The sequence below is a fragment of the Delphinus delphis genome, chromosome X, assembly GCF_949987515.2.
Source record: "Delphinus delphis chromosome X, mDelDel1.2, whole genome shotgun sequence".
Taxonomy (NCBI): domain Eukaryota; kingdom Metazoa; phylum Chordata; class Mammalia; order Artiodactyla; family Delphinidae; genus Delphinus; species Delphinus delphis.
In genome coordinates, this window is record NC_082704.1 from 12,203,874 (window position 1) to 13,357,306 (window position 1,153,433).

A 1,153,433-nucleotide genomic window follows, 5' to 3' on the forward strand; every position below is an offset into this window, starting at 1 on the left:
CTGTGCCCTGGCTGCAAGGGATGCTGGGAAAGCAACTTTGTGGCTTCTGCATTAGAAGGCTCAGACTCTTCAGGTGAGATGATTTCCCACATAGGAAGAATGTTCAAAGGTAGTAGATATCCGAAAAGAATGATGAATGTCCACTATACTTGCACTGATTGATTTTTCTTTATTCCATTTTTTTCCCTCTAGTGGTTTTGAAAATAAGCTTCTTATTTCTATTTTTCTAGTAATTACCTTAAAATTTTCAACACTCAAGTTTATACTATTCTATAAACTTTGAGAATTAATAAACCTCTATATCCTTTCTCTAAACAAGGTAAGATTTTTAGCATGCTACCACTAACCTCTCTGGCCTCAGTGCCCCCTCACTTTCTGTCTCAAGGTGTGATCATTTGAGGTTTTTTATTAACATCTTTACTGGAGTATAATTGCTTTACAATGTTGTGTTAGTTTCTGCTGTATAACAAAGTGAATCAGCTATATGTAAGCCTCTTCAATAACTGGTGCTGGGAAAACTGGACAGCTACATGTAAAAGAATGAAATTAGAACACTTCCTAACACCACAGACAAAAATAAACTCAAAATGGATGAAAGACCTAAATGTAAGGCCAGACACTATCAAACTCTTAGAGGAAAACATAGGAAGAACACTCTTTGACATAAATCACAGCAAGATCCTTTTTGACCCACCTCCTAGAGAAATGGAAATGAAAACAAAAATAAACAAATGGGACCTAATGAAGCTTAAAAGCATTTTCACAGCAAAGGAAACCATAAACAAGACAAAAAGACAACCGTCAGAATGGGAGAAAATATTTACAAATGAAGCAACTGACAAGGGATTAATCTCCAAAATATACATGCAGCTCATGCAGCTCAATATCAGAAAAACAAACAACCCAATCCAAAAATGGGCAGAAGATCTAAATAGACATTTCTCCAAAGAAGATATACAGACTGCCAACAAACACATGAAAGGATGCTCAACATCACTAATCATTAGAGAAATGCAAATCAAAACTACAATGAGCATATAGTATTTGTTTTTCTGTTTCTGACTTACTTCACTCTGTATGACAGACCCTAGGTCCATCCACCTCACTACAAATAACTCAATTTCGTTTCTTTTTATGGCTGAGTAATATTTCATTGTATATAGGTGCCACATCTTCTTTATCCATTCATCTGTTGATGGACACTTAGGTTGATTCCATGTCCTAGCTATTGTAAATAGAGCTGCGGTGAACATTGTGGTATATGTCTCTTTTAGAATTATGGTTTTCTCAGGGTATATGCCCAGTAGTGGGATTGCTGGGTCATATGGTAGTTCTATTTTTAGTTTAAGGAACCTCCATGCTGTTCTCCATAGTGGCTGTATCGATTTACATTCCCACCAACAGTGCAAGAGGGTTCCCTTTTCTCCACACCCTCTCCAGCATTTATTGTTTGTAGATTTTTTGATGATGGCCATTCTGACTGGTGTGAGGTGATACCTTATTGTAGTTTTGATTTGCATTTCTCTAATGATTAGTGATGTTGAGGATCCTTTCATGTTTTCGTTGGCAATCTGTATATCTTCTTTGCAAAAATGTCTATTTAGGTCTTCTACCCATTAACATATATATATGGAATCTAAAAAGAAAAATGGTTTTGGAGAACCTAGGGGCAGTACAGAAATAAAGACGCCGATGTAGAGAATGGACTTGAGGACACAGGGAGGGGGATGGGTAAGCTGGGACGAAGTGAGAGAGTGACACTGACATATATACACTATGAAACGTAAAATAGATAGCTAGTGGGAAGCAGCCACATAGCACAGGGAGATTAGCTTGGTGCTTTGTGACCACCTAGAGGGGTGGGATAGGGAGGGTGGGAGGGAGACGCAGAGGGAGGAGATATGGGGGATATATGTATATGTATAGCTGATTCACTTTGTTATAAAGCAGGAACTAAACTAACATACTAGCAGAAACTTCACCATTGTGAAGCAGTTATACTCCAATAAAGATGTTAAAAAATAAATAAATAAAATAAATGGAGGGGGGAACTACAATGAGCTATCCTCTCACACCAGTCAGATTGGCCATCATCAAAAAATCTACAAACAATAAATGCTGGAGAGGGTGTGGAGAAAAGGGAACCCTCTTGCACTGTGGGTGGGAATGTAAATTGATACAGCCACTATGGAGAACAGTATGGAGGTTCCTTAAAAAACTAAAAAACTAAACATAGAACTACCATTTGAGATTTTAATTCCAGATTCTTATGAGTTGCTATTGCCTTAGGCATTAGCAATTATTTAGAATTACCTGAAGTTTTTACCTTTTTGTTTTTGTTGTTCGTCATTGTTTCCTGCAGTGGTGTGATGAAGCCAGCTTGCACTGACTCACAAGAGCCAATTTGTTACCAATTCTTTCAATTCTGTGTTCAGTGACGTCATGTTGGTAGCTTGATGTCAGCCATCATGGGACTATGTATACCACAGAAATCAGCGAACAGTACAAATTGGGGCTCTTCCCCCAGGGAGTCAATTGTTAAACATTTATCAGCACACCACTGGTTTCTTGTATGTCATGTCTTTCCCTTTATTGTGTTACTTTTCAGTTTTAGTACCCCCTTGAGTATTTCAGAGATGGTCTATGAATGGTAAATCTGTGAGTATATATTTGCCCTCATACTTGAATGTCAGTTTGCCTAAGAACAGGACTTACCAAAGAGACTGCTAATTGCCTAACCAAAGTCCAGTTTACCCTTTTTCCTCAGGAACTAAACCTCAATTTTCAGCACAGTACACTGCTTCTTGGAGTAAATACTATATTTTTCAATCTTTTTTCAGCCAAGTGTGGCCACAAGATCAAGTGCTGGCCAATGAAATTATAGTAAATACTGTGTGGGACTCCTAGGAAGCCTCCTTAAAGAGTACTGTCAAAACTGGGAGGAGTGTCCATTTTACTCTTCCTCCCCTTCCTTCATCTGGCTGTTTAGAATATGGGTAAGATGGCTGGAGCCCCAGCAGCTACATTAGACTGTGACATAAACTGTGGATAGAAGCCATACTTCGAGAATGGTGACAACAGAAAGACAGAAGGAGCCTGAGCACTGATAATTTCATGAAGCTGGGTTGATCTTACATGCCTCAACTTTTCTCTGACAGTTTCCATCTCTTTGCTTTATATTTGGGGAGATTTCTTCCACCTGAGTTTCCAAAAACGAATTCCTTCTTTAGCCACACCCATTCTATTATTCATCCATTTTGCTGAATTTTTTATTTTAGCAGTGAGGTTTTTAATATCTGAAGACACTCTCCTACTCTCTGATTGTAGACTAAATATTGTAATAAGCTCTTATTCTTCCTCTTGTTCAGCTCTGCTCCAAATGGATATTTAATATTCATAGATTGAGTAGAATCAAAAGCTTTTGAATTCTGGATCTCAACTTCCAAATTACTCTCTGGTGCTCTATCTCTGTGAGCTCGTTGGGAATAGAGAAAATAGGAGTTGCTGAGTTAGTACTTATGTTAAATTCACTGGTAAAGATTTTCATTGAAGAATCAATTAGCAGAAAAGATACTTAAATATCCATGTCATCCTCCTCTAAATAACTTCAGGTTTGGGGTTTGAGGATGTGAACTGATAAATAGTTATCACCTAATAAAAAACAAATAACCATTCATCATTCTGGCAGAGGAATTGATAAGCTTTTTTTGTAAAGGGCCAGATACTAAATATTTATGGTTTTGCAGGCCATACAGCCTCTGCTGCAATTACTCTGCCACTGTAGTGTGAAAGCAGCCATACACAATACATAAATAAACGGATGTGTTCCGATAAAACTTTCCTTAAGAACAGTAACATTTGATTTCATATAATTTTCAATTGTCATGAAATATTATTCTTCCTTTTATTTGTTTCAATTATTTAAAAAATGTAAAAACCATTTTAGCTAGCTGGCCGTACAAAATCAGGTAGCAGGCTGGATTTGGTCTGCAAGCCATAGTCTGCTGACCTCTGTTCTAGCTATTATTTTCAATGCCTGTTTTGGCCAGATAAATCCTGCAGTGTTTATAGCTCTCTTCTTCTTTCACCTCAATTTCCCCATCAACTAATGGATGTTTGGGAAGGGATCATAGGTGTTTCCTTTCTGTTATTTCCTTTCTACTCAGCCTCATTTGGGCCAATTTACATGCATATTGAAAGCCTATGGACTGGCCCCAGCATTATTGCTTTACTTTGACTCTGTTTTTCCTACTATTTCATTTTTAACCCAGCAGTGATGTAAGCTACATACATACATGCACATACACACACACACACACACACACACACACACACACAGAGGGAGGTTAAGAGAGATATTGAGATAACTATTTTTCCTTATTACTATGAGAAATTGGGGTGGCTGGGTCCATCAACATTTTGAATTTTGGTACTCCAGACAATGAATAAAGTCTGTCCCTTTACAAGAAAGGCAGACAGTATGTCCTAATCCCAGAACTGTGAATTTTAGAGTCAAAAAGGATTAGAATATTCATTCATGCAGATCATTCCGTCTGATGGACCTTAACTACTTCTCATGTTGTGCTTCAAACCAGAAACATTTCTCTTCAGAACATGGGTTCTGGTATTTGAGGACTGAGAATTCTAATCCTTCATTGCACTAATTCCCTTAGCCAGCTGGGCTTTACTTTTCTAGTTTTACTTTTCTGAAATAAGGCCAGCCAATTTAATGATAAATAATAATGATGATGATAATAATAAGGGAGCCAACTTCCCTAGCCAGTGTTGTTAAGGAAATGAGGAGAAAGAATGTGAATTTCATGAAAATGTTTGCCAAAGCACATTGTTCCTTTGCACCTCATATCATATTTGCTTAAGAATAAATGATCTGATGTCAATAGTTTTTATTGTCCAAACAACAAGGCATTTGTAAAGGGTTCAGCCTTATTCTCTTTTTGACACATCCTTAGTAGAATAGAATTAAGGTAAATCTGTGAAGAAAGCAGACGCAGTTGCTTCAGGCTGGGCCACATTACTGAGGTCACCATGAGTGCCAGCGTCTGGTCCTCAGTGTAACAAATTCAGTAACTTGATTTTTATGGCATTCACACTGCGGTGATCAGGCTGCAGGGGACTGACTCATGCTAACCAAATTTACAGGGGACTAACTGATTAAACAGGAAGCCAATTGATTAATTTATACTGAAAAATAGAACTGCCAGCTAGCCAGTGCATTCTCTGCCAGAAGAAAAGACAATTTGAAAAACCAAATTAAAGTCCAAAGGTTGTTTGAAGAGCATAGAAATCCGGACAAGAGTTATTAGATGGATTTAAAGTACAGTCACCACGCTATGGCAGCCTGATGAGTTCTGCTTCTCTAATGGAGTGAAAAACCTTTCCAGCAGATCCCAGGATTTATGTTAACTGATTAGGGACCCCTCTCTTACGGCCACTGCTGGAGACACACTGACTATAAGTTACGCTACAGAACTCCTTTTTCAAGTCTCTAAGAAAACTGTGTGATATGAACCATAGCCCAGGACACACAAACAATATTCTGTTGCCACCACCCAATGGACCAAATATTTCTACATCAAAGTCCACTCCTTTCCCTAAACTGTTTTTCCTATAATCTTAGTCTATTCTTTGAAAATTTCCTGCCCCTTCTAGCTCTAATTGAAATTCAGCTCTCCCCTGAGAATGTCCTTTCTCCCGTTGCCTTCTTAGGTGATGGTTTTCTTTTTCTACCAAACTCCCCCATATTACTGAATCTGGAGGTGGCTTAGGTGTCCGTCTTGTTTTCTATTGCCATTTCCAGACAATTCTTCCCTCCAGCAAAACACCTTCATTTTGAATCCTGTGTCATCAGGTCAAACCACTTACAATGCCCACCTTGTTGCAGTCACCCACAGAGCACCGATTCCTCGAATATTTTAGCTCTTGGCACACTGTCACTCTCTCCAATGCTGCATCTGCCTTAATTCCTGGCGATTTCAATAATGCACACAGATAATCCTACCTGAAGCCTGAACTCTTGGTTTCTGGACCTCTTCTTCTCCAGTGACCTTGTCCTCTCCTACCATTTCAGCCACTCACTCTCATGACCAAACCCTAGAGTTAGTCATTACCAGTAACTACACTGCCTCCATGATCTGAATTTTATGCATCCCACTACCCCACCACCACTTCTTATTTTTTCCACTCCTTCCCTCTAGTACCCCATCTCCGGCAATCCTTCAATCCAATTAGGACCTATAATTCATTAATCCTCTCACCTTTTCACTATTTCTTATCCCTCGTAGCCTTCACTTCCTTCAGTACACAGCTTAGATTCCATGGCCAATCACTGTAATTTCTCTCTTGTATATATCTATACCCATGACTCCCTTGCCCTTGTCTTGCTTCATCATACCTATCTGGCAAAGTCTCCACTCTTTTTTTTTTTTTTTGGCTGTGTTGTGTCTTTGCTGCTGTGCAGGCTTTCTCTAGTTGCAGCGAGCGGGGGCTACTCTCTGTTGCAGTGCGCCGGCTTCTCATTTTGGTGGCTGCTCTTGTTGCGGAGCACAGGCTCTAGGCACGTGGGCTTCAGTAGTTGTGGCACACGGGCTCAGTAGTTGTGGTGCACGGGCTTAGTTGCTCCGCAGCATGTGGGATCTTCCAGGACCAGGGCTCGAACCTGTGTCCCCTGCATTGGCAGGCGGATTCTTAACCACTGCACCACCAGGGAAGCCCCCTCCGCTCTCTTTTAATCAGATTTTCTGCCTCCTCTAAACCTGCATCTGTGCAGCTAAACATGCCTGGGGAAAATATACCGAATGCCTACTGGTCTCACTGTAATTTCACGACCACTATCCTCAAGTGGACCTTTAATGCTGCTCAGTAATTTTATTACATTTACTCATTCATTCATTCTTCCACTCTTCTATACAAGTAATACCTTACTTTCTTCCCCAACCTCCAGCACCTCCCTCATCCTTCTTCTCAGCTGATGACCTTCTTTAATTCACTAGAAATTAGAAGCAATCAGATGAGATGTTGTTTCCCATACTCTCACCACCAGCTGACCTCCATCTGTGTACACACACTGCCCCCCATTACTATAAATGAACTCTCTGTGCTCCTAGTTAAGACCAACTCCCCAACTTGTGCACTCAACCCCAACCCATTTCACCTACTTAAAGACAGGCTTCCACCAATTCACTTTCCTCTCCTACATCATCAATTTTTCCATCTTTACTGGATCAACTCATCAGCATACAAAGATGCAGTTATGTCTCCCATCTTAAAAAATGCTTTTAATTTTATATTGCCCTCCAATTACTACCCATTTTTTCAATTCCTCTCCTCCAATTCTCTCTTAAACCCACTGTGATCAGACTTTCATCTCCACCACTTCATTAAAGCTACCCTTGTTAAGGTTACCAATGACCTCCACCTTGATGACTCCAGTGGTCACCTCTCAGTCCCTACTGTATCTGATTTACCAGAAGCATTTGACTCTCTGTACTACTTCTTCCTCCTGGAAATATTTGCTGTGGTTGGCCTCCAGGACTCCATATTCTCCTGGTCCTCTTCCACCTCACTGGCCTCTCCTTCTCAGTCTCCACTGCTGCATCATCCTCACCTCCCTCATTTTTCAGTACTGGAATTCCGTGGCAATCATTCCTTGGGCCTGTTATTCTCTCTCTACACTCACTCCTTTAGTGATCTCATCCAGCCTCATGGCTTTAAATGCCATCTACACGGTGACAACTCCCAAAGTTATATCTTCAGCCTAGATCCCTTTCCTGAATTTCAGACTCATGTATCCAATTTCCTACACTCCAGAGCTCCACTCAGATATATATATTTGACATCTCAAGATCAACATACACAAAATCAAACTCTTGACATACCTTCTCCACACATGTCTATTGCTGAAACCTGCTCCTCCTGTGGTCTTACTATATCGGTAAACGGCATCTCCACCCTTCCAGTTTTTTCAGGCCCCAAACCTTGGCATCACCTTTGATTCCTCCCTTTCTCAGATACTCACATGCAATTATCAGTAAACTCTCTTGACTCTCCTCCAAAATATAACTAGAATCTAACCTCTTCTCACCACGTCCCTTACTACCACCATGGTCTGAACCACCATCATCTCTTGCCTGGATTATTGCAATACCTTCCTAACTGGTTTTCCTGCAACACTTACCTCATTACAGTTTATTTTCAACACAGCATACAGAGTCGATTTGGTCAAAATGAAAAATTAGATCATGTCCCTCTGCCCAAAACTTCCCCAAAGCTTCCTATCTCCCTCAAAGTCAAAGCCAATGTCCTTGCAATGGCTTATAAGACTCTACATAACCTCATTCACTCTGTTCCAGCAGCCCTGGCTTCTCCGTTCTTTATGCAACATATCAGGCAGCTCCTGCCTTAGGGACTTTGTCCTAACTGTTTTCTCTGCCTAAAGCGGTCTTCTCCCAGGTACCACTGTGGCTCACTCACTCCTCTCTTTCAGGCTTTACATACATGATACATTATTTTATTTTTTTAAATTAATTTATTTATTTTTGGCTGCATTGGGTCTTCATTGCTGCACGCAGGCTTTCTCTAGTTGCAGCGAGCAGGGGCTACTCCTCGTTGCAGTGCACGGGCTTCTCATTGTGGTGGCTTCTCTTGTTGCAGAGCACGGGCTCTAGGCGCGGGCTTCAGTAGGTGTGGCACGTGGGCTCTAGAGTGCAGGCTCAGTAGTTGTGGCGCATGGGCTTAGTTGCTCTGTGGCATGTGGGATGTTCCCAGACCAGGGCTCGAAACTGTGTCCGCTGCATTGGCAGGCGGATTCTTAACCACTGCACCACCAACACACCACTGGAAGCCCTGATACACTATTTTAAATTGCTCCACACAAACCCAGAATTCTCTATCTTCTTCCCTGCTTTTTAAAAAAAATTTATTAACTGCTTTATTTTTTCTTCATTGCATTTATTTCCATCATACAAACCATATATTCTACTTATTTGTCTTGTTTATTGTCTGTTCCCCACTACCACCACCATCTCCACTAGAATATAAGCTACATGAGGGCAGGGGGTTTTGTCTGTTTCATTCACTTCTGTATCCCCAGAGCCTAGAAGGACACCTAGATCACAGAAAGAACTTAAGAAATATGTTTAAGGCAGGGAGGGAGAATAGACATTTAAAGGGCAAAGGATTTTGGTCTATTTTGTCTCTACGGGAAATTTTCACATGAATTAAATCAGTTTCTTGGGAATACATATATATTTTGTCATAGAAATAATGGTACACAACATTGTTATTAAAAGTAATAGCTCTCTAGGGGCTTCCCTGGTGGCGCAGTGGTTGAGAGTCCACCTGCCGATGCAGGGACACGGGTTCGTGCCCCAGTCCGGGAAGACCCCACATCCCGCGGAGTGGCTGGGCCCATGAGCCATGGCCACTGAGCCTGTGCGTCCGGAGCCTGTGCTCCGCAACGGGAGAGGCCACAACAGTGAGAGGCCCACGTACTGCAAAAAAAAAAAACACAAAGAAACAAAAAATAATAAAAGTAATAGCTCTCTAAATGCAATACTGTGTCCTATATTGGATCCTGAAACAACAAACGGACATTAGTGGAAATCCTAATAAGGTCTGCAGTTTAGTTAATAGTAATATACCAGTATTGGTTTCTTAATTATGACAAATGTACCTAATAAGGTCTGCAGTTTAGTTAATAGTAATATACCAGTATTGGTTTCTTAATTATGACAAATGTACTATGGTAACGTAAGATGCTAACATTTGGAGAAAAATGGGTAAGGGGATCTGAGAACCCTCTCTGTATTGCCTTTACATTTTTCCTGCAAATTTAAAACTATTCAAAAATGTTTTAAGTTTATTATGTGCATGTGGGCTAGGTAGGATAACGAGCCCCCCAAATTTCTACATCCTCACCCTTGGAACCTGTGAATACGTTAGGTAATGTGGAAAAGGGGAATTAGGTCACGGATGAAATTAAGATTGCTAATAAACTGACCTTTATTTGTGGGGAGAGTATCCTGGATTAGCCAGGTGAGTCCAGTGTAATCACAAGAGTCCTCAAAAGTGGAAGAGAAGAGCAGAAGGGAGAGAAAGGAAGATTTACTATCAAAGAATGCTCCAAGAGACACAACATTGCTAGCTATGAAGATGGAGGAAGGAACTAAGAATGCAGGAAGGCTTTAGAAGCTGAAAAAGGCAAGTGAACAGGTTATCTGCTAAAGAGAGAATCAGAAGGGAATACAGCCCTGCTGACACCTTGATTTTAGCCCATTGAGACCCAGTTCAGATTTCTAACCTACAGAAATCGTGAGATTAAAAATTTGTGTTGTTTTAAGACACTGAGTTTGAAGTCATTCGTTATGGCAGGAACAGGAAAGTGAATATACATAATCTGTAGTTATTACTACAACCCAGAAAGGTAGGTATCATCTCCATTTTATAGAATAGAAAACTGAGCTTCACAAAAACTAAGGTCACAGAGCAAGTAAGTCACAGAGCTGGGACTCAAACCATGTTCTGACCCTTAATTTATGCTCTATTATCAACATGCTGCCTCTCTAGTTAGGGTCTAAGGCTTGGCCCACAAATCCCTATTTAACCCATAGGATGGCCCAAATACTGTATGTCCAAAAGTTTAAAAAAAAAAAAATTTGAAAAACAAAAAGTATATTTTAGGGCTTCCCTGGTGGCGCACTGGTTGAGGGTCCGCCTGCCGATGCAGGGGACGCGGGTTCGTGCCCCTGTCCGGGAAGATCCCACTTGCCACGGAGCGGCTGGGCCCGTGAGCCATGGCTGCTGAGCCTGCGCGTCCGGAGCCTGTGCTCTGCAACGGGAGAGGCCACAGCAATGAGAGCCCCGCGTACCGAAAAAAAAAAAGTATATTCTAAAAGGGCATATGTAGATACTTTAAAAAATACATATGCACCAGTTCTCTATCATGTTCTAATACCAGCAAATGAAATGTCATATACTTGCGTAAGTAGTGTTTGTTTTTCTTGAAGACTGCTTAAAGTAAGTCAGATTAATTAAGAAAAATAAGGAGGTAGACGAGACTTCTGTGGCGAAGCTGAAGGTGAGTTTGGGCCATTTTCCAGGGCTTTAGAGATTGAGGGCACTGGGGGTTTTTTTGTTTGTTTTGTTAATGTCTAATTTTACTTCAAAGCTTATGGATACGGATGCATCACTAGCGCTGCTCTTACCTAGCCTTGATCACGATTGTTTTCAGCTCACAAAAGAACATTGCTTTCACTCAGAAACAACGAAAAAATTGCCCCAAGCCTCAAAGCAAAATTTCGTAATCCATTTTGTTTACTCTCTCCTAGGTCCTGGGTTTCTCAGTTTGTTTTTGTCTTGGGCTCTGTGGTTTTCTATCTCCGCTTAAGATATGGGTATTTGTGTTTGGAGTTGGCAAAGTACTTTCTTCTCCATTAACTCAGTTTGATTTTGCTATTCTCGAAAACCCTTTGAGGCAGGCAAAATAGGTATTACTATTCACATTTTATAGATAAGTAAATCAAACTCAGAGAGATGGAGCTGGGACGCAAATCCAAGAGAGTCTAAAGTGAGTTCTCTTTCCACCACAACCTGCTACTTCATCCCCAAGTATGGAGCCATGCTCCACTGGAGCCTAGGTTGAGGAAGAGCTGAAAATGAGGAGATGCTGTCCCCATGGAGGAAAATTTTGAGGAAGGAAAAACCAGGAGAACAATGATGCTGTTGTTCCTATAGGGAGTGAGAGAGGGAGAAGAAAAAGACGGTGCTTATGGGATCAGGGGATGAGCGCGTGGGTCAATCATCTATGCCACTGATGGACGGTAGATGGGGAAGGTGGGGGCCCAAGGCATGGGAAGGAAAGGAGATTCACAGTTGGCAGCATCAGAGGGGAAAGCAGAAGGTAGGGAAGCCATTCATAAGTAATGGATGTTCATAATTTGGGATTCATCTGTAAGGGATGTTTATAATTATAAGCTGGGGATAGACTCCCTGAGGAACTACTGAAGCAAACTACACGCAAGCTCTGTAAACTGTAGATCGGATTCTAACAGATCTCCCTAGTTTCACTTTCTAGCCCATCCTTGCTTCCAAATGCAGACCAAAGGCAGTTCCCCTGGGCACTGGGAAGCAAGGGCCTTTAGGTCTGGAGCCCATATTTACCCTTCAGTCTCAGCCACCCGAAGGCTGACTCAGAGCTGTCTCTGGATTATGTTTGCTGGGATTCCTGAACCAAACATTATTCACCTCTTGGGGCCCCATGCTGGGGTCAGTTAATCAGAGCTGCTCCCAATGGGAATGGTTCTCAACCTTTCGGAGATGTTTAGAGACATCTGCCTCAAGTTTACTAAATTCTCTTCACCTCTGTACTGTCGCCCCACCAACACCCACCCCCTCAGTGACAACAAGGTCCCCCAGTACAATTTAGTCCTCAGCTTTCCTGGTAGCAAGAAGCTCATATTTTTGTAGACCTCATTGTATTTTCCAAACAAACATCAGCACATCTTCAACTTTCTATTTTAGTTACTTCCGGCTACTCAACTGAGATTTCCTTTTCGTCTACAATGTTACTGGAGGAGCACTTACAGCATCAGGATCGTGATATGATCTGTTTACTCCTACCTTTATAAAATCTTGTCTGAGAAATAACAGTGATAATCCTTATGCAAAACACTTAGCACAGTGTTTGGTGATTATCGTTACTTCTCAATAACATTTCTTCAATTTCAGGTCACCATACCCAAATCCATAGATTAATTTAGGGTGTTTTCTTCCTGATTATATGTATAAATACGTGAACCTCAAATCATGGGTTACTTCTTATAGAGTTTCCTATAGAACAATTAGCCCGGTCATGGCATGAAGGTTCTCATTACTTCAGTCCCAGAGCTCTCTCCTGTCTCCTGGCTGTCCTGTTCTCTTCCCTTTTGTCTTCATCATCCTTTGTTGTACACTGTAGGCCCCATCTGCTTTGGAGGAACCCCTCTGCATATCACCTATACATTTATGATTCTATCTGTCAAATAATTATTTTGGTTTCAAAATTAAATTTAATATGTGAATTCCAAGAACCGTACAGAACGGCTTCAGTTATCTGAAGGTGGGACTTCCAGCAGCTTTAACCATCTGGAACATGGCCTTAAGCCCAGAAAGAAATGCAAAATGTCTAGGAGCATGGAGGGCAGTAGCCATGCAAAAGCCTCCCTGCAGCCTATGGATTAGAATGGGTGTCAAGTATGAATATTTGTTTCACAAGTGTGACGGTCAGTTTTATGTGTCCACTTGACTAGGCCACAGTCCCCAGTTATTCCATCAACTACTAATCACAGTGTTGCTGTGACAGTATTTTGTAGATGTGGTTAACATCTACAATCAGTTGATTTTACGTAAAGGGAACTACTCTTGATAATCTGGGTGGGCCTCATCTAATCAGCTGGAAGAGCAAAACTGAAGGTTCCCTGAGAAACAAGAAATCCTGCTTGTGGACTGTAGTGTCAGCTCCTGCCCAAGAGTTTCCAGCCTGCCCTTCCTGATGGCCTGCCCTACAGATTTCAGACTTGCCTAGCCAGCCTCCATAATCATGTAAGCCAATTCATATATATATATATACATATTCACATATATAAAATATATGTTATATATAATATATAAACACACACATACATTCATTTGAAAATACATTAAAAGGGAGACAAGGAGGGGGATGTTTGAAGCTGACACACTAACAAGTGAAGTTAATAGGAAGAAAGAAGACGCCAGAATCATCAAATCATCATGAAAAAGGTTAACTTATGTTCAGCGTAGCAAAAACATAAATATGGGATACAATGCTTAAAGGAGCTTTCAAAATTCTGTCTGGGTTGACTATGAAAAATATGTCTTCTACGTTAAATGAAAGCCCAAGTTTAAAAACTTGAATCATTCTGATTTTGTAGGCTAAGTAAATGATTTTGTTCTTTATTCTAAGAGAAATCCATTGAAGGATTTTGTGCAAGGGATAGCATGATCGTATTTGTGTATCAATGTAGTCACTCTGCCTTCTGGGTGGATATCAAACTAGAGGGAGATAAAATGGAAGTGGAGAGACCAATTAAGAAACTTGCAAGCACAGAGAACTATATTCAATATCCTATGATAAACCAAAATGGAAAAGAATATTTAAAAAATGAATGTGTATATATATTTATGCATATATATATATATATGTATAACTGAATCACTTTGCTGTACAGCAGAAATTGACACATTGTAAATCAAGTCTACTTCAATAAAAAATATTGATAAAATAGAAAAACTAAATAAATTAGATTCAAACCCCCAAAATAAAAAAATAAAACCTTAAAAAATTTTTTTTAAATAAAAATCACTCAAAAGAAAAAGAACTTGCAATGGTCCAGATCAGGTGAGAAAAGATGGTGGCTGGAACTAGAACTGTGGCAATGGCAATAAAGAGAAGTGGGCAGATATGGCTATATTTTGCAGGTTGAATTGATGGTTGGGACTTCCTGAGGGACTGGCTATGAGGCTGAAAGGGTGGGATGTGTCACTGATGACTGCTAGGTTTCTGGCTAATAGAACAAGATAGATGAAGGTGTCATGAGCTGACAAAGAGAACACTGGAAGGCGGCCAGGTTTGGTTGAAGGGGATGATAGAGAAGGAGAGAGAGAGAAAGAAAAGCATAAATTCTTTTGAAGACCTGTTTCATTGAAAGTTCTGGGAACCATCTAAGAGGAGATGTCAAGCTGGCAGCTAGATGTATAGGTCTGGATCTCAGAGCAAAGGTCTGGTCTGAAGATACAAACATGTGAGTCATCTGCCTATGGGTGGTAATTGAAACAGAGGCTGTAAATGAAATTACCTAAGGAGAGAGTATAGGGTAAGAAGAGATGAATAGCCTAGGACTGGGCACTGAGGAGCTTCAATGTTTAACAGCTGGATACATATGCCTGCTCATGATATAGGCTCAATAAATGTTTATTGAACTACCCTTATGAAAAAGGTAGTGATGCACCTGTTGTTGATGACTGCGCCTATAGAGAGCCCAAACACACATCTTTAAATGTCATAGTAGATTCCGGCCTGAAATAGCCTCCACCCACTTGGCACCAATCCAGCCTTTCCCACAGAGATCTGGGAGATTGCTGCTAGATCTGTTTCTCACTTGCTTTCTTCTGTAGCCCAAGATACAGTCCACGCAGGCTAGTTTACTCGTGTACTTTCTTTACACCCTTCCAAACTCTACCTTGTACCAAATGGAATTAGATAGCTAGAGTCCTAGTCCTGGTATTATGATTTAAAATAACTTTAGTTTTTTTAAAAGAAAAACACACAATATACATTTTATAAAACACCCATTGGCATTTTATGAAATTACTTTGACCACATCTCCATGACTTAATCAAATATTTACTGAATGCCTACTCTTTGCACAGCCCCGTGTGGAATAGGAGAAAAGCAAAAGATATAATCTCTACCTTTGAAGAACTTTCAGTCTATTTAGAGAAACAAGAGTAACACTTGTGACACGTGCAGAAAGAAATAAAAAAGACCACATGAATCAAGTGTATATGGCAAAGCACAGGGCACTAAGGTCTATCAGAGTTCAAAGCAAAGAGCTCTAATTTACACTCGCAGAATAAGGCCTCAGAGAGACTTGATGGAGTTGTGCTGCTCTCACAGCACCACTATTCTTGCTCGTAGGAGGAACTGGACAGAAAACATATTTGACAAGCATATCTCTAGGGGAGAAGGTTGCACAACCACCTGCAGAAACCAATTCAATCTCACATAATAGAATTTGAACTTCTTTTAAATGATTTAGGCCACTTGAGAGTTTTACAAGTCAGTTCCCAAATTAATTTAGCATTTATCTTCCAGACAGGCTATTACAGCTAACAATAAACTCCCGTTAAAGGAATTCAGATGAATGTGGCTGAGGAAAGGAGTTCCTCATTTCTCACCCCCCTTAACTTTCCTGCAGCAGTTGACACTGTTGACCCGCCACGCACGCTCCCCACTCTACCCAGCAACACACTCTTCTGGTTCCCTTCCGACCTCTCTGACGGCTAAGCCTGCAGCCCAGGATCGGGCACACAGTAGGCACTCAATATTTCTGAATGATTGAATGCTTCTTAGTCTCTTCTCCACTGACTCTTCTGCTTTCATCTAAGTTTCCATTTCTGGCTGTCTTCTCTTCTACTATACCTGCTCCTCATGAGTGATCCCACCCACTCCCACGGCTTCAGCTGCCACCTGTACTCTGACGACATCCCAATTGCATATCTCTATCTGTCCTCTAAGCCCCATCTTTCAACTGCCTATAGGAACTCTCCCAGGTGCGTTGCAGGCAATTCAAGGTCAATGTGTCCAAAGCTGAACTCATTATCTTTCTCCTTAAAGTTACATTCATTCCTGTTATGAGCGTAGGTTTACAGACCCACTATCCCTTCTGTCACTAGGGCTAAAACCTTCAAAAGCATCTTCAACCCCACACACACGCCCACCCCCAATGTCTAATCCTTGCCAGCTCCTATCAGTTTTCCCCCCATGTTATCTCTGGTAACTGTCTCTTCCTCATCATCCTCACTACCATGGCACCTTCACTGTTTAGTGCCTGGATTCTTGTCACTACTACCTCACTAGTATTCCCTACAACAATTCAACTCTCTAATTTATTTTTCACACTGTTATCAAAATATAACCGAAATCATGTCCCTCTCTCCAAAAATCGTTCTTTATTCTTATAAATCACTTTTTGGCTTCTATAGTTCTTTCATAAACTCTGTATCATTAAGAATGATTTTGGATGCAGGTAACAGAAACGCCAACTAACTTGTACAAATAGAGGGCTATTTTTCTCACATAAGACTAAGTCCAGAGGTAGGTGGTTGTTGGCATACGCTTATTGGTACCATCAAGGGCTCAGACTCTCTTCTGGTAGCTCTGCACTGCCATCCATCCTTAACATGTCGGCTTTTCATCTTCATTGCCGCCAGTAAATCAGCTACAAGATGGCTGTTAGAGCCCCAGGTATCAGGTCTGCATTCAAGGCAGAAACTAGGGTGAAGCAGACAGCATTGGCAATGTCTATATATTTTCTTCAGGAAAGAAAAACTCTGCTAGATGCCCCTCAGCGGCCTTTTGTTTATGTATCATTAGCCATAAGAATATTACTGTCACGTGGCCACCTTGAGCTCCAAGGGAGACTAACCATGTATTCGCTTTTGCAAGCCTCTGTTGCAGGTGCAGGCAAGGGGGACTGGGACTGGGAATAGATGTTGGGTTATTCGACCCACAGTGTCTGCCAAGTTCCCCTTTCATGTGATCAATACTAAAGCCTTATAAGTAGGATAATTATCTTCGTTTGCAGGTTAAGGAAATGTAGGTCCTGAGAGGTTAGGTGATTTGCCTAAGGTCACAGCTAGTTGGTGGCAGAGCCATCGATACTACTTGATGATTCCTACTGAGAGTTTTACCATGCACGGCTGTGTGAAATGAACTCTTATCTCAGAGAATAGTCTAAGCTCCACAGTACTGAAAGTCCTCAGGAATCTGACCCCAGGCTGCCTTTCCAGATTCATCTCTCATAACACCCCTCCACACTCCTTATGCACTATCCGAATTCTTGGTTGCTCCTTGATCGCGGCAGATAACTGCAGGCTGCCGTTCCTTTGCATGTGCTGATCCCTCAACTTGGAATGACCGTCCTTTTCTATCCTTGCCCCTAACGACACTCTGAGGCTTTGTTTATTGAATTGAATTCTTATGCATACCTCAAGATCCAGGTTAAATTCTGCTTCCCCGCTTAAGCATTCTTTAACTACATCAGTCATTATTCCTTCTTTCTGCCAGTAGCCCTAAGCTCTAGTATAGCACTTTCTTTTACTCCATCATGATAGTTGCTTCCTTTCCTACCTGCCTCTATCATTATCCCCTTGCAGGCTCCCGAGTTTTAGTTATCTCTGTATCCATGCCTCAAGCACCTAGTAAAGCATCAGGCAAAGAGAACTGGACCAGTAAGCATTTTCTTTGTAACAGCTTTATTGAGATATAATTCACATACCATGCAATTCACCCATATAACTCAATGGTTAGTTGTACAACAATCATCACAGTTTAAAAATGTTTCCATTACCTCAAAAAGAAATCTAATACCCTTTTAATATCACCCTACAATTCCCCACTGCCCCCTAGCCCCAGCCCTAAGCATCCACTAACCTACTTTCTGTCTCTAGAGAGTTGCCTATTCTAGACATTTCATATAAATAGAATCATATATGTGGTGTTTTGTGTCTGGCTTTTGCACTTAACATGTTTTCGAGGTTCATCCATGTTGTAACATGAATCAGTACTCTATTCCTTTTTTTTAAGTTAATTAATTTATTTACTTTTATTTTTGGGGGGGCTGCGTTGGGTCTTCGTTGCTGGGCACGGGCTTTCTCTAGTTGCGGCGAGCGGGGGCTACTCTTTGTTTCGGTGAGCAGGCTTCTCCTGTTGCAGAGCACAGGCTCTAGGCGCACAGGCTTCAGTAGTTGTGGCACGCAGGCTTCAGTAGTTGTGGCTTGCGGGCTCTAGAGCGCAGGCTCAGTAGCTGTGGCGCACGGGCTTGGTTGCTCCGCGGCATGTGGGATCTTCCTGGACCAGGGCTCGAACCTGTGTCCCCTACATTGGCAGGCAGATTCTTAACCACTATGCCACCAGGGAAGTCCCTCTATTCCTTTTTATGGTCAAATAATATTCTATTATATGGATATACCATATTATTTATCCATTCACCTGTTGATGGACATTTGGGTTGTTTCCACTTTGGACTATCGTGAATAATGCTGCTGTTAACAATGGTATAAAAATATCTGTTTGAGACCCTGCTTTCAATCATTCTGGGTATATTCCCAGAAGTGGAATTACTGGGTCATATGGTAACTCTATGTTTAACTATTTGAGGAACTGCCAGCCTGTTTTCCACAATAGCTGTATCATTTTACTTTCTCACCAGAAATATATGAGGGCTTCAGTTTCTCCACATACTTGCTAAGGCTTGTTATTGTCCGACTTTTTGGTTATAGCCATCCTAATGTGTGTAAAGTAGTATCCCATTGTGGTTTTTATTTTCTTTTCCCTAATGACTAATGATGTTGAGCATCATTTAATATGCTCATTAGCCATTTGTGTAATACCTTTGGGGAAATGTCTATTCAAATCCTTTGTGCATTTTTTAAGTGAGTTGTTTATATTTTTATTATTGAGTTGTAAGAGTACTTTACATATTCTAGGTACAATTCCCTTATCAGATACAAGATCTGCAAATATAGGCCAGAAAACATTTTTAAATAAAGGAATTCCAAAATTGCTATTTAAATTTTTAGATGTTCCTTGTGAAAGCTAACATTCCAGCAAAGTTTGCTTTAAACTTCTCATAAAATTGGAGCTGGATCTCCAGGGAGAAGACTTGACCACTGAATGTAAGCAAAGCACAGTCAAGAATGCCACAAATCTTCTAAACAGTCTTATTTATGTTCTGATAGAAGGTAGCAGAATATCAACAACCCCAAATATTATCAGTTCCCCTAAATTAGTTGCAAAATGAAAATAGTAAAATAGAAATAGAAGGAAACCTCTAGCCATGGACTTCCCAGCCCCTTCTGACCACACAGAGTGTTCCCACTCTAGGAAGAGCCAATCTTATAGCCTAGCAGCTTGCAAAGTTTTTCATCAGCCTCAAGGTACCATAAGACTTCCAAAGACTCTCATCTATGTCCTAACACTTTCTCCTGCTTTCTATATCACTGATTGGCCTTTTCCCAGACATAGCTGGCCAATAGCACATGATTATTTCAACAATGCTGTTGAAGGGAAGAAGGTAGCAGCACATAAAACCGAACACTGGAATCTCCAGGCCACGTTCAGCATTGAGTGAGTGACCACATAGCTGCTGACACAGGCAGCCAGTAAGGGTCTCATGATCATAAGGAAGCCAGGAGATTGTACCTGTACTAATTGTATTCCCAGTTTTTCATTCAATTAATAATTGATACATTTTCGCAGTAAGTGTATTTTACTACAAAATATGTTGTCCTGATGTTTCTAGGACTACAGTGGCTGCTCCAAAGAGCAGGGGGATTCCAGCGTTCCAGGTCACAACAACAGTAAGGATCAGACAGCCAGCTTAACTCAGTGCACTTGGAGGACTTCCTGTCTTAGGGGAAATGTGTGAATGTTTAGTGTGTTCCTTTCAGCTTTGTAATCCTCTTCCGGGAGAGTGGAAAGAAGCCAGAATCAATAGTCATAAAACCTCAGTTCCAGTCCTGGCTCAGTGTGAGCTCATTCCTACCTATGTTTTTACTGGCAAGTCTGTGTGCCGCAATTTTCGTATCTTTAAAATGAAAATGATGACTACACGTGCATCAGATTGAATTGTGTAGTGGAGGAAATACAGGCACAACTCATTGTATTGCACTTCACTTTACTGCACTTTGCAGATATTGCATTATTTACAAATTGAAGGCTTGTGACGACCCTGCATTGTCAGATAACGGTTAGTATTTTTTTAGCAATAAAGTATTTTGAATTAAGTTATGTAGACTTTTTTAGACATAATACTATTGCACATTTACTAGACTACAGGATAATGTAAACAGAACTTCTATATGTACTGGGAAACCAAAAAAAATTCATGTGACTTACTTTATCGTGATATTCGCTTTATTGCAGTCTTCTGAAACGGAACCTGCAATATCTCCAAGGTCTGCCTGTAGACAAATAGGTTATGCAATGTGATAAGCTCTCTCTTTATAAGTCACAAAATCTAAGAGATTCACCCACTCTTTCCCTCTTTCCCCTGACCTGGTTTTCCCTTGTTTTCCATCTCCACTGAGATTACAAAGTATAAAACCTAACCAAAAGGGTATGTTGTATTTAAGAAAAAGTGAATAGTTTACTTGCAGGAGAAGGGGGTGAAAAGCACGAGTGGAGGGCATGAGAAACAAGGCTCCAATAGAGAAGCCAAATTATAAGCTTGGAGGGCCATGCTAAGAAGTTTAAATATTATCTTGTCAAAAATGAGAAGCCATTGAGAAGTTTTGAGCAGAACGGTACTGAACTCCTATCCGTGTGTTTAGAAAGATCACTCTTACAGCAGTGTTGCGGGGTGCGGTGAGCTGGGGGAAAGAGACAGAGAACAGTTAGGAACAGCTGGGAAGCTATTCGCTGATCTCATATAAACTTAAGATAGTGGTAGTTATTGTGGAGAAAAGACAAATTTGGGTGGTATTTAGGAAGAATGGAGAGCACTTGATGTCTGATTCAATGTGGGGGGACGTGAAGGGGGAGGAGTGAAGGATTCTAACTTAGACAACTGGGTGAATTATAGAATCATTAACAAGAGAGGGGATACAAAATGTTTGAGAGAACATAATTTTGTTTGGGATACGTTGAGCTCAAAGTGCTCACAGCCCATCCATCTAGAGAAGCCTAGAAAAGTCTTCAAATAGGTATTTACAGGTTGAAGAGAAGGGGCAAGAGATCTGGGTTGGATTTAATTATGGGTACCTAGAGATGGTAACTGAAGCCATAATAGCAGCTGAGACAGCTTAAAGAGAGAACACAGAGTGAGAAAATGGTGTCAGTGTAAGCCCTGAGCAACAAGAGTTTCCAAGGAGCAGAGGAGGAAGAACACACAGAGAAGACTGACACAGAGGGACCAGGAAGGATGTTCAGTAGATAAGATTTTAAGAAGCAGGGAACGTTCAAAAGCATCAAATACCTATCCAGCCAAGAGTGTGGGTAGGATAAGAATGGAGAAAAGACTATTGGGGTTAGCAATTAAATAGTTAGCAATTAAATAGTGTCTGGTCATGGCCAGGTCTAAGACAATTTCAGGTGATGGGGAGAGAGCTGAAAAGTGACTGGAAGGCAATTATGAAGATATAGCAATGACGAAATACTCTTAGAAAGCTTGGTGAAAGCACTGAGCAGGGAGGTAGTTGTAAGAATAAAATGAGTCCAAGTGAGATAGTGTATAAGAAAGTTCTGTAAAACAAATTCACAGGACAGTTATTATTCCGTTAAGCAAGGGCTATTCTCCAGAAAAGGAAACACGCACTCCCACCAGCAAGTGAATGAGTCATTAGGTAAAGAAACCGGGGTTCCTATTATTATTCCCGTTTTCATGGAAATGGCAGCACTGTCCATTCATATATGTTTTCAGGGATCTCATTAAGAAATTACTCCCTCAGGTGGATCTGGCAGCTTCCTTTGATACCCAGAGCGGCAGAAGGCAACAAGGTATTGCATTAAGCAAAAGGCCACGAGCTTGCCACTGTCTTTTAAGGTAGGAGACAGGTTCTACCTATGTAAAGACCAATCAAGGGGCTTTGATGACTTATGCACTGAATTGATCCTGATTTGGTACTGTGTTGACCCAGCCTGGGTCTTCCAATCAACCGCCAAGTCCTTGTATCAAACCTCACATCACACACACTTTAGTAGTGAGAGGGAGAAAAGAGAACTGGCCTCACCCAGCCTGAGTATTCTCAGGGACAAAGCTTGGAGGGAGAGAGGGAGGGAGGGAGGGAAAAAGAGAGAGAGAGAGAGAGAGAAAGAGAAATTGACTTGTTATTGCATAAAAATATCAGGCTATGGGGAACTATATTCAGTATCTTATAATAAACCATAATGGAAAATAATATAAAAAAGAATATATATACTTCAATTTAAAAATTAAAATACAAAATATCAGGCTATGGGCAAGTAGGAATGTTAACAGAGTGGAAATTATGACCCGTGACACTGGTTTTCTGCTATTCCAGTATCATCTGAAATAAGGAAGAAGAATTACTTTGGCAACAACAATAATTTTTTTTTTTTTTTTTACAATTGACAGAATTGTAAAAAATTCACATCCATTCTGTCATTTGATCCTAACAATCTGACAAGGTAGGTTACGCAGTGACTATAGTCCCCTTTTGCAGCTGCAGTAACTAAAGGTCAGAGGGCTATAAGTGATTTCTCCACATGGCACAAACAGTAAGTAGCAGAGCCAGGGTTCTGCCCCAGGTCTCCTGACTCTGAGTCCAGCACTCATTCTGCTAACTACACAGCCAGTCTAAACAAACAGCAGTCAAAGGACTCCGTGGCCCCAGCGGCACCGCGGGCACAACACTAAGAAGGTAGAAACAGGTGCTCAAGGATATTTGGGGGCCTGTCTATGAGGTCAGGCTTTCGTTCCTTAGAGTTAACTTTTTCTTCCTGAACTGCAGCTCACTCACTTAAATTCTTGGTGCGTTATGTAAAGATTCTTGTTTGAGTGAGACAGACAGTCTTGCCCGTGCTGTGCCCATGTCTGATTTTCTGAACAACGCTCCTCACTTTGTTAAATCCTCCTAGATTTCTTACTCATCTACCCCCCACATTCATCTGAGAAAAGCCACCACACCTGTGAATCCTACATTCTGAAATTGGAATCACAATTTGGATTTATTTCCATGTCTATTATTACTGTCAGAATATAAGATGAGGGAAAATGGACACATTAGAGAAATGAATTCAGCATAATGAAGGTCATTTTCAATTGTGACTGCCCATTATACAAGTCTTTGGCTAGCATTACAGACAGATGCCATGCCATAGAATTTGTTTCCTGATATCAACTTAGCTTCTTGGCAGACCAAGGCAGCTCATTAGTAATCTTGGATCTCGTTCTATATTTGTGAGTCAACGCTAGATATTGGACAGTAGGTGAACTAGGCTTTGTGCCATTAAAATCCACAATGACATTTCCATGCAAATCCTGATTACTGAGAGGGCAGTGCCCCTTCTTAAGACCCAAGTCTGTTTTACCCTGAATTAGTAACCCTAGTGTAGGGTTAGCTAGGGAAAAAAGAAGGAAACGGAGCAGAATATGGAAGAGGCAGAGGAATAGGAGAAGGAGCCAGATCTCAGTTTTAGTTTAAGAGTAACAGTTGTGGGGCTTCCCTGGTGGTGCAGTGGTTAAGAATCCGCCTGCCAATGCAGGGGACACGGGTTCGAGTCCTGGTCCGGGATGATCCCACATGCCACGGAGCAACTAAGCCCGTGCGCCACAACTACTGAGCCTGCACTCTAGAGCCCATGAGCCACAACTACTGAGCCCATGTGCCACAACTACTGAAGCCCACGTGCCTGGAGCCTGTGCTCCGCAACAAGAGAAGCCACCGTAATGAGAAGCCTGCGCACCGCAACGAAGAGTAGCCCCTGCTCACTGCAACTGGAGAGAGGCCGCGCACAGCAGCGAAGACCCAATGCAGCCAAAAATAAATAAATTAAAAAAAAAGAGTAACAGTTGCAAAGAACATTTTTTAAATGACCTAAAACAAGCTACAGAATAATTTTCAGGTTATTCCTATAAAGGTCTGGTGTGGCATTGTTTTGTATGTGTGTACAGGAATGGTGATCAATTTCATTTTGCTTAGTTTATGTCCTAGGGTTCTTTTTCTAATAACCTAAGTTTTTATTCTCTGGGAGTTGACTCCTACAAAGTGAAGCAAAATTAGAAATTCCAAGAGGTTCTTCCTCTGACAACCAGTCTCCCCATTTCTAGTCTTTTCCCCCATCAAGTCTATCATGCACATTTCTGCCAGTGATCTGCCCAAGAACAAATTGCACCATGGTACTCTTCTGCTTAAACGCTTCAGTGGCTCCACTCACTCCTACCCACCCTATCCTTTAGCCACACCAAATTATAAGCCATTCTGAACATACACTCTTATTCAGTGACTAGTACATCTATGAGTCTGTACTCTTTGAGTTTTCAATAACAGAAACTCAACTTGGACAAGTTTAGACAAAAAAGGAAAATTACTGAAAGTGTACTGGGATAAAGCTGAGGGAAGGGCAGGGATGCAGCTGGATCTCAGGAAAAAAATGAACCTAGGAAAACACCGTCTCTCTCTCTCGCTCTCTCTCTCTCTCTCTCTCACTTCCACTCCTGTGCTATCTCTCACCCCAGCTTCTGCCTTAACTTCAGCTTCATTCTCTTTCGTTGCATACTGGCATCCTTTATATGATGAAAACTATAACCAGGAACATGTCCTGAGTTTTACCTGTTACTACATCCACCAACAGATACTGAATCTATCGATTCTACTTTAAAATACCTTAGGGAAGAATTCAATCTACCCGGTTGAGAGACTTGGTATAATCATGTGGTTGGGGAGAGAGCAGACAGCTCCCAGGGAAAGGGAAGGCTGTTGTACAGATATGCCATAAATGCCCGCTACGTTATATCTGCTCCCGGCCTTACCCTCATCTCTGCTTGTTGTGGTTGTTCTACTTTGGCCTACATTCTCCTCTCATTTCTCTAAACTTCTATAGAGCATGTTAATATCAACCATCTGATCCTTGGTTAGAACACTGTCTTCCTTTTTTGCTTGACTATTTCACAGGGTTATTACTTTGTATGCCAATGACATTGTAAGTGACTCGGGGGACAGGGACATAACTTGTAATTCTTTAGAGTCCTGCCACTGTTTCTACAACTGTTCTAATACATAGAAATTGCTCACATGCTTCCTGAGTTTAACTGAACATTTATTAGATTTCCATGGCAGAGAAGCTTAGATCCTAAACAGAAATAATTCATCTACCTACTCCTAGCTCTAGCCACTCAATGGAGAGAATGACATTTTATTTCATTCCTTCCATCCATTCATCCATCCATCCATTCACTGGAAAACATTTAATGAATTATTACTCTATTTCAGTTTCTGTGTTAAGTGCTGAGGATACAGAGATTAATTAGATAAGGTATCTGCCCTGGAGGGCACAGTCTGGCCAGAAAACAGACATGGAGACAAATAAATCATCAGCACACCAGCTAATGAGTGTATAACGAGAGTAGAGTACAGAGTGCTGAAGGAGCCCAGAGGAGGTGATTACAGGAGGGTCTCTGGTATTGGGATTAGAACTCCTAAGAAACAACTTCATATCTCATTGATCACAGTCTACATAAGATCATTCACCTTTGACAGTTTCCTTACAAGCCTGTGAGACTCCAAAACAAGTGAAAGAAACCAAGAGAAGCAATTTTCTCTTTTCCAAATTCTTTCCTCAGGAGTAGGATTCAGTGTCCTGACTTCTTTCTTATTAGCTCCTTGTGGGTATGTCCCACTCTCCCCTTCCAACATGGCCTTGTCTGATGGAGCAAGATAACCAGGAAATCAGGCACTCAGGTGAAAGGATCTAACAACTGGGACATTCTGCTAAATTATTCCTCTTTGGATGAGCTCCTGTTTTAAATTTTACTGGCTATTGTTTCGGATGATGTGTAAACACCCAGAATATTTCCTCTGTGAAACTACTTTGCAGAGGTAAAACTGTACTCTGATATGCAGGTCTGACTTCACTGAGATGTCAAATAGATTTTACTTCACAGCTGTTATAAGGAACCTGATGGTGGAAGAAGACATTTGGAAGGTCAGGCAGTTTGGAGTGCCGCTGCCCTTTCCACGTTCCTGATTTGGGACCAGCAGTTTTGTAAATGTCAGTTCACCATAGACTCTGGCTATGCAAAACCTCTTTGTTTACCAACTACTAAACATGCAGAAAACTACCCTTTGAAGGTTCCAAATGTGATGGGAGAGCAACCAGGTCAGCAATGCGGCGAGAACAGAAGAGAACCAAGCAGCCTTCAGCACAGGTCCAGAGAAACAAGGAGGGTTTCTACTAACCATCTGGCAGTTTTAGAAATTTATGTTCTCATCACAGATGTTGCTTCAGAATCCAGCCACACCTTCACCATGCCAACACCGCCACACAGCTGTTCTTGGGAACTGGACAGACAAATCGCACTAATGATGTGACCAGCTGCGATCTTAACTCTCAATGGGCATGAAACCACTTTCAAGGAATTTCTTGATACTAAGCTTGGGGTCTTCCCACTCTACCTAAGATACCGGGAGAGGTACCACCACCTGTGCTGGAGCAAGCAAGGCAAGGTTTGACCCCGAGCATGGCAGCTAACTGCAACATTCAAAGGAGGCTGCACTGGGTACTTCACCTGCTCACCAGCATTTAGTGGAGAGAACGAAATATGTGAATCCAACAGAGCCTTCAGATCTACCCTGTGTGGCTTGTCAGTACACACACAAAATAAAATTGCAATTACCCATCATGCTGTATCTGCTATAACAGTGGTTTGGCACCCAAGCATTTAAAATTGCACTAGATCAACGAACTTTTCCTTGCCACTGACATCAGTTGTTAGGGAAGCTCACTCCTGAGTACTTTCTCAATAGACTCTTGGGGGTGGTTTTTTTCCTCTTATTTAAGGCAGATCTTGGAGACTTAGTTTGCTAAGTTCTTATTCCAGAATCCTTCTGGTCTTCCCATCTTCTGATACATGTAACTTATTCCTCACTTTTTTAAGGGTTGCTGTTTGCCTTACTTTGGTGTAACTCTTGTATTAAATAAATTCTGCAACAGAGTCCAGGCTACTGTTGGACACAGGAAATTAGAAATCCTGATTCACTTGGTCCAACAAGCTATATAGGAATATATGTTATTCTGATCAATGCACATGACATTTCTCCTCTCTTTTTTATTACAAAGAATTTCATATATACACATACACACACATACACACATACATATATACAGACAGAGACAAAGAGACAGAGAGAGACAGAGACGGAGAGACAGAATAGCACAATGAACCTCTATGTACCTATAACTGGCTTTAACCATTATCAACTGGCCAATCTTATTTTATCTATACCCACATACACCTCACTCTCCTACATTATTTCAAAGTAAATCCTATACATCATATAACCTCATCCATAAATATTTCAGGATATTCTTTTTTTTTCATTTTTTATTCTTTGGGCTGTGTTGGGTCTTCGTTGCCGCGCGTGGGCTTTCTCTAGTTGTGGTGGGCGGGGGCTACTCTTCGTTGTGGTGCGTGGGCTTCTCATTGCGGTGGCTTCTCTTGTTGTGGAGCGCGGGCTTCAGTAGTTGTGGCACGCAGGCTCAGTAGATGTGGCACTCAGGCTCAGTCGTCGTGGCTCACGGGCTCTAGAGTGCAGGCTCAGTAGTTGTGGCGCACGGGCTTAGGTGGTCCGTGGCATGTGGGATCTTCCCGGACCAGGGCTCGAACCTGTGTCCCCTGCACTGGCAGGCGGATTCTTTTTCTTTCTTTTTTTTTTTTTTTTTTTTTTTTGTGGTATTCGGGCCTCTCACTGCTGCGGCCTCTCCCGTTGCGGAGCACAGGCTCCGGACGCGCAGGCTCAGCGGCCATGGCTCACGGGCCCAGCCGCTCCGCGGCATGTGGGATCTTCCCGGACCGGGGCACGAACCCGTGTCCCCTGCATCGGCAGGCAGACTCTCCACCACTGCGCCACCAGGGAAGCCCTGGCAGGCGGATTCTTAACCACTGCTCCACCAGGGAAGTCCCTGGATACAGATTCATTTTTAAACAAAATTACAGTACGATTATCACACACAACATCAAATAAAGATATCCTCTCCTCTCTTCTTAAGAACACTCTTAAAACAAGTTCGGCAGAAGACCACCTTGGAGCCTGAAGTGGAACACCATGAGAAGACTGTGTGTGAGTACATGTTAGTCTACTTGGGAACCCCTGGATCTGGACTTGATGGGGCCAGGGACTTGGGGTGTAGCACTAGGTAGATGGAGGCAGCAGCCAGAGACATTGAAATTATCTCTGTTAATACAATCCCATTAATACCCACCCACTTGACAGGGCAGGAGAAATTAGTTATACCACGATATTAAATGGGGTTACTTTAAACCACCAGCTGATCATTTGAAAAAAGTTTTTAAAAAATGTTTCCCTTTCACAGTAAAGGGTTGAGTTTGTTTTGTATCATTTTAAACTGTCCACCTTCACAAAGTATAAAGCACTTTTTTTTTTACATAGAAACTGGATTATGCATTGTTGAGAAAGGACTAGAATTGGACTCACAATACAGAGTTCTACTCTTAACCTCTGTCACTTGCTATGTGTGACATTAAAGAGGTAACTTAGTGCACTGGATTTTACTTTTTCTCATTTATAAGTGAACCTAATAAAATTAATACACACAGTTGTTTCAAGGATGAAATGAAAAAAAATCATTGCTAGAATGCTATGAAATGTAAGATATTGTATTATTATAATATAGGTAGTTTGCAATAAAATTTGATTAAGCAATTTTTTAAATGGGGTTACTTTAACAAAAATTAGATTACATGTGGAAACTGAAACCCCTCTCATCATCCTGATCTCTTACATGTTCTCTGGTCCCTAGAGAAGCAGGAGTCTTCTTGTGCTGAGCTCCCTGTGGTCCCTGTTACATGTACTGCTGCCAGTGTCATGCTGCCAGGTCTCCCATCCCACCAACGTCTCCAGCCATGTGTCCCTAGCCTAACTGCACTGGGACCCATACTGGTGAGAACCCTCACCTCAGGAACATCCTCAGCATTTCCCCTGAATTACCAAGTATCTGTCAACTTGCCCGTAAAATAACCATTAGTTCTAATGGAGAGATGAGGCAGAAGAACTCTCCTTTTATCTCTGGTTTCCTATTTAAGGGGAACAATCTCCCCTCTGCTACCACAAGTCACCAAGATCCCCTTTCCTCAATTCTCAGTTACAGACCCTGACTCACACTCCCCCTAGTGGCTGGCCCAGTTAACGTCCACCCCCAACCCTCCACTGGGGTTAAAAGCTTTTAATTCACCCCCACCATCCCAGAGAATTCTTCTCTTGCTCCATCATCCCCAGAGTGGATTAACCACGCCCCCCCATAGCACCTGAGCTAACCTCTATCAGTACTTATAACACTGTACTGCCATTCTCTCACCCACTGACTGTGCATCCCTTCAGGGCCAAAAAGTAGGTCTTATTCATCTATGTGAACGCGGGGCCCAAGACAGTGCCTGGTGTACAGTAGATATTCAATGAATGTTACTTGAATCAACGTTGCTGGGAAAGATTTCTGCCTTCTCTTTCTCCACTGTAGCCTCAGCTTTGGGTTAATGGGCTCCTCTAACATATACCTCTAACCCTTGAGAAGCAAAACACACACACACACACACACACACACACACACACACACACACACACCCTACCTTTGACTGTCTTTGACTACCACATAACACCCAGAGTAAGATTTTTATGAATATTCTACTTTACTGTGTGTTATACCCGGGCATATCTATGTACTATGTCTTGTTGAACATTCTTGGCACAGAGTTATACTGAGAAGTTTAATTCACAGCAAGCAATATTTAACAACATTTGTTCAGTAGTTGGTATAGGAATCTGGCAAGCTCCCCTTCCCCCCATACTGCCAAATTCCTGTTCTTATAAGCCAAGAGTCTTTCCACTCAGGCTTTATTGCCTCTGCTGCATGCTGTCCTGACTTTCTCACTTCAACCCTTCAATTCATCACCTCTCTGTGGGATCTGGGGGCCACATAGAGGTCGCCTGTAATTCCAGCTGTGAGCCAGACTGCTTCACTCACTCCCAAACCCCCTATTACTAAGCTCGTTTTGCTAGGAGGCAGAGGCTCTTTCCTCCACTGACCTCTACCCCCAACTTTCAAGTATTCCTTTTCCTCTTAACTCCTTCGTTTCTCTTTTTTGCTTTTCTGCTTTCCAGCCTCAAAGGGAAGCCTTTCCTCTCCAATCAACAGAAAGACACCCACATGCACACACTACATCTCCATCAATGCCATGGAAAAGCCCTAGGCTTGCCAGATGTTCTCCATTTATGATCAAATCATATACAAATATATCCACAGGCTCATAAAACCTTGAGACTGGAAGAGAACTTAATGGTGCCCTAGTCCCACTGCCCTTGCAAAGCTTGAATTCCCTTGGTTTGTAATGGACTGAGGACTTCAGCTAGAAGAAAATCTAGCCACAGCAGGATCTGACTCAGTCACAGTCCTACAGGTTTAGCAGTTTACTGTGCAGGTTATCCTGCTGTTGAAAAGCAAAGCAAATGTGCTCTTTCTCATGAGCTCTTGGGGCTTGCACCAAATTACCAACAAAGAATACTGACTTTTACAAACTGAGTAGAGGTTTCAACCATGTGCACATCCACACTCCAGCATGAGCCCTCTCAGACCTTGTGCTAACACGCAGAGTTCAGAGTTGCCATATGTGGTGAGACTGGCAGTGGCCAAGAGCCCAAGCTCCCTTGAAGATGGAGGGACGAGAAGTCGACTTCACACCTTCTCAGGCTCCTCTTTTATCTCACTTTGGGGCTGTGGCCTTAACTGCTACTTTCACCTCCGTCTTCTCTTGAATCACAGATTCTCCCAGGGCACATTGGCCTTAGTTTTAGTTGATAGTCTCCTCACAAGGCACATGTGATTTCAGTCTGAACATGATTTCAATTTGATATGCACCTTGGCCACTCTGCCTAAGAGCACGTTTTCGCTGCATATAATCTCTCTTTTAGCCCAGACTTTATATCACCCTGCTCTCAGGGTCACCATGCAAGTGCTCAGCCATGCATCCACATTAAATCTGAGAGGTGCAATATAGACTCTGCTGATTTGATACAGGAGTTTTGGATTCAATAAAGAATTTCATCCATTCCTGTCAACACATACTTCATTTTCACACTTATCAAAACGGTCCTAGTTTCAATCTTTTCCTTCACTTGGTTGCACATTCCAACAGGAGACCTGTACACTTCATACAAAACAGGGACCTAGACAACTTGGCAGTTTGGATCAAAAGCCTTAAAATGTGTACGTTCCTTGACTCGGTGATCACCTTCTTTGAATACTATTAAAGAAAACAAATGTGGACAAAGATTTGGCTACAAGTGGATATTCACTGAGGCATCATTTATAAGAATGAAAAAGGAAGGAAATCATATGTCCAACAGCAAGCATCATTAAATTTTTTATTTCCATGAGATGGAATACTATAGTCATTAATAACAAGATTATAGATTTATATTTATTGGTAGTTGAAGATGTGGATAAATTGTTCATTGAAAATTTCAGGTTTCAAAGCAGCAGGTATGTTATGCTCCTTTTTTAAAAATATATGTGTGTGAATACATGTACAGCAAGATACCTGGAATTCCATGCACCAAGATATTAATGGTGGTTATCTGTAGGTGGCAGCAAGATGGGTGACGTTTTATCTTTTTCCTTATCTATATTCCTAATTTTACTAAAGGAAACTTACAATGCATTCATAATTTATAAAACAGTACTAGAGACTTACAGTCCATATCAGAAAGGGTTATGGTAGAAGTAGTACAGTCAGCAACAGAGTGGTATACTAGCAGCAGCCACTGGAGCAGAATTGCTTACACACAGAACTAACAAACTACACAAATCCTCAGTGGCTTAAATAATGCAATCATTTCTTTTATTATGATTGTGCAATTTGGGCAGAGCTCAGTAGGGATGGCTTGTCCCTGCTCCACGTGGCACTAGCTGAGACAGCCCAACTGGGGCTGAAGGAGCCACTTTCAAGATAACACATTCATAAGGCCGGCAAAATGGTGGTAGCTGCCATGTGGGAGCTCAGCTAGGGTTGTTGCCCAGGAGACTTGGTTTTCTTCTCATAGGCATTTCCACAATCCTTCTTGGTCTTCTTCACAACAGAGTGCTGGGTTCCAAGAAACCCAGGTCGGAGCTGCAAGGCTTCTTATAACTTAGCTGCAGAAGTCTCAGAACATTACTAGGGCCAGCGCAGATTCAAGTGGAATAGAATTAGACTCTGCCTTTTGATAGGAGAAATAGCAAAGAATTTTTGGCCACCTTTAATCCACCACACATGGGAACACAAGTAGCTTTTCCACTTGGGCAAGGACCCAGGTCCTGGTGAAGACTGGATATACTTTGATTTCCCATGACTCTCCCCTGAGGTATTATGTTATTATCAATATAACCATTATCCAAATAAAGAAGCATCTGTTTATGTGATAATTCTTGGAGAATGAAGAGATCATGCTCAGTAAAAAGTTGTTAGACTTTCTTCATTTCTGAATTCTTCATTTTTAAAAGTTGTAATTCCAGGGCAGCAACCCCTACTATGGTCTCCCATGATCCTTCTTTTTAAAATCGGGTATGAAAAGCACAAGTTGACACTGCTGATTACATACCATAAAACTCTGAATATGTCCCAATCTTTCCAGCCTCTTGGCCTTTGTTCTTTCTGTCCTCTCTGTCTAGAATGCCTTTCTCATATCAATGTCCTTCCTACTTATTCTTCAAAGCCCTGCTTGAGTCCTGCCTTCCTCAGATAAAATTCCCCTCTCCAACTCCCTGTCTATATATGTTTTTGCAATTATCACAGTCTGCCTTTCTAGCACAGACCTTTTCCCATAATAGATGTGCAGTAAATATTCTTTTAATGGATAAATAAATGAATGCTAGAGTTGCTGGTATGGCTGTCTTCTTTACTGAGCTAGTAGTCCCTGGCAGACAGGCTCCACGTTATAGTAATCTCTATAGTCTTACTCCATCCTAAAACCAATAAAGAACCCGCAGTGAGTCTTTCCTTCTTCCTTCCTCCCTTCCTTCCTTCCTTCTTTCCTTCCAACAAGTGTGTACTGAAGCCCTGCTATGTGCCAACCATTATGGTAGTCCCTGTCTTTGTGGAGCTTATATTCTGATGGACGTGACACACGAGTAAACAAAATAATTCTAAACTGTGATAAATGCTACAAAGGAAAATAACAGTGTGCTATGAACGAGAATAAGAGTGTGTAACATTTACCTAGACCTAAAGAATGAGCAGGAGCCGGCCAGCTGAAGAGTATTGATTGCTATGGGTGGATGATAACCCAAGCTTATCCTTGATGACCATATCTCCTGATCTTTTAACTTTCTCCATTGCAGTTCATAGGTCTGCTGCTTTTAAAGAAAAAGAAGATTGAAGATTACTGTATTTGCATGAAATGATGTGATACATGGTATTTGCTGGAATGTGATACATGGTATAATCTCAAAGTGAATAAGTTATAGGTGAAACAAGGTTGGACACGAGTTGATAATTGTTGAAGCTGGATGATGGGTATACAGGGGTTCACTATACTATTTAATATACTTCTGCATATTTTAGAGAGTTTATATAACAAAGGTTTTTAAATAAGCATATTTGCTGACATAGTCCCCCCGTATTTTCCCTAAGATTCTCAGTTATCAATAATGCAAAAGAGAAGGGAGGCACTACAATAGAGAGCTGATGAAGCAAGAAGGCGGGAGAGGATCATGGTGAGGAATATTTCTCTCTTAGATTTCTAGATGCTGAGGGATTCTAAAGTAGTGCTTGGTGAATGTGCAGAAATTGCTGGCTCTGCCCTGCTTCCGTGGCAATAGAATCCTCCATTTTTACCTGGGTACACAGCCAGTCAGCATAAAAACTACATTTCCCGGCCCACTTTGTAGCTAAGTGAGGCTACGTGATAAGGTTCTGACCCACTGGACATGAACAGAAGTGATTTTTGCAACTTACAGTTTGTGCCCTTAAAGAGAAGGAGCACCTCTTCCCTTCTTTTGTTCCTTCTCCCTGGCAGGAATGCAGAATTGGTCATGAGCATGATGACAGCATCTCCGGGAAAACTAAGCCAAAAAAAAATAAGGAGCCTGGGCACTGGACAGAACCACCAGAGCAAGGTCACCAAGACAGCTCGGACCTTTATGTATAAGAGAATTAAACTCTCTTGCTTAAACCCCTTTTATTTTGTGTGTCTCAAATGTTTAGCCAAACTTATACTCAGCTAATGCAGTGAATTAGATCGCAAAGGAAGAAGGACTTGGAAATCTTGGTGCAAAATGTATGCTTTTAGAGAAAGTGGTTTCTGGATCAGAAAATCCTAATGCAAATGAATCAGAATGTCTCCTTAAAGCAAAACAGCCTGCAAGCATGCCAACAAACACAAAGAGTACAAATACCAAATGTCGACACATAGGCTTAACCCAACACAGAACAAGGTACATACTGTAAACAAGTCAGAGATTTAGAAAATACCTGCAACAAGGATGACAAGTGAATTCATGACATCATGAATTCATGACATCATGTTTGAAAACTGAAAAGAACAAGGCAAAGAATTCCATAAACACCGGCAAAAGATATGAAGAGTCAATTCAGATAACAGCTAATCCAAAAGGCCAACAAGCATATGGAAAGATGTTCAAACCCACTCTTAGAGAAGTGAGAAATAATATAACACTGACATAGCACATTATGTTCATCAGACTGGCAACAATTTAAAGTGTAGCGACATCTATCTCTTATATGTGTTAGTTGAAATATAAATCATTATGGCCTTTTGATAAAACAATCTGGCAATGGCTACAAAATGTAAAATATGTGTGCCCTTCTACTGAGCAATCCCACTGCTCAGAAAAGATAATGTGGATTAAAAGCACCAATACATAATGATATACATGCAAGGATGTTTACTGCAACGCTGTTCTCAGTGGCAAATTTTTTAAACAAATTGATGCCCATCAATCGGGAAATGATGGAATTTAGGTACATATACATCTATACCATGAAATATTATGGACATCAGAGAGAGAGAGAGAGGATAAGAGCTATAACAGTGGACTTGGAGAGATTTCCACAGGATACTGAAAAGTGAGAAAAACAAGATACAGAACTCTGTATATGACTCCATTTTTCAAAAGTAACAACCAAGAAAATTTTGCATGTGTGTGTGTTTGTATATGAGTATATGGGCATGGAGATGTATATTTTTATATATGGAAATATATTTCTATATATAATATATTAAATATAAATTTAAATCTACATATGCATATAGATTTATAGTATTTATATACATGAAGAGAGATTCATGAAAGAATGATTATTAAACTGTTAATGGTGGTATTGCACTGTGTTTGCTTTCTTCTTCCTCATAGTATTTGAATTTTATTTGACAGTGGGCATGTATGGTCAAAATGATTAGAAAAAATAATCTGGTGCTGGATATTTTGTTTGCATCTCCAGATTCATTCTCCACTCTCCACCCTTCTCCATCCTGCTCTGAACTCTTCCAACTTTCTCTAGAAGACAACAGGTTGATAACAATTTTTTTTATAACTATAAAACTGTCAAAAGTAACCTCACAACTCTATTCAGGATATGTGTGACCATAAGAAGTTCCCCAGATGTGAAGTAAAACCATAGAGCCCGGATTTCCGTCTCAGGGAAACCTGAGTGCTGTTAGAGACCTTGACCTCTGTATGTGTACGCTGCACTCCAGTGAGCGACCTTTGCTCCCAGAATGAGAGCCCTTGAGTTTATATTTATATAGTCCATTTGATACAGCCTCAGTCTTACTGGTTTTTTAAATCAGAACTAGAATAAAAACACAGCTCATCAGATTTTGATAGGTTTTTGTTCCTTTGCCCAGTTGCACCGCAATTGTCTGGTTTCCCATCTCCCAGGTGTGTATAAGTGTTGGGAGACCCTTCCATATAATACCAAGAGGGAAGAGTGTACTTTTGTCTTTGGAAATGAAAAACACAATCTCTTATGATCCATATAATACCAAGAGGGAAAAGTGTACTTTTGTCTTTGGAAATGAAAAACACAATCTCTTATGATCCTAGCTCCAATGAGGCCTCAGCCACGTCAGCACAGGCCACATTTAAATGGCCCCCTGAGGTCCCTGCTATTGTGATTACTGAATCAATTACTCCCATTATTAGATCACATGGCACAATATAGACCAAAATGTTTCTTGGCCAAAAGAAATATCTTACAGATGATAGCAATAGTCCTCAGAGCTTGGATGAGCCTGAAGAAGAATACTGGGTCATTACCTGGAAGAGAAATAAAAAGATTGCTAACCAGATCGTCTCTTTAATTTACATGGAAATGCAGCCTTGAGAGAAAGAAAAAGAAAGAGAGAGAGAAGCACTTATGTGTGATTAAAAAATACAAGCTGCTCCAACATTATAAATGAGCTGTGTTTCAATTGGTCGTTTATAAATCAGTGCTTTGGATCTAGAATGTGTTTTCCACAAAGACAATAAGCTCTATAGTTGAGGGGGTCCTAGGCTGGCCCTGCACAGCCCACCATCCTGAATTCAGAGAGCATCTCCATGAACCCAAGGCCTGTCAGGGAAATGGCTCATATTCTGCAGTTGTTCATAACTGGGCTTTGGAGCCAGACAGATCTGGGTTGCATCCAGACCCTTCCATTTATTATCTATGAGACCTTGGGCAAGTCACCTAAACTCTTTGCTCTTATCTCTTTCTCTGTGAAATGAGGATTATAATTTCTATCCCACAGAGTTATTGTGAAGCTTAATAAGATAACACACCAAAAGTGCCTGGCATGTGGTAGAAAATATTATATAATTACTGTTGTTAGGGGCAGAAATAAACTGTCAAAAATCAGTGGTGGGGCTTCCCCGGTGGCGCAGTGGTTGAGAATCTGCCTGCCAGTGCAGGGGACACAGGTTCGAGCCCTGGTCTGGGAGGATCCCACATGCCGCAGAGCAACTAGGCCCGTGAGCCACAACTACTGAGCCTGCGCATCTGGAGCCTGTGCTCCGCAACAAGGGAGGCCGCGATAGTGAGAGGCCCGCGCACCGCGATGAAGAGTGGCCCCCGCTGGCCACAACTAGAGAAAGCCCTCGCACAGAAACGAAGACCCAACACAGCAAAAATAAATTAATTAATTAATAAAGTCCTACACCCAACATCTTCTTTAACAACAACAAAAAAATCAGTGGTGATTATCTTTAACATCCTTCACCCAGCATTTTCTTCATATCCATAGCTTTTATTTCTGCTCTAAGTTACCCACTAGGACACTTTACCAAAGTGCCCTCCCTGCATTAGTGTTCCATGCTACAAAATTACATGAAGTTTTTCTTCTCTGCCCTATCCCCCATCAAAACTCGTATTTAATGTGGTTTGGAAAAATCAGTGGCCTGTTAATCAGAAATAAATTGAATTTTTCAGAAGAACCCTGGTTAACTTAAATGATACTCCAATTGGTGAAACTTCAGGCAATAAAACAAAAAATTCTAGACAGCACCAGGGGAGATATTTCAGAAGCCCAGATGCCAGGAAAGTGAGAACATCTATTCATGAGAAACTTTTTAAAAGTACAACTTTGGGCTTCTGCTTCCAGGAAGATAGGGTAGATGTACATTCCCCTATTCTTCTCACTAAGTGAAACTACCCCCTTGGACACCTGCATACCATATATGAGACAACCATAAAAAGACTCTGAAACATGCAGAGAGAAAGCAGACTCTTTAGGAACCTTGGAACCCAAGAAATGACACAGTAATAAGTTCCTTAGATTTTCTTTTTGCCTCATATATTCCAGACATGGAGCTGAAGAAGCTGATAACTTGGAAACACCAACAGAAGCAGACAGAAAAAATCCCCACTGCAAGCTTTCTCTCTCTTTCCAATACATCAGGAAAGGTGAAGCCTAGGAATGAAGAAAAATTTTAGACAACAACCACTCTACTCCAGCTAAATGTAACAGAAGAAACTCTGGTCCCATTACCACCCACACAAGCAAAGACCAGATAGGGAATGTGGACTTCCATTCTTGGAAGGCTTTAATAAGGCACCACAATACCCCAAGCAGTGTGCTGTCAGAGAAGGCCAACTAGGGAGTCAGAACTTTCATCCCTGCTGGTAAGTAATGACCCCAACCCACACAGTGTCATTAAAGACCACATGAGGAGGCTGTACTTCTGCCTCCATTTGAAAGTTATGAGGTGGCCCTCCTCTTCTCTGCTGGGTTAGTGTCAGACGAGGCCTAGTGGAGAGTCAAGACTTTCACCACTGTCCAGTGGTTACAAAACCATTCCCACCACAGTGTCAGTGAAGGCCATGTGTGAAGCAAGAACTCCCACCTCCACCCAACAGCAGCAAGGAGCATGCCCCCTGGGTGTCAATGTAGGCTAAGTGGGGAACCTGGATTTCTACCTCTAACTCGCAATAACAAGGCAGTGGACTCACCTTTCCCTGCCAGAATAATGTCAGAAAAAAGACAACTAAAACATAAGATTTAAATAAGATCCACAGTCTCATAATACAAAACTGACCAGGTTACAATAAAAAAATCACTGGTCATACCAACAATCAGGAAGATTTCAAAATGGATGTAGAAAGGAAATACTTGTCAACAGGAACATGACAGAAATGTTAGAACTATCTGACAAAGACTTTAAAGCAACCATGATCTAAAATGCTTTAAGTGGCAATTACGAACACTCTTGCAACAAATGAGAAAATAGAAAGCCTCAGAAAAGAAACAGAAAGTCTCATCAAAGAAATAGAATATGTTAAGAAAAACAAAGTGGAAATTTTGGAACTAAAAAATATAATAACTAAAGTTAAAAGCTTAGTGAGGGCTTCCCTGGTGGCGCAGTGGTTGAGGGTCCGCCTGCCGATGCAGGGGACATGGGTTTGTGCCCCGGTCTGGGAAGATCCCACATGCTGCAGAGCGGCTAGGCCTGTGAGCCATGGCCACCGAGCCTGCGCGTCCGGAGCCTGTGCTCCGCAACGGGAGAGGCCACAACAGTGAGAGGCCCGCGTACCGCAAAAAAAAAAAAAAAAAAAAAAAGCTGAGTGAACAGGCTTGACAGCAAAATGGAGGTGACAGGAAAAGAATCAGCAAACTTGAAGATAGAACAATAGAAATTACTCAACTGAACAAAAGAGGAAAAATAGATTAAAAAATGAACAGAGCCCACAGGGACCTATGGGAACATAATGCAACATCTAACATTCAACGTCATCAGAGTACTACAAGGAGAGGAGAAAGAGGACAAGGCTGAAAAAGTACTCAAGGAAATAATGGCTGAAAACCTCCCAAATTTTGAAGGAGACATAAACCTACAGATTAAACTTGAGCAAATCCCAAACAGAATAAACTTAAAGATGGTCCCAGAAGGAAAAGAGAGAGAGAAAGGTGCAGAGAACTTATGTGAAGAATTAATTGCTGAAAACTCTTCTAACCTGGGAAAGGAACACATCTAGGTTCAGGAAGCAGAGAAATTCCCAAACAAGATGAACCCAAAGAGGACCACAGCAAGACACATTACAATTTAAATGGTAAAAGTTAACGATAAAGAGAGAATCTTAAAAGCAGAAAAGCAACTAATTACATAAAAAGGAACTCCCGAGTGTCCTTGTCCCCTCGGTGAGGCACAGCCACCCCCTGCCTCTGCAGGAGACCCTCCAACACTAGCAGCCGTGTGGCTGACAGCATCCTGGTGCCCCAGCCCGCTGTCAGGCCTGAGCCTCTGATGTGGGAGAGCTGAGTTCAGGACACTGGACCACCAAAGACCTCCTGGCCCCATGTAACATCAACTGGCGAGGGCTCTCCCGGAGATCTCCGTCTCAACACTAAGACACAGCTCCACTCAATGACCAGCAAGCACCAGTGCTGGACACCCCATGTCAAAAACCTAGCAAGACAGGAGCACAACCCCACACATTAGCAGAGAGGCTGCCTAAAATCATAATAAGTTCACAGACACCCCAAACTCACCACCAGACTCAGTCCTGCCCACCAGAAAGACAAGATCCAGCCTCATCCAGCAGAACACAGGCACCAGTCCCCTCCACCAGAAAGCCTACACAACCCATGAAACCAAGCTTACCCACTGTGGGCAGACACCAAACACAACGGGAACTATGAAGCTGCAGCCTGCAAAAAGGAGACCACAAGCACAGTAAGTTAAGCAAACTGAGAAGAGAGAGAAATAAGCAGCAGATGAAGGAGCAAGGTAAAAACCCACCAAACTAAACAAATGAAGAGGAAATAGGCAGTCTACCTGAAAAAGAATTCAGAATAATGATAATAAAGATGATCCAAAATCTTGGAAATAGAATGGAGAAAATACAAGAAACGTTTAATAAGGACCTAAAAGAACTAAAGAGCAAACAAACAATGATGAACAACATAGTATATGAAATTAAAAATTCCCTAGAAGGAATCAATAGCAGAATAACTGAGGCAGAAGAACGGATAAGTGACCTGGAAGATAAAATAGTGGAAATAATTACCGCAGAGCATGATAAAGAAAAAAGAATGAAAAGAATTGAGGACAGTCTCAGCAACCTCTGAGACAACATTAAACGCACCAACATTCAAATTATAGGGGTCCCAGAAGAACAGAAAAAGAAAGGGACTGAGAAAATATTTGAAAAGGTTATGGTTGAAAACTTCCATAATATGGGAAAGGATATAGTCAAGTCCAGGAAGCACAGAGAGTCCCATACAGGATAAATCCAAGGAAAAACATGCCAAGACACACATTAATCAAACTATCAAAAATTAAATACAAAGAAAAAAAATTAAAAGCAGCAAGGCAAAAACAATAAATAACATACAAGGAAATCCCCATAAACTTAACAGCTGATATTTCAGAAGAAACTCTGCAAGCCAGAAGGGAGTGGCAGGACATATTTAAAGGGATGGAAGGGGAAAACTTACAACCAAGATTACTCTACCCAGCAAGGATCTCATTCAGACTGGATGGAGAAATCAAAAGTTTTACAGACAAACAAAAGCTAAAAGAATGCAGCACCAAACCAGCTCTACAACAAATGCTAAAAAACTTCTCTAGGCAGGAAACACAGGAGAAGGAAAAGACCTACAATAACAAACCCAAAACAATTAAGAAAATGGTAACAGGAACACACATATCAATAATTACCTTAAATGTAAATGGATTAAATGCTCCAATCAAAAGACACTGACTGGCTGAATGGATACAAAAACAAGACCGTATATATGCTGTCTACAAGAAACCCACTTCAGACCTAGGGACACATACAGACTGAAAGAGAGGGGATGGAAAAAGATATTCCATGCAAATGGAAATCAAGAGAAAGCTGGAGTAGCAATTCTCATATCAGACAAAATAGACTTTAAAATAAGACTATTACAAGAGACAAAGAAGGATAGGATACTACATAATGATCAAGGGATCAATCCAAGAAGAAGGTAAAACAATTGTAAATATTTACGCACCCAACACAGGAGCACCTCAAAACATAAGGCAAATACTAACAGCCATAAAAGGGGAAATCGACAGTAACACAATCATAGTAGGGGACTTTAACATGCCACTTTAACCAATGGACAGATCAACCAAAATGAAAACAAATAAGGAAAAACAAGCATTAAATGATGCATTAAACAAGATGGATATGATTGATATTTATAGGACATTCCATCCAAAAACAACAGAATACACTTTCTTCTCAAGCGCTCATGGAACATTCTCCAGGATAGATCAAACCTTGGGTCACTAATCAAGACTTGGTAAATTAAAGAAAACTGAAATCGTATCAAGTATCTTTTCTGACCACAATGCTATGAGACTAGACATCAATTACAGGGAAAAAAACTGTAAAAATTACAAACACATGGAGGCTAAACAATATGTTACTAAATAATCAACAGATCACTGAAGAAATCAAAGAGGAAATCAAAAAATACCTAGAAACAAATGACAAGGAAAACACGATGACCCAAAACCTGTGGGATGCAGCAAAAGCAGTTATAAGAGGGAAGTATATAGCAATACAATCCTACCTCAAGAGACAAGAAAAATCTCAAACAAACAACCTAAACTTATACCTAAAGCAATTAGAGAAAGAAGAACCAAAAAACCCCTAAGTTAGCAGAAGGAAAGAAATCATAAAGATCAGATCAGAAATAAATGAAAAAGAAATGAAGGAAACAATAGCAAAGCTCAAAAAAACTAATAGCTGGTTCTTTAAGAAAATAAACAAAATTGATAAACCATTAGCCAGACTCATCAAGAAAAAAAGGTAGAGGACTCAAATCAATAGAATTAGAAATTAAAAAGGAGAAGTAATAACTGACATTGCAGAAATACAAAGGATCATGAGATTACTACACGCAATTATATGCCAATAAAATGAACAACCTGGAAGAAATGGAAAAATTCTTAGAAAAGAACAACCTTCTGAGACTGAAACAGGAAAAATAGAAAATATAAACAGACCAATCACAAGCACTGATATTGAGACTGTGGGTAAAAATCTTCCAACAAACAAAAGCCGATGACCAGATGGCTTCACAGGAGAATTCTATCAAACATTTAGGGAAGAGTTAACACCTATCCTTCTCAAATGCTTGCAAAATATAGCAGTGGGAGGAACACTCCCAAACTCATTCTACGAGGCCACCAACACCCTGATACCAATACGAGACAGAGATGTCACAAAAAAACAAAACCACAGGCCAATATCACTGATAAACACAGATGCAAAAATCCTCAACAAAATATTAGCAAACAGAATCCAACAGCACATTAAAAGGATCATATACCATGTTCAAGTGGGGTTTATCCCAGGAATGCAAGAATTCTTCAATATACGCAAATCAATCAATGTGATACACCATATTAACAAACTGGAGGATAAAAGCCATATGATAATCTCAGTAGATGCAGCAAAAAGCTTTTGAAAAAATTCAACATATTTAAAGGGATGAAAGGGAAAAACCTATTTATGATAAAAACTCTCCAGAGTAAGCATAGAGGGAACTTACCTCAACATAATAAAGGTCACATATGACAAACCCACAGCCAACATCGTTCTCAATGGTGAAAAACTGAAAACATTTCCTCTAAAATCAGGAACAAGACAAGGTTGCCCACTCTCACCACTATTATTCAACATAGTTTTGGAAGTTTTAGCCAGAGAAATCAGAGAAGAAAAAGAAGTAAAAGAATCCAAATTAGAAAAGAAGAAGTAAAACTGTCACTGTTTGCAGATGACATGATACTATACATAGAGAATCCTAAAGATGCTACCAGAAAACTACTAGAGCTAATCAATGAATTTGATAAAGTAGCAGGATACAACATTAATGCACAGAAATCTCTTGCATTCCTATACACTAATGATGAAAAATCTGAAAGAGAAATTAAGGAAACACTCCCATTTAGCACTGCAACAAAAAGAATAAAATACCTAGGAATAAACCTACCTAAGGAGACAAAAGACCTGTATGCAGAAAACTATAAGACACTGATGAAAGAAATTAAAGATGATACAAACAGATGGAGAGATATATCACGTTCTTTGATTGGAAGAATCAACATTGGGAAAATGACTATACTACCCAAAGCAATCTACAGATTCAGTGCAATCCCTATCAAAATACCAATGGCATTTTTCACAGAACTAGAACAAAAAATGTCACAATTTGTATGGAATCACAAAAGATCCGAATAGCCAAAGCAGTCTTGAGAATGAGAAATGGAGCTGGAGGAATCAGGCTCCCTGACTTCAGACTATAGTACAAAGCTAGTCATCAAGACAATATGGTACTGGCACAAAAACAGAAATATAGATCAATGGAACAGGATAGAAAGCCCAGAGATAAACCCATGCACATATGGTCACCTTTGTTTTTTTTTTTGGCGGTACGCGGGCCTCTCGCTGTTGTGGCCTCTCCTGTTGCGGAGCACAGGCTCCATACGCGCAGGCTCAGCGGCCATGGCTCACAGGCCTAGCCGCTCTGCAGCATGTGGGATCTTCCCAGACCAGGGCACGAACCCGTGTCCCCTGCATCGGCAGGTGGACTCTCAACCACTGCACCACCAGGGAAGCCAGGTCACCTTATCTTTGATAAAGGAGGCAAGAATATACAATGGAGATAAGACAGCCCCTTCGATAAGTGGTGCAGGGAAAACTGGACAGCTACATGTAAAAGAATGAAATTAGAACATTCCTTAACACCATACACAAAAATAAACTCAAAATGGATTAAAGACCTAAATGTAAGGCCAGACACTATAAAACTCTTAGAGGAAAACATAGGCAAAACACTCTGACGTAAATCACTGCAAGATTCTTTTTGACCCACCTCCTAGAGAAATGGAAATAAAAACAAAAATAAACAAATGGGACCTAATGAAACTTTTGCACAGCAAAGGAAACCAGAAACAAGATGAAAATACAACCCTTAGAATGGGAGAAAGTATTTGCAAACAAAGCAACTGACAAAGGATTTAATCTCCAAAATTTACAAGCAACTCATGCAGCTCAATATCAAGAAAACAAACAACCCAATCCAAAAATGGGCAGAAGACCTAAATAGGCATTTCTTCAAAGAAGATATACCAATTGCCAACAAATACATGAAAGGATGCTCAACATCACTAATCATTAGAGAAATGCAATGCAAAACTACAATGAGTTATCACCTCACACTGGTTAGAATGGCCATCATCAAAAAAAATCTACGAACAGTAAATGCTGGAGAGGGTGTAGAGAAAAGGGAACCCTCCTACACTGTTGGTGGGAATGTAAACTGATACAGCTTCTATGGTGAACAGTATGGAGGTTCCAATAAAAAACTAAAAATAGAACTACCATATGACCCAGCAATCTGACTACTGGGCATATACCCTGAGAAAACCATAACTCAAAAAGAGTCATGTACCACAATGTTCACTGCAGCACTATTTACAGTAGCAAGGACATGGAAGTGACCTAAGTGTCCATTGACAGATAATGGATAAGGAAGATGTGGCACATATATACAATGGAATATTACGAAACTGAGTTATTTGTAGTGAGGTGGATGGACCTAGAATCTGTCATACAGAGTGAAGCAAGTCAAAAAGAGATAAACAAATACCGTTTGCTAACATATATATATGGAATCTAAAGAACAAAATGGTTCTGAAGAACCTAGGGGCAGGACAGGAAAAAAGATGCAGACATAGAGAATGGACTTAAGGACATGGGGAGGGGGAAGGGTAAGCTGGGATGAAGTGAGAGAGTGGCACTGACATATATACACTACCAAAAGTAAAATAGACAGCTAGTGGGAAGCAGCCACATAGCACAGGGGGATCAGCTCAGTGTTTTGTGACCACCAAGGGGTGGGATAGGGAGCGTGGGAGGGAGATGCAAGAGGGAGGAGATATGAGGATGTAAGTGTACATATAGCTGATTCACTTTGTTATACAGCAGAAACTAACACAACAATGTAATGCAATTATACTCCAATAAACATGTTAAAAAAAAAAGGAACTCCCACAAGACCATAAGATGTTTTTAAGCAGAAATGCTGCAGACCAGAAGGGAATGGCACTATATATTCAAAGTGATGAAAAGAAAAACCTACTGCCAACAATACTCTACCTGACAAGTATATCATTCTGATTTGAAGGAAAGATAAAGAATTTTACAGACAAGCAAAAGCTAACAGAGTTCAGTACCACTAAAATGGCTTTATAAGAAATGTTAAAGGAACTTCTCTAAGCAGAAAATAAAACACCACAACTAGAAATATGAAGATTATGAAAGTAAAGGTACAGGTAATACCTCAACCATTTATAAAGCTAGCAGGAAAGTTAAAAGATAAGAGTAGTAAAATCATCTACAGCCACAATAAGTAGTTAATGGATACAAAACAAAAAGATGTAAAATATGGCACAAAAAACATTAAACGTTGAGAGGGAGTAGAAATGCAGAGTTGTCAGAATGCATTTAAATTTAAGAGATCATCAAATTAAATATAGGTATATATATATATATATATATATACACACCTCTTGGTATCCACAAACCAAAAACCTATAATAGATACACACAAAAGAGAAAGGAATCCAAATATAATACTAAAGATAGTCATCAAATCACAGGGAAAAGAAAAAGAAGGGAACAAAAAAGAAGTACAAAAACAATTAGCAAAATGGCAATAAGTACATGCCTATCAATAATTACTTTAAATGTAAATGGACTAAACTCTCCAATTGAAAAACAAAGAGTGGTAGAATGGATTAAAAAAAAAAAGGCCCATATATATGCTGCCTACTAGAGACTCAATTCAGATCTAAAGGGACAGAGAGACTGAATGTAAGGGAATGGAAAATGGTATTCCATGAAAATAGAAATGAGAGGAAAGCTGGGACAGCAATATTTACATCAGATAAAAGAGACTTTAAAACGAAGATTGTAACAAGAAACAATGAAGGACATTACATAATGATAAAGGGATCAATGCAACAAGAAGATATAACAAATTGTAAATATATATGCACCCAACATGGGAGCACCTAAATACATAAAACAAATATTAACAAATATAAAGGGAGAAATTTACAGTAATACAATAATAGTAGGGGACTTTAACACCCCCACTTACATCAATGGACAGATCATTCAGACAGAAAATCAGTAAAGAAACACTGGCCTTAAATGATACATTAGACCAGATTGAATTAATAGATATATGTAAAATATTTCATCCCAAAACAGCAGAATATACATTCTTTTCAAGTACACATGGAACATTCTCCAGGATAGATCACACGCTAGGCCACAAAACAAGCCTCAGAAACTTTAAAAAGACTGAAATCATATCAAGCATCTTTTTGACGGCAACAGTATAACACTAGATTAACTAAAAGAAAAAAAAACTGCAAAAAACCCCAAACAAATGGAGTATAAACAACATGATACTAAACAACCACTAGGTCACTGGAGAGATCAAAGAAGAAATAAAAAAATACCTAGAGACAAATGAAAATAAACACAGAACAATTCAAAATCTATGAGATGTCATTGCTGCACTATTTACAATAGCTAGGTAACGGAAGCAACCTAAATGTCCATCAACAGACAAATGGATAAAGAAGATGTGGTACATATATACAATGGAATATTACTCAGCCATAAAATGGAACGAAATTTGGTCATTTGTAGAGATGTGGATGCACCTAGAGACTTTCATACAGAGTGAAGTCAGAAAGAGAAAAACAAATATCGTATATTAACGCATATATGTGGAATGTAGAAAAATGGTACAGATGAACCGGTTTGCAAGGCAGCAACAGAGACACAGATGTAGGGAACAAATGTATGGACACCAAGGGGGAATGCCGGTTGGGCGGGTGGTGGGATGAATTGGGAGATTGGGATTGACATATATAAAGTAATATGTATAAAATAAATAACTAACAAGAACTTGCTGTATAAAAAAAAAGTAAAATGAAATTCAAAAAAAACAAAAAACAAAATCTATGGGATGCAGTAAACACAGTTCTAAAAGGAAAGTGTATAGTGATTGCAAGCCTACCTCAGGAAACAAGAAAATTTTCAAATAAACAATCTAATCTTATACTTAAAAGAACTAGAAAAAGAAGAATAAACAAAACCCAAAATTAGTAAAGGAAAGATATAATAAAGATCAGAGTAGAAATAAATGTAATAGAGACTAAAAAACAATATAAAAGATCAATGAAACTAAGAGCTAATTCTTTGGAAAGATAAACAAAATTGATAAACCTTTAGCCAGACTAATCACCAAAAAAAGAGAGAGGGTCCAAATAAATAAAATCAGAAATGATATCAGAGGAGTTATAACCAACACCACAAAAATACAAAGGATCATGAGAGATCACTCCAAATAATTGTGCACCAATAAAACTGACAACCTAGAAGAAATGGATAAATTCCTAGAAATGCGTAATCTCCCAAGACCAAATCAGGAAGAAAAAAAATATGAACAGACGGATTACCAGTAATAAAGGTGAATCAGTAATTTAAAAATTCCCAGCAAACAAAAGTCCAGGACCAGATTGCATCACAGGTGAATTCTACAAAATATTAAAGAACAGTTAACACCTAACTTCTCAAACTACTCCAAAAAATGGAAGAGGAAGGAACACTTCCAAATTCATTCTATCAGGCCAGCATCACCCTGATACCAAAATCAGGCAAAGACCCCCTCCACACACACACAAAAGAAAATTATAGGCTAATAGCAATGATGAACATAGATGCAAAAATCCTCAACAAAATATTAGTAAAACAGTAAATTCAACAAAACATTAAAAGGATCATACACCATAATCAACGGTGATTTATCCCAGGATGCAAGGATAGTTCAAAATCTGCACATCAATCAATGTGATACACTACATTAACACAATGAAGAATGAAAATCATATGATCATCTTAATAGATGCAGAAAAAGCTTTTGACAAAATTCAATATCAATTTATGATAAAAACTCCAAACAATGTGGGTATAGAGGGAACAGACCTCAACATAATAAAGACCAAATATGACAAACCTACAGTCAACATCATACTGAAGGGTGAAAAGCTGAAAGCATTTCCTCTAAGATCAGGAACAAGACAAGGATGCCCACTCTTGTCATCTTTATTCAACATAGTACTGGAAGTCCTAGCCACGGTAATAACACAAGAAAAAGAAACAACGTGAATCCAAATTGGAAAGGAAGAAGTAAAACTGTTACTGTTTGCAGATGACATGATACTATACATAGAAATCCTAAATACGCCACCAGAAAACTAGTTGAGCTCATTAATGAATTCAGTAAGGTTGCAGGATACAAAACTAATATACAGAAATATGTTGCCTTTCTATATACTAATAACAAACTATCAGAAAGAGAAATTAAGAAAACAATCCCATTTACAAGCACAAACAATTGCATCAAAAAAAAACAAAGTACATAGTAATAAATATAACTAAAGAGGTAGAAGATCTGTACTCACAAAAATATAAGGCACAGGCCTAGAGTCTGTCATACAGAGTGAAGTAAGTCAGAAAGAGAAAAACAAACACTGTATGGTAACATATACATATATGGAATCTAAAAAAAAAATAATAAGGTCATGAAGAACCTAGGGGCAAGACGGGAATAAAGACCCAGACCTACTAGAGAATGGACTTGAGGATACGGGGAGGGGGACGGGATGGGTAAGCTGGGACAAAGTGAGAGAGTGGCATGGACATATATACACTACCAAACGTAAAATAGATAGCTAGTGGGAAACAGCCGCATAGCACAGGGAGATCAGCTCAGTGCTTTGTGACCAGCTAGAAGGGTGGGATAGGGAGGGTGAGAGGGAGGGAGACGAAAGGGGGAAGAGATATGGGGATATATGTATGTTATAACTGATTCACTTCGTTATAAAGCAGAAACTAACACACCATTGTAAAGCAATTATACTCCAATGAAAACGTTAAAAAAATAAAATATATGTTAAAAAAATAAATAAATACAAGGCACAGGGACTTTCCTGGTGGTCCACTGGTAAAGAATCTGCCTTCTAATGAAGGGGACGCAGGTTTGATTCCTGGTCAGGGAACTAAGATCCCACATGCTGCAGGGCAACTAAGCCCGTGCACCACATCTACTGAGCCCGCGCACCTCAACTAGAGAGCTCATGCACCCTGGAGCCCGCATGTCACAACTACAGAGCCCACGTGCCCTGGAGCCCGCACGTCACAACTAAAGAGAGAAAACCCACACACCACAACTAGAGAGAAGCCTTGCACTCCACAACTAGAGAGAAACCCGTGCCGCAACTAGAGAGAAGCCCATGCGCTGCAATGAATAATCCCGCATACTGCAACGAAGACCAGATATAGCCATAAATAAATAAATAAGGCACTGGTAAAAGAAACTGACGATAACACAAAGAAATGGAAAGACATACCATGCTCATGGATTGGAAGAATTAATATTCTTAAAAAGATCATATACACATATCCAGATTCAGTGCAATCTGTATCAAAATACCAATGGCATTTTTCACAGAACTAGAAAAATTCTAAAATTTGCATGGAAACACAGAAGACCCCACGTAGGCCAAGCAATCTTGAGAAAGAAGAACAGAGCTGGAGGTATCATGTTCCCTGATTTCAAGCTATACTACAAAGCTACAGTAATGAAAATAGAATGGTACAGGCACAAAAACAGACACATAGATCAGTGGGACAGAATAGAGAGCCCAGAAATAAACACACATTTATATAGTTAACCTATGACAAAGGAGACAAGAAAATACAATGGGGGAAAAATAAGACTTCTTTTATAAATGGTGTTGACAAAACTGGACAAGCAAAAACTACATGCAAAAGAATCAAACTGAACTACTTTTCCACACATATATAAAAATAAACTCAAAATGGATTAAAGACTTAAATGTAAGACCTGAAGCCATAAAACTCCGAGAAGAAAACATAGACAGTACACTCTTTCACACTGGTCTTAGTAATATCTTTCTAGCTATGTCTCCTCAGGCAAGGGAAATAAAGCAAAAATAAGAAAATGGGACTATATTAAACTAAAAAAATTTTCACAGCAAAGCAAACTATCAACAAAATGAAAAGGCAACTTACTGAATGGGAGAAGATATTTGCAAATGATATATCTGATAAGGGGTTACTATCCAAAGTATACAAAGAACTCATATAACTAAACTTCAAAAAATAAAATAAAATAAACAACCTGATTAAAAAGTGGGCAGAGGACCTGAAAAGACATTTTTCCAAAGAAGACACATAGACAGCCAACAGACACATGAAAAAATTCTCAACATCACTAACCATCAGAGAAGTGCAAATTAAAACCACAAGATACCACCACACACCTGTCAGAATGGCTGTCATCATAAAGACAAGAAATAACAAGTGTTGGCAAGGATGTGGAGAAAAAGGAACCCCTTGCACTGCTGGTAGGATTGTAAATTGATATAGCCACTATGGTAAACAGTATGGAGGTTCCACAAAAAATTAAAAATAGAACTGCCATATGATCTAGCAATTTCACTTCTGGGTATTTACTGGATGAAAACAAAAACAATAATTCAAAAAGATATGTGTGCCCCTATGTTCACTGAGGCATTATTTACAATAGCCAAGATAGGGAAGCAACTTAGGTGTCCACGGATAGATGAATGGATAAAGAAGATGTGATGTATTTTATATATATGACAGAAAATTACTCAGCCATATAAAAATGAAATCTTGCCAATTGTACAATATGGACGGGTCTAACGTATATTATGCTGAGTGAAATAAGTCAGCCAGAGAAAGACAAATACCACATGATCTCACTTATATGTGGAATCTATCAAAACAAACAAAACAAAATGAAAACAGACTCATAGATACAGAAAACAAATGGCTGATTGTCAGAGGGGAGGAGGGAGGGAGGGTAAAGTAGGTGAAGGAGATTAAGAGGTACAAGCCTCCAGTTATAAAATAAATAAGCCATAGTGATGTAATATACAGCATAAGGAATATGATCAATAATATTGTAATAATTTTGTATGGGGACAGATGGTTACTAGACTTGTGGTGATCATTGCATAATGTACACAAATATCAAATCACTATGTAGAACACCTGAAACTAACATAATATTGTGCTTCAACTATATTTTAATTTTTAAAAAGAATAAACCCAAAGAAATCCATGCCACCACATATCATAATTAAACTTCTGCAAAACTAAAGACGAAGAAAAAATCTTGAAAGCAGCCAGAGAAAAATGACACCTATCCTATAGAAGAAAAACAATTCAAATGACACAAGATTTCTCATCACAAACCATGAAGGCCAGAAATAAGTGGCACAGTATTTTTCAAGTCCAGAAAATACTGCAAAACCATAATCCTATTCCCAGCAAAAACATTCCTCACAAATAAAGAAGAAATCAAGACATTTTCAGATAAGGGAAAACTAAGAGAATTTTTCACCAGCAAATCTTAATAGAATAGCTAAAGGAAGTTCCCATAACAAGAATGGAAAGATAAATAAGGAACCTTGGGATATCAGGAAGGAGGAAGAACACAGGAAAAAAAAATATGGGTAAAAAGAAGCTTTTCCATCTCATTCTGATTTTCTAAATTATATTAATGTTTGAAAGAAAATTATAGCACTGTCTGATGTGATTCTAAATAGGTAAATTAAATAATTAAGAAAATTATATTATAAAGAGGTCAGGGTAAAGAGATATAAAGGGAGATATTCTCTCTATACAGGCACACTTCATTTTATTGCGCACTGCTTTATTGTGCTTCACAGATTTTGCATTTTTTACAAATTGAAGGTTTGTGAGCAACCCTTCATTGATCAAGTCTATTGACTCCATTTTTCCAAACAGCATTTGTTCATGTAGTGTCCCTTTGTCACGTTTTGGTAAATTCTTTGAATATTTCAAGCTTTTTCATTATTATTGTATCTGCTATGGGGATCTGTGATCAGTGATCTTTGATGGTACTACGGTCATTGTTGTGGGGCACCAAAAACCATGCCCATAAAAGACAGTGAACTTAACTGATAAATGTGTGTGTTCTGACTGCTCCACTGACCAGCCATACCCCTATCTCTCTCCCTCTCCTCAGGCCTCCCTATTCCCTGAGACACAACAATATTCAAGTTAGGCCAATTAATAACTCTACAATGGCCTCTAAGTGTTCAAGTGAAAGGAAGAGTCAATCAATGTGACAAATTTATGGTTGTCTTATTTTAAGAAATTGCCACAGCCACCCAACATTCAGTAATCACCACCCTGATCAGTGAGCAGCTGTCAACATCAAGGCAAGACCCTTCACCAGCAAAAATATCATGACTCACTGAAGGCTCAGATGGTGGTTAGCAGTTTTCAGCTATAAAGTATTTTTAACGCATGTACATTGTTTTTTTACACATAATGCCATTGCACACTTAATAGGATACAGTATAGTATAAACATAACGTTTGTGTGCACTAGGAAACCAAAAAAACTAAACTCTGTGTGTCTCACTTTATTGCAACATTCACTTTATTGCAGTGGTCTGGAACTGAATCCACAATATCTACAAGGTATGCCTGTACTTCACTCTGACAGGTGAAATAACACCACCAACAGAATATAATGTTATATGTATATATAATATAACATCTACAGCAACCACTAAGAAAAAGCTATAAAAAGAGATACACTCAAAAACACTAATGATAAAATAAAATGGAGTTCAAAAATATGTTTGAGTAATAAACAGGAAAGCAGGAAAAAGAAAATAGAGATGAAAAGCAAGGAGGGGGTCTGGGGCCTGCAGTGGTGGAGGCAGCGGTGGTGGTGGCAGCAGGTCGGTGTAGAAAATGGTGCTGGTGCAGTGGACTGGGCCTCTCCCCATGGCGCTACGGAGGGCTTGAGGCTTGCAAGCCTCATCTTGCTCAAGCACTTTACAGACATGAGAAAACTGGAAGCTAAAGCTACCAAAGACATGGAAAGAAATCTTAGCAGGAAGCTTGCACAAGCCTCTTAGATAGCCTCGTCCACCAGAGGGCAGACAGCAGAAGCAAGAAAACTAAAATCCTACGGCCTGTGGAACGAAAACCACATTCACAGGAAGACAGACAAAAGGAAAACGCAGAGGGCTATGTACCAGAGGAAGGAACAAGATAAAACCCCAGAAAAACAACTAAATGAAGTGGAGATAGGGAACCTTCTAGAAAAACAATTCACAATAATGATACTGAAGATGATACAGGACGTCGGAAAAAGAATGGAGGCAAAGAGTGAGAACATGCAAGAAATGTTTAACAAAGACTTAGAAGAATTAAAGAACAAATACCAGAATAATTAAAGAACAAACAAATAGAGATGAACAATACAATAACTGAAATGAAAAATACACTAGAAGGAATCAATAGGAGAATAACTATAGGCAGAATAATGGATAAGTGACCTGGAAGATAGAATGGTGGAATTCACTGCTGCAGAACAGAATAAGGAAAAAAGCATGAAAAGAAATGAACACAGCCTAAGAGACCTCTGGGACAACATTAAACACAACAACATTTGCATTATAGGGGTCCCAGAAGGAGAAGAGAGAGAGAAAGGACCAGAGGAAATATTTGAGGAGATTATAGTCAAAAACTTCTCTAACATGGGAAAGGACATAGCCACCCAAGTCCAGGAAGAACAGAGAGTCCCAGGCAGGATAAACCCAAAGAGAAACACACTGAGACACATAGTAATCAAATTGAAAAATTATTGAAAGTAACAAGGGAAAAACGACAAATAACATTCAAGGGAACTCCCATAACGTTAACAGCTAATTTCTCATTAGAAACTCTACAAGCCAGAAGAGAGTGGCATAATATATTTAAAGTGATGAAAGGGAAAAACCTACAACCAAGATCAGTCTACCCAGCAAGGATCTCATTCAGATTCGATGGAGAAATCAAAAGCTTTACAGACACGCAAAAGCTAAGAGAATTGAGTTCCAGCTCTACAGCAAATGCTAAAAGAACTTCTCTGAGTGGGAAACACAAGAGAAGAAAAGGACCCACAAAAGCAAACGCAAAACAATTGATTCACTTTGTTATAAAGCAGAAACTAACACACCATTGTAAAGCAATTATACTCCAATAAAGATGTTAAAAAATATGGGCAAAGGACTTAAAAAAAACAATTAAGAAAGTGATAATAACAACATACATATTGATAATTACCTTAAACATGAATGGATTAAATGCTCCAACCAAAAGACACAGGCTTGCAGAATGGATACAAAAACAAGACCCATATATATGCTGTCTACAAGAGACCCACTTCAGACCTAGGGACACATAAAGACTTAAAGTGAGGGGATGGAAAAAGATATTCCATGCAAATGGGAATAAAAAGAAAGCTGGATGGGCTTCCCTGGTGGCGCAGTGGTTGGGAATCCGCCTGCCAATGCAGGGGACCCGCATTCGAGCTCTGGTCCGGGAGGATCCCCCATGCCGTGGAGAATCAGGTCCATGCGCCACAATTCCTGAAGCCCGCATGCCTGGAGCCCATGCTCCACAAAGGGAGAAGCCACTGCAGTGAGAGGCCCATGCACCGCAATGAAGAGTGGCCCCTGCTCGCCACAGCTAGAGAGGGCCCACATGGAGCAACGAAGACCCAATGCAGCCAAGGATGGATGGATAAATAAATAAATAAATAAAAAAGCTGGAGTAGCAATACTCATATCAGATAAAATAGACTGTAAAATAAAGAATGTTACAAGAGACAAGGAAGGACACTACATAATGATCAAGGGATCAATCCAAGAAGAAGATATAACAATTATAAATATAAGTACCCAACATAGGAGCACCTCAGTACATAAGGCAACTGCTAACAGCTATAAATAAAAGAGGAATTCGACAGTAACATAATAATAGTGGGGTACTTTACCACCTCACCTACACCAATTTTCAGATCATCCAGACAGAAAATTAATAAGGAAACACAAGCTTTAAATGACACAATAGACTAGATAGATCTAATTGATATTTATAGGACATTCCATCCAAATCAGCAGATTACACTTTCTTATCAACTGCACATGTAACATTCTGCAGGATAGATCACATTTGGGTCACAAATCAAGCCTTGGTAAATTTAAGAAAACTGAAATCATATCAAGCATTTTTTCCAACCACAACACTATGAGACTAGAAATCAATTTCAAGGAAAAAAAAGTAAAAAACACAAAAACATAGAGGCTAAACAATATGTTACTAAATAACCAAGTGAACACTGAAGAAATCAGAGAGGAAATAAAATAATACCTAGAGACAAATGACGACAAAAACACAAAGATCCAAAACCTAAAGGATGCAGCAAAAGCAGTTCTAAGAGGGAAGTTTATAGCAATAAAATCCTACTTCAAGAAACAAGAAAAATCTCAAATAAACAATCTAACTTTACACCTAAAGGAACTAGAGAAAGAAGAACAAACAAAACACAAGGTTAGTATAAGGAAAGAAATCATAAAGATTAGAAATAAATAAATAAAATAGAAACAAAGAAAACTATAGGAAAGATCAATAAAACTAAAAGCTGGTTCTTTGAGAAGATAAACAAAACTTATAAACCTTTAGCCAGACTCATCAAGAAAAAGAGGGAGAGGACTCAAATCAATAAAATTAGAAATGAAAAAGGAGAAGTTACAATGAACACTGCAGAAACACAAAGCATCATACGAGACAACTACAAGCAACTTTATGCCAATAAAATGGACAACCTGGAAGAAATGGACAAATTCTTAGAAAAGCACAGCCTTCCGGGGATGAACCAGGAAGAAACAGAAAATATAAACAGACCAATCACAAGCACTGAAGTTGAGACTGTGATTAAAATTCTTCAACAAACAAAAGCCCAGGACCCAACAGCTTCACAGACGAATTCTATCAAACATTTAGAGAAGAGCTAACACCCATCCTTCTCAAACTCTTCCAAAAAATTGCAGAGGAAGGAACACTGCCAAACTCATTCTATGAGGTCACCATCACCCTGAAACCAAAACCAGACCGATACTACAAAAAAAGAAAATTACAGACCAATATCACTGATAAATATAGATGCAAAAATCTTCAAGAAAACACTAACAAACAGAAACCAACAACACATTAAAAGGATCATACACCATGATCAAGTGGGATTTAACTGAGGGATGCAAGGATTCTTCAATATACGCAAATCAAACAATGTGATACACCATATTAACAAATTGAAGAATAAAAACCATATGATCATCTGAATAGATGCAGAAAAAGGTTTTGACAAAATGCAACACCCATTTATGATAAAACCTCTCCAGAAAGTGGGCACAGAGGAAACCTACCTCAACATAATAAAGGCCATATATGACAAACCCACAGCCAACATCGTTCTCAATGGTGAAAAACTGAAACCATTTCCTCTAAGATCAGGAACAAGACAAGGTTGTCCATTCTCACCACTATTATTCAACATAGCTCTGGAAGCTTCAGCCACAGCAATCAGAGAAGAAAAAGAAATAAAAGGAACCCAAATCAGAAAAGTAGTAAAACTGTCACTGTTTGCAGATGACAGGATATTACACATAGAGAATCCTAAAGATGCTACCAGAAAAGTACTAGAGCAAATCAATGAATTTGGTAAGGTAGCAGGATACAACGTTAATGCACAGAAATCTCTTGCATTCCTATATGCTAATGATGAAAAATCTGAAAGAGAATTTAAGGAAACACTCCCATTTACCACTGCAACAAAAATAATAAAATACCTAGGAATAAAGCTACCTAAGGAGACCAAAGACCTGTATGCAGAAAACTACAAGACACTGATGAAAGAAATTAAAGATGATACAAACAGATGGAGAAATACCACATCCTTGGACTGGAAGAATCAACACTGTGAAAATGACTATACAACACAAAACAATCTACAGATTCAATGCAATCCCTACCAAACTACCAATGTCATTTTTCATAAACCTAGAACAAAAAATTTCACAATTTGTATGGAAACACAAAAGATTCCGAATAGCCAAAGCAATCTTGAGAAAGAAAAATGGAGCTGGAGGAATCAGGCTCCCTGACTTCAACTATACTACAAAGCTACAGTCATCAAGACAGTATGGTACTGGCACAGAGACAGAAATACAGGTCAATGGAACAGGACAGAAAGTCCAGAGATAAACCCACGCACATATAAAAAGAGGTCACCTTATTTTTGGAGGAGGAGCAGGAGGAGGAGGAGGAGATGGAGGAGGAGGAACAGCAGGAGGAGGAGGAGGAGGAGAAGGAGGAGGAGAAGAAGGAGGAGGAGGAGAAGGAGGAGGAGGAGGAGGCGGTGGAGGAGATGGAGGAAGAGGTGGAGAAGGAGGAGGAGGAGCAGGAGAAGGAGGAGGAGGAGGAGAAGGAGGAGGAGGAGGAGGAGATGGAGGAGGAGCAGAAGGAGGAGGAGGAGCAGGAGGAGGAGGAGGAGGTGGATTAGGAGGAGGAGCAGGAGGAGGAGGAGGAAGAGAAGAAGGAGGAGGAGGAGGTGGAGGAGGAGCAGGAGGGGGAGGAGGAGGAGCAGGAGGAGAAGCAGGAGGAGAAACAGGAGGAGGAGCCCGAGAAGGAGGAGGAGGAAGAGGAGAAGGAGGAGGAGGAGCAGGAGGGAGAGGGGGAGGAGGAGGAGAAAGGTGAGCAGGGGGAGGAGGAGCAGGAGGAGGAGGAAGAAGAGAAGAAGGAGAAGGAGGAGGTGGAGGAGAAGCAGGAGGGGGAGGAGGAGGGGGTGAAGGAGGAGGAGGAGAAGGAGGAGGAGGAAGAGAAGGAGGAGCAGGAGGAAGAGCAGGAGGAGGAGGAGGAGCAGGAGGGGGAGGAGGAGGGGGAGGAGGAGTAGGAGGAGGAGAGGTCACCTTATTTTTGATAAAGGAGGCAAGAATATACAATGGAGAAGACAGCCTCTTCAAAAAGTGGTGCTTGGATAACTGGACAGCTACACGTAAAAGACTGAAATTAGAACACTCCCTAACACCATACACAAAAATAAACTCAAAATGGATTAAAGACATAAATGTAAGGCCATAAAACTCTTACAGAAAACTATAAAACTCTACAGAAAAACAGGTAGAACAGTCTATGACATAAATCACAGCAACATCCTTTTTGACCCACCTGCTAGAGAAATGGAAATAAAAACAAAAATTAACAAGTGGGACCTAATGAAACCTGAAAGGTTTTGCACAGCAAAGGAAAACATAAACAATACAAAAAGACAACCCCAGAAGGGGAGAAAATATTTGCAAATGAAGCAACTGACAAACTTAATCTCCAAAGTATACAAGCAGTTCATGCAGCTCAATATCAAGAAAACAAACAACCCAATCCAAAAATGGGCAGAAGACCTAAATAGGCATTTCTCCAAAGAACATATACAGACTACCAACAAACACATGAAAGGATGGTCAACATCACTAATCATTAGAGAAATGCAAATCAAAACTACAATGAGGTATCACCTCACACCAGTCAGAATGGCCATCATCAAAAAATGTACAAACAATAAATGCTGGGGAGGGTGTGGAGAAAAGGGAACCTTCTTGCACACTTGGTGGGAATATAAATTGATACAGCCACTATGGAGAACAGTATGGAGGTTCCTTTAAAAACTAAAAATAGAACTACCATATGACACAGCAATCCCACTACAGGGCATATACCCTGAGAAAACCATAATTCAAAGAGTCATGTACCAAAATGTTCACTGCAGCTCTACTTACAATACCCAGACATGGAAGCAACCTAAGTGTCCATCAACAGATGAGTGGATAAAGAAGATGTGGCACATATATACAATGGAATATTACTCAGCCATAAAGAGAAACGAAATTGAGTTATTTGTAGTGAGGTGGATGGACCTAGAGTCTGTCACACAGAGTGAAGTAAGTCAGAAAGAGAAAAAAAAATACCACATGCTAATACATATATAGGGAATCTAAAAAATGGTCATGAAGAACCTAGGGACAAGATGGGAATAAAGACGCAGACCTACCAGAGAATGGACTTGAGGACATGGGGAGGGGGAAGGGTAAGCTGGGACAAAGTGAGAGAGTGGCATTTACATATATACACTACCATATGTAAAACCGATAGCTAGTGGGAAGCAGCCACATAGCACAAGGAGATCAGCTCAGTGCTTTGTGACCACCTAGAGGGGTGGGATACGGAGGGTGGGAGGGAGGGAGATGCAAGAGGGAAGAGATATGGGTATATATGTATAGCTGATTCACTTTGTTATAGGGCAGAAAGTGATGCACCATTGTAAAGCAATTATACTCCAATGAAGATGTTAAAAAATGGTAATGAAGAACCCAGGGACAGGACAGGAATCAAGATGCAGATGTAGAGAATGGACTTGAGGACACGGGGAGGAGGAAGGGTAAGCTGCGATGAAGAGAGAGAGTGGCATGGACTAATATATAATACCAAATGTAAAATAGATAGCTAGTGGGAAGCAGCCACAAAACACAGGGAGATCAGCTCCGTGCTTTGTGACCACCTAGAGGGGTGGGATAGGGAGGGTGGGAGGGAGATTCAAGAAGGAGAAGATATGGGGATACATGTATAGGTGATTCACTTTTTATAAAGCAGAATCTAACACACCACTGAAAGCAATTATACTCCAATACTGCTGTTAAAAAAAACAACTACAATGAGGTATCACCTCACACCAGTCAGAATGGCCACCATCAAAAAATCTACAAACAATAAATGCTGGAGAGGGTGTGGAGAAAAGGGAACCCTCTTGCACTATTGTGGGAATGTAAATTGATACAGCCACTATGGAGAACTGTAGGGAGGTTCCTTAAAAAACTAAAAATAAAACTACCATACGACCCAGCAATCCCACTAGTGGGCACATACCCTGAGAAAACTATAATTCAAAAAGAGTCATGTACCAAAATGCTCACTGCAGCTGTGTTTACAATAGCCAGGACATGGAAGCAACCTAAGTGTCCATCGGCAGATGAATGGATAAAGAAAATGTGGCACATATATACAATGGAATATTACTCAGCCATAAAAAGAAACAAAATTGAGTTACTTCTAGTGAGGTGGATGGACCTAGAGTCTGCCATACAGAGTGAAGTAAGTCAGAAAGAGAAAAACAAATATCATATATTAACACATATATGTGGAATGTAGAAAAACAGTACAGATGAACTGGTTTGCAAGGCAGAAATAGAGAGACAGATGTAGAGAACAAATGTATGGACACCAAGGGGGGAAAGTGGCTGGGGTGGTGGTGGTGGGATGAATTGGGAGATTGGGATTGACATATACACACTAATATGTATAAAATAGATAACTAATAAGAACCTGCTGTATAAAAAATAAAGAAATAAAATTCAAAACTTCAAAAAAAAAAAAACCGAAGAGGGAAAACATAAAACATAAAATAAAATGGCAGACTTAAGCCCTTCATATTGATAATTACATTAAATGTGAAATGGTCTAAACACACCCACTAAAAGCAGAGATTGGCAGAATGTATTTTAAAACATGACCCAACTATATGCTATCCAAAGAAACTCACCTCAAATATAATGATATAGACAGGTTGAAAGAGAATGCATAAAAAAGACATCATGCAAAGGAAAGCAGAAGTTACTATACTAATATCAGATAAACTATACTTGAGAGCAAAGAAAATTACCAGAGACAGAAGAGATATTATATAATGAAAAAAGAGTCAATCTAAAATGAATACTTAGAGGTTATAAATATGTATGCACCAAATAACAGAGCTACAAAGTACATAAGGCTAAAACTAATAGAACTGACAAAATAGCCAAATCTATAATTATAGTAAGGAAATAAACATGCCCTCTCAAAAACTGATAGAACATCTAGACAAACAAAATATCAGCAAAGATATAGAAGACACTGACCAACAGGATCTAGTCAATATTTGTAGAACAACAACACCATAATAATACATTATTTTCAAGTGCCCATGGAACAAATACCAAGACAGACCACATCCTGGGCCATAAAACAAACCTCAACAAATTTAAAAGTATTGAAATCCTGTATAGTGTGTTGTGCAATCAAAATGAAATCAGACTAGAAATCAGTAACAGAAAGATAACAGTAAAATCTCTAAACACTTGGAATCTAAAGAACTAAATAAGGTATGGGCCAAACGATCTTTGAGAATTTGATTAAATATGTAGAGTCCTCAGAAAAGTCCTCTTGCACACAAAGCTCTCTCACCACTTTTACTCAACACAGTTTTGGAAGTCCTAGCGACAGCAATCAGAGAAGAAAAAGCAATAAACTGAATCCAAATTGTAAAAGAAGAAGTAAAACTGTCACTGTTTGCAGATGACGTAATACTGTACAGAGAAAATCCTAAAAATGTTACTAGAAAACTACTGGAGCTCATCAATGAATTCGGTAAAATTGCAGGATACAAAATAAATACACAGAAATTTGTTGCATTTTTATACACTAGAAACAAAAGGTCAGCAAGAGGGCTTCCCTGGTGGTGCAGTGGTTGAGAGTCCACCTGCCGATGCAGGGGACACGGGTTTGTGCCCCGGTCCGGGAAGATCCCACATGCTGCGGAGCGGCTGGGCCCACGAGCAATGGCCGCTGAGCCTGCGCGTCCAGAGCCTGTGCTCCGCAATGGGAGAGGCCACACAGTGAGAGGCCCGCATACCGGAAAAAAAAAAAAAAAAGTCAGAAAGGGAAATTAAAGAAACAACCCCATTTACCACAGCATGAAAAAGAATAAAATACCTAGGAATAAACCTACCTAAGGAGGCAAAAGACCTGTACTCAGAAAACTATGAGACACTGATGAAAGAAATTTAAGATGACACAAACAGATGGAAAGTATACCATGTTCTTGGATTGCAAGAATAAATACTGTCAAAATGACTATACTACCCAAGACAATTGACAGATTCAGTGCAATCCCTATCAAATTACCAATGGCATTTTTCAAAGAACTAGAACAAAAAAGTCTTAAAATTTGTATGGAGACACAGAAGACCCTGAATAGTCAAAGCAATCTTAAGAAAGAAAAACAGAGCTGGAGAATCAGGTTCCCTGACTTCAGACTATACTACAAAGCTACAGTCATCAAGACAATATGGTACTGGCACAAAAACAGAAATATAGATCAATGGAACAGGATAGAAAGCCCAGGGATAAACCCACGCACCTAAGGTCACCTAATCTATGACAAAGGAGGCAAGAATATAAAATGGAGAAAAGACAGTCTCTTCAATAAGTGGTGCTGGGAAAACTGAACAGGTACATGTAAGAGAATGAAATTAGAACACTCCCTAACACCATACACAAAAATAAACTCAAATGGATTAAAGACTTAAATGTAACACCTCTGACTCTTAGAGGAAAACATAGGCAGAACACTCTTTGATATAAATTGCAGCAACAGCTTTTTTGACCCACCTCCTAGAGAAATGAAAATAAAAACAAAAATAAACAAATGGGACCTAATGAAACTTCAAAGCTTTTGCACAGCAAAGGAAACCAGAAAGAAGACGAAAAGACAACCCTCAAAATGGGAGAAAATATTTGCAGATGAAGCAACTGACAAGGGATTAATCTCCAAAATATACAAACAGCTCATACAGCTCAATATCAAAAAAACAAACAACCCAATCAAAAAATGGGCGGAAGACCTAAATAGACATTTCTCCAAAGAAGACATACAGATGGCCAAGAGGCACATGAAAAGCTGCTTGACATCACTAATTATTAGAGAGATGCAAATCAAAACTACAATGAGGTACCACCTCACATCAGTCAGAATGGCCATCATCAAAAAATCTACAAACAGTAAATGCTGGAGAGGATGTGGAGAACAGGGAACCCTCCTACACTGTTGGTGGGAATGTAAATCGGTACAGCCACTATGGAGAACAGTATGGAGGTTCCTCATAAATAGAACTACCATATGACACAGCAATCCCACTCCTGGGCATATACTCAGAAAAAGCCATGTTTTCAAAAGACACATGCACCCAGTGTTCATTGCAGCACTATTTACAATAGCCAGGACATGGAAGCAACCTAAATGTCCATCAGCAGAGGAATGGATAAAGAAGATGTGGTATGAGACTTCCCTGGTGGTGCAGTGGGTAAGACTCCATGCTCCCAATGCAGGGGACCTGGATTAGATCCCTGGTTGGGGAACTAGATCCTGCATGCATGCCGCAACTAAGGGTTTGTATGCCTCAACTAAGATTCCACATGCCACAACTAAGAAACCCACAAGCTGCAACTAAACGATCCCACATGCCACAACTAAGAAGCCCATATGCCCCAACTAAAGATCCTGCATGCCGCAACAAAGATCCCGTGTGCCACAACCTAGATCCAGAGCAGTGTAAATAAATAGATAAAAAGAATAGCTTTGGGCTTCCCTGGTGGCGCAGTGGTTGAGAGTCCGCCTGCTGACGCAGGGGACACAGGTTCGTGCCCCAGTCTGGGAAGATCCCACATGCCATGGAGCGGCTGGGCCCGTGAGCCATGGCCGTTGAGCCTGTGCATCTAGAGCCTGTGCTCCGCAATGGGAGAGGCCACAACAGTGAGAGTCCCACATACCACAAAAAAAGAAAGAAAGAAAAAAAAAGAATAGCTTAAAAAAGGTTGTGGTACATATATACAATGGAATATTCCTCAGCCATAAAAAGGAACGAAATAGTTACATTTGCAGAGACGTGGGTAGACCTAGAGACTGTCATACAGATTGAAGTAAATCAGAAGGGGAAAAACAAATATCATATAATATCACTTATATGTGGAATCTAGAGAAATGGTACAGATGAACTTATTTGCAAAGTAGAAATAGAGACACAGATGTAGAGAAAACTTATGGATATCAAGAGGGGAAGGGTGCTGGGATGGATTGGAAGATTCACTTTGCTGTACAGCAGAAACTAACACAACGTTGTAAAGCATCTATACTCCAATAAAAATTAATAAAAAAGAATATTCTTTAACACCATACACAAAAATAAAATAAAAAGGGATTAAAGACCTATATGTAAGGCCAGATACTATAAAACTCTTAGAGAAAAATATAGGCAGAACACGCTGACATAAATCACAGCAATATCTTTTTCAATCCATCTCCTAGAATAGTGGAAATAAAAACAAAAATAAACAAATGGGACCCAATTAAACTCAAAAGGTTTTGCACAGCAAAGGAAACCATAAACAAAACAAAAAGACAACCCACAGAATGGGAGAAAATATTTGCAAATGATGTGACCACCAAGGGATTAATCTCCAAAATTTACAAACAGCTCATGCACCTCAATATCAAAAAAAATTAAAAACCAATCAGAAATGGGCAGAAGACCTAAATAGACATTTCTCTGAAGAAGACATACAGATGGCCAAGAGACACATAAAAAGTTGCTCAACATTGCTAATTATTAGAGAAATGCATATCAAAAGTACAATGAGATATCACCTCACACCAATCAGAATGGCCATTATCAAAAAGTCTACAAACAATAAATGCTGGAGAGGGTGGGGAGAAAAGGGAACCCTCCTACACTGTTGGTGGGAATGTAAATTGGTACAGCCACTATGGAGAACAGTATGGAGGTTCCTTAAGAAACTGAAAACAGAGCTACCGTATGATCCAGCAATCCCACTACTGGGCACATATTCAGAGAAAAACATGGTTCAAAAGGATACATGTACCTCAGTGTTCATTGCAGCACTGTTTACAATAGCCAAGACATGGAAGCAACCTAAATGTCCATTGACAGAGGAATGGATAAAGAGGATGTGGTACATATATACAATGGAATATTATTCAGCCATTAAAAAGAATGAAATAATGCCATTTGCAGCAACACGAATGGACCTGGAGATTATCATAGTGAGTGCAGTAAGTCAGACAGAGAAAGACAAGTATCATATGATATCGCTTATATGCAGAATCTTTAAAAATTGATAAAAATGAACTTATTTACAAAACAGAAACAGACTCATAGACTTAGAGAATGAACTTATGGTTTCCAGGGGGAAAGGTGGGAGGGAGGGATATTTAGGGAGTTTGGGATTGACATGTACACACTGCTATAGTTAAAATAGATAACCAACAAGGACCTGCTGCATAGCACAGGGAACTCTGCTCAGTACTCTGTAATAACCTACATGGGAAAATAATTTGAAAAATAATAGATACATGTGTATGTATAACTGAATCACTCTGCTGTACACCTGAAACTAACACAACACTGTTAATCAGCTATACTCCAATATAAAATTAAAAGTTAAAAAAAACAGAGTAAAGCCCCATTTTAAGAAGACACAAATTATTGTGGATACTATCATATTCATTATTTTCCTGTAAATAAAGATCTATTGAACACATAGCGATAAGCAGTATTGTATGGTATTTGGGCATGCAGTCTCCAGAATCTGACAGATCTAAGATCCTGTCACTTTCCATCAGAAAAAAAGCTGAGCCAGCTGCTTAAATTCTCACTCTGTTTCCATGTCCATAAAATGGGCATGAAAATAATATCTATTTCCTGGGGCTGTTTTGAGCATAAGTGATAAATCATGGGGAGTGTAGTATATTTGCTGATGAACATATACCTCCCATTAAGTCTGAGAAAAATAAACTTGTGCCTGATTACACACAGTGATTCAGGGAAAACAGGCGCTCTAAAGATTAAAACAGTACAAACTGCTCATGTAATAAACCCATTCATATAAGGCAGACTTGACATTTTCATAATTAAGGAAAAGTCCTTTACAAACTTATCTATTTTTAGCAAGCTGGATCGCCTTCTACTTAAATGGTAAAAGACGGCTACTTGACACATATAAGCATTTCCATATGTCTGAGGTTTCAAATCTTGTTTTAAATGAAGCAAATAATTTCAGTTACTCTTGAGGGTTTTAATTTACATACTTAATGAGTAATCCTCTTAAAATCTTAGTGAAGGACTCTACATTCAATACGGCTGACTATAGTAGAATTTTCCCCGTAGAAAATTATCACTTGCCAACCCTGCTCTGAATTCTAATACACCCACGTAGCTTTAAGGCCACTGGGAATATCCTTTTACAAGTACGTCATTCAAAACATCAAATCCTGAGATTTGTGCCGCGGGCAGCCTTGCAGGCCCACTGTTTGTAATCTAGATGTAGCCCGCCGGCAGCCACAGAGGTGAGCTGCTGGGATGTCCATCCGGGAAGCAGTGGCTGATCCTACAAGGGCTGCAGTGATCTGAGCACCTCCAGCCCCAGTACCTTTGGGATCTGGGGCAGCATTGGAGCCCAGGCTGTGCTCTTCCCCAGGCTGCCCCCAGCCAGTGATGGAGGATGATGGGAGATGTTAGGGCCTGGCCAGTTCTGCCCAACGTGGACCTCCTCTATGGGAAATCGTGGCGCCAGGCTTCCCTGTTGGGCTGGCCAAGACTTTCAAGAAGCCACACCTATGTCTGAGGCGCTTCATACCCAATTCTCCTTCCTCTCCCCATTCCCCTCATAGGTATCAATCATATCAGCATTATGACCTGAAGGCTCTCTTTGCCTACTCTGGCCCCTTCTCCCCTTTATCTTTCATGGGCAGTTCTCTGAATAACTATCTTGCCCTTCAACTTCATCTTGTCTTCCCAGAGGATCCAAACTGACAAACTTAAACTGTGTTTCTAAACAAGAGAAACACTTGGGTGTTCACAGGGCTTCATTTTAAACCCCTGGAGACGCCTAGAAATAATTAGGTATGGAACTTTGCAAACCGTGGGGATCCTAAAATAGCCAGTGGGGTTGAGATAACAACTATGGGTTACAGAAAGTCAAGGCAACTGGGAAGGGGGAATTTGTAACCCTGAAAAATGGTCATGCACAAGAATCATTCAGTGCCTAGGTCTTTCCCTTCTAGTCCCTCCCCCTTTAGATGCAGATGCTAAAGGAGCTGAATTTCAAATTACCAGCGTTCATCAGAACATTCAAGTTAATTGATCAATCAAGTTGGAGGGGTCCTACTTCTGTTTAATAGCCGATCAGTTTAACTGTTTAATAGCCGTTTAAAAGTCAGCAGTAGCCCCCCATACATTTTGCTTGTCAAACTGAACGAGGAGGGTGTTGTGAATGAGGAGATAAATATAGCATGCTGTAATTAGTGCATAAGTTAAAGATTTGTTTAATTGTGTTTTATTCCAAGAAGATGTCTAAGTGATATTCTGAATTAAATTCAAAAGCTGTTTCCACTACTTACTAACTTAGCCTTTCTTCCTGGCAGAAACCCCTGAGTTCATGTGTATTCATTAAAATCCAGTCCTAATTGCTCCCTAGTCAGCTATGAATCTTAAGAAGCTTAGCTGCTAAGTGCTTAAATTGTGTTTGCTGACAGAAAATGGAATTTCTCTAATGATTTGCTATGAAAGTCTCCATATTGTTATTATAGTGATTTCATTCATAGTAAGTTTCAGAGACTGTGCTAAGAGCATTCACATTAGGACTTACTTATTTAAAAATAAAGCAGGTGGAGCCATCTTTGGATCCTTCCTCACAGACCAGTTAACAGTATCAGCCAATGAAGGAATTCTTAAATCCATGGATGTGATAGGGTCCCACTCTAATGGACACGTGTTGATCCAATATTACTTCCTGGATCCAGAGCTTCTCTTCTAAAGATGGTGGTGGGGTTGGGTGGGGAGCAGTGGGGAGGGCAAATGAGAATCTTAGCTCCTTCACTAAGCTCCTGGATCAAGTTAGGTCCACAGAGCCCTCTGCTTCCTCTGTCCTAACCCTCACCACAGCCTCCTTGGCTACTCCCCCAACTAGTTCATAAGATCCATGAGGGTAGGGATACTGTCTGTCTTGCTCCTTTTACTGTATACCCAGCAGCACAGAATTTGGCATGATTCTGACTACCAGACTCCTACATCCCCACCCTTGAGCCCCTTGCAACTTGAGCCATTTCTAACTGACCTGCCCTTCTACATAATAATGTTAATTAAAACATAATAATATATAATAATAGTAATAATGCTCTAAAACATAATAATACAATGATAGCAGCTAACTTTTATTGAGTCACTTTGTTCTATAGACCAAGCATTTTACATGCATTATCTCCTTCAATATTCTAAAACCTATGAAATAAACAATAATTTTTTGTCTTTTTTGGATGAGAAAACAGTGACTCTGAAGGAGAAATGAGGAGATGAGATCTGGAAATGGCACTGGGAAACAAGAAGCAAGTCACCATCCCCAGTGCCTGGTCATCATAACACCAAGAAGCCACCACTCTCCCAGGTCCTGCCTTTCATGACTAGAGGAGAGAGGAATCTCACTGTGCTGTTTCCCCACCATCCACTCCCTCCTCAAGCCCATGTAATCTGGTTCTTCTCAGCACTCCATGGAAACTGCACTGAGGTCCTCAATTGTCTGCTTCTGGCAAAATCTAAATGCCTCTCCTGCATTTTCCTGTTGAATGTGGAGCTATTTGCCACTTTCCTTTCTAAGTTCCCCACCCCCTTGCCTTTCATCACCTGCCACTTCTCCTGTCATCTTCCTACCCTTTTGGATCATTTGTTTTTACCTTCACTGGTTGCAAAACTTAATATCTGTTTCACTCTATGGCTACCCCCTTTTCATTCCCCCAAAATAAAAAGAACTGGCATTTTTACAGATAAGGAAACTAAAATTCAGAGAGGCTAAGTACCTGGCCAAATGCCAGGGAGAGGAAGAATGGGTGTTCAAATTTTGGTCTCATTCTTAATTACTGTAACTTCACGGTAAATAACAACCTTCTTCTCACCTCAGTTCTGCTCCCTCACTCCCACCACTGACTTTCAACGAAGGAGAAATAACACGTGGTAGATGACGATAGCACCTAGATGCTCAATAGGTTGTCTGTCTATTTAATATGACCCCAGAATTAGTAATTGTCAAGAGGGGGAAAAAGGCTGTATTTCTTCATATCTTTCTGTTTCCACTCCTCCAATTCTGGGAACATCATGGTTTGGGGAGACTGGAGCCCCATTTTCAGTCTCCCATAAACCCAAAGGCCAGATTTATATAAAACACCTCGAATCTGAGGGAATGAACCTGCACTGTAATCTTTGTTAAAATAACAAGGTGGAGGTGCCAAGAGCTGACTGCCAGAATGTGCACTGTCTCCTTGGAGACCCCCAAGTGAATGACAGCCCTAAAGAAGTAGCGTGGGCAATTGAGATGCACAATGAACGTACTGAGCATTACAGATGCTCTGACAATCTGTAACTGATGTGAAAGAGTAGGGTACTCCTGGCTCCTATCATTTTCATGCTCTCCCCCTGCCAGGGTCTTATTTCCTCACCAGACTGGAAGCCCCCAAAAAGACATGAAAGGGCTCTAGAAAGGTCATATGGTGTGTGGGAAGAGCATGAAACAACAGGGCAGAAGGACTGACTTCTGGTCCTATTTCCACTTCTCACTAGCTATGGAAGATGAGATCATGGGCAACATTTTAACCTCTTCTAGCCTTAATTTCATCATCTTTCAGTGGGGAATCATACTTCCAGCCCTACACGGTCATTACTGTTATTAATACTTGCAACCCCCAACAGCACCAAGCTTAATGATGGACATGTATATAATAAATCCATGTTGGATTTGCTCCCAATTCAAATGAAAAATTCTCGTCCATCAGTAAAATTAACAGTTGGGTTAAATATTTGAAAAATATAAGTCATCAGAAATAGAGTGCTGAATTTAATCAGGTCAGTTAGGCAAGCAAGAAATTAACATTTATTGAGTACATATTTGTGCAAAACAGTATAAAGCCATGCTGAACAAAGACTGTGTCCTTGTCTTTAAAAGGATAATTAACACTCTGGAAAGCTAAAACATACACATTTGAAACAATTTGAGAACAACAATCAATAGTGACAATAGGTGGAACAAAAACCACATTCACAGAAAGACAGACAAGATGAAAAGGCAGAGGGCTGTGTACCAGATGAAGGAACAAGATAAAACCTGAGAAAAACAAATAAATGAAGTGGAGCTAGGCAACTTTCCAGAAAAAGAATTCAGAATAATGATAGTGAAGATGATCCAGGACCCCGGAAAAAGAATGGAGGCAAAGATCGAGAAGATGCAAGAAATGTTTAAAAAAGACCTAGAAGAATTAAAGAACAAACAAACAGAGATGAACACTACAATAACTGAAAGGAAAAAATACACTAAAAGGAATCAATAGCAGAATAACTGAGGCAGAAGAACAGATAAGTGACCTGGAAGACAGAATGCTGGAATTCACTGCCATGGAACAGAATAAAGAAAAAAGAATGAAAAGAAATGAAGACAGCTTAAGAAACCTCTGGGACAACATTAAACGCAACAACATTTGCATTATGGGAAAAGAGACAGAGAAAGGACCTGAGAAAATATTTGAAGAGACTATAGTCGAAAACTTCCCTAACATGGGAAAGGAAATAGCCACCCAAGTCCAGGAAGTGCAGAGAGTCCCATACAGGATAAACCCAAGGAGAAACACGCCAAGACACACAGTAATCAAACTGGCAAAAATTAAAGAAAAAGAAAAATTATTGAAAGCAGCAAGGGAAAAATGACAAATAACATACAAGGGAACTCCCACAAGGTTAACAGCTGATTTCTCAAGAGAAACATTACAAGCCAGAAGAGAGTGGCATGACATATTTAAAGTGATGAAAGGGAAGAACCTACAACCAAGATTACTCTACCCGGCAAGGATCTAATTCAGATTTGACGGAGAAATCAAAAGCTTTACAGACAAGCAAAAGCTAAAAGAATTCAGCACCACCAAACCAGCTCTACAACAAATGCTAAAGGAACTTCTCTAAGTGGGAAACACAAGAGAAGAAAAGGACCTACAAAAACAAACCCAAAAACAATTAAGAAAATGGTAATAGGGACATACATATTGATAATTACCTTAAACATGATGGATTAAATCCTGCAACCAAAAGACACAGGCTTGCTGAATAGATACAAAAACAAGACCCATATATATGCTGTCTACAAGAGACCCACTTCAGACCTAGGGACACATACAGACTGAAAGTGAGGGGATGGAAAAAGATATTCCAGGCAAATGGAAATCAAAAGAAAGCTGGAGTAGCAATCCTCATAAAAGATAAAATAGACCTTAGAATAAAGAATATTACAAGAGAAAACGAAGGACACTACATAATGATCAAGGGATCAATCCAAGAAGAAGATATAACAATTATAAATATATATACACCCAACATAGGAGCACCTCAATACATAAGACAACTGCTAACAGCTATAAAGAGGAAACTGACAGTAACACAATAATAGTGGGGGACTTTAACACCTCACTTACACTAAAGAACAGATCATCCAAACAGAAAATTAATAAGGAAACATAAGCTTTAAATGACACAACAGACCAGATAGATTTAATTGATATTTATAGGACATTCCATCCATGAACAGCAGATTATGCTTTCTTCTCAAGTGCACAAAGAACATTCTCCGAGATAGATCACATCTTGGGTCAAAAATCAAGCCTCAGTAAATTTAAGAAAATTGAAATCATATCAAGCATCTTTTCTGACCACAATGCTATGAGATTAGAAATCAATTACAGGGAAAACAACGTAGAAAACAACAAACACATAGAGGCTAAACAATATGATACTAAATAACCAAGAGATCACTGAAGAAATCAAAGAGGAAATCAAAAAATACCTAGAGACAAATGACAATGAAAACACGATGACGCCAAATCTATGGGATGCAGCAGTAGCAGTTCTAAGAGGGAAGTTTATAGCAATACAAGCCTACCACAAGAAACAAGAAAAATCTAAAATAAACAATCTAAGCTTACACCTCAAGGAACTAGAGAAAGAAGAACAAACAAAACCCAAAGTTAGTAGAAGGAAAGAAATCATAAAGATCAGAGCAGAAATAAATGAAATAGAAACAAAGAAAACAATAGCAAAGATGAATAAAACTAAAAGCTGGTTCTTTGAGAAGATAAACAAAATTGATATACCATTAGCCAGACTCATCAAGAAAAAGAGGGAGAGGACTCAAATCAATAAAATTAGAAATGAAAAAGCAGAAGTTACAACAGACACTGCAGAAATACAAAGCATCCTAAGAGACTACTACAAGCAACTCTATGCCAATAAAATGGACAGCCTGGAAGAAATGGACAAATTCTTAGAAAGGTATAACCTTCCAAGACTAAACCAGGAAGAAATAGAAAATATGAACAGACCAATCACAAGTAATGAAACTGAAACTGTAATTAAAAGTCTTCCAAAACACAAAAGTCCAGGACCAGATGGCTTCACAGGTGAATTCTATCAAACATTTAGAGAAGAGCTAACACCCATCCTTCTCAAATTCTTCCAAAACACTGAAGAGGAAGGAAGACTCCCAAACTCATTCTATGAAGCTACCATCAGCCTGATACCAAAACCAGACAAAGATACTACAAAAAAGAAAATTACAGACCAATATCACTGATGAATATAGATGCAAAAATCCTCAAAAAATACTAGCAAACAGAATCCAACAACACATTAAAAGGATCATACACCATGATCAAGTGGGATTTATCCCAGGGATGCAAGGATTCTTCAATATACGCAAATCAATCAATGTGATACACCATATTAACAAATTGAAGAATAAAAACCATATGATCATCTCAATAGATGCAGAAAAAGCTTTTGACAGAACTCAACACCCATTTATGATAAAAACCCTCCAGAAAGTGGGCAGAGAGGGAACCTACCTCAACATAATAAAGGCCATATACGACAAGCCCACAGCAAACATCATTCTCAATGGTGAAACACTGAAAGCATTTCCTCTAAGATCAGGAAGAAGACAAGGATGTCCACTCTCACCACTGTTATTCAACATAGTTTTGGAAGTCCTAGCCATGACAATCAGAGAATAAAAAGAAATAAATGGAACCTAAATTGGAAAAGAAGAAGTAAAACTGTCACTGTCTGCAGATGACATGATACTCTACATAGATAATCATAAAGATGCCACCAGAAATCTACCAGAGCTAATCAATGAATTTGGTAAAGTAGCAGGATACAAAATTAATGCACAGAAATCTCTTGCATTCCTATACACTAATGATGAAAAATCTGAAAGAGAAATTAAAGAAACACTCCCATTTACCACTGCAACAGAAAGAATAAAATACCTAGGAATAAACCTACCTAAGGAGACAAAAACCTGTATGCAGAAAACTACAAGACACTGATGAAAGAAATTAAAGGTGATACAAACAGATGGAGAGATATACCGTGTTCTTGGATTGGAAGAATCAATATTGTGAAAATGACTATACAACGCAAAGCAATCTACAGATTCAATGCAATCCCTATCAAATTACCAATGGCATTTTTAAGGAACTAGAACAAAAACTCTTAAAATCTGTATGGAGACACAAAAGACCCCGAATAGCCAAAGCAGTCTTGAGGGAAAAAACAAAGCTGGAGGAATCAGGCTCCCGGGCTTCAGACTATACTACAAACTACAGTCATCAAGACAATATGGTACTGGCACAAAAAAAATATATAGATCAATGGAACAAAATAGAAAACCCAGAGATAAACCCACTTACCTATGGTCAACTAATCTATGACAAAGGAGGCAAGGATATACAATGGAGAAAGGACAGTCTCTTCAATAAGTGGTGCTGGGAAAACTGGACAGCTACATGTAAAAGAATGAAATTAGAACACTCCCTAACACCATACACAAAAATAAACTCAAAATGGATTAGAGACCTAAATGCAAGACCAGACACTATAAAACTCTTAGAAGAAAACATAGGAAGAACACACTTTGACATAAATCACAGCAGGATCTTTTTTGATCTACCTCCTAGAGTAATGGAAATAAAACAAAAATAAACAAATGGGACCTAATGAAACTAAATGCTTTCACACAGCAAAGGAAATCATAAACAAGATGAAAAGACAACCCTCAGAATGGGAGAAAATATTTGCAAATGAATCAATGGACCAAGGATTAATCTCCAAAATATATAAACAGCTCACACAGGTCAATATTAAAAAAGCAAACAATCCAATCCAAAAATGGGCGGAAGACCTAAATAGACATTTCTCCAGAGAAGACATACACATGGCCAACAGGCACATGAAAAGCTGCTCAACATCACTAATTATTAGAGAAAGGCAAATCAAAACTACAGTGAGGTATCACCTCACACCAGTTAGAATGGGCATCATCAGAAAATCTACAAACAACAAATGCTGGAGAGGGTGTGGAGAAAAGGGAACCGTCTTGCCCTGTTGGTGGGAATGTAAATTGATACAGCCACCATGGAGAACAGTATGGAAGTCCCTTAAAAAACTAAAAACAGAATTACCATATGACCCAGCAATCCCACTACTGGGCATATACCCAGAAAAAAACATAATTCAAAAAGGCACATGCACCCCAATGTTCATTGCTGTTACAATATGTACATTGCTGTTACAATAGCCAGGACATGGAAGCAACCTAAGTGCCCACTGACAGACGAATGGATAAAGAAGATGTGGTACGTATATACAATGGAATATTATTCAGCCATAAAAAGGAATGAAATTGGGTCATTTGTAGAGACGTTAGTGGATCTAGAGACTGTCATACAGAGTGAAGTCAGTAAGAGAAAAACAAATATCGCACGTTAACGCATATATGTGGAACCTAGAAAAATGGTACAGATGAACCGGTTTGCAGGGCAGAAATTGAGACACAGATGTAGAGAATAAACTTGTGGACACCAAGGAGGAAAAGTGGCAGGGGGCGGGGGTGGTGGTGGTGGGATGAATTGGGAGATTGGGATTGATATATATACTAATATGTATAAAATATATAACTAATAAGAACCTGCTGTATAAAATAATTTTAAAAAATAGTGACAACAATCATAAATGCTATTTATTTGGGATTTACTCTGTGCCAGGCACTGTGCTAAGCACCTCACATCTTTGACCTCTTTAGATCCTCACAACCACTCTCTGAGAGGCATGCCTCCATTAAGTTAGTAATTAGGATATTGAAGAAGCTTCTTAAGGGCCATAAATCTGAAAAGGTCACAGCTAGAATGGGGACTCAATTTCATCCACTGCACCCATGTCAAAAAGTGCTAAAATGGGGCTTCCCTGGTGGCGCAGTGGTTGAGAGTCCGCCTGCCGATGCAGGGGACACGGGTTCGTGCCCCGGTCCGGGAAGATCCCACATGCCGTGGAGCGGCTGGGCCCGTGAGCCATGGCCGCTGGGCCTGCGCGTCCGGAGCCTGTGCTCTGCAACGGGAGAGGCCACAACAGTGAGAGGCCCGCGTACCGCAAAAAAAAAGAAAAAAAAAAAGTGCTAAAATGAAACTGGGCAAGGGACAGTGAGAGTTGATTGGAGTTAATCAGGGAAGATTTCCTAGATGAAGAAATCTTGAGCCAATGTTACAAAGAAGGTGAAAGACAAGAAATGGTGTAGAGGGGTAAAAAAAATGATAAGATGTTCTGATTAGAGGGAATGCCTAGGTCAAGAGACAGAAGAGGGAAATAACTTTTCCTATATATGGACGGGAAAGTAATGGGTTTGCTAGAGCAGAGGTGGAATGAAATGTTGGTGAAGGAGAAAACAGCTCGCTGAGGATATTTGGGTTGGCTTATAGAAAGCTTTAAAGGCCCTATAGTTTGACACAACAGGATTTGGGCACCTCCAGGCCTTTATCCATGCCATCACCTCTTCCTGGAATGTCCTTCCTTAACCCTCTCACCTAGTAAACCATCAAGTGTCATCTCAGCATCACCTCCTTTCAGAAAGCCCTCCCTAACCTGTTCCTCCATAAAGGCCACTTGGGGGCATTTCCTCTGGGTTCCCATGGTCCCCTGTGCATACCTCTAACCACATCTCCCAGGCTAGAAGTTTTATACTTCTGTATTTTACATTTAGGCTTGTGATACATTTTAATGTTTTATGAAAAGTATAAGATCTATATCTAGCTTCATTTTATTTTGGCATGTGGATGTCCTGTTGTTCCAGCTCTATTTGTTGAAAAGATTATCCTTACTCCTGCCTTTGCTCCTTTGTTAAAAAAAATCAGTTGAATATATTTCATGTGGGTCTAGTTCTGAGCTCTCTCTTCTGTTCCATTTATCTATTTGTCTATCCTTTCACCAATACACCACTGTCTTGATTATAATAATATATAATGTTATTTATAAGTCTTGAAGTTGTATAGTGTCAATCCTCTGACTTTGTTCTTCTCCTTCAGGATTGAGTTGGCCATTCTGGATCTTTTGCCTCTCCATATAAATTTTAAAATCAGTTTGTCAATATCCACAAAATAACTTGCTGGGATTTTGACTGGAATTTCTACAGATAGTAATTTACAGATAGATTGAATCTTGAATCTACAGATCAAGTTGGGAAAAACTGACATCATGACAATATTGAGTCTTCCTATCCATGACATGGAATATCTCTCCATTAATTTAGTTCTTCTTTAATATCTGCCATCAGAGTTTTGTATATTTCTTTATATAGATCTTGCACATATAGATCATACGGATCTTGTACATTGGTGTGGCTTATAGAAAGTCTTAGCCAGCCCAACAGGGACCTCTGGCACCATATTTAGATTTATACCTAAAGTATTTCATTTTGGAGGGTGCTTATGTAAATGATAATGTGGGTTTTTTTATTTCAAATTCCACTTGTTCTCTTCTAGCATATAGGAAAGCAATTGACTTTGTATATTAACCTTGTATCCTTCAACCTTAGTATATTTGTTGATTAGTTCCAGGAGGGGTTTTTTGGTTTTGGTTTTTTTTTCTTTGGTCAATTCTTTTGGATTTTCTGTATAGACAATCATGTCTTCTGCAAAGACAGTTTGATTTCTTCCTTCCCAATTTATATACCTCTTATTACCTTTTCTTGTTTTTTTTTTTTGGTTTTTTTTTTTTTTTGGTTTTTTTGCGGTACGCAGGCCTCTCACTGTTGCGGCCTCTCCCGTTGCAGAGCACAGGCTCCGGACGCGCAGGCTCAGCGGCCATGGCTCACGGGCCCAGCCGCTCCGCGGCATGTGGGATCCTCCCGGACCGGGGCACGAATCCGTGTCCCCTGCATTGGCAGGCGGACTCTCAACCACTGTGCCACCGGGTAAGCCCCTTTTCTTGTTTTATTGAATTAGCTAGGACTTCCAGTATGATGTTGAAAAGCAGTGGTAAGAGGGGACATCCTTGTCTTTGTTCCTTATTATAGCAGAAAAGATTTGAGTTTCTCACCACCAAGTGTGATGTTAGCTGCAGGTTTTTTGTAGTTCTTTATCGAGTTGAGGAAATTCCCCTCTATTCCTAGTTTACTGAGAGTCATGAATGGTTTGTCAAATACTTTTTATGCATCTATTGATATGATCACGTGATTCTTCTTCTTTAGCCTGTTGATTGGTGAATTACATTAACTGATTACTGAATGCTGAACCAACCTTAGATACCTGGGATAAATTCCACCTGGTTATGGTATGTAATTCTTTTTATACATTTTTTATTTAATTTGCTAATATCTTGCTGTGGATTTCTAAAAGTATGTTCTTAAGAATTATTGGGGGCTTCCCTGGTGGCGCAGTGGTTGAGAGTCCGCCTGCCGATGCAGGGGACGCGGGTTCGTGCCCCAGTCCGGGAAGATCCCACATGCCGTGGAGCGGCTGGGCCCGTGAGCCATGGCTGCTGAGCCTGCGCGTCCGGAGCCTGTGCTCCGCAACGGGAGAGGCCACAACAGTGAGAGGCCCGCGTACCAAAAAAAAAAAAAAAAAAAAAAAAAAAAAAAAAGAATTATTGGCCTGTAGTTTTCTTTTCTTGTAATGTCTTTTCTGATTTTAGTATTAAGGGTAATACTGGCCTCATAGAATGAGTTAGAAAGTACTTCCTCTGCTTCTATCTTCTGAAAGAGATTGTAGAGAATTGGTATAATTTCTTCTTAAATGTTAAGTAGAATTCACCAGTGAACCCATCTGGGTTTAGTGCTTTCTGTTTGAAAGTTTATTAATTATTCATTCAATTTCTTTAATAGAAGTGGGCCTATTCATATTGCCTATTTCTTCTTCTGTGAGTACTGGCACTTGTTGAATTCCTTTCAAGGAATTGATCGATTTCATCTAGGTTACCAAATTTGTGGGCATCCAGTTGTTCATAATATTCTTTTTTTTTCCTGTGGTGACTACATTTTTAATTTTTTAAACATCCTATTGAAGTATAATTGCTTTACAACAGTGTGTTAGTTTCTGCTGTATAACAAAGTGAATCAGATATACATATACATACATCCCCATATCTCCTCTCTCTTGTGTCTCCCTCCCACCCTCCCTATCCTACCCCTCTAGGTGGACACAAAGCACTGAGCTGATCTCCCTATGCTATGCGGCTGCTTCCCACTAGCTATCTGTTTTACTTTTGGTAGTGTATATATGTCCATGCCACTCTCTCACTTCGTCCCAGCTTACCCTTCCCCCTCTCCGTGTCCTCAAGTCCATTCTCTATGTCTGCATCTTTACATAATATTCTTTTATTATGCATTTAATGTCCATAGGATCTGTGGTGATGTCCCCTCTTTCATTTCTTATATTAGTGTCTTATAATTTCACTTCTTATATTTGTGTCTTCTCTCTGTTTTACCTAGTTAGCCTGGCTAGATGTTTATCGATTTTATTGCTCTTTTCAAAGAACTAACTTTTGCTTCCATTGATGTTCTCTATTGACTTCCTGTTTAATGTCCTCTAGATTTATATATGTTGTCACAAATGGCAGGATTTCCTTTTTAAGGCTAAATAATATGCCTTTGTATGTATATAACACATTTTCTCTATCCATTCATCATTTGATGGACATTTAGGTTGCTTCCATGCCTTAACTATTGTGAATAATGCTGCAATGATCACGGTAGTGTAGATATCTATTCAAAATCATGATTTCAATTCCTTTGGATATATACCCAAAAGTGAAATTGCTGGACCTTTTGTAGTTTTAACTGAGCATTTTATGATTTATTTTCCCTCCTTTCTTAGTATATCAATTATACTTCTTTTTTTACTTTTTTTTAGTGGTTGCCCTAGAGTTTGCAGTATACATTTACAACTAATCCATAGTGCAAGTACCATATAATAACAAAATATTCCTAATTCCTTCTCCCCATCAAATTTATCATTGCTGTCATTCATTTCGCTTATACACAAGCATACATAATCAAATATATTGTTGCTATTATTTTTGAGCATACTGTTTTCTGTTAGATCAATTGATAAGAAAGATAAAAGGTTTTATTTTACCTTCTCATATTCTTTCCCCAATGCTCTTCCTTTAGATAGAGTTTCTGACCTATGCAATTTTCCTGCTCTCTGAAGAACTTCTTTTAACATTTATTACAAGGCAGGACTACTGATGACAAATTCCCTCAATTTTTGTTTGTATGAGGAAGTCTTTATTTCTCCTTCACTTTTGAAGGATAATTTTGCAGGGTACAGAATTCTAGATTGGTGTTTTTCTTTTCTCAACACTTTAAATATTGCACTCCAATCTCTTCTTGCTTGCATGGCTTCTGAGGAGAAATCAGTTATAAGTCTTACGTTTGCTTCTCTATAGGTAAGGTATTTTAAAACTCTGGCTTCTTTCAAGATTTTTTTCTTTATTTTATATTCTGTCCAGTTTGAATATGATACGCCTAAGTGTGATTGCTACTTGGCATTTATCCCACTTGGTGTTCTTTGAGCTTCCTGTATCTGTGATTTAGTGTCTGACATTAATTTGGGGGAAAATCTCAGTCATTATTGCTGCTTCTTTTCTCTCTTTCTTTTCTTTCTGGTATTCTCAGTACATGTATATTACACCTCTTGTAGTTGTCCTACAGTTCTTAGATATTCTGTTCTGGGTTTTTTTCAGTCTTTTTTCTCTTTTTCAGTTTTGGAAGTTTCTATTGTCATATCATCAAGCTCAGAAATTCTTTCCTCAGCTGTATTAATGAGCCCATCAAAAGCATTCTTTCTATTACAATGTTTTTTATCTCTATCATATCTTTTTCATTTTTTCTTAGAATTTCCATCTCTCTGCTTACATTATCCATCTGTTCTTCCCTATTATCTACTTTTTCCATTAAAGCCCTTACATATTAACCACAGTTTTTTAAAATAATAATTCCAACATTCCTGCCATATCTGACTCTGGTCCTGATGCTTGTTCAATCTCTTCAAACTGTGTTTTTTGCCTTTTAGTATGCCTTGTGATTTTTTTTGTTGAAAGGTGGACATAATGTACTGGTGTTATGGACTGAAGGTTTGTGTCCTCCCCAAAAGTTATGTTGAAGCCCTAACCCCCTATGTGATGGTACTTAGAGGTGGAGCCTTCAGGAGGTAATTAGGTTTAGAGGAGGTCATGAGGGTGGGACCTCCACAATGAGATGAGTGTCCTTATAAGAAGAAGAATAGACAAGAGCTTGCTCTCTGCCATGTGAGGACCCAAAAAGACGGCAGCCATTTGCAAGCCAGGAAGAGGGTCCTCGCCAGGAGCCGAATCTGCTGGTATCTTGATTGTTTACTTCCCAGCCTCCATAGCTGTGATAAATAAATGTCTACTGTTTAAGTCACCCAATATATCATATTTTGTTATAGCAGCCTGAACTAAGATAACTGGGTAAAAGCAACTGTGGTCAACAGGTGTTTAGTAATATCATGATAAGGTATAGGGAGAAAGGATGCATTCTATAGCCCTATGATTAGGTCAGAGTCTTTGGTGATCCTGTACCCCTGGATGACAAACTTCACCGTGCTTCTCAGTATTCCCCCCCACTTAGGTGGGACAGGATGGGTAGAGGGGGTTACAGTTGGGTGTTTCCCTTCTCCCAAGTAGGTTAGGCTCTGATAAACCCTAGCATGTGAGGTTCTAGTAAAACAGTTTCTCCTGAGGGCAGACCTTGTTAAGAAGAACAGAATGGTCTGGAGTATTTCAAAATCATTTTCTTTTCCCCTCTGCCTGCTAGAAACACGAAGGTTATCCTCTCTGATATTTACTGTGAGGACCTGGTCAAGCACCTAGAAGCAAAACTCACAAAAGTGTGGGGGCCCTCATATGACTGGGTCCCTCTGGAGTTTTTAACTCCTAGAGTTGTCCACACTGACCCTCCAGCTCAGTTTACCATAACTGTAATTCATCAATTACAATTCAGGCTTTCCTACCCCAGCACTGGTTCCCATGGAGGTTTCTCCTCATGGATTTCTGCTTCATCAAGTTGTGATTCTCTGTATAGTCTGTCTGTCTCTCCAATTTGAGGGGCAGCAGTCTGCCCTGTGACCTCACTTCTCTGACAGAGCTAGGAAGAGTCGTTCGTTTTTCAGTTTGTTCAGCTTTTCATTTGTTGTTAGGACAGAGTGGCAACTTCTAAGCCATAGTTATTTGTTTTTCCTACCTAAGCATACCTTCTGTAGCAACTCAGTTCCTATTTCCTACGGTAAAGTGATAAATAGATTTGTTCATTTTTTAAAGGAAAGTGACGTACAACAATAAAGATGAAAATCATGCTCAATTCTTTAGATGATGTTCTGTTTTCATAAACATATTTTCCTGTTATTGTAAATTTATACTAAGTAAATAATGATGGCATTAACTGGCATTCTTGGTGTGCTTTTGATCATCTTTTTCCAAAAGTGACTGCCAAGAGAACTTCCTAACAAACACCACTTAACCACTAAATGACTCTATTTCTGATATAATGATGGCTTATTTAGATATTGCTCTTCATTCCATTTTCTTCTCTATTCTATTGCTATTAACAATAATGAGATTTCCACACTTTTTCTTAAACTATAATAGATTTGTTGAGCAATTGTTTCCCTGCTGAATCTTATTGTAGAAAATGGAACATGTCTTCAGAATGATGTTTAATAGCTCTAGCCTTACACAAAGCCCTCAAGCTTAGGATCCATATCAAATTTGAGCTTTATTTATGGCCTTTATCATACTTTACTGTAATTGATTGTTCACTAGTCTGTCTCCAGACTAGACTTGGAGATCCTCAAGGGCAAAGGCCATATCGGATTCATTTCTGTATCTTCCATGTCCAGCACCAAGCCTTGGCACATAGTTGGCACTCAGGGAATATTTGTTGAACTGGGATGTACTTCCTCTTACCCTTTTTTCACTTTTTGCCAAATATTCATTCACTTACTCATTAATTGAACACATATTCATTATAAAATCGCTCCCCTCTGTGAACATGAAAGGGAACTTTTCAAGTACAACCTTTTCTGTACAACCTTTTCAAGGAAAGGTTTTAACTGTACCTCATTCATGCAATAACAAAAATTTTTATTGAGTACCTCATATGTGCCTGGAATGATGCTAGGCACTGAGGTAACAGTAATAAGAAGACGAGGTCTTCACTCTTATAGTGAAAGAGACAGACATTAAATAGTTATTTAATCACAGCAGCACGTGTCTCATCACAGCACAATTACACTGTTTCTAAATTGCCTTTCCTCATCTGTCTACCCCATTGGACTCATGTCCTTAAGGACGAGAACTCTGTCTATCTGCTTTACTGAGTCTCACCCCCCCAGCACCTACCACAGTGCCTGACACATGGGACGAGACCAACAAATGTTAGAGAAATGAATTAAAACATTAAAGAGTGAATGGCCGAATGAATAAAGATTATCAATATTACTATGTGGTAAAATTAACTAGGCAATCTTCATACCTCCTACTGAGCAGGTCTTCTTGGATTTACAAACAACACATACAACTTACAGAATCATAGCCTGGTGTGGTCATGGCCTATAGAATTTAAGTACTCCCTATTCCCATCAAATTGTTCTCCTTCCCAGAGGAAGGAGAAGCATAGATAAAAGGTTAAAGGGGGGACTTCCCTGGTGGTACAGTGGTTAAGACACTGCCCTCCCAATGCAGGGGGCCCAGGTTTGATCCCCAGTCAGGGAACTAGATCCCACATGCATGCTGCAACTAAGAGTTTGCATGCCACAACTAAGGAGCCCGCATGCTGCAACTAAGGAGCCCATGTGCTGCAACTAAGGAGCCACCAAGCCTTAACTAAGGAGCCCGCCTGCTGCAACTAAGACCCGGCGCAACCAAATAAATAAATTTTTAAAAAAGTTATAGAGGACTTAAACGTATGGACACCAAGGGGGGATGAAGGGAGATGGAATGAATTGGGAGATTGGGATTGACATTACATTATTGTAATACATACAGTTGGTGACCTAAATGGGAAGGAAATCCCAAAAAAGAGGGTATATATGTATACGTATAGCTGATTCATTTTGCTGTACAGTAGAAACTAACACAACATTGTAAAGCAACTATACTCCAATAAAAATTAATTTTAAAAAAGTTAAAGAGGACTTGCAAGGAGAGACTCAATAATAATATATAACAGTTATTGATAATGGACCAAAGTCTGTGCTAAAAGGTTTACATAGATTATCTCATTAAGTATTTATAACATCTCTTTGACATGGTATAATAATTATCACCATTGGTGGAGAAAAGGGAACCCTCCTACACTGTTGGTGGGAATATAAATTGGTACAACCATTATGGAAAATAGTACGGAGGTTCTTAAAAAACTAAAAATAGAACTACCATATGATCCAGCAATCCCACTCCGGGGCATATATCTGAGAAAACCACAATTCGAAAACATGCATGTACCCCAATGTTCATTGCAGCACTATTTACAATAGCCAAGACATGGAAGCGACCTAAATGTCCATTGACAGAGGAATGGTTAAAGAAGATGTGGTACATATATACAGCGGAACATTACTCAGCCATAAAAAAGAATGAAATAATGCCATTTGCAGCAACATGGATGGACCTAGAGATTATCATACTAAGTGAAGTAAGTCAGAGAAAGACAAATATTACATATTATCACTTATATGTGGAATCTAAAAAAATGATACAAATGAACTTATTTACAAAACAGAAACAGACTCACAGACTTTGAAAACAAACTTATGGTTACCAAAGTGGAAAGGTCGGAGGAAGGATAAATTAGGAGTTTGGGATTAACATATACACACTATTATATATAAAATAGATAATCAACAAGTACCTACTAGCACAGGGAACTCTACTCAATATTCTGTAATAACATATATTCTGAAAAAGAATGGATATATATATATATAACTGAATCACTTTGCTGTACTCCTGAAACTAACACAACATTGCACATCAAGTATACTCTAATATAAAATAAAAATTAAATTAAAAAAATAATAATTATCACCATTGTTTTAAACATGAAGAAACTGAGGCTCAGGGAGCTTAAGTGATTTTTCCATGGTCACAGCTAGTAAATAGTATAAGTGGAAATTTAACTCAGGTCTGTCTGTCTCTAAAATAGAGCACTAAAACCCCTTGATAAATGCCTAATATAATAGACCAATGGTCCTCAATGTGGGAAAAGGAAATCAAAATCTGCAGAGGGTCATGTAGAATGTGAAAAAAGTATATTCACCTGGTTAAAGATGCTAGATTGACAGCACATATTTATCTCCTTTCCCTCCTAAGAAGTCCCAAAATGACAGCAAAGGAATTTTTTTAAAAGGCATAAACCTATAAAGACCAAAAACATTAAGAGAGAAGCCATCAATGGGTGAGATTTCAACAATTCTTGGAAGTAGAACAGAAGAGGAAGCTACAACTTTAGTGCCTACATCGGAGGATACTGGATAAGCCAGCTGATCTGCTCTGTAAAATCCCTGAGAGACTCCAATAAGATAGGGGTGTAATTCAGAACTGAATACCGGAGATTGGTTGAATATCTGTGTGTAGACTGAATATCCTCTGATGTCCCCACCCTCACCCCAAGCAGTCAGGCAAGAAACTAGAGGTTTTATCTCTGGAAACTTAAATGAATAAGGTCATGGCTTAAAAAACACCAGGTATTCTAGAGAGCAGTGGTAAGTCTTAAAATAAGATGTCTTCAAATTCTGCTCCTGAAACTGTGAGACCCTTCTCACCCCCACCCCCAGGTTCATCCCTGCTAGGCTCCAAAAATGACAACAGCCAGGCTTCTATCAACTCCTGACCCCAAGATATGGAAGAATTATTTTTGGAGAAACTGGTCTATCTGAGCAAACAATATCTCCACATACTTACAGCTGAGATTTGAGGAGCCCAGTAAAGTCTGGCTCCTTGCCAAACCACTCTTCATTGTGGACTACCAGTCAACAATCTTCACCTACACACAGACTTCTATTAAGTGTTCTTGTGCCTCATTCTTAAATATATACAACGCACGTCAATCATCATCTGACACATAATCACCATCCCACTAGAATATAAACTCCATGAAAGCAGGGGATTTGTTTTTATTTCATTCTTTTAAAACAGTGTACTCAATACGGTTGAATGAATGAATAAATTATAGGAAGGTCTCCAACATTAAATGAACAAACAAATAAAGCATAAATAAGGGAATCCAGAACTATAACAGAGAAAATGAAAAAACCAGGAAAACATTGTGTTTTAAAAATCTCCATATTGACATCAGTAGAAATGATGGAGTAAGGACATCCAAAAATTCTCTCCTCCATAAAAGCAATGAGAACATGGGAAAAATTGTTAGAATCAACATTTTAAGAACTCTGGATATTAACCAAAAGATTGCAGCAATTGCATTTTTCAAGAAAAATGGCTGATTTTATGTGAAAGAGTGAGCTCTGAGGCATTTTAACTCACTCTATTCCCACATTGCTCTCCCCAGCTCAAGAGTAGCCTTGAAACCTAACATCCTGCAATTACAGTGAACACAAGCAGGCTGGCAGCCACTGGAGGAAGAATGGGGTTGGATATACTATAAAACCCAGAGAAGAGAACTGTTATTATTTGGCCTATCTGGTGATTTCCTGGACGATCCCACTCACAAGGTTTGCCATTATTTAACCAGACTAGGAGCTTGTCAAATACCTAAAATCTTTTCCCCAGGGAAAATTATAGAAAATAATAAGAGGTAGTTGACTAACTTCAAGACTGCCTTCAGGAGTAGTTAACAGTTCAAATAATAGGCTAACAAGCAAGTTTAAAAGGAAAATCTGGAGAATGAGATATCCAGGGGCTCTGAAAAGCTCTGACATAGTCCAGGGAATCTAGAAAGCCATGTGCATGCGTAATGAGAAATCAGCTCTTATTGAGAATCCCTTGTATGTCTCACGCTCTTTTCAAGATTCTCCTTTTGTCTTTCTCTTTCAACAGTTTGCTTATGATGTGTCTAGGTGTGGCTCTCTTTGAGTTCTTCCTGGTTAGAATTTGTTGAACTTCTTGAATATGTAGATTATGTAGATGACCTGGGCAAAATTTATAAATTCCTAGAAAGACATAAACTAGCAAAGATGACTCAAGAAGAAATAGGAAATCTAAATAAACCTCTAAGAAGTAAAGCAATTAAGTCAGTAATCACAAAATTTCCCACAAAGGAAAGCCCAGGTCCATATGGCTTCACCAGCAAATCTTAAAGAAGAATTAACACCAATAACTTGCAAATTCATCTAAAAATAGAAGAGGAGATACTACCCAACTCATTCTACGAGGCCAGTATTACTCTGATACTAAAACAAGACAAAGACTTGAAAAGAAAACTATAAACCGATATCTCTTATGAATAGAGATATAAAATTTCACCACAAAATACTAGCAGACTTATACAAATAACCATAAATAAATCCAGCAACATATACAAAGGATTGTACACCATGACTGAGATTTAACCCAATAATGCAAGGTTGGTTCAACATCAGAAAATCAATTGATGTAATATACCATATTAATAGAATAAAAGATAAAAACCACAAGATCACCTCAGTAGTGCATAACAGTCATTTGACACAACCAAAACCCTCTCGTGATAAAAATAAAATAAAGTAAACAAACTAAGAATAGAAGTGAACTTCCTCAGTCGGGTAAAGGGCACCCTACGAAAAATCCACAGCTAACATCATACATAATGGTGAAAGACCGAAAACTTTCCTCCCCTGAGATCAAGGACAAAACAAGAATGTTCACTCTTGTCACATCTATTCAATACTGTACTGGAAGTTCTAGTCAGGGCAATTAAGAAACAAAAAGAAATAAAAGGCTTCCACTTTAGAAAAGAAGTAAATCTATCTCTAACTGCAAATGATATAATTTTATGTACATGCAATCCAAAGGAATACACACCAAAAAAAACCTCTTAGTGCTAATAAATGTGTTCAGCAAGATTGCAGCATAAAATAACAATATACAGTAACTGATTGTACTTCTGTACACCAGCAATAAGCAATTCAAAATGAAATTAGGAAAATCATTCCAACTACAATAGCATCAAAAAGAATACAGTACATAGGAATAAATTTAACAGATGAAATACCCACACTGCCTTGAAGAGACTGTTGGTAGGAATATGATCATTAAAACCCGCCACTATATATAAAATAAATTACTAATAAGAACCTGCTGTATAGCACAGGGAACTCTACTCAATACTCTGTAATGGCCTATATGGGAAAAGAACCTAAAAAACAAAAAAAAAGAGTGGATATATGTATATGTATAACTGACTCCCTTTGCTGGACACCTGAAACTAACACAACATTGTAAATCAACTACACTCCAATAAAACTTTTTTAAAAAAAGAAAAAAAATTTTAAACGTGATTCTGAGGAGATCTCAGATGAACACGAGGAATATGTTATTGGAAACTGGAGGAAAAGTGATCCACATTATAAAGTGGCAAAGAAGTTGTGTTCTATGTTTTATGGAAAGTAGAAGTTAAAAGTGATAAACATGAATATTTAACCAAGGAGATTTCTAAGCAAAGTGTTGAAGGTGCAGCCTCATTTCTCCTTACTGTTTTCAGTAACATAAGAGGGGAGGGATAAATTGAAGTAATTGTTAAGCAAAAAGGAACTAGAACTTGAAGATTTGGAAATTTCTCAGCCTATTCTTATTATGAAAAATGAGAAAGCATGTTCTGGAGAGAATACCAAGAGTATGGCTGGAAAATCATTTGATAAAAAGATTATAGGTGCTATTCATAGATTTAGTCAGCCATCTCAGCAGAAGCTAGGAATAGCAATGAGATTATATTAACAGAAATATTGCCGCCTTGGTCTAAAGAGGACAGAGGTTGAAATGAAGGAAGGCTCTCAGAAACACTGGGATTCTACAGGACAAAACAATAGAGCTGTCCAGCAGCAAACATGTGTTGTCCTTTAAGAAAAGGGAAGAATGACCCTGAAAGTGTTTCAGAAATCACTAAAGCTGCCACTGCCATCATAGACGGAAGGGACAAGGCTGTCTCCTCATTTTCAGCAGTGCCACAGGGACAGGGTCACCATTCACAGCTACAGGCATGACACTGCTGTCCCAGTGGGCCCACAGGGCAGAGCACTGAGCCAAAGAGGATTATACTCGAGCTTTAAGTTCTAATGGAATTCGCCTGTATTTGTGACTGTATTTGGACATAGGGCCTTTAAAGAGGTAAAGTTAAGTCAAGTCATAAGGGTGAGGCCCCAATCCAATATTACTGGTATCCTTATAAGAAGAGAGAGACCAGAGATACACACTTGCAGAGGAAAGGCCATGTGAGGACACAGTGGGAAGACGGCCATCTGCAAGCCAAGGAAAGAGGCATCAGGAGAAATCAACCCTGCTGGCACCTTGACTTGGACTTCCAGCTTCCAGAACTGTGAGAAAATTAATTTCTGTTGTTTAAACCACCAGTCTATGGTATTTTGTTATGGCAGCCCCAGAAAACTAATAAGCCACTATAATCAGGTTTCTACAATTTGTCACCAAAAATATTCCTAAATGCTACAACATATAATAGGCAAGGGAATATATATTTATATCTATATGTGTGTGTGTAAAATCAAATAAAGAAGAATAACCCTATGGATAAAAAGGAAAGTAATACGAAGAAATGGCCCTTAAACACATGAAAAAATACTCAATCTCACTCATAATAAAAGAAACACACGTTTAAGCCACAATGAGATATAACTTTTTTCCTATTAGATTAACAAAAACAAAAGAAATGCATGATGCATGGTGAAAAAGGACACTAATACATTACTGATGGAAGAATAAATCTCTAGGAACAATATTTAAGGGGGAAATTTAGCAAAATCTATAAAAATATAAAATTCACATATTCTTTGACCCAGGAATTCTATTTCTAGGAATTGATCCTACAGACATAGTCATATGTGTGCAGACTGAAATAAGTTTAAGGCTATGCATTGAAGAATTGTTCGCAATAGCAAACGTCTGGAAGCAACCTACATATATAGAATATTATCAATATATAGTATATTATGCAGCCACTAAAATAAATGAGATAGTTCTAATTGGACTGAAATTGATATGGACTCATCTCCATGATATAAGGTTAAATGATAAAAAGCAAGGTGCAGAACTATGTGTAAATTATGTGACTATTTTAGTCACTAGAAAAAGAAAAGCAAATACACTTACATATATAGTTATATATACATAGAATATCTCTGGAAGGATACACAGAGATAATAGTGGTTACCTCAAAAAAAAAAAAAGAAAGAAAAGAAAGAAAAAGAAAGGGACACATATAGACCAACAGAACAGAATGCAGAGTTCAGAAACAGACTCACACATTGGGCTTCCCTGGTGGCGCAGTGGTTGAGAGTCCACCTGCCGATGCAGGGGACACGGGTTCGTGCCCCGGTCCGGGAGGATCCCACATGCCGCAGAGCGGCTAGGCCCGTGAGTCATGGCCGCTGAGCCTGCGCGTCCAGAGCCTGTGCTCTGCAACGGGAGAGGCCGCAACAGTGAGAGGCCCGCGTACCGCAAAAAAAAAAAAAAAAGAAATAGACTCACACAAATATGCACGCTTTGGGGCAAAGAAAATTCAATGGGAGTAAGGGACAGTCTTTTCAACAAATGCTGCTAGAACAATTGGACAACCACTTGTAAAAAAAAGAAATTAACCTAAACCTCACACCTTATACAAAAATTAACTCAAAATAGATCATAAACCTAAACATGAATCATAAAGCTATAAAACTTTTTAGAAAAGAAACACAGGAAAAATCTTTGTGACCTTGGGTTTAGCAATTAGTTTTTAGATACAACACCAGCTCATGATTCATACAAGAAAAAAATTAATAAATAGGATTTTTGTCAAATTATAAACTTTTCCTCTGCAAAAGGTACTGTTAAGAGAATTAAAACACAAGCCACAGACTTAGACAAAATATTTGCAAACCACATATGCAACAAAGTATTCGTTTCTAGACTACATAAAAAACTCTTAAAACTTAAGAACAAGAAAATTAATAAGAATTAAATCTTTTAAATGGGAAAAATATTTGAATAGACATTTCACACCAAAGATTATTTATAAATGGCTATAAGCACATGAAACCCCACTCAAAGTCATTAGTCATTAGGGAACTGAAAATTAAAACCACAATGAGATACCACCACGCACCTATTAGAATGGCTAATAACAATAAAACTGACAATACTAAGTACTGGTGAGGATGTGGAGCAACTGGAACTCTCATACATTGCTGTTGGGAATGCAAAATGGTACAGACACCTTGAAAATCAGTTTGTCAGTTTGTTACAAAATTGAACACATGCCAACTATATGGCCTAGCAATCCCACTCCTAGGTGGGGATTTACTCAGGTGAGATGAAAACTACGTTCACTCAAAAAAAAAAATTGTTGAATGAACGAATGAATCTACCATTATGTAAAATGACTAGATAATGTCTAAAATTGCCGAAATAAGAAATAACAATATAAGCCTATTTTAGGAATAAGGAATTAACTACCACAAGGAATAGTTAAAAAGAGTTAAAAGGGATTGACTCTCAGGGGCAAGACTGATGGATGAGAATAGTTAGAAGTGGCTGCTGTTTTTCATTCAAAGCCTTCCAGTATTAATCACTGTTTATATTTTTAAATTTTCATAAAAATTTAGAAAGCAAAAGTATGCTCTGTTATTCCATTTCTATGTTAAGTTCTGGAACTGGCAAAACGAATCTATGGTTGCCTGTTACTTAATCACAAATATTTCAGAAAAAATATCTATATACATATAAAGACAGCAGATGAGGTAAAATGTTAATGATAGGTGTATTTGGGTAAAGGGTATGAGAACATTCTTTGTAGTATTCTTTTCCTTGCAACTTTTCTGTAAGCTTGAAATTACTTCCAAATAAAAAGTTTTTTAAAGTAACTAATTTATGGTATAAAAATCAGAAAAATGGTTGCTCTAGAGAATGAAAGAAGGGATTGACTGGGAATGAGCATAAAGGAACTTTCTTGAATGCTGATAATGTATTATATCTTGATAGGAGTGTAGGTTATAGAGTGTGTGCATATATCAAACCTCATAAAAGAGTACTCTTAAGATTGCTACATTTTGCTTTAGGCTTTGACAGCAAGAATTTTGGCTACATCAAAACAAAAGGCAGGTTGAGCTCAAGAGCAGAAGAGTGATGAAGTCATACAGATGGCTGGCAGGTATGTTTCTGAACAGACGTAAATCAGTTCTCAGCCATCTAGGAACAACTGGGCAAATGGGTTCCACTTACCACCAGCCTTCTCAGCTTATAAATCCCAGGAACACAAGTATTACGTGTGATTTATTCTAGAATACTTAACCAATGCTATTACTAGGCTTCATGCTTACAAAAGATAACTATCAGCAGGAAGTACTTGAATTGCCATTCTAATATATAAGAATAAAAAATCATTTTGGTTAACAAGAATGTAGGCTGTATTAGAAAGAGCCCTCGTGTAAGAGTTAATACATCATATTTCGATCTAATGTAGCACTCAACTGAATCACTGAGCAAGTCACTTAACCAATGTACATACTTTTCTGCCTCTGCAAAATGATGGACCTTGACTAGATAATTGCTATGGTCTCTGCAGTTCTTACATCCAATAATTCTAAAACATGTCTCTAATTCCTAAGTATTAAACCTACCTCTCTGTCTTTACTGGATTAAAAATGGACTGCCCTGCTTCCCTGGTGGCGCAGTGGTTGAGAGTCCGCCTGCCCATGCAGGGGACGCGGGTTCATGCCCCGGTCTGGGAAGATCCCACATGCCGCGGAGCGGCTGGGCCCGTGAGCCATGGCCACTGAGCCTGCGTGTCTGGAGCCTGTGCTCCGCAGCGGGAGAGGCCACAACAGTGAGAGGCCCCCAAACCTCAAAAAAAAAAAAAATGGACTGCCCTGTATTTTAATCTAATCACTCCTAAATGTTAGTCACATGTCCCTGGCTAGAATATACACTTTTTAGTATGGGGACTATATCTCACATACCCTTTGTATTCACTATAGCACTTACAGAATAAGAATAGTTATTTAATATTCATTAAAGTGAAATTAACGAATTCCAAGATTTTTAAGAGATTGTTACATATTTCTATATGTACATTAATTTCAATTTAAAACAAATATTGAACTTAATAATATTCACACTGAAGTGTTTAGAAGTGATGTGTGCTGATGTCTGCAACTTACTTTCCAATAACCAAAACAAAACTCACAAAATGGATTGATGGATGGAAAGACCCATAGATGGATAGATATGTAACAAAGCAAAAATAGCAAAATGTTCATTATTAAATCCAATGATGGATGAATGTGTAAATATTTACTATAAATGTCTCTCAACTTTTCTGTATGTTTGACATTTTTCATAAGAAAATGTTGGGAGAAAAGCAAAGCATGAGAAAGTACTATGAAAGTACTATGAAAGGAGGCATAGGATTTTAAAGTTTATCAGAAAGGAACAAATCTTTTAAAAGACTGCAAAACACCGATATGGGTAAGGAAATCAAAGTTAAAGAGACTTACACACGATGGCCCAGCTTGAAAGTGGCAGAGAAAGGTCTGGAACCCACATATGTCCACTCCTGTAGCACGCAAAGTCTTCTCAACAGCAAGCCCCCAGAGGCACAGCACCACAGCCACGTGACCAGCTCTGTTTTCTGTCTAGCCTAGTACCATGCACAGTGGACACTTGGAAACCCTTAGATAAGATGGGGGGTCATTTCTTCATCAATTTTGATCAAATTTTTATTCAGAGAGTTTTTCTTCATTTGTCAACTGAGAATTTTAAACTTCCCTTGGGATATTTGTGGGCATGAAACTCTCATCTCAGCCTTTCTTACACCTAAGATGCACTGCTTTCTCACCTTTGTTGAGTCAGATAGAAGTAGTTTGGTTAAGTAAACAGCCTGGAGAGATGACCACTGCCTACATCAATCTTTTTGGACCAGACTGCACATTTTAAAACACAAATAACCCCAATGTTCATCAACAGGAGAATGAGAAAATTGTGATGCCGTTATATAGTGGAATAGTATGCAGCAATTAAAATTAAATTAATGCACTAGCACTGATGTAACAAAATGGATAAATCTCAAAAACATCATGTAGAAAAGAAAGGGAACGTTAACAGAAGAATTCGTTTAGCATAATATCATGTTTTAAAATTTTAAAAACATTGTAAAGCAACTATATGACAATAAAAATGAATTTAAAAAATAAGTAATTTTCACAAAAAAACACTTTAGGATCTAGTGGGATTTGAAATGAAAATAAAAACAAAAATAAACAAATGGGACCTAATTAAACTTAAAAGCTTTTGCACAGCAAAGGAAACCATAAACAAGATGAAAAGACAACCCTCAGAATGGGAGGAAATATTTGCAAACAAAGCAACTGACAAGGGATTAACCTCCAAAATATACAAGCAGCTCGTGCAGCTCAATATCAAAAAAACAAAAACCCCAATCCAAAAATGGGCAGAAGACCTAAATAGACATTTCTCCAAGGAAGACATACAGATGGCCAAGAGGCATATGAAAAGCTGCTCAACATCACTAATCATTAGAGAAATGCAAATCAAAACTACAGTGAGGCATCACCTCACACCAGTCAGAATGGCCATCATTGGAAAAACTACAAACAACAAATGCTGGAGAGGGTGTGGAGAAAAGGGAACCCTCTTGTGCTGTTGGTGGGAATGTAACTTGATACAGCCACTGTGGAGAACAGCATGGAGGTTCCTTAAAGAACTAAAAATAGAATTACCATATGACCCAGCAATCCCACTGCTGGGCATATACCCAGAGAAAACGAGAATTCAAAAAGACACATGCACCCCAATGTTCCTAGCAGCACTATTTACAATAGCCAGGTCACAGAAGCAACATAAATGTCCATCAACAGATGAATGGATAAAGAAGATGTGCTACATTTATACAATGGAATATTACTCAGCCACAAAAAAGAACAAAATAATGTCATCTGCAGCCATATGGATGGACCTAGAGATTATCACACTAAGTGAAGTAAGCCAGACAGAGAAAGTAAACCTTGAACCTCAGTACACACTCACTGTAACACATCAGCAAGCTAGATGACACACCCACGGGCACCATGACAGTTCCAAGGCTGACCATGAAAGGCCAAAAAGTGGGCGGTGGCCCAATTCATGGAAATCCCCACCCCCTCCCCAAAATAGTTGGAATAATCCTCCCACTTATTAGCCTATGAAATTATCCAGCCCATAAAAACTGAACAGGTCCACACCCACACTAGCCACAGGGCCACTCTCACTTTCTGAGACTGACCGCACTCTGCCTATGGAATACATATCTCTCTAAATAAACCTGCTTTCACTTTACTATGGCTCACTCCTGCATTCTTTCCTGCATGAAGCCAAGGACCCTCACTTGGCGGCCCATCCCAGAGACTCACCAGAGACCTAGGACATGACCATCCTCTTGTACTCCATTTTCCTGCAACAATCTCATCAATTCAGATTGGGAAGATAAGGAAAAAGCATTTTAGAGGAAGGGGAAGATCAGGAACTCCATTTAGGACATAAACTTGAGATGCTATTAAATAAATAGGTGGGATCTAAAGCCATGAAACTAAATGAGATCATCAAGAGAATGAGTCTAGACCAAAAAGAGATCCAAAGACCAAGCCCTGGGGTACTCCAGAGTAAGGTCAGGAAGATAAGGCCGCAAAAGAGAATGAGAAAGAACAGCAGTTAATTTCTCTGAGCCTTGGCTTCCTCATCCGTATAACAGGGATACAAATAGTACCTACCCATAGAGTCACTGAATTAAGTAATGGGTTTTTAAGTACTCAGAACAGTGCCTGGTGCGCTGGATGCACTCACCACGTTAACGACTATTCAACAGGGCGTAGGCCACCTTTCATTCATCCCTCTATCCTTGTCACCTCCACCTCTCTGCCTCCATCCCCACCGCCTCACCAGCGCCAGTGCATTGCCTCGATCGATATCTACTGAAGTGAATTTGATTCTCCATCTTAGTGTTCTAAAGCTGGGACTACTTTTTCAAGCAAACCCACATGGCCATTTGCAACTCATGATTTGGGGAGTCAAGAAACGAATTCCTTCATTTTGGCAAGCAGCTTCTGTTGTTAAGCCACGGCCATGTTGAAGACTCTACGCACGTGCTTTTTCTCCCTAGATTTCCATTCTGGAGCAGTCATAAGTGGAAACAACACAGGAACAGAGAGAAATCCAATTTTGTTGACAAGGCCACAGATATTTAGTTTTCAAATGAAGTATTCCCCTAGGGCTTACTAATTTTCTATTTGGAATCATTTCTTCAGACCCTCAAGATATTTATAAACTCTTAACTCTGAAAAATACTGCCCATGGCAGGTCATAACTCTTTGACATGTGCCTTGTGGTTTCAGTGATCTGAACAGTGGCTACTGGGAATACTTGTGCTTTTCCCTCCTAACTTCTCCTCTGAGACTTATTTACTGAAATACTTTATTGCCTCTGCATTGAGAATAATTTAAAACTGCAGTTAAGCCTGTAGTGGTTAAGTAAAAGCATGCATCATTTGGATTGAATTTGTTGAGAATGAATCAACTGTTCACTATCTGCCGTGAAATTTTGAAACTTCTGGGCAATTAGCTCCTTGAAAAGAAAAACTGTTCTAATTTACCCGGCTACGCAGACATGCGCTCAGAAGTACCATTCAGAGCTTTAACTTTTGCCTTCTGTGTTTTAAGGTAACCATTCAATCTCAGGAAAATGTGTGAATTTAATTAATGGTATCAAAACAAAAGAAGCATTTCCAAAGTGCTCCAATCCATATGAGACCAATATGTTGGCTTGTTGATGTGAATTTAATTAGTGTCTTCAAGCATTAACTGCAAAAGCCCCTTGTATCTAATCATCACATTTATATAAACCATTAGCACGGTAGTACTTGGTTTGAAATGCGTTGCTACGTAATCCAAACTGTTGTCCTACCCTGGGAGAGTCTCTAAGAAACTCAATATGTTTCCACAGAGAAACTTTTGTATCCACATCAAGTAAATTTAGGTTCAACGGCTACACAGAAAGTAACTTAAAACTGGCCTTTAAGCATGTGAAACAGAAGTGATTTAGTGCTTGTTCTGCCTCTCCATCACTTTCTGACATGAACAAAAGGAAGGAAATCAGATTGTGCTGGCCTAACCAGTCTCAGGAAGTAGCCTAAGCGAATGACTAAACCGAGTCCCAGGGCTCCGCGCTGCACAGAGCGACAATGACTGAAGCAGTCGGTTCGTTGGGCAATATTGACTTGACAGCTTTAGGCGAAGAAATATTGCTCTGGGTGCCCCAGGAACAATTTCTCAGTAATAAGTCCATCTGTCTCCCAGCGACTCCTTTTCCCTATCTCCCAAAAAAGAGCTCTCAAAAGCAAAAAAGATTTTAATATGGTTTTCAATGACTGTTGTATTCCTCTGCGTTCCTAAAATTCGAGGGGGTACATGGTAGTGGTGATTTAAGTCTTTAGGATCAACACAATAAGAAGCTGGCCTTTTGGAGGCTAGGCTGAGACCCAAGGCAGGAGGTAATGGGACAGTAGAGAGCAGGCTCTGAGATCAGGCTGAACTGGGTTCAAATCCCAGCTCTGCCCGTACTCTGTGACCTTGCACGTGGCATTACATTTCTGCACCTCAGCTTACTCAACTGTAGAGTGGGGATAATAATAGTGCTCCATTGTATTAGTTTGCTAGGGCTACTGTAACACAGTACCGCAAACTGAGTGGCTTAAACAACAGAAATGTATTGTCTCGCAGTTCAGGAGGCCAGAAGTCTTAAGACCTTAAGTGTTAGCAGGGTTGGTTCCTTATGAGGGCTGTGAGGGAAGGATCTGTTCCAGACCTCCCTTCTTGGCTTGTACATGGCCATCTTATTCCTGTGTCTCTTCACATCAGCCCCCCTTTATGCATGTCTGTCTCTGTCTCCAAATGTCCTCTTTTCATAAGGACACCAGTCATATTGAATTACGGCCCACCCTCATGACCTCATTTTAACTTGGTTACCTCTATAAACGCCCTATGAGGTACTGCAGGTTAGGTCTGCAACATGTGAGTTTTGAGGAGACAATTCAAACAAGAACACCCTCAAGTTGGTGCTGTGAGGATGTGATGAGATAATGTATGTAGCTAGCATAGTTTCTGGCTCATATGAGCACTCAACAAAAAGTAGTTAACGTCAGGCACTGTGCATATCCATACTTATTGATTTCATGGGCTCAAATAATTTTTGGTAAAGATGAAATCAATAAGTCTGTCGACACTATCCCTAGAGTCTACTTCCCTCAACTAGTACAGATGGTCAAGGTGAGAAACTATAAGCCATTGCAAAAAGTAACAAGGGGGGCAAACTAGGGCACTGAGGTACCATGAAGGTAGAACTGCATTTAGGTAGCAGGAAATGATAAAAATTCCTCATCTGACAGTGAGATTGCAAAATCAGTTGTCAGCTAATCAGGCAACCTTGGGATGGGGTAAGATACTTTGAAGGCAACTTCAGTTTAGAAAAAAGACAAGTGCTTTAATATGACTAATCAAAACCCCAGAATGACAAGGCTAGAGACCTCAGTCCTATGGACTATCTTTGGGAAGACTGGAGTTCAAGTGCAATCTGAAACACTCGCTTACAGCCAGGGGAACGACAGGCTCTGCAACGGCAAATTTATCAGGTTAGTCTTTTGATAATGTGTATTCATAAACAAAGGACATATGGTCTGATCATAAAGAAATTAGATGGAATTTCTCATACATTTCTTTATACACACATGCTTAGGCAGAGAAGATGGGTCCACGGAGACTGGAAGAAAACGGCCGCGAACACAGTCAATACCGATTCTACAGTTGAGAAAGGAACTGTGTGGCAGAAGAAATATAAAGCTAGCAGTAAAGAGACGTGGCTTCTACACCTAGACCTACTACTAACTAGCTGTGTAACTTTGTGTAAATCACTTCTCTCTGGGCCTTAGTGAAACAAAGGGATTGCCCTGGATAACTGCTACATTTCCATGTTTTGGTTGATAATTAACTCTTTAATACCATAAAGTAATAAATAACACACTCTAAACTATTAGTAGTGGTTCTGGGAACTGCAGACCTCACAGTGTAATTACATTTTTCCATAACGTCTATGCACTACCAAATAGATTTAAAGTTTCAGAAGGTATTCCCTCTTGAGAACCCTTGCCAACTGCCATTTTCTTTTACACGGCAGATGCCCCATTTTCTTCCTATGCATCGTATCTTAGTAAATGATACCATCCTCCACTCCATTGTTCCTGCCAGAAATCTGAGAGATACCCTTTATTCCTCCCTCTCTTTCAACTCCCACTACCAGTCAACTACCAATTCTCGTTCATTTTATTTCCTAAATATTTCTCAGATCTATTTACTTCTACCAGCTCTACTGCCACTATCCTAGTCCAAGCTACAATCATCTGGACCGTGACAGTAGTCTTCATTGATCTACCCACTTCTACCCATGCCCACCCTCCCAGTCCATCTTCCACGTAACAACCCAAAGGCTCTTTTTTTGAAGTTCTCATAGCACTTATTTTACTCTTCAGAAATGGTATTTCAAATACCATCACACACTTTGTTGTATACATACCTATCTCTTCCACTAGACTGCAAAATCTTGGAGATGAGGAGCGGGGTCTTACACATTTTTCTACTCTTAGTACTTAGCACATTTGGTACTTAAAAATACTAAGTTAAAACTAATTGAATTGAACTAAATTTTAATAAATAATATTAACAAATTGCATAATATTACTGCAATTTTTATAAATATTTGGCTGGCATATCTGAAGGTGTGCTCATATTATATACACATACTAAAATGTTAAGGATAATTTATTCAGTGAGGTGAGGTTATGGATTATATCAAGTTTATTCTGTAACTGTTTTGTAAATTTTCTTTTACAGCTTTATTGAGATATAATTGATATACCAAAAAACTGCACATATTTAATGTAAACAATCTGATGAGTTGGACATACGCATATACCCCTGAGACCATCATCAAAAGGAAGGTAATAACCATATTCATCACCTCCAAAAGTTTCCTTGCGTCCCTTTGCTTTCGTGGGGAGTAGGGGTAAGAATACAACATGCAAATCAGATCATATTACATCCCTTCCGAAACCCACCCCCAAAGGCCTCCCACGGCACTTAGAATAAAATCCAAAGTCAGTAAACCAGACCTCCGTTTCCTCAACTGTCCAGGCCCCCATCATCTCTCACCTGGACCTGCTTCTCCCACTTCCCCACCTCCTGCCTCACAATCCTTTTTTTCTCTATACAAAGTCGATGATCTTTTTACAATACATCATGGATTTGTCAATCTCATGATTAAAACCCTATAATGGCTCCCTATTACCGAATGGATTAAGTCCCAATTCCTTAGCTTGGCACTTAAGGGCTTTTCATAGTCTGCCCAACCTTCTCCCCCCTGATCCTACCTATTTCATCAGCCTCACCTTTAGACGCTCACCTCCATCTTTACTTTGTCCCAACTACACCAAATCTCTTATTTTTTTCTTTGCTTTAAAATTTTATTACGGAAAATTTCAGATGTACACAAAAGTAGAAAGAATAGTACAATTAACCTCCCTATGCCTATCATCCTACTTCAAAATTATCCACTCTCTGCCATTCTTGCTTCATCTATTCCCTCCCCTCCCCACCCCACAGACTTTTATTTTTCTGGAGTGTTTCAGAGCAAACCCCATGTAGCACATACATTCACCTCTAAATACTCAAGTGGGTTGTTCTCACAGAGGAGAACTCACCGACCTGCTTGATGTTCTCCAAACACGTCCCACTCCTCCCTGTGCCTTTGCACAGCCTATTCCTTCTGCCTAGAGTGGGCCTGGTTCCCTCACGTCTCCACCTGACAAACTCCTAGGTACCCTTCAAAGCCCACCTCAAGTGTTACCTTCTCTGTGAAAACTTCCCTGCTTCTCCTCTGCTGTGCTCCCACAGTACTTTGTAATACCCCACACATTTACTGATAAAATAGAAATAGAAAATAATACATAAGTAGAGTTCATATTAAATTATATAATACATCATATAATGCTACTGTGTATTTCATAGTTCAAAAAATATTATAAGAATAGAATATGGTATCTAGTCTACTGAATCCCTATTGTATTCAAATTATGTGTTTGTGTGCCTGTCTCTCCTACTAAAGGGGAAGCCCTTTGAGGCAGAGAATGTTTCTGGTTCTGTCTTTTCTCACAGCTTGAGCCCACCACCCAATGCAGGTTTGTACTCCTAGCACCTAGCACAGTGTTTGGTACATAGGACTGATCTGCAAATACTTGTTAAATTAATACATTAATCAGGTGTAGTATCACAAAAAGCATATAGAATCTGGAGTTGAATAATTTACAATAGCCAAGACATGGAAGCAACCTAAATGTCCATCGACAGATGAATGGATAAAGAAGATGTGGTATATATGCACAATGGAATACTACTCAGCCATAAAAAAGAATGAAATAATGCCATCTGCAGCAACATGGATGGACCTAGAGATTATCATACTAAGTGAAGTAAGCCAGACAGAGAAAGTCAATATCTTACAAAAAAGATACAAATGAACTTATTTACAAAACAGAAATAGACTCACAGTCTTAGAAAACAAATTTATGGTTACCAAAGGGGAAAGGGGGGAGAGACAAATTAGGAGTTTGGGATTAACAGATACACACTACTATATATAACAGATAAACAACAAGGACCTACTGTATAGCACAGGGAACTATGCTCAATATTTTGTAATAACCTATAAGGAAAAAGCATCTGAAAAAGAATAGATGTATATAACTGAATCACTGTGCTATACACCTGAAACTAACACAACACTGTGAATCAACTATACTTCAATGTTTTTTAATTTAGAAAAAAAATTTTTTAAAAGAATTTGGAGTTGAACAGACTTGGATTTAAGTTCCAGTTCCAGCAGTTATTTACAAGCTATTTTACCTCTCTGAGCCTTGGTTTCTCATTTGACAGCTGGCATAGTAATGCCTACGTCCCTGTATTGTGAGGATCAAATATGACAGTAAATACAAAAGCAATCACTAAATACAAACACCTTCCACATGTACGGCAGCAACATAACAAATGTGCAGTGTGACCTAAGGCATGAGAAGTGCTTTGCACAACGCCTAGCACATAGCACGTGCTGAATGGCTGCAAGCCACCATCATTACACTTGACGACGAGGCTGCTGCCGGCCACCTACTTGTGCATACACCTGTGTGTGTGTGAGAAGTGATTGACGGATGACCAGATAGCCCTGCCCACAGAGCAAATGCTCTTCATCTGTTGGTTCCAGGGCTGTGTGCTGCTTGCACTTTCTTAGGCCTGCAGTTGATCGGCCGTCAGAAACGTTCCACGTTGCTGGATGCCAGGGTTCAAGAGAGCTTTAAGTTTATCCAAGCTGACGGTCAAGGCTGGAGGGACCAGACAGATCCCAGATTGCCTGCGATAGTCCCGGGTTATGTTTGTGGTCCAGACACTGTTAGTGTCTTCTTTCACTTTCAAAAGGGTTATAGTTTGGACAATGAATGATATTATGGTTAGCCTCATCAAGGATATATTTACTACTCAAGTTACTTGTTTTCAATAGGGAGAAGAAAAAATCTTAAGTGAAAGTCTTACTAGCGTCTTTTCAACAGCAATATATTTTTTATTTTTGGCGCAAGGTGGGTTTTTTGGGGGGTTTTGTTTGTTTGTTTTTGCCTCTACATGGCACATGGAAGCAGACCATTAGGGAAATTAAGAGTGGTACAAGCAGCCTTGTCTCATAGCCCCTGGGTTCATTTACATTAGGAATTATTCTGCGTCTGCATCTGCTCCTGTAATAGAGTAAGCAGGATGTCTTCCTGGACCCAGAGGGCATTCTATTCGGAGCTCTACCACCTGCACACTCTTTGGCCACTGGCCACATGGCAGGGCAGTGCCTATAGGCACAATCTGGGTAGATGATCTTCAGTCCCCAGGTCTCTCCTGGACTGCAGTTTTAAGAGGGCAACTTTATTTCACATCCTCTGCCCCCAGCTACCTGGAAACTTACAGACAAGTCTCCAACCACTCCTGGCTATCGCTGGAGTTGTCAGAGGCAGGGGTGAGAACCAAGGGCCACGAACCATGTTGGCTGACTTAAATCCCTCTACTTAACCTCCTCTTAAGTTGACTGAGCCAGGCTTTGGCAACAGTTTGATACGATTCATTAAAAAGCATTCTCAGTCAGACTAGGCCACAGATATTTACATCTGCTGGTTTAGTCCCTATTAAAGCTGTTTGGCCATCGTGTATTGCAGGCAAAACCTCAATGTCAGCTGTTCCCAGTGAGAAGGAACATCGTTGTGCATGACGAGCCCAGCCATCATGAACTGTACTTGACTGAGGCCCATTCTGTGCCCAGTACAGTGAGGGAGACAAAGTCTAATTCCCACTGGGAAAAGCAGAGTGCAAACACATAGCGGGATAACTTACTCAGAGCAGGGAAGGGCTGTGCTCCTTCACTGAATCTATAGATCCCATCTATTGGACACTAGGGGAAACAGTGGTAGCTGAGACAAGCACCACTCCTGCCCTCATGGGACTTATAAGCAAGCGAGGAAGACAGACATTAAAACCGTCATTTTAAAATGCACTGAAGGTTAGAACAACAACAACAGAAGGATATAAAAGAAGGGCTTCACAGGGTCTGGGGTGGAAAAGGAGACTCTCAGGGACTGATTCCTGGAGATCTGAAAGAAGTTAGCTACACAGGAATCAACAAATTGTATTTATTCAGTCACACACTCATATAGTTAGCGGGTGTTTGTTGAGTGCCAGGCTCTGTGCTGAATGCCAAGGAAACTGTGTTGAACAAGGCACACTGAGTCCATCATAAAGCTTACAGTCTAGCAGAATTTCCAGAAAGTTCATGATCAAGGAGAGTTTTCAGAGACCCTGAGCATTTTTGTTCCCTCCTATCTTTCCTGGCTAGAGAAACGCAGGCAAGTTACCCTAAAATTTAAGGCAACTGGCCTCCTAGCTTCTAAAACAATCCCATCTGAGGCTGTGAAGGCTCATCTCCTTTTGAGCCTGGTGTCTGGGTAGAGGGGAAGCCTCGGTTTTAGACAGTTTGGACTCTGAGTCCAAACTATTAGGGAATCACTAACCAATTCCCTTCTGTACCTGCACGCCTTACTTATTTACAAAATATCTCCGTGGCTCCCAGCATCCCCAGGCTGGTATAAGAACTCTTCTATAATAAGGACCTACTGTAGAGCACATGGAACTCTACTCAATACTCTGTAATGGCCTATATGGGAAAAGAATCTAAAACAGAGTGGATATATGTATATGTATAACTGATCCACTTTGCTGTACACCTGAAACTAACACAACACTGTACAGCAACTATACTCCAATAAAAATTTAAAACTAAAAAAAAGAATTCTTCTAAGACCGTGTTTCTTGGTCTATAGACCCATTAGAGGTAGGCCTTACTCTTTCAAAATAACCCCCATATTCCAAAACAGACAAATTAGGTGGAAATCATTTCTAATACCCAATCATTTCCAGTGTATTTACTTTACAAAACATTTCATAGTGCAGAGAGATTTTCAGTCTAGAACATTTTCCCCAATATTTTTATTAGAAAAACATCAAAACTACAGAACGTTTTGAAAGAACTGTACAATGAACACACACATCACCTATATTATGCAATGAACGTCTTGTTATATTTACTTTACCACATATCTAGCCATTGATCAATCTATCTTATTTTTGGATGCACTTCAAAGTAAATTGCAAACATCAGTACACTTCACCCCTAAACACTACAGTATGCTTTTTAAACTAGACTTTAACATTTGTTTATGGTTCTTTCCTTTAGGTTAAAATTTGTAAAAGGTACAACGCATGTGTCTTAAGCGTACCATTCAATGAGCTTTGACAAATGCATAAACCTGTGTAACGCAAACTTCTAACAAGGTGTAGAATATTTTTATCACCCTAGTAAATTTCCTTATGCCTCCTCTCCTAGCCAATCCCTATTCATCCACCAGTGGCAACAATTATTACCATTTTTTCACCAGAGATGGGTTTTGCTTATTCTAGAACTTCTTATAAATGGAATCATAGAGTCTGTAATCTTTTGTGTCTTTCTCCTTTCACTCAACATACTTTGGAGATTCGACCATGCTATCGCATATATCAGTATTTCATTCATTTTTATTGCTGAGCAATTTACCATTGTATGAATATTCAACTCCCATTCCATAAATTTTGGAAACCTCATTGCCTTTCAAGATTTCTGTGAATTCCCAGGAAAGAAGAGCTAAGTGCCAACGGACCAAGTAGAGAACAAAATTTAGATGACAGAAGCCAAACAAAAGTACATAACTCTGGGTTCATGTCAGGAAATGGGCTGGAGTAACCTGGAGACCAGTAAGATACAGCGGGAAGACCAGTGAGGGTTCAGAGGAGTCAGGACATGAAGACAGAACAGGATATAGGAACAAGTCAGGACTTTGAGAGTACATTCGGGGGTTGCTCAATTCCAACTGTGTTCTCCCTTTGTTCCCAGTTTGAAAAACTCCTACCAGACCAACACAGGTAGGGCAGGTCCTAATCAAACTCAGGACCTCTCTGAGGAAGCAGCATAAAAGAGTGTTTTTAGAAATAGCTAGGGCAAAGGCTCTGAGACGGAAAATCAGCTGAGGAAATGATGGGAAGTCCAGAGTGGCTAACGTAGGGAATGACAGGGAGACTGTCATGAGATAAGGCTGAATGAAGGAAGTGGACAGATCAGGAGATCCTTGTAGCCCGGTGAAGTTTAGTCTTTATCCTAACAACAACAGGAATATTTAAGGGGGGCTTTAAGGAGGAGAGGGGGGATGATTTTGTTTGTGTTTCAAAAAGGCCACAGTTGCCATGGGAGGGAAAACGATTTGGAGAACAGCAAGGGTGAAGGCAGAGATCCCAGTTAGGAAGCTATTGCAGTTGTCCAAGCGAGAGAAGGAGATCTTTGGATCATGGTAGTAACAGTAGAAGTAGCAATAAGATATAAAGACAAATTTAAGAAGTAAAACCGACAAAACTTGCTGATGGATGGATATGTGTGAGTTTGTGTCATGTCTGGAAAACGTCTGACGTCTATACACTACCATGTGTAAAACAGATAGCTAGTGGGAACCTGCTCGGTGCTCTGTGATGACCTAGAGGGGTGGGATGGGGGCGGGGCGGTGGGAGGGAGGTCCAAGAGGGAGAGGATGTATGTTTACATATAACTGATTCACTTCATTGTACAGCAGAAACTAACACAACATTGTAAAGCAATCATACTCCAATTAAAAAAAAAGAAAGAAAATGTCTGGGAACATAACCACCAAGTGTTAGTAGGGACTATCTTGGGACGGGAGGTATTATTAATAGATTTTATTTTCTTCTTTGTTATTGTTTTTTTAATTACCGCAATGAATATGGACTACTTTTATAACAGGGAAAAAGGCAATAAAGTCATAACATTTTTAAATCCTAAAGAAAGGTGACGTCAGACCTTAACCATAGACATGAGTGTGCTCTGTGTTACGCTGACCCTCTTGGAGGTCCTCTCGTCTCCAGAGAATATCTAAGGTGTGTGACTACCTCCTGGGAAACTGCCTTCGGGACCTGCAGCCCAACCTTCCAATGCCCTCAGTGGCCACACATCTTCATCCTTTGGGTGTGGGCTTAGAGGGCCAGGGGTGGAAAGCTAAAAGATGTTATTTTAGTTAAAACAACCACCACCTGTGACTCCAATGTAATAAGACCTGGTTCTCCTGTTTGGTTCGTAAACTGCCTCTGAAGACAGATCCCAAAGAAAGCTTGCTTCTAGCCAGCTTCTGAGGAATGGAAGCATTCTTACATGCAGCCTACACAGCCTCCCAAGCTTAAAGGCCAAAATCTATCTCATGACCATATTTCGTATATAGTACAAGCAAACTCTCATTGTTGGACACTAATAGGAAATTCCCCCATCCTATCCCCTTCCTCCAACCAAAGGTACAAAACAGGAGCTGGGGCTCTTTTTTCCAGTTTCCTCACGTCAAACCCTAATGCTGATACCAGCCAATCAGATGTGATTTTCAGTTACAAGTGACAGCTGTTTGGGCTCTAAGAGAATAATAATAAGAAGTCATCTAACTTTTTCAGCAATTTATTTTAAATTCTCTAAAACTTACCTCTTGTCAATGATATATTAGATGACTCTTGGTATTTTATGGTGATGCGTAAAAATAATGTAATTATGAATGTGCCATTTGCAGAACAAAGTCAGTATCTTGGGGGAAATTGCTATTATAATTGGCTGCAATAACTATCCTGGGTTTAAGGACCTGAAATATGTAACCGCAATGCAGAAAAACTAAAGAAAGTTAAAATAAGGACTTCAGAGCTCAAATACATAACCTTCCCCAGGATCTTACTGTCTGGGCGCTCTCCACCAGATGCAGGCCTAAAAGGGAAGACACTTGTCTGCCCGACCCTCTCAACGGCTACTTGAAAATGATTAAGAGCCAGGAAAGCTGCTTAGCACTCACCTAAGACTATGGCTAGACTGAAGCTCTGCAGGACAGTGAAAGGGAAGACCCCACCTGTTTTGCCAAGTATTTGAGCAGATTTTTCAACGCAACTCTTTATTACCTGTCCAAATGGAAGAGGATTTTTACTGCCTTTCCCTCTTCAGAGGAAAAGATAAGCTCTCACGGTCTGCCTTCTGATACATCTTCCAAAACTGCAAGTCTGATCACGTCACTCCCCTGCTCACATGCCTCTAGGTGCCCTCACCCTGAACCACACTGCCTACAAAATAAAAGACCTCAGCCTGACAGCCATCACCTCCTACTCTCTGGTTCCCAATTAACATTCTCAACCTATTTACCAATACACAGCATCCCCTTCACATGCTCTACGTCTTTGTAAGGACTTTGTTGTGGTGGTGGTGGTGGTGGTTGTTTGTTTGTGTTTTTTGTGGCATTTGGGGGAGTTGTTTGTTTGTGCTAGATGACATCATTTGCTAGGAGAAAATGTAGAAAAGAGGAAGAGTGCCCAGGACTCAGTCCTGGGTCACTCCAACATTTATAAGTTGGGAAGAGGAGGAAACTGAGTCTGATAAAGAAAAAAGGGGAGGCCAGAGAGGGAGGAGAAAATTCTGGGGAGTGAGGTGTCCCAGAAGCCAAGGGAGAAAAGAATTTCAAGAAAGAGGGAGCAGTCACTGGGTCAAATGCTGCTGAGACATTAAGACACAGAGGACTGAAAACTGACCACTGGATTTAACAAAACAGAGCAGGGCTGGAGAGAAGAGCATGGATATAGAGAATAAGGCAGGAGAGCCAGGGCCTCAAGAACAACAGGAACTACCTGTTACTTGAAAGGAGCTGTGCCAGTGGTATTTGGTGGCCCCAGGTCGTAGGAGTGGCTGAGGGAATTTGGGTGGCTTTGTGAACACCAAGGACTGGCAGGGGCTGGGGGAGGGGGGATTTACTGCTCATCGTTAGGAGCTTCGAGAAGACTCGGGCTCCACAAGATTCTTCCCCCTCCGCGGCAGCTACCTCCCTGGCTTTCCCAGAGGTCTTGTCCCCCATCAGCTGCTCCACCTGCTACTCAACTCATTGAAATGTCAAACCAGCTGTACCAATCAGCAGTGGCCCATCCATCCAGAGCCTGAAAAGAAATGAGGTGTAAATGCAAAAGTCAGGATGGAGAAGCCCTTACAAAATGCTCCCCATCTCCCCAGACCTGCTGTTATATTTCTTCAAGGTAGGGAGGCTTTTTCCTAAGATGCTGTGAGAGCAGGGACGGGGAAACACATGTGCAACGGAAAGCAAATGTGGCCGGGAAAGACCTGATCTTTCCCCATTCTGTTTGCAGAGCTGTACTGAACCTCGTCTGGAAACCCTACATGACATTTGACGGGGAGACTCAAAGTACCTCTGTGAAGGGTTCGCGTGGGGATTGTTAATAAGGAGTACGCTCCACTGTATGTATGGATTAATCAGACTCATTAGAAGGAAAGTGTTGATAATTGTGTCCAAATGCACTTAGGTTCTGTGACAAAGACAAGAGTCACTTGGGATTTGCCTGAGATGGCCATGTGCACCCCTATTTGTACTGCAAACTATATTTAAATATCAGGTACCAGCATCAAATGGCCACTTTCTAGCAGACAACATTCTACACTGTTTTTCAACGGAATCAAATTGCTAATGCCATATCGACACAGCACAATGATTGTAATGAACACTACTGCTCCTCCAAGGTGGCTCAGAGAAACAGCCCTCACTTCTCTTTTGCTCTCCATCTTAACGAAGCGCAGAAGCACCCTCTCCCAGCTCCCAGGCCTGCTGCCACCAGTGCTTGTCACTAGTCATGATGCTAAAGAAAGAAGAAATGTCCCAAGTGCAAAGTCAGGCAGCATTCTCAAGCAAAGTTCTGGTCTGGAAAACCCAGAGACAAGTCCAAGATCTGCCACTAACTCACGTGGTAACCGCACTGGCACTCTCTCAGCCTCAGTTTTCCCATCAGGAAAGTGGGGGGAGTAAATGAGGTCAGTCCAGAACGACCTGCTAGGGTTTCTCTAGAACCTGTTTTCTTTCTCTTAACTGTCATTGCGCAGCCACAGAAGCACCTATACCTGATATACCTGCGCTCGGACTTCCGCTTTCCACTTAAAGGGCCAAGTCTCCCAGCTCGAGGAAGGAGGCTAGCCATAAGCTGTGGAGTGGGTTCAGCCTTTTCAAACCAACCCCCCAAGGTCTCCAGAATTTCTGTTCTAAGCATGCTTACGAGGCAGAACTTACAGGTATTCTAATACGCAGCTTTTAGTACTTAACATGAAAATTAGGAATTGGGGTCAGAAAGAAATCCCAAAGTGGCAAGTCCAACAGAGCGGACAGACCTGGGTTTGAGTCCAGACCCCTCCTCTATCCTAACTGCGTGACCTTGAGCACGTTACCTAACTTCTTGGAGTCCCAATTTTCTTATGCATAAAATGGAAATACTAACAATAGTACCTACCCCACTGGGTTCTTCTGAGGATTAAAGGAGACGAGACAGGGGCTTCCCTGGTGGCGCAGTGGTTGAGAGTCCGCGGGCCGACGCAGGGGACACGGGTTCGTGCCCCAGTCCGGGAGGATCCCACATGCCGCGGAGCAGCTAGGCCCGTGAGTCATGGCCGCTGAGCCTGTGCTCCGCAACGGGAGAGGCCACAACAGTGAGAGGCCCGCGTACCGCAAAAAAAAAAAAGCGACGAGACACATGCCCTTCCCTGGGCATGGTGAACATTCAAAAAAGGGTAGTTCTGACAGTCAGGGCTTTCGCTGCCCTCCTGTTTGTGCAACAGTGGAAGAGCAGATGTCTCCCTGTCTGCCTGGAGTTCTTTGCACACCCATATATCCATCATAGTCCTCTGACAGAGGTGGTGGTGATGTTGCTAGATACAGAGGAAAAATGAGTGGGACAGGCCCATATGTAGAAAAAAAAAGAGAAAAAAAGAAAGCAATGGCACATTTCATAGGATTCCAGATGATACATTGACTCCCTACAGTTTTGAATCCCTTGTTTTCAGCTTGGGGCTGAGACTATGGCTGTGGTTGTTTCCAAGATGAAATTGCTTTCCTTCCTCCACCCCCAGAAACAATCTGAGAAATGCCCTACAGGTGGGGCAGAAGAACAATGGCGTCACTCCTCTTCAGCACCTGTTAGTGTTCGCACTACTTAATCCAAGGAAAATGGAGGGCGGAAACTTTCTGAGGACGGCCCCCCTGGCTCCCTCCTAGACCTTAGGGCCCTAATCTGAACTTAGAAGAGTGCATTACTTTGAAATATGCTATTTTGACTTCTCGTGCATCAAATTCAAAATCAAGATCATCTAAGCCTTGCTTAGATACCTGAAATGAGAGACATCCCCTCTCTTCTTTCACTGACCCGACAAGGCTCTTTCCAATCTCTTGTTGGGATTTCTGAAAAATGACAATACAGACTATTGCTGCTGAGAAGCATTTGGTCTACGATTGTTTTCATTTTCCCCTTCAAAAGCAACAGCAATTGAAGAAAAATAAAGTTGGATTATCTTAAATACAGGGAGAAATGCATGAGCAAACAAAAATATCACAAAATGCTCCTCTTTTTGCTGAGAAAAACAAATCTATTACTTCTTCTCTGTTGAGATCCCAAAAGCCTCATTCAGCATATGGTGTCAGGGCACTTAATAAATATTGCTTAAGGGGATGATGATGAAGATGATGATTTAAATGAGAATAAATACCTCTCTACCAGGCACACGTCTTAGCCTTCTCTTCTGTAACAGAACCAATGTCCCTTCTTTCCCATCTGTCGCTATAGATCATGTTTTCTAAAGAATATTGCTACTTACCAAATATGGCTCTTCAGACAAGTTATTTAACCTCTCTGTACTTCACCATAAGGACCACGATGACAGTTTGACCGCAAGTACACACCCCATCGATCCTGAGTTGTTCCAGGAAATGGCCAGCCACAGACAATCTTCCACTCTTAACACTGAATAAACTTTGCTCTACTGAAATGTCCCTAAAATGCTTGTTTACCCTCATGCAGCCAACCAAGGACTGCCAACCATACCTGAAGATCAATTAGAAAGTTTCCCCTGCTTCTAAAATCCCCACATTAATTGAATGCTTACCAATCAAAGACGGTCTTCGTACTTTCTCTAACACTTTTGTACCCCCGCTGAAATAAAAGTTACTGCAGCAAGTTTATGAGTCAGCAGGCTTTGTTAATTCTGCCTCTGACTTAGTTTTCTCTTTGACACACTCAACAAATAGCAGCTACGTCAATTCATAGTTCTATACCCCACTCCACTTGCTCAGTCGGGCCTTGCACGCAGAAGGCACGCGACCCATATTAATGAAATAGTTAATAGTAAGTTAACTATAAAATTATGGTTACCAAAGGGGAAAGGGGGGAAAGGATAAATCAGGAGTGTGGGATTCAAATATACACACAACTATAGATAAAATAGATAAGCAACAAGGACCTACTATATAGCGCAGGGAACTATACTCAGTATCTTGTAAGAACCTAAAATGGAAAAGAATCTTAAAAAGTATATATATATATATATACACATCTTAATAAGTTTTATATTTATATATGTATATATAACTGAATCACTTTGCTGTACACCTGAAACTAACACATTGTAAATCAACTATATTTCAATAAAAATTTTAAAAATAGTAAGTTAACTATTACTTTAATCAACATTTATTGAGCCTCCTACATCACTAGTCCCTGTACTAGGTGTTTTCACTCACATTCTCTCTTTTTACCACATTATTCATCAACTCAACCTGACACAGGTTGAAAATCTTTTCATTATTTTATAGAAGCTGTGTTAATGATAAACAAGTGCTCTGTTGTCTATGAAAATTGAGATTTGGAAATCCTGGTCCCAAGACACTTATGACTTACACTTTTTTTTACTTATACTTCAAAATAGTATAGCTAGTGGGATTCCCTCAGCATGCAGGAACCATGATGAATTAAATAATGTTCTTCTCTCTTCCCTCATTTTGCCAACTCTTGTAATGCACTTTCCCTAATTGCCAAGATCTTCTTGTCTTTTGACATTTTACACTGTGTGAGATTGTAAGGTAGGGGCAGTGGACAAAAGGTCCCCTTAAAATTAGAAGATGCACTTAAAGGTTCATTCACGATGAATGAATAAGCAAAATGTGGCATATGCATACAATGCAATACTATTCAGCCTTGAAAAGGACAGAAATCCTGACACATTTTACAATGTGGATGAACCTTGAGGACATTTTGCTTAGCGAAATAAACCAGTCACAAAAAGACAAATACTCTATGATTCCATTTATAGGAGGTATCTGAAGTAGTCAGACTCATAAAAACAGAAAGTAGAATGGTTGCCATAAAAACAGAAAGTAGAATGGTTGCCAGGGGCTTGGGGGAGGGAGAAATGGGAAGTTGTTTAACGGGAACAGAGTTTCCGTTTCACAAGATGAAAAGAGTTCTAGAGATCTGTTGCACAACAAGGTGAATATACTTAACACTACTGAGCTGTACACTTAAAATAGTTATGATGGTAAATTTTATTTTATATGGTTTTTAGCACAATAAAAAAATTAGAAGATGCAGATTCCACAGTGATCCAAGAGCCTTGATGAGGCAGCATTAATCCAAAAGCCCCAGGCATCTCCCACAATGCCTTTCATTTCGAATGAGGGCCTATCACTCAACACACGTGTGTCTCTTCCACTAGCAGGAATTCTGCAGCTTCTTATTTATGATCCTACAAGTGAGCTTTACTTCAGGGCAGGAGACTAAGGAAGCAGAAGTGCATGAGACAAGCATTTTCCCACCAACTGCTCTCCAACTGATATTGAGAAATATTCAGCTTCCTCTAAGGAACAGTGCCTGGGAATTTGCAGCTGCTCTTCTCAACGATATCCCCTTATTACCAGGAGCTCTGTCAAAGTCACTCCACCGGAGCTTTTGACTAAGCTTGTGGATCAGCTGAGTCACTGTATGCATACAAAACACGTTCATAATACATATTGAAAGCCCCAGAGCCTACCTTTAAATATCTTCATTACTGTGAAACTCATCAGCAAAAAAGAGGGAGTCCAAGGCAAAAGCGACCAAACAGCACGCAACTGATGAGCACAGAGTGGCTAGGAGAGAAAACTCAGCTCCGGTTGAAATTTTACTTTGTCGATCCCGTTTGTGTGGGGGTGGGGGTGGGGTGGGGGCGGGGGGGGAGGGGTGATTCCTGGCCAATCTTGGATGTTTTAATTTATCATAGTGTTCATGTAAACAAGGCAGTTAATTGTCTAAATGTCTTAAATATTTCCAGCTTAATTGAGGAGAACATCAATGTGGTTTTTTGACCTCTAACATTTGCATGATAAACTCTAAACAAATCTCCATTACCAACTTCCCTGAAAAACCAACATATTCTGCTAAAAATGGAAGGCTCAGAAACAGATGGGGATCACCTCCATTCTGTCCTCAAAATGTCCCTAGATTCACCGTCTACCCATGACCTTGATTCTCCTTCCTCCATACCTCCTCCATTCCCATATCCCCTGCCTACAGCAGTGCCATCCTATCCGTGAATACTTACAAAACAGTCTCCTAATCATTTCTCTGCCATTGGATACCTGCTTCATTGTAGTAACAGCAATAACAGTAGTAGTAATAGTAATAATAATGATGACAATGACAATAGCAACAATTTATTGAGCCCCTAATACGTGCCAGGCACAGTACTAAATGTACATTTATGTACATGGATTCCTTTAATACTCATAAAAAGTGTTGTGAAATAGATACTTAACAGATGTAGAAAGGCAAGTCAAAAACCTAACACACCATCAAAACCTAGCGTGGCTAGTAAGTAGAACTAGGTCTGTCTGACTCCAAAGTCCATTATCTGGGTGTCCCCCATGCCACCACTAAGACTTGTATTTTCAGAACTGGGCAAAAATTATAAAGAACTCCAGGTGTTATAATCCACATTCATACAGTGCATGACAACAAAGTAAAATGTGGTTTCTCTTTTTCAACCAACCACCAGAACTTTCGTATCCAAGTGAATGATGACCTTCTGAGTGGCACCCATGGGAGGACATACACTGATTCCAAGGACATGAGCACTGATCCAATGTTCCAACACTTCTGCAGGCCTCTTTATCAGAACTGCCTCCAAAGCTCACTTTGAAGCCACACAGGAGAATCTGTCTCCTTACCAGAGAGACACAGCTCATTTCAGAATCCTAAACATTCACTGCTGAGAGTGGTCACCACCTTGTTCACCAGTGTGGGCTCTAATGACTTTTAGCTGTTTGTTCAAATATAGCCTGTTCTCAGAGGACAAAGATTTGTCACCACTGAGAAGATTCAGAGGACTATGTGACAGGCTCTGAATGCAATTTGACAGTATAGTTGTTTCTTCCTCCCCAACATCTAGCATCTGGTTTGCCTTTTCAGAATGTCATGGCAAACAGGCAACAAGGAATCAAGAAGTTCTTTTCTGAATTAGAAAACAAAACTTGGGCTTCAGTTTGGGTGGCACAGTGGTTAAGAATCCGCCTGACAATGCAGGGGACAAAAGGTTCGAGCCCTGCTCCGGGAAGATCCCACAAGCTGCGGAGCAACTAAGCCCGTGAGCCACAACTACTGAGACTGCGCTCTAGAGCTCACGAGCCACAGCTACTGAGCCCACGAGCTACAACTACAGAGCCTGCATGCCACAACTACTGAGCCCGTGCACGTAGAGCCCATGCTCTGCAACAAGAGAAGCCACCACAACGAGAAGCCCACGCACCACAACGAAGAGTAGCCCCCGCTCACTGCAACTAGAGGAAGCCCACACGCGGTAACGAAGACCCAACACAGCCAAAAATAAATAAATAAATGAAATTTAATAATAAATAAATAAAATTTAATAATAAATAAATAAAAGAAAACAAAACTTTTTCCCCTAAATGTAATGACCAGTCCCAGAAAGTTTGCGTTCTCCAGCAGACATTCATAGATCCTGGAAGGGCTATTGGTGAAAACCAACTGCTAGTTGGCCTTTGCTTTGGAGTGGCCAGAAACCAACTGGCTTCCTAGGGGTTATTCACAGTGAAACAGGAAATGAACCACTTTCACCACAATGCTCCTTCAGTTGGAACTGTTTACTCCAGGAATAAATTCACTGTGGGTATAAAACTCTACTCCTACTTTATCCGATGTATGTCTGTGAGAGGAGAGAGCAAGGCCCTTTGCCAGGTGGCCACTTGGAGACAAATGGGCAATGGCAAACCAGCTGTCAGTTGGTCATCCTTGCCAACACCTTTAAATATATATTTCAAGCTGTATCTACTGCTCCTAAACTATTCTAGCATATTTATTGTGCAGCAAGTAATCATCTCAACGTAAGCTTGACGTACCAAACCACACTGTTAAGTAAGATATACGCTTCGTGGATCAATTACCTTCATGCAAATAGCACATCACTTTAATTTAACACTCTTATGAAGTGTCAACCTTTTTGAATTTGAGTGCCAAAAACGATACAAAGAGGAATTATTATTTTGGTGCTAGCAACATTATGCCAACCTAACATCCCTGGGCCAAGCAACGGGACTTTGTGGATGTGGGAGGTGCGAAGAAAGGGGCACTTCAAAATAGCCTGAACAAGGGATGGCCAACCTGTGGCTCACCCTTGAGCGAACGTAAAAAAAAAACCCAAAGCCATTCTGAATGGAACTGATGCTGTAACTAAATGTCATTTTATAGCCCTTAGATTATATGTTGCCTTCGAAATGCCTGGGAGCATTAGAATCAACAAGCAATGGGGGGAAAGGGAGGTTTCGTGATCTTCTTTTCAAGTAAAGCAGACAGTGGACTGAGCCATTTATCAGAGGCACTAGTGAAATCTAGCATTTGCCCTCAGATTCCACTGAACATTTCACGCTAAACCATCCAGGGAGCAATCGTTTGGGGCAATTTATTGGAAGCTCACTGGGCTCTTGAAGCTCTCTACCACCTTCCTCTTCTCACCTTTCGTTCCCAGGCTCCCACATCCTTCTTCATCCTCTGATGGCCATCTGAGGTCACTCTCACAGACCTCCAGAAGCTGGTCTAAGATGCTGCTCCAGGTTAACATAGAGGCTTTGGGACTGCCGTAGACCTGTGTTTAACTTTGTAAGGTAACAAATTCAAGCGAAACCCAGCTGAGATACCCAACTGAGGAGCTGGTGTGAAAAGCACATTCTAAACGAAATGTATCTATAATATTCTCATTAGTAAGTAAAATTCACATTCCCACATGAACTGGAAATGCTCGATTGCTTCCCCAGGGTTTTGCCTCTTACTAGGCTGCCTTTATCAGAGTTAAGGCTCAGTCAAATATTCTTTATTTGTGCTTGCGAGTATGCAAGCCTCTAAGAGCTCTTTAGGCATTCTCCTCCTCAGCCTGGTTTTTAATATTCCTCAGGGGAGAAAAATTTGTTTTACATGTAACCTGAGCACACGACAATGTCCAAATCATTTTATAAGCCAGTGAAAGTTGTAATGAGCACTGCTAGAAAGTTAGTAACGTCCGTAAACATTACCCACGCTCGCTGCACATTTGCCACGTTGACAGAATCCATGTGCATCAAGCTATGTCTTAGCAATACTAATGTACTCTTATGACCCTAAACACATTCAGGTTTTCTTGCCTATAAACAGAAACAGGAAGCCCTAGGTTAGAAGGGTGAAGGGCTGGCTGTGGAAGCAGATCCTTTTTCCTCTGCCGTATTATTTCCTTCCATAGAGACTCTTGATTTTTGGTGAATTTGCCTGTTGGTGGGTCCCATGAGAACTCAATTGATCGTGAGGATTCTGCATTTTCCCCAGCTCTCCTGGGGCTGCCAGACAGACAGAACATTCCCGATTTGCCATCTTTTTCAGCAGGGCGTGTTGCCTGACACTAATGAATCCCTCTCAAAGGCTGCATTTGCGGCCACTGAAGTCTGTGGACACATCGAGTTTGACAAAAAGTAATTTCACACGAGCTTGCCTGGTACTACCTGAGACCAGATCTTTTTATTTTCTCCCTGCATCTCTCTTCAAAATGCCACATATTTATTCAGAAGTCCAAGTGGTGAAACAGTCTCTAATGCCATCCCCCAATCAGTGGCTCCAAAGTTAGGTCACGAGAGCTGGGGCACTTGCAGACTTGGTTAAAGAATTCGTCTCGGGGCTTCCCTGGTGGCGCAGTGGTTGAGAGTCCGCCTGCCGATGCAGGGGACGCGGGTTCGTGCCCCGGTCCGGGTGGATCCCGCATGCCCCAGAGCAGCTGGGCCCGTGAGCCATGGCCACTGAGCCTGCGCGTCCGGAGCCTGTGCTCCGGAACGGGAGAGGCCACAGCAGTGAGAGGCCCACGTACCGCAAAAAAAAAAAAAAAAAAAAAATTCCTCTCCTTGGTAGTACAGCAGACCCCAAATCCCCCTTTAGGTCAAATGGTTCATCAGTATTGATGAACATCAGTATTGATGAACACGGATATTGCTGCAAATTCCCTGTGTGCCCGTCCTACTGGGGAGTAAAAATATTCTAAATATCAATTGGTAATCCCTTGAAGCATGCATTGATGAGAGACTTTGTAACAGCTATGGGTACAGCCCTGGGAGGGCTGCCAAATACATGTTATGATTTAACGAACTTTTTATGACTGTGAGACAAACCAGAAATCCATTCCTAAGCCTGCAACATACTTAGAACCATTGAGCAAGTGTGTGTACATCTTCAGTAAAGTCAATATGAACCAAATACAGTCCTGCTCTTCTGTCATTGCTAAGAGATTTCTCAGTTAGCCTGATGACATCGCCAATACTATCTTTCGCTGTTGATTCAGAAACGTACTCTGTAAGCATTTCTCCCTTTATTTGCACAGAAAGCATTCAACTACTCATTGATGATGAAACTCTGGTTAAAGGAAGCACTCAATTGTTTTTTAGTTAATTATTTATTTATTTGGCTGCGTTGGGTCTTCGTTGCTGCATGCAGGCTTTCTCTAGTTGTGGTGAGTGGGGGCTACTCTTTGTCGCGGTGTGCAGACTTCTCATGGCGATGGCTTCTCCTGTTGTGGAGCACAGGCCCTAGGCACACAGGCTTCAGTAGTTGTGGCACGCGGGCTCTAGAGCGCAGCCTCAGTAGTTGTGTCGCACAGGCTTAGTTGCTCTGCGGCATGTGGGATCTTCCTGGACCAGGGCTCGAACCCGTGTCCCCTGCATTGGCAGGCGGATTCTTAACCACTGCACCACGAGGGAAGTCCCAGAGAGCATTCAGTTTGACTTCTTTACTTCTCCCATTTGTGGGACAGTCCCAAATGCCTCAATGGAGCAGCATAAGCAGCCGGTCAGTTTGTCTGTAATGACACCTGCATTCTCTCTTAGAGAAGACAGAGCTGAGCAGGGAGGCAGACAGGGAGAAGGGGAGAAGGAATGAAGACACTAAGGCTTTGTTAAGTCCCTTGGAATAATGGTAATAGTGCTTATTTAACCCATAATATTGGTCAAAAGTCAAAACCAGGAGGAATCATTTTCCCTATTCTTTAGGAAAATACGTGTTCTTTTAAAGTACCAATATATCTTTTCCATGGCTGGTAACATAGCTGAAATTGGGCTTGCACTGCACACGAAGCCCGGATTCACTGCCATGTCACCTGGGTTCAAGTCCAGCCTTTTCTCTTTTCTAGCCGTCTGAGCCTGAGACAAGTCACTTCACCTCTCTGAACTGTTTCCCATCAGTAGCAAGTGGAAAATCACAGTACCTCCTGCACAACGTTGCTGTGACACTCAAAATCAAGATGAGAGGATGGGACACTATAAAGTACTCTGCAATGCACGCAGGCTCTCAAGCAGTTTATAAACATAAGGTAATGTTACCTACAGTTTAGTGATCAGCCGAGTTCATGTGGTTGCTGAGAGAAGCTGTGAGATTCCAAACTGCTTCTTGATCAACAAAACTACTTCGGATTGTATGGAGTATAATTTAGCAGTGAGTATGTTTGGTATGTCCTCATTCCCTTCAGCCTGCATCTTCCATGCATGTGGTACATGTCTATTAGGCAGAGCAGTCGGTTAAGCAGCCACTCCACCTCCCAGTCAGACTGAGTAGAAGAGTATGCCCACTCCTTCGACACAGAGCTGGGTACACCCTCTCATCTCAGTGCCTGTCTTATTGCCCCCAGGCAACAGACCACTCCAGTGCACAATGCAGACATCTGCGTATAGCTCCTGCTTCCCCGGAGGCAATCACATTTTTACCAACACGCACGAGAGAGAGAGAGAGAGAGAGAGAGAGAGAGAGAGAGAGAGAGAGAGAGAGAGAGTGAGAAATATGTAGGTAGCATGACTCCTTACTACATGCAACAAACCAGCAGCTACTTGGCTGCCGGCCATTCAAATCCTAGAGCCCATCTGGCAATAGGATTGCATTTACCCCTCCTGGGGCTCACAGATGTATACTGGATGGCAATTAGCTCAAGCCATGGCTAAACAATTTCATTCCAGCTATTTTCCACAAAAATATTCACTGCCAAATCCAGCGTGAATAACCAACTAATAACCCATTGTCACTGGTGGTTCACGTACACGCTGTGTATGAGACAAGCATGTCACAGGGATGACACCAGCTTATATGAGTGTTATATTCTCATGAAGTACTTTACCACGTTATTCTGCATTTCTCCTCGCAGTAACCTGGGAGGGGGTAGGTAAGATAGGTGCTACCCTCTGCACCTTCTAAACGATGAGGCTAAGATATAGAATGTTATGCTTCAAGCAATACAGCTGTAGCACAGGGAACTATATTCAGTATCCTACGACAAACCATGGGAAAGAATAGGAAGAAGAATATATATGTGTGTGTGTATAAGTGAGTCACTTTGTTGTACAGAGGAAATTAACACAACATTGTAAATCAACTGTACTTCAATAAAATTTTTTTAAAAAGTAATACAGCTTGTTAGTGAGAGGCCCAAGCCTAGAACCCGGGCTTCCTGACTCCCAGTGCTGTCTCTAGATGCTGAGATGTCAACAGAAGGGGAGTTGTGGTCAATGTAGGCGAAGAGAGACAGAGGAGCTATCAGAAGGGCCGCATCAGCACCCCCATCTCATTGGCCCATCCATACGCAGCACTTCCAAGGCAAGATCTTTGATCTTTTCAATGCAAGGTTGACTGTCCTGCTGCACGGAAAGAGAAGCACTCCAGGTTAACAGGCACATTCCCTTGCAGCCACCAGCAAACACTGGGGTTAACCCAGCATCTCCTTCTCCACGGAAACTCAGCTTCGGAATTTCACCAGCCTGACGTCCGGAATCACAATGTGTAATCCCTACAACATGACTGTGAACTCACCCAATTCCTCGGCCTCTTGGCTTCCCTCCAGGAAGAAGCAGGAGAAAAACTGCCGTGCTGCAAAGAGAACATCGTGGATCATTCATCAACACTCATGGCAAAAAAAAAAAATCTCAAAGATAGATAGGGCTGCCCTTAAACGGGTTGCATTTTCCCGAATTTTCCCCTGGGCTGCATCTCTCAGGAGCCCACCTATTTCTCGGAAAGCTATTTTTGTTGTTTTTGTATAATGAGTATGCCTACAGGACCATGAACTTATGCACTGGAGAAGAGCTGCAAGTAAAGCAGGTCATGCTATTCAGTCACAGACGCAGCCAGTCATTTCATACTCCCCGGCCCTACTAATTACTGAAAATAATTATGCAACAGTGAGAGCTTTCCCCCTCGTGGTGTTTGGACTGATCATAATAGAAAGTCCTCCGGCAAACTAGAAGTCTAACAAGTGCTTTGCTCAGAGCGGGAGGGAGCAGTGAACTGGCAGCAGGAGCACATAGGAGCGGAGCCAAGGGGAACTGGAGCGATTTGGGTTCACACAGGAAATTTCTCACCTCAGACTCAATTTCCTAGTGTCTCTTCCCATATTTTAAGTGCAAAGCAAGAATAAGAGCTCGGGTGCATCCCAGTTGAACCTGAACTAGGCTCTCCCTGAACTGGAATAGGCAGCTCTTCGGTCAGGTCAGTGAAGTGACTTTCCTGGCAGAGAGAGATCACTGGCTTCAGTGACGATTCCCAGTAAGGGCTCCCAGAGGTCGTCAGTGGCAACCAGTGAATCCAAGCTGCTGCTGTAACGGAACAGGCTCATCCAGCCTCTACAGCACCCAACTCGCTGCAAACGCTCATGGTCGGTCTCATCCCTGGCACCTATATTCCATCCCTTGTTTGCTTGTTTATGATTTTTATAAGTAAAATTTATACAGACAAATGCACAAATCTTAAGTGTACCATTCGATGAGTTTTGACAAATGCCAGGATAACCCACATCCTTATCAAGATATAGAACATATCACTCACCCCAGAAAGTTCCCTCATGCCCCTTTGTAGTCAGCATGCACCCGCGCGCGCGCGCGCGCGCACGCACACACACACACACACACACACACACACCACCCTCAGAGCCCCACTGGTCTGACTGTTCTCACCATGGCCTATTCTAGTACTTCGTGTAACAGAAACGTATAGCCTTGTACTCTTTTGGCCAAGACTTCTTTCACTTTCATAGAGATTCATCTATGCACTTGTTCATTCCTTTTTATTGCTAAGCAGAACTCCAATACAGGACTATACTACAGTTTATCCCTTCACCAGATGATGGACATTTGGGTTGTTTCCACTTGTAGGTAATAAAGCTGGTATAAGCCTTCTTTCACAAGTGCTTTTGTGGAAACACGCTTCCATTTCATTTCTCTTGGGAAAATGCCTAGGCGTGGGATGGCTGGTTCACAGGGTATGTGTATGCTTAGTTAAATATGAAACTACCAGATTTTTTTCAAAGTCGTTGTGCCATTTTATGTTCCCACCAAGAGTGTATGAATATTCCAATTGCTCCACATCTTTCCCCACATGTGGCAGTCAGTCTTTTTCAATTTTAGATATCCCAGTGAATGTATAATGGGATCCCATGATTTTGGTATGTATTCCCCTAATGACTAATAATGTTTAGCACTTTTTCATGTGCTTATCAGCCATTTGTATTATCTCTCTTTGGGAAGTATCTGTTCAAATCACTTGCCCATTTTAGTTGGATTTTCTCATTATTGAGTTATAAGAGTTCTTTATATATTGTGGCTATAAGTCCTTTGTCTTAGCATTGTGAATATTTTCTCCCAGTCTATGACTCACCTATTCATTTTCTGAATGATGTCACTTGGTGAGAAATTGTTACAAATTTTGATGATATTTTTATCATATTTTTCTTCTATGATTTTTGTTTTTTGTGTACTAAAAATGTAATCGATTTTAAGTCCTGTTGATGCTCCGTCTTTAACTGGTCTTGAATCTGGCCCTTTTCCCCTTTCTTTCCCTTTTGCAAACAACCAACTCGAAGCCACCATCATCTTTTTTTTTTTTTTTAACATCTTTATTGGGGTATAATTGCTTTACAATGGTGTGTTAGTTTCTGCTTTATAACAAAGTGAATCAGTTATACATATACATATGTTCCCATATGTCTTCCCTCTTGCGTCTCCCTCCCTCCCACCCTCCCTATCCCACCCCTCCAGGCTGTCACAAAGCACCGAGCCAATATCCCTGTGCCATGCGGCTGCTTCCCACTAGCTATCTACCTTACGTTTGTTAGTGTGTATATGTCCATGCCTCTCTCTCGCCCTGTCACAGCTCACCCTTCCCCCTCCCCATATCCTCAAGTCCATTCTCCAGTAGGTCTGCGTCTTTATTCCTGTCTTACCCCTAGGTTCTTCATGACATTTTTTTTCCTTAAATTCCATATATATGGGTTAGCATACGGTATTTGTCTTCCTCTTTCTGACTTACTTCACTCTGTATGACAGACTCTAGGTCTATCCACCTCATTACAAATAGCTCAGTTTCGTTTCTTTTTATGGCTGAGTAGTATTCCATTGTATATATGTGCCACATCTTCTTTATCCATTCATCCGATGACACCATCATCTTTTGTCAAGACCATTGCAAGAGCTCTTTGGAAGCCCAAATAGAACTCACAATTCCCAACTCTCCACCCTCACCCCTACCTGTCCCTCCCTTGGTCTCTCCCACCTCTTTAAAGATACTGCCATACAATTAGTCACTCAAGGTAAAACACAGAAGTCACCCAGGACTTGTCTCTTTCCCTTACCTCCAACCCATCACTAGGCACTTTTGATGTTCCCTCTTACCTGTCGCTCAAATGCATACACATATTTCCACCTCCTCTTCCACCACCTTAGCTCAGGCCACCCTGACTATAGCAGCAGCTCTTAACTGGTCTCTCCAATTCCATCCTGCTCCCTCTATTCCATTCTCCACAGAAGTTAGAGTGACTTTTACAGCTACCTCTTGCTGCATAACAAAGCACCCCAAAACAAAACACTTCGTGATGGAAAACAATGACTATTTTGTTGTGCCCCTAGATTCCAGAGGTCAGGATTTGGGAAAAAGCAGAGCAGGGAAGGCTCTTCTATGCTCCTTAATATCTAGGGCCTCAGCTGAGAGGAGACTTGAATATATGTGGACTGGAATCATCTGAAGGCTACTTCACTTGTATATCTGGGCCCTGGCCTGGGATGATTTAAAGGCTGGGTTTAGCTGGGACTGTCAACCAGACAGTCTGCCTTTATGTGGCCTCTTCACGTGGCTTGGGCTTCCTCACAACTTGGTAGCCAACGGGAAGTCATATTTCTTACATGTCAATACAGTTTCCAAGAACGAATGTTCAAATTAACCTAGTGGAAGTGGAATGGCCTTGATGTCTAGACTTGAAGTCACATAGTATCAGTTCCCTTGTAATTTACTTGTCAAAGTAGTCACTACACCCAGATTCAGCAGGAGAGGGTTATAGACCCTGCCTCTCAATGTGAGCTGTGTCAAAGAATTTGCAGCGGAGAGAGGGGGAAGATGGCAGAAGAGTAAGACGCAGAGATCACCTTCCTCCCCACAGATACATCAGAAATACATCTACACGTGGAACAACTCCTACAGAACACCTACTGAATGCTGGCAGAAGACCTCAGACCTCCAAAAAGGCAAGAAACTCCCCACGTACCTGGGTAGGGCAAAAGAAAAAAGAATAAACAGAGACAAAAGGATAGGGACGGGACCTGCACCAGTGGGAGGGAGCTGTGAAGGAGGAAAGGTTTCCACACACTAGAAGTCCCTTCGCGGGTGGAGACTGCGGGTGGCGGAGGGGGAAGCTTCGGAGCCCTGGAGGACAGCGCAGCCACAGGAATGCAGAGGGCAAAGCGGGGAGATTCCCACACAGAGGATCGGTGCCGACCGGCACTCACCAACCGGAGAGGCTTGTCTGCTCACCTGCCGGGGCGGGCAGGGCTGGGAGCTGAGGCTGGGGCTTTGGTCGGATCCCAGGGAGAGGACTGGGGTTGGCGGCGTGAACACAGCCTGCAGGGGGTTAGTGCGCCACGGCTAGCTGGGAGGGAGTCCGGGGAAAAGTCTGGACCTGCCTAAGAGACAAGAGACTTTTTCTTCCCTCTTTGTTTCCTGGTGCGCGAGGAGAAGGGATTAAGATCGCCGCTTAAAGGAGCTCCAGAGACGGTCGTGAGCCGCGGCTAACAGCGCGGACCCCAGAGACGGGCATGAGACGCTAAGGCTGCTGCTGCCGCCACCAAGAAGCCTGTGTGCAAGCACAGGTCACTATCCACACCCCCCTTCCGGGGAGCCTGTGCAGCCCGCCACTGCCAGGGTCCCGGGATCCAGGGACAACTTACCCGGGAGAACGCATGGCGCGCCTCACGCTGGTGCAACGTCACGCCGCCTCTGACGCCACAGGCTCACCCCGCACTCCGTGCCCCTCCCTCCTCCCGGCCTGAGTGAGCCAAGCCCCCGAATCAGCGGCTCCTTTAACCCCGTCCTGTCTGAGCGAAGAACAGACGCCCTCCAGCGACCTACACGCAGAGGTGGGGCCAAATCCAAAGCTGAACCCCGGGAGCTGTGAGAACAAAGAAGAGAAAGGGAAATCTCTCCCAGCAGCCTCAGGAGCAGTGGATTAAAGCTCCACAATCAACTTGATGTACCTGCATCTGTGGAATACATGAATAGACAACCAATCATCCCAAAATGAGGAGGTGGACGTTGAGAGCAAGATTTATTATTTTTTCCCCTTTTCCTCTTTTTGTGAGTGTGTATGTGTATGCTTCTGTGTGAGATTTTGTCTGTAGAGCGTTGCTTTCACCATTTGTCCTAGGGTTCTATCCGTCCTTTTTTTTTTTTTTTTTACTTAAAAAATTTTTTTTTCTTAATAATTATTTTTTATTTTAATGACTTTATTTTATTTTACCTTACTTTATTTTATTTTCTTTTATCCTCTTTCTTTCCTTCTACTTTTTCTACCTTTTCTTCTGAGCCGTGTGGATGAAAGGCTCTTGGTGCTGCAGCCAGCAGTCAGTGCTGTGCCTCTGAGGTCGGAGAGCCAACTTCAGGACACTGATCCACAAGAGACCTCCCAGCTCCACATAATATCAAACGCCGAAAGTCTCCAAGAGATCTCCATCTCAACACCAGCACCCAGCTTCACTCAACGACCAGCAAGCTACAGTGCCGGACACCCTATGCCAAACAACTAGCAAGACAGGAACAGAACCCCACCCATTAGCAGAGAGGCTTCCTAAAATCATAATAAGGCCATGGACACCCCAAAACACACCACCAGACGTGGACCTGCCCACCAGAAAGACAAGATCCAGCCTCATCCACCAGAACACAAGTCCAGGAAGCACAGAGAGTCCCATACAGGATAAATCCAAGGAGAAACATGCCAAGACACATATTAATCAAACTGTCAAAAATTAAATACAAAGAAAACATATTAAAAGCAGCAAGGGAAAAACAACAAATAACACACAAGGGAATCCCCATAAGGTTAACAGCTGATCTTTCAGCAGAAACTCTGCAAGCCAGAAGGGACCTGCAGGACATATTTAAAGTGATGAAGGAGAAAAACCTGCAACCAAGATTACTCTACCCAGCAAGGATCTCATTCAGATTTGATGGAGAAATTAAAACCTTTACAGACAAGCAAAAGCTGAGAGAGTTCAGCACCACCAAACCAGCTTTACAACAACTGCTAAAGGAACTTCTCTAGGCAAGCAGCACAAGAGAAGGAAAAGACCTACAATAACGAACCCAAAACAATTAAGAAAATGGGAATAGGAACATACATATCGACAATTACCTTAACTGTAAATGGATTAAATGCTCCCACCAAAAGACACAGACTGGCTGAATGGATACAAAAACAAGACCCATATATATGCTGTCTACAAGAGACCCACTTCAGACCTGGAGACACATACAGACTGAAAGTGAGGGGATGGAAAAAGATATTCCATGCAAATGGAAACCAAAAGAAAGCTGGAGTAGCAATTCTCATATCAGACAAAATAGACTTTAAAATAAAGACTATTAGAAGAGACAAAGAAGAACACTACATAATAATCAAGGGATCAATCCAAGGAGAAGATATAACAATTGTAAGTATTTATGCACCCAACATAGGAGCACCTAAGTGCATAAGGCAAATAGTAACAGCCATAAAAGGGGAAATCGACAGTAACACATTCATAGTAGGGGACTTTATCACCCCACTTTCACCGATGGACAGATCATCCAAAATGAAAATAAATAAGGAAACACAAGCTTTAAATGATACATTAAACAAGATGGACTTAATTTATATTTATAGGACATTCCATCCAAAAACAACAGAATACACATTTTTCTCCAGTGCTCCTGGATCATTCTCCAGGATAGATCATATCTTGGGTCACAAATCAAGCCTTGGTAAATTTAAGAAAATTGAAATTGTATCAAGTATCTTTTCCGACCACAACGCTATGAGACTAGATATCAATTACAGGAAAAGATCTGTAAAAATCACAAACACATGGAGGCTAAACCATACACTACTTAATAACGAAGTGATCACTGAAGAAATCAAAGAGGAAATAAAAAAATACCTAGAAACATATGACAATGGAGACACAATGAACCAAAACCTATGGGATGCAGCAAAAGCAGTTCTAAGAGGGAAGTTTATAGCAATACAATCCTACCTTAAGAAACATGAAACATCTCGAATAAACAACCTAACCTTGCACCTAAAGCAACTAGAGAAAGAAGAACAAAAAAACCCCAAAGTTAGCAGAAGGAAAGAAATCATAAAGATCAGAGCAGAAATAAATGAAAAATAAATAAAGGAAACAATAGCAAAGATCAATAAAACTAAAAGCTGGTTCTTTGAGAAGATAAACAAAATTGATAACCATTAGCCAGACTCATCAAGAAAAAAAGGGAGAAGACTCAAATCAATAGAATTAGAAATGAAAAAGAAGTAACAACTGACACTGCAGAAATACAAAAGATCATGAGAGATTACTACAAGCAACTCTATGCCAATAAAATGGACAACCTGGAATAAATGGACAAATTCTTAGAAATGCACAACCTGCCAAGACTGAATCAGTAAGAAATAGAAAATATGAACAGACCAATCACAAGCACTGAAATTGAATCTGTGATTAAAAAGCCCAGGACCAGATGGCTTCACAGGCGAATTCTATCAAACATTTAGAGAAGAGCTAACACCTATCCTTCTCAAACTCTTCCAAAATATAGCAGAGGGAGGAACACTCCCAAACTCATTCTACGAGGCCACCATCACCCTGATACCAAAACAAGACAAGGATGTCACAAAGAAAGAAAACTACAGGCCAATATCACGGATGAACATAGATGCAAAAATCCTCAACAAAATACTCTCAAACAGAATCCAACAGCACATTAAAAGGATCATACACCATGATCAAGTGGGGTTTATTCCAGGAATGCAAGGATTCTTCAATATACGCAAATCAATCAATGTGATACACCATATTAACAAAGTGAAGGAGAAAAACCATATGATCATCTCAATAGATGCAGAGAAAGCTTTCGACAAAATTCAACACCCATTTATGATAAAAACCCTCCAGAAAGTAGGCACAGAGGGAACTTTCCTCAACATAATAAAGGCCATATATGACAAACCCACAGTCAACATCATCCTCAATGGTGAAAAACTGAAAGCATTTACACTAAGATCAGGAAGAACACAAGGTTGCCCACTCTCACCACTATTATTCAACATAGTTTTGGAAGTTTTAGCCACAGCAATCAGAGAAGAAAAGGAAATAAAAGGAATCGAAATCGGAAAAGAAGAAGTTAAGCTGTCACTGTTTGCAGATGACATGATACTACACATAGAGAATCCTAAAGATGCTACCAGAAAACTACTAGAGCTAATCAATGAATTTGGTAAAGTAGCAGGATACAAAATTAATGCACAGAAGTCTCTGGCATTCCTATACACTAATGATGAAAAATCTGAAAGTGAAAGCAAGAAAACACTCCCATTTACCATTGCAACAAAAAGAATAAAATATCTAGGAATAAACCTACCTAAGGAGACAAAAGACCTGTATGCAGAAAATTATAAGACACTGATGAAAGGTATTAAAGATGATACAAATAGATGGAGAGATATACCATGTTCTTGGATTGGAAGAATCAACATTGTAAAAATGACTCTACTACCCAAAGCAATCTACAGATTCAATGCAATGCCTATCAGACTACCACTGGCATTTTTCACAGAACTAGAACAAAAATTTTCGCAATTTGTATGGAAACCCAAAAGACCCCAAATAGCCAATGCAATCTTGAGAATGAAAAACGGAGCTGGAGGAATCAGGCTCCCTGACTTCAGACTATACTACAAAGCCACAGTAATCAAGACAGTATGGTACTGGCAGAAAATCAGAAATAGAGATCAATGGAACAGGATAGAAAGCCCAGAGATAAACCCATGCACATATGGTCACCTTATCTTTGATAAAGGAGGCAGGATTGTACAGTGGAGAAAGGACAACCTCTTCAATAAATGGTGCTGGGAAAACTGGACAGGTACATGTAAAAGTATGAGATTAGATCACTCCCTAACACCATACACAGAAATAAGCTCAAAATGGATTAAAGACCTAAATGTAAGGCCAGAAACTATCAAACTCTGAGAGGAAAGCATAGGCAGAACACTCTATGACATAAATCACAGCAAGATCCTTTTTGACCCACCTCCTAGAGAAATGGGAATAAATACAAAAATAAACAAATGGGACCTAATGAAACTTCAAAGGTTTTGCACAGCAAAGGAAACCATAAACAAGACGAAAAGACAACCCTCAGAATGGGAGAAAATATTTGCAAATGAAGCAACTGACAAAGGATTAATCTCCAAAATTTACAAGCAGCTCATGCAGCTCAATAACAAGAAAACAAACAACCCAATCCAAAAATGGGCAGAATACCTAAACAGACATTTCTCCAAAGAAGATATACAGACTGCCAACAAACACATGAAAGAATGCTCAACTTCATTAATCACTAGAGAAATGCAAATCAAAACTACAATTGATATCATCTCACACCGGTCAGAATGGCCATCATCAAAAAATCTACAAACAATGAATGGTGGTGAGGGTGTGGAGAAAAGGGAACCCTCTTGCACTGCTGGTGGGAATATGAATTGGTACAGCCACTATGGAGAACAGTATGGAGGTTCCTTAAAAAACTACAAATAGAACTACCATATGACCCAGCAATCCCACTACTGGGCATATACCCTGAGAAAACCATAATTCAAGAAGAGTCATGTACCAAAATGTTCATTGCAGCTCTATTTACAATAGCCCAGAGATGGAAACAACCTAAGTGTCCATCATCGGACGAATGGATAAAGAAGATGTGGCACATATATACAATGGCATATTACTCAGCCATAAAAAGAAACGAAATTGAGCTATTATTAATGAGGTAGATGCACCTAGAGTCTGTCATACAGAGTGAAGTAAGTCAGAAAGAGAAAGACAAATACCATAGGCTAACATATATATATGGAATCTAAGAAAAAAATGTCATGAAGAACCTAGGGGTAAGACGGGAATAAAGACACAGACCTACTAGAGAATGGACTTGAGGATATGGGGAGGGGGAAGGGTAAACTGGGACAAAGCGAGAGAGTGGCATGGACATATATACACTACCAAACGTAAAATAGATAGCTAGTGGGAAGCAGCCTCATAGCACAGGGAGATCAGCTCGGTGCTTTGTGACCACCTAGAGGGATGGGATAGGGAGGGTGGGAGGGAGGGAGACGCAAGAGGGAAGAGATATGGGAACATATGTATATGTATAACTGATTCACTTTGTTATAAAGCAGGAACTAACACACCATTGTAAAGCAATTTTACTCCAATAAAGATGTAAAAATAATAATAATAATCACCACATGAATAAACATCATATGTATAATATATTATGTCGCATATATAATAGTCATTGAATGACTGATATGTTTGAATGCTCACCATGTATCAAGCTCTGTGTGAAAGCTTTACATGGTGTACATACCCTGTTTAATTCTTACCACAATCCTTGTGAGACAGTTACTGGCACTGTGCCGATTTTTACAGATGAGGAAGTTGAAAGTCTGGAAGGGTAAGTAACTGTATTCAAGGACACACAGTTAATAAATGGCAGAGCTAGAATTCAAACCCAGGCAGTGTGACTCCATAGCCTGAGCTCTTTGACAATGTAGTACTACTTCATGCATACTTCAGCACACATAGGGAAAAAAAAGACTAGGAGAAAAAACACCAGTATGTTACCAGTACCTCATCTCTGGCTGATAGGACAAAAAGGGATTGGTACTTTCTTCTTTTGCTTTGCTTTATGTTCCAAATTCCCTACAATAATTATGCATTGCTTAATTAATTAATTGCTTAGTCTAACCCCTTGCTCTGCCTTTGCCCCTACACTCTCTGCCTCCCAGCAAACCATCCCCCCACCATGCCTCACCCCTATCTTTCACTCACAGAGCCTATAGGCTCAGTACGGCATCACTGCAACACCCACTGCGACAGCTGGGGGGCGGGTGGGGGGAGTCCGTGTGCAGAGTCCTTGCAGCATGCAGGATTCAGGGACAAACCACAACAGCACTCTCCTCTGTGACATCTTCACTTCCCTCTTCGGTTACAGACCCCAAGCTGATCACACCACTTTAATAAGGCCCTGATCAATGCTAAGGAGTTATTTTATGATTCCTGCAGGTTGTATGCCTGTTATTATTACACATCACAGCATCACATTAGCTTTCAAAAAACAAACCAGCATTGATTTGCTGACTCACTCTATGGTCTCCTATGACGCCTAGATCTTTCCATTATGTTTGCATCTCCAGGCAAGGAGAGAATTGATTTCCTGTCCAGCCCTCCATAAGAGGTTCCTGTTCACTCGCTCTTCCCAATCTCCCCCCCACCCTCCTATCCTCTGTAATGAAATTGGAGAAATGTGGAAAGCAACAAAACCCTGAGGTCTAGTTGTTACATCCTTGAAAAACAACAATCAAAATAACAAAAGCATCACAAGAAGTAAACTAAAGGCTTTTGCCTACTTTCCACCAGACCTCTCCAATTTTTGATTTAAAAACTTTACAGCCAAAATTACAGTTATTTTATAAGCTGTAAGTCAATACAGTGGGGTAGTTAAGAGCTTAAGTTATGGAATCAGAGAGATCTGGACCTAAAAGTCAGTTCCCAAATCTCTTAGCTGTGTTATCTTGAACAAATCACTTTGCCTCTTGAGACCTCAGTCTTACCACCTGCAAAATGGGAGTAATTATAGTACAGTCAGTTCTGCAGCAATGTGGTGTATCACCGTTTTACACGTTAGATGGTTAAGAAATACATAAATACTACAATAAAGGTGGCACTTTAAAAAGACCTGATATCTACCTATGGAAGCAGCTGTTGGGAGAGCTGCAGCTTGTGAGTTCTTTTGCCGTGGTGGAGGGTGATCTGGAAGCAAACAGAAATTTATAAAGCAGATGTGGGCGGGCGTGGCTCATATCACACACAGTGAACTAAGAGAGCTGGTGGACATTTGAATTGTGTGTGTGTGTGTGTGTGTGTGTGTGTGCACGAGCGCACACACATGCCTGCATGCGCACGCTTTGCGTACCACCATGTGGCTCAGTTCAGCTGCGTGCAGTTTCCCGTGTTCACCAAGAATTTCTCGTGGAAGAGATCACGCACAAGCAAGCACGAAGTCCATGCTATGCTCAAATTGCTCCCTAATACATCAATCGCATTAGAACAAATGCACATTTTTCAAAACTAGAGTTTATAGCAGAACTGACTGTACCAAACTCTCGGCTTGGGAAGATTACATGAAATAATGCCTTTAGCAAAAAGCCTGGCACCTGGTAAGCTCCCAGTAAATGACAGCTGCAGTTATCAAAAGCAGCACTAGTAGCTCAAACCAATGGGGCCCTACAGTGCCTGCAGGTAGAACCTGGAACCACTTGGATGTGGGTTTTCCTTCACACATCTGATGAGAGGCGACAAAAGTCTAGTAAAGCTCATGTCTGTTCAGATTCACTTTTCCCCACACCCTACCTGCTAACCAAGGGCCTGTAACATTTGCAGTTAATTCTAGAACATCTTCTATGGCCCTAGAGCGCCAAGCAGTGGCTAAGCAGTGCAGGGTTTACAAGAAGAGCCATGGCCCCAGCCCTTTGGTCTAAAAGAGTCTCCTCTGATGGTCAGTGGGAAGGGTGAGGCATATGGGGAGCCAGGGGGGTCTGGCTGAAGGGTTTCCAATAAGCAACAGAGACACATTGTTGCTTCTGGAGCAGGGCAGTGACAGGATCGGAGCCATTGTTTAGAGCAGGCGTCAGCAAACTTTGTCTATAAGAGGCCAGATCGTAAGTTTTTAGGCTTTGCAGGCCGTATGATCTCTGTCACAACTGATCAAATCTGCTATTGTAGCAAGGAAGAAGCCATAGACAATACATACATGAATAAACATGGCTGGGTTCCAGTAAAACTTTATTTACAAATCAGACAGTGAGCAAGATCTGGTGTTTAGGCCATAGTTTGCCTATCTCTGCTATAGAGAAGTCCTATCTAATAGCATTTGGGCCACAAATGCAAGTCACAGAGATCATTTAAAATTTTTCTAGCAGCCACATTTTAAAAAGCCAAAAGAAAGAGGTGTAATTAATTTTAATAGTATATTTTATCTAGCCCAATATATCAAAATTACTGTCATTTCAACATGTAATTAACAAACCAATTATTAAGGAGATATTTTACATTCTTTTTATCATACCAAGTCTTTGAAATCGGTTATGGGTTGAACTGAATTTCTCAAAAAGATGTTAAAGTCCTAACCCCCAGTACCTGTGACTATGACCTCATCTGAAAGAGGGTCTTTGCAGATGATCACGTTAAGGTGAGGTCATTAGGGTGGGCTCTAATCCCGTAGGACTGTTATCCTCATTAAAGGGGGAAACTTGGACACAGAGACAGACACACACAAAGAGAAAAGGCCAAGTAAAGACAAAGGCGGAGGTTGGGGTGACGTAGCAGAAGCCAAGGAATGCCCAACATTGACAGCAAACCACCGGAAGCTAGGGGAGAGGCAGGGAACAGATTCTCCCTTAGAGCCCTCAGAAATAACCAGCCCTGCTGACACCTTGATCTCAGACTTTTAGCCTCCAGACTAGGAGGAAATAGATTTCTGTTGTTTAAGCCACCCAATTTGTGGCACTTTGTTACGGCAGCCCTAGGTAACGAATACGAAATCTAAGTCTTTGTATTTTACATTTACAGCCCAACTCAATTCGTACTAACCACATTCCAAGTGCTTGACAGCCACCCATGGCTACTGGCTACCATACTGGAGAGTGCAGCTTGAGAGAGAGCAATGTGGCTACCCAAAAATCGGTTGACTAGCTTAGGGAAAGAAAGGAGTCAGGGAAACAGGGAGCTTGAGGATTAGGTATAAACAAAGAACTTTTTTAAAACCTTGACCTTCCTTGAAAACGTATTAAATGGGATAATGCTAGGTATTTACTTTCTCTTAATAGTTTGGGGGCCCTCAGGAACTGACCACGGCACAGCCAAGGAGTGCTCCGTTTTCTTTAGCTTTGGCCAAAGTCGTTTCATTCCAGAGTTCTGTTTTTGCTTCTATGGTGTGTGATCATTTTTATCTCCCAACTGATTTCCTTTGAACTCAATATGTGATATTTTCCCTTGAAGTTCATCATTTTATTGATCTTACTCTCCCATTAACTGTATTCGTGCATGCAATATATCATCTGAAGTGACAGGAAGATGGTAACAAAAAGTCAAGTTCCATTTTTGATATTTGACTTCTGACAGCTTTCAAGCTCCTTTCCCCTTTTTGCCTTTTGCCCCCCATCTAGCAAGCCAATAAGAAAGGCTGGGCACTCTCTCCCCCAGTGCTGGTGAGAAAGTTCAAACCCAAAACACCCCAACCCAACCCACGTGCGGGAATCTTCACCACGGCTCCATCTTCTACCCACACTAAAAACCAGAGCCACTCACCCGCTCCTTCGCTCAAGCCAAGTGGATGGGCTTGAATGCCTGCCCTACTCTCCCCGGAAAGCCTCGCGATATGAATAATAAACCTTTTCACAGCCTCTTGGTGCATGTGTGACATCATCACCTCAATATCCGAACCAATTTGGGGTGGGGGGTGGGGGGTATGATACTGCCCTTCCGTGGAGGAACTCCAAGACAGTTGGTGCCGAGAGCAGTATCGTCTAAAAGATGCCCGACGCCTCCTGGAGCTCTTTCTTCTGTTGTTTTCAGTGAACTACCTGGATCCACAGCCTGCTGGCAGATCTACTCTGAGCTGCTATCTACTGCCTGCTGCCTAGCGTGCTCTTTGAACTGTGCTGCTGCCTGCTGGTGAGCTTGCATTGGAGTTGCTGCTGCATTTAATAAGCCCTAGCAAGCCTCGGTCACTGATTTAACCTACCCAAGTCAGAAGTTTTGCATTTAGGGCCAAGGCTATGGGACTGGGACCCTTCTTACAGTGGCCCTGAGTTGGGTATCTCAGCGTGGACCTACCTGTCTCAGATTGAGTCACGTGTCTCAGTTCCTGCACAAGCTATGACTGATGCTAGACTCAGGGGAACGACTCTCACCCTGTGATTGTTGGGTGTATATTTCAACCAGGCACTGGTCCTATTCTATACAGCGTCCAGGGAAAAGACTGATGATGTGCGATGTGATGGTCACGGGTGGTCACTGGTGTAAAGGAGAACAGTTGCCACGTGGAGTGCTGAGGTCACGTTCCTAAAACCAGATGGCGTATTAGGACCCTACATGCCTCTGGTGCGACAAGCGTCTTGATCGCCAATAGGGGAAAACCCCCCTGGTCCCCCTGTGGCATAGACCGTTATGAAAAGCATCCTGAATGCTTTGTTCCCAACCCTCTTAAAGAACCAGAGGACACCATCGCCTTATTAGACGATTGTAGAATGGATCAATGAAGACTCTGGGTCCTACTGAGTGCCACATCTAATCAACACACCAAGAGGTTAATTCAGACTCAACTTAAGCCCAGAGCGTCTAGACCCAGTAAAACAATAATTGCCTTAAGGAAGGTCGCTAACCCTGACCAGGGTAGAGAGGGGTCCTCCAATACAAGGTATATCCAGTAAGGACCAAAACAAACAAACAAAAAGAAACCAAAAAAAAAAAATTGATGTGGGGCGGGGGGAGGAGAGAAACTGAAACAGAGGCCTGCAGTTTGACCCAATCGTATATCCAGATTGTATGAAAACGATTTATGCAACAGAAAGGTAAAAGTTTGCTGGTTGGCTTTGCACTTCTCAAACAGGTTCTAAATTAACTTTAACGTCTGCTGAAATGCACCAATTGGCAAACTTTCATGGCCTTAATTGATACTGGGGCCCAAATTACAGTTGTACCTGTAAGTCTCACTAAATTTAAACAAGGTATCCTCTATACTCTTAGGGAATTACCAAACATCAAGTATAGGGAGAAATGGTGTGCCTCATCTTAACCATCGGAACCGCTGCCTTGACTAAATTCCCCACGGTCACAGGGCCCATTGCCCTAACGTATCCCACAGTGGGCACGGATGCTCCAATCCAATGAGTAATAAATTGAAATAAAATTAAATATTTGGTATTTACAACTGGTGTGACAGAAACAGAACCACATGGACCTCCTCCCTGATTAAAATCAGCCAAGGGAAGACATACATGGGGCCAAGTCCAGGAAAGTTCCAAATGTGGAGCTTCCAGCTGTCCTCTCTCCACAGAGTCATGGACAGCATTCCTTTCCTGGCACCAGTATGTGACGATACACATGGAGTATAGCCCATCAGGGAAGCTCACCTGAGCCTTGAGTCCAGAGTCTTTACTGGGGCTTGACTGCATAAGCCTGGCTGGCCATCCATGTGGCTGACCTCAATCTCCAGCCCCTCCAGAAGTCAAGTGATACCCCATGACCCAAAGCTCCCACACTAAATCAGACTGTTAGTGTGGCCCAAGGCCCTGAGACAAACAAAGATATTCCTATCAGGCATGGCATTTCAAGGGCTTAGATATTAACTCCAAGAAGCTGAGGGCAAAGGTTGGACCTGTCTTTGGGCAAGATTAAATTCTTTACTACACAGCTCTCATAACTAATATTATTGAAATTACTGGATCCAATCCACCAATCAACGACTGGAAAATGTTTTGCTATGAAATATTTGGTGAATGTGTTCTATTCAGCGGCTATTTCCACAGTCTCTCAGCTGAAGTTTGCCCTCATCTTCAAAGAGACATAATACACCTGACCCAGCTACACACGGAGTATCTCAGCAACCCTGCCATTGCACACAATCTGTGCAGGGAAGATCTCAACAGCATCCAACTTTCCTTAGGAGCACAGGTATAATATCCCACTGATGACATCTTCCCCTGAAGGGATTCATCTGACACACTCATTCAGGACACAAAAATATTCACAAAGGAGCTCACAAAACGGGATGAGCCACTGCCCCACACCGAGTACTAAGCAGGCCCTGCCATTTGGTTAAACTCCTGGGAATCATTTGGCCAGCCAAGGGCCACTCCACCCTGACACTGTCAAGAAACCACTACTGACCCTTTCAGCACCCACATCACTCAAACAAGCTGAACAACTTTGAGGCACTTTGGGGTTCCCAAGGCGACGTATTCTTTGTCTACAAATTTTACTTAAGCCCACTTATGCTGTTACTTACAAATCAGCCCACCTTGAATGAGGTTCCCACCAACAAAAGGCTCTAGAATGTGTCCAAACTGCAAGACAACAGGCAATCCCATTAGTGTCTTCCAGAGAGTCCTTCACTGTAGAGGCTTCAGCAACCTCCTCTCATGCCTTCTGCAGTCTCTTGACCACCTAGGATGGCTACAAGTTGTCTATGGAAAAAACCTTTCTTTTTTCTGGTGCAAACACTGTTCGCCTCAGCCCCACGCTACATGCATTAGAGCAACAACTGCTGGCTATCCGAGCACACAGGGCCCTTCTGAAGATGGAGACTCTCCCAGGAGACTCTCTGCACCCAGGTGCCCGGGATGCTTTTGATCATGGCAGCGGCACCCCTCCTTATTGAAATGAAAATGATATTTACATGATGGGGCCAAACCTGGGCCCTCTGGCGTATCCCACCTATAGGAATGTGTGGCCGCCTCCGTCCTCAGGCCCCTGACAGATCCAACGGTGCTGAAGGAGACTACCCCTGTCCCAGATTCAACGATCACCTGGGGAGCCCCTTGGGATCAACTACAGATCCGAAAAGGGAGTTTGTACACTTTACAGATAGCAGCGCTGCTGTTCATCATCTAAACTAGATGTCCCTAATCAGGGACAGGACCCAAGTGTCATCAAAACTGACCCAACTGCAGGCCATCATCTTAGCACTAGAGGATACCCTGGCCAACAATCGGTCCCATCTGCAATTTTTTTTTTACAGACTCTTGGGCCACTGCCAATGGTCTGGCCGCCTGGTCTGACCAATGGCTACAACAATTCCTTATCCAAGGTTGCCTATTTGGGGTAAAGAACTCTGGGAATTTATTGCCTCACAGATACCGGAAATATAAATCAAGGTCACACATGTCTTTGCATGCATTTAACGCTACAATACAAGGTCTCAGCAAGGCATTCCTTATCCTCTTCAGAGTTCCACACAGCACTGATAGTGAACGAGGCATTCATCTCACTTCTCAGCACACACAATGCTGGGCTCTCGAACAAGGTATCCAAAGGAACGTTCATGACCCTCACCGGTCTCAGGCTGCAGGCCGCACAGAGCACCTTAATGGCTTTACTTAAACAAGTTCAAGTTCAATGAAATGAAATATGGCACAATTCAGTCATCAGTGAAACATCAGAGATCAACTGTAATAAAGATTATGACGTGACGTTATCCACGTTTTATGTTTGATCGCTGATGGCTTTCCGGCCCCACCTCCCCTTTCTCTTTTGCCCCACGTTTGCACAAGTCCAGAAGAAAGTCCAGGTGATCCCTCCTTTCGTGCCAGCAGGGAAGTTCAAGCCATCAAAACCTCAGGGAACCCTCACCCCTACCCCATGCCCTAATCACAATGAAACCAAATAAAACCACGAGCCTCTTCCTTCATTCAAGTTAAATGGACGTGCTTGGGAGCCTGCCCTGCTTGCCCCAGAAAGCCTCACGATGGAATGGCTGTTTCATTCCATCCTGGCACATGTATGATATCATCAGCCTTGACTTCAAAACCAATCTGAGGCAAAGAGTTGATTCCATCCTCCTCAGGGCAACCACAAAACAGAGATTCTATCAATTAATAACTAATATAAAATGTACCATCCCATTTCTGATGAAAGCCAACCGCACCTCCAGAAGTAATTGACTTCTAGTCACAAAGGGGGATTTTTGCCACTGTATCCATGAGGAAAGAAGACATTTTAGAAGCTTATATAACATGTCACATACCTCCCCCACTCCCACTTAGGTACAGATTAATTTCCCCTTAAATATATTTGCAAAAGCTTACTTTTCTAGCCAGGCAGGAAAGAATGCAACATTCAAAGTCATCATCTGTACAGAAATCCTGATAAAGAGTTTTAAAAAACTGCAAAGTCACAGCTAGCCTGGTATTGTTAATCCTTGAAAAGGAGAGTCAGCGTTGCCCAAGAAAGCTTTGTTAATACGATAACCATGACACACTTGGCCAACAACAACAACAAAAAGTAACCGTAGTAGGATTGAAATCCTGAGTAGGTTTTATAGAAATGAAGGGTCTGTAAGAGGTTATACAGTGAAAATGATATTGACAAATGCCATGGCAACCAAAACTGCTTGTCACCTTGTGAAAATTAAAATCTTCCTGATGGGGCTTCCCTGGTGGCGCAGTGGTTGAGAGTCAACCTGCCGATGCAGGGGACACGGGTTCGTGCCCTGGTCTGGGAAGATCCCACATGCCGCGGAGTGGCTGGGCCCGTGAGCCATGGCCGCTGAGCCTGCGCGTCCGGAGCCTGTGCTCCGCAATGGGAGAGGCCACAGCAGTGAGAGGCCCGCGTACCGCAAAAAATAAATAAAATAAAATAAAATAAAATCTTCCCGATGGTCAGGCATTTGGTGTGTGTCTGTAAATGAGTGTATGAATAAAAAGCTTCCCTCGAAATAAAAGCCATTCCAGGGCTGCTAGCACTGTTCAGGAAAGGGGGAACTTCGATTCTGGAAATGGCTGTTTTGCAGTCTAATCCTCCACAGAAGATATCAATTTCAGCTTCCGATGAAAACAGAAAGGAGAAATCTGTATTCATGTGAGCATGTTGTGTGGAAAGGCGCCTCCAGAGCCAGCCACTGCACCGTGCGCTCGTCAGCCACGCCGTGCTCCCAGGCAGGGCTCTGCAGAGATACTGTATTTCCGCACAACGAGATTTCGCTTTCTCCCTTTGCCAAACACTGACCACAGCCCTCACTCACAGAGTTCTTTCTGGGTCTAACTTCCATGCTTCTTGCCCTGGTTTCAGTGCTTCTCATTTTTCTGGAGATTGTTTTCCTTCTACCTTATTGGTAGATTTGATGATGGTTCAGCATCCTGTCAGCTTTGAGATAAGTCCTCAGCTCTTTAATCCAGCCTTGTCCGTGGCTTTATAAACTCAGAAATATTTCCATTCCATCACTACGTTCACCCTGACATTAGTCCCTCTGGAACATAAGTACTCCTCTCTCTCTCCTAGAGTCACTGCGCTTTGCTATTCCCATGTGGAAGGAATTCTAATGGAAGGCTTCTTTCTCCCTCTGCTTCTCCCCTCCCCGCCTCCACACACACGTGAGACTTCTCAGGACCCACATTCTCCACAAAGCAGAAAGCACTACAATAACTTGAACGCTTCCAATGAGTTGTCCACTGGATGACCCCCTCTGATCCCCATTCAGCCCTACAGGTTGTCATCCCTCTTCTCCGTATGAGGAAACTGAGGCTGAGAATCAGAGGGGAACCCTTGCAGTACTAGTGCTCTTCGCAACTGAGATCCCCAGCTTAACTCTTAGCTGCCCCCAGCACTCCTGCAGCCTCAGGCTGCCACAGCTCCCCACCATCAGGCCTGGAGATCAAAGGCAGGGTCACAGGGGGCCAGGCCACTCCCTCCATGCCTCCCACCTTGAAAAGCGCTACTAACGACATGAAAATAGCCAATGGCCCTTTCTGGGGGTCCAGCCTGAGGCCCACCAACCAACCCCATCTTCCAAGAAGACCAAGTACACGAAACAAACGAACCAGTGCCCCTTTGGCTCTCTGTCTCCTTCTCTCAGGGGTCCAGCTCACGTCCCGCTAAAGCAGAGGTATATAGGCCTGTGCTAAGTCCTGAGCAGTGGGAATCTTCTTCAATATTTTCCTGGTATTCCCTCCCAAGTCTTCCCCTTGCAAGGAGGTTGCACAGTTACACAGAGGAGCAAGCGTTTGAACACCGGCAGAAGAAATCAAGTTTGAGCTTTGAACTTTGCACATGTGCAACAATAAAATTAAAAATATAGAGGACAGGTGATGAAAAAAGAAAAAGAAGATAAATGCACATTTAAGAAGACCCACACAATGGGAGTGCTCCTGTAAGCCTTGGGTTTTCTTAAAAGTGACATGCAATTGTTTCTTGCAATTGTATTTCTCTTATCATTTTCTCTCTCCAACCTCTTACAGATCTGCCTTTCACAGAAAACACATTTGGTGATGGGTACTGAATTGGAACACTCTACTTGTGATAAACCTGTCCTGCCGAGTTTATATAAAAGGAGAGGAGAGGGGAGAAAAAAACTCAAGTAAGAGAAGATAATACCATAATTGAGACAATAATAATTCTTCTTCTTACTTTTGCCGTTAAAAACATTTTAACACTTTAAGGGATGAATACATAGCCTCCCAGCCTCTGCTATTCAATAATACAATTCATTACGAGGGAGCAGAGAGAAATCTCCGTGGCATTAAGAACACCGAGCAAGGGGGAAATGAAGGCCGGTGTTACAAGCCCTATGGCCAAATTCAGAAATGAATGATAATTAGATTGCAGTTCAAAATGCGCAGGCGATCCAGACACACTTTTTAATCCCATCCACATCTGCAGAAGGAAGAGGCAGACGACGCCTGGAATGCTGTCTTTCAAAAGTATTAATGATGCACTATAAATTTCGTCCACGTATTAATAATTCAGTCCTGATTAAACGCCGGTGCTGATAGCAACCCACATTTCGACACAGCGGGCCCTCGCAAATTTATTTTCCCTTTGTTAAATCCCGTTTACTTAATAGTTTGTTGAGACATCGACTGAAGCTGCGCGGGGGTGAAAATCCATTTCTACGTCTGATCAGATACAGGGTTTTCTAAACGGCAGCGCCGCGTTCCACTGACACGCGGGCATCTCGCCGGCTTCCCGGGGCTGCAGATTACGTTTAGTTTCCAGTTGGTGACCAGAGGGAGAACCCCCCTTTCTCCTCCGAGTGCTTCCCCAAACGCAAATGGTGGCGAGGGCAGCAGATGGCAGCGACCTGGGCGCTGCAGGATGGGGGCTGGCAGTGGCACCGTCTGAACAGGACGGGCACCGTGGTCCCGAGGGGGCGCGGTGGGAACCCGGGCTGTGTTCTCCTGCAGGAGCCGCCATCGGGAGGAGACGGCGCCCTCGGGGCAAAGGCCTAGCGCCCAGAGAGCGCCCCGTTTTAGGCACAGTTTTGCTAAAGAAATAAAAGCCACGGAGCGCCCCTGGGTCTGCGCCCTGTGGTCCAGGGGGAACTCAGGACACCCGGGAAGGGAGGTGGAGGCGCGCGGCGGTGCCAGGGATCTTCGCAATCATCTTCTCTGGGTCGGGGCGGGCTGGGGGCGCGGGCACCCGCGCAGTGACCGCTCCGGGGCACCAGAGGGCGCCATGCGCACAGCTTGCTTGCGCCGCGAGCCGGGCACCGGCGGGGAGTTGGGGGCCTCCGGGAGGGCAGGGACAGGAGCGAGTCTTAACCTGCCTGCCCGCCCGCCTGAACAACCGGCCCTCCCCCGCCCCGGTAGCGCGCGGCCCCGGGCCTCCCTCTGCAGCCCACAGGGAGGGGCCTGCCCTTCTCGGAAACATCCGATCAGATAACATCTGATGACAACCCAGCAAAACGCAAATGAAGGAGGGGGAAGCATCCATATCACCTACGGGAGCTCAAGCAAATGTCATTTTTAAACTGCTGAGGATGAGCAATTGCCGTCAGACCCTATCCTGCCGCACCTCACAAATCCCTTAGAGCTGGCTGCGTCCTGAGGTAGACCCCAACTCCGAGACGCAAGGTGCCAAACACCACGGGGGCGTCCTGGAGGGATGCACAGAACTGCATCACAATTATCCAAATAGCGCCTACTATTTGCCATTGCTGCTCTGAGTACTTTCACATCAATCATTTTATTTAATCCTCAAAACAATCCCACAAGGCATCCTTCGCCTCACTTTACAGATGCAGAAACTGCAGCTCAGAAGGGGTATAGAATCTGTCCGAGGTCATACGAAAACCACGTTCTTTTCACCGTCCACACCACCTCCCTGATAGGGAACACAGCTGGCCAAATGACTACTTACACACCCCTTCAAGCCAGCAAGAAATACTGGAGCTAAAAGTATGTATATGAGTTCATAAAGCTAACCCTGGCTCTAATCCTTTTTCACTTTGGAAATAACCCCCAAACCTTCCTCCAGTGTCCTTTGAATGCTGTACCTCAGCCTCGCTGAAGAAAGCCTTCCCCACTTGAGTTAGGAAGTGATTGCACACACCAGGAGCCACAGTGGCCCCAGACACCCAGTGTCTTTTAGACTCTCAGGCATGGGCTCTTGCCAGCATTTGCAAGATCTGCTTTCTGTGCACAGAGGAATGGAAAAGCATCCAGCAAGTGGTCCAGAGGTATCACCAAGCACACTGGTATGAGCTGCTGATGCCAGGGTCCCACCTCCTTCCAGAAGCCTGTGTCAGCTCCTTCAGCCCACATTAGCTTCTTCTGCCTGGGAGCTCCCCCCAGCACTTAATGTAGGAGCCATCCTGTAGTGACTTGCTTGTTTCCATCTCCTGTTCTCTGATTCTCTCACGTGTGTCCATCTCCCCAGAGAGCTGGCGAGAACCATGGGAGCAGAGGCCATGTCAGCACTGAGCATGTAGCCGCTCTCGGGGACTTGTGAAATTGAATTATTGTTGCATCTCTGCTTACAACATCTATCACTTTCCACCAATTAAACAAGGTGCCCCTGTTTGCTTTTTCTTCTAGCTTTGGGGTTTGTTTATTTGAAACAGTGAGGCCTGCTGACAGGTAGAGTTTATAACAAGACAACAGTAATTGTGAAAATGTGAATTATTTCCTTTGCAAAATGCAATGTTCATTGTGTCCTCTCTTCTTGTTTGGATCCCTGTTTCACATTTCTTTTACACCTGTATTTTGATAACAGGTACTCATCTATACTATAGAAAGCCAAATACAAATGAATATTAATAGGAAACACCACTGTCTGGAAAATTCCCATCTTCTCCACCATTTGCCAGAACGTGCTTAGAGTGTTGTGTAGCAATCAGATGCGCTGGGAGGGCTATCTCTCCCTCTCACTCATAATGCAGTACCCAAACTGGCTGTTACTGATAAGGAATGGAAAAATGGGCAGTGAAGAGGAGGAAGCAAGGATTGATAAGGAAACATGAAGAAAAAGGTGGAATGGGGGGAGGTGCTGGAAACTGGGAAAGCAACGAGGCAGTATGTATATTACAGAACCCAATAACTGGAGAGATGAAGTGTTATGCACTGAATATTTGTGTCCCTCCCCCCAAATTCATATGTCAAAATCCTAACCCCTAATGTGATGGTATTTGGAGGTGGGGCCTTTAGGAGGTGCCCAGGTCACAAAGGTGGAGCCCTCATGAATTGGGTTAGTGCCCTTATAAAAGAAACCTCAGAGAGCTCTCTCATCCCTTCTACCATGTGAGGACACAGTGAGAAGACAGCAGTCTATGAACCAGGAAGCAGGCTGTCACCAGACACTGAATCTATTGCTGCCTTGATCTTGGACTTTCCAGCCTCCAGAACCATGAGAAATAAGTTTCTACTGTTTAATTTCTGTTTTGTTATAGCAGCCCAAAATAAGACACAGAGGAAGGCCTAAAGAGTTGGGACTTCTTGCTAGACCAGGTATGCCACCCAAGCAGTTCCTTCCCAAATGAACACAGAAGCTTCAGAGTTTCCAAATCCACCCCACCATGCTGCCTCAGCTTGAACATGAGTTCCTCAGGCTAGCTAGGTGCTTTGGGTAGAAAAGGACAAAGAGAGTCTCATTCAGGCTTCGTTCTAGTTAATGATCCCCAGTGGCTGCTAACATCACAAAGAGCGAGATGACTGGACATCGTGCATCTCCTGACAGAAGCACATGGCACCATCTCTGAGGAAGTCTTGCCAAAAGGCAAACGAGAGCCTGATCAGACATTGATCCAACTACCAATTTACAGGAAATACAAAGGACAGAGGAACATGTTAAAAGACATCATGGGGATGCAATGAGCAAGATCCAGACTCTGGGAAACTCCACAGAACAAATGATCTCATTTCTTCAACAAATAAATTGGAGAGAGAGAAGGAGAGAGGATATAGGGGAACCTGTAGATTAAAAAGCTTCAATACATATCAAGCAATTGCAATGTGTAGATCTTATTTAGATCCTGACTCTAACAAAACATATAACTAAAAAAATCCTACAGCATCTAAGAGATAACTGGAAATTTTAATCTCATGGGATAGCTTATGGTATTAAAGAATTCTTATTAATTATTTTACATGTGGCAATGGCGTTGTGTCTATGATTGGATTTTTTTTTAAGGCTCCTGTGCTTGATCTAGAGATACATACCCAAGCATTTACAGATGAAATGATAATATCAGAGGCCTGCTTCCAAATGTTCTAGGGGTGAATATTTACAACAGCATTATTCATAATAGACAAAAAGTGGAAACAACCCAAATGCCCATCAGGTAGTGAACGGATAAACAGAATGTGGTATATCCATACAACGGAATACTACTCAGCAATAAAAAATGTACGAACTGCTGACATATGCTACAGCTTCGAAAACATTATGCCAAGTGTACGAAGTTAGAAGCAAAAGCTGCATATTGTATGATTCCATTTATATAAAGTGTCCTGAAAAGGCAAATCTATAGAGAGAGAAAGCAGATTGGTCATTGCAGGGGGCTCAGGGCGAGAAAGAGAGTTCAGGAAAATGAGCACAAGGAATATCTGTGGGGCTGATAAAAAATGTTCTAAAACTGGATGTTGCGATTGGTATTCGTACAACTCTGTACATTTACTAAAAGCCATTGAGTTTTACACTTAAAGTGGGTAAATTTTATAGTTTGTAAATTATGCCTCAATAAAAGCTGTTTTGCTTTTAGTGCTCCAGAGGATGGGAGGAAGGAGTGGGTGGGAATTAAATGAAACAAGATTGGCCATGATAATTGCTTAAGCTGGGTGATTGGTATATGGGGTTTATTAAGCTATCATCTTTAATTTTGCATATGTTTGAGAACTTCCACAGTAAAAAATAATTAAAAAGTGAGAGGAGGAATTTGGAAGTTGAAAGTCATCGGGAGCTAAGGCTTCTCTGGGGACCTGCTACTCTCGCCATTTCTCTTTCTCATGTGTCACATTATCTCTCATGGTGTCTCTGCTCTCTTGCCTGTGCCCCTCAAATGACCAACTGACCAAGGCTCTCAACATTCTCTAGTCCAAATCCCAGAGGGCACTGTCTGCATGGTCTGGCTGATTGCCAAGGCCACTCTTAGGCCAAGCCCTTGGTGCCAGCCTCGGTAGGGACCACTCTTGGGTCAGGCGTCCATTTTTGGTCCAAATAGCCAAGGAAGAAAGGAAAAGAAGGGAAGGAAGGAAGGAAAGATGGGAGGGAGAGAGGGAGGGAGAGAGGAAGGGAGAGAGAAAGAAGAAAGAAAGAAGGAAAGAAGGCAGGTGGAAGGAAGGGGGAAAGAAAGAGAGAAAGGAGGGAGGGAGGAAAGGGAAGGGAAGGGAGGAAGGAAGGAAGAAAAGTGCACACACACACACTGATATGTATATATCTGAGGAGAGGGCTGTGGAATAGGTTCTGCGCTAGAAGTGAAAGTTGAGTCAGACGCTAGCATGTCCCGTCTGGCCCCCACTCCTGTTGCCCACAGAACATAACAGAATGTGTTACCTTTCTGGAACTGCCCCTCCTGGATGTGGCTCTAGCAGTTGAGTCTGAGACCCAGAGCATGGCCTGTCAAACAAGAATGAACAAAAGTGATGGGATGGACCCCAGCCTAGCATTGGATGGCAAAGGTTAAAGAACAAGTCAAACTCTTCTCAAGGGCCCACAAACGTAAGAGTGAACCTAAAGAAAGCCAAGGAATCCCCAGCAACCTACAGTGGTCATTAATTCAGCTTGTCCGGCACCCCTCCTCAGCACCTTTTCCCTGGTAACCTACTCTCAAAGTTTTCTCCCAAAAGTCCTTGACCATAAAGATGATACGAGAGGTCTAAGAAGAAAGAAAGAGAGAGAGAGAGAAAGAAAGAAAGAAAGAAAGGCAGAAAAAAGAGAGAAAGAGAGAGGGAGGGAGGGAGGGAGGGAGGAAGGAAGGAAGGAAGGAAGGAAGGAAGGGAGGGAGGGAGGGAGGGAGGGAAAGAGAGAAAGAAAGAAGGAGGGAGGGAGGAAAAAAAAACTTCTCTGCCTTCTTGTGGTGGGGCAAGTAAGTGATGGTGAGTGGTCTGTTAGCAGCAGGTCACTCCTGGCGCCTCTGGAGTGGTTGAGTATAAACATTTCCTTGGCTATTACCCCATGAGCGTACCTACAACCACCCACAGAAACGGCATGTTGCCTTCGGCAGGGAAAGTGCTACATTTGAGCAAAGAAAGCTATTCAGCCCCCAAGCCCCATTGGCTTGTCCCACTTGAATACACCACAGGCAAAGTAGGACTCTCCTCCTGCCACAGTTACACTTCAGCTGCCACTCCAGCTCTTTGGCTGGGTCAATGCCAGCGGTAAATTCATGATGCCAAACAGATGCCCAAGACTGACACGATGAATTCCAACTAACTGACCCCTTTTTCCTCTGCCTGTGAGCCCCAAAGGAGCATTTCTCTGATGGTACCCCAGTCTAGCCAAAGCCGTTTCACAAGCTCCACCTCTTAGACAGTTACTGCTCACCATGGTGGGTGTGTAGAGCCAGCACTCAACCCAGCTCAGTCTTCAGAAAGGACATTCTGCTTCAAAATGGACCAAACCCAGGTACATTAAGGACGAATCTGCACGCACTGAAGTGCTCTTTGCCCAACTCCTAATCTCCACTCTCTGGATCCCAGCTTCCCCCTCACATGTCCCCTCAGCTCCATTGGCACAGATGAGCAAGCTCTCGCAAAGGAAATCATGTCTCCATCAAGAAAAAAATATCAGGGTGAGAGAGGTTTTCCCTAAGAATGTTCCCCCTCCTATACCATTTACTTTTCCTTAGGCTGCTGCTTTTTTAGGTCACTGGCTCTCTGAGTCTACTCATTTCATCCATTAGTTCTTCACCCTCATTCAAACCACTGCCTTGCATTGGAACATAACTTCGCTCTCAATTGAGCTTTTAGCTTACTCTCCACTCGTCTGCTTTTTCATGGATTCTGGCTGGTATAATAGGAAGCAATGGATTCTCTTCCCCATTTGCCAGCCACAGAAGCACTTCCCAGTGATTCCACATCCACCAGCAAGCCCCCCATCACAGAAAGCTCCTTGACCTGAGATGCCATGAGAATCTGCCCATTGGCCTTCATTCCTTCTCCTTTTACTGCTAGCAGGGCTTAGCACAACCTCTCAGCTATAGAATTACTATCCAAGGGAAAATGACTCCTTCCAGACACAGTCAAGGCTCTGGATCAATTCTGGTGGTTTGTTGATCACCCACACTGGTCCTAGTCCATGAACTCAGAGCATAACCAAGCCGCAAGGGAGGGCGCTGAGCTCAGTGCTGGCCGGGAGCCACCTTCTAGGGCAGGAGCTAGTAACCAAGGATCCCTAGACTCCAGACTGCATGGACTGCCTTCATAGGTCATGAACCCCCTACAACTGGGTTCCAATTGGGGTGTGTGTGTGTGTGTGTGTCCGTGTACATGCATTTTTTGGTGGACAGGGTCCCTAGCTTTCATTAGTTTCTTTCATTAGTTTCAGGGGTCCCTTATTCAGAAACGAAAAAGTTCAGCATCACTGTACTCAAAGAAACACTACGCTTGGTCAACAGTAATCCCCACCCCACCCCTTTAATCGAAAAGATTAAAGAGCCAGAGTACAGGGCTAGGTGTGATGAAACAGAGAATGGAAGTTTGGGACCCTTTTCTCCAGAGCCACATAGCCCAGTCCCAGCCACCAATTCTGATCTAAATCCTGATTCCAGGGTTCAGATACCGGAAGGATCCAGCCATCTTGCCCAAGGCTCACTCGATCTGAATCTAACTCTTTACTCATGGACAGGGGTGCGTGTTGAAAACATAGTAATGGAAATTGAATCATTGGGACCACATTTATACACCCCTGTCCTTCCTATGGGCCAGTCCTCTCATTAAAAGGATGAAACAGCCCAGAGAAGGGAAATGGCCTTCCTACTATCATACAGGAAAACTGTGACTGACACAGGCTAGAAGCCAGGTTCTCTGACACCCCATATTGCCACATAGCACCTATCAGTTTCATCCGTCCTCTCCCTTCACCCTAGGCCACTATGGAAGATGGAGGCCTATCATTAGTAAGAGATACTGATCAGGTCATTTTGAGTAAGGCTTCTAAAATGTTGATCCCGGAATAATCAGGGCCAGCATCCCAGTGGAAGAGGGAAAGCCAAAGAAATCCACCACAGGCTGACTTACTTCATTCTGACCAAATGTGAGCATTCCTTAGGAAAGAATGTGAAAGAGTTAAGTACGGCAATAACCACAGGAGGCATGTAGATAGTTTAGAAAACATCTTATTGAAAATCTAGGGCAATGTGCACCAAGAATCCAAAATATCAGAGACGTTGAAAGAACTATCTTTGGGCAACTAAGGAGCAAAGTAAGAGAGAGCTGAGCAGCATGATAAAATCTCCTTCTTCAAATGGAAAGGTGGCTCAAGCAAAGGGAACCAAGACGCTCCCCAAAAGTCGTGGAGCAGAGGCACCAGAGGAACTGAAGAGGAACCACGCAAGATACCTGAAAGCCAAAGTTAAGAGCCTCTTGAGGTCTAATCTAAGAAGAATGCCAGCAAGAAAATCAGTGGGGACAACTGACAGTTGGGATAACAGCCATGCTTGGGAGGCCAAGAAGTGAACAAACACCAAGCAGGGTACCACTGGGATGTCTGCTCCCCAGCTCCCACTGGAAGTGTCCAAGTCATGAGACCACATAGTAGCAAATGCTGTGGATGTCCAAGGCCTGCAGAATGGCCTAAACGTGCACCCTTCACTAGGACTCAGGGGCAGAGTGTCTCCATGAAACTAGGCCAGAAGGTGCAGTCTGTCCTCACCAACGGCCCCCACAACAAGGCTGCCACGTTGCCAGTACGAGTTCCATTGATAATGGTCCTAAAGACATCCCGGGTCATGGGCTGGCAACACATAATTTTTTAACAAAGGATGAGCTCAATGACCATTTGGAAAACCGTTTACGCAAGATGAATGCATGCCTGGCCGATCTATCAGAAACGTTTAAGCACTAAAATCATGCATGGATAAAAAAAGAGAATGTGAAAACAGAAGATTTTGACATAGTTCCAAACCACCACGGGAGTCAGGGTACCGTCATATCATGGATAAGCGATGGGCACAGGGACAGGAAACAGAGATAAACCTGATTTTCTCTGAGAAGAGAAGTCTAGACACCATGGCCTCCCCCAAAAAACTGATGGAGAGATCTATCTTAACTGACATAGGCGAAAGTTATGTGGAAGAAAGTCAGGCAAAGGGGAGAGGCTTTGCTTCCCACAGCGCAGCCACAGTGCCAGCCTCCGAGCGCCTGTAGCTCCACGTTCACGCGGGGGCTGGTAGGATCGGAACCCCATGCTACACAGAAAACACGAGCCTCTAATGCTGAGAGGAGTTTATGCGGCTGTGCAGAGTGCCGGCGCGGGCGACTCTTCCTGCGGCAGTGTGGGTTTGAGGAGGCGCCTCGCGGGGGTGAGGCGTTTAGGTGCGTGGCCTCCCCACTCTTGTTGGGTAACCCAGACCTTGGAGCCAGATTTGCTGGGTTTGTACCCCAGCCCCAATATTTATGTGCTCTATGGCTTTGGGCAACGCAAGTAGCATGAATCTCCTCAGCACAGAGACAAAGCTTCGGTGAACTCACTGCAGAGCGGTGGGGGAAGCCGGATTCCATGACGACAGAAGCAGGGTTTGTGGCAAGAATCACGGCTTGCAGGCCGCCCCAGGCGGTCTCGTCTTCCTGCAGCTTGTAGACCCTCAGGCTTAGGCGCTGTTTCAAGCACACAGCCTTGAGAGACTAAGGTGTTCTTGAGACCATCTGTACCGAATCTGGGACTGAACCCAGTGAAGACCTCTATATAAACGCTTAAGATTCTGGCAGCACATGTGGAGACCTACTCTTTTAGCCACCGGCTGCTGGAGACAGTCTCATAGACAAAATGCTCCCAAGTCATCCTGTTCTAGCTGAACAGCTACTGCAGACCCTCATAATCTGACTTCAGAATGGAGACCGCCACATTCACTGCCATGCGGCTGACAGAGTCTTGGTGCTCCGGCCGGGTGTCAGGGCTGTGCCTCTGAGGTGGGAGAGCCAACTTCAGGACACTGGACCACCAGACACCTCCCGGCTCCACGTAATATCAATCAGCAAGAGCTCTCCCAGAGATCTCCGCCTCAATGCTAAGACCCAGCTTCACTCAACGACCAGCAAGCTCCAGTGCTGGACGCCCCATGCCAAACAACTAGCAAGACAGGAACACAACCCCACCCATTAGCAGAGAGGCTGCCTAAAATCATACTAAGTTCACAGACACCCCAAAACACACCACTGGACTCAGTTCTGCACACCAGAAAGACAAGATCCAGCCTCAGCCACCAGAACACAGGCACCAGTCCCCTCCACCAGGAAGCTTCCACAACCCACTGAAACCAACCTTACCCATTGATGGCAGACACCAAAAACAATGGGAACTACGAACCTGCAGCCTGAAAAAAAGGAGACCCCAAACACAGTAAGATAAGCAAAATGAGAAGACAGAAAAACACACAGGAGATGAAGGAGCAAGATAAAAACCCACCAGACCTAACAAATGAAGAAGAAATAGGCAGCCTACCTGAAAAAGAATTCAGAATAATGATAGTAAAGATGATCCCAAATCTTGGAAATAGAATGGAGAAAATACAAGAAACGTTTAACAGGGAGCTAGAAGAACTAAACAGCAAACAACCAATGATGAACAACACAATAAGTGAAATTAAAAATTCTCTAAAAGGTATCAGTAGCAGAATAACTGAGGCAGAAGAACGGATAAGCGACCTGGAAGATAAACTGGTGGAAATAACTACTGCAGAGCCTAATAAAAAGAAAGAATGAAAAATATGAGGACAGCCTGAGAGACCTCCAGGACAATATTAAACGCACCAACATTCGAATTATAGGGGTCCCAGAAGAGGAAGACAGAAAGAAAGGGCCTAACAGAATATTTGAGGAGATTATAGTTGAAAACCTCCCTAATATGGGAAAGGAAAGAGTTAATCAAGTGCAAGAAGTGCAGAGAGTCCCATACAGGATAAATCCAAGGAGAAACACGCCAAGACACATATTAATCAAACTATCAAAAATTAAATACAAAGAAAACATATTAAAAGCAGCAAGGGAAAAGCAACAGATAACATAAAACGGAATCCCCATAAGGTTAACAGCTGATCTTTCAGCAGAAACTCTGCAAGCCAGAAGGGAGTGGCAGAACATATTTAAAGTGATGAAAGGGAAAAACCTACAACCACTATTGTTCTACACAGCAAGGATCTCATTCAGATTCGACAGAGAAACTAAAACCTTTACAGACAAGCAAAAGCTAACAGAATTCAGCACCACCAATCCAGCTGTACAACAAATGCTAAAGGAACTTCTCTAGGCAGGAAACACAAGAGAAGGAAAAGACCTACAACAACAAACCCAAAACAATTAAGAAAATGGTAATAGGAATGTACATATCGATAACTACCTTAAATGTAAATGGATTAAATGCTCCCACCAAAAGACATAGGCTGGTTGAATGGATACAAAACAAAACCCATATATATGCTGTCTACAAGAGACCCACTTCAGACCTAGGGACACATACAGACTGAAAGTGAGGGGATGGAAAAAGATATTCCATGCAAATGGAAATCAAAAGAAAGCTGGAGTAGCAATTCTCATATCAGACAAAATAGACTTTAAAATAAAGAATATTACAAGAGACAAAGAAGGGCACTACATAATGATCAAGGGATCGATCCAAGAAGAAGATATAACAATTGTAAATATTTATGCACCGAACATAGGAACACCACAGTAAATAAGGAAAATGCTAACAGCCATAAAAAGGGAAATCGACAGTAACGCATAGTAGGGGACTTTAACACCCCACTTACACCAATGGACAGATCATCCAAAATGAAAATAAATAAGGAAACACAAACTTTAAATGATACATTAAACAAAATGGACTTAATTGATATTTACAAGACATTCCATCCAAAAACAACAGACTACACTTTCTTCTCAAATGCACATGGAACATTCTCCAGGATAAATCATATCTTGGGTCACAAATCAAGCCTCAGCAAATTTAGGAAAAATGAAATCGTATCAAGTATCTTTTCCGACTCCAACGCTATGAGACTACATATCAATTACAGGAAAAAAACTGTAAAAAATACAAACACATGGAGGCTAAACAATACGCTACTAAATAACCAAGACATCACTGAAGAAATCAAAGAGGAAATCAAAAACTACCTAGAAGCAAATGACAATGAAAACACGACGACCCAAATCCTATGGGATGCAGCAAAAGCAGTTCTGAGAGGGAAGTTTATAGCAATACAATCCTACCTCAAGAAACAAGAAACATCTCAAATAGACAACCTAATCTTACATCTAAAGCAATTAGAGAAAGAAGAACAAAAAAATCCCCAAAGTTAGCAGAAGGAAAGAAATAATAAAGATCAGATCAAATAAATGAAAAAAGAAATGAAGGAAACGATAGCAAAGATCAATAAAACTAAAAGCTGTCTCTTTAAGAAGATAAACAAAATTGATAAACCATTAGCCAGACTCATCAAGAAAAGAAGGGAGAAGACTCAGATCAGTAGAATTAGAAATGAAAAAGGAGAACAACTGACACTGCAGAAATACAAAGGATCGTGAGAGATTACTACAAGCAACTATATGCCAATACAATGAACAACCTGGAAGAAATGGACGAATTCTTAGAAAAGCACAACCTTCTGAGACTAAACCAGGAAGAAATAGAAAATATAAACAGACCATCACAAGCACTGAAATTGAAACTGTGATTAAAAGTCTTCCAACAAACAAAAGCCCAGGACCAGATGGATTCACAGGCGAATTCCATCAAATATTTAGAGAAGAGCTAATACCTATCTTTCTCAAACTCTTCCAAAATACAGCAGAGGAAGGAACACTCCCAATCTCTTTCCACAAGGCCACCATCACCCTGATAGCAAAACCAAAGATGTATAGCTTTGCTTTTACCATTTCTCCTAGGGTTCTGACTGTCCGTGTTTTTGTAGGATTCTTTTTTTGGTTTTATGTTTTAGTACAGTTTTCAGTGCTTGTTATCATTGATGGATTTGTTTTTGGGTTTGGTTGTTCTCTTCTTTCTTTCTTTCTTTTTTTAAATTACTTTAAAAATTTTTAATAATTATTTTCTTTTTATTTTAATAACTATTTTATTTTATTATTTTATCTTATTTTATTTTATCTTTCTTTCTTTTTTTCTCCCTTTTTATTCTGGTCCGTGTGAATGACAGGATATTCATGCTCCAGCCAGGCATCAGGGCTGTGCCTCTGAGGTGGGAGAGCCAACTTCAGGACTCTGCTCCACAAGAGACCTCCCAGCTCCACGACATATCAAATGGCGAAAATCTTCCAGAGATCTCCAACTCAATGCCAAGACCCAGCTCCACTCAATGACCAGCAAGCTACAGTGCTAGACACCCTATGCCAAACAACTAGCAAGACAGGAACAGAACCCCACCCATTAGCTGAAAGGCTGCCTAAAATCATAATAAGTCCATAGACACCCCAAAACACACCACCAGACGTGGACCTGCCCACCAGAAAGACAAGATCCAGCCTCATCCACCAGAACACAGGCACCAGTCCCCTCCACCAGGAGTCCTACACAACCCACTGAACCAACCTTAGTCACTGGGGGAAGACACCAAAACAACAGGAACTACGAACCTGCAGCCTGCGGAAAGGAGACCACAAACACAAGAAGTTAAGCAAAATGAGAAGACAAAGAAACACACGGCAGATGAAGGAGCAAGGTAAAAACCCACCAGACCTAACAAGTGAAGAGGAAATGGGCAGTCTACCTAAAAAATAATTCAGAATAATGATAGTAAAGATGATCCAAAATCTTGGAAATAGAATGGAGAAAATACAAGAAACGTTTAACAAGGACCTAGAAGAACCAAAGAGCAAACAAACAATCATGAACAACACAATAAATGAAATTAAAAGTTTTCTAGAAGGGATCAATAGCAGAATAACTGAGGCAGAAGAACGGATATGTGACCTGGAAGATAAAATAGTGGAAATAACTACTGCAGGGCAGAATAAAGGAAAAAGAATGAAAAGAATTGAGGACAGTCTCAGAGACCTCTGGGACAATATTAAACGCACCAACATTCGAATTAAAGGGGTCCCAGAAGAAGAAGAGAAAAAGAAAGAGACTGAGAAAATATTTGAAGAGATTATAGTTGAAAACTTCCCTAATATGGGTAAGGAAATAGTTAACTAAGTCGAGGAAGCACAGAGGGAGGAACACTCCAAACTCATTCTACGAGACCACCATCACCTTGATAACAATACCAGACAAAGATGACACAAAAAAAGAAAACTACAGACCAATATCACTGATGAACATGGATGCAAAAATCCTCAACAAAATACTAGCAAACAGAATCCAGCAGCACATTAAAAGGATCATACACCATGATCAAGAGGGGTTTGTCCCAGGAATGCAAGCATTCTTCAATATACGCAAATCAATCAATGTGATACACCATATTAACAAACTGAAGGAGGAAAACCATATGATCATCTCAATAGATGCAGAGAAAGCTTTCGAGAAAATTCAACACCCATTTATGATAAAAACCCTCCAAAAAGTAGGCATAGAGGGAACTTACCTCAACATAATAAAGGCCATATATGACAAACCCACAGCCAACATCGTCTTCAATGGTGAAAAACTGAAACCATTTCCACTAAGATCAGGAACAAGACAAAGCTGCCCACTCTCACCACTGTTATTCAACATAGTTTTAGAAGTTTTAGCCACAGCAATCAGAGAAGAAAAAGAAATAAAAGGAATCCAAATTGGAAAAGAAGAATTAAAGTTGTCACTGTTTGCACATGACATCATACTATACATAGAGAATCCTAAATATGCTACGAGAAAAGTACTAGAGCTTTTTTTTTTCTTAAATTCCATATATATGTGTTAATCAGTGAATCTGGTAAAGTAGCAGGATACAAAATTAATGCACAGAAATCTATTCCATTCCTATACACTAATGATGAAAAATCTGAAGGAGAAATTAAGGAAACACTCCCATTTACCACTGCAACAAAAAGAATAAAATACCTAGGAATAAACCTACCTAGGAAGACAAAAGACCTGTATATAGAAAATTATAACACACTGATGAAAGAAATTAAAGATGATACAAATAGATGGAGAGATATACCATGTACTTGGATTGGAAGAATCAATATTGCGAAAATGACTCTACTACACAAAGCAATCTACAGATTCAGTGCAATCCTTATCAAACTACCACTGGCATTTTTCACAGAACTAGAACAAAAATTTCCACAATTTGTATGGAAACACAAAAGACCCCGAATAGCCATAGCATCCTTGAGAAGGAAAAACGGAGCTGGAGGAATCAGGCTCCCTGACTTCAGACTATGCTACAAAGCTACAGTAATCAAGACAGTATGGTACTGGCACAAAATCAGAAATAGAGATCAATGGAACAGGATAGAAAGCCCAGATATAAACCCACGCACATATGGTCACCTTATCTTTGATAAAGGAGGCAAGAATATATAATGGAGAAAAGACAGCCTCTTCAATAAGTGGTGCTGTGAAACTGGACAGCTACATGTAAAAGAATGAAATTGGAACACTCCCTAACACCATACACAAAAATAAACTCAAAATGGATTAAACACCTAAATGTAAGGCCAGACACTCTCAAACTCTTAGAGGAAAACATAGGCAGAACACTCTATGACATGAATCACAGCAAGATCCTTTTTGACCCACCTCCTAGAGAAATGGAAATCAAAACAAAAATAAACAAATGGTACCTAATGAAACTTCAAAGCTTTTGCACAGCAAAGGAAACCAGAAAGAAGACGAAAAGACAACCCTCAGAATGGGAGAAAATATTTGCAAATGAAGCAACTGACAAAGGATTAATCTCCAAAATACACTAGGAGCTCATGCAGGTCAATATACAGTGGAGAAAAGACAGCCTCTTCAATAAGTGGTGCTGGGAAAACTGGACAGCTACATGTAAAAGAATGACATTAGAACATTCCCTAACGCCATACACAAAAATAAACTCAAAATGGATTAAAGACCTAAATGTAAGGCCAGACACCATCAAACTCTTAGAGGAAAACATAGGCAGAACACCCTGTGACATAAATCACAGCAAGATCCTTTTTGACCCACCTCCTAGAGAAATGGAAATGAAAACAAAAATAAACAAATGGGACCTAATGAAACTTCAAAGCTTTTGCACAGCAAAGGAAACCATAAACAAGACGAAAAAATAACCCTCAGAATGGGAGAAAATATTTCCCAATAAAGCCACTGACAAAGGATTAATCTCCAAAATTTACAAGCAACTCATGCAGCTCAATATCAAAAAAACAAACAACCCAATCCAAAAACGGGCAGAAGGCCTAAACAGACATTTCTCCAAAGAAGATATACAGATTGCCAAAAAACATATGAAAGAATGCTCAACATCATTAATCATTAAAGAAATGCAAATCAAAACTACAATACGATCATCTCACACTGGTCACAATGGCCATCATCAAAAAATCTATAAACAGTAAATGCTGGAGAGGGTGTGGAGAAAAGGGAAACCTCATACACTGTTGGTGGGAATGTAAATTGATACAGCCACTATGGAGAACAGTATGGAGGTTCCTTAAAAAACTAAAAATAGAACTACCATATGACCCAGAAATCCCACTACTGGGCATATACCCTGAGAAAACCATAATTCAAGAAGAGTCAGGTACCACAATGTTCACTGCAGCTCTTTTTACAATACCCAGGACATGGAAGCAACCTAAGTGTCCATCGACAGATGAATGGATAAAGAAGATGTGGCACATATATACAATGGAATATTACTCAGCCATAAAAAGAAACGAAATTGAGTTATTTGTAGTGAGGTGGATGGACCTAGAGTCTGTCATATAGAGTGAAGTAAGTCAGAAAGAGAAAAACAAATACTGTATGCTAACACATATATATGGAATCTAAAAAAAAAAAAAAAGGTCATGAGGAATCTAGGGGCAAGACGGGAATAAAGATGCAGACCTACTGGAGAATGAACTTGAGGACATGGGGAGGGGGAAGGGTAAGCTGGGACAAAGTGAGAGAGTGGTAGTGTACATAAGGACATATAAACACTACTAAATGTAAAATAGATAGCTAGTGGGAAGCAGTTGCATAGCACAGGGAGATGAGCTCGGTGCTTCGTGACAAGCTAGAAGGGTGGGATAGGCAGGCTGGGAGGTGAGATGCAAGGGAGAAGGGAGATGCAAGGGGGAAGAGATAGGGGGATATGTGTACATGTAAAACTGATTCACTTTGTTATAAAACAGAAACTAGCACACCATTGTAAAGCAATTTTACTCCAAAAAAAACGTTAAAAAAAAAAAAAAGGATCATGCACCATGATCAGGTGGGGTTTATCCCAGGAATGCAAGGATTCCTCAATATATGCAAATCAATCAATGTGATAAACCTTATTAACAAACTGAAGGATAAAAACCATATGATCATCTCAATAGACGCAGAAAAAGCTTTCGACAAAATTCAACACCCATTTATGATAAAAACCCTCCAGACAGTAGGCATAGAGGGAACTTACCTCAATATAATAAAGGCCATATATGACAAACCCACAGCCAACATCGTTCTCAATGGTGAAAAACTGAAATCATTTCCTCTAAGATCAGGAACAAGACAAGGTTTCCCACTCTCACCACTATTATACAACATAGTTTTGGAAGTTTTAGCCACAGCAATCAGAGAAGAAAAAGAAATGAAAGGAATCCAAGTCGGAAAAGAAGAAGTAAAAATGTCACTGTTTGCAGATGACATGATACTATACATAGAGCATCCTAAAGATGCTACCGGAAAACTACTGAAGCTCATCAATGAATCTGGTAAAGTAGCAGGATACAAAATTAATGCACAGAAATCTATTCCATTCCTATACACTAATGATGAAAAATCTGAAGGAGAAATTAAGGAAACACTCCCATTTACCACTGCAACAAAAAGAATAAAATACCTAGGAATAAACCTACCTAAGGAGGCAAAAGACCTGTACTCAGAAAACTATAAGACACTGATGAAAGAAATCAAAGATGACACAAACAGATGGAGAGATACACCATATTCTTGGATTGGAAGAATCAACATTGTGAAAATGACTCTACTACCCAAAGCAATCTACAGGTTCAATACAATCCCTATCTAACTACCAACGGCATTTTTCACAGAACTAGAACAAAAAATTTCACAATTTGTATGGAAACACAAAAGACCCCGAATAGCCAAAGCAGTCTTGAGAAAGAAGAACGGAGCTGGAGGAATCAGGATCCCTGACTCCAGACTATACTACAAAGCTACAGTAATCAAAACAGTATGGTACTGGCAGAAAATTACAAATAGAGATCAATGGAACAGGATAGAAAGCCCAGAGATAAACCCACGCACATATGGTCACCTTATCTTTGATAAAGGAGGCAAGAATATACAATGGAGAAAAGACAGCCTCTTCAATAAGTGGTGCTGTGAAACTGGACAGCTACATGTAAAAGAATGAAATTAGAACACTCCCTAACACCATACACAAAAATAAACTCAAAATGGATTAAAGACCGAAACGTAAGGCCAGACACTCTCAAACTCTTAGAGGAAAACATAGGCAGAACACTCTATGACATGAATCACAGCAAGATCCTTTCTGACCCACCTCCTAGAGAAATGGAAATCAAAACAAAAATAAACAAATGGTACCTAATGAAACTTCAAAGCTTTTGCACAGCAAAGGAAACCAGAAAGAAGACGAAAAGACAACCCTCAGAATGGGAGAAAATATTTGCAAATGAAGCAACTGACAAAGGATTAATCTCCAAAATACACTAGGAGCTCATGCAGGTCAATATTGAAAAAACAAACAACCCAATCCAAAAATGGGCAGAAGACCTAAATAGACATTTCTCCAAAGAAGATATACACGTTGCCAATAAACACATGGAAGGATGCTCAACATCATTAATCATTAGAGAAATGCAAATCAAAGCTACAATGAGCTATCACCTCACACCAGTCAGCACGGCCATCATCAAGAACTCTACAAACAATAAATGCTGGAAAGGGTGTGCAGAAAAGGGAACCCTCTTTCCCTGTTGGTAGGAATGTACACTGAAACAGCAACTATGGAGAACAGTATGGATGTTCCTTAAAGAACTAAATATAGAACTGCCAGCGATCCCACTACTGGGCATATACCCTAAGAAAACCATAATTCAAAAAGAGTCATGTACCACAATGTTCCTTACAGCTCTATTTACAATAGCCATGACATGGAAGCAACCTAAGTGTCCATCGACAGATGAACGGATAAAGAAGATGTGGCACATATATACAATGGAATATTACTCAGCCATAAAAAGAAATGAAATGGAGTTATTTGTAGTGAGGTGGATGGACCTAGAGTCTGTCATACAGAGTAACCTAAGTGTTCATTGACACTTTAATGGATAAAGAAGATGTGGCACATATATACAATGGAATATTACTGAGCCATATAAAGAAATGAAATTGAAGTATTTGTAGTGAGGTGGATGGACCTAGAGACTGTCATACAGAGTGAAGTAAGTCAGAAAGAGAAAAACAATTACCGTATGCTAACACGTATATATGGAATCTAAAAAAAAAAAAGTTCTGAAGAACCTAGGGGCAGGACAGGAATAAAGACATAGACTAGAGAATGGACTTGAGGACACCGGGAGGGGGAAGGGTAAGCTGGGACGAAGTGAGAGAGTGGCATGGACATATATATACTACCAAGTGTAAAATAGATAGCTAGTGGGAAGCAGCCGCATAGCACAGGGAGATCAGCTCGGTGCTTTGTGACCACCTAGAGCGGTGGGATAGGGAAGGTGGGAGGGAGACGCAAGAAGGAGGGCATATGGGGATACATGTATACACATAGCTGATTCACTTTGTTATACAGCAGCAAATAACACAACAATGTAAAGCAATTATACTCCAGTAAAGATGTTAAAAAAATAGAAAGTCAGGCTAGTAAAAACTTCACGTTTCCAGGCAACACCCAGCCCTTCTGGGTAGTAATATGTTAAGCTCTTTAGATTAAACTGCAGAAGATGCTGAGAGGCTGGGTGAGTGGGCTGAAAAGAAGCAGGTGAGCGTTGGTGTAGGCAAGTGCAACATAATGCTCCGAGAAAAAGAATCCCATTAACCACTCAAAACAACACAGCGAGCAATCAAGCCTCCTTTGTACAAATCCTTGGGACATCTGCATCCAACATGAAAGGGCTAACTCTACTATTAGACAAATGGAGTGACATAGAGGTCATCCAGCTAGAGAGGAGGATATGGAGGCCAAGGTACAGAGCTGGGACTAGAACCCAGGCCAGAGGACTTCACCAGGAGCACGGCCACTGATGAAGAGTATTAGCACTGACGTATCAGTGGACAGATCAAGGGTCTTGGAAACAGTGTGGTGTAATGGAGGGAGTACAGGTTTTCGAGCCAGACACATTCACACTTCCCTCCATTTCTAGCTGTGTACAAATTAAGCAAGTTGCTTAATCTTTTTGAGTCTCGGTTACCTCAACTGTAAGATAGGAATCATGACACATACTTTCCAAGGTTGTTATGAGTAGTAGAGATATTTTAAAAGTGCTCTACAAAAGAATATGAATAGACATTTCCCCAAGGAAGATATACAAATGGCAATACACACATGAAAAGATGCTTGACATCACTAGTCTTTATGGAAATGCAAATCAAGACCACAATGAGATTCCACTTCACATCCACCAGGATGGCTATAATTTAAAAAAAGCGGGGGGTGGGGGGGAATAACAAGTGTTGGTGAGGATGTGCAGAAACTGGAATCCCAATACACTACAGGTGGGCGTGTAAAATGGTGCAGCTGTTGTGGAAAACAATTTGGCAGATCCTCAATAAATTAAACAGAATCACCATATGACCTAGCAATTACACTCCTAGGCGTATGCCCAAAAGAATTGGAAACAGATGTTCAAACAGAAACTTGGACATGAATGTTCATAGCAGCGCTATTCACAAAAGCCAAAAGGTAGAAACAGCTCAACTGTCCATCAGCTGATGAAGATATAAGCAAAAGGTGGTATATCCATACAATGAAATATTATTCAGTCATAAAAAGTGATGAAGTACTGACACACATCACAACGTGGATCAGCCTTGAAAACACTATGCTAAGTGAAAGAAGCCAGTCACAAAAGCCAACATATTATATGATTCCATTTATATGAAATGTCCAGAACAGGTAAATCTAATAAATTAGAGACAAAAAATAGATTAGTGATTGCTTAAGGCTAAGGGGTGGGGAATGCGGGATAAGGGGCTGTTAGCTAAAGGGCTTCTTTTTGAGGTGATGAAAATATTCCAAAATTGAGTGTGGTGATGCCTGCACATATGTGTGAATATACTCCAATCAGTTGAGTTGTACACTAGGTGGGTGTGTGGCATGTGGATTATACCTCAATAAAGCTATATAGATAAAAATAATGTGTTCTACAGACAGTGATGTGTCAGTAAAGGTTTAACATCTGGCTCTCAGAGAAAAATGTCCTAATTTGCAGTGTTTGATGATTTCCGTGGTAAAAGTACTCCCTTGGGCAATTTCAGGTGACCAATATGATGTCAGTCAACGTGGAGTTGTGCAGAGATGTGTGGCATTACAGTATAATAAAGTATTTGCGATATACACATACAATGGACTTAAATAATCTCAAGATAACAGATAATAGCCAAGGTGATGAAACAATTAGGAAGTGATGTGTTTTGAGTATTTATTACCTTTTTTTGAATGTAATTCATTTAACTGTATGTTTATGTAATTTAATTTTTAACCATCACTTGCAAAATTCCTGAAAACGGAACAAACCAGTACACAAACCAGTACAGACTGTCTCTAGACTGTCTCTACTACACTGTACCACAGAACACTCTTTTTAAAGAATTTCACATGAGCAACTTCTAGAAAAATGCCACCCTTTGCATTCCTCTGAGCAACAGCTCTAAAATTTATATGGTCATTACTGTTTGGCTTGAAGAAGTTGATTTCTCCCCCTCTAATGCTGATATCTGAGCATGGCAGAAATATTTTCCTAAACGTAGAAACATAATCCTATTTTCTGTCAACTCCATTTTAAGGCATTTTGGCCCCATGTCTACAGCCAAAAAGCAACACTAACAGTTCGAGGAAGGCACCTGAGCACACTAGAGGAACTGTCTTTCTCTGGTCAACCCACAGGCTCCGCAGCTCCCTTCTGATTCTTAACTTCCATCAAGCTCATTGCTTTGAATCAAACTTCCAAGTCTTAATTCAATGAAAAACAAAATACAAATTCGCTGTTGAAAACTCCACAGCCCCTAATATTTAATGCAGAGCCATGGGAGGTTTGAAGTGTTTGGTACTTTGAATATTCAATACTAATCGGTGATACATTGGTTCTAGCCACCCAAGCCCTCCACTCAAGGAATACGCGTTGTAGAACGCGGTAGGCCGTTCCAATGCTCCTGGCACCTGACACTGCACCAAAGTTATGCTGTGAAACTCTAGAGCCTTTGGGCAAGTTGACTCAAGAAGAGTTAAGTGTGGTTCCAAAGATGAGAGGGTTTAAGTCTTTCCTGCCCTGAGGGTGACAGTAGGCAAAGCAGCTACAGAGAGTGGGCTCTGAAGTTATCCAGATGCTATTGGGGTGACTTGGAGCAAATTATTTAGCTTCTCTAAGCCTCAGTGTTCTCATCTATAAAATAAGGAATATTAACGATAGCCACCTCACAGGATTGCTGGAGAATTAGATGAGATAAGGCATATAAAGTTCCTCACATATCAGTGTTACATTTTAAAGAATTGCTTAGGATAGGGAAGCAAAACAGTGTAGCAGCTAAGCACCCAGGCTGTAAATTCAGAGTCAGTCCTAAATTCAAATTCTAGCCCTGCCTGTTCCAGAGTGACTCTGAGTAAGCCACAGCTCCTTTCCAAACCTTTGGTTCCCCATCTATAAAGTGAGGCAAATGATCGCAGTGCTCATTAAATGATCTGGGAGAGTTCAAGTGCAAGGTACACTGTTAAATCCTCAGTAAATGAGAGCTGCTAGCCTGCCATGAAGGGATGGACACAACTCTGTAAGCATTTGGGAAGAGTTCACATTGTGTTCCCATCACAGAGTGAAGGTGGGGCAAGAACACCGATTACTAAAACACAACGGTACACTGATGAGAGCCAAGATGGGGTGCTGGGAGGCCTGATGGTTCCCTTAGAGAAAGGTGAGTGTTCTAATGCTGGCGGTGGGATCCTGGACACACAAACCATTCGCTTTGGGGTTTTTTTCCCTCAGGGACTTATTTTTACATACAGCTTTATTTAGGTATAATACATGTAGATTAAACTGCACGTATCTGAAGAGTACAAGTTGATGAGTTTTGACATAGGCATACACCACAAACCATCACCACCATCAACATAATGAACATTTGTGTCATCTCCAAAAGATTCTTCATACCCCGTCCCTCTCTTCCCCTGCTCCAAGGCAACCACTGATCTGCTTTATGTCACTTTAGTTTGCATTTCTGGTATTTTCTGTAACAGAAATCACACAGTATGTACTCTTTTTTGTGTGGTTTCTTTCACAGCATAATTATTGTGAGATTCATCACGTTGTCATCTATATCAACAATTTGTTCTCTTTTGGGCTAAGTATTGGGTTGGCCAAAAGGTTTGTTCGGGTTTTTCCGTAAGATGTGGAAAAATCCAAATGAACTTTTTTGCCAACCCAATAGTATTCCGAGGTGTGAATATACCATTCACCTGTTGATAGACACTGGAGTTGTTTCCAGTTTTTATCTATTACAAATAAGGGTGCTGTAAACATTCATGTACATCTTTGCATGGACAAAGGCTTTCATTTCTTTTAGGAGTAGAAAAGCTAGGTTATATGGTCAGTGTATATTTAATATTTTCTTAACCAGCCAAACTCTTTTTCAATGTGGCTGTCCTATTTTACATTCCAAAAGCAGTGTATGAAAGTTATAGTTTTTCCAAATATCCTCATCAACTATATGGCAAGGATTTATGGAGAAACAGGGAGTATTATGATGTGCCTTCGTATGGTTTTCATGTTTCTTGTGCTTGAGTTTTGTTGAGGTTCTTGGATCTGTGGGCTTATAGTTTTTATTACATTTGGAAAAGTTTCAGCCTTTATCTCTTCAAATCATATTTCTGTCTCCCTAACTTCTTCTGGGACTCCACTTACACATATATTAGGCCACTTGAAATTGTCCCACAGCTCACTATTTCTCTGCTTACTTTGTTTTCTATCTTTTTTTCTCTGTGTTTCATTTTGGACAGTTTCTATTTCTATGTCTTCAAGTTCACTAAACTTTTCTACTGCAGTGTCTAACATGCTAATAATGTTATCCATTGTATTTCTATCTCAGAAATTATATTGTTTATCTCTAGAAGTAAGATTTAAATCTATTTTCTATCTTCTATGTCTCCCCTTGACATGCCTATTGCTTTCCTCTACCTTCTTAAATATATGAAATATATTTTTAAGCCATTTTACTGTCTGTCGTCCAATTCCGCCATCCATGTCTATTTCTTTTGATTTCCATTTGCGTGGAATACCTTCTTCCATCCCCATCCATGTCTATTTCTTTAATTTCCATTTGTGTGGAATACCTTCTTCCATCCCCATCCATGTCTATTTCTATTAAAGGACTTTTCTTCTCAGTATGGGTCATATTTTCCTATTTTGCACACATTGTAATGTTTTATTGGAATTCAGACTTTGGAAATTTTACCTTGTTGTGTGCTAGAGATTTTTGTACTCCGTTAAATATTTCTGAGCCTTGGTTTGAGTTACAGTAAAGATACTTGGAAACAGCTCAACCCTTTCAAAGCTTGCTTTTAAGCTTTGCTATGTGGGACCAGAACAAACTTTACACTAAGGTTAACTTGGCTCCACTGCTGAGGCAATCCTCTCTGAGTACTCAGTCTGATGCCCTGTACATTATGAAGTTTCTTCTCTCTGGCTATTGAGAAACTGAACTATTCCCAGCCCTGTATGAGCTCTAGAAATCACTCCACCTACCCCTTTTGAGTCATTTTTTCCCCAGCCTTGGGTAGTTTCCTCACATGTAGTCAAAGATTTGAGGGGTACCTTTTACAGTTCTCAAGAGCTCTCTCTCTCTGGGAGGCTCCTCTCTGGTACATTACCTTGCAAATTCTTGCCACTCTTACTTACCTCCCTGAATTCTGACCTCTGTCTCCTCAGTTTAGGCAGATGCCTAGGTTCAGCCTGGGTTCCCAGCTGGTAAACTTTCTCTAGGTAGTAAACTGGGGCAATTGTAGGGCTCACCTCATTTGTTTCCCTTTTCTTGAAGACCACTGTCCTGCATTCCTGTTTTCCAGTGTGTGACAACCATCATTCCATATATTCTGCCCACTTTTTTAGTTGTTTAAGGTGGAAGGATAAATCCAGTCCCTGATACTCTTTCACAGCCAGAAGCAGAGGTCCAGCTTTCAGTTTTTAAATAGTTGAGTTGGATTAGTTTGGGGATTTTTAATAACACCCAGATATAAAATAGATGGAATCAGTCAAAAACTGACAGGATCCTTCGAAATTACCTAACACCTACCCCACCAGATTTGGTGGATTAACAGAACTGAGATCAGACAGAGGAGCAGATCTTCCCAAAGTCACACACCTAATTCTAGCCACAGAATTAGGACTAGAAATCAGGTCTCCTGCTCTTTATTTTTATTCCATTCAGTTATTTTCTGCTGATTTTCTCTTCCAAACCATTTTATTTGGATAGTTATAGCTTTGAAATCTAGACCTTCTGTCCTGCCCAAGCCCACAAAGTGGGCAATATTAGCTCACACCCAAATGGTACTTAATTTCAAGTGAATTTTGCAAACACAACCCCTAGGGTTAGATTAAAGTGAATACCAGAGCAGCTCATAACACTGAAAAACTTAAAATACCCCCGTGGGTAGGCACTCCAGAACAAAACCATATATTTTTCCCCACTGACTTATTATGAACTCACTATGCAGGAAGGAGTGTGACTTAGAATTTAGATTGGCTACTTTAGTCATTTCACCACCTATGGGAACCATGTATCTTACAAAAAGAAGCCATTATCACTGCAACTGCATTTGTCTTCCCACAATTTTTGCAATTCATCTGGATTCAAAATTTTTGTCTGGGCTGGGTCTCTGGGAGCCTTTCTTTCTGCCTTGCCTCTTGACCCTTCCAAGAAGCAGCCTAGGAAATGCCCCTGCGTTGGAGTCAGAACAAGTTTTACCTCTCAGCTCCAATACTTACTTGCTGTGTGACCTTGGGTAAAGTTACTTAACCTCTCTGTAAGGACAGGGAGGGTACTGGCATACATTGATTCTAAAGCACATTTCTTTTCGCATTTTAGCATCTTTAAAATCAAGATGCATATTGCCAGCAGCGGTGTGAAGGTTAAATTTGCAGCTTTTTATTCTTAATGGTATATGATGTCTTGGATTCTAAAAATACTGTATTAATCTCTAACTTGTAGAGTCTCCTCAAGGATTAAATAGGATAAAGCAAGTAGAGGGCTTGGCATGCGGCAGGTGCTCAAGGACTCTTGCACTCCCATTGTTACTGGAACCGATACCTGGCTGGGTCCTGGGCCTCTGACTTCCCTCACCTGGCAGTTGGTACATGCATCGGGGCAGTCTGATGAGGTGAAGAAGTCTGGGAAAACCAGGCTGGCACGTTGCTGGCTGGTGTTGCAGCTTGTGATTGTCATCAGGCCCTAGAGCCTTTCTAGTAGCTTCCTGCCCTCCAGCCCTGCCCCATTAATACCATCTGCCTGATCTTACCTCTGCTGCTACAGAACTATGAAGGTAGGGAAATGGACTAGGTGGCTTCTTGAGCCATCATCCCAAACTCTCCCTGTCTCATCCCAAAGAACCTCCCCAGAATCTAACAAAGCTTGTCAGTTGAAGGGCTCTCCCAAGGCCATCAGAATCAGAGCCTGCGGGGCCTGAAGCCAAATCCACATTCCCCAAGGGCCCCCACATACCTCCACTTGGGATGCTGATACTTGCATGCCTTTGAAATTCAAGGACACCCACTCTACTCCTGCCTGGAGGGAAAAAAAGAGGAAACAGACACCTGAGGATTAACAACCCTCAAACAACTCCCTGTACAGAAAAGTGGCTTATATTTCTTCCCCAGGGCTCCCTAGCCTTTCGTACTGTCTCCGGCAGGCAGGCTGGCTTTGGTTGCGGAGGCCTCATCGCATTCAGACTCCTCTGCTCCCCATCATGTCCCGTGGCACTCAGGGGTGCAGCTGCAGATTCCATGAGGCCACCTCTCTGAGGCACCCACCTTTAACTGTACCTAGAGGTTTTCTTCCTGTGCCCTGCTGGATCCCAGCAGTCCAGGGAACTCTTGGGACCACAGTGAAAAAGGAGGAAAGAGCAGGATGGACTGGACTGGCCTTTGTCTCTGGCCGTTTCTCGCACCTTGACAGCCTCCCAAGTGATTCTAAAATATGGAGTCTGAGTGAACTGTCACTTGACAGTGCGTGCCACCCAGGATTCTGAGCCATGGCCAGTGTGAAGCTAGGAATTAATAACTGTGAGCGATTATCATGGAAACTGAATTAATAACTGTGAGCGATTATCATGGAAACTGTCTCCAAGAAAAACGACTAGGTTTATACCATTCAAACTTGGGAAGATAAAATCAGGCTTAGCCAAAAAGACAAAAAAAAAAAAAAAAAAGACAAGTGATCTACAGCAAATGGTAGGACTTGAAATCCTAAGAGCATCCTGGGGCCTGATTCTACACCTGCCTTGTTCCCTGTCCAAAGGCATGGGGTGCAGGGGGGAGGGGGCGGATCTCCATCAGGCCCATCAACCAACTCAGAATCTTGTGTCATCCTAGACCCTCCCCAACACCTCCTTGCCCTTATCGCTCCCCATTGTCAATTTGGCCTCTCTATGGGTCTCTGCTCGGCCCCCTCCTTGTGACCCGTCCAGACTGTCTTTCTCTCCTGCCACAGCCTCCTTCCTGCTCTTTCTACATTCAACAGCTCGCCCCCCAACCCAGCCCTGCTTCTAGACCCTGGAAGAACAGAAATCTTACCACATCGCCCTGCACAAAAACCACCAATGAAAAATGAAAATCGTTTTTAAAATCATATCTAATCTTATCATACACTAGATGATAACTTTAACATATTGGTTTAAGCGCCTTCATATTCTGAATTCATGTATAAAAAATATATAGGCCTCTTTAAACAAAAGTATTTAGGGGACTTCCCTGGCGGTCAAGTGGTTAAGACTCCACGCTTCTACTGCAGGGGACACGGGTTCGATCCCTGGTCAGGGAACTAAGATCCCACAAGCCAGGCAGCACGGCCAAAAAAAGAAAAAGTATATAATTTTATACCCTGATTTTTTTCACTTATTAAACCTCCTTCAAAAAAAATTTAAAAAATCAATGAACAATAATTGCAAAATATTTATCGTTGTTAAGATTGGATGGTGAGAACAATGGGGGGGATATTTTATTATTCTCATCATATTTGTGCATGTTGGAAACTGTGCATAATAAAACAAACCCTCAAAGGCCCTCCAGGGATCTCAGGATGAAGTCCAAAGTCCCCAGACCGACATTCAAGGCCCATGAGGAGCTGCCCCTACCCCATTTTTCCATCTCACCTGCTGGCACTCACCATGCTGCAGCCTCTCTTGGCACCCAGCTCTCCCCTGCAGCCCTCTTTGCCCGTGCATCTCCTTCTAGAAGAACAGTTCTCCCCTTCTGTCATGCCTAGAAAAGGTTTCATTATCCCTTGGAAACCAGATGCAAATGACTCCTCATCTGGGCCACCTTCCTGGACACGACCCTCCCTTCTGGGGGCCAGGTGAGCTTACATTGTGGTGTTTGTCCGCCTGGTAAAGAGCAAACACTCGATGTGTACGTGTTTGGGAGAGTCCAGAAAGTCTTGGTTAATAGAGCAGGTGCAACATTTACTTGAACTTAGGCAAGTAGGGTAATCTCTCTTGGCTTCTGCTTCTGTCTCTGTAAAATGAGGATAATAGCAGTACTTATCTCACAAGGCTGGAGGAAGGATTCGGCGGTATTCTCTGTGGAAACAGTTTACCACAGTACCTGGCAGAGAGAGAGAGAGAGAGAGACTGACTTACAGACAGACTTCAATCAAATAATAAAGTAGATAATTAAGCAGCTTGTCTTAGAGGAAATGCTCCCAAGGCCTAGAGGAAAGGAACTGCCGTTTAGCTCTCGCTGGGAGCTAGAGAAAATTGTGGCAAATCGGTGATATCAAAGTCACTTCCTCTCTCGGGCCCAGGGGCGGTTCATACTTGAGGGGGGTGGGTGTGTGTGGGGGTCTTCCAAGGTCAAGGCCCCAGGGCCCGGCCCAGTTTTCTGCTTCTCTTCAGAAGAACTGTGCAGGTCTGGGGCCCGGCCCTGGCCCGAAATCCGGGGGCTACAAAGGCATGGCATTTGCAGGAAAATCAGCCCCGTTGACGATCCCCAGTCTCTGAGGTCTCCAGTGAGCTCGGACCGCCCGGGGCGTTGATGCGGGGTGAGAATAGCTAAGCGGGCCCTGCGCAGTGCCGCCCGCCCCTCCGGGCGCCCGCGGCCTCATGCGTCAGCTGCGCGGGCGGGGGCCGGGGGGAGGGGGGCGCCGCAAGGTGAGGGCCCCGCGCTGCCTTAAGACGCCGCGCGCCCCCGCCGCCGCTCAGAGCTCGCAGCGCGCCGCGCCGGCCGGACGGGCGGGCACGGGCGCCCCGCTCTCGCTGCTCCAGCCGCCCGGTGCCAGCTCGCGGCCGCCGGCGCCTCGAGAGGCCGCCCGGTCGAGCGCGCCGAGTCCCGAGGGACAGGCACGCAGCTCCCGCGGCGCGACGCCTTCGGCAGCAACAGGTAAGCGGCCCGGCTCCGCTCCCCGCGCCGCGGGCCCTGCGCCCCGCCCGGCCCCGCGCTCCGGCGCCCGGGACGCCCTGTCCGCCGCCACCCGACGGCGCCTGCGCTGCCCCGCACGGAGGCCCCCGGCGCAGCTCCTTCTCGCCTCCCCTCGGCCGGCCCCTCGCCCTCGCGTTTTCCCTCGCACTTTCCCTCGCGCCCACTCCCCCCCCATCTTCTCGATGTTTCCTCGTTCTTTCTCACATTTTCTGCTTCCCATCCTCTCTTTTCTTATCCTCTCTTTGATGATTTTTCTGTCTCCGTCTCTCCCAGTCTCTCATTCTCTTTCTGTCTCTCTGTCTCATTGGCTCATTCATTGACTCTAGGTCTCTTTTCTCTGGCATTTTCTCTGTTTCTCTGTGTGGCTGTCATTCTGTCTCTTATCTCTTTCTGTCTCTCTGTGTCTCTCGTTTTTTTCTCTCATTCTCTTTCTCTCTCTGCCTCTCAGTCTCTTGCGCTCTCTCTCCCCACAACCCCTGCCTCCTCCCCCGCTCTCCCCGAGCTCACCCGTCCCTACACCCGCCGCCGCCGATGCCGGTGGGCTTGGGAATGCAGGGAGGATCCCGAATGGCGCGGGGGGGTGGGCGGTCGCAGTAGGCATCCTCCCTGCCTCCAGCCGCGGCTGCGCTGCTGAGAAACTGGGAGGTTTATCCGCCACAGCCCGCGGTGGCCAAGGTGGCAGCTGGTTTCCATGGTAAAATAAAGTCGACAGAGAGATAGAGATCAGAGACAGTGATCCAGCCAGAGAAAAACCGAGGTGAGGGATCGTCGGAGAAAAATGGAGAGAGACAGAGATGCACACACACTCAAACACGCAAGGGAAGTGTTTAGCGAGAGCCCCCGGGAGAGAGTGAGAGACAGAGAAACCGACTCCCTTTAAGTGCACGCGCTGGAGAGAGTCTGAGCAACGCAGAGACAGAGATAATCAGGAGAGACAAGGAGTAGATTTTCAGAGACCCACTTAGAGACACAGACCGCGATAAAGAGAGAACTTAACGCATGGGGAGACAGAAGCCGCAGGGGGGAGACAGGGAGAAACACAGAGGGGAGAGGATCTGAGAAAGACAGAGCAAGAGCAACCAGAGACGGGAGACACGGAGAGAGAGAATCCGAGGGAGACATGGTAACAGGAGAGTTGGAGAGACATGGAGACGGTCAGAGACACATTCAGCGAGTGATATTGAACAGGTGCACTGGGAACCCACAGAGATTGTCAGGGAAATAGACTGTGAGAGAGAAATGGAGAGACGAGACAGCAACAGGGGAAGACGCAGAAGCGCACGCACTAGCGAGCGACAGAGACAGTGAGAGGCAGGGATACAGAGACGAGAGCGCATCAGAAAGAGACGGAGGGAGAGACAGGGACAAGACTGGGAGAAAGACGACGAGAGACAGAGACACGCACACACAGCTAAAGAGAAAGTGCGCTGGCGAAAGAGACTCAGAGAGAAACTGAGACGGAGAAGCCGACCGAGAGTGGAAGGGCGAGACGGGATCAACAGAAAGGAAGGTGAGAGGAGAACGACAGACTGGCAGAGACAGACAGACAGTGCGCACGTGCTAGCGAGGAACTGAGAAATAGGGACAGGCCACAGAGTGAGAGACAGGGGTGAGAGAGTCAGAGAAAACCGGTAAGATACACACACACACACACACACACACACACACACAACACACGAGGTACAGGAAAAGTGCGCTAGTGAGAGACACTGGAGAGAAAGAGACAAATCGACACATTAAACAGGCAGGGACGGAGCGCGCGCGCATGTGCTAGCAGGAGAGCTAGCGGAGAGACCTCCAGAGAGACCCAAACTTCGAGACCCCCAGATAGTGTGGGAGACGCGCAGAGAACGCGCGCGCGCGCGCCAGCGGAACACAGGGGTGGGGGTCGGGGGGACTCGGAGACCCCCAGAGGGAGAGGCAGAGAGACCCAGAGTAAGAGAAGGATTCATAGAAACTGCCCGAACGCGGACTGGAGCCGCGCGAGGGCCCCGGGGCCGGGGTCCTGCAGCGCCGCTGCCCGGCGCGGAAGCGCCCCTCTTCCTCCCCGGCAGGGGGACTAACCCAGCCCCGCGTGTTTCTTTCGTCCCCAGCCTAGGCGGTGAGTGTGGTCCGTGCGCCCCTTCGCCGCCCGCCGGTGCCCGCTCCGCGCCTGCACCTGCCTCCCGCCCGCCCCCGCCGCCGCCATGGCGTCCACCTGCACCAACAGCACGCGCGAAAACAACAGCAGCCACACGTGCGTGCCCCTCTCCAAAATGCCCATCAGCCTGGCGCACGGCATCATCCGCTCGAGCGTCCTGCTCATCTTCCTCACCGCCTCCTTCGTGGGCAACATAGTGCTGGCGCTCGTGCTGCAGCGCAAGCCGCAGCTGCTGCAGGTGACCAACCGCTTCATCTTTAACCTCCTCGTCACTGACCTGCTGCAGATTTCACTCGTGGCCCCCTGGGTGGTGGCCACCTCCGTGCCCTTTTTCTGGCCCCTCAACAGCCACTTCTGTACCGCCCTGGTTAGCCTCACTCACCTGTTCGCCTTTGCCAGTGTCAACACCATCGTCGTGGTGTCGGTGGATCGCTACCTGTCCATCATCCACCCTCTCTCCTACCCGGCCAAGATGACCCCACGCCGGGGTTACATGCTCCTCTACGGCACCTGGATCGTGGCCATCCTGCAGAGCACACCCCCACTCTATGGCTGGGGCCAGGCTGCCTTTGATGAGCGCAATGCCCTCTGCTCCATGATCTGGGGGGCCAGCCCCAGCTACACCATTCTCAGCGTCGTGTCCTTCGTCATCATCCCGCTGATCGTCATGATTGCCTGCTACTCTGTGGTGTTCGGTGCAGCCCGCCGGCAGCACGCTCTGCTCTACAACGTCAAGAGCCACAGCTTGGAGGTGCGAGCCAAGGACCACGTGGAGAATGAGGACGAAGAGGGAGACAAAAAGGTTGAGTTCCAGGGTGAGAGCGAGTTCCACTGCCAGGATGAAGGTGAGGTCAAGGCCAAGGAGGGCAGTGTGGAAGCCAAGGATGGCAGCAGGAAGGCCAAAGAAGGGAGCGTGGAGACCGGTGAGGGGAGCGTGGAGGCCAAGGGCAGTGAGGAGGTCAGAGAAAGCAGCTTGGTGGCCGGCGAAGGCAGCACCAAAATTCAGAGCAGCAAGAAGGCAGACAAGGGCCGCCTAGAGGTCACCCAGTGCAACATTGACCTGGGTGAAGATGACATGGAGTTTGGTGAGGATGACATCCATTTCAGCGAGGATGACATTGAGGCGGTGAACATCACAGAGAGTCTCCCAGTCAGTCATCGAAACAGCACCAGCGACCCCCCTCTGCCCAGGTGCTACCAGTGCAAAGCTGCTAAAGTGATCTTCCTCATCATCTTCTCCTACGTGCTGTCCCTGGGGCCCTACTGCTTTCTAGCGGTTCTGGCCGTGTGGGTGGATGTCCAAACCAAGGTACCCCAGTGGGTGATCACCATAATTATCTGGCTTTTCTTCCTGCAGTGCTGCATTCACCCCTACATCTATGGCTACATGCACAAGACCATCAAGAAGGAGATCCAGGATATGCTGAAGAAGTTCTTCTGCAAGGAGAAGCCCCCCAAAGAAGACAGCCACCCAGACCTGCCCGGAACCGAAGCCGGCACCGAGGGTGGAACTGAAGGCAAGATCATCCCTTCTCATGATTCTGCCACTTCGCCTTGAAGTTGGTTCTAAGGTAAACCTTGAACTGTCCACAGAACACACGAGCAGCTTTCTCTTAAATGGACCGTCCACAATCGCATTAATGCCAACCCATACCATTCCAGGCAAAGGTTCTGCACACACCCTCTCGCAACAAGGTAGATCAATATATGGAAGAGGTAGGAACTGGGGTCTTCCCTTAAAAATGTGCCCCTGAGAGAATGGACTTGAGGATTCTGACTGAAACTTCCCCCCCCAAAAAAGTTATTAGGCTCTAAATTTCTTAAAGCAACAAGGGCTATCCATTTTGGACCCGTGCCTGGTCTTCTGTCTGTCTCCCCAGAGCTACCATGTGTCAACTTTTGCTCTGGGGGAAAAGGAAGATGATACTGGTGAACTTAAGGACTTCTGAGTTCATGGGCAAGGGCTACAGCCCATGTTCAAGGGAAAGAAAAGCAATGGAGCAAGTCATTCATGGAGCCCAGGAAGCATGACCTGACTGACTGATCAACATATGAGACAAATTCTAGACTGAAGGGCCCCCAGAATCTGGTGCAAAGGCTATTACGGAATCTAAGGGCACTGTGTAGTTAAAAACCAAGAAGGTTTCTAGATCCTCTAAAGGGATCCAGAAAAGTGGAAGAGGATAATAGGGCATGTTTGAAATGGAAAGCTAAGTCCAAGGGAGAAGATGGAGAAATCACACACATCCGTGGGGTTAAACAGTTGACTTTTTTCTATAAAATCCTGGGTTTGTACATGGGCTGAGACCAAAGTTGTCTCATGCAAGTGGAAAATTGTCATGTGACACTATTTTCTGTCTCCTATTTGAATAATAGTGGGACAGAAATCATGCCACCAGTTTCCAATTTTCCCTTTTGTGATCAAATTGAGATGCTCATAAGAATCCTCCAGATCTCCTCTGCCAGTCACTTGTGTGTTTGCTTTTCCAAATAGACCAAAAAGGCCTATTTGGAAACAGTATTTCCGGGGAAAGCAGTATTTCCAGGAAAAAAAAAAAAAGAAATTCAACTAGGCGTGGCCAGAGTCCTACAAAACTCACACTGCCAATCAAGAGTGATGTGCCCACTAGAAATCTCTTTTTTGTGTCCATGAGATCATAGACAAGACATATGATCTCCTCATGGGGTGAAAGTAAGGCAGGATAAACGTTTTCCTTCCTCCGGGCACACCCATGCATCTTTTCCACCTGTGGCTCTCTCTAAAGCCTTTAAGCTCTCCGCAGATGTGGGAGAGAAGTACAGTCAGAAATGACAGAATGGTTTCTCAATACCTGGCAAGCATCTGACCTATTCCAGACAATCGTAAATCAAAGCGTTCAGGTCAGACTTATCCTAATTATTGCTGTTGAAATATATCACTTTGGGAAAATCTTTACAATATCTAAATTATCCCTAGGGTCAATACAGAGGAAGAGTTTTCAAACCCCGAAATCACTTTGGGTGGGAATATACTTGTTTATTTCTGAGGGCACAGACCATATCGACATCACCAAATGACACGGAACCAAAAAATGGTCAAAACGGTATTTTTGATCCACCTGAAGATCAAATTAAAGCAACTCTATGGCCAGTCATGTGTTCGAGCAGAAATCCAATGTTAATATGGGTGGAGGGAGAGGAAGGAGTATTTGATTGAAAAAAATGGTTAATCCGGTGGTTGTATACAAAGATGGCCATATTCAGAGTTTAGTCTCATTCTTCTGGGATGACCATGTCTGTATTAGAACTCAAATTTCATTCATTTAAAAGCCAAGCTCACTTATATTTTATCTCTTCCTCCTGACAGATTCCAACATGAGCATCTCAAGGGGGAGAGGTAAACAGCAGTGTATTGGGGCTGTGAATAAGGCTGCATGGGAATTTGGCATTGCCATGTTCAGAATTTAGGAAAGGAGCAGGGTAGACCCAAATAGCATTGAGCTGACCCATCAGTTCGCTATATCCACGAAAATCCTATTGATTTCAACCCCATTAATTTGGAACTTGTGGTTCAGACAAGACATGGGGGCTGAAGGTTACCTTTGCAAATCATTTATTTTTCTACCAAAGCATATAAAGTGAATTAATAGTCATAAATTTATGATACCAGTTTATTGCCAAACTCTTGTATCGACCTGTCCTCAAAGGATATCTGGGTGAAGAAATGGCCCGTGTGACCAGTCCTTCTATGCGGGGAGGGGTATTGCCTTGAAGATCTTTCATGGTCAAAGGAGTTCGAGGTTGCTGTAGCGTGTCCTCTGAGTAGAAATGCTTACCTGGGTAGGAAACAGGATTTCAGACATAAGTGTCTCCAAATATTTTGTTGAAACTGAACTTCTTGTTTTATTTTTAAAGCTCAGCCCCTTCAAAGTGTATCAGAAAATTGTTTGCCAAAATCCCAAATCAAAGTGGAAGCAGAACCTGTCCGAGTGTGGTAAGTTCGTGTAATGGCACACACGACGTCCTCCAGGGCACCAAGGCTCACCGATTTCCTTTTGCAAGTTCTTCTTTGCCCTATTTTAGTCATCGTTCATTCTCATAGCAAATTGGCTTTTTCAAAGGTGAAAACCTTTCGAAAATAGGGAACTGGAAAAGAGGACCTTTGAATTCAGAGCATTCCGCTTTGCTGACATGTCCTTCTTAATGAACAATAGGGCCTCTAGTTAGCTTGGAGATAGCAACTGCCTCAAGTTTTATGCTGTTTTGAATACAACACTATCAACTTAATGAGGTTTTACTGCACATACTGTTTTGTCATTTGGAAATCTGAAAGCACACACGAAAGTCATCATTAGCCTCACAGATCCTCATGTGCAATAGCTTTCCCTAAATGTTTTTTGTTTTTTTTTTTTCCCTAAATGTTTTTAAAGGAGGTATTCTTTTGCCAAGGCCACTTCATATGCGCAGTAAAAATCCCATTAAAGTCCAGGAGCCAGACGAACCAGACTTTGAAATGATGTGGTTTCCAATTTAATGATTTCCTTAGTTAAGAATAATAGAGCCTCCAGTTTGCCAGGGAGTCGCAGGTGCTTTGACTCACACACCAATTTCAGCGAGCTTGGGGAGGCAGTAATAAGGAGCAAGCCCCTGGCTTCTGTGACTGTGAGGGCCCATCTTCTTACGGCACCACAAATACCAGCTGCCCGGAAGTCCTCTACACTTCCGCCCCCACCCCCACCCCCCGCCTACCTCCCGCCATCATGCCCACTGCCTTCACCTGCCTCACTCCCCCTGCCCCCGCTGTGCTGGCCCTTCAAGAACATCACATGCTTGAAGCTCTGTGTGCTCACTCACCCCTGTTCATCCCTGCCCACCCAGAGCTGACAGGTTCACAGGGACCCAGGGGCCCGTGGCAGCAGGGAAGGACCGAAGTGAGCAATAGGACTAAAGGTATTTTTCTGTCTCCTCCCCAACTCCAATCCAATTTAGAGATGAGGGGATACCTACTTCAAATTCAACAGGTAAGGAAAAGTGCCATTTTATAATAGGAGGAGGTAGGCACCTCATACCAAAAAACACACACTACAACACATCTTTGGGAGCACATTCAACCCTGTAGATACTGTCCAATTATTTCAGCGAAAAAAAGAAAAACACTAAAAAAAATGTACCTATAAAACTGTAAGGTGCCTGATATTGCCTTATTTTCTATGTAATTAACCAATTAAGCTAGGTAAAGTTACTTCAAAAGATTTTTTTCATACTACCTGAAGAGTAATATACAAGATTAAACTGGCTTTCTTTCTTAGACTTTGCCAAAATGCTCTTTAAAATGTCTGAAATACACCATTTGGAAGAGAAAAATTATGCCATCATCTGGTAATTTGAATGCTCCAAGATAAAACCCACAGAGGTTGTTGGGATAAAACAGAGAGTACCAATTTCAACTAGTGGACTGTATTTTTTTCTCATAACTGCTTTCCCCCATATTTTGAGGAAAAAAATCAAAAGAAGTGTTTTCCCCTCATAATGTCTTTTTTATTGTATTCCTCTTTAAGACAAACCCTCGGGCTGTCAGGAGAGGCTTCTCTAAGCAAAATGTCTTTTCCCCCTAGAGCAGACAAAAGATTAAAGGAACAGTTGGCCGTGAGCCAGTTACCAAGATGATAAGAGAAAATCTGGTCCGTCATGGCTTTTAACCCTCTCAGTCCTTATCTGTGTCTCTCTCATTTTCTGTGGGCCAGACAGGTGCTCCTGGCCCCCTCAAAGCCCCTCCAAGCTTAGGCATGAGGAGACAGAAGCAGTGAACCACAAAGAACAGATCATAGCCTAAAAGTCAAAAAGAAGAGAGGCTCTTGTCATAAATTCTTTCCAGTTACTTACAATCTCTTCCTCTACGCCAAAGGCCCAGCTTGCTTACGGCAGTCTTCTGCTAAAGGCAGCAAGACTGGCTGAAGGAAGAACTAGGAGGCTAAAACCCATAGCTAAAGTTCACTGCCCTTTGGTAAGTAGAATAAGAATCCTCAAGGTAAATGAAGGTCACCAATGGGTGTCAAATGTTCCCATCACTGCCTCTCAAAGCTTGCATATCTCAAAGTATACACACCAAGGGGAAAACACAGTAACTTGTACACTCACAAGAGGTTTGCTATGGCCAAGGATTCGTTACTGGATCTCTCTTGTTCTAAAATACAGGCAAAAACAAGATTGGTTTTAGTTTGGTGCTTCAAAGTTGAGTGGATTCCCCCCTCCCTTCATCTGTGCTACAACTTTAATGTTAAAAATTCGGTATTTTTGTCTGTTTCAGTGGTGTATTCCTTTCTGTAGTAATTCTTCTAAATGTAAGCTATTACTGTATATAAAATATGTGTTCTTGGAGATAAGGTGCTAGATATTAGATTTATGTGTCCGTAGATAGTGTCACCCTCAAAATTGGGTAGTACGTACATGTAAAGTTAGTTAATAAAATGCATGCAGAATTCTATTTGTGACCCACACCTTGGTCAGTTTCTGAAGTAGAACATAGTATATTTGTGTGTAAAGTTTTCTTTTTAAAGTGTATACTGCAGGATGTATAAGAGGCTCCAAGGTGGGGTGGCAGGAAGTGGTGCCTTTCATTCCTTAAATCCCTGGTATAATATACGACAGGTGAGAACTTATTCTGGTACAGTTGGTCATTACTGTGACTTAATCGTCTTGGCCAAAGTCCTCGCTGGCAGTTCTCCACAACATGCTTGGCACTGGTACGCCTGTTTTCCATTCATTGTATAGAATGCAGAATCAAAAAAGACAATCCTTTCATCCTTAAAGAGCAAAGGCCCCAGGACAGGCTATTGGAGTCCTGTTAGCAGGATGGAAAGAATGATGTAGTCTCAAGATCCAACCAGTGCCTGACTGTGAACTGGCAGGGTTTGCATCGAGCAGATCTATATTGCCACCATCCCTGCCCTCCCAGAGCAGAACCAAAAACCAGAAAAAGGCTGCCCTGTTTAGTTTTTTTTTTTTCTTTGATCGGTTGCCTGAGAGATAAGAGAGCATAGATGGGTAAATTCATAAAGAAGTAGTGGGACTCCTCCAGGGGTCACAGCTAAGATGTTTGAGAATTACAATCGTATAGCAATGGCATTTGCATCAGACAAGAAAAGAGAACTATGAGATGAGTTTATTATATTTTAAGAATAAAAATATTAAAGCTGAAAGCTATATATATTGAATAATTTCTAAAACTGCCTTTAATACCAAATTTTATGTGCTGTTTTTGAGACTGAAAGCAGGAGGAAAATGCATTCAGTCAATAAACAGTTTTCTTTAGTATTTTAAATTTTGAATTTGAATTTTTCCTTTTCCTTATCAAAAAGTATTTGTAATTTAAAAGTGCCTTTTCAAAGGATTGCCAAACGACAATCCTGGGGCCAAGTTCCCACTGGCACAACTTACCTTCAGGTGCACAAAAGGGGTGGACTTAATCCTCCTCCCCCCAGCAAGAAGAGAAACCCCTTCACACCCCAGTCAAATTCACACATCATTACTGTTACACGGGTCAGTAGTCTCGGAGACTCTGCCCAAGGACAAGGTTTCATATATTGGTTGGCTTTAATTGGATCCTTTCTAAAATGGTTACAGTACATGTTCTTGCTGGACAGGAATAACGGACTCCTGCTTGGGGAATACAGAGAGATTGATGTTTGTGGTTTAACTAAATATTATTAAGTAATGTTTGTGTTTCTTAAATAGGTGCTGTTAATCTGTCCTTGGTATATTCTTCTTAAATATGCTGAATAAAGTCTAATTTTAATGCGTGTATCTGGTTATTATGCCAAGCTCCATGGAAAACACATAAGAGAGGGAGACACATAACTAGTTCTCTATCCCTTCTCTTTTGCTGGAACAGAGGAAACGGGGGAAACTAATTGTAGTACGCAGCAGAATGAAACAGACGGGCTCCAATGCTTCACATCGCACTATTCCAATACAAGGAATATGTAGTGGGAGGGGGGAGTCATCTTGAGGGGCTTGCTGGAAGAGGGGAATCTGCTGCGTCCTCTGTGAATAAAAAGGATTCCAAAGTGAGGGTGGTCAGGCTTGGAAAACAAACTTATGGTTACCAAAGGGGAAAGGTGGGAGGAGGGATAAATTAGGAGTTTGGGATTAATACACACTACTATGTATAAAATAGATAACTAATGGGAACCTACGGTAGAGCACAGGGGACTCTACTCAATATTCTGTAATAACCTATACGGGAAAAGAATCTGAAAAAGAATGGATACATGTATATGTATAACTGATTCACTTTGCTGTACTCCTGAAACTAACACAACATTGTTAATCAACTATGCTCTCATACAAAATAACATTTAAAAAAAAACAACAAAGTGGGGATGGGTGGGCAGAGTGGAAAAATGGGGCCAGGCGGTTTGCGGGGCTCCCAAATGCCAGCCTTAGTCTCAAGGCCACGAGGTTTGGGGGGTTGGGCTGAACAGACTTTGTTTTAGGAAGCAGTACTGCCCAGCACCTGGCTCACCCCCACCGGGCTCCTGGCCCTTCCGTCTTGCTACTCATGACCAGGACACCTCCCTCGGCACAATTCAGCCACACCAACACCGTTGTCACCCACCCCCCACACACACACATACACCCTGAGTCCCGACTCACCAGGGTTTACACAACAAGAGGCAGGAGCATGTTCTCTCAAGCCCCAGTTTAAGAAACTGGCACAGCCTCTAACACCAACCATGACATATGAAAACACCGGGCACAGATGAGATAAGCAAATATGCCTAAAGCTTAAGAGCCCACTAGTTTCTCTCAAGTCGATGTGCTTGACCTACTAGTAGCCCTTCTTCCCATAATCTCATCAGCAGTGGTACAAGGAGCTGCGCCCTCCTGCTTCCACGCTCGCTCGCAGGCTCAGGGAGCTATTCATCCCTGTTTCAATCAAAGGAAAGTGCTCTTCTCCAATTTTCACTCCAAAATCTAAATACTGACTTACGCGCTGTTATTTCGAGATGTTCAAAGATGGCTGCCGTGAGACCCGCCCGTGGTCGCCTTTAACCTTTGTTTATGAACAACGTCCAGGCGATGACCTTCTCGTGCTGCAGAAATACATTTACCATCTAGAAAACTACTACCACCAGTGCAAGCAAGTGAGCTCGTGAGCTCCGATCAAACTATCGGGCAGCAAACCTGGTGGGAGCAGAGTCCCCCGAAGCTGGAACACTGCTTAGTGCACAGTATTTAGAGAAGGGGCCAGGTTCCAAGGTATCTGTCGCCTCAGAGAAGTTCCTCCTCTCAGGCAGGGTTTAGGGCTCGGCCTTCGATTCCGAGACTGAATGCAAGAGGGTTGAGAGGGGGCTTCCCTGGTGGCACAGTGGTTGAGAATCCGCCTGCCGATGCAGGGGACACAGGTTCGAGCCCCGGTCTGGGAAGATCCCACGTGCCGCGGAGCGGCTGGGCCTGCGCGTCCGGAGCCTGTGCTCCGCAACGGGAGAGGCCACAACAGTGAGAGGTCCGCATACCGCAAAAAAAAAAAAAAAAAAAAAAAAAACCGCAAAGCATGTCCATTTTGAAGTGGGGCACTCATTCTCTAAATCTCAAGACTAGAACTTTATCAAATAAAAATCATCAGGCTCTCTTGCTGAGCAAAGAGGATGAGCAGTGGGGCTGGCGGCAGTCACCTGGAAAAGGGTGAGAAGCCATTTGACTGAACACTGCAGGTCTCTAACCAAAGCAAAGTAATAAAAATGAGTAACTTAAGTTCTCTATTTCAAAAAGGATCAAAAAAGTGCAAGGCTACTTTCTTTCTTTTTTCCTTTTTTTTAAAATAAATTTATTTACTAATTTTGGCTGCGTTGGGTCTTTGCTGCGCACAGGCTTCCTCTAGTTGCAGCGAGCGGGGGCTACTCTTCGTTGCGGTGCGCGGGCTTCTCATTGCGGTGGCTTCTCTTGTTGTGGAGCACGGGCTCTAGGCGCGCAGGATTCAGCACTTGTGGTTCACTGGCTTCAGCAGTTGTGGCTCGCAATCTCTAGAGCACAGGCTCAGTAGTTGTGGCGCACGGGCTTAGTTGGTCCGCGGCATGTGTGATCTTCCCGGACCACGGATTGAACCCGTGTCTCCAGCATTGGCAGGCGGATTCTTAACCACTGCGCCACCAGGGAAGCCCCCAAGGCTACTTTCTAACACAATAAACTTTGTATAACTTGCTTCAATTTTAGAAAATGTAAATAACCATTATCTACGTAGCAAAAGCAGGAATAATCTATTTACTTACATACTCAGAGAATATATTAGTTTTCTAAATCAAAGTTTTGCATAATTAAGCTTGAGAAATGGCCCATCTCTGGGGACTTACCTTAAAGAAATGATCCCATAGAAGAAAAAAAATTACATGCAAAAGGTGTTCATAATACTGATTTATAACATTGAAAAGTCAAAATGCCCCCAAACAGATGACTACCTAAACGATGAACCAAGAAGAAATAAGATAGGCATCAAAAATGACAAATATAAAGACACATAAAGCAGCATGGGGCAATATTTATAATATGGTGTCAGGTGAAAAAAGCCAGACCTCAAAGAACTCCCAGGCATCACACCTATGAGAACACTGCATAAGCCTAAACCTGTCGACTACAGCAGAGCATGAACAAAAGAAGATACCTTTATATCTTAGGGTGACATGATTATGGACAAATTTTTCTTTAACATAGAATTCCATTGATGTTCATACTATAAAAATAAATCTTCAGATGACATTAAGGTCTAATGACTTAATTGAAGAAAACTCTAATAAGATTTCCAAATCCCATAGTCTAAATGGGGCACCCTAAGACAATTCAGTCATCCAAGAAAACATCTTAATAACAAGATCACAGAAAGCTTTAGGCAGGGTTTGTTACCTTTTTCTATGCCGATTGCTAAATTTATCAATAGAATAACTTTCCATCCTATATACCATCATGCCACTTCCCTCCCATCCTACAAAGCTCCTTGTCAGGAGTCAGTATGGTACAGTGATAAGACCACGGGCTCTGGAGGGACACAAATCTCCTCTGTTGGTTACTTGTTGATCTTGGGCAAGTGACAGTCTTGCCAAGCCTCAGTTTTCTCAGCTGAAAAATGGGGACAATAATACCTATTCCTACTTTTGGCTTCCTTTTTTGAATCCAACAACTTCAAAGGTTCAGGTGCATAGCTAACATATGTCTCTGAATCTAAAACACTCCTGATTTCAATTTGCTGCATATTATTCCCATAAATCATTAAAATGTCTATGAATTCTCAACTTTTTGATGCTCTATTTAAAGTACCAAACTGTCTCCTACCCGAAAAACAAAAATCCATCAACCCTCACATTGTTCTGATAGTTGGCTGAGCTAAAGAATCTGGAGTTAGGCAGACACTTAGCTGTATGATGTAGAGCAAGATACCTATCTCCTCTGTGCCTCATAAATGAAAAGGAATCATATCCCTGCCCAGCTAACAGGCTTGACCTGACAAAAGAAGGGTAAAATACATTAGAGGCACCCAAGAAATGATAGCTGTCACTGATGTTCTGATCTGGGGCTTGAAAAATATGTTCACATGGGATTTATTTGACTAGTGTGGAAGTCCTCAACATCACCTGTAGCTTGGAATCACCGGGGGAGATTTAACAAATACTATTGCCTGGGTCAACCCCCCCCCCCAGCTATGCTGATTTAATTGATCTGGGATGCAGCCTGAGTGTCAAGAGTTTTTAAATCTCCCCAGGTCCTAACATGCAACCATGGTTCAGAACCTCTGGGCTAGCCTGTCTTCCTCCCTTAAGTATGAAGAGAGGTGTGGAAATTTCTCTCCTAAGGGCCACTGTACCACACAAGTTAAAAGCAACGTAAAGGATTTAGAGAAATTAAAATATTTTTTTCTACAGCTCAATTGCTTGTACTACAACTTGAGGGTAGAAAAAAGGAGATGGGACAAAATGGGAGAAAATTATCACTTTGGTGTCTTTGCCTACTTTTCCCTCAGGACAGAGAAAGTACTAAACCAATACTAGAAGTGTCCTCGTTTCTTTCTAAACCTCATAACCTTTTTTCATTAGGTGGGGTGATACATAACAAAAAGACAATCCAACCACATGATCTTGAATGAGGCAGTCCAAGACAAGCAGAGAAACCCATTTTCCCCCTGTCCTTTCTCTAATTGCAATTCTATAATGAAAAAAATTCACAGTCTGATCTAGAACTGGCATCCAATACACATTTCCTCCAGGGCTTTCCCAAAGTAGTCATGTGCACTTGAAAAAGAAGAAACTAGCTAAATAAAACATTTTGAAAGTCTATCACATTCTATGCAATGTGATACAAACAAACCTTTAAAGAGCTTTCCACAGTCCCTTTGGGGACTAAATTCCAATATACATTAATTTGAGAACTGGCAGCTGTGAATAAGACACACGCAGAAAAGATTTTCCTAAAGCTGGAATTAAAGCCATTGCACAGAGGAATAAAGAGAAAGTGTGTTTGGAGGAAAGGGTCTTGGGGGCCTTGATTCTCCTCAGCCACATTTGATCCAGTATTCAGTAAGCACTTTCTCTGGGCCCAGCACTTGCCAGGTAATGTAAAGGATAGAAAAGGGGGCTCTGGTGGGGAACAATGTCAGTGGCCGCACAACATATCACTATTTATACAGAGGTCGCAGTCCGAGACTTGGAAAGGACCCCTAACCCCTTGTCTTTTTCGCTTCCACATCTTATCAGTCACCAAGACCTGCCAATTTGAACGTGGAATTTTTTTTGAAGTGAAAATATTTTATTTACATGCTTATTTAAATACTTCTTTTCCTCAACTAAATACTTACTGTGATAACAGAATACAATTGCTTTCCCCCTCTCAGTTGGTAACCTGTGAAATTTTTTGTTTTGGTGTTTACATACATAGGAAAACATCTTTATAACAAGTTTTAGAACTAAAGAGGAGACTGCGATTCAGTAACACTGCCACACCCATTAAAAGTGCCAGCGAATGGATGAAAATATTACCAGAATTCATATTACATATTAAATCACATTTTTTCACGTGCACGTTATTGTTAGGATTGGAAGAAAGTGGTGTTATTTACTGCAGAAACTCTTAATAGATACAATTTAATATAATGTATAAACATATGTTATACTCATTCTTGCATAATTGTATAATTTGTTATGAAAATAAAAATCAGAGATGGTAAATGTAGTTTTCACTGATTCCTTGATTGTTTGTGTTTACTTTCCGAGCTCGATGCTCTATCATTTATAAATTAATGTTTTCTGTGATCTTTTCTCTAAAAACTTTATTATCACCTCCAGAACATAATTGGCATTGATTTTTTTTTATGGGAATCTTCTGAATCCATCCCCTCCATCCATCTGTCCATCTCCGTAGCCATTGGGTCTTAAGTCACAGTCTCTTCATCTCTCATCTAGAAAACTGTCTCCTAGCTTGTCTTCACTTCCAGTATCCCTCTCAAATCCATTCTCTGTCAGAGTGATTGTGATATTTCCAAAACACAAGTTTGATTGCCAGGCCCCTACTTACAAACCTTTAATAGCTTCCCATAGCAAAAGTACTTAAACCCCGGAGGGTATCAGAAATCTTTTAAGCTGCTAAAAATACAGATCAGCAAGAATTCTGATTCAGGGGCTTTGGGATAGGCCCTGGGCATGAGATTTATTGGTTTTAGGTAGTTTAAAATAATTTCCACAAGTGAATGTAAGGCACACCCAAGTCTGAAAATGACGACTATATATGATAAAAATTCCAACTCCTTAGTCTCAGCCCACAAGGCCCTCCAGGATCAGACCCTGGCCCGCCACTTTAGGCCTTCTTCCTGCCACTTGATGCCTTAAATTTTAAACTCCCCAACCCCAAATTACCTGAAGATCTCCGTGCTTTCACAAAACTCCAGGTTAACTCTATTAGGCTCCTTACCACGATGCATGGAAATGATCTGTTTAGAGGTCTTCTCTCTCCAGATGATAGCCTTGAGGCTAGGGTGAAGTCTTACTCAAGTTTGTACCCCCAGTGCATAGCATAGTGTTGGGCACATTGTAGGTGGACAACAAATGTCTCTTAAACTGAACTGTTTAAATTAACTGCTTAGCAATGTAAGCTCCATGAGGATAGGGATTTTGATCACTGCTAAAGCCCCAGCCTCTAGGGCAGTGCATGACACACAGTAGGTGTTCACTATATTCTTCTTGAATGAATGAATGAATGATGAATAAATGGCAGGAACTTGGAGAGGGCATCATAGAGAATGTGCTATAAAGCTGGATTCAGAGGCATTTGAGGATGGGAGACAGCTATTCCAGATAGAGGGGAAAGTACCCATAAAGGCCTGAAATAACTAAAACCCCGGCAGTTTTAAGGAACAGTGAGAACCATGGCAGAGGGGTTGGAACATTAAGGGTGAGTGACCAGAAAATTAAGAGAATATTAAAAAGAGCATATAGGAGAAAAGACCACAAAAGTAGGTGGGGGCCAGATAATGAATGATAAGTTAAGAACTTTGGATTTGATACCATAGGCAACTGGGAGCCAGCAAAGATTCATAAACCAGAGAGTGAGATGAACAAATTTGTTCATGACCAAGACAGTGACAATGACGATGATGACAATAATAATGATAATAGCTGATATTTACTAAATATTTATTATATGCCTGGCTCCAAGTTAAGTGTTTCACCTGTGCGATCACTCTGAGATACGTGCTATTATTTTCTATAAAGAAATGGAGGCTCAGAGAAGTAAAGCGACTTGCCTTACAACACACAGCCAATAAGCAGTACAGCTGAGACTTAAAGTCAATTCTGCCTTGACTGTTCTAGGGTGGAGATAATCAACATGGGCTGAGATGACCAAGAACTGCTTTGTACAGAAAAATACCTCAAAGAATAAGCAGCAGTTGGACAGGAAATGCTTGAGGATGGGAGTAAGAAATCAACTCAGGTATGAGATGCCAGAGAACATAAAATACACAAAACAAGAATGCAGCTTTTGCTTACCTCTGGGGAAAAGGAATACTTCCCTTCCTTTGAAATTTTTTAGTATGATGCTCAAAACTAGAAGAATACTGGCTACCACAGGGCCCAGGTTTAGAATAGGTCTGTAACTACTTGTACTGGGAAAAATGATAAGACCCTGAGGTTTTCAATATCCTTGAGAATAGAGAACACTCTGTCCTGTTAATTCCTATAGCACCTGGCACTTTGGTCCATAAATATAAGCTGAAATCAAAATCAGCTGGAATTAAAGAAGTAATGGAATTATCCCAGAGATTACACTGGCCTTGACTCCCTCTATCCTAGAATAATGTGGAAAAATTGGAAGGATGTGCCTCTATTTTTTTTAAAGAAGGGCTGGAAGGGTTGAAGGGGCATGGAAAAGACTTGAGATAGTCTCTTTTCATCATCTATTCCTGAGGGCAATACTTCATTGCTTTACATGCACCTGTCTTCATTCTCCCAATTACAGGAAGTCCACCTGATCAAACAGAGGCCCACAGAGCAGATTCCGCAGGCATCCTTTGGTGGCTGGTTTAGCCCCACCTCAAAGAAAGTACCTCTTTCTTAAGGAGGACATAGAGAGTTGTGTTTAAGAGAATGAACTTTAGAGTCAGACCAACCTGGGTTTGAATGAATCACAGCTCCCACACTTACTAGCTGAGTGACCTTGAACAAGTCACTTAATCTCTCTGAGCCTCAGTTTCCTCATACATGCAATGGGAATAACATGACCTACACCTCATAATAATCAGACAATTAGGTGAAAATTAAGTGAGATAAATGTATGTTTCCATATTCCCTATTAGCACATTGCCAAGCCCATAAAAGAAGTAGTTTAGTAAATATTTGTTGGTTGGTTAACAATTAGCACTAATACATCTTTATCCCTTGTTGATCTTTTGGCCTTTAGAATTGAAATTTTTAATAAGACAGAGACAACTTGGTATATAATAAAGCACAAAAGACCCACTACAGCTAACATTTGTGTGTTAAGATAATTGGACTTTTCCTTCAATACAGTGTATTTCATCTTGCACTGTGTGAGAACATTCTTCACTTTAGTGATACAATATTATACGGTAGACACTCTCAAAATACATTGAACTTCACTCGCTTCTTTTAGTGAATAAAAATATATTCAAAGCATAGACAGTGAGAAAGCCAACAGAAAAGCACTCTGCACCCGGCTGATACTTCTTCTGGGTCCTAGAAACTCTTTGCATCACACTGGCTTCAATTACTGCACAGTGATTGGTGGCTCAGAGTCTCAGACTCTAAACATGTTCTCTTGAGATGAACAAAACTATATTTTGAAAATAGCATTAACTCCCAAGTAAAAGTGAGGTCCAAAAACAGTTCACTCTAGACCAGGTTTCTTAACAGCAGTACTATTAACATTTTGGGCCAGATAATTCTTTGTTGTTCAGGGCTGGTCTGTGCATCATAAGATGTTTAACAGCATCCCTAGCCTCTACCCACTAGATGTCATTAGCATCCTCCCAGTCATGACAATCAAAACGTCTCCAGGGCTTCCCTGGTGGCGCAGTGGTTGAGAGTCTGCCTGCCGATGCAGGGGACATGGGTTCGTGCCCTGGTCTGGGAGGATCCCACGTGCCACGGAGCAGCTGGGCCCGTGAGCCATGGCCACTGAGCCTGTGCGTCCGGAGCCTGTGCTCCGCAACGGGAGAGGCCACAACAGTGATAGGCCCACATACCGCAAAAAATGAAAGAAAAAAAAGTCTCCAGATATTGCTAAATGTCCTATATGGGACAAATTTGTCCCTGGTTAAGAACCACTGCTCAGGAATAAAAGACTGTGGCTGAATGCAAACATTTATATAAAATATTTAATTTACTACCCAATGGCAATGCAGCCAGGATTTATATTAAACCATAAACTCCATTATCATAATAGAACATAGCATTTAAACACAAGGAGAAGGAATCTTAAGTGTTAGATTATTGTGATCTTATGTCTGTTACATCAAACTAGAGATACATTATTTCGATTAATTTTCTTAAGACTTTAATGCATTTGTTGATATCGAAAACAAAACTTGATGCAAATAAAAAATCACTAACTATCCTCCAATCAAGATCAAATATCCATACGTGTGCCAACCACGAACATCCATTAGAGACCTGAGTAAAGTGATCAAATTAGAAGAGATCACAGCCTACTTGGTCATGCACAGACTTAGTTTCTTTAATAGCCAGTTTCTTAACAGCTGGTTAAACTAGTTATACTAAAACCAGTTAGGATTTTGGGCAAGTCACCGAACTTTAACTGAGATTTATCTTTGTCTCTACAATACAAGGTTTCCATCCTGGTACCCTCTGGTGACATTATTGGCATATTGTGGCTTATCCTTCTTCTTCCTGTTCTTTGAATCCTATTTCAAAATGTTATTTACACATCTGTTAGTGTGCTATGAACTGAAAATTGGGTAGAGGAACACCAGCCACAATGTACATCACTTCCTTTGCCTCAAAAAATGAGAGGAAGAAAACAATGGGGTGTCATTTTAGACATACTGAGTTAACAAAAAAGAAAACCACTTTTTCAGGGTTTTTTGGTTATTGTTTCTTTAAAAATAATATTCAATGCCAGCCAAGGCTGTAGAGAAACCGATACAATACTGCTGATGGCAAAAAAACATAAGGAGCCATAAAGATATTTACGCTTTTTGACCCTGTCATCCCATTACACAGACTATCCTAAGGAAATAATCCAAAATGGCGGGGATTCAACAGTGAGGAAACAGTTAAGTAATCTGCTCAATAGATTAAACAGCCATAAAAATGGTAAATATAAAGGATATGTAGAAACATACTCAATATTGAAAAGTGACAGCTATGAAGTCTTCTACTTCCATTGTGATGCCATGGATGAATTCAAATACCAAAGAGAAATGTGGTGACCACAAGGAACGGCTTGGGATGAATGCGTGATTATCCTAAATGAGTGTGAAACTCTTCAGCATTTTTTACATGAGTGGATATTGCTAATTTTAAAGTTCTCATTTAAAAAAAATCACTCTCAGAAAGATTTGTCTACAGCAAGAAAGAGTAATCAGCAATTAAGAACCATACTTTTGTGTACATCTATATTCTTTATTTTTTTCATCTATATTCTTAAGACTAATTATTTAATTAAGGATGTCTTCCTCAAAAGTGAAACACCATGAACAGAGGCAATAAGCCTTGCTTCCTGCTGTGAACCTCAAAATGTAATGATGAAATGTAAAGAGATGCCATTTAAGAGTCTTATGCAGAGAGGGCTTCTTAAACAACAGTTCTAGAAAACTGATGTCAAAAGCACACTTCATGATTTTACTAATTTTTTTCCTGATATGAACAATAACCAGGATTTACTTTGGAGGTTTCTCCTACCCATGATTTAATTTAAAAATAGATATGGAGATCTTTTTTTCTCTCTCTCTCCCTCCATATGAAAAATAATTTGCTCTGATTCATGATGATGACATAGGAAGATCCTGAACTCACTTCCTCTCATAGACACACTAAATCTACAGCAATATATGGAACAAATTCCACTGAAAAAACCTGTCAGAGAGACCTCTTCACATGGGGCAAATGAGAGGGAAACCACATCGAAGAGGATAGGAAAGGCTGAGACACAATCTCACCATAAACCCCAAACCCGGCATGGTGACGCACATTCGGAAGGGAACTCAAGACCTGGAGCTTCTTTCTGAGGAGCAAAGCGTTCATACCCTATATGGAGCGCTCCACCCTTTAAGATTGGCACCTGTAAATAAACCCCCCAAACATTTGGTTTTGAAAAACAACAGGGCTCGCACCCATGAGACCCAAGGGGCTGATACAAACTGAGGTTTGGCTCTTAAGGGCCCACACACAGTCTCCAAAATATACAAACAGCTCATGCAGCTAAATATCAAAAAAAAACAACCCAGTCAAAAAATGGGCAGAAGATCTAAATAGACATTTCTCCAAAGAAGACATACAGATGGTTAAAAAGCACATGAAAAGATGCTCAACATCACTAATTATCAGAGAAATGCAAATCAAAACTACAAAGAAGAATCACATCACACCAGTCAGAATGACGATCATCAAAAAGTTTAGGGCTTCCCTGGTGGCGCAGTGGTTGAGAGTTCGCCTGCCGATGCGGGGGACGTGGGTTCATGCCCCGGTCCAGGAGGGTCCCACATGCTGCGGAGAGGCTGGGCCCGTGAGCCATGGCCACTGAGCCTGCACGTCTGGAGCCTGTGCTCCACGGCGGGGGAGGCCACAGCAGTGAGAGGCCCGCGTACCGCAAAAAAAAAAGTTTACAAACAAGAAATGCTGGAGAGGGTGTGGAGAAAAGGGAACCCACTTATGCTGCTCATGGGAATGTAAACTGGTGCAACCACTATGGAGAACAATATGGAGGTTCCTTAAAAAACTAAAAATAGAGCTACCGTATGATCCAGCAATCCCACTCCTGGGCATATATCCAGAGAAAACCATAATTTGAAAAGATACATATACCCCAATGTTCACTGCAGCACTATTTACGATAGTCAGGACATGGAAACAACCCAAGTGCCCATCAACAGATGAATGGATAAAGAAGATGTGGCACATATATACAATGGAATATTACTCAGCCATAAAAAAGAATGAAATAATACCATTTGCAGCAACATGGAGGGACCTAGAGATTGTCATACTGAGGGAAGTAAGTCAGACACAGAAAGACAAATATGTGATATTGCTTATATGTGAAATCTAAAAAAAAAGTGTACAAATAAACTTATCTACAAAACAGAAATGGAGTCACAGATGCAGAAAATAAACTTATGGTTACCAGGGGTAAGGGTGGGGAGGGATAAATTGGAAGATTGGGATTGACATATATACACTACTATATAAAATAGGTAACTAATAAGGACCTATTTTTTAGCACAGGGAACTCTACTCAATACTCTGTAATGGCCTATATGGGGAATAGAATCTAAAAAAAAAACAGGATATATGTATATGTATAACTGATTCACTTTACTGTACAGCAGAAACTAACACAACATTGTATATCAACTATACTCCACTAAAAAAATTTTTTTTAAAAAAGGGCCCACACGCAGACTCACCGGCTCCAGGGCACAGAACAGAAGCAGCCTTTTGAAAGGCACCCAGACTTGATGTGAAAGACTCCTTTGCTAATTTTAAAGCATTGTTCTGAAGGGATGGGGCCTGCTGGGATATTCTCAGGGACAGAGGCTGGTGGGTACCATCTTCTGCTCTCCCTATGCCTACGTAAGCTAGCTGGTACCATCTTTTCTTCTTTTATTTTTTCCTTTCTTTGCAGCAGGTGTCATCTTTATGCTTCAGCCAGTGGGCACCACCTTCCTCCAAATCCCTCTGCCTTGCGAAAGCCAGCAGGTGCCATCTCCCTCACCTCTTATTTTATTTCCCATTCTCCTTTCTCTTCTTGGTTTCTTTTTCTTTTACTTTCATTTTTTTCCCTTTTTTTTTCTGTGCGCGCCATCTGTGCATTTCCCCTTTGCCTTGCTCCAGTCAGTGGGTGCCCTCTGCGTGCTCTCCCCGGCCATACTCCAGAGTGCTGTATCTCCCAGAGCGGAGCTTCTACACACATCCGGCACCCCAGTTTTTACATATGGTGCCCTGATTTTTGCAGCTGCTGCCAGAGGACACCTCTGCATTGCCCGGCTCTGGCGGGCAGTGGGGCTTATGCTCACACGTCCAACAGGACTGTAACCAATGGAGAAAGAGTTCTTAAACAGCTACCACTCCCTGGGCCCAGCAAGAGGCAACAGACCCAGGGGCTCCTATTACCTTATCATCACAGCTTCAGCCTGAGGGGCTGGCTTCTAATTAAGCCCACATCTTAGGGCTGACTGTAAACCTTCCCTGAGACTTTGGAGGATGGGAACTCTTATATGAGTCTGGTGCCCCGGTTTTTACATTTAGTGCCCTGGTTTTTGCAGCTGCCTCCCAGGGATACCCCTTGATCGCCTGCCTCTGGTGGCCAGGAGGGCTGGTGTTCCTCGGTCCCATGGGACAGAAACAACTGGAAAGACAGTCCTTGGCAACTACCACCCCCAGGGCACTACACAGACAGCAGACTGAAAGATCTCCACAGGCTTTTTGTGAAGGAGGCCTACTTGCTACTCCTAAATCTTCGGCCTTAGGGACAGGCGTTAGGTTTGGCACACACCTGGAAGCTATGGAGCTGCTCTCAGGGAATGTACGCTGAGGAACATCACCTTTGCACTCTCCCTCTACCTTGCTACAGCTCACCAGTGCCTCCCAGAAAGGAGCTTATACACTCATCTGGAGCCCTGATTTTTGAGACTGCTGCCCGGCAGACATCTCCAGATCACCTGGTTCAGGGAGCCAGTGGGGTTTACACTTGCAGTTCCACAGAAGATATATGTCTATTCTTTTTTTTTTTTTTTTTTTTTTTGCGGTACGCGGGCCTCTCACTCTTGTGGCCCCTCCCGTTGTGGAGCACAGGCTCCGGATGCGCAGGCTCCGGAAGCGCAGGCTCAGCGGCCATGGCTCACGGGCGCAGCCGCTTCGCGGCACGTGGTATCTTCCCGGACCGGGGCACGAACCCGTGTCCCCTGCATCGGCAGGCGGATTCTCAACCACTGCGCCACCAGGGAAGCCCTATGTCTATTCTTTAAAAGCTGCTGCCTGAGGGTCTGGCTTTCAATCAGTCTGAATCTCGGTGCTGACTGAGATCCTCCCCTTTGAGACACCGAAAGGTTTTGGCACACCCTCAACTACTAGGAGCTACTAAAAATGAAATAGGCTGATGGACCTAGAGACTGTCATACAGAGTGAAGTAAGTCAGAAAGGGAAAAACAAATATCGTATATTAACGCATATATGTGCAATCTGAAAAAACTGGTAGAGACCAGCAGTTCCCAACCTTTTTGGCACCAGGGACCGGTTTCGTGAAAGACAATTTTTCCACAGACCATGGTGGGGGGGACTGGGATACAGTGGTTCAGGAGGTGATGCGAGCGACGGGGAGCAGCAGAAGCTTTGCTCACTCACCCACCGCTCACCTCCTGCTGTGCAGCCTGGTTTCTAACAGGCCGCAGACCCCTGGTATAGACGATCTTATTTACAAAGCAGAAATAAAAGACACAGACTTAGAGAACAAACGTATGGATATGGTGGGGGGGATGAACTGGGAGATTGGGATTGACATATATACACTATTCATACTATGTATAAAGTAGATAACTAATGAGAAACTACTGTATAGCACAGGGAACTCTACTCAGTGCTCTGTGGTGACCTAAATGAGAAGGAAATCCAAAAAAGAGGGGATACATGTATATGTATAACTGATTCACTTTGCTGTACAGTATAAACTAACACAATATTGTAAAGCAACTATACTCCAATAAAAATAAATAAATAAAATAGGCCACTTGGATAATCACAAAGGTTTGAGAGACAATCAAGAGCTAGGGCAGATTTCAACAGTGAGCTTCATCTCCTACACAAGGCCAACCCTTCAAGGCTGGGAGAGGTGGCTATTTCATCTAACGCACAGGAACCAACATAGTCAAGCAAAACAAAGAAACAGAGGAATATGTTCCAAACAAAAGAATAAGAGAAAACCTCAGGAAAAAAAAACATAAGGAAACAAAGTTAAGTAATTTACCTGATAAAGAATTCAAAGTAATGGTCATAAAGATGCTTACAGAACTCGGGAGAAAAATGGATGAATACAGTGAGAATTCCAACAAAGATGTATCAATAGAAAATATAAGAAAGTTTCAAACATAAACCACAGAGCTGAAAAATACAATAACTCAACTGAAAAATACACTATAGGGGTTCAATAGCAGACTAGATGAAACAGAAAAAAGGATCAGTAAACTCAAAGATAGGGCAGAGGAACTCACCTAATCAGAGCAAAAAAGAAAAAGAATGAAAAAAGTGAAGATAGCTTAAGGGACTTATGGGACACCATCAAGTGGACTAACATTTGCATTATAGGAGTTCCAAAAGGAGAAGAGAGAGAGAAAGGGGCAGAAAAATTATTTGAAGAAATAATGGCTGGAAACTTCCCTAACCTGGGGAAAGAAACAGATGTCCAGATCCAGGAAGCCCAGAGTTGCAAATAAAATGAACCCAAAGAGACCCACTGAGACACATTACAATTAAAATGTCAAAAGTTAAAGACAAGGGGAGAATCTTAAAAGCAGCAGAGAAAAACAACTTGTTATGAACCCCCATAATACTATCTGTAGATTTTTCAGCAGAAACTTTGCAGGCCAGAAGGGAGTGACAATATATTCAAAATGATGAAAGAAAAAAAATCCAACCAAGAATACTTTACTTGGCAAAGTTATCATTCAGAATTGAATGAGAGATAAAATGTTTTCCGGGGTGGGGGTGGATAAACTGGGAGAATAGGATTGACATATATACAGTACTATATAAAATAGATAACTAATGGGGACCTACTGTGTAGCACAGGGAACTCTGCTCAGTACTCTGTAACGGCCTATATGGGAAAAGAATCTAAAAAAGAGTGGATATATGTATATGTATAACCGATTCACTTTGCTATACAGCAGAAACTAACACAACATTGTAACTCAATTATCATCCAATAAAAATTAATTCAAAAACAAAAGGTTTCCAGACAATCAAAAGCTAAAGTAGTTCATCACCACTAAACTGGCCTTACAAGAAATGTTAAAGGGACTCCTTTATGCTGAAAAGAAAGGGCACAAATTAGTAACAAGACAACTTATGAAAGTATAAATCTCACTGGTAAAGGTAAATATATATTAGTAAAGGTAGTGGATTCATCACTTATAAAGCTTGTAGGAAGGTGAAGGGGCAGGAAAATTTTTTAATTATTAAAAAAATTTAAAAACCTAATATAAAGGTTAAAGACAAAAGTAGTAAAAATAAGTTAGGTGATACACATAATAAAAAGATGTAAAATGTGACATCAAAGACATAAAACATAGAAGGAGAGTAAAAATGCAGAGCTTTAGAATGCTTTCAAACTTAGGGTCTTATCAACTTAAAATAGACTGTCATAAGTTGTTATTGGGTTGGCCAAAAAGTTCCTTTGGTTTTTAAGTAAAAATAAAAACCACATTTTTCATTTTCACCAAGAACTTTATTGAACAATGTATTCACTGTTTCGTTCCACTACATTCTGCCATTTTTCAGGCAACTTCATAATTCCATCTTCCCAAAACTTTTTATCTTTTTGAGCAAAGAACTGTTCCAGGTGCCTTTTACAGTCTTCCAGGGAATTGAAATTTTTTCATTAAGAGAATTTTGTAAAGACCGAAATAAATGGAAATCCAAAGGTGCAATATCTGGTGAATTCTGTGGATGAATCAGAACTTCCCAGCCAAGATGTAACAGTTTTTGCCTGGTCATCAAAGAAACATGTGGTCTTGATATCCTGATGGAAGATTATGTGTTTTCTGTTGACTAATTCCGGACGCTTTTCGTCGAGTGCTGCTTTCAGTTCGTCTAATTGGGAGCAGTACTTGTTGGAATTAATCGTTTGGTTTTCCAGAAGGAGCTCATAATAGAGAACTCCCTTCCAATCCCACCATATACACACCATCACCTTCTTTGGATGAAGACTGGCCTTTGGTGTGGTTGGTGGTGGTTCATTTCACTTGCCCCATGATCTCTTCCGTTCCACATTATTGTACAGTACCCACTTTTCATCACCTGTCACAATTTGTTTTAAAAAATGGAACATTTTCATTACTTTTAAGTAGAGAATCGCATGCAGAAATACGGTCAAGAAAGTTTGTTTCACTTAACATGTGTGGAACCCAAACATCAAAGCGATTCACATAACCAAGCTGGTGCAAATGATTTTCAACGCTTGATTTGGATATTTTGAGTATGTCAGCTATCTCCCGCATGGTGTAACGCTTATTTTTCTTAATTAATGTCTCGATTTGATCACTATCAACTTCAACTGGTCTACCTGACCATGGAGCATCATCCAGCGAGAAATCTCCAGCAAGAAACTTCACAAACCACTTTTTTTTTTCCACAAACCACTTTTGACACGTCCAATCATTCACAGCACCTTCGCCATACACTGCACAAATCTTTGTGTTTCAGTTGCGTTTTTAGCTTTCTTGAAATAATAAAGCATAATATGCTGAAAATGTTGCTTTTTTTCTTCCATCTTCCATATTAAAATGGCTACAAAAAAATCAGGTTTTTTTTTTTACTATTTATTTATTTATTTTTGGCGGGGTCAGGTCTTAGTTGCAGCATGCAGGATCTTCGTTGCGGCTCATGGGCTTCTCTCTAGTTGTGTTGCATGGGCTCCAGAGCACGTGGGCTCTGTAGTTGCAGCATGCAGGCTCTCTAGTTGTGGCTCACGTGCTCAGTAGTTGCAGCATGCGGGCTTAGTTGTCCTGCAGCATGTGGGATCTTAGTTCCCCAACCAGGGATTGAACCTGCGTCCCCTGCATTGGAAGGCGGATTCTAAACCACTGGACCACTAGGGAAGTCCCCCAAAATGCAATTTTGATAAGTTTTTTTTTTTAAATGCACGCTGATATGACAGCTGTCCCAATACAATCTAACAAAACTGTTTCGAATGAAGTTAAAGACAACTAAGCGCTACTAGAGCCATCTTATGGAGAAAACCGAACGAACTTTTTGGCCAATCCAATATATATAGGCCTCATGGTAGCCGCAAAGCAAAAACCTACAGAGATGTACAAAAGATAATGAGAAAGGAATCTAAGCATACCACTAACGAAAGTCATCAAACCACAGAGGAAGAGACAAGAGAAGAAGAAAGGGACAGAGGAACTAAAAAACAGCCAGGAAACAAACAACAAAATGGCAATAAGGACATACCTATCAATAATTAAATGTAAATAGACTAAATTCTCCAATCAAAACACATACAGTGGCTGGAATGGATAAAAAACAAGACCCATCTATATGCTGCCTATAAGAAACTCACTTCAGACATAAGGACACACAGACTGAAAGTGAAGGGAATAAAAAAAAAAGATATTCCATGCAAATGGAAACCAAAAGAAAGCTGGGGTAGCTATATTTACACAAAATAGATTTTAAAAAGAAGACTGTAATAAGCTAATAAGGGCATTACATAATGATAACGGGTACAGAGGATACGTATCTCAACATAATAAAGTCCACGTATGACAAACCCATAGCTAACATCATACTCAAAGGTGAAAAGTGAAAAGCTTTTCCTCTAAGATCAGGAACAAGCCAAGGATGCCCACACTCACCACTTTTATTTAATAGAGTATTGAAAGTCCTAGGCAGAACAATTAGGCAAGAAAAAGAATAAAAGGTATCCAATTTAGAAAGGAAGAAGTAAAACTGTCACTATCTACAGATGACATGATATTATGTATAGAAAACTCTAAAGACTCCACCAAAGAACTATTAGAACTAATAAATGAACTCAGTAAAGTTTCAGGATACAAAATCAACGTATAGAAATTCATTGCATTTCTATACACTAATAATGAACTATCAGAAAGAGAAATTAAGAAAACAATCCCATTTACAATTGATCAAAAAGAATGAAATACCTAAGAATAAATTTAACCAAGAAACTGAAAGACCTCTACACTTAAAACTGTAAGATGTTAATGAAAGATTGAAGAAAACACAAATAAATGGAAAGATATTCCATGCTCATGGATTGTAAGAATTAATATTGTAAAAATGTCTACACTACCCAAAGGAATCTACAGATTCAATGCAATCCCTATCAAAAGTCCAGTGGTGGATTTCCCTGGTGGTCCAGTGGTTAACACTCTGTGCTTCCAATGCAGGGGGCGCAGGTTTGAACCCTGGTCAGGGAACTAAGATCCCACATGCTGCACAGCATGGTCAAAAAATAATAATAATAATAATAAAATAAAAGTCCAGTGGTAATTTCACAGAAATAGAACAAACAATCCTAAAATTTGTATGGAACCACAAAAGATCCCAAATAGCCAAAGCAATCTTGAGAAACAAGAACAAAGCTGGAGGTATCAATCCCTTCATTTCAAACTATATCACAAAGCTATAGTAATCAAAACCGTATGGTATTGGCATAAAAACAAAGACATAGGGCTTCCCTGGTGGCGCAGTGGTTGAGAGTCCACCTGCTGATGCAGGGGACACAGGTTCGTGCCCCAGTCCAGGAGGATCCCACATGCTGTGGAGCAGCTAGGCCCGTGAGCCATGGCCGCTGAGCCTGCACATCTGGAGCCTGTGCTCCGCAACAGGAGAGGCCACAGCAGTGAGAGGCCTGTGTACCGAAAAAAAAAAAAAAAAAAAAAAAACGTAACTCAATGGAACAAAACAGAAAGCCCAGAAATAAGCCCACACATACATGGTCAACTAATTTATGACAAAGGAGCCAATAATATACAATGGAGAAAGGATAGTCTTTTCATAAATGGTGTTGGGAAAACAGGACAGTCACATGCAAATGAATGAAACTGGACACAAAAATTAACTTAAAGTAGATTAAAGACCTGAATGTAAGACCCGAAACCATAAAGCTCCTAAAAGTAAATATAGGAGGTAAGCTCCTTGACATCAGTCTTGGTGATTATTTTTTTGGACTTCACACCAAAAGCAAAGGCAACAAAAGCAAAAATCAACAAGTGGGACTACATCAAACTAAAAAGTTTCTGTACAGAAAAGGAAACCATCCACAAAAATGAAAAGACAGCCTACTGAACGGGAGAAAATACTTGCATATCATATATCTGATAAGGGGTAATATCCAAAATATATTTTTAAAAAAACTCATCCAACTCAATAGCAATAAACCCCCCCAAAAAATCCAATTAAAAATGTGTAGAGTGGGACTTCCCTGCCGGTCCAGTGGTTAAGACTTTGCCTACCAATGCAGGGGGTGAGGGTTCAATTCCTGGTCGGGGAGCTAGGATCCCACATGCCTTGCAGCCAACAAACCAAAACATAAAACAAAAGCAATATTGTAACAAATTCAACAAAGACTTTTTAAAAAAATGGTCTACATCACAAAAAAATTATTAAAAAAATTTTTTTAAATGGGCAGAGGATCTGAACAGACATTTTTCCAGAGAAGACAAAACATACAGAAGGCCAACAGGCACATGAAAAGATGTTCAATGTCATTAATCATCAGGGAAATGCAAATCAAAACCACAATGAGATATCACCTCACACATGTCAGAATGGCTATCATCAAAAAGATAACAAATAACAAGTGTTGGTGAGGGTGTGGAGAAAAGGGAACCTTTATACACTGTTGGTGGGAATGTAAATTGGTGCAGCCACTGTAGAAATCAGTATGGAGATTCCTGAAAAAAATGAAAATAGATCCACCACATGATCCAACAATTCCACTCCTGGGTATTTATCCGAAGAAAACAAAAACACTAATTCAAGATATATGAACCCCTATGTTCACTGAAGCATCATTTACAGTAGCCAAGATATGGAAGCAACCTAAGTGCTCATCAATAGATGAATGGATAAATAAGATGTGGTATATGTTTGTGTGTGTGTGTATATATATATATATATAATATATATATATATATGTATATTATATATATAATTCAGCCATAAAAAAAGCATTAAATCTTGTCATTTGGCCATTTGGGACAACATGGATGGACCTAGAGGGTATTATGCTAAGTGAAATAAGTCAGACAGAGAAAAACAAACACTGTATGATTTCACTTGTATGTGGAATCTAAAAAATGGAACAATTGAACAAATGTAACAAAATAGAAACGCACATAGATACAGAGAACAAGAACAAACAGGTGGTTGCCAGGGGTGGAGGGGTAGGTGGAGGAGTGAAATAGGTGAGGGAGATTAAGAGATACAAAATTCCAGTTACAAAATAAATAAGTCATGGGATTAAATGTACAGTGTGGGGAATATAGTCAATGATTATGCAAATCTTTGTATGGTGACAGATGGTAACTAGACTTATCATGGTGATCATTTTGAAATGGATAGAAATATCAAATCACTATGCTGTGTACCAGGAACTAACACCGTGCTGTAGGTCAATTATACTTCAACAAACAAACAAACAAACTCATAGAAAAAGAGATCAGATTTGTAGTTACCAGATGTGAGGGGTGGGTGAAGAGGAATTGGATGAAGGCAGTCAAAAGGTACAAACTTTCAGTTATCAGATAAATAAGTATTAGTGTTGTAATGTACAATGATAAATATAATTAACACTGCTGTACGTTATATACGAAAGTTGCTGAAAGTAAATTTCAGCAGAAGAAAAAAAATTCTTTCTATTTCTTCAATTTTGTAACTATATGAGATGATGGATAGTCACTAAATTTACTGTGATCATCATTTCATGACTATGTAAGTCAAATCATTATGCTGTACACTTTAAACTTATACAGTGCTGTATGTCAACTATATCTCAATAAAAATCTCAAAAAAACTGGAAAGGAAAAAAAATGTACACCCTCCAGAAAGATTTTAGGGCTGTTACGATAGATGTAAGCATTTTATTACAAAAAAATGGGCAGAGGATCTGAATAGACATTTCTCCAAAGAAGACATACAGAAGGCCAAGAGGTACATGAAAAGATGCTCAACATCACTAGTTATTAGAGAAATACAAATCAAAACTACAATGAGGTGTCACCTCTCACTGGTCAGAATGGCTATTATCAAAAACACAAGAAATAAAAAGTGTTGGCGAGGATGTGAAGAAAAGGGGACCCTGTGCACTGTTGGTGGGAATGTAAATTGGTGCAGCCACTATAGAAAATGGTATGGAGGTTCCTCAAAAAATTAAAAATAGAACTACTGTAAGATCCAGCAATTCCAGTCTTGGGTATTTATCCAAAGAAAATGAAAACACTAACTCAAAAAGATACATGTACCCCATGTTCACTGCAGCATTATTTACAATAGCCAAGATATGAAAACAACCTAAGTGTCCACTGATGGATAAATAGATAAAGAAAATGTGGTATATGTGTACAATGGAATATTATTCAGCCATAAAAAGAATGTAATCCTGCTTTTTGTGACAACATGGATGGGCTTTGAGGGCATTATGCTAAGTGAAATAAGTCAGACAGAGAAAAACAAATACTGCATGCTCTCACTTACATGTGGGATCTTAGTAAAAAATAACAAAACCAACCAAGCTCATAGATACAAAGAACAAATTGATGGTTTCCAGAGGCTGGAGGGTGGGGAGAGGATGTGGGCAAAATGGGTGAAGGGGGTCAAAAGGTACAAACTTCCAGTTATAAATAAGTCATGGGGATGTAATGTACAGCATAGTGACTATAATTAATAATACTGTACTGCATGTTTGAAAGTTGCTAAGAGAATAAACCTTAAAAGTTCTCATCTACTCCAAATATTCTGTAACTGTGTATGATGACAGATGTTAACTAGACTTACTGTGGTGATCATTTTGCAATATATACAAATATCAAATCATTATGTTGTACACCAAAAACGAATACAATGTTGTATGTCAGTTATACTTCAATCTAAACATTTTTTTAATTTAAAATAAAATAAAATAGATAGGGAAACATTATACCATAATGGTATCTCCTCTATTTCATGCTCTATGTAATTCAAGAAGAACCATGTGCTTAGTACTATGAAAGATATAAAATAGGCATACGATGTGGTCTCTGTTCTCAAGGAGATTCCAAGTTAGGTGGGGAGACATGCTAAAAAAGTCAGGAGGAGGGCTTCCTTGGTGGCACAGTGGTTAAGAATCTGCCTGCCAATGCAGGGGACACGGGTTCAAGCCCTGGTCCGGGAAGATCCCACATGCCGTGGAGCAAATAAGCCCATGTGCCACAACTACTGAGCCTACGCTCTAGAGTCCGCGAGCCACAACTACTGAAGCCCGTGCACCTAGAGCCTGTGCTCTGCAACAAGAGAAGCCACTGCAAGGAGAAGCCCGCGTGCCACAACGAAGAGTAGCCCCCGCTCGCTGCAACTAGGGAAAGCCCGTGCGCAGCAACGAAGACCCAATGCAGCCAAAAATAAATAAATAAATTTTTAAAATATATATTAAAAAAAAAAGTCAGGAGGAGACACGCCTAAACTCAGTAAATGGTTCAGTTTAAGAGGTTTAGAAAATACGCTGAGTAGGCAGAACAGGAGCCCAAACACCAAGGTAAGTTTAGACCTTGATAGAGAAGTATGCCAGTATTAGGGCCTTCAAATAAGAAGAGTGATATTATTACATTAGTTCCCTATTTAAACCCCCTCAACTTCCCATCATTCCTACAATAAAATCTAAATTCCCTAGTACAGTAGAGTTTTTAAGACCCTGGTAAGATCTGCTAGCTCCTTATGTCTCTAATCACTATTGCCACCTAGTGCCACCTTCCTTCTCTTGCCATCTTGAACTTCTCTGTGTTCTTTGAAGATGTCATACTCCTTCTCACTTTAGGACTTTTGAACATGCTGTCACCTCTGTTTGAAACACTTGATTATCCACCTCTTCTTCAATATCATTTCTTTCACAAAGCTCATCAAACCCATAATTCCTTCTTTGTCCCCCATCCATTAAAATATAAGATCCACAAAAGCAGGGGACCTTACCTGTCTTCTTCACCACTACGTCCCCAGCACCTAGCGCAGGGTCTAGTGCAGTGTAAAACAGAATAAGAAGCTTCTGAAGAAGAATAAATAGGGGAGTTGTAATTAATTATAAAGCATGGAAGGGCTATGTTAAGAATTCCTGCAAAATAAGCCAAGGAGATGAGAGATTAGACATGATGGTCAAAGGAAGAGAGAAATTAAGATGAGTCAGTTGGGGGGAAAGGAAGTGCTACATTCACTTGCTGGGGCATGTCGAGTTGGCAGTACCAATGCGACATGCAAATGTTCAGAATATAATTGGAGAGAGGTTATGACTAGAGATACAGATTTGGGAGCTGTCAGCACTGAGGAGATAAGTGAAGCCCTGGGACTAAATAAGCTCTAAAAGAGAGAGTGTAGAAAGAAAGGACTGAAATGCTGAAAGCTGAACCCTTGATAAAGGCTAGAGTTAGGTGACAGGAAGAGGGAGGAAAACAAAAGAATTCACAGCGTGGTACAAGAAGAAGAATGCCAATCATGCTGGGAGAATTTCACAGAATAGGTGTTGAGTAGTGTTTAGCTAAGAAGCCAAGGAGGATGAAGACCAGGGAAAGGCCTTAGATTTGGCAAGAGACCACTGAGAGCCTTGGAGAGTCACATATTAGTGACAGAAGCAATTCAAGTGGTGGAGCCAACCAAAGGGCACAGATTTTTGTCAGCAATGTGACCATTTAGGATGACATCTAACTTCTGAAAGAAGCTGTTGTAATATAAGACTCCCAGAAAAAGGCAGCCTGAGTCAAAGTGTTAGGTAATGAAGAAAAGAAAACATAATCCATCTAACTGCACATTACACAAATAGAAAAGCCAGTAACTCACAAGGGGAGAAACCCAAAACAGAACACGCGAGGGGCAGAGACAACACGTACGCACAGCGATACGGATGAAATTCACAAACAATCTTGAGAAAAAGAAACCAGACCCCAGTGAAGCCAGACTTAAAATAGTAGATCTCGTATGATTCCATTTACCTACAGATCAAAAACAGGCCAAATTAACCGATGCTGTTAAAAGTCAGGATAGTGGTTGCTTTTGGGGAAAGGTGAATGGAAAGAGGCCCGACAGTGGCTTTGGGCGTGCAGATCACGTACTGTTTATTAACGTGGGTGTCAGTTACAGATTGTGCTCACTGCTCTACACTTATGATGTGTGCACTTTTCTGCAGGCATATTTCAGTAAAAAGCTTAAAAACCTCAAAAACAAACATGAGGAGGCTGGTAGACTAGAATGGTGAGACACTCTCAAGCCTTCGGTTTTAAATAGAACTTTTTTAGTTCCCCAACCAGGGATCAAACCCGGGCCCCTTGCAATGGAAGTGGAAGAGCAGAGTCCCAACAACTGGACCGCCACGGAGGTCCCTAAATAGAACTTCTGGTGGCTGAGAGATGAGAGAAGGTCTGTCCAGTCTTCTCTTTACTGAGGAGTTGAGAGCAGCAGTATACGAAAAGCACAGAAAGAAGCCACCAACCAAGATGCCCAGTTTCTCAGATAATGTCTACATGTGTCTTAAGGCTTTGATTTCTGAAAAACTTCCATTGTTAATTTTTCCATATTTGTTGAGGCTGAGAGTTAAAACCGGAGAAAAATATTTGAAATGTTCCAAACTTATCTACACAAGTGATATGACTTGAGCTAAAACCAGAACTTAAAAGTGAGGCAGGTAGAGGTGGACCGCTGCTTCCCTTGGGTTAGAAAGGGAGTAAAGCTCTCCATCTTCATTACTTCTCCAACTGGATCATCTTAGAAACCATGCCATTTTTTCACCTGCTTCAAGTATTAATTTAAACAAAAGTTTCCATCACAGCAGAACCCAAATAACAATCCCAAATGAGTAATCCTGAGAAGTATACATCTTGTTCCTCACCTATAATTGCTTATATTGACTTAATCTAATTTTACTCATTTAAAAGTTATTCAAGTCGGTTAATTTTCTATGCTTGGGAGCTAGTCAAAGGTGATTACACATAACCCTTACTGTGCTTTGGAACACATCCCTACTGTTTAAAAACATTCACAAGAGACAGTCTTACAGCTAAGTACATAAGGTCCCTCCAGCTCCCCGGGCTTTGCAATCTTTTATCTCCAAAGCATAAAAATGAACATGATGACTTTGATCCCTCTTCCTTCCATTAATTGTTAATTGATGCTTATTATATCATGGCTATCGCCAAGTCTTTTTAGAGAATCTGAAATACACAAAGTAATTCTGTGCTTACCTGTGAAAAGGAAGAAAATCAAGACCATGATCATCATGTACCCAAAGTACAAAATGGTGTTTGCAATGCCCGTGATTTGAAGTTTGGTAAAGAAGTAATAAACTGCATACAAAAGAAGGTAAACAGCTGTAAAACTGCTGGTAAAAAAGGCTCTCCACCACCAATGATAATCCTGCAAAAAGAGGTAGAAAAAACAAATTTTTAGATGAAATTCTAACTATCCATGGGTTAGCAATTATTGTAATAACAAGAAACGTAAAATAGGCTCTGTAGGATTATGGATTAAAAGAAATAAAGGGGGAAGTTTTATAAGAAATTTAATATAATATGTACTGTCTGACTAATGTACATCCTGCTTGGGGAGCCCTAACAATGATAAACTCTTGGTTTCCAGGGGGACAGTGTGTGCCCTCGGGGATTGTACTTATAATGTGTGCATCCTTTCTCTGCAGATGCTGCCTCGGCCCTGGAAGGCTTTCAGGTCAGCTTCAATTTACTGGCCAGAGTTGTGCTGGGCCTGAATTGATGCCTCAGGCCAGGTAAAAAAAGGTGAATATAGAAATTTAAGATAGACCTTTTTTTACCATTTCAGTTTTATTGGGATTTTTATTGAGATATAACTAACATACAACACTATCTAAGTTTAAGTTATACAGCATAATGATTTGACTTACATACATCATGAAATGATTTTCACAGTAAATTTAGTGAGTACCCATCATCTCATACAGATACAAAATTAAAGAAACAGAAAAAAATGTTTTCCTTGTGATGAGAATTTAGGATTTACTGTCTCAACAACTTTCATATATAACATACAACAGTGTTAACTGTATTTATCATGTTGTACATTACATCCCTAGTACTTATTTATCTGATAACTGCAAGTTTGTACCTTTTGACCACCTTCATCCAATTCTCCCTCCCCCCAACCCCTGCCTCTGGTCAACACAAACCTGATCTCTTTTTCTATAAGTCTGTTTGTTTCTCTAAGACAGACCTTTATGGTTAATAGGATTTGTTTTAACTGGCTAAATTCAGGACCCATGGAGGCATGACTGAGGTCAATAATCAGGTTAGTCTCATCCTGTCCCATGGGCCCTTCCTGATAGTAATTTTACCATAAAGGCACTGTGGTCAAAGGCCAAGGGGATAAACTGTGCAGAAAAGAGTTAACATAGCAGGTCTGAGGTTGCTATCTTTGGAAGGGTCTGCTTACAAGGTTGACTCTTGGCTTATATCTGGGAATTTGGCATTTAATCATTCCCTGACTGATGAGACTGGTTTGCTCTACCTAGGCTGTACAAACAATGTGATTTATGGTGAACACTTGCTTTCCTTTTCAGAGTCTGGAATTTGGGGAGTTGCTAGGCAGAGGGTGCCTATGTGACTAGCTCCCAATAAAAACCTTGGATACTGAGTCTCTAATGGGCTTCCCTGGGCAGACATGTTGCACATATATTCCTGCATTTTTTTACTGCTGGAGAAAGGAGCATGCTTGGTGTGTCCCCTCATGAGAGAGAGAAAGCATAGGAAGACTGCACATGGATTTTTTTCCAGGTTCCACCTGTGTCTTTTTCCCTTGCTGATCCTGTTGTGTATGCTTTTGCTGTAACAAACCCTAGCCAAGAAGACATCTATACCCTGAGTCCCATGAGTCCTTCTAGTGAGTCACCAAACATGTGGGTGGTCTTGGGGGCCCCCAAAACATTTTCTAAGGAAAAAAAATATACACATTATATGCCTATCAATGTATGTTTCATTAATGACTGTTGCAGATTTTCTATGACAAAATGTACCACAGAATGAATGAGTAGCTAAGTATAATATATACATAATTATATATTTTTTACCTTTATTCTTATAGCTCAAGAAAAAAATGCTCTAAGACATCATGTATATGATAATCATTCCCTAAACTCTCTTGTCACCTTTAGAGAGTCACATTAAACTACCAAAATAAGAGGATTTAGGGGATTTAAGAAAACATGTTCAGGGACTTCCCTGGTGGCACAGGGGTTAAGAATCCACCTGCCAATGCAGGGGACATGGGTTCGAGTCCTGGTCCAGGAAGATCCCACATGCCACGGAGCAACTAAGCCTGTGCGCCACAACTACTGCGCCTGTGCTCTAGAGCCAGCAAGCCACAACTACTGAGCCTGTGCTCTAGAAACCGTGAACCACAACTACTGAGCCCACGTGCCACAACTACTGAAGCCCGCGTACCTAGGGCCCGTGCTCTGCAACGAGAAGCCACCGCCATGAGAAGCCCGCACATCACAACAAAGAGTAGCCCCCACTCACCGCAACTAGAGAAAGGCCGTGCACAGCAACGAAGACCCAACACAGCCAAAAATAAATAAATTAATTAATTAACTTAAAAAAAAAAGAAAACATGTTCACCACCAGCTTAGTTATCCAAAATGACATCAGGAAAAAATTGGGGATGGCATGGGGTAAAAAGAATTATTTATGCCCATGGTAACCAAAAGGCAATGAAATGAAAGAGAAAGGGCCTTTAGCAGAAATCTCAAACCCATAAAATGCAATCCTGGCCTAAGCTGCAAGAAAATTTTAATTGTTAAAAAGAAAACATCATTGAACCAGATCTTTTATATGTCTAAACTATCAAATCAGTTCCCTATATTTTTCTATGTTAACTGAATATTACGCAGCAATTATAGTAACTAGCCAGAGAGAAATTGCTTTCTGTTGAAAATTTTCCATCAAACTTGATAGATGCATTAAAATTAAAATGTGTCATTAGAAAAACACAATATAAAAGTGATTCCAAGTTATAGAAACCATGCAGTTAACATTTATTTCAATTCCTTTCTCAACACAGACCTCTAATTCCAGTAATGCAAGTTTAGAAAGCTTCAGATACATTTGTTTCCTATGTCTTTACCTCAGTACACAAATGAAAATAACACAGCAAAACAGTAGCTTCTGAACAAATAATCAGGAGAATTATAAAGACTAAGAAAAGGAAGCCAAACATGAAGTACATCTGAGGAGACCTGAAAAGAAAAATGACAGCTTTAAAATAACCTTTAACTTAACAATACACACAAAAAGATCCGTCCAACTCTATACAGTAAACTGTCACACACTTTTCTCACCTTGGGCTTTTCATTCCAAACCTTCATCTATCCATGCAGTATCATCAAATCCATGTAGTATCCATGTAGTATCAATTATATATATATATATATGTATATACACAGCTTCAGTTTGGTCATATCCTCTCTCGTCAGAATCAGTGTTGCTACTTACCCATATTTCTCTGATCCTATAATTTAGTTTTCACTTGAGACCCGTCAATTTTCTCTATACACATTTAAAAACATGCTTTCTCTTTAGAAATGGAAGGTTGTAAATGCCATAAATACCAGTGACTACATTATACAACAGAAAACCACAGAAACACACGCCATTTTGCTTTTGGAGGTCTGTTGACAGGTAGCTTCCCCAAATAGGTCTTTATAGCATGACACACATAATTCTATTAAATATACTTTCAAACATGCATCTTTAAAAACATCTATGTGTGGATTACATTTAGGTCAAACTTCGAAGGAATGAAGTAATTTCTTTCATTTTTATAGAGCGAGCTGACTAAATTGGGATAAGAAATACACATTTTTAAAAGCCTTCTGAAGAGAAGAAGAAACTGGTGAACTGATCAATATCCCATTTTAAAACCTCATGTAAGATATACACCTGGGAGTGAGGATGAAGGATGGAGGTAGGAGAGAATCACCTCTAGAGTTAATAAATACATACAAAGTTGTACACAACAAGCGTGCTGTTTCTCATTGAAACAAAAATTAATTCATCTATTAGAGAACGAACTTATGGTTACCAGGGGGAAAGGGTGGGGGGAAAGGGATAGTTAGGGAATATGGTATTGACATGTACACATTGCTGTATTTAAGGTGGATAACCAACAAGGGCCTACTGCATAGCACAGGAAACTCTGTTCAATATTCTGTAACAACCTAAATGGGAGAAGAACTTGAAAAAGAATAGATACATGTATACATATAACTGAATCACTTTGTTGTACACCTGAAACTATCACAACATGGTTAATCAACTATACTCCAATATAAAGTAAAATGTTAAAAAAAATTTTTTTAATTAATTCATCTAAAGAATCTTTCAGTTTTGCTTTAAAGTTACTTTTCCTTCAAAAACATCTGGAAAATTTGGTTACTGTAATCTATTTTGCAGCATGTTAAATATTTAGTTGCTGACAAGGTAACAGATTTTATTGCTTATCTTTTAAACAATTTTGACACAATGCTGTTTAAAAGGTGAGCAATTAATGTACGTGATTAAGCCTAATTTCCAAGGACTTCAAAGTTTTGTCCAGAAGATTCCTTTGGGACAAAAGTGTTATAAACACACACAGTTGGCGATTGCATTTTATTTATTTTATTTTATCTTATCTTATTTCATTTTATGGTGCTTTTGCCCCCTCTCCAAAAATCCTTCCACAGTAACACCCCACTTGGCCAACTCCCGAAACCAAAATGCTGTCAAGAATCAGGAAGTAAGAAAAAAAGGGACTTGGAGCAACTGAAATAGCTGTCACAAAGCAGGGGCACTAAAGCTGTGGCACTTTAATCAGAGAGTACCTGTTCCTACTTCACATGCATCTCTAACTATCTTGGCTATTAGACTTCTTAAACTACAACAAATTAAAAGTAGCAGATAAAAAGAGGAAAGTTATAAGGAAAAGGCATCTGACATCAGAACTAACAGTTGACAGAAAGGAAGATAGAAAACCATTACTTATAGCTCAGTACAGATGAAGACCCAAAATCAGTGGTCTCCAAATTATTTTTAGCAGAGAAACTCTAAATGAAATCTTGCATGGAAGGCCAGTATGGAAAACAGATACAAATCAGAGCTGCCCCTTCCCATCTTTACGCACCTCCCTCCAAGGGACACCCCCATCCCACCCCTTGCAAAATCTCAAAGAAGTACAGTTTGAGACCAACTTTTCTAAGTCACCTGGAAAGGCGTAAAAAGAAGTTATTAAGGGCTTCCCTGGTGGCGCAGTGATTGAGATTCCGCCTGCCGATGCAGGGGACACGGGTTCGTGCCCCGATCCGGGAAGATCGCACGTGCCGCGGAGCAGCTGGGCCCGTGAGCAATGGCCGTTGAGCCTGCGCGTCCGGAGCCTGTGCGCCGCAACGGGAGAGGCCACAACAGTGAGAGGCCCGCGTACCACAAAACAAAAAAAAGAGGTTATTCATTTCCAAAAAGGAAATCTTTATAGACATTTCCATCCAAAAGTAGCTTTATAATTTTGTGAATTGTCTTAGTTTCCTAGGAAATTCCCTCAGGTCAGATTGCTATTTCCTGGATAAAACAGGGTAGCAAATAAAGTTTTACCACACCAGAATTTAACCTCTTTGACATATAAAAAATTAATTTATTAACATTTAATATTTTTGAGATTATGAAGATACAATACTCACCAAATACTGTTTAGAATGCAAAAGAGTTGAATAAAAATGCAGCCAAAAGGTAAAATGCCACTGATGATGAGGCCAAAAAGTGGTTTTCTAATGAAAGTCTGTTGAGGAAACTGACGGGGAATCTGGTTTGTGCGAACTGGATACCTAAACTGCTCGAAAATAAATGAAATGAAAATCAGAATGAAACAAAACTGAAGTAAATTTATGCAGATACCATCAAAATACACAATCTTGAATCTGAATATTTCCAAGAGCAGTTATGTGGGCAGAGGCTAGACCAATGCTGTGCAACAGAAATACTATGATGCAAGCCACAAATGCAGTATCAAATTTTTTAGTAGCTGCATTTTAAAAAGTAAAAAAAAAAAACAACAGGTAAAATTAATTTATTAATATATTTTATCTGATCTAATGATCTAACATGTCCAAATACTATCATTTAAATTTATGATCAATATAAAACTTATTAATCAGATATTTTGCATTCCTCTTGTTGTTGTTCTAAATGGTTGAAAACCAGTGTGTATTTTACACTTACAGCACATAATTCAGACTAGCCACATTCCAAGTACTCAAAAGCCACAGGTGTCTAGTGGCCAGCATACTAGATAGGACACAGCTAAACAATAAGGATGTTTATCTTTTCCTACAAATTTCAAGGGAGAGATTGGACAAAACTTACTAGTGACTATTGCAATATGAAATAATATATGATGTCCGAAAGTTCTCTCTTAGAATTTGTCTAATAATTTGCCTCTGAAAATTTGTCAATAGCTTTCAGAAAATTTTCTTTTTCTGCTCTCTGTGGAACTCCACCTCCCGTTTGTTTTGTCTTATTTCTCCCCTGCTATATCTTTATAATACAACCCTTTTGCAGTGTGGCCTCATTTAGTCTTTTTGGTATACTGTTCCTTTTCCCTATACGTGGAATAGGCTAACTTCAGATCTGTAAACTGGATTAGATGAAAACTATTACGTATAGAATGGATAAACAGCAAGGGCCTACTGTCTAGCACAGGGAACTATATTCAATATCCTGGGATAAACCATAATGGAAAAGAAAAAAATCTGTAAACTGAACACCCTCATTTCTTGGATTGTATCTTAGCTTTCTTCCCCCAACTATATAGTCTTATTATTTTTCTGACTTTCTTAAAGTCAGCCTTCCTACAATATATCCTTTTAATTTTGCCCATCAGAGAGAGAGGGAAATACATTAAAGAATGCCTTTTAAAGTGTTACTGTCTTTCATTTACAATTTGTAGAAGTCTTTTATCCCTAAATGATTATTCTTTGTCATTTTCTCCAATGGTACATCTTCCATTCCATGTATAGTCTACACACATGGAGGTATTATTTCAGACATCACTCAATGGTCAAAAGAAGTATTTTTAAAGTTTACCTTTTTCTTGCTTCCAATGTATGCACCCAAAAATGATAGTGGGGGCTTCCCTGGTGGCGCAGTGGTTGAGAATCTGCCTGCCAATGCAGGGGACACGGGTTCGAGCCCTGGTCTGGGAAGGTCCCACATGCCACGGAGCAACTAGGCCCGTGAGCCACAACTACGGAGCCTGCGCCTCTGGAGCCTGTGCTCCGCAACAAGAGAGGCCGCGACAGTGAGAGGCCCGCGCACCGTGATGAAGAGTGGCCCCCACTCGCCGCAACTAGAGAAAGCCCTCGCACAGAAACGAAGACCCAACACAGCCAAAAATAAATAAATAAATAAATAAAATTTTTAAAAAAAGAAAATAAACTTGTTTAAAAAAAAATGTTAGCGGTAATGAAATTCCAAACCACGTTGTGAGGATACCTATCAGGGTACCAAAGGAGATGGCAGCTGATGACCCTTCCACCCAAAGAATTAGATTCATGATGAAGAGGTCAGCAAAGATGATACTAGAGGAGAAAAGTCATCAGAAAACGTTATGATTTCAGGAAAATGTTATAAACATACTTGATGTGAATGTCAGAACACTCTTTTGGTGGGAAGGATATCACAAATTACTACGTTAAACCCTAGAAGAATATTAAATGACACTGTATAAACCCAGTCATTGAGCTGGAGCGTAAACTCAATACCATATAATAAGATAGCAGTTTATTACAGGACATAATTTCTACATTCCACTCATCTTTTCAGCTCAAGAGTCTAGCAGAAAATAAATAAGGTGTGGAATAATATACCACTGAAAAACTCAATATGCAATATAGTGAACACAATTAAGAAAATACATATATTAAAAACAGATTTTAGGGGACTTCCCTGGTGGCGCAGTGGTTAAGAACCCGCCTGCCAATGCAGGGGACACGGGTTCAAGCCCTGGTCCAGGAAGATCCCACATGCCGCAGAGCAACTAAGCCCGTGTGCCACAACTACTGAGCTTGCGCTCTAGAGACTGCGTGCCACAACTACTGAAGCCCGCATGCCTAGAGCCCGTGCTCTGCAACAAGAAAAGCCATCGCAGTGAGAGAAGCCTGCGCACCACAACGAAGAGTAGCCCCCGCTCGCCGCAACTAGAGAAAGCCCGCGCGCAACAACGAAGACTCAACACAGCCAAAAAATAAATAAAAGTAATTAATTAGTTTCAAAAAAAGATTTTAGAATCCTAGACTGAATGAAATGGACTATTAAAAGCCTCAAGTCAGGGGCTTCCCTGGTGGTGCAGTGGTTGAGAATCTGCCTGCTAATGCAGGGGACGTGGGTTCAAGCCCTGGTCTGGGAGGATCCCACATGCTGCGGAGCAACTAAGCCCGTGAGCCACAACTACTGAAGCCTGCGCGTCTGGAGCTTGTGCTCTGCAACAAGAGAGGCCACGACAGTGAGAGGCCCGCGCACCGCGATGAAGAGTGGCCCCCGCTTGCCACAACTAGAGAAAGCCCTTGCACAGAAACGAAGACCCAACACAGCAAAAATAAATTAATTAATTAAAAACAAAAGTACCAATGCCACCGTGGATCTGAGGATTAAATTAGTCAGTGCTTTAAAAAAAAAAAAAGCCTCAAGTCAGACAAGTATTCATTTAAAACAAAGAGTTTTACAAATATTTCCTGTAAGAAATTTCATTAAAATTATCTTACACACATTTTTATTTTTTTCACAGCCTTCCTAATAAAGATTCTGCCGTACAATTTCTATTAATAGCTCTAAGTAATGGGGGAAAATTTTTTACTATCATGCAGATATTTTCAATTTCTTTTTCTTTGCCTTCAGTACAGGAGGTAAAGAAATTTTAAAGGCTGCCTCACATGTAGTGCAGATAGGGCTTGAAGTTATTAAAAGTCCTTTTAAATTCCAGCATAGTGTAGGAGGCATTTTCAGGAATGGTGGCCAGTTTGATTTGCTTTTAAAAAATATATTTGCCGGGCTTCCCTGGTGGTGCAGTGGTTGAGAATCTGCCTGCCGATGCAGGAGACACAGGTTCGTGCCCCGGTCTGGGAAGACCCCACATGCCGCAGAGCAGCTAGGCCCGTGAGCCATGGCCACTGAGCCTGCGCGTCCGGAGCCTGTGCTCCGCAATGGGAGAGGCCACAACAGTGAGAGGCCGCGTACCACCAAAATATATATATATATACTTGTCAAGGGGGAGGGGTGTGGGAGAGAGTAGGAGTGGGAGTTGGAATTAACAGATGCAAACTGGTATCTATAGGATGGATAAACAACAAGGTCCTACTGTACAGCACAGGGAACTATATTCAATATCCTGTGATAAACCATAATGGAAAAGAACAACAAAAAGAGTGTATGTATGTATAACTGAGTCATTTTGCTGTACCGCAGTAATTAACGCAACACTGTAATTCAACTATACTTAATAAAAGATAAATAAAAAGTATATTGAGGGCTTCCCTGGTGGCGCAGTGGTTGAGAGTCCGCCTGCCAATGCAGAGAACACGGGTTCGCGCCCCGGTCCGGGAAGATCCCACGTGCCGCGGAGCGGCTGGGCCCGTGAGCCATGGCTGCTGAGCCTGCGCGTCCGGAGCCTGTGCTCCGCAACGGGAGAGGCCACAGCAGTTAGAGGCCCACGTACCGCAAAATAAATAAATAAAAATACTATGTAATATTTCACAGCCTAACTAAGTGTAATGAGATCACTATTTTAAGTCTAGGAAATAAAGCATCATATATCTAAAGATGAATAATTTCAAATGAGCTGATAAGGTTTTTGTTATTACTTTTTCATTTGAAATGTTTTATGGACTGGCTTAACTCTGTTTAAATTTTATTTTTCACTGTTGTGTTTATGGTTTATTTTGTATAACTTTTTATAATAAAATAATTTAAATTTTCCAAAAAAAATAAAACAGAGTTTTAAATTAGTCATTCAAAATCAGCAGGTCAACCCCTAAGTCTACTGGATAAACCCCCAGGCAAGCCCAGCTACTGTGCCTGTATGTGTGCCAGACAAGTTTGATCACAGCTACAAGCTGAGTATGGCTGTGGGTGGGTATGGATGTGAGTGTTTCTGAAAGCCTAAAAGATGAGGTTGAAAAGGTGGGCAGAGGCTAGATTGTGGAAGGCTTTGAAAGTCAGGTTAAGGAATGTAGGCTTTATCCTGTCAGCATCAGGAAGCAACTGAAGGGTTTTTACACTCAAAGCTGTGAGGTACACAGCACAGTTTTCCAGGAAGGTGAACCTACAGCATTTCGAAGGACAAATCTAAGGGAGGAGACACTAGAGGCAAGGAGACTAAAACGTTAAGAATCTGTACAATGTGGTGATGGTTAAAATGTAAAGGATGGATATAAAAGACCTGAAGGATACAAAAGACGTGAAGAATTAAAAGACTTTGGGTTAAAGATGGCAGATTGAACTCACACATTTAGCTCTGCTCCCTCCTCAAAACCCTGATAAAATTATAGCAAAGGAATTTTTAAAAGGCATAAATACAAAAGGATGGGGGATACAGGGGAGAAGACATTAACAGCAAATTTTGGAAACCAGAGAGCGGACAAATAGTAACCAAGTTAGTAGAAAGTGGGAACCTGTATCCGAAGTCATCAGTAGGGAAAGCTGAGAGGCAACTCAGTTTATACCACAAGGGACTTCCCTCGTGGACCAGTGGTTAAGAATCTACCTCCCAATGCTGAGGATGCGGGTTCGATCCCTGGTCAGGGAACTAAGATCCCACATGCTGCGGGGCAACTAAGCCCGTGTGCCTCAACAAAAAATCCCGCGTGCCGCAACGAAGACCCGACGCAGCCAAAAATAAATAAATAAAAATTTTTTTTAAGAAATTTTATACCACAGAGCTCCAAAAAGGTTCAGGAATTTGCAGTGCCAGGTACCTCTACAAGTAGGGGTGAACGACTGGCTAACACCAGGAGGACTGGTTGAAAGTCAGCCTTAGATGCTGAAGACCTGCAGAGCCAAACAACTCCCCTTGAAGACCTCCACATTAGACGGGAGGGCTAGTCCCTTAGAGAAGATCCCTGAAGCTCAGAAGAAAACTTTACCAAGAAAATATATGACCTTCAGAGAAATTAAAGAAGACTTTGCAGCCATGAGACAAGAAGAGGAAATTTTAAAGGACTTTTGAGAAAATAGAAGAGGTCTTAGGAATTAAAAATATGACAATAGGTGCTTATATGTGGAATCTAAAAAAAATACAAAGAACTTATTTACAAAACAGAAAGAGACTCACAGACATAGAAAACAAACTTATGGTTACCAAAGGGGAAAGGGGGTGGGGATAAATCAGGAGTTTGGGATTAACATATACACACTGCTATATATAAAATAGATAACCAACAAGCACCTACTGTATAACACAGGGAACTATACTCAGTATTTTGTAATAACCTATATGGAAAAGAATCTGAAAAAGGATATATATATATATGTATATGTATAACTGAATCACTGTACTGTACACCTGAAATTAACACAACATTGTAAATCAACTATACTTCAATTTTTAAAAAATGACAAGAGGAATTTAAACCTTAATAAAAGGGTTGGAAGATAAAGCTGATGAAATGTCTTAGAAAGCAGTGTTTAAAAAAAAGAAAGAAATGAAGAACAGGGGAAAAAAAGGAAAATTAATGATCAACCCAGGTATATGAAAAATAGAAGTTATGTGGATAGACAGGGTTCTTTCTGAATGTATTTTAGGGATATTAAGTAATCTGCTGAAGATTGAACAGCTGATAAGAGGTAGAGCTGGGATTCTTAATCAGATGTGTATGACTTTTTTAAGAGCAAGCTTTCTCCATTCCACTGTGCTATAATAAAGTCTCTATGGTAGGAACCAACTTGACCAATCACGTCTATCTTCTCCTACCCCGAACATCTTGTCAAAGATCAGAGCCAGGGAATGTGGTGACAGCCACTTCATGCTGAACCAGGTTAGGCTTTGAGGTCTACTGTTTAGAGAATCTCTGGTTTTGTTCTTCAGTTGTAAATTCTCTCAAGGTCCATTCTAATTTTAGGATTTTAAGGCTGCCTTCATATTTATGATGTATTTTCAATTTCTTACTTAGGATCACTGCTTTGGATGCTTCCCCCTCTCTCATTATAAGTGAGTTGGTCTTTTCTAAACCTTCAGTCATTTGTTCTTTCATTTTACTACTTCTACTCCACCTTTTCCCCTTGTGTTCACGCTCTCTTCTGTCTATCAACACTTTTTTCAGTAAACATATCTATTCATACTTTGCTCCTGTTGGAGATGTAGTTTCCAGTCCTTTCAAACAACAACATATACAACAACAAAAGCTCCACCTTATGTCTCATCAGTTTTTGGCATCTTAATAAGGGAGTCTAGTTTCCCATGACTTAACCATACTTCTTAAAATGTTTTTTAATACCTTTCTGCTGTAATGAATTTGTTTAGCCACGATATTCCTCTGCCACATTTCCTAGCTTTGGAGAGACTCATTTCAGCTGTTATCTTTCTATGGCCAGAAAAATTACTTCTCACTTGACAAATCATAACCTCCCTTCTTATACATAAACTCAATTAACCCGTCTCAACAATTTCCCTTTTGAAAGTACACTCTAGAATGTTGATATGTGTTTAATGATTCTGTAACTGCCCTTCAATTTCAGGTTTTTATATTCTAAGTGTGAATTCCTTTGTCAATCTCTAATTATTTCTAGACCTTTTCATGGAATCTTAAACAGCAAAACTAAAAGGAAACTTAAAAGGTAACCTGGGTCCACCTCCTACTCGAAACATTTATTCACACATTCATTAAACATTTATTGAGTACCTATGTGTTCGGCCCTGGTGTTCCAAGATAAATAAAACAAAAATCCTTGCTCTGATAAAGCTCAGTCTAGTGGGAGACAGAGATAAACAAATAAATTACAACATAGGAAATGCTATAGCAGATGATAGGCATAGAACAGTAAGAACAGAAAAGAAAAGAGTGACTAAAAATGCTTTGTAACTCACAAAACAATTTCACAATCCATTAGTTCATTTACTTCTCTAAATGACTCTGTGACACAAGCATTACAAGTAAGCAAATGGACAATCAGAAAGGTTATAGGACTTATCCAAAGTCACTCACCTAATACTGAGTACTGGAATTCAAACTTTCTACTCTTCTAATTTTAAAATTTGAGTACATGCCAATCAACCTCTGCTGACTCTTTGCCTTTTCTACCTACTGCTTTAGGGGTTACAAGAAGGAATAGGACATCATTTAATAATTTTAGGGACTTCCCTGGTGGCGCAGTGGTTAAGAATCCACCTGCCAGTGCAGAGGACATGGGTTCAAACCCTGCTCCAGGAAGATCCCACATGCCACAGAGCAACTGAGCCCATACGCCACAACTACTGAGCCTGTGCTCTAGAGCACACGAGCCACAACTACTGAGTCTACATGCCACAGCTACTGAAGACTGCATGCCTAGAGCCAGTGCTCTGCAACAAGAGAAGCCACCGCAATGAGAAGCCCGTGCACCGCAACAAAGAGTCATCCCCACTCGCCACAACTACAGAGAAAGCCCACGTAGAGCAACAAAGACCAAATGCAGCCAAAAATAAATACATAAATTTATTTTAAAAAACAATCAAATAGGGCTTCCCTGGTGGCACAGTGCTTGAGTCCGCCTGCCGAGGCAGGGGACACGAGTTTGTGCCCGGTCCGGGAAGATCCCACATGCCGCGGAGCGGCTGGGCCCGTGAGCCATGGCCGCTGAGCCTGCGCGTCTGGAGCCTGTGCTCTGCAACGGGAGAGGCCACATCAGTGAGAGGCCCGCGTACCGCAAAAATAAATAAATAAATAAATAATTTTACTTTCTTCAATTTCTCTTAGGAAGCGTATGTTCATTAGTTTAACTGCTTCTCCATTTAAATTCAAATCCATTTTTTAACATCTTTATTGGAATATAATTGCTTTACAATGGTGTGTTAGTTTCTGCTTTATAACAAAGTGAATCAGTTATACATATACATATGTCCCCATATCTCTTCCTTCTTGCATCTCCCTCCCTCCCACCCTCCCTATCCCACCCCTCTGGCTATCTATTTTACGTTTGGTAGTGTGTATATGTCCATGCCACTCTCTCACTTTGTCCCAGCTTACTCTTCCCCCTCTCCATGTCCTCAAGTCCATTCTCTAATAGGTCTGCATCTTTATTCCTGTCTTGCCCCTAGGCTCTTCTGACCATTTTTTTTCTTTTTTTTAGATTCCATATATGCGTGTTAGCATACGGTATTTCTTTTTCTCTTTCTGACTCACTTCACTCTGTATGACAGTCTCTAGGTCCATCCACCTCACTATAAATAACTCAGTTTCGTTCCTTTTTATGGCTGAGTAATATTCCATTGTATATATGTGCCACATCTTCTTTATCCATTCATCAGTTGATGGACACTTAGGTTGCTTCCATGTCGTGGCTATTGTAAGTAGAGCTGCAATGAACATTTTGGTACATGACTCTTTTTGAATTATGGTTTTCTCAGGGTATATGCCCAGTAGTGGGATTGCTGGGTCACATGGTAGTTTTATTTTTAGTTTTTTAAGGACCCTCCATACTGTTCTCCATAGTGGCTGTATCAGTTTACATTCCCACCAACAGTGCAAGAGGGTTCCCTTTTCTCCACACCCTCTCCAGCATGTATTGTTTGTAGATTTTTTGATGATGGCCATTCTGACCGGTGTGAGATGATATCTCATTGTAGTTTTGATTTGCATTTCTCTGATGACTAATGATGTTGAGCATTCTTCCATGTGTTTGTTGGCAATCTGTATATCTTCTTTGGAGAAATGTCTATTTAGGTCTTCTACCCATTTTTGGATTGGGTTCAGGAACAAGACAAGGTTGCCCACTCTCACCACTATTATTCAACATAGTTTTGGAAGTTTTAGTCACAGCAATCAGAGAAGAAAAAGAAATAAAAGGAATCCAAATTGGAAAAGAATAAGTAAAGCTGTCACTGTTTGCAGATGACATGATACTATACATAGAAAATCCTAAAGATGCTACCAGAAAACTACTAGAGCTAATCAGTGAATTTGGTAAAGTAGTAGGATACGAAACTAATGCACAGAAATCTCTGGCATTCCTATACACTAATGATGAAAAATCTGAAAGTGAAATTAAGAAAACACTCCCATTTACCAATGCAACAAAAGGAATAAAATATCTAGGAATAAACCTACCTAAGGAGACAAAACACCTGTATGCAGAAAACTATAAGACACTGATGAAAGAAATTAAAGATGATACAAATAGATGGAGAGATATACCATGTTCTTGGATCGGAAGAATCAACATTGTGAAAATGACTCTACTACCCAAAGCAATCTACAGATTCAGTGCAATCCCTATCAAATTACCACTGGCATTTTTCACAGAACTAGAACAAAGAATTTCACAATTTGTATGGAAACACAAAAGATCCCGAATAGCCAAAGCAATCTTGAGAAAGAAAAACGGAGTTGGAGGAATCAGGCTCCCTGACTTCAGACTATACTACAAAGCTACAGTAATCAAGACAGTATGGTACTGGCTGAAAATCAGAAATAGAGATCAATGGAACAGGATAGAAAGCCCAGAGATAAACCCACACGCATATGGTCACCTTATCTTTGATAAAGGAGGCAAGAATATACAGTGGAGAAAAGATAGCCTCTTCAATAAGTGGTGCTGGGAAAACTGGACAGCTATGTGTAAAAGAATGAAATTAGAACACTTCCTAACACCATACACAAAAATAAACTCAAAATGGATTAAAGACCTAAATGTAAGGGCAGACACCATCAAACTCTTAGAGGAAAATTAGGCAGAACACTCTATGACATAAATCACAGCAAGATCCTTTTTGACCCACCTCCTAGACAAATGGAAATAAAAACAAAAATAAACAAATGGGACCTAATGAAACTTCAAAGCTTTTGCACAGCGAAGGAAACCATAAACAAGATGAAAAGACAACCCTCAGAATGGGAGAAAATATTTGCAAATGAAAGAAATGACAAAGGATTAATCTTCAAAACATACAAGCAACTCATGCAGCTCAATATCAAATCCATTTTTTTTACTGTCCATGTATATGCCACGAGGCACTGAAATTCTCTGGTAACCTATCACATTCTAAGAAATAAGAATCCCAGTACCTTATGATTCTCTCTCTCATGTACCTAAGAGAGCCCCTAAACCTCTTGAGGGAAACATGTTCTTTGTATCATGCCTGGTTTTATTGCTTTTAAACTGCATTCAGTTCTACTAACAGAACTAGGAAACTGAATATGTCTTGCATTTTAAATTATTTATGATTCAGTCATTTACTGAGCACTTACTCTCTATAAGCACTCATACTTCATACAAGGCACTGGGCTACACACTGTGAAAGATACAGAAATGAGTAAGACATAGTACTGACCCTCATGAGTCTTTGAATGTAAAATGAGAGATAAGACATATCACAAATAACTCCAATCTAAGAAATACTGTTGTAAGTGTTGTAATAATGGTAATAGACATTGTACAATTTCAAAACATGAAAGTGGTAGTATTTGAGCTAGAAATTAAAGAATGAACAGAAATTTGTCATTGGAAAATTGGAACGAAGGGATTACAAATAGATGGAATAGCTTGAGCAAAGGCATGATAATAGAAGAAAACAGTAGCTAATAACCACAGCTACCATTCATTAAGCACTTATTATGTGCTAGGCACTGTTCCAAATGCTTTAATACATTATCCCATTTAATCTTCATAACAACCATATGAGGTAGATAATACTATTATTTCCATACTGCAGATGAAGAAGCCTAAGATTAGAAAGGTAATAATATTAGTAAATGATATTAGTAAATATTATTTAAAACTCCTTTTTTGGCTATCAAATTTAAAAGACAGCTGCATAATGCAGTAATTATAAATCTGTGTTGATGAGCATACAAAGCATTAAGATGGAATTTGTATGACAATAACAGCACAAAGGAGGGAGGAGGGAAAGGAGCTATATACGAGCATATAATATTTTTAATAATATTGAAATTAAGTTGGTACTAATCTGAACTAGATTGTTATAAATTGAGACATTAATTGTAATCTATAACATAACCACTAAAAAGAAGCTCAAAATAATAGTAAAAGAAAGGACAAGGGAATAAAAATAGTACACTAAAAATATCTATTTAACACAGTAGAGGGCAGTAATGAAGGGACAAAAAAGACCTAAAATTTATAGAAAGAAAATAGCAATATATCAGATGTAAATCCTACCTTATCAATAATTTCATTAAATGTACATGGATGAAATATTCCAATTAAAAGGCACAGGTTGGCAAAAGGAACCCCCCCAAAAATGATCCAAATAAATATATGATGTCTACAAGAGACACAATTTTGATTCAGAGACACAAACAGATTGAAAGTAAAAGGATTTTACATACGGTTGACACTTGAACAAAATGGGTTTGAACCGCACGGGTCCACTCATACATGGATTTTTTTCCAATAAATACATACTACAGTGCTATACAATCTGCTATTGGTTGAATCGGTGGATGCAGAATCGTGGATAGAGAGGGCTGACTCTAAAGTTATACACAGATTTTTGACTGTGCAGGTGGTCAGGGCCCCTAGTCCCCATGTTGTTCTAGGGTCAACTGTATACAGATATATCATGCAAACAGTAACCAAAAGAGAGCTAGAGTGGCTATACTTCTAACAGACAAAATATATTTGACTTTAAGACAAAAAGCATTATGAGAGGTAAAGAAGGACTTTTATAACAATAAAAGTATCAATCTATCAAGAATATATAACAATTGTAAACATATATGTACCTAACAGCAGAGCCCCAAAAATATATGAAGCAAAAACTGACAGAACTGAAGGAAGAAACAGACAATCCAACAATGATAGCTGGAGACTTGAATAAACACTTTCAATAATGGATAGAACAACTAGACAGAAGATCAACAAGAAAATGAAAGACTTTAACAACACTGTAAACCTCCTAGACATAACAGACATCTATAGAACACTCCACCCATTGACAGCAGAATACACATTCTTCTCAAGTGTACATGGAACATTCTCCAGGATAGACCATATGTTAGTCCATAACACAAGTCTCAATAAATTTAACAGTTCTGAAATCACCCAAAGTCTAATGTAATTGAAAGGAATTAAAGAAGACCAAATAAATGAAAAGACATCCTGTATTCATGAATTGGAAGACTTAATATTGTTAAGATGGCAATATCCCCCAAATTGATCTACAGATTCCATGTAGTCTTATCAAAATCCCAGTCAGCTTTTTGAAGAAATTGAAAAGCCCTTCCTAAAACTCACATGGAAATGCAAAGTTCCAGAACAGCCAAAATAATCTTGAAAAAGAACAAAGCTGGAGGACTCCCACTTCCTAATTTCAAAATGTATTAAAAGCTACAGACTAAAATCAAGACTATGGGTGGGATTCCCTGGTGGTCCAGTGGTTAAGAATCCACCTTCCAATGCAGGGGACGCGGGTTCGATCGCTGGTTGGGGGACTAAGATCCCACATGCCGTAGGATCTATGCCCATGCGCCGCAACAACTGAGCCTGTGTGTCACAACTAGAGAGCCCACATGCCACAACTACAGAGCCCACGCGCTCTGGAGCCCATGTGCCACAACTAGAGAGAAGCCCATGTGCCACAATGAAGAGCCTGCACACCACAACAAAAGACCCCACGTGCCACAACTAAGACCCAACACAGCCAAAAATAAATAAATAAATAAATAGATTAGAGATAATCTCAGAGATTACAAATACACAAAAAGGAGCAACAAATTTATAAAAAAAGGAAAAAAGGGGCTTCCCTGGTGGCGCAGTGGTTGGGAGTCTGCCTGCCAATGCAGGGGACGTGGGTTCATGCACCAGTCCGGGAGGATCCCACGTGCCGCGGAGCGGCTGGGCCCATGAGCCATGGCCGCTGAGCCTGCACGTCCAGAGCCTGTGCTTCGCAGCGGGAGAGGCCATGGCGGTGAGAGGCCCGCGCACTGCAAAAAAAAAAAAAAAAAGGAAAAAAGACTACGGGTACTGGTCTAAGGATAGACATATAGACTAATGGAATAGGAGTGAAAGTTCAGAAATAAACCCACAGATTTATGGACACTGCATTTTCAATAAGGGAATCAAGACAAATCAATTGGAGCAGAAGAGTCTTCAACAAATAATGTCAGGACAACTGGATATCCATGTACAAAAGAATGAAGTTAGATCCCTACCTCACACATATACAAAAATTAACTCAAAATGGATCAAAGACCTATATTTAAGATGTAAAACTAGAAGACTTTTATATGAAAACATAAGCATAAATTTTATTCTTCTTTTTTTGCGGTACACGGGCCTCTCACTGTTGTGGCCTCTCCCGTTGCGGAGCACAGGCTCCGGACGCACAGGCTCAGCAGCCATGGCTCACGGGCCCAGCTGCTCCACGGCATGTGGGATCTTCCCAGACCGGGGCACGAACCCGTGTCCCCTGCATCAGCAGGTGGACTCTCAACCACTGCACCACCATGTAAGCCCAAGCATAAATTTTAATGGCCTTGGATTAGGCTTCTTAAATATGACACCTAAAGCACAAGCAACCAAAGAAAAAGTAAATAAAGTGAATGTCATCAAAATTTTAAAGTTTTGCACTTCAAAGAACACTATCAAGAAATTGAGATGACAATTCACAGAATGGAAGAAAATATTTACAAATCATATACCTGATAAGCAACTAGTAACCAAAATATATACGGAACTCTTACAATTCAACAATAAAAAGAAAAATAATCCAATTTAAAAACGGACAAAGGATTTGAATAGACATATTTCTAAAGAAGATATGCAAATGACCAATAAGCACATGAAAAGATGCTCAATATCATTAGTCATCCAGAAGTGTAAATTAAAACTACAATGAAAGATCACTTCATAATAATTAGGATGGCTATAAGCAAAAACAGTAACAAGTGTTGACGAGAGTGTAGAGAAATTGGAACCCTCATACATTGCTGGTGGGAATGTAAAATGGTACAACAACTTTTGAAAATAGTCTGGTGGTCTCTCAAAATAGTAAGCATAGTGACATATGACCCAGTATTTCTACTCCCAGGTATATACCCAGTATCTACCCAGTAGAATTGGAAGCATATTTTCACTCAAAACATCACATACAAATGTTCATAGCAACACTATTCATATTATCCAAAAGGTGAAAACAGCCCAAATGACCATCAACTTATGAATGGGTAAACAAAAAGTGGTATATTGATACAATGGAATACTGTTCAATCATAAAAGGAATGAAGTAGTGATGCATGCTATAACATGGATGAACTCTGAAAACATTATGCTAAGTGAAAGAAGTCAGACACAAGAGGCCACACTTTTTATGATTCCATTTATATGAAATGTCCAGAAGAGGCAAGTCCACAGAGACAGAAATTAGATTAGTAGATTGCCAGCTGAAAAATTCCAATGGCGTTTTTCACAGAGATAGAAAGAGCAACCGTAAAATTTGTATGGAACTGCAAAAGACCCCGAATAGCCAAAGCAATCTTGAGAGAGAAGAATAAAACTGGAGGCATCACATTTCCTGATTTCAAACTATACTACAAAGCTATGGTAATCAAAATAGTATGGTACTGATATAAAAATAGACACATAGACTAATAGAACAGGATTAAGAGCCCAGAAATAAATCCCTGCATATACTGTCAACTAGTATTTGACAAGGGAGCCAAGAAATTGATAAGTGCTGTTGAGAAACTGAATAACCACATTCAGAAGAATAAAATTGGATCCCTATTTTATACCACTCACAAAAATTAACTCAAAATGGATTAAAGACTTAAACATAAGACCTGAAACCATAAACTCCTAGAAGAAAACATAGGGTCAAAACTCCTCGACATTGGTCTTCACACAATTTTTTGGATATGACACCAAAAGCACAAGCAACAAAAGCAAAACTTAAGAAGCAGAACTACATCTAACTAAAAACCTTCTGTACAGCAAAGGAAACAATCAATAAAATGGAAAGACAACTTACAGAATGTGAGAAAATATTTGCAAATCATATATGTGATAAGGAGTTAACATCCAAATTATATAAAGAACTCACACAACTCAATAGCAAAAAAACAATCTGGTTGACAAATAGGCAGAGGACCTGAATGCACACTTTTCCAAAGAAGACATACAGATGGCCAGCAGACACATGAAAAGACGCTCAACATCACTAATCATCAGGGAAATGCAAATCAAAACCACAGTGAGATATCACCTCACACCTGTCAGAATGGCTATCACCAAAAACAAGAGATAAGAAGTGTTGGCGAGGATGTGGAAAAAAAGGAACCCTCGTGCACTCTTGATGGGAATCTAAATTGGTACAGGCACTAAGGAAAACAGTATGGAGGTTCACCAAAATTTTTTAAATAGAATTACCATATGATCCAGCCATGCCACTTCTGGGTATATATATAAAGGAAATGAAAACAGGATCTCAAAGGGATAGCTGCACTCTCATGTTCATTGCAGCATTTTTCACAACCTACTCAAGGCCTCATTAATTAGAAAGGGGCAGAATTGGGAAATGGACCCCTATGTGTACAGAGCATAGGGTGTGTGTGTGTGTGTGTGTGTGTGTGTGTGTGTGTGTGTGTGTGTGTGACGCTAAAGCCTATGCCGGTAGCCTCTAATGCTACCTCTCCACTTCAAAATATGGTTATGAGTTGTTGTTATTGTTGTTTATCATTAAATTATTTAAAAATAGGTAATGCATGCATATGGCACACAATGTGAAAAGTAAAAAGAAACAGAGAAACAGTGAAAAATAAGTATAAAATAGTCTCCTTCTCACTCTTGTCCCCCAGCCACCCAGGAGACAACCACTGTTAACAGTTGCTTTTCAAATTAAAAAAAAATTTTATTTTCACAAAAGTGGTTTGCCCCTGCATCATTTCATAGCCCATGTAACCCTGAGCCATGTTATTATGGCTACTCTAATTTTTAGATTTTTCTGTGTAAAACATTCTTCAAAATTGATCCCATAGAAAACATGATAAAAACAGCTCATAGTGCATTGCAAATGCTAATGCTTTTCAGACATTAATTGTTCAGTTTAGCTAATCAAGCTTAGTGACACAGCATATTCTAATTCTCTTACATTTTCTAGTTCAATGACGTAACTTCTTTTTACAATAAGATGGAACATCTGTCTGATGAAAAATGGGCCATTATTATTCATCTGAAGCCACGAAGGCAGTTTCAGGGGAGATTTACATTTATTTCCTCTACAGTGCCTAGCATAATGCATTAAATATAGTCAAAAACAAAAACAAGACAAAATTTTTTAAAAACACAATAAATATGTTGAATGAGTAACTAAATAATGAAGAGAATAGTACATGGTTTGTTGACTAGTTCTTGCCTGCAATATCCCTTTCATGACAATCCAGTATAATGACTTTAGCACAATGGCACTTTGTTGCCAAAGTTATTCAATTTCAGATTCATCTGAGTCTTGAACTTGAAGCAACAAATATCTGAAATATTGTCAAGGACATTGCTTTCTTACATAAATATATTAAAGCATTCACCTCAGGAAAGACCACCCATTCTAGTTCCCTTGAAAAGAGTTATAGAAAAAGCAGATGGCTGTATTCAAGGTGGTAAGGGGGAGGGGAGTGCATTGTCCTTATTTTAAATAAGTCAAAAACTGCGGTACATGTATTTGATGTGTAAACTTATGATGTTCAGTCTTTTCCATGATACTACCTTTTCCCTGGAGTTTAGGAAAAAACAAGCCACATGTAGATAAAAGATTATGAGCCTACTGAATATATCATCTATCACTGCATTGAATTGTTTATGGCATTATACTCAGTCACAGAGCATTTGTTCTCATTTTGTCACTAATTAGTATATAATATAACTGAATTTACTATGTATAAGTTTCATTATAGGACTTCCGCTATTGTGACACACTCTAGCATCAAGGACATGGGAATTTTACAACAAAAGAAAATTAAAGTACCACATAACAGTTAAGATATAATCCACTACTTTTTCCTTAAAAAAAAAAACTTGTCCTTCAGAACATATCAAGGAAAGAATTTTTTTTAATGGAACTTGCTATGGACTGAATTGTGTCCCCCAAAATTCATATGTTGAAACCCTAATCCCTAATGTGACAGTATTTGGAAATGGGGCCTTTAGGGAGTGATAAGGTCTACATGAGGTCATGAGGGTGCGGTCTTCATGATGGCATCAGTGCCCTTATAAGGAGAGACACCAAAGAGTTCTCTCTCTCTCTCTCTCTCTCTTTTCCCTTGCCATGTGAGGACACAGCAAGAAGGCAGCTAGCAGCAACCAGGAAGAGAGTGCTCACCAGGACCCGACCCTGTTGATGCCCTGATCTTGGGCTTCCCAGTCTCCAGAACCGTGAGAAAATAAATGTCTGTTGTTTAAGCCACTCAGTCTATGGTATTTTGTTATGGCAGCCCAAGCTGACTAAGAAAAAACATATTAAAGAATTTGGAGATAAAACCTTAAGCAAGTCAGCACCTTATCAGTGAGGTATTATGGGAAGAGCACTGGACGGGATGTAAGGGGTGCGTTCGGTTATATACAGCCTGGGCTTCATGACTGACTTCTTGTGTGACCTTGAACATGCTGGTTCCACATCTCTATAATTAGGGGACTGGATGAGCTCCCATTATGGCCACTGTGCAGCACCACCCCGACTCCCACTCTGACCATGACTGTGCCTGGGGACTATAGTCACTAATGACACTGCAGTAACTAGGTGAGACATGAAGAAATAATCACTGAAGGCAAGGACGAAGAGAATAACACAATGTAGTGTATAAATTGCCACTCTAACATGATATATAAGGCAAGATGCATAACTGAGATGAGCATTTATGAAACCTGCTTCAAAAACAAAGATCAAAATGGAATACCGCAGCACCATCGCCATCTCTTTGTACTAGGGTTTAAGATGTACAGAAAGATGAAAAGAATGCAAATACACCAGAAAAAGAATGCTGAAGCCACAGAAAAAACAGTGGTCATTCAACTCCTTTCCACTCTTCATTATCGTGTAAAATGATTTTTCCAAGATAAAGTATAAGAAAGGGGCTTCCCTGGTGGCACAGTGGTTAAGAATCTACCTGCCAATGCAGGGGACACGGATTCGAGCCCTGGTCCAGGAAGATCCCACATGCTGTGGAGCAACTAAGTCCGTGCGCCACAAGTATGGAGCCTGTGCTCTAGAGCTCACGAGCCACAACTGCTGAAGTCCACGTGCCACAACTACTGAAGCTCACATGCATAGAGCCCACGCTCTGCAACAAGAGAAGCCACCGCACTGAGAAGCCCATGCACCGCAACGAAGAGTAGCTCCCACTCACCACAACTAGAGAAAGCCTATGTGCAGCAACGAAGACTCAACTCAGCCAAAAATAAATAAATAAATAAATAAAGTTATTTTAAAAAAAAGTATAAGAAAGAGTATAATTGCGTAGAGAAAAGAGAATGTGAGATACCAACCCAGGACACAGTAGTGCCGTCAGCAAAAAATTTGTCTTCCACTTAATACCTCTAAATGCTGAGGAAGTAAAGGACAGAAGAGTTACTGGAGCAACTGGATTTAGTCCACTTTACAAATACTGTATAGTAACTAACACACAACTACATTTTGCTAGGTCAGCTAAAATTCCCCATGCAATTTCTGAATTTTTAATTTTACAGCTTTTTAATTTCTACATTTAACACACCAACTTACTGGAATAATAATAGTTGCAATGCTTACTCATATACATCTTAGTAGATACGTATCCAGCAGAGGTTCCCAGAAGGACCCATAACAGAATAGCACTGGTCATTAAAGCACCTCGATTGGCAGGGGAAAGGAAACCAAGACAGGCCAGAACTAAAGGCACAAAAGAGAAATATCAAACCAGTGACAATAATGGCCTCAAAAGCACATAGGACTTTATAATAAAGACAACCTTATGAAGGTATTTTTATGAAACAGCATACAAGGAAATTCTCTGATGTTATTCTCTTAGCTAATTTTTTTGACAATTTTTTCTTAATGAAAAAGTCTGATTTTCCATACAAGGCAAATGATATGTTTTCAATTTAGCCTTTAATCTCACTGTTTAAATCAAAATTAAACAAAAGATCTTCCCCTTCCCTACTCCAGTAGTCACTGCATAAACAGCAAATCATTTTTCCCACAAAAATTTCCTTCTGTTTCCTTTTATTCAAGGTAAGGGGGAAAAAATCAAAGGGAGACTTGGTCTCAGGAAAATATAACCTTAAGAGCTAAATCTTGAAATTATCACTGACATCTGAAACAGCTAATAAGCCATTTATTTACAGCAGCTTTGTTTGTGAAAATCAGCACTCTGGTTATCAAAAACTGACAAACTCCATTTTTAGTTGCTAAATGAAGGCAGCCAGAGTTCCTCAGCCACTGTAAGCCTACTAACGATGCCATTGCGCTTATACATTTAAAGACCAGCACTCAGGCTTGCCACAGCATTTCAAAATGCTAGTCTTTGAATTATAACTCCCTGAGTTCATTTAAAATATGATTCTACCCACATGCTGATTTTCAAGAACGCATCTACCTTGCAAAGCAAGGAACAAGTGTATTGGACATTACAATAAATTACTCAAAACTGAAGAAGCTATGAAAGTTCCTTGATATAGGAACATATTCAGACTCATATCCTTAATTTGAGAAGAAAGAAATATAAGTACTATAAAACACACATTTCCTTAAACTTTAGGGTAGAATTTTCAAGGTTCTTTTGTACACATGAATCAAAGTTTAACATGTTAGCAGCTCACTAAGAATGTTGAAGAAGACACATATTGATCTGAGATTACTCACATAAAGTAATAAATGTCATAATCAAAACTTGTGTTCTTGACCCAGGAAAACTGACAGCAACATTCCACTCCATGGAGGTCTGAATACATCCCCATGAACCAGCTTCCAACCAAATTCCTTCTGGGCGTCTTCCTGCATATGAGAAAGTCTTTAATAAACACGGGAGTTACTAGGACAGAAAGTTACAAGAGCTCTGAAAGTTAGAGAAAAATGAATTTTCCTCTAGAGACAGACTAGCTGGAAACCAATGGCTCATTTTGGATGCAGTAGGTCTCTGGCAGGTATGTGACTCTGCCATACAAATGAGCTATTCCCTTCCCTTAAGTTTTGCATTGGAGGGAGTGTGTTAATTATATAAAGGACACAACTGGCTTGATTTTCATGAAGAAAGCAACACGATTTAACATACATAAAAGATTCAACCAAGGGACTTCCTGGTGGCACAGTCGTTAAGAATCCGCCTGTCAATGCAGGGGACAAGGGTTCAATCCCTGGTCCGGGAAGATCCCACATGCTGCGGAGCAACTAAGCCCGTGTGCCACAACTACTGAAGCCTGCGTGCCTAGAGCCCGTGCTTCACAACAAGAGAAGCCACCACAGTGAGAAGCCCGCGCACTGCAACAAAGACCAACGCAGCCAAAAATAAATAAATAAATTTTAAAAAAAAGATTCAACCAATTCTATAGAAATTAAACGTTCATCAATACACAAATGATTACAAGAGTCAAAACAGTATAAATCGATAAAACTAAATTTACCCTAAATTGTAGTATTTTGCAGTGTTTCATATACTTATCTCATGCTGCAAATTAATGAAAATCTTAAATAATGATATTTTGAAAGGTCAGAAACATGAAAAGGAATATAACCAAAGAGTTGATAGCAAATAACTCTCTAATAAACTTACCTGTACTTTTTAAGAATCAACACAACACTCTGTACTTTGATTCAGCATAATATGCAAAATTACTAAACATCAAAATGCATTGTATTCAAGGTGTTATACTCTAAGTAGAAATATAACATTGAGAACTGGGCAAAGCAGGCACTCAAATATTTGCTGAATCAAATATGTACATTTTTACTTACGGGAAAACTCATCTAATTATATCTGATAATATCTTTATGGAGAGTCCTTAATATGATCATAGCCACCATTCCAGATAAGAAGACAGCAATAACAATGGAATTCATAATACTAGAAAACATAAAGAAGGAAAAAGAGAAGTTAAATCTCAAGTTTCTTATTTGAATACTAAAAAGAAAATGTGTGCACACGTAAAAGAAAGACATTCAAATTATCATTATGTCGATCAGTTTTCTAAGGTTAAATGTGGATCAAAGGCTGAATACATCAATATATTAAATGAACTTAAAGCTCTATCACAAGGGGCTTCCCTGATGGCGCAGTGGTTAAGAATCCGCCTGCCAGTGCAGGAGACACGGGTTCGAGCCCTGGTTCGGGAAGATTCCCACATGCCACGGAGCAACTAAGCCCATGCACCACAACTACTGAGCCTGTGCTCTAGAGCCCGTGAGTCGCAACTACTGACGCCCGTGTGCCTAGAGCCCGTGCTCCGCAACAAGAGAAGCCACCGCAATGAGAAGCCTGCGCACCGCAACAAAGAGTAGCCCCTGCTCGCCGCAACCAGAGAAAGCCCGCGAACAGCAACGAAGACTCAACGCAGCCAAAAACAAATAAATAATTTTTTTTAAAACAAAACTCTATCAGGGCTTCCCTGGTGGCGCAGTGGTTGAGAGTCCGCCTGCCGATGCAGGGGACGCAGGTTCGTGCCCTGGTCCGGGAAGATCCCAAGTGCCACGGAGCGGCTGGGCCCGTGAGCCATGGCCGCTGAGCCTGCGCGTCCGGAGCCTGTGCTCCGCAGCGGGAGAGGCCACAACAGTGAGAGGCCTGCGTACCGCAAAAAAAAAAAAAAAAAAAAAATCAGTAGAAGCAACACTATTCTTAAGGTTATTTTAGAACTTTGTAAGAGTACATTCCCAAAAAAAAACAAGGGGAAATGAATAAGATCAGGAACACAGACGTAGTTCCAGAACATGAAACTGAGAATGGAAGTTCAGGAATCAATGTTGAATTGATGACTGACTGACTGACTTCTTAGCTGATGGACTAAGGCTTTTAACTCTATCAAGTCTTTATCAAGCTTCAGGGTAAAGACCCCATGGACCACTTACCTACCATCTCTTACATACTGTTTCCAAAACTGAATCTTAAAATCTATGCCCAAATCAAAATCAAGACCTTCTGCCATCCCACTGCCCAGACAAATCCAGACACATCAAAAAAGTTTCACCAGAATCTATGAAAAGGCCAGCACTGTTTTAGAAAAATGCCATTAAGATAATGTCTAAAATATCTGTTAAATGTCATAAGTAAATTAGCTTGAGACAGAAACTAAAGTACATTTATTGTTACATTATAAATATTAATACTACTAGAGATTAGCCCCACAATCTATCTGGATGCCCTTCGCTTTCACAACCCCTTTAAAGAAAGCATTTAAATAAATTTTATCCAGGGACTTCCCTGGTGGTCCAGCAGTAAAGAATCCGCCTTACAATGCAGGGGATGTGGGTTCCATCCCTGGTCAGGGAACTAAGATCCCACATGTCGTGGAGCAACTAAGCCCACGTACCACAACTACTGAGCTCGTGCGCCTCAACTAGAGAGCCTGTGTGCCGCAAACTACAGAGCCTACGCACTCTGGAGTCCATGCACCACAACTAAAGAAGAGAAAACCCGCACACCGCAACTAGACAGAAGACCACAACAAAAGATCCCGCATGCCTCAATGAAGATCCCATGTGCCACAACCAAGACACAATGCAGCCAATAATAAATAAAATAAATGATAAGTAAATCTTTAAAGAAATAATAAGTAAATAAAGTTTATCTGAAGAGAGTTCTGGGTGGTGTGACAAAATGGGACCTGGACTATTGCCCAAAGAGAAGATTTTCTAGAAAAGCTACAGTATGATAATAATAATGAGGAGGAGAAGGAGGTAGAGGAGAAGGAAGAATAAGGATAGAAACAGGAGGAGAAGGGGGTGCTATTCTCACTTTAAAGGCAATAGCACTGTAAATCAACTATACTTCAATAAAATAAAATTTTTTTAAAATAAAGGCAATGGCATATAAGGAAAATCATCACCTCAGAAGACCATACTCATAGAATCACACCTTTCCTTACTTTCATCTTTATCTTTATAGTCTTCTTCCATCCAAAACTGGTTTATTATAGGATATGAGGATAACGGGGAAAAAATACTACATACACAGGTTCACCTATTTCTCGTCGGCTTCTCTGATCAGTCTCCTAAGTTACTAACTGAAGATCCTACTCTTGTCAGCGCTTTATGACAGCCCCAATCATCACGTTCTCAGTTGGTCCATCCTTCGATTTCATGTTGAAACTACTCCTTCCACAGTCATGAAGGACTCCTAACTCTGTGGTCTGTCCTGTTGATTCCTGAGGAATCAAGTCCCTTCACTCTGAATCCACTAGAATATAAGCTTCCTGCGAGCAGAAGCCTGTTGGCCTTATGCACCGCCATGTCTGAGAGCCTCTCCTAGTGCTTGGCACCCTAATAGGGATGAAAAAGAATATGTGGAGAATGAATCCACCTTCACTCACAGACATTATCTCAACACAGTCCTCTCGTCTATATGACCTGCCTTGACCACTTGCAATGTTTTGGTTTCTCAATCTGTTCATCTTTCTCTGCTCTCTTCCCAGTCTTTCATGACATCCTGACTTTCCTCCACCCCAGCTGGTTACTCCTTTCTCTTACACTCTAGTTTGCTCAGACTTTGACCCCACAAATGAAAGCGTCTCTCCTGTTTTCATTCTATCTTTTGCACAGTGTCCACTGCCACAGCCCCATCCTGCCTACTTCCCAGCATGGACTACTCTTTACGTGAAGACATCTTATCTCTAGGACATCTCAGCCTTCTCCTTCCCCTCAGCATAAACATTAGTATATTTAAAACAGATTTTCCTTTTTTCTTTCTCTTTGCATATGTGGAGATGTGGGGGAGAGGAAGGAGAAGGGAAATTAGCCACAGAGAAGAAAAAATGTCACTCAAGATCATCTTGGATGGGGGTGGGGGGAGGGGGAACTGGATGAAGGTGGTCAAAAGGTACAAACTTGCAGTTATAAGATGAAGTACTAGGGATATAATGTACAACATGGTTAATATAATTAACACTGCTGTACGTTATGTATGAAAGTTGTTAAACAGTAAATCCTAAGAGTTTTCATCACGAGGAAAAAATCTTTTTCTATTTCTTTAATTTTGTATCTATAGGAGATGATAGATGTTCACTAAACTTACTGTGGTCATCAATGTAAGTCAAATCATACAGTACTTTAAACTCATACAGTACCGTATGTCAATTATATCTCAATAAAACTAAAAGGAAAAAAAGATCATCTCTGGTGACAAAATAATTTTTAAAATACATATATGTATGTATGTGTGTGTGTGTTTGTATACATTTCCTACCGGGAAGCTACTTATTCTTTATTTCATAAAGTGCTTACCTAAACCACTGAATGCTGGTATGAGACATGGACTCCAAAATATAATCCCATCTAGAACCCCACTCGATATGTTTGTTTTCCTAAAAACAAAAATACAAAATCACATGACCAAACTTTAACTGACTTTTTACTGGTTATAATCCTAAAACAGGCAGAAAGTTATTGTGCCTGTACTTTCTCTATTTCTTTACTGCTAACTTCATGGAATCATGCAATCTAGCCTGATATTTTTATCATTTTTTAATTTACTGATACTCTACCTCATTTCAGAAAGGGACTAGGAAAAAAATAATTTTAGCTTACTGCTGTTCACCAGAAATAGCACCTTTTCGCTACTATTTTTCTGTAACCCTAAATCCACCCCATACTTCATTTCCTTTTGTCCAGACCACATTTTCATCTTAATTGCAACTTCATACCATGCTTACAAAGGTATACGTAATGTCACTGTACTTTTGTGTGTAAATTTAAAAACGTAGAAACAACCAAAAATTCCCATCAGAATGGGAATAAATAAACTGTGGTAATCCATGCTAAGGAATACTACGTAACCATTAAAAGGTATGATGTGCATCTATAGGTGACAATATGTCTATGAAATAGCATTAAGCGAAAAAAGAAAGGTGAAAAGTATATGGTAAGACAAGTTATGTACAGCAAGATTCCATTCCCCCCACAAAATTATATTCATATTTTGTAGATGCAGACATTTTTCTGGAAGAAAAAATAATGGTTATACTTTTGGAGCGAGAGACTAGAAATTGGGGGGAGGGTACTAAAGGAAGGGAGAATTTTACTTATACATTTTCTATATGGTTTGCAGTCTTCACCACATACAAGTATTACCAATATTATTATTTAAATTGAACTCAACATTTGAACTAAAAGACAACTTGCATCACTGCAACACACAAAATCCACCTCCTGCAAATAGGTTTATTATTAGGGTATTTTGTTTAATTAGAAAACAGTATTCAATTTCAGTCATTATTTCTTATAGAATATTTTAATATTTTACATTTTTGTATGTTAAGCATTTTGAAATATTTTAGCAATGAATTTATAAAAGTTGTTTTAATACTGTAGTGCTCAGTACAGAACAAAACACAAGAAAATATAATCACCAGCTGTTTCTGCTGGTGTGCAGTCAAACTCAACCTTTCAATAGCTTTCTTATAAAATATCCCCAATAAATGATCTTAAATGATAATCCCCAGTAAACATTTAAACCATTAATGCAGTATTATTACCCCTTAAATTAATGGCATGCTCTTAGAAAAAGGAAAACACTGGTACAAGTTTACCAAGTTATGTTTGAAATGACTTATTATTTAAAATTAGGTATCTTTAAGTGTTTTTTCTGAAGTTTGGGGGTGGGTATGAAGCAAGCCAATATACACTGCTTTAAAAAAAACTGAAATGATGGGTTTTAATTGAACAATGGATTTTAGTTGACACCTGATGACCTGGTGATCATGGTTAACATTATCCATGAAAGGTCAGGTTGACATTATGTGTCTACTGATGTGAGCTATCACTTTTGTGGTCTTCCTGTCGAGAATCCATGGCCTGAGCCTGGTCATGAAGAACCATCAGACAGACCCAGGTTGATGGTCATCCTACAGACTGTAAGGTCTGTACTCTTCAAAAATTTTAAGAGGGACTTCCCTGGTGGCGCAGTGGTTAAGAATCTGCCTGCCAATGCAGGGGACACGAGTTCGAGCCCTGGTCCGGGAAGATTCCACATGCCGTGGAGCAACTAAGCCCGTGGACCACACTACTGAGCCTACGCTCTAGAGCCCGTGAGCCACAACTACTGAGTCCACGTGCCACAGCTACTGAAGCCTGTGCTCTAGAGCCCTTGAGCCACAACTACTGAGCCTTCGTGCCACAACTACTGAAGCCTGTGCGCCTAGAGCCTGTGCTCCGCAACAAGAGAAGCCACCACAATGAGAAGTCCGCACACCGCAACGATGAGTAGCCTCCTTTCGCCACAACTAGAGAAAGCCCACACACAGCAATGAAGATCCAACACAGCCAAAAATAAATAAATAAAAAATAAATAATTTTTTAAAAAAATTTCAAGAATATGAAACACAAGAAAAGACTAAAGAACTGGCCCAGTTTGGAGGAGATCAAAAACTAAACATAACATGTAATCCTGGATAGGATAGTGAACCAGAAAGGAGAAAAGTGACATTGTTGGCCAGCTGGTGAAATCTGAATGGATGAATGTGAATCAGATGGTAATGTAATGCCAATATTGATTCCTGGTTTGCATGGTTGTATGCTAGTTATATAGGAGGGTGACCTTGTTTTAGGGAAAGATACTCTGGAGGGTATAGGGGTAATGAGACAACATCTAGCTCTCAAAAGATTCACAGAAAGACTAATGATAATGGACACACACAAAGAAGAGTGAACAATGGAGCCAATGAAGTAAAATGTTAACAATTGGGATGTCTGGTTAACAGAACTACGGGAGTTCTTTGTGTTATTCTAGCAATTTTTCTGTAGTATGAAATTGTTTTGAAATAAACTATTTTTTTAAAACCTATAAGAAACTCTGAATTTATAGAACTGACAAATCCAGGGATAAATACTCATTGTATGAAAGGATTCATCTTAGCCATTTATTGTTCCTATACTAAAATGTGACTTAATTTTTCAAAATTTGAATTGCATGCATCTCTTCACCAGACTGTCCATCACCGTAAGCAAGTAAACTCATATTAAGCCTTTTAAAAAGGAGTGAAGGGGCTTCCCTGGTGGCACAGTAGTTAACAATCCGCCTGCCAATTCAGGGGACACGGTTCGAGCCCTGGTCCGGGAAGATCCCACATGCTGTGAAGCAACTAAGCCCGTGCACCACAACTACTGAGCCTGCATTCTAGAGCCCAGAAGCCACAACTACTGAGCCCATGCACCACAACTAATGAAGCTCGCGCGCCTAGAGCCTGTGCTCCACAACAAGAGAAGCCACCGCAATGAGAAGCCTGCACACCACAACGAAGAGTAGTCCCCACTCACCGCCAACCAGAGAAAGCCCACACGGAGCAACGAAGACCCAACACAGCCAAATAAATAAATAAAATAAAATTTAAAAATATATATGTGTTTAATAAAATTTAAAAATTAAAAGAAAAAGAATCCACCTGCCAATGCAGGGGACATGGGTTCGAGCCCTGGTCCGGGAAGATCCCACAGGCCGTGGAGAAGCTGAGCCCACGTGCCACAACTACTGAAGCCCACGCACCTAGAGCCCATGCTCCGCAACAAGAGAAGCCACCGCAATGAGAAGCCCGAGCACCACAATAAAGAGTAGCCCCCGCTCGCCGCAACTAGAGAAAGCCCGCACACAGCAACGAAGACCCAACGCAGCCAAAAAATAAAATAAATAAAAAGGAGTGAAATAAGTGAGGGAAATTAAGAGGCACAAACTTCCAGTTGCAAAATAAATGAATCACGAGTATGAAATGTACAGGGTGAGTAACATAGTCAATGATTATGTAATACCTTTGTATGGTGACAGATGGTAACTAGACTTATCATGGTGATCATTTTAAAATGGATAGAAATATTGGATCACTATGTTGTGTAACAGGAACTAACATAGCGTTGTAGATCAATTTTACTTCAAAAACAAACAAATAAACCCATAGAAAAAGAGATCAGATTTGTGGTTACCAGAGGCGGAGAATGGGGAGAGGGAGAATTACGTGAAGGCAGTCAAAAGGTACAAACTTGCAGTTATAAGATAAATAAGAACCAGGGATGTAATGTCCAACATGATCAATAGAATCGACACTGCTGTATGTTATGTATGAAAGCTTTTAAAGAGAGTAAATCCCAAGAGTTCTCATCACAAGGAAAAAGCATTGTTTTTTTATTTCTTTAATTTTGCGTCTATATGAGATGATGGATGTTCACTAAACTTACTGTGGTCATCATTTCATGACATAAGTCAAATCATTACGCTGTACACCTTAAACTCATACAGTGCTGTGTATCTATTATATCTCAGTAAAACTGGAAGAAAAATAAAATGTAAAAAAAAGGAGAGAAACTTTCAAATATGCACTATGAAGTTTGGCTTTTAAATACAAAGAGAGCCTAGAAAATCCGCAGTTGTTAAATCAAGTAGTTTTTGCACCAAACATTGCCACCTGCTGGAAATAACAGTCCACAACACATACTGCTCCTCCATAAGAAAATCAATCGTTTCAAAATCCTAAGGTACATTTGAGACAAATGCAAAAAGATAACTAAATGGTGGAACCCATTTTTTTAATACATTTAAAATTAATGAATTATTCTACATCCCAGAGTTTCAAAATCTTTTATAAGACATAGCAATTGTCATAAATGCATACAAGGTAAGCAGGTCTTTAATGCTATTTATAATGAAGTCACAAGAAGCAAATATAGAAATATAGACGAGAATTCTTGATTCAGGACACAGCACATGATGGGTTTCACTCGGTAAAAATACGGGCAGGGAATCAAAGAATCAAGCTGGCGGGTAACTACAGCTTCTTTTAGTCTAGCTGTTTTCAACAGGGGAAGCAGCACCCTCTAGGGGGCATAATGAAAAGGTGTGGGGATGCTACTGGTATTTAGCAGCATAGTATTGAATAGAAGGCCAGACGTCCTGCTTGGCACCAGGAGACCCACACAAAGAATTGAGAAGAACTTCTAAAAGCCCCATCCAACATTCATGTGAGTGAAAAACTGCTTATGATTATCTGCGCCTAGATTCTAACTTCATTTTACAGATAAAGTATTTTTACATAGTTTTAATATACATTGATTTTTCCCCCAGCAATGCAACTACCATGTAAATTGAGGGAAAATGGTACTATGTTTGGCTTGAAACTTCACCAAAATTGATCAACATTTGAGAAAATCATGGCATCCTTTAGAAAGATGTGATATTTGAGACATCAATGCACAATTCTCATAGCCATATGCATTCGTAGATGTCATGTTTACAATGATTATACACATAGGTGCATGCATCTGACAATGATTGAAATATATACTGAAACATACATTATTTTATTAAAAACTAATTTATCTTTATTTCTCCTTTATATTATAGTTAGGGTGCTATATTGATGCCTATTGAAACTATGTGTAAGTCAGGTTTAATTATCTAGTATCTATTAATATAATTTTACAATAGTAAAGGGAGAATGATAAAACATTTGTTATTAAAAGAGGACATCGGTTTGATAGGGTTGAGAACTACTGATCCAGCTCCATTCCCTCACTTCACTAGGCAGAAACTGAAGTCCAGAAAGGAAAATGAACTTGCTCAAGGTCACAGTATGAGTTTGAAGCAAACCAGCACCAAAATTCTCTGATTCTCAATTCAGTTATTGGTCTATGGTGCCTGAAAATCAGGAATGCATTTTGCAAAAAAAAAAACCACAACTATATATGTGGCTAGGGTCCCAAGCTAGTCCACAACTAGAGCTTATATAACTCACATACGTAGATACATAGCTAAAATTAATGTGATTAGAGTGAAACCAAAAAATCTTTGGTTGGTGGTATAAAAACAGTTAAGTTTCTAAAGTAAAATATGGTGAATAGAAATACTTTAGCCATTCAAAATCTGGCCCAAACCTATCTTTCTAACCTTTCTACCAATACTATATAAACAATTAAAGTCTGGGGTACTAGACTGAATCTTTTTGGCCTTTATATACCCCAGGGCTTAACACCTGGCACGTGGAGTGCATTTACTGCCTGTTGCTGAATGAACAAACAAATGAAAAAAGTTTTGTTTCAATCAGACAGGTCTATTCACTGTTCCCCACATACAGCATGTACATTCTTACCTGAGAAGCCCTTCCTCAGGCTCCTCTCCAGATTCCTAAATGCCAGGTCTTTTAACTCAGTTTATAGGCCTTCCCAGAATGCCTTGCACACTTCTACCCCTTCTATCCAAATTATCCTCAGCATCCTTCAAGGACTAGCTAAAGGCCTCTCTCTTATAAAGTCTTCTTGGTCCATTCACCCACCATAACTCCTTCCCATTCTAAACTCACACGATGTATTAAAGAGACTGTGTTAGAAGCCTGGATTCTGTAGTCAAGCTAATCTAGACTTACAATCCTTTACATTTGTGACCTTGGGCAAGTAACTTTATCTCTATGAGTCTCAGTTCTATAGTCTATAAAATGGAGATTTAAAATAGTACCTGCCTTCAGAGGACTATTGTGAATAATAGTTAAACTAGGTACTTTATAAAAATTCCCATGCTAGGCACATAATAGGCCCTCAATAAATATTTGTTATATAAATGGATGAATAAAAGGTCTTCACTCAAATGTTAATCTTTATGGTCCCATCCTTCAATAACTTCTGAACAAAATTGTTATATAAACACCAAACTTTGTACCCACTTGGGAACATGTATTATTTTCTGAAAACATAAAGTACATAAGATGTTCAATTAAAAAGCAAAAAGACAAAACTTTTATAACTAAAAATTGCTATATTTGCCTCTGAACCTTTCTGTGGCCAGTAGCTGCCTGACCAGGGGCTCAGGCCAACAACTCGGCCGATGACCACAAGCTCTGCATCCTAACAGCAGTTTGCAGGTGGCTGCACTAAGGTGGGAGAGGCGGCGCAGGAGGATGGAGATCGCAACCCAGGTGGCTCAGGCGCCATTGCTGCTGTATGGCACTGACATCTGTAAGTCGTTTGACGTGTTCAGCTTCTCCAGCCAGGCCCCCCAGCCCCGCCCCATTCCTGTGTCAGGATCACACCTACCCCTCCCCTAGCCCGAGACTGTCTTTGTGGAAGGCTTCTGCAGTCTGCAGGAGGGTAAGAGACTGTAGTTCACCCAGCCAGGCGCCTGGGATCAATCCATGTCACAGGACCTGGTGGGATTTTCTGTATTGAGAGTGAGAAGCAACAGAAGGTGAAAAACAAGTAGAAGCACAGACCAAAGGGGACAGTCCCTGAAAATGTGGAGGTCTAGATCTTTGCCAAGATGGCAGCAGCTAGTCACACATGGCTATTCAGCACTTGAAACGTGGTCGGTCCTAAGTGAGATCAGCTCTAAGTGTAAAACACACACCAGATTTCAAAGACTTAGTTCAAGAAAGAAGAATGTAAGATATTTCTTTATCAAAAAAGTGCTATACAGACACTATATATGGGCTTCCCTGGTGGCACAGTGGTTAAGAATCCGCTTGCCAGTGCAGGGGATATGGGTTCAAACTCTGCTCGGGGAAGATCCCACATGCAGTGGAGCAACTAAGCCCGTGTGCCACAACTACTGAGCCTGCGCTCTAGAGCCCGTGAGCCACAACGACTGAGCCCACGTGCCACAACTACTGAAGCCCGTGCACCTAGAGCCTGTGCTCCGCAACAAGAGAAGCCACCGCAGTGAGAAGCCCGCACACTGCAAAGAAGAGTAGCCCCCGCTTGCCGCCAACTAGAGGAAAAAAACCTGCACCCAGCTGTCTGATTTCGAATTATCACTCTTAATTACATACACAAAAATTTTCATGGTAGTTCTCAGCACGTGGTAGTAGTCTAAATGACTTTTATTCACATTTTGTGATTTTTCTATATTTTCTACAATGAACATGAATAACTACTATAATTTTTTTTTTTACTTAAAACAACAGAAGTTTATTCTCTCACAGTTCTAGAAGCTAGAAGTCCAAAATCCAGGAGTTGGCAAGGGATGGTTCCTTCTGAAGGTTCTTTTTTTTTTTTTCTTTTTAATAGATAACTGACAAGGACCTACTGTATAGCACAGGGAACTATACTCACCATCATGCAGTAAGGGAAAAGAATCTATAAGGGAAAAGAATCTAAAAAAGAATATATATATATATATATGTATAACTGAATCACTGTGCTGTACACCTGAAACTTACACGATATTGTAAATCAACTATACTTCAATAAAAATTTTTCTAATTTAAAAAAATTAAAAATAAAAATTTCTAGTTCAATAGGATTTTGTAAGCTACTATAAGACACAACAACCATGTACCCCTAGGGTACACAATGTGGAATCTGCAGCGGGATATAAATGTTACTCCAGAATGGTACTCCATAGTCAAAGACGATTATAAAATGCTGAGTTAGACTCAGTCAAAGGTTTCTTTATTAGGAGACTTTTAAACATTAATGTGCTTTGTGAAGCTAAGAAAGGAGACAGTAGAAAGTAGCATTTTCCAAACTTATTTGACTAGTATTCTTGGGAATGCACTTTGAGAAATGTTGACGTGTACGATTATCACTGGGTAAAAAAAAAAAAAAAAAATTCAACCTAAACTCAAGACAGAAAATAAAGAAACAGCACCATCAGAGATATCCATCACCACTCTTCCTGGAGCCCTCCCCACAACTATAACAGCAACTTTCTGGTGTTCAGGTAAAGAATATTGTGGTTAAAAGAAATTAAAGAGAAAAAAAAAAGAATATTGTGGCTTGGTGCGTTCTCACTGTGTAAGTGCACTCTGCATACATGAGCTACTCTCGTATAAAACATTAGTAAATCAGGTGCTCCTGTATCTGAGAGAAGGGATAGGAAACATTGTGTGTCTACTACGGGCTAGCTAAATATTTTATATGTTAGCTCACTTATCTCTGACAGCAGTCACGTGAGGTAACTATCTTAGCCCCATTTTACAGATCAGGAAATATAGGCTCAGTGTAACCTACCGAAGATCACACAGCTAGGAAATGTCAAAACCAGGATTCAAACCTTGGGTGTGTCTGGTTCTTTCCACTGTACCACGTCTGGAAGCCAAGAGCCTTCTAAGCACCCTAAACGAGTTTCAATGGGAAAGGAAAAGCTCCTCTTCTGGAATACCTCCCAGGATTAAGGAAACTTAAAGAACAAGGAGTTGAGACCTAACCTCAAATAAGGCAATTCCCCAAAACCCCCATTTGGTATAGCTGCATCTGAACTTGTACTTCAGCTCTTCTGACTGCCACAGTTACTTCCTGACAGGCAGGTAGACCACTAACACCATACCATGCAGGCTCCTGGCATGAATCTAAACTTCAATTTAGATGTGCCTTCCCTTGGCTTTTACTGTAAACATAAGCGTTCCTACACTTAAATTTTTTTATTTTGTTATTTTTTTCTTCCAGTTTAATTGAGATATAATTGACATACATCACTGTATAAGTTTAAGGTGTACAGCATAATGATTTGACTCACATACATCATGAAATGACGACCACAATAGGTTTAGTGAACATCCATCATCACGTATACTATAGATACAAAATTAAAGAAAAAAAATATATGTTTTCCTTGTGATCAGAACTCTTAGGATCTACTCCCAACAACTTTCATATATAACGTACAGTGTTAATTATATTTATCATGGTGTACATTACATCCCTAGTACCTTTTGACCATCGTCATGTGATTCCCCCCTCCCCCCATCCTCTGCCTCTGGTCACCACAAATCTGATCTCTTTTTCTATGAGTTTGTTTGTTTGTTTGTTTTTGAAGTATAATTGACCTACAACTCTATGTTAGTTCTTGTTACACAACATAGTGATTCAATATTTCTATACATTTCAAAATGATCACCACCATAAGTCTAGTTACCATCCTATACTTAAAATTTTAATAGCCAACTGATAAGTGATAAAAATGTATAAGGGTTTCAGCTCTTCAATCAACTTCTGATAACAGGTTAGACTTAGAATACTATTCTCAATCACTGGGGAAAGGTTATTTTAATTTCTTCAGGGTGTATTTCATTCCTTTCCCCAGATTACACTTCTGTGTTTCATCCAGAGATTAGAAGGCTGGACTATACTTATTGGACTAGTAAATTGCCTGTTTTCACCAATTGTACTTTGGGTAAACTGCAGGATATAGGATCAAGTAAGCCTGACCTCTAGCTGGATGATTCAAAGTACGCACACACACATTTCTAACATAAACGTTTCTCATTTTCTTTACAGTAACTCTGTAGGCAGAAAATATAATAGACCTTTAATATAGAAAGCCAGAATGGAATAGTGGAAAAACTATGAGTTTGGGGCCAAACAGACCTGAGTTTGAATATCACTTCCACCTCCTGCTAGCTACGATCCAGAGAAAATTACTTCAGCTCACTGGGCTTCAGGATCCTCATTTATAAAATGGAGATAACATTTTATAGGTGATACATAGGGACAAAAGCAAGGCATCCCCAAACTGGAATTGCTTTCAGAATGAGATTAGGAAGAATCGTGTTATAATGGCTGTCAGGCCATCTATAGAAATGACACAAACCAAGCACAATTTGTAAGTGTTCAAAGAGATTTGAGACCTAATCCCAAATAAGGTGATTAGGGTTTTGTCTCAGGAAATCAAATCTAAAGCCATAAGAAATAAGCCTTATATAAAATCAAGTATAATGAAAGCTGAATCAAAAATATGATGCACAACCTTTAAAAACTATAAAGAGAAATACATATATCTACATAGTCATAAAAAGGTTTCCCTATGAAAGGAAAGCTCCAAAGTTCATCTTCTGGAGAAGCACCTCTAATACTGTCCAAGGCTAAGAGTACCTGACCCATGAATATGAACCAGGTACCTGGTCCATGGGCAAGCATAGCACTAGTACACCTGAATATCATCTTCTAATACTCTCTTACTTTTGCTCTGGGGTCCTATACTCACCAAGAAACTTTCTATTTATTCTATTCTATTTATATTTGCTTTCTCATATATCTTTATTATAAGCAGATGGGCTAACCAGCTGACATGAATGGTGTGGTCCACTAGACATTTATATTCTTTCGCATAAATTACAAAATTGGTGTTCTGGTTTATATATTGGATCCTTAGGAGTGTGCCTAGTATGAATCTACCTCCCTTTGTTATACTCACAGAATTAAAATTCTGAAGCACGATTTTTAAAACTGACAAAAACCTAGTATTGCTGAGTGTGTGAGGAAACAGCAGATCTTCAGGCCTAGCAACTTTTCTGCAAAAGAATTTGGTAAGGTATTATCAAAATGTGCACACCCTGTTACCTAAATAATCCTACTTCTAGGAATTTTAGTCTAGGAGATAGTCAGACAAATAAAAAAGTAAGGATGGGCTTCCCTGGTGGCGCAGTGGTTGCGAGTCCGCCTGCCGATGCAGGCGACACGGGTTCGTGCCCCGGTCCGGGAGGATCCCATGGGCCGCGGAGTGGCTGGGCCCGTGAGCCATGGCCGCTGGGCCTGCGCGTCCGGAGCCTGTGCTCCACAGCGGGAGAGGCCGCAGCGGTGAGAGGCCCGCGTACCGCAAAACAAAAACAAAAACAAAACAAAACAAAAAAAAGTAAGGATGCTCATTAAAGCATTGTTTATAATAATTAAAAATTAGACATTTGGGTTGTTTTTATCAATATGGCACTAAATAAGTCAATTACAGCCTGTATGTTAAATATACTATGTAGTCAATAAAAAGAAGGCTGTGACTCTGCATTTATTGACCTGGAAAGATGTCCATGACATACACATTAAGTGGAAATAGCACATGTAATATCCCATTTGTACAAAGATGTACACATTTTAGCACCACATGCAGTGTTTTCCTTATATATTCTACAGAAAATTATATCCCCATGAGTTCTTGCCATGGTCTATGAAATGCTGCATATTACAATCATCTTTTGAAACTTCACAATGCTTTTTAACATACTGGATACTCATAAAGCCATTGTTTTAACATTGTTTAACCTAGCATTATCCAAAGTAACCTCATCATAGATCCCTTTTGCACATAACACCTTTTAAAATACCAAGCTAAAATAAATAAAATATGAAAGAACTAGTTTACGGAAAACTCTTTGGAAAACGCTTCGAAGAGCTGATACATTGTTCACCAGAATGTTAACAGTCAATCTGTCTATCTACCTATCTATCTATTTACCAAAAATACATACCATCTTTATAAAAATAGCTATTTAAAAAAGGAAAAATTCCAGATGTACAAATAATAATGAATGTTATATGTTGAGGACCTACTCTGTGTCATGCTAAGGGCTTTATATATTCTGAAAATGAGGATGAAATGACATGAGAAGAACTCAAGCCTCAGAGATCACATGACTTGCCTATGCTCATGCAGCTTAGTAAGTGGCCAAGCCCCAATTTGAACTGTAGGTCAGTCCAAATGTCCAATATGTCATCCCTTTTCACTACAATAGGTTGTGTCTCTTCCACAAGATATTCTTCCTTGAAGGTCTCACTGCACCCCTCTGGTTACCCATGTACCTCATTCAAACCTCAGTATGAAGTATGAGAAAGTAAAGTACTGGGCAAGGTACCTGAAATGTAGTAGATTGAATACAGCCATTCCTGTAATTATTGTCTTTTGAATAGTTTTAACATAAAGAACTTACCTACTTTCTTGGGCTCCTAAGCTGTGTTACACAACTTTAAATTGATGCAAATTAAGGTTTTAATACTAATGAAATATATGATATTTATATACTTGATTTGGGAAAAAAATAAGATGATGGCATGGAATACTTACTTCAAATTTCACAGAGTAAGTGTAGGTTACATTCAACTTATCTGTATATTCTCCAGGAATTTCCATAGGGGGGTCCATCACAAGTTAGGTGGTTTTCATCTGAATGTTTATAGCTAATAAAAGAGAGGGGGAAAAGGAAGGGAAAGGAATTTTTATACCAAACTGACATCGTAAATTTCTGATTCATGGCTCTTCAGGCACGTTAACAATAGAAGGCTGAAAAAAGAATAGGCCTTTCATTATATTCTGCATTTAAAACTCTTTACGATTTAAAATATTTTTGTTTCTAAATGTCCCTAACACACAAATAAGACTCAGTATACTGCCCAAAACACAATACTTAAGAACCTTCTCTTTGCCTGTGGATAGATTTTTTTTAAATCCTTCTATTAGCAAATGGCTTTATTTTTCATCTTTTATTGCATCCCCCTTTCTATATACTAAAACAGAAAACTATCTTGTAACCTTAGCTATAGTTAGAAAATCAAATAGATGATGCAGAAATCATGTTTATAAGCACCCAGAGATTTGAGGGCCTACTGTGTGTAAAATGCCATGCTTAATGATGAAAGGTACTGAGTATATAATCTGTGTGAAGCTTTTGTGTTTGAAAAAGAGAATGATTACTAAAACCAGAAGACGGAAAACAAAAACTAGAGAAGTTTGAAACTAGACAGGACTGGCAAATGCCTGGTCAGAAATAGAGACTCTTCTGTCACTTGAAAAGTAAAAGAGGAATAAAGCGTGATAGAAAATCACAAGGAGAAACCATGATGCTTCCATTTTGAATTATTTACTCAACATACAGTTTACCCCTTGGCTTCTGTCTAAAGAATAATATGTAACCCTTATGGGATTGTTATCTGTACGTGTATATGCACAATAAAACCACTCGCTCACGATTGCAAAGCTTATTGGTGTGTGCCTCTTTATTCATTCCTGTAACCCTACTGTCTGGTACATAATGTGCCCTTATATTATATGTGTTTGTAGGATGAATGCATTCTACTTAAAGCAAAAATACAATTTAAAACAGCTATGAATTAGAGAAATAATCATTGTTAATGCTACAGATCAAAACTTAACATTAAAGAGAAAAATTAAATTACTGCATGATAATGCGTATCCAGGTTCACTGTTTAAGTATGGGTCCTGAACCCAGTACAGGAAAGCTCTGCATTTCATATGAGAGATTATGCAGCAAAAATTGTGCTAAGATCTCTAATCAAGGTAGAAGCCCTATTTTTAACCACTGGCCTTATATATCGGTTGTATAAGGCCTTACAAGCCATTTTCAGAACTTTGACTTTTACTCTAAGATGGGAAGTCACTGGAAGGCTCTGAGCAGAGGATTCACACGAGTTGAAATTTAAAAAGGAATGCTCTGAATGCTGTACTGGGAACAGACTGTGAGAAGACAAGTCTGGCAGCAAGGAGACCAACTAGGTTTTTGCAACAATCCATGTGAGATATAACCATGTCTTGGACCAGCTGATAGTGGTGAAGGTGATGAGAAGTGGTGGATTCTGAAAATATTTTAAAAATAGAGCCACATGGGGAATTCACTGGCTGTCCAGTGGTTAAGACACAGGGCTTTCACTGCTGTGGACTCGGGTTCGATCCCTGGTCAGGGAACTAGGATCCTGCAAGCCGCGTGATGCAGCCAAAAAAAAAATTCAAGCCCATGATCTGCCAAAGGGTTGGACTAGACATAGGGTATAAGTGAAGAATGATAAAGAGGAATCAAGGGCGATGCCTGAGCAACTAGAAGGATGTAGTTGCCATTTACTAAGATGCAGAAGACAACAGGAGAAGCAGATTTGAAGGGAAGATTAGAAGTTCTTTTGGAAACATGTTAAGTTGGAAATGCCTACTAGACATCCAAGTGGACGGGTCAAGTAAACAGCCAGATATACAAGTCTAGAGACCTAAGCGTCATTGAGGTATCTGATGTGATGAGACAGGGTAAGATCGCCAAGGTGTGAGTATAAATAAGAAGAGGCAAAAAAAAAAAAAAAAAAAAAAGAAGAGGCAAAGCTCAAAGACTGAGTCCTGGGGCCCTCCGACATTAAGAGGTTGGAGAAATGAGGGAATTCCCTGGCTGTCCAGCGGTTAGGACTCCATGCCCTCACTGCCAAGGGCCCAGGTTCAGTCGGGGAACTAAAATCCCAAAAGCTGTGTGGTGAGGCCAAAAATGAAAAAAAAATAGGTTGGAGAAATGAAAAGACTGATGAGCAACCAGTAAAACAGGAGAAAACCATGAAAGTGGTTACCCAAGAGCCAAATGCGGCGGGTGTTTTAAGGAAAAAGAGATGATCAGTTATAGCAACCATCAGGGAAATTAACAAAGTACAGAACCTGAAAGAAAACACAAGACTCTAGACCCAGAAAACCATTAGGCCTAACTCACGTCTATGACCACGTCTATTGCCTAATTCTGAAAAAGATGAATTTTAACACAGTCATTCTCAGGGGGCTCAAATAAATGAGCTTTACTGTGATTAAACTTTTATTGCATGCATACATAAGCTATTACTATGGGCAGTATAGAATAAATGCAGCTCTGGAAAGTGATTTTCTTGGCTTTTTTACTCTATCCGAGCCTGAGAATATGAGATGTGATTATAAGCATTAAATGTGATTTTCATATAGCTGATGAGATTAGCTTCCTGTATCATACTTTGTATGTTTACTACCTTTCTACCCAAATGACTTTCAACATGAGTAGCCATCCTGAGTCAGACCTCACAGCCCATCAACCTAAAATTCTGTTTCCAGATATCAGAAGTGACAGACACAAAGAAACATGGGCGGTTGCTCTTGGTTAGTATTCCCTGGCCTCTCTTAGTAGCTCTATTTACCCCGTTATTCATAAATATGTCCTGATCCTTTTAATCCTTCTTTTATTTCCTGTCTGCAACACCTTATGAAATAAATCTTCAAAATTTTTTAACATAGCCACTAATTTAAAAAGAATATCTTTTTACTAAGATAAATCAGAGTTGGAAAGTACCAGTGTTCTTCATCTTTTGGGGTCTGTTTATCTAATGAAATGTAAGGACGCCTTTGCCCAAAAACATACACATCAATAAAAACTGGGAACAGATACAGATAGTTTATAAACATGTAAAACAATGCTAAATATCACTCATAATAAACAAATAAAAATTAAAAATATTAAAAAAATAAAATAAAATAAAAATTGGGTTTGATGCATCCGTATCTATATTAAAAACTCCTAATTCAGCCTCTCCTATTGCAGATGAGGAAATTTAAACCTATGAGAGATCAAGTTAACCTACCCATGGTCAAAAGCTTGGCACAGTACATTCTCTAACTATTCTTTCCCTTTGGCCATCAGCTGTGACAGATGGAACAACCTTGGCTAAAGTAAAATAGGCCAGTAGGCTTAAAAACAATGAAGTCTGATTCATCTCGATGAACTTAGGGTTGACTTCCAAAATGGAACCAGCAGAGATGAGACAAAAAACCAAATTTCCAAATTCCTTGCTCTGTGTTCAGAAAACCATACCACACTTACCTCCTTTAATATACTTCACATAAGTTTCAAAGGATCACTTTTCCCATCCTAATATTTCAGGTTTTATAATATTTTGCCCATATGGATCATGATTTGATACACTGTATGATATATTCCCCCTCTATCTCTTTTAATTGAAGAGTACTACTCTTATCCTACAGTTTCAAAGAATCTTAAAGTTGGAACATTAAAGGTCACCTGTCCAGTCTCTTACCCAATACAGAATTGCCCTTTACAATTCATTAAGCACTCACTTACTAGGGACCAGACACTCACTTACTAGGGACCAGACACTATGCTGGGTGCCTAATTATGAAATCTCAAAGAGCTGGGTCATCTAGGCGCTTCCTACAAACGTGTAGGGATTAACTACTCACTAATTCTTGAGGTTGCTTATTCAAATGTTAGAGAGCTCTAATTGCTAGCAGATTCTTCCTTATACCCAGCTGATACCTGCCTAATAGACTACACTGGTACTAGAATTGTCCTCTGAAGAAACACAAATCTTAATCTAATCTCTTTGTCATATGGCAGCAACTAAAGAAGAGAGTTAAGATACCCTCAATAAGTCAATTCTCTTCCAGATCTGTCAGTTCTTCTTCACATTACATGTTATTCAGATGCTTACTATAGGTTAAATGGAATAAAATTGCCTATTTGATTTTTCTTTTTTTAATTTTTGGCTGCGTTGGGTCTCCATTGCTGCGTGCAGGCTTTCTTTAGTTGTGGCGAGCGGGGGCTACTCTTGTTGCAGAGCATGGGCTTCTCACTGCAGTGGTTTCTCTCGTTGTGGAGCACAGGCTCTAGGTGCACGGGCTTTAGTAGTTGCAGCATACGGGCTCAGTAGTTGTGGCACGTGGGCCCTAGAGTGCGCAGGCTTCAGTAGTTGTGGCACGTGGGCTCAGTAGTTGTGGCTCGTGGGCTCTAGAGCACAGGCTCAGTAGTTGTGGCGCACGGGCTTAATTGCTCCGCAGCATGTGGGATCTTCCCGGAGCAGGGATGGAACCTGTGTCCCCTGCATTGGTAGGTGGATTCTTAACCACTGCACCACTAGGGAAGTCCCTGTCTATTTGATTTTTCAAACTTTACGTCTAAGGTTATATCACACATGTATCCTAAAAATAAAAATTCTGGTGAGATCTTCTACATTTTGAATTAATTTTTAAATTAATGGAACTAATTAGAAAGAGATTCTATAATTACCTTTTGGGATCAAGTCTAGCAATAACCAATCTTACAATACCCCAATTTGTTTCACTTTCCCCGTGATATGTAATGGTAATATTGACATGGCTGAAGAGGTAGAAAGTATTACTTTTGTTGAATTCAGACTGCAGAAAGATAAAGAAATTTGAAAGAAGTTTGAACTTTTCCTACAAACTAAAAAATATAAAATCTAATCACGGAATGAAAATGGGATATGTTACTTCTAAAAAATCAAGCTATAAATTAAGCATACTGAAGTGTAAATGTGTTTTTATAAGATAAAAACTGCAGCCCTGAGCAACTGGCCTAAAATTAAGATGTTAGTTAATTCTACAGTTTTAAATAGTTGTTACAAAGGAATAATAGTGCAAATGTAAAATTCACAAATGCATGCATCGCTGGATTTTTAACCACACAAAACTATGAAGTAATACAAATAAACTAATAAAGTGTTATCAGTACTTAAAGTTTAAGCCTATCAAGAGTTTGGGCTTGGGCTTCCCTGGTGGCGCAGTGGTTGAGGGTCTGCCTGCCGATGCAGGGGACACGGGTTCGTGCCCTGGTCCGGGAGGATCCCACATGCCGCGGAGCGGCTGGGCCTGTGAGCCATGGCCGCTGGGCCTGCGCGTCCAGAGCCTGTGCTCCGCAACGGGAGAGGCCACAACAGTGAGAGGCCCGCGTACCGCAAAATGAGTTTGGGCTTTATTTATGGTAAAAGTAACGAAGCAAGAAAAAAGAGAAGGAAGATGTGTTTCAGAATATTAACTGTGGAGCCTCTGAGTAGTGAGATTATAGGCAATAATTTTTCCTCTACTTCTTTAGATTTTTCTGTACTTACGAAATTTTGTATAATGAGGATATATCTACATTTATGATCAGAAGCATCAAACAGATAAAAACGGAGTGAAACTCTCTCTACCAGCCAAGTATTCATTAGTTCACTCCCTAGTAGCCACAACTATATCTGAAGATAATTATCTTAGTCAATTCTTCTTAAACTTGAAAGTTCATACAAATTGCCCAGGGATCTTGTTAAAATGCAGATTCTGACTTGCTGGGCCTAGGGTGAAGCCTGAGATTCTCTATGTCTAACAAGCTGATGCTCCTGGTCCTGGAACACACTTTGAGAACCAGTGGTTAAGGGAGAGTGAGGGACTATTTTTCCATAAGGATTTGGGGGGCAGTTTTTGTATAAGAGTTGTGATGGGTTGGACTGTGTCCCCCCCCCCAAAAGACAGGCTTACATCCTAACCCACTGTACCTGTGAATGTGACCTTATTTGGAAATAGGGTCTCTGTAAGACAAAAACCAATTTAAAATGAATGAGGCCATTCGGGTGGGCTCTAATCCAATATAACCAGAGTCTTCATAAAAAGAGGAAAAGGCCATGTAGAGAGAGAAACACACAGGCAGAAGGCCATGTAAAGACAGAGGAGGAGAATGGAAGGATGCAGCCACAAGCCAAGGACTGCTGGCCATCACTAGAATCTAGGAGAGAGGCATGGAACAGATTCTCCCTCAGAGCCCTCAGAAGGAACAAGCACTTCTGCTGCCACCTTCATCTCGGACTTCTAGTCTCCAAAACTCTGAGACAATAAATTTTTGTTGTTTTAAGACACCCATTTTGTGGTACTTTGTTACAGCAGCCCTAGCAAACTAAGATAAGGGTTAACAATATGAACTTTGCAATCAGACAGCCATTTACTAGCTATATGATCACAGACAAGTCATTTAACCTCTTTGAGTCTCAGTTTCCCCTTTTTAAAATTGGGGACAATAATAGGATTGTCCATAAGATTTTTGAGAGGATTAAACAGAATAATGTATGTAAAGTACTTGGTGCAGTGCTTGGCATAGAAAGCCTAGATACTAGCTATTATGTCACCCAGGCCTTCAATCTTCAGAGAATGAGTACAAATGAGCCTTGTCAATTACTATGTTGAGTAATCTACAACATGCAGGACTCCTAGATTACCACGAATCTCAGAATTGAGAGTGATAGACCTGAAGGAAATTTAGAGATCATTTAGTACAGTGATGATAAAGAAGACGGTACGAGTGATCCTGAGGCGGTGTATCAGAATCAGCTTGGGATGGAAAGTAAGTACTGCTCACCACAATACTGTCCGTAATTGCAAAAACATAGAAACAACCAAAAATGTCTATCAGTACAGTTAAATGAAAGATGGTATAAACATACAGAGAAATAAAATGCAGCTAGTAGAGCATGTACTGGTACAGAGGTATGTGCGTGATACATACTAATAGAAGCAGTACAGCATAGGGGTTAAAGACTCCACAGTCAAACTGGCTAGGTTGAAAGCTCAGGAATGACATGTGCTGGCCTGTGTGACCTTGGCCGAGTTGCTTAATCTCTCAGTGTCTTGGTTTCCGAACCTATACTGTAGAAATCATAACAGAGTGCTGTGAGGGTTAAATCTGCCCATGGAAAGCATTTCAACCACCGTCACGCATACTCAATCTGACAGATAAAGTGGTAACAAGGCCCTTCAGGATCTGAATCCCGCTTGTCTCTCCAGACTCATCTGCTGCCATAGCCTCTACTTATAATCTGAAAAGTTACTAAAGAGAATTCTTTATTCTGTGCTCTCATAGCACTCAGCTCATATCTCTGCCACTTACCACATCAAATTGCACCCAGTGTATTTACATGTTTGCATCCCCTAGTAAATTGTGTTCCCCAGTAGATCACAAGCCTATGAACTTTGTCTGGATCATTCATTCATTCAACAAATATTTTTGAACATCCACTATGTGTCAGGCACTTCTCAAATATATCCTCAGAGCTAATATCCAGTAGATGCTCAAAAAATATGAGGCAGTTTGGTATGGTACAAAGAGATCAAAATTTGGATCAAGAAACATTGGGATAGAATTCAGATTTTGCCACATACTATCTTTTGTACGTGAGTCTTTCTGGGCCTTAGTTTTCTTAGCTGTAAAATGGGGCTATCATCACTTAATTCATAAAATTGTTGAGGATTAAGTGAGAAATTATACAGAAAGACCTAGCACAGCACCTGGCACAGAGTAAGGAAGTCATTAAATGTTAGTTTCCTTCCTACTAGATATTAAAATTATGCTTTAAAACTTTAACTAGATTTCCAATTCCCATCTTATTTGGGCCAAATCTCCTGCTAAAAACTACAAATGATAAATATAACAAATATCTCCTGAAAAGAAACATGAGCATGGAATGTACAACACCAATAGTTAACCCTAATGTAAAGTATGGACTTTGGATGATTATGATGTGATGGACCAATGTAGGTTCATCAGTTTTAACAAATGTCCAATTTTGGTGGAGGATGCTGAGAATGGGGGAGACTATGCATGGGTGGGGCAGGGGGTAGATGGGAAATCTCTGTACCTTCCTCTCAATTTTGCTGTGAACCTAAACCTGCTCTAAAAAGGTAAAGTCTTTAAAATTTAAAAAAGAAAAAAAGCAACATGAGGTGACAAGAAAGTAAGGAACTACCATGCCAAATTCTAAGGGAAAGTAGGAAGCCAGAGAGGTCAGCTGGGTAAGGGAGCACTGATGCTACTATTGCCCTGAGGTCACCTGCTGAGCTGGGCAAACTTGAACTTGGGTTTGGGTAGCTTCATGGGATGAGGAGGCGGGAACTCAGGGAAGGCCCTCCCAGGTGAAAAGGCTAATATGAGACCCTCTGCACATTAAGCTGAGACCACCCACCCCCTCCAAAAGTAACATCCTCAGGGTAAAGGTGAGCCAGAAGTGAACCTGCTCCTATAGTCCCAATGGACTATTGGGAAGGTGGCCTTGAAGCTAAACAGAACAAGGCAGAGGTGGGGGGAGAGAAATAAAACTGTCCTTAAAAAGTTGTGGCCACAGACCAGCCCTGATATAGAGTTGCAGGCTGGATTCACATCATCATGGTGGCCCCAGAAAGTTCAAGTTATGAATTTGCTTTAAGGTGGTCCCAGACTGGTATTTCCCAAAGACTCCTTGTGGAAGTAAAGGAAAATCCTCTCTGGAGGAAAGTACTTCGACCCTAGGACTCAAAGAAACTCCACAAACAATCTTCGAGAACAATGAATATGTAGTCCAAAAAATGGAGGAAAAAAGGAGCAAGAATCAGCAGAGACCAACTTGTAAAGAGTTCAGCTCCAGAAATGATCGCAAGCAGATTTAAAATTAACCAAATTTAATATATTTTAAAGACATCACATACAAGTGTGAAAGCATGTGCATGAAACAGAAAAGTACAAAATAATGACCTAGCAGATCTGAAGAACAAAACTTGTAGAAATGAGAAGATGATTACTGAAATTCTCTTCTCTTAAGAAAAGGAACAAGTGAAAAGAGAATTTATAGACTAGAAGATAGACCAGAAGAACACAGCACAGGAAAAAAGTGGAAAATACAGAAGGGAAGTTAACAGACATGGAGGAGGGGCTTTCCTGGTGGCGCAGTGGTTAGGAATCTGCCTGCCAATGCAGGGGACATGGGTTCGAGCCTCGGTCCAGGAAGACCCCACATGCCACGTAGCAACTAAGCCCGTGTGCCACAATTACTGAGGCTGCGCTCTAGAGCCCACAAGCCACAACCACTGAAGCCTGCAGGCCTAGAGCCTGTGCTCCGCAACAAGAGAAGCCACTGCAGTGAGAAACCCACACACCGCAAGGAAGAGCAGCCCCCTCTCAACGCAACTAGAGAAAGCCCGCGCACAGCAACGAAGACCCAACACAGCCAAAAATAATAAATAAAATAAATTTATTTTTAAAAAAAGCAAAAGAGAGACATGGAGGAGAAAATAACATTTAACATAGCTTTAATTGGAGTCTGAAAAGGAAAGAAAATATCTCACCATGGCTGAGAATTACAGAACTGATAAAAGGCACCAATCCAGGAAACTTAAGGAATTACAAACAGGATTAAAAACAAAGCAAAACAGGGACTTCCCTGGTGGCGCAGTGGTTAAGAATCCACCTGCCAATGCAGGGGACGCAGGTTTGAGCCCTGGTCCAGGAAGATCCCACATGCCACAGAGCAACTAAGCCCGTGTGCCACAACTACTGAGACTGCGCTCTAGAGCCCACAAGCCACAACTACTGAGCCCACGTGCCACAACTACTGAAGCCCATGCACCTAGAGTCCGTGCTCCACAACAAGAGAAGCCACTACAATGAGAAGCCCGCGCACCGCAACGAAGAGTAGCCCCTGCTCACCACAACTAGAGAAAAGCCCGCACGCAGCAATGAAGACCCAATGCAGCCAAAAAATAATTAAATAATTAATTTTGTTTAAAAAAAAAGCGAAACAAAAATCCATGACCAGACACAGAATCATGAAACTGCATAACACCTTCTAAAGAAAGAAGTGACTGGGAGTTCCCTGGTGGCCTACTGGTTAGGATTCTGGGCTTTCACTGCCTCGGCCAGAGTTCAACCCCTGGTCGGGGAACTGAGATCCCACAAGCTGTGTGGCACAGCCAAAAAAAAAAAAAAAAAAAAACTGTGACTAATAAGTAGGTATAAATGAAAGGACTATAACAGAAATACAAACTTTAAATATTAGAAGAATTACAACAATAAAAATGTAGACCACATAAAGACTTTTCAAATAAATATTATATTTCATGGAATCTAAAATGCCATCACTTATAAAACATCGTTACAGACTTCCCTGGTGGCACAGTGGTTAGGAATCTGCCTGCCAGTGCAGGGGACACGGGTTCCAGCCCTGGTCCAGGAAAATCCCACATGCCGCGGAGCAACTAAGCCCGTGTGCCACAACTACTGAGCCTGCGCTCTAGAGCCCGCGAGCCACAACTACTGAGCCCACATGCCACAACTACCAAAGCCCGCACGCCTAGAGCCCGTGCTCCGCAACAAGAGAAGCCACTGCAATGAGAAGCCCATGCACTGCAATGAAGAGTAGCCCCCGCTCACCACAACTAGAGAAAGCCTGCACACAGCAAGGAAGACCCAATGTAGCCAAAAATAAATTAATTAAGTAAATAATTTTTAAAAATTTTTTTTAAAAATCATTATTTTATGTACTGCTAAAAAGAAACACTGTCAATTAACCTTTAACATGCCATCAACTGGAAGACACATCTTGATTTCATAAATGTTAAAATATGGGGAAACATGAGTCTTAGAATCAATAAAGTGTGAAATATCAAAATAGTAAAGAAAATGTAATAAAACAGAACTGAAAGCAAATGTCATATCAATACATGTAAATGGGCTTAACTCACCTATTAAGAGGAAAAGATTTTTCAGAAGATACCACAAAGCAAAACTCAACATGTTGTATAAAAGAGACACATCTAAAAGAGATTCTGAAAAGTTAAAAATGAAAGGATAGGCAAAGTTACACGAAGCAAACGTATGCAAAAAGAAAGCAAGAGAGCTGGACTTCCTCCTCCAGGCATGATTGAATAACACGAGACTAGATTTACTCTTTCACCTTAAACAACTTTTTCAAATGGGTAAAATATACGAAACAACAGTTTTCAGACCTTGGACAACAAAGAACATTAAAAGAGTGATCACCCAGAGAAGGGGAAGCCTCACGCTTCCTTCCCAGAGAGGATTTCCAGGTTGTGGTGCAGGGAAAGGGTACTCAAGCAGAGCCCTGCAATCTCTCCCAGTTGAGAAGACAAAGTTCAAAGTCCAGAGAGGCCAAGGGGGCTAGATTTTGTGGGGCAGATTACCAGAGAGAAGAGAGCCGCACAGAGATTTCTGGAGATAGGCAAGGGGTCTCTTTCATCAGAGTATTGTAGTACAGGCATGTAAGGCGTGCCAGTTATTGATTTATTGCCTCTCATCCCCAAATTCATGCTCTTTGACCTCTGTGAAAATTATCTGGGCCCTTTCAATATTTTAAATAATTCTCCTTCGCAACCTGACACTGAATGAAGCTTTATCAGTAGAGGGCGCTGGATAGACACTGCAAGAGAAAAGGGTTTTGTTTCCTGGTTGATGAATGCTCACTCCGCAGCTCCTGTTTCTTCAGCCTCAGCAACCTCTAAGGAATTAATGGATCCACTTATCATAGTAAAAGAGAGAAACAAAAGACATCAGGTGGAGGGGGGTGAATAGGCAGAGTACAGAAGATTTTTAGGGCAGTGAAACTACTCTGTATGATATTATAACAATGAATACATGTCATTATACATTTGTCCAAACCCATAAAACGTACAATAGCAAGAGTGAACTCTAATGTAAACTATGGACTTTGGGTGATAATGGTATATCAATGAAGATTCATCAATTGTAACAAATGTGCCACATTCTGGTGATATCACGTGCCTCCTGATGAAAGAACACATCACTACTTTATCTTGCCAAAGAGATCAAACCTGAATCTAAACAAGCCGCTGGATCCATCTACCAATTTGAAGGAATCAGGGACAGAGGAAAATGCACCATTGTTTGGATGAATAATAAAGGAATGGACAAATGGATAGAAAGGTGACAAATCAAACACAGAAAATGCTAATTATAGAATCTAGGTGCTGGGTTTATAAGTATCCACTATATAATTCATTCAACTGTTTGTGCATTTGAAAATGCTCACAAAAAACACTGAAAAAAGATACATAAGATGATCAAGTCTAAACTATAGCATCTAGGGATGTAGACTTGGGTGACAAAACCATAAAAGAAACTCAAGGAAGTGATTAGGGTAAAACTTAGGATAGTGGTTATTTTAGGGGAAGGAAGAGTGTTGTAACTGGGTAGGGACACATGGATACCTTCTGGGGTGGCTGGCCAAATTCTATTTCTTTTTTTTTTTGGCGGTACGTGGGCCTCTCACTCTTGTGACCTCTCCCGTTGCGGAGCACAGGCTCCGGACGCGCAGGCTCAGTGGCCATGGCTCACGGGCCCAGCCGCTCCGCAGCATGTGGGATCTTCCCGGACTGGGGCACGAACCCGTGTCCCCTGCATCAGCAGGCGGACTCTCAACCACTGCGCCACCAGGGAAGCCCCAAATTCTATTTCTTGATCTGGCTGGGGTTTACAAAGGTGTTCCCCTTATAACAATTCATTACACTTTATATTTGTTCTGTATGGTTTTCTGTATCTGTATTTTACAACGAAAAGTTTTTTTTTAAAGTCCATATCCTTTGACCCAGCAATTACACTTATATGAATTTATCCTAAGGTCATAATTAGAAAAGAGTACACAGAGGTTCGCACAATAATAACTATCATTTACTGAGTGCCTACTATGTGTCAGACACTGCTCCAAGAACTTTTCAAGTCTTATCCTATTTATCCTCACAACAATCCTATGTGATATATACTATCCTTATTCCCATTTTACAGATGAGACTCAGAGAGGTAAAAGAATGTTCACTGCAGCATCATTAATAACAAAAATTGAAAACAGCTAATCATGATGGAATGGATAAAAAATTACGATCCATCCATACAATGGAATATTATGAAACTATTAAAAAGTATAATCATTTTCTCATTCTTGTATTGCCTCTCTCCATATATATGTGTGTGTATATATACATAATATACAAAATGAACATGGAAAGAAGTCCATTATAAACTTCTAAGTAAAGACAAAGAAGCAGATTACAAAAATATATATATTACAATCTCACTTAGATTAAGAAATTACATATACATAAAAAGAATCTATTAAAATTGAGGAGGATTATATGAAGACTGCACTTCATACTCTTTATACCTCTGTGTTGTATGAGGGTTTTACAAACATGTATTACTTTTTTTCCCCTTTTTTTTGGCCACAATGCACGGCATGCAGGGATCCTAGTTCCCCAACCAGGGATGGAACCTGGGCCCCCTGCAGTGGAAGCTCAGAGCCCCAACCAGTGGACCACCAGGGAAGTCCCCAAACAGGTATTACTTTTGTAATCATCGTGGTGGTGTTCGTACAATGCTAGTGTACTTAATGAATTTAAAACTTTTTATTGATAAGACAACCATATTTGCCACTTTGATTCTAAATACCTAATTCAGCAGTTCTCAAACTTTTTTAGTCTCAGGACTCCTACTCTTAAAAATTATGAAAAACCCTAAAGAGTTTTTGTTTATGAGGGTTATATCTACCCATAGTGATCAAATTAGAAATTAAAATGCAAAAACTTTAAAACACAAGTGTACAGAAGCACACATTCCATTAGCCTTTAGAGTGATGACATCATCACACTTCACATAGCTTCTGGAAAATTCCACTATACACTCATGAATGAGTGAGAGTAAAGAAGGCAAAAAACATCTTAATATTATTATGGAAATAGTTTTCACCTGGCAGACTCCCTGAAAAGTTCTCAGAGAGTCCCAGACCTCACTTTGAGAATCGCTGATATAATTAGTCCTGCAAAAAAGATTACACTATAACACTATAAACAACTTTTCTGAAACTTCCCTACAGCTTTAAGTTTGCAATGGAAGGAAGTCTGCCTGTAAAGGGGGAAAGGAGAAGGACATCAACATCTATCCAAAATAAATATCCTTAGGGACTTCCCTGGCGGTCCAGTGGTTAGGACTCCATGCTTCCACCGCAGTGGGCATGGGTTCAATCCCTGGTTGGGGAACTGACATCCCACATGTGGTGCAGTGTGGCCAAAAAAAAAAAAATCCTTAAAATAAAAATGAATGAGAAAATTCTCAAGAAAGCATTCCTCTATATATAAAAGGGATGACAAAAGACAACTGCTGGTTTCACTTAACCCTGGTAATCTTAGGGTGGCAACCCACAAATGTTGATAAAAGTTACTGCTACTCTGGCCAACTGGGGCTCTTTCATCCTATTGGTCCATTTATTCTTCCCAGACCTTCAAAGATGTGGTCTTTAAATAGTTCCAAAGAACCATTCCAGGGAATTCCTTGGCAGTCCAGTGGTTAGGACTCTGTTCTTTCACTGCCGAGGGCCCGGGTTCAATCCCTGGTCAGGGAACTAAGATCCCGCAAGCAGGGAAGTGCAGCCAAAAAAAAAAACATTTCCATATAGACTTCCATATAGAGTATCAAACACAGACTATATTAATGCAAATTTCTCCTACTCATTAACTCCTGTCTTCTGCCACTTTTCCCTTACTTTAAAAGAATTATCAATTAAGCAGTTGTTTGCTGCTTTTCCTCCCACATTCCCTATGTGAATGTTTCCCATTGTGAGAAATACATATCACTGGGGATATAAGAGATAATTTTAGGTAGTAGGTGAAATAACAATCTGTACTCTACTTTTTAATCTAGTTACTTGAAAATAGATGAATAAAATATATAAGTAGTACCCTAAGCCTGTCATTTCTGTAATTTCCTGCTAAATAAATTTAAGTTAAATTATGAATAAATAGGGAGTTCCCTGGTGGCCTAGTGGTTACGATTCTGGGCTTTCCCTGCCAGGGCCCAGTTTCAATCCCTGGTCAGGGAACTGAGATCCCACAAGCCGTGCGGCGCAGCCAAAAAAAAAACGACGGATAAATAATAATACAGGTGCCTCAGATGTGGCAAAAATCAACAAGGTGGTGCATGAATGACTGAAATTCAAGAAGCACTGCCCTTTTCTCTGGAAAGAAACAATTAAGGGCACCACCAATTAGACACCAAAACAGAAACCTGGCAGGCATCCTCTGCTCCTCTCTCTCCCTTCCCCTTCATCCCCACTGCTGATCCACATCGAGTCTCCCCCTTCATCCCCATTGCTGAACCACGTCAAGTCTCCACATGTAACACAGATTATAAGCAATGCTGCCCTGGTTGAGCCCTTCCATGCCGATTCAGCCTCCATGGCAGCCCCAAGACACTTCTATTACCCTAGGGCCCAGTAGAAAACAGTTTGAAAACCACAAGACAGATTTCAAAAACAGTATGATTGAGACTTCCAAGATAAAAAGATCTGAGTTACCATTGCAAGAAAAAAGAATAAAATACCTAGGAACAAACCTACCTAAGGAGACAAAAGACCTGTATGCAGAAAACTATGAGATACTAATGAAAGAAATCAAAGACAACACAAACAGATGGGGAGATATACCTTTCCTGGATTGGAAGAATCAATATTGTGAAAATGACTATAATACCCAAAGCAATCTACAGATTCAATGCAATCCCTATCAAACTACCAATGGCAATTTTCAGAGAATTAGAACAAAAACTATAAGATACTAATGAAAGAAATCAAAGAGAACACAAACAGATGGGGAGATATACCATTCTTGGATTGGAAGAATCAATATTGTGAAAATGACTATACTACCCAAAGCAATCTACAGATTCAATGCAATCCCTATCAAACTACCAATGGCAATTTTCACAGAATTAGAACAAAAAATTTTATAATTTGTATGGAAACACAAAAGACCCCAAACAGCCAAAGTAATCTTGAGAAAGAAAAACGGAGCTGGAGGAATCAGGCTCCCGGACTTCAGACTATACTACAAAGCTACAGTAATCAAGACAGTATAGTACTGGCACAAAAACAGAAATATAGATCAATGGAACAGGATAGAAAGCCCAGAGATAAACCCACACACCTAAGGTCACCTAATCTATGACAAAGAAGGCAAGAATATACAATGGAGAAAAGATAGTCTCTTCAATAAGTAGCACTGGGAAAACTGGACAGCTACATGTAAACGAATAACATTAGAACACTCCCTAACACCATACACAAAAACAAACTCAAAATGGATTAAAGGCCTAAATGTAGGGACTCCCCTGGTGGTCCAGTGGTAAAGAATCTGCCTCACAATGCAGGGGACATGGGTTCGATCCCTGGTCAGGGAACTAAGATCCCACATGCCGCAGGGAAACTAAGCCCTCGGGCCATAACTACTGAGCTCAGGCACCTCAACTAGAGAGCCCGCGTGCCACAAACTACAGAGCCCATGTGCCCTGGAGCCTGTGCACCACAGCTAGAGAAGAGAAAACCCACACGCCACAACTAGAGAGAAGCCTGCACACCACAATGAAAGATCCCACATGCCCACAATGAAGATCCCGCATGCCACAACTAACACACGGCACAGCCAAAAAATAAAATTAATTAATTAATTAAATGTTTTAAAAAAAAAAAAAAGACCTAAATGTAAGACCAGACACTATAAAACTCTTAGAGGAAAACATAGGAAGAACACTCTGACATAAATCACAGCAAGATCTTTTCTGACCCACCTCCTATAGTAATGAGAATAAAAACAAAAATAAACAAATGGGACCTTAAAAGCTTTTGCATAGCAAAGGAAACCATAAACAACACGAAAAGACAACCCTCAGAATGGGAGAAAATATTTGCAAATGAAGCAACTGACAAAGGCTTAATCTCCAAAATATATAAACAGCTCATGCAGCTCAATATCAAAAAAACAAACAACTCAATCCACAAATGGGCAGAAGACCTAAATAGACATTTCTCCAAAGAAGACATACAGATGGCCAAGATGCACATTAAAAGATGCTCAGCATCACTAATTATCAGAGAAATGCAAATCAAAACTACAATGAGGTTATCACCTCACACTGGTGAGAATGGCCACCATCAAAAAAATCTACAAACAATAAATGCTGGAGAGGGTGTGGAGAAAAGGGAACCCTCTTGCACAGTTGGTAGGAATGTAAATTGATACAGCCACTATACTATGGAAAACAGTATAGAGGTTCCTTAAAGAACTAAAAATAGAACTACCATATGACCCAGCAATCCCACTACTGGGTGTATTCAAAAAGACACATGCACCCCAATGTTCACTGCAGCACTATTTACAATAGACAGGACATGGAAGCAACCTAAATGTCCACTGACAGATGAATGGATAAAGAAAATGTGGTACATACATACAATGGAATATTACTCGGCCATAAAAAAGAAATGAAATTGAGTTATTTCTAGCAAGGTGGATGGACCTAGAGAGTGTCATACAGAGTGAAGTAAGTCAGAAAGAGAAAAACAAATATCGTATATTAACGCATATATGTGGAATCGAGAAAAATGGTACAGATGAACCTATTTGTAAAGCAGAAATAAAGACACAGACATAGAGAACAAACAAACGTATGGATACCAAGGGGGAAAGGGGGCAGTGGAATGAATTGGGAGACGGGGATTGACATATATACACTATTGATACTGTGTATAAAATAGATATCTAATGAGAACCTACTGTATAGCATAAGGAACTCTACTCAGTGCTCTGTGGTAACCTAAATGGGAAGGAAATCCAAAAAAAGAGATACATGTATACATATAGCTGATTCACTTCGCTGTACAGCAGAAACTAACACAACATTGTAAAGCAACTATACCCCAATAAAAATAAATAAATAAAATAAAAAAGGTCTGAGTTGGAGTCCTATGTCTGCCACTTACTAGCGGTATGCCCCTAGTCATGTCCCTTACCGTCTCTGAGATTGAATTTCATCATCTGTAAAACAGCAGTAGTAGATTCTAGCAACAGGGCTATTCTAAGGGTTAAATTAGTCACTGTATATAGAGTGATATAACATTGCTCCTGGCTCATAACAGGCATTCAATGCTATTTTCCTTACCATTGCATACAGGACCTCCTGCCATGATCTGGCTTCTGCCTACCCGCCCCCCACTTTTTTTCTGGCCCTGCGGCTCAACATGCAGGATCGTAGTTCCCCAACCAGGAATTGAACCTGGGCCCCCTGCAGTGGAACCATGGAGTACTAATCACTGGAACGCCAGGGAATTCCCCCAACCCCCTTCTGCGCTTCATCTCTACCTGCACCCCCCCAAACCACAAATCTTATGTCACAAACACACTCGATTATTCACAGTCCCCCAATCACAGTATGCTATTTCAGACTTCCAAGCTTTGGACCACACTGATTTCCCTACTAGAAATGCTCACCCACCCATTCATCTGACAAATACTTTTTCATTCCCTCCATTATATCCTCACTGCCCCTTAGTCTCCTAGCACATAACATTTTATCACAGCAATTTGCTTACAAGTCTATCTCCCTACATAGGACTGTGAACTTCTAGAGGGCAGGGACCACTTGTCTTTGTATCCCCAACACCTAGCCCAAAACCGAGAAGATGGTAGGTGTCCCATTCATGTTTGTTAAGTGACTATAATAGAAAGCAAATTGTAAATGAAGCAACATTCTTATATTTCTGTAGTAAGTTCTCAATACTTACATGGATAATGCAAGCATCTTTCGATATGCCATGTTGGGTAATAAAACATCCTATTGGAAATCCTGGTGTGCAGTACTTTTTTCCATCTTCCATATCACGACACCATATCACTGGCATATTATCAATAATCCTAAATATAAATATTTTTTAAGGAAAAGATTTAAAAAGCATTTCAAATCAAGCAATACTAACATCATCTTACATACATTTAAGTTCAGATTTTTAATCAAACTCAAGTCACAAAAAATAGTATACAATTTCAGTAGATATTAAATAGTTATTAAAACTACTTCTGAAAGGAAGTGAAAAATTAAGTCATGTGATTTCAGATGCCAAACACAACACTGATGTTGATAATTCAGTTATATTCCTCTCTTCAAGAAATCCAGTTTTTGGGCTTCCCTGGCGGTGCAGTGGTTAACAACCCACCTGCCAATGCACGGGACACAGGTTCAAGCCCTGGTCTGGGAAGATCCCACATGCTGCGGAGCAACTAAGTCCTTGAGCCACACCTACTAAGCCTGCGCTCTACAGCCCTCGAGCCACAACTACTTTAGCCCGCACGCCTAGAGGCTATGCTCCACAACAAGAGAAGCCACAGCAATGAAAAGCCTGCACACTGCAACGAACAGTAGCCCCTCGCCGCAACTAGAGAAAGCCCGCGCACAGCAACAAAGACCCAACGCAGTCAAAAATAAATAAATAAATTTATTTTAAAAAAAAGAAATCCACCTTTTTCTTTTGTTTTTTTTTAAACACGTTTATTGGAGTATAATTGCTTTAAAATGGTGAGTTAGTTTCTGCTTTATAACAAAATGAATCAGCTATACATATATATATATCCCCGTATCTCTTCCCTCTTGCGTCTCCCTCCCTCCCACCCTCCCTATCCCACCCCTCTTGGTGGTCACTAAGCACCGGCCTTATCTCCCTGTGCTATGCGGCTGCTTCCCACTAGCTATCGGTTATACATTTGGTAGGGTATATATGTCCATGCCACTCTCTCTTTGTCAAGCTTACCCTTCCCCCTCCCCATGACCTCAAGTCCATTCTCTAGTAGGTCTGCATCTTTATTCCCGTCCTGCCACTAGGTTTCTCATGATCATTTTTTTTTTAGATTTCATATATACATGTTAACATATGGTATTTGTGTTTCTCTTTCTAAATTACTTCACTCTGTATGACAGACTCTGGGTCCATCCACCTCACTATAAATGACTCAGTTTCATGTCTTTTTATGGCTGAGTAATATTCCATTATATATATGGGCCACATCTTCTTTATCCATTCATCTGTCAATGGATACTTAGGTTACTTCCATGTCCTGGCTATTGTAAATAGAGCTGCAATGAACATGAGTCCATGACTCTTTTCTTTTCTTTTTTTTTTTTTGTGGTACGCGGGCCTCTCACTGTTGTGGCCTCTCCCATTGCAGGGCACAGGCTCCGGATGCACAGGTTCAGCAGCCATGGCTCACGGCCCCAGCCACTCCATGGCATGTGGGATCTTCCCGGGGCACGAACCCACGTCCCCTGCATCAGCAGGCGGACTCTCAACCACTGCACCACCAGGGAAGCCCCATGACTCTTTTTGAATTATGGTTTTCTCAGGGTATATGTGCAGGAGTGAGACTGCTGGGTCGTATGGTAGTTCTATTTTTAGTTTTTTAAGGAACCTCCATACTGTTCTCCATAGTGGCTGTATAAATTTACATTCCCACCAACAGTGCAGGAGGGTTCCCTTTTCTCCACACCCTCTCCAGCATTTATTGTTTATAGATTTTTAGATGATGGACATTCTGACTGGTGTGAGGTGATACCTCATTGTACTTTTGATTTGCATTTCTCTAATGATTAGTGATGTTGAGCATTCTTTCATGTATTTGTTGGCTATCTGTATATCTTCTTTGGAGAAATGTCTATTTAGGTCTTCTGCCCATTTTTGGATTGGGTTGTTTGGATTTTTGATATTGAGCTGCATGAGCTGCTTGTATATTTTGGAGATTAATCCCTTGTCAGTTGCTTCATTTGCAAATATTTTCTCCCATTCTGAGGGTTATCTTTTTGTCTTGTTTATGGTTTCCTTTGCTGTGCAAAAGCTTTTAAGTTTCATTAGGGCCCATTTGTTTATTTTTGTTTTTATTTCCGTTTCTCTAAGAAGTGGGTTAAAAAGGATCTTGCTGTGATGTATGTCATAGAGTGTTCTGCCTATGTTTTCCTCTAAGAGTTTGAGAGTGTCTGGCCTTACATTTAGGTCTTTAATCCATCTGGAGTTTATTTTTGTGCATGGTGTTAGGGAGTGTTCTAATTTCATTCTTTTACATGTAGCTGTCCAATTTTCCCAGCACCACTTATTGAAGAGGCTGTCTTTTCTCCATTGTACATTCTTGCCTCCTTTATCAAAGATAAAGTGACCATATGTGCATGTGTTTATCTCTGGGCTTTCTATCCTGTTCCATTGATCTATATTTCTGGTCCTGTGCCAGTACCATACTGTCTTGATTACTGTAGCTTTGTAGTATAGTCTGAAGCCAGGGAGCCTGAATCCTCCAGCTCCGTTTTTCTTTCTCAAGATTGCTTTGGCTATTCAGGGTCTTTTGTTTCCATACAAATTGTGCAATTTTTTGTTCTAGTTCTGTGAAAAATGCCAGTGGTAGTTTGATAAGGATTTCATTGAATCTGTAGACTGCTTTGGGTAATAGAGTCATTTTCACAATGTTGATTCTTCCAATCCAAGAACGGTATATCTCTCCATCTATTTGTATCATCTGTGTCTGTATGTCAGGCATTCACTTTTCGATGATTAAAGTGAATCATCCTCCCAGCTCCACTCAAAAACCAGCTACAGTGCTGGACACCCTATGCCAAACAACTAGCAAGACAGGAACACAACCCCACCCATTAGCAGAGAGGCTGCCTAAAATCATAATTAGGTCACAGACACCCCAAAACACACCACCGGACGCGGTCCTGCCCACCAGAAAGACAATATCCAGCCTCATCATCCAGAACACAGGCACTAGTCCCCTCCACCAGGAAGCCTACACTACCCACCTAACCAACCTTAGCCACTGGGAACAGACACCAAAAACAACAGGAACTACGAATCTGCAGCCTGCGAAAAGGAGACCCCAATCACAGTAAGTTAAGAAAAATGAGAAGACAGAGAAACACACAGCAGATGAACAAGTAAGGTAAAAACCCACGAGACCAAACAAATGAAGAGGAAATAGGCAGACGACCTGAAAAAGAATTCAGAGTAATGATAGTAAAGATGATCCAAAATCTTGGAAATAGAATGGAGAAAATGCAGGAAACGTTTAACAAGGACCTAGAAGAACTAAAGAGCAAACAAACAATGATGAACAACACAATAAATGAAATTAAAAATTCTCTAGAAGGAATCAATAGCAGAAGAACTGAGGCAGAAGAATGGATAAGTGACCTGGAAGATAAAATAGTGTAAATAACTACTGCAGAGCAGAATAAAGAAAAAAGAATGAAAAAAATTGAGGACAGTCTCAGAGACCTCTGGGACAACATTAAATGTACCAACATTCGAATTATAAAGGTTCCAGAAGAAGAAGAGAAAAAGAAAGGGACTGAGAAGATATTTGAAGAGATTGTAGTTGAAAATTTCCCTAATATGGGAAAGGAAATAGTTAATCAAGTCCAGGAAGTACAGAGAGTCCCATACAGGATAAATCCAAGGAGAAACATGCCAAGACACATATTAATCAAACTGTCAAAAATTAAATACAAAGAAAACATATTAAAAGCAGCAAGGGAAAAACAACAAATAATATACGAGGGAATCCCCATAAGGTTAACAGCTGATATTTCAGCAGAAACTCTGTAAGCCAGAAGGGAGTGGCAGGACATATTTAAAGTGATGAAGGGGAAGAACCTACAACCAAGATTACTCTACCTAGCAAAGATCTCATTCAGATTCGACAGAGAAATTAAAACCTTTATAGACAAGCAAAAGCTAGGAGAATTCAGCACCACCAAACCAGCTTTACAACAAATGCTAAAGGAACTTCTCTAGGCAGGAAACACAAGAGAAGGAAAAGACTTACAATAACAAACCCAAAACAATTAAGAAGATGGTAATAGGAACATACACATCGATAATTACCTTAAATGTAAATGGATTAAATGCTCCAACCAAAAGACATAGATTGGCTGAATGGATACAAAAACAAGACCCGTATATATGCTGTCTACAAGAGACCCACTTCAGACCTAGGAACACATACAGACTGAAAGTGAGGGGATGGAAAAAGTCATTCCATGCAAATGGAAATCAAAAGAAAGCTGGAGTAGCGATTCTCATATCAGACAAAATAGACTTTAGGGCTTCCCTGGTGGCACAATTGTTGAGAGTCCACCTGCCGATGCAGGGGACACGGGTTCGTGCCCCGGTCCAGGAAGATCCCACATGCCGCGGAGTGGCTAGGCCCATGAGCCATGGCCACTGAGCCTGCGCATCCGGAGCCTGTGCTCCACAACGGGAGAGGCCATGACAGTGAGAGGCCCACGTACCGCAGAAAAAAAGAGAAAGAAAGACTTTAAAATAAAGACTATTACAAGAGACAAAGATGGACAGCTTTTTCTTTTGATTTTCATTTGCTGTATCATAAGATTTTACACAAACTTTTACACGTTTCTGTCTTGTTAAAACTATTAAGAAAGAAAATTAAAAATATTAAGAGATTTGACTAAATTGTATAAATCAACTGTCACAAAACAAGCACTTTATCTTACAAATAAAACTTTTCTTCAGAGACTTCAGTATGCCATCATTCTCAGCACTATCTCCTCTACATTTCAGTTCATACCTAAAATGATTACAGTAGACACACACACACACACTGCTTTCACCACTAAACAGAAGAATTTGCCTTCTTCAGTGTTATAAAAGGTGGGGTATAAAGTCCATTGTAGCAGGAATTCCCTGGCAGTCCAGTGGTTAGTACTTCATGCTTCCACTGCAGGGGATGCAGGTTCCATCCCTGGTTGGGGAACTAAGATCCCGCAAGCCTCACAGTGCAGCCAATAAATAAATAAATAAAATCCACTGTAGCTTTCTAAAAACTACCCTGATCTACAACCCTTCACTTAAAACTGATAATAAAATTGGTTATAGTGCTGGTTACACAACTCCATGAGTATACTAAAAAGCATTGAATTGGACACTTAAGAGTGGGTGAATTATTTGGTATGTGAATGATCTCCAATAAAGCTGTTACCAAAAAAAGTGATAATAAAATATCTGATACTTTTAATATGAAACCTCTTGTTTACATAGTCTAGCTACAGGAGATTATCAAGATGAAGTGCCAATGTGGTTCATCAGAAAACAATAAGCAAGAATAAACAATGAAAATTTAACACTTCATATCCTGAAATCATACAAATATTAACCCTAAAATTCCTTATTGGCAACTGAACTAAACTGTCATGTTTCTTCCGTCCAAAGGATAGCATTTCTTGAAAAGGCGCACTTTTCTGTTAGGATAATGGTACTCCACAGGGGAATTGTGTGCAACTTTAATCATCGAAAAGCGAATGCCTAGCACACAGACCAATGGAACACATCAATAGAGAACCCAGAAATAGACCTACACAACTAGGCCCAAGTGATTTTTTCACAAAGATTTAAAAGCAAGTAAGTGGAGGAAGAACTGAAATTGCTGAAAAGGTCTTTCCAGCAAATGGTACTGAAGCAATTGCACATCTACAGGCAAAAAAAAAGAGAATTTCAACCCAGACCTCACACCTTATACAAAAAATAACTTGAAATGGATCAGACTTAAATATATAAAGTCAAATTATAAAACTTTTAGAAGAAAGTCTTCAGGACCTAAGGCTATGCAAAGTCTTCTCAGACTTGACACCAGAAGCATGATGCATAAAAGGAAAACTTGATTACTGGACCACATAAAATTTAAAACATTTGCTTTGTGAAAGACCCTATAGAGAAGAAGACGAAAACACAAGCCACAGACTGGGAGAAACTATTTGCAAACTACTGTTGCAATACAGGAATCATAACTATTGATAGAATATACAAAGAATTTTGAAAACTAAATAGAAAAAGAACAGAAAATGGGCAGCATGAGGGAGCCTTGTGCTGATGGAACTATGCTGTGTATTGACTCTGCTGGTGTGTACACAAATCTGCATCTCACACACACATACACACACACACACACACACACACACGAGTGCATGTAAAACTAGTGAAATCTGAGAAAGGTCTATGCATTGTCCAACGTCAGTTCCCTGGTTTTGCTATTGTACTATAGTCATGCAAGATGTTACCATTGGGCAAACCTGGGTAAAGGGTACACAAGACCTACCTGTTCATTTTTTTGTAGCTTCCTGTGCATCTGTAATTATTTCAAAATAAAAAGTTGTAAAACAAGTTAACGTCTGATGGTTTCACATATATTAAAATTGATCAAATTATACACTTTCAATACGTGTAGTTTATTGTACTTCAGTTATACTTCAATGAAGTTGAGAAAAAAGAAGAAAAAAGTTAGTGCCTTCATAACCATGACTGCTCTTGAAAACATCCTTACTCTATCCCCATATCTATTAAGATATCAAGGGCAATATCAATAGACACTGAGAGTCCAATTACATCTACTCATATCACCCTACCCAAAATATGCAAGAACAAAAAATTAAACTTTTTTTATGAAGCAAAAATAAAACTTGAAAGGTAAAACCTTTGTGTGGAACCACCAACTACTGCAGATAGCTTAAAGAGCATATAGTGTCATCCCTCAGTATCAGTGGAGGATTGGTTCTAGAACTCCCAAGGATATCAAAATCCACAGATACCAAAATCCACCATTGCTCAAGTCCCTCATATAAAATGGTGGAGTATATTATGCATATAACCTACACACATCCTCCCCTATACAGTTGACCCTTGAACAATGCAGAGGTTAGGGGGCCAACCCTCCCTGATGTTGAAAATCTACCTGTAACTTATAGTTGGCCCTCTACATAGATGGTTCCTCTGAATCAGGTTCCACATGCAGGGATTCAGCCAACCACAGGTCATATACTGAAAAAAATCGGGGTATAAGTAGACCCACGCAGTTCAAACCTGTGTTGTTCAAGGGTCAGCTGTACTTCATTCCATCTCTACATTACTTATAATACTTAATACACAATGTAAATGCTATGTAAATTCTAGTTTTGCTTTTGGGAACTTTCTGGAATTTATTTCCCCGAATATTTTCGATTCCAGGTTGGTTGAATCTTCAGATGCGAAACCCTTGGATTTGGAGGGCCAACTGTATTAATGTATTCTTCTGGCAATGCCGGATTCTACCTCCTTTCCTCTTTCTTTACCTCCTTTTAAAGCAAAGACTCTGGTGCAATTATGGTTGACCCTTGGACAACACAAGTTTGAACTACCCGGGTTCAGATACATGCACATTTTTTCAATAAATATACAGTGGGCACTCTGATTCCATGGGTTCCACACCCACAGATTCAACCAACCGTGGATGGCAAATGTAAAATTTAATACACGATCCGTGGTTGGTTGAATCTGCAGATGTGGAACCTGCCTATGTGGAGGGCTGACTATGGGCTTGAGCATATGTGGATTTTGGTATCTGCAGTGAGTCCTGGAACCAATCCCCCATGGATACCGAGGGATGGCTGTATATGTAGTCGGTTTTGAGAAGATTCATTTTAAAATAAGATTTAAAATAAGATCAACTGAATAACCTCATAAGGAGATGATGTTATTCGTTCTCCAAATAGTACTTGTCCAAGATTTTCAGAAGGGTTTTTCTTTCCGGAGTCTTGACAGAAGTCAAAAAAAAAAAAAAAGAGGTTCAAGTAAGGTAAAAAAAAAATCAGCAAAGAAATCAGTCCTTATAATTTATCTAGCCTCTCCACTTTTTTTTTTTTTTTTTTTTTTTTTTTTTTTTTTTTTGCGGTACGCAAGCATGTGGGATCTTCCTGGACCGGGGCACGAACCCGTGTCCCTGCATCGGCAGGCGGACTCTCAATCACTGCGCCACCAGGGAAGCCCTAGCCTCTCCACTTTTAATGGTAGATTCTTCTAAAAATATGACCCAGAATCTTTCTATTTATGATTTATAGACCTCATTATATGTTCCTCTTTAAACTGTTTAACCTCTGATAATTATGAATTCATTATTTTAAATGCTCATGGTACTGCTCTTGACTTTCGTAATGCAGGTAATCACAATCAAAAAGAAAACAACACTTTTTAGGATTAAACTTCAAATTACATATAAGCACAAATAAGGAAACAATGGCTTAAAGTCTGTACTGATTCTAACCTGGGACATTTAGAAACTGTAATTATCAATTCTGATCAAAGGGGAATTAAAAAACAAACACCCCCAAACACATTCCCACATACTCACAAATCAAATAGTTACTAGGTGAAAAGAACTACAATTACCTTTAAGTAAATTTGAATGTAAAATGGCTTAGGTCGAAGATAAAATAAATGGTAGGCCTCTGTAATGTTTTAAATTCTCATACTAACACCCTACATTTACACCTGGTATTTTAATAAAAATCAGACCTGATTTTATTTCTGCTTAATTAGTAGAAATAAAGTAATACCAAAGGGAACTACAATCATTTTTTCTAAGAAGTACATCATTTGTTGTTATTCTCAAATGAATGATCATACTGAATCTTATAATGACTACTCACTACTAAACTAAGCACCTTCATCCATTAAAAACCTTAGTATAAACCTACCTTAGTATTTGATATTTTAGAAATAAGATACAACTCTGCAAAGATATTTTTTCAAGTTCAAAGTGTAGTAAATTTATAATTTTCCTTTCTTAGAAAGAAAAATCAAGTATGGCAACTTCCTAGTTTTTTAAGCACTTGTCTCACCTTGAAAGCTCTCTATTCTAATCATTTTTTCTGTTACGTTTATTATAAAATTACCACTACATTTCTTAATATATTCAGGTTTTTCGTTCACTAACTTTAAAAACTTAAGGCGGGCTTCCCTGGTGGCGCAGTGGTTGAGAGTCCGCCTGCCGATGCAGGGGACACGGGTTCGTGCCCCGGTCCGGGAAGATCCCACATGCCGCAGAGCGGCTGCACCCGTGAGCCATGGCCGCTGAGCCTGCGCGTCCAGAACCTGTGCTCCGCAATGGGAGAGGCCACAACAGTGAGAGGCCCGCGTACCACAGAAAAAACAAAAAAACTTAAGGCACATTTTAACACAATTATATCATAATTATGATATAAATTAATCACAATTATATCAATTATATTGGATATAATTATAATACTTACAACTTACGTATTATACTCATAAGGTAGCACAGATTCCACTGAGTCCAATCTATTTACAAATAGTGCTACTGATGACTACAAGAAGGGAAAAAAAAATCATTACTAATACAAAGTAATATAAGGTAGCACTTGCAAAATACATAATGAAGTAAGTGAAAGGTAATTGGGTCTATTGCTCCCATCAATTTATAACTGTACAGTTGTAAATTTATAACTTAGCACGATGTTATAAATTTATAACACAGTACAGTTATAAATTTTTAAAACAGTATAGCTATAAATTCATAACATTTCATTTATCTGGCATCATCGGGGTCTTTGAATACATAAATTTTTCAGATACCTCAGCCAGGTTAAGGTTACCTCTTAACCTTTTCTAATTATAGAATCCTTTGAGAATAGGATGAAAGCTATGGCTCCTCACCCCAGAAAAGCACACATATTCACCAAATTCCCTGTTCAGCTTTAAGAGGCTTCATAGGGCCCCTAGAGTCCATGGAACTCAAGTTAAGAACTTGAAATAATTAAAGCTACCTGCATAAGTGCTTTTTTTTGCATTATTGTAACCATTTTTATAAGATTATTCTAAAATACACTTCACTCTTTCCTATCTTAAACAAAACATTACGATCACAATTTAACCTTCCTTGATGATTCAGGGTCATTTTGAGCATCAATCATTGCACCTGCTTTGACTCTGTGACATCTCCAGTATCAAATGAGATGAGAACAGCTATTTGCCCCAAAACTGAATGGCAAGAGATAACTATTTACACCCCTGCTACCCACACCCCTCCACCCCTACCAAAGAACATAAACTTGTTTGTAAAGAGTTTCCTTTCTTTTTGTAAAGAGTTTCTCTTTCATTTTGGCTGTCAGCTGTCATTATGCCTTTTCTCCCTTCTTTTTTTCCCCCTAATCTGCTATAGGGTAAGCCCTCAATGTGTGCAATAAATGATCAGATTTGTTAAAACTATGTGAAAAAGGACATTAAGAAGAATGAAATTTTGCCATTTGCAACACCATGGATGGACCTGAAGGGTATTACGCTTCGTAAAATAAGTTAGACAGAAAAAGACAAATACTGTATGATATCACTTATATGTAGAATCTAAAAAATAAGATGGTGCTTCCCTGGTGGCGCAGTGGTTGAGAGTCTGCCTGCCGATACAGGGGACACGGGTTCGTGCCCCGTGCCGGGAAGATCCCACATGCCGCGGAGCGGCTGCACCCGTGAGCCATGGCCGCTGAGCCTGCGCGTCCGGAGCCTGTGCTCTGCAACGGGAGAGGCCACAACAGTGAGAGGCCCGCGTACCACTAAGAAAAAAAATAAATTAATTAAAAAATAAAAAATAAGATGAATGAATATAACAAAACAGAAACAGACTCACAGATATAGAGAACAAACTAGTGGTTACCACTGGGGAGAGGAATGTGGGGAAGGGCAAGATAGGGGTAGGGAATTAACAGATACAAACTACTGTGTATAAAAGAAATAAGCTGCAAGGATATGTCATACAGCACAGGGAATATAACCAATATTTTATAACTTTAAAAAATTTATTTATTTATTTATGTTTTATTTTTGGCTGCGTTGGGTCTTCGTTGCTGCGCGTGGGCTTTCTCTAGTTGCAGCGAGCGGGGGCTGCTCTTCATTGCGGTGCGCAGGCTTCTCATTGCAGTGACTTCTCTTGCTGCAAAGCACGGGCTCTAGGCGTGCGGGCTTCAGTAGTTGTGGCACGTTGGCTCAGAAGTTGTGGCTCGTGGGCTCTAGAGCACAGGCTCAGTAGGTGTGGCGCACGGGCTTAGTTGCTCCACGGCCTGTGGGATCTTCCCGGACCAGGGGTCGAACCCATATCCCCTGCATTGGCAGGAGGATTCTTAACCACTGCGACACCAGGGAAGTCCTATAATAACTTTAAATGGAGGGAATTCCCTGGCGGTCCAGTGGTTAGGACTCAGTGCTCTCACTGCTGGAGCCCTCGGTTTCATCCCTGGTCAGAGAACTAAGGTCCCATATGCCGCACAGCAAGGCCAAAAAAAAAAGCCTATGTCAAAAAGACTGTCTGAGAGCATGAAGTTAGTTCGTGAACATTATAACATCTCTTCTGGCTCTTCACAGGACGCTTTTGCTTACTTCCCTGGATCTCAGCTGTGCTCTTGATAATTTACCAGACAGGAATTTTTAAATCACTAAAACAGCAGAACTTCGGTAATTCTTTTTCAAAATTTCATATGCTGCTTTTTAAAAGATTGAACATCTGCTATCATCTATACCATGTGGTTAGATTTTTCTTTTTTAAAGACAAGGACATGGAAAGTTATCACACTTGGGAACACATGTAAATAACCTTACTATAACTCTGTAAACAAGAGAATTGTATCTACACTTAGCGAAATCTAATCAGAAATTTAGCAATAGCAACATATATGAGTTATAGTTTTATAAAGGTGAATAGGCAAAGGTTTCTAAAGGACAGCAGATAATTAAAGATAATAGTTCTCATCTAGAGTCCCCAAACTGACAAAGTACATAAGATTTCAATTATATTTTAAAATGCAGGACTTCCCTGGTGGTACAGTGGTTAAGAATCTGCCTGCCACTGCAGGAGACATGGGTTCACGCCTTGGTCCGGGAAGATCCCACGTGCCACGGAGCAACTAAGCCCGTGCGCCACAACTACTGAAGCCCGCGTGCCTAGAGCCCATGCTCTGCAACAAGAGAAGCCACTGCAATGAGAAGTCCGTGCACCACAACAAAGAGTAGCCCCTGCTTGCCACAACTAGAGAAAGCCCACGCACAGCAACAAAGACCCAATGCAGCCAAAAATAAATATAAATAAATAAATAAAAATTTAAAAATAAATAAATAAAATACATATTTGGAGCTTACTATATTTATAAGAACCTTCATAGTTTCTCAACTCAAGTGGAAAAAAGATAGATTAATCAATAAATGGTGTTAAGACAACTGGTCACCAATCTGAAAAAAAAATTAAGAGGGCTCCTCTCATATATTACAGCAGAAAATGTTAATCTTATTTAAATGTTAAAACTAAAACCATAGAAGTAATATAAGAAACCATAGGAGGGCTTCCCTGGTGCTGCAGTGGTTGAGAGTCCGCCTGCCGATGCAGGGGACATGGGTTCGTGCCCCGGTCTGGGAAGATCCCACATGCTGCGGAGCGGCTGGGCCCGTGAGCCATGGCCGCTGAGCCTGCGCGTCTGGAGCCTGTGCTCCGCAACCGGAGAGGCTGCAACAGTGAGAGGCCCACGTACCGCAAAAAAAAAAAAAAAAAAAAAAAAAAAAAACCATAGGAGAATTATTTTATAACCTTGGCTGGTATGGTAAAGATCTCTCAAATAGGGCACAAAACTCAGAAGTCATAAAAATTTGACAAATAGAATAAAAGCCAATTTTTCTAAACGACAAAAGAAAAAAAAAAACAATAAGCAAAACCAAAGACAACTGACAAACTTGGAAAAGGATGCCACAAACAAGGAACTAGTTTCCTTATTTAAGAGTTTCCACAAATCAATTTTTTAAATGTTCAACTTGGGACTTCCCTGGTGGCACAGTGGTTAAGAATCCGCCTGCCAATGCAGGGGACACAGGTTCGAGCCCTGGCCGGGGGAAGATCCCACATGCTGTGGAGGAACTAAGCCCGTGTGCCACAACTACTGAGCCTGTGCTCTAGAGCCCACGAGCCACAACTACTGAGCCCATGTGCCACAACTACTGAGCCCACGCACCTAGAGCCCATGCTCCGCAACAAAGAGAAGCCACCACAATGAGAAGCTCGCACACTGCAAGGAAGAGTAGACCCCGCTCACTGCAACTAGAGAAAGTTAGCGTGCAGCAACAAAGACCCAACGAAGGAAGGAAGAAAGAAAGAAAAGAAAGAAATTCGTTAAAGATTATATTTCTTTGCTAGGAAGCCTGCTGAAATAAAGAGCCAGCACTAGGTATTACCAGTCAGAGAAAAGGCAGGTGTAAAGTAATTTTTAAATGCTATTTCTTAGTTACACGTGTTTCACAAGATCATGGCTCAAAACACCACCATCAATACTTCTCACAGGAAAAGGCAAGCTCCAGGATTAAGAGCAAGTTTGCTGCACCTAGAACTGGCCTCTAAAAACCCCAACTTTCAACTTGGCTAAGTCTACAGTCAAACCACACCTCGCACTGTTCTCAACTCTGTAATGCCTGTGTGGTTCCTTCTAAGAGAACATTACCCCACACACTCGACTGGGCAAACTGAGGTCAGAAAATAAGTCTTACTATACATTAATACTTTTTGAATTGATTACTTGCCAAAAAAAATTTTTAAAGTGAGTTTACAGTTACAAAAACAAGACTGCCAAGGAAGGGAGTCAAAAAATTATTGGGGTTTGGTGGACACGCAGAAGAGGAATTGTGCCAGAAATCTCTGGCTAGAGAAAACTCATAATGATAATGGTTACCATTTATTTAAGGCTTACCAGGTGCCAGGTGTTTTTGTCAGTGCTTTTCATACGTTGTCTCATTTTATTCTCACAAGTCTGAGAGGTAAACAATATTATCTTGCTGTTTGCGGAGAGGGCCCAGGAGAAACCAACGTGAATTAACAAGAATTAAGGAGGTAAAAGTGTGTGACCACAGGAGTGAGGGGTGACAGAAACATGGTGGGACTATATCTAAGGAAGACCTAGTGAGTGTGTGAATCTTGAAAGGCAGATTATATTCAGTATAAGGGGGACAGTAGGGAGAGGAAGTGGGAGAGAGGGAGAAGACACAGAGTAGGAGAGGAAAGAACCGTCGAGCGGGAGGGGGAGGGGAGGAGTTATGATGGAGGAGGAGTTGAGAGGTGGAGGAGCAGCCAATTGGAAGGGGTAGAGGTAGGAACCAAGGGGAGGGGGAGTGGCTGAGAGGGAGTAGGCGGGACAGAGCAGGAGCAGGAACTAACTAAAGGAACCAAGATAAGGGAAGAGGCCGAGGCCGAGAGGGAGGGCGGAGCCTAGAGGGAAGAGGGGAAGGGAGGGGGTGGAGTCGAGAGGGAGTGGAAAGGAAGAAGCCCGAGACTGCGGACTAGGAGCGGAGAGAACAGCGTAAAAGGAGGAGCTGTGAGGTGGGCGGAGGAGAAGCTGAGAGGGAGTTAGAGGAAAAGAGACGAAGGGGGAGGAGCCAAGAGGGAGGGAAAGAGGATCAGGGAAAAAGAGAGGTCCGGATCCGCCAAGTGCGAGGCTCAGCGATTAAGACCCTGAAACACACCCACAGAGGGGGCTTTGGCATTCTGGGTCAGAGTCTGAGAGCTCCCAGCACTGGTCGACCCCGGTGTGCCCCATACTGCAACCCGAAGCCTCCCCTCACATCTCACTTCCCCCCTCTAGTCCTCACCTTGCAGGTAGCAGTCTCTCAGTCTGCCTCGAAGAAGTTGACCTGAGCCAACGCGGGAAGATAAAAAGCCGCGCAGCGGGCGGCCTTAAGCCCCGGGAGCAGCCCCAGCCCCAGCAGCCACCTGAGCCCGGGGAGGGTGGGCCACAGGCGACAGAGGTTGGTTCCCAGGCAGAAACCACGAGTACACATTCTAGGAGCCGGTTCAGCGCTTGAGGACACACACCATGCACGAGATCGGAACCAGTGGAGGGGAGAAGCGGGAATGATAAGGAAGAACCGTGGACGGACAGGGAGGAGCCGAGACCGGCTGGTGGGACTAGAACTCCAGGGAAGGCCACTTGTTCGGGCGAGACATTGGCTCGGAGCCCGGTTGTTAGACGGCCTGGCTGGCTTTGTGAGCGCGCGGAGCACGCATGCGTGCGGGTCCCCGCCGCGCCTTCCACCGCCCCTCACCCCTCCTCCCTTCCCCCCACCTCCCTCTCCGTCCTCCCAGCATCCCCAGCCCAGCACTTTCCCGCGGTTCTGGCGGTTCCGCGCGCGCGCAGCCTTCAGAGCTGCCTCGCGGTGTCCGGGGGGCGGGGGAGGAGGGAAGCAGCCTGAGAGGTTTCAACTTCCCAGCATCAGAGTCTCGCGTTCTCCTGATTTTGCCTCTCTTAGTACCAATAGCAGGGTTACCGCCCCGCCATCTTCAGTTCTTGCTGCCAGGGTGGGCGGAGGGGAATTCCTGGGCCTTGCTGCCCAGTGTGGTGGTTATTCGGCGCTTGAAATGCAGCAAGTACGAAACTGATGTCTGTAAGTGTACATTGTACACTAGGTTTCAAAGAATTTGCACGGTAAAAAGAATGCAAAACCTCTCCAACTTCATATTGATTACATGTTGAAATGATAATATTTGGAGTCTCTTGCATTAAATAAAACATTAAAATTAATTCCACCTGTTTCTTTTTTGTGGCTTAAGTTTTTTAATTTAAGTATAGTTGATTTACAATGTTGTGTTAGTTTCAAGTGTACAAGACAGTGATTCAGTGATACATATGTGTATATAGCTATTCTTTGTCAGATTCTTTTCCATTATAGGTTATTATAAGATATTGGATATAGTTCCCTGTGCTATACAGTAGGTCCTTGTTATCTATTTTATAATAAGTGTGCATCTTTTAATCCCAAATTCCTAATTTATCCCTCCCTCTATTTTCTGTGTGTGGCTACTAGAACATTTAAAATTACGTATGTGGCTCTAGTTATATTTCTGTTGGACGGAGCAGGTCTGGGGAAGGGGGAAGAAAGGGAAAAAAAACTGGAGAGGGGAAGAAAGGGGGTTGCTCTTAAGATTCTTAAAGTTTTCTTTCTCTAAGCGGCAGGGATCTTATTTTGCGACCTCTGTAAGAATCCTTGTCGCCCTTACCTTCTGCTCCTTGTGCTGTCTTATAATGCAAAGTGCCTGTACTTGGACCTAGAAAGTATTGTAGGTATCATAGGACAAAGATAGTAGAAGAGCGTATTATTTTTCCTCCTTGTGTCTCAAGAGCTTTGGAGAACAAGAGGTCATTTGTTTATGCTGAGACGTGTGCGCCTCCCCAAGGGCCTTTCTGTGCAAGTTCCCTGGCTCCAAAAGGTCTGCGTCTTCTGCTGACTGGCAGGGGGCAATTCAAGACAGAACAAAGGCAGCTAACTGGCCAATAGCAGAGGCAGGTCGAAATTTAGAGAGTTAACTCCTGGATTAGAGGGGTGGAAAAAGTTGTAGGACAAAGGAATGGAGAAAATGTACCAACGATCAGAATTAGGGGAGTTGTTAGTAAAAACATTGAATGTGGAGGCTTCCCTGGTGGCGCAGTGGTTAAGAATCCGCCTGCTGATGCAAGGGACACGGGTTCAAGCCCTGGTCCTGGAAGATCCCACATGCTGCGGAGCAACGAAGCCCGTGAGCCACAACTACTGAGCCTGCATGCCACAGCTACTGAAGCCCGCGCACCTAGGGCCAGTGTTCACAACAAGAGAAGCCACTGGAATAAGAAGCCTGCGCACGGCAAGGAAGAGTAGCCCCGCTTGTGGCAACTAGAGAAAGCCCGCGTGCAGCAACGGAGACCCAACGCAGCCAAAAATAAATAAATAAATTTATTTTAAAAAAAGATTGAACTTGACCAAAAGAGCTGGAGACATCCCTGTAAAGATTTGGAAAACAGGATAACACGATCAGAAGGGGCACCATTTTTGAGAAGAGGACCAGAAGAAGGGAGGTAGTAAGAGAGAGAATGGTCATGGTTGGAAGTAACCAGAGCTTGAGTAAAAGTTTTGTGTTTCACCACTGCGTGACCACCTCTCTCCGGCCTGCCTTTGGATGAAAAAGAGTATAAATGAAAATAAACTGGATGCTCCTCCAGTCTCTCAGGCCTGGGCCCGAACATCTAAAAGACGTGCTAGGACCCAGCAGGTGTAAACTGCTTCGGGACTGGGCAGACTGCCAAGCGCCTGCAGGATCCTGCTAAGCGAGGGGGCAGGTTCTGGGCACTCCCTGGAGGAGGAGTGCCACCCACATCACCAGCAGGACGCCTGGCCCCGCCCCTCCCCACACTCTCCAGAGATTTTGAGAAGCAGGAAAGAGCAGTGGTCAGCGTATCACCATCCTCATCCTCTACAACTCCAGTAGTGCCATTGAAGTCTTCCATTAAAACTCCCTGCAGGGCTGTTTTCTGTTAACCTCAAGAAGTAAAGCATCACCGAAGGCTACGTCCCCATTGTCAGCAACAAGATACAGCCCTCCTGATGTCATCAGTGTGTGATTATCACCCGCTCTGGCCCACTGCTGGTCCCAGAGATACAGCATATTCTCTGTGCTACAGGGGCTCTAAGAGTTTGTTTCTGCTTCCCCACAACCCTAGAAGATGCAGAAGCCCCAGAGCAGCCTTGTGGGAGTAATCCTCTAGGCAGGCCTGGTTTTCCCCAACGCCAAAGCCCCCCTCCCACCATAAGCCAATTTGACCACGTCTTACAGAAGAGTAAGGCCTGCCTGCCATCTCCAGCCAGCCCTGTACACCTTCTCATCTTGTATGCAAACAGGGACCTTTCAATTTCTATTGGCCAGGATTTCCAATACAATGTTGAATAGAAGTGATGAGAATGGACATCCTTGCCTTGCTCTCCATCTTAGGGGGAAAGCATTCAGTCTTTCACCATTAAGCATGATATTAACTATAGGCTTTTTGTAGCTGCCCTTTATCAGGTTAACAAAGTTCCCTTCTCTCCCAGTGTGCTGAAAATTTTTATCATGACTGGTTATTGAATTTTATCCAATTTTTTGGCATCAATTGATGCAATTTTGTGTTTCTTCTTAAGATTATTGACATGATGCATTTATATTGATTTTAAAATATTGAGTCAGGCTTGTATTTACCGAATAAACCCCACTTGGCTGGTTGCTGTGTAAAAAAAGCAATAACAAAATAAACAGGACTACACTGTGGTGTAGAATGCAAATTTGTAAGACTTTTAAAATAGAAAATTCAAAGAAATTAATTTTTTATAATTTTTTTATTGAAATATAGTTGATTTACAATGTTGTATTAGTTTTTGGTGTTCAGCAAAGTGATTCAGATATATATATATCTATAGATAGGTCGACAGATATATAGATAGATATTCTTTTTCATATTTTTTTCAAGTGTGGTTTACTACAGGATATTGAATATAGCTCCCCGTGCTACACAGTAGGACCTTGTTGTTTATAGTCATTCTATATGTAATAGTTTGCATCTGCTAATCCCAAACTTCCAATACATCCCTCTCCCACCTCCCCTCCCCCTTCACAACCACAACTCTGTTCTGTATGTCTGTTAGTCTGTTTCCGTTTCATAAATAATTTCATTTGTGTCATATTTTAGATTCCACATATAAATGATATCATACGGTATTTGTCTTTCTCTTTCTGACTCACTTCACTTAGTATGATAATCTCTAGGCCCATCCATGTTGTTGCAAATGGAATTATTTTGTTCTTTTTTATTGCTGAGTAGTATTCCATTGTGTGTGTGTATATATATGTATATATATACATATATATATGTGTGTGTGTGTATATATATATATATGCCACATCTTCTTTATCCATTCATCTGTTGATGGACATTTAGGTTGCTTCCATGTCTTGGCTATTATAAATAGTGCATTGGGGTGCATGTATCTTTTCAAATTAGAGTTGCTATATGATCCAGCAACCCCACTCCTGGGCATATATCTGGACAGAACTCTAATTCTAATTTTAGTTTTTTGAGGAACCTCCGTATTGTCCTCCATAGTGGCTGTACCAACTTACATTCCCACCAACAGTGTAGGAGGGTTCCCTTTTCTCCACACCCTCTCCAGCACTTGTTATTTGTCAACTTTTTAATGATGGTCATTCTGACCAGTGTGAGGTGTACTCTCATTGTAGTTTTGATTTGAATTGCTCTAATAATTAGTGATGTGGAGCATCTTTTCATATGCCTGTTGGCCATCTGTATGTCTTCTTTGGAGAAATGTCTAATTAGGTCTTCTGCCCATTTTTTGTTTGGATTGTTTGGTTTTTTTGTTATTGAGTTCTATGAGCTGTTTATATATTTTGGAAATTAAGCCCTTGTTGGTTGCGTCATTTGCAAATATCTCCTCCCAGTCCGTAGGTTGCCTTTTGGTTTTGTTTATGGTTTTCTTTGCTGTGCAAAAGCTTAAAGTTTGATTAGGTCCTATTTGTTTATTTTTGCTTTTATGTCTATTGCCTTTGGAAACTGACCTAAGAAAGCATTGGTACAATGTATATCAGAGAATGTTTGCCATGGGAGACGGACCTAAGAAAACATTAGTACAACCTATGTCAAAGAATGTTTTACCTATGTTCTCTTCTAGGAGTTTTATGGTGTCATGTCTTATATTTAAGTCTTTAAGCCATTTTGAGTTTTTTATGTGTGGTGTGAGGGTGTATTCTAACTCCATTGATTTACATGTGGCTGTCCAGCTTTCCCAACATTGCTGAAGAGACTGTCTTTTCTCCATTGTATATTCTTGCCTCCTTTGTCAAAGACTAATTGACCATAGGTGTGTGGATTTATTTCTGCACTCTCTATTCTGTTCCATTGATCCATATGTCTGTTTTTGTGCTAATACCACACTGTTTTGATTACTGTAGCTTTGTAGTATTGTCTGAAGTCTGGGAGGGTTATGCCTCCTGCTTTGTTCTTTTTCCTCAGGATTGCTTTGGCAATTCTGGGCCTTTTATGGTTCCATATGATTTTTAGGATTATTTGTTCTAGTCCTGTGAAAAATGCCATGGGTAATTTGATAATTAAATCTGTAGATTGCTTTGGGTAGTATAGCCATTTTAACAGTATTAATTCTTCCAATACAAGAGCATGGGTTATCTTTCCATTTCAAAGAAATTAATTTCTTAATGTAGGCTATGCCCCAAACTCCAGGGAGACACGGGTTCTCTCTCCTGTGCCATTACGAGTATTAGGTGGAAAAGTAAAGAACGAACACTTTATTAATTTTATTTGCCTACTTGTATCTCTCTCTCTACTGAAAGTAAGCTTTAGAGCACAGGATCCATTTCCTGCTGATCTTCAAATCCATAGTGCAGATCTGGGCACTTAGAACATAATACATAAATTCAGAATAAATGAAAAAATGAATTAATGAATGAATTCACTTACACTGTCATAGACATTTTATATGTTTTACCTCATTTGGAAATCAAAAGAGGATGCAATCAAGAGATGTGAGTAAATGTAGATAACGAGGATAATACCCCCTTTATTTATGTAGCAGTAGAGTTTGCAAAGTTTGTGTCCATCCATTATTTTACCTGACTATATGAGGTTGGCAGGGTAGTTATTTAATGTGAAGTAACTGAGAACAGGAGAAGTTAATTTGCTCGTCCAAGGTCACACAGCTAATAGATGACCAAGTCAAGGCTAGAAAGCAGGTCTCCTGATATCTAATATAGTTCTTAAAAATAATGGTATTAAAAGAAAGTGAAAGACTTCCCTGGTGGTGCAATGGTTAAGAATCCGCCTGCCAATGCAAGGGACACAGGTTCGAGCCCTGGTCCGGGAAGATCCCACATGCCGCGGAGCAACTAAGCCTGTACACCACAACTACTGAGCCTGCGCGCCACTACTGAGCCCACGTGCCACAACGACTGAGGCCTGCGTGCCTAGAGCCCATGCTCCGCAACGAGAGAAGCCACTGCAGTGAGAAGCCCACGCACAGCAACAAAGAGTAGCCCCCCACTCACCACAACTAGAGGAAGCCCATGCACAGCAATGAAGACCCAACCCAGCCAAAAGTAAATAAATAAATATTTTTTTAAAAAAAAGAAAGAAAGAGAGGGACTTTCCTGGCGGTCTAGTGGTTAGGACTCTGTGCTTCCACTGCAGGGGGCCCAGGTTCGATCCCTGGTTAGGGAATTAAGATTCCACAAGCCACATGGTGTGGGCCAAAAAAAAAAATTTAAAAAAAAGGAAGTGAAAAATGTCTGGTAATAAAAAAGAAATAAACTCATTTTATAACGTAGCTGTTACGCTTCCAGCTACATCAACTAAGAATGTTCCAGAAACAAGCAAGTAAAGGATTGAGCAAAGCATATAAATCTCAAGTTCGGAGCTATCTTTGACAATGGCACATAGAGAGATTTAACCATGCAATTCGTGACATGCAGTGTCACTCAGACAATTTTGTAAAGGGAAACACAAGGAATGGCACTTCACAAAAGCAGATGCTTCAGGCCACATTAAAGAAAATGCAACTACTAAGTGTTTAATAGTTATTTTTTTCCCCATGTTTCTAACCATTTGGAGTTAAAAATATCCAAGCTGCAGTTCCCATCCTCTTTCCAGTTCACTTCAATGTGTCCATACCAAAATTGAGTAGTAGAACAAAGGAATACTGTGATCTAGTGGAATCATGCTCTAGTTAAACCATGTTTCTAAATCAGCATATCGGAACATCAGAAAGGAAACTAAATGTGCCATGGTAGGCCAGTGTGTCAGCTCCAGAGGCTACATCATAACTTTCATAGGGTGCCAACAGGGCCAGACTAGCTTATTCCCTGGGCTTCCTAACTTGACTCACTTTTTCCTTCCCCATTGCCCAAAATCTAAATATGTTTCTCTCAAACTGACATTGCAAATGTGATCACATCACACTCCTCTTTAAAATCCTTTGCTGGACAGCTCAATGCAATGTGGGTCCTGGATTGGACAAAAAAAGGACCTTAGTGGAAAAACTGGTGGAATCCCAATGAAGTCTGTAGTGTAGCTAGTAGTATTGTACCAACCTTGATTTCTTAGTTTGATCATTCTACCGTGGTTATGTAAGATGTTTATGTTAAGGGAAGTTCAGTGAATGAGACCTTGCTGTACTACTTTTGCAACACTTCAGTAAACCTAAAATTATCTTGAAATAAAAAGTGGAAAACATCTTGTCCTGGTTCTTCATTGCCCTAAGGATTAAGTACAAACTCTGCCTTTGCTCGGGAAGACCTGCATGACCTAACCCTTCGCCCTCACATACATACACCGCTCCAGCATCAAAATTTTGTGCAGGGGAGGAGGGTGGAGGATGGAGATGCCACTCCCATAGTCAATCTACTCTCTGATCCTGCTCCAAAGAACTACTTTCAGTTACACGAAGAGGCCGTTCTCTCTAGTCTCTGAACAAATTGATCCTTGCTGTTCCTTGGTATAGTAGCCTCTGCAGACCCTGCCACCCTCCTCTCCCACCTTTTGCTTGGCTGAAATCTTGCTTGTATATTTCAGTTAATGTGGAAAGTTACCTTTCCTAGCATATCTTCCCTGACAGCCCCCCACTCCGCATATATACCACACCACACACACATACCACAGAGTTGGATTAAGTGCCCCTTGTATGTACTCCCACTACACCCTGTGTATACTTGTGATTTGTCACTTTCACACTGTATTAAAGTTCTGTCTGCCTCCCCCATTTAGTCAATTGTTAACTCTGGATCTTCTCCTTTTATCCACACCTACCACTTTCGTACAACAAGGCAGCCACTGAAATAGCTTGATTTCACAGGCTTAACACTTTGAAGATTAAGTTTTCCATCTGAGTAATTATTCTTGTAATTTATATGCTCTGTGATATGGTGAGAATGGAGAGTTTTAGTTTTTTCCCTGATACTATAGAGTTTCTGACTGAATTGTATTTCTGCACCAATATCAACTTGTTATCAAAAGGGTACCTATATTCCTTTATTACAGGGATCATTGAGAAATGATCACCACAGACTTCCCTGGTGGTCCAGTGGGTAAGACTCTGCGCTGACAATGCAGCGGGCTCGGTGTTCGATCCCTGGTCTGGGAACTAAGATCCCACATGCCACCCGGTGTGGCCAAAAAAAAGAGAGAGAGAGAGAGAAAAGGGAAGTGTCATGGCAGATTCATCGGTCTCTGGCTTGCACAACTGGATGGATGGTGGAACCATTCACTAAGGCATGGCATATTGAAAGAGGACTAGATTTAAGGGGATAGAGAGAGATTAAGAGGGGTTTTGGGGGGACCTATTGTACTTGAGGAGACTTGAGAGTTACAAATTGAGATATCAAACATGCAGCTGAACATATAGCCATGGAATGGGAGATGCAAATTTGGAAGTTGATGGCTTATGGATGATAAAAGAAATCACTTATTGGGAGAGTACAGAATGAGAAGAGAAGAGGATCCAGGGCAAGCCTTTGAAAAAAATTCAACAAATTTGTAGTCTAGTAGAGAAGGATAGGCAAGCTGCAGAGTTGTTAGAGAGAGATCAGGCAGAGATGTAGGTGGAAAGCCAGAAGAATGTGTTGTTAAATACAAAAGAGCTTGGAAGCCCAAGGGAAGAGAGTGTTTCAAGGAGAAAGTGGCCAAGAACAAAAAAAGGCCAAGTAAAATAGCAGAAAACATCTTATCTTTTAGATGTGGTGACACAGATGTCATTTCCGACATGAAAGAGCTATTCTGGGGAAATGATCTGGATAAAAGCCAGATTGGAGTGGGTTAAGAATTGAGTGACAGGTGATAAAATGGAGTAGCTGGTATAGATAACTCTTTCCTTTTTGACAACTCTTTCTTTTATTTGATTTTTAATTATATAAGTAATACATAAATATATTTTCCTTTAAAAAATGAAAACGTTACAGACAGGACTAAAATCCTCTTTGACCGCTGCTACCAATCCTGGTCGTCTTCCTCACCTTTCAGAGGTAACCATAGTTATTCGTTTGGTATGTCCTTCCTGGCCTTTTTCTGGGTATTAACATATTAATGTTATAGATAATAACATAATTTAATGTACACACATATATATAAATGTGCATATGTTTTACATAAACATATATTAAATAGTATAACATGATGTATAGAATGAGCCACTTCATTATTTTAATAAACGCACTACCGATATTACATACTGTATCATAATTTATTTGGCATTCCTATACTGATAGTCATTTAAGTTGTTTCTATTTTTTCCCCAGTCGCTCACAATTCTGCAGAAAACTGCCTTATATACACTGACCCTGTCAAAGAAGGCAACAAGAAGGGAATGCTCATTTAAATTTTAATAGACACTGCTTGCACTTTTTATATTTTAATAGTTACTGTACTACCAAACTGCCCTCCCAAATGGCTGTAACAATTTTCCCTCCCACCAGCAGTGGGAGTCTCATAAGACTATTGACTACCCATTATCCCACACCAGCAACAACTCTTTCAAGATGTTCGGCTGTGGAGGGGAGGAAAACTATCCTGTGGTAGCCAGAAGGGGATGAAAGATTGAAAGAGACAGTTTTGTATGTGAGAAAGGCTTGAGCATGTTTTATTTTTTTGTTTTGTTTTGTTTTTTTAAATTAATTTTTATTGGAGTATAGTTGATTTACAATGTTGTGTTAAAGCATGTTTTAGTGTGCATGAGAAAGCTCCAGTTGAGAAGGAGAGGTTGAATATACGGGAGGAAAAAGAGATAATGACATAAAATTCCCAGGAAAGCAGGGGAGGACATCATCCAAGCACAAGTAAAGGAATGGCCTTCAATGAGAAGAGGCATCATTCTTCTCTTGCATTGGTTTGTGCATCAGAATTCCCTGGAGAGCTTGTTAAAACAGGCTGCTGCCCCTTCCTCCACCAGAGTTTGTGATTCTATAGATTTGGAAGTGGGGTCTGCAAATCTGCATTTCCAGCAAGTTCCCAGGCACTGCTGACTCTCCTGTTCTGTTCTGGGGAATTAATTACACTTTGGGAACCACTATCCTATGTAGCAGGGGAAAAGGAAGGTAGGGTGGGTGTAGAGATGGGTAAGATACGTGTGTTTGGTCGCCAGAAGATGACGGGAGTTCCTATCTAACGGCTTCTATTTTCTCTATGAAATAAGAGTTGTGGTCAAATATTGAACGTGTGGGAGCAGGTGGGAGGTGGTGCTGGGGTAGGAGGTTAGAGGAGAGTGGAGAAAGTTGTAAAAAATGGTTACAGAAGGAAGGTGAGTGAATTGACCAAAAATATGTAGTAAAATTCCTGGGCCATATTGAAGTCTCATTTGAGGTCTATGATCATGGATTTTACAATAGGCTCAATCTGCCCAATTGTGTGACTTTTTCCAGTAGACATGGAGAAAGTAAAACATCAGTTTTACCCAAGACTGAAGTTTTGCTACTCTAGTGTCTCAAGAAGACATCCAGCAGCTCATGCTAGAAATCTGGCATCACCATTGATTCCTCCCTCACCCTGCATAACCAATGCATCATTAATATTAATGGCTAACACTTAATATCAATCATGCTTATTATGCTCTAAGAAATGTTATGTATATTAACTCATTTCATCCTGATACTTCCTATGACTCCTATTATTATAGTCATTTTATAAATGAGGACACTGAAATTATGGATTTGCCCGAATCCATGCAGCTAGGAAGTGGCAGAGCCAGGCTTCAAACCAGACATTCTATAGCACCAGGGTCTAGTTCTTAGGTAGACTCTTCTGCACTGTTTCAACTTCCCAACTACCTTTTTTTTTTTGGCCATGCCATGGGGCATGGGGAAATCTTAGCTCCCTGACCAGGGAAGTGCTGAGTCCTAACCACTGGACCACCAGGGAACTCCCCCAACTATCTTTCTGATCTATCCACTTTTCACCCTGTCCACAACCCCTATCCTAGTCCAAGCCACGCCATAGCTCACACAGCCTTAAAGTCCTTTTTCCAGCTTCCATGCTTGCCCCTTTATGACTCATTCTCCACGGAGCTGCCAGAGTCAGCTTTCAAAAATACCAATCAGCTCAAGTGCTTCTCCTGGATTAAAGCTTTTCGGTGGCTCCCACTGTTCTTAGCATAAACCCCGCAAATCCTCCCTATGACTTAAAGCATCCTGGATAATCTGACACTTTCCTAACCTTCTGGCTAGATTAACTGTCACTGTTTTCCCTAAATCACCATATTCCAGCCTTAGTGGCTTCCTTTAAGTTCTTCACATACTTCTCATTCTTTTCCTCAGCAGGGCCTTTGCACATGCTGTTGCTACTATCTAGAATGTTCTTCCCATGAGCGATTGCTTTTTATCCTTGAACTCTCAGCTTCCATGACAGTACCTCCAGGGAGATCTTCCCTGGCTATTGTAAGTAGGCCTCCTACACTTGCACACACATTTTTAAAAGCATTCTCTATTACTGCAGCTTACTTTATTCAAAAAATAGTGGTTTTCAGACAAATATCTTATATTAATGCATATGTGGAACCTGGAAAATGGTACAGATGAACCAGTTTGCAGGGCAGAAATAGAGACACAGATGTAGAGAACAAACGAATGGACACCAAGAGGGGAAAGTGGTGGTGGGGAGTGGTGGTAGGATGAACTGGGAGATTGGGATTGACATATATACACTAAGATGTACAAAATAGGTAACTAATAGGAACCTGCTGTTTAAAAAATAAAATAAAATAAAATTCAAAAAAAGTAGTGGATTTCACTATTTTTTGTTTGTTTTCTTGCTTATTTTCTCACACCCCCACCACTAAATGTAAACTTCATGAGGGCAGGGACCAAGTGCATTTTATTCAGCATTGTACACCAGTCCCTACCATAGTGACCGACACAGAGTAGGTACCCAGTGGATATTTGGCAAGGGAATGAATTAATGAATTGGGGGCAGCCGAGTAGTGACGTCAGACAGGAAGCTGGATATGCAGGTTGAGGAGCCCAAGGGAGGGATCTGGCACAGATATATAAACGCTGGGGCTGGGAATTCCCTGGCGATCCAGTGGATAGGACTCCACGCTTCCACTTCAGGGGGTCCAGATTCAATCCCCTGTTAGGAAGCTAAGATTCTGCAAGCCGCAGGTGCAGCAAAAAACAAAACAAAACAAAACAAAAAATCCCCAGCCTGAGGCTATAGAGATAGTATTGTAGAGGACCCCCTGGGAATGGGTGAGATTACCTAAAGGATGAGGAAAGAATGAATAAACAAGAGGTTCTAGCAATGAGACTGAAAAAACTCTAATATTTAAAGATGGACTAGACAAGTCCCTCCCATCAGGAAATTTGCACAAGCCTCTTAGATAGCCTAATCCACCAGAGGGCAAACAGCAGAAGCAAGAAGAACTACAATCCTGCAGCCTGTGGAACAAAAACCACATTCACAGAAAGGTAGACAAGATGAAAAGGCACAGGGCTATGTACCAGATGAAGGAACAAGATAAAACCGCAGAAAAACAACTAAATGAAGTGGAGATAGGCAACTTTCCAGAAAAAGAATTCAGAATAATGATGATCAAGATGATCCAGGACCTCGGAAAAACAATGGAGGCAAAGATTGAGAAGATGCAAGAAATGTTTAACAAAGACTTAGAAGAATTAAAGAACAAACACCTAGAAGAATTAAAGAACAAACAGAGATGAACAATACAATAACTGAAATGAAAAATACACTAAAAGGAATCAATAGCAGAATAACTGAGGCAGAAGAATGGATAAGTGACCTGGAAGACAGAATGGTGGAATTCACTGCTGCAGAACACAATAAAGAAAAAGAAATTAAAAGAAATGAAGACAGCCTAAGAGACCTCTGGGACAACATTAAATGCAACAACATTCACATTATAGGGGTCCCAGAAGGAGAAGAGAGAGAGAAAGGACCCGAGAAAATATTTGAAGAGACTATAGTCGAAAACTTCCCTAACATGGGAAAGGAAATAGCCACCCAAGTCCAGGAAGCACAGAGAGTCCCATACAGGATAAACCCAAGGAGAAACACGCCAAGACACATAGCAATCAAATTGGCAAAAATTGAAGACAAAGAAAAATTATTGAAAGCAGCAAGGGAAAAATGACAAATAACATACACGGGAACCCCCATAAGGTTAACAGCTGATTTCTCAGCAGAAACACTACAAGCCAGAAGTGAATGGCATGACATATTTAAAGTGATGAAAGGGAAGAACCTAAAACCAAGATTACTCTACCCAGCAAGGATCTCATTCAGATTCGATGGAGAAATCAAAAGCTTTACAGACAAGCAAAAGCTAAGAGAATTCAGCACCACCAAATCAGCTCTACAACAAATGCTAAAGGAACTTCTTTAAGTAGGAAACATAAGAAAAGGACCTACAAAAACAAAACCATAACAATTAAGAAAATGGTAAAAGGAACATACATATCGATAATTACCTTACAAGTGAATGGATTAAATGCTCCAACCAAAAGACACAGGCTTGCTGAATGGATATAAAAACAAGACCCATATATATGCTGTCCACAAGAGACCCACTTCAGACCTAAGGACACATACAGACTGAAAGTGAGGGGATGAAAAAAGATATTCCATGCAAATAGAAATCAAAAGAAAGCTGGAGTAGCAATTCTCATATCAGATAAAATAGACTTTAAAATAGAGAATGTTACAAGAGACAAGGAAGGACACTACATAATGATCAAGGGATTGATCCAAGAAGAAGAAATAACATAACAATTATAAATATATATGCCCCCAACATAGGAGCACCTCAATACATAAGGCAACTGCTAACAGCTATAAAAGAGGAAATCGACAGTAACACAATAATAGTGGGAGACTTTAACACCTCACTTACACCACTGGACAGATCATCGAAACAGAAAATTAATAAGGAAACACAAGCTTTAAATGACACAATAGACCAGATAGATTTAATTGATATATATAGGACATTCCATCCAAAAACAGCAGATTACACTTTCTTCTCAAGTGCGCACATAACATTCCCCAGGATACATCACATACTGGGTCACAGATCTAGCCTCAGTAAATTTAAGAAAATTGAAATCATATCGCGCATCTTTTCTGACCACAGCGCTATGAGATTAGAAATCAATTACAGGGAAAAAAATGTAAAAAACACAAACACATGGAAGCTAAACAATACGTTACTAAATAACCAAGAGATCACTGAATAAATCAAAGAGGAAATCAAAAAATACCTAGAGACAAATGACAATGAAAACACGACGATCCAAAACCTATCAGATGCAGCAAAAGCAGTTCTAAGAGGGAAGTTTTTATTTATACAAGCCTACCGCAAGAAACAAGAAAAATCTCAAATCAACAATCTAATGTTACACCTAAAGGAACTAGAGAAAGAAGAACAAACAAAACCCAAAATTAGCAGAAGGAAAGAAATCATAAAGATCAGAGCAGAAATAAATGAAATAGAAACAAAGAAAACAATAGCAAAGATCAATAAAACTAAAAGCTGGTTCTTTGAGAAGATAAACAAAATTGATAAACCATTAACCGAACTCATCAAGAAAAAGAGGAAGAGGACTCAAATCAATAAAATTAGAAATGAAAAAGGAGGATACAACAGACACTGCAGAAATACAAAGCCTCCTAAGAGACTACTACAAGCAACTCTATGCCAATAAAATGGACAACCTGGAAGAAATGGACAAATTCTTAGAAAGGTATAACCTTCCAAGACTGAACCAGGAAGAAACAGAAAATATGAACAGACCAATCACAAGAAATGAAATTGAAGCTGTGGTTAAAAATCTTCCAACAAACAAAAGCCCAGGACCAGATGACTTCACAGATGAATCCTATCAAACATTTAGAGAAGAGCTAACACCATCCTTCTCAAACTCTTCCAAAAAATTGCAGAGGAGGGAACACTCCCAAATCATTCTATGAGGCCACCATCACCCTGATACCAAGACCAGACAAAGATACTACAATAAAAGAAAATTACAGACCAATATCACTCATGAATATAGATGTAAAAATCCTCAACAAAATACTAGCAAACAGAATCCAACAGCACATTAAAAGGATCATACAGCATGATCAAGTGGGATTTATCCCACAGATGCAAGGATTCTTCAATATACGCAAATCGATCAATGTGATACACCATATTAACAAATTGAAGAACAAAAACCATATGATCATCTCAATAGATGCAGAAAAAGCTTTTGACAAAATTCAACACCCATTTATGATAAAAACTCTCCAGAAAGTGGGCATAGAGGGAACCTACCTCAACATAATAAAGGTCATATATGACAAACCCACAGCAAACATCATTCTCAATGGTGAAAAACTGAAAGCATTTCCTCTAAGATTAGGAACAAGACAAGGATGTCCACTCTCACCACTATTATTCAAAATAGTTTTGGAAGTCCTAGCCATGGCAATCAGAGAAGAAAAAGAAATAAAAGCAATACAACTGGAAAAGAACAAGTAAAACTGTCACTGTTTGCAGATGACATGCTACTATATATAGAGTACCCTAAACATGCCACCAGAAAACTACTAGAGCTAATCAATGAATTTGGTAAAGTTGCAGGATACAGAATTAATGCACAGAAATCTCTTGCATTCCTATACACTAATGATGAAAAATCTGAAAGAGAAATTAAGGAAACACTCCCATTTACCACTGCAACAAAAAGAATAAAATACCTAGGAATAAACCTACCTATGGAGACAAAAGACCTGTATGCAGAAAACTATAAGACACTGATGAAAGAAATTAAAGATGATACCAACAGATGGAGAGATATACCATGTTCTTGGATTGGAAGAATCAACATTGTGAAAATGACTATATTACCCAAAGCAATCTACAGATTCAATGTAATCCCTATCAAATTACCAATGGCATTTTTCACAGAACTAGAACAAAAAATCTTAAAATTTGTATGGAGACACAAAAGACCCCAAATAGCCAAAGCAGTCTTGAGGGAAAAAAACGGAGCTGGAGGAATCAGATTCCCTGACTTCAGACTATACTACAAAGCTACAGTCATCAAGACAATATGGACTGGCACAAAAACAGAAATATAGATCAATGGAACACGATAGAAAGCCCAGAGGTAAACCCATGCACCTATGGTCAACTAATCTATGACAAAGGAGGCAAGGATATACAATGGGGAAAAGACAGCCTCTTCAATAAGTGGTGCTGGGAAAACTGGACAGCTACATGTAAAAGAATGAAATTAGAACACTCCCTAACACCATACACAAAAATAAACTCAAAATGGATTAAAGACCTAAATGTAAGACCGTACACTATAAAACTCTTAGAGGAAAACATAGGAAAAACACTCCTTGACATAAATCACAGCAAGATCGTTTTTGATCCACCTTCTAGAGTAATGCAAATAAAAACAAAAATAAACAAATGGGAAATAAAAACAAAAATAAACAAATGGGACATACATACACAAATATGTATTCAAAGCTTTTGCACAGCAAAGGAAACCATAAACAAGACGAAAAGGCAACCCTCAGAATGGGAGAAAATATTTGCAAATGAAGCAACTGACAAAGGATTCATCTCCAAAATTTACAAGCAGCTCATGCAGCTCAACAACAAAAAAACAAACAACCCAATCCAAAAATGGACAGAAGACCTAAACAGGCCTCTGGGCCTGTTTCCTCTCCTGTAAAGTGGAGGTGATCATGGCTCCCTCACGAGGCTGCCGTGGAGCCCTCTGAACGGCCCTAGCCCCCGAGGAGCCTTGGGCAGAACCCTGACTTCTCTTCAGCCCGGTTCTGTCTGACCCCGAGCCTTGGAGGCCAGCCACGTCTAGGGGCCTCCTCCCTCTCCTCTCACAGCAGCCTCTGGGCAGGACGGGCTTCTTCCTCGGAGAATGGAATCTTGGGCCGATGGCCTTCGTTAAGGTCCTGCCAAGGTCTGGCTCCCCGCCTGCCAGCTACAGAAGCTAAGGTGAGGAGGGCCAGGACTCCTGGCGACGCAGCCTCCAACTGTCCCAGGCCACCCCTGCTCGCCTTGCCTGGGGACCGCAGCCCTGGCCCCACAGGACTCTTACCTGCAGGACTCTTACCTCATCGGCCATCTGGGTGAGGTCCCGCTTCATCGTGTATGCGTCTTCTCCATCTGTATAGTATTTGGGCTCCACTTTGCTGATCCTGGGGGCAGCAGGTGGAGAGAAGGAGGGCAACCCAAATCGGGGGCAATTCTCCTCAGCCTTCTGGCATCATCTGCTAGTGGGGCAGGGTGTCACTGCCCCCCCCAAGGACCCTTTGGGAGACATTTCCAACATGGTCTTCCCTCTGCTTTCTCCAACAGTAAGTAGCACCCAGCTCCTTTATTGCCCCCCAGCCCTGGCATCCTGCCACTGCCCCTCATCCCTAACCTGGCCACCAAGGATCTGTCTGTGGTTTCCTGTGAACTGAAGCCCTGAATTTGGCAGTCCCCTCCCCTCCCCTCCCCGCCCTGCTCCCTGTCACTTCCTGGGCATGCATGGCTGGCTCGTATACCTAACAACTGGAACCGGGGAGGGGTGCTGCTGCCTGGGCCTCTGTTCTTGGTGGTCGTTACCAGGCAGCATGGCCCCTAGCCCGAGCAGCTCAGGGGCCAAGCCTGCGCTGGGAGGTGTGTATGCAGACCTGGGCACCCTGCCACTGAAAAGGGAGCCAGTCTGGATGGCCCAGAATGGCCCTGCCAGCCTTAAGACCCTAGAACTGTCAACCACCAGAGGCATTTGCATCCAGGCCAAAGATCCTGCCTCAAATACCCAGCCCGGAGGCCACTTCCCTTCCCAACAGTCCCTCCTCGTCCCCCACCAAGCTGAAGCTGACGCTGTCTCAGTGGGCCCTCCATGGACAGCCCACCTCAGCCTCACTTTCCAGCAGCTTTCACCACAATGTACTGGGCAGAGCAGTTCCCTGCTAGGCTCTCTCTGTCCTGCGCTGGGCACACAGAGACTGCCACATCCCTGAGTGGACCCAGCCTCATCCACTAGGACACCCAGGGCTCTAGATCCCTCCACTGCTCTTGCCACTGGCCCTTCCTGTGCGGACGTGCTCAGATCTATCCTTTCTTCTGGTCCCACTTAGATGCTTCTGGGTGCCTGGTGACTCAGTTCTGCTCCTTGGCTTCTGTTCCTGTCCTGGGCCCTTGTCTCTGCTTCCGAACCTCTTCACCGTGCTGCCCTTCCAGCATAGCCGCCACCAGCATCAAGCAAGAAACACCAAGCGTCCTCCAGAAGTGCGACATGCCTCAAGCAGCCTGCAGCAGGCAGGTGCTCTGCCCCCAAGAGTGCTGTCCACAGCCCGCTCCCCCATCTCAGCTAGCCCTAGCCGCCCTCACGCCCCTGCCTGGAAGGTAGTTCAGCCCATCTCAGCCACCTGGATAAGCCAGACCTGGGGACCATCCCACTCCATGAGAAAAATGTAGATCTACTTACTGAAAGTTGAGGGTGTTGGAATAGAGGCGCAGAGCGGCCCGGTTACTGCAGGGGAATAAGGCACTGCTGAGCTGTACAGACGAGGCCAGGCAGGGACAGCACATCCAGGTCTTGCCCCTCCTCCCGGTCCCCCTCCCCACTAAGCCCACTTCCCGATCTTCTCCAAAAGCCAAGGCAGCCCAAGATCCACATCGAGGCAGTATCCCCGCTGGTGGTGGTGGGATGAATTGGGAGATTGGGATTGACATATATACACAAATATGTATAAAATAGATAACTGATAAGAACCTGCTGTATAAAAATAAAAGAAAATTCAAAAAAAACCCAACAAAACAGACAGTATCCCCCTACCCACCCCCCTTCCCTCGGCCCTGGCTTCCACCTCTTCCTGACATGCAGGGAGACGTATTTGGCATTGAAGTTCTCGATCATGGCTCCGCAGGCCTGGTCCACCAGCTTCTGAGCCAGGCCAAGGCGCCGGTGGGAACGCTTCACAGCCTGGTGGGAGAAAAGTGGGACCTCGGGGCGGCTCCAACTAACTTCCGCCCCCGCCCCCACCAGAGCCTGGGTGGGCCCTACGCACCAGCGAGGTGATGTGTCCATGGCGCACATTGTGCGGGCCCTCTTCCCTAGAGCAAGAAGAAAGGAGACGGGCTAGGCGTGAACCCCAAAGTGCATCCAGTCCCGGGACGGGGGAGAGCCAGGACTCTCCAAACCCCAGGCAGCAGCCAAAAGACATGTGCAGTGTCAATGGAATACTGTTCAGTGCTAAAAAGAAAGGAGCTCTCAAGCCATGAAAAGACGTGGGGGGAGACTTCAATGCATATGACTAAGTGAAAGGTGGTCTGAAATGTTTACACACTGTATGATTCTAATCATATGACCTTCTGGAGAAGGCGAAACTATGGAGACAGTAAAGAGATCAGTGGTTCCCGGGGAGAGGGGAGGGAGGGAGGGCAGGCAGTGAAACTACTCTGTTTGATACTATAGTATCGGATACATTGTTATACCTTTGTCCATGGAACGTAGAACTCAAAGAGTAAAACAATGTAACTATGGGTTTCTGCAGTAATGTAACAGTATCGGTTCACCCATTTTAACAGATGTGCCACAAGATGTTAATGTGAGAGGAAACTGAACTAAAGGAACAGTCTATTAATTAACAAAACGAAACAAAAAAACCAAACCCAACCCAACCCAGGCAGCATCCATCAGACGCGTGCGGTGTCGGTGTCCCTCCTCCCCCCACCCCCAGGTCAGGCACCAGGCTTGTCCCTCCGTCCTTGGTGACTCACATTTTGGCCAGGACATACCCCACAATCTTCCCATTCTCATCCTCAGCGACGTAAGAGAGCTGGGTGACAGGGAGGAAAGAGAAGGCAGAAAACAAGTTCCTGTCAGAGCTGGAGGCGCCCTTATCGGACACCTGGCCCCAGCACCTGCCTGTCGCTGTGTGCATGACAGACAGAAGCCCATCGGGCAGCGAGTTCAGTGACAGCTCCTGACCTCCAGGCCAAGTGGCTTGGTTTTCCCACATCACACCGTGCCCCCTTTCCTTAACCCAGAAGAAGTGGACAGACACAGGTGGGAATACTGCCCCTACCTTGGCCCTGTTCTTCGCCCCTCTTCAAGGCGCCTCCTATCCATCTCCCGCCACCCCAGCCGGAAACACTCAGGGCCTCATTGACCCATGCGCCCCCCGGACTCTTCACGACCTCGCCGGCTCGTCCCAAGCCGACCCAGGGTGGAATTTCCTTGGCCTGGTTTCCCTCATCCCCAAATTCAACAGCTGCCCACCTGGGGCCAGGAAAGGCCATGGGAGAAATAATATTTCATCTGGTAGTTCTCGGGCAGGCACAGGAGGTTGCAGTGCTGCATGTTCATCAGGTCCTCTGGCTGCGGGAGAGGAGGGCAGTGGAATGCAGTCAGGCCGGGGGCTGCGGTGACTAAGTAGGCCTCGGTCGTGTTAGAACCCTGCTCTGTCTACTCAGCGACCCCCGCCCCCCCACAGGGCTGGGCGGGCGCTGGGACTGTCTCCGCACAGGCCTGGCCCACAGCCGCTGTGCAAAAACTGACTGTTCCAGGAATGAACGTTGAGCTCCAGGAAGCTCCCCGACACCATCCAACGGAAACCCGACATCGGAAAGAAAGAGTTCGCAGCCCCGGCCCTGCCCCCCTGGCTCCCCCGGCCTCCTCTTTGGGTAGATCCAGCCCCACGGGGACGTGGCCTTCACTTTTCCGCGCCGGGCGGCCGAGGGCGCCCAGGGCGGCTGGCCCGGTGATCGGCCGGGCCCCTCAGGAGCACGCGCACGCGGCCACCGAGCCCCGCTCCCACGCGGCGCGGACAGCCTCCGGCCCCAGCCCCTCACCCTCGCATTGCGGATGTTCATAACGGCGGCGGGACTCGCGGCTCCCAGCGGGTCGTGAACACGCAGTCAGCTGCCACCGCGCTCCGAAGAGACGCCGGGGCTGCCAGGCCAGGGCTGTGGCTGGGGCTGTGGCTGAGTCCGGGATCGCGGGGACGGCGCCGGAAGATGACGCGTCCGCTGGAACCGACCACCGGCCGGAAGTGCGCGCCGCCGAGCCCGCACGCCGGGCCCACCCTCCCGGCCGCTCGGCCATGCGCAGGGAGGGCCAAGGGCGGGGTGGGGCCTCTCCGCGGGGCGGGCCGGGCCAATGGCCGGGCGGACCCCGGCGCGGGGCGGGCCTGTTGGCAGGGTGGGAGGGTCCAGCGCGCGGGGCGGGTCACTGGCAGGGCGAGCAGGTGCTCTCCAGCCAAAGGCGGTGGTTGGTCCCCCACCCGACACCCCACAGACGCTCACACACAAGGGCAGTGGAGCAGGCTTGGCTTTATTCTGCGCCTCGGCGGGCGGGGTCGGCGGGCAGAGACCGGGCGCTGAGGGCCGGGGCCGGGGCCGAGACCGGGGCGAGGCGGCTCGGCAGGTCACTCAGCATCTCCTCGCACATGGCGAGGCACCGCGGCACGTGGAAGCAGCCTGCGGGGAGAGGCGGGAAGGCGGGTTTGGAGGGCCGTGGGCAGCCGAGTGCCCCGAGCCCCTAGGCCCCGCCCTTTCCCCCACTCACCTTTGAAAGGACCCCCCCCCCCCGATGGTGAGGGCGATCTTCCCTTCTCGGTTCAGGTAGGCAAACCATTCCCCGTACTCGGGATCGCGAAACTGCAATAACAGTGAGGCAGTGACAGGCAGCGCCTGCAGGAACCGCCCAGATGCCACAGGCCTGGGAAAGGGGCGTTCACCGTTCCCACTAAACCGCTACCTCGGGGTCAGAGCCCGGGCTGACCCCCGGCTCCAGAATCAGTGCTTTTAAATGAGGTCCCGCCTCCTGGACAAATATGAAAGCAAGGGTCTTTTCCTTTTTCTTCGGGGGGGGTGGAGTTTTGAGTCTGCAGCTAGTTAACCCCACTTGGGGAAGGGGCCGCAGGCTGTGAGATGAAACCTTGCAAGATGGAATTTAAAACAAAAACAAAAACAAAAACCCTGCTTGGGACTACTGAGCTTGCGCTCTAGAGCCCGTGCGCCACAAATACCGAAGCCCGCGCGCCTAGAGCCGGTGCTCCGCAACAAAAGTAGCTACCGACCGCAGTGAGAAGTCCGCGCGCAGCAACAAAGACCCAGCGCAGCCAAAAGTAAATAAATATAATTTTTAAAAAACTATGTAAAAAGAAACGGAACCCTGAGGAAGTGCTGACCTACCATGTAACTTTGTAACAAGTTATTCCTTTGGAGCTCCTGTTCCCTGCTTCAGAGGACTGTCTTGCAGTGGATGAGATTGTAGATAGCGCTACATTGTAGACGCTACATTGTAGATATCCCGTACAGAGGTCCGACTTCTCCCTTACTCACCACAGGTCCCAAACACATCTCCCCCTCCCTCGGAGCCACCTGAAGCCTGCCCCTGCCCAGCAGCTCTGTTGACCCTTTCCAAATTCCTCGCTTCTCTCCTGCCCAGTTCCTTCCAGATGCTCCAGGATAGACCTCAGAGCCCTGGCCTAGGCCCTTCCTCCCCAGATAGAGACCTGAGTGGAACCCCTTCTCAGAAGGACCATAGAATAAATCAGTGACATTGAAGTCCACTACCAAAAATGTCTTTTTAAATGGGGACCTATGAGTAGGTGTATTCTTCATAGGGGGGAAAACTAGTTCTGTATCTGTTCATTCTATGTTTCCAGTGACATTACCCATGTCCTTACTTATTATTCGACTACTGGATATGACACGGGAAGATAACAAAGGATTTGACTGTTTTCCTGTCCAGGCTTTCCATGGATGTCTGAATTTTTGCTTTCTGTATTGTTATGATGATTAGTGCATAGTGAATTACCTGTTGTTTATAACCTTTGTGATTGTTCGATACAATCTCTCTTTCTTGAAAATATATTCCTTAAATTTCACTTTATGCAGTTAAGAGCGATCACCTCGAACACATGTTCTCTGTGAATGCATTCAATATTAACATATATCGCCTCTGGTCTTGTGGCTCCCGTGTTTGGAAGCAGTGACGAGCGTGTGCAGTACTTGGAGATGCCTCTCTAACCACAGCATAACACGAACACATTTGGAATTTCTACTGGTGACAAAGTCGGACACTGCTAATACTGTGGTTCACTGCTTTCATTCATGATGGACGTGAATGCTGGATTTCAGTTAGAGGTTAGTGCAAATAAAGGTGGAATTTTCTCTCAGGTTTCAAAGCCCACAGACCTCAGAATAAGACCCCCCTGTTGTAATGCCTCCCGTACTGGGGTTTACTAATGGAGTGAGTCGTGGCTTTAGAAACACATCGGGAATCTTCCTTCATTCCCCGTCGGGCTCAGCACCCGAGGTGCCCGTCGGCAGCAGCTGGCACAGCTCATCACTCTGCTCACGGCACTCGGGCCTCTGCGGGGGGGGCGGGGGGGCTGGCTTCCTTCCTACCTCGCAGATGATTCTCTCTCCTTTGATGGGCCTGCCTATTCCCTCTTCTCCTTTCCTTCTGTACTCCAAGGTTACCTTGCCTCACGTGGCCAGCCCACACCTCTCCCGCTCGACCACACTCTGACCCCTGAGCCGCTGGAGCTCCCACCCCGGGCCAGGCCCCCACTCACTAGCCAGGATGACAGCCACAGCCCGGTCTCCCTGCCTTCGCCTAGTGCCCTCTGGCCTCCCCTCCTGAAGCCCCAGCTTTTTTCCTTCCCACTAGCCCCCCAGTCCCCTGACCTTGCTTTATTTCCCAGAGCTCTCATCACCATCTATGTTTGCTGGTTTACTTGTTTATGGTCGGTCCCATCAGCACCAAATGTGAGCTCCAGTGGGGCAGGGGCCACTCTCTTGACTGAACGGAGGGCACCAGGGCCGGGACTTCCAGGAACTCTCAGACCTACTGAGGGAACACGTCCGGCGAGGGGGGGAAGGAGGGGGTGTGCCGTGCCTGCGGTCTCCTCCACACCGCTGAGGCCAGGAAGTAGCACTTACCGAGTGTACTCGGCCACCTGGTAGAAGATGTTCAGCAAGGCGGAGTCCCCGCTCTCACTGTAGCCCATGAGGAAGGCGATCATGGCTTCGCTGTGCGGCCACCAGAGCTTCATGGCCCACTCCAGCTGAGAGCAGAGCGGAGGCAGGCATCTGAGAGCCCTGGACCCCACTCCACCACCCCTGTCAGCAGGAGAGTCACCCCCATCTTTCGGGCCCTGGCTCAGACTCCATCTGGCCCAAGCTCTTGGAGCTTAACCACGGGATGAACGTCTCTGTGGGCCTTAACCGCCCATCAGATCGTGACTAGCTTCCTGGGCCAGATGTAGCCCAAGTAGCCCCTCCCAAAGGGCAGGGCTGGGGTGGGTGCCCCTTGAGCCCTGGAATCGAAACCCCGGCTGCTCCCACTGCTGATGCCTTAGGGTCACTCAGAGAGCCTTTCCAAGATGAAGGGCCATGTGTCTCCGCGTGGGCATGGCCTGCGCTCCCTCACGGCCTCCCTGTGCATGTGAGCTTGAGGGCCACCGGCACAGGAGTCGAGCTTCCCACTGGGGTCACACCAGGCAGGTTCACTCCTCTGAGCCCCGGGTCCCCCTCTCTGAAATGGGTGATGACAACACGCACCTCCCTGGGCAGAAAGCCTTCGACAGGCTAGTACCATGTAGCCCTGAGTACATTCCCACCTGGGTGGGGCATAGGCCATCAGCACCCTGGAAGTAGATGAGACTTCCATCGTCGGGATCCCACCCAGAGCGGAAAGGCAACAATAGGAACTTGTCGATAACGTGGGCTTGAAGTTTGGGGTCACCTCTCTGGATGGCGTGACGGAACAGGAACCAGCCAGCTTCCAGCGCGTGGCCTGGTGAGCGCTCGGGTAAGGCAGGCCGCGTGTCCTCCCCCAGGCGGGGGGCTCAAGCGCTGTGCTGACCGCTGACTCCCTTCCTCTCTGCCCCACTGTGGGGCCTGCTTTGAGCCCCCCAGCCCTGCCAGTCTGCCCCAGGGTCACCCTCCTGCTGCTGACACGCCAGCGTGGGAGGCCCGTCCCCCCTCCCCTGCCTGGTCCTCGGTGTGCTGAGGGCGGAGGGAGGAGGGCACTCCCCGCATCTGGAGTCCAGAACCAAGGCTGAGCGCCTCCCTCCTCCCGGGCCGCCCCCCAGCCCACCTCGCCCCTCACCTGGGTTCTGGTGTCTCCCCAAGCAGCCAGAAAGCCCCTCGCCATCCTCTGACACATTCTCCAGCACAGCCTGCCCACCCCTCTGCCGAGGGAGGAGTAGAAGGCAGCTTGGCCTTCAGCACCCCCTGACCCCCGCCCCATCATCCAACAAGAAAGACGCGCCCTCCCACGCCCCCTCCCTCCTGATCTGCAGGCTTGGGTGGCCTCGCTCAGAGGGGCTTTGGAGGAGGAGCCGATTCACTCCCAAGGGTCTGGACCTGTCCTAACCCTTGCTTTGGGCCTGGGACCCTGACGTGGGGAGCGTAAGGCACTGAGCGGAGGCTGAGACCAGGGGGACTGGGCTGTGCAGAGGCCTGGGACGAAGTTGAGTCTGGCCAGGCTTCCTGCTCCCTGACCTGCCTGGGGCTCTGGCACCCACCCCGGCTCCCCCGGGGCCCTCCTTCCCTCCCCGAGGGTTCTGGGCCGCACCTCGCCCCATCTCCCCGTCTGTAAAGGGAGCCATCGGCGCCCGGCTCCGGGGGTGGGTGCGGGCGGAGGAGGCGCCCCGGGGGTGGGGCGTAGGGGGTCGCCCTGCCCCCCAGCTCCCCAGGCCCTGTCTGGCGGCCGCCGTCCGCCCGCTGCCCTGCCCCACCTGCACGTGCCGCAGAATCCTCCGAGCGCACCAGTCCCCCAGCTCCGCGTAGCTGCCTGCCAGCTCGTCGTCAGCTTCCCCGAGCTGCTCCACCAGGCTGAGCAGCAGCATGGGCACCGCCATGGACTCCGCGGCCGGGGCCCCAGGGAGCTGGGGCCGGCCCAGCCCAGAGGGGTCCTCCTGCACCCAGTGCACGATCTGATCCATTATCTCCACCGCTTCGCTCTGGGGAGGGATGAGGGGAGGCCCAGGCTGAGGCTGCATCCCATCCAGTCTGGTCCCCCAGGTGCCGACCTGCTGGGTCCCCAGCCCAGGGGTGGGAGAACCATGTGCTCCCAGCCACTCATAGGACACCTTCACCAAGGCCTACTCTGGGCCTGGCCCCAGGCTGGGGGCTAGGGCTCCCACTCTGGGGGCGTAGACCATTCCCAGAGTGTGAGGTCACGTTTGAAAGCAAGAGGGGGCCCAGGGAGGAGGGAGCGGCCCTCTCCCGGCCAGGGCAGGGCACGGATTGATCCCTGTGAAACAGAGCAGGACCCTGCAGAGACTTCTGGGGGGTAGACCCCCTGTGTCCCCCGCCTCTTGTCTGTAGAAAAGCTTTAGCCTCCTAGGCCTTCCCCGAGTTCCAAAGAGCAAATATAATCATAGAAGTGAGAAAATGCAGAAGCAGAGGAAAACATATAAGCAACACAAAATAATAATAGTTTAGCCATAAGAGAAAGTCATGGACCTTTAATTGCTCCTCAAGGGCTATAGATCATACCTGAGTCATATCCCTGAGTTGTTTTGCAGATACTAAGACCCCCACTGGGTGGAAGAAGGTAAGGGCATGCTGACCACCGGCGTGTAGATCCCAGACCACTGGAACCAGAAGGTTGATGACGTTGACTCCTTCCCGAAATACCACCTGGTTACCTCACCACCAACCAGTCAGAAGAACGTCCATACGCTGATCAGGTATCCCGCCACCCCCTCCCTCACCTTGCCTTTAAAAGCCCTTCCCTGGGGCTTCCCTGGTGGTGCAGTTGTTGAGAGTCCGCCTGCCGATGCAGGGGACGTGGGTTCGTGCCCCGGTCTGGGAAGATCCCACGTGCCGCGGAGCAGCTGGGCCCGTGAGCCATGGCCGCTGGGCCTGCGCATCCGGAGCCTGTGCTTCACAACGGGAGAAGCTGCAACAGTGAGAGGCCCGCGTACTGCAAAAAAAAAAAAAACAAAAAACAAAACAAAAAAAACCCCACAATGAGATATCATCTCACACCGGTCAGAATGGCCATCATCAAAAAATCTAGAAACAACAAATGCTGGAGAGGGTGTGCAGAAAAGGGAACACTCTTGCACTCCTGGTGGGAATGTAAATTGATACAGCCAGTATGAAGAACAGTATGGAGGTTCCTTAAAAAACTACAAATAGAATTACCTAATGACCCAGCAATCCCACCACTGAGCATAGACCCAGAGAAAACCATAATTGAAAAAGACACGTGCACCCCAATGTTCACTGCAACATGATTTACAATAGCCAGGTCATGGAAGCAACCTAAATGCCCATCGACAGACGAATGGATAAAGAAGATGTGGTACATATATACAATGGAATACTACTCAGCCATAAAAAGGAACGAAATTGGGTCATTTGTAGAGACGTGGATGAATCTATAGAGTGTCATACAGAGTGAAGTAAGTCAGAAAGAGAAAAACAAATATCATATATTAATGCATATATGTGGAACCTAGAAAAATGGTACAGACGAACCGGTTTGCAGGGCAGAAATTGAGACACAGATAGAGAATAAACGTATGGACACCAAGGGGGGAAAGCAGCGTGGGGTTGTGGTGGTGTGATGAACTGGGAGATTGGGATTGACATGTATACACTGATGTGTATAAAATGGATAACTAATAAGAACCTGCTGTATAAAAAAAAATAATAAAATTCCAATATTCAAAAAAAGAATTAACGCTACATAGATAATTATTAGGTCAACTAAAAAATTGGCATATCGTTTGCTTGGATAAAAATATTGTATCAATATTAAATTTCCTGAAGTTGAAAACTCTACTGTGTAAATGTAAGAGAATATTATTATTTAGAGGAAATGCTTACTGAAATATTTTGGGGTGAAGGGCTTTATGCAAGTAACTTACTCTTGAATCGTTCAGAAAAATGTTATGTATCTGTATTATTTGTGTGTGTATGTGTGAATACATGTCAATTTAAAAAAATGCTGGACAGAAAGTTCTTGAATAAAACTTTTTTCAAAACTAAAGTTTTTGTTATAATTATGTGTTACATGTAATTTCTAATTTATAATATATAATTACAAATAATGCCTATTATCACAGCTAGTAAAGCTGATAGAGGTCCTAGTTTTCTGTTATTTTATATATATATATATATATATAGTCTTTTTAATTTTAATAAAGTTACAGAAATAACAAAGGCTTTTGAGAACCACTGTTGAACATATTTAGTTTGCAGTTTATTTAATTAATTAATTTATTTATTTTTGGCCACACCACGTGGCTTGTGGGATCTTAGTTCCCTGACCAGGAATCGAACCTGCACCCTCAGCAGTGGAAACGTGGAGTCCTAACCACTGATCCACCAGGGAATTCCCTAGTTTGCAGTTTGAAAAAAAAAAGATGAATGAGCCACCAAAGCAGTTGGAGAATGAATGAATGTTTTTATAGGTAAATGAATCAGTCTTTTCATTCATGCCATCTGGGTTTTGTGTCAGGAAGTCCTTTTGGTTCTACCCTTAAAATACATGCAGGATCAGACAACTTCTCACCACCGCAGGCACTGCTGTCCCCACCATCCAGGCATTATTACAATAGCTTTTTAAAAAATATTTATTTATTTATTTGGCTGCACCGGGTCTTAGTTGTGTGTGCAGGATCTTTAGCCAACCCCAAAAGTGCACCCTGAATGGGAAAGAACAGGATATTGGCCCTGGATAGTTAAGGTACATATCGAAGGGATTTCAATGAGCCCAGACTCTTGCATCTTCCCATACACAGAAAAAACGCTAAATTCATTAACTTGGGATGTCTGGTTTTCTTTAATTAAAAGTAATCTTTTGATGTTCCAACTACCTGGGTTTTGTTGAAAAAACTCCTATATATCCTGGCTCCTTCTTTACCTCTTTGGAGCTGTCTCTCAGAGAGATCTGAGAAGCTGTCCTCCGGGCTTAAGTCCTCGAAATTCTGCCAAATAAAACAGAATTCTCAACTTTTAGGTTATGCACTTTTTTTCAGTTGACACTCTCTATGGTGTATCCTGCACAGAGCAACAATGGGATCCTGTCCTGGGGTAAGACAGATGTGTCCCTCCTCTGCTCAAGACCCTACAATGGCTCCTGATTTCAATCACAGTAAAAGGTGAGAGGGAGGGCTTCCCTGGTTGCTCAGTAGTTGAGAGTCCGCCTGCCGATGCAGAGGACGCGGGTTCATGCCCCGGTCCGGGAAGATCCCACATGCCGCGGAGTGGCTGGGCCCCGTGAGCCATGGCCGCTGAGCCTGCGCTTCCGGGTCCTGTGCTCCGCAACGGGAGAGGCCACAGCAGTGAGAGGCCCGCATACCGCAAAAAAAAAAAAAAAAAAAAAAAAAAAGGTGAAGGGGAGCAGAACTGGCCACCTCAAAGTCACAATATGCCTCTTTGGCATGAGGAGTATTTCGAGCTGACTATTTTTAAGAAACAGCAGACACAGGAGAAGCTTTGAAAATCGAAAAGTTACCCTTTCGTAAGAGATATTTACATTTATAAGGGAAATCTCCATTTGTGTGTCTTCCTCTCTATACCAGGAAGAGGAGGATGGTTTTATCTCTAGAAACTCTTATCAATGGAGACCGTAATAATTTCGATCTGCATCACAACCCTATTCTTGTTTATTGTGCTTTGCTTGATAGCCTCCCATAACCGGCTCCTACAACGTCTCTTTTAGCTGAAGATGGTATTTAAAATAATGGCTTGAGGAGATGGGGCAAGATAGGGGTAGGAGATAAGAGGTACAACCTGTTATATATAAAATAAGGTACAAGGATATATTGTACAACATAGGGAATATAGCCAATATTTTACAATAACTAAATGGATTATAACCTTTAAAACTTGTGAATCACTATATTGTACACCTGTAACATATAATATTGTCCATCAACTATACTTCAATTTAAAAATAAAATGATGGCTTGAGTCACTTCCTGAATTACTCAGTTTTCACGGCTATCTCCCATGTATACAGGAGGTATGCATGTTATTAAACTTCTGTTTGTTTTTCTTCTATTAATGTCTTTTTTTTTTTCTTGCGGTACGTGGGCCTCTCACTGTTGTGGCCTCTCCCGTTGCGGAGCACAGGCTCCGGACGCGCAGGCTCAGCGGCATGTGGGATCTTCCCGGACCGGGGCACGAACCCGCGTCCCCTGCATCGGCAGGCGGACTCTCAGCCACTGCGCCACCAGGGAAGCCCCTATTAATGTCTTATTTTTGGGGGGTGGTCTTAGTCAAGAACCTAGAAGAGTAGAGGGAAAATTATTTTTTCTCCTCAACAAAGGCAAAGTCTTTACCAATGGCCTACAAAACCCTCCATGATCTGGCCCCTCTGCTACTTATCAGCCTTAGGTTCTACTACTCTTGTGTTTTGCTCATTCAATTTCAGCCACGCTGGCCTCTTTGCTGTTCTTAGAATGGGGCAGGTATGCTTCAGTCTTCCTGGCATGCTCTTTCCCAAGATGGCTCTTCCCCCCCGCTGGCTTTCTCCCTCCTTTATCTTTACTTCAATGTCACATTCTTGGTTGAGGCCAACTCTGATCCACCCTTTTAATTTTGCACCCTCCCATTCCCCTACTCCTGACACCCTCCCCCTCTTACTCTGCTCTATTGCTTTCCTAGCGTCTTTCATCTTCAAACACACTTTATAATTTATTTGGTTTATTGTTTATTGTCTAGCCCTCCTCACTAAAATGTTAGCTTCAGGTAGGCAGGGACTTTTGTCTTTTGGTTCACTGATGTATTCCCAACACCCCAAACAGTGCTGACACATAATAAGCACTGAATAAATATTTGTTAAATGAATGAAAGGATGGATGTTCCTCATGACAAGATTATAAAAGCATCTACCCATTTTTCCTCTAGTACTTCAGTGGTTTTACATTTAAACCTTTAAGCTGGAATTTATTTTGAAGTAAAAAGTGTGGTATGAATCTGGATTTTTTCCCCTTCAAACAGCTTTCTAATTGTCTTGACACAATTTATTGAAAAATCAATCATCCCCCACCCCCACCCCTGTCCCGCTAAGGTCGGATCTTAACAAACGGCACCACGAAACAGAGGAAAGCTTCAAGTGAGCTTTATTAGGGAGCGCTCCCAGGCGAGGCTCACTGGTTCGAGAGAAAGGGGCCAGAGAAGTCGCCCCCGGGCAAGGGTTGGGCAAGATTTTATAGGGGAAGAAGGGAAAGGGGTGTGGTGAATCTGGGAGGGCGCAGGGTATTCCTTATTTGGTGGTCTTTTCGGGTATCCTGGGGGACCGTTAGTCCCGCCCCTCGAAAGGCGGGAAGGCTGGGCCGGGTGCAAAGTCCCCAGGTCAGTTCCTGGAACTGGGTGGTCCGGAGAGTTTCGGTCTGATGCAACCAGTGAATCTGATTGTGTTCCCCTGCCTCGGGCCAGTTGGCCTTACATCCTGACATCTTTGGTGTAATGGGGCAGCGTTCTGATCTCTGGCTACTTCATGCTGAATGGGGGCGTCGAAAGGGGAGTCGGGCGACCAGAGGTCCGAGGCTTAGGGGAGACCAGTGGGGGGTTCTGTAGGAAGCAAGGTGTAAGGACCGAGGAGCATTTGGTTTGTGGCCACCCGAGAGACTTCCTCCATGCGTCTGCGAAGGAACCTAAGAAAACAGGGAGCAAACGTGAGCAAGATACAGATGAGAATTAAGGGGCCTAAGACTGGTGTTAGCCAGGTATAGAGGGTGGACCACCACCAATCGGGAATTGGGGAGGCGGACTGTTGGGTGTTTGCGTTGGAGTTCTTCTCTTAAGCGATGGAGGGCTTTTACGTTGTCTTCGACGAGTCCTGTTTCATTGATGTAATAGCAGCATTCCTCCTGTAGGAAGAGGCAGGTACCTCCTTTGTCGGCCGTCAGGAGATCCAGGGCTCGTCGATTTTGGAGGGCAACTTGGGCTACTGAGGTGATCCAGCGCTGGAGGGAGGTGATGGAGGCGGCAGAAGCCTCGATGGCTAGCTGGAGTTTCTGTTCTAGGTCAGGGGATGTTGAGACACTGTGTGTTAGGGCTCCTCCCCCGATGCCTGCAGCGACCAGGGAGGAGGCGAAAGAGATGCCTGCGACCAGAGGAAGAAAGATAGCTCTTTTTCGTCGGGTAAAGGGCGGCGTGATTAGCGAGGAAAATTCGGCTTGGCTATATAGTGTGAGTTGTGGGACGAGAGTAACGGGGATACATGGGAAGGGGGAGGAAGAATTGATCTCTTTTGTGAGGGAACCATTGCACCACAAAAACGTGCCTGGTGGTGCTTCAACTGATGTGTTTACCATGAGGGATGAGTTGCAAAGAAACCCAGTATCAGCTAGATTTGGGCGGCTGCCGTAACAGATGGTGAGATTTTTTGAATCAAGGAATATGGGGACTTTTAACGGGGAAAAAGGTGGGTTTGGGGAGGTGTGGGAAGTAGAATTGAAGGGCTGATCGAGTGGGACAGCAGCCAAGGGTGGCCGGCCAAGCGAGGCACATAGAAAGCAGTCGGAGATGTTACCTATTCCTGTGTGGTTGAGTATCTGTACTGCTTGACAGACGAGGGTCAACCAAGAGAAAGGATCCTCTTTGTGTTCGGGGTGGGGTAGTTGATGTCTTAGGGCTTGTTCTGTTTCCTGGATGGCAGTGGCTTGTTCGTTCAACTGTTGGATAACTTTGGGAATCAAACTGATATATGAGCGAAAGACCCTGATAGAGCCCACGGGGTAGGCATCAGTTGCCCATCGGTAGATTTTTCCTTGTACCCCTTTTACCCATCTTGTGTCCCAGGGATCTTTGATGTTGATGAATAATTGACCCTTGCCATTTGTGGTGAGCAGGTGGGATTGTCGGAGCGAGCTCCTGGTATCTAGTTTTGCCACATGGATGTTACATGAGTGATAGGGGCATCCCCCATAGGTCTCATTCCACCATTGACAGTAGTCTCGGGTCTGATCGTAAGTGAAGCAGACAGCAGGGGTGGACCATCCCAGGGGAACACCTTCTGTGTTAGAGATGGGGATCTGGACTGTTACTAAGGCCTGGCACCCATCTGGTTGGCAGTCTCCCGTGCCCAGGACTCGGGTGTGGGTCCTACCTTTAGCTTGCCATGTCCCATGGACATGGAAGCGCCATAGGGACATCTGGTGAGTCCTCAGTGGCAGAAGGAGCAGCAGGAGGAGAGACAGGGTGACAGACAAGCCGTAGTCTCGTGGGACCCTGCAGAAGGGCCGTCCGAGTCTCTGGAGTTGGGGCCATTTTAAGGCGGGAGACATGGTACCAGGAGGGGTGTCCCAAGAGTTTAGCTGCCATGGGAGTGGTGAGGATCACCGTATGGGGGCCTGTCCACCGTGGCCTGAGAGATTGAGGGTGTAATTCTTTGAGGAGGACGCTATCGCCGGGTTGTAGACGGAGAGAGGAAGTTTCAGAGACAGTCACTGTCGGTAGATGACGGTCAGCGTGTTCGCGGAGAAGGCGGCGAAGCAGGGAGAGATAGGGAAGGTAGGAGGCTAGGGGTGGACTCTGGGTTGGTAGGTCGTGAAGGAGGAAAGGGCGGCCGTAAAGTAGTTCAAATGGACTGAGGCCAGTAGGAGTCCGAGGTGAGGCTCGGATTCGGGTAAGGGCTAGAGGAAGCAGGTCGGGCCATGAGACACGGACCTCAAGGGACAGTTTGGTGAAGTGGTCTTTTAAGATCCCATTGGCGCGTTCAACCTTACCGGATGATTGGGGGTGGTAGGGGATGTGGAGTTCCCAGGTGATCTGGAGAGCCTCTGATACCTGTTGAACCACCTGAGAGACAAAGGCGGGTCCGTTATCCGACTGAATGGAGACCAGCAGACCAAATCGGGGGATGATGTGTTGAAGCAGGATGGTGGCGACTGTGTCTGCCGTTTCTTGAGTTATTGGATAGGCCTCGATCCAACCTGAAAAGGGGGTCAATGAGAGTGAGCAGATATCAGAAGCGTTTGCAGTGGGGCATATGGGTAAAGTCGATCTGCCAGTCTTCACCAGGCTGATGTCCACGCATCTGGTGTGTAGGAATTCAGGGCCGTAGGCCTCCTTGTGGGGAGACGGATGCGCAGGTTTGACAGGCCATGTGAGTCTTTGAGATGGCCTCTCTAAGTCCTGGCAGATGAAAGAGGGGGTCCAAAAAACGGAACATTGCTTTTGGACCAATGTGTAAGGATTTATGGATGTCTGATAGGAGGCCGGCTGCTTGGGCCAGAGGTAGGGCAATTTTGTTGTCTATAAAAATCCATCCTTTGTTGTCTTTGCGTCCCCCTTTTGATAGTAAGGCAGCTTCCTCGTGCGGGTATATGTGGGTTGGGTAGGACTGGTAGAAAATAGGAGTGGACCTGGAGGATCCCCTTTTGCAAGCTCTCGGGCCACAGAATCGGCCTTCGAGTTACCTTGTGCTATTGGGTTGGATGGGAGTTGATGACCCCTGCAATGGATAATTGCTACTTCCTTAGGAAGCTGGAGGGCCTGCAGGAGTTTTGCAATGAGGGAAGCGTTGACCACTGGGGATCCCTTAGTGATCAGAAATCCGCATTCCCTCCATAGTGCTGAGTGGCTGTGTGCAATGAGAAAGGCATATTTAGAGTCTGTGTAGATGTTAACCCTTTGGTCTTTGGAAAGGTTAAGGGCTCGTGTAAGTACGATTAGTTCAGCCTTTTGGGAGGTCGTTCCTTCTGGAAGTCTGTTAGCCTCAATAATAGTTGAGATAGTTACCACCGCGTAGGCTGCCCGTCGGCGTCTGTCAGGACCGAGTATCGAATTACCGTCCACAAAGAGAGTGCAGTCCGGATTTGAAAGAGGGATGTCAAAGAGTCCCTCTCTTGGTGGTTTGAAGGCTTCTATGACATGAGGGCAGGAATGGCATGGAAAACCCCCGGTGCCAGAGATAGGCAGGAGGGAAGCCGGGTTCAGGCGAGGGGAGAGATCAAGAGAAACAGCTGGGTTTTCAATGAATATTAGGTGGAACTCCTGGATGCGGGAGGGGCCCAGGAGGGAGAGAGACTTGTGGCCTAGGAGGTCAACCAGCCGGTGGGAGGAAAACACGGTTAGTGGGTGGGCCAGAGTCAGTTTGAGTGTTTGTTTGGTCAGTTCGGCTGCCGCTGCTAGGGCCCGAACGCATGGTTGCCATCCCCGAATGGCTGGGTCTAGCTGTTTGGAGAGGTAAGCCACGGGGTGGTAGAAAGGCCCTACAGGCTGGGCAAGGAGTCCAGTGGCTATTCCGGCCCGTTCATCCACAAAAAGGTGAAAAGGTCGGTTTGGGTTGGGCAGAGAAAGGGGAGAAGATATCAGAGCGTTACGGAGGGTGAGAAAGGCCTGTCGAACGGCGGAAGGAGAGGTGAGGGGCCCTTGAGGGGTTTCTTTAGCGGCTAGATATAAGGGTTTAGCGAGGAGAGCAAAGTTAGGGATCCAGTGTCGGAAAAATCCTATAAGGCCCAAAAAGGAGAGAATTTGCTCCGCTGTTTCCGGAGGCTGGAGTTCATGGATAATTCGGGTGCGGTCGGCTGTTAGACCTTTTGTGGTAGGGGTAAGGTGGAGCCCCAGGTAGGTTACAGAAGATACAGATAACAGCCTTGGTTGGGGAGACCCGATAACCGCGAGAGCCAAGGTAATTGAGGAGATCTGCAGTATGTTGTCTTGAGAGGCTGAGAGATGGGCTACAAAGGAGGAGGTCATCTACATATTGAAGGAGTGTGCTGGGGGTAAGGGAGCAGGAAGTGAGGTCCCGTGCCAGCGCCTGACCGAAGAGGTGAGGACTGTCGCGGAAGCCCTCGGGAAGAACTGTCCAGGTGAGCTGACTGGAAGTATGAGTATCCGGATCTGTCCAGGTAAAGGCGAAGAGGAAATAGGAGTCGGGATGTAGGGGGATAGTGAAAAAGGCATCTTTGAGATCCAGAACCGTAAAGTGGGTTGTGGTTGGGGGGATATGGGAGAGCAAGGTGTATGGGTTTGGTACTACTGGGTGGAGAGGAATTATGGCCTCATTCATTAGTCGGAGGTCCTGGACCAGGCGATAATCCCCAGAGGCCTTGCGGACAGGCAGGATGGGGGTGTTGCAGGGAGAGTCAGTGGGGATAAGGAGTCCCTGGTTTAGGAGTCTGGTGCTAATAGGTTGTAGGCCCCTAAGGTGAGTCTCAGAGATGGGAAATTGGGGACTTGATGGAAATTTGGAGGGGTCCTTTAGGCGGATGAGAATGGGGGAATGGTGTGTTGCTATTATGGGCTTAGAAGTATCCCAGACTTGGGGATTGATTGGGTTTGGTGTGATTGGAAGAGGGGAATAGGAGGGGGAGGGTTCTAGAGACAGGCTGAGAAGAGGAAGCAGGAGTTGGGAGGAGGGGACTTAGGGTCAAGTCTAACCAGCTGGAGGGAGGCCCCTAAGTGGAAAAGGACATCTCGGCCTAGCAAGGGAACTGGGCAGGATGGTATGACTAAGAAGGAATGAGTAAAAGGGAGTCCTTCGATATGACATGGGAGTGGACCGGTCTGGAGTGGGAAGGATGATTTGCCATCAATACCCATGACCGAGATCTGGGAAGGAGAAACTGGCCCGGAATAGGTAGGCAGGACCGAATAGATAGCCCCCGTGTCCACCAGAAATGAGATGGACTTACCCGCTACCTGTAGCGTTACCCTGGGCTCGGCGAGGGTGATGGGGGTCTTCGAGTCCGGCGCCGTCAGTCGTCAGCCAATCCCAGCAGTTCGAGTGGTAATGCCGTTGGGTCGGCCTGCCCCCCGCGTGGAGACGCTGAGGGAGGGCCAGTCGTAGGGCAGTCGCTCTTCCAGTGGCCCGTTAGCCCGCAGCTGGGCCAGGGCTTAGAAGGAGGTCGGGGATTGGGACACTGGCGAGCCCAGTGGCCTTCTTTTCCGCATTTGAAGCAGGCCCCCGGCGGGGTTGCCTTTTGCGGACCTCGTGGATGCTGTGATCCATGGGAGATGGCCGGCCTTAGGGCGGCTACAAGAGCTTGGGTTTGGAGGGCCCCCTTCTGGTGCATCCGAGCCTGTCGGCTGGATTCTGCCAAATCCTCACGGCCATTATACACTTTAAAGGCCATCTTTACCAGACCTCGAATAGGGGTTTGAGGGCCGTCCTCTGCCCGTTTTAATTTCTTTCGGATGTCCAGGGCTGATTGGGTGATAAAATGGGTGGCTAGGACCGCTGCCCCCGCCGGGGTTGTCGGGATCCAGCCGGGTGTAGAGAGTTAAGGCCTCTGTAAGGCGATTGAGAAAGATAGCTGGATTTTCGTTAGGTTCTTGGGTTATCTCTTTTCGTTTTTCAAAATTGACCAGCTTATGAGCGGTAGCCTGCATGCCAGTCAGGAGGCATTGGATCATGAGGTCGCGTTTACGGCGGCCATCTTGGCCATCCTGATAAGTCCAGCCTGGGTCGGTGCCAGGTACGGCAGTCGCTCCGACAGGCATGGAATTGCCGGTAAGGTGAACCTGATCTGCATGGTTTCGGGCAGCAGTTTGAATTCTTTCCCTTTCGTCAGGGGTTAAGGTAGAGGACAGAACCACAAAGATATTGTGCCAGGTTAGATCGTAAGCTTGAGATAGGTAGCGAAATTCTTTGATGTAGTGGGAGGAGTCGGCAGAGAAGGAGCCTAATCGTTTTTCAATTTGAGAGAGGTCCTGGAGAGAGAAAGGGACAGGGACTCTGACCAGTCCTTCCGCTCCTGCTACCTCCCTCAGAGGGCACAGGAGATTTCAATCTTGGGAGTCGTGAGAGCGTGTATGTGCACTAATTGGCGAAGCAAGGGGCGTGGGAGGAGAAACCGTTGAGGGAGGCGGGGAGCGGTTGGAGGGGCCGGAGCGGGTTCGGGAGGAGGAGGGACCGCTTCAGGGTAGGGTGGAGGTTGGAGAGGAGTTCTGGAGGGGGGAGAGGCGAGAGATTCGGGAGGGTCGGTTAGTGGGGAGGAATCCAAGGGGATCGAGGTTTTGGATGGAGGAGATGTTTGTTTGGCAAGGAGGATTTGAGGTAGAACAATTGACGCAAAGGGAGGGGCGGGAGCGCAAATACCAGAAGGCCTGAACATTGGGGACCTCGGACCATTTGCCGTCCTGCGGCAGTAATTATCTAGATCACGGAGGATATTAAAATCGAAAGTCCCTTCAGGATTGATTGTCTAGAGGATATTGTGGCCAGGCCACAGTGGAATAGAAAATAAGCCGTCGGCAACGGAGATCTTGGGAGAAGCAGAGGGCTGTAAAATTGGCTAGGAGACACCCCAGGGGCGTCTTAGGATCTGGATTCGATTGTGAGGTTCCCATGACTCCCAGTCTGTCCCTGAGTGAATGGAGAGGGAGAAAGGCGTCCCTGGTCTCAGTCTCCAATTCACGGTAGGTCGGAGGGCGGTCAGGCGATTGGGACGTCTCCACAGTTGCCCGAGGCCCAGAGAGAGGACGGAGGAATCCCTGACGCGTCCGCGATTAAGGACAGGGAGTCCGGTGGGCAGGGACTGTGAGGGTCGGAGGGAACAAGGGAGGGGGACTTACCCCGTTTTCTGCCGGATCGGGTGGATGAGTAGAGGTTCCCTGGTTGTCTCCTGGGGGAGGGGAGGAGCGGCCCGCGCGGTAACCCGCGGGGCTTGGTACCCCTCCCGGGTTTCGGCACCAAATGTAAGATCGGATCTTAACAAACGGCACCGCAAAACAGAGGAAAGCTTCAAGTGAGCGCTCCCGGGCGAGGTTCACTGGCCCGAGAGAAAGAGGCCAGAGAAGTCGCCCCCGGGCGAGGGTTGGGCAAGATTTTATAGGGGAAGAAGGGAAAGGGGTGTGGTGAATCTGGGAGGGCGCAGGGTATTCCTTATTTGGTGGTCTTTTCGGGTATCCTGGGGGACCGTTAGTCCCGCCCCTCAAAAGGCGGGAAGGCTGGGCCGGGTGCAAAGTCCCCAGGTCAGATTCTGGAACTGGGTGGTCCGGAGAGTTTCGGTCTGATGCAACCTGTGAATCTGATTGTGTTCCCCTGCCTCGGGCCAGTTGGCCTTACACTTACTATGCACCCATCTCATACTAAGTAACATGGAGGATAAAAAGAGCTTGTAATTCATTCAGCCGACATTTATTTAGCACTGATTATATTCCAAGGATACCTAGTGGAGAAGTAAGATCACTGGACTCAGACCATTGGTCAATCATTGAGATGGCATCTGGAGAGCAACAATGAGGCAAAGGAAAAATTAGAGTAAAAAGAAAATTATAACTATACTTAATGATAATCCAAAGGAGTAAACAGAAAGAAAGAAGTAAAGGGAAAAATCTAGAAGATCCATGAAGGGGAAGGATGGGATTCAGAGATTAGTTTTGGGCAGTCTGCTTACCCGATTGCCTGTTGGCCAGAGCTGCTCACACTTAGCTTGCCCACATCCCCTCTCTCTTGGGACTACATCAGCAACACCCTGCTTCCTGCCCCTCCCTTCCCCTGTACAGTCTCTGGATTGCAGCCACCGTGATCTCTTTAAGATGAAATCTGATTATCTTGCTTTACCTCTTAAAAAGGCTCCCCTCTCCAGTGCCCTCTGATCCGGTCAGTAGGCCCTCTGCCTCCCTCTCCAGGTACTTGCTTTGTCCTCTGTGTCTCACCTCTAGATTCTAAGCTACAGCCATAATGATGCTCTCCTACAGATTCCTCAACTAGCCATTCCCCACCCCCTCCCTTTCTCTTCTGGTCATTGGAAGTGCTGGCCCCCTAGTCTAGAGCACTCCACTCCCCACCTCCCACATTCCTGAGCACGAACTGCAAAGACCAGAGTAATCTGTTCCACTGGGAGGCACATTTCCTTCTCGAGACCCAGGGGGACAGGGACATCTATGGTAGAAATCAGCCCCGTTCTCCCCTAGTCCGGCAGAGGCCCTCTAGTCCTTTTGCCTGGATCTGAGACAGAGAAAGAGCACCTGCTGGCCCAGGGGGAGGGATTTCTCCTAGTTCTGCCTGGGGGTGCAGACTCCCTTTGCTGAGGCGAGCATTTAAGTGCTTTTTGCCAACCTGGCCAATCCCCAACTATCGCTACTCAATAATTTACATAACTCATTCTGAAGGCAAGTGGACGTGACTTTTGCCTTACTTGTTATTATTTGGCTGGGAAAAGAAAAAAGGACAAATATTCTTATTGAACTGAGTACTATTCCCTCCATTAATGTTCATAATTCAAAGCTGGTTCCAAAGCTCCTTGGAGCTTTTACCCACGACCTGAGCATCATTTCCTACCGCCTGCCTGGCACATACCGTAATTCACCACGGCAGAGTTAACTGTAACTGTGAAGAAGAAGTGACAATTGTCCATAAATTCTACCCCTCCCCCAAGATAAACTGGTAACATTTTAGCATATTTCCTTCTAGTGTTTTCCTCTCCACATGTATTTTTTAGTAATTAATACAGACTTCTTTTCTTTTCCCCATTGTATTCTCTTCTTTGGTGGTCCCATTAACTCTGATGAGTTTCATTACTATTTCTAAAGCGACAGATTTAGCCCTGATCTCTGGTCTGAGCATCAGATTTCTTCACCCTCGCCCACATTCCCAAACTTGCTCCTTTGCAGCCATTTTGATAAATGGCCACCACCTATTAATACCAGATAGTCATCCATAATGACTTACTCTGTTGTTTGAATTCAACCCCAGTGCTCTCCCATCTGATTCATTAGCAAATCCTGTCCATGCTACCTGCCATATACACCTAGCAATTGCTCCTTCCTCCCCAGATCCACTGCTGAACCCTAATTCAAGGCACTGTCTTCTCTCTCCTGGTCTGTTCACACAGCCCCACTGGTGTCCCTGCTTCCACACTTACCCCTACAATCTTTTTTTTTTTTTTTTTTTTGCGGTACGCGGGCCTCTCACTCTTGTGCCCTCTCCCGTTGCGGAGCACAGGCTCCGGACACGCAGGCTCAGCGGCCATGGCTCAGCAGCCTAAGCCGCTCCGCAGCATGTGGGATCTTCCCGGACCGGGGCACAAACCCGTGTCTCCTGCATCGGCAGGCGGACTCTCAAGCACTGCGCCACCAGGGAAGGCCCCTGCAATCTTTTAATGGGTTCGAATGTTCTGCCTACCTTGGCTCCCTCATTTTATGCCCCTTAAATTCCGGTCGCCCTGGATCCCTTTCTGTCCCTTGATACATGCAACCTCTTTCCCTCCACTTTGCGCTTGTTTCTCTGAAAAGCTTCGGATCTCCCACCCCCACCCCAGCTTTCCCGAGGCGGATTTCTTTTCTTCCTTCAGAGCTGATCTCCAAAGCCACCTCTTCAGATAGACCTTCCCTGAGGGCTAAATCGAATTTGGTCTCCCAAATGTTGTCCATCAAAGCCCTGAGTTTACTTCTTCCCTGGCACTAATCACAAGATGCAATTGTTTTATTTGTTAATTGTATTTAAATGTTCTCCTTAGTTTGTAAAGAAATTAGAAAATAAAAAATTTTTGTAATCCCCTCCACGAGTAGGATTGGCAGATAAAAAACACAGTTACGGGCTCCCCTGGTGGCGCAGTGGTTGAGAGTCCGCCTGCCGATGCAGGAAACACGGGCTCGTGCCCCGGTCCGGGAAGATCCCACATGCCGCGGAGCGGCTGGGCCCTTGAGCCATGGCCGCTGAGCATGTGCTCCGCAACGGGAGAGGCCACAACAGTGAGAGGCCCGCGTACCGGAAAACAAACAAACAAACACAGTTACATTTGAATTTCAGATAAACAGTGAATAAGTTTACTTTATATGATATTGAGATCTACTTATATTGAAAAAAAAGTATTTGTTATCTGGAATTCAAACTTGACTGGGCATCCTGTATTTCATTTGCTAAATCTGGCAGCCTTACCAATGAGGCGCGTTGCCCTTGTCTCGCTTTGCTGGGTTGTACCCTCACGGCCAAGCCCAGAGCCTGCCCGCCATTTAGTAGATGCTCAGTAATTGTTCTATGTAAACGGATAATCTGTCTCTTTAGTACAGTTCTTTTCCCCCACCTCACACTTATTTATCAGAATTTTCCCCATTCACTAAAAATTCTTGTTAAAGATATTTGGGGAAAATGTATTTTTAATACAATAATTCTAAGCTTCTTTGTTTTTCATTTCTGCAAAACTGGCATAATTCTATCCTCATCAACGTTGTTTTGAGAATTAGAGTTAATGGGTGTAAAGTTTAGCACCATGCCTGGCCCACCAGAACACGCAAAAAATTTCAGTTCTTTTTTACATGAAGCCCGTTGAACCATTTTAGCGGAAAGCAAAAACGCGGGTTTGGGGAGCACCGGTGGGGGTTGGGAAAACGGTTAGAAATCGGGGCCAGCTGGAGAGCTGAGGGCCCAGGAAAAGGGGAGGAGCGAAGAGTGAATAACAGCGGAGGCAGCTAATGGGGAAGCTGGGAACCGCTCCCCACCCGTTCGCATTTTAAATTCTAAGCTCCGCCTGCATCCGGGTCCTTGAGCCTCGTTCCCGGGCAGTATAAAGTTTGCTGTCTCCTTTGTTCGCCCTCGTTGCGCAGTAGTGCGAGTGGCTTCTCGCTTCCTTTCTCGGGATCGACCACCCTCCCGCGTGCTGAGCTGCTAGGAAGCCGCGATCGGCGAGCTCGTAGGAGCTTGAAACAGTTGCCACCCCTCCGGTACGTGAGTCCTCTCCTTTACAGTCTGTTTTTCGTTCACTCTTGCCACGTTAGAACTTGGGATTACCTCCTTGGAGATGGGGGTGGCGGGCGCCATTTTAAGAACCCAGAGGTGCCGACCTATTTAGGGAAACCTGGGAGTGTCGAAGGAGAGCAGACGCTGGGGTGCCACTTCGTAGTGTACCTCTGCAGAAAGTTTGGCTGTCGCCTCTGGGGGCGGGAGGTGGCGGAGGTCGGGGCCTGAGCGGGACGAGGAGGGACCGCGCCTCCGTGGTCGCTACCTGCATTGGGATGGCGGTGGCGCTCCGGGCGGGCACTTGCACTTTTGCGCGGGGTCCTTGTTCATTGGCAGCCTTGGAGCGGAAGCCATTTGAGTTTTCTCAGCCTCCGCTGGTGGGAAAAGTTACTCCCCTGACCGGCGGCGGTTGTTCTGGGCTGAATCCAAGTGTCGCCATTTTGTGTTTTCCACGCGGTTTTTAATGACGGGTTTTAATTGGGTTCCGCTGCAGTCATGGAGTGCTTAGTGTTACAGTGCGCGCTTCCACGTTCCGTTACTTTGTATCCGATGATATTGACACTTTTTAAAAAAGTAAACAACGTAGCGAGCAGGGCAGGGGCTGGTGAAGAAGGGGTCATAACTTGATTAAAACTTTAAATTGGTCCTTAGGTTTACTAGGGAATCCCAATGAAAGGCAAAGTTCTTGGGAGAGGGCTTGGTCTTACGGACCTACGTTTGGCCTGTGACCTTGACTGAGTCAGTTTAAAAAAATCATTAGGGTAATTGGGATGTGATCATTGAATTTTTAAAAGGCAACAAATCTAGTGTTAAAGCTAAAATTCACTTTTTGAAATGTTGTAGTTACTTGGTTAAGACTGCCAAAGTGGATTAAGGATAAAGGCATTAGTTAAGTAGGCTTTTGTTTTTTGGCCGTGCCGTGCAACTTGTGGGATTTTAGTTCCCTGACGAGGGATCGAACCTGGGCCCTCGGCAGTGAGAGCGTAGAGTCCTAACCACTGGACGTCAGGAAATTCCCTTAAGTTGGCTTTTTTAACCATTTTAATGTAAACAGTTATCACTGAACTAGTTAAATTGGTTTCCTGGTAAGGCTTAGAAAAAATTGTTTTCTGTGTATTATGCTATTAAGGAATGATTTTAGTAAACAAGAAAAATGAGCCCCGGTACGCATGTTGGGTAAACTTTTCCAGGGAGGGTTAACACTTTTTTTCCAACAGACTTTCACCAGAGGGAAAAAATGGTTGAAGCAGATCGCCCAGGAAAGCTCTTCATCGGTGGCCTCAATACAGAAACAAATGAGAAAGCTCTTGAAGCAGTATTTGGCAAATATGGACGAATAGTGGAAGGTGAGTTATCTGAAAGTATATGCAGGGTTATTGTAATTTTTAAAAAAGGTAAGCTGTGATGAATTTGATTGCATTGATCATATGAAATGATAATGTGCTTTGTCCTCTAAGAAGTTCTGAGCTTTCTTTTTACAGATTTACTTTTGTTTTTCCGTTTGAAATAGAGTAACACTCCTTTTCCCCCTGAAAACTACTTTAGTTCTCTTGATGAAAGATCGTGAAACCAACAAATCTAGAGGATTTGCTTTTGTCACCTTCGAAAGCCCAGCAGATGCTAAGGATGCAGCGAGAGACATGAATGGAAAGGTGAGACTGCACAATACCGTGTTTCCTAGTACGTAAAATAGCACAATGTTACTCAAGTCTGGTCTAGGGCAGCTCTTGAATTTTACTGAGTGTATACTTTTCCAGGACCCTCTTATCCTAGCCCTTTGTAATTTTAGAACGAAATTTTGTAAAGTGTATTCTTGACAAGAATCCTTCAGTTTTAGAATATTCGGTATTATACTTCGTCTGGGATCCTTGACTTTTGTTTTTGGTTATTTGTCTTAATAAGTTGGTCATTGTCTGGCATTGTTTTTAAACTTTACCGACCTAGCAGTACAGTGGATCCACCTTAGGTTTTAGTTCAAATAAGCAGTTATCTTAAAAGACTAGGTATTTAAGTGCTAAACAGAAAGGTACAGCATTTTGAAGGACATACTAGTGTCGCAGTGCATAGTGGATCTGCAAGTTCTTTTTTTAAGTTTCCATAATTAACCACTGATATTATTTAGTCCTTAGATGGAAAAGCCATCAAGGTAGAACAAGCCACTAAACCATCATTTGAAAGTGGTAGACGTGGACCACCTCCACCTCCAAGAAGCAGAGGCCCTCCAAGAGGCCTTAGAGGCGGAAGAGGAGGAAGTGGAGGAACCAGGGGACCTCCCTCACGTGGAGGGCACATGGGTAATGACTTAGGTTTACTTTAGGCTTGGTGTATAAGTTAGGAACTGTAAACACACCAGTGTGTGCTTTGGTTAATAAGTATTTTAAAGGCCCTAGCTTTTGAAATTGAGAACACTTGTTCATCTACCAAAGTGATTGACTTAAGGAAAACATAGAAGCTATCCTAAGTTAAATTACAGTGTCTTGAAATAATTAACAATTAGCTATTCCTTATCCAGGTGAATTCATTCTGTAGGAAAAAACACTTGCAGAAAAATTTTGATAGGTATTAGGTGTTGGTCATATGAAACTGAAACAGTGTATATATTTTTTTGAAGTAACTTGAAAAGAACCCTCAGGAGAACCCTTCGTGTCTACTTTGCTAATCTATGCAGACTTAAATAGATGACTACCGTATAGGGAACTATATACACTTTGTATAGTTCCTTGTATGTAGTTTTCTGTGTATACTCTATATACACTGTACAGTTCTCATGCTCAGTCACATATGAGTGAGAACTCAAGATTCCCCGACTAAACAGAAATGGTCATACTCTTGATTAAGCAAAGAAAACTATAGATTTTTCTTAGTACTTATATTAACATGATTTTCTTTTTTTTGTTGTTGTTCTAATGTAGACGACGGTGGTTATTCCATGAATTTTAACATGAGTTCTTCCAGGGGACCACTTCCAGTAAAAAGAGGACCACCACCACGAAGTGGGGGTCCTCCTCCTAAAAGATCTGCCCCTTCAGGACCAGTTCGCAGCAGCAGTGGAATGGGAGGAAGAGGTAAATGGTCCATTTATGACAGTCTGTCCTACCACCATAACACAAGGAAGGATTGAGAGGCGAATCCTAAAAATGATGCTTAAAACTGTACCTAGATCATTGAAAAGATTGGCGTACATAAGAAATTTTAAAGAGGATTTCCTCATTTGCATCCATATTGTCATATTTGGTTGAATCGCTACTTTTCATTGCCTGAATATAAATTCACGTTTTGACTTTTCACTGGGTATGTTTTTAAAATGGACATTTTTCCTTAAGCTCCTGTATCACGTGGAAGAGATAGTTATGGAGGTCCACCTCGAAGGGAACCCCTGCCCTCTCGTAGAGATGTTTATTTGTCCCCAAGAGATGATGGATATTCTACTAAAGACAGGTAACAGAAAAGCATAGTAGTTTTTGTCTCTAATATTAATACTTAAGGTTGAAGGGGAGAGCTCATCAAAAATATGAACCAAGTTGCTTTTGTTTCTTTAGCTATTCAAGCAGAGATTACCCAAGTTCTCGTGATACAAGAGATTATGCACCACCACCAAGAGATTATACTTACCGTGATTATGGTCATTCCAGTTCACGTGATGACTATCCATCCAGAGGCTATAGGTAAGTGACTTTGCTGTTGCTGTCATGGCTTGATGTAAAAGAAATTTTTTTGCTGTAAAAATTGATGTTCCGGGGCTTGTAATACGTTTTTTTTCTTTAATTTAGTGATAGAGATGGCTATGGTCGTGATCGTGACTATTCAGATCATCCAAGTGGAGGTTCCTACAGAGATTCATATGAGAGTTATGGTAAGATTTTGGTTGAGGGTCTTTGAATATCACCAGCCTGAGTTTTTAGGTTCATGAGCCAGTTTATTAGGCTGTTGTGGTGCTTGCTTTTAAAGGGATGTTTGCTTGCTTTTAAGGGGGTAACTTAATCAGCTGGGCTTTTCCTAGTCTTGTGAGGGGCTTTTGTTTTTTCTAAGTTTTTTTTTTGAGGCTGTTGGCTTGCTTTGGAGGGGATTTTGCTTGCTTAAATTGGCAGCCTTATGTGTTTTCCCCCAACAGTGAAAATACAATTAAAAATTTTATTAACAAGATCAAATGTTTACCATTGCAATATGAAGGAAAGTCTACAGTTCAAAATTGCAACTTATCACTGGAAAGTGGCTGAGTGTCTACTATAAAATAACAAGCTGTCTGGAATATCCTCTTGAAATACACCGTCTTCAGTCTTTTCAAACAAACATTAAAACCCATCCATTTCCGTATCTCAGCAGATGAGCAAATCCCTGTTAATGGCCAGCAATGGCAGAGTTTAAAACCTCCCAGTTGAGAAAGTAAACGTTTAATACAAGAATTCTGTAAATTCAGATTTAAATGTTGTATATATACAATTTATAGTGTTGCCATATTACCTGACCATTGACCCTGCAGGTAACTCACGTAGTGCTCCACCTACACGAGGGCCCCCGCCATCTTATGGTGGAAGCAGTCGCTATGATGATTACAGCAGCTCACGTGACGGATATGGTGGAAGTCGAGACAGTTACTCAAGCAGCCGAAGTGATCTCTACTCAAGTGGTCGTGATCGGGTTGGCAGACAAGAAAGAGGGCTTCCCCCTTCTATGGAAAGGGGGTACCCTCCTCCACGAGATTCCTACAGCAGTTCAAGCCGCGGAGCACCAAGAGGTGGTGGCCGTGGAGGAAGCCGATCTGATAGAGGGGGAGGCAGAAGCAGATATTAAAAACAAACAAAACTTTGGACCAAAATCCCTGTTCAAAGAAACAAACAAAAGTGGAACCTATTCTATCATAACTACCCAAGGACTACTAAAAGGAAAGATTGTGTTACCTTTTTTAAATTTCCTGTTAAGTTCCCCTTCCATAATTTTTATGTTCTTGTGAGGAAAAAGAGTAAAACATGTTTAATCTTTGATTTTATGAAATTGCTTTCAACGAGCAAATGTTAAGTGTGTTAAGACTTGACATGTGTACTAGTATTGTAATTTTCCAAGTAAAAGTGTCCCTAAAGGCCACTTTCTATGAATTTTTCCCCAGTAAATGATGAGGCAAGCAATTCTAAGATCTTTCACAAAATATCTATTCATCTAAAATGGAGAGATGACTCCTCCTGCCTATACAAACAAGCTAGCTATTAGAGGGTGGTTCGGGGTATGCTACTCTTAGGATTTCAGAGTGTCTTCAAACTGAAATCTCAATGTTCTCAGTATGAAAAACCTGAGATCAGATGCTTATATTGTAAGGAAAATGCTATTCGCCCAGTAAACCCAAAAAAGCAAATGGATAGTGCTGGCCATATTTTGCTTTTCTGACATTTCCTTGGGAATCTACAAGAACCTCCCCTTTCCCCCTCCCCAATAAGACCATTTAAGTGTGTGTTAAGCAACTACAGAATACTAAATAAAAAGTTTGGCCAAAACCAACCATGAAGCTGCAAACGATGCTTGCTCTTACTGTTTCAAATTTTTGCAACTCTGTAGTGTCTCACTTTTAAGGAACAGCTTGATTGCAAAGGAGAAAATAGATAAGCAATGAAGTTATCTCCAACTTCTCAAAGGCTTATGACTTCTAAAAAGTGAATCTATCAGCATTCCACATCAGATTTAAAGCATCAAATGCCTGTGAAACAGCAAAGATGGTAAGCAAAGCAAACTAGTTTTTCCGTCTAAGTCGAAATTGAACACTTACCTTCCTCATAGTACAGTGAAACATACTGTACCTCATGGCAATGGAAATGCTTTCTAGATTAAAAAAAAAACTTTTGGAAAACAAAGTGTTCGATAGCATATTAGAAGTCCTCCAAATTCAACACTTGGATTTTTTTTAAAAGCATGTATGACACTTAAAGGCCTTAATACAGCTGTTGTTTACCAATAGCGATCTGGGGCTTGGGAGGGGGTATTTTTTTAAATCTGTTTTTGATGAAGACCTTTAAACATGCTTCATGTTTTAACATTTTTCAAATTATTCTTTTAGTCAATGTAGGAAATGGCTTAAGTTTGGGGTCCCCCTCTCTTTACCCCTGTAAGCCATTGCAAACCTGACATTTAGTTGGATGCCTGACTTGTTTTTAGTTCTGTGAAACTACACTGTATGGAGAAAATCTATTGCAAGTGGTCTTTAAAAAGCAAAACCTGAGGCAGCATGACCCAGGTCCAGCCATGAAGTTGAAAAAGATGCTCTTGAATATAGTAAACTTGAAGACCTCCAACTAAAAATCCTTACACTGCACTTATTCCTTCAAATAAGTTTTGTCCGTTCAACTTATGGATTTAACATGGCAGTGCACCATTGGAACAGAATGGGGATCCATAAGCCATGCAACTTAACCATTTAAGCCATTCCAGTCCATCCCAAGCCAGTGAAGCTTCCACCACTTAAGAGAAATAGTAGAACATGAAATACGTTAAGCTGCAAGTCTGAACTTGCCTTTTCTTTCTGGAAAAGGGGGCAGTTATAGGCAAGTTTTGAAGAATTTCCTTAAGAGGGATAACTAGTTACCTATTTAATTTTTACAGGTTGAGAATTTTGGTCATGGTCATGATGGTCATGGAGTGCTGATTGATTCACAATAGATAAAGCTGGCAGCAAGAGAAATGCAATGCTAAGGTAAGTTCCGAAAGCAGTGACCTTTGTAGGTTTAAATACTACAGCTTTGCCGTGTTGCATATGTTGATATTGGCAAGTTACTTGTAATGGGATAATCTAATGCTTGGATTACAAGGATAAAAAGTGCTCTAATGTGTAACACCTGGCACATTATTCGTTCAAATGTGGGGTGACGTTATCTTAAACAGGCATATTTCCATGAGTGGCTCAGTCATGCAATGCTTTTAGTAGCTCTATTGAATGCACACATTTTGCTAATACTGTTTTCAGAAGCAGTTGTTGGCTGGAGCTTTACAGTTAGTGTTTTGTCGTGTAAGCAGACTTAACTTGTATGAGGTTCAAATTTTATCCTGTGCGTTTTTTAAATGACACCCTTTTCATCAGTTCCTGATTGTTTGATTGGCCACAGTACAGACTGGCTGAAGGGTGAACAGATGCAGCTGCCACCGAGTCCCTAGTTTGAGTAACGATTTTATTAGTAAAATGATGACATAGTTATTGTCTTCATTACCAAAGTGATGCTTACAGGAATTATAGGTTTTTATGGTTGCTTTTTTGAGCTTGTAATTTAAAGCAAATGTTATACATGTTGCCAGTTAAAGCAACAAAGTAATGTATTTAAAGAATAGGTAAGGGGGGCCAGTAATTTCCAGTATAAAACAGTAAATACTTTGTGATGTGATAACATGCTTTTCATTTTACAGAGTTGTTGAAGCAGAAGAATGCTGATTGTCCTTAAGGCACAACAGTTGCATAAGCAGTACTCATCAGAATTGGTTTGGTGCAGACAAGATTTTTGCCTTCCAGGGTTCCTGTGGATCTAAGGAAGGCATCAACGTTGGTTAGCACTTGTAACTAGGGAGTGGCAGTTACTTAAAATAAGTAATTGACCAGATGGAGAAAGGGGAGCAATTAAAGAAATTGGTAAGTGGAGGTAGTCAGGAAGTTTTCATGGTTCTTTATGTAGATCTTACAGCTTTGACTTTCATTTCCTTTAGCCAAAGTCATAGGGACAACTGCAATTTAGAACTTCCTAATTACCACTGATTGTCAGAAAGTCGGATTAGAAAAATGAAAGGCATAAGAGGTGACTTTATCCAGTAAAGTGTCTGATTTTCAGCAGGTAAAATATTTCTTGGTGTTAGTTTATCCAGGAGTGAGATTTAGTCTTAAAACTAAAGGGAAGACTAATATCTGGAAACTAAAGTAACTGGAAACATAAAATGCTCAAAAGCACACTTCTTAAAAACTGGAAACAAAATTGGGCCATTTGGCTTTTGCTATTTTTTTTAAGTTATTTTGTAAGCCTACTTTACCCCTCACCCCACTTCATATCTTAGAAACAAATCAAGATACAGTACAGCTTTGTCATTTATTGCATTGGAGACTAGAGCCAATAGTGTAAAAGCTAACGTTCTCAAAGGAAACAGATTTGAGTTGTTGGATTAGGAGAAACCAACTCACCTTCTGAATTTTTGCCTAGTAAATATCAGTACTATCATGTTTAACATTTGCAATCATGGAAAATAATCAAGAAATTTAACCCTCATTTTGATGGGCTCTTCTAATCACAGACCATCAGGGTATTGATCAAATTTAAAAAACCACTGCACTTACATAGCTGTCTTCCTCAGTCATTCTGTAATCTAAATACTTGGGTTTATGCTTCCGTGGACCTTTTGGCTCTTGAGATTTTATTTAGGTTATCTTGAAGATAAGTGTAGAACATAGAGATTAATCATAGTAAACATGAATACTAAATTGAAGAACGCTTAATGACCAGACAGCTGTTTGGCAAATAGTTTGTTGACCCGGCAGATTTAATTCTGCTCCTGTTGGAAAAAGAATCTGTCTTGATTCTTCTGGCTTTATACTGGTTGTAAAAGAAACAGAATAACATGTTTTTCTTGTTTAACTGGTAGTTGAATATAGAACTTAGGTATAATGGTTTTTCTCTTTTTGGAATGTTTTGTATTTGAACCTTAATAAAACTTAACATGCATTTTTCTTGTGGCCCTGGGTTCTTTTTTATAATAAGGGATTCATTTGGCTTTTAAATAATGATCTCCACATGTTCCCCTCCCCCAAACCCTAGTTCTCAGGCACTGTTAGCCCTTGCAGTTAGTTGCCAGGGAACATAGTCACTGAGGGTATCCTGTGGCTAGGCTTCCTTCATTAGGAGAGGGAGTTTCAGGTAGGTATCACGGTAATTCGGATGATTTCATTTAATCCTTACCCTGAAATTGGAGCAATAACACCAAAGAACTAGAAGCTAAAGTACAAAAGATGTACTGTAGTGCTTTTGATATTTCCTGCTGGCTCCTGGGAAGAAGGCAGGTTGGTTAATTTGATTTGGCAGAGTCCCACTTCAGACCAACTCTTTAATGGGGATGCCATTAAACCAGCACATGATTAGTGTACTTCTTTATTGGTAAGTTTCTTTACTGTTCTATGTACATCTGACTCATGTTCATTTGCACTTGATAAAACTAATTTAGTGACAGTTGTCCTTTATTTAAGGGAGAACAGTCAATGGGTCGGGAGTGCAGTGGCTCACAAGCAGCAAAGCACTGTTCCCGGGGCATTTGGGGCAAGAGTTTTACAGAGTAGGCATCATTGGCTGTGGGGTCCTGTTTTCTAGGGGAAGGTGAGCTAGCTAAAGTTGGAGGATTGTGATGGGTGTATGTTAAAGGTCACCTTGATGGGGTGTTTTCCTGTAAATGTGTGCTGACTTAGGTTTACCTTTGTGAGGTGGGCCAGACCACTGCTGGCAGCCTTCATTTTGTGGGTCCTGATACATGTATTAACTTTTATAAGCATGTAAAACAGGATATTGTGGTTGGGCTATATAGCCAGTTGAAGGAAGTCATCACATGGAAAAGCAGTGTTAGCTGAGCATTAGGGTTGCAGAAAAAGCTTCAGTACTGTCATTCTGTAAATAACCTCAGCTCTATACCAGTTGTTCCAGAAAAACTTAAAATCCATCACATCAATTTTTGTTCAGTTGCACATGTCAATAACCTGAAAACAGGCATTCACAACAATAACAAGCTCAATGTTCATAAATTCTGAAATTTCAACCAGAAGCGTACCATGAGATTTGGTAAAACCTTACAAACTATCAAAGTGGAGAACGTTGCTGTCACCCCAGCAAGTTACCTTGTGGCCCTTCCTCGACGATTCTTGGCCTCTATCCCCTAAAGACGAACTGCCTGTTATTGAATATAAATGTAATAAAAATATGGGTCCTATAAGGCTTTCATTAAGCAAAGTGCTTTTGAGATTCAGCCATGTTGTGTACGCATATGAGTATGAGCAAAGTACGGTTTACCTATTGCTGGAAACCTGGGCTTTTTCAGCTCTTGGCTATTACAAATAAAGTCCAGTCCCTGTGAATGAATGTTCTCATGCAAGTCTGTACATGATTAGAGATGAAAACAGGTATGAAATTGCTGGATTGTAAGATAGAAAGTTTTATAAGAAATTGCCAGACGATTTTCCCAAAGTTCTATTAGCACTAACAATGTGAGTTCTGGTTACTCGACCCCACCGATGTCTGGTGTTTTAAAATTTAGCCATTCTACTGGGTACATTGTATCATTGTGGTTTAAATTTGTATATCCAATGAATAATGAGTAGCACTTAAATTTTTTGAATTGAAATATTTACAGTGAAATGCATAGATGTCAAGTGTTCAGTTTGATTAGTCTTGAAAAATACTTAGTTTTATACGGTAACCTGCACATCAGGACAGAACATTGCCCTCCAGGAAGTTCCCACCCCCTAGAGAAACAACATTGACCTGGTTTCTATTGGTGTAGGATATTTTTGCATATTTTAATACTTTGTATAAGTTAAATCCTACAGCAATGTATCTTCTGTGTTTAGCTTTCAGCATGTTTGAGACTTATCCATATAGTTGTACTGGTAGTTTGTTCCTTTTTGTTGCAGGGTAGAATTCCAGTGTAGTTTATCCATTTTATTGATGGACATCTGAGCTGTTTGCAGTTTTGGGCTATGAGGAATAATGTTGCTCTGAATATTCTTATGTAGGTCTTAGACATATTTTCATTTCTCCTGGAGAAATGCCTTGCAGTGGAATTGATGGGGTAATAGGGTAGGTGATATATGCTTAAATTTAAGAAACTGCCAGATATTTTACTCAAAGTGACTGCCATCTTATGCTCTCATAGCAATTTATGAAAGTCCTGGTTGCTTTCCAACATTTGCTGCTGTTGATCTGGTCCATTTCAGCTATTTTAGTGGATGGGTGGGGTGGTATCACATGATTTTCATTTGTGTTTTCCTGATGACTAATGATGCTGAGCACTTTTTAAAAAACTTTATTTTGGGATGATTTTTACATTTACAGAAAAGTTGCATAGATAACAGAGTTCATGTATATCCTTCACCCAGTTTGCCCTAACTTTATTATCTTACGTAAGCATGGTGTATTTGTCAAAACTAAGATTAGCATTGGTACCAATGAACTAAACTAGAATTTATTGAAGTTTCACAAATCTTCTAGTGTCTTCTTTCTGTTCCAGGATCTAATCTAATATCTCACATTCTATTTCATATTCGGTAGTTTCTCATGTTCTTATAGCCAATTTTATACGTTCTTTGAAAAACTGTACAAGTCTTTCGTCCATTTCAACAGTTCTTTTAAATATAAAATTCTCAGTATATTCTGGATGCAAGGTCTTTGTCATGAGTTATGAATATTTTCTCCTAGTCTGTCTTGCCTTTTTTTCTTATTTTTCTTGATGAGCAAATTAAATCTAATCAAACATGGTTATTGCTTCCTGTGATAGGTCAGTTGAATTCGAGGTCATGAAGATTTTTTTCCTTTTTTCTACAAAGTCTGGTAGTTTTAAATTGTTAGGTCTATGATTCATTTTGAATTGATTTTTTTTTATGGTGACGTAGGGGTTTAAGTTTACTTCTTAATATATGGACTTAAATTTATTCTAGCATCTTTTGTTGCTAAGACTACTCTTGCATTGAATTACCTCAGTATCTCTGTAGGAACCATATATACCTAGGTCCATTACTGTACTTAAAATTAATGTGTATCCTTTTTTATATAAATTTGTTTATTTATTTTTGGCTGCGTTGGGTCTTCCTTGCTGCGCACGGGCTTTCTCTAGTTGCGGTGAGCAGGGGCTACTCTTCATTGCAGTGCGCAGGCTTCTCACTGCGGTGGCTTCTCTTGTGGAGCATGGGCTGTACGCACGCAGGCTTCAGGAGTTGCAGCACACGGGCTCAGTACTTGAGGCACTCAGGCTCTAGAGTGCAGGCTCAGTAGTTGCGGCACACGGGCTTAGTTGATCCGCGGCATGTGGGATCTTCCTGGACCAGGGCTCAAACCTGTGTCCCCTGCGCTGGCAGGCGTATTCTTAACCACTGCGCCACCAGGGAAGTCCCCTCTGGGCTCTCTTGTCCGTGGTGCTTGCCCCTCTTTCATTTTAGGCCACTAGCCCCTGATCTCCAGCAGCATCCCAGACTTGCTCTCTCCAGTGTCTGGGTATTCCTCAGTTTTATCTGGACTATCTGTGTTAGAATTCCAACTCCAGCATTACCAGCTGTGTGACCTTAGGCAAGTTACTTAATCTCTTTGTACTTGTTTTCTTATCTGTAAAATAGGGTTAATAATATAGCATTGGCTGGGGAGATTAAATGACTGCCTGGTACATGGTAAATGCTGCGTAAGTAGGAGATTTCATCATTATCTGTCAGTTTTCCTTATGTGTGCCATCTTCAGGGCTGGAATTGGAGGGAGCCAGCACCTTATGTTAGATCAGCATCTTGTCAAGGACTGAAAGTCTCTACTACAAGCCAATGTTCCTTCTTTCTCTCCTGAATCATCTCAATTTTTGTTAATTGTGATTAGTCCACACAAGACCCTTCTCATTTTATTTTCACTTTTTTATTCCCACTCCCTGCCCACCAGTGGCAACCATTATAATGCATTTAATGTATATCCTTTTTGTTTGTATGTGTTCTTATTGAATGTATATCAATGTTTTATATGCATATATTTAAAATTAAATGGTATGGTATTGTATATCTAACTGTTTCTTACAACGTCTCATCACCATGTTTTGAAGATTTGAAGATGTTGCAAATACATATCTAGTCCATTGCTTCTAACTAGTATAGCATTTGAAGGTGTGCATCCCCAGTTTTGCCTATCCACTCTCCCAGTTTGGTGTGTAAGCTCTTCTTCCTGGGTTGTAGTGTGTATCTGGCCGCCTGGAGCATCTTGAGGTTTGACCCTAGTTATGGGTTTAATGGCAGTTGGAAGTGGTTGTGGTGGATCTTAAGGAGAATACCATTCCCTTTCAAGGAATCTGCCGCAGGTGAAGTTATCACAGGATTTTTAAGCAGGGAGAGACTTACTTCTACAGATACTGCAGGACCAGCACTCAGATGAACTCAGAAAAATCCACCCAACGCCAGAGTCTGATGGTCATCATTACTGGTGTACCGGCTGGGTGCAGCAGCTACCTGAGCTTCCAGAGCACTGCTTCAGTTGGCACTTGATACATTGTGATTGTCCCTGCAGGCCACGGATCACTAGCATCCTTTTTTTTTCTCATTTGCAAGGAGCACTGCCCTCAAGCCCAAAGCCATGAACAAACCAATCCCCAAATCCTGTTTTTGTGGGTTTGCAGTTGTCACTCTGCAGGGTCCATCTCTAGGCCAATTCAGTATTTATTTCGGTCCAATCGGGAGAGGGAAACTTCACAGTACTTTGAACAGGGAAGGTTTGATATAAAGAATTATTTAATATGGATAGGATAATGAGGGATTACTTAAAGAGAACTCTTCAGAATATAGGAATACCAGATACAATAGGAGAATAACATAATAATCACCCCGGGGCTGAAATCTAGACCTTGTGGGAGAGGCATAGCTTTGGCTTGTTGAATCGTAGGGAAGTCGCTGTGGTGGCACACCCACAGAACTTGCTAGAAGTCTATCCCTTAGGGCTTTCAACAGGGAGGTGTCTCACCAGTGGTACTCTGGCTATAAAACTGACCAGGGAGGGGAGTTTCTGGGGAAGCTGCCGCCCATGGCGCACTGTAGAAGCTGTGAGCACAGTAAGGGCCTGAAGCGGGAGATGCCCACCTCCACCAGGAGAAGCTGCCCAGGCTGGAGAAGCACATGCTACCGGAGCCTGCCAAGCAAGCCTACCTCAACCAGGAGGCAAAGCCCTTTTTCCTCTTGCAATCTCTCCAGTGTCCTTTACTGACAAAACCTAATGTGATGTTGTGATATGGTAAACACATACTTGGGTCTTCATTCCCAGCTCCTGAAATAGCTCCAGAGTGATAAAGGTGAAAAGGGCATCTTTTGTTGTAATCCTTGGGTTTTGTTCCCAGTTCCTAAAATAGTTCTAGAGTAGTAAAAGTAAAAAGATTGTCTCTTGGTATTCATAACAATCCCCTTTCAACCACACCCAAGTTTATGTTAATAAAATGACTTGGAAAGTCCCTAAGGGTTTGGGGCTGGTTGCCAGGGAACCAACTGGGTGTTGAGAGGGCTGGAACTTTCAGCCCCACCCCCTCACCTCAGGGAGGGGAGAGGAGTGGCCAATGATTTAATCAGCCTACGGTAACAAACCCTTCATAAAAACCCTAACCACAGGCTTAACGGGAGAGCTTTCCAGTTGGTGAACACGTGGAGTTGCTGAGAGGCTGGTGTGCCCCGACAGGGCATGGAGGCTCCATGCCCCTTCCCTGTACCTTGCCCTATGCATCTCTTCCATCTGGCTGTCCCTGAGTTATATCCTTTTATAATAAATGGGTAATAGTGAGTAAAGCACTTTCCTGAGTTCTGTGAGCTGTTCTAGCAAATTATTGAACTGGAGGAAGGGGTGGTGAGAACCCCTGGTTTACAGCTGATCAGTCAGAAGTACAGGAGGCCCAGACTTGTGATTGGTATCTTAAGTGGAGACAGTCTTGTGGGACTGAGGTCTTAACTTGTGGAATTTTACGTTAACTCCAGGTAGATAGAATTGAATTGAATTGCAGGCCACCCAGCTGTTGTCAGAGAATAGGTCAATGTGGGAAAATACCCACGCATTTGGTGGCCAGAGGTATTGAGAGTAGTAGTATAGAGGAAGAAAGTTTTCCTTTTACATAATGTTATGCCAGTTGGCAAAGGAAGAATATCTAAAGGCTCAGATTCATTTTCATAGAAGGAGCAGCAACAAGAGTGAATTTGGAGCTGAGAGGCAATAAATTTATAACTGGTGTGAAGGGTAAATCTAGTCTCATAAATCAGGAAATGTTTTCTACTCTTTTTTTTTTTTTTTTTTTTTGGCCTCGCTGAGAGGCTTGTGGGATTGAACCCGGGCCCTCAGCAGTGAAAGCGAGGAGTCCTAACCACTGGACCACCAGGGAATTCCCCCCTCCTCTGTTTTCTGAAAGAGTGTGTTCAGGATAGGTACTGTCTTTTCCTTAAATGATAGAATTCACTAATGAAATCAGCTGGGCCTGGAATTTTCTTTGTGGGAAGATTTTTTTATTGAAAATTTAATTTCTTGAGTAGATATAAGTCTATTCAGGTTTTCTATTTGTTTTTGTGTCTGTGGTAAGCAGGATTCCAAAATGGCCCCCCAAATTTCCCTGCCTAATCCCCAGGACTCTGAATATGATATGTCACAGTCACGGTTGTTACGTTGCATGGTAAAAGGGATTTTGCAGATATAATTAAGTTTATTAATCAGCTGACTTCGGAGCTTTCTTCGTGGTCCAGTGGGTGAGAATCCGCACTCCCAATGCAGGGGGCCAGGGTTCGATCCCCAGTTGGGGAACTAGGTCCCACATGCATGCCGCAATGAAGATCCCATGTGCCACAGCTAAGACCCGGCACACGCTAAATAAATAAATAAACATTTTTAAAAAATTAGTTGACTTTGAGTTAACCAAAAGGGAGATTATCTGAGTAGGCCCAATATAATCTCATGAGCTCTTTAAAAACAGAGATTTTGAGCTTCCCTGGTGGCGCAGTGGTTGAGAGTCCGCCTGCCGATGCATGGGACACAGGTTCGTGCCCCAGTTCGGGAAGATCCCACATGCCACGGAGCGGCTGCGCCTGTGAGCCATGGCCGCTGAGCCTGTGCATCGGGAGCCTGTGCTCCGCAATGGGAGAAGCCACAACATTGAGAGGCCCGCGTACCGCAAAAACAAAACACAACATTTTTCTCTAGCTGGTAGCAAAAGAGGCAGTCAGATTCAAACACGAGAAGGATTTCATGTACCAGTACTTGCTTGAAGATGGAGGGGACTCATGTCAAGCAATAATGGTAGCCTCTAGAAGCTGAGAACAGCCCCAGGCTGACAGCCAGCAAGGACACGGAACTAAATAATACCATCAACCCAAATGAGCTTGGAAGCTGATTCTTCCCCAGAACCTTAATAGCCCCACCCAGCCAATGCCTTGATATTAGCCTTAAGTGACCCTAAGCAGAGAACCTAATAGGGCTGACTTGGACTTCTGATCCACTCCACCCAACCCCACCCCACCCCGAAACATCCATTTGATTAACTCTCATCTTCCTCAAGCCTTTGCTCATCTCACCCGTCAATGAGGCCTCTCCTGACTGTCCTATTTAATACTGCAATCTGCCCATCCCATCTCCCAATGCCCAGCAGGCCTGAACTCCATTACCCTGCTCTAGTTTTTCCCCCATAACTTTTATTACCTTCTTACATACTATATTATATACCTATTATATCCATTACTTATTTTCGGTCTTCCCTTGTTAGAATATAACCTCCGTGAGATCAGGGAACTTCACCTGTTTGTTTATTGATGTGTCTCAAAAGCCTGGCAGAGTAGGAGTTCAACGAATGTGTTGACTGATTGAAAACACTTTTCTCCCCTTATGTACTCTTCTAAAAATGTCTCTCTGCCTAACACACTTCGACTATTTCACACATGTCCTCAAATATACTGCTCCGTGGCCAACCCCAAAGAAAGACAACCCAAAGTTTTCTGAATAATTGCATTCAACTCCAAATGCAGAATTTCTGGGATCTTCTATATTCTCCTAGATATGAACTAAAAATGTTAAATTTATCCCCAAACATTCTATATAAAGTATTGGGAGGAAACAAGAGTTCATACAGCATGGGACAAAATTCAAGTGGAATCTACAACCCTTGCTTAGGTAACTAGTCACAGGGCCATAATTGGTATTTATATTCTCCCTAAGAGATCCATTTTATATACCCTTTTACCTCAGTTAATGGTATTTTACTTGGTGGTATAACCTAAACCTTCATTCCTGAGGAGTCCAACTACCTGTGTGTTGTAGTAATCTTCCTTTAACTTTTAAAAAACATTAAAAAAATTAAAGTGTAACAGAAAAGTAAACAAAACAACTTCCACCTCTGACCATAATGAGGTAATTGGTACTGAACCTACTTTCTCACCATAAACAACTGTAAAACTGGACAAAGTATAAAGAGACAGCTATTTTCAGGCATTGCTCAGTAAGTATCACAAAAGTACAATCCCGGAGAAAAGGGAAATGCACGAGGTGAGCTGCATATTCACTCCAGTTTTCTGGCCTGGGACACTTTCCTGACTGCAGCACAGGGAGGTGGAGTCCACGTCTCGTCAGGTTAAAATGAAGGTGTTAGGATGGCTGCATTCCTCTCTGTAGGCTCGAGAAGGTCCATTTTCTTGCTCATTTGCTTTGTTGGTAGATTTCATTTCCTTGTGGTTACAGGACTGAGGTCCATGTTTACTTGTAGGCTGTAAACTGAGGGATGTTCCCAGCTTCTAGAGGCTACCTAATTCCTTGGCTTGTATCCCCCTTCCTCCGCCATCAGAGTCAACAATGGCAGCTGGAGTCCTTGTCATGTTGCATCTCTCTGACTTTTTCTGCTTCCTTCTTCCAGTTTTTAGGATTCTTGTGATTAGTTTGGGCCCACATAGATAATCCAGAATAATCTCCCTATTTTATGTAAACTGATTAGTAACTTTAATTCCATCTGCAACTCTAACTCCTTTTCTCCATGAAATATAACATATTTATAGGTTCTGGGGATCAAACATGGACATCTTTGGGGGGCCATCATTCTGCCTACCACACAGGGTATGTTCTCTAACTGTAATGGAACCAAACTAGAAATCAATAACAGAAATACAACAGGAGGGACTTCCCTGGCACTCCATTGGGTAAGACTCCGCGCTTCCACTGCAGGGGGCACGGACTCGATCCTTGGTCTGGTTGGGGAACTAAGATCTCACATGCCTCAGGGCATGGCCAAAGAAAAAGCAACAGGAAAATCAATGAACACTTAGAAATAAAACTTTAGCACTGCTAAATAACGCACGGATCAAAAAGAAATTCTCAAAGGAAAATTTTTTTAAAAACACATAGAATTGAATGAAAATGAAAATACAACGTATCAAAATATGTGGGACTCACCTAAAGCAGTGCTGGAAGGGAAATTATATATATATATATATATATATATATATATATATATATATATATATATATATATATATATATATAGCAGCTTCATTGAGATAGAATTTACCCCTTTCAAGTGTACAGTTCAGTGGCTTTTAGTGTATTCACAGAGTTGTGCAACCATTACCACTATCTAAGAATACTTTTATTGCCCCAAAAAGAAACCCCATACCTATTTGCAGTTACTTCCCATTCCTCCCTGCTCCCAGGCCCTAGAAATAACTAATCTACTTTCTATTTCTATGGATTTGCCTGTTTTTCTACTTGCATGTAAATGGAATCATACGATATGTAGCCCTATGTGACTGGCTTCTTTGAGTTAACATATTTTCAAGGTTCATCCACGTTGTAGCATATATCAGAACTTTCTTTTTTGTCAAATAATATTCCATTGTATGGACATAACACATTTTGTTTATCCATTCAACGACTGATGGACATTTGAGTAGTTTACACTTTTTGGTTGCCATAAATAATGCTGTGTGGGTTTCTGTGTGTGTGTGAACATGTTTTCAATTCTCCTGGGTATATACCTCAGAGTGAAACTGCTGGGTAGTAACTGCTGGGTCATATGGTAACTCATTGCTTACCATGTTAACACAACAGTGTTTTCCAGAGTGGCTACACCATTTTACAATCCCACCAAAGAGAAATTTATAACACTAAATGCTGTTTACATTAGAAAAGAGGAGAGGTCTCAAATCAATAATCTAAGTTCCCTTCTTCAAGCAACTAGAAAACAAAAAGCAAAATGAAACCAAAGAAAACAGATGGAAGGAAATAATAAGAAATCACTGAAATTAAAAACAGGAAAACAATAGAGAAATCAATGAAACAAAAAGTGATTCTCCAAAAAAAAAATCAATAAAATTGATAAACCTCTAGCAAGATTGACAAAGATAAAAAAAGAAAAGACATAAATACCAATATCAAGAGTCAAACAAGGGCTAGAACTACAGATCCTACAGACACTGAAAAGATGAAAAAGGGAATATTAGGAACAACTTGACACTCATAAATTTGAAAACAGAAGAAATGTACCAACTCTTTCAAAACCCCAAGGTACCTGTGATGGTTAATTTTATGTGTCAATTTGAGTGGGCTAAGGGATGCCCAGATAACTGGTAAAACATTATTTCTGGGTGTGTCTGTTTCTGGAATAGATCAGCATTTGAATTGGTAGACTAAGTAAAGAAGACTGCCCTCACCAATGTGGATGGGCATCATAGATTCAGAGCCTGAAAAGAACAGAAAGTCAGAGGAAGGATGAATTTGCTCTCTACTTGAGCTGGGAAATCCATCTTTTGCCCTTGGACATCTGTGCTCCTGGTTCTCAGGCCTTTGGACTTGAACTGGGACTTACACCATTGGCTGCCCTAATTCTTGGGCCTTCAGGTTTGGACTGGAACTATACCACAAGCTTTCCTGGGCTTGCAGATGGAGATGGGACTTCCCAGCCCCCATAATTACATGAGACATTTCCTCATAATAAATCTCTTTCTGTATATCTATATATATCTGGTTGGTTCTGTTTCTTTGGAGAACCCTAGTAACAGTACAGTCTTACCTTAGAGATATTGCAGGTTTGGTTCCAGACACCACAATAAAGCAAATATCGTAATAGAGTCATACGAATTTTTTGGTTTTCCAGTGCATAGAAAAGTTATGTTTACACTATACTGTGTTTATTAAATGTGTGTTGGGCTGCACCTCGCCAGCCTACAAGCCCTGTGCTTGCCCAGCTTCAAGACCAAAGAAAGGGGCCGGAGGCAGTGACAGAGACATCACTCATTTGATGGATGGGGGAGCTTACATGTCTGAAGCAAGGTTCTGGAGCAACACCCCACTGTGTGCAGCGGATGGAGGGGAGATTGCCAATTACAGGGAGAATTGACGTCCGATTGGATCATGGGTTACCAGGGGAACTAGCAGAGGGGCACGCCCCTCACCGCCCCTTTGATAAGAACAGTCACTAGCTGGGGCCTGGGGCAAGTATGTAAGAAGGTCAGTCATGTGCTTAGGGTGTAGATGAAGCAGGCACTGGTCGGGCAGGGGATGTACAGAAAGCAAGAGAACAGCCATCTTGAGTGGCCTGACCATACACTGTGCAATAGCGTTATGTCTAAGACAACAATGTACATACCTTAATTAAAAATACTTTATCGCTAGGGGAATTCCCTGGTGGTCCAGAGATTAGAACTCTGCTCTCTCACTGCCAGAGCCCCATGTTTGATCCCTGGTCAGGGAACTAAGATCCTGCAAGCCGTGTGGTGCAGCCAAAAAAAAAAAAAAAAAAGAATATATATATATATATATATATATATATATATACACACACACACACACACATATATATATATATAGTTAAAACATGCTAACCATTATCTCAGCTTTCAGTGAGTCAATCTTTTTGTAATGATAACATAAAATATCACTGATCACAGATCACCATAGCAAATATAATAGTGAAAAAGTTTGAACTATTGTGATAATTACTAATATGTGACACAAAGTCACGAAGTGAGCAAATGCTGTTGGAAAAATTGTGCCGATAGACTTGCTTGATGCTCATAAGCCTTCAATTTGTGAAAAACACAGTATCTGCAAAGTGCAATAAAGTGAAGAACAGTAACATTTGGTGTGCCTGTACTAAAACTCAACCAAGATAAAATAGATCATCTGAATAGTCCTTTCACCAGGAAAGAAGTTTGAATTCACAAACTAAAAAAACTCCTTAAAAAGAAATCTCCAGGACTTCCCTGGTGGCGCAGTGGTTAAGAATCCGCCTGCCAATGCAGGGGACACGGGTTTGAGCCCTGGTCTGGGAAGATCCCACATGCCGCAGAGCAAGCAAGCCCGTGCGCCGCAACTACTGAGCCTGTGCTCTAGAGCCAGTGAGCCACAACTACTGAAGCCTGCGTGCCACAACTACTGGAGCCCGCGCGACTAGAGCCCATGCTCCGCGACAAGAGAAGCCACCACAATGAGAAGCCCGTGCACCGCAACAAAGAGTAGCCCATGCTCGCTGCAACTAGAGAAAGCCTGCACACAACAACGAAGATCCAACACAGCCAAAATTAAATAAATAAATAATTTATTATTTTAAAAAAAGGAAAAGAAATCTCCATGCTTGTATTGTTTTACCAGAGAATTCTCCCGAAGATTTAAAAAATTAACATCAATATTATACAATCTCCCCAAGAAAATAGAAGACAAGGGAACACTTCCTAGCTCATTTTATGAGACCAGTGTTACCGTGATAACCAAAATCAGGCAAAGAGAGCATAAAAGAGAAAATTATAAACTAATATCTCTCACGAAGTTAGACACAAAAATACTCAAATATTAGCAAATCAAGTCTAGAAACGTACAAAATGAATCATACACCACAACCAAGTGGGATTATTCCAGTAATACAAGATTGGTTCAATATTCAAGAATCAATTAACATAATCTACTGTATTAACAGACTAAGGAATAACATCATATGATCATATAAATTGACACAGACACATATATAAGCTTATTCTAAAGTTTGTATGGAAAGGCATAGGTCCTAAAATACCTAAAACAAATTTGAAAAAGTGAGAGTAATCTCTCTATTTGATGTTAAGGTTTAATACATAGCTACTGTAATCAAGACAATGTAGTATTGATGGAGGGATAGCCAAATAGATCAATGGAAGAGAACAGAGAACTCAGAAATAGACCCACACAGATATGCCCAAAGGATTTTTGACAATGGCATAAAAATAATTCAGTGGAGAAAGAATAATAGCCTTTTAAAAAAATTTATTTATTTATATTTGGCTGTGTTGGGTCTTCGTTGCTGCGTGCGGGTTTTCTCTAGTTGCAGAGAACGGGGGCTACTCTTCTTTGTGGTGTGCGGGCTTCTTATTGCTGTGGCTTCTCTTGTTGAGCACGGGCTCTAGGTGCGTGGGCTTCAGTAGTTGTGGCACACGGGCTCAGTAGTTGTGGCTCGCAGGCTCTAGAGTGCAGGCTCAGTTGCTCCACGGCATGTGGGATCTTCCTGGACCAGGGATCGAACCTGTGTTCCCTGCATTGGTAGGTGGACTCTTTTTTTTTTTTTTTTTTTTTTTTTTTTGCGGTACGCGGGCCTCTCACTGTTGTGGCCTCTCCCGCTGCAGAGCACAGGCTCCAGACGCGCAGGCTCAGCGGCCATGGCTCACGGGCCCAGCCGCTCCGCGGCATGCAGGATCCTCCCAGACCGGGGCACGAACCCGTGTCCCCTGCATCGGCAGGCGGACTCTCAACCACTGCGCCACCAGGGAAGCCCGGTAAGTGAACTCTTAACCACTGCACCACCAGGGAAGTCCCAATAGCCTTTTGAACAAATGATGTTGAAGCAATTAGACATCTCTATGGCAAAAAAATTAACCTTGATCTACCTAAACCTCACACCTTTTCAAAAGTTAATTCCAAATGAATCTCAGACATAAATATAAAATGTAAAATTATAAAACGTTTAGGAAAAAAAAATATGACAAAGTCTTTGGGCCCTAAGGCTAAGTGGAGAGGTTTTTTTGACGACACAGAAGCACAGTCCTTAAAGGAAACAATGGACAAATTGAACCTCATCAAAATAAAATGGTTTTGCTCTGCAAAAGACTCTGTTAAGTGGAGGAAAAGACCAGCTAAAGACTGGAAGAAAATATTTTCAAACCACATATCTGACAAAGGCCTTGTATCTAGAATATATAAAGAACTTTCAAAATTCAAAAGTAGGAAAACAACCTAATTAGAAATTAGGCAAAAGATATGCACAGACATTTCACTGAAAATAACAGATGGTACATAAGCACTGATAAGATGGCCAACATCATTAACCATTAGAGAAACACAAATTAAGACTGCAATGAGATATCTCTATACACCTGTCAGCTTGGCTAAAATGAAAAATTGTGATAACACCAAATACTGGTGAAGATGTGCCAAAACTGGATCACTCACACATTGGTGGTGGTGATGTAAAATGGTGTAGCCACTCTGGAAAACGGTTTAAAAGTTTCTTTTAAAATTATGCTTACGCTTACCATATGATGCAGCAAGCGTTCTCTTGACTACTTATTCCAGAGAAATGAAAACTTATGTTCACAGAGAAACCTGTATCGGAATGTGTAAAGCAGCTTTATGCATCAGAGCCCCAAACTGTCAGTAACCCAAATGCACCTCAATGGGTGAATGATTAAACAAAATGTGCTACCTCCATACCATGGAATAATATGCAGCAATAAAGAAGAATGAACTTGATTCATGCCACAAACTACATAATCTCCAGAGCATTATGCTAAGTGAAAAAAGTCAATCCCAAACGTTACATAATATATGATTTCATTTATAGAACGTTCTTAAAACCACAAAATTATAGAGATGAGAAAAAGATTAGTAGTCGTTAAGGATTGGGGAATGGGGCATGGAAGGTTTTGAGGAACGCTGTGATGATGGAACAGTTCTACATTTTGTGGTGATGGTTTTGTGAATCTGCACATGTGATAAACATGTGCCTTTATATCTGACTTCTCATCAGAAACAATGACCACCAGAAGGCAGTGGGATGAGACTCAAAGTACTGAAAGAAAAATCTGTCAAACAAAAGTCCTATATCCAGAAAAAATTATTCTTCAAAACTGAAGACAATTGCTAACAGAGTAGATCTTAGAAGCTCTCATCACAAGAAAAAAAAATGTTAATTATGTGCGGTGATGGATGTTAACTAGATTTATTGTGATCATTTTGCAATTAAACAAACAAAAACTGAAGGCAAAACGAATTCCCAGATAAACAACCAGTGAGAGGATGTACTGCTAGCACAATTACCTTACGAGAAATACCAAAAATAAATAAATTAAATTAAAAAGAAATTTTTAGGTTGAAAGGAACTGATACCAGAGATTAAATCAAATCTGCACAAAGGAGAAAAGAGCATAGTAAAGGTAATTATGTAGGCAATTATAAAAAGGCAGAAATTATATGTGTTATATTCTCTCCTCTCATCTGAATAGATTTTTAAAACAACTTATAAAATTGTATTCTTGGGCTTTTTTTTTTATTCTAGAGCTCTTAACATATAAAGATGTGATGTATATAATAGTATCATGATGGAGGGGAGAAGGAAGGAAACTATATTACAGCAAATAAATGACACCAAACAGTAATTTGAAACCACAGGAAAAAATAAAGAGAACCACAAAAAGTAATATGTAGGTTACTACAAAAGACTTGAGCAACCACTAAGAAAAATAACTCAAAAAATAGAGAAATTATTTAACAAATGAATGAAAAAGAGACAGTAGAAAATATGTGTTTAATAAAAAATAAGGGGACTTCCTTGGTGGCGCAGTGGTTAAGAATCTGCCTGCCAATGCAGGGGACACGGGTTTGAGCCCTGGTCTGGGAAGATCCCACATGCCACGGAGCAACTAAGCCCATGCGCCACAACTACAGAGCCTGCACTCTAGAGCCCGTGAGCCACAACTACTGAGCCCACGTGCCACAACTACTGAAGCCCACACACCTAGAGCCTGTGCACCGCAACAAGAGAAGCCACCACAACGAGAAGCCTTCACACCACAACAAAGAGTAGCCCCTGCTCGCCACAACTAGAGAAAGCCTGCACGCAGCAAAGAAGACCCAAATGCAGCCAAAAAAAAAAACACCACAAAACCAAAAACCACAATGCAAGGGAATTCCCTGGTGGTCGAGTGGTTAGGACCCGGTGCTTCCACTGACCAGGGCACATGTTCAATCTCTGATCAGGGGAGCTAACATCCAGCAAGCCATGCAGCATGGCCAAAAAACAAAAACAGAAACAGAAAAAACCCAAAAACAAAAAAAACACAACGTGATAACATCACATATCCACTAGAATGGCTACAATAAAAAAGGTGGACGATAACAATTATTGGCAAAGATACAGAGAAATGAGAAACCTGATAAATTGCTGGTGGGAATGTACATGGGGCAGAATGTACACTGGAAAACAGTGTGGCAGTTTCTTAAAATGTTTAGTTATAAGTTTACCATATGACCCAGAAATTATTTCCCAGGGTGAATGAATACCCAAGAGAAGACTAGTACAAGAATGTTCCAAGCAGGATGATTCATTATAGCCAAAAAGTAGAAGCAAACCAAATGTCCACTAACTGATGAATTGATAAGCAAAATGTGATATACCCATACCGTAGAGTATCATTCATGCATAAAAATTAATGAAGTACTGATACATGCTACTATGCCAATGAACCTTGAAAACATTATGCTAAGTGAAAGAAACCAGACACAAAAGTTTTCAGATTGTATCTACATATATTGATACACATATTGTATCACACATGTTGTAAGATTCCATTTATTTGCACTGTCCAGAACAAGCAAATTCATAGAGACAGAAAGTGGTTGCATGGGCCTCATGATGGGAACAAACACTAACAGTAAACAGGGTTTTATTGGGGTGATGAAAATGTTCTAAAATGGATTTATGGTGATAGTCACACAACTTGGTAAATTTACCAAAAATCATTGAACTGTGCACTTGCAATAGGTGAATTGTATGATATGTAAAATATGCATCAATAAAGAAAAAATATATATATATTTTGGCCACGCCGCTCGTCTTGTGAGATCTTAGTTCCCTGACCAGGGATTGAACCGGCAGTGAGAGCTCAGAGTCCTAACCATGGACCACCAGGGAATTCCCAATGAACGTATATTTTTAAAAAGCTGAGGAATGTTAGGGATTTGTATTGGTTACTGTTGTTCTGCCTAGATCCCCTCCAGAGATATTGTGATTTACAATAAGAAATATATACTTGTCACTTCCGGGAAGATGGCGGAAGAGTAAGACGCGGAGATCACCTTCCTCCCCACAGATACACCAGAAATACATCTACACGTGGAACAACTCCTACAGAACACCTACTGAACGCTGGCAGAAGACCTCAGACCCCCCAAAAGGCAAGAAACTCCCCACGTACCTCGGTAGGGAAAAAGAAAAAAGAATAAACAGAGACAAAAGAATAGGGACGGGACCTGCACCAGTGGGAGGGAGCTGTGAAGGAGGAAAAGTTTCCACACACTAGGAAGCCCCTTCGCAGGCGGAGACTGCGGGTGGCGGAGGGGGAAAGCTTCGGAGCCGCGGAGGAGAGCACAGCAACAGGGGTGCGGAGGGCAAAGCGGGGAGATTCCCGCACAGAGGATCAGGGCTGACCGGCACTCACCAGCCCGAGAGGCTTGTCTGCTCACCCGCCGGAGCGGGCGTGGCTGGGAGCTGAGGCTCGGGCTTCGGTCGGAGCGCAGGGAGAGGACTGGGGTTGGCGGCGTGAACACAGCCTGAAGGGGTTAGTGCGCCTCGGCTGGCCGGGAGGGAATCCGGGGAAAAGGCTGGACCTGCCGAAGAGGCAAGAGACTTTTTCTTGCCTCTTTGTTCCCTGGTGCGCGAGGAGAGGGGATTAAGAGCCCTGCTTAAAGGAGCTCCAGAGATGGGCGCGAGCCGCGACTATCGGCTCAGACCCCAGAGACGGGCATGAGACGCTAAGGCTGCTGCTGCCGCCACCAAGAAGCCTGTGTGCGAGCACAGGTCACTATCCACACCCCCTTCCAGGGAGCCTGTGCAGCCCGCCACTGCCAGGGTCCCAAGATCCAGGGACAACTTACCCGGGAGGACGCACGGCGCGCCTCAGGCTGGTGCAACGTCACGCTGGCCTTTGCCGCCGCAGGCCCGCCCCGCACTCCGTGCCCCTCCCTCCCCCCGGCCTGAGTGAGCCAGAGCCCCCGAATCAGCGGCTCCTTTAACCCCGTCCTGTCTGAGCAAAGAACAGACGCCCTCCGGCGACCTACACGCAGAGGCGGGGCCAAATCCAAAGCTGAGCCCCGGGAGCTGTGAGAACAAAGAAGAGGAAGGGAAATCTCTCCCAGCAGCCGCAGAAGCAGCGGATTAAAGCTCCACAATCAACCTGATGTACCCTGCATCTGTGGAATACAGGAATAGACAACGAGTCATCCCAAATTAAGGAGGTGGACTTTGAGAGCAAGATTTATGATTTTTTCCCCTTTTCCTCTTTTTGTGAGTGTGTATGTGTATGCTTCTGTGGGAGATTTTGTCTGTATAGCTTTGCTTCCACCATTTGTCCCAGGGTTCTATCCGTCCATTTTTTTGCTTTTTTTCTCTTAATAATTATTTTTTTATTTTAATAACTTTATTATATTGTATCTTACTTTATTTTATTTTACTTTATCGTCTTTCTTTTTTCCTTCCTTCCCTCCTTCCTTCCTTCCTTCCTCCCTCCCTCCCTCCTTTCTTTCTTTCTTTCTTTCTTTCTTTCTACTTCTACTAATTCTTTCTTTCTACTTTTTCTCCCTTTTATTCTGAGCCGTGTGGATGAAACGCTCTTGGTGCTGCAGCCAGGAGTTAGTGCTGTCCCTCTGAGGTGGGAGAGCCATCTTCAGGACACTGGTCCATAAGACACCTCCCAGCTCCACATAATATCAAACGGCGAAAATCTCCCAGAGATCTCCATCTCAACACCAGCACCCAGCTTCACTCAACGAACAGCAAGCTACAGTGCTGGACATCCTATGCCAAACAACTAGCAAGACAGGAACAGAACCCCATCCATTAGCAGAGAGGCTGCCCAAAATCATAATAAGTCCACAGACACCCCAAAACACACCACCAGACGTGGACCTGTGCACCAGAAAGACAAGATCCAGCCTAATCCACCAGAACACAGGCACTAGTCCCCTCCACCAGGAAGCTTACACAACCCACTGAACAAACCTTAGCCACTGGAAACAGACACCAAAAACAACGGGAACTACGAAGCTGCAGCCTGCAAAAACGAGACCCCAAACACAGAAAGATCATCAAAATGAGAAGACAGAAAAACACACAGCAGATGAAGGAGCAAGATAAAAACCCACCAGACCTAACAAATGAAGAGAAAATAGGCAGTCTACCTGAAAAAGAATTCAGAATAATGATAGTAAGGATGATCCGAAATCTTGGAAATAGAATGGACAAAATGCAAGAAACAGTCAACAAGGACCTAGAAGAAATAAAGATGAAACAAGCAACGATGAACAACACAATAAATGAAATGAAAAATACTCTAGATGGGATCAATAGTAGAATAACTGAGGCAGAAGAACAGATAAGTGACCTGGAAGATAAAATACTGGAAATAACTACTGCAGAACAGAATAAAGAAAAAAGAATGAAAAGAACTGAGGACAGTCTCAGAGACCTCTGGGACAACATTAAACGCACCAACATTCGAATTATAGGGGTTCCAGAAGAAGAAGAGAAAAAGAAAGGGACTGAGAAGATATTTGAAGAGATTGTAGTTGAAAACTTCCCTAATATGGGAAAGGAAATAGTTAATCAAGTCCAGGAAGCCCAGAGAGTCCCATACAGCATAAACCCAAGGAGAAATATGCCAAGACACATATTAATCAAACTGTCAAAAATTAAATACAAAGAAAACATATTAAAAGCAGCAACAGAAAAATAACACACAAGGGAATCCCCATAAGGTTAACAGCTGATCTTTCAGCAGAAACTCTGCAAGCCAGAAGGGAGTGGCAGGACATATTTAAAGTGATGAAGGAGAAAAACCTACAACCAAGATTACTCTACCCAGCAAGGACCTCATTCAGATTTGATGGAGAAATTAAAACCTTTACAGACAAGCAAAAGCTGAGAGAGTTCAGCACCACCAAACCAGCTCTACAACAACTGCTAAAGGAACTTCTCTAGGCAAGAAACACAGAGAAGGAAAAGACCTACAATAACGAACCCAAAACAATTAAGAAAATGGGAATAAGAACATACATATCAATAATTACCTTAAATGTAAATGGATTAAATGATCCCACCAAAAGACACAGATTGGCTGAATGGATACAAAAACAAGACCCATATATTTGCTGTCTACCAGAGACCCACTTCAGACCTAGAGACACATACAGACTGAAAGTAAGGGGATGGAAAAAGATATTTCATGCAAACGGAAACCAAAAGAAAGATGGAGTAGCAATTCTCATATCAGACAAAATAGACTTTAAAATAAAGACTATTAGAAGAGACAAAGAAGGACACTACATAATGATCAAGGGATCGATCCAAGAAGATATAACAATTGCAAATATTTATGCACCCAACGTGGGAGCACCTCAATACAGAAGGCAAATACTAACAGCCATAAAAGGGGAAATCGACAGTAACACATTCATAGTAGGGGACTTTAACACCCCACTTTCACCAATGGACAGATCATCCAAAATAAAAATAAATAAGGAAACCCAAGCTTTAAATGATACATTAAACAAGATGGACTTAATTTATATTTATAGGACATTCCATCCAAAAACAACAGAGTACACATTTTTCTCAAGTGCTCATGGAACATTCTCCAGGATAGATCATATCTTGGGTCACAAATCAAGCTGTGGTAAATTTAAGAAAATTGAAATTGTTTCAAGTATCTTTTCTGACCACAATGCTATGAGACTAGATATCAATTACAGGAAAAGATCTGTAAAAAATACAAACACATGGAGGCTAAACCCTACACTACTTAATAACGAAGTGATCACTGAAGAAATCAAAGAGGAAATAAAAAAATACCTAGAAAGAAATGACAATGGAGACACGACGACCCAAAATCTGTGGGATGCAGCAAAAGCAGTTCTAAGAGGGAAGTTTATAGCAATACAATCCTACCTTAAGAAACAGGAAACATCTCGAATAAACAACCTAACCTTGCACCTAAAGCAATTAGAAAAAGAAGAACAAAAAAACCCCAAAGTTAGCAGAAGGAAAGAAATCATAAAAATCAGATCAGAAATAAATGAAAAAGAAATGAAGGAAACGATAGCAAAGATCAATAAAACTAAAAGCTGGTTCTGTGAGAAGATAAACAAAATTGATAAACCATTAGCCAGACTCATCAAGAAAAAAAGGGAGGAGACTCAAATCAATAGAATTAGAAATGAAAAAGGAGAAGTAACAACGGACACTGCAGAAATACAAAAGATCTTGAGAGATTACTACAAGCAACTCTATGCCAATAAAATGGACAGCCTGGAAGAAATGGACAAATTCTTAGAAAGGCACAACCTGCCAAGACTGAATCAGGAAGAAATAGAAAATATGAACAGACCAATCACAAGCGCTGAAATTGAAACTATGATTAAAAATCTTCCAACAAACAAAAGCCCAGGACCAGATGGCTTCACAGGTGAATTCTATCAAACATTTAGAGAAGAGCTAAAACCTATCCTTCTCAAACTCTTCCAAAATATAGCAGAAGGAGGAACACTCCCAAACTCATTCTACGAGGCCACTATCACCCTGATACCAAAACCAGACAAAGATGTCACAAAAAAAGAAAACCACAGGCAAATATCACTGATGAACATAGATGCAAAAATCCTCAACAAAATACTAGCAAGCAGAATCCAACAGCACATTAAAAGGATCATACAACATGATCAACTGGGGTTTATTCCAGTAATGCAAGGATTCTTCAATATATGCAAATCAATCAACGTGATACACCATATTAACAAATTGAAGGAGAAAAACCATATGAGCATCTCAATAGATGCAGAGAAAGCTTTCGAGAAAATCCAACACCCATTTATGATAAAAACCCTGCAGAAAGTAGGCATAGAGGGAACTTTCCTCAACATAATAAAGGCCATATATGACAAGCCCACAGCACACATCATCCTCAATTGTGAAAAACTGAAAGCATTTCCACTAAGATCAGGAACAAGACAAGGTTGCCCACTCTCACCACTATTACTCAACATAGTTTTGGAAATTTTAGCTACAGCAATCAGAGAAGAAAAGGAAATAAAAGGAATCCAAATCGTTAAAGAAGTAAAACTGTCACTATTTGCAGATGACGTGATACTATACGTAGAGAATCCTAAAGATGCTACCAGAAAATTACTAGAGCTAGTCAATGAATTTTGTAAAGTAGCAGGATACAAAATTAGTGCACAGAAATCTCTGGCATTCCTATACACTAACGATGAAAAATCTGAAAGTGAAATCAAGAAAACACTCCCATTTACCATTGCAACAAAAAGAATAAAATATCTAGGAATAAACCTACCTAAGGAGACAAAAGACCTGTATGCAGAAAATTATAAGACACTGATGAAAGAAATGAAAGATGATACAAATAGATGGAGAGATATACCATGTTCTTGGATTGGAAGAATCAACATTGTGAAAATGACTCTACTACCCAAAGCAATCTACAGATTCAATGCAATCCCTGTCAAACTACCACTGGCATTTTTCACAGAACTAGAACAAAAAAATTCACAATTTGTATGGAAACACAAAAGACCCCGAACAGCCAAAGCAATCTTGAGAACGAAAAACGGAGCTGGAGGAATCAAGCTCCCTGACTTCAGACTATACTACAAAGCTACAGTAATCAAGACAGTATGGTACTGGCACGAAAACAGAAAGATAGATCAATGGAACAGGATAGAAAGCCCAGAGATAAACCCACGCACATATGGTCACCTTATCTTTGATAAAGGAGGCAGGAATGTACAGTTGAGAAAGGAGAGCCTCTTCAATAAGTGGTGCTGGGAAAACTGGACAGGTTCATGTACAAGTCTGAGATTAGATCACTCCCTAACACCATACACAAAAATAAGCTCAAAATGGATTAAAGACCTAAATGTAAGGCCAGAAACTATCAAACTCTTAGAGGAAAACATAGGCAGGACACTCTATGACATAAATCACAGCAAGATCCTTTTTGACCCACCTCCTAGAGAAATGGAAATAAAAACAAAAATAAATAAATGGGACCTAATGAAACTGAAAACCTTTTGCACAGCAAAGGAAACCATAAACAAGACCAGAAGACAACCCTCAGAATGGGAGAAAATATTTGCAAATGAACAACTGACAAAGGATTAATCTCCAGAATTTACAAGCAGCTCATGCAGCTCAGTAACAAGAAACCAAACAACCCAATCCAAAAATGGGCAGAAGACCTAAATAGACATTTCTCCAAAGAAGATATACAGATTGCCAACAAACACATGAAAGAATGCTCAACATCATTAATCATTAGAGAAATGCAAATCAAAACTACAATGAGATATCATCTCACACCAGTCAGAATGGCCATCATCAAAAAATCTAGAAACAGTGAATGCCGGAGAGGGTGTGGAGAAAAGGGAACCCTCTTGCACTGCTGGTGGGAATGTGAATTGGTACAGCCACTATGGAGAACAGTATGAGGTTCCTTAAAAAACTACAAATAGAAGTACCAATAGACCCAGCAATCCCACTACAGGGCATATACCCTGAGAAAACCATAATTCAAGAAGAGTCATGTACCAAAATATTCATTGCAGCTCTATTTACAATAGCCCGGAGATGCAAACAACCTAAGTGTCCATCATCGGATGAATGGATAAAGAAGACGTGGCACATATATACAATGGAATATTACTCAGCCATAAAAAGAAACAAAATTGAGCTATTTGTAATGAGGTGGATAGACCTAGAGTCTGTCATACAGAGTGAAGTAAGTCAGAAAGAGAGAGACAAAGACCGTATGCTAACACATATATATGGAATTTAAGAAAAAAAAATGTCATGAAGAGCCTAGGAGTAAGACAGGAATAAAGACACAGACCTACTAGAGAATGGACTTGAGGATATGGGGAGGGGGAAGGGTAAGCTGTGACAAAGCGAGAGAGAGGCATGGACGTATATACACTAACAAACTTAAGGTAGATAGCTAGTGGGAAGCAGCCGCATAGCACAGGGAGATCAGCTCGGTGCTTTGTGACCACCTGGAGGGGTGGGATTGGGAGGGTGGGAGGGAGGGAGACGCAAGAGGGAAGAGATATGGGAACATATGTATAGTATATAACTGATTCATTTTGTTGTAAAGCAGAAACTAACACACCATTGTAAAGCAATTATACTCCAATAAAGATTTTTAAAAAAAAGAAAGAAATATATACTTGGTCTTCCTCACCATTACTGGCACAGAGCTTCTAAAACCCTCGGAATTTCCTAAGTGATAAGAGAGATTAAGTGTCTTTTCTTATTCACAACAAGCCCGTTTGAAGCACATCTGAGTTTATGTTAATGAGGTGCCTTCTGGAAAGCCCCTAAGGATGGGGCTGGTTGCCGGGGGAACCAACCTTGTGATTAGAGGGTAGAACTTGAATCTATCACCAGTGACCAATGATTTAATCATTCATGGCTAAGGAATGAAACTTCCACAGTGACCCAAAAGGATTGGTTTAGAGCGCTGCCCAGGTGAACACGTGGAGGTACTGGGAAAATGGTATGTATGCCTGGAGAGGGCATGAGCTCTCCATTTCTTCCCACAGACCTTGCCCAGTGCATCTTGTCCATCTAGATATTCCTGAGTTGTAAGTTGTAAAACTGATAATAGTAAGTACAGTTGACCCTTGCACCATTTGAGGGTTAGGGGCACCGACCCCCTAAGCAATTGAAAATCTGCTCCGTGCAGGCAGTTCCTCCGTATCCAAGGTTTCATATCTCGGATACAACCAATGGCGGATGGTGTAGTATGGTCGTATTTATTATTGAAAAAATCTGCGTATAAGTGTACACTCGCAGTTCAAGCCTGTGTTGTTCAAGGGTCAACTGTAAACTCTTTTCCTGAGTTCTGTAAGCCACTCTAGCAAATTAATAAACCCGAGTAGGGGGTCGTGGGAACTTCCGATTTATAGCCTGTCGGTCAGAAGCACAAGTAACAACCTGGATTTTTGTTTAGCCCCTGACATGGCGACAATCTTGTGGGACTGAGCCCGTAACCTGTTGGATCTGACACTGTCTACCTGAAGATAGTGATAGAATTGAGTTAAATTGTAGGACACCCAGGTGGGGTCGCAGAATTGCTTGGTGTGGGAAAACCCCACACATATTTGGTGGCTAGTACCGAGAGTAGTGAGTGTGTAAAGGAAAACAAGTGTTTTTCCATATACCTCCAATCCCTTTAACAATTTGTGAGTACCATTCTGCTGGCTGTCGTGTCTCTCTGCTTCTACAGGCCTGCATCTGTGTCTCTAATGCTCTTGGAAGCCTGTTTTGGGGTTAGTGCTTTGCTTGCACACGCAGAGAGCTGGCATTGCCTGTGAGTTTACAGTCATCCTTACACAATCCCTTTCCTCCCCACCTGCAAGCCGCTGACGGTCTTTGCCCAGTGACTGGCTGCTGTGGGAGTAGGAAAATGTAGTTTCTTTGCCTCAAGTTGGGACAAGCTCTGAGGCAGAATTTACATTCAGTGTTCCCCTGTTGCATCACGCTGAAGCACCCCTCCACAAGATGTTGCCAGAAAGTACACATCCGTTTAGCTTCTTCCCCTTTCCCGTCCCACTTTCTCCATTCTCTTATTAGTTCGTCCTGGGAGCACTTCCTTAACTTAATTGAATGTACATTTCAGCAACTGCTCCAGGGGAACCCAACCCAAGACAAAGAGGTTACTTATTCCTTATTCCCCTAGTTTGCAGGTGGAGGGACATATCTATTGAAGTAACACTCCAGGCTTCTCTGTGCCCCTCACTTACTTCTCCCCATGGGACTAGGAATTTGGCATATGTTGGTAGATCAGATGCTCTGTGAACCCTCAGACAGTGGTGCTGACTGAGGCCTGTGGGCCGATAAAGGCAAATCCATACTTGGCATGTGTGTCAAAATGAACAGTTGACCTTTTCAAAGGGAAGGGGTCAAATGTAATCATTTTGACAGCAAGAGACTGATTGATATCCTCAAGAGATGGTGCCACACTGGGGACTTGGTGTTGGTCTCTGTTGCTGGAAGGTTAGACATTTGGCCATGTCAATGTGTACATCGGCAAAGCCCTTGCTGATGGGCCCATGCATAGCCACCATCACTGCCACTGTGCCTACCCCATTGTTCAAGGACTGGGTGGCAGAGGACAGACTGGCTGATATCAACTGGCCAAGTCATCCTGTCTCCTTGGTCATTTAGTGCTGCTTCTGCAGTGGATGCTCTCTGGTGGGTGTTAACGTGAAAAGACAAAGACCTTCACTTTGTGCCCATTCCCATAAGTCCACCCACATGCCTCTTCCTCAGACCTCCTTGACCCCAATCTTTCCATCTTTCCCATCCAAGTCCCTGACCAACAAATCAAGCCATTCACTATTGCCCGTGAACCAATATGTATTATAATTTCAGGCCACTTCTTCCACACAAAGTGGATGCCCAAGTGTACAACCAAAAGCTCTCCCCACTGTCTTTCAGGGACATCCTTGAGTGGGGCGGTAGGGAAGCAGCTGCATATTTTCAGCTTGTACCCAAACACTGAGCCTACCCATCCGGAACCAAGTTTGAGCTCTTTCCTTGTACGTCAGCTGGTCGTAAGTGATGCTCCCTTTCATGTGCCTGTAGGTGGGATTTGAGGGAGAGGCCCCAGTGCAATAGTGGTGGGTGACGTAAGTGTCTAGACCACCTGTTCCTACAGCTTCCTGTGTCCTCTGACTGAGCCTAGTCCTGCTGGATGTACCATGTTGTCTTAGAATGGATTGCTGCTGGGTCTGCCCAACCTTGTGACTGGGTAGATCTGACAGAATCCAGCTCATGATGGGCATTTCTGGGAACATGGTCACTTGATGTCCCAAATTCAGGTGTTCAATCTCTTCTAGGGCCCAGTAGCATGCCAGGAGCTCCTTTTCAAATCATGGAACTTTCTGGATCATATGACCCAAGTGGTAGGATTGTGTTTACTACAGCTTGGACTTGCTACAGAGCTCTTTCTTGCTCTGGGGTCCATTCAAAACTTCTAAGTCATTCAATAAATGGACCAGTGCAGTATTCCCAAGTGCAGAATGTTGCTTCCGAACCCAAAGGGGCCCAACTTTGTAGCCTTTCTTAGAGGTAGGAGGTTCAAAGTGCAACAATTTGTCCATCAGTTTGGAGCAAATGTCCCAGCATTCCCCAGACGTTACATCTCTAAAAACTTCACTCATATGGCTGGCCCCTGAATCTTTGTAGGGTTTATCTCTGATTCTCTAGAGTGTGTGTCTTATCAGGGCATCCACGGTACTTTTGCTTCTTGCTCATCAGATCCAATTAACATGACACCATCAGTATAGTGGACCAATATGATGTTCTATGAAGTATCCAGATGGTTAAGTTTCCTTTGTGCTATATTATGAAAGAGGGCAGGAGAAATAACAAGCCCTGGGATAAGACTGTGAATATATATTGGTATCTGTCCTACATGAATGGAACCTGTTTTTGATTTCCCTTCCTGATGTGTGTGAAAGAATATATTTGCCCAAATCTGTGACCACCTACTACCTACCAGAGGCTGTGTTAATCTGCTCTAGTAAAGATACCACATCCAGCTCAGTAAATGTAATTGGGACTATTACTGGGCAGGTGCCAGACTGATGAAATGGGCATATGATGGGGATCATGACTCTTGCATCATTTAATGTTTTGATAGTGACACTAATCTTTGCACCCTGACTAGGATGTGATTTTTTAAAAAAAAAATTACCATTTTGGCCACTGGAGGGTTTTTTGGGGGGAGGAGTTTCAGGGTCTTCCGTAGGGCCTTTCCTATTACAATACCTCTTACTTTATAGATCAAGGAACTGATGTAAGATTTCTACTAACTGCTAATATATTCATTGCAATTATTCATCTGGGAGCCATGGAGATGACTGCTGGTTTTACAGAGACAGATCTGAGCCAGTACTCTTTATCTCCTTATTATTACCTGACCCTCATAAACCCCCATCTAACAGGGCAACCACAGTAGCACTTTGGGTTCCTGGGTATTAGTGTCTACTTATTTCCTGGTTCCAGTTGACCTCAAAAGTATATTCCACTTTCTCCAGCTGAGTAAATGGTCGTAGATCCTTTTGGAGACAGACTGGGGAAATCACTACCGGGTACACTTGCCATGTTGTTGTAGGGTCCTTCTTCATGGGAACATGGCCTCACCTTCGTTTTATGGGTTTTGGGGTCTGAGAACTGTCTTAGTTCTGGAAATTGGGAATGGAGTTGTGACTTTCCACTGGGGCAGTTGACCTCTGTCCTAGCCTGTTTGACCTGCTGTAAAAACACCAGAGACTGGGTGACTTATAAAGCATAAACATTTTATTTCTCACAGTTCTGGAGGCTGGGAACTCCAAGATCAAGGAGATGGCAGATTTGTTGCCTGGTGAAAACCCACTTCCTGGTTCACAGCCGACTTTTTGTTGTAACTTCAAATGGCAGAAGGGGTGAGGGATCTCTATGGGGTCTCTTTTGTAAGGACACTAATCCCATTCATGAGGGCTCCACCCTCAGGACCTAATCATCTCCCTAAGGCCCCACCTCCTAATACCCTCACATTGGGGATTAGGGTTCAACATATGAATTTTTAAAAATTAATTAATTTATTTATTTTTGGCTGTGTTGGGTCTTTGTCGCTGTGCGGGCTTTCTCTAGTTGCGGCAAGCGGGGGCTACTCTTTGTTGTGGTGCATAGGCTTCTCATTGCGGTGGCTTCTCTTGTTGCGGAGCACGGGCTCTAGGCATGCGGGCTTCAGTAGTTGTGGCATGTGGGCTCAGTAGTTGTGGCTCGTGGGCTCTAGAGTGCAGGCTCAGTAGTTGTGGCACATGGGCTTAGTTGCTCCACCACATGTGGGATCTTCCCAGACCAGGGCTTGAACCCGTGTCCCCTGTATTGGCAGGCGGATTCTTAACCACTGTGCCACCAGGGAAGTCCCTCAAAATATGAATTTTGACAGGGACACAAACATTCAGTCTATAGCAACCTCAGACTTCTGCTTACTTTTAATCTTTTTAAATATACATATATATGTGTATATATATATCTTTTAAAATATATATATATCTTTATATATATATATATATATATACACACACACAGAGAGAGAGAGAGTGAGAGAGGTAGAAGCACATAATACCCTTTTCTTTTATCTTGCCCCTAAGAACACAGTGTTCTGTGAATCATCTCATTTGAGATGTGTGGGTCAGGCATACTTTGATGAGATTCTAACCTTGCTGCCCATTACAGTAATTATACCCGCCTTGCTTCTGATGCTTAAGTGCTACCACCTGACCTCACATATTCCAGAATCTTAACACCTCTATTGCTACTAGGGAGTCCAGTTCTGTAATAGCATCTTCTACCATAAGCCCTGGCTCACATCCCTCCCCTCCCCCTCCCCTGTTTCCCTCTTTCTTCCCTTCCTTCCTTCCTTCCTTCCTTTCTCTTTCTGTTCCTCTAGTGAATGAATCTAAGTTTTTACTTGCTTTTGCTTATGAAGGAGTCCAGTATTTATGGCAGAGTTCCTCAAGGGTTTTGAGACTCCCCTTCTGTTTTTCCTAGTCATTTACAGGAAACCAGAGAAACTTGTTCCACTAGAGGGATTTATAATTTTCAAAATGTAGATGGTTTGCTGCTAGTCTCAGAAACCAAGGAGCAATGTAAAACTAATTGATACTTTGGCTTTGGTACAATTCTTTGCTTCACAAGGACATAAGGCTTCACTAGACAAATTGCAGTATTGCTGATCTGAGGTAAAACAGGACATCTGTTGTCAGCTGTAGGCCACAGAGTGTGACAGTCTAGGAGGCAGCCCATTTTGCAGATCTAATAGTCACTAAAAAAACTTAGATAATTTTGAGACTGGTACAAAAAAGTTGTAGACAGTGGATTCCAGTTTTTGCAGAGGGGATTAAACCTCTGATGAAGCAATTGCCTGATACTCCTGCTTTGTTCTTTTCCCTCAGGATTGCTTTGGCAATTCTGGGTCTTTATGGTTCCATATAAATTTTAGGATTATTTGTTCTAGTTCTGTGAAAAATGCCATGGGTAAATTGATAGGGATTGCATTAAACCTGTAGATTGCTTTGGGTAGTATGCCCATTTTAACAGTATTAATTCTTCCAACCCAAGAACATGGAAGATCTTTCCATTTCTTTACATCATCTTCAGTTTCTAAAAGGAAAACTCTTAATTAAAATTTTTTTAAAATTAATTTATTTGGTTGTGCCAGGTCCTAGTTGTGGCACACGGGCTCCTTACTTGTGGCACATGATCTCTTAGTTGTGGCATGCATGTGGGATCTAGTTCCCTGACCAGGGATTGAACCCAGGCCCTCTGCATTGGGAGCATCTAGTCTTAACCACTGGACCACCAGGGAAGTCCCTTAATGAAAAATTTAAATGATCAGGTTCCTGAGTTAAGCTGCTCCCTAGGCTTAGAATGGGAAAGAACTCATAAAGAACTACAAAGTAATAGTCAATAGTCAATCATTTGAAAGCATAAGCAATAAAGTCTTCATAACAATTTGTGAAATTAATGTATGAGTAAAAAGTGTGTTTTTTTGTGTAAATCAAGAATCTGATTTAGGGACTTCCCTGGTGGCACAGTGGTTAAGAATCTGCCTGCCGATGCAGGGGACACAGGTTCCAGCTCTGGTCCGGGAAGATCCCACATGCTATGGAGCAACTAAGTCCACGAGCTGCAGCTACTGAGCCCACATGCCACAACTACTGAAGCCCATGTGCCTAGAGCCCATGCTCTGCAACAAGAGTAGCCACCGCAATGAAAGCCCGCACACCGCAATGAAGAGTAGCCCCCTGCTCACCACAACTAGAGAAAGTCTGCGTGCAGCAAACAAAGACCCAATGCAGCAAAAAAAAAAAAAATCTGATTTAACTCTTCACTATAGGTATGATGTATTCAAAGATTATTTCCTGGGAATTCCCTGGTTGTCCAGTGGTTAGGACTCCTTGCTTTCACTCCTGAGGGCCTGGGTTCAATCCCTGGTTGGGGAGCTAAGATCCTGCAAGCCTTGTGGTGCAGCCAAAAAAAAAAACATGTATGTAATAGGTTGTATCTGCCTGGCCATACAAAATGGTGAGATTGCTTTCAGTCTTTGCGATCTCTTAATAGATTACCTGTGATCCACACCACATTCTCGTTTAATGCTTATTCAGTAACGAAAATGGTTTTCTTTCTCTACTACCATTGTGGAAGGGATTTCTGAGTTTGGAGAGATTTTGTTTTTAATCCTATTTCTCCAACTTAGGCAAAATTATGCCCTTCTCACCAAGATGCCCATGTGCTAATCCCTGAAATTTGTGAATGTTACCTTACATGGCAAAAGGTACTTTGCAGATGGGATTAAGGGTATGAACATTGAGATGGGGAGAGTAGCCTGGATTATCCAGGTGAGCCCAATCTAATCACATGGTTCTTAAACAATGGAAGAGGGAGGCATACAAGTGGGTCAGAGAGGTGATATAAAGACAGTTGTTGCTAGCTTTCAAGACAGAGAAGGGGGACAAAAGCCAGGGAATGGTGTTCAGGCTCTTATAACAAAATGCCATGGATTGGGTAGTTTAAGAACAACAGAAATTTATTTCTCACAGTTCTGGAGGCTGGAAAGTCCAAGATCAAGTTGCCAGCATGGTTGGGTGAAGACCCTCTTCCTGGTTCATAGCTGCCGCCTTCACACTGTCTTCACATGGTGGAAGGGACTAGGAGCCTCCTTTATAATCCTGGGAATTCCCTGGCGGTCCAGTGCTTAGGACTCGGCGCTTTCACTGCCATGGCCTGGGTTCAAACCCTGGTTGGGGAGCTAAGATCCCACAAGCCTTGCAGTGCAACCAACCAACCAACCAAACAAACAAACAAAAAATGACACACTAATCCCATTTATGAGGGGTGAAGTCTCATGAACTAAGTACCTCCCAAAAGCCTGATCTCCTAATACCATCATCCTTGGAGGGTTAGGATTTCAACAGATGAATTTTGGGGGTTGGACACAGACATTCAGACAATAGCAGCTGGTGACCTCTAAAAGCTGGAAAAGGCAAGGAAATGGATTTTCCCCTAGCACGTAGAAAGGAGCACAGCCTTACTGACACCTTGATTTTAGTCCAGTGAGACTCATGTTGAACTTCTGACGTACAGAACTGTAAGACAGCAAATTTGTGTTGTTTGAAGCCATTAAATTGTAACAATAAAAAACTAAGGCTTCCAGTCTGAGGCAGTTGCTGTTGCGAAGCCGACTACGGCAACTCAGGAAGCCATACTGGGAAGCCAGTCGGAGGAGAGCAATGCTTTGGACCGGCCATCAGCTTATGATGTAAGGGATTACATGTTGCAGAGACCGAGCCAGGAGGCCAACAGTGAGGCTTTTAGTCCTGAGGAACCCCTTCCTATTCCTTCCTCTTCTGATGTGGATCCAGCTGTGTGGCTGACAGGGTCTTGGTGCTCGGCCGGGTGTCAGGCCAGCGCCTCTGAGGTGGGAGAGCCGAGTTCAGGACATTGGACCACCAGAAACCTCCTGGCTCCATGTAATATCAGTCAGGGAAAGCTCTCCCAGAGATCTCCATCTCAACAGCAAGACCTAGCTCCTCTCAACAACAAGCAAGCTACAGTGCAGGACACCCTATGCCAAACAACTAGCAAGACAGGAGCACAACCCCACCCATTAGCACAGAGGCTCCCTAAAATCATAGTAAGTTCACAGACACCCCAAAACACAACACTGGATGCGGTCCTGCCCACCAGAAAGACAAGATCCAGCCTCATCCACCAGAACACAGGCACCAGTCCCATCCACCAGGGAGCCTGCACAACCCACTGAACCACCCTTACCCACTGACGGCAGACGCCAAAAGCAACAGGAACTACGAACCTGCAGCCTGCTAAAAGGAGACCCCAAACACAGTAAGTTAAGCAAAACGAGAATACAGAGAAATACACAGCAGATGAAGGAGCAAGGTAAAAACCCACCAGACCTAACAAACGAAGAGGAAATAGGCAGTCTACCTGAAAACGAATTCAGAGTAATGATAGTAAAGATGATCCCAAATCTTGGAAATAGAATGGAGAAAATACAAGAAACGTTTAACAAGGACCTAGAAGAACTAAAGAGCAAACAAGCAATGATGAACAACACAATAAATGAAATCAAAAATTCTCTAGAAGGAATCAATAGCAGAATAACTGAGGCAGAAGAATGAATAAGTGACCTGGAAGATAAAATAGTAGAAATAACTACTGCTGAGTTATATGGCAAGTGCATGTTTAGTTTTTTTAGAAACTAAAAACTACAAACTACTTTTCCAGAGTGGCTGTAACACTTTACATTCCCACCAGCGATGTAGGAGTGATCCAGTTTCTCTGCATCCTTAGCAGCATTTGGCGTTGTCACTGTTTTTTATTTTAGGTCTTCTGATATGTGTGTAGTGAGATCTCACTGTGGTTTTAATTTGCGTTTCCCTAGTAGCTAGTGATATTGAACATCTTTTCATGTGCTTATTTGCCATCCACATATCCTGTTTCATGAACTATCTGTGCATGTCTTTTGCCCATTTTCTGTTGGATTGTTTATTTTTTACTGTTGAATTTTGAGAGTTTAAAAATGTGTTCTAGATGGTAGATCTTTATAAGATCTGTGGTTTGCAATAGTGTCTCCCAGTCTGTAGCTTGTCTTTTCATCCTCTTCAAATGGGCTTTCAAAGAGCAAATGTCCTTAATTTTATTTATTTATTTATTATTTACTTTTGGCTGTGTTGGGTCTTTGTTGCTGCACGCTGGCTTTCTCTAGTTGCGGTGAGCGGGGTTACTCTTTGCTGTGGTGCGTGGGCCTCTCATTGCAGTGGCTACTCTTGTTGTGGAGCACGGGCTCTAGGCGCATGGGCTTCAGTAGTTGTGGCATGTGGGCTCAGTAGCTGTGGTTCGCGGGCTCCAGAGCGCAGGCTCAGTAGTTGTGTTGCACAAGCTTAGGTGCTCCGTGGCATGTGGGATCTTCCTGGACCAGGGCTTGAACCTGTGTCCCCTGCATTGGCAGGTCGATTCTTAACCACTGCGCCACCTGGGAGTCCCCAAAGTTCTTAATTTTGATGAGGCCTAATTTCTTAATTTTTTTTTTTGTTGTTCTGTAGATTGTGATTTTATTGCCTTCCGAACTTGTCATTATTTCTCTAGGATAAATTTCTAAAGTGACCTTGAGGAAGAACTTTAAGCATGATATAAAAGGTGTACATCATAAAAGGAAAGATTGGTATATTTAATTATATACAAATTTAAAAACTTCTGTATAGTAATTGCTAAGAAATTAATAAAATTTAAAAGGCAAATACTAACTAGGAAACAATTTAAAACATATATACTAAAAGGTTAATATCTTTAATATCTAAAAAGCCCTTATAAATTAACAAGAACAAACTATATTAGGTCTCATTTGTTGTATGATGTAGAAGACGTAATTAAAAGTAGACTAAGCCAACTTCTGCTTCTACCCATGAAGGATTATGTGGTATGGACTTGTCCTCCCAGTATAAACAACTAGAAAACTAGTCAGAATATATGAAACAACTCTTTCCAGAAATTGAGACAACAGGCAGCACAGGACTTTGATCCCAAGAGAAGGGAAACAAATGGGGACGAACCCTATGGTCACTCAGATTTTTGCCTAGAAGCAAATTCAGTTCTATGACATGAGTAGGGGCAACTTGATTGCATGCTGCTTTGAAAAAAAAAAGCTCTGAAAGACATTTTTAGGGATAAATGGGAAAGTCTTTTTTTTAAAGTTTTTATTGAATTTATTACAATATTGCTTCTGTTTTTATGTTTTGGTTTTTTGGCCGTGAGGCATGTGGGATCTTAGCTCCCCGACCATGGATCAAACCTGCACCCCCTGCATTGGGAGGTGATGTCTTAACCACTGGACCACCAAGGGAGTCCCGGGGAAGTCTTAATATGAACTGAAAATTGGATGGCGTTAGTGAATTATTGTTAATTTTCTTAATTGTGATAATAGAGCTTTGGTTATGTTGAAATGTCCTTAATTTGAGGAGAGGCATGCTGAAGTATTTAGGGTGAAGTGATAGGATGTCTGCAACTTATTTAATAGTTTATTTAAAAAATATATAGTTACTGCACCTATATAGGCAAGTGAAATATGGCAGAATGTTACCAGTGATTAAATCTAGATGGTGGGGACAAAGGAGATCATCATATTCCTTCAATCTTTCAGTATGTTATAAATTTTGCCTAATAAACTGTGTGTGGGGAGGGGGGAGTTTCATTTTTCGTCCCCCATCCTGACTTCCTGGCTGGAATGCAGACATGACGGCTAGAGCCCAAACAGTCGTTTTTATTTTATTTTTTTGTTGCTCATCACAATTGCCTTTTTATTTTACTTATTTATTTAGTTATTTATTTTTGGCCACAGCTCGAGGCTTGTGGGATGTTACTTCCCCGACCAGGGACTGACCCGTGCCCTCAGCAGTGAGAGTGCGGAGTCCTAACCACTGGACCGCCAGGAAAGTCCCACAATGGCCTTTTTAAAAATAACAGTTTTGTTGAGACATAATTAAGATAGTGTATAACTTACCTATTTAAAGCGTACAATTCAATTGCTTTTAGTATATTTACAGAGTTGTGCAACCATCACCAAATCAATTGTAGAATATTTTCTTCACTCCCCCCCCCCCCACCAAATCCCCCTCATATCCATTGGCAGTCAATCCCTATTTCCCCTCAACTCTCACCCGGGTCCTAGGCAACTGCAGTTCTACTTTCTATCTCTGTGGATTTGCCTATTCTGAACATTTCATATAAGTGAGATCATACAATATATGATATTTTGTGACTGGCTTCTTTAACTTAGCATATGTTTTCTGTAAGGTCGGATCTTAACAAACGGCACCGCGAAACGGTGGAAAGCTTCAAGTGAGCTTTATTAGGGAGCGCTCCCGGGCGAGGTTCACTGGTCCGAGAGAAAGGGGCCAGAGAAGTCGCCCCCGGGCAAGGGTTGGGCAAGATTTTATAGGGGAAGAAGGGAAAGGGGTGTGGTGAATCTGGGAGGGCGCAGGGTATTCCTTATTTGGTGGTCTTTTCGGGTATCCTGGGGGACCGTTAGTCTCGCCCCTCGAAAGGCGGGAAGGCTGGGCCGGGTGCAAAGTCCCCAGGTCAGTTCCTGGAACTGGGTGGTCTGGAATGTCTCCAGGTCAGTTCCTGGAACTGGGTGGTCCGGAGAGTTTCGGTCTGATGCAACCTGTGAATCTGATTGTGTTCCCCTGCCTCGGGCCAGTTGGCCTTACATCCTGACATTGGTTTAGTGTCCATAGGGTATGACAAACTTTTTTTTTGGGCTGCACCATGTGGCTTGTGGGATCTTAGGTCCCCTACTGGGGAACAAACATGGACCCCTCACACACACCCACCTCCGCAGTGAAAGCATGGAGTCCCAACCACTGGGTGGCCAGGGGATTCCTGGTATTACAAATTTTATGTAATTTTATAATAACAAAAAGACAAACAACCTAGTAAAAAGTGGGCAATAGAAATGAGCAAGATTTCACAGAAGAGGAAATATGTGTGGCCAATCAACATATGAAAAAATGCTCGGGAATTCCCTGCCGGTCCAGTGGTTAGGGCTCTGTGCTGCTTCTGGTCAGGGCACTGAGATCCCCCAAGCTGTGCGGAGTGGCCAAAAAAAAAGAAAAGAAAAAAGAAAAAATGCTCAACCTTATTAGCAATCATACAAAAGTAAATTTCACACCCACGAAAAGAAAAGAAAATGTAAAAGTCTATAATATGGAGTGTTAGCTATGATATGGAGCCATGGGAAATCATACCCTGCTTTGTGGGAATGCAAATTTGTATAATCATCTTGGAAAACCATGCTTTGAGGATCCCTATGACGCTAAGGATTAATCGTAGTGGGAGTAACTGAATAAACAAGCTGGAAAGACAGTAGCTTGTGGTTAGAAAATGTAGTGTTTGAATTCATGATTCAGGAGGCAGAGAAGTTTATGCGATGACAAAGTACAGGGTGTGACCTTGCAAGTGGTTGGCTAAAGTGGAGGTGTGTTCACCGAAGATGATGACACATGTTCATCTGGGTCCAATCAGGACAGAGAAACCACAGGGGAATTTTAAGAGGAAAAGTTTAACATCAAGAATTATTAACGATAATAGGGGATTGGATAATAAGAGATTGGCTAGTGAGAAGTAAAGGGAATTCTAGGAATACCAGATATAATATACAATAGCAGACAATATAAAAACGATATATAATAGTCACTACCCATAGAGCGGTGATAACCCCTCTTTCCGTGTACAGCTGATATCCAGGCCTTGTTAGAGGAGTCGCCTGTGGTGCTGAGTCAGTGGAACTTGCTGGACATCCACCCTCTGGAACTTGCTGAAAATGTGCCTCTCTAGGATGTTTCCCGTTCACAGGGGAGGTGTCTCACTAGAGACACTTTGCTACAGAACCACCCAAGGGTGGTGCCAGGGGAAGCTGCTCCCCGCTGTGCATTGAGGAAGCCAGTGCACAGACGGCAAGCACTAGCAAAGGGGGTGGTCTCGGCAGGAGCCCGTGGGGGGAGCACACAGGACACAGCAATTAAAACCCCTTCTTAAAAAAAAAAAAAAAAAAAAAAACCCTTCTTCCTGCCAGGTCTTTCCACCACCATCTACTGATAAAAGTTCATATCGCACCAGCTGGCAAGGGAAAATATATTGAAAGGCCCCAGATCCATTTTCACAGCATAGAGAGGGGCTGAGAGGTACTATATCAATTACAGGTACAGGAGGTCAAGAAACTGAGTGGTCCCGATGTTGTATTGTTGTTCTTGTGAATATTGAAATGACCCAGGTGTTGGCAGAAATTTTGGTGGAGTGTAAGGTTATAAACCAACTTGTTCCTCCAAGTGTGACCTTGGTCCACCTGCCTCAGAATCAAGGGGATACTTTAATAATATAGATTCCTTTCTCCCATTGTGTATCTTCTGAACTAGAGTATTAGAGAACTGAGCCCCCAAATCTTTTTAACAAGTGCCCCAGGAGATTTAAATTTTAAAAAAATCAATTATGAATATTCCAAATTCAGAAAAGTAAAGAAAGTAATATAATAGGTTCCAGTGTACCCAAGAATCACTTTTAACAAATGTTAACATTTGCCTTATTTCCTGTAGGTCTTTTTTTTTTTTGCATTACGCGGGCCTCTCACTGTTGTGGCCTCTCCCGTTGCGGAGCACAGGCTCCGGACGCGCAGGCTCAGCGGCCATGGCTCACGGGCCCAGCCGCTCCGCGGCATGTGGGATCCTCCTGGACCAGGGCACGAATCCGTGTCCCCTGCATCGGCAGGCGGACTCTCAACCACTGCGCCACCAGGGAAGCCCGGTCTTTTTATTTTTAATATAATATTAGCGATTTGGGCTCAGGTTCCACTGTCATGCCTTTCTCCTCCCTCCCTCGCAAGAGGTGATTATTTTTGTACATTGTCGTTTGTAAATCATGGTTTTAGGTGGTGGAGAGGCTTAGAGAGTTTTTGAGCAGGAATATTACACTATTAAACAGGCGCTTTGGAAAATCAACCAAAGTGTGCTCTGCCAGAGAGTTCATTAGGATGAGAGGATGGAGGTGGGAAAACCAATGAGGAGGCAGGTTCAGTGGCCCACGGTGTGTGGTACTAAGGATCTGAAGTAGAACCACAGACCTTTGTTCTTTTTAAAAAATATGCTCATAATTTATGTTCTACTTTATTTTGGGTGATAGCTATGTATAATTTTAACCTGAAAAAATCTGCAAAAAATACAGTTTGCAAAATAGAGCATATACTGGTCACTTTTTTTTTTTTAAATTTTGGCTGCGTTGGGTCTTCGTTGCTGCACGTGGGCTTTCTCTAGTTGCGGCGAGCGGGGGCTACTCTTCGTTGCGATGGGCGGGCTTCTCATTGCGGTGGCTTCTCTTGTTGCGGAGCACGGGCTCTAGGCATGTGGGCTTCAGTAGTTGTGGTGTGTGGGCTCAGTAGTTGTGGCTCACGGGCTGAGTTGCTCCGTGGCGTGTGGGATCTTCCCGGACCAGGGATCGAACCCGTGCCCCCTGCATTGGCAGGCGGATTCTTAACCACTGCGCCACCAGGGAAATCCCCATACTGGTCACCGTTTTTGTTTGTTTTTTTTTTTTTTTTTGTGGTACGCGGGCCTCTCACTGTTGTGGCCTCTCCCGTTGCGGAGCACAGGCTCCGGACGCGCAGGCTCAGTGGCCATGGCTCACGGGCCCAGCCGCTCCGTGGCATGTGGGATCTTCCTGGACTGGGGCACGAACCCGTGTCCCCTGCATCGACAAGTGGACTCTCAACCACTGCGCCACCAGGGAAGCCCATACTGGTCACCTTTTAACCAATCTGGGCAATATTACTGGAATACAATACCAAGATTATAGAAATTCAAAATTACAGTCCAGTTCATAGAACTTGGACTTAAAGCATCTTTTCAGAAAGTTCAATGTCTACATTTTAAGGTTACTATGAAATCGATTTCATATTTGGTATTATGTTGTGTGCTTAGGTAAAACGTTTGATAGATTTCTGTATAGCAGGAGGAGAGCAGGTAATGCTGCTCATCAAAATGGATAGACTCTAATATTCATACAATGGAAGAGAAAACTTAGGCTTCTTATTGAATTAAATGAGCCACGGATGCAATTTCATGCAAGTCCAGGATACATTTATTCCACCTTTACTTCTGCCATTCTCTTCTTCCAATCTTGACAAGATAACTTTTGTATAGTATTTTATTTTATTTTGTTTTGTTTTATTTTACTTTATTTTTTCACACTCTTGTGTAAAGCCTGTGCTTTGTGCCACTGTGATCTCCAGTCTTTCAACCCCCCACTCTGTTCCCCCAGTTCATCAACTCCTTTCCATTTCCCTGTGTTCCATGGTTAGTCATTTCACCCGTATGCTTGCTACTGTCCTGGAATGCCTTGCTTTCTTGACATTTGACCATACCAACCCTAACTTCCAATCTTTATGCTGGTAGAACTGTTTCTTCTGCCTTGAGGAGGTGGAGTTGCCTTTCTGATTATTATTTACAGTAATTTACTATAGCCAGTGTCTAAAATGAGGTGGATTTTCACCCTGATGACCCCAGTGGGCTCAAGCCTATTTTGGACTGGACTGGGTTCCTGAAATTACTCAGGTTTTGTTCTTCACCAAAAAATGTAAGTGATACCTCAATAATACTGCCAGATTTGTTCGTCTATAGAGTACAATTTTGATGAGCAGTCATGAAAACTGGCCAAATGACATATCAAAATATGTTTAAGCAGGTCAGATTTAAGAATTTTATTGATCAACACATGGATTTTGGTTTTATTTCCATTACATAGATGGGGTCATTGGTCAAAAGTCAATTATAACTTCTGATTGACTATACCTATTTTGTTCATAAATATAATTATATCAAACCAAATATTTGGAGGTCAAATCTTTCTTGTAGAACTATTGATAGACACAGCAACATGAATGAATCTCAAAGTGATGATGTTAAGTGCAAGAAGCCAGACAAAAGAAAGTTCTATATAAGGTTCTAGAAAATGCAAACTAATCTATAGGGATTGAAAGGGGATTGTTCGTTGTCTGGGATTTTGGGGGAAGGGAGGGAAGATGGGGTTGAAAGGGCACAAGAACACTTTTTGGGGATGATGGAAAGGTTTATCTGAATTGTGTGTGTGTGTGTGATTGTATCACGGGATGTATACATATGTCAAAATTCATTAAATCATACAACTTAAATATGTGCAATTCATTATGTCAATTATATCTCAGTAAAAGTATAAAAATCATTAGCAAGGAAAACATGTTTGTTTTAAGCCATTAAAACATCTACTGTGTACCAGGCACTCTGCTGGGGACAGTGTTCATTAAGGCAGACAAGACCCCTCCTCTAGGGGAGGGTACATTCTGGTGGAGGAGATAGATCGACAAGTGATAATAGTAAAGTCTGGTAAGTGTTACTACAGGGTAAGAAGGGGAAGCCTTGAAAACAGGCAGCAGGATTATCTAAACTGGTTATTTGGTAGTAGATGCCTAAAACTGCGTTGAAAAGATTCTGAAGCTTAGCAGGATCCCATGCACTAGGAGAGGGTGGTAATGCCGAGTACCACGCATTTGCCCAGATGAGGCTATACTGTTGGCCTTATCATACATTTCCCAATAATATGACTATTTTAACTGGTTATGAAGATGTTTAAGAATAGTTCAGATCTCTTGTTATAGACCAGTTTTTTCCCAGAGCAGGATTTTTAAGGCAGTGTTTCTTGTTGGGGAAACATCAACTTTCTAGACTGTAGTGTAGACAGAGGACAAGTGTTCTTTTGTTCTCAAAAGCTCTGTTTTCAAGTGCTTTTTACCCGTTGATGTCACTGTGTCTGAGCCTTTGCTAAGGGTACTGCAGCTGGATTGTGTAGTGGAACCAGGTCCAGAAAAAGAATCACTCAAGAATGCAAGTAAACAGGATGTCAGATGTTATCCTTAGTCTATTTCCCTCAACATAGCTTTTTGGCTGCAAAGTAAAATGCCATTCTTCTAGCTTGTGCTTATACACAGTGATGGCTGACGGCAGGCACAATCTTCCTCTGCTTGGCATGTTGTCACTGTGCCACTCAACATGTTTTGCAAGGCATGATTGTGACATATCATCTCGGTGAGACAGTGTGAGGACATGTGGCCATTTCTTGGAAGAATTTCCCAGCCTACCTTCTTTGAGCCCTGTTGTGCCAGCACAGCTCCCCACGAGGCTCAGATCTGTCTGACCTAAGAGCCAGTTGGCATCTTCCTCTTGACAGAAACCAGATTTTCACTGGGGCTAGACTATATATTGACAGCTTCTTCCCAGACTGGCCCATGAGTATCTCATTTCTAAGGTCCCCTGAAGTGCTGGCTCACCTCTGTTTTCCCAGAGCACTCGCTTCCTTCTCTCTCCTCCCTCCCCGGCAGCCTCCTCACTTCCTTCCTTTACAGCTCCTTGCACCCGTTGGTTTGTGTGTGTGTGTGTGTGTGTGTGTGTGTGTGTGTATGTATTTCTTCTTCTTCTTTTTTAATCCCAATGAATTTGTTTTGCAGATTTTGAAAAAGAAACCCAGTGTTATCCAGGACTCTTTTTCCCCCCATTCATTCTATTTCCACATCTCTGAGTGTGAGCTCTGTGGTTTTCAAATCCCATAATTGGAGTGGCTTCCACCGTTGTCTAAGAAAAGTTCTTTTAGAGCTTTGCGCTGCAAGCACGAGAAGAGAACTCATAAAAAGGAAGACAACAGCAGATGCAATCGCGGATGTGGCTTAGTCCTTGCAGCTGCCCCAGAGAGCTGTTCGGAGTGTACAGTCCTCAGTAATGAATCCAGAAGAACGCATCGTGACATGGCTTATATCTTTGGGAGTATTAGATTCCCCCAAAAAGACCATCTGTGATCCGGAGGAGTTCTTGAAGTCCTCGCTGAAAAATGGGGTAGTGCTATGCAAACTGATCAACAGACTTAGGCCTGGCTCTATAGAAAAGGTAAGGGAAATTTGCAGTATCTTTGGGGTTGCTTACCACAAGAGAGCAGCAATAATGTCACTCTGGAGATTTTCGATTGCCTGGGTCACAGGACGCTCCTACTTTAATCTCTTTCTAAGACTTTGACTTGCTTTCTGTTTTTGTAGTTGGAAAAAGTCGGAAAATGAAATGTTATCCTTTAGTAATTGGCCACCGAAGATTAGTACAGTAAAAACCTGTTACACCACTGGTGCGAGGGACAAGGAGAACACCCATGTCACGAGCTTGCTCTGTCATAGAGATGCATGTTACACCTCCCTGTGTACTGAGGACATGTTTTGAACTTGGGGTGCATGTGAATCTGAGGAAAAATGGAATGATTTATAAGAGATACAGATGGTGTTTATTGACGGTATGACTAAATTCAGTGTAGATTTTCTTCACAAAGAAATAAAATATCCATTGAAAGAAAGAAAGGCTATTTAGCAACCAGGAGAAATAATCCAAAATGTTACAACACATTCTGTTAAAACAATAGAAACCAAATATATGTTTCAAATGCAACGTGTGTTCAAAGTGAAACTAACCTTACTCTCTTTTAAAAATCCAAAATTGTGAATGTTGGAAACCCATGGTCACGAGGATGTGATTTAAAAAGTGGGCACTGGGACTTCCCTGGTGGTCCAGCGGTTAAGACTCCACGCTCCCAATGCAGGGGGCCTGGGTTCAATCCCTGGTCGGGGAACTAGATCCCACATGCCGTAACTAAAGATTCCTCATGCCGCAGCTAAGACCTGACGCGGCCAAAAAAAAAACAAAAAAAAAGTGGGCACTTTAAGTAAGTTTAAAGGTGGAGCCCTACTATTATTTTCTTAAGGTCAGCAGGGAATGTGAGGCTGAGTACAGTTCTTTTGCTTATAATTTCTCAAACTTGAAAAACAGTGATAAAATGGTGGGAAAATGTTGAGAAATGTGATCAAATGTGGAGAACAGTGAAGGGGAAAATATACTTTTTAATAAATTATCATGAGGAGGAGGGAGGGTGGTAATAGGTTGGAAGCAGGAACCAGGATCAGAAAACTTTCAGGGTCTCTCTAATTTGCTATTACTACACTTTGGCAGAAAGCTTGAGAAAAAGTTTGTAAGTAGAGACGGCTTGGGACTAAGGGTTTCGTGACATTTGAAACAAGACCGACCGTTTAGATTTTTGCATCACTTCCTTCAGTGGTTAATTTCTCTTCCTGGATTGACAGCAATGTTGGCCCCGCCTTAAAAAGCCTACCTTATCTACTTATCAGTGAGCGATGCAATGATGTGACCCACATGTGATGACAGTCTCCAAGTGACATTTGACTCTGTTTCCCTAGTACTGTCTGGAGCCCCAAACTGAAGCTGACTGCACCAACAACATCAATGACTTCCTGAAAGGATGTGCAGCCCTTCAAGTGGAGGTAAGCCCACCCAGGTTGCCTTCCTCGTGGTGATCGTTTTTCACTCTGCTAACGAAGATGGTGTTGTAGTAAAAGTACTTGGTTTATTTTCACTGTGAAACAGAGGAAGCATTTTATGGAAACCATGGTTAAGATTGGTGGTCCCCAGTCGTGGCTTGCTAGTTTGTCTTTTCCAGAAAACAATTCCAAAACAAAACAAAATAAAAATTCAAAATATGTACCTTCTGGACTTCCCTGGTGGTTCAGTTGTTGAGACTCTGCGCTTCCCCTGCAGGGTGAAAGGGTTCGATCCTTGGTCAGGGAACTAATATCCTGCATGCCACCAAAAAAAAAAAAAAAAAAGAAAAGAAAAGAAAAAGAGAGCAAAATATGTTACCTTTTATCCTACTGTATAGCACAGAGGACTATATTCCATATCCTGTGATAAAACATAATGGAAAAGAATATAAAAAAGAATGTATGGATATGTATAACTGAATCACTTTGCTGTACAGCAGAAATTAACACAACATTGTAAAGCAACTATACTTCAATTAAAAACAAAACAAAAAACAAAACCAAAATATGGTACCTTTAAAAAATAGCACCCAAGCCCTGAAAGCAGGCTTCCGGTGCCAGAGCTTGTATGGTGTGAGTCCCTACTTAAGTGGAGCCCAAAGCAGGCCACTGGCTGCTGCAGAGGGTTACTGTAATCCCCCTGAGTTGGGAAGAGTGGAAAACTTATTGTCACTTTTTCCCACTAACACTTTAGAACAGAGGCCTTGAAAGAACCTGGCCCTGAGGTAGAAATTGTAAATTAAGTTACGTTGCATTCTTTTACGTTATGTGGATCCTTACAGTAAGTATAGGGGGTGTTGCTGAAAAGGAGGTGATACTTTCGCCTGTGTGTCAAATTATTTAATGTCTCTGTGCCTCAGTGTTTCTATCTGTAAAATGGACACAATAATAGCTACCTTATGGGGTTGTGGTAAGGATCAAATGAGATACTGCATAATAATTTAGAGCTAAGACCTCCAACCTCCAAAGATCTATGAAGTAATGTATGTAGAATGCTCAGCACAGGATCAAGGACATAAGAAGTGTAGATGTGCATTAGTAGTATTACTTGTGGAGAAGCATTAGTAGTGGTTTGAGCCTGGATTCGGGCATTAGACTGCTCAGGTTCAAATCTCAGTTTTCTCCCACTAGTAGGTTTATGACGTTGGGCATATTACTTTACTATGCCTCTCTGCCTCAGTCTCCCCACCTGTAAAATGGGAAGAATAGCAGCTCCTGTCTCATAGGATTGGTGTGAGATTTCAATGAATCTGTGTCCCGGAAGAGTGCGTGTTACATAGTAAGTCTTCTCCAAGTGTTAGCTATTAGTAGTAGTAGTACAAGTACCTTTGCCCCAGATAAATTTTGCTTCCTTCAGAATTTTTCCTAAAGTTAGCCATAGCATCAAGCTATGCTTGTCTCTGAATATTTTATTCCGGATTTCCCTATTGCCAAATTTTAGCACTCTGTGTGTGTGTGTTTGTGCATGGGCACATGAGTGTGTATGGCTTTTGAGGTAGGTGTAACCTACTCTATATCCCTTATGGAATCATGTCTGCTATGAGCAGATCATGGTATTTTCTTTTTTATTTGATAAATAAAAACATGGTGAGGTTGCCAGTGATTTATGCACTCTGAAGCTGTCAGAAGGTATACCGAGCTTATTTGTGGTTCTAAGAATACTAGATGATACAGAAACACCTCCTGGGGGACTTCCCAGGTGGCGCAGTGGTTAAGAATCCACCTGCAAATGCAGGGGACACGGGTTCGAGCCCTGGTCCAGGAAGACCCCACATGCCGTGGAGAAACTAAGCCCGTGCTCCACAACTACTGAGCCTGCGCTCTGGAGCCCGCGAGCGACAACTACTGAGCCCGTGAGCCGCAACTACTGAAGCCCGTGCGCCTAGAGCCCATGCTCCGCAACAAGAGAAGCCACTGCAATGAGAAGCCCGCGCACTGCAATGAAGAGTAGCCCCCGCTCTCTGCAACTAGAGAAAGCCCGTGCGTAGCAACGAAGACCCAACACAGTCAAAAATAAATAAATAAATAAATTTAAAAAAAAGAAAAAAAGGAACACCTCCTGGGTCTGGCATTGTTGGAGAATGAGTCATTTCACCTAAGTGGATTTTTCTGATAACTAATGCTTACTCCATTAATTTTTAGCCACTTTGGATACAAATCTTTCTAAAAAAGTATAACATAATTTTCATTTCTTACATGAAAGGCACCAGGCATATTTTGATTTCTTTTTGATAATTCAGGCTGGCCTGAGCATCAGATGAATATTGTAAGGAGGCAATATCTGGCATCATGGTTAAGCACATACCTTCTCTAGTTTGACAGACTTGGGTCAGAGTCTTGACTCTGACTGTGTGACTCTGGGAAAAGTTACTTGGCCTCTCTCTGCTCCAGTTTCCTCATCTGTGTAATGGAGACATTAGTAATATCTACTGCATAGGATTGTTTTAAAGATCAAATGGAATAATGCACTTAGAACACACTTCATATGTCACTGCACATAAGACACGCATAATAGCTGCTCACACTCTTATGACTAGGTAGTTTTGTACACAAAATCAGCACATAAGGAATGAGACTGAAAGCAAAGCTGGGGTGTACTCAAGCAGCCAAGAATACTGACCATCCAGTCTCAAGCTCCCAAGTAGCTAGGGAGACAGACATCAACATAAATATTTGCAAACTTAAAAAAATTAATTATTTAAAAATTGAATATATTTGACATACAACATGGTGTAAATTTAAGGTGTACAATGTGTTACTTTGATAGATTTATATATTGTAATATACCTAAGTATAGTACAATATTGTTCTCTGTGTTCACTACAGCGCGCATTAGAGCACTACGGCATATTTGCTACTCCTTGCAAGTTGGTACCCTTAAACAACGTCACTTTTCATACCCTACCCCCACCCCTTGGTAACCACCATTTGACTCTCTGTTTTTTTATGTTTGACTTTTTTAGATTCCACATATAAGTGAGACCATACAGTATTTTTCTTTCTCTGTCTGACTTATCTCACTTAGCATAATGTGCTCCAGTTCCATCCCTATTGTCGCAAATGGCAGAATGTCCTCCTTTCTTATGGCTGAATAACAGTCCATTGTGTGTATATGCCACATCTTTTTTTATCCATTCACCCACTGATGGGTATTTAGATTGTTTCCGTATCTTGTCACTTTAGAGTATCTCTCAGACAGTGCCTAGTATAGGGCATGCTGAATACTTTTTTGTTGACGCTATAAAACTGTTAATGTATGAAAAGCAAGAAGAGCAGGGCTTGATTATTGCCAAGAACACACTATTATTTATATAAAAAAGAGTGGCAGCTTGAAATGGTCAATTTGGAAATGTAGAAAAATGAAGCTGGAGATGCAGCAGAACACTGACAATTGAGTGTTGGTTGTGGGGCACAGTGACCACATGAAAGAGCTGTTGCCTTCTGACCCTCTGGGTGGCCAGTTGGCCTCTGCAAGTGACCTCCATCTTTGTGTTCTCATATGGCTACAGTGTCCTAGGGTCTCTAGGGGATCACACAGCTAGCAACTAGTCAGGGAAGTCTGCTGAGACACCTAGGAGACAAAGGTATCTCTGAAGCACCTCCCAGACTTTGATAGTTTCTCTTTTTTTCTAATATTTCCCCTTTTTCTTTTTTTTAATTTAATTTAATTTTTAAAAATTATTTTTTATTGAATGAAAAATCCTTTAAATTCTATAGTGCTTTACAAATTTCAAAAGTTTCACACACATGATTTCATATAATCCCATAATAACCTCTTTTTTTCCCCTCTACCCCTATATTGCCCCTCCCACCTTCCCTCTCCCCACAGGTAACCACTAGCTTGTTCTCTATATCTGTGAGTCTGCTTTTTTTTGGTTTTATTCACTAGTTTGTTGTATTTTTTAGATTCCACATCTAAGTGATATAATACAGTATTTGTCTTTCTCTGTCTGACTTATTTCACTTAGCATAATGCCAAGTCCATCCATGTTGCTGCATATGGTAAAATTTTCTTCTTTTTATGGCTGAGTGGTATTCCATTGTGTGTGTGTGTGTGTGTGTGTGTGTGTGTGTGTGTGTGTGTGTGTATCACATATTCTTTATCCATTCATCTGTTGATGGACACTTAGGTTGCTTCCATACCTTGGCAATTGTAAACAATGCTGCTATGAACATTGGGGTGCATATATCTTTTCGAATTCGTGTTTTTGCTTTTTTTGGTTATATACCCAGGAGTGGAATTGCTGGGTCACATGGTAGTTCTATTTTTAGAGAAACCTCCATACTGTTTTCTACATTTCTACAAACCTACAAACTTAATATACAAACCTACAAACCTAACATACACCTAATATACAAACCTACAAACCTAATCTACAAACCTAATATATAATGTTTTCTACATTTTCTACATTTCTACAAAACTCTGTTTTTGAGAAACCTCCATACTGTTTTCCACAGTGACTGCACCAATTTATTTATTTGTTTGTTTGTTTATTTATTTATTTTAAATGTATTAATTGGCTGCATTGGGTCTTTGTTGCTGCGCATGGGCTTTACTTGCGGTGAGCGGGGGCTACTCTTTGTTGCGGTGCGCGGGTTTCTCATTGCGGTGGCTACTGTTGTTGTGGAGCATGGGCTCTAGGGCACGTGGACTTCATTAGTTGTGGCACACAGGCTCAGTAGTTGTGGTGCACGGGCTTAGTTACTCCGCGGCATGTGGGATCTTCCCAGACCAGGGCTCGAACCCATGTCCCCTGCATTGGCAGGCGGATTCTTAACCACTGCACCATCAGGGAAGCCCTGCACCAATTTATATTCCCACCAACAGTGTAGGAAGGTTCCCTTTTCTCCACAACCTCCCCAACATTTGTTATCTGTGTTCTTTTTCGTGATAGCCATTCTGACAGGTGTGAGGTGATATCTCATTGTGGTTTTTTTTTTTTTTTTTTTTGCGGTACGCGGGCCTCTCACTGTTGTGGCCTCTCCCGCTGCGGAGCACAGGCCCCGGATGCGCAGGCTCAGCGGCCATGGCTCACAGGCCCAGCCGCTCCGCAGCATGTGGGATCTTCCCGGACCGGGGCATGAACCCGTGTCCCCTGCATCGGCAGGTGGACTCTCAACCACTGCGCCACCAGGGAAGCCCCTCATTGTGGTTTTGATTTGCATTTCCCTGATGATTAGCACGATGTTGAGCATCTTTTCATGTGCCTGTTGGCCATCTGCATTTCCTCTTTGGAAAAATGTCTATTCAGGTCTTCTGCCTAGTTTTTAATTTGGTTGTCTGTTTTTTCGATGTTGAGTTGTATGAGCTGTTTATATATGTTGGATATTAACTCCTTATTGGTCATATCATTTGCAAATATTTTCTCCCATTCAGTAGGTTGTCTTTTCATTTTGTCAATGGTTTCCTTTGCTGTACAAAAGCTTTTAAGTTTGATTAGGTCCCATTTGTTTATTTTTGTTTTTATTTCCTTTGCTTTAGCAGAAGGATCCAGAAAAATATTGCTGTAATTTATGTCCAAGAGTGTTATGCCTATGTTTTCCTCTAGGAGTGTTATAGTATCCAACCTTTAATCCATTTTGAGTTTATTTTTGTGTATGGTGTTAGAGAATGTGCTAATTTCATTCTTTTACAAGTAGCTGTCCAGTTTTCCCAGCACCACTTATTGAAGAGACTGTCTTTTCTCCATTGTATATTCTTGCCGCCTTTGTCATTGGTTAATTGACCATAAGTGTGTGGGTTTTTTTCTGGGCTCTCTATTCTGTTACATTGATCAATGTGTCTGTTTTGTGCTAGTACCATACTCTTTTGATTACTGTAGCTTTGTAGTATAGTCTGAAGTCAGGGAGCATAATTCTTCCAGCTCTGGTCTTCTTTCTCAAGATTTTTTTGGCTATTTGGGGTCTTTTGTGTTTCCACACAAATTTTAAAATTATTTGTTCTAGTCCTGTAAAAAATGCCATTGGTATTTTGATGACAGTATCTTTTGAAACACGAAGTTTTAAAATTTTGATGAAGTCAAATTCATCTTTTTTTCTTTGTTGCTTGTGTTTTGGATGTCATAGCTAAGAAAACCATTGCCTGGTGCAAGGTCATGAAGATTTACCCCTAAATTTTCGTCTAAGAGTGTTCAAGTTTTGCTCTTACATTTAGTTATTTGATCCATTTTGAGTTAGTTTTTGCATATGGTGTGAAATAGGTGTCCAAATTCATTCTTTTGCATGTGGATATCCAGTTGTCTTAACACCATTTGTTGAAAAGACTATTCTTTCCCCCACTGAATTGCTTAATGTAGCTGTGTAGTAAGTTTTCAAATCAGAAAGCATGAGCCCTCCAACGTTGTTCTTCATTTTCAAAATAATTTTGGCTATTCTGGATCCCTTGTGTGCCCGTATAGATTTTAGGATAAGTCTGTCCATTTCTGCAAAAAAGCCAGCTGGAATTTTAATAAGGATTGTGTTCAGTCTGTATATTACTTTGGGGAATATTGCCATCTGAACAATATTAAGTCTTCTGATCCATAAACACAGGATGTCTTTCCATTGATTTAGGTCTTTAAAATTTCATTCAACAATGTTTTGTAATTTTCAGTGTACACACCTTATATCTCCTTGGTCCAATTTATTCCAAAGTATTTTATTCCTTTTGATACTACTACAAATATAATTTTTTTCTTAATTTCATATTTGGGTTGTTCATTGCAAGTGCATAGAAATACAGTTGATTTTTGTGTATTGATCTTGTGTCCTTCAACTTTAACTTGTTCATTAGTTCTAATAGTTTATTGGATTCCGTGTGATTTTCTTGTACAAAATCATGTCATCTGTGCACAGAGATACTTTTGCTTCTTCCTTTCCAATCTGGATGCCTTTTATTTCATTTTCTTGACTAATATGCCTGGCTGAAACCTTCTATACAGTGTTGAATGGAAGTGATGAGAGTGGACAGCCTAGTCTTGTTTTTGATCTTAGGGGGAAGCTTTCAATTTTTCACCATTAAGCATCATGATAGTTGTGGGTTTTCAATGCTCTTTATCAGGTTGAAGGTGTTCCCTTCTATTCCTAGGTTTTGAGTGTTTTCATCACGAAAGGGTGCCAGATTTTGTCAAATGCTTTTTCTGCATCTGTTAAGATGACCACTGATTTTGTCCTCTATTGTACTGCTATGTTGTGTTACACTGATTGATTTTCATCTGTTAAATCAATCTTGCATTCCTGGGATAAATACCAGTGGATCATGTTGCATGTGCACATAGAGGTTTGTGCACATCTGTCATTATTCTTGTTGCATCTTTCTTCATAGAAGTGGAATTACTGTGTGAAAATTTGATACTCTCAAATTCCTCTACAAAAATGCTGAAGTTATACTCTTACCAACAGTGTAGAAAGTGCCTTCTTCATGTCCCTGGTGGCCCTGGATATTATTTATCTTCAATGTTTGCTAAAACGTTGGGTGAAAATGGTATTTCATTTATTGCTATAATTTGACTTCCATGATTCCTAGTGAGTTTGGATATCTCTCATGCCTTTAGAGTTCATTTGTATTTCCTTTTCTGCAAAGCAAATACATCTTTCTTATTTATTTATTTACAGAATGGAGGGGGCAGGGAGGACACTCAGGCCTCAAGAGAAAATCTTCCAGAACATATGGAAGAATCCTCATGTCTAGGTAGTGTGTCGCTAATGTGACCAGGAAGCCCCTTGACAACACTGTCCTAGCAATGCTAGTTTTGTCTTTGTTCTGCGTTTGAACTTGGTGGGAATCAGGGACAGATACAGTTCTTGCGATCATTTGAGAGTGGCCAGGGTGCTACCTCTCTGATTGCATGGTCCTGGCTACAGCCCCAGGAAGGACTGGTGTGTCTCAGCTCTAGTCCTCTGGTTTTCCTTTCAGCCAGCCTTTCTCCCTGCCTCATCCCTAACAGGTACTTCTGCTTTGTCACCTGCCACCCTTATGACCCGCATATTGCCAGGGATACCCTACCCTCTCCTATTCTGCTCCTGGGCCAACCCTACTTTGTAAAAAAGATGTTTTGCTCATGAAGGATATCATTGAATGTACATGAGGCTCAGTTAGTGCTTCTGTCTCTCTTTCTCCCTCCTTCTCTCTGTCTCTCTCATCAGCTGGTATCAGTATGGCTTTTTCTTTGCCCCCTCCTGTCTCCGTCTCACTGCCTCCTGTCTGCCTTGTCACTGGAACAGCAGGGGCGCCCTCCCCAAAGTGGGGCCTGTGGGATGGACGATCTGCCGTTTCCCAGAGGCTGCTCTCCTCATGAGTCAAGGCGAAATCTCCGGTAAGAGAGCTCCGGCTCTAGGAGAGCAAAGCCTTCCTGGAGCCAAGTGCCTGGAGTGAGGCAGAAGGCCAGGCAACAAAGCAGTAGCTGCAGTGGGTAGCAGCAGACCTTCCTTCAGACCCTGAACCTGCCACCTTCTTTCGGAGAAGTCACAGTCCCCTTCCCTCGGCCTCGGTTGACTCATCTGTAAAATGAAGAGACTGGAGTAGTGATTGGTAATGTCTCACTGTTGGACACTGTTTTTAACTGGCCCGTTTCCATCAGTTTCCGCTGGGGAAAGCCTTGTATATTTAGTCGCTCAGTTTGAGCTAGTGGGAAGACTAAAGAGGATTTTGTAAGTTGTTGGTCTTTTTTTTTTTCTTTCTGTTGAGCCAATCTGACACTCCTACTGGAATTGCCGTGAGTTACATCAAATGACACCCATGACTCTGGCCATCCTAATCTACCGACTGCATTGTATTTCTGTAAAAACTGGACTTCAAGTAAGGTCGGAAATATTTCCCATCTATCACGAACCTTTTCATTCTCCATCAAAGAGACGATCTGATGTGGGGCCTGTTATCCGAGAGTCCGGGAAGGGCAGCCAGGACAGCTGGGGGAAAGGAGGGATGTGGAGGGCCGCTGGAGAGCGCTTCCTTGCTGGGGTGTCTCAGCGGCTCACCAAAGAGCTTGGGGGGTCCGAACTGCGTCGGGGGCTGGAGGAGGAAGCGGGCCACCAGGCAGGGCTGCTCTGTGAGGCCGGGATTCCCACCCGAGGCTCTGGCAGAGGCCCGCTACAGGCCAGGCGGCGGCAGCCCGGGGCTCGGGGCCGAACTGGGCGGCAGCAGCATGCGCAGTGTGGCCGCCGCTGCTCCGCGGTTTCTGCTGCTGCCACAGCTACCCGGGCGGCGGCGGCGGCAGCGGCGGCGGCGGCTCTACCCTGCGCCGCTGTCACTTCCAGTTCCTACTTCGGCGATCCAGGTCCGGGTCACTGCTTCCACGCCGCTGGCCCGGTCCCTCCAGGCCGCTTTCCCTCCCGAGCTCTGGGCGCCGGGCTGGAGGGGGCCAGCGAGGTACTGAGAGCAGGGTCCGGAGCGGCCGCGAAGGCGGCTTCCCAGGGCAGCCGCTGCCCGTCCGCCGCTGCCCCTCGCGCCCTCGACCGGCTCGCCGCCAGCGCACCCAGCGGGGCGCGTCTCCCGCACCCAGCTTTCCGCCCTCCCAGCGGCCCCGCCGCTCTGGAAACAAGAACTTGAGGGCAAGAATCTGGCTTCCCTTTATATTAAAAAAAAGGGTGGCATTAAAAAAAATCCCCGGACTGGAGAGGTTGCGGGCGCTGCACGGAGTTTGGAGACGGGCGCCCCCTCCTCGCCCGCGTCCAGGAGCAAAGTTGCAGCCGCCCCTCCCCGCCCCGGAGAGCCGAGCCCAGCTCTCCAGTTTCGCCCTGGTGGCGGCCGCGCTCGGGGCAGGGTCCCAGCTCCGGCCGGGTGGAACTGTTCCCGCAGCCTTGGCACGGGCTCGGCCGCCCGCTCGCCGGCCCCGTGACTCGGGAGGGCGAGCGGCTTCCCGGAGGCGGCGGCGGCGCGGCTGGACCGAGCGAGCAACCGGAGGAGCAGCGGGCAGCGGCCGAGCCAGGTGACCTGCCCCGGGGCGAGGGCGTCAGGGGAAGGGAAGCGCGCGAGGGCCTGGGGTGGGGGCGAAGGACCCCGGTTGGAGAGGAGCCGCCTTTCCTCCCCGGGCCGTGGCCGCGGGGTCCGTCCTCCGCCAGGGCCTCGCGGGGCTCTGAGCTCCGGGGTGCGGGGAGCGGGGGCGGGGGCCGCGGGCGGAGAGCTGGGAAGCGCCAAACTTAGGGGCGAGTTGTCCGCCTCTGGCCGCGAGCTTTGCATCAGACCGGATTCCTTCTTTCCCCCGGAACCAGGGCGGTGGTCAACAGTACTATTTTTTTGATACTAACTTGACCTCCCCCCACCCCTCAACCCCCGGCATCTGTACATTTGGGGGTATTTTCGGTGTTGAGTACACAGGTCTGTCGCAGGAATGGTCTGTGGATGGGGAAAGTCCTGTATCTCCAAGGTGTTCAACGTGCCTGTGGTTAATTTCGAGTTTTCATTTTCCAGTCATTTAGGAACCCAACAGGTATGTGAGCGATTTCGTTTCTTAGCTCTAGAGTGGAGAGCCCTTAAGTTTATCTCTGTCTCTTCGAGAATCTTATATATTTACATTTGGTTTGATATTGTTTTTGAATCTAGGGGTGACTCACATGATTTTTTTTTTCTTTTCTTAATGCGTAGTGGGAGTAAAAATATAGAGTCCTAAGGGAATATATTTTTCTATGCAACTATGTATATTTTTGTCAAGAAAAGCTTCACATAAACCAAAAACCATTACAGAATAGGAGACAACTTTTAAGGCAAGATTCTAAGGTCCAAACTGCTTTTCTAACTTATATTTGCCTGGGAACCCCACAATTTGTCCTTAAACTTCCTGTCTTAATTTTTGACATTGACCATGGTAAGAGGAGCTCGGATGACATCATTTGCTCGAGCCACAGTTCTGGTGTTCCGTGACTGAGAGCGCCTGTCTCCAAAACTTAAGGCCTGGGCTTGCCCTTGTACTTCAGCTGAGGCATTTCCAAGGATTTCTCTTAAGCAAAGTATTATGCTACATGCCAGGCAGTGCTGCAGTCTCTTCTTACATAAGCGAGCTTCAGGCTGGTGGAGTCTCTGCGTACACTTGGAGCAGTTAATATCAGGGAGTTCTCAGTCTTGGGGAGGGAGGGTGGTGGTTGGTGATTGGAGTTTGGAAAAAAGTAAATTTCCAGTCTTGCCTTTCTTTGCTGCTTCAGTTTTTGGAAAGCTTTCTACTTATCTTATCTGAAACTCACTGTGCCCTTGTAAAGGCTGTAGGAGAGATGGCATTACTTTCATTGGCCAGAGAAACAGAAAAGTTTAGTGAAGCAAAGTCATACAGCTGACGGGTGGTATCATCAAAACTCTCACCTGAATCTCCTGCTCTCAGCCCAGGATTCTGTTTTGTTTGTTTGTTTTTACGAAAACATGACATTTTATACAAAAGTGTTTCATTTGGCACATTTCATGGATGGTATGCCTTCCAAGCTATTAATTTTTTCTATTCTTTTTGCCAACTCACATGGCTAGTGCTGTTCTTAGGAGTGAGGACAGGGACAAAGCTTTCCAAAGGAGAGTCTGTGGTTTGTATTTACCTACAGTCTGCCGCCCCTCCGTTCACCTTCCGGGGTAGCAGGTGCTGAACAGAGTGAGCGACCAGGGCCCAGAAATGTCCGACATTCGTTTGACATCACTAGCCCAAGTATAATATTACTTCAGTCTTTACAAAGAAACTCATTCAGGAGGGGAAATTGGAGAGCGTGAGTTTTGTTCGTTAACAGCAATCTGCTCATCACTGGAACTTAGACACGAAGGAGGAAAAGGAGTTGAGTACCTACCATTTCTCAAGCACCTACTATGTTCTAGGTACTGTGCTAGGTGCTTTAAGTATATTATTTTATTTAATCCTCACAACAATCCTGGGAGGGAGGGGATATTGTTCCCATTATACTGAGGTTTGGGGATGATGCAGACAAATGCCACACACTGCCAGTGCAAAATGGAGCCAGAATGTAATTGTTGACGTACCTTACTTCAGAACTTGTTCCCTTTGCTACGTGCCAGGCTATCCCCCCAGAGGAGCTGTTGATACATACAGGAACGCCTAACCTTGGTTTGCACACGTGGCTGCACATTAGAGCCACCTGGGGTGTTTTTTAAAAATACAAATGTTGGGATCTCCCCACACTGAGCTTTTGGGTTAATTGGTCTGCAGTGAGACCCAGGCCTTGGTATTTCTTGTTCTTTTTTTTAATGTTTAAATGAATTTTCTATTGCCATATAGCATGAATTCAGGAAACTGCACAAATCCTAAGTAGAGTTTGATGAATCCTTACAAACTGAACACATCTGTACAGTCAGCACACCGATTAAGAAACACACCATCATCAGCATTCAAAAGCCACCTGCCTTGTGCGCCTTCTCAGTCACTACCCCTCACCAGTGGGCACCACTGCCCTGACTTCTAAGACAATAGATTCCTTTTTTTCTGTCTTGTACTTTATATGGGTGGAATCATATAGTATGTATCTGTTTGTATAAGATTTCTCTCACTCAGGGTAATATTTGTACGAGTTCCCCATGTCATTCTTTCTTTTTTATTGCTAGTAGTATTCCACCATGTGGATGTCCGCTATTTTGTTTATCCATTCACCTGTTGATGGACATCTGGGTTGTTTCCAGTTTGGAGTTGCTATGAACAATGCTACTATGAATATTCCTGCGCATGTCTTCTGGTGCACATTTCTGCTGAGTTTATGCATAGGAATGGAACTGCTGGGCCATAGGGTGTGTATATGTTTGGCTTGAGTAAGTGCTGCCCCAAAGTTTTCTGAAGTTATTATTTGGTTTTGAAAGCTCCCCAGGTGATTCTAATGCACAGCCAGAGTCAACAACTATTTCCCTGGTTTATCTAGAGTTCAGCCATCTAGCAACCTCTAGTGTCTGCCCCCAAGTTGAGAACCTCCTCAGCATCGGATTGTCTAGGAAATCTCTGCTGGATTGGGCAGTTAGCATCCATTTTCCCATAATCCCTTGTGCCCAGCTACCTTTTCGCTACCTGCCCACTCTCACCATGGTAGTCTGTGGACACATTTCCGTCTCTACTAGCCTTGGAGCTTCTCAAAGGCAGGAACCAGAACTTGATCATATAACGCCAGCAATCAGTACAGAACGTGGCACATAGCAGGTGCTCAGTTAATGTTCATTAAATGAATGATTGCTAGAATGACTGAATGGTCGGGGAAGCTCCGGGCTGCAAAAGAGATGCCCCATCTTTGTCCTTAGACTTGTGCACTTTTATTCCTAGGAGACTGCCTCAGACCCTCACTCAGAGCCTAATTACTTTTATTTATTGAAGCCTGTTGGAATTATGGGTAATCTGGTTGCTCATCCCCATACTGGTTAGAAATAGCAAATTAGATTAAATGAGATAAGGTATGTGGAAGCACTTTGTAAACTGGAAAACAGCGTTTAAATAGAAAGTTGTGATAAAGGGAGAAGAGAAGTTGCTCTAGATTAGACTTGCTGGCGATGGCAGAAAGAGTCTATATCTATGTGTAACATGGAAGCAATGAAATCAGCAGGAGACAAAAACTATAAAAAGCAGACTGCCAAACATAACCATCAGGGCCTTTTTGGTGTGGGATCAGGCAACCCAACACATGCTGTGTGGTCTAGTGGCCAGAATTTGTAACTTTCTCTGCCTTGGTCTGGGTCTGATTCCCGGTCAGGGAAGCTTTGTTCTTGAGAAGTAGTATAGTAGTACAGTGGCTAAGAGCTTGAGTCTTGGACTTGAACTAACCTGAGGTAGTCACTTATTAGGTATATGTAATATATATATAAAATATATATATTTTAAACTTTTGGCCATGCCATGCGGCTTGCGGGATCTTAGCTCCCCGACCAGGGATAGAACCAGGGCCCTTGGCAGTGAAAGCACGGAGTCCTAACCACTGGACCGCCAGGGAATTCCCACACTGAGAATTTAGACAGGGATGAAACTTAAACCAGGAACAAAATATCCACCCATTTTGTTTCTCAGGTCTGTGCTTTATTTGGCAAAGATCGCTTGTTTTTGGAAAAACGTTTCTGGAAAATAAAGTCAAAGGTTAAAATCCCTACATATTTTCTAATTCTTAACATCCCTCTTCTGAAGACAAAATAAAGTTGACAGTTTCTGGGAATTTTAGATGAAGAGTGGTGGCGGGCTTGACCTCTCTTGTCATGGCGAACAGCAGAAATGTTCATCCTGTCAACATTATTAACCTCTTTCACTCACTAATTGAAGTGTTTTTTTTCTTTTTCCAGACTTGAAATTCTCAGTGCCTCACTTCATAGAAAATAATTTGAATTTAGATTAGAGGGTGTTGAAATGTATTTAAAATTATTTGTAGGTCATATTTACTGTGTTTACATATTTTATTTGGAAGACTGCATAAAGGCGGTTTAAATTTCAGTGATGTTATAGCCCAGTGATATCCATGGGACACAGACTGGAACCTGTGACTCTAATTTCTGACAATATATGTGTAATCTTAAGAGTTTCACGAACTGGTTATAAGAGATCCTATTAAGTCTCCAGCTTAATGTCTTGCTGTAGTTCTCAGTGCTTAGTGTGGCCAATTTTTAAGTGCTGAGAAGAATTTGTATATGGTTGCCTTTATGACAACTCAGGATTAGAAATATGTTTGGGGATCCAGTTCTAAAGAGGAAGTGGAGAAGACAAAGCAACAGAATTCTTCCGAGACTATGAATTATTCAGTTGTTAACCACAGTAACTTCTTTAGCTACCATTTTGTGTGCTAATAATAGAAACGGTTTGGACGGATTCCTCTTGGACTTGAAAAATCAGGAAAGCCTTTCACTCTTTTCTAGTCTATGCATAAACTAGGAGAATGTGTAAAAAGGATATTTTCAGTTTCTGTTGTTTACCTGGATGAAATAGTTGGTGTGTCTTGTAAAACAAATGCATTTGTTTTGTAATTACGATAGCTTGAAATTTAAAAATCCACCCCAGAGCAAGATGCTTCCTGATTTAGTTGAATTAAACAATTCAACAAATGGTTTTTTGCTTTTGGTTATGACTGACAAAAACTTTCCCCCTTGCTCCCAGGAAATAAGTAATAAACCTGTTGATTTGGGCATAGTCGAGGGGAGAAAATAAAAATCATCGCCTCAGGCTTCCCTGGTGGCGCAGTGGTTGAGAGTCCGCCTGCCGATGCAGGGGACATGGGTTCGTGCCCCGGTCCGGGAAGATCCCACATGCCGCGGAGCGGCTGGGCCCGTGAGCCATGGCCGCTGAGCCTGCGCATCCGGAGGCTGTGCTCTGCAACGGGAGAGGCCACAACAGTGAGAGGCCTGCGTACCGCAAAAAAAAAAAAAAAAAAAAAAAAAAAAAAATCAGTTGCCTCTACAAAAACAAAACAAAAAGAAACAACCCCCCCCCACGGTATGTAATACTTAAAAGGGAAAAATATAGTTTCTGAATTGGATTGAATGTATGCTGATAATACCAAAAGGAAGGCATTTTATTGCAAAATTTGATCAATTGAATCTTCCTGATGGGAGGTGTCAAAGTTATCTTGTTTTAAATCTAACTCAACTCTAATTTGTTTTTTTAAATTAAATTTATTTATTAATTAATTTATTTTTGGCTGCGTTGGTTCTTCGTTGCTGTGCGCGGGCTTTCTCTAGTTGCGGCGAGCAGGGGCTACTCTTCATTGCGGTGCGCGGACTTCTCATTGCGGTGGCTTCTCTCACTGCAGAGCACGGGCTCTAGGCACACGGGCTTCAGTATTGCAGCACGTGGGCTCAGTAGTTGTGGCTCACAGGCTCCAGATCACAGGCTCAGTAGTCGTGGCACACGCACGGGCTTAGTTGGTCCGCGGCATGTGGGATCTTCCCGGACTAGGGATCAAACCTGTGTCCCCTGCACTGGCAGACAGATTCTTAGCCATTGCACCACCAGGGAAACCCCTTTAATTTGGTTTTAATGTTGATTCTAATCCAGGCTGTTTCTGGGGCAACAGAGCACAATACAGCCCTTTTTTCAAACCACACAATCTTGGCCACTCTCCCCTACTCCAGCCCCATTCTAATTTGGTCATACGTTATCACTGAGGTGACCCCCCCAGGATCAATCTGAGAGGTGAAGACATTGCCAGCACAACATGATGACCTTGGGGTTAGTACCAAAAGGAAGTACAAGGTCTGGCCTTTGAATTGCAAATGAAGAAGAGTGAGCGCACTTGCCTATTGCTTAGGGTCTTTGCTTACCTACGTTTTTAGAGGAAGTGTATGTCCACTCAGTCCAGAAGCTGCTCCATATCTGCATTGCCACTTCCTCTGTTGTCATCTGGAAGATGGACTTACAACACCAGACATCTGTCTAATTAGCTCCCCGCTTTGTCATACCCTGGCAAACTGGACCCTTCCACACAGAGGGGTGTGTGGGTTCAGAGATGTGGATCACCCCAGATGACATAATAGCCACGTGTCATTTTTATTGACTTCTTGGCAGAAGATTTACCTTCCTAACTTAGTTCTGCTTACAGAAAGAGAGTAAAATCCCAGCTTTATACTTTCTTGGGGACTTGAATATTATTACAGAGATCAGACATGTCAATTGAGGGATTGAATAGGGCAATAGGGAAGAGAAGGAATTAAATTAAGGTGGGAGGAAATGCAGCAGTTTGCAAAGCAGTGAGTGAAAGTGTTATAAGGACTTGTCTCACCCTAGACAATAACATACAGGTTTCCTCATGCTTTGGAAACACATGGATATTACTTTAAGAGGCATCTCGAAGGGGTCAAGCTCTTAACAGCTTTTATGAAGAGCCCGGCCTGTGAAGCAGGTCTCAACACTGAGGAACATTCTGTCTTGTAATTTGTCTGTTCTTCATGGCTAGGTTTCCAGCAAACTGGGGCTACTTACCAATAATTTCTGAGAAATGTATGCAAACCAAGAGAATGCGGTATTTTACTAACAAAAGAAATTTAGCCACTTCTTTGGAGAAATGTGTGTTGTGATAGTGTAAATCAGCATTTTTACTGTAAAATGACCAGTTTGCATTATTTGATGATATGCTGGTATTTGGGGATGGATTGGGGAAAATCCTGATTGGGGATTAAAAAAATCATCTTCAAGCAAAGAGAACAGAATGAAAAACAACGTTTGACAGCTGGTATACTTGTGGGTGATTTTATTTGCTAGATTTTATATAGCATCCTTTTTATTTCTTATCTTAAAACAAATTTATGTATTAGTGCCTGGCATATACCAGGTGTTCAGTAAATATTTGTTGAATGGGTAATGAATTTTTAAAAATTTATTTTAGATAGATTGCATATCTAACAGTCTATATGTACATTATCAACAGCTGACTTTATTCATAGAAATGACTCTTTAGTGGATGAAAATAAGGCTAAAAAGAAAGCTGGGTCCTTCCTAATACAGTATTACTCACTTTCTTTATGTCAAGCTGGAGCACCTGTTTCATGTTTTTAAAAGTTAAAAAAAAAAAGAAAAGTATGAGAGATTAGGTGCCACAGTGTCATTTGGAAGACCTTCTCTGCCTTTGCAGTGCTCAGGTCTCTTCTTATTCCTTATGTTACCCAAACTCTCTCGATTTCACTGGGCTGTCCACATGTGAGATTTGCACATCCAGGACTCCGTAACTTTGATTCTTCCAAATGATCCCAGGTAGTAACTTCACTTCCTTTGGGTGAGGTAAATGCTTTGCCAGCTTTCTTTGCTTCTCTCAATCATATTCTTCAAAAAGAAGCATCTATCTTCCCAAGTGATGGAAAATATATGAGGCCTGATTTATCAAGTTCTACCAGGAAAAAATTACCTTCTCCTGTCTTTCCTTCTGGGGAAGGTATGACCAAAGGGCAGGTGTTTCTGGTGGAAGAAATAGCTGCTTAAGTTTTTGGTTGAAAGGAAAGAGGAATAGTCAGCAAGTGCTTGTGCACTGTCTACATGGTGAGTACTGAGAATTGTGGAAAAAGGCAGCATGTGTATGGGAAATAGTGGAGTTTCGCAGCATGTAGAAGTGGATGGCTAGGTAGCCAAGCTTCCAGAATCTAGAGCATAATACAGAGTTGCGAGAAAGAGAAGCCCTTTGTGTACTGAGGTGTAGTGTTGGGGGAAGACCCCATGGAAGAGAGTGATGGAGGATGGGCTCCTAAGGACTGCTAGGATTCAGACAGTTGAGGGAACTTTTTCATAAGGAGAAGTGTGCATAGCAGAGAGAGGCACGGTGAAGGAAGCAAAGGATTCTGGGGCATACAAAGAGGTGATGATGAGAAACGATGGGCTTGCTAGTTGTGGGACCAGCTTGAGAAGGACTTTGAATGCTGGCTCGAAGAGCGTGGACTTGACCTTGTAGGCAGTTATAGGCTGGGTTACCTTAGGCTGAGAGACGTGAATTTTAACTGAAAGCACCATTCCTGATGGCTTGGCTATCTGAGCTCCCGAGCACCCACCTTCCTGTGTTTGGATGGTTTCCTAGGCACAGATCCTGTTTGGGGTCAGGTGGAGGAAAATTAATTAGTTAATTAATTAATTAGTTAATTAATTGGTTGATTGATGTCTGTTAGGCATTGATGGACATCTCTGAAAAGGGCAGGCTTGAAAAAGTGACTCACATAGAGACGTAAGCAAAGTGCGCCAAAAGTCTTTGCCGAATGAATGGTTGAAGGTGATCTTGAAAGAAAGAAAGTGGGAGAAACTTTGGTACAACATCCTTCCCACCCGGATTAGCTGGTGGAAGAGGGACTTCAGGTGTGTGATTCGTAGTCTTGCCAATTGCCTATCACCTCTTCTTACTTCTCGTGGGTTACTTTGCCGTGTTTTGCCACATCCCATGTGCCCTGCTGGGACTCAGAGCCTCTTTTAGAGCAAGGGATGAACAGGTGAATGTGGCTCTTAGTGGCTGTCATTTAAGCTATTTTACAATAAACAGTGAAAAAAAAAAAGATAGCCCAGCCCAGCCAAACAGTAACATCTCCCAGTTCTTTCCGGTGTCCCTTCTCTATAGTGCTCACATCATGGTGCTTTGGGAGGAGATTTAAAGGAACCTGTACTACCTGGGACACGCCAGTAATCGCATTGGCAGACGAGTTAATGAAATCCACCACCATGGAGTTTGAAGCATCTTTGGTCATGTCATGGTCACAGGGCTTCAGTTTGCAGATGAGCACAGGTGTATATTATTTTAGATAACAGATGTTTCCTGAAAAGTCACATGGAAATGGATTTTTTTCTTCCTTAATGATATTTCTTTTTGCCTTTACTGTAATTTCGGCAATGCCTTTTCCTCAATTATAATTAATCACCAATTGGGGAGAGCTTCTAAACTTTCATTAACTCATCAAACATTTATCGAGCACCAACTATGTGACAGGCACTCTTCTAGACGTTGAGGATCCAGCCGTGAAAAAGGTTGGAAAGAACTGGCTTCGTGGGGCTTACATTCTAGGTGCAATTTATATTTAAGTTTCTCTGACAGTCCATTCCGTCAAGCCACCAATGAATGACTATTTATCGAGTGTCTCATGTGTTGAATGCTGGACCAGGGCTGGGGGACCCTTTGCACTGCAAACAGTTGGCTTTCCAATGGGAAAGCCAGGGCTAATCTTAACCCTCACAGAATAAATACAGAATATTACAGCATCTACCCAGACTGCTAGGCTGTAGCTGTTCAGAAGAAAGAGAGGTGAGGGTGAGTCAGTGGAGGACTTTAAGGAAGGCAGCGGATGAGACCGCTGGAGGAGGGGCTCCTGTGCTCATTGCCCTCCTCCCTCCCTCAGCTTTGGGTAGGGCTCATTTAACACCAGTCTCTCCTGTGCATGAAGTTGTCCCGAAGCAGCTGCTTCTGCTAGGTTCTCGGGCTCCAACCCTAAATCGCAGGAGGCTCCTAGGAAAACAGGGGCTGCAGGAACCCTATCTTCACAGGAGAGTCTCCTCCTTAACCGCCTGGACGGTTAAACAGTCAGGAACTGTCGGCTGTTACACTTTCTGAGCTTATTTTCATGGTCTTCACACGTGTCACTGGATTCATCACGGGGAGTTCCAAAATAAATAGTACTCGGAGTGTCTAGGGCATTTTTTTTCTTTTTAATTCCTCCTTTTCTAATTCCTCCTTTACGTGAAAGGACAAGGAAGAAATATAAGGATGAGGACGTTGATCTGGGACCCCATGTTCAGGCATTCTTCAGTATAAAAATGGATTATTTTCCAAATATTTGTTTTTAAGTTATTGTTAGGAACACAGAACACATTTTCCCATAGAAACAAGGTGCTACGTGGTGATTCTGTTTTCTGGCTGGCCCACAGCGGCTAGTTTAATAACTAATGTGGCTGAACTGTGGATGTCATAGAGACTAAGTGGCGCAGGTGACACTATGTCCCTGGGAAAATGTGTTCCTCATTCCAATTTTCACAACTAAGAAGTAAGTCCCCTTCTCCGACGTGGTGGTGGCTTGAGGCTTGGGAAGGACACCCCCAGCTCTGGTGCACAGATGCTCCAGCAGCTGGGGCATCACCCATCCGCCCGCATCCCTCAAAACTGGCAGCCAGTGTGGCTCTAGTGACAGAGGCACAGGAGGAGGGTCAGGGGGAGGGCCACAGCGGCCAGCGGGCTGAGAGGCAGCTGGTTCTAAGCCTCTGGCTTCCCACCCTTGGCTTGGCAAACGCTATTGACAAGAGAGATTTCATCTTTCACTTTCCTTCGTGCCTACTCTCTTTTCGGTGAGATTATCCAAAGCCAGTTGTTCTTTCTCTTTTTAATCCTGGGACCATCCCCACCAAGATGCCTGTATCATTCCTCATTCATTCGCCACTTTCCTCAACACTTGCTACTCAACTGAGGATAAATCTCTGTTGTGGAGAAAGCGGTTTTTGCCCTAGGTGAGTGCTAACAGGGAAGAATGGCGATCATAAGGTGGGATACGTTGATGTCAGTGATGCTGAGGAAGCCATCCCGGAGTGGATTTGGGGACTTCTCGATGAGGTGTGAGCAGTGACAATTACGCTCAGGTCTTTGCTCCTATTACAGGAGGTCTGGGGAGCTTGACTTCCTAGCTGTGGATGAGATGAGGTCCAAGTCATCTAGAAGCCCGTATTAATTATCTAAAGTGACTCTATATAAATCCACAGAGACAAAAGGACATAGATGGTCAAAGCTGTCCACAATTGCAGTTCGAGTCCCACGAGGCAGTGGTGGCAAGTTAAAGCCCGAATTTATATATAGGCCATTTAAAAAATGACATTTTGAGAGACATACCATGTTCTTGGATTGGAAGAATCAACATTGTGAAAATGACTCTACTACCCAAAGCAATCTACAGAGTCAATGCAATCCCTATCAAACTACCACTGGCATTTTTCACAGAACTAGAAAAAAAAATTTCACAATTTGTATGGAAACACAAAAGACCCCGAATAGCCAAAGCAATCTTGAGAACGAAAAACGGAGCTGGAGGAATCAGGCTCCCTGACTTCAGACTATACTACAAAGCTACAGTAATCAAGACAGTATGGTACTGGCACAAAAACAGAAATATAGATCAATGGAACAGGATAGAAAGCCCAGAGATAAACCCACGCACATATGGTCACTTTATCTTTGATAAAGGAGGCAGGAATGTACAGTGGAGAAAGGACAGGCTCTTCAATAAGTGGTGCTGGACAAACTGGACAGGTACATGTAAAAGTATGAGATTCGATCACTCCCTAACACCATACACAAAAATAAGCTCAAAATGGATTAAAGACCTAAATGTAAGGCCAGAAACTATCAAACTCTTAGAGGAAAACATAGGCAGAACACTCTATGACATAAATCACAGTAAGATCCTTTTTGACCCACCTCCTAGAGAAATGGAAATAAAAACAAAAATAAACAAATGGGACCTAATGAAACTTCAAAGCTTTTGCACAGCAAAGGAAACCATAAACAAGATCAAAAGACAACCCTCAGAATGGGAGAAAATATTTGCAAATGAAGCAACTGACAAAGGATTAATCTCCAAAATTTACAAGCAGCTCATGCAGCTCAAAAACAAAAAACCAAACAACCCAATCCCAAAATGGGCAGAAGACCTAAATAGACATTTCTCCAAAGAAGATATACAGATTGCCAACAAACACATGAAAGAATGCTCAACATCATTAATCATTAGAGAAATGCAAATCAAAACTACAATGAGATATCATCTCACACCAGTCAGAATGGCCATCATCAAAAAATCTAGAAATAATAAATGCTGGAGAGGGTGTGGAGAAAAGGGAACCCTCTTGCACTGCTGGTGGGAATGTGAATTGGTACAGCCACTATGGAGAACAGTATGGAGGTTCCTTAAAAAACTACAAATAGAACTACCATATGACCCAGCAATCCCACTACTGGGCATATACCCTGAGAAAACCATAATTCAAAAAGAGTCATGTACCAAAATATTCATTGCAGCTCTATCTACAATAGCCCGGAGATGCAAACAACCTAAGTGTCCATCATTGGATGAATGGATAAAGATGTGGCACATATATACAATGGAATATTACTCAGCCATAAAAAGAAATGAAATTGAGCTATTTGTAATGAGGTGGATGGACCTAGTGTCTGTCCTGCAGAGTGAAGTAAGTCAGAAAGAGAAAGACACATACCGTATGCTAACACATATATATAGAATCTAAGGGAAAAAAATGTCATGAAGAACCTAGGGGTAAGACAGGAATAAAGACACAGACCTACTAGAGAATGGACTTGAGGATATGGGGAGGGGGAAGGGTAAGCTGTGACAAAGCGAGCGAGAGGCATGGACATATATACACTACCAAACGTAAAATAGATCGCTAGTGGGAAGCAGCCGCATAGCACAGGGAGATCAGCTCGGTGCTTTGTGACTACCTAGAGGGGTGGGATAGGGAGGGTGGGAGGGAGGGAGATGCAAGAGGGAAGAGATATGGGAACATATGTATATGTATAACTGATTCACTTTGTTATAAAGCAGAAACTAACACACCATTGTAAAGCAATTATATTCCAATAAAGATGTAAAAAAAATGACATTTTGAAAAAATCAACTCTAAACAGGTAATAATTATGTTAGGCCGTGATACCCCAGACTCCCTTTGCTTTGATTCTGTTTTATCCAGCAAATTTCTAATTGTAATTTGGCTTACTGTGTAGATTTCTCTATTGGGAGAGAGTGATCTGGCCCATAAAATGGGAGTATCCAATCCTCTTCATGGTTCTTTTTTTTTTTAATTAGTAAATTGGCATTTTGGCTTCTGCATTGGCCTTTTGTGAATGTGGTTAATATAAGTCCATTTTCAAGAGCCTTGAGAACTGAAGGCCAGATTCTGGACCCTGGAGACCCGCCGAGATGCTGCCTTTGGGAGCCCCTATTCAGATGATGGACCAGCAGTCCTTTTCCTGTGCTCCTTTGGTCAAAGACATCTCTCACTGTCCTGATGCGAAACAGAGCCACAAAGAAAGTAGTGTTGCTTTCCTTAGGTCCTCACGACTGCTCGGCAGTGACAAATCTGGGATGGAGTCAAGGTCTCCTGACCCTCACATCAGGGCTCTTTTCAGTATACTGATGTTATTGCAACTACATGCATAAGTCACATCTTGTTCCCTAAATTGCTGAAATGGAGAGAAAGGAAGGAAATAAGAGAGAAGTAGAGAGCAGGGTTTACTCCATATCAAATTGAAACAGTTATTATTTAAAACCAGGCAGGGCACACATGCCATCCACCGTATTCTAGTAAGTGGAATACCAGTGACGAATTGAGTCCAGCTTCTGAGCTGAGAGCATTATTTGTTGCTGACTTGGTGGCTGCTTTTAGTAGGAGCTGAGTGGAAGCATCCCAGGTCATGTCCACAGAGCCAGGAGCACTGCCGCCCGGTGAAATACGACTAAGCAGCTCAGGTTTGCTTCTCCGTCGCACAACGTAATGACATTTCCTCCCAAGTTCAGGGGTTAACAGAGGCGGCGTGCTCAGCTGTGAGGATAAGAGAATGTGATTCAAGACGGGCTAAGTTAAGTTAAGATCTTATTCAGTAAGAACAAGGAAGAGATGGAATGTTCCTGAAATATTTGGAATTTTTTTTAAAAAATGGGCCTGAAACATAAGCTATGTCCATGTGGTCCCACTGAATCACTTGCTTTGCAGTTGATTAGACTTTAATAGTTGAGTGATGGAGCCTATTGTGATCACTTCAAACCCTATATTAACTTTAAGTGAAGTTCACTGAATGGTACTGAAGCCACATGACATTAGAGGCATCACAGGCGTCACCCATCACTAGGTATCTGAACTAGCATACGGTATGGCTTCTTCTCTTAACAAGGATGTGGCTGGGGCCGTGACTGGTTACCTCAGGTGCTGAGAGCATGATGCCGAGAAATGGTTTCACTTGGTCCTATAACCATGGGCTGGATGCCGCCCTCCCCCTGCACCCCCCACCCCCAGCTAACACCTCACTTATGTGGACGATGGAACCAGATGAACAAATAGAAGTAACTCAGAGCAGCCCTAACCCCCTTCTGGCAAACATGACCAGGTGCCTGCTGGGTCAGGGCTGCCCCTTGAAATGAGAAGGACAGCACATGAGTTAGGCAAAGCCCCTGGGGAGACGGTCTTCTCATATAGGCCATTTTCTCTTTGTCACAATTAGTTGAATTAAGTCATCTTAGAGGTTGTAACAAACTTACTGCGTATGGTACAGATGCTGCAAGGGATTTCATAGCGACAGCAGCAAGGGATTTCTTTTTGTGTACAAACATATCGACAGCAGCAAGGGATTTCTTTTTGTGTACAAACTCACAGATTTCTTTCTCATCTTTTTCATGTCTTATGAAAACATAAAATGGGCATACAGGGCTAAGATGCCTCTTGGAGCACTTTCTTGTGTATTTTTATTGGTTCCATCACTTTCTTGCTTTGTGACTTAACTGCTTACTCTAAGTCACTGTTTACTTATCTATAAAATGGGGGAAATAATTGTAGACACATTACAGGCTTGTTCGGAGAATCAAGGGCAATGAAGACTCCAAGCATGGTGTCAGCATATAGCGCATAGCAAGGGCTTGTAAGTCAAGAAATCGTAGCTGTAGGACTACCAAGTGGCTGGGGGGAGTGTCTTCTCCTGTGCTTCCTTGCTTTTCTCAGTTTAGGGAAAATGTCATAAAACAGCATACATGTTGAAACTGAAAACTCCTCCAGAAAGGATCTATTTGTAAAGCCATATAAATATTAACTTCTGTGCAGTTTATACTGGCAGATCCCCAATGGTTCAGAATTAACACCTGGTGTTTAGTGGATGGAAAATAGGTTTTGCTGTCATTGTGGATCTCCAAAATGGAAAAATGTGGGGATATGTTTAAAAATGAAATGCCTTGTCTGATTTCAGCTGCCGATGTAGGATTAGACCTTAGGCTGGCTCTATGTAAATACTTAAGAAAAAATCTTGAATGAACTTTAATCCTTGTCTCTCCTATTGCTTACCCAGCGTAAAGTAAATGTTTTTTTGTCGTTGTTATGCTTGAACCTTGCCTCATCCCATTGCAGGCGTGGGACCTTGAAACCATCGAGCTGTAGTCTAAGAAGCAATCCTTTCTTACCTGTCTGCCTCACAGTAGTGGTAAATGGAGGGAGGGAATCCTGCTGTTCATCTGACCTTCACAGATCCAACTGGAACCGAGCAGCTAATTTCTGCACCAAAATAGGAATCAAGAAAGTTCAGCTAATCTGGGACTCAGTTTCATACCGGAGACACTAAACGGGCGAGTGAGGCTTGCACAGAGTATAGGGAGATGAGTGGCATCGGGACTTTGTATTGTGAAATCGCATAACGGCGTCAAAGTACAAATTTGCATCACCTTTTAACCATCCCACTGCTTTGCAGATAGAAAAGGGGAATTGGTTCTCCATTTTGCACATATAAATGGCTGGGATTAGGCCTAGGCAAGTGGCTTGTATTGGAATCTACTTCTCTTTGCTCTGCCCGCACCCTCTCCATGCTGGGGGAATCTCCCTTGCTTTTTCCCAGTTGGGCGCCAGTGCCCTTAGTTTTTCTCCACATCATCATCTCTAAACTTGGTCTCACACCTCTCGTTTCCACTAAGATGTGAAAGACTGATAACAGCTGAAAGTATTGCACTCCCTCCAAATAATATTTCTATTTTAGTAGGTGACCAATCTCAAGTGCATGGAAGAAAGGTCTGGGGTGGAATGTTCGGTACTGTTCCATGTGAGGCTCGTGAGGGTGCAGTGCCGTCGAGGGCATTCATGGTTCTATCTAACCTTCCATCTGCTTGGAAATCATAACCCTCAGGCATTGCCTTCTCTGCTGGTCCCGAGAGGCCTCTTCCAACTTCTTCCTATGGAGTTCCGAGTGCTTCACTACAGCATCTGTGGGTAAATTCTAGTGTATTGAGGTTTTCTATAAAGGGAACTGTGTATAGTGCAGGCAACTTCCCTCAAGCAGACACAGTGCCTCTTGTTGATGCACGTTTCATTTTCTGATCAGTTTATTTGTTCTCAAATTCAGCCAAGTACCAATACAACTGAACACCAGGGAAGTCCAACGTTTGCATTTTAGACTGTAGCATTCAGGAACATATTTGGATCGTAGTGTCATTTAACTCTTTAGTAATATCGACATTCCCCCTTTGCTAGAAGTGTATTAGTGTTTCATTTTTAGATGTGATTGGGCTCTTCAGTCATTTTAAGTTTGAATGCAAAACATTCATTGATTAAATGAATAAAGAGTGTGGGGACTTCCCTGGTGGCGCAGTGGTTAAGAATCCGCCTGCCAATGCAGGGCACACGGGTTCGAGCCCTGGTCCGGGAAGATCCCACATGCTGCGGAACAGCTAAGCCCGTGCGCCACAACTACTGAGCCTGCACTCTAGAGCCTGCGAGCCACAACTACTGAAGCCCATGTGCCACAACTACTGAAGCCCATGTGCCACAACTACTGAAGCCTGTGCGTGCCTAGAGCCTGTGCACCGTAACCAAGAGCAGCCCCCGCTCGCCGCAAATAGAGAAAGCCCTCGTGCGGCAACAAAGACCCAACACGGCCAAAAATTAAAAAAAATTAAAAAAAAAGAGTTCTAAGTCTCAGAAGGGGCACACATTTGCATATATTGTTTATACTGATGCCCCCTCAAATTTGAAAAAAAATAGATACTGTATATTTTCTTTCTTTTTTTTTTGTGGTACGCGGGCCTCTCACTGTTGTGGCCTCTCCCGTTGTGGCGCACAGGCTCCGGACGCGCAGGCTCAGTGGCCATGGCTCACAGGCCCAGCTGCTCCGTGGCATGTGGGATCTTCCTGGACCGGGGCACGAACCCGTGTCCCCTGCATCGGCAGGCGGACTCTCAACCACTGCGCCACCAGGGAAGCCCCGACACTCTATATTTTCATTCGAGAGACCGATTTTAGGTCTTCTAGAATATGTACACAAAAAAGATAAAATTGGGTCTTGACGCGGCTCCCAGAAAACATGAGGATTAGATGTGGAACAAATGTCTCTACCTGACGGGAAGACAGATCCTTCAAAATCCTAGGCTCATTACCAACCATGTCCAACGTGCAAAGGTACATTTTATTCCCATCACCACGTTGGGGAAAAAAAAGGGTGCAAACTTCTAGACATCCTGGAATGAAATGTCTTTTGAAGGTGTGTTTCCATCCAGAAGGTGGGCGTCGGGCTACCTATAGATATATATAGATTGGCATCATTGGCTGGCAGATTAATAGATTGTGCCTGTACTTGAGCATACTTCTCGATTCAAATACACGTTTATGAGACTAGAAGACGCCTCCATACATTTTAAAACAATGAATACATTTTAATTTTTATATTTTTAAAAATTTTAATTTTTTTTACTGAAATAGAGTTGATTCACAGTGTTTCAGGTGTACAGCAAAGTGATTCAGTTTTATATCTATATATCTATTCTTTTTCAGATTCTTTTCCGTTACAGGTTATTACAAGATATTGAATACATTTTATTTTATTTTTTTAATTTATTTATTTTTATTTTATTTATTTTATTTTTGGCTGCGTTGGGTCTTCATTGCTGCACGTGGGCTTTTCTCTGGTTTGGTGAGCAGGGGCTACTCTCATTGCGGTGCGCAGGCTTCTCATTGCAGTGGCTTCTCTTGTTGGGAGCACAGGCTCTAGGTGTGCGGGCTTCAGTAGTTGTGGCATGTGGGCTCAGTCGTTGTGGCTCGCGGGCTCTAGAGTGCAGGCTCAGTAGTTGTGGCACATGGGCTTAGTCGTTCCGCGGCATGTGGGATCTTCCCGGACCAGGGCTCGAACCTGTGTCCCCTGCATTGGCAGGTGGATTTTTAACCACTGCGCCACCAGGGAAGCCCTGAATACATTTTTAAATTAACAATTGTCTTTCAAATAACAACTGCTTGGTATCTTCCCTAGGGACAGTGGGATATCAGAATGGTGGTTGCGACAGGCCAAGTGAAATATTGTATTTCTTTAATGTTTTGCTGCTGGCAGTTGAGCAATACCAGGAAGGTCAGAGGTCATATCTGGAATAGTCACCTAAGGCCAGGAAGAACCTATAGGCTTAGGCCGCCCAAGGGTCAAATCCATGAAGATGAGCTGAGAGGGGCAAGGTCAAGGGGCAGAAACCGGGCATTGAGGCTGGGAGCAAGAGGCAGGCCTGGGCAGAAAGTTGGGCGACATGGAGTTGGGACCCAGTGGGTGGCCTTGGGGAGGATGGGCTGCAGAGAGGAAAGCCCTGCAGACAGTGCCCTGGCTGACAACAGTGAATAAACTGTACAGAGGAAAGTGTGTTACAAAGGCTTCCCCTCCTTCTGTAGGTGATGGGCATTGACTGTAACCCAGCACAGTTTCCAGTAACTGGGCTGAGAGTATTGATGGGCTCAGGTCAGAAGAGCAGGTCTGTGCATTTCCTAGTGGGCCCTGGCCTCGGCGTGGCTCTCATTTCCCATTACTGCTTCTCTCTGACTCACTGATGGCCTGCCACATGTCATTAGGCAGCTCAGCTGCTGCTTTCATTTCTCCCCCAAAGGTATACAGAGGTTTGGGTCTTGGCTTTTACATTTTTTTTTTCTCCTGAGAGCTAGAGGAAGTGGCCTTCTGATAGTTTGGTTTGTTGAGTTGAATACTTACAGTGTCTTAACAGTTTCAATTTCCTTTCTCACAGGTATTTGATCCTGATGACCTTCATGCAGGGGTCAATTTCTCCAAGGTTCTGAGCACTCTTTTAGCTGTCAGCAAAGCAACAGAAGGTAAGCAGGGCTTGGGATAGATGGGTTCTGGGTGACACATTTGGGTTCACATGTCTCTGATTACCCTAGGAGCCAACTATCTATGGCCAGGATTGTGCGATTGGGGCGACTTCTCTCCTCCCCCTAAAGAAACCCTGATGGGTGCCAGATACTTTAATCTGTCATAGTTTAGGATTTAAACATAACTGTCACAGAGGTTATTCTAATGCCCTTAATATAATAAGAACCAAGAAACAATTTCATTCAAAGCTATTGAATAGGCAGTGGAGTATAACAAGACAGAAAATAAAAAGGAAAAAATATCAGTTCCCCTTTTCATAAAGTTTACAAAATGCAGCCGTTACTTCCCTTTCTCCGCCAGAGACATATTTTTTCTCATAGTTTTCTGTATGCCTTTGTCCATGTTAAGGAACCCTTCAGTAACCTTGCGCTGGAAATGAAACCTCAGGTTCATAGTGAGTGAAAAGAACATCATTTATTTAAATGTTTAGTATGCATCACGTTGGCGGAATGAAATATAAATCCTAGTAAATGCGAAGCAGATGATGACAACCTTAAAGTATAACTTCATTCCTTCCGTGATATAGTATCTTACCTACAGCTGGGCAGTAATAACCATAGTTAAAATGTGTTGAGCCCTTACCATGGGTCTCTGCTGTCCTAAAAGCCATCGGTGGTCTCATTCAATCTTTGAAACAAGCCTGGGACCTGTTAGTATTAGGTCCGTATTACAGATAAGGAAAGTCAGGCCCATAGTGGCCCAAGTAGAAAGTAAGCAGCAGACCTGGGATTCAGACCCACATCTGACTGACTCCAGAGCCCTGATGCTCCATCATGGGTCCTGATGCTCAAACCGTTAGAGAGTCAACAGGCTGTGTGCCCAGCACCGCCAGGTGCCACAAAGGAAGTGTAAGACTTGGTCCCTGCCCTGGAGAAAATTACCGTCTATTTAGGGAGACTCAACTTACCCACGTGAAACAACGAGAGAACAAGAACAGACAACATAATCAAGTGCCAAATAGGCTGGAGCATCTAGGAAGCTATCAAGTAATTATAGTTTTAGTCAAAAGAGCTGTATATAATAGCAATAAATGTAAAAATACTTCTCTGAAGTTGTTCTTTTGCTCTCTGGAAGAAAATGCTTTGGAGCTATTGCAAGGCGTATAGCAGAAAGTACAGCTAATTCAAGTAACTATATTTAACACACATGACAACTCTCCAGTTCTGGGCAGGGAGGATCGGATAATTCGAACATTATGCCATACAAATTATATGTTCCTTTGCCAAACTCTCCTAGCAAGTTTTCCAGTCTCTTCCCTTGCCACAGATATTTATAAAATACAAGGAGGTGAAAGTTAAAACCCACAGCATCAAGGAAATTACTTGGATACTGAGCTTGTCGCCTCGGGAATGTTTGGGCTTTAGACTTTTGCAGTTTATATCTTTTAAAAATAAATGGAGAGGAAAAGAACCCTCATTTGAATTTGTCAGGAAGCCAGCTCCTCCCTTTAGTACGGCTCTCGCCATACTGAAAACACCCAGCTCAGCGCCGGGCTGATTGAATTTCACAAGGTTTCAAGGAAGAGAAGACTCTTGAGTTTGATTTTTTTTAAAAAATAATTCCAGTATCAAGATTGCATCTTTCTCAAACACACATTCTCTCTCATTCTCATTCTCCTCACCCCTTCCCCCAGGCATAAGAGGGATTTTACATTATATGTGCCACACAGACTGTTCCATGTGAGGAAGAAAAGAACCACTCAGTTATAGGCCAAAAAACAAAGCGAGAAATTTGAAATATTTCAAAGTAATAAGAGCCACAAACAGCTGTTTGGTACCCAATATAGTTCTGCCTGGGCTAACAGGCATACTCTTGCAACGGGTTCAGGAGGGAAGAGTTGTAGGGAAATGGGTTAAGAGAAAATGTGGTTCTGTCGCTGTTTTTCATTCTACTGGAGAGCAATGGCCAGTAAGGTTAAGAAAAGAAGTTGGTCACCAAAAAGGGAGGCGGGGGGGGGGGGGGAATGAAATAAGCTCGGCATGTTCATCAGAGAGCAGTTAGAATTATGATTAGGTTGCCTTTGATAATGTCCCGTGAAAGATAATATTAAGCTGTAGATGTTTTTCTGACACAAGGGGTTCTCTTTACGGTGCCTTTTCCTCTTTTCACAGATCAGCTCTCAGAAAGGCCATGTGGACATTCCTCTTCTCTTAGCGCTGCTAATAGCTCTCAGACAAACCCACAGGGAGCAGTTTCTAGCCCAGCTCCAGGGCTGCAAAGGCAGTCAAAGCCAGTGGTAAGTCTGGTCCCCAATTCCCCCTGCCTGTTTTAAAATTTGTAAACTTCGATTGCTATCTCGGTTACATCTCCATAGGTGGTGACATAGCCATCCTGTTGTTTGGGGCGTTGTGAGAAAACGAATTTGGAACCTCGCCCCAGTTCAGGCTGGCCCATGGGAACAAATCAAAGGCATGTGGGGCAGAGTCTGAAAATCGGGGTTGAAGCCCCAAAGTCCTGTCCCTTTCTAGAACTGAGCAACTGAGAATGCTATGCAAATGTCAGTCATTAGGGCGACTTCCGGAGGGAAGTTTGCTGTTATTTCCCCTCTCCCCCCGGGCTTATTAGGAGAACTAAATAGTGCCTGGCGCGTAGAAGGCAATCAATGTATATTACTTGCTCTCATCATTGCCGCTGTCATTTTCTTTTTCTCTTTGCATTCCTTTTGAGCCCAGGACGAGCTCCTATATTGGGATAGCTCGGTTATCTTTGCATTTGGTCTTTTTTTTTGCATTTTTTACATCTTTATTGGAGTATAATTGCTTTACAACGGTGTGCCATTTTCTGCTTCACAACAAAGTGAATCAGTTATACATATACATATGTTCCCATATCTCTTCCCTCTTGCATCTCCCTCCCCCCCACCCCCCCATGGGAGCTTTCATTTGGGAGGGAGCGCCCTAGCTTCTGCTCTTTTGAGACCTTTATTCCTTGTCAAAATCCACCCACTTGCTTTAAGCCCTCATGAGCTATTACTTCCAAAGTACTTTAATTACTTCCAAAGCACTTAATCTTTGGAGACTGCAGATCTCTTTCAGAAGCTGATGAGCACTCTATGGTTCCATACCCTTGGGCCCTCTCAAATTGTCTGTAAAATCTGTGTGTGTGAACTTACTGGTCTGTGTTTTGGGTCAAGGCTTATTGTGCGATCAGCTTCTCAAAGGGACATGTGACAGGTTAAGAACTCCAGACTTAGGTAACTGTGGGATATTTGATCTTCGCATATGAATAAGTCTTAGCCAATTTAAGATATTCTTAGTAATTGGAAGGGGGAGGCAGATTTTATGAGAGGAGGTTGGTACCTAATCTTGGTCACGGAATTATGTAAGACTTCGGGTGTTGGGTAGAGGCAGAGTGTGATAGTTTATTACTTTACTTTGTTTCCTGGCTCATTTAAATAAGTATCTTTTGGGACTTCCCTGGCAATCCAGTGGTTAGGACTCCGAGCTTCCACTGCAGGGGGCCTGGGTTCGATCCCTGGTCGGGGAACTAAGATCCCCGCAAGCTGAGCGGCGTGGCCAAAAAAAAAAAAATATATATATATATATATCTTTAGATAATTGGTGGGGGAGAAGGAAATAAAAGCTATGACCCCCTCCAAAATACACATTCTCACAAATGCAAAAGTTTGCCTACAATTTTGAGGGCTTTATTAATCCCCTTCCCCTCATTCCCCCAAGACCTACCCATGTTAGGCCCGTTCCTAAATTAAAAACTCAAGACTGAGATGGACCTGAGGTTTTATCCTTGGTCACCCTACTTTATTTGCCTAAATTCATAGAATGTCTGCCCCTGCCTCACTGAGATGAGCGCCTAATCTGGTGTGACTTTTGTTTCTCCAGGAGATGACGGAAAATGGAAGTCACCAGTTGATAGTAAAGGCGAGATTCAACTTTAAGCAGACTAATGAAGATGAACTGTCTGTCTGTAAAGGGGACATCATTTATGTCACTAGAGTTGAAGAAGGAGGCTGGTGGGAAGGCACATTAAATGGGAGAACAGGCTGGTTCCCTAGTAATTATGTCCGAGAAATTAAATCCAGTGGTAAGTCAATCTTTTCAAAGCTTTTTTGACTGTGACCTTTGTACTTTCTCGGTCTTCGGACCAAAAATCTTGTAGTTTTCATTGGTTAACAGAATTGTTTGTACTTGTATGTGTATGTCAAAAATAAGACGAGAACAGAACTGGGAAAAAAATCTATGATTAGATATCTTGAAACCAAGTTGTACTTAGACTACATCAAGGCAGCAAAACCTAAAAAAGCAAAAGAATTCAAAGCTCAGACAACTGTTCCACCTTAACTATGTCCCCTTCTGTCTACTAATTCTAGCCTGTGTAATATAGTACAAAGCCCTTCCTGCTACTCTAAGGATCACCATGGCAGAATACAACAATAAGAGAGGTCATGTGCTAACTTCCTTTTTTAGCCCTAAGCTCTTTGAGCAGACCTAAGTCTAAATGCCTCAGAGATGTGTAGGAGAAATAATAATCATAGGACTGCAGGAAGCTGTCTGGCCACTTTGATTCTGAAAAAGATTGCCCTTAACTCATTAATGATACCCAGAGAATGCAATCTTATCACTCATCAGTAATCTTTCTAGAACTTGCTTGGGTAATGTACTTCTCTTTTATTATTTAAGAAACTAGGTCCTGGGCTTCCCTGGTGGTGCAGTGGTTAAGAATCTGCCTGCCAATGCAGGGCACATGGGTTCAAGCCCTGGTCCGGGAAGGTCCCACATGCCGCGGAGCAACTAAGCCCGTGCGCCACAACTACTGAGACTGCGCTCTAGAGCCCACGAGCCACAACTATGGAAGCCCGCGTGCCTAGAGCCCATGCTCCGCAACAAGAGAAGCCACCGCAATGAGAAGCCCGCGCACCGCAATGAAGAGTAGCCCCTGCTCGCCAAAACTAGAGAAAGCCTGCGCGCAGCAACGAAGAGCCAACACAGCCAAAAATAAATAGATAAAATTAATTAATTAATTAAAAAAAAAGAAACTAGGTCCTGCCTATATTTACAAATAAATCCCTAGCATTATAAAAATGTCACGATACAGATAAAATAAGGTTCAGTTATTCACATCATTATATCTCTTCACTCTTCAAAGCTATTTACCCAAGGGCTCCTTTTTTTTTTTTTTTTTTTTTTTTTTTTGCGGTACGCGGGCCTCTCACTGTTGTGGCCTCTCCCGTTGTGGAGCACAGGCTCCGGACGCGCAGGCTCAGCGGCCATGGCTCACGGGCCCAGCCGCTCCGCGGCATGTGGGATCTTCCCGGTCCGGGGCACGAACCTGTGTCCCCTGCATCGGCAGGCGGACGCTCAACCACTGCGCCACCAGGGAAGCCCCAAGGGCTCCTTTTAAGTAGTTAGCGCCTCAGTATACTTTTCCCTTTGGTTAATGTCTTTATTGCTTTTTAAAAAAATAAATAAATTTATTTATTTATTTATTTTTATTCATTTATTTTTGGCTGCATTGGGTCTTCGTTGCTGTGTGCGGGCTTTCTCTACTTGCGACGAGCGGGGGCTACTCTTCGTTGAGGTGGCTTCTCTTGTTGCAGAGCACGGGCTCTAGGTGTGTGGGCTTCAGTAGTTGTGGCATGTGGGCTCAGTAGTTGTGGCTTGCGGGCTCTAGAGCGCAGGCTCGGTAGTTGTGGCACACGGGCTTAGTTGCTCCGCGGCATGTGGGATCTTCCTGGACCAGGGATCGAGCCCATGTCTCCTGCATTGGCAGGTGGATTCTTAACCACTGCACCACCAGGGAAGTCCCTTTATTGCTTTTTTTAATGCCTCAAAATTAATACTATTATTTAATAAAATTATAGGCTCACTGTAAATAAGTTAAAACTTATAGAAATAGATAATGTAGATAATAAAAATTCCCCTCTCCTTCACCTCCTCCCCCAGATAACCACTGTGAGGAGCTTTTCCCTAAAGCATTTGAGATAAAATTTAGTTTCATGCATTTCTGTGTTGTGCGTTGGGTGAAGGTGGGGCATTTCCTTTAATGGAATAAGTGTTTAGTAACAGATTTATAATTATATATGTATGTGTAGATGTCTTAACAGTTTTTAATTCGCTTGGCCAAAAAGTTCATTCGGGTTTTTCATTACACTGTTACGAAAAACCTGAACGAACTTTTTGGCCAATGCAATATTACTGGGAATTGAGACGTTTCTGTTGAGCCCTGAAGTATTTTCACAGGCTGTGCTTGAAATTTCCTTGGTTTTGATGATTTTCACAGCCGATTTTTACCCCTTGCTGCATCTTTCAATTTGTGTAATCTCATTAAGATCTCTAAATAAGTTTACAGATTCACTCTAACTTGGCTTCATCTGTAAAACTAAAAGGAACAGCTCTTGCTTCCTGGCCTGGAAGTCCCAAGCATTGTTTGAGGGGTTGTGGGGGGCAGACAGACAGCACGCACTCCTTATAGTGTCCCTTATTGAGATGCCTTGTAGCCTTATAGCGTATAGCCTGGCCCCTGCCTTGTGGACCGACTGCCCTGAGCTGTTTCTCCTGGTCTTTGGCCCCTTCCCTTAGAGCTTTTCCTATACTCTCTTTGGCTTACAACTCAGTTAAGGACTCACCTGGCAGCTTTCTGGCTCTGGTTTGAGCACCTAGGGAACCTAACCTTTAGAAGCATCCTATGCAACTGTCAAGGATAGGTCTGGCTAGCTGGGGCCAGGAAGCCTGCTCGTCAGGGAAGGCCTCAGACTGGAAGAATATGGACCATCTCTCACCTAGTTTATTGCATTAGCTTCCTAACTGGCATCCCTGCTCCTGTCCTTGTCACCCCTGTAATCTAATTTAAACTCAGTAGATCCAGAGTGATCCTTTCAAAGTGTAACTTGAGTAGTATAATGGCTCCCCATCTCAAAAAGAGTAAAGGTCAAGGTCATTCCCAATAGCCTACAAGGCCCTCCAGGATTTGGCCTCTGGTGGCCCCTCTGGCCTTCTCTTTGACCTCTCTCCCCCTCACTCATCACACTTCAGCCACACTGCCCTCCTGGTTGCCTGTTCCAGACAGGCTCCTGCCTCACCTGCTGTCCCTCCACCTGGAATGCTCTCCCCAGATATCAGCACGGCTGGTTCCCTTACCTACTTCAGGTCTTTGCTCACTCATTGGCTTCAGGGTAGCACCTTCCCCGGTCACCCAGGAGAAAATTGAACCCTATTCCCACTGCCCCTATCCCCCTTCCCTTTTGTAGGTTTTTGTTTACCATTTCTTTCTATCTAACATAGTGTACATTTACTTATTTATTTCATTTACCATCTGTATCCAACCATTAGAATGTAAGTACCACAAGGGCAGAGATGTTTTTTCTGTGTTGTTGGGCTCAGTAAATATTTGTAAAATCAATGAATATTGTGGGGCACTTCATTCAATTCTCTTTTTAAAAAATAAATTTATTTATTTTCTGCTGCATTGGGTCTTCGTTGCTATGTGCGGGCTTTCTCTCGTTGCGGCGAGTGGGGGCTACTCTTCATTGCAGAGCGTGGGCTCTAGGCATGTGGGCTTCAGTAGTTGTGACACGCAGGTCAGTAGTTGTGGCTTGCAGGCTCTAGAGCACAGGCTCAGTAGTTGTGGCGCACAGGCTTAGCTGCTCTGAGGCATGTGGGATCTTCTCGGACCAGGGATCAAAAGGTCATTCAATTCTGTCTAGCTTGTTCATTGAGCATCTCCTGGGTACTTGGTGGGGAGGGGGCTATAAAAATCTGTCCTCATGGACCCTGCCCCCAAGGAGCTTACAGTCTAGTAGTCAAGATAGGTGTGTACACAACCAACCGTGACAGGATAGGACAGAGTCACACAGACAAAGCTCTACGTACAAAGCTGTTGGAGGAGTAAAGAAACGATGTGATTAACAATAACCTCAGAGGAAAAAAGCACTTGATTTGGTTCTTGAATGATGAAAAGAGGCTTATGATGGGCAGAAGGTTAGAAGGAGTCACTAAGTTAAAGCCGGGAAGTAGGGAAGCATGGAGTGGGTGGTAGGAGGATTTGGGCTGAGGGTCTGGTGAGTGAAGTGAAGGGGTGGGGCCTTGAGCTGGACCTATATTAAGAAGGGTGTCAATGACAAGCTGTAAGCAGGGGGTTGCATGTGGTTTAGGGACATCTTTCTAGTGGTGGTGTTGGGGCTGGATGGCAGGGAAGTGGTGGGGATAACCAATGAGGATGTGGGGAAACCAGTGAAGACTACTGCTGAGGTCCCAGCAATCCAGATAGTGGCATGGGTGACTTTGGCGACAGTGGAGAGGAAGAGAAAGTGGATGGATGCAGTAGATATTGTGAAAATAGAATCAAGAAAACTGGCTGATAATCAGCTATGAGGAAAAGGGAAGAGGTGAGCATGACGCCAAGTCTAGGGGTCCAGCTTGGTGGTGAGCTCCTTAAGGGCATGTGATGTCATCCACCTAGCCAGCCAGCAGAGGACTAGGCTATCAGTCTCTGGCCTGGGCACCGGTCAGGCACAGAAACCTAAGGCATGCCCCTTGCCCTCATGGTGTTCATAGTCTAGTGAGGGGAAGATCTCATTAGCATATTGAATGATAACTTCCAAATACAGGGTACTCTGGAGACTGGTGAGCAGAAGAGGGGTGCCTAACTCATCCTGACATGTAGGTCAAAGGGAAATTATTCATCTTTGTATACCTTCCTATCTCCATAGTGCCTAATGCAGTGCTTTAGACATACATGCTGAACTCCATTAATAGAGAAGATGGGAGAAGGGTGTGTGTGTGCGCGTGCGTGTGCGTGCGTGCTGGGGGGGTAATTGGTACTGAAGATGATGAGTTGTTTTGGACATGTTGAGTGGAGGCGCCAGCGAGTCATCATTCTGAAGATTTCTAGCAGGTTGGCAGTATGGATTCGGAGCACGGGAGAGAGAGAAGAGCTGCAGATGAAACTGACAATGGAAACTGACAATGGACAGTATGAAGTGGTGGATGATGAAGGGTCAGATACATAGCAGATCATCAGTGGACAGAGAGAACACGGTGGCTGGAGAGGTCGGGAGAGGCTTCCTGGAGGAGATAGGGCTTGAGCTGAACCCTCAAAGACACGGAGACTGTATGGATAGGCCCAGAAGGACAATCTAAGTTGTAGTGATTGGTTGGGGAGATCAAAAACCTTGAAAGAGCTGTGGTAGGTGAGCAGAGCGAGTTTAGGGGACCGTGGAAGAGATGAGCTAGGTGTAACGCAAAGGTCTTGCTGGGAAAGTAGGTGTCAGGTCTTTGCTGACTTGAATTCTTTCCCACCCAAGTCTTGCCTCCACAAAACAGTAAGCAGGCCAAAACCCACCTAGGATGCTGCTGAAGGACAATATAAATTCAATGTTGTGCTGTTTTATGCTTGGTCTAGAAAATACTTGTCAACTTTGGAATTTCTTTCCACGAAGTCCATACTGCTATGTAAGCTCAGGAAAGAAAATTTATTTTTAAAGAGTTAAAAAAATGATTTCTAAGTTAAATGCCTAGCTCAAAGAAACGAAACCTTCAAATTGGAGTTTTAAACTCCTCCGCCATACAACTTCTGGGTCCTTTATGAAGTTGAATCAGGCGTGGAACCATCTGCTTACTATTGGGGCAGATGTGTAATACTGAGGTCACTCAAGTAGTCAGGACTTCTGACATACTTGTTCATGGTAGCCTGGGGTACCATTCAGGCTGATACTACAGGTTCTTTAGGATTGTCTTAGAAACCAAATGAAGCAACCCTAGCCCCAGACAGCCCTTAACCCTGCAGATGGCTATGCCGTGGAGAGCTGTGCAGTGTTTTCTTCCCTTGACAAGAGCACTTCATGCTCTGGAAGTTTGCCCTTGGGGAGTGGCCTTTTACGTTTTAGATTCTACTATAACTTTTGTCTAGAGATAATTATGGCCGAAGCCCTGGGGACATCTTCTTCCTCTCTTCAGGAGGAGGTTGATTTCTGAGGACCTACAGAACCACCAGTGTAATAGTGTAGAAAGTTAAGAAATAGAATATTTGAGTATAATGTTTTACACACACACACACACACACACACACACACACACACACACACACACACACCTTTCAACATGAGCTTAAGACTGAAGATAGAGTAGGTTTTTGTGACCATGATGATAAAAGCCTCTCACCAAGGATGATGGAACCCGGACACTGGTAACATTAGGAAGCCCTTGTTACCAGTCAATTTCTTGTTACATGAGAAAAGTAAACCCGATTTTGACTAAAAATATTTTTTCAAGAATCTTCATGAAAAATACTTGTATGAATAACTTAGTCATTATATAAACTACAGAAGATATATTAAGGGCCCTTGCTCCTTTATTTCATTTGAGTCAGATACATTATAAATAAGAAAACTAGCCATTTATCCAATTTTCAGTCCTTTTCTTCAAAATCAGTGGTAACTTGTAAATAAACTTGTTTATACATCAAAGTCATGTCTGCCACTACATCAGTAAGGTAGTAAATTATATCTCTCTCTTTTTAAAAATTTAATTAATTATTTATTTTTGGCTGTGTTGGGTCTTCGTTGCTGCATGTGGGCTTTCTCTAGTTGCGGTGAGCGGGGGCTACTCTTTGTTGCGGTGTGCGGTCTTCTCATTGCGGTGGCTTCTCTTGTTGTGGAGCACAGGCTTTAGGCACATGGGCTTCAGTAGTTGTGGCACGCAGGCTCAGTAGTTGTGGCGTATGGGCTTAGTGACTCCGCGGCATGTGGGATCTTCCCAAACCAGGGCTCAAACCTGTGTCCCCTGCATTGGCAGGCAGATTCTTAACCACTGTGCCACCGGGGAAGTCCCTATATCTCTTTTTTTATTTGTGTCTTTGTTACCGAGAGAGGCTACATGTTTTGTCAGGACTTTGCATTAAAATTTTCCTGGCAAAATGTCCATGCCAAGAAAATATTGAGGAAGTATGATTGGAGCAGATATTTTAAGCAAGTTCTGTTTTCTGCAACTGATTCAGTTAAGGGATCATTAAATCCTTCTAAAACTTCTTCTTTTCAGGTAAATATAGATGTCAAGTGAGGGGATTAGGTAGATGGCTAATTAAATTTGTATTAAGGCAGATTAAGAAATGACTCTTCCTACTTATTAAAATCCAAAACTAGGATTGGGCTTTATATTTAGACTTCCTGTTTTAATCTTCTGGGTGTATCACATAGATGCTTCATGTCCAGAGAAAGCTAGTTATCACTAGATTTCTTTTTGACCTGTCACCACCAACAGGCATAGGAATCTGTACCTCAGCAAGGGAGGGGAATGAATCGAGAGTTAATGGGAAAGGGATCTTTACATCAGAAGTAGGAGGGTTGGGCTTCCCTGGTGGCACAGTAGTTGAGAATCCGCCTGCCAATGCAGGGGACACGGGTTTGAGCCCTGGTCTGGGAAGATCCCACATGCTGCGGAGCAACTAAGCCCGTGCGCCACAACTACTGAGCCCACGTGCCACAGCTGCTGAGGCCTGCGCACCTAGAGCCTGTGCTCCGCAACGGGAGAGGCCACCACAATAAGCCCTTTGAATTCTTCACTACGTTGACTGATTTTTTTTTCCACTGATTGAATTGAATTGACCAGTTTTTTAATGGCCTTAGAAACACCATGTAAAAGGTTTATGTTTTCATGTTAGGTCATATCAGGGAGGAAGAAATTTTCCTCTAACCCTTCTTGGTTCTTCTGTCTGGTCTGAGAACTAAGCCAATATGAGATATTAACAGGAGGAAATCCAAGTTTAATAACAAGTATACATGGGAGAGACCCAGGAGAACTGAATAAGTCGCCAAAATGGTGAAACCCTCACCTTAAATACCAACTTCAGCTAAAGACAAAAGAGGATGTTGGGGGTAGGGGTTTGGGACTTCAAAGGGGCGGGAGGGCAATTGACATAGAGATGGAAAAGCAAATGTTTGGTAAATAAACGTTTGCTGGGCCAGACAGAGACAGTGGGACACAGAGTGGACTCTGATCTCTGAGAGTTGCCCCCCTCATACCCAGCACACGTTCTTTGCATATGTCTCTGCTGATAGCTCTGTTCCAGGAACAGGCCCTCTACCTAAATTCTCTAGCCAGCTAAGGGGGTGGTGAAAAGAAAGACTTCCTGAGTCTTTAGAGCCTTGATTGTTTTCAGCTCAAAATAATCCACATGCCAAAGAGACATTTTGGGGTGACAAATTTTTCTCCCCTCCTGTCACTTTGAACCACCCCCAGGGACTGGACTTGTCTCCTCTGAACGTCCACATTCTTATTCCTTCTCTGCGTGTTGCCGAGGGTGCGTTTCAGCTAGGACTGCACGTGGCGGGAGTAGGCAGTGGTGGAGGGCAAAGGAGGTACAAGAGGCAAGAAACTGTCACTGAAACCTAGTGCTGGTGTTTTTCTTTGCATCCACCCCTTGAATTTTTTTCATGGGGCCAGTTGTTTGCAAGGACTACATTTTTTTTTTTTTTCGGTACGCGGGCCTCTCACTGTTGTGGCCTCTCCCGTTGCGGAGCACAGGCTCCGGACGCGCAGGCTCAGTGGCCATGGCTCACGGGCCCAGCTGCTCCACGGCATGTTGGATCTTCCAGGACCGGGGCACGAACCCGTGTCCCCTGCATTGGCAGGCAGACTCTCAACCACTGCGCCACCAGGGAAGCCCAGGACTACATTTTTAAAGACTTTCTAAGGTTGTCCTTCCAAATCTGTCTTCCTTCTTCTCTTTGTATTGATTCCCCATCCTACACCAAGGCTGCAGGGACAGCCAGAGCTTCTAGCGCTACGCTGAGTGAGAGTGGTGAGAGCAGGCATCCTTGTCTTGTTCCTGATCTTAGGGGGAAGGTATTCAGCCTTAGGTCTTTCACTGCTAGTTAAGATGCTAGCTGTAGGGTTTTCATAGATGCTCTTTATTGAGTTGGAGAAGTTCCTCTTTATTCCTTTTTTTTTCTGGAAGTTTTTTTTTCTTGAATGGGTGTTGAATTTTGTCCTGTGCTTTTGCTGCATCGATTGCTATTATCATGTGATTTTTCTTTTTAGACTATTAATACCATGGGTTTCATTGATTGATTTTTGAATATTTAACCAACATCCATGAGATGAATTCTATGGTATACAATTCTTTTAAAATATCACTGAATTCTGTTTGCTAATTCTTTGTTATCGTTTTTTGCATCGAAATTCATGAGGGGTATGGGTCAGCGGTTTTCTTTTTTGTACTGTCTTTGTCTGGTTTTGGTGTCAGTGTAATTAATAGTGACTTTATAAAATGAATTGGAAAGTGATCCCTTCTCTTTATTTTCTGTAAGAGATTGGGAATAATTGCTATGGCTTCTTCCTTAAACATTTGGTAGAACTCTCCACTGAAACCATATGGGCCTGGAGATTTCTTTTTTCCACAGTTTTAAATTTATAACTTCAATTTCCAGAATAATTATAAGGCTATTCAAATGGTGTATTTAATATTGGGTGAACTGTGGTAGTTTTGGTTTTCTGAGGAATTGCTCCATTTCATACCTAATTATCAAATTTATGTGTTTTAAGTTGTTCATGGTATTTCTTTATTATCTTTTGGGCATCTCCAGAGTCTGTAATGATATCCCCTACTTCATTCCTCCTATTGGTAATTTGTGTGTTCTCTCTTTTTTCCTCTGTCAGTCTTGCTAGAGGTTTGACAATTTTATTTTATTAAAAATTTTTTTCGCTGTAATATTTTTTTTATTGAAGTGTAGTTGATTTACAATATTGTGTTAGTTTCAGGTGTACAGCAAAGTGATTTGGTTATATGTATATATATCTATATTCTTTTTTTCGATTCTTTTCTGTTATAGGTTATTACAATATATTGAATATAGTTCCCTGTACTATACAGTAAATCCTTTTTTAAATATATATTTTATTCATTTATTTATTTATGGCTGTGTTGGGTCTTTGTTGCTGTGTGCGGGCTTTCTCTAGTTGCGGCGAGCGGGGGCCACTCTTCCTTGCGGTGTGCGGGCTTCTCGTTGCAGTGGCTTCTCTTGTTGCAGAGCACGGGCTCTAGGCGCAGTCTTCAGTAGTTGCAGCACGCAGGCTCAGTAGTTGTGGCGCACTGGCTTAGTTGCTCTGTGGCATGTGGGATCTTCTCGGACCAGGGCTCAAACCCTTTTCCCCTGCATTGGCAGGCGAATTCTTAACCACTGCGCCACCAGGGAAGTCCTACAGTAAATCCTTGTTAACAATTTTATTGATCTTATCAAAGCACCAGCTCTTTTTGCATCTTGTTCAGCCACCCAGGAATCTCTATGGCAGCCACTGTTTTCTTTCAATTCATGTTTCTCTGTTCTACTTCACATAGTTAACATTTTTTTTCAGTTACAGTGACCAGTTTCTGTGGCCCTTCCTTTCCTCTTCTGTCTTGGCAGGCTCTCCATTACTGTTTACCCTTCCTTTTGGCCTTGCTTTCAAAAGGTGGTCACATCTTGCTGGTTTCTCTAGAACGTTTCATTTTTATCAAGACTGGTTTACATCATAATTGCACAAAACAACCGAATTCTGAGTAGCATTAAGGGTACATTGTAGAAAACTTGCCTAATAAAAACCAGAAAGAATTTGGTAACTGTCGATTTTGAATATGCCTACGAGTGCAAAACCATGGTGTGCTGGGGGGAACACCATGCTGGGCAGTACAATACTTGGGTTCAATTCCTGACTCTGTCATTTGCAATCTCAAGTAATAGGCTGGGTGGCTCTGCATTGCTCAAATTTACCCAGTAAAGCCTTGTGAAGCCACCATGTGGATCCAGGCAGACCTTGAAGTTGCATGAAGCTTTCCAAACCTGGTTATGCCCCAGTTTTGGGGCATTGAGGAGTGCCAGATTTGGCCCTCATTGTTGCCTTTTTGTTTTATTTACACTTTACCCAGCCCGGCCCAGCTGGACAGTTCACTGTCACAGGAACAGTACTGCCTTGAGCATTGCCATTTCTACAGCTGTGCTTCTGGCATCTTCCCTGCCTAGGAAACTCTCTACTCTCTTCTCTGCCTATTTGAATTCTAGCCCCCCTCCAGGGACAGATCAAGTACCCCCTGCCCAGCAAGGTCTTCTCTGACCATCCCAGATCAAATTGATAATCCCTCTGAACTCCGGGGGGAACTACTGCTCATGCCATTGACCGGGCCCTTCAGTAGCTTCATCTCTGGACGTCCTGTTGGTTAGGAGCACAGGCTTTTGTCAAGACACACCAGGGCTTCAGTCTTGGCTCTGCCATTTCCCAAATTCATGCCCTTAAGCAGCTGACGTCACTTTCCTGCACCCTAGTGACCTCCTCTACAAAACGAGATCATCTCTGCCTTACAGGGTAGTTGTAAAGATCAAATAAAATGTCTTAAAAGCAGTTAAGTGCCAAATAAACATAAGGGATATTTAAAATATAATAAAAATTAGAAATTAAGGTTAAATGGGAAAATGTTCATGAAATAATGTTGTCATAGGAGGATTACAAAGCTGTAGGTGAAGTAAGAAAGATCTATGTGTGTTTGTGTGTGTGTGTTCACAAACACATGTATAAAAAGAATGGGAACACTAATATGTATAAAATAGGTAACTAACGAGAACCTGCTGTATAGCACGGGGAACTCTACTTCACTTCGCTGTACAGTAGAAACTAACACAACATTGTAAAACAACTATACCCCAATAAAAAAAAATCTATTTTAATAGCAAAAAAAAAAAGAATGGGAAGACGTACTTCAAAATGTTACTCTGGATGATGGTTAGCTCTGGGTGATGGGTTAATTGTTGGTTTTTCTTTTCTATAGTTTGCATTTTTTAGGGTAGGAATGTAATAGATATAAAACTAGAAAATATTGTTTTTAAAAAGAAAAAAAATCAAGTCCTGATGATAATATTTGGTTATTTATACTCCACCATACATCAGAAAGAGTTGGTTTAAAATTAATTAATTTTATTTATTTATTTGGCTGCATTCGTTCTTCGTTGCTGTGTGTGGGCTCTCTCTAGTTGCAGTGAGCGGGGGCTTCTCTTTGTTGTGGAGCATGGCTTCTCATTGCAGTGGCTTCTCTTGTTGCAGAGCACAGGCTCTATGCACATGGACTTCAGTAGTTGTGGCACACGGGCTTGGTAGTTGTGGCTTGCGACCTCTAGAGTGCAGGCTCAGGAGTTGTGGCGCACGGGCTTAGTTGCTCTGCAGCATGTGGGATCTTCCCGGACCACGGCTCGAACCCATGTCCCCTGCATTGGCAGGTGGATTCTTAACCACTGCGCCACCAGGGAAGTCCCCAGAAAGAGTTTAAAGCAGCATACAATATAGCAAGATAAAAATGGAACATAAAACAAAATGAAGCAAAGGAGAAAATGAGGGTAGGGAAGACAGTCTGTAGTGACACTGTTAAGCATTTATGATCGCTGTCTTGTATTTTTATTAAGTGGTTTCTTTTTTTTAAATAGATTTTATTTATTTATTTATTTTTGGCTGTGTTGGGTTTTCGTTGCTGCATGCGGGCTTTCTCTAGTTGCAGCTCGTGGGGGCTACATTTCTTTTTTCTTTTTTTTTTACATCTTTATTGGAATATAATTGCTTTACAATGGTGTGTTAGTTTCTGCTTTATAACAAAGTGAATCAGTTATACATATACATATGTTCCCATATCTCTTCCCTCTTGCATCTCCCTCCCTCCCACCCTCCCTATCCCACCCCTCCAGGCGGTCACAAAGCACCGAGCTGATCTCCCTGTGCTATGCAGCTGCTACCCACTAGCTATCTACCTTACGTTTCGTAGTGTATATATGTCCATGCCACTCTCTCATTTTGTCACAGCTTACCCTTCCCCCTCCCCATATCCTCAAGTCCATTCTCTAGTAGGTCTGTGTCTTTATTGCTGTCTTACCCCTAGGTTCTTCATGACATATTTTTTCTTAAACTCCATATATATGTGTTAGCATATGGTATTTGTCTTTCTATTTCTGACTTACTTCACTCTGCAGGACAGACTCTAGGTCTATCCACCTCATTAGAAATAGCTCAATTTCTTTTCTTTTTATGGCTGAGTAATATTCCATTGTATATATGTGCCACATCTTCTTTATCCATTCATCCGATGATGGACACTTAGGTTGTTTGCATCTCCGGGCTATTGTAACTAGAGCTGCAATGAACATTTTGGTACATGACTCTTTTTGAATTACGGTTTTCTCAGGGTATATGCCCAGTAGTGGGATTGCTGGGTCATATGGTAGTTCTATTTGTAGTTTTTTAAGGAACCTCCATACTGTTCTCCATAGTGGCTGTATCAATTTACATTCCCACCAACAGTGCAAGAGGGTTCCCTTTTCTCCACACCCTCTCCAGCATTTATTATTTCTAGATTTTTTGATGATGGCCATTCTGACTGGTGTGAGATGATATCTCATTGTAGTTTTGATTTGCATTTCTCTAATGATTAATGAAGTTGAGCATTCTTTCATGTGTTTGTTGGCAGTCTGTATATCTTCTTTGGAGAAATGTCTATTTAGGTCTTCTGCCCATTTTTGGATTGGGTTGTTTGTTTTTTTGTTTTTGAGCTGCATGAGCTGCTTATAAATTTTGGAGATTAATCCTTTGTCAGTTGCTTCATTTGCAAATATTTTCTCCCATTCTGAGGGTTGACTTTTGGTCTTGTTTATGGTTTCCTTTGCTGGGCAAAAGCTTTGAAGTTTCATTAGGTCCCATTTGTTTATTTTTGTTTTTATTTCCATTTCTCTAGGAGGTGGGTCAAAAAGGATCTTGCTGTGATTCATGTCATAGAGTGTCCTGCCTATGTTTTCCTCTAAGAGTTTGATAGTTTCTGGCCTTACATTTAGGTCTTTAATCCATTTTGAGCTTATTTTTGTGTATGGTGTTAGGAAGTGATCTAATCTCATACTTTTACATGTACCTGTCCAGTTTTCCCAGCACCATTTATTGAAGAGGCTGTCTTTTCTCCACTGTACATTCCTGCCTCCTTTATCAAAGATAAGGTGACCATATGTGCATGGGTTTATCTCAGGGCTTTCTATCCTGTTCCATTGATCTATCTTTCTGTTTTTGTGCCAGTATCATACTGTCTTGATTACTGTAGCTTTGTAGTATAGTCTGAAGTCAGGGAGCCTGATTCCTCCAGCTCCGTTTTTCGTTCTCAAGATTGCTTTGGCTGTTCGGGGTCTTTTGTGTTTCCATACAAATTGTGAAATTTTTTTGTTCTAGTTCTGTGAAAAATACCAGTGGTAGTTTGATAGGGATTGCATTGAATCTGTAGATTGCTTTGGGTAGTAGAGTCATTTTCACAATGTTGATTCTTCCAATCCAAGAACATGGTATATCTCTCCATCTATTTGTATCATCTTAATTTCTTTCATCAGCGTCTTATAATTTTCTGCATACAGGTCTTTTGTCTCCTTAGGTAGGTTTATTCCTAGATATTCTTTTTGTTGCAATGGTAAATGGGAGTGTTTTCTTGATTTCACTTTCAGATTTTTCATCACTAGTGTATAGGAATGCCAGAGATTTCTGTGCATTAATTTTGTATCCTGCTACTTTACCAAATTCATTGATTAGCTCTAGTGGTTTTCTGGTAGCATCTTTAGGATTCTCTGTGTATAGTATCATGTCATCTGCAAACAGTGACAGCTTTACTTATTCTTTTCCGATTTGGATTCCTTTTATTTCCTTTTCTTCTCTGATTGCTGTGGCTAAAACTTCCAAAACTATGTTGAATAATAGTGGTGAGAGTGGGCAACCTTGTGTTCTTCCTGATCTTAGTGGAAATGCTTTCAGTTTTTCACCATTGAGGACGATGTTGGCTGTGGGTTTGTCATATATGGCCTTTATTATGTTGAGGTAAGTTCCCTCTATGCCTACTTTCTGCAGGTTTTTATCATAAATGGGTGTTGAATTTTGTCAAAAGCTTTCTCTGCATCTATTGAGATGATCATATGTTTTTTCTCCTTCAATTTGTTAATATGGTTTATCACATTGATTGTTTTGCGTATATTGAAGAATCCTTGCATTCCTGGAATAAAGCCCACTTGATCATGGTGTATGATCCTTTTAATGTGCTGTTGGATTCTGCTTGCTAATATTTTGTTGAGGATTTTTGCTTCTATGTTCATCAGTGATATTGGCCTGTAGTTTTCTTTCTTTGTGACATCCTTGTCTGGTTTTGGTATCAAGGTGATGGTGGCCTCGTAGAATGAGTTTGGGAGTGTTCCTCCCTCTGCTATATTTTGAAGAGTTTGAGAAGGATAGGTGTTAGCTCTTCTCTAAATGTTTGATAGAATTCGCCTGTGAAGCCATCTGGTTCTGGGCTTTTGTTTGTTGGAAGAGTTTTAATCACAGTTTCAATTTCAGTGCTTGTGATTGGTCTGTTCATATTTTCTATTTCTTCCTGATTCAGTCTTGGCACGTTGTATATTTCTAATCATTTGTCCATTTCTTCCAGCTTGTCCATTTTATTGGCATAGAGTTGCTTGTAGTAATCTCTCATGATCTTTTGTATTTCTGCAGTGTCCGTTGTTACTTCTTTTTCATTTCTAATTCTATTGATTGGAGTCTTCTACCTTTTTTTCTTGATGAGTCTGGCTAATGGTTTATCAATTTTGTTTATCTTCTCAAAGAACCAGCTTTTAGTTTTATTGATCTTTGCTATCATTTCCTTCAGTTCTTTTTCATTTATTTCTGATCTGATTTTTATGATTTCTTTCCTTCTGCTAACTTTGGGGTTTTTTTGTTCTTCTTCCTCTAATTGCTTTAGATGCAAGGTTAGGTTGTTTATTCGAGATGTTTCCTGTTTCTTAAGGTAGGATTGTATTGCTATAAACTTCCCTCTTAGAACTGCTTTTGCTGCATCCCATAGATTTTGGGTCGTCTTGTCTCCATTGTCATTTGTTTCTAGGTATTTTTTTATTTCCTCTTTGATTTCTTCAGTGATCACTTCGTTATGAAGTAGTGTATTGTTCAGCCTCCATGTGTTTGTATTTTTTACAGATCTTTTCCTGTAATTGATATCTAGTCTCATAGCGTTGTGGTCGGAAAAGATACTTGAAACAATTTCAATTTTCTTAAATTTACCAAGGCTTGATTTGTGACCCACGATATGCTCTATCCTGGAGAATGTTCCATGAGCACTAGAGAAAAATGTGTATTCTGTTGTTTTTGGATGGAATGTCCTATAAATATCAATTAAGTCCATCTTGTTTAATGTATCATTTAAAGCCTGGGTTTCCTTATTTATTTTCATTTTGGATGATCTGTCCATTGGTGAAAGTGGGGTGTTGAAGTCCCCTACTATGAATGTGTTACTGTCGATTTCCCCTTTTATGGCTGTTAGTATTTGCCTTATGTATTGAGGTGCTCCTATGTTGGGTGCATAAATATTTACTATATCTTCTTCTTGGATCGATCCCTTGATCATTATGTAGTGTCCTTCTTTGTCTCTTCAAATAGTCTTTATTTTAAAGTCTATTTTGTCTGATATGAGAATTGCTACTCCATCTTTCTTTTGGTTTCCGTTTGCATGAAATATCTTTTTCCATCCCCTTACTTTCAGTCTGTATGTGTCTCTAGGTCTGAAGTGGGTCTCTTGTAGACAGCAAATATATGGGTCTTGTTTTTGTATCCATTCAGCCAATCTGTGCATTTTGGTGGGAGCAATTAGTCCATTTACATTTAAGGTAATTATCGATATGTAAGTTCCTATTCTCATTTTCTTAATTGTTTTGGGTTCGTTATTGTAGGTCTTTTCCTTCTCTTGTGCTGCTTGCCCAGAGAAGTTCCTTTAGCAGTTGTTGTAAAGCTGGTTTGGTGGTGCTGAACTCTCTCAGCTTTTGCTTGTCTGTAAAGGTTTTAATTTCTCCATCAAATCTGAATGAGATCCTTGCTGGGTAGAGTAATCTTGGTTGTAGGTTTTTCTCCTTCATCACTTTAAATATGTCCTGCCACTCCCTTCTGGCTTGCAGAGTTTCTGCTGAAAGCTCAGCTGTTAAGCTTATGGGGATTCCCTTGTGTGTTATTTGTTGTTTTTCCGTTGCTGCTTTTAATATGTTTTCTTTGTATTTAATTTTTGACAGTTTGATTAATATGTGTCTTGGCATATTTCTCCTTGGGTTTATGCTGTATGGGACTCTCTGTGCTTCCTGGACTTGATTAACTATTTCCTTTCCCATATTAGGGAAGTTTTCAACTATAATCTCTTCAAATATCTTCTCAGTCCCTTTCTTTTACTCTTCTTCTTCTGGAACCCCTATAATTCGAATGTTGGTGCGTTTAATGTTGTCCCAGAGGTCTCTGAGACTGTCTTCAGTTCTTTTCATTCTTTTTTCTTTATTCTGCTCTGCAGTAGTTATTTCCACTATTTTATCTTCCAGGTCACTTATCCATTCTTCTGCCTCAGTTATTCTGCTATTGATCCCTTCTAGAGTATTTTTTATTTCATTTATTGTGTTGTTCATCGTTGTTTGTTTCATCTTTAGTTCTTCTAGGTCCTTGTTAAATGTTTCTTTTATTTCCTCCATTCTATTTCCAAGATTTGGATCATCTTTACTATCATTATTCTGAATTCTTTTTCATGTAGACTGTCTATTTCCTCTTCATTTGTTAGGTCTGGTGGGTTTTTATCTTGCTCCTTCATCTGCTGTGTGTTTTTCTGTCTTCTTATTTTGCTTATCTTACTGTGTTTGGGGTCTCCTTTTTGCAGGCTGCAGGCTTGCAGTTTCTGTTGTTTTTGGTGTCTCTCCCCAGTGGCTAAGGTTGGTTCAGTGGGTTGTGTAGGCTTCCTGGTGGAGGGGACTAGTGCCTGTGTTCTGGTGCATGAGGCTGGATCTTGTCTTTCTGGTGCACAGGTCCACGTCTGGTGGTGTGTTTTGGGGTGTCTGTGGACTTATTATGATTTTAGGCAGCCTCTCTGCTAATGGGTGCAGTTGTGTTCCTGTCTTGCTAGTTGTTTGGCAAAGGGTGTCCAGCACTGTAGCTTGCTGGTCGTTGAGTGAAGCTGGGTGCTGGTGTTGAGATGGAGATCTCTGGGAGATTTTCGCTGTTTGATATTATGTGGAGCTGGGAGGTCTCTTGTGGACCAGTGTCCTGAAGTTGGCTCTCCCACCTCAGAGGCACAGCACTGACTTCTGGTTGCAGCACCAAGAGCCTTTCATCCACACGGCTCAGAATAAAAGGGAGAAAAAGTAGAAAGAAAGAATTAGTAGAAGTAGAAAGAAAGAAAGAACGAAAGAAAGAAAGAAAGAAAGGAGGGAGGGAGGGAGGAAGGAAGGAAGGAGGGAAGGAAGGAAAAAAGAAAGAAAGAAGATAAAGTAAAATAAAATAAAGTAAGATAAAATATAATAAAGTTATTAAAATAAAAACATAATTATTAAGAAATAAGAACTAAAACAAAGAAACAAAAAAAAAACGGACGGATAGAACGCTAGGACAAATGGTGGAAACAAAGCTATACAGCATAAATCTTGCTCTCAAAGCCCACCTCCTCAATTTGGGATGATTCGTTTTGTATTGATGTTTCCACAGACATCAAGTTGATTGTGGAGCTTTAATCCGCTGCTTCTGCGGCTGCTGGGAGAGATTTCCCTTTCTTTTCCTTGTTCCCACACCTTCCGGGGCTCAGCTTTGGATTTGGCCCTGCCTGTGCGTGTAGGTCGCTGGAGGGCGTCTGTTCTTCGCTCTGACAGAACGGGGTTAAAGGAGCCGCTGATTCGGGGGCTCTGACTCACTCAGGCCGGGGGGAGGGAGGGGCACGGAGCGCGGGGCGGGCCTGCGGCGGCAGAGGCCAGCGTGACGTTGCACCGGCCTGAGGCGCGCCGTGCGTTCTCCCGGGTAAGTTGTCCCTGGATCCCGGGACCCTGGCAGTGGCGGGCTGCACAGGCTCCCCGGAAGGGGGTGTGGATAGTGTCCTGTGCTTGCACACAGGCTTCTTGGTGGCGGCGGCAGCAGCCTTAGCGTCTCATGCCCGTCTCTGGGGTCCGCGCTTTTAGCCGCGGCTCGCGATCGTCTCTGGAGCTCCTTTAAGCAGCGCTCTTAATCCCCTCTCCTCGCGCACCAGGGAACAAAGAGGCAAGAAAAAGTCTCTTGCCTCTTCGGCAGCTCCAGACTTTTCCCCGGTCTCCCTCCCGGCTAGCCGTGGTGCACTAACCCCTGCAGGCTGTGTTCACGCCGCCAACCCCAGTCCTCTTCCTGCGCTCCGACCGAAGCCCGAGCCTCAGCTCCCAGCCCCGCCCGCCCCCGCGGGGGAGCAGACAAGCCTCTCGGGCTGGTGAGTGCTGGTCAGCACCGATCCTCTGTGCGGGAATCTCTCCGCTTTGCCCTCCGCACCCCTGTTGCTGTGCTCTCCTCCGTGGTTCCGAAGCTTACCCCCTCCGCCACCCGCAGTCTCCGCCCGCGAAAGGCCTTCCCAGTGTGTGGAAACTTTTCCTCCTTCACAGCTCCCTCCCATTGGTGCAGGTCCCGTCCCTATTCTTTTGTCTCTGTTTATTCTTTTTTCTTTTGTCTACCCAGGTATGTGGGGGGCTTCTTGCCTTTTGGGAGGTCTGAGGTCTTCTGCCAGCGTTCAGTAGGTGTTCTGTAGGAGTTGTTCCACGCGTAGATGTATTTTTGGTGTATCTGTGGGGAGGAAAGTGATCTCCGCATCTTACTCTTCCGCCATCTTCCCGGAAGCCGGGCCTACTTTTCGTTGCAGTGCATGGGCTTCTTTTTGCGGTGGCTTCTCTTGTTGTGTAGCAGGGCCCTAGGCGCACGGGCTTCATTAGTTGTGGCACGTGGGCTCAGTAGTTGTGACTCACGAGCTCTAGAGCACAGGCTCAGTAGTTGTGGCGCACGGGCTTAGTTGCTCTGCGGCATGTGGGATTTTCCCAGACCAGGGCTCGAACCCATGTACCCTGCTTTGGCAGGAGGATTCTTAACCAGTGCGCCACCAGGGAAGCCGCTAAATTTATTTCATTTAGAGTGTAAATATATGCCACAGAGTACTGTGGTGTTTGAGAGGGGCTAGTATAGGATATTCTGAAAACTAGTCAGGTCTGTTTAGGATTTTCAGTTCTAATAAAATTGTGGGTTATTGTACTAGATATAGTATTTATTATATAAACTATATTTCTTTAAATACTGTATGACAGAAGTGTGTGTTTACGTACTCATAGAACTTATCAGAAACCACATATAGAGATGTGGCACTAAAATTATTTGAATTATGTAATAAAATCTTAGGGGGTGTTAAAGCAGCTTAGTGTTTGGCTGTGAAACCAAGAAGTCTTGTATAGAGGCAGGGACATGCTGCATATTCTCCCAAATCTTCTTTCTTCTCTAGGCCCTTGGTACCTGAGTAATACCACTTTGCAAAATTCAGAGAGGGTATTAGGTGTAGTGAGAACCTATAACCTAAATGGCTTCTTTTTTTTGAATTTTATTTTATTTATTTTTTATACAGCAGGTTCTTATTAGTTATCTATTTTATACATATTAGTGTATATATGGGTAAGATGAACTTTGTAAAAGAAAGGCATCTTTTTATAGCACAGCATAATGATATTAAAATGATACATAAAAGAAGAATTTTCTGCTAGTTTTCAGTGTATTCAAGATTCTGATTATTTTGGTTTTGGCACAATAGACAGCCCTAAGAAAGGATGGCTGCTATTATTCTTGTATAGTAAGTTGCAAGATACAAATATACATATTTGTTATACATATACAAGATACAAATATACATATTTGGTTAGCATTGGCTTTGCTTATCTGTTTTGAATAAGTTGAATGGAGAGGCAGACTGGAGTGAAGAAACAGCCCAAACTGGAACTGAAATTCTTGCCTTGACCCTGTCATTAAGAAAGTCTAGGGCTTCCCTGGTGACGCAGTGGTTGAGAGTCCGCCTGCCGATGCAGGGGACACGGGTTCGTGCCCCGGTCCGGGAAGATCCGACATGCCGCAGAGCAGCTGGGCCCGTGAGCCATGGCCGCGGAGCCTGCGCGTCTGGAGCCTGTGCTCCGCAACGGAAGAGGCCACAACAGTGAGAGGCCCGCGTACCGCAAAAAAAAAACAAAAAACAAAAAACAAACCTCTAGCTTGACCAGCTGTAGTTTAGTAAGATTATACTTTCACTTATTTGGGAATGTACATTTCCACTGAGCCTTCCACTTGACAATATTTATAGTATGTTAGTTGCCCTATGTTATAAACTGTTCATCTTACACCTGTATAATATTAACATAATTTAAATGTCTTTTTCACAGAGAGACCTCTCTCCCCCAAGGCTGTCAAAGGATTTGAAACTACTCCACTTACCAAGAATTATTATACTGTGGTGAGTGTTCAGATGATGAACAAAAATTTTCTTGACTCTCTACATGGAGAACCACTGATGTGTTGAGGCGACACCAGTGGAAGACTGGAGAAAGTTGCATTGCAAGGGTCTCCACTAATGACAGTGGAGCTCTTTTATTTGTAGGCTTGTTACAGATGTCTAGAAGTTTTACAACCACTGTACTGAGAAATTCAAGGGTAGCACAAAGGTTCAGAGCAAGGTCTACTAAACTGCAGCAAAAGAGAAATCAGCTAATATGTAGACATTATGGGGAAATTTAGCAGTTAGATCTAGCCTTACCAGATAGTTAGGAGGTGAATTCCCAAGTTCCTCTAATGCAATACGTTTTAAGTGATTGCATACTGTGATTTTATTTTAGAATCAAATCAACCAGTTACGATAGCCTCTGAAATATTATCAACCTTGTTCTTGAGGAGAGCCCAAAGGGAAGACTGCCCTTTGGCACAGAGGGAGGAATGAGATGGCTCTGGCTTGAGCACAGATATGTCAAAATATATTAGCTATAAATAGGGCATGTGCAATACTCAAAATAAGTTCCCATTTGAAAAAGAAATCGTATCCTTTTCCTTAATCTACTCTCTGCTTTCCTCCATGCCTCCTTTCCAGACTTGGCCCAGTCAGCAATGAAAGGTCAAGTCATCATGACCGCTAAGTCTCCCTGTCTAGTATCGCTGTCATCTTCCCCATCACAGCTGAAATACAGTTTCAATTTTCACCCAATGCTCTATGTGCATTTGTACTATGTGCTCCTTTCATGTGTCCATGGATAAACAGTTTTTATTTTTCAATTTTATTTTATTTTTGGCCGCACCACACGGCTTGTGGGATCTTAGTTCCCCGACCAGGGATCGAACCCGTGCCCCCTGCAGTAGAAGTGTGGAGTCCTAATCACTGGAGTGACAGGGAAGTCCCTAAACAGTTTTTAAATCTCTCTATACATTTGGTTTCAAAAAATGGAATTTCATTCTTCAGTGCATTTGCTCTGTAATGATGACATGAATAGTAGTTGGCATGAAGAATCAAGTAGGAGCTTCATAGGTAACCTGGACAATAATCATAGGGGATAATTTTGTCACTGTTCGTCCTCTTACATTTCCGAGGTTAAAACGTTACCCAACAGAGCTAGGCTCCCTTCTCTCTTCATCCCTGATCACTTTTTCTTTTTAAACTGGCAGTATTTTGATGCCTTTTTTTCCTACACCTATATAGCTATATATCATTACATAGTTGCAATCATACTATATACACAATTTGTGTCCTGAGTTGTCACTTAACATTATATCATTTTCAATTATTTATTTACCTTCTATTTCCTTTTTTTCTTCCAGTTTTATTGACATATAATTGACATGCAGCACTGTGTAAGTTTAAGGTGTACAGCATACTGATGTGACTTACATACATCATGAAATGATGACTCCAATCAGTCATTGAATATCCATCATCTCATAGAGTTACAAAATTTAAAAAATAAAAAAAAAATGTTTTCCTTGTGATGAGAACTCCTCAGGATTTACTCTCAACAACTGTCATGAAGAGCATACAACAGAGTCAATTGTATTTATCATGTTGTACATTACATCCCTGGTACTTATTTATCTTAAAACTGCAAGTTTGTACCTTTTGACCACCTTCACATAATTCCCCCCTGCCTCTGGTTCTGACCACTTTTAGCTTCCAGGCGACCCCCAAGGATTTAATTTTTAACAGAAAGGCACAGTCAAATGGTAGGTGAAAGTGTTACCGTAGCTGCTTCTCCCTGCGGACCTGGAGCACACCATCGCTCTGCTTTCAGTCTCTCTCTGCCTCTGCTGAGTCTACCAATTTAAAATGCTGGGATTATCCAAGGCAGACTAACCTCTGTGATTCTTATGGGCGTTATGTAAACCCCATATATACTATATACCAACTCTGGACGTACTGTAGTTTCTCTTTTATTTTTTAATTAATTTTATTTTTGGCTGTGTTGAGTCTTTTTGCTGCCCGCGGGCTTTCTGTAGTCATGGCGAGCGGGGGCTACTCTTTGTTGCGGTGCATGGGCTTCTCACTGTGGTGGCTTCTCTTGTTGTGGAGCACGGGCTCTAGGGTGTGCGGGCTTCAGTAGTTGCAGCATGCGGGCTCAGTAGTTGTGCCTTGTGGGCTCTAGAGTGCAGGCTCAGTAGTTGTGGCACATGGGCTTAGTTGCTCCGTGGCATGTGGGATCTTCCTGGACCAGGGCTCGAACCCATGTGCCCTGCATTGGCAGGCGGATTCTCAACCACTGTGCCACCAGGGAAGCCCCTGTACTGTAGTTTCTATCACCCATCTCCTGTTGGAGTTCATGTACATTATTTCTGGTTCCTCGCAATTATAAACAATTCTGCAGTGAACATCCTGTGTGTGTAACTTTGGCAAAGTATATAAAGATCTGTGAGGTGAAAAAAAAAAAGATCTGTGAGGTGGATTCCTAGAAGTTAAATTGTTGAGCCAAAATATATATATATGTATTTAAATTTTGATAGATTTTGTCTCAAACCAAACTTAATAAAACAGAAGGTCTTGGAGAGCCCATGATGGCCTGGGAAGGAACTGTAGAGCTGTGGTGTAAATATTGCTGAATTATTGAGACCAGTTAGACATGTTGTTGTAACTAGATATGCATGTGAAGGGATTTGGGTTGATTGTTGGTGTTTTTTTCTAATTCACATTTTTGAGTATTTAGGCAAATTTTTAGCAGCAACTAATTCAAAATATGTTCTGAGTGTTCTGATTGCCCTCCCAATCTGTGTTGAATACCTTAGACAAACCAAAATAATTCTAGCTCACCCACAGTATTTGGAGACCTGGAAAATCAAGTTCACCCACATGTAAGACGTCCGCATCTGATCTTTTTTTCTTTGGTAAAAATGTAACAAATTTTATTTCCCATCTGATCTTATATTAACTCTTATCCTCTCTAAGAGTCAGTAATTGTAGACATTTTCTGTTGCTAGTACTATAAGGGCAGTAGTGACTAATTTTTACTTCATTTTTTTTAAAACAGGAAGTATTTCTTTTCTGACTACATAACATTATGTAAACAATGATTTTAAAAAAGTCAGACAGTTCAGGAAAAGTATAAAGAAGAAAATAAATATCACCTGTAATCCCACCACTCAGAGATGATCACTATTAACATCTTGGTGAACCTCATGACAATCTTTCTTTGAGGTAGATGTCTATGTGTGTGTGTGCGTGTGTGCGTGTGTGCACACGTGTGCACATATATACATATATATTGCCTATGACGTGTGTGTGTGTGTGTGTGTGTATTTTAAACAGAAATTATGTATTCTTCATTATTTCTCCTTCATGGAGATTTTTCTATTCTCAGACCCTGACAATACTGTCGCTGACCAGACCTGTTCTTATGCTCTTGCATTCAGCGAGTCCTTGCTAGTCCAAATGCTTCCTTTATTTTGGTCATGTGTATTAGTCAGGGTTCTCCAGAGAGACAGAACCAACAGGATCCATATAAAGAGATTTACTGTAAGTAATTGGCTCCCGTGATTATGGAGGCTGAGAAGTCCCACGATCTGCCATGTGTAAGCTGAAGACCCAGGACAGATGGTGGTATAGTTCGGTACAAGTCCACAGGCCTGAGAACCAGGAGAGCTAATGGTGTAAATTCCAGTCCTTGGGTAGAGGACTGATGTCCCAGCTCAAGAAGTCAGGCAGAGTGAGCAAATTCTCCCTTCCTCCACCTTTTTGTTCTATATGGGCCCTCAACAGATTGGATGATGCCTACACATATTGGGGAGGGCAATCTGCTTTACTCAGGCTACTGATTCAAAGGCTCATCTCATCTGGAAACACCCTGACAGACATGCCCAGAAATATTATTTAATCTGGGCACCTCGTGACCCAGACAAGTTGACACATAAAATTAACTGTCGTATCCTGTAAACTTGGGCAGGATAGAGACCTCTTGGAATTTGCAAGTCTGCAGACGTTCTCTCCCCTTTTTCAGGTTTCCAAGGGATTGTCTGCTGATTTCAGCCCCATTTAGGCCTCGATATGCTTCTGGTGGCACATCAGTTTTGAAATGTTTAGAAGTTCTCCGGTGTCATCACGAGTGGCATGGGGTACCCAACTCAGACCTGCATCTGCCATGAGGCTTTTTTTTTTTTAAAGCTCAAAAAACCTTGGATTAAAAGGAAGTCATCAATGAAATACAAAATATTTAGCACTGAATGATGATGTAAACAGTACATGTCAAAAAGTAGTTTCCTTCCTTCCTGCCTTCTTCAGAGGGGCATGTTTAATGCATCTAACTGAGGCTTGGCCTCTCCTGGCCCGTTGTTTTGAATGAGAGTTTAGCTCATCCTTTAGGGACATGGCAGCCTAGAGGCTTTTGCTGCTCCTGACCTTGCTTCCTTCATTGTCCTCAGAATTCACTGCCATTTGTTAAACTTCTCTTACTACTGAGGAAAAGCATATCATTTTCTCTGAATTATTTTTCTAATAATCTTCTCATTGGCTCTCTTTGCCTATTGTAAGTTGATGTTACATGCCAGGAGGGATTAAAAAATTAATAATAAGCACAACAATAGAAAATGGTAACTATGAGAGGTGATGGATGTGTTAATTAGCTTGATTGTAGTGATCATTTCACAATGTATACATATATCAAAATATCAAGTTGTATACCTTGAATATATACAATTTTTATTTGTCAATTAGACCTCAATAAAACTAAAAAAAAGAAAAGAAAAGAAAGAGGAATCTATGTAGCTTAGTTGTCAGGCTTAATTTGCATGCAGTGCTTAGGTCTTGGCACCCATGGTCTCACTGGGAAGACAGGACAGACATGATGGTATAAGCCACGTGGCAGACAGTGATGTCAAGTTATAAACTGTCCTAAAATGAGTTGCTCCAAATGTGGTTGGGGGATCTTTTGCATTTGAAAGCCCCCAGGGAGACTGTTAAAACTGCAGATATCTGGTCTCCACATCTGGCTTGTTACATCAGAATCTCTGGCAATAGGTCCCAGGAAACAGCATTTTTAACACCCCCTCAGCCCCCTTCTCTCCATCCCCCCCGAGGTGAGCTGATACTCACTAAACTAAAATTTGAGAACCAATAAAGGGAAAGTTTGAATGGGAGAGAGGATTGATGCCATGTCAGGACTTAGATAAGCAGAGAAGAGCTGGAAGGGAAATCAGGCAGGGGGAACCCTGTGAGCACATTCATCCAGGCAAGAATGTGCGTGCCTGCAGTCCGTCCCTGCAGGTCACAGAATGGACTGCGTTCTCTTCTATCCCCATCAAAATGCCTCTCGGAGGGTGAAATTCTTATTTATTGCAACTGGTGCAGCCCAATGTAAGAATGCAGTCCCTCGTGCTGCCACAAATAGGCCAGACTCACAATAATCCTAATATAGGCACACCTCAAAGGTATTGCCAGTTCAGTTCCAGACCATCACAATAAAGCGAGTTACATGAGTTGTTTGTTTTCCCAGTGCATATAAAAGTTATGTTTACACTTTACTGTAGTCTGTTAAGTGTGCAATGGCATTGTCTTAAAAAACAATGGACACACCTTATTTAAAAAAATTTTATTGCTAAAAAATGCTCGCCAACATCTGAGCCTTCAGCGAGTTGTAATCTTTTTGCAATAGTCACATCAAAGATCACTGGTCACATAACAAATATAATAATAATGAAAAGGTTTGGGGTATTGCGAGAATTACCAAAAGTGACACAGAGACATGAAGTGAGCAAATGCTGTTGGAAAAACGGCGCCAATAGACTTGCTTGATGCAGGGTTGCCACAAACCTTCCATTTGTGGAAAACCCACAGTATCCGTGAAGCGCAATAAAGCAAAACGCAATAAAACGAGGTCTGCCTGTACTGAACTCTGGGGATGAGCATCTAGCTGCAGAGTGAGAGGTGACATTTCCCTACATCCAAATAGGAAAATATAATCAGTAAGGGCCAGTATTATTTATTTTTTCTAACTTTCTTCTCCTTTACTGTAACGTGTGGCTGATGTCTTACCAGAACCTCCGTGCGGTCGGAAAGGTGGGAAGAAATCTGAAACCCGTTCAATCACATCAGAATCCCAGGAAGCCTCCTGTAGTTCTTGCTTCTGCCACCCATCTTCTGTTTACCCCCCTTTTCTCTCTCACTCATCTATTTACCCACTTGCTCCCACCCTGAATTTTCTCTGCGTTTCTAGTGCTTATCTACCCTTCTAAAAGAAACTTTATTTTTTAGAGCAGTTCTAGGTTCACAGCAAAATTGATCCAAAGGTTGGAGATGTCCTGTATACCACCTACCCACACACATGCACAGGCTCCCCCAGGATCAGCATCTCCCACCAGCGTGGGACATTTGTGACAATTGATGAACCTACATTGACCCATCATTAGCACCAAAGTCCAGAGTTTACATTACCATTCACTCTTGGTGTTGGACATTCTGTGGGTTTGGATAAATGTATAATGACACGTATCCACCATTACAGTGTTGTTCAGAGTAATTTCACTGCCCTAAAAAACCTCTGTGCACCCTCCCTTTTTTAAAACCACCAGCCTAAACTACCTTACACATCTATCCAGTTATTCCTTCTCTATATCCCCTATTCTTTTTTACCTACCCATTTCCTGCCTAACTCATCCATATCTTCCATCTGAGGTCAGGGAGGTGACAAGAGTTTTCAGAGTCCATCTCTGTTTTGCAGAATCTGTCCATAACAGGGCAAGAGTGCTGCTTGTTTTGTGAAAACCAAGGACCTGGAGGGGTGAAATTGATCACTGCACTTGAATGTAAACAGGCGAGCTCTTCTGCCATATACATCAAGTATGACATAAATACCGTAGTGTATTACCTTTACCCATCTCCTAGGAGTTTACCAACATGAACCCGTTTTTGCAGGCATATACTTATCTCAGAATTCCTATAATATGATGGTTTTGCTTAGATTAAGGTTTCCTGGGGCCATTATAATCTTCCTTTATCATGGGGTGTATCTCTGTTTCCAGCTTTTGTTTATGCATTTTAGCCTCTTAAAATAATTTCTTCAGACTTATATGACTTGTTCCCTTATGGAAAACAGAGTTATAAAAATGAACTCACTCTAAAGCCTTTCCAGGAAATGGAGGAAATATATTTTACTGGAAAATCAATAGCCCAGGACGGAGGTACAAAAGGCCTCCACCTCTTTTTTCTATGGCTTCTCACCATCTGTTTTATTCTGAATTTAGTCAGAGGTTAATTGAGCAAAAGGATACTCTGTTGTCCTTGTGAAGATGGAGTCAGAGAGGCAAAGGCAATGTCTGGACACAGTCCATTTTAGTATTTGAGTGGATTTCATCTCGATCAGATTGTACTGCTCTGAAGTTGGTTGGCCTGCCAAACTGTTTGCGTTCTGACTCACCACTGAGGCCTTCTGTTTGGGAACACATAGCCTTCTCTGTCTGCTTCCCTTTTTATCCTTTTACAGTAGATGCCCTGTGGCCTGAAAAATAAAGAACCAGTCTCCGCAGTTCATCAGTTGGTCTTCTGAGATTGAGGAAAGCAATAAAAAGCCAAGTGAATTTGGGAGAGAATCCCAGGCATCCACCCTGATGAGCATTTCTACTAATCAAACCACAGCAAGGGCAATGCTATTTAGTACATCATCATTCAAACAAATTTTGCATTATTTAATGAAGGACTCATTAATCACCTGTGTCAATTTAGCTTGTAAAGTCAGCATTTAGCCACCCTCAAGACTTGCAACAATATGAGTTTAGTGTATGTTTCCATTCAGCTCTCCAGAACTTACTCAAAGGCAGCAGGGAGTGTCTGCCTTCCTACCTCCGTTTGTCCCATATGAGTGGTTCCAGCACAGATGGAACCCTTAGAAAGTGTGCTGCTTCGCCTAGCAATTAAATCCACTGGAGCAGGACAGTTGGCACCTTTCTTGCAACATCTTAGTGCTTTCTCTTAAAGGAACTACCTGTGATAGCATTTTAAAGGAAGTTAAAATAATAAAACTGTTTCAATGGGGGGAGGAATGTTGAATTATAGCAACCATGGAATTAAAGCAGTGATGTTTAATTGTCTTAAAAATCACATTTTGTGATATAAATAATGTCCGTGAATTTTCTAATTTAAAAATTCCCTCAGGCAATGACTGTTTTGTTTTGTTTTTCTTTTTTTTCAATGGACATTATACTTTGGGTAGTGTGACAGTTACAGACAACAGTGCTTGAAAGCAAGGTTGAGGATGTGAGATGGCTCATTACCAGACACGGTCTCTTTAGAAAAATGTGAACAAAGGAGATGATGAGATGACTTCATTCTCTCCTGAATATAAGTGGGAAGCCAGGCCACCATCCTCTTTTTCCTCCAATACAAATACTGTAGACAAATGTTGCTAAAACGGTAGTCTGCCTATGAGTTTTACCTCTTAATAAAATGTGGTACTGTTGAATTCTAGTGCAGCTCTCTCCATTTTTAAGAATAAAAAAATGAATCCTAGTGCTGAGCATGAGTATAAATGATTATTTAACACATTGCAATGAACAGCAGCCCAGCTGGGCAGAGACCGCTAACAATGGACACATTTGAGTTTGGAAGGACACTACTGGATGAGGACTTGGAGTCAGAGAAAAAACAGAAAAGTTTCTATTAACAGATGAGAAATTTGTGCTTTGACTTTAAAATAACAACTATAATGACACATAATTCACACAGCACAAAAATCGCCACTTTAAAGTGTACAATTCACTGATTTTTAGTAAATTAACAGAGTTGTGTGATGATCACCACCATCTTACTTTCCAGCATTTTCATCACCTCAGTAAGAAACCCTGTACCCGTTTGTAGTCACTCCCTCCAGCCCTTGACAACCACTAATCGACTTTCCATCTCTATGGGTCTTCCCTATCCTGGATGTTTCATATAAATTGAATCATACAATATCTGTTCTTTTGTGTTTGACTTCTTTTTTAGCATAGTATTGTCAAGGTTCATCCATGTTGTAGAATGTATCAGTACTTCATTTTTTTTTCTTAAAGAAGGAAAGTATTTTTTTAATTAATTAATTTATTTGCCTGTGTCGGGTTTTAGTTGCGGCATACGGGATCTTCGTTGTGGTATGCAGGCTCGTAGTTGCAGTGCGCGGGCTCTTTAGTTGTGGTGTGCAGGCTCTAGAGTGCACAGGCTTAGCTGCCCGGCAGCATGTGGGATCTTAGTTTCCCGACCAGGGATCGAGCCTGTGTCCCCTGCATTGGAAGGCGGATTCTTAACCACTGGACCACCAGGGAAGTCCCTTCATTGCTTTTAATGACGGATTAAATCTTCCATATTATGGATATATACCAGGTTTTGTTTATGGACCTTTGGATTATTTACACTTTTTGGTTATTATTTATAATGCTGCTGTGAAAATTGATGTGCAAATTTTTGCACAGACATATGTTTTCATTTCTCTAGGAGTGGAATTACTGGGTCATATAATAACTCTATGTCTAACTTTTTGAGGAACTGCCAAACTTTTCCACAGCAGTTACAATTTTTGACTTTCCCACCAGCAATGTATGAGGGTCCCAGTTTCTCCACACCCTCACCAACACTTGTTCTTTCTATTTTTTTCTTTTTATTATAGCCACCCTAATGAGTGTGAAGTAGTATTGTGGTTTTGATTAGCATTTCCCTAATGGTTAACTATGTTGAGTATCTTTTTATGTGCTTATTGGCCATTTGTATATCTTCTTTGGAGAAATGTCTATTTAAATCCTTGGCCAACTTTTAACTGATTATTGTTGAGTTGTAAGAGTCCTTTATATATTCTGAATAGTAGAACCTTTTCAAATATATGATTTGTAGATATTTTCCCCATTCTGTGGGTTGTCTTTTTACTTTCTTGATAATGTCCTGTGATACATAAAAGTTTTCAATTTTCATGAATTTCAGTTTATCTATTTTTTCTCTTGTTGCTTGTGCTTTTGGTGTCATCCAAGAATCCATTGCTGAATTCAAGATCAGGAAGATTTCCTCCTCTGTTTTCTTCTAAGAGTTTTGTAGTTTTAACTCTTGAATCCATTTTGAGTTAATTTTTGTGTATGGTGTGAAGTAGGAGTAATTCTTTCTTTGTATGTAGTTATTCAGTGGTCCCAGCACCACTTTTTTTTTCTTTAAAGAGGGATTGCACAATCAAAGGGTACATGTGTTTTTTGTTTTTTGGTTGTTTTTATTTATTTAATTTATTTTTGGCTACGTTGGGTCTTTGTTGCTGTGCACGGGCCTTCTTTAGTTGCGGAGAGTGCAGGCTACTCTTCTTTGCGGTGCCTGGGCTTCTCGTTGCGGTGGCTTCTCTTGTTGCGGAGCACGGGCTCTAGGCGCGTGGGCTTCAGTAGTTGTGGCACAGGGCTCAGTAGTTGTGGCTCACAAGCTCTAGAGCACAGGCTCAGTAGTTGTGGCGCATGGGCTTAGTTGCTCTGCAGCATGTGAGATCTTCCTGGACCAGGGATTGAACCCGTGTCCCCTGCATTGGCAGGTGGATTCCCAACCACTGCACCACCAGGGAAGTCCCAGCACCACTTTTTATATACCTTTTTTTAAACTTTTTATTTTGTATTGGAGTATAGTTGATTAACAATGTTGTGTTAGTTTCAAGTGTACAGCAAAGTGATTCAATTATACATATACATGTATCTATTCTTTATCAAATTCTTTTCCCATTTAGCCAGAACCATTTTTTGAAAAGACTACTCTTTCCTTATTGGAAGTTCACAGCACTCTTGTCAAAAATAAGTTCACCATGAGTTCATTTCTGGACTCTCAATTCTATTCCATTGGTCTATATATCTATTTTATACCAGTACTAAACTGTCTTGTTACTGAAGCTTTTTAGTAAGTTTTGAAATTGAGAAGTATACACTCTAACTTTGTACACTCTTCTTTGCCAGGATTTTAAGTGTTTGTGAAGGATTGATGTGAATTCTTTAAATTTTTGGTAGAATTAATCAATAAAGCAATCTCATCCTGGGCTTTAACTTATGGGAAGTTGTTTTGAATATTAATTCAATCTCTTTACTTGTTATAGAGATATTCAGATTTTCTACCTCTTTGTGAGTCAGTTTTGGTAGCTTGTGTAGTTTTAGAATTTTTTTTTTACTTTTTTAGTGATTGCCCTAGAGTTTGCAATATACATTTAGAACTAGTCCAAGTCCACTTTCAAATAACACTGTATTGCTTCACAGGTACAAGTGCAAGTACTTTACAATAACAAAGTGTTCCTAATCCCTCCTTCCTATCCCTTGTATCATTGCTGTCATTCATTTCACTTATACATAAGCACACATAAGCATTTTTTATATATATATATATATATAATCTAATACATTGTTTCTATTATTATTTTGAACAAACTGTTATCTGTTTGATCAATTAAGAAGAAAAATAAAAGTTTTTTATTGAGGTATAGTTGATTTACAGAAAAATAAGTTTTTATTTGATCTTCACTTATTCCTTCTTTCATGCTTTCTTTCTTTATGTAGATCTGTTTCTAACCTATAACATCTTCTTTCTCTCTGATCTTTATTTTTTATTTTATTTTTTTAACATCTTTATTGGAGTGTAATTGCTTTACATTGTTCTGTTAGTTTCTGCTGTATAACAAAGTGAATCAGCTATACGTATACTTATATCCCCATATCCCCTCCCTCTTGCATCTGCCTCCCACCCTCCCTATCCCACCCGAACTTAATTTTTTTTATTTTTAAAAATTTTAAATATTTATTTATTTGGCTGCGCTGCGTCTTAGTTGCAGCAGGCGGGATCTTCGTTGTGGCATGCGAACTCTTAGTTGCAGCATGTGGGATCTAGTTCCCTGACCAGGGATTGAACCTGGGCCCCCTGCATTGGGAGCACAGAGTCTTAGCCACTGGACCACCAGGGAAGTCCCTCTCTGAACTTTAAAAAAAAAAAACCCACTTTTTGCAAAGCAGGTCTGCTGGCCAGAAAATTCCCTCAATTTTTGTTTGTCCTAGAAAGTCTATTTTTGCTTGACTTTTGAAGGAAAATTTCACAAGGTACAGAATTCCAGGTTGGTGGGGTTTTTTTTCCCCAACACTTTAAATATTTTACACCACTCTACTCTTGCTTGTATGCTTTCTGACAAGTCACGTATAGTTCTTATCTTAACTTCTCTATAGGTAAAGTATTTTTATCCTCTGGCTTTTTTTCAAGATTTTTTTTCTTTATCTTTGATTTTTCTGGAGTTTGAATATGGTGTGCTTAGGGGACATTTTGCAGGGGGGGCATTTATCCTGCTGGGTTTTCTCTGAGCTTCCTGGATCTGTGGCTTGGTGTCTGACATTAATTTGAGGAAATTCTTAGTCATTGTCGTTTCAAATATTTCTTCTGTACCTTTCTCTCTTTATTCTCCTTCTGGTATTCTCATCACACATAGGTTACACCTTTAGATGTTGTCCCACAGTTCTTAGATATTTTGTTCCATTTTTCAGGGTTTTTTTCTGTTTGCTTTTCAGTTTTGAAAGTTTCTATTGGCACATCCTCAAGCCCAGAGCTTCTATCTTCAGTGGTCCAGTTTACTAACAAGCCCATCAAAGGCATTCTTCATTTCTATTAGAGTGTTTTTGATCTCTAGCATTTCATTTTTATTCCTTCTCAGTATTTATTCCTGCTTACAATACCCATCTGTTCTTGCATGTTGTCTACTTTTTCCATTCGAGCCCATAGCATATTAATCATTGTTATATTAAAATCCTGGTCTGATAATTCCAATATTCCTACCATATCTGATTGTGGTTCTAATGTTTGCTCTGTCTCTTCAAACTGTGTTTTTTTACCTTTTCATATGCCTTGTAATTTTTTGTTGGAAGCCAGATGTGATGTACTAGGTAAGAGGAACTGCAGTAAATAGGCCTTTAGTAATATGGTGGTAAGGTATGGGGTCAGGGGAAGTGTTCTCAAGTCCTATGATTAGGTCTCAGGCTTTTGGTGAGCTTGTGTCCCTAGATTGTGAACTGCAGCAGTGTTTCTCAGTCTTTTTTCCCCTCCCTTAGATAGGACAGGAAGGCTGGAGGGAGCTGGAGTAGGGTATTTCTCTTCCCCTGGGTATATTAGGCTCTGATAAAACCCCAATAGGTTAGGGTTTGGTAAAATACTTTCTTGAGGGCAGACCTTGTTATGAAGAACAGAATGCTCTGGTAAATTTCAAAATGGCTACTACTTTTCCCTTCCCTCTCCTGAAGCACAAGGGAGATTTTCCTCCTATCTTCATTGTGATGACCTGGTACAGCTTCTGGAGGTAAACGTCACAGAAGTGTGGGTGTGCTCCTCTGTGACTGGACCCCCTAGAGTTTTTTTTTTTTTTTTTTTTGGTGGTATGCGGGCCTCTCACTGCTGTGGCCTCTCCCGTTGCGGAGCACACGCTCAGCGGCCATGGCTCACGGACCCAGCCGCTCCGCGGCATGTGGGATCTTCCCGGACCGGGGCACGAACCCGCGTCCCCTGCGTCAGCAGGCGGATTCTCAACCACTGCGCCACCAGGGAAGCCCCCCCCCTAGAGTTTTTAACTCTCAGGTGTTTCTGCACTGAGCCCCCAGCAATTCATCAATTACAGTTCAGGTTTTCCTACCCTGATACCACTTCCCACGGAGGCTTCTGCTCATGGTCTTCTGGTCCAGCAAGTTATGATTCTCTATCTGCCTGTCTGTCTCTCCAATTTTAAGTGTACCATTTTTGCCTGTGACCTCAATTCCCTGACAGATGTAAGCAAAGTTTTTTTCTAGTTGTTCAACTGTTTACTTGCTTTTAGGATGGAGTGATGACTTCCAAATGCCTTAAATGCTGGACTGGAAACCAGAAGTCCTCTTTCTTCTTTTTGATGTAGGCATTTACAGCTATTTACAGTCTCTAAGAACTGCTTGAACTTCATCCCATAAGTTTTGATGTTGTGTTTTCTTTTTTATTCATCTCAAGATAGTTTCTAATTTCCTTTGTTGTGCTTCGACTTTCTATAGGGGTAACATTTCTGTTCCATTCCTGGATTAATTTCACAGAGCACTGGTACCTCCAGGCCCTTAAATTTACACTTACACCTTTAGAGAGTAGGCATTCCTCCCTGAGGAATAGAGAAACTGAAAGTAGACATGAGTGGCTGGGAGGAGGGGCTACAACTTAAGCCCTAGCTTTTGAAACCACCCTGTGGCCTATGTCCTTGTCAACTAGGAGTGATATTGCCCTTCAGGTGACATCTGGCAATGTCTGGACACATTTTTGGTTGTCATAATGGGGTAGGGGGTGGCATGCAACTGACATCTGGTGGGTAGATGCCAGGGATGTTGTTAAACATTCTACAGTGCACAGGGCATCTGCTCACAACAAAGAGCTATCTGCTCTGAAATATCAATAGTGCTGCCATTGAGAAACCTTTTTTAACCCCTTAAATTGGAGGGACTGTTTCCCAGCTCACCCAGCACCTACCTGTACAGTGTCTCACACTTACCTCTTCACAATGGTCCCTGAGGTAGGTGAGATGTCATAATCTGAGATGAGCCTTAAAACTGAAGCAACCTGTCCGTTGGTAGCAGAGCCTGGATGACCACCTTCCAGTCCAGTTGTTTCCTAAAAAACCCACAGCTACCTGGACCTCCAGTTGCTTTGTCCACTCCACCTGTCAATAGCAGATCATCATGCACTGTCTTGTGAGTATATGTCTGGCATATTGGTAGGCTAAGGGGCTTCTCCTGGCTAAGAATGCTTCACATTGTCTTGTGAGCCCGTGTTTAATGGCTCCCTCTGAAGACAGAGTAGAAACTCCCTAAGGACAGGCATGGCCTTTGGCACTAAGGAGGCACTCAGTAAATTTGTGTTGAATGGATTAGGAGATATGAGAGAAAATACACCAAAATATTAACCTGGTGATCTCTAGGAGCCTAGAATGAAGGTTATAGCTGCCTCCAGAAGAGGCTGGGAAATGAGGTGTGACCCCAGGGTTGGTGGGGGCAGAGAAGTTATGGACCTGTACATTGGTTGTTTTGCCGATAGGATTTTCATTTGGCTACATTAATAATACTGGTAAGCATCATTTTCCTTGTTAAATTCCTCACATTTCAGCTTCTTTTTCTCTTTGAAATGTTCATACTAGCACTTTTTACCTTTATTAAAAAGCCAGCTTTAACTGCTTAAAAATTCAGTGTCCTCAGATTTTGTCACCTGAAGATTTTCTCAAGAACATAATATAAAAAAATCTTTTTTGATGTTTGACATCAGTTATCATGAAATTATCCTGACACTGAATCTCTATGTCTTGAGGTAGCTGATCTCAATTTCCTCATCCATAAAATGGGAATGATGATCCTTTGTTAGCTGAGACCTTTGCTGAGGATAAAATGATTTAAAGCACATGAAAGCATTCTGAGTAGTACTGTGTAAATGGCAAGGCCCCTCCAATTATGGGTAATTCTGAAAAAATGTGTTCGTATGAGTTATGCAGTATAACCAGTTGTCATGCAATTATTAGAGTAGTTTACTAGATTAGTAGTTTACTCTAGTAAACTAGAGTAGTTTACAGATTTTGTGCTCCTTACTTACAGTGTAGCTGAATAAATAGGACTTTTTTTTCCTGATAATTTGGTTAAAAGATCTAAAACTCCATTTTACCTTGGACTTTTCTGACAGTTACAATACCTTGACCTTTGTTTCTCCATAGGTGTTACAGAATATCTTGGACACTGAAAAAGAGTATGCTAAAGAACTTCAGTCTCTTCTTGTTACTTACTTAAGACCCCTGCAGTCCAATAACAAGTAAGATTTATATTTTAAACCTCTCGCTAAGCAAAGCAAGATAATGTCAGTAGATGGAGTCATTACTCTTATGTCACTGAATAATTGATTTTGCCCTTTAGAAGAATTTCCACAGATCACAGGTTGCCAAGAACATGGTCAGGACAACAGAAATTATGCAAGATGTAGCTTTTGGAGAGCTTGGCTTTCTTTCTCTTCTGGCTGTGGAGGGAATGAGCCGATCTGCCTTTCTGTCTGTCACCATTTTTATCTTGTACGTTTTAGAAGTGATACATCTAGTTTTACCTTCCAGAAAAAGGACTTGCTGGTGTTTTTATGCAGAAAGCACAGACAGTGGAAATTCTTGCGCTCGCTCTGACCTTGGCTTGCCACGGCAGAAACTCTTTCCCATGCTCCCAGAATGGAAAAAGCGTGGCATTTTGTGAATCTTCCTAAGAGCAATTCAAGCCAGTATTTCACCCAGGCAAAAGTGAATGAGAAAGAGGTGTTAAAAATATTCAAACCTTATCCTGGTCTTAGAAATCTGAAGGCCTGAATTGAAAACTTACTTTTCACAAAAGAAAAATATTGACCGTTCATTTTTTAGTGCTTGTAGGCCTGGCATATGTAACAAATAATAGCTAACTGCATTTATGTGTGTTTTTTATTTTAATGGATTAAACTTTACTGGAGATTATGATCTATAAGTCAAATGGTAAATTTAGCAGTTGATACATAGAATGGAGGACAGAAACCTCTTCTTGTACCTCAGTTTAAGAGTTTATTTTTGCCAAACAATTGCCTAAACTGTTGGCTTCAGGCTTAAATAAGTTTAATGTATTTCACTATTTTCTCCCTTTTCCTAAATAATGCTTGCTTAGGCATAATGTCCTGTTAAATTTCCTACTCGGTTATTTTCATGGCACTATGGGAATCTTACTTCAGTATGAAAGGATTTTGTATTCCTGTGTTTTGTCAGAGTTTAAATGATCAACAACAAAGTGGCTTTTGTTATTATTATGTGAAACATGAAGTGCTCTGTGAATCATAGCCCTTAGAGCTGAATGGAACCTCAGTGAATCATTGGGTCTAGTGCCCTGGAAGAAATGACTATCCTCATTGAATAAATAAAAAAAAAAACAAAGTCCAGAGAGGCTCACTGTCCTGCCCATCACACAGTCAGTCAGTGGCCAGACTCAACCCACTGCATCTCCTGCCACCGAGTAAAATGTGGTTCCGTGTTCTAGAGGTGACAGGCAGAGGAGGAGAGGGGAACTGAAGTGGTAACCCTGGCAGCAAAGATGGTAAGATTTCAAATGGAGGAGTGACTGATTAGCAATCAAGAAGTAGTCAAAGGAAAAGAAAAGAGCCACGGCAGAGGAGATGAGAGACCCGAGTCAGAACCGCACTGTTCCCAAGGAAATTCAAAATGCAGTTCTAGTCACTTCCCATTGGTTCTGCCTTGTAGACCCCAAAGTGATTTGAGCAAAGGGGACTGTTTATTGTTTGATCCTGGAAGGTCCAGATAAGCTCCCAGTCAGGTTCTTGCTTCTATGGGGGAACAGCAGCCAGGGAAGCTGGCTAAAGGGTTTCACTTTTGATACCCATGAGAGGGGTTTTCCAGCTTGTGGTTCAGGAGGGCATCAGAGCAGAGGAACTGGGTGCTTTTTATACTCTAGGGGTTACTGGTAACGTCTTTTTGGGTCTTCCTTTTCTTTGTCAGCAAAAATTACTCCCCTGGAAACCCTCCCCTTGTATTATTAAGGAGAAAGAACATGTGGCAGACACTGGCCTTTTAAGTAAATCTTCAGAAAAGTTTTCTCTCAACAAGTGGTTAGGGGCTTCCCTGGTGGCGCAGTGGTTGAGAGTCCGCCTGCCGATGCAGGGGACACGGGTTCGTGCCCCGGTCCGGGAAGATCCCACATGCCGCGGAGCGGCTGGGCCTGTGAGCCATGGCCGCTGAGCCTGCATGTCCGGAGCCTGTGCTCCACAGCGGGAGAGGTCGCAAGAGTGAGAGGTCCGCGTACCGCAAAAAAAAAAAAGTGGTTAGGAGCATGGACTCTGGAGCTAGAATGTTTGGGTTCAAATTCTGGCTTCACCATTCACTGGATTTGGGACTTTGGCTGATTTGCTTTAACCTCTCTGTGCCTGGATTTCCCTATGTGTAAAACAGAGACAGCAATAGTACCTACCTCATAAAGTTGTTGTAAGGTTAAGACGAGTTGTTATTTGTAAAATGCTTACCTCAGTGTTAAGCGCTGTATTAGTGCTGGCTCTTGTTTTTATCACCTATTATTTGGTAGGGGAAGAAAGGATGAGAAAATTCTTAGTACAGAGGCACTGGATTAAAATGGTTCAGTTTGTGTTTGACTCCATTCCATTCCAAAGGCAAACAAACACATCAGTACTATTTTCTTCCCTCCTATTTCCGCTCAAGATTTCCTTTAGTTGATTTATGAATAGCACATGTAATGTCTTTCAATTAACTTTCCCAGCTCCTCTAGAGGAGAGTATTCAAAAGTTTTTACACTTATTCCCAGCCATGATGTATTCTACCCATTTAGATACTTAGATATTTTTTTGAGATGTATTTGACATATAACATTATATTAATTTCAGGTGTACAGTGTAATGATTCTATATTTGTATATATTGTGAAATGATCACCACAATAAATCTAGTTAACATTCATCATCACACACAGTTACAAAAATTTTTTTCTTGTGATGAGAACTTTTAAGATCTCCTCTCTCAGCGACTCTTTCCACTATGCAGTACAGTATTATTAACTATGGTCACTACGCTGTACATTACATCCCTATGACTTACTTATTTTATAACTAGAAGCTTGAACCTTTTGACCCCCATTCCACCCCCCTCCCCCCCCTTTGGCGACCACCAATCTGTTCTCTGTAGATGCTTAGATGTTAAGCACTTGTTATTCATTTACTCCTTGCTTTGTAAAATACCTAAATGTCCCTTACAAACACTCATTTTCTTTAGGATCATTATTCTTGTTATGGAAAAGGGAAATCAAGGAAAGAAGCTTTAGAAAGTTGCTTGAGATCACAGAGTTGGTGTCAATTAAAAACCTAAAGTTAAAATATAGGGATTGCTTCCCTTCTCCCATTTGCCAGTTACTGGCAAACTATCAGCTAACTAGACTAGAGATAGATAACTAGAGTCATCCCCAAGTTCTCTTCACTGAAACTACATATATATTTTTTTCAGTCTGAGTACTGTGGAATTTACATCTTTATTGGGAAACTTCGAGGAAGTATGCACGTTTCAACAGACGCTCTGCCAAGCCTTGGAAGAATGTTCAAAGTAAGTGTCGCACGTCACCACCAGGATAGCTGGCAACATTGAGTTTTTTGGTGTGTTTTGTTTTCTTTTAACTGTTGTCTTAGATAGGGGCACTTGATATTTATGCAGTTATTATGCATTTATACATTTATTCCAACTTTGATAAATTGCCCCAGTACAGAGAAAATCTACTAGGTGGTGGTACTCACAGAGTCAACCCACTAGTTGCTTATCAGGACTCTACATCTGGTCCGTTATTTTTCACTTTATTTAAAAATCATATTGACAAATAAGGTCTAAATCGACCATGGATGATGCCTTTGTCATCGATTAGATATTTTTCTTTTGTACATTGCAGATTACTTTTCTAAGTAATTTTTTTTTTTTTTTTTTTTTTTTTTTTTTTTTGTGGTACGCTGGCCTCTCACTGTTGCGGCCTCTCCCGTTGCGGAGCACAGGCTCCGGACGCGCAGGCTCAGCAGCCATGGCTCACGGGCTCAGCCGCTCCGTGGCATTTGGGCTCTTCCCAGACCGGGGAGCGAACCCACGTCCCCTGCATCGACAGGCAGACTCTCAATCACTGCGCCACCAAGGAAGCCCCAAGTAATATCTTTATGTGAACCACAACGCATCATTGATGGCTAGCTAGCTCGTTGAAGTGCAGAATGAACTGTGATGATCATCAGGCAATATGTTTCTGGAGCAAGATTCGTTTTCCAAGTAGTGGATCTCGGAGAATTGGTGACTTTCGTCGTCTATAGGGAATTTGGGGCAATTGCCTGTTTCTTGAGCTTAATGAGACACGGGTGGTTGTCCAGGGACGAAGCTGGTGAGAACCCCCTGTAAAGAGACCTGAGGAACCACTGCAAATGCAGTGGGAGCCATATTATTGGTATGGAAAGATGGTGACTAAGTGAGAAGAGCATATTACTATTTAGATTTGTAATCTTTGCTTTTCATTTTATATGGAAACATGTAGAAGAGAGTCCAAGGAATATGCCAACATTGTTATAATAGATATCTCTGAATGGTGGAATTCCGAGTAATTTTTTTTCTTTCTTGTGTTTTTCTGATTTTTCTGCAAACTAAAATGGATGCCATGTAATTCTAAACATCTGGATGTCACCTCGCCTAGCAACACCAGGCCACCAAGACTACATAATACTCCTTTGTGATGTGCCATTTTTGGATTCAGTTAGTTTTGTCTGTACTTGAACTTCATGCAAATTAGTCAAGAGTATATTTCGTGTGCCCGGCTAAATTTGAATATTATAATTTGAATAAGTATCTTAAAAAACCCTAGTAATTCCAAATAAGTATCTGACCCTATATATTGGAGCTATGTTTGGTGGCTAGAGTTTAAAACAGTGGCCAAGAACTCGCATTTCATAGATAAAATGGTTATAATATAGAAGTTTCTTTTTAACTTTGGCAAAAGAATTTATAAGGTTTGCGTGTTGCCAGGTTTAATTGGAATCATCTTCCTTTATCCCGTTTCCTATTTTACATTCTGTGTTTCACCTGTTTTGCTTACAGGTTTCCAGAAAACCAACACAAAGTAGGTGGCTGTCTACTGAACCTCATGCCTCATTTTAAATCTATGTATCTGGCTTACTGTGCAAATCATCCTTCAGCTGTAAATGTACTCACCCAGCACAGGTAAATCATTAACATTTCCCCCAAAAAGCTGCTTTGCAATGATATCCTTTCCTAGGACTACCTCATTTGGAAATCCAAGATCTCCCACGGAACTCTTGATTATCCCCATTCATCATACCAGAAATTGATTCATTGTTATATGGATTTATTGTCCATTCATGCAACAAATAATTTATTGAGCACCTACTATGTGCAAGGTCCTATAGTAGTTGATGGGGATACAGTAGTGAACAAGGAAGAGAAGGTCCCTTCCCTCATGGAGCATAGACTCTTGAGAGAAATAGACATGAAATTAAATGTTGTAAACATGTTGTATTAGAAAAGGGTAATTAAAAGGAAGCTGTGAGACTTTGAACATGGTATCAAAGTGTGGAGTGAACGAAGGGTCAGGGAAGGCTTTCTTGAAGTAAAATTCTATTCAGAGCCAATGGTTTAGCCTTCCCCATCCCAGTGAATGTTTTATCCAAGTTGCTGCAGAGCTAAGCTGCCTAGGTTCATCTCTTTTTCACTCTCCCTTTGTCTGGTAGAGGAAGTCTCAAGTAGTAATATGGCTAAAAGGCAGGTATCAGCAGGGAAAGGTGGAAGGAAACTAACCCTGTGAACTGGGTGTCAGGTACTCTAAGCAAAGGTCTCTGATGACAATTATACATGAATATAAATTATTTCAGATTCATGGAGAACAGCAGCACAGTATCTCCTTTAAGAGTCCTTACAAGGGACCCAGATAAGCTCACATCTCTCCTACCCTTCCTTACACTCTGACGACTCACCCTTGACACATTCACTGATACATTCATCTGGGCCAGAATTCTGTAGGATAGGCTTGAAGACACAGTTTGGACTTTGAAGCTATGTGCTAGGAATCCAGGTGGGACAATAGGAAGACCAACACACAGAGTCTCTTATGACTGAACTCGGAGACTAGATTCAGAACTGACATGATTCTGGAGGCTGCTTAAGACTGAAAAGATTATTCTTCTCTTAATTTGACTTGTACTCCCAGACCCAGGCTGGAACAGTGGGTGACAACAACCTCAGAAGTGATGGAAACTTTGGCTTTGTCCTGGTTCATTAGGAGCTTGATTGACTTTATAGAGCTGTTATGTAAGGGCATTTTGAAGGTAGAATTCAGTAGGTCCTACTTGAAGGTGAATTTTACTTCCCGGATGAAAGTTGTGAACTCTTGTGGCATAGCAAATATGGAAGTTGGAGTTTAAAGAAAGAGAAGCCATGACTCTGGATTATTTAGGCAAGTGGCTCAACTGCTTAGAGCTAAAAATAACACTGACAATGTGCCAGGCACATGATGTAAAAGCCTACGAGGGAGTTACTATTATTACCATCATCTCTGCTTTACAGATGAGACATTAGAAGCTTAAGTAATCTGCCCAAGTACTCATAGCTGTTAAGTGGTTGAGCCAGAATTAGAATCCAGGTCTGTCAGACTTCTAAAAAAAATGTTTTTATTAACACATGTATTTCACCTACAAAGTGAATAATCTAAATGCAAACTTAAAGAATTATCATAAAATGAGCACCCATGTACCCACCACCCAGCTTAAGAAATAAAATTTTACCGTTTCTTTTTTAATATAGTAACTTTATTGAGATATAATTCACATACCATACAATTCACCCATTTAAAGTGTACAGTTAAATGATTTTTAGTATATTCAGAGTTGTGCAACCATCACCACAATCAATTTTAGAAGATTTTCATCATTCTCCAAACAAACCTATACTCATTAGCTGTCACTCCCCATTGCCAGCCCAAGGCAACCACTAAAATACTTTATGTCACTATGGATTTGCTTATTCTGAACATTTCATTTAAGTGGAATCACACAACATATGGCCTTTTGTGTCTGGCTTCTTTCACTCAGCATAATGTTTTCAAGGTTCATCCATGTTGTTGCACTTAACAGTACATTGTTTTTTTAAATTGCCGTACATACAATGAAAAATATTTCATTGTATGGATACCGCATATTGTTCTTCCATTCGCCAGTTTGTGGACATATGGACTGTGAATGGTGCTACTATGAAGATTCATGTACAAGTCGTTGCATAGACCTATGTTTTCATTTCTCTTGGGTAGATACGTAGGAGTGAAATTGCTGGGTCATACGGTAACTCTATGTTTCACTTTTAGAGGAACTGTGAGAATGTTTTCCAAAGTGGCTACACCAATTTATATTCCTACTAGGAATTTATGGCGGTTTCATTTCTCCACATCCTCACCAACATTTGTTATCATGAGTCTTTTTGATTATAGCCGTTCTAGAGGGTATGAAGTGACGATATCTCATTTTGATATTGATTTGCATTTCCCTAATGACTAATGATGTTGAGCATCTTTCATGTGCTTTATTGGTAATTGGTGTACCTTCATTTGGGGAAATGTCTATTCAGATCCTTCGCCTATTGTTAAATTGGGTTACTTGATTCATTACTGAGATATGATTCACATACCATATATCCACCATTTTAAAGTGTAGAACTCAGTGGTTGTTAATATATTAGGTTGTCCCTACATGTGAAGTGGGTCTCTTGTACACAGCATGTGTACGGGTCTTGCTTTTGTATCTATTCAGCCAGTCTATGTCTTTTGATTGGAGCATTTAATCCATTTACATTTTAGGTAGTTATCGATATGTATGTTCCTATTACCATTTTCTTAATTGTTTTGGGTTTGTTGTTGTAGGTCTTTTCCTCTTCTTGTGTTTCCTGCCTAGAGAAGTTCCTTTAGCATTTGTTGTAAAGCTGGTTTGGTGGTTCTGAATTCTCTTAGCTTTTGCCTGTCTGTAAAGATTTTAATTTCTCCATCAAATCTGAATGAGATCCTTGCTGGGTAGAGTCATCTTGGTTGTAGATTTTTCCCTTTCATCACTTTAAATATGTCCTGCTACTGCCTTCTGGCTTGTAGAGTTTCTGCTGAAAGATCAGCTGTTAACCTTATGGGGATTCCCTTGTATGTTATTGGTTGCTTTTCTCTTGCTGCTTTTAATATTTTTTCTTTGTATTTATTTTTTGATAGCTTGATTAACATGTGTCTTGGCGTGTTTCTCCTTGGATTTATCCTGTATGGGACTCTCTGTGCTTCCTGGACTTAATTGATTATTTCCTTTCCCATGTTAGGGAAGTTTTCTACTGTAATCTCTTCAAATATTTTCTCAGACCCTTTCTTTTTCTCTTCATCTTCTGTGACCCCTATCATTCGAATGTTGGTACGTTTAATGTTGTTCCAGAGGTCTCTGAGACTGTCCTCAATTCTTTTCATTCTCTTTTCTTTGTTCTGCTCTGTGGTAGTTATTTCCACTATTTTATCTTCCAGGTCCCTTATCTGCTCTTCTGCCTTATTTATTCTGCTATTGATTTCTTCTAGATAATTTTTAATTTCATTTATTGTGTTGTTCATCAGTGTTTGTTTGCTGTTTAGTTCTTCTAGGTCCTTGTTAAATGTTTCTTTTATTTCCTCCATTCTATTTCCAAGATTTTGGATCATCTTTACTGTCATTACTCTGAATTCTTTTTCAGGTAGACTGCCTATTTCCTCTTCATTTGTTCGGTCTGGTGGGTTTATACCTTGCTCCTTCATCTGCTGTGTATTTCTCTGTCTTCTCATTTTGCTTAATTTACTGTGTTTGGGGTCTCCTTTTCGCAGGCTACAGGTTCATAGTTCCCATTGTTCTTGGTGTCTGCCCCCAGTGGATAAGGTTGGTTCAGGGGCTTGTGTAGGCTTCCTGGTGGAGGGGACTGGTGGGCAGGTGGATTCTTAACCACTGCACCACCAGGGAAGTCCTATCACTTTTTTTTTTTGCCTCATGTATTTTGATGTTCTGTTGTTAGGTGCATTCATGTTAAGGATTGCTTTGTCTTGTTGGAGAAATGGCCCTTGTATCTTTCTGTAATTCTCTCTCTTTATCCCTGATAGTTTTCCATGTTCTAATGTCAGCTTTTTCTGAAATTAATATAGCTAATCCAGCTATCTTTTGATTGCTGTTAATATTTCATTTTCCATACCTTTGCTTATAATCTGTCTGTGTCTTGTAGACAATATATAATTGAGTCTTGCTTTTTTAATCCACTTTGAGAATCTCTGTCCTTTAACTGACATATTTGGACCATTCATATTTAAAGTGACTATAGTTATAGTTGGATTAATATCTAAAATGTTTGTAACCATTTTCTATTAATTTCCCTTGTTCTTTCTTTACTGCCCCCCTTTTACTGCCTTCTGTGGTTTTATTATTATTATTATTTTTAATTTTGACTGTGACACCCGGCATGTGGGATCTTAGTTCCTCAACCAGGGATTGAACCTCTGCCCCCTGCAGTGGAAGCACGGAGTCTTAACCACTGGACTGCTAGGGAAGTCCTGCATTCTCTGGTTTTAGTTAAACATTTTATATGATTTCATTTTCTCTTCTTCTCTTTGTCTTTTTCTGAAAAAATTTTAGTGATTTCCCTAGAGTTTGTAATATCCATTTACAACTAACCTAACAGCACTTTCACATAACACTTACCATTTCACAGGTAATGCAGGTACCTTATAACAGAGTATTCTAAATTTTTTCCCCTCATCTCTTATTGTTCTCATTCATTTCATGTATCCATAACATAAAATCACTCAATATACTGTTGCTTTTATTACTTTGAACAGGTATCTATTAGATCTATTAAGAATAAGAAAAAAGGTTTTATTTTAACTGCATTTATTATTCTCTGACACTCTTCCTTTTCATGTGGGTCCAAGTTTCCTTCTCTCTGAAATACTTATTTTAACAATATTTGATAGGAGGTCTACTGGTGACAGTTTCCCTCAGTTTTTATTTGCCTAAGGAAGTTTCATTTTGCCTCCACTTTTTTTCCTTCTATTTTTATTGTGGTAAATAGCATGATGTCCTCAGAGTTCATCCATGTTTTCACATATGACACGATTTCCTTCTCTTTAAAGAGGTATGCATGTGCATACCACATTTCTTTATCCATTCATTCAGCAATGGCCATTTATGTTGTTTCACGACTTGGCTGTGGGAATGCAAATGTCTCTTTGAGACCTTGATTTCAGTTTATTTAGATAAATAACCAAAAGTTGGATTGCTGGATTAAATGGTAGTTCTATTTTCAGTGTTTTGAGGAACTTCCATACTGTTTCCACTGTGGCTGCACCAATTTACATTCCCACCAACAATGCACAGAGGTTCCAACTTCTTCACATCTTTGCCAACATTTGTCTTTATTTATTTATTTATTTTTGGATAATGGCCATCCTAATCAGATGTGAGGGGATGTCTCATTGTGTGTGTGTGTGTGTGTGTGTGTGTGTGTGTGTGTGTGTTTACAGTAACTATTACACTTCTCTACTTAAATGTATACAGTCTCATGTAGTAGGGGTCATGTATCTCTTTTCCTCAAACAAATACTAATGTAATATTTAATTGAAATATAGTTTCTGTACAATATTATATAAGTTACAGGTGTACAATATAGTGATTCACAATTTTTAAAGGTTATACTTCTTTTATAGTTATTATAAAATATCATTGTGGTTTTGATTTGCACTTCCCTGATGATTAGTGTTGTTGAGCATCTTTTCATGTACCATTTGTATGTCTTCTTAGGAAAAATGTCTATTCAAGTCCTTTGCCCACTTTTTTTGTGTGTGTGTGTGTGTGTGTGTGGTACGTGGGCCTCTCACTGCTGTGGCCTCTCCTGCTGCAGAGGACAGGCTCTGGACGCGCAGGCTCAGCAGCCATGGCTCACGGGCCCAGCTGCTCTGCGGCATGTGGGATCCTCCCGGAGCAGGGCACGAACCCGTGTCCCCTGCATCGGCAGGCGGACTCCCAACCACTGCGCCACCAGGGAAGCCCTCTTCTTTTTTTTTAACATCTTTATTGAAGTATAATTGCTTATCAATGGTGTGTTAGTTTCTGCTTTATAACAAAGTGAATCAGCTATACATATACATATATCCCCGTATCTCTTCCCTCTTATGTCTCCCTCCCTCCCACCCTCCCTATCCCACCCCTCTAGGTGGTCACAAAGCACCAAGGTGATCTCCCTGTGCTATGCAGCTGCTTCCCACTAGCTATCTGTTTTACATTTGGTAGTGTATATATGTACATGCCACTGTCTCACTTTGTCCCAGCTTACCCTTCCCCCTCCCCATGTCCTCAAGCCCATTCTCTAGTAGGTCTGCATCTTTATTCCTGCCCTGCCCCTAGGTTCTTCATGACCATTTTTTTTTCTTTTTTTAGATTCCGTATGTGTGTGTTAGCATATGGTATTTGTTTTTCTCTTTCTGACTTACTTCACTCTGTATGACAGGCTCTAGGTCCATCCACCTCACTACAAATAACTCAATTTTGTTTCTCTTTATGGCTGAGTAATATTCCATTGTATATATGTGCCACATCTTCTTTATCCATTCATCTGTCGATGGACACTTAGGTTGCTTCCATGTCCTGGCTATTGTAAATAGAGCTGCAATGAACATTTTGGTACATGACTCTTTATGAATTATGGTTTTCTCGGGGTATATGCCCAGTAGTGGGATTGCTGGGTCGTATGGTAGTTCTATTTGTAGTTTTTTAAGGAACCTCCATACTGTTCTCCATAGTGGCTGTACCAATTTACATTCCCACCAACAGTGCAAGAGTGTTCCCTTTTCTCCACACCCTCTCCAGCATTTATTGTTTGTAGATTTTTTGATGATGGCCATTCTGACTGGTGTGAGGTGATACCTCATTGTGCTTTTGATTTGCATTTCTCTTATGATTAGTGATGTTGAGCATCCTTTCATGTGTTTGTTACTTTGCCCACATCTAAGTTAGGTTATTAGTATCTTTACTATTGAGTTGTAGGAGTTCCTTATTTTTTTTGGAGATTAGACCCTTATCAAATATATGATTTGTAAACATTTTTTCCTTTTCATAGGTTGCCTTTTCACTTTGCTGATTGTTTCCTTTGCTGTGAAAAATCCTTTTAGTTTGATGTAGTTCCACCTGCCTATTTTTCATTTTGTTAACCGTGCTCTTGGTATCATATTCAAGAAATCATTGCCAAGACCAATGTTTGGAAGCATTTCTCCTGTTTACTTCCAGGAATTTTAGAGCTTCAGGTTTTATGTTTAAGTCTTGAATCCATTTTGAGTTGATTTTTGTGTGTGGTGTGAGGTAAGGTTCCAGTTTCTTCTTTTTTTTTTTTTTTGCATGTGCATATTCAGTTTTCCCAGTACCATTTGTTGAAGACTGTTTTTTTCTCATTATATATTCTTGGCACCGTTGTCAAAGATCAATTAAACATATATACATAGATTTATTTCTAGGCTTTCTAATTTGTTCCGTTGATCTAGTGTCTTTCTTTGTGCCAACCATACTGTTTTAATTACTGTAGATTTGTAATATGTTTTGGAATAAGGAAGTGTGAAACCTCCAACTTTGTTATTTGGGGTTCATTTTGGTTCCATATGAATTCTGGGATTGTTTTTTTCTGTTTCTGTAAAAAAAAAAAATGCCATTGAGGATTTATAGGGATTGCATTGAATCTGTAGATCACTTTTGACGTCTGGACATTTTTAACAGTATAAACTCTTCTGATCTGTGAACATGGGATGTCTTTACACTTGTTTGTTCCTTCTTTAATTTTTTTCATCAATGTTTTGTAATTTTCAGTGTACAAGTCTTTGGTCTCCTTGGTTAAGTTTAGTACTAAGTATTTTATTCTTTGGATGCTATTGTATCAATAAATGAGATTTCTTTCCTTCTTTCTTTCTTTCTGTATTTTTTTGGATAGTTCATTGTTAATGTATAGAAATGCAACTGATTTCTGTATGTTAATTTTGGATCCTGCAAATTTACTGAATTCGTTTATTAGTTTTACCAGTTTTTTTGTGGAGTCTTTAGGGTTTTCTACATATAAAATCATGTCATCTGTGAACAGAGATCATTTTACTTCTTCCTTTCCCGTTTGGATGCCTTTTATTTTTCTTTCTTGCCTATCTGGCTAGGACATCCAGTACTGTGTTGAATAGAAGTGACCGAAGTGGGCATCTGTGCCTTGTTCCTGATCTTAGAGGAAAAAGCTCTGTTTTTCACCATTGAGTATGATGTGCTTTTCATATATTGCCTTCTTATGTTGAGGCAATTTCCTTCTATTCTTAATTAGTTGAGCATTTTTGTTTTTATCATGAAAGGATGTTGGATTTTTGTCAGATGCTTTTTCTGCATCTATTGAGATGATCATATGATTTTTATCTTTTTCCCTTTGAGTGTGATATATCACATTGATTGATTTTTGTATGTCAAATCATCCTTGCATCCTAGGTATATTTCCCACTGGTCATGGTGTATGATGCCTTCAGTGTGCTATTACATTTGGTTTGCTAGTATTTTGTTGAGGACTTTGGCATCTATATTCATCAGGATATTGGCCTATAGTTTTCTTTTCTTGTGGTGTCTTTCTCTGGCTCTTGTATCAGGGTAATGCTGGTCTCATAAAATGAGTTTGAAAGTGTTTCTATCTCTTTAATTATTTTGGAAGAGTTTGAGGAGGATTGGTGTTAATTCATTTTTTTTTAAAAATTTATTTATTTATTTTTTGGCCGTGCCATGGGGCACGTGGGATCTTAGTTCCCTGACCAGGGATCAAACCCACACCCCCTGTGGTGTAAGCGTGGAGTTTTAACCACTGGACCACCAGGGAAGTCCCTAGTGTTAATTCATTTTTAAATGTTTTATAGAATTCACCAGTGAAGCCATCTGGTCCTGGGCTTTTCTTTGTTGGGAGGTTTTTTTGTTTTTTTGTTTTTAAATTAATTAATTTTTGGCTGCGTTGGGTCTTCATTGCTTTCTCTAGTTGTGGCAAGCGGAGGCTACTCTTCATTGTGGTGCGTGGGCTTCTCATTGTGGTGGCTTCTCTTGTTGCAGAGCACGGGCTCTAGGCACGCAGGCATCAGTAGTTGTGGCATGTGGGCTCAGTAGTTGCGGCACACAGGCTTAGTTGCTCTGCGGCATGTGGGATCTTCCGGGACCGGGGATTGAACCCATGTCCCCTGCATTGGCAGGCAGATGCTTTTTTTTTTTTTTTTTTTTCCGGTATGCGGACCTCTCACTGTTGTGGCCCCTCCCGTTGCGGAGCACAGGCTCTGGACGCACAGGCTCAGCGGCCATGGTTCACGGACCCAGCCACTCCGTGGCATGTGGGATCTTCCCGGATGGGGGCACGAACCCGTGTCCCCTGCATCAGCAGGCAGACTCTCAACCGCTGCGCCACCAGGGAAGCCCCCTGGGAGTTTTTAATTGTCAAGCTAGTCCGCGCTCAGACTCTTGCAGTTCATCACAGTTTCCATTTGAGTGGTCCTACCAGTTACTGGCTCCAGTGGCTTCTCCTCAGGGAAGTTGATCTCAGTTCTAATTCTTTGTGTTTGCCTGTCTTTCTAGATTTGGGGGTGGTGGTTTTCCCTGTGATCTCAATTCTCAGTGGATCTAAGAAAAGTAATTGATTTTCAGTTTGTTCAGTGTTTTTCTTGTTGCGAGGATGGTAATAATAATTTCTAAGCTCTTTGGATGTCAGAGCTGAAACCCAATGTCCTTTTATGGGTTTTTGAATTATTTTATTTTATTTTACTTTTTAAGCAATTTGTTTAACTTACATTTAATAAATGTATAGGGTTGTGCAACCATCACCACAATCCAACTTAAGAACATTTCTGTCACAGAAGATCCCTTATGCCCATTCCAGTCAATCCCTGCTCCCACCCCCATGAATTATGTTTTTAGTGTTTGCTTTGAGGCTTTCCATATATATATCTTGTCTGAATCTGCTTCATGTTTACAGTAACTTAATTCTAGTGAGATATAAAAATGTTACTCCTAGTATACCTCTATTTCCACTTTCCTTTTTGTGCTACTGTTGTTATACACGTTATGTCTATATGTTATGAACCCAATAATACATTGCCATCATTATTATTATTATTATTTTAAATTTATTTATTTATTCATTTATTTAAGTTTTGGCTGCATTGGGTCTTTGCTGCTGCACGTGGGTTTTCTCTAGTTGCTGAGAGCAGGGGCTACTCTGTTGTGGTGCGCAGGCTTCTCATTGAGGTGGTTTCTCTTGCTGCGGAGCACAGGCTCTAGGCGCGCGGGCTTCAGTAGTTGTGGCTCGCGGGTTCAGTAGTTGTGGCTCACGGGCTCTAGAGTGCGGACTCAGTAGTTGTGGCGCACGGGCTTAGTTGCTCCGTGGCACGTGGGATCCTCCTGGACCAGGGCTCAAACCCATGTCCCCTGCATTGGCAGGCTGATTCACAACCACTGCACCACCAGGGAAGCCCGCCATCGTTATTATTAATGTAATTTTCTATTAATGAAACTGAGAGAAGAAAGGAGAGTGAGGATATATTTATAGCATTTGTTATATTAACATTCTTATTTACTGTTTGTGTGAAGTGATACCTCATTGTAGTTTTGATTTGCATTTCTCTAATAATTAGTGATGTTGAGCATCTTTCCATGTGCCTGTTGGCCATCTGTATGTCTTCTTCGGAGAAGTGTCTACTTAGGTCTTCTGGCCATTTTTGGATTGGGTTGTTTGTTTTTTTGATATTGAGTTGTATGAGCTGTTTGTATATTTTGGAAATTAAGCCCTTGTCAGTCACATTGTTTGCAAATATTTTCTCCCAGTCTGTAGGTTGTCTTTTCATTTTGTTGATGGTTTCCTTTGCTGTGCAAAAGGTTAAAGTTTGATTAGGTCCCATTTGTTTATTTTTGCTTTTATTTCTATTGCCTTGGGAGACTGACCTCAGGAAACATTAGTACAATTTATGTCAGAGAATGTTTTGCCTATGTTCTCTTCTAGGAGTTTTATGATGTCCTGTCTTACATTTAAGTCTTTAAGCCATTTTGAGTTTATTTTTCTGTAGGGTGTGAGGGAGTGTTCTGACTTCATTGATTTACGTGCGGCTGTCCAGCTTAACCAACACCACTTATAGAAGAGACTGTCTTTTCTCCATTGTATATTCTTGCCTCCTTTGTCAATGATTAATTGACCGTAGGCCTGTGGGTTTATTTCTGGGCTCTTTATTCTAGGGGTAGTTTTTTGAGACCAGTCTTTGAAATTTGCTGGTTCTCTCTACTGACCTAGCTGGCCTCTTGTGTAGCTTGTTGTTCTTAATTAAGAGGACCAGCCTTCTCTCATTTGCTTACCACCAAAATCTTCATTGCTTTTGCAAGAGACCTTAGGCTTGAATTTCCCCACACTGTTTTTCAACTAGAACCAATTCCTTTGAGGAAAGCTCACTGTTCCTATAGTCTGTCTGCCTTTCCCCTGGGCAAAATCTTTGAGCCACTGCTCTGGGTGCTGGGCAGGGCAGTAGCCTCTGTTCTTCTCTGTTTACCTTTCCCAGCACAGAACCTCTACCCTGCAAGCGAGCTGGGGTGAGGGTAATTTGGTGCCAGTATTTTCAGCCTGCGTCCTCCCTCTCCGTCCAACCTCTCAGCCACACTCACTAGGCATTCAGCATCTTCAACTCAGAGCTGAAGCAGTTGAGATACGCTAGTGAGATATTGTGTCCTTGGGTTGGGAGTTGAGGGCAGAGGGAGCCCTCTCTTGTCCACACTTGCCTGGAGTGGCTTCTGGCAAACTGAGCCAGGAGGAGGGAGGAGGGAGAGAGGGAGAGAGCAGGTCATGGCTCAAATACCAAGCTCTCCCTGTTCTTACTGAGTTTTAGAATATTTTCTTGAATAAATGTTTTCTTCATTTACCAGATGTCATTGGAACACTTGCTAGAGACTTTAAATGGTTGTTTTTATAGGTTCCAGTAGCTCTACTTGTTTCCCCGGGGGATGGGTCCACATAGCATCTCATGCCACCGTCCCCTTCATGCCTCTCCTTGATGTCAGCCTAAAAACTTTTTCCCACTTTTGTATTGTCTCAGTTTACAGTTCTGCCACTTAGAAGCTGTGTTACCCAGGGGGATTCACTTAATCTTTAAGCCTTAGTTTCCTCACTTGTAAAATGAGGATAAAATCACCTACCTTGCAGGGCTGGTGTGAGGATTCAATGCAATAATGTACACCAAGTACCCGGCATATAGCACAAGGTACTTGCTGCCACCTCCCATGTCTGCTTTATTCGTCTTCTACCAGCTTCTCGTTGTTTTTTAGAAAAAAAATTATGCAATATTTCAAGCATACAAAGAACAGAGATAAAATAAAGTACACCCACATACCCACCATTCAGCTTAAGAATCAAATTGTAGCTGCAATTGGAGTCCTGTGTATACTTTCCAATATTTCCTGCTCCTCCCTCCCTCCCCCGAGGGAACCTCAGTCCTGAATTGGTTTTTATTATTTCCAGGAATGTTTTCATACTTCACTACTTATCTTCAATAAAGAAAAATATGGTTCAGAGGCATTTTTCCTGTGATGGCTACGTAAACATCCTGTGTGGATAAGGGTAAATTTCTTAATGCCAATGAAAAGAGATCCCATCATGTTAGCTTGCCATTTATATGAGCACGTATTCTTTTTCTTCTGATCTGAGAACAGCAATTCTGGATAAATACCAGAAAGAAAGGGTGTACCTCAGATGGCAGACTTGTAGTGTTTAGAGAATTTTCTGTTGTAATTCTATGTACTAAAATACTACTGACTCTGCATTCACCCATGTTAGGAGTTTAAAGTATAAATAACAGTAGAGATTCCTTCAAACATTACGATTTAAAGTTTGTTGCACAGTTAATTGAAAGATTCTCAACTTTGGGGGGAAATTATTATACCCTGTTTGCTTGATTTTGGTTAGTGATTTTTTTAAATTGAAGTATAGTTATTTACAATGTTTCAGGTGTACAGCAAAGTGATTCAGTGTACATATATCTATGTATATATATATATATATATATTCTTTTTCAGATTCTTTTCCATTATAAGTTATTACAAGATACTGAATATAGTTCCCTGTGCTATACAGTAGGTCCTTGTTGTTTATCTATTTTATATATGATTAGTGATTTTTTTGGAGAATTTTATAATATCCCTTGAAATGATGGAAGACTCACTGGAGTCCCATAGAACTGAATTTTTACCTTAGTGGTTTATTTACATGTAAGGAATGAAAATTAAATTAAAATACTTGGGGTTATCCTCAGAGGTGCTTCTAATATAATCTCAGCTATTTTCTAGGCATCTTGTCATAATTTATGCTGACATACTAGAGGCAAAGCATACTTGAGTGAAATTCTCAGAAAATTCAGATTAAAATCCTGTTTTATATGAAGGTTTCAGCTGAAATAGGGACATTGGTGGATTTCTGCTAAAGCTGTAGACGCTTAGAGGCGGGAAAATCTGAGTCAGAGCAAGCCAGTTAGGTGAACTTCTTCATTTCGGCCGGCAGGTAGCAGTATCATACTAGAAATGCTTGTGACGATTGACAGTGAGACCAGACGCAGCCTGAAAATTGTATGACTGTGTGTTGGTGCCTTGTGAAAAGTGCAGTGATGCATTATCTGAATTTGGAGATATAAGCAGACCCCAATCTTGATATGTTTGTTCCCCATATTTACATATATTTGAATGACTGCCCCAGTCTTTTGCTCGGCCCTGGGTGAGGTCTTTTGGGATTTCCCCTCTCTCTCCCCTTCTGGCTTGCTATTGTGGCTCTTATTTCTTCCTGGGAGAAACTTCACCCTTACAAAAATACCCACTTCTCTCCCGTGCTTCGTTGTGGCATCCATCCTTTTCACAAGGGAGAGGAACCCGGCGGCGTGAAAAGACAGAGCGGGCAGAGGAGGAGAGAGTTAGCACCGAGGCAGATCTGGACCTCACTTCCGGCTCTATTGCGGCGACTACCACAAACACCACGTGTTCTTTTCCTCTTGTTAGTTTTATTCACTCTCTGTTTACCACTGTTGTCAGCAATGAAGACTTTGAGAAAAACTCAGAGCTGTGTACTTGCTTCCGGGACGAAGCACATAGGAAAAATTCTGAGGCTAGATTCTGGTCTGTCTTTGAGGAACCAGGGAAGGGAGCAAGTGAGACTGACCACAAACAAAAAGTGGTGGGGAGGAAGCAGGTAGCCTAGTCTCTGGGACTGGATCAGTGAAAAAAGGGCTAAGTGAGATCCACCCAACCCAGTGTGAGCGGCATCCCGGGGATTTTCCACTGGCCACGCCCAGCCTCCCAGTTCCTCGTGCCTCACCTCCCCATTCCAGACCACGGTGAGTCCCATGAAAGGCTGGTGGCGAGAGAGTGAGGCGAAAAGAGGGGAAAATCTGGTCCTTTTCTAGCTGCTCTAGTTAGAGTTACCATCGTTCAAAGTGGAAATCTATGCAAAGATTCTACAGAAACACTGTTATATGAGATGGTTAAACCCTGTAGTGTTATTATAATGTATGACACTTTTCTTCAGTTTTCCAGCCCAACCTAGAATATACCAGAGCCCCATCCACCATGCATTCTCTAAGGGTATGTTGAGTTTCAAACAACATTCATACATTGAAAACTGCTTCTGTGGTATCACATCACATATACAGAACCTGTTAAACTTGAAAAGCACTTCAAGCAGGCTGTATAAAACATAAAAGCTGCATTTGAAAGACAGATTGTGTTTTGGTATACTGACATATATTTGCATGTTATATTTGTGTATGATATTAATTTGTGCATTAAATTTATTTGGCTAAGTAAAATGTGTCTTTGAGGATCTATTTATCATAATGGGCAGTGGCTTTATAAGGCAGTTTTGTTCTTTTGTTGCACTAGTCTAATGTTACTTTTTCCCTAATAGCCAGTGTTTTATTCTGAGATAGTGATCTCACGTTATATTGAAAAAAATTTTTAAATTCTTTTGTAATATTTAACAAGCCTAGAAGTTAGAATGCTGCATGGAAAGTAGAAGTTAGAATGCTGCATGGAAAGTAATAAAGTACACGTTAGCATTTGCTTTTAATTGTTGTAACCCTTGTATCAATTAGAGTAGAACGTTGAGGATGCAGGTAGTTATTTACTCATGGAAAGGAAAAAATAAGACTTGTTTACCAAATTGAAAAGAAATTAGGAAAGTGATTTTCTCAAAATTACATACTCAAATGCTCTCTCCAACTTCGAGTTATTTTCCTAATTATATTTTATATGTGATGATCATTTTTTAGTCTAAGCCAAATCTGACCCACAGGCAGGTTAACCTGTGTTTCCCTAGTCGCTTGCTTTAAGCACTATTTCTTTTTTAAAAATTTTTATTGAAATCTACTTGATTTACAATGTGTTAGTTTCAGGTATACAGCAAAGTAATTCAGTTATACATATATATATTCTTTTTCATATTCTTTTCCATTATGATTTATTACAGGATATTGAATATAGTTCCCTGTGCTATATAGTAGGACCTTGTTGTTTATCTATTTTATATATAGTAGTGTGTATCTGTTAATCCCAAACTCTTAATTTATCCCTTCCCCACCCCCTTTCCCCTTTGGTAACCATAAGTTTGTTTTCTATGTCTGTGAGTCTGTTTCTGTTTTGTAAATAAGTTCATTTCTATCATATTTCAGATTCCACATATAAGTGATATCATATGATATTTGTCTTTCTCTGTCTGACTTACTTCACTTAGTATGATAATCTCTAGGTCCAAAACACTATTTCTTCTAGAAGTTCTCCCTGCATTATTCAAGTCAGCTCAGCTCCCACCCTCCTTTTTTTCATGGTTTAGACCTCAGAGATGGTCCATGCCACTGCTGTGTTCCACATCGAGCATCAGACAGTAGTGATTTCCAGCAGACCTGGGTATGAACCTTAATGTAGCTATTTACTTGCTTTCACTCACCCTTTCTGAGTCTCATGTTTCTCGTCTGTAAAATGAAGATAACACCTGTGTTGGAATGTTGTTGTGAATATTAAACAAGAACAAATGTATGCAGAGATCTTAGCATGAAAGATTTTAGTCTTATAAACCCCAATATTTAAGGTTCACAATTTTAGTAGGAAGTAGGTTTTATCTCTGCTTTACAAATGAGTCAGCTGAGGTTGGTAACTGATCAGGGTCACTGAATCTGTTTTATGATTTCAAGTCCAGGGCACTTCCCTCCCCTTGGCTGCTTCTGGAGCAAGACTGCAAAAACTGATAAAACAGGTAGGCTTGATGGTTAGATGTGACCACTCAGATGAGATCTATCTTCCGTGACATCCTGTGATTCTGCGTGACTCAAGGTTGCTGTGTAACAGCTGAAACGATGTCTTTTTCTCTCCTGCTTGCAAAAGCCAAGAAGAGGGAGAGTATCTATAATAGGGGTAACCTGCAACCCACCACACCCCCAAACCCCCTAGTAGGTTTTCACTGATAGCAAGTTTCTTTGAACACAACACAACTTTTTGCAACATGCCACAGTTGGGAACCGCTGTCGAAGATGTGTTCTAGGAGAATAAGTAGATCATTTGGTAGTAGAGGGTTCCTCTTGGAGAGGGATGAGAAGATTGGTGGGGCCAGTGGGAATCCAAAAAGTTAAGACTTGATCCTGCAGGCAGTTGGAGGTTCCTGAGTAGGAAAGCAACAGGAGTTAAGTGGTGGTTTGCAGGGTGCTTCACAAGCCGGAAATCCTGGAAGCTGGGGGGTCCATTGGACTATTGCAGTGAACTAGACCGGAGAGATGAAGGCCTGAGCTGAGTCAGTGGCAGTGGGAATGGAAAGGAATAAACAGGCACAAGAAGGTTTGTGACGGATTAGATATGCGTGGGTGAGCAGGGAGGGAGAGGGGTCAAGAGATAAGGCAGGTTTCCTTCTTTAATTCTATGTTGCAGAGATATAAACTAAAATGATCTTGCAGCCCCAGGACTCAGTATCCTATTGGTGGAAAGGAGACAGTCCAGAGGGTGCTGAAGGGCAGAGAAAACCCAGGCTTAGACTTAGACATTTGCACAACATGGTTCCTAAGATATTAATACAGTCTTTTTTTTTTTTTTTTTTTTTTTTGGCCACACCTCGCGGCTTGTGAGATCTTAGTTCCCCTACCAGGGATTGAACCGGGGCCCACGGCAGTGAGAGTGCAGAGTCCCAACCACTGGCCCACCAGGGAATTCCCTACAGTCTTGTCTTTTTTTTTAAAGCCGAGTTATTTGGGTAGGCTGCTGCACTGTTTTCAGATCCTAGGCTAAGTGATTAGACATGCAAACATGCTGCTATCTGGATTTAGGACTTGATTCTCGCTCATTACAAGTGGGTGTCCCAGTGATAGGGAGCTCTTGGTGAGTTACTCCCCTTGGCATCTCATCAGCCAATAACTAGAATGTTTGCAGTGACTAAGAAAAGATTTTTTCAAACCTGACGTTGAGGTCGTATGATAGATTGTATGCCCCATGCCTCTGGGTGCAGGCTTCTTAAGGGCAGGGGTTTTGGTTTTCTTCACGGCTGTATTCCCAACAGAGAACAGAGCCTGTCACTTAGTAGGTGCTCAATAAATAATTGTTGGATGAGAAAATAAAGCCAGGGATCATAAGTGCCTGGTTCACCGCTGTAGCCCAGTGCTGTGCGCCATGCTGATTGAATTGAGTTGAAGTGCGTTGGACAGCATTTGTGCTGGTGATCCAAAATTTATTTGGTTTTCTATGCTGTGAAATACAGGAAAATCATGTTCAGTTGGTAACTCTTTACATGGAATATTAAGCAGTAACAAAACTATATTCGTTCTTTTGCCAGTGATGATCTGGAACGATTTATGGAAAATCAAGGTGCATCTAGCCCAGGTATCCTCATTTTAACAACAAGTCTCAGCAAACCTTTCATGCGACTGGAAAAGTATGTTACTCTCTTGCAAGAGTTGGAACGGCATATGGAGGTAAGGGAAGGCGAGCTATTTTAAGCTCCTGTACAAAGGATGAGCCTCTGCTCTGGAGGAAGCAGCCAGTACCGCCTCCAAACTAGCCTTACTGAGGAGTTCAGAAAAAACCTGGGTTTCAAAATTTACTTGATCCAGTCTTCCCTCTTCCTGGGCTTTTAGTTTTCCTCTTTATGCAGCAAAATAAGAATGGGACATTCTTTTTTTTTTTCCCCTCTGAAGATTTTTTTTTACTTATTTTTTCCAGCTTTATTGAGGTATGATTGGCCAATAAAAATTGTATATATTTAGGTTGTACAACGTGATTTTTTAAAGGTGTACAATGTGATGATTTAATATACATACATTGTAAAACCATGACCACAATCACGTTAATTAACACATCCATCACCTCACATACCTACCTTTTTCTTTTAGTGAGAACTTTCAAGATCTTTTCTTTTCTTTTCTTTTTTTTAAGCAACTTTGAAGTATACAATACAGTATTATCGACTATAGTCACCATGCTGTACATTAGATCCCCAGGACTTATTCATCTAATAACTGAAAGATACCCATACTTTACTATTAAATATTCGTGATCATTCTCCCTCCCCTCTCTTCTCCCAGCCCCGGTCCTGTTGCTTCCTCAAGTCTCTGCTCACTGGTTGACTTAGGTTTACTTCTGCCCTCTCATCTGTAGATGGTGGTTCTACAGAGAAATCTTCCACCAAGAAACCTTCTGTTGCTCTGATATATGAACCAGCTTTCTTGTGGGAGCTAAACAAAGCAGAACAGCATCAGAAAACGTACAGAACATTTTTCATTATAGACAGGAATGTTTATCCCTAGAGCACTGTGGTCATTCAGCTTCATGACTCTGGATTACAATGGAAGATTCTGGTGTTTCTTTAAAGATGAATAAATGGGTCCAGTCTCAGTTTCTCTGTTTACGCAGCCATACATCTCCATCAAAGCCCCCTCACATTTTTTGTTTAAAAATGCACAGTTTACTTGCAACAGCTGTAGCATAGCTATCACCTTTTCTAAATATTCAGATTTGCACTGAGGCCTGAGGATTGAATATTGTTGCCTCAAGAGCCCAAATCCTCTTTATTAGAAGCCCGTCAGCAGGGGTAGCTTCTCGAGCCGCTCTTGTGTGATGGAGCATGGGGGATGGGGATGGGTGAGGAGGGCCCGAGGGGGGAAGCTGCGTTTACCCTACTTGTTCTCCCTGTGTCTGGGGAAAGGTTTTGAGGTTTGAAAGGGTTTGATTATCTTTAAAGAGAAAGGTTGCAGGAAGGTGTTGACCTCTGGATGGCTTTCCAAAAGCTAAACCTGTTCTCCGAACCGTTTGTGGTTTGCCCCTCCTTGTTTATCACAAAAATCCAGAAACGCGTGGCCCCAGTTTCTGGAACTGCTCAGTGCTGAAGTGCAAACAGACACTTCATTTGAGGAAATAAAATCCCAGGTGCTCCCACTGCTTGCATCCTCTGTCCTGGCCCTTTTTGTCTCAGAGCCCGTTTCCTCTCCTCCTCCGCTGGTGCTGGTGGTCACCTGCCTTTGGCTGCCTTTCATTTCCCACCATCAGATAATACGTATCCTGAGAACAGGTTCACCATCTGGTGAGACACTTTATCCAGCTTTCTGGTCACTGAGTATGGCTGCTGGCTCCTGGCAGAGTAGAACTTGAACTTCTCAACGATCAGCCGATTTGCAGAAGGATACATTTATAAAGGAGTACAACCTTTCTTTTCATAAGCAGTGCTGCTCTTGGCTTGGGTCAGAGCCTTAGTCCACTCAGCTCTGTATTTTATCACCCAAAGCTGATCAAACAGCAGATTTTGTCTTCCTTTTACTGCTGCTGAATTCCAGAGGTTAGCTGGACATCTCCCGCAAGGAGCCCTACTTTCCCTTCATAAACAGTTATGCAGATGTGGATCCCTCAAAGCCATTTTGAACCTGTCCACTTTTCAGGGTTGTGAGTACCGTGGAATTGCAGACCAAATATAATCAGCTTGCTTAAGAAGGAGCACATGGTATGAGACCTGGAATTTTTTCCCGTCTGCCATGTTGAGTCTGCTGAAAGAAGATGGAGGCGGTGTAGGAAATGAGATTGGATTGAGTTCTCTCTAACCACCACTCTGTTTCTACAATTCCCTACCTCTTGTCATTTACTAACAACATGACCTAATGATGCCCCCCCACATAATTATTATTAATTATCCACGGTATAACAGCAAAAAGGCAAATGGGAACTCTTGCCTCGATAACTGTACCTAGTATGTTGTTACCAAATATATAATGTGTTCCCAGCCATCTTAATTTCTTCATCACCTAATCATTAGAGGTGCTGAGATTCCAAATGCTCAAATGCTGTTTTATTTTTTAATCTTCAAGTTAGCATACGGTAAAACTGACTTTTTTCTTTTGGGGTACAGGTCTATGACTTTTAACATGTGTATAGATTCGAGTTACCACCACTACTATCTCGATACAGAACAATTCCATCATCCCTCAAAATGTCTCCTTTGGATCCCTTTGCAGCCACACCCTCCTCCCACCCCTAAGCCCTGCAATCACTGCTCTGTTCTCCTTTAATATTGTTTTAAAATGTATTCCTTTAATAGGATACGCATCCAGATCACCAGGATATTCTGAAAGCAATCATAGCATTCAAAACTCTCATGGTAGGTGACGCTCTAAAATTATAACTCTCCATTTTGTATGCTTTGTTCCTAAAAGCGTGACTTGTGTGTAATGTTTCTTTCCTTCTGCAAAGGTCTCTAGAGTGGAAACAATAAGCTCTAGTGACCGTATCGCAGTGATTGTTTCATTTACTGTTGTCTTCCAAACATCATGCTTACCTGTGAAAGGTTGCCAGGCTGAGGGTGTAAAGCACTCATTTGAAGTCTCTGCCACATTAAGCATGGCTGTGTAGGTGGGGGGTTTCCTTTTGTCTCTTTGTCTTTACCCCCGTGTTACTCACCTTATGTCTGTGCAACTCGTCCTTCACTGATCGGCATCAATACCGGATTCATCTACTTATGCCGAAGGGTGTGAGTCTATTCTTTGCATATGAAAAAGAAATCCTTCATCAAATCTAGAAGGAAAAAGAAACCCGACTAAAATACAATTGCTGTATATAGAGTGCTATCAAAGTTACCTTTTATCTTGAATCTCGAGCACAGTGGCTTAGTGTCCTCTTGAACCCACTGAGGTAAAACTGCTTGGTGGCATTTTAGGAGGAAAGAAAAGGTTATTTGGGGTGATTAAGTTGAGCTTAATTTTAGACATTTCTGTAGTACTCCAAGTGATGGGGATCAACGTTTAGTTATTGATTCTTGCTGTAAGAATCAATTGATTGATTCTTGCAACATTCACCATCACCTCGTTTTTATTGCTGTCGAAAGATCTGTACCTGACGTGCCCACAGTTAAACAGCAAGTTGAAGACCAGAGTGTAAGGTATCAGGTTAAAACTGCTGTTGTAGGTAAAAAATGGTGGAATATTGGCAGTTTGACATGGTTCAACCTAATGGAACAGCCCACTGAAACCCATGACATTTATAATTATTTGTATCCCTTCTCTTTTTTCCTATGTAAATTGAGTATAAAATGTCTCATTTGAAAAATGATATTTCATTCTAATCATTTTACATGTTGTAAAACTTGCTTTGACGGTTATAGTATACTTATTCCCATTCTAGGCCTCAAAAATATGTGTACAATGAATTTATTTCCTCAAGTTTCCATTTACCTGAAAGGGGCAGCAGAGCTTTTATAGAAAACATGCCCCAAAACACTATGATAGTCATTTGGAAACAGGAACATAACTAACCATATGCTTATTTTCATACTCAGTTTGGAGTGAATACTGTTAAATTATTTTAAGATAACTTCACATTTTCTGAAGCAGTGAGATATATATGTATATAGTATATACTGTGTACAAATATATAGTAGTCATACCCCACGTGTTATTTCTTGGCTTGTATTTTCAGTTTGTATTTGTGAAATTCAGTTGTATCCCTTTTTCCAATCCTTTTAGGGATAAAAATTAGCTTAGTACTTTTTCATAGCAATCTACTACTGGTCCCCAAACAAAGTATAGGGCAGTGCCTGTGTTTCATTATAAGATCAGTTTGATTCACTGCGGCAGAAGGAGTTTAATTTTCTCTTTTTCGATAACTCTTGGAGTCATTTTGTAAAGTAAGATGTCACTTGGTTGGAAACTGAGTTAGAAAAATAAAATTGCTTTGTAACAAAGCACGATTTATGCAGAGGTAGGCAAGATGGAGAGGAGCTGGAGCGAGCAGGGACGCCGAGCAGCAGATCTGAACCTACTGGTCCTGTTTGATGTGATTCTGCTACTTGTCTTCCCTTACTCCTTGTGGGGAGGGAGAGGCAACCCCCTTCCTTCTACCACTTTATCTTGATGTTTTGCAAAATGAGAAATGGCTCCTCCTTACAAAATGTTTAGGGGCTGAAGGCTAGAGATTTAAGGTAGTGAATCTTTCCGTCTGTCCGGAACGGACCAGGTGATGGGACTCGTGGTGAGAATAGGGACTCAGCGGAAATCTGGTAGTCAAGAGCCGCTTCTTACTTTAGCCTTGTTTTAGGTCTGTTTCAGAAGAATTCCTATTTCAGTGTGTTCTGCTTTGGCTCTGTAGGCGCAGTGCCAAGACCTCAGAAAGAGAAAACAGCTGGAATTGCAGATACTTTCGGAACCTATTCAGGCATGGGAAGGGGAGGATATTAAAACCTTGGGAAATGTGATCTTTATGTCGCAAGTAATGGTGCAGTATGGAACATGTGAGGTAAGAGGTTTCAAATCTCAACACCCTTTCTTCCGTCTTTTGTATATTTCTTCCTTTATTTCTTCTTCCATCAAGGTCAAATGCTCAGACTTTTCGCATCAGAAACTGAGCACCTGTTCTTTGCCCAGCCCTCTGCTTGGTGCTGTGGGAGCAGTTAAGAGAAAAGAACAGCCATGATCTCTGCCTTCAAAGAACTCATTAGAGACAGATTAAAACCCAAGCTGCAGCTAGAAAACAAACCAAAATAGTCAATGCCATATCATGCCATCCCTACAATAGATTCCACAGAAGTTCAGAGAAGGGAGAGACCAAGAAAAGACTGTATGCAGATAGGACTTGAGGAGGGGGCCGTGAAGAGAGAGGGGGAAGATTTTGTAAGGGAGAGGTCATTCTTATCTCAGGAGAGAGCAGGGATGTGGCCTTTTTTCTTCAGCGCACTGAGCCAGCCAGTTTATTAGGAGCAGAGGAAGCATCCTGGGCAGAGTGAAAGAGCAAATTCATTGGGTTCAAGAGAGGCAGGTTGTGAAGAACCTCGGATGTCAGCCAAGGATATTTCAGCTGGACTCAGCAGGAAACCATGCGAGGCCTGAGTAGTAGAGAAACAGGGGTGAAACGAAAGGGGCGTTTCGTTGTGACAGTGACAACCTGACAGCTGTGTATGTCAGCTAAACTGGAGGGGATGGGGCTAGAGACAGGCCATCTGGGTTGGAAAGTGGTAAGTACCCCCCAGGAAGGTGGTGGCAGAGAGAACGAAACTTAAGGGGCAAATATGAGACCTGTTTAGAAGGGAAAGCCTGTAGGAAGTGGTGAGCCAGAGGCTAGAGGAAATGACGGATGTCATTTCAGACCTGGTAACTTTCAAGTGATGGTGGGTATCCAGGAGGAGATGACTTGTAGGCAGCTGTTGAAACGGTATAGAAATGTGGGTAGGAGGTCAGAGTTAGAGGCAGAGGTTTACATGCCCCTGACAGATGTGCCTTCTTGGGAAGTAAATATCCAGAGAGAAGCACAGAAGCCTGAAGATGGATTATGTCTTTTAGGAAGGGAGCGGGGTGGGGGAAGAAGGTTGATTACATCACCTGGTGTGATTTATGGGGTATTACCATCGTCTTCTCCCTCCCCAAACATCTTCCTCTACTCCCTGACAGGTCTCTGTCAGAGATTCCTTACTGTGGTTACCAAAGGGGAAAGCGGGGAGGGATAAATTAGGAGTTTGGGATTAACAGATTCAAACCACTATACATAAAACAGATAAACAACAAGAACCTACTATATAGCACAGGGAACCATATTCAATATCTTGTAATAACCTAAAATGAAAAGAATCTGAAAAAGAATATGTATCTGAATTACTTTGCTGTACACTTGCAGCATTGTAAATCAACTATACTTCAATTTAAAAATTGGAAAAAAAAAGCAATCTCATTTAAAATGCAGATACCCTGTGGAAGGTTAATGCAGCGACTCTAACAGTCTTTCATACCTTTGGGATAAACCTCTTGGGTAAAGCAAGGATGAATCAGTGCCGGAAAAAGACGAAGCAGGGACTCCCTGGCTGTGCAGTGGTTAAGACTACACGCTTTCAGTGCAGGAGGCTGGGGTTCGATCCCTGGTCGGGGAACCAAGATCTCGCATGCTGCACGGCGAGGCCAAAAGATTAAAAAAAGAAAAAAAGACAAAGCAGAAGATAGAGGAGAATCAGGGGAGTGTGGTGTGTCGTGGAAATTCTAGGAGGAGCATTTGAAAATGGTCAGCCTGCTGAGTGCTGCAGAAGGGTCAGAGGTCAAAGAGTATGGAGACTGGGAAGAAGCCATTGGATTTCTCTAGAAGGCAGTGATTGAAGACTTTGAGAGAGCAGCAGGGGTGCAGTTAGAGAGGGATCAATGGGGAGAAAACAAAGGCAGCAAGTAATTTGGCAATAAAATGTCAAGAAATAGGGTGTTATGGCTAAGGCGCCACAGGGGGCAAGTGAAAGCTTATGAAATGGACAGGAGATGTACATATGCTAAAGGCAGCAGAAAAAGCCAGTTAGACAGGAGAGGCAGCTGGAAGCAAGAGCAGGAGATGAGACCAAGCAAGAGAAATATGTGAGAGAACGCAGAACACTTGTTAGAAAAATTAGCCTTGAAAGTTGCTCTTCTCAAGCGGGAGAAAGGAGACGGAGCCAGGCATGAGGATAATTGTAGCTAAGATGGCCGGATGCACGAGCCCAGTGCAATCTTTGGCATCTACTCACTGCATGTCTAAGGGGTTCAGAGAAGCCTTCGTGTGTAAAATTTCCTTTAGTGCCATTTTAAAAAGTGTTTCCTTCTTTGTTTTATATGGGTATAATAATTATTGTGTAGTTATTGATTAACGGTAATTTTAGGAAGAGTTTACCATACATGTTAGGGCATAATAAATTTCCTATCACCTGAAAACCCCTTTATTTGGCCACTTTTCAAAGTAAAATCATTTTCACTTTGAGAACATTGAGACTTACATTGTGCTCTGGTTGCACCTTGGGCAGGAAGGCATTAACTGTGTGACTTTTCAGGCTTACGTGCTTGGGAAACAGGCGTGGCTGTTTGTATTTAACTCTTATGTATAGGAAGGACACAGATAAACTGGGGGCCTATATCCATTTTCAAAGTAAAATTAAATGCGTTTTATACTTTTAAGTTGGATATCCTTTTTTTTAAAAAAAAAATCACTGTGGGGGCTTCCCTGGTGGCGCAGTGGTTGGGAGTCCGCCTGCCGATGCAGGGGACGCGGGTTCGTGCCCCGGTCTGGGAGGATCCCGCATGCCGCGGAGCGGCTGGGCCCGTGAGCCATGGCCGTTAAGCCTGCGTGTCCGGAGCCTGTGCACCGCAGCGGGAGAGGCCGCAGCGGTGAGAGGCCCATGTACTGAAAAAAAAAAATCACTGTGTTTCATTGCCTTATATAAGATCTATGTTACAAAAATGATTCCAGAAATTCTTAATAAGCAAAATGTGCAATTTATATTTTTCATTTAATCTTTTTCCTTCCACTTCAGGAAAAAGAGGAGCGGTACCTCATGTTATTTTCAAGTGTCTTGATAATGTTATCTGCAAGTCCTCGGATGAGTGGCTTTATCTATCAGGTTAGTAGATTTCATATAAAGCAAATAGCAAGACCCGTAATGAAAACAGGTTTCCATCCAGATGCAATATTTCCACTCCGGCATTAAAAGCTCCAGCCAGAAAAGACAGAATGTTCTGTCTGACCCTTCATGTAATTAAACAGTTTATAAGAGCAGATGTTCCTTCTCTCAGAGGTGTATGTGTTAGCATAATGAGTTTATCCTGAATGTCCACTGCTCTGGTTATAAGCTAGATTATGAATGTGTAAATAGAAATTGAAGTCTGCAACTAGATGAATTAGCAACAGAATTTTCCAGGCCCATATCATATCATTATTGCTGAGAAAATATAAAGTTGAGACTTGCCCCTATGGTTGTCTTATTACAGTCACATCACGTGACTCAAGTTTCTGAGATGGAAGTCATTCAGCTCCTTAGGAAATTCAACTTCCTTTAGTCTGCTCCCAAAACACGGAGTACTGTAAGTTACTGTTGCCTATATCCTATCTTGGCCTAGCGATTACTAATTTTCATGAAATTCGAGTTTCTACTTTGTTTTCTGATGATCAGGAAAATGTGTTAGAAAAGTAAACTGTGATTAAATCCTGACCTTATGGTTTAGGGTGTGTTAGCAAAACACAACCCCCATTTTCCCCTTGCTTTCTTGTCTGATTAAAATTTAAAGTGGGGAAACATATTATCTATTGACAGACCAAAGAAATATGTCTCTCCATAATTCACCAGTGATTCCTAAGAGGGTCAGAAAATCTAACAAATAAGCCGAGACATGTATAACCACAGAATTAATGGGGATATTCTTTTTCTGGTAGGGAAAAATACCAATAGCAGGAATGGTGGTGACTAGATTAGATGAAATTGAAGGGAATGACTACACATTTGAAATCACTGGTAGGTAATTTTCTCTTCTTCATGTAGCTACTTCAAATTCTTTTTGAAATGCAGTGGGGTTGAAATAAAGAAGTGCTATTATTTTCTGTTATAAAATCCGTGAGCAAGTTTTACATGGGCATGGCAAAGCATATTACATTTCCTGGGTTAATTAGTCTACAGCAATAGCAGGGAAACCTCCTGGTCATTCAAAAGCCTCGGCTTTGCCATTAGTTTCAATCTTCTCTTGTATAAGAGCTATTTGTTAGAGCTAAGAAATAACAAAATGGACCGATGTAAATGTAATTTTCTCTCCCTTCTGTCGTCTGTTCCCTGGTGGCAGAGGAGCCATTTTATCACCAGCCTATGAATTAGCAAGATTTGGGTGTGTTTTTAAAAAGTGCTGAAAAGCCGTGAAACTTTCTTCACAAATTGAGCAAAATGCCACACCTCCATAATGCTCTGTGACATTTTGGCCTCTTGTCCCTTTTTCCAAACCTGTTTGATATCCACCTGATGGTTGCACTTTTTGCACTGACACGACACGATGGCTAACACTGGGATGCTGGCCGCAGGCTTTACCCCCTTCTTTCCCAATAGGGAGCCCGAGATTTGGTGTTGGCCCAGAGATTGGAACCAGTCTTAGTTGGATCTTGCTTCTTCTTTTTTTTTTTTTTTTGCGGTACGCGGGCCTCTCACCGTTGTGGCCTCTCCCATTGCGGAGCACAGGCTCCGGCCCGTGCAGGCTCAGCGGCCATGGCTCCCGGGCCCAGCCGCTCCGCGGCATGTGGGATCTTCCCGGACCGGGGCACGAACCCGTGTCCCCTGCATCGGCAGGCAGACTCTCAACCACTGCGCCACCAGGGAAGCCCTTGCTTCATCTTTGATATTGGGTAAAGCAATACAATATTCTCATTTTAGACTATGAACTAGATGGACCCTGTGCTTACATTTTTGGATTGGGAGTTTGTTTAGCGTGAAGTTTTCTACTACTTCCAAGATTCTGTAAGTGGTAGAAATCCAGGATGGTTTTATAAACCAGATATGAGCATTTATGTCTTTACTTTATTATCAGAGCTTATCTGTTCCTGATAGAGAAGTTTCAACAGGGTTAGCTCATAGGTATGAAAACGCCTGAAAATAGACACCCAAGTCCTAGCTGCAATGAAGTGTGTTTATGAATGAGGCAAGCTCAAGCTCCTCCTTGCCTTTTGTTTCCAAATGCTCCTGATCGGGTGATGCAGGTAACATAGTAGAGAGAATTGTGGTCCACTGCGGCAACAACCAAGGCTTCCAGGATTGGCTGGAGCATCTGTACAGGCTGATCAGAGGACCCGCCTCTTGCAGTTCCTTATCCAAAACATCATCATCATCTTGTAGTGCTCATTCCGTAAGTACTCCATCTGTCCTGTCCAGGGATTATTGAGTCTCTTGTCAAATCTTGCCTGCTGAGGACTTACAAGAAGTGGTGAGCATGCCCTTAGCCTTTGCATAGTCTGTATTTGTAGGGTTTGAAGTACAGTCAAACCTCACTAATTCTGGTTTCTTGTTATGGAGGGAGACCCATCCCAATGAACAGAGTTTGACTTAGAGGTGTGCAGCTTTGTCTGACAGTATTAAGGTACTCCAACTAACTGCTAGCAAAGTTTTTCTGGCCAGAAGTCCTGCTAAGATGTTTTAATGATAAACAGCATTTATTTTAATCAGCAACCACTACGTTCTTTTTAATAATGTGCTAAGTCAAAGGAAATAGTTTACCTTCGTGAGTACTTGAACATCTCCATGCAATCTCATTTATGCATCACATTCCCTCAGTAACCTTTAAGGGTGAACTTTGAGCGTTGTCTCCTTCCATTTTATCATAAATTTAGAGTTCACGGAATTTGAATTGATGAGATTTTACTGTACTTGCCGAGTGAGATTGAAGATGTGCTGTGTTGTCTGTTAACACTCAAACCTGTGATGCCCAAATTCCAGTTTTGAGCACAGTGTGTGGTGGAAAGAACAAGGGCTTTTGGCATCAGATCTGGGTTCAAATCTTGGCTTTGCCAATTGCTGGCTGGTTACTTCACTTTGCTAAAGTTTGTCTTAAGTTCTTCTCAGGAAATAACCTATTTAAGTGCCTAACTGAGTGCCACACACATGACCAAACTCATTAAATGTTGACTGTTACTCCACTTTCCTCCCTTAGAGGGGAGAAAACACCTAACTTGAATGAAATTCCAGGACAGAGGGAGGGCAGGATCATGGGATGTGGAGTGAGTTTTGTGCCGTTCCTTAGAGACCCCAGAGTCTTGACTGGAAAGCGCCAGTTCTCCAACTGGAGACTTGTTTTCCCGCCTTTTCCTTTCCGGGGCTGCCTTTGCGGATGCAACAAAGCTATTGCTGTTCTCTCAGTGTGTGGCCCAGGGGTCGGGTTCAGATGGCAGATTGCCAACATCTCATCAGACATTCTCCCAGTCTTTTAGCTCTACTGGACAGCCCCGAGGACCCTTGGAGCCTCCTCAAATTATAAAACCGTGGAGCTTAAGTTGTCTGCGACCTGCGCCTCCACTTAGACCATCAGCAGCGCTAGGTTATAAAGAGGTAATTTTGCTACATATGGTATAAAATGCTTCAGACAAGCTGATTTCGTAGCTTATTACAAAGAGTTCTGTGGGCATGTGCTAGAATTGATGATAGGTGATACATGTCAGTCAATCTCGAATTGCTAGACTCGGTGATTTTTTAAAATTAATTTTCCATTTCCGCATTGTCCATCTACACATATTTCTTGAATATCCACAAGGTTTCTGTGCACTGCCTGAGTTTCCCTGGTCTCCCCCTGGAGTGCCTCTGGCTTGCCTTTATGATTATATGATAATTCTATAAATAGGTCATGATGTACACACATCTCAAACAAATGCCACTTCGTTAGCATTGAATTGCTAACCAAGCAGTCCCAACTCTGCATTTGGAATCATTTTGATCCCTTAAACCAAATCAGTAAAAGTCTTATGGGACCAAGCCATGGGTCTGAACTATGAAAGTCTGAATTATTTGCTGCAGTGGAAAGAGAAAAAGAATTTAGTGAAAGGAGTGTCTTTTAAAAAGAGGCTTTTAAGCGACAACCCTAGAGAACATCTGATATTTGGGTAGAATGCGGATTTCAAGGTGTTTTTTTTTTTTTTTTTTTTTTGTCTAGAAGTGGCAGTCAGGAAATGTCAGTCACTATCTTCCATAACTGTGCAGAGCATTACCTTTTCCATCCAAACGGTGGTTTGTTTTTTTTTTTTTTTTCCCCTAACAAGTTTCTCATCATTTCAGCTTTCGGAAAAGATCCTCATATATTAGTAACTATTCTTTAAATAGGTCTTACCGAGTGAAGATTTAAGTCTGTGACAATTATGAGACGTGTGTTAGAATTATGGTGCAAAGGCAGCATATATTTTTGTGTCAAATGTGTGTTTTGATGAGTGGCGCAGACTTAGCTCAATTTTGAGTTTTTGATTTAAAACACCATGCTTCACTTAATTGTTTCACTTAATTGTTGCCTCCAGTTCTTAGTGCAGTAAAAGTAGGACAATATTTGGATATGGGAGGATTTTTTGATCCTTTTAACCTGACATGATAGGAGAAATAATCCTTGAGCCAAATCTTTATTATGTACCTCTATTCAGAATTTGGCCAGGAAACAGCCCCACAGGTTGGCTTTGGAAATTGACCAGTGATTCCTGCAGTTATCCAATTCTCTCCTCTGATTACCTAAATCAGGAGTGCCACTTCATAGTTACCTAAGTCCCCTTTTTAATGATGGATATTTTGTAATTGTCAGTTACTAAGTTCAAATTAAGGTGAGCTTTGAAGGGTAAAGTTGACTTAATCCTTCACAGAACTAATCCATTAAAACTAAGGCATGATCACTTTGTTTCTGCTGGGAGATGTGTAGTTCAGTTATTTTCAGCATTTGTTTTTCTGCACAGAACTGTATTCCTTGGGCTTTTGCATGATGATATTGCATCTGAAACTAATGTGGGAAACATGATGATATTCTCTCTGTGTAATTTATGATAACACTAACATTTCAAATGTTGTTTTAGAATTATTGATAAATGGATTTGGTCATTATAACCATCGACCTCTCACGCTCATCTTCTCTTTCTTTACATATTCACTTTAGAGGATGTCTTATATCTTAAAGGTAAGGGTAGAACGATATCTTTGGCGTACAGTGACATCATATAATGCTGTGCTGTAACCTTTGATGAATGAAGCTTTCCTTTATGCTTGTTTTGTCCCTTGTTACAATTGGTGGCTAAAATATGAAGATACAATTCTGACATGTAAGTACTTTCTTCAGAAAAGTAGGCTCTTGTGAAATATGTGCGAAAATGTCATCTTCTAATGCCTCTAAAATGTCTGTTTTCCGTGGGGTTTTTTATATGCTCTTTCTATTTTTCCTGTTATTTTTGTCACATGTGAATTTTTCATGTCTGTCTGTTTTCAAGTCTAAGTGGATCACTGAGGCTAAGTGGAAGAAATTAAATTCTTTGTTGCAGTTATTTTTAAGGTAGTGATTGTTAACCATGCATCCTGTATATACATTGCATGGGAGATTGGAATAAGATGATCACTGTTTACTTGGGTACTTAATGAGCACCTTTTTAGACCTGCTGGTTATTCATATGGCAAAGGCAAATCCAATAATTCATCTCTCTTTTTTCTACTAATTAAAAATATAACTTTATAGATGTATGTTTAAGCTTGCTGTAGGTACGCTATGCCTAACCCCAAATTATTTATCAGGAAATCCTTCATTTGGCTCTTCTCTCTGACTACAGGGAATTTACTTAGTCTCTCTGCCTTAATTTTCCTGTCTCACAAATGGAAATTGATATTCTTCTTTGTGGAACTGTCGCTAAGGAGAATTTATTTAAATAGTTTTGAAGCTCTTCAAAAAGTGGTCCATACCCCATTAATAGTTACAATTGTTATTTCATTCCCTTAAAGCTGTATCAGTGGGGAATATAAACCAAGTTAGGAAATACTGTTATTTCTCTAGGATTGACATCCATTACTTTCTCTGCAGATGGTACCCTAAAGGCATTTGGCCTCCTGGAGAAGCAGCCGTATCTGCAGTAGGCCCACACCATTCTTATTCCCATCTCTATGGCAATTGAGAGGACAATAGCATTGCCTCGGTTTCATTTAACCTTTTAGAGTTTATTGGAACCATTTTTATTGTGTATAGTATTAAATCCTGATACCCTCCTAAATGAGACTGTCAAAAATAAGAGAGAGCCGTTCTATTTAATTTCATTTGCTTTTTTAATTTGTGTTTTGGGGAAATTTTTAATTCATAAAGAAACCTCTATCCTTACAGGAATCTGGTAAAAGCCCCAAAACGATGAAGAAGTTTCTTCACAAAAGAAAGACCGAAAGAAAGCCATCGGAGGAGGAATATGTCATCCGCAAAAGTATGTGTTTCGTACTTTTAGAAAGTTGGTTATGGATGAGGAATTTTTTGAAAGAAGAGGATTCGAGCAGTATGTTCTCAGCATCACCTTTGACATAAAGAAAAATGCATGGGAAGGCTTGGCCGCCACCTCTCAGCTTTTGCAATAAGCTGTCTCCTGCTGCTTTTCATGTTGTCTTAGGCAGACAAACCATCTATATAGTTTTCATGTTGAACATTTGGCTCTACCTGGTTTAGAACCACTAAAGGGACCCATTTGCTATGGAGACATTTTCTTCTTCCCTCTTAGTTTCTAACACCTGAGATACTTGCCTTTACTGAGATCGACTAAATAGGCCCAAAGCCTGAGATCCTCTGGAATTTTAATGTTCAGTGATGTTCTCAGTTAGTCAAGGAGGCAGCCTGCTGGCATATAGAAACAGGGCTGGGTTTAGAGGCAGGCTGCAAAGTCGGTCAGCCAATCGATACGCACACATTTGCCTCTCTGGGAACAAGGTACTCTGGGACACACATGAAGGAGTAAGTGATGTATCACCAAGGGGTGACAGAGCTGTGTGTATCAGTCTGAAATACAGTCTGGATAAATCTTTGCTGGACTCTAGCTTCTGCTTCCCCTACCCCTCACCTCACCCCTGGATGTGCACAGCAGCGTGTTAACAGTCATTTCTAGAATGAGTTGGAGGGGGTTGGGGGAATGAGAGGGAGAATCAGTGACTAGGCTGGCTGGTTGGGAAAAAATGGGTGGGATTAATGGTGGAAAGCTTCCTAGAGAAAGTGAGCCTTGAAATTTGATGGAGAGGAAGGGTGTGGTGTATGGGATGAGAACTGGGGCCAGCGGCAAGCCCAGGGCTGGCCTTGTAGCCTCTGAGACACTGGCAGGACCCTCCAATTTCGAACTCCAAGTGGCTTCTGGAGCAGGCCACTCTCGGTGCTGAACTCACTGGTGCCCCATCCCTTTCCCAAGGTGGATGTGTCTCTGCTCCACCATGCCAGCCGGTCAGCTTTTTCTCCTGCCTTTCATTAAGGCCACTGGTCAGAGAAGCCAGTGCCTGGCACCCGAGTGCACTGCATCATTTCGAGGGTCCGGAGGCATGTATCTCCTGAGGAGTCACGATTCGTTACACTTGACAGGTACGGCTGCTCTGGAAGAGGACGCTCAGATTCTGAAAGTGATCGAAGCCTACTGTACCAGTGCCAACCTTCAACAAGGCCACGGCTCAAGTAGGTTCCCCCAAACCACTTTCTCTAATGAGTGATGTTTCTCTGCTACTGCTCACTGCCTCTTAGAAAAAGAGAACAGCAACCCAGATGGGCTGCAGGGTGTGTAAAGCAGGTGACTTGCAGCAGAGGGGCGGGCACAGGGCTGCATCTTTCAGATAAGCTGCTTTTAGCTACCAAGCGGTTTGTTTACCCACTGTTTCTTTTCACCCAGAGACAAAGAGAGATGCAAGAGTAAAAAAGTTGGAGGTGATAGAAATGAAAATAAATTTTTTTTTAAAGTCACTCTCCTTTGAAGTACGCAGATACCTTCACCAACACTAGTTAAAGAGCCCAGAGAGTTCCTGTGTCTGTGAACTGATGCTAATCTCTTCTTATAGGCAGATTTGGAAAGGAAGTCAAAATACTATCTTTGATCAGCTGCATATTTAAGCAAACAGAGCTTCACCAAACTCAAGTTTCAGAGTTGCTCTGAAAATCTGGAAATGTAGCTGCTTAGCAGGGCCTTTTGAGAATGTCTACAATTTATCAGGGAGCCATTAGGTGAGGGTATTTCCCCCAACAACTTTCAGGCTACAAACTGAAAGCGAGATAATACTTTCTGATTCATCCTTGTGCTTTTAGAAAAGCCAGGTCACATCGCTTATGTCCTTGGTCTTTCATTATTATGGGCATTCAGGACAGCTGGTGTGAGGGTCTTGCATCTGTGTAGGAGATAAGCTCTCCATAATGTTCCATCTGGACAGCCACTGAGGCCTGGCTTGAGTGTGGGCAGGGCTTCCTCAGTGGACTGCCCTGACCGATGCTTCCAAAGTAACATGTCTCTCAGGTCGTCATGGGGAAAGCATTCTATGTGGAAGTTGACACATTTGACTCTGAAGGGGGGACTGTCACACCTTCTGCTTCTCAGACCAAACCTGCCTCTGGCTTTGGGCATGCCCAGCCCTGATAACAAGGTTCGAGGAGTCAGGAAAAGAAAGCGAGAGCAGTTTTTATTGCAAAAACGAGGAAAAAGAGAGGGGGGCAAGGAGACGCCAGAAGCAGCAGCCGTCATACGAAATCCGACCTCACCTCCCGCCACCTCCTGTCCTCACACTGACAGAGACGGGAGATTTGCTCAGAGGTGCGGGCAGGCATTCTGGCCTCAAGAACCTCATTTTCCCCCACCCCCGTCCTCCCTGGCCTCCCTCTTTTGTGTGGAAAGTGTCTAGCATAGTGCTTGGCACGTGGTAAGCGTTTTCGCATCCTGGTGACCGACACCCTCCATCCCTCTCCAGCCAGAAGTCCTGCACCCATAGAAGCGGCCGCTATTGTTTCTCGCTGCATCCAGTCGGTTGGTTAGTCGGCCAGCCTGCTATGCACTTATTAAGCACCTACGAAGTACTGGGCCCCGAGGAAGGCAGGGACACATCCACCTCGGGAAAGGGATGGAGGTTGAGTGAAGGCACTGAGTGTTCACAACTGGAAGGAACTTGGCTTAGAAGAGAGGAAGCCAGTGGCTCTGAGAGGAAGGATCCAGAAGGGACGGGGAGGTTGCAGGTGCAGGAGAGCTGTCTGGTCAGGTCCCATGGCTGCTCTGTCACCTCTTCCATCCCAGAGCCTGGAGATGGTGAGCGGAGAGCAGTAAGGACGCCTGCATCTTTGCTGCTGTTGTGATCATCTCCCCAACGCCCCCTCTACCCTCCATCAAAATGGTCTTCACCGACCCTGCTTCACCGTGTAGGATGGTAAAGAGAACAAATGGGAGTGAGTGATGCTTCTGAGGCCCTTTAAGCATGCTGCGTCCCAGTGCAGTGCTACGTTCTGCATGATTTTTACTCAAATACAAAACCCACGGGGTGTGGCGTGCCGTTCCCCAGAGACGCGCAGGGAGGAATGGTCACTGGCTGGCTCTTTGCTCTGGAAGAGGCAAAACAGGACAAGATGGGGTCTTGGTTGAGGACAATTCTCACAGCAGCCTTTTCACATTGTGTTTCTGAATACAAAATGTGCCCCCGGCCCCCAGGATGGAATCAGTGTATTTGGCCATTTCGAATTTCTCCCGTCAGGAGGATTTCGTCAGCAGATGTTGGATGACTGCTCTCGGGGCGCCAGGCAGCCGGATGCCGTCAATGAAGACCCCTCAAAAACCACGGTAGAAAGGAGCTAACCCCCAACAAATAGTTTCCCCTAGTAAACTCCCTCCCTCGCCTCTTGCCGCCCTTGTCTGTAGGTGCTCGCAAGGATTCCGTTCCCCAAGTCTTACTCCCCGAGGAAGAGAAACTCATCATTGAAGAAACCAGAAGCAACGGCCAGACCATCATTGAAGAAAAGTGCGTAGAGCGGGCTAAACCTTTTCTGATTTTTCTGGGGGCTGGGAAGAAGGTTCTGGCAGGGCAACGTGGCTGTGGCCAAGCCTGCACGGAAGGACAGTCCCTCCTCATCTGAGAATGTGGCCCTCTTGGCTGACTGTACAGTTGGGAGCCTGGGGAGGGCTGCCCGCCACAAAGGGAAGGGGAAAGGAGAGGCAGAGGAGGTCAGGAAGGGACTTCAGGGCACGCAAGAATACCACTCCACATGCGGTTTGGAGGCATTGGGAAGGCCGTGGCACCAATTCCCTTGCCCAGAGGGATGCCTCTCACATTTATTGACTCAGGCACTGGATTTTCACATACTTGACCTCATTTAAACTCCTACCGCAATCCTGGGAGATAAACGTTACTTTCACCACTGTTACAGATGAGGAAACTGAGATTCGGGGAAATTATGTCCCTGACTTAGCTTTGCACAATAGTGAGGGTGACCTAACGGGGGAAAATCAGGTTAAGTACTTGTATATACTTGAGTCATTTCTGAAGTCAGGCCTAAATTTGCATAGGACAGCGTGTTTCACAGTGCTTGGCATCGTCAATGTATTTTTCCATCTGGTGTATGAAGTGATACGACCAAATGGTACAGCACTTGGGCTCAAGAGAATAACAGCCCTGATTCAACTCCAGATTCTGGTACTTGTTAGCCGTGTGACCTGGAGCAAGTTCCATCACCTCTCTGTGCCTCAGTTTCCTCATCTGTAAAATGGGTATGATAGTAATACTTTCAGAGTTTTTGTGAGGTTAAATGGAATAAGAAGTACAAAGGCTAGCACATGATAATTACTCAATAAATGATGATCGTTATAATTACTATTATTATAGCTATATTAACCCCTACAATGACTTTATGAGGTTTTCAGGGAATGTGATACTATCCCCATTTTGTATGTGAAGAAAATAAGACCAAGAGAGGATGAGAAGAAAACTGGTTACCTAAGGTTAGAGGACTGGCAAGTCGTAGGGTCAGAACTGGAGCCCAGATCTCCAATGTCCTTGTCCAGGGAGAGAGCCAGAGAGGAAATGACTCTTCCACAGTTCTGCCAAGGCGCTTTATCCTTTTTTGGAATATATGGAATCTTTTAGAAATAATGCCCCTGACTTTGTGTTTGTGTCATGTACGATGGTGTAGGGTCAGATAGGTGAGAAGGGCAATGCCATAGCACAGATAGCGTAGGATAGGCAGGGCCTGGTGACACCTCTCATTACAATATGTCAGGTGATGGTCCTTCCTGCCCCCAAGAGAGAAATCAAACCTTATGAGGAGCCCTAGTCTCTTTTTTTTCTTGACTTTTCTTTCTTTCTTTTTTTTTACATCTTTATTGGAGTATAATTACTTTACAATGGTGTGTTAGTTTCTGCTTTATAACAAAGTGAATCAGCTATACATACATATGTGTATATATATATATATATATATATATATATATATATATATATATATCCCCATATCTCCTCCCTCTTGCATCTCCCTTCCTCCACCCTCCCTACCCCACCCCTCTAGGTGGTCACAAAGCACCGAGCTGATCTCCCTGTGCTATGCGGCTGCTTCCCACTAGCTATCTATTTTACATTTAGTAGTATATATATGTCCATGCCACTCTCTCACTTTGTCCCAGCTTACCCTTCCCCCCCATTTTCTTTTTATTTATTTTTAAAAGTTGAAGTAGAGTCGATGTACTGTATTATATAAGTTACAGGTGTACAATACACTAGTCTGTTTTATTTTTTTAGTACTTGCCTAAGCTGGGAAGCAAGCAGCAGAGGAGGAGGGAAGTGTAGAAAACGTGCGGTGACACAGTGTTAGAAAGAGCTTGTGTGATGCTGGTTGTTAGCCCATAAAAATGAGAAACACAAGGACCATTCATAGCAGTATCTCTTCCGATTCACCAGCAAGACCACCGCTTTTCAGGATCTGTATTTCTATAAAGCTGCTTTTCTTCTTAAGTATCACTTAACAATATCTCAGTGCCATCTATTAATCTATGAACTTTATCTTTGTGTTCTAGGAGCCTTGTCGATACTGTTTATGCCTTGAAGGATGAGGTCAAAGAGCTGAAACAGGTAATGAAATTCGAAAGTCGTTTTCTCAGATCCTAACGGGCCTGCTCCCTCTTCCCTGCTGCGCACTGGTAGATGCCCTCAGGAGAAGGCCAGGAGCAAGGTGGTGAGGTGGGGGTTCTTAGTTCCCTTGTGTCAGCCAGGTGGGTTTTGTTGATTTTACCACGTGGCCTTGGGTTTCAATTTCTGCAGCTTGCCTATATACCTATTCAGGGATTTACAATAGGATCACAAACTTAGTTACAACTTCATGTTCCCTGACTTTTGCAAACAGAATTTAAGAAAAGATAAGTCAGTCATGAGCATGTAAGTGTAAACAGAACCATAAATCATGATTCGTGGGCTCCTCTGCAGATCTGATCCAGTGCTCCATGAGGGACACTCTCCCTTGGGTTTGAGGACTGACTGTACCTGGTGACAGGGTAAAGGATGGATTGAAGGGAGAGAGACCAGAGGCTGGAAGACCACTTAGGAGGTTATTATAAAACTCAGGGTGAGACGTGATAAAGTCCTGAGCTGAGGAGGGAGAGCCGCTCAGGCTACGGAGGAGGGACACAGATGTAAAGGAAGGCACATCGCAGAGTTAGAGCCTTTGGAAAATGGCACCATGATGTGGGGATTAAGAAAGAACCAGAGATGGAAGATGAGTCTTTTTACCTGGGTATCTACTTTGTTTTTTGTTTTTTTGTTTTTTAATTGAGGTATAGTTAGTTTACAATGTGGTGCCAATCTCTGCTGTACAGCAAAGTGACTCAGTTATACACATAGAGACCTTCTTGTTTCCTATTCTTTTCCATTATGATTTATTACAGGATATTGAATATAGTTCCCTGTGCTATACAGTAGGACCTTGTTGTTTATCCATCCTATATATAATAGTTTACATCTGCTAATCCCAAACTCCCTGTCCTTCCCTCCCTCAATCCCCCTCCCCTTGGCAACCACAAGTTTGTTCTCTATGTCTGTGACTCTGTTTCATAGGTAGGTTCATTTGTGTCATATTTTAGATTCCACATATAAGTGATGTCATATGATATTTGTCTTTCTCTTTCTGACTTACTTCACTTAGTATGATAATCTCTACTTGCATCCATGTTGCTGCAGATGGCATTATTTCATTCTTTTTTATGGCTGAGTAATATTCCATTGTATATATGCGCCACATCTTCTTTATCCATTCATCTGTTGATGGACACTTAGGTTGTTTCCATGTTTTGGCTCTTGTGAATATTGCTGCTATGAACATAGGGGTACACGTATCTTTTTGAATTATAGTTTTGTCTGGGTATATGTCCAGGAGTGGGATCCCTGGATCATATGGTGGTTCTATTTTCAGTTTTTTGAGGAACATCCACGCTGTTTTCCATAGTGGCTGCACCAACTGACATTCCCACCAACAGTGTAGGGGTGTTGGGTATCTACTTTGATATGGTGGTGCCCTTCACGGAAATCAAGAGCCACAGGAGGAAGAGAAGTTTGGGGGGTGGGGGAGAGATTGAGTTCACTTTAGGGCGTAATGAGTCCGAGGTGCTTGTGACACATCTAAGCTGGCATTGGGGACTGTGGACCTGGTGCTCATGAGCTGAGATGAGGTCAGTACCAGAGAGACAGGGGAGGCACCCATGTAGTTATTTGAGTTGAAAGAGAAGAGACACTAAGTGAAAAGTGTGTTGAATTAGAAGAGGGCCAGGGCCAGAGCCCTAGAGAATGCTTGTATTATATCTCAAGGGATGGTCAGCGAGAAGTAGAACAATCAAGAGGCTGCCTTGTCTTAGAAGCTGAGGGAGAGGAACTTGAGGCAGGAAAGTGTTGTCACTGCCAAGAGACCGAGCAGGAGGGGCCCTGAGGCGGGGTCCCTTTGTTTGGTAACCAACCAACCTTTTCCCACCATAGGAGAATAAAAGAATGAAGCAGTGCCTGGAAGAAGAGTTGAAATCAAGAAGGGACCTAGAAAAGCTGGTCCGGAGGCTGTTGAAGCAAACTGATGAGTGTATGCGGGCCGAGTCCAGTAGCAAGCCCTCCATTCTCCCATAACCATCACAGTGCGGCTGGAGGGTGCCCGCAGGGCATCGGGAAGTGTCCAGCTGAGTGATCTGACTCAGCTTGCTCACTTCTCTGGTTTTTATTTCGTATCTTAGTGTCTCTCTCTCTCTCTCTCTCTCTCTCTCTCTCTCTCTCTCTCTCTCTCTCTCTCTCTCTGTTTGGTTCAGTGTTTGTTATTGTTTGGTTATTGGTTGGTTGGTTATTTTTTTTAACAGAGGTCAAAGCAAGAGGGGGTGAACATCTCCCCAGTCTTTTCCATTCAGTAAGCAAAGGGAAGCTAATGTAGGCAAATGACTTACATGGCCTTCAGATGGCTTTCAATTCATAGTGCCTCTTTACCAGCCATTATCTCGGGTCACTCTTTTTGGGCTGGCTGCTGTCCCAAAGTGGCCGGCCATGGCTTATTAAATGTGAACTTGACTTTCTCCCCCAATGCTTTCCTGTTCCTGGCAGCCCCTCAGTACCTGATTTACTGAAGGCAACACTTCTGGAACTCCGACTGGCGTAGGGTGAAAGGCTAACACAGTTTGCCCAGTGATCCAGCTGCCCTTCCCTGGGCCGTCCTCAATGCACACTTTTTTTTAATGACTACCCTATTTTGTCTATAAGACCAAGAAAACCGTAGTGCCCTCCCTCCTTTCGTGTTGGTTTACATTTTAACTCTGGGACAGAAGCTCTGGTCACCCATGCCAACACCAAATCCATTAGCAAATTGCACTGGACAGTCCTCCCCTTCAGTAGCAGAGTTGCCCATCTCTTGCCAGTGCATGGTAGGTTTTGTCCCTAACCTTCTGCCTTGCGTGTAAGTTTTCTATTTCCGCAGTGCTTTTAGCCAAGCATACCAAGCGGTGTGTCAACTGGTGTGTCTGTGCTTTGCTTTTTAAAAATACAGACTGTGAGCACTTACTTTTTTCTACATCACATATTCAAATTGCGACTTCTCATCCTTCAGTCCACACTTGAGGAGATGTTGTGCCCTAGCAGACAGCTTTAATTCCCTTGATTGCTCTACCATATATGCTGTGAGAAGCTGTGATAGTCACCAGCCTCTTCGAGTAGGACTCTAAGCATTCTTTGCAGAAACGTGCTGTTGGCCCAGTTTGGATAGCCGGAAAGAAAGGGCCGCTCTAGTAGCTGTGTGCTGGCTACTAGTGAAGCTGATTATTTGGAACTGGTTGACTCAAGTTGCTTGTTGAATCAAACCCTCGCCTTTGTAAGCATCTGGGAAATTAGAACTGTGATAAGCCAGGTTTAGAAGAGGGTCACAGGAGGGCAACACACATCCAAATTCAGCACAGTTGAAAGTTGGCCTGGGGCTGTAGGACAGAGCAGTGCAACCTGCCCCTGTCTGTCCCAAAGACGGGAAGTTTGGCCAGGTGGAGGAGATCGCTGGAAAGAGAGGCCAAGGACCAGTGGACTGAGCAAAGTCGTCTCCCACATACATTTGATGGGTGCCTATAAATGTGGGTTTTGTGAGTGTTGTTTAGGAACCAAACTTGAAGCTTGAACTCCCCAGCTTGTTAAGCCCTTTTCCTTTCTAGTACAGGGTGGGTCTCAGTTCCCATAACTACATGGTACGGGGCTGTTGACTGCTTGCTGCACAGCAGAAATGACACCGTCCACGGGAAATGGACTGTTCCTGCAGACCAATCTCAGCCAGCCACACCCAGCTGTCTTTGGAAGCCGAAGACCGAACAAGATTGCTAGGAATGGCTGTTGTTCTGTTTATAGCCCAACAGTTTAGAGATGCCGTCCTTCATCTCCAAATGGAAAACAACAGTAACAGCAACACAGATCATAGCATCTGCCCTGTCTGTGGTTAGTCAATGGCTTGCAATAAATGTGCAAACTATATCCATAGGAAACATTTTTGTGATTACAAAGTACTTTAGTTGATAAGGTATATAGGATTGCTTAAAATATTGAAAGGTCTTTATTTTAAAGAGACGTGTCCATATGCATGTTTTGGGGACGTGGCCCTTCTGATGAGAGGCCCTGTGTACTCTGGGTAATGTAGCTCGTGCAGAGTGGTGTCCGCGCTCCCACTCGATAATCCAATATGGGAAATGAAGCCATGTTAACCTGACGGCAGTGTCTCCATAGTTGTGTTGTTTACAGTACTCTATAAATGGGTCCCTGTTACTCTGTAGTCAAACTGCTGCCCTTCGAGGCCTTTCAGTTCCTCTTCTGTCATGTCCCTTCTTACACAGCTCAAATTTTCTAACTTGTTTTTATTTTGAAGACTTTTAAACTGGACATTTTCAATAAATAAGAATAACAGTGCTTTATAAAATAAGTCCTGTGTTTCTTCTTCATTTTCTTTTTCTTTCTTTTTTTTTTTTTTTTTTTTTGCTAGCTGGTGTGCAGAAAGATTTCTCATGTTGTGTCAGCTTCCTCTTCTGTTTCCCTCATTAGCTATCCATGCTCATCAGGCCCCTGAACCAGCTTCTACCTTTTTCACTCAGGCCAGATGATATTTGTTCCCCACTTTAAAGAGATAATACATCTCTTGAGAGAGAACCTTCTGTAACTTCTCCACCCCTCTCCTCCTGCCCCCAACCTATAAACTGTCTGTACCTCTTCTCACCATTTTCCTTCCAATATAAGAGAAAGAGATATTCGCTCTCTTGTTCGAGCGTATCCCTTGTTTGGTTTCCATCCCTCTTTGTATTTTGCAGGATTTTGTCAATTTTGCTCTATTTTGACCACAGGTGGAATGCTGGGGTCAGCGGTCAGGATGAAAATATTTGCTCCACCCTCAAGATAGATACACTGGATATTATCTGTTACTACTCAGCATCCATTCCTCCCCCCACCCGCAACCCCAAGGCTAAAAAAGCACCTAGCCCAGACTCCCTTGCAGCTAGGGTTCCGATACAGTGTGGGTTCTGATACATTTTCACTTCTGCCAATGAGATGTCTTTGTGCAATGTTTGAAAAGATTCAGTTAGCAGAGGCTATCTTCCTGGGGCTTGTTGGCTGGCAGGAGGTTCCAAGGATATGTTCGTGGCTTCTGTACTACCTATGGGTGACAGACTGTAGTGGCAGCAGCATCTTCTGAAACTGGATTTGGATTACAGCTGCCGTGTTATGACCTTGAAGCCATAGTCAGTGGAAGCCCCCTGACTTCCACTTCTGTAGCTGTCTGTTTTTTTTTTTGGCTGCATTGGGTCTTTGTTGCTGCGTTCAGGCTTTCTCTAGTTGTGGCGAGTGGGGGGCTACTCTTCGTTGCGGTGCGCGGGCTTCTCATTGCAGTGACTTCTCTTGTTGCGGAGTGCGGGCTCTAGGCACACGGGCTTCAGTAGTTGTGGCACGCGGGCTCAGTAGTTGTGGCTCACGGGCTCTAGAGTGCAGGCTCAGTAGTTGTGGCACACGGGCTTAGCTGCTCTGCGGCATGTGGGATCTTCCCGGACCAGGGCTCAAACCTGTGTCCCCTGCATTGGCAGGTGGATTCTTAACCACTGCACCACCAGGGAAGCCCCTGTAGCCATCAATTTTATAGGCACCTGATACTACCTTTCTGCCTCAGCGTAGGAAGCCGAAGCAATAGCTGTAACATGGCACCTCCCATGTGCTAGGCTCTGCACTGTTTTACATAGTTAAGCTCCTGTAACCCTTGCAACAACCCTATGAGGTATTCACTATTGTTATCCCCATCTCACAGGTGAACCAAGGTACAGTGGTTGAACAATATGCTAGTATGTGTGTAGCAGGGATTTGAAACCCTGGTCCGTCTGCCTCTCGAAACCATGCTCTTGCTACTGCATCTCCTCCTCTGCACTTGGTACTTGCCAAGTCAGCTTCTACCTCGGCCATCTACTCTCCTGAAGTCACTGATGAGCTCTTACTGACAAATCCAGGGAGCGCTTTTCAATACCCATCTTGACCTCTCTGCAGTTTCTGACCCTTGCCTCCTTGATAAATCTCTCCTTCCTGGGCTCTCATGATCCCAGCTTTCCTGGCGTTCATTCAACCTTTCTGACCATCCCAAAGTCTCCTTTGCTGGATCTACCTCCTGCCTGTCCCCTGAATGTTGCTGATCCTTGACACTCTTTGCCTCTTCTCTTCCTTTCTATAGCCTCTTCCTAGACAACCTTGTCTATTCCTATAACTTTATTCATCAAAGTGTAGATGACTCCCTGGTCCATATTTTTCCATCCTGACCTTTTCTCCTGAGCTCCAGACCCATGGATGCAGCTACCTTGTGGACATCTCAGCTTGGACGTCCTACAGCACCTCAAACTCAGCATGTCCCAAACTGCACTCCTCATTCGTAGTCCTAGATCTGCTCTTCCAATGTTTCCTATCCCAGTACATAGCACCCCTGGCCACTTAGTTGCCCGAACCGGAAAAACAAGTATTGTCCTTTATTCCTTCCTCTCCCTCAACCCTGTATAAATTTATACATTAACCCTTTATACATTTAGTCATCAAGTCTTAAAATTTTTAACTCTGTTGTAACCCCTGAACTTCTCCCCATCCTCCGTTGCCTATTTTTGATGCTTATCATCTCTCCCTCAGACTAATGCATCTCTTTGCCTCTTGTAGTCTAGCCTCTTGGGTGCCAATAGTCTGGCCTCTTTGGTGCCAGTAGAATGATTATCTAAAAGATCTATGTCATTCACCTGTTTAAAAATTTAATCTCTTGCTACTCCCCGCCACACTCAGTAAAGTTGGATCTCCTTGAATTTCTTTTAAGTCCCATAATATGCCATTTGCCCTGCCTAGAATCCCTTTCCCATCCCTGTCCATCAAGCAAATTCATTCCTTTCCATTTAGAGTCGGCTCAAGTATCTATGTGAACTCCTGATTTCTAAAATGCATGTACATATGTATCTCTGCATGTATATGTGTACATTTATATGTATGTAGTGTGTATGTATGAATTAGGGTTGCCAGATAAAACACAAGACGCTCAGTTGCATTGGAGTTTCAGCTGTACATCAAATAATGTTTTGGTATAGATCATGTCCCACATACTGCATGGGATATATTTATACTAAGTTTTTCAATGTTTACCTGAAATCCAAATATAACTGGGTATCCTGAATTTTAAAAAAAAATTTTTTTTTTGGCTGTGTTGGGTCTTCGTTGCTGTGCACAGGCTTTCTCTAGTTGCGGCGAGAAGGGGCTACTCTTCTTTGAGGTGTGTGGGCTTCTCATCGCAGTGGCTTCTCTTGTTGCGGAGCATGGGCCCTAGAGTGCATGGGCTTCAGTAGTTATGGCACGTGGGCTCAGTAGTTGCAGCATGCGGGCTCAGTAGTTGTGGCTCGTGGGCTCTAGAGCGCAGGCTCAGTAGTTGTGGCACGTGGGCTTAGTTGCTCTGTGGCATGTGGGATCTTCCCGGACCAGGGATTGAACCTGTGTCCCCTGCATTGGCAGGCTGATTCTTAACCACTGTGCCACCAGGGAAGTCCCTACCCTGAAATTTTATTTGCTAAGGCTGACAGCTTTAGTACCTACATGTATATACATAGGCATCTAAACACATACATTTCCTAGGGGAAGTGACATCCTAATAGCAATGAACACAGCTGTGCCCAGAACTTGGTTTCTAAACCCTATACTCTGCACTGGAATGAGGGCTCCTTGGAGAAATGGCCGATTCTACGGCTGAGGCAGGAAAGGTACAAGATGAGCCTGGCACATCTTGTTCTGCCAGAAAGTAATGCTCAGAAATATGATAGGGGCATGTTACAAAGACACAGGTGCAAACTTGAAGAGGCTCTTACTGGCCAAATAAGGGAAAATTTGAGCACGAAAATACAGTAATGAATTTGAAAACATTGGAAAAAGTAGAAATCTATGTGTCCATATTGATAAATAAGTAAGTGGGGAGAAAGGGAAGGCTCTTGTTTACAGTACCATGCTGAGGGTTGACTGGTAAACGTGGAAGGAACTCTGGAGTTGGAAAATCCCCGTTTTGCAGCCATCATAGTAAAGACCGATTCAGGCAAAAATTATCACTGGGTGTTAAAATATAGAGGGAAACGTTGATGACGAGCAAGTTACTTGTATGGTCTTAAAGTGTTTTCCCAAAGAGTGCTTACTAGTTGCAAGGTGGAAAATAGTAACTCTAGATAGAGTGGGGAAATTGGACAGCACTTTAACTGAGTGATCAAAATTCACATCAACAATGAGAGGCAGGGACTTCCCCGGTGGCGCAGTGGTTAAGAATCTGCCTGCCAATGCAGGGGACATGGGTTCAAGCTCTAGTCCGGGAAGATCCCACATGCTGTGGAGCAACTAAGCCCGTGCGCCACAACTACTGAGCCTGTGCTCTAGAGCCTGCGAGCCACAACTACTGAGCCCACATGCCACAACTAGTGAAGTTTGTGCACCTAGAGCCTATGCTCCACAACAAGAGAAGCCACTGCAATGAGGAGCCTGTGCACTGCAACAAAGAGTAGCCCCCGCTCACTGCAACTAGAGAAAGCCCGTGAGCAGCAACAAAAAACCAATACAGCCAAAAATAAATTAATAAATTAAATAATTAAAAAAAAAACAGTGGGAGGCAAACAGCTGTCATGTGCCTCCAGATGTGATATGCTGTGAAGGACACAACATCGTTTATGTAGTTTTCCATCCAGGAAAGCATAACCTGAATTTAATCATGAGGAAACATCAGACAAACTCAAAATAAGGAACACTTTTTTTTTTAAAGGGGACAGATTGTTACTATATTAGTCTAAAAAGTCAATGTCATTAAAGACAAAGATTGTGGACTTCCCTGCTCAGTGGTTAAGAATCCGCCTGCCAATGCAGGGGACCTGGGTTCGAGCCCTGGTCCGGGAAGATCCCATATGCCGCGGAGCAACTAAGCCTGTGCGCCACAACTACTGAGCCTGTGCTCTAGAGCCCCCGAGCCACAACTACTGAAGCCTGCATGCCACAACTACTGAAGCCCACGCGCCTAGAGCCTGTGCTCCGCAGCAAGAGAAGCCACCGCAATGAGAAGCCTGCGCACTGCAAGGAAGAGTAGCCCCCGCTTGCTGCAACTAGAGAAAGCCCACACACAGCAATGAAGATCCAACGCAGCCAGAAGTAAATGAATAAATAAATTTATATTAAAAAAAAGGACAAAGATTGTGGAAATGTTCCAGATTAAAGGTGACTAAAGAGACATGACAACCGAATGCAATACCGACCCTAGACTGGATCCCGTGCTGGAGGGGAAAATGCTATAAAAGATATTATTGGATGACTTACCTGAATTGGAATACAAATGGAAGATCAATATCAATGTTAAATCGACTGAAGTTGATAACTGTACCTGTGGTTATAAATAAGAATATCTTTATTCTTAGGAAATACACGCTGAAGTATTTAGGGGTGAAGGCCGTGAGGTACACAACTTACTCTCAAATGATTCAGAAACCACTTTTTATTTGTACTGTTCTTATTTTTGCAACTTTTCTGTACGTTTGAAATAATTTTCAAATAAATTAAAAAAAAAAAAAGCTCGAGCGTTGCCTCCTCAGGGAATCCAGACTCCATCACGCTGCACTTTATTTGCTTGTGTCTTTTTCCACACTAAATGTTAATTACCTTAAAAGGGGGGAATAGGCTCCTTTCATCCATGTAAATTCGGGGCCTCATACAGGGTCAAGCCCGTAGAACCTACTCAAGAAATATTTATTGAATGAGCCAACTTTCCCCATAATTTGGGGTCTCTGCTCTCTGTCTGGAAGAATTGTGAAGACTTGCCTTGGTGCCAATAGCGGAAGGCCAGTGGGCTTCTAAGCTTTCAGCAGCCTCCAGGCCTGCAGGGTCCAGTCTGACCCAGCTCTTGGCAAGCAGGCAACCTCGGCCAAGCTGTAGAGCCAGCCCCTCTGGGCAAGCAGCTCAGAGGGAAGCTTCTGTCTGCCAAATAAGCACAAAGGCTCTTCCTAGATTGGGCTTCAGCATGTGCTGTTTGACCTGTACACCAAGATTCCTTCTCACACAAGGCCCTCTGCGAGCTGACTCCTGCTGCTGCTCCCCTGGACCTTTTATCCAGCTTCACAATCTCTGCTTTCGTATGCTCTGTGCTCTCCCTCTGGTCCTCCTTTCCTCCCTGTGGCCCCTCCTCCCCTCAACGTCCCTCAAGACTCAGTCTGTGCCGCCTGTCCTGGAAAGCCTTTCCTGACACCTACCTTGCCCCGCTTGTCCGAGTTACACGTCCTTCCTGTGTATTCCCTGTTACACTGGTCCTGACCCCCGCTGCGGCATTCACGCTGGGCTTTCAACATTTGCACACCTGTGATGCAACATTCCGTAAGCTACTTGAGGGCAGGGACTGGATCATATCCATCAAGTGCATAGCACAGAATGTATCATCCCAATCAGTGTTGGATGGGTGGGTGAATGGATGAAAAACCAAGTCTTTAACTCCTAGTAATAAGAAATGTGAATCAGGGACTTCCCTGGTGGTCCAGTGGGTAAGACTCCGTGCTCCAAGCACAGGGGGCCGGGGTTCGATCCCTGGTGAGGGAACTAGATCCTGTATGCATGCTGCAAGTAAGAGTCCGCATGCCGCAACTAACAGTCCACGTGCCATAACTAAGACCCAGCGCAACCAAAATAAAAAAATAAATAATAAATAAATAAATAATGTGAATCAGATCGAAGATGTGTTAAAGGTTTCATGTTGGATTTCAAAGAGGTTTACCATCAGAGAGGTACAGAGGATAAGAGTGAGTGATCAAAAATTATTGGATTTTAAGTGGGGTTACATTAGCAGGAAAAATATGACAGATAACTGAGTGGAGCTCCAGGAATGGGGAATGGAAAGCAACTATATATTTAACTGGTTTTCTTGAAAGTTGCTGAATTGCCTCTTGGGGTTACTCAGAGAAGTGCGGTATGGAAGGGGGAAGTTTTTTTTTTAATTTATTTTATTGAAGTATAGTTGATTTACAATGTTGTATTAGTGTCTGGTGTACAGCAGAGTGATTCAGTTATACATACATATACATATTCTTTTTCATATTCTTTTCCATTATGGTGTATCAGGGGAATATAGTTCCCTGTGCTATACGATAGGACCTTGTTGTTTATCTTGGAAGGGGGAAGTTTATAAGCTGATGTCCTCTAGATTGAGAATTAGTGATCATAGTTTTGTTTTTAAACCTTCCTAAATATCGTAAAGATGGAACTACTCAAGCCTACTGAAAAATTTGGCAATCCCCAGCCTCCGATGGTTAATCGTTTTTGACAAGGAAACTATAAGAAAGAGTCTTTGCTACACACAGGCCTGCTCTAGTGTTCGGTATGTACTCTAATCTTGCCTTTTTTCTTTTCCTTTTTTTTTTATTTTTTTTGCTTTCGCTTTGCTTCAAATTGGGTGTGGTCTTTGGTCTACGACATGGGCAAGGCCTTTCATGTGTACCTGGGCCGCCAGGCATTCATTCGCCTTGGTCTCAGAGGTTTCAGTCATTTTAAGATGCCATCCTGTTTACCTATGCCCCTGGGTGCAGGCTGGTGTGCTGGGGACCACGTGGAGACCCACCTTCGTGCTCTTTATAGGATAATCTGTTCCTGGGGGCTTTCTGGGAATGGTCTCATCAAATCCTCATAAACTTTGCAAAGGATGTATTCTTAGCATCCCCACTTTACAGATGAGGACACTGAGGCTCAGAAGAGATGAAATGACTTGTCTGTGGAGCCTAGATGTGCTTCACAGAAAAAAAGGACATAATAAAAATCATGTCCCCTTTTTGTGTCTCCCAGACTGCTTTAAAGGCCTAAGGCAGTGCAAATTCTTGCTTTAACCAACACACAGAATTATTTCATGGACTCCTGGGTTAGAAGCAGCTCCCGGCATCAGAGGAAACACCTCCACCCTGTAAGTGCTGTGAGCCTAAGTGCGGGGGGCAGCGGGGAGGGGAGGGGAGCCACAAGCAGAGAAAACAGCATTCCCATCTCTCCTAAGGCAGGAAAGCATTTGTAGCCTTGCTTAGAGGAACTGAGGTTTGGAACTTAACGCACTGAGAGAGGTATCGGCAGGAGAAGAAATAAGTTAATTATTTGGGTCTTTATTCTGAGGTCGTTAAGAAGTAGGAGAGTGGTGACATCAGAATTGTATTTAAGAATTGCTTCCACTGCAGGGGGCGCGGGTTCGATCCCTGGTTGGGGAACTATGGTTCCATATGCCACGTGGTGCAGCCGAAAAGAAAAAGAATTCGCTCTCGCCTCCGGCCGCACATGGAGAATGGATGAGAGGGAACGGGGTGGAGGCAGAGAGTCTAGGAGGCCGTTGTAATCTTCCAGAAGAGAGATGACAGGAGTTTGGACTAGGATCGTGACAGTGGAGACAGAAAGAAGTAGATTAAGAGGTATTTAAGAAATAAGGTTGATGTGTTGGGCTGGTAGGACTGGACGTGGGAGGGAGGGCAGTGAAGAGTCAAGCCTGGTTTCTGGCTCAGGAAGCAGGGGTGGGGGGTGAGGCTGCCCTTCACCGGAATGGGCAACACAGAAAGTGGGTCCCATCGTGGGCTGTGGGGAGATCAAGGGTTCCATTTGGATGCCTTGGATTTGACTCCTGGGCCCACCATTCGGAAATGCGGGCAGAAGGGGACACACTCCAGGGGGCAGGTCAGGACTAAAGGCATAACGTCAGTAGCACAAAGGGGGTCGTTGAACCCATGCGCTGGGAGAGACAGCCCCCTTTGAGCAGGTAGGACAGGGAGGGATGGGCCCTGGAGTTCTTGGGAAGGGCAAGGGTGACGTCAGGAGGAAGCCGTCTGAGGGGTTGAAGGCACTTGGCTATGTGAACCTGAAGCTTAGGAGAAAGTTCTGGGCTGGGGCTGCGGGAACTGGCATGTAGAGGGCAGCAGAAAGCATGGGAGCAGAGGAGCTCACCTAGAAAATTTGTTTCTGCGTCTATAGCATTCCTTCTGATAACAGATATTGTTAGCCATAGCCACATGGTTACTAGAGGTAGAGATGGTCTGGGAGATAATGATTTCCAAAGAAGAAGAAGGGGGCGTGAAGTGCAGGGGCAAGGTTTAAACAGAGGATGTGAGTGTGTAAAGACTATAAAAGGTTTGTCCAGGCTGGACATGAGTTCCCTTCTTATGACCCTCTTGCCTACCCATGGCTGTGCTCCAAAGTGGGCGCTTAGCTACCCTGAGGGAGGGACATTCATGGCCTGTGTACTGTCTTCTTCCCTCGGGACTGGGCCAAGCCCTCCCATCAGCTAGACCGGGTCCTGGCCTACCTGTGAGAACGTCATGAGCAGTGTCTGCTCGCTGCCCGCCTTCCTTCAAGTCTCCCGTGCCGAGGGCAACGCTGAAGAAGGATCTTTGCTCCAGAGGACAAGATCGCACTGTGGACACATCCCTGACTGAGTCCTCGAATCCACAAATGTCACGAGGGCTCAGACCAAAGTTCTCTTGTTGGAGAAAGTATCCATACACAGCCCAGCAAGTCTGTCTAGCACGACTTCAGCCTTGTGTTAGAAATTCATGCTCTAAGGCCTTCGAAGTCACTCAGCCAGGAAGGGACTGTGCCATCCCGAGGACCAAAGAGCAGGGCCAGCGGCCGTAGAGCTGCCCCCAACTCTCCTCATGCCCCTGTCTTATTGCTACAGTCATATTTTTCTGCCTGGACACGTGGTATTTGCCTTAAGAAGGGCCCCCTACCGGTAAGGATGACGAAGCCACTCTGGGCTTCTTACATGAAAAACCCCTCGACTGGAAGTGACAAGACTGAGAGGCCAATGCTTCCCTTCAGTTTGTCCCAGTTCCCTGTCCTCTCACCTAAGGCGGAACCGCCTTGACAGCTATTAAAAAGATGAGCAACTGCTTCTCTTTAAGCTTCGCTTAGCTGTGATTAATCAAGAAAAAGCCCAGCCTTTTTTCAATCCTCTGCAACCTTTCCTGAGCAGGTTTTTCACTGGCTCTGCTTTCCTGTCATCCATCAAAGGTTATCACAGCCTTCCAGGGAGTGTGCTGTCACCAAGATATTTTGTGGTGCTACAAGCTTCAGAACCAAGTTTCTGAAAGTATCACAAGGGTTGGGAACATTCCCTCCAAGTGATCCCCCTCCCCCCTGGCCTGGGGCTTCAGATGCTAAGTAACCACAATAATGTTAAGAGATCTTTATTATTCAAAAAATAAATAACAAGATAATCACCAGTTCACTCTGGAAACAATGGGGACTGCAGGTAGATACAATAGATTTCCTTTAAATCCAGTCATTTCTCTGGAAGGAGTGGGAAGCCTCAGAGCTGCCCCTCTGCCCGCCTACCCCATCGACAGTGGTGGAGATAGGAACAGGGTTGAAATAAGATACTTGATTAGCAACAGCCTGACTCTGTGTGTGTGTGTGTGTGTGTGTGTGTGTGTGTGTGTGTGTGTGTGTGTGTGTGTGTGTGTAGGAGAGAAAGAAAGGATGCGAATGAGTGTCAGGGTGACTGGCGGGGAGCAGGGTTTTCGGTTCTCCATTGCATTATACTTTCTAAAGTCTGCCCCACCTCCATCGTGGCCGCAGGGACCCAGAATCCACCGTAATTGAATGTGAGCTGAGGCTCCGCGTTTCCCTCCGGCATCTTCACTGAGAAATCAAATACATTCTCCACTGAAGGACACTGCACGCAAAGAAACAAAACTAAACTTGGCTAATTTTCTGCTGTTTACTCAGAATTCGAGCTGTGTGTAATGGCTTTGTCTTTTCATAGGACTCTCTGGATGTCTGCATCAGTGGGGTTGCTGCTTCAGAATATAAGCTCTTATGGAACAGGGGTTTCCTCCGCCCGGTAATTCACTCATTGCAGCCCTGCATGCCTTGGGATGTATAATAAATAGTTCTCCATGAGGAGGATCCTAGGGTTATAAATAGGCAGTCCAACGGGCTGCGGTGGGGCGGTCTTAAGTGCTTTGCTGGATTGTGAAGACAGCCAGCGTCAGCCCAGCCGCAACCTGCCAGCTTACACCGTTCAGAGCTTGAGTAAGCCAAACGACGTGAAGCCAGTCCCGTGGCTCACTTGGCTTGGGTCAGTCACGTTGACAAACACCGAAGCACCCGGTTGCAATTCAAAGACTCCTCCCAAGTGAATGGATTGCTGCCCGCACGGTTTGGAGGAACTGTGGGTATTTGCAGCTCTCAGTAAGATTCTCTCCGATCCACCTGGGGACTTTAGGCAGAGGCTGGCTATAAATGGAGCTTGACTCGAAGTTTCCCGATTGGAACAGAAGGTGACTTGGGCGTAGATGTAATAGAGTCCTTGTCTTTTCACGGCCAGCTGTTTCCCGTTTTCGAGGGTTACCAAGTTGGTGCTTAGGGTGTAGTATCCTTTGGGGGCCCACTGGAGAACTGTAATGGAGAGGGGAAAAAACCGTGGTCAGGTGGAGCGCACATGATTCAGATTCTAACAGACGATATGGTTTCGTGTTGGAGACTGGCTTCACATAGGAGTGGAAGTTTGGGTCGTCAGGGATTCTGAAAGACCCATCCAGCCCTCAGTCTATGGAGGAGCCACGGCTGACCGATCAGCATGGGTTGCACAGTCAGACGGAGCTGGGTTCCCATCCAGGCCTTATTTAAGCTTGGGCAAGTCAATCTCCCTGAGCCTCTCAGTTCCTTACCTGTAACACGGGGCTCATATTACAGCCTATTTCAGAGACATGTGAAGATTAACTCAAGTAACAGAGCCCAGTGAGTTTCCTTCTCCCCTTGAGAGCTCTTAAAGCCAGTTTGCCCTTGAACTTAAAAGAATGTGAATGACTTAGAAATCCCAGGTCATAAATCACGCCTTCCAAAATACTCAAAGTCCTTGCTAATAGTAACTCGTATCTCGCTTTCCTTGAATTTTCCCAAGTCGAAGACTTGCCGATCTCTCTTGCTCAGCTCAGCACAGAGAAAAGACCCCATTTCTTCCTACCTGATCATGCTCTAGCAAACCCGATCCGCCTCCCACAGCAGGGACTAAAATTAGGCAAGGAAGTATGAAAATAAACCTGTCATTTCACTGTGTGTTTTGATCTCCCATTGTAGTGGGCGCCACCAACTTGAAAGTGCCTGTATTCTTGTGGCTAAGCCGAAGTACCCACCAACAATGTGCCATTTTTCTCGCCTGAGATGTTGACTGGGTTCAAAGTAGTGTGTGCAGCCGATTTCAAATCTCAGCCCCCACAGACAGCTAGACTGCCGGGGGTGGAGGGTGGGGAGAAGTGAAAGTATCGATGCATTTGCTTCCTTGGGCTTTTATTTGAGCTCCTATTTGGTGCTCTTAGGCCTATCAGGGTGCAAGACCCCACCTGCTAAGACTCATCCTTTAGTAATTAGGAAAGGCATCCTGCAATGCCTGACATTTCTTGGGCCTCCAGATCACTCTAGAAATGCTTCATTATGATGTTTTCGCTTTTGGACCATCTGATTGAGAAAACACGGGCAGGTTCCCTATCTTTGAGTCCACAAAGTTTATCTTTGTAAGTCCTTACCTAATTTTCATCCTTGCTGTGAGATGTAGGGCAAGTTTGGAGCAGCGTGACCAAGTAGATCTGAGAGGCTTGTGAGGTAAGAAATGTGACTTTCTTCTCACCTGATCCCCTGCAGACATACTGTGATGCGAACTGTCAACCATGCTAGGACCAACAGTCATCATGGGCCTTTCGGCAGAATATGTGAGCATTGTGAAATGTATGCAAGGCGAGCTATTCTTCTAGGAGGTGTCTCTGTTGCTGGCATCCATCCACTCTGGATGAGACTGTATCATGTGGATGACCACCCTGGACATACCAGATATGGTTGTGATATTCTCCCATAAGTGTATTTTATGAGAAAGGGGTACTTGGCAGAATTATTAAATATTGTGGGGTAAATGTTATCAAAAAGGGCTTTATGTTGCTCTTCTGACAGCTAAACTGCAGTGAAGTAGCTAAGGAATGACACCTTACGTTTCTATAGCGCTTGACAGAATAACTTTCTTCTATATTAGCTGATTTGATGCTCAGAGTCACCCTGTGAAGTGAGACAGGAAACTGCTGCGAAGGTAAAGGGACTTGCCCAAGGTCACCCAGCAAGTGGTAGTCATGCTTCTTAAATCTCAGTGTTCAACAACTTTCTATCCAGTGCTCGTTACTCCTGTACCATGATCCAGGATAACTACGTATGCATTATGCCCACTGAGAAGCCCAAGCCACCTCCAGGATGAGGTCCTATCTCCTTTCCTCTCTCTCTCTGTGTCTCTCTCTATATCTCTGTCTCTCTCTGACACACATGCACGCACACACACGCGCACACACACACACACACACACACACACTGCTTAGAACTCCGCTCCAGAGCGCTGTGTTAAAGTTTTCAAAGACTGCTCTGATGCTCTTGGCCTGCATTTATGTAGACAGGGGATTTTATGCTAGTGTGCATGTTTCCATCCATTTATCAGATGTGCCATATTGTCCAACACCAGCTATCGTGAGGTACAGATTTGGGGGAAAAAAATCTAAGGGCTAGAATCATGGCAGAATGTATACGGAAAGAAAATCATTGAGAGTTGAAAAGATTACAGTATGTCGTCTGTTGTTACTTCATTGGAAAATCTAACATCCTGGCATCTATTGATCTTTGCAGAATGATTTTACCCTTAATTTCCCTGAGGTTGGCCCCAGTGAAGCTGGGGCTAATCATACAGGGATTGGCAGATGGCAGGAAATACCCCTTGAGGCCCATTTGCATATAGTGAAGAGGGGTTAGGACGAGGGATGCTCCCAGTTAGCAGGTCACTACGTGCCATCTCTTCCGTGTTATCAGAATAATGGTCCCTCCACCCAGTAATTCATCATTTAGAATCAGCCACAGAGCAAGAACCTAATGAGAACATCGGGATTGCTTCCCACCTCCTTTTGTCCCTTCAAGTCCCATCTGTGCATTTGAGCCTACTTTGAAGACAAGGGCAAGTGCACGAGGCATGTCTGGGTAGCTTTGTAAATTGGCCCCCGGAGGAAGACGGGAGCCTAATTGTTAGGCTGCCTTGCTTTAGCCTCCTGGCCTTCCCCCTCGGGTGGCTGATGCTCAGATGCTTCGGACTTACCAGATGCTGTTTTACTACTGGCCTCACTGATGACATGTGCCGCGATCTGAGGATCCTGATCACCTGAGATGAAACCAAAGACCAACTGTCAGGCCAAAGAAACACAAAACTGGCCACAGAACGATTTGGTCTAGTTCTGCAGCTGGGTCACAGAGACTGTACTTAAATAGGTTATGTGAAAGGAAGGATAAGATGGCCTTGAAATCGCTCGAAACCAGAGGGGAATGTTGGTTTCTAAAATCTGAACAACTGAGTCGGCTCTTTACACCGAGCCCATTCTTCCAATCGTCATTCAGTACTTGACTCCGCTTTACATAGACTGACACAGGCTAAAGAAAATGATCTTCATTAAACACATTTTGAATCTTGATTTTAAGAACAACTCCCATCCATTGGTCATCTTAGTGGGCCCAGAGGTCGTGTCTGCACACTTAGCTAGTAAAATGCTTATGGTGTCTGATTTGGTCAAGCACTGGCCACAGTGTTATATCTACCTCTAATTGTTGCTCATGTAAAAGGTTTGCTCCTTAATTACACATACTGAATCTCCTAAGTGCAGACATGGTGTGGAAGTTGGTTTGGTTTTTTTTTTCCAGTAATGAGCCTGGAGCTGGACACTTTGTAGGTGTCCTATGAATAACGAGTCAAGCTGCATGACCTAAATGACCAGCTTTGTTAAGTGTATCATTTTCCCAAAGACTGCTAGGCAGCACCCACATGAACTGTTTCCTCAAATTTCACAGCAATTAACAGACAACATGGTACCACTCAACATATTTACAGTCATTCTGAAAGCAACGCCTTCATGGAAATCAGGTGACCCTTTGCATCCAAACCAATGGTTAAAGCAAGCTCTTTGCCTCAGAAAACAGTATCTGTATCTCTGTATGTATGTATGTATTTCTTTGTGTGTATTAAATTTACTCAAGCCATACCATCTTTTACGCTGACTTTGTGCTATAGCAGTTTATCTAACAACACCCATCTACCAACACTCCATTTTCCCCATACTCAGCTGCTTGGGTCACTCCAGGCATTATTGTATTTGGTTTGGGGTGCTACATTCTAAAAAGAACAGAGAAAGTTAGTGTGTCCAGAAAAGGACCTAAACGAGGACAAGAAAAAGCCTGGAAAGGGTCATAGGAGAAACAGTGGGAGACACTGAGAAGGTTTACCCTGGAGAAGAAAAGGCTCAGGGGCCATGACTGTTGTTTTCAACATATGGACAGCTGCTGTGTAGAAGAGGAATTATATACTTTCTTTAGTATGGCTCCAAAGAGCAGAACTCGATTCAGTTAGTGGAGATTATAAGAACAAATGTCAACTCCAGAGGAGAAAAGCCTTCTCTCGGGTATAGAGTAATCTTATTATTATAATTATTAGGGCTTTTCAGAGATGGCCCAGGCTGCTTTATGAGCTAGAAGGTGTCTAGGCATGTTTGATCAGACAGTCAATGGTCAGTGCTGTTGTGAAGGAGATTCGTGATCCGGGGATGGTGCAGGATTTGAGAACCGTCAAGGTCCCTTCCAACCCTGGGATGTTTGAGATGCTCTGACCTCAAGAACAGGGCAAAGAACAGCGCTGTCACACTGAATCACTCCTGGGTCTCCGAGGCTCCCCTGGCCGTGTTTCCCCATGAAAAAACTGTTCTCGTTGAGTGATGAATGACACCGCTACCAAATGCTGACCGTCTTGTCATCTTATCCTCTGTAGGTGGTACTAGGCTGTTTGGTTGCTTTGATTAAGGTGTTGAAAATAATGTGATTTCTTCATACTTGGTATCGTCAGCACTAAAGGAACACAGGCTTCACTATAAATATGTCCATACAACTCCTTTCTAAATCACAGGCACCAGAGAAGGTATTGATGTGGCAATTGTGTTCCTGTTTTATTTCCAGGGCTACAGGTTCCCTGATCCAACACTGGGTTGTTCAGTATGATCGGCCTAAAGCTTCCTTTTAGTTTTTAAGTATTTATAGAAATGGTAAAGAGCAACCTACCTTTGTGCATTTCAAAGTTTTTTTCTTTCTTCTTCACTTCTTTGCTTTGCATTATACCCTAAAATAAGAATCATGGCAAAAGGTCATTTTGACAGGAACCCTGGCGGGGGCTTTGGAGGGAGGTTTCATTCATTTGGCACCTGCCATTACTCTGTTGCCTGTTTCTGGTGAAGATTATCATATAGACTCAGGTCCTGTCATTAATTCCATCCTACCGATTAGGAGCCCATGGCTTTGACAGATGAGCTGACAGCCCAGAAAGCCCAGGGGTGAACCTGGAAACAGAATCTGGGCTTTATTATCTTCCAGTGCTCTCTCCAGACCAATGACTGCCATCCTGACCCCTCCTATGACCCCAACCTCCCTGGCTTTGACGAGTAAAATAATGCTGAATGGGGAGCAGATTCTACCCTGGGAACTGGTATATAGAATATTATTAACATAAACCATGGTATGTATCTATTAGAATAAAACTGGTCTGAAATCTCTTAGGAAATGGAAATAGTAAGTTTGACCTTGGGAAGAAATCCCAGACTATGAAAAGATCCTCAGACTTTAAAAAAAATTTTTGTTGTCCCTGTCAATGGGCTGAAGAGATTCTCTTGTTGCTGGTTGCCTTGTGTGGCCCGTTCTTACTTAGAATCATCAGCGCGTATAGGAAACTCAGGTAATCTCCCAATGCGGCTGATGTTCCATTCCAAGCCAAACGCAGCACTTCTTAAGGGGTTTCTTCTCATTAGCAACTGCAGGAAGGCTAGAGGCACTTAAAGAAGCTATAGCAGAGAGTACCATCTACACAGACTGGAAGGTAATAAAGGCTGCTGTTGCCGTTTTAAAGATTTAAAGATACTGAATAAAAGGCACGGTGGGCTTAACGGGCAGGCATGAGGTCACCCAAGGAATCTGAGGTTGAAGCCGACAGTAGAAACTGAGATCACGTTCCGAGGCTGGGCTTAACGCTGTACTCTGAGCACAGATAAGGAAGGCAATAGTATTTTCACGTCTTCTGATAATCAAAGTCCTGTGTGCCTTCCAGTTCCTGGAATCAATTTTCTACAGCGCCCTTCCTTTTCGTTCCTCCCCAATAAGGTATTAGTGTTGTTACTGCTGAGGGGTTCCTTGTACGCTCGGCTTGAGTGCCAGATGTGAGGGTGTAAGTCATGGAGCCTAACCGGGGGCCCGCGCCTCAAAACTCTCACGGGGCCCAGAGCTTCAACTTTCCACTTGAGCTGAAGTGTGGCAGTGTGAAAGTGCTGCAACAGGAAAATGTTTGTGAGATAACAAGCAAACAAATGAATATTTCGTGTCTTTTCAAAAGATGGAGTGTGGTGATCGAAGGTGAGATACTTTTAGGCTAGGTGGTTGCATTGGTGTCAGGGCTTGGCCAACATGAAAATGTGAAGTCAGCAAAGTTTGCCCTTTATGCACCCGGCCTTGCCTTTCTGTGAACTCTGCCCCAGCCACACTCCCCAGAGCCTTTTTACCCCTCTTGCTTCACTCCCCACCTCAACTGAAAGACTTTTGAAAGTTGACTTTCAGAAAATCTGGAATTAGTTATTTCTCTCTTAGTGGGAACTCCATGTGGCAGGGTTGGATAGCTTGACCTTTAACTCGAAAAGGAGATGCTTTGACCTTATCAAAGACACCTCGGGCATTGGCGAGCAGACAATCATGGGACTGATCATTCTAGCAGGGAGCTGGGGGGAGGGAGAAAGTTTTAATGTGTAATTATACTATTTAAAATGCCGCCTTCATCTACTCTAACATCAGCCCCGAATCCCATCTTCCACCCAGAGTGACAGCTTGGTGCGACCTGCCTCAAGAAATAATGAGTTCCCCGTCACTAGAGGTGTTCAAACAGAGATTGAGTGACCTCTGGGTAGCGGCTGTGGGGAGAAGAAGCAGCTCTGGGTTGATAATTGGATCTGATGATTTCGAAGACCCCTTCCTGTGATTCAGGCCTTGGGTTGTTCTGGACCAGTCAGACTGTGACCCAGAAAGAAAGGCTGCTAACATTAGCTAAGAATATAAATAATCCAGTTTGGGGGTTATTTTGTAGTTGGCCTGTTGGGTTAAAAAAAAAAGTCCAAAATATTGTTTTAGAATGAGAAGTTTCGGGGAATAGATATTGGAACGGGGGTCAATCGTTGGAACAGGACTGGGGAGCTGGAGTACTTTGTGTCTGATTGTCGTGCGCATCGTTGGCGCAGATGACGTTGACTCGGACTCCACCCCGCAGCACTGGAGGCAAGGGGCTTCCTCTGTTGCACGGAAGGAGCCCTGGCGGACATGCCTGAGAAGGTCTGCCTTTCCAGAGTATGAAACTTGGGAGCTGTCACTTTTTTCATGCAAGCATAAGCAAAGAGGCCAAACTGACTTTCTTCCTTACTTTTGTCCTGGGTAGCTGATTTGGGAAGCTTTACATATCCAACCTGAAATACAGCCATGAGGAACTGGCAGTACAAATGTAAAACTCTCAGTAAGAAAGAGGGAGGGAGGGAAGACACCAACAGCCACTCTCACTGCCTTTGCGGGTAACTGAAGTCTGATCACATAATTACAGGATGTCAGAGCTGGTAGTGCCCTGGCAGATCATCTCAGCCCTCTCATTGGATAGATGAGAAAAATGAGGCCCAGAGAGGTGAAGTCATTTGCTCAAGGTCACACAGCCTGGCACATTAAATATGCTACTTGGATTATTAAGCGTTGTTCTCAAAGTGGCTTTATTCCCATTTAAATTTGCAACACCTTCCAATACCCTGTAATACTGGCCAGAAGCCTTGAAGAACTAGAGAAACTCAAATCGTTTTCAGGCCTTGCAAATAAAGAGTTAGGAGTCTTTCTCTAAAACATAGATTAGTGTAAAGAACCTAAAAGCCAGCAAGAGATTTGAGCTTCATTCAGATCCCCGTAGGTGACCCAGGAATAAGCTTTCGGAGTCCTCACTACTGGATTAAAAATGACACACCGGGGACAGTACAGGAGGACAGGAATAAGCTCAGAACTAAGCTCTCAGGTCCTTCACTCCCAGGTTAATTACATATTATCCACATGTGAGAGCTAACTCCTGTTGGTTTCTCCAGATACCCACCCATCTGGCACAGCGCCGCCCTCAGCCTGGATGCGGCCTCCTAGTCACGACCCCCAAGTCCCCGGAGGGCCCAAGGTATCTGACTCAGTGTTCTGAGGGGGAAACAGGCAGAAAGGCTTCTTGCTGTTCTTCTTCTGGAGAAAGAGCTCCTAGACCCCTTGTCTACAGCGATGGAATTAATGTTGTGGGCATGTCCTCAGTAAACGGTCTAGAAACTCTTGCTTTAGGTACCTATCATAGGCCACTGCAGTTACTTCATGCTGGGCACCAGTCTGTTGGGCTAGAAGGCTTCAGACTTTCTGCCTCAGGTCTTGATTGGCCCTAGAGGGGACTGACTCCATGAGCAGGTGGTATGATACAGGGTCTGGTTCGAGCGGTACTGAGACAGTCCATCGCCAATTGCCCACACCTCTCCTCACAGTAAAAGGAAAAGATTTCACTTACATGGCACCTGAAATCCCATCATGAGAGAAGCGTTCCTTCATATGTTAGAGTCTATCAGTGTTCAGAAGTCCCCACCGCCCCCAGTAAAGGCAAACCCTTAACCTGTGGCCTGACAACGCTGCAGTGGCCAATGGTTATCGCTTCTCTGGGAAATGGGGACCAGACCCTGGGTCCACAGTGGGAAGGCATCAAGGTTTGGATGGAAAGATAAGAAAATGCAAAAAACAAACTTGGTAGACTTCATCCTTTCCCCTGAGGCATCTGCATGTCTGAGCTCATGTGCATGTGTGAATGTGCCCATGAGAGTGTGTATCTTCCCCAGAGAGAGTCACTTTTGTTCTTCTTAAGGGCATTCCTTTCGACGAGCACACTTCCAACTTTCCTTTCCCTTTTAACCGTAGGATTTTGGCTTCATTTCTGTTTTTTTGATGCACATACCCATATATACATGTATGTACATATGATGGCGATATGCATCTATAGTATATATATAACACATGTTTAAATTTTACATGGTCACGTTTTAGTGTCCCAACCTAGCAGGTTTTCTCAACCAAAACTTTTCAGTGACACTTTTCCCAACAACTGAGGTCCTTACCGTGACCAGGTCTTCAAACCGGCTTCGAATTTCCTCACAGTTCAGTAATGATAAGGACCCCTCTCCTTTGCTGCAACGCTGTATCGTTTTCATGAACACAAAATCTTCATGAAGATTCCTTTCATCTTCTATCTATTTATGAAATAACAGGGACATGAGACATTGTACTTCTGTCTGCCTCTACAATCACTTCATGGCCTCAACGACATGAGGAGGACTTTGCAGATATAAACGGGGCATAATAACAAGTTAGTATACTGGATTACTGATATCTGGTATTAGCAGTTTAAAAACTCTACAAAAGCCAGCAAAGAAAATGTCATGTGGTCTGCAATGCTAGGTAGAAATCACAGCTATTCTAATGAAATTTCATCACAAAGGGTACTTTTTCCCGTGTATTGTAGCAGCAACATTCTCTAATGGTCATATTTCCCATTGCTTCAGTAATGATTGGTCATTATAAACACAGTCTATAAAATAGTTTTCTGCTGAGCTAATTTGCCCACTTAGTTTTAGTGTTTGTGTTGCAGTGCTCTGGTGAAGGTAATTTGCAATGTGTATCAATAACTTGAGTTCTAATTACATCTCTCTCTTTTTAAGTTTAGTATTTGCAGAAAACATTTTCATTTTTAAAGAAATCATCTTTCATTCCCAAAGGTAATGAGATATTTTATTTTCCAATGTCTTAGAATAAGTAAATAGATGGAATTCACTTGTTTAATCAACTAATTCTGTGCTATTTTCTTATATTCAGATTACATTTTTAGATTCAAAACAAGATCCAGCTAGCCGGTGGCTTTCACTGTCATTAAGAGAACACCCAAGTGCCAGGGTAAACTTGAATCTACCCAGGTCAGTATTTCCCCTAGAGGCTAGGCTTATGTCCAGGCATTTGATTGGCAGAGCCCAGCAGACCAAACACAAACAAACAAACAAGCAGACCCAGACCCCTGCTCTTTTCTCAGCAGTGAAACCTGAAATCTGGGTAACCCAAGAATTGCCTCAATTGTTCCAGCTCCACCTTCTCCCAATAGATAACCTCCTGGTCTTAATTCAAGATTGGCATCCCGATAATGGCCACTCGCACATCCCTGAGAAAACGCAGTCTTCAGATGCTGTGCATCCACAATTCCCACATCTAGACTTTTAGGAACAGCCAAGTAATGGACCAAATTTCTCCTTTTCATCTATGATTGGGATTTTTTCAACACAGCCAATAATGCTTATGAGTGGAGGTGGGTAAACGCATGGAAACAGGATAAATCCTAATGGTTATTTTTCTTAAGAATGCAGAACGACCTGCTAACTTCCTCCACTCTTTTGTTCTGTATGTCCAACCGTTTGAGAACGTAAAACATCTCAGCGGGAAACTGAGCAGCTTGCAACTACAATCAGCATTTGAAGAATTATACAGAGAACGCCACTTTCAGGGACTTACCCATGTCTATGCTAACCTGAAACTATGCATTTTCAGCTCAGATTGATGCTTTCCTTGTCTAGTTGGAGATTTAGAAGAAAAACAGTTGTCTCCATCAGAAAAAAAAATAGTTTACTTTTTAAGCAAAACCTTAGCAAATCATTATAGCTCATGCCTACATAGTGCTTATTTTGTGCCTGGCTCTGGTCTTAGCTTGAATTTAATCTATGAGGTGGGTACCATTAACATCCCCATTTCTCAAATGTGGAAACTGAGGCATAGAAATGGCAAATAACTTGCCTGGGATCACAGAACTAGTAGGGGACCGAGTCAATATTTGAACCCAGCAGTCTGACTCCAGAGCCAAGGTTCTTGACCAGAGAAAAGAGTAGAACATCTCACTAACTAGCCCACAACCACTGCGCCACAAGACCACTTATCTATTTGGGTTCTTACCATTGTCCATCATTTGGGTAGAACTAAAACCAACCAACCCACACATCTATAAGAACCCCAAATTTAGTTAATAAAGGCCTACGGTTCATCTTACCTTGTCCAATCTTCTGTGAAGATACACAGCAAAAAGCGCTGACCCAATCATCTGGGTGATAAGAAAAACAGTCAGTAAATACATAAAAATTTTCATACTGACGGGTGGTCCAGTGGCCACAGAGCGGGGAGAAGGTTGGCTGTACGTTTCGATCATGCTGCGTTCGAGTTGAAATGATGTCTTCTGACCGAGAAGGTGGCAGAGGCAGCATGAGAAGACTGTCAAAGTGGCCACCTTACTCAGGATTAGTTAAGAGCGCACAATCGTCGCAGCCCACACTTCCTGGAAAATGTGCTTCGCAGTCTTCTCTCCCGGCAAAAAAAGTTACGTAAAGGTTTTTTTTTTCTATTTTTTTTTTTACCTACCCATATCATTCACTTCCAGGCTTTCCCTTTCGTTAGTAAAGAAGAAACAAGTTTCTTCTTCCATACATTCATTCTTGCCTTGAAATGTCATAGACTTCTTAACAGACAATGGCAGTACTTTCCTATCGCTGTCTAACGTTTGGGGTTCACCAGTTTCAAGGAAAGAGCCAAATGAATCCACCAGCAATAGAATTATTTCAATTTCAATCTTACTAATATAAATCGGGAACCTGGTAGATGGGGAAAGGAAGAAACATCAACAAAAGCTTGGATCGATTTTGCGACTGGCTTCCCACTGGCTAACTGCTTGTTAACATTTCTTTCATCTTTAAACCCAACGAAGTCCCGGCGGCTTTTCGAGGCAAGTCTACATGGCATAAAGCAAAGAGGAGTGCTGACAATTAGTAAAGAAAATTTAGCTGGAAAGATAATTCAAGAAAAATACCCTTTTCCAAGGCCAAGAGAAGTAGCGTCTTGGGGTAATTCAGGCCAAAACTCTGGGATTGAAGTTAAAGTAGGAATATTAGCTTGATTTAGCCAAGTTGTCTGTCTACACTGTTCCAGTCCATCAGATAACTGTTGATGCCAATGTATCCGTTTGGACTAGGGAAAATAGGCTGCAGTTAAGAGACCTGAATTCTAGCCCTTGGTGTACCAATAAATTGCTGTGGACCTCGAGCCTATCACTCTCCCTCTGCAGATCTCAGTTTCCTCATATCCAAATGGGCAGTTGTACCCACCTTGCTTATCCTCTAGGTTGTTATGAAATCCTATGTGCATGAAAGATGCTTGAAAGCTGTTAAGATATAGAGAAACACTCTCACCTTGGGTTTTATGCTATTTGTTTAGCCTATGATAACGAGTTTTCCAAATAATTGCCAAGTCCTTACATACTAGCAAAAAACAAATGAACAACATCAAAAACACCCAGCGTCTTGACAACGAATTGAATCATTGAAGTGTGTAGAATTACGCGTTTCTGAATGGCTTTTGATGGTCTTATCAGATGGCCTTCGAAATAAAAGTAGCTGTGGAAATCCCTACCCCACATCCCAACCTGGTCTAGAAACCATGATAAGATTGCTTTGGTGATTCCTATAAGATTGTTTTGAGACACAAATAGGAAATGTAACAAACTCCTCTGATAGGCATGCTATCTGCATAGTTACCACCTGCTGTCTTCCCCTCCCACGCCCCAGCATCCTGTCCTGGGCGCAGATCTCACTACATCTGCCAAGTAGGTGGCTTCAATGCATGTGATAAACTTTGATCAGTCAAGTCAGAGGCTTCAGTTCTTAGACAAGGAACCTTAGTTCCACTAAAGGAAAATTATCACAAGAACTAAAAGGGGCTCGAGGACTTCTCCAGGAGCAGCTTCATACCATGGCAGCATGCCAGAGCTGCAAGGACCCTGTGACCATCAGATCAGTCTAGCCCCGAGAGAGAGGTCGCTGAAGGGACCAGAGTTGCCGACAATGCCACGTTTGTTCACGTGACCAACTTCAAGAGAGAATTGTCCAATCTCCCTGCCTCCACTTCCTGACTTCTGCTTACAATATCCCCCTGAAACTGCTTCCACCATTATTAGCACAATAGTTTGGGCTGAATACTTTTTATTTTTTTTAACATCTTTATTGGAGTATAATTGCTTTACAATGGTGTGTTAGTTTCTGCTTTATAACAAAGTGAATCAGTTATACATATACATATGTCCCCATATCTCTTCCCTCTTGCGTCTCCCTCCCTCCCATCCTCCCTATCCCACCCCTCTAGGTGGTCACAAAGCACTGAGCTGATCTCCCTGTGCTATGCGGCTGCTTCCCACTAGCTATCAATTTTACGTTTGGTAGTGTATATAGGGCCATGCCACTCTCTCACTTGGGCTGAATACTTTTTAGAGTTAATTTTCAGTGACCTTTCCAGTAGTCTGTTGACCTATTATTTTGTTGTCATCCTTCTGAAAACTCTCCCATCTTGCCTCTCAGAATCCTTCTTCATGTGATTCCTTTGTCCCTTGTACCTCTTAAAACTTTGGTATCTCCCAACCTCATGCTCATCCCCTCCCCTCTTCTCATTCTACATGTTTGCCTTGGATGGTTCCCATCCATTTTCATGGTTTTCACTATCACTTTATAGTGATAAACCTCAAATGTATAACTGCAGCCCTGAACTGTGGATTTGTAAGTGCAGCTACCTCTGAATGTGTCCACTTGGATACCCCCAAACCACCCCATATTTGGCATGCCCCAAACTTAACTCATCTCCCCACTCCACTTCCAACCCAGACTTGTTCTCCCTCCAGGCTCTCCCCATCTCAGTGAATGGTACTACTACACCCACATAATTGTCCAAGACTTGGGAGTCATCAAGGATTCCTTCCTCTCTCTTGCCCAGATTACTCCCCAATCCCAGTGGCTTCCTCATCCCCAAAGCTTCTCGACTGCCACCACTCCTTTCTATCCCCCTGGGCAACATTCTAGTCTAGGCCCTCATCCCCTCTCTCCTGCATGACTGAATTGTACGTTCCTAATTGATTGCCTCGCTTCCCTTCCCGCCCCACCCCATCCGTCCTCCACATCACCAGAAGAATGTTAACTCTAAATCCTGTAACTGACCGTATTATCTAACCTGATTTTACCCCCCTAAGACGATGCATTAGACCCAGGGAAGCAGGTTGACAGTTTCCTGGCATGTTCAATGTGAATGGGATTAGCTCCGGAATAGCCTGATGGTCCTGTAATCCCTGAAGCCTCCTCTTTCTCCCATCCTTCTTCTGCCTGGTCCTCTAGATTGCTGCAACATTGGCTACCTATCCAGCTTCCACATTTTAGCTCTACTTTCTGATTCTGTACCAGATGTCCTTTGTGTGTCTCTCCCCCAACAAGGAGTGGCCTGGCCCTGGTGTTGGGTCCCCTTTAAAGATCTTCAGTTGCCTAATGCATTCAGAAGTGATTTTTAAACTAGGTTACCGAGAAATCTGTAGACCTGGGGAGTCCAGGGGAATGCCTGCAGATAAAGTCAAATACTGACTATATTTTTCTTAGTTCAGAGAAAGAATTAAGTGAAGGGATTGAATTGTTTCATTTTTCAGTTTTTCTTGCATAAAGTTTTCTCAAATCTCTGTCACCCTTTTCTACTACTGATTTTCTTCTAGCTGACGATTGATCTGCAACAAATAAGCATCAGGGAAAAAACGAAAAAAACAATGGATCGCACACATTCTGATGTGACTAGGCTTGTGGTTGTGATTTTATATTGATAACCTAGAACACAGTCAGAGTTTCTGCTAGGAAAGTTATTTCCAGTACATAAGAAAGAGTTAAATATATCAGCATTTTGTTTGTTCTACAAAGGGCCTCTCAAGGACTCTTTTCCCTGAACATGTCTGGAAAACCCTAGCCTAGAGGATAGTGTTTCCACTGTAAGCATAGCACAGGTTCCCAGCCCTGCCCACCTTTCTGTCTTCATCCCCCACCACTCACTCATGCTCAGACTTGAACATCACCCATGTCCAGCTAAGCTTATTTCCCCAAATGTGCTGTGTTTGTTCAAGCTGTTCCCCTATGAACATCATGACTCCCTCCTTTTTTATCCACTAATGTTGAAGAGATACCTGCTCTGTGAAACGTGCCCTTCCAGCTGACAAGGTGCCCTCTTCTGTGCTCAATCTATCATAGAATTTGACACATTACATCATAACTGACTTGTCAGATTTCCCTACCATTAGCTTCTAGAGGAAAGATAATTACAAATCTCAGAATCCCTGCTTCCTGACACATTGTAAGGAATTAGTAAATCTTTGCCCAATTACTTAGTTTTCTTTTCAGGGGATAGAAGGGGAAGTTGTAAAATATTCTAATCTCGTAGAACAGCACTGGCCAGGCTCTCTGGCGATACAAATCACAATATATTTGTTTTACGTTTTCTTCTATTCCTTTAATTATCTCTCTTTCCTCTGGGGTCAGTTCCATTTGTTTATTTTGGTCCTTCTCCTTCATGTTGATAGTTTTCCTCAAATGTCTGGTGACCCTTAGTTGTCTGGTCATATTTATGAATGAAGATCTATGTTAGCTTTTATGGGTGGATGGCATGGGTTTCCTCTACAATTGCATTGATCTGTTTCCCCCACAAACCTCTCCCCGGAATGGGAGGGCCGACTGTGGGTTCTGTTTAAGTGGGTAGAGCTTGTCAACAGGCAGGTTTCCCTTTAGGTTATGTGGGTTGAGAGGCAGGAAGGCCGGGACCCCCACAACTGATAAAGTAAGGAGGGCTTTTCTCTGGGGGTGGAGACCTTTAGAGGGTTTCGCTCTTGACTGAGGCTGGTTTTCCTTTTGTTTTCTTTTGCCTATTCGTTGTGGAGGTCTCAGCACACTCCCTAGAGTCCTCCTCGGGCAACTTTAGCCTGAGGACAAAGGCCCAATGTTGCTGCTGACAAAGGGTCCATGGGGGAAGGGAGAGAGGGAGAAAAGGGGTCCACCTGTCCTAGCTGTTCCACTGCAGCTCTTTATTGAGTTGCCATAATGATTCCTTCCCTGCCCACCCCTGCTCTGCATTTACCAACTCTGAGATTGCTGCCTCCTTGAGAGAACCCACTCTTGCTTCTGATTTCTTGAATTGCAATGTTTTCTGCTCCGATTTCTCTGTTAGCCCAAATTCATTGGGTTTCTTGCTTCCTGGTATCCCTCAAAATTTATTTCACATTGATGTCACCTTTTCTTGTTTCCCATTGTTGCTGTGATTTCATTCGGTTTACATTTATTTGTGACTGAGTAACACATTCACATGGTTAAATATGTGATAGAAAAGAGTGTGCAGTGTAGAGTCTTCCTTCTGCATTTTCCTCCTAGTTCTTCATTGGCAACCAGTGTTGTCAGTTTCTTATGTACCTCCCAGACATGCTTTTATGCACCTTCAAGCAAATACATAGATATTCTCTGACACTCTTTTTTACACACAGTAGTATACAATATACTGTCTACATCTTTGTTTTTTCATTTAACACTATACATTGGAGATTACTCTACATCAGCAAAGTGCTCCCTTTTTTTTTGGCGGTACGCGGGCCTCTCACTGTTGTGGCCTCTCCTGTTGCGGAGCACAGGCTCCGGACGCGCAGGCTCAGCGGCCGTGGCTCACGGGCCCAGCCACTCCGCGGCATGTGGGATCTTCCCGGACCGGGGCACGAACCCGTGTCCCCTGCATCGGCAGGCGGACTCTCAACCACTGCGCCACCAGGGAAGCCCAGTGCTCCCCTTTTTTTTTTTACAACTGCATAGTATTCCATGTATGAATGACACACCATCGTTTAACTAGCCTCCTCTTGATGAACATTTAGGTTGTTTCCAGTCATATGATATTAAACAATGTTGCAACAAATAACCCTATACTTATTCACTTTTCTTTTTATGAGTCTGGAGTTTGGGGGGTAGGGGTCTGGGCTGGACCCATGAATTTGGGGGTTTTATTTGTTTATTTATTTATTTATTTATATAAATTTATTTATTTATTTTTGGCTGCGTTGGGTTTTCGTTGCTACGCGCGGGCTTTCTCTAGTTGCGGCAAGCGGGGGCTACTCTTTGTTGCGGTGCGCAGGCTTCTCATTGCAGTGGCTTCTCTTATTGTGGAGCATGGGCTCTAGGTGTGCAGGTTTCAGTAGTTGTGGCATGCGGGCTCAGTAGATGTGGCTCGCAGGCTTTAGAGCAGAGGCTCAGTAGTTGTGGTGCACGGGCTTTGCTGGTCTGCAGCACGTGAGATCTTCCCAGACCAGGGCTCGAACCTGTGTCCCCTGCATTGGCAGGTGGATTCTTAACTACTGCACCACCAAGGAAGTCCTTATTCACTTTTTTTTGTTTTTATTTTTTTAATTTTATATTAGAGTATATTTGATTTACAATGTTGTGTTAGTTTCAGTTGCACAGCAAAGTGATTTATACTTATTCACTTTTTAAAGTTTCTTTCCAGGCATATCTGTGGGCTCTGGAAGGCTAAAAATCACATATATATATATATGCTTTTAAACCTTGGCCAATCAACATGTTAACCTGAACACATCACAGTCAAAGGAAGGTAAGTTAAAAGCTATTGCTGTGGCACATATATACACTGGAATATTACTCAGCCATAAAAAGGAGCAAAATTGAGTTATTTGTAATGAGGTGGACAGACCAAGAGTCTGTCATACAGAGTGAAGTAAGTAAGAAAGAGAAAAACAAACGCATATATATGGAATCTAAAAAAATGGTACTGATGGACCTAGTGGCAGAGCAGGAATAAAGACGCAGATGTAGAGAATGGACATGAGGACTTCGGGGGGACGGGGAAGCTGGGACGAAGTGAGAGAGTAGTATTGACATATGTACCCTACCAAATGTAAAATGGATGGCTTGTGGGAAGCTGCTGCATAGCACAGGGAGATCAGCTCGGTGCTTTGTGACCACCTAGAGGGGTGGCATAGGGAGGGTGGGATGGAGGGGAAATGGGGATATATGTATACATATAGCTGATTCACTTTGTTGTACAGCAGAAAGTAACACAACATTGTAAAGCAATTATACTCCAAAAGACGTTAAAAAAATAATAAAATAAATAAAAGCTATTGTTTATTTTCCATTAGTCAGATCAATGCATAGAAAATTGTCTGTATTATGCACCCTCTTCAAAGCCAGGCCTTACATTGTAAAGCTTCCAATGCAAAGTCCCGTGTGGCCTTGCCGATTTTGGTTGCACTGTGTGGGATTCTCCATGCAGGTCTGAAGCAGAAAGCCAGAGATGATGTGATCTCTGCTGCTTCCATCCAGACGCTACACTTGCAGACGAGATTGGTAAGAAGCATTTTCAGGAGACATTTCCTTCAATCAGTTTATTTGCTCAAATTAACATTCACCGAGTGCCTACTGTGGCCCAGGTGCTGAGCTGGATGCTGGGGATACAAAGATAAAAATGATAGTCCCTACCCTGTCAGGAGCTCCCAGTCTACAGAAGCCAATCAATACATGAGCAGACAACCATGAAACAACGTGAGAAGTACCACGGTAGAGGTGAAGACAGAATGCTGTGGGAGTGTTAAGGAAGAGGATCTACCCAGCAGGGAAGTAGGATAGAGAGAATGTCCAGGAAGGCTTCCTAGATGAAAATACACCTGTCATAACTTTGTATCCTGACTTCTAGCACCCCACTGACAAATCCCCATGTTCATTGTCTATCTACTGTCCTTGGCTTTTCTAGTCTGAATCTTCCACCCCTTTTCCTTCTGCAGCTATCTTTCTAGTCGGCTGTACTCACTCTGACATGCCAAAGGCTTAGGAGGAGTAAGATAGGAGAGGGTTGGTGATAATCATCTCCAGCATGGATGAATTGGTTGGGGATGGGGATAATTGGAATGTTGGCCTCGTTTCAGATATTAGTTTTGAGAGTATGATCAGAATCCTCAATCTCTAGCTGCCTACCTCCATCCCATGTCTCCAAGGTGAATTATCTGGGCAAATGTCTACTCTTTGTTTCTAAATTTTAGGCACCATGACTCCACTCTCCATTAGTGTAAGAAAAAAGCTGTATTTGTTTATGTGTTTAAGGAGACAAGAAACACAGGTAACAGTGGTTACCACTGGCAATACAATGGAGTTTATGGGGAGCAAGTTTTACTTTTTAATCTATACCTCTGTGCCCTTTGCATTATTTTTATTTATTAAAAAATTTAAAAAATATTTTTGGCCACACCATGTGGCATGTGGGATCCTAGTTCCCCAGCCAGGGATCGAACCCCCCTCCCCTGCATTGGAAGCATGGAGTCTTAACCACTGGACCACCAGGGAAGTCCCTGCATTATTTTTATAATGAGCATATTTTACTTTTGTAATTTTTAAAACAAACTTAAAAATATTTATTTGGTTGCGCTGGGTCTTAGTTGTGGCAGGCGGGCTCCTTAGTTGCAGCTTGTGGGCTCCTTAGTTGTGGCACGCAAACTTTAAGTTGTGGCATGCATGTGGGACCTAGTTCCCTGACCAGGGATCGAATCTGCATCCCCTGCATTGGGAGCGTGGAGTCTTAACCACTGCGCCACCAGGGAAGTCCCTAAAGTAAACTTCTTATGGAAGTAAACTTTTACATACAGAAAAAGTGCACAAATCATAAGCTTACTGAATTTTCATAAAGTAAATACACCCATTGTAATCATCACCCAAATTGTAGACTTGTAGATTTTTAATAGTATCTTGGAAGCCCACCTCTTGTCTCCTTCCAATCACCTCCACTTCTCACAAAGGTAACCACTATTCTGCCTTCTATCACCAAAGAATCGCTTTGACTAAGAGTTCCAGTTGCTCCTTATCCTCACTAACACTTGGTATCATCAGTATTATTTATCTTAGCCATTCTAATAGGTCTGTAGTATTGTCTCATTCTGGTTTTGATTTGCATTTCGCTAGTGGCTAAAGATGTTGATCATCTCTGCATGTGCTCACTTGCTATCCACGTCCTCTTGGATGCTAAAATCTTCCATAAATATAGAACATAATCATTTAAGAAAATTGTTTGAAGATAATAACACCATTAACCAGACTAGGGGATATTCTTTGAGTGCAACAATTCTTCTGAGAGGCAGATTAGGGTGGTGGAAATAGCCAGATTTTGGTACTTGTTGTGGGATCTTAGGCAAATTATTGAACCTCTTTGTGCCTCGGTTGCTCTGTCTATAAAGCAAGGATAATAATAGTTCTTGCTTCATAGGGTTGGCCTGAGGATTAGATGAGAAAATTACGTAAGGCTCTCTGCTCCATGCCTGACACTGGTTCATCAGTGTCTCTCTGCCCTTCTGGCAAAGCCTGGAAAGAAGGCATGAAAGAGAAGGTTGTCCTTGAGGCAGTCAACGGCTTAGTATCTGAGGGAGAATGGATGAGTGATTCCTCTTTCTCTAGGTCTAAGGAAAAATACTCTAGAGTTGTGTCCTAGAGTTTCTGTGCCCTCACTTCCTGCTGCTCCCTCCACCCCACCCCCACCAAACAGCAGGAGAAGCCTGCTTTGAAGGAAATTCTAGAAGAAATTCTAGTCATAACTGGGCTCTCAGATGCTACTGCATCCCTTGTATGATTTAAACACCTACTGCTGTGTGTCTAGCAGAAAGACACAAGCCCCACAGTGCACTGGGGAAGCATCTCAGTAGAGTGAGTGCAGGGGGTTGCGGGTGTACGCAGGAGAAGGAAGGTGACGGCACCAGCGGGTCCAGGAAGGTTCCTGGAAGAGGTGACATCCGAGCCCTGAAGGAATTTTCTGAGTGAGGGAAGAATGCATCCCAGGTACAGGGAATAGCATGTACAAGGCCCCAGAGGCTGGAGACCAGGGGCTCTTTCTCTTCTTGAGGCTGCGTTCTTGGGACCACAGCCTTGTTCTGGGCTCTGCACAGCACCTCAGGTTTTTCCATTGTGCCCTTAAGGTGGAGCATCTCCTTATGAAGCCTTTATAGTTAAAACATCCCCTTTGTTCCAGGTTGAAGGGTCTCAGGGATCAAGTGCTGTACAGGCGTGTACATTTTGGGCACCCATCTTTCTTCAGAGATCAGCCTGATACGCTTGAATATATGATACTTGTCTGTGTGGTTCTAGCTCATTTCTCACCTCCCTCACTGCAATCTCAGATTGCCTTCTGCATTCCCTCCAGAGTCCAGGACTTCAATAGACTGGCTCCTAGCTCCTATGCCCCAAACCCTTCCGCACAGCCTCTCCCTGGGGCCCCTAATCTACCCCTACCCTAAACCTTCTTGACTTAACTTGTTCAGCGTTCTCTCTTCTCTCTCCCCCTCCCCCAGCTTCTAACTGCTCTCCTCCAAGCTGCCTTCTTCAGCTCTGACCCCAGGCTAGGGCGGTCCCTCCCTCATCCCTCCTGTGGTCCGTTCCGACAACCCACTGGGGCTATTTCTGAAATGAGCGCTTCTGCTCCTGACTCATGTCCTAGGTCTCCTCACAGGAGACTGTCTTCTTCATGGGGACTGACTCAGGAGCCCTCTAGTTCTCCCACCGTGTCTCCTGGGGCCAGCCTCAAGGTTTCCGAAACGGGGAAACTGAGGCTCAAAGAAAGGGGATGACTTACGAGGGTTAGCAGGCGGCAAGTTAGTGACAGAGCAGAGACCACCCCAGGCCTCCAGACTTCCAGCCAATGCTCTTTCCCAGGAATCAGGTTGCCTCTCAGAAGGCTCAGGTCTTCTCACTGCCATCAGCTCCCATCCACCGACGGCACCGGGCACCCATCTCTCTCAGTACTTCCTTCCTGAGCCACTTCACTAAGACTGGAGCTGACCCATCCAGGCTTCTGACTCAGCAGTCCAGCAAAGAACATCCAGCCATGTCTGCATCTGATTAAGGAGACGCCAGGGGCAGGAAGCCTATTTTTTCCTCTGGCAGGGTGGAGGGTGCAAAAGAAGGCGGGGAGAGTCAGTGAGATGGTAAGATGTCAGGGACCACGGGGGTGGGGCGGGAGGTGGAAGGGTTGGATCAAAAGATTTAGGATTCCTAGTGAAATACATTTGGGTACAGAAATACATTTACTGACTTAGAAGGACCGCTGTGATGCAATGTTAGTGCAAATATCGTGGCAAAAATAGAATGTTCCCATAGTTCTGCTTGTGTAAAAGTGAGTTGAGAGTGTCTCCAAAGTGCCTATGAGTGGTAGTTAGCAATTAGCTGTGTGTTGCCCTCCACTCTCTGCATGTTAATTTTTGCCCAGAAGTTAATAGTTGACGATGACCACAACCTTGGAGAGCTGCTGCAACACAGGCGTTCACCTGTAAATAAACGGAGCTGAAAACTTTCCTCCTTCACAATATCCCACAGCGAACAGTGCCATCTTGTCCAGTGCGGATTTAGACCGGCTCCCACAAGAGCACGTCTACATCTATTGCAACGTCTAATCCAGTCAGGGATTTTGACATCAAGTGTTTTCTGACTGGGAGGAGCAGGAAGCCCTGGGGCCTCCTATTGTCACAGGGTCACTGATGCCTGGAGACCTCTCTCTTGACATGGGGGATCCAACCGTATCTGAAGCGTGTTTAAATAAGCAACAGGGTTGACACTTGTACTGAGTTGAATAGCGTCCCCCTCACATTCTTGTCCACCTGGAATCTGTGAATGTGATCTTAGTTGGAAATAGAATCTCTGCAGATATTAGTTAAATTAAGATGAGGCCATACTGAATTAGGATGGGCCCTAATCCAACGACTGATGTCTTTACATGAAAAGGAAAATTTGGACTCAAATTGAGGAAAGATGGCCATCTGAAGATGGAGGTGGAGGTTGGAGTGATGTGGCCACAAGCCAAGGAACATCAGTGATTGCTGGCTGTCACCAGAAGCTGGAAGAGGCCAAAAAGGAGCCTTTGGAGGGAGCATGTCCCTGCCAACACCTTGATCTCAGACTTCTGGCCTCCAGAACTGTGAGCGAATACATTTCGGTTGTTGTAAGTCACCCAGTTTGTGGCACTGTGTTACAGAGGCCATTGGAAACTAACATGACACTTCCATAAATGGAAGAAATAAATGGCCCCACCTTCTGAAATGCTGCTCCAGTTGAGACATGAGGAGAAAGATGCTCATCAACAGAGGACACACTCTTAAGCCTGGGGACTATGTGGTCCCTCTGGTTATGCTCTACAGTGGTCTATATGTGCGTAGAAAAATGAGTCTGGAAGGCACCCCAAGATTTGTCTTTGGGTGGTAAATTTTGGGAGAATTTTATCCTTTTGCTTTAACTTGTCTGTATTTTCTAAGTTTCCCACATGGCTATGTATTACTTGTGTAAAAAATATATATCTCTATATACCTATCAACTATTTATCCATCTACCTATCTTTAATCACCAGTACGCTCATACACTCACAGAATCTTTCCAAGTTAAACAGCCCCAGAGTACCTTCATTTCTTGTAGATCCAAGGCTAGGAAATACTCCTGAAAAGCCCTGGCAGTGGGGAGGGTAGACAATAATAAAAGCCTGTATTTGTGTGGTATTTGATACTCTTCAAAGAGCACACCTCCATCTCCATCAACACATTCAACCCATTCAACCGCATAGCCCTCTGGTTGATAAAGAATCTGAGACTCAGAGAATTGTCCAAGGTTTCATAGCTAATAACTCATGGGGCTGTGACTAGCACTCACGGTCCTAACAACTGGTCCAGGAGCAGTTTCTAGAATGTAAGATCTATAAAGACAATGCTTTCTGTCTGTCTTGTTCTCCTAGCCCTTGTATCTCCAGCACTCAGAATGGTGCTGGGTATACGGTAGGTGATCAGTACCTTTCTAGTGAATGGATGTAACAAAAGCAAACTCCTCCCTAGAAGCATTTTCTGCTACTAGGAACATTTTTGTTCAGACCAAGCTGTTGTGCTCTGCAGACGGCAGCAGGGCTGCTGGAGAGGCCCCACTCTCTCCTCAATCCCTGTCCTTCCATATAACCTGCTCCTCTGACCCCTACCCCCGGTAAAGGGTACCTGATTTCCGGGGCTGGCCTCTCACATCACCTACAGAGTGGCCCCCAAGGGATATCGTTCAAGGTCAGTCTGTAAAGGGCTCCTTGTCCAACAAAAATGCCGCTCAACATAAAGATCCAGGGTCGGGGGAGGGCAGGCTCTGCCGACGGGTGGGTTTGTCAGCCTCAGAATGATTGGTTCTGGGACAAGGAATAAATAGGACTGGGACAAGGAATAAGACATATCAAGAAATACTCGGGGCTTCCCTGGTGGCGCAGTGGTTGAGAGTCCGCCTGCCGATGCAGGGGACACGGGTCCGTGCCCCGGTCCGGGAGGATCCCACATGCCACGGAGCGGCTGGGCCCGTGAGCCATGGCCGCTGAGCCTGTGCGTCCGGAGCCTGTGCTCCGCAACGGGAGAGGCCACAACAGTGAGAGGCCCGCGTACCGCAAAAAAAAAAAAAGAAAGAAAGAAAAGAAATACTGACACACAAGGGATTTCCCTGGTGGTCCAGTGGTTAAGACTGTGCTTCCACTGAAGGGGGTGTGGGTTTGATCCCTGGATGGGGGACTAAGATACCGCACGCTGTGCAGCCAAAAAAAAAAGAAATTAGAAAAGAAATACTGACACACAACACGGGGACTATAGCCAATATTTTGTAATAACTGTAAATGGAAAGTAACCTTTAAAAATTGTAGACAAATAAAAATTAAACTGCAGAAAAAAAGAAATCTTGACACAGAGACATGCTCACATAGAGGAGATGGCAGCAAGGTGGATGGAAAAGGGTCACAGCTCAGAAAGAGAACACGAGAAGTACAGAAAATGCCCAAAAGTGAGTCAAGAAGGAAGACTTCTTGAAACAAATGGGAAAAAGGAAGTGGGGTGAGGCAGGCAGAAAACACTCCCACCACTGCCTGTCATTGAAGCCCAACCCCCAGTTCTCACATCCCCTCCTAAGGATAGCCTCCCACCGCCCTCCACACGGGTGACACCTTCCCACAAGGCCTTGTGTGTGTGTGTTGGGGGGCTCCCAGAGGGCAGGCTGCTCCTTGCCCTGCCTGAGAGGGTGTGGGTGTGGCTACTCTCAGGGCTGAGAAGGGCTGGGTTTCCGGAAACCCAGAAGCCAGCAAAGAAATTGGAGAAGGGAGGGCGTGGGGTCTTCTGAGCACTGGGGTCAGGGAGCAGAGCTCTGGGGACCCCAAAGACTTTCACAATTCTCCCCTTCCCTGACCTTTTCCCACACAGCCAGGACAAGAAAAGGAAGCTTAAAAAGAATTATGGGGACTTCCCTGGTGGCGCAGAGGTTAAGAATCCACCTACCAATGCAGGGGACACGGGTTTGAGCCCTGGTCTGAGAGGATCCCACATGCCATGGAGCAACTAAGCCCATACGCCACAACTATTGAGCCTGCTCTCTAGAGCCCACGAGCCACAACTACTGAGCCCGTGGGCCACAGCTACTGAGCCCGTGGGCCACAACTACTGAAGCCCGCGTGCCTAGAGCCCGTGCTCTGCAACAAGAGAAGCCACCGCAATGAGAAGCCCGCGCACCGCAACGAAGAGTAGCCCCTGCTCACTAAAACTAGAGAAAGCCCATGCACAGCAACGAAGACCCAACACAGCCAAAAATAAAAATTAATTAATTAATTAATTATTTTAAAAAAGAGCAAGGTTTAAAAAAAAAAGAATTATGGGCCAATTATCTGAAGTTAAGGAAGTTGCCTTAAAAAGGAACTCTCACACCCCTGCACCACTGTCTTAATTAAAGACCATTCCTGGCTAATTTGCTAGACAAGAGAGTTCACACATTTGTGATCTCTCTTGTCCAGCAAAAGTGTTTCGAGAGCACACATTTCTGTGTCCAGGTCAAACCACGTGTATTCTGGGAAAGGATGTCTTCCAGGCTTTGGAACTCTATGGGAGGACAGTCGAGAGAATATTTGTCTTCTTCTCCAACACTGGATGCTTCTGCCCCCAGCATTCCAAGGTTTACATCATTAGTAGCCACCAGGTACAAAATGTCAATTACCAATGCTCCTATTTTCATACTTCTGAACAAAAGACCTTTCTCAAAATCTACTCCCAACTGGGAGCAAAATTATCATTTGCAGCTTAGGACGCATAAGACTTTTCCAGCCGCGGGGTGCGTATCCACAAAGTTGGTGAACAAGGAAAATTACTGCATTTTCAGAGTTAGCTCCTCTGAAACCGGAAATGTGAACAGAGCTGACTTAGTGCTAAGACTTTCTCTTACTCCTGTAAGAAAGAGGAAAGGCTGTGTGCAAGGTAGCAGTGATGTGCAAAAACCACAGTAGAGGTTTTGTGAAGAAGAGCAATTGCGGCTTTTGCACAAGTTATTCCTAAACCGAGGCTGGGGACAGCATATGACACCTTTCAAAGCAGCTTCTGGACTGGTATTTCACTGAAATGTAGAAGATCTCTGAGCAAGACCGGAAAGCCAAAAGTCTACGTTTCATGACCTCTGCAGGAAAGTAATCGTTGCATTATGGAACATTCTAGAATGGCAGGCTCAAACCATGGCCCGGAAGAACTGTAGGCCTTTTTGGGTGGGAGGGGGGGAGGCAGGGAAAATATAATTCCCAATTAGGTTTCTGATAGTTTTCCACTCTCTCCCCACCCCCTCACCTAGTTCTGTGCCTCTTCTTATAGCAGTCTCCTCTAGCACAGGGGATCTGATTCAATAGCTGGGAAAAGGATGTAGAGGAAACAGAGAAGAAAAATTAATGTCAATCTCAGGAAGTCCAGAACTTTTTTTTTTTTTTTTTTTTTTTTTTGCGGTACGCGGGCCTCTCACTGTTGTGGCCTCTCCCGTTGCGGAGCACAGGCTCCGGACGCGCAGGCTCAGCGGCCATGGCTCACGGGCCCAGCCGCTCCGCGGCATGTGGGATCTTCCCGGACCAGGGCACGAACCCGTGTCCCCTGCATCGGCAGGCGGACTCTCAACCACTGCGCCACCAGGGAAGCCCAGTCCAGAACATTTTTAACTCAAAAGTTGCCTGCATATATAAAGAATCTGCATCACATACCCATTGTACTGGGAGTGCCCCTAAGTATATCATGTCCCTAGATGTAGCCCTGGAAAAACGCTTCACAGTAAATATTATTTTAGAACTAATCTATATTTGGATAAGAAGAAGAGAGAAGTTTTACCAGGTGAACAGAAGGATATCACTAATGAGTAAATAAGTGAACAGGAAGAGCAAAGAATTGGCCTGATAGAGTAGAATAAATTTCTTCTGTCCCTCATGGGGTTCCCTGGGCTGACTTAAGCCCCTATAGGATAAACTAGGAACGTTTTGGGGGGTTTTGGCCATTGCTCCTTGCAGTGGAAGGACAGAGTCTTAACCACTGGACCTCCAGGGAAGAACAAGGAATGTTTTAAATAGCTAACTCTTCTAAACAGCATTAGAGGGCTTCCCTGGTGGCATAGTGGTTAAGAATCCACCTGCCAATGCAGGGGACATGGGTTCGAACCCTGGTCCGGGAAGATCCCACATGCCGCAGAGCAACTAAGCCCGTGCACCACAACTGCTGAGCCTGCGCTCTATAGCCTGCAAGCCACAACTACTGAGCCCATGTGCTACAACTACAGAAGCCCTCACGCCTAGAGCCTGTGCTTTGCCACAAGAAAAGCCACCACAATGACAGAAGCCTGCACACCACAGCGAAGAGTAACCCCCACTCGCCACAACTAGAGAAAGCCCACGTGCAGCAATGAAGACCCAATGCAGCCATAAATAAATAAATAAATTCAAAAAAAAAAAAAAACAGCATTAGGCCCAGACAGCTTCATAAATGAATTCTTTCAAACTTTCAAGGAGCAGGTAATCTTTTCTCTTTTTTAAATACATTTATTTTATTTATTTATTTTTGGCTGCATTGGGTCTTCGTTGCTGTGTGCGGGCTTTCTCTAGTTGCAGTGAGCGGAGGCTACTCTTTGTTGCAGTGTCCGGGCTTCTCATTGTGGTGGCTTCTCTTGTTGTGGAGCACGGGCTCTAGGCACACAGGCTTCAGTAGTTGTGGCGCACGGGCTCAATAGTTGTGGCTCTAGAGCACAGGCTCAGTAGTTGTGGCACATGGGCTTAGCTGCTCCATGGCATGTGGGATCTTCCCAGACCAGGGCTCAAACCCGTGTCCCCTGCATTAGCAGGCAGATTCTTAACCACTTTGCCACCAGGGAAGCCCAGAACAGGCAATCTTGTTACTTTAAAAAAAATGTTCTAGAACAGTGAAAAATAAGATCTCCATTTTTAAACCAAAGCCAGCATAATATTAATATTGAGTTCTGACAAAAGAAAAGCCTAATTTCACACTTCAAGGAATTAGAAAAAGAAGAAAAACTAAGTCCAAAGTTAGCAGAATGAAGGAAATAACAAAGGTTAGAGATGATATAAATGAAATTTAAAATAAATAGAAAAATATCAACAAAACTAAGTTGGTTTTTTGAAACAAGAAACAAAATTGACTGACTCTTAGCTAGACGAAGGAAAAGAAAAGGTAAGACTCAAATAAATAAAGTCAGAAAAGAAAGAAAGGACATTACAACTGATGCTACAGAAATAAAAAGGATCATAAGAGACTAGTATGAAGAATTATACATCAACAAACTGGATAACCTAGAAAAATGGGTACATTCTTAGACGCATACAACCTACTAAGACTGAATCATTAAGAAACAGAAAATCTGAATAGACCAATATGAATAAGGAGATTGAATTGATAATCAAAAACCTCTCAATAAAGAAAAAAAAGGAACAATCTGATTAAAAAAATGGGCAGAGGATCTGAATAGATATTTTCCCAAAGATGTCCAACAAGCACATGAAAGATGGTCAACATCACTAACCATCAGGGAAATGTAAATCAAAACCACGATAAGCCATCATCTCACAATTGTTAGAATGGCTGTTATCAAAAAACAAGAAATAATAAGGGTTGGTGAGGATGTAGAGAAAAGGGGACCCTTGTGCACTGTTGGTTAGAATGTAAATGGTGCAGCCACCATGGAAAACAGTATGGAGGTTCCTCAGAAAGTTAAAAATAGAACTATCATATGATCCAGCAATTCCACTTCTGGGTGTTTATCCAAAGAAAACAAAAACAATAATTCTAAAAGATATATGCACCCTCATGTTCATTGCAACATTATTTACAATAGCCAAGATATGGAAACAACTTAAGGGTCTGTTGATCGATGAATGGGTAAAGAAGATGTGATAAATCTCCCCAAAAAGAAAAGCCCAGAACCAGATGGCTTCACTGGTAAATACCATTCATTCTCAAACTCTTTCAAAAAATTGAAGATAAAGAAATACTTCCAAACTCATTTTATGAGGCCAGGATAATGATACCTGATACTAAAGCCAAAGACACCACAAGAAAAGGGAACTACAGGCCAATGTCCCTAATGAACATAGATGCAAAAATCCTCAAAAAACATATTAGTGGGGGAAGGATGGGGGAGGGAGGGATAGATTAGGAGTTTGGGGTTGACATGTACACACTGCTATATTTAAAATAGATAACCAAAATGTACACACTGCTATATTTAAAATAGATAACCAAAATGGACCAAAATGGACCTACCATGTAAAACAGGGAACTCTGCGCAATGTTCTGTAACCTAAATGGGAAAAGAATTTGAAAAAGAAGAGATATATGTGTATATATAACTGAATCACTCTGCTGTACACCTGAAACTAACACAACATTGTTAAAATAAAAATTTAAAAAAAGAACAAAAAAATTAGCAAACCAAATCCAACAGCACATTAAAAGGATCAAACACCATGACCAAGTGAGCTTTATACCCAGGATGCAAAAATGGTTGAACAAAGACAAATCAATCAGTGATGGTCCACATTAACAGAAGAAAGGAAAAAAATCACATGATCATCTCAATAGATGCAGAAAAAAATATTTGACAACATTCAACACCTGTTCATGATTAAAAACTCTCAACAAACTAGGAATAGAAGAAAAGTACCTCACCATGATAAAGGCCATACAAGATAAGCCCAAAGCTAACACCATACTCAATGCTGGAAAGCTGAAAGCATTTCCTCTAAGATCAGGAACAAAACAAGGGAACCCACTATTGCCACTTCTATTCGACATAGAACTGGAAGTAGCCAGATTAGGAAAACAAATAAAGGAAAACAAATAAAAAGCATCCAAATCAGAAAAGAAGTAAAATTATCCCTGTTTGCAGATGACATAATCTCATATATAGAAAACCCTAAAAATTCCATTAAAAATAACTGTTAGGGGCTTCCCTGGTGGTGCACTGGTTGAGAGTCCACCTGCCGATGCAGGGGACGCGGGTTCATGCCCCAGTCTGGGAAGATCCCACATGCCGTGGAGAGGCTGGGCCCGTGAGCCATGGCCACCGGGCCTGCGCGTCCAGAGCCTGTGCTCCGCAACGGGAGAGGCCACAACAGTGAGAGGTCCACATACCGCAAAAAAAAAAACAAAAAAAACAAGAAAAAACAAACTGTTAGAAGCAACCCAATCCAAACATGGGCAGAAGACCTAAATAGACATTTCTCCAAAGAAGATACACAGACTGCCAACAAACACATGAAAGGATGCTCAACATCTCTAATCATTAGAGAAATGCAAATCAAAACTACAATGAGAGGCTTCCCTGGTGGCGCAGTGGCTGAGAGTCTGCCTGCCGATGCAAGGGACACAGGCTCGTGCCCCGGTCCAGGAAGATCTCACATGCTGCGGAGTGGCTGGGCCCGTGAGCCATGGCCGCTGGGCCTGCGTGTCTGGAGCCTGTGCTCCGCAACGGGAGAGGCCACAGCAGTGAGAGGCCCGCGTACAACAACAACAACAACAACAAAAAACTACAATGAGGTATCACCTCACACCAGTCAGAATGGCCATCATCAAAAAATCTACAAACAATAAATGCTGGAGAGGGTGTGGAGAAAAGGGAACCCTCTTGCACTGTTGGTGGGAATGTAAATTGATACAGCTACTATGGAGAACAGTATGGAGGTTCCTTAAAAAACTAAAAATAGAACTACCATACAACACAGCAATCCCACTACTAGGCATATACCCTGAGAAAACCATACTTCAAAGAGTCATGTACCACAATGTACATTGCAGCTCTATTTACAATAGCCAGGACATGGAAGCAACCTAAGTGTCCATTGACAGATGAATGGATAAAGAAGATGTGGCACATATATACAATGGAATATTACTCAGCCATAAAAAAGAAATGAAATTCACTTATTTGTAGTGAGGTGGATGGAGCTAGAGTCTGTCATACGAGTGAAGTAAGTCAGAAAGAGAAAAACAAATACCGTATGCTAACATATATATATGGAATCTAAAAAAAAGAAAAGGTTATGTAGAACCTGGGGCAGGACAGGAATAAAGATGCAGACATAGAAAATGGACTTGAGGACACAGGGAGGGGGAAGGGTAAGCTGGGATGAAGTGAGAGAGTGGCATGGACATATATACACTACTAAATGTAAAATAGATAGCTAGTGGGAAGCAGCCACATAGCACAGGCAGATCAGCTCGGTGCTTTTCTTTTCTTTTCTTTTCTTTTTTGCGGTACGCGGGCCTCCCACTGCTGTGGCCTTTCCCGTTGCGGAGCACAGGCTCCGGACGCGCAGGCTCAGCGACCATGGCTCACGGGCCCAGCCGCTCCGCGGCATGTGGTATCCTCCCAGACTGGGGCATGAACCCGTGTCCCCTGCATCGGCAGGCAGACTCTCAACCATTGTGCCACCAGGGAAGCCCCAGCTCAGCGCTTTGTGACCACCTAGAGGGGTGGGATAGGGAGGGTGGGGGGGAGGGAGATGTAAAAGGGAAGAGATATGGGGATATATGTATATGTATAGCTGATGATTCACTTTGTTATAAAGCAGAAACTAACACACCATTGTAAAGCAATTATCCTCCAATAAAGATGTTTTTAAAAAATAACTGTTAGAACTAATAAACAAATTCAGTAAAGTTTCACAACCCATAACACAAAAAAATCAGTTGTATTTCTAAACACTAACAAGAAACTATTGGAAAAGGAAATTAGGAAAACAATCCCATTTATAATAGCACTGAAAAGAGTAAAATACCCTTAACTAAGGAGGTAAAAGACCTGTCTATTGAAACTAGAAAACATTAATAAAAAATTAAACAAGACACAAACAAATGGAAAGACATTGCATGTTCATGGATTGAAAGACTTAATATTAAAATGTCCATGTACCGAAAGTGATCAACAGATCTAATGCAACCTTATCAAAATCCTGATGGATTTATTTACAGAAGTAGAAAAAAAAACCCTAAATATCATAAGGAACTGCAAAGGACCCTGAATAGACAAAATAATCTTGAGAAAGAAGAACAAAGCTGGAGGCCTCATACTTCCTGATTTCAAAATATATTACAGAGCTACAATAATCAAAACAGTATGGCACCGGCCTAAAAACAGACATATAGATAAATGGAACTGACCAGAGAGCCCAGACGTAAATCCACATATATACTGTCTACTATCTTTGACAAGGGTGCCAAGAATACACAACAGTGAAAGGATAGTCTTTTCAACAAATGATGTTGGGAAAACTGGATAGCCACAAGCAAAAGAATGAAATTGGACCCTTATCTTACACCATACACAAAAATCAACTCAAGATGAATTCAGAACTTAAACAGAAGACCTGAAACTATAAAACTCCTAGAAGAACACATAGGGGAAAATCTTCACAACATTGGTCTTGGTAATGATTTCATGGATATGACATCAAAAGCACAGGCAACAAATACAAAAATAGACAAGTGGGACTATGTCAAACTAAAAATCTTCTGTACAGTAAAGAAAACATTCAAAAGAGTGAAAAGGCATAAAATATTTTCAAACCATATATCTGATAAGGGGTTATTCGCCAAAATATATAAGGAATTATTACCAAAAAAGAAAACAAAAAGTAACAACTCAATCTTAAAAAGGGCTAAAGACTTAAATAGACATTTCTCCAAAGAGGACATACAAAAGCCAACAGATACATAAAAAATGCTCAATGTCACTAATCATCAGGGAAATGCAAATCAAAACCACAATGAGCCATCACTTCACACCTGTCACAATTGCTATTCTCAAAAAAAATAAAAGGCAACAAGTGTTGATGAGGATGTGGAGAAAATGGAACCCTTGCACATGTTGATGGGAATACAAAATGGTGCATCCATTATGGAAAACAGTATGAAACTTCCTCAAAAAACTAAAAATAGAACTACCATATGATCCAGCAATTCCACTTCTGGGTATATAACCAAAAGAATTGAAATAAGGATCTCAGGGAGATATTAGCACTCCTATGTTCATTGCAGCAATAGCCAAGATGTGGAGACAACTTAAATGTCCATTGACAGACAACTGGATAAAGAAAATGTGGTATAGACATATAACGGAATACTATGCAGCCTTAAAAAAGAAGGAACTTCTGCAGTATGGGACAACATAGATGAACCTTGAGGAAATTATGCTAAGTGGAAGTAAGTCAGTCACAGAAAGACAGACAAATACTGCATGACTCCACTTATATAAGGTATCTAAAATAGTTAAAATCATAGAATCAAAGAGTGGAATGGTGTTTGCCAGCGGTTGGGATGGGGGAAATGGGGAGTTACTAATCAATGGGCAAAAGTTTCAGTTAAGCAAGATGAATAAGCTCTAGAGATCTGCTGTACAATATTGTACCTATACTCACAATAGGTACGCTTTAAAAATTGTGTACACTTAAAAAATTGTTAAGAGGGTAAATCTCATGTTAGGTGTTCTTACCACAATAAAATAAAAAATTTTTAATTAATTTAAAAAATTTTTATTTTATATTGGAGCACAGTTGATTAACAGTGTTGTGTTAAAATAAAATTTTAAAAACCTCACAAAGAACATGGAAAATTGAACTGCCTATCAGTTTCACACATAAATATTTTCTGAAACTATGCTAAGTAAAATACTAGTAAATGGAATCTAGCAGTATGCTAATATACTCATACCTTCACCAAGAGGGACTCATTCAAGATGCAAAAATAGCTTAATATTAGAAAATCTATTATTTGAATTCCCTTTAGTAACAGAACACTATTGTGATAAATGGTGAAGAAGCAAAACAATTCAACATCAATTTCTGATAATGCTTTTATTTTATTTATTTATTTTTATGCCTCACCATGCGGCATGCCAGATCTTATTTCCCCAACCAGGGACTGAACCCACGCCCCCTGCATTGGGAGCGTGGAGTCCTAACCACTGGACCTCCAGGGAAGTCCCCCTGATAATGCTTTTAGAAGAGAAAGAATAGCGACAGTCTTCATTCATAAGTTAATTTATAGTTCAGCCTTACTATCTCTAACTTCGGGCATGTCATACATTTATGTGCTTCAGTTTCCTAATATTTTAAATAGTGATAATAATATATACTTCTCAGTGTCTGACGATTCAGTTTTATATATATATATATATATATATATATATATATATATATATATATATATATGAAGTGCTATCACAGTACACTCAGCTCCCCCTCCACCTCTTACTGCCTTTTTTCTCACCTGTGTAACACTCATTAACACTGTGTGCAGCACACTAAGGTAAGTGATATACTGTCAATTTTCAGTTTTCCTGGTTTCTTCATTTGCACCAGTGGATGTAGAATGTTTTTACTGCCGCTCTAGCTTGTTTGTTCATGCATGGTCTTGTAAACAAAGTAACACTTCCTGACTACCCCTCTATGCTAACTCCTAGACCCTCTTTTAAGAAGGTCTTTAGGAAGATTGTACTGATTGGCTTCACTGGTTGTATTAACCATTGGTTCCCAGCCCCATTTGCACATTAGAATCACCTGGGCAGCTTCCCCACGTGATGCTACTGAGTAGCTAGAATTGCAAACTGGTGTAGTAGTCACTTCACTCAAGTTACTTTTACTACCTCTACACAAATTGACATATACAGTCACTCCTCAGTATCCACAGGGTATTTGTTCCAGAACTCCCCTCGGATACCAAAACCCACAGATGCTCAAGTCCTTTACAGTGATCCCCCTCTGTATCCGTGGATGCTCTGTGGCTCTGCATCTGTGGATAGAGAGGGTCAATATTCGGTCAGTGGTTAGTTGAATCCGCAGGTGTAAGAACCCTGCGGATTCCACAGATGAGGATACAGAGGGTCGACTGTACATCATTTGATTCTGAAATCAGCTTTGATTCATGACTAAAAATTAACTGAGTGACTCACAGTACCTAAAAGGTCATTCATTAGAGTGAATGCACTTTCAGAAAGAAAGACAACTTAAAAAAAGAGAGGGCGGAGAGCAAGTAACCATAACTTGGAGGAATCTCACAATTAGGTACAAGAAAGAAGAGAAGCAAGGCAGGGTCAAAGAATAGAGACTCAGGATTGGGCAGTACCATAGAAACCAAAGAGGGGGAAAGAGGCAAGAAAGATTAAGCTCAAACTTCTTGTTTGCCCTCAAGCACTGCCCACCTGCCCACCCAAGGAATGTTTTTCTGGGCTAAGCAGCTTGGTTGGACCCTCAGAACAAGAGCCACACTTCCTGGCTTCAAATCCCAACTCCATCATTCTCTAAGCACACAACATTGGACAAGTTACTAAACTCTCTATGCCGTCATCTCATCACCTGTGAAATGGGCCAACAATGGGTCTCTGCTCCTAGGGCTATTGTGAGCCCTAAACAGGGCACCAAGAACAGCACCTGGAAAACAGAACATAATGTGCTGAGTATTAGATTGTTGTTTCAAAGATCCCCATTGCAGACCCTCATAGCACCATGCGTTCCCCTCCTGTAGCATTTGTCCAAATTGTCATCTTACAATTTCTTTTGGTGATGCATTGTCAGGTCCACCAGGATAAACTCTCTTTTGAATAACTCAAAGCCAACTGATTTGGGACTTTAATTACATTTGCAAAATCCCTTCACCTCTGCAGTATAATGTAACCTAATCACAGGAGTGATGTCCCATCGTAGTCACAGGTCCTGCTGACGTGCAAGGGCAGGGGATTTACAGAAGGCATGTACACCAGGGCATGGGAATCTTGGGGGCCATCTTAGAATTCTGCCTACCACCGTGATGATTTGATTGATCTTTCTTCCACTAGATCCTAAAGTCCACAAGGGCAAGGGCCATTTCTGTTTGGGGGGATGAGTGAGTGAATGAAAAATGAAAGAGAACTAAGGAAAAATAGTTGTGGGGATATGTGATTTAATTCACCAAAAACTTTACCACTATAGTCAAGAGGGAGCCCTTATAACTTCACAAAAAGTTGTGGAAAGTTGCAAAGCTGTATAACCCAGGTGAACATCAAGGCTGAACCCCTCTTTGGGGTTTGTTGTGTTGCCAGAGGCCATGGGGGAGCTGCCTGGGGCTTCTGTTGGCCCAAGTAGTTCCCAAACCCCAGGGTCTCCACAGCCCCAGCTAGCGCCCTGCCAGCACCCGGAACCTAACACCTGGTGCCCCTACGATCAGGGCACCCTCTGATCTCAAGTGTTTATGAAGAGATCAAGGGCATCCTGAGCAAGGGAAGGAGGGGGAGAAATGGCATCTAAGGCCAGACCTGAGAACTTCAGAGAATGAATTCAATACCTCACCTAGGAGGCACCCAGGCTTTTCTGCTTGGTGTGAGTGGTTTCGCAGTGGCGAAATGGTCTGAACGGTACCGCACTCTGCTGTCCTGCCGTTCACCTGCCCCATTCCTCTCCCAGCCGCTGAACCCCCGTCCTGGGCCACGACCCAGGATGGGCCCTGGGGTTTCAGTATTTTTATAACACCTTGATTCAGATATAATTCCCATAGCATATAATTGGGTGCATTTAACGTGTGTAGTTCAGGGCTTTCTGGTATATTCACAAATTGTGCAACCATCACCACCCTCAAATTCTAGAACATTCCCTTTAGCAGTCATGCCCCATTTTCCCTCTATTCCCCCCCACTCAATTTTGACTAAGGCGGGAGCCCTGCCCCCAAGGCTGTCCCAGTCCAAGCTTCTCGTCCTGGCTGTGCTCCTGACCAGTTGTGTCGCCGCGTGGCCTTCCCTTTCTGGGTCTCAGTTTTTCTTGATGTAAAATGAGAAGTTTGGACCACAGAATGTTCCCCGAGGGTCTCTGCTGTTCCTATATTCTACCCACCAACTGCTGCTGTAAGTAAGCTGTTTATTTAGGCCGACAGCCCAGCATCCCTCTTGCCCCATTGTGCCTTCACTCTCATTCACCTTACCTGCCATATCCCCCTCTCCTTTCACACCTCCTTCATACCCCTCCCTCCAAGAGCCAGCCCCAGCATTAGCTCCTCCAGAAGCTCTCTTTTCTCTAAACTCCATGGCAACGGAATCATCTACCACACAACATGGCCCTTCCTTACACACAGAAAATCTGTGCTTCTTGTGGATGGCCAGGAAACGGTATCAAATATTTTCACTGCATCCCACATTGCCATCCTCTTTCTTCACCCGGTGCCTTGTATGGCTATGTTTTTGAGATTCTTTCCTCTTTGACCCTTGACAAGATACCGCAATACTTCAGAACCTGGGGTGAGAGTGGGAAGGAAATAGGATGGGACGAACATGGGCTGACTACTTACTACATGCCCAGTCCATGCTGAGGAGTTGATGTGCTTTACCTCATTCGAAGCTCCCAGCAGCCACTTGTGAAAAGAATCCAAGCCGGGAAGGGTCCAGTTAACTGGCCAAGCTAGTAAGCAGCCCAAAGCAGACGAAAATCCAAATCTGTCTGATTCCTGGGTTTGTGCTTTTAACCTCTGTGCTACGGTGGCTCTCACTACAGTAGAGGATGCTGAAAGGGATGTAGTCAGATAAAATGCAAATTCCTCCTCTAAGTAGTGGGCGTTGGGTTCACTGACAATGGAGAGCAGAAAGGGCAGCCCCAGCCCTCCCCATGCACTGCTGGGCACACAGTAGGCCCTCAGCTCCTGTTTGCTTAGGCCCTGGGCCCTCTGTCAAGATGCTCAGATACTAGAGCAGCTTTATGGGAGGGTGTGGCTGCCGCCCTGGATCTCAGTGGAAAAAAGTTTACCCCAAGAGGCTTAATTGCTGTTAAGAATTCATTTTCAGTTAGCCAGGGATTTCTTTAAAATTGTTCTTAAACCCATTTTATTATTTTTCACAGACACCTCTACATTTTAGAATGCTTCACCCACCGATGCCTGATGGAGCTCTGGTTTTCTGATGAGAAAAGTGATAAGTGCTCATTGTGGGAAACTTTAAAATGCAGAAAAATATAAAGGAGGAAACAAGAAGCACCCACAACCCAAAGATAACCACTGATAACAGTTTGGAGTGTTTCCTTCCAGGCTCGCCAGCTTGCATGCTCTCTCTCTCAATAAAGAAATAAATATGCATACATAAGGCATCACTGGACTCCAACTGAATATGTAAGTTTATGACCCCTTTTCTCCCTGAACACTGTGTGGGCGTGAGCATCTTTCTACTTAAGCTGTTTCCCAATTTGTCCCTATGAGGAACTGATTCTGTAAATCATATGTAGAGGGCCCTGGCTCTCAGAGGCAAATTCCATAACTATCAAATACCAAAGCCTAATAATCAAATGAAATCAGCTCCAGTGCCCTGCGGGTGGCAGAGAAATTTGGAGGTTGTCATGGTAGCCTTGGAGTTCTCTTCCATTCATGTGGCACTTCACTCTGTAGCACCAGGCACTGGTACTTACCTGTCTCTTTTGTCCTCAGCAAGTACTAGGTATTAAGCTTCTTGGGTGCCCTGTTCCTCCACCCCTCCTTTTTTGCAATAAACAATTGCTGGATTGATTCAAATGTATTTTCGAGATTTTTTTTTTTTGTCAATGTAGTAAGCAGCCCTCACAAAATATTTTGGTCAACCTAGATTCACTGGATGACCTGTGGGGACCGGGGAAAGCTCTAAGCGGCAAGTCCTAGCCACGAAGGTCATATTCCTTCCCGAGAAATGGAGGTACCAGCTCGCACCCAGCAGCCTCCACGTCCCTTTTCCCTACCTCAGGCCCATGCCCTTGGCGCTGAAATCAGGGGCCTCCGTCTGGACCTTATCCTCCTCCTTTGGCTCAGCTGAGACTGCACTGGCAGGCACACGGAAGAATGGGCTGCACCGTGACCTCAATTTAGAGCAACTGACGGGACTGAGGCTGATCGTCTCATTCTGGGGTGATTCAGAGTTTCTCTGAGCCTACTCATCGCCAGCCAAGAGCCCAGCGGAGCCCCTCTCCTAGGCAACCTTTTTAGGATGAAGCATTGCTCACCTCGCTGAGATTCTCCGTTTCTGGAAGACTGAGTTAGGCAAGAGAAAAAATCAACTCATGCTGCCAGCCTGGGAACTTAGCTTTACAATAACTGGACAGAAACCCTTCTCTTAAATAAAATGCTGAAAACACATTCTTTAATGATATTGCCAAAGAAAAGAAAGAGAAAAGGAATAAATGAATCACAAACCTGCCTTTCTAGCATAGCCATTGTTGTCATAGTTCCTTCATCTTTTCTTCACACAAAAATGTTCCTTGTAATTATAGAACCCACATGTTTGTATCCTGCTTTTTTAAACTTACCTTTGTTTTTTAAGCTTTATTGAGGTATCATTGACAATGTTGTACGATATTTAGAGTATATGTTGTGATGATTTGATATACATATACCTTGTGAAAGGATTCCCCCAGCTAGTTAATTAACACCTCCATCACCTCATGTGTTTATCTTTACTTACTCTTTCCTAATAAGCATCTTTCTATGTTACCCCACATTTTAATAACCACCGTTTTAAAAGGCAACATAATAGAATGCTTCCTTTAGTAACATCACACCACTGTGAGACTGTGATTTTTCTCCTATTGCTCTGCAGTAAGTGCAGAGTTAAGAGGTTGAAGACATGGCTGCTGCTCTCAAAGCGTTTCTATTCTCCCTGGTGGAGATAGTTATTTCTTCAAAGACCCTTAAGTTGGAGCTCCAAGGCCTGAGTAGCGTCAGGTTCAGGATTGTCTACACAGGTACCCCTCCATGAGCAATGGAGTACATGTGAGTGCCAAGGGACGAGTCATTTTCAGTGACCCACATCTGCCATCCTCTGTATTGGCACCTATATGACCTACTCCCAGCTAAAGAGCTGTTTCGATGGCCTTGATGCGGGGCTTGTATATGTGGACGCTTCTCCCACACCTTTTAATCTGGTTGGTGGGTTTGATGGAGAAGGTGACCTGATGGGTTTATACCCTACCTCCTCTGCGGTAACCAAGTGAGAAGATGCTAGCCTCTTGAAGGGTATCACATTACACCTTAAGGTGAGAAGCGGAAACTCTCTGACTCTAAGTGGCTCAGCTGATGGAGGTGTCATCCAGACTCTGTAGTTCTGATAAGGGTTACTGCATTTTGTCACGTCGCTGAAAACTTCCAACCCTACCTTTTACTTCGAGACCAGTAAACGTTTAGACGTTCTTGCAGTCTATAATTTGTGTTTGTTGATTTCCACAAGCATTATCAATCCAAGTCATTTGCATTGTGGTCCTCTTGGAAAAAGTATGGACCCTCTAAAGTATCCTGAATTTCATGAATAAAGCATGACCTTCATCCAAAGAATTCTTCATCGCTGGCTGCCCGGATTCAGGAAGTAACAAAGCTTCCAGCGACAGTATTCTCAAGTGAAAAGGGCCATTTAAACATTTGGTGGCTTTAGCTATTCTGTCCTCTAAACAGCGTACCACGCCTTTAGTTAAAGCTCAGCTTGGCTAAAAATGAGTGTTCTGCACTCTTCTAGCTAGCTCTACAGTATGTTTTTATACTGAGGCCAAGATCATGTGTATTTGTGATCTTGGGACTCTGATCAATAGTATGCTGGACCAGTTGAAATAAACATCTTTCCCTGAGGCACCAACCCAGGCACTGGAATACAGGCAGTGCTAAATCAACTGGAAATCAAGGTTTCAACTTTGAATTATAGAAACAGATGTTACAGAAGGACCCAGGGAAGCAGCCTTCAATGCCATTCCCTATAACCTGTGGAGAGGGAGTCTTGAATACTCATATTTTCTCCTCTTCTTTAAGAACATCTTCTGGGCCTCTCGCTGCTAAAAGGTGGCAGCTTGTACCCCATTATTGTAAAAAAGACCTTTTCCCATTCGAATTACCTATTTGGCTTCCTCGATAAAATATTTCAGTCGTTTTGTCCACAGCCATTGTCTTCCTCTAATTGCTCTGACTCAAATGAAAATTGACTTTGTGGTTGGAAATTATGTGACATTACCAAGAAAGCTCAGTCAGTACCAGGACTCTTCTCAAACTCCTGTTTGCAAACCCAAGGAAAGACCTTTAGCAGGAAAGGCCAAAATACTGATATGCAAAACAATTATGCGAGGTAGAACTCAAATGATTAGCGAACCTACCCTTCTCTCCGTTGTTTTTTCAGTCAAAGGAACCAGTTCAAGGAAATTTTTAGTGAGGCTACCTACTGATTATTTGTGTTCATGAAGGACAAACAAGTTCTGGAAAATTAAAAGCCAGACAATATCAAAAGTTTATGTTAACTTAGAAGTTTCGAAATTATTTCCCACCAAACTTTTATTTTTGCTTTTCTCCTTGCTCTGGGCCATCCTTTGCTGGAAGGAGAAATATGGCTTTTAGAGCCAGAAAGCACAATACTAGCTGCACTAAGGATCAAACCGGAAGCTAAGAACAGCGAAGGGTCCAGGGAGAAAGTCATCCTGTTTCTAAAGGGATGATGGGGATGGTGGAGTAGGTAACAGGTCATAGACTCATGAGATACTGGGTTGAAAGAGACCTTGGAGCAATGGGCTAAAATGCAGATTCCAACACAGGAGATTCTGATTTGGTTTGTCCGTGTTAGGGCCCAGGATGCTATTGGGAACAGGTATCCCAGATGATTGGGCTGCAGCTGGTTCATGCTGATCCCACCTTGAGAAATCCTGCCTTAGCAGGAAGGGGGTACAACCCATTCATTTTTACAGATAAGGAAAAAGAGGCCCTGAGAGGTTGGGTAATTTGCTCAAGGTCCTTGAGAACAAGATTAAGAAGCCAGGTTTCTCAGTCCAGGGCCTTTGTCTCTCTGCTGTGGTCCTAGAGAGAGTTCTTTTCCTTTATTCTGGGCTCTTCACCTGAGTCTGTGTCAATGGCCAAGGCAATCAGGCCTATTGTTTCCAGTTGCAGCTGGTACCTCTTTTCACTACATGCCTCAGACTAGGTGGGCTGTGCTGGGAAGGGAGGGGCATCCACAAAATGGATGTGCCCCCCTGAGCTTCACTGTTCCCCATAAACTGAGTGGATCACAACATAGACTTTCCTGGGGCCAGAGTCCCAGGCTGTGAGGACAAAGTGCTGAGCTCTGTAGTCACCATTGGTTGAACCACAGCTATTTCACATCAGTGACCCTGAGCCCTGGAATATATCTGTCCTCTTGAGGACTTGCCCCAGGATACCTGGCCCCTTGGCATATACAGGTCATTAAAGACTTGGATATTTGATCACCTTACCTATCCAAAAAGAATAATATTAATTGACTGTAGACTGCCGTAACAAAGTACCACAGACTGGGTGATTAAACAACATAAATTTATTATCTAACAGTTCTGGAGGCTAGACATACAAAATCAAGGTGTCTGCAGGGTTGGTTTCTTCTGAGGATTATCCTCGTGGCTTGTAGATGACCATCTCCTCTCATGTCTCCACATAGTCTTCCCTCTGTGTGCCTCTGTGTCCTAATCTCTTCTCATAGGGAACACCAGTCATATTGGATCAGGGCCACACCCATGACCTTTTTTAACTTAACTACTTCTTTAAAGACTCCCATCTCCAAATACAGTCATAAGTACTGGGGGTTAGGACTTCAACATATGAATTTTGAGGGACATAATTTACCCCATAGCATGTTGTCGTTATTTCTTTTTTAAAAAAATAGTTATTTATTTATTCTGGCTGCTCCAGACCTTAGTTGTGGCATGCATGCAGGATCTAGTTCCCCGACCAGGGATCGAACCCCGGAGCCCCTGCATTGGGAGCGTGGTGTCTTACCCACTGGACCACCAGGGAAGTCCCGTCTTTCTTTGTTTCTACAATAAACAGGAATGAGCAACTGATAGTGGAGTGGGATGGGAGCAGTGTAGAGGAGCGGAAGAGTGCAAACAAATCCAAGTATAGGGCTGCCGAGAGAAGGGAAAAGTGTTTGTTAAGTAAGAGAACTCAGATCTCAGGGAGGAGATCCATCAATTCAATACTAAAATCATGCACCATGTAGTTCTATTTGCACAAAACCCAACATTTCATAAGAATAGATGAATGTTTCATGAAAACTCTCCACATGCATGAATTGATATTATATTTTACTGAAAATATGTGCTCTTCTGAATCCATGAAAAGATAACCATGCCTTTTTTTTTTCAATCTTTTGGAGCTTTCCAATATAAAATTCCCCAAAGCTCTTAACTTTCAGGGAAAAAATGGTAACAGATTATCTCAGAAATTAAAAAAAAGATAATAACGGCATCAAATATTTCACCACTGAGAACATAATAGAGATGTTATAGACCTCCTATTCAGATGCTCCTAAGATGTGGTTTGCTATGGCTGACCTTGAAAAAATAGAGGTCTTACCTATCAAGGGTGGACTGGCAAGAGGAAGGAGTCCATCATGAGGGGGGGATGGAGAAAAACAACTTGGTGATGACAAAATTGTCTTGGATCAGTCCTGCAGTTCACAAAGATTAGGAAGCTATTTTTTAAAATATTTATTTATTTAGGATGTGCCGGGTCTTAGTTGTGGCCTGCAGGATCCTTAGTTGCAGCTTTCGGACTCCTTAGTTACGGCATGCATGTGGGACCTACTTCCCCAACCAGGGATCGAACCCTGGCCCCCTGCATTGGGAGCGTGGAGCTTTACCCACTGGACCACCAGGGAAGTCCCTAGGAAGCAATTTTAGGTGGAGCCCATTTGTTTCGTGAATGCGGGGTTAGGCTATTTGAATCCAACTAGCTACTGGGGATGTAGGCTTTGCTCAACCAGAATCCCATTTGGGGAAGGTCTGGAGCCCTAGACCAATAGCCTGATGGGTGTCTCTTTGCAAGGAGCCCTGCCCAGGCAGGGTCATTACAAGGGCACAGAGTAGCAGGGAGACTCGGAGGAGGGAGATGCTGAAGGAAGGAGTGAGAGGGGCCACCCAAAATACACTGCCAATGTCACCCACTGTTGTGGTTCAGACCAGCCTCGGGTTTAGAGTTCTATGGGGGAATTAGAAAGTGAGTGCTGAGTCACCTAGGCAGAGTTGCTAGAAGACGGAGGTGGGCAATTCTGAGTTTTGGTGTCAGAGAGTATGGCTTCTGGTGGGGCACAATCTAACTACTACTCTGGAATTCAACAACAAACACTGGAAAGGCGAAAGAGAAATACTTGGTGCACGGAAGTTTTAACTCGTAGGCTTAACCTTCAACTTGGTGCATCTGCTTTTTTTATGCGGTGGTCTGTCGGCAGGCCAGTTCTTCATCACAGGATCATTCCTTACTTGAAGCAGCATGGTAACTTATGGAGTGTTGCTACAGGCCAGGTTCTAAGTGCTTTACAAACAATAACTCAGTTAATCCACGAGACAGAGGAGGAGATGGAGGTACCCAAAGATGAAGTAACTTGCCTAAGATTATAGTGCTAACGAGAATCAGAGCCAAGAACAGAATCCAGGCAGCCTGACTGCAGAGCCTTTGCTCATGATCACTGCAACTTACTCCTGCTTAGTCACTGCATACAAAAGAAGACAGTGGAGGCAAGCAATCCCAACTTTCCAGAACCATTGGGGGAAAACTTTCCTAGAGAGGCTCATTTATCGCACAGCTGAAGGCCAGCCCTTTATGTGTGGGAACTTACAAATTATACCTGCTGTTGGCTAGAAATCGTCATAAAATGTTACTTTCCAGCAGAAGCCTCTAAACACGTGGTTCCGTCTTCTCAAAGATTAAATTCAAGACCGACATGATTCATGCGTTCGCTCCTCATTCGAGCGCTTGTGCTGTTCATGCGGCCATTGAAGCCAACAGTGATGGTGGAGCTCCAGCTGAATGAGCCTTCTGGTCTGTGTAGGATGACAGATTCCCAGTGCCCTGCCCGAATGCTGTAGCAAACCGGTTGGCATGTCTTCAGCTGGAAACACAGATGCCTTAAGGATGACTCCAGAATCAGGGAGACACGGTGATTCCTGTTCAAGTGGCTCTGCCACTTACTAGCTCTGTGATCTCGGGCAAGTCAGTAAACTTCAGTTTCCTCATCTGTAAAAGGGGGATAAAGATACTTTATATCTTCAGGGTTATGAGAACCCAGTGAGATAATGCAGGGGAAGCACAGTGCCTGGCTCCAGAGTGAGCCTTGTGTTCATGAACCAATCAGAAGCTTCCTTTCATTCTACACAGGAAACCCACCACTCTTAAGCACTGTGTGTCATCTCAGGGGCTCTGGTCTTCCCGGCTCTGTTCGTTTCTGGCCGTATGCTCAGCTCGTAGGTTGTCAGAAAAGCCTCTTCCGGTCCTGAGCCAAGCAAGCCCGGGTCTGTCTGAAAGGGAGCAATAACATGGGTTATTGGTTAACATGGCTGGAGAATCATGCCTTGTACAAGGCAGGCACTCAATGAGCGGTGACTTGAACGGAGTCCGCAAGAAGCCAGCTTGTTGATTCACCTCACCCTGCCTTGGCCGTGCCTCACTTTCTCCACCTGCACATGTGCCTAATAATACTCGCCACCTACACACTTTATTGCTGTTGTGAGGGTTATTGTAGGCAAAGGCCATAGAGAGCGGGGGATCATTAGAAGATGTACATCTAACAAAGTGGAAACCTTTGAACTTTCAGCTCTGTGGGGTTGTCGTGTGGAGACCTGTTATCTTCATCTTTCAAACTCCTCTTCAGCCTTTCAATTACGTTAGAAGTGAAGTGTTACCTTCCAGCCCCAAGCTGGTGTGTACAGATCCAGGAGAGCGTTCTGGCCTCTGGCGGCCGGTACTCCAGCTTACCTCTCGCCAAAAGTACCTTGAGTGACGATGGTGACAATATAACGGGTGCTCCTTATCATAGCCACAGCCATATGCAATTTAATGTACAGGTGGGACAGAGGGTAGTCTTGTTTGCCCCGTAAAAAAATGTACAGAGTCTGAATTATCAAAGGCTATGGGGAGGTGAACAATTTATTTTCAGGAGAACTTTTAAAAAAATCATTTCAGTTCATTATTCTTTCACTCGCTTTCCAAATATTTACTGAGCACCTATTATGTGACAGACACTGTTTTGGGCCCTAAAGGATACAGGAATGAACAAACCATACTTGACAGGATAGGCAAACGGTAATCAAATAAATAGATAAATTATTAAGACGATTTTAGATAGTAATGAGACTTATGAAGAAAATGAAGAGGGGTCATTGGTTAGAGAACGACCAGGGTGGGGGAAATGGTTTAGTTGGGATCATTGAGAAAGGTCTCATCTAGACTAGCTCATGTCATTCTGGGGTTTGGGAACTAGAGGTCACAGAGGTTTGGGTGTCCACCACTAGAGATTCCTTAGCCTAGCTGGGATTCCCTTCAAATTGTAAACACAGCAAATTCCCTGGCGGTCCAGTGGTTAAGACTCCATGCTTCCACTGCTGGGGGCCGGGTTCAATCCCTGGTTGGGGAACTAAGATCCCACAAGCTACGTGGTGAGGTCAAAAATAATTTGTAAATCCTACCTAAGGGAGTCACACTTAGGACCACCAATACCTTCACGCGAATTTGGTGTTGAATCCTTTCTTCCTGTCCAGAGGGACGAAGCACACATGGGCCAGGGGAGTGAGTGGGACATAGGATGAGGTGGGGTAGAGAGGGAGCCCTTCGTAGTCTCTGCATCATCGTTTCCGCCTTCACATCAAGGTGCTTTACCCCTCAGGAACAATCTTTAGATGACGAGCAACTAGAAATTGGTTTGAGAGGTTTCCAAAGCCGTCGACATTGTGATCACTGTTGCCATATCTGCATTCTTCCCTTCCTATCAACAAACACTGGAAAAGCTCTGATTCATGGCGTCGGGCTTGCCATGCGGGCTTCTTGTTCTGAGTCAGAGTGGAAGAGCTCAGAGGCCTTCGGGTGGTAGGGCTTAGTAATGAGGAAGGAAACGGTTACTAGGAAATGAAGAGTTGCACTCATCAAAGTGATCGGCAACCGAAGAATGGTGACTTGGTTCTTTGTTACATGGTGGAATAGAAAAGAGTAGGTGTGTGACAGAACCAGACCCAGATGACCCCGCATTGCTCAAAGGGCCAATGCCAGCTTCCTATGAAGCTGCCTAGGAAGTAGGTGGGGGACGGCCCCAGTTGTATCTCCATGTTGTTTAATTTTGCTTTTCCTGAAATAAGCAATTTCAATCTTTAATTTCCATGCGGAAACACTCCCCACTCTCCCCTGCCCCCAAAATGTGGGTGTGTAGAATAAGACTTTGCGGGCGGTAATCGGTGACCTGAATTTGGAAGTTTTACTCACAGCAGCTCTCCTCTCATCCGCCTTTGAATTGCTCTGTTTGTAATGGCTGCTCACTAAACTGGCATAGCAGCCAAAGTCAGTTGAACATTCTAGAAACATTTGGAACTCAGAAACAATGATATAGAGCACTTATCATATGCTTAGCTGTGTTGGCATCATTTTCTATATAATAACACATTTAATCTTCCAATAATTCCTTAAGGTAGCTCTCCTCTTACTATACCCATTTTACAGATTGGGAAACTGAGGCCCAAGTAGGTTAATTAACTTACTGACCTATGGATAGCAAGGCAGGATCTAAACCTAGGCAGCCCCCTTCCACTGCCTATCCCTTAATCATTATGCTATTCTTGTTTCTCCCACTGTCTGTGACGAGTGTTACCCAGCTCTCAGTGTCTCTAGCTGCTCTTGTGTGTTTTTGTTAAACTCTACCTGTGACGCTCATTTCATGTATTATTTATCTTCTCCCCAGCTACTTCCAGAAAAGATTGGAGGTGGTGACTTATCCTCTAAGGATTCAACACACCTAGAACAATAGTTCACCAAATGTCTGGCTTATAATTATTTGTTACCCACCCACACATTTCCCCCAAGTGTTTTTCATACCTGCCTCTTCCTCAGAGAATCAAGGCTGTCAACGTCTAAAGGCCAAATGAGCACCAGAGTACTATCTGGAAACTATGAGTTGGGTGGGCACCATGCCCAGAGGTGGCCCTAGCAGACACTTTACCTTTCAGAGATGACTGATTTCATTTTCAGAAAAGCTGAGCCAAAGCAAAATTTTGCTGAATACTGGGATGAGATCCAGAGTTCGGCTATTATATAGAGGAAGAAATCCTACCTGGGGCTCTTAGGCAGGACTTGACGCCTTAGCTGGCTTAGTTGTACCTGGTTAGCTGGTTGAAGCAGCGTGCTTATAATGACAGGGTCATGAGTTTGCTACTAGGGGCAAAGATATGGTGGCTGGGTGTGGTTTGGGTCTTGCTCCTAGAGACACTTGCTGAGGGGGAGAATCTGAAATCTTCAAACCAAAGATCCATGTACATTCCCAGAGGAGTAGGTCAAAGTGAAAATAGAAACCAGAGAGGCACATCCTAACTGACCTTTGTAGCAAAATGGGATGAGATGGTCTCTGGGAGCTAGGTGCCAAACTTGTAGTTATTTACAATAATCCGCAGGTCAATTTCAAGATGTCTCCTATAGGGGCTTCCCTGGTGGCGCAGTGGTTGAGAGTCCACCTGCCGATGCAGGGGACACGGGTTCGTGCCCCGGTCCGGGAAGATCCCACATGCCACGGAGCGGCTGGGCCCGTGAGCCATGGCCACTGGGCCTGCACGTCCGGAGCCTGTGCTCCGCAACGGGAGAGGCCACAACAGTTAGAGGCCCGCGTACAACAACAACAACAACAAAAAAAGATGTCTCCTATAAAAGAAAACGCAACAACAGTGCAACCTCGAATTCTATTTCCCCTTCCTCCACAGAGATGTCCTACCACTAGGGTCGTCCGGCACCTTTTTCTCTCCCTTCTTGACCACACTTTTTTTCTCCAACCCCTTCTTAAAATTCACTGATTCCATGATAGTAACCCATAACAGAGGGTTTTTACCTTGGGGAGGATTAAAACCTTGTCTTCTATTCCACGGAGAGAACAGGAGGAAATAAGCTTGGGAGAAGCGGGTTTGTCTGCTTACCATGGGCTCACTCCCAACATCCCCTCTGGTCCACTTCAGCACGTGGATCATTAATTTCGAATGTATTTCTTGGCATGGTCACCCATTGCTTCAAGATGGCAGTGTCTGTTTTCCATTGACCTGAGTATTTGTGTTTCCTAACAAAGCCCTCTGGGGCATCTCACAGACCTAAGTCAGGTTTGAAACATTCGAAAAAGGTGAACGACGTGAAACAAAAATCTAGAGGAGTTGTTTTCGAGTTTAAGTAAGCAAATGTCATACATTCCCATCTGGAACGAAGTTGTGCCTGGCATGGGGTAGCGGTGGTTCCCTGGGTGCCTCATGGCCTTCGCAGGGAGCCCTTTCCACTGCTGCACCCTCTAAACTACTGGAAAAGTCTATAGAGCCTGGGCTGACTGAAGGGTGGCACTAGTTAAAGATGCTAGTCTTCACTGAGTAAGAACCACTCCCTTCACTGAACACTGAGGGGAAGGCCCATCATCTGAGCACACCAGGAGGTCAAATGAAAGATGAAAATGGTCTCCATTTAAGGAGCACTTGCTGTGTTCCGGGAACTTCACATGGAGTAGCTCTTTTTATCATCACAGCAGCTCTGTGAGGTAGAAAATGTTATGAATGTCCTCATTTTATAAGAAGCCGAGGATCAGAGGGCATAGGGGGCTCAAATGCACGGAGAGGCCCCTGGCTGTGTCTTCTGGCACTGTCCTACACTGTCCCTCAGCGGTCCCCAGTGCATGAAGGTGGGGCTGGAATCGGACTGTAGGCACCATTTAACCACCACTTGGATTTCCTCGATTCTAAGGTACTATTGGGTAGCTTAAGAGGCACCACTGGTTTAGAAAGAGCTCTGGGGAAAGAACATAAATCCCATGGTTTTGGTAAATTGCATGACAGTGTCGAGGTTAGGGTCGTGACTCTACCACTTAGTAGGTGTGCCCGTGAGACATCTTGGAGAACTGACTTCACCTTTTTGTGCCTCAGATTCCCCAGCTGTCAAAGAGGGGATAATCTAATCCCTAGGGTTATAAATGAGTTAATATAGATAAAGCGCTCAGAATGACACCTGGCACACATTAAGTTGTATATAAGTGTTAGCCATCGTTATTATCATCATCGTCGTCATCACATCTCACCATCATCATAATCACACATTCTGATTTCAGAAATGATGAAACGTGGAAACGTACTTTTTAAAAGTGACAAAATAGAGAAGATATTGATCTGATTCAATGACTGCTGCCATGGATTGTGTAAGATGTCTTCTAATTTCATCAGCTCTGTGTCCTAAGCATTAGTCACTTCTGCCACCCCCAGGATCACTTTTTTCCTAAAGTCCGAGGAAGAAGCTTTGCCCCCTCACGTTTGCTCTTCAGTCGGATGTCCGTTGATCAGCCACTTCTCTGGGTGTGGGTCAGCCATTCTCCCACATAGGCCACTGCTCACTGCCGAGCCTGTCACCACGTGGGGCTCTTGGACAATGGTCCTTCCCAGTGTGCTGCCACTCTTCTGCCTGGGCCCGAGCTCAGAGCTGAAAGTGGAGCAGACCCTGTTCCCCTTCTAGTCCTCACGAGCTCCACCACGCAGAGTTCTGTAGGAGTATTGGAGGGTTGGGGATGAGGGTGACTAGACAGATTACAATGACGGAGACAGGATGCAAAACTATACACTAAAAGTGGCTTTGGCCTTTGTGGTGTTCAACAGAAAAGCATGAAAGAATTAACCCCTCCCTAAGGGTCCTTTGTGGACATGTCCCGGTTCCTAGTCTCACTCTGCCCTATTGAAGGCTGTGGGCTTCCTTTCTAAATAAGGCCCCCATTTTCAAGACGGGAATGACTATCTTCCTGGAGATTCCACCCCGTGATAGCAAACTTTGAGCACCTCCTATAGGCCGAGCACTGCTGTAAGCACCTTATCAGTATTAACTGTGACACACTGTGACATTTCTGCCACCAGGATGTCTCAAAATCAGTGACGTATGGAGTTTAAGGGGTAGTTTGGTTTTTTCTCTTTTAGTAGCACATAAAATAATGGTCTATCCTACAGATGATGATGTCTTCGTCTCAGTGAGATGGAAATTTAATCCTTACAATGACTGCATCATGTAAGGACTATTTTTATCAACATTATACAGGTGACATATTTGAGGCTCCAAGTCACACAGCTAGTGAACGGTAATTGTGAACCTAGGCAGGCGGGTTCAAAAGCCTCTACCTTTAGGACGTGATCTGCCCCTCTTGGGATCAACATAGGTCCCCATTAATTATCAAGGACGGTCCAGTCTAATTCAAACTGAGGAAGAGGAACATCTTCCAAAGGTTCTCGAAACCTGTCCAGCTGGCCCCGCCAACTTCCACTGTCACCCAAAGCGAGTGCCTGTGTTTTGTTTCCCCTTCTGCTTTCAGACTGTGCAAACCTATCACAGAGCCACCTACTCCAAGAGCTGGTAGAAGCTTTGAAATGGAAAGCTTTTTTCTTTATTTTCGAGGCTGGGTCAAATTCCAGGGCAGGACTACCTCCTACAGTCTCTGAAAAGGGAAGCTGGGTGAGGATTTACTAATTCTTCTGGGGTGTAGAGGTGACAGAACGGGCAGTGTCTGTCCTTCCGGTGGCATGTATTTGTGATATTATTATTTATTATATCTTATCTATTCGATGTGTCTATTTCATCCGCTCATTTCCTGTGAGCTTGTGACAGAAAGAAGGAAGTTTGACACCAGAAGCAGAGATTTATGTCTTCAAACTGTACCTGCATCAAGCAAATAAGAAGCCAGAATACTTCAAAGTGAGGATGGCCCATCCCAACCCAATTTCTAAAAATCGGAGGGAAACAACTATAGCATACCAAACAATTCATGAATGTCAGAGCAGTCTATTCTAAGCGTTTCCAAATGCTGCCAATTTGTGTACTTTCTTTTGCCAGGCAGACCTTTGTAAAACAGGATTTTCACATCACCAGGCAAGAAAGCAAGTTCAAGAAGAAACTTAATATTTTATTATTAACATTAATATACTTAACACAGGGATCATGGGACTTCATTCCTAATATAAAGTGAGTGTTGTGGGGAATGCTTTAAAAGAATACCTCACTGTTCTCATGTTTAAGTATCTTGTGATATGTATCATATTTTGTACAAAAATGTAAATAAGTATTGCTTTTTCTTGTTATATGTTGTACTTTTTAGTGGCAAGTAGAGTGATTTAGTTTCTCCATTTTCAAATTTTGTAATAATGGCTAAATCAGCATATAAACCATATAAATCATATTTTTCATATAAATCAGTTTTTTTAGCACCAACTAATTGTGAAAACCACGTAATGTTTTCTACTATTTGCATGAGTGATCCGTAAGCCCATGTTGGAGTGCTAGCTATAGGTTATCATTTTCAAAATATTTAATGGTTAAATACGTTTGAAAACTTCTAAAGGAGACACTGAACTTTCAAAAGGAGAGCTGAATAATATAAATTAGCTTCTATGAAGGTCAGCCTTGAGAAAGCTTGCCCTACCGTTGGTTCTTTCCTATACGGCTGCACTGGTCTTTTCCCTATGTTTCTTTACGCTATTAGTTTTGGAAACATTTTACTGCTCTGTTTATCCTTAAAAATACTTTGAGATAATACCCTACAAGTTCTACAAATGCAGTTGTGATACAGAACATCACTTGTGGGCCCGTCAAACAAGCTGGGCCACTTTCGAGTTTCCAAAACTAGTTCTGACTTACTGGCCGCAGCCTGTCCCACATCTAAATGTGCCACTTCCCACAAACGACAGAAATTGCTCTATTAAACTCTAACGACTCCTTGGCAGAATCTAACGCCATCATCCACGCATGTATCCCCTTATGCTTTCATTCTTCACACTCGTGTGGGAAGACCAAGCGCTCTGGGATGGAATTTCACTACCACGCTTGACTATCTTTTGCTGGGATTTGTATCTTTGTGTATTTCATGACTCATCTCGTGATGAGGCAAAGTTAACTGGAAGTTAGGGTGTCTAATATTTTTCCCTCGTTTGAACAATTTCTCACTAGTCCAAGAAAAAGTCTTTCTGCAGTTCTGCCACTTTGAGTTTTGGGGAAATGTGAATTTTAGTAGATTCACAGATATGGGCCACTATCACCACAGTAAATTCTAGAATTTTAGAAGTTTCAAGACCTCAAAAAGAAACTCTGTACCGTTTAGCTGTCACTCCCCTACCCCACCCCCGCTCCCAGTCCTGGGCTACCACTAATCTTTCTGTCTCTATAGATGTCTCTATTCTGGACTTCCATATGAATGGAATCATATAGTATGTGGTCATTTGTGATGGGTGTCTTTTCCTTAGCATAATGTTTTCAAGGTTCCTCCCTGTTTTTGCACAGGTCATTACTTCATTCCTTTGTATGGCTGAATTATATTCCATTGTATGAATATACCACATTTTGTTTCAACAAAGATGCTTAAATAGAGTCAGTGTGGGACTGGTGACAGGGGCTGGGACAGGTATTAGTAGGCCTGATGGATCTTAGGACAATTGTAAGAGTCTCTGAAAATAGACTGGGCACAAGAATATCATGCAGGATTTGCAAGTCCCTGCAGATAGACAGAGCCCTTTGGTCTAGGTTATCATCAGAGCACAGTTTCCAGGCTTGCTGTACTAGAGATGCTAATAATTTGCCTGCCCACCCACAGGGAATCTGCCCAGCCCATCGCTCCTGTGACCCTAAATGTCCATGAGACCACACCCTTTCCAGTCTTGTCTGATTGCAGCTGGATTGGTGGGCATTTGAGCAATGATGGCCTCTTCATAGGCAGGTTAGTGCCCTATTCAGGACTCCTGTGGCCTGGCTGAAGAAGATGAACTTGAGCAATCAGATTCCCCTCTTGGGAATATGGTATTGGGGAGCCGAGAGTCTGAGCCATCATCTAAGATGGTACCTAAAGGCTGTAAGGCAGACTTGGAGCTGGACCACATGTGAGGGACCATCCCTGAGCAAAAGTTAGGAGGAGACAAGTCAAGAGAAAGAGAAGAATGGAACAGATATGCGGAGAGGAGCAGAGACACCAAGAGAGACAACGTAGGCCTCTGGAAGGAAAGTCAAAAATTGCGGCTGCCTCATTTCCTATCCCAGGTCCCACTGTGGCAGCTCTCTTGGGAGTGCCATGAGATCTGTGTCTCCTCACAATAACTTGTGCCCACCTTTCTGCTCCCTCACACACTTTGTTGTTAAACCAGCTTGAGTGGGTCTCTGTTCCTTGCATCCAAAGGAGCTCTGACTGAAATATTAATACGTGAAGAATGGTATGGATAGAGTGAGGGGCTGGGAGTGGGAATGGAGGAGGGTTGGGGCCGTGGAAGTTCAATAGGACGATGGACATTAGCCAGGCAGCCCTGGGGGGATCCGGCAGCATGAGTTGGGGATGGAAGAGGTGCCTGGTAACAGGTGAAAATACAGAGGGGCAGAGGTGCCTCATGTGCTTCCTGTCCAGAGCTACGTGTTTGTGCACTTGCACGTGTGTACACATGTGTGTATGTCTGTGTGTGGTAGGTGTACAGGGGTAGGGCACTAACAGCAAAATCTTTTTTTTAATTTAATTTTTATTTTATGTTGGAGTATAGCTGATTTACAATGCTGTGTTAGTTTCAGGTGTACAGCAAAGTGAATCAGTTATACGTATACATATATCCACTCTTCTTTAGATTCTTTTCCCATATTGGTCATTACAGAGTATTGAGTAAAGTTCCCTGTGCTATACAGTAGGTCCTTATTAGTTATCTATTTTATATATAGTAGTGTGTATGTGTCAATCCCATCTTCCAATTTGTCCCTCCCCGCCCCATCATTCCCCGGTAACCATAAATTTACTTGCTACATCTTTAACAATATTTCTGTTTTGTAAATAAGTTCACTTGTATCATTTTTTTAGATTACACATATAAGTGATATCATATGATATTTGTCTTTCTCTGTCTGACTTACTTCACTTAGCATGATAATCTCTAAGTCCATCCATGTTGCTGCAAATGGCATTAGTTCGTTCTTTTTTATGGCTGAGTAATATTCCATTGTGTATATATATACCATATCTTCTTTATCCATTGGTCTTTGAATTTGAATCAACTTTGTGTTCTTGGATTAAATTCTACTTAGTCTGTTCTCTATATCTATGAGTCTGTTTCTGTTTCATAGACAGATTCATTTGTGTCATGTTTTAGATTCCACATATAAGTGATATCATATGGTACTTGTCTTTCTCTGTCTGACTTACTTCACTCAGTATGACAGTCTCTAGGTCCATCCACGTTGCTGTAAATGGCATTATTTCATTCTTTTTTATGGCTGAGTAGTATTCCATTGTATATATGCACCACATCTTCTTTATCCATTCCTCTGTTGGTGAACATTAATGTGTACAGGGCTGGGGTGGGGCACTAACAACAAAATCTTAAACCGAAGGTGAAATAAGCATGTAGACCCTGGAGGTCCAGTGATACAAGTGACGGTCACACTTAGCTGGCAGCATGAGCACTGCCTGGCCCTCCTGCCTCTCGTCTCAGCCACGTAGAGCTGCACACTTCATTTAATCATTGGTTGATGTTAGCAGGGACAAAACCATGCTGCTTAGAACTGCCTCTGGTGAGAACAGCTGTTCTAAAGCAGAGAAAAGCTTGGGGAGAAGGGTAAGGGAAAAGTGTCTGATGAAAACATTTTCCTAGATTTTCTTCTTTAGATATGTATCTATGGAAATGTACACAGGCTGTAGTTGTGAACCTATTAAGGCTTCAAAACAATAACTCCAAACTCCTCAGCTAAGTCATGGGAAATTTTTAGTAACTGGAAGCAGAGGTGATTCCTCAGTCTACTGACATTGATAAGTTTGAACGCCCAGCTTATTGTTCTGAAGTTAGCTGAAGACACATCCTTGGTGCTCTCATGGGCAGGGCAATGCAGTAGAAGAGTCGAAAATCTGGGCCTGGGGAAGCCTCCTGCTTGTGGAGGCAGGACTTGACATCCTTTAAATTTTTTCTTTTAAAAAACGAAGTGCTAGGGCTTCCCTGGTGGCGCAGTTGTTAAGAATCCACCTGCCAACACAGGGGACATGGGTTTGAGCCCTGGTCCGGGAAGATCCCACATGCCACAGAGCAACTAAGCTCGTGCGCCATATGAGCCTGAGCTCTAGAGCCCACAAGCCACAACTACTGAGTCCACATGCCACAACTACTGAAGCCTGCACGCTTAGAGTCCATGCTCCACAACAAGAGAAGCCACCGCAATGAGAAGCCCGTACACTGCAACGAAGAGTAGCCCCCACTCGCTACAACTAGAGAAAGCCCACGCGCAGCAACAAAGACCCAATGCAGCCAAAAATAAATAATTAAACAAACAAAAAAACGAAGTGCTTTTCTTTTTCATATTCCACAAGTACTACATGTCCTTATGGAAAAAAATCAAAACATACACAAAAACGTAAAGAAGATTTAAAAAAATATCTGTGGTAACCCCACACACAGATATAACCACTGGTCACATTATGCTGTATGGTAATTGCAGCCTTTTTTCCCTATATTCACACCACTCTTACTGGCATTCTGCCAGGAGCAGCCCGGCACGTCTGTGGGGTCTGATGCACAAAAGCCTGGCAGAGGGAAGAAAAAGTTGAAACAACTCTGCCACCTGCTGCCCGACCCGTTCTCCTAAGCAGCTTTTTGGCTTTTTAAAGCTCTTGTTCTTTTTAAAATGCCTATTGTTTGTATTTTTCTAATTACAAAGATAATATGTCCTGGCTATAAAAATTCAAACAATAGAGAAGCGTATGAAGTCAGACGTGAAAGTCCCCCTTCCATAATCCCACTCCCCAGAGGTACCGCTATGATCAGTTCAGTGTGTATTCACACAGATTTTCTTCTATGCCTTTATATACATACATGATTCATTCATTCCAACATTCAGAAAAATGTTTCTTTAGGGCCTCCTATATGCCGGGTTAGACACTGGGCTTGGAGCTGTGAAAAAAACAAAACCTCTTCCTTTTTGGAGCTTGCATTTTAGTGCAGGCAGACAGGCAGTAAACAAATTAACAAAAAATTCATAATATGCAAGGTGATGATATGGAGAAAGTAAGACAGGATAAGAGAGCTGGGGAGTGCCCAGCAGGGTGGAGGCGGGTCGCTAGTTTACAGACGGTGGAGAAGCAAGGTTCTCAGAGAAGGTGACACTTGGGAAGGGCCCTTAATTAAGTGGAGGCAACCGATGTGGTTATCTGGGGCAAGAGTGAAGACCTGAAGCAGAAACAGACTTGAGAAACATCAAGGGGACTTACTGGCTGGAATGGAGTGACCCGAGGGGAAGGGTAATAGGAGACAAGGCCACAGAGATCACAGGGATGGGGTAGGGGCAGGTGACCCTGGGCCTGAAGAGGCAAAGAGAGGAAACAGCATTACAGGAGCCCCAAGAGAGCTGGAACTATGGAGGAAGGACCCTGTGATAACAGCCACTGGAGGGTTTTGAGGAGAAAAGAGGAGGAACATGGTCTAACTTAAGCATTTTAAAGGCTCACTCCAGCTACTGTTTCGAGAATAGACTGTATGAGGTTAGAGTAGAAGCAGACAAGTGAGTAAAGGTAGAAACAGAGGTCTGAGGCTGGGGGCACTCCAGTGTTTAAAGGTGGAAGGTGAGGAGGAGCCAGCTAAGGAGACTAAGGCATGGCCAGTGAGGTAGGGAAAAAAAGCCAAGGGGAGGGGGGCGGAATGTTGATTTGGAAGCTAAGGGAAGAAAGTCTATCAAGGAAGTGAAGTAATTCACTGTGTCAAATGCCACTGATGGGTCAAGGAAGATAAGACTTGAAAACTGACGATTGGATTTGGAAACATGGAGGTCACTGGGGAATGTGGAGGCCGTGGGAGAGCATGGAGGTCATTGATGACCTTGATACGAATATGGAATGTGGGAGCAAAAGCCTGATCTTGGTGGATTCAATAGAGAATCATGGCAGAAATTGGAGACTTATTTTTGTAAACACTAGAAAAAGAGTAGAATGAGAGGGAAAAATGTAACAAGAACTCCACCTGTAGAGCAGGTAGTTCTTCCCCAAATATGGAACTCAAAAGGTAGGGAATGAAAGGGGGTGGAGGACTGTTTTACAGGAGACAAAAGAGACAACTAAATGCAATACATGATTCTCAACTGGAGATCAGAATGAAAAGATAAGAAAAAGTATTATGAGACAGTTTAGGAAATCTTAGTTTGGACTGTTTGTTATTAATATTTCATCAATGTTAAATGTTTCAGGTGTAATTATAGCACTGTGCTTATGTAGGAGAATATCTTTGTTCTTAGAAGATACATGCTGATGTATATAAGAGTGAAGTGCTGGTAAAATGTCTGCAATTTACTTTCAAGTGTCCCACAATTTACACCCACACGCACCCACATACATAAAGAGATAGACCAAATGTGTCAAAATGTCTTGGGTCATCTGCATCAGAATTCTCTGGGATATTTCTTGAAAATACAGATTTCTGGGATCCTTCAACTCTCTTTCCCTTTTTTCCACTTGCGTATTATTGCAAATATTTGTATATATTTAACTCTTTAAAAGGCTTATGAAGATTACAAAAGTAATACCTAGTAGCTGTAAGGAATAAAAACCCCTCAAACATTAAAGAAGTACAAAATGAGAACATCTCTATCCCCTCAACCTCCCCAGAGGTCATACCCACTGTCAATGGCTTCTTGTGTTTTCTTACAGACTTTACTTGTTCACATATACATATCTTTGACTTTCTTTCCTTTTTTTTCTTTTTACACAAATGGGATTATAGTATGCATATTGTTCTGTGTCCCCCTTTTTTCTTCACTTAATATTATATCTCAAAGATCTCTACATGTGTTAAGATAGGCTCAAGGACGTATTGTACCATGCAGGGAATATAGCCAATATTTTGTAATAACTGTAAATGGGAAGTAACCTTTAAAAATTGTATTAAAAGAGACTTCCCTGCTGGTCTAGTGGTTAAGACTCCGCACTCCCAATGCAGAGCGCCTGGGTTCAATCCCTGGCCAGGGAACTAAATCCCACATGCTGCAACTAAAGATCCCACATGCCATAACTAAAGATCCTGCATGCCGCAATGAAGACTCCACACACGGCAATGAAGATCCTGCATACCACAACTACGATCCAGCACAGACAAATAAATAAATATATAAATATTTTTTTAAAATTGTATTAAAAAAGATTTTTCCATGTGGATACATAGAGGTCTTCCTGTTTTTTATTGGCTTTTTAGCCAAAAGAAATCTTCCTTTGAAAGATCCACCATAATTTATTTATCCAAATATCTATTGATAAATTATCAGGAGCATATAACAATTGTAATTATTTATGCACCCAGCATTGGAGCACCTAAATAAATATATAAGGCAATATTAACAGATCTGAAGGCAGAAATAGACAGTAATATGATAATAGTAGAGGATTTCAATACCCACTTTCAACAATGGATAGAGTATCCAGACAGAAAAATCAATAAGGAGACCTTGGACTTAAACTACACTTTAGACCAGTTGAACCTAACACACATACAGAGCATTCCATCCAAGAGCAGCAGAATACACATTTTTATCAACTGTACATGGAGCATTCTCCAAAAGTAGATCATGTTAAGTCATAAAATGTCTTAATACAGGGGCTTCCCTGGCAGCGCAGTGGTTGAGAGTCTGCCTGCCGATGCAGGGGACATGGGTTCATGCCTCGGTCCAGGAAGATCCCACATGCCATGGAGCAGCTGGGCCCGTGAGCCGTGGCCGCTGAGCCTGCGTGTCCAGAGCCTGTGCTCCGCAAAGGGAGAGGCCACAACAGTGAGAGGCCTGCAAACCACACACACACACACAAAAAAAGTCTTAACACATTTAAGAATACTGAAAGCATATCCAGCATCTTTATGGACCACAATGGTATGAAGTTAGAAATCAATTATAAGAAGAAACCTGGAAGATTCACAAATATGTGGACATTAAACAACTTGCCCTTGAATAACCAATGGGTCAGAGAAGAAATCAAAAGGGAAATAAAAAATATCTTGAGACAAATGAAAATGGAAACACAACTTTCCAAAACTTATGGGATACAGCAAAAACAGCTCTAAAAGGCAATTATAGTGAAAAACACCTACATTAAGAAAAAAAGAAAGATCTCATAAACAATCTAACTTTACACCTTGAGGAACTAAAAAATGAAGAAAAAACTAAGCCCAAAGTTATTAGAAGGAAGGAAATAAAAAAGATTAGAGAGGAATTAAATAGAGCCTAAAAAGATAATAGAAAAGATCAATGAAATTAAGAGCTGGCTTTTTGAAAAGAAACAAAATTGACAAACCTTTAGATAGACTAATTAAGGAAAAAAAAGACTCAAATAAATAAAATCAGAAATGAAAGAGGAGACAGTACAACTGATAACACAGAAGTACTAAGGATCATAGGAAACTACTATGAACAATTATATACCACAAATTAGATAACCTATAAGAAATGGTTAGACTCCTAGAAATATGCAACCTACCAAGACTAAATCATAAGAAAATAGAAAATCTAAACAGGCTAATTACTAGTGAGGACATTGAATCAGAAAAAAAAAAACTCCCCCAAACAAAAAAGTACAGGACCAGATGGCTTCACTGGTAAATTCTATCAAACATTTAAAAAAGAATTAATACCAATCCTTCTCAAACTCTTCCCAAAAAATTGAAGAGGAGAGAACACTTCCAAACTCATTTTGCAAGGCCAGCATTACCCTGGTACCAAAGCTAGAAAAGGACACTACGAGGTAAAAGATCTGTGCACTCAAAACTATAAGACATTGATGGAAGAAAGATGCTTAATATGCTTTCAGTCTTCTTAAATGAATTAAGACATTTTATGACTTAACATGATCTACTTTTGGAGAATGCTCCATGTACAGTTGATAAGAATGTGTATTCTGCTGCGCTTGGATGGAATGTTCTGTATATGTGTGTCAGGTTCAACTGATCTAAAGTGTAGTTTAAGTCCAAGGAGACACACAAATAAATGGAAAGATATTCCATGTTCTTGCATTGGAAAAATTAATATTGTTAAAATGCCCATACTATCCAAAGCAATCCACAGATTCAATGTAATCCCTATCAAAATTCCAATGACGTTTTTCACAGGAATAGATAAAGCAATCCTAAAATTTATTTGGAACCACAAAAGACCCCGAATATCTAAAGTGTTTTGAGAAAAAAGAAGAGAAGCTGGAGGCATCATACTTCCTGATTTCAAACTGTGTTACAAAGCTGTAGTAATCAAAACCATATGATATTGGCATAAAAACAGACACATAGATTAATGGAACAAAGCCCAGAAGTAAACCCATGCATGTATGGTCAATTAATTTTTGACAAAGGAGTTAAGAATATACAATGGGGATGGGTTATCTTAAAGAGTCCTTAATAAAGTCCATAAGGCTTGCTGAGGCTTTTTAAAAAACTATATTCCCAATGAGATAATTAGAGGGTGGCCCTTAAGTCTATGTCTAGGTTGACAGGTTTTGCAGGGAAGACGAACTTGAGAAGAGTGGAGGTCCTGAGAGTGTAAGTACATCGAAATTAGAAAAAAAAATAATAAAGAGAATTAGGAAAACTTTGGACTTCAAAGGTCATAGATTACTGAGTCAGACCTGAGATTTCTAAGGATTTATATATGCAGTTGATATTTGGATTACTTGTTGATAAAGGTAAGTGGAGAAACTAGAGTTGTTTCCAAGTGTAGGTAAAATATAATGAGAGGATGGAGGTCGAAAGTAGGGAGACCCAGAGAAAAGTGGGAAGGTCATATTGGGCCAAGATGGTGGTAATATCCAGCACAACAGATGGTAGGGCAGACTAAAAAAAAAAAAAAAACAATGGGGAAAGGATAATCTCTTCAATAAATGGTGTTGAAAAAACTGGATAGCCACAGGCAAAAGAATGAAATTGGACCCTTATCTTAAACCATACATAAAAATCAACTCAAAATGGATTAAGGACTTGAATGTAAGACCTGAAACCATAAAACTCCTAGAAGAAAACCTAGGGGGGGTATGCTTCTTGACACTGATCTTGGCAATGATATTTTGGATTTGACACCAAAAGCAAAAATAAATAAGGGGGACTACATCAAACCAAAAAGCTTCTCACAGAAAAGGAAACCATCAAAAAAATGAAAGTGCAACCCACAGAATGAGAGAAAATATTTGCAAACTACATATGTATTAAAGGGTTAAATATGCAAGTAACTCATACAACTCAGTAGCAACCCCTCTCCCCCAATCCACCAATAACCCAATTTTAAAATGGGCAAAGGACCTGAATAGACATTTTCCCAAAGAAGACATACAAATGGCTAACAGGTATGTGAAAAGGTGCTCAACATCACTAATTATCAGGGAAATACAAATCAAAACCACAGTGAGATATCACTTCACATCTGTTAGGATGACTATTGCCAAAGAGACAAGAGATAACAAATGTTGGTGAGGTGATGGAGGAAAGGGAACCCTTGTACACTGTTGGTGGGAATGCAAATTGGTATAGCTACTATGGAAAACAGTATGGAGGTATATGAAGGAAACAAAACCATTATCTAGAAGAGATATCTGTACTCCCATGTTCATTGTGGTATTACGTACAATGGCCAAGGTATTGAAATGACTTAAGTGTCCATCAACAGATGAATGAATACAGAAAAGTGATATCTATATACAACAGAATATTACTCAGCCTTAAAAAAAGAAGGAAATCTGCCATTTGCAGCAACATGGATAAAACTGGAGGGCATTCTGCTGAGTGAAATAAGCCAGAAAGACAAATACTGCATGGTATCACTCATACGTGCAATCTTAAAAATAAAAAAGTTGAACTCATAGAAATAGATAGTAGAATAGTGGTTGCCAGGAACAGGGAAGTGGGGAAATGGGGAGGGATTGGTAAAAGGGTACAAGATTTCAGTTATAAGATGAATAAGTTCTGAGGATCTAATGTATAACATGGTGACTCTAGTTGATAATACTGTATTGCATAATTGAAATTTGCTAAGAGAGTAGGACTTAAGTTTTCTTGCTGCCCCAAAAAATAAATAAGTGAAATAAAAGTTCACTATACGAGGTGATGGATGTCTTAATTAACTTGATTGTCAGACTCCTTTCACAATTTATGTATGTCAAATCACCACACCGTACACCTTAAATATATTACAATTTTATATGTCAATTTAGCTTCAATAGAGCTGGAAAAGGAGAAGCAAACACATACACACACAAATGTCTATTGATATTTGCAAGCTCATGCTTTGTAAGAAAAAGCTTAATGAAGCTACATTTTTCCCATACAGCAAATGACAGGGAGAAAAAATTGCCCAAAGTGAGAAAGGTAGTAAAAACACATCTGTTTATTTAAAGATCAATGGAAAGGGAGAGAATGAGCTACACCCCCTCCCCTGACCTCCATCATTATGTTCATTATGTATGACTGCACTTCAAGGACATTGCAGGCCAATCGGAGTGGAGCCTGGGACTCATTTTGGAGCTCTATTCGTTGTTTGAGGAGGACCGGCTGGGTAAGGAGTGCAGAGTGGAGAAAGGATATTCAGATTTGTGCCACAGTGGGGGAAAAGTTTCTCCTCTTTCAATGAAAGAAATAATTACAAACCACCAGCAACAAACAGATCTTCTGAAGACCTTTTAGACTCTGGCTTATTTTTGCACAAATCCTGATCCAACGACTTGTCTGCTGATAAGGACGAAATCAATCTGCAATATCTGTCAGTGCAACTCTTTACCTAGGAATTACTAGGAAGCTTTATTTCTTATTTGGTGCCGTGATCTATCTGGTTGGCATATTTGGGAAGAACAAACTGGACATGCTTGGTTTAAAAAAAAATACTGAGAGGCAATAGAATTTTTCCTCTATACCAGAACCTGAGCAAACCTAAGGATTTCAACGGTTGGTTTCGTGTCATTCAGCTTTCTCCCTGGCATATGGTGAGAGGGTTTTTGTTGTCATGAAGCAAACAAAATAGGTAATCCTGAGCAGAAAGAAGAAAATTCTCCAGATCATCTAAGGGGCTCAAACGTTCATCATGATCTGATTTTGAATTCCCATTACCCCTACTTTACCTAAGACAAGGGCCTTTGCTGTACTTCTCACCAGAAGCAGCAGTCTCTTTTTTGAGATTTCTATTTCAAAGATGAAATCAATGGTAAGACGGCTTTGCTCTTTTGGTAGCAGAGTTGTGCAATCTTCCTCAACTCTGCAGCTGGAAAGCTGCGCTGTGAATGAGGTCCTGCCATCTCCCCAGCAGGTCCCTTCAACTGGCCTCAGGGAATTCAGAGGAGCCACAGGATGGGGAAGCCCTGGAATTTGCTCCCTAGTCAGAGAATCCCACGTGAGCTGGTTTTGATCTGCAGGATTGGAAACAGTGACCATGAGAATAGATGGACATAAATTCTACTTGAATTGTGTCAATAACTGGTAAAGAGACCATTCATGGTATTTGCTTGCAAGAATCTTTGCCCAAGTTGATGAGATCAGCTATCTTTTCTGTGAAATTGTGATGATCACCTGCTAATGTTGCTGGAAGCTAATTGGTATGTTAATATGTGACTTGGCAGAAAGGCAAAGGGGGTGCTTCCCTGGTGGCACAGTGGTTAAGAATCTGCCTGCCAATACAGGGGACACAGGTTTGGGCCCTGGTCCGGGAAGATCCCACACACTGTGGAGCAACTAAGCCCGCGAGCCACAACTACTGAGCCCACGTGCCACAACTACTGAAGCCCGTGTGCTTAGAGCTTGTGCTCCGCAACAAGAGAAGCCACCACAACGAGAAGCCCGAGCACCACAATGAAGAGTAGCTCCCGCTCGCCGCAACTAAAGAAAGCCTGCGTGCAGCAACAAAGACCCAACGCAGCCAATAAATAAATAAATAAAATTTAAAAAAGAAAAAAGAAAGGCAAGGGGGGCAATACCAAGATGTCTCAAGAATGGACTAGTTGATTCCAGGAAGAATCAGAGGCCAATCATTAAAATGATCTTCTAATAGGAAGCTATCAACAAGTTCCCCACTTAGGTACTTTCCAAGAAAAGAGGAGTTACAAATAACAACAAGAAGCATTCCATTCAGATTCTGCTATTGCATACATTCCTTCCAAACCTGGAGTTTTGTTTTTGTTTGTTTTGCCCTAGGAAGAAAAATTTAAAGGAGAGTCTAGACATCATTCAAACACCCACCCTAATTCTGCTGGTACTAAATCCTAATATAAGGTGTACTGAGTTAAATAGTGCCCACCCCCAATTCATGTCCTCTCAGAACTTGACCTTATTTGGAAATAGAGTCTTTGCAGATACAATTAGTTAAGATGAGGTCATACTGGATTAGGGTGGGCCCTAAGTCTGAAGTCCGGTGTCCTTATAAGAAGGTTGTGTGATGACACAGGCACACACAGGGAAGAGAGCCATGTGAAGTTGGAGGCAGAGACTGGAGTGATGCAGCCACAAGCCAAGGACTGCTGGCCACCACCAGGGGCTAGGAAGCAGCCAGGACTGCCAAGGGTTAGCAGCAACTACTAGAAGCTAGGAGACAAGCGTGGACCTGATTCTCCTTCAGCACCTCCAAAAAGGGGCCTACCCTGCTTACACTTTGACTTCAGACTTCCGGCCTCTGGAACTGCAAGAGAATCCATTTCCATCGTTTCAAGCCCCCCACTTTGTGGAAATTTAATACGGCAACCCTAGGAAATTAATGCATAAGCTGAGATGTTTGGGGAGAATACTACTGTCTGATGAATAAGCCACTTCAACATTCCCCTCCCCACTTCCTGCACTCATCTGACAACACCTTTTTTTAAAAAATAAATTTACTTATTTATTTTTGGCTGTGCTGGGTCTTTGTTGCTGCACGCGGGCTTTCTCTAGATGTGGCGAGCGGGGGCTACTCTTTGTTGAGGTGCACAGGCTTCTCATTGCGGTGGCTTCTCTTGTTCCAGAGCACGGGCTCTAGGCACATGGGCTTCAGTAGTTGTGGCACACGGGCTCAGTAGTTGTGGCTCGCAGGCTCTAGAGCACAGGCTCAGTAGTTGTGGCGCACGGGCTTAGTTGCTCTGTGGCATATGGGATCTTCCTGGACCAGGGATCGAACCCATGTCCCCTGCATTGGCAGGCGGATTCTTAACCACTGCACCACCAGGGAAGTCCCTGATGATACCTTTGATGACACATCTACAGACCACCAAGCATTCTTTCTCCATTGAGGAGCCACCCATGTAGGCAACTTAGGCAATGATTACTCAAGAGATATGGGTTCAAATTCCAGCTCCACGGACCAGCTGTGTATCTTCAGGTACAATAAATAACATACCTCCTCTGGGTCCAAGATTTCATCAATCCATTGAGGAGGGTGAACCAACCTGGAGGCTCTTTAAAATTCCTTCATGCTCTCATCCTCTGTGCTTTCACTGGAGGATGTTCATTTCCCCCAACAGAGAGTGTGTATAAACTTCTTGAGGTCAAAGATCTTTGTCTTGTTCATTGCTGTTTCCTCTAAGAAACTAAGCCACAACTAATGAACCCACGTGCCACAGCTACTGAAGCCTGTGCGCCTAGAGCCTGTGCTCTGCAACAAGAGAAGCCACTGCAATGAGAAGCCTGTGCACCTCAACGAAGAGTAGCCCCCGCTCGCCGCAACTAGAGAAAGCCTGCGCACAGCAACGAAGACCCAACACAGCCAAAAATAAATAAATTAATTAAATTAAAAAAATTTTCTGACTGAGATAGACTTGAGGTCAAGTATAATTCACTTAGAAATCTAACAGAAAACCAATCTGTTCTGGATCTCTTACGCTACTGCAGTGGACTATTTCCACTGTATCTTATTACATTCTATGAGCAGCATAGGAACAGGACAACTTCCCAAACCCAGATTGGTTGAGATCAGATGTTCAGATGGGGGGAGGGGGGAGGGGAGAGAGGAAAGGCCAGGGAAGGACAAGGCCCTTCATATCCCCTCTCACCCCTAGGACCACCATCCATAACATTTAGTTTAGAAGGAATATCAAGGTCAGCTTTGATGGAGGAAAGAACTTTAAAAGGCCAGTGTAGTTTGAAGGATGGGGAAGGAGCTTGAGTTGACCACACATACGCTGATTAAGTGTATTTGGTGATTAAGTGTGGTTTTCTTTTGTTTTGTCTTTTAATGCAGCTAGAGCCTCCTCTTCCATCTCACTGAGAGTTGGCCCAGAGCAACTTACTCATTTGCTGTTAAGGAAACGGAGGCCCAAGTCAGGCGCTGTTGGGTACCTGCTCAACGGCCTTCTCAGCTCCATGTCTTCCTGATAGTGTCTGGCTTTCAAGCCAAGAGCCCTTGATCTCAGGGAAGATGTCCCCAGCCACTGTCATTACTTGTTCAAGCCAAGCATGGTAAACCCGTCTCTCATATTATGTTATGGGTGGCCATGTGGCCTAGTTTGGGTCCATGAGACAAAGCGGAAGTCCACTGGGGGGGTTTCTGGAAAAGGTTTTCCTCTCTGATCAAAGAGAGAGGCATAGAAATAGAAAGTCTCTCCCCTACACCCACTTGCTGCTTTTGGAAGTTGGCAGGTGATTGATTGTGTGATGCTTGGAGCAGCTGAGTGCACTGCTGAGTGGGAGACCACGCTTACCCACTGAAGGTAGCAGCGTGCAAAGACAGAGAGAAGGGGGTGGGGCTTGAGCTGCGGTCTCCTCACTGGAACTATTTCCAAACTTTTTATTATGTGAGAAAATTAAATGTATTTGTCGTTTAAACTGGTGTTAGTTACTCTACTCCTTGAAGCCCAAAGCTACCTAATTGATTCAAGACACAAATAAACTGAATGACATGTCCAAGAGCACTCAGGTCATTGGCGTCAGTGCAAGGGCTAGATCTGGAATGAGTGTGGAGTTTGGAATTAAATAGACCCATGTTTTTTTTAAAATTCATTTTATTGAAGTATAGTTGATTTACAATGTTGTGTTGATTTCTGCTGTACAGCAAAATGATTCAGTTATACGTATATATATATTCTTTTTCCTATTCTTTTCCATTATGGTTTATCACAGGATATGGAATATAGTACCCTGTGTTATCCATTGTTTATACATTCTGTATATCAGAGTTTGCATCTGCTAATCCCAAACTCCCACTTCATCCCTCCCCCACCCCACCTCCCCCTTGGCAACCACACGTCTGTTCTCTATTAGACCCGTGTTTGAATCACTAATTCACTGTGTGCTCTTGGACAAGTTATTTGATCTCTCTGGGCCTGTTTTTTCCCTCTGTAATATGGGACTAACATGAGCATCCACCTCATGGGGGTGTCATGAGGTTTAAATGAGATCATGTAATGTGGCCAACAGTCAACGAATGTCAGCTTGTTCTGCTTCCTCCTTGACACCACGTCCAGTGCAATCTTTTTTTTTAATTAAAAAAACATATTTATTGTAAGAAACTTAACTTTAGAACTTTAATGCAGTAAAAAATTTTAAATTAATCTTATTTTTATTTTTTACAAAATGTATTTGAAACAGTGCAATCTTTCAACCTTGTCTTTTCTTTCCTTTAGAACTATACTAGCAATTGTATTTTCATGATAAAATATTAGCTGCACACGATCTCACAGTACCTAGAGGATTAATTTTATTTCATTGTAAACATCTTAATATATTTACAATGTGTCTCCTCTTGGAAAGTCCCCCAAACAGTAGACTGCTTAGTACATTAGTATCCAGAAAAGTTACTGCTGAATGCCTATATCTCTTGCTCTGAAAAATAATAGAGACCTCTTGAAATCTGATGCATCATCCTGAAAATCTTTAAGTGCTTCTTAAAAGTAATCCTGGGGCTTCCCTGGTGGCGCAGTGGTTGAGAGTCCGCCTGCCAATGCAGGGGACACGGGTTCGTGCCCCGGTCCAGGAAGATCCCACATGCCGCGGAGCAGCTGGGCCCGTGAGCCATGGCCGCTGAGCCTGCGCATCCGGAGCCTGTGCTCCGCAATGGGAGAGGCCACAACAGTGAGAGGGCCGCATACCGCAAAAAAAAAAAAAAAAAAGTAATCCTTAAATCTCTGTTTTTTAATGCTATTTTCAGACACCTATGACAAAAGCAGATGAATATAAAGAGTGGCTCAGTTGTTTCTACCTGTGAATACTGGAGAGAAAAATGATGTCTAAATAAGAGTAATTTGGGCTTCCCTGTGGTGCACTGTTTAAGAATCCACCTGCCAATGCAGGGGACACGGGTTTGAGCCCTGGTCCAGGAAGATCCCACATGCCGTGGAGCAACTAAGCCCGTGGGCCACAACTACTGGGCCTGTGCTCTAAAACTCACAAGCCACAACTACTGAGCCTGCGAGCCACAACTACTGAAACCCACGCGCCTAGAGCCCGTGCTCTGCAGCAAGAGAAGCCACCGCAATGAGAAGCCTGCACACCGCAATGAACAGTAGCCCTGGCTCGCCAAAACTAGAGAAAGCCTGCACGCAGCAATGAAGACCCAACACAGCCAAAAATAAAAGTAAATAAAATGAATAAATTTTAAAAAATAACAGGAATTTATGAAGTGGCCATAGTGTTTCTACAAAGCAGGTCCTAACAACATCACACGTGAGCAAATGCACTGTGATCAATTCTTTCCAGTTGTTATCTCATTAAATAGTGCCAACAACTCTATGTGGTGGATTATGTTATCCCCATTTGAGGGATGAGAAGACTGAGGCTTGAGAAGTTCAGTGATCTGTCCAAGGTCACACAGCTAAAGTGCTACAGCTGGGATTGGACCCAAGTTCTGTTAGATTTGAGAGCCCAGGCTCTTAATTCCTATACTTTACAGATGCCTAAAATGCCTGCTAAACTTCCCTGAGTTACCACATTTTCTTGAACAACTGGACTTAAATATATGTCGGTTATCCATCATAATACTAGTTAGCGTTTATTGAGCACCTACTATATGCCAGGTAAAAGATTTCATTACCAGAACAACCCTGAAAGATATGTATTATTGCTATAATAACAATAATAATAACTTTATTTATTATAAGTATAAATATCAATAGCATCAACATTAATTAATATCAACATTAACGGTAATAGTTATTAATGTTAACATTCATTAACAATGCTGATTAATAATATTAGCATTAATTAATAACATTAACACTGATTATGAATTGATGGTATACATTGTAAGTTATTAAGAAGAGTTATATTATTTATTAATTAATAGTATTATGAATAGATATATTGCTTATTTGTTTTGTTTTGGGTTTTTTTGCGGTACGCGGACCTCTCACTGTTGTGACCCCTCCCGTTGCGGAGCACAGGCTCCGGACGCGCAGGCTCAGCGGCCATGGCTCACGGGCCCAGCCGCTCCGCGGCATGTGGGATCCTCCCGGACCGGGGCACGAACCCACGTCCCCTGCATCGGCAGGCGGACTCTCAACCACTGCGCCACCAGGGAAGCCCTAGATATATTGCTTATTATAATAACTTTACAGATGAGGAGAGTGAGGGGCGGTGGTGGGCTGTAACTTCTCCAGGTTTGCACAATTAGTAATGGGCATTCAGTTCCAACACAGCCCAATTCCAAAGCCTGTGTTCTTTCCACTGTAGCACGTAGCTTCCTATTGTAAACAAGAGTAACTGCCATAAGGAAGCTGCTGCAAGTTTAAAATGGAAAGTATATCTATAGTGTCTCAGGGCCTTTACATTTCTTTTGTTACCCAAACAACTAGAAGAGTACTAGATACCTAATGGGCACTCAGGGATTGATTGCTTGGTTGATCAACTGAGAGGTTGGTAACCAGCAATGATCTGTTACTTGCATACATTTCCTTCTGAAGAAATATTTAAGGGCCTGACAGCGATGTGAATCTCATCATGAATTCCAAGATATGTGCTATATTTTCACAATGGCTGCAGGACAATTTCACAACAATGACAATGTCATCAGTTTGTGAAAGTCTTAAGGATACAATTGTCAAAAGGAAAGCTGGTCACATCATTTTTTTTTAAGGCTACATACAGCAGTGGCTTTACAAGAGGAAAAATGAAAAGACTAGAGACGATTCTTCATTAGCCCTTCATGCTTAAGTCAAGAAATGGATTTGAATCAAAATAGTTTGTAGAACTAAAATCTTAAGTGTCATGGCCATAACTTTCCAGAAGATATATAACTTGAAATTCTTGACATTTTACATATTCATAAACTTGAAGGGATAGAATGAATGGGGGGTGGGAGTTGATGTGTATTTCATGAAGAAAATAAACTTTGGTGTTTTAAGAAAAATGCACTGCAATTTCATTTATATAATTTCAGACTGGGGGCCTGTGGAAAACTAGAGAGAAGGAAAATGGAATCCAGTTCTGGCCCAGTTGCTAACTTACTGTGTGACTTTGGGAGCATTGTCCCTTCCCCTCTCTGGAGTTCCATTTCCCCTTCTGTACAATGAAGGTTTGACCTTGTGACCTGTAAAGTCCCTTTCATGTCCAAGTCAGTCCATTCTCTTTCCTTTTACTCTCCAGGTCATTACTGCAGGAGGGAGAGTGGACGATCTTGAGAAAAGCCCCTTTGATAGCAAATATCCTGTCTCATGAACCTGGAGGACATTATGCTAAGTGAACTAAGGCAGTGACAGAAGGACAAATACCACCCGATATCACGTCTATGGGGAATTGAAAATAGTCAAACTCATAGAAGCAGAGAATGGAAGGGTGGTTGTCAGGGGCTGGGGGAATGGAGAAAGAAGGAAATATTAGTCAAAATGTACTAAGTTTCAGTTATAAGATGAATAAGTCTTAACAGGGAACTATATTCAAAATCCTGAGATAAACCATAATGGAAAGGAATATAAAAAAGAATATATATATATATATATATATATATATATATATATATAACTGAATCCCTTTGCTGTACAGCAGAAATTAACACAACACTGTAAATCAACTATACTTCCAAAAAAAAAAAAAGATAAGTCCTAGAGATCTATTGTACAGCATGGTACCTGTAGTTACCAATACTCTATTCTATACTGGAAAACTTGCTAAGAGAGTAAATCTTATGTTTAAGTGTTCTTACCACAAAATAATAATAATAGTGAAGGAGGTGGGAAGAAATTTTGGAGGTGTTGGATATGCTTATGGCAAAGGTTGTGATGAGAGTTTCACAGGTGTGTACTTATCTCTAAACTCATCAAGTTGTATATGTTGATATTTAATGTACAGCTTTTAGTATGTCAATCATACCTTAATAAAGTGGTTTAAAAAAAAAGAAAATACTCTGTCTTGAGTTGAAAGTACTTGGAGACTATAAGGCTCTTCATTCATTTTTGGAGCGAATAGCATGTTCCATATGTATATTAGTCATGACTCTTGTGGCTGCCAGACACTTAAACCCAGCTGGATTTTGCTTATGCAAAAAAGTGAGACTTATTGGTTAATGTAACCAAGCCATGGGCAAGTCAAGGACAACTGGAACAAAAACCTCTGTTAACTGACAGGATTCTCTTTCTCCCTTCCCCCTCCCTTTCTTTTTCTGACTCCCATCTCTGCCTTTCTGAGTGTCAGCCTCATACTCTCAGACTAATTCCTTTCACACAGCTGGATACATGGTAGCTGGCCAGATCTGTACTCACGCCTCCCAGAGTTGATGTCAGAGAGGAATTTCTACTGGCTCTAATGTATTAGAAGTACCAGGAGAGATTTTGATTGGCCTAGCTTGGATCAGGCGCCTGCATCTTTACCAATCACTGTCCAGGCAACAGAGTTTTGAAAGAACATAGCAGTGGTCCTTCAACCGCATGGTGGGAGTGGAGAAAGGAGCACTTTCCAGAAGGGGAGTGCTGCTCTAGGTAGACAAAACACTAGACAGCGGCTGCAGTGAGGCTTCATTGTCTTTGATGAAAGACTGCTGAGCACAACCCACAATAACACCAAAAGGTTCTATGGCATTTTTATAATCAGGAAATGCTTTGGACTGAATGTGTCCCCATCAAAATTTGTATGTTGAAATCCTAACCCTTAATGTGATTAGGTCAAGAGGGTGAAGCCCTCATGAATGGGATTAGTGCCCTTATAAAGAGACCCCATAGAGATCCCTCATTTCCTTCAGCCATGTGGGGACACACCTAGAAGACACCATCTGTAAACCAGGAAGTGGACTCTCACCAGTCATCAAATTTGCTGCTGCCTTGATCTTGGACTTCCCAGCCTCCAGAAGTGTAAGAAATAAATTTCTGTTGTTTATAAGCCGCCTATTCCATGGTAATTTGTTATAGCAGCCAGAACGGACTAAGGAGAGTCTTGGAAAAGCAAATACATTGCTACCTTGAATGTAAAGGACTGAGGGGTTTATTGTGTTTTATCAGTCTCCTTTCTGCAATGCAGATATGACTTGTGATTTGGCAAGAAACAACCATTTTCTATAATGTCTCTCAAGGAGTAAGCAACAGAAACTTCATCCATTTTTATTATTCATAACAGTACTTGATACTTACATACTATGGCATTTTCATCAAAGGATCTCAGAACATACAATTAGCAAGTATTAGTCAGTTTTCAGATGGGAAGTCAGAGGTGCTGAGAAGGCAAAGCCAGGCACTGTAAGTCTGCCTGGGATGGTGAACTTCTGGAAAGTACCTTTTCTAACCCTGGCCTACTCAGCCAGTTCAAAAGTGATATGCCCTCCAGTCCAGAAGCACTATTCCACTCAAAAGTAAAGAAAAGAGGAAGGTAGTGTTTTTATGGAATCAGAGACTCTCAGATATGGTAGAGGACTAGGAGATCAGATGCAGCCTAACCTCCAATCTGTGCATATCCTCTTCCTAGATCATCATCCATCATGAGTGGCCATGCAATGTCTAGAAGATGAACACTATTTAGCTCACTAAGCAACACATTTTATTATTGAAATGGGAAGGTTATTCTTTACATTGGAATTCATCTTCCCCAGGGCAGTGATTCTTTTTTTTTTAATTCACTCTTGAAGGTATGTTCTGTGACTGACACCTACCTAAGTGTAGGGATTCAGAGGTGAGTAAGCATTTGTCCCTGTCCTCCAGGATCTCGGAGGAAACGGTGGAGGAAACAGACATATCTGTCAGCGGCAGGTGCTTTAGTGAAGGTGTGAACATGGGATCGCAGAAGCGGATATGCTTCCCAGAGAGGCCAGGGAAGCTCTCCTGGAGGGGCTAACCCCATAGCTGATTTTTGAAAAGATGAGTAGGAATCTGCCAGATGAACAAGGGTGGATCCTGGATGAGGCAGAGATGAGAATGGCATATGCAAAGGCTCAGAGGTGAACAAGAGAATGACCCATGGAGGGCACCACAGGTAGTTCAGTGTGACTGGAGACATGAGGTTTGAGGTTTAAGAGGCCAGGCTGCAGAGCAAGGTGGGGCCATATGATGAAGGACCCCCATACCATAGCAAATGTGCCATGTCTTCCCTATTAGCTAGTGGGCCTCAGCCTTTCTACGGTCATAGCTTACTGAGAATTGGACCAGAGGCTAGGGGGCCTCTCCCCAGGAAAACGCATGGACACACGCACATGTGTGTGCATGCACACATACACACACACCACATTTCTTATCATTTCACAGATGCCCTAAGGCTCGTCCATGGATGCAGGCATGCATGCGTTCATTCATTCAGTATTCATTGTGGGAATTAGAGGCCAGGAGCCAAGCCCTGGGTTAGGTACTGGAGATAGAACAGTATTATGTGTTGAATTGTGTGCTTCTCCCCACCCCACCCCTGACCAAAAAAAGATACACTGAAGTCCTATCCTCCACTAACTCAGAATGTGACCTTAGTTGGAAACAGGATCTTTAAAAAGGTAATAGTTAAAATTAAGTTATTAGAGTGGGTCCTGAGCCAACATGACAGGTGTCCTTATAAAAGAGGAAAATCTGGACACAGGGAGAATGCCATGTGAACATGAAGGCAGAGATCAAAGTGATGGCTCTACAGGCCGAGGAGCACCAAAGATTGCCCACAAAACACCAAAAGCCTGGAACAGATTCACCCTCACAGCCCGCAGAAGAAACTAACCCTGCTCATAACCCTGGAGCTTATACTTTACTGGGGAAGAGAGATCATTGAACAGATACAAAAATGTATGCAGTGCACAGTGAGAGCAAGAGCTCAGGGGGTTATGGGAATACATAGAAGGGGACATAATTTAATATTGGTGGTCAAAGAAGACAACCTAGAAAAAATGTCTTAAAAGATGAGGAGAAGTAAGGCATGCTACAGGGTGATGAGGTGGGAAGTGGGTTGTGAGAGGAGAGGATATCCATGAATTCCAGGATCAGAAAGAAGGTCACAATGATTGAACCTAATGTGTAAAGGGGAGAAAGGTCAGAGATGAGGACATAGACTTGGGGTCAGATCTTGGAGATTCTTGTAGGCCAACTTAAGGAGCTTGGACTATAGTGTAAGGGAAATGGTGAGTCATTGAAGGGTTTTAATCAGGGGAATCAAGATTTAGAAAGATCACTTTGGCTGCACGGTAGAGAATGGATTTGAGAGCACCTAGAGTGGCAGCCAAGAGACCAAGTTAGGAGGCTGTTACAGTAGTCCACTGAGAAATGACGATGACTTGGACCAAGGTAGTAGTGGTGGAGGTGAAAAGAGCTAGATGGATTTGGGATATAATTTTGAGTTAAAGCCAATAGAACCTCCAGGTGGATCTACCCTGCAGGTAGTTGGAAATACCTTCAGAGATCACCTCTCTTTCATGCATCACTCATTTCTCCCTTCCTATTGCATCAATTCCATAAACATACAAACACATTCTAATAATTCCTATCTTAAAACAAATTCTCTTTTGATGCTATATACTCCTCCAGCTATTACCTGTTAAAGTAAAATTTGTTTTTCAAAGCAAAATTTTTGCAAAAAAATGTTTGCACAGGATTGTCTATACTCTCTCCACTTTCTCATTTCCCATTCACTCTTTTTTCTGAAAAATATAGCTTTATTGAAGCTATAATTCACATATCATACAGTTCATCCAGTTTAAGTGTACAATTTAATGGTTTTTAGTATAATCATAGAATTGGAACATTTTCATCCTCAAAAACAAACTCTGTACCCTTTTTCTATCACCCCCATATCCCTCATCCTACCACACCTTAAGAAACCACTGATCTACTTTTTGTCTCTGTAGAATTGCCAATTCTGGACTTTAAATTTAAATGTAATCATATAATATGTGGTCTTTTGTGACTGGCTTCTTTCATTTAGTGTAATGTTTCAAGGTTCATCCATGTTGTAGCATGTATCAGTACTTCATTCCTTTTTATGGCTGAATAATATTCCATTGTGCAGACATGCCTTTTTTTTTTTTTTTTTTTTTTTTTTTTTGCGGTACGCGGGCCTCTCACCGTTGTGACCTCTCCCGCCGCAGAGCACAGGCTCCGGACGCGCAGGCTCAGCGGCCATGGCTCACGGGCCCAGCCGCTCCACGGCATATGGGATCTTCACGGACCGGGGCACGAACCCATGTCCCCTGCATCGGCAGGCGGACTCTCAACCACTGCGCCACCAGGGAAGCCCATGCCATATTTTTTTATCCATTCATCTGTTAACCCACTCAGTCTTCAATCTTCCCCAGTTGGACTTTTATTCCCCACCACGCCACTGAAAATACATTTGTCAAGGTCACTAATAAATTCTACATTACTGAACTCCATAGTCATTTTGCTATTTTCATATTATTCAACCTCGTAAGCATTCAACATGATTGAACACTTCTTTCTTTTTAATTAATTAATTAATTAATTTTAATTTTTGGCTGCGTGTGGTCTTTCTCTAGTTGCGGCAAGCAGGGGCTACTCTTCATTGAAGTGCATGGGTTTCTCATTGCGGTGGCTTCTCTTGTTGCAGAGCATGCGGGCTTCAGTAGTTGTGGCACGCGGGCTGGGTAGTTGTGGCTTGTGGGCTCTAGGGCGCAGGCTCAGTTGTTGTGGTGCACGGGCTTAGTTGCTCCGCGGCATGTGGGATCTTCCTGAACCAGGGCTTGAACCCATGTCCCCCGCATTGGCAGGTAGATCCTTAACCACTGCACCATCAGGGAAGTCCCAGAACACTTCTTCTTTTTTGAAATAATTTCCTCTCCTAACTTCAGTGAACCATATTTTCCTACCCAACTGGTTACTTTTTTCCATTTTGTTGCTACTTTTCCCCCTTTTATCCCACCTCTAAATGTTGGAGTGTTCTAGAGTTTGAAGGTTGGGCTCTTTCATCTATCTGCGCTCTCTAAATGATTTCATTCAGTCCCATGGCTTTATATATTATCTACGCATGCTGATGACTCCCACATTTTCATCTTTAGTCCAGACCTCTTCTCTGAGCTCCACATTCATGTATCTTACCTCTTGTTTAACCACTTCCTTTATATGTCTAAAAGACATTTCAAATTTAACATGGCCAGAGTGGAACACTTGATTCCCTGTCATCACAAACATGTTTTTCTTACAATTTTCCCCATCTCAGTAAATGACTTCACCATTCAACAGTGGCTCAAGCAAAAACCTAAGAGTCATTCTTAACCCTTCACATTTTCTTCATCACTTACATCCAAACCAATGGGCTATATGTTTAAGCATGGTCCAGAGAAAATAGTCATCCTTACTTGGACCACTGTAATAGCATCCTCATTGCTCTCCCTGATTATACTCTTGACCCCACTTCAATTTATTCTCTACATCACAGCCGGAGTGATCATTCTAAAATGAAAATCTGATCACGTCATTCAAAATCCTTTCAAAGCCCTCCAAAGCCTTATTACCTATCTAAGTGGAATCCCTTGGAATAAAATCCAATGTCCTCACTATAGCCTATAGGGTCCTACAGGAATGACTCCTGTCATTCTCTTTGATCTCTTCCACTATTACTTGCCTCCTTACTCATGCTGCTACACTTCTTTCCTTGTTGTTTCTCAAATACACTTATCATGTTCCCATCTCAGAGCTTTTGCACTTCTGTTTCCTTTGTCTTGGAGGCTATTCCCCCAGATGTTTGTATAGCTAGATCCTCATTGTATCATCTCAGTTCAAATATTACCTTCTTTTGAGAAGGCATTCCTTGACTACCCTATCTAAAACTGCACCCACCATTTTGTTTATGACAGGGAGGAAAGTACTTTTTAAAAATGAAAATGGTATGGGAAAGTTATACAGTACTACTTCTCTTAGTCTATCAATGAAACTATCCTATAAAATTCTTAGAGATAATAAAAAAGATTATCCTCTAAAATTCTTAGTTAAAGTTAAAATGTATTTGCTATAATAAATATTTCAGATGAACTAGCATCATTTCATGAAGTTGACAAACTGTTTCAAAGCAAACTCTGTAAGAAAATATATTAGTAAGGAAAAGGTATATGCATGCTGTTTAGGAAGGTATAATTTGCAGCATAGATCCATTTTAGGCAGAAAGGATAAAAATGTCAACATCAACCATTGTGAAGACATTCTCTTTAGTCAATATAATTTGCCAAAATAGTAGTAACTATAGTAGTAGAACAGTGGGTTTTGAGCTATGTCTCTGGTCTTGGAAAATTGTAGTTGAATAGAAACCCCTGGGACTTCATAGAAGCTTACAACACTGCAATCAGGTTCCTTTAGGGGTTTCTAAAATCTTGAGAGATGGCCTAAACCCAGAGCAGATGACCACAGGATTATGGCTTCTAAGGGCTCAGAAAACTAACTTTCATTGGAACTAAAGCTCATACATGTAGGTCAAAACCTACACACTAAACTAAGCAGGGCAACTACATGCTAAAATAGAAGATTTAAATAAAATCAAGAGTCTCCTAACATAATAATCAAAACATACAGGGTACAATTTAAAAAATCACCTGTCGTACCAAAACCCAGGAAAACTACAATCTGAATTAAAAAAACAATCAATAGACATTAATACTGAAATGAATCTCATGTTGGAATTATCTGACAAGAATTGTAAACCAGATGTCATAAAAATGCTTCAACAATCTATAACAAATTCTCTTGAATTTACAAATTCTCTTGAAACAAATAAAAAAATTATGAGTTCCAAAAAGTGAGGAAGGAGAGAGTGGGACTGAAAAAACATTCAAAGTAGTAATGAATGAAAATGCCCCCCAGTTGATAAAAGATATAAACCTACAGATTCAAGAAGCTGAGCCAATATCAGTTAGGATAAAATCCAAAAAAGTCCACACCAAGACACAGCATCATGAAACTCCTAAAAACTTAAGATGAAGTCTTGAAAGCAACCAAAGAAGATCACAGGATTATAGGTAATCTTATAGGGGACCACCAATTTAAATCACAGTGGGCTTCTTATATGATAGCCTGGAGGCCAAAAGGAAATAAAACAATATTTTTCAAGTGCAGAAAATACATGTCAATCAAAAATTCTGTATCCAGAGAAATTATCCTTCAGGAACAAAGGAGAAATCAAGACATTCTCAGATTAAGGAAAACTAAGAGAATTTGCCACTAGCAAACCTTCCTTGAAAGAGTAGCTAAATAAAAGTCTCTAAAGAGAAAGGAAATACCAGAAGAAGGCAGGAATCTTCAGGAAGGAAAACAGATCATGTAATGGGTAAAACTAGAAGTAAACATTATAGACTATCCTTCACCACATGATTCTTTAATTATATTTTATGACTGAAGCAAATTATATAACACTACCTGATATGGAGCTCAATGCATGCAGAGGAAATATTTAAGACAATTATATTTGAAAAGTGAGGAGGGTAAAGAGACCTAAATGGAATTAAAATTTCTGTACTTCACTCAAAGTAGTAAAATGTCAACATTAGTAGTAAAATGTCAACAAAGTAGTAAAATATCACCAATATTGGTAGGTGATAATTTATGTATGTGTGTGGTAATACCTATAGCAACTACTAAAAAAAACTGTACAAAGCAATATGCTCAAAAGCATTATAAATAAATAAAGTAGAATTCACAAAATTGTTCAAGTAACCCACAGGAAGAAAAGAAGAAAGAAAAAGAAGAACAAGAACTTGGGCTTCCCTGGTGGCACAGTGGTTGAGAGTCTGCCTGCCGATGCAGGGGATGCAGGTTTGTGCCCTGGTCCGGGAGGATCCCACATGCCGCGGAGTAGCTGGGCCCGTGAGCCATGGCCACTGAGCCTGCGCATCTGGAGCCTGTGCTCCGCAGCTGGAGAGGCCACAGCAGTGAGAGGCCCGCATACCGCAAAAAAAAAAAAAAAAGAACAAGAAACAGGGAACAAACATAAAACAAATATTGAAAAAACAGACTTAAGTCTTAACAATTCAATTATTACTTTAAATGTAAATAGCCTAAATTCAGCAATTAAAAGACAAAGATTAGAAGAATAGATTTTTTAAATGACCTAACTATATGTTGTCTCTAAGCAATAATCTACAAATATAACAATATAGTCAATTTGAAAGTAAAAGGATGGAAAAAGATATACCTTGCAAATATTAATCAAGAGAAAGCAGAAGTAGCAATATTAATACCAGATAAAGTAAACTTCAGAGCAAGGAAAATTACCAGAGACAAAGAAGGATATTACATTATGATAAAAGTGTCATTCCATGAAGAAAACCAGCAAAAAACACAGCTGTGAGCAAAATCTATAGATATGAAGGAGGACTAGACAAATCCATAATAATAGTTGGAGACTTCAATACCCCACTCTTAACAATTGATAGAACTGCTAGACAGATAATCAGCAAGGATATAGACAATGTTAACTCAATTAACCAACAGGATCTAATTGACATATATAGAACATTACAACTAATAACAGCAGAATACAATTTTTCTTTTTCAAGCACTCATGGGATATTCAAAAATATAACTATATCCTGGGTCATAAAAAACAAAACAAAAAACCCTTAACAAACTTAAAAGAATTAAAATCATACAGCATATGTTCTTTGGCCAAAATCAAACTAGAAATAAATAACAAAGATAAAAGTGAAATCTCCAAACACTTGGAAACTAAGCAACACACTTAATAATCCATGAGTCAAAGAGACAGTCTCAAAGGAAATTTTAAAAACACATAAAACTGAATGAAAATGAAAATACAACGTAGCAACATATATGGGATGGATCTAAAGCAGTGGTGAGAGGGAAATTTACATCACTAAATGCTTACATTGGAAAAGGAAAAAAGTCTCAAATCAATAAGTTAATCTTTTTAAGAACCTAGAAAAAGAAGAGCAAGATAAATCCAAAGAAAGTAGAAGGAAGCACATAATAATAAGAGCAGAAATCAATGACATTGAAAATGGAATCAATAGGGAAAATTAATGAAACAAAAAGCTGGTTCTTTGAAAAAACTCAATAAAATTGATAAACCTCTAGCAAATTTGAAAAGGTACAAAGAGAGAAGACACAGGGCTTCCCTGGTGGCGCAGTGGTTGAGAGTCCGCCTGCCGATGCAGGGGACACGGGTTTGTGCCCCGGTCCGGGAAGATCCCACATGCCACAGAGCGGCTGGGCTCGTGAGCCATGGCTGCTGAGCCTGCGTGTCCAGAGCCTGTGCTCCGCAACGGGAGAGGCCACAACAGTGAGAGGCCTGCGTACAGCAAAAAAAAAAAAAAAAAAAAAAAAAGAGAGAGAGAGAGAGAGAGAAGAAACAAATAGCCAGCATCAGGAGTAAAATAAAAATATCACAGCAGATCCTGTAATCATGAAAAGGATAATAAAGGAATACTACAAACCACTTTATGGTCCTAAATTCACATGCAGGAACTTGTACACAAATGTTCATAGCACCTTTATTTCTAATAGTCCCAAACTGGAAACTATCCATATGTCCTTCAGTGGGTGAATGGTTAAACAAACTGTGGTACAACCATACTGTGGAATACAACTCAGCAATACAAAGGAATGCACCACTGATATATGCAACAACTTGGATGAGTCTCGAGGGAATTATGCTGAGGGAGCAAAAGCCAATCTAAAAAGAATAAATACTGTATAGGTCCATTTATATAACATTCTCAGAATGACAAAACTATAATGATAGTTATAGAGAACAGACTTGTGGTTGCCAGGGATGGAGAGAGAGGATGGGTGTGGCTATAACAGTGTAACACAAGAGAGTTTTGTGGTAATTGCATAGTTGAGCGTCTCGATTGTGGTGATGATTATACAAACCTTCACATGTGATAAAATTGCATGGAGTCTTACCCCCACACTCATACACACACACACACACACACACACACACACACACACACACACAGAAACACGAGAGTGTATGTATGTAACAAGTAGAACTTGAATACGATCTCTGGATTTTACCAGTAGCAATTTTCTTGACTTTGATATTGTACTATAGTTGTGTAAGATGTTAACTTTGGGGGAAGCTAGGGGAAGGCTGCTCAGGACTTCCTTGTGTATTTCTTTGCAACCTCCTGTGAATTTATAATTATTTCAACATAAACCATTATGAAAAACATTTGTACCAAGTGAGAGATTCCATATATGAAGTCCTTCGTCAACTGAGAAGGGCTGCATACATGCCTATTATTAGTGCTATCATTACTCATCTACCTTCCTGGTCCCAGCTTTTCTCCATGTACAACAGCCCCAAAGTGTATTGTCAAAATAAGCAGTTTTGCGCGTTGTAGTCACTCCACAGAAAACCAAAATACTTTTGTTAACCTAGCTGAAGCTTACAGTCCTCTATCAGGCTGCCTCCCCCTAGTCCTTCTTTGCTCCAAGACAGAGCATTTCTGGTCAGGCCATAAAACATGTTTTTATTAACACAGTAAGAAGCACTTCAATAAGGGTGAGCCTCACATGTAGTCAGAATAAGAGTTAACCAGAGCACCAGCATCCTCAACTTCAGAGAGTATATATGTATACAATTGTATATGTATAACGGGTGTGATGTTTGTCATTAATTTATAGGAATCCAGACATAATAAGGACACTCTGCTCCCCTGATTTGGAAATCAGCTTATTATGACTTCAAATATATCCCACTTTACCTGGCCTCAGTTAAGAACACGGGCACTGACATAAGGTCAATGTAGGTCTCAATCCCAGCTCTGACACTTACAGCCTGTGAGAATATGGGCCATTTGTGTTGAATTCGCTAAGCCTCATTTCCTCATCTGTAAAGTGAGGTCTTAATCACAATTACCCAGACGGTTGCTGGCATGAGCCAATGAGATTTTGAAAAATTGCTCGCATAACACCTTCTGGCATACAGTAAAAACTTAATACACAGGAGTAGTTGTAGTAGTGATAATTATTATTATTATCATTATTATGATTCTTATTTCACCACCCACCTCTCGTGGTGGCCAAGACCTAGAACCTGTGGTTTTAGATGTCACTCCTTATTGTAATTCTGAGTGAGGCTGGTTCTTTCTATCTGCACCCTCTCAAAAACTTTTGAGAAAATCTTCAGGTTTCAAGTAAACCTTTACTTCTTTGGGGTCTACACTGTGGTTTTCACTGAGTTTCATTCTGATATTTAGATTCAGCCAAAGGTACAGTTCAAAGTGAAATTTAAAGAGGAAATATTCTTTTATGCAACTATAACTGAAAAAAGTTTCTGCAAAATGGAAAGTGCTGAGTTTTGGGCAAATTTGAGGTAAGTTTGCTTTCTTAGTCCAGACAACTCTGCCTGTACTGGTGGCGCCATAAGCGTGCAAGAGAGAAACGGCTGTGGGAAGAGAAGAGGCCCCTCCTCTATCCAGTAGTTATCCTGCATATAACGGAGAGATGGTTGTAGGAAGGGTAAAATGGGACCCTGTCCAGAGGCTCAGTGTCTGCTGATGCTTTGTCACCTTTAGGCAGTTGCTCTTAGTCAGAGGCAATGTTTGACTGAGGCTGCAGTGGGCAGGGGTCAATGCAAGGGCCTCCTCTCCAACTTCCCAGATGGAAAGTGTCGGGGAGGGGGAAATTTCCTCCTCTCCCCCACTTGAGTTCTTGTGGCTGGACTAATAATAAAATTGACACAAGACGAATTCACAGGAGAAAGACAAACAAATTTCAGTTCATGCGCACAGAGGTCTCATAGAAATGGAACGTGAGAAGTGGCCAAAGTAGGCAACTTTTATACTTTTTAGACAATGAAACAATAAATTTGTAAGGAATTGACAGGACAAAGAAATGTAGTTTTTGGGTGCTCAATTAGAGAAGAATTTAAACAGAGTATGAGCTTGAGGTAGTCAATGAAAGAAGTAACAAGGTTTGTTTCTACAGTCTTCTTGGCCTGAATTCCCCATCTCTGGTGATAAGCGTGCACCTTTCACATGAGATTTATTTCCTGCTTTCAAGGAGACAGAAAGGAGGTCAGAGTGTCCCTCTTACGTTGACCATTTCTTAACTAACTTTAATTCAAAATAATCAATATGCCACTGTGACATTTGGGGGGTTGGCCTGCCTTGAGTCCCAACAGAAGTAACTGGGCAAACACAATAGAACTGTCAAAAGCACATGATACCTTCTACGTAAAGTGTGAAACATAGGCCAACAGTGTAACTAGTTCTACAGTACTATAGAAATAGATAATTGCTGCAATAGACTGAATGTATCTCCCCCAAATTCATACGTTGAAATCCTAACCCCCCAATGTGAGGGTATTTGGAGGTGAGGCATTTGGAAGGTGACTAGGTCCATGAAGGTGGAGCCCTCACGAGTGGGATTAGTGCCCTTTAAAAGAGACCCAGAGAGCTCCCTTGCCCCTTCTACCATGTGAGGACACAGCAAGAAGACGCTGTGAACCAAGAATGTCTATGAACCAAGAATCAGGCTCTCACCAGACACTGAATCTGCTGGTGTCTTGATTTTGAACTTCCCAGCCTCCATAAATCTGAGAAATAAATTTCTGTTGTTTAAGCCACCCAGTCTATGGTAATTTGTTATAGCAGCCTGAACAGACTAAGACAGTTGTTTGTGAAGATAGAAAATTAAAACTTGAAAATTCAATAATGTCATACTTAAGTAATCAGCACTCACACAACCTGTTAGTCATACCATTCCCATGACTAAGGCAGTGCATTTACCAATGAAAGTTCCTTTCTGGGGTGCCTTCTGGGTATAGTGCTATAGACGCACACATTTTAAATGTCAGGCTAAACAGCATTTTGTCTGGAGCAGCCAAGAAATAAACCCCTGGGTGAATGGAAGATCCAGGAACATCTGTTCAGGGAAAATACCTGAGCACTCTGGTTGAAGGATCTTGGGAATATAAAATACATTTGTAGAATTATTCTTTGACATTGTCTCTGAGTTTTAATTTTTCAATTTCCATGCAGATTTTGGAATGCATTGCCTGATAAGGGAATTAGGAAGAAAAACAAAGGTACCAGATAAGCCCCCCTCATCCCAGCTAAAGGCATACTCTTGAGTGGTTTTTTAAAAACTTTATTTATTTATTTACTTGGCTATGCCAGGTCTCAGTTGCGGCATGCGGGATCTAGTTCCCTGACGAGGGATGGAAGCCGGGCCCCCTGCATTGGGAGCGCAGAGTCTTAACCACTGGACCACCAGGGAAGTCCCCTCCTGAGTCTTTTCAATATCACTTCTTTCTCTGACCTTTCCTCCGGTCTCATTAGGTTGAGGCCTTATGGGATCTGTAGGAGAGAAATATTTACCACCTCAAGATGTCTCTTTGGCATGTGGATTATTTCGAGCTGAAAACAATCAAGGTCCAAAAAAGACTCAGGAAGAAGCTTTGGCCTTCCCCCTGGCTGCCTAAAGAGTGTAGATAGAGGACCAGTTCCAGGCAGGAGGCTACCATCATTGGTAACTATAGTGAGAACTAGGTGTGTAGACAGGGAGGAACCCAGCAAAGTCTGTTATAATTACTCTCTGTGTCCCATTGTCTCTGCACGAAGCAGCAAACTTTTTTTTTTTACAAAATATGTTCTTTTCCACCTCCATGTGAATTGTCTTTCTCCCCTTTGAAGCCCCAAACCACTACCGTGAGTATCCTCTTTTGTCTTTAGCTGAAGTTTGGTATTAAAGGTGAGGGTTTAGTCCATTTTGGGAGTTAGTTTTCCTGGGTCTCTCCCATGTATACGTGTTCTTAAACTTTGTTTGATTTTCTCCTGTTAATCTGTCTCATGTCAATTGAATTCTTAGACCAGCCAGAAGAACCTAGAAGAATCTAAAAGGGTAGAGGAAAATTTCTTCCACCCCAGTAAATCTCACAGTCTCTCATACCTTTCCCTCACAGTGCATATCACACTAAGAATTAGATAACAAATCGTGTAATTGTGAGTGTAGTGCTTTTCTTCTGCTAGACTATACGCTCTATAAGGACAGGCCCTGTGTCCAGTGTGGTCACTGCTTCTGGGACTACTAGCTCACGACCTGGCACATAGTGGAGCAATGTCTGCTTATATCACAGACATGCTCAATCCACATTGAGCATAGTGGATACTCAGTAAATATTTCTGAGTTAATCCAATGTCCCCACCATCCTTGATCTGAACTAGCTTGAAGAACTTCTATGCCTTGCAAACAAGAAACTTGAATAGAATGCAAAGGAATCAATGAAAACTCAAAGTCTCTGAGAAGGCTTAGCCCAGGTTTCTTTCCAAGAGTTTATTTGCAAAGGGATTCCTTCTGTTTTTAATGAAGGGCCCACATTTCACTCCCAGAGGCTTGGCTAACTAGATCTGTTTCCTCTTCTCAGCCGTGGAGTAAAGTGTTACACTACTCCTCCTTTCCTCACCTCCGTTCTAGTTTCATTTCTAGGTTGCTAATCTGACCTTTAGTTTTTTGGTTGGTTTTTTTTTTTTTAAGTCACCAAATGCAAAGAGAAAGTAGGTATTTTCCCCAGGTATTATTACCAAAGTGAGACCACATCATTTCTTAGAGTCTCTGTAGTTAGAGACCCATTTGCTGTTCAGAGTTCCTGCTCCCCATAAAAGTGCCAGAAGGGGATCCATCCTTATCCCAAAGCCAGTTTTCCTCAGAAAAGCTAGGCTGAGATGTTTATATGAATGTAGATTATTGAGAAGAGAATGGTGTGGTTTAAAATTTGCTCAGGAGGGACTCCCCTGGTGGTGCAGTGGTTAAGAATCTGCCTGCCAATGCTGGGGACATGGGTTCGGGCCCTGGTCCTTGAAGATCTCACATGCTGCAGAGCAACTAAGCCCATGTGCCACAACTACTGAGCCCGTGTGCCACAACTACTGAAGCCCACGTGCGTAGAGCCCATGCTCCGCAACAAGAGAAGCCCACGCACTGCAGTGAAGAGTAGCCCCTGATCGCCGCAACTAGAGAAAGCCCGCGCGCAGCAACGAAGACCCAACGCAGCCAATAATTAATTAATTAATTTTAAAAAATTTGCTCAGGAAACCCAAGGACTTAGCAAATGCCAGGCTTTTGAATATAGGACTTAGGAATTACTCCCCCAAATGAGAGATTTGCTCCCATTTAGTTCAGAATTTAACAAATGCACCCAGTTTCCTTCTCTACCTGCCCCAACCCCTATAGTATTTAGGCAAAACTTGGAAGCCTGCCATCAGGCCTGTTGTCAAGCAAAGCCCTGTAATGGATGGGAGGCTGTCCTAGAAACTGAGGCCCCCTCATACCCACAAGGCAACATATCAAGAATTACATAAGCTCTAAAGAGACTGAGGCACTTCTTGAGAACTCCTTTTAAAAAGAATTATTACTCTACTCTTATGTGGAATATGTGGGCAACATATTTTAATATATAAGCAGACATTGCTTTTCTACCTCAGTTTCCAAGAGACATGGCCGCTCCTAATGATCTTTTGATCTCAGCTTAAGATGCCACATCACCTCCTCCAGGAAGCCTTCCTTCACCCCCACCAAGAGAGTATCTTCCTCTGTGCTTCCAAAGCAGCCCCAGCAGAGCACTTGACTGCTCACCTCCTTCTGCCTGTTTCCTCTTTTGTCTCTCCCACTGGACCTAGATCCCCTGAAGGCAAGAACACATCTTTTCCGGTCAATCATTCTGCCCTCTCTTGCTTCTGGGTCTTCACTCCTAATTATCTTTCAGGGCTTTTGCTTAAGCCCTGCCTCCTGTGTGAAGCCTCCTCCACACTCTTCCACCCTAGACGGAATTCCTACAGCCCATGTGGCCTCCTGGATTTACTGAAACCACATATTTGCTAGTCTATCTCCAGTGGTGTGCTGGTAAATGGTTAATAACTGGTTTTCTGAAAAAATATTCCTGGTTGATAGTGATTGCTGATTTCCATAGTATAAATACTCCTACCGTGGTCAATTTCAAGCTACCAGTGTGAGGTCACTCAACACCTACTTGGGAAGAAGTGACTGGCTGTGCAACATTATACAGTATTTCCACCATGCAGACACAGTGGATGTGGAGAACCTCAAGAACACAGGTAATCATAAAAGGCACAAAAAAATGATTAGGAACTGATAAGCTTTGAGTATTTATTTATTTATATTTTATTTATTTATTTTTGCTGCATTGGGTCTTTTTTTGCTGCGTGCGGGCTTTCTGTAGTTGTGGCGAGCGGGGGCTACTCTTCATTGTGGTGCACAGGCTTCTCATTGTGGCGTCTACTCTTGTTGTGGAGCACGGGCTCTAGAGCGCAGGCTAAGTAGTTGTGGCGCACGGGCTTAGTTGCTCCGTGGCATGTGGGATCTTCCCAGACCAGGGCTCGAACCCACGTCCCCTGCATTGGCAGGCGGATTCTTAACCACTGCGCCACCAGGGAAGCCCGCTTTGAGTATTTATTAGCTTTGTTTTAACTATATTTGCTTTAATTGTAAGTTTACATAATTTAATTTTTAATAGCAGTGTGTTTAACAATCGGTTTGCAAAATTTCTGTTTATCCACGCTCTCGAGCCAGCAGGAGCTCACGCCAGCACATCATTCTCTGTCTCCCAGACTAGGCTGTCAGCTCCTTGAGGACTGAGACCAGGACCATCTTGTCCTCACCGTACCTCCTGCCCCGCAGCTCGGAGGAGACACTCACCCATGTTCACTGGAGGTAGCCGGGCGAATCCAACCTTTGGTTCCCCCATCGAAGAAGTTCAGAGAGAGCTCGCTGTGCTCTTTAACCACAAAGGTGTTGGGAAGGAAGAGATTTCCCTCTCCCCTTGTAGGTTCTTCTGGCCTAAAAATTAAACTGACACGACACAGGTTAACAGGAGAAAATCACACAAAGTTTAGGAACATGTATACATGGGAGAGCCCCAGGAAAACTGAGTAACTCCGAAAATGGACGAAACCCTCACCTTAAATACCAACTTCAACTAAAGACAAAAGAGGATGTTGGGGGTAGGGGTTTGGGACTTCAGAAGGGTGGGAAGGCAATTGACATAGAGATGGACAAGCAAATGTTTGGTAAATACATGTTTGCCAGGCCAGGCAGAGACAGTGGGACACAGAGTGGACTCTGATCTCTAGGTCCTCTTCCCCCAATCCCCTGCCCCCAGCCCATATTCTCTGCAGATGTCTCCGCTGATAGCTTTATTCTGGGAACAGGCCCTCTGTGTACATTCTTTTAGGCACTTAGGGGGAAGGTGAAAATTTCTTCCTGAGTCTTTCAGGCCTTGATTGTTTTCAGTTCGAAATAATCCGCATGCCAAAGAGACATCTTGGGGTGGCAAGTTTTGCTCCCCTACAAAGGTCACTCGGCAAATGCTCTAGAGGAAGCCTTCCGACCTCAGCTAAGAACAAGGTCAGATCTCTGACATATAACACCTCACGACCAGCTTCCTACCCGCTGAGCTACCAGGAGGCTGAGGGGCAAACACCAGCTTTCTTCCTAAGGAAGCAAGCAAGATAGTGCAGTTCTGATCTTAAGGCCAAATTCACGCCAAATCCCGTTCAGCAAAAGAGAATTCTTGCCTCTCCAAGCCTCAGACACCGATCCAATTATTTCAAGACCCATTAGAATTCACAGAATTCCAACCCAATGGGAGAATTTAGACATTTCCCTGAGGTTTCTTGGAATGGTTTTGACTACCCCAGAGCACCAGGCCAGCCACCAGCAGGATAGAACCACGGAAATAGTTACAGTATGTTTCAGGCCAAATCCAAGTCATAGTAAGTGTGAAATAATATTCATATGTACGGTGAAATGAGAAAAATTTAAACATAAAAATTCTTTTCTGCCCTTTGGCCTCCTCTCTCCCCCGACTGTGCATTGTGTATCTGCATTATGGATCGAACAAACCTCCCCCATCGAGAGGAAGACCTGCTCAACCATAAAGAGCAACATTCTCTCAGCATCAACAAGACAACTCCTTAAAGAACATTCCTGGGCTTCCCCGGCGGTGCAGTGGTTAAGAATCCGCCTGCCAGTGCAGGGGACACGGGTTCGAGCCCTGGTCCCGGAAGATCCCACATGCTGCAGAGCAACTAAGTCTGTGCGCCACAACTACTAAGCCCGTGCACCACAACTACTGAAGCCCGCGCGCCTAGAGCCCGTGCCCTGCAACAAGAGCAGCCACCACGATGAGAAGCCCGCGCACCGCAACAAAGACCCAACGCAGCCCAAAATAAATAAATTAATAAATTAATTTTTTTAAGATAACATTCCTTCTTGATCTTGTAAAGGGTCACATGACCCACCACAAAAGTGCTTAAATCTGTATTACGTAAACTGTCAATAATACGTCATTTGATATACAGCCCTCTGTCTCAAAAAACTTATATAAATTGTGGCTTGACTTCTAACGGGTAGAACAGTCCTCAGAGCTTTCTGAGATGCTCTTCCTGGGTTATAATCCTCAAATTTGGCTCAAATAAAATTTTCCAATTCTTTCTTAGATTGATTAATTTTTCGTCGACATAAGCCTACCTTTCAGGCACTGGTGAAACCTTCTGGAAAAGAACTTTTAATAATCATAGCAATACGTAACACACAATGGGTGCTTCGTACCTCTGTGCCAAGCGCCATGTAAGGCCATCCTCACAGACTAATTAACGAGGCCTCACACAAAGACCTCAACTGGTGGCATCCTCATCTAAATTGTCTGGGGCTGTTCCCAATCCAGTGAGATCAGACTGTGGTTGGGATCAAAAGGTTCTGCTTCATTAAGTGTCAGAATGTTGTCGTGGCTCTCTAAGAAATCACAGTTGGGGGGAAAAGTCTCTCAGGGACTATTTTCCTTTTTGCCAAGATGGTGTCATTCAAACTGGCGGGAGAGGGACTTCTCTGGTGGCCCAGTGGTTGAGACTCCACACTCCAAATGCAGGGGGCCCCGGTTCGATCCCTGGTCGGGGAACTAGATCCCTCATGCCGCAACGAAGATCCCACGTGCAGCAACTAAGACCCAGCACAGCCAAAATAAACAAGCAAATAAATAAATAAATGTTTTTTGAAAACTGGCAGGAGATGTGGCTTCCTCATTAATGTGCCCAAGTCACCTCGACTCACTCCAGTGAGAAGCACAGCAGGAAGACATCCCGCGGGCTCAGCTTTGCCCCTGTCTGACATCCGTTCAGAGAGTTGAAATCCGTTGGCTTTTCAGGGCAGTGGGTGACACTACCCACGGTCCTTACAGATCTTCAATAGGTTGACATTTCACATCATTTGAATAAATCAAAGTGACAGAGGTGCATTAAGTTGCTGAGTTGGGGAGAAGATCATAGAGAAGTGAAAAAGACATTTTCATTTTCTTGCTGATGAGCAAAATAAGTAAATTTTGAAAAGGAAGTGAGAAGCTTTGTGGGAGGACCCTTCTCAGGGAGAGAGCTGCAGTGGTACCTCTGTCTTGGCCAGTAATAAACTGCTGAGGAAATGTCTCAAAACCACCCACCATGTGCACCCTAAAACCCAACGTGTAGAATTCACATTCTCCCTGGAAAAAACAGAGCCCTGATTAGGTAAATCCTGACCTTGGAATACAAACTCTCAGTGTCACATGGAAAATTGAATCTGGTTTCCTCTAAGTGAAACTTGAGCCTTGGGCCTCCATGGCTGTTAATCTTTATTTTTCCTGCAAAAAGAAAAAAGTAGTTTCTCTACCGTTGGTGAAAACACAGGGTATAGGCGCTCTTCTATTTGTATGCAGAAACAACCTAACTCGGCTTCCAAGCTGCTTTTTTTCAAAAGGAGTTTCAATGGAAGCAACCTAGATGTCCATTGACAGAGGAGTGGATGAAGAAGATGTGGCACATATATACAATGGAATATCACTCAGCCATAAAAAAGAACAAAATAATGTCATCTGCAGCGACATGGATGGACATAGAGATTATCATACTAAGTAAGTTAGAGAAAGACAAATATCCTATGATATCACTCATGTGGAATCTAAAAATATGGTACAAATGGACTTATTTACAAAACAGAAATAGTCACAGATGTAGGAAACAAACTTATGGTTACCAGGGGGGAAAGGGGGGAGAGATGACTTGGGAGATTGGGATTAACATATACACACTACTATATATAAAAAAGAGAACTAATAAGAACCTACTGTATAGCACAGGGAGCTTTACTCAATATGCTGTAATGGTTTATATGGGAAAAGAGTGGATATATGTATATGTATAACTGACTCACTTTGCTGAACAGCAGAAAGTAACACAACATTGTCAATCAACTATACTCCAATAAAAATGAAATACAAAAAACAGCAACAACAACAACAAAAAAGGATTTTTAAGAATTCAGTGAGTGTAAAGAAAAAGCAAAGCAAACAAACAAAAACCCCAAGTGGTCCTGCAATTCGAGTCAGAAGTTGAAAAATACGACTGCGAGGCCTCATTCAGGAAGGAAGATCTTTTCATGCGAATCAACTACTAATTATAAAATAGGCGAGAGCAGGCGCTGTGAGGGACTAAAAAGGAGGGGGTGGGGCGGTACTACTTCAGCATTTAGTCACCCTGGGCTGGAAAGTGGGCGTTGTAAGACCTGGCACTAAACCCCAGCGAGTCACTCTGTAGCGTGGGTTTCTCGCACTTCGGGCTTTCAGTTTGGACACCACTGGGTGGGGGAACTAACGTCATTGTAAGACCAAGTTATCACATTGCCAATGTCCACTGCCCAGAACCAAGTCAAGGGGAGGGGATTTGTGGTCTAGAAAGCAAACGGAAGGAAAGTGGTCTCAGTGCTGTCTGCGTATTAGAATCGCCTGGGGAGCTTTGAAAACTGTGTCCAGGCTGCACTCCACGTGAATTAAATCAGAATCTCTGGGAGGAAGACTCAGGAATCAGTTGTTTTAAGCGAGTTAATTAATCAATTAATTAATTAATAAGTTACTGTTGATTGATTGATTTACTTATAGGTATCGGTATTTAAAAAAAAAAACTCCTTAGGTGATTTCAAGGTGCGGCCAAGATTGAGAATCATGAATTAAACAGCAATAAAGCACAGCTAAAGTAATAAAGTATTCTAATGTGTGCACAGTCTGTGTTTTTTCAAATGATGCTTTCTCTTATAGTTGGCATGCAAATGGGCAATTAACGTTAGCGTTGGTATCTCGTTTCAGTATTGAAATACATGTAAAGTGAATACCTAATCGAGGGGCCAGGTCTGATGTTGAGGTAGGCTGGCAAGGCTGATGCCCTCCTCAGAGAGATGGGCTCCTTTGAGCTCATGGGCTTGGCACTTGGTGTGCTTGGCCGATCAGTTGCTACCAAGTGATAAAGGCGGCACCAAGGTCTGAGAGCCAGGCAGGCAGGTGGATCTGGGATTCGAGTGGAGACAGTGTGGAGAGGCATTGAACATGGAAGTCCCCGAGATGGGACGGCGCAGGCAGTGGCCACCCTTCTCTTTGGCGGGGGTTTTGGAGTTTGAGGGGAAGGATCTGCTACGGCATGTGCTTCCGGTAGGTCTGAGTTAGTTTCATGTTCATTGCGTTCTAGTCAACAGCCACCTATCTGACTGAGGACAAAGTTTCGAGGTGCCTAAGATTCTCCTGGCTAGGAGAGCTGTGTGCTGATGTGGTGGGACTGGGTACACAGGGCCATTCCTCCAGGTTGAAGTCCTCGTTGCCCTCAGGGTCTGACTGTTAAGACAGCACCCAGTAAATATTGTATTGCAACTCATTTGAGGACATTCATTCACCTGACAACTCTTCATAGCGTGCCTGATAAATTTCGGGTGCTTGTGAGAGAGGACTGAATCAGCTAAGTGGGGCTTGGGGATGGGGGTGAGGGTGTCCCAGTCTTCTGGGGAAGATAGCTCCAACAGGGCTCAATGAGTCCACAGAACAAGAGGGACATGATATAGTAAGAGTTCCCAGAGGTACTGAATCTTAGAGAATGAGTAGGCACTCCCTAGGTGAAGAGAGTTGGGAAGGACATTCTAGGCAGAGGAGACGGAGAAGGAAAAGCATGTTTCTATTGGAGATCACATGCAGATCACTGTAGCTGGAGTGTTAAGTGCTTATTTGTGTGAACTAAAGGAGAAGGAGGGATCAGGCATGACTCCCCAAGAGATTTGACCGTCATACTTTGCTGATGGGGTTGTAAAATGGCAGGGGGGGAATGGGGAGTGACTAGTAATGGATAAGAGTGTTGTTAAATGATGCAGAGAAAACAGGTGACAGAATACAGTTTTTTTTTTTTGGCTGCACCTCCCGGCTTGCGGGATCTTAGTTCCCCAACCAGGGATCGAACCCACGCCCTCAGAGCTAAAGCATGGAGTCCTAACCACTAGACCACCAAGGGAATCCTGGCAGAACACATTTCAGAGAGACTGGTGCCTGTGGGGCCTCCGGGTACTGATGTTCAGTAGCCAGGTAGATGGTGAATCCCAAGCTCCTGGGAGAGGTCTTGGTAGGAGATGGTGATTTTGGAGTTATCAACTTGGTCATCAATGGTCATTGATGTTATGGGAAAGGATTCCATCACTGAGGAAGAGGTTGTGGTGTGTGAGGGCTGTAGGCCAAGGAAAGATCCCTGGAAAACACTAACATTTAGGAGATGGTAGAGAAAGACGAGCTCATGCAGGAGCCAAAAGAGGAGGCTCAGGAAGATTTGAGGAGAAGCAGCCAAGTGAGAGGACGGATTGTCATGGGATCCCAGAGCACTGAGATACAAAATCCAACGTAAATACTATTATATAATTAAGTCGTTGCCCACATTCCTAGTACCAGCCCATACTGACCCTGTTTTGCCTGTATGGGTAAGATGAATTTTGTGCAATGATAAATTCTCTGTAATTAAAAAGTTCTCTTTAAGAAGAGAATGTTTTCAACAAGAACACCTTTTAATTCTTTTTTCCCCCCTTTTGCTACAAAATGCATTTACAGGAAGATATAATTGTGGGTTTGACTCCAGACCATGGTAATAAAGCGAATATCGCAATAAAGTGGGTCACATGAATTTTTTTTGTTTCCCAATGCATATAAAATTTATGTTTACACTATATCGTAGTCTATTAAGTGTGCAGTAACATTATGTCTGAAAAAACAATGTACATGCCTTAATTTAAAAATACCTTATTGCTAAAAATGCTAACCATCATCTGAGCCTTCACGAGTCATAGCATTGATACTAACATCAAAGACCAATGATCACGTCCACCATAACAAATAGAATCATAATGAAAAAGTTTGAAATATTGAGAGAATTACCAAAATGGGACAGAGACATGAAGTGAACATATGCTGTTGGAAAAATGGCGCCGGTAGACTTGCTCGATTCAGGGTTGAGCACACAAACGTTCAATTTGTAAAAAACCCAGTATCTGCAAAGCACGGTAAAGTGAAGCACAATAAAATGAGGTCTGCCTGTATTTACAGCCAGATAAAATTCTCCGACTGCATATATGGTACATATTATAAGGTCTTTCTTTGATACATGTCCTGATAATAAGGACATTTAATAAGGACATTTAATAAGGACATTTAATACATTATTTAAATGTCTACCAATAAATAAGCCACAAGGATATATTGTACAGCACAGGAAATATAGCCAATATTCTATAATAACTTTAAATGGAGTATAATCTATAAAAATTTTGAATCACTATGTGTACACCTGAAGCTAACATAATATTGTAAATCAACTATACCTTAATAAAAATTTAAAAAAATACATAGCAAACAAATATCTTTGTCTCTTAAAATATAATTTAATTAAACTGTTAATGTATAAGCCATGCGACTGGTCACTGACATGGGTGGCTTGCAACCCTTCACTGATGAGTCCAGAGCTATATCAACACATCACCCGACGATGAGAATGTTTTTAACAAGAACATTATAAAAGTCTCTTTTACAAGTCCTGGTCCCTGGTCCCGTTTCCCCCCTGCCCCTGCCCCTAGAAAGACAGAGGTCATCTCTCCAGGGCAGAATTAGTTCCTCCACCCTCTGCAGCCCCGTTATTCCTGCAGGTCCTCTTGGAGACAACAGGAAGAGGTGTGGTCCCCGGAAGACTGAAAAATGAGCTGTCGGCGTGGGCTCGTCACACGTGCCCCAAGTTGTCTGCCTCACATGTTGACAGTGATATTGAGTTGACGTTTATTAAGTGCTAACTATATGTCTGGCATAAGCCTTTACTCATTTAGTCCTCAAAATAACCTTACAAGTACAATTATTCTTCCCATTTCAAAGATGAGGGAAACAAGGCAAAGAGAAGTAAAGTGACTTGCCTGCCGCTGTCTAGCTAGAGCATGGTAGGGCTCTAAGAGCACTTGGCCTTAACCAAGATCTACCGACCTCTCAGGAAGGAGCTGCAGGTAGCAGCGTGGTGCAGGAGTAAAGGGAGTGGATTTGAAGTCAGCCAGTCAAGTCCAAGCTCTGTAATCTAACAGCAGGCTGTGCTACATTTGGCTACTTACACACCCTCTCTGAGCCTGGGTTTCGTAATCTATATCATGGGGATATTAATACCGGCTCTGCGAACCTCACCGGTTTGTTGTGACGAGCAATTGAGATGTGTACTAAGCGAATGCTTAAAACGATAAAGCTCTGTGCAGACACAAGTAGGTGGTACTCTTATTTTCCCAGAACCTCATTTGGCAGTGGACACAAAGTAGGAGCCTAGCACCGCTGATGGGGGGAACTCAGGGATCCTGATCCACGCTCTCTGGCGACACCAACTGTACTTTTTTTTTCCGCACCACTCGGCACGTAGGATCTAATTCCCCCACCAGGGATGGAACCCGCGCCCCCTGCATTGGAAGCCCGGAGTCAACCACTGGACCGCCAGGGAAGTCCCTAACTGCACCTTATTGTAACTCTCTGTTTGGATATCTGTCTGGGACTTGTCATCTCTGTCTCCACAGCACCTGGCTCAGTACCTGGCCCTGAGAGGCGCCTGGTATCTGGTACTAGTTTCTGGGGCTAACAGTGAGAGCGGCAATAGGAGGAGAGGCCCCAGCAGCAGCACTTTGAAGGAATGACTTCAAAGTCATTCCTTCAAAGGAATGACTACAGTCCTACCGCACCAGCCTGTGGCCAGCAGAGGGCAGCAGAGACCCTAGGCCCAGACCGTGCCGGCGCAAGCCCGGATACCCGGCCAGTCTCCGTGCATCTCTGACATTGCATGGCATTTGGCCTCTCTCCCAAGGGGTATAAATTGTGCTCCGTTTGACTAAAATGTTTCCCCAAACCTTAGCAGTTTTCAAATTTCGGCCTGAAACTAGGGCAACAGGAGTCGTTTTAGTCACCAAGGCCATTCCCAAAGTTTGCTAAGCCACCACATTCATGAGGCCTGAAACTCTCCAGGGAGGGACGGTGGCGCTTCCCAACTCCTTCCCACAGAGCTCAATGCGTTTGACAAATGGTATTATCGAGTTTGGAAAGAGTTCCTGGCTTTAGAAGATCGAGAATTGGAAACTTCTGTTTCTTTCTTTCCCTTTTTTTTAAATAGTGTATTCAAAGGTCGCTTAGAGAGAGCTGCTGTCTACATATTATTTTGATGTTCTGTCGTTAATAGAAGGCCCCACAAGTCCGTGTTGGGAGTCATTTAAAGTGGTTGAATGGATGGTAATTATTTTAGCTAGCCGTGGAAAGTAGGGCCCAGCATACTGGTGAAGTGGCCTGCTTCTACTAATTGATGGGCCAACCTTATTATTTTTTCCATTTGACACCAAAAGCCTGCTGGAACTAATGGCCTTTCAAGAGAAGGCAAAAGCTTTCTATTTATTTACTTTATTCTCTGGCTTTTACAGGGTTCCATTTTAATACCCCTTAATTACTCTACAGCAGTTGAGTGAAGGGGTTAAGAGTAATGGGCTTTGGAGTCAGACAAAACAGGGCTTGAATCCCAGCTCTCTAACAGCTCTAACAGCTGCCTGGGCTGGGCCACTTATGGTACCGCTCCAAGCTTCAATTTCCTTATCTGTAAAACAGCAACACTAATTCCTGCCTCAAAGGGTAATTGTAACGATTCAATGAGATGATGCGTGTAGAGCACTTAGCCCAGAGCAGGGTACACCACGAGTGCTCGGTAAATCACAGCCCTTGATATACTCAAATACTATAAGAATGCTAAAACACACGGGCACGCGATCATGAATTCACACTGAGGACAGTCAATGGTCATGATAAAATGCCCGAAACAAGCCCTCATCAAGTAATGAGGTTCAGAGAGATGACGTAATTGCCCAAAGTTGGTAGGAAAGTGCTAGAGATGGACCTTAAGCCCTGTCTGTCTGAGGCTAGAACTAAGCCTCCCATGTCACCTTTGTTCTGGAAGGGCAATCGACTCTTCCCTCCAGCCTGAGATCTCTCAGAACCAGGTTGTAAAAGTCTGTCCTGCGTCCCCTTCAGGGTCCATCCTCAAGTCCACTGCTCTAACTGAGGCTGGCTCCCAGGAAGCCAAGTTATTTGCCTAAGGTCACACAGTTGGCTGAGCAAGGAGACCTGGAGAAAGAGTGGTAAATCCATTATTCCTTAGCCTTGATGTTGTACTTCTGGAACATAGAGTATAATTAATAGTCCAGGCATCCAGTCATTCATAAACATGGCACTAGGGGTACAGTGATGATCAGGGAAGACCCAGCTCACAGTCTAATGAGGAAGACAGACAAGGGGATAAACACGGGGTGACCAACGCTGTAATGGGATGCCTGGGGAGCCGAGGGAGCTCAGAGGAGGGCAGCTAACCCAGACTTGGGTGGGAGTGAGGGTGTGGGTCCAGGAAGGATCTATAAAGTTCATCTGTTCTTTCTGTTGGCCAAGAGTAGTATCAATTGGTCAGTGGCACAGTGCTATTTTCATTCATTTTTTGAACAAACATTTACAGAATGAGGTCCCTGTGCTAGGCACAATAAAATACAGAGATGACTCAGCCCTGGGTATTGCGCCTCTGAAAGCTGGCTCTTTCCTTTAGGAAATGGGTAGCCGTGGTGCTTTTCAATGTATTCAGAATTATCAACTCCATCAGCTTCAGGTAACAGGTAACGATAACTAAGTCTGAAAAATTCATTGGTTGGATTTCTGCCTGGTTAAAACATCTGTTGATTATTTGTTCTTTTTGCATCACAAAATGTGTTAGTTTGGGGCTTCCCTGGTGGCACAGTGGTTAAGGATCTGCCTTCCAATGCAGGGGAGATGGGTTGGATCCCTGGTGCCGGAAGATCCCACATGCCGCGGAGCAACTAAGCCCGTGCGCCACAACTACTGAGCCTGTGCTCTAGAGCCTGCGAGCCACAACTACCGAGCCCACGCACCTAGAGCCCGTGCTCCACAACAAGAGAAGCCACAGCAACGAGAAGCCTGTGCACCACAACTAAAGAAAGCCCGTGCGCAGCAACGAAGACCGAACGCAGCCCCCCCACACACAAAATGTGTTAGTTTGTGAGCAGGAAAGTGCACCTGAATTTCTGGAGCTTCCTGCATGGTAATAGGTTATGATATTAACTAATGAAGTCTTGAAGACTGACCTTCACCTTTTGAGGATGAAATCAAACTCAATGTCAGTGATATGAGCAGACATGTTAACGTTGAGGTTTGTCTTTTTGGTTTTTGGCTTCCATTTTTAAATTCTAGTTTTATTCCATTTAGAGGCGTGGCATTTTGCACCATACATTTGTTCTGCTTGTGTTTTTTTTTTTTAACCATATATAAATGGAATCCTGCTACCTTTTCTTTTGGAACTCCAAAGCATTTCTCTTTTCAGTAAAAAAGACAATATTATCTCAAGGTACCAAGCTCTTCTGACCCGGAGATGGAGTTGCTTCTATCATAATTTCAATAATTCTAGAAGTTACTGGGGTTAAGTCAGTTAGAGTGGACAGATCGCCATTGCGATTAGGTTTGGGGACACAAAATCCTCGTGAAAGGGTTGGGAAATTTTGAAAATGTGTCCCAATTGTCTTCCCCAAAGTCCCTTTTCTGTCATTAGCAAGCTGGATGCAAACTAACAGAAAATGAGAATGTCACGCTATCTTGGCCAGATACTATTTCAATGTATTTCACTTTCCAACTTCACAAAGAATATATTCAGAGTATTTCCAATGAAATCCGCTGCTGTTGCCTTCACAATATGAGGAAATCGTTACCAGAAAACTAGGTTTCTGTACCATCTAGTGGTATAGCTGACACATAGATATTTTTTAAGTGAATTGTTCTTTAAAAGAATCTCTGTGGGCTCGGGTCATTGTGGATTGTTTCATAGAGAGATTCTAGGTGCAAGGAAATGGTCAGCTCCTTCATTCTGGTATTATTATTACGAGCTCTGTTGCTTGACTCCTTACCTTGTCAGGAGAACAATAGATTCGGGTCTGCAATCTAAAGAATCTAGGTCTGCACTGACTATAAGTCGGGGCACGGGGGGAGAAGGGCCAGCATTAAGTGTGCACTGTTAGAGCATAGTACACTGTTAGAGCATAACCTCTCTCTTTTTTCTTTCTGGGACATCATTTAAAAGCTCCCAGAACTAAGAAATTTTTTTTAAACTTCAAATGTGGTAGAAAGCACATAACATGAAATTTATCATCCTAACTGTTTCCAAGTGTACGGTTCAGTAGTGTTAAGTATATTCAAAATATTGTGCAGCAGATCTCCAGAACATTCCGTCTTGCAAAACTGAAACTCTGTAACCGTTGAGCAACCATTCCCCGTTCCTGCTGCCCCCTCTAACAGGTTTTATCAAGGGATCACTCATAGACAATCCTTTATGGGTCAGTGTTTTCACTAAAAGGAATAATTGTCGCAAAAACTGCTCCCTCCCTTTCCCTGCCCACTACTTGGGAACAAAAGAATGATTCTGAAGTAGTGACATTTTATCTTTTGTTAACCCCAAATCTCAGAGCTGAGTTCCCGTTTCCCACCATCGTTGCCCGTGAGGGCTGGGAGCAGAGGTTTTGAGACCTTGAAAGGCAGGATTCTGTATTCTGTAAAAATAAAAAGTTAAAATTAATTATTGTTTGAATGGAAAGATTAAGTCGAGGGAATTTAAGGCTCACCAGGGAAAAGTTGCAGAGAGATCCCAGTGGAGGAATAGAGAGCACACTTTCCTCTAAAAAAAGGAGAGAGCTGGTTTGGAATTCCGGCTCTGCAAAGTTTCAAGCTCTATGGCTGCGATGGACTGAATGTTTGTGTCCCCCAAAATTTATATTTTGACCTAACTCCCAAGGTGATGGTATTTGGAGGTGGAGCCTTTGAGAGGTAATTAAAGTCCTGAGGGTGGTACCCTCATGAATGAGATTAATGCCCTTATAAAAGAGACCCCAGAAAACACCCTCTCTCCTTCCCTCACCTGAGGACACAGCAAGAAGATGGCTGTTCATGAACCAGGAAGCAGGCTTTCACCAGACAGAGTCTACCTGTGCCTTGATCTTGGACTTCCCAGCGTCCAGAACTATGAGAAATACATTTCTGTTGTTTAAGCCACCCAGTTTGTGGTAATTTGTTATAATAGCTCACACCACCTCAGTTTCCTCATCTGCAAGGTGGGAATAACAACACCTATGTGTTGTGAAGCAACAACTCCACACACACACACACACACACACACACACACACACACACTAACATGTCCTTTTTCAAAAATCACAAAGAGGATAATAGAAGCTGGCTATTCCGTAACTTGCCTTTCTCAACTAATGATATATCTTAGATGTCTTTCATTACCAGTGTATATAAATCTACCTGATTCTTTGTACCTGGTCCATAGTGTTCAATTGTACAGATGTATTATCATTTATTTAGCCAATTTTTTGACAGGAATTGGGATCACTCCTAGTTTTTTTGCTACTAGTAACCATACTGTAATAAACAATTAACCTATTTTAATTATCTATATATATTTTACAATGAGCTTAAAGTATATGTGTATGTGTGTGTGTGCAGTGCATGTGTATACCTCTTGTACTTAATAATATGCATTTTCATGCATAAATATAGATCTATAGCATCATTTTTTTGGGGGGGGCCACACAGTGCAGCATGCAGGATCTTAGTTCTCTGATCAGGGATCAAACCCACACCCCCTGCAGTGGAAGCGCTGAGTCTTAACCACTGGACTGCCAGGGAAGTCTCTATAGCATCATTTTAAGGGCTGTGTATTATGTTATATTGGATGAATGGAACATAATTTGTTTAATGAATGCCCTACTGTTGGAGATTTATGCTGTTCCTGATTTTTCACTAGTATAAACAATGCAATGTTAAACATCTGTGTGCTTAAATTTTTGTGCATTTGTCAAATTATTTTCATTGGACGTACTCCTAGAGGTGAAGTTGCCAGGTCAAGGAGTACACATATTTTTGAGTAGTCATTTCATTTAAAAGGAAAACGCCCATTCTGTCACACAGATTTGCTAAACAGAGGTCCTCAGATATATAGCCTCAGGAAGAAACATTTATATCACGTAGGTCGGTGGTTTCCAAACCTGATGTAGTAGGCAGAATAGCCCCAATGATGGCCATGTCCTAGTCCCCAGAACCTGTGAATATGTTATGTTACATGGCAAAGGAAACTAAGGGTGCAGATGGAAGGTTGCTAATCAGGGCGATTATTTTGATTATCTGGGGCCCAGTGAAATCACTAGGATCTTTAAAAATGGAAGAGGAAAGCAAAAGAAGAGAGTCAGAAGAAGATGGGACTATGAAAGAATGATCAAAGAGATGCAATATTGCTGGCTTTGAAGATGAAGGGAGGAGACCATGGGCTGAGGAATGTGGGCAGCCTCTAGAAACTGCAAAGGGTAAGGAGACAGATCCTTCCCTACAGCCTCCAGAAGGAATGCAGCCTCGCAAACACCTTGATTTCAGCCCAGTGAAACTCATGTAGAAGGACTTCTGATCTCCAGAACTGTAAGAGAATCAATGAGTGTTGTCTTAAGCCACTAAACTTGTAGTAATTTGCTACAGCAGCAATAGGAAACGGGTACACTTGTTTACACCCAAAACTAATGACGGGGTGTGGGGCAGGGAGGAGATGGGGGAAAGGTAGGAGAATGGGGGAGTCTCATCCCCAGAGACTCTGATTCAGTAAGTCTAGGGCAGAACTGAGGAGTATTTTTCACCGTGCTTCCCAAGTGATAAAACGCATCAAGTGGGGCTCTCGAGAGGCACTGATATAGACCACATGGCTCTGCAGAAGTAGCCATCTCCTGTTACGTAGACAGTCATTTGCTGGCCTGGCGGATGGTCCAGGTAGCTGATTGAAGATGGAGCTGACCTGGGGCTCCAATCTGGCACCAACCTTAACTCCATGTCCACGTGACAGTGTCAATCAACCTCACTAATCTGACCCCAGCTTGATTTTTCAACTGCTTATCAACCCAAATGCTCCACTCCAGTCAGACTAGTCTAATCGTCATCTATTCAACGAGTCTTGAGATTTATTTGTCTTTGCTCTTAAAATACTGCCCTATTGTCAGCTGGGTCGTCCAGAAAGCAGGCTCCGAGAAAGAGTTAAAGATGTGAGAGGTATATAGGGGCTTGGGGCGAAACATCTGCAAAAGATAAAAAGGGAAGGAGGCAGGGCTTCCCTGGTGGCGCAGTGGTTAAGAATCCTCCTGCCAGTGCAGGGGACACGGGTTCGAGCCCTGGTCCTGGAAGATCCCACATGCCGTGGAGCAACCAAGCCCGTGCGCCACAACTACTGAGCCCATGTGCCACAACTACTGAAGCCCACGCACCTAGAGCCCATGCTCCGCAACAAGAGAAGCCACCGCAATGAGAAGCCCGCACACCACAACGAAGAGTAGCGCTGCTTGCCACAACTAGAGAAAGCCTGTGCATAGCAATGAAGACCCAACGCAGCCTAAAATAAATAAATTTATTTTTTTTTAAAAAAGGGAAGGAAGCAGAATTGAGGAGGAAGAGACTCAGACTAGGATGCAGATCTGATAAAGTCTCAGCCAACTCAACAGGAACCCTGGAACAAATACTGCCCAATAGAGGAGTCCCATGTTGTGCAGTAATGGCCAGGTCCTAACACTCCTGTCATGCTCAGTCATTGGCTGCCCATGAATAGCATGACTGAAGCAGATCCTAAGGTGCTGATAGGTGGAGGCACTCAGCGGACAGCACTTCTTGGAGCTGAATGGCAAACCCCTGGCTGCCAATTCTTCCGTTTTCCAGTTGGCCAGACCCTGTCCTTTCTTTGAGCCCTCCTATGGCAACTGTTGACAGGTCTTGTCATAACCACTACATGTATTTCGAAATATAGGCTGTCTGAGCTGGAAATGTCCTTAGGGATCATCTCATTTTACATATTGAGAAACTGAGACCTGGGCGGGGTGGGAGGGTGAGTCATTCAAGATGGCACAGCTAGCTGGTGGCAGAGCCAGAACTGGAACCCAAGCGTCCTAACACTCAATTCCGGTTTGCAGTTAACATTAAGAAAAGGCTGATCATTTTGAAAGATGAGTGGAGGGTCAGTCTTCACCTAAAACGTAATTGTAACTGCTGTAAATCAATAGACTAAACTTGCTTCCAAGTATGCTGAATCATTAAAATGAAGGGAAAAAATAACCAAACTTCTCTTTGAGAAGATCTCTGAGGCTTAGTTTAATCTCAATTAAATTGATAAGAAATAGTGATAAAACTGTAATCCTTATGAAAATTCTATAGCCCATTTCATTTCTATAATCACCACTAATCTATAAAAAATTCAGTGACATACTATTTTAAAATCGTACTAATCTTATTAAAGGAATTCGTACGGACCATTGCATTATTTTGAAAATACAGACGGTTTACAAAATGATTTTCAATTATGTCAAGCTAGAGAAAGTTATGGAAAGGGCAGAAACTATTGTTTATACGGGAGAAAGATGTGATATAAAGATTACTTGGCTTTATCTCTGGAGAGGTGACTTTCTTTTCAGCCTTACACGTGATATTGATTTTTAGAATGGAAAACTGCTTCAACACAAGTCTCAATTGGCTTTGCAAACAACATCCTTATTTGGAATTCTTGATAGTCTTTACTACCAGGAAAAGGAAATTGTCACCTTTTGTTTTAGCCCAGGTATCATTCAAGTATGTAAGTTTCCAGCACATTTGGCAACAATTTCCATTCTTTCAGACTGTAAAGTTCAGCAATGAGTGTGTTTGGGTTGGGGGAGATGTGGCAGCGGGTGAGTCAGTCAATCCGGCCACTTGTCAATTTCTGAAAATTGTAGAGAAAAATGTGAATGAGGTTTATGGGCTGTAGCCCTATTGGGCCTGACTTTCCAGTTTCAAACCTTGATCGATCTGCTAATTCCACCCCCTCCCCAACTAGCATCTCACAAGATTATCAACTAGGAGTGTAGATGAAACCCTACAGATAACACAGGGGGCTGGGTGTGTGTGTGTGTGTGCGCGCGCAATTAGCAAGAGCAAAATGCCAAAGTGAGCCAAATAAATGCTTTTCAAGTTACCTTTTTGGAAGTGAGGTGTGAAAGTTAAAAAGGATGGATCTAGAAAGACAGAAACCAAAGTCTAGGATTAAGTAGATGATCTGGGGAGGGATTTACTTGTCTCAGAGGAGCAGGGGTCTTTCAGAGGCAGGAGACCTTTTCTTCCCTCTTTATTAACGTGGGAAAATTGATCACTGCTTTCAACTTTATTCAAGAAAGAGCTTCCAGGCTGAGGGATTTGCAGGGAAATATTATCAGATTACCCAGGCTACACAAAATGCCAGCCCTCTTGGAATCATTTTTCTTTTCCCTAAATAGCATATTGAGTTCAGTTCTGATGGGCATGTTATCTTCTAACAGATGAATCTTTCTACAGCGAGCCAAGATAAACACACACTTGTTTCAGTGCTGGAATCAGCCTCCACCCTGAATTTTCCCAACCATCACCTAAAATAGAACACGGCTTTTGAAGGCAAATAACTGAGAGAAAATGTACTGGTCAAGTTTTTTTTCTCTTAGTAAATCTCGGAAACCTATGTAACACACTGGAAAAACTGCTTGAGACAAGAGAATTACTGTATTACTGCCAACGTTACCAATTCACTCGTGCAAGAGCTGATGGGAGAACAAAATATCCAAGAGCCGCCCTGATGGTAACCTTTGATAAATATTATGGTGGAGAGAAAAGAGCCCCGAGATCAGACCCGGGTTCCAGCGCTGGCTGTGTGACCTTGGGCAAGTCATTGGCCAACTCTAAGCCTCAGTATCCACATGTATTAAGTGAAGATAATCATGTCAATCCTAGGGTTGCTGAGAAGTTTGCATGAGATCATGGATGTGAAAGAATTTAGAATTAAGAATAGCATAATCCAAAAATGTCATTTGATTATTCACCCTTTGAGCTGTTACACGGGAGCAACTGGGGTGTGCGTGGGGAACGCTGGTGGCAGGGGCCTCCAGGGTTGTCAGGGCTAAGTACCGAGCTCACACCGGACCATGAGCTGTCTATCAGATCGGAGAGATGAATGAGTTTGGAGAAATTTGTCATCTCATCTGGAACAATCTGCAGAGAAGTCCTGCTACCAAGTCTTGGACCCACGTGGGCAGCCACACTGGTGGCCCCAACGGTTCTGTGCTGGAAAGAAAGTTACTATTTTCCCGATGTCACTAACAGCGGAAGAGCTACAGGAAAGCTTCCGTGTTCATGGCAGTCAGGCGGGCCTCTGCAGAAGGCTGTCAGGTGCAGATGACCTCCTCCTCAGAGGGAAGGCAGCCAGCAAGTCTTGCAACTCATCCAAGAAACGTTCTGGATACAGAGCTCATTCTAGGCCCCACTTGGGATGGCGTGGTTTGCTTACTAACGACTTGCAAGTTACTTCTCAGATTGCTCAGCCATTCTATTTGGAATCACTTTTTTAGAATTCAGGGATCGAATTTTCCGGGTGACTATCTCGTTCATCAGGCCCAGCCTGAGACCTTTTCAGCTTCCTTTCAGACTCCAGCCACTCTCAGTGGGTCTTGCCCACCCCATTTCCATTTTGCTTTTTGTAGAGGCAAGAGGGAAGATGGAAATAGTCTGGTTAAGGCTAGAAAGTGTCAGGCTGTTCCTGGAACCTCTATTCAGTTCGAAGAGTGGGACAACCCCATCGGGTACCACGCCATCAGTCTTGATGTGGAAGACCCAGCTGATGGAGGGGGTAAGGCGGCTGATTTCTAAGTAGGAGGGCAGTGGGTGCAGGGGGTGTGAGCCTCTATGCTCCCCACCACGGAACATCTCTTTTAACCATCTTATATGCTGAAAAAGTTAAAAAAAAAAAAACCTAATGTGGGGCATAGGTGCCAAGGAAAAGTATAGAATTTCAGGGAGAACAGAAACTTGCTTTGGACTCAGTGCTCTTTTGTGGCAGAAAGAGATAAGGACGGCGATGTCTCTAGACCCTCTGGATTCTCAGTAGAAAACCATAAGCAGGTTTGGAAAAAGGAATTCTCTTCTTTAAACCGGAGTTCAGTAAAAGAACAGATCTTTTCTTCTCTCTGGAGACTGGCTTTCTGAAAAATAGGATAAGCATGATGAGGAAAGAAGCCAGCTTGGGGTCCAAGGAGCCCAGGTTTGAATTCTGACCTACCTCACCACTCCTAGCTGTGTGACCTTGGGCAAGTTGCCTAGCCTATCTGAGCCCCACTTTCCTCAACTGGTAAATGGGAATACTAATGATACCTACCTCCTACATGAGTTACACACACGTAAAGCCCTTAGAACAGTGTGTGGCACAGATATGTTCAATAAATATTAGCTCTTATTTTGTTAAAGAGGCAGTGCCTTTATAGGGAGTAGAATTATTGTGGGGTCATGCTGCAGCTTAGATTAGTGGGTAAGACCAAGGACAGAGAAAGCTGACGCTGACACTTACCTTGACTTTGGGCAAGTGACTTAACCTCCCTAAAGCTCCATGTTCTCATCTGTGAATGAGGATATAAACAGTACCCGTGGTGTGGGGAGCTATTGGTTCTTCTTTTGCCTCACTTCCATGGCTCTTGTCATTCTCCTCACCTTCTAATGATCTTTACTTCATGCCACTTCAGCCAGCCATTTGCCCTGGTCACACGCCAGACCTCATCATGGCCTACACAGGTAGCATCCTTGCCCTCTCAATTTCGAACATCCGCTCTCCAACCACCATGTCCCAATGTCATTGGCTTACGTAGTCTTATCACCGCATTTTATATAACCTCATCCTCCAATCCATCAACCTCCACTACCCGGCACCTCCCATCTGCCTCCATTTCCTTCTTTGAGCAGCTTACACGCCATGGTCCCTTGTTCCAATCACTCGCTTGCAAATACCCTCAACTCCTTTTCCTCTTTCTCCACCCATCGCACTCACTCATCAAAATCTCAACCCTGGATGAACCTCACCGTTTGCCTTCTCTGCATTACACTAACCCAACAGCACTGGCAAGAGTCACCCAAGCCTGTTTCCACTTAAACTGGTGATCTCAGCCTTCATAGTTGACTGAGAAGAGAGAAATCGTGTAATTAGTACATTTCAGACTCCCCACAAACAAGCCTGCAAATCTACTTGCATCTGTGTCCTTATTCTCCTTCTTTTGTCTGCTTTCAATGGCAGAAGGTCCCCTCCTCTTAGCAAATGTCAGTACTTCCACATGTCCCTTTCAAAACTTCTCAGTGTGGGGAGGGGGAAGGGTAAGCTGTGACAAAGCGAGAGAGTGGCATGGACATATATACACTACCAAACGTAAGGTAGATAGCTAGTGGGAAGCAGCCGCATAGCATAGGGAGATCAGCTCGGTGCTTTGTGACCACCTAGAGGGGTGGGATAGGGAGGGGATATGGGGATATATGTATATATATAGCTGATTCACTTTGTTATACAGCAGAAACTAACACACCATTGTAGAGCAATTATACTCCAATAAAGATGTAAAAAAATTTTTAAAAAAACTTCTCAGTGACTTCAACCACGAATTTATCCTCATCCTCCCGTCATCCATCTCTTCATTTTGTATAGGCTGTAATATTTGCCTTCTTTAAAAAAAAAAGACCCACTCCACTCCACTAGTCTCCGTAGCTACCACCTTATTTCTGTTCACCCCCCTCAACGCTATGCTCTCCGAGAAGCTACTGGCATTTACTGTCTCCACTTTCTCATCTCCCATTCCCTCTTCAACCCACCCAACCTCGCTTCCGTCCACACGCTATAACAAAAACTGCTCTTAACTAGGTTATCAAAATCTTTGATGCCACATCCAATAGAAATTTCCCTGGTCTTCTCTTATTTGATCTCTCGGAAGCCTTTGCCACAGTTGATCATGCTCTCTGGAACTTTCTCCTCTCTGAGTTTCTGTAACACTTCACGCTCCTGGCTCTCCTCCCACCCAGGGACTGCTTCTTCTCAGTATCATCTTCTGGGTCCTTATGTCCTCAACTTGTAAATATTGGCATACTCCAAGACTCTGCCCTCTGCCCTTCTCTCTTCTCTGCCTGGGTGATCATTCAATGGCTTTCAATGTCATTTTATACTGAACAATCTCAGAAGTTTATCCAGACTCCCCTCTTGAACTCCACACTTACATACACAACTGTTGAAGAGGGATTTCCGCTTGCACGTCTTGTAGGCACCCAGACTGAACGTGGTCAGAGTTTTGTTCTCCTACAGTCTTCCTCATTTCCATACATATATCCACCCAGTTGCTCAAGCAGGAAACCAAAGAGCTAACCCCCCTCAAATAGATCTCAAATGCATTAACTTCATTTGGCCTCCACTGCTGCCATCTGATCCAGGCTACCATCCTATGCTTCTGGCCTCCTAACTGGTCTCTTTGTTCTCATCCCTTTCTCCAGTCAATCCTCTCCACAGCAGGTTTCTGCACCCTTATTAAGTGCAAACTGGGGGCTTCCCTGGTGGCGCAGTGGTTAAGAATCCGCCTGCCAATGCAGGGGACACGGGTTCGAGCCCTGGTCCGGGAAGATCCCACATGCCTCGGACCAACTAGCCCGTGAGCCACAACTACTGAGCCTGTGCTCTAGAGCCCGTGAGCCGCAACTATTGAGCCTGCGTGCCACAACTACTGAAGCCCGTGCGCCTAGAGCCCATGCTCCACAACAAGAGAAGCCACTGCAATGAGAAACCCGCGCACCGCAAGGAAGAGCAGCCCCCCCCTCGCCCCAACTAGAGAAAGCCAGAGCGCAGCAATGAAGACCCAGCGCAGCCAAAAATAAATAAATAAAATTTGTAAAAATACTTAAAATAAATAATTAAATGCAAATTGGCTCACACTTCAAACCCTTCCATGGCTCACTGGGTCACTTAGAAGAGAAAATCCAACCTCCCACCATGACCCAGAAGGCCCTGTGTCACCCGGCCCCAGTCGACCTCTCCAGGCTGGGCTCTGGCCCGTTCCTCACTCACTTCCGGGCCTGGGCAGGGCAGCTCCCTCCATCTCCACTCCAGCTCTTCCTAAAGCTCACTCCATCCCTCACTTCATTCGGGTCCCTGCTTGCACATCACTTCCACACAGAAGCCTCCCTTGACCACTTTATCCAAAGTTGGCCTCCATCTTTCTCTATTTCAACACTTGGTATGCTTCCTTCATACTTACCGTAACTTGCAAATATTTTGTTTTGTCTTCTTTATTGGTTTTTTGATGGAGTCTACTTTCCCCACTAGACTATTAACTCTCTGGGGAGCAGGGACCAAGACAGTTTTATACACTATTAGATTTATATATGTAAATAAAAGAGCACCGTGTCTGGCAAATAGCAATGTCAATATTATTATTACCTGTAAAAACTGAAGAAATGTACAAGGAATCAGTGTCTATTTGTACAGATTAAAAAAATCAAATTCACTAAAAATTTCGGCACCGCAGTTTTGGGGAGTCCCCTCCAGAAAGGTCTCTCCAACTAACTACCCTTCCAGCAGATCGTTCTTCTCTCCACAAGGTCTCTGCCTCATGGGTGTGGGACACCTGCATGAGGGGACTAGGCCATATTGGAGGGGAAGGAGGGGACTCGGCCTTCCTTCCTTCCTTTGACAAATATTTATCTGGGGTCTCACAGAGGAAATCTTTCAGAACTACCAAAATCCTTCCTGAAAGTTTCATCCAGCTCACTTCAAAATCAGGTTAATATATGGGAATTCCCTGGTGGTCCAGTGGTTAGGACTCAGCGCTTTCACTGCCAGGGCCTGGGTTTAATCCCTGGTCGGGGTACTAAGATCCCTCAAGCCACGTGGGCAAAAACAAAAAACAACTCCCCCCCAAAAAAACCAAGCCCCCCCCAATCAGGTTAATATAAAATATATCAAGAATCAAACATATAAAGAGGCGACCAAGTCCCACGCCAAAGCTACCAACCAGGAAGTGATGGCACAGAATCTGGGCATTTCACGAGCTCCCCTGTGGTTCTCAGCGCCAGGCAAGATGGGGAAACTGGCAGTGTGCTCTCTTAAGAGCATGGGTTTTGAAGGGGTTTCCTGGTCCTTTTAGCCACCTAGGGAGTCACCCCACTTCCCCGTCCCCACGCCCTGCTGCCTCCTCTGCCCAAAGCCACAGCTGCAGCTTGGCCAATGGGGATGGGGGCTATTGGCATAGCCAGGTACCCATTCCCCACCTCCTGTCAACTGCTCTCTGCATGGAAGGCTCATCCCCTTGGCCCTTTCTCAAGGTAATACTGCTCCTTTGCATGCTTTCCAAGTCTTCTGCACCCACTCCTCTTATTCCAGGATGGTGTCCTGGCCACAGATGGACAGTGAACCCACCGTACCAGTTGCTAATCTTCACTGTTGTACACTTGATTTAAGTTGGAATTGTTTTGATGATTTATGTTTCGTGTAATTTTCGATGCTGATCATTGTAGGACACGGCAAGGGCAGAGAGAGAATACCTCTGCTGCCTGCTGCTGTGTGATCTTAAGGCGAGTAAGGCCTTTCACCTGTTTGAGACTCAGTCCCCTCATCTATAAAATGGGCATATTCATTCCTTTATTCAGTCAGTCAATCCCTATTTACTGGCTACCTCTCGTATAAGGCACCTAGGATGTCCTCATACCCGTATCTCAAGGTCGTTGTGGGGACTGAGCGGGATGCAGTGTGTGGGATCTGCCTCACAGCCATCACCCACAGGTGGTGCTGCTGTTAATTTGGGCCTGTGAACAACGGAAATCATCAAGTTTTTAGTAATTCTAAGGCTTATAATTTTTAAATGTATAAACTCTTAACAAGTACTTAGGAGACTTGATAACCCTGATGTCATTCATTAGAAGGCCAGCAGGGCTCATCCCCTCAGGCGGAGCCTTCCATGAAGCCTGACAAAGCCGCGCTACCTTAAATCTACCTCCCCACCTGGGCACCGCCAGTTCCTCCCTGAGGGTGATTTGCACCTTGCTTGTTTCTGTTTTACAAAATGGTGCCAAACAAAATTAATTTGTACTCTGTTGGCAGATAGATTTTTACCATTTCCTTTTTCGATGTTCTTTTATTGTTTCCAGCATCTGTGCACTCATTCATCTGACACATATGTGCTGACCTCTGCGCCAGGCACTGCCGCAGGTGCTAAGGATGGGGCGGTTCACCCCTCAAAGCCTCAGCCCTCAAGGACCGGACATCCTAGGGAGGCCTATATATCGTGCTCACCCTCACTCCACACCAAACTGTAAAGTGCCTGAGATCTGGGGCCGTGGTGGCAGCTCTTCCCTTGATGCCTCTCAAACACACAGCAGGAGAACAGCTGAAGGCACACAGGATGCCCTCCCGAAAGGCACTTTTTGCTGCCTTATGTTGTGCCCGGCTCACTGGAGCTAATTCCCATTAGAATGTAAATTCTAAGCATTTACATATATTATTTCAATTAATCCTCACAGAAGCCTGATGAGGTGGGCATTATTTTAATCATCATTTTATAAATGAAGCCACTGAGGTATGGACAGGTGAAGAAACGTGGCTAAGTTCCTAAAGCTAGTAAGTAATGAAGCTGGATTCGACACCAGGTCATGAAAATCCTCATGTCAACCCCTGAGACTGTCCTCATTTGACATCACTTTCAAATTGAGCGTGGGCCCAGACAGACTCCTAGCCTTTGGTGTCAGGTGGCATTTTCTCTGACTGCAGAGTCCCGGGGTGGCCCTATGTTCTAGGCTGAAAACTGAACATCTGGGAAAGAGCAGGCTAGCCCTCATGAATTTGTTCGTTTTCCTGCGTCACCTTGGTTATCTCACTTAAATCCAGCGCAAAGAACTCAATAGAGTTGCTTTTATAGCCAAATTAGAAAATGGGCAAGACATTTTACAAGATACCAAGTGCACGGGCTCTTTGAGACCAAAATGAAACCTATTCTAGGGATGAAAATACTAAGTAGAAATGGGGGTCATTTCAATTGCTGGAGATCTTGGGTTTGTTTTTTTTTTTTGAGTTACTGAAAAAACTTTATTCACAGAGCAAGTGTGAAAATGTCTTTTTATTGGTATTAAAAGGGCATTTTAAGGCTGTAATACCAGCTCTTTATTCCTTAAAGGGAAGCAGTTACTATAATGATGTACTTGGAGCCACACGGCTAAGTTACCACCTTCCCTCTTCATTGGGGAACCATGAAGTCTATTATGTTGCCTCAGGAGGGCAGCTTTCCATGAGAAATTGCTACATTTGTAAAGAACATATTGACCATGATGAAAAGATTTTATCCACATCTACACGATGATGACAAAATTGGACATGACTAAAAGGTTTGGGCAGCCCAATTCTCAGGAACAAAAACTAGAAACAAATGTCATGATACCCATAAAAATGCCTTGATGTGTCTGTCGAGCGTGGGAGATCCTGGTTTTTATGCTACAAGCTTGTTCTCAGGATACAGAGACATGCTATCAAAGGCAGAAGCAGATACTTACTTTCAACTGCAAGGCTGGAACTGGCAGGTCCACCATCAGGGGGGAAATAGATTTTCTTACCTAGGAAAATAGAAAACATGATTGGGAATGAAATCGGGGACTGGGTTAGAAAGTGCCCAGAAGCCCCCCAGGGAACCCCAAATCGCCTGGTCCTCAATTTATAGACACCTGACATTTTATCAGTTGCTACAAAAACAGAGAAGCTTCTGTTTTGAAGGCCCTGTGGGTTTTGTTCCCATGTTACAGGCAATGTTTCTGATCAAGGGTCACTGACTTCCTCAACAGATCCTGGACCGTCGGTCACCAATTAATCTGACAGATATCTGCATTAGTAGGAGAGTCTGAAGAGTTGGTAGCAGTCGAGACTTTAGTGATCAACATTTGTTTGAGAATGTGTCTAGAACTTTCAGGAATTGGATAATGCCTGCATGGTGGCTTTGCCGTGATGTGCCTGGCATATAGTAGATGCTCACTAAATCTTTGCTGAATTGGATTTGAACTGCACGGGCTTGTTATGTTTGGGAGGTGATGATTTGAGCCATCTGTGTTCTAACCATCTGTTGAGACGGGGCTCTGCTGTGTGTGTGCACAAGCATATATACACAGTTGGCCTCATCTGTCCCTCTGAATCCAGCAGGAGCAGATTTTTGAAAAAGAGGACTAGGGTGGGAATTCTCATAGGTTTCCCAAGCATGACATTTTTATGATTTACTCTTTAGGTACATTCCTAATCAAACTGTGGGAATGATGGAGTGGTATTTTAATGGGAAATTGGTTTTCGACATTAGGATGGAGCACAGCACCTGACCTGGGTAGGGCTAGACTGAACAGGCCCTTTGTGTAATATATATACTTGGTTCGGAAGTAAAAGCAGCTTCTAGCAATTTCTTTCAGGCATGGAACACTAGAACCAGATATGTATGGACCAGGGAGCTGGAAAGAAAATTTATCTAGGGTACAGAAAGCCAGAGGATTAAATATCTGTCGGGTGAGTGAGTAAATGAAATGGTGAATGAGCCTTAAGGATGCTTTCGTTTGTGGAGGGGTGTGGGTCTGGGAGCAGAAGCCCCAGACAGTCAGGCACCGTGACGCTCTCCAGGCAGCAAGGGGGCTGCCTCCAGTCACTCTGAATTTTAATGTGTGGAGCAGATGGATGGTATAGATGGCCCCTGTTCTTGCCTAGGGGTCTGGCATTATTGCAAGTTGCCAACCTGTTTGGAGGATAGAGTTTTGAGCCTGTAGGTATGTCCCTGAGTTCTGTCTTACAAATGGATTATTCGGCAGCTCACAGTGAGGTGAGTGCAGGACCCTAAGATTTTAGGCAGCAGCCCATTTTTCTAGGGTAAGTCCAAGTCAGCAGACCAGGGTGAATACTCTGAGCCAAGTGCATCTGTCTGGCTATCTATGCAACCCTTTAGTCGTTAAACGGTGACTATCGACGCAGCCTAGTGAAGACAAATGGAACTTAAGCAAAACATTCTATCCCTCAGAAGCCCCGTAGCTGGAGTGGCAGCAAGTCGTCCTCACATCCCATCTCACGCCAACTCACTCTCAACCACAACCAATCAGAGGCAATCCTCCAAGCATCTGGAGGCATTTCCTTACTGTGGGCTGAGCCGGAAGGCAGGTTGAAGAGCAATCCCATGCTTCCGGCCGTCTGGGCAGAGTTGCCATCCTCCCACGAGGCAGATTCCTGAGGATGGGTTAGGCATCTCTCTGGCTGGAGGAGACTTAGGAGGGGCTCATACTTCCCATCAGGCTGGGTCTCTGGAACCGAGTGCCCAGTGGAAAAGGCATGAGGGTAGCCAAGCTCTGGGAAGCTGGAGCTGGCGAGGGAGGAGAAATGCCTCGGCTCGCCAGGCTGAATGGAAGGGCTCCCGGTCAGGGACACTGGATACTGATCCACAGCCATGGGACCAGATCCACTCAAGCTGCAGCTGGCGGCACCATTTGCAAAAGATACTTCCGGCTGTGGCTTTGTCCACTGAGAAGAGAAACGCCACTGATTTGGAGGCATGCCACTATCTGGGAAGGAAAGATTTAGAAGACAGTTTTATGTATTGTTTTCAAAATGGAATTAGCTTAATTTATTTCTGGTTAATATATACTATTTTTTAATTGTAAAAAAAATCACTCTAAGCATAGTATCTAGAGACTGCCATTGTCTACCTTTAGGTGTACTTCTTCCTAAGATTTGTTTCTATTCATGTATGCATTGTTTTCACATCACATATTGTTTTCAAGGTCGCTTTTGCATTATTAAAATATCGCAAACATCCTCCCAGAGCAAAGAATAGAGCCAACACCAGCTTTTTAAACGGCTGCAGGTATCCCATCATAAGGCAGTACATCCCTTGTCCAACTAGCCCCTCAAGGAAACTTTTCTAGAAGTAGAATTACTTGGTGAAAGGTGATTGGTGTTTGTTTGTTGCCGTTGTTTGGCTTTATTTTATAGCTGGTGCTTGGAACACACCGAATAGGAGGACTCCACAGAACTTTACAAAGGGTTTAATACTTGCTTGCATCACACAACTCTAGGGATTGAAACCCCACTTTCAAGAGAGGTCTGGGGCATGGGGATGTTAACAGACTGGACCAAGTTAGCCAAGCAGATTAGCCAAGTAGGGATCTGAGCTGGAGGGATCAGTGATGGGCAGGGAAGTGGTGGCTTGAACCTCTTCCTGCGAAAGCAAAATGCTCAAGGTCAAGCAGCAACTCAGTTTCTTCTTGCAAAGTTCTTGTGGACAAGCTAGTAGGGATGGAGTCTCCTTTGGTCTCAGAGACACTGTTCAAATTGCGCCTCTAACAGCTGCTGAATCAGAGTTCTCGAAGCGTCTCGGGCAGCCCATGACATGGACGGGCGTTTTCCCCATTCTCAACACCCACTCAAGGAGGAGGGGCGGGAGGGAGAGAGCGAACTCTGGCAGATGGCGCTCAAAGCCTGGAGGTTCTTATCTATCCAAGATAATGCAGAGGGCGCGTGGGTGTGGCTGTCAGGCCCCATCCCCCTCCTCCTGCACCTGTCCCAGTGCCCCTGAATGTTCAATTTGCCTGGATTTTGTCTGAGAGGTCAGCCCAGTGATACTGGAGTGTCCCACCCACCACCACAGCAAAACAAGCCCTAACCTACACGGCACAGATACTCTGCCCAACTTTTCCCAGCGTTCACGAGAGATGGGCGATGGGTGGCTACTTTTAATGAAGCCAAGGGCAAGGAAGCGTATGAAGATTTGTTCCTGGGGATGGATGTTACTTTTGAAAACTGTTATCTGCGGGCTAGTAGCAATTCAGGGCGCTGTGTAGCACAAACAGTGATTAAGCTGACTTAGGCTAACCACTGTTTGTGCTTCGTATTGAATGAGGGCACAGAACATGTCCTAAGCACAAATGAGAAACAGTACGTGGCCTCTGATAACTGGGCAGTTTCCATCTGAACTGGCTTCACAGATCTCATGCACAGGACCTAGGTTTTGAACACTTGAAAAGTGGAAGGCAAGGCCCCAGCGAGTTTTGAATATTTTAAAAAACTGCTTCCCTTCCAGAATTCTCTGAGTGAAACGTTAAGGGGAGTGGGTGGCGCGCCTCTGGCCGAGGTCACACTTGGTCACTGAGTGCACCAGAGCACAGTTTGGCTGGAGCATGTGGCCCAATCCTGAATTCACAGCAACCCAATGGTGGGCCTTGGGTGGCCTGGGGAAAGCACCTGGCCAGAGCAGGCTTGGGTGCGGTGTCCCGTGGAGCAGAGACCCTAGATTTTGGTGGGCCTCTTTCCCAGGCTGCTTGGGCAAACAGCTTCCAACAACCACGGCCATCTATCCTGGGGACCGCTGGAGTGGCTCCGGTTGCCACCGCTAGAAGTGGCCCTGGTGACACTTCCTTACCCAAGATCCCCCTCTTAGCTACTTGGGAGATGAGAGGGAGCCCTAGGGAAGACTCTGCTGCCTTCTCAAACCCCAACCTACACTAATGAATGGAGAGCGGGCAAGGAGCTCTTTGGGGACACTTAGGGAAGGCTGGATTTTTCTCATTCTTTTTCTTTTCCTTCAAGGTGACACTAGGCAGTGTTTGTGAAATGTTAACCACCTCTTATCTTGTGATGTCTTGAAGTAGATGTGGCTTTAGTCTTTTTTTTAAATTAAAGTATAATTGGCTTACAATATTATTTTAGTTTCAGGTGTATTTTTAGAGATTATACTCCATACAAAGTTACTATAAAATATCACCTATAGTCCCTGAGCTGTACATTACGTCCTTGTAACTTATTTATTTTGTACCTAGTAGCTTGTACTTCTTAATCCCTTTCTCCTATTTTGCCCCTCCCCCTCCCTCCCAGGCTGGATTTTTCTTTCAGTAGGAATACAAAAGGCTTCCATCCCCTCTACTCCAACTCTGAACATGTAGCCCCAGCCTCTTAGTCCCATCCATGCCTCTAGCATTCCTGAGGCCTCTGGTCCTAAGACCAGGTCCTGTTCAGAGAGCGCAAGTCTCCATTTCCCACCCTGCCCTTTTAGGGTGAAAATAGCTAGCTATTCTCTGGCATCCTAAGCAAACCCAGAGGCACCACCCATGCCACCCATAGACACTGCTGAGAACCCCAGAACCTTCTAGAAAACACCTCCAGGCATCAGAGTTTGCTTCCACCCCAGAGGACCCTCCCTCCACTCTATCCTTGCGTGGTGGTCCCGTCTCCCATTCCAGACTAGTTTCTGGACACACCAACTTCAATGTCACCCCCTCAGAGAGGCTCTCCCTGAGCTGCCAATGTCCAGGGTGTTAGCCTGCTACTCTGTGACTATGCCCTGCTTACCGCTCCGTGGCATAAGCCTAACCTGTGATTCCATTCCTTCCTGCCCTCCTTCCCTCACTATCGGTCCTCCCCACTAGCCAGTAAGCTCTAAGAGGACTGAGATCCCTTCTCTTTTGTTCACCATCACATATTCAGGAACTTGCACAGTGCCTGGCACAGAGTGGGCCCTGACTAAACGTTACTGTAATGAAGGCACACCCACGTGTGTGCCCTCACACGTGCACAGGCATACTGGCGCGCACACACACACACATGCACACACACAGTCCCCACTAAATCCTTCTCTGTGGACGAGAGCAGCACGCAGAGGGTCTAAGAGCACAGACTTTGAGGCCAGACAGGCTGGGAGTCCAATCCCAGCTCTGCCACCTCCTATATGTGTGACACCGAGCATGTCCCCTCCCGTCTCGGAGCCTCTTGGGGCTGTTGTGAGATGGAAGGGGACAATACATGTAAAGCGTTTGGCATGGTGCCCGGGACCTAGTAGCCACTCAAGAAGTGAGAGCTGTTGCTGTGGTTACTATTAGTATTATTTTGGTTTAGAAACGCAGTGTAGGCTCACACTCACAGGTTTCTCCCCTGGTCTGCAACACTCCACAGAATCAACCAGGAAAAAGCAAATTGGTAATGCACGAGGCCTGAGGAGCCTCCTTGCCCTCAGTCAGCACAGAAGGGAGGGCAGGAAAGGACAAAGCCAAGGCGTCTGGGAAGCAGTGGCAGCCGCAGCGCTTCGGGGCTGACGTGGAGGATGGAGTAGGTATTGGCTATGAGAGAGATTTCAGAAGCCTTGGCTTGGTGTGTACCTTCCCAGAAATAATCCATCAGAGGTGGGGCAGGAACAACTGTACGTCTAGAAGAGCTTTTGTTTATTGAGCACTTACTATGGGCCAGGCTCTTTATCTAGCATTCTGGATGCGTCTCCCGTGAGCTTCACAGGAACCCAGATGAGAAAATAGTGGTTAAACGAACTCGCCTAAGGCCACACGTAGCTAGTAGGTATAGAGCTGGCTGATTCTCAGGCTCAGACTTCATTCACTGGTTCTGTCTCCCATAACTGCAAGAATGCAGCGAGCCTGCACTTTCACACACTCCCGTGGCTGGACGGGGGGGCAGATGGGCATAACATTTCTGGGAGCAATTTGTCAGTAGCTATCGAAACCCTAAAATTTGAGTGGACTCTGATGCAGTCATTCTACTTACAGCCATTTATTTTAAGAATATAAGCAATGATGCCTGCAAAAATTGAGCTACAAGGATATTCGATGTGGTATTTACATATAGTGAAAGACTGGCAACAATCTAAATGTCTGAAAATTTTAATAGATCTGGTACATCTATAAAAAGGATACTCTTGAGCCATAAAATGATGTTGTAGTAGAACATGTAACGGCAATAAAGATACATACGGCTTATTGTCGGTTAAAAAACCAAGTTACAAGCCATGATGTGCAAAATGATGTTAGTTTGTAAAACTTAGTATGTGCACGTAGATGCACATGTGGTTTTGTGTCCTGAATGCTTCTGTGTTTTCTAAAGTTTCAAAACTTGACACATTATTTTTGTGATTAGAAAAATTTAGTTAAGTAAAAATTTATGAACCCACTTGACTCAGTGAACCTGTCACAGCTGTGAAATAATTGCCCGATTACCTTCCACCCATCTTTTCCTCCTTCTCTGTCCCGTCTCCACCTTTAATATAAATGCTGTTTTATGATGAAGTTGAAGCCGAGATCCCTCTGAACACACACACATATCTTGCCCCACGAAGGTCCCAACTTTGACCTGCCTGATTCATTCATCCCAGAAACAAAGAGGATATTCTTTGTATTAGCCGACGGCTGAAATAACACCAGAGGCAGAGACAGCTTATGGAGGACAGTCCTGTTCCAGGGCACCCAGTTCGGGGGGGGGGGGTCCTATTCAGTCCCACCCCCTCCTTCATGGCCTCCTGCCTGGGTTACCTAGTCTTTTGCTGATTATCCAGGTCCCCTTTCCCAACTGAAAATAGGAGATTAAACATAGAAAGTGTACTAGTATTTTGAAAGTAGCTAAGAGCTCAGTATCTGGAATCAAATGATCTGGCTGTGAACAGCTGCCCCTTACTAGCTGTGGAAGCTTGGACAAGTCATTTGCCTCTCTGAGCCTCAGTTTTCTTACCGGGAAAATGGGCATGGTGAGAATTAACCAATAGGTTGGTCTGAAGATTCAGTAAGATAATTCACGTGACAGCCCCTAGCAAAGGGTCTGGCACACAGGAAGTGCTCAATAAATATTAGTCATTATAAACATTATTAGTGAGAGTCCTAATAGGCATTAACTCTCTGGCTGTGGTGTCGTCAGGGTCTACAAAGGCAACACAGTGGAATAGTCAAGAGACTGATTCTGGAGTCTGACTGACCTGGGCTTCAATCTCTATCACTCACTGGGCTGTGTGACCCATCCCATCACTTACCCGCTCTGGGCTTCAATCTCTATCACTCACTGGGCTGTGTGACCCATCCGTCACTTACCCTCTCTGGGATGCAGTTTCCTCCTCTGTAAAGTGAAGCTATTAATACCCATTGTAAAGTGGTTTTGTGAAGTACAGCACGCATGTAGGAAAATGCACAAGTATAAGCGTGCAGCTGGGGGGAAAAATTTTTCACAAACTGAGTGATGAGTACCCAGATCAAGGAACAGAATATGACGGTCACTCCAGAAGCCTTCCTCAGCCCCCTTTCCCATCACTAAACCCCTCCAAATGTAACCCCTCTCCTGTCTCCTAACACCATAGATTCTGTTTACCCAGCTTTGACCCTTATCAGTTGTAGTGGATTTAAAGGACTGAAGTGAATGCAGTTACAGCACAGCACCTGGCACCCAGTGTGGCTCCCTGTAAGTTAGTGCAGAGTCCTCTCCCTCATTGGGAAGGAAGACACGAAGTCATCAGGGTTCGCAGGGGCCATAAACAACTAGCATGACTATACCTCACGTAGATATTCACACTAAAACAGAAACCCAAGACACGGAAGCAACCTAAATGTGCATGGACAGAGAAATGGATAAAGAAGATGAGATACACAGACACACACACACACACACACACACACACACGGAATATTACTCAGCCATAAAAAAGAACGAAATAATGCCATTTGCAGCAACATGGATGGACCTAGAGATTATAATACTAAGTGAAGTAAGTCAGAGAAAGACAACTATCATATGCTATCACTTATATGTAGAATCTAAAAAATGATACAAATGAACGTATTTACAAAACAGAAACAGACTCACAGACTTAGAAAACAAACTTATGGTTACCAGAGGGGAAAAGGGGGGAGGGATAAATTAGGAGTTTGGGATTAACAGATACACACTTCCATATATAAAACAGATAAAAAACAAGGTCCCACTGTACAGCACAGGGAACTCTATGAACTATATTCAATATCTTTTAAGAATCTATAAGGGAAAAGAATCTGAAAAAGAATAGATCCATATATATGTATAACTGAATCACTTTGCTATACACCTCAAACTAATACAACATTGTAAATCAACTATACTTCAATTTTTAAAAATTTTTTTAAATAAAAAAAAAGAAAGGAAGAAACCCAGCGTTTCTTCCCCACCCCGACTGGATTCTGGAGGGGGCAAGAGAAGGAGACTGGCTATAAAAGACCTCTGAGGGCTCAGGCTGTACGTATACCTTCTTCTCAGCAGCCCTTGACCATGTTGCCAGGCCTAGGGCTGGGCTCGAGGCTGGGATAGGAAGAATACAGGGTGGTAGTGTACCAGAACCGTGACCCCAGAAATAGTAACTTCTGAAGCTTCTCGAGTTACCTACTCTAAAATCCCCAACGTCCTTCTAAAAGGGAGATAATTCAAAGATACTTTCAGCTTGTGTTTTCTTTTCTACAAGTAGGGCCAGTATAAATTATACCTAAGTAAATAAAAAAGTAACTTTGATTTGAGAAAAGCAGCCAGGAAGTTCAACGGCATTTCCTAGCCATACGGGCCTCAGTGTTTGGGCTTTACGTATTTGGCCTGACAGAGCACCCTTAGAATGTGGGTGAGCCCGCCATGGGAGCCCGTGAATGGAAGCCTGTTCTCCGTGTGGCTTAGCTGAGGCCTCTGTAGGGCCAGGCAGCCTGGGACTGGCCTGAAGAGGCTGAGAGAATGCTAAGGGTCAGTAATGAATTTCCCACTATTTTCGAAGCTACGTGCATCTCATGTAACACTTCCAGTGAGAACAACTGGGGACCCGCCTCCTTTCAGGGGACCCTCCCCGGAGGCAGCAGAGCTTATGAGAAACTTGACTCCTAACTGCGATAAGAGAGGCCTTGAGGAAGACGGACTTTCTCCTTCATTTGTTCAAGCAGCTAGACGAACGAACATTGGCCTAGCCCCTACCACGCGCTGCGAGGGAGACACATCTTCACAGTCCCGGGATCTGTGAGACTCTCACACGGAAAATGCAACAACCCAGAAGGTAGGTGGAGAAGAAAGCTGCCTCTCTGTTTGGCCTGGGAAGGCTGGCTTGGGCAAGATATAAGGCCATGTCCAAGTTCCCTTGGCGGGCAGGGGCTTCACAGAATACAGAGCAAAGTCAGAAGGCATAAGAAACAGGGCAGCAGCCACCCAGCAGAAGCACCTGGACAACTTGGGGGCTGACGGGAGGGGCCTTTGATCCTGATGTTTTGAAGGTGGGCCCTCGTACCCACTGTAGCCCTTCAGAAACATGCGTCAAGCCTTCACACCACCACCGCAAAAGGAACTACCACCTGCATGGCATTTACTATGTGCCCTTTGACATGCGTTATCTCATCGATTCCTTCTCTAGTTCAATAATACTCAGCTTTACAGATGAGGGAACGGAGGCCCAGAAAGATGAAGTGCTGTGCCCTGAGATCACATGGCTGATCAATGGTGAAGCAGGCCCCGCCCCAGGCTGCCTGGTTCTAAAGCCATACACCAAATGAATCTCTCTCTACAGTGACTCCATAATTGACAGAATCAACACCTTGTGATCCACGTCACAACTTCAGGGGGCTTCCCTGGTGGCGCAGTGGTTAAGAATCCGCCTGCCAATGCATGGGACACAGGTTCAAGCCCTGGTCCGGGAAGATCCCACATGCCGCGGAGCAACTAAGCCCGCGTGCCACAACTACTGAGCCTGCGCTAAGAGTCCGCGAGCCACAACTACTGAGCCCATGTGCCACAACTACTGAAGCCCACGCACCTACAGCCCGTGCTCCACAACAAGAGAAGCCACCGCCATGAGAAGCCCACGCACCGCAACGAAGACCTGATGCAGCCATAAATAAATAAATATTTTTTTTTAAAAAGAGCTCTACAAATCACAATTTCATTCATTCACGAAATATTTATTGAGCACCCTCCATGTGTCAGACATTAGGCTGGGTACTTGGAAAACATCAGTTAACAGGTTGAGTCCCTGCTGCCACAGAATTCAGAGTCTAGGGGGTAGGAAGAGCTAAGAAACACATAAATATATAATATGCCACATGGTGACAAATGCTAAGAGAAATAAAACAGGGTAAGACAGAGAGTGACAGGGTGGGGACTTCTATTTTTTAAATAGATCGTTCAGGGAAGGCCTGTCTGAAAAGATGACATTCCAATGGAGACTTGAATGAAGAAAGGGGAAGTCATGCCGTTATCTGGGGAAAGAGCATTTCAGGAAGAGGGGAGAGGAAGTGCAAAGGGCCTGAGGCAGGACTGTACTTGTCAAGTTCTACAAAGAGAAAGGAGGCTACACTGGAGTGAGGGAGGTGGGAAGTGGTAAGATATGAGAGCAGAAAGATGACAGGGGCCCAGGCCAGGGAGGTCCCCATTAAAGACCTTGGATTTGATTCCAAGTGAGATGAGAAGCTAGTGGAGGATTTCAAACAGAAAAGTCATATGGTACGACTTTCAATTTAATGGTATAGACTGAAGTGGGGCAAGGGCAGCAGCAGGGAGACTGGTGAGGAGGCTGCTGCAAAATTCCGGGGGGGCTCCCCTGGTGGCGCAGTGCTTGAGAGTCCGCCTGCCGATGCAGGGGACGCGGGTTCGTGCCCCGGTCCGGGAAGATCCCACATGCCGCGGAGCAGCTGGGCCCGTGAGCCATGGCCGCTAAGCCTGCGTGTCCGGAGCCTGCGCTCCACAACGGGAGAGGCCACAACAGTGAGAGGCCCGCGTACCACAAAAAAAAAAAAAAAAAAATTCCGGGGCGGGGGTGTGGAGACGGCTTCGCAGACCAAGGGGACAGCAGTGGAGGTGAGGACACGTGGTCAGAGCTCGGATATATTTTGAAGGTAGAAGTTACAGAATTGTTCGAAGGATTGGATGTGGGATATAAGATAAAGAGAGCAGTTAAATATGACTCCAATTAATTGGAAGGATGCAGCTGCCACTTATGGACGGAGCAGGGTGACGGGGAAACTAAGAGTTCAGCTTGGGACCTGTTTGGTTTGAGATTCCTATTAGCTCTGTGAAATGAAGGTATCAAGTAGACAGCTGTGTAGATAGGTCTGAAATCCAGTCTGGGCTAGAGATACGCGTTTGGGATTGACCAGCGCACAGGCGGTATTTATATAGATGGTATTTAACACCAAGAGACTGGAAGAGATCCCCTAGGGAGTGAGTGTAGAGAGAGAAATTGTCTGAGATCGGAGTTCTGGGGCCCTCAAATGTTTAGGAGTTGAAGCGTTGAAGAGGAGAGGACATCCAGCAAAGGAGACAGAAGGAGGGTAACCAGGAAGCCAGGAGGAAAAGCATGAGGGTGTGACATTATGGAATCCAAGTGAAGGAGGTGTTTACAAGAGAGAGCAGTCGACTGCAGCAAACGTTGCTGACGATGGCTCAGCTAAGATGAGGACAGAGAAGGAACGTTTGGCTTTGGAAAGTGGAGGTCCCCGGCCAGCCTGGATAAGAGTGGTTTCAAGGAGTGTTGAGGATGAAACAGAGTGGAGTGGATTCAAGAGAGCAGGAGAGGAGAGGAAGAGGACGGAGAGTCCATGGACACCAGTTATAAGTCTTGCTGCAAAATGAAGCGAAGAGATGTGACAATAAGACAAGAGTTGGTTTTATCTCAGGTTGGGTTTACAAGGCGAGCAGGATAGAAGTGAGGGACCATGAACTGCTGGCGCTGATAAAGAAGGGATTGTAATATATCCAAGCCAAAGTGTTCAGAACTAACCCAGAGTCAAATACCCAAAGTGAGCAGACTTGTCTAGGCATGAAGAGCCTGCGGTTTTGACCCTTCCCAGGAGCCAGTTAGATCCTGTGAATCCCACTTACCGCATGTCAATTCCCCAAACGACTCAAGAGCAGCCATTCCTGCCGCTGCTCTAAAGCGCTCAGCACACCGTTAGACAGCACACCTCCCCGCTGTCCACCCAGCCCCTGGTGCCCAGTGTTTCCTTTAGGATCTGCTGCTGCTACACCCCCTTCCACATGTTTCCTGAAGTCCCAAGAGTCTCTGAGGAAATCACGTCACCTGACTGGAAAAGTTATTTCTGGGAGAGAAGCAAATTCTGAAAAGCTATATCAGCTAATACACCCACTCCCTGCCCAGACTGAAAGAGTCTGGCCAGCCAGGGTGTTGGCGTCTGAAAGCAGAGGTCCCACTTGGAGGCATTCAGCACGTGAGCGCGGCGCCTTTTGACATAGCTGTCTTGAAATGTGTTTTGAAAAGAAAGAATGCTTATTATTAAAAAAAAAATGACCCAAGAGCTTGTGCAATAGACACCCCTGATGCTGTGAAGGGTGGGGAGAGGGATGCCGCCAGACAGTTCATTTGCCTCCCTCTGGCCCTGGCCCTGCTCCCCAGAGCACCCACTATTAATTGAGAGGAGGCTGGGTGTACACGCGGGGGACACGCATGCTCTTATCACAAGTCCTTTGGTGTTCCTGACCTGTCAGACAGAAGTAGTAGTAATAATAATAATAATAGTACAGATAATGGTGCTAATAACGAACAGTTGTGGCGCTCTTACTGTATACTGAGTAGTGAGCTCAGCACTTAACACAATTGAGGACATAAGGGAATAGGTATATCAATTGGATTAAACAGTGTCCTTTTTGTTTTTTGGCCGTGCCACACGGCTCGCGGGGATCTTAGTTCCCCGACCAGGGATGGAACCCGTGTCCCCTGCAGTGGAAGCACAGAGTCGTTACCACTGGACCATCAGGGAATTCCCTAAACAGTGTCCATTTTCATGTGAAACTTCTGAGAAAAGGGTGTGGCTTCTCACTAGACAGTGTGACGTGCCTTCAGGAAATATACACACGTCTAACAGCATTGAGAGCATCAGAACTGGTCTTTCCGTGATAGCCCGATAGGTAATTCCAGCCCCACTCTCCCGACATGCTCACCATTCCTCAGGATCACATCTCCACTCTGGCTGGAAGGGCTGAGTCCCTGGGGGCTCTTGACATTGCCCAGAGCTCTGGAGAAGTGTTCGTCCACTACGCTGCTAATGTCCCCTTGGAAATAGGTGAAAAGGACACAGCGGGAATTCCATTCAGTCTTGATAGGACTCTGCATCTGGACGGCGGTCTTCCTCACTTCTTCCATCGTGACACAGGGGAGAGCTGCGGAGCAAACGCAAAATGTCACTGGTACTCTTTTTCCAAGCGGCTTGGCTGTAGTTTGGAGAAGCAGCGTCCTTGAGGGCGAGCAGTTTGCTCCTAAGGTTCGGGCTCTCTCACTGGGGCCCTGGGTAGCTGCGCAGCTGCTGAGTCCAGGAAACAAGACAGAGCTCTACCAAGTCCTGAAGCGACCCTCTTACAAATGAAAAAGATTGTCTGGGAGCATGATTAGAAGAGCATCAGGAAATGAAAAAGAAAGAGAGGCAGGGAGGGAGGGAGAGAGAGAGAGAGAGAGAGAAAGGAAGAAAAGAAAAGAAAAGAAAGAGGGAGGGAGGGAGGGAGGAGGGGGAGGGAGGGGACACTGAGAACAAAGAGTGGAGTAACTTGCCTTCTGGGGAAGTGTCTGCCTCCCGCGAAAAGCACGAGCAGATCCCCCTGAACAAGGGCACTGAGTGTCCCAGTAGAGCTTGGCTAAGCAGTCCAGTGGGTACTGACAATTTCAGGTTCCCTAATAAGCACTGCTTTCCACCTTGGCGACTTCCACGCAGGAGCATCAAACACATCAAATTCTCCCTCCCCTCTGAAGCCATAATCTGTGTTCGATGGGGTCCTGCACCCACCCCCACCCCATCTTAGAAACTAGCAATTACAAACAACGCCAGTTCTGAGGCCTCCAGACAGATATACTCTGCCCAGAGTCATTTAGAAAATGTCAGAGCTTTAAATCCAGGTCCAATTGACTCTGAATCCCATATTCTCTCTTTTTTTTTTTTTTTTTGTCGCGCCGCATCACTTGCAGGATCTCAGTTCCCCAGTCAAGGATTGAACCCGGGCTACGGCAGTGAAAGCCCGGAATCCTAACCACTAGGCCACCAGGGAACTCCCAGACAGATATACCCTGAAGCAAATGCAGAGAACACTTTTCACACTAATATTTTGTGGCGACATTGGGGAAAAGCGCTCTGTTCACCACGCTTCCTCTGAGCCTAGAACGGTGCCTGATGCCTAGCTTAATATTGAACAAATGCTCAACAGCCGTTGGCTAAATTGCCTTAAACTTGGCCTCCATCATTGGATTCTACCTGTGAGCTCCTTGAGGGCAGAGGCTGTCCTTTTGCACCCAGGCGGGGACCGGCACACAGTGGGCACTGGAGACAGGCCCTGGCCTTCCTTCACCAGGAAGTAACCAGTCTGGGTGCCTCGTCACCTCTGGCCATCCAATCCGACTTGCCCCGTGCTCTGGCTAAAGACACCTTGAATCTATTCTGATGCATATAATGCAAATGACTGGAGTTTAATAGCTCTTCTCCCTCTCTAGTCTCTGAGATCCTCGAGGATGGGGACCATTTCTTATTCATTTCTTTATCTCTAGCACCTAACACTTAGTAAACAATGGGCTGAGTGGTGAAACGCCATTTCGTGCAGTAAAAGCACAAAGCGAGGAAGTCACACCAGTCACAGGTCAGAGGACCTGGGCTTGCCCTTGGCTGGGTGTGTGCCTTTGGGGGAAATCACAGAGCCTCTCTGGGCTTCAGATTCCTCTAGGGTAAAATGAAGAGGTTGGGGTGTCTGAATTCTGCAGCCTGTTCTTTTATGGTCCCGCCAGAAGTGCCAACAGATTATGATGAAACATTACGAGGGAATCTGGCAGTGAGCAGAGGACCCTTACTTAAAAGTTCTCCTTTCGGAATCCTAGCCTCAGTCACGGCTGGATTCTCTTGTCTCCAGAAGCCTCTGATGGAGCACGTCAATCTGTTTCCCCCGGGTGACAACCATGCTAAGTAAGCATCACAGGTACGACCTGAAAACTGAATCCACTGTATCCTTATTTCAAAACACACGGAACAACCACTTTGAAAAACTGGCGGTTTCTTCTAAAGTTAAACGTACACTTAACCACATGACCCAGCAATCCCACTTCTAGGCACATGTAACCAAGAGAAATGAAAACAGATATCTGCGCAAAGACTTCTACATGTTCTCAGTGGCTTTATTTATAATAGCCAAAAAGTGGAAACAACACAAGTGTCCATCAGCAGGAGAATAAATAAACTAGCTGTGACACTTTCATACAATGGAATGTTCGTCAGCCATAAAAAGGCACAGACTACCAATCCACCCAACAGCATGGATGAATCACTAAAACATTAAGCTGAGTGAAAAAAGCCAGACACAAAAGACCACATATTGTATGATTCCACTTACACGAAACAGGCACAAATAATCTATGGTGATAAAAGAACAACGGTCGCCTGCGGGGTGGGGCTTGGAAAGGGGTGAGAGGGAAGTCGTAGGAGTGTTGGAAATGTCTTACATCCTGAAGAGGGTGAAGGTTACACGTGGATGTAGACATTTGTCAAAACTCATCAAATTGTGCACTTAAGATCTGTGCATTTCACTGAAGGCAAATTATTCCTCAGTGAAAAAGCACATATTATCGTCAGATACTTGGACTCATAGAAATAAAGCAAAGGTGTAATCCTTGGGCCCGTTACACGGTAAGTCAAAGACAAGTACTGTATGATCTCACTTATATGTGAAATTTTCAAGAGGCAAACTTGTAAAAATAGAGAATAAAATGGTCGTTCCCGGGGATGGGGGCAGGACCAATGTTGTTTAAGGAAACAAACATGCCATGAGTAGTGAGTAAGTCCTAGAGCTCTACTGCGCAGTGCAGTGAAAGTAGACAACGATATTGTATTATAATCATCAAACTTTCTAAGAGACTGAACTTAATTATTTCAACCACTAACAGGAAAGGATAATTATGCCTCATGATAGAGGTGCTAATTAATAGCTCCGACGGCAATCATATGACAACATATAAATTTATCACATTAGCATGTTGTACACCTTAAATCTACAGAAGTTATACGTCAAATATATTTCAAAAAATAGCAAATCAAATAAATAAAGCGACAGTGTTGTGAATGACGAAGTAATGATAAATGTGGACGCAGCCCTTCTTCTAAAGCGGCAGTTTACAGAAGACCTACCCTGTGTCGGAAGCTACAGATATACTTTCTCCAATCTTTACAACCTTCAAGGAGGTATTCTTGTCCCCATTTTATAGATGAGCAAATTCAGGCTTCGAGAAGGGAAATCGAGGGCCCAGGCCACGCAGCTCGGTGGTGGCAAAGCTGGGGTTTGAACTCAGGTCTCCCTGACTTCAGTGTCTGGCCTTTTCTCCCCATCCCTTTCTAACTACCTGGTGGGGCTAACCGTCCGTTCCCCTCCACGGGACTCGCACCAGGACCCTAACCCAGCTCTCTGGCTCCCCGTCGGGCGTGCAGGCAGGCGGCCCGTGCGCTCTCGCACACATCTTCTGGAAGCCTGTACCGGCAAGGGCCGCTTGGCGCCTTTGTGGGTTTTGCCCTCTTACCCTCTCGTCAGTGGCCACTTCTCTAGCTCAGGCTTGACCCAGCCTGCCACCTCTCTTTGCTAAGTCTCCCTGAAGCCACGAAAAGAGCCGGCCGGACTCTTGGGACATCAGGGCGGTGAAGCACGCTGCCAGCCCCCGTGGTAAGAGACCACAGGCTAGCTCCGTAGCGATACAGCAGGTCAGAGCACCGTCTCAGCGCCCTCACCCGGGGGGCTCAGACCTTACACAACTGCTGATCCTGAATAAACCCCGAGACCTGCCCGTGCCCCTCTCTTTTCCTCACCAAACACATGACACATACTCGAAAGGAAAGCCCTGGGTTACGGCTCTGGACCCAGCTGATAAGCAGTTCTCCGGACTGTACTCAGAGCTCAGGGGCGAGGATCTGTATTTGCGGGCGATTCAGATTCTGAGAACTGTTATCTGATTTAATTCTTTCATCCCCACACGAAGCCTCCTCGAGGGCTCTCTTCTTTATTTGGGAGTGAATTGGTGGGGTGGGTCTGACTTAGAAGGGGGGCCGCAAAGCTGGATCTAATGGGAGGTCAACGAGGCAGAAGAAAGGGTGGGACTTTCCTAGCCAAGATGTTTCTGTATCGACGCCTGGCTTTGTAGCGAAAGTCTCTTGCTGACAAAACCCTCGGCCTTGTCCAAGCTTTGTCAGCTGTGCCGTTCGAACAGCAGAACTACAAAAGCCCACTGTAACTTGCAGTTTCCCCAACGCACAAAATATCAAGACACCAAGTAGGCATCAAAATACTGCTCGGTCTTCTGCACAAATATTTTAACGTGGAATCCAAGAGGAACGGTTTGACCTGACTTCTACCAGGCTGCCTACCTTGACGTGCTTACCACCCTTCTGCGAAATGGTACCCAGCACGCCGGCGGTGGGATGGGAAGTCAAAGAGGTGATCACCTGGAACAAAAACCCCAAAGGGACCGGACTGTATCTCACTGAACAGAGCATGTGATGCCCTCCACCACCACCCCGCCCCCAGCCCCGATTCCTTCCCAGTTGAATTCCCATCCCTCCTGTCTCCCCCAAAGTCCCCACCTTCTCTTACCTTAATTCTCGACCATCGGCGGAGACACAGGAAGATGCTATGGCCGGGCAAACGTACCTTTTGATGGCCGGAGCCGCCTGGCCCGTTTTAGAGCAGCTCAGTGCCGGCCCGAGCAGGGCCTGGCGATCTTGTGCCCTCCCCTTGCTACTTTCTACCCTTCTAGCAGAGCCTAAACGAGGCATTTCCTGCTAGCTATCTATTAAGAATGCAGAAAATGTACTCCAACAAGTCAATCGGGTTGGGCACCTGCAGGAATGAGGAAAATAGGTAGTTCTTTTTTTTTATTTCTTTCTTTTTGCATTAAAAAAAAAGCACTTAGCGATATTGTCTCTTAAAGTGGGCGGCCAATTGTTTGCCCGGAAACCACACACAGAGTAGTAATGTCTGAAGCCTCAGTGGCGGGGCTGGGATCCAAGTGATGTGACTTTCAGTCTCTGGAACAGACAGGAAGTTTGGCTGGTCTCTAGTTTCGTCCTCTCTCCCCTTGGGAAGAGAAGGGGAGCCCAACCCCCTAGGATTCTGGACTTTCTCAGGCTTCCAGGGGGCCCAGAGGGATTGAGGACTTCTCCAAACCGGCAAGAGATGGAGCAGTTCAGGACTCCAGCTGCAGGTTTGGAGCAAAGGAGTCCCAGCCCTCGTCCTGAAAAATCTTCAATAGTACCTCAGTAAGTGGCACCCACCATTCAGACCCCAAAGCCTGGAGCCGTCCTTTGCTTCTCCCATTCTCTGTTTCAATCATATTAATTTAACAGATATTTATTAAACACCTACTCTATACCAGGCATTATTCTGGGAGTTCTGTTCCATAGTGAACAAAACAGACCGAATCCCTGCCTTCCTGGAATAAATATACACACGTTCTATGTTTGTACGTTATGTGGACTTGTCAGATGGCAGTAAGTACAAGGAGAAATTAATCAGCAAAACGAAGCAGAGACAGGGAATAGGAAGTGTCTCATTTATCCAAGGCGGTCAGGAAAGAATTTTCTGATAAGGTGACGTTTGAGCAGAACCCCGGGGGGGAAACCATGTTGTTACCTGCTTTCCTGATATCTGAGGGAACATCTAATACAAAAGGCAGGTTCACACCTGGCTTGTTCACAGAAGAACGAGGTGGCCAGTGCGTCTGGAGAGGCGGAGGGAGGAGAGATGGGGCCACAGCACAGACAGCCTCTCCCGCCACGCTTAGGCTGTGGGCTTTTCCTCTAAGTGAGAAGGAAACCTGTTGATGGTTTCCATCCTTTCTCGCCACCTCCACCTTGCTCACCCTCGTCCAAACCCCCATCATTTCTCCCCCGGACCACAGCCTCCTAACTGACTCAGTACTTCCACCCTTCGCCCTTTCTAATCCTTCACCCCAAGACAGCCAGAGTGATCGTTTGAGGACATGCATCAAATCCTGTCACTCCTTGTTGAAAATCTTCCAGTGGTGTTTGTTCCTGGCCCGTGACCCGCCCCCCTCCCCTTTGCTGTCTGTCCTCATCTCTTACCACCGTCCCCTTCGCTCCACTCCAGCCCCACTCACTCCTGACTGGTCCTTGAACAAGTTAAACACCCTGTCGTCTTCACACTGACTGTTTTCTCTCCCCGGGATGCTCACCCCCCTGACACCCTCCTGACTTGCCCTCCCCTTCATTTAAACCTGGGCTCAGTCACTTCTTCCGAGAAGCCTCCCTTCATCATCCTATCCACGTCAGCAGCGTCTCGCACTCTCTGTCCTCTTACCCCACGTCCTATTTCTTCACAGCACTTTTCATCTCTGGACGTCATATTGCATATTTATTTATTTACAGTTGGTTGCCCCTTCTAAAATCATGCCTGGTATATGGTAGGGGCTCAGTAAGTATTTGTTGAGTGAATGAATGAGTAGTGGAGGGAGAGAAATTGTTCAGGTATTGACACAAATAGACAACCACGATGGTAATGAACCCATAGCTGGTGCAGGAGAGCCTGTGATGAGGAGCCCTGACTCCGTCAGCAAAGGTAGGGTTGTCTTCCTTGTGCAAATAAATGCTCCAGCTGAGATCCGAGAGGCTGAGAAGGAGTTAACCACGCAAAGAGGGGAGGGGCGACTGGTCCAAGCGGAGGAAACCGCCTGTGCAGCAGCCCTATGGCGGGAGGGGCCTGGGAAATATGAGTCACAGGGAAAAGGAATGGAGACAGTGGGAGAGAGCGTGGTGCAAGGTGAGCTGGAAAGGTAAGCAGGGGGCCAGAGCAAGAAGGGCTTTGCAGGCCCTACTGAAGCATTTTGTCTCTTTCCTAAGCAGCAGAAGAAGAGGAAGCTATTTAAAGGTTTTTTGGAGATGTGCGTTGAGGAGAGTGGGGAAGGGGAGGGAGTGGGAAGTGATATAATCAGGTATGCATTTGTTTTCTTTTTTATTTATGTTTTATATATCCCACGGCTTGCACAATCTTAGTTCCTCAACCAGGGATCGAACCTGCACCCTCGGCAGTATGAGCGCAGAATCCTAACGACTAGACTGCCAGGGAAATCCCCAGATATGCATTTTGAAAACCTCTGTCTGACCGCAGTATAGAGAAAGGATGAAGGAGCACATGGCCGTGAATAAACCAGTTGGAGGGCTGCTCGTGTGGTCTGGGGAGAGATGATGGTAGCTGCATCTGGGGGTTGAGGTGGAAGCAGAGAGAAGTGGATGGACTCAAGATGTAGTATTTAGAAAATAAACTCGACAGATTTGATACTGAATTGGATATAGGGAATGAGGGGTCTCAAGGATAACTCCTAGGTTTGCGGGTTGCATAACCTGATTGATTAGAGCACCTTTCACTGAGCTATGAAACATCGCAGGTGTGTCTTCTTTACGAGAGGAAATAAAGATTTCTGTCTGAACATGTTGATTTTGAGGAATCTTTGAGCTATCTAAGAAGGGATGATAGTAGTCAGTAGGGAGAGAGGTCTCAGTTGGAGCTATAAACTTGGAAGCCGATGTTATGTAGACGGTCATGTTATGTAGACGGTCTAACTCACCCAGGGGCAGTAGAGAGTGAGACATAAAAAAGAACTAAACCACTCTAAAAATACGGGGGGAAAAAAAAGAACAAAGACCTGCTCGTGTAACGGCAACATTTACCGGCCAGGTGGAAGCAATGAGCCAGCAGACATTACTGAGAAAGAATGGCAAAGGAGGAGGATAAACATCAGGACCCTACAGCCCAAAGGAGAACATGTTTCAAGATGGTGGAACCCATCACCTGGGTCAAATGCTGCTGAGAAGTGGGAGAATCTGATGCCTGAAAAATTTCTGTTGGATTTAGTAGCATGCAAGTCATAATTGACTTTAGTGAGAGATGTTTGCTGGAGTGATGAGGACAGAGGCAGACTCCAGCGGGATGGGAGAAGAGGAAAGTACGGACAATGTGAGAAGGACTTTGCAAGAGTTTGGAGGTGAAAGAGAGTGGAAAGATTGAGCAGAATCTGGGAGTGAGAGTATGAGTGGTTGACTGACTTCACTGTTCGTTTTTCTTGAAGGGATAGATTTCGACATGATTAAAGGCCAATGGAAAGGATCCAGTTCAGAGCACGAGACTGAATATACTACGAAAAGAAGGTATTAATAATATAAAACATTGGAGAAAGCAAGAGGAGAGGATGGGCTCAAAGTCCAGGTAGAAAGATGGGCTTTAAATACAAGGAGAGACTGTTTTGTCGTAAGAGGAGGAAAGGGGCATAGGATGGTCCCAGACAGACAAAGTTTATAACCTTGGTACCTATGGTAGATAGTTATCTACTTATTTTCAGTGGGAGGAGAATTGGACTAGGAGGCAAGAGATCCTGACTTTTGTATAGGATGTTCCCCTAAATAGATTCACAGCCTTGGGGAAGTTCTCATTTCTTTGCCCATTTTTAAAGGAAGAGTGCGCTATTAGATGATCTCTAGGATTTTTTTTTTTTTTTTAGGATTTCTTACAGCTGTGCTTATTCTAAGTAAATCAAGAGAATGTGAAATTCAAAATGGTAGAAAATTAACAACCTGAAATGTTTACTTTTTATTGTTTTCAAATGCAGTGCTCACTTCCAGTTCAAGGTGATGGACCTAGGCAATGTATTTAATCTCATCTTCCCTCCCAAATGCCCAAAGAGATATACAAATAAGAAGAAAACAAATCCAGAGCAGTGCTAGAAAGCCCGAAAAGGTATCACCTTCAGACCAGATAAATATAATGGCTAATAAGTTATTCAGCACTTCCGGTGGGCCAGCTACTGCACTAAACAATTTACATGTACTAAACCACTTAAATAATTCTACAAGGCAGGCGCTATTATTATCCAATTTAAAAAACGAGTAAACAGAGCCACAGAGAGGTTAAGAGCTTGTCCAACCCAGGCAGTCCGACTCTAGAGTCTGTACGCTAAACCACCATTCTGTGACCCTTCAGAAACAATAGGATATTTCTAGAAATTATACTGTGGAACCCACATCCTGCTAACACAGAAATAGGAGAAGGATATTTGAGAAATAATTATGAATCCTCCAAATAGAGCCCCAGAAAAACTCAGAATTCGCAGAGGTTAGGAGCTAGCGTGAGTCATGGAACAGAAAGTAGAGAAGTTAAAGGTCTGCCAAAGCAGCTGGGCCATTCTCCAACTCTGCGCACAGTGTCTTGCTGTAGTGTTCAGCCCTGGCCATAGCCAGTGAGAGCAGCTTTCTAAATAAAGCCCTTCTGTGCGCAGAAAGGGAGCCCAGCATCGACTCTGTGGTTGGAGAGAGAAGTGGGGTGTGTCCGGGTAATTTGGGGACCACCATAAGGATATGGAAACAAAGGACATGTTGGCACGGCAGTTAAATCCTCTAAGCCACGATACACCCAATAAGACGATTTCCCCACCTCTGGCTGCCACCTGTTCCCCATCCATGCTTCATAAATGGGGACCCTCCTGTTGGTACATCCTAACCATTCGCCCACACAGCTCTGTCACATTCCGAGAGAAAACCTGTCGGGTGAATAGTGATTCACAACTGCTGAGGACTCCAACCAGGTTACCAAAATGTAGCCAAGTCCTTCGTATGAATGGCTTGTCACCAGACATTTCAGGAAAATCAACAGCACCACAGAGAAACACTAGGATGAACAAGAAAACAACTGACTCCTGAGGGAAACGTTAGTGTGGAAAATGTTTTTAAAATTCTACCTTATATCTTGAGAGATGTCTAAGAGAATATTGCATCCCTAGAACAAAAATAGTCTGCTAAGAAGAAGTGGTCAGAGAATAAGACAGAGTTACAAATGGGAAACAATTGTTGAAATAAAACAGGTCAATCGCAATGGGCATAACTTGAAAATGGTCTTAGTAGCTTGGAAGCCAGGTCATAGAAGATCAGTAGGACAGACTATGGACAACAAATGAGTATTTCATATTTTTATAGGTTTCAAATCAGTAGGAAACAGGTGGGTGGATCATTTGATGGTATCGAGACAATTGGCTATTCATTTGGAAATGAATTAACTTAGAGGCATATCTTAAAGCTCAGTTATCCCCTTTCTCTCCTGCTTCAGCTTCTCAATCTCTACTGGATCATTTCCATCATTATCCCAACCACCTCCATTTCCATTCCTTTCTTCCCCTTCGCAGCAACACTTCTTGAACTTCTGGTCCATGGTTGGTCATCATCTCTACATCTTACCTTTCCCACCTAAACTCAGTCCAGGAGGGTGTCCATTCTCACCACTCCAACGTATCTGCTCTTGTCAAGGTCACCAATCACCTCAACGTTACTAAATCCAATGACATCTCTCTGTCCTTGTCTTACTCGACCTCTTAGAGGTGCTTAGCAGGGTTGATCACTTTCTTCTGTTCTTCAAACATCCTCCTCTGGGCCTCCGTGGCACCGCTCTCTCTTGTTTTTCTCTGGCTTTGCTGCCTCTTTCTTCCCAATCTCCTTTGCTCAACTTCTCAACCTTGGGTTACCTCAGGGATTGGTTAGTTCTGGCCTCTCTCCTCTGATGCTATAATCTCTCATTTGATGATCCCAGCCTCAGAGTCATAAATATCTTCCATGTAACGATGACTCACAAAGTTACATCTCCAGCCCAGCCCTCTCCCCTAATAGGCACCACAAACATCATATGTTGAAAACTGAGCTCTGAATTCCCCTCACTCCAATTGTTTCTCATGTTTTATGCAAAAGTAAATACCATAAGAGTTAAAGATAGAAACATAAAAATTAAACTATTAAACTACAAAAAAGAATATATAGAAATATATATGGGAAATATATTACAATAAGTATCATACTGAGATGGGGAAGGTCTTTCTAAGCATGCCACAAAGCTCAGGAGACATAAAGGGAAAGATTTCCCAATTGACACACAAAAAACTTCTGCATGACTAAAATCAACGTAAAGTTCGAAGACCAAGGGCAGACTGAGATAAACTGCTTGCAGTACTTATCACAAATGACTACTATCTATAATAGAAAAAGAACTTCTACAAATCTTTAAGAAAAGTCAAGCAAGTCAATAGAAAACTTGACAAAGGATATGAAGAAGCAAATCCAAGAGGAAGAACTGTCAAGTGATGAACAGAAGCTTCTCTTCCTTAGTTATTAGGGAAGTACAAATTAAAATGAAGTACCATTTTCAACTATCAGATTGGCAAACACTTTAAAGGTCAATAACACTTAGTATTAACAAAAATATGAGGAAACTGCACAGTTTCACACACCGTTGCAGTGAGTGGTGTTGTGAGTTCAACATTTCTATAGGGCAATTTGGCAGAATCAATCAAAGTTTAAAATATATACATGATTTATAATGCAGCACCACTACTTTATGGAATCTATTTTAAAGAAATACTAGAAGACATTTAAAAATCAACTTGGAGACTTCCCTGGTGGTCCAGTGGGTAAGACTCCATGCTCCCAATGCAGGGGGGCCCGGGTTTGATCCCTGGTTGGGGAACTAGATCCCGCATGCGTGCCACAACTAAGAGTCTGCATGTGGCAACTAAAAGATCCCACGTGCCGCAAGGAAGATCCTGAGTGCTGCAACTAAGACCTGTCACAGCCTAAATAAATAAATATTTAATAAATAAATAAATTAAAAAATGAAAGGGTGAATTTTATTTTAAAAGATCAACTTGCATTTAACAAAAACAACATTCTGATTTATAATGAGATAACTACAAGTCAACTGTGAAGTTTCAACATGAACACTATTCATCTGTGCAAACCTCCAGAGAGACTGATAACGCTGTTGGCCTTTGCTTAATTTAAAACCAAAACAAAACTAAACCAAACTAAAGAGTGTCAATCTACAGAGAGGTACAGTAAAAAATTCTCTTTTTATTGGATGGGTAGAGCCTGCAGCTATTAAATAAGCAAAGGTATTCTCAGGGGGAGGGGGGCCAGGGGATATTTCTCTAAAGTATTTATTAAAATTTTATTATAGTTTATGGTAGGAAATGAAACACACTCGTGTCCCTCCTCCTTTGCTCCTTTATTAACGAATTAGGATTCCGGTAATCTAAATTCACAGTCCAATAATAGCCAAGTATTATCCAAATCTTTTCCTATCATATTTATTTAGTAAAACTAACCCATCCATTAAGACTGCATTATCTAAAATCAGTGTTTCCTTTGCAATGCCCCACAGCAAAGCGGATGTGTTCATTACAGTTAACAATCATCGTCAATCACCACGTGATCAATTTAGTTTCAGCTGATACCACCATGAGAAGCGCCCTCCCTCTCCTGTTATTGGCATGCCCGACACTTACGCATCTTTGCAGCTCACATACTCTTCCTATGAAGATTTTCCTGACTACCCCCTGCCGTATGGAGACAGGATCAGTGCTTCTTTATGGCCCCACTGCTTCCAGGCCAGCCTTCTATCAAGACCGGCAGCACCAGCAGAACCTGGGAAGCCTGTTAGAAATGCAGAATCTCAGGCTCTACCCCAGACCTACTGAATCACAATCTCTGGGGGTGAGGCCCAGCGTTTTAACTAGTTTTTCAGGTTTCTCATGCTAAAGTTTAAGAAGCACTAACCTAAGTGTACTTGACCAGAGCCTCATCAGTCTCTGGGTACAAATGAAGTCACATTTACATCACTGCCCAAATGACACTAGCTCCCTCGATCACCCACATTTGCAGGACTCCCCAATCCTTTCCAGGTCTGCTCCCTTCTCCCCATAGTATTTCTGGGAGTGTGTCCACACATGCTCCAGAGTTGATCAGGGCAGCTGCTCACCTCTGGTATGCCTGGTCTCCATTGCTGTTCAGTAGGCAACTTTTAAGCTGACAGTTCTGCATAAGCCACTTAAAAGCTAGTCCAGTCCCTCAATTGAGCAAACTGTGTTTTGGCCTCGAGGAGTGAGGTGTGGGTAACTGCTGGTCACAATGGAAGGCTAAACATGTTATTATCTGCCCTACAATTTGCATTGATCAATTGAATTGCCCAGCCAAAGGCAACTTGTTTGCATCTCTCCAATTGAAATAGCTTACTCAAGGGTTTGGACCTATAATTATCCTCTCCTCTCTTGTACATCCATTTCTCTGCAGCATCCCATCAGCATACAAGTGATATGTGTGTGTGTGTGTGTGTGTGTGTGTGTATACACCCACTTTAAAAAAATACTTCTAGTTCTGGTCTGGCATGTAAGAAGCGTGGAAGTCACCACTGCATCCTAACAATAAGTAAAAAGCTAAACAAACGAAAAAATCAACAACTCTTCTTAGATTCATAAGAAAAGTGAGGTCACAGGGCAAACCACTGCTCCCAAATTGAAGAGACTGACTGAATTACAATTTACTAGAGCAGAAACCCCTGAGTGAAGTGGTGCTGGGGCAGGAAAACCTGAACTGTAATCGACAAATTGCTGGAGGCTCAGTATAGACAAGTCTGAGAGATAAAATACTCCAGGGGGACCTAGTCATCAATGAGTGTCCACGTTTTATGAGCTTTACCTCCAGGAGCTGGACCAGGTTCTCACAATAAATATCCGAGAAAAATCCCCTCGTGCTTCCAACAGGCGGAGGGGAAAAGGAACCATTTTGAAATACACCGGAGCACCCTGTTTTTCTTAAGGTCTACCCTCAAGAGAGACTAGTTAACCAGAGCCTAACCTACTGGGGTTTTTAGCGGAGCCTAACTGACCTGAGGGAAGGGAAATACTCAACTCCACCCCCCTCTAGCCATCCTGTCCCACCTAAGGGGGAAGAAAGAGCTGAGAAACACTTGTGAGGTTCACAGTCCAGAGGCATAGGCTCACTAAAAGACTGAGACCTAATCATAGGACTGTAGAATGCCTCCCCTCCCCCAACACCTTACCAGCATGCCACTAAAGTCCTATTTATCAGAGTTCCTTTCACCTCATACATCATGTCCAGATTTCAAGAAAAAATTTCAGGGCATACTAAAAGACAAAACACACAATTTCTGGGTTTTTTTTTTAATGATCTCTCAATAGAGAAAAAAAATTTAATAAATTTCAACACACATTCATAATAAAAACTTCAGAAAACTCAGAATGGAAAAGAACTACCTTAATTTGATAAAGGGCATCTGTAAAACACTGACATAATAATTAATAATACATCAAAACTCACAATTTGAAGAAACAGAGCAACGATTGGAACCAGATACAGCAGGGATGTTGGAATTATCAGACCAGGAATTTAAAACCGCTATGACTAAGTTGCTAAGGGCTCTAAATGGATAAAGTAGACAGTGTGCAGATAGATGGAAATTCTAAGAAAGAACCACAAAGAAATGCTAGAAAAAAAAAAAAGAAATGCTAGAGATCGAAAGCACTGTAACAGAAATGAAGAATGCCTTTAGTGGGCTTATTAATAGACTGAACACAGCTGAGGAAAGAACCTCTGAGCTTGAGGACATCTCAGTAGAAACCTCTAAAGCTGAAAAGCAAACAGAAGAAAAAGACAGGGGAAAAACCCAACTATATCCAAGGACTGTGGGACAACTACAAAAGGTGTAATACACACGTAATGGGAATATCAGAAGAAGAAAGGAATTATTTGAAGCAATGATGACTGAGAATGTCCCCAAATTAATGTCAGACACCAACCCACAGATCCAGAAAGCTCAGACAACACCAAGCAGAAAAAATGCTAACAAAACTACACCTAGGTATATCAGTTGCACACGACAAAAAATCTAAGATAAAGAAAAAATTCTGAGAGAAGCCGGAGGGAAAAAACACCTTACCTACGAGTAGGAGCAAAGATAAGAATGATATCTGATTTCTCAGAAACCATGCAAACAAGAAGAGAGTGGAGTGAAATATTTCGTGCTGAGAATAAAAGTCTACCAATCTACAATTCTGTAGCCTGTGAAATTATCCTTCAAAAGTGAAAGACAAATAAAGACCTTCTTAGACAAACAAAAATATGAAGGAATTGCTGCCAGTAGACCTGCCTTATAAGAAATGTTAAAAGAAGTTTTTATTTTATTTTTTGTAAACTATTTAAATTTATTTATTTATTTTTGGCTGCATTGGGTCTTCGTTACTGTGTGCAGGCTTTCTCTACTTGTGGCGAGCAGGGGCTACTCTTCCTTGCAGTGCAAGGGCTTCTCATTGCAGTGGCTTCTCTTGTTGTGGAGCACGGGCTCTAGGCATGCAGGCTTCAGTAGTTGTGGCTCATGGGCTCTAGAGCGCAGGCTCAGTAGTTGTGGCACATGGGCTTATTTGCTCCGCGGCATGTGGGATCTTCCCAGACCAGGGCTTGAACCTGTGTCCCCTGCATTGACAGGCAGATTCCTAACCACTGTGCCACCAGGGAAGCCCTTTCTCTTTAGAGAAAAGGAAGATGGTATAGGTCAGAAACTCAGATGTTGGGACTTCCCTGGTGGTCCAGTGGTTAAGAATCCCTGCTTCCACTGCAGGAGGCACAGGTTCGATCCCTGGTCGGGGAACTAAGATTCCCACGTGCCGCGTGATGAAGCTAAAAAAGAAAAATAAAAAAGGAAACTCGGATGTACATAAAGAAAAGAAGAGAGGGAATAAGTGAAGGTTAAAACACAATGAAACAAAACAGAAAACCCTTCCTTTAACCTCACATTCTCCTCCAGAATCTGCCCCATTCTCTGCTCTCCTTCACAGCAAAAGTCTTCAAAATAGTTGCCTATGGTTGCTGTCTCCACATTCTCGCTTCCCATTCTCTTCTTAAGCCCCTCCACTGGAATTTACTCTCCAACACTCTGCTGAAATGGCTCTACACAAAGATCACCGGCCACCTCCAACTTGCCAAATGCAATGATCAATTCTCTGCCCTCCTTTTCACCTCATCACAGCTGATCACTCATTCCTTCCTGAAATACCTTCTTCTCCTGGCATCCAGAAACCCACACCCTCCCCCCTTTTCCTCCTGTATCACTGAGCACTCATTCTCAGTCTCTTTTTCTGATCCCTCCTCCCCTGTCTCAGCTGCAAATGCTCATGTGTCTCAGGGCTGGGTCTGGTCCTCTCCTTTCACCTCTTCACTGTCTCTCCTGAAGGCTCCTCATCCAGTCCCCTAGCTTGAAATATTATCCCTATGCTGATGTCACTAAGTTGAAATCTCCAGCTCCTGTGTCATCCCTCAGGTTTAGAATCATACATCAAGTGGCCTATTTGCCCTCTCTCCACGGATGTCATACGAACATCTCCAACTTAACATGGCCTCCTCCCCTCCTCAAACCTGTTCCTTCTCCCATCTTTCTTTCTACAGTTAATAGCACTACCAATCACTCAGTTGCTCGGGACAAAATTCTAGAAAGTCATTCTTTTTTTTTTTTTTTAACAGTCATAATCATTTATTTACAAAGACATGAAGTTGTTTCTATTTGGAAAAATAGACTAAGTGACACAACTGGAGAAAAAATAGACTAAGTGACACAACTGGAGAATACACTTATTAATAACAAAGCAGATTAAGAAGGAATAGGCACATAGTAAAATAACTTCAATATAGTTAATGTGAACTAGAGAAATTTCCCATTGTAAGTAGCATTGAATCTACCAGCCTCACCACCACTATCATTACTACTAAAAAACAAAAACGCATTTGACTAGAAGGAGAATTGGTTTTTAAATAAGCTTACAGAAAAAAGAAATACGCTTACAGAATAAATTTTGTCAGTATTCTGCCGGGTATTCAGAATCTAAATCATTCGCCAAAGAAGCTATTCTAAAATCTTAAACTTTCTAGTCAAATGAGAAAAGAAAAGTAAAAACAGGAGCAAACCTCACTTTTTTGTTGTTCATCCCTTGAACTATTAATAATTGCATGAAAAGTTATTGCAAATTATTAGGCATATAAGTCCATAATATTTCCCACTCTGTTAGTTTATTTGAAGCCCGTTACAAGACATGTAGATTCTCAGAGGAAACTTTGTTTACTTACCATGATTATCAGTCTTCAGGTGAATCACCTAAAATCAGAATGTTTTGCCGTGCCCCTTCCGAATCACTTAATCCCTACCAAATTCCAATTAAAGAAAATGATGGCTCTTGGAGACCATTAGGAATAATTATCCCTTCTACAATCTATAATTTGATCATGGATAATTACGTGATGTAACAATAGAATAATTAGACTTCTTTCTCTCTCTGCATTTGTGTGTGGCATAGTCATGCCACATTTGCTAAATATATTTTTAAATGACCTATTAAAATTAGCTCTATAAATGTCATGGCTAGGAAAGATTTAGATAATTGCGATGCTTGTGGTGCTGAAGGTTGTATTTTAGTTTCCTTCCTTAATACTGGAAAAAATTAATTCAATAAAAACTTTCATACCAAATTAGTTCAATGGGCTAGACACTGCTGGGAGATAAGTTAGCAAACCTGACATGGAAATCATTATGGATCACACAGTCCTGGAGAAGAGAAAGACATTCCTCAAAAACCACACAAATAAATACATATTTACAAACTAGGATAAAAGTGATGAAAGAAAAAGCATAGTCTTCTGTGAGTGAGTATAATAGGATTTCAGAAGTTTTCCCTGAAACAGCCATCTGTGAGCTGAGATTCTTTTATTGTTATAAAATATATGTAACTTCACATTTATCATTTTAACCACAATTCAGTGGCATTAAATACATTCATCATGCTGTGTAACCATGGGCACTATCTATATCCAAAAGTTTTCATCTTCCGCAACAAAACTCTGTACCTATTAAGCAATCATTCTTCCTCCCTCCCTCCCAGCCCCTGGCAGCCTCTATTCTATTTTCTGTCTCTATGGATTTGCCCCCTCCAGATACTGCATAAAACTGGAATTGTACAATATTTGTCCTTCTGTATCTGGCTTATTTCACTAGAAAGTCATTCTTGATTCTTCTCTTGCCCTCAATCCCCACATCCACTCAGTCAGCAAATGCTATCACCTCTCCCAGCAAATTATATCCAGAATGAATGCAGACGTTTCTCACCATCTCTACTGCTATTCGCCTAATCGGAACCACCATTACCTCTCACCTGGCCCAGTGCAACAGTCTCTCAGGGCTGCCCTTTTCCTCCATTGTTTGTCCTCCTGTCAGCAGTCAGTGTGATCTTTCTGAAGCAGAAATCACATCACATCACTCCTTTGCTTAACAGCTCCAAAGGCTTTCTTTTGTATAGCCTGTTTCCGACAGTGTGTTTTTCTGTGTTGGAAATTACTTAATAAGTAATAGGGGACTGATGTTGGGATAACACAGAAGTTGTGCCGGTTAACATGCCATTTTTCTAGCATGCTAACATTTTGAAGCGACCTGTGGCCAACTTCCTCACCATTAAAAAGGCCTGGGGCTTCCCTGGTGGCGCAGTGGTTGAGAGTCCGCCTGCCCATGCAGGGGACACGGGTTCGTGCCCCGGTCTGGGAAGATCCCACATGCCGCGGAGCGGCTGGGCCCGTGAGCCATGGCCGCTGAGCCTGCGCGTCTGGAGCCTGTGCTCTGCAACGGCAGAGGCCACAACAGTGAGAGGCCCGCGTACCGCACACACACACAAAAAGGCCTGAGCAATATACGAAGACCCTAAGCAAAAAGCAGGAAATCTGCAGAGACTTTCCTTTAGTACTAGTGTGCTTTCAGTGCTTTCAATAGTGGCTGTGGTCTTTTCTGTGGTAAGCTATCTGTCCAAGCTGTGAGTACAGATGAAGAGGAAGATACTGCAGAGGCATTTCTCCCATGGTAAAATGATGAAAAATAAAAAGGCTTATGTCCTGAACCATTTATTTAATTTCACTGAGGATGGTCTTTATTAGAAGTGAATGCCCTCAAGGACTCACATCTTGGAGGAGGAAGCTGACCCAGGGTTTAATACTGTGAAGGATTAACTGGTGGGGATACAGGACACAAATGCCATAGAGACATAGCTCCACTATTACTACCATTGGAATTGCTGTTGCTTTCTTAATGCTCCGGTTACCATGTTCCTTGGGTTTTGAGTGGTTTTCCCTAACCCTACATTTTCCCATAAGCCCTATTATTTTTAGCACACATTTTTGCAGAATGTGAAGTTTTTCAGAGGCATCGTTATAATAGAAACATCTGTACTTATAAAATCCAAACTTCTTACCACCCTCAGTCTCCATGTTATATCTACCTGCAAAATGTCCTGAATCCAATCACTTCTCACCTCTTCCACAGCTACCACCCTAGTCCAAACCACCATCTTTGCTTGCCCAGACTACTGAAATAGGCTCCTTTCTTCTCTCTTCCTTCTAGTTCGTTCTCTACACAGCAGTAGAGATCTCTAAAAAGATCCCTTTAAAATATAAATCAGATTGCACCAACACTCTGTTTAAAAATCAACTCTCTTGCGGGGGGGGAGGGATAAATTGGGAGTATGGGATAAACAGATTCACACCACCGTATAGAAAAATAGATAAACAACAAGGATTTACTGTATAGCACAGGGAACTATATTCAATATCTTGTAATAAACTATGATGGAAAAGAACCAAAAAATGAATATATATATATACATACATATGTATAACAGAATCACTTTGTTCTATACCTGAAACTAATACAATATTGTAAATCAACTATACCTCAATTAAAACCAAGTCCAAAAACAGTTTAAAAAAAAAATCAACTCTCTAACTGCTTCCTATTATATTCCAAATAAAACCCATTCCCTTTCCATGGCTCTCAAACCATGCCCCAGAGTCTTTTTGTTTGCTGCTCCCTCTTTCTGGAGCTATCTTTCCCCAGTTCTTCACTTGGCAGGTTCTTTCTCATCATTCAGGTACTGGCTTCAATGTTATCTCCTCAGTGATCTTCCCTCCTTACCACCCTAAAGAATTTTCTCCCCCAACTAAATCGGCTCTAGCACATCATCTTGATTTGATATGTTCCCAGCATCTACCATCTGAATTTATCTTTCAAAAATATATGCATTGTCGGGGCTTCCCTGGTGGCGCAGTAGTTGAGAGTCCGCCTGCCGATGCAGGGGACACGGGTTCGTGGCCCGGTCCGGGAAGATCCCACGTGCCGCGGAGCGGCTAGGCCCATGCGCCATGGCCGCTGAGCCTGCGCGTCCGGAGCCTGTGCTCCGCAACGGGAGAGGCCACGACAGTGAGAGGCCCACGTACAGCAAAAAAAAAAAAAAAAAAAAAAAAATGCATTGTCTATCTCCCCTCCAATTTCCCCATGTTCATTCCTGTATTCCCAGAGCTAAAACAATGTTTGGGTCATAGTTTGTATTCACTGAATGAACAGATTAACTAGTACTTCTGAAAGTTTTATAAGCGAATTCCCGATTGCGTGGGACTCGGACATAAAAAGTTCTAAGATTTGCAGGCCTGTTCTTGTATTCCATGGATATTCTTGAACTCTCCCATTCATTCATTTGAAGAGGTTCATTTACTTCACCATTGTCCCTGTCATCATTCTGGGAGATTTCAATATCTAAGTGGAACTGGAAATGAAGCTCAGTATCTTGGTATTAATAGACAGTGAGTTTGTAACAGAGATATTGGTATATATTGATATGAAATAGAGAGTCTTCTCACCAACTGGCCCAAATCCCTACTCTCTTGCAGTGATACTGGCCTTTGCATTTGAATCTGGCTCTTGTTTTTTCATTTTCATCAAAGATGGAGCTACTTCTTCTGGTTAGTGATGATGTGTGTAGTCAGATTGGAAGAGACCTAAACTAGTTTGTAAAGACACAACATTTTGGTAACATTTCCGGTTGTCTGCAGAGCAGGTAGAGAGAATAAAATGACAGGAAAGAAGAGATCAGGAGGTCAGAGAATGAAATCGTTGTAGGAATCAAATAAATGGATTTTCCAACGCAAATATTCCACTATTCATTCAGGAAAGTCATTTTCTATCCAGGAAGATTTCCAGAGATGAGGATTCCATAAGCTTCCCACTGAGAGGTCCTGTCAGAAAGCTTAACCTATCTTTTGCCTTTTGCTGTGGCCTTTTGCTATGGCCTTTTGCTTTTGCCTTTGGCCTTTTGCTATGATTCAAATCCAGTTCTGCATGAAGATGAAGAAAAAGAATGTAATAAACTGTAAAATGAAATTTTTTATGTTCCCCAATAGAGATTAACTCTATCTGTGAGCCTTGTGTTTTCAAACTCTTATCTCATTGGTTTTATATTACAGATAAGTGTTGCTACTCCCCTTCTCTTGCCCTACTTGTTCTTCACATTTTTCTAAAAATGTGGAGATTCTCACAGAATACAACATTCATGATGATGATTCCCACCCACCCCTGAAAAAATATCTGATTGTCTACTTTGTGCCAGTCATTGTTCTAGGCACTGGAGAGACAGCAGAGCCCAGGAGAAAGCCACGGCTATTACAGAGCTTGCAAGGCAGCTGTGGGGAGAAGGGAAGGTGGGGAAGGCAAGTAAATAAATAAGATAATCTGTTGCTGAGAAAAGGATTCAACAGTAATAGCATCAAGGGGGAGAAGAGGGTGGTTTACTGACGGTCAGGATTTCTAAGCAGGTGATACTTAAGCAGTCTAAAGGATGAGAGAGATCCAGATTGGCCGGGGAGAGAGCATCCCAGGCTGAGGCATGTGCAAAGGTCCTGGAATAGGAATGAGAACCCAAGGCGATGGTAGTGTGATTGTGATGAGTCTGGAGAGGCAGCAGGGCAAGATCACTCAGAGCTTTGTGCTCAGGCCGCAGTAAGGAGTCTGAACTTTATTCTAAGTGTGACTGGAGCATTTAAATAGAGAGCCATCAGGGCACTGTGGGCAGTAAATGTGGTAGAAGTGGACATGGGGAGAAGTGTTCAAATGCTGGGTGTATTTGGAGTTAGAGCCAACATGGCTTGGATGTGGGAGGTGGAGAGAGAAACCAAAGACGATTCCTAGATGTGGGGTTTGGACAGTTGGGTTGCTGAGGTGGGAGGACTGGGGGAAGAACAGGGTCTTTCATTCCAATATTGAAATCAACAAGAATGATGACAAGGTGGTGGTAAAGCCCATGAACCTCTTCAAATGAATGAATGGGAGTGTGCAAGTGTATCCATAGACTACATTCATTCATCCAACAAATATTTATTTGAGCCCCTATTAAGTGCCAGGCACGGTGCTAGGCTCTAGACACGGTATTGCCGGATCACTGCCACATTTGTTTTCTTTTGGCTGTCTTATCTCAACATAGATGACAGCTGCCATTTGAGGAGGGTTCATGCCTAATGCTGTCTTTATTCTCACTGCCCCTTCTGCCCCACTTCATCTAGTATATTAATAGATACACACTGGCCGAATCTATACTTGCTAATGGACTGAATCAAATTAAATAAATGCTATAGTGAATGTAAATACACCAAACCAATAGTCTAACACTACTTGTATCTTAATATGGTAAGCAATATATTCGTAGTAAAAAGCATTGAAATGATACACAAAATTTTATTACCCTAATCTATAATTTCCTAAGAATTGCCTGAAAACCAAAGCTTATCTTGTTCATTTAAAAGATAGTTTCAGGAATTCCCCGGTGGTCCAGAGGTTGGGACTCCATGCTTTCACTGCCAAGGGCCTGGGTTCAATCCCTGGTCGGGGAGCTAAGATCCCACATGCCGTGGGGCGCGCCACGGCCAAAAAAAAAAAAAAATTTTTTTTAAAGTAAAAGATAGTTTTAAAATAAAGAAAAACAAGAGCACAAGATATCACATTTTCAAACTTTAGACATAGTTGAGTCTAGACATTTTTACATTAAGATGTTGCAGGTTTATCATTATTATTATCAAAGTCCCAGTTTCTATGAAAAAGCTGGAAATGGCAAATCAAAAAACGCTTTATTCTTAAGAGCTTTGCTCTTCTAACATTATCATTGCTATTTCAGCAGAAACATTACAAAGGGGTGCAAAAAGTAGAATGCTGGCAGCAGAAAAGCCACCTTTGTGCTGCTGCTGTCTGAGCTTTTAAATTTTTAAAAATTTTATTATTTATTTTTCATTTTTTAAATTTTTAAAAAAATTTATAAAAGATTTTATTGTCTGAGCTTTCTTTATCTAGCCTGGGACCACTGGTGCATCTTCACCACACAGCCCAGAAAGGCTAGATAACTAAACTATAAACACAAGCCAATCTAAAGATGCTATTTGAGCGTACTGTACCTAACAACAGTATCCTCTTGGTTCCAAATGAAAATTGAAACAAGTCTGTAGGATAGATCTGAACACCTAAAAATGAACTTTAAACTGTTAAGTATTTTCCTCAAGCAATCGATCCCTGCAATAATGGGTGTCCAAGAATTTAGGCTATTTGCAATAGCAATTAGTGATTTTAGAAAGGGATAATTTTAACATTTTTTCTCACATCAGGTTGTATTTCACTTAGAGAGATATGAACAAAGCCAGTCAGGTAAATGGAGTGTGGTAAGAAGCAAAAATAATTTGAGCAAACAGATTTTTTTACACTAATTTTATTTATTAGGATATATCACAAGATTATTTATGGTGCTTCATAACTTGTGCTTTTAAAAAACAGGGATTTGAAATTAATCTCTGGATTACTGCGTAAGTGGTTTTAAGAAAGAACAACTTGAAGAGCAGCTTCTTGTTTTTGTAAGTTGCTCATTTTTCTGAAGCATTTATGAATAGACTTTAAATGAATAGAAGTGACTGTCTAAAAAAAAGGCATGCAGTTTGTAAATCTGAGACTCAATAAGGAAAAAATAATGCGTAAGAATATTGACAAATATTCACAAAGGGCACATTTATAAGCCTTCCGCTGTTGCCCAAGCCATGGCATTGTTCAAACTAATTAAGAGCACTTTTTTTTTTTGGGCCTCACCTTTCGGCTTGCAGGATCTCAATTCCTGGACCAGGGATTGAACCTGGGCCTCAGCAGTGAAAGCACCAAATACTAACCACTAGACCACCAGGGAACTCCCAAGAGCACTTCTTGGCATTATTTGAGAAAAGTATATTCAGAAAACTAGCTAACTCCCACCTTTTCTCCAAGCCTCAGAATCACCAAATAATTTACATCAGAAGATTCCACTCTAAAAAGGAAGAGGTAGTGGCTTCCAGATTGGCCAGATTTGACAACGCAGGGCTCGAGAAAGAGCCCAGAGTTACTTGAGAAGGAAGAGATCCTTGGAACAAATTACTCCAATTTTGCTGTCGGGTTTCTTTTGTGGAAACTAGTAATGATTTCAAAGATTTCATTAATATTCTCTAGACCAGTAATATTCTTACCTGCTAACATGAAGTTTCAGGTATGTTCCTATACAAGGTACTTGTAGACACAGAGGGCAGAGCGTTCAAGCCTTTGAAAGGCATCTCTGAAGCAACTTCTGGTTCATACACTCAGGGTTGAATACATTATTTGAAATTTATATATATAGTCTTAAGGAGCATTACTCCTTAGAAACTGTCGGGTAATTGCTGAGCATTGCTGTGCTTACAATCCACCCGTACATTTCAATTTTCTTTTGATAACAAGATGTATTGTTGCTCCACCATAAATTCCATTTTCAGGACCGATAAAACCTGATTGCTTAGAAAACAGGTGTTTCATGACTCTTAACGTCTGCTCATCAATATCACCTTGTAAATTATTTACCATTTTACAGCTGTTTGTGACTTTTGCTCCAGGGTGTTTATATGAAAAGAGCATGAGTACTTGATATCAACCAAACTAATGAGCAGGGGAAAAGAAGTTAGACTGAAAACGGCCTCCTTCTGACAGGCTTGGAGCTAATTTATGTTGTAGTTATGTGTTCCAACCACTGTGTATGGAAGATAAAGCATTCTTACCCTTTCGTTTAGAAAACCAATTTGCCAACAAATTACAATAAATTGTAGTAAAACACAATAAATACAGTGTTTAAATGCTTCTGGCTTATCTTCAAAGGGAACACTATTTTGGTTTGCAGTTTTTCTATGTTTAATTTTCTTCACCTCTTTTACTGATTTATCCCTGGTGAAAAGCCTAAAGATTTCTAATAGATCCCAGACATCAACTAAAACATTCTCAGAAAGCTGTCCTGAAGTATAAGAACTCTTTTCTGTCTATAGAGGGTAATGATTACACTGACAGACGGTATAATGAGAAAGCACCAATGCAGTTTATTTTAATTCTTCTAATTTATGAGAATAACTTCTTAATGCTACATCAGAAGTCAATTCACCAATACTGAATTTGGAAAGCACAGTCAAGAAAGACCCAAATTTTTACTGGGACTACACAACTTAGCAGATACTAGATACCATGATTCTAGAACAAAATCAAAAGCAAACATCTGAAATATGCATGACAAAAGTTCTTAAACTCCAGGGGATCCATGAACCACCCCAAACTGTATACAAAAGATTGTGTAGTGCATGCATAGATTTTTCTGGGTAAAGGTCCTGTAACTTTAATCAGCTTCTAGAGGGGCCCAAACAGTACACGGGAGAATTCTGATTTCCTCTGTATTTTCAATAATGGAAGCTGTGGACCTTGGGAAGTTTACTTTTGCACGTTTAAGACTCAATTTTCATGGCAAGAGGGTAGAAAAGAAAAATAAAAGTAACTTGCGAGGACCGGGCAGGGAAAAACTCCGAAGTGTTCTTTACTTCATAAGTTTTAGTAACATGTTTTGGTTTAGAGAGGGGAAATGGGGACATCAGTGGTAACATCATAAGCTGAAGCAAGGAGACTCCTACAGGGATTTTTCAGGTCCTTAGAAAAACCAAACCTTAGTATGAATAAAGCAATAGCAAGAATGAAAAATGCAATTTAACTCAGGTCTAATTTTCTGTTTCTGCATATTAACAACTTATTTCTAATTTCTGAATATCACAAACTTCAATCAGAATATTTTAAAAAATATTATTCTGCATGCACTTAACCAATATGACAAAAGACAAGAATCCAGTTGACTTGTTCACATATATTTAAAATCGGCCAGTACAGATAATCACGAACACTTCACTGCATTGATCTGAGGGCATCCTACCTCTATGCACACGTTCATGTAACACTACTAGTAATTACCCTGGAGCAGAGGCAAAACGGAGATGGAGGAATCACCCTACAAAGCAAGTTTAAGGGATTAAACGTCATCATCGTCTTCGTCGTCGTCATCACTACTGAGGACAAAGCTGCTGCCTGTGGACAGGGGCCCTTCCTCCTTAACATTCCCTGAATCACCCACAGTCCCTCTCTCATCGGAATCTTCAAACAAATTGTCACTGGCATCGTCATCAAACAACTTCTCGTTGGAATCATCATCTTCGAACATCTTTTCATCTGTGTCTTCATCTTCCTTTACATCTGCATCTTCCTCATCTTCTTTTCCATCTGAATCTTCAAACACCTTTTCATCTGCATCGTCTTCTTTGTCCTTTTCAACCACATCTTCCAGTCCCTTTTCTTCTGCAACTTCTTTGTCCTCTTTTTCATCCGACTCGTCGTCAAATACTTTTTCATACACATCTTCCTCTTCTTCCTTCTCATCTGACTCTTCGTCAAACTCCTTCTCAGAGCCTTCTTCATCAAACATTTTCCCAGAGCTGTCATCTTCGAATTCTGATTTTTCAGAGTTATTTTCTTCTACCTCTTTCTCAAGAATGTTTTCATTAAGTTCCTTCTCCGAGCCCTCTTCCTCAAAACCTTTCTCAAGGCCGTTTTCTTCTAACTCTTTTTCGGAGTCGTCTTCAAACTGCTTTTCCGAGCACTCTTCAGACCCTTGTTCTGAGCTGCCATCTTCAGCCGCCTTCTGGGGGCTGGCCTCCTCCTCAGGCTCCTGCTCAAGGCTGTTCTCATCAGGATCTGTTTTGAGTCTCTTCTTTTTGGGCTCTCTTTCTGCACCATTCTCTTTCGACTCTTTTTTAGGACTACCCTCTTCATGCTCTTTCTCGGGGCTGCGTTCTCCGGACTCTCTGTCAGGGAAGTCTTCTTCACGCGCTCTTTTGGGACAGCCTTCCTCAAACTCTCTTTTGAGGCAGCTCTCTTCAGATTCTTTTTGGGGACAGCCTTTTTCAGCCTCTTTTTCAGGGCCACTTTCTTTAGCATCTTTTTCAGAAGCAGCTTCTTCAACTTCTCCCCCATCTTCTGTTTTTTCAAACTTCTTTTCATCTATAGGTTCTTCAAATGCCATTTCAGTTGCGGCTTCTTGAACATTCGTTTGAGATGTGCAAGGGTGCTCTGAAAAATGCCTCATTCTAGAAGGCCCCACGCTTTCTGGAGCCCAGACGGAATCTGAACGCTGAAGGCCTCTGTTGGCTTCGGGAGTGTTGAGGAAAACCTCCCATCCTCTCAGCCTTTCCTCCCTTTCTCTCGTGGTCTCCTCCACCTGTGTACACATGGAAAGTGCCGTTAAAATATGTTTTAGGCCAAAAGGAGTAACAGCGTCTCTGAACATTTCTAATATCGCCGGAAGTACTCTGATTTTATAAGGTAGCACTTTTAGGAAATTAAAGCAATTCCCTATCTTCAGTTTCCAACACTTTACATCTTGATTTACTAGAGTTGACCTTAAGATCATTTACATGAACGCCTAATACCACAGCACTGCAGAAATGTCTCATCAATTAAAAAGTTAATAATTGAACTGTCTGTACTTTACAAGACAGAAAGGAAGAGAAGCGCTTTAATTTGTTCTTCTCTTATTGCTATCCTGAGCAAGCCTCAAGACTTATAAACTGATTTCAGACTTATAAACTGAAAGACTGAAACATTTTTCTTTCCGTACTCTGAATATAAAGGATTATTTAAAAGAAGTACTGTTAAACAGATTAAACAGAACTTAAAACTTATGTGAAAAACTGCTAGATCAGTATTTGTTGGTAATGAAACAACTCATGTGCCCTTGACAGTTGCAGAACTCACCTGATAATCTGTAGTCCCATCCCACACTTGGGCAGTGATTTGACGGCCACCAAACCACCTTCCATTGAGGGTCTGAATACAATAATCAGCTTCCTCCGGATCCCTAAAGGACACAGAGGCCACACCATCAGGGTGTCTCTAGAAAGACAAGGAAGAAAAAGAAGGAATGAATGAGAACATTTAAAGTAAAACATATACATTTGACAAAGTAAGGAAGTAGTGTTCCTTCTGGTCATTTGAGCTAAAGATTTTACGTATGAAGTCTTTCTTCCTTTTTACTGCAGCCAGTAACACGCAGCTAGCTGCTTCTTCAGCTTAACATTGTCTAGCAAAAACCAAGCATGATATCCTTGGAAATGTTCCTGCTGATAACACTGTAACGAGATGCAGAACAGTACGGCTGTCAAGAATGTGGACTCTGAAGTTGAATAGCCCTGGGATTAAATCCTGGCTCTGCTGCTTACCAGCTGAATGGCCTTGGGCAAGGTGCTCAATCTCGAAACTTGCTCATCTGTAAAATGGCTAACTAAATAAAGTGGGTAAAATAGCGCCTACCTACCTCAGAGGATTTGGAGGACTTCATGAGATAACATGTAAAGCAGCTGTAGTATGCAATCGATAAATGGGGACTCTTTTAATTATTATGTGTTGATTCTGGATGTAAAAAAAAGGTGAAAAGGAGAACATACAGGAGAGTATTTTTCTTGATTGTTCTTCTCCAAATATGGAAGAAGAAATAATTCAGAAAGAGGGGGAGATGTGGCCAAATAGGGAACCATAAGGTCTCATACATGTCTCTCATACTTTTTTTTCACCTGATCATAAACTCTAGAGTGATGATAAAGGAAAATAACCAAGGGATATCACGTCTATCAAAGCCTTCGCTTGTAATCCATGTTCATCTAATTATGCTATCTAATACTGCTTACAGATGACTACCACTAGACAGCAGACCTACTACATAAAAACATTTATGTAAAATTTGGAGGCATACTGATATTTGGTAATAACTTATTAAAATGGAAGAAAATTGCTTTAGAAATCATTTGTCTAAGCCATGAACTTACATCAAAGAGGAGGAGCCTCCTAACTTGTCCAAACTTCGAACATTCCACCCGAAGGTCTTCTCTGATCTCGTTCAGCACCAGTGGATCATCCTGCAAAAACACACTTGATTAAAATGGGCTTGCCCCCTTCTTTAAGTATAAACCCTGAGAATCAAATTTCTTACTTTGACGAACCAACAAATAAAAAAAGGTTTTGCTTAAGGTTAGTTGTTTGTCTGCAGTCTACAAAATTAAAAAAAATCAAAGTTAAAAATGAAGTTAGACTACCACAGCTGCTGCTACTACTATAGGTCTGCCCTGCTTTAAGATGGGGAATGGGCAAGTATGGTACGCAGCGCTAGGGGTGTGCAGTGGCAAAGGAGAGGGAAGGGAAGTGTCACTGGAAATCACAAATAACAGCAGCTGAAGCAGGTGAAGTCCTGTGGCACATATTAAGTCAGAGACTGCTAATTCCTATGTTCTGCACCGGCATCACGATGACTGTACTGATGAGGAAACTTTATTTTGTGTTTTGCATAGATTCCTATTTACAGAAATGTTGTAACGGGAAGACATATATCCCTTTCATTGACTAAGTGTTTTAAGATTATTCTTTGTGCTTCCACGATTCTATTTTAACTCACAATGTAAACCTCCCCCATAAGGGTTCCTGTTCATCTTGCCTCCAAGTCCCAATGCATGAAAAAGGCTCATAAAATGTTACGTCATCAACTTGAATTTCAACTACATACAAATATAAACGAGGATATCCTACCTACAAATTTCTAATGAAGCAGACTTACACTTTTTAGGAAACATATGAATTTGTCTATCTCACAGGTTTGTATGTTCCTCACCAACTAAAGAGAACAGCAAAACATGAGAAGTGGCTTCTCCTTCCTAAAGTTTTGTCAAAAGGCAAAAATAAACAACTGGTAGGCAGTTACTGAAATCAAATTTAAAATAAAAGCTATCAAATCCTATAAATCTGAAGCTTCTAAGAGCACAGCTGGCAGGACCCTGGATTTCTCCCACTTCTAAGATCTAACTGTGGAGAATGTGCCAATTTGCTTTATAGAAAATTCTCAGGCCTGAGAGGAATGGGGATGGAGCGTAAACTCCATGTGCTCCGGTGGTAAAGTCATATGGCGGCTTTTACGGGGGTATATGTGTGGGGGTAGCTCCTATCAGACTGTGAGCTTTCCGCAGGCAGGAATCTCCTTTGACTGAATTTTGAATACCTTACAGAACACAGTGCAGTCTTTCACGCAATGAATAATCAATAAAAGCTTTTTCGGAGTTTGATAAACTGTTCCTAATAACTCCATTTTATCTACCAAGGGAAATCAGGGTTATATTAAAAACAAACAATAACTGTTTCAAAATATTTAACAAATTTAAGCATGATTCCACTGTAGGGGGAGGGGTGAATTACCATTTTTATTTCTTTATCAAAGTCTCAGTGCCTTTCCTACAAGAATATCAAATTTCAGCCAAGGACTTCCCAGACCTCTGTTTTCATGTTTACCAGCTTGAAAAACAAATATATCTTCACTGTTATATAGTATCATGAGGCTTAAAGATAATAACCCTCTCCCCTGGGAAAAATATCTTTAACCTAGCTAAGCATGAAAATTTTCTAAAGACAACACTTTGCAAGCAACAGACCTGAGACTAAACTCAGACTGAAACGCTGAAACTTTCCGCAGTCAACACTTATAATGTTTTTCCAGGGTGGTGTTTTGTTTTCCCAGAAATAAACCGTATTTCTCATTCTTTTCCAAGCTAAACCTACACTGTCCAAGATAGTAGCCACTAACCACACATGGCTACCGAGCACTTGAAATGTGGCTAGTCCAAATTGAGGTGTGCTGCAGGTGTGAAATAAACACCAGATTTTGAAAATTTAGTACCAAAGGAGGAAAAAACTTCAATGTAACATAGCTTATTAACATTTTTATGTTACATGTTGAAATTATAATACTGTGGATATATTGGGTTAGATAAAATTCACCATTAAAATTAATTTACCCCGTTTCATGTTGTTTTTGTATTGTGGCTGCTAGAAAAATTAAATTACACATGTGGCTCACATTATACCTCTATTGGACAGCGCTAGTATACACAATGAGAAACCTACCTTTGCATCTGAGTTTTGGTTCTTCACCTCTTGGTATTCAAATTTGCCAGGCATGAATTTTTTAAACAAGGCTTTGAATTAAATACTGAAAACCCCTTAAAGTTACATTTAAAATATTAGCCTTCACTGTTCACCCTGATACCAAAGGGTATTTCTAGGTATTTTGGTTCTAACACTAGTCAATTGTCTGGAATAAACATATACAGGTATACCTCAGAGATATTGCATGTTCGGTTCCAGACCAGCGCAATAAAGCAAATATTACAATAAAGCAAGTCACACGAAATTTTTTGGTTTTCCTGCTATGTTTACACTATACTGTAGTCTCTTAAGTGTGTGATAGCATTGTATTTAAAAAAGACATGCCTTAATTAAAAAATACTTTGCTAAAAAATGCTAACCATCATCTGAGCCTTCAGCGAGTTGTCACAGTAATAAAGATCACTGATCACAAATCACCATAACAAATATAATAATAATGAAAATGTTTAAACTACTGGGACAATTACCAAAAAAGTGACACAGAGAAATGAAGTGAGCAAATGCTATTGGAAAAATGGCACTGACAGACTTGCTCCATGCGGGGTTGCTACAAAAACTTCAATTTGTAAAAATAAAAAAAAAGCAGTATCTGCAAAGCGCAATTAAGCGAAGCACAGTGAAACAAGGTGTGCCTGTATTCCACCCCACAAAATCTGATTTCTTTCTGACACCCCGGTTACCTGACAATTCAGTTTTTGTCTTCTACTACAAACCTCAATGCTGATCTGTTCTTTAGATTCATATGGAATCTCTGGACAAATCAAACACTCCCCAAAAACGTCCAGTGAAAGCAGTTTTCCAGTTGAACACCTCTATCCAGAGTTATATAATGTCTACACCAGCGTTGCCCAACAGAACTTTCTGTGTTCACAGAAGTGAATACTCCATTATCCAATATGGTAGCTACTAGCCACACGTGGCTAATACACCTGAGGAATTAAATTTTCATTTTATTTCACTTCAGTTAATTTAAAGTTAACCACATGTGGCTAGAGTCTAGCATACTGGACAGTCTGCTACAGTGATGCACTTTTACATTCAGGCCCATGAGACACTGAGCAAAAAATCAAGACTTCTGACAGGCTCTCATCAAACTCGTCAGACCACACAAGACCAGTCAGATTGGCAAACAAGGACAGCATCAAGGGTTTCTCTGCCCGTGAACTCTGAAGCCCATCTCTGTGCTCCCAGCCCCTGTGGTGCAGCCGTCTGAAAACTTTCCTTCATTTGCAAAGATGCTAAAGAGAAAATGTTTTCTTCCTTGAGTGGATGAAAACACTCTGCCTTGTGAGTAAAAACGGTTTCATTCAATCATTCTCTCACTTTTTCTTCCTATAAATACTGAGGGCCTACTATGTGCCAATCATGATTCTAAGCACCGGGCATATAATAGCAAACCAGGTAGACAAGAGCCCCAGCTTTCATGGAGCTCACATTCTAACGGAGAAGATCCAGTTATTTCAGATAATAATAAATGCTATGAATAAAATAAAACAGGGTTAATATAAAGGTTCTATAACTCCAAAGTTTATATTAAACCAATAAAGGTTTTTTTTCTTTAAGCTATCAAGAATTTACAAGCATGAAACTTTTATCTTTAAAAATATCCACTGGAGGAAATTCGTGGGAAGTCAAGGAAGAATAAATGCGGCTTTTTGGAGGAAAGAATATTTGTTAAGCTAGGAAAAATTAAGTGTGCCCAGGGTGATAGCTAGACTTAAATTAGGGTCTCAACGAGCAAAGGCAGGAGGTGGAAACACGTAAAGGCAATTGCACAATACACTTCAACTTGCACAGGGCCCAGATACTTAATGAATTAAGTTTGCATTTGTATTCATGTCCAAGTGTTAGGAGTATGGAATGTTGTGAATCAAGGATCTCAAGTCACAGAAAGTAATAGGTCACCTAATTAAAAAACCAATTATCTACCAGGGAAATAAAATGTAGGTGAATCACAGGAAATTCTGGAGTTGTACCCAGTAGACTAGACACCATGATCCATCTATGCATGCCTTTCAAAGTCCCACCTGGCAGGGACAGCATTTCAAAAAGCATCTAGTGTGCATGTATATATGTGTATTTTTTAAACATGTTTCATTATCACTGCAACTCTAAAGCAGCTCTGCCGTATTTCAAGATGCTTCAGGATTCTAGTCAGAAGAGACACCAAACAGTATAAATAGTCCACAGGTATCTTCCCTATGACCTCAAAAGACACAGACTCTACAGGTGCATGGTAAACCCTATCACATCACTATCTGCAGAGATGGAGTTCAACAGACAATTCTGGTGTCCTCTCTAAGGGGGGTAAAATGACACTGTCATTCTAAATCTGCTTAACTGCACAAAAGGAACAAGAGTGGGCCTTGGGCGCAACTAGATCATTTGTAAACCATCTGAAATTTTACATTATGAACATTTTTTTCTTATGTGTAATTTGTTATCATTAATTTCAGAAGTCAGGCAGAGAATAAAGAATTCTTCTTCCATGAACGATCCCATCGGTCTAGGCCAAAACACAGAGATAAGGACAAGAGGCAGAACGTAACACAAGGTACCCTGATGGTAATTAATATTCCTTAAACCTCTCTAGTAGCTCTTCCTCCTTTATTCACTTTTATTTGCTGTTCCTAGAATCTTACATGGACACCAATTATTACAAAGTCCTCTTAATAGCCACTAAAGAGTTTTGTAAAGATTAGGTCCTAAAAAAACAACCTTCGCTACTCAAATGTCAGGGGCTGTTATTTCATTAACCTAAGGTTTTTTAAGGATCAAACTTTTAGCACTAAAGTGAAGTTTTCAATTCCAAGTGTGAAACTGGTCCTCCCCACCAAAATCAGCCTGCAATGTTGAACTGCACTCAAAATCCACAAGCGACTCCCATAAACCTTTTAAAGTTTATATTTTTAATCATTTCCCATACCAAGTAGCTGCTGTTTGGGGCCACGGTACAGGTATTAGACAGGTTTACCTGCGATACGATTAAAAGAACGCTGGGTTAAACCTGGGAAAATCTGAAACCTTCAGTTGATTCTTGGTATCATCTTCCGATCCTGAAGACTAGATGAACGTGCAGGATGTGACATGAGAAAGATGGGGTGAGGCAAACTTTGGGCTCCCTTGAAAGAAAGCACATCTATGTTTCTATCAGTAAGAACACTGCTTCCTACCTCAAAATCTATAGGATGAAACATATTTCTGATGATGACAACTCGCTCGTGGCGCAGTCGGGACGGGCCAGCTCTTTTCTCAGGTCTCCAATCCAACTGCCTAATGCGACAAAGCGGGAACAAGAAGCTGTGAATTTTGTTTCAGACTTGTCAGAGCGAAAAAAAAAAAAAAAGAGCAGTTAAATAACCCTTTATTGAGCACTTAAATAGTGATAATTATCTGATTCCAAAACAACAATGTGTATTTTAGTCACAGCTCCGTTACAACTTTCTGAATCAAAATAATGGGCAGGTGAAAGATGGCCCCAGTATCTGAAATCCCCAGAATATATATATATTTTTCAGAACTGCTGGCTGGTTACAAACATTCCAATGAGACTTCTGAAAAATTGCTAATTATTTAGTATCTATGACTGTCTAGGAAGAGACACTGAGGCCAAGAAAATGTTCAAATTGTATTGGTTTTTAGGTATTTTACGATTATAAAGAACAAACTGCATTAAAATATGTAAAACTACTCACTCTTTGTTACTATCTTAAAATCTTACTGATTTGTTTATAAAAATTTTAGGTATCTATTTTAACGATTCCTGTAAAAACTATAGACATCAGAACTAAATGCTTCTTTGATCATTTTATCATTAGTTTAAGCATAGTGTTAGAAGTGTTATTAGAATTCACTCTGATAAAAGTACTTATCATTTTGACTCATTTCTTAATACCAGCATATTTCAAAAGACATTAAATAAAGGGAATAATAGAAACTTGATGACTTGTATATACTACACACAACCACACAGTACATGATAAAATGATAAAACCTATCATTTCTAATTTCTAACTCCTACTAACAAACCTGTATGTAAAAATTTAGCTCCTGGTGTAGCTGATTCTAGCCACATGAAAAATGAACTAATGGCTCCAGTATATAAACCTAAACCATCTTACTTAATCTGATGTTCAACATTTTCTGTAGAGATGGCTTTCTTATTTCATTTAAGCCCATGTTATATTAAAAATGAATACCCCAGAAAACAAAACACCACCACTGCCAAATCATCCTATTACGCAGATTACTGAGGGTTTCCGATGATCTAATGAAATTTTTTTTAAATTTTTATTTTATATTGGAGGATAGTTGATTTACAGTGTTGTGTTAGTTTCAGGTGTATAGCAAATAAAATTCTTTAAAAATAATCTGTAGGCATACTTGATGGAACAAAACTAGGTGGTTATCGGGAGGGTGGGAGAGAGACGCAAGAGGGAGGGGATATGGGGATATATGTATACGTATAGCTGATTCACTTTGTTATACTGCAGAAACTAACACACCATTGTAAAGAAATTATACTCCAATAAAGACGTTAAGAAAAAAAACTAGGTGGTTATTACCAAAAGTATACTCTAGGATATTTATACAAAATCTTTCAAAATGGAAAAAAAAACAACACAAACTTTTGTTGCATAGACAGCTTTTTCTTGTAGTCTTTGCACTTCTTTTTCTTCTTTGAGGCGTCATATTCCCCTTTCAGTTGAAACTTTGCCACCTCCACATGTAATTTGTAGCCTCTAATTTCATCGTCATCCAAAAGTTTTAATGCAAGATCCACAGATTCTCTCTTTGTGAAGGGAAAGCAAGTTACAGTCAGTCACACACTGAAATGAAACTTCAGCAGGAGTGTTTTAGATGAATGATGACTATACATAAAATAAAGATTTAAATGTAACTACCTACATGGGAAAAAAGAACTACAGAACACGTATCGGAAAATGTGTACTTAAGACATAGCTGTCCCCAACCAGTTATGTGAACCTAGGCAAGTTATTCAAGCTCCCTGAGCCCCAATTTCTTCATCTGTAAAATGGGAATGGAAATGCCTTCTTTGCAGGGTTCTTGACAAATTTAAATGAAACAAGGCACATAAAGGATAGTGACTGGCATACAGTAGGTACTCAATAAGTTCTACCATTACTGGAATAGTATTTTTGCCTCCTGGAATCTCAATTTCTCCTCTATACAATGAGGTAAATAGACCTGTGTGATTTCCAAGGTGCATTCCAGTTTTAAAATTCTAAAAGTTTCCTACTTAAAAGACTAGATGACTCAAGAAACTGGGAATAGCATAGTCAGCCTTTAATCTTTTGTGTTCACCAATTAAAATGTAGGTCTGTGATATACTGGGAACAAGATGCTTATCTGATAGCTTGAACATTACACACACTTGTGGATTCTGGGTCCTATACAAAGGGGGCAATTGTCAGCTCTACACAGATTCAAAGATCTGAGGACCTGAGGAGAACTCAAAAGGACAACTGAACTCAGCCACGCAATCAAATATGGATCCCGGAACAATTAACTATATTCTTCTGGAACTCAATTTACTGGTTTGGCAATCTTGCATTTTTATGGGTCATAAATTTGACATATCAAGTTTGTCAAAACCCCATTTTTCTCTTCAAAATTTTACAACCCAATCAACCCCCCTAAGAATCTGTTCACAGATTTTTAGTAATCCTTGAAGAACTTATAAAGCATTCAATCTCCTTACATTTGAAAATTACATAAATATCTTCCTATAATGGTCGTACTCATGTGTGATCTCATCATGTTCAAGAACCAGGTCAAAAACCTATCTCCCCCAAAGCTTGTCAACTTAATCTTACCCGCCCTCTGATTACACTGAAATGTTGTACAATTGCAACACACTTGTGATGTTGGTACTGTTGTTTCATCACTTTGATTTTGCTTTGTAATTATTTTCAGGTTCCATGACACATGTACACACCATCATTGTGCCCATTTCTTTTGTACCGTGCAGCAATGCATAACACATGCTCCTAAGGGGACAGGTGTTCCAAAAATGATGGCTGCCTTTGGCACTGAGCTTCCCCCCATGCCATTTATGGTATCATGAATAAATAAAGTTCTGCAAATGTCTGTTAATACCACTCTCTCTTCTCTCTCATTCAAAATATATTTTGAAGCAGTAAGCATAAGTTATCACCTTTATGGTCTAATTCGGGGTCAGAAAACTTTTGTAAAGGGGCTAGTGAGTAAATATTTTAGGCTGTGTGGGCCCTGTGGTCTGTGTTGCAACCACTCAACTCTGCTGCTAAAATGTGAAAGGAGGTACAGACAAATGTGTAAATGAATCAATGTGGCCCGGTTACAATAAAACTTCCATTTACAAAGACAGGCAGTAGGCTGAAGTTTGCCAAACCCTGGTCTAATTCATTCCAATGGGCAAATAAAATGTTACTGGCTCTCTTTTCTCTGTGGATTTTTAGAATGTGTTCTGCATTGATTATATGCATACACTCCTAAAGAGATCTTTGCAGCAAGAATTTTTTTAAGACAAGAGAAGTACCTCGGTCATATGACTTACATAATACCTTGACCTGATAACATATTTTCTTACAAGAGCAAGTGAATAACCTTACCAATGTGATACACACAAGCACAACATGAAACAAGTTTTCTTCATATCCTGTTTTGAATAGCTCTCACTCTTGGTTATCATCTATACAAAATTATAGCCCTGGTTCCCGAGTTAAAAATGGAGATAGGAAAATGAAAAAAAAAAAAAAGAAACGGAGAGAGGAGAAACTTACTTGACCACATAACTAACCTTCAAATAACAGCAAAGTCCATCTCCTTTAAGATTTCCTTGATTATCTTTGTAAAGCTTGACCTTAAATTCTTCTGTTTGAGGATCTCTCATAATAATGCCAAACTTGGACATGAGCTGTATAAATTCATCCACTGTAATATCTGGAGGCAAACCTGTGACGTTAGGGGGAAAAAATTATAAAGGCATCTAAAACAAAAGTGAGCATTACTTAGGGATTCTACCAATTCGAAATCCATAACTTGGATGAGTGCAATTTTGATTTTCTAAAAGTATGTAAAAATCTCACATCTATAGACGTTGAGGAAATGTCATGTTTTAATGTATTCAAATATACATTAAAATCATGCTTTGCTTAGGCCTTGTATCAATGAATCTGAAGGGGCAAACAGCTGTGAGTTACCTAAAGCAGACAGAAAGGATGGCACACAAAGTTACATACACTTAATTTTTCTCAGTTTCATAAAAAAACAACATATTCCTCACTCACGTAAATGGCTGAACAAATAATGACACAACGATACAAAATAGAATTTAGAGAAACTGAAAACTAAAAATCACTACGTGAAAAATCTCAAAATCAAATATTTTCTACTCTAAATGTGGTTAAAAAGGTATACATACCAGAAACATACACATTTGTGTTTCTGCCTTCTTCAACATGAAACCATCCTAAAAATCAAAATCGAATAAATAAATAAAACACATGCCAGAAAAGGTAAGAGTCCCATTATGAAATCCTGACAGTGTGGCAGTTTCTCAAAACTTCTAGAAACTTTTTCTTACCCTTAGAACAAGACAGATTAAATCAAATCACTGTCCAGCTTTCAAAGTATTTGGATCTTTGGACAAGTAATTTGTTTCAGAGCCCAGTCTGAAAAAAGATGGCTAGTTTATCTTGGTTCTTTATGAATCTGATACTACCTTTAAAAAACCTCACCCTTGCACTGACTTTAGGCCTTGGCGTAAGTTGCTTCTGACTCCAATCTACTGTGTTAGACCTGGCCAAGCTGAAGCAAAATTGACTTCTTGAGTTTAATTAAACTCAAAAAGTACAAAAAAAAAATCACCTTACAAACAGAACTTTAGATAATCTCCTAATGACAGCTCTATTTTGCAAAGGAAGAAACTGAGAACTGAACTGAATTGAAAGAGCCCACTGGATGCCCACAGGTTAGTGAGAGAGCCAACATATGAACCCAAATAATAATATTTAAAAAACCCATCTTATGATTCTGTCAAAGCTATTTTATAATTCTCCAAAAAGTAACTATATATACACACACACACTCATATTTTTAATTTTTACACTCATGTTTGAAAACTAAATCCACTTGCCTGATTCACTCTTTCTCTTTTCTCCCCTCTTTTTGGTATCACTGGGTTCGGGGGATTTTCTTTGCGGAGGTTCCTCTGCAGTCCTAGCACTGACATCTTGGACATTCGCAGTAGAACTAGACGCACCATCGTTAGAAAAGCCATAATTGGCCTGATATGTAGCAATAAAATCTTCAGTGATCTAAACAAGAAATTCAGCACACATACATAAATTCAAAAATGATTTCCTCATGCAAAAAGTTTACAGTGTTAAATAACAGCATATTCAGTTATACAACTTAACATACAAGTGTTTCTGTGTAAATGCAAGAGCAGTCACCTTATCTAGAAAACTGCACACAAAATAATAAAAAATTAAGACATGGGTACTTGGATTATCAGCACAAAAGTCTGAGATACTATTAAAGGCATTTTAAGTTGGCACCTTTTCTAGTTGTTTCATTTGTAAATTACTATCTCTGCAGTCTACTTGACTAAGGCTACAAATAAATATAACAAAGGAAGTATCAGATAACAATAAACAGAATAAAACCAACAGTCAACTAACAATCTAACAACAGGATCAAATTTTCTTTTACTATATGGATGAGCAAAAGTATATGTACTCTAAATATTTAAATACCTGTAGGCAGAGAACACAAAAAGGAGAACTCTGATTTGGTGTGTAAAGAATGGGGCTAACAATTATAAAATTAAATGCTATTTTAACACCGTCACTAATTAAATCACATTATCATTTAATGTCAGAACAAATCAAGAACAAATCCCAACTCACATCTATCCTCCTGGCTCTTAGGGAAAAAACACAATTGCACAACAAAAGAAATATAGTTATATCTTCATACCAATCAATGAAAGGCACACACTGGAATGAGGAAAATGTAAAACTTGAAGTTTGAAGAGGTATGGGCTTCCATAACATAAAAAGATAGAGCCACAAATTAATCCATTATCAGACGATTGTTAAAGTACTCCGAAGGCTGAAGAAACCAAATATGCACTCTAGCTGGCACCACCAGCAGCCAAGTGAAATAGTAAGTTTAACAATTCAGAGGGATTGGAACATACACACAAATACAAAGTGGGAAAGAAAAAAGGTGAAATAAATAATTAAAAAATCACACTCAAATTACACAATGGAGACACAGTTTGTATTACTGGCTTGCAAGTCTATTAGTGTGTGATAAGTATCCTTTTTTTCCACCCATACCGTGGGACTTTGATTAACAGGGTACTTTGACCAAAAAGTTTCGAGCCAAGTTTAACATCAGTCATTTTACTTTCAAGCTAAAATAGAATACCTCACAATTTCCAAGTACTCTAAATAAATATGCTCAGATCTTTTCCATCCATATTCTGTGCACCTCTTGTCATATTCCCGTGGTAATATGGTTCAAACATACGTGTCTAGGCACAAAATTTAGTAGGAAAGTAAAAAGAGGTGCAAAGTTCAATCAGTAAAGAATTATCAATTTATCAATTTTTCAAATCAAGAAGCTGAATTTTGCACATAGCACATCAGCTAAACATCTGAATTCCTAGGATAAGTAAGATTGAGACTACGTGAGATTAACATCGACTGAATTTGCTCTTGGTGTTTTTCCTCTTTGCAATAAAAAGCAGTCACCAACTGTAACCTTCATAGATAAAATTTATTAGGCATGGAAAAGGCTTAATAATTAAATTACATTGAAGCCATCTCCCTAAAGATTTCCGTTCCTTTACACGTCGGTTCTGCTACAGACACAACAAAAAGAAACGTCACTATCCAGAGGGGCTCTAACCCAGGACCTCAGCAAAGAAAACGTGAAAGGAGGCTGGCCAGGCGGGCCCGCTGCGCATCGGCGCCCATGCGACTTTTACCTTGGGGAACCAAGCCTTCTTATCCAGGTCCCACTCGTATGGGGTGTCAGTCGGCTGCTGCTGGAAAGAATCGTTTTCTCCACCGGGATCTTTCTCGGTGTCGCCGTCCTCAGAGCCTCCGTACAATTTTTGCATTCGCAACTGCTCATCAAACTCGTCGTTCTCATCCAAGTTGTTGCTCATGTTGCCGACTTAGCCCAGGTGCAGTGTCCGGGAGAGCGAAGAGGCCGAAGTGACGCTGGAGGGGAACAGAGAAAGGGAGGCTGGCCGTGCTCAGCCCGCGCCCCCCCCCCGCCCGCCTCCCCGCGGCGCCCCAGCAGCCCCCGGGAAGTCAGGGCCGCTCGCCAGCCGCACCGCCCCCCGCCCACCGCGCGCAGGCGCCGCTGCTCCCGGCCCAGCCGCCCACCTAGCTCGCCCCGCTGGATCTTGACACCGCCACTCGAGCCACAACGCGGCGGGAGCGGGCACAAGGTGCTCTGTGCTCCCCGGCGGCCGATTCTAAGACGACGGCGGGTCCCGCCACAACGTCTGGAAACCGCTTGACAACGGAGGCCCGCTCACGCTGACGCAGTCGCCATTGTTGACGCGTCGCGACGTCGCGGGTCCCGCAGACACGCCCTCAGTGGCGTCAACAGGCGCCGACGCGGGCAGGCGGCGTGGGGCTCGGGGGGCGGGGCTCGGGGGCGGGGCTCGGGGGTCAGCTCTGCTGCCGGGCGGTGATGCCCAGCTGGGACTTCCTGGCGAGGCGCCTCGGGGCCGTTTGACTCCGCTGGGTCCCCGGTGGGCCGGGAGGGGCCGGGACGAGGCGGTAGCCGAAGGCGTGGGAAGGTTCCCCCTCGGCCGGCTCCGGAGTAGGCGTCGGGGCGGCCGCCATCTTGGGGGAGTGGACAGGGCGGGCGGGACAGGTTTCAGTGCGAGAGAAAGGCGCCCCTCCTTCGCCCGGAGGCTCCTCCTCCGCGTAGGAAACGAGTCTTTGGTTTGTTTCGTTACGATTTCACTGGGAGAGGCGCTGGCTCTGGTTAGCCCGAGTTCCTAGTACAGGGTCTGGTGTCTAGTGCGTGTGTGGTGAGTGAATGAATGAATGAACGAACGATGGGTGGAAGGACCAACCTTCTTTCCAAGCCTCTGCTCCCTCCTTTATCTCTCCGGTACCTTCCTCAGGCTGGAGATGTCTCTGGAAAGGAAGGGCAGCAATTGCCTGCCCCTTGTACTCCGTGATTCAGACGTGCTCAAGCTCCAAACCTAAAACTTTTAACGTCCAGTGTGCACGCCACCTTTACTGCCCCCACTAACGTCGTTTTTTGCTCTCTTAGAAAAAAACATGCACGCAATAGGACTTGCGTGCATTTTTATAATATAGATAACATGAGTTTTATTAGGCTCATTTAAGCATTGCTAAATATTTCTCCCAGGATTCAAAAATAGTGTACAGCTGTTTTCAGCAATGTGTTCATTGGGCTCCCATTTCATTCCTGAGTGAGTTCACAGCATAGGTGATAATATGCTACGCAGCCCTGCTGCACGTAACACTGAGTGCCTGCTCTCTCCACAGGCCCCTCTTAGCAGGTGGCCAAAAAGGTTACTTCCCATATGACCCAGTCATGGGCTACCCAGAGGCCTGTGAGGTGACCTGGTAGGGTAGCCCCGCATTCTAGACTGAATTTGATTCACTGAGCCAATAAGCCTCTCCCAGAAAGAGGGTTGAGTATGGAACAGACAGGGACATGGTCAGAGTAACCCAGAAGCAGGGAGGCCCACACAGGGAAGGTAGTAAGCAGAACAGAGGCCTTGTGTGGAGAAGTTCTTCAGGGGTGAGAGGAGAAGCTGAGGCAGTGACAGAGGGTCATTGAGTCACCGTAATAGTGGAGCAGTGGAGTTGGGACCTAAGCATGCTTGTACCTACAATGGCATTCTACTTGGCCACTGGCCCTGACAGTTTTGTGTTTTTTATTTTAATTTAATTTAATTTAATTTTTTTGGCTGTGCCCCACGGCATGCAGGCTCTTACTTCCCCGACCAGGAATCAAACCCGTGCCCCCTGCAGTGGAAGTGTGGAGTCCTTAACTACTGGACCGCCAGGGAATTCCCAGTTTTTTCTTTTTTTTTAAGCAATACTTTTGTCTCTATGAGGCCTGGTTCCTGTTCTTATTTCCTTGTGGATTCCTAGAATTAAATCCCTAGGAACTGAGGTAATCTGGGAGTATCTCTTTATAACCTGTTCTTTTTTTATATATAAATTTATTTTATTTATTTATCTTTGGCTGTGTTGGGTCTTCGTTGCTGTGAGCGGGCTTTCTCTAGTTGCGTCAAGCGGGGGCTACTCTTCGTTGCGGTGCGCGGGCTTCTCACTGCGGTGGCTTCTCTTGTTGCAGAGCACGGGCTCTAGGGGCACCAGCTTCAGTAGTTGTGGCGCACAGGCTTAGTTGCTCTGCGGCATGTGGGATCTTCCAGGATCAGGGCTCAAACCCGTGTCCCCTGCATTGCCAGGTGGATTCCTAACCACTGCGCCACCAGGGAAGTCCCTATAACCTGTTTTTATTTCCAAGATTTTTTGCAAGAAACACTCAAGTTAACAAGCAAAAAGGGGGGTCCTTTGTTATTATAAGGATGGGGGTAGCTCCTGAAACTCCAGGAATGGAATATGGATGGGCTGCACAAGGGGCTGCTGGACCCAGGAAGACAAAACCCAGACAGCCGGCTTCTCCCTGATCATCATCTTCGTTCTTCTCTGTGAGGGGTGATCTGTGCTGTACTCCTGGCCTAATAGGCCACCGACTTCTTGGTGGATAAAAATTCATTAACCTACAAAAGCAGAGACTGCCTGGACAGAGAAGTCATCTACCTGGCCGAGGAAGTCTTTCTGGAAAACTACTGAACTATACCAAAGTAGATTTTATTTAATGGCCCATTCAGGCTCACTCTGTTCGGGAATTTTCCTGTCCCCACTTCCTGTAATCTCAAGACTTAGTGGAAATAAAAGTAACTCCTTTTGACAAAAAAAATTGATGGATCCCTGACTTAAGATGGTAATAACTGCAGAAATTCTTTAAATCCAAATTTGCTATTGTCAGTAGGTATACCAGTATTAAATGTTTTGTAATACTATCAACTTCAATGACAAAGACTTACCTAAGTTTGTGACTTTGTTTTCCTGCTTTGTAGCATGTTATATTATTATGGTCCATTATTCTAAGTCTTGGGTCAAGGCAGGCCCTGAGCAAAATTGAGAAGTATACAAAATTTGTTTTTCATGTGTTCCCCCATGCCCCCATTTAGGACCCTCTCCAAAAAAGTGAAATGTAGTAACATTTCTGCACACAATAGTCAGTGTGAGAAAAATTGTGGATATTGGGGCCTACTTGTAAGTTTAGCTCTGACAAGGATAATCTGTGAAAAAAAAGACCACCCACTCCAAAAAAAATCAAAGCAAAGCCATGAATTTTAATCCCAATTCCCTAATTCTGGATGGGAGGCTGATGCCCTATACAGCCATTCAGGGATTTATTTTATATCAGATCCCTAAGTCACCCAGGGATTACTGAGAATGAAGAAAATCAAACTTCTCGGAGCTCTAGTTTTGTCAACTGCTGAAAAGCTCGCTTAGGGGCTTCCCTGGTGGCGCAGTGGTTGAGAGTCCACCTGCCGATGCAGGGGACGCGGGTTCGTGCCCGTGTCTGGGAGGATCCCACATGCCACAGAGCGGCTGGGCCCGTGGGCTGTGGCCGCTGGGCCTGCGCGTCCGGAGCCTGTGCTCCGCAGCGGGAGAGGCCACAGCGGTGACAGGCCCGCGAACAGCAAAAAAAAAAAAAAAAAGATCACTTAGCTTTTGTAATCTGGTACTTTTATCAAGTTATTTCTAAAATGTTATGCTTAGGAGAATAAGGATGTAATTTTTACCCAGAGTAAGGAAAATAGTAAAATATTTTGGAATTTGGCACTTGAAAATACATTTTGGAGTTAAAATAGGTTCTCAGTGATATTCTGTCAGAAGTATTGTTTTTAGAATATAAAGTTACACAGTCATTTAAAACTTTATTTCATATTTATTTTTCTCCCCTTGTTACAACATCCAACCCAAAGCAATACTAATACAATTCTAACACCCCCCCCCCACTTTAAGTAAGCCAATTTTACTTAAATGTAAAGTCTAGTGTTAATATATATCCCCTTTTCAAGCCACATCTTTAAGCAAAAGTTCACAATTACACAAGCCATTTAAAGAAAGCTCAAAACTACCAAAAGCACACCCCAAAATCAAGTTTTTGAAAATTCAAATTTAACTAACGATAGTGCCAAACATATGCTTTAATTTGCCCCCAAGAAAACATTTTCTGAAACCATAAATCTAAATCTGACACGTCTATTGACAACAGTTGTTTGAAATAATATTTATTAGCAAGCTTATAGCGTTAGCAAGTAGGAGCAGAGGATAGAAAATCCTCTGATTTCCAAGGGCAGAGATTAATTAGGTCATACTCTTACAGGATTTAGGCACACATCAGATTTAAGGTAGTCAAGCAGGAAGATGATCTGACAATAACTGCACACCCAGGTGTTAGGGATCTCATGTGGTACTTCTGCATTTTTTAGAAAGAGGGCACTGCTTACCAGAAAGAAATGAATTTCCTTCAAGGAAGGATTTCAGACACTGGCAGGCTCACAGGTTTTTTGACAGAGGTCCTTCTTTGGAGCCCTCAAATGACACCATAAACATGGCCACTTATTCTGCCTATGAAGAAGGCAAGTTCTTCACAATATGTGTGAAAGATAACTTTGCCCAATTATCAATCAATGGGAGTTGTAACTCCAGAACTACCTTAAGTCAGTAAGTGCTGACCTAGTAAGGCAAACACCTTGCCCCCGATCCTTAATCGGTACTTTATGCTCACTGACCCCAAGACGTTGTCATTGCATAGCTTTAGTTCTAATGGAATAGAGATTAAAGGAAAAGGGCAGTCAAAAACAAACCCTGGGAAGGTTTTTTTTTTAGGATTTTGTTTTTTAAGAAAACTGCAGAAGAGATGTTTTACCTCTCTTTGAGCCCCTTTTCATATGCAAAGTATAATCTGTAGATTTACATCGCATAATAAACATAAAAGTGTTATGCAAATCACAGGAGTATATGTGAAATTATAAGCATCAGAGATGTGATGGAAACATATTAGATTTTTTTTTTTAGGGAAGTTCTTTATTCATAGGCCTAATTTTTTTAACATCTTTATTGGGGTATGATTGCTTTACAATGGTGTGTTAGTTTCTGCTTTATAACAAAGTGAATCAGTTATACATATACATATGTTCCCATGTCTCTTCCCTCTTGCGTCTAACATAGTAGATTTTTAAGTGTCATCTTGTTTATTTCACTTCACCTCCTATTCAACCTCTCATAGGACCCACTGACATACGCAGATATGTCTTTCTATGCCTAGTGGGGCTCCATTTTATTTAGAAAGCCCAATAATGTTCGTTAATGCTTGTAGATTGAAGAAAATCATGGTTTGTCTGATCCTTCCCTCCTAAGATTTCAGCACAATTCTCAAGCAACAAAAATCCTGACACCATACACCTACACACAGCTCAGAGTCGAATACACACGCTGGGAGGAGAAATACTATTTTTAATTGAAAAGCTAGGCTCTGTCATCTTCCTTCTTCACAGTACAGCCAGCAAACACGGACACACTAATTTCAGACACCTGAGTGCTTGCAGCACCCCGGACCCTTCCCATCACGGCCAGGTTGTCAAGAGGGGTATCGGCAGCAGGAGGGTCAGGCAGCTCTGCCTTGCAACAGAATAACTGAGCTTTAAAATGCTGCTGGAACGTCTTGCTCAGCCAGTAAAGAGCAAAGGGGTTTACACAAGAATTGCTGAAAGCCAGAACCCGAGAGAAAATGGTGACAATGAAGTGAATGGCAGAGGGGTCCACGTAGGTTTGAGAAGTGAATGAGCGGTAGAGGTACAGGAGGTGATTCGGCAACCAGCAGAGAGCAAACAGAGCCACCAGCACCAGCACCGTTTTGGCAATTCGCTTTCGGGATTCAATCTATAGGGGGAAGAAAAATGGCAAAAACAACAACCAAGAAAACAAAACAAAACAAAAACCCAAACAAAACAAACAAAACAAAACAAAAAACAAAAACAACCGAAAACCCAATCAAAAACATTTAGCTGGCAGAGATTTAAAAAAGCTATTCTCTAGATTTACATAGAAATTTACAGTTAACAGGCTGGTGTCCCTTTGAATGTGCAGGTAAAGGAAGTCAGCCCGTGGCTAGAGAATACAGCAAGTTAATTGACATGGTAACCCGTGATCTTGGTCTCTGATTAGCTCTAATTCAGAGACTCCCATCCCTGGTTTTGAGATACTCTAGGGTGTCTCTAATTATCTCAAGCAGTGTTGTGGAATTATCGAAAATTTAATTTAATTAAGAAATAGATGCTATGCAAACCTGCTTTCACTGCACCAGCAGAGGCTGACTAGGTTAGAATAGTCTTCTGGGGTTTATGAAAGTTGCTAAATTGGTACCAAAAATTGTTGTTAACATATAGGAATTCTAACTATATAGTCAAAGGAATAAAAATCAATGTGCCACCCTTCATGTATGAAAATAATCCTACCTGCACCTCTTAATAAGAGAAATGAACCAGATTAAGTGAAAACATTGCCTGTAGTCACAGATAGAGCAAAGATAACTGTTCACATGGGCATTAAAACGCAACTTTAGCCTCCTGACCACCACTGTTGAAGCAACTGAATGTACTAGCTCCAAAAAAAAAGTGCTGAGCTCTGCACATACTGGTTAAGAGGTAAATGGAATCATCTCCTCCCGCCCAAGAAAGATAGAAATCCTGTTGGGTTTTTTTTTAATCAAATGGAACGATGTTTTGCCAATATTCTTTTTATTCTGTTCATATTTATGAGAGGAGAGCACACCTGGGTCTTGCAATGGTCTTAATCAAGCTTCTGTGAATCACTGTGTTCTCTTGCCATTGGCGCTGCATCCCTCGAGACAACCCCTCCGCCCAGTCTGCTGATCTGTGTGTAAGTGGTTTGCATTGAATAATGTTATGGCTTCTTGCCAGTTCTACCATCCTGTGTTTTTCTAAACAAAAGATGCTTCACTTTATAGTCTCACCTTGTGTGATGTTTCTCACTATCCTGTGGGGTGATTTTTGATCCCAAACTTGAGCTGCTCCCTTTCTAATAATAGTAGTCCTACCACTTATTGAATGTTTACTATGCAGCAGGAACTATGCTAAGCGTTTCATATATATCATCCAGACCTCATTTTCATTTTATACATGAGGAAAGTGAGGCTCAGAGATGTTAAGTAACTTACTCAAGATTGCTCAGCTGGTATGGAATTAAATCTTGGGTCTGACAGACTCCACAGCCCATGACCATAACAAAAATACGATACTGCTAAAGTATTTATTGCTCAGGGGTGCAAAAGGAGGCATTTCCCTTCTAAATTCATGTGTGAGTCCTGATTAATACATACCTGCTTGCGGGCATGGCTTTGTTCCTCAGTAGGTATGTTCAAGGTGCTTTTGTAAAGAGTCCTAGCAATCAAAGAGTAATAGACAGAGATAATCGAAAGTGGAATAATGTAGAACACTAAGAAGCACAGCAGAGAATGTATCTCCTGCAGGAGCCTCTCAGAAACAGGATAAGAGGCACACGATTCAAAGGTCATATTTTTGTGGGGATCTCGAAAAGTATATACATTTGAAAATATAGCCTCTGGTAGAGCAATGATCATAGACACGATCCAGATGCAGCCAGCTTTGGCACAGGTCTTCAGGATGGCATTGGGGGGCTGACGCTCCAAGGGCTTCACAACTGCCTTGTATCTAGAAACACATAATCATAGCAAAGGGAAAAATCAATATCAAAATTACAGGATCTTAAAGTTAGAAGTGATCTCCGTGGTCATCCAGTTCTATCTTCTTATACCATATGTATATAGCCAAGTCAACATTAACCAACTGGAATTGGTTATGATTTCAAATATGCATAATACATCCCAGTATTTTATACTGATGCTAATCACTTTTTCCCTTATTCACTGTTATGAGATATTCCAGATTTGCAATTTTTATAATTTTCCTGTAGACCTTCTACTTAGGGCAAATAAATATTTTTCGGCACGATTTTGTGTGTGATGGAGAGTAATTCATTACCTGTGCATTACCTTGTGTTCTAAAAGACTTCCTTTTTATGTATGTGACTGATGTTAAACCTAATTCTCCTTTCCTTGTGAGAGAGCAGTCATCAACCTTCCTAGAAAAGAATTCCATGAGTTTATGCAGGAAAGAGGAGAGGGTTAATTTCTTCCCTGTTCATAAGTGCTAATTTCGTGCCCAAGCCGATCCAATCTGTAGGTAGATTTAGGGCAAGGCAAGGGTGAAATCGGAAACCCTGTACCCATGAAAAGATGCCTCCTTATTCTGACAAATCCACCTTAAAATCTACAGCCCTTAAGTAAATCTGCCTTCAAACAGAATATAAAACCAGTCAAAGCAAAATTCCATAAAAGACACAGGGAAAGCTTTTCCTCCTCTCAGATTCCAGAATCCGAAGAAGCTTTTCCTTCTGGTACTGCCAGGCATTGATTACTTACAGGCTTCTTACAGGCTTTTTAAAGCATCACTTTTAACATTTGGAGGCTTAATTTTTCTTCATGCTTTCACAGTTATCATTCTACAATAGGCACAGAAAGACCCAGTACGTAGACTGAAAATATCCTAACAGAGCCCAAACACCCTGGCTGCCAGAGGTTCTCACACGCTCCATCCATAGAGCTCTAAAAGTCAGCCGGGATTAATTTATGTCTGGAAATGAGAATGTCATTGAACGCCTATAGAAATAAACAAATACAATTAAGTGATGACATTACACTGAGTTACCAGGAAGCTGAGAGCCTCACCGTTTTCTTGCCATTAATTAATTTGATGCATTTCAAATAAATTAGATGCATGTATCTTTTTACCATTCTTCCAGTAGACAGTAATGTGTATGTGGTCAATTTCACACCTATGTTGATGTTTTAATGTTGACAATATTGCACCACTAGGCTGCACTAATGTATAAAGAAAGGATTGTTTTTCTTTTACACCTGGAATAATTTGCCTTAATAAACCGAGGGGGAAAACACCGTTCAGTATTCTTTCAAACAAACAATTACACTTCAAAGAAATTAAATGATCCCTGAAGCACACAATTTCAATCTCTCGTCCGATGCTAACACAGGAATTTTAACATTCTTACACCGACTTTTATTTAAAATGCCCCCCGATTTTTCAATCTTACATCCAGGTTACAGAGTGTGAGAAAAGCAGAATAGTAGCCAGTGAACGCTCCGTACAAGCTTTCCTTTCTTTTCGCCTAATTTCACATCCTGGCAAATATAACTGAGAAAAGAAACCCACCTGTCAGCACTGAGAATTGTTAACGTGAACACTGATACACCAACAGAAGTGAGCCGGATGAAAGAGAGCACCTTACATCCAATTCTTCCGAACAGCCATCCTTCTGCAAGGTAGTGGGTTGCATCGACTGGCACACAAGTTAGCAGAAGTAAAAGATCTCCAAAAGCCAGGCTGGTGATGAAAATATTGGGAACTGTTTGCATGGATTTGGTCTTGAAAAAGACTTTGATGAGAATAGCATTTCCAAGTATGCCCACTGAAATGATCACAGCGTAAGTGATATAGATGGCACACAATGCTTCTATTCCTGGAGAGTTGTCACCGGTCCTTCCTTTATTTGTGGTATCATTAGGAACGACAGGGCTTGATGATTCTGTTTCATTTGTGGTTGAAATTAAAGTCTGATTAGGTGACTGAGGCTGCCTTTGAGACATTTCTTCTGAAGCCTATGCCTTTAATATTTCTTCTGCTCAGTTCAAATGTAGTTGATTGTCACGTCCAATGCCTACGTCTAGTTACGAGATGGTAGAGCAACAGAGCAGAATGGAAAGCAAATCCAAGACACCCGGATACTCCTTTCCTTCGGTTGTTCTTTGTCTCCCAGCATGCTTGGCTAAATGCTTACCGATCTGGCACTGGAGTGTGGGAGGTGGAGGACTTTTACCGGCGTTTCCATGACAGAAGGAGGGGGGTTTGGGAAATGCTCTGCAGTTGCTTGTTCTTCCCTGTTAGGGAATCTTATGGACTACCTAGATGTTATTAAACAATACTTATTGTTTATTAGAATCACTCTGTTTCCATGTCTAACCACGAAGATCTGTACAGATTTTGTCAATTTTCATCCATTTCTCTGCAATCAGAAGGTGGTCTAGTGCACTCTCTTTTACAGGGTAAATAAGCATGTGTGTCCCCTGAAGCACAAACTTGAATCCACTCCTCTAGATTTAATATCAGAGAGGTGCTGAGGCAACAAATCATTCACATTTTGATAGGGCTGATGTCACTTCCAAGGAGGAATAATTCAGGTGACCTGGGCTTATCACCCAGCTCTGACACATGGTAATTCCCAACCCTGCGTATTACCAGGGCTCTGCTGCACAGTATCAAAGCAACCTTTAAGAGATGCAAAATCCAGGCAAACCACCAGTTGCTTTGTCTCTAAATGTCCTAATAAAACACCCTTTTACCGTTTGACCGTCTGTTTTAATGCCACATATTTTTGTAAATGCCATTTAGGGTTTCTCCCTTTAGAAGTGGTTAAAAGGAACCTGCCTTGTTCCAAAACAAAATAATGCAGAACCCAGCTGGAGGTCCTGACGCAAAAGGACTTGTAAGAATGAAAATCATTCTTTTCAAGTGAGGGAATGCCACAGGCTACTCCAGAGGTGATGGGCATGGAGATAATGTTTACATCAACCGAAGGAAGCAGAAAATTAAGGCAATTCCCTTAGTACCAGCAATAGTACCAGCAAGAAATGCCCCTTGACACAGAAAATGTAAGTATGTGATTTCTGCGTGTATAAGCAGGGTGGGAGGCCAGCAGTCTAAAGGCATTGGATAATATTACCTGCTAAGGAATATTCTCTGAAATGATCAAATTCAAAGGATAATCTCTCAGCTAGGAGAAACTTTTTGTAGTAAGGTGCTTATAAGTATATCCAGATCAGAATTAGTCTGGGAAGTGGCATGAAAGACAGCAAAGTATTTGGCTGGCCAATGAACAGGAGGCGCAAAGATAGCTTTTTCTACTGATGATAATAGGTGCAATAAATTCTACAGGGAGAGTGAATTGGATGAATTGAATCAATTATCTGGTTAATTTGAACAACCTAAACCACACCTATCCTCCACTCCTTATGAAATTATCTCCAGGTCTTGAATTACCCAGTGAAATAACTGTTTTTGATGGGAAAGAGGAAGGGGAATGCTTGGATAAACCCAAACCCCTTAGCTTTGAAGTATATACCCTTACGTAATTTCACACACTGGGCTGCCTCTTTAAGATCGGCTCTACAGAAAACGGCTCTCTATACCGTTCACATCTTGTTCTCACAAAGCTAGTGATAAAATCTCTCTGGGATTCCTGTGTAACATTTAGCAAAGAGCAGGCAGTATCCCCCAATTCACACCTCGGCTGATGGCCACACAGCATTGTTTAGTAAGAAACAAACCCTGGCGGGCGATTTTTAAAATGATCTGAACTCGGAAGATCTCAGGCACGCTTGCCTCAGGCTGCAACCACATGCGTGCTTTCCCTCCTTCCTCTGCCCTCTGGTCAGGAGAGGTCAGGAGAGAGCAGTGATGTCCCGCGTGCTGTTGGTGTTTGGGGATCTCTAGAATTTCAGAATCCCAGCAGATCAAAGATGGAAGTGAACTTAAAGATGATGAAATCAAATCCCCAATTTTTTCAGAGGCAAAAATGAGGTTCAGAGGGGGACAGTTATCTCATTTGAGGTTACACAAAGCATTCCATAGCAGAGCTGAGATGGAAACAGGTTCCCTCTGGACTCTGAAAGCGGCAAGAGCTAAAAACCACTCAGTTCCTGACAATGAGCCATATTTGCTCATTTGGCATCGTGGACTTAGGTTTTCTGTGTGTTTTATTAACTAAAGAACAAGAGATTTCCAGGCTAACAAGTAAATCGTGATAGATAATTTAAGTTCATCTGCTTTAATATCTACTTCGTTTACCCTGTAATTCACGCACAAAGCATAATCGTGTCTAGTTAATCGTCTGTAGTTCAAGTTGCAGGGCACTTAGCCTATACAAGATGATGAAATCCCTTTTTGTTTGTTTTTAGTACATAATTGGTCAATATTATCATCCTAGATTTTCAAAACCAACTACTTGGTTGTAGATTAAGCAATTGTAATACAACCTTAATGTAACCTTTTAACTCAAAAGGAAGTATTAGACATTGAACAAATAAATTACCAATTTTCTAAAGTTGGTCTTCCTGGTTTCAGTCCAATTCAGTTAATGTTGTCAAATTTTGGCTTGCGTCAGAATCACCAGGAAGGCTTAACAAAACACAGATTGTTGGGTCTCACGTCCAGAGTTTCTAACTTGATAGGTCTGGGGTGGAACCTGAGCATTTTCATTTCTAACAGGTTCCCACTTACATAGGATAAAAATGAAAACAGTCCAGTTGTTCAGGAGAAGCATGGTTTTTCCTGATATTGAGGTTGAAGAGAGATTTCTGTAGGTCTTCATTAAAGAAAAAGGAATTCTGTGATGTGATGGATACTTCAAAAATCCTCCGTATGAATCTCAGTCCCGGGTAAGCCACATCTACTGAACCATCGGGTACCTGCGCTCAAATGACTCAGGGTGCTTGAGGTGATCTTTCCAATGGGAGAAAAACGAAGTGGTTAAACTTTTGGCCTATGACTCAAGGTCAAATTCTGTCTGCATATTTGAGAGCTGAAAAATGAATAACGAGAATTCCCAATCTATAAGTCTCCAACAATACAGTTTCCTTTTTTGTTTTCTTAATGTTCTTATGCTGGGAAACAGGATGGATTTCTTTGTTATTAATTAACTGGGTTAGATCAATTTTAAGAGGACAAGTTTGACTTGTGGGTGTATTTAGATCTATGTAATAGTGATTCCTGTCATCACAGAGTTCTCTGTTCTCCCTCATAATTTCTTGCTCCAAAACCTTATTGGTATAGTTCCATATTTCAAGAGGAGACTACTATTCAGAATGGTCTCTGCAGAGACCAGGTTAAAAAAAATACAAATTATGTAATGGTAGGCTCTACAAGGAGTAGAAATTCCACTCGAATCTTTAAGTGGAATTTTTCTTTAGAGCAAATTCTTGTCATAATTACTGATGGCTCCGAAAAAGTGAACAACCATGTAGGCTGTTCAGATTTCGGTGCCTTTCATGCCCTGACCACTGTACTTGTCCACCCACACATGCCTAATATTGTATGCTGTGGTCAATGAGTCTCCAATTATAATAGATGGAGGCAGTTTTGCATCAGATAAAATGTTTAGGCTTCCTAAATATTGAGGTACAAATTATGAAGTAGATAAATTTATCTCGTAGTGCGTTTCTACCTCTCAGTAACCTCCCTTTTCCTAAAATTCTCTCACATATCCTTAATCACGTGTTCTGTTTTCACGGGGCTTACTTTCAGCTTCCTGCAGCGTAATCCCTATTAAGGGACTCTAAGTCAATAAAGGCCACACAATTCCACTCCTAGGTATCTACCCAAGTAAATGAAAACATATGTCCACACAAAGACTTGAACGCAAATGTGCATGGACGCATCATTTATCAAAACAAACTGGAGGGCTTCCCTGGTGGCGCAGTGGTTGAGAGTTCGCCTGCCGATGCAGGGAACACGGGTTCGTGCCCCGGTCCGGGAAGATCCCACATGCTGCGGAGCAGCTGGACCCGTGAGCCATGGCCGCTGAGCCTGCGCGTCTGGAGCCTGTGCTCCGCAACGGGAGAGGCCACAACAGTGAGAGGCCCGCGTACCACAAAAAAAAAAAACAAAAAAAACCAACTGGAAACATCCTAAATGTCCATCAGTTAGCAATAGGGTAAACATAATGTGACTTATCCATACCGTGGACTACTAGTCAGCAATTCAAAAAAGAACAGTATTATTTTTAAAATCCAGTTTATTGGTTATTAATTTTACTTTTTTATGAGACATAAGTATTACCATTCTGTGGCTATTTAGTTAGCAACATGAAACCCTTTCATGATCTATTATCTGTAGTGGGAATCGTCCCAGATAAAAATGGTGACTCTTGCAAATTGGAAATTGCATATTAAATGCATTTTGATCATTCCACTCTCACCTTGACCGTAGGATTGGAATAACTTGGGAGAGTTGATTTTCCTACATATTAGCACTAAAGTGTCATGAGTTCAGACTGGCCACTGATCCCAAATAAGAACAAACTATTGATACGTGTTACAACAGGGATGAATCTCAAACATATGCAATGAAAGACACCAGCTACTCTGTATAATTCCTTAATATGAAATTTGTAGAAAATGCGAAACTATGGTGATGGAAGGCACATCAGTGGTTGCCTAGGTCTGGAGGTTGGAGCAAGGATGACTGCTAAGGAGCCCAAGGAAAACTTTGGGGATAATGGAAGTGTTCTGTAATGATGTGGCACGATGATGTCTGCGTGATGGTATAAATTTATTAAACCTCAAACTGTACACTGAAAATAAGTGAACTCATGATATGTAAATTATACTTCAAGGGAGCTGAAAAATGAGAAGAAAATAGTAAGTCCCTGGCTAGATGCTGTTGGGGGATGGCGAGGTGGAAGAGTCTCACCTGTGCCTGGATCAAGGCTGCTCTCGCTGGCACTGCTGCCGCCCCACCGGGCACCACACTCTGCCCTGCAGCCCTCTGCCAGGACTAGGGCTCCTGCTTTGGGGAGATAAAGAGATAAGTAAAACATAGCACTTGTCCTCAAAGAACTTAATGAGAGAGAGGAGGTAAGGACACAACCAGGAAACCTCAGTTTCTCGGGCACCTACACACACGGGCTCACGCAGGATCTTTTTATTTTTTATTTTTTTATTTTTTTTGCGGTACGTGGGCCTCTCACCGTTGTGGCCTCTCCGGTTGCGGAGCACAGGCTCCGGACGCGGAGCACAGGCTCCGGACGCGCAGGCTCAGTGGCCATGGCTCACGGGCCCAGCCGCTCCGCGGCATGTGAGATCTTCCCGGACCGGGGCACAAACCCGTGTCCCCTGCATCGGCAGGCGGACCCTCAACCACTGCGCCACCAGGGAAGCCCCGTCACGCAGGATCTTTAGCTTCTTGCAAAGTCCTCCACCTCAAGTATTTCTGGCAGCCCCTAAGGATGGGGGTCTTAGCTGTAGTTTGGGACTCAGGTTGTGCTAGAGTTGGTGGCAATCGTTTTAACTCTTCAAGGTTTTTCCTAGTGTCTTCCGTGTGCTCATGAACATGTATATTCTCACAGGCGCTGTTGCTGCTCCACTGGGTGCCTTACCATCTCCGGGTCACTCTGCCAGGCCTCGTGGTCTTCTCCACTGCCCCACCGAGCACGGCAGTCCCTCTCCAGGGAGCACCACTGGTCTGCGAGGTTCTGCCAGTATGGTAGGGTAGGATAAGCCTGCACATTAAAAATAAGTTCTCCTATATGTATAACTGATTCACTTTGTTATAAAGCAGAAAGTAACACACCATTGTAAAGCAATCATACTCCAATAAAGATGCAAAAAAAAAATAAGTTCTCCTTGAGTCTTATTATTATTTTTGTAAATTTATTTGGTTGCACCGGGTCTTAGTTGCGGCAGGCGGGCTCCTTAGTTACAGCTCACGGGGTCCTTAGTTGCGGCTCCAGGGCTTCTTTGTTGCAGCTTGCTGGCTCCTTAGCTGCGGCACATGGGCTCCTTAGTGGTGGCATGCAAACTTTTAGTTGCAGCATGCATGTGGGATCTAGTTCCCTGAGCAGGGATCGAACCCAGGCCCCCTGCACTGGGAGTGTGGAGTTTTATCCACTGTGCCACCATGGAAGTCCCAGTCTCCATAAATCTTAAAACTGCTCATCACAAGAAAAAAAAATTTAAACTACACATAGTGATGGATGTTAATTTATTGTGGTGATCATTTCACAATATATCCAAATATTGAAGCGTTCTGTGGTACACCTGAAACTAATATAATGCTGTAGGTCAAAAATACCTCAAAAAAAGTCTCATCTTCCCATATCCAGATTACAATGGCATTGAGACCCCGCCCCCATACACACTCATTTTTTTTCCAGAAAGAATTCTAATGGTTCCCCTCCTTAAATTGACCCAAGCATCTCTAGGGTTGCTTCCACACATGCACGAATCAGTCGTCTACTTTATTAGTTTGGTCTAGTCCCCTGGGTTATTGGCAACCTAATCTTGCCTCTTGAAATGGACTTCACAGCTGTTAACAACAAGGTGGTCCCATTTGCTGCTCTCGGTTGACCGATTCAGTTCTCCCCATTTACATATGAGAAAGCTGTTGAACCCAGGTAGCTGGTTCCAGAGTCCTTGCTACTAACCACTACCCTCGTTAATCAGAGGTGGCCCCGACCAAACCACCAGTTTGAACTGGTTCCAGCACAGAGTGCTGACTTGGTCCATCCTCATCAAGATGGTTTCTCAAGGTGCCATTTCTACTCTGTCAGACTCAGCTCAGAAGGTCCTAAAGAAAGACTGCCTGGGCCCTGGAGGATTCTAACCCTTTAGCGGCTTGGGTGCAGCTCTTTCCTTTTGAGGAGCACCCACAGGATATCCAGAATGTCTGCGTGTCCTGAACCAGATGCCCTCCAATGATCTGGACTCTGAGAGCCTGTCCACATTCCCCTTTTATGGAAAGCCTCCTCTCAGAGCACCCTCCTCGCTCCTTCTCAGCAATCTGACCTCATCTGGGACCACTCCAGGCCATTAGACATCGTTTATGCCAGGGGTTCCCAACCTCCAGGCCGCGGACAGGTAGCGGTCTGCAGCCTGTTAGGAACCGGGCCGCACGGCACGAGGTGAGCGGCGGGCGAGTGAGCGAAGCTTCATCTGCCGCTCCCCATCGCTCGCATCACCGCCTGGACCACCCTCCCCATCCCGCCGCCCCCGCTCCCCTGTCCATGGAAAAATTGTCTTCCACGAAACCGGTCCCTGGTGCCAAAAAGTTTTGGGGGCCGCTGGTTTATTCGTTTGAACCTCAGTGGGCTGTGTTAGGAAGAGGGGGTTCGGATCTCATTCCCTTTGCTGCCATGACAAGCCTTCCTGGATACAAATAGGTCCCTGGATAGGACAGAAGCAGGCATCCAGGGAGGCTGGGCTGGGCAGATTCAGTTAAGAATCTCCGCATTGTACTCCAATTCACGGCTTCCTACTACCGACTTGGCCTTTGTGCCTGAGGCAGCTCTGTCATGCTTGGTTATTTCCTCCCCTCAGGAGGATTTATCTCCTCAGAGGCCCTTAGCCCCACCACCGTTCCCTCAATTTACCAGACTGCGCAGTATGTCTCAACCCCAGCACCTAGGCTCTAGGTAGAATCCATGCCACAAGCAAAATAGAAAGTAAATTCTGTCCCGTTGGAGGAGAGCTGAGGGATCAGGAAAGGATTCATGGGAGAGTCCATTTTTTCGGAGGGAGTCTGGAGGATTTCAGTAGGTAGTGATGAGGGACGGGAAAGAAGTCAAAAATAAAAATAAACAGGGGAAAGGGGAAAGGGGGAGGGATAAATTAGGAGTTTGGGATTAACATGTATACACTATATAAAACAGACAACCAACAAGGACCTACTGTATAGCACAGGGAACTATATTCAATATCTTGTAATAACCTATAAGGGAAAAGAATCTGAAAAAATATATATATATATGTATGTATGTACAACTGAATCACTTTGCTGTACACCTGAAACTAACATAACATTGTAGATCAACTATACTCCAATAAAAAAAAAACACCAAAACTCTGCAATAAAAATAATAAGATAAACAGCAAAGACACAGGGGTGGGAGTGTACATGGGCATGTTCAGGGAATAAACAGTCCAGTTTGGCTGAAGTATGGGTGGAAAGGAAGCAAGGTGATAAGCCTGTCAAGGTAGGTTGAGGTTAACTTGTGAAAAACATTTGAATGCTGTGGTCTGAGGCTGAACTTCATTTGAGAGGCAATAAGAAGTCATTTCAATAAGAAGTTATTTCAATGTTTTAGCTGAAGAGCGATGGCGTCAGATCCCCTCTCCACAATCTCAGACCAGATACTCTGGGAGCCTTCTTCTGTATTTTGGTTGACAATTTAGGGGTACAGCCACCACACTACACCTGTGGTTGAGAGAATTAAAGTGGGTGTCTGGATTAGCTTGGCTCCTTTAAAAACACCCGAGACACACCTTGTCCCTTAAGAGGTGCACTGAACCACACCTAAGGGGTGTACTAGGGCAGATTGGCTGTGACCCTGGAATCATTTCTGAACATCACCTTAACCTGCCCATACCTCATCTTATCTTTGACCACATTGTCTCCAAGTCTTATTTGGTCTGAAGATCTGGTTTTGTTTTGCTTTTCCAGTTCCCATTTTCCGGGCCCACCCAGTACAAGCAGGGCTGGTTGGAGTGCCGTGGGGGGCTGGAAATAGGAAGGAGGGGCTTCAAAACAGGGTTCCTAGGGCATGCCAACTTTAAAAAGCCTGTTTGCTGGAGCCGATGCTGGGGGATAGAAGCCACGTGGTTGAGGAGGGAAGTGTTCTAGCTGGAGAGTCGCGAGGTTCAGATATGAAGAGCAGAATATGCACATTTGGCCACGACCAGACTTCCGTGAGGCTCGATTGGAGGTGGAATAACAGCCACCATGGACTTGAGCGCCTACTGTGCGCTGGGTGCTGTAATGTGTTCTCCATGCACGTTATCCCGTTTAATCTGGAGCCAGCTCTCAGAGGTAGGTGATAGGCTTTTGCATTTTAGTGGTGAAGAAATTGTCTCAGAAGGTAAAGAAATGTGCTTAGGGTCACACATGTTTGTAAGTGGAAGAGCCAGAATTCAAATCCAGAGCCTCTAGTACCAAGGTCTATTTTCTTTTTATTCATCCTTAAGGCCAGACAGAAAAGGACAAAGCATAAGGGCAAACTGGAAGAAAGAATAAGGTCAGATGCAAAGAATGCAGGCTGTTGCCAGTTGAGTGCATTGCCGGAGCACCCCTCCTCTGGGCAGATCCCTGGTGCATGGTGTAGGGGCAGCTGGGGCTGTTTACATCTACTCTTTAAGAACCTGGCCTTTTTGATTAGAGACCCGGCTGCTCTTCAGTGGAGATTCCTCTGGCACTGCCTTGGGAACCCCAGGCCCTCGCGGGCAGCTCTGACTTGCGGGATCTAGCCTGGTTTCTATGAGTTGGGTTCATCTGGGAGAAGGAATGGACAATAAAGCTAAGTAGCTAGAGCTTCTTGAATGACCGTAGGAGGAAGGGGAGGTGTGTGAATTAGAGAAGATGGGTCCATGGAAGCGGAGGGAGAAGGATTGGTGACCCGAGCTGTTTCAGGGATTCTTCCCGAACCTCCCAGTAACTTCCAACCTGTGAGTCACCCACCTCTACCCTCCACCAAGAAACGAGAACTCCCCGTGGAGGAAGGAAAATGAAGGGTACTTTGTAAAGTATTAAGAGAAGGACTTAGGCCCGAGTTTATATAAGGTAGGAAAAAGGTAACGTGGAAGGCCATCTAAACTAAAGGCAAACGCAGGGCCACAAAAAGTAATAAAGGAGCTTGAAGCCAAGTCCAGAATGCCGGCTGGAGCTCCTTACACACTCCTTTGCCTCAGAGCCAGTCCTCAGTCACATGAACTGGGAGTTGGAACTGAATACATAGTTGAGCGTCCTACAGTCCCAGGAATGGAGGATGTGACAGGATCTGCACTGCCCCTCTCACAGGCCCGAGGGAGTGCTTTAGCGTCTGCTACAGCAGTATAGTGACTTTCCTGGGCAGGGCTAACCCCGAGAACATCCAGCTCTCAGGCGATAGACTTCAGGGTCTAGGGAGCAGGCCCATGGCGGCTTTGCTACTGTTATCCCATGCACCAGGGATCTGCCCAGAAGAGGGGTGCTCTGAATGCACTCAACTGGCAACAGCCTGCATTCTTTGCATCTGATCTTATTCTAATGATAGTTTGAAGCTCTGGAGATGCACGTAAATAACAACAAGAAGTAGACCCTGAACTCCTGACCAGCGAAACAGACTGCCATGGCCTTGTGAAGGCATGATGGTGCTTCAATTCCCGTTTTCTTTCTCTTGTTACTTCTGAGACGCTCTTCCTCCGTTTCAGACTATCCACTTTCTTTCCAGCGGGGTGCTGTGCAAAATAGCTCACTGCCTCACCTGGCATGTACAAGAGCAAGGGGGCCAGCCCCTTCCATGGGGTGGGGGTGGTGGTGGCGGCAGAGCGTATGGTCCCGGCACCAGCAGAGGACAGTTAGGACGCAGCTGGGCGCTCCCCGCACAACTGGCCTTTCCGCTCCAAAGCCGACCTCACCCAGATGGCTTTCCCGTGCAGTTTGTCAGACGGACCAAAGTTCTCATTCTTCCTCCTTGTTTAGGATTCAAGTACGCCCGACACACCCTCAGAGGCACTGGGCAGGCTTGTTCCTTCACGTGGTGTGAGGCTGGGGAGAAACACCTGCGTCCCAGGCTGCTTATCAGGGTGGTCGCGTGGACTTAGGTACCGAGTCTCTGAGTCTCACGGCCCTTGGCTAAGTAGGGGGTCCATGATGGACGTGAGGTTAGGGAATGAACATCCCCAGATTAACCTGAGGTTGGTTAACAGAGGCAGGATGAGAGAAAGGCTGCCAAAGCAAGACTCTCCTCGACCACCTCGAAGTTTCCTGTCTTTAAGGGTTATAACAAGCCTGCCTTAGTCATTTTTATGGCGGGGTAATGAAATGAACTGTGTTATACATCTCTCTCACACACACCACATGTTTGAGTGCACATCAATACGCAGTTACTTACATCATCTCAAAGACGATCTCTTGGAAGACTTTGAATAGATTATGTGGTGACAAGAATCCTGAGTACGGAAGGGGGAGAAGTCGGAGAGCCTGAAACAATGACTCGCCAACACAGCTGCTCCAGAGTCCTCGAGAGTCAAGACTCCGCTTCTCACGGGCCTGGCATGTGGAGCTGTCTGCCTCAACCCATTCTTTAGCTCCCTTGTAAATAAAACAACTGTGTTAGGGCCTTTACAGGGCTAGGGTAAGGGATTTAGGCAATGCTTTACTCTTTCAGCTGAATTTACTATGGGCAAGGGGACACTATCTCTCTCAGGTTCTAAAACTAATAAACCAAGACTAATCCTTGAATTTTTGGCAGTGACTCAACAGACTAGAAAGGTGGATTTGTGATCATGGCTTTCAGGAGGTTAAAAGCAAAAGCCAGAAAACAAGGATTCAAACTTTTCCGAAACTGTTTGACCCTCTTTACCCAAGGATCAATACACTCTCCACGCGTTCTGCTCCACTCTCCTTTCTGCCCTGTTGAGTCTACACTGCCGGCTCTGCTGCCGTCTCCTCTGCCTTGGATAGACTGAGATGGGGCGGCTGCATTTGGGCCTTTACAGCGGTTGGGGCCATGAAGCACCATCAGCTTTTCTATTTTCCCAGAGCCTGATCTATTTCCAGCGGAAGCAGTTGGGTATTGACTATTAAGGGGATAGGTCAAGAGTCATCTTCCCCTTGATCGATGGGTAGAACACAGACCAAAGGGAGAATTAAAGGGAGCTCTGGTCCAGAGAAAATAACTGACAGTGGAGGAAATGTTGGTGCCCCATGAGGTCTAGCGCCTCTTTCACAAGCCTCTGCTGCCCTGTGCCTGTGGTCTCTGCAGACCCCTCCCCTCTGAAATTGAACAGTTGCCTTAGGCACTCTGCAGGGGCCAGGAACTGGAAATAGCATCAAGCTTTTCTGTTTTTCCAGAGTCTGATCTATTTCCAGTAGAAGAAATCATGCACTGGTTAAGGGGCATGGATCAGGAGACATCCTCCCCTTACTAGGCGGCTGGGAGGAAGCCCAGGGGGAGACTTGGTTGGATGGCCCAGACAAGGAGATTTGGTGTTAGTCAAAAAATTGGTGGCAACGGCAGGGACAAATCTGCTGCCCTGTCCACGCTAGCTGCCCCTTCCTAGGTGTTACCCCTATGAGAGGGAGGCTTAGTGTGAAGACCCAGACCGGGAACTCTGATATTGGTCCTCTAGACTGTGGTAGAAACAGTGAGAACACATTTTGGCCTTGGACCAGCGGGTGTGGGAGATCCCTTTTCTGGGCCACAGCAGCTGTGTGCCTGCCTTTACAGAGGCAGGTGCCTAGAATTACTCATAGCATTTCTATCATGTTTGAGCTTTAACTGTGTGGAAGGGAGCAGTGTGGGTGGTGATTTGCGGTAGATAAATTTGCATCAGTAGTGATCCTTTCCTTGTGAGGTGGGCTGGAAGACAGCTCAGGCTGGTTTGCCAGAGCCTGGCCCTGTTTAGGGACCTCTGGAAGTATTCTGTGGAATGATAGGAACAGAAAGGGAAACATCGTTGCCCTGGTCCCACTTGCACAACCTTTCTGGGCCTTTTCTAATATGCCAACAGACTCACTCACTCTACACCAGCCTGCCTTTCTCCTTTTACCGATACTTCTGGCTTTTCTCCTTATGCAAGTGGGGGCCTGCAGTCCCTAATGCCTGTTCTGCGTTCCTGCTTTACCTTTTCTGGAGGGAAAACTGTGTGCTGGTTCATAAGGGAAACGGATCAGTTAGTAGATGATGTCCTCTAGGGCTTTGAAAAGGGCCCAAGGGAGGAAGGAGCCTGGGGGTAATTGAGTATTGACCTCAGGACTAAATTGGCAGTGGTGGAACTAAAGTACGGACAGGTGGAGAAAGGATGATGGCTTTGTGACACGCAGGAGTCTTTTTAGAGTGCACCTCCAGCCGGACAGCACAGCCGTTTCTGATGCCAGCCGTGCTTAAGGGGGCTGTGCCCCTCCTTGTCCATCCTACCTCCTTCTCTCTCATCTCTGTCCCATTTTATCAGAGTCTCTAAAACTAAAACCCATCAGAAGTGGATGAGACGGGACTTCCCTGGAGGCACAGTGGTTAAGAATCCGCCTGCCAATGCAGGGGACACGGGTTCGAGCCCTGTTCCGGGAAGATCCCACATGCCGCAGAGCAACTAAGCCCGCGAGCCACATCCACTGAAGCCTGCGCTCTAGAGCCTGTGAGCCACAACTACTGAGCCCACACATCACAACTACTGAGCCTGTGCTCTAGAGCCTGTGAGCCACAACTACTGAAGCCTGCGCTCCTAGAGCCCGTGTTCCGCAACAAGAGAGGTCACCGCAATGAGAAGCCCGTGCACCACAATGAAGAGTAGTTCCCGCTCGCCACAACTAGAGAAAGCCCGCCTGCAGCAACGAAGACCCAAAGCAGCCAAAAAAAGTGGAAAAGTGGATGAGCCACCGCTCAGAAGGACCGTCTTCTCTGGTTGCTGGGGAAAGTCTCCATCGCCCCCACCCCGTCCCATTCCCTCACAACCCCTTCTGCCTGGAGTCTCCCACTATTTGGCTACTCCTACTTGGAAGGAGGTGTGCCCTGGGGGCCAAGGGCAAGGCCTCCCTCCCCTGACCCTACCCCACCCCTACTCCTCCCTTCTCCCATGCTGAGGCACGGGAGGCAGGAAGGGGAGCATTAACTCGGGGCGCTATGGGGTCAGGCTGAGGCACTAGCCTGCAGGGGCGCTCCTGCCCCCAGGTTTGCTTCACGGCCGCACTGTCTGCGAGAGGGACTCAGCCTCTTCTCAGGGGGCCGCACCTCAGCCCCTGTTGGCTATCCCTGATGGAAGCGTTGGCATCTCACACCCCGCGGGCTGTCCTCCCCCCCACCGCCCTCCAACAGCTCTTTCCTTCCTCCTGGCCACTCTCCTTCCCTCTCTTGCCTTCCTGCCCTTCTCTTCAGGTCTGTGAGGGTGACTCTCCCAGGAGAACAGGCTGTAGCTCAGGCTCTGGCCCGGGGACCAGCGGAAGGCCCCCAAGAGAGCAGCTCACTTTCCCTGGTAGGGGTGGCATGTGCGGTCTGCCTTAGCTCGGTGTTGGCGATGGCTGGTGGTCTGGTCACATGATCCCAGAGCTGGACCTCCTGCAGGTGGGTGGGGCCTTTATGCTTTAACGGGGGCCTTCTCCAGCTGGTTTCTTGCAGAATATTCTGTGTTCTCAGACTTGGTGCAAACGTGGGTAGGGGGTCTTGGTGGACCTGGTATGTGCTAACTTTCTGGGTGTGCTCTAGCTGCCCTAGTCTGTGAGGGCCTGAGGGGCACCATGAGGGAGACACAGTGGGATCAGGTAGGGCCGGAGGCAGTCAGCAGCAGGTGACACTTGGAAGGGTTTGGTGCCAACCCCTGGGCTTTTCTTTACTTCAGGCCTGGCGTAAAGGCCAGAGCAGCAAGTAAAGAATGACCATAACACGTAACTGGTGCAGGAAGTGGGGTCAGTATCTGTGCCCCTCTCCCCCCAAAACGGGAGGCTCTGGCAGATGGGGGAGGGAAGCACCACAGCAACAGAGTCTGATGACATACAAGAGGTTTCCATTGGAAGGAATAGGCAAGGCAGTGTAAGCAGGCTTAGGACTGGCTAGCTGGAATAATTTCCCTGGGCTCCAGGGGCTGTCCCTGCTTGTCTGGTACCTGGCCCTGGGGCCGTTAGGGCAGGTGGATAGTGGCTGGAGTGGAGAGTTGGGCGAGGGGTACTCTGGAGTGGTTGATTCCCATTGAAATGACCTCACCCACAAGTTGTTTGTTATCTCTAGGAATTGGCTATCCTGAGGGGGCAGTCCCTCCAGGGTCAGCAAGGCCCCAGAGCCCAGATGTCAGAGCATCAAAATACAAAAAATAAAAGACCTGGTTATTACACAGGGGACAACAGGTCAGCAACTTAGTGTCAACTGAAGAAAACAGAAGTCTTTGCATTGTACTAGCAACTTTTCTCTAAGTTTATTTTGAAATTTAAAAAAAAAAGAAAAGAAAAAGAGAGAAAAGACAAAAAAGGGCCCATCCAGAATATCATAGTCCCTGAAGGAGGACCCTATCTTTCCCTCTCCTACGTTCTGTTTCCATGGCCAGACAGACAGCCCAGCCCACCCCACTGCAGTGGGACTCAGGCCTTAGTAACTAGAACTCACTAGAAGAAGGCAGACAATTGTTGAGTAGCTTTGGTATGGTCCCATAAGTCTACCATTTTGGTGAACCCCTGGAAGGCAGAAATTGGGGCCAAAACTGCAAGCCCCCCAGCAGACCTGCTGGTACTGGAAACGTAGAGATTCAGCCTTCTGCAACAACTAAATCACAGGAAAAACAATCTTGGGACAACAGGACGTCTTAGAATTGGCCACACGAATAGCCAGAGAGGTGTAGCATCTAACTAAAACTCTTAACAATATAACTAAACTTTTACCTGTGGTGGTGGGAACTCCTACAGACCTTTCTCCTGCGCATCCCCTGCAGCCTGGGCAGACTGGCTGTGCGCCTTGTTCCGGGGTCCCTCCCGATGGCAGGTGGACTTTCCATACTCAGCTGGGTGTGGCAAACCAGCAGCACCTACATGCAAGTATACTTACAAGAGCCCTGGCACAGTGACCTAATGTCAGGGGGGAATTGTGGGAAAATAAAATTGAGCGCAGTAAGTCACTGCTAGCAAGATGACACTTGACCAAACCATTCACATTGGCCAGGTCAGGAACTGTCGGAAGCTCTAATCACTATGTCTGATAACTTCCTTACAAGAAACCTGTCCTGCTTCTTTTGATCTCCCCCCCAAACCCTGCAATGTGATGACTGCCCTGATATTATTAAAAATTCCTACAGGTAGGCTCCTATCACGTACGTGTTTGTGTGTGTGTGTGTGTGTGTGTGTGTGTGTGTGTGTGTGTGTGTATCCCCACCCAGGGCCAGATGTGCTCTCTCTCTTTCCCTCCACTTGAACATCAGAAAGCCCTCTAACCAGTGGGTCCACCCACCCAGGGATGGGGAAAGTGAGAGGAGTCCCTGGGAGAGAGAGAGAGAGAGAGGGTGCGGGTGGGCAGGCACCTGGTTCTGGGGACATATGTATAAAAATAAACCTCTGAATCACTTGAAAACATTGGCTCTGGTGTGGTGTGTTTTGACATCCAATACCTTTACGCAGGAGAGAGCAGCAGACCCAGCACTGAGCTGAGTCAGATCATAATGATGAGAGTCCTAGGTAGAACACTGGGCTTGGGGAAGAAGCATAGATCCAGTAACTAGAGCAAGGGACAAGGGAGCCTGGACCTTGGGACAAGGCATGTGCAAAGTGGTAAAGAGCATGACTTTGCTGCCTTTCTGTTCATTTAGAGCGTCCATCATGCCCCAGGTGCAGGTGCTGGGCTACATGCTGGCTATACAGTGACAACTAAGACAGGACTGTCCCAGCCCTGGTGAAGTGGGTGAACAGAAATGGCTTCTGCTCTCTTGCTAGCTATGTGATCTTGGGAAAATCACTTCAGCGCCCTGTGATTTGGTTTTCTCAGCTGTAAAATAAGGATGATAATACCCACCTCACGTGGTTGTTTTGAAGCAGTGGCAGCTCCTGGATTTCCATACAGGAGTGACTCAGGCGCAGTTTAGATAAGGGGACAGTTTAGTTGGAGGGGACAGCCTAAAAAATAGCTGGGTCACAGTGTGTAAAAAATACCAAGGAATCAGCAGTGTCTTTTCATTCTGTATATAATTATTTGGAGCTGTTTTTCAGAGATATGATGGAGATGGGAGGAAAGCTAAAACTTTCCTTCCCCCTGACATCCTTCAAGCCACCTCCTGACTCAAATACTTCATGAGGACAAAGCAAAATAATGTGTGTAAAGTGCTTACTACAGTACCTGGAACATAGTAAGTGGAACCTTAACAAAATCCAATTATACAATTTGGTCCACAAAGACTGGACTTACACAACCATAATCCAGCAGGTTGGGCTAGATTTAAGTAATTCTTAGTTCTCGCTACACCTCAGCATCATCTCAGGAGATGTTAAGGGATACCTGTGCCTAGGCCCCAGCCCCAGAGGCTCTGAATCAATTGCTCTGGTCTGGATCCCTAAAATCTGTATATATATATATATATATTTTTTTTTTTTTTTTGCCGCACAGCATGTGGGATCTTAGTTCCCCAACCAGGGGTAGAACCTGCGCCCCCTGCATTGGAAGCATGGAGTCTTAACCACTGGACTGCCAGGGAAGTCCCTAAGATCTGTATTTTAAAAATCTTACAAGGTGATTCCTAATGTATGGCAACGGTTGAGACCAATATTAGGGCCTGGAGATGCTGCTAAGTCTGGAACTGGGGGTCAAATTATCATCTGGGATGATAGGGAGAAGGGAGACCTGAAGACCCTGGGAATGAGTCATGGCCTTTAAAAATAGGGTTGGGGGGATGGTGACCACATTGATCAAACTACAGGGTGGGTGGCTGTTCCTTTTTCCTTTTCTTTTTGCTTTTATTATTATTATTATTTTAATTTTTTGCTTTCAAAGATATAGCATTATGTCAATAGAACTATAACCACAGTGTTCTTTCTCATGCTTTTCCCAATGTAAATGCCACATCATAAAACACTTTGGGAACTCACTGGCTAATTGAATGAGTAATTCAATCTTCAGGAAATTAGAAGCAGCATAAACATCCTTTTATAAAATTTTGACTTTGAGCTCAAGATGTTGCTTGGCAAATACATTTGAGAATATGTGCATCTTGTTTATTTCTGGGTTCACAGCATCTATTCCAGTGACTTTATACAGAGTAGGCTCTCAGTAATTGTTTGTTGAATGAATGAACGAAGGAAGGAAATTAACATGGCTCCCCAGACTGATCAATGGAACTGAGCTTAGCTGCTAAGACATATTCTAGTTTAGGAATGCATACATGTGAGACAAGTCTCTTGTCTTTATATTAGGAAGTTAATGTTAATTTTAAAATAAATAATTGTAACTAAGGATTCTCATATGTGCTGCCACCCTCAGAAGACTTAAGTGAGTGAAGGGGAGTTAGAGTTATGACTCTGAGCTTGTATATCAATAGTTCTGATACTTCCTCCTTGAATATGTACCACTAGATCACTGCAAACTTGCATCTTGATTATTAAAAAAATAGCTGAGTCACAGTGTGTAAAAAATACCAAGAAATCAGCAAAAAAAAAAAAGCTTGTAAAATTAATGAGCTAGCAAGGTTGCAGGACACAAGATCAACACACAAGATTCCACTGCATTCCTATACAGTAGCAACAAACGTGTGGAAGGAAATTAACAATACAACCATTTTAAATCACTCCTAAGGAAATGTAATAATTAGGTATAAATCTAACAAAATATGTATAGGATCTCTATGCTGAAAATTATAAAATGCTGATGCAAGAAATCAAATATTTAAATAAATGGAGAGACATACCTTGTTCATGGATTGGAAAACTCAACATAGTAAAGATGTCAATTCTCCCCAGATTGATTGATAGGTTTAATGCAATTCCTATCAAAATCCCAGCAAGATGTTTTGTACCTATAGACAAGATTATTCCAAAATATATATGGAAAGGCAAAGGAACTAGAATAGCTAAATCGATTCTGAAAAAGAATAAAGTGGAAAGGATCACTCTACCTAATGTTAAGACTTACTATATACCATAAAACCATAGGGAAGTGAGAGGTACAGTGCCCTTACAGATACACTTTCTCCAGCTTACTCCCTCTAGGCATCTTATCTGACCTCTCTCTAGTTTCTCTCTCTCTCTCTAGTTTCTAGATCATATGGTCTTGTTTTTCTAAAGAATGGATAGTATAATATCGCTTATATGCAGAATCTAGAAAAATGGTACAGATGAACTTATTTACAAAGCAGAAATAGAGACACAGATGTAGAGAACAAACTTATGGATACTGGGGGGGAAGGGGTGTGTGGGATGAATTGGGAGATTGGGATTGACATATATACACTACTATGTATAAAATAGATAACAAATGAGAACCTACTTATAGCACAGGGAACTCTACTCAGTGCTCTGTGGTGACCTAAACGGGAAGAAAAACTAAAAAAGAGGGGATATATGTATATGTATAACTGATTCACTTTGCTGTGCAGCAGAAACTAACACAACATTATAAAGCAACTATACTCCAATAAAAATTAAGATAATAAATAAATAGGGGCTTCCCTGGTGGCACAGTGGTTGGTGGTTTAAATTTGGTGGTTTAAAACAACAGAAATTTATTCCCTCACAGTTCTGCAGGGCAGAAGTCAAATATCAAGGTGTCAGTATCTTTCTCTGAAGGCTGTAAGCAAAGGATTCTTCCTTGCTTCTTCCTAGTTTCTCATGGTTGCTGGCAATCCTTAGCATTCCTTGGCTGTAGATGTATTACTCTAATCCCAGCTTCCTTTGTCACATGGTGTTCTCCTTAAGTGTCTGTGCCCAAATTTTCTTCTTTTTATTAGGACACCAGTCATTGGATTAGGGCCCATCCTCATCCAGTATGACTTTATCTTACCTTGATTATATCTGTAAAGATCCTATTTCCAAATAAGATCACAGTCATTGGTACTGGGGTTTTGGGGGAACACAATTAAGCCCACAACTTAAACCATATATTCAAAAAAGGCCTTATATCCATAATATATAAAGAACTCTCAAAACTCAACAATAAAAACACAATCCATCCAGTTATAAAATGGGTACAAGACATCAGCAGATATTTCACCAAAGAGGAGACATGTGTGGCAAATAAGCACAGGAACAAATGTTCAACATCATTAGCTACCAGGGAAATGCAAATTAGAACCACCAGGAGTTATCACTACACACCTATTAGAACAGTTAAAATAAAAAATAGTAATAATACTAAATGCTGGTGAGGATGTGGAAAAATTGGATCACTCATGCACTGCTAGTGGGAATATAAAATGGTACAGATACTCTGGAAAACAGTTTGACAATTTCTTATAATTTTAAATATACACTTATCACATGACCCAGCAATCCCACTCCTGGGCATAAAGAAATGGAAACTAATGTCCACACAAAAAAGTGTACACTATTGTTCATAGCAGTTTTACTTGTAATAGCCAAACATTGGAAATAATTCAAATATTCTTCAATGAGTGTTGGTTGCACAAACTCTCATATATGGTGGAACACAGTAAAAAAATAAATGAACTATTGACACACGCAACAATTTGGATGGATCTCAATGACATCATACGTAGTGAAAAAAAATCTCAAAAGGTTATATACCGTATTATTCCATTTACATAGCATTTTGAAATGACAAAACTTCAGAGATGGAGAACAGATTAGTGGTTGCCATGGAACAGGGATGGGGGTTAGGTGCAAATCCATAGAGGGAGCACCAGGAAGTTATTTTGTGGTAATGGAAACAGTTCTTTGTCTTGATCGTGGTAGTGGTTACACAAACTTATACTTGGGATGAAAATGCATAGAGCTATACACGCATGAGTGAATGTAGGTTTAAAAAATGTGGAAAATGAATAAAGTCTTTAATGATATTATACTAATGTCAATTTTCTGATTTTGATACTGTACTACAGTTATATAAGATGTCACCATTGGGGGAAGCTGGGGGCAGAGCGTGTGGCTCTTTCTACTAGTTTTGCAACTTCCTGTGAGTCTATAATGATTTCAAAGCTTTTTTAATGGTCTGAATGCCAGGTGTGTGTGTGGATTCCATTAAATTATCTTCATCATCTTTGCAGGATCATCAGAGTTATTATAAGCTCTGTGTAGTAATAATAAAGATTTATCAAGTACTTAGTATGTGTGAGCTACTGTGCTAAGCATTTTACATTCATTATCCCATCTGATTCATCCTCTAGCCAGAAGAAATAGGTAGCATTATGTCACCTGCCTTTTATAGATCAAGAAACTGAAAATCGGAGAAGTTCTGTAACTTGCCCCAGGTCACAGGGCTATAAGTGGCAGAACAAAGGCTTGAACATGGATCTATCTGACTCCAAAGCGTGTGATTGAAAACACAATGCCATAATGACTCCATACTCGGGCAGTTGTGAGGCCAAAATGGGCCATCATATGTCAGTTGCATGTTCATTACAGATGAACCCCAACTTACAATGGTTCAACTTGAGGATGTTGCAAAAGCGATGCGCATTCAGTAGAAACCCTACTTCGAATTTTGAATTTGATTTTTTCCCGGGCTAGTGATATGCGGTCAGATACTCTCTCGTGATGCTGAGCGGTGGCAGCGATAGCAGCTCCCCGTCAGCCACGCGATCACGAAGGTAAACACCCGATACCCTTACAACCATTCTGTACCCAGACAACCATTCTGTTTTCACTTTCAGGACAGTATTCAATAAATTACATGAGATATTCCACACTTTATTATAAAATACTTTGTGTTAGATGATTTTGCCCAACTGTAGGCTAATGTAAGTGTTCTGAGCATATTTAAGGTAGACTAGGCTATGATGCTCTGTAAGTTAGGTGTATTAAATGCATTTTCAACTTAATGAGTTTTTCAACTTATGATGGGTTTATTGGGACATAACCCCATTGTAAATGGAGGAAGATACGTATTATTTACTAATTGTGGTCTTAGCCTTAGCCCTGAGGAACATCTGGTCCTTATGCATAGGGCAATGTGAATAATGCTATAAGAGTCAGATTCTCATTTGTAAAATCATAAAAATAACGACCACACAGGGTGATTGTGAGTTTTGAGTAAAATTAAAGGTGATAATATACGTGAAGAGTGCTCTGTAAACAGCAAAGGTCCCCACACGCTAGCTGCAGTGCATTTTATTCTATTACTTAACCTGGAGATTGGCAGCTAAAAAGCTTTTTGCCTCTCAGCCATGCCACAATCCACACGCTCATCACCCTGCTTGCTCGCTATGTGTTTCTATGGCATCAATCACCATAGTTTCTAGATTCTTTGACAGAAATATTAGGTGAAAGGCAGTTTAATGGAAGGAATCTGTGAATCTGATTCAAAGAACTCCATCCTCTCCAGCTTGAAGCAGCGTTAAGCTGAGCAGAAGGTCACATATTCACTGATTTTCCATTCATTGCTTCCAGGTTCCTTTTGCAAAACTTAACGTGATGAACTTAAAGTTTTTAAAATTATTATTATTTTTATTGAAGTATAGTTACTGTACAATATTGTATAAGTTAGAGGTGTACAATATAGTGATTGAAAAATTTAAAGGTTATACTCCATTTATAGTTACTATAAAATATTGGCTATATTCCCCGTGTTGTAAATCTATCCTTGTAGCTTATATTATACCTAATGATTTGTACCAAACTTAGAGTTATTTTTGAGGGTTTCAATAATTGATAGCTTTCCCCAAAATCGTCTTTCCTCCTGGTGTAGAATTTCATGGTCGTTCCTCTACATCAGGGGTTGGCCAACTATGACCCGTGGGCCAAATATGGCCTCCCATCTGTTTTTGTATGGTCCTTGAACTAAGTGGTTTTGTCTTTATATTTTTTATTGCTTGACAAAAAGTAAAACACAAGAGAATAATATTTCACAGCACATGAAAATTACATGAAATTCATATTTCAGTGTCCATAAATAAACTTTTGTTGGAACATAGATACTCTCATTGTTCAGGCAGAATTGAATAGTTGTAAAGCTGAAAATTTTCTTAGCTGGCCCTTTACATATAAAGCTTGCCAACCCCTGCTCTGCATGATAAGAACATCAATCATCCCAGATGAACTTATCTACGAAAAAGAAACAGACTCACAGACATAGAGAACAGACTTGTGGTTGCCAAGATGGGGTGCGGGAGGGATGGATTGGGGGTTTGGGGTTAGCAGGTGCAAACTGGTATATGTATTCGGTTGGCCGAAAATGTTCGTTCGGTTTTTTCCATACGATGGCTCTAGTAGCGCTTAGTTGTCTTTAAGTTCATTCCAAAGCAATTTTGTTAGATTGTATGTGACAGCTGTCATATCAGTGTGCATTTATAAAAAGACATCAAAATTGGTGAATTTTTGTGTAGCCATTTTAATATTGAAGATGGAAGGAAAAAAGCAACATTTTAGGCATATTATGCTTTATTATCTCAAGAAAGGTAAAAACGCAACTGAAATGCAAAAAAGATTTGTGCGGTGTAGGGAGAAGGTGCTGTGACTGATTGAACGTGTCAAAAGTGGTTTGCGAAGTTTCATGCTGAAGATTTCTCACTGGACGATGCTCCACAGTTGGGTAGACCAGTTGACGTTGATAGCGATCAAATTGAGACATTTATTGAGAACAATCAACGTCATACCACGCGGGAGATAGCCGACATACTCAAAATATCCAAATCAAGCGTTGAAAATCATTTGCACCAGCTTGGTTACATTCATCGCTTTGATGTTTGGGTTCCACATAAGTTAAGGGAAAAAAACTTTCTTGACCGTATTTCTGCATGCGATTCTCTACTTAAACGTAATGAAAACGTTCCGTTTTTAAAAACAAATTGTGACGGGCGATGAAAAGTGGATACTGTACAATAATGTGGAGCAGAAGAGATCGTGGGGTGAGCGAAATGAGCCACCACCAACCACACCAAAGGCCGGTCTCCATCCAAAGAAGGTGATGGTGTGTATGTGGTGGGATTGGAAGGGAGTCCTCTATTATGAGCTCCTTCCGGAAAACCAAACGATTAATTCCAACAAGTACTGCTCCCAACTAGACCAACTGAAAGCAGCACTCAACGAAAAGCGTCCGGAATTAGTCAAAAGAAAACACATAATCTTCCATCAGGATAACGCAAGACCGCATGTTTCTTTGATGACCAGGCAAAAACTGTTACAGCTTGGCTGAGAAGTTCTGATTCATCCACCATATTCACCAGACATTGCCCCTTCGGATTTCCATTTATTTCGGTCGTTACAAAATTCTCTTAATGGAAAAAATTTCAATTCCCTGGAAGACTGTAAAAGGCACCTGGAACAGTTCTTTGCTCAAAAAGATAAAAAGTTTTGGGAAGATGGAATTATGAAGTTGCCTGAAAAATGGCAGAAGGTAGTGGAACGAAAGGGTGAATACGTTGTTCAATAAAGTCCTTGGTAAAAATGAAAAATGTGCCTTTTATTTTTACTTAAAAACCAAAGGCACTTTTTGGCCAACCCAATAGAATGGATAAACAACAGAGTCCTACCGTATAGCACAGGGAACTATATTCAATATTCTGTGATAAACCATAATGGGAAAAAATATGAAAAAGAATGTATAACTGAATCACTTTGCTGTACAGCAGAAATGAACACAACATTGTAAATCAACTATACTTTAATAAAATAAATTTTTAAGAAAAGAACATTGATGATTCAATATGGAGACCAATAAAAGCTAGCTAGTTCGACACTCAACCTACATTGAGCCCTACCCCTCATCCCTACACACCATTTTCCTCTTCCTTCCCCCCCACCCCCCATATTTCTAACCAAATCTATCTCCCACACTATATTGCAAGCTCTTTGGAGGGAAGGATCCATTTTTTTCTCCTTGTATCCTACAAGGTGCCTGGCACAGTGTTTTACTCATAATAGACAAGTGATGAGTGTGTTTTAAACAACAGAGTTGGATCAAATTTCCATAGCAACTGGGTTTCTGAAGCGTCACCATGCAGAATTCTTTATACCCAGTCAATCCATTCAGTGCCTGAGGTCAGATGTAGAGATGTTACAGGTAAAATAGTATTTACACTCGATTGCAGGAAGATTCAGGAATCACAGTTCTGTATCAATGTCTGTTGCTTTTACTCTTGGAGTGAAGACCTTCTCAATATGTCAGAAAACCCCCAAACCATAAAAAGATTGATACATTAGACTACATAGTAATAAAGAATTTATGAATGGAAAAACCACCTAAACAAAGTAAAGAGACAAATGAACTGGGGAGGAGAGGGATTAATATCAGATAAAGAGCAAATTTCCCTAAATGAACAGCTTTTACAAGTCAATAGGAAAAAGACCAACAAGCCTTAGAAAAATAGGTGAAGAAGATGAACAAACAGTTCACAGAGGAGCAAATACAAATGGCTATTGACATAAGAAACGATGCTCAGGGAGGTCCTAAGTGCAACCCTCGGTCCCAGCTAGTTCTTGCCCGTGGGAGGCAGTGGATCCCGGGAGAAGTCCAGCACGAATCCCTCCTCCCTCATCTTCATCGCTTAGGGAGCGGTCATTTCATTCAGCAGTCACTTACCACGCACCTGCTACAAACCAGATGCTCTGCGAGGTACTTATGTGCTTATCTTTTTTCTAAATTGAGGTAGCGTTCATACCCACCACCTATCAAAATACAGAACATTTTCATCTCCCCAGAAAAATTTCTTACGCTTCTTCCCAGTCTATCTCTGCCCCAGACCTTTATTTTGATTTCTATTATCAGGGATTAGTTTTGCCTCTTGGAGAACTTCATATAAAGGGAATCATACAGAAAAAATGAAGATGCTCAGCTTCGGTAATAAGAGAAATGCAAATCTAAATTCCACCACGATACCATTTTTCACCTATAACATCGACAAAGGTTAATGACATATTTCACTCATGAAAGTGTGGGGAAACAAGCACTCTCATGCACTGTCGGTAGAAGCATACACTTTCTCTGTATAAAAATACTCATGCCTTAAAAAAAAAACAGAAAAGAAAACAAAATATGCATGCCTTTTGACCAAACAGTTCCACTTCTAGGAATTTATTCTGCAGATATACTCATATATGTGTTAAATAATTTACACACAAGGTTAATCATTGCAGCATTTTAAAAAATAACAGGAAAATATTAGAAACAAGCAAAATATAAATCAGTAGGTGACTGATTAAATAAATGATGTTAAATCTATAAATAGAATACTCTGCAGCCATACAAAGAATAAGGTATAACTGATTCACTTTGTTATAAAGCAGAAACTAACACACCATTGTAAAGCAATTATACTTCAATAGAGATGTAAAAAATAAATAAATAAAGTATACCAGAGGATGCGCATAAAAAAAAAGAATAAGGAAGGGTTTTACATGAAAGAAAATGATAGAATTTTCAACGTATGTATACCTTCTTGTAAATTTTGAATTTATAGCATGTAATGCATTACTTACACAAAAGTAAATTTAATTTTTAAAATGTGTTTATTTCTTGTTTCTTGATGGCCGACATTCCGGGTTTGTTTCATAGCCATTCCTTAGACGTATGCTAGACAATTCTATCTGTTCAGTAGTTAATAAAACCTATTAAATAAATGTTTGTTTGGAAGGGTAAGGATTTGCCGATTTAGGGAATACTTTAGGCTATTGGTCATGAATGTTAGCGCATAAAATTTGAGTCCGGGGCTTGGCAATGAAAATGAAGGTTTATGGAAATATAAACACATGTTAACTTAGTCACAGGCACTGATGGTGATGAATATAGGCAAAACCTCTCACTTATAGTGAATCATTAATTTTGACAATTGAAGTGTAAATAGGACCATAAATAGAATTCCCAATTATCCTCCTATGCCACATGCATCAGATAGGGTTTAGTCATGACATATTTATAACGAGTGATATTTCTTCCTTATTTTCTGCACCCTGTTCTGCGCAGTCTAGTATTGATCATGAGAGAATGAAGGACTCTGCCTCTTCCCAGGTCTGTTTTGCTTTGTTATCCTTCCGGACAAATGTCAAACAAATTGGGATCGTTAATGGCTTCTTCATAAGCTAACCAAAGGAGAAAAATGCTTTCTTCTCTGAGTGTATTGTTTCTAAGGATGAGATTTGACTGAAAGCACATGCATACACATATAAAATGAACTGTTATAATAGCAACTAATTTTGCTTATACTAACGACTGGGTGTGAACATCCTCAAAGTGCAATGTAAGTCTTCAGTATCCAAATAATATACCATATGATTTTAAAACTCTAGGAGTAGTCAATGCTTTCCAACGACGCTAACAATACCACACTCTAGTGCAAGAGTTATTGCTTGTTTGCTGATCTGTCTCCCCCACTGGCTTGGGAGCTCTGTAAAGGCAGGGATCATGCATATTTCCATCCTTTTAGCTTCCTTCTCTAGGTTCTCACAATCTTTGTCGTAGAATAGATGCTCAGTTGCTTGTCAAATGAATAACTCCCCTCTGCCTGTTGTTATCTGCCACATTTAGAAAAGCAAGAGTAGAGACTTTATTGTGTATGTTTTGGGGTCAAAGTAATAGGTAGAGGGCAAGCAGGACTCCCCAGTCATGCTTTACTGTCCCTATGAGCCCCTGACCAACCACGCCCTAAGTCATATGGTCTACAACTACTGGCACTCACAAAGAATCAAGTGTAAGAACCCCGAAGAGTAAAAAAGCACTAACTTGGAAGCACTGTACTCTTGGTCCCCATACTAATTTGTACCTTGTTAATTTTAATTTAATAGTCTCTGCTGCTTGATTCATTTACCAACACGGATAACACAGGTCCAGACAACATCCAACAGAAAAGCTTAGAATTCAAATGAATTTGTTTATGGTTTAAACCTCTGTTCATTCGTTTAATGAAAATTAAATGCTTAAAATTCATTCGAGTACATGTTCCTAACTAGATTTATCGCTTTTATCCATTTCTGTCTCTAAACCTCTGGCTACTCTGTAAACCAGGAGTTGGCAAACTCTGACCCATGCATAGATCAGTCACTTATTTTTGCAAATAAAATTTTATGAGAACACAGACACACCCATTTGTTTATGCCTGGGGCTGCTTTCACAACAGAATTGAGTAGCTATGGCAGAGACTGAGTGGCTCCCAAGCCTAAAGTATTTACTATTTGGCCCTTTACAGAAAAAACTTCACTGACTCCTGCTGTTACTGCACGATCATATGACAAAAGATCTAAAGGAGGGTACATTGCCTCAACAAGTAACTAATATTTAACTGAACTCGAATGTGTGCCAGACCCTAGGAATTAAAAGACGATGAAGACTCTGAATAGTGTTTGTACAAGATACATTATCAGCACCAAGAAAAGTACATATTCCCATTCCAGGTGACAGGGTAAACAGTGGTGCATTTGTGATCTAAATGTTACAGTGAAAAGCCACCAGACACAAGATGAGGATCTGAGGCAGGCTAATCTGCTCTGCCTTTCACAGAAGCAATTATATACTTTCTAGAAACCTGGAGAAATTCATTCCAGTGGAGAAATACCTACCTCAACCAAGCAATGTGCTAGGAAACAACTTGGACTGAAAGTAGGAAGACTCTCCGCTCTATAACTAATAAATAATAATAGTTAATACATAAAGCACTTATTATATGCCAGGCATATATATTAACTTGTCTAATGCTCATAAAAACTCCATGAGTAAGGAGTTTTATTCATTATCCTCACTTCACACATGAGGAAATTGAGGTACAGAGAGGTAAGGTAACTTGCCCAAATCACACAGCTAGTAAGTGGGAGTAGGGATTTGAATCTATGTGGTTTGGCTTTGGAGTCTGAGCTCTTAACCATCCGTACTGTCTTTAACTGATTTGTGACTTTGGACACCTCACTCAATTTCCCTGAACCTCAGTCTCCTCATCTGTAAAATAAAAATGTTGGTCATAATCTCTCAAGTTTTTAAATTTTTATTTATTTTTTTTTCTGTATGCGGGCCTCTCACTGTTGTGGCCTCTCCCGCTGCGGAGCACAGGCTCCGGACGCGCAGGCTCAGCAGCCATGGCTCACGGGCCCAGCCGCTCCGCGGCATGTGGGATCTTCCCGGACCGGGACACGAACCCGTGTCCCCTGCATCGGCAGGCGGACTCTCAACCACTGCGCCACCAGGGAAGCCCATCTCTCAAGTTTTTATAGCTATACTATTTCAAGATTCGTGAGATTAATAGACATTTACAAGTACCTAACACTGTGGGAATTACAAAAGACTATATAAGACATGTATAATTCATTCATTCAACAAATAGTTAATGAGTGTCTACTGTGTACCAAACTGTGCTCCAGGCACTAGAGATATAGCAGTGAATGAAATAGAAAAAAATCCCTGCTCTCGTAGTACTTGCATTCTATGCCATAATAATATGGAAGAATATTTGTAGAGCAATTGCAATGCACCTGACATTGTGCTGTGTAATTTACGTGGGTCGTTGTCTCCTTTAGTCTTCGCAGTGGTCATGAGCCCTATGGTACAGATGAGAAAACGGAGACTTGGAGAGGGGAGGGGCTTACCAAAGGTCACAGCAGAGCCCAGTTCTGTCTAGTTGCAGAGTTCATTTGTAACTCATGTTGCACTATTTTCCTTATAAGGACTTTATAACCAATGAACTGGTTAACATACAGTTATAGTGAACTCGCTTAAAAAGAACCTCTTGGTATTTTGATAGTTTTTTAAAAGTGAAGCAAGAGTAATGGTAGGAATCTAATTTGAAAAGTCACATGAGAAACTCTGAGCTGACAAGCCAGAACATAAGGATTCCTTATCTGTATGGTGACCACTGGGCCTCTTGAGAAGAATCACAAAAGGGATTTAGAGATTGAGTCTCCCATACTAGGATTAAAATTCTGGGACAAAGTAGGAAAACAAAGAGTGCCCTAACCTCTGGCTGGGGAATGGGGGAAGGCCCTAGGATGACGGAAAATTCACTCTAAGGAAGAAGATAGAAAAAGAAGGGAAGGGGGACTTCCCTGGTGGCAGAGTGGTTAAGAATCCGCCTGCCAATGCAGGGGACACGGGTTCGAGCCGTGGTCTGGGAAGATCCCACATGCTGCGGAGCAACTAAGCTCATGAGCCACAACTACTGAGCCTGCGCTCTAGAGCCTGTGATCTACAACTACTGAAGCCCGTGAGCCACAACTACTGAAGCCCGCGTGTCTAGAGTCCACGCTCCGCAACACGAGAAGCCACCTCAAAGAGAAGCACGCGCACTGCAATGAAAAGTGGCCCCCGCTCACCACAACCAGAGAAAAGCCCGCGTGCAGCAACGAAGACCCAATGCAGCCAATAAATAAACAAGTAAATAAATAAATTTTTAAAAAAGGAAGGAAGAAGGGAAGGAAGGATGGAAGGGAGGGAGAGGGAGAGAGAATATACTTGTGTCTTTGGTCTTGACTTTGAAGTCATCAAAGAATGCATTTGGGACCCAGAGTGGTCTCAATCAAATGCTCTCTAGCCCAGATCCTAGAAGAACTTGTGCCCCCATAAAGTGTACTGCCAAGCAGGGAATTGACTCTCACAGTTTCAGTAGCAAAACTGTGCAAGGACTCAGAGCCAATTTTTGTGAATGTCCTAAAGTTTGGTGTGACCTTAGGGAACAACGTTTGCAAAACCTGAATGGATTCAACCATTCTAAAGTCCACCCTAAGGAGGTTTTATAAGGTCTTTGGGTTTTTAGTACTTGTGTTTATATAGCTAAAGTCAAGTCAAAGGCTGTATAACTATCCAATGAATTTAGAATATCCCACTGCCTCAACCATTGTACAAACGTCTTAACAATCGATTGCTACGTGGTGGATCCAATTGGCTGGGTAGGTGCTAGGACTTGGCTCTGTCAATGGTGTGGGGAGTGGGGAGACTCATTCAGGTTTGAAGCTAAGCTAGGATTCAGACATGTTTAAATTCTCCAACTTCATTGAGCCCTCCAATCCATCAACCCATCACTTTCTCTCAAGTTCTTCACCTTCTCCCATCCTTCCTTCCTTGTCCAGCTTAGGTTCCATGAGCCATTTTTATAATCACTTCTTTGCAACTCCCTGGTTTCTCTTTCTCCCTCGCTCCTCTCTCTCTCCTCCCCCATAGTATTCACCTGGCAAAAGTCCAACTCAGATTGAACTCAGCATCGGAGCCACTAAATATTTCTGGAGATAATCACAGAACTGGGATGCCTGCCTTCACGTTCAGTTCATGATCACAAGGATCAAATGGCACTTCATACCACCAGGAAATCCTGGTACATTTCCCTGGTAAATTCATTTTATCACTCTCCAAAATAATCGTGTCACGTCTCTCCTCTCTCCTCAAACCTGCTATACTCCTCATTCTCAGCAGATGACCTCACTTTATATTTCATTGAGATAATAGAAGCCCCCTTACAGGAATCCCCTCCTTACTTCAGTTATCAATCATACCCTTCCCCCAGCTATTCCTAGTCTTTCACTGAAGACTTCAGTACCTGAATTACCATCTTCTCAGCCCAAACTCTTGATATTCTTGGTGACTTCAACATCTAAGTATAGGATCCATCCAACACTCTAGCTGCTCAGATCCATGACTCCCTTTCTCTCTTTGTGATCTTTTCCTCCAACTCACTTCAGCCACTCATTCCCATAGTCATTGTCCAAAAATGCACCATCTGCAAAATTTTGACTTCAAGCATCTCTCTGATTGCCACCTCCAACCCTTCCAGCTCACTTCTTCTAGTTCCCTTATGTCAACCATTCTTTGACTCTTATCTAGACCTCCAATCCAGTAACCCTACCACTTTTCCACCAACCAGTTGAAACTCTCATGTCTTCATTTTCTTCCTTACCCAGCTTAGACTCCAATACTATGACCACCCTCTTGCATATATTCTCAAAGGACTGATCCCTTTCTTCCACCATCATTCTTGCCTGACAAAACCTCAGTGGTGGTTAAACCCAACTTTCCACCTACTCTGTCCTAGCTCCTGAGCAGATAAGCCTGTCTGAAGGAAAGCACACAACCATACTGACTCATCTTACTTAATATTTTTGCCAAGACCTCAAGTGGGCTCTCAGTACTGGCTGGCTGGCCTACTGTATAGATTTCTCTAGTCAAGCTACTCTCCTACTCTTCCAGACCATTATTTCACAGCTTCTCCTCTTAAATCTCCAAGATTCTCTTTACTTTTTCTCTCAAAAGATGACTTTTCTTCTTACTTTATTGATAAAATAGATATGATAAAAAGAAAATTTCATATGTCTCTATCACAAAATCTACAAACTTACCTACCTCTCTAGCCATGTAATTCAATTGCACACAAACCAGAGGCCAACCCCTCTACCTGTACACTGGATCCCACCCTCTCTTGCCTACTGGAGAATACAGCTCCAACATATATGGCCCCATCCCCTGCATCATCAAGATTCCTCTTGTACTGGATTATTACCCTCGGCATACAAACACGTGTTCTATCATTCATCAGAGAAAAGCCAAATATCCTTTAAGGTACCACTTCTTTTCTCTTCTCCTCTTTACAGCAGAACTCCTCAAGAGTTATAGAATTTCACTGTCTTCAGTTACTTTCCTCGCATTCTCTCTTGAATTCACTCGAATCAGGATTTCATCTCCACTAGTCCACCAAAATTTCTCTTAATAATCTCTCCAGTGATCTCCATGTGTCAAATCAATAGCTCACTTCTCAGCCCTCATCTTACTCAACTTCACAGAAGCATTTGACACAGTGGTTCCCTCCTTCCCTCCCTCTTGATACAATTGACTTTCTGGAAACCACACTCTTCTGGTTTTTGTCCTACCTTGGTAACCACTTCATCTCAGCCTTTCTTTTTTTTAAATTGTTTATTTATTTATTTTGGCTGTGCCGGGTCTTAGCTGCGGCATGCGGACCTCTTAGTTGCGGCATGTGGACTCTTAGTTGCGGCATGCATGCGGGATCTAGTTCTCCAACCAGGGATCGAACCTGGGCCCCCTGTATTGGGAGCACAGAGTTTTACCCGCTGGACCACCAGGGAAGTCCCGATCTCAGCATTTCTTGCTAGTTCCTCCACATCCTTTCAACTTCTAAATGTTGGAGTGCTCCAGAGCTCATTCCTCAGACTACTTTTCTTCTCTATCTAATGTCGTTGTATCAGTGTCCATAGTTTCAAGTGCCAGCAATCAGTTGATGACTTCCAAACTGATGTCTCCAGTTGTGACTTCTCCCTTGGGCTCCAGCCTCATCTCTCCAACTGCTGACTCTCCATCTCCACTGGCTGTCTAACATAGAGCTTGCATTTAACATCTTCAAAAAAAATCCTCTAGATTTTTCCACTAAAATCTATTCTTCTCCTAGTCATTCCCATCTCAGTTAATAGTACCACCATTTACGTATTTGCTCAGCCCCAAAGCTTAGGAGCCATCCTGGGTTACTCCCTTGCTTTCACACCAATCCATCAGCAAGTCCATTCAACTCTACTATCAAAATCATGACCAATCAACCTACTTCTCATCTTCCACAGCACCATCCCAGTCCAAGGTACAGTCATGTCTCACCTGGCTTACTGTAATAGCCTCCTACCTAGTTTCCCTGCTTCTTCTCTTGCACTTCTGCAGTCCATTACCTACAAAGTAGCCAGAGTGATCCTTTATAAAAGTAAAGGCTTCTCATTGCTGTTAGAATGTAATCCAAAGTCTTTACCAAGGCCTATAAGGATGATCATAAACTTCCCATGCCCACATTTCCAGCTCTGACTCTATTCTTCTTTGCTAGGTTCTAGTAATACTTGCCTTCTTTCATCAGTGCTTCTAGCAGGTTTCTCCCCCAGGGATTTTTTGCTCATTATTCCATTTCTCTGACACATTCTCCCCTCACATTCTTTTAGGGCTCTGCTCCTCAGAGAGGACATTTTTTGATTCCCTTTGAAACAATAACCACTTCAACTCCCCCATACACACAACCGCCCAGTGACCCCTTATCCTATTTTATGTTTCCTCCTAACACTTGTATTTCTCTGAAATTCTATTATATATTCTATGTTTTTAATTCTTCATTATATGTCTTCTCCCTTAGAATGAAAACTCCATGATGTGAGAGGGGAGACTTTGTCTATTTCACATTATCCTCAGATAGAGCCCAGAACTGTGCCTGGTATGTGTTCATTGAATGAATGAATCTTGTCATCACCAAATCCACAATTCTACCTTCATCTGTAAATGTCCACTCCTTCCTCTTGATACAGTGAAGACTACCTCCTTTCAAACTCACTTCTAGCAAGCTGTTGCCCAACTCTTCTCACCCACTCAAGGCTTTGACTCCTTTATTTATTCCCCTCTTTCCTACAGCTTCAATCACTCCATCTCTACTAGAACATTCCATCAGCATTTGAACATAATCTATTATAATCTCCCTTCTTAAAAGATTCCATAACTCCACATCCCTTCTCAGATTTTCCTGCTCCCCTTCACAGCAAAACTGTTTTATAGTTGTCTTCACATGTTGTGCCTTCTCCACTTTCTTACCTACCATTCATTCCTCAGTTCTCTCAGATCTGGCTTCTTTACTTATCGTTCTATTGAGACAGCAATGAATATTTTAAAAAGGGATGTTTTCGAGTATGGGAGGGTTCTATAATTTTATCAAATGACCAATTAATTACCTGGGCCAGACAAATTGCCCTCCCTGGGACAGAGCAGCAATCGTATATGACACAAATCAGTTCCAGTGCTCTTAGATGCAAGTACAATAGCTAGGGGACCAATCCTTTGTGCAGGAATCCAAGCATATAGAGACAACTCCCTTGAGACTATGCAGGCCTTAAAAGATTGTTCAAGTAACTCTGGCCAATGAAACAGGTGTTTCCTGTTTAAGTCTAGAATATACATTTTTCCTGAGCTTTTTATGTATACAGGGGGTGGGGAAAAGTTTGGGGACACATTATTGATACCTTTGGGCATCCATTGCTCCTGGGTTATCTGTCGGGGATAATCTCAAAGAAATTAATGGGAGCTTGATGGTCAATGGCTGTTCTCTACCTGATGTCAGTTACAGTACTGAACTTCTAAGTAGAGATAACCAGTGACCCTTATACTTACTTTAATCTGTAAAATCTCAACCATTCTGCCTCCTTACTATTGATTGCCTTGGAGATAACATTTTAAGAACAGAATTGTGAATGAAGGTATCAGAAGAGGCACAATGAAAGGATAATGATGACAATAACAACAGCAAAAATAAATACTTACTGAATACTTACTATGTGTCAGGCACTGTTGCTGAATGCCTTGTATGTATTACCTTATTTAATCTTCACAACATCCCTATAAAGTAAGTACTACTTGCTATCTCCATATTACAGGAGAAGAAGTTACGACTCCAAGAGATTAAATGCCTTGCTTGAGGTCACACCTCTAATATGTGGCATAGTCTGAGTTCAAATACAGATCTGCCTTACCCAGACCCACACTACAGGTTCTTCACTCTGCTAACCTGGAAAAAAAGGAAAAGAAAATGAAGAAAAATGGCAATGGATAAATATAAACTATTTCATTGAAATGCCTGAAGATACCAATAATGTGTCTCCAAACTTTCTCCCACCCCTAATATTACTGAAAAGCTCAGGAAAAATAACTATATTTAAGGTGAAAATTAGGCCACCTTTACTTCCCCTTCAATCATCCACATTTGCTTTTTTTCTTTTCCAAGAAGCCACTCACTGGTGCCACAATGTTGTGATATTTGTCCTTATGTTTAGAACCTTGAGTTTTCAAAACTCAATTTCCTAAAATATCAAATTAATTGTAGTCTTATTCTGCCTCTTGGGGGTATTCTTTGGTGCAAGAACGCCCCCTCCCCAGCCTCTAGCTAGTTAAGCTGCACAGGAAACTAGTAATCAGCCCACAGCCCTATGCTGCTAGCTGAGTTCCTGTCTGATCATATTGCTCTCTGACCCTCCTTGCAAGTGTAGGGAAGTTGGGCCTGGGGGCAGAGAATTAACCAGGATACAGGCCAAAGGCAGTTGGATTTGGATCCCGAAGACTGGAGGCTAAGATGGAGAATTAACCAAAGCAACCAGGAGTAGAAAGAGGCAGAAGTACCAGTGCAAGTCCTTAATGGGTATTGAGAATCATGCTAGGGAAACCAGTATGGTCACTACACCCCCACCAGCAGAAGTGGGGTGGAAAATGGGAGACAATGGGAGACAGTGATGGGATCAGGATGAAAGCAAGGTTGGAAGCATGTTGAGAAGGCCCCCGAGTGTTGAGTGGTCCTTACCTTAGCTTGGTATTCCAAGTGCTCCCACTTCCTTCCCGACCTCTTCTCTCATCGTCTTCTCCCCACCTAACGACATGAACACAGAAAGTTCTTCCATACTTCTGAGGTTTCCCATAGACTGGTCCCTCAGCCTGGAATACCTTTCTCCTACGCCTTGGCCCAGAGAAACCAATTCATCTTTCAAGGTTCTACTTAAAAGCTACCACCTCTGTGAAGCCTTCCTCATCCTCCCCAACTTAAAATTAGTCACTGCATCCTCTGCATTACCATCAGCTTTACTTGTATCCTTCATAGCACATAAATTCTATGTAATATTGTAGTTATTTGTGAACATGTCTGCATCTCTCACTAATGTGTAAGCTCTATGAGGGCAGTTTTGTTTCTCCCTTATACCTAGTTCCTTGAGGACAGGGATTTTTAATGTTTGTGTATCTTTGTGTCCCCAGGGCCTAGCAAAGGAGCTGGCACAAAGTGAGGCTCTTCCTAAGTGATTATTGAATGAATGAATGAATGAATGATGAATGAGGAGTTAATGAATGAATGCTGGAGACACACCATAGCCTGTAAAACACTAAAACAGCAGGCAAGGCAAAACAAAACAAAACAAAACAAAGAAAACATTTTATCTGCACACCATCGTTTTCCCAAAAGGTCTTGACATAGCTTGAAAGTCACGTATATTTAGATTAGGACAAATATAAAATTAGGACATTGCTGAAGAGGACAGCCAGCGAGTGATTTTTGTTGTAGCAACTAGTCTCTAGGTTTAAAGCAGTAAGAAATAAAAATCCATCTTCAAAAATCCCATTTTCTGCTTTTTCACTCTTGACAGACGCACACAACTTTCAGCAAAACAGTAATGTTCTTGGAAGAGCTTGAATACATGGGATACTAACACGCATGTCCTTTCCCATTAATTTTTTGTTATTCTTTTCTCAGCACTAACTGGTAAAGTACATAGGTAAGAAAACAAATGTCAAGGAGAGATGAAGAAGAGAAGTGTCAAAAAAATTAAAAAAATAAAGACTAGGTAGAAGATGAAGGTAAGCTTTGCCCGCTGGGATATGCTGTTGAGTCAGCTGTCCTTAAATCTAACAGCCAACGACTTCTAGAGAAGATCTGAAGAGGCTTACTGTGAGAGAGAGAGACAAAGACAGAGAGAGACAGAGGCAGAGATAGAGAGACTGGGAGAGAACATATTCCCAGGTAAGCTAAAGGAAAGATAAGGAGGAAAAATCAGCAACTCCATCAGGAAAGGAGGGACAGGAATGGACTAGGAACTGAAGATAGAAAGTTACTGCACCTGAAGGCTGAAATTGTCCTGGCCTCTCTGGCAATCAAGGAAATAATTCATGAAGTCCTGAGAGTAAGTCATCAACTCTGAGCTGTCTCTCCAGGAGCGAGGATGGCTCTGTTTGAAACCCTCCCCACTCTCTTGGCCAGTGCCCTTGGTGAGTTGTGACCCACACTGGCAGGCTTGGCTGTAACCTTGAGAAGAGGGGAAGCTGAGGGGCCCACAAGGTTCTGAACACGTGGAATTGTTAGCTCTGGGCTCCTACCCACTGAACTGCCCAGCCATGGACTTTGACAAGTGATAGGTAAGAAACCTTCCTCCAAAGAACCATATTTTTAAAGTAAAGATTAACACTCAAAATATGAACATTTAGATTTATTTACCTTGACTTCCTTTCTAAAAGAAAACCGTTGAAGATTACAGTGATGGTTTATTTAACTCCTCAATTTGGAAAAGCTTTTCAGAACATAGGAAAATAATAACTAAAATTTTCTATTTGTTAATTAGCTTTTCCCATTGCCAACAGCTTAAACCTAGTCCCTTCCTCCCCAGAAGACAAGTTACAGCTAAGGCTTAAACATTCATCTCTCCCTCCTAATTGCTGTGTAGGAGTAATTCTGTGATTCTGGAAGGAAACTTCAGTGAATAAATGAACGACTCTCTCATTGCTATTTGGAAGTTATAAAAATTACAAGACATCATTCCATTATATTCTCTCATTTCCTTGTCATTGGAAAAGGTTCCAACCTTTCATCATATTAAAAAGCAATTATCAAAATGTTTTATTCTATAATAAGTTTGACTACTAGGAGGGAAAGTATTCAGAAATCAAAATAAGGGGGTTCTTTTTAGCATATAAACAGGTGAGTCAACCTTCCAAATCTGAAAAAAATGAAAGATTACCTTTAAAAGCAACTTTTTGGAATTTGGTGTCTTTACTTTGGTGTTTCTGTACAGACTAATTCCTGTGAAACCACTGTGATTGCATGAAAAGATGTTATCTTCCTGCTGACTCTGCAAGCTGATGGACTTGAGTTACAGTTCCTTCTAAATTTGGCACACAAGGCATTCGCCAAAGTCGCTGGGCTTTTTAGAGGGAATCTGCAGAGCATACTCCTGTGGAGTCAGCTGGTCGACTGGTAGTACGCTCTGAAGCCGCCACACGCAGGTCACTGTGCTTCCGGGCTGGGGAGAATTACAAAGGGATTTAAAGATATGCCACCTAACCCCTTCGTAATAATCCTTAACATTTGTACAGAACCTTACAATTTACAAAGGGCTTTCCCCCAGGTTATCACTTTTGATCCTCACAGTAACCAAGAGAATCCGGTACAGCAGGTCTTAACAATCCTCATTTGATACATGATGAAACCAACGCTCGCAGGCTTTCTGTGCCTTGCCTGACGTCATGAGGTGAGTAAAAAAGGAGCTGGGTCTGGAGCCCAAGTCCTGTGATGAAGAGTACGGTGCTTTCACATCCTGTTGTTTCTCACGTATCAACAAGTGCAGGGGCACCCATGAAAGTGACAGAACAAAACCAAACTGTATACAGAACCAGCAACCTGAGTGATCAGTCAGAAAGGAGCAAAAGATACAGGAGCGGGGTAGGCTGGGTGTCACTCATGGCCGAGGCTGCTAGACTATAGGACAGCTTTGTGTGAATTAGAAAAAAGGTGCTCCCTTCCGATGGATGCAGTCCCGGAGGTGCACGGGGCTTACAGAGCCTTTGTGGGAAGTAGAGAAAAGGTGGGGGGAAGGTGCCCCTTCCTGCCAGCAGATGTGGCCAGTGCCAGAGTGCAGAGCCTGGTAAGCACGGTTTAGCTTTCAACCCTCATTATCCTCCTCCGCTGGGTGCCTTGATGCTGGGCATTTCTACAAAGCTGTATGGGGTTGTCCTAACTTAAGTAACTAGCAGGCCTAAGAATAGGGAAAGCTGGCTAGAGTCTTTGCTACTCAAAGTCTGGTCCTTGGGCCAGCAGCACGGGTTTCACCTGGGAGCTTATTAGACATGTAGAATCGCAGGTACCTCTTCCAGATCTCCTGACTGAGCATCTGCTTTGTAATAAGATGTCTAACTGATTTGGGTGCTCATTTAAGTTGAGAAGCACCGGGCTACAAACAGGCGGGCCAGGAACGGGATGTCTGGGTGTTGGAGACAGGCGAATCATTGCTTATTCATGGACTCGCAAGCAGGTTGTCTGGCTGCAGAAGAGGTCTCGCAGAATAAAGAAGAGCCCCCGCCCTTCAACAGATGGCGTTCTGCTTGGAACTCAGCGTGGCAGGAAGTTGAACTCTTCTTGCGTTACTTCGTTCGGCGATGTTTGAGCCATCTTGGATGCATTAAGCTCTACACGTCTAAAGCTCATAATCCCTGTTCTCAAGGAGGTCACTGTCTTGAGATAAGAGAGAATATTCAATCCACTGCAACAGGCACCCCAGTGAAGGTGTAAACAAAGAGCTAGGGGAGCACCAAGGAGCAGCAAACCCCTCTGCCTGTGATATTTGAGTGCTGAGTTGAAGCACGAAGAATTGCTCGCACAGAGGGGAGAATGGAGTCTCTCCAGGCAGAGATGTCTATCTCCCGCGCTGAATTGTGGACCTTTTGTGGGTTTCTGATTTACTTTTTTTAAAATAAATTTATTTATTGTTTTTGGCTGTGTTGGGTCTTCGTTGCTGCGCGCGGGCTTTCTCTAGTTGCGGCGAGCGGGGGCTACTCTTCGTTGCGGTGCGTGGGCTTCTCACTGCGGTGGCTTCTCTTGCTGCGGAGCACGGGCTCTAGGTGCGCGGGCTTCAGTAGTTGTGGCTTATGGGCTCTATAGCTCAGGCTCAGCAGTTATGGTGCACGGGCTTTGTTGCTCCACGGCATGTGGGATCTTCCCGGACCTGGGCTCGAACCCGTGTCCCCTGCACTGGCAGGTGGATTATTAACCACTGTGCCACCAGGGAAGTCCCCTGATTTACTTTATATCTTCCTCCCCTTCCCTTATTTCAGGGCCTAGCACAGTGGCCAGTGCACAACTGTTAATGAATGCTTGTTAACTGATGAACCAATAGGCAGACTGGATAAATAAGCGAATGGCTTTGGAAAGAGGAATCACGTAGACTAACATGGGAGGTGGAGAGACCTTATAATTGCTCAGGAATGACGTGGTTAAGATCTGCATTTGGTCTATGGCTGGAGAAATGAAGGAAAGATCTAAGAAATACTGTACTATGCTAGGATTTCTTGTCTGAAACAAAAATGTAACAATGTGACAGAGATATTCTTAAAATACACCTTTGTTAAATGTGAATACTCCTTTACAATGAGCTGAGAGAACTGCAATCAGATCCGTTCTCTCCAAATGGGTTGAGTGGAGGGCTCCAGGGAAAGGCCACTACCAGGAATTAGGCCTACATTTTCCAGCTTACCGTGGGGTTCCATTTTGCTTTGGGTGAGTGAATGGGCATTTTCCTTTTAGAGATCTTCACTGCACAGAATAAGGTAGGAGTCCCCTGAATGATATCTGGTCATTAGTTGATCTTTTCTAATCTGCATAATACTTCCAGAGCGGGGCAGAGGGAGGGGGTCACAGACCAGCCAGGGACCCAAAGGGCCCTGTTAATACAACAAAGCACGTTGTAGCCCATCAGCCCCAGAGCTTCCTTACACTGAATACTCAGTAACGCAGCATAATTGGCTTGGACCCTGCATATACTGTAGGTTGAACACAGATGGCATTTTCTACAATATAAGAAATACGTTCGAGAAATATAAGTAAGTTAGGCTCTGCTCCTTAGTGGAAGACATTATTGCACTTTCAGGGAAAGCTATGCAGTTCCATGTGGTTGAAGCCAGTAGAGTTGGTGGGGGAGGAGAGACTTCATATAAAAGATGCAGAGACACTGAATCAAGTTCTTGGTACCTGGAGAAGAAGAGGGAAGTAAGGACTCCAGAGGCATTTCAGAACTGGGGAACAAATTGAATGTGGGTGGCCAGACATTGGAGAGACTTGAGAATGATGCCCAGATTTCTCATTTGGGAAGATGGGATTAAGTTAATGAGTTGGGGTGTGAACATGTTGACTTTGAGGTGTCTAGGAGTCATTTAGATGTCCATTAAGAGTTGGAAATATAGGGCTGGAGTTCAGTAGAGAGGGTTAGGCTAGAGATACAGACATGAAATTTACAAGCATATTATTGCTAACAAAAGCCATAGGAGTGAATTCTCTCTCCCAGGGAGAATACACAAAGCAAGAAGAGGAGAGGACTGAGGAGAGAACTCGGGGAAAAGCCAACAAGAGCCAGGACAGAATGGTGTCAAGGAAGCTGAGGCAGGACAAAGTTTCAGCATGGAGGGGTGTCAATAGTTTGGAATGTTACAAGAGGTTGAAAAGGATAAGTGCTGAGAGGAAATCATCAGATAAGTTAATTAGTAGGTCCTTGGTGATCTTTGCCCAAGCAGTTTCAGTAGTGCAGGGGAGGAAGAAGGTAGGTTGCTGGGGAGGAAGAAGGACTGAAAAATGAGAAACTGGGGATTGTGAGGGGTTTGGTGCTGGAAGAAAGCAGAATAGGGTGCTGGCTTGTGGGGGAGACAGATTCTGGGGAAGGAATTTTAGTATGCCAGAGGTTCGGGCACTGTGAGCAGAGGACAGATTTGGGTCATGGAGGAGAAGGAATTGATGGAGGCAGATCCCTGAGGAGGTGATGGGAGTGTGTTTCTTAGAAAGGAAGAACACCTTTTCTTGGAAACAGAAAGGAATTAACAAGTAAACAAACATGATAGAATGTGATGTTTTGGAGAACATCAACATCTTCACCATTAATAGAAATATTAGTGCCTGGAAAATTAACAAAGAGGAAAGATGCAATCAGGCTTGGCTGTGTAACAGAATAACTAATTCGAATCACTCATGCTAATAGCTCACCACTTACGCCTAATTAACATACGGCACGCTAACTACTGTGTATACCACCATATATTCAATACTTGTCAGCTTAACTTCGTTTTAAGTTTTATTTTATTTCACAGATAAACTCTCTTCAGGTCTGCTCAGGCTTCACAACTTGTAGCTTATGTAATATCGTTTGTTCACCATCTTAAAAAGATTTTAGAAGGTGTATTGGCTTGGACAGGAGAAAATTCTCAGATGTCAGTTTACTTCTGTGACATTTAACTTGGCAATTAGGGGCTGAGAGAGGAAAAAATAACGTATATACAGGAAAAAAGGAGGCCAACTTTACGGCCTTGTCACACTTAAGAGATGCTCACTAATGGAGATGCTTGTCCCATTTTGAGAGAAGATTGTGGTTTTGAAAGAAGCTTTTTTCCTAGGTCTCTGGTAGTTACATATAATTACTACATTCTAGGGAGCACAGATGTGATGAAAACTCAGCTGATGTGTTCTTTGGAGGTCATCTTGTGAGATGTGGTTTGATGTGCACTACAGCAAAACTTATTCTGAGATTTTTTTTTAACATCTTTATTGGGGTATAATTGCTTTACAATGGTGTGTTAGTTTCTGCTTTATAACAAAGTGAATCAGTTATACATATACTTATGTTCCCATATGTCTTCCCTCTTGCGTCTCCCTCCCTCCCTCTGAGATTTTTTTGTTCCCTCATACAATGACTCATCTGTTGGCCTAGGACACTAAAATATGTATTATTTAAAAAGGAATATGCTTTTAATTCTATTTTAATGTTTAATCACTATTAAAATAATAACTACCTTTTATTGAGTGCCAGTTATGTAATAAACATATTGCATGTACTATCTCAGTACTCAAAAAATTTGCATTGGATCTTCTTTAATTTTGTCGTTAATGTTGAGAGATAGACAATGCTATCAATCTCTTTTTACAGAGGAGGGGGCTAAGACATCATCTACCATCTACCACCCATTTCTTTGTTCCCACTCACAGCAAACACCATTAAAGAGTTGCCTCCGCTCTGTCTCCAATTTTTCCTTAGAGCTACTCCAGTCAGGATCTCGCCTCCACCATTTATAACACCTGCTCCAGCGAAGTCGCCAATAACCTTCACATTCCCAATCTATGGGTCAGTTCTCAGTCACAGTCATCCTTGACCCGTCAGCAGCACTGAAGACAGTGGATCACTCCCTCCTCCATGCACTTCCTTCCTTAGCTTTCAGGACACCTTGCTGTCTTACTTTTCCTCCAACTTCATAGATCACTCCTTAGTCTCCCTTGCTGGTTGTGTCCCATCTCTGACTTCTTGATGCTGTGGGGCCTCAGGACTCAGTCCTTGGAGCTCTTCTCTAGTTGCACGCCTTCCTCAGGTGGTCTCACCTAGTCTCATGGCCATCTCTATACCCATGACTCCCAAATTTGTACCTCCAGCCCAGACTTATCCCTTGAACTTCAGGCTTGTGTTCCTACTCAACATTATCTCCACTAGGATTTCTTTTTATTTTTTTATTTATTTAGTTCTGGCTGCATTGGGTCTTCATTGCTACGCGCGGGCTTTACTCTAGATGCGGCGAGCGGCGGCTACTCTTTGTTGCGGTGTGCGGGCTTCTCATTGTGGTGGCTTCTCTTTGTTGCCGAGCATGGGCTCTAGGCGCGTGGGCTTCAGTAGTTGTGGCACACGGGCTCAGTAGTTGTGGCTCGCAGGCTCTAGAGCACAGGCTCAGTAGTTGTGGCACACGGGCTTAGTTGCTCTGCAGCATGTGGGATCTTCCCGGACCAGGGTTCGAACCCGTCTCCCCAGCATTGGCAGGCGGATTCTTAACCACTGTGCCACCAGGGAAATCCTCCACTACCATTTCTAATAGACATCTCAACATGTCCAAAACACTGTTTCTGATCTTTCCCCACAATAAACAAGTAAGAAAGAAGGAAAACCTGTTCCAAACTCTGCCTTTCATCAGATGTGGGCAGTAACTATACCTTTCATCAGTTGCAGGCAGGATTTCCATCCTTCTGGTTGTTCAGGCCAAAAACCTTGGAGTCATTCTTGATATCTTATTTTTCTCAATCACCATACCCAATCTGTCATGAAATCATGATGGATCCACCTTCAAAATATATCCAGAATTCAAGCGTTCCTCAGCCCTCCACTGCCACCTCCCTGTTCCTTGATCTTGCCAGAAATACCTCTGTCCACCACTGGTAGCCATATGGCTAATTTCCTTTCCTCTTTGCCCAAATGTCACCTCTCAATAAGACCTACCCTGACCACTCTATTTAATACTGCAACCTGCACCCTCTCCCCGGCAACCCAATACCCAAGTACACTTCTCAACTTTTTATTTCGTCCATGACACTTTCTACCTTCTAACTTATTTATTATGTTAATTGTTTGTTGTCTATCTCCCCCTTATTAAAATGTCAGCTCATGAGGGCAGGGATTTTCATCTGTTTTATTTGCTACTGTACCCCCGAGCACCTAGAACAGAACCTTGCCTATAATAGGTCCATGAATTTTTGTTGGATTGTATTAAACAGCTTAAGTATCTTGCCAAGGGTTGGTGACACAGTGACAGGTCTAGCATTTAAACCCTGGCCTCTCTGATACTAATAATGACTCCATTCTTCTGCCTTCCATTATAGCCTGTGGCAGTGGGGCTCAGCAGGTGTGCCCTGAACCCCTCTGGTGAGTCAAGAAAGTGATGTACTTTTACTATGACCAAACATGCAAAATGTCACGATGATGACTGTCGTAAAGAATATTGTGTTGAGTAGACCACGCAATATAGAATAGACTGGAGTTCAACCTGCAAAGGGGGAAGAGGCATAGGGCAACATCAAACAACATCAAATGGATGTCACAGAACAATATCACTCCAGATGTCCAGAAGGACTGCATGTTCACATGCCTCAAGGGTATATAAGTGAGGGTGGTCAGTGCAGGGAACTGTTCTACTCAAACCATGACACAGGGTTGACGTGTGCTGATAAACACGTAGATTAATGTCGCCATGCGATCCCAGGCCCTGTGAGATGTAGCAGTGAAGTAGGGACTACATTATTATTATTACTGCCTTGTTTAGTAAACTTTCGAAAGCCCTTCAATCTAGCTATCATATCCCAATAAAAGTTTTTAAAAAGTGTGTCATAGGCTTTTTAAAAAATTGTTGAGAACCCTTGCAATTGGGATAAGTTTCACTGGTTTTAACCGCTCTTCCCCTGTGTAAGCAAAGCAGGGCAGTACACCTTTTTCCTGTTTTTATTTTTAGATTAAAAAAAAATAAACAGAAACCATAGGATGAAGTTAAATTCATTTAAGAGGCCAACGACAACAAAACAAGTGAGAATTCTCTCGAGTGGATATGCAGGGTTCAGGGGAAGGAGTACAGGGCTTGGGAGATCTGAATCTAGTCTAAGTTTTGCAACTGAGAGTGTGACTTTGGCCAAGTCATTTCCCTTCTCAGAGCCTCAGTTTCTTCCTCAATAAAAATAAGTGGTGAGGTGAGGGGCAGCCCTAGATGACCTGCACGCTCTCCCCCAGCTCTGATCCTGTATGAGTCCATTATTCTGGGTTGGAGATAAAGGTGTTGCTTGAAACAAAGTCTTCAAGAGATTAGGAAGTGTTTGGATTTATTTACCTCTGTATTTAGTTAGTGCCTTAGGTGCAGAAGGTTGAGTTAATCAAACACAGAATTTATTTATTCCCGGCCATCCCAGCATGTCATTCACACTCTCCTCCCTCATTGGCCACCATTCTCTTCTGGTTAATTACTATATTTTTGTTTGTATGTATTCTTATAAAATGCGTATTATCATTTTCAATGAATGTCTTTAATTTCTGTAAATGGTATTACAGTAAATATTATTGTTTCTTGTTATTTTTTTTTTACCCAGTATTGTTTTCAAAATCTATACGTGTTGTTCTATCTACATCTAATCCCTTGCTTCTAATTGCTGAAGACGACTCCCAAACGTGTGTCCACCACATTTTGCCGCTCCAACTTCCTGTCACCATAAGTAATGCTGCAATAAGAAACATTCCAATTCAGGGCTTCCCTGGTGGCGCAGTGGTTGAGAGTCCGCCTGCCGATGCAGGGGACACGGGTTCGTGCCCCGGCCGGGAAGATCCCACGTGCCGCGGAGCGGCTGGACCCGTGAGCCATGGCCGCTGAGCCTGCGCGTCCGGAGCCTGTGCTCCGCAACGGGAGAGGCCACAGCAGTGAGAGCCCCGCGTACCGCAAAAAAAAAAAAAAAAAAAAAAAAAAAAGAAACATTCCAATTTAGAAAAGTATTGTTGGTGAGGGTGCGAATAGTAAAGGCAGCTGCTTCTGAGCTGCGACTAGAGTAATGAGCTGCTACTGTTAAGTCTCCTTTTCTCCAACATGCTATAGAGCCTCTGGTGATGGAATTCAATCCAAATGCTTCCACTGGGGATGTAATCACGATTTGGGCTCTTCTAGTGCCAAGTAATTATGTTAGCAGGTTTCCTTCACTGAATTAACTAGTTGTTTGAATCAAGTAACCCAGTTGATCAGAGATCTTGACATTGTGTGGACCCTCCACCTCTACCCTCACTCCCAGGAGATGAACTCACACCATCCCCCCGATTATGACCTCAAGTGGAGCTTGAAGGAGGCCTACAAGTTCTTCTGTTTCCTCATTCAGCGCTTCCTCCTGTTCTCCATAGCAGCTATTTTAAACCTTCTCCATCTTATCACTTCTCCCCTCACTCTCAGCAGGTAACATCACCTCCTACTTCAGAGAGAAAATAGAAGCTATCAGAACTACCTTAAATTCCTATTACCACATCTATAAATTTGCCAGCATCCACTCCCACCGTTTCCTCCTTCCTTCCTGTTACAATGGAGTGTCTCACCTTCTGTCTAGGAGGTGTCTGTCCATCTGGGCTATGGACCCCATCCCCTCCTTCCTTGCTCGGTTGGCTAAATCGTACCCTCTCCCCCTCAGTATTTCAATCTCTATACTTCAACTAGCTATTGATACTTCCCATCACCATGTAAATGTGTTCAAGTCTTTCTGATTTTAATACTATATTAAAAAAAAATCTGTCTCAAACTCAATCCTTTCCAGTGACCCCCATCTCCACCACCACCTCCTGCAACATAGCAACTAAATTTATTGAAAGAGCTATATTTCTGAGCAATCAATGTAGGTTTAGAATCCACCCACTGGCCTCATCCTTCCTAACTATGGATGGGTCTTTCACCAAAATGCCTGCCAGCAACTTACCACACTGATCGCAGACTCAAGTAACTGAAAAAGCACTTCAGAGCAGCTTCCCATGAGACCATTCTCTAAGAATTAGTGAAATGTTTACAAGAAATAATAATAACAGCTAGTGAGGAGGGGGGGGTAGTGGCATTTGTTTCAATAGTTTGACTCCCATGAAAAAATTCTATATTAAAAAAAAAAGTTGGGCTTCCCTGGTGGCGCACTGGTTGAGAGTCCGCCTGCCGATGCAGGGGACACGGGTTCCTGCCCCGGTCCGGGAAGATCCCACATGCCGCGGCGCGGCTGGGCCCGTGAGCCATGGCCGCTGAGCCTGCGTGTCCGGAGCCTGTGCTCCGCAGCGGGAGAGGCCACAGCAGTGAGAGGCCCGCGTACCGCAAAAAAAAAAAAAAAGAAAAAAAAAAGTTTCCTTAAGCATGAAAGAGCTACATTTGTCCCCCTACACACTCAACCTCCTGATCTCACTAGAGTTTCCTTGTCACTAAATCCTGAAGAGATATTCCTCCCCTTTTCATATCTCCACTCTCCGCAGCATATTGTCACTACTTTGTCTGTTGTGAACCTCTCCCTTTTTGGCTTGCATGACCCCTCATACTTTTGGTTTCCTTCCTACCTCTCTAGCCATTCCTTCAAGATGGCTTTTGCAGGCTGATCCACTTCTGTCGGCCCCTTCGTGTTCCTCACGTCTGGGCCTCCTTGCTTCCATTATTCCGCTATATACTATCCCTCAATAATCACATTGATTCCTACAGTGGCTTTGATCGCCATCCATACCCCCCAAATCTCTATCTCCATCCCTAACTGCTCCCCTCTGATCCAGACCTACCTATCCAACTCCTTTCTAAACATCTACACCTGAATGTCCCGCAGGCATCTCAAAACCAGATGTCCAAGACTGAATTTGCCATCTTTCTCAACAATCCCCCTTTGATTACTTCTATTGTTACTATCTCAGTGAGTGAATGATAACAGCCAAGACAGGGAAACTCAGAGCACTACACGTATTTGATCATTACTAAAATTATTTATTTATTTACTAAAATTACTAAAATTTTATTTTTTTATTACTAACATTTTAAATTACAAAAAGTATATAGGCTTTAATTTTATAAAAATTAAAACAATCCATAAGAATATAAAATAAAAAGTGAAAGTCCCCACCAATCACTCTCCCCAGAGGTAAACCACTGTTAACAAGAGGGTGTGTATCCTTACAGACTTTCTGTGGACCACATATATATGGATATGCATACCCACACGGTTTTATTTTTACACATATTTTATCATACTATATGTACTATTTTGCAATTTGCTTTTTAGCACAAACTATATTGTGGACATCTTTACATTATTAATCATATTGATGTAACTTATTCTTTTTATTAGCTGCATATTATCTCATATTATATATAGCCCACATTTATTTAACCATTATGATATTGCTGGGCTTTAGTTTATTTTCAGTTTTCACTGTTCCAGGGTTGCTGTAAAGAACTTTGCCCATACATCTTTATATTTCTATGCTAGGATAAAATGCTAGAAATTGGATTTCTGGGGATAATTACATGTACATTTAAGTTTGGGTGGATACTGCTAAAGTACCCTCCAAAAAGTTTTTCCCTTCTACTTTTCAGTTGAGAGACAGCATACATAAAGTGGATAAAAGGTTCTATTTTAAGTGTGCAGCTGGATGAACTTTTATATGTATATATTCCTTTGTAACCAACATCTAGATCAAGATACATACCATTTCCAGCACCCCAGAAATTTCCCTCTTGCACCTTCCCAGTATATACCCTTCCCTCAGAGATAACCTCTATCCTGAGTTCTATAATCATCAATTATTTTTGCCTGTTCATATAAATGAAATCATACTGTATATAATCTTTAATGTCTGGTTTATTTGACTCAGTATATATTTTACATTTACCCGTGTTGTTCTGTGTATCCATAGTTCATTCTCTTTTCACTGTCATGTAATATTACTCTGTATGAGTCTCCCACAATTTGTTTGCTCCCACTGCTGATGAGTATTTGGGTTGTTTCCATGTTTTGGGCTGTTACGAATACCAAGCGGCTATGAATGTTTGTGTACAAGTCTTTTTGCGGACATATGTTTGCATTTTTCTAAGGAGTATACCTAGGAGTGGAATTGCTGGGTCATAGAGTTGTTTAATTTTTTATTAGAAACTACGAAACAGTTCTCCAAGGAGGCTGTATCTATTTGTCCTCCCACCAGCTGTATAAATTGAAACCTCCAGTAATAGTGTATGACAGTATCACACACAGTATTGTTATTGGACATTTGGTTTCCTGTCTCCCCAGTCAATTGTAGGAATTGTATCTGTCTTATTTAGCATCTCAAACATAGTGGATTCTCAGTAAGTATTTGAGGAATTAGATTTATAATTAAGTGACTTCTGTATATTATGCCTGAGGGTCTCTACCACACAGTTTGAAGGGTGAACATTTGTTACTACAACTTGTTACTGGTGTGGGTGTTTTATTACCCCAAGGGCAGCTCCAGTTTCTTATGGGTAGCACTGAGGCTTATATATCACTGCATCCTCTGTGGTGTTTGGCATAGGGCTGGGCCCAGAGGAAGCACCTGTAATGACCAGCATGCTGTACTTGGTCAGATAAACAGCTTAAAAGAATGTCAGACCTCCCTGAAACCTTTACTTGCTCACATTTCTGGACTCAGTCAAAAGGAAGCAGTCACTAGCTGTATGGCCACTGGTCCCAGTGTTAGGAAATAGTCCCCCAACCTCAAGTCCACAAACCTATTTCTTTTTCGGGGGACATGTACAAGACTATTTATTGCAGCATTCTTTTGAAATAGCAAACATTTGGAAACCATCATTAGGAAACCTGTTTAAAAAGTTATGGTATAGCCATACAATGGAATACCACGCAGCCTTAAAAACCCTTCATGTTCTGACATATTGCTAAATGTAAAACAACAACAGTATCAAAAAAGCCAAGATGCAGAGGAGTAGGTGTATTACACAACCATTTTGAGGTTAATAAAGGATGGGAAGAAGGACTGGGAGAATATTTTGGGGGTGGAAAACAGCTAGAGGACAATCCAACTCACTGTCAGCCTTCACAACTTGATTTTTTAGGTCCACCAACTGGGGAAGTCTGATCCACTATAAAGTATACCCCTCTGTCTCTACCCCTGACAGGGCCAGTGTCGAAGATTTGATGGAGGCTGTAGGTCTAGGTCTTTATTCTTCCCCTACAATTGCTCTAAACTTTTCCATTCCTCTGGGAATTGGTGGGCTGAAGATTTATTTTTTAATCTTTTTTTGCATGAACTAGGCCTTCATCAAAATCCACTGCAACCCAGATTCATTTCTATTTCTAGTCCCCTTGCTGCCCCAAACCAGCTAAGCACGATGGATGAGCTGGCTAACATTCTGAAGGTGAAAACTATCTATCTATCTATCTATCTATCTAACTATCTAACCATCTGTCTAGTACATCCCCCGATTTGAGTGCCTTCCCCCATTAATATAGCACATCCTTCAGGCTTGCCTCCCCTCCCATCTAAGTGATAGGAGGTATGAGCAAAAACCTTCCACCTGTTTCTATGATGAATACTAGGTTCACATAAGTAAATCTTGAAAACTTGAGAATTTGCCAGTCCCAACTTTTTGTTTAATTCACATAAACATTTGCATAAGACTACATATGTTAAAGAAACATCTGTAGCTTTCTTATGCATTTAGATGAGATGAATTTTTTTTTCAATATTTGAAGTTACCACTTACTATTGATTTCTTTGGGGGCTTTTCTTAATACTCACACCAGAGTCCTCCAATGCAGGGCCCTGAATGCCATATGCCTCCCCCTTTTCTATGAATCTCACTTTGTGAGTATCATGCCAAGAGTACGGTAAGATGGGGAATATAAGCAGATTTCCTTCTCCCACAACTGAGCCCTCCCTATTCAGAGCTGAAGGGTCCTAGAAGATGGGATCAAAATATATTTTCAGGACTTCCCTGGTGGCGCAGTGGTTAAGAGTCCGCCTGCCGATGCAGGGGATGTGGGTTTGTGCCCCAGTCCGGGAGGGTCCCACGTGCCACGGAGCGGCTGGGCCCGTGAGCTATGGCCGCTGAGCCTGCTTGTCCAGAGCCTGTGCTCCGCAACGGGAGAGGCCACAGCAGTGGGAGGCCCGCGTACCGCAAAAAAAAAAAAAAAAAGGCCACACATCATGCTTAGCCAGAGTGTAAGGCAGGCAAAGTTCATCCTCGGGGTCACTCCGTTGCCTTTGGATGAGTCTTCTCTCTTCCATCCCTTACTGTTGCTCACCCTGACCTTTGCTCCCTAGGAAAAACCACCAGCTTCAGACAGCTCCTGTTCTGTTCCCTTCCTCAGAACCCTGCCTCCTGTGCCCTCAGGGGCTGTCTTGGTTGAGAAGTTCATCCCCGCTAAGGAACTGATGGGTGTCTGTGGATTGATGAGCCACCGTTTTCACAAAACATGTTGACATTTTAACAAGGGGCTTCAATCAAAAGAGTAACTTTAGTAAAGCGGATTTCAGGTGCTTTGTCATGAACAGGATAGCATCTTTTTTTCCCCAAAAGGTATGACCTTGTGACTTTTCTTATCTACTGCCTGCGTGGGTGTCAGGCCAACTGGGTACCTGGAAACTTCTGCCACCTGAAATTGTTTGACTCTCAGCACTGTAAGGACCCTGATCACGATCTTTTTTTTTTTTCTTTCAGGATGTAGACACAAGAGTTTTCGAAACAAAATCTCCAACGCTGTAGACAGCTCTCGCCTAACATATCATAACTATAGGCTCATATCTTCTCTACAAAAAAAGTAAGAAACAACTATTACAATGAATAGGAGAATTATTCTGGCTTTAATATTCACTAAATGTTATCTCATTCTGCCCCTTCCAAAATAATATTTAGAATACAAAGTTGAAGCAGATGCTTTCACAAAATCAACATTTTCCCCAATCTGGGGGTAGGGGAAGGTGGGTATCTCGGCTGGGATTTATTGAAGAAATCTTTGTTTGTGAATGGAATTCATTTTGATTTCCACAGTTTCACAACTCAAAGGAGAGAAACACTTGAGATCTTCATCAAATTGTCTGCATTAAAGAAAAAAAGAGGGCTTCCTGGTGGCGCAGTGGTTGAGAGTCCGCCTGCGATGCAGGGGACACGGGTTCGTGCCCTGGTCCGGGAAGACCCCACATGCCGCAGAGCGGCTGGGCCCGTGAGCCATGGCCGCTGAGCCTGCGCGTCTGGAGCCTGTGCTCCGCAATGGGAGAGGCCACAGCACTGAGAGGCCTGCGTACCGCAAAGAAAAGAGAGCATTTTCAGCTGTGGCATTAGGGACTTTGCACATAGTAGAATCATAAGACATGTTTATCAAATGAAGGAATAAATAGAAGAATTAGAAAGGAAGTAAAAGTTGTGGCACTTTCCTCGGATAGTTTAATCTAAATTTGGGGTGAATTAATTCATCCTGACAGTACTGTTAAGCAATTACAAGTGCATCTGTTCTTCCTGCCTTGTGAATAACAGGCTATGTTATTCACAGTAACCTTAACCTAGAGGAGGCTAGTCATGGACAAACCTTGGAGGCCTTCAGGAAAAGACAACATAAAATGATAACACACCTATCTGTATCCCCTATGAATTTGATATTCCTGCTCTGAAGGTTCAGCTGTTTCTCAAGTTTGAGAGTGCCTAGTGGTACAGAGGGTGCAAGTTTTCACTCAGCGCCAATGGAATCGAGTTTCTGGCTGATGGCAGCATCCAGGTTGCAGTCGTAGAACCTGTGGCCCAAGAGGCTGGACTACCTGCCCCACTGGCTGAGTTACTGTCATAACTGACAAGCATCTCTGTGCTGGCTGCAGGCCCCTGGGCTCTCCAGGTCTATAGCTTGGTCCAACGCCATTAAAATCCTGGACATGGTATTTACTACTACTCTTTCAAAGAAAAGTATGTCCATTTGGGCTGTATATTTGCTGATGAAACAATATCCCTCAAGGACAGCAGGGGAGCCAAGCCTAACTCACCCTCTTGAAAATATTCCCCAATCAGATCCAACTATTATCCACTAAAAACCTTCCACAGTTCGTGCCTCTATATGCCATGGCTCCCCAGTGGCTCCACATGGGCACCAAGATATCTGCAAGTTAGCTGGCCAGAAATTTGATGGACGCTTGTGGCCACGGAAAGATTTTCTTCACATGCACCGACTTGCCCATGTAGAAATGGAGGCAGAGACTCCAACACTAGTCAATGAGCCTAAACTGGAAAATGGTGTGGCCTCACACAGTCCTGAAGCTGGTAGGCCCTTTGGAGATGATTCATCCTGCCCCCCACACCCCACCATGTTGAAGGTAGAGGGAATGGAGTTCCGAGTAGGGAAGTGATGTGCCCAAGGTCATGGAGTTAGTGAGTTGAGCCAAACTCTTCTGACTCTAAGTTTGGTGCCTTTTTTTTTAACCCACCATACTGCTTCCAGATTGCCTACAGCCCTTGGAAATAGAACTGCTGATGGAGCCAATAGAATGAAAACTACAGGGGGATGAGGCCATTCTACCACCAGCACCGAGATGGAGAGAATGACTACAGCTAGGCCACCAGAGGTGTTCTGTGTGTGAACCGGAGTCTACTCTGGTCTTTTAAGAAAGGCAACCAGAGGCCACTGCACTATGGTCCGTCTGGAAGCACAGAACACGGAGTCATCATAACATCACCTTGAAGTTCTTCAGTTTTTGCTCTAGTTTGCCTTTCTGCTTACTTTAGGCCTTTACAGCAATCCTTTCCCTACACTTTCCCTCCTAACACCCGTCTCCACCTCACGTGTGTCTCTGCACCTAGAAGCTTGGCTTCCTGTGGAAGAAGGTGAGCCTCTAAGAGTAATGTGCAGCTCAGCCGGTATTCTCGGTGGGGTGCGATGGGCACTAGCTTGGGGGCCACTAGCTTCTGGCCCCAATTCTGCTGCTGACGGGACTGTCCATAAGGCGGTCTCCTCTTCCTGCTTAAGGTTCCTCATCTGTAAAATGAGGGGATTGCACTAGACAATGTATGAGGTGCCTTCGGATTTTAACAGTTTGTGACGATTGTTTGCAATTACCCATGCAATTTTTTTTCTTTACCTCCAGTCTCTTCTCTCCTCCGTGAATCTAATAACCCACTGATTTGTACATACTAAGTTCACTAGGTGCTTCTATGCACACTTTCTCAGTCCAGAGTAAGCCCAGGTGTGCACATGCACATGTGCATTTCGTTTTGAGGAGGAATCATTTCCCAAGACCACGTCTGTGGCCTCACACTAATTCAATACCTCTGGAATATAAGTATAGACAGTGTAGCCTTTTCTCTCACCATTTGGGGAGCTTGTTTTTGAAGGAGTGCCTTGGGCGGAGCCTAAAGATTTGAAAATGGAACTAGTTGCAGTTGACTTGACGGACGGTGTCAACAAGTTGTGCGCAAAGGTTTTCTTCAGTCTTTCCTGTTTCTGCCCAACATCGAGCTCACACAGGCTGCTGCCATCTGAAATGACTCCCCAAACAGTTAAAAACAGAAAACTCATCAAATTCTACACTTCAAATGGGTAAATTATACCTTAAGAATCCTGTTAAAAATATAAAGTCCAATGTACAGTCTGCTCGCTCTGGGCGCCTCAAGGAGGCAGCTTTTCTATGAAGTTGTGAGAAGTAAGTTTGAACTATAATGTGTGGTACAGGCAGGGCCAATTCACTTACCAAGGAAGACCGCTTTCCCTAGAGCCCAGCACAGGGACCAGCAGGTTACTGACATGCCCAGCAAAAAGGAACTGGATCTCTGTGCTACTTATAGCATCTTCTAGCTCAAGCATCGCCTTCCCTAAAGGCAATAAACTGAGCTTTGCACTGAGACTGAGCGAAGCTACCTGAATTGGATGGAAGAGCATTTTGATGCATAGAAAACCAGTTTGCCTGAACTGGAGATATTCTCAGAGGCAACAGCAGAGTCCACTATACCTCCCACCGTGCAGCAAGGGCCACTGGTCCATCTGGGCTGCCCACCAGCCAGGCATCTTAGGGATGCTGACAAGCTCTCTCCTCCACCATGACTTCTTGCTTCCCACATCTGCTCAGTCAACTGTTGGCTGCAGGCCAGAAAGCCCCTGTGACCCAGTGCCCGGAACACCGTAGGCACTCAATCAATGTTCTTTTAATTGAATTGAGACTTAAGTGACAGCAAGGACAAGCAGTCCAAGGAATTTGGGCCAAAAGCGAAGCTTCATTGTGTTAAAATATGGCCGAAGTCACATCCTTCACCTGACTTCATTCATCTCCGCACAAAAGCACAAATCTTTTTCCTGACAAGGAAACAGCCTCCATTTGATGCTGATGGTGTATGAACTCGTCAGGAGACAAGTAAATCTCATCAGTTTGGAAAACCTGTAAATTCAATACCTTACCCCAAATGGCATCTTACCAGTATCCACTGGGCATGCTCCTTCATCACCCAGTGGAACACAAAAATGAGGACCCTAGCCAGGAGAAGAAGGTCAGTCTTTTTCAGCTTCTTTCACTCGCTGTCACCAATGCCTAGACTCAAGCCTACTCTTGTCACCATCAATACTCCTTCTAAGGAACCCCAAGGCCATTACTAGCTTTCTGAGGTCACCTTTCTAGCCTCCCTCTCAATGGCAGTGGTAGCAAGAAGGTCTGTATCAAGGTTTCATGTCAACCGCAGTTTTCCTCCTGGGCTGCTGTCTGTCCTAGAGCTTGAGAGATAAGGTCTGCAGTGGGAACCAGCCTCTGAGATGGCTCTCAGTGATACCAATATCCTGTCATTCACATCCTTATGTAGTCTCCTCCCATGTTGTACCAATAGAATATGGCAGAAGTGATGGCATGTCCCTTCCAAGATTAGGTTATAAAAGATGTTGTTCTCTCTCTCTCTCTCTCTCTCTCCAACCCCCCCCCCCGGGAAAGGATGACCCAGATAAGATTCAGAGCTGATTAGAAGTGACAACGGCAATTGTATTACAATATACAATGTATCAAATCAACACGTTGTACACCTTAAATTTACACAATGCTATATGTCAAATATATTTCAAATTTTTAAAAAGAGACATTAAAACTAGTGGTTAGCAGTGGAGAGAGGGATGGGTAGGGGACTAAGAGGTACAAAGTACTATGTGTAAAATAAATAAGCTATAAGTATATATTGTGCAACACAGGGAATAGAGCCAATATTTTATAATAACTCTAAATGGAGTGTAACCTTTAAGAATTATGTAACATACATAATTGTATGTTACACCTGTAACATACGATATTGTACAGCAAGTATAGTTCAATTTAAAAAAAGAAAGAAAAGAAAAGGGACGTTAAACGCTCTGCTTTATGGAGTGCGGAGCTCTCTGTCTCTAGGAAGTTTCAAGTGGTGGCTTGTGACTTCCTGTCACTTGAGGGGAAGTTGGATCGGGAAGACCTGGCTTTCCTGGCCCCAGCACTGAGACTCTGATTCCAGGTGGGAGGCAGCAATCTGGAGGCTAAACGGTGACAAGTGACAAGCCCCACTACCTCCCCTGAGGGCTTTATCTCCATTTGTAACCAAACAGCAGTGGAGAGGAAGCCAGCAGCCTTCACTCTTTCTGAGCAGCAGCTACCTGGAAGGTGGTCCGGCAGCCTGATGAGAGCAAATCCCAGTCTCCAAGCAGGTAAAACTCCTCCAGCTTCAGCAGGAACAAGGGGCCACAGTGACAACCAGCCCCTCTTACTGCTCTGATTTCCTGCATGGAGTTCAGCTAGTTCTCAGACTTAAAGGTTATTCTGTGAATTCCAATGAGCTGCCTGCCAGCTCGCCCTTTCTTCCTGACAGCCTTCCTTTTTCTTTCCAATAACAGATTGATCTGCTTACTCACTAGCACATAGGCAGGAGGGAAGATGTCAGGTTTTTGTCACCTGCATTTTTATTTGTGCATCCCTCCTTCAGAAATGGCTCAGCAAGAGCATCATTTTTTCACACGACCACAGGGCAACCCCCTTCAGCCAGAATTACAAACTTGCCATCTGCTTTTTTTTTTTTTTTTTTTGCAGTACGCGGGCCTCTCACTGTTGTGGCCTCTCCCGTTGCAGAGCACAGGCTCCGGACGCGCAGGCTCAGCGGCCATGGCTCACGGGCCCAGCCGCTCCGCGGCATGTGGGATCTTCCCGCACTGGGGCACGAACCTGTGTCCCCTGCATCGGCAGGCGGACTCTCAACCACTGTGCCACCAGGGAAGCCCTACCATCTGTCTTTTAAATGGCTAATTTGTTCACTTGTTTCATTGCATTCTTGTTTTGAATATTTGAGACCTCTGTGTGTGTGTGTGTGTGTGTGTGTGTGTGTCCATGGGACTAGAGTTTGAAACTCAGAGCTCTGAAAACACCCCCTTCTGCAAGATGGCGCATTCTACCTTGTAGGCGGGACTAGGAACTAGCAAGCCTTGGTGCTTGATTGACATAAAGTGCATCTGACAGACGCAGACAGCTTGGCTCTGTTGATGTTGGATCTGGGCTTTGGTTTTCGTCCTCAGGAGATCTCCCATTGGATTCTGCATCTACCCATCCAGGCTTCCCACTTAGACACGACTCTCTCCTTCCACCACAGGAATGGAGCACATGCTGTTTTTGCAAAACACCCCTCCCCCACTTTAAGCTCTAAACTTCTTTGCTTTCTGGTTCTTTTATCAGCTATTCCTTTAACCCCTCTTTCCATAAGGTTGAGTGTGTTTCTCCTCAGAACTCGTGAGCCCAAGAGTAGCCTGGAGTTACTGCTTAGGAAGAAATCCACACAGGCACCTAGTTTACGAATCTACCTCTGTCCACATTCTAGAGCAAGGCAGCTTCGTTCTCAAAGCATCATGTTACTGAGACCAGGCTACCTCAGTGGAGGCCAGGTAAGGTCAAGAGGTAAAGTGCAGAACCATCACCGGGCCCTCGGTTGACGATCTAAGATACAACCAAGCACTGGTAGCCTCAAAGGAAACCACACGACAGTAGTGTGGAGAGCTCCTAAAAATTCTGGCCCTAGTGTCAGAAGGAATAAAGACGGCACACAGACGGAGAACAACATATCTTGTGTCTCTTTATATTCCAATCAGAATTGGCCGTGTAAGGTTGGTGGAATCCAGTGGGACAAAAGTTCCAATTGATACACCGCATTGCTCTAAAATGAGATGGTTTCTTGAATCACAGGACTTGCCGTCAAAGAGTATACTTTATTTTGGATTTTTCCCCCCGCCCTGCAGCACTTTGCCAATGCCTGGCCTATATTAACTGCAGAGCAGCTCATATTTCCCAAGGTTCCTCAGGGGTTAACAACCACAATAACAAAGGACTCTGAGGTTTTAAAAAATGTTCCATTTAAAACAAATTTTTAAAGTTATTTTCCCCCAGCAGAATTTCTCAGAACTTGTACCATGCTAGTGAACATTGTGTCATTTCAAGAATGGGGAGGGGTAGTTTTGTGCATTTCCCTAATTTCTTTGACCATAGAACTCTTTCTTGCTGAAGCACCCTATGGGACCACCAGTTCCCTGTACTCTGGTAAAAGGGTTTATTGAATGAATAAGTAGTTAAGAGCAATAAGGGAGACCTTAACTCAATGGACTGCCCAAGTCGACTCACAGCCTGCCCCAGTACCCCAAATGAGCTGGCCCACACTTGAGGATAAGAGCATGGGGTGGACTTTGAGACGCCCAGGAAATCATTCTGCATGCCTCTTCCTGCCAAGATGTTCAGATAAGCAGATTATAAGAATTCAGATTATAATGAACAGCAGCAATTACTCAGAAGTGTATTAACCAGAGCCCTACCTTTTACTCCTCATGCCATCTTTGGCCTACCATTGAATAACTTCATTAATCCTTTGTTCCTTTCACCAGAAAACAGACAGGAGACTAAAGAGCTATAGAGTCATTCGTTTAGGGTCACCTAATTCAACCAGCTGTGGTGACGTTTTCAAGACTGATTTGTAGCAAAACCAAGACCAGAACCTTGGCTTCTTGCCGTGGCCCACTGCTCTTTGCTCTCCACGTTCAATCCTCTATGGCTCTACAATTTCCTAACCTGGCTCCTTCCCACAATATGAGGATATCTGATGCAGCCAGAGTCTATGGCGTCAGCAGTTTAATGTTTCTACTGTCCAGTAATTGCTATGTTCCATGGGATTATGTACTTCAAAATGTCAACACAGGTGTGAATCTGTACACTTACGAGCACAATGTGTTGATATAATGAATACTGTAGGGTGTACTGCCTATCAGTGTTCGATAGAGACATGGCCAACTAGCTGCAGTTGAGTTAGCTATCTGGATTTCTCTCTACATCCCTGAGTAAGAGAGAGTGGTCTCGTTTAATGAAGCCCTAACAGTTATCTAGCCAATGTTTCTAGTGGCTGCCTGTCAGTCATTGACAGCAGAGGCCCCTTGGATTATTTTTTCCTCCTTTGAAAAAATACTGAATACTAAAGGTAAGATTTTCCAAAGCAGCAAAAACCTTGATGGAGGTTTAGCTAGCCAGAGAAAGTACAGAGAAGCAACAGGTACCTGGCAGAGTGTTAAAAATGGCAAAAAGATACAAGAAAAGGATCCTCACAGCTCCCCAGGCAAAAAAGGCAAACCCCCAGGTGAGGCCAAGTGAGAATGTCAGGCTGGTTGTGCCTTTGAGGTCATGCAGCATCATCTTCCGTCGAGTCTTCTGGCTTTGGGATTTCATGGAATTCGGTTGAGCAAAAGAACAGTGCAGAACGTGGAGAGATTCATGAGAAATATGAGGCAAAAATCAGCCACCACTGAGATGTAAAAGACAGGATCATCTCTTTTTTTGTGTGGTACGGGGGCCTCTCACTGTTGTGGCCTCTCCCGTTGCGGAGCACAGGCTCCGGACGCGCAGGCTCAGCGGCCATGGCTCACGGGCCCGGCAGCTCCGCGGCACGTGGGATCCTCCCGGACCGATGTAAAAGATAGGATCATCTTTAATCCAACAACTGGAAGAGACCAAGGAGAGAAGGCCATTGTGAGGTAGAGGAACATGAACTCCTATTTTTAATGCTACTCTGATGATCACTGAGTCAGTTTCATTTCACACGAGAACACCTAGGCCTAGAGTGTAAACCAACTCGACAGAGTTCTCTCATGCTCACTGCAGACAGAGCTGGCACCAGAACCCCAGTCTCCTGAGCCCCAGTCCAGGGTTCTTCCCAGCGTCAAGTTAAAAATCCTAGAGGATATTTCTGCCCTACACATGCAGAAACCTCTCAGTCCAATTCCCTGGGAGGCTATTCTCTTCCTCAATAGCAGAAAAACACATTATGTAATTCCCCCCGAAGTGGCTTACACCTGAGCTTGTATTTGCAGGATAAATTCTGCTTCGCATGATAAATTTCACAGTGAAAGGACACGGGTAATGACTGGCTTTTTGGACTGCTATATCAAATAGCAATGAGATCATCAGAGTTAATGAAAATTCAACAAAAAGAAGACAGCTCTAACTGTATTGCTTTCAAATATGATGTTTATTTTCAACCCCGCACCACAGCTACAGGTTTGAATTCCAAAAGGCAACACTGGTCACTGGATTGATTAATGGCTTTACAGTTTCTATTAAAGAAGAATTATGCAGTGATTTATAGGAACAGATACTTCATCTCATAACATTTCTAATTACTACATGCATTACCTGTGATTTTTGAACATAGACAAGCTTCACTAATTTAACTGTGTGTCAACTTAGCTGAGACCTCTTCTCCAGAGCTAGGAATATCCCCTGTGGTCATATTGTTCACGTTGGTGTGGATACTTTCATCTGTATGTGAGTTTGTGTGTGTGTTTGTGTGGGTCTCAAGGGAGTAGGGGTAAAGCATTTAATTTCCCTAATAGAATCTAATACTTAGGGTTCCCCAGATTTGTAGTTGCCAAGGGGGATGGGGGATGGGGGAGGGATGGATTGGGAGTTTGGGATTAGCGAATGCAAACTATTATATATATGTATAACTGAATCACTTTGCCATACACCAGAAATGAACACAACACTGTAAATCAACTTTACTTCAATAAAATAAATTTTCAGGACTTCCCTGGTGGTCCAGTGGGTAAGACTCCACGCTCCCAATGCAGGGGGCCCCGGTTTGAGCCCTGGTCGGGGAACTAGATCCCGCATGCGTGCTGCAACTAAGAAGTCCACATGCTGGAACTAAAGATTCCCGCGTGCTGCAACTAAGACCCAGCACAGCCAAAATGAATAAATAAATATTTTTAAAAAATAAATTTTCAAAAAGATTTTAGATTTAATAAATATTGCTGCTGCATTCCTGCACATGCTTATTAGCCAATCTGAAGTGCAATGAATTGGGCATTCATTGCAAAGTGTCTGTGGCTTACAACAATAAAGACATTCAACTTCGTGGTCAAAATAAAAAAAAAACCAGAAAAACTTAAGTTTCCCTGAATATCATCTTCAGCCTTAAAAGAGGCTATAGAAAACTCTTTTAAAAAGGCGGCGCTATATATTTGGTTAGAGAATCATCTCCAAGACATACTGTTAAGTATGAAGCAGTGTATATCTACTATTTGGGTGACGAAGTGTACAAGAGAATATCTACACAAATTCGATTGTTGGCAATAAGAGTTGCATCAAGGGACGGAAACTGGGAAGCTTGGTGTTGGGAGTGGACTTCACTTTTCATCCTCTACCCTTTTGTACTTTTGAATTTTCTACCGTGTGCATGTATTACTCCTTCAAAATATAATTATTTTTTAAAAGCTCTTAGAGCAGTCTGCCTCTTACTGACCAATTCACACATGAAAGGGCTTTTTCAGGGGGAGTGGAGTTGGTTTTGTTCCGGTTTTGCTTTTGCTTTTGATCTTTGAAGAAGAATCACCATTAGATACACACTGGGGACCCTTTAAGTCACAAAACAAGCAAGGAGGGAGGATGGAGGAGGAGATGAAAAGGAAGGGAAGAGAAAAGGGAGAAAGAGAAAGGATAAGGAGCAATTATAATTACAAGGCATCTGCTGGCAGGGGTAATATAATTTTGACCCTCTGGAAACTGTCATCTCAATATGAAAGATGAAGAAGTTTGGAGGGCAAGACCTTGTGCATTTGATTCCAGTCCAGTGGGAGAGGAACTCTATAGTGAAAAAGAACTTGAGAGGCTATGATACAGAGAATGGATACGGGTAAGTAAAAAACAATCCAAAGTGTAAAGTGAGGTTGTGCAGTCTGAAGGACTGCATGGTAACTATCTACAGGTCTGTAAAAGAAGGTTCTGGAGAGGTAGAGCGACTTGAATAGCTACTCTCTGGCACCTGTGGTTGAGAGAACCAAAGAGATGGGCTTTATATATCAAAAAGAGCAAAGAAAAAGCAAGAAAGAAAAGTACAACCACAGGACAACAAAGCTGAGCCAATTTACAGAGGAAAGTGGTGGAGTCTTCTTCAGGGGAGACCTTTGTCGTTGAAATACAGAAACGTTTTCCAACCCGTTTCAGTATTTCGTTATAGTGGCCGTTCCAACTCCTAAGTTCTGCAAGCTTTCTAATCATGATAGCTGCCAGATGTCTATAATGCTGATTTCTTTTATTTATTATGTTTTCTTGCATTGTATTTACATCATTATTATAGCCCCATTTAATAAATTTGAGGGCTCTTTACCAGTCAAAAAATTAAATAAATAAATAGATAAATAAACTATTCATTAATTAATAATCGCTACCAGATATGTATCACCGATGGGACAGGCCACATGCTGAGCACTTTACATACATGGTGTCATTTTAATCTGCACCCAACACTGAGAGCAAACATTATTATCCCCGTTTCCCAGAGGAGGAAATGGAAGGAAGAGGTAAAGTAAGTTGATTGACCAAGGTCATACTGAGCGCAGACACCTAACCATTATATCAGTGCACGCATGACTTTGTTAGGGTAAAAAGGCTGAGACCAATTTCCTCCCTGAAGCCAGTGTCAAGACCAAGCCCCAGGCCAGGGAGCACCTCACCATACCCTGATGGCCAAGAGCATTACCACTGGAGAAGCAGACATGCTGGTACTTACAATGGAGTCGTTGAGCTCAGAGTCCCATACAGATCTTTTTTCACACCCAGTATAATCACCACCACAATCGCTGGGATTCCTAGAGTGAGAAAGCAAGCCAAAGGCATCCCATTAGGAAGTGGGAGAGCTCCCGATCAATGACTGTTGGCACTGATACATTGAGACACTTTAAATGAGCCACAGATGTGTGGGCATCAAAATACCATTGTTTGCAAAATGTTTGTGAATTCTTCCAGGTTAAACATTTCTAGGAGTTCTCTAATCTGCTAAACAGCATGCCAATGGCTTCAGTACAACACCCACTGGTTATTAAAAATAGCACAAGTGCCAAAAATCAACTTGGCACATCTAGTTCATGGGAATGCAAGTTCGCATAAAGCATTTCTTCTCGGAGGATTGGCTGCCAATGTGTCTCTCTTTCAACACTGCCCCTTAGTTCCCGGTCTCTTTTTGTCTAGGCCACCTTGGAGGAAGGGCACAGGCAATCAGCTGCAGCCTTCAGTGCTTTTCTGACAGGGGAGCCGTTTCCACGCTCGTTACTAGTTTGACATTTTGACTAGATCGACCAGTTAACGATCAGTCAATTCAGCCCAAGTATAATAAAGCAATCAGTTCAGTCCAAGTGGTCAAACGTGACATGAGTATAGACACAGGGTTTAAAAATCCAATTACCTGTACATTTGCAAAACTTAGAAGACTTCTTTCTTTCTCACAATGTATTTCTCCTAAACTAGGAGCATAACACCTGCACACATTTTAGGGGTTTTGTAAGATACTTTCCAAAGCTGTTTCAAACCCCAGAGTGCCAAGCATCTTAAGAAATCCTCCATCGTCCTATCCTGTGATTAACAGGACAGTCCCTTCTGCTCTGTGTGTGGCACACCAGGCACAGGGCCCAGCACGATGCAGATGAAAAAAATACTAGTTTGGGGCCGGAAGGGAGGGATGGAGGGAGGTCTCGCATTTAGGAAGAAAGTCGTGAGACAGTCCCCAAGCTGTGTTAACACTTTGCTAATTAAACCAAAAAAGATGCCTACTGGTTATTAAAAAATGTGGACAAATATATCTACTGTCTTCGACAGGGATTTAAATAAAGGAATGAAACCTTTTCAACAGGTTGTTTTGGCATTAGGAAGACAGAACTTCAAACACAAACAGAGACTAATATTTATTTTCCTAACAGTTGATTGCATCTGTCTAATATTTAAACGCTCTGAGACTCCCTGTAGCGGGCCAGCTCTGCAGTGGCTCCCTGGCCGACCTTGCAGGGAGCCAGAGACCAAGGAGGCAAAGGCTTGTACCACGACTCATCTGAGTTTGGGTGGAATGCCTTGTGATCCTCCACGAATTCGAGAAGACGAGGCAGGCCTGTGAGGAGGGGCTCCGAGGCCATCTCCTACTCTTCTCCCCAGAAGGCTGTCATGATGCAGCTTCTCATCGCCTCCTGGGCTCTGAGGCAGGGTGCGCCCTCAGAACAGAGCTGCACAGTAGAAACCACATAGCTTCACCTGAGAGCTGGCTCGTCAGCAGCAGGGAATCCTGCGACTCGTGTGGCAGCCACCTGCTCTCTCTGGTTTGGGTGTCATTCTTTATAGTGTGGGGAGAAAGGACCTGGGAGCTGGCAGCTTTAGCTACTTGTCTTTTCACCGTCTACGTAAGTCATCAACTGAGTGTGAAAGCGGCTCGTTGTATCTTTACTGGTTGAGCCGGTCAGGCCTTCACCATGGCTTGGCCTTGGCTTGGGTGTGTACTTGACACTCCTCAAGTTTTTCCTGCCTCCAATTACCAAGCCTTAGCCTTGCCTGCCTCCCCCCTGCACCCCAGAAAGCATGTGTGGAATGTGCAGATCAAGGAGATGAGAAGCCAGCCCTGGGGAATACCAACACGAAGGAGCAGGTGAAGGAAGAAGGGTCGGACGAGGAAGCCGAGAATGAGTGATGCCGGGGGAACGAGTGCTATTCCCAGCCCCTGCACAGTTAGCCAGATGTGGGATATCCGCCTTCTGGGTTATTCATGAAGCCTCTTCCACAACATCTTTCAATCTTCCAGTTGACTCGAGGTGAGGGTTGCCAGGCACAAAAGGGAGTGTTCTGACTGCTTTTGGCTTTGTATTTCTGACGGGTTCCAAACTATACTCAAACCACTTCTTAGATCATGCTTTGTTTAGCATTTGCCCGTCTCTGCTCCCCACATTACCATGGCTAATAGCACTAACCGTGTAGCCAAAGAAAGCATGTACTACGTTAATGAACTCATTAAAAGGATGAGTAGCTAATTGCAAAGCTACTGTCTTCACCAAGGCAGTGGAAGATAAAATCTATCTTCCCGGGTATCCTATGCATCTCACTTAATACACATCCCTTATGGATCCAACACATTTTCTGAACCTCAAAGCCGGTTTGAATAGGCAAGGGGTGGGGAAGGGCTGAGCTGTCCATGTCAGTTAGAAATGCAGGAAAGCCAACCAATGAAATGACATTTAAATTAGGAACTGCTCATGCTGAGTTCCTACCTGGCTTCTTCTATAGGGCAGCAGAACGGTGACAGTCATGAGGCGTGGTGTGAATGGGGGCGTGTCTGAGCCAGCACCCTCTCACATCTTGCAAGTCTTTTCCCTGGCCCTTAAACAGTATGACTGGATCCTAGAGGTCAAAGTCCAAACTATGGAGACAGACCCCCTGGTTCAAATCCCAGTTCTGCCACTTACTAGCTGTGTAAACTCTGGCAAATTACCTAATCTCTTTGTGCCTCAGCATTCTCATCTCTTAAATGGGAACAATGATGAAACCTTTCCCAGAGAGGTATTGTGAAGATTAAATGAGTATGAGACACTTAGACTAAACGAGACACTTCAAACCGCGTCAGGCACGTGGAGCGCTACCTCAGTGTTGGCTGTTGTATCCGTGTGTATTTGCTGGGATTGTAACTTGAGTAAAGGGAAGGATAAAAGCTGACAGGTTCACTACTGTAGATCCAGCATTTAGCACAGCACACAAGCAGGTGCTCAGTAAATATGTGTGGACCGATTCCTCACCATAGAGGTTAAAAGTTGAATTTATAGAGCAATACAGACAGAAAAGGAAATGTCCACCCAAATACCAGTGAAGCAATCCTTAACTCCTTACCTATGATAGTAACAGCATTTGGTCCCAAATAATTTGTCTAATGGAGCTAGAATTAGACAGACACAGGCTTGAAACAAAGACATCAAGGACCATGGCAGATATACTTACCCCAACCGAACAGACAAAATTTAAGAATATAATTTGGAATGTATATGTTGAAGACTTTGACTAGAGCAAAATACATGTGGACTGCCTCCAGACCCATCCAAGTCAAAGAAACGAGCAGGAAGTAATGAAGTGCCACAGCGGCTGTGATACAAAGGCCCGATTTCTGAAATGATGATGACCAGGAATTGACCAGAAATACCAGGTTTAGCATCAGTAGTGCTGTGCACAGGTTGATCAGGATTTTGGAAGGATGATCTTTTCGAAGTTTGCTAAAGGAAAAGGCACAATGTTAGGTAGGGTCTCTGTTTTTGATTAAGCATCGCCATGTTTTATCTGCATAATAAGTGAAAGAATAAAAGAACTGCCTATTAAAATTAAATTATCCATATTATCTTATATGTACTGAATTTTCGAGTCCCCCACTCTCTTTCCAGGTAGAGTCAAAGTATTCTAAACATGGTGACCTTCACTGACAGGAATTATAATAGCTTCTCTCAGCTAAGCAGTCCCCTTTTTTCTGTTTCTTTTTCTCTTTCGAAGAGAAGGAAGGAAAGAGTTTCCTGGATACTACAGTTCTCCCACCACTCCTTCAGCAGACTCAAGGCTGGATCTACATGTGACCAAATAGCGGGATGACTTATGGAAACCATTTCAAGTAGCTACTTGGGTATTTCCAAAGATCCAGACATTTAGCATCATGGAAATATGACCTTACGTTTCACTAAGTGATCACAATTGTACTTGTGAAAACTGATCCTGTATTTTCCAAATTAAAAAAAAACTTTCCCCTTGATTCTTTTTCATTTCTATTATATGTCTATTGATTTAAATTTTGCAATTTTCATTTTGTGTGTACGTGGGTTTTTTAAATTGGGGTAAGTACACAAGTCCTAAGAATGCAACTCACTGAATCTTTACAAATGAATACACCCGTGGAACCCCCACACAGATCAAGAGGTAGAGTATTTTCAGCGTCTCAGAAGGCTCCTTCATTCCTTCTCCCATTAAGTACCCTCCACTAGAGGTAACCAACAGTTTCACTTCTATCCGCATAGGTTTAGTTTTGCCTGTACTTGAAACTTCAAATAAATGGAACCATACAGCACGTTCTCTTCTTTTTCTTGCTTCCTTTGCTCAACTCTCTGTCTATGAGATTTAGATATTACATTATATTATGTAGAAGTATAGTTGAACCTTGGGAGTTAGGGGCACTGACCCTCCGAGCAGTCGAAAATCCGCTTATAACTTGTAGTTGTCCCTCCTCCTTATTCACGGTTCTGTATCCTCGGATTCAACCAGCCCAGAATCATGCAGTCCCCATAGTATTCACTATTGAAAAAATCTGTATATCAGCGAACTCTAACAGTTTGTTTGAACAACAAACGCATGTTGTTCAAAGGCCAATGGTAGTTTATTCATTTTTACTGCTGTGAAGCATTCTATTTTATGAATATACTACAAGTTATTCAACTAGTCAACTGTTAATGTACATTGGGGTTGTTTCCAATTTGGGGCCACTATAAGTGAAGCTGCAGTGAATATTCTTGTATATATCTTTCCGTGGACATATACAATCATCTCTCCCTAACAGTGAAATTTCTGGGTCAACAGCTGATGGATATTTATCTTTAGTAAGTACTGCCAAAGAATTTTCCAAAGTGTCTGTGCCATTTGTAGTTTTCCATATCGTTGTTGATCCTTGCTATTTCCAGTATTTTCAATTTTAACCATTCTGGTGGGGGCATAAAAGTATAATTGTGGTTTTGATTAGCATTTTTCTGATGAGTAATGATTTTGAGAACCTTGTTGTATGCTTGTTAGCCATTTGGGTAGAGGTTAGGACTAGACATGGATATCTTCTTTTGTGAGGTGCTTGTTCAAGTCTTTTGCCCATTTTTTTTTTTTTTTTTTTTTTTTGTGGTACACGGGCCTCTCACTGTTGTGGCCTCTCCCGTTGCGGAGCACAGGCTCTGGACGCGCAGGCTCAGCGGCCATGGCCCATGGGCCCAGCCACTCCACGGCATGTGGGATCTTCCAGGACCAGGGCACGAACCCGTGTCCCCTGCATCAGCAGGCAGACTCTCAACCACTGCACCACCAGGGAAGCCCTCTTTTGCCCATTTTTAACTGTATTGTCTTTCTTTTGCCTTTTGCTCTGTAGTTTTTATATATTCTGCATACAAATCCTTCGTCAGATATATGCATTGTGAATATCTTCTCCCAATCTGTGGTTTGCCTTTTCACTATTTTCATGGTATCTTTTGATGAAAAGAAGTTCTTAATTTTAATGAAGTCTGATTTGTCAACTTTTTCTTTTATGGTTAGTGTTTTTGTATCCTGTTAGAGAAACCTTCTCCTATCTCAACCCTCTTGCTTTTTTATTTATTTATTTGAGTAATTCTGATTCATTAGATTTTTTTAAACATCTTTATTGGAGTATAATTCTTTTACAATGGTGTGTTAGTTTCTGCTTTATAACAAAGTAAATCAGCTATACATATACATATATCCCCATATCTCCTCCCTCTTGCATCTCCCTCCCACCCTCCCTATCCCAGCTCTTGCTTTCTTAAAATTTAATTACAATCTTTTTTCTTTTTCAGAGAAGCCTTGGTTGTTTTGTTTTGTTTTTAACCTGCCCACTTCATAATCTAATGCATCTGGCCTCTCCCTATTGTGATAAGAAACTTTTTGTGAAACTAACATGAAATTAACAAGGTTACAATGCCAGTAGCATCCATCAAACCAAATTAAATTTAGAGTGAGACTCTACCAGCTTACTGAAAAGCTATGTATGTCACTATTGCAACTCCCAGGAAAATGGAGGAGATTCCACATCCGGTGTATGTTATAAGCACTAATATCCGTTCATTCACTGCATCCACTGCAGACCTGGATAAATCCTAGGGAATGCAATGTGTTGTATTTTATACATTTGCCAGGGCAAGTTTATGGTAAAACACTTCCAGTGCTCACTAACAGGAGGTTCCCAGGATGCACAGCATCTCTGTTAAAGCTCTTACAAAACCAGAGTATGTACATGGATATATGATAACACTGTATATTGTTGGTTGAGTATGCCTAGTGCAACTTACTGTGTATAGGGCATGGAGACCCATCAACAGTACTGGAAGAATATTTAGTCCTTGGTTTTATTGTCATTAACATGTTTCACACTTCAAATATAACCAAACTAATAGATGTGAATTTGGGATACAAAGTGAATTATTATCTGTACTGAGCGTCCCAAAACACTGCACAGAACATCAAAAAATGTACCTTTCCCTTAGACCTTAAATAATTTTCATAAAATTAAGTGACAAAATGGACCTTAGAGATCACATAAACCAGTAATTTCTTAACCTGAGGACCATAAAAGACCTGAAATGGTATGCAAAATTATTTGAATGGTATGCATCATACTGGGAAGACGGTCCATAGCTTTCATCAGATGGTAATGGAGCTTCGTGACTCATAAAAGGTTAAGAAGTGCTGGTCTACTCTGGTAGTTCTCAACTGGACACAATTTTGCCCCTGCCCAGGGACAGGTAGCAACGTCTGGAGACATTTTTGGTTGTCACAACTAGAGAGGGTGCTACTGGCATCTAGTGGGTAGAGGCCAGGAATGCTGCTAAACATCCTAGAATGCACAAAACGGCACCCACAACAGAGAGTTATTTGTCCCAGAAGAGCAATAGTGCTGAGGTTAAGAAACCCTGGTCTATTCCAATCTTTCACATTTCAGAAGACAAATGTAAGGTCCAAACAAGTGAAATAACCTGACCAAGATCACAGAGATAGTTAGTGACAGAGCTAGACTGTGGGCCCTGGTCTTTTGACTCATGCCATAATGTTCTAACCAATTTGCAGGGGAGTAAACAAAATTCTTAAAGTTCAATAATTATCAGTGGAGCACCTCTTATTTGTTGAATAGATATGGTAAAAAGAAAGAAAAATATAAAACAGACTCTCAGCCCTCAAGGAGTTTACCATTAGTAGAAGAAACAACTCATACACAACACATTCAGATCCTAGTATATACTATGTACAATAAAGTAATTTAGGAGAACTAACAAAGTGCTCAAGGGTGGGTAGAGAAGAAGGAAACACATTTGAGAGCCATTTTGAAGGAAAACGCATCAAGTCCTGATGTTAGGGAGGACCACAGGAAACGAAGGAGATAGAAAGGTTAACAGTGACTCCGAGGCTCTAAGCCTGGATATGCGAATTGATCAGATAACTCTTGTTTGGTTAAGTACCACAAGCACTAAAAAAATATGCACTTCCCTACAGTGCAATTAGACGATATCTATTACAATTTAATATTTTAATTGGAAGCAATTCTACTTCCATTGATTTATTCTACAGAAATGCTTACACCAATATTAGAAGACAAATAAAAATGCATATTACAGCATTGTTCATAACGGAGAAAAACGGCAACAACTCAAATGCCTACCTATAGGGGATTGGTTAAATTCATTGTGTTAAATCCACACAGTGGAATACTATACATGTATTTTTTAAAAATTAAGTAGATGGATATGTATTTGCCTGAAAGCTGTCCAATATATATTGTTAGGTGAAAAGCAAGTGGTAAAAACAGTATGAATAATTCGACCCTATTTTTATAAAACAAAAACATATATTAATATACACACAGGAAAAGAACCTGAAAGAATATACATAAAGGTGTTAAAGGTGGTGATCTCTTGGGAGGGGGATTATAGGGACCTTTTCTGTAATGTTTGAATTTTGACAAGCAGGCATTAATTTTATAAGGAGAAAAATAAATATTTGTTTCAATTTGCTCTGCTTTGAATGAACAAGGTAGGGGGCTGTTTTTCCACTTGCGTGGAACTTTTCCACAACTTAGTTCACACATATATTTCTGGTCTGTAATCTAATAAAAAGTTGTCAAAATTCTATAAGGAGTGATTGAGAGACAACTCACCATTAAGACTCCAAAATGGGTGAGATGGTCACACTGAGAGATTGTGTAATTTAGGTTTGTTTCCTTTACTTTACAGCCTGACGTCCACCTTGCCCATCTGCAAGCGACAGAAGGGAATTTCAAAGCAATTTTGCTTTTCTCAGAAATGTTTAACTTTTCATTATATGTACCTTTCCAAAGTGTGCTATAATTAGTATCGTTTGTTAAGGCAGCAGGATAGCCGTATAATTGAACACTGAAATTAAATTAAGTCTAATAGGCAAAAGTGACTTGTGGGGAACTTCGTAAATGGCATAACTTCTTTGGTTCTCACTTTTCCCATTCTTCTACAGATTAGGACAGACTTCAATGATGAACAACAGTTCTACCACCATGCTGGAATGACAGAGTAAGGACTGTTTTTTCAAGGAGCACAAAGGGGAAACGGGTAGATCTAGAACTTTTTGAAGGGCATGAGCTATGGAATATAGGCTGACACGTGGGCTTCCTTGGTGGGACCGGAATAAACATCTGAAACAGCCAGCTCAACCCAGAATTCAAATGGTCTCAAGTGCTTTGCATTTAAGCCAGATGATGGTCTGGAACTCCTCAGGGCCAATTAAAGCCTCTGGTCTATTTGCCACCTGCCTAGTTTCTCACTCCTAAGCATATTCAGGGTTCTAGAACTAACCCACATACCTCAAGAACCTGTAGAGCTTGCGTACTAGACCAGGTTTAGAGTAAAACCTCCAGAGTAGTACCAGACCAGAGGGGTTATCCTAGGGCAGGCATCTAAGTGTGGTCAAAATTTGTCCATCCAGGATAATGCTAATAGATCCCAGAAGTTCTGGATCCATGGACAGAGGGGTAGGGGCCAAAGATGACCTGGGAGGAGCCCAGCAAGAGGCATTATGAACACACAGATCAACTTAATGAGGCTGTGGGGAACAAAGCCTACCATTTTACAGAAATCTTATCCTGGGCGACTTGGAGGGGACCAGAACAGGACAGCGCTATCTCTGTTATAGGAAAGCAGTAGTATTCCACATGCCACGGAGTCGAATGGGAAGAGAATTTCCCCCTTTTCCCCCCAGAACTCCGAGGATACTAAAAAAAGGAAAAGTCCCAGGCAGAGCTTCCACAGGTGGAAGGCCTGGTCCCAGAGCCACTCCTGACATTCCAGGGGCAATTGCTTCCGTGTGGGAATTCTCTGAGATTTGGCTATATCCCTGGAGATTCCAATGGCAATGACAAGCTTAAGAGGAACCCATTCAGCAATCCCCTTCCACGACCCCTTCTCTCTTTCTTTAAAATTTTTATTGGAGTGTAGTTGATTTACAACATTGTGTTAGTTTCTGCTGTACAGCAAAGTGAATCAGTTATACATATACATATAACCACTTTTTTTAGATTCTTTTCCCATATAGGTTATTACAAAATATTGAGTAGAGTTCCCTTTGCTATACAGTAGGTCCTTGTTGGTTATCTATTTTATATATAGTGGTGTGTATATGTCAATCCCAGTCTCCCAATTTATTCCTCCCCCCTTTCCCTCTGGGTAACCATGTAAAAAATCAAATTTTTCACATCCGTGACTCTATTTCTGTTTTGTAAATAAGTTCATTTGTACCATTTTTTTTAGCGTCCACATATAAGCGATATCATATGGTATTTGTCTTTCTCTCTCTGACTTACTTCACTCAGTGTGACAACCTCTAGGTCCATCCATGTTGCTGCAAATGGCATTATTTCCACGACCCCTTCTCTTATGGTCCCCAAAGACTCATACCCAGCCAAGCAGGAAGGACCCTTCGAGATCAACTAGAAAGTCTTATCCCCTTCGTGAAAAGATAAAAAGATTGAAGCCCCTAGAGAGTAAATGGACCACCCAAGGTCACACAGTCAATGTAGAAGAGAAGAAGGAAAAATGTGGCCAGTCTAATGGGAAAGACAGATAAAGAGAGCCAGATCTTCATCCCTTAACTTTCTTCAAACAGCTCAGGACTGCTCTGTACTGGGTCTTGCAACTTTGTTTCTTCCAGCTTGCTGAGTTATGTGATTTTTTCCCCTGATCTCCAAAATAAGTCTCTTCTCAAAAAGAAAGTTTTACAAAAACTCCCATGCCCTAATTAGATATGAAACTCATGTTTGTATCTTGGTCATTCAGAGTCCCCTGTAGGGTCTGATAAGACAGTAACTTCAGTACAACTCGCTCCCATGTAACTGCCAGATAGCAACATGGTCAGGGGCAAAGTCTCATTGAGAACCAAGGCCAAAGCTTGCTAAGAAAAATACTTACTGTTATTCTCAAGGTCCCAAAAAGCACAGTGAACTTGATCATAATTCTAGAAAAAAGAAAAATCAGAGGCAAATACCTTTCCTTGTGATCGTTACCATACAATGACAACTACACACAAGTGTTTTCTTCTCAATGTTTTCTCAAACACTAGACACACACACACACACACACACACACACACACGGACCGTTTGTGAGTTGGTTTTAAAGCGAACCCCAAGAATCTTGGGGTTTACAAGTGAGAAAATAGTATGTTACTGCTGCATGGTGAACTGGTATGTGTCCTTTAAAGCATTTGGTAACATAAGAATTTGCCACGTCCTCCTGGTGCAAAGTCCAGGAGGGGACCGTAGATGGTCAATGCAGGTCTGATGTGAGGTGGGTGTTTCTTGTGGAACTGTGGAATTTGAGGCTCACAGTTTAGGTCAAGCCTTATGGATACAAGATTGAGCCGCCTATCATTAGGCCTAGTGAACATTCCTGAAACACTCTTGCAATCTCCAAGGAAATGGAGGGCAATGAGAAATTGGTTATGGGGGATGCTTGGAGAGCTGTGGCCCCAGCCAGAATGAAGAGATCTTACCCATTAAACATGCTTCATTTCGTATCTATTTCTGTTTAAGTTCCCTCTCCCACTCTTCCTTCTTCCCTTCTAGAATTAAGGTCCATGAAAAATGTGCTGTACCATATGGTCTTTTAGATTGGCAATGAAGGAAGCTATTAAGACTCCACACTGGACATACATTAACATCAAAGAATGGAATAGTAGTTCATTCTTATACCACGGCTAAATTTGATCATTTATTAATATATTCTTTATGTTATGCCATATGACTATGGTTTTAATCCTTTGGTGATAATTAATACATATTTTAATGCTCTTCATGGAAAATCAAAGGATAAAAATGTTCCATTATTTTGAATGAAGTGGTTTGCCTCCCTCAAAAATAAACGGAATTAAGTATCATTTAGAGTGATGGGACAACCAAAAGATCCACCTGCCCCCCCAGTGACTCCCCTGCCAATCTACCATTGTTCTAGAAACCCACTATATTATTTATCCCTTTAGGCTAAGGCATTATTTCTAGAAGGCCCCAATTACAATACACCTCTGCTACCTGGAATGGGACAATTTTCATTAAGTCTTGGAATCACATCTGTTAAGTAGCCAATGTTTTTTTTAAATATTTATTTGTCTGCGCAGGGTCTTATTTGTGGCACACGACAACCCTCCCAACTTAGTCTAAGAGATGTAGTTTTCTGTAGTGAAAAGGCCAAAGTTGGAGAAACACACTGCGACCCAGGATTGAATTAACCTGCTCTCTGGCTTTATTTCCTTGACTTACAAAATGGCGGCTGTTCAGGGAAAGGAAGTAAACCATTGCTCACTCTTCCACCTTCTGGCTCTAGGCTCCAGTTGTACCTATTTCACTTCTGAACCTTTACAGAAGCAGTGTCCTCTGCCGGAAACACTCCTCCCTCCTTTCCTCACCCTTTTTCATCTTCTAGCTGGTACTCAACCTCGGGTCTCAGCTGATGCCTCTCCTACAGCTGGCCTTTCCTGAGCTCCCACACAGGGGTAGATGCCATCCCCGTGCTTCCAGAGCCCCGTGCCATATTGTACTCGCCTCGTGCTTTGTCCCTCTCCCCGAGGACTGCCCGCGAGTGGAGGGGTGGAAGGGGAGGCACGTGTTTTCCAGGAGTGGTGTCTTATCAACGATCCTTAAGGTAGTATGTTGTAATGACAGTTAAGATTTTGATTAAAAGATGTTAGAAGAAGCAGTGTGAAAGCAGGGCTGTGAGACTCAGAACTTGGGGGGGGGATGGGATGTAGTTAAACGGTGGCATCTCTTGTAAGTGCTTACTCCCCCAAAACAGTGGCCCAGGTCCCAGCCTCAGGTCACCCCCTTCCATGTGAGAACCTCCCCCCACCATCCAGCACCACACAAGACACACAGTAGGAATTTAATAAATATTTCCTAACTGAATAAATAACTGGGTGAATAAATGAATAAACTGTTTCACCTCCAGCAGGGCCCTTCCCCTCTCTGGGTCTCAATATCCTCATTGGTAAAATGAGGAGATGGGACACGATGAATTATAAGGACCCTTCCGGTTCTGAAATTGATGGTAGGCTACTTCTAATCCTCCTTCATCTAGCACTATGACGTCTGAAGGCTAATTTTGGCAAAGATCTTTAATCTCTTTCAGTGGAAGGTGTTAGTGAATAAAAATGACTTATTAGGTGTGAAATCTATGCAAAACAGGTTTATCTTTTATTCTACAAAACAAGCACAGCTCTCTGAAGAAAGGAGAGAAACTAAGACTAAAATAATGGCATCTGAGATGATACAGAGAAATTACAAGCTCACCAAAATGGCCTGAGTGCTATGAACCACATTCTTAATTTTTATTAAAATTATTTGTTCATTAACTGGCCTGTCCTGGGTCCAACCTATTATTTCCATTAAAAAAAAAGGTCTAATAAATATATAGTTACTGAAAACCTGTTGGGTACCTAGCCTTGTGCTAGGTGCCATGAAAATAAAACATGCCTGAGCCATGATATATGCCACAACCTCCTTGGGAATACCAATCTAGAAGCTAGGCAGAGGTGTAAGACAAGAATACAAGCAGGGGGGTGAGGACAAGAGCAGGGACTCATGAACTCCAGGCAAACTTCCTGGGTGGAATTTGAGCTAAGCCAACAGGAACAAATAGAATTTAGATAGAGGGGGAGCAGTTACGGAATTCCAGGAGAACTGAGCATCATACAGACATAGCTAGAGATAATGTGTTATATTTGAGTTGGTATGTGGTATGTTTAAGCTGGCTCAGTACAACCTCCCCCAAAATAACTCTGTGAAAATTTGACCATTAGAAATTCATTTCTTTGGATAGCATCCTTAGAAAAATGCAAACACACCCAGGTATTAACCTCTTAAATACTTGAACTTTGGAGTCAGACATCCTGGGTTTGATTCCTAGCTATGCCACTTCCTAGCTGTGTGACCTTGGGCAAAACTACTTAACTTCTTTGTCTTAGTCTGTTAGGGCTGCTATAACAAAGTCCAGATTAAGTGGCTTATAGACAACAGAAATCTATTTCTCAAAGTTCTGGAGGCTGAAAGTCCAAGATCAAGATGCCTACATGGTTGGGTTCTAGTGAAGGCTTGCTTTCTGGTTGATAGATGGCACCTTCTTGCTGTGTCCTCACATGGTGGAAAGGGTGAGGGTGCTCTCTGGGGCCTCTTTTATAAGGGCATAATTCCCATTCATGAGGGCCCCAGCCTTATGACCTAATCACTGCCCAAACGACCCACTTGCTAATACCATCACCTTGGGGGTTAGGATTTCAACACAAGAATTTTGAGGGGACACAAACATTCAGATCACAGCACTCTTTGAGTCTTGGTTTCTTGTGAGAAGTAGATGAGCTATTAAGTGTAAATAACAACAATTAATAGCGATCATCAACAACATCATGCAAGGGCTTCCCTGTTGGCGCAGTGGTTAAGAATCCGCCTGCCGAGTCTGTCATACAGAGTGAAGTAAGTCAGAAACAGAAAAACAAATACCGATGAATTTGGTAAAGTAGCAGGATACAAAATTAATGCACAGAAATCTCTGGCATTCCTATACACTGATGATGAAAAATCTGAAAGTGAAATCAAGAAAACACTCCCATTTACCATTGCAACAAAAAGAATAAAATATCTAGGAATAAACCTACCTAAGGAGACAAAAGACCTGTGTGCAGAAAATTGTAAGACACTGATGAAAGAAATTAAGGATGATACAAATAGATGGAGAGATATACTATGTTCTTGGATTGGAAAAATCAACATTGTGAAAATGACTCTACTACCCAAAGCAATCTACAGATTCAATGCAATCCCTATCAAACTACCACTGGCATTTTTCACAGAACTAAAACAAAAAATTTCACAATTTGTATGGAAACACAAAAGACCCTGAATAGCCAAAGCAACCTTGAGAAAGAAAAACGAAGCTGCAGGAATCAGGCTCCCTGACTTCAGACTATACTACAAAGCTACAGTAATCAAGACAGTATGGTACTGGCACAAAAACAGAAATATAGATCAATGGAACAGGATAGAAAGCCCAGAGATAAACCCACGCACATATGGTCACCTTATCTTTGATAAAGGAGGCAGGAATGTACAGTGGAGAAAGGGCAGCCTCTTCAATAAGTGGTGCTGGGAAAACTGGACAGGTACATGTAAAAGTATGAGATTAGATCACTCCCTAACACCATACACAAAAATAAACTCAAAATGGATTAAAGACCTAAATGTAAGGCCAGAAACTATCAAACTCTTAGAGGAAAACATAGGCAGGACACTCTATGACATAAATCACAGCAAGATCCTTTTTGACCCACCTCCTAGAGAAATGGAAATAAAAACAAAACTAAACAAATGGGACCTAATGAAACTTCAAAGCTTTTGCACAGCAAAGGAAACCATAAACAAGACCAAAAGATAACCCTCAGAATGGGAGAAAATATTTGCAAATGAAGCAACTGACAAAGGATTAATCTCCAAAATTTATAAGCAGCTCATACAGCTCAATAACAAAAAAACAAACAACCCAATCCAAAAATGGGCAGAAGACCTAAATAGACATTACTCCAAAGAAGATATACAGCCTGCCAACAGACACATGAAAGAATGCTCAACATCATTAATCATTAGAGAAATGCAAATCAAAACTACAATGAGATATCATCTCACACCAGTCAGAATGGCCATCATCAAAAAATCTACAAACAATAAATGCTGGAGAGGGTGTGGAGAAAAGGGTACACTCTTGCACTGTTGGTGGGAATGTGAATTGGTACAGCCACTATGGAGAACAGTATGGAGGTTCCTTATAAAACTAAAAATAGAACTACCATATGACCCAGCAATCCCACTACTGGGCATATACCCTGAGAAAACCATAATTCAAAAAGAGTCATGTACCAAAATGTTCATTGCAGCTCTATTTACAGTAGCCCGGAGATGGAAACAACCTAAGTGTCCATCATCGGATGAGTGGATAAAGAAGATGTGGCACATATATACAATGGAATATTACTCAGCCATAAAAAGAAATGAAATTGAGCTATTTGTAATGAGGTGGATAGACCTAGAGTCTATCATACAGAGTTAAGTAAGTCAGAAAGAGAAAGACAAATACCATATGCTAACACATATATATGGAATTTAAGAAAAAAAATGTCATGAAGAACCTAGGGGTAAGACGGGAATAAAGACACAGACCTACTAAAGAACGGACTTGAGGATATGGGGAGCAGGAAGGGTAAGCTGTGACAAAGCGAGAGAGAGGCATGGACATATATACACTACCAAACGTAAGGTAGGTAGCTAGTGGGAAGCAGCCGCATAGCACAGGGAGATCAGCTCGGTGCTTTGTGACCGCCTGGAGGGGTGGGTTAGGGAGGGTGGGAGGGAGGGAGATGCAAGAGGGAGGCGAACATATGTATATGTATAACTGATTCACTTTGTTATAAAGCAGAAACCAACACACCATTGTAAAGCAATTATACTCCAATAAAGATGTAAAAAAAAATGTCAAGAAGGTATATCTACATAAAGTGTAGTTACTACAATAAAATAAAATTAAAAGAAGGAAGAAAGTAGATTGGAGGTTTCCAGGGGTTGAGGGGAGGAGAGAATGGAGACTGACTGCTAACATGTATGGGGTTTCTTTTAGGAGTAATTAAAATGTCCTAGAATTAGTGGTGATGGTTGCAAAATCTAGCAAATAGACTAAAAAACACTGAATTGTACACATTACATGGCTGAATTTTATGATGTCAGTACCTCCATAAAAAATTTTAACTACATTGAGATTAACTTATACTTATCAAATCAAGATCCTAAAAATCTGATAGCATGCTGTGTCGATTTGAAGATGTTCTGAAACAGGCACTTTCACACTTTGCAAGTGGGAGTATAAGTTGGTGCAATTATTACAGAGAGCATTTTGACACCATCAGAAGTATGATTTATTTGAAAAGACACATGCACCCCAATGTTCATAGCAGCAGTATTTACAATAACCAATACATGGAAGCAACCTCAAAGTCCATTGACAGATGAATGGATAAAGAAGATATAGTATATATATATATATATATATATAAAATAGAATATTACTCAGCCATAAAAAAGAATGAAATATGCCATTTGCAGAAACATGGATGGACCTAGAGATTGTCATACTAAGTGAAGTAAGTCAGACAGAGAAAGACACATACCATATGATATCACGAATATGTGGAATCTAAAATATGACACAAAAGAACTTACAAAACAGAAACAGACTCAGACTTAGAAAACAAACTTATGGTTACCAAAGGGGAAGGGGGAGGAGGGATAAGTTAGGAGTCTGGGATTAACAGATACAAACTACTGTATATAAAATATATAAACAACAATGTCCCTCTGTATAGTGCAGGGAACTCTACTCAATATCTTTTAATAACGTATAATGGAAAAGAATCTGAAAAAGAATATATATATTTACACAGGTATAACTGAATCACTTTGCTGTACATTTGAAACTAACACATTGTAAATTAACTATAGTTCAATTTTAAAAATACTAAAAGAAAAAAGGAAAACCATTAAAAAAATTTAAAAATAAAATAAAAAATACTAAAAGAAATAAGACAAATAAGAAAAAAGTGAAATGATAACGTAAAGTCTAGCTTTATCAATTCAAAAAAATTTTGGCATAGCAAATAAAAGATAATTTATCTTGAAGAAAAGTATGACTGACCCAGCAATTCTACTTTTAGGAATTTATGCTTCAAGCATACCATACTTACACAAAATGACACATGCATGATATCCATTACAGCAGTATTTTAAAAGTAAAGTGTAATTATCAAGTTAAATTACCATCCGCAGGCAACGGTTAAAGAAATCAATTGTAGCATATTCATGCAGTTAATACAACTCAGTGAAAAAAAGAATGTATATTATATTATCATATACTAGTATGATAATATCTGCAATATAATGTTAAGAGGAAAAAGCAAGGTGCAGAACAGCATGTATAGCACGCTCCACTTTGCATACAAAAAGGGAAGAAGAATACACACACACACACACACACACACACACACGCACACACGCATTTCCTTACAGATGCATAGATATCTCCTTGGATACTAACTGAATGGCTGGGGTTAGCAGTGGGAGGGAGAGGTTTCACTGCATACACTTCTTTATTTTTTCAATATTGAACTATATGAAGTATTACCTATTAAAACTTTTAAAAAATTAAAATAAAACAAAAAATAATGAGCCAACAATTATAAAATAAAAAACATTATCAAACAAAAAACACTGACCGTTCTGACTTCTCATGCTCCACTCCCACCTCCACCAATGTAACTACCTCGTTTCTGAAATTGGATTGTTGTCAGGTAGGTTTTTCTGTGGGTGGTTTGCCTGTACTCTCTCTGGTCTCAGGTCAAGTAGACAAACTAACTGAGTTCCATTATTTCTCTAACGTGTACAGAACAGTCTTACCGTCACTTATTGTAATATTAGCAAGGTCCACAATCTTATTAGGAAGCGCTTGAAGCAATTTGCATTGTTTAAACTTTGGTTTTTCCCAGTGAGATTTGCCAGTGTTGATACTGATTGAGCTGAAAAAGAGAGGAGAGATAACAAAAAGCTTCATGGTTGGAAGATGAGGCCAGAATACTTTGAAAGCGAATGGTGAAGGAACACGGTGTGTCCTTGGCATGCCTCCCCTTTGCCCATTCCCAGCCTCCTGGCTGAGATACCAAAGGTGGTAGCCCAGTGTTTGTACAGTGAAGAAAACTTTGCTCTTGGGGAGCAAGTGAATCTAGGGTCCCCATGCAGGAGGTATAAACAGGCAAGAGAGGCTGAGATGGAGCAGGGCCACATCCATCGGACCGAGAGTCAAGGCAGAGATTTTTGCCCCTCTGGACATGACTCCTACCCTCACTTTTGCCTCTTACCCTCATTTGAAGAGGGAATTCCTGTTAGAATTGTGGTCTCTATTTCAGCATATTAATTTACTCAAGGCAGTTAGTATAGCACCCTCTGTGACTCACTGGCCTTCATCATCCACCCTCCACTATGCCCCATCCAATGCAAGCCAGTTCATTTCAAATCAGCTAACACGTTTATTGGGAACCTTCTGTGTTCTAGGACTGGTAGTAGGTACTACAGACAAACAGGGCAAGGTCTCGTCCCTTGAGGAGCTTGTAACTTGGTGCTTTGAGACTGTAAATGTAACTACATTTATTAGGCAAGATATGAGATGGAAAAAGTGTAGAAACAAAACAGAATCTGTTGAACCATCAATCAAGGAGAACTTATTTGCAACTTTTGAGCTGAGCTGGACGCTAAAAGGACGGAGATGGAGAAAGTGTCCCCCACTCCTCCAACCAAGCAGAGCAAATAGCACAAGCAGAGAAAGAGATGCAAGTCCAGAGTGGCAATGGCCCTTGTCGGCTGGAGTGCATGTTAGGGAAAGGAGCCTGCAGGTCTTGAGTACGTTAGGGGTTTGGACTTAATTCTTGAGGCAATATGGAACTGGAGTGGGAGATTGGAACGATGACAGCCATACGTTAGGAAAATCACGCTGGTGGAGTGTAGCTGGGGGGTAGTGGGCAGTTAGAAGGCAAGGAGACTACTTTAATCGTAGGCACCCAGGGAGTGGCAGTGGGGTAGGAGAAGAAAGGGTAGATGTGAGCTCTGATTATGACCACAAAAGCTGCATGACTTGCTAAGTGATTAGATGCAGGCAGGAAGAGGTACGACCCAGTCCAAGATGTCACCCTCCAAAAGAGAATTTTTAAGCTTTTGTCAAAACCTGCTGCCCCTCTGGCCTGCCCACTTAAGTTAATGGCATAAACCAGTAGCAGAGAGTAGGAAAAGAGGGGCTGATGATTTCAAAAAGGAAAATGTTAAAGTCAACGATAGAAGAGTGATTTAGTAAATTATTATGGCCCATCAACGAGGTAGCTTCTGAGGCAGGTTTTTGAAAAAGTCATTAAGAAGATGAATGTAAAGCATGGAAAACGTTTGATAAACCACTGAGTGAAAGGGTGAATGACATTAGTGCTATAAGGACGGTGAATACCACTACATACAATTTAAAGGGCATACGGTGAAAGGCCAAATGGAAAAATACAACTTAAAAAGAGCTGTGTTCAGGTCGTGGGATTATGGGAGATTTTTTTTTCTCTTCTGTTTTGAAATTTTTTCTGGAATGTTATTATATAGCATGTGTATGCTTAAGTAGGTCCACAAGGTAAAAGAAAGAAAGGGAGGGAGCATGCTCAAATGACATGGAAACATGCTCCCAATTAAGCAGACCTTTATGTATCTGAACTCTCAATTAGAACTCGGCTGGTACGTACCAGATTCTAGTAGCGTTTCCATCCTGATTTTTTCTGCATCTAGTTTGGGCTGTCTCGGTAGGGTGGGTTAAGAGCCACTTATATGTCCCTTTGTATTTAGAGGCTGTTTCTTCAGCTTTGCACTTTCTGGGCTCTACAGAGAAAATGTATGCACATTTGAAAGGGCAAAAGGCACTTAAAAGTCTCATGAACATCCATTATCACCCAACATTATTACCCTGCACATAAACATCAGCTAATAAAAGGGGAAAGTTTTCTACCAGGCAATTTAAACCAGGCTGAAAATAACATTAAATGGAATCTTTTTTTTTTTTTTAAATAAGCCTCCCAGTACGATCTCACATTTGGTCCTTTGCCTTAAAACTACCACTTGATGGGCCAGTTTTTCTGCTTTGGCTCTATTAAAATGGTACATAGGCATTGAAAAAAATCAAGCCACGCAAAGGGATGTAGAGTGAAAAATCAAATCAGTCCCCACCTGTCGATTGCCTTCCTTTTGAGTGGCAGTTGTTAATAGTTTGAGGTGCAGTGACAGGAGGCTAAAGGCTGGCTTCTTTTTCTGGTGGCGCCTCCCTTCTTAATGGGCTCTGGGGTGGATTCGGTTTTAGTAAACTCAGTGTGTTCGTCATCGGTAGTACAGACCAGGGTGCTCTGTTCTCTTGTTGATGCTGACGGCAAGGTTTTGCTGCCAAGTGTTGTCACATCAAGGGAGACATGTCCTGAGCTAAGTTTATGTGGTAAGGTCCCAGGTTTTTTTTTTTTTTGCGGGGGGAGCTAGTTGTTTTGGCCACGCCACGCGGCTTGCAGGATCTTATTTCCCCAACCAGAGATCGAACCTGGGCCCACGTCAGTGAGAGCATGGAGTCCTAACCACTGGACCACCAGGGAATTCCCAAGGTCCCAGTTTTTACTGACCACCCACGAGGTTTATGACCCTGATTCCAGAAATCAGGGTGGCCGGAGAAGCGGGCCAGCCAGCCTTGCCCAACCATCCCAGTTTTCTCTCTGAGTGAGGATGTAAGACGCCTTCTTCTCCCTTTCTGGTGTATTTAAGCAAGAGAAACAGTCCGCCCACTCCATTGATGAACTGGCCGCTGCTAATATCCAGAGCGGATCGATGTTTCTCTGGTAACCCCTCTGGCACTCGTTTTTAAAGCTCTTCCAGGTGGAAAGGTTGCCAGGGCAAGATGAGCACTGAGGCTGTGGAAAGGAAATTGAAGACAGTTTCTCTCCCCCTCTGAAGGCAGAATCTCTTACTATGTATGCATTTGGAGCTTTATAACAAAGAGTGAATTTATATGGAAATACCCAATGGAAATTACCTCGTTTTTTCACTGCAACGTGTTCAGACTTTACTAATAACGTCAACTGATCTGGTGTGAAGTTTCCATGAGTGAGGTTGCCATGTATTTTCTTTTGATCCTGCTAATCAATTTGGTGGGCACTAAAGAAGAGTTGGCCTTTATGATGACCTGACAAGCACAGCTAAAAAGAAGAGCAAAAAAAAAAAAGATGTTGGAGTTATGGCCACAGAGTGCAACTTGGCCTGCGTTGCAGATGACTTAATTAGTAGTCCATAAATGTCAAGCATTTTACAGCTATTAAGTGGCAAATCTTAAGAAATGATGGAAGACAGCATATTGAAGTCATCTGATAAATTTTCTCGTATCCAAAACAAACAACTCAAAACCCATCTTCAAAAGAAGAGTCAGCAACATTTGCATTATGTTGAAATTGACTAGCCGTGCGATTTCTAGGAGTTTGTGATAATTAATAGGGAAGATGGAGTACTCAGGATTTACTACTTCAGAGAAAACCTTTTACCCTTCTGGTCTCTAATTTACCCATCATTACCGCAATAATAAGGCAAACAGGCACATGCTCAATTAGTCTATAAAGCTGCGTTCTGAAGAAGGCCTATTTCTATAATAGAATAATAATGATAATAACAGTAGCCAACATTTGTAGAGCTCTTGTTCTGCATGTTTTAATTCATGTTATCTTCACAAGAACTTTATGAGGTAGTGCTATTATTATCCCCATTCTACAGATGAAGGAACTGAGCCTTAGCCAAGGTCACAAAGACCTAATATTTCATTTCGGAATGTTCTGTCTACTAAAAGATATGTTATGAAAGAATAGGGCTGTCCTTAACCTCGATCTCTATAGCGAGGTCCTCAAACATTCTAAATTCCTCTACTCCTCCATTACTGAGCACATTTCAGATTCATAAACTTACCTATGCCTTTTCTCCATTTCCATTTGTAGATACATCTTTTGGAAGAACACATTTCCTATATTTCCTATCAGCTCTTGAAAGTCAGATGCGCCTGTGTTTACCTAAAATTTCTCTCTATGTCCAATCGAAGCCATGCCCCCCCCCCCCGCGACTGATCCATATTTGGTGAAGTCCCTGTTCATCCTACCCATTCCACTGGTACCTATCTTCTCAGCTTTCATCTTCTCAGTCTGAAGAGGACTCTTCTTTTTGAACCCTCTCCTCTTGCTGCAAGAGTAGAGCAGACCCTCTACCCTTAGCACCCTGAACATTTTAATGACCTTTCCATGAGCCTCCTATGGCTATATGTCCTTCTTGGGCTGCATCGAGCAGACCAGCAATAGCCAGTGTTCCGGGAGGAGCCAGACCACGAGTCTGAACAGGACCGAGGCTGCTTTCCATGTTGTTTTTCAATTTCCCTGCTCAGTATTTCCTGGACTTTTTTGATGACAATAAATGCTTTATTGACCTATCCCCAAATTATGACCACTTTGGACCCCATTTTCTCTTCACTACAAAGAGGCAGCAGGCAGGCTGTTAGGCTGTGCCGTGACCAACAAAAACAACTTATTTCGTGAAGGCAAGAGCCCATTTACAGCATCTGTAAAATAACCACCAGGTACTTTGATCTCCTTCTGACAACTCTGACCAACAGGCTACACATACAGAATTAAATGGAAGGAAAATCAGAACTAAATGTACCAGCTACGAATAAACTCAGCTCCTACCTGTATGGTACACGGGAAATTGTAGCCATTCCTTGCCCTTCTCTCTGTTTCAAATAACGCAAAAGAAAAGTACGTAGTCACTGAAATCTTTAAACAAACGTCACAATTGACTAGGGGGCTTATCGTTAACAACCACGATCGTAATTATAGTTTACATTTATGTAACCCATTGCCATCTAAAAATCACCTGCAAAAACATCAATGCATTTAGTCCTGACACCAACACTGTAGGGTAGGTAATGCAGGGGTGGTCACCCCATTTTCTAGTCTCACAGAACTTAAATGATCTGCCCAGTATCCCACAGCTGATGGCTCACAGGATTTGGATCCAAACATGGCGATGATAATTTTAACACTAGCAAGATTTCACTGTACTCTATGTCCTGTGCTAAGCACTGTATGTAAGTTATCTCGTTCCATCTTTCCAACAGCCCTGTGAAGAACGGTGATATTATTATCCTCATTTTACAGATGAGGAAACTGAGGCATAGGAAGTTTAATTAAGTTGCCCAAGGTCTCACAGTTAGGAAGTGGAAAAGCAGAGATTCTAACCCAGGCAGCCTGACTCTGGGGACCATATTATCACCAAAAGGTTTTTACATCTATTATTTGACAGGAATTTTACTTATGTGATGTTATCTATACTGTGTTCAATCTTTAAATTCTGACTCAGGTATTTACAGAGTGTATTTTAAATGATGGCAGATAATTTGGAATGCACTGTAGGCTTGACTGTATTTTGTATAGTCAAAATATTTATCTCAGATTTAAACACCTTAAACCCTGGGCGCATACTAATTCTTTCAGAATCTAACATTGTAAAGCTTTGAGGCACTGGAACAGATGATGGAAGATAGTTTTGTCACACTCTGGATTTATTAGGTGAATGCCTGTCTTGCAAACAATTGTGTCACTCTTGGAAAAACCAGGCTTTCTTGCCAGATGTCTACAACCAAGAAATTCCATTTATCATTTACAATCCCCAAATCATTCCATACTACTGTAGCCCCCAAAATGTGCCTCAAAAAACTACCACATAGACAGTTCAGAAAAGCAGAGGATGGCTTTCTTAGTGGCTTCTTGTGCAGATCCCAAAGAAAGTAATGTAATTTGACCCTCAGTTATCACAACTGAACTTTGCCTGATAATATACACTTGAATGGAAGAGCTATTTAGCTATATCTAATCAGGTATAGGATGGGTCGCAAGTAGATTTGTTTTGAAAAATTACTTACAAACGTTCGGTCCATGGTTATTTCTTCCTCAGTAGTGTCTCTGTACCAAAATCATCAAAAAATTATAGAAAAATGAAATATAGTACCAAATACATGAGGGAACAAGTTCAGGAGAAAGACAACTCAGGCAGAACAGTAACATCCACCAGCTTGGAATTCTCATAATACTAGGGCTCTAAGGAGACACTTTAAAAAAGCTGGGTCATTATTTGCACTCCAAAATGGTGGTAAGACTTTGCTTCAGCAATCCCACTTCTAGAAATCTATACCAGCCGGGGTGTATAAAATATATACACTAAAGTGAAGTAACTGAAATGTCCATCACTAAGGTAATTGGATAAATACACCAAGGCACACACATACAAAAGAATTCTACGCAGTCATCAAAATGAATAAGCTAGATCTGTATGTATTGGCCTGAGAGGATGTACATGAGGTATTCTAAAACAAGAAAAGAAAGTTGTAAAACAGTATGTAGAGTGGGAGCCCATTCTCTTAGTAAACACATGGCAACAAATCTAGAGAAATATATAAAATAAGCTGTTAACCAGAGTAGGTGGGGAAAGGCAGGTTTCTGAAGATTTTTGCTATCCATGCTATATATTTCTGTAAAGCTCTAAGATTTTACAATGACCACATATTACCTTGGTGATAAAGAGAAATCATAGACACAGTTCTTTAAAAGAATGTTGTATACTCCAGACATTTCCAATTTTCTTTTAATAACCTATCGTGGATTTACTTCCATTACATTCTATGAACCTTCTTGAACCCATTTGTGTTTGAACACGCAAGAGAAACCAAAATCCCAGGGTATGGAAGACAGGCAGTCACATTCAATGTTTTAAAAAATCAGATTACTATGGTATACCAGAACCATGCTTATTTTTCAAAGGGATTCTTCTGGATGTCCCTTTGACAGGGGGCTAGTATACATGCAGGGCAGGAGCAGAGAAAATAGTTCTCAGATGACCAGTTGCCTTTGTCATGGTCTTCTGGATACTACTCAGTGCCTGCCAATTTCACTGCAATCACCTCTCCAAATCTGTGCCCCAGGCAGGTCTTGAACTAACCAGCATTCCTTACTCACTTTAAACATTTCAAGTTCCCTTGGAATTTCTAATTCCTGAAAGTGCATTATCCAAAAGTAAAAGGCCTTATAAATCCTCATGCAATGGCCATCCCTGGCCTTTCATCCCTTTAAGACATGATTTTTTTTCCCTTAAGTCACACAATCATAGCATATTAAAGCTAAAAGTGGTATTAGGGGTAACTGAGTCCAATTCTACTGTTTCCCCTATTTACTTTCTTCTGTTTTGTTCTCCCATTGGCTTTATACCCTAGTAATAATATAAACTTCTTTCTCATTCCAAAGAGAACTTACACTCAGAAGGGAAGATGAAACTCAAAATGCAGCAGTCTCTAAATCTCAGACAAAAACAAAGGAAATCCCCTCGGGATAGAAACAGACCCACAGTGGATGACACTCACATACCTGCTTTTAATTTGAACAGCCAGATTAGCAAGGACAGATTCACTGTCCTGAAATATAGAAGTCAACTGTAAAAGATAAGACATGTCAGTTTGAGGACTCCTGCTGCTCTTTCTTAACCCAGCAGCGTTACCTGAGATGATGTGATCATTAAGCTGCATTCATTATTTCAGTTGGTTCAACATCTCCATCTCTCCACTCAGCTTTTCAATTTACATTTTACCTATTTTTATGGGCTGAACTGTGCCCCCCCCAAATTCATGTTGAAGCTCTAACCCCTTCATGTGACTGTATTTGGAAATAGGGCCTTTAAGGAGGTAATTAAGGCTAAATGAGGTCATAAGGGTGGAGCCCTAATCTGATAGGACTGGTGTCCTTATAAGAAGAGGAAGAGACACCAGAGATCTCTCTTTCTCTGCGTGCACACACACAGAAAATGCCATGTGGGAGGACACAGTGAGGTGGCCATCTACAAGCCAAGGAGACACGCCTCACCAGAAACCAACCCTGCCAGCACCATGATTTTGGACTTCCAAGCTCCAGAACTGTAAGAAAATAAATGTCTGTAAAATAACATACACATAACTGAACCACTTTGCTATACACCCGAAGCTGACCCAGCATCGTAAGTCAACTATACCACAATTAAAAAGAAAACGAAAGAAAAGCCTGTCATTTAAACCACCTAGTGCATCATATTTTGTTATGGCAGCCCTGGTGGATGAATACACACCCCCCCCCCCATTTTCAAGCACTTATAATCATGTCGTATATACTTGAAAATAAATGCTGATGGGGAGAGAGGGAAAACAGACATCATCGTTTACTGTTGGTGGGAGGTCACTTAGTGATAGCTATTAAAATGTGAAACATTCATGTCCTTTGATCCAGCTATTCCAGTTCTAGGAATTTATCCTACAGAAATACTCAAGTGCCCCCCAAATTTATTGCAAGGGCATCATTGTCAGCATTGTTTCCAAATAGAGAAAAAAATAGAAACAACTTAAATGTCCACAAAAAGATGCCTGGATTAAAAAGAAATACTACAATACAATGATCCAGTGAAATCCTGTTAAAGTATATGAGGTAGATCTATATTTACCAGCATGAATGTGCTCAAAGATACAGGGTTAAGTGAAAAGAAAGCAAGTTGCAGAATAGCGTAATTACTGATTCTAATTACTTTTGTAAAGGAACACACATGTATCACTGTTATTATATGTATAGAAAAAATCTGAAAGAATATAGTTTAAACTGGTAAGAGGAGTTAATACAAGAAGCAATATCAGGGAGGATATTTACTTTCTGGGTTTCAGATTTTAGTCTCTGAATTTTTTACGTATTACTCTTATTATCAGAAAAATGTAAGGATAACTGAAACATCTCTTATGTAAAAGAGAGAAGAAATGAAAATGCAGAAAACAAAAATATTTTAAGTATAATGGCATACGCTATGTTATCACGGCTCTCCTAGGTTCCCCAAATAGGGAAATTTGGCAAAGACCCAGAATTCATGTCAGTGGAGGGAAATGCACAGTTCTAAACCAATTAAAATAATAACATCCCATAAAAGCTTTTAGCATTTGCACTATGAAAGAGAGACCTCATACATCCTCATGGTGTTGATTACAGAGTGGATAAATTTGCAGCAAAAATAATCAAAACCAATTTGCTGTGAAATGTATTATGGGTAGAAAAAAAGTGTAGCCTAGTTTTAATCTACTCAGTCATATTTTTTTCACGTATTTTTTATGTAGCACAAATATTCAAAAGATTATTTACCAATTTTTTGCAAATTCTTTTACAACCCTGGTAATAGGGATCCTTAGCTCTTCATCAAAGACAGAGAAGCTCATTTCAATATTGTAGAAGGAAACTGTAATTAAAAATAAGGAGATTAGGGCTTCCCTGGTGGCGCAGTCGTTGAGAGTCCGCCTGCCGATGCAGGGGACACGGGTTCGTGCCCCGGTCTGGGAAGATCCCACATGCCGCGGAGCAGCTGGGCCCGCGAGCCATGGCCGCTGAGCCTGCGCGTCTGGAGCCTGTGCTCAGCAACGGGAGAGGCCACAACAGTGAGAGGCCCACGTACTGCAAAAAATAAATAAATAAATAAGAAATACCTGTACCCTTCTTTTTACCTTTCTGCCTTCAGAGAACTGGCTCCCTTGGAGAACACACATCCCATTGTGCATGCATTCTGTGATGCCACATATATTGCGGAACATACCTTTGGACTTAACAGCAATCGGTGAAGTCAAAGTTTCCATAGATAAAAAGGAAGGTGTGGAGTCAGGCCAGGTTGTCTCAAAAGAGGAAGACGTTAGTGAAGACACACTTGCTGTAGAAGGATGTGTTACTCCAGTGGATATGAGTGGAGATGGGGCTCCAGTAGCAGTGGATGTAGTGGTGGCTATATTTAGAACGGAGTCCTGTGTGGGCTTAGGAGGAACTAATGTCGGGGATGCTGATGCAGCTGGGATTCTGCTCCACGTAGATGTTGTTGTAGGGCTAGGTAGAAGCATAGCACCAATAGACCGGGTGCGGTCAATTCAACCATTCAACCATTATTAACCATTTGGGATGTAGGAGGAAAAGAAGTCTTTGGAGTAGAGAACTCGGCTTCAGTACTTTGAGGTGAAAACAGAAATGATGTCAAAGAGGGTGGAGCTGTACTGGATGGAATCCAGGGAGGGTGTGAAACAGGTGCATTCACAGACGTGGCACCTTTTGTCCCGGCTGTTGAAGTATTTTCTGGCAAGGAAGTCATCTTTTCTGTACTTGAAGAGTGGTAAGTGGTGGCTTTTACACTTTTTGTGGGTCCAGGAGTGCTCTTAAAGCCAGTCAAAGAGGGGGAAACCTGAATATTCAAGGAAGTGTGGGGATTTTCTGAGGGAGTAGATGAAAGCACACTTTCAGGGGTGGCAATTCTGGAATAAGTATTTGTGAGAACCGTTACTTTACCACTGCTTACAGTAGACAGAGAGCTATTAGTAATCCCAGAGAATATGCCCAGAGTGGAGGCCTCATATCGTTGTGATGGTTGTCGTGTTGTTGATAGAAATGGTGAAAATGTGGTCTTTGGAATGGAAGAAATAGCTTCATGTTCTTAGAACTGAATAGAGGAGAGGCAGGCGTGCTTACGAATGTAGTCACTAGCCCAGCCATTATAGTGGTTGGAATAGTTTTCACAGAAGGAGAAGTTGGCTCTGTTGGGGAGGATAAGGATGTAGGTGTGATCCTGGAGGACACCTCGGTTATTTCTGAAGTAGTGAAAGCACAGGAAGCCACAGTGCTTTTTGAAGTAGACCCAGCATATGTCACAGGTGTGACATCCAATGTCGATGTTTGCACGGTCATAGAAGGCCCTGGGGGTAATTGAAGACAATAAGTATAGAATGATCCAGCTGTTGTGGAAGCATCAGAAGAAACAGCAGAAGGTGGAAGCGCAGAGTCATTAGCTGACATTGAGGACATCTCAGCCACAGGTCCAGAAGTGGCTACAGAAAGACTTTTCAGACAATCTGCGAGCGCTGTTTTAGAAGATTCAGTCATTAGTACCGTGGGAGTGTCAGAAACGCTTTTGGAGGTGAAGGCAGTGACACTAACTGGCCGTGGGGACCTCTGGTAGATGGGAATGGACGTTGCCATAGCGGTTTTCCCAAGAAGTGCTGTAGGTACGTTTGGAGCAGAAAGGGCTGTAGCGATCCTGTCAGGAGACATAGTTGTAAAATTGGCATTAGATAGTCGAGCTGTGGAAAGAGACGGAGTCTCAGGGGAGGTCTGTGTGCTTTCAGAAATAGGAGAGGCAACTGAAGACACATCAGGTTGAGTCCTAGATGAAAGCAAGTGTGAAGGAGCTGTGTTATTGTTTACAGGATTTGATATCCTGGTTGTCCCAGAAGTTATGGTATCTGCAGATGAAGTATCCTGGCGGTGTGAGAACGGGTGAGTCACAGAGGTAGTGCTTACTACCTTTTTCTCAGTCCTGGGAGTATATACTGAGAGGGCACTCATGCTCTCTTTTTCAGGAGACAAAAGCGTGGTCATTGTCAGAGCTTGTGAAGGGAGAGCTGTTTTCCCAAGACTGGGAGGCGTTTCTGAAATGTGGACATCTGCTGTTGAGGTAGGTGGAGTGTGCGCGCTCCCAGAAGTGGGAGATGAAGTTGGACTCTCATTAGGTGGAGTCACAAACGGAGTCTCTGAAAGTGAATGTGTTTGGTGACTGGAAATTTTTGTGCCCTCAGCAAATCCTGTGTCTGTCATTTCCGAGGATGAAGTACTGTGGGAGTCTGAAATAAGAGGATTCTTTGATGAGGACATTTCTGTCACCTTCAGAGTTCTAGGGGTCTTTCCCAGGGAGGTGGTCATCCGCTCCTTGTCAGAAGATAAGGTAGAAATGTCAGTCACTAATAAGGTGGGGACCAGTGTGTTTACAGGATGTGTGGAAGATTGAGAAATGTGACCGTAGAGTGAAGTAATAAGCTTGTTGGCGGAGGTGTGTGAGGGCATAGTGTCATCAACAATGGAAGTGTATGGAAAGCTGAGAGCAGGGGTAGAAGTCTCCTCCACTTGAGCTATGGGTTGGGTTGCTAATGGTGTAGACATAGTTGAGGTTACATGAGTGGAGGACACAACAGGAGTGCTGTCAGGGAGAGCTTTAGAGCAGCCAAGAGTGGGTGTGGAAGGGGTTACTGTGTCAGCTGACGGGGACAGAATGGTGGTCTCGGCCTTAGTTGCCACAGGAGTGGGAGGCCTCAGCGAGGGGACTCGAGTTTCTGCCAGAGAGGGAACCGCCGTGGGTGTCATCCTGACAGAGATCCCTGTGGCCTCTGAAGTGGTGTGGATGGAGTCTCTGTGGGAAGGCACGGTACCGCTGGTTGTGGAAGTGCTCTGATCCAATGGCGGCATCGATGCTGTGGTCACTGCAGCTGATGACAGAGTTGAGATATCTGAGGGCAGAGATGTGGAGGAAGCCCTGGCCAATGTAGAAGGCCCAGGCATGGTAACCTTAGTCTCCTCAGACAGCACCATAGAGGTGACAGCAGAGACATTAGCCGGCAGTGAGAACACAAGGGTAATAGGCACAGGGGCTGCTGAGGAATGCGTGGCTATAGGCTGTGGAAACAAGGCACCAGCAGTCAAGGACATAGCCGTCCTGTCTGTAGGGATAGTGGCAAAACTCATCCTCAGTATTCTTGTGGTGGAAGCACCCAGGGGTTCAGAAAATGTCTCTGTGCTCCCACAAGTGGGAGATGGGGCTGGATTCCCCTCAGGTAGAGTCTCTGAAGTCCAATGTGCTGTGTAGATGTGGGTGGAATTAAAGATTTCTGTAGTTCCATGAGGTGAATTCTTAGGCGTGGTTTTCACCGATTTTGTAGAAAGCCAACTTTCTCTCGCTTCAGTAGTTGCAGTTGTATTATCCAATTGGGTAGTCAGCTTCTCCATATCAGGAAGTGGGGAAACAGATTCATCTGTTGCTTCCAGTATCGTTGCAAATGGAGAAACCTCGGTTGTCGCTGCTACAGTCGATTTTCCCTTAAGAAAATGGGAAGTGGTTTCTTTCCTTGTCACAGCAGTTCTGAATCTTTGTGCTGTTGCAAACTCTGCAACAGGGGCTATTGTCTCTCCAGATGCAATTGTACCATTTGTCTCTGTTTGTGTGTTCTCAGAAGCACTCTCCTCAGTAGAAAAATTTGGTTCAACATAAGCAAGGGTAGATATTCTATCTACTGGTGGAACAACTGTCTCCCTTGGTGTTGAAAGAAGTTCATTTCCAGCTACTGTGGACATAGAGGTGGGTTTTAGTAGTAAGCTGGTAAGTTTACACTCAGGCAGTTTGGTTACAGATGTGGCTCCAGAAACTGTGGAGAAATTAGCAAACCACGGAGATGTCAATTTGCATAGAACTGCTGTATATCTGTCGGTAGTAACATCAGCGGTGGTAGTGGCCTCACTCTCTGTGGATGCTTCTGGTTGGACGATAATATTAGCAGTTGTGGATGAATGCTCTGTATTAGAAGTACTCCCATGGAATGCTGATGTCAACAGGGTCTGTTCTGGCCTGGAAGTCCAAATGATCTCATTGGTGGAGGATAGATGGTTACCTTCATCAGTTACTGATGTGGGACCAGACTCAGACACCTTGGATGTGGAAGCTGATCTAGTGGAAATCAGAGAAAGCATGTTTTCACCACCGGGGGGTGTATTCTGGGTATATACTGGCCCAGTGATTGTGGGGTAAAGTATAGTTCCAGCCACTGTAGGTGCAAGTGTGATTCCAGTAGTCAAGGCTGCATGTGTAGTCTCAGCATCAATAACTGTCTGTACACTCTGAGCTCTGGTGAATGGAGAGGATGTCCTAAAAGAAAGGGCCACGGAAGAGGCCTCTTTTGGCACAGAGGTAGATATTGTGCCCTCCACTCTGGGTGAAGAGACATCCTGGAAATTTGTAAATGCCGGCTCTGTTTCAACTGTTCTTAGCGCAGGTGTCATTTCAATAGACCTAGTTGAATAAACTGTAAAGGGTATTTCCATATCAGTTGTTGCCAATGTGGATGCCGTCTGATTTCTAGGAAATACAGAATCCACTGGAACAGCTGTGGAGAGAAGCACAGACTCAGGTGGCAGTGCTGATGCAGTCCCAACGTGAGTAGTTGTAGCTGAAGTCTGGTCCACCGTGGACTGAGGTACACTTCCAGCAGCTGTAGATGCAAGAAACTCCTGGCTAGGGCTTCCCTGGTGGCGCAGTGGTTGAGAGTCCGCCTGCCGATGCAGGGGACACGGGTTCATGCCCCGGTCTGGGAAAATCCCACATGCCACGGAGCGGCTGGGCCCGTGAGCCATGGCCGCTGAGCCTGCGCGTCCGGAGCCCGTGCTCCACAATGGGAGAGGCCACAACAATGAGAGGCCTGTGTACCACAAAAAAAAAAAAACTCCTGGCTAGCTGTGGAGATAGGGAGTGCCCCCATACCTGTGGATTTGGGTCAAGATGTTGTAGACATGGATATCGACTCAATAGATGAGAATAAATATGTTGTCCTCCTAACAGCCAACTGAGATCCAGTCACTGAAGTTTTGAATGTAATTAACTCTTGGTGAATCCAGATGTGTACAGAAAATTAGTAGCTACTGTTGGATGAAAGGTCTCAGTAGCAATGGATTCAGCCATTTTTGTTGTCCTTGTGCTCTCTGAAGATGGGGATTTACTTATTTTCATGGAATTGGCAGTAGGGCCTATGGAGGTACTCTTGGTAGACAGAGCAATGGCTGCTGAAGTAGACGAAATGTCTGCTGCGAATGTAGCTGTCTCAGCTATGGATGTCTTTTTAAAAATTGGTGCAGTCATTGTTTCCAGAGGTGGAGATGTTGTATTGGAATACGATCTGGTTGTATAATCAGTTGCAAATACAGGCATGCTTTTAGACTCCACGGTAGAAGAATATACCGTCTTTTGTGGTTTTAGTCCAGTAACTTGGAGTGGTGTTGTCAAATCTATTTGCTGTGAAAGAGTTGTAGTTGTTTCCTGAATTGCTATATTTTCAGAAACAACTGAAAAATTACAAAGCATGTGTCACTTTGGATTCAACTTTAGAAGTCAGAGACAATTTAAGAAACAGCTCTATAATGGATTTTCACATTTTTAAGAGGAGATAAGTATCAGATATAAATCAAATCATGTGATTACAGCTGACCCTTGAATTATAGGGTTTGAACTGTGTGGGTCCACTTATACGCAAGTTTTTTTTCAATAGTAAATACTACAGTACTACACAATCCACGGTTGGCTGAATCCTCAGATGTGGAAGAGCGGATATGGAGAAACCACAGACACAGAGGGCCAACTATAAGTTGTAATGGGGGGACTTCACTGGTGGTCCAGTTGTTAAGTCTCTGCGCTTCCACTGCAGGGGGTGCAGGGTTCGAATTAAGATCCCACATGCCACGGGGCGCAGCCAAAACAAAAAAATTGTAACGTGATTTTCCCTGCTCTGGAGGGTTGACATTCCTAATCTCCACATTGTTCAAGGGCCAACTGTACTTGATTTTTCTTTCTTTCTTTCTTTCTTTCTCTTTCTTTCTTTCTTTCTTTCTTTCTTTCTTTCTTTCTTTCCTTCTTTTTTTATTTCTTTCTTTTTCTTTCTTTCCTTCCTTCCTTCCTTCTTTCTTTTTTTTTACTTGGTTTTTCTTAAGATGATTTTCTACTTTCCAAAATCTATATATGGTTCTCATAATGCCCTGGTTAAGTAACAGGTAGAAGGATATCCATTCCATCGTGTCTCCATAAAAAAATATAGGCACTCCTAAAAGAGGGGTGCATACTAGAGTAGCACACTGAGTGAGAGGATTAACTTTGGGAAATGAACCAATTTCTTGAAAGACAAGTGGTCAAACTCGCTTAAGAAGAAATAGATGACTTGAATGGTCCTATATCTATTACAGAAATTGGATTGTGTGGTTAAAGTCTTCCCAAAAAAGGAGGACCAGCTTTGGATTCAAATAGATGTATTTTTAAATCCTGGCTCCCTCATTTATTCATTATGTAATCATGGACTAGTTAATTAACCTCTCTGTGTTTCAATTTCCTCCTCTGTAATGTGAGATAATAACACCGACCTTAAAAAATTGTTTTGAGAATTGAGTTAATGCATGTAAAATACTTAGCATAGCACCTGGCATATAGGAAGTGCTCAAAAAATGATTAACTGTTGTCAAATGCCTATTATTCATCTCAGTACTATAAACTGAAAATGTTTTGATCTGGGACCCCAAGATTAAAATTTCTTTAACATATGCCATTTATGTGTATATATTTACCAATAATGTATACATATGTATAATAAATTTACATTATGTACATTATAAACATACTCAAAATATGCCAAAAGAATATGATAGGGCTTCCCTGGTGGTGCAGTGGTTGAGAGTCCGCCTGCGATGCAGGGGACACGGGTTCGTGCCCTGGTCCGGGAAGACCCCACATGCCGCGGAGCGGCTGGGCCCGTGAGACATGGCCGCTGAGCCTGCGCGTCCGGAGCCTGTGCTCCACAATGGGAGAGGCCACAACAGTGAGAGGCCCGTGTACCACACACACACAAAAAAGAATATGATAAAAATAAATACAAACAGAAGTTTCACGATATTTTCTTCCTGCATTCTAATGTAATGATGGGCACAGTCACACAGGAGGATAAATTAGTATGTCTATATATTCATGATCACCAACTTCAAATAAGCTTTTCACACTGCCCATCCAGCCTACCACTTTTCTCTGGTCAATTTATGCTCCTACTCTCTGCAATAACTACTGAAAACCTTCCCCATTCTCAAACTTTACCCTCACATGTTTATCAAGTAACCTTTTCCTCTTATTTCATAGGAAAAAACAAAGGAAGTCATCAGGTAGAAACTTAGCTGTGCTGCCGTCTCAGAAAGCTGACACCAACAGTCATCCCTCCTTTCCCTAAGGAGCCTTCCCCTTCCTGATTTAAAACATGTTCCAGTCTGTTGCAATAAAACATAAAAAACCCCGGGCTTCCCTGGTGGCGCAGTGGTTAAGAATCCGCCTGCCAATGCAGGGGGCACGGGTTCGAGCCCTGGCCCGGGAAGATTCCCACATGCCGTGGAGCAACTAAGCCCGTGTGCCACAACTACTGAGCCCATGTGCCACAACTACTGAAGCCCGTGCTCTGCAACAAGAGAAGCCACCACAGTGAGAAGCCTGCACACCGCAACGAAGAGTAGCCCCCGCTCGCCACAAATAGAGGAAGCCATGCACAGCAACAAAGAACAAAAGCAGCCAAAAATAAATAAATAAGATTTTAAAAAATCCACATCCTTCTGCAGGTACTGCCCTGTCACTCTGCTCCCCATCACACCCAAACTTCTTTAAAGAAAATTGATCTCTACTGGCTGTCTTCATGCTCCCCTGACCCATTCTTTAGCCCACAGTAATCTGGCTTCTGCCATCATCATTCAACTGAACAGCACTCACCAAGGCCACCAATAGCCTCCATGTAGACAGATACAATGGATACTTTTTCAGTCCTCATCTCACTTGACCTTTCAACAGCTTTTGATAATGTTGACCACTCCCTCCTTCTTAAGATACTCTTTGAGTTGACTTCTATGACATAACGCACTCTTGGTTTTTCTCCTACTTCTCTGGCCACTCCTTCTGGCTATCACCTTTGCAGACACATCCTATTTCACCTGGCCATTAAATATCAGGGTTCCCCAAGGCTTGGTCCCAGCACCTCTTTTCTTCTCACTCTATAATTTCTTTTTTTTAATTAATTAATTATTTTGGCTGCACCAGGTCTTAGTTGACACATGCGGGCTCCTTAGTTGTGGCGTGCGAACTCTTAGTTGCAGCATGCATGTGGGATCTAGTTCCCCAACCAGGGATCGAACCTGGGCCCCCTGCATTGGGAGCACAGAGTCTTACCCACTGCGCCACCAGGCAAGTCCCTCTATAGTTTCTTCACATCTGGGATTCCAACTTACACATATACACAGATGAATCTCCAAGTTATATCTCTAGATCAGATCTCTATTCTGAGCTCCACATTTACATGACTAATTGCTCACTTGACATCATCTCTTGGATATCTCATTAACACCTCAACTCAATATGCCCCAACTTGAACTCTCTCCAAACTGGGTTCTCTTTCAGTATTCCCACAGTGAATCATACATTTAATTGTGTAAGCCAAAACCCTCTCCCTCTGTCTCCTTCATTTCCTCTCACCTGCTATAGCCAATCCATAATCTTGTCCTGTGGATCTTACCTGCTGAATAGCTCTTTACTCCACCTGTTTATCCCCACCTTTATCACTTACCACTCTGACCAAGCCACCATCAGTCTCTCACCTGGACTACTACAGTAGCTTCCCAACTAGATACTGCCTCTACTCTTGGGGCCCCTCCAATCTGTTCCATAATGCAATCAGAATGATCTTTTTGACATGCAGATTTGATCACGTGTCTCTCACACATATACACACACACCTTCACATACTCAGCTCCCGTTAGTGGCCTTGCATTACTCATAGGATTAAAAAAAAATTTCTTAATAGAGCCTAAAAAAACTATGCATGGTTTGGTCTCTACCTGCCTCTCCAGCCTCAGTTTGTACTAAGTTTCTTCCTTGTTTTCTGGGCTTCAGCCCGGCAGCCTCATTTTAGTCCTGCAATACTTGGCATTATTTTCCCACCACAAGACTACTGCATGTCCTGTTGCCTCTACTTAGAATGATCTTCCCACCCTTCTTCATCTGATTAACTTCTATTCTTCCTCCAGATCTCGCGCATGCATCACTTTTTCAGGGAAGACTGCCTTCCTTTGCCTCCATAACTAGGTCAAACCAATCTATTCTAGGCTGTTATGACATACCTCTTATGACAACCCTCATACTTCTTCTTCATAGTACTTGTCACAGATGCAGTTTTTCATGTGTCTGTGCTTATTAATACCTGTCTTCCTCACTACACTTTATGGGTAGGGCCTTCATCTTTCTTTGCTCACTCACCATTACATCCCCAGTGCCTAGTACAGGGCCTGGCATGTGGTAGATGTCCAATAAATATCTGCAGGCTAACTGAACAAGTGGAAATGATGAAGGCTTGGAATGAGATGAGAGTAGTGTGGGGAACCCTAATCCTACAGCTATTGGAAAGGAAGAATTGACATGACAGTTTATGTTAGTGAAGAGGTTTAAGAGATGAAGACAGAGAAATGTCAGAGAACTTGACTTTTGCTTTTGGGCTACTTGGAGAACAGTGGCGATATTCATAGAAATAGGAAAATTGGGAGGGCAGCCTCACTCGGAAGAAAAACACCCGCTTCAGGCTTGGATAAGTGGAATTTGGAACGATGGTGGAACATCCAAGTGAAAATGGTGCATAGTAAAATTCAACACTGAGTCATAATTTTTTACCAGTTCAAATCACCCAAAATGAAATCATGCATATTTGCCATTGGGAAATTAGCATTTTGAATTTATCTACCTGGGAAGCATAATACCTATGATGTAGGAATAATTATGGTGGTAGACAATCTACTAACTTATTTCACTGTCTCGAGCATTAAAATTACTTTTAATTTGCATATATAGAAATTCTGAGATGTGTGGGGGATATCCTTTGGGATTTTGTGGTCATTAGCAAGTAGAATGAGTGACAATCAGAAACCTGCAACTAACTGTATAGATGAGTAGACAAAAGTTCACACATTTATAAAAAGAAAACTCAAAGTGATATAAGAAGTACTTTTTTACTTAATTTTACAGCATTGTTTCAATTACCAGAGATTCACATCCTATTAGGCAGTATCAAGAAACCGGTACATTTCAGCAGCACAATATTTATTTCAAGCTTCTGCATTCAAATTTTTCCATAACTGCAAGTAAAAAGAGAATTGTCAGGATCTTGGTTCCCATTTTTGCAGATGGCTTTACCACAGCCAACTGGCTTAGCAAACCTGTTACAGTGTCACTTATATCACATTTGAGGAGTGTGGCATCCCAGGGCCTGAATCACTCCCTATGAATGCACTAATTGTTGAGAGAAGATTTCACAATTCCCATTCCTTTACAAATGATTAATGATTGAGCTGCGTTAACTTTCTAGGAAGACAATAAAACACTACATAACACAAAAGCTTAAGTAACCTTCTTTGATCCAGCATTCAAATAGCACTGTTAGAGAAATCCATAACAAGTAAACTCTTTTAGAACATGGAGGATGGGAGTTAGGCGTGATATTTTTATCTGGAGAGGGCTGAGCTATAGACGTTAATTGCTATTGACACTTCCTGTAAGCATCTCAAAAAGAAGCATAAGACTGAGAAAAAGAAAAACAAATGAGTTGAACAAAATTGCCAAACAGGTGGCATTTTAAGTACCAGATATCTCCTAGGAATGAATGCAACTTTCATTTTAACTTAAAACCTGGATTTGTATAATTCAGCAAACCTCCCATTGAATCTTTCAGATGAAAGTGGTTTTTTTCCAGAGACGTTACTGTCTCAAGGTTTTTCCTCTAAAGTCTTTATTAATAAAAACTCAAATCTTCCTTAATTAAATCACAGAATTTTAGCACTGTGTTGGAGATTGTATTCAATCCCCTCATTTAGAGATTAGGCCCAGAGAGGTTCAGTGTTGAGATGAGATTTCCACCGGTGACATATGTAGAGAAGAAATAAGACAGTGTGTGCTAGTGCTTCAATTATCCAGTACCCATAAGTGCATGCCCTCAATTTACACAGAATCATCACAAACCCTGGAGAAAGAAGAGACTCTACCTAAAAGAATCAAGAATTAGCAAATTTAGATAATAAAAGCCAAGTTCTGCAAACGCTGAACTGCTCAAGAGAAAGCTATCACCTAAAATAGTCAGACACAAACTTTAGAAGAGAGAATCACAGTGCTAAAGCAAAACATGAAGGCACCCTTGCAAGCCTAGGCATTGAAACCCAATGTGGATCCCAATTACAGCCATGCCCTGAAACAATATTCCTTAAATAATCACTCACATCCCAAATAGAGGTAATCCAATCAAATGTCAGTAGCTTTTTAACCAGGATCCATAGGGATTAAAGATCCGTGGAAGCAACCTAAGTGTCCACCAACAGATGAAGGGATAAAGAAGATGTGGCACATATATACAATGGAATATTACTCAGCCATAAAAAGAAACGAAATTGAGTTATTTGTAGTGAGGTGGATGGACCTAGAGTCTGTCATACGGAGTGAAGTAAGTCAGAAAGAGAAAGACAAATACCGTATGCTAACACATATATATGGAATTTAAGAAAAAAACAATGTCATGAAGAACCTAGGGGTAAGACGGGAATAAAGACACAGACCTACTAGAGAATGGACTTGAGGATATGGGGAGGGGGAAGGGTAAGCTGTGACAAAGTGAGAGAGTGGCATGGACATATATACACTACCAAATGTAAAATAGCTAGCTAGTGGGAAGCAGCCGCATAGCACAGGCAGATCAACTCGGTGCTTTGTGACCACCTAGAGGGGTGGGATAGGGAGGGTGGGAGGGTGGGAGGGAGGGAGACGCAAGAGGGAAGAGATATGGGAACATATGTATATGTATAACTGATTCACTTTGTTATAAAGCAGAAACTAACACACCATTGTAAAGCAATTATACTCCAATAAAGATGTTAGGAAAAAAAAAAGGCATTGCAGATTATGTGATTGCCCATGTAGAAAATCTCAAGGAACCTAAAAAAACCTAAAACACAAAAAACCTCCTGGGACTTAAAAGTGAGTTCAATAAGGTTGGAGGATACAAATTAACACCAAGCAAAGAGTTCTTAGACTTGACACCAAAAGCATGATCCACAAAAAGAAAAATCAATAAATTGTACTCCACCCAAACTAAAGGCTTTTGCTTGGTGAAAGCCCACGTGAAAAGGATAAAAGAGTAATCTACAGATTAGGAGAAAATATTTGCAAAGCATATATCCAACAAAGGACTGGAATCTATAAAGAACTCTCAAGACTCCACATTAAAAATAAAAAATCCAATGAAAAAATGTGCAATGAATTAGGAGTTTGGGATTAACATACACACACTACTATATATAAAACAGGTAAATAACAAGGACCTACTGTATAGCACAGGGAACTATACTCAATATCTTGTAATAACCTATAATAGAAAAGAATCTGAAAAAGAATATATACATGTATAACTGAATCACTTTGCTGTACACTTGAAACTAACACATCATAGTAAATTAACTATACTTCAATAAAAAACAGAGAAAAATCGGTAAAAGACATGAATAGTTCACTGAAGAGGTTATACAGATGGCAAATAATCACAGGAAAAGATATTCAACATCATTAGGCATCAGGGAAATGCAAATTAAAACCACAATGAAGGGCTTCCCTGGTGGCGCAGTGGTTGAGGGTCTGCCTGCCGATGCAGGGGACACGGGTTCGTGCCCCAGTCTGGGAAGATCCCACATGCCGCGGAGTGGCTGGGCCCGTGAGCCATGGCCGCTGAGCCTGCGCGTCCGGAGCCTGTGCTCCGCAACAGGAGAGGCCACAACAGTGAGAGGCCCATCTACCGAAAAAAAAAAAAAAAAAAAAAACACAATGAAAATCACTACACACTTACCAGGATGGGTAACATTGAAAAATAGTGACAACACCCAATGCTGGCAAGGATGCAGAGAAACTGGACCACTCATACTTTGCTGGTGGAACAGAATATGACACAACCACTTTGAAAAACAATCTGACAGTTTTATATAAAACTAAATGTGCAACTACCATAATGCCCAGCCATTACACTTTTGGGCATTTATCCCAGAGAAATGAAAACTTATTCTCACACAGAAACCTGTACAGAAATGTTCATAGCAGGCTTTTTTTTTTGTAATAGGCAAAAATTAGAATCAGCCCAGATGCCTTTTAAGAGGTGAATGGCTAGACAAACAGTGATATATCCATGCCATAGAATCCTATTCTACAATGGAAAGAAACAAACTATGGATACATACAACAACCTGGATGACTCTCCAGAGAATGATGCTAAGTGGAAAAAAAAGCCAATCCTTAAAGGTTACATATTTCATGACTCCATTTATTAACGTTTTTTAAATGACAAAATTTTACAAACAGGGGACAGATTAGTTGTAGTTGTCAAGGGTTAGGGATGTGGGAAGCAGAAGTGGGGGAAAAGGGAAGGAGGGACGTGGGCGTGTTTATAACAGGGCAACACCATGGATGGTTGCAGTGTTGAAACCATTCAGTATCTTTTTTTTTTTTTTTTTTTTTTTTTTTTGCGGTACGCGGGCCTCTCACTGTTGTGGCCTCTCCCGTTGCGGAGCACAGGCTCTGGACGCACAGGCTCAGCGGCCATGGCTCACGGGCCCAGCCGCTCCGCGGCATGTGGGATCCTCCCGGACCGGGGCACGAACCCGCGTCCCCTGCATCGGCAGGCGGACCCCCAACCACTGCGCCACCAGGGAAGCCCCCGTTCAGTATCTTGACTGTGGTGGTGGACACGTAAACCTACACAGGTGATCAAACTGTATAGAACTCAATACACACACACACACACACACACACACGCACACGCAAATGAGTACAAGTAAAACTAGAGAAATCTGAATAAGATCAGTGGGTTGTATCCATGTCAATATTCTGGTTGTTATACCATAGTTTTGCAAAATGGTACAATTGGGGAAAACTGGGCAAAGTGTACAAGAGATCTTCAGCTGCATGTGAGTCTACAGTTATCTCAATAAAAATTCAAGTTAAAAGAAGCAAATGCAAAAGCCCACACCGTGCAGGTAGTTGAATGATAACTGAATGTCCATTTGTACTGCAGGGACCACAGAAGCCACGGAGTCTGGCCTCCATCTTTGAAGGGCTTACAAACATGTTTTGCCGCATTCATCTTGTTCCCATTTGTGAACAAGTGATCACTTGCACAAGTGATCTGCATGAGCTTTGCTGTCTCTGTATTTTAAAGCGGTGATAATCCATGCTAATTCGCAGGGGCCTGTGGGCTTAATTGCCATTTGCTCCTTCACTTTAGACCAAATTGTATTATTGTAATCATTGGGAGCTGGAGAACAGAGGTATAGAGTAGCTGCATATTTATGAGGCATTTTGTTGCGGATGTACCTGCCAACAGAATATTAAGTAGAACGTTTGCTAAGGTACCGAATTCTGCTTGTGATTTGGGTATATCACCTCATATTAAATCTTCGCGTTTTTCGAGCCCACATTTTGCATCTGATTTTTCTTTCAATCACGACCTCTGGAAATATAATTCAGAGCGTGTTTATTAGATTTGTGAGAGATAATGGTGACCAGAAACTGTCACAGACACATCTGCCTGTGGGGTAGAAAAAATATGAAATGAGCATCTTTAACATGATGAGAAAAAAAAATTGTTTTCAAAATGTTGTCTGTATTCAGTTTCCAGGCAAGGACATGAAAAATGAATCCTGCAATAGAGAGAGAGACAGGCTAGAAGCTTCCATCTCTGAATCCATAGGCGAATGTCACCCTGTGCAGGAGACTACCAATTAGGAGGTTTGAATGAACTACAAACAGCTCTTGCTTATCTTTCGTGATGAAAAATGAGGATAGCACAGAGAACTGATGTACAGGGGCAAAACCAAATTGCCTTTTAGCTAGAAGAGCCCATCACAATGAAACCTTTCCTATCAGAGCTGATAACTGGATAGAAGGCTTAATAGTGGGCCAAAGGCCTTAGAAAGTACATAAACTATATAGTCAATCTCTGCATATTTTAAGAATGGTTAGTTCATAAAGTAATTCAAAGCAGCTGGAGCATTAATTAATAAATCTTAGCAAATCAATAGCTACACACACACAGGGACCCTATGTTTTGATACAGGGTAGATTTTGCAGAATGGACTCAATTCATGTTACTTCATTCTTTCCCAAGAAGGGATTTCTCAAATGCATTAACTAAGAGTGATTTAATCTACATACCTTTAGGAAATCAGAACAAATCCTTTGTTGGATCATGTGTCTGAGCTGAGATTAGGAAATTACTCTCAATTTACCTAGAGAGGAATTTTAGCTTCTCATCAGTCCCTAATGATCACATCAAGAAATTCCAGTCACCATACCTTTTAAAATACATTAGATTTTTGTCACAGCTAAAACCTGGATACAACTTAAAAGTCCTTCAAAGAAAGATCATTGAATAAATTATAGCATAGCTCTATCATAACCCCTACACCAAAAATAGTCAGGTAGGTCTATACTTTCTGATATGGAAATATCTGCAAAATATACTATCGAATGCAAAAAAAAGATACAGAGGACTATGCTTATGATGATGATCCCAACTGAGAAAAAGAAAAACAAAGAATATTTACACACAAACCCAAGTTTTAAATTGTTTCTGCAAGGATATATAAAAACTTTTTAATCATTACTTTTAGAGAGAAGCACTTGGGGTAAGGGGATTGAAGAGAAAGGAGACTTTTAATTTATATCTTTATGCATTGTTTGAATTTTAACCATGCATGTCTATTACTTTTACTGTAAAAACTAAATCAATTTTAATGAATAGTTAACTTAATAAAATAACTAGCAAAAAAGGTAAACCAACTTAAATTGTAAAAGCTTATATCCTTTTCTCTTAAAATTGTACGTTTAATAATGTGTCCTATGAAATTACAAGCCCATGTATACGGAGATGTGTGTACAAGAAAATTCATTGTAGCGTTACTTGTAACTGCAAAAATTTGGAAGCAATTTAAATGCTCAACCGTGGTGAGTTAGTTCAATAAATTATAGTACATCTATAAATGGATATATGAAGCCCCAAAAGGGATGAGCTGGTTATAAACCTACTGATGTGTCCATGATAATATTAAGTTAAAATAAATCAAATTGGAAACCTATATGTACATATGCATACATTATTTTTATTTTTTTAACTATACACATCCATACACACCCATGCATACACACACACATTATAAATCCATAGGAAAAAAAATTCTAAAAAAAAAATAGACACCTCTGTGGAGAGGACGCAGGGTAGGTTTTACTTTATGCTTCACGTATTTTTGCATTGTTTGAGTTTGTTTTATTCACAATCATTTATTGCATTTGTAACTTTTTTAATAAAGAAAAAAGGCTTAAAAACTACTCCAAAACTAAATTACTAGTGACTAGCACCTTTGCCATGATTATTATTTATCACTGCACTGTTTAAATACTCCTGAGACATCTCCAACTACAGTGAATACTTGTTTATTAAACCCAGGTAGCATTCATGGTTTTTGGCAAATGTTCCCCCAAAGCCCTGTTCTCATGAATATATAAATATACACATATATAGTTTATGTGTAAATAGATTTATTGAGAATTGTAACCTAGCCATGTGTTCATTAAAATTTATTTTTGAAAGGTCATAATCCTTCTATGGACCATAAATAGCAATTTATTAGGCAAAAGCTGAAGCTAGACATGTAGTAACCACTCCTATCTATTCAGATAACTGCCTTCATTTTCCCCAGATGTCAGACAGCAAGATGGAGGTAGAAGAAATTCTATGGTGTTACAGCTCCTTCAGGGGTGAACAGGCAGCGACCATAGCTGGTAGCTTAATTTCCCCAGGTGGATTAACAACACCAGCAGTTCTCTTCAAAGGAAGCTTCTAAGAGAGTGGCTCATGACCGTTTTGGGGCCACAGACTCCTTCGAGGCAGTCCTGCAAGGTGTGTGGGGTGAAAAGAATGGGCTTTGCAACAGGACAGATCTTTGTGCAAATCCCAGCTCCACTACTGATTTGATGGGTGACCTTAAGCAATTTATTTAAGCTCTCAGGGGCTTTCTTTCTTCATCCATAACGTGCCTGACACACGGCAAGGACCTAGTAAAAGGCAGCGATTATATTATTTTAGAATATGATGAAGACTATAGACTGTCCTCAGGAGGAAAAAATTCATCTTGCATTTTTAGAATGGTGCGTACCATCTCAAGGGCTTTGCTCACCTGTCAAGGCCATTCTGGACCTCAGGTTAGGAAACCCTGTCTAAGGTTTGGAAGGAACATTTGAAGGAACCTGAATAGTAGAAATAACATTTTCTACTCCTTTTACTGATTGTCATTTTAGGTTATGTTTTCTTTGGCTTGTTTGTTGTATTGGATTATTTGTATATTATGCCCACCAAGACTTAATCAGACCAAGAGGATAGATTGTACATTAAAAAGTGTACAAAAGAGCAAAATAAATGAGGGTCATCTAACACTTTATCACTTCAGTTAGATTTAGTCATTTACCAGCAAAGTGGTATGAAAGGCCATGGCAATTCACTGGCCAGATTAGGTTTTCAAAGACCACTGCTAAGCACATGGACTTAATAGAGCCATACTTCTGGTTCCTTCCATCAATGATAAAGTTACTTTAAACTGCTTTGAGTGAGCTGTTCAGGCTTAACCTACTAGCTCGCTTTTGTAATCAGAGCCAGCTAGGACTTTTCTCTTTTATTTTCAAGCCTTCAGAAAGGAGAAAAACCAAATGCCTTCAGGTAGTAGCTCAAAGGAATGGCTTTCCTGTTCCTCTGCATTAGTCTGAGCTCAAAGAAACACAGAAACCCTCTGCCATTAACTCAAACAGCATCCAGACCGTTGGTGAAAACCTATCTCCATAGTCTGCAGGAGTCCTATTAGGCATGGATCTAGCCCCCCTTCCCTCGCTACCCCCTCCCAAATCCATAAGAACAGTAAATACTATTCCTCTAAGAATAAGTGAACATTTCAGGAAATGAGAAAAAATTCTATCTTGATGCTGTTATCAGTGACTTTACCCATGCTTCAGGACTGCAGCTGTTGACGATGGAGAAGATTGGATTTGACGGGAGAGTGGGGTTGGACAGAGAAAAACAACCTTATATTTCCTCCTAAAAACTGGAAAGAAGGAAGGAAATACATGTGTAATTCCAAAAACCCAGTTTTCTTACAAGAATTCCATCTAACAGTTCTCCCACAACGTCATTGCTCTCAAAAGAAAAATGAATTGGTTTATCAATATCATTCCCCACTAAAAGGGACTGGGGCTCTTTGGTAAAATGGCTGATTCTTGGGCTGAGTGGGAAGACTACAAGATGAGCCTGTAACATCTTGTTGTGCTAGAAAGTACGGAAGTGCTTGAAAAATAATGGGAATGTGTCAAAAGGACACAAGAGCCAGACTGAAGGACTCCCACTGGCCAAATCTGGGCCAATTTGAGCAATAAAATAAATGACAGCAACAGATTGTAACCCATTGAATAAACTAAGAGTCCATGAATTCATGCTGATATAAACATATAAACAACTGAAGGAATAAATAAGTAAATGTAGAAGAGAACACTCTCCCTCACAATAGAATACTAACTAATAAATGTAGAAAAATGATGGAGTTCTAAAAACCGTCATTTGGCAATCATCATAGTAGTAAGTGATTGAGGCAAGAATCGTCGATAGATATAAAACTACTAGGTGAAAGTTTGATAAGAACAGGATATTGATATAGCCTCCTAATATCTCTCAGGAAATTACTCAATTATAATGGGAAAAGAGTAACTTTGCAGTGGAGAAATCTAACTATCATCATTAGCATCAAGAGATCAAAGTTACCGTCACCAGTATTGAGACAAATTGGCATCATGAAAGACAGGGAAAAACTAAGGGTCTGTTCCAGATTAGAATCTAAAGAGACACCATAACTAAAGGCAATGTATGATCCTGAATTGGATCCTGGACCAAGTAAAATATAACTATAAGAGAAATGATTAGTACAATTGGCTAAATTTGAATATGGACTATGAATTAGATATTAGTACCATATCAATGTTAAATTTCCTGATTTTGACAACTGTACTGTGGTTATGTAAGAGAATGTCCTTATTCTCAGGAAATTACACACTGAGATATTTAGGGGAAATGAGGCCCTATGTCTGCAACTTAATCTTAAATTATTAAGAAACAATTTGTGAGTGTGTGTGTGTGTGTGTGTGTGTGAGAGAGACAGAGAGAGAGAGAGAGAGAGAGAGAGAGAGAGAGAGAGAGAGAGGGTGTATGGAGTGGGGAAAGAGAAGGGGACAGAGAGAGAGGGAGAATGATAAAACATAGGAGGAAAATATAACAGTGAAGCTGGGTAGAGAATATATAGAAAATTTTTGTCCTATTCTTGCAATTTTTCTGTAAGTTTGAAATCATATCAAAATACAAGACAAAAAGTACTATTTGCTCTACGTTAAAAAGTAGACGACAAAACTGTGGCAACCTTGGGCCCCTCTGAGGAAGACAGAGCCTGGGCCTAGGAGTGGGTTATTTATAGTAGCGAGCAGAAGAGTTCTGCACCACCACTACCCTTGCTAAGGAAGACAATTCATCAGTTTCTCACCGCAGCGCACTCTCATGTCAACGGTTGGAATGATCTTGTTGATGAGCCAAACATCTTCTTCCCAACTAACAACGTTTCCGCTCAAACGCTTCATAAACTCTTCATTTCCCAGGATGTGGTCCCAGAGTTGAAAGTCGTACAAGCTGCTGGTGAACCTAGGAACCATGCCTTTAACATGGTCGTGCACTTTCTTGCGAAAATGTCCTAGAACCAGAGTCCCATTAGGCGCCAGGTTTTGTGGCTGATCCGTCATTACCAGTATCCTTTCTTTACTCAGGAAGAGCTCTGATCTGCCTTTCACACCATCCCATATCAAGCATATTGTGTGCCACTGAAATGGAGTCAGGTGGTAACGGATGTAAAAGGTCTTGCCCAAGTTGTACACAATTAGCTGCTGATGGTCTCCTGCGAGTCCAAGGTCTATGTCTCCTCTACCCAGGAGAGTAGTTTTAGTAATATAGGAGAAGGCCATCCAGTCACTTGATCTGGCACCCACAAATCGCAGGTCAATGCATACTGTGAATCGACTGAGTTCAGGAATGGTGTTGGTCAGGCTTACATATGTGTCAGCTCCACCATAAAAATCCAACCTTTTTCCTTTTAGTGAAAGTGCATCTGTCCACATTTGGGGAAGGGAAAAGAGAAAACAAATGAAATTTTTTGTAACAAAAAAATCAATTTTAACATCTTTTTTAGCCGTAGAGCCAAATCCAGATTATACAATACTATTATGAGTCAATACCGGTGCAAGTAAGCCAAAATAGTTGATATACAAAAATCATCTCTATTTGACGTTAGCATGTGACTTGACTTTGGCAGAAGAGCTTCTTCCTAATTATACTTTGCCTGGGCTAATAAGAAAAGTTAGATTAGTGTTCCCAGAGCACATACCAACTGAACACTTTGAGGGGGCGGATAGAAGTGGGGTTGGGGGGAGACCAAGGAAAAGGTAGCTTGGACTTAAAATTTGCTGCACATAATCCTCACTCATATAATCAGAAGATGACTATTTCCATCTACCTAACTGCCTTCTTATATTCACGGTGCAACAGCAGTTTATTTCTCCAATGCCTTTTCCTGAGCCAAATTACCTGATTTATTCTGTCTCTGGAGACGGTTTCTCACTGAGGCACTGACAGGGGCCTGAAGGATGGACAACGCTGAAGTTGCAGGGCTTCCGTTTGCGTTCAGGAAAGGGAGAAAGGGCGCTGCCCGGAGTGTATCCTGATTCCTCCCTTCCATTTCCTCACTAAGGGGGCTGCAGCTTTAAGAGGCTCGAGATGGCCACGTACCTGGTTACCGCTGGCTCTGCAGTCAGGCAACCTGGGTTGGAATCCCAGCTCTGACGCTCATCAGGTGGGTCGCTTTGAGCAAGTGACTTAACCTCCAGATGCCTCACCGTTTGCTTCAGTAAAATGGGAATTCAGGGCCACAGTGTTGCATGAATGCACAACCCAGGGCCACCACTATAGTCTACGCCAAATAACACCCCTACCTGCTGTCCTTACAAGATTGTTTGAAGATTAAGTGACATGATGTGTGCTCTCAAACGTTGCTGAAGGACATGCGCATTGGTACAGTCTTTTGGCGGGCAATTTGGCAATATCTATGAAAGTATAAACGGAGTATGCCCTTTGTTTCATAGGTAGCTATTAATGAATCATGATACTATCACCATCGCATACCTCACAACCCGGGGCACTAGGCAAATATCTGAGGCTTGCCGAACATCAACCTAATTCCACTCCCAGCATAGCCCAAGACAAAGCAAAAAGAGCTTTATGTCAGAATGGAACGTTAACCTTTCTCTGAATCAGGGGTGTAATGTTGGGACCGCCACTCTAGAACTGACAGCTGTAACAGCACACTACACAGGCTGGCAGGAAGTGACAACTTCCCTGCTTTGGGAAGATGTCCCCATATGAAAGCTTCTAGATACTCCCTAGCCCTACAGAATTCTCTCCCTCCATTCCTCCACTGAATATCTTCCAAAAGCAAATAAATACATGTCTGCCTACACATACTCGCCTGCACACACACACACACACACACACACACACACACACACAGAGAACCATACGCCAGAACTCATAGCATCCACCTGCCAGGGAGCTATTTCTGAACCATTCATGGTGGATGAGCAAGTGCTCTTTTCTGTCCTTGGCTTATGTGATTATAGTATCATCATCTTTCATGTGGCTAATAAATCAAGAGCTAATCCCACATGGCAATAATTGCTATGAAACCCAAGTCTCAATTATGGTTGGTTAACATTGCTTTTCTGTCCAGCCCTCCAAAATGACGTCAAATACAAGACTTAAGAATGGTTATTATGGTGAACATAAATCTCCAGGGCTTACTTGTCCCTTAAAAGAGAATGTATCATAATTTCACATGCTCTACAAGGGCCTCTGCTCTCTGCAGTGTGATAGTATAAAACCAGTTGCCAAAGGACATGAACAAGCAAGTAACTAAATCAGAAATATAAAAAGATGGGCTCTCACTATTTTTAAAACACAAGTTAGAACAACAATAAGATACCATTTTTTGCCTTTTAGGATGATAACACTTTAGATTGAGAATATCTAGTACTGACCAGCCTGTGGGGAAACAAGTCACTTTAAAACACTGCTGGTGGGCTTCCCTGGTGGCGCAGTGGTTGAGAGTCCGCCTGCCGATGCAGGGGACACGGGTTCGTGCCCTGGTCCGGGAAGATCCCACATGCCGCGGAGCGGCTGGGCCCGTGAGCCATGGCTGCTGAGCCTGCGCGTCCAGAGCCTGTGCTCCGCAACGGGAGAGGCCACAACAGTGAGAGGCCCACGTACTGCAAAAAAAAAAAAAAAAAAAAAAAAAAAAAAAAACACTGCTGGTGGTGGGAGTACAATTAGTACAGTCTGTCTTTTTTTTTTTTGAAGGGCAATTTGCCAATATCTATGAAAATTTTAATTGTACATAATTGTGCATATGCTTTTGACCCAGCAATTCCATTTCTATCCATTTATTCTAGACAAACATACATGTGTACAAAGCTGCAAGTACAAGAATATGTATTGCAGCATTGTTTGTAATTGAGAAAAAAAGAGGAAAATCTCTATGTCTCAAGAAGTTAATTGTCACCTCTATACACTGGAATAGTAAAACAAACAAAGTAGATGTATAGAGTCATGGAGAGATTTCCAAGGTTTACTATTATGTGAAATGGGAGTTACATAAGTATAGATATAGTACTATCCTATTTCAAAAATAAGAGAAAAATGTGTGTGCTGGCATACACTAGAAAAGAATCTGAAAGAATACACTCCAGATAAGAATGAGTATCTTCAGGTTTGAGATTTAGGGAGATTTTTACTTTCTATGTTATTTCAGTAATATTTGCGTTTTTTTAATAAACAATGTGTTCCATTTATAATCAGAAAAATAAGGATGGATAGATGATAGGTAGATAGATAGATACATACATAGATACATAGGACAGATAGATAGTAACCACTTGTGGCCACCCTTAAGGTTCTGCAGACAGAGGTAAGTCTTGCTTAGATCTGAGCAGAAGTGTGGTGTAGTGGAATCCAAAAAGGCCAGATTCAAGTCCCAGTTCTGCCCCTTCCTAGCTGTGTGAACATGGGAAATGAATGCAGGTAAAAGCATTTAAAATTTTAAAAAATTTTTTTCATGAACTATAGCTGATTTACAATGTTGTGTTAGTTTCGGGTGCACAGCAAAGTGATTTGGATATACATATATATTATGTATACATATATAATATATATACATATATAATATGTATATTCTTTTACAGATTCTTTTCCGTTATAGGTTCTTACATGATATTGAATATAGTTCCCTGTGCTATACAGTAGGTCCTTGTTGGTGATCTATTTTACATATAGTAATGTGTATATAGTAGTGTGTACATGTTAATCCCAAACTCCTAATTTATCCCTCCCCCATGTGAAAGCTTTTAAGACAGCGTCTGGCATACGGTGAGCACTATATGTATGTTAAACTCACGTCACTTCTCTGAACCTCATTCCTCCATGGTAAGATGGGCGTAATAATTACCTACCTAGTAGGGACGTTATGAAAGCTGATGCAATAACTAACAAACTGATGCAATAACTAATGTTTAGGTCACGTTTGTGAGAAAGTTGATAAACTGCGAAGCCCCGTGTAAATGTCAGCTGCCGTGTTTGCCATTGTCGTTATTAGAGGCCTCTTCTTCCACAACCTCCTCTGCGCCCTCACACATGCAAGCACGTCTGCGCTGAGCCCTTGCTGCAGCCTCCAGGCCCTGAGCAGGGCTTGGAGGAGGCTGGGCTGTGATGAGTTGGGACAGAAGCTTTGCCCTTCTGTTTGGCCAGGCAACCAGTGTTCTCTGGCGGGCCTCTCCAGGGCCCACTTCAAAAGCCACTTGTGTCTTTGCATATGATTTAACTATCCATTGCAGATGTCTGCTTGAACGCTGCCATCTGTTCCCTGGCAATTTTCAAGTTCAAATTGCATGATTGCTCCCCTGAAGCAATTGATTTGGCCATCCTCTGTGTCTCTTCGCCTCTATCCTCTGTTTCCTTTTGTTTTAAATTACATGTATTGTTTCCCCCACTTTAAAAAAAAAGAGGTGTTTTTTCCATTATAAAAGTGATACTGTACACGCTTTTTAAAAGAAAAAAATGGAAAGTATTAGAAAGTAAAAAGATGAGAACGAACTCAGCCAGAGTTCCACCACCCAGAGACAACCACCATTAACATTTTACAATATTTCTTTTGCTGTTTGGTTCTGTGCATGGGTTTTGCTTGTTTCTATGTGGCTGAGATCATATTGTATGAAAAATGTGGTACCCTGCTTTCCTCACTTAACATTATGACATAAGTGTTTTCCCTGTTGGGAAAACCTTATCATAAACCCCATTTAAATGACTATGTTACAGCCCCCAGGAGTGCCAGGCATCATTGTATTTGTATCGAGAAGATACACGTAACATAAAATTCACCATTTTAATCATTTTAAAGTGTACAATTCAGTGGCATTTAGTACATTTACGATGGTGTACAATCATCGCCATTATCTAGTTCCAGAACTTTTCATCACCCCCAGAGGAAACCCTGTACCAATTAAACAGTCACTCCCCATCTGCCCCTCCCATCAGCCCCTGGAAACCACTAAGCTGCTTTTTGTCTCTGTGGATTTGCCTATTCTAGACATTTCATATAAATGAAATCATACAATGTGGCTTTTTGTGTCTGGCTTATTTCACTTAGTGTAGTGTCTTAAACGTTCATCCATGTTGTAGCATGTGCCAGTACTTCATTCCTTTATATGGCCGAATAATTTCCATCGTATGGGTACACCACATTTTAAAAATTAATTCATCTATTAATGGATATTTGGGTTGTGTCTACCTTTTGGCTATTATGAACAGTGCTGCCACGAACATTCATGTTATTCATTTTGTTTGAACACATGTTTTCATTTCTTTTGTGTATATACCTAGGAGTGGGTCATATAGTAATTCTATGCTTAACTTATTGAGTAACAGCTGACCTGTTTTCCACAGTGGCTGCTCCATTTTACATTCCCGCTAGCAACATATGAGGGTTCCAACTTCTCTACCTCCTTGCCAACTCTTGTTGTTTTCTGTTTTTTTTTATATTAGTATTATAACCACCCTCGAGGGTGTGAGTGACATCTCACTGTGCTTTTGATTTGCATTTCTCTAATGACTAATGACATTGAGCATCTTTTCATGTGCTTGTTGATCATTTGCATATCTTCTATTCAAGTCCTTTGCCCATTTTTTTTTTTTTTTTTTTTTTGCGGTACGCAGGCCTCTCACTGTTGTGGCCTCTCCCGTTGCGGAGCACAGGCTCCGGACATGCAGGCTCAGCGGCCATGGCTCACGGGCCCAGCTGCTCCGCGGCATGTGGGATCTTCCTGGACCGGGGCACGAACCCATGTCCCCTGCATTAGCAGGCGGACTCTCAACCACTGCACCACCAGGGAAGCCCCCTTTGCCCATTTTTAACTGGGTTGTCTTTTTATTGTTGAGTTGTAAGCAGTCTTTATGTATTCTGGATACTAGGACCTTATGAGATATATGACCTGCATATAGCTCCCTTTCTGTAGGCTGTCTTTTAACTTTCTTGATAGTGTCTTTTGATGCACAAAAGTTTTTAATTTTGATGAAGTCCAATTTATCTGTTTTTTCCTTTGTTGCTTGTTCTTTTGGTGTCATTTCTAAGAATCTATCTACTGTCAAATCCAAGGTCATGAAGATTTACCTCTATGCTTTCTTCTAAAAGTTTTATAGTTGTAGTTCTTACATTTAGATTGTTCATACATGTTGAGTTAATTTTTATATATGGGGTGAAGTAGGGGTCCAACTTCATTCTTTTACATGTGTTTACATGTATTTGTATGTATACATGCATATATGTTTACGTACCCAGTTTTCCCATCACCATTTGTTAAGTAGATTATTTTTCCCCATTGAATGGTCTTGGCACCCTTGTGGAAAATTAATTGACCATACATGTATGGGTTTCTTTCTGAACTCTCAATTCTGTTCCATTAATCTATGTCTATCCTTATGCCAATAACACACTGTTTTGATTATTGTACTTTGTAGTAGGTTTTGAAATCAGGATGTGTGAGTCCTCCAACTTTGTTCTTTTTCAAGGTTGTGTTGGCTAGTCAGTGTTCCTTGCAATTCCATGTGAATTGTGGGATTGGCTTTTCCATGTTTGTAAAAAAGACCATTGGAATTTTTTTTATTTATTGAAATGTTTTCTTTTTGGCCACACTGCACGGCTTGTGGGATCTTAGTTCCCCCACCAGGGATTGAACCCAGGCACACGGCAGTGAAAGCACTGAGTCCTAACCACTGGACCACCAGGGAACTCCCTAAAAAAGACCATTGGGATTTTGGTAGAGTTTGCCTTGAATTTTGATAGAGTGGATCTCTTTGAGGTATATTGCCATCTTAATATTAAATCTGTAAACATGGGGTTTTTCCCATTTACTTAGGTCTTCTTTAATTTCTTTCAGCAATGTTCGTGGTTTGAGTGTAGAAGTCTTTCATCTACTTGGTTAAATTTATTCCTTGGTATTTTATTCTTTTAGAAAGTATTGTAAATGAAATTGTTTTCTTAACTTCATTTCAGATTGTTCATTGTTAGTGCATAGAATGTACTACTAATTTTTATGTGTTGATCTTGTATCCTGCAATTTGTTTGTTAACTTAATCACCTGTTTTTCAGATTCTTTAGGATGTTCTTTGTGTAAGATCGTATTATCTACAAACAGAGATCGTTTTACTTTTTCTTTCCAGTTTGGATGTCTTATTTCTTTTTCTTGTCCAATTGCTCTGGCTAGAACTTCCAGCACAATACTGAATAGAAGTGGCAGAAGTGGGCATTCTGGTCTTGTTCCGGATCTTAGGGGAAGATTTTAGCTATTCACAATTAAGTATGATGTTCACTATTAGGTTTTCATAGATGCCCTTTACAGCTTGAGGAAGTTTCCTTCTATTTCTAGAGTGTTGAGTGCTTTTATCATGAAAGGGGGTTGGATTTTGTCAAATGTTTTTTCTGCATCAATTAAGATGATCATATGGTTTTTTCCCTCCAATCTATTAATGTAGTGTATTACATTGGTAGATGAATTTTTATATGTTGAAACACCTTTGCATTCCTAATATAAATTCCACTTGGTCAGGGTAGATAAACCTCAATATGCTGCTGGATTTAGTCTGCCAGTATATTGTTAAGAATTTTTGCATCTAGATTCATATGGGATATTGGGGTGTGGTTTTCTTTTCTCATGATATCTTTATATGCCAGCTACCATTTTATAACTCTCTAGCAGATTGATATAGCAAGAGAATGTGCCCCAGGTCTTTCTCTGGCGGAGCCAGAGGGAAAATAATACTCTTGCCATATTGCCACAATACTCACTCAAGATGTCATTCTATTTTGCTTTTTGCTAAATTCTAAAGCTTCTTTGCCTGAGGATGCCAAGTTTAAGCAATTTTTAAAGCAGAATTGAATTCACTGAGCATAAAACAATGCCAGTTTTCCCCAGAATGCTCCAACTTTTGTATTATCTGATTTTCTGGGCAGTAGTATAACTGGAGTCTTGGCCACTATTGCCAGTTTCCAGTGCTCAGCATAATGGTTGGCACGTAGTAGGTACTTTATTGCTATTTACTGAATATAATCATTGTTCCCTATTATTAGGGTACTGAGTTGGAAGCTGACAGGTGAGCATATGGAGGGCTGTCCCTTGTGCAAAAGTATCAGTGCTGTGGGTGAAGCATCTGGCATAAGATGACAAATTCTGAACTACAGACTGAACTTGTGCCCTGCCCTCTGTTTTAGAGAACCTTTGGCAAAAGATCAGGAGATAGTTCCCTCTCCCCATCAGACCCCAAAAGTAACAAATACATCCATTTTAAAAGTCAGTGAGGTTGGGCTTCCCTGGTGGCACAGTGGTTGAGAGTCCGCCTGCCGATGCAGGGGACACGGGTTCGTGCCCCGGTCCGGGAAGATCCCACATGCCGCAGAGCAGCTGGGCCCGTGAGCCATGGCCACTGAGCCTGCGTGTCTGGAGCCTGTGCTCCGCAACGGGAGAGGCCACAACAGTGAGAGGCCCGTGTACCGCAAAAAAAAAAAAAAAAAAAAAAAAAGTCAGTGAGGCAAATCTGCAAAATTATTAGTGATTAGTAGTCCAAGGTCTGGCCAAAAGACTTGTAAATTGTGTCAAGTGTTCATTGAATTGAATCAGTGTTCACTGATGTCTCCTCAGTGAACAGTGGGACATACAGATAGAGAAGCTCTTTGTAGTTGCCAGATCAGCTTGGCTCATAAGCCTGAGTTTAAAAAGGCATCATTCTCCCCTCACACTTTAATACTGTACAGTCCAAACCCCTAGGACTCATGGGCAGTGCTTTGAGCCACTTTTTTGACAAAAATGGCTCCATTTTTCCACTCTGCGGTTTTCTTAAAATAGCTCAGTGTTTTCTAGTCACCGTAAAGTAGTGTTGACTTCTAAGCTATCACATTTGACTTTATTCTTCTACTCTGAAAAATCTTGACTTGTTTGAGTGTATATAATATATATAAAGGGAGCCTTAATGGATTTGTTTTCATAATTTAAGATTTTTTGTATTTGCTCTGTATAACTGTTTTTAAAGGAAAGCATTACAGAATTGAGGGTGGAATTCTTAGAACCAAAGTTGCTCTTAATAAAAATCACCACATACTTGGACCATGAAAAAAAAATAAAGGTCAGTGAGGGAATTCTCTGGGGGTCCAGTGGTTAGGAGGCTTTCACTGCCATGGCCTGGGTTCAATCCCTGGTCAGGGAACTAAGATCCCGCAAGCTGCGAGGCGTGGCCGATAAATAAATAAATAAACAAACAAATAAATTAAATTAAATTAAAGGCAGTGAATAAAACGTTTAGAACTCTAAGAGGTAGATTATTTGCATGATTTTTTTTCAGTAAAGTCCCTTTATTTTCTGAGACAGCATTAGTAATCATCAGATATATTCTATACTTGTTTTCCTGTCCTCTCTTGGCAAAGATTCTCCTTGAAATGTGAAAGTATTTCAAAGGTTAGGGGACTGAGATTCTAGGTGCACTGCCCTGCATCGTCTTAGGAGGAGTGGACGAATGAGGTTTACCCCTGGTCAGGCACTGTGGGCATGATCTGGTCACTGTTTCTGCCCCATGAGGTGACGTGTTTCCTCTACTTTACCCAAGAGTTCTGATCCAGGGAACCTGACTGAGCATCAGAGTCTGAGTGTAATAGTTGCTAGGGTGCTGTAACAAAGTACCACAAACAACAGGAATGTATTGTCTCACAGCTCTGGAGGCTAGAAGTCTGAGGTCAAAGTGTCAGCAGGGTTGTTTCCTTCTGAGGACTCTGAGGGAAAAATCTGTTCCAGGCCTCTCTCCTAGTTTCTGGTGGTTTACTGACAATATGTGGTGTTCCGTGGCTTCTGCTGCATCACCCCAATCTCTGCCTTTATCCTCACACGGCCTTCTCCTTGTGTGCTTGTCTGTGTCCAAATGTCCCCTTTGTATAAGGACCACCATCGTATTGGATTAGGGCTCCGCACTACTACAATGTGACTCCATCTTTCCTTGACTAATTACATTTGTAATGACCCTATTTCTAAACACGATCACATTCTCAGGTGCTGAGGGTTAGGACTTCAACATATGAACTGTGGGAGGGAAACAATTCAACTCATAATACTGCATAAGGCTCAAGGCCCAGCGAACCACCTGGCAATACCTTCTATTCAAGGAGGGAGAGGGGGCAGAGCAGATTTGGGGATGGATCCCACCGGAGTCATTGGCTGTTTCAATCCTGTAGAGAATCTGCCCACTGTGAAGGTAAGCATTCTGCCAAGGGCACACCATGCCTGCCTCAACTAGGAGATGTCATTACTCACTCATAAAAGGGCTCTTCTGGCTCTTACTATCACAAATCCTTGCAAATGAATAGCCAGGAGCATTGAAACACTTGGTAGACCAGGTGCTGGCAGACCCATGGCTGTCTGAGTAGATACAGTAGATTCATGCTTGATACTGGGAAGCTTCATTACCCACATCACCATGGCCAACCTGTGGACAACCACAGAGGCCCAGAGCTACTGCCATCTATTGCCTATACTTCCCACTGGTCTTGTGAGTAACCAACTAATCTTTAGATAAACCCTTGTACATTGTTGGTGGGAATGTAAATTGGTGCAGTCACTATGGAAAACAGTATAGAGGTTCCTCAAAAAACTAAAAATAGGGCTTCCCTGGTGGCGCAGTGGTTGAGAGTCCGCCTGCCGATGCAGGGGATATGGGTTCGTGCCCCGGTCCGGGAAGATCCCACATGCCGCGGAGCAGCTGGGCCCGTGAGCCATGGCTGCTGGGCCTGCGTGTCCAGAGCCTGTGCTCCGCAACGGGAGAGGCCACAACAGTGAGAGGCCCGCATAGTGCAAAAAAAAAAAAAAAAAAAAACTAAAAATAGAGTTACCATATGACCTAGAAATTCCATTCCTGAGTATATATCTGGAAAAAATGAGAACTCTAATTTAAAAAGATATATGCACCCAACAATCAAAGCAGCACTATTTACAATAGCCAAGATGTGGAAGTAAACTGAGTGTCCATCAACAGATGATTGGATAAAGAAGATTTGATATCTATATCTATATCTATATAATGGAATATTACGCAGCCATAAAAAAGAATGAAATTCTGCCATTTGCAGCAATGTAGATGGACCTAGAGAATATTATGCTTAGTGATATAAGTCAGACACTGAATACAGTATATCATTTATATGTGGACTCTAAAATGTAATGCGAATGTATATGCAAAACAGAAACAGACTCACAGGTATAGAAAATAAACTAGTGGTTACCAGTGGGGGAAGGAAGGGGGAGGTACAATAAGGGAGTAGGGGATTAAAAAGTATACACTATTATGTACAAAATAAGCTACAAGGATATATTGTATAGCACAGGGAATTCTAGCCATTATCTTGTAATAACTTTTAATGGAGTATAATCTGTAAAAATACTGAATCACTATGTTGTACACCTGAAACTAATATAATATTGTAAATCAATATACTTCAATAAAAATTATTAGTTAATAAAAACAGATGATATATTAAGCCTGAAACATTGTATATGGAAAAAATTTCCTACCATCAATGAATAACTTTGCCCTCTACAAATGTAAAAAAAGACAAAACCAAAAAACCAGATCTGTCATATATAGAAGCATCCAACTTTGAGCCTCATTTCTCTCACCAGTCACCAGTTACAGAGTTATCCAACATGTCTTCTCCTCCAGTACCCAGGTTGCTGACCACGCATGTGGCCTGCCAAGAGTTCTTGTTGGAATGGGAGGCAAAGGAATTACCCTCACAAATGTAATGAGATTGCTCCTTCAAAACTTGGGCCTAAGGCCCATGTCTCACCCAACAAAATGGATGCCCTTACTCATAAAGCCAGAAGTACCCTGGACCATTCATTTACTTGACACTGATGATCACTGAGGCCCAACTATATGGCAGTGTTGGAGTGCAGTGATAGAGTGAACACATGTCCACACCAGGTCCCTGGCCTTCGTCAGTTTAACATTCCAGAGAGAGAGAGGCAGTCACTCAACATGGACACTCAACATGGAGAGAGAATTACAAATTGTGAACAGTACTCGGAAGGAAATTAACAGGCTGATGAGCTAGATAATGCGAGGGGCAGGGATGAGGGGAACGGGAACGTCTACATTCAATCAGATAGCTAAGGAAGGCCTCTCTGAAGAAGAGTTATTTGGGACTTCCCTGGAGGTCCAGTGGTTAGAGGTCCACGCTTCCACTGCAGGGGGCACAGGTTTGATCCCTAGTTGGGGAACTAAGATCCTGCAAGTCGAGTAGCCAAAAAATAAATAAATAAATACACATTTTAAAAAACTTATGAAGAAGAGTCATTTTAGTTTAGTCCTAGGAGATGAAAAAGAGCCAGGGTTACAAAGATGTGAAGTAAGAGTGACCCAGACATGGGTAATAGTATGCGCAAAGGCCTTGAGGTGGGACTATGCTTTGCCATTCTCAGGGACTAGGAAGGAAGCTGGTGTGTCTGGAGTGAGAGAGAGGGAGAGGAAGCATAGTAGGAAACGAGGCCCAAGAGGCCCTGAGACCAGATAGCGCAGTGCTTTTTAGGGCTACTTAAAGAGTTGGGATTGTATTCTAATTGTGATGGAGACATATTGGCAAGTTTTGAGTAGAAGAGTGACTGATCTGACTTAATACATCAAAGGATGGCTCTGACTGCTGTGTTGAGAATAGGCTATCGCAGAGCAAGAATAAAAGCCGGGAGCCCAGAGGCTATTTCTGTTTTATTCCTTACCTCTACCCTTTCTTCCTCCCTCCCCCGCTCCACTCTGCAACTATTCAGTTCCTGACCTCAGTCTTCCTCCCTTCTTTCTGGCACTGCTCTCACCTTTAGACTTTACAATGATTTGATTTCTTCTTCTTGACCCTTGGTATTTCCTCCATGGGCATGGTTTTGCTCCACACTCTGGCCTCATCCAGCGACAGCATCTGAATCACCCTCTGCCTGATCTAGGCTTGGCCCTCGCCCTGTCTCCCACGATGACCCTCACAGTTGGGAGGCTGGTGACTCTTCTGGAGCCTGAAGGGGACTGAACCTTAGTCATACTATTTTTTTCAAGAACCAATTTTTGTTCCAGGAAGAAAATGATGACTTTCTCACCAACTGAAGGACAATGAAAACTGTTTAATAACCTAAAAGAAACACTGCCTTGCCTCATGGATTTGAAGGTTTAAAATCTGCACATCTATCATAATTTCCATTGACCAATGACATTCCTCACAAAACCCATTCTAACCTTCCAGTATCACACACTCTTCCACTTTTTCTTCCATGACTACACTAAAGACTTCTAGATTGCTCCATTCCTAGATCCCTCTTATCCATGCCCCATGCCCTGCCCACACACACACAAATCCACTTAGAGTTTGTGTCACATACACCACCACCATAGAGGTGTTCAAGATTTTATCATTTCAAACTGCATTAATTTATTAAATCAGCAAATATGTACTGACAAGCTGTGTGTCAAGACCTGTGCCGGATGTTTTGGATAAAGAAATCGAGCAAACACAGTTTCTTGCCTTTGAGGAAATAGTCAGGGAAAAGAGAAATCAACATCCTAGCAGGTAGTCAAGGCCAGGCGACACAGTTGCCACTGTGCCCCCTAGATTCCATTTCAAACTTTATGATAAGAAACATGGTTTCCCATCAGGCTCTGCACACAGTCAGTGCTTGTTGTTGATGGCAATGATGATTTGGTATTTTTCCAGAAGATCAGCTCTCAAATCTGAGGGCCACTCAAATCAAACCCCACTTCTGTTTCATCAAGGAACTGTCCCTCATTGGCATGTATGGCCTTTTAGCTAAAGACTGATGTGCTAAATGAGCAATGTTACCAACTGAATTCACTTAACATGGACAAGATTGCAGTCTTCCAAGACAACCTCGTTCTTATGTCTCCAAATTACCAGCTACTTCAGTTCAACTGTCTCCATCATCTATTTGCTGCAGAATAGAAACAAAGACAGAATCTATCTCCGTTCTGATCAGAGTTTAGGCAAGGGCTGGGCCTCCCAGAACAGATGCCTGTTCATCACACCTCAGCTGCCCTGTCTATACTCTATGATTGTTGATATATATATATAGATATATATATCATGGAGACAGAAAGATGATATCATAATGCTCCAGGGAGCTTTAAATAAAGCATTATGCATAAGAGAAAACAGCCTAAAAGAAAACCCAAATCTTATGTTAGGTGTGTATTAGCCACCAAATGGCATGTCAGAGTTTCATTAAGATATGTCAAAGACAGCAGTAGTCCAAGCTACTGTCTACTTGGGGCCAGTTCTCCACCAGTCACAGGGAATCCTGAGAGGGTGGATTCACTTGCTGAAGCTCCAGCTTGTCCTATAGCCATATGGACTGACAGGAAGCCATTGAGAGGCAGCCCAGCAATTTTTCAAATGGTTTATTTCGGTAACCTACTGTCCATGAGATATTGAAAAAGATAATAAGAATACATTTTCTTACCTGAGAGAAAGATAAAACTCAACATGAGAATGGTTCCATAAAGCCTCTGATATATGATGTGTTCTTTCATTGTCTAAACCTGCGTTCAAAAAGTCAGAAATATGCCCAGTTCAGATTCAGAACAAACGATCTCCAAGTACATGTGACTATACTTTTCCTTCGCATCCCACACAAGACTTTTTCCTCATGCTCAAAGCCATGGCAGCAGCCACAGTATAGACCCTTGCCTGAGTTATGCAGCCTGGCGGCAACCTCACCGACTGATTTCTTTGCATATCCGTTTAACACATTTTATTGAGTGTCTACTATGTGTCAGACACCGTGTTGTACACTGGGAATACAGTGCTGGGAAGACAAGACAGAGATTCCTGCCCTCACGAGGCACTTAGTCCAGAGGGGAAGGCAGCCATTAAATGCATAATTACAAAATGTGATGTATTCAACATTAATGCACACAACTTCAACCCAACAACTTGCTGTTTTAATGATCCTAAACTTTTTGGAGGAAGCATTATGCAAGATCTTATTAACAAAAGTAACTCATCAAAGCATTGCTATTTTTTAATCTTTTTTGTTGTTGTTGTTGTTTTGGGGGGGGGGGTTTGGCCATGCTGCACATCATGTGGGACCTACCAGGGATCAAACCCATGCCCCCTGCAGTGGAAGCACAGTGTCCCAACCACTGGATAACCAGGGAATTCCCAAATCATTGCTATTTTTAAAAAGCAGACCTGTTTAGAGAAACCTGACCACCTCATTACATTTATCCACCTTCTCTCCTTAAATAATCGTTAACTAAAGCTACTTATTTGGGAAACACACTGGAAGTCCCCCTTTCTCCAACCAATACAGTATTGAAACTACAAATCCTATGGAAACATATTACAGAAGCTTGGCAGCAAGATGCTGATGGGTATTTTCTGATTTTAAATAAAATACACTTCTGAATGATTTACTACTGATTTAAACATTTTTTTATAGGATAATGCAACATATTGTATTTCTTTCCACTTCTAAGCAGGGTTTGGAGTGAATAGACTCACTTTACATTTAAAGTAACAGAAGCCAATTAGGAAACCAAATGAGTCTTGGGCTTGCTATGAGCGCCAGCCATTAATAAACCTCTTCATATTTACCAAGTGTTCTACTGCCATTCTCATTAGAATAATAAGGGAATTTGTATGACTTGGATGGATTTTCTAAACTACGAGCTTAGAAGTAAGGGGATGTCTAAATCTTTTATAACTTGCAAGATGAAAGGCAGCTTAAACTTCCAGTGCTGGAAGAGGAACAGACTGCGAATCCGTAACTAGCTTTGAGACCGTATCGCTGTTCCTTCATTTTCCTGGGCCTCAGTTTCCTTATCTGTAAAAATAGAGATAATAATCTGCCTATTTCCCAGAACTGCTATAAAAGAGGATCAAATGAGGTTATATTTCAAAAGCAATTTTCAAAGTATAAAGTGCTATAGAAATTGATATGATTGCTATCTATAAAATGGAATTTTCAGCAGCAAACAATCTAATTTATACCTTTCTTGAATTTCCTCTAAACTTTTATAACAATTTCACGGTATGTTTCAGAAACTTACCTCACACCCCATAAATAAATCATGGGACATTCTCACTACAGAATACTATGCAGTCATTGAAAGGAATAAGGTAAGTCTCTGTGTCTATCAGGCATGAAAAGGTGGGTTGGTAAAGGGGGCAGGGACTGAGGACTTTTCCTTTACATACCATACAATTCTGTACTGCTTGATTCTTTTATAATTATCATACGTTACCTATGTGATTTTAAAAATTGAAGGAAAGGAGAAAGAAAGGGGGGGAAAGAGGAAGGGAGGGAAAATAGGAAGGAAGGGGACGAGAGAGATAGGAAGGAAGAATGGGAATGAAATCAGTTTCCTGTGTGCCTCATACCATTCTGTACTGCTTGATTACTTTACAGTGAACCTGTATTACTCCCATAATTTTTTTAAAAATGAAGGAAAGAAGGAAAGAAAGAAAAGGGAAAGAGAGAAAGGGAGGGTAGAGATTAAGGACCTTTATGCCTCATACAGTTACATGCAATTTGGTTTTGTATGACGAATATCTGTTACTTTTATAATTTAAAGAAATTTAAAGGAAGGAAAAAAGAAAGAAGGAAGGAAGGAAGAGAGGAAGACACTTACCTGAGAACTAGACTCCCTTAGCCTCCCACCCCCGTGTCACCGTGGGGTCCAAAAGAAGAGTTTGCTTTTCCAATGACCAGATCTGGTCTCTGAATCCCTATGTTTGATGTGAAATGAAACGAGCAAAAAAAAAGCAAGAGCTTCATTATCTGCTGGTCATGCCTCACTCACCTTCCTTTGTGGATCAGACCAGCCTCTCTGCTCTTAGCTTTATGGGGCTTGTTGGTCGGGCATATCCTCTTTTCATGGCTGGTAACACGTCATGGGGCTGCTCTCCCAAGCATGAAATCAGCATGAGCAAAGTTCTCAGGTTATTACACACCCGCAATAACCCATTAATTTGAGGGCTCTTTCCCAGTTTTCACTAACGATTATCTTCAGTCGCTAGTTGATTTTGGCTTTAGTTAAATTAGATCTATTAAACAGGTACTTGCTCACTTAACTCAAGCTCATTTCACTTTATTGAGAAAGTGGGGAGGGGGCGTGGAGCAGAAAGCAGAGGCCAAGAAAGTATTAATTTGTTCACATCTCACACTGTCAGTATGGGGGAGCCAGCAGTTTACCGTCACTGCAGATCCATCCTTCAAGTTGCCTTGAAAAGAAGTAGAATTACTGAGGGACTTCCCTGGTGGTTCAGTGGTTAGGACTCAGCACTTTTACTGCCCAGGCCTGGGTTCAATCTGTGGTCCAGGAACTAAGATCCTGCAAGACGCTAGGTGTGGCTAAAATAATAAAAAAGAAGTAGACTTACTGAACTGGTTTGTTGGTATCATTCTCAAGATGGGGGATGTAGTTTTTACCCCAGAATGTGTCATTACAGCCCTTTGGGGATGATGGAAATGTCAAATCCCATCAACCATCCAGAGATGGTTCCTGCCACCCTCTGCATTTCCAAGCTCAGGACCCTGAGGTCCACAGGGTAGAATGATTTGCTCAAGGTCATGGACCTTATGAGAGGCAGGGCAGGAACTAGAACCGAGGCTTCTGACTCCCAGACCAATGTATTTTCCTTTCCACTTCACACCTTAAATGGAAAAAGTCAGTCTAAAAAGAGGCTGAGTCCAAAAAATAAAATAAAATAATAAAATAAAATAAAATAAAATAAGAGGTTGAGTCAACCTATTATCTGTAGGTACTCCATGGGGGGAGGAGGGGAGAAGGGGTGTATCAGAATAACGCATTACTCACCCCCAAGCCCAGAAACTGTGATCAACATGGTGGATGAGAGCCCCGGTTTTGCAGAAGATAGACGAGTTTGAATCTCCCTTGTGTGATTTAGGGCCAGTTCCCTAACATCTCTGGGGCCCTCAATGTCCTCGTTTGTAAAACATGAATAATGGCACTCACACCGTATCACTGTAAAGATTATGTGAGACGGTGGGTGTAAAGGGCTTAGGCCAGGGCCTGGCACGGGTGTCAGTGCCCCCTGCTCCTGCAAAGAACTCCACGCTTCCCCTTTTCACTAGCAACAAGGCTTAAGCTTTTTTTTTTTTTTTAACATCTTTATTGGGGTATAATTGCTTTACAATGGTGTGTTAGTTTCTGCTTTATAACAAAGTGAATCAGTCATACATAAACATATGTTCCCATATCTCTTCCCTCTTGCGTCTCCCTCCCTCCCACCCTCCCTATCCCACCCCTCCAGGCTGTCACAAAGGCTTAAGCTTTTGAGGTCTGCTCCCTACATGGGGCCATGCGGCTTACAAGAGGATGTGGGGCAATTGCTAGGCATCTTGGCGCCCCCTGGCGGTGGTTTATATTTCCCATCATGCTTGCTCATTGGTCCGTCTCTCCCCGTCCCCCAGGAGTTCTGGGAGGGCTGGGGCTCCGTGTTATTCAGTGGTTCACACATTGCCTGGCACACATGGAGCACTCAATCAAGATTTGATGAATGAATGACTACATCTTTCTCCCCTCCTAAGGACAGGAAAACACATCTCTCCTCTCGTGCCCCAAGAGTTAGCACAGTGCCTGGCACATAGTACGTGCTTAACGAATATTTGCTGAATTGAAAAAGAATTTAGAGGAGAATATATTCATACATACTTGGATATGTTTTTAAAAATCTCTGAAAGGAGACCCTGGTGAGAATAACTGATTCTAGGAAAGGAGACTGAGAGGTCTTGGATGGGAAGGAAACTCACTATTCTCTGCATATACTTTTGTACTATTAGAATTGTAATCATCTGTATGTGTTGCTTTTTCAAAGAAAAAGAAAAACACTGGGTTTTTGTTAATCCAATGTAGTGCAAATGAAATAATTGACGGGAAAACGAAATGTGCAAAAAAATGAAGAGGTCAGAACCCTTTGGTCAAGAAAAAAAATACCACCTGAGGAGGAAGGGCTTCAATGGTTATCTTCCATTCTCAGGAAGGTTATAAGGAGAATGTTGACCATCTGTTCTCTGTATCTATAGAGTAATAGGAAATGGATTAAAATTGCAGTGGGAGATATGAGTTAAACATAAATAAGTCATTATTGACGACAGGGGTTGATAAACACCAGGAAAGGCTATCATGGGATGTTATGAGCCATCCATCCCTGGAAACTCGAAGGTCTAGATAGCCATATGGCTCTGCTGATTGAAGTATCCTCCCACACAGAGTGCTGAGCTTGGTGAGATTTTGTCCCCGTTTCTGACAATACAACAGACCCTTAGTCTGGTGAAGGTCCAGGCTGTCATTGTTCCCCCTTCTCTTTCCTGCTATGAGCATCCCACCAGACCAATTAGGAGTCTGATGATTTCCATACAACATGTCCGCCCAACCACAAGCACGCTATTGAATTCAGGGCTCAACTATAGAAACAGTGGAAGAGTTGGTGACTACCTAAGAGATTTTCAAGGACAGTCTTGATTATATTTGATTGCTACCTCAAACACTACCATCCAAAAAAATCCCTGCTGGTAGTGGTTTCTGTGCGTACCTTCATACTTTTGCTACATATGTAGGCATCCCTTGACAACATGTAATATTATTTTTAGGAAAATGCCAGCTTAGGTATTTGGGATAAAGTGTTCTTACATAAGCACAGTACAATCATCAAAATTAGGAAACTTACCTTGATGTACTCGTACCTCCTATACAGTTCATATTCACATTTAGCCAACTGTCTCACTAATGTCCTTTATTGGTTTTCCCCTCTGATCCAGGGTCCAATCTAGGATGACACACTGCTTTTAGCTGTCATTATTTTTTAGTCTTCTTTAATGTGGAAATATTCCTCAACCTGTCTTTGACTTTCACGACATTGACCTTTTTGAAGTGTACCAGCAGCTGTTGTATAGAATGTCCCTCAATTTGGGTTTGTCTAATCTTTCCTCATAGTTCAGGTTATATACTTTTGTCAGGAATAGCACAGAAACGATGCTGTGTCCTTTGCAGTGCATCACACAGGACACACATGATGTCATTTTGTCCCATTATTGAGAATGTTAACTGTGATCACTTGGTTAAGGTGATGTCTGACAGATTTCTCCATGGTAAAGTTATAATTTTTCCATTTGTAATTTGTAAGTGGTCCGTGGGAAAATACTTAGAGTCTGCGTAAATATCCTATTCGTCCTTGTCTTAGTTCATTCAGGATGCTAGAACAAATTACCATAGACTGGGTGACTTATAAACAAGAGACATTTATCTCTCACAGTTCTGGAGGCTGGGAAGTCCAAGATCAAGGCACCAGTAGATTTGGTGTCAGGTGATGGCCCACCTCCAGGTCCACAGACAGATTTCTTCTTGCTGTGTCCTCACAGGGCAGAAGGAATGAGGGAGCTCTCTGGGGCCTCTTCTATAAGGTCACTAATCCCATTCGTGAGGGCTCCACCCTCTTGACCCAGTCATCTCCCAAAAGCCTCACTGCCTAATACCATCACATTGGAGACTAGGTTTCAACATATGAGTTTGGGACATAAACATTCAGTGTATAGCACTCCTCAAACCTTCAACCATTAGTTTTAGCAGTCATTGTTAATTTTTGCCTGATGGTTGCCAAATGGCAATTTTCTATTTCCATCATTTGTCTTGCATTTATTAGCCAGCTTTCTACAGAAAGGGTTTTCCCTTCTCCCATATTCATTCATTCATTCATTTTTATCAGTATGAACTCATGGATTCTTATTTTATTCAGTGGGTTGCAATCTATTATTATTTTGATGTTCAAATTGTCCTAGATGGGACAAATTTCTCAACAGGAGCCCTTGAAAGCTGGCTTCTGTGTCCTTTTTGACACATCCCTATGATTCTTTGAGCACTTTCTTACCTTCTTGCACAAGATACTCCAGGTTTATCTTGCATTTTCCATGCCTCAGATCTAGAATCCACCATTTCTCTTAGGACCCCTGGTTCCATTTAGTGCATAATAGTGCTAGAAACCAAGATCTGGGTCATGACAGAGTTTTGAGTAGAAGAATAACGTGATCTGACTTTTTTTTTTTTTTTTTTGGCAGTACACGGGCCTCTCACTGCCGCGGCCTCTCCCGCCGCAGAGCACAGGCTCCGGAAGCGCAGGCCCAGCGGCCACGGCCCATGGGCCCAGCCGCTCCTGACCAGGGCACGAACCTGCATCGGCAGGCGGACTCTCAACCACTGCATCACCAGGGAAGCCCTATCCCCTTTCTCTGCATCTACTGAGATGATCATGTGGTTTTTCTCCTTCAATTTGTTAATATGGTGTATCACGTTGATTGACTTGCGTATATTGAAGAATCCTTGCATTCCTGGAATAAACCCCACTTGATCATGGTGTATGATCCTTTTAATGTGCTGTTGGATTCTGTTTGCTAGAATTTTGTTGAGGATTTTTGCATCTATGTTCATCAGTGATATTAGCCTGTAGTTTTCTTTCTTTGTGACATCCTTGTCTGGTTTTGGTATCAGAGTGATGGTGGCCTCATAGAATGAGTTTGGGAGTGTTCCTCCCTCTGCTATATTTTGGAAGAGTTTGAGAAGGATAGGTGTTAGCTCTTCTCTACATGTTTGATAGAATTCGCCTGTGAAGCCATCTGGTCCTGGGCTTTTGCTTGTAGGAAGATTTTTAATCACAGTTTCAATTTCAGTGCTCGTGATTGGTCTGTTCATATTTTCTACTTCTTCCTGATTCAGTCTTGGCAGGTTGTGCATTTCTAAGAATTTGTCCATTTCTTCCAGGTTGTCCATTTTATTGGCATAGAGCTGCTTCTAGTAATCTCTCATGATCTTTTGTATTTCTGCAGTGTCAGTTGTTACTTCTCCTTTTTCATTTCTAATTCTATTGATTCTATTTCATTTTTAAATCTATTGATTGAGTCTTCTCCCTTTTTTTCTTGATGAGTCTGGCTAATGGTTTATCAATTTTGTTTATCTTCTCAAAGAACCAGCTTTTAGTTTTATTGACCTTTGCTATTGTTTCCTTCATTTCTTTTTCATTTATTTCTGATCTGGTCTTTATGATCTCTTTCCTTCTGCTAACTTTGGGGATTTTTTGTTCTTCTTTCTCTAATTGCTTTAGGTGCAAGGTTAGGTTGTTTATTCAAGATGTTTCCTGTTTCTTAAGGTAGGATTGTATTGCCATAAACTTCCCTCTTAGAACTGCTTTTGCTGCATCCCATAGGTTTTGGGTCGTCGTGTCTCCATTGTCATTTGTTTCTAGGTATTTTTTGATTTCCTCTTTGATTTCTTCAGTGATCACTTCGTTATTAAGTAGTGTATTGTTTAGCCTCCATGTGTTTGAATTTTTTACAGATCTTTTCCTGTAATTGATATCGAGTCTCATAGCGTTGTGGTCGGAAAAGATACTTGATACAATTTCAATTTTCTTAAATTTACCAAGGCTTGATTTGTGACCCAAGATATGATCTATCCTGGAGAATGTTCCATGAGCACTTGAGAAAAATGTGTATTCTGTTGTTTGTGGATGGAATGTCCTATAAATATCAATTAAGTCCATCTTGTTTAATGTATCATTTAAAGCTTGTGTTTCCTTACTTATTTTCATTTTGGATGATCTGTCCATTGGTGAAAGTGGGGTGTTAAAGTCCCTTACTATGAATGTGCTACTGTCGATTTCCCCTTTTATGGCTGTTAGTATTTGCCTTATGTATTGAGGGGCTCCTATGTTGGGTGCATAAATATTTACAATTGTTATATCTTCTTCTTGGATCGATCCCTTGATCATTATGTAGTGTCCTTCTTTGTCTCTTCTAATAGTCTTTATTTTAAAGTCTATTTTGTCTGATATGAGAATTGCTACTCCAGCTTTCTTTTGGTTTCCATTTGCATGGAATATCTTTTTCCATCCCCTCACTTTCAGTCTGTATGTGTCTCTAGGTCTGAAGTGGGTCTCTTGTAGACAGCATATATATGGGTCTTGTTTTTGTATCCATTCAGCCAGTCTGTGTCTTTTGGTGGGAGCATTTAATCCATTTACATTTAAGGTAATTATTGATATGTATGTTCCTATTCCCATTTTCTTAATTGTTTTGGGTTCGTTATTGTAGGTCTTTTCCTTCTCTTGTGTTTCTTGCCTAGAGAAGTTCCTTTAGCATTCATTGTAAAGCTGGTTTGGTGGTGCTGAACTCTCTCAGCTTTTGCTTATCTGTAAAGGTTTTAATTTCTCCATCAAATCTGAATGAGATCCTTGCTGGGTAGAGTAATCTTGGTTGTAGGTTTCTCTCCTTCATCACTTTAAATATGTCCTGCCAGTCCCTTCTGGCTTGCAGAGTTTCTGCTGAAAGATCAGCTGTTAACCTTATGGGGATTCCCTTGTGTGTTATTTGTAGTTTTTCCCTTGCTGCTTTTAATATGTTTTCTTTGTATTTAATTTTTGACAGTTTGATTAATATGTGTCTTGGCATGTTTCTCCTTGGATTTATCCTGTATGGGACTCTCTGGGCTTCCTGGACTTGATTAACTATTTCCTTTCCCATATTAGGGAAGTTTTCAATTATAATCTCTTCAAATATCTTCTCAGTCCCTTTCTTTTTCTCTTCTTCTTCTGGAACTCCTATAATTCGAATGTTGGTGCATTTAATGTTGTCCCAGAGGTCTCTGAGACTGTCCTCAGTTCTTTTCATTCTTTTTTCTTTATTCTGCTCTGCAGTAGTTATTTCCACTATTTTATCTTCCAGGTCACTTATCCATTCTTCTGCCTCAGTTATTCTATTATTGATCCCATCTAGAGTATTTTTCATTTCATTTATTGTGTTGTTCATCATTGCTTGTTTCATCTTTAGTTCTTCTAGGTCCTTGTTAAATGTTTCTTGCATTTTGTCTATTCTATTTCCATGATTTTGGATCATCTTTACTATCATTATTCTGAATTCTTTTTCAGCTAGACTGCCTATTTCCTCTTCATTTGTTAGGTCTGGTGGGTTTTTATCTTGCTTCTTCATCTGCTGTGTGTTTTTCTGTCTTCTCACTTTGCTTATCTTACTGTGTTTGGGGTCTCCTTTTTGTAGGCTGCAGGTTCGTAGTTCCCATTGTTTTTGGTGTCTGTCCCCAGTGGCTAAGGTTGGTTCAGTGGGTTGTGTATGTTTCCTGGTGGAGGGGACTAGTGCCTGTGTTCTGGTGGATGAGGCTGGATCTTGTCTCTCTGGTGGGCAGGTCGATGTCTGGTGGTGTGTTTTGGGGTGTCTGTGGACTTATTATGATTTTAGGCAGCCTCTCTGCTAATGGGTGGGGTTGTGTTCCTGTCTTGCTAGTTGTTTGGCATAGGGTGTCCAGCACTTTAGCTTGATGGTCGTTGAGTGAAGCTGGGTGCTGGTGTTGAGATGCAGATTTCTGGGAGATTTTTGCCATTTGATATTATGTGGATCTGGGAGGTCTCATGTTGACCAGTGTCCTGAAGTTGGCTCTCCCACCTCAGAGGCACAGCACTGACTCCTGGCTGCAGCACCAAGAGCCTTTCATCCACACGGCTCAGAATAAAAGGGAGAAAAAGTAGAAAGAAAGAAAGAAAGAAAGAAAGAAAGAAAGAAAGAAAGAAAGAAAGAAAGAAAGAAAGAAAGAAAGAAAGAAAGAAAGAAAGAAAGAAGATAAAATAAAATAAAGTAAGATAAAATAAAGTTATAAAATAAAAAATAATTATTAAGAAAAAAAAATTTTTTAAGAAAAAAAACCAGACAGAACCCTAGGACAAATGGTGAAAGCAAAGCTATAGAGACACAATCTCACACAGAAGCATACACATACACACTCACAAAAAGAGAAAAAGGGGAAAAATAATACATCTTGCTCTCAAAGTCCACCTCCTCAATTTGGAATGATTCGTTGTCTATTCAGGTATTCCACAGATGCAGGTACATCAAGTTGATTGTGGAGAGTTAATCCGCTGCTCCTGAGGCTGCTGGGAGAGATTTCCCTTTCTCTTCTTTGTTCTCACAGCTCCCAGGGCTCAGCTTTGGATTTGGCCCCGCCTCTGCGTGTAGGTCGCCAGAGGGCGTCTGTTCTTCGCTCTGACAGGACGGGGTTAAAGGAGCCGCTGATTCGGGGGCTCCGGCTCACTCAGGCCGAGCCTGCGGCGGCAGAGGCCGGCGTGACGTTGCACCAGCCTGAGGCGCGCCGTGCATTCTCCCGGGTAAGTTGTCCCTGGATCCCGGGACCCTGGCAGTGGCGGGCTGCACAGGCTCCCGGGAGGGGGGTGTGGATAGTGACCTGTGCTCGCACACAGGCTTCTTGGTGGCGGCAGCAGCAGCCTTGGCGTCTCGCGCCCGTCTCTGGGGTCCGCGCTTTTAGCCGCGGCTCGCGCCCGTCTCTGGAGTCCCTTTAAGCAGCGCTCTTAATCCCCTCTCCTCGCGCACCAGGAAACAAAGAGGGAAGAAAAAGGCTCTTGCCTCTTCGGCAGCTCCATACCTTTTCCCCGGACTCCCTCCTGGCCAGCCGTGGTGCACTAACCCCCTGCAGGCTGTGTTCACGCCGCCAACCCCAGTCCTCTCCCTGGGATCTGACCTCCGAAGCCCGAGCCTCAGCTCCCAGCCCCGCCCGCCCAGGCAGGTGAGCAGACAAGCCTCTGGGGCTGGTGAGTGCCGGTCGGCCCTGGTCCTCTGTGCGGGAATCTCTCCGCTTTGCCCTCCGCAGCCCTGTTGCTCTGCTCTCCTCCGCGGCTCCGAAGCTTCTCCCCTCCGCCACCCGCAGTCTCCGCCCGCGAAGGGGCTTCCTAGTGTGTAGAAACCTTTCCTCCTTCACAGATCCCTCCCACTGGTGCAGGTGCCGTCCCTATTCTTTTGTCTCTCTTTTTTCTTTTGCCCTACCCAGGTGCGTGGCAAGTTTCTTGCCTTTTGGGAGGTCTGAGGTCTTCTGCCAGCGCTCAGTAGGTGTTCTGTAGGAGTTGTTCCACGTGTAGATGTATTTCTGGTGTATCTGTGGGGAGGATGGTGATCTCCGCGTCTTACTCTTCCGCCATCTTCCCCCAGAGCTCCTGATAAGGTCTTTTTAATTGAGGCTCAAGAGCAGTTTTTCTCCAGTGTCTCTTCCAGGAGACCAAATCCCCAGAGCACGCTGAGGCTGCTCAGGCAGATATTTTGGAAATGTGACTGGTACCTGTTGGTGATAAAGTCAGAGGTATTGTATGTGTCCCTTGCACTAACTAATCATATCTGCTTGTAATAGGGTAGAATCGAAGGCTGAGGGTGAGATTCCCAAACATATAGGGTTTATTATTTTATTAACCCTTATTAATTCATAAGCTAACTTGCAGGTCCCTGAGGGAGTTGATCTTACGGACATTAAAGCTAATGGTAATACTTTAGGTGATAGAAGTTTTAGGGCTTCTGACAGCATTGCCAGCTTTACTTAAAAGTAAAATACTAAAGTATTCCATTAATTCTCTCTACTTTTTACAAGGACTCTGGGTGATAAGGACAGTGGAAGTTTCTGGGTAAAAGGGAGAAGTTTAGAGCTCTTTAATAACGGTTCTGGTAAAATGAGTTCCCCTGTGACTACAGACATAATTTGGAATGCCCCAGGTTGGCAAAAAATGAGATCAAGTTTTTATTTTTCCAGGATTTCCCTGGTGATCCAGTGGTTAAGACTCCATGCTTCCACTGCAGGGGGTGTTGGTTTGATCCCTGGTTAGGGAACTAAGATTCCACATGCCACGTGGCGTGGCCAAAAAAAAAAAGCAGCAAAAAGATTTTATTTTTCCACAGTTAGGGCCTATTATGTGTTGACTTGTGTATCCCCCCAAATTCGTATGTTGAAGTCCTAATACCCAGTACTTCAGAATGTGATCTTGTTTGGAAATAGCCTTTGCAGATGTAATTAGTTAAGTTGAAATGAGGTCATCAGCATGGGCCCTAATCCAGTATGAGTAGCGTCCTTATAAAAAGGAGAAATTTGGACGCAGAAACAGGCACACAAACAGGGAGATTGATGTGAAGAAACACAGAGAAAACAGCCAACCATGAGCCGAGGAGAGAGGCCTGGAACAGATTCTTCCCTCACAGCCTCAGAAGAAACCAACCCTGCCCACACGTTGATCTCAGACTTCCAGCCTCCAGAACTGTGAGACCATCAATTCCTATCGTTCAAGCCACCCAGTTTGGGGTACTTTATTACAGCAGCCTGAGCAAACTAATCCAGGGCTGTAGCTCTCTGACAGGAAAAGCTTTAACCCACCCTGAAAATAAACAGTAACCAGACATATTTATAGCCTAGTGAGGAGACATTTGCAGAAGTTCACTTGGAGGTATTCAAAGGGCCCTCCAAGCTTCCGTTCCTCTCCATGACCCACCTTTAGAGTTTAACCAGGATTGTGTTGTTAGCAGGTACGGCATGTTGTGCAAACATCTTTGACAACGCCTCTAAAATTACCTCATCCCACCAATGTTAAATGTGACATCATGGCCAATTTATCTCTGCTGTTGTGGTTAATATCATGAAGAATTCTGGCTAAAATCTATTTTAAAGGATTTGGTGCTACCAGTTAGCCATACTGAGAGTGCCAAATACTATCTTCATGCAATGAGCCTTCAAAATTTCCCAGTTATCTTTTTTCCAAATTAAAGGCTTCTCTCTGACAGTTAACAACAGTTAACAACAATCTTAGAGGAATCTATTAATTCCTCTAAGGCCTCTCCTTTCTGAGTGATTACAGGAACAATTATCTTGGTGAAAGCTGCTTGTTTAGTAGTGAAACAGTCCGCTAAGGTTTTGTCGTGAGTTGCTGGGTCCTTGCACTTTGAATGATGCTCCACCTTTATTATAACTATTTCCTTAAGTTAACAGCATCTAAAGGTTCTTTAGTTAGTCCATTTTTATAACTGTTTCATCAAGGTCAGAAAACCTCTCTGTTTCAAAGCATTTTGAAGTCAGATTAACCTAAAGCCATATACTTACAACAAATGTAAGTATTTTCTTTTCCCCTTTGTCAGTCGGTAAGTCTAGGTGAGGGCAACCAGTTAAGCTATATGAACTGATTTAATTTCTATGAGAGCTTTATATTTTAAAAGTAAATGTAAGGAGGTAGGATAAACTGGGAGATTGGGATTGACGTATACACACTACTATATATAAAATAGATAACTAATAAGGACCTACTGTAGAGCACAGGGAACTCTACTCAATACTCTGTAATGGCCTATATGGGAAAAGAATCTAAAAAAGAGTGGATATATGTATATGTAAAACTGATTCACTTTGCTGTACACCTGAAACTAATGCAACGTTGTGAATCAACTATACTCCAATAAAATTTTTTTTAAAAAGTGAATGTAACTCTGTGATAGCGTATCCTGTTTGTCAATTTTGGTTTTACTTTTTATGTGTGAACAATTAACAAACACAGTTAAATTAGTGTTACTCAAGGAAGCCTCTAGAAGTTCTGTGCAGTATATGGTGTTGGGGAGGGGGAAATTTCCCCCTCTCTCCCTCTAGAGTTCTTGTGGCTGGACTAATAACAAAATGATGCAAGACAGAATAACAGGAGAAAAAGAAACAAATTTTAATTTGTGCACATGAAGGTCTCTTAGAAATAGGACCCAAGAAGTAGCCAAAGCTAGGCAACTTCTATACTTTTTAGACAAAGAAACAATAAACGTGTCAGGAATTGACAGGACAAAGAAAGGCAAATTTGGGGTGCTCAATTAGAGAAGAATCTAAACAGAGTATGAGCTTGGGGTAGTCAATGAAAGAAGTGAATTACCCATCTCTGGTGATAAGGGGGTCCTTCTACCTCCAGATGTAGGGAGTTGCACTTTTCACATGAGAGATTTATTTTCCGCTTTCAGGGAGAGAGAAAGGAGGGTCAAAGTGCCCCTCCTGCATCAGCCATTTCCTAAAAACTTTAATTCAAAATAATCAACATGCCAATAAAGCATATTTGGGGGCAGCCTGCCCTGGGCCCCAACAATGAATACTTTTTTGTTGTTGCTATTTTGACAGAGGTTATGAGGTTATCTTTTTTTTTTTTTTTTTGAGGTTTCATTTTTTAAGCAAGGGAAAGAGGCTGGATTTCTGGATTTACAGTGTTGCAGGAATGGACAGTGATGCTTGAAGGAGAAAGCAACAACACTTTACAGGAAGTAGGTAACAAGTTAAAAAGTGGTGAACAGAAAAAGCTTTTGACAAAATTCAACACCCATTTATGATAAAAACCCTCCAGAAAGTAGGCATAGAGGGAACTTACCTCAACATAATAAAGGCCATATATGACAAACCCGCAGCCAACATCGTTCTCAATGGTGAAAAGCTGAAACCGTTTCATCTAAGATCAGGAACAAGATAAGGTTGTCCACTCTCACCACTCTTATTCAACATAGTTTTGGAAGTTTTAGAGAAGAAAAAGAAGTAAAAGGAATTCAAACTGGAAAAGAAGAAGTAAAACTGTCACTGTTTGCAGATGACATGATACTATACATAGAGAATCCTAAAGATGCTACCAGGAAACTACTAGAGCTAATCAATGAATTTGGTAAAGTAGCAGGATACAAAATTAATGCACAGAAGTCTCTTGCAGTCTTATAAATTAATGATGAAAAATCTGAAAGATAAATTAAGGAAACACTCCCATTTACCATTGCAACAAAAAGAATAATATACCTAGGAATAAACCTACCTAAGGAGACAAAAGACCTGTGTGCAGAAAACTGTAAGACACTGATGAAAGAAATTAAAGATGATACAAATAGATGGAGAGATATACAAGGTTCTTGGAATGAAAGAATCAATATTGTGAAAATGACTCTACTACCCAAAGCAATCTACAGATTCAGTGCAATCCCTATCAAACTACCAATGGCATTTTTCACAGAACTAGAACAAAAAAATTCACAGTTTGTATGGAAACATAAAAGACCCCGAGTAGCCAAAGCAATCTTGAGAAAGAAAAACAGAGCTGGAAGAATCAGGCTCCTGGACTTCAGACTATACTACAAAGCTACAGTAATCAAGACAGTATGGTACTGGCACAAAACAGAAATATAGATCAATGGAACAGGATAGAAAGCCCAGAGATAAACCCACGCACATATGGTCACCTTATCTTTGATAAAGGAAGCAAGAATATACAGTGGAGAAAAGACAGCCTCTTCAATAAGTGGTGCTGGGAAAACTGGACAGCTACATTTAAAAGAATGAAATTAGAACACTTTCTAACACCATACGCAAAAATAAACTCAAAATGGATTAAAGACCTAAATGTAAGGCCAGACGCTATAAAACTCTTAGAGGAAAACATAGGAAGAACACTCTGTGTCATAAATCACAGCAAGATCCTTTTTGACCCACCTCCTAGAGAAAGGGAAATAAAAACAAAATTAAACAAATGGGACCTAATGAAACTTCAAAGCTTTTGCACAGCAAAGGAAACCATAAACAAGATGAAAGGACAACCCTCAGAATGGGAGAAAATATTTGCAAATGAAACAACTGACAAAGGATTAATGTCCAAACTATACAAGCAGCTCATGCAGCTCAATATCAAAAAAAAAACAACCCAATCCAAAAATGGGCAGAAGACCTAACTAGACATTTCTCCTAACTAGACATTCTCTTCAAAAAATTTTAAATAACGTAAGATAGAGGGCAAAGGACTAAAGGTACTAAGCGGGTAACCTAGTCCAGGAGCAAGAGACACTGGGTCTCAATTCAAACTAGCAGCAAAAGGAGCATTTAAACTAGAGGGTAGAAGGCTTCAAAGGAGATAATGGACCTGGACTTTGAAAGATAAGTGGGCTTTGTAGGGGTGAAGATGAAGTAACAAACATTTCAGGCCGAGGGTGAGCTCTAATACTGACTCTAGTTCTAGGTAAAATGCCTAGAGCAGAGATGATGGGGAGAAGCCTTCGGAGATGGATGGGGCTGGAGGGGGAACAGCTACAAGTCGTACAGGGTCCGGAATGCCTGCTAAGGAGCAGGGCTGGGCTCCTTTTCAAGCACTCAACAGTTTTCAAAAGTTCTGAGGTGTGGAAAACTTAGATATGACTCAGAAAATACATTGGATAATTCGATGTGAGTGCACCTAGGCATGGGAACCAGCAGGGACAAGTGTTTTTACCAAGGGTTACCTGTGAGGGAGGCAGACTATGACATTACAGAATAACAGCCGGGCAACTGGGTGAGGATACGAGGGGACGAGGGGAAAGAAAAGGGATGAAGGGAGAATTCAGGGACCTCCTAGTAAATAACTGCCTTCTATATTTGCATTTCTGCCCCAAGGGAAGTTGTTCAGAGGGAGAGACACATTCCCTAACATCAATATTCACGTGTGCATACAAGGTGTTCTCTGAGTGGCTGAGGGACCCACAGGCCGGCAGGGGGCGGGTGGGGGGAGCCATGATGTCTCCATTGTGAGGCGTTGATAACCCCTGAAACTAGGTCTCCCATTGGTGGAAGCTGGCCAGTGGCTGCCTCCTACTTAATCACATATCCTGTATCAGCAGCCGAGGTGCTGTTTAGCACCCCAGTGCCCCAGATCATAAGGTCTGGCCATTAAGACAAATAGGGGTGGTCTTGGAAGGTAATGCTCCTCCTATCACACCTCCACCTCTACACAGCGCAATCCACCTTGGGAAAGGAGTTCAGAGGGTTCCCAGAAGTCATCCCTGACATTACTGTGCATATGTCTTACCAAGGTTCTCTCTAATTGGCTGAAGGGTCCCATGGGGGGAGAAGCCATGATGCCTCCGCTGTGAGATGTCAACTGGCCTCTGGAGCTACATATTCCCATTGGTGGGAGCTGGACCAATAGCTGTCCTCCTACTTAATATAGTTACACTCTGCCAACCACGTGGTGGTTTCCGTTAGACCTAAAGGTGAAAAGGTCTCTCTCCCATTACCACTCTCCTGAGTATACAAAAAGCATAAGCGAGTTTTAATGAAGGGATTATTATATCTTGAAACGTTAAGAGATAAATGTCGATGAGAGTTTGTGAAATAGGATATACAGTATTACACAAAATGGGAAAGGAATTTTTAAATCTTTCTGTGTAGTTATATGGAAATGTACATAATATATGGTCTATATAATTTATATACTCTATAAACATATAATGGAAAAACATTTCCAGTCGGAAAAGGTATAGGCCTTTTCCTGACCCCATTTGAATCTTCTGGAATTGATTTTAATTTGCGTTGGGGGTATATATGAATTGGGCCACCGTTGCTATGGAGATCTCAAAGCTCATCCTATCTTCTCTGTGGTTCTGTCTAAAATGATGTCTTTGGGGAGATTCAAATTATGAGAACGAGGACTGTGGGTGTCTGCCTCTGAAGATGCCACTTGTTATCAGCTACCATCATCTACTAAACTAGAAAGACTCATAGATTCCCAATCTTAATAGATGATTACATTTCATAGTAGATCTTTTATCCTGTCAACCATCCTGAATAACACACCAAATTAACTTGGGGGCATAAATGGATGTGCTTTTTAGGAGAGTTTGGCTCTATTTTCAGCTGTGAATTATGCATTAGTAAGAATTATTTGGACAGCATTCATCATCATTTCCGAAGTTAATGAAATTCCATTACACTTCAGTACATTTTCATTTCACCCAGTGGTAAATTAATTCTCCTTCCCTCTTTCTGTCTCAAGTCTCTCTCTCCTCTTTTGCATCATTTACAGTAGTTACAGAGTGGGAACATGGAGAGGTTTCCTAACTCGAGTAAGTTAAATAAAGGCCAGGAAAGACAGATGTTACTGATTCCCTCTATAATGATGATGTTCTCTATAACTCAATGCCAAGATGAGCAAGGCTGCATGTTTTCACAGCTGTCACTGCCGTTTCCATTGCTCAAGAATTCAGGGCAGGGGCCGGGTTCAGGGGCTTAGCTGGGCTACAGCTTAGAAGTCTGGCGCATGTCTCATCTTAACACAGCAGCAGCCCAGGCCACCCAGTCACCACACTGAACAGATTGCTTGACCTGGGGAAGCTCTTTGAGCAAATGAGAAGGCCAGGAGCATTGCCAGGTCCAGCCCCTCTGAGACGCAAACCTGGAGCTCTCCTAGGTGCTGGATATTTCCCTTTCATTGTATTGGCCTTGTCCTTCCCTGGTCCTACCCTGCCTCCGGCCCTAGTCGCTGCTCAGACCAAATGGGTCCCCTGACCAATGGGCAAGAAACCTGTTTGTCTGGTTCTGTAGCAGCTGACCCAGGTGTACCCTGGAAGCTACTTTGACCCTCCCTTGTGGGAGGCTCTGTGCTATTCTAGACGCTTCTTCCAGCTAATAGTGGTTAAAAGGGAGTTCTGGCTCTGAACTCAGAAAGCCCAGGGTTAGAGGGCCTTGGACTTGTGTGGGAACGCTGCTGAGTTCGGGACCAACCTGAGGCCTAGCTTCCACAGCATGAAATGGAGGTGAGATCTCTCTTAGAGACTGATTATGAGGAAGACATGAGATAATCTATGGGAAAATATTGAGCATGGAGCCTGAAACTTGGCAAATGGCGGTTATAGTGATCAGTACTAGGCCATTGCTTTCTGATCCCCTGTTCCTTTCCCCTTCTGTTGGCTGTGGAGAACAGCCTCCTGCTCGTCCCCAGTGAGGCTCAGAGGGATACTGGTAGATAGCCCCACTCTCATAATACCCCTGGCTTCCTAGTCTGGGGCAACCTGGGCATGTGATTTGCTTCCTTCCTCATTCCCCCATTCATAAATCTGCCCAGATCCTATCGTTTACACAGGCTATTTAGGGGTTGGCATTCTGCCTACAGAAAGTTTGAGAAGTATAGGGCTTCTCTCTACTCTGTTTCATTCAGCCCAGCCCCGGGTCCCATCAGGCACTGTGCTGGACAAAGAAATATTTAGCGAGCGCCTGTTCTATTCCAGACACCACACTAAATACTAAAGATTTAATGATCAGCAAAATTAGACATGGTCCCTGTTCTAACAGAACTTAGTCTACTAAGCTAAAAAAGCTAATGAAGCTTCAGGTAAATGTCAGGGCCCCTCATTTGAACAGGCCCCTGTAAGATGCTGGGAGTCACAGAGTGTTCTAGATGGAGAAGAGATATAGATAATTAAAGTCACCCCCAAGATGATGCAGGACTGGAGGTAAAGAGGAAGATCATTTTCAGAGTGTTTAGTGATTTCATTATACAAATAATAGGTGACATATCAGAAACTTTCAGCCTTCAGGCAGATGTGTGTTTTATTTTAAGAAAAAGAATGGAAGTTTTGAATCCTTTATAGAGGGAAGGGACTCCAAATTCCTAAATATAAAGCCATACAAAAATGTCTGTTTCTGTGACTGAAAAAGTCCTCAATTCTATCAGAAAGATTAGAAATGACCACAGTCAGATGAATTGTTTTCTGGTCGATGGTATTCAGCCAAACTAACTGGAATAAAATCAACCAGGTGGCAATCTCTAGTCCAAAAAAATGACCTCCACACGAGCAACCCAGGGATGTAATAACAACACAGACTCTTGCTTACATATAGTAGTTGTCACTTTAGATCACTCTGCAGCTGAATTTAGTTGACCTGTATAACACAATGTATATTTATTCAGATTACTTGATGCTCTCTACTTCAGTTAACTCCAGACAGGTTCCTTCCAGGGGTAAAGGCAGAGAGCGTATTTATTTGACTACTTTAACCAAATCGACAGGTAGTCAGGCAAACACAACCGTGACAACATCTGTCTAGTAAGCTGCCCCGAGCTCCCAGGCCAGGAGGGTGATTTGAGTCAGGTGTAGATAAGCAGGTAACCTTGACAACCTTCATAGTTGTCAGGGAAATGACAGAACGGGGGAAGTGCCCTACTGTTGCTCAATGAAAGCCGAAGCCATCAATGAGGGGAAGTAATCACTACTGATAGTGAAAGGTACAGCAAATCCTATGACCACACGCATCCCTTTATCAGGTGATGTTCTCCAACACTCACCGGTCCTGGGAAGCTCAGGGTGCTGCAACTAATTCAGGACACAGCAAATTTGTACATAAACCTGGGGACTAAAAAAGGCAGCATGACGCAGTCATTAGAGGGAGCACTGAATTAGTCTGGCCCCCGGAGACCCTGTAATTTTAAGAGAAAGAATGTCAAATAAACTCCCCACTTTGGACCAGGCTTCAGGCTGATATAATGAACTTAAGTCTTTCTCTAGGGTTCTTCATTGTCACTCTGGAATGACTTAGTCGCCACATAACACTTGGCCATTACTGTTTTTAGCTATTGCCCCTGCTCATAACAATACTTCATTGTAGCTCCCGATAAAAAAAGCTCCATTCTAGACAAGAGACCAAATATTACACATTTTCATCCTGCTTCTTTGAAGATTTCTCATCTCATCAGCAACATACAAGAGGTCCAGATACTCTGCATCCTCATCAGCACTTGATAGTATCAGTTTGGGGGTTGCTTTTTGTTTTAGCCATCCTGATTGGTGTGCGGTGGTATCTCACTGTGGCTTTAATTTGCATGTCCTTAATGACTAATGAGGTTTGAGCATCTTTTCATGTGTATATTTGGCAACATTATGCTTGGCACATAATCATTGCTCCCTTCCAAGATTTCAGGTGGTTTCTACCCCCTTCTTCCCAAATACATGATTTTAACAGAGGTCATCCAGAGACAAGACCTTACCTACGCCCTCAGGATTTTGAGGAGAAAAGCATGGGAGAGCTAGGGAGAGAAAGGGTTGTCTTTGGGAATTTCTCACACATCACACCATGTAAGTGACCACAGACTTCTGGTAGTAAGAATTGCCCTAATCCTAAAAATGCTTTTCAATATTATCTTCTTTGGATTAAACAACACACACACACACACACACACAAACACACACGCACCACGGAGGGAGTTTTTTTGGAGGGAGTTTTTTTTAATCAAAAAATGATTTCACTGAATCGTACAGTAAAGGTAACAGCTAAATTGGAAGGCGGCTGTAACAAGTCACTGAAAAACTTCCCATACACACTGCTGGCTGCATTATTACAGTTACGATTCATATACAATGAGATGAGAACATTTACTCCCTTTACAGTCTCCCCTTCACACTCTGAAATGAAATCTGTAGTTTCTCATTTCTTTTGCGGTTTCGCCATAAAAAGCACCTTGATTCTTGAAGCCTGGAATCTCATGACAAAGTCCATTTTGACTCACTAAGTATTTATTGAGGATCTAAAACATACTAAAACTAGAGTAGGCAATCTGGGGGAGTTTAACGGTATAGAAGACATAATCTCAACCCCTGGAGGCAACTTGTGGTCAGTCTACAGGCAGCTTGGGTTTATTTCAGGAAACAGCGGAAAATTCTGCTGATAGTCTAGACTTGGTGTGTGGAGTCCAGGCACGAGGTGAGGCCTCTGTTTTTCTTTTTAGAAGCCTCTTCTTTTTTGATGACCCTCCCGACACAAGGCTGTCTTTAGTCCCCGACTCACTTCCTCTTTTTTAACAGCATTCTCAGTTTGTGTTCAACTATTTCCTGTTGACCTTTTCTAAATGCCCTTGTTTATTATTCTCCGCCTTAAAAACAAAAATCCATAGAGAGATAGCATAACATGCTATATAAGCCTTCGCATGTATTCTTAGCCTAAGGAACCAAAAAAAAAAGATCAAAAGCGAGGAGGGGTGGTGCAAGAGTAAAATTACTATTGTGCATATTCTGTTCATATTACATAGATTTATATGTAAAAGATGATACACTCTTGTTCATGGAAACTCTTCACCTAATTGATAATGTAATGGGAGGAAGACAGGCTCATATTTGACAACAAACACTGGAAGGAAGTCCATCCCTTTTAGTGAATAATTCTGGGCATGCTTGTTGATTACTGAAGGGACTTTTGTGTGAGAGAGGAAGGAAGGTTTGAATCACTTAACTATACAGTCAATTCTTAAGAATCCATGTTAAGAGCGAGAAGCAATTGCAATTGTTCTGATGAGCTGAACAACAGATAATCAAAAATTCTTCCCCTTCATCACCTGTCTTCCTACATCTATCTCCCCCTCCACCTCCGCCCAGCAAACAATTTGTTGGAAATTAGGAAAATGTTTTCCCGAGGTAATCTCTCCCCCTACAGGCAACTAGCCTACCAAACTGCTGGATCAGTTCCCTGAGGAGAGGCGGGATTACTAGAATGCATCTGCGCACATTTACGATGGGGTCCGCGTGGCGAGAAGGGACTCCTGTCCTAGAGGTGGAAAGGTACAAGTCCCCTAGCCAGGGTGTACACTTCCTGCTTCCTGGCATTAGCGCATTTTACTCTGCTGTAAAATGAGGATCGTAATTATTACCTCGTTGGGCTTTTGTCAGATGTAAATGAGATAATAAAGGCAAAGGCCCTGCCTCAATGGATGCCCTTGGTGATGTTAGCCGTCATCATCGTCATCATTAAAGGTGGTTGACTGTGCAGAGGATCATTACAAGAGTACGTGGGCCACTTCAACTAGGGCCTATGAGTTTGTTGCAAGTGATTTCTTATAATAGTAACAAAAGCTTTTGACTTTTTAAATACATTCTAGCAGAGGCAAGTTATCCAGCAATAACCATTGCTTTCACTCTCACTTCTGATATTCTTTCTTCTTTTTTTTTTTTACATCTTTATTGGTCTGATATTCTTTCTTACAGGCAGAGGAAAAGGTATGGTCACTCCCCCAAGGGTGGGACTGCCTCTCAGGAAGACTGAGATCGCCGGCTGGGGGATTCCAGGAGTCCCAGGGACCGAGCCCTTCCCTCCTCCCTGCACAGAGAGTGCCTTCTAGTGCTTAAAGCTCTCCTCAGGGTCTGAGCCTCCTGGTTTCTGGCCTGACCACCCCTGCCTTCCCACCAGCACCCTCAGGCTTTCTTTAAATATGTAAATATCTTTGATTACGTCTCCTAATCTTGTTCCAGGCCCGGGAGCTACATTCACCTCAAAAGGTGATTTTACAAATATCTAATCTTGTCCATTTGGGGTGGATTTTATCAGATCAGTTTTCAGAGTTCTGGGACCAATCTCTTGTCACCTCTGCCTATGTTAACTACCTGTGTGACCTTGGCCAAAACATTTTTCCTCTGTACTATGAAATGGGTTGCCCTAGAAATTGTTTGAGGATGTTTCCTTCCTGCTCAGACCTTCTAGGGTTCTGGGATTCCACCTGAGAGAGACAGAGGACCTCGGGAAAGGATCCAGTGTATACACAATATCACATCTACTTAATAATAATGCCCAGAGAAGCAATTCTCCCAACCTCATTTTAGTCAAAGGGAAAGCAATTGGCTTGTAAAAACCTTGTAAGATTTAACGTATCTGTGAAGTCCCGTATTACTGGTCAACTGGATGATTTCTGCTAGCTTTTCCCTAGGTTAGCACAGAAGGAGCGGACCTTGCCTGGAAGCCACGCTCCTTTTCTCCACTAGGTGGCAGCAACACTCAGCTTTGCCAAATATCAATAGAAACAGTGTCCTTTCTACTGTCGTTTCTATGATGACCTCCTCACCTGTATGTTGGATTCGGGACCTTGACACTTAGTATTTCTAGTTCTAGTCTCCTGAGCAACTAAACAGGTTTAATTCCAATTACAAGTAATCGCAAATAATGATACAGACTTCAGAAGAAGACATAGAATCTAAAGCTGGAAAGAACCAAAGCCATAAGGGAGTAGGAGCCTTTAATTTGTAGAGGATGGAATAGAATTGGAGTGACTTGGCCAAGGTCACCCAGGTAGGTAGTGGCACTGTGGGAACTAGAACTCAGGTCTCTTAAGTCACAATCCCCATGTCTTCTCCTTTCCTTCTTTTGGGAGGTGAATATGCTGATAGTTTCATTTAGTAGCTGTGTACCCTGGGGCAGACTGAGTTCCTCATCTGTAATATGGGCATAATAATAGTGTCTACCTCATAGGGTTTTACTAGAATTAGAGACCATGCATGTAGGGGACCGGGAATCAGAGCACACTCAGGAAGACGTGTCACAGACAGGCAGGCATGTCACACAAGCAGCTGCATCACATGCAGGTATGCCCAAAGGCATGTTGTTCCACAATTTCCCATGACAGAGTCTGATACAACACACGACATACACAGTTTTCCTTCTCTTTTCTGCATAGGCACAGTGCATGCATTTTTTTAAATTAAGAATTAACATAGGGCTTCCCTGGTGGCACAGTGGTTGAGAATCCGCCTGCCAATGCAGGGGAAACGGGTTCAATCCCTGGTCCGGGAGGATCCCACATGCTGTGGAGCAACTAAGCCCGTGTACCACAACTACTGAGTCTGTGCTCTAGAGCCCGTGAACCGCAACTACTGAGCCCGCGAGCCACAACTACTGTGTCCATGTGCCACAACTACTGAGCCTGTGCGCCTAGAGCCCGTGCTCCACAATGAGAGAAGCCACTGCAATGAGAAGCCCCCGCACCGCAGTGAAGAGTAGCCCCTGCTCGCCGCGTGCAGCAACAAAGAGAAAGCCCCCGCGTGCAGCAACAAAGACCCAACACAGCCAAATACATAAATAAATAAATAATAAAATCTATTTTAAAAAAAGAACTAACATAATTTATTGAGCATGTGACAAACAACATTCATCCATTGATCTTGTTATTTTTTTCTGTTAAAAATTCTCTTTATCTTTAAAAGATCTGTTTACCGCTCTACATTCCATCAGAAACACGGAATCTAGAGAGCTCATGTAAATTGTTTTGCAAGCCTGGGAACTGAACTTTTTTTCATGTTAATATATGACACTGTATATGTAATAATCACTCATTTTGTAGCATATAATTTCAAAAAGAAACAACACATCTTTCCTATTTCCCAACCCCTACTCTCTGACATCTTGCAGCCCCCTCCCCTGCGAGGAGAAATCTTTTTAAAGCTGTCATGACAAATGCCCTGCAGGCTCATGGGGGAAACCTTCTAGTACCGTAATAATGAAACACTTTATGTGTGGGAGAAGAATGATAGAAATAACAACTGTGCCACATCAGAGCTCATTAAAGTCAACGAACAGTGCATGCATTTTTAACAAAAACAATAAAGCTCTATTCAGGAAATAAGAAATGGGAGGGGTCGGTGTCCGGTGAGAGGCTATCTAAGGCCTCTTTCATGGCTAACAGCCTCCCAACGGTCTCTGGTTCAGGTATTAAGGTGAACTGTGCCTAACGCCTAACTCCTGGTTTCTCCCTCAGGAGAGGAAATGAGACGCAGCAGCTCCTTTGGTAACCTGCCAGTTTCACGACTTACCCACTCCAGTAAGACCTGGGCCGGATGAGTACCACGCCCCCATCTAGTCCACGTGACTCCTTTTGAAACACGGATCAGGCCATCGGAGCAATGGCACCAGCACCTGTGTGTCTCATCTTTCTCCTCACAGCTCTATCGTGGGGGGAGCACTGCATTTGCAAATATCACAGTGTAACTATAACTGGGGACCCACTTCTCAGAAATTGTTCTTAAAACAGAAATGACGGAGTCTCTCCGGAAAGCCTAGGGCTGGGTCAGGTGATGTGGCCCGGTAGAGTCCTATAGCATCACAGTAGCTAAATTAAATCCAAGTGATGATCATGCCTCACGTTTATAAAATGCCTGCACATCTATACAATGTTTTGTTTACTCTTTACAAAGCACTTTGGGATTTTTCTCTCATTTGATCCTTGAAACAACACTGGAGTCAGTATGGCAGATAAGTCACCATCATGTAAACCAAGAAAGTATGAGAGGCAGGACAAGATCAAGCACGAAGGCCTTAGAATCAAACAGACCTGAGTTCATATGACAGCTCTGGCACTTGCCAGCTGTGTGACTCTGGGCAAGTTAATCTTTCTAAACCTCAGTTTCCTCATCTGTAAAATGGGGATGATCATAGTATCCACTCCAAAGGTGGTTATGAGGATTAAATGAGATGATGCATGGAAGCACAGGGCCTTAACACTCAAAAATGTAACTTGTTATTATTGAATCATTGACAGTTTGTGAGTGACAGAAGTCAGAAGAGACACCCCAAGTCCACTGGGCCAAATGTTCAAATTCAAACACATGGATACATAGATCCACAGTGAGATTTTTCTCTCTGAATTGGCAGGCTTTTCTTATCAACTGATCTTTGAAACTAAAATCACCTTTTTGTCCATGATGGAAATTTACAGGTGAATCCCCAACATTTTATTTGGTGAAGCACTTGGGACAGTCACACTTCCGTGTGTTGCTTTTGTTAGATTTCACCTCTTGATTCAAAACTGTTCATCCTCTTCTGTATTAGCATGGTTGCTTCCGCTCCAAGACTCTGTGCAGAAGGGGGAAGTTAGAAAAAAGGCCAGGAAAGCACTAACACTGCCGAGGGTTGAAGGGTGGGGTGACCAGGGGCAGGCTAGGAAGTTTCAGTCAAGAACCCCCAAGTTCCTTTTCTATGCCCAGACAGAAGAGTTAAACCACTTTTTTCTCCAATGCTATAGTCTCCCATCACCGATGACACACAAACACAGTAAAGTGGTGGTATTTCTCTGGAGAGCAATCTGCTTTGAAAGCTCTTTATATGTCTTATTCCATTTTTGAGAACATTCTCCACAGAAATCAACTAAAAAGGAGCACGGGGTGGGGGGTGGGAAGCTATGTAAGGTTGTTCCTAGCCCTGCTATATATAACGGTGAAACACTGGAAACCGCCCAAATGTTCAATAATGGTAGCGTGTATAAAAAAAGTAGAGTCTATGGACCAGATGGAATGTTCTTTCAGCATTAAAATGGTAAGTATGGGGTCTGTGTTAAGTGAAGAAGAGAGATCAAGATGTGATATAGACACAAATGTTACAACTCTGTAAACTCAAAATGTATGTGGACATAAATATCAAGGAAAGGAGTGTGTAATGGATAGAACATTTTAATTTCGTTTTGCTTAGCTACTGTGCATGCCACCTTGCAGACGTTATAGTTATTTAATCCTGGTGACAACCCATCAGCTTGTCAATTTCTACACACAAAAATGCCCCCTACTGAGATGATCATTTGGATTGTGTATAACAGCATTTTGAAAATGGGACTTTAAAATATATGGGTCTGCCATTTACTCACTGTGTGACCTTGGACAAGTCTCTCTCTAAGTTGCCTCCTTTGTAAAATGAAGAGGGAAGCTGATTAAATTGTAAATCTCTAAGCTCTCAAAATTGTCTTTGAGCTATCTAAAAAGTCCTAATTTGAGTTTTTCTGTCCCTGGCCTTACCCCAAAAGTGTCCCTTCACAACAGGTTGTCTTGAAGTGTGATTAAAACGCCACTGGAGAAAAACAGGACTTTTCGATTTTAAAACAAGACACAATACAAAATGTTATAATACTCTCTTTCATATTGCCATGAATTCTGGGGACCAGACTGAAAGCGCTTCTTTTCTACCACACCCAGAAATGTGGCAGAAGTGGCAGGGACGGGGAGACGTGCTCAGAAAGAATTTGGGACCATGCACAGGCAGTGTTAGTGAAAAATGTCAGAATTCTGTGCTGTGGCTTCCCGGAGGCCAAAGGGAAAATAGAATCTGCTGTTTTCAGTTAGCATTTAAATAAGCTTGTCACGCAGGAGGCTTCACTTCCGAGTGCCCGCCGTCCTTCGGAGGTGGGCGGGGCGGTGTGTTCAGACACGTGACCTGGGTTAACCCCTTCTAGACCTTCAAGGTCCCTATGCTTCCCTCTGTGCCATGAGCCGCTGAGGCTGACTGTGAGCTCCTGAGGCAGATTCTCATCTGGTGCTGCTTCAGCTCTTGCCTTACCCTCAAGAGAGATCGCAAGAGCTAACTTCCAACAAGGCCGTTTCTGTTTGTAAGAAATGAGGGGACAGAAAGCATCCTAGTGGCTGCCATCTGTCTGCTCCCGCCTTGTGTCTTCCCCACAGGGAGACGTGCCCGGGGGAGGGAGCGGCTGGGTCTCTGCACCTCAGGCTTTGCCGCCACCTGAAGGGAATAGGCCCTACCTGGCCCCGCTCTGAAACAGACCTTCTCCCCCGCCCCCCAACCGCTGAGGGAAGCTAAGAAGGAAGGGGGGCGGAGGAGTAGGAACACAAAGGGACTGGCCTCTGTGAAGCTCCAGTATTCTGATTTAAAAAAAGATTTCAAGTATCTGAATGACTCTCGTGTTTGTTTCCCCTCAAACAAGCCTCTTTGTTAGTTCCACACAATTAGTATTCTTTGCATGAAAATTTGATCGCTTGTCTCTGACTGCAAAGCCCTCTTCCAGCATTTGGGTGGCAAAATGCTTGTTCCCTTGGCCTCCTGTCTCCATTCCCCTATCACCTGGTGAGACATCTCCAGCCCTCTGACCACAAATGAAAACCACTGCGGACGGGGGTGGGGAGATGTGCGGGCAGTTGAGGGAGAAAAAGCAAGATTAAAAAGCATGCGATTATCCCAATCTGAGCTGTGTGGTATATCGTCATGATTAATAGTACTATTTTAGGGGATAATTCTACTGACCTCATAGCATTATTGTCAAAATAAGTGGGACAATGTGAAAAAAGCAAGTGCATAACTCGGTGCCCAGCACACAGTACCTGCCTCTGAAATATTAGCTATAGTTATTATTACTATTTTATTTTATTTTGTTATTTATTTATTTATTTTTGGCTGCGTTGGGTCTTCGTTGCTGTGCGTGGGCTTTCCCTAGTTGCGGTGAGCGGGGGCTGCTCTTCGTTGCGGTGCGTGGGCTTCTCATTGTGGTGGCTTCTCTCCTTGCAGAGCACGGGCTCTAGGCGTGTGGGCTTCAGTAGCTGTGGCACGCAGGCTCAGTAGTTGTGGTGCACGGGCTCAGTGGCTCTGCGGCATGTGGGATCTTCCCGGACCGGGGCTTGAACCCGTGTCCCCTGCATTGGCAGGCAGATTCTTACCCACTGCGCCACCAGGGAAGCCCCTACTACTATTTTATATTGAGCTCATACTGTATATTGAGCTTTATATCAACTGATTTCAAGATCAGTAAAACAGTTTAAGCAACTGTTATTATCCTCATTTTACAGATGAGGAAACTGAGGCTCAGGGTCCAAGAGTCTTTAAGTGGCAGGACTGGGAAGCAAGCCCAGATGTACTGCGCTCCAAAGCCCATGCTGTTTTCACCACACGGCAACGGGCAAAGGGCACGTTTGGGAACTTCGTAAGGATGCCAGTTAGTCACTAAATTTCGAATGCTTGTATAATGACAGCATTTCTCCCTGAACCAATTTTCTTCAAATGTCATTTCCTCCTTCTATAAACAGAGCAAACACATCCCCGACTCACATGTGAACAAAAGTCATTTCACATTTCGAATTTTCTTTCCCCTGCAGTCAGCCCTATGGCAATTCCACAGGCCCGGCGCCAGATTCCAGCTCATAGTGAAGGATGTGTGAAAACCATAGGCTAAGAAAATAGCATGAAACCAACTGACAGCGGTCCCCAAAGTGTCATCCTACCCGGCTCTTTCCCAGCAGGCTGGGGATTAAGATATAAATGAAACATATGGAGATGGGAAAAAGCATATGTCAGGCCGGCTGTGGCCCGTGTTCCTGTCGAGTGCATGCACGGGGTCATTTTTAATCATGAAAACACCACCAAGCAGACTGCTCAAATATTTCTACAGAACTAAAATTGAACTCAGTGCTTTATTCCTCACACCTTCTTTCTGAAGTCAGCCTCATCGGCAGCTTCCCAGTGCAGGCGTATCCAGAAGGAACCAGAATTCGGCATACACGCCCCTCCTTCCAAAGAGAGAGAGAAAAGAACTGGGTAGTTCTGAACAGTTCCTCCTGGGTGTGTTTCAGTTGAATTAATTATCTCCAGGCATAATAATATCGACAACAAAAACGTATTGAATACAAACCCTCTACAGAGCACTGCGCAGAGTTCTGAGGGTAACACGTATAACAAACTAGCCAGGGCTTCCCTGGTGGCGCAGTGGTTGAGAGTCCGCCTGCCGATGCAGGGGACACGGGTTCGTGCCCCGGTCTGGGAAGATCCCACGTGCCGCGGAGCGGCTGGGCCCGTGAGCCATGGCCGCTGAGCCTGTGCGTCCGGAGCCTGCGCTCCGCAACGGGAGAGGCCACAACAGTGAGAGGCCCACCTACCGAAAAAAAAGAGAATGTACTAGCCAATAAATAGCCACCATTTATAAAGCCTGGTTTTAAGAGCCGTTCCTTCCATGAAGCCTCTCGGGCTCGGCTGGTGCTCGGCCCATCTCCTCCATCCCCACCTCCACTCCTAGATTCAAATAGCAGCTGGATACGGCCATGCTTTTAGCCCCCGGCATAGACCACCAGGCACTGTTTTGAGCAGCCCTCTCTTGCTGTAGCTCCTCAGACCTCTGGAAAGCTCCAGAGAAGTCTGGAGTCCGATTATCCTGAACTTGAATCACACTTCCGTCAGGTGGGGGAAGAGTAGATCAAGAGGCCAGCTGGAGCCCAGGCGTTTGCCTGGTCTTGCTGTTGCAGAACAGGGTTCCTGAGAGGAAGTAGTGGGAATTGTGTGCAGCAGCAGGTAGGGGCCAGCTCATTGATTCCTTCACAGAAATAACGCCTGTTCAACATCCTTTAAGTGTGTCTTTCTCAACTTCGCGGGGTCTCCATCTGTTTCCCTCCCGTGTCCGTTTCAGTTTCATTGGGAGGATATAGGTCAAATTCCAGCTGGATGACATAGTGGCTCCCAGCACTGGGTCAGCAATTCTCACTTTTTTTTTCTTCTTCCAAAAGATTGTTTGGACAGCCTTTCACTTGTGGGCAGAGGTAAGGGCATTAGATAGGGTGTAGGGAGACCTGGGTTCCAGCAGTGGGAACTTGAGTCAACACGCCTCTCTGAGCCTCAGGGGAAAATGAGAGGACTCAACTTAGTGGCCTTGACGTTCCTTCCCAGCTCTCACATTCAGTGATGTGTCCTCAACAGACGCTAATATCTGGAAACTAAAGAAAAGCAAAGTCAAGGGTATGTGTCTTTCCTGAGAGCAGAGAACGATGGTCTATTCACTTGGCCTCAGGGATGACCTGCTCTTTTCCTCTTCTCCCCCTCATCCACCCCAAGAGTCTTCTCTGAAAACCCTGGAGGGTTTTCTTTTCGAGGGGCTGGCTGTGGGGCCTTTAGAAGTTTTGTTCCGTGTTGTTGCTGAGTCCTTTACCCCAGCTGTGTAGAGATGAGAGCCCTGCTGGAAGCCTGCTTCAGCTCTCCGCAGCCCACGTGTGCATCCCCACAGACCCACGTTTCCCGAAGAAGAGTGTGCGCACAGTTCCCCTTTGTCCTCTTGGGTCCTTTTGTCTCTCAAAGTATACATTCTCTAAATAGCTCTGGGAGCCGGCCATGAAAAAACAATGAGGTTCACAGTGCAGGCTTTCGGCTCTGCAACTGTAGCAGTTCAGCGACAAACAATTGAGTTTTGCAAAGGGGTCCTCAAGAAGAGGCAGAGTTAAGGACACAATTGTTTAACCATTCTGACCCCGGGAAACATTCCCCCCTTGGGTCGTGAGGAGAGGAGTTTCTTCTGCATTTCATTTCCCGTCTGTGATCTGGATGTCTTTACTCCGCCCCCCTCCCCCCCGCCGCCCCGTACCTATGTTAACTCCTTTTCAAATGTAGGTGTGTATGCACGTGGACTGTCCTGAGCAGGTGGAGGTGGGGAAGAGAAGGAAAACCGTGTATTCAGTGTGTTGTACTACACTCTGTCACAAGAAGCTGCGGTACAAAATGCTCTCAGGCATCCTTGCAGGCAGCTCCCTGCCTGTGATGCCCCTGCCTCCATTGCGATGCTCACCCACAAGGTCTTGGCCAGATCTTGACTTGCAGTGAAACCTAGGGCAAAGTGTCTGTCTTCCCCTAGTAAACAAATGTCAAGTATCAGGATGTACACGACACTAGATCTGTATTAGAATTTTTAAATGTTTAGCATCATCAGAGTGTAATGATATTAAGCACTCAGCTGTACTTGACATCACAGTAGACATTCGGCACATTTCCTTAGGGGTATATGTTAGTTATACAGCTAATAACACTTAGAGAATCAGAAACTCTGGGAATGAGGCCGAGCAATCTGTGTTTTAACAAACCATCCCGACTCCTCTTTTCTTCTCATTTTCTCCCATCTAGATTTTACCAATTTTTAGCTCTATTAGAAATTCCGCAGTGTCTTTAAAGGGCATTCTTTGATATTTTATGCTTTCTGGCATCCCCTGAAGCTTCCTTTATAGTATAGGCCCTGTATTTAGCCCATGTTTGCTCTACTTTATTTGAAGTTAAGAAAAAAAATGAGGACATTTTCTTGCCCTTTGATAATTTTAAGTCTAGACCTTTTCAACACCCCGGTGGCCATCGAAAATTCCTCCTTCGGTACTGTGGAGGCTTTCAATACTCTTTCATTCATTCAACAAATATTCATTGCAGGATAAACAGTGCACTAGATGTGGCACATTTTCCTTTACACATGCATTTTGAAGTCAGTCCTGAGTACCTGGCATTTATGGACCCTGTGAGCCTTTCTAGAAGGAAGGCTGCTTAAGAGGAGTCTTATTTATCTTTACTGCCAGACATGTTAAGCACCCATTTTTCAATGGTTTCTTATGGAATAGTTTGAGTCAATCCTAGTAAAGACTTAAGAGACTGCTATAGTGATACTTGGGTTAAGAGATGTAGTTGTACGAAGACGTTACCACTGATAAAAAGTGCATCTCGGGACTTCCTTGATGGTCTAGTGGTGAAGACTCCGAGCTTCCACTGCAGGGGGCACAGGTTTGATCCCTGGTCATCGGGAACTAAGATGCCACATGACACAAGGTGAGTAGCCTGAGTGTGGGGACTGGATCAATGGAGAAGTGAAGACGTGGGTTAGGAGTTGAGTAGACTAGAGCTCATCACCTGGTAAATTGGGAGACAGTGGAAGGAGTACTAGATATACATGGCTTTGAATCCTGACTCTGCCACTTCCTAGCTGTGCTAACCCTGGGGAGGTTAACTCTTTCCTTATCTGCAAAATGAGGATGATAACAGAAGCTATCCCATGAAGCAGTGGTGAGGATTATATGAAACAATCCATGTAAAACCTTAAGCACTGTGCCTGCCAGTGCGTAGGCACTGGACAAATGACATATTTCTTACTGTTTACTTGTGAGTATCCGAGATGCACCTACTGCTCCAAGCAGATTGCCATCGCTGCCACCGTGCTCTCCCCCTCTGAGGTTTGTCTGATCCAACTGACAGTGGTGCCTCTTCTTCCTCTCCTCGGAAGCTCCCAGCCCCCCACCCTGGTGAGCTCAGGCCATGAGAATCAGCCCCCCCACCCTATCCCTGGAAAGAGAGCAAGGTCACCCTGGTCCTCAGTGCAAAGGGAAGGGGAAGGGGAATGGGGGAGGGGTGGTGAAGGGGCATTGTGGGGAGCGGGGGCGAGGTGCTGCAGCAGGAATTCCGGAGCTGGGAAAGCTGCCATCAACCAAACAAGAAATGACCAAAGCCTGAGGTGAGTCTGTAACTGAGGAGAGAAGGAAAGTGCAGATTTGGGAAAAGAAAGGAAAATGTGAGTAGAATTGGCAAGAGGTGAGTCCAGAATGAAACATCACGCTTCCCCCTGCATCACAGCCAAGCTGCAACAGATGCGAGGCAAGAGTCAGAAATGAGAGGAGAATGAAAAACCAGAGCCCTGACTCCGCTGTGTGTGTGATGGCTGAATCCGACAGGTAGTTAAGGATGGAGAGGAACAGCCACCTCAAGGCTGTGAAGCTTAAAACTCTTACTACAGAGCTGTGATGGTGGCAGTTTAAATGCAAATTTGTTAGACTTGATAAGTCCACTGGGTGTTTATTACATGTGAATTCAATGTTTTAGTGACACTTCCCAGACCTATTATGACTGCGGGGTTTCTGAATATTTTTCCTGCTGGTATCAGGTTTAAGGGAAAAAATAGCCAAGTAAAAAAATAGTGAGCAGGATTCCAGTTCTTTTTCGCTCACTGGGGAACATAGGCTTTCCAAACAGGGGCAGAGAGGAGTCAAGCCTCCTGGGTTCTTTCCCAGCTCTGACTGAGTTGGCTTCAGAATAGACTAACTCTCCCCAAGCTGGCGGTCTTCAGTTCCACTCATTTTCTGAGAAATGTACAGACAGTCTCGTGGGGGGCTCCTTAGGGAGCTGCCCTAGCCCCAAGGAAACATCTGAGGGGATCTTCCCTGTCTCTTTCTCCCCAATACTGAATGAATGAATGAGTTGTAAATTTCACAGTGATCTGTCAAAGATGTTAGAGGAAAAGAAGAGTTTATCTATAGATTAAAAGAGACCTAAAAGGCATATCAATTAATGCCACGTGTGGACCTTGTTTGGATTTTCATTTGAACATAAAAAATGAGATAATTGGGAAAGTCGAACATTGATTAGCTATCTGATCATTTTATTTGCCCTGCACCCTGTTTTGCAAAACTTTTAACTTTGTCATCATTGTTTAAAAAAAGATTTTACATTAAAACCTAGATTTCCATCTTATTTTGAGAAATAGTGCAATCTAGCCACAGATGGGCGCATTGCCTCACTAAGCTACCTGAGGACCTCTCATTTGGTCCTCAGGTCCAAAACAAGTGCCAATTTTTCCACAAAGGGTTCTCTGATCACCCCAACCACGAGTGATTTCCCATCCCTCTGAGCTCTTGGGACCCATTTTATTTTATTTCTTGAAAAATTTTTATTGGAGTATAGTTGGTTTACAATGTTGTGTTACTTTTAGGTGTACAGTAAAGTGAATCAGTTATACATATGCATATACCCACTCTTTTTTAGATTCTTTTCCCATGTAGGTTATTACAGAGTACTGAGTAGAGTTCCCTGTGCTATACAGTAGGTTCTTGTTGATGGGACCCATTTTACTTACTCACCCAGCTCCCAGCCTATGCCGCCTGTATTTGTTTTCTTGTAGAGACCTCTTATTGCTACTTGCCCCCCACAACACACACCTGGGCAGGATTAAGACCTTTAGAAATTCTAAATGCTGCAAAGATTATGGAGGGTGCCTCCCTGTATATGTAATGCCAAATCAAGTTTTATTTTTCAAAGTGGTGATGTTTAGAAGTAAGCTGAAGACAATCTTTCTAGATTTAAAATAAGTTCTCCAACTTATTTTGAAAAATTTCAAATCCATGTTAAGAGTTGAAAGAAGAGTAAAACGAGCTTCTGTGTAACCACCTAGATTCACAAGTATTTAATATGCGTGATATTTGCTCTGTTTGTTCCTATGAACTACTTGACAGTAAGTTTCAGACATTATGATGCTTTATCCAGCAGTTACTTCTTAAGAAAAAGGACATTTTCCTACATGACCACGATACCATTCTCACACCCAAGAAATTTGACTTTGATACAATAATATATAATATATACAGTTCATATTTGAATTTTCCCAATTGTTCCAATAATGAATGCCCTGTAAAAAATTTTTTAATCTAGGTTCTAATCAAGGATAATGCATTATTACACCTGGTCTCTGTTGCCTCCTCTGATCTGAAACACTTCCCCCATGCTTGTTTTTAAAAATCTTTCATTTTGAAGCATCCAGGTCAGTTGTTTTGCAGAATATGCCACAGTTTGGATTTGGGCGAATGTTTCCTTATTATTAGATGGGTTCACTTTCAGCAGTTTTGCAAGAAACTACAAAGCTGATGTTGCATTTTTCTAGATTTTCTGTTTGTGAAGTTCCAGATAAATTCATCAAAGCTGAATTTGTGTGTAGGTATATGTGTTTTGCTAGTGCCCCAATCATGTGTCATAATAATCATAGCTCATGCAAAGCATTGGTGTCTGTATATATGTAGCAACAGGGCTTCAGGTGATATAATGCCAAACTTCTTCCCCCCGCTAGTGTTTTTTTCTTTCACTAGTGTCTTTTTAATTGAAGTATAGTTGATTTACAGTATTATTTTTCTCCACTAATATTAAACTACATCCTAACCAACCCTTATTTTCCACTCTTTAATTTTTGCCAAATCTGTAGGTGTAACATGATATCTGTGGTTTCCATTTGTATTCTCTCGAGTGCTTAAGAGTTTGAGCATCTTTTCTTATGCTTATTGACCATTTGTGTTTTCTTTCCTGTGAAAGGCATCTTTATGCCTTTTGCTCACTTTGGGGGGGTTGCCTATTTCTTAAGTAATTTTAAAATCTTTATGCATTCTGGATACTAATCATTTACGAATATTATATATCTATCTGGCGAGATTAACACCAATAAGTCCTCTCCTTCACTTTAAAGATCCACAAACACCCTAAGATAATTCACACAACTTTGAGACCTAATAGTGTCACGATTTATTCTCAACAACTTAAAGTCTTTACTCATGATCAGGACCCCTAGCACCTCACAGGAACCTATCTCTCTCCCAACCCCTCTCTAGGCCTCTTCACCCAACTTGGGCCTTTCTGTCGTGTTTCAAAGACTAGCAAACTCTTGATGCAAGCGCACCCAGGAGGCACTCAGGAAGTGCTCCCTAAGTGAACGAATGAAGAAAGGAAAGAACATTACTGCGTTTCTAGGTAAAAGAGTCGAAAAGAAAAAAGGGATGTTGGAGGGCCACGCCGGCTGATGATTGGCTGGCATCCAGGATGGAGGGTGCTGGGAGAGCGCGGGACGTAGGAGAGGGTTTATTTACACCAGGTGGTCGCCACCCAGCGGCTCACCACGTGGTGCGCAAAAAGCAGCGCTTCGGCAATCGCCTGTCCGAGGCGCGCGCGGCGGCCCTTTGGGCCCCGCCCCTTCCCGCCCCCCGGCGCCACGGCCCCAGCCCCCGCGGCGGCCGCGCCAGAGCCTGCGCACTGGGGACCCAGTGCCTGCGGCGGCTCCCCGCTCGGCTGCTCTGAAGATGGCGGAGCGCGCCGGTGGTGGCACATCCCTGAGGGGGCTGCGGGAACGGATGGGTGAGCGGGCCGGGGGGGGTCGGGCCCGCGCGGGAGGCGGGGTTCCCGCGGCCCCGGGGACTGTCGGAGCGGCGCGACCGGCGCCGGAAACCTTCACTTCGGAGTCGCCTCGCGCGCCGTCGGGTGCTCCCCTCACCCCCGCCGGAGCGCCCTGGGACGGGACGGGGCGCCGAGAGGGTACGCGGGCGGGAGGGGAGACGGCCGGCCCGCGCCACCAACGGCCCAAGTCCCGCGGCCCAGCTGCCACCGCCAACGGCCGTAGTCCCGCGGGCGGGCGGGGCGCGAGAGAACTAACGGGCGCTGCTGGGGCGGGAGGGCGGGGGCCTGGCACCCCGTAGCCCGCGGACGGTCCCGAGCCCCGCCTGCCGTAGGGGAGAGGCGGACGCTCTCGCAGCCGCCGGAACGGACGCGCCGCTGCCTGGGAGGTGCGGGCGCCGAGACGGCCCTCGTGGCTCGGGGCAGCCCTGGAATCTTCCCTCTGCCCGGGGCGCTCGCGCTTTCATCCCCTCCCACGGTCGCAACCCCGGTCTCTCCCGCATCCTCCTGGTCAAGGTCTGGTTAAGGTCTGGTTAAGGTCCGGTGAGGAGGGGGCCTTGGGGGTCTGGCTTTGAAATTTGGGATAAAACTTGGTCCCCCTGCTCCTCCTGGTTTGCCTCAGCACATGACTTCTCCAGGATGTCACCTTCCGTGGGACATCTTGCAGACCCTAGGCTGGACTGAACGGGACTCAGCGCTTCAGAGTGCTTTCTTCTAAACTGGTCCCATCGCCAAAAAGTCCCCCCCCCCCCCCCCCCGCGAAATCGTTAATTTTATAAAATTTGGCAGGATTTGGCATTGCTTAGCCCAGGAGACTGCTTCGCTACTTGAGCGAGATAGTATTTCTTGCTTGTGGGAGGTTGCTTTTAGTTCTCGGGCTAGTTTCCTCCTATATGAACTTGAATAAAACAGCCTTGCTGATTTTACTGAAATCCTTAGGGATTTTTTTCATTTGCAGTTGAAAAATTAGACCGGCTGCGATTTGGGAGGGTTTATGTTACTTCAGAACGCTTTGAATCAACTCCCCAGAGAATAATGTCAGAAGCAAAAACACTTTCATTATTGCATAGCGTGAAAAACTCTTCTGTCTCTAGCTTATTATGGTTCACCTACAGGGAGAGTTTGCAATAAATTCATTGTTTTATTGCTTATTGACACCTAAGGTCCTCTGACATTGAATTATTTCACTGATTTAAACTAACCGGCCTTCTGGATAGCCCCCCCAAAGTATTTGCATACTGAATGTTGAAAAGTATTTTTAAATTTTATATGGGACAGTTGCTTGAATTCACAGTATTTCAAACTAAAAACTTAAGCAAAAAAGGCTTAACCGAGAACCTAGTTGACCTCCTTGCTGCCCATTTTGTATTAGGAATTGAAAACATCACATGTTAAACTTCTACAGAGGACCACCTTGACCAGAAAGAACTTACTTCATGGTCTCAGCATTTTCCTGAAGGGGACAGAGTCAGTGAAATATTCTGCCACTTTGTGGCAATTGCTTCTTTTCTGTTATCCAGATAACAGTGAGTAGCTTTTGTTGCTGTTTTAGGCAAAGCTTCCTGAATCTGCCTTATTTTTGTGGTTCCCTGATTGCAAATGTCTTTGGTTTTCTATTTTTTTCTAAATATTTTCTCACCCTCTCCCTGGCCTAATGACATGCAAACTGTAATAAGGCCATGAAGAGAGACCCTTGGTATGGGTGGAATGGATCTGCACTCCCAACTGCTCAGCTTTGAATGAGGGTGGATCCAGGACTGGGCCGGCAACTGTGCGAAGGGTCAGGGACTGGGCTGCTGGAAGAGAGTCTGCTGCTAGACACCCCACAGCCTACACTTTGAGGGCTACATCCAGCAGGAGTGCAAGATAAGACTTAGTAGCAATTGCTTTTTATTCTGTTATCCAAATAATGGTGAGTAGCACTGATCTGTAGCAGTTAGCCCTAGCCCTTCTTATAATAATTAAAAAAAAACCTTTCAATGATTTTTTTTGCAATCTATGCCCTTTGCTACCTAATGAGAAATACTAGTGTACTAGTTTGTGTAATCTAATGTTTCTAATTAGTACAGAAGAAAGGTCATGGAGAGGTGGGGCTACAGATTTTTTTTTTTTTTTTTTTTTGCGGAACGCGGGCCTCTCTCTGTTGTGGCCTCTCCCGTTGCGGAGCACAGGCTCCGGACACGCAGGCCCAGCGGCCACGGCTCACGGGCCCAGCCGCTCCGCAGCATGTGGGATCTTCCCGGACCGGGGCACGAACCCGTGTCCCCTGCATCGGCAGGCGGACTCTCAACCACTGCGCCACCAGGGAAGCCCGGGGCTACAGATTTTAGGTCGAACTCTGACTGAGTGATGTCAAGAGCAGCAGCTGAGGCAGACAATACAGAATTGCTAATAAGCACTGGGATGAGTATTTATCATTGGCATCTCATGGGATTAAGCATTTTGGGGTGATTGTGCTTGGGTGCAGCTTTAGGAAGATTCTTGAACTAATTGTCATGGAAAAGTGTTCTTCCTTCCTTTCTTGCATTTAGCTTGACCTAGTGGAGCAGAGCTCTTGTGACACAGATTGTGTGTGTGTGTGTGTGTGTGTGTGTGTGTGTGTGTGTGTGTGTGTGTGTGTGTGTGTGTGTGTGTGTGTGTGTGTGTGTTGAGGAAGGGGGAGTGGGGTTTCTGGAGAGAAGCAGAAATATTCCACTATGTTGAAGTCAGTAGTGAGCTAAAATGCTTTATGTCCAGAAGGGGCCTCAAAATTTCAATGACATCTTTTAGAAATCTATCAAGTGTAAAGCATTCTTTAATTTTGGCATCCTAGTGGCATCTATTTTTGGTTCATTTCATTCTGAGGTTTTTATTGGGCTAGATGGCTAGGATGATTGAGTTTGTTGTTTTCCCATCATAGAAGGAGAATGGGGGAATTCCCTGGTGGTCCAGGGGTTAGGACTCTGCACTCTCACTGCCGAGGGCCCGGGTTCAATCCCTGGTCAGGGAACTAAGATCACACAAGCCGCGAGGTGCGGCCAAAAAAGGAGAATGATTTTCTTTTTGTAACATCTTTTACACACTTTCTCTATAAGCTTTTCTTAGCCACAGCATAACAGTGCTTACTTTAGAGGAAAAAAAAAGTAAATGCTTTATTTTAAAATATTTCCATTGCTGTATTTCCAAAGTATATTTTAAACCAAAGCCCGTATATTTCATTTACTTATTGTTGAATAAATTTTATACATTTAGATCTTAATTCCTTCATTGTGATATTTTAAAAAGAAGTAACCTTAGAAGTAGCTGAGGTGGGAATATTAAACTAAGTCATATAAAGGTTGATGTGGGTTTTGTACAGTCTGGTCCTTGATAATTACATAATGTTTCAAAGTTAAGTTGCTTCTTAATCTACAATTAAGTTCTGGTTTTACCAGTTGCTACCTGTGTGATCTGGGAAAGTTGTGTTTAGCCTCAGTTTTCTCATCTGTAAAATAAGGAGGGGAAAATAATAATATCCACTTTATAGGATTGTTATGAGAATTAAATGAGGTAATAACCAATGAAAACAACTTCATAAATGGTGGTATACATTATTTGTTATGGCAGATTTTTGGAAATACAGATTAAGATTCATAATTCAGTTTTAGTAATAAACTCTACATGTTTTCTTATGTAATCTCCAGGCAAAAGGTAACTTTTAACTTTAATTTTGGACTTAGAGTTAGTATAAGAACTATAGAAGTACTCTATTGCACCTGTTACTTTAAAGTGAATTAAGTAAATTCTCTCATTGAATGGAGTTGAATAAAATGTTCATTTTGTTAAGTCCAGACATAAAGGCTTTCTCCCATTGTTTGGACATTTTTAGAGCCTGTTCTTTTGGTGAATGTATTTCTTGCCAGTAGGAATTTGGACGTAAAGATCTAAAAATAAGTTTTGAGGGGACTTCCCTGGCGGTCTAGTGGTTAGGACTCAGTGCTTTCACTGCCGTGGCCCGGGTTCAATCCCTGGTCGGGGAACTGAGATCCCTCAAGTGGTGCGGCACAACCAAAATTTTAAAAAAATAAATAAAAATCATATTTGATATTATAACCTTTATACGATTTGGTTCGTTATTGCCATCACAGCTATTTCTTAGGTTACTTCTGATTAATAAGATCTTAAATCTGGTAAAATTGTACATTTTGAGAAAAATTGTCCTTATGGCCAACTAAATTATGCCAAAATATGGACTTTCGTTAGGATTTTTTTTTTGCGGTACGCGGGCCTCTCACTGTTGTGGCCTCTCCCGTTGCGGAGCACAGGCTCCGGACGCGCAGGCTCAGCGGCCATGGCTCACGGGCCTAGCTGCTCCGCGGCATGTGGGATCTTCCCGGACCGGGGCACGAACCTGTGTCCCCTGCATCGGCAGGCAGACTCTCAACCACTGCGCCACCAGGGAAGTCCTCCTGTGCTTTTATATGAGAGTAGAAGAGGAGTTTTCAGTGTTATTCTCCAGCTCCTTCCTGAAGATGCCTGGTACTATGGGGCATTTTATTTTATTTTATTTGAAAACTTGTTCTACCTCTTTATTTTATATTTTAACATCTTTATTGGGGTATAATTGCTTTACAATGGTGTGTTAGTTTCTGCTTTATTACAAAGTGAATCAGTTATACATATATATATGTTCCCATATCTCTTCCCTCTTGCGTCTCCCTCCCTCCCACCCTCCCTGTCCCACCCCTCCAGGCGGTCACAAAGCACCGAGCTGATCTCCCTGTGCTATGTGGCTGCTTCCCACTAGCTATCTACCTTATGTTTGGTAGTGTATATATGTCCATGCCTCTCTCTCGCTTTGTCACTATGGGGCATTTTAGATATAGCCATATATGGAATTAGAGTTCAGGGAATTCCCCAAGAACTTGTTTTTGTATCATCTTAGAATTTTAGTTTTTCTTACTTTCCCTCAAATTGTGCTCCCATACTCTTATATTTCACCCTTATTGAAGTTTATTTGCCATTTTCTACCTGTTCACACAAGATGTGTAAATTTATATTATATAATTTATATTTATTTGCTTGACATTTTCCTACCTAGAAAAATACCATCACATTGTCAATTCCTTGAATGTTTTCTCCACCTTCACTGTGCATCAGAATAGAGCTTTTAGCAACTGCAAAGGGCTGGGCCCCATTCTCAGAGAGTGGAGGCGGGGAGGGGAAGGCTTTGCTAATTTTTTTTAAAAGCAATTTGGGTGACTCTCGTGTGGAGCCAGGGTTGGAAGCCCCTGACCTAGGTAATTTATACATGTACTCCTTATATTGGGCCCAATCTCTGAGGCTCTCACTGTTGACACTTTTGCATCCAAATTCAGATCCATAAACTCCAAATGTTTTCTAAATTCCCCCAATTTATGGTGAAACATTTTTCCAAATCCTTGCCAGCTCAGTTTTTCTAGTACTTGCTGTAATGTCTGTCTGAGGCATTTTTGAAAGCTATTAATCAGCTCTTACTCACCTACCAGCTCGTGCTGCTACTTCTACTGACAACTCTGTGCGCACAGATAGGCTGGCATGTCTACGGTAAACACTGTTAATTCTTTGTTGAATTATTGTTGAACATCATAGGTACTCATTATGTCTTTGCTGACCCAGAGTCTGTCATGATTTTGCCTTGTAGAAGAGATTCTGTCCTTTATCATCGAAGATACAATTGGCTGTGCTTTGCCACCCCTGGATTAGCTGTTCGTATTCTTTCTTTTTTAAAAAATTAATTAATTTATTTATGGTTGTGTTGGGTCTTCGTTGCTGCATGCGGGCCTTCTCCAGCTGTGGCGAGCTGGGTCGTTGTGGTGCGTGGGCTTCTCACCGCAGTGGCCTCCCCTGTCTCAGAGCACGGGCTCCAGGTGTGCAGGCTTCAGTAGCTGTGGCACGTGGGCTCAGTAGTTGTGGTTCCTGGTCTCTAGAGCGCAGGCTCAGTAGCTGTGGCGCACGGGCCCACTTGCTCTGGGGTATGTGGGATCCTCCCGGACCAGGGCTCGAACCCGCGTCCCCTACATTGGCAGGTGGACCCCTAACCACTGTGCCACCAGGGAAGTCCCACTGTTTGTATTCTTAATATCGAATCCCTTTCCTTTATCTCCCTGTATTTTAGTTGCTGCTGCTAATGCCATTGCTGAAGAAAGACGGAGTCAGGGTAGCTTTAGTGCTCTTCCATCACAGCCCTCAAATATAAAATCACCATTTAAACCAGGTATAATTTCTAGAATGCTTTGATAGATGTCAAAGTGTTATATCCTTAAAGTTTGATATCCTATGTCTAACTGTATTCTTTCTTTTTTTTTAGTAATAGATGGATCTGTGCTTAAAAATGATGTAAAGCAAAGATTAGCAAAGGAGCGCAGAGAGGAGAAAAAAAGACAAGATGATGGTATATTTTAGACTTTTTTTAAAAAAATTAAAATGAGTGAATTTTACGTTAAAGTTATATATTTCCAAAGTGGTTTTACTTACTTTTTAATCTGTTCATATGATAGATTACACGTTTTACAGTATGTGTTATACTGGATTAAGAGCTTATACTAAATGAGATAAAGAAGGTCCATGAAAAATATTTGACCAAATTGTTTTATTTTTGAACTAGTAGTTTCTGTTAGCTTTAATTTTCTGAAAATTAAGGTATGAAAATTTCTTCAACATTTGTAGAAACAAGCAAAATGGGATTTCAGAAAAATGACTTAGAAACAAAAATGAGGAAATTCCCTGGCGGTCCAGTGGTTAGCAGTCTGCTTTCACTGCTGGGGGTGGGTTCCAAAACAAAAACAAAAACCAAAAAAACAAAAAATGGAGTTGCTAATAATCCTAACATGGATATGGTATCTTTCACTGATTGCTATGCTTTTCAAGTGTAACTTTGTATCAATTAGGATCTAAAAGAATAATCTTTCTACACCTTGAGAGAATACTTTTTCATCTATGTATTTTTCTCATCTGGCCCTGTAAATCCACTGCAAAACTAGTGCTCAAGTTCATTCAAATAAAATAGCAAGCAAAATTGTCTTTGTTTTGGTGAGGAGCTGTTTCTTCCTGTAGCTCTTTAGAAGAGTATTTTACAACTTCATAGATGGCTCTCCAGGCTTTAGTGAGGGGAAATTTGAACGCAGGAAAGCATCATGCTGGTCAGTAATGTGGTATGTGCCTAAAGCCCACGAAGGTCAAACTGGCGTGCTTAAGATGGTCTGTCTAGATGAGGCCTTTGAAAAGAAGTTTCCTAGTAGAAGGGAAAAAAAACATATATTCTGGCCATGTGTTTTTTTTACATCTTGTTTTAATGTATAGCATATTAATCTGATGGGGTTTGACTTCAGCTCAAGTCAGCAGAAACATCACATGAAAGAAAACATTTCTTCTGAATTTGGAATTTTAGTTCGGACAGGAGAGTCATCTAAGCCAATTCAGTTCTCAGGAGTTAAACGAACACCCAGTGGAAATGATTCTTTTGTGGCCATCTCTGTTCACTTATATAATAAGTCTTTAGTCATTAGCACAGGTTATGTTATTTTTAAGAAAGAGAATAAAATATAAACTTTTTCCTTCTCTGTCTGTAATGTGGAAAACTTAAATATTTTCTTGGCTCTTACCTTGCATTTGGAATATTTCAGCTAATAAAGAGACACAACTACTTGAAAAAGAAAGAAAGTCTAAGATCCTATACGAAAAACAGATGGAAGAAAAGCAGCGAAAGCTGAGGGAACAGAAAGAAAAGGATGAACAACGGAGAATATCTGCAGAAAAAAAGAGAAACGAAAAGTTACAGGAAGAAAGGGTACATGTTTTTCTAGGCTGTTAATCAGATGATGCACTGTGTTGCCTGGTTCTGCAGTACTTTTTTCTTAGCCCTTCTCTGCTTTTACTGGAACCAATCCCAATTCTTCTTTCATCTTTCCTTCAACATTAGCACCTCTTGCCCCATCCTGATCCGAGCCTTGCACGTCCAGGGAGAGAACCCTGTCCACTTGCAGGGTGCCTGCGGCCTGGGCTTTGCTCTGAGCGGCTTTCTATCCTACAAAAGTGTTGTCCCATTGCCTAGTATTCACCTATCCACCGTCCCAGGGCCTCTGAGAGGCCCCCTTGTGACCCTGACCTGCTCTGCTTCTCACCTCAGCACTCGGCTCATCGAGTGAGTGGCGTGAGTGGCAGAGGCCCAGCCAAGCGAGAGCCTCGCACTCTCCCACGGTTCCCTGGCTCTCTCTCCTTTGCGCTCTCTCCCCCCCCCGCTCTTGTTCCTTTTTTCCCTCTGTTGTTCTGTAGCCCTGCTCTCTTTTCCTGTGGGGACTCTGCTTTGGTGTCTTTGGCACTCTGTTGCTATGAGTCACCGCCTCTGTCGTGCCCTCTCGTTCCCCCTCTGGCGCTCTTCATTCACTTTGTCTTTGACTGTTGTGTGGGCATCTGGCTGCCTGTCTCAATCTGTATGATTCTCTGTGGCTCCAAGTTGTTCCCCTGTAGGTTGTTCCACAGCTCTCCTGAGTGTCCTTGGCTCCTTCTGAATTCACATGTTCTGTCCTGTTCCTCGCTGTCATTCCCTCTTTTCTTTGTTCCAGTGACTCTCAAGTGTCCCTGAGTGAGCCTTGGTCTGTCTTTGGCTCTCTGTCTGACTGACTGACCTTTTTCTGCCCGAGGCACCTCCCTTTTCTTTCTGCTTTCTTTGTCTTAGCTTCTCCCTCTTTTCTCTCCCCATCTTTATAGAGTTTCTGCCTCTCTCAGTATATGGGTTTTTATCTCCCTCTCTTTTTTTTCTGTTGGTCCAATTTTAAAATGTTTTTCCCTCTCCTTTTCTCTTTGGTTTCATTTCTCCCTAAGAGCCCCCTTCTCTGTGGTGCTCGCTTTTCCTCCTAATTTTTGCACACAGTTGGCTCTTGCAAATGCCTCACCCCCCAGCCCTTACCCCCGTTGGCGAATCTTCCTTATTCTAGGACTATTCCTGTGCTGTTTCTTCCCTGTCCATGGTCCACTAGCACCTTCTCTGTCTTTTTTTTCCTTCTAGCACATTCCAGTATTTAATGAATTCTCATTCAGAACTTGTGTCACTCTCTGTCTTCCTCTGTGAAACATCTCCTTAATTTACTTCTCTGTGGTTAAGAGAGTGAAGGCCAGAGAGACTGAACTAGGTAAAGAGAGAACCAAAGAAAGTAAAATAGAAAACTGTGCACAGAGTCGGGGAGGGTCCCTGGAGGAGAGAGAGTCCTGGGGACTGGGAGAAAAAAAGACAATCTTAGAGAAAGAGGAACCTGAGAGAGAGAACACCAAGAAAGAAGAAGCAACAAAATGATACTGTAGACAGAGCGGGAGCCAGAGACAGGGCAGGGGAAGAGGCCAGAAGACAAGGAAAAAGGGCAAAAGAGAACCGACCCCTGAGAGCCAGCATGGGGGAGTCCCAGACAGAGCAGGGACAGGTCGACACTGTGAGGAGGCTGCACGGAGGAAAAGAGGAGTGCTGAGGAGGGGCGAGTGTGGGCGGGGCTGCACGGGAGGCAGGCCGGGAGCTTGCACGGGAGCCACAGGTGCCTTCCTGGAAGGAACCTGAAAGAGCACAGAGGGTCAGCGCATCTGCAAACAGCAGGTTAGAATGCTTAGGAATCAGAGATGTTTGAGAAATACAAGAAGATTCTCTGTTTTTAGTCTTTATTATACTTTCTGGGTGTCTAACTAATTTAGAAAAAAAACTTACTTTCTGTTAGAAAATATAATTTTAAAATATTGCCATTAGATAAGTTTTATTTTAAGAATTGCAGTTGCTTTTCTCAGAGGATATGGGTGACTCTCTGTTTTCCTAGTATGTTTACCCTATTTGCCCTCAGAGAAACGGTGGGAACATCGTAAGGATGATGTTGCTATGAAACGATTGTTGTCAGGGAAGAATAGAAAACCTTCTGGCCCTGAGTTGATTTGCTTACCTGAGTGTAGTCCATGGTATGTTACAGCACAGGGTGAGGAATAGCTGAAAAAAGAAAACTGCCTCTCATTTCCAGCAATGGCCTTGTTTCGCCACAGTGTAGCATTTACATTTGTAGAGCTGTTATCCTGCCCAGTTCAAATTGAAGCTGAGGTCAAGACAAACACATCTCTTTAAAAATTTGATTAGTTAACGCCAGAATTTAAGATGTTACAAATGTGGGTATAACAGATGATCTGGCATAGATTTCACATATGTGTATTAGTTGATTTGTTTTTCCTGCCTCATTCTACAAAGAATTTAAGGTATATTTTAAAAAAGACATACCACAACCAGATGAGAAAATAAGTGGTTGAGGGAATCAAGCAGAGGGGGAAATTAAAGTAAGAAAATAATAAAACATAAGGTATAATTAGCATACACCAAAGTGTGCCACTCAGTCTTTGTATAGTTGCTAGAATAGGCTACACGTTTGGTTCTAAATTTCCTAATGATATAATAAGCAAAGAGGGAAGCACAGTCAGCTCCTTGATTCGTGTCCATAAGATTAAAACCGTTATTCGGGAGAACGTGGATTGATACCCGAGATGTATTGAACTTTAACTTTTTACCTGAGATGTTTCCAGTTTTATCTTTTATTTAAAAAAATTTGCCTGATTGGAAAATTTGGTAGTGGGGGTATTTTATAACCGACAGATCAAAATTATACTAATCAATATAATGCATATGTAAAAATTTGTTGGCGTTTTTTTTAAATAGGAGAGATTCAAAGCTGCCCTTCATCGTACACTGGAACGGAGCAGCCGTATTGATTATCAAAAAAGATGGTCATGGGAAGGCTCTACAACAGTGAACTATCAGAATAAAACTGGTAATTAATACAGCTGCTAAACTTTAAGTTCATTCATTTTCACATGTAAATATTGGCTACTAGTATAAGGTTGCATTTACTACAAAAGGTTTTGAGGTTTGTATCCTAGGTGAAAACACTGCCATGTACTTACTCTTTGGCATGCGTTTAAATTTGTGTCATGTGAGATCGCCAAAGAACCAGGTGAAATTTTATAGTAATTGTATTTTATCCACTATATCCAAAATCTTACCATTTAAACTTGTAATCAGTGTAAAAATGAATAATAATTGATAAGTTTTACACAGCTTTATCCAGTGCATATTTTAAAAATAGTCTTGTTTAATATTGATGTACTGTAAATTTTTCCTATGTGTGGACATAATTCTATACAGTTGCATAAAATGTAAGTAAAATTTATATAGTTTATGCTCCATAGAAGTACATCATGAACTCATTTTGTTTCAGCTAGTGATGCTTGTTTAAATATGAGTACAGTAAATCTTATATCTTTTCTCAGCCAACAGACATTCTGTATCTACTGAAAAGCTTGAACAGGGGACTTCTGGATTACATAAACAAGTGTCATCTGCAAGTCCTCAAAATTCTATTGCCAAGAGTAAGTAGTTATTTCGTGTATTCTACTGAGTTTCAAACCAATGAAATCAATTCTTTATATGTATTTCCACAGTACCACTTATTTAGATTGTAGGACATTTCAGAAGAACACCACCTTGTTTTACAGTAGAGATGGTCATTACTATTCTGTATTTTCATCAGTATAAATACTTGTTTCTTGATTTGTGTACTAATCATATCAGATGGGTTTGTTGGGCTTAGGTAGCCCAACAAATATGAAACATATTTTGACCAAAAGACATTGCCATTAGGTGGTACAATAATTTATTTTAGAATTAATTCATATTCTATTTAACCTATAAATGAAATCACTTTTTCTAGGGACTAGACTGGTCATTCAGTTTTCATTAAGTTTCATGAATATTACCTCATTTAAGGAAAATAATAGCATATATATAGCAGTGGACAGGTTGATCTGCTTCACATATATATAAAGTTGACAGGCAAGTATAATTACCTTCCTAGTTGTATAGTTAAGACCCCAAGAAATTCGGTGATTTCCACTCCTCCATACTTATTTATGGTTTATATTTTAGTCATTTGATGGATGGATCATGGTATTTAAATTGTACATTCCACTAGCAAGTCCATGTTTTCCCCCAAAGCAAATAAAGTGGTAACAGTGTTTAATGAGAGAAGTATTGCTAAGCTCCACTTTACAACTCTTCCTGCAGGTAATGCAGTGTTCTTTAAAATAAAACAAAGTTATCTACTATGGATACTTCAAATACCTTTTGCTCCTAGTGTTTGCACTTTTAATTAGCGTTCCTTTTTTTCTTTTTTTTTCTTTTGGCTGCCCGGCTTGTGGGATTTTACTTAGTTCCTCGACCAGGGATTGAACCCGTACCCTACGCAGTGAAAGCACGGAGTCCTAACCACTGGACAGCCAGGGAATTCCCTAGAGTTCCTTATCTTTAAAAAAAATCTTTACCAGAGTGTGTGTCAGTGACCATTTCTGGCTTGTAGTACATGGTGCTTCTCATTGATAATTGAAATGGATTAGACAGCCATACCCATATGGAGAAAAAAACAGAAGTGATCTGGGCAGGAAAAAGACATGGCAGACATACTCCACATCATTCCCTCAAACTTAGCCGTAAGAAAAGAAGAAATACCACCTTTGTACCTTGTGAATTGAGACAAAGGCATAATTATAGTTTGAATTAAAAATGTTTCTTTTGTATTATTAGGTGCCTTGGCAGTTTTTTGAGCAATGCTGATTGCTCTAAAATTCCACTACAGCAAAAGATTCTGGACCTCATTTAAAGTATAATTAGTTAATTGTCTAACTTAATAGGAAAGATTTCCATTTTTGTCTAAATATTATAGTTTTAATATGTTGAAAAGGATTTTTGTTTTGTTCATCCTTACGTTATTTGTACTTTTAGAACTCTTACAGTTTCCAACGATGAACTTGAGAGGTCTTTCATTGTTTGTCAGTCTTGGTGCATCTGATTTTCTCTTGTAATGGTCCAATAAAAGTTGATCCACTTTCCACCCTTACCCTCAATATGCTTTCCCAGAGCACTTTTATGTATAGTCCAGGTTCATTCATAGATTAATGTGGGAGGATTTTCTTTAACACCTTGCTTGTCATGTAATTAATTTATTATTCACAAACTCAATCCTTTAGAAAAACTAGGTAACATTCATTGTAATGTTATGTTTATATACTTTCATTTTAATTTATTTTAATTGTTTCATAAGCATTGGCCATGTTTTACTATCTAATTGCTTGGAGGAATTAGCAGAGATTTCTTGCACAGACATTTATTACATTTTTAATATAATGAACAAACACTAGTGTGTTTTCATTAATATGTGTGCCTGCTGTATCAATGAGACATGTAAAGAGAAGGGACAGGTGATGACTTTCAAGTTAATAATTAGTTGAATTGCGCTGAAGGAACAATTCCAAGTAACTTTTTAATATAAGAAGGTATGTGTGGAAGATACTTTATGAAAGAGTTTGCTTAAAGTTACAGTATATTGCACACTCTGAAATGATGAATGCCGTTAAATTAATGATTCCAATAATTTTATTGAAAATAAAATCAATATTTTCAGTGGCTTACCTTTGTAAAATCCCTTCAAATTGAAATAAAACCTGTTCAATCCAGAGAGATGAACATTTCAAACTCAAATGAAGTTTATAATCTAACCTGTGATATTTTAAATAGCGTTGCTTTAAATCTTGACTGATTCAAATAGTCTGTTTTTCTTCTGCTCACTGCTGACTTATAATAACTGTTCACACTATTTTGTCATTTCTTGCAGTGTGATAATGAGGGATAGGTGATTTCATCACATGGTCGAATTGATTACACTTCTGTGGTTCATGCTGTGCAATTACATTATCAATTCAAGAATTTTCACAAGATGCTATGTTGTCATACGTACTTTAATTTAGAGGGTCCCAAAAGAGAAGTTCTTCTTTAAAGACTTTCATCAGTATCCTGAACCATAATATTTCAAGTGAAATGGAAAAGACACAAAAGTGTCTTTTCCCATATGACTGGTTTGGGTTGATAAAATTGTGACATCTATACCAAATGTTAATGATCATTTTTATTTAAAAAATGCTAGTTAAGGGACTTTCCTGGCAGTCCAGTGGTTAGGACTTGGTGCTTTCCTTGCCGTGGCCTGGGTTCAATCCCTGGTCAGGGAACTAAGATCCCACAAGCCGCGTGGCACAGCCAAAAAAAAAAAAAAACCAAAAAAACCAAGTTAAAACTGAACTATAAATTACTTTAGTAATAGATGTTATGGACTGTGTCCAAAATTAAATGTTGTATATTCCTAATTTGGGAACTTTGATGTTGTCAGTATCAGATTTTCCCGCTTAATTTTTACTGTTTCCTAAATAATTTTATTTCACTTCGTATAACTTACTTAAAGAGTAAACTAGTTTTAAGTTTGGGCATGTAAAATTTCTGCATAATACTTGAAATTTAAATAAGATAAAAAATGTTTGGGAACGGGTGGCTCACCCCTGAAATAATATATATAAACAGCTTGTAAAAGGTAAAATTCTTTGCCCTTGATCTCCAGAAACAACAGAAAAGAGGAGAAGCTCATCTCTGAATAGAAGATGTAGCAAACTGCATTCATCTACAGAACAAGTGGAAGAAAAAACACCTGGTTAGTTATTTCTATGTACCGGTCTTAAATGGTGGTTTAAAAGCATTATATTTATGTCAACATTCAGCTGCTTGAAAAGCCATTCCAAAACATTGGAAGCCAAAATATCCCTTCTTTAACTAAAAAATGTACTTTGGTGCCGTGCTTATTTGGCTGAAGCCAGAAGAGTCTTCAAATGAAATATATAATTCTGCAGTGAAGCTGAGGAGGTCACAGAATGTTGGTATAGACAGAGTTGTCCTGAAGCACTTGATTCCCTTCAAATGTTTCATCAGTTCGCACATTGAAGTTCTAAATTACCGGCAACATTTTGAACTTCAAAGCTTTGCTTTGTTGCTTCACAGCATAATCTACATCTATCCTTTGGGTGTGTTTTCACTGCTGATGATTACACACAAGATTTCCAAATTATTACTGAAGTACTTCTTTATGTAAAGTTGTTTCTAACACCCCCCTAAGTTTTCCCTGTTAAACATGATTTTCCTTTCTTTTCCGTAACAAACTGTTCACTTACAGAAGACTCTCCATTTAATTGATTCAGGTCACATCCTCTTGTAACAAATGTCATTGTCACAGGGATCTTTTTTCTTTTTTTTATAAATTTATTTATTTTTATTTTTGGCTGTGTTGGGTCTTTTTTTCCGGACATGCAGGCTCAACGGCCATGGCTCACGGGCCCAGCCGCTCTGTGGCATGTGGGATCTCCCCGGACTGGGGCATGAACCCGTGTCCCCTGCATCGGCAGGCGGACTCTCAACCACTGCGCCACCAGGGAAGCCCTGTGTTGGGTCTTTGTTGCTGTGCACGGGCTTTCTCTAGTTGCAGCGAGCAGGGGCTACCCTTCGTCGCGGTGGGTGGGCTTCTTGTTGCGGTGGCTTCTCTTGTTGTGGAGCACGGGCTGTAGGCACGTGGGCTTCAGTAGTTGTGGCTCATGGGCTTAGTTGCTCTGTGGCATGTGGGATCTTCCCGGACCAGGGCTCGAACCCGTGTCCCCTGCATTGGCAGGTGGATTCTTAACCACTGCGCCACCAGGGAAGCCCCCACAGGGATCTTTTTGAACATAAAAATTTATTGGAGCAAGCTATTTACAAGATTTACTTTTAACAGAATAATTCACTCAGTCTCTTGGAGCTATTGGCAATCGACTTGACCAACATGACTGTCAGTGACATACATCTGGAGGAATCCATGTCAGAGTTGTTTTGTCATGTACAACTATTTTCTCCACGTGTGAGTTCCTCTGTAGAGACTCCATACATTGGGTATGGTTCTGCTAGATACATTACCTGGATTCCTGCTTTGGGGTTATTGTGGTATGCTGGGGCCTTTGCCCCTCTATTCAGGTATTCTTTTCCCTAACAGTGTAGTCCCATCAGGTGGCAGTTTTCAGTCCTGTTATATATGTGTGGCTCTCATTGCCTCTGCTTTTAGGCTGGGAAAGTTATCATTTGCAGCAGTTCACATTGCTCCTTCTTGCTTTGCATTTATTTGTGAGACCTCGAATCAAATCCTTTCTGTTTTTTTCTCATCATTTAGTTTGTCAGTTATACACTAGTCTTTGGGAGAATAATTTAATCCGTCTCCTGTTCATCCCAACAAAAGCGTCAGTAGCCAGGAACAAAAGTGCTGTTTCATTATTAATTTCTGGAAGCAGTACTCCAGGTAACAGGCATAGAGTAGAGTGCCTGAAAGTGTTAGTATTTGTGCTTAAAAGTAGGTTGTATCACTTAGTTTTCTACAGTAAGGCATAAAAATAATTTGAATCAATACTTTGCAAATGAGTGATTCTACCCAACATTTTATGTTGCATATTTATGATTTCTAGCAGGGTAGAATAGTTATCAGTTTAATTTATAGGATGAGATAGGGACCTTTGGTTGTTAAATTGTAAAACAGTGGGTTTCTTAACCTGTGTTTAAGTGTATCACAGTACTGTGAAAAGTACTGGATTTTAAAAATATAGAAAAACTTAAATAATATCAAGGGAGAAAGTGTCCTACTCCACCCTTCTTTTTTTCTTAAAATGTGGAAGAACAACATTGAGCGGCTCTTTAGCTTTTAATTAAGAACATAAAGATTGTTAGTAAAATAAAACAGATCTTCAGGGTTATGTGGATTTTCTCATTTATAGGTTACATATCATGTTAGACATGCCTTTAGATAGTAAGTCCTTAGTAATGGAGAGCTCTAGTGCATTGTTCCCATCCTTTTTGTCTTTTTTTCTCCACTTTTTCCTTTCCAGAATATATCCCACCCCCTTTGCTTATTTTTATGTCTATATCCGTATGATTAGTAAACCAAAGTGCTGTCATAGACTTTGTGGTAGTGCAGCTTTACTTCTCTTGGTAATCCTCAACTTTGTTTATGCCTAGTTGTATGTGTGTCAGATTATTTTCTACCAGTCTCCCCTGAGTCTATTGTAAGGTATTCTAATTACTTTCATTTTATTTTAATATATTACTCCTATTAAAAACCTCAATATTTTACCTTAAATTTCTGTAGTTATTAGAAATCTAGTTATTATACTTACTCTATTTTCTGTAGCACAGTCAGTGTTAAATAAGTGACTGTTTAGGCACATACAAGTATGTAAGTAAAATGCTTTCTCTACCAAAAGTGAGGGACTAAAAAATAACCGAGTCTTATATTTACCAGGTCTTTAGAAAGCTACCACCAAACACCTTCCTTAAAATGTTTACTTTAGGGAATGCCCTGGTGGTCCAGTGGTTAGGACTCCATGCTCTCAATGCCGAGGGCCCAGGTTCTGTTCCTGGTCAGGGAACTAAGATCCCACAAGCCACGTGGTATGGCCAAAAAAAAAAAAAATCACTTTATTATAAAGCAATAAATATTTAGTGTAGAAAATTTTTAAATATAATTTTCTATTATTCCAATACCCACTGATAACTGAATATTTTCTTTGCGTTTACATATTTTTTAATAGAATGGGATCGTAACCTGCTTTTGTTTAAACTCAACATATACTGTTTTCTATGTCCAAAAATTGTATATTATTACTCTTAATGACTGCCTTAGTATAGTCCAAGTTTTGTGTTGAATATTTGGATTATATTTAAATATAATTATTAAATTATATTATTAAACAATGCTGTAGTAAGTAATCTCATACATACATTTTCATTTATTTATCTGATTTTTTTCTTCAGAATAACCTAAAAGTGAAATTGCAAGAACAAAGAGCGTGGACTTTTTATTTTAAAAAAATAGTGATTGATTGATTGATTTGGCTGCGTTGGGTCTTAGTTGCGGCATGCGGGATCTTTGTTGTGGTGCACAGGCTTCTCTCTGGTGTGCATGCGTGGGCTCAGTAGTTGCGGCACGCAGGCTCTCTAGTTGCGGCGCGTGGGCTCTAGAGCATGCAGGCTTAAGTGCCCCGCGGCATGTGGGATCTTAGTTCCCCAAACAGGGCTCGAACCCTTGTCTCCTGCATTGGAAGGCAGATTCTTAGCCACTGGACCACCAGGGACGTCCCGAGTGTGTACTTTTTAGAATGGCTTTTGATACACTATTGCCAACATGCTTCCCAGGGAGCATATACCAATCCATACTTCCACCAGCAGTGCATGAGGTTGCCTGGTTCCCAACATTAGTATTATCACTTTCCTCTATCTTAGCTGGTACCGGATATTAGGACTTTTGTCCATTTGTTAGGCTAAAAATATTTAGATTGTTAAAGCTGGAAGAGACCTTGGAGATCCAGCCCATTCTGATTAATGTCTTATTACAATTTTTAGTATGGGTGAGAAAATGCTTTTTTATACTCTATTTTAAAACGATCATATATAGAATGCCTTATGTAATCACCTGTAATGGTAAGATCCCTGGCCTTGGTGACGTTGTTTAGATTACTTTTAAAAAGCATTGAAGGTCTTGTAATTTTCTATGAAAATCATTTCTGAACTATAGTGTGATTAAAATAGAAATGGCTTACGGCAAACATCAGCTTTGGAGAAGCATCTTATTTTCGTCTGGAGTGGACTGTTTTCACAATGCCTCTCTTGGTGGTGGTGCTGCTTCTGAAGTACCAACTTTGCGATGCTTCTGTTCTGTGTCTGTGATCCATTTCAGTAAACATTTCTGTGTTGTGTGTAATCCCTGTCATTTCCTAATAAACGCAGTCTCTTTGTTTTTATATTGTTACATGGTGCATTTCTGTCTTATCAAATTTCTAGCTGTGTGGAATTTCACTCTCTGTCCTCATTTACCTACAGGCATCCACAATATATTCCAATATGTAAACATGCCCCTGCTTAAGCACAGCAGTGATGAATTGAAGAGTACCATAGTGCCTCACAAGTCAACAGTGGTAATACCTCCCCAGGAGAAAGTAGACACACCCTCCAAGACAAGCGTGGAAACGGCCCCCAAGGCGAGTGTGGAAGTGCCCCTGGAGGTGAGCGTGGAAGCACCCCCCAAGGCAAGCTTGGAAGTATCCCCCGAGGCAAGCTTGGAAGTATCCCCTGAGGTGAGCGTGGAAGCACCTCCCGAGGCAAGCTTGGAAGTATCCACCGAGGTGAGCCTGGAAGCACCTCCAGAGGCGAGCGCAGGAACACCCCCCACTAGCGTGGAAACATCACCTGAGGCAAGCGAGGATCTGTTCCTTGAGGCGAGTGTGGATCCGTCCCCACAGGTGAGCATGGACTCATCCCCAGAGGTGAGCGTGGACTCGTCCCCAGAGGTGAGCACGGAAGCGTCATCTGAGGCTAGTGTGGAAGCATCTCCTGAGGCGACCGTGGAAGCATCCCCAGAGGAGAGTACAGAAGTGCCCTCTGAGGCAAGTATGGAGGCGCCCCCCGAGGCCTCCCCTGCGGTGACCACGGGAATGTCTTCCAAGGTGAAAATGAAAGACTCTTCACAGGTTCGACAAGTGCCTTTCATTGAGAAATTTTCTATTAAAATCTGTATGTTTTGTTGTATAGATTATGATAGGTCAGATTTCACAACATAAGCAACTTCTTATTTATAGCGTTCTGTGATAAAATAAATTCACTTTAATAATTTAAAATTATATGATATTCGTTGTTGCAGAGTTTACCCCCCCAAAGCTGGAATATTGGTTAATTTTTAGTAGAAGAGACAAAATAAAGCAGTTTATATGAACTGTGTTTCTAAACTCTGAAGGAACGTTTTTGAGAACTATTGCAAACCTCAATTAGGATTTAAAAATAAAAGTAGGTTTTGAAGTAAAAGAATTCTTTTAAATTATTTCTCTGACATGCTTGAATTGTGTAATATAAATTGTTAGTCTGGAAGAATGTATCTCTGTACCTGATGCTCATGCATGAAAGGAAAATTGGGAGTTTAAGGAGCTATAATTATATGTTATTCAGAATATTTTTCTCTTGAAAAGCCAGCTGCAAAAGGTAATGCTAGTAATTTCTTATCTGATTGTATTGATCTGTTCAGAAATCAGGAACGGACAAACAGGCCTCAAACCCGATTACGAAGAAGCGCCTATCACCATCACAGATACCGTGTTATAGATGGTCATCTTCTCCTACAAGCAGGTGGTGTCCTCCATCTCCCATCAGTGCTAGGTAAGTAGCTTATTTGCCACTGTTCCTGATACGTATTTTACCAGGATAAATTTCACATCAGTGTTTCATAAATAATTTAGTATGCATGGTAATGTAAATATAAAGGGAAGAGCCTTTAAAAATGGATTTACCTTTGTTATAAAATATCATTATATCATAAAGTCAAGACATTACAGCTTATGAAATGGTACACTAAAAATCATCACATATGTATTACAAAACCATACCAGACATCCCCCATTAACTATTACTTTTTCCCAGCAGGCAAATCCAAAAGAATCGCCCCCCGTCACCTTCACCCGCCACGTCAAAACAGTCGACGCAGTTTTCTTTTTCCTGTGGAGTAATTCCTATGCAGCGTACCGTGTTTGCACAAAATGCATTAGGTACTATTGGAATGAGGAATGAAGCCATCTCTAACACCATTAACAGCTCTGAGACTGCAAGCCAAAAGGATATGATCTGTGAAGGTGAGTTCGTTCACTAAGAAGTTCATTTCAGCAACACAGAAAAGGTAGTTTGGGAACTGTCAACGTCATTTTACTCCCCAGTGCAGAGAACTTTAGGAAGCGAACTTTCTTTTAAATAAAGAGAATTTCACCAGTCACGCTGGCACACTGCTTTTTGTTTGCTTGCTGGAACTTCTTACCCCCATTTTTGGAACTGATATTGGAAGTATGGATGGGTTGGATGAGTGCCATGGTCTAGGTGGTGCCTGCATTTCCCTCCAGCTCCGATAGTGGATGGCCCTAAGGTATTTTCCGTCCTTGGAGAGAGCACGCCAGCCATTTGTGGCTGAGCAGGTTTCCTTCAGGAGCTGTAGGGCAGTTTCCATACATAGACCATACATGTGTCAGGTCAGTATGTGGGTTCCAAAAAGTATCATATTGGTATTTTGCCATTCTTTTTTTTAATTGAAGTACAGTTGATTTACAATGTTGTGTTAGTTTCTGGTATATAGCAAAGTGAATCAGCTATATATGTATTCTTTTTCATATTCTTTTTCATTATAGGTTATTGCAAGATATTGAATGTAGTTTCCAGTGCTATACAGTAGGACCTTATTGTTTATTTTATATATAGTAGTTCATATCTGCTAATCCCAAACTCCTAATTTATCCCTCCCCCTGCTCCTTTCCCCTTTGGTAACCGTAAGTTTGTTTTCTATGTCTGTGAGTCTGTTTCTGTTTTGTTTTTTTTAAATTTTAATTGAAATACAGTTGACTTACAATGTTGTGTTAGTTTCAGGTGTACAGCAAAGTGATTCAGTTAATACATACATATATATATATATATATATATAAATATACATATATATATATAAATATACACATTCTTTTTTTACATTCTCTTCCATTATAGGTTATTACAAGATATTGAGTATAGTTCCATGTGCTATATAGTAGTTCCTTGTTGGTTTTCTGTTTTATATATAGTAGTGTGTATATTTTAATCCCAAACTCCTAATTTTTTTTAAAATTTTATTTATTTATTTTTTATGGCTGTGTTGGGTCTTCGTTTCTGTGCGAGGGCTTTCTCTAGTTGGGGCAAGCGGGGGCCACTCTTCATCGCGGTGCGCGGGCCTCTCACTATCGCGGCCTCTCTTGTTGCGGAGCACAGGCTCCAGACGCACAGGCTCAGTAATTGTGGCTCACGGGCCTAGTTGCTCCGCGGCATGTGGGATCTTCCCAGACCAGGGCTCAAACCCGTGTCCCCTGCATTGGCAGGCAGATTCTCAACTACTGCGCCACCAGGGAAGCCCCCAAACTCCTAATTTATCCCTCCCCACCCCTCCCCTTTGGTAACCATAAGATTGTTTCCTATGTCTGTGAGTCTATTTCTGTATTGTAAATAACTTCATTTGTATCATTTTCTTAGATTCCACATATAAGCGATATCATATGTTATTTGTCTTTGTCTAGCTTACTTCACTTAGTATGATAACATCTTGGTCCTAATATGTTGCTGCAAATGGCATTATTTCATTCTTTTTTTATGGCTGAGTAATATTCCATTGTATATATGTACCACATCTTCTTTATCCACTCCTTTGCCGATGGACATTTGGTTTGCTTCCATGTCTTGGCTAATGTAAATAATGCTGCTGTGAACAATGGGGTGCATGTATCTTTTCGAATTAATGGTTTTCTCCAGATATATGCCCAGGAGTGGGATTGCAGGATCATATGGTAGCTCTATTTTTAGTTGTTTGGTTTTTTTTTTTTTTTTTTGGTGGTACGCGGGCCTCTCACTCTTGTGGCCTCTCCCGTTGCGGAACACAGGCTCTGGACGCGCAGGCTCAGCGGCCATGGCTCATGGGCCTAGCCGCTCTGCGGCATGTGGGATTTTCCCGGACCAGGGCACGAACCTGTGTCCCCTGCATCGGCAGGTGGACTCTCAACCACTGCGCCACCAGGGAAACCCCCTATTTTTAGTTTTTAAGGAACCTCCATACTGTTCTCCATAGAGGCTCTACCAATTTACATTCCCACCAGCAGTGTAGGAGGGTTCCTTTTTCTCCACACCCTCTTCAACACTGATTGTTTGTAGACTTTTTCATGATGGCCATTCTGACTGGTGTGAGGTGATACCTCATTGTAGTTTTGATTTGCATTTCTCTGATAATTTGTGGTGTTGAGCATCTTTTCGTGTGCCTTTTGGTCATCTATATGGCTTCTTTAGAGAAATGTCTATTTAGTTCTGCCCATTTTTTGATTGGGCTTTTGTTTTTTTGTTACTGAGTTGTATAAGCTGTTTATATATTTTGGAAATTAAGACCTTGTAGGTCACATTATTTGCAGATATTTTCTCCCAGTCCATAGGTTGTCTTTTTGTTTTGCTTATGGTTTCCTTTGCTGTGAAAAAGCTTATAAGTTTGATTAGGTCCCATTTGTTTATTTTTGCTTTTATTCCTATTGCCTTGGGAGACTGACCTAAGAAAACATTGCTACGATTTATGACAGAGAATGTTTTGCCTATGTTCTCTTCTAGGAGTTTTATGGTGTCCTGTTTTATATTTTAATAGTCTTTAAGCTATTTTGAGTTTATTTTTGTGTATGGTGTGAGGGAGTGTTCTGACTTCATTGACTTACATGTGGCTGTCCAGCTTTCCCAACACCACTTACAGAAAAGACCGTGTCTTCTCTGTTGTATATTCTTGCCTCCTTTGTCAAAGATTAATTGAGCATAGATATGTGGGTTTATTTCTGGGCTCTCTATTCTGTTCCATTGATCCATATGTCTGTTTTTGTGCCTGTACCACACTGTTTTGATTACTATAGCTTTGTAGTATTGTCTGAAGTCTGGGAGGGTTATGCCTCCAGCTTTGTTCTTTTTCCTCGGGATTGCTTTGGATATTCTGAGTCTTTTATGTATGGTTTCATAAAAATTTTAGGATTATTCTGGTTCTGTGAAAAATGTCATGGGTAATTTGATAGGGATCACATTAAATCTGTAGATTGCTTTGGGTAGTGTGGCCATTTTAACAATATTAATTCTTCCAATCCAAGAGCATGGGATATCTTTCCATTTCTTTAAATCATCTTCAGTTTCCTTTATCAATGTTTTATAGTTCTCAGCATATAACTCTTTTATCTCCTTAGTCAGGTTTACTCCTAAGTGTTTTATTGTTTTTGATGCAATTTTAAAAGGGATTTTTTTCCCCTTTCTGATACTTCATTGTTAGTGTAAAGAAATGCAACGGATTTCTGTATGTTAATCTTGTATCCTGCTACTTTGTTGAATATAGATGCAAAAATTTGAATTTGTTTATCAGTTCTAGTAGTTTCTGTGTGGAGTCTTGTGTGGGTTTCCTATATATAATATCATGTCAACTACATATAATGACAATTTTCCTCTTTGCTTCCAATTTGGATACCTTTTATTTCTTCTTCTCTGATTGCTATGGCTAGGACTTCCGATACTGTTGTTGAATAGAAGTGGTGAGAGTGGGCATCCTTGTCTTCTTCCAGATTTTAGCAGGAAGGCTTTTAACTTTTCACTTTTAAGTATTAGATTGGCTGTAGGTTTGTCAAAGCTTTTATTATGTTGAGGTATGTTCCCTCTATACCAACTTTGGTAAGAGTTTATCATGAAGAGATGCTGAATTTTATCAGAAGCCTTTTCTGCGTCTACTGAGATGATCATGTGGTTTTTGTCATTTCTTTTGTTGATGTGTTGTATCACATGGATTGCTTTGCGTTTGTTGAACCATCCTTGTGACCCTGTGATGAATCCAACTTGATCATGGTGTATGATCTTTTTTGTGTCGTTGGATTTGGTTTGCTAACGTCTTTTTTTGAGAATTTTTGCATCTATATTCATCAAAGATATTGGCCTGTAATTTTCTTTTTTGGTATTACATGCATTCTTAATATCCATTGACATTACTTAATTTTAAATACACTCGTGAATTTTGCTTTTTGAAGGAATTCCACTGTGAATTCTTTGTAACAGAAATGATCTTTTTATTACAAATTATTTATTCCTGATTTTTTGAAATCTTTTTTTTTTTTTTTGCGGTATGCAGGCCTCTCACCGTTGTGGCCTCTTGCATTGCGGAGCACAGGCTCCGGATGCGCAGGCTCAGCGGCCATGGCTCACGGGCCCAGCCGCTCTGCGGCATGTGGGATCTTCCTGGACTGGGGCACAAACCCGTGTCCCCCGCATCAGCAGGCGGACTCTCAACCACTGCGCCACCAGGGAAGCCCTGAAATCCTCATTTTTGTATGTAGTTTATTTAAAACAAATTCGTCATACTTAAAACAAATTCGTCACATGAACTAAAATGTTATGCCTCCATGTGGTCACTTTATTTTAGTGATAGTCTTGGTTTCTTTGATTATCTACAGTTAGCCACTTTATGATCAACCAAATATGTTAGCATACTATTATCAACAGTTAGCTAAACAGTATTTATTTAGTAAAGATGCTGCACAATGTACGCTGGATATATTTTTGTTTAATTGAGTAATTAAGATTTGTACACTTCAGGGAATTCCTTGGCGGTCCAGTGGTTAAGGACTCGACGCTTTTGCTGCCAGGGCCCAGGTTCGATCCCTGGTCAGGGAACTAAGATCCTGCAAGCTGCATGGCATGACAAAATAACTTAAAAAATAAAAGATCTGTACACTTCATTTGGACCGAGCATAAGCTTGTCTTCCTCTATATTCAGTATATCTTAAGTTTTTTCCCATAGAGGCAATTCAGTCAGGTATCTCAAAACAGCTAAACCAAAGCAGGAGTACATTATTTCATTTTGGAACAGGTAGTTGTTAAAAATCAACAATATGCTACTTCTGTTGTTGGGGGGTGGGGGTGAGGGGGCGGGAGCTGGGCTTTTGAACAAAAGCTGTTACATAAATCACTTATAGTTTATTTATACATTTTAGACCACGGACATACTGTTTGGTTTTTTTTAACATCACAGGTTGTCTTGCACCTCTTTGTTGGACTTAGAGGCAGTAGGTTCCCTAAACTTAACTGTTTTACATGTTAATTTAAATTAGAGTCTGGTAATAAAAGCACACCAGGGCCTATGAATGCCGAGGAGGCAACAAAAATTTTGGCAGAGAAACGACGCCTTGCTCGTGAACAAAAGGAAAAAGAGGAAGAAAGACTACAAAAAGAGATGGAACAAAGGTTGGCACAAAATCATCCTTTCTATATTGTAAATCTTGGCTGGGGCCTGAATTCTGGAAGTCAGACTTTATCCTCAAGTTAGATGTATTATAAGTTCTCAAATAGTAACTGACATTTTCTCCAGTGTGAATCAGAAATGACTCGTCGCCTTTTAAACAAATGTGGGGAGCATTTCAAGCAGACAGGACGCTGGTGTGTAGATGACTGTATGGTCCTTTTTAGTCTCTATGTGTCATGTGCCGTCAGTTGTGCTGTAAAGATGCATAGAGACCTGAACTCATGTCAGGGGCCTGGATCTCAGTAGGAGCACCTGAGTGATCACACAAGACTCTTTCTGTTGCCATTCACTGGCATCAGCCCCTTTCTCTATTTCAAAAGTCCTTTATAACTTTAGAATTTGTAAACCTGTTTAAGAATAAGTTGCATACATCATGACCCTTTCCTACTAAATACTTCCGTGTATACTTCCTAAGAACAAAACCATTCTCTGACATAACCAGAGTATAATAACTAATATCAGGAAAATATTATTTTATTTTCTAATTCAGAGTCAGCAGTTCAATTTGCCATTTGTCCCAGTGACATTCTTAATACAGTTTTGTTTTAGTTCAGAATTCAATCCTTAGACGGTTCATAAAAAATAATACATACACACACATAGAGTTAGTAACTGGTAAAGCAGCTTTGCTTGAAACTTTTTTGTAAGTTTGAAAATAAAAAGTTACCAAAAAAGAAAAAATCTGTAAACCTGGAAAGGATACTTCTTGTGTTTTACTGGGTTTCCAGTGACTTGTGGGCTGCCATTGTCATGTACAGTTGTGTGCATTCTACCTCAATCTAAAGGTTTCTTGATCTTCGATCTCAAGGCCCATTTGATTTGGGGCCTTCTGATGTAAACCTCTGTCCACTGCCTGCAAAGAATAACTACAGTCCTGACTTTGTTTTTAAGTATTAAGTGTTTTTGAATCACAGTCACATGCTTTCCATGTACCTTATATGGGTTTGGGAGAAAGGAGGAGGAGACATTATGAATAGAAAAAACACCCCTATAACTTGAAGAATATTATTCATTGCTTCATGTAAAACAGAGCTAGTTTAACATTTTAAAAGCCCTGAAGACCAGTCACTGTAGACTGGGCTTTTCTCCTCTGAGCACCACCAGACCCTCCTCTAAATTCGTCTCTCACACCCCCATGTGAGACTGGGTGTGAGCATACGTCTAAAACAGTTAAGAAGGAGTGATTTTATAGCACGCGCATTTGTGTTTTAAGACGCAAAGTAGCCCACTACTTGACAGAAATCTTTTTCTACTCCCAAGGGCTAGCTTCCCCCACTTAAAAAAGATGAAATTATGCAAATCCTGTGTAGTAACAACACAGAAAAAGTGGTGAATCTGGTGTAAATAGAAATTGTATTACTATACACAAGCAGCTTTACTATAAAAATGCACATAGTAAGAGTTATTTAAATATTCTGTGTCATCAGGAAAATGAAAGACATAGCAAAGAAAGCAGATGAAGGCCAACAAGAGGAGTTCTCAGAATTTGGAGATGGGCAACCACCAAAGGAGATAAAGAAGGAAGGAAGTCAAGAACAACAAGACCAAAGAGTGGAACTCCAGGTTTGCCGGCTCCCCACTTGATCAAGGGATGAGAACCAGATTCTAAAATTCAGTAGAAACCCAAAGCAAAAGTCTATTTCTCCAAGACAGAAAACAAGCAGATGCTGCATGCTCTGCTTGCATTCACATTACAGTCTCGCTCTTACCGTGTCTGTGTGAGTTGTTCTCAGCCACCCTTGGCCGAATCCCAGAATGTTTTACAAGTGAAACAGAAGCAGAAAGCAGCAGATTACAGATGAGCAGTCCTTTAGTTCGTCTCCATAAATAATATTACAGCTTGGTTTCGGGAAATCCAGATCGCTCTTCCCAGCCCTGCATTCTGTGGTGACACTTAACACCTGTGCCACAACAGATAAGATACAAATTATGAATGCCTCATCAGATTCACTGATGAGAATGTCACCCATGTAAATTTAAATCACCAGGTAAATAAACCCCCAAACTGAGCTCAGACTATACTCAGTTTAAATTATCGTTGTAGCCTAATTTATATTCCAGTTTTAGTGTATCATTAATCAAAATCAATTAATATGTTACATAAATGATTGTAATGCATTTGCATTCCTCGAGAAAGTACCTTTAGGAATCCTCTTGCTGCTTTTGAGAAGTGTAAGACTTGGCTTCTGATGCCTGTGTCAGTGGAAGACTACACAATCACATACATACTTGAAACAGTCGTGGTCTGACAGCCCTGAGGTCCTGAAGGGGATTAGCATGGCTTGTAAATCCTTGTGATAATAGGCTAGTTCTTGTGTATGTTTGCTAATGGTTTGAAAACTGATGATCCCTGAATGTTATATATGTGGGTACTCAATCAAAAGGTTACATTCTTTTATTCTGGATAACATCTTACTGTTTCACTGATGTCATTCAGATATATTGAGATTAAATGATATTTTTGTACAAATTTTCTAGAAAAGTGATGCGAAAATAAAAGCTCAGGAGGAGGCTGACAAACGCAAGAAGGAACACGAGAGAATTATGTTACAGAATTTGCAGGAGAGATTAGAAAGAAAAAAGGTACTCCTTCTCTCGGTTTGGGGGGTTTGATTCTTTGTTTAAAACAATGTTGGGCATGTGATATCAAAACATGTTTTAGAAAATGACAAGTAAGTGATATGCTAGCCTTGGTTGTTTTCCCTCTGTGCTCTCTTATCCAAGGATCTGACCCCTTCTCCCTAGAATGATCTCCTCTTACTGATCATACGTCTCCCTCGTGGACCACTGATGACCATTACAGGGATATCTCTGTACAGCAAATCTCTGGGAACAAAGCTCCTTTGAATAGAGTCACTCAGGTCATGGTAGGGGTTGGTGGAAGTTAGAGTTGTTTCTAAACTGGGCTGGAAATTTCAGCAACTGAGTGGGAAGAAGCAGAAGGTGGAGGCTTCCCTGAGAAGCCAAGGCGCAGGCTGTTTGTAAGGTAGGACCTCACTTTGTGCAACCCACGTGGCTTGTCTGGGAGCAAGGAAGGCTCTGGACCAAGCAAGGTACTTCATGGCGTCTCTGTCAGGAGATCAGTCACCCTGAGGAGGCCAGAGAGCTGTAGCTCTCCTCACCTTCAGGAAAGAAGGGAACTCTTATCCCTCCTGCATGTGCTCCTTCTAGTAACAAAACCTCTGACGGGGTTGCATTGTTGGGGTGCATTCTTTTCATTAACTCGGCTTCACTCGTGGTCTGTTCTGACTAAAATCATGTTCACAAGTTCTAATTGGTTTGCAATAATATGTGCTCAGTCTAAGTAATAAACTTCCATGTCGGCAAAATCAGGAGTGAGAAGTCATTTGGATTTCTGTGTTAGGATAACAAGTACGCCCATCACTGCTCAGGGTGTTTTCTAGATGATCATGAAACTGGGCTTGAAGGAAGGCACCCAGGTGCCGGCCCAGGGTCTTGCGTCGGTTATATCTGTGGCGTTGGAGCAGTCACTGATATTTATTGTCCGCTTCTGGAACATGGAAATAATCAACTTCTTCAGGACCAGTGTTTTGTTTTTAATCTGTTTTCATGTTTGATTTTTATTTTCCTTTAAATAGAGAATTGAGGAAATTATGAAGCGGACAAGAAGGCCAGATTCAAATACCTCAAAGGTAGTCTGTGTGCTCCTGCCAGCAGTGCATACGAATTCCTGTTGCTTCACATTCTTGCCGACTTTTTCATTTTTGCCCATCTCTGGTGGTAATGAAATAACATGTCACATTGGCATTTCCCTGATTATTAAAAAGGTTGAGCATGTTTTCATACCTTTAGTTAGCTTTCATGTTTTTTCTTGTGTGGAACGCTTGTTTAGGTCTTTTGCCCAAAACTTTCTGGCTGACTTGTCTATTCCTTACTCATTGGTAGTTCTTTAAATGTTCTAGAAACTTCTCCTTTCTTGTATGTGTTGCAGATATCTTCTCCCAGTTTGTGGCTTGTCTTCTTGCTGTCTGCTGCTACATAGAAGTTCTTGATTTTCACATCGCTGAATTTATCCATATTTTTGGATGACTAATGGAGTCGGGTGCCTTATTGGCCATTTGGAGATTCACTTTGGTGAAGTGCCTTTTCAAGTCCTTTGCCCCTGTTTCCAGTCGGTCACCTGCCTTTTTCGTATTGATCTGTAGGAGATTTTACCTGCTCTACTTCTGAGCCCTTGGGACATCTGTATTGCAGTTATTAGCCCCTGTGCAGTAGTTTGCCTCACACTCTCATAATGTCTTTTGATAAACAGAAGCTTATTTTAATGAACTGAAATTTAGCAGCTTCTTTCCTTTATGGTTAGTGCTTTCAGGGTATGTCTCATAAGTATTTGTTTACTGCCACCCTTCCCTCCCTGGCCCCAGTGTCCTGTCTTTTGATGGTTTGCGTGCATCTAAGGTCTTTTGCCCCCAGATTCTGTGTTCTTTACCCTCTGAGCTACAAAACTGATATTTTGCCTATTTACAGTTGCCCAGTTGTGGTCACTCATACCATGAAAATTTAGAATAGAAATGTCATTCCTGAAAAGTGCTGGGAGTTGCCATCTCAAGGATCGTTTAGCCCATTGGCCTGAGATGCCCTGCCTCAAGCAGCAGCCAGGAACTTTTTTAGCCAGGGCCCCACCTTGGCAGATCCCCCGTGCCAGCCCAAAGCTGTTGCCCCTTGGCTCCCACTCAGGGAAGTCTTTCATTCTTGAGTGGCTTTCCTGAGCTGCAAGACACGGGCCACCTGTCCTGTCCTCTGTAGATTCTGTGGGCCAAAGAGGTTAGTTTTTTTTTTTTTTTTACCTTTTAACTGAAATGACAAAAATTAGCCATCAATCCAGGTGTGAAATCTGTCTTTTTTAATTTATTTATTTTATTTATTTTTATTTTTGACTGTGTTGGGTCTTTGTTGCTGCACGCGGGCTCTAGTTGCAGCAAGCGGGGGCTACTCTTCGTTGCAGTGCGCAGGCTTCTCATTGCGGTGGCTCCTCTTGTTGTGGAGCATGGGCTCTAGGCGCACGGGTTTCAGTAGTTGTGGCTCGCGGGCTCTAGAGCGCAGGCTCAGGAGTTGTGGCGCACGGGCTTACTTGCTCTGCGGCATGTGGGATCTTCCCGGGCCAGGGCTTGAACCCATGTCCCCTGCATTGGCAGGTGGATTCTTAACCACTGCGCCACCAGGGAAGCCCTGAAATCTGTCTTCTTTGAAATAACTAAGTCAGGATGACTGAATATTAGATGTAATCATGACTTTCATTTTTCATGGTAGGCTACAGAAACATTCAGCAGTGATGCATATGAGGAGGACGAGGCAGACGATGAGGACGAGTCAGAAAGTGACAGTGATTCCTTTGATGACATGCATCCATCAGGTTTGCTTGCCTTCTGAGTTCTGTTAGTCAGTATTTAGAAGTTGGACTGTCTAGGCTCATCCAAAGGTTTCTCCACTTCTGAGCTGTGTGGATTTGAGTAAGTTACTCAACCTCTCTGTGTTCAGTTTTCCCATCTGAAAAAGGAGAAACTAATGTTGTTCTCTCCCTAGGGTGGGCATGAGATTGCAGTGAGATCGTGTAGTGCTAACAGTGCCTGACACATAGCAAACTCTCAATAAATATTAGCTGCTGCTACAGCTGTTACTGTGTTTCAGGTTGTGCTGAGAGACTGTAAATGGCAGCTGTTTCTCAGCTCAGTGTGAGGCTTACCAGCATCTCGCAGTTCAGGGCCTTGTGGCGCATTCATGACTGACCATAGGTAGAATGCCACTCCCCGCCTCACTGAGAGAAAATGAGAATCATGTTGTGATATGAGCGCCCCTAAGGTGTATTGTTGAGTCTCGTTCATTCCCTGGTGAGTAGGAGCCACTTAATGGCCACAGTAATGGCATTTGAGAAAACACGATTCGTTCACCCTTTATGGCGTAGCGGGTATTGAACACACAAGTTGGGCGCTCTGCTAGCTACTGGGGCCTCGAGGAACCACAGCCAGTGGGGAGCTAGACATGAACAGACCGTGGTGCTGCCACAAGCTGGTCACACGTAAAAGAAGTTTGGCCGGAATGCCACGAGAACGGAGCAGTAGGGGCAGCTGAGCTGTAGGCTCCACCTTAGGGCGTTGGAAAAGCTCGAGGTCGGAGGTGAGACTAAAATAAGAGGGTCACCAGGAGGAGGGGCAAGAAGCGCGGTGCGTCATTCTTTGCTGGCAAAGGAGAGAGGGCAAGTTCCTTAAAGGTGGCGCTTTGTGCTTTGAGGGCTGGCTGGGCTTGTGCGCTGGGCAGTAGTCCAGGCCATGGCTCCAGGAAGCGCTGCCACGAGACGGCTCCTGCCTTCAGGCAGGCTCCCTCCCGAGCCGGCAGGCACCTTGCTTGTCTTGTTGTTGAACCTCCAGTTTTAATCTTCTTGCTCTTTTTGTTTTCTCTAGCTTTTATAAATGGCACAGAGTCATCCACAAAACCAAAAACACATTTTAAAAATGTGAAGAACACTCGCAAGCTGGTGTTTTTAGATGAGACTTGTAGCTACATCCGTAAAGAGACAAAAACACTTTTAAATTGTGACATGAAAACCTTCAGACAAAAAAGAGTGAAAGACCCTTTGAATCAGACAAAGAGTGCCAGGTGAGTCCCTAGGTGAGTTCATCAGAATACACTTGGAAGGGTTATGATTGGCATTCTTGGAATGATGCACGAGATGACTGAGCTCTCAGTTTATACCAAACACTGTGTCAAGCACTCGACTTAGAGAAACAAACTGATCCCCACAGCAGCCTTGCTTAGTGAGGATGAGCATCCCTATTTTTACAGGCGAGGAAACTCAGACGTGCAGAGATTATGGGCCTCATTTGCCCAGCATCCCACCGTTCAAGGGCAGAGCCCAAATTCAAACCCAGATACACCTGACTCCAAACTGTGCCTTTATTCATGCTGGTTAGTATTGTCTCATACAGTCCGGGAGGGGACATGGATAGAGTGACTGCAGTATACCAGGCATTTCAACTATCTTAATTCTCATTGCAACTCTGAGTTTGATACTAAAGTCCTCACTGTACATATGGGAAACTGAGGGTCAGAGGTTAGGTCAGAAGAACAGGACCAGATTCCTGGAAAGGTAGGCTCCTTGGGCGATGGCCTGAAAAGACATTAACCTGCAAGGCCTGTGGAAGCAATCTGCTCAGAGACTCAGTGATGGCGTGGAAAGAGCAGTGGAGCTGGTAAACCCACATGAGTCCTCACTCCGCCTTACTGGCCGTGTCCTGGATCTGCTTGCGGTAGGGACGGCGTCCCTAGAGCCCTGCATGCGCAGCTGCTTCTGGTCCCCTCAGCGTTCCCGTGGAGCCCTAGGACCTGGGAGGACACAATTTGGAAACCAGTGTGTTCTGTGATCTCCAGGGTCCCTTCCATCCAGCCTTCCCATTCTGTGATTCTGAAAGTTTATGTCCAAGGCATTTCTTAGAATTAAATAATAAAACTTCCTTCAGGCAAAGCCTTGGTTTGGGGATAATCTGGATTATAACCAAAATACCTCTTTCCAGATCCTCCACCAAAAGAACAGCCAACCGAGCAGCCAAAACCGGAAAGGCAGAAACCAGCAACACCGTGGGACCTTCCAAGAGCTTACATTCAGAGGCACAGGATTGGGTCTGTGACAAGATTATTGACATCACAAGCGAGATAGAACCACCTAAGTCCAGTATCCCTCCTGATAGCCGAAAACACCATCTGAAAGGTCCCATGACATCCTGCCTAAGTCACCAGCCACCTGTAGACAACAAGAAAACAAGCAAATCTGTTTCTGCTCTATTGGGTAAGGCCTCATCCCATCTTCACTTCATTTGAAAGGTAGTTGACCTTGAACCCTCCTGTGTTTCCAGCTGTTCCAGGGTTGTCTTGGTGAGGGAGAAGACAGTGGTTGGTCTAAAACTAGGTTGATGTAGAAGAGCCCTCCGTTAAGTTAGTTTTGAGAGGGTAAATGACTTGATTCTAATTTTTATGGCCTGCATTTCCTGCCAGATATACAAAGTGGGGTTCATTTCAAACCCCAGACCCCTCAGGTTCCTCTGCGCTCCTGATCCACTGGCTGCTCTACAGCACACAGATCATCATTCAGGGCAGAGGGTTAGTGAGTTTTTTGGAATTAGTCTCTCAACTTGTGTTTCCAAAACCAAAAGGCCTCTGTTTTTCTTTCCTTGAGAAGCTCTCTTTGAAATTGAGAGGAGCTTGGGCCCATTTGGGGGTTGGGGAACGTTTATAAGAGCACCAGTGTGTCAGCAACTCCAGGGGCGCTACTTGAGGGTCCCAGGCGCACCTCAGAGCGGAGCCGGGGCCCACTTGGTGTGGAACCAGCATTTTCTCTACTAACCTTCTTTCTTTTCTTTTTCCCTCTGGTCAGATATGTAAACCTCACCCAGCCTGGAAGAGAAGCCATTCTCCACTCTGGATTTTGACCTCCAGGCACACCTCTCAAAATTTCTCCACCTCCTACTTGAACCTGGCAAAGAAAATGACTCTCAAAAAAAACAAAACAAAACGGGAAACATCAAAACGTCATCTTAACATATCTCAGAAGATGCTCATATCATCTTGACTCTTGCCCACAAGCAAGGGTTCTGAGTAAAGAGTCGTTTTGTTTTCCTGTAAAAATCTTCATGTCTCTCGTTCTTGTGTTTTCCTGCCAACACGTTTGAGTATGTATCAAGGGTGTCTTTATAAAATGCTAACTCTTGAGTTTCTAAGAGAATCTCTACCAGAGGAATAGTTTTTTCTCAGTATATATTTGAAATCTTAAAATCACGTTTACTCCATTTAACAATTAATTTACCAGTAAAAACTCACATTTGATCTTGTAGAGAACATGACGGCTTATTTGAGGGCCTCGAGGTTCCTCACAAGAGCTTTGTTTGGATTGTGCTTAACGTACAAATACAGAAGGTTGCAAAATACTAAATCACATTTTACCGCTATGTATGTATATCGCTAACTCTGCCATAGTCTGCCAGCCCCATACACAGGCACTGATACCCCCAAATACTGGGAGCCCTAGAAGGTGTGATCTTTAGCATCTTGTCAGTGTTTCATTTTGAAGTACATACTGCGGTTTATCTATAAAAACATGTTATTATGTTTATTGTGTACATAAGGCAGTATTTGGCTGTTGTCTGATGGGGTATGTTTAACTCCTCTAAATGTTTACTGTGTATAATCTTTTTCTGCTTGTGCTCTCCAGGCCTGCCCTTCAGTATACACTCAGGCTTGAGATGTGGAATCAAAATTTGCTTGCCTTTCTCTAGCGGCTGGCTGCGAGTGAGTACAGGAGCAGTGTTATTCTTCGGTCCCCTTGATAGGCACAGAGACATACACGGTGAACACGCACACATGTGTACACGCACACACGTGTACACAGAATATATGTTTCCTGAAATCCATTGAATCCTGCTTAAACCATTGACTAAAACTTGAATTCAAATTAGTGGTCCTAATGCTAATGAGTTTTCTGGTGAATCACAAATAGTTTGAAGCAGGCCTGTGTTCTTTGTAGCCACCAGTCTTCGATTAGTAAAAGAAAGTAGTTATTCTTTGATCCCCTAGTTCTTTGCTATTCAGAGTACTGTATCTCTGTTATAGAATAGAGCTTGGTGCCTTAGGTTTAAAAACTGTTTATACACTTGCTCTTTTATACAAAAGGCAGAGACAGTCATCTTAACAGATGTGATTCTGAGATTTTTCTGTACAGATTTCACATGTCGAAACACTGTTACGCCTTCATATAAATGTGTGTTCTATGCAATAAACTTTGCAGGTAAAGCAAGTTTTCTTCTTATTTTAATAATAAAAAATGTACTGGTGGTGGTATAAAGGTGACACCAGTTGTTAACCAAGCTATGAACACAGGCAACCGGTATGTTCGATAAGTAATCAGATCCTCTGATAAGTAATCAAATCCTCTGATGCCCCTCTGCAGTCACTTCCGCCGTGGGACATTAAGATGGGAATTTTGAACTCTGGTCTTCTTCCTGCACCCGTTTCAGTGCTTGTTAACTCTTCCCTGTGACGGCTGTGACCTGAGGCCAGTGATTAAAGTATCTTTCTTTCTGCTGTGGTAAAATTCACGTAAGTGGCATTTAGTACATTTACAATGTACAGCCATCACCGCTCTCTAGTTCCAGAATGTTTTCATTATCCTAAAAAGAAACCCCGTACCCTTCAAGCAGTCACTCCCCATTCCCTCTCCCACAGCCCTTTTTTTTAATATAAATTTATTTATTTATTATTTTTGGCTGCGTTGGGTCTTCGTTGCTGCGTGCGGGCTTTCTCTAGTTGCAGCGAGCGGGGGCTACTCTTTGTTGTGGTGCGCGGGCTTCTCATTGCGGTGGCTTCTCTTGTTGCGGAGCACGGGCTCCAGGCGCGCGGGCTTCAGGAGTTGTGGCTCGCGGGCTCTAGAGCACAGGCTCAGTAGTTGTGGGGCACGGGCTTAGTTGCTCCGCGGCATGTGGGATCTTCCCGGACCAGGGCTCGAACCCGTGTCCCCTGCATTGGCAGGCGGATTCCCAACCACTAGCGCCACCAGGGAAGCCCCTCCCACAGCCCTTTTAAACATCACATTTGGTGCTGGCTGCACATGAGGCAAACACATTTGCTTTTGAAAGTCCGAGCGTGCACTCGGGCAGTAATTGTGCTCCGTTAACGTGCGCATCCCTTCATGACATCACTGTTATGGTGTGTGGCCAAACCAGTGTTTTGATCTGCCCATACATGTTTAGTTTCTAATCTGGAAACATGTTCCACTGCACTAGGTTTTGTGTTTGATAAGGTGAGGTCCTTGTTTATCCCTGATCTTTGGCACCTGGTGCTTTGAGAACAGTGGCAGCCATTCCGCACTTGGCATTCAGTACCGGGCCATCCACTGGGGCTGTTGAACCAGGACATTCCCTGGTGCGCAGACAACCTGAAGTACGGTCAGAGCACCCTGCTGACAGCCCTGAGGTGATGGACGCTGACCCGGCCTCCGTGCTTGCCGTAGGCTGAGGGCAGGCCCCTGGCTTCTCCCGGTGGATTCTGCAGATGATAGCGCATTTCCCACACCCGTGTCATCCGCGCCCCCCACTGCCCCCGTGTGCAGTGAAGCTCTTCAATAGCTCCAATCCCCGGTGACCAGAGAAACGCGGTGAGAACACTTTTAGAAAGGATGCTGGACAGGAGGTCTGAGGACCCGAATTCCTGCCGAGGGGGCTGCAAGCCCTCCAAGCAACTGCGCCCGTCATGGCCCCTCTGAGCCGTTGCTGTCTGGTGAGCGGGCTGGGGGCCTGCGCTAGGATCTCGGAGGGCCCTCAGTTCTCAGGAGTCGCTAACTCACTGGCGAGAGCTAGAGGGTCGCGAGGTGGGCGTAGAACCGCAGCAGCAGCTGGTGCCAAGACGCACAGCCCGGAGGCAGACTGCCCGGCCTGTCCTACCAGGGCTCAGTCTGATCCCTGCACACCCTGCAGGCCTGGTCAGTCGAAGCAGGTCCCAGAAAGGCCTCCTTGCCCTCGGTCTCCCTCCCCACCAATCCAGTTCCAGTGTTTCCAGATGGGCTCGTCTCATAATTTCCCAAACAACTGTGTTGTAATAACCGTAGTTATGTTTACACATTCTATGTGCCAGGTACTTTATAGGTATCATTTTAAACCCTCACAACAACCCTGTAAGCTCCCTTGAGAAGCAGAGGGTCACCATCCCAACTCCCTACCCCACACCTGCTTCCTTGGTGCCAGGCTCGCGCTCTCTCCCGCTCTCTCTCTCTCTCTCTCTCTCTCTCTCTCTCTCTCTCTCTCTCTCTCTCTCTCTCTCTCCCTCTCTCCCTCCCTCTCCTCTCCTCTCCTCTCCTCTCCTCTCTCCCTCTCCCTCTCCCTCTCCCTCTCCCTCTCCCTCTCACACACACGTCTATTCCCCCTTCATAGAAACACTCACGGTTTCCTATAGACAGGTTTTGACTCCTTAGCCCCAAAGGGGTTCTGTCCTTTGATTAGCCCGGGCGTGAGGCTCCTCAAAGATGAGGCCCTCTCCTCCTGCCTCAGCCTTTAGCTGAAGTATCCTGGGGACCCTTCCACCTGAGGAGTCTGCAGCAGACACCCATGTCACTGGGCACCCAACGCCATCCTGAAACGACCACGTGGCGTGGACGGCTTGGACACCCGAAGCACCTGAGCCTCGTGGGTGTGGCTGTGATCTGCAAGCTACCTCCACCTCTGCCCACACCGTCCCCACGCCCCCCACCCCTGAGATACAGAGGCCCCAGTGAGCATCCTCCCAAATGAGCGGCAGCCTCGAGGGGGCGCCTTCTTCCGACGGTGGAGGAGCGGCAGTGGAGGGCACAGCGGCGTTCGCCACAGCTCAGGGCTCTGGGGCGGGGTGGGGGGCACAGGGAAAGGGCAGCCAACAAAATAGGGACGGGATGACTTCTCGATGACAAACTTCAGCTGCAGTTCCCTTCCCGCCTCCAGCCCCCTGGCCAAAGGAAATCAGTGTGCTCTTTTTAAGGGAGATGAACATCTGGGAAATGTTATTTTGGGTCAGAATGGGGTTTTTTGTTACTGTTTTTAACTGGATCCAAGTGCTGTTACAGGTTGGTTTTATCTTGTAATTCGTGTAGTTGCACTCAACCGCACTGAACTGAGCACGTCCTCGAAGGAAGGAAAAGTTAGTTGTTCAGGTCTCTGGACCAGCAGTATCACCTCGGAACAATTGCACCGGACAGAATTAGAAGTCGGGAGGCAAGTTATTTATATGCTGCTTTATTTCTGAAAGGATACACTGAACTGTCAGATGATCATAGCTAATGACAAAATGTAGAAATGAGGCATCGGCTTCTCTAACCACTCCTACGAGAATGTTAATATGCACTGTCATTACATGTGTACTCTTGATATCGTCTCATTATACTATGTAATATAACAATGTAGCTAGAATACAGTAAGTAGGTGATCCTGCATCTCAGGTAAGCGCTACGTGGAAATCCGCTTCTGCCTGCGGGGACAGTGGCCTCCGCATGCCCCCAGAGAGCCAGCTAAGCTCTTGAGGAACAGTCCTTAGAATCCCAAGAGAAGGGACTTGGCGGGCCTGCTTATTAACACACGGACACAGAGCAGACAAGTACTATGTTACAAGGGATTCCACTTGTCACTGTTGGGAAATGTCATATCCGTGTCAATGACAGTCCTGGCGCCTGCTCACCTACCCCTCTCGAGTCTTATGGTTACTTCTGTAGGATGACTTTCAAAACTGCAGGAACGTCTGAGGGGGCTAAAATATTTCCATGCAAGTCTCCAAACCCAATAAGCTATGTTGCTATTAATTAAAACGAAAATATTGTTAATTAAAAAAAGATAAAGGACAGCTGGGTTAGTTTTGTTAAGCTTCCAGAAGTATTCGCTGTGATGACGTTCTTCTGAAACAGGCTTGTTTGTTTTCTCAGATCTGCCTGCACTTTCCAAGTCACCTGCACGTTCCATGTTTGAAAGTAGGAACGCTCAGAAAACACGCCACACGGGGAAATCAAACGTTAGTACAGGGGAGAAAAGGTCAGTTGAGAATTACAGCTAAATTCAAATGTTAATTTTCTGGAAGTCCGTGTTAGTCTTTTGAAAGCACAAAAGAACAGAAGGAAGGTTCTGATGAGGAAGTTAAACCATGCATTTCGCTAAGTTCTTTCTGCTCACAGAACAGGGTGAGCAGCCGAGTTGGAGCAGCCGCTGCAACTCTGATGTGTCGTGTGACCGACACGGTGGGTCCCAGCTGAGCCACAAGAGGCATCTCAGTGGGGGGCTTTATCTCTTAGGCTTCTTGCTTACGTCACTAAGCAGCTACATGGTCAGCACTTTTCTGCTCTATGATAAACATGCAGAAGAGTCAATCTAGCTAAGTGTTCGTTTGCTAATTGCAGCTATGGAGAAATTGACTTTGCTGCAGGGTTGCTTTTTGCTAAATCCTAATAATGATCACTGTGTGCCCTTACTTGAGTAATAACTGTAAAATGGGAGAAAAGACAGAAGGAGCAACCCTGAAGAGGTGAAAGGCCGCTCTCGCCCTATGGGTGGTGCCGGGCAGAGGGCGAGGACACGAGGAACAAGACTCAAATTCCATTTTACAGGACAGGAGCCCCTGTCACTTTACAGCTTTTTGGCACAGTCGGGGCAATACACTTGCTCCTGATGGAAAACAAAGCGCTTGTTGGCCAGATTCATGGAGCATTTTTTGCAGTGGAAGCAGTAGTCGTGCCAGGATTGTCCTTCATAGGCCACCACACTGGAGCCTTTACCAAACCCTGTGGAGGAAACAAAAGCAAACAAAAGCGACAGCTGAGTGGACACAGGTGGCAGCCAGGCCGCCGCCTTGCCCATTCACGGAGCTGACAAGCACGCGGGCAGCGTCCGCCCGGCGCCCGGCCCCCCACTCCACCGCGCACCGTCCCCCGCGCCGCCGGGACCTGAGAAGATGCCAGAGCTCAGTCGAGGGCCCCCTTGCTCTCCAGAACCCACATCCCCTGCCACCGCCATCGCCCTGTGACTGATGCGCACCGACCTCCCAGCACAACCAGTTTCTTTGATTTAGGTCAGGGCCATGGCATCAAAGTGGCCACCAGGAGGCAAACTTGGGCTGTTTGTGGGGTGTGCACTTACCGGGCCTCGAGGAGCTGCTAAGCTTCGATTTTTTCTATAAAGAACCACCACCCACGAGGGACAAGTCCTCTCTCCACCCGGATGCCTGCCCCGGAGGTTGGCGCTGGGAAACAGGGTGAGAGGCAAGCGTTTCCCGTGGCACACTGGGGGCTTCCTAGCTTTAGAGACTGGGTGGCTCACTCTTGACACAGTCCTTTTCCCTGAGGATGGCAAAAGTCTTCTCAAATGTACATTTCAAGGCTCCCCGGGAGATGGGAAAATTGGAGGCGGGGGAGAGGGCCCAGGGCACGTGGACCGCGGCCGCGAGATGAGGAATGAAGTGATTAGCTCGGCTCCTGATCGCAAAAAAAACTGCCCACTGGCACCTCTGAGCTAGCCTTCCGCTATGGGGTGTTCTCATCCCAGCTTCTCGCTCTCCGGCCTCCCCCACCTCCCCTCCCCTCCCCTCCCCCACCCCAGCCCACCCCGCTCCTCTCCCCCCACCCCTACCCCCCAGCATCCCCGCGCAGTGCCTGCCCGTGGCCGTGGGTCTCAGGCTCGTGATCTCCGGCAGCAGCGTTAGTTAGTCGGCAGTCGTCAGAAGTGTTCTGTGTTGCAAAGGCTAACCTGGCCTGGGGGAGAATCCAAACTATTTGGGGGCCTTCGGGACCACAGTGGCAGGGGGAGAGGGCATTCTTTGGGGCCTTTGTGGATGAAACCGACGACGTAGGAAAATGAGAGATGGTTACCATGCGCAAAACCTAGCCTGGCAGACTTAGCAAGGACTCTTTAGCCTACCAGTGATGGGGTTCTTGCATCCAGCACACTTCTTGGCCACAAAGTTCTTGTAGCAATCCACGCAGTAATACTGGTCCTCCACAGCGGTGAAACGCTGCCCAGCCAGCTTCTTAGAGCAGGTAACACACACAAAGCACTCGGCATGCCAGGGCTGATCCTGGTAAGTGATTCCTCCAGATGTGATGGCCTAGACCAGGGAGTGTAGCACCGGATTCAGATTCAACAACCATTTTGTTGAGTGCCTACTACGTGCCAGGCACTGTGCTGGGCGCTCTGGTCTACAATATCTCATTGAATCGCCACAACGGCCATGGGAGGCAGGCGCTATTATTGTCCCCCAGTTACAGATGAAGACACTGGGGTTCAGAGAAGGCAGGCCCCTGTGCGAGGTTACTACACAGCAACTGGGGGGAGGAGGCTGGCCTCCAGGGCCGGTGTGCCCGCGGACAGCCTGCCTTGGCCTGGGCGTGGCTTTCTACTACCACAGTCTCATCATCTGTAAAACGAGAATAATAATCCCTACGTCACAGGGCTGTCGTGAGGATGGAATGGGATAGTGTGTGTGCAAGTGCTCTGCAAACTGTCAAACGCCTCTAGAAGCAACGGTCAGCGCAGAACTCCCTTGACACGTACCTTGTTGCACTTCACGCAGTGCTTGGCAAACTTGGCCTCGTGGCAAGTCACGCAGTAGAAGTCCTCCCCTTTAGGGAAGAAGCTTCCCGTCCCGATGACTTGCTTGCAGTTGCTGCAGGTGAAGCAGTCTTTGTGCCAGACGGTGCCCTTGTACTCCACGTTCTGATCTCCTGCGGGGGGAAGAGACGGGGTAGCCCCACTGACAGTGCTCTGCAGGGGGCTGCATCCGCTGGCGCCGTCCTGGGCCCTCCAGAGGGGAGGAAATGCAGGCCCTGCAGTTCTTGGCCTCACGCTTCCAGTCACCTACCCGCAGGGGCTTCTCTACCGCGTCCTCCTGTGGTCATGCCAACCCAGACTCTGTCAGGGAGGGGACCCCGGCTGTAGTGATTTAGGGTCAGATGCCTGAATCCCCGCCCCCCCACCCCCCATGGCCTTTGTGGACTCCGAGATTCAACGGGGGACTATGTGACCCGGAATTACACCCTAAGGAAGAAGCATGCTTCGATCACTTACTATCCCAAGTGAGAAAGCGCTACATACTTTTCACTTCCTTCTCTTGCCACAGACAGTTCTCTCCAGTGTTCTTTAGTTGCCGTGTGTGCGTGTGTGCGAGCATATATGTGTACACATATATACGTGTATATATATGCGTGCATATATACGCTGAGCTCCAGCCGCGCCTCCCAGCAGCGCCAGCCCCATCACCGCAAGCAACCCCACGCCACGTCTGCCCCCAGGGCCTCCTCCCTGGCTGCCCCGGGGCTGAGTGCGGCCGGTACCTGCCACGATGGGCTTGAAGCAGCCCTTGCACTTGGGGGAGTCCTCCCGAGTGGTGCACTTGTTGCACAGGATCTTGTTGTCCTTGGCCACGAAGGTCTCATTGGCCAAGGAGCGGAGGCACTTGGCGCAGCGGAAGCAGGTGTCGTGCCAGTAGCGGTTCTTGTAGTGCACCTCCTGGGAACCAAGTAGGGGGCCGGACGCCGTGAGCGGGGCGTTCCGTCAAGACGACATGGTCCCTCACACCAGAGCCCGAGCGGAAGGGCCGGTGCCCCGTCCAGGTCCACCCTCAGCCCCGCCCGCCCCCGCGGCCGCTACCTTGGAGTCGGCGCCGATGGGCTTGCGGCACTCCACGCACGTGTTGGCGCAGAACTTGTCGAAGCACTTGAGGCAGCAGTGGTGGCCGTCCTTCTGCACGTACTTCTTTCCCTGCAGGTTGTCCCTGCAGTAGTGGCAGTCGAATTTCTCAGCCATGGTGCCCACCTTGTAGCTGGAGGGACCTGCGGGGGACGAGCAGGTGGGACAAATGACCAACGGGAAGGCTGGAGCGTGGCCCGAGGGGCTCTGGGGAGGCCACCACGGGACCCAGGCGACAGGCGCTTCACCGTGACTCCTGCGACGAAAGCGCCCCGCGGTGAGTCCCTGGGGCCCCGGGAGAGAGAGTCCTGCTGGGCCATCCCAACACAGTGCTGCCTCACAGAGGACACTGGGGGAGGGGGACAGGGGTTCTGGCGGGCACGGGGCCCCAAGTGGTGGGGTGAGTGAGGGCAGGGCTGGGACGGGGCAGGCAGGAGAGGGGAGGCCGAGCCTACACCAAAGGACAAGGACACAGCTCTCTGGGCCGAGTCTGCAGGCGGGCAGCCCAGCTGTCAGGGAGGGAGGTGCCCAGGCCCTCACTAGAGACCCAACCAGGAACCCCCGCCTACAACTTTCTCAGCGGGGAGAGCGTCCTCCGGACGCCCAGCTGTCCTCCTACCTGCAAAATGCAGTTCATCTGAACAGAAACTTACTGCTGACCCTGGACCACGCTAGGCACGTAAGCAATGCTTATTAATTTATTTTAAATGGCGACTTTTAAGTCTGCCAGAGCACTTTTTAATCCCTGAAAAGAACCTAAAGAATTATTTCCCAGATAGTTTACTGACTTTTGAGGCCCAAGCGATCAGGCAAGAGAGGACTTATTTAAAAGGCACTCTTGACGCGTACCGGCCAGTTTTGTGAACTATCTGTCACGGTGACGTTCGGTTTTGTGATGCGCCAAAATCAAATCCCCCTTTGTTTAAGCAACTTAGGGTCAATACGGTCAATGAACTATACGATTTAGGACATTTGCAATTTTCAAGTATAATTTGGGGGAAAATGGTTATCCAAGAACCCCTTCCATTGCCTTCATATAACTACTCCCTCCCACCCCACCCCACCCCATCCCACTCCCGCCCCCGGAATCACAGGCACTAAAGAACACTCTGTTAATCCTGCCACCAAAGAGGTACCAAATGTGAGTTTCTATTAGCTCCCAACTTCTGTAAGCAGACGCTAATTTCTTCCTCTCTCCCTGAGAAAGAAACTTACACGGGTAAATAGACAGCAATTATTTAATTTGCCCAGGAAACAGGAAAACAGAGACTATTTCTCCAACTACCCACAAACGTGGTTATTGTGCAAGTGAACAACACCCCAGGAGTAATTTAGAGAGAAAGAAGGAGGGAAAAGAAACGAGCAGTTGCCCGGTACTCACCGCAGCTCTTCCACTAACTGGCCAGCCCCAGACTCCCACTTTGGGTCCCATTCCCAGTTTTTTTTTTAATACAAACACATGTCCAAGTTGTTTGGATCCTGTTGCTGTAGGCAACCAAACAGCAGAGCGAGCTAAGGAAACCACACCCTGTGTCTGAGCACCGCCGGGACTGGGCTAAGGCAGGGGACTCGCACTCAGACCAGCCTCTGACAAGGGCAGGTGAGCAGCGCCCCAGGCCCATCGGCTCTCCAGACACCTGACGACTGAAGCCAAGCAGTGACAGTCTTGTGCGAAGACAGGTGCTTGGGACAGTCACGTACCAGTTCAGAGATTTACTGAGACTAGAGAATGGTTCTTACCGGCACTTTTCCCCCAAAAGAAAACCGGGGAGTTCCCTTACGTAACTGGGTTAGAAAGGAAAAGTAGAGACATGATGAAACCAGGGTCCATCTCCTTGAACTACGCACTGTTTACTTAAGGCAGGTTTTAAACTGTCTTTAGCCCCCGTGTACACCGGAAAGGGCGCCTGTCACAGGGATAGAACGTTGAAAATCACTCTCCTTAATTCATTCTTGTTGGCCTTTCACATGTCACATAAAATCCTTGTCTTATTAGCTCTTCCATATTGAAACTGTGCACTCAGCGAAGACTTACTTTCTTGTTTAGAGCTGTGTAGAGAAACCAAATAAATCTCCGGTAACAGTAAGTGCCAGGAAATTAAATTATCAGTGGGTCCTAAATGCCATTTGGCAGGAAGTCAGAATTTGTAAGATTAGACAGCGCTGGCTTCCTGCGTGGCTAGAGACTATCTTCTTGGACCACATTTGAAAATCCCTCCTTCTCTCTTACCAAAGTCTCTATTTAGAGTAAGTCTGAACCCAACTCATTTTAATATCACTCTCTCTCTTTTTTTTTTTTGCGGTATGCGGGCCTCTCACTGTTGTGGCCTCTCCCGTTGCGGAGCACAGGCTCCGGGCGCCGGACGCGCAGGCTCAGCGGCCATGGCTCACAGGCTCAGTTGCTCCGCGGCACGTGGGATCTTCCCGGACCGGGGCACGAACCCGTGTTCCCTGCATCGGCAGGCGGACCCTCAACCACTGCGCCACCAGGGAAGCCCCAATATCACTCTCTTTTGATGTCATTCAAAGAAGAAATGGATTCTAAATATTTCTGTACTAGAGTACCATACAGAGACCCACCTAAGGGATGGTTCTGTCTCATGGTATTTCTGAATCCTAGCTTTATGGTAAAAATACAGGTACTTACGTCATACAAAAAAACAAACTACCAGAAGACACAGTGGATTCCATTTAGAGCTTTTGGAGAGAAGGAAAACCACTATGGTTTCATACTACCAGAGAGATCTTACCTGCCAAGCCTTTCCTGCCTTAAAACCACATACTTTCAAACTACTATTCTACCAATGCCAAGTTCTTCATTGGTTATTTTTATCGTTCTAGAACACGACTCGCCCAAGAGTTTCTAGGCATCCACACGATGAACTAATCCATGGCTTAGCAATGAACACGGCAGAACCAGAGAGTGTTGAAAATGGAGTCACCGAATCTGTTCACCACTTTATCACACCTACAGTGCAGGGTCGTAAAACCAAGCAGAAGGGAAATTCAGTGAACACCACTACGGAAAGCCCCACCACTTGGTGTTTTTGAGTCCCAGCTGTAGGCATTATTATTTTTTCTTTCTTCAGTATGAAAAGCCCAGGGTCATCTCATATTCCCCGCCAATGTGTACTTAAACCCAGAGAGTGTGTATCCAGATGAGTGACAGATTTCAAAGGGCACACCCTTTAGAACAGCTTTCCACAGCTGCCTCGAGCCTCTTTCATGTGTGTGCGAACACTTACTTGTCAAGATAAAATAGGCACTTCTAGGAATGCAGGCTTTATTGCCTAAGAAGTAAACAGGCTGGAAATACTTAAAGCATGTTAACAATGTCGATGTCAAATTCATGAACTTTAGTACCTTTTTGCAATAAATCTAGTAAGTGGAACTTTGGGCGACGGGAATGAGCTTACCTTGTGGTTTTCTAACCTTATGATTATTTGGTCCAAAACTATTTCAAACCTTCACACAGTGTACTTAGGAAGAAGCTGGAGTAATACATTCCTGCTGATGAGATAGTTACCACATCAGACCTCTGCATAAAATATCGACAATGTGCAGAAGAGCAAAATATTTCGTTACTACTTATCCTCTAAGAGATTAACAACTCTAAGAAAACGGCTTATAAATGACAACGCTGACAGGTTCCTAAAAGACAGCAAATACCCTGATTTGTGGGCTGCACCGAATGAGCCACAGTGAAGCACTGACTTCATGAGGAGAGAGAAGCTCTCCGCTTCCCCTTCTTTCCCCTTGTTAGAAATAAAAGAATAGAGAAAAAAATGAAGGTGGCATTTTTACCTCCTCTTTGGGGCTCTCTTTAATCTTAGTGAATGACATAGACTTAGGTGAGGTGTATCTCTTAGGGAACAATTTTTTACCCCCTTAGCAATTTCTAAGTTCGTGAAATACAAAACCTTTTAACCTCCCAAAACTTCCAGATCTGTTTGCCTTGACCTATTGCTGTTATCTGGGAAAGGGCGTCATCAATCGTGAGATGAAACACTGGATACATACCAGTAGGACACTACTTCCCTTCCTGCCTTTGTCCAGGACATGTCTGCCCCAGGGAAGCTCTCTGACTAATCTTTATTTTTTTTTTTTTTCCCTGCGGTACGCGGGCCTCTCACTGTTGTTGTGGCCTCTCCCATTGCGGAGCACAGGCTCCGGACGCACAGGCTCAGCGGCCATGGCTCACGGGCCCAGCCGCTCCGCGGCACGTGGGATCTTCCTGGACCGGGGCACGAACCCGTGTCCCCTGCATCGGCAGGCGGACTCTCAACCACTGCGCCACCAGGGAAGCCCCTGACTAATCATTTTATAACAAAGATTTCTGTTTTAGAAAATCAGGGGGCAGCGCCTGTGACCCTAAGGTGCTGATGTCTAACTGACAGTCCTTTATAAGACTTAGCCGGTTGGAATGCAGTTGGAAATGTGTCAAATTTTAGGTATTTATTCCAAGATGGTAGCCTGATTTTCTTGCTATGCCTGCTTCAAAAGACACATCATTCTTCACTTAATAAACAAGCTTCCTCTTTCAGAAAATTCCTGAAGTACATCCAACATTCTAAGAGGGGCCTATATAAACCTCAGTATCTCAATAAAAAGTTTTGGCTTCCGATTTAATCATGTACACATACAAGAAATATAACACTGCAACATCTGGGGTTTTTTGTTTGTTTTTTTGATTTTTACTATAAACCTCATTAGAGAAGATCCAATTTGTATTTAATAATCTTGTTTCTGCTTTATATGTATTCTCTCATGGATTTCTTGCTAATCTTCATTTTTCCCCTCCTGCCCAAGTGGCTCAAAATAAGAATATTTAGGGAAGAAGTGAGTATTATTACTAGGTAGCATTTTTCTAACTATGTGCTTTCCCTGAGTGGTATAATGTACAGTATAAACAGTGAACAGCAACTCAAATGGGAAAAAATGCAGGTTATTTCTGGTCTGTTAATGGCTAAGTGCAACATACCAGGACGTTAGTCACTCCACGTATGAGAACATTCAACACACGGAACGAAGCCTTCGCTGATGAAAGGGAGGCTTGCGCAGCAGTCGCGCCTGCGCACCTGGAGGTGCCGCCCCACGTGGGGGATAAACACCTGCACAGCTGCGACAGGGAAGGGCTCACGAGTCACTGAAAAGTGGGCTTTCAGAGAATTTCACAGAAAATCGGAAAGTGGTTTTTCCCTTACAAACAGACCAGGTAACAGTTCCATGTTATTAGCAACTTCGCTGGTACGCTGCGTTTAGGAAAACCCCCGCCAACTCTCCTTTGGCTTTTGCTGGTCACAGGTAACCCGGTTTAGATGACACCCGGGATCAGGAGGGCTGCACAGAGATGATCAAACGAAACATTACGTGCCCCTGAACTTACCCCGGGCAGATCCTATCCCAGAGCCACGCTGTCCTGACACAGGGCTTTTCTGAACGTCGCACACAACACGTGCAGCACGTTCTGCCTCTCGCGCCGTAGAGAGAGGGCTTCTGACCTGGTAGCCAACACAACATGCGTTTTCAGCTTTTCTAGTTGTGGCACAGTAGCAGGCGGTCGTTTGGTGGTCATTAAAAGTACAAAACGTTCAGTTTCACCCTAGACCAAGGCTTCTGACTACCACTTCCCAGTTATTTCAGGAAGCCAGTCCACCGGGTCTGCTCCCCTCGCCCACCCATTCCCGTCACATCCCTGCCTGGAGAGGATGCTGGGTGACTTCACTGCCCTCCCACCCACCCCATCCTCAACCTAAAAGGCCAAAGGGTAAAGGAATGAAATCTGCACAACTTTGCAGACGGTAAGTGTTCAATAACAAAAGGATCAATTCTTGTCCTTGAAACGTCCTCTCAAGTATGTGGATGGTCCCTGAAAACGGAGTCTCATCCATCCAATTATCCGAGCCTCTATTGTGTCCACACAAAGTCCATTTCAGGGTACTGTGGGGCTTCTTTCTGTGAGCACTTCTTTCTCAACTGCTTTCATGGACCTATGAACCTAATGTAACACAAGATGATAGTTCCTGATTTTAAAAATCATCTAGAAGGTGTCAGTAATTTGTCTAGTCACGGTTATAGCCTCCAGATTTACTATAAGAATAACATCGGGATTTGGTGCACTTTAAAAACCAAGGTTGGGCGTGTTATAAGTATGTCACCTTTGAGATACATTTCCCTGTCATTTAATTAGTAAATAAAACGGGGAGTTAACGTGAGTTCAAGGCCCACTGGAACAACTGCTACAGCTGACTGCTGTCTACACCCAGAGAATACGTATGTTGGCCGATTACCACAACGTCAGGCGTGTGGTGCCATGTCTGTAAAATGGCTCCTGGGGGGTGGGGAGAAAAACAGACGGCTCTTGAACCCTTGGGAACAGGGAAGACATTGCACACTGATTCATTAAAGCAGTGCATTCCATCACAGCATATTCGTCTTAAAACAACGAAAGAGAAATTTCTCAAAGTATTTCCACTGTTTAAGTATTGACAGGCAAAAATATATATATATATATATATATATATATGTATATATATATTATTGGCAAGCAGTTACAAGCTTTCAAAATCAATTTTTCCAAAAGACTGACGCTGATAATCATAATACTTTGCCCCTTAATCTGAAAGCTGGGAGATGGGACAAAGTGCCTGGTTGCTAAGAAAGGGGACTGTTACTCAGGCAGAGGGCAACAGAGCCACGGCGACATTCCTGGCTTCGCAGGAGAGAGTGGCAGCAGGCTGACTCCACAGAACCGGGCTTTCTGGGGAAACTGGCGGTCCTTCAGTCCCTATCCCGGGGGAGTCTTGCCCATGGCCCAAGGGCTTCCTCGGTGTCAGGAAGAGTCTCACGGTAATGACGGTCTAGAAGTTCCAAACCTTTGCCCCTTTTTCTGATCAGAACAATTAATAACCTATGTGTCATGTCAAAAGTATCACAGCAATTTCTTCAGGAAGAAAAGAGACGGCTCAGAAAAGGAGAAGATGTGGTTAAGTCAGTATGGACCTTCTTAGTTATAAATCTTCCTCCTTCCAGCTCCATATTCGATTGACCTTTTCTAAACACTTTAAATTCGATTCATAGCACTGTCAAGATGAAGACTTGTATCTTATAAATAACAAAAAAATTCCTAAAACAACAAAGAAAACCTCCTTCCTCACATAATCTCTTTCAGCTTCATAAGATGTCCTGGAAAATGTACAATACAGTAGTATGCTTATACATTAAAAGAAATAAGGCACTCAAACTGCTGATTTTACTTGAATAAGAATAATCTTTTGTCTTGGAAACAGCATTCGAAGAAGGCAAGGACAGAACAGAGACGAGCTACGATTTACTATTTATAGACAAGGCTAAAATCATTTCGTCGAAAAGTAGCTTTTAGACAAATCATAAGATTCAGTGCCCAAATAAAACTGTGCTTCCTAGAAGATAAAGAATATGCAGTTTTACCTGAGTGTCTATGGGAAGCCATGGCTTAGAGACCAAGTTCAGGAGCGGCACCTAGACCAGTCTTCCCTCAAGCCCAGCTGATAAGGCTGTGGCTCAGTTGTGAACATACATTTAAGGGGAAGCGGCTAACACAAAAATAACCAAGAGCAGATGGCCCACCCCTCCCCAGAGATCACAACCTTAATCCCACTAGAAAATTCTTAACCATTTTAGGTGATCCAAGGGAGAAGAATAGGACCCAGTAAAAATACCAAACACTACATATAAATACCTGTGGGGCTACTCAGCATCCAAATTAGCTCCAGAGCCAGAGAGGCCACATAGAAAGTGATCCCTGTACCGGAATAAAATTTGGACTCGGCCCTGGCATACCTTAACGCTGAGCCACCCTCATTAATCCACTTTATATGCCTAAAGAGCTTGCATTTGGTCCTTTGAAGAATTCATTTTTGTGCCGTTAATGATAAAAGTAACTATAAGAGACAGACTTGTGCTACCAGTGTAATTAAAAGGGATTAGACAGTATGAATATACAGATCAAGGGCATTATCTCTGTCCTACTCGGTCTGCACCAGAGATGAGGAGAATACTGAAGACAGCAATCCTAGCCTTGTATCTCCTTAGTGTCAGAGCAGGGCAGGAGGGAGACATACACGCCCGCTATGAACGCCAAGGAAGAGACATCGTCCCACCAACGGAATCTCTCGCTTTTCACTGTCAGGAACAATGAATGTAAAAATATGGACGAAAACATGGCGCCCTAACATGTTGTAACAGCTCAACAGGTCATCCACTGGCCGGAGGCTGGTCGTCAGGATGGAGCTCTAGGAGGGGCCTGTGAGTCCCTCCCCAACCCCCGTCCGGATCCTTCTCTAGCCTCATCCCTGCCCCCCTCGCCCTCATGCCTTGCTGGCCCCTGCGCCCTCCAGATACGCCCCACCTCAGGGTCCTGGCGGCCATCCCCTCAACATGGAGCCTCTCCCAGCTGCTCCTCTGCTTCCTTCGAGGCTTTGCTCCAAGTCACTTTCTCAGTGCCGTCTTCTTTGGCCACCCTGTTGAACATCGCAAACATGCTCCCCACCCCCGCTCTCCCTACCTCTTCCCCAATTTGTTCCCCGCGAAAACTCTATGTTGAAAAAATGAATTAAAAGACGTGGAAAGTGTTAACCAAGTCACATATGAAACGGAAACGTAGCCCCACCTGGAACCCAAAAGTGACTTCAGCCATTGAACTTCAAGGAAAGGGGACGACCTGCGCTCCGGGTCAGGCCATGTCTCGTCTAGCGCTTGTCACTGGTGTCACCCTCTTCATGCATCTTCCCCCCAGGCTGAGGGCCGGGATCATGCTTTACTTGGCTTCCTGCTCCCAGAACCAGCAGGTAAGCGATACACGCTTCACGAGGAATGAATCAATGAGCTTCCCGGCTCTTATGCTCTTCAAACGTTTAATGAAAAGTTATTCGAAATATATTCTGGACCCTTAAAAGTAAAAATGACTAAGAACACAGCAATATTGTCATATACGGGTTAGATGAAACATACTCAGGAAACACAACTGAACTGTCTTGGATTATTAAAGTATGGTATGCATCCAACTTAAAAGAAAAAGAGTTATTCTAAAAGATAGCTAAAACTGCCAGTAACTCCTAGTTAGCTGGAAAATGATATAACGGTAAAACCCCGGACGTTACAGGCAGATTTATTACATGTCAAGAAAGTAAAGATTAAAAAAAAAGGAAAGAAAGCCTGGGAAAAGAAGGGAAGGGGCGCTGCGCTCCCACCACGCCTCCGCAGCCTTTCTTATCTCGGCTGATTGCGTTCTGGCAGGGAGACTGGCCAGTCTGAAGGACGCCACGCCCCTAAAACAAACTCAAACTTTTCACCCAGAGGAAACGCTCTTAGTTTATTAGAGGATTAACCTTTACGAACCCTAAATTTTCAGTTTTAGTGAGGTGTATTTTTACGTACACCTGAGGTTTTTTTTGTTTTTTTTTTTTCTTTCGCGGTACACGGGCCTCTCACTGTTGTGGCCTCTCCCGTTGCGGAGCACAGGCTCCGGACGCGCAGGCTCAGCGGCCATGGCTCACGGGCCCAGCCGCTCCGCGGCATGTGGGATCTTCCCGGACCGGGGCACGAACCCGTGTCCCCTGCATCGGCAGGCGGACTCTCAACCACTGCGCCACCAGGGAAGCCCGAGCTGAGGTATTTTTAAACGCCCCTCTCGCCGTGCCACGAACAATAAGCTCGGCGCGCCCAAGGCTCTCCTCCAGGAAGTGAAAGGTGACAACAGAACACGGACAGACCGAGAGCCATACAAAATGAGCAAATACACCTAAATCTCTTTTGCCCGAAACACGAGAAAAAACACAAAAACGAGAGAACTGCTTTCTGACCGTTCATTCATTAGTCAACTCCGACCGGCCGGGGTGGACCGGGAGCTCGGACGACGACAACAGCATTTACTCTGCAGTCTGCGCCAACCAGGTGCAGTCGGCCTTCCGAGGAGCTTCATGAGGTGCGACCAACACCTGCTCTGACATCTGTCCCCACTGCCCATGTCCTCAAGTCACAAAGCTGTAACTTTCACAAAACCAAAACAGAGGAGGCCCTCTGTCAGCTGAAAATCAACTTCTCAGTAAGAAGAGTGGGGGGCTCAGTGGCTCCAAAGCTTTGACGGTCACTCAGCAGACACCCGAACGGGCACTGCTTTCATCAGCGTCTGAGCCACCTTCATTCCGCATCACCAGCAGGACGTGTACCAGCATCCCTAATAATCACTGTCCTGTTTACAAAGCACCTTCCTACGCTGCTGGTGGAGCTGGCTGGCGTTTCATGAACAAATCGCTTTAGCGTGTGAAGGCCACACTTCGGGCCTTCCGGCCTCCCCTGCTCTCGCGAACATCAGGATGACCTGTCGGTGAGTGCTGTGCATCGCAGCTCCTCGGGCCCCCGTCGCGTGGGGACCCCTGAGGCTCCGCTTGCCTCAGCGTATCTACACACTCCTGTCCCCCAACCACACTGCACTTCCATTTAACCTGCCTTCGGCTCCAACTGTGGAGAGTGCCGCCCCACGCATTCGCTGATTGTATAAGAGCACTTGCTGAACACATGTCCTACTGTGCAGTGCAAGATATTTTGTTGGTCACAAAGAATAAGAGACAGTCCTTCCTTTGCAGTGTACCAAGATCGACATACAGATGACTAGCAATGCAAGGCACAGCACGGCGAGTGCGACCACACAGATGGGAAGTGGTGTCGAGATTTATCACAGGCAGAGATCACATCGGGTTTGGGGGACCGGACAAGACTAGATGGCTGGGACGGTATGTGCCCTGGTCCCTGAAGAACGGGGGATACTGCAGCACACAGAGAAGGGCAGGGGCCACTCCAAGAAAGGGTACAGCGCGAGCAAAGGTACGAGCAGGGCAGGGCCCGCTCCAGAGGCAGGACGCAATCCCCCGCGGGCGGGAGCGCAGGACGAGAGCGTGGTGGCACACACAGACACGCGCAAGGGGAGGGTGCACAGCCTGGCAAGGAATGGTGCGGGCACCAGCCTGAATGAGGGCACTCAGGGCAGTGGGCACGGAGAGGAGAGCTGGAAGGGACACTGTGGGACAGGACCAAGAGGACGGCTTAGGGGAGGAGCCGTGACCCCTCTGAGGTCGTGATTCTGGGTGATGGGGACGTGGGAGGCGGAGCCGCTGTGGGGAAAAACGGCACTTTATTTTGGGCTTTGTAAGGAGGTTCTTCTGACATGTCAACACCTAAGCCCCTTTAATAGGGTCCAAGTTGTCAAGCCAAGAGAGAACCAGGGATGAGGGTGAGGTTCCAGTGGAATCATGTTTGTGGGGATTCTTGCCCTGCAATCGCACCTCAGAATCTCTACCTCACAAATACCACTGGGAGGATCAAACTTCCGAAGTTCAAAGGGGTGCAACCTAAGAGTCGAACATGACAAATTCAGCGACCTAGTTGGCCCCCATCTCGGGAGTTCCTCACTCACGGCTTGGCTGTGGTCACCCTTCTCCCGACTGCAGTTTTCTTCTCCCGAAGAAATCTGAAAACGTACTCAGGTTCACCTACTGGCTGTGAGTCGCTGCCAGAGGCAAGAGAACGATAACAAGCTGGAATGGAGTCTTTGTGGACGTATCAGTGGTTTCATCTTAATTTTTCTCTTCCATTCTTCTTCTCCTCCCCACGCCTACTGCTAATGCATTAACACACGGCAAGTTTTTTCTCAATATAACTTCGTCAGACTCCCCAGTCCCCCCACCAACAATCTTCCCGAGTGACTCCAACTGCGCGATTAAGGCACCTAGTCATGCACCGAGACGCGGTGTGATTCAGTGTTGAGCTCTCCAGAGTATTTCTGGCAAGAAAAAGCCCGGGACAGCTTCTGCCATCTCATGTTCCTGTCAACCTTCAGGGTGGGAAAGAGTACTTTTTCTTACCGAGTAGCCAAATTTTGCATAGTCACCGCTTAAGTGTCACAACTCAGTGTCACAACCAGTCAAAGGATAAAATGAGGGCACCCCCCGGAACCACACGAGGGGCAATTATATCAGGTAAGGCCCGAATGAAAGCAAACCTGGAATTCTGCCTCCCCAAAGGGCCTCTGAATCTTGGAGCGAAGGAAAGGGTGGCTGTGAAAGGGGAAGACCTGTTACAAATGAGATAAAATACATGAAACAGAAGACCCTGGAAATGGCCAAGCACCTTGCAAGCGCTAATTCACTCCAGGGAAGGCCTGTTCATTTCACAATTCGTCAGGGCTTAGAAAATCTCCGTGTAAGACTCAGAGATTAAGCATTTAAACACGTGCCGTGGCCGCTGCCATTTGATTTTTTGAAAATGTCATTCCATGATTAGTAACTAATTTTAAATGTCTCCTGTCCCCAAAGCCTGCCCCTTCCTATACTGCTCCTAGACTCTTGCCAAGATGTAGGAACTGTACCAACCACATCCCAGAGATATTTCTGTGGGCTTCTAACCAGAAATCACCACCAGGACAACATGAACAAATGACTTTCAAAGTTAGCCACTACGATGATCTCAGATTTAAAAATACATATTTGAAGTGGCACTTAAAAGAGGAAATAAAGAGAAAGCGATAAACGAAACGAAACGAAACAGAAATCAGTAAGAGTTTTAGAAGGCAATACACAATACAAATACAGAATTTCAGATCAGAGGAAAACGAATATTTCATGAAACGGAGAAGCTTGTAGGGATAAATCTTTCTCATATTTTCGGTGTTAAAATTCTCTTCCAGTCTATTTCTACCACCACCACCCACCTGTGATATATCTGTTTTATTTCCATGTTGCCATGTGCCATGACTCAAAACACCCTTTCAATCATGCTAACTCCTGGCATTCACCAAGCCCACCTGTTATGGACATTTCAAGCCTCTGATAGATGCTTGAGAGCTAAACATTCCATGACCCTAGTCTATAACTTAGCCAGCTGATTAGTATCCGTAACAGGACAGAACAGCAGATCAAATAAGCTTCCATCTCCTTACTCTTAATTCTGCTACCTGGGACCGACTGCCTTGACCAGAGGCGTGATCATAACTCACGAGCCCTGCTTTGGGGTGTGAGATCTCAACTAGTAACATACAACCTGTGCTCATGTACCAAAGGACTGGAATTACTACATCCCCTCATTATGCGCTGGTGCTTTCAACTCCGAAACAGGGGAAAGCCCCAGAATTCAGGGTAGAGGTTGGAAACATGAGTGGTTCTGCGGGGTTGGTCATGGGGCACAGAAGTGGGTGTGGGAGCACAGCGGGAGGAAGGGCGTCAAGCTGTGATCTGGGCGTCACTCAGGAAGTCTAGGTTTTGTCAGGCAGCAGGGCTGACGGTTTGATAGCAGGGCCGATCGCGTTCCTGGAGGATCGAAAGCCTCACTTGGTCCCCATCTGTCAAGTTTCGCCGAGGGCCACTGTTTGTCTGCCTGACCCAGGAGGGTGCTGGTCCGCGGTGACTCACGTCTGGGAGAGCAAACGTGAAGAACTTTCTGCGGAAAGAGCTACCCTGTTGGCGACGACAGGCACTATTACCGGAAAACTCAGTGGCGAGACGGAGTAAAGGCCAGTGCGCCCTGCCGTGAGGTCACTGCCCCTGTCAGTCTGTGCACGGGGAGGGCGTGGCACGGGGGCACAGGCTCCACCTTCACCAAGACCGCATGATGACAGAGTCGGAAGCGACCTCAGAGGCCTCATCTTACGGACGGGAAAACTAAGGCCCAGAGACGGGGGGTGACTTCCTCACTGCGTTAGCAGCAGCTCTAGGTCTGGAACCCGGGTGTCGGGCCCCCCGAGGCGCCGCTCCGGGCACATCACGCTGCCGCCAGCAAGGGCTCTGCTCACGACGCCGGAAAACCTGCTCGCGGGTTTATTTATGCTCAATGGGGGTCACGGTCCCTTGACCTCTGGTCATCATCGGCAGAGGCTGGGTGCCTGAGTCACCGACACCGAGACTAGGGGACACCTCGTAGGTTCTCTCACGCGACAGCCAGGGTCTAGTCAAAGTGACCGTACACTTCAGCCGAGCTCAGTGGGAAGCGGCAGCTGCTACGGGGCCGAGAGAGCAGGGCCTGGTCGATGGAGGAGCAGAGGGTCTCCCTGAAACGGCTGACACTCCAGAAGCACGAGCGAGTCGTTTCAAAGCTCTGGAAGTCAAGCAGCACATTCACCGTGCCAGGCGGGCAGCACACGACCAGAACGACAGGGACACGAGGTCCAGCAAACACAGCCCAAGGAGCAGTCTGTAGCTGGAGTGGCAGAAGCCACCACAGGTCACGCCCTCGGAGAGATTACATCACGTTCACCTCAAACTCCAACATTTCCTGTTGGTTTTCCAGCAGTGCGACAATCAAAGAGAACAAGCACGTGACTACGGACCGAGTGTAAACAAGACCAGATTGTCGGAGGTAGGGAAACCCAAATGAACAGTGACGGTGATCACCGCATTCAATGGAACTCAGATGAAATGGTTTAGACTGGACCATGACTGCTTCTGAAGGCTTCCACGAAAGCAATTCAAGTCTTAACTTTATACGAGATTGTCTGAGCAACCAACATTGTTCTAAGACAAATAACATAGAATTTGCCCTGGGTTTAATACGGGGTTGTTTCATAAAGTTTCAAGGGAATACAGCACAGTGGCTAAGGGCATGGACTCTGGAGGCAGAACATCTAGAATCAACTCCTGCCTCCACCACTTAGTGGTTGTGTGCGAGCAAGTATTACTTAACTTCTCTGTGACTCAATTTGCTCATCTTTAAAATGGGGATACCAAGAGTACCTACCTTAACAGGGCTGTCATGAGAAACAGTAAATACTGGCAACATTTAGAACAGTGACTGGCACACAGTAAGCACAACGTGTTATTATTTATTCAATTTCACTCTAAAAATACGGATATCCCAAGAAGCAGATTCCTGCAAAAGAGGAATTTATCCTCAAGTTTACCAATCCACAGGGGATATGTGGAAAGAGACAAGAGCTCAGGATCTTGGCCCAGAGCCCAGCTGCAAGGATTATGGGCCTGAGAATGACTGGGGCACCCAAGAACAATGCTGAAAGTCCTAGGAACTCAGAGGAATCAGCCCACAGGGGACAGCTGTACCTCCCATACGGACAAGGAGGGTTTATGAACACGTGACGGAGACCTACGGAGGACAAAACTCTGCCCTTTCGATCCTCTAGTGAAAATAAAAGACCCACTAGGTCTAGGTCTCCTGCTCAGTCTTCGTCTGGGGAGGGATCTTCCCTACATCCCTCCTACAAGTAAGGGCCCAGTGAGCCCAACGGATGATCAGACCTTCCTACACGATGAATAAGGCCTTGCTTCGATGAGACTAATTAATGAGGTGGGGCCCCTGCGGCTCACAGCTCTGATCTTCAGTTGGCCTACGAAGAGCAACAATGAGAAGAGGCTGCCTGTATCACTGGGAGCCACAGCTCCGGCCAGAACACAGGTTAGTCTTGGGTCGCATGAGTTCATTCGGAATGAATGCCAAGGACACGCATCTGAAGACGCCATCTTCTTAGGCCACTTACAAGGAGGACTCAGCAGCTCGGCTGAGGTAAGGCTGCTCGGGGAGAGACTTCGCTTGAGTGAGCACGGTCAGGCCGAACGTGTCGGGGCGGCAGAACTGAGCTGTGCGTCGTCTATCCCACCCCTGAGCAAAGATACATTGTGCTCAACCCCCCGGGCCCAACCCCAAGACGAGCGCAGGTTTACGCACCTGGAGTTGGGAAGACTGACAGAAGACTGTTATCTGACCAGCCTACGGACAGGCCGATGCTATGACGGCAACGGCCCAGCACCTGTGAACACTCCGTGACTGGGGGACGAGAGGTCACACAGTCAGGTCCACCGATCTCACCCGAGAGCCCTAAGGCTAACCCCCTCCGATTAGGAATGGCCCCTCAAACCCCGAGACTCAGTTTGACCCAGGAAAGCCCAAGGAAGGGTGTGGGGTGGCTCACTGGCAAGACAGGTTAGGGGCAGGAGTTGCTCTGACATCAGCTGTGGCGAGAGGAAGGGCAGCTGCTCCAAAGATTCTGAGGCTCCTTTGAGAACTCCCATAACCTTCTCTCCTCGTGGCAGGGAGTGGGGAAGGCCTGCAGCCACAATCTCTCAATCTCATATAACTGTAAATCCTTTTTTTTCGGCTATTTTGCTTAAAATTCAATCAACCAGGGCTTCATGTGGGTTAACAATATTCCCCCAGAAAATAAAAAGATCACTGGTGGGTGTTAGTGAAAGTACCTAAAGGATATGAAGTCTTCCGGCGTCATCAGCGATACTACGTAAAGTATTTTACGACGGAAAGGTTTCTTAGGTGGAAACTTAAGGAAGTTGTTCCCTGTTTAATATACTCACGGTGATTCTTAAAGTTTCCATGTTCATGACTTCACCAAGTTGTTTTTTCTTTTATTTACTGGGATACAATTTACACAACATAAAATTCATCCCTTTAAAGTGTGCACTTCAGTGGGTTTCAGTACATTCATAAAGTTGCGCAAGCATCAGCCTCATCTAATTACAGAACATTTTCATCATCAGAAAACAGACCCGACAGTCACCAGCAGTCGCCCCCTATTCCCCCTCCCCCAGCCCCTGGTAACCACTAATCTGCTTTCTGTCTCTGGGGATCTGCCTAGTCTGGACATTTTCATACCAATGGAATCACACAGTGTGTGACCTTTTGTGGCTGGTTTCTTTCACTTAGCATGTTTTCAAGGCTCACGCATGTTGTAAATGTGTAAGTACTTCATTCCTTTTTTATTGCTGAATGATATTCCATTGTCTGGATATACCACACCCCATTTATTCATTCACCAGTTGATGGACATGAATTGTTTCTACTTTTTAGCTATTATGAAAAATGCTGCTGTGAACATCCTGTTTTGCATGTGGATTTACTGCATTTTTTAAATATCTATTGATGAAAAGGTAGTGAAAAGTCTTCCTCTCCTGCCGGCCCCAGACACCTATTTCCCCCTCTCCATCAGGAACCAATGATACCGGTGTCTTATGTTTCCAGAGGCGCTGGGCATATGAAAACTAGGCAGCCACGTACACTTTTTTCTTTTTCCTTTTTGAAAAACGTAACAGTGAGATACTATACATACTCTTCTACAGCTTGCCTTTTCTATTCGATAGATATATTTTAGAGTTTCCATGTTAGTACATCAAGAGCTCCACTTCTGTAACATGTACATAGTATTCAACTGTGTAGCTGTACCACGATTTACAGTTCGTTACTGATAGACATTTAAGTTGTTTCCAACCTGCTATTACAAACAATGATGTAAGAAATACACAAAGTTTAAAACGATGCAATGAATCAATTAGAAAAAGTACCGTTAGTGAGTCTGACCAGATTGCCTTCCCCTAATACCCGACAAGGGTCAGCTGCACTCAAAGAACCAGAGTTGTGATTTATTTACAAGGAAAGAGAGACAGAGAAAGGAAAAGGATGAAGGGGTCTCACGTGGATCAGGCAGCACCCCCCAAGGCTTACTGAAGTGGTAGATTATTTTTGTTCAGGCAGAAAAGACGCCATCTGGAAATCCCACGCCAACTATGCTAAGGTTACCCTCAGCTAATAAGCCACCCAGACAGGAAGTGGCTTTTGATTCCAAGTCGAGTGCTCTTTGCACCAAACCACAGGTCTCGGCCAATGAATTACAAGACAATAAACTGAGTCAAACGCTTATCCTGACAACGTACACACGTGCTCACTGTGGTGCACCGTGATGCACTGGTGGCAACGGAGACGTTACCCCTTGAGATTAGGAGGTGCTTAGCGTTCATCAGGTCTTTAGGTGGAAAAGCTATAAAGTACCTATGGTATTTGACTTTCAAGTGTTCACATTCTCTTCTTTATCTATTGAACAAAATGAAAGGTGGCTTCTCAGCCAGGGTCTGGAGCACGGGTGCCCATGCTCTGCACCAAGCCGGTGCAGCTGAGTCACGAGGCTGACCTTCACCTTGCCTGCCTGGAAGGCAACATTGCACACCTTCCTTCTGGAAACCTGTCAGGGATTTTCCAGCTCTGTCTGCATCAGAGCTTTAAATGAACCCTGCAAGAAGAGTAGCTTGATGTCTGTCGTCTCAAAAGTCAGTCTTTTCTGAAACGGGCACTTGGTTTTTGAAAGGACGCATAACTAACGGAAGCCAGGTGACTCGTGCTCTGTGTGTCACTGATTTCGCAACTTAGATTGTACCTCCCTGTTTCTCCAACAAACAAGAAACAGAAGTGTCATTTGTACCCCGACTCCAATCTCACAGCGAACATTTAAAAAATTAACTCTTTGGGTTTCGGGAAAAGGGGTTCATGTTTATAAATCAGCATAATGTATGTAAATCATTAAAAAGTCTGTCTACCAGCAGTTTTTGTTAGGTGTTAAAATAGGGGTCCTCAGTCATGGTGTTGCAGCAGGTCAGTGTAGAGAACCAGGGGTATAATAAAAATTGTAACACTAATTCATTTCAGTTCACTTCAAACTGTCTACTCATTTAATGTCATAAACAAATGCTGAATACATGCTACATAAATGATCATATCGGACGAGGCAGTGTACAGAGAAGAGACGAATTCAGGAGCTGTGAAACAGGACATTTAATTCTGAAAGTTTTAGCAAGTGCAACATCAATTACAAGTTAATTCCGTCAAAGTAAACGGAGACAACGTTGTAAAAGTTAAATTCATTTTAAGCTGGCATTTAATGGAGAGAACAGTGAACGTCTGGTTGGCTTCACTGTTCTGTAACTCAAGGAATGAGCAACAGATATGGAATCAAAAATCCCAGGTAGAATCCCTGACTCTGTTGACCTGCTCACAAGCCAAGTTATTTTTTCTTCCTCATCGAGAAAATGGGGACATGAGTACCGCTCCTGCTTTCTCTATAGGATTGTTTTGGGAACCAAATTAAATCACGTGCGTCCAAGTACTGAACCGAAAAGTATGAGCTGAAAAGTCATGTCAAAATAAAGTGTCTGTAAAAGAAAAAATATATATAAAAACCAGGCTTTGTACCTAAGTAGACAGTGTCTTCTAATTTTCCGAGTGGATTTCAGTTTTCACACGACTTACAAAGTTTTCACAGTAAGCACATACACAGTTATACACCATACACCATAAAATCGAGTAGCAGATCATTGTGAAAAGCCTGGCGATCTCTCTCACATTAGCCCAAACTTCCAAGGATACAGAATTTAAAAAATAGTCATATGGGGATTCTAGTTTTACTCAGGATCTAGCTATTTAATCCTCTTGCTATTTAGTTAACATTTGATTCTTTGCAAAGGCACAGGGAGCCGGGGACAAATGTATTATAAGCTAGCTCCACATAATCTTGGTTCTTTGCTTTGATCTAAAAATCAAAAGCATACTCCTCTGCCTGTTTGTAGAGGGTAATTTTTGCTGCTTTAAGTAACTGACATGGTTTACCCTTCATTCTTTACAAAGAGAACAACTTGGCAAGCTCTCAACAAGAGGAAAAATGAAGCCAAGGTTACTCAGAAGACTTTTTTCCCAGAAAAATTAAATAAAACAAGGGACACTTTTTATTTGTTGTCCGAAGGGCTGGAGATTCAGTAACCACTTGAAGAAGTGAGTTTATCCCTTTGTAACACAGCCAAGACAGGGTTTATTTTCCTACTGTTATGATGGTAACTTAGAACACACAGGACAACAATATCAAATATCAGTTCCCTCCAGAGTTGTAACTTTCTAAATGTAGTAATTAGTAATTTGTCAAGATTATCATTCAACATACAAATAGTTTCTACAGAGTAATTTGAACCCTGATGCCACCTTCTATATCCAGTCCTCAAATGCTATCAAATATAAACCAGGTACTGTTTTCATGAAAGAAGAGTACAGGTGTTACACACGGATAAACTGAGACGTTAAAAAGATTAAGTGTCTTGCCTTCAGAGAGGGGAGCAAGGTCGAACTAAGAATAGAAGCTCACACTGTCACCTGTCGTAATCATAAATCTAGAAAACTTTCCACCCTCCTGCCAGCAATAGGTGCACAGTCTAATCAATTTCTATGTGTTTTAAACATCTTGTTTTGCAGTCAGGAAATGAACCTTCTAAACTGATTTGTGGACATATCATTTACTTAAGGGTGGTACTGTACATATGAATGACAGAATATAAAGTATTCATATACAAAACAACAGTTTTCAAACAAAATTAAATCGGAGTGATGTTAATACCTAAATGTTAATCATTCAAAAACTTGAGCTATAACTAGATATACTTTTAAATGTCCCTATTATACTATATACAGTAAATCGGTTTTATTATCGGTGCTTACGAAAGAAACCATCACAGAACAAGTCAGTCACATTCTGAGATCAAAGAGCAAGTCGGTAGTAGAGGAACTGAAACCTCTGCAACCTAATAGTCTCTTCCAAGACCAAAGGGCATTATCCTTCCATGGTGCCAAGGACTTTTTACGGGTTTTAAAGAGTAGCGTGTCTGTCTGAAGGCGCTGCTTAAGGTTTTACAACTCCCTATAGGTAATTTTTAAATTCATGTTCTACTGACACATTTAAGATATATCTAACCGCCCAGTTCTTCACCCACACCCCGCCACCTAGTCCCTGCCCCAAAGATTCTCTCTCCTAACTTTCTGTTCTTAAACATTAAATTTTCTTGGAAGGTCCAGAGATTGGCAGCATCGCAGAGATCTGTTTCTACCAAGGCAACGGCAGCTGGAACTGAGGTGGAAACTGCAGGATTAGCCCCTATAGGGGGAAATGCTTTTAAGGGATCTCCCGCCAGCTAACTCAGGAGTGTGAGGGAAGACTTCCAGAAGGAAATACACCCATCCAGCCGCCCCCCACCCCGGGGCCAAGGGAGACTGTTTAGACAAGGTTCTGGGGATTGAGAGTAAAGGGAACAACGACGCAGCTTTGCAAGGATGGAGGGAGTGCTTTCCGCATAAAGGGGCTAAAAGCCACACACTAAAATCTCTCATCTCCAGCACGGTCTCACGGTTCCAATTGCAACAAGAGTGTTTTTTTTTTAATAATTTGCACTTAACACCTTGACACCAGGGTTTGGGATGGGATCCAGCATAGACCACATTTAGTCCTTAGTTAACTGCTCCCCTGTTTTCCAAATATAACAGGTTTTGTTGGAGTGAACAACACCATGTATTTTGTAACACTTTAAAAGATGATCCTGCCTCTCTACAAGAACTGGAAGTTATCTGGCTCCTGTCTCAAGGATGAAAACAAAATTTACAAGTACAATCCCCGTTCTCTATCAAGAGGTCAGCAACGTCTGAGTCACGAAAAAGTTCAGATTTCAAAATAAGCCAGTATTCTTTTCCAACTCCATGCCGCCAGAATTCCAGAAACTCTGCGACTTTTTTTTTTTCGGGCCGTGCTCCAGCATGCGGGGATCTTAGTTCCCTGACCAAGGATCGAACTCGTGCCCCCTGCAGTGAATGTGTGGAGTCTTAACCACTGGACCGCCAGGGAAGTCCCCCAGAAAATTTGTGACTTTTAAGAAAGGCTCCTGAATTGTTTCCCAGTGAAAAGGGGGCATTTATTTGACAGCTTCTTTCACAGGACTCGATGCCAATTTAGGCACATTTGTACAATGTTTGAAAAGCCAGACTCAAAGTGTGTAAAATATATGAACTTATTTGACTGGTGCAATCTGCCACATTTACTTTGAAATGCATCCCCAAATCATATGCATTGATGAGTAAAATGCTAATGGGAGACGACTCCAGATGCTGGGGATACAGGTGTTCACTGCAACATCATTTCAACTTTGAACATCTTCATAATAAAATGTTAGGAGAAAATAAAATATAGATAAGCGAACATTTTAAAAATCAACTGCAGCTACGAACAAGCAGGTACTGGCCTAGACACAGGCACAGAATGTGGTACCGCCCAGAACAAAGGGACCAAAGTAAGAACGGTGGCCTCCAAGTGAGAGAAATCTGCCAGAGCCATTGTAAGGCTTTGCGGGCGTAATCGGAGAAGCCCTGAAAATCTCATAACGAACCGTACTATTGCACCCATGCATTTTCAGACTTGTGTTGAGCGGTTTGAGCTATGGGCCAAGAGGGAGACCTTTCGAAAGGTTCCCTAATCCATTCACACAGCCCCATCAGAGGGATGACACTGGAGCCAGCCTCCGGCCTCTTCACTACCTCTCCCCTTTTATGGTGGTTTCAAGTTGAAAGCATATACTTGTCTGTTTCCAGATTCCTAAAGGTACTAGAAAAAAAAATCTAAATATAACAGATGGATAAGTGCTCACTGTAACTGGAAACCAAAATGTAACTCCAGCTTTTGCAGGCCGATGCCCTAACACCATGGCTTTAGTGTAATGGTCTCACTGAAGACCTTTTGTCTTTATTCCCACAACAGAAATATTATCCTGACTTTGATGAATGACACGTGTTATTCAAATTTTTATTTTAAGCTGACATGAATAACCTTTACTTATTTTAAAGTCATTCAGTAAGTGTTCTCCAGTATGTTAAAATTTACTACAAAACACAGTTGAGTCTTGTCTGTTGTTTTTTATCAGTGCTTTCTAAATAGCTCGATACACTTCTAAAGAAATCTAATTCACGTTAGAGTTTTAAATGTTGGTGAAACCTCTGAAACATTTCTATGAGTTCTAGGCTTCCACGGAATATAACCAATAGGTTAGAAGGACCCTCTATTTGTACTGTTAGTGTTTATTGAATCTACCACCCTTGGGGGATATAAACAGCCACTAAACCCTCTCGAGACCTTGTATAAGTAAGCGGTATCACGCGGGTAACTTCCTGCCCCGCTATCCTCAACCCCAATTCTCCGCTTTTACTCATATAAACCAGACTCTCAACTTTATTTCCTAGACTGGCCTTTCAAATTTCCACAGTACAAATAATGTGACCGTGTAAAGTGGGAGAAAAGGGGCAGTGATACAAAGTGTTTGCTCACTTGCTGGGAGTTAGAAACAAAAACTCCCCCGGGTCTGAAAATGGAGCTTATTTCACATTCAACTTACCGTCTTTTCCTGGCCACCAGTGAAATAAATGTCAGAATCTTAGCAAATCTGACAGCAGGGCTAAGAAAGTCAAAACCGCAACCACACAGTGATACGCGTGCTGCAGTGTTTAGGGGTAAAGTGTACGGATGCCCGCAGGCTGCTCTGAAATACAGCCCAGAAACGAAGAGGGACCAACGGACGGAGGGGTACGTAGTAAAGCGAATTTAGCAAAATGTTTACCTATAGGATCGGGGTGGTGGGCGAGGAGCGTTCACTGTATAACTTCAACTTTTCTGTCTGTCTGAAAAACTTCATAACCAAGTGCTGGAAAAATGTGATGCTATGCTATAAGGGATTAGGTAGGAGGGACTGTCCTATTCAAGCATATGCTCCAACCATGTCAGGAATACTGATATCAGAGGAACAGGAAGTCAGACAAAGATCCTGAGATCGTCCTATGTAATACCACGGTAATGCTGTGGTTTGTAATTTATAAAATGCCTTTCATTTAATTAACTGTATCTCCAGTAAATGCCTCTGGCATAAATCCTAAATGACTTGGAGGACACCAGAGAAATCATGAGTAATTCTTGCTCCCAAGGAGCTTCCTGGGGAAAGAGAGCACTATTTAGGGCAGTAACCCCAACCAAATCCTTGACTCAATTTGCGCCTTAGATTGTCCTAGTAATAGAAAAGAGCGCACAGGAGAGGACCAAAGGAGCCGGGTCAAGATCCTATGTAAAGTCTACAAGGACTGACGATACAGAGGACACAGCTGGGAACATAAAGGACAGGCTACAAATAACAGAATACGTTGTACTGCTGTCAGGTTCAAATCCATCACGTGAGCCCAGTGCCAAGGGTGGAACTCAGCCTCTCCAATTAGTGAGCACTTGAACCACTTTAGTGAGCAAAAGACGCTATGGATTATGAATCCCCTAGGCACGTACGCTGAGAACCACGTACACAAACCCGTCACCAGAATCCACAGAAAAAAACTCCACTGGTTCTGGGAAAGAAACACTTGGAATATCTTAAGTAAATTATTAATTCATAGCCCTGAAGAAGGTATAAAAATGGTCATATCACACACACGTATCACACGGTTTAAGAGGTGTCCACAGACCCGCGAAGGCCACAAATTCTCACCAAACTACCTAAGGACCACTGCTTTCCTACCTCGGTGAAGAACTGTTACAGAAACTAACTGTTCATCCGGTAAACGGAGACCCTTCAGTGAGAGACGTTATACAGAGGGGGAAGCTTATCTGGTTGACAGGACAGGAGAATGAGGCTACTAGTCCAAGTACATTTTTATATACTTTCTCCTTTTAAAATTTAAATTGATTCGATCCCTAGAGCTGTTTAAACAAAACGGAAATATTAAGAATTAAAGAGATGAGGAAATAAATTATAACTATTATTAGCACAGTTCTCCACACTAGGCTTTCAACACACAAGGTTGATACGATGGTAATGATGACAACGACAGTGATGGGAATAAACATGCTTGCTGCTCTTCCTCGAGCACTGTTAACAGCTTTGGGCCTTAACGTTTTGATTTCTCTAAAAGCTCTGACCTGAGCTATGCTTATCGTACTGACCATGATAAAATGTATATGATTTAGCTATGGCCCTAATCTCATAAATTTTCTAAGTTCACAGTTATAAGGCACATGAGCAAGGTTTCAACCCCAGAATTTTATGAGTATCCAACATTCGTCTCGCAAGTATGGATCTCTTTCACAAGTGAGCATCTGTTGTTGGCTTCTCAAGTCTCTGTACTATTAATAGAAGAGTTGATGATGGAGAAAATCTTCAAACAACTTCCATATCCATTGAGTCTTATGATGTTACAAAATCTTAATAAAAACATTAAGTATTCACAAGTCCCTATTGGACTGGAACTGAACTTGATGACAGACCTGAACCCTAATATTTTATCGAGGAATAAGAATGTAAGGGCACTTAAGTTGCTTCTCTTGTCTCAGTCTTTGTACAATCCTTATTAATCATTTACTAACTCCTTTGTTTTGGTTTTAAAGAAAATTCACACATGTGAATTTGTTCCTAGAGAGGATGAAAGGACTTGCAGATAGATAAATTATCCATGAGTAAACTAACACAGTATACGCTAGCATTAAATAAAGCACTCTGACTCGATTTGGGGTACATTATTAAACTTCCTAAAACTGGAGTGTCCTTGTGAGTCTTAAAGCATCATATGGAAGAGGAGAAAAAGTTTTAAAGGATCATCTGAACCAACTCAAGTTCAAGATGGTTTGACTCCAGCTACCTTAGAGGTCAGAGATCCATGTCTTCATTTCACATCAGTTAGGTATGGACAGAACACTAGATCTGAATTCCAATTGTCCAAACCTGACTTCTTCCGTGTGAATCCTAGTCAAACCTAACCTTTACTGTGGACTTCCATGGGCACAGTTTAATACGCTTGAACTCTGATACATGGTTCGAACATTTCTATGCATGGAGACGTAGAATCCTGTAATGGATAAAGGAGATACTTTTTAAAAATAAAAACAAATGTAATATCCAATCAATGTTCCCATTGATTTAATATTCTTAGAAAAGATCCTCTTATAAAAAGTTCTCACTGAAAGTTCACCCACATTAACGAAAAATAAAGACATGAGCCTGGGAAATATTATTGATACCTATATTTTCTTCAATGTGAGACCTGGGGAATCTCAATTTCCTTAACAGTAAAAAAAAAAAAAAAAAAAAAGTCAAGTAACTTAAAAGACTGCTTATAGTAGGATTAACAAAACACCCAGAGATCACTTTAAAGGACTTGAAAGACTATTCATTCAGGTGGCTTGCTGACGGCAGCCAACTACGTGAATATTAAAACTCCAGGAACTGGGCTAGCACAGAACCAGGCAATGGCCTCACATAATTCAAGTGTACATATTTTATTTAAAGCAAGAAAGTTTCTGGCTCTACAGAAGGGGCATACCCATTCTGATGCTACTCTTATCCAAGGGGGCAGGTTGAGTTATGGTCCATCGACAGAGAGCACTTGGTGTTGAAAACACCGTTCACGAAGAGGACCAGGGTTGGCCAGGAAGGCTGACGGGTGGTGTGTCTGGAAGCAAGTGAGGGCCACTCAAAGAGTCCCCTGAAGGCTGTTGTCCATAACATATGCCACTAATCCTTTGGAACGGATGATCTGACACCATGTGAGTACAATTAGGAATGCATTTCTCCCTTTGTGGCAGAGCACGTGGTCATTTGGGAACCGTACTGGAGCTACCGGTAACGTGCGTGTGTGTGCGCGTGCGCGTATTTATCTAGAAGACTTCTCCACTTTCTCTACAAGTGCTACGTGAACTCGGATCAAAGACAGCAGAAGGATCGAAGACTCTGGAGATACCCCTTTTCCAGAGTCCAGTTAGGACCCTTTCTCTAAGTGACGCAATTTCTCTCCTATAGTGAAAGTGAATTCCTTCTATATCAGAGGCTGGGAAAGTCAGGAGACATACAAGAGGTCAAAATTAAGTCCATTAAATCCCAGCCCCGGATTTAGTCACCATAGAGACAGGGGAGATAAATAAACCAGCAACCTTAGCAAATGTGCCGCGCCTTTGCCAGACATCTCTCTGACTTACCGTTATTTTTACTTAAGTATCTTTCAGTCCAAACATAACTGACGATGAAGACTACAAAACCAAACAGAACTAGGCCCAAAAGAAACAGGAACACTCATGCAGGCAAAGGGCAGGCAAAGAGTCAAGAGCTGCCCCCCTCAGCAGTGTGCTCTCTGTTCCACTTGAAAAACGATTGCAACACGAAGCTGCAGAGGCAATGACAAATGGGGAAAATATGTGGCGCTACAGCCAGAGGAAACCATGTCAAAAAAGAAAAACAGACATGAAGTAACTGACCTAATTAAAGGAGAAAAGTATACTGAGAGCAGGGAGATGGGGAACACAACTGGAGGGGAGGGGGCGCTGGGAGAAGGCTCAGGACACTGAGGTGGAGGTTTGCTGCTTCGCTGAAGGAAACCAGAAGCTGAAACGGGTGTTGCCCTTCCTCGCGGCTCCACCGAGGCTCTACTGCAGCAAACGTGGAACCCGGGCACGCGAAGGTCCGGGCCCCAGCCCTGCTGCACGTCAATGAGAAGCTCCGAGACAGACATTTACACTTTGTCACGTGGGACGCCAAGATGCCTCTCCACTGACCGCAGGAGGCAAAAGCGGGGTTCGGGATGGTGGAACAAAGCAATCCAGAAGGAAGAATACCACTGGAACCCAGCGCTTAGGCCCTGAGCAGGAGTCCTCATCATGTTTCACAGCTATTTACCAAGCACCTCCTGCGTGATCAGTGGAAACATCACTGTTTGTGATGTGGCGTTGATGTAAGGAGGTCAAAGCTGAAGACTCTCAACCGCCAAAACGTACAAACAATAGGACAACAACGCGAACGAAAGCTCAGAGTGCTACTTACATTTGTCCAGGTGCCTTCTAGTTCTTGTCCGTTCGTACACATCCCTTCACAAGGTAATAATCAGAGCACATGTACCATTTCGCATCCTGCATTTTTTAGTAAGGCTGTATTATACGGATTCTTTCATACTGCTCTGCAGGCATCAGAATTTTAATTTTGAACAAATTCATGGAATTCTACTTCACAGAGATATCATAGTTACTTAACCAAAACTATCTGTTGAATAAATGAACCACTTCTCTAACGCTGGATGCTTAAATTCTCATTTTTTGTCCTTACAAATAACACTGTGAGGAATATCCATAACACACAGCTTTTTTCTTTTCTTAGAACAGCTTGTTTCTTCGAACACTTCCCCAGATAGGATTACTGGATCAAGGGGTACCAATCTTTGTGACTTTTGCCATATACTGCCAAATAATGTTTCAAAAAGCTTTTTACCAACTTACAATGTTACCAGCAATGAGTAAGTGTTTACTGGTTCCAAGGTAACCATATTAGCACTGGGCTTTCCTTTTGTGTTTGTTGACTTAACAGATGGAAAATGTACCTCACTGCTGTCTGAATATGCTCATCTTTGCATACCAGTGAGGCTGAACATTTTTTCAGGCATTCATTTACTCTGTGATAGAACATGAATGTCTTTTACCCGTCTACCTACTGGAGAATTCACTCAGCCAACAGTTACGGAGCATCTCCTTTTGTTCTGTGTTTTCCTTTTCAGTACTTTTTCCCCAGCTCTACTGAAGTATAATTGCAACAATTGTACATATTTAAGGTATACAATGTGATGGCTTGACATATGCACACACTGTGAAATAATTACTGCAATCAAGTTAACACAGCCATTACCTCACAGTTACCATTTTGTGTATGTGTAGTGAGAATACTTAAGATCTACTCTCTCGGCACATTTTTATATATTTGATTCCATTGATCTTTTCCTTTCTGACCTCTTTCATTTTTTTTTTTTGGCTGCACCGCGTGGCTTACGGGATCTTAGTTCCCCGACCAGGGATTGAACCTGGGGCCACAGCAGTGAGAGTGTGGAGTCCTAACCACTGGACCACCAGGGAATTCCCCTGACTTATATCATTTTATAGTTACAAGGTTATCATACTTCCAGGGATTTGATTATTATCCTACTTTCTGTGGTCTTATTTAAATAAGTTTCTAGGAGTCTCTCATAAATATATTCTCCTATAATTATACAATTTAAAGTTCTAATTCCTACTTCATGATTCTTGACCTTTAACATATCTAGCTTTTTTATCAGAAGCACTTAATTTAAAACAAGATTTAAAGTAAAAGTTGGACTTCTTCTCTTTTACACAGGCTATGTTGTATTAAAAATAATTAACTAAAAAAAATTATCCTGCTGCAACCAGAAGTGAATCCAGGTTTGTTAATGAAGATTCAACCCCAAAGAGCCTGGTTAAGATCTCCTTCTCTTTCTCGGGTCCAAGGAAGAGCTATTTAGAACCACCACTGCATGACTGCTCTTTCTTAGGACTGCTTTAGGGTAGAGTCCCCTTCGCCACTCAAAGAGGCGAGTCCTCAGAGTAGCCACGGTATGAGCAGCTGCTTGTTGGAACTGCAGAACCTCAGGCCTGCCCCAGACCTGCTGCACCGGAATCTACACGTTGAAGGCTGAAAAGCACTGACGTAGACCACGGGATTCCCCCCAGCTCTGCTGACGCCCCTGCTCCGAATCAGGCACCATCAGAAGGTATCCCTCCCCTCAGATGTCTACCCTCAACCCTTTGAAGGTACCCCCTTCAAATGAACATCACCCAGCATATCGTGCACCTGAAAATTCACATGCTGAGGTTCTGAAAGGAAGGATGGCTCTAACTTTGCAGTCGCAATTTCACCCAGCCCTGGGATTGAAAAGTCACATGCACGTAAGAGCCAAGCAGGTCTTACAAATGAGTAAGACATTCAGATAATGGCACCCGACCCTTGTCCTTAGTGTCAAGGAGATAACACAGCGCTGGCGGCCGTGGCAAGTTTCAGAGTTCATGCTCTATCTAAAGATCCAGAGGCTATTGGCCCCAGCCCAGCGTTGCCCAACAGGAATGCAGGCTCCACGCTGTCAGATCTTCCGATATCTCAAGAGAAGATGAAAATCTGCATTTTTAAAAAAATGTGAAATCTCTCCATTTCTAAATGCTTGGCAATTCACTGAAAATCTTAAAGGAACCCCCTCTGCGTGCCAGATCCAGCCCAGCAGTTTCAGACCTTGGCTCCAGATGGACGGTTTCCAAACTCTTTAAGCCTGTGTGACCCATCTGTGCACCAAGAAGAGAGGTCACGTCAAGATCGATGGTACATGGCACTGACATACATGCGCTATCAAATGTCAAATAGACAGCTAGTGGGAAGCAGCCCCACAGCACGGGGAGATCAGCTCGTGCTTTGTGACCACCTAGAGGGGTGGGATAGGGAGGGTGGGAGGGAGACGCAAGAGGGAGGGGATATGGGGATGATTCACTTTGTTATACAGCAGCAACTCACACAACATTGTAAAGAAATTATACTCCAATAAAGATGTTAGGGGAAAAAAAAGTCAACCAAGTGAAAAAAAAAAAAGATCAATGGTACAAATCAAATAACTACGACTACTGCTTTTAAAAATTTTGTTTTGTGAATATTAAAAACTGCCAAATCAATCATGAAAGTGACCTTATGTCAATGATACAAATATTTCCTAGATGTGAAATAAATGCTCATTAACAATATCGTCTCCACTACAAAAACAAACACGTAGAGTACCCAGCTCAAGTATGCATTAAGAATTATGTTGTGTTCAAGTTTTTGTTCCAAGTAATTCCATACCTAAAGGGCAGCCAAATGGGACAATTTCAAGTCCCTGAATTATCAAGTTTACCTGTGATAAATGCTGTACTGAACATAAAACGGGACACATTACCATTAAAAAATATATATCCTCATGTGGAAACTGCAGAGTCCATTCTCCTAAACTGTCCAATTTTTCCAAATAAACTTTAAAAATCTAGAGTGTGAAACATACAGTTTACATCTGTTTTCATTTGGGGGCATTTGGGTCCCAGGCACAGCTGCATCTCCAGGAATTAAGGCATCCTTTATTATTTGCACATGCTTACACGGAGGTGGCTCAAGGGGCAGACTGGAGACAGGGACTTTGCTTTGTACGCCTGAACCCATACTGGTCTACTCAATACCGGGCAATTTAATTTAAATAGGAAAATCAATTTTCAGTTTCCTCTTCTGCAAAAGGAAAGTAATCCAGGGATGTCCTATACTTGAAGAATATCAGACGAAAATGTATCACATTCTTCTTGTTTTGCTCACTCCTACGTTCCTGGCCTAGTCCACAGTAGGGCTGAACGAATGAATGAATAAAAGAAATGAAGAAAGATCATAAGATACCACTGCATCGTGACTGTTGAACTGTGTTACATCAATCCCATAGATTTCTGTCACGGTGAAACAGAATTTAATGGATTCTATTTCATTAACTCACTTGAGAAACTCACGGCTCTAAAAGAAAACCCAAAGATGCTAAGTTTTGGTCAAATTAAAGATGTCACTGAGGTATTCTTAATATCACAAAACCACTTCAAATATGTGTTCAAAGGACTTCAAATTAAAATGTTCCATTTTAGGAATACAGTCTTGTACACATAGTTTCTATTAAAGTTTTTTTTACTGACAAGAGTTTGTCAAGGCTGCAGACTGCTGTGGAATTACTAAGGGCATACAATGCACGCGAACGGCCAAGGTTCACCTGGCCAGCATTTCCCACTCAGTTGACGGGAGGATGTTTTTAACTCATCTGTGTATGGCCTTCAACAATCTAGTCTCTCTTGCTGTGGAAAAATAAAAGTAAGAGCTGTGAAAGGGCACAGAGTGAAAACCTCTGCTCCTTGAACAGGGTACTGCTTTTCAACTGCCCTAGGGCTCCTTGGAGGAGAAGGGTCGCAGCCTCCTACTTGAGCCCAGGCAGTTCTGGTTGGGTATTCTCGGCTGGGGTTTTAGACCTCATGTTTTTATTTGAAGACAGGCTTTTATCATTTAAAAAAAAGTTTGAAAACAACCCTTTTAGGTGAAGGCTGCGGATGATAGTAATGCCAGGGCTTAAATCTGAAGATGGAAGAGCCGACTGAGGCTGACAGCTGAGAGAAACTGCTGCAGCTTTTGTCACAGGGCCAGTTTAAAGCCCCAGGCCCTGGGAACGACTGCCAGCGACCATCGTAATGGATGAAATTGATCAAATTCAGATTAAACACTTCTAAAAAGCTGTCCTACTTTTTCACTCTTTAGGGTTTATATTTTATAGTCGTATTTAGGGTTTAATATAATATACTTGCATATATATTTTAAAATCTCTGGAGAATCCTGCATCAAGTAGACGTAAGAAAGGCAACTCTCACCACCTAGGAAGCAACAACCCTAACTGAAATAAAAGGCCCTACATTGAATGTGGGACTGAGCATGGAATGGGGCAGGGTGGAGGGGAAGGCAAAAACGCAGCAACCTTTCGATGGATGCAAGTGGAAATCCTGAGTGGTCCGGTGCAGCGAATGTCACCACCTCTCTTATAAACACAAGGAGACTGGGGCCCAGGAAAGCAGAAAGACCGTGGCCCCTTACACTGTGCCTGGAGGAACCGTCTTGCAGACTCCCTTCCTTTCCACATCCAAAGGTGAACGTCCCCCATCTCTCAAGAGAGAGAAATGAGTAAGCCGGCACCGTCACAGAGTGTCCAGAAGCCGCCGAGGCGAAAGGAAGAGGACGGAGGATGCCTATCCAGGGCATGTTAAATGGAAGGCCTGGCGCACCCCACTGCTCACACCCACGCGGCTGCACTTAGAACTTCAGTCCTAGCAAGAGAAAGATCTGGCGGCCCACGGTAATGTGGTTCCATGGAAACACTCCAAATCACCAGGTTCTGCAGTGGCAGCTCCACAGGTCGGCTCGGCTCACCCCAGGCGGAAGAGTCCTGACAGCTGGCCGGGCGGCCCAGCCTTGCGGGGCTCCAGCCCAGGGTCTGCTCCATGCGGCTTTCCTGCTCCCTACTGTTCACGCGGCAGCACGAGCAGAGCTACACCCTCAAGCAGGCCTCTGACCATCCTGCTGTGCTTGCCACACTCACGTTCCATGCCCCCAAATGAAAAGCAAATGAGATGTGTCTGCCCTTGAAAAGGCATTCCCCAGAGACCCAGTATCTAGGGTAAGCGGTGATGTCGCTCAGCTCAATTAAAACAAACCCCCTTCGAGGCTACGGTACAGACAGAGATCTTTGTACAACGTTGAGCCTAACACCACACACCAGGAGGTGGAGATCAGTGTTAAGAATGTGTGGCGACTCGGAAAACTTACCTCACACTGGATGTGTGCAGAACGGGATGTATTCGGTGAGGGCGGGACGCAGCTGACAACAACCTCCGACGTACCTAAGTTAGGAAACAATGAGAATCAAGAGGTCAAGTTACCTTTTCAGGAGAAAAGTTAGAAATTCCTAAAAAACAAAACCAAAAATCAACTTCCTTTGACATGGCTCACGGTAACACGTTCTGCTTTGTATTTACAACCCTTAGAGCTAAAGGAAAACTGCCAAGATGCTCTGCATGTTTCCCCAAATGTCTGTTTATCATATAACATTCGCACCGGCAGTGGATCTGGCCCCCTCATTATCAAGCATTGTTAGCGGAGTGAGCTCATGGCCTATTTCAGTTTTAAATTAACATTTGGCAATCACCCGGGTAATCAAAACAAATGACTCAGTCGTTTAGAATAGATTTATTAGTTGAGCCTTTTTCCCCCCTCTTTTAACAGCTCTAGAATATTTTGCCACAGGAGGGCTCAGATCCAGACAGAATGTAGAGCACAAGTCACCAGAGGAATATTTAGAGGTGTTGCCATGGAGATGAGGTGCCTTGCGACCACTGAAGTTATCTCCAATCAACAACAGGATTAGGACGCAGGCTGGTAGGCATGCCTAGGAAACAGGTGTGCCCTGTGCTTTTCCCATCACGACACAAAGACGGTATACCCTGACACGCTGCCCTCTCCGCACCCGCGAGGCCTCCCCGCGGGCACGCTGGCATCACCACCTTAGCCACCCCCCATCATTCAGAAAGGACTGGCTGGGGCTAAGGAGAAAGGCAGTGTGATCACTGTATCATCCCCAACGTGTGAAATCCTGAAACTCACACCAAAGGCACTTTTATATGAACTGTAAAATGTACACGAGCAAATGAAATCTGAGGAAAAGACAGCTCCCAGAGAGGAGGCCCCCCCCAGCCCCGTCTCCTCTGTTCACTGCTCTATTCCCACACCCAGAACAGTGCCTGGAACACAGGAGGCGCTCAAGAAGCATCCACCCAATGAAATAAGGCAAACATAAACCAAGGATTATAACCAGGCTCATGACTGCCCCCCGCGCCCCAACCAACCGGTTCCAGGCCAATCATCGAACAAGCAACGGTGAGAGATTTTTTCTTTTTTTTACTGTTAATGGGAAAATAAGTACCTGGTCCAGTTAGTTCAATAGGCTAATGGGTTCATCTGTTTAGAGACCTTAATGACAACTGTCACAGTTGAAGACAACTCTTCCAAACTTGAAATGGACAAGTCCGCTGACTATAGGGACAGGGGTCTTGTCCGCCAGATCAAAAGCCCAGAAGGGGCTTCCCTGGTGGCGCAGTGGTTGAGAGTCCGCCTGCCGATGCAGGGGACGCGGGTTCGTGCCCCGGTCTGGGAAGATCCCACATGCCGCGGAGCGGCTGTGCCCGTGAGCCATGGCCGCTGAGCCTGCGCGTCCGGAGCCTGTGCTCCGCAACGGGAGAGGCCACGACAGTGAGAGGCCCGCGTACAGCAAAAAAAAAAGCCCAGAGGAAGGCAAATTTGTGCCAGCGACAAAGAGCTAACTTTCAAAAGCAAATGCTTGAAAGTGACTGACTCCAATAGAATACCTTCTAGTCCCCTTCCCACCTATACTTAAGTAGAGATAATATTTTCTTATTCTATCGTATGAATAATGCAGCATTGGTTTTATATTATACCTCATTTGTCTTACAGGACTTTAAGTTTCTTGGTGACAGGGACAGAAATCCCTGCTTTCTCTTCTATCTCCCGGGACTCAGCACGGTATGTACACACAAAAGCCTTGGCTAAGTCTCTTCTCCCACCACCCACACCCCACTCACACAGAACTCAGTTTCTAGAAGGTGCCACACCCTTTCATGCAGCTGCGGGGAGAATGCAGCATGGCGCAGCTGTTCATAGCAAGGGCGCCAGAGTCAGGCTGCCTGGGTTCACATACCGGCCCCGCCTCATATTGACTGTACAACCTCTGCGAACCTCATGTTAGCTGACCTCACAGAGAGGTTGTAAGGTGGCAACAGGGCAGTGCATGTAAAGCACTTAACAAGGCCTCACGCATACAAGGTACTCACCGAATATCAGATATATAATTAACACTACTATTCCAGCAGGCGCAGAGTGAAAAGGTTATCAAAATTGGATAACCATTTCATATGCTGCCTCAGATACCTGGCCCCAAATATACCCCTACTTAGATCGAACCCGACTTAAACTTTGAACCTGAATCCATCACACTCCAGCCTTATTATACTAGTCCATTTTACTCACCCTTCCAGAACCAATTTTTCCTAGAGATGGATTTGATACATGCTGGGCTCTACTTGAAGGAATCCCGTTCTCTAAAGAACCAGAAGAGCTTCCTCCCTGAGACCCCAACCCGGCCAGTACCTTCCCTTCCTTCTCTCTGTCTGCTCCCTACCTCTGCAAATTCAGGCTTTGATGGGGCCGGGGGAGGCCAGAGAACTTGGCATCTAGTAACCGCACCAAGATGCCGGCTCTCCCTCGCGGAGGAAGTCCTTGAATGTCATATTCCCTGATGGCCTCTAGAGGGCAGAAGAGAGAAAGGCCCAAAGGCTGAGCAGGCAGAGCTCTCGCATGGGGGTCCAACTTGGGCCCCTGCCAGAGGAGTCTTGAGTTGCACAGTTCAGAGTTTGACCATCAAGAACTAGCCCACAAAGAGAGATGAAAACGTACAGCAAGATTTTAACAGCATTTCTACGTCCAGTTCACGTTACTGTGTCCCGCTTAACACTGAGCTGGGGATAAAGGCACTCAGAGCCGTAGAGTCGTGTACACTTTTCAATCTGCAGTGTGTAACTGTGGCTCCGACCAGACATAACACAAATTGTGTTGATGATATTGCGCAAGTCAAAGAGTAAAAACAGAACAGCAGCCAAACACACTGGGTAAAATGTGATGACAGCAAAGTAATCCAAAATAAAACCCAAACACTTTGGGGTCAGTCATGCTTTAAAATAAATCACGTTAATCTTATCCCACCCTGACAGAATTAATAAGTGAAATTAGACAAACCATTTATGTTATTCCAGAAGCCAGAAGCTGTGTTCTAGTGACATTTAACACACACAATCATTCTCCTTCAGGTTTAACAACGGTATTTTGGTCACAGACACTGTCAGTCCTATCACTATGGACAGCCAAGCTTAAATGATCCCCAAATCACCAATCAATTGGGTGAATTACGTGGAAAATAAAATCCAGAGACAACAGCTGTTTGAATGAATCTAAAAGACCAGTTGAATCAATCAAAATGGATGAGCCCCACAGATTCACTGTCTCCTCTAACTCTTTGAATGCGATTGTCATGGTAACCATTCCTTAATCATGTCCTTCAGAATAGTCTCTCCTACCTAAGAAACCAAAGAGCAGTGAACCCCAAATATCTTCTTAATTAGGTACAGTTGTGATGGTACTGAGCAGCCGCTTAGACTTCTCATTTATCCTGCTTCGATTCAAATGCTTACGCTGCTATGGTCGTTAGAGACATCGGCATTTGCACCATCCAGAAACACACTTGAAATGTTGCCATAACATGCAACAGGAAATACAAACGAGATGGCCACCGACTTCTTTCCTTTAGCAGAAGAACTGATAAAGTGGCTCTTATCCGGCAAAATAATTAATTGGTATAAATAAATGGTTCAGATAAAAGATGCCTCATTTTAATAATTTCAACATAATCAGGATCTGCAATATCATCGAGTCTTTACCAGCACATTAACTTAATAAACAAAATCCAAGAGGATATTATGTTATAGAGATATAATAAAGTCTAATTTTGTGTCCTTAGACTGAGTATAATATACTCTATACTATGCCTGGAAGACCATTTATTCCACACAAGTTTCTACATCTATTATTTTATATGATATAATATTCTTCAAAATTTGCAAAGAGAAAGGTTTTATCTTTACTCAGTCTGGGAAAAGAGAGGTTATATTTTTTAAAAGGTATCTCCTAGATATACTACACATTTCAAGTTGTGATCCTTCTAGATTCATCCTTAGATTTTTATAGTTCCTTCAGAAAACTAAAAAGTGCACAACTTTTCCAAAGTTAGAGTGGTGACCATTTTAAAATATTGCATTGGAATATATGGAACGCTTTAAAATATCAAATGTGCTGTTACAGGTTTGCAACTAGTAATAAAAGGTCTCTCCTTCCAGATACGGCACAACCTGTAAACTAACAAAAGGATGAAAGGTAAGCAGTGTGCCCACCAGGCCCCCAATAAGCTCTAAGGAGAAATTTCAATGGGCCATTTCTGGATGCAAATTTAAAGAATTTGTGGTCACAAAGGGGGGATAAGAAATAAAAATACACGCGTTCCTTTTTAACTGGCACACTAAAACATGAAGAATACTTTTGCTACAAACACAAAAATAATCAAGTGGGACCACATCAAATAAAAAAGCTTCTGCACAGCAAAGGAAATGATCAACAAAATGAAAAGGCAACCTACGGAATGGGAGAAAAATATTTGAAAATCATGTATCTGATCAGGAACTAGTATCCAAAATATACAAAGACCTCATACAACTCAATGGCAAAATAAACAATTCAATTTAAAAAATGGGCAGTGGAGCTGAATAGACATTTTCGCAAAGAACAAACACATGGCCAGCAGGTACATGAGAAGATGCTCAACATCGCTAATCATCAGGGAAATGCAAATCAAAACCACAATGAGATACCACCTCACACCTGTCAGAATGGCTATTATCAAAACACCACAAATAACAAGTGTTGGCAAGGATGTAGAGAAAAAGGAACCCTCTTACACTGTTGGTGGGAATGTTAATTGGTGCAGTCACTATGGAGAACAGTATGGAGGTTCCTCTGAAAATTAAAAAATAGAACTACCATATAATCCAGCAATTCTGTTTCTGGGTATTTATCCAAAGAAACTAACTCAAAGAGATATCTGCACCCCCATGTTCACTGCAGCACTACTTACGATAGCCATGATATGGAACAACCCACGTTCCTATCAATGGATGAATGGATAAAGAAGATGCAGTACATGTTTACGCAATGGAATGCTACTCAGACATAAAAAGAAGGAAATCTTGCCACTTGCAACAACATGGATGGACCTCCGGGGCATTACGTTAAGGGAAATTAGTCAGAGAAAGACGAATACTGCATGATCTCTCTTATACACAGCATCTAAAAATTTAAAAACAAAAAACAAGCTCATCGGTACAGAGAACAGATTGGCAGTTGCCAGAGGCAGGGGGTGGGGAAATGGGTGAAGGGGTCAAAAGGTTAAAAAAAACCAGACTGTACGTGTTTTCTGCGTATGTCTTTACATAACTGCTGGCTAATGACCTTTATAAGACTAAAGAAAAGGAGAAAAACAAACAAAAAACTAAAACATTAAGAATACTTAGGAATAAAAAAGCCATCAATGACAGAATAAAGGGAACTAAAATGATCAGGCATGAGGAACAAGTAGGAACAATGCAAAAAAAAAAAACCCCAAAAGCCCCAAACCAAAAGCAAATTAAATGGTGAAATCCAGCAAGAAAAATGGAGCAGCAAACATTTGCTAAAGTCAAAAGGTAAAACCTCGAAATTCTTGCCCTTTGCCCTAATGTTCAATGGTATTTTCGTTTTGTTTTAAAAATATGGAGATTGATGTTCTTTCAGTGACTATTACAACGGTTCCCAAATAAAACAAATGATAAAATAAAAATTCACTTAATTGACTGATAGGTTTGAATTAGTCATTGCCAAGTTTACAACTTTCCCACAACTCCAAGCATTCTTTCATCAAGAGAAACAGGATTCCCCCCCCGCCCGGCCCCGATGACCATGAGTAGCTTTGTGGACGACTATAATTTGTGTCTTTCTATAAGTCACTGGGGAATACACACCCCCCAAATTAGAACTCCAAAATCAAAGCAATGAGGGACAGAGGATAAGTACAGATGCGTAAAACGTGACCATTCTGATCGCTGCATCTGGAGAGCACTGGCTGTCCCAGAAGAGAGGAACTCCTGAGCCAAAGCCTCATTCTAACCCTGCCTTCACCCCACAGCTATCACCAAATCCTAGCCATCTGTCCTGCAAGAGAGCTTTCCTACTTTTTCTTCCTTCTAATCACATTTCTACATTCGCAATTTGGTTCATGATTACTTCACACCTAGACCACTTCACCAGACTTCCCGACTATGGACGCACTCCCGTCTTCGTAGAACCGCCAGAATCACCTTTCGAATGTACCACCTTGAACGGCTCACTCCCTTTCCCCCCAACTTTCCTCCATTGTAATCTGAAGGCCAAATTTCTAGCATGAAATTCAAGGCCTTCCAGTCATACTCGAACCCACTTTTCCCCTTCTCCCACACTCAGCTCTGGTTCTGGCTGACTCCGTGCCTCTGAGCTCTGTCACCCCTACCGAGTAACAGGCGCTCGGGTGCACGCCACCGTCCCTACACCAGTGATCCTCAAGTTGGCTGCCCCTGGGGAGCCAGAGCAACTAGTAACGTCTCGGTGCCCCCCGTGCTCGGTGCCCCCCGTGTTCCCCCAGAGGAATGTAATGGGCAGCCACGTTTGAGAACCGCCGCCCCGAATTCCTAGAGCCCACAGTCAAAGTTCAGTGGGCGTGACAACCTCCGGGGGGGCGGGGATTATTAAAACACAAAGTGTTGAGCTGCATTCCCAGTGCTTCTGGTTCAGTAGGTCTGGGGTGGGGCCCCTGAATCTGCATTTCTAACGAGCTCCCAGGTAATGCTGATGCTGCTGGTCCAAGGACCCTACTTTGAGAAATACTGGTCTATAGTCATAACTAGTATAGTTATACAGTATAAATATATATATCATTTACACATAACAGTGACTATCATCTGCATACTTCATCTGGCAAAGGAGAAGGTACCGTCTTCTGGAATCCTATTACTGCCTTGTACTGTTGTTTACCTTTTGAGCCCATTTGTTCGTGAACCAATCTATAGAAAGTCTTAGGGATTATCCAGTCCGATTCCCTTTTTATAAAGTAAGTACTGAGGGGAAGTACTTTGCCCAGGGATCAGATGGTTATCGGTAGAACTTGGGCCAGGATTCAACACTCCCGACTCCCTCCTCCTCCCTCTCAGCGCAGTACTCTTCCCACCACATCCTCTAATCCCAATTAGAATGGATGTTCCTTCCTTGAGGAGATCCTTTTTGCTTTTGACGTCCCCCACAGCATCTAGCACACAGAGCAAGCAGTCAGTAAACGTCTGCTGCTTTCATTTGAGGAAGTGTTCGGACTCATACTCTAGAAGCTGCCTTTGGTACCCTATGAACTGTTTCCTTACGTGCTGGCCACTGGGCGGCCCTGCTCCAATCAATTAGCCACAGAATAAATCCTTCACATCGGGATGCACGCGGCCAGTGTCTGCTATAGGGACAATCACACACATGTAAAGGAAAATTATAGGGTTTTAAAAGTGGAAGGAGCGATAAGTTTATAAGGTGACACAAATCAACTTTCAAGTTATATGTCAGAAACTTTTACAAGTACCCCAAGTTCCATGTGACACCCAACAGGCCCACGCAGCTGTAACAGCCCGGCAGTGGGCGAGGTCTGGGCTGGACGGCTTCAGCCAAGGGGCCCTGACTTTTTGGTGCTGAGGTCCTGCCTCCTTGTTCCTTCACAGAAAATCCACAAGTAACTGAATCAAGGGTAAACAGGAGATAGAGGGGAAGGGAGATGAAGAGCAGCCGAAGGGCAGCGAGCGGCGACTGGGTGAGCAACGGGGGGCAAGAGGACGGTGTGACACACCCGCCCTGCCTGCCATCGCCACTGCACCTCCGCAGGCCTTCGAGCTATTTCCAGCAGCCTGGCTGAGGGGAGCATGACTGGGCCCGGCCTCCTGACTGACCGGGCCTGTCTACACCTGCGGGGCAAACACAGGATGCTCTGGTGACTTCTGCCGCCTCTACAATGGACAGGAAGTGCTGTACAGTCATGTCAGCTCACAGAACCTGGTGTCAGGCGTGAGCACAAGGAATGCAGCGGCTGTGCCACCACTTGGTTCACCACCAGCCCACAGTAACCCGTGACCTTGGCAGCCAAACTGGAATCCCCAGCCTCCATCATGGACTGTGGCTCAAGGGAGAGGTTCTCTCTGTCTCCTCTTTCCCCTTCTCTAATAACAGGTATAACAATGAGCATACGTAACAGATCCATACATTAAAAGTTTTCTTCCGATATACAATAAAATTTAATAAGTTAAATAGGTGACCTCTATAACCAACTCCCCCCTTCATGAGTATTTTCGCAGCTAACTGTATGAAGTTTTTGACTCTGGGTCTAATCACAGACCTGATGGACACATTCCGTGAACAACCATATCCCCAAGACATCCATTCCTTGATTCCTTCACTGCCATCATTTATATTCCAACTCTTGATGCTTTCTCAATTTTTCCTCTTCCAGTGACTTTAACACCATCCTAATGTTTGCTTGTCTCCCTCGGCCTCAATGTCCTTCTCAGGCTTGACCCCCCCCCCCCCCCCACCTACTAACGCCTACAGAGAACGTTCTGTTTACACAGCCAACTCAAGGAAGCAACATGTACTTGTAGTTGCTCGTAAGAATCAGCCAGGTCAAAAAGAAAGAATCAGCCAGTTCCAGTATACAGAAACCACTGGCAAGAAGACCTTAAAAGACCTCATCTTCTCACATAGCTTTACTGTCACACTGGCCATGCTGAGTAATTGCCCAGAGATTCTGGTCTCAGGTCCATGCTTCTACAAGCCAAGCAACAGCCTTTGGCCGAAAGCAATCAAACTCTGACCTGGATATTGGCTGCAAGCGTTGGCATGAGCTCACCGATTGTCACTGTTGCTAGTGATACCACAAATGCAAGGGTCAAAAAAGGGCTCACTGGGTTGTAGGGCACAGAATTTGTCAAGCCCGGGGCTCCACTCCACCACAAAGATGGCACGATGCCCCAGTGGTGGCAGACAGACAAAGTCCCGACGCAGTGCTCACACTAACCTGCTCAGTAACTCTTGTGCAACCAGACAGTGGTGAACAGCGCCGGGCAGCTCTCCCGGGAACTCACATTTTCACTATTCAGGGGACCCACAGTCCAAGTTACAGCACTCACGAAGAGACACTTCTCTTACATTACTAGTACGTAAAAGCAAACACTGCGCTTTTATCTACAAATTAATAATAAAAAGTGACTGATATATTCATTGTCTTTCTGAATCCCAAGTGAAAAATAATAGATTTAAAATAGATTTCTTAAAAGCAGTTTTAGATTTACAGAACAACTGAGCAGAAAGTATTTTCCACATACCTCCACAATACCTCCTTCCCAGTTTCCTCTATCTTTAATATCCTGCATTACTGTATTTTTTTTACAGTTGATGAGCTATCACTGATACATTATTATTAACTAATGTCAGTAGTTTACATTAGGGTTCATTCTTTCTGCTGTGCATTCCATAGATTTTGACAGATGCTGAAGTTTTTTGTTTTTTGAAACAAAACAAAAAAACCCAACCCTTTCCGGGAATTCCCTGGCGGTCCAGTGGTTAAGACTCCCACACTTCCACTGCCCAGTGCCTGGGTTTGATCCCTGGTAGGGGAACTAAAATCCCACAAGCCGCGTGGTGTGGCCAAAAACAAACAAACAAACAAACACCAAACGAAAAAACGTTTCCAGTACCTTCTGAGGAGCAATAAATCTCCTTACCTCAAGACCATTTTAATTGCTGTAGCTTTGTAAAGGCAAGTTTCACAGGAACGCTGTAATGTACATCATTCATTTCTTTTCAGTGATTCATGGTTTCAAAGACTGACTATAACATAGCCCTGCAAACATATTCAACTCTGATTATGTGAAAACCAACCATTCACAACTCTCAGACCTCCAGTATGGCCCCAAAAAAACGAGTCTGAAGAAATTCTTGGACCACAAAACAAAAAGTAAGAAAAACAGTCTCCAAGATGACATCTGACATGTTGGAATTAGTCTGCTGATGACTTGGTCTGGAGATGTTTATAAAAACAGCTTTGTCATGAGAAAGCAGAGCAGTGTAAGAGAAGTAGCATCGGGAGACAGAAAAGAGGAGGAAGAAAACTGGGAAAGGAAAGCAGGGACGGGCAGAAACAGTCGAAATCGGGAGTGGCAGATGGACACGAGATGCAGGACAGAGTGGCAGCAATGGAAAGGAGAGCCAGCTAGACATAAAAGGACGGTGACAGGAATTATTTTGAGGGGGTGAGTGAGGAAGGGACAAAGTGCGTCTCAACACTCTAGCCCTTAAATTGCCTAATCATTCATTCAACTGAATATATCAATGGGAAAGCAACATTCAGCATGTTAAAAGCCGGCTTTGCACGTTAAGTGTGTAAAGATGGTACACCTTCCATCCACTGAAAATTCCCTCTGAAACCCATTTCAAATCTTTTGGAAGCCTCTAGGGATAGGGTTATTCCTGAATGATGATTACATACACACACTAGCTGGAGGTATAGACCTACAGGTGTAAAACATTTATTCTGATGCTTTCATTTTTAATTTATGAATAAGTGTGAAGCAAAATTCAAATTAGTTTATTTGTCCTGTCCTTGGGGGATCTGACATCTCACCCTACCTACTTCAGAAGAACATATACTGCTTCTCTGTTTTATCAGGATTGTTTCTCTCTTGGTTCTGATTTCCCTTCAATCCAAGTATGTAATGAGGCTATTCAATGAAGAGACTGTGGTTTACTTGCAGGCAAAATCTTCAGTACTCGCCTTTAGGCCACCAGGGAAAGGTTCTAAGAAGTCAAACCTGGAATCTCCTTGTCACATTATTTGATCTTAAATATAGAGAAGAAAACAGCGTTCTGGATTTAGAGCTGGTCTTTGGATTGAGAAAGATCCAGAAACTTTCAAATCTCAGTTTATAGAAAGCAGCTCTCACACAAAAGCAGATCAGTGGTTGCCTGGGGAAGGATGCGCTGCAAAAGGCTCTATGCCTCTGCCGCAACTTGTGAAGTTGTATGCCTTAACTGGATGCAGCTTACTGTACATAAATGATACTCCATACAGTGGGTATTAAATCATCTTGATAATCATTCCACAGTGTACACGTGTATCAAATCATCACATTGTACACTTCATTTTTTTCTATTTTCTTGTTATTTTTTAAACCATTTTTTAAATTGAAGTATAGTTAATTTACAATGTTGTGTTAGTTTCAGGTGCACAGCAAAGTGATTCACTTATCCATATATGAATATATCTATTCTTTTTCAGATGCCTTTCCATTACAAGATATGGAATATAGTTCCCTGTGCTATACAGTAGGTCCTTGTTATCTATTTTGTTTTTAGTGTGTTTTTTTTATAAATCTATACTTTCATTAAGACAAAAACTGACAGTGTTGGTATGAAGTTTAACAGTTAAACAAAAGTTTTCACAGAAACCTAACACATGCCTAAAATGATTTTACAGTGGAGTTCTAGATGCAGGTCTAGACGATGTCAAGAACTGATGGATCTCATGATTCAAGACAGCATTTTGGGTTTTAGTTAATTCTTAGGATTAAAAAAAAATGTTTTGTTTTAAAGTGAACCACTGCCCCAGTATGAAAGTTTAATCTTCTCCTGAGACCAGGGCTTCAGAAATCATTCAACTCCTGAAGTGATTCAGTGAATTTGTGCTGTCAGTGACTGAACCCTGCCACCAATGGTTTCAAAGTTCAAAAAACAGAGACTCCAAGAGTTTTCCACCCTAAGAGCATCGGCCCTTGCCTTTCCCTACTCTCCCACCTCCTATACCACCCTCTGCCCTTCCCCAAATACTTCAGCCAGTGGCTTGGGTGGAGAAGCTGACATTTATAACTTCGTAACTGGAAAAGAAAGGGTCTTCTTGTCAATTTCAAGAATTAGCACCTCTAAGACAGAATGACCTGCCTGCATATACACTCCAATAAGACTTTTCCTCCTCAACCAGTTTCCATCCCACAGACCACAGCTTTGGTAACTTCTTAACTGGCTTAGTCCTTTGTTGGGAACAGCATTAAGCTCAGGCAGGGAACACGTTGGCTTCTAAGTTTCAGGCATTCATAGCTTTTAAACAGTGTCTCAGTCCTCATTTAGGCTGCCAATGACATTTTTTGAAAGGATGAAATATTCTGGACACAGAACCAAATCATCATTAGTTGTTCTTTCCTTTGTTTCACCACTTCCCCCATCAGGCCCCAAATTTTAACAAAAATGACCCTAACCCACCTCCCTTCTTTCCCACCTCATCCCTCCCGCCCCAAATAATACACCAGTAATACTCAAAAACTACATACATGCTATGCTGTAAAAGTGCAGAGTTAACACTATTGGGAAGAAGGCTGTGGGTTGTGGAGATGCTCTTTGAAGATCTACAGTATCTTTTGCTCTCCCACATCCTATTCTGCAAGTTTTGTCCTTCATAGAAGGCCCTTTGCTTTTCTCAGCAAAGTTCAGAATGGGTTGTCTTGAAACACTGACCCTCCTTCCCCTCCACTGGGATGGGTGTGCAAACTACATAGCATGGAGCGTTTTTAAAGCACTTGGGCTGCTGTAGGGCACAGAAGCTATACTGGCTCTTCAAAGGACATCTTCTCAAGCCCCCTCTACGGTGTCAAGACAAGTAGAACTCTTTCTTTCCCCACTTGAAACCCACAGTCAGATGTGACAGGGGCTGGTAGTCAGGAGAGTTAATTCTTGTCATCTTTTTTGTCATCATCCTCCGAGGGGTAGGAATGCCACGTCAGCCTTTCCTCATAGGAGGATATGACAACCTGTGGGCACTTGACATTGGCCTCCTTGGCAGGGACCAGGTCAGCCTCATCAGTTTTTCCACTTCGTCAGGAACATGAGTTCTCCACTGGAGTCTGTAGCTCCAATAATCTGCTCCGGTTCCAAACCCCGGGCAAAGCCTCGTGGCTTTTCTGACTCTTCTTTCTTCTTTGGTTTGCTCTCCTCCCCCTTATCTTGCACATCAGAATCAGCTTTGCGCTTGCCTCCCTCTGATTTATCTGTCTCGTGTGCTGTTTTCTGTGATGCAGGAACTCGGCAATGAGGCCGGGGCGATCCAGGTTTTCTACTGGTTCCCATGTGCTGTCCTCATCGGAGGACCCCTTCCACTTTAGGAGGTGCTCCACTTGGCCCTTTACCACTTGACGGTCGCGAACTTTTTCCACCACTTGTTCTTCTTCCTCTTCTTCTAGCACCTCCTCCACTTTCTTCTTGTTTTGTTTTCCCCATAGTGCCCTCCAGCTTTCCGGTATAAAGGGTGAGGCTGCTCAGAGCGAGAGGAATCGGTGCCGCGCTACCAGCGCATCTTGTCGGGCTGGCCGGGGGAGTGGCGACCAGAAAAGCAACAAGCCTGCTGACCGTGGCTGAGCCTCTCCCTGAAGCGTCCCTCCCCTCAGCCGAACCTCTGTTTTGTATACGGTAGTGTGTATCTGTTCATCCTAAACTCATCTATTGTAACTTATTTAAAATAGATTTATTTATTGTACCATGTGGTACACTTTAACTATATACAATTATATCTATTATTCTTTAATAAATTGGGGAGGGTTTGATATTTTAAAAGTGTCTCTAACAAAGGCCGACTGCTTTATCTGTAGATGCGAGTATGCATTTTCACCTCCTATTAGCTGGGCTGCTTGGCTTCTTTCCTTAGTGTGGTTAGGTGTGCTTACTACACTGGAAAATTCTGCATCTTATGGCCTAGAAGGGAAGGGCCTAGAATTTGAAAATTTGAACTGACCCTGGCATCTGGAGACACAGAACCTTTGACAAGGAACTTAAAGTGTCTCCTTAGCTTCTAGAAGCCATCTGCCTGAGGACTTTTTATAAAAATCGTTTTAAGTATGTGAAACTACCATTATTTACAGGGTGTTTCTTACAAACTATTGAAAAACATAAATTTTTGTTAATTCAAATGTCTAAATCCACTACTATGGCTTAGTGATACAAAAATTTTTGGAATTTATGTGTGTGTGTGTGTGTGTGTGTGTGTGTGTGTGTGTGTGTGTGTATACGCTTTAGTCTCTAAGAAACCTGGGAGGGGCACCTGTTACATCAGTTCAACTGGTCACACGAAAGTACAGATGATTGATTATGTCTATAGACAGACGCTGGCCATCAGCTTCCCAAACAAGAATAAAGTCTAATACTAGACCCGGCAGAAATTCAGTGAAAAACCAGCCCTTAACCTCTTCCTAATAAATCACACATTTTTAATCTGACAGGAGCCAAGCAGCCTTATCCGCACTCTAAAAGTGAAAGTGAATAACAAAACTTGTTAATCGAGTAGAGAAATTTACTTTTGTACCATCTTCGTCAAAACAACCTTGACGGTAACATCTCTACACTCCCATCTATCATGTCCTTAGTACTGAAAAGCACATTTAGAACTCGGTGGATATTGCAAATTCTTGTGATTAGAAGGTCTATGGAACATTTTATGCTTTGAATATATGTAAGAACCAGAGTTTTTTTGGTTTGTTTTATTTTTGGTTTGTTTGTTAATTTAATTTTTTTAACATCTTTATTGGAGAATAATTGCTTTATAATGTTGTGTTAGTTTCTGCTGTATAACAAAGTGAATCACCTATATGCATACATATATCCCCATATCCCCTCCCTCTTGCGTCTCCCTCCCTCCCACCCTCCCTACCCCACGCCCCTCTAGGTGGTCACAAAGCACCAAGCTGATCTCCCTGTGCTACGCAGCTGCTTCCCACTAGCTGTCTATTTTACGTTTGGTAGTGTATATATGTCCATGCCACTCTCTCACTTTGTCACAGCTTACCCTTCCCCCTCCCCATACCCTCAAGTCCATTCTCTAGTAGGTCTGTGTCTTTATTCCTGTCTTACCCCTAGGTTCTTCATGACATTTTTTTTCTTAAATTCCATATATATGTGTTAGCATACGGTATTTGTCTCTCTCTTTCTGACTTACTTCACTCTGTATGACAGACAGGTCCATCCACCTCATTACAAATAGCTCAATTTTGTTTCTTTTTACGGCTGAGTAATATTCCATTGTATATATGTGCCACATCTTCTTTATCCATTCATCTGTCATTGGACACTTAGGTTGCTTCCATGTCCTGGCTATTGTAAATAGAGCTGCAGTGAACATTCTGGTACATGACTCGCTTTTTTTTTTTTATATATCTTTATTGGAGTATAATTGCTTTACAATGGTGTGTTAGTTTCTGCTTTATAACAAAGTGAATCAGTTATACATATACATACGATCCCATATCTCTTCCCTCTTGCGTCTCCCTCCCTCCCACCCTCCCTATCCCACCCCTCTAGGCGGTCACAAAGCACCGAGCTGATCTCCCTGTGCTATGCGGCTGCTTCCCACTAGCTATCTATTTTACATTTGGTAGTGTCCATATGTCCATGCCACTCTCTCACTTCATCCCAGCTTACCCTTCCCCCTCCCCGTATCCTCAAGTCCATTCTCTACGGCTGCATCTTTCTTCCTGTCCTGCCCCTAGAACCAGAGTTTTTAGGTGCGTGAATAAAATATAAATCCCACAAAATGTAGAGTGCTGGCAACCAAGACTTACTTTGACTGCTCTTTTCTTTTCCTAGGTTTCACTGCACTTACAAAGCCGGTACACGTGTATCTTCTATCTGTGTATTTTACACCCATAGTAGCTCCAAAATGAAGCTCAAGCAAATCTCATTGGTTTAAATACAGAGCAAAACCCATTTCCAGAAGAGCAGTACAGTGTGCTGCAGGAAGCTGGGAAGAGCTGGCGGCTCGCTGACAATGCACATATTCATTAGCAGGCAATAATGAGGAACAGGAGGGGAAACTACTTCACAGCACAGCCCTATAGGCAAGGGGACAATTTTCTCACTTGTTCCAATAGTAAGCCTTTGGCAGTGAGTATCCATATTCATTATTTCACGTAGCTTTAGCGTTTGCGGGAGCCCTGGCCACAGAAAAGGGATGATTTTGTGTTCACAGGTTTACATGTGTACACAGCCTATGTAATCTCCAGATGTATTTTGTTGAATTCTATTCTAACAGTGACATTTCTGTATCAAGGGACACCAGATCTCACCCGACACCTGTTCTGGAGAGCAGCTTCCCTGACCATCCTAGGCTGGAAAACGGACCTGGCCCAGGTTGGGGGTAACTGTAATACTGGCAAATGCGGGAAGGGGAAGACGCAGCGGCAGGTAAACTTGATGACGACTCTGGAGCCCGGAAAAATTAAAGTGGGCAGAGTTCATTGGACCGAAAAAAGGTCACCCTGAAGAGTAAAATAGACACCCAGGCAAAGGAGACACGAAGAGAGAGGGGCCCACACAGCTACAGAAAGCACAAAGAGGGTGAAGAAAGAAAGGGCGGGAAGCTGAAGAACTTATTTTTTTTTTTTTTAACAGCGCCAGATTTAAAACAACGACCGCATGTGAGGGTGCGCGCGCATGGCGCTTGTGCCAGCATTGGCCATAACTTCCTGAGTTTGGAAGCAAATGCACTCTTTACAATTTCTTTCCCACAATTTGAACTTTACCACAATTTTAACAGACATTTCGTTTTATAAAGGAAAAGAAAACTTTCATGCAGCGATGGCTCCAATTGGGGTCTTTCAGGCTAGTATGTGTAAAGACTCTTACGAAGTCGTTGCTGCATTTCTGTGACTATGCATATTCCGTAGGCCTTGGTACTTGTACTTGCTCCCTAGGCCAGAGGAAATTAAAGGCTAGATGCACAAAAGAGGCTCCCCACCACTAATATTCAATTTCAGTAAAGCAAATAATATGATAAATTTCTGCAAACAACTGTTTTGATCATTTTCTGAAATTAGGAAAAAATTGGCCTTTTTGGTATCCTTCAGTATACAGTTAATATACTTTCACCATAATACCTTGTTCTTTTGAGGGACAAGCCAACAAAAAGTTCTGGCTGTGAAGAGTTTTTAATTAGGAAATTAAAACTTACCTTCGTATGGAGGACCTAAAACTTCAAATTGGAACTCTGACATTAACACATCACATGACCTTGGATCAGGTGTTTGGCCCCTTTGAGCCTCAGTTTTCTCACCTCTAAAACAAAGCAGGGGGGCGGGGTCTTGACAGCCCTTTCTAGCGCTGAAATTCTACTACTCAACTTGGAGGAGAAAGAATTTTAAGGAGCTTGCATGAGGAGGCCACATGATCATTCTCTAACTCTCGGGTGGCGTTCCCATTTCACTCTTCATGGCCATGACTTCTATCTAGAGATGCGACAGTAATTCAGAGGATCTTTTGGTAAAATTTTTAAAAAACCTTAGACTACACTTATAAGTTGGAGATTCTGCAATGGACTTGAGTCCACCATGAAAAAAATCACTGCATTTAACAAAGAAATACAAAACATTGTCACTAACTTCTGGGTGGTGGATTATAACTGATTTTTATTTTCTTTAGGCTTGTCTGTATTTTCTAAATTTCCCTACAATGAAAAAGTACCACTCTTACCATTTAAAAAATAGATTTTCAGAAGGATTAGTGCATTCTTGCAAGGTTTACCAGATCTCTCAAGTCTACTCTAAAATCACGGGGGGGCGGTGATATGAAGTCAGACAGTATCACAATGCGTGTCTGCACACAGTGGTTGATTACCCAAGTGGCTGGCCGCTGTAGTCAGAATCAGGACATTATTATTATAATCAGAATCTATGGCTCACAGTCCTACGTGGAAATCAAAACATACGTTTTATCTAAATAACTTTTTTTTTCCAGCATCCTGGCCCTTGAGAAGCATGGTTAAAATTCCTTTCCAGTTTAAAGTAAATGAAATGAAACATGAGGTACTTCTTCTACCCACAAAAAAAAAAAAAAAAGCTTTCCAGACAAAATATGGTTGCTATTGGGCTGGGTTTTTTTTTTTTTTTTCTCTTGCTATGCTCTAAAACACAACACATCAAAAGTTAAAATAAATATTTAGCTGTCAAAACAAAACACACCCCCCATATGGAAAACACAAATATTGAATTTGATGACGCTTGTTATAAAAACAACGTCCACAGCAAAAATAAATGTTTAAATTGTGTACAAAGACTACAAAACTAAATGCTATCATTGTTAAGTTCTATACGACAGTCCAAAAAAGGTTGAAGGTAAGCTGCGGAAAGGATATAAACATAATTAGGTAATTTCCAGCTTCACCACCATAAAAAGTACAATTTTCAAGGAAGACAGACAATAAAGTTCCCCCAAATGACAACTGCAGGCTCAGTGAGGGTAGATCTCTAGAACAAACTTCATGTTCAGCTGAATTCTCCTCAGTTGAGGAAGGTATAGCATTATAGTTCACCTCTCCATTCTCCACCTGGATGTGATCTGTGTCTACAACACATTACCTCCGAAACGACTTTTTACCCAGGACCAGTCACTCACCTCTCTGCAGCAGGGTCCTCGCCTCACTCCCCTTCAGCAACACCAAGCTCCAGACCAAGCAGCAAGGGACAGTGGCTTAGTCACAGGACTGAAGTTCAAATCCCAACTCTGCCGCTTATTAGTTGTGCAATCTTAAACAAGTTACTTAACTAACCTCATCTATGAAATGTGCATCATAACCACTCTGCAGAGTTCCTCTGAGGATCAAATTACATAATGGGTGTAAATTCAACCCACATATTTTCTAGAACTAGCGTAGGCCTTCAAGTAACCAGTTCCCTTTCGCCCCCTACTCCTGGCCACTTACTCCAAGTATGATCAAGTTTAACGTTCATGGTTTTAATTACTCTCCAGCAAACTCAATGGTATATATAGCACATGTAGTAATTTTAATTTTGTTAAGACTTTGAATAGAGCACACAGCAAGGGAGACAGTACGACATTGTGCTCAAAACCATGAACTTCTGAGCGGTAAGACAATCTCAATTTTGATGTCTCCTAACCGTGCCCAGCTGTGCAACCAAGGGCAAATTACTTTACCTCTCTGAGCCTGGTTCTTAATTTAAAAATGAAGAGACTAGACAAGGTATACAAGTGCCTGGCACAGAGCTAAGTACCATAAATGGTAGCTTCTATTGGTCTTCATGATTTGGGTCGATGTTCAGGTACTAGTCACTTTAAAGACTAGTAAAGTAAGCTTGGCCAACAACTCAGTCACATCAAGACACTGTTAGTGTTCTCTACTCTCCTGAAGTTAAGTTCTACTGCATTTCATAGAGGAAATTACATCAACCTTAGCACTACTGACAATTTGGGTCAGATGATTCTCCAGTGCGGGGGACTGCCCCTTGCATCCTAGAATGTTTAAGCCCCTTGCCTGACCTCTACCTACTAGACACACCCCAAGCTGTGACTGCCAAAACTGTCTCCAGACATTGTTCAATGTCTCCTAGGGGACAAAACTGCCCCAGTTAAAAACCACTCGTCTAGCACTTGCTGCAGATGGGACTTCTCGGTAGGCAGCCCTGCAGGAGGACAAAGGTTTACTCGCCCTCCCATTTAGTCTTATCTACTCCTCTGGGCTCCATCATTCATTAGTACCTGTAATTCAAAGGTGACCATAGAAAAATAAATTTTTGGGCCCAATTTGCTGTCAGAAGCTGCTTTAAGTCACAGGAAGGAATGCTGGCCTGGTTATCTTTTCACTACTCTATACAGTCATACAAAATGCTGAACTTTTAATATCAAGGAGTCTGCTATGTCCTAATTACTTTACATAAAACGTTAAAAGGTCATTGACCTTAAGATGACTTATAAACCATGTTATTACCCAAACTAAGTATGTCTTCATTGGGAAGGTGAGATGGAATTTATGCAGTGACTAATACCCTGGAAAGAAACGGCTCCCCTGTTTGCATGGCTAAAGCATGTTTACTGTACATAAAGTGCTATGTTAAAGTCCAAAAGACTCTGGACAACTCTTGATTATTCACAACGAATTCACTGTCTATTTTTCATTTTAATAACTGCACCAGAAAGCAGGAGCCATTTCTTATCCACTGTGCATCCCAGCACCTAGCACAGAGCCTCCAACAGAGGCGGTCACTCAGTAAATGTTGGTTGAATAAATAAATGGTCATATATTCTGCTTAATTAAGTACTCTGTTGAAAAAAAAAAAAGAAACTTTCTTTGCTCTCGTTCAACAGGAGCTGAAAGAAAAGATCTTTTAAGAGAAAATAATTACAGTCTGCTCCCTTTTACTCCAAACCCAAACAACTGGAAAATTCAATTAACCAAAAAAATTTTGTAGGCAAAAGTTGGGGAAAGCAGCCAAACAGATAAGGCCCAAAGTTCAAGCAAGCACGAACATTTGTTCAACTCCCGCAAGATTATAAGAGCCAAAGCTGCTGGCACAAGAGGGCAAGGAGGCAGCCGGGAGGTGGAAGCAGGAAAACAGGGATGGATCAGCCTCAGGAGGTTAGCTGCCATCCGTCAGTGAACAGTTTTTTTGGTTTTTTTAACGTCAAAACTTTAGAGGTAAGAGTCAATGTCTTACGCAAAGCCTTGACTTACAAATTACTTTTCAAATGGATATGAGCAAAAATTTAAAGAATATTTAGAAAGATATCTGATCATATTTTTGTTAATTTTGCAAGGTTCCTTATCTTTTTTTTTTCCCTTCTCCAGTCCCGCAGGGCAAACAACAGGTTCTTAAAAAGCTGCGCAAAAGACACTCCATTTACTCTTTTTGTCTAGAGAAACTTAAGGCCCACCACCATCACATGCTTCTCTCTGCAAAAGACTTCACCACTCCCAGCATTCTATTCATAAGAGAAAAAAACAGTCAGATTTAAATTGTATTCTTAAAGTATTATTTTAAGATCATTGCCCAGTATATAGAATGGGTATCACATTAACATTAGAAATGGTGCAAATAATAGTGTTTAAATGCATTCTCGGGGCTTCCCTGGTGGCACAGTGGTTAAGAATCCGCTTGCCAATGCAGGGGACACAGGTTCGAGCCCTGGTCCGGGAAGATCCCACATGCCGCGGAGCAACTAAGCCCGTGCACCACAACTACTGAAGCTTGTGCACTTAGAGCCCGTGCTCTGCAACAAGAGAAGCCACCGGAATTAGAAGCCCGCACACCGCAACGAAGAGTAGCCCTCGCTCGCCGCAACTAGAGAAAGCCCGTGTGCAGCAACGAAGACCCAACACAGCCAAAACTAAATAAATAAAATAAATAAATTTATAAAAAACAATAAATGCATTCTCGTCCACCTTTGAGACCAAAACCTCTATTTCCACTTAAAACATTTCCAGTTTATCATTTCCAGTACACAAGTAAATTATCATGTTTAAGTGGTCCATTAGTTTGATCCATATTAAATTAGCTTCAATTTCCTGGTATCATATAAGAGGAATTTTCCCAATTTAAATCTTACACCATTTTTTAAAAGTTTCACTCAAAAATCTAGACTTGGTTAAAAAAAACCCAAAAAACAAAAGAGCGCTTTCCTTCTCCAAAAATTCAATATGGGAATGGCAGCCTAGAATTTCAAAAACCATATATGGTTACAGAATCCATATGGTAGTCTTAGACTATATACTTATTGGTAGGTGGTTCACACAAATCATGGCGTATCTGACCAACTTCCTGTTGCATAAAGATTATATTTGCTCTGAAAAATGTTAAATAAGCATTTTTAAAGACTGAAGGTAAAGACTAGATTGGAACCTTATGTAACCAAAATGGGAAAGCACGTATAGCATCACCACATTAAAGGCCTAAACCTTTTCAATATGTATTCTTCCTAAGCAAATATGAGCATGAGTTTCCAAAGGCAAAGCTACCATCCCAGAAGCCCTTGCTTCCTCAGTGTAAAGAATGGGGAGGGTTCCGTTCCTGGAGACGAGCTGGGGAGGGAAAGGCTTTGCAAAATTCCCAGGGGCTCATAATTTAAATGTATGCTATTCTGCAAATGTTCACATTTCCAAAGAACAACATAAAATTTACATTAAAACTGTCTTAATCAAGATAACGAAAAAAAATTATTCCTGGTGCTCTATAAGCTTGCCATAGATTTGATAACCCAGGAAAGAATTACAGGCAATTACAAAATGATGGCTCCAATTAGGAAATCTGGATCTATTCCAAATTCAAATCAAAGGGGGCTCAGATAATCCCGATGGAGTAATTTAAATGAATATAGGGGACTTCCAGCAAAGACATACGTTTATTCTATTACTACGTCTTCTGAAAGCCAAGCAAAATGCTACAACGACGTATCTCTTGCACTTCAGGAAATTAAAAAACCAAACCTGGAGTCCCCTTAATAAACCTTGTTCTCTTGTTTTCCCAAGGGGTCTCGCTGGTACAGGGTTTTTATTGTAAAGGGCAATCAAAACAAACCTGAGAATCCCGCACAGTCTCAAACGCAGAAGATAATATAGCACCGAACACGAACCACACACAATCTTTCCTTGCTGATTTCCAAACCTCCACCTAGTCCTGGATGCCTGAGAAGAGGCCGCGAGGAATGGAAGAGAAAGAGAAACTTCGAAAGCAGAAACCTCTCTCCCAGAGCCTAGAACAGACGGCACCTTGTAGGGATTTCACGCTTTCTGAGACGGAAAGGTCACACCCTGCAGTTTTGAAAATCCACCTTCTAAGGCTCAACCCATGTTACAAAACCTTCCTCCTGCTTCTCTAGGTTTCGCGCTGAAGCTGAAACCCCCCCTCCCCCCACCCCCATTCGCCAACACCCTCCCCCCGCCATCCCCTTAGAGAAGAACCAGCGCGGCTCCCCCCTCCTCCCCACCACAGCATCCCCGACGAGCAAACCTTGGAAGCCCCTCACCTCCACTCCCTCCCACGCCCACCCCCGCCCACCTCGTCGTGCGAACCGAGGCCGGTTCCCCTTCACTCCCTCCCCGTCCTCGAGGAGGAAACCGAGGGGAGCCCTCTACTTCATCTTCACCCGCTCTCCCCACCGTCTACCTCTCTCCCAGCCGGTTATCCTCGTTGAGAAAACCGAGAGGTGCCCCCCACCTCGCCCCACTCCCCCCACTGCCCGCCATCCTCGGGCAGAAAGCCCAGGGAACCCCTTCCCTCTCTCTCCACTCCCCACCATTCCGCAGAGGAAACCAGGGAGAGCCCCCTCCTCCCTCCCGCTTCCCCCACCTCCAGGCGCTCCCGGTCCCCTCCGCCCGCCACCCCTGCGGCGAGAGCCCGAGGGAGGCTGAGGCACGCACCGGCGGGAGGGCAGAGGAGGGGACCCCGCGGCCGGCCATCCCGCAGCCCCCGTCCCCGGCCGGCCGGCCGGCCGAGGCCCGAGGCCCCAGATACCCGCCCCGGGGGCCAGCCCGCGACCGGCGGCGGCGGGGCAGGAGGGCAGCCGCTCCCCCGGGACGCGGGCCCGCTGGGCGGGAGGCACACACGCATGCACGCACACGCGGAGAGAAAGCGGGCTTACAGCCTGGGGATGCTCGCCCGCGCGGCTGTCTCGGCGGCGGCCGCTGCCTGCACCGAGGCCAAGGCGCGGCGGCGGCGTCGGCGGCTGCGGACTGAGCCCCCTCGGCCGGGCGGTGGATCTAGGGCGCGGGAGGGGCGCGAGGGGAGGGGCACGTGGGGGAGGCGGGGAGGGAGGGCGCGCGCGCGCGCGGGGGCGGGGGCGGGCGCGGCTGGCCCGGGGCGGGGCGGGGCGTGCGCCAGCCGGGGCTCGGCCTGCGGGGGCTGCGGTGCGGGGCGCGCGCGCGCGCGCGCGGGAGCCGGCCCGGCCGGGGGCCGGGCGAGGGCGCCACGCAACCCGTGCGGCCACGTGCCTCCGTCTCGGGGGGCGGCCCGCTGACTGCAAGGCGCGGCCGCGCGGGGAAGGTGGCTGCGAGGAGACAGGGGCGAGCTCTTTCCTGGAGGGCCGGCTCCCGCCCCGGAGGCCGAGGGGAGGGCGGGCTGGGGGCGCCCGGGGACCCCCGCCCTCGCGCCGCAGCCCTCGAGGCCGGCGGGGAGTCACGAGTCACTGCAGGCAGCCGCGGCCGACGCTGGGGAGGTGGGAGCAACAAAGAGAGTCGAGCGAAGGTGGCCTCACCGGTGGCCTACGCTAGCCAGCACACCCCCTGCAAAGCGGCCCGTGTCCGGAGCGCACCCGGATTCGGCCCAGACTGCAGGAGCCGCGTGGCTCTGAGGGACGCCGAAGGACCCACCGGCGACCCTTTCCCTTAGTAATCGGCCGGGGGGAGCGAAAGGAGTCCCATCATGAGCCCAAAGCTACCATACAGAGGGCTTTGCATCATTCGAAAAAGCACTGATGGCAAAGCGGCACGTGGCTACTCATTCATTCACTCAGCCTTCGGTTTACTGGGCCCTCACCGTGTGCCAGGCACAGTGCCAGGCGCTGAGGATACATGGCAGAGTCAAGCAGAACACCCGCCACCCTGCCTTGGGAGCTTGCAATCTAGTGGGGAGACAGACGATTAAGAAGTGAGAAAATAATCAAATTTGGGATTAGGCCTGTGCAGCAAAAGGAGAGGGTGCAAATTGTGTGGTTAGGAAAGGAGGAGGTGGCATTTAAGCTGAGCCCTGAAAGTTATGAAAGAAGCAACCATAGGAAGAGCCAGGGAAAAGCCTTGCGAAAAGAGGGAGCAGACATATGAAAGCCAGGAGGGGGCAAATCTTGCTGCTTTAGGACTATGAGGTGGTGGTTGTGATTGGCACCAGGAGAGCTGGGGAGGGTAGCCTAAGCCTGAACAGACTGGCACAGACTAGATCATGGACTGCATCCTAGTCAACAGACGGTTTTATTCCAAAATCAATGGGAAGCTAGTGAATGAATGGCTTCACCCCTGGGGCATGACATGACCTGATTTATATTTCTTTCCTATTTCTTTTTTCTTTTGGGATAATTGTAGATTCACATACATTTGTAAGAAATAATACAGAGAAGTCCTATGTACCCCTTACCCAGTTTCCCCCGATGCAAAACTATAGTACAAGATCATAACCAGAATACTGACATTAGTACAATCTACAAATCTTATTATTTCCCTGGTTTTACTTGTGATCGTGTGTGTATTTAGTTCTATCCAACTTTATCACGCGTAGACTCATATATCCACCACCTCAGTCAGGATACAAAATAGTTCCATCGTTACAAGAATCCATCCTGTTGCTCCTTTAGCCTCAACCCCCTCCCCAGTCCCCCCAGTCTCCTGCCATTGGCAATCATTCATCTGTCCTCCATTTCTACAATGTTGTCCTGTCAAGAATGTTATGTAAATGAGCCATACAGTTTGTAACCTTTGGGGATTGGTTTTTTCACTCAGCTTAATTCCCTTGAGAGTCATCCAAGTTGTGTGTATCCATAGTTTGCTCTCTTTCATTGTCCAGTAGTATTCTAGGTCCTATTTGTATTTTTATTTATTTATTTATTTTTAACATTTTGATTGGAGTATAAATGCTTTACAATGGTGTGTTAGTTTCTGCTTTATAATAAGGTGAATCAGTTATACATATACATATATCCCCAATATCTCTTCCCTCTTGCATCTCCCTCCCTCCCACCCTCCCTATCCCATCCTTCTAGCTGGTCACAAAGCACCGAGCTGATCTCCCTGTGCTATGCGACTGCTTCCCACTAGCTATCTATTTTACATTTGGTAGTGTATATATGTCCATGCCACTCTCTTACTTTGTCCCAGCTTACCCTTCCCCCTCCCCATATCCTCAAGTCCATTCTCTAGTAGGTCTGCGTCTTTATTCCCATCTTGCCCCTAGGTTCTTCATGACCTTTTTTTTTTTTTACATTCCACATATATGTGTTAGCATACGGTATTTGTTTTTCTCTTTCTGACTTACTCCACTCTGTATGACAGACTCTAGGTCCATCCACCTCACTACAAATAGCTCAATTTCGTTTCTTTTTATGGCTGAGTAATATCCCATTGTATATATGTGCCACATCTTCTTTATCCATTCATCTGTCGATGGACACTTAGGTTCCTTCCAAGTCCTGGCTATTGTAAATAGAGCTGCAATGAACATTTTGGTACATGACTGTTTTTGAATTATGGTTTTCTCAGGGTATATGCCCAGTAGTGGGATTCCTGGGTCATATGGTAGTTCTATTTGTAGTTTTTTAAGGAACCTCCATACTGCTCTCCATAGTGGCTGTACCAATTCACATTCCCACCATCAGTGCAAGAGGGTTCCCTTTTCTGCACACCCTCTCCAGCATTTATTGTTTCTAGATTTTTTGATGATGGCCATTCTGACCGGTGTGAGATGATATCGCATTGTAGTTTTGATTTGCATTTTTCTAATGATTAGTGATGTTGAGCATCCTTTCATGTGTTTAAAAGACTACCTTGACTACCATGTGGAGAAAGATTCAGAGGAGACTGAGGATCGAAACAGGAAAACTAGTTAAGATGCTTTCCCAATAGTCTCTATCAAAGCGGATGGTGGTTTCGATTAGGGTGGTGCCTGTGTAGGGAAGTGGAAGGATTTGATGGAATGGGTTCGGAGAGGAAATTGGAGCTGAAGTAGAGACAGCATAGTATAGACAATTGTTTTGAGCTGTTTCACTGTAAAGGGGAACAGAAGTGGAGTGGAACGGGAGGGACAATTAGGGACAAGAGAAGATTCCTTTCTCTCTTTTTCATTTGAGAGATGAGAGCATGTGGCGGGATAATCAGTAGGGAGGGATTGCTGATGAGAGAAGCCTGCCTAGCCCAGAGGAAATGACAGCTGGGGTCCACGAGGAAGACGGGCCCTCCATCTGCTTAAAGGAATTCTCCACTGTTAAGATGCCGATCAGAGGGCTGAGTGGAGGGCGGCCAGCCGTAAGTATAGATCAAGCAAATCCAGTCTGATGACTCCTATTTTCCCCAGGGGTGCACAAACTGGGCGCTGGCCTCCCTTATGAGAAAGCCTAAGCCCTTGCAAGGTTCCCTTCTCTCCCCTGGCACCAGGCGCGTGGCCCTTCCCTTTTCTCATAACGAGCCCTCAGAAGCACTGATGTTTGGTCTTTCTGGTTGGCAGGAGAGGCTGTGGCTTCATGCTTGCTAGGAAAAGAAGTCGATCTGCCCGACCCTGACCCCAAGGAGGTTCTGAACAATTAGCTCCGCTGCAGGCAACTCCTGGCATAGAGAAGCAGCCCAGCGCCCAGCCCCCAAACAGGCATCCAAGATGGAGGGCTCAATGAAGGGCCCTCTCCCAGGGAACCTTCTGGCCATCCTTTGGCACTCATCAGTGTTAGTTGTGGTTCATTCCTCACAAGATCCTTTTCTTCCTCCCCACTTCCTTTCTCCATCTTTCCTTCCCCCCTCCTCTCCGCCCGCCACCTTCTTTCCTCCCTTCCCCCCTTCTTTAGATATTCCTGATGTGCTCCTACTAGGTGCAAGGCCCAGATCTTCCACGTTGCCCACGCTTGGTCTACACCCTAGGCCAGCCCTGTCTGCCTCTGAACACTTCATCTCCTTGGATTTGAACTCAACTTTTGTGGGTCATGGAAACACAATGTTCCACTTAAAATATGTGGGAGACTGTGTTGCAGAATAAGCAAAACAGATGAAAAGAAAGAGGCGGCCCAACTTGTGAACTTGTGTGCCACATTCTGGTAATGTTTTCAGCATCAAGAAGCAAAAAGAAATTAAACAGACTGAAATCAGATGGTATGATCTCAGATCTGATCTTTTTCATTTCTGTTTGAGTAATGAAATAGGCCTGAGGAGAAGGGTCTTAGATTTCGACAGAATTTAAAGCACCCTGGGAAGGAAATATGAAGCATTTATCGGCATATGAAGTAGTCGAGTCCTTTGCCTTCTCTTCAAAAAGTACATTCTGACCAATGATTCTAAGTTATTGAAACTGTATTACATACCTGACAGTTTATATGCAGCATTTTATTTGTTCCTCATTTTATTTACTCTTTGCGTTAGACACTATTATCCACACTGTACAGGTGATAAAACTGAGGCTCAAAGAGGTTAAGAAACTTTGGAGCCGGGATTTAAAACCAAGCAGCATGGCTCCAGAGCCCTCAATCCAAATCAGTGTACTACGCTTCCAAAACAATGAAAGAAGAGAGTTAATCACTTTTACTGTGGTCATCCAAAGTGGCTGCTTCTTTCTGGTAAATGATTCTTTTTACAAAGTGTTGCTGCATATTTCATCTTCATGACTTCTCTATCCCTGTAACCCACAGAGTTCAAGTGTCTTCTTCCACAAGGGGCCTCAAGCCTACTGACAGTTGCACCATTTCATGATCATCACACATGGTGGCAATGGTGGAGTCCAGCTTAACCCCCAGCGAGCACATTACCGCTTCGGCCAGCCTTACGTCCCACCTCTTCCCTCTCAGACCCTATGGGCCATCTGCCTGAGGTCTAGGAGGGTCTTGAAACGCACCCTGTACATCCCCCTTGGAAACCTTTGTTACTTCTGCCTAGAACACAGTTTCAATGTCTTCCTGGACATCTCTACATTTCAAAGGTATACCCCTGATGCCTACCCCTACCCTGACCCATTTCTCTTCCTGTATTCCCTGTCTTTGTTAATGGTGTGCCGCCCCCGCCCTGGTGCCCAAGGTAAACTTCCATTTCCTTCTACTCCTTCTTCTATGTCTAATAGGTCTCCAAGTCCTATAAATTCTACTCGTGAAACAGTCAAGCCTTACCTCATCTTCAGAGTAAACCCTGACCAAGTCAGTCAGAATTAGTTGCTCCCAAGGCAGTTGGTTTATACTGTGAGTACAGCAGGTGATCCTTTACAGACCTGTTGATTTTGGGGATCTTTTCCCCCCACCAGATCATAGCCTTCTTGAGGGCAGGCAACGTGTCTTTCCTGTTTATACCTCTAGTCACTTGGAATATGGTAGGCATTCAATTAATATTTGTTTTAAAAATATTTCATTATAAAATATAAACATATACAAAACAGAGAAAATAGTATAATGAACTAACATGTACCCAACATCCATCTTCAACAATTATCAACACCAATTTTATTTCATTTACATTTCCCTATCCATTTCCTCCAACGTGCACACACACTCTATTTTATTCTTTTTAAGGAATTTTTACAATTTAATTAATTAATTAATTAATTATTTTTGGCTGTGCTGGGTCTTCGTTGCGCGCGGGCTTTTCTCTAGTTGCGGCGAGCGGGGTCTGCTCTTCGTTGCGGTGCACAGGCTTCTCGTTGCGGTGGCTTCTCTTATTGCGGAGCACGAACTCTAGGTGCACAGGCTTCAGTAGTTGTGGCACGTGGGCTCAGTAGTTGTGGCTCGTGGGCTCAGTAGTTGTGGCTCGTGGGCTCTAGAGCGCAGGCTCAGTAGTTGTGGCGCACGGGCTTAGTTGCTCCGTGGCATGTGGGATCTTCCTGGACCAGGGCTCGAATCCGTGTCCCCTGCATTGGCAGGTGGATTCTTAACTACTGCACCACCAGGGAAGCCCCACTGTACTATTTTAAAGCAAATGCAACACATCATATTCCATCCAGAAATACTTCAGTATATGTTGCTAAAAGATAGAGATTTTCTTTTTTTTTTTTAACATAAGTGCAATATCATTGTCACACCTCAAAGCAATTAACTAAAATCCCTTTATATCAACAAATACCCAGTCAGGATTCAGAATTTCCCAGATGTCTCCCAAACGTTTTTTACAGTTTGTTTATTCCAATCAGGGTATCTTCGAGGCTCATTTATTATATTTGGTTGATATGTTTCTAGTTAATGGTTCTTGGAGGAATGGATGGATGAGTTAATCCTTCATACCTTCTCTCACCCACGTCTCCCCTGATCCAAATTGTGCCCATTTTACAAAGACCCATCTCTCTGATGCCAGAACCTGTTCAGACTCCTCTCTGATACCCCAGCTGAAAATAACCTCTCCCTTTTCTCATAGCATTTTTCATAAATGTCTCTTGCTCTGATTGCATTTAATATACTCAAGACAGCTTATCTCACCTATAAAGTTTCCAGCTCTTTGAAGTAAGTGCTGTAATCACTGCTGTGTAGCTAGTGAGCTTGACCACCTGTTGCCTGTAAGACCCAGGGCAAATTATAAACTCAGGTGTCTTCAAACTTTCTTCTGGTGACTATAGTAAAAAGAAAAAAAGGTTAAAAACAAAGAAAACATTTTTAAAGTAAAACATTTTTTGCTCACATGCTCCCTAAAATAATTTTGAAAACCTATTTACCCACTCACATATTGGAAGTTGATATCTAAACGTTTTTCATCCCATGTTTAAATAGTTACAAGGGAAGTTATTGGGGGTATAAAGTAAATACTGACATTCTAAAATAAAATGGTTACATCACTTTTTGAGTCTGTCCAATTGAATCTGAATACAATAGCCATTTCGTACCCACCATCATTACTTTTTATCTCCTTAAACTCATATCTCCATTCCACTTCTCCCACAGAATTTTGTCCTAATGTAACATATTTTATGTTTATAAGTTGGCTTCTGATCGCTCTCTCTCTATAATTCTCTGCAACAAAAATAAAAACATGAATTAAACTTAATTTATTTTTACTTTTCGATCCCCCTGCCCCTGGCAACCACTAATCAGTGCTATGTGTGAGCTTGTTTTTTTTTGTTTTTTTCTTAGATTCCATATATGAGAGAGATCATACAGTATTTGTCTTTCTCTGTCTGACTTATTTCACTTAGTGTAATGCTCTCAGGGTCCATCCATGTTTTTCAAATGGCAAGATTCCATTCTTTTTATGGCTGAATAATATTCCATTGTATATATAAACCATATTTTCTTTATCCATTCATCCATTGATGGACAGTTAGGTTGTTTCCCTATTTTGGCTATTGTAAATCATGCTGCAGTGAACCTGGGGGTGCATTTATCTTTTCTTTTAAAAAATATTTATTTATTTATTATTTTGGCTGTGCTGGATCTTAGTTGTGGCAGACGGGATCTTCATTGCAGCATGCAAAACTCTTAGTTGCAGCATGCATGCGGGATCTAGTTCCCCAACCGTGGTTCGAACCCGGACCCCCTGCATTGGGAGCGTGGAGTCTTACCCACTGGGCCACCAGGGAAGTCCCACATTTGTCTTTTCGAGTTAGTGTTTTTGGTTTGGATAAATACTCAGAAATGGAATTGCTGGATCATATGGTAGTTCTATTTTTAATTTTTTGAAAACGTACATACTGTCTTCCATAGTGGCTGCACCAATTTACATTCCCACCAATAGCCAGAGCAATTCAATTGAAATTTTAATATTTCCTATCACCATAAGGCTCTATGTGTTTTTAAAAAGTTATCTGAATAGAGTCATCCTTAATAAACAATTGATCAAAAAAATTAACTCTTTTTATAAAATTTGAAAAATAATTTAAATGTACAGTGTAAAAATGTTTTGGAAATGCATCTTAGAGATGAATAAGGTGTTTCTCAATTAGTTCATGCATTTGTGGATAAATATTACTTATTGCTAGAATGAGATAGGGTTCAGTATCGATTTTATTTTGATTCTTTTTTTTACTATTTAAGAACGTAAACACCAAGAAGCTTTGGTCCCAGAAACAGAAGGAAATGAAATTTTTTTCTCACAGCATTGTCACACAATTCTTTGTATTTCTTCTGAGGTGCGTACCCAAGATCCCATCATGATCTATCATCAAAAATTAATTTTAATGCTTTATTAACTGACAACTCCATTAGATCCTTCAGCAATTTTGTTGAAAACAAAGCATTAGAATCCACCTTTGCTGCAAAAGTTCTTGTTAAGCAGTAATTAGGGTCATTCGTTTTTCCACATCAACACCCTTTATTTTGGCTGGTCCCTTTGTTAGGTACCAGGAGGTCCTAACAAAATCAAATTAGCAATGGAGTGGGGCGGGGGAAGAGGGTTGTTTTTCTTTTGTAAAATGTGAGAAGGGCTGTTGACAAAGAGGAGGTGGGAATGCAGAACCCACCTGCGGGAGATTCACTGCTCTCTGCAGATCCATGTTAGGGAATTGAAGGTCTAGACGTTGATTTCTTTACAACTCAATGTGCGCATGAACTCCTGGCAATTCTTCACGTATCCCCAGTGATATTCGTAACCTAGTTTGGCTTAATTTCCTCATCCCAGTTTCCACATCTGCAATTTGGGACTGGTATTATCTAAATCACAGGCTTAATATGAAGATGGAATTAAATTACATACCACATGTAGAGCAGAGCCTAATGTCAGACATACAGTCGGCAAATATTAGATTCCTTCCCCACCTTTCCACCTTGAAATGCCCATTTTTACAAGTACCATTGGTAAATCTTTCTTTTTTACAGTCTAAAAATCACGTTAGAAAAAAGTTATGTGATTTGCTCAAGATTACACATGAAATCAATAAAAGTGGGCTGAAAATCTAATTTGACATTTCCCTATATATTTTTTTAAATTTTCAGACATTTAAAATAAATGTACAAAGAGTAATAGACTAAACACTCATTCTTCTGCCACTCAGAATTAACAGCTGTTAACACTTTATATTTTAAGTCTCTTTTGGGAAGTAAGATAATTAAATAGTACAGATTAATATTTAATACTGGCCACTGCCTTCAGTTCTATTCCCTTCTCTCTCCTGAGTCAACCACTCTTATGAGTTGGTTTTGTTTTGCGATTTTATGTTTGATGTACAATACTGGTGCCGTTAGTATATATCATTCTGCAACTTATTTTTGTTTATCTGTTTGACTCAACATCATGACTTTATTCCTCTCCTTCTCTCCCTGCCACCATCATTTTAGAAGTTATACGTTCTATTTAGATCATTTAGCCTAGTGGAATGAGTATCTCTATCCTTCTCCCAAACAACTTCTCCCACCTCCACCTGCAACTCTTGCGTTTTTGTTGTTTATGATTTTAGCTCCAAGTTTTGTTTTGCTGTTTTCGTAGAACATCTTGACTTGGTACATTTATATACTACAATATGACTGCCATTATAGCCTTAACTAATACCTGTTGGTTTTTTAATTGAGATATAATTCACCTACCATAAAATTCACCCTTTATTTCTTTATTTATTTTTATGCCGCTCTACACACACTTGATTCACTTACGGAGACATATCAAAATTCACCCTTTAAAAGTGTATAATTCATTGGTTTTTAGCATATTCACAGAGTCGCAACCATCACCACTATCTGATGCCAGCACCTCTTCATGACCCAAAAACAAACCCCGTGAGCAGTCACTCCGCTAGCAATTTCCCATGCCCCGCTCCCAGCCCCTGGCAGCCACTCATCTACTTTCTTTCTCCATGCATTTGCTTATTCTGGATGTTTCATATAAATGAAATTACACAACATGTGGCCTTTTGTGTCTGGCTTCTTTCACTTAGCACAGTGTTTTCAAGGTTCAGCCTTTACAGGGCTGAATAACAGACCACTACATGGATATTTGGTTTGTCCATTCCATTTTGTTTATCCATACATCAGTTGAAGGACAGTTGAGTTGTTTCCACTTTTTAGCTCTTATGAATAAAACTGCTATGAATATTTGCGTACAAGTTTTTGTGTGGACATATGTTTTCAATTCTCTTAGATATAGACCTAGGAGTGGAAATACTGGGTCAAATGGTAACTCTATGTTTAAACTTTTGGGGAACCGACAAACTGTTTTCCAAAGTGGCTGCACCATTTTACAATTTCGCCAGTAATATATGAAGTTCCAATTTCTCCACATTCTCACCAACACTTGTTATTGCTTGTCTTTTTTAGTATAGCCATGCTGGTATGTGTGAAGTGGTATCTCACTGTGGTTTTCGTTTGCATTTCCCCGATGACTAATGATGTTTGTCAATCTCTGCAAAAAAGCCAGGTGGGATTTTGGTAGAGATTGCATTGAATTTGTAGATCAATTTGGGATGTATCGTCATCGTCACAAATTAAGTCCTCAAATCCATCAACATGGGATGTCTTTCCATTTACTTTAAAAGCATTTTATAGTTTTCAGAGTATAGGTTTTATACTTTTTTGGTTAAATTTATCCCTGAGGATTTTATCCTTGTGATGTTGTTATAAACGGAATTGTTTTCTTAAGTTCACTATTGGACTGTTCATTGCTAGCATATCAAATTACAATTGATTTTTACGTATTGATCATCTACCTTGCAACTTTCTTGAACACATTTATTAGTTCTAATAGGTTTGTTTGTGGGCTCTGTACACACTTTCACATACAAGATCATGTTATCTGTAAGTAGTGATAGATTTACTTCTTTCTTTCCAATCTGGACGTCTTTCATTTCTTTTTCTAGCCTGATTACACTGGCTAGAACCTCCAGTACAATGCAGAGTAGAAGTGATAAGAATGGACATTCTTGTCCTATACCTGCTCTTAGAGCGAAAGCTTTCAGGTTTTCACCATTAAATATTATGTTAGAGGTGGATTTTTTGTAGAGGAAGGTCCTTTATCTTGCTAGTTTGTTGAGTGTTTTTATCATGAAGGGATGTTGGATTTTGAGAATGCTTTTTCTGAGTGTATTGAGATGATCACATGTCCTTTATTCTGCTGATATAGATATTCTATATCAATTCTATTGATTCTACTGATATGTTGAATTACGTAAATTGCCTTTCTGATGTTAAATTAACCTTGCATTCCTGGGATAAATCCCACTTGGTCAGGTGTATAATACTTCTTATATATTTACATGTTGCTGACTTCGTTTTGCTAGTACTTTGTTGAGGATTTTTGCATCTATATTCATCAGAGATACTGGTGTATAGTTTTCTTTCTTGTGACGTCTTCATTTGGCTTTGGTAACAGGGTAATACTCATCTCATAGAATGAGTCAGGATGGGTTTCCTCCTCTTCTACTTTTTAGAAGAGTTTGTGAAAAATTGATATTAATTCTTTTTTGAATATTTGATAAAATTCACTAGTGAAGACATCTGGTCCTGAGCTTTTCTTTGCGTGAAATTTTAAAATTACTAATTCAGTCTCTTTATTTACTATAGCTCTCCAGATTTCCTATTTTTTTGCGTCAATTTCAGTAGTTTGTGTCTTTCTAGGAATTTTTCTTTCTCATCTAGGTTAATTTGTTGGCATATATTTGTTCATAGTACTCACTTATAATTCTTTTAATTTCTGTAAGTTCAGTAGTAATGTAACTTCTTTCATTTCAGATTTTAATAATTTGAGTCTTCTCTACTTTTTTCCCTTGAACATTCTAACTAAAGGCTTTCAATTTTGTTGATATTTTCAAAGAAACATCTTTTTGTTTTGTTCTATTGCTTTTCTATTCTTTATTCAATTGATTTATAATTGCATGCTCTGATTTCAAAATCTATTATTATAATTTTATGTATGCTAATTTCCCCTTTTTATCATTGGAAATTTTGTCGGTATTTTGTTTGTATTTTTTGTTTTTCTCAACTTTTAATTTGAAATATTTCAAACCTTTCGAAAAGTTGCAAGAACAGTATAATGAAAATCCATATATACCTCACCTAGATTCACCAACTGTTAATAGCTTTCCACATTGGCTTTATCTGTGTGTGGATGTCTATATCCATCTATCTATGCGTCTACCTATGTATCTATCTGTCTATCTATCTACCTGTACTATTTGGTAGCTGTGGTTACACGTGACATGACACTTCACCCCTAAATACTTCAACATGCATTTTCTAAAAATTAGGGCATATGCCTACATAACCACAGTACAATTATTACACTTGGGAAATTTAACATTGATGTAATATCATTGAGTTTGCACCTATAATCAAATTTCCCCAGTTGTTCCAATAACATCCTTTATAGCTGTTTTTAATCCCGAATCCAATCAAGAATTCAGCATTACACGTCATGTCTCTTTAGTCTGCTTTGATCTAGAATGATTTCCCAGTTTTATTTTTTGGCTTTCACAATATTGACAATTTGAAGAGCCCAGGTCAGTTTTTCTTCTAGAATGTACCTCAGTTTAGATTTGTGTGACTTTTTACATTTTGGCAGGGATACAACATAAGTGATGTGTTCTTAGTGCCTTAGTGCATCACATCGGAAGGCACGTGATGTCGGCTTGTCCCGTTATTGTAATGAGAGGTTTGACCACTTGGTTCAGGTGGTTTCCACCAGACTTCCCAATTGTAACGGTTCCTTTACCCCTTGTAATTAGTAAGATCTGTGAAGTGATATTTTGAGACAGTGTGAATGTCCTAGTCCTCAACATGATTTCACCTGATAGTTTTAGCATCCAGTGATGATTTTTTTTTTTTTTGGCTGCGTTGGGTCTTCGTTGCTGTGCACAGGTGTTCTCTAGTTGTGTCGACTGGGGGCTACTCTTCATTGCGGTGCGTGGGCTTCTCATTGTGGTGGCTTCTCTTGTTGTGGAGCACGGTCTCTAGGTGCGCGGGCTCAGTAGTTGTGGCTCACGGGCTCTAGAGCGCAGGCTCAGTAGTTATGGTGCACGGGCTTAGTTGCTCTGTGGCATGTGGGATCTTCCCAGACCAGGGCTCGAAGCCCTGTCCCCTGCGTTGGCAGGAGGATTCTTAATCGCTGTGCCACCAGGGAAGTCCCCAGTGATGATTTTTGCCTGAATCAGTTGTTAGTGTGGTGGTTATAAAATGACTTTTATCATTTCTTCTACATTGATCAGTTGGAATTCTCCTATAAATAAGAGCTTTCCCTTCTCCTCCCACTTTTTTTGGAACTTTTTTTCAGTATCAGTATGAACTCATGGGCTCTTTATTTATTATTATTCAATGTGTTATAATTCTTTCCTGCCCTTATTCATTTTGATGCTCACATTATCTCAAATTTGGCTAGTGGGGGCCCCTTCTAGCTGGTTCCTGTCTTTTTTTTTTTTTTTTTTTACAAAAGTCTATCAAATTTAGGGTATTTCCTCACTTTCTCACATAACAAGATGTTCCAGGCTCACTTTGTTCTTTCCTTGCCCAGGACATGGAATGAGCCCCTTTTCCAAGGAGATCTAGCTCCTTTTAGTGAGGAATAGCGTGGTAGTCATGGAGATGTGCCGTCCAGATCACCCTGTAGGAAAGGACTTACTGCCCAGCTGTGGGGAGTGTAGTCAGTGGGTAGCCTCCAGCTGTCAGCTCCTTCAGGGTCTGCCTCAGCTGCAAAACCACTTCACCTATATGTATGTCCTCCTGGAGGAGCCCACAACCAGTGACTGAGTGAGACAAGGATATAAAGACCCAGCTTTTCACCTCGATGTGGGTCACTCTTTGGAGGCAAAATACCAGCTCCAGAGCTCCCTGTTGGGTTTACTAAAGCTTTGGCAGGCTTGCAATCTTCTTTCTCTCCTCAACACTGCTTCCTCCCCTCCCCAATCTTTATACATTTATTGATCCCTAGTAAGTATCTTGTACTTTGAACTCCATCCCAATGTCTGTTTGCAGAGAACTCAACCTGAGGCATGTGGTATTTAGAGTACAAGATCAAGGTGCTCTGTGCTCATCACAACTGGGGTGTCATTGCTTCTAAGCCCTTTTAGTAGATGAGTTCATTCTAATAGCTATATGCCAGTCTAACACCACATGGTTCTTCCTCTCTTTTCCCCAAAATGTAGTCTGTACTTCCCTTTACCCACAGTGAGAATCCTGACTCCCAATGTATTTGCTCATTTTCAGTATATTTACTTATTTGCTCAATCCAATGATATGTACAAAATAGCTTCAGAATTGCTATAGCAATATTTTACCAATAATAAACCTACTAAAAATATTCATGATTGCTTTGTAGCTATTTTTTATCTGTATAATGTAGCCTACTGAGGGTGTACAGTGAGAGTACTGCGTTAAAAGTTATTGGACTAATTCCTTTTTATTCTACTATGTAGTTATATTTTCAATGTGATATACAGTTAGGTTAGTTTATTTGTTTATATTAAAGTTTAGTTTTTTTCTCATACTGATTCGATTTTATTTTTAAAAAATCTAAAATATTAATGTAATTAGCAGACAAAATATACAAAAATACCCTCAGAGAAGTCCCATTGCCTTCCCTTGCATCCCATTCATATCCACTTACTTTAGGCAATCAATTTCCTTAATTTCTGGTTTATCCTTCCTGCAAAATATATTTTGCAGATATTAGCAGATGCATATATACATATTTCTCTTTCTTTCTTACACAAAAGCTAGCATACTATATAATGGTATTTCACATCAGGCAAACACAATATAGTCTTTGAAGATTTTACACAAGCTTGCTTAACGGTCCTTTTTAGACCATTCTGTTATCTCTGTTTCCTCAGATATTGGGTCTGTTGACTACTTTTCATGGTGTCCAACTTCCTATAAATTAAACAGTTTTGTTTGGGAGCTAATCTTCTTTGGGGCTTTTCTTCAGCATGCCTATCCCTGTGGGGGTGGTTTCTCAGCTGCCTCAAGTTACTAGGAGCTCAGCTCAAGGCTTCTTCCCTGCAAGATTTAGCAGTCCTAATGCCCATACCCACATGGCACAAGCCCAGGTATAAGTCTCATGTTAGTTAGAGTTCTCTGCTTTAGCCGCCGCCTAAGACAAGCAGGAGATCGTGGCGCAATCCCCGTGGGTAGGCAGAGGTCTTTCAGCCACTGCTTGCAGGGAGAAAGCATGGTCCTAGACTCTGGCTTCACACTGGGACCCTGGTTCCAGTCCTGTACCACATACTGGGCAAGTTTGGCCCCATTCCCCCATGGACTTGAAGTCCTGGCCCCGACTGCTCGTGGCTTACCACGGGAGTTTAGATCCATGATGATTTTCTTCTCACATTTGATTATTATGTACTTTTAAATATAACTTTAAAGACCTTATAGATCATTCCTATGTGTTTGAAATAGTGTGGGGAGAATTATGCATATGCTCACTTCACCATCTTGACATGAAACCATTCATTCATTTATTCAACAAATATTTATTGAGACCTACTATGTGCCAAGCACTGGTCCAGAGTCTTGGGATACCGAAATAAATTTTAAGAAATTATCACACTGAGGGTTGTCTTTTCGTCTTACGTTTTCCTTTGCTGTGCAAAAGCTTTTAAGTTTCATTAGGTCCCATTTGTTTATTTTTGTTTTCATTTCCATTTCTCTAGGAGGTGGGGCAAAAAGGATCTTGCTGTGATTTATGTCATGGAGTGTTCTGGCTATGTTTTCCTCTAAGAGTTGGATAGTGTCTGGCCTTACATTTAGGTCTCTAATCCATTTTGAGTTTATTTTGTGTATGGTGTTAGGGAGTGTTCTAATCTCATTCTTTTACATGCAGCTGTCCAGTTTTCCCAGCACCACTTATTGAAGAGGCTGTCTTTTCTCCATTGTATATTCTTGCCTCCTTTATCAAAGAGAAGGTGACCATAGGTGTGTGGGTTTACCTCTGGGCTTTGTTATAAAGCAGAAACTAACACACCGTTGTAAAGCAATTATACTCCAATAAAGATGTTAAAAGTAATAATAATAAAAAAATTATCATAAGTAATCAAAGCTCACATTTCTTTTTCTTTCCACTTTGTTCATTAAGAATGTGAACTTGGGCTTCCCTGGTGGCGCAGCGGTTGGGAGTCCGCCTGCCGATGCAGGGGTCACGGGTTCGTGCCCCGGTCCGGGAGGATCCCACGTGCCGCGGAGCGGCTGGGCCCGTGAGCCATGGCCGCTGGGCCTGCGCGTCCGGAGCCTGTGCTCCGCAACGGGAGAGGCCACGGCGGTGAGAGGCCTGCGTACCGCAAAAAAAAAAAAAAAAAAAAAAAAGAATGTGAACTTTGCCTTCATAATACAATTAAAACATTAAAATATATTAGGATTGCTGGGATCTCTTGGAGTGTCCTTCTCACTCACTTTCTCCTCCCTCCACCTGTACCTGGATATACACCCTCAAAATGAAAGAAGCTCTTCTATAGAAAATGAAAACTCACCCTGAAAAGAAAGCTTTTCCTTTATCCCTTTAATCCTTCCCTTCAATTGCACTGATGATGCCCTGGAACCCTTAAATGGGAAAGTAGACCACGTGCAACTGCTTCTAGAAAAAAAACCCGCCACCTAATCAATATTCTGTATTAGTCTGTAGGACCTCTTGTGTAGATGGGAGTCTTAGCTTAATGGTAAATTATTTTAAAGAATTTACTTGTGATGATGAATTCTAGCTTCTGGGCAGACCTCTAACTTTCTGCTGCCATTCTCCCAGCATTTCTCCTCTGACAAACACATACTTAGGCTGTGCATGACATTTTTCCCGATTATTGTGTTTCACATCTTTTTATCCTCCTCTGGAAATGCTAAAATTAGATGCATTTTCAGTCTCTGGTTCAATGCTGAGACAAAAGGCCTCCTCTGCTCTTTGATATTTAACAGGCTGATGTGCTGACTAATTCCGCAGCAGCTTCCTCTATCAGTTCAGTTGCTAAATATAGCAGTGGACTTGGTGTCTGATAAAAAGTTAATTAAACATTACTTTTCAACCATTAATTTTTCAGTTGTTCACTGTTTAATAGCAAACAATATCATTGGAGAAAAAGCAATTCAAAACAAAGGCACATACGTATTCAGAATATTTAGGTGTAATAGTCAACCATTTTTCTGTTACTTGAGAACTGAAAGCCACTGATAACTGTAAAACTTTTTTTTTTTTTAAATGCGGTCACACGTATCATAGCCTAGCATTCCCTTTTTAGAATTACTAGAGATGAGGGAGGCCAGAGACACCCAGTGAGGAAAAGCCAGTTTAGGCTTGGGAGATTTGTTCTGTTTGGGATTAAATCATGTCAGTATAATTATTTTCTTAGTCCAGATCATCACATGCAGACTCCTACCATATATGCTTATAGTACGAATACACATCACTCTCTCACCCTCAGTTTAAATCGAGCTTAGAGTTGGCTGACTGTTAACAGCAGTTGAATTCTGAAGAGCTAGATTATTTATGTTGTTTCTTGATTAATGGGTTTGGCAAAATTGAACAAAAATGGAGGCAAAATAATTCTTGACTTGTTTTCTAGACTGGAATGATTTAGGAGTGAGAGCCATTCTCGGTGCAGTTAGGTCTATATTTGGGAATTGGGTAAGAGGCACTTCTCTGCAAAACTCACTATGAAGATAGCCATGAAGTAGAAGAGACTGACTGAAATTACCATCGCTTTAAGGCATCACTTTTTCTTATCTGCTCCAACCCCCAGTCTCTTAGCTCGCATACCACATTGTTAATTGCTGCTAATTCAGTACAAATATAAACTGCCTTAGTTCTATGTGATTTTTTTAAAACAAGGCGGGAATAAAGAAAAATAGTTCATGTTTGTTGACCACTCTGTGCCTGACATTTTAAAAAGAGCTTTACATGTACAACCTCACTGAATCTTTTTTTTTTTTAAGAAGAGAAAAACAAATTTAATTACTTATGTCCAGGAGCTCCATAAAAATATGAGACCCAAAGGCAGGTCGGCCAATTGAGGCTTATATGCCAACCTAGCAACCCTACAGAGGAGGTACTATATTATCCTATTTAATAGATGAGGAAACTGAAGGTTCAGAGAAGTTAAGCAACTTACCAAGGTTTGCACAGTCAAGAGGGCTGCCCGGTATTCAACCCTAGGCACTCTGACTCCACTACACTTAACACAGATTGACTTCTTTTCATGTATGTGTTCCTCACCGTTGCATATAATTTTTAAAAGAGATATTGGATCATGATTTACCATTGACTTACATAATTGTTTGGGGGGAATTTTGGATCATAGATCGGCAAGATTCCCTTCTCCCTGTCACTTTTAATAATAGAAGGAATGGAAGGTTCAGAACTCTGAGACCGCAGCCAGGAGTTCTCAGTGGAACCCCTCTAGTTTTTACTAAGATACGATTTAGTAATCATAAGCTATGACCAGCTCTGGTTTCTCTGATCTCTACTGGGAGTTTTCTGTCTTAATTTCTGAACTATTTCAATAGTCCGAGCAGATTCCAGAGGCCAACCTCCCCCTCACCAATACACACACCAACTGCTACCCGCAGTCCTCCAAGGGCCAGACAAGAGGCTTGTCCACAGCCAAACACTAGACCCCACCTGGTCACTGCTTCTCCTCTCGGAAGAGACCTGTTTCTGTCTTTTATACCCAAGAGGATGGACACGGACGACATTCAGTTACAACGTCTCCTTTCACGTTTGAGGGGCTGATGTGCAGGTTTGCTCACTTCTCCATAGAGGTATTACAGAGTTCTCATGACCTATGTGAGAGGTAAAAAGACTGAAGAACTCCTCATGCTTGCTTTCTTCCCCTTGTTTTATCCCAGGGACATTATCTCTTGCAAATAGGGCATTCCTAAGCCCTGCCATACCAGGCTCTCCTACTGACAGCCTGCTCCTAGAAGACTGTCCAGGGTCCTTGACTCAATCATCAATTGGCTAATGAATTGATTAGTATTTATTCATGTACTACTAAGTGCCTAACACTGTGCAGTCCGCTGTGGAAGACTCCCAAGAAATATAAGCCATGACCAATATATTGTAAACTGCACAAGGGACTTTTGTCTCTGTCCTCTGTGCCATCCCAAGTGCCTAGATCAGCCCCTGGCATCTCGTAAGTGCTCAAATAAATATTTATTAAATGAATGAATGCTTAAGTACTAACTTACTTGTTACCCGGGTCTATAAGTAAAGCTTACGAGTTCAGAAGAAGAGGAGAGAAATGAAAGAAAATTGTAAAGAGGAGGTCAGAGTTAAAGTGGGACACAGGTTTAAAAAATGATTCCAAGCACATTTTATTGTTTTAAGATGTGTCTGATCTTCGTTTAGCTGTGGCTCCTTTTAGCTCCTCTCTCAGTTAATTATATTTCAAAAGCCTAAACACACCAATGGAGATGCCATTCAAGCAAGAAAATCCTTTGAGCATTTAGAAGAATTAGCTCTTCCCTAATTTTATCTGTTTATGAATAATACTCTTGGCATTTGAGTCAAAACAAATTGAGGAATTGATAAGTAATCAGCTGATGACTAGTTTTGAGCAGTAATCTCCAAGCCTGTCTCCACACCTCAGGAGGGAATTGAATTAGCTCAGGAGTCACAGACTCAAAGGCCTCCTGGGGTCAGACAGGTCAGGCAGGGAGGACCTTGACACCCGGGAGCATGCTTGCCCCCATATGTGCCATGCTGCAGTGTGGGCCTGACATGGCCAAGTTTACCCACTTTTTCAAGAAAAGCCAGAGATCCAGACTTTTATGTGAAACTGCCTGATTTTTCAATGTTGGCAACTAATCTAAATAGTTTTAAAATATTCACAGGGGCCAAATAAAACATGTCTACAGGCTGAACTTGGCTCATGGGCCCTTGCCCTGGCTTTCTAAGTTTCCTTCCAACTTCCCTAATGCCTCCAGTCTATGAAATTTCTTTTTCAAAGTTGACACAAAATCTGGATAAATAATTTAAAGCCCCTAATTAGCACAGAAACCTTTTTTTAATATCAAAAGAAGACATTGTTTCAAGGGAAATATATTAATATTCACTGTGTACTTGAGTTCTGACCAATATACTAGATGTTTTGATGAAGTTGTTCACTATTTAATTAAACATGGAGCAAGGGGAGCCAGCCATCTAAGGACAGGACAGCATGCTAGCTGTGATGTCTTAAGGCCAGGGTGGAGAAGAGATAGAGAGATTAGCCTCTGTAGGTGAGGAGTTGCTGTGAATTTATGTCTAGTGCAAAAACCAAAATTCATCCAGAACTTTAACAGCAGAGTCCTGATCTTGGTCTGTGAGGAAAGTTTAATCTCATTGGATCAGATTCTCAGTTCATTAAAGAAAGGAGGAGATTAATACTGGCACCCGGAATTTTCCATGTCCTCTAGAAAACTATATAGAAATACCCACTCATGAAAGAAACATATTAAATACTTTATTAGCAGACAAGTTTCTGGAAGAACCAAAGTAAGCAGTTTCACATTAACTTTTCTCAGATAGGATGGGGTTGGCTTGGAATTTTTATGATGATATTAAATCCATTAGTGAAGTCAATTGTTTCCACATTACCAAAACATACTAATGAGATAATTTTTTAAAGCTGTATTACTGTGTAAAGTATTGTAAAACATTGGGACCCCTTGAAAACAGCAACATAAAAATATGAACAACTTTTGATTTTATTTATCTTTTTTTTTTTTTTTTTTGCGGCACGCGGGCCTCTCACTGTTGTGGCCCCTCCCGCTGCGGAACACAGGCTCCGGACGCGCAGGCTCAGCGGCCATGGCTCACGGGCCTAGCTGCTCCGCGGCATGTGGGATCCTCCCGGACTGGGGCACAAACCCGTGTCCCCTACATCGGCAGGCAGACTCTCAACCACTGCGCCACCAGGAAAGCCCCAAACTTTGATTTTAAACTTAGAAGTTGCTCATGGTGATTTTTTACCTCTTATTCAAAATGTCACAGTAACAATCTGAAAATAAAATTAAGAAAAATTCCATTTACAATAGCATCAAAGCGAATAAAATACTTAGGAATAAATTTTTAAAAAGAGGTATAAGGGCTTCCCTGGTGGCGCAGTGGTTGAGGTTGATAGCCAAGACAATACTGAAAAAGAAAAATAAAGTTGGAAGACTCACACTTCCCAATATTGAAACTTACTACAAAGCTACAACAATCAAAACAGTGTGGTACTGGCATAAGGACAGGCATATAGAACAACGGAATGGAATTGAGAGTCAAAAAATTAACCCATTAACATGGATGATCAATTAATTCTTCACAAGGGTGCCAAGGCCATTCAGTGGGGAAAGAATAGTCTCTTCAACAAATGTGGGGAGAACTGGATATCCACATGTGAAAGGATGAACTCGGGTCCCTACCTCACACCATATACAAATATTAACTGTGAATGGATCAAAGACCTTAATGTAAGAGCTAAACTATAAAACTCTTGACGGATAAACCACAAGGTCCTAATGTATAGCACAGGGAACTATATTGAATATCCTGTGATAAACCATAATGGAAAAAAATTTAAAAAAAGAAAAAAATATGGAGACACTGGGAGGAAATGTATCAAAATGCTAATGGGTTATCTTGATGGGGGGGTTATGGGTGAATGTTATTTTTTACTTTATGCTTTTATGCATTTCTAGCTGTCTGTTATGAATAGGCATTGCTTATAAAATTAGAAAGAAAACAATAAATACTATTAAAAATAGAAAGAAAAAAATTAAATACGATGTTTTACCTATGAGAATGTTTACTCTAAAATGAGAAACAATCTTATGCTCAACAACAACAATTTAGTGAAACAAAACTAGTACCCTTTATAACAGTCAAATATTTAAAATGGAAAGGAAATAAACCAAAATATGAAGAGAAAAAAAAACTCTTGGAAGAAAATATAGGAGTATATCTTGCTGACTTTGGGTTAGGGAAAACCTTCTTAGATATGACAGCAAAGGCACAAGTGACAAAAGAAAAACTAGATAAATTGGAATGCATCAAAACTAACGAATTTTATGCTTCAAAAGGGCACCATCAATACATATATACAATGGAATACAACTCAGCCATAAAAAAGAACGAAATAATGCCATTTGCAGCAACATGGATGCAACTAGAGATTACCATACTAAGTGAAGTAAGTCATACAGAGAAAGACAAATACCATATATCAATTATACGTGTAATCTGAAATATGACACAAATGAACTTATCTATGAAACAGAAAGAGACTCACAGACATAGAGAACAGACTTGTAGTTGCCAAGGGGGAGGGGGGTACGAGAGGGATGGACTGGGAGTTTGGGGTTAGTAGATGTAAAGTATTCTACTTAGAATGGATAAACAACAAAGTCCCACTGTATAGCACAGGGAACTATATCCAATCTCCTGGGATAAACCATAATGGAAAAGAATATAAGAAAAAGAATGTATATATATATGTATAACTGTCACTTTGCTGTACAGCAGGAATTAACACAGCATTGTAAATCAACTATTATACTTCAATAAAAAAAGGGCACCATCAAGGAAGTGAAAAAACAACACACGTGAGAAAACATTTGCAAATCATATATCTTGGAAGGTACCTGTAACAGAATATATAAAAAATACAACTCCATAATAAAAAGACAACCCGATTAAAGAAGGGAGAAAAGACTTGAATAGACATTTCTCCAAAGAAGACATACAAACGGCCAATAAACACATGAAAAGATGCTCAAAATCACTAATTATTAGGGAAATGCAAATCAAAACCGCAGTGACAGAGTAGATCTTAAAAGTTCTCATCACAAGGAAAAAAATTGTAACTATGTGAGTTAATGGATGTCAACTAAACTTATTGTGCTATCATTTTGCAATGTGACATATATCAAATCATTATGTTGTACACCTTAAACTAATACAATGTTATATGTCAATTATATCTCAATAAAACTGGAAAGAAAGTAAGTGAAAAATTATTTTTATAAAAGAAAATAAATGTTGGAGAAGGATGTGGAGAAATTGGAACTCTGTACACTGTTGGTGAAAATGTAAATGATGTAGGCACTATGGAAAGCAGTATGGCAGTTCCTCAAAAACTTAAACATTGAATTACTATATGATCCAACAATTCCACTTCTGGGTATATACCCAAAATAATTGAAAGCAGGCTCTTGAAGAGATATTTGAATGCACACTTTCATAGCAGCCTTACTCATAACAGTCAAAAGGTGGAAGCACGCAAGTGTCCCTCAATGGATGAATGGATAAATAAAATGTAGTATACACATACAATGGAACATTATTCAGCCTTAAAAAGGAATGAAATTCTGAGGCATGCTCCTACATGGATGAACCTTGAGGATAAAATGCTAAGTGAAAGAAGCCAGTCACAAAAAGAAAAATACGGTATGATTCCACTTATATGAAGTACCTAGAGTAGTCAGATTCATAGAAACAGAAGTAGAATGATGGTTGCCAGGGGTTAAGGGGAGGAGGGAAGGGAGACGCCTTGTTTAATGGGTACAGAGTTTCAGTTTTGCAAGATGAAAGAGTTCTGGAGATGGATGGTGGTGATGACTGTACAGCAATGTGAATGTACTCAATGTCACCCAACTGTACGCTTAAAAATAGTGAAGATGGTCAATTTTATGTTATGTGTATTTTATACAATTAGAAATAATTTTTAAAATTGGCAAAGGATTTGAATAGATACTTCTCCAAGGAAAATATACAAATGGCCAATAAGCATGTGAAAAAATGTTCAACATCATTAGCCACTAGGGAAATGAAGATCAAAATGAGATACCAATGCACACCTGCTAGGATGGCTATAATTAAAAAGACAGACAATAACTAGTATTCTCCAGGATGTAAAGAAACTGGACCCTTCATATATTACTGGTGGAAAAACTGTGCAGCCACATTGAAAAACAGTTTGGCAGCTCCTCAAAAAGCTAAACATGGAGTTAACATGTGTTCTAGCTATTTTACCCCTAGGTATATATCCAAGAAAAATGAAAACATATGTACACACACACACACACACACATATCTATGTGTTTGTGTATACACACGTGCTACATATATTGTGTTCATAGTGACATTATTCAAAATAGCCAAAAAGTGGAAACAAACTAAATGTCGTTCAACTGATGAACGGATGAAGTGTGGTATATTTATACAATGGAATACTGTTTGTCAATAAAAAGGAATGAAGAGCTGATACATGCTACGATATGAACCTTGAAAACATGCTAAGTAAAATAAACCAGTTGCAAAACCCCACATATTGGGCTTCCCTGGTGGCTCAGTGGTTAAGAATCTGCCTGCCAATGCAGGGGACACAGGTTCAAGCCCTGCTCTGGGAAGATCCCACATGCTGCGGAGCAACTAAGCCCGTGAGCTACAACCACTGAGCCTGCGCGTCTAGAGCCCGTGCTCCACAACAAGAGAAGCCATGACAATGAGAAGCCCCCGCACCGCGATAAAGAGCAGTCCCTGCTCGCCGCAACTAGAGAAAGCCTGCGCACAGAAACGAAGACCCAACACAGCCAAAAACAAATAAATAAATAAATTTATTTTTAAAAAACACATATTTATGGTTTCGGTTAATAAACGTCCAGAATTAGAGACAGGAAGTAGGTGTTTGCCATGGGCTGGGGATTTGGGGGGTGGGGAGTGTCTGCTAACGGCTACAGGGCTTTGCTTTGGGGGGATGAGAATGTTCTAAAACTGACTGTGGTGATGGCTGCTCAAGTCTATGAATATACTAAAAACCATTCAACTATACAGAACTGCCTGGTATGCGAATTCTATTCCCATAAAGTTGTTAAAATGTGACGGTAATTCTTCCACATTTACAAAACTCGCAGATTTATCTATTTCACAAACATTGACAGAGTACCTACTATATGCCATTTGGTGTGCTAGGTGACTTTGGAGCCAAACCCCCTAAATTTTACATTAGAATCATCACAAAGATTTTTCCCTACAGTCATGTGCACCAATGACTATAGTACATGGAAGACAAAGTGAAGACTGAACCCAAAGAGGTACTAAAAGTTCTGATGACAATAAGATCAATTCTTAATTTGGGCAGGCACCATTTGAGGCGTTGAAGGGTAGTGGAGTTTTAACAGGTATCGTTCAGTGAGAGAAGCATTCTAGCTGTGTGTGGGATACCAATGCACAGCAGAAACAATGGAAATGAGAGGCCCCTATTGTGTTTGGGAGATGTCAAGACCCCAGTTGGCCTGGAGGTGAACACTGGGGTTTAGTGGCCCCCTAAATCAGGACAGGAAAGTTAGGCCACATCCTGGAGGGCATTGAATGTCATGCTAAAGAGTTTGGAGTTGGCTTTACTGGGCAAGAAAGAAACATGAAGGCTTTTGAGCAGGGGCATTACCTGATCAGAACTGTGCCTTAGACAGATACCCTTGACCCCCACCCTACCTCCACCGCCACCCTCGCCCTCACCCTGAATCACACAGCGACAACTACACCTCTCATCCTCAAGAAAGAGATCCAAGCAAATGGACTAGAGAGGCTCATGACTTGAAGACACCAGGCACAGCACAGAGGAGGCTGAAATGTCAGAACTATAGGGACTTACGGAAATATCTTAAACCTTCTGGAAAACCAGTCACATATGATACCAAGGAGAATCAGAACACTATCAGGCTGCTCAAGAGCGACACTGGAGGCTAGAAAGTAATGGAGCGATGCCATAAAAAATGTGAGGAAAAATAATATTCAATCATTAATTCAATGCAAGAAAAGCAAAGGATCACGCATCTTTCTTAGAAACTACTGGAAGATATGTTCTAGCAAAATGAGGGAATTAAACAAGACTGGAAAAGAAATGGGATTCAGGAAACTGGATCCCGCCTGGGAGTGTAGTGTGGGGAAGTTTCAGGATGAAAACTTAAGCAGGCCTTAAGTCTAGACCGGTGTGGGAAGATAGGAGACCGTCGGAGCGTGATTTCTGGCGGGAAAAAAAGAGTACTCGATGAAATATCTAATATTATGGAGAAGTTGTAGAACATTTAGGGTATGTAGATTAATAGATAAAATAAAAGAAAACAAAACAGTAGGTAATTAGACATGCCAGGAAAAAACGAATATTATATTATTTGACTCTACAGTAAAGGACATTAACATAGTTGTAACAGTGTAAACACTTGTTTTATTTAAAAATATAATTACAACAGAACTATATAGTGTCAGATTGTTAGATCTTCATCTATTTAGTGCTCTTTGAGCGTAACAAGAAATCAATAGATGTTGTCTGAAACTGGTGAACCTAGAAGTACCAATAAAATCATACTTTAAAGAAATGTGGTCATAATTACTAGAAGAAACAGCAAAAAGTATTTAAGTGGTTACTTCTGTGGAACAGAACTAGGGTGTGGTAAAATGTGGGTAGGAGGACTGTAGTTTTTCATTATGTGATATTTGATTCTGAATTGTTTGTTTTTATAATTTTCATACATTATATAATACATATTTAAATTATGCAATTATTAAAAAATCCAACCCTGGATGTGTTGTGAAGTTTGACCTGGAGAGGGTTGAAACTTAATTAGAAGTATGGTGCAATAGCTCTGACAAGAGATAATAAGGGTCTAAACTAGGCTGGTCAGGCAAACAAATGTTCAACCAGATTTATTCAATTTATATTCACGAAGACCTTTTCTGTTAGGAGACTCATTAGAATGTAATCTCCTTCCAAGAAAGGACCTTATCTATTTTGTTCACTACAGTATCTGCCTCATATAGCACAGTGAGTGACACCTGTAGAAACTTGATAAATATTTGTTGAGTGAGTGAATGAATAAATCTTGACACATTTTTGCAAGGCCAGCTTGCATTCTTTCTGATTCCTAAGGTGGTGCTTATTTATAAAATAAATGCTTCCTTAGATGGCAATAAAACAATAGCTATATCATTCTTGTCTCTTCTGCCCCCAAAATGACAGAATAGAGTGGGACCCACTTAACCTTACGGAAAGCAGGGTGACAGCTTGCTACAGGAGCACAGGCAAGCTCTGTAACGCTGACGTGTGTAGCCCCAGGTAAATGGTTAGTGGGGATGGTGGGTAGGGATTGTTCTAGCTGGACCTAAGAGCTTTAGGGTTTCCAAGATTCCGTTCTCTTTATCTTTAGCAAATAGAACAGGATCAAAGACAGAGTTGAAAAACCATGATCTGGATATTCTCGAACAAGGTATTTTAACAGAATTTTGTACAGAATTCCCATAGCCTTGGTTGGAATTTGAGAAAGCAATAACTCAAAAGGCTCAGTGCCTGAGAAGTATTATACCAAGTTGTACAACAGTCTATAAGCAGTGCCAAAGGAGTTTTGCGTCAGTATATTAGAAAATAAGAAAGACATGTTGGTTCCTAGCTGAAAACAACTGAGAGTACACTTAATCTGCAAGCCCACTTCCTGAATCCTCTTGGAACTCTGAAGATCTAACTTTAAGGAAAAGTAGATGGGTAAAGGACACAAGCAAGGCAAGGTTCTATATAAACCCCACCATCTCAGCAATTGCTAGGCAGGGTATAGACTAAGTCCATTCATCCATGTGTAGTGTTTGCAAATTCCTAGGCATTTAAGTTTAGAGTCTTATTGAGTATGACATGATATTGTGTCCATAAAATAAAAAAGATCTGTTAACTGCATGAAGACAAGTTACCAAGGCAAGAAGCCAGATACAGGGGTGGAAGACAAAAGAGTCATGTTAGTGGCGGTGAGGGGCAAGGTGGGGAGCTGGGTCCACCCCACCACAACTCTCAGCAGGTACTCCACCTCAAAGAAGATCTCCTTCAAAATTTGGGACCCTCCCAGTTTGCTCCAACTTGTAGCAATTAACTCTGTTAATCTCTGGATTTTCTAAGCTAGTCAATGTAGCTTGTATTATCTGGTTTGGCTTCATGGCTACTTCTGTAATATGAAAAAGATTTTAAAAATTAAGAGGTGGGAGAATGCTCAAAAATGAGAGATTGTTTGTATTTTCACAGTGCACACAAGGCATAAAATATGTTTCTCAACATTGCAGCTGCTAAGTAACACAAATAGTTTTCCAGTCTCCTAAACACTTGATTATGCACTTCTGCATTCCTATGATACCATTCAGAAGTTGTGCTTAAGTTCTCCATGATTTAGATGCACAACCGGCATAGGAAACATCATTTCTTGTTTATTATTTCTTTTGCTAGACTGAATGTTTGTATGCCCCCCCCACAATTCATATGTTGAAATCCTAACTCCCAATGTGATGATATTAGGAGGTGGGGCCTTTGGGAGGTGGCTAGGTCGTGGGGGTGGAGCCCTCATGAATGGGATTAGTGCCCTTATAAAAGAGATTCCAGAGAGCTCTCTTGCTCATTCCACCATGTGAGGACACAGAGAGAAGATGGCTATCTGTGAACCAGGAAGAAGGCTCTCACCAGACACCAAATCTCTCAGCACCTTGATCTTGTACTTCCAGCCCCCAGAATTGTGAGAAATAAATTTCTGTTGTTCATAAGCTACCCAGCCTGTGGTAATTTGTTATAGCAGCCTAGACTGAGATGCCTTTGGACTTAGCAGCCAACACCACCACAATTCTAGACTAGACAGTTAAAAGCAGTCAGCGTTTACTCAGGAAGAGGTGACCATGGTGTTTTGTCCTAAACACAAATGCTAAGGCTCTGACATTCATCCAGTGTCCAGGCCTGTGCTGGGTACAGGGGATATAGAAATGAATAAGACAGGCCCATTCTGTGCCCTCGTGGAGCTCAGAGTCTAGTAGAGAGCCAGACCATAAACAAGAAAAGAAAGAAAGAGCATTTCAGGTTGTAAGGACAGCTACAATGGGCATAAACAGGGAGGCATCGTAAGCGCCATGGGGGGCAGGGGATACTACTGGGGGGGTCAACATTTTTCATAGGAATAAGACAGCCTTGCTCTGAGAAGTTTTCCTTCTAGTGAGGGAGACAGACTACAAATAAGCAAACAAAAGAATTAACCTAATTGTGGGCTATGATAAAAGAAACAAACAAAGAAACAAAGGATGGTCAGAGAAGACCTCTCCCAAGGGGTGCTATTTCAGCTGAGGCCCCATGGGTGAAAAGGAACTAGCTAAGCCCAGACCCGGGGAAAGAACATTCCAAGCAGTGGGAACAGAAAATCTGAAGTCTCCAAGATGGAAAAAAGCTGGTCATTTCCAGAAAGGTGGCCAGTGTGGCCTAGTGAACAAAAGGCAGACTAGAAGGAAGCAAGTTTGGTGAAACCCACAAGGGCCAGCTCCAGCCCAGCGTGAGGAACAGGATTCTTATTCTAAATGCACTGAGAAAAGAAAAAAAGAAAAGAAAAAAAAAGAAAAAAATAATGCAGTCTACTGTTCCTTGCCCTTTTGGTCCAGACAGTCTTTCTCTGTAAACTTTCATTGGGAAAAATGGGTATGGGTTGTTGAGAAATGTGAGATGTCTGGAGAACCTACTGTAGAGCACAGGGAACTCTGCTCAATGCTCTGTGGTGACCTAAATGGGAAGGAAATCCAAAAAAGAGGGGATATATGTATACGTATAGCTGATTCACTTTGCTGTACAGCAGAACCTAACACATTCTAAAGCAACTATTCTCCAATAAAAAGTTAAAACACCTGTGAAATGTCTGAAAGCAGAATAAACTAGTGTTGGCTTTAAAAATGTCACTGATGTCCAACTGAACATTTGAATACAGTGGTAATATGCAGACCTACTTTTTCTTTTTGTTTTCTTCCTTTTTTTTTTTTTTTGACCACGCTGCACAGCTTGTGGGATCTTAGTTCCTCAACCAGGAATCGAACCCATGCTCCCTGCAGTGGAAGCATGGAGTCCTAACTACTGTACCACCAGGGAATTCCCCAGACCCACTCTTGTAGATCACTACGACCATTTAACCTGGTAAGCCAGGTGGAGCTTGAGTTCATTCCTCCTTCACTTTCTCTAAAATGGTTAGGGACAGTGTTTTCAACATGGAGTAATATTTGTAATGTTTGTACTGCCTTCCTCTGCTAGTAAGTAACTAAGGTAGTAGTTTGGTCAGTTATATACTGCCTACTTCCAAAGAGGATGTGAAGTGGGTCATGTAAATCCATGTATTACAACGGGATAAAACAATAATCAATATATAAAGTTCACCACCGAGGGAAAATTCAGGTAGGAAAAAAAAATAAAACCAAAAGTCAAGTTAAAACAGTATGCTGGAATGCTACAAGTGGATCTCAAAGCTAGATATGGGCTTCCTGGTGAACAGAGGAAAGGAGGAAGCAAGACCAAGTTCATATTGTCTATAAGATAAACCATAGTGTTGCTCAGGATAAGTTCAGTTTTTCCTGGCATAGAAACCTGAGAGAAATTCTCTCATGAATCCTATTAGACTGGGGACATGGTGCTGAAGTGGACCTGTATCTATTTTCATAAGCAGCTTTGTTAAGGGATCAATTACATACCGTAAAATTCACCCATTTTAAGTGTACAATTCTTGGTGTCCCTATGTTTTCTTAAAGACGTCTGCCTAAGAACACCTAAGGAGATTTGTAAGCAGAGGACAGAATTATTATCTTTCCTTCAAATAAAGGGATTCATATGGGTAATCATACTCTCTCCGAGCAAACAGCTCTATAATTGTTAGCATATTCCTTCAAACTACTCATCTTAAAGATCACAGTATTTGTTCCATTTTATAAAATGGAGAGCCTAAGGAGCAGGGAAATTAAACAATTTAGCTGAAGTCAGACATTTAGCCAGGGCTAGACTTCAAAACCGGACTGTTACACAAGCCATATTCTGATTCTAATTGCTTAATATGGGATGATTTCCCCTGTTTACAGATGGCTACTCTTGTAGTGTGTTCATCTCACTCAATTGAAGTCCGGAAATGTGAAAGGCTCCAGGAATTCAAACACCCTTAAGGTCCCATTTCAGATTGCTAAACACAGATTAAGTGTGAGTAATACACTCCAGTGCTGTAAGTGAAGAAATAAGATGGTTGCTTCTTCATTTTTGGAGAAACATATGAAAGTTTATGCTGAACCTTAAAAAAGTAGGTAGACCGAATGTAAAATAGATAGCTAGTGGGAAGCAGCCACATAGCACAGGGAGATCAGTTCAGTGCTTCGTGACCACCTAGAGCGGTGGGATAGGGACGGTGGGAGGGAGGGAGACGCAAGAGGGAGGAGATACGGGGATATATGTATACGTATAGCTGATTCACTTTGTTATACAGCAGAAACTAACACACCACTGTAAAGAATTATACTCCAATAAAGATGTTTTTTTAAAAAAGAAGTGGGTAGAACATTCCATCACACTGGTCCAGAAATCAATTTCTCAGAACTTTGGTTAATGGCATGCGGCCCAACAGGAATGTATAGATAATTGCTCACAAGCAGAATGTGAAATATGAAGATATTATTGCAAAAGACCTTGCTATTTTCCAGAATATATTAACAGAAGTATAACATGCAGTCCAAAACATTTGTACATTCATTCTCTTTGTTTATCCAGCAGTTTTGAACTCCTTGTAAAGTATCCTACAGAGCCAAGCAAGGATTTGACCATTCTGGAACCCACAGTCCCAGAGCAGGACATGAGTATGATCTCTCCAGGCTCCAGCCAGCATAGACTAAGAGCTGGGGAGGGACAGGGGGACCGAAAGGTGCTTGCTGGGATCATCTGAGAACCTAGCACAGTGCTGGGAACATAGTAGGTGCTCAGTAATTGGATTTTAACCCGAAGACAATGGGGAGGGGAAACAGTATTTTATTTTCTTATTGTTTGTGCATTAAAAAAAATCCTTTTTGTTGAGTGTAAGTATAGAGCTTGGTGAATTCTCACAAGCTGACCACACCTGTGTAACCAGTCACTCATTTCCAATGGAGGATTTTCTTTTAAATACCACATCTTTAAAAAAAAATAAATTTATTTATTTATTCATTTTTGGCTGTGTTGGGTCTTCGTTGCTGTGCACAGTCTTTCTCTAGTTGCGGCGAGTGGGGATACTACTTTTTTTAAAAAATTAATTAATTAAAAAAAGTTTTGTCTGTGTTAGGTCTTCATTGCTGTGCTCAGGCTTTCTCTAGTTGCGGCGAGCGGGGGCTACTCTTCATTGTGGTGCGCGGGCTTCTCATTACCGTGGCTTCTCTGGTTGCGGAGCATGGACTCTAGGCGCGCAGCCTTCAGTAGTTGTGGCACGTGAGCTCAGTAGTTGTGGCTTGCGGGCTCTAGAGCTCAGGCTCAGTAGTTGTGGTGCACAGGCTGAGTTGCTCCGCCGCATGTGGGATCTTCCCGGACCAGGGCGTGTCCCTTGCATTGGCAGGCAGATTTTTAATCACTACGCCACCAGAGAAGCCCGCGGGGCTACTCTTCCTTGTGGTTGAGGGCTTCTCATCGCGGTTGCTTCTCTTGTTGCCGAGCACGGGCTCTAGGCCCATGGGCTTCACTAGTTGTGGCACGCAGGCTCAGTCATTGTGGCTCATGGGCTCTAGAGTGCAGGCTCAGTAGTTGTGGCACACATGCTTAGTTGCTCCACGGTATGTGGGATCTTCCCAGACCAGGGCTCGAACCCGTGTCCCCTGCATTGGCAGGCGGATTCTTAAGCACTGCGCCACCAGGGAAGCCCCACATCTTCTTTTTTAATTTAAAAAATTTTATTCTTTATTTTTTATTTTTTTAACTGAAGTATAGTTGATTTACAATGTTTCAGGTGTACAGCAAAGTGATTCAGATATATATATATATATATACATATATATTCTTTTTCAGATTCTTTTCCATTATAGGTTATTACAAGATGTTGAATATAGTTCTCTGTGCTTTACAGTAGGTCCTTGTTGTTTATGTATTTTATATATAGTTGTGTGTATTTGTAAACCCAAATTCCTAATTTATCCCTCCCCCCACCATTGCCCTTTGGTAACCATAAGTTTGTTTTCTATGTCTGTGAGTCTGTTTCTGTTTTGTAAATAAGTTCATTTGAATCATTTTTAAAGATTCTACATATAAATGATATCATATGATATTTGTCTTTCTCTGACTTACTTCACTTAGAATGATAACCTCTAGGTCTATCCATGTTGCTGCAAATGTTATTATTTCATTCTTTGTTATGGGTGAGTAATATTCCATCCAATGGAGGGTTTTTAACAAAGAAATAAGCAAAAATGAGTAAGACCTGCCCTCTGTGCTGGAGGAAGGCATAGTTCAATAAGGGAGACAAATGACAAACAAAATGTTTACATTATAATCTACGTGCTGAATGTTCTAATAGAATTGTGTACGTGGTACCTAGGAACGTGGTGGAGAAAGTGGTTCACTTTACCATGACTTAATGAAGTCCTCACAGAGGAGTGGACATTTGATATGGATCTTAAAGGATAAGAGCTTGTCAGGTGGAGAAGAGTGGAGACAGAACTTTGTACGTAGAAAGAATAGTGTGGACAAAGGCAACTTTGGAAGAAATCTGAGAAGGCCAGTGCTGCAGGAGCCCTGGGGGCACGAACATTCCTCCATTGACCCCACAGCCCTCTCCATCTGATACTCTTTTTTTCTGCTCCCTTTATAGCCCAACTTTTCCAAAGATTATCTCCTTAACACTGCTTCTTCCTCCTCAGCTCCCATCTACTCCTCAACCCATTTCAATCTATCTTCCAGACTGTACTTTACTGAAACCACCCTTGCCGAGGCAGCCAACTTCCATGTTGGCAAATCAAAGGAACATTTTTCGGTCTTTTACCTTGTGTCTCAGCAATATCCAGAAGTCAGTCATTGTTTCTTAGGACAATCTCTTTTCTTGGTTCCTGTGACCTCCCACATCTTGAATTTCTTCAAGCTTCTCCCTCAGTGTCTTTTTCCTGGATCCCTGTCTTTCTCTGTTCATGCAAAGAGTAAATAAGATAATACATTAAAAGTGCTTAGAATAGTTCATGGTAAATAGTAAGCACTTAATAAATAGTATCTATTATTATTTCTGGCCTTCTGATGGCATCTTTTTCATTTTTCCCATCCTGTTAGTGGTTTATTCTTAATTTATTACCCAACCTCTAAATTTCATTATTCCTCAGGACTCATGCTTTATATACCATCTATAATTATAAGTCACAAATTTCTATCTCTAGCCTTTCTTATCCACTGAGCCCTTTTTTTCACACATCAGAGAGAGTATTCACTCTGAGACTTATATATCATCATATTTACTGGTGAAATATTGAGTACTTTTCCCTAAGATTGGTAACAAGGCAAGGATGTCCACTCTTATCACCTTTATTCAACATCATACTGGAGGTCCTAGCCAGTGCAATAAGTCAAGAAAAGAAATAAGAAGCATACAAATTAGAAAGAAAGAAATAAAACTTTTTATTTAGATAACATAATTGTGTATAGAAAAATATCTAAAGAATCAAAAAAAATCACTAGAGCTAATAAGCAAATTAAGTAAGGTCACAATATAAAAGGTCAGTATACAAAATTAATTGTATTTCTATATATAACAATGAAAAATTGGGAAAAGAAAAATTAAAACACATTATTACTTATGATAGTATCAAAAAAACTTCAAACAGCCAGAGAAAAAACTAATAAAAGACATTTGTGCTCTCTAGACTGAAAAAGAAACACATTGTTGAAAGAAATTAAAGAAGACCTAAATAAGTGGAGAGATACATCATGTTGATGGATTGGTAGAATCAATATTGTTAGGATGTCAGTTCTCCCCAAATTGATCTATGCATTTAATGCAGTCCCATTTATAATCCCAAGAAATCTATCTTGTAGAAATTGTCAAGTTGATTTTAAAATTTATATGAAAATGCAAAGGACCTAGACCAAACAATCTTGTAAAAGAAAAACTTTGGATGGTGTACACTACATGAATTAATACATACGTACATACTCTAAATCTACTGTGTGGTACTGGCATAAAGATGGACAAATAGATCAATGGAACTGAATAGAGAGTATATATATATATATATATATATATATACACACACACAGTTGATTTTTAACAAAGGTGCAAAGGCAATTAAATAGGGAAAGGATAGTCTTTTCCACAAATGGTACTGGAAACAGCCAGATATTCTTAAGGAAAAAAAATGAACCTTGACCCCCTACCTCACTGTTTACTTAAAAATTAATTTAAGATGCCTCATGTACCAAAATGCAGCTAGATATAGTTAAAACTATAATGCTTCTAGAAGAATATATAAGAGAATAGTTTCATGACCTGGGGATAGGCAACAGATTTTTAGACAAGATATACAAAGCACTGACATAAAAGAAAATATAAGGATAAATGAAACTTCATCAAAATTAAAAATTTCTCATCAAAAGACACCATTAACAGAATGAACAAGGGAGATCAGCTCGGTGCTTTGTGACCGCCTGGAGGGGTGGGATAGGGAGGGTGGGAGGGAGGGAGACGCAAGAGGGAAGAGATATGGGAACATAACTGATTCATTTTGTTGTAAAGCAGAAACTAATACACCATTGTAAAGCAATTATACTCCAATAAAGATGTTAAAAAAAAAAGAGAATGAACAGTCAAGCCACAGATTGGGGAAAATATTCACAATACAGATAACTGACAAAAGACCAAAAAACCCAATAGAAAAATGGGCAAAAACTTGACACTCTACAAAAGAAGGTAGATGGAGGGCCAATAAACACATGAAAAGGTTCTCAACATTATTAGTCATCAGGGAAAAGCACACTACAACTGCAATGAAATGCCATTTCACACTCTTTAAAATGGCTAAAATAAAAAAGATTGATAGCATAAAATGTTAGCAAAGATGTGGAGCAATGGGAAAACTCACGCATTGCTACTGAGAATATAAAATGGTAAACCACTTTGGAAAACTGTTTACCAGATCCTTATAAAGTTAAATATACATCTTTCCTCTGACCTAACAATTTCACTCCTGGTTGTTTATCCAAAATAAATATAATCATAGGTCCACAAAAAGAGTCATATAAGAATGCTTACAGCAGCCTTATTCATATAGTCAAAAACTAGGGGTGAAGGACCAAAACGTACATCCATCAACAGGAGAAAGGGAAATCTGTGGTAAATTAATACACTGGAATATTAATCACCAGTAAAAGGAACAAACTACTGATACATGCGACAACACGGGTGAATCTCAAAAATATTATGTTGGGGACTTCCCTGGTAGCACAGTGGTTAAGAATCCGCCTGCCAATGCAGGGGTCATGGGTTTGATCCCTGGTCCAGGAAGATCCCACATGCCGCGGAGCAGCTAAGCCCGTGTGCCACGACTACTGAGACTGTGCTCTAGAACCCGTGAGCCACAGCTACTGAGCACATGCACCACAACTACTGAAGCCTGCGTGCTTAGAGCCCGTGCTCTGCAATGAGAGAAGCCACCGCAATGAGAAGCCCGTGCAAGGCAACGAAGAGTAGCCCCCTCTCGCCGCAACTAGAGAAAGCCCGCGTGCAGCAACAAAGACCCAACGCAGCCAAAAATAAATAAATAAATATTTTAAAAGATATTATGTTGAACAAAAGAAGCCAGACATAAGAGTATATACCACATGATTTCATTTATATGAAGTTCAAGAGCAGACAAAACAAATCTACAGGATAGAAATCAGATCATTGGGTGGGGGAGGGGCATGGAAGAACTTTCTGGAGTGATGGAAATGTTTTACAGCTTGATTGAGGTGTTGGTTATGCAGAGGTATGTAACTCATTAAACTTAAGATTGATTAATTTTTACAAACTAAAATTAAATTAAAATAAAATGAAAATTAAAACACAAAGCCCCAAAGCCTGAAACAACAAAAAGACTTCATATATCCAACTCCTTAATTGACAGGTGATTACACAGGCATAAATGGAACTCAGATATTGAATGGTAGTCTCAAAATCCTTTGACACCATGAAGAAAATAAAAGGTGGTCTTGTGATAGAAAATGACTGGACAAAGGTCTGTTTTAATTTGGGTAATTAGGACGCCACGCAGTGAGCAGAGGTTGACACATGCCTGGAACTTCGTGAGCAAGGGAAAAGTGGTGGAAGATGAATCAAAGAGGAAGGGCCAGATCAAGTAAGGCCATATAGGCCGTGGTGAAGAGCTTGGATTTTATTTTACGTGTGATGAGAAACCACTGGAGGGGTTTAAACAGGCCCATGGTATGACTTGCATTATAAAGGATCACTCTGGCTGCTCTGTGGAGAGTCGATTTGGGGAATGGGGAAGAGGAGAAGCAAAGTGACCAGTCAGAAGGTGTGTTGGTTATTCCCCTTACCCTCGTTATCTCTTACACCATTTCATTATCTGCCCTTCTCTGACCCTGAAGGCTGACAACTGCAGACAGCATCTCCAGGGCCCCTTTGCTGCCTGGTTTCTGGTTGAGTTGAGCTTAGGCCATGAGAGGCACTGGCAGGAGATCAGAGGTGAGAGCAGAGAGATGAGGGTACTCATTACCACTGCCCCCTGCCCCATTTCCTTCCTTCCTCACCCAGGTCCTGTCTGGGGCCGTGTTCCTGCAGCTCCTGGTGCTTTCACTGGGACTTCACCATCTTTGGGTTGTTTTCTTAAGCTTGCCCCCCGCCTTGGTTAATAGTCAATAGTTAATGGTTTACACATAATGATTTATGGTAATAATATATAATATATACAGTAATAATATACAAACGTTTATAGTTAATAGACATTAGAGTCTTTTGGGGTTATCTCTTTTGAGTGTACCATCTGTTGGTGCCCTGAATGGCACAGATGGTTGTTACAGGCAAATAAGATGCTGATGGCTTGCACTACAAAGATGGTGAGAAGAGGCCCCATTTGAGATATATTTTGGAGGTAGAAACCAGAGGACATCCTTACGGATTAGATGTGGAGGATGGGAGAAAGAGAGAAAGGGAGGGAAATTCCTAGGACTGGGGCTTGAGTGGTTGGTGGTGCTGTTCATTGAGGCAGGAATGTCTGAGGGAGATGCAGGCTTATAGGAGCAGAGACGAGGGAATCAAGAATTTCTTGTCTGCCGTGATAAGTTTGAGTTGCCAATTAGACGTCCAAATGGAGATGTCGTGAAGGTGTGTAGACATATGAGTCTAAAGACCAGTAGATATGTTAGCTAGAGAGAGAAATTTGGGAGCCATGAGTATGTTGTAGTGTTTCAATCCAAGGGGCAGGATGAGATCACTTAGGGAGAGAGTGTGTTAGGGAACCCCCGTTGTATGAGTTGTGCTGGACACTCACAGTCCCTGACCCCTAGCAGCCCAGACACAGGCAGTGACCTAGGCTCAGTCAACCTAGGACTCCTGTCCGGGACTTCGAATCTGGAGCCAGTGTTGCAAAGAAGCAAGGGACAGTTCCGAATTCCTTCGGATGGCAGCAGCTGCAGCATCCACGTGGTCACTGGCAGTGGTTGGTGGTGACAGTGTCAGCATGCAGTGTCCAGTCTGTTCCTGGGGTGTGAACTTGGCTGGAATGCTGACCCCTGAGCTTCCGTGAGTCTCAGACCGTTTCCAAGCCTGTTTCACCGGCCTTCCCGTCAACTCCGTTCGCTACCTGATTTCCTGCCAGTGAATTCCTTTTCTCCTTAGGTTAACCAGAGTCAGTTTCTGCTGATGGCAACTAAGAACACTTTTAGCACAATGCCTTGAACTTGGAAGGCATTCAGCAAATATGTGCTGAATAAGTGTCTGAATAAGTTTCCTCCTAAGTTGAAATTAGTAAGGAGTCCCATGCTTTTCCACCATGGCTGCCATGGTCTAATGGAGAGTATTCTTTTTCGTTAATTGACAGCTTTCCTTGGAGTTTTCAGAGGACAGAGAAACAAGAGGTCAGCAGCTGAAGTAACTGTTATCCTAATCTAATAGGAATAAACATGTTGACGCATTGGTGAAGTCAGTTTCCTTCTAAAAATGCCATGTGGGAATTATTATTCAAGGGGAGGAATTCTTCCCTGGATCCTCTGGTAGTTAAGGATGCTCCAGGTCAACCCACCCACCATTCCCCATATTTTAAACAGCAGTTATAGAAACCTGTGAACTCCTGAGTTTAAGATATGTAGCCACAATGAAAGCAATGATAACTTTTGTCCTTTGCAACTAGAATAAAGAGATCACGTTTTACTTTTCCAAACTTCTCAAGGTAATTCAATTCCTCCCTCCCCTCCGGCGCTTTTAAATGAAAGTCAACTGTTGTCTTTGAAGAGACTTAAAGAAATTATTGAAACAGCTGGAGTCTAAATCTGCTTTGGCAAAAACAAAAAAAAGTGTGGAATTATCCTACACTGGTCTATTTTACATTTTATTGAGTTTGAGCTGCCTAAGGGGCCATCTGCTGGGGCTCCTGTAAAGAAACCAGCTTTCTGTCTACAGCTAGCTCTGAATCCAAAGAGAGGCTAGCTCCTCAGCCACGCTGTGAACCCAGTACGGGAGAGTGTGCCGTCAACTGGAGCTCTCGCTGATGAAAGTATGGAAATGTCAGCAGCTGGAGAAATAAGTTAATTTTGAAAGGATCACTACATCTGATGCTAGATCCTGTCAATTCCACCTTAATGGCTCTGTCATGTCTATACCCTCCTCTCCATCCCCACTCAGTCTTGGCCAATGCTTCTCCAATGTTAATGTGGACACCAATCACCTGGGGATCTTATTACAATGCAGATTCTGATTCCACAGGTGTGGCGTGGAGCCTGAGATTCTGGTCATGTGACAAGCTCCCAGGTGACACGCACACTGCTGGTCTTGGACCACACTTTGAGTAGCCAGGGTCTAGGCCACCATAACACGTCTTCCCTGGATATTTACAGCAGCTTTCTACCTGGTCTCCTGGCTCTAGGCTTGATCTTACTTGCAACAGATTTTCCCTAGAGAAGCTAGAAGATAGAAATGATTAGAAGCTAATCGTGGATCTGTAACATTCTCACCTCTCTCCACTTAAAATTTCCCAGTGGCTTCCAGTGTTCTTAGAATACCATCCAGACCCTCTCCTGTGGCACCAAAGGTCTCTATGCCCACGAGCCTCCAAGGCCCACTCTCCTCTGTAGCACCGGGCATTCCAGTCCTCTCGCAGCACTGGTGTTCGCTTCCCCTGCAGTGGAAGCGTGGAGTCTTAACCACTGGACCGTCAGGGAAGCCCATCTTTGCACGTCTTGGTACTTCTTCAGTTGGGGCTGCTCCCCTCTGTCTGCCTAGTGAATGATTCTCTGCTAAGTCTTTTCTTTCCCTCCACAGCTCCTGCCTCTTACACAGAGGGAGGACCTCTCCCTATGGGTTCCCACAGTACCCTGAAAATCTCTCTACCACCAATTTTAACAAACTGTATTTTAATTGTTTATATGGTTATCCCTTGGACTAAACTGTGAGCTTCTTGAAAGCATAGACTCCCTTCCTTCCTTCTTTCCTTCCTTCCTTCCTTCCTTCCTTCCTTTTTCCTCCCTCCCTTCCTTTCTTCTTCCTCCTCTCCCTCCTATTCCTTCCCTCTCCCTCCCTTCCTCCCTCCCTCCCTCCCTCTTTCCCTCCATCCTTCCTTTCTGTCACACTGAACTATCGAAATTTCTGAGATCTCCGGTCTATGGGACTTTGCAACACTGTTTGATCTCCCACCTTCCAGACGTGGAAATTCCTATTCATGCTGCAAGATTCAGCTGAGATGGTATTTGCCCCAAGAAAATTTTCTAAATAATTCTTATGCCCACTCCAGCCCCAGCCAGACTAGGGGCCCCTACCCTGTACAAACAGATCAGAGCTCTGAATACACTGCATTATAATTGAATATTTACTTCTCTGCTCAGCTAGACTAGGTACTCATTCATTCATTCAACAAATATGTGTTGAGCATCTACTGCTCTAGGCACCAGGGATACAGCAGTTCACAAAGGAGACAAAAATCTCTGCTCTGCTTCCTTGGATCTTACATTCTAATGGAAGGAGACATGTAATACACAAATATCAATACGTATGTCAGGTGGTGACAAAGCCTTTAAATGAGAATAAAGCAGGTTAGGGTGATAGAGAGGGACGGGGAAGTGTCTGTTTAGGGTGGTGAGCAAAGGCCTCTTGCATAAGATGGTACATTTGGGTAGAGACCTGAATGAAGTAAGGGAACAAGGCGTGCAGACATCTGGGAGTGTTCTAGACAGAGGGAATGGCAAGTGCAAAGGCCACGAGAATGGATCGTGCCGGGCATGTCTGAGGAACAGCATGGAAGCCAGAATGGCTGGAACAGCGTGAATAAGGAGTGGTAAGCAGCATCGCTGAGCCTTGGAGCAGGACCACCTTTGAAAATAAAGAAGATTGTGGACTCAGGAAGACAGGGAACTTCACTGACGTTCAACAGCCAACACAGAATAACATTTCTTGAGCATCAAGAGCTGTTGTTTATTGCATGCCTGCCGTGGGCTCATTGCCCTTAACACTCATGATGACCCTGCCAGGGAGGTAGTGTTAACCCAACTGCACACACGAAGCAACTGAGGCTAGTGATTTGTCAAAGGCCACTCAGCTAGTAGGTAGATCAGGTGGGACTGGGACCTGGGTCTGTCTGACTGCAAAGCCTGTGCCACTTCTGGTACATTTCATGATGTATCCTTATAGTTAAAAAAAAAACAACAGTATCGAATAATGCCAGAGCCTTTTTTGAGGGGTGAAATGAAACATTATCACAGATTGAATGGTTAAAGAAAACAGGTCACAGCATACAATTTAAAACTTAAAAGTACAAGACTTACCAAGAATGTAATGCCATTCGGTGTTCTAAGCAGGGCCTGGACTGAGTGAACATACGTTTTGAATGCGAAGGGATGGGGGGGGGGTGTACATTTCCTGTGGCTGCTACAGAAAACGACCACAAACTTAGTGACTTAAAACAACAGAAATTTATTCTGTTCTGGGGGCCAGAAGCGTTGAACTTCAAGGTGTCAGGCACGGCCAAAGGCTCTGGGGGAGAATTCTTCCTTGCGTCTTCCAGCTTCTGTTGGCTTCAGACTTTCCTTGGCTTGTGGCCGCACCACTCCAGTCTCTCCCTCCGTCTTCAAATGGCTTTCTCCTCTTCTCCCTGTATCTGTGTCTTCTCATCTGTCTTATATTAGGACACGTCATTAGATTCTCCCACCCAGAGAATCCAGATGATCTCTGAACCCTTAATTACATCCGCAAAGATCCTTTTTCCAAATAAGGTCGCACTCATAGGTTCTAAAGGTTAGAGAGTAGACATATCTTTTGGGGGCCACTACAACAGTTGGTGACATAACATTAACAGATCCATAGTCCCCCCCATGACCATCCCAACCACATTTGAGTCCCCACAGCGTTCTCCTGAACCCTGGCCCTTCTCAAATGCCTCAGACCTTACATAGGAGAAAGAGAAACAGTCAGACTAGGTGTGCATAAATTCTTGCTCTGAAATATTACAAAGTATAGCCAACAGGTTTGTATTTAGACAACAGTGTTCTTATCTCTCCTTCCAGGCAGCCACCGGGGTGATACTCAAAATATTGCACAACCGATCTAGCGCAGGTACCAACCCATCAGAATGGATGCCGCAGCCCATCAGGATGGTACCCACTGTAATCAACAGGCACTTCTAGGCTGGTGTCTATTGGGAGCAGAGCGGTAGTAACTAATTACTAATCCCTCACATTTAGGCAGTCACCTGGTTTTCGATGTTTTCTCATAGCATTGATACTGTTTGGTTTCCACGATGGTGCTGTGAGCATAGCAGGGCATGTTATCTCACAGACAAGTGAACAAAATCAGAGGAGTTGGCTGCCTCACCTGGGATCACTCAGCTGTGTGGGGCAGAGGCCGGCCCAGACCCCTTGTGATTCCTAGTCCAGGATTCGTTTCCCTTTACCAGGCGGTACTTGCTAGGATAGACTTAGTTTACTTTGCAATGAGCATAACGTGCATAGAAGATGACGGCTGGATATCTCTTTTGGAAGCTGAATGGAGGAGACTGACCAGTGGCCAAAATCCAAAATGCCTTCAGGAGCTGGCAGATAAACTAAGAGTGCGGCCGCCTGGGGCGGGTGGTGGGATGCACAGAGAGTGTGGTGGAACCTACATGGATCTGCAAAGCACATGCCTCCCTTAAAGGTGCTTAAAATCAGATATTTTTTATAACTCTGAGGTAGCCAAACAAAACAAATCTGTTTGTCTTATCAGCCCACAGGACACCTGTGTGTACCCTTTGATATACCAGCCATCTCAATGACAGATGACAAAACTGTGATTCAGAGAGGCTAAGTAATTCGCCCAAAGTCAAACAGCTTGTTACTGACAGCTGAGGTTAGAAAACAAACTACTGGTGACCAGTGGGGAGAGGGAAGGGGCGAGGGGCAAGAGAGGGGTAGGGGATTAAGAGGTACCAACTCCTATGTATAAAATAAATAAGCTATAAAGGAAACAGCCGCATAGCCCAGGGAGATCAGCTCGGTGCTTTGTGACCACCTAGAGGGGTGGGATAGGGAGGGTGGAAGGGAGACGCAAGAGGGAGGGGGATGTATGTACACGTATAGCTGATTCACTTTGTTATACAGCAGAAACTAACACACCATTGTAAAGCAATTGTACTCCAATAAAGATGTTAAAATAAATAAATAAATTACTGCTGAATGAAAAAAAAGATATATTGTACAGCACAGGGAATAGAGCCAATATTTTACAATAACTTTAAATGGAGTATAATCTATAAAAATATTGAATCACTGTGTTGTACACCTGAAACTAATATAATATTGTTATATATTATATATAACTATATATAATAGTTATTATATATAGAACTATATATAACTAACCCTAACTATACCTAAATAAAACATAAATTTAAAAAATGTTACAATGCTAAGAAAAAATGCGCTCTTCTCTCTCTGCCCAGTACTCTTCCCATCCTTATTCACAGGCTGCACTTGCCCCTACAGTGCCCTGATAGGTCTATCACCCTGGGACTGTGGCTCATAATCCAGGCTTTTACTATCCCTGTGACGCCATACTCCCTTGTCCTCCCAATCGAAATTCCCCAGACATTCTCCCTGTTCCCTATAGCCCTGCTCCATGTTTGGTCTAAGCTGAAAAAGGAAGGCACGCTAAGGCAGCAATGAGAGGCAATGGCTTAGGGTGAATTAGCGTAGCCAGTTGGGTCAGTTATTATGTCAGTCAAGGATAAAATCTCTTTATTGCAAGGTCATTGGGGAAGGGAATATAATAACAGCATGAAGAAGAGTTTGGGATCTCTAGTTATAGAGACCTGGGTTCAAATCATGACTGTGTGACTTTGGGAAAGTTACTTATCCTCTCTGTGCCTTAGTTTCAGCTGAAAAATGGTTATAATACTAGTCTCTTCTTCCTAGCACTACTGTGAGGATTAGACACAGTATATGCAAAGCTCTTAACACTGTGTCTGGCATTTGGTAATTCATCAGAAATGACAGATCTTGAACATAAAATCTTAGACAATAAAAAAAGATGCATCCCACGTGAGCATTCCTTGGCAGTCTAGACGGCTTCTGTGCTCCAGATCTGCCTGGGGTCAGAAAAGAGAAGGGTGAGGAGGGAGAAAAAATCCTCTGTGTCAACTGGTGTTCCTACATGTTAATGCATATAGATAGCCACCACCATCAGATTATCTTTATGGAAGCAAGAGCGTTTTCATATACTTTACCCATAAATGGGAGTTCCTTGGCAGGGCTATTTTGTGCTGGACCAAGAATAAACTCACAGGAAGAGCGTAATCATGGAATAGACAAATTGGATCCAATATGCAGAATTGGGAGTGTCAGCCAGAAAACTGTAAGAGGCTAGAGATAGACTGGGAATAAAGCACAACAAGTGAAAGAAAACAGGGACAGACTCCGTAACCCCTTGTTCTGCTCAACATTTCTTATCGATAATTGGAATAAAGACTAGAGGACAGGGCTTCCCTGGTGGTGCAGTGGTTGAGAGTCCGCCTGCCGATGCAGGGTACACGGGTTAATGCCCCGGTCCAGGAGGATCCCACATGCCGTGGAGCAGCTGGGCCCGTGAGCCATGGCCGCTGAGCCTGCGCGTCCGGAGCCTGTGCTCTGCAACAGGAGAGGCCACAACAGTGAGAGGCCCGCGTACCAAATAAAATAAAATAAAATAAAATAAAACAAAAGAAGATACGGTTAAGAGGACTTTTAAGCTATAGCTCTCTCCCACATACTAACTTAATAGAGCAGTCTCTTGAAGCTTTGGTTTTAAAAAATCTATCATGCTTAACAAAATGAGAATGCTATATTAAAACTATTAGGAAGAGGGCTTCCCTGGTGGCGCAGTGGTTGAGAGTCCACCTGCCGATGCAGGGGACACGGGTTCGTGCCCCGGTCCGGGAGGATCCCACATGCCGCGTAGCGGCTGGGCCTGTGAGCCATGGCCGCTGAGCCTGCACGTCTGGGGCCTGTGCTCCGCAACGGGAGAGGCCGCAGCAGTGAGAGGCCCAAGTACCACAAAAAAAAAAAAAAAAAAAAAAAAAAAAAGACTAGAGAACAAATTCATTGAATTTGGGAGGGGCATACAGCTTGGAAGGGATGGTTAAATACCTTGCATGACAGAATTAGGTTTCAAAAAGACCCAGAAAGAAATCTGACTTCCTGGTCTAATCAAGATGGAAAAGCCCCTCTAACAACTAAAAAAAACCCTGGACATAAACCAACATATGAAGACTCTAAAAGGTGGAAAGAAGAAGGTGGACTTGGCTAGGGACCTCGGGACTTCAGGAAGGACAAGGCAGTGAGGTCTCTGGGTTTCCCTTTGCCTCCCATATATCCAGAACAGGGAGCTGGGAAAGTCTGCAACCTGGAACCACCAACAGGCACAGACAAGAAAAGCTCCTTGAGGGGCCTGCTCTCCCTACCCAAAGGGCCAGGAAAAAGGTGGCCTAACACAACAGAAAACCTTTTTGCCAACACCTGCCCCAATCCAGCTAAACACCAGTCTGTGTGTCTATGCCTCTACCCATACCACAATGAACTGATTACCGGAGCTATATATAAGGCTTCCATTGGGCGGTAGGACGATCTCTCCCACTTCATTCTTCTTTTTCAAAATTGATTTAAGCTCTCCTAAGTTCTTGCCTTTCCATTTCATTTGAGTGGGTGCTTATATTATTGATTTGCGCCATTTCCTCTTTTCTAATGTATGAATTTAGTGCTGTAAATTTCCCTTCAGCACTACTGTAGTTCTGTCCCACAAATTTTAATGTGTTGTTCTTTCATTGTCATTTTGTGCAGTGTTTTATTTGATTTCCCTTGAGCCTCCTTCTTTGACCCATGGATTATTTAGAACTATGTTGCTTAGTTCCCAAGTGCTTGGAGATTTTTCTGTTATCTTTGTGTTAGTTTCTAGTTTCTAGTTGGTTTATAGTTTGATTCCACTGGGGCTGGAGAGCATACTCTGTATGACTGGAACTCTTAAATTTATTGAGGTTGGTTTTATGGCCAAAATAGAGTCTATCTTGATTAATGTCCCGTGGGCGCTTGAAAAGTATGTGTATTCTGCTGTTATTGGGCAGAATGTTTTATAAATGTCCATTAGATACTGTTGGTTAATGATATTGAGTTCTTCTATACCCTTGCTGATTTTTCTATCAGTTGCTGAGAGTAGGTCATTGAAGTCTCCAACTATAATTGTGGATTTTCTATTTCTCCTTTCGACTCTATCAGTTTTTGCTTCATGTATTTTGAAGCTATGTTGTTTGATGAATACACATTTATTTATTTATTTATTTTTGGCTCTGTTGGGTCTTTGTTGCTGCGCATGGACTTTCTCTAGTTGCGGTGAGCGGGGGCTACTCTTCGTTGTGGTGTACAGGCTTCTCGTTGTGGTGGCTTCTCTTGCTGTGGAGCACAGGCTCTAGGCATGCGGGCTCTGGAGCACAGGCTCAGTAGTTGTGGCGCACGGGCTTTGTTGCTCTGGGGCATGTGGGATCTTCCTGGACCAGGGCTCAAACCCGTGTCCCCTGCATTGGCAGGCGGATTCTTAACCACTGTGCCACCAGGGAAGTCTAGACAAACTAAATTTAATACAATTAGTGATATGTTAGGATTTAAGTCTGCCATATTATTGTTTTCTCTTTGTTCTGTTTCTTTTTTCTTGCCTTCTTGTGGATCACTTGAACGTTTTCTAGAATTACATTTTGAGTTATCTATATTTGAAAAATGAAGAGGATAAACTATCCTACCAACATTCTCTTTATGATGACATATGAATTCTCTAGATGATACAGGCTTCCTCTCCAATACTCCTGACTTCCTCCTGAGCCCTTCCTGGGAGAATCTTTAACATCCATATTTCTATTAACAGTCTGTTCAGGCCAATGTAGGATTTTTCTATCATGCTTTTCAAAAATTTTCCAGCCTCCACTGATTACCCACTTCCAAACTCACTTCTACATATTTGGGTATTTGTTACAGCAGCACTCTCCTGGTACAAAATCTGTATCATTAAGGTTTCAGAGTAACAGAACCAGTATGAAACATATATTGAGGTTTATTGCAAGAAATTGGCTTATACAATTGTAGGTTCTGGCTAGACAAGTCTGAAATCCACAGAGTAGACCAACAGGAAAGGCAGTCTGGGACTCTCAGTCATGAGCCAAAGCTGCTGTCCAGAGGCAGAATTTCTTCTTCAAAGAAGCCTCAGCTCTGTTCTCAAAACCTTTCACCTGATTGAATCAGGCCCACCCAGATTGTCCAGGATAATGTCCCTTACTCACAGTCAACTGATTATGCACTGTAATCACATCTACAAAATACTTCTATAGAAACATCTAGATTAGTGTTTGATTGAATAACTGGGGACTGTACCCTAGCCAGGACACATAAAACTGGCCATCACAGATGGTAAATTGCCACATTCACATTTTAAAGGTGTTTGACAGCATATACTAAAGCTAAACATATATGTCCTTTATGACCCAGCAAGTATCCTCCCAGGTTTAGACGTAGTATAAATGCATGTATCTGCCAAAAGTCATGTACAAGAATGTTCATAACAGCATTTATTTGTATTAGCTTGAAATTGGAAACAACCCAATTTTCCATCAACAGGAGAACGAATTAACAAGTTGTGGCACATTCATTTAATGAACTACTACTTAGCAACGAAAAAGAACAACCTACTACTACATGCACAGTGCAGATGAATCTCACAGACATAATGGATGAGCAAAAACAGCCATTCACAATTGAGTACATTCTGTATGATTCCATTTATATGAAGTTCAAAACCAGGCAAAACTAATCTACAGTGCTAGAAATCAGGATAGTAGCTACCTTGGGATGGGAGTTATTGACTGGAAAGAGGCACGAGGGAGCCTGTTGGTGCTGATAATGCTGTTTCTTGATCTGAATGGTGATTAGAGGGATGTGTGTGTGTACGCGCGTGCGCACGCGCATGTGTGCACATGTGTGAAGATCAATCAAGCTGTACAATTAAGACCTATGCACTTAAATTATACCCTAATAAAAAGTTAAAATAATAAAAAGATCCAGACAGGATAGGAGAATGGGTTGAAACCAACAAAATGATCTTTAATGTCTAACAGTTTTAAAGTAGGGCATGAGGAAGACCTGGGGGCTTCAGCTGACCCCAAGTTCTGTATGAGTCAGCCATGTGACATGGCAATTTTTAAAGTGCAAGTAATTTAAGCCGCTTTAGCAGATGCAAAGTCTCTGTTATATTTCATCTTGTTGGTTCCAGCCCATCATTTTCAAATCTCTTTGGATCTTAATTCTGTCACGTAAGACAAAATGGGGGTGTAGAAAGAACTCTTAACTAGGAAAATAAAGCCTTGGAATGATCTTTCTAACTAACTAAGACAACAATCTAAAGTTGAGCAAAAGTCCAATGAGTTGTTTTGTTGGTAACTGGACTTAGATTTAGAGACCAGATACAACATTTTTCAAAAGTTGTTGACAAATTTAAGAGGAACCAGAGGCCAAGAGTTAGGATGGTAATGAGAAGTAACCCTGCCATATACGGAAGAACTTGAGACAAACAACTAAGGAGGGGTGTGGAAGAGTTTTCATTTTGAATATTGGAAGGGCTGGCATTTGGAAGAGGGCATATCTGTTCACGCCCAAGGGCAGAGCTAAACCTGTGGTAGGTGTGATGGTGAAACTGACTTGGGTTCTACTGTATTAAGAAGGAACCTTCTAATGCCAGGGGCTCTGCAAAAGGAGGAGAGCTGGCCATCATGGAAGAGTTTAAGCAGTTGCTAAATGACCTCGGTGTGGAGACGGTGCTCAGAGGAGTCCTACTGCATTGTGCCTCTTTCCAGATATGAAGAAGCAAAGAATGGCACCAAGGGGAAGGAAGGTGAAATCTCAAAGAAAGGAAAATGTTGACACCTATGTTCAATCCTTACTGTCCATTTGCAATCTCTTGAAAGTAGTCGGTGGGGATGCCTATGAAGGTAAAGCATCACACATTTTTAACTAGAAATGGACCAGAAATAGAAGGTAAGGTTGTTGCAACTTCCCCGAGGTGCCTCTGTAAATGACGCTAATATCAACTCCCAGCATTATGTTTTCAGGAGAGAGAGACCAGTTTCAAATGCTGTCTAGCCTCTCCAGTCCATTTACAGGACCACCCGTTAAAAACTTTGCCTTGGGGCTTCCCTGGTGGCGCAGTGGTTAAGAATCTGCCTGCCAATGCAGGCGACACGGGTTCGAGCCCTGGTCTGGGAAGATCTCACAAGCTGCAGAGCAGCTAAGCCCGTGCATCACAACTACTGAGCCTGCTCTCTAGAGCCTGCGAGCCACAACTACTGAAGCCCACGAGCCACAACTACTGAGCCCGCGAGCCACAACTACTGAAGCCTGCATGCCTAGAGCCCGTGCTCCGCAACAGGAGAAGCCACCGCAGTGAGCAGCCCGCGCACCGCAACAAAGAGTAGCCCCCGTTCGCCACAACTAAAGGAAGCCCGCACGCAGTAACGAAGACCCAACGCAGCCAAAAATAAAAATAAATAAAATAAATAAATTTATAAAAACCTTGTCTTCATGAAGCAGCGTAGAAGAAAACCCTATTATGACCCTTTTTGAGGACATTCTCTTCAACCTCACTCCTCCTGCCCCTCCCAAACTAAAGTCCACCGATGTAGAAAATCCACCAGATCTTTATACTCACGATAAAGTGATTTTGCTTTCACTGTATTTAATTTAGTAGAGTTGCACCAAACATAAAGGATTATTCCAGCAAGTGTTGGTCAATCTGACCCTGTCCAGAATGCAATTCCTATTTTATTATATGGCTGCAAAAATATTGTCACAAGTATCTGTGACTATCTATAAAGGACATAAAGTTATTAAAACACATTCTCTTACCAGAGCAGTACAAAATATTACATAAACAAATCAAGCTAGAAGCGAGCATATTTCATTTGCTTAAATAGCACGAAGGAAGCCACCGAAGCAAAGCATCTGATGGGCCAGCAGGCAGCAGGGAGATAATTTCAGTGATGATATGACATGATAAATGGCCTCTGCTGTACACAATTTTCGCTCCAGAAAATGATTCACCTCCCACTCCTATCACATTGCTCTTTCCCATTGATGCATATGTCAGTTCTGTCAGCTCTGGAGTCTGAACAGGACCAAGTTTGTCCTGTGTGCCTGGAGCTCCAAAGATGCGAAACCATGAAAGAAAAACAAACCCACAAAGCACAGCCTGCTTTTGGACATCTTCTAAAACGTAAATATTATTTGGGTCCCTTTTCTGTGTTTTCGTTGAGAGTCTAAAGATACCCATAGAATAATACTCTTTTGAGACAAGGCAGCTTGAGAGGAGGTGAGAGCAGCCATGCTGTGACCCTGTGGAAGCTAGGTTTGGAGTTCTAGCACTTACCAGATGTGTGAGTTTGAGCAATTCACTTAACTCTTCCTCATCTGCTAAATATGGATATAATACGACTTCCTAGGGTTGTTATGAAAACTAGGTAGTGCCATGCATGTAAGGTGTCTAGCCATACAGTTTGTGTCTATTAAGTGGTACTTAGTATTAGGATTCAGTCATTTAACAAGTATTTATTGAGCACCTATTTGCCCAGCACTGTTCTAGGTGCTGGGAACACAGCAGTGAATAAAGAAACCAAAGTTCCTTCATTAATAGATCTTAAATCTACTGAAGGGAAACAAACAATAAACAGAATAAATAAGTAAAATGTGTAACTTGTCAGAAGGTGATAATTACTGTGGAGAAAAACGTAGCAGGGAAAGAGAATAGGGGTAGCTGGGATTGAGTTTGGGGTTGCAGTTTTTGATGGGTGGTCACCTGAGACTGTGACATGTAAGCAAAGACCTGAAGGAAGTGAAGGAGTGAGCCAGGAGCCAGAAGGCTACCTGGGGGAAGTATGTTTCAGGCAGGTGCAATAGCAACTCCAAAGCCCTGAAACAGAAGCGTGGGTGGGGGGTTGTTCAGACAGCAGGGAGGCCAGTGTAGAGTGGTATGAACGATGGGGAGAGAAGTAGAAAATGAGGTCAGAGAAGTAATATGGACGAGATCATGTAAGGCCATGAGGGACTCCCTGACAGGGAGTAGGTGCTACATATGTAATAGGTATTCTTATATAACACCATCATCGTCACCAGACTCAAATATTTAAAGAATCACCCTTTTCTGGGTTAAAAGCTATAGAAGGCACAAGGGTGGTAGCAGAGAGATTTTTGAAATAACTAGATGAGAGATGATGGCAGTTGAGACAAGAGTAACCACAGTGGAGGTTGTGAGACACGGTCAGATTCTGGATATATTTTAAGTTAGAGCCAGCAGGATTTCCTGATTTAGTAAATGTGGGGTATGAGTGAAAGAGAGGATTCAAAGATGACTGCAAGGTTTTGGTGCCCGAGCAACTGGAAGGAGGGTTTTGTCTTAATCCGAGCTGAAGACTATAGAGGTGGGGCACATTCCAGGAGATCAGTAGCTTGTTTTGACCATGTTAAGGTTGAGATGTCTATTAGACACCCACTTCGGGCAGGCTAAGTAGGAAGTTGGATATCCAAGTCTAGAATTCAGGGGGGAGGTCCATGCTGGTGTTAGCAGTGTATGAATTGTGTTAAAAGCCATGGAACTGGAGGAGATCACCAAGGGGTAAGGATAGATAAAGAGAAAGAGGAACTGAGCCCTGGAGCACTCCAATGTTAAGAAGTCAGAGAGAAGAATAGACAAATCCATGGAGATGGAAGGTAGGTTTATGGTTGTCAAGGGCTGGAGGTAGGGATGGAGAGTGACTGTTAATGGACAACGGGTTACTTTTTGGGGTGACGAAAATGTTCTGGAATGAGATCATTGTGATGATTGCCAACTCTGTGACTCTCCTATAAACCACTTAACTGTACACTATAAAAGGGTAAATTTTATGGTATGTGAATTATATCTCACTTAAAAAAAAAGAAGTTGGAAAGAAGAGGAGGACTCAACAAGGGAGACTGAGGAGTCGTCAGTGAGGTAGAAAGAAAACCAGGAGAGTGGACTGTCCTGCAAAGAAAGAGAAAAAAAGTTTCAACAGAAGTGTTACCAAATGCTGCTCAGACTTAATCTAGGTTGCAGTTACATCAATGGATTTAGCATCATGAAGGTCACTGATGATCTTGAGAAGAGCCATTTAGGTGGAATGGTGGGGGTGAAGCCTTGACTGGAGTGAGATGGGGAAACAAACCCATTGGTCACTGTTGGAGGATGCCAGGGATCCAACTCATTATTTTGAAAACTGGAAAATAGAAAGAATCAAGCATCCTTCCTGCCTTTCTAGGAAAATTGTACCACTATAAAACCATGTGAGGGGGCATTTCTCTTTATAGAAGTATTTCTAGCTAGTAAGTGAAGATGGGATGATAGAATTCTAATATCACCACATTGCAATCCTCAGTGTAAACCTGTGCATTAGATTAGCAATACTAGCAATAGCTGCTAAAATCACACCAGGAGGCATTATCATACTTCCGTACCTCCTAATGGAGGCACATGCCACCACCAATGAAATGGTCTTGCTTTTTTAAAAAAAAATCAAACTAAATCTGGTTAAACCTCTAGATTCGACTACCAAGGTACAGAAAATACAGGAGACAAAGGAGCATGTTAAATGAAACTACAGGGATGCAGTCAGTGAATTAGAGAATGTGGGGAATTCTACAGGATAAACAACAAGTTCTTTCCAACAAATAAATTCTAAGGGCAAAAAAAGAGATGGAAGTGGAACACTGACAACACAAAATTCTGGCAAGGATTTGGAGAAGCAGGGACTCTCATTCATTGCTGGTGGGAGTATAAAATTGTACAGCCACTTTGGAAGACAGTTTGGTGGTTTCTTACAAAACTAAACACACTCTTACCATATGATCCAACAATCACACTCCTTGGTATTTACCCGAGGGAGCTAAAAACTTATGTCACGTAAAAATCTGCACATGGATATTTATAGCAGCCTTATTCATAATTGGCAAAACTTGGAAGCAACCAAGATGTCTTTCAATAGGTGAGTGGATAAATAAACTGTGGTACACCCAGAAAATGGAATATTATTCAGCACTTAAAAAGAAATGAGCTATCAAGCCATGAAAAGACATGAAAGAACCTTAAATGCATATTAAGTGAAAGAAGCCATTCTTAAAAAGCTACATACTGTCTGATTCCAACTCTATGACATTCTAGAAAAAGCAAAACTATGGAGACAGTGAAAAGATCAGTGGTTGCCAAGGGTTGGGGCAGGGAGTGATGAATAGGAGGAACACAGAAAATTTTTTGGGCAGCGAAAATACTCTGTATGATACTATAATGATGGATACATGTCATACATTTGCCCAAATCCATAGAATGTGCCACACGAAGAATGAACCCTAATGTAAACTATAGACTGTGGTTGATAACGATGTGTCAGTATTCATTTATCAGTTGTAATAAATGTCCCACTCTGGTGGGGATGTTAATAAGGGAGGCTATGCATGTGTGGGTGCAGGAGGTATATGGGAGATCTCTGTGTGTTCCTCTTAATTTGGCTGTGAACCCAGAGCTGCTGTAAAAACATAGTCTTTAAAAAAAAATCTAGTAGAAGAATCTCAATATATTGCTTTATACTTTTCTGGATCTATGACGTCTAGAAATTTTTGCTGATACAACTGGAATTCTTATTGTATATCCAGGAAGTCTCGTAGCTTTCATGCAATTACATTTCTAAGGAATTCTCAAGATTAGATTTTTATTACAATGTTTTTCTATTCCTCTTGGACACTAGAACTGATCCACTGTTCAATGGAAGACTCCTTTGGTCTTAACTTTGTATGGTTTCCATTTCCACTGCCCTCTACAATTCTGTGCCTTCCTTGCTAACCATCTTTCTGCCTCTTTTCCATATGTGTATGATAAATTAATGAGGAAGAGACAGACAGATAGACAAACAGACAGACACACACACAGGAATATGAATGGGAGGAGGGAATTTGGAGGCAGTGAGTATAGACAACTCTTTTAAGGAGCTTTAGCATGAAAGGAAAGAGAAAAATGAAAAATGGGGCAGTTGCTAGAGAAGGAAGTGAGTCAAGAGACATGTTTGTTCACTGAAGGGAATGATGTGGTAGAGCAGAAAAAATGGCTGACTTAGAAGAGAGAGGGGGGAATTGTTATAGCTACATCCTTGAATAGGTAATAGGGGGGTGGGGATCTAGTGAGGAATTGGAAAAGTTGCCCTTAGGTAGAAAACACACCTTTTCCAATGTAACAGATTTGGTTGTGGGAGCTTTGGGAAGTTCTTTTTATCTTCTGTTCACTTATTTTCTCAATAAAATAGGAAACTAGATCACTTACTGAGAGTGAAAATGGGGGAAGAGGTGTCAGAGGCTTTAGGAGAGAGGAGTAGATGTGACGTGGTCTTCCACACGAGTTGGACAGTGAATGTCTAGGAAAATAGTTTGGTTGCCAGGCAACTCCAAGGATCCACTTGTGGCTATTAGTCATGAATTTAAAGTGAGAACAGATAGTGTGGTTTTGTATTTTCCTTCAGCCACAGTTCAGCTGCAGGTGCAGAGCAGGGAGAGAGGTGAACTTAACCAGGTTTGGGGTTTTGCCAAGTAAGTATGCAGATGTGAGAAGGGCATTAAGTTGGGGCATACACAGGGAGTGATTACAATGACTGAGTATGGAGTGCAGGCTCAGTAAGGAGGGGACAGAAGACATCAAGGGGGTAAGGTATGGTGAAAAGGTAGTAGGATCAATGGATGGGAAGTCTCATGGGGTCAAAAGATAGTTGGGAGTGAGCTGGACAGATAGGAGATGCTGGTCCCCCATCTAGCTTTTTAATGAGACATTGAAAGTTTTGGTAGAAAAATTGGTAATGGCCAGGTCTAGGGTATGAATTGAGTGGCTGAGGTGAGGCTGAGGGAGAACAAGATCATTGGAGGAAAGGATGTCAAGGGACTGAGAGGCTGGAGTGGGTACCGAGGTAGCGGTGGTGTTATTAGTGGAAGAGGTCGTGGCTGTGATGGCAGCCCAAGCAGACGTCATTGCTATTGGGAGGAAGGGGACAAGGGCAGCTCTGTAGGGTGTTCCAATGTCTCCCCTTCTGGGAGCTCTTCTTTGACTCTTGTGGTTAAATGAGCCTCTCTCACACCTCTCTCCTCCCCTTCCCGTCACCCATGCATCCCATTACTCTATTTTGTTTTCTTTAATGCACTCATCGCTGTCTGAAAAGATCATGCTTCTTTAGTTATCTTCTTCCCCCTTGTTGTCTGCCTTTTCCACTAGAATCCAAGCTCCATGAATTTGTCTTTTCCCGTGCTTTATCCTCAGGGCCCATACAATGCACTTAATAACCGGCAGTTAGAAAATAATGAAAGAGAAGAATGAATGAGTTTGATCATGAGTGTGCTGCCTTCTCAGCATACAGGAGGGTCCTTTACGAAGCCTTTGGAGAGTGGGGTGAACAGGATGCATTCAGGGGAGGGGAAGCCTGTGTCAGCTGGTGATGAGGGTTTCTGTGAAGGGGGTTCCTGCGAAGCTTGGAGGACCAGTGAGGAGTCCTCAATTTCTGTAAAGTGTGGCCACTATTTTTTCCCTTCAGGAGAGTGTAGGCTGTTACATGTTGAGTAAATAAATACAGAATTCATGCGAGTGACTCGCCGTGCACAGCCCACTGTGGGTTCAAGCTGAGTTGTTCCCAGCCAGCGGAGGAGTAACTCGATCTTGGGCTGCCCTCCAACTGCAAAATATTGCCTTTCCTCCGGGGCTCTATCTCCATCTTTTCGCATCCCGTTCTTTTTTATCTCCACTGGCGCCAGTCAGGCTCCACCTCCCCTCGCCTCTACTGAAATAGGCCTGGTCAAGAACACCAGTGACCTCCTGTACCCAGTCATTCCATCGTTTCTGCCTCAATGCTCGGCGGCAGGGTGAGACACATCGACAGCTCTCCCCTCCCTGGAACATTTTCTTCTCTCAGTTGCCGTGAAGATAACCTGGGGTTTCCCCCTATCTCACCAGCTACTCCTGCTCCGCTGCTTGAACTCCCAACGTGGCCGTGAGGGTCTCAGGGCTCAGTCTATGGTCTTCTTCTTTTCTCTGTTTTCATCCTGCTTCCGGCTATTTCCCTTGGCTTTGCCTCTCCGCTCCCATGGCCTCCGCTGCCAAGACTCCCATCCATCTCCTGACAGCTCTTCCTAGCCAGGACTCTTCTCTGGGCTCTGGACTTCAGTATTTCTGTCCGCCTACTAGACATCGCCTCAAACCCAAACGTCCAGAACAGAGCGCCCTCACCAAATCTCCTCTGCGTCACTCATCTCTTTAAATGGCATTAGCACAGATCCAGTGGCTCTGGCCAAAAACCTAGGCAACATCACTGATTCCTCTTTCTCTTTCACTCACCTCCAGTTACAAATTCCTCATCAAGGCCTGTCGGTCTTACCTTCTAAATAGCTCATGACATGTCTTTGTCTCCACCCATCACCCCATCCAAGCCAGCATCCCCTCCCACCTGGATGGCAGGACTCATGTCCTGACTGATCTTCCTGCCTCTGCTCTTTGCTCCCCCACTGCAGCCAGATCAATAATCTTTTCAAAACATAAATTGGATTATGTCTCTCCCCCACTCAATACCGTGTAATGGTTCTTCCATTGTCATCAGAATACAAATCCCCAATCCATGACATGCCCGTGTTGACCTCTCTGGTCTCCCCTGCATGACTCCTTCCCCTTCCTTAAATTCTGAACTTCTCTTGGTCCCTCAGATGTGCATGGTGAGCACGGGCCCTTCACATGTGTTTCCCCTCTTCTCCGCTATTCACCTTCACCCTGTTGACCTGGATAACTTCTCATCTTTCATGTCACAGCTCAAATGCCACTTCCTCCAGGAAGCCCACTCTGACCCTCACGCTCAGCCCTCGGGGTCCTTGCTCGATGTTTCCAGAGCTCTCTACATACTCTTCGTGTCATAGCGTCGATCTGACTGCGTTGTAACTGCTGACTTTCTGTCTCTCCATCTAGACTAGAAGCTCTGGAGGGCAGGGACCTCTTGTCTTTTGTTCCCCTCCGGATGCCATGTGTCGAGCTCATAGTAGGCTCTTTGCACCAGCTTATCCTTATACTGGAATATTCCTCACCAGCATCTTTAAAAGTCTGGCTGCTTACCTTTCAGATCTCAGGTCAAAGGTCGTCTCCTCACGGATGCTAGCCATGACCACCGATCAGAGCTAGTTATCCACTCACTATCACATCACCCTACTTCCATTCTCTGCACTGCACTTGCCACTGCTGGATATTTTCCTTGCCTGTGTGTTTATTTTTTATCTCTTCATGGCCTATCTTCCCCAGCAGGAATGTATACTCCATGGGATCGGGGACCTTGTCCAGTTTTGCCCCACATTATAACATAGCACCTAGGTTAAAGCTTGGCATGTGGTAGGATGAATGTGGGATGAATATATGTTGGATGAATTGAATGAGTGAACCAATGAATGAATGAATCAATCAATCAGTTAATCAAATATAACCCTCAGAGGAGAGCTGACAGTTCTCAAGTGGAAGCTGTAAACTAAGTGAGGAGCTCGTGAAGCCTGCTTCACAAGCTGGGGCCTAAGATGGTCATCGGTGGATGCCTAAGGACCGTGGCCAACATTCGCCCAGCATGAATGGCTTCTGGAACTCATGAGAGAAGGACAATTGGGAAGGTTCTTTTTTTAAATTTCCAAATGGGGCAGACCTTTGGTATGGCAAGAAGAAAAAATAGCCCCCAATGTCTCTCCCCGCCATGGCTTCCTAAAGGAAGGGGCTGGCAGAGTGTGGTTTCTCAGAACTTCTGATGGGTGATGGAGGCTGGTTAATTGGTAACAAGTAAGGCCTGGGACACAGATGTCACACGAACACTCATGAAAACCAGTTTACCATTGGCTAGACCCAGGGCAGGACGGAGCTTTTGAACAGTCTCAGCTTTGCTGGAGGGCAGTGAAGAGACATACTGGCCAACAGTCCCTGCATTCCATTGCTGCCCTGCCTCTCCCCATCCCCTACCCTCGCATCCTCCGCCCCCAGTCCTCCAACAGCAAGAACAGAAAGGCATCACTCCACCTCCAGAAGCTCTGGTCTCAGGAACTCGTCCAACTTTACTAAATCGAGCTCTTCGCTTCTGTGAATACTAAGAAGCGAACCTAAATGAGCCCTTTCCAACAGAACTTCTCCCTTGCTCAGCATCAAAATCGAGGTTCTGAGCTTTCCAACAAACATTTCTGAAGCCACCCTCTTTCTTTTTTAAAAACTGAAAACTACACAGCTCTCTCGCAAAGAGCCCTCCTCCCCACTCCCCCTTTGGTGGCCAGCCATGCCAGTTTGGACACCTCCCAAGGACCAGACTTTTTATGCCAGACTTTTTATGAACAAAGCGCAAGTTCCCCCAAATGCTGCCTGATTGATGGAAGTCCTGTGGGATTCGACCCTTAGAGGATTGACACTCAAAGGCTGCTTGATTATTAAGTACCTCCAGAATAGACACTAAGGCCCCCAATATAAGACCAAACTCCCTGAAGTCCCATTTGCTTGCTGTTTCACATATTGCTGTAGGCAATTCCACACCTTATGTGCCCTCTGGTCCAAGGGGACCCTGTGTGGTGTTGCTCAAATAATAGAAGACATAATTCCTACCCTTAAAGGGGTCCAGCGGGGCCAGATAATCATACGTGCCAAGGACATACGTGTTAATGAAGACACTTGTAGTACAGACGCATATGGCGTGACCAGCATTCTCTCTTTGCGCCACCTCTGGTGAGTGGGCTGAGCTCTCAGCTGTCCTTTGGGCCCCATGACACAAAAGAGCTGACTCCAGGACATCAGGATCAGGCCGCACCCCGCATCCAGGGCTAGTGATAACAGCTCAAGTTTAAATTCTGGTCCCCGGAACAAGAAAATCTCAGAAGATCCAAAGAGCCTCCCAACCCAAACTACCCCCCAGTGGAGTGTCTGTTAACTGAGTCAACTGGAAATGACCAGCCTTCCCCCCGAGGCCGGGGTGAAGGCTGTGAACCTAGGAGCACAGGGAGGAATTTACACTTGTGGCTCCAGCCTCATCCTCCTTGCTTCTTTTTTTTTCTTAATTTATTTTATTGAAGTAGAGTTGATTTACAGTGTTGTGTTAATGTCTGCTGTACAGCAAAGTGATTCAGTTATACCTATATATTTTTTCCTATTCTTCTCCATTATGGTTTATCACAGGATATTGAATATAGTTCCCTGTGCTGTACAGTAGGACCTTGTTGTTTATCCATTCTATATACAATAGTTTGCATCTGCTAACCCCAAACTCCCAGTCCATCCCTCCCCCACCCCTCCCTCACCCTTGGCAACCACAAGTCTGTTCTCTGTGACTGTGTTTCTGTTTTGTAGATAAGTTCATTTGTGTCATATTTTAGATTCCACATATAAGCGATATAATATGGTATTCGTCTTTCTCTGTCTGATTCACTTCACTTAGTATGATCATCTCCAGGTCCATCCATGTTGCCGCAAATGGCATTATTTCATTCCTTTTTTATGGCTGAGTAGTATCCCATTGTATATATGTGCCACATGTCCTTTATCCATTCCTCTTTTGATGGACACTTAGGTTGCTTCCATGTCTTGGCTATTGTGAATAGTGCTGCTATGAACATAGGGGTGCAGGTATGTTTTTGAATTAGAGTTTTGTCAGGAGATATGCCCAGTAGTGGGATTGCTGGGTCATATGGTAATTCTATTTTTAGTTTTCTGAGGAACCTCCATACTGTTCTCCATAGTGGCTGCACCAGCTTCCATTCCCACCAACAGTGCACCTCTTCGCTTCTTAGTAATCCACTCGATCACACTCCATCACGCAAGCGCATTTACTTTAATGGGAGGTAGAAGTACAGACACGGAGCTGAGGAACTCCCCTCAAAGGACGGCGCCTGAGACTCTGGCAGCGCAGAAATCAGCAAAGCCACTGTGAGCTCAGGCAATGTAGACATTTTGTGTGGGAGGCGGTGGCTCTTGGAAAAACAAAAAAAGAAAGAAAGGACAACCACAGAAAAAGCAACTTGCTGAACTGGTTATCTTTTTGCTTCAGGGCTGGCCACACAATATCCCTGTCACAGAATGAGTTTAAAGGAAAATGAGAAAGCATTTCATGGTCTGCAGAAACCACCAAACTCTAGCCCTGCCCCGGCACAGCAGCCCAGAGCACACAGCACTCTGGGAGACAAGAGGGACCACCAAAGGCTGCCATGCCCACTGTCTCCACTCTCTCTCAGCATCCCACATCCTGGCCCCCAGGGGACTCTTTCCCATCCAGACTTGGCTGTGAGACATGGAACTAGGCAAAGGACTCCCTCAGCCCTTAGCCCAGGCTGTTTTTAGCCGAATGGGTCCAATGCACCAAGCCACAGTAAAATCCACTGCCAGCAGCCGTAAAGAGATGGGGAAATGCGGGGCGGATGGGAAAGGCCTCTGAAGTAGAGAAGCAGTCCCTAAATAGGGAGGAGAAAGCCACATGCTGAGGGGTCATTTTCTGAGAAATCAAATGGGCCAAGTGCAGAAAACATGCAGCAAAATCCCCCAAAGTGTTTGTAAAATATAACCTCGACTCTCAATTCCTTGGGTGAGGCAAACTTGCCTGTGAAGAATTCGTGTGCGGAGCACCTTTTAGGAAATGACCTTCAGACCCTGCAGCCAATTTCTTGGGATAATCTGAGTGCTAGATGGAATTTTTTAAACACCCGGTCAACATTTGATCCATGGCCACGAGGCACATATTCCAACAAGGCTGTGCTAGCTTTGGGTCCCAATAAAGAAGGTGAAAGGGGTTTTCTCAGGTGTCACATAACTTTCCTCTAAGAGCGCCCCCGTGAGGTCACGCACGCTGGCAGCAGCATCGGCAGCAGTGTGCAATGTCCCGAGGGAGCCTCTTGGAAGGGCAACACTCAGTTAATGAACATAAAAGTTCTGATGTCATTGAAGAAATATGAAAGCTCTGATATGCTTGTTAAAAATCAATCTCTACTTTTTTGTGGTGCCAGGTGTTTGGGGAGGACGGGCAGGGGATGGGGGAGGCCACTAAAGTCACATGCTCTTGTCTTGAGGGGGAGACTTTCTCCATAAGGGCCAGATAGTGGATATTTTTGGCTTCATGGGCCCTGTGGGCTCTGTCACACAGGCTCAATCCTGCCTTTGTGGTGCGAAAGCAGCCGCAGACCATATGCAAACCAATGAGCATGGCTAAGTGCCAATAAAACTTTATTTGCAAAAGCAGCCTGGGCCCGATTGGCTCTGTGGGCTGGATTTGGCCTGCAGTCCATACCTGGTGACCCCTGCCCTCTGCTAAGCAAATGCTCATTTGCAGATTTCTTCTTGTTCAGCATCTCCAAACTTGCTGAAAGGTAAAGGGACAAGCTGAGATCCCTAGACGCCTATAATCACTTCTCTTCAACCATTCTCAGTTTAATCCCATGATGTCATTCTGAAATGCAGTGGGTCATTGACAGGGTCACATTACTCAGAGAAAAACAGGATGCTCGACACCTAAAATATTCAGAACAAGCCCCGAGCTCATCGCTGCAAAAATGCTCTTATATAATGGGAAGCAAGGGAAAAGGGAAGGGAGCCATGGGCGGCTGCCGCTGCCCCCACCCCAGAGCACATAGCCCCTTGCAGCTGTCACTCCAGTGGCCAGATGACTTCATTTCAGCTTTCCCCTGCCCCAAATAAAGGGGGTAATAATCTCTCACTTGGGAGAAATACCATATGGTAGATGCTTTGAAAAGTTGTAAGAAAAGTAGAAATTACTTAGGGGGAAAAAGCTACTTCCAAAAGCATGAAATTTGTCTAGAAAAGGATCAGGCAGTTTCTTTGAAATACCATAGCTTCCTAGAAAATCGAGTCTAAAGCAGTGGATTAGGTAACAAGAGAGGCATTATCAAGGCAAATTGATGGGGAGATCTCTTTCTTGTGTTTACATACCTTTAGTACAGCCCAAATCCCCAACACTTATTCGCAAAGCCCTCCTGTGACCTGCTCCCGCTGGAATCTCCAACCTCAAGGCCCACCACTCTCTATCTTGTACTCCAGACTCAAAAATACATGACACAGTGACTTCTAATTCCCCAAAGGCTCAGGGCCATGTGGTTTCATGTCTCTGGGCCTTTGCTCATGGGGTTCCTTGTTCTAGAAGGCCCTTCCTGCCCTTCAAAATTCAGCCTCCTTATATGTACAAAATAAATAAGCTACAAGGATATATTGTACGGCACAGGGAATACAGCCAATGTTTTATAGTAATTTTAAATGGAGGATAATCTACAAAAATATTGAAGCACTGTTTTGTACACCTGAAACTAACATAATATTGTAAATTAACTACACTTCAATGAAAAAAGTGAAAATTCAGCCTCCTTTGTCTGTTCCCTGACCCTCCCAAATATGTTCGGCACCCCGTCTGCTGTGCTACTTAGGGCTCTTTTGTACATATTTCTCCCATGGTATTTACCACACTGTTGAGTCATTTGTTCGATTAAATGACTGATTTCTTCCACCAGATCAAGAGCTCCTTGCTGTCTGATACATCTCTGGATCTCCAGAGCCTAGACAGTGCTGGGTTCGTGGGAAAGAGCTCCATATTGCCCAGGTGTTCTCCTTTGAACCACAGCTATATTTTCCAGGGCTTGCTTAAGTTACGGCTCCAGGTTAAGGTCTCTAGAACACAACAATCTGTAGTCCTGGGTTCCTCAGTGTGAAGCTCCAGTCAACTGAGTCATTGGCATAGTTCCTTCATGAACTTTAACCCAACTCTTCCAGTCCAATTACTGAGAGTCTCCCAGACATCTCCTTCTTATCCTTCGGGTCTCACCCTCAATGTCTCCTCTTCTGAGAGGCTATCCCTGGACCCACAGTCTCGGGTAGGTCTCCCCATTAGTCTGTCTTGGCTCACCGTTCTTTGGCTTTATGTCACTCATCACAATCTGTAACGATTTGTGATATTTCTTTCTTTGTTTATGGTCTGCCTCTCCCACTAAAGGGTTAGCTCCACGAGGGGCAATGCTATTCAGTGTTGTAGCCCTGGCCTAGAACAGGACTTGGCATTTAGTTGGCATTTAATAAATACCTGTTGAATGAATGAATGCCGTGAGGTCTGAGTAACATAATACACCTCGAATGTCCCACACGTCACCATCGCCTAGAGGCATGCCGTAAATGTTTCTTATCGACATCTCTTCAAACACACTAATCCCAGGAAACAGCTAGGATAACGAAGCGGCATTTCCCCCATTACACGGCTTGCAAAAATGCTTCCCTCTGTGTACAGACAAATGAGAAGGGAGATGAAAGCCAGAAAGAAGGCAGTTGTCATCTTTCCTGGACAAATAAGATGTGTGCAGAAGTTGACAGCATTCATGTTTCCTGCAAGGGCAGCAGAAGTTAAATTCCCCACAGCTTAAGCAACTGGGAAAACCAGAAATGTTCACACATCACCTTAAAAGTGGGTCTGACCATACTGCAGAGGGAGACAAGCCCGGAGATTATGCCCATATAAGGCCCTGCAGGCCGCTCCCAGGGGAGCCTGAGATAATTTGGCGCCTCTCAGCAAAGACCAGCAGGACTGCTCTCAGGGCTTTGCTCACCAAGAACCCCAGATCTGCCGTCTCCATTTTCATCTAAACATTTGAGGAAAATACTATTACTACCCTAAACATTTCAGGCCTCACAGACTTTGAAGGAAGTGCTGAAAATAAATCAAATGCGGCCACGGTGGACATGCTCGCTTGAGGCTCCCTGAGCTGCTAGGAGGCTGGGGTGGGAGGCCAGGGCTCTGGAAGCCACCTGAGTTCAGACAAGGGCTAAGAGCTGCTTCCTTTTCTGCCAGTGACCTATAAGGCCAGGGGATTGGCAAACTCTTCCTGTAAAGAGCCAGATGGCGTTTTTGACTTTGTTAAGGCCTCCGTCATAACTCCTGAACTCTGCCGTTGGGAGTGGAAAAGTCTTAGACCATAGATAAATGAATGTGTGTGGCGGTGTCTCAATAAAACTGTACAGATGGACACCGAGATTTGAACCTCGCATAATTTTCCCATGTCATGAAATAGTCTGCTTTTGATTTTTCTCAACCATTTAAAAATGTAAAAGCCATTCTTAGCTCTCAGGCAATATAAAAACAGGCAGGCGGTGGGCCCGATTTGGACTGAGGGCTGCAGCGGACTGCCCCCGGAAGCAGGCAGCCACGCACAAGGAACACAGCCTCAGGCATCTGGCCTCACTTGGATGTTTCAAGCTTACCTCTGCCACTTTCTGGCTAGGTGACCTGGAGCAAGTCGGTGGAATCTGAGCCTCAGTTTTCCGCATCTGTGTAGACTTCCCTGTCATCTGTGGAATGAGGATTTGAAGAGATAAGGAATGGGGAGCACTCAGCATAGCTCTTGGCACATAGTAAGCACTCAGTAAATGTTAGCTACTGTTATCTGAAATGCCCTTTGCTTGGAGCCGGGGTTCTCCCTTCGGATAACCCAAGTGCCTAGCACAGTGTCTGGAATGCGGTAGAGGCTCAGGAATTGTTTGCTGAATGAATGGAACTCAACTGAAATGTAGCAGCTGACATTAACTAACTAACTAGCTAGTTAGCTAGTCGCTAACTAGCTGCCCGGGCTGTCGAGTTTCAGCCTGTCTCACTTCCAGACGTTTAGTTTTGGCCCAGTGTCCTGGTTGGGTCATCACTGGGGACAAACGGTTGGTAGCTGCTCAGTAATCACTCGACAGATGAATGAATGAATGAACAGCTACTGCCTAAGCCACGCCTTACGGTGTTTGAAGTCCAAGAAAAGAGATTCCCTTCTCCCCTCCCCTACCAGCCCTGGGGCTCCCGATGTTGCGAGGGGTCATGAGGATGCGGGGGACCCCTCTGAAAGTCTGCTTGGGGAGGCGGTAGGTCATTGTAGGGCGCTACCTGTTTGCCTTCCTCTCTTGCCTCCCTCGGCTGGCCCCCCATGGGGGCTACTGGCCTGCCTACCACCTGCCTCTCTAGGAGACGTGGCTCTCACACAAACTGTTTGGGGCTTTTTCAAGGCAAATTGCTCTCTGCATCTGCATCCTCATCCAGAGGGGCCTTGTTCCAGCTGCTAAGGTAAAAGAGGGGTTAGCCAGTGATTCAGGCCCATGTGCTTCATGGGGGGAAGCCATTTATTTTTCTATAAACAGCATATGGTGCTCATCTACCCCTCCCAAGGAGGCTGTGGGGATTCCTGACACGTGGGTGATTTTAAGTTTCAAAGATTCTCCTGGGTCCTGGTTAAAAAAAAAAAAACTGCAGAAAAGACGGAAAAGGAAATTATCTTGAGCAGTCCCTAAACCACGAAGAGCATCACGGGTGGATTGGAGGCTCCAGCACAGGCCTCTCTGGAGACAGGAAGGCCCTGGTGAGGCCCAGCCAGGCTGATACGGTGCTGGTTTTCCGGCCGGAGAAGCAGCGCGGGCATCAATGAGCGCACTGTGCTCAGCCTCGGGCGCCACCGAGAAGAGGCCTGTGGGCTACGTGAGCACTGACGAGACCTTTAAAAGCTTCCAGCTTTCCTCTAGAGGAAGTCTTGACTTGGCTCCGGCTACAAATACTGTCAACCACATCATAGCTGTTTCACAAAAGCACTCAGAAAATGGAAAATGTGAAGGGCATTTGTGGGAACCAACAAGGAGCCAAACACAAGCACGGCATCACTTTTCCCACCACCCAAGGAGCCACCTTCCTGAATCTCAAAGAGGCAGAAAGGGGAGTCGGGGGCCTCATGCCCGTTGAGCTGGTGAGCTCCGGAAGGCCCACGAGAGTCGGCATCTCAGAGCCTCCTTTGGACCTCTGAGCCCATGGCACCAGCCATCTCTTCCGATTAAGAGTAGGGATAATATCCGTAACAGCCACCACGGATAGAGTGGTCACTGTCCCCCAGGCACTGGAACTAAGCAGCCCTGTGACCTCGGACATTCACTGAACCTCTCCTAGCCTCAATTTCTTGCTTACCTGTAAAAGAGACACAATAATAGCGCTTACACCAGAGGATGCTTGTGAAGATTCAGCAAAGCAATGCGTGGGAAGGGCTTAACCCTGCCCCTGGCCCATACGAGGTACTCAATAAGCGGCAACTGTTATTATTACTATTCCATGTGAAAAGTATCAAATGATTAGGATCAAAGAGGGAAACGAGAATGGTCTTAACTCTGCCTTCTGTCTCCCCTCACCCTCACTCTTCTCACCTTACCCTAGCTCTTTAACACAGACCCTATCCATTTTCTCCCTATCCCCAGAAGGGCAGCCGGGACGAGGACTGACCTGACCGTCGAAAAGCATGAGCTAATCACTCACAGGTCTGGGTGCCCGTCAACCGCCACTCTGAGCAGACTGCCTCTTTCTTCCTCCCGGCCAGGTCCATTTTCTGCAGTTTACATCTCCTTGACAATGCCACTTTGGCCTGGTTCCACAGGACAACGCACGAGGCACGCCCTGGCAATGTGAAAAGGCGTCAGTTGGCTATCTTGCCAGACTGTGTAGCTGTGAATCAGAAATACCAAGGCAACTGAAAGCAAAAGCCACACCTTCTGTGATGGCCACCAAAAATAATGCCCCCAAAGGTATTTTTTCCCCTTCCTCTTCTGAGTGTAAAGCAGAAGAGAGGGAAAAAGAAAAAATGAGTGGCAGCAACCAGTCCTATGAAGAGAATGTTTCATCTTGGTTCGTGCATTTGTTCATTCATGGCATTCCTAGTGTCTCCTCTAGGCTGAGTAATATGCCACAGGTATGGGGAAAATGAGACGAATAAGACAACGGTGCCTGGGCCCGAGGGGTGCACCATCTACTGGGGGAGATGGACAAAATAAATGAGCAATTGTCATATGGTGTGGAAAGTTCTCTGCTGTTGGGCCCCAGAGGAACGGGCACTGAACTCATCCTGGGAGTATGTTTGTTTTAGTCTGAGAACAAGCCAGCGACAACAACAAAAAATAGGCTTTGATGAAAACAAATGGAACTCAGCAGCCAGGAAACCAAATACAGAGGGCACAGGGCCTGCAAAGGCAGCTCTGGATCTTCTTCCTCTGGGTCATGGTGATTCTGCTGCTATTTCTTGTCCATTCCTGAGCCTGCTGATTGGGCTCTTGCCTCCAACCCTCAAGAAAGAGTTAATCCTTAAGAAAATGCTCACAATACTGTTTTAATTGAAGTATAGTTGATATACGATGTTTTAGGTATACAGCAAAGTGATTCAGTTATACATATATATTCTTTTTCGGATTCCTTTCCATTATAGGTTATTACAGGATATTGAATATAGTTCCCTGTGCTATACAGTAGGACCCTGTTTATCTATTTTATATATAGTGGTGTGTATCTGTTAATCCCCAATTCTTAGTTTATCCCTCCCCTACCCCCTTTCCCCTTTGGTAACCATAAGTTTGTTTTCTATGTCTGTGAGTCTATTTCTGTTTTGTAAATAAGTTTATTTGTATCACTTTTAAAAATTCTACATATAACTGATATCATATGATATTTGTCCTTCTCTGATTTACTTCACTTAGGATGATAATCTTTAGGTCCATCCATGTTGCTGCAAATGGCATTATTTCATTCTTTTTTACGGCTGAGTAATATTCCAGTGTGTGTGTGTGTGTGTGTGTGTGTGTGTGTGTGTGTGTATGTGTATATATATATACACATGCATACATACCACATCTTTTTTTTAACATCTTTATGGGAGTATAATTGCTTTACAATGGTGTGTTAGTTTCTGCTTTATAACAAAGTGAATCAGCTATACATATACATATATCCCCATATCTCCTCCCTCTTGAGTCTCCCTCCCACCCTCCCTATCCCACCCCTCTAGGTGGTCACAAAGCACCGAGCTGATCTCCCTGTGCTATGCGGCTGCTTCCCACTAGCTGTCTATTTTACGTTTGGTAGTGTATATAAGTCCATGCCACTCTCTCACTTCATTCCAGCTTACCCTTCCCCCTCCCCGTGTCCTCAAGTCCATTCTCTAAGTCTGCGTCTTTATTCCTGTCCTGCCCCTGGGTTCTTCAGAACCTTTTTTTTTTTTTAGATTATATATATATGTGTAGCATACGGTATTTGTATTTCCCTTTCTGACTTACTTCACTCTGTATGACAGACTCTAGGCCCATCCACCTCACTACCAATAACTCAATTTCGTTTCTTTTTATGGCTGAGTAATATTCCATTGTATATATGTGCCACATCTTCTTTATCCATTCATCTGTGGATGGACACTTAGGTCGCTTCCATGTCCTGGCTATTGTAAATAGTGCTGCAATGAACATTGTATACCACATCTTCTTTATCCATTTAACTGTTGATGGACATTTAGGTTGCTTCCATGTCTTGGCTACTTTGAATAGTGCTGCTATGAACATTGGGGTGTGTATACCTTTTCGAATTACAGTTTTCATTTTTTTTGGATATATGCCTAGGATATATTTATTTTAAACATATTTATTTTAAACATCCAAAATAAAAATCCCAAATCCTGTATACAGTAGGATTCCAATCTTGTACTTGTTTGTTTCTGTATGTGGGAGTTCATAATGCACATACAGAAAAAAGACTGGAAGGAAACACATACAAACATTAACAATAGTTCTCTTTGGGAAGCATTTTTATATCTTCTTGTTTCTTAAATATTTTCATTTTTCTACGATGAACATGTATTAATCTTTGTTACCTGAAAAACAATGTTAATTTTAAAAGCGAAGAGTCTGTCTGCAAAAGGCTGCGTTGCTATGTGATTCCGTTTATATGACCTTCTGGAAAAGGCAAAACTATATAAACAGAAAACAGGTTTGTGGTTGCCAGGAGCCTGAGGTGGGGAAGGGACTACCTACAAAGGGACACATAGGGCTTCCCTGGTGGCGCAGTGGTTGAGAGTCCACCTGCCGATGACGGGGACACGGGTTCAAGCCCTGGTCCGGGAAGATCCCACATGCCGCGGAGTGGCTAGGCCTGTGAGCCATGGCCGCTGAGCCTGCGCGTCCGGATCCTGTGCTCCGCAACGGGAGAGGCCACAATGGTGAGAGGCTCGCGTACTGCAAAAAAAAAAAAAAAAAAAGGGACACAGGAGGATTTTTTGGAGTGATTAAAATGTTCTGTATCTTGATTGTGGTGATAGTTACATGATCGTATGTGTTTTTCAAAACTCACAGAACTGCACACTTAAAAGGATAAATTTTATCGTATATAAATTGTTCCTCAATAAATCAGATCTTTTTTTGTTAGAGTCTGGATCATTTCTCCAGTTTTATTATTTTTTGAAGAATCTAATGGACCTAGGAAGATAATGACAAATCTGGAGGATATGATCTCAAAAGGAAGATTAAAGAAAGAGATAAAAAAATTTTCATATTCCTCTCAGTCTCTTCAAGTTCAGCCAGAAATGGCTGGGGCTTGAGTTTGGTGTTTTGGTTTTACTCCTTTTTTAAAGTGACTTGAGACCAGGATATATGAAAGACATAGTTTTTCTTGGTATTTAATGAGGTGACTTGAGTATGAATTCAAGTATATGATTTACAACTGGAGTGATAACTTTATGAAACATTTACATCTGTGACAACATCTAATAAAACTTTTTATTATTATTAGAAACATTGCTTGTATGGTTAGAACAGACTGTCAAAATAATCCCCCTTGGACCAGACACATCACAAATTGATCATTTACCTTGTTGCTCTTGCCAGTATCATATCTAAATTCAGGGGACTTCCCTGGCTGTCCAGTGGTTAAGACTTCGCCTTCCAACGCAGGGGGTGCGGGTTCGATCCCTGGTCGGGGAGCTAAGACCCCACATACCTCGTGGCCAAAAAACCAAAACATAAAACAGAAGCAGTATTGTAACAAATTCAATAAAGACTTTAAAGATGGTCCACATCAAAAAAAATCTTAAAATTAAATACATAAATAAATAAGTAAATTCAGTCTGATGGAGAATCGAGAAAAGGGCCAGCCACTGACACAATTTTCTTTACAAAGATTGGGGTTTTCATTTACTACAAGGGACACAACATAAAGACTATCTTTGAGTAGGAAACTACATGACCAGAAACTGGCAAGAACATAAGATTATCTGTAGAAGGAGAGAGACATGCCTAGACACAGACCCTCCTTCACACAAAAGGACTTGAGGACCCCCTGTGTGTATGGCATAGGGTTGGGTGCTACAATCCCTGTCCTGAGTGACCAGGGTAGACACTGCTGTTCAAATTCAGTCATATCATTTAAATATTTGAGGCTGCTTTGCCCTTTATTTCATATCGAATCAGATCATTGTCTATAAACACTGACATTCGATGCTGTTATAATTGAGGTAGCATCGAAGCTACTTCCACTTCTTCCTTAGGTAAACAATAACAAGAGGAGATTCTAGAATAAATCAGTGTTATGGAAAGGAGATGGGCAACAGGCTCAATACAGACAGAAGAGCTGTTCCAGTTACTTTTTATTAACCTGTAAATTCTTCTGTTTCTCCTCAGAAGTGGCTTCAGATGTGTGGTACAGAAGCTGCATGTACACATGTTCCTGGTTCAGATAAAATCAGTTGAGAAATCACAGAGAAATACCGAAAATTAGAAAATATCTAAGCGATGGGTCCTGGTTAAGGGCAAAATGAAAAGATGGCATGGAGTTTTCTACAGAAAAAAAAATTGGCCATGTTAGTCTATTTTATTTACAAACTAGGAAATTCGAGCTCTAGACCCATAAAGCCAGAGGCCCACTGGACATCTCCACTTGGGTATCCCATAGGTACATCATGCTCAGTGTGTCCAAACCTGAATTCCTTCCCTTTCCCTGTCTCCCTGCTCTGCTCCTCCTGGGTTCCACATCTTGGTGAATGGAACCACCACTCACCAGTCACTCAGTCCAGAAACCTGACAGTCATCCCTAACCTCCCACTCTTCCTCACCTCCCATATGCAAGCAGTCAAAAGGTCTCCCCTAAACCTGCTTTGTCATTCCCTTACTGTTACCACTGGTCTCCATATTCCTGGACCCAATGGATGCTCTCCTGTCTTTGTATGACTTGATCTCTTTACAGAATTTGACACTATTGGCCATTCTTTCCTAATGAAAACTCTTTCTCCTTTAATATCTGTAACACTGCTTTCGTTTTCTGCCAACCTCTCTAGTCTCTTTAAACATCACTGGTTTTGCTTGCTTGTTTGTTGTTGTTTTGTATTTTTTTCTAGGACTCTTCCTATTATATACTTTCTCTTGGGGATCTCATCTGCTCCCAAAGTCCAGATTTTTCTCCTGTGCTCCAGGCTTATATATCTAACTTATCATTTAAGGCTCAATTCAACATGAACTTCCTCAGGAATCACAGAATAGTAATTCATCTAATTACAAGTCTGTCTCTACTACTAGACTGTGAGCTCCCTGAGGGCAGGAACCATGTCTTATTCACCTCTGAATTCCCAATACCTTGCGTAGGCACTCAGATAAAGTTTGTTGAATGAATGAATGGTTAGTAGAATCAAGTCATTGGTCTCCTATGAAAGGTAGAGGTTTGAATCCCCCTACTGACATCCCTACCATTGGGTCAAAAAGAGTAGAGTTTAGCTGGATAGAGTATACTGTAATGAGAGCAAAGTTGCTGGCTACATTATTACCCAGACCAGCCAAATTTGTCCTGGACGGTAACTCTAGGCCAACTGTGAACTCTGACCAGCTGTCTTGAAAACGTAATGTTAGTCATCAAGAGGAGTGGGTGAGAATGCAGCATCACTAACCCAGATGGTGGTAGGGTCTCACCCCAGTAAGTAATCTTCTCCTCTCATTGGTGTCTCCATCTGAGCCCCCTTTTGGGGTGGGATTGGTGTCGGCTGAAGAAAACCTTGGGGAGAGGGAGAGGACACTTTTTCTTCCTAGTGTCTCCAGGGGCTACACATCTAACCCCGCCGTCTACAGGGAAAGACTGAGGTAAGCCAATGAAGTTTTCTGTCTAGGTTAAGGGCATACTTTGTGAGGTTCTGAGTTTAATATACATTTTTAGATCAGCACATCAGTCCTACAATCTCTGGATGGGGGAATAAAATCCTGCTGAGGAAGGAATGTAATCATGAGTTAACATAAAAGCAATTTTAGGAACTACCTATCGGGATCAACGTTACTTTTTTTTTTTAATGACAGCTCTCTGTGGATCATCTTTCTCTCAAGGTAGTTCTGAACTGACTTTTCCCAACAACTCCGGAGGCAACGAAGACTTCGTTTTGGAAACATTGGCTGGGTGAGCTGATGACTCACACCTCAGATGAATTAATAAAAGTTAAGAAAACAAAAACCAGATGTTTCCTTCATCTTAATATAGGCCTCTATGCTCTCTTTTGTCAGTTATACTGTCAATTGCTGGTTTCCTTCTCTTGGGGCAAAAATCAATCTTTAAAAAGTTTGAATCTCTCTGCATTTTTTTGATGAACTCTGTCCCCACAGTTGCTATTTGGCTCAAATGTCCACAAAGACTGCAGCTCCGGCACCGACGGTTTCAGCAAGCGAATGGCACACAGTGCTTGAGGACAGCATACCAGAGGGCTTTGCACGCTACACTGGATTTGCTAGAGAACTCCTGCAACAGTCTCTGGGGAAAAGCACAAAGTGAAGCAGTCTCCTTGCTCACACGTAAACCTCCCCAGAACCAGAAATGGTCTGGCCAACTAGCCGAGGCTTCCTTTCCAGATCCAGGATTCATTCTTTGGCCCTTGACCCTCCCAGAAAATGCTAAGAACTGTATTTTAGAGTGCCCACAACATATATTTTCATTCTCCTGGCCAGACCAGTGGAGGATACACCGAAATCCAGAGTGACGCACTCTTTAAAGTTTCCTAGTAATACCACCCATCATTCCCGGAGAACGTCGGAAGCATTCTGTTTTTTGTGAGGGAAAATCATTTATTTTTTCCTCCATCTATTGTACTTTGCTTAAGGCAATTATTTTCCCCAGATGCCACCCCAAGCAGAAAGCTCCAGATGTTGTTCGGTCATAATGGGAGAATGGACTGCAAGTCCTAGTGTTTTCCAAGCTTGCATCCTCTCATGCCCTCCCAACTTTCTCATTCGGAGCCCTGAGCTGCTTTCTCTCACTCCTCTTTTCCTGCTTGGGTTCCATCTCCCCTCACCTTCCAGAGGCAAATTTAGATTTGCACCTTTCCTGCCTACATTTCTGAACGTCTTTGTCAAAAAAGGGATTCTCTAAAACTGCAGTACTACCAGTCCACACACCCATTTGCCCAACCCAGATCGCTGGGAATCATCGTAACCCACTTCACCCCTCACTCATTCACCGCATTTAGTTTCCAAGTCCTGTTGATTCTATTGACGACATGTCTCCTGCGTTTGTTCCCTCCGCTCCATTCCTCCTGACGTTTCTATAGTCCAGACCACACCCTCTTTCACCTGAACCACCATCCCTGTGTTCGCTCCTCCTCTGTCCGGAAAAGCCATCCTTCCCACTGCAGCCACAATGAGAGTGATCCCTCTAGAACCCAAATATGGTCATGTCTTCCACACACTGCCACTCCCTGGTCAGATAGAGGGCGTGGAGGCCTGGGAAAATCCCTTACACCAGTGAGTAACATGGAAGTGTCCGTTAAAGCTAGGCTAAAGCCACAGAAATGGCAGGGCATTCCCCAGCCTCCTGACCCCTCTCCCAGCTGGGCATTTATCATCCGGACTTTCCTCCATCCCAGTGCCATGTTGCCTGCGGACTTGCTAGTCTCCCTCACTGGACGGTGGACTCTGGATCTTGTTCAGTTCTGAACCCGCAGCACCATACACAGTGCCTGACACAGAGCAGACACTCAAAACTAAATAAGAGACAAAATCCCCTCTCCCTCCAAGGCAATGTGTTAGTTACCTACTGCTGCTATAGCAAATTACCACAAACATAGTGCCTTAAAACAACCTGCACTTGTCCTCTTACGGTTCTGTAGGTCAGAAGTCCGACACAACTTCACTGGGCTAAAATCAAGGTGTCGGCCAGGCTGCTTTCCTTCCAGGGGTTCTGGGGGAAGACTTTGCTTCCTTGCCTTTTCCAGCTTCTAGAGACCGCCTTCCTCTCTCTTCAAAGCCAGGAATGCAGCATCTGTCTGCCCCTGCTTCTGTTAGCCATCTCTTTTTCTGAACACAGCCAGGAAATGTTCTCCAATGTTGCGGGCCCGTGTGATTGGACTGGGCCCACCTGGATAATCCAGGATACTCTCCCCATCTCCAGGTCAGCTGACTAGCAACCGTAATTCCATCTACACCTGTCTCTTTTCCATGTCACTATTCACAGGTTCCAGGCATTAGGGTGTGGACATCTTTAGGGTTCATTATTCTGCCCACCATAAGCAGTAATGGGTAAGGGCCCTGAATCCCATATAGCGGTCCCTTTCTAATGCTTTTTACATGATTGCAATGCTTTTACCTAATTGGCTGCGTCTGCCTTTATATCAAAACCATGATTTAAGTCACCTCTGTGTTCCTAGTGCCTGGTCCAGGGCTCAGACCCTGTGAGGCGCTCAGTGTTTGCTGACTGGAAGTTAGGAAGTAAAATACTGGTTGGCTGGAATGTTTAAATAGCAGCTTCTTGGTTCCCCTTAGAAAAGGGAGCTTTGATTGCTGGTCCCAAGAAAGTGTTAAAAAAACAATTTTATAGCACAATCAGGGGGTCCTATCACCATTATCTTGCTTTCTCACACTAAACCAGCTCTCAGATTGGAAAAACAGTCAGCTTCCATTATCTGACAGAAGTCTTCCAGATTTTTCAGATGAAAAAACAGCTCACATGCTTTCTGCCTAGTCCACATGGGAACACAGCTGTATAGGAAATTCAAGCGAACAAAAGAAAAAAAATCATGCAATAAAGCCTTGTGACTCCCCAGGCAACCAAGAACTGAATACTTCTCAAGCAATTTTGGTAGGATTAGTATTTAAACACACAGTGAACAACCTCAGTTCCAATAAATCTGGAGAAATTAAGCCTTGTTTCCAAGAAGCGCTCACAGAACTTTCAATGCGTTTTTCCATCACGGCGAAAAGAAAGAACTTGCACAGCTAAGCTGCATCTCTCGAGTGGGATCCCACGCCCACTGGACAGCAGCAAGTTTAAAACGAGCAGGACACCGGGGGCAGGGCTCCCAGGCTGCAATGGCGGTACGGGTGCCTGGTAAAGGAGAGGGGCTCTTTCACTCAGCAGACAGAATTGTCCAGAAACTATCAGGTCTCATGGAGTTCAGGCTCCAGCAATGACAGCCCCGGCTAAGCCGGTTCTCAGAGTTCAGCCTTCACCATGGCAACCGCTTGGGAAACCTCCAACTTGCTGAACTGGAGATTCTGAAGGAAAGTCACCCACAGCAGAAGCACGGTCTTCAGAGAGTTTTCCGTAGTTTATTCATATAGCACCTCATCAGCAAAACCTGACAGAATACTCAAGCTCAATGTCAAGAGCCTTCTGAATCCCGGTCAAAACGTTTCAAGGTACATCACTTCACCTGATCCCCCAAACAGGCCTGGCAGCTACTCGCGGCTGGAATCATACTCCAGTACCTACCACAGGGCTGGCACATGACAGCAGCTCAGTAAATGTTTGCGGGATCCGTGACCTGTCATCATTCTATAAAGGAAGAAACAGCCTCAGAGAGGCTCAAGCAGCCTCCTCAGCATGCCGAGCAGCAGGCAGGGCTGGCCTCCGGCCTCTGGCTTTCCCACTCCACCATGCTGGCCTTCTAAATCCAACTCAGTAAAGGGCAGGAGGACGTTTCACTCCTTTTCGACAAACATTCATTGAGCGTCTACCCTAAAGCAGACCTTCCCACCACTCCTCGCTGTCCTCTGCCTGAGCAGTTCCTTCAAGCCTTGGTTTTAGTGTCACCTCCTGAGCAAGGCCTCCTCGATGAGCCCTTCCACAGCCACCAGGCCACCACCGCCTCGCACCCAGTACCCTCTATGCCGTTTCCTGTTTGGTACTCATCCCTGTCTCTAATTACTTGATGTGCGTATTTGTCTATTTATGGTTGGCCTTCCCCGACTGGAAGCTCCGTGATGGCAGGGTGCCAGCTCAGGCTTTCTGGTGACGCCATAAGATGAGGGAGACGAGGCCACTGAAACAAACAGCCAATGTGCTCTCAGGTGCATTCATAAAGATGTCCAGAACAGTGGACTTCCGGCACGTGTCTGAAAGACAGGGAGGCGATGGGGTTGTCAGCACGGGGCGGAAAGACTCAAGGAAGACACACCAGCTCTTCTTCTCCAATGTCTGAAGGCTGCGACCCAGAAGAGGGCCGTGGACTTGCCTCAGAGGAGCGGTGGGAGAAGGCTGGAGGGACAAAGTTGCAGGGGCAGGCTTGGGTTCAAGGTGCTCCTCGTTAGGATTGTTGGGTACTTCCTGTCTTGCACACTGATGTGTGAGTACTAAGAGGGTGGCCGGCATCCATTTTATTCCTCTCGCTATGTAAATAGCGCAGTACCTGGTATGTTTGTCACTCCATAACTATCTGATTGAATGAATGTTGTGTCGAAGATCAGTTACAGGCGGAGGCTGTCACTGTTCACTCTGCCTGGAATGTTCCTCACCCCCCCGCCCCCGCCGCCTGTCATCTGCTTGACCCTCTGGTTACTCTGTGGTCTAACCTTAAATATCCCGTCGTCAGGAAAAGCTTCCCTATCCCCCTATCACCGAATTACAGGGCCCTCTCAGAGCCTCCTGTATTTTTCTATCGTGTGATGATTGTATTTGACGTTATTTGCTGGTTATTTGAGGTAGATATTCCCCTACCCGAAGGCACTCAGTCTCTCTTGCCTGAATGATCCCCAACAATGCCGTGAGACAGCTGTTGGCATCCCCTGTAGAGTATGCTCTGTGAGAGCAGGAACTGCTGTTATTTGCTGCTATAGCCATCGCGTGGGGCACAAAGCAAGTACGCAAATATTTCTTGAATGAATTAACTTTACAACTAAGAAACTGCTGAAGGCTCAGCAACATGTAAGTGGTCGACGTTACACAATAAGCCAGCAGTAGAGTCTAGATTTGAACCCAGGTCTGTGTAACTCCAAACCCTGGTTTTTTTCTACTACACCAAACTCTGCGGGTGCAGAGCCATTGTTCAGGACCTCGCGGTCTGCCATAAAAGGTGGGCCCCTTGGTGGAAATGTTGGAAGGCAGAGTGTGAAGGCATGGCACCAGCCAGGTTGCCTCACGTATGGGCTCAAAGAGATACAGGAGGGCACTTCACTAAGAATTCGAGAAACTTCCCAACCAGAGGAACTTGTGTCTGGCAGCCAACAGTGCAGCAGACGGAAGGACTGAGCTGAGACTTCATGCCCTACCCTGGCCTGATGGCAAGCAGGTGGTGGATGGGCAGCAGGATGGACGTCTGCAACTCCTTTCATCATCCTTCTAGTTATACTCAAGATGGACTAGCCCATCGCGTGCTATTGGAGCTGGGAGAGTAGCAGGTAACAAATCTAGACTTTGGATTTGAATCCTGGATCTGTCACTTACTAGCACTGTGACAACTTCCCTCCACCTGAGTTCCCTTATCTGTGAAAGGAGAATAACACAAAGCATGATTAAGATTAGATTAAAATGTGGATGAAAAGAACACCTCCTATATACACTGCCTGGATCTAAGGGGGCTCAAAAAAATGAGCACTATTTTTATCATTCCCAGTTTATTTCAAGCCTCATACCCCAATGCTGCATCATCTGTGTGCAGTACTTCCTGGCAAGGACTTTCTGATTAAGTCAAGACATCTACATTTTCATCTCCTTACACCTGTGCCCTGAGTCAGGTAAACAAATAGACTTGCTCAAATCTAATGCAGGGTTTTATTTGTGAATTAGGAAACATGCGTTTGTTCAAGAAACGAGCATCAAAGCTGCTGTCACCAAACCCCAACCTACAAAACTTCTTACGTACAAAGAGAAAGACCTGTCTTTAACTTGGAAAAAGGACTATTTGTGTGATCGTGCTCTCAACCCAACTTGCAACTGCCTTTCTACCTAACTGGATACAGAATTTACTCCCCCCATATAATGGAACTAACATTTTCATGACATTATCCACCACTGAGCTAACAGGCTACAAATCAATGTAACAGATTCGACTGCTTTGAGTCGTATTTCTTAAATGGTCCCATAAGCAAATACATCCAGCCTCACACATAAGCACCAGAAATTTGCCACCCCGTAAGTTACGTTCTGTTAGGTTTCTGTTTGTTGCTTTTTAAAACATCAGTCTTCCCCCTTTCCCAGTAGGTATATAGGTAGAAAAATAAATGAAGTCAGCACTCTTCACTTCTCACTAGAATAAACTGTGACTCAAACACTGTGAGTGGTTATTTGCAAGGCTATAATTTTTTTAATGACAGATTTTCCTAAAAGAAACCACTATAACATCTGTCCAAGAACTCCAAGGGAAAACAAAAAATACATAAAAGATTAAAAGTCTATTACTTTAACAGCACATTGCCAAACACGGACAACTAGGATAAAATGCCAAGGAACCTTAAAAAATAACTTGAAAAGATGCAACGTTCAAGTCATTCAAACGTGTAGGGTCCACAAAGAACAGAAAAACAAGTCCGAGAACAGTTCTACTTGTGCATGATGGGAACTCAGACTGTACCTCATCCAAGTTCATTCAAACCAATAGATGTATGAGCAGAGTTTGTTTTTGCTTCTTTGCTTGGAGATGCGCACGCAGATTAGAGAGGAGAATCTTCCAGATGCTGATGTAAGCGCAGCAGACTTGGTTCCCCTCTGATAAAGTACGAAGGCAGATTTAGTTGACTCAAACTTTATCAGTTTCCCTAAGAAAAGGTCTTATGCATGCTGAAACAGACGAGTTACTGAATTTGTCATGCTAAGTATTTACAGCAATTTTCATAAAGTGAGCTCAGTAACTTGACAGGATAAAAAAGGTAGTTGTGAATTTCTTATATAACCTTTTACAACGTGAATGACTTCGTGGGTAAATGACGCTGAAGTTCAAAGCCCCTCAAACACACATTAACAAGAAATTATTGACTGCATGAAGAGGCACACATTGTAGAAAATGCACACTTCACGGGGTTCCTGCATAGCAGGAAAGTCACTACCACTACATAACAAATGGCTATGCCAACAGTTAGAGCTGCCACTCAAGGGTCCAACAGTAGAATTCCCTCAAAATCGCAAGGAGTGTTTGCATCACAGCAAGGAAACCTTTGGGAAGACAAGTACATATTTTCTTTGCAAAGATATTTTGTGTTGGACAATTTGAACATCGCATAAACAAATCCGTTTTTGAATTGGGTACGATTTAAGGCAATGCTACTCAGACCTGAGGGGGAAAAAACCCACAGAAGTTTCTAGTTTTCTTCTGAAACTTTGACGGGTCAGAATCAGTGTCGGAAAGGATCCCCCCGCTAAGATTCAATGCACCATTAGGTATCTGCAGCTTACAAAATAGGATCCACTTGCATACTCTGAATACGAAATGGGCAATGTTATGTACTCTTCCTTGAAAACTGTAAAAAAACAAAACAAACATGGCAGCTTAGGTATTTCATATTAAAATGTCACATGAGCATGAAGACAACTACACCTGGTGCACACAAAGGAGCAACCGCCCTCACAGCAAGCTCTCCGCAGCGCTGTACTTCTCTCATGACTGGCTGTGGTGTAGTGTGGAACGGTCATGGATTCATAAATTAACTTTTAACATCAACTACAGACTAATGAATGACAATTAGACACAAGTAAGTTCAAAAGTTTTACATTTTGCTCCTGTTTGGCTGCTAAAGAGCAGCGATTTAAATTCATATAAAAACTTCTGACCACAAAGCTTGCTATACACATAAAGTACATAATCAAAAAGTAAGCAGCAATTGAATTTCTTATTTAAACTTATCTGGTATATATTATTTACATATTTGGGGGGAGAGCTCTCCGAAACCACCATGCTCCTTACTCCCCTTCCTGGCCTCTGCCCCCTCTCCGCCTGCCCCAGCCCCTCCAAATCGAAATCAAGTGCTCTGAACTATATACAACTGTACTTTGGCTAAGTGGGCTGGATGGCGCGACTCCTTCCCAGGTCTTGGAGTGGAAGAAAAGAAACAAAGTCTTGGAAGTCATGTGCAGCCTTCTTTTCCGAGTAGCAGTGTACTGTAGCCAACAAATCTGTTCTTTTCATGGCAAGGGGGGCAAAGGGCCCCCGCACTTCACTCCCCAATCTGAATGGGGCAAGATCCAGAGCCACTGGCCTCTTGCACCACAACAGGCCACCGGACAAAAAGGAAAGGAAAAGGTCACGACAGAGGCAGCAGCAATCAACACAAGTTTCCCGACAAAGGAACTTCTCCTGCTAGCACTCCCCCCTCTTCCTCTCCCTCCCCTCCCACAAATTCATTGCCTTAAAATTAATTCATATCACGAGAACTCGGTACTCTGGTTAAGTGTCAAGTAAATATAAGAAAGAGTAAATCTGTCACCTTGTATACTTGAACTGGGACATAAAGCTGGGACACACGACATCACTGAAATTAACTTTCTAAAACAGATCCGGTCTACATAGTGCAGCCAATAAAACGTAAGAGTTTGTTCACAATCTGCCTTGTACAGGGTATTTATAGTCTTTCGATGCCATATAAATAGCATTTATACAGCTTAAACATTCAGAGACATGCACTGGGACTTTTTAGGTAGTACGAATTTCTTCACAATCACATGTGCAAATTTTACAGATCACTAAGTGAGTTATGAGTAAGCTTAGGCTGGACCGTGTCTTGTATTATCTAACAAATTTAACGGGGGTTCAGAGTCATCCATAGGAAGAACCAGGCGTGTTCCCCGAATGACCAGTTCATGGTCCCCGAATGCAAGTTCCCGATCCAGGGCATCTTCAGAACTGTTTCCCATAAATCTCCTAGGGGCACCGGACGATGCTGATTCAGTGTTCACGGTAGAATCTCCATACGTCAAACTAATATCACCATCATTGAGAATAAGATCGGAGTCATCATCTTTCAACTGTTCCTGGTTCTAAATTCAAATAAAATAAGTTTTGCGAATTGTTATGAAATTCAAGAAACATTTCCAATAGCAGAATTTTCAAGGATGCCCTATTTAAAAAGCTTCAGGATAAAGTCAAAAGTCCTCACCTTGGCTTAAAAGACACTGTGCGACTTGGGCCCCTCAGCTTCATCTCCCACCACCTTCTGTTTCTCTGACCTCACCCGCCTCACTGTGTGCCCGAAGACTGAAGTGCTGACAGCTGCCCCAAATCTCTCGTGCTTTCTCTTACGTCCTGTCCCCTCTCCCCTCCTTCATGTAACTAGCGCCTACTTATCACTGAGGTCTTGGCTGAAAAGTCACTTTCTCCCAGAAGTCTTCCTTGATCATCCAAGGCTAGCTTAGGGGTCCTCCTGTGTTCTCCCCTAGCGTCCTGTACTTAGTCTTCTCCTTAGAGTGGCACTTACCCCTTTGCGTAACTGCTCAGGCAGTGGTCTGCGCCACCCCCACCCCCCGCACTAGACCCTAAGTCCCTTGTACGCTGTACTTCAATCACCTAACAGTTTGGGGGCACAGAGAAAGTATTCGCTAAATATAAGTTCAATTGATTGTTGAACAGATTTATATAAATGAAGCTTTTACTGCCGTATCAACAATACCTAGAAATACTGAACCCTCACTACACACTTGTCACCCAGCTCAACGGGCGTTGGTTCTAATGGAAACTTTGGGGCCAAAAAGAATATAAATAAAGTTCCAGAAAAGGGAAAAACGTCTAGCATATATAGTGCCACTGTGGCAAATTAAAAAGTGTACATGTGCACAGGAAAGTCTAGAAGGTATTCAACAAAATGATGATAGTTAGCTCTGCATGACAGAATTGCTAGTGGTTTTTATTTTCTTATGTTTTTGTACTATCTGAAATTTTATTATAATGAGTACATATTACTTTTAAAAATCAGAAAGTCATTTTTAAAAATGTAGAGTAAGAATTATTCTAAATAGTCATATTGATCTAGCAAAAAAAAAGTCTGTGACTAACACTCCTTGAGGGAAGTAGAGCTGACAGAAACATCCTACACTCAGCTCTCCTATCCTGTGCGTGTTTAAAATCTTTAAATTTGTCTAAGATGGTCAAATAGACTGAGGGCACGATTGGACAAAAATTTTTAAACTTAAAAAAAATTTGCTGTTGCTAGAAATTTGCCTAAATACTCAAAGACAAAGACATGTGAATTAAAAACCAAACAAACCCATTCCACCAACCAGCCATAATCCCTTCCTGCCCAATCCATTTATAACAGTTAAGTCTAACAAGCGTGTCTAACGCTTAATTCAGCAATACTCAAAGTTGTGTGGCACCTTCACTCGTCAGCAGGGGCTCTTCAGCACCTTCTAATGACTTTATTAAGTTTCAGGTTTGGGGCAATATCTACCAAATTTTAAAATGCATATGACTTTTGACCTAGCAACTTAACCTTTAAAATCTATTCTTTATAACTTTATATTCTTGGGTAAATTTATATACACAAGGATATTCACTGTAAACATTGTTTGTAATAACAAAAACACAAAAGGAGGAACAATGTAAAGGTCTAGCCACAGGAGACTAATTAAATCAATCTTGGCAAAACCACACTGTGCAGCCACCAATAGAGAGAAGGTGAGGGATCTCATGGACTCTTAGAAACATATCCATGCTGTATCATTAAGTGAAAAAAGCAAGTAGCAGGACAATACTCTTATTATGATCCCATTTGTGTAAAACAATAAAGAGAGCTATATATACACATATAAGTTTGTGTAGATAAACTATAGCAGGGAGTATCCAAAATAAACCCTTAATAAAGACTGCCTCTGGGGGATGGAGGTGGGAGAAAGAGAGCGACTTTTATTTTTCACTTTGTACGTTCCATACTGTTTGAATATCTGGCTGTAAGCATGCTACTTTTATAATTTAATAAGTAGTTAACATAGCAAAAATTAAATTAAAAAATTAAGTTTTATGGTTGTTATGGGTTACATGGTATCTCCCCCCCGCACCCCCCCCCCCAAGAGATGTGAAATCCTAACTCCCAGTACCTGTGAATGTGACCTTATCTGGAAATAGAGTCTTTGCAGGTGATCACATTAAGATTAGGTCCTTGGTGTGGGCCCTGAGCAAGTATGACTGGTGGGTGTCCTTATAAAAAGGGGAAATTTGGAGACACAGACGCATACGTGCACACAGGGAGAATGCCAGGTACAGATGAAGACAGAGATCTGTGTGATGCATCTTCAAGCCAAAGAATGCCAAAGATGGCCAGCAAACCACGAGAAGCTGGAGAGAGCCCTCGGAAGGCCCCAACCCTACTGGCACCTTGACCTCAGACTTCTAGCCTCCAGAACTTGAAACAGTAAATTTCTGTTGTTAAGCCATTCAGTTCGGGGTACTCTGTTATGGCAGCCCAAGGAAACGAATAGAACAATGCCGTATTTTGCTATCGACAGGACACACAGGCATTGTGGAACTCTTCTGGCTTTTGGTGATGGCGAGTGGGTCTTTGGAATCCCAGAGCCAGACCTCAATGACTTAACTGACAAAGCTGGCTGACCCCTCAGCACAGAGCCACATGGGCTAACAGGGTAAAGAGGGAATGGGGGCCGTGCTTGATATGGGAGCCTGGGCAAAGTGGCAGGGAGGGACAAGACAACACGGGGTGTTCCCCCCAGCCCACCAGTAGTCTGTCGGAACTGTGCACTGACTCAACATAATACAACGCTGCAGGGTGCTCCTCCCTGACCCAGGTGCCACCCCTGCTAAGACTCCTCTTCCCCATCCGTTCTCTGTGGGATCTGCTCGAAAACACCACAGAGGCGGTCACAGGGAACTGGAGGGTGCACGTCTACACTGCTTTACCACAGCCTCATCTCTCAACTCAAGGTGTTGCATCAGAGTAGTCAAAATTGGTGGGTTTTGTTAACATGGGTACTTTATTTGATGCACCAGGTTATTTTTGAAGGGTTGGGTTAGAAGTAAAGGTTTTTAAAAAAGAACTTGAAAAATTAAATGTTCATATTTTAAAATAAAAACTGGTTAGCATTTGTCATTTCTTTCTTTGTGGCAATACCTGCTGAATCACTAATCTTATGTCGGCAGCTAAGGAAAAAATATGGAATCTAGATTATATCTAGATATATCCATGCCTCCCAGCAATACGGTACACAGGTAGATAAACTTTCCGTAATACCCGAAATAAAAGAGCATCTGTTGCACTTTAGGGGCATCAAAAAATGTTTTAGTAATCCTCTCCACATGACTGTGACGACCCTGATTTATAGATTACAATATACGCAGTTAGTACTAAGCTCAGGCCACATGCTGCAAATAAATGAAAACCAGCATGGAAATAGAATTATTTACTAAAATCACTGACAGTAAGATGAGATGCTATTCTGTATCTTTTTTCAAATGACGGCTCAAAGGCGGTGAATTATATTTATAGATTTCAGTGCATTTTCTGGCTGAGCAAAATATGTTTATATTCCTGCTTGTGGATTTTATACCTTAAACGCAAGCAAAGCAAAACAAAACAAAAAACCAGTAACCCATCCACAGAACAGATAGTTTTAAATTTAACTTAATGAAGAACTTAGGTTCTGGATAAAACCAACTTACCTCATAAGCCTGGGGGCTGGTTAGGCATCTCGCAACGGGTCCACAGCAGGCAGGGAGGGTTGTCGTGAGAGGAGGCCCACTGTGCGTCAGCAGAGGCTTCAGATAGCTGTGCCAGTTAAGGAAGAGCTGCGTTCCTTTCTTTACCAATTTAAAAGAACAATCTGTTTGATAACAATCACTGTCACAGTGTACCTACCAATTCAGATAGCAAATGTTGTCCCATTTCATGACCCTATTATGCAACGGGAGGGAGATTTTATTATTATCTCTGTTTTACAAATATGGAAACTCAGGCTCATAGAAGTCAATGATCTGCCTAAAGTCACACAATTAAGTAAACGGAGGACCAATACTCGAACCCAGATTGGCTTGATTCCAAATCCTATGCCCTTTCCACTACATCATATTGCCTTTCTGATTTTACTAAAGCCAAAAGGAAGACAAAATCACTCTCAATTTAGCGCTGAAGGAGACACGGAAGAAACTAAAGAATGGTAAGAGCCTAAAAAGAGATTAAATATTCCAGTAGTAGAATATAGCAATAAAAATGGTTTTAATTATTTATTGTAGACTCAGCTGGCCTCTTCAATGAGTTGAAACTTTAGTATCAAAGGAAACTCAATTCTAAAAACATTAAAAAAATTATGCATCATGAGGTCCTCTGTCATAGACTCTTATTTCAGTATTCATCTATTCTCCAAAAATAAAAATAAAAACAGATGCAACAATATATTTGATACTCAGAAGAAAAAAAGAGGGAATCATGAGAAAAAGCAGAAAAAGGGAGAAAGACACATACATATTCGCTACTTTCTAAAATTACAACTTAAGGTTGTTCTCAATTAAAAATGAGGAGGCCAAAGAAATTTACATAAATTCACATATTTATAAACTCTAAGATTAAAGTACTTCATATAAACACACTTACATAGCTCATAAAACATCTTGCCACACAAAACCACTGAAAATCTGGAATGATGAATTCTACTAGTGCATTAAGTACAGAAAGTACCAGATCGTAGTTTAGTGGTACTTAACACGCTAGTACAGAGGCTAATAAGTCTTGGTATTTAACTCTATAAGAACAAATTCCCTAAAAACTAAAACTTACCAAGTATTGACAAAAGGAAATCTGAATAGTCCTGTATTTATTAAAGAAACTAAAAACCTCTTCATACAAAAAGTTCCAGGCCCAGAAGGCTTCACTGGTTAAAATCTTCCCAGACTTAAGAAATACACAAACTCCTCCAGAAAAATAGAAAAAGAGAAAAATTCTTCCCTACCTGTTTTATAAAACTAGCACAATCTTCCTATAGAAACTTGACAAGGACATTACAAGAAAAAAAAATCACGAGCCAATACCTCTCATGAAAAGACACAAAAATCAGACACAAAATACTAGCAAATTAAATCTAGTGACATACACAGTGAATAATATCATAATCAAGTGGGATTTGTTCCAGTAATGTAAAATTGGCTTAACATTCAAACAATTGATGAAAATCAGCAAGATAACACACTAAAGGAGAAAAAATAAATACACGATCGTCTCAGTTGATGTAGAAAAAGCGTCTAATAATATTCAATACCTATTTATGGTAAGAACTCTTAGCAGACTAGAAATAGAAAGGAATTTTCTTACATTGATCAAGGATATCTCAAAAACTGACAGCTAACATCATACTCAATGGTGAAATATTGAAAAATTTCCCCCTTAGGTCAGGAATAAGACAAGAATGCCCGCTATCATCACTTACATTTAACATTGTACTGGGAATGTCCAGCCAACATAATAAGACATAAAAATAAAACATTATTATTCACTTGGTTATGTGCATAGAAAATAGAATCTAAAAACTATTAGAAATGTAAGTAAACTTAACAAGATTGCTGGATACAAGGCCAATATATAAAAATCCAATTATATACCTATATATTAAGGGCAAAAATGTAGAAAATAAAATAAAATGAAATACATACCATTTACAATAGCACCCAAAATACCAAATATATAGAGATAAATATAATGAAAGATGTGCAAGACCTGTCACTAAAAACTATAAAACATTAATGAGAGAAGTTAAAGAAGATCTAAATGAATGGAGGATATACAGTGTTCATGGATTGGAAGACTCAATATTGTTAAAATGTCAGTTCTCTCCAAATTCATCCACAGATTTAATACAAATTCAATAATTTGCCAGCAGCTTTTTTTCTGTGTGTGTGTGAGCATGAGTGTGCATGTATGTATGGAAAATGACAAGTTGTTTCTAAAATTTAGATGAAAATGCCATGGACCTAAAATAGCTAAGGCAATACTAAAGAATGACAAACCTGTAGAATTTCTCCTATTGGATAGCAAGATTTATTAAAAAGTACAATAATTAAGAGAGTGTGGTATTGATGTAAAAATAGACAAAGAGAAAAGACGGTCCGGAAACAAGAGCCCCCCGACTTATATGGCCAAGTGATTTACAACAAAATTTCCACTGCAATACAGTGGGTTAAGGATGGCATTTCCAATAAACGGTGCTGGGTCAACTGAATACTCGTATGGGAAAAAATAGGTCTTGACCCACACCTCACACTATACACAAAAATCAATTTGTAATGGATCGAAGACTTAAATGTGATAGTTAAGACAATCATATGTTTAGAAGAAAACATAGGAAAATATCTTCATGACCTTGGGATATAAAAGATCTCTTAAGACACAAAAAGCACTAACCATAAAAGAAAAGATTAATGAAATAAACTTCATTAAAATGAAGAATTTCTGTTCCTCAAAAGACAGGATTACAAAAATGAAAAGGTGAGCTATAGATTGGGAGAAGATAGTCACAATACATATAACTAACAAAGAACTCAATTCAGGAATGTAGAAAGAATTACAAGTAAATAAAAAAAAGATAAGACAGTTCAATTAAATAGTGAGCAAAAGAACCGAACAGACACACTTCATAAAAGAGGATATCCAAATGGCCAATAAACATATGAAAGGAAACCTCATCAGAGGAATGCAAATTAAACCACATGAGATATCACCACGCACCCACTGAAATGGCTAAAATTTCAAATGCTGGCCAATGCCAAGTTTTGGAGAAGATGTGGAACAACTTAACTTGCTGGTGGGAGTGTAAATTGGTTACAACCACTCTGGAAAACAGGTTGGCAATATCTATTAAAGCTAAACATACACTTGCTCCAAATTCCATTCCTAGGTATATACCCAAGAGAAATGAGTGCCTATGTTCATCAAAAGATGTACAAACAGGGAATTCCCTGGTGGCGCAGTGGTTAAGAATCCACCTGCCAGTGCAGGGGACACGGGTTCAAGCCCTGGTCGGGGAAGATCCCACACGCTGCGGAGCAACTAAGCCTATGCGCCACAACTACTGAGCCTATGCTCTAGAGCCCGCAAGCCACAACTACTGAGCCCACGTGCTGCAACTACTGAGCCCGTGTGCCTAGAGCCCATGTTCCGCAACAAGAGAAGCCACCGCAGTGAGAAGTCCGCGCACCACAATGAAGAGCAGCCCCCGCTCAGCGCAACTAGAGAAAGCCCTCCCGCAGCAACGAAGACCCAACGCAGCCATAAATAAATAAATTAATTAAAAGATTATTTTTTTAAAAAAAGATGTACAAATGTTTAGCTTTATTTATAATCGTCAAAAGCAGGAAACAACCTAAACGTTTATCAACAATAGTTTCTGAGATATCCTTAACCAAAAAAAAAAAAAAAAAAGAAAACCCCCAAAAACCAAAACCCCGTAGTATATTCATACTATTTATGGAACACTACACAGCAATGATAAAGAATGAATTACTGGTACAGGCAACAATATAGATAAGTTACACAATGTTGACTGAAAGAAGCAAAACATGAAGTAATACATAGTATATAATTCCATTTATATGAAGATCAAAAATAGGTAAAACTAATCCATGTTGCAAGGAATCAGAACAGTGGCCGCCCTTTTGGCTGTAAGGCCTTCAGGGAAGTCATTACTGACTGCAGGGAAAACAGGGAGCCTTCTGGGGTGCTTGAAATGTTCTTCGTATCTTTATATGGGTGGCAGGCACACAGGTGTATACATAAGTCAAAATTCATTAAGCCGTACCCTTAAGATTTGTATACATTACTGTATTTAAGTTATATCTCAATTATAACAAATGAACAAACGGACTGCACAAAGGAACTGAAATCTAGAATGATGAATGATTAATTATACTACGGCACTAGGTATTAAAATTACCAAGTCTTAGTCTAGTAGTACTGAGTCAAACAATTCTTGGTGGTCACTTCTATAAGAATATAAAAAAATATTATTCTACTCTTTCTCTGCATTAGGATCATTTAATTATTTTGTATATTATGCAGAAAATATACAAAACATTTATGAAGGAAAAACTAAACAATTTTTGTTAAATCAGAAGGATGAAAAAAATCCCAAGAGATATGGGAGTGGCTTATACCCAAAATGCTGATAATGGAGCCAAAAGTAATGACATAATCATTAAACAATTTTTTTTTTTTTTTTTTGCGGTACGCAGGCCTCTCACTGTTGTGGCCTCTCCCATTGCGGAGCACAGGCTCTGGACGCGCAGGCTCAGCGGCCATGGCTCACAGGCCCAGCTGCTCCGCGGCATGTGGGATCTTCCCGGACCAGGGCATGAACCCGTGTCCCCCGCATCGGCAGGTGGACTCTCAACCACTGTGCCACCAGGGAAGCCCTCATTAAACAATTTTAAGGAGCCAGGATCTCTCTCCCTCTAATAGGAGTCTTAATACCATAGATAAGCGAGTATTCATGTTCCCGTATATTAATTTTGAGTCCTCGTAAAAAGTGAATGTAAAAATCTAGCAAACAGAATATAGTAAATAGTAGCTTCTAATGATAATTGTCAAGCGCATTTTTTGTAAACATAGAAGGTTTTGATCAGAAAGTCAAAAGCAAGGGAAAAACATTTTACATGGTTGTCCCAAATTTGCTTCAATGGAACATAAACCAGGTTTTGATTCCCTTACTGATAAGTCTCAGCCAGAAAGAACTCCATGGTCCCTTTTTCTAGTTCAACTTTCAAATAAGAAATTAATTTTAATAAATAGTGAGTGATAAAATGTTTTTTAAAAGGCATGATTTAAACAGGTTATTATATATAGCCCGACCCAAAGTATAGCTATGAAGAAGACTGTTACGATAGGACAAGAAGGAAATTGGTAAACAATGAAGCACTGGCATTCTGAATGGAGAGGAGAATCTCCCAGTCTGTGGAAAGGTCAGAGAAAAAACGACATCGCTGACTACTGCGGTACCTAGCATCACTGAATTTCTCATTCTCATGTTTTTTCCTAAGGCAGTCTTTCCTCTTTTACTCTAACAAGCACACGGACAAACACCAACAAATCCCTTTTGCGGCATTCACTCGATTAGCTAAAGGACAATAAATATTAAAGTTTGCTCAATAAATAAACCTATATATCAAAACAAGTCTATCATAAGGGCTCCTGAGTCCCTGCATACAGCAAGCTTCTGCAATAACCAGTCCTTACTGGTTCCATGGGTTTTCAGAGGATTCATCTGTGTGGGTTTCCTCTGGTAACCTTCTCTACTACACTGAAGGGGAAAGGGAAGACCAAAGGCAGGTTTTATATTCCAGTTCAGGAAGAGAGTGGTCAAAACCGTTGTTCCATTAAACTCTAGCGTCCACGTCCACACTGCCATTTTTTTTCTCAGTTAAGGATACTTATGATCAAAGTTATACCATATCCGGAAAAGCCAGGCACTCTCTGCTTTGGTAGTTCTTCTTTCACTTTCAGGAATACCCTGCAAACAGATTATAAATCAATACATACACAAAGATAAAAACACATTTAGTTAAGAGTCATTTCTTTGTAGAATCAGGAACATAGCCTACCGCATACGAGATACTCTCCAACATGGGTAACATGAGAAATTTAATAGCTTGTACACTGCAGCTTGGGAATAAAAAATTGAAGTGTTTTTCTGAACACTTCTATTACTCAGGCTGCTTACTGATTTATGAGTCTACTGGCATTTAAAAAAATCAGTGTGGGATAATCCATCCCCTAAATCTGAAAGGCTTACACCCATGTGAACTGCACCTTAAGTAGAAAACATCCCATCAACATCCCGATCTCTGGGAGTTGTCATGGGTCCCAAAGTTAACTGGCATTTTCAAAGTTGCTACTATGTTCTTAGAACACTAGCAAAATGTAAGTAAGTAGGGAAATTCCATGTTAAGCCTGACTGGGTAGGAGGGAAAAGTAACAGCAAGCAGCTTCAAAAACAGCTCCCCCAAAACATCAACTGGGTCCTTATGTGTAATATGATGCGGTCGGCCAGCAGTGGCGCTGTTACGCCACCTGGTTCCTCTCGGCTCTGACACGAACTAGTTGGGCAACTCCCTTTCCCTCTCTCCAGCGGAGTTTTTTCATGTATACAATGTTACTTGAAGGCTCTATCCAGCATGAATGTTCTATGTTTCCGGGATTTTCGAAGAGTACGGAGTTTAGATTCTGGCTTTTGGTTCCTGTTCTTCCTGGTCTTCGAAATAAATGAATCTTCCTCTCAACATGTATCAAAACATAGACAATATAAAAATGTTTGAGAACACTGTATGGGCTTACAAGAGCGGAGAATCACCCATATTTCCTTTCACATCAGGAGGCATTGGTTTGTATGTCTCCGCTTTTTGAAGAGCGACGAATCTGTAAATCTCACATGATCCTCTCACCACATGAGCACCTGTACACCCAACTCCCACACGCTCTGTAGTTACTAAAATCTTCCTCTGGGCTTCCCAGTGGACACTCGAAATACGGAGTAAACAATATACTGAGCCAAGGCATCCATACGGTTTTGAGGGCAAGGTAAAAATGAGATTTTTTTTCCTGGATGTCACAGCTGCTACTCACCTACCTGGCTCTCTCCCTGTCACTCCATTTCCATTTGTCCTCTGTGGCGACAGAGGGGACATAGCAAGTGGAGACTTTCGCAGATGGTGATCAAGCACTTGTCCGAGGGCCTGTTTGGTAACTCTTCTTGTTTGGCCGTGGGGGTGGAGGCACTGAGGAGCTATTGCCCCTTGGAAAGCACCCCAGCAGCTCACCGTCATGGGAATTTATCCAGCCTTGTTGTACAAATAGTGCAAGCCCATGAAATTATACTTTAAGGTTCTGACCACAAAAGGGGCAAGTACTTACTACGTACACACTCAGCACTCAATAGCTAGCAAAATTAGCATTCAGGAAATGAATCTGATAAAAAACATTTTTAAACTACACTCTGAAGACAAATAAACCAGGGCTTGTTTCAGACAAGAAAAAGAACTGTGTTTTTAAAGAGATGCTTTCCATCTTCAAAAAGCTCATTTCTGTGATTCCCCATCTCATGTCTAGGGCAGAGGCATATAGTCAGTGGTGCTCAGAAAGCATTAACAAGTGGTGGGAAAATACCAGAAAAGGGTGGTCAGTCTAGGGAAGGCACTGAGTCACACTGCATTCAGTCTACCAGGTTCAGGTTCAGAGGAACAACTGAGAAAGTGACACATGGAAGTAAGCAAGGAAACATGGGCAAGGCTGAGGCACGGGGTAAGAAAGCACATTCTCCTGAACAGGCAGGAAAGACTGGCTGAAGAGTCCAACGCTTCTGGGCAGTTCTCAAGGGCAGCTGCTGGTCATCCAATTTGAAAGTTACACAGGAAGAGCAGCTGGAGTGGGGCTTACATCAGAGACAAGCCTTCATGCGCAAACCAAAGTGGAAAAAGGCTCCCCGTGCCAGAGCAGTCACTTGAAAACCCAGGAGCACTTAAGGGACTGCTCTCGTCTGTGGCCAAAGCCCAGGTTGGCCCAAAGATAGGAGAGCTGTCACCCTTGATAACCACACGCTGCCTAAAATTCAGTTTTGTCTCTATCGAGCAGTGAGAAAAGCCAGGAATGATGTCAGTTAAAAGCTGATGCAAATAGGACAGGATCTAAATAATAGTGACATGAAGTCTACAGTAGATTTGTTTTCTTTCCAAGCGACTACACATTTGACAGAAATGCCAGAGACAACACAAATGCATATTTACCAAATGTTCTTGGTCTGAATCAACACCAACCCTAAAGGAGAAACACAAAAGGAAAATGAGATCTTGCAGTCAAAAGAAAAATTGTCTATTCACATATGGGCACTGTCAGGCAACTACTTTTCTCAACGCAGAAGCTATGGAATGCTTAATATTCTCGTGCTTCTCGATGGCTGGTGACGTAGACTTTTGGCTCCCACCACTCTCCTTAGCACGGCTTGGACCCTAAGGCAAGCAGGGTCTACTAATATTCTCTTCCTGCAATCCAATCCCACTTACCAGTTTCAGAAAAAGAACTTTTTCTTCTGTAAGTCCACTACAAGCAGGAGTCAGGGAAAGCAGCATTGCCCCAGTGGTTGAATAAGAACTACAACGTAGTTCCAAAAACAAGGCTGGCCCAATGCAGTTCCAGGAGGGAGCTGCATGTTTTCGGACCTCTTGGCTCTCACGACAACATCCTCTTATGACTGCAGAGAGGGTCCAATTACAGGGGTTTTCCCATAGGCTAATGGACAGACATTAGCCTTGGTTCTTCAGAATTCTTTCTTATCTGCTTTCCGTATCCCAGGGAACAGCTTCATTATGAAGAAGCTCTCTTTGACTCCTCTACCCCCTCAGCACGAGCACTCACCAACCCCGCTCATTCTTCCCCTAAACTGTTTCTCAGGTCTTCTCTCCTTTCCAACTGCTCAAGCTCGGGCCTCATTCTGACTCGTGGGGTCTGGAGCAACTGGCTGTAAGGTTGCCCAGCTGCCAGGCTCTCCTCTAGAGTTAGCCATCTAAAGCAGAGAACTAACTCACTGGCTTGTTCCCTGGACAAAAGACTCTGAGAGCAGCTTGCAACCCAGAGGGTCAAGTCTAAAGTCCTTTGTGTGGCATGCAAGACTCTACAAGCTAGCCTCCCCCGCTGCTCCAGCCTAGCTTTCCCCTCATCCTCGCCCACATACCCGCTGTTAGCCAGACCGACTGCTCCTCTCCCCAAATCCTGTCCTCCCCTGAGCTTCCACGCCTCCGCTCATGGTGTTCCCTCTATCGGAAATGTACTGTCCCTTATTTTTTTTTTTTTGTCCTCCTTTTTCAAGTTCCAAAGGAACCGTTCTATGGCCCCTTCAGGCAGGACTTTTCCTTTGTACTTTTACAGCACTTTCTAGATTCCTTTATTATAATACTTAGCACAGTATAGTTATTTACCGGTCAGTCTCCCCCAAAAGACTGTGAGCTCCTTGAGGATAAAGGCCATGTCCCAATTCATCTCCGTATCCCCAGAGTCTAGCACAGTACCTGACACACAATAGGTGCTCAAATGTTTATCGATTAAGGTCACTACTACAGACAACACAGTAAAAATAGCAGTGTGAGAAGCTGTAGCAGGAGCAGCCCAGTAACACCGAAGGGAGGAAAATGATGCACGACCTTATCTGGAAGGCAAGTGAATCAGGGCCAAAGACTTGAAAACAGATGGCCACGACCAGCTTCAGAATTGAAAGAAACGCTCATTTCTTCCTTGTTAAGATGGCCAGAAGCTGTTTAATATCTTCTTAGCCAGATTAAACTCTAATCACATTTGTGTATCTCAAGTGACATCTAGTGGTCTTGAAGACAGCACATTTGGGTTTTTTTGTTTTTCTGGTTTTTTAAATAAATTTTATTTATTTATTTATTTATTGGCTGCATTGGGTCTTCGTTGCTGTGTGCGGGCTTTCTCTAGCTGGGGTGAGCGGGGGCTACTCCGTTGCGGTGCGTGGGCTTCTCATTGTCGTGGCTTCTCTTGCTGTGGAGCACGGGCTCTAGGCGTGTAGGCTTCAGTAGTTGTGGCACGTGGGCTCAGTAGTTGTGGCTTGCGGGCTCTAGAGCTCAGGCTCAGTAGTTGTGGTGCACAGGCTTAGTTGCTCCGCGGCATGTGGGATCTTCCCGGGCCAGGGCTCGAACCTGTGTCCCTTGCATTGGCAGGCAGATTCTTTTTTTTTTTTTTTTTTTTTGCAGTATGTGGGCCTCTCACTGCTGTGGCCTCTCCCATTGCGGAGCACAGGCTCCAGACGCCATGGCTCATGGGCCTAGCTGCTCCGCGGCATGTGGGATCTTCCCAGACCGGGGCACGAACCCGTGTCCCCTGCATCGGCAGGCGGACTCTCAACCACTGCGCCACCAGGGAAGCTCGGCAGGCAGATTCTTAATCACTGCACCACCAGGAAAGCCCCCTGAAGACAGCACATTTGTAATTCTCAGATGGAACAGTACTGGAGGCCAATTCAAGGTAATAAAATTTCTCAGAGCAGTTATTATCTGCCAGGCACTGTGCTAAGCACAGGGCATAGACATGAATTAGACACGGCTCTGCCCTCAAGGAGCTCACAGACTAGTGGGGGAGACAGATACAACTAGAGCATAATCCCTAAGGGCTTTGCAATCCAGGAGGGCTGGGTTCCAATCTGACCTCATCTCCTTTCTAGCTGTTTGAATTCAGTCAAGTTATGCGGCCCTATGAACCGCAGTTCGATCACCTGGAAAATGGGGATGACAGACCCCACACAGAGTCGCTGCAAGGATCAAACAAGAAAATGTGTCTAAAGATTTTAAAACAGTGTCCCATACATCACTAACATTCTCTAAATGGTAGCTCTTATAACAATATCATTATTACAAGGCTGACCAAAACACGTGCTGTAACAGAGGTACTCCATGCAGATGGAAGAGTGGTGCTGAGAGAAAAGAAGAGGGCAAAAGGAGGAGGCGTTTGAGCTGTGCCATCTCCTGGGAGTGAGAGAATTTCAGGCAGAGGCAACAGTGTGAGCAAAGGTTTGGAGATGGAGAAATGCAAAGTATGTGGTAAATGACAAGGAGCCAAAGGTGACTGTCACAGACTATGCGAAAGGACCTACGAAGAGCTGGCTGGCTCTCACTCACTGAGGAGCCGTTGTCCACGCAACAGGACAGATCATGTCACTTTCTTGCTTTCAAATCCTACAAGATTGCCAATTTCGATTTAAAAAAAAACTCCTTACCGTGTCCTACAGGACCCGATAGCAGGGGTCCACAAACTACAGCCCACAGGCCAATTCGGTGCACCTCCCGCTTTTGTGAATAAAGTCTTGTGGGAACACAGCCACGGCAACTGATTCACATATTGTCTATGGGACTTTCACGCTGGAGTTGAGTAGCTGAGACAGAGGCCATACAGCCTTCAAAGCCTAAAATATTACTCTCTGGCCCTTTACAGGACACGTTTGCCAACCCCTGCCCCTAAAGGATCTTGCCCACCTCGTTTCCTACCTACCCTTCAGTCACTGTAGTCCAGCTAGGTGGGCTTTGTTCCTTTCCATTCAATAGGCTACATTTGTGCCTACCTCAGGGCCTTTGCACATGCTCTCCCCTCTGCCTGGACTGCTTTTCCTCCTGCTCACCATTTAACTGGCATCATCTTGTCATTCAGGTAGACTGAGCTCAAATCTAACCTCAGAGAGACCTTTCTTGATCTCCACCTATAAAATACATCTATCCCCAGCTACTATCATAGTACCTTGTTTGCCATCATAGCATTTAACATCATCTAAAATTGTCATCTTCATTTATTTACTTGCTAGCTTACTATCTGTCTTCTTCCACCACAGTATAGACATTATGAGACCAGGGACCTCTTCTATCTTATTACTACCACTGCACCTCTCCAGACCAGGGTCTCTTAACCTTCGCATTACCAACATCTTGGTCCAGATCATTCTTTGTTGTGAGGGCTGCTCTGGGCACTGGAGGACGTTCAGCAGCATCCTTGGCCTCCCCTCTTAGATTGTGACAATCAAAAATGTCTCCAGGCACTGCCAAATGTCCCTGGCGGGGGGGATCACCCCCAGTTGAGAACCACTAAGTTAGAGAACCATGGCACATAGTTGGTTCTCAATCAGTATTTATCGAATGAATGAATAAAAGGCTTTACAGACATTAATTAGCTCACTGAATCCTTACAACAACCCTGGGAGGGAGGTACTGTTACACACGTCACAAACAGGGAACCTGAGGCTGAGAAAGGTTAAAGAACTCGCTCAAGATCACAGAATTACTAAACGAAGGGGCAAGAACTCAAAGTCAGGTCTGATCCTGCATGAATTTTAAACCTGGAGGACTTTTTAGTATCCTCACAGTTGTACTAGACAAATTTGGGGGGAGGTAAGAAAAACTTAAATTCCAGTCTCTGTTTGAAAAGAGGCCAAAAAAACCCCCCCAAACAGCAACAACAGTAACAAGAGTTAACCTAAGACTGTAAAGTAATGGATACAACTGAATGCCAAACTATGCTACAGGACAGGCAAGATGGAGCCAAAAAGCTTGCAAAGCTGGTAAGGTAGATTCGACTTTATGTGAATAGGTAGGTTTTTGTGGGGTTTTTTTGGCGGGGGGTAAGCGTGGGTATTTGGTTTGGTTTACGTGGAAGGCAGTTAGGGAAGAGAACTGATTCTACTTAAACACTGAGACTCCACTTAAGACTGTTATTTTTCCTAAATTATCTCACATTTAATTTTGTTGTTCTTAGTAGAATAAGGAAGAGCCTTCATTTACAAGCTCTTGAGGAAAAAAAGGAGTTTAATCCTTCAAAAATGGACCACCCTCATTTCTTGATGCAGCATTCTAGGAGAAATTAAGTGAGACTGGAGGCTCCTCTGTCCACCACTTAATGATATGTATGACCTTGAATAACTTAGAAACTTTCTAAGCCTCTATTTCCTCACTTGTAAATGGAGCGATTGTCATTAGACAAATACGTAAAATGTACCTAGCACAATGCCTAGCACATAGTAGGTGCTCAACAAATGCCAGGTCCTCCCTGAAGTAATAATCAGGGTTACAAGAACATTATTTTGGTGTATTTTCAATTATCTACAATAACAGCACAGGAATCGTAAGAAAGGGATTTGAACAGTAAAGGGAGAGAAAGGCAGTAACAACGTTCAAAGTCTGAGCGCCGGCTGCAATTTAGAGTGTTAAGAGAAAGGCATAATAGAATGAAAAAAAATGGAGAACAGATTCTATAAGATGTGAAATACTGTTTTTGCTAATGAACCTTACACATGCTGGAAGCTCAGTAGCTCTTAAGGTCTATGAAGTTACAGCCAAACACAGAAGTAAAATCTACGAAGGCTTTAGCAACATACACTGCTATACCCATGGAAACAAAGGCAGAACTCTTGAGATACAAGGGAGTTTTCCAATTGAGTACATTAACTAGTGTGCATTCAAGACTAAGACGTCACAACCTTGGCCTTGGATTGTCAGGTCAGGAACCATGCTGATCATGAAGATGAGAAAGAATGACAATATCCAGTTGTGATTGGGGTTGGGATAAACCGGACTGCCTCATATACTGCAAATATAAGAAGATTTTTGATCCGGTCTGGTAATACGGATCATAAACCTTAAATAGAGGCATATCCCTTGACCAAGCAATTCCACTTTTTAGGAATGCATCCTAAGGAAATTGATAAGTGCACAATGGTGTATGCATTTACAAACGTTCACACTCAGTAAGAGCAAAATCCTCAATTGTTAGCCATAACAGCAAAATCCTAGAAACAATACAAAAGTCCAATGGTAGGGATTTGGTTAATAAATTATAATATATGCAGCCACTAAAATAATGATATTTACTAACATAAATGTCTATGCTATATTACATTTAAAAATCAGTTTACAAGAGTACCTGAAGTGTTGCCCCTTTTTGTTAAAAAAATATGTAAAGCACAGCAAGAGGTCTAGCAAGACATCCCTCAAAAGTGTTAACAACAGTTTTTATTCTTCTTTTGCATGTTTTCCATTTTTTTCTGTACTACATGTTATATACTTTTTAAAAGAAACGAAATATTAGAGACCTGTCAAAGCTCAAAATTGTCTCATGATTAAAACAACCCATATTATATTTTAATATTAAAATGAGGGCCCCTCACTACTTACCTTATATGCAAGCATGACAGCATGGCGGTGGTACCACCACCAAACACCCACACAGTAAAAAACACAATCAGAAGTGTGGTGCTGAACATCATTTGGCGGGCGTAAGTGGCAGTATCTCGAATGGCCAAGGCAAATGCCATTGCACCACGAAGGCCTACAAGGGAATGGAAGGACAATGCGAGCTTCATAAATTCAGAGAAATAGGGCACATTCTGAGACCTTAGAAGAGCATGAACAAATACGTAATATATTTTAACATACAAAAGTATATACAAACAAATACAAAAAGAATTAGCAGATGATACAGGCATTGATCGTTTAACAATTTTTTGAAATCTGTTTTAAAATTTACTTACACTAAAGTTCACTCTTTTGGGTGTACAGTTCCATGAATTTTGACAAATGTATAGAGGTGTGTGACCACTACTACAAGTGAGACACAGAGTGGTTTCATCACCCCTCTCCCAAATTCATTTGTGCTACCCTCATTTTAGTCTAACCTCTCGTCACCCTACCAAACCCTAGCAACCACTGATCTGCTCTGCATCGCTGGGCTTTTGTCTTTTTGAGAATGTTGCGTAAATGGAACATATGGTATGTAACTATTTGAGCCTGGCTTCTTTCACTCAGCATAATGCCTCTGACGTCCATGCATGTTGTTGTGTGTATCACTAGTTTGTTCTTTTTAGTGCTGAGGAGCATTCCATGGCATGGATGTACCAGTTTGCTTATTCCCTCACTCACTGGAAGACAGACAGTTGGGCTGTTTCCAGGTTTTGGCAATTACAAATTGCCGTAAACATTCACATACAGGTTTTTGTGTGAAAATGCATCATCTTTACCTCCTCCACTACACGTGACATAGTTCCGAACTGGGAATTTGGAACCAGAACATGAAAAAATCCCCATAGAAGGGAATGGCACACTTTTAAAAAGAATTTTCTACTGGAGGTTGCAACTTTAATATTTAAGGGAGTCTCACATTATCAGCATATCATTTCCGTCCGAAATCAAGTTGGTGTATGCACTGTGAGTTGTTTCTTGGAGTAAGCAAGAGAGGGAATTATAACTTACCAGCAAACATCATCATGTGTTGAAAATTTGATCCAATCTTACTTCTTCTACCCAAATTAAGTAGGAGGGACAAGGGATAAATATTGGCAGCTCTTCCCAAGAAAATAGCAATCTAAAATTATTAATAGGTTAAGGATAATTCTTTTCATTATTAACATTCTTTACACTATACCTTCAAGATGGTGAAACACTATCTTAGGGAGCTCAGTTTCTAACACACAGTCTTTACTTATTTTTTTAATTTAAAAATTTTTTTAACATCTTTACAAGAGTATAATTGCTTTACAATGGTATGTTAGTTTCTGCTGTATAACAAAGTGAATCAGTTATATGTATACATATATCCCCATATCCCCTCCCTCTTGTACCTCCCTCCCACCCTCCCTATCTCACCTCTCTAGGTGGTCACAAAGCACCGAGCTTTTATCCCCCTGTGCTATGCAGCTGCTTCCCACTAGCTATGTATTTGACGTTAGGTAGTGTATATATGTCAATGCCACTCTCTCACTTCATCTCAGCTTACCCTTCCCCCTCCCTGTAACAGTCTTTAGATTCCACTGTCTGACTCAGCACCGTCCAATGGAACTTTCTGCCACGATAGTACTATAGCTGCACTGTCCAACATGATGAGTGCCTGAAGTGTGGCTAGTGTGACTGAAATTTTCATTTAATTTCATTAACTTAAATTTAAATAATTACATGTGGTTAGTTGCTACCAAAATTGGACAGTGCAGGTCTAAGATATAGGATATTCATTAGATGAATAGGAACATGTTTAAAAACAGAGCTTCTTTGGCATAACCTTAAGATTACTAATATAACAGTCTAGTTCATCTTAACTGACAGTGTTGGTAGGGGGAAGAGTAATACTGGCTAAACTTGCCCTTGCTTCCTCAGAACAAAGGGCAGCTCAAACACCTCATACCACTGAAATTCCTGCTAACCTTGATGTACTTCTCTGAGTTTACACTTTCACCCTGCTTCAAAGGGAAGGCTTAATTGGAATTAAGAACGGTTTTAACTAGAAACCAATTTTAGTGTCTTTTTCTCCAGTTTGCTCTCTATAGAGACTCTTGCTTTAAAATACAATTTTGGTTTCAGGGGTTACAATACAGTCTCCACCTCATTTTCTGAAAGGAATATAAAGGAAAATCTAAGATTAAAAACAAAAGAAGGTGGGGGAAAAAAAAGAAGGTGGGGGAAAACAGTGCTGACCTAAGTAACTTTGGAAATGCGTGGAGTTTGTAGGACTAAAGGCAAAAGGAACTGCAGATAAGCATTACATGCTCATTGATAAAGTTGCTTCCCATGGGAGCACTGGGTAACAATCCTGATATTACTATGCATGCTGGAATGGAACAGTTAAGTAATGGATGGTAGAAGGTGGGAGCCAGGTTTCCCACTATTGGAATGGGGATTCACAGATCAGCAGGGGAGGAGGCTAGAATGACCCATATGGTAACGGATTAGAGTTGGAGACATTGGTATCTGGCTTAATAGAAATACAGATGGCTACCTATGTAAATATTTATAGATACACATATATTCAGGAGCTAATATATACATATATATTCCTCCTCTGTCAGCTGGAAGGGCTTAGAAACCAGGACACCCAGTAGCACTGAGCATACCTAGAGCCCAGATCTTGGTTTCTAACACCATTCCCCAATAAAAGGAATCAGGGCTCCTTGGAGAAATGGCTGATTCTAGGGCTGGGGCAGAAAATATATAAGATGAGCCTGAAGCACCTTATAGTTCCAGAAAGTGAGGAAGCACTCACAGAAAGTTAAACAAAAACAAAACAAAACTAAACAAACACAAGGGACACCGGAGCCCACTGAAAGAGCTTCTAGTGGCCAAAGCTGGAACAGGTCAAGCAACACAATTTTAAAAGAAGTACTGTATTATAACCTGAAGTATAAAATAAATATCAATGAGTTCGTACTGATATAAATAAGTGATAGCTTCAAACAATAAATGGGGGAGAATAGAAAAATCTCCCGTGGAAAGAATTTCAAATAATTTTCTAGATACTCTGTCTTCGAGGCGGTGGAACTGAACTCCCCAGTCCCTAAGTGTGGCTCCCTGTAGTGACTCCCTTCTAAGCAGTACAACATAGAAAGGGGGGAAATTGAGGAACTTTACAATGGAGCAACCTGACAAACACTATCTAGGCTAAGTGATTAAGACCCAACACAGCCAAAAATAAATAAATAAATTAATTAATTAAAAAAAAAACGAACAAGAAGTAGTGAGGCATAAACTTAGGGGGAGTTTTCCTGGCACATTCCAGGCTAACTTACAACCTAGGAACACAACTTCCGGGAAGGCTCTGCTGCCCTAGTAACCAGACTTGGGGAATGGAGAAACGCTGCAGCCTTTTGGCCGTTTCCTGCAACAGCAGATTTAAACACAGTGCTAATGGTCACTTAATATTCACAATAATTGCAGACCCATGAATGGCACCTCCCCTCAAAAAAATTGGGGGTCAAAAATCGACCAAAAATTTCCAAAGAAGGCAACCTTTCAAGAAGACAATTTCAAGAGGCATATTTTACTCACATGTTTTCTTTTCCTTTTTTTTTTTTAACAATAAAGGGCATGGAAAATGCTCAATATCATGAATTAAGAAAGACAGGCAAATCCCACATTATTAACATGCTGATAAGTATGTGCCCTTACCATGATGTGATGAGAATGGCACATTACTTCTGTGGTCTTCCTCCCAAAGAACACACAAGCCTGGTCTAAACACGGGAAAAACATCAGGCAAATTCCAGTCGTGGGACACCCTGAAAAATACCTGACCAGTACCCCGTCAAAATTGTCAAAGGTCATCAAAAACAAGGAATGTCTGAGAAACTGTCACAGTCAACTGGAACCTCCAGAGGCATGATGACTCGACAAAATGTGGCAGCCTGGATGGGACTTTGGATGAGAACAAGGACATTAGGGAAAAACTCTGGGGATCTGAATAAAGTATGAACTTCAGTTAATAATAATGTCTCAAGGGCTTCCCTGGTGGCGCAGTGGTTGAGAGTCCGCCTGCCGATGCAGGGGATACTGGTTCGTGCCCCGGTCCGGGAAGATCCCACATGCCGTGGAGTGGCTGGGCCCGTGAGCCATGGCCGCTAAGCCTGCGCGTCCGGAGCCTGTGCTCCACAACGGGAGAGTCCACAACAGTGAGAGGCCCACGTACCGCAAAAATAAATAAATAAATAATAATAATAATGTATCAATATTGGTTTATTAATTGTGACAAGCATGCCATGCTAATGTAAGATGTTAACAATAGGGGAAACTGGGTGTGGGGTATATGAGAACTTTCTGTATTCACAATTTTTCTGTAAATCTAAAACTAGTTTAGAATCCAAAGGTTATTAAAAGTAGTGATTCTCTGAAAAAAAAACAATAAACAAGAAAATAAAACAGTAACAACAAAACATGTGGGTCAATGTGGCAGTGACCGCTAGTTATATCCCCAATATCTATTTTTTCTTCCCTCAATAGTAGTAGATACTCCTCCCCATCACCTCCAATTTTCATCTGAGTATATAAACACCCAGCCTCCTCTGCTGGGAGGTGTAGCCCATGGGTGTTAGGTGGAAGTGATGTGTGCATGTTCTGGTGGGGGTGAGCCACCTGGGACCCTAAGAACAAGGGCAACTCCCTAAGGATGCTCGTAAGGCTGCTTGGGTCCCTGCTGACTTTGTGGAGCAGAGCTTGCCACATCACTCCAGACTTTCCCATGAGAAAGAAACACATTTCTATCCTCTTTAAACCTTGGTTAACTTGGGTCATTGCCACATGAAACCAAACCTATATCCTAACAGACATAGCCAGCAAGAGAGCAACTCTCTCCTGGTAAGAGTCAATTTCCATGGTAGGATTCTGTATTGAGGAACTTCAATTCCTAACAGACTCAGAAACCTATAGAGAATATTTAGCCTTGTTTCTGGATAAGTATAGTGGATCAAACCACTTGACTGCTCAAAAAATTTCTCATAGACTAGCAGGATATGAAGTTACTGATCTCATGGGAGTCTTCCAGCTAAGGTTCTTCTCTTATGAATAAGGCTTTATCATTTTTTGCCTGAAGTTAATTCTCAGAAGACTAAGACTGCAGAATGGCATTTCAGTAATACTTCACTTTCTAACACAGATCCTACTTAGAGCTTTAATTAAAGAAATATTTCTGCCAATCTCTTTTGGCAGAATCTTCATTCTGAGGTGTTTTTTTTAAAAACAGTACTTCTTTTGAAAATCACTAATTCGAACATCTCTCTCTCTGACCACAATGTTTCATGTTCACCTATCCCGGATAATTCTTCCACCTCACTGGGACCTCCAGTCCAAAGATCTTGCTACTTTTCCATCAGTCAGTCCGCTCCCTTCTTCATTTCCTTTTTTAGCCACATCTTAATAAAACTCATTCCAATACCTTGCATTCACTTACCCCTCTGTTTTCATTGCACCGACCTGACAAAACACCAAACTCAGACGGACTCAGCTATCTATTTTCTCCACGCTTACAGCTAAATTCTCCTGGACAAAGTCATAAAACGGGGCAGATTGATTCTACTGTTAATACTTATTCCTCAAACTCAAATGGGTCCCTAACACTGCTCAGCGATTCTACTGCATTCCTTTGGTCAACTCACTTTCCCACTCTTGCAACCACTATTTCCAAACCTTCTTCTCAAAACTCCTATCACCTATGGGAGCCAGCCTCCTAGAGGGTTCCCTAGTATTCACACCCTTGTATAGCCTCTGCTAACACCGTACCAGGTTTTGTCTGTGTGACCAATAGAAAATGGCAGAAGGGGTGATGGTACATCACCTCCAAGATTAGGTCATAAAAGGCACTTTGGCCTCCATCTTGGTGCTCTCTCAGCTCACCCACTCTGGGGAAAGCTATGTTGTGCGCTGCCCCATGGAGAGGTCCACGCGGAGAAGAACTGAAGCCTCCAGCTAACAGCCATGTCAGTGAGGTTGGGGTGGCTCCTCCATCCCAAGTCTTGAGAGAGTGAAGCCCCAGCCCAGAGCATGACTACAACCTCAGGAGGGATCCTGGAGCCAGAACCAGCCAGTGAAGCTGCTCCTAGATTTCTGACTCTCAGAAACCATGTGAAATAAGGCATGTTTGTTGTTTTAAGCTGCTAAGTTTTAGGGTGATTTGTTATATAATAGATAACTGATAGGCCACCTGCTCCTATCTCACTTTCAGCAGATGATCTCACCTCCTACTTTACAGATAAAAATAGAAGTAATCAGACAGGAACGCCATCTTGCAAATGTACCCTCATCTCTACATACCCTACCCTTTCCTGGAACAATGGCAGAGCTGTGCTCCCTCCCACTGAAGGCCCGTCCCTCCCCACATGCTTTGGGTTCCATCTCCTCCTGCCTTCTCATGAGGCTGGCACTATTGATTGCTGTCTTTCATGTAATCAGCTTCTCCTTTTCAGCTGGGTTTTAAAAACGAGAGAGAGAGAGAGAGAGAGAGAGAGAGAGAGAGAGAGAGAGAGAGAGAGAGAGAGAGATGGGGGGAGGGAGGGAGGGAAGGAAGGAGGGAGGGGTGGGTGATCCTCCTTCCATCTTTCATCATCTTTCAACTACTGCCCTGTGGCAGACTGCAAACTTCTCCCCACCATCCAATCTCTCTTTCTTCCCTTCAGTAATCAAAGACAAACAGTTTTATCTTTTGGGGTTGGCAGAATGGCAGGAGACTTTTTTTCTGTCATTTCAATCTGTTAGTATTATTTGTGTGATAAACAAAAAATGGAAATAGAATAGAATAGATAAAAAAGTTGAAATCCTGATTTGCTTTACTCAGAGGAAAATTTTATATATTTAACTGTATTCTTATCAATCACCCCTCCAGAAAACCCATGCAAATCTCAATTTAAAAAGAAGTTTCCAAAATGGAACACATAATAAAGGATACAAATGCTCCTACCACAAATGTTGGGTTAAAGACATGATTCTGGAATGTGAACAGTGTCAGTCCCATGTAGGAGAAGATGAAATTCTCTGCCAAGAAATTGAGAAGCTCAAACAACTGAAACGAAATTTTAAAAGGTTAGTCCAGTAAATAAAGTTACATAATTTGAAAACATGAGTATTACTAAGATATTGAAACAGATACTTCAAATATGTAACGTTCATGTATATCCCCCCAAACTCATGATTCAGAGGGGAGCAAATGTAGAGATGACATTTTTCTGGGCCCACAGAAAAAGTCAGAAATGTTACCCCTTCACTTCCCCAGTCAGCTTCTCTTCTTCAATCCCCATATTCAGTCATTCTTGTCCTCATCCTGCAAACCCTGCCAATTTTTCTTTTGCAATGTTCTTTGCTGTCCCTGCCACTGCCTTAGTCTAACTTTCATCAGTTCCCACCCATAATGCTGTGAAAGAGCCCTAACTGGTAACCCTGCAATCCCTAAAAATATGGCAGTTCCAAGACACGTCCCTCTTTACGGGCTGTAAGATCCAGTTCAAATCCTTTCATCCTGGCACAGAATGCTTTGTGACGACTCTCACAACAGCACCTTGCCATGTGATTTCACTTTTTACATGGGTCTCAGCCCTCACTGAGGGAGTAGGGCTTACACATTATAGCCTGGTGCTCTGTACCCTCCCCTGCTGCCTGCCCACCTCCACCTGTTCACATCACTGTGATGAAAAGGCCACAACTAGAAGCATGAAAATTACAAAAGAAGAAATCTCATTGGTAAAGGCAAATATACAATAAAGGTAATAAATCAACCATATATAAAGCTAGTAGGGGGCTTCCCTGGTGGCGCAGTGGTTGAGAGTCCGCCTGCCGATGCATGGGACGCGGGTTCGTGCCCCGGTCTGGGAAGATCCCACATGCCGCGGAGCGCCTGGGCCCGTGAGCCATGGCTGCTGAGCCTGCGCGTCCGGAGCCTGTGCTCCGCAACGGGAGAGGCCACAACAGTGAAAGGCCCGCATACCGCAAAAAAAAAATAAAATAAAATAAACATGGTGGGGGTAAAATGCATTTGAACTTAAGAGCTCAGCAAATATATGCACCCCACTGTTCACTGCAGCATTATTTACAATAGCCAAGGTACAGAAGCAACCTAACTGCCTATCAATAGATGAATGAATAAAGAAGATGTGGGTGTGTGTGTGTGTGTGTGTGTGTGTGTGTGTGTGTGTACCCAATGGAATATCACTCAACCATGAAAAGGAATGAATTCTTCCCATTTGCAATGACACGGATGGACCTAGAGGGTATTATGCTAAGTATAATAAGTCAGAGAAAAACAAATACTATATGATTTCACTTATATGTGGAATCTAAAAACCAAAAAAAGAAGAAATATAACAAAACAGAAAAAGAGTTACAGATACAGAGAACAAACAGGTGGTGGCCAGAGGAGTTGCGGGTGGGGGAAGGAAAGAAATAGGTGATGGAGACTAAGAGGTACAAATTTCAAATTGCAAAATAAATGAGTCATGGGGATGAAATGTACAGTGTGAGGAATACAGTCAATAACTATGTAATATCTTTGTACAGTAACAGATGGTAATTAGACTTATGGTCATCATTTTGAAATGTATAGGAAAACCAAATTGCTATGTTGTATAACAGGAACTAACATAGTGTTGTAGGTCAATTATACTTCAAACCAAACAAACAAACTCATAGAAAAGAAATCAGATTTGTGGTTACCAAAGGCAAGTTGTGGGGAGAGGGGGAATTGGATGAAGGTGGTCAAAAGGTACAAGCTTGCAGTTATAAGATAAATAAGTACTAGGGATGTAATGTACAACACGATAAATAGAATCAACACTGCTGTATATTACATATGAAAATAGTTAGGACAGTAAATCCTAAGAGTTCTCATCACAAGAAAAAAAATTTTTTTCTATTTCTTTAATTTTGTATCTATATGAGATGATGTGGTCGTCATTTCATGACGTATGTAAGTCAAATCCTTATGCTGTGCACCTTAAACTTAGACAGTGCTGTATGCCAATTATATCTCAATAAAACTGGAAGGATAAAAAGTCATAAGACAAGGGAAACAAGGAAAGGAAGTTAACTGACTGACCACTGGAGCCACAATAATAACAGCCCCTGGCTATTCTGCTGACCTATCTATACCCTAAAAGCTGTCACCCTTCAATCTGACAATCCCATCTATCTCTGGAGTCAACAGAAGAGGAGTTGAAATGAGCAGACATCACTTTGAACAGAACAAAGATTATTTTTCAGTAAAGAAAAAATCTGTTTTGCTGCAAGGAGGAAAAGTTTATTCACAAGCTATAAAGTTTCTCTTACCTGTTTAGTTCTATGCTGAGACTCCGTGGACAAATTATTGTATGTATAATGGGCCTGTGTGATGCCACAAAACAATACTGCAACCACACCTATAAATACAACAAGTTCCAAGTTCACATAAAAGGAGAGTTCCCAACTTCTATACGGAGGCTCTTATTTTACAGAAGTAAATTAGATGCTTAGTGTTAAAATTTTCGGTTGTGACTTACTTTGTTGAGAGGAACCGCTTCCATTGAAAATCTTTTACATTCTAAAGTGACAGCATAAATCCCAACCCTAACAAGTGTGTTCAAACACTAGAGGGGTTGGTCCACACACAGAAAAAAAATCACTGTCTAAGTCCCTCCTTGTAAGGGTTTACAATTAAAAGGAAAAAGTAACCTACCTGTGAAACCCCATGCTTCAGCCAAGAGGAAGGTACTCCAGGACATCAAGAAGAACAGGCCTGTCTCCAACAACTGGAACTCTCGTAATTTGGTGAACTTTGTCACGTAAGACTGTCAAGGTTGATAACACGATCTCATAATACAGAAGTGTGACTAGAAAAAATAGTAGTCGAAGCAAGGCAAGCATAAAAGCAAAAGAAGGGTTCTCCAGTCTCTAACACAAAAGTCACAGAATAAGGAGGTACCAAAGCAAAGAAACTCTGAATACAAGCATTGTACTAAGGAGTCAGCAGCCTTCCCTTCCATGAGAAAGTCCTATAGCTTAGTCCATCCAATTGTTTTACGGGTATCACATGCCTTGCTAGAAACCACACAGTAAAGAATAGACATGACAGTAAAGGACAGGAGTGACAGATCAGATACACAACATGCCAACTCTATTAATTTGTGACCCAAAGCGAGACAGCTTCCATAATGATAGCAATTTATATCTATTAAGAAATATGTCATTTCCATGAGATTTCATGTTCATTTAATCCTCTAATACCTCTGTGATGTGGAGTATTCCACGATGAAGAAACTGAGGCACGTCCCTCACTCATACTAGTCTAACAAGTATATGTTACTTGCCAGTGGAAGGGCCCGTGTCAAGCTGTGGCGAATCTCAGGCTGGAGTCTACATTCTCTTCAAGAACTGTGTACTACAACACAAAGATTAAGTTCCTCAAGGAACTTATGCTAGGGAAGAAATCCTGGTCCTTCTTCAGAACTCTTTTCACTGTCCTTTTATGCCTCAGTTCGTCTGTAAAAAGCCCGAAGACAAGTTTCTTCCACCACAAAACTGAAGTATAGAAAATGAATATATTCTCAGAAAAAGTACTTGTTTTATATGAAAGTACCTTAGAAGTTTTAGAGCTGGAAGCTCTTTAGAGATCAAGCCCCACTCATCTTCCCTGCTGTCCCAGCCCTCTACCTTCCTACACTGAGGTCCCATGAGGTGAAGTGTCAATGCTTCTATATCAGAAGCTCCAAAAGGCAGAGGCCACGTCTGTCTTGTTTATCTTTGATACACAGGGCATAGCATGTGGCATGTAGCAGGCAATCAAGAAATTTTTTTGAAGAATGAAACACTGATATAAAAAGGAAAACTGAAGTTCCAGAATTTTAGGGATATTTGCACTTAAAGAATCCAATAACAGAAAATTTAGATCCATTTATTAAACTATCATTTTCTATTATATTTTAACTTATTATATTTTAACTTAAAACTACAATGAGTAAAAAAAAAAGAGGGTTGTTTTTGAATGAATACAAGATTGACTTACTCAATATTTCTAACAGCAAATTAGTGGCAGTGCATAGGACTCGAGAGCGGAAGGTTAAAATCGGTGACAGCTGAGATGAACTCCCAGCTATCCTAACCTGGGAACCTTATTTTGTTCAACTGGCATCGAGGTCATACATTCCTATTTGTCCTATTAAACGAAGAGCAAAATACTGCCAAGATGAACAGCCGTACAGAACAAGCAGAGGCTCTTTGGAATATATCTACCTTTATATCAATTTAGTCTACAACCTTAAAGTTCACCCCATATAAAGCAGAAACTAACACACCATTGTAAAGCAATTATACTCCAATAAAGATGTTAAAAAATAAATAAAGTGGATGGATCTTAAAAAAAAAAGTTCACCCCCAAAGGGTCACTGTGTCCAATTAGAATTCTGTAGTGAGTGTTTGAGGGCATGAAGTCCTACACAAAACAATGAAATTCTTTTATTTATTGGTAAAGATGATTGCCTAATGTTTTCAAACCAAGTACTTGTTTATAAGGTTCATAATTATAACACTATGTCAATTATGGAACTAGTGGAGACCATGGAACACAGTATTCAATGACTCTGTGAGGTTAACATGAAAAGATAAATAGAATAAAAGGATATTAAAGCTGTCACCACTCCAGTAGCAGCACCCATCGCGAAAGAGCCACTGAAGATTCCAAGGAAAATCCCGATAGACTTGAACATGGCTGTGACATCAAAGGTGTGGCTGTTGTCTCCGGCTGGCTGGTATGCTACTATTGAGCTACAAAAGAGAGGTGGTTCTTACTTCTAGAGGCAACTTTTACTTTTAAAACATTATCTAAAAAAAGAGTAAAATAAAAATAAATAAATAAATAAAAAAATAAAAAAAGAGTAAAATAAATTTTAAAAAATTACCTAGTGTAGAGCTTGAAGATGAAATCAGAGGGCGTAAAAACCAAAAACTTTGGATTTGAATTGCCAAAATAAGGTTGGACCAAGCCTTTTCCTCCAGCCTCAAGATACTGTGCAGTACTATTCTTTTGTGACTCTGTTTATGACTTACTGGTACTGAGTGCCTGAAAGCCCTAATGTACTAATGTGAACAAACTAATGAAAAATTCCCCGTATTTCCAACAGAGGCGTAAGAATATAAAGAATATTGTTCAATACTCAACCCGGTCACATTTTGTTTTTCCTGTGGGAAAAAAAAAAGATGACTAAAGTACCCTTTCAACTTTTAGAATAACAGAATGGGCCCAATGCCTCCTATCTATTCATTCACTGAAATGGACTTTTATAGATAAAAGGGCTTGAAAGGCCTGCCAAGGAATTAGAATCCACTTGACAGTACTTTTAGCATACCCAGCTGGATCCTCCACCTCGAACTTCTGAAAGAAAGCCACTCTGTAAGAGGCCAAGACAAGCAATTAGAAGGGACACTCTCCATCTTGAACTCACAGTTCAAACCTAGTCTAAAAATACTTCTTTTAAAACAGTCGCCCCAGGAAGTAAATACAGCGGAGAAAACCACTGTTGCTAGTGGGTCTCTGGCAAGAGCACCTACCATTACTAAATCAGTTCTCATCTCAGTTAATTGAGGTGCCAGTGTTTTTATAATAAATCCAGACTCAAAGACATCATGCAAGTCATGTTGAAGAAAAGAAGCAGAAAAAACACATTCCGAAGAATATAATGAATTCTCCCTGTGGTTACTGCAATGTTTTTTATGGTTCAAGGCTAAAAAATGGCCTTGCTATACCATGTTTACCAAGTTCTCTTCATACCTCGCTGGTTAAACTAAAAAGCAGAACAAAACAAAATAAAATCTAAGACCAAGCTAAAATTTCCTAATTTTACCTATTTTATTGAAGTGTGACTCTAACATGAATTTCTGGTAATGGCATCTAGAAATTTCTGAGACTCAATCTGAATTGAAAAATTTAAACATTTGCATTTAAATCTTCAAAGTGACCAGATCATTTTGGGACTGGTAGATTTGATATTATTTCAGTGAATAGGAAATGGCCTTTAATGTCATGCTATCTTACCTACACATAAAGGGCTCCACCACTGTAAATGAGATTTGACTACATTATAGCATGAAAATATAGTGGCTGGCTGGAGAAAAGAAAGGATATTGCTACAATAACCTTCCTCCCTGGCGATAGTTTTCAAAATGCCGGCAAGAACAAAATATCGATGCCATGCCTCCTGAGACTGCTTTCCCTGGATTGGTTCATGGAAATTCAAGATTCATACTAATCATTATTTTATTCTTTAATCACTAAAATGTATAAGAACACAGGAAAAGCATGGTGGGCTGAGAAGAGATGACAGGTTTGTTTTCTTCCTTTTCAGTCAAATGTTGGCCTCTGGATTGAAATCTTAATTCATCTTTTCTACATCAGTCAACATTTTATCTTGAGGCAGTAGCATTTTTATGAATACTTAAAAAAAATCCTGAGAGTAATACAATGTACAATTTAGGGGGGAAAAATCACCCCATCTGGATTGAAATCTTAATTCATCTTTTCTACATCAGTCAACATTTTATCTTGAGGCAGTAGCATTTTTATGAATACTTAAAAAAAATCCTGAGAGTAATACAATGTACAATTTAGGGGGGAAAAATCACCCCATCATTCCACTACCCTGACAGATCTATTATTTTCCTTCTGTATTTCTTTCCCCTCTTTTTGTTACATGCATGCTATTTCATGTTTAGTTGTAATCATAGTGAACATATGGTTTTGAATTCTGCTTCTTCAACTGACAATGACATAAGAATTATTACAGTCTAACCATGGTTTTTTAAGACTTCAAAAATGATCCAAATGGATATAACATAATTTATTTAACCATTTCCTCTCTGTCGGACATTTAAAAGTTTTGCTTCTATTATTTTTGCTACTATAAATAACAGTGTGAAAGAACTTATTTGTGCTTTCTACAAATTTTGGACGATTTTCCTGTGCTACATTCCTAGAAATACGGTATTACTATACCTATGGCTCCTTTTACATGTTGAACAATGGCTTTCAAATAGATCTGTATTACATTTCAGGAGGGAAATATGACTACATCTCTCAATGTTTTAGTGATCATATCCATTGGCCTAGAAATTCTACTTCTAAAAAATATCCTACAGAAATACTCTCAAGGATTCACACAGATTTACACATAAATATGTTCACTGCAGTGCTATTCGCAATAGTACGATATTAGAAAACACCAAATATTAATCAACAGGGGGTTGGAGAGGTAAATTTGTAGTGCATTCATACAATGGGATAATGGAGGTATTAATACAGTACAATGTCTATGTGAAAAAAGCAAGTTACAGAAAAGCATGTATAGTGCTATGCCTCTTTCTGTTTAAAAGTTAATATATTTATATGTATGCTAATATCCTAATGGAAAAAATCTGGATTAAAAACCTTAATAGTGGTTATTTCTGAGAGCTGAAATTTCAGGAATTTTCTACTTTCTAAGTCAACTACTTTGAATATTAATTTTATTATCATAATGATAAAATATAAAAGAGTAGGTAATACCAATTTCAATGTCAACAACAATGTACAAGTGATATAGTTTTACAACTCCAGGGTGTCTCAATCCTGGCATTATTGATATTTGGGGCCAGATAATCATTTGTTGGGTGGTGGGTGCTGTCCTGTGTATTGAAGGATATTTAGCAGCACCCCCGGCTTCTACCCACTAGATGCCAGTAGCAACCTCCTCCCATTCATGATAACCAAAATGTCCCCAGACATTGCCAAATATCCCCTGGTTGGGGGGCGGGGGGCTGCAAAACTGTCCCCGGTTAAGAATGACTGTACTAGACCATTACCAGCAGTAACTATTTTCACTAACAATTTTTTTTCTTGTTAACTGAATAGGTAAAAATGGCCACTAATTTAATATGTATATCTCTGATAACCAGTAAAGTTAAAGAGTTTGTCAGCCATGTTTGTTTACTCACACTTATATTCTATAAAATGTAAATGACCCTAAAAACATATTTTAAAGTAGTATGAATTTAGGCCTCCAGGGTAATCATGGTATATCCATTCAGAGGTATGCTATGCAACTTAGACTTCATCTCTAACTAGGTATGTATGACACTGTATCAGTACACACAGCTCCACCTCATACAGCAATATATGAGGGAACCAGTTTCACTCCACCCTCACCAGATTAAAAGCATTAACGTTAACAAAAAAAAAAAGTCACTGCTAACCTAACAGGTCAAAAAGCAAACAAAAACAACTTCCAACATAAATTTCAAGAACAGATGTCTTAACCTGTTAATTGCCAAGCAGAAGTCCTTCAGAAAGGGGCCCCCCTCTTTGTAAAAGGCTGTTTCTATAGAATATACACATTAGAAAATCATCAAACAGAAATCAACACAAGGTAGACTATTTCTATCTAACGTACTTTTAGAGGCAAATGAAAGATGATGAAAAACATAACGCCGAGCACTCCAGCTAGTGACCTCCCATAGCCAGCAACATCACTGGTTTCCCTTCATCTTTTGGGCAGGAACTCATTTGCTCACTTCTATTAAGATACTTACACAGCTAATGATTCCCCGGGTATGATACTCTTTAGATACAGTCCTTCTCCACCACACTTCCAGCAGACTATGGAATGAGTTAACTCATCGCCTGTGAATCTAGAATAGTACTAGCTATGTACCATCCTTAGGAAAATTGAGGAAAGAATCACTTGAATCGTTCTCTACAAGGCTTAAATTCTCTCACACGACCCTGTTTGAGAAAGGTTGCAACAGAAGGACAAGAAGTCCTTTCCTCTTTGTGAGACGTGTAACGGAAAGGGCATTCTCTTTCTAACACATTTATTCTTCACCAACACTGATACGTACACCCCCAAGCTCAAAATTTTCCGATGAGTTTTCTTCTTTTAATACTATTCAACTGTTCTTAAAGTTGCAGGAAATAAGTTACTTTATTAATGGAAAAACTAAGGCACAGGGCACATCAGCTTAAGATAGGACCAGAAAGGAGATTTTTCTGACTCTTAATCCATTAGGGCAATGAGGAAGGAACACGTATTAGTAAATGATTAAGTAGCAGAATAATTATCTAGGATGGCGAATTGATGCTAAAAGTAACTGCCTGTACCCTATTCTCTTCGTCTGGTAGCACTGGTGATCTTACATGTTCTTATGTGCTGAAAACTTCAACAATCTTTGTAGCTTCATTTTTTTTTATAACATGTAAGTTATAACCACACTATCCATTTCTTCCTCCCTTCAAACAATAGAAAACTTTTACTTTGCACCTATCATCGTTGAAGGTACATACATTTAGTATCAATATTAGTTCTAGCCTTTGGGCTTTATTTCTTAAATTAAATTTACATTAGTTGTAGACAGCTGCAAAAAATCTGGCAATAAATATGGTGGAGGGGGTAGAATTTATATACATTACATTCACAAAAGAAGATTTGATCTTTTGCACATCTTCATAAACAACATTTAAGGGATTAGTGTTACATCTCAGAAAGGATAATTTTCACTTTGCTGTTAGACAATGGGGGCAATCAAGCTGTGTAAACCAGAGTCAGTGACTGATTACTCTTTTATAGTTAATGAAGTGGAAATTAAGGAGAGAAATAAAAGTAAGGAGGAAAGGTGAAGGGGTTTTACTTCTCTCTTGTAGAAAGTTCTGGTGTGGAGTAAAGGCAACTGTCTATAGGGTTAGATATTTGCTTAGCAGGACTGAGTTGGCAGGACTGAGTTCCTCAGAGGTTCAGACCCATTCTTTCACCTGCAAACACCTTCTGGTAGCATGTATAGTAATTTCTATAACTAGATTAAAATATTGCTCATTTTCATTATCTTTAAAAAGTGTATTATTTAATACTTCTAAAAATTAAAAAGTTTCTGAAATGATTATGTTAAATAAGAGAAATATGAATTAAACTATGAGGTATTTCTCAATCATCAAATTGGCAAAGATACCAAAGTCTGACAAATACTCTGTTGGTGAAGCTATGAGGAAACAGGCACTCCCACAATTTGGTGGTTAAAATGCAAAATAGCATAATACCTTTGACAGGCAATTTAGCAATGTAACAAAATTACAAATGTATTTACCCTTTAAGCCACTCATCTCACTTCTGGGAATTTATCCTACCAATATACCAGTGCATATATAAAACAGGTTAAGTTCAAGGTTAATCACTGCAGCATTATTTGGGATAGCAAAGAATTGAAAACCCTTTATGATTCCACCAATAGGAGACTGATTAAATAAACTATAGTACAGTTCATAGAATACTATGCACCTGCAAACAAAGAATGAGAAAATTCCTTGTTTTGATACAGAAAGATCTCCAGAATATAGTTATGTGAGAGAAAGTCAGGTAGGTATAGAACATATACAGCATGCTACTTTTAAAATAAGAAATAAGAGGCAAATAAGAATATTTATTCATATGTGTGCTTACATTTGAATAAAGAAATACTAGGATACACAAGAAACTAATAAAATGGTTACCTATGTAAGGGGCTACGGGGACAGGTGGATGAGGACAGGAGTAAGAACGTGACTTTTCAATGTATACCCTTCTATATCGTTGTGATTTTTGAACCATGCGAATATATATGTACGCCAAAAATTTAATTTGATGAAAAACTAAAACGTCCATGTTATAATATTAAAACAGAATACAAAATTATACATACACTACAATCACAACTATGTAAAAATACTATGCATAGAAAAAAAAGAATTTTAAAAAATGTCCTAGAATGTTTACAGTAATTGTCTTTAGGTGTCAGGAGTACATATCATTTTTTTCCCTTCCTTTTCTTCCGTGCATTTTCCACGTTATCTATAAGTATATATTTCTTCAAGAGGAAAAAAATGCTTCAGTTTTTCAAATGTTTCCATTCATAATGCACTTCACTCAATAAGTGACTTTTGGTTCTTAGAACCCTAACATTCAATATACAGAATATAATAAGAAAACAAACACTTACGAAGACAGCACTATGGCAACAGCATCATTGAGGACACTTTCACCAAAAAGAAGTGCATAGAGTTCAACATCAACTTGAAGCTCGTGGAATATGGCAAGAACAGTCACTAGCAAGTAGAAAGAGTCAGAGGAATATTAAGACATTACAAATATAACATTTTTCCCTTCACAGATGATCGTAATAGCTATTTAGAAATTCATTCTTCATCTCAGAATTCAATCCTAATAAACATTCTCTTACCATATCAAAGATTCAGTAATTTTATGTCAATATTTTTCTTTTCCATAACTGTGTACCTGTAATATCTCCCTTCTCCCTCTTACAAACACCTGAAAATAACCTTGGAGGACTGAGTTGGCCTACATTCTTCATGCAAATGCTAATAATCTTGTCTTGTACATTTCTTTTCCATAAAAAATACATGCAGAATTTCTTACAGACCAGGTGATCATTAATCTTTGATGAAGAAAACTATTATGAAAAGCATTTCCTGCTGCAAACTTCATTTTTTCCTCGGAGCCTTACAACTCACTTCTATTTGACTTACAAATTTCAAGCACACCAGTTTAGCAAAGACAGTAGGAAATGAAAACACAAGTTTGGTTTTCGGTTGGGATAAAATTTATGACCAGAATTACAGCTGCTATATTTAACTTAATAAGAATCCAATCATCAGGCTATTACAGCTTGAGAAGAAAAAAAACCTTCTCTTAGGAAACAATTACATGAGAATTCTTAGAAAATCAGAAGAGACTGAAGTTGCATTATAACTTTAATTGCTGAGTCACGTACAGCTCGCTTGCTAAATAAACCCAAGCAGACATGAAAGATTATTATAACCAGAGTTGGGAGAGCCTCTTCAAATGGCAACCAAAAAACAGGAAGCTTGTATTTTAAAAGATATAGTTTCTACTGCAAAGCATTTCATCTGGAATATCCTGATATCAAAGCTAACCAAGAGAAGGAGAAAAGGAGGGCAGGAGCAATGCTGTAGAATTTTAAAAAGAGAACCTATGGCTCATCCTTCTATCAAGTGAACAACTGCAAAATAATAGAATTATTATATGGGCAAATACCTATATAATTCAGAAGAAATATAACTATCCAGCTTTATATAAGCAGAACAGTTTTGCTTGAGCCATCCAGGCAATACTCCCACCAAAACAAAACCAGTTTTAAGTAATGTAGCCAGTCCAACTGACTCAGGTTTCTCATAGATTTTGAAAAGTCGAGGACCTTGCTTCTAGTAAGAGAACACGGAAAACAGAGACCACTGGCTTCCTGCAAAAACCATCCCAACTTCATACTGATAATGGGAACAGCTACAAACAGTAAGGGGGCAGCCCTGACTATCTTTAAGGAGGCGATTTGCTTTTCAGTTCTAAAAATGCCAAACTATACAAATACCTCTCTAAAATGTCCTCTGAGCTTCTAAAATCATCTCTTATAGAGTACAGAGCATATTTTCCTACTTTCTATAACACCCTGGGTTATCAGAGTTAACATAGGAATTCAGAGATAACCTTTGACTATGCTGGATGATAATTAAAGATTATTAACTTACAAGGTCAAAGGGTAAAAGAGAACAAACCTCTACCAAGGATCTAAAATCTAGCATCAGTAAAAGAAAACTTGCATCTTTAGTTCAAAAAATGCAGTCTCTGCTCTTCAGCCTATATATTCTCTAAGTTCTCAATCTGAATGTAGCTGTGAAGCTCACCAATACTATATTAGAAAAACTACAATCTAACTTATCTAACTCAATACAATTAAATTCATTCTCTAGTCATGCTAATATCAAAACTATTTTATAATCCAAAAGCCAATTTTATAAAAACAATTCTTTAATGTATATTACTGCCCACCAATGACCCCAAATCACACTTGTTCTAGCACAACAGCCTTCTAACAATCATTTTAAAACTTTTTTTCTTACTCTTAAATGCAGATAGCTGAATGTAAACAGATTTTTAGGGATCTGTTTTCTAGAGGCTTGAAAGGAAATGTATAGTTATTACCCATCTTAACTAATATAGTTCATCTTCTATACCCAGTCACTAGGGATAGAGACCAACCTGAATTTCTGAAGAAAATACCTTACGGCCCTCATTTAAACATCATCAAATTGTGGACTAGTAATAGGAAATACAGTAAAAAGAAACAAATGTGTGCTTAAGCCAAAAGGAGCCATTAATTTTGTTTTTTTTCCTCCACAGTTGGAAAGTATAGTAAGATGGGGAGTACCTAATCCTGAATTCTACACCTCAAAGGAAGAAATACGTACATGTGTGTTGATGGAAAACCACTGTACAACTTAAGTACTTAAGCTCCACACTCATGTAAAACATACCTGGATCAGTTGCTGATACGATAGCACCAAACAGCAGGCAATCTGTAAAGTAAAAATCTCCCGCAAGTTGTCCAGTTACTTTCATCAGTGTTACACAGCCATACATTATTGATCTGTTCAATAAACATATGTCTACTTTAGAAAAAAAATCAACTGTTAAAGAAGTTACAATACAGTAAGAACAGAAAGATGGGTCTACTGTAGTACTTTGTGACTAATCCCAAATTTACTGCATGTCATTTAAATATGGTAACACCTTAGCCTTAAGGAAAATTCGAACAACTTATCTGTGTGAATACATTTTACTGCAAAAGTTCTTGGACACATTCGAGAATACAATACTGCAGAAGTCAAATATGTATTATTGTAAAATGATAATTTGAAGGCTAAAAGTGTTTTAAGCTTCAAGTACTTACCCAATTACGAAACAAGAAATTGCGGTTCCAAGAAAAGCATACGCTAAGATAGACCCAAGGTTTCGAAAGAAATGTCTCTGACGGAAAAAAAAAAAGTTACACCGTGTTAGAATACTCACCAATTATTTAAAAAAGAAAAGGTTTTCTATTCTAGTGTGCTATGCTAATATTAAATGCATTATTCATTCAAGGAAATAAGTAAGAGAAAGAATTTTTGTATGGGCATAAACTTCAGCATGTCAAAAGGATAGGAGAGGGAGGAGGGAGAGGAACCTGGAAGGAACTGCCTGTTTCTGAAGGTGTCGAAGATGATAAAGTCCATGGAGTTTAAGGCTGTTCAAAGTACATGAAATACAAAAGCACTTACTCTTTTCAGACTATATCCCGCATAAAATATGATAGGAGGAAGTAATATGTTGAAAAATACTTCTGGATCAAAAGTAACCTGTTAAAATAAAGAGTTCTTTTAGATGAATTCCCTCAGGAGATTTCTTATTACATTATCAAATGAGCAAAAAGAAAAAAAGATTAAATGTTAAACTGGCAAAAGGCAAGAATATTACCACTGTGGTAAGTGAAAAATATTTCATATAGGATAGCTGTTATTCCACTTCTCAACCAAATGACAAGGAGATGATGGCGTTGGAACAATCAGTTAAGTCCTATCTGTGCAAAGTATCTTAAAATACTATGATAGCAAAAATTTTTTAAATAAGAGAAAGTATGAACATGTCTGCTTTAAATAAGAGACCCAAAACTGGCAACATAAAATTTGGGGGTACAGCATTGTTGTTGGCAAGAGGAAACAGACTTCTTGCATAGGTAACATCTCTAAAGGTATATAACATAATATTGTGGTAAAAAGTTTCTGCACAAGTCAGATTTCTAGTCCTGACAGCCCATTCCTTTTTTTTTTTTTGCGGTATGCGGGCCTCTCACTGTTGTGACCTCTCCCTTTGCGGAGCACAGGCTCCAGAAGCGCAGGCTCAGCGGCCATGGCTCACAGGCCCAGCCGCTCCGCGGCATGTGGGATCTTCCCGGACCGGGGCACAAACCCGTGTCCCCTGCATCGGCAGGCGGACTCTCAACCACTGCGCCACCAGGGAAGCCCCAGCCCATTCCTTTTAATACCTATTTCCTATAATAATACAGACGCCCCCTTCTGTTCATAAGGCTGTAGTATTTGACATGAACACAGAGCAGCTACACATACTCATGCTAAAATTTCATTTCCTAGAACTCTTAAGGAACTGGAATTTTCCACAGGTGGAAAAAAACCTCTTGCTGCAAAGTAAACTGTAAGTTCGTATGAAATTTTTAAAAGCATTAAAGATGGTCAGGAACACAACCAAGTAGCTATAAAAGCCAAGTCCTGCCAATGTAGAAGGCAGAAGTGGAGGCAAATGGCCAAGGGTGGGCGAAAACAGAGACATGAGCAAAGAGGCCCTGAGAAGCTTCAGGATGGCAACTATGGGGAGGACAGGAGAAAGCAGCTCCAGGAATGTCTGGAAGCCAGTAAGACTGCAACCCAACCTACATCAAGCTTCACGCACACCATGGTACAGTAGCTGATACTCAGGCTGAGGCCCCTGAAGTTGTGCCAGATTATGAATCAAAGAAAGATTAACTTGTGCTCAGCACAGAACACAATCAAGGCAAGAAAGAATTCAAAAAAATATTAATGGAATATTTTAGGTATTATCAAATAAACTCAATGTGCTAAAGTACTATAAAACTCTAAGGGCCATAAGCAAATTGAAAGAAACACTTATAAATTCTGCTTCACTCAATACTGGTCACCATTTATTACAACTGTAAACACTACAGAGTGAAACAAAAAGGGTTGTAGTACTTAGCCTCAATCAGAAAAGCAAACTATAGACATGTCAATTTCCTTAGCCTTGCATTACATTCGTTAATTGAGGTTTTACTCCATTTGAAAAGACTGATTATTCTAAATATCATTAAAAATGCATTATTTTTCTCCTGAATCACTTTGCTGCTATTATATACCTTAAAAAAAATCCAAAGATTCCCTTTAACGAAGAACTTACCTTTCTAAGCATTTCATTATCTTGAACGTTATTGAGCTCATGTGAACTGATCTCTCCTTTCAGCGTATACTCATAAAATTTTCCACTAACATTTACCAATAAGGTAGTTGGGCTTGACTGCACTTCACAGCTCAGGGTCACATTATTCACATCACTTGGAACATGAATGCCATATCGAAGCACAAGGCCCACCAAAAGACCTGGAAATAATAAAAGAATAATATAAGCTCTTCTTTCAGACAGAGACTACTTCTTTTGTACCCCACACATACCTTTGAATTGATAACAGAAAACCTCTTATGATAGTCCCTTGTGATTCTAAACTCATTTTTAGACCAAATGAAGTTACATTTTAAAGTATTACTAAATTCACAAATCTAAGAGTTCGATATTCATATAAGCCAGTGGGACAGGAAGGGAAAACATTCCCTAGGGTAACAACGTGTATCATTGCGTCCCTAGATCAAGATATAAATAAGTGATTAGGAAGGTAACAAAATGAGGAAATACCTTCAAGTCATCTGTACACAGAATATGCTCCAAGGTGTCCCAACCTAACTGTGTAATCATGTTAGAAATGTGTTTACCACCTCCATCCATCAATTCACAAGACTTAAACACATGCATTTTTCAAGTTATTCCTAAATCACATGGCTGGCCAAATAACACAAATTTTACAAATTGGAAAGTCAATAATTTTTCTAGATTGAGTTCTTCTAATACTAAAAGGTGAGATTTTAATTTTAAAATATGTTTCAAAATCAAAACATGGAACAGAAGTCCTGACTTTGACACTATGATGTCAATGTATTGCTGGAATTTTACTTAGATCATCATATTGACATTCAAATATGCACAATGATCTAGGTACTATAAACCTATACTGATCAAAATGTTTAATAATGATTTTATTGAGATATAATTCTATACAAAGTTTACCCTTTTAAACTGTACAATTCAGTGGCTTTTAGTATATTCACAAAGTTGGATATTGATCACTACTATCCAATTCCAAAACATTTTCATTGCTCCACAAAGAAACCCTAGACCTATTAGCAGTCACTCTCCATTTCCCCCACCCTGACTCCCATCCCCTGGCAACCACGAATCTACTTTTTCTCTATGCCTATTCTGGACATTTCATATAAGTAGAATCCTACAATATGTGACCTTTTATATCTGGCTTCTTTTACTTAGCATAATGTTTTCAGGGTTTATCCATATTGCAGCATGTATCAGCGCTTCATTCCTTTTTACGGTCAAATAATGTTCCAGTGTATAGATATACCTCAACTGCAAATTGAATTCCTGTCTCCTTTCTCCTTTCTCTTTCACCCTAACCAGTCAGCCTTTCTTTTAATATATATGATTGGACTACTATGCTAAGTAGGCCCCCAGGGTTCACAGATGAAAACAAGGTCCCGCCTTCAAGCAGCTCTCAGTCCAGTTGGTGAAAACAGACTGAATAAACAATTATAACACGATATGTGTGTGTGTGTGTGTGTGTGTGTGTGTGTGTATATACACACACACACACACACACATATATACAAGGTATTATAAAAACAGAAAAGATGTACCTAAGGAAGCCTGAGGGAGTGGGACATTAGGAAAGTCTTTCCAGAGGTGTCACCTAAGCAAGTAACAAAGTAAGAGAAAATGGTTGTCCAGGTAGGAGGAATAGTAGTACATACCCAGTCAAGGAAGAGTGAGAAAACACAGCCCGTTTAGGGGATCATAAATAGTTCAGTATGGCTGGGATATAAAGTGGCAAGAGTTGAGGTGTGAAACAAGAGACCTCGCATGTTGGGGAAGGGAGTGTAGACTTTGTCCTGAAAGCAAAAGGAAGCCACAGAACCATAGATGTCAAAGGGCTTGACATCAGATTTTTATTTTAGCAAGACTGGTCTAGACTACAGAGGTTCAGAAAGGCCAGATAGAAGGCCACTGAGGTCATTCACGCACTAAGAGTGCAGGGCCTAATCTAAGAGAGCAGAGATAGGGAGAGAGGGGGATTTTTTTTAGAAAGTATTATCTTGTAGAAGGATGTGGTGACTGACTGGACTGGGAGGAAGGGAGATGAAAAACTAAGAGGAACCTAAATTGACTTGGCAACTAGGTGGGTAAGCTGGCCTAGGCAATCGGGGGGTAGGAGGGCCAGTCAGTGGGACAGGGAACAGACTTACAGGGGGAAATGCGCAGCTCCGTTTTGGACATGTTGAGTTTGATGTACCTGTGACACATGCACAGTTGAGTATGTGGGATCCGGACCTCAAGGAAGGGGGTGGATCTGGACTGGAGATATACACTTAGCAGTCATAAGATGGTTGAAGTGAAGCACAGATGGGATTACTTAGGGAGCAAACAAAGCGGGAAGAGGACTATGGATATATGCTCGGAGTTTTATGCCAAAATTAAGGGGTTGGTAGAGGAGAAGGAGATGATGAAGGAGTCTAAGAAAGAAAAGCCACAGGAGTAGGAAGAACAGAGGAGGAAGTGGTGAAAACTAGTAAATGCTGCAGCAAAGTCGAGGAAGACAGGCATTAAGAAGTGTCCATTGGGTTTGGCAACAAGGAGGTCATAGGTGACCTTGCTAAGAGCAGTTTGAGTGAAGAGGTGGGAGCAGAAGCCAGAGTGGGAAGCGATAAAGCAGAAACGGGGAGTGTAAGAGCAGTAGTTGGCTGAGAAGGGAGGAGGAAGCAGAGATGAAGGATCCTTCTGGTCAACTTACAGTCACATGTATTTTTTTTAAGTGAGCAGCAACGAGTAACTGGTAAACAGTACAATGACATCGACTCTAAAAAACGTTTTAACAAAGGTTCAGATTTAAAATAAATGAAAGATAAAATATTTGCAAATCATATCCTGATAAGGGGCTAATATCCAACATATATAAAGAACTCATACAACTCAAAACCAAAATAACAATCTGATTAAAAAATGGGCAGAGGATCTAAATAGACATTTTTCCAAAAAAGACACACAGATGGCCAATGGTACATAAAAAGATGCTCAATATCACTAATCATCAGGGAAATGCAAATCAAAAGCACAATGAGATATCACTTCACACCTGTTAGAATGGCAATTATAAAAAAGACAAAAAATGGCAAGTGTTGGCAAGGATGTGGAGAAAAGAGAACCCTTATGTGCTGTTGGTGGGAATGTAAACTGGTGCAGCCAGTATGGAAAACAGTATGGAGGTTCCGCAACAAATTAAAAAAAGAGCTACTATATGATCCAGCAATTGCACTTTTGGGTATTTACCCAAGGAAAATGAAAACATTAACTCAAAAAGATATACGCACCCCTATGTTCATTGTAGCATTATTTACGATAGCCAGGATATGGAAACAACCTAAGTGTCCACTGATGGATGAATGGATAAGATATGGTACATATACACCATGGAATGTTATTTAGCCATGAAAAAGAATGGAATCTTGCCATTTGAAACAACATGGATGGAGCTCAAGGGCATTATGCTAAGTGAAATTAGTTAGACAAAGAAACACAAATACCGTATTCTCTCTCTTACATGTGGAATCTAAAAAAAAAATAAAAAACAAAGCTCAATAGATACAGAGAACAGATTGGCGGTTGCCAGAGACATGGGGATGGGGATGGGAGGTGGTAGAAATGGGTGAAGGGGGTATAAATTCATTTAAAATTTAAAAATAATAAATGAAAGATACACTTTGAAAATATCTCACCTCCAAAAAAAGAAACAAAATTAAAAAGTGATGGCTGGATATCAACCGTGTTTGATAAACATAACCTGGGAGAGAAAAGGCTATCAATCCATAGTCATCCTGCCTATATGATATAGGGACAGCTCTTTTCTCTACTATCTCACAAGACCTTCTAATTAAGATGTTCAGTAGTAGTAAGTTGTCCCATTACATTTATGTGTAAAAATCACAGTTAAGCTACTACAAACAGTAAAAATATCAGCATAAATTCTTTCCATATCCCCAAGCTTGACTGTGTAAGGAAGAGTACCCACTGGTTCTACCACGCCCTGACCCAATGCTGAAATGTCACTGGGTGCCCTGAGGAGGGCTCAGCACTTGGACAAATCTGAAACACACACCTTGGCAGTTAGAACACCAGCAAGGAGAATAATTACTTAGGTTGGAAAAAATCAAGATCCTTTTATAAAAGCATCAGACAGCTGAAAAATTGGAATTTCCTTGAATACAGTTGACAGATCAAGTTAACTTGGGTTCTGTGAAAGGTCAAATCCTAATCACAGAGTTAAAGCAATTCTCACTAAACAGAAAGTACACAAAAGGAGTGCTTTGTTAAGGGGATAAGGCAGAAAATTCTAGCCTCCTACATAGATAGAGGCACAAAAACTACTGATATCATGAAATTTAAAATTATCACTAACAGGCAACAAAGAGTACAACCACAAAGAGATATCTTTCACAAAACAGAGAAGTCCCATTCCTCCTACACATTCCTGACCCTCTTGTGCTGGAGACCCTCCCAGGGATACAGAACTCAGTATCACCCAAGGCCGCAACACTGTATGAGCCTCACAGTGGAAATTGGTTTTCTAATGGATTTCAGCACATTCTTCCAGATTATCACACTAGAAGCCTCTAATAGTCAAAAATATGGAAGGAATATCACTGGGGTATTGAGTGTGGCCAAAATTGGTAAGATTTCTACAGATTAAAAAGTACATGTATGTGTGTGTGTATTTATTTATGTGTGTGTGTAGATTGTGTGTATGTACATATATAACACTTATCTACTTCTTGAAGAATGCTGTTAGATTCTGTCTGAAAAGCTAATTGAACTACTACAAATCTCTCAGTCATTATTTTCTCATCTATAAAATGGGGATAAATGACTTGCCCAACATTACTTGGCATTAAGTGGCAAAACCAGAACTGAAATCTGGGTTTTCTATTTCCAAAGTCTCTATAATTTTCTAATCACCTCCTTGCTCTCTCATCACTACTAACTTGCTCTCTGGTGGTTATGTCTCCATTCTCTCATAAGCTTCCCTCACAACTCACCTCCAAAACCCTTGTAACTTTAAGTGTTAACTCCCTTCATATCCAACCTTATTAAATTTAGTACAGTAGAGTGTAGGAGAAAAAGCACAAGTTTGGAAGGCAGACAGAAGTATGAATTCTGGCTCCATCAAGTTCTAGTCTGTGATCCTAGGGTACATAACTTCTCACTGAACCTCAGTTTCCTCATATGTAGTGATGATAATACTAACCTGTTTTGTCTTTATAGATAAGTTTTATCTCTTCAACATGAGGCAATATGGTTTTAAGGGGCTAAGAGAATGGGGCTCCTGAGGCCGATTGACTGTGTTTGAATCCTGCCTTAATACTTACAAGTTATGTGACTTCGGGCAGGTCATTTAACCTCCCTGTGCCCCAATTTCCTCATCTGTAAAATGGGAAAGATAATAGTACCCGTCTCACAGGGTCGTTATGAGGTTTAAATGAGATGATATTTGTTGAGCACCTAAGCAGTATCTAACACATTATAATGCTCAGTAAACACTACCTATTCAGTCACTAGATTGTAAGTGCTTTGAGGACACGGATGATGACTCATATCTGTATTTCTCATCATATCGCATACATCAAAGACACTTAATAAATATTTATTGATAAATCGCATTAGTTAAACCTAGGGCTCTGGATGCTGTAGCTTAAGGCATAATAAATATTGCTTCCCTGTCTTCTGATTTTTATACCATCTGTAAGCATACTGCAGTGAGTGATCACTTTTCAGACTTACTAACGGTGACTCACTTTTAAGCTTCTTAAGCAAGCTAGCCCAATGAACAGAACACTTGGGTGCTTCGACATTGTAACTGGGGCAATTAGGCTATATTACAATCTAGAAACTGACCACATTGGCAACTTAATCTCGCTCTCTCTTTTTACCCCGGCTTCTCAAAAAAATAAAGGAGAAGCTTATTTTAAGTAGCATTTTTCTGGGATTTAGATAGCTAAATCATCAGTGGGCTGAATCCTGGAGGTCTGGACATTCCCAGAGTAAGAAGCCCTTTCATCTGGAAGTCAAGCTGAAAAATAAAGGTCTTAAAATAATACATTAACGTAACAGCTATAATGGTACAAGAGTCGTAAAAATAGGTAAATGGCAGATGGTAATTAGGATTAGAAAATGTCCATTTCCATGGCAGTAAAAATACTTTGACCCAGCCCCATCTTTTCTCAAACTGGACTTGGGAGTTGGTCAGGAGGCTGTTCATCCACAGCCCCCATCACCCATATTGAGAAAATGAGACAGGCTAAAGAATGCCAAGTCGTGGCAAATCAACCCAAATAGACTCACAGATAACACTCTTTCACTTTATATTCCACAAGAGATACCCTTGCTTTTCCTTCACAAAATACCAACACTAAGGTACTCCATCACTTTTCATTAACTTAGAAACATCAGAGAAAGCAATCAGTAATCCCATTTTTCTCCTTTAGCCCAAGAGTTAGAGGAGGTTAATGATTATCAACTACCAAAGAGCAAATATTTTCAGGGAAATTCTAAGTCCCTATTTGATTTTTATAAAAAATACTATATCTGCCTCTTAACTTACAAGACTGAATAATTAAAAGAAATATTCTGAGCCTAATCTGAGAAAATGCAGTTATAACAGCAATAATAATAATAGTATTGCAGCTCTCATTTAATGAGCATTTACTTAGGGGTCAGGTACTAAGCTAAAAACATTTCTTCCTCACAATAATGCTACTATCATTGTTCCTAACTTATAGATGACAGTGTAAGAAGGTAAGGGACTTGCCTAAGATCACACAGAGTTATTGGCATAGTAAGGCAGGAACCCAGGTCTGACTCTAAAGCAGGGGTTGGAAATCACAGTGATGGTCTGTTTTTGTATGGTCCAAGAGCTACGAATGGCTTTTAAATTTTTAAAGGTTTACAGAAAGGAAAAAAACAAAACAAAGAAAAAAATGCAACACATTTCCACAACACAGAGATTGATGTGATCCACAAAGCCGACAATATTTACTCTCTGGCCCTTTACAGAAAAAATCTGCAGACCTCTGGTCTAAAGCCTTACATCTTTAACCACTTCATCACACTATATCTCTCTACAGGAAAGAGGTTTCTGTGATCAGTTCCTTCTTTTAACACCATAATACTTACTTGGCATTTAATGGAATTTAAGATGCCTTTATTTTCTTTATATGACCTGTCTACCCAAGAAGGATAAGTTCCTTGAAGGTGGGGATCATATACTTCTTTGTATTTTCTGTGCATAACATAGTAGGCTGAGTAGCAAAGGTTTGTTGAGGATAGTAAATAAATCACACACAGGTATACAGAGAAATTATATAGAGATATATAGCTTATCTGGCTAATTTAGCTTAAGGAGCACTGCAAATAGAATGCAAAAAAAAACCCCATGAAATATGAAAACCACCCAATATGTCTAAAAACTAAGAATCCTAGGGAGCAAAGGTATTTTGCACACAGGCTTAGAATTTTATTACCTTACAAATGAAAAATAAGCCTGAGTTCCTGCATTTTCCTGATGGACACAACTACCTTTCCTTGCTATGCTACCCTTGAGCTGCACGTTCCAGAAGCCTGTATTTACTGGAAAGGGGCGGGGGGGGGGCGTGTGTGGAGAAAGGTCCTTTTGTGCCAAGGCTTCTCCCACCTATCTGCAAGCCTGAGACACAAAGCTCAACAAGCTCATCAGTTTAAGCCTGTTCCAAATGAAGATAATCTTCGTTCGTGTACTGCACAGAAAGGATTGTTTGTCTGCCCTCATCTCTCCAGCCATATATGCCTCCGCGGTCATCTTAGATTAAGACAGTCAGCAATATGCATCTTTTCCTCTCATGAGGCCAAAATGCCTCCGAGTCCATGGTTTGATTTGCCCTTCTCTCCTCATGACCAAAAAATAAAGATAAATAAGAAACCTCGCAAAGAAAGCACACTAAGACACAAGAACTGAAGCCATTTACTCAACGATCTGTCAATAATCTTATGCTACCAGCAAGTCACCCATAATACCGCATATGCGTGGTGTTCCTAATTACTGTTTGGCCGAACTGTCCTGATCATCCTACAGTACAACATGCTGCTGGAAGATCTTTACCTCTTGTCCTCACCGCGGCACGGCCTGAATTAGAAGAGGCAACCATACGTATCCATATCAGATATTACAGGCATAGTACAATACATCAGGACGTCATCAAAAATGCCCTAAGCCTTCTTCGGCTTCTTTCCTGTTCAGGTTTTTACTTGGGGTACACGGGAGTCAGCTTTTCATTCTCAGCCTCCAAAGGACAGGGCGTAGCAAGATCTGGGTGATGGGGACAGGTGGACTCTGGCTCCAAAAGAACGTCAGATGCTGAGCAGCAGAGATACTACTGCAGCTTCAATGGACCTTAAACGAACTGACACCCAGAGAAATGGATCGCTATGCTGGCTTCCCCTCCCCCAGTCCTCAGCCTAATCTGAGACACCGCACCCACTCCCTTCCCATCCTCAGTCCCAGGTCCCGAGCTCGGTAGGCAGAGGCGGAGGGGGTGGCGGGTGCGGAAGAAAAAGGGGGTGGGGTCGGAGGAAAAAAAGGTGCGGACCGGCAGAGGAAAGGGGGGCGCGAAGCGGAGAAAACGGGGGGCGACGCTGAGGAGGAAACGGGGTAAGGCAGAGAAACGAGGGGCGTAGCAGAAAAAAGGGGCGCGAGGGAGAGAAACGGGGGTGGGGGAGAAAGGCGAGACGGAAAATGGAAGGAATTGGAAGGGGAGCCGAACGTAGGCCGTGCAGGGCCAGGAGAGGAGGCGAGGCAGCCGGGTAGCAGAGAAGGGGGGGAGCGCCAGGGGCGGACACGGGCTTGAGGCACTTGCCATAAATCATAGCCAGGCCGGTTTCGTGCAGGAAGCGGGCCCGGCGGTGCTTGAAGAGCCAGATCGTGAGAATGGTGAGCGTGAGCAGCAGGATGAAGATGAGCAGATTGGCGCTGTCCTGCCGGTGGCTCTCCTCCGCCTGCTTCTCTGACACGATCTCCTCGTCCATGGCTCTCGCTTCTCCGCCAGCGCCGTCCGAAGCCCCGGCCCAGCGAAAGACTCCCACTGCGAGGAGCAACCAGAGCGGCAGCGTGAGCCGGCGGGCCCGGGGGCCACCGCCGCCGACGCCGCGGCGGAGGGGCGCCCGCAGCCAGCCGCGCCGAGACATAACTCCCCCCGCCCCCGGCCCCGCTCCTCACCCGCAGTCGCCGGCTGTCGGACCACTCCCCGAGGCCTCACGGGAAAGGGGCGGGGCCCCAGGGAAGCCGTCGGAGCGCGCGCCGCCGCCGCCGCCGCCGCCGCCGCCGCCGCCGCTCTTAAAGGGGACGCGACACTCCCAGCGCGCTGGGCCCCAAGCCTTTGGCCTTCTGTCCCCCACTGCACCAGCTCCCCGCTCAGGCTCCGCTGCCAGGCAATGAAAGACCGTCGAATCTAGCCCACTGCCTTCTGGAAAAGAAACCTGGGCTCAGCGTAATCAAAGCGTGGCAAATTGCGCTCTGTCTAGTTCGATCCTATTCTTAGAGCTCTCAGGGGAATCGATCTTTCATAACCCATCTCAATATTGTCCCCCAGTGTCTCTTAACAGGATAAGAAGTTGTCCTCTTGGGAAGGGCCTAAATCTCCATCTGTAATTTAAATCGGATTCTGCTTGTTCTGTCCTCGTAGGGAAAAAAAACAACAGCACTATAGTAGTTCACAAATAATTGACTCAAAGGTAAGGATTATGTGTGTGTCTGTATGCTCGGTTTTCTCTACACGTAAATTACCTGGTGTGAGTCATCTCTTGCAGATAAACTCTTCAATCTCACAAAGATTCAATCGGTTTGTGCTCAAATTCACCCATGCTCCAAACACTCCCCTCCCTCCCCAGGAAGAAATCTTTTGTGCTGTGATCAGTTTCTCCTTCCCCTCTTGCTCCTTTTCCCTTCTATCTTAAAGCAGATTTCCCCAGCTCAGAAGCCACCTTTGACACCATATCTCATCTCTCTTCCTCAAAGGGTATTTTCCCTGTTCTCAGCCTCTCAACCTTGCACACCAGAATTTTCACAGTCCTCACCTCTTTGAGAACAGCGGATTTCTATTTTCTCCATTCTCCTCAGATCACTCATTAGTCTTTGTGGGCTTTTTGTTCCCTCTAGACTTTCTCTAGAATGTTTCATTTCTACCTCTGCAGGAATGAACTCCAGATCCCAAGTCCTGACCTGCCACCCTCCCTTCAGGCCTCTACCTGTTGGATGCTGAGCATATCCTGCTGAGGCTCCTACCAATCTCCAAAACTAAAAATGTTTTTAAATGAGCTCATTTTACCCCTACCGATATATAGTCTTTCTCAATTCTTTCATACCATTGATGATACTAGCTATCAATCCAATTCCTATCATTCTGCCTAGAAGTCATGACTCTCAAACGTTTTGGCCACATTACGGCCATATAACCTCTTTGCTAAGGCAAACAACATCCAGGCAACTCCCAGCTGTCCCAGTGTGGATTCACTCCCATTAACCAGCTCATTAAGTTCTGTGAGGATGGTGAGCTAAAAAAAAAAAAAAAAAAAAAAAAAAGTGCTGGAATGGTGCTTAAGTCCGAATTCTATCCCTGTTGGGTCAGGAGCTGTGCCAGTGACTGAGCCCAGTCTCTCCTCTTAGTACCTGGGTCTGCCTGTCCCTTCCCAACCTCATGGCTGCCCGTCCCCTATACCCTGCCTCCAGCCTAACCTCACTGCCCTGTGTGAACAGGGCTGGGCTGTGTAGAGACAAGAAACCCAAGTGAGGATCCTTCCCAGTCTCCCCACTGCCCCCCCCCCGCCCCAGACCTATCTCTGTCACACCAGAAGACCTAGCAAAGAAGTATCCCCGCTTCTTCAGGCCTAACCACCCAACCCAAGGCTGTTTTGCCCCGGCACAAAACCATTTTTCATTCTCCTAGTGTTTGGAGCTCAAGAAAAAACCAAAACAAAACGAAAGTCACAGATTGCTTGCCTGGCGGGAGTTAACAAACGTCTCCAAGCTCCAGACTCTACCTCTGTTTACTGGCCCCAGCGATTTAGTATCCCCACTCTCACCCTTTCCCCAGCAACCTCGTTAGAGCAGAGTTCCAGGAGGAATCTTGAGAGGCCGAAAATTTTATCAGGCAGGCCAACTCCATGAGCCCTTGGCTCCCCTCAGAATGTACTTCTTTCTCAACCCAACAGTGCCCTGTGTGCCTCTCGCCCTCCAGTTTCTCCTCTCACTACTGCTGCCCCCTGCCAAGCCTTGTCATGTGCTTTCTGGAGTACCCTCCACTAGGAACAAACTGCCCAGCCCTCTCAGTTGCTGCACCGATGCCCTCTCCATCTCCTCCTTTTCCCGGTACCTGAATCTTGCTCAGGACATCACAAGCTCTGCCGCTGTTTCAAGTGGAGGCTGCTTATTTCCTCACCACTCCACTGTCCTACACACCCACACACACACACTCACGCTCACGCCCTGTATCAGGTGGCCTGAAGGAGGAGCGGGAACTCCGCTCACTCCCCATTGATTGTTGTTCCAGGCTCCTTACTGCTCCACCCTGTCTCGAAGCGCTAACACCCTCTCCTTTCCCGGTCTTCTAACGACTTCCTGGTCTCTCTTGCACTTTCACCAAGCACTTGGGTATATGCTTCACAGCTTCCTCTCCCCTCCCCCCCACCGCCCCGCACCTACACACCTCAGCCCCGCCTTCGATGCTCGTACAGGTAAGTCACACGGAGTTCGAGACTTGCCTCCTTTTTTACTGGGAAAATCAAGATCCTCAGGAAAACAGTCCTCACCGTCCTCACCGTCCTCAGCCTGCGGTCTCCCTTCAATATACCAACAGTGCCCACGCGTTCCTCCTGCCCTCCAGCCTCAGTGCTAGCGCTGTTCCCTCCTCCCTTATGAAACGTAAGCCCCAGTCTACGCTCCGCATCCCGCCACCTCCTTCCTGCCTCTTCTAGGACCTACTCCAACTGTCATCTCCCTCCACCATCTTCAGCGGCTCCTTCTCCACCCCCTTCCTGTTCTCTAAAACCGCCTTCAGGTCTCTTTTAAGAAACAGCACCCCGCCCGCGCCCCTCCAGTCCACACGCCCCTCTTCTACCGCACCATTTCTCTCCTCCCATTTCTCTCCTCCCGTTCAGACCGAGCTTCTCAAAAGAGTCGTCTGCACTGCCGCCTGTTTTGGTATGGCATGCTTTTGACATTTTTTAGTGGTTGAAAAGTAAAATCGAAAGAAGACTGTTTTCTGACACGTGAAAATCCCGTGCGATTCATATCGCAGTGTCCACCAGTAAAAGTTGACTGGACACAGCTATGCCCATTTGTTCACTGATTGTCTGTGGTAGCTTTGGGACTACAAGGCAGAGTGAGTGGTTGCAAAGGAGACTGTGTATTAATCTCCAAAATTTACAAGCAGCTCATGCAGCTCAATATCAAGAAAACATAAAACCCAATCCAAAAATGGGCAGAAGACCTAAATAGACATTTCTCCAAAGAAGATATACAGATTGCCAACAAACATATGAAAGGATGCTCAACATCACTAATCATTAGAGAAATGCAAATCAAAACTACAATGAGGTATCATCTCACACCAGTCAGAATGGCCATCATCAAAAAATCTAGAAACAATAAATGCTGGAGAGGGTGTGGAGAAAAGGGAACACTCTTGCACTGTTGGTGGGAACGTAAATTGATACAGCCACTATGGAGAGCAGTATGGAGGTTCCTTAAAAAAAACTAAAAATAGAGCTACCATTCGACCCAGCAATCCCACTACTGGGCATATACCCTGAGAAAACCCTAATTCAAAAAGAGTCATGGACCACAATGTTCATTGCAGCTCTATTTACAATAGCCAGGACATGGAAGTAACCTAAGTGTCCATCGACAGATGAATGGATAAAGAAGATGTGGCACATATATACAATGGAATATTACTCAGCCATAAAAAGACAGGAAATTGAGTTATTTGTAGTGAGGTGGGCGGACCTAGAGTCTGTCATACAGAGTGAAGTAAGTCAGAAAGAGAAAAACAAATACCATATGCTAACACATATATATGGAATCTAAAACAAAATGGTTCTGAAGAACCCAGGGGCAGGACAGGAATACAGATGCAGACATAGAGAATGGACTTGAGGACACGGGGAGGGGGAAGGGTAAGCTGGGATGAAGTGAGTGAGTGGCATGGACATATCTACACTACCAAATGTAAAATAGATAGCTAGTGGGAAGCAGCCGCATAGCACAGGGAGATCAGCTCGGTTCTTTGTGACCACCTAGAGGGGCGGGATAGGGAGGGTGGGAGGGAGACGCAAGAGAGAGGAGATATGGGGATATATGTATATGTATAGCTGATTCACTATAAAGCAAAAACTAACACACCATTGTAAAGCAATTATACTCCAATAAAGATGTTAAAAAAAAAAGAAAATACGAGGGAAAAAAAAAGAGAGAGAGAGACTGTATAGCCTGCAAAGCCTCCAGTATTTCCTGCCTGGTCCTTTACAGGAAAGGTTTGCTGACCTTTGCCTCGGCCTCTGCCAATCATTACTCTACACTTTTACCAGAGGGATCTTTCTGAAGCACAAGTCTGATTATATATATCACAGCCCTGCTCCAAACCCTCCACTGACCCCATGGCCTTCAGTTCTGGCTCCTTAGCTTGGCACATGGAGCTCCATACATCCTGACTCCAGACTGTTTCTTCACCATATATCCTGTCTTTCTCCCCCAAATATATTGTGCTTCAGCCTTTCTGAACTCCTTGTAGTTTCCTGAAAGCTTCATGTGCTCTCATGTGTCTATGTGCCTTGCCATGTTCTTCCTCTGCTTGAAGAGTCCTTCAACGCATTCCTCACCTAACTAGCTTCTCATCTGACAAAACTCAGTTTAAAGGTCACCAAGATTTCCAGGATACCCTCAGGCTGAGTTAGGGGCTCCTTTTAAGGGTTTCCAGAGCCCCGCCCCCTCCCCAGGCAAATCTCTCTCTTAGCCCTCCTGAAATATTATGTTTGATTGAAATGTTTCTGATGCCACAGGTCATGGGTATCTTGAGGGCAGGAACCAGGCGTTACTTATTTCTTTACTGACAGCCTCTAGCCGAAGGCCTAACCAAAACAGGTACTCAATACAACATATCTGAGCATCAGTGAATGTCTCTTCAATTTCACTGAGTACCAAGGAAATCTCCATGTTTGTAGATGACATTAAATTCCCCTAGGTACCTAGGTTCAGTTCAAGGATAAAAGAAAGAGGACTTTACTGTACTGGGTACATAGTAAGTGCTCAGGAAGGACTTAATAATTGAAAAGTGTACATAAGTTTAGGCCAGCGTTTGCTGCAGTCCTTGGTTCTTTGGAGGTGCGTGATAAACATTGAATTAATTAATTCATATGTTGGGGGAAAGGCTGAAAAAGCTAAGTTGAGGCCGTATTGTGGAAGGTCTTAATGCCGCAAATAATTTTAACTCATTCATTTCCCTGCTCAAAACCTCTCCAGTATTAATTTGGCAACAGAAAGGGGGATAAATGAAATGCAGAGTGATGGGCGATGGGGGAGGCCAGTTAAGAGTTTGGAAAGGTAGTCTTGCTGAAAAGCAGTGAGGCCTTAATTTTTGGGATGCAGTAGGAATGGAAACGGGAGGCTGGGTGAGAAAGCCAACATGGAGGGTGGTAGGATAACCTGTTTTAGCAGCTGATTTGGTGAGTGGATGGGGAGCGCTTGAGGAAGAAGGATTGAAAGATGACTCCAAGGTTTTGAACCTGGACAACTGGAAAGCATAAGACTACTAATAGCATTAAAATGGGAGTCAGAAGGTAGAGCTCAGCTCTGGACAGGTTGGATTTAAGGGACTGGTGGGATATCCAAGTGGAGGTATCGAAATGGGTGATTAAAAGCTGGGGTCTGGAGTTCAGGAGTGAAGTCAGGACCAGTGACAGAAATTGGAGCTATGTGCACAATATTGAAGCGTGGGAGTCATGTGTTCTCCAAAGAAGAGGGAGTAGAAAGAGAGCCAGTACTAGGACAGTAGTATAGGGAAAGCCTATATTCAAAGAGTAGAAGGAAGAATAGAAGGTCACACATATCAGTTAGAACTCAACATAATTATGCTGGAGTTTTCAGTTTATTTCCTGAACATACCAGCCCAATGTGCTAAAAAAGCAAATAAGATTTTTGGTGTCATTTTCAGTGTCAAGGCTATTTGAAATGAATACTCGTATTAACCTCAGACAAGTAACCTAGGATACTTTATGCTGATGTACTAATGAAACCCCATGAGAAATATTAGTGGATCTGGAAACAGTCCAGAGAATAGCAATTAAAATAATCAGGGCTTCCCTGGTGGCGCAGTGGTTGAGAGTCCGCCTGCCGATGCAGGGGACACGGCTTCGTGCCCCGGTCCGGGAAGATCCCACATGCCGCGGAGCGGCTGGGCCCGTGAACCACAACTGCTGAGCCTGCGCATCTGGAGCCTGTGCTCCCCAACAGGAGAGGCCACGACAGGGAGAGGCCCGCGTACCGCAAAAAAAAAAAAACAAAAAAAACAGAGGGGTGGAGCAACTGATGTTTTAGGAAAGACTAAAGGGATACAGAGCCTGTTCAGTCTGGAAAAATAGCTAGAAGAGTCAACAGGAGCATCAACAACAATAACAATGGCTAAAATTTATTGAGTGCTCCCTGTGTGTGAGATTATTGTAAACAACTTGTAGGCATCATCTCACTCGATTCTGACAACAATCTTAACAGGTAAGTACTATTATTATTCCCACTTTACAGATGAGGAAACTGAGGCACAGTGAAGTTAAGTAACTTGTCCAATCTGCCACAGGTAGTAAAGGAGAAGCCAGGATTTCAACCCAATCTGATTCTAGGGGGAGTGGCCAAGATGGCAGAGTAGGAAGACCCTGAGCTCACTCCTCCCATGGGCACACCAAAATTACAGTTATTTGTGGAGCAACTATTGATGAGAAAGACCAGAAGACTAGCAGAAAAGATTTTCTACAACTAAAGATATAAAGAAGGAACCCCCATGAGACAGGTAGGAGGAACAGAGACCCAGTATACTCAAGACCTGTACTCCTGGGTGGGCAACCCACAAACAGAAGGATAATTACAATTGCAGAGGTTCTCCCCAAGGAGCAATGGGTCTGAGCCCCACATCAGGCTCCCCAGCCCGGGGGTCCTGCACCAGGAAGAGAAGCTCTCAGAATGTTTGGCTTTGAAGGCCAGCAGGCTTACTTTTGGCAGAGCCAGAGGGCTATGCGAAACGGAGACTCCACTCTTAAACGGCACACACAAAATCTCACACACTCCGGCACCCAGGGCAGAAGCAGTAATGTGAAATGAGCCTGGGTCAGACCCGCCTGCTGATTTTGGAGAGTCTCCCGGAGAGGCGGGAGGCAACTGCAGCTCACCCTGGGGACACAGACACTGGCGACAGCCATTTTTGGGAGCTCGTTCTACCACGTGGACACTGGTGCTATCAAGTGCCATTTCGGAATTCTCCTTCTAGCTTATTAGTGCAGGGACCTGGCCCTGCCCCTGCTCACCAGCTTGTTGGCACCAGTACTGGGACACCTCAGGCCAAGCAACTGGCTGAGAGGAGATATAGACCCACTCACCAGCAGGCCTGCTGCCTTAAGAACCCCTGAGCCCACAGCTGCCCCGGGACCCAGCCCTGTTCACCAGAGGGCTCAGGAGCTGGCCTTGCACACCAGTGCACTGGCACCATCCCTGGGACGCCCAGGGCCCTGCACCCAGAGACCCTGGGACCTGGCTGCACCTACCAGTGGACTGGCAGTAGCCCTGGGATCACCTTCACCCACCAGTGGGTGGGCACCAATCCTGGGATTCCCCAGGGCCCTGGCCCCACCCACCAGGCTGACACAGTCCTCAGGACCTGGCCCTGTACACCAGCAGGCCAACACCAGCTCTGGGACACTCTGGGCCCCTTAGCCAGTGGCCTGGGATCTGGTCCCACCCACCCGTGGGCTGACACCAGCTTTGGGACTTCCAAGGCCCTGCAGCCAGATATCCGAGGAATTGGCTCTGCCCAACCAGCAAGCTGGCACTAGCCCTGGGATCCTCTGGGCCCTAGCCCTTCCCAGCAGCAGGCCAACACAAGCTGTGAGACGCCTTGGACTGCTCAGCTAGCCACCCCGGGTTTTGGCCCAACTCATCAGCGGGCCAGTGCCAGCTTTGGGACACCTTGGACACCACAGCCAACCTTGTCAGGAGCCAGCCCCACCCACCAGCAGGCCAACAGCAGATCTGGGAACCTCGGCCCTCCAACCACCCACCCCAGAACCTGGTTCTGCCCACCAGTGGGCCAGCACTAGCCCTGGGACCCACTGGGGCTCTCAAGCCAGCAACCTTGTGACCTGACCACACCCACCAGTAGCCTGCAGCCTCTGCACAAGTCAGGACCTGGCAACCAATCAGACTGGGGGCCAGCCGTGCCTACCAGACTACCAACCACAATAGAAGGACCCACACATCTCACATAGGGGGCACCCCTAGAGCATATAGCTCTGGTGACCAGAGGGGAGTGTGCTGCTGGGACGCATAGGATATCTCCTACAAATGGCCACTTATGCAAGGTCAGGAAATGTAACCAACTTACCAGATACATAAAAATAAATACAGCAAATTAGGTAAAATGAGGTGACAAAGAAACATGTTCCAAACAAAGGAACAAGATAAAACCTCAGAAGAACTAAGTGAAGTGGAGATAGGCCATCTACCCAATAAAGAGTTCAAGGTAATGATTGTAAATATATTCAAAGAATTTGCGAGAAGATTGGATGAACAGAGTGAGAAGTTAGAAGTTTTTAACAGAGTTAGAAAATATAAAGACCTAAACAGAGATGAAGAATACAATAATTGACATTAAAAATACACTAGAAGGAATCAACAGTAAATTAGATGATACTGAGGAACGGATCAGCGAGCTGGAAGACAGAGTAGTGGAAATCACTGAAGGTCAGCATATAAAATAAAAAAGAATAAAAAGCAATGAGGACAGGGACTTCCCTGGTGGTCCAGTGGTAAAGAATCTGCCTTACAATGCAGGGGTCACGGGTTCGATCCCTGGTCAGGGAACTAAGATCCCACATGCTGCGGGGCAACTAACCCCCATGCCACAACTACTGAGCTTGTGGGCCTCAACTAGAGAGCCCACATGCCGCGAACTCCAGAGCCCACGCACTCTGGAACCTGCACACCACAACTAGAGAGAAGCCCGTGTGCCGCAACAAAGAGCCCGCGCACCTCAGCGAAAGATCCTGCATGCCTCAACGAAGATCCCTCGTGCCGCAACTAAGACCCAACGCAGCCAAAAAAAAAAAAATCTTAAAAAAAAGCAATGAGAACAGCTTAAGAGACCTCTGGAACAACATCAAGCTACTAACATTCACATTAAAGGGGTCCCAGAAGGAGAAGAGAGAGCGAAAGGGACTGAGAACATATTTGAAGATATAATAGCTGATAACTCCCCTGACCTGGGAAAGGAAACAGACACCCAAGTCCAGAAAGCACAGAGAATCCCAAAAAGGAACCCAAAGAGGACCACACCAAGATATACTGTAATTAAAATGGCAAAAATTGTACATAAAGGGAGACTATTAGAAGCAACAAGGGAAAAGCAACGTTACGTACAAAGGAACTCCCATAAGGTTATCGTCTCACTTTTCAGCAGAAACTCTACAGGCCAGAAGGGAGTGGAATGATATATTTAAAGTGATGAAAGGGAAGAACCTACAACCAAGAATACTCTACCCAGCAAGCCTTTCATTCAGATTTGATGGAGAGATCAAAAGTTTTACACACAAACAAAAGCTAAAAACGTTCAGCACCGAACTTCCCTGGTGGTGCAGTGGTTAAGGATCCGCCTGCCAATGCAGGGGACACGGGTTCAATCCCTGGTCTGGGAAGATCCCACATGCTGCGCAGCAACTAAGCCCATGCGCCATAACTACTGAGCCTGCGCTCTAGAGCCCGCAAGCCACAACTACTGAGCCTGCGTGCCACAACTACTGAAGCCCTCGCGCCTAGAGCCCGTGCTCCACAACAAGAGAAGCCATCGCAATGAGAAGCCAGTGCATTACAACGAAGAGTAGCTCCCACTCGCCGCAACTAGAGAAAGCCCACGTGCAGCAATGAAGACCCAAGGCAGCCAAAAATAAATAAATAAATAAATAAATAAATAATAAATAATTTTCGTCTCTCAAACCTCTAAAAAAAAAAAGTGTTCAGCACCACTAAACCAGCTTTACAACAAATGCTAAAGGAACTTCTTGAGGTGGAAAAGAAAAGGCCACAACTAGAAACATGAAAATTATGAAAGGAAAAATCTCATTGGTAAAGGCAAAAACACATTAAAGTAGTAAATCAACCATGTATAAAGCTAGTAGGAAAGTTGAAAGACAAAAGTTATAAAATTATCTACATTTGCAATAATTAGTTAAGGGATACAGAAAACCAAAAGATGTAAAATATGATATCAAAACAGTAAATATGGGGGGAGGGGAGTAAAAATGCAGGGTTGTTAAAATGTGTTTGAACTTAAGAGATCAGAAGCCTAAAATAATCACATATATAGATTAAGAGGTACAAACTTCCAGCTGCAAAAATAAATGAGTCATGTATATGAAATGTACAGTGTGGGGAATCTAGTCAATAACTATGTAAAATCTTTGAATGGTGACATCATAACTAGACTTACCATGGTGATCCTTTTGAAATTTATAGAAATGCCAAATCACTATGTTGTATAACAGGAACTAACATAGTGTTGTAGGTCAATTATACTTCAAAACAAACAAACAAGGTCATAGAAAAAGAGATCAGATTTGTGGTTACCAGAGATGGGGGCTAGGGGGAGGGGGAATTGGATGAAGGTGGTCAAAAGGTACAAACTTTCACTTATAAAAGATAAATACGTACTAGGGATGTGATGTACAACATGATAAATATAATTAACACTGCTAGGTGTTATATATGAAAGCTGTTGAGAGTATCCTAAGAGTTCTCATCATAAGAAAAAAATTTTTTTCTATTTCTTTAATTTTGCGTCTATATGAGATGATAGATGTTCACTAAACTTACTGTGGTCATCATTTCATGACGTATGGAAGCCAAATCATTACGCTGTACACCTTAAACTTATACAGTGCTGTATGTCAGTTATATCTCAATAAAACTGGAAGAAAAAAATAAATAATAAAATAAAAAATAAACCCAATCTGATTCTTGAGCATATGTTCTTAACCACAGTAGTATAAACCTTCCAGCAAAATAATCTTAAAGATATGAATCAAGTAACCAGTCTTTTAACTAAGATTCAAAACTCAAAATACCAACACACCACTTAATGTTTTAAGAGGAAGACACATTGCTTTGTTGTTTGAATTTCTTAGACTGAGCAGAAGAATAAAATATATATATATATATATATATATATAAAACACTAGTTTATATAGTAGTAAACCTCTAGAATTTGTGATCCAGGGGGGTTGTAATAAATAGCTTGAAGAAAGGTTTAGCATCTACAATAGATATATGGCTCCTATAGATACCTATAATAGTCAGGAATATATTTCTAGGGAAGGTGGGTTTTTGAACTAAGTAGGAAAGGACAGAGCGTGCTAGGTAGAGGGAGAATCTGCTTGGGAAATGGGTACATGGATGTGGTGTATGAAGTTACTCCTCCGGTTGGGTGGCATGTAACAAAGTTAATTAACTTGAAGACAATTCTGGGATTGCAGTGCTTTCTCTGTTCAACCAACTATCCTGGGGAAACAGTGATGAGCCTTCATAAACAACATCTCCATCTCCATAGGAAACGCTTTAGAGATGGTTATCCCCACCTTTAATAACATCCACATCATTTATCCACTGTGCATGTGGACGACGGCTGTTTCTTTGGGAAAACTAAAGGCACTTCTTGGGTCACCCAGGAACTTAAATGCTCTTTCTCATGAAGTTTGACTTTTGTTCTAAGAGCTCGTGAAAACACTGCTGCCATTAACTGTAACTTGCACCTTTGGGATTAACTCTAACGTAGAGAACACTGCATGAGTGGACCCAAGGTACTTAGTAACTGTGACTTAGTAAATTCCTTAGTAATTGTGACTATGAATATCTTGGCCTCCTTTCAGGGTGGAATCTATAGATGAGACAAAATCCTACCTCATGAATATGAGTTAACCATTTATTTCTAGAAAATGTAAAACTAGGTAGCTTGCACTCAGTATGTGGGTAACAGATTCAAAAGAAGAGAGTGGGGAATGCATTTTAAGAGTGTAACGGAGAAAACAAAATTCAAGGCCTGGACAGGGGTCACTTCCCTGAAGACTAGGATAATGTATTGGTGGCTTATACAAATACCAGATTCCTTACTGGCTCTCTCTTTTTTCTATAACCTCATCTTTTTAAAAGAAAGTCACCAGATCTCAGCTCCTTTAAGAAACCTCCTAATCATTTTCTGTTTCAGATAAATTAACAGAAGTAATTTAATAGGGTACCTGAAAAAACTAATTTCAATTTGACTATTATCAAAGCCAAAACAAAGTTTTAAGATTTTTTTTGGATCACCTATGTTTTCAACCTTGTCACCTCCCAGCGGTGGAGAAGGAAGCACTTTCCTGTTAAGTGCAGAGAGATTATTTCCTGGTTCGTCCTGATTGTGAGGTCTATAAATAGGGCTACATTTGTAAGGAATGCAATATACTGTACTTGACATTGATCAAGTACCGTGTCAACTCTCGGCTTAGAGGTGAAGAAATTGGAGAGGGCCCAGAGAAAAATAATGACTATAATTAAAGGTTTGGAAAATGGGATCCAGGACAAAAACTATATAGGTAAAGTTGAGGAAATCTGATGACTCTTGGATGCCTTCTTTATTTTCTCAACGTTTTCAGCTTTGAGGAAGCTCAAGTATATCGGAAAATGCTTATCATCAATCAAAGTGCTACCAAAATCTAAGGGTGTGTACAAGTCCACAGGGATTTTTGAATCCACTTCAAAAATAATGGACGGACTCTCTATAGAGATTCTTTCAAAGGAGGATACATCCCTCTCTACTTCTTTCCCATAATTCATTCATTCATTCAGCAAACACTGAATGCCTATCATGTGACAGGCAACGTTCTAAGTATAGACAGAAATCTCTGATTTCTTGGAACTTACATTCCTGGAGGAAGAGAGCTGGTAAACAATAATAACACAACAAACATAAAAAATAGGTAAATTATAGAGTATGTTAGAAGGTGATATAAAAATAGAGCAGGTGAGGGAGATCAGGAATGGAAAGAATGCAAATTTAAAAGGGTGGAGAGGATAGGCGTCTAGTAGCCAGTAAGAGTGAGCAAATTGATGCAGCTAAAACGAATTCTGACAGGGCTAAGGGCAAAGGATGGTGGTCACACTTTGCATTTACCTTGTGATATGCAGTTTACAACATTGTGCCAACCAGTCAGGAGGCACTGGAGGAGTTGGTGGAGTTTGGAAAAAGGGGTGAATTCTGTTTTGGCCATAGTAAGTGTTAAAGGCCACAGGATAGAAATAAATGATCAGCAGGGAGTTGGAAATGCAGGTCTGGAGCGCAGGAAAGACATTTGAGATAGAGATGTCGACTTGGAATCACTAATATTGACGATGGCTGAAAGCAGTGGGTATGAATAGGTGAGCTGGCCAAAGGAGAATACAGTGGAAAGAGGTCAATGTAAAATGTCTATAGTGTAGTGGATGAAGACAAAGAAAAAAATCGAGAAAGGAGAGTATATTTTATCCTGATCAGAGAGACAGAAGATGGATGGGCCTTTGTTGTTAGCATCACTTTATTCCTCCCCTTTCATTTCTCCCTAGTGTAAACTGGTTCTCTTCGTGACGAAAACACTCCCGCCGCGCTACACCCTTTTGGGCGTGAATCTTTCTCATAGACCTTTTGAAGGTAAGGAGAAGGGAACTAACTTTTACTGAGTGTCCCCCGCGCGCGACGTGTTTGCGGCTCCAAATGCCGGGTGGTTTTCCTCTACACCCCACCCGCCCCCTCGCTTTCACACCCTTGCCTCCTTCCGCGGTTCCCAGTAGTCTGAAGTACAGGAAAGGTCCACAGAACACAAAGGGCACAGCTTGAGGGAAAAGCAAAACAAACAAACAAAAATTCCCAGCCCTGGGGTAGGGGGCCAGCACTGACCGCCTTTAACCACCGCCTGCAGTGCCCAGGGTCCCTCCGCCCCGCCCGGAACTCTCCACAGGCCCCGCCCCCTGCCCCGCGGCCCGCGTTCATTTGCTGGCGCCCTTCCACTCCACTTCCCCATTGATCCGCTTGCGCCTCTTCTTTTACGCCGTCCGCTCAGCTCCGCCCCTCGCAAAGCGGCAGCGCGGCGGAGGCCCTGCCCCTCGGTACTCGCGGACTGTTTTCCGTGTCGCTTCCCCTTCTTCCCGGCATCCCCGTTTCCGCTTTCTCACGGCTCTTTGGTTTTCCCACCTCTCAGGCGCTTCGCGCCCAGGGGTTCACTGACGTCATCTCTCTGCGCTGCGCGGACACCCGCCGGTGGAGGAAGGAATAGCTCCGCCGCCCTTCGCTTCTTTTGTTGGGCTGCTACTCCTCCGGAGTCATGGCGCCGTCGCTGTGGAAGGGGCTGGTGGGCATCGGCCTCTTTGCCCTAGCCCACGCGGCCTTTTCCGCTGCGCAGCGTAAGTGCCTGAGGGACGGCGATCGCTTCCGTGCGGGACTCCGGGGGCGGCGTGTGGGCGCACCCTTGAGGGAGTGTAGGACCGCGTGTCCCGGGAACGGTCATTTGAGACCTTAGAGTTTGGGGTGGCTGTGAGAAGCAGTGCGGGGCTCCCCGGTGGAAGGCTTGGAGTCTGAGTTTGAGAAGAGTGGGGCACCTGGGGTTGCAGCAGGGTTGGAAGTGGGTGTTGGGGAGAGGGCTCAGTACGGGACCGGTGGGCTGCAGGGTAGGCAGAGAGGGGATCTATCCGGGAATCCGGGACAAGTGATGTCAGATCCAGCGTGGGGCTGGCAAAGTTTCAGATCGAGGACCTCGGATGCTCATGGTCCCATGACAACTAGGTGGACAACGTCTTGGGCACTCCTGGGTTGTCCAGGCGGACTGACAAGTTAAATGACCATTTGCCTCAGGGAGGCACTGTGATGCGGGGCAAAGAGCACTGGACTGAGGGGCTGGTTCTTAAAAACTTGCTTTACCGCTAAATCTGTGACCTTGGGCACATCATGTCCCTTCTCTGAGGCTTCACTGAGGTGGATTTTAATTCTTGCACTTTCTATGTCAGAGAGTGATTGGGAAGTTTAAATGAAAAAAAACAAAAGTGCTTTATCACACATATACAATTGTATTGTCAAGAGGAAACTTGGAGTCCAGCAGAGGATGCAGTGCAGTGAGACAGCTGATCTGTTTTGAGGTCTACCTTCTCTCCGAGACCAGGAGTTAGCAAACTCTGGCATGTGGGCCAAATGCAACCTCCCTCCTGTTTTTGCCATGAGCTAAGAATGTTTTTAGATTTTTAATTTGTTGGGGAGAAAAAAGCAAAAGAATATAATTTTATGATCCATGACAATTATATAAAATCCAAGTTTCAGTGTCCATCAGTGAAGTTTTATTGGCACACACCCACGCCCATTCGTTTAGGTATTGTCTGGCTGCTTTCTAAGGGCAAAGTTGAGTAGTTACAATGGAGATAGTAAGGCCTGCAAAGGCTAAAATATTTATTATCTGGCCCTTTACAGGAAAAGTTTGCTGAACTCTTTCCTAACCTATAGAGCCCATAAGGGCAGGGACAATGTGTATTTTGTTCATTGCTGTAATGTCAGTGCCCAGCACAATGTTCCCAACTAGGTACTCAATAAATTTGTTGAATGAAGGAAAGAAATTCAGAGTTGAACTTTATTTGCTACATTACTTTCCATCTTCAGGAATAAAGTAGCAAATGAAATGTGAATTCCTCAAAGCTCCAATTGTTTTCAAGATAAAACGTTTCGTTCTATTTATTGTACATAATTAAATGATCCAATTATTAAAATTACTCTTTACATACAGGTATTATGACAACATTTGTCTGGCAGAAATTCAGCTTTATTTTTTTTAAATTTATTTTGAAATTTTAGATTTACAGAAAGGTTGCAAAGATAGTACGGAGAGTTACTGTATACCCCTCACTCAGTTTCCCCCATTGGTAACACTTTACATTACTATGTTATAATGTAACAACTAGGAAACTGACATTGGTATACTACTATTAAGTAAAGTCTAGCTTTTATTTGGATTTCACCAGTTTTCCCATTAATGTCTTCTTTCTATTCCAGGAATCAATCCAGGATATCATATTACATTTAGTTGTCATGTTTCCTCAGGCTCCTCTTTCTGTGACAGTTTCTCCAAAGCTCCAATCTTGAATGACAACAATAATAATAGCTAACATTTATTAAGTGCTTACCATGTGCCAGGCACTGAACTAAGCATTTTACGTGTATTATGTAATTCAATACTACCAAAAACCCTGGAAGGTAGATATGATTGTTATTATCGTCTTTGAAAGATGAAGAAATTGAGACATACTGCTAGGAAACTTGTGCAAAATTACAGAGATGATAAATGGTGGGGCTGGGTTTCAAAGACAAGCAGTTGGATTCTAGAGCCTGTGTGCTACACTGCTTGGTAAAATTCAGTCTTGAGTAATTGCTTGAAATTGCGCTGTGCTTAGGTGCTAGAAGGTGCAGTGATGTCCTGAGGGAGTTCAAAGTCAAGTGGAGAAAGAAGTGCATCAAGCAACAATCACCATAAAGTAATATAGATGCTATGCTAAAAGTATGTAAAAATACATGGAGATGGGAGTAGTCATTTTTCAGGGGGTGGGGGGAAGGGGTTAAGAAAGGTACCTAGAGTCTGGCTGATCAAGTGTGGTCTTTAGCCCAGCATCTTGGAAATCATCTGGGAGCTGGTCAGAAATGCAGAAATTCAGACACCCCCACCCCAGATCTATGGAATCAAATCTGCTTTTTAATAAGATCCCCAGGTGATTTGTATGTACATTCATTTTAGAATAGCTTCCCTAGAGGAGATTAGGATACAGTGGTACTGCGTCATTTTCTACAATAGACTTCAGCTGTAAAATCTTACTGTCCTAGAGCAAGGAGATAGATGACTGAAGTCCAACCCCTTCATTTTACAGATGAGGAAATGCCCTGCTAAAGCTGGGCATAGAGTCAGATTAGGCTTCATGCAAAGAAGAAAGGTAGCTGGGAATTGAACAGGCAGTAGGAAGTTAGCCAAAACCTATTTGGGTATTGGTTTGATTTTTCTTTTACACCTGTCCTTATGATGAAACCTGTGAGATAAAGCTTCAGAAATGTCTCTAAACACATTCTCTTTTAAGAGCCAGTGCATGCTCACTCACAATAATTTGAGGTTTTAAGCATGTTATTAAGTAGGGATTGTGCAAGATTCCTCTAGAATTAGGCTTTTGTGTTTTTATGTGAGGTGAGCATGCCTTGTGGCATTTGTCACTGCAGTGGGACCTCTTTATAATCCTCATGTTGGAAAGAGACCAGTATTTACCTTTGAGGCTAATTGTGTCCTGTCAGATTGTGGCAGCAGGCAGCACCCTGGGGTGCTGTGCCATGCTGGTCTTTGCCGTGACGAACTTTGTCATGGCAGAGCTTCTGTCCTGTGTCTCATTTGATCCTCATATTCCCAATTTACAGTTGCAGAAATTTAGGCAGTGAAAAGATAGATACTGTATTTTTTTGATTCTCAGGCACATTCCACCTCCCACTCCTACATTTTAACACTCTGAAATTGAGATACATGTTACAATCCACGAGGGTGTCTTACATTGAATGAGATTACGATAAATTGAAGAGCTGGTATTATGATCTCGGCTTTTCAGCTTCCAAATCCTGATCCTTTTCCTTCATACCTTGCTGCCTCCTGAGGCTAAGGCAGTAGCAGAATTATAATTAAATAATATAAGCAGCAATTGATGTCCCGGAATTTCTCCTATTCCAACACCCCCCAGCATATTGTCTCAGGAAAAACATTTCCATAACAATAGTACTTTGTCCATATTATGTGATGGTGGTGCTATTTCAGAGTTGAGATTTTTTGTAGACTTAATTTTTAAATAATTGTGATTTCTTTGACCAGATAGTGAAAGAATTTCAGAGAATTCTAGTTTTCCTGTAGTAATGAAAGAAAAATTATGTTTAGGTATTTCTTCCTCATATTTGCTCACTTTTCACTCTTCTCCTGTTTTATAAGGTGACAAAGCAGGTCATGATGGGAATAAAGTAGTTCAAGATCAGACTGACTGCCTTAGAAGATAGAGGTTTTTGAGGAATCCGAGATTAGCATTACTTTTTGTAGCACATGTCAGTTGCTTCTTTGGTATATAGATTTGCTTGCATTTTAAGAAAAATGGGCTACAGTTTCTTTAATGGTATGCTTCTGGTTTATAGATCGTTCTTATATGCGATTAACAGAAAAAGAAGATGAATCACTGCCAATAGATGTAAGTTGGTCATTTATGTTCCATTAAAATATATATAACCGAATCACTTTGCCATATACCTAAAACTAACACAATATTGTAAATCAACTATACTTCAATAAAAAATATATATGTATATATATTTTAAAAATCAGCCACATAGCTTAACATATATTTTAAATTTGTTTTGGTTTTTTATTCTCTTAATTTTCCAGAGATGAAATAGCATATCTGTTATCTACATTTTGTCACTCATTATAAAACCCAAAGATTTGGAAACAAAAGATTTCTGTTTGGTTTCTAGAACTCAGTTTATTTTTTTGGCCATGCCGCGCAGCTTGCAGGATCTCAGTTCCCTGACCAGGGGTCCAACCCGGGCCCCCTGCAGGGGAAGTGTGGAGTCCTAACCACTGGACAGCCAGGGAACTCCCTAGAACTTAGTTTATAATAGTCTTTCTAGAAGTTGCTCTGTCTGTAGTCTGAGATGGACTTAAGTTGATTATTTGACTTTATTTTTTTTTTAGAAAATTCCTTTTATACATAAAGTTTAAAAACAAGTAAAACTAACAAAACATTGTTTAGGGACAGATAAATAGGTGGTAAAACTAAAGAAAAATAGGAAGTGCTTTTTTTTAAAGCTGAAATAATATGTGAACTTCACTCACAGTTTTTTATCTTTATTGGATTTTTGTTTTGTTTTTTTGCCTGCGCCGTGTGGCTTGCGGGATCTTAGTTCCCCGACCAGGGATTGAACCCGTACCCCCTGCAGTGGAAGCATAGAGTCCTAGCCACTGGACTGCTGGGGAATTTCCCCTCCCCCCTTTTTAAAATCTTTATTAGATTTTAAAGAACAAAAGTAGTAAGTTCTTTGTAATAGAATCAACCAGTAAGTGTCAAAAGTAAAACTGACCCCATACAATTAAAAAAAAAAACTGACCCCGTTGCTCACAATTCTACCTCTACTCCCAACAGTTTGGAGTATATCAGTAGTTTAGTTTTCTTCTATGCATAAACAACATTATCTTTGTGTATGTATAGTTTTACATAATCAAAACACAGAGTGTTTCTTTTAAAAAAGTTATGTGTATATATGTATACTTTCATAACTAGCTTTTTATTACTTAACAATTTATCTTGACGTATTTTCATGACAACTCATAGATTTACCACATCCTTGTTAATGATGCCTATGATTGCATTGTATGAAATGGGTCTTGGTACACTGGTGGTGGGGATGTAAACCAGTATAACAGATGACATTAGATTTTAGTTTAGAAAGAGTAATAGCTTGTGGCTAATTTTGACTTTAATTGTCATAATTAAAGACATGGTGGATGTGGCTATTAACTCATTCTCCCATCACCTTTGTTTTGTGGTAGATGCGTGCACACACGCACACACACACACATATACACACTCATTTATATCTGTTTAAAATAACTTTCTTCTGTTTACAAATGGGAAAATTTGAAAAATACAGAAAATCACAATCAAGAAAATAAAATATGCCTGTAATCCCATGTTGGTTAATATCAAACATTGCAAGTTTTTGCTTGCAGAACCTCTTTGGAAAGCAGTTTCGTATTACCTAATAAAGTTGAATTTGTGTATACTCTACACCAGTGGTTGCACTCCCGTGTGCCAGGAGACATACACAAAGATATCCATCCTGATGTTGTAGAAGTCACAGACAGGAAACAGCCCACATAGCCATCAACAGTAGAATGTATAAATTGTGGGATTTTCGTGTAATGAAATACAATGAAAATGAATGGACTACAACTATGTACTTCAACAGGGAGGAATCTCACCAAAAAAAAAAAGCTCAAATGGGCAAAAGTAAGCAGTGTATGTATTAGAGGTACATACAGAGCTGGTAAAATTATAAATAAAAGCAAGGAACTGATTAATAAACAATTGGGGACAATAGTTAACTGGGAGGGAGGGTGAAGGATATAATTGGAGAGGGGTACCTGGGCCTTGAAAGGTACTGGTAATGTTCTATTTCTTAAGCTAGGTGGTGGCTGAGGGGTGTTCTTTTTATACTCTGTGATATTTAACAATAATACATTAAAACATTCATAGTTGCTCTTAGAAGCTGGTAATAGTTGATAACTGAGTTCTGAATGGCTTGGTACCTGTTTTTGCTATTTGCGCAAAACCCAGAAGTATCTTTGCAGCCGATTCACAGAACTTATAGAAGCTACTGTTTTGTCTGAGTCCAAATCATTTAAAGTGAGACTCCTTGATAGGATCTAGAAGAAATACCTGTTAAGAGGCTAGAAAGAGATGGAGAGAAAATTGTAAATTTTTATAATAATATTTGTATGTTGTTTAGTAATTTCAATCTTTATACTCACAGATAGTTCTTCAGACACTTCTGGCCTTTGCAGTTACCTGTTATGGTATAGTTCATATTGCAGGGGAGTTTAAAGACATGGATGCCACTTCAGAACTAAAAAATAAGTAAGTCTTTTCCTTTTCATAGGCATTTAATTTCATGGGGGTTTTGCTTCATTTACATAATTTAAAATCTATGTTTTTTATGGTACATAAAAGTCGGTTTTGTTTTTACATTTCGATTATGCAGTTTGTATGAGTAACAAGGTAAAAAAATTGAGGCAGTGTTTGATGTGACAGGAAAAATGGAAGTTGAATGACAGATGATTGACATTAGAATAAGATGTTATGTTATGGTTTCTTAAATTACTTGTTGGCTGGTTGGATAGATAGGTGGATGGAAATAGATATATAGGAAGATATTCCCTCAGGAATTTTTTCCTTCTTTCTTCCCCACCCGCCTTGCTTCCCCCTCTCCTTCCTCCCTCCCTTCCCTCCCTTCCCTTTTCCTCTTCTTATCCTCTTGACCCAGCTTAATCTTTGGAAGATTAAGAGGTTTTCTGTTTCCTCTATCACTTGAACCTAGTCTGTGACATAAACTCTGCTCTTAGGCCCTTTTCTATCCTTGGACTAAAGTATATTTGTTATTCTGCTTTCTTTTTTTCTCCTATACTACTTCTAAGCTATTTTCATGAGCTTTGCTTGCTTTTCTTTTCTGTATTTCTGAATTGCATAAAATCATCCTTTAGCTTTATTCAATTCCGTCTCTGGACTTTACCCACCTTCTTGATCCTAGAAATTTTAACACAGTATTTCCTTAGAAGAATTCACAATAAACATTTATGTGTTAGAGGAAATTCATCCTCTTTTTACTTTTACTTTTTAATTTACATTTTAAATAGTCACATCTCAGGCTTCCCATTTTATGTTGGGGTATGCTTGGATTTTCAGGCGGGCTGACTTTGAGATTTGAGTTTTTATCAAAAGAAAAGTTCTCTTTCCTTCCAGGAAATTAATATTTAAAAACAAACCAATACCAAAAGCCATACACTTAGGTGCTTGTGAACTTTTTTTTAGACTGCATATATCTCACTGGAAAGATGAAAGGATACTCCACTATCACTACCCACTACAGTTCTTACAAAGAGTCTACCAAGAATCACAGGCAAGGGGCTTAGAAAGAAAGAAGTAAAACAGAATGGCATTAAGTAGGTGGTAGCAAAATACATGAATTTAGTAGGTGGTAGCAAAATATACGAGTTTGGACAACAGCAGGTACAGAAGGGCCAAAAGGAATTTTCCGTTGTACTTGATTCTTGGAAGACAGATCTGTACAATTATCAGATGGCTTGAATAGTGAGGGCCAGGTGAGAATAATCAAAGTTATAATCTATGTACTGTTTTTTTTTTAAGGACTATTTGGCATGGGCTAGTGTTAGATTTATAGAGGTGATTAAAGTTGAGCGATTATTTGTGTTTTCATAGGCATCTTGGAAGGAATGCCTGAATTAAAAAATTTGAGGGTTTTATGTTGCATTTCCGGGTTTCTTATTTTCCTTGTACAGGAAGAAAGTGAGATACAGTATGTTTACCAATTATAGTCTGATTTTATGGATTTAAACTTAGTTAAAACTATAATCCATAGCAAAATCATAATTTATTAGAAGCCTGCTTATTTTCAAATAAGCTTTTATAAAAGTTTATCTAAAATTGATGCTTTTTTTCTTTTAAGGACATTTGACACATTAAGGAATCACCCATCATTTTATGTATTTAATCATCGCGGTCGAGTACTGTTCCGGCCTTCGGATACAACAAATTCTTCAAACCAAGATGCATTGTCCTCTAACACATCATTGAAGTTACGAAAACTTGAATCACTGCGTCGTTAAGATTTTTACAAATTATAATAACAGAATAGGACAGGACACAGAGCTGGAATATTGGAGTTTGGGGTACAAAACACTCCCCCCCATCAGTATTTATATTGATCTTTCAGACCTAATTGAAAAAGTCTATGACCCTTGTTTATACACTGTTAATCAAATCATTAATGCAATATAAGTTATCTGTGAAATGAGTCTTTGATCTTTCATAGAGAGAGAATTCTTTTTTCATCTAAAACAAATTCACATGTTTTGTAAAAGTCACTGTTTTGAACACATTTCTTTGAAAAATGATGGTTTTGTAATTATTTATTTTCTTAGATTTCTTTTCTTTTGCACTACAGTTTTTAGGATCCTTTTGGAGATAGTGTGACTACTGCATTTTGCAGCGTGAATGATAGTAAAATGGTCTTAAGTTCTTAACAACAAATGGACTTCTCTAAAGAGACCAAAATGGTGACTTATCAGTTTTTCTTATGCCCCCTAAAAAGTGGCTCTGCTTCAGCAGATACTTGCCAGTTTTTAATTTACCCATTACTTCTCACCCTACCCCGCTCCCATATACCTCCTAACATCAGTCTTGTTTCATCCCTTCTCTGGGGTTCTGTGTGCAGCGAGCAATTTTTGTGTCATAAATCCTTTGTCGTAACAGATATACTTAACGAACTCAGCTTGCTGTAAAGCTACTTGTGTTCTCTTCATTTATTGGTAAAAACTGTCCCGAATTGATCATGTAGTGTAAGAATAGTTGAAGATAGACCAAAAAGACCATCCATGAATTAATTATCCTGCCTGTGTAGAATAATAGTAATCACTGAGGAAAACTGATTACTTGTCATTAGCCAGTTTAACTTATTCAAAATCTGTTATTTTATTGCATACTAATGAATTACTAAAAATAAAGGAAACCTCATTAAAGGTAGACTTCAACAGAATTGGGCCAAATATGTTTTAAATATTTGGAACTCATGTCTTTAAAAATAATTAAGGTCATTGAAGAAATTGTTTCATAGCTTCTGATTTGTTTTCCATCTTCATTGTATGTTGCTGAAGGTGAGGATGAGGGTACAGAGAAGAATTTTTTTAGAAACAATAATTTCAGTTTTAGGGGAATTTGGCTAGCTCTTTGATCTGCAGGAAGCTTAACATTTCTACATTTCTTCGTAGAAAACATTGCTTTTGTTGAATCATACAGGTATGGAAACATTGCTTTTGTTGAATTGTATAGGTATAAAGGGAATAACTGTATGCAGATTTGAAAAGGAAATGTGCTTTAGGCAAGAGTCATGAGATGTCCTTATCCTTGAAGGCATTTTTTCCTATTAGTAATGAACCTCAGCTCTTCTCTTCTGCCTGGTAACACAGCCTGAAGTACAAGATTATTTTGTCATCGGGTTTTTATTCATTGTTTAATTTCGTTTTGCCAACCCAATCTGTCTGTGGAACACCGACTCTGCTCTCTAAGGAGAACAAAGTTAGAAATCTGTTGAAAACCTAAAATAATTTAGAAATGAGTTTAAAATGTGAAGTCAGGGGTTAAAGTGGTTGTATTTAAATCAGAACAGTGTATGAGAAACAAGCTCCTTACATCAGGCCTGTGTACCGTTTCCTCAGGTATGACTTGATTCGCAAGAGCGTCTTATTTTCTTCTCTTTGGGGGCCTGTCTTCCTTTCCTAATATGTTTTAATAATAACTTTACTGAGGTATAATTCACATACCTTACCATTCACCCATTTTAAAGGGTACAATTCACTGGTGTAATATATTCATGAAGTTGTGCAACCATGATCGCAGTGAATTTGAGAACATTGCCATCAGCCCAGAAAGAAACCCTGTGCCCTTTAGCGGTTACCTGTCTTTTTCCCCCAATGCCTCCCAGCCACTAATCTACTTTCTGTCTCTGTAGATGTGTCTATTCTGGTCACTTAATATGAATGGATTCCTGCAGTATCTGGGCTTTCATGACTGGCTTCCCAAATATGGTTTTGTTCTATGTGGAGTGAGAATTTCTCCTCTTGAGAACTGATTGCTGTAAAAGGAAGTGGTTTGTAAAAATCAGTAGATGTAAGGAGGGAGGGTCACATACCTAACAGGTTTCTCAGTCCGTCTTATGCTGAATAGTTTTTTCTCAGAACCAAGCATTCATGATATGTTACTACTTATAATATTTTTGTCTAGTCTCTAGAATGGGTATTGATATGGATAGCCCAGTCAGGAAAGTCCTGCTAAATATGATGCCAAATAACGTGGCAAATAATTGACATAGCAGTCTTCAGTTGTGTCTAATTTTGCTAGGAGCTTGTATACCTCTGATCAGGTGAGCTTCCCAAATTTTTTCTTTAATTTCCTCCAATGAATTTATGCTGTCTTTTAAAAGTAGGTACCATAGGATTTGGGTGATTTGGGTGCTTCATAACAGCGCTAAATGGATTAAGTTCAGAATTCTATTTATACTACTATGAGGCAGTACTAAGGTAGCCAAAAATGTAGTCATGCGAGCTAGTTAAGCCTGCAGTTGACTGTGATTTCAGTGACATTCAGAAGTGTGTACTGTTGAAGGCTCTCTAGAATATCGGAAGACTTAATGACCAGGGAACCAGCCAAATGCTATGGCCCTAGTGGGCCAGCTGCAGAAAATGCAGATTGGTGAATTAGAGACTGTGATGCTCTGTAACTCCCTAATGATTGTTTTCTAAGCATTGTGGCTTATTTTTGAGTGGCATGACAGCATCCCCCTGGTTGTATGTGGCCTGTTTCCATGATGTACTGAGTAGTGTTGTTTGTTGTGAGCATCGATGCCTGTAACACCAAGCTAAACACAGTCTTTTGGATATGTTTCCTCTCTTTAAATGACCTTGCCCTGTCCAATAAATAAATGATTGTCTCACCCTGTTTTTGGTAGTGGTTTTTTTTTTGTTTTGTTTTGTTTGTTTGTTTGTTCGTTTTACTTTTAATCTCATTTTCTTCTGTTTCTCTGTCCCCAGAAAAACGTAAGATCTAATTTTAATGACTGTATTTTTTCCAGTGTGATGCTGTTTTACTAAATTCAGTGGATACTTTACTTTTCATTGTACATGTAAAGTCTTACTGCAATTTTATGTTTTTTTAGAGTTGAAATAGAATGTGTAATCTCATTTATATTTATATTTATGAATTATCGAATGCCCTTTGGAGTATAAGAATATTGGTCTTTGAGTAGCAGTGTCTAATCATTCCAGCACAAATGTGTTGTATAGCCAAACTGCCATGACAAAATGGGAATTTATACTTAACAGGAAATCATTATGATTAAAGCATCAGGGGACAAATCTAAAGTTTAATGGAAATCCAAGAGGAAGTTCTGGTTCACAAAGCTTGGCGTTTATCTGCAGTATTTTGAAAGATAGCACTACTAGTATTCAAATCTACACAGGAATATCTCAAACTAACCTACTAATCAAGTATTCTTTTAAAAGGAAAAAAAGAAAGATAATATATGCACATGGCAAAAACCCCAGATGGTACAGAAAGGCATGAGGTTAAAACCTGCTCCCTTCCCTCCTCCTAATACCTCTCTCCAAAGGTCACCAGCTTTAAGTGTCTTGTATATTCTTTCAGGAAAAACGTTATTTGCCAGCAAATATATACTTAAAAAGTTTTTACATTAATGGAATCAGACTGTATACACTCTTCTGTACCTTGCTTTTTTTGCTACCTGTGTCTTATAAGATCTTTCTGTATAAGTATGTACAGAAATACCTCATTCTTTTTAATGACTATGTGGTATTCTAATATATGATGTGTAATAAATGTTCAAACATTTATGGGCTTTCAGGTTGTTGGCAATGTTTTACTATTGCTAAACCATATTGCAGTGAACTTACTTGTACATATAATGAGATTAAACTAACAAGGTTACTTCCTAGCAATAGAATTGCTGGGTCAAAGGATAGTTTTCATTTTCAGGTCAGTAGTTGTTGCCAAACTGATCTCCAGAAATCTTTGCCCAATTATGCTTCCACATATAATGTATAAGAATAATTATTTATGAGGCTTTTGCCAATACTGGGCCCTCAACTTTTTAAAATTTGATCATGTGAAAGTGAATAAATGGTATTTTGCATCTTAATGAAGTTATAATGCATTTTAACGAAGGAGATGGAACACATTTTCATGTTTATTGGTTACTTATATTTCATTTCCTGTGAACTGTGTGGTCATGTTCTGTTTTCTATTAGATGGTTTGTTTTTTATTAGTTTGTATGAGCTCTTTGTAAGCTAAGAAAATTGGTCCGTTGTCATATGTTTAATAATATTTTCCTGAGTTTTATTTATTTATGTAGTTAAACTTATCAGTCTTTATGGCTTCTGGGATTTGTGCCTTGCTTTAGAAAGGCCTTCTTTACATTTAAGAATAAATTTAATGTATTTTTCCAGTACTTTTAAGTTTTTTTTTTAACCTTTAAATCTTTGCTTCATTTGGAATTTATTTAGGTGGAAGGAGTGAGGTAAGAATTCAAGATTTTTCTCTTCCAAATAGCTATCTGGTTATCCCAACCCTATTTGTTGACTTTTTTCCACATTGATTTGAAAAACCATCCCTCATACATTGTTTCCATATATATGTAGATTTGTTTCTGAACTCTGCAGTCTTTTGCAAAAATTACCAGTCTTTTAAGTTATTACGCATTTTCATATTTGGCATAGCTAGTCCATACCACAATATTATTTCAGGATTTTTTTTCCCAGTTATTCTTGCATGTTTATATTTCTAGATGAACTTTAGTATCATTTTATCCAATTCTAAAATCCTATTGATATTTTTCCTAAAATTTTATTTTGAAAAATTTCAAACTTACAGAAAGTGTGAAAGAATAGTTTGATGAGTGCCAAAATACTTTTCATTTAGATTCACCATTCCTAACATTTTGTTACTTTTGCTTTTGTTCTCTCCAAATGTGCCTCTTTCAAACCCCTCCTGAATTGTTTGTGGTGAGTTACAGACTTCATCATCACACTTCATCCCATCATGACGTTCCTAAATATGTGAGCATGCCTCTCCTATGAGAGTGAAGACATTTTCCCATTTAACCACAATACCATTCTCACACTTAAGGAAAGGATGAACCATCTAATCTATTCAAATTTACCCATGCATCCCCAGAATGACTTTTATAGCTGCCCCCACCAAGGTTCACAAATTACATTGGTTAGTTTGTCTCTCTAGTCTCTTTTAAATAGTCCTTCTACCTCCTTTTTAAAATGGTATTTTCTAAATAAACTTATTTTTTAGAACTGTTTTAGATTTACAGAAAAATTGGGAAGATGGTGCAGAAAATTCCCACATAGCCCGCCTCAGTTTCACCACTGGTTAACATGTTAGCATGGTACATTTGATAACAATCCTTGAACAGATATTGCTACATTATTTTTAACTGGAGTTAATGTTCGGATTTCCTTAGTTTTTACCAAATGCCCTTTTTGTGTTCCAGGATTCCATCCAGGATACCACATTGCATTATTAAATTTCATTTTTAAATATTTATTTATTTATTTGGCTGTGCCGGGTCATTTAGCTGCGATGTCTTCTTAGGCTTCTCCTTGGCTGTGACAGTTTTTTAGACTTTCCTTATTTCTGGTGACCTTGACAGTTTTGAGGAATACTGGTCAGGTATTTTTGTACAATGTGCCTCTACTGGGATTTGTCCAGTGTTTTTTACCATTATTAGACCTGGATTAGGTGTGCCATTGTTCTCATACCCAGGGCATACATTTATTAACATGAATTATAAATGTTGATTTTTTTTTTTTTTTTTTTTGGCTGCGCCACGCAGCTTGCAGGATCTTAATTCCCCAACCAGGGATTGAACCTGGGCCATGGCAGTGAAAGCGCGGAGTTCAAACCAATGGACTGCCAGGGAATTCCCTGTTGATGTTATTCTTGATCACCTAAAGCAGTGTTTGTCGGGTTTCTCCATTGTAGAGTTACCCTTTCCATACTGTCCTCTTTGGAAAGAAGTCGCTGTGCACAGCCCACACTTAGGGAGTAGGGAGTTATGCTTCACCTTCTTGAGGATGGAGTATCTACATCAATTATTTGGAATTCTGCACGGGAGGTATGTCTCTTCTCCCCCACTTGTTAATTTATTCAATATTTTATTTATATGAGTTTGGCTCATGGATATTAATTTATTTTGTACTCTGGGTTATCATGTAATACTACTTCATTTTGTTGCTGAAATTGTTCCAGTTTTGAACATTGGTAGCCGTTTCATTTGACTCTTGTGTCCCTTTGACATCACTCCCTTTGACATCACTCCCATTACTGTGGATTTTTTCCCCAGCATTTCTTACTTTCTGGCACTACGAGATGTTCCAGGCTCATCTTGTATATTTCCTTCCCCAGTCCTAGAGTCAGCCTTTTCTCCAAGGAACCTGGTTCTTTTTATTGGAGAATGGTATTAGAAACCAAGATCTGGGCCCTAGTTGTGCTCAGTTGCTCCTGGGGTTTTGTCTCTTCAAGGCCCTTCCAGCTAACAGGGCAAGGAAATATATGGGTGTGTACTAACCTGTGCCTATACACATATGTATAAATATTCCTATATGTAACATCTGTATTTCTATTAAGTGAAACACAAGTTCTTACTGATGTTTGATCCACCACATGTATCATTCTAACCTCCTCCCCTTGCTTATCTGTAAACCACCCCAACACTGAGAGACCTGGTTCCTACCGTCTGCTACCCACTTACTTGAATTGTTTAATTCCAGTATACAAGTGCAGTGTTTTCAGAATTGTTAACACGTATTCCCATGGGAAACAACTTTTTCAACCAAAGCACAGTGATTGTGTAAGGTTTTTTTTGCCATTCGTTTTATAGACTCCACTCATTTCCAAAGTTACTTAGGTCAGCACATTTCCTGCCCACTCTCTTCAGTACGTTTGTTTCAAAAATTTGTAATAGATTGTTTTGTCACATTCTGCATTCTATCCTGGGATTCCCCTGACCTAAATGATTTTTTAAAATATACATCAAGTTTCACTTTTTGTGATCTAAAGTTCAGTGGGTTTTGACAAATCCATGTGTTATGTATCCACAATTGCATTATCATATAGAATAAATTCACAGCCCTAAAAATCCCTTGTGCTTCACACGTTCAACCTCCTCCTTCCCCTGAGCCCCTGTTCACCACTGATCTTTTTATTGTCTCCATGGTTTTGCCTTTTCCAGAGTGTCATATAGTTGGAGTTATACCGTATGTAGCCTTTTCAGACTGGCTTCTTTCACTTAGCAATATGCATTCAAGTTTCCTCCATGTCTCTCTGTGGCTTGATAATTCATTTTTTAAATCTCTGAATAATAGTTTCTTGTATAGATGTTCCACAGTTTGTTTATCCATCACCTGTTGAAAGACATTTCCAGATTTTGATGATTACGAATAAACACTCACATGCAGGTTTTTTGTGTGGACCTATTTTTTCAAATTAGTTGGGTAAATACCAAGGTGCATGACTGCTAGATCATATGGTAAGATTATGTTCAGCTTTATAAGAAATTGCCAAGCTGTCTTCCAAAGTGGCCTTACCAATTTTGCATTCCCATCAGCAATGAATGACTTCCTGTTACTCTGCATCCACGCCAGCAATTGGTATTGTCAGGTTTCAAATTTTAGCTATTGTAGTAGATGTGTAGTGATATCTCATTTTAATTTACAGTTCCCTAATGACAAAGGATGTTTATTTGCCATCTGTATTTCTCTTTTGGAGAAGTATCTGTTTAGATCTTTTGCTTAATTTTGAAATCCGGTTGTTTTCTTACTGTTGCATTTTAAGAGTTCTTTGTATATTTTGAATACAAGTCCCTTACAGATACGTGTTTCGCAAATATTTTCTCCCAGTCCATGGTTTGCCTTTTCATTCTCATAACAATGTCTATCACAGAGAAATTTTTATTTTACTACAGTCCAACTTATCAATTTTCTCTTTCATGTATCAGGCTTTTGGTATTAAATTTAAAAGCTCATTTCCAAACCCAAAGCCATCTAGATTTTCTCTTATGTTTTCTTACAGAAGTTTTATTGTTTTTTATTTTAAATTTAGGTCTATGATTCCTTTCTAGCTAATGTTTGTGAAAGATATAAGATGTGTCTAGGTTTTTTTTTTTCATACAGACACCCAATTGTTACAACACCATTTGTTGAAAAGACTCTGCTTTCTCCATTGAATTGCCTTTGCTCCTTTGTCAAAAATAGGTCAACTATATATGTGTGGGTCTATTTCTGGGCTGTCTACTCTATTCCGTTAATCTACATGTCTACTCTTACCAATACCACACTGTCTTGATTACCGTAGCTTTACACTAAGTCTTAAATTTGGGTAGTGTGAGCCCTCCATCTTTGTCCTTATTTGTCAGTATTACATTGGCTATTCAGGATCTTTCATCTTTTTCTATAATCTTTAGAGTCAGTTTGTCGATATCTACAAAACAATTTGCTGGGATTTTGATTGGGATTGCTTTGAATCTATAGATCACATTGGAAAGAATTGACATCTTAATAATATTGAATCTTCCATTTTGTGAACATGGAATATCTCTACATTTATATGGATCTTGTAGTTTTTCACACGGAGATCCTGTACATATTTTGTTTGATTTATATGTATTTCATTATCTTGGTGCTATTGTAAATGGTATTCTTTTTTAAATTTCAAATTCCAGTAGTCATTGTTGGCATTTAGGAAAGCAATTGACTTTTGTATATTAACCTTGTATCTTACTCCTTTTTATCATTATTTTAAAAATTCAGGAATGGATCTTGAATTTTGTCAAATGTAATTTTGGTATTTATTGAGATAGTCATGTGTTGTTTTCTCCTTTTACCTATTACAATGGTGAATTATAAGAATAGACTTTCAAATGTTGACCCAGTTTTGCATTCATGGGATGAAACGAATATCCATTAAAGATAACAGCGTGCTAGGATTTTTGGTTTTTATGATTTTCTTTAATGTTAACCCTGCCTTTATAATACTTTCTTTAAACCACATGTTCACTACTGAAACTAGATTTCTGCTAAAAGTTGGGTTATTTCTTCCTTTGTTATTAAGGGTACTGACTTCTTTCTCTGCCGTAATTTATATGCCTTTTTTTTTTGCAGTCAAACATTTTATAATGTAGTATTTGGTTCATACAAAAATGTATGGAGCATATATGTAAGCTGAAACTTAACAAAAGGGACTTGCGTAAGCTCACATCAAACTTAAGAACAGGAGCATTACCAATACTATTGCATCAACCTTTTCTGTTATGTTTAGTGGGCTTTTTTGTGTGTCCTCTTTAAGAAATATTTTCCTATTTTTGAAGTCTTAAAGATATTCTTTTCTAACTTCTTCTAAAGTCTTAATTTTTCTTTCACATTTAAGTACTTAATCAATCTGAAATTTTTTTGTATATGGTGTGAGGAAGAGATCCAATTGTATTATTTTTCACATAGATTGCCAATTGTCTCAGCACCATATGCTGCAAAAAGAAAGTCTAGTCTTTCCCCAGCGATCTTCGATGACACCCCTGAAATGTATCACATTCCCATATATGCATGAGACTATTTCTGGGCTCTGCTATTCTATATCATTGTTCAGCTCGTGTACCTCTGCATCTATATCACACTGTCTTTATTACTAAAGGTTAATAATAATAAGTCTTGAGATAGTAAGGCAGATCCCCCTAATTTGTTCTTCTTTGTGTTTGTCTTGGCTATTCTTGGGCATTTACTTTTCCATATAGATTTTAGAATCAGCTTGTCAAGTTCCATGAAAAACTATTGGAATTTTGATTGTAAGTGTGTTAGATTTATACATTAAATTGAGGGGCAGAGGAAGTGGACACTGAGTCTTCCTACCTATGTGTAGACCTTGCTTTAAGTCTTCTCTGGTATCTTTCAATAAAATTTTATAATTGTCTGCTATTATTAGACATGTTTAGTTACATTCATTCCATACATACACACACACATTCTCTCTATATTTCATATATGCTATATATATTTCTATATATATATCTCTTTAATATTTATTTATTATATAATCTTGCTAATTTTAGTAATAGCTTAAAAAACTTACATTTCCTGAATTTCTTGTTGCTGTTATATAGAAATAGTTAATTTTTATGTGTTGATTTTATATCTATTCTCTTTGTCAAATTCTTTGTCTGTAGACAACTTTGAGTTTTAAGTTTAGCCAGATAACTTATTTACCTTTTATTGTCTTAGGGTGCAAGCTAGGGATTCTTGGAGTGCAGTGTTGAATAGAAGTGGTTGACATCCCTGTCTTGATCTTGCAAGGAGTACTTCTCATTTTTCACAACTAGGAATAATGTACACTATAGATTTCTGGTAGATTCACTTCTTAACAAATGCTTTTAATTTTGTCCTCATGAATAGTTGTTGCATTTTATCGCTTGTGTTTTCTGCATTGATTAAGATGATTGTATGACTCTCCTCCTTTATTTGTTAATACAGTGTGCTGGTTATTCATTTCTTGTCTCTCAGCTCCAAATTAATCTGTTTGGTCTGATCTGTGGAAATGGTGGGTTCCTTTAATTTTTGTTTTTTCTTCTTCTTGTAACAGTTGTCACAGAAGTTTGTCTGTAGAGGGCGCCAGAGACATTGTAAGGGGAAAGTTTTGCTTCTGGGTCCTGGGTTGCTGGCACAGAGGGTTCCTGCTGGGCACCAGGCTTCTCCAATGCCAGGCCCTGCACTGCACAGAGCTTCTCCACTGCCAGGCTGGTGCAGGGCATAGTGGCCAGCAGCACTCGATGGCCAGCAGCTTCCCTTGAAACTCTCTCAGGCAGTAGTATACATCAGACTGCTTCTGGTGAGACATCTCTGTATACAACATTCTCAGATACCCCAGAGGCAGATTTCTAGAAATTTCCACTGGTGTGGTACCACAACTTTACTGCCATTCTCTGAGTTGCTTCTAGTTTCCTTCAACAAGGTCAGGATTTCAACCCTTGGGCGGGGGTAATACTTTTCCTTGGGTGCTTTACCCTGCAAGGGGGCTCTTTCTTGTGTGTTCTCAGTCTAGGGGGTGGTACTATTCCTTGGGCGATCTATCTCAACCCTGGGAGGGGGAACTGTTCCTTCGGTACTATAGATCAGCCATGGGGTGGGGGGACTCTTCCTTGGGTGACTATCTCTCTCACTGTGGGAGAACTTTCCCTCGGGCACTGTCTCTCAGCCATGTTGATGAGGGGGCTTTCCTTGAGCGCTCTCTTTCAGTCCATTGAGGAGGACCTCTTCCTTGGGTGATTATCTCAGTGCTGGGGGAGGACTTTCCTGCGGGTGCTCCCCATCTCAGCTATGCTGGGGGAAAGGGTTTTCCTTGCTTGCTTATCAGCCATGTAGTGGGGAGTCTCTTCCTTGATTGCTCCATCTCAGCCCTGGGTTTGGGGCAGTTTCTTAGATTTGGGGAGGAACTCTACTTTGGGTGCTTTATATTAGCCCTGGGGCGGGGGCTCTTCCTTGGATGCTCTATCCTTGCCATGGGTGGGAGGTGCTTGAGTGCCCTGTCTCAGCCCCATGGCAGGGAGGAGCTCTTCCTAGGGCCTTCTATCTCAGTAGTGTTAAAGGAGGGGCTTGCCCTTGGGTGTTTGATCTCAGCCCCAGCCAAAGGGATTCTTCCTTGGGTGCTTCATCTCTAATCCCAGAGGGTGGGTTTGTGGCACCACAAAAATTCTTTGCCACACATTGAGTCACAGCTGGGTCTCTCCAACAAGAACTGGATTTCAACCCTTTTGGAGGGGAGTATTTTCCCCTTACGTTCCCTCTAAGCCCTGGAGAGGACTTTTCATTGGGTACTCTATTTCAGCCAAGTTATGACACTCTTTCTTGGGTGTTTATGTCAGTACTGGAGGAGGAAGTTTCCTTGGGGACCCTATCTCAGCTATGCAGTAGCAGAGCGTTCCTTGGGAGCTGTTATCTCAGCCCTGGTGGGGGCATTTCTTTGGGTGCTCTAACTGTCCTGGGAGTGGTACTTTCCCTTGAGTGTTCTTTCTAAGCCCTGAAGGGTGGCTCTTCTTTGGAGCTCTATCTCAGTCCTGGCAGGGATGGGAGAGGCACATTATATCTGTACTCATGGAAGAGACCATTGGTATTAAGGTACAGAACATGCAATAATGCTTGTCTAACAAAAACTAGCTATAATTGTATTCCATCTACCCCAATCCTTAGTTAATTAGATTTTTCCTTAATCTTTCTGTGCCTTGGTTTCCTCATTTATAACAATGAAGATGGTAATCACGCCTAACTCATAGGGTTCTGCAGAGGATTAAGTGAGTTAATAGATGTAAAACATTTAGAATTGTACCTGGCAGGTAGTAAGTGCTCAATGAAATGTTTTCACCCTCTTTGGACTCTTCTATTATGGGAAATGCAAACATTCTTTATCATGACTCTATTCAAATAATGGGGGGGGGACGTAGTCTTTGTTATCCTTGGATGCTAACAGCTTAAGGATGGCCTTCTATACTTCTGATCCTTATCCCCCAACATTGAAAAGTCCCCCCCACCGATCCAGCACCTAGGTGGGCATATTTGAATCTCCTTGTGTTTGGGGGTGAGGGGACTTACATTTTCAAACCACCCGACCCTTCACCATCTATGTGTAGCACTGGGTAAAGTGGTAATCAGTATTTGTTAATGATGAGTTTAAAGTATAAAAGGACACACACACAAAAGAATGACTTTCTCTAAAAAGGGTTGATGCAGAATGAGTTGTACTTCTTCAATGGGTAATTATGCATTTGTTCCCTTTTGGTTGATGAGAGCTGCTGTTTCCGCAAACATTCTGATTAATCATGGTTGTACCATGTTTGGCTTTGGTCAACACCTTGCATTTTAACTTCCTTATTTTACTTAAACTGGATTAAAATTAAGTTGCATTTTTGAGAACAGAGTGTTTCTTGGGGGATGGCAAATTTTTGCCCCATGATTAAAATCATATTAATGGTGCAAACGCATGGTTGTATACATATTTGAAGACTTTGAATTTTGTGATGGTGGAATTTTGTGATGGTTGTATTAATGGAATATGTTGATTGATTTTTTTCAGTGAATGATGACTGATGAAGCTGATGACTTTGCTGCAGGACTTGAAAACAAAATGAAAAGTCCTAAAGAACCCAGTAGTCTTTCCTCATCTAAGAGAAGGTAGAGTATGGCCTTGCTGTTAATGAAATAGGAAGGAAAATGGTAATTATGTCTTTGAGGAACAGAGAGATATGAACATGTTTGCAAGTGGAAGAGAAAGAATCTAATAAGGTGCAACAATTTGGAGTTACTGCAAGTGTTAGGAAGATGGAGCAGGTTCCTGAAGCAGTAGGAGAGGATGGGCTCAACAAGAGGATGGGTCTGCATGTTGTCACCTCTTGTTCATATTCTAATCCAGAGGAGTCTGGCTTCTGCAACTTCCACTCCACTGAAACTGTCATGTCAAGTCCCCAGTGTCTGCTCCATGTTGCTTTTAACTTCTCAGCAGTATTTGATATAGTTTTTCACTCACTCCTCCCTGGAAATCTTCTTGGGTTTCCAGAAACCACATTTCCCTGATTTCTTCCCTGTTTGCCAATACTCTTTTCATTCTCCTTTTCTAGTTGTTTCTTTTCATTCCCACCACTAAATATTGTAGGGCCCCAAATCTGGATCCTGGGCCTTCTTCCCTTGAATATACTCTCTCCCTAGATGATCCCACATAGTCTTAGAGCTTTAAATATGATGTGTATTTCAACAATTCCTAAGTTTATACCTCTAGACTACAACTTACTCCTGAACTCCAGACTTAAATTCAAATACATACATGTTATCTCCACTGGCATGTCTAAGAGACATTTAAAACTCAATCCATTCCATGTGTTTAAACTGAACTTCTGAACTCATTCCCCTGCAAAAGCCTTTTCTGCATTACAGCGTTTGTTTATTTTTGCTTTTGTTGTCTGTGCTTTTAGTGTCATATCCAAGAAATTATTGCCAAGTCCAGTATCATGAAGCTTCTCCCCTATGTTTTCTTCCAGGAGTTTTATAGTTTAGGTCTTACATTTAGGTCTTTAATCCACTCTGAGTTAATTTTTGTTTATGGTGTAAGATAAGACTCCAACTTCATTCTTTTTTTTCTTAATATTTATTTACTTATTTGGCTGTGCCAGGTCTTAATTTCTGCATGTGGGATCTTCGTTGCGGTATGTGGGATCTTTAGTTGCGGCATGTGAACTCTTAGTTGCAGCATGTGGGATCTAGTTCCCTGACCAGGTATCAAACCTGGGTCCTCTGCATTGGGAGCACAGAGTCTTAGCCACTGGAGCACCAGGGAAGTCCCTTCATTCTTTTTATGTGGATAAGCAGTTTTCCCAACACCATTTTTAAATTTTTTTTAATTTTTTGGCCATGCTGTGTGGCATGCGGGATCTTAGTTCCCTGACCAGGGGGTCAAACCTGCGCCCCCTGCAGTGGAAGCGTGGAGTCTTAACCACTGGACCACCAGGTAAGTCCCATTTTTTTGAAGACACTCTTTTCTCCATTGAGTAGTCTTTTTCTTTTTCTTTTTAAAGATTTTTTTTGATGTGGACCATTTTTTTAAGTCTATTGAATTTGTTATAATATTGCTTCTGTTTTATGTTTTGGGTTTTTGGCTGTGAGACATGTGGGATCTTAGCTCCCTGACCAGGGATCGAACCCACACTCCCTGCATTGGAAGGCGAAGTCTTAACCACTGGACTGCCAGGGAGGTCCCTCCATTGAGTAGTCTTGACACCCATATAGAAGAGCATTTGACCATATATGTGAGGGTTTATTTCTAGGATCTCTATTCTATTCCATTGGTCTATTTGTGTGCCTTTATGCCAGTAACACACTGTTTTAATTACTATAGCTTTTTAATATGCTTTGAAATCAGGAATGTTAGTCTTCCAATTTTATTCTTTTTCAAATTTTTTTTGTCTATTCAGTATCCCTTGAGATTCTACAAGAATTTTAAGATCAATTTTTCTATTTATGTAAAAAATGACATTGGGATTTTGATAGGGATTACATTGTAGATTGCTTTGGTTAGTATGGGCATCTTAACAATACTAAATCTTCCAATCCATGAACATGGGATGCCTTTCCATTTATTTGTGTCTTCTCAAATTTCTTTCAGCGATGTTTTGTAGTTTTCAGTGTACAAATCTTTCACCTTCTTTGTTAGGTTTATTTCTAAGTATTTTATTCTTTTTGATGCTCTTATAGATGGAATTGTTTTCTTAATTTCAATTTCAGTTTGTTCACTGTTAGTGTATAGAAATGCAAGTGCTTTATGTGTGTTGATTTTGTATCCTGAAACTTTCCATGGGGTTTCATTTTATAATCCCAGGTAGATTGTAAGCTCCTTTTTGTATCCCTCGCAATGTCTTATACAACAGAGGTGTTTTAAGCATCTTTTGGTTAGTGAAATACCTGTTTATTTTCAGATTTAAAAGAAGATTCAGCACCTTGAGAAGGTACTAGAAAAATAAATTCCCACCATCTTCACAACAAAGTTAATTACATCAAAACATAATCCTATTACAACCATCAGTGAGAAACAAAGAAAAGCTTGCTGTGCTGTAGGATGGTGCTGGATATTGCTGAAGTTTCCTAGAATATGGCATTCAAGGTAACTTCCAGAAAGAAAAAGCAGTGGAGCTTTTTATTGCTATGATTCTATGTCAGTAAAATCTGGCGTTGGCCCTAAGAATTTTCTTTGAAAATATAGTTTGCTTTCCTATTTATTTGTTTTCCCTTTGAGGAGGGGTATGTTATTAACTCATCAGGCTAAATACTATTACAGTCCTGGTTTGTGCAGCAGGTCACATTGCTGGTATTTATAACTACCTTCTTTTAATACCATTGTCCTCAGCCAGCACTCAGCTCTTCATGGTTCTTTCCCTGGGGAGGTGACTCAACGTTCATTCTTTTTTTTTCTTGCGGTACGCGGGCCTCTCATTGTTGTGGCCTCTCCCGTTGCGGAGCACAGGCTCCGGAAGCGCAGGCCCAGCGGCCATGGCTCACGGGCCCAGCCGCTCCGCGGCATGCGGGATCTTCCCGGACCGGGGCACGAACCCGTGTCCCCTGCATCGGCAGGCGGACTCTCAACCACTGCGCCACCAGGGAAGCCCCTCAGCGTTCATTCTTGAATGCTTTGGCCATTAGACGTTCTGCCTCAATTAGGTTATTATAATTATCCATTGACTTTTCTCCCCAGCTTTATTGACAAATAAAATTGTAAGGTATTTAAAGTGTACACTGTGATGATTTGATATTACATACACTGTCTGCTGACTTTAATCACAAAACATGGGAGTATCAAGCAGCTCTCTAGATATATCATAGTCCTCCATAGCCCCTTTAGTAGTAGGTAATCAACTTGCCTTTGATAGTCAGGTTAAATCACTCAGGCCAGGACAGTATAGCCCTTCTTCGCCTGTTGCTTGAGAGGGATGGGGAGTCCAAAGTGGTCAGCTGGAAGTTCCAACTTCCCATTCAATGAAGTCATTGTTGTATCCCATGGTGAAAGCACTTCTTTCTTTGGAACTCAGATCTCTACCTCAGAAGAGCTAGAGCTCTAGTTGTGGGGACAAGACACAACGTTTTTCTATTGTATCTCCAGGGTTAATAGTGAGGAGAGGCACTCCCATTTACATACCTTGATTGCAGGACCCATGAATCCATTTTATGGGAGAAATAGCACCATATATCTATGCATATAAATACCTAGATAGAGCATTACCATCTCCTAGAGGTTGTTGCCCCAGCCCCTCAAGTTTTTACCACCTAGCTAAAAACATATGTGAGTCTTCCAAAGGTCATTTCACTTCAGGATGAGGGGAAACACAATAAGACCAGTGACTTCCATGAACAGTGCTCCATTGCTGCACTAGTTTCCTGTGAAATGGGTTCCTTATTTAGAAGTGATGCTGATTGGAATACCATGATGGTGAATAAGGCATTTTTCAAGTCTATAAATATTCGTTTCTCCAAAGCACTTCAGGTGGGAAGGAAAATCCATATCTAGAGTGTCTATTTGAGTGTGGACAAAGCACTGCCCCTTCCTTAATAGAAGTGGTCCAGTGTAATCACCTGCCACCTGGTAACTGGCCCATCACCCTGGAGACTGATGCCATATCATTGTTGGTCTCTGCTTCTTGCAGATCGGGCCCTCAGCAGTGATTATAGTGACATCAGCCTTGGCAAGTGAAAGCCCATGTTGCTGAGAAGAACCTCCATTCTTGCCACTTGGCCACTTGGTTCTTGAGCCCATTGGGTTGTGACCTGAATGCTGGGGAAAGAGGCTGATTGATGTCTAGATAATGAATATCCTATCCATCAGATTATTAAAATTCTGCTCTGCTAAGCTTATTTGCTGAGAACTCTCGTAAGACACAAATACCTTCATATCATCTATCGATTTGGACAGGTGTATCCACATACTTTTTCCCTGGGCCTCCTTGTCCCAAATGTTCAATCATGCATCCTCAAAGTCCCTGACCCTTCAGCCAATAATTCGGACATGACCTATGCATGGATATGCACTCATACTTGTGGCCGTCTCTACTCCAGGCAGAATGAACAACCAGGTGCACTGCTCAAAGTTCTTCCCTCTGGGAGGCTTACCCTTCACCATATCCTTCCGGGCTGTCCCAGAGTGTACTGGAGTGCTGCAGCTGTCCACTTTGGGCCTGTGTGGTAGGCAGGGTTCTAAAGGTGTCCCTTCAAGATTCCAGTCTTCTGAATACTCAATCAAACACTAATATAAGTACTGCTGTAGTGGGATATTTTAAATGGAAAATGAGTTTTATTTTAGTAGCATTGAAAGAAGAACAAAACAATGGTATTTCTACACTGAGGTGAAAGCAATGTTTAAACTTTCTTAGCAATGAAATATATTCCAAAAGAAAGTATGTTTCATGAACATTCCAAAGCACAGGTGAATCTTAACAGTATAGGAATCTGTAATAATGAAAATGACTCTCTTCTGACAGGGTGTTTAACAAACATATTTTTAAAATTATAGAACCAGTAAAGCAATCCCTTCCAAATAACTGTGTCAAGAGTGAAATGGCTTCTTACATTAACACTCTAACAATTTCATTTTAATACTTTTTACTGCTATGACAATTTTACATAAATTCTACTGTACTGAAAGTAAGCTTTGCAATTACACTTAAAAGCTTTTGCACAGCAAAGGAAACCATAAACAAAATGAAAAGACAACCTACAGAATGGGAGAGAATATTTGCAAATGATGCGACCAACAGGAATCAATTTCCAAAATATACAAACAGCTCATACAGCTCAACGCCAAAAATTCCAAACCCAACCCAATCAAAAAATGGGCAGAAGACCTAAATAGACATTTCTCCAAAGAAGACATACAGATGGCCAAGAAGCACATGAAAAGCTGCTCAACATCACTAATTATTAGAGAAATGCAAATCAAAACTACGATGAGTTATCAACTCACACCAGTCAATAACCATCAACAAAAAGTCTACAAATAATAAATGCTAGAGAGGGTGTGGAGAAAAGGGAACCCTCCTACACTGTTCGAATGCAAATTGGTGCAATATCTATGGAGAACAGTATGGAGCTTCTTTAAAAAACTGAAGATATAGTTACCATGTGTCCAGCAATCCCACTCCTGGGCATATATCTTGAAAAGATGAGAACTCTAACTCAGAAATATACATGCACCCCAATGTTCATAGCAGCACTATTTACAGTAGTCAAGACATGGAAGCAACCTAAGTGTCCACCAACAGATGAATGGATAAAGAAGATGTGGTATATTTATACAATGGAATATTACTCAGCCATAAAAAAGAATGAAATAATGCCATTTGCAGCAACATGGATGGACCTAGAGGTTGTCATACTAAGTGAAGTAAGTCAGGCAGAGAAAGACAAATATCATATGATATCGCTTATATGTGGAATCTAAAAAAAAATGATACAAATGAACTTATATACAAAACCGAAACAGACCCACAGACACAGAAAACAAACTTATGGTTACCAAAGGGGAAAGGATGGGGAGATAGATTGGGTATTCAGGATTAACAGATACACACTACTATACATAAAACAGATAAGCAACAAGGATCTACTGTATAGCACAGGGAACTATACTCAATATTTTGTAATAACCTATAAGGGAAAAGAATCTGAAAAAAATAGATATAGATGTATGTATAACTGAATCACTTTGCTGTACACCTGAAACTAATACAATATTGTAAATCAACTATACTTCAAAAAAATGTGGTATATACGTACAATAGAATAGTACTCAGCCATAAAAAGAATGAAATTCTGCCATTTGCGGCAACATGGCTGGACCTAGAGATTATCATACTAACTGATGTAAGTCATACAGAGAAAGACAAATATCATATATCACTTATACATGGAATCTAAAAAAAATGATACAAATGAACTTATTTACAAAACAGAAATAGACTCACAGACATAGTAAACAAACTTATGGTTACCAAAGGGGAAAGTCGGGGGGAGGTAAATTGGGAATTTGGGATTAACAGATACACACTACTATACATAAAGCAGATAAACAACAAGGACCTACTGTGTAGCACAGGGAACTATATTCAATAGCTTGTAATAACCTGTAAGGGAAAAGAATCTGAAAAAGAATTATCTATCTATTTATCTATCTATCTATCTGTATATCTGAATCACTTTGCTGTACACCTGAAACTAACACAGCATTGTAAAACAACTATACTTCAATTAAAAGAAAAACTATTTTCCATACACACAAAAAAATAAGCTTTGAATTCTGGAAGGATGTTGGTGTTGAGGAGAATAACTACCATGGCTTCCAGTTCTTTGACAAAACCTCAGATGCGTGGCTTTCTGGCCAAGCATCTGTGATTTCACATTGTTGGAGCATTCTTTATATCCCTGGGGGCTGCAGCTTTCTATAATTTTGCTGTGGCTTAATCAAGTAAAAAATAAGCTTTGAAAGTGAAAATGTGTATAAAATTCCAGATCAAAAGATTAATAGATGCAACTTAATAAGGTTTCTTCTCCCCTATCTATCAATTAACAATAATGATTAGCTTTAGCAGACAGGGGTTGAACTTTTAAATACAATCCCCCAAACAAAAAGTTAAGTTTTGAATCTTATTCAGATATCACTAGAAATCTTTAGTCTATTCAGACACTTTTTACAAGAATGGTTTCTTTTTTTTTTGTATTAAAACAAAAACCAATTTCTAAACCCTTTTATTCAATTGTATATCCTGATTGGACAAATATGAAAAATAGAAGACTGTCTCTTTTGCTTTTGTAATTGTGATTTTCACTGCAGTCTTAGCTTATTAGGGGAAGAGAAATACTCCAATTTCTCTAGGATTATAGGACCCCAGCTCTGAACTTGCACTAATTTCCTGGAGGCAAACATCATTCTAGTACATGTGAGAAACATTTGCCCTACTCCTGGGCCTTAGTAGAGACTGAATGCTTGACCACGGGACACCAAGTTCCCATGCCACCTGAGCTGCCCATCCTAACGCGGGTGTTTTATTACCCACCAAGTCACAGTGGAGGGTATGCACAGAAGCAGCGTGCTATCAAATGGAAGAGGTATGTACAAGAGTGGATTCAAGTAGGTCCTGAAGCCACAAGTACTTTGCATGAGCAAGTGGCCACAAACTCATGGCTCTGCCTCCTGCTACATTAACTCCTCTCTCTTGCTTGGAAGAATTTTAAGATTAAAGCAGCAGGTTCTCATTAGTTATCTATTTTGTACATAGTATCAATAGTGTATATATGTCAATCCCAGTCTCCTAATTCCTCCCACCCACCCCCTTCCCCTTGGTATCCTTAAGTTTGTTCTCTATGTCTGTGTCTCTATTTCTGCTTTGCAAATCATCTCTACCATTTTCTAGATTCCACATATATGTGCTAATATACGCTATTTTCTGAGTTACTTCACTCTGCATGACAGACTCAAGGTCCATCCGCATCTCTACAAATGACCCAGTTTCGTTCCTTTTTATTGGTGAGTAATATTTCATTGTATATATGTACAACATCTTCTTTATCCATTCCTCAGTTGATGGACATTTAGGTTGCTTCCATGTTCTGGCTATTGTAAATAGTGCTGCTATGAACATTGGGATGTGCGTGTCTTTTTGTTTATTTATTTATTTATTTTTGGCTGTGTTGGGTCTTCATTTCTGTGCGAGGGCTTTCTCTAGTTGTGGCAAGCGGGGGGCCACTCTTCATCGCAGTTCAGGACACTATGAAGTGCCCCTGGGGAAGTAAATTTGAAAAAAAGGAATCCAAGAGAACTGGATATTCTGTTGTTTTTTTTAACATCTTTATTGGAGTATAATTGCTTTACAATGGTGTGTTAGTTTCTGCTTTATAACAAAGTGAATCAGTTATACATATGTCCCCATATCTCTTCCCTCTTGCGTCTCCCTCCCTCCCATCCTCCCTATCCCACCCCTCTAGGTGGTCACAAAGCACCGAGCTGATCTCCCTGTGCTATGCGGCTGCTTCCCACTAGCTATCTATTTTACATTTGGTAGTATATATAAGTCCATGCCACTCTCTCACTTCATCCCAGCTTACCCTTCCCCCTCCCCGTGTCCTCAAGTCCATTCTCTAGTAGGTCTGTCTTGCTTTGATTTTAAGTTGAATACTTCTGTTTCTCCCCTAGGAATAAAGTGGGTTGTAGATTTCCGGTAGACACCTGTCTTAACAAATGCTTTTAATTTATCCTCATGAATATCTGTTGCGTTTTTGATGATATAACTTTCCTCTTTTTCTGTACTATAGTGTGCCAGTTTTGGATTTTTTACCTCTCAGCTCTGAAGTCACCCTTTTGGCCTGATCTGTGAAAGTGGTTCTGGTCCCTTTATTTTTTTTCTTCTTGCTGACGTGAACACAGAAGTCAGCCTGTAGAGGGAGCCAGAGGCAACGCCAGCGGAAGCTGGCTCTGGGTTTTGGGCGGCTACCTCTCTAGGCGGAAGCGTCCCCAGTGCGCAGTGGTGAGGAGCTCGTGCCGGCAGCAACTGTGGCCAGAGGCTTCCCTCGAGCCCCCTCAGGCAATAACACATCGGCTTCTGGTGAGACGCTTACTCGTGTACTTCACTCCCAGGGACCCTAGAGGGTGTATGTCCAGCAACTACCTCAGGGCACACTCCAGAAAGTTCCACCCGTGAGGCTCCACCCATTTATCGCCATTTTGTGAGTTGCTTCCAGGCTTCTCCGTTAAGGTCAGGATGGACAGTGGGAATGTGGACTCTTTTCCCCAGGGGCCTTCTCTCTGCCCCGGAAGGTGTCAGTCCCTGTGTGTTTTCCGTCCAGGGTGGGACCCCCTCAGCTCTGGGGAGACGCTGCCTTGGGGGCTGGCCTCAGCCCCGGGGAGGCCATTCCTCGGGTGCCTTAGCTCAGCAGGCCCGGGGGCCGAGCGCTTCTTGGTGTCTGTCCCAGCCCTGAGAGGGGAGGTTTCCTGGGTGGGTCACCCCAGGGCTGTGGCTCCCTCTCCCTTGGCTCTCCCTCATTTGTGAGAGCCTCTCCTCAGGTGCCCAGCTCAGCATGGGGGGGCACTTGTCCTTTGACCCTCTGTGTCCACTCTGATTGGGTGGCTTTTGCTTGTGATCTGCTCGTGGCCCGTGGGGACTGTTAGTGGGAGCACTGTTCTCCATTCTGAGAGGACTTAGCATTGGTGCTGTCACAGCCGACGGGGTGCCATTCCAAGGATGCTCTGAGACTAGGGTGGACCTCTCCCTTGGGGGCTGTGGCTCAGCCGTTGCGGGAGAGAACTTTCCCTTGGGCACTTTCTCAGCACTGGGGGTTTGGGCTCGTTCTTGGGGCTTCCTGTGGGATCCGAGGCAACTGAGACTGTTCCTTGGAAGGTTGGCCCCTGCCCAGGACGGGAACTCTGTCTTGAGTGCCGTTTCTTAGACCGAGGTGAGGACGTTTTCTTGGGCACTTTATCTCGCTTATGTAGGGGTGGCTCCTGGTTCTTGGGTCCTCTGTTTCAGCCATGGCTGAGGACTCTTCTTTGGGCTCTCTTGTCCGCCTCATGGGGTGGATTCTGCTTGATGTGGTGTCTCAGCCTTTGGGGGGACATCTTAGTTGGGTGCTCTAACGCTGTTACTTGGATGCTGTGTCTCAGCCCTGGGGTGGTGAGGTACTTCTAGATTTCTGGGGTTTTGGTGTGTTTTTTTCTTTTCTTTCAGTTGCATACTTTTATGCTGATTTTAAAAACAAAACTTCTATTGGGAGAAAATAAAATTGTATATTTACAAACAGAAAACAGTAAAACATTTGTTATCTTTCCTTTTAGCCGTTTTTAACCTCTGCTTATTTTTTCCTTTTTTTAAATTGAAGTATAATCGATGTACAGTAATATATAAATTACAAGTGTACAATATAGTGACCTGCAGTTTTTAAAGGTTATACTCCATTTATAGTTATAGAATATTGGCTATATTCCCTGTGTTGTATAACACAGTATATCCTTGTAGTTTATTTTATACGTACTAGTTTGTACTTCTTAGTCCCCTACCCCTATATTGCCCCTCCCTGTTCCCTCTCCCCGCTGGTAACCACTGATTTGTTCTCTGTTATCAGTGAATCTCTTTTTTCTTGTTACATTCGCTTGTTTGTTGTATGTTTTAGATTCCACATATAAGTGATATCATACACTGTTTGTCTTTCTCTGTGTGACTTAGTTCTCTTAGTATAATACCCTCCAGGTCCATCCATGTTGCTGCAAATGGCAAAATGTCATCCTTTTTTATGGTTGAGCAGTATTCCATTGTACATATATACCACATCTCCTTTATCCATTCATCAGTTGATGGAAACGTGGGTTGCTTTTTATATCTTGGCAATTGTAAATAATGGTGTTATGAACATTGGGGTGCATGTATCTTTTCGAATTAGTGTTTCTGCTTTTTTCGGATATATATCCAGGGGTGGAATTGCTGGGCTTTTAGCAGTTTTTTAATGTGCAAATATTTATGCTTTTTACCCCAAGTTAAGATCATACTACATATCTTAGAATTTGCTACATTTTTTTCTAACTTATGTCAGAAGCCTTTTCTCTAGATCACAAATGTTATTCTGAAACTTGTGTTTTAATGGTTGCAAAGTATTTAATCATATAGCTATATAATGATTTTTATTTACATCTGCATTGTTAAGCATCCAATTTATTTGTGATTTTTCCATTTTATAAATCTTTATGTATAATACAATATTTATATGTAAGCATTTATAAAATTCATCTCTATAAATTAGTAGAAGTAGTATCTCATGGGAAGAAATCATGAAAGATGCACCTCCAGAAAAATTGCAGCAATTTAGAAGTTTGTGTGAAGGCATATTTTCTTATCATCTTGACCATAAGAACTCCCGGTTATTATTTAATTTTAACATTTATAGGGAAAGTTGTGTTGTCTTGCCTTCCTTTTAACTTCTTTCCTTATTTTCTGTATTAGGTTTATTTCATTCCAAATATCTTAAACAGCAAAAATTTTTTTAAGAAAAGAATACTGCATAGCTTGCAACGAGCTAGGGGAAAAATTTACAATGAATAATAGAGATATGAGGTATATGTTCTCAACATATAAAAAGATATAACTCAGTATGAAAAGGGCAAACATAGTAGCTGGGAAAGTCAAGAGCATTTCAAGAAGAAGCAATTCACTAAAGGAGAAGTAACAATAGCCAACATTTGGGGATACGCTTTTTCTTCACTAGCAAGGTTGATGTCTGTTGTTTTGGTCTATTTTTTCCTTTGAGGGGAAAAAATAAGACCCTCTCACAGGGTCTTATTAAAACTGTTCTCCTGAAACAGACTAGGGCACTTCCCACTTTTTGCAGAGAGAACTCAAGGCTGAGTTGTTCACACAGCAACACCTTAAAGAAACTCTCCATTAGTTCATGCTTTCTATTGCTCCAAGAATTACCTTGCTGCAACTCAAAGCAGATTGCTCAATAGTATTTTCTTGACTTCTTTATCTCAGCCTTAAGAGAGTTCTAGCTAACCTTTCAACTATGTCCTTGAGCTTCTAGGTGGAAATCTGGGTTCAGCAAGCAATGTATGAGAGTTCCAGTTGGACCACATATTCACAAACACTTGCTCTACAGGCAGTCTTTCATTTCATTCTGGTGGGTGTGCAGTGACTTCTCATTATGTCTAAACTTGCATTCCTCTGCTGATTAATGAAACTGAACACCTTTTAGATATGGATTGGCCATGTGAGTATGTCTTATACGAAGTGCCTTTTCAGGTCTTTTGCCCATATTTTATTAGGATGTTTGTAAGTTTTAAATTGATTTACAGTTCTGCATATATTCTGGATTTCACTGATTTTTTGGAGAGAGGGATATATCCAGTTATATATACATACATAAATATGCACAAATATTTATATACATTGTTTAAATTGATTATATAATACATAGATATATATGAATAATTAAATGTATAAATGTTTATCCAATTTATATATCTACAAAATTTTGAGTATCTTCTATATACATGTTTTGCTTTTTCATTCTCTTAATCATGTCTTTTTGGTAAACAGAAGTTTCAAATTTAATTATGTCTAATTAGACAGTCTATTATTTTTGGTTAGTCCTTTTTTATCCTCAAAAATAAATTTTTGCCTACCTTAAAGCCATGAAGATAATATTCTGAATTTTCCACCAGATCTCCCATTCATCTCTAATAAATTTTTGTGGAATGGGATGATGTAAGAAGCAAGCTTTATTTTTTCCCGTGTACATAACTGGACATATTAAAAACACTATCTTATCCACAGTGGTTGGCCGGGGACCTTGTGTCATAAATTCAGCTGTTTAGCATATTTCCAGATCTGTGTCTAGATTCTCTGTCCTCTTCCATTCGTGTATTGGCCTATTCTTGCTCCATTACTAGACTGTTTTAATTACAGTACTTTTGTAGCAAGTCTTCAAATCTGGTAGTGCGTGTCCTCCAACTTTGTTTTTCTTAAAGATTGTCTTAGCTATTCTAAGCCCTTTAATTTCCATACACTTTTTACTATCAGCTTGTCAATTTTCACCAAAATGCAACATGGTGGGATTTTATTTTCTTTTTCCTTCTTTTTCTTCTTAATCTTTATTGGAGTATATTTGCTTTACAATGTTGTGTTAGTTTCTGCTGTAAAACAAAGTGAATCAGCTATACATATACATATATCCTCATATCTCCTCCCTCTTGAGGCTCCCTCCCACCCTCCCTATCCCACCCCTCTAGGTGGTCACAAAGCATGGAGCTGATCTCCCAGTGCTATGCAGCAGCTTCCCACCAGCCATCCATTTTACATTTGGTAGTGTATGTATGTCAGTGCTACTCTCTCACTTTGCCCCAGCCTCCCCTTCTCCCCTGTGTCCTCAAGTCCGTTCTCAACATCTGCATCTTTACTCCTGCCCTACCACTAGGTTCATCAGTACCATTTTTCTAGATTCCATATATATGCATATGGTATTTTCTTTTCTCTTTCTAACTTACTTCACTCTGTATGACAGACTTCAGGTCCATCCACCTCACTACAAATAACTCAATTTCGTTCCTTTTTATGGCTGAGTAATATTCCATTGTGTATGTGTGCCCCGTCTTCTTTATCCATTCATCTGTCAGTGGACATTTAGCTTGCTTCCACGTCCTGGCTATTGTAAATACTGCTGCAGTGAACATTGTGGTACATGTATCTTTTTGAATTATGGTTTTCTCAGGGTATATGCCCAGTAGTGGGATTGCTGGGTCATATGGTAGTTCTATTTTTAGTTTTTTAAGGAACCTCCATACTGTTCTCCGTAATGGCTGTATCAATTTACATTCCCACCAACAGTGCAAGAGAGTTCCCTTTTCTCCACACCCTCTCCAGCATTTATTGTTTCTAGATTTTTTGATGATGGCCATTCTGACTGATGTGAGGTGATATCTCATTGTAGTTTTGATTTGCATTTCTCTAATGATTAGTGATGTTGAGCATCCTTTCCTGTGTTTGTTGGCAATCTGTATATCTTCTTTGGAGAAATGTCTATTTAGGTCTTCCGCCCATTTTTGAATTGGGTTTTTTGTTTTTTTGATATTGAGCTGCATGAGCTGCTTGTATATTTGGGAGATTAATCCTTTGCCAGTTTGCAAATATCTTCTCCCATTCTGGGGGTTGTCTTTTCGTCCTTTCGTCTTTTTTATGGTTTCCTTTGCTGTGAAAAAGCTTTTAAGTTTCATTAGGTCCCATTTGTTTATTTTTGTTTTTATTTCCATTTCTCTAGGAGGTGGGTCAAAAAGGATCTTGCTGGGATTTATGTCATAGAGTGTTCTGCGTATGTTTTCCTCTAAGAGTTTGATAGTGTCTGGCCTTACATTTAGGTCTCTAATCCATTTTGAGTTTATTTTTGTGTATGGTGTTAGGGAGTGTTCTAATTTCATTCTTTTACATGTAGCTGTCCAGTTTTCCCAGCACCACTTATTGAAGAGGCCGTCTTTTCTCATGGTGGGATTTTAAATTGGATTAGTAGAGATCATTTTTGAGAGAATTGACAGTAACAACTCAATAATGAATCTTGCAATCCATGCAAAAAGTATTTCTTTCTGTTTCCTGAGGTCTTTACTTTCTCTCAGTGATGTTTTATACTTTTTGTGTTGTGCTCTAGCACTATTTACTTAGATATTTGATGTTTTTGATACTATTATCAATGGTATTTAAAATTTCATATTCTAATTATTTGTTGCTATTATATGGGAATAGAAAACTGGTAATAATAATAACCACAAAGTGGTTTTTATTATAACTGATAAGTTGATTAAGTTCACTTATTAACTCTAATGATTTTATATTCTTTTGCATATTCTATGTAATGCCATCTGTGAATAATGACAGTTTTACTTTTTCCTTTCCAAACTTTACAACTATTATAATTTCCTGGTAATACTTCACTTTTTAGAACCATCAGTAAATTGTTGATGGATAGTGAACATCCTATTTTCCAAACGCAGGGAGAAATGTTTGATATTTCATCATTAAGTGTGACATTTGCTATAGATTTTTAGGGGGTAGATACACTTTATCAGATTAAGGAAGTTGCCTTCTATTCTAGATTGTGGATAGTTTTTTATCATGAATAGGTGCTGAAACTTAACCCATCTATAGAAGTGATCATAAGGTTTTCCCTTGGTTTGTTGTTGTTGTTAAGTGTTGTTAAGCATTACATTGATTTTTGAATTTTAAACCAATCTTACCTCCCTGCAGTATACCCTCATCAAGACAGGATGTATATCCTTTTTATATATTATTGTATTTTATTATTCGTTGGTTTAGGATTATTGGGTTTAAGTTCAGGAGAGATATTAGTATAAAGACCTATAGTTTTCTTTTCTTCAAATGTCCTTGTGAGATGTTGTTATCAGTTTATATTGGCCTTCTAAAATGAGGACAAAGAAGCACAGTGGATGAGAATCCGCCTGCCAATGCAGGAGACACGGGTTTGATCCATGGTCTGGGAAGATCCCACATGCCGCAGAGCAATTAAGCCCGTGCACCACAACTACTGAGCCTGTGCTCTACAGGCTGCGAGCCACAACTACTGAGCCCGTGTGCTGCAATTACTGAAGCCCACATGCCTAGAAGCCCGTGCTCTGCAACAAGAGAAGCCCTCGCTCGTCGCAACTAGAGAAAGCCCGGTCGCAGCAGCGAAGACACAACACAGCCAAAAAACAAATAAAAAGGAAAAAGAAACTGTAAACTGATTTGAAAAATAAATAAAATGAGGACAAAGAAAGGGAATTATTTCCCCTTAGAAAAGTAATGCCCTTTTTTGTTGAGAGTTGCCCATTCCCCAAGCATTCTGATTACTCATGGTTACACCGTGTTTGGCTTTGGACAGCACCTTGTGTATTAGCTTCATCCTTTGAAAATTTTTATTTATTTACTTATTTAAAAATATTTATTTATTTACTTATTCATTCATTCATTTTTGGCGGCATCAGGTCTTAGCTGTGGGACGTGGGATCTTTCGTTGTGGTGCATGGGCTCTTCATTGCGGCGCTCGGGCTTCTCCCTAGTTGTGGTGCATGGGCTTCAGGGTGCGCAGGCTCAGTAGTTGTAGTATGCGGGCTCTCTAGTTGTGGCGCATGGGCTCCAGAGCACATGGGCTCTGTAGTTGCAGCATGCGGGCTCTCAGGTTGTGGTGCTCAGTAGTTGTGGTGCATGGGCTTAGTTGCCCCAAAGCATGTGGCATCTTAGTCCCTGACCAGGGATCAAACCTGTACTCCCTGCTTTGGAAGGCGGGGTCTTAACCACGGGACCACCAGGGAAGTCCCAGCTTCCTCCTTTTTTAAACTATAGACTGGATTAAAATTCAGTTGCATTTTCTGAAAAGAGTATTTGTTGAGGTATGGTAAATATTGGACCATGGTGAAAACTCAAATTAATGATTCAACTTCTTGGTTATATATACATATGCAAACTGTTTGCAACTTTGTGATTGTTGGAGTTTTGTTGCAAATGGAACATGTGCATTGATGTTTCTCAGTAAATGATGAGTGATGAAGCGGAGTTTACTGTAGGGCCTGAAAACCAAATGGAACTTTGTGGAGAACCCGAGAATCCTTCTTCATCTAAGGAAAAGCTGAGTATGGACCTGCTGTCCGTGAAACAGGAACAAGAAGGAGGATCCTCTGTTTGGGCCTCATCCATGTCCATGGAAGATGGTAAGAATGACTGTTCTCACCTCCTCTTCATGGTCTTAGCCAGTAGAGTCTGGATTCTGCCTCCTACACTTCACTGGAGCTGTTCTCATCAATCTCACTAGTTTTGGCTGAGATTGCTATTAATTTCTCAGCCATATTTGTTGCAGTTGTTTACTCTCTCCTTCATGGAAACTTTCTGGGATTGTTATACTCTGTGACCTACTGGTTTTCCTCTCATATTCGTAACCCGCTTTCATTCTTTTTTTCTGCTTACCCTTGTCATTTTCCCTGTAAATATTATTGTAAAGATTCCTGAATCCCACCATTTTTTCTCTGTCTACTCCCCTCTGACATGATCTTTCAACAAGATACTACAATAGCTTCTTATCTGATCTGATTGCTATTCTTGCTAGAGTCTGACCCTCACTGTCTAACCCTGTAGCCGGAGTGATCATGTCAACACAGAAATGAGATCACGCCACATCCATGCTGAAGACCCATCATCACCTTTCCTAGGCACTCAGAACACAATCTGAGCTCCCGACCCTGGTCTCCCAGCTGTGCACGACCTGGCCCCGCCATCCTCTCCTAACACGTGGCCTGTCGTCTCCTCCTTGCTCTCTCTGCCTCTATCCTTTGCTCTGTGCTCCCTGGCCAGTCCCCTCCCCGGGGCTCTGCACGTGCCCTTGCCGCAGCCTGGAGCTCTTCCTCTGCATGTGCACAGGCCGGCTCTCTCTCCTCCTCCAGGCTCTGCCCAAAGGACACCTCCTCAGGAGGGCCTTCCCGACCACGTGGTCCGCTGGGGCTCCCCTCCTGCTCTCTGTCCCATCCCTGCTTGCCTCTTCCCTAACACGAATTCCAACCGTAATAATTCTGTTGGATCGTTGTACACTTACTGCCTGGCGTCCCCATGAGCATGGAAGCTCCATAAGGGCGGGGATTGCTGGCGTCTGTCCTGTTGGCTGCCGCTCCCCGGCTCCTGGCACGGCGCCCGGCACAGAGCAGGACGAGTCAATGGAGAAGAGGTGTCAGACCTGGAGTAAAAAGAAACTCAGGTTTCTGAGAGAGAAAAGATGCATGAGGAAGATCTTATACTGACAGGGATTTGGGGTGGGGTGACGGGGGCCATACAGAGCCTTCAGGTCTAGTGGCCACCACCTGTGTTTCCTCAGAACTTTGGAGGGAGAGAGGCGGGAGTTTGGCGGGGGGTGGCATGTAATCTGATGTCAAGCTCGGTAGAGCATGGCATTTCATAGGTAAAGGACAGAAATCATGCCACCAAGTGAGACTTGCTGCTTTTCAGCTTGTAAAGCACGAGCTGCAGCTCAACCCTCAGCACCAGGGACCTGAGCCTCTTTATTCGTTGTACTGTCTTACGTGGTTTCCATATGTGTTCATGGTGCCATGAAGAGAAGAAAGTGCGTTTGTCGTATTACTTCCTGAGCCCAATTTGAGGGGTCTCAGGCTCCATCTGGTACATCCTCTTGCTTTATGAAACAATTTCCTCAAAACTGAGGAGCACCGGCTGGTCCCTGTGGGGTTGCCATAATGCACCTACGTCACAGCTCCACTTGTTAATTTGGTTTCCAGATGTTACCGTCACTCACGATGTTCATGAGAAGATGGAAAATGGTCAAATCTCACCCGATGGCTTCTTGTCAAAATCTGCTGCCCCAGAGCTTATGAATATGGCAGGAGATAGTATCCCGCCCGACCAAGTGGATTGCCTGTCTGATGATTTCACTAGTCTCAGGAAAGATGACCTGATGCACAATCCTGGTAGTAATGCAGTCATAGGAGGAACCAAGAACTGCAGCGTCTCTGTAGATGATCGAAAAGTCTCGGTAACATCTGCTTTGGAAACTGGGCCAAATACATCGCAAATAACTCCTGCTATGGCACAAGGAATCAATGCTGATATAAAACACCAGTTAATGAAGGAAGTTCGAAAATTTGGGCGAAGTAAGTAGTGAAAGACCATCTATCAATAATATAATGGAGGTCCCTTTCCGTTTAGGATTCAGAATAGATTCAAGGTATCTCTTTTTTTTTTAATTGGAGTGTAATTGCTTTGTAATGGTATGTTAGTTTCAGCTTCACAACAAAATGAATCAGTTATATATATACATATGTTCGCATATCACTTCCCGCTTGCGTCTCCCTCCCTCTCACCCTCCCTATCCCACCCCTCCAGGCGGTCACAGAGCACCGAGCTGATCTCCCTGTGCTATGCGGCTGCTTCCCACTAGCTATCTACCTTACATTTGGTAGTGTATATATGTCCATGCCTCTCTCTCGATTTGTCACAGTTTACCCTTCCCCCTCCCCATATCCTCAAGTCCATTCTCCAGTAAGTCTGTGTCTTTATTCCTGTTTTACCCCTAGGTTCTCCATGACATTTTTTTTTCTTAAATTCCATATATATGTGTTAGCATACAGTACTTGTCTCTCTCTTTCTGACTTACTTCACTCTGTATGACAGACTCTAGGTCTATCCACCTCATTACAAATAGCTCAATTTCATTTCTTTTTATGGCTGAGTAATATTCCATTGTATATATGTGCCACATCTTCTTTATCCATTCATCCGATGATGGACACTTAGGTTGTTTCCATCTCTGGACTATTGTAAATAGAGCTGCAACGAACATTTTGGTACATGATTCTTTTTGAATTATGGTTTTCTCAGGCTATATGCCCAGTAGTGAGAGTGCTGGGTCATATGGTAGTTCTATTTTTAGTTTTTTAAGGAACCTCCATACTGTTCTCCACAGTGGCTGTATCAATTTACATTCCCACCAACTGTGTAAGAGAGTTCCCTTTTCTCCACACCCTCTCCAGCATTTATTGTTTCTAGATTTTTTGATGATGGCCATTCTGACTGGTGTGAGATGATATCTCATTGTAGTTTTGATTTGCATTTCTCTAATGATTAGTGATGTTGAGCATCCTTTCATGTGTTTGTTGGCAATCTGTATATTTTCTTTGGAGAAATGTCTATTTAGGTCTTCTGCCCATTTTTGGATTGTGTTGTTTGTTTTTTTCTTATTAAGCTGCATGAGCTGCTTATAAATTTTGGAGATTAATCCTTTGTCAGTCGCTTCATTTGCAAATATTTTCTCCCATTCTGAGGGTTGTCTTTTGGTCTTGTTTATGGTTTCCTTTGCTATGCAAAAGCTTTGAAGTTTCATTAGGTCCCATTTGTTTATTTTTGTTTTTATTTCCATTTCTCTAGGAGGTGGGTCAAAAAGGACCTTGCTGTGATTTATGTCATAGAGTGTCCTGCCTATGTTTTCCTCTAAGAGTTTGATAGTTTCTGGCCTTACATTTAGGTCTTTAATCCATTTTGAGCTTATTTTTGTATATGGTGTTAGGGAGTGATCTAATCTCATACTTTTACATGTACCTGTCCAGTTTTCCCAGCACCACTTATTGAAGAGGCTGTCCTTTCTCCACTGTACATTCCTGCCCCCTTTATCTAAGATAAGGTGACCATATGTGCGTGGGTTTATCTCTGGGCTTTCTATCCTGTTCCATTGATCTATATTTCTGTTTTTGTGCCAGTACCATACTGTCTTGATTACTGTAGCTTTGTAGTATAGTCTGAAGTCAGGAAGCCTGATTCCTCCAGCTCCGTTTTTCGTTCTCAAGATTGCTTTAGCTGTTCGGGGTCTTTTGTGTTTCCATACAAATTGTGAAATTTTTTGTTCTAGCTCTGTGAAAAATGCCAGTGGTAGTTTGATAGGGATTGCATTGAATCTGTAGATTGCTTTGGGCAGCAGAGTCCTTTTCACAATGTTGATTCTTCCAATCCAAGAACATGGTATATCTCTCCATCTATTTGTATCGTCTTTAATTTCTTTCATCAGTGTCTTATAATTTTCTGCATACAGGTCTTTTGTCTCCTTAGGTAGGTTTATTCCTAGATATTTTATTCTTTTTGTTGCAATGGTAAATGGGATTGTTTTCTTGATTTCACTTTCAGATTTTTCATCATCAGTGTACAGGAATGCCAGATATTTCTGTGCATTAATTTTGTATCCTGCTACTTTACCAAATTCATTGATTAGCTCCAGCAGTTTTCTGGTAGCATCTTTAGGATTCTCTATGTATAGTATCATGTCATCTGCAAACAGTGACAGCTTTACTTCTTCTTTTCCAATTTGGATTCCTTTTATTTCCTTTCCTTCTCTGATTGCTGTGGCTAAAACTTCCAAAACTATGTTGAATAAGAGTGGTGAGAGTGGGCAAACTTGTCTTGTTCCTGATCTTAGTGGAAATGCTTTCAGTTTTTCCCCATTGAGGACGATGTTGGCTGTGGGTTTGTCATATATGGCCTTTATTATGTTGAGGAAAGTTCCTTCTATGCCTACTTTCTGCAGGGTTTTTATCATAAATGGGTGTTGAATTTTGTCAAAGGCTTTCTCTGCATCTATTGAGATGATCATGTGGTTTTTCTCCTTCAATTTGTTAATATGGTGTATCACGTTGATTGATTTGCATATATTGAAGAATCCTTGCATTCCTGGAATAAACCCCACTTGATCATGGTGTATGATCCGTTTAATGTGCTGTTGGATTCTGTCTGCTAGTATTTTGTTGTGGATTTTTGCATCTATGTTCATCAGTGATATTGGCCTATAGTTTTCTTTCTCTGTGACATCCTTGTCTGGTTTTGGTATCAGGGTGATGGTGGCCTCGTAGAATGAGTTTGGGAGTGTTCCTCCCTCTGCTATAATTTGGAAGAGTTTGAGAAGGATAGGTGTTAGCTCTTCTCTAAATGTTTGATAGAATTCGCCTGTGAAGCCATCTGGTCCTGGGCTTTTGTTTGTTGGAAGATTTTTAATCGCAGTTTCAATTTCAGTGCTTGTGATTGGTCTGTTCATATTTTCTATTTCTTCCTGATTCAGTCTTGGCAGGTTGTGCCTTTCTAAGGATTTGTCTATTTCTTCCAGGTTGTCCATTTTATTGGCATAGAGTTGCTTGTAGTAATCTCTCATGATCTTTTGTATTTCTGCAATGTCAGTTGTTACTTCTCCTTTTTCATTTCTAATTCTATTGATTTGAGTCTTCTCCCTTTTTTTCTTGATGAGTCTGGCTAATGGTTTATCAATTTTGTTTATCTTCTCAAAGAACCAGCTTTTAGTTTTGTTGATCTTTGCTATCGTTTCCTTCATTTCTTTTTCATTTATTTCTGATCTGATTTTTATGATTTCTTTCCTTCTGCTAACTTTGGGCTTTTTTTGTTCTTCTTTCTCTAATTGCTTTAGGTGCAAGGTTAGGTTGTTTATTCGAGATGTTTCCTGTTTCTTAAGGTAGGCTTGTATTGCTACAAACTTCCCTCTTAGAACTGCTTTTGCTGCATCCCATAGATTTTGAGTCGTCGTGTGTCCATTGTCATTTGTTTCTAGGTATTTTTTGATTTCCTCTTTGATTTCTTCAGTGATCACTTCGTTATTCAGTAGTGTATTGTTTAGCCTCCATGTGTTTGTGTATTTTACAGATCTTTTCCTGTAATTGATATCTAGTCTCATAGCGTTGTGGTCGGAAAAGATACTTGATACAACTTCGATTTTCTTAAATTTACCAAGGCTTGATTTGTGACCCAAGATATGATCTATCCTGGAGAATGTTCCATGAGCACTAGAGAAAAATGTGTATTCTGTTGTTTTTGGATGGAATGTCCTATGAATATCAGTTAAGTCCATCTTGTTTAATGTATCATTTAAAGCTTGGGTTTCCTTATTTATTTTCATTTTGGATGATCTGTCCATTGGTGAAAGTGGGGTGTTAAAGTCCCCTACTATGAATGTGTTACTGTCGATTTCCCCTTTTATGGCTGTTAGTATTTGCCTTATGTATTGAGGGGCTCCTATGTTGGGTGCATAAATATTTACAATTGTTATATCTTCTTCTTGGATCGATCCCTTGATCATTATGTAGTGTCCTTCTTTGTCTCTTCTAATAGTCTTTATTTTAAAGTCTATTTTGTCTGATATGAGAATTGCTACTCCAGCTTTCTTTTGGTTTCTATTTGCATGAAATATCTTTTTCCATCCCCTTACTTTCAGTCTGTATGTGTCTCTAGGTCTGAAGTGGGTCTCTTGTAGACAGCAAATATATGGGTCCTGTTTTTGTATCCATTCAGCCAATCTGTGTCTTTTGGTGGGAGCATTTAGTCCATTTACATTTAAGGTAATTATCGATATGTATGTTCCTAGTCCCATTTTCTTAATTGTTTTGGGTTCGTTATTGTAGGTCTTTTCCTTCTCTTGTGTTTCTTGCCTAGAGAAGTTCCTTTAGCAGTTGTTGTAGAGCTGGTTTGGTGGTGCTGAACTCTCTCAGCTTTTGCTTATCTGTAAAGGTTTTAATTTCTCCATCAAGTCTGAATGAGATCCTTGCTGGGTAGAGTAATCTTGGTTGCAGGTTTTTCTCCTTCATCACTTTCAATATGTCCTGACACTCCCTTCTGGCTTGCAGAGTTTCTGCTGAAAGATCAGCTGTTAACCTTATGGGGATTCCCTTGTGTGTTATTTGCTGTTTTTCCCTTGCTGCTTTTAATATGTTTTCTTTGTATTTAATTTTTGACAGTTTGATTAATATGTGTCTTGGTGTATTTCTCCTTGGATTTATCCTGTATGGGACTCTCTGTGCTTCCTGGACTTGATTAACTATTTCCTTTCCCATATTAGGGAAGTTTTCAACTATAATCTCTTCAAATACTTTCTCAGTCCCTTTCTTTTTCTCTTCTTCTTCTGAAACCCCTATAATTTCAATGTTGGTGTGTTTCATGTTGTCCCAGAGGTCTCTGTGACTGTCCTCAGTTCTTTTCATTCTTTTTCCTTTATTCTGCTCTGCAGTAGTTATTTCCACTCTTTTATCTTCCAGGTCACTTATCCGTTCTTCTGCCTGTTATTCTGCTATTGATCCCATCTAGAGTGTTTTTCATTTCATTTATTGTGTTGTTCATCATTGTTTGTTTCATCTTTAGTTCTTCTAGGTCCTTGTTAAATGTTTCTTGCATTTTGTCTATTCTATTTCCAAGATTTTGGATCATCTTTACTATCATTATTCTGAATTCTTTTTCAGCTAGACTGCCTATTTCCTCTTCATTTGTTAGGTCTGGTGGTTTTTTCCCTTGCTCCTTCATCTGCTGTGTGTTTTTCTGTCTTCTCATTTTGCTGATCTTACTGTGTTTGGTGTCTCCTTTTTTGCAGACTGCAGGTTTGTATTTCCGTTGTTTTTGGTGTCTGTCTCCAGTGGCCAAGGTTGGTTCTGGGTTGTGTAGGCCTTCTGGTGGAGGGGACTAGTGCCTGTGTTCTGGTGGATGGGGCCGGATCTTGTCTTTCTGGTGGGCAGGTACACGTCTGGTAGTGTGTTTTGGGGTGTCTGTCGACTTATTATGATTTTAGGCAGCCTCTCTGCTAATGGGTGGGGTTGTGTTCCTGTTTTGCTAGTTGTTTGGCCTAGGGTGTCCAGCACTGTAGCTTGCTGGTCGTTGAGTGAAGCTGGGTGCTGGTGTTGAGATGGAGATCTCTGGGAGATTTTCGCCATTTGATATTATGAGGAGCTGGGAGGTCTCTTGTGGACCAGTGTCCTGAAGTTGGCTCTCCCACCTCAGAGGCACAGCACTGACTCCTGGTTGCAGCACCAAGAGCCTTTCATCCACACGGCTCAGAAGAAAAGGGAGAAAAAGTAGAAAGAAAGAATTAGTAGAAGTAGAAAGAAAGAAAGAAAGGAGGGAGGGAGGGAGCAAGGAAGGAAGGAGGGAAGGAAGGAAAATAAAGACGATAAAGTAAAATTAAGATAAAATATAATAAAGTTATTAAAATAATTATTAAGAGCAAAATAAACCCAAAAAACAAAAAAATGGGTGGATAGAACCCAGGAACAAATGGTGGAAGCAAAGCTATACGGACAAAATCTCACACAGAAGCATACACATACACACTCACAAAAAGAGGAAAAGAATAAAAAATCATAAATATTGCTCTCAAAGTCCACCTCCTCAATTTGGGATGATTCGTTGTCTAAAGGAGGGAAGGAAGGAAAGAAAGAACGAAGATAAAGTAAAATAAAATAAAGTTATTAAAATAAAAAGTAATTATTAAGAGAAAAATTTTTAAAAAAAGGGACGGATAGAACCCTCAGACAAATGGTGGAAGCAAAGCTATACAGACAAAATCTCACACAGAAGCATACACATACACACAAAAAAAGGAAAAGGGGAAGAATCATAAATCTTGCTCTCAAAGTCCACCTCCTTAATTTGGGATGATTCGTTGTCTATTCAGGTATTCCACAGATGCAGGTACATCAAGTTGATTGTGGAGCTTTAATCAGCTGCTCCTGAGGCTGCTGGGAGAGATTTCCCTTTCTCTTCTTTGTTCTCACAGCTCCCAGGGGCTCAGCTTTGGATTTGGCCCCGTCTCCGCGTGTAGGTCGCTGGAGGGCGTCTGTTCTTCGCTCAGACAGGACGGGGTTAAAGGAGCCGCTGATTCGGGGGCTCTGGCTCACTCAGGCCGGGGGGAGGGAGGGGCACGTAGTGCGGGGCGGGCCTGAGGCGGCAGAGGCCAGCGTGACGTTGCAGCAGCCTGAGGCGCGCCGTGCGTTCTCCCGGGGGAGTTGTCCGTGGATCCCGGGACCCTGGCAGTGGCGGGCTGCACAGGCTCCCCGGAAGGGAGGTGTGGAGAGTGACCTGTGTCGGCACACAGGCTTCTTGGTGGCGGCAGCAGCAGCCTTAGCGTCTCATGCCCGTCTCTGGGGTCCGCGCTTTTAGCCGCGGCTCTCGCCCATCTCTGGAGCTCCTTAAGCAGCACTCTTAATCCCCTCTCCTCGCGCACCAGGAAACAAAGAGGTAAGAAAAAGTCTCTTGCCTCTTCGGCAGGTCCAGACTTTTCCCCGGTCTCCCTCCCGGCTAGCCGTGGTGCACTAACCCCTTCAGGCTGTGTTCACGCCGCCAACCCCAGTCCTCTCCCTGCGCTCCGACCGAAGCCTGAGCCTCAGCTCCCAGCCCCGCCCGCTCCGGCGGGGGAGCAGACAAGCCTCTCGGGCTGGTGAGTGCCAGTCAGCCCTTATCCTCTGTGCAGGAATCTCTCCGCTTTGCCCTCCGCACCCCTGTTGCTGCGCTCTCCTCCGCGGCTCCGAAGCTGCCCCCGTCTGCCACCCGCAGTCTCCGCCCGCGAAGGGGCTTCCTAGTGTGTGGACACTTTTCATCCGTCACACCTCCCTCCCATTGGTGCAGGTCCCGTCCCTATCGTTTTGTCTCTGTTTATTCTTTTTTATTTTGCCCTACCCAGGTACGTGGGGGGTTTCTTGCCTTTTGGGAGGTCTGAGGTCTTCTGCCAGCGTTCAGTAGGTGTTCTGTAGGAGTTGTTCCACGTGTAGATGTATTTCTGGTGTATCTGTGGGGAGGAAGGTGATCTCCGCGTCTTCCTCTTCCGCCATCTTCCCGGAAGTTCCTCTCAAGGTATCTCTTGAGGTGCATTTTTGGGAAGTACTGGGTTTTCACATAATTTAAAATGATTCCTCTGGCTTTACCTAAAAAAGACCCAATACACCTTTCTCTCTCTTTTTCCCCTTACTTACTGTAATAGTTTCCTTTTGCTGCTGTAACAAGTTATCACAAACTTCGTGGCTGAAAACTGTATTATCTTCGAGTTGTGGAAGTCAGATCTGAAATGATTTTCACTGGGCTAGCAAGAAGGTGTTGGCAGGCCAGGGTTCCTTCTGCAGGCTCTAGGGAGAATCTGTTTCCTTGCCTCTTCCAGCTTCTACAGGCTGCCTGTGTTCCTTCGCTCGTGGGCCCTTCCTCCATCTTCAAGCCAGCAACTTAGCCCCTTCTCTCCTCTCTAACCTCTGCTCCCACCCTTACATCTTTTCTTTCTGACCAGCTCTACTGCCTCCCTTTTATAAGGATATTTGTGGTTACGTTGGGCAACATGTATAAACATGGATAATCTCCCCATCTCAAGAGCCATAACTTAATCACATCTGCAAAGTAAGGTCTCTTTTGCCATATAAGGTAACATGTTCACAGGTTCTCAGAATTAGGACATGGACAACTTGGGGGGCCATTATTCAGCAGGCCACATTTAATTAGTGTTTAGAGTTTCCGTAGCAGATATGTGCGGATATCTTGATTTGAGTGTTTCAAATACAAACTATACCTAACTTTCCACACACAAGGAATGATTACTGATGATGTGTAAAGACTGAATTTTATTTTTCATCCATATTTTTAAAAATACTAATTTTTTTAATATCTTCAGAGTATGAAAGAATTTTCATTTTGCTTGAAGGAGTGCAAGGACCTCTTGCAGTGAGGAAACAATTTATTGAATTTACCATCAAGGAAGCTGCAAGGTGGGTGTAAAGAGGAACTCTTCATTGTGTTTTTTGAAGCAGGAGGGCTGCCCAATGCAAGACAGGCGGAGGGATTGGTTCTGCCTTGCTTTTCTTTTTTGTTTTAATTAATTAATTAATTATTTGGCTCCATTGGATCTTCGTTGCTCCACATGAGCTTTCCCTAGTTGCAGCGAGCGCGGGCTACTCTTCATTGCAGTGCGACGGCTTCTCATTGCGGTGGCTTCTCTTGTTGTGGAGCACGGGCTCTAGGTGCACAGGCTTCAGTAGTTGTGGCACGCGGGCTCAGTAGTTGTGGCTCACGGGCTTAGTTGCTCTGTGGCATGTGGGATTTTCCCGGACCAGGGCTCGAACCCGTGTTCCCTGCATTGGCAGGAGGATTCTTAACCACTGTGCCACCAGGGAAGTCCTGCTTTGCTTTCCTAAGCCCTGGCCTTCAGTCATAACTACGGCTGTCTGCAGAGGCGTCTAGATTAATACTACCTGAGGCCAACTCATTCATCCAGGTCTGTGGAGCCTTTTGCACTCCTCACAGTCTGAGGTGGGCTTGGGCTCTCAGCTGGTGATCTCGGTATTAGCTAAGCCCTATCTTTACACGGACATACATTTTCTATTTCCCATGTGAATGGCCAGTCCCACGTTGTATCCCACACGGTGCCTCACGCATCATAAATGCTTTAAGGACCTTTTGGATAATAAAATTTCTTTTTCGTTTTTAGGTTCAAAAGACGAGTCTTAATTCAGTACCTTGAGAAGCTACTAGAAGAAATAGAATCCCATCACCTTCCCAACAGCGTTTAATCACATCAACAGCAGATCATGATGTTAACGCAATGACCAAGGAGGAAAAAAGAATAAGTGTTCTGTGCTGTAGGATAGAATGGGATATTGTTGATTATCCTACGATGTTTTAGTCAAGGGAACTGCCTTCCAGAGGCTAAGAAAAAGCAGTGGAGCTTTTTGTTTTCAGTTTATTTGGCGGGAAAAGCTGGCTTTTGCCTTATGAGTGTTCTTTGAAAGTATTACTTTTTTGTTTTGTTGTTACTTTTCCCAATTGAGGAAGGTGATGTTATTAATCCAGCAGGTTAAAATCAGTAAACCCTGTCGCCCCTACCACATGTGATAAGGGTTCACTCTTGAACTTGGCCGTCCTGGGCATTTCCAGAGTGACTAGGGACCACGTGCAGGTGGGGCACTACTTGGTGCTCTTACTATGTCCTTTAGAAAGAATAGGTGTTCAGAGGCCAACTGGTAATCTTGTGTGTGCTGAACAAAGTTTTCAACCATTCCTAGTTGTGCCTTTAAAACCATGCAAGATTCAGGACAGTTTGGATCAAAGAGTAAGAAAGCTGCTATTTGGGTAAGTTATTTCTCCATGGGAGAGGCAGGGGAAGTCACCAAACAATCTACCTCCAACTCTGTTCTATTTTGTCTAGAGACATTACAAAGTGCACCTGAGGCTGCCTCAACCCCTGACATTTGTTCTCGCATGTGACGACAGAAAGTCTTCAGGGGGACTTGTGCATTCTGTGCTTCAGAAGCAGTAAAAGAAAAAATAATGCATATATTTCCTTTAATGTTTATACAAAGGTTTATATGGGGCAGTATTGTTATGTTTGTATTAATATGCAAAAATTTACATGTGCAAAGAGATTCTGACATTGCATATATATATCATTTTATTGATTTTTCACAAGGTCCCTGATGCTAGAGAAATTTCTAGTTTTCTGTTTCTTCTGCTTTGTTATTCCTTCCAGAAAAAAAAAGTGCACACTGTTGGGTTTTTTAAAATAAATTTATTATTTTTTGGCTGCGTTGGGTCCTCCATTGCTGTGCGCGGGCTTTCTTTAGTTGCCGCGAACAGAGGCTACTCGTCCTTGCGGTGTGAGGGCTTCTCATTGCGGTGGCTTCTCATGTTGTGGAGCACAGGCTCCAGGAATGCAAGCTTCAGCAGTTATGGCACACAGGCTTCAGTAGTTGTGGCACACGGGCCTAGCTCCTCTGTGGCATGTGGGATCTTCCCGGGCCAGGGCTTGAACCCGTGTTCCCTACCTTGGCAGGCGGATTCCCAACCACTGTGCCACCAGGGAAGCCACCACACTGCTAAATTAAGATGTTAGCAGAAGGATGTAAGCTTCAAAACGTCACTCACGGAACTTAGTGATATTGGTGAACGTGGTGTAGGGCACTCTGGGTAGGGTCCTCCAGGAACACTGGAAACACCGGGAAAACAATGATCGGAATCAAGTTTATTGGAACTCTGGAAGATCATCAGAGGTTTACAGCAACCAAGCGAATGTTAAGTCTGAAGAAGAGCCATGAAATGTGACAGGAGAATTTGCTGGCATTTTAAGTTATTCTTGCCCCAGCCCTTGCCTAGTAGAGCAGCTGTCTTGACGATGTCAGCGTGCATTCCAAGTGAGGGTTCCTGGCTCAGGAGGGAGGAGAGTAGACCTTACTCCCAAGGAATTGTGTTTGTTTAAAGCTGTCTAGAAGGCTCCCTGAAGGACTGACGCAAGGGGATTTTTTGCATTTCTATTGTCTTAACTCTAAGCTCTTTTAGAGTGGAGAAGCAGCTATGTGAAGGACGTTCCTCAGAAACATTGAAAGGCAAGTGAATAAGCTGCCGATGCTTATGGCAAACAACAGACAAATAGGACTGAGCAAAGAGTGTACAATAGAGCACTTTTTCTTTCTTGGCACTCTCAATACATACAGAAATGAGCTGGACAGTTCAACTACTAAGCAAACATTCACAGAGCTCTGACACTCATGATTTATTGTCTCAATGCCCTTTACAAGTTGAAAAGCTGAAAGTCTCAATGTCAAGATGTCTGATATTCACACTCTATCACCCCAAATCCCTATCAGTATAAGATCTTCCTCATGCATCTTTTCTCTCTCAGAAACCTGAGTTTCTTTTTACTCCAGGTCTGACACCTCTTCTCCATTGACTCGTCCTGCTCTGTGCCGGGCGCCGTGCCAGGAGCCGGGGAGCGGCAGCCAACAGGACAGACGCCAGCAATCCCCGCCCTTATGGAGCTTCCATGCTCATGGGGACGCCAGGCAGTAAGTGTACAACGATCCAACAGAATTATTACAGCTGGAATTCGTGTTAGGGAAGAAGCAAACAGGGATGGGACAGAGAGCAGGAGGGGGAGCCCCAGCGGACCACGTGGTCAGGAAGGCCCTCCTGAGGAGGTGTCCTTTGGGCAGAGCCTGGAGGAGGAGAGAGAGCCAGCCTGTGCACATGCAGAGGAAGAGCTCCAGGCTGCGGCAAGGGCACGTGCAGAGCCTCGGGGAGGGGACTGGCCAGGGAGCACAGAGCAAAGGACAGAAGCAGAGAGAGCAAGGAGGAGACGACAGGCCACGTGTTAGGAGAGGATGGCGGGGCCAGGTCGTGCACAGCTGGGAGACCAGGGTCGGGAGCTCAGATTGTGTTCTGAGTGCCTAGGAAAGGTGATGATGGGTCTTCAGCATGGATGTGGCGTGATCTCATTTCTGTGTTGGCGTGATCACTTTGTCTGCAGGGCAGGAAGTGACTTAGATGTGCAGAAGAGGGGAAGTAGGGAAATCAGATAAGAAGCTATTGGAGTAGCTTGGTGACATGAGCGCAGCCCAGATCAGAGGAATGGAGAGAAATGGTGGGATGCGGGATTTTTATTGGGCATCAAGTTGCTGATCTTGCTAAAGGATGGAAGTGAGAGAATAATAAATAATAATAACAGGAATCTCGAGTGAATCTGGGTGTTTTAGCCTAAACTACTGGGTAGGTCATAGTACCAAGTGTGCGCAGGTATTAGGCAACTGCTCGCAAGAATGGAGTGTGGCCAAACTTTCCTGATCCTGGTTCAGTGACCTCACATTGGTAGCTTAACCTAGGCCATGGTGGGACTATTTATACTATGGATATCTACAAACTTTAAATACTAGGGCTTCTAAACCCTCCCATGCCCTCCATATCTGTGGACAGCAGGTTGTTACACCTTTATGTATGTTACACCTGATGGATGGTGTTATTAGCTGAGATAGAGAAGGCTGAAAGTAGAGCATTTTTGGAGAGGGAAAGGTCAGAAGTTCAAACACGTAGAACCGGTTGGATTTTAGATATGTAGTAGATAGTCATTGGAGATACCATGTAAGCAGTTGTATATGAGCCTGAATTTCAGGAGCAAGTTGTGGTCTAGAGGTACAAAGGTGAGAGTTCTTGTAGTGTGAATCATATTTAAAGTTGTAAGACTGCATGGGGTCACCTAGGGAGATAGTAGATTGAAGAGAAAGGAGCCCAATATTCAGCTTTGGGTCCCTGCAATACTTAGAGGTGGGAAAGAAGAGAAAAAAACCAGAAAGGGAAGAAAGAAAATGAGTCACTTGTAAGGGGGCAAGGAATCCAGGAGAATGTGGTGTCTGGGGAACCTAAAAGTTTTCCATGGAAGAGGGAGTGAACAACTGTATCACGTGCTGCTGAGAAATTAATGCCGAAGTGTAGCAGATGCTGGTGACCTTGACCCTGTTTCATTGGAATACAGTAAGAAGGAGCCAGACTGCACTGGGTTAAAGCATGAACAGAGTGTGAAGACAGGCAGAACGTGAGCAGACCCGTCCTCTTGTTTAGCCCGTCATCTCCTTCTGCCTCAGGAACCTGCTTTATTCTAACTCTTGCAGCAACTTCAAATGGTTGGCCGTAACTAGGGCCTTGCCCCTCTACTGGCAAACATGCTCATATCTGTCCATCCTCCAAGGACATAACTATAAGCTTCCTTTGACATGGCTGAACCCTAGAGATGGGGTTCCCCCTCTCCTTCCTGTTTGCTGAACCACGCTGACATTCTCCGCCTTCTCTTAGAGGATGAGAGGCTCTTGGGTTCTCCAGGATGTTTCATTTGTTTTTGATGCTCTGCTGCAAATTGACCTGCTTCATCATGCTTTGTTTGCTGAAAAACGTCAGTGGACATATTCCATTAGAGACAAAATGCAATCATTGGAAAATCACAGTCTTCATACGCATACACCCATATACAGCCATGCATTTATGTCATTAAAAGAAGTTTAAATCATGGGCCAAAGATTTACTGCCACCCAACACACACTGTGTTCTCAGAAAATGCAATCCAATTTTAATCTAGTCTAAGTGAAATAAGGAAAAGGTAAAATACAAGGTGTTATCCAAAGCCAAACATGGTACAACCCTGATTACTAAGAATGCTGGGGAATGACTGGTTCTCATTAACCAAAGTGATAAAACACATGCTTATCTCTTTGGAGAAATACACACCATTTTGCTTCAGTGCTTGTTAGGTGAGGAATAAAGGAAATATCTTTTTAGTCATTTTGTGCTTTAAATCAATTAACATACTGATTAACACTTTATGAAATGGTACATGTCGATGGTGAAAGGTAGAATATTGAAAATATAAATCTCCCCATCTGTGATCTATGGAGATGCAAATATGTCACTTTCGGGGCTGGGCAGGTGTAGGGAGTGCTTTTCAGTGTTGGTGGCAAATGAAACATGAAATCGAAGGGTAGAATAGGTTAGCTGAGAGTTGTTTTCATCAAAGGATAACCCAGGAATATGCCTCTGCATTATCCGAATACAGTTTCGACAAAAATATTTTCCCAAACCATTTGCATTTCCCATAAAAGAGGAGCCCAGAATGGGCGAAGACATTTTCATTGAGCATTTACTCTCTACCAGGTACTGTTTTAAATGCTTTATGTGTATTAACTCAATCCTTCACCAAACCCTATGAGTTAGGTGTGATTATTATCTGCATTATTAAAAATGAGGAAACTAAGGCACAGAAGATTAAGAAAAACTCCAATTAATTGAAGAGTTTTGGGGTAAAGTAGAATAACTTTCAATCTAGTTTTGTTACAGAAGAGATTGTTTTATGTTCTGTGCCTTTATATCAATGATCTCCTCCATGAGTGCAGATATAGTCCTCTTTGCACCTTTTTTCATTGTTCTTTTCTTTCTTTTTTTTTTTTTGGCCACATCGTGCGGCTTGCAGGATCTTAGTTCCCTGACCAGGATCAAACCCAGGCCCCTGGCAGTGGAAGCATGGAATCCTAGCCACTGTACTGCCAGGGAATTCCCTAGTACTTCATTTTTCAAGAGGAACACTCAGTTATTGTCTAGATAGAGCACAAGTTGCTTGAATAATGGGAACAGGAAGTAGAGTGTAATCTGGATATTAAGTGAGTTACTGTGGGGTGGGAAAGAATATAGACCCTGGCTCTATCTCTTATCAGCTGTGTCACTCAGGGCAAGGCATTTGACCACTGTCAGCCTTGATTTCTTCTTATTAAAGGACAGATAGTAATACTCATCTACAGAACAGTTGTGAGCATTAAATGTTATAATTTAAACACCAGCTCCTAACACACTACTATATATAAAATAGGTAAACAACAAGGACCCACTGTGTAACACAGGGAACTATACTCAATATCGTGTAATAACTTATAATGGAAAAGAATCTGAAAAAGAATATATATATGTATAACATATATATATATGTTATACATGTACATATATAACATTTATAACATATATAATATATATATGTATAATAATATAAGTATAATCACTTTGCTGTACACTTGAAACTAGCACAACATTGTAAATTAACTATACCTCAATTTTAAAAAAGAATAAAAAACACCACCAGGTCCTAGTCCAATAAATAACAACTATTATTTCTGTTCAACCAACACATCTTGGATCAGGAGGCTCCCACTTTCTGTTTACACAAGAATCCCTATGTCATATTTTATCATTTAATAAGTAGAAGTAAAGCCTAAGATTTATATTTATCCTTTGAAGAAGAAAATAAGTATACTAAGAATATCAAAATTTGGACACAAATAGAAATAGTTACCCTACCTTCTTATCATTTTTAAACAGATAGCTAAAAGTGTAAACCCTTTTAGGTTGACCTGGATCAATCTCTTGAGGTGGGGAGGCCAATGTCTTCAGCTATTCCTCATAGTTAACTATTTGTGTGAGTAGAACACTCTGATGGGAAAGTGGAAAATCACTGGAAAAGAAATTAATACTATACAGCTCAAATGTACGATCCTCTAGGGAGGACATGACCATAGACTGTGTTAGCAACATATATCATGGCACCAAATAGAGTTTGGAATCTCATATCTAGGATCTATATCATGTTCTAAGAGCTAGAATCATCTCTCTTCATCTAAATCATTTCTCAGTCCACCATCACTACTGCCTAGCAGCTCAAACCACTAGGTCTAGAACAACTCCCTTATGCCTCAAGCCAAGTTTGAGAATGGGCTGACCTCCCTTATAGCACCATCCCAACTAAAAGGCCATTCTTCTTCCTTATTTGAAAGAGCCTAGGCTCCATGGCACTCTCTCCTCAGAGAACCCTGGGTAGTGGGCATTGACCTCTTTGGATATTTTGATTAAATCTATGGACTTTCTTCCCAGAAACGTCACCTTACACGCAAAACTTGGAATATAATTTCAGGGCTGTGTCCAGCTCTGAAAGCTGGTCAATTTAATGGACAGATGATTGCACTTAAAATCAACAAAATGGAGTAAAGAGGCTTTACAGATGGACACCAATTATCCTGGATACTATCAGTTTCATTATTTCCATGTAAACAAGGAATCCTCTGCTGTAGGCACTGTAATATAGTATTTGAGTGTGCAGTATCTGAATCTTATGGACCTAGATTCTGCCGTTTTTCAACTGGCTAAACCTGGGGAAACTACTTAGAGCCTTACTAGAAGTTTCTATTTCCATAAAATGGGCATAAAACAGTATCTACCTCATGGGCTGTTTTAAGGATTACAAGAAATAAAGCATGAAGAAGGTAGAGTGTGTGCTGATTAAAACACACCTCTCCTTAAGCTTGAGAAAAATAAACTTGGACCTGGGTGGATGTAGGGATTCAGTGAAAATGGGTATTTGAAATATTGAAGTACTACAAAATAACCTACTCACGCAATGAGCACCTTCATGCAAAATCTTGTCTGTTTTTAGCAGATCAGCCCTCCTTCTAGTTAACTGGCCTAGATGAATACTACGTGCAGTGTCATAAACATTTCTATATGTCTGAGGTCTCGAATCCCGCTTTAATTGAAGCAAATAATTTTAGTTACCCTTGAAGTTTTAAATTTATATATTTAATAAAAGCAAGCAAAAGGAAATGATGCAGATTAGAGTGGAAAATCAATGAATTATAAAACAGAAAAATCGTGAGGAAAATCAATGAAATCAAAAGTTCACTGAGAAGATGAAAAAAAAAAAAATCAAGAGACCTTCAGCTTGACTGGCCAAGGAAAAAAGAAAGAAGTGCTCAAATTATCAAAATCAGGAAGGAAAGTGGGAACATCAATATTGACCTTAAAGAAATTAGAGGGATTATATTATGAACAACTTTATGTCAAAAGATTAGACAATTTAGATGAAATTTTAAAATTCCTGGAAGACACAAATTATGGAACTGGTTCAAGAAGAACTAAAAAATATAAGTAGAACTATACTAAGGAAAGGGATTAAATTAGAAACTTAAAAATCTTTCCACAAGCCCAGATGAGACAGTTTTACATGTAAATTCTATCAAACATTTAAGAAAGAAATAATAGGAATCCTTAGCAATTTCTTCAAAAAAAGAAAGGAGGAAGGAACACTACCTCATTCTGTGAGGCTAGTATTACCCTGATACCATATCTAGACAAAGACATCACAAGAAAAATAACACCATGAATATAGATGAAAAAAATCTTCAACACAATATTGACAAACCAAATCCAGCTACACATAAAAAGGATTATACACCAAGAACAGAATTTATGCCAGGGATGAAAGGTTGGATTAATATCTGAAAATTAATTGATGTAATACATCATATTAACAAAAGAAAGGACAAGAAAAAAAATATGACTGTGTCAATAGATACAGAAAAAACATTTGACAAAATCAAAACATTTTCATGATAAGAATACCCAGTAAACTTGGAATAGATGGGTACTTCCTCAACCTGATAACAGGCATCTACAAAAACCCCAGACCTAACATTGCTATGAAATATGTAAGCTATGATATGGAAGACTGTATGCTTCCCCTCTCATTGGAAACAAGGCAAGGACGTCTGTTCTCAACACTTCTTTTCAATATTGTGCCAGAAGTTCTAGCAGGGAAAATTAGCCAAGAAATCATAATAAAATGCATCCAGTTTGGAAAGGAAGAATTGTTACTATGACGATTTGCATATAACATGATTTTGTACATAGAAAATCCTAAGGAATCCACTAAAAATATATCCAAACTAATTTATAAATAAGCTCAGTAAAGTTGCAGGATACAAGAGCAATATACAAAAATCAATTATTTTTCTACACCATCAATAACCAATCAGAAAATTTAGTTAAAACAATCTCATTCACAATGACATTTAAAAACATAAAACAGTTGTGAACAAATTTATTAAAAGAAATACAAAACGTGTACTCTGAAAACTACACAGTACAGGAAGAATTTAAAGAAGGTATAAATAACTAGAAAGACTTCCCATGTTCATGGATTGGAAAACTTGTTACTGTTAAGTTGGCAATACTCTCCTGATTGATCTACAGATGTAATAAAATCCCTATCAAAATCCCAGCTAGGTTTCTTTTTTTTCAGAAATTGACAAAGTAACTCTGAAATTCATAAGAAAATGAATGAAACCCAAATAGCCAAAAAACCAAAAGAACATTGAAAAAGAACAAGGTAGGGAGACAAACATCTCCAGATTTCAAAA

At 42.2% G+C, this 1,153,433-nt stretch overlaps 17 protein-coding genes, 1 long non-coding RNA gene, 3 other non-coding genes and 1 pseudogene across 34 annotated transcripts; 9 read left to right on the top strand and 13 right to left on the bottom strand.

Moving 5' to 3' along the window:
* The first annotated feature begins 174,605 nt into the window (after positions 1-174,605).
* On the top strand, positions 174,606-176,117 carry GPR101 (G protein-coupled receptor 101). The gene has a single exon (XM_060002981.1). The coding sequence runs from the start codon at positions 174,606-174,608 to the stop codon at positions 176,115-176,117; it is 1,512 nt and encodes a 503-aa protein (XP_059858964.1).
* Positions 176,118-178,238: 2,121 nt separating this feature from the next.
* Positions 178,239-280,265, bottom strand: LOC132418752 (transmembrane 9 superfamily member 2-like). Its single transcript, XM_060002737.1, is given in 22 exon segments — positions 178,239-178,374; positions 180,677-180,722; positions 182,397-182,581; positions 183,531-183,633; positions 208,437-208,608; positions 211,345-211,456; positions 213,929-214,077; positions 215,683-215,824; positions 232,929-232,986; positions 233,191-233,310; positions 234,283-234,318; positions 234,321-234,414; positions 235,372-235,480; positions 238,849-238,928; positions 251,366-251,437; positions 251,439-251,478; positions 256,110-256,237; positions 270,256-270,365; positions 274,912-274,937; positions 278,005-278,106; positions 279,592-279,659; positions 280,227-280,265. Coding segments are annotated over 19 exon segments (1,740 nt in total). The 3' UTR covers positions 178,239-178,374; positions 180,677-180,722; positions 182,397-182,581; positions 183,531-183,550.
* A 13,636-nt stretch (positions 280,266-293,901) lies between these two features.
* Positions 293,902-875,184, bottom strand: LOC132418498 (N-alpha-acetyltransferase 11-like). Of its 6 annotated transcripts, none has more exons than XM_060002398.1 (8): positions 306,037-306,187; positions 305,465-305,563; positions 304,963-305,021; positions 304,251-304,296; positions 304,050-304,165; positions 303,668-303,958; positions 302,288-302,387; positions 293,902-294,233 (listed from the first exon to the last, which is right to left on the bottom strand). In XM_060002398.1, exons 1-8 carry the CDS (start codon positions 306,055-306,057, stop codon positions 294,201-294,203), a joined length of 765 nt encoding a protein of 254 aa, XP_059858381.1. In that variant the 5' UTR covers positions 306,058-306,187; the 3' UTR covers positions 293,902-294,200. The 6 variants fall into 6 exon arrangements, with proteins under 6 accessions (XP_059858381.1, XP_059858382.1, XP_059858378.1 ...); XM_060002399.1 differs by having other exon boundaries at positions 293,903-294,233; positions 302,303-302,387; XM_060002395.1 differs by lacking the exons at positions 293,902-294,233; positions 306,037-306,187 and adding exons at positions 301,667-302,170; positions 875,179-875,184 and having other exon boundaries at positions 302,303-302,387; positions 305,465-305,564.
* RENBP (renin binding protein) lies at positions 306,275-311,711 on the bottom strand. Its single transcript, XM_060002401.1, is given in 7 exon segments — positions 306,275-306,663; positions 306,752-306,770; positions 306,772-306,843; positions 309,135-309,263; positions 309,819-309,994; positions 310,310-310,391; positions 310,941-311,711. Coding segments are annotated over 7 exon segments (888 nt in total). The 5' UTR covers positions 311,205-311,711; the 3' UTR covers positions 306,275-306,517.
* Positions 316,824-318,458, bottom strand: LOC132418753 (endogenous retrovirus group FC1 Env polyprotein-like). The gene has a single exon (XM_060002738.1). The coding sequence runs from the start codon at positions 318,456-318,458 to the stop codon at positions 316,824-316,826; it is 1,635 nt and encodes a 544-aa protein (XP_059858721.1).
* On the top strand, positions 327,627-332,729 carry RBMX (RNA binding motif protein X-linked). The gene is made up of 9 exons (XM_060002402.2): positions 327,627-327,786; positions 329,020-329,148; positions 329,348-329,454; positions 329,925-330,096; positions 330,715-330,867; positions 331,126-331,240; positions 331,342-331,467; positions 331,573-331,655; positions 332,283-332,729. The coding sequence occupies exons 2-9, from the start codon at positions 329,040-329,042 to the stop codon at positions 332,591-332,593; spliced, it is 1,176 nt and encodes a 391-aa protein (XP_059858385.1). The 5' UTR covers positions 327,627-327,786; positions 329,020-329,039; the 3' UTR covers positions 332,594-332,729.
* On the top strand, positions 329,201-329,272 carry LOC132419073 (small nucleolar RNA SNORD61). Its single transcript, XR_009518089.1, has one exon. It is a non-coding gene; the product is annotated as a small nucleolar RNA SNORD61 (small nucleolar RNA).
* Positions 333,517-336,480, top strand: LOC132418502 (uncharacterized). Its single transcript, XR_009518003.1, has 2 exons — positions 333,517-334,478; positions 335,183-336,480. It is a non-coding gene; the product is annotated as an uncharacterized lncRNA (long non-coding RNA).
* ARHGEF6 (Rac/Cdc42 guanine nucleotide exchange factor 6) lies at positions 379,096-498,153 on the top strand. 2 transcript variants are annotated; one of them, XM_060002341.2, is made up of 22 exons: positions 379,096-379,377; positions 380,724-380,807; positions 409,978-410,062; positions 412,235-412,359; positions 413,963-414,164; positions 435,319-435,389; positions 451,102-451,196; positions 454,407-454,502; positions 456,018-456,140; positions 473,835-473,973; positions 476,583-476,642; positions 478,625-478,771; positions 481,788-481,874; positions 482,684-482,762; positions 483,986-484,131; positions 485,202-485,327; positions 486,901-486,921; positions 488,104-488,197; positions 489,328-489,417; positions 491,627-491,726; positions 493,772-493,826; positions 495,717-498,153. In XM_060002341.2, exons 1-22 carry the CDS (start codon positions 379,213-379,215, stop codon positions 495,855-495,857), a joined length of 2,331 nt encoding a protein of 776 aa, XP_059858324.1. In that variant the 5' UTR covers positions 379,096-379,212; the 3' UTR covers positions 495,858-498,153. The 2 variants fall into 2 exon arrangements, with proteins under 2 accessions (XP_059858324.1, XP_059858325.1); XM_060002342.1 differs by lacking the exons at positions 379,096-379,377; positions 380,724-380,807 and adding an exon at positions 390,729-390,772.
* On the bottom strand, positions 508,011-520,137 carry CD40LG (CD40 ligand). Its single transcript, XM_060001979.1, has 5 exons — positions 519,982-520,137; positions 518,015-518,146; positions 513,882-513,939; positions 511,882-511,944; positions 508,011-509,162 (listed from the first exon to the last, which is right to left on the bottom strand). Exons 1-5 carry the CDS (start codon positions 520,135-520,137, stop codon positions 508,786-508,788), a joined length of 786 nt encoding a protein of 261 aa, XP_059857962.1. The 3' UTR covers positions 508,011-508,785.
* Positions 624,679-640,875, bottom strand: VGLL1 (vestigial like family member 1). The gene is made up of 3 exons (XM_060002739.1): positions 640,800-640,875; positions 636,364-636,582; positions 624,679-625,217 (listed from the first exon to the last, which is right to left on the bottom strand). The coding sequence occupies exons 2-3, from the start codon at positions 636,563-636,565 to the stop codon at positions 624,679-624,681; spliced, it is 741 nt and encodes a 246-aa protein (XP_059858722.1). The 5' UTR covers positions 636,566-636,582; positions 640,800-640,875.
* HTATSF1 (HIV-1 Tat specific factor 1) lies at positions 661,806-678,087 on the bottom strand. Its single transcript, XM_060003093.1, has 10 exons — positions 677,913-678,087; positions 677,507-677,744; positions 675,644-675,824; positions 674,930-674,977; positions 674,306-674,460; positions 672,132-672,295; positions 670,677-670,776; positions 665,343-665,432; positions 664,276-664,413; positions 661,806-663,739 (listed from the first exon to the last, which is right to left on the bottom strand). Exons 2-10 carry the CDS (start codon positions 677,687-677,689, stop codon positions 662,498-662,500), a joined length of 2,301 nt encoding a protein of 766 aa, XP_059859076.1. The 5' UTR covers positions 677,690-677,744; positions 677,913-678,087; the 3' UTR covers positions 661,806-662,497.
* BRS3 (bombesin receptor subtype 3) lies at positions 683,136-687,372 on the bottom strand. The gene is made up of 3 exons (XM_060002740.1): positions 686,939-687,372; positions 685,009-685,360; positions 683,136-683,549 (listed from the first exon to the last, which is right to left on the bottom strand). Exons 1-3 carry the CDS (start codon positions 687,370-687,372, stop codon positions 683,136-683,138), a joined length of 1,200 nt encoding a protein of 399 aa, XP_059858723.1.
* On the bottom strand, positions 725,729-799,093 carry ADGRG4 (adhesion G protein-coupled receptor G4). Its single transcript, XM_069540375.1, is given in 28 exon segments — positions 725,729-725,866; positions 742,162-742,370; positions 742,632-742,749; positions 743,301-743,350; positions 747,403-747,589; positions 747,592-747,660; positions 747,818-747,848; positions 750,918-750,996; positions 754,151-754,419; positions 756,932-757,053; positions 759,105-759,201; positions 761,379-761,428; positions 761,824-761,879; positions 768,953-769,071; positions 770,821-770,953; positions 772,143-772,235; positions 772,238-772,305; positions 773,827-773,872; positions 775,055-775,101; positions 776,557-776,621; positions 777,071-777,098; positions 778,336-778,429; positions 778,781-779,084; positions 779,126-779,652; positions 779,655-783,277; positions 783,487-783,640; positions 783,643-784,101; positions 798,469-799,093. Coding segments are annotated over 28 exon segments (7,860 nt in total).
* MAP7D3 (MAP7 domain containing 3) lies at positions 850,411-886,126 on the top strand. Of its 3 annotated transcripts, none has more exons than XM_060002391.1 (18): positions 850,411-850,493; positions 856,645-856,743; positions 856,837-856,920; positions 858,152-858,315; positions 861,202-861,313; positions 861,813-861,911; positions 864,983-865,072; positions 869,305-869,951; positions 870,500-870,630; positions 870,892-871,100; positions 876,138-876,270; positions 877,756-877,891; positions 878,807-878,911; positions 879,928-879,981; positions 881,600-881,702; positions 882,748-882,943; positions 883,858-884,129; positions 884,715-886,126. In XM_060002391.1, the coding sequence occupies exons 1-18, from the start codon at positions 850,439-850,441 to the stop codon at positions 884,720-884,722; spliced, it is 2,697 nt and encodes an 898-aa protein (XP_059858374.1). In that variant the 5' UTR covers positions 850,411-850,438; the 3' UTR covers positions 884,723-886,126. The 3 variants fall into 3 exon arrangements, with proteins under 3 accessions (XP_059858374.1, XP_059858375.1, XP_059858376.1); XM_060002392.1 differs by having other exon boundaries at positions 870,895-871,100; XM_060002393.1 differs by lacking the exon at positions 879,928-879,981.
* TRNAE-CUC (transfer RNA glutamic acid (anticodon CUC)) lies at positions 853,446-853,518 on the top strand. The gene has a single exon. It is a non-coding gene; the product is annotated as a tRNA-Glu (tRNA).
* A 2,950-nt stretch (positions 886,127-889,076) lies between the features above and the next one.
* Positions 889,077-949,892, bottom strand: FHL1 (four and a half LIM domains 1). Of its 6 annotated transcripts, none has more exons than XM_060003072.1 (8): positions 949,746-949,892; positions 926,346-926,419; positions 893,482-893,663; positions 893,166-893,340; positions 892,387-892,556; positions 891,754-891,940; positions 890,977-891,176; positions 889,077-890,621 (listed from the first exon to the last, which is right to left on the bottom strand). In XM_060003072.1, the coding sequence occupies exons 3-8, from the start codon at positions 893,635-893,637 to the stop codon at positions 890,538-890,540; spliced, it is 972 nt and encodes a 323-aa protein (XP_059859055.1). In that variant the 5' UTR covers positions 893,638-893,663; positions 926,346-926,419; positions 949,746-949,892; the 3' UTR covers positions 889,077-890,537. The 6 variants fall into 6 exon arrangements, with proteins under 6 accessions (XP_059859055.1, XP_059859056.1, XP_059859057.1 ...); XM_060003073.1 differs by lacking the exon at positions 949,746-949,892 and adding an exon at positions 949,525-949,666; XM_060003074.1 differs by lacking the exon at positions 949,746-949,892 and adding an exon at positions 948,683-948,856.
* Positions 921,982-922,054, bottom strand: TRNAE-CUC (transfer RNA glutamic acid (anticodon CUC)). The gene has a single exon. It is a non-coding gene; the product is annotated as a tRNA-Glu (tRNA).
* LOC132418761 (chromobox protein homolog 1 pseudogene) lies at positions 939,062-942,027 on the bottom strand (annotated as a pseudogene).
* Positions 949,893-1,027,995: 78,103 nt separating the features above from the next.
* Positions 1,027,996-1,080,963, bottom strand: SLC9A6 (solute carrier family 9 member A6). Its single transcript, XM_060002993.1, has 16 exons — positions 1,080,636-1,080,963; positions 1,071,757-1,071,956; positions 1,070,070-1,070,147; positions 1,069,703-1,069,779; positions 1,069,287-1,069,399; positions 1,066,937-1,067,042; positions 1,060,567-1,060,708; positions 1,058,625-1,058,730; positions 1,058,240-1,058,328; positions 1,055,871-1,055,984; positions 1,049,924-1,050,035; positions 1,048,850-1,049,003; positions 1,042,913-1,042,943; positions 1,040,564-1,040,643; positions 1,034,816-1,034,921; positions 1,027,996-1,031,187 (listed from the first exon to the last, which is right to left on the bottom strand). The coding sequence occupies exons 1-16, from the start codon at positions 1,080,961-1,080,963 to the stop codon at positions 1,030,915-1,030,917; spliced, it is 2,109 nt and encodes a 702-aa protein (XP_059858976.1). The 3' UTR covers positions 1,027,996-1,030,914.
* Positions 1,080,964-1,095,334: 14,371 nt separating this feature from the next.
* On the top strand, positions 1,095,335-1,107,413 carry MMGT1 (membrane magnesium transporter 1). Its single transcript, XM_060001770.1, has 4 exons — positions 1,095,335-1,095,493; positions 1,099,275-1,099,327; positions 1,101,669-1,101,772; positions 1,103,379-1,107,413. Exons 1-4 carry the CDS (start codon positions 1,095,415-1,095,417, stop codon positions 1,103,536-1,103,538), a joined length of 396 nt encoding a protein of 131 aa, XP_059857753.1. The 5' UTR covers positions 1,095,335-1,095,414; the 3' UTR covers positions 1,103,539-1,107,413.
* A 27,200-nt stretch (positions 1,107,414-1,134,613) lies between these two features.
* On the top strand, positions 1,134,614-1,144,454 carry LOC132418298 (integrator complex subunit 6-like). Its single transcript, XM_069540379.1, has 3 exons — positions 1,134,614-1,135,250; positions 1,143,560-1,143,653; positions 1,144,373-1,144,454. The coding sequence occupies exons 1-3, from the start codon at positions 1,134,911-1,134,913 to the stop codon at positions 1,144,452-1,144,454; spliced, it is 516 nt and encodes a 171-aa protein (XP_069396480.1). The 5' UTR covers positions 1,134,614-1,134,910.
* Positions 1,144,455-1,153,433: the final 8,979 nt, after the last annotated feature.

Coding starts and splice junctions, on each gene's coding strand:
- MMGT1 (XM_060001770.1), top strand. CDS start 1,095,415: ATGGCGCCGTCGCTGTGGAAGGGGCTGGTGGGCATCGGCCTCTTTGCC. Junction 1,095,494..1,099,274: donor GGCCTTTTCCGCTGCGCAGC/GTAAGTGCCTGA, acceptor TCTGGTTTATAG/ATCGTTCTTATATGCGATTA. Junction 1,099,328..1,101,668: donor ATGAATCACTGCCAATAGAT/GTAAGTTGGTCA, acceptor TTATACTCACAG/ATAGTTCTTCAGACACTTCT.
- RBMX (XM_060002402.2), top strand. CDS start 329,040: ATGGTTGAAGCAGATCGCCCAGGAAAGCTCTTCATCGGTGGCCTCAAT. Junction 331,241..331,341: donor GGATATTCTACTAAAGACAG/GTAACAGAAAAG, acceptor TTGTTTCTTTAG/CTATTCAAGCAGAGATTACC. Junction 331,656..332,282: donor AGATTCATATGAGAGTTATG/GTAAGATTTTGG, acceptor TTGACCCTGCAG/GTAACTCACGTAGTGCTCCA.
- ARHGEF6 (XM_060002341.2), top strand. CDS start 379,213: ATGAATCCAGAAGAACGCATCGTGACATGGCTTATATCTTTGGGAGTA. Junction 379,378..380,723: donor GGCCTGGCTCTATAGAAAAG/GTAAGGGAAATT, acceptor CTGTTTCCCTAG/TACTGTCTGGAGCCCCAAAC. Junction 380,808..409,977: donor GTGCAGCCCTTCAAGTGGAG/GTAAGCCCACCC, acceptor CCTTTCTCACAG/GTATTTGATCCTGATGACCT.
- BRS3 (XM_060002740.1), bottom strand. CDS start 687,372: ATGTCTCAAAGGCAGCCTCAGTCACCTAATCAGACTTTAATTTCAACC. Junction 685,361..686,938: donor ACAATTCTCAGTGCTGACAG/GTGGGTTTCTTT, acceptor ATGTGTTTCTAG/ATACAAGGCAGTTGTGAAGC. Junction 683,550..685,008: donor AAAGCCATGCCCGCAAGCAG/GTATGTATTAAT, acceptor TTCCCCCTATAG/ATTGAATCCCGAAAGCGAAT.
- HTATSF1 (XM_060003093.1), bottom strand. CDS start 677,689: ATGAGCAACAACTTGGATGAGAACGACGAGTTTGATGAGCAGTTGCGA. Junction 675,825..677,506: donor AGAAGGCTTGGTTCCCCAAG/GTAAAAGTCGCA, acceptor TTTCTTGTTTAG/ATCACTGAAGATTTTATTGC. Junction 672,296..674,305: donor GACTTTGCTGTTATTTGAAG/GTTAGTTATGTG, acceptor CCCTTCACAAAG/AGAGAATCTGTGGATCTTGC.
- SLC9A6 (XM_060002993.1), bottom strand. CDS start 1,080,963: ATGTCTCGGCGCGGCTGGCTGCGGGCGCCCCTCCGCCGCGGCGTCGGC. Junction 1,058,731..1,060,566: donor CTGGAGTGGTGACAGCTTTA/ATATCCTTTTAT, acceptor TGACAGTCTTAC/GTGACAAAGTTCACCAAATT. Junction 1,050,036..1,055,870: donor CATTTGTGGTAGGAGCATTT/GTATCCTTTATT, acceptor TAATAATTTTAG/ATTGCTATTTTCTTGGGAAG.
- CD40LG (XM_060001979.1), bottom strand. CDS start 520,137: ATGATCGAAACGTACAGCCAACCTTCTCCCCGCTCTGTGGCCACTGGA. Junction 511,945..513,881: donor AAACTTTGAAATGCACAAAG/GTAGGTTGCTCT, acceptor GTTTCATCTCAG/GTGATCAGGATCCTCAGATC. Junction 509,163..511,881: donor CAGTAGTAAAACAGCATCTG/GTAAGTCCGAAG, acceptor TCTCCATTACAG/TTCTCCAGTGGGCCCCCAAA.
- FHL1 (XM_060003071.1), bottom strand. CDS start 900,991: ATGGCTTCCCATAGACACTCAG. Junction 892,557..893,165: donor CTTCAAGCCCATCGTGGCAG/GTACCGGCCGCA, acceptor TTCCCCCCGCAG/GAGATCAGAACGTGGAGTAC. Junction 891,177..891,753: donor ATGCAAGAACCCCATCACTG/GTAGGCTAAAGA, acceptor TGCCATCCTCAG/GGAAAAGGACTGTGTCAAGA.
- GPR101 (XM_060002981.1), top strand. CDS start 174,606: ATGGCGTCCACCTGCACCAACAGCACGCGCGAAAACAACAGCAGCCAC.
- VGLL1 (XM_060002739.1), bottom strand. CDS start 636,565: ATGGAAGAAGTGAGGAAGACCGCCGTCCAGATGCAGAGTCCTATCAAG. Junction 625,218..636,363: donor AGATGTGATCCTGAGGAATG/GTGAGCATGTCG, acceptor TTTCCTTCCCAG/ATAGTGGCATGCCTCCAAAT.
- LOC132418298 (XM_069540379.1), top strand. CDS start 1,134,911: ATGGAAAATGGTCAAATCTCACCCGATGGCTTCTTGTCAAAATCTGCT. Junction 1,135,251..1,143,559: donor AGTTCGAAAATTTGGGCGAA/GTAAGTAGTGAA, acceptor TAATATCTTCAG/AGTATGAAAGAATTTTCATT. Junction 1,143,654..1,144,372: donor ACCATCAAGGAAGCTGCAAG/GTGGGTGTAAAG, acceptor TTTCGTTTTTAG/GTTCAAAAGACGAGTCTTAA.
- LOC132418753 (XM_060002738.1), bottom strand. CDS start 318,458: ATGTCTCCCGCCTTAAAATGGCCCCAACTCCAGAGACTCGGACGGCCC.
- MAP7D3 (XM_060002391.1), top strand. CDS start 850,439: ATGGCGGAGCGCGCCGGTGGTGGCACATCCCTGAGGGGGCTGCGGGAA. Junction 877,892..878,806: donor ACCAAAGAGTGGAACTCCAG/GTTTGCCGGCTC, acceptor CAAATTTTCTAG/AAAAGTGATGCGAAAATAAA. Junction 881,703..882,747: donor TGATGACATGCATCCATCAG/GTTTGCTTGCCT, acceptor TGTTTTCTCTAG/CTTTTATAAATGGCACAGAG.
- LOC132418498 (XM_060002394.1), bottom strand. CDS start 306,057: ATGAACATCCGCAATGCGAGG. Junction 305,022..305,464: donor ATGGCCTTTCCTGGCCCCAG/GTGGGCAGCTGT, acceptor CCTGTCACCCAG/CTCTCTTACGTCGCTGAGGA. Junction 303,959..304,049: donor TCCCTGCATGTCAGGAAGAG/GTGGAAGCCAGG, acceptor ATTTTTATACAG/CAGGTTCTTATCAGTTATCT.